Source organism: Leptidea sinapis, chromosome 34 (genome assembly GCF_905404315.1).
Source record: "Leptidea sinapis chromosome 34, ilLepSina1.1, whole genome shotgun sequence".
Taxonomy (NCBI): Eukaryota; Metazoa; Arthropoda; class Insecta; order Lepidoptera; family Pieridae; genus Leptidea; species Leptidea sinapis.
The window spans coordinates 5720597-6833440 of NC_066298.1; the positions used below are offsets into that span (position 1 = coordinate 5720597).

The 1112844-nt window shown below is 36.5% G+C and overlaps 28 protein-coding genes and 4 long non-coding RNA genes across 55 annotated transcripts; 15 read left to right on the plus strand and 17 right to left on the minus strand.

Annotated features, from left to right (window-relative positions):
• Positions 1 to 10484: 10484 nt before the first annotated feature.
• Positions 10485 to 50709, minus strand: LOC126974993 (uncharacterized). Its single transcript, XM_050822780.1, has 6 exons — positions 50472 to 50709; positions 25266 to 25478; positions 21042 to 21245; positions 18391 to 18462; positions 17067 to 17267; positions 10485 to 12423 (listed from the first exon to the last, which is right to left on the minus strand). Exons 1-5 carry the CDS (start codon positions 50535 to 50537, stop codon positions 17070 to 17072), a joined length of 753 nt encoding a protein of 250 aa, XP_050678737.1. The 5' UTR covers positions 50538 to 50709; the 3' UTR covers positions 10485 to 12423; positions 17067 to 17069.
• A 24339-nt stretch (positions 50710 to 75048) lies between these two features.
• On the minus strand, positions 75049 to 84221 carry LOC126974839 (CD151 antigen-like). Its single transcript, XM_050822508.1, has 5 exons — positions 83962 to 84221; positions 83658 to 83802; positions 80772 to 80980; positions 75675 to 75800; positions 75049 to 75075 (listed from the first exon to the last, which is right to left on the minus strand). Exons 1-5 carry the CDS (start codon positions 84025 to 84027, stop codon positions 75049 to 75051), a joined length of 573 nt encoding a protein of 190 aa, XP_050678465.1. The 5' UTR covers positions 84028 to 84221.
• Positions 84222 to 87390: 3169 nt separating this feature from the next.
• LOC126974933 (uncharacterized) lies at positions 87391 to 118414 on the plus strand. Of its 2 annotated transcripts, XM_050822682.1 has the most exons (10): positions 87391 to 87490; positions 87729 to 87849; positions 88574 to 88764; positions 91668 to 91953; positions 95389 to 95875; positions 97986 to 98117; positions 99398 to 99436; positions 101958 to 102136; positions 107199 to 107468; positions 116056 to 118414. In XM_050822682.1, exons 1-10 carry the CDS (start codon positions 87462 to 87464, stop codon positions 116185 to 116187), a joined length of 1866 nt encoding a protein of 621 aa, XP_050678639.1. In that variant the 5' UTR covers positions 87391 to 87461; the 3' UTR covers positions 116188 to 118414. The 2 variants fall into 2 exon arrangements, with proteins under 2 accessions (XP_050678639.1, XP_050678640.1); XM_050822683.1 differs by lacking the exon at positions 87391 to 87490 and having other exon boundaries at positions 87570 to 87849.
• Positions 90598 to 91052, minus strand: LOC126975022 (uncharacterized). The gene is made up of 3 exons (XR_007731618.1): positions 91024 to 91052; positions 90755 to 90880; positions 90598 to 90680 (listed from the first exon to the last, which is right to left on the minus strand). It is a non-coding gene; the product is annotated as an uncharacterized LOC126975022 (long non-coding RNA).
• A 10942-nt stretch (positions 118415 to 129356) lies between the features above and the next one.
• On the plus strand, positions 129357 to 142040 carry LOC126974964 (lysosomal aspartic protease). Of its 3 annotated transcripts, none has more exons than XM_050822729.1 (10): positions 129357 to 129455; positions 130884 to 130949; positions 131122 to 131248; positions 138073 to 138196; positions 138270 to 138388; positions 138456 to 138565; positions 139474 to 139560; positions 139627 to 139783; positions 139855 to 140061; positions 141679 to 142040. In XM_050822729.1, the coding sequence occupies exons 2-10, from the start codon at positions 130891 to 130893 to the stop codon at positions 141838 to 141840; spliced, it is 1152 nt and encodes a 383-aa protein (XP_050678686.1). In that variant the 5' UTR covers positions 129357 to 129455; positions 130884 to 130890; the 3' UTR covers positions 141841 to 142040. The 3 variants fall into 3 exon arrangements, with proteins under 3 accessions (XP_050678686.1, XP_050678688.1, XP_050678687.1); XM_050822731.1 differs by lacking the exon at positions 129357 to 129455 and adding an exon at positions 129520 to 129538; XM_050822730.1 differs by lacking the exon at positions 129357 to 129455 and adding an exon at positions 129959 to 130046.
• Positions 142041 to 143770: 1730 nt separating this feature from the next.
• LOC126974902 (PHD and RING finger domain-containing protein 1) lies at positions 143771 to 182784 on the minus strand. The gene is made up of 14 exons (XM_050822622.1): positions 182400 to 182784; positions 181881 to 182321; positions 177788 to 177883; positions 177337 to 177699; positions 176752 to 176908; positions 173505 to 173677; positions 170159 to 173288; positions 164597 to 164730; positions 159990 to 160200; positions 157763 to 158108; positions 153718 to 154199; positions 147641 to 147735; positions 147143 to 147271; positions 143771 to 143982 (listed from the first exon to the last, which is right to left on the minus strand). The coding sequence occupies exons 1-14, from the start codon at positions 182532 to 182534 to the stop codon at positions 143881 to 143883; spliced, it is 5994 nt and encodes a 1997-aa protein (XP_050678579.1). The 5' UTR covers positions 182535 to 182784; the 3' UTR covers positions 143771 to 143880.
• Positions 182785 to 185377: 2593 nt separating this feature from the next.
• On the plus strand, positions 185378 to 199473 carry LOC126974999 (zinc finger C4H2 domain-containing protein). 2 transcript variants are annotated; one of them, XM_050822785.1, is made up of 5 exons: positions 185378 to 185532; positions 185744 to 185915; positions 191803 to 191981; positions 196557 to 196685; positions 198474 to 199473. In XM_050822785.1, the coding sequence occupies exons 1-5, from the start codon at positions 185474 to 185476 to the stop codon at positions 198598 to 198600; spliced, it is 666 nt and encodes a 221-aa protein (XP_050678742.1). In that variant the 5' UTR covers positions 185378 to 185473; the 3' UTR covers positions 198601 to 199473. The 2 variants fall into 2 exon arrangements, with proteins under 2 accessions (XP_050678742.1, XP_050678743.1); XM_050822786.1 differs by having other exon boundaries at positions 196557 to 196646.
• A 5619-nt stretch (positions 199474 to 205092) lies between these two features.
• Positions 205093 to 219288, minus strand: LOC126974972 (cathepsin L). The gene is made up of 7 exons (XM_050822743.1): positions 219144 to 219288; positions 218451 to 218552; positions 215629 to 215831; positions 212705 to 212867; positions 209418 to 209623; positions 207053 to 207251; positions 205093 to 205516 (listed from the first exon to the last, which is right to left on the minus strand). The coding sequence occupies exons 2-7, from the start codon at positions 218541 to 218543 to the stop codon at positions 205355 to 205357; spliced, it is 1026 nt and encodes a 341-aa protein (XP_050678700.1). The 5' UTR covers positions 218544 to 218552; positions 219144 to 219288; the 3' UTR covers positions 205093 to 205354.
• LOC126975017 (uncharacterized) lies at positions 208166 to 209411 on the minus strand. Of its 2 annotated transcripts, none has more exons than XR_007731609.1 (2): positions 209230 to 209411; positions 208166 to 208759 (listed from the first exon to the last, which is right to left on the minus strand). It is a non-coding gene; the product is annotated as an uncharacterized LOC126975017 (long non-coding RNA). The 2 variants fall into 2 exon arrangements; XR_007731610.1 differs by lacking the exon at positions 209230 to 209411 and adding an exon at positions 208854 to 208968.
• A 1484-nt stretch (positions 219289 to 220772) lies between the features above and the next one.
• LOC126974921 (probable ATP-dependent RNA helicase DDX10) lies at positions 220773 to 224759 on the plus strand. Of its 2 annotated transcripts, XM_050822662.1 has the most exons (4): positions 220773 to 221085; positions 221192 to 223237; positions 223268 to 223317; positions 224518 to 224759. In XM_050822662.1, the coding sequence occupies exons 1-4, from the start codon at positions 220957 to 220959 to the stop codon at positions 224666 to 224668; spliced, it is 2376 nt and encodes a 791-aa protein (XP_050678619.1). In that variant the 5' UTR covers positions 220773 to 220956; the 3' UTR covers positions 224669 to 224759. The 2 variants fall into 2 exon arrangements, with proteins under 2 accessions (XP_050678619.1, XP_050678618.1); XM_050822661.1 differs by having other exon boundaries at positions 221192 to 223317.
• Positions 224760 to 229874: 5115 nt separating this feature from the next.
• On the plus strand, positions 229875 to 276932 carry LOC126974840 (serine/threonine-protein phosphatase 6 regulatory subunit 3). The gene is made up of 19 exons (XM_050822509.1): positions 229875 to 230096; positions 230246 to 230325; positions 230493 to 230766; positions 231871 to 232035; positions 232822 to 233017; positions 233295 to 233406; positions 237838 to 237987; positions 240056 to 240196; positions 241409 to 241524; positions 244538 to 244665; positions 246845 to 246909; positions 248623 to 248788; positions 250712 to 250744; positions 251518 to 251559; positions 252981 to 253042; positions 256015 to 256094; positions 258460 to 258696; positions 260270 to 260558; positions 276545 to 276932. The coding sequence occupies exons 1-19, from the start codon at positions 230037 to 230039 to the stop codon at positions 276549 to 276551; spliced, it is 2403 nt and encodes an 800-aa protein (XP_050678466.1). The 5' UTR covers positions 229875 to 230036; the 3' UTR covers positions 276552 to 276932.
• A 7-nt stretch (positions 276933 to 276939) lies between these two features.
• On the minus strand, positions 276940 to 295064 carry LOC126974948 (syntaxin-binding protein 5-like). 2 transcript variants are annotated; one of them, XM_050822704.1, is made up of 11 exons: positions 294999 to 295064; positions 294597 to 294681; positions 291759 to 291875; positions 290362 to 290484; positions 289193 to 289302; positions 287913 to 288132; positions 284214 to 284322; positions 282943 to 283032; positions 281408 to 281503; positions 280565 to 280689; positions 276940 to 278464 (listed from the first exon to the last, which is right to left on the minus strand). In XM_050822704.1, the coding sequence occupies exons 2-11, from the start codon at positions 294679 to 294681 to the stop codon at positions 278214 to 278216; spliced, it is 1326 nt and encodes a 441-aa protein (XP_050678661.1). In that variant the 5' UTR covers positions 294999 to 295064; the 3' UTR covers positions 276940 to 278213. The 2 variants fall into 2 exon arrangements, with proteins under 2 accessions (XP_050678661.1, XP_050678662.1); XM_050822705.1 differs by lacking the exons at positions 294597 to 294681; positions 294999 to 295064 and having other exon boundaries at positions 287913 to 288129; positions 291759 to 292033.
• Positions 295065 to 295512: 448 nt separating this feature from the next.
• Positions 295513 to 525936, minus strand: LOC126974915 (syntaxin-binding protein 5). The gene is made up of 16 exons (XM_050822654.1): positions 525208 to 525936; positions 357317 to 357414; positions 340937 to 341119; positions 326194 to 326328; positions 310799 to 310862; positions 309088 to 309304; positions 307921 to 307996; positions 307097 to 307251; positions 306114 to 306277; positions 305797 to 305927; positions 304426 to 304505; positions 303739 to 303923; positions 301887 to 301997; positions 299650 to 299798; positions 297431 to 297584; positions 295513 to 296611 (listed from the first exon to the last, which is right to left on the minus strand). The coding sequence occupies exons 1-16, from the start codon at positions 525328 to 525330 to the stop codon at positions 295784 to 295786; spliced, it is 2853 nt and encodes a 950-aa protein (XP_050678611.1). The 5' UTR covers positions 525331 to 525936; the 3' UTR covers positions 295513 to 295783.
• Positions 361243 to 366558, plus strand: LOC126974923 (basic juvenile hormone-suppressible protein 1-like). The gene is made up of 5 exons (XM_050822666.1): positions 361243 to 361398; positions 362862 to 362995; positions 364052 to 364885; positions 365090 to 365250; positions 365483 to 366558. Exons 1-5 carry the CDS (start codon positions 361305 to 361307, stop codon positions 366507 to 366509), a joined length of 2250 nt encoding a protein of 749 aa, XP_050678623.1. The 5' UTR covers positions 361243 to 361304; the 3' UTR covers positions 366510 to 366558.
• A 435-nt stretch (positions 525937 to 526371) lies between the features above and the next one.
• Positions 526372 to 546049, plus strand: LOC126974954 (oxygen-dependent coproporphyrinogen-III oxidase). Of its 2 annotated transcripts, XM_050822716.1 has the most exons (9): positions 526372 to 526620; positions 526954 to 527182; positions 534060 to 534125; positions 535795 to 535952; positions 536193 to 536323; positions 538006 to 538132; positions 539962 to 540125; positions 540875 to 541044; positions 545845 to 546049. In XM_050822716.1, the coding sequence occupies exons 1-9, from the start codon at positions 526538 to 526540 to the stop codon at positions 545956 to 545958; spliced, it is 1242 nt and encodes a 413-aa protein (XP_050678673.1). In that variant the 5' UTR covers positions 526372 to 526537; the 3' UTR covers positions 545959 to 546049. The 2 variants fall into 2 exon arrangements, with proteins under 2 accessions (XP_050678673.1, XP_050678674.1); XM_050822717.1 differs by lacking the exon at positions 534060 to 534125 and having other exon boundaries at positions 526373 to 526620.
• A 4172-nt stretch (positions 546050 to 550221) lies between these two features.
• LOC126974909 (tyrosine-protein phosphatase non-receptor type 21) lies at positions 550222 to 583475 on the plus strand. 2 transcript variants are annotated; one of them, XR_007731592.1, is made up of 11 exons: positions 550222 to 551108; positions 557543 to 557709; positions 559183 to 559372; positions 567565 to 567713; positions 568101 to 569511; positions 571317 to 571541; positions 571881 to 572054; positions 574992 to 575163; positions 576767 to 576954; positions 577998 to 578854; positions 578915 to 583475. XR_007731592.1 is itself a non-coding variant. In XM_050822637.1 (10 exons), the coding sequence occupies exons 1-10, from the start codon at positions 550476 to 550478 to the stop codon at positions 578124 to 578126; spliced, it is 3438 nt and encodes a 1145-aa protein (XP_050678594.1). In that variant the 5' UTR covers positions 550222 to 550475; the 3' UTR covers positions 578127 to 583475. The 2 variants fall into 2 exon arrangements, 1 of the variants encoding a protein (XP_050678594.1); XM_050822637.1 differs by having other exon boundaries at positions 577998 to 583475.
• Positions 583476 to 586156: 2681 nt separating this feature from the next.
• On the minus strand, positions 586157 to 589898 carry LOC126974962 (cyclin-K). The gene is made up of 3 exons (XM_050822727.1): positions 589302 to 589898; positions 588627 to 588813; positions 586157 to 586684 (listed from the first exon to the last, which is right to left on the minus strand). Exons 1-3 carry the CDS (start codon positions 589814 to 589816, stop codon positions 586217 to 586219), a joined length of 1170 nt encoding a protein of 389 aa, XP_050678684.1. The 5' UTR covers positions 589817 to 589898; the 3' UTR covers positions 586157 to 586216.
• A 9644-nt stretch (positions 589899 to 599542) lies between these two features.
• LOC126974952 (2-oxoisovalerate dehydrogenase subunit alpha, mitochondrial) lies at positions 599543 to 609511 on the plus strand. Its single transcript, XM_050822710.1, has 8 exons — positions 599543 to 599709; positions 601738 to 602003; positions 603229 to 603485; positions 604123 to 604288; positions 604588 to 604788; positions 606854 to 606972; positions 607540 to 607687; positions 609416 to 609511. Exons 1-8 carry the CDS (start codon positions 599644 to 599646, stop codon positions 609492 to 609494), a joined length of 1302 nt encoding a protein of 433 aa, XP_050678667.1. The 5' UTR covers positions 599543 to 599643; the 3' UTR covers positions 609495 to 609511.
• A 5281-nt stretch (positions 609512 to 614792) lies between these two features.
• On the plus strand, positions 614793 to 656487 carry LOC126974913 (regucalcin). Of its 7 annotated transcripts, none has more exons than XR_007731593.1 (6): positions 614793 to 614991; positions 615088 to 615359; positions 615582 to 615770; positions 616512 to 618811; positions 620160 to 620283; positions 646609 to 646717. XR_007731593.1 is itself a non-coding variant. In XM_050822650.1 (6 exons), the coding sequence occupies exons 2-6, from the start codon at positions 646609 to 646611 to the stop codon at positions 656480 to 656482; spliced, it is 948 nt and encodes a 315-aa protein (XP_050678607.1). In that variant the 5' UTR covers positions 620160 to 620283; the 3' UTR covers positions 656483 to 656487. The 7 variants fall into 7 exon arrangements, 5 of the variants coding, with proteins under 5 accessions (XP_050678607.1, XP_050678606.1, XP_050678608.1 ...); XR_007731594.1 differs by having other exon boundaries at positions 620160 to 620287; positions 646609 to 646696; XM_050822650.1 differs by lacking the exons at positions 614793 to 614991; positions 615088 to 615359; positions 615582 to 615770; positions 616512 to 618811 and adding exons at positions 647839 to 648042; positions 650453 to 650668; positions 653291 to 653403; positions 656225 to 656487 and having other exon boundaries at positions 646609 to 646765.
• LOC126974985 (regucalcin-like) lies at positions 653477 to 665173 on the minus strand. Of its 3 annotated transcripts, none has more exons than XM_050822769.1 (5): positions 663883 to 664071; positions 662602 to 662811; positions 661430 to 661636; positions 659906 to 660187; positions 653477 to 653514 (listed from the first exon to the last, which is right to left on the minus strand). In XM_050822769.1, the coding sequence occupies exons 1-5, from the start codon at positions 664031 to 664033 to the stop codon at positions 653492 to 653494; spliced, it is 873 nt and encodes a 290-aa protein (XP_050678726.1). In that variant the 5' UTR covers positions 664034 to 664071; the 3' UTR covers positions 653477 to 653491. The 3 variants fall into 3 exon arrangements, with proteins under 3 accessions (XP_050678726.1, XP_050678725.1, XP_050678724.1); XM_050822768.1 differs by lacking the exon at positions 653477 to 653514 and adding an exon at positions 664781 to 665173 and having other exon boundaries at positions 659781 to 660187; positions 663883 to 664042; XM_050822767.1 differs by lacking the exon at positions 653477 to 653514 and having other exon boundaries at positions 659781 to 660187; positions 663883 to 664150.
• Positions 665174 to 666657: 1484 nt separating this feature from the next.
• Positions 666658 to 675637, minus strand: LOC126974984 (regucalcin-like). The gene is made up of 5 exons (XM_050822766.1): positions 675473 to 675637; positions 672723 to 672885; positions 670379 to 670591; positions 669116 to 669322; positions 666658 to 667052 (listed from the first exon to the last, which is right to left on the minus strand). The coding sequence occupies exons 2-5, from the start codon at positions 672871 to 672873 to the stop codon at positions 666724 to 666726; spliced, it is 900 nt and encodes a 299-aa protein (XP_050678723.1). The 5' UTR covers positions 672874 to 672885; positions 675473 to 675637; the 3' UTR covers positions 666658 to 666723.
• Positions 675638 to 682897: 7260 nt separating this feature from the next.
• On the minus strand, positions 682898 to 706770 carry LOC126974919 (putative bifunctional UDP-N-acetylglucosamine transferase and deubiquitinase ALG13). Of its 2 annotated transcripts, XM_050822659.1 has the most exons (15): positions 706622 to 706765; positions 706126 to 706374; positions 705950 to 706047; positions 705720 to 705874; positions 705086 to 705541; positions 704725 to 705018; positions 704404 to 704594; positions 703291 to 703404; positions 702135 to 702237; positions 698111 to 698338; positions 695714 to 695895; positions 693993 to 694108; positions 692989 to 693084; positions 691510 to 691661; positions 682898 to 688458 (listed from the first exon to the last, which is right to left on the minus strand). In XM_050822659.1, exons 2-15 carry the CDS (start codon positions 706354 to 706356, stop codon positions 688325 to 688327), a joined length of 2550 nt encoding a protein of 849 aa, XP_050678616.1. In that variant the 5' UTR covers positions 706357 to 706374; positions 706622 to 706765; the 3' UTR covers positions 682898 to 688324. The 2 variants fall into 2 exon arrangements, with proteins under 2 accessions (XP_050678616.1, XP_050678617.1); XM_050822660.1 differs by lacking the exons at positions 704404 to 704594; positions 704725 to 705018; positions 705086 to 705541; ... (1 more) ...; positions 705950 to 706047; positions 706126 to 706374 and having other exon boundaries at positions 706622 to 706770.
• Positions 706771 to 710682: 3912 nt separating this feature from the next.
• LOC126975009 (40S ribosomal protein S13) lies at positions 710683 to 712426 on the plus strand. The gene is made up of 3 exons (XM_050822796.1): positions 710683 to 710850; positions 710999 to 711126; positions 712098 to 712426. Exons 1-3 carry the CDS (start codon positions 710828 to 710830, stop codon positions 712400 to 712402), a joined length of 456 nt encoding a protein of 151 aa, XP_050678753.1. The 5' UTR covers positions 710683 to 710827; the 3' UTR covers positions 712403 to 712426.
• A 1346-nt stretch (positions 712427 to 713772) lies between these two features.
• LOC126975007 (TM2 domain-containing protein CG11103) lies at positions 713773 to 714743 on the minus strand. The gene has a single exon (XM_050822795.1). It carries the CDS (start codon positions 714469 to 714471, stop codon positions 713929 to 713931), a length of 543 nt encoding a protein of 180 aa, XP_050678752.1. The 5' UTR covers positions 714472 to 714743; the 3' UTR covers positions 713773 to 713928.
• A 1288-nt stretch (positions 714744 to 716031) lies between these two features.
• Positions 716032 to 718586, plus strand: LOC126975014 (uncharacterized). The gene is made up of 2 exons (XR_007731605.1): positions 716032 to 716372; positions 717161 to 718586. It is a non-coding gene; the product is annotated as an uncharacterized LOC126975014 (long non-coding RNA).
• On the minus strand, positions 717569 to 724062 carry LOC126975006 (trafficking protein particle complex subunit 5). Its single transcript, XM_050822794.1, has 5 exons — positions 723677 to 724062; positions 723413 to 723539; positions 722811 to 722894; positions 721062 to 721160; positions 717569 to 717680 (listed from the first exon to the last, which is right to left on the minus strand). Exons 1-5 carry the CDS (start codon positions 723826 to 723828, stop codon positions 717582 to 717584), a joined length of 561 nt encoding a protein of 186 aa, XP_050678751.1. The 5' UTR covers positions 723829 to 724062; the 3' UTR covers positions 717569 to 717581.
• An 8980-nt stretch (positions 724063 to 733042) lies between these two features.
• LOC126974998 (ras-related protein Rab-39B) lies at positions 733043 to 735527 on the minus strand. Its single transcript, XM_050822784.1, has 3 exons — positions 735318 to 735527; positions 734891 to 735242; positions 733043 to 734386 (listed from the first exon to the last, which is right to left on the minus strand). The coding sequence occupies exons 1-3, from the start codon at positions 735423 to 735425 to the stop codon at positions 734178 to 734180; spliced, it is 669 nt and encodes a 222-aa protein (XP_050678741.1). The 5' UTR covers positions 735426 to 735527; the 3' UTR covers positions 733043 to 734177.
• Positions 735528 to 741038: 5511 nt separating this feature from the next.
• Positions 741039 to 746115, plus strand: LOC126974974 (THAP domain-containing protein 1-like). The gene is made up of 4 exons (XM_050822746.1): positions 741039 to 741360; positions 741432 to 741546; positions 743200 to 743392; positions 745368 to 746115. Exons 1-4 carry the CDS (start codon positions 741294 to 741296, stop codon positions 745998 to 746000), a joined length of 1008 nt encoding a protein of 335 aa, XP_050678703.1. The 5' UTR covers positions 741039 to 741293; the 3' UTR covers positions 746001 to 746115.
• A 9454-nt stretch (positions 746116 to 755569) lies between these two features.
• On the plus strand, positions 755570 to 981128 carry LOC126974904 (uncharacterized). Of its 2 annotated transcripts, XM_050822626.1 has the most exons (15): positions 755570 to 755819; positions 800847 to 800886; positions 840134 to 840513; positions 960946 to 961086; positions 963516 to 963693; positions 964375 to 964626; positions 965639 to 965887; positions 966284 to 966543; positions 968114 to 968255; positions 969240 to 969380; positions 970603 to 970760; positions 972350 to 972420; positions 972533 to 975243; positions 975869 to 976021; positions 976435 to 981128. In XM_050822626.1, the coding sequence occupies exons 3-15, from the start codon at positions 840164 to 840166 to the stop codon at positions 976684 to 976686; spliced, it is 5058 nt and encodes a 1685-aa protein (XP_050678583.1). In that variant the 5' UTR covers positions 755570 to 755819; positions 800847 to 800886; positions 840134 to 840163; the 3' UTR covers positions 976687 to 981128. The 2 variants fall into 2 exon arrangements, with proteins under 2 accessions (XP_050678583.1, XP_050678584.1); XM_050822627.1 differs by lacking the exon at positions 800847 to 800886.
• A 79626-nt stretch (positions 981129 to 1060754) lies between these two features.
• On the minus strand, positions 1060755 to 1089744 carry LOC126974929 (WD and tetratricopeptide repeats protein 1). 3 transcript variants are annotated; one of them, XM_050822676.1, is made up of 15 exons: positions 1089274 to 1089744; positions 1089090 to 1089201; positions 1081887 to 1082065; positions 1080537 to 1080738; positions 1079318 to 1079444; positions 1078649 to 1078758; positions 1078330 to 1078438; positions 1077623 to 1077717; positions 1075369 to 1075496; positions 1074412 to 1074656; positions 1071542 to 1071574; positions 1069154 to 1069310; positions 1067468 to 1067636; positions 1065533 to 1065687; positions 1060755 to 1064358 (listed from the first exon to the last, which is right to left on the minus strand). In XM_050822676.1, the coding sequence occupies exons 1-15, from the start codon at positions 1089468 to 1089470 to the stop codon at positions 1064355 to 1064357; spliced, it is 2022 nt and encodes a 673-aa protein (XP_050678633.1). In that variant the 5' UTR covers positions 1089471 to 1089744; the 3' UTR covers positions 1060755 to 1064354. The 3 variants fall into 3 exon arrangements, with proteins under 3 accessions (XP_050678633.1, XP_050678634.1, XP_050678635.1); XM_050822677.1 differs by having other exon boundaries at positions 1065511 to 1065687; XM_050822678.1 differs by lacking the exon at positions 1071542 to 1071574 and having other exon boundaries at positions 1065511 to 1065687.
• A 387-nt stretch (positions 1089745 to 1090131) lies between these two features.
• Positions 1090132 to 1109157, plus strand: LOC126974969 (coiled-coil domain-containing protein 130 homolog). 3 transcript variants are annotated; one of them, XR_007731595.1, is made up of 5 exons: positions 1090132 to 1090298; positions 1090388 to 1090713; positions 1091372 to 1091632; positions 1104238 to 1104980; positions 1109105 to 1109157. XR_007731595.1 is itself a non-coding variant. In XM_050822739.1 (4 exons), exons 2-4 carry the CDS (start codon positions 1090402 to 1090404, stop codon positions 1108816 to 1108818), a joined length of 1029 nt encoding a protein of 342 aa, XP_050678696.1. In that variant the 5' UTR covers positions 1090132 to 1090298; positions 1090388 to 1090401; the 3' UTR covers positions 1108819 to 1109157. The 3 variants fall into 3 exon arrangements, 2 of the variants coding, with proteins under 2 accessions (XP_050678696.1, XP_050678697.1); XM_050822739.1 differs by lacking the exon at positions 1104238 to 1104980 and having other exon boundaries at positions 1108363 to 1109157; XM_050822740.1 differs by lacking the exon at positions 1109105 to 1109157 and having other exon boundaries at positions 1104238 to 1105033.
• On the minus strand, positions 1105021 to 1110778 carry LOC126975021 (uncharacterized). Its single transcript, XR_007731617.1, has 2 exons — positions 1109325 to 1110778; positions 1105021 to 1105203 (listed from the first exon to the last, which is right to left on the minus strand). It is a non-coding gene; the product is annotated as an uncharacterized LOC126975021 (long non-coding RNA).
• Between the last annotated feature and the right edge of the window lie 2066 nt (positions 1110779 to 1112844).

Genomic DNA, 1112844 nt, shown 5'->3' on the forward strand with positions numbered 1-1112844 from the left:
TCACTCGCTGTGGTTTCATTATAACAATAAATTCTAATCAATGTTTATTATAAAGATAAAATTGCTTATAACCTGCAGTTGAACCTGACATCCTATTTTTCCAATTTCTTTTGTTCTGTATTTGAAATTATTATTATACTAAATTATTCGTTATTTTGCGTTTTTTCATAATTAAAGAAGGGTTATAAATTACGCCATGTTAAGGACGCGTTCTCTACGACATAAAATATCAAAATTTCAAAGTAAAAATTTTCCGCTAATTGGAGATAAAGAAGTAATCTATTTTGTGCCAATTTTTAGTTTCGTTAGATTTAGTTTCATTTCATCACAAATGCGTGATTCGCAAATGCGTCCAAATTCCAATTTTATAAAGCTATTTTGAAGCTGTCACTTCCTCACTATTTACATAGATTTGCTTTACAATTAGCTGGTGTTAAGAACGGCTAGAGCGCCTCACTTAAGGATTGTAATACAATGGCCAGTAACAAAGGTTGGTGCTTGACACAGGTTGACACCACAACGGCGCTTATTTCTGCCGTGAAGCAGTTATATAATAATAATAATAATAATAATAAATTTTTTATTTGCGAAAAACTGCCACCAAATTTTTTACAAGTACAATAGATATGACAATTAACATTGTATAAAGAAAAGAAAATTAACAATACAAATGTTTAAAAAACAATAAAGAAAGAGATATTAATGCTTTAAAACTAACTATGTAGAATGATAACAAACCAGGCAGCAGCGCGATTCGCAAAAAGGAAAGTTCTCAGCAAACGTTAGGACGTATTTTCCTAACACTGATATTATGAACTTCCTATATTTTTTTTTTCCGTGAAAGCTATTTTGGCAGTAATGAGTGAAACAAATAATTATAATATTTAAATATTTATCGTATCCTTTATCTAATAAACAAAGCTCAGAATTTAATAAATTTATAAATCTGAAAAGAAAATATTTATATCAAGTAGTGATGCGTATACACGCATTTACGTACATCCCCACTAGCTAGACAAGTATATAATAAAAATATATATAAAAAAATGCATGAGTAATTTAATATTATATAGATAAAATATATCCATTATGATACCCATACTCACTACAGTCGATGTATTTAATTTAGTTTTTGCTCTTGCAATAATAGCTTTTTGTAGTTATTCTTAAAAGATTCCTTTGAGTGCAAATTTCGAAGTGGTGGTGGCAGGTTGTTCCAACACTTAGTGGCTGCGTAGCGAAAGCTACCACGAAATGCGGTTGTGTGGAAGATGGGTATATTTAAAGAATCGTGCGAAGCGCGGGTCTTATGTGGAATGTTAGCATCACTTCTCCATTTTAACTTTTTAAATAGATAAATAGGGATTTCGTTCTTTATTATACCGAATAGTAAGGTAGCAAAGTGCAATTTCATACGACTCCCCATTTTTAATAATGACTCTCTATTTAAATAAGGGGTAACGTGGTCTCGCCGCGGAATGGAGAAACAATATCTTGCACAAGCGTTTTGAACACGTTGTATGAGACGTTTAGTACGCTCCAATAAGCGTGGACCTATGGCTGCATCCATATAATTAAATTTGGAAAGAATCAAAGATTCACAGAGGAGTACACGTAGGTCTTTTTTTATTGAGTTTCTGATTCGGTATAGTACTTTCAGTCTATAAAAGCAACTACGAACAATCTGAAGTATATATTTTTCGAAACGTAAGTTTTCGTCTACGAGCAAGCCAAGATTTCGGACCTCGGTTACCTATTTGTTCATTATTAATTTTAATGTTGGGTTTACCAGTTACTACTTTTTTAACTTGATGCCGAGTACCTATAACCATATATTTCGTTTTTTTCGAATTTAATAGCAATCCATTGGATTTCGACCAGTCAAAGATCCGATTAAGGTCTGAGGTAATTGTATTGAAGGCTTCCTTATCATACGGCTTGAAAGACAGGTAAATTTGTATGTCATCAGCAAACATATGAAATTTACAATATTTGATATGTTGAACCACGTCCGCTGTGTACAGAGTAAATAATAAGGGACCTAGGATAGACCCCTGAGGTACCCCTTTTTTAATTGGGAGAGGCCGCGAAGTGGTCACATTTCCGTCATGGTTAGTAATTTCAACGAATTGATGTCTGTCACGTAAGTAGCTCGAAAACCACCGCAAAGTTCTTTCTTCTACGCCGTAGAATCGCAATTTAGCTAAGAGAAGATCAAAATTAATGGAATCGAATGCTTTGGAAAAATCTAATAGAACCATAACAGTAGCTTCCCCTTTATCTTGTGAAGAAAGTATATCGTCTATTACATTTATTAGGGCTGTAGTTGTGCTGTGTTGTTTCCTAAAACCTGACTGTAATGTAGGTAGAATATTGTTTTTTTCTAAATAGGTCAGAAGTTGACTATGTACAATCTTCTCCAAAATTTTGGAAGCACAAGGCAAAATACTAATGGGTCGTAATTCGTTAATTTCGAGCGGGTCGTTTTTTTTGGGGATAGGCCTTACTAGTGCATTACGCCAAATATCCGGAAATATATCTGAAGCAATTGATTTATTAATTAGTTTGGTAAGTGGACTTAGTGTATAAGGAAGAGATAACAACAGCATATTCAGTGAGACTCCATCGGGACCAATTGCGTTTGACTGCAATTTTCGAAAGGTATTTGCAACTTCAACCTCTGTTACAGGTTGAATAGTAAAAGAATTAGATCCGAATCTGTTCATATTGAATGAATCTATGTATGTCCGAGATATACCCTCTCCTCCCGGAACGTTTAAAAAATATTGGTTTATAGCCTCTGGGTCACATAAGTTGGGGGGAAGAATTTCGTCATGTTTACTCTCAAACATCACGTTTTGTTTAATGTGTTTCCACATAGTTTTAGGGTTATTTATATGAGTGCTTATATATGAATTAAAATATGCCTGTTTTTCTGATATTAATGCGTTCGATACAACTTTCTTAAGATCCTTATAGTACAGCAAATGACCAGGATGTTTACTTAAATGCGCCCTCTTATAAGCCTCGTCACGTCGCTTCATCATTAAACGTATGTTATATGTGACCCAGGGGTAGCTATGTTCCTTAATTCTAGCTATTTTAATTGGTGCAATGGTGTTAAAAACCTGTAACAGATTCGAGGTAATAACGGAAGCAAACTCATTTACACCAGACGGCACGTCCTCATTCCAGTTAATAGATGACATGCAGCTATGCAACTGAGCTGGATCTATATCTTTGATGGGTCTATACTTAATAAGTTTAATTTTACGTTTAGGTTTGGGCACATCAAGTTCGCACGCAACAAATGCATGAGAACTGAGAGAAGGAATGTGATCGACCCAAACCTGTGACACATTTGCATCCGTACAGATAAGATCTAATAGGGTATCACTGTGGGTAGTGAAGTGAGTGGGCTCAGTAACATACTGTTGAAGAGAAAAGCTGGCCAAGAGGTCACGCAGAGCCAGAAATTTTGCCTCATTTACTTTTAGAAAATCAATATTAAAATCGCCGAGTAGAACAATGTAGTCATGCTGTGATAGAGTTGAGATGGTATCACATAGGGCATTTATAAATGTATATGCACACAACCAGGGTGGGCGATAAGCTGTACCGATGGCTATTTTCCTGGAGTTAACGCGAACGCTTATCCACATTTGCTCAACTGAAGCTACAATAGGATGCTTGATAACATGTGCCTTAATTATAAAATATGTAAGCATTATTGTGTTTCGGTACGAAGGACGCCATAGCTAGCGAAATTACTGGGTAAATGAGGCTTGACATCTCAAGATGACGAGCGCAGTTGTAGTGCCGCTCAGAATTTTTGGGTATTTCAATAATCCCGAGCGGCACTGCATTGTAGCACTGCAGTGTTGGGCAGAGCGTATAAATTACCATCAGCTGAACGTCCTGCTCGCCTCGACCCTTATTTTCATAAAAAAACAGGTATACGTGGGTGGGGCTTTGGTTACTGCAGCGCGGCTCAAATGGGACCCAAGCCTGTACGTGGCGGTGCGTGAGCTGTTCCCGGTCGAGTACCGCGTCAGCGCTGCCCTGCTGCCCACCGTCGCTCTGGCGTTGCTGGTACTAGCGCACTTGGTGCTGGTGGCATTGCACACGCACCGCCTCCTGCTGCGCCGCAATCTGCTCGTCATGGTAAGATCTTAGTTGCGCGCGAGCTGTTCATAGTCTTCTAGTTCATCTTTTAATATACCTAACTGGGCGATGTTCATCGAAAGCTTAGGTACAACTTCAATTCTCGCAAAGTTGCGGTCATTGAGGTGCGAGTGTGCTTTAAGATGATTTCACAAAGTGGCTAAGTGATAAGTTTCTTACGAAACGTGCGGTTGTTGTCATGTCATACATCAATGCAATACGCATGATCCTCTCATTTTGACGTGATATTCGATGGTGGAATTAGAATGCCGGTATTAATCTGAACAAATCATCCGAACATTCATCTTGAAACCAGGGGCGTGTATATGATATAGGCACCTCGATATTAACCCAAATAAATATAGCAGTAGTGTTAAAGTCAATTTAGTTTAATTTGGTTCTGTTATTTTATTACCAAAATTCTATTGAACACCCGCTCATAAAATTTTTCCTCACGATAGTTACTAAATACCAACGGTAAGCAATCTTTGCTTATTCTAAAGCTCAACTTCGACTAGTTAGATCCACAGTGCCTACTCTGCTAGAAAAACCAACGCATGCCCCTGCTTGATACATACAGCCTTATATCTACTTTCTGCCGCTGAATTCACCACAGTACCGCTCGTTACACAAACACGGTGGTGCTCTTGCTCTGTGACGAGTGAAATTTACAAGTCGAGCCCCGTGTGCGCAGTACGCAGTGGGTGTGTCGCTGTGCCTAGCGGTCGCCGCGGGCTGGGCCACGTGGGTTTGGCTGCGTGTGGCGCGCTGGTGCCGCTCGCAGGCTGCCCAGGAGCTGCAGCACGCCGCGGACGTCACCGACCAGCTGCGGCCGCTGTTGGAGCAGCTGGCACACTGGCACCCGCTACCCCAGAAGCTCAAGGATATCATTCAGGTCACTCGACTACTTTGTTGACTTAGCAACCTTTATTGATGGGCGATTCAGTTTAATTGGACCGCTTGTAGTGCTGCCAGTATCACGAATTACGTAACATGATCATTTTACACAATTGACCATTGGGGCTGGCTCATATTTTTGGTATCATTTAATCAGTCAGCGCGCTTAGGTTTCCGTAACCAATTGGGCTGCTACTCGCTAGTCATCTTTGCGTAACCGCTTGTCCGCATACAAAGGAGCACATGCGAGTTATCGCATGTGCTCCTGTCCAGCAGGGGTATTCTACTAAAAATCTACAACTGCAGTGTAACGTGACGTCTGTTAAAGAGATTAAATGTTGACATTTCGGTATTCCACTAAGCTGTTGCAGTTATATTGCTGAAACGCTGCGGTAAATGAATAGATATTCCACTAAAAAATGCACTGCAACTACACTTCTTTATCATCGCCCTATCCCATTTTATATGTGGATGAGGGTGGTTTGAGCCTCTTGCTCTGTTTTATCTGAGTTAGCACAGGTTTGCCGCCACCAGAATACGCGGGGCAGCCTGGACATCCACTATTAGGTACAGATCTTAACTGTATAACGCCGAGGGACGGATTCTCCAGGACTACGTAGTCTGGTACCGTCCTGGAGTAGTCCATTTTTATTCCGCTTATTTTGATCAGGGTAACTAAACTTAATTTTCATCTGCAATTATTTTAATTCCTTCAGGAATCCAGCAAAGATTTCTTTGAGCCCTCTATGTACGGGTTAAGGTCGTTAATAATTTTGGTTTATTTGTGCACATTCATCTCAGAAACTTGGACTTTGTTTTATTTCGATTAGTTTACCATTGAAAAAGGTAACAATAACGCGAAAATTGTCGGTGGTCTCCATTGATATATTTTAATGTTTTCGTAAATGACATCCGCAAGGTGGGAAGGTACTCCCAATATAATATTAAATACATTCGTGGTAATATTGAGATAATAATTTATAATATGAGGGTAATGGCTGTGTACTGTGTAAAGAGATGCTCCAGCCATAAGCCCGCTGAGTTTCTTGCGCCCATTCTTCTCAGGTCTGAGGCAGTCTCTTTTGAATGGGTAGATTTTGACGTTCAATAAGTGATTATAAATCCTATTTTGAATAAAAATATTTGAATTTGAATTTGAATATCTTGGATGACCTTAATATTTCAGTTTCAGATTTTATCTCAATATTTCAGAACGTATGGTGTCTTAAAAATTATTTAATTATGTTTTTAAAGTGATAACCCTCACTACTAGGATTAAAACACAAATATTTTTTTATGAACGATGCGGGACCCACCCACCACAACCCACCCTCTCGTGAGGGTTATCACTTTAAAAACATAGCAAATTGTTTAGATTTGCAAAAGCGACACCTCAAGTCAATTTCCTAATATGCAAATACTGGGATTGAGCAGGTCAGGTATCAACTGTAAAGTAGATCCTGTAGATGAAGCCACAACCTGAGAGTTGAACAAAGCATACAAGATTTTATGACGGTACATCATTGGCCTAATACAAATTTTATTTGTATTAGGTGTCTTGTATTGACTTAGACCCTAGACTAGAGTAGTTGGTACAAAATAAGAAGTAGAATCCGTAGTAACGTGAGGCCCGGTGTCCTGCAGGAGGCGCAGCAGGACGCACCTCGCAACCTGCACGTGCTGGCAGCCAGTGGCATGTTGCTGCTGCTTCTACTTCTGACGGGTGCAGCACTGGCGGCGGGGGCAGCGGCCGCCACACCAGCCCCGCGGGCACCCCGCTCCTACACGCAGCTGTCGCAGGCCACCGCCACTTGGACGCCGCTGAGGTGCGCTAATGTAATGGAGACCGATGAAGTTGCACGGAGCTAATGCATGCGGTGAGCGGCAAGATCGCGTCTTCTCACGTGCGCTGTCTGTGGCTACACCCACAACACCACTTCCTGCAACCTTTCTGATGTAACTGGTCCCCCTTACTCATGTAAACTAAATTCCTTAATTGTTACTTAAGCGATTCCAATAGCCCGGAGGCAGCTCTCAATGAGCACAAGCGGCGTCGCGCCCGGAGTACCAGTGTGAAGCGTGACGCAGTTATTGATGCGCTTCGATGTCCCCTCCACCGACTGCCAATTCATCAACGAGTGATTTATTCTCTGCCCTCCACCCTCGCTCGAGCCGCCCGCCTCCGGTCCAACACCGGTACAAAAGCGACATCGCGGAGCTCGCTCCTCGCTCTGAGATGAGATTAAGGATTTCTTTTATATTGAGTTAATAGTTTTGTAAAACAATTCAAGTTAACGACAATATTGCCTATTGTTATAATGCCTCCACCGTTGTATTTAAGTTGGTGAAACCAACAAGCCTGTCATATGCACATCGTAAAATTGCATGTTGTCGTCAGCAGCTTGCGCAAGGGAGACGTCGGTCGAGCGCGCGCCGTCTACAGAAACGGGCGCCTCGAGTTGAAGTCTATTGACTGATGCTGGACCCTCAGAAAACAACACCACTCACTCACGGGTGGTGACTGGACAGCGACAGCGACAGCGGACAGCGGACAACGAACAGTGGCAGCGACAGTGGACAGCGGACATCGGGCGACGGACAGGGGATATTAAATACCTTATTTGTATTAATCCAGAAAATTCATTATAACTTTTTAGTTTCATTTCCAGTATACTTTGCATTTGTGAACTTAGGGTTTTTTATAGTTTTTATTTGTTATCATACCCTTAAATAATATGTTGCGTAATTAAGTTATCTACCGCAATTTTTTAATTAAACATTCGCATTTATGCTGTCAGTAGCGTGATCAAGAAGTACTTAATAATCATGCCGTAATATACCATTGTCGTCTAAAGAAATGAGATTTATATTTTAGTATGTACTTCCATTTCTGCATTCTCATTCACTACCTACATTAATTATTACAATGTCACCAAAATATAATTAGGGATGGCGATAACTGAAAAGAGCAGCGGGAGGCCGACGATAGAGTCGTGCGGATAACTTTAACGTACAAAGTATGTGTTTTTTATGTAAAACAAACTTTCAATGTAATGTATAAATAAATAGAATATAATAAATGGCTTTATAATAATTATACTAACTGACAATTTTATGAAAATAAATATAAAAATAGAGTCCCGCCGCCGGCTTTGGGCGTGCCGTTCCGTATATCTGAGCCCTTCATCCAGATAGACCCTTGACAGGCTGATACATGAGTGATCCTTTAATATGACTTTTTCACTCGCACGAATGAATACCTGAAATATCTTTCATGGTATGTATACATCCATAATATACAGGATTAATGGTAATACGACATATTCACGTTAGGAAGTGATACCCCTTAAGCATAAGGTAAAAGTGAACCATTTTCAAGTTATCATTTTTTTTACACAACAAAAGTAAGTAAAAAATGCGATAATAAGTTTTATTTAAAGACAATGTATCATTTTAAATCCCATAATATTTGTTTCTTATTTATTTATGATAAAGCATTGGTAATTTATCAATATTAAAACAAAAAATCAATTTATGAAACTTGACTTGCATAATAATTTAAAAACATGACGGTCGCCACAGGAGAATATTTTTATTTGGTCAATGTGTGGATATCAACCACATATTTTACCGAGCAATCTAAATAGGAGCACCAAAGTCACCGACATAGCCTCATTGCGAAACTGAAGTATCCTTGGGCAGGGCACATGGTAGGACGGACAGATGGCCGTTGGGGCAGTAAAGTCGTTGAATGGCGACCACGTACCGGAAGACGCAGTGTTGGTAGGCCCCCCACAAGATGGACCGACGATCTGGTCAAGATCGCGGGAATACGTCGGATGAGGGCAGCGCAGGACCGATCGTCGTGCCAATCTTTGGGGGAGGTCTTTGTCCAGCAGTGGACGTCATCCGGCTGATGATGACGATGATGGTGATGAATCTAAATGCTGGAGGTTAAGAAGATTAACAAGACAAGTTGCCCTATAAAATGTTTGGCCTCCGCAAAGACGTGCCTTTGGCTACAAGGCAAAACATCACATACGAACAAGACGGATGTCCTGCACATTTTGGTGACAATGTTAGGCGATGGAAAGGATGAAGAGAACCCTCCGTGGCCTGCGAGGAGTCCGGACTTAACGCCGGTTGTTTTCTGGGGTCACATGACCTCCTAAGCTTACGACGTCTTGCCTGTGTCATCAGTGGAAAATCTTAAAACAAGAAATGTAAACGCTGCAAATTCGATGCGGAATAACAACTTCGAGCAAGAACTCTAATCAGGCTAAATAAGAAAATGTCATAGGCTGGGTTGCACCAACTTTAACAACTACCGGTTAAAAAGAAATGAGTTGGTAGTATGGCACCAATTGACACTTTTTAGATGACGTCATAACTTTAACTGTTGTCCGTATCCATCCAATCTTCGTCGGTTAAAGCTATTGTTAATGTTAAATAGCGACCTTTCAAAACTTGATCATAACATTAATCTAAACATTACCATTACCGGCTCCTTTGCACAAGATGCCGGCTAGATTGGGTACCACAAAGGCGCCTTTTTCTGCCGTGAAACAGTAATGAGTAAACATTATTGTTTCAGTCTGAAGGGCATCGTAGCTAGTGAAATGGCTGGTCAAATGAGACTTAACATGTTATGTCTCAAAGTGCCAAGCGCAAATGTAGTGCTGCTCAATATTTTTGAGACTTTTCAAGCATCCTGAGCGGCACTGCATTGTAATGGGCAGGGCGAATCAATTACCATCAACTAAACGTCCTGCTCGTCTCGTCACTTATTTTAATTAAAAAATATATCTGACACACTCACGACGGTTTTTATTTTCGAAACTTCAATATTAGCGACGCTATCATTAAGAAAAAAAACATGGTGAGGAAGCCCATCCCGCACACTTCAGCCATAGGCGGTGAGACGGTGACCAGCTCCTACCCGGCACACAGAGGCTTGAACCCTGGCCCCGGGTATTTAAACACTAAACAGATGAATCGTAAACCTCGATTGTCGGAAAGTACTCCAAGACTACCTTTTACTTACCTTATAATAAACCGCACCAGGAATCGGCCATACATTAGGTATAGGTATGGGTATTCACGGGCTACTTTCCGGCTATGCGCTTATTTTGCGTGGTAGGGTTGGGCTACTAATCTTGCCATCCCAACTCCTCAAGATAGTTAATCAAACCTCTGATGACACCCGAGAGTCCTCGGTGACCTCAGGTGTTTGGCGCGGTATGTGGCCACACTACGGCATTGCAGTATGTGGTGTGCAGCCAACTCTTCTGTCTCCATGCAAGCCCTGCACAGGGGACTGTTGGTTGACTAAACAGGGCCATAGACTAAGGATAAGCTGTTCACTTGGCATTGACCTTGGTAGGGCGGATTTGTGTCTTTAAATGGACATTTAAACATAAAAACAGTACAAAAATATAGTTTTATTTAATTTAAACTTTCAAGTTTGATTATGTAGATTACACTAATATAATAAGTGTCGCCTGTTTTGACGTCACTCGCAGCTATCCACATACATACACACACATACACAAACTCACGCACACATTTTATCTATTTGGCACCGAGTTTGTTATTGACAACCATTACAGTGTTGTGGAAGATGTAACGTATTATAATATAACTATGAGTATCACAGTTCTAAGACTGCTATATTTTAACTTAAGCCACTTGCACACGTTCACAGACGCGCGTGCGGTGCGCACCTCCCACCCGACCGACCTTTCAGAGTGGATCTACACCTCGTTCGCAGAGGGCGCTGGACGAGGAAAGAGTTTAACCCTGTGTGACGTCACAGGATATACGAGAGCTTCTTGAATATCAGCCAGGTCGGGTGCGTCACTGAACACGTGTGCCATAGGACACCAGCTCCAGGAACCTTACATAACTAACTACGTAAACATTGGACACAGCCTCGTGGCAGTGCGAGTGTAAATACGACATAACCCCTACTGTAACAATATAATTCGTTTTAAGTAAATATTACATAGTTATAATTATTATTGGAAAAGGACATCCGTTAATTTACGAGCCACCACCAGACCACCACTGACGGCAGGCGGCTCCCACGAGTCATAGGACGCCGAACTTGGGCACTCCAAACGGTCATTCTCAGTTTATCTCATGTTTGACAGGGTCGAGAGACGTTCACATGAGTTCTGATTATAAAGAACTTTTTTTTACAATATTCAGTTATCGTTTGTCATCAAAATAATTGCTAGTCTCGATATTTTTTGTTTTTGTAAAAGTTATCATAACCCATTACCATACATAACTCGCGGAAGCCATTTTGGTTCCTAATATAATTAATTATAAAACAGTAGGACTCGTTGTCCGAATGAACACAATGTGAGTAAGTTATAGTTATCACATTCAAAAAATGTTTTTGCGATTTAAAGTCCAGAGTTTAACGTCACGCCAACGGATTTAAACCATAAACTTAGTATACTTCCGTAATAGACGAACCCTGCGTGAAAGTGAGATAACATCCTTACATAAAAACCTAGGTGTGAGAAAGAGACGGAATAGATGAAGAACCGTTTTGAAACAATTTAGTGTCCATTAATCTCCTGTCAAAATAGACCGCGTTTTAGTTTCACCCCCTTATTTATAATGGTGCGCTAACTTTAAACAGCCGCTTGGCTTACAAAAGAACCACATTATTAATTATGCTTGCTTATCGGAATGCTCTTACTATGAAAACTTCATTATATAATATTCTAAATAACTATCGCATAACATCTTGAAGACAATAACATTTTAACAATTTGTTACAATGAGTATAAATATATTGATATTTATATTTGACTTATATAACTACGGTTTGATAAAAAGTATTGTCCGAAACAATCATAAGTAGAAGATAAGTCGTAAGGAGTAGATATCACAAGAGACGACCTCGTTCATAACTGGTTGACGCCGTGCTGCACTTGACACGTGACTGGCGAGAACGTTGTGCGGCGAGTGTGCGGCGAGTGAGCGGCAAGTGTGCGGCGGTGCCGCTAGCGTGCACGTGCAACTCTCCGTCTCTCAGCTCTAGCGGGCGCTGTCGGTGTGACACAAGAGAGGGAGGTGACGTCACAGTTGCCGCGGCTACACGTCGGCGGGCGCTGCGTGAAGTATGAGCAGCGCGGGCGGTGCGGTGGGCGGGGGGGCGACTTGCGGCCGCAGCGGACGTGACGCCAGTAGCTGCGCGTGCACGGCGTCCCAGCGAGCCGTTCCCCCGCGCCCCCGCACCGTCCCCCCGCGGCTCCGCGCGCCCCGCCGTCGCCCCCGTCTTGATGAGCTGCCCGCCCCGCCCCCGCTCCCGTAACACGAGTCGCGGGCAGCAGCGGGGAGCTCCTCCTGGAACAATATGCAACCTAAATCACTTACTGTCATTATAACGTTATTAATGTTAATTGGACGTAATTCCAGAAAAATGTTCCAAACCACAACCATGTCGAAAATGAGTAGAGAACACAAAACTGGTCACGTGATTCATATTAACGGACTGACAAAAAATGACTTAGTAATGACCAACCCACATCTATGGTATTCACAAATACACTAATAGTTATTAAGCTTTAAACACGAATTCCTTCCAATGTGATGTTTGTGGCTTGGAACGTTTTTCAGTAACTACGTCCAATTATCACAAAGGTGTTTGATAGTATTATCCACAGCTAGCACTCAAGACTCAGCTTTCACGCCAGCACGTCTTCCTTTATACAGTTTCTAAGCATGCTTTTATGTTCAAGGGTTTTCAATAATACTACAAACAATAATAAACCTGTATATGAACAACGCCATTGACGCTTTTTCAAATCTAAACAATTTGTTATCCGCATAGGTCATAAATTTTGTTTTCAAATTTAATTTATGTAATTAATCCCAGAACTGAAGGTTATCACATGAAACAAATTGTTTAACTCATAACGTTTAGATGTCAATAGCCCTTCAGTGATATACATTCATTACATTTACGAAAGGTCGTTTAACATCAGATGCTGATATGGCGTTAATTCGACACATATTTAATGCTTGGGATCAGATAACGCCGTAAGATATTTCTGTGATTTTTCGAAAACATTTGATTCCGTAGACCATTCTACCCTTATCCGTAAGCTCAATTATTATGGAATAAAATGCAAATCACCTGATCTTATTACTTCATACTGAACTAATAGAACCCAGAAAGTAGTAATTAATAATGAACATTCGTCAGGAGCTGTGATGCGGATGAGCGTGCTTCAGGGTTCAATCCTAGGACCTTTCTAATTCCTAGTCTACATTAATTATTTGCCATTTGCAGCCTCGAAAGAGTGTGGGATTGTTCTTTTCACAGATTACACTCCATTACTTTATAACTAATATTGATAGACATTCACAGAACTTAGATATTTGATCTAAGTTCTGTGAATGTCTATGTCTATGTAAGTTATGTGTAAGCCTGTCTTGGAAAACATATCTAAATGGTTCAGGGTGAATAAATTATCACTTAACGCGAACAAAACAAAATGTATTGAATTCTCCCTACCAAATGTAAAAAAAGTATCAAGAAGTATATCATATAATATTAAATTGAGAACCTTACAAACTTGTAGATTCTTCTTCATTTCTTGGAATGGTATTAGATGAAAAACTACAATGGGCGCTCATATTGAGGCAATCTCAAATAAACTCAATTCTGCTACTTTTGCTATCAGAAGTTTAAATTATTTAAACACGACTCATATATTAGATGCAGCACCTTACAAACTAATTTGTTATGTTTATGTATGATTATGATTGTGAAATACTAGAACGATACCATTAAAATAGAAAGATACCATTAGACCAATAAAAATAACTTTCAGTACAATGGGACTAAAAATAAATATCTTGAAAAATAAAAAACTCCTGGAAAACTCGTCATATTACTTTAAAGAGGACTACCTATTAGAGATCCTAAATAAGCGTAAAGAGTTACAAGATCAGCTGAAAAGAGAAAAACAATTAGGCAACAAGCCTACCTCAGCTATGACAAACTGATCGTTATAAAGGAAAAAGAACAGCAACTTCCTCGTAGTCACACAGATAAAAGAAACTTGTCTGAATCACCGGAGTTATTACGTACAAAAAACCTAATAGCAAAACAGGATCAAAAGCAATCTCATAAAAAGAACAAGACATCAAATATGAAAGATTTTATCATACAAAAACAAAAGCTCAACCATATTCCCGCCGTAAACTCGCATGATCAGTCTGTATACATAGAATACAACACGCAAAACAACAACAACAACAACAAGAAATAACAATTACCAACGGCCCCTCCAACCCCTAATCTCCCACTACGGTTGGTCACCGAGGGAGAACTCGACCAAAACCCTCCAGAAAAACCTACCAGGAACAAACATACTAAAAACGATTTATTCCAGGTGGCAACATTAAATGTGAGAACTCTATCAACAACTCACAGATTAATAGAGCTGAAAGAATCATTGGAAACTACAACATATGACGTAATCGGCCTTTCTGAGATCCGTCGTGTCGGCACATTAATCAAGGAATACGACAATTTCATATTTTGTTATATTGCGCAAAAACGAGGATTATATGGCGTCGGCTTCATCATTAAGAAATATCTCAAAAGAAACATCGTCAGTTTTAACGGATTATCAGAACGAGTAGCTCTCCTAAAACTAAATATAAATGGATATCAACTAGATATACTGCAAGTCTATGCACCCACAGAGGCTTTAAATGAAGATGAGGTGGAATTATTCTATAATACCATTAATGAAACTTTAAGAATCTCAGGTAAGAACATAATAGTCATGGGTGACTTTAACTCAAAAATTGGGCATCCTAGACTAGAAGAAGACTTATGACCACAAGCTTGTAAGGGCATCTTTTATACTACGAAAAATTAAGAAAAGCCGTATAAAATACACAAACCGTTTAAGAAAATCATTGAAAAACGAGACAGAAATATCAGCATATAAACTATCTTTAGAAAAGCACGAAGACCAACTTCAACAAAAAGTGGAATCCACCATACAAGCTAACTACAACAATATAATTCGATGCATAGAAAAAAATATACATATCGCACAAAATGTTGAAGAACACACCACCAAACCTAGTGTAATATCAGCCAGTAAATACCAGGTAGTAATATACCAGGAAACTCATGGATCGGAGAAAACAACTGCATGAAACTAAACCAAAAACAAGAGCTATGAAAAGTGAGCTAAAAGCTTTATATAAACTCATAAGTAAAAACATAAAGAGAGACTACATGCTTCATCGAACAAAAACCATAGAAAAACACATAAGCACTACTGGCAGCATGAAAAAAGCATACAAGGAGCTAAATACCCACAAGATATGGATTAAACAACTAAAAGAAACAAATACTTAATCACATAACAGGACCGATATTATGAAAACCGCAACAAATTTCTACATAAAACTGTATGATTATAAAGCTCAAAACTATACAAATATATTTGTCAGCACCAGTTCAAAAATACCTGCAGAAGACGTCTCACAGATTGAAATGATGGACGAACTAGAAATAATAGAAGGAATAAAAAAACCGAAAACAGAAAAATGCCCAGGGCCCGATGGAATTACTAAAGAGAAACACGATAAAAATAGGTTGTAAATATCTCGCACGTCCTCTGATGCAGCTCTTTAACTCTATATTAGAGTCAGGCATCACACCCCTTCAATGGTCAGAGTCGAACATGATCCTACTGTACAAAGAAGGCGATCCCACTGACATAGGAAATTATCGCCCTATCAGCCTGCTGCCCACAATTTACAAACTTTTTTGATCAATAATTGAAAAGCGCATTAGTAAGAGTATCGAGGAACACCAACCAATAGAGCAAGCTGGTTTTAGACGTGGATATTCTACAATAGATCATATCCACGCAATTGAACAAATTATCGAGAAGGGCTGAACATGAACGGCAATTTAATCAACCATCTAAGATTTGCCGACGATATTATTCTACTATCCGAAAGTGCTAAAGAGATGGAATCAATGATACACTCACTGAGAACTACTAGCTACGAAGTGGGTTTGGACATGAATTTAAATAAAACAAAAATTATGTCCAACAGTATAGAACACCCCATATATCTCGACCAGAAACCATTAGAATACGTAGATAGTTACATATGCATAAGCAAACAAGTTTCCTTTGGAAAACAAAATAATGACTTAGAAATTGAAAGAAAAATTTCAGGCGCACGAAAAAAATTCTGGAGTCTAAAAGAAGTAGTAAAGGGAACCTATTCTATGCCTATTCATTTAAAGAAATAAACTAATGGATACATGCCTGCTCCCCTCTATCACATAAGGCTGCCAAACGTGGAAATACACGCTACGCGTAAAGAACAAAATCAGATCCTGCCAACGAAGTATGGAGAGAAGTGTGACAAATGTGAGAAAAATACAAAAAATCCCACACAATATCATACGGGGAAAGACTACAGTCACAGATGCGCTTAATTTCTCACAAATGTTAAAATGGCGCTGGGCTGGCCATGTAGCCAGGATGAGCGATGACCGATGGACTTCAAGACTGACGTTGTGGCGGGTCCCTGCTGGTGTTAGAAAGAAAGGTAGAACAGTAACTCGCTCGGATAACGATATTATAAAAATAGCTGGTAAAAATTGGAAGACAGTTGCCAAAGATAGAGACAAATGGAAAAGTATCGAGGAGGCCTTCACCCTCACATAAGAGGGGTTCTTGCATGCAAGAACCTCTCTTATGTGCTGCGTGTTAAATTATAGGTACCTTTGTAAATATTATATTATATAATTTATATTTTCAAGTAATTTAACTAAGATTATACACATTACTATACTTTATGATACTACCAACAATCTAAATGTAAATAATCTAAGAAAGTATGTCTGTAATTTTTTACTTTTTATAATGCGAGAAATAAAAGGATTTTTATTTTATTTTATTTATTTATTATAAGGTGAAGGAAAACAGTCTCACCTGCTAGAAAATCTTGTCGAGTATGGTGTACATGCGCAGGTTGGCGGACTTCTGCCAGGCGGCGGGGGACGCAGCGCGCGGGGGGGACGCCCGCTTCACGTCGCACTCGCTGTCCTCGTCACTCACGCTGCCGCTCTCACCGGCCGGCGGCGGTCGGGTCCCTGCGCGGGCTAGCCGCCGCGCCATCACGAACGCTGCAATCTGCACAGTGCGTAGGTTAACGTGACTGTAGGAGGGTGGACGTCCTGACACCACACTGGTAGCAAAGTCTGCTGCGACCGCGAGTACACGACGAATATTTTAAGGACTCACTGTGCGACCAGTCCAGTTTTAATTTGGAAAACTTATCTCTAATCTTCATCCAAGCTGTCCTTGACTGCAGGCAAATGAGACTTAACATCTTATATCTCTCAAGCGAGCGCAGTAGTAGTGCCGCTCAGAATTTTAGTGGTTTTTCAAGTATCCTGAGCGGTACTGCATTATAATGGGCAGGGCGTATCAATTACCATCAGCTGAATGTCGTGCTCGTCTCGTTCCTTATTTTCATAAAAAGAAAAGGCACTTTGCAAAGTAATTCCAGAGTGCCGGCTTCGTAATAAGTTCCTAAGGGGACCCTGTTTATTACAGGTCCCAATTTACAATTTAATTTTACATTGCAAACCAAGCAGTACAATTACGTTCAAAAAGTGTTAATAGAATATATGAATCAAGAAAGGGATTGGACTTAGTATTCCGTAGCACGAATTAGGAGGTAAAAAATATTGTAGTTGATACAGCTTTAGACCACGATTATAATGATACTCTTATTACAAAATAAATAACGAAAAAAATGTTCCTGTGTTCTGTGTTTTATTTACGTGTTTTACCCGTTTAGAGGTTGTAATTTTTTTAATCCTTTTTTCTCTGGAACGGTGTATTACCTTGTAATTAGAGTGGTAGCATTATAATCGTGGACTAAAGATCTATAAATTACAATATTTTTAATAACTTTATAAATAGTTACAAAAGTAGTTATAAGTAAACAAGTAGTTATAAGAAAACAAATAGTTGAACAATTTGTTCTATATTTTTAAAGTGCTAACCCTCACTTATGGGATTAATAACATAAATTAATTTGTGTAATATACTTGAAGATTGAAAAAAATATTATAAAGAAATTAAAAAAAAAATAACTGTTGTAATAATGTTTTTTTCTGACGGATATAACCTCCACTTACTTTAAAAAAATGTGGGTTACCAATCATGTTGCAAGTTCGTGTTCAAGTTTCAGTTAAAAGCATAAACAAGGTTATTATAGTTATTATTATTGTGGTGGTGTACCCACCTGCAGTACCAGCCCCAGCGCCCCGAAGACGGCGACCACCACGCCGTTGTTGGGCGCCTCCTGCTCCACCTCCTGCAACCATCACCACGTTCCACTTATTAAACTTGCTGACTTTCTTGCCGGTTGTTCTCACAACATGGCCTTCTGGTAGTCTTTTGAACCGATGGCATGAAAATTTAATTTCATCGGTGTACAAATTGTACTTAAGTGAATAAATAAATTTCATTTGATTTCTTTACAAGATTAAAATGAAAAGAATGATTTCCAGTACATTGCGTTAAATCTACATAAGATATAATAAGCAAAATTAACTATTTACATATAAAACCATGAGATAATAGATAACCAATTCCATAAAAAAAAAACCTTTCACCCCTTCGGCTTGATTCTTTGGCGATGCGTAGAGATGTGGGTTCTCTCTGCATCCATCAAATGTCTACCGTAACAAATTTAACTGAATTTACAACTCAAGTAATCGATAATATAGATAAGGGACACCAAGTGGACGCTATATATATGGATGTTAGTAAAGCTTTCGATCGGGTCAATCACTCAATGTTAATAAGTAAACTACATAACGCTGGCATTCAAGGAACTTTACTGTCCTGGCTCTCATCGTTTTTGTCGTACAGACAACTACAAGTTGTGGTTTGCGGGTATCAATCAGATCCATTCATGGCTCCATCTGGAGTCCCTCAGGGATCCCATCTAGATCCTATATTATTTTTAGTATTTATTAACGACTTGTGTAACCATTTAAAATCTTAAAATTTTTCGTTATTTGCTGACGACTTAAAGATTTTTAAAGCTATCCAAAATCCGTTAGACTCGATTTCCCTTCAAAATGACTTAAACAGTATTTCCCAATGGTCTATAAAAGAAACGAATTCCGCATAATACTTCATATTCTTTAAATAATCCTTTTTTAGATGAAGTGGATGAGATCAGAGACCTTGGAATTATTTTAGACAAGAAATTATCCTTCAATACACACATAGATGTAACAATCAATAAATGTTACAAATTATTAGGCTTTGTTTGGCGTAATTGCAAAACGTTTAAATCATGTTTAGCTCTTAAAATGGTTTATTTTGCTCTAATTCGTAGTTTATTAGAATACGGCTCCACCGTTTGGAATCCATTCTATAAGAATCAAAAGAATCGAAAGAATCCAGAAACGCTTTCTTTTTTTGTTGTCAGTACATGAAAAATAAAGTTCGAGTTAACCTCTTATAACGATAGATTGCATTTCTTTAACATAACGTCACTAGAAAATCGTTGCCGGGTGAATGATCAAATGTTTCTATACAAAATTTTTAATCACAAATTAGACTGTCCCAATATCCTAGCCAAAATTAAATTTTCAATGCCACGCGAAAGTGCACGTGTCACAAATTTCAAACTTTTTATTGGAAATTTATATAGAACTGAACTCGGTGCTAATAGTGTTTTAGAAAGGATCTGCCGGGAGCACAATAATCTTTTCAAAACTACTCGTGTTGACATCCACTCCTCCTCCCCTCCGCATTATAAAAAAAAATATTGCAGCAATTTATCAGTGCAGAAACCACATAACTTATGCTTTGTTTTGATTTATATCCAAAATTTAATCTTTATTATAATAGTAGAATACAATATTTTTTCATTGTAAACTTGCAACCCCGCACTTGTGCAACTCAAAAATGCATGCTGGTTTGCTTGTAATTGGATTTACACCATAATTTATACTTATTTTTTTATTTTTATAAGCTAGTAATATTGTATAATCTGTTGGTGAACCTAAATAAATAAATAAATCCTCTACCGCATTTATCACGGGGTGTGCTCAGAGGAGCTGTTCGGGTTGATTCCAGCGGCCGAATTCCACACATTACGTCAGAATGTAAAATACCACCCGCATCACGTTGACGTCTGGTACTCCAAAACCACGCGTTTTGAAAGAAATTTTTTGCCTTACACAGCCACTTTGTGGATTCACTACCGGCTGCTGTTTTCCCGAACCGATACGACTTGGGGACTTTCAAAAAAAGAGCATACTCCCACCTTAAAGGCCGGCAACGCATCTCTTGACACAGGTGTCAAGAACAATCAATAAATGTTACAAATACTGTTGCGGATGTCCATGGGCTCTATGATGCGGTAGAGCGGGCGCGCCACGTCCCGGTATCGCTCCACCGCCAGCAGCGCGGGCTTCAGGTCGTGCAGCAGGTCCATGCCCCGGCGCGCGAGATCAAGGTCCCCAGGGCAGTGTGTCGTACCTCTATGATGCGGTAGAGCGGGCGCGCCACGTCCCGGTATCGCTCCACCGCCAGCAGCGCGGGCTTCAGGTCGTGCAGCAGGTCCATGCCCCGGCGCGCGAGATCAAGGTCCCCAGGGCAGTGTGTCGTACCTCTATGATGCGGTAGAGCGGGCGCGCCACGTCCCGGTATCGCTCCACCGCCAGCAGCGCGGGCTTCAGGTCGTGCAGCAGGTCCATGCCCCGGCGCGCGAGATCAAGGTCCCCAGGGCAGTGTGTCGTACCTCTATGATGCGGTACAGCGGTCGCGCCACGTCCCGGTATCGCTCCACCGCCAGCAGCGCGGGCTTCAGGTCGTGCAGCAGGTCCATGCCCCGGCGCGCGAGATCAAGGTCCCCAGGGCAGTGTGTCGTACCTCTATGATGCGGTACAGCGGTCGCGCCACGTCCCGGTATCGCTCCACCGCCAGCAGCGCGGGCTTCAGGTCGTGCAGCAGGTCCATGCCCCGGCGCGCCAGCTCGGCCCGCGGGGAGGAGCGCCACCACGCGGCCAGAGACGCCCCCATCCACGCGCCGTACGCCACCTCGCTGACAGCCAGAGTCACCACGCCGCCCGCGTACTGAGCAACAATTACCATAAGGCCTATCGCAGATGACACACTGTTTGTGCTACTGAGTCTGCGACACACAAAAAGTCTGAATTGCGCACAAAATGTCTTTGGCAGATATTTCAGACTCAACGCACACGACGTACACTTTCGCTCATTTTGTCGGCAAAACTATAGGGATGTACACGCAATGGAAGTACAGATATTGCGGTGTATTATTTCTTGCTTGAGATATAAAAAAAAAAGAAGAAATAGAGAATTTTGGTTTCATCCTATTCTTTCAGAAAGATTATTAAAGGGACCGTTTCATATTAAACATTCAGTTATAAAACTAATATCCAAATAAATTTGGACACTCTGCCAAAGATGTACCATAAAGTGCTGGTCTGTCTTCTATTTCTTGAATCAGTTGAACCAACATCATCGATGTCTAACGCCATGATACACGTCAATCACTAGCAAGTGCAGACTACAGTGAGGGTCGTCGTTATATATTTTTGGCGCACTTTTTGTACGGCGCGGTCTGTCAGATCTACGAGGATATTTTATGTGTCAAACTTTTTGCGTGTCGTATGCGATACTGCATATAATTCTATCGGTTTTATTATCACAGACTCAAAAGTGCGTCACGGATAGTCTGTCGACTGCGATAGGCCTAATAATGAACTATTATGGTTTGGATTCTGCTGGTCCACTTTTGATAAAAATAATTAAGAGTTCATTATCAAATATAAAGCGTATGTTTGTGTTCACTTCACACACACTTCTCATTAATTAATTAGCAACGTTGTACAAAATAACCAAAGTCCAAATATTTATCAAATAGTTTGTGTGTGTTGCCGTGCGCTTAGAATTTGTTTTAAGTTTAAGTTAGAAGTTTTAAACTTAAAATAACTTTACTTCGCGTTTATTAATAATACAGCCGATTACAGATTCAAAAGCGTCTAATTGAAGCCTAATTGAAAAAAGTTTTTTTTAATTTTCAACCTACCTTCAATTAATTATTGGGATTATCTTATTACCTGTGCCATCAGCAATAAATTAATGATATTAAATTTAAGATTGTTATTTCTTTGACTGTGTCAAGTAATGTACTTTATATATATTTTTTTCCTTGAATAAAGAAATTACACACTAGTCATTGGCGAAATCTAAAAGGATACGCCATCAAGCCAAACAATAATAATAATAAAGAACTTTTAAAATGAATGAATGAATGAAAAAAGTTTATTTGACTTTGACAGTACAAATTTAATTTAACGTTTATTAGATCCATAGAATTCATTGTTTCTGTGATCGTGGTGAAGCGGCTTCTTAAGCGACATCTTAAGTCAATTTCCGAATATGTAAATATTGAGTTTGATTAGGTTATCAACTGTAAAGTAGATCCTATAGATGAAGCCTTAACATGGGAGTTGAACAAGACATACTAGATTTATTAACGATACGTCACTCGAACGGTTAGCTCAGTGGTAAGAGCGCTCGCACAGAACGTGAGAGGTCGCGGGTTTCCCCAATGTTCATAAATTTTGTTTTTTAAATTTAGTTTGTGTAAGTATTTATATCCAAAAACAAAATTATTTAATGGCCGCCACTAGGTCGAGCGTAGCTTGCCAATTTACGAACCTACTTAATTGAGGCTATGAAATGATCCTCTGAATGTTAGAATTTCTTTGACAGCTGCAGATCAGCAGGTGTAGATGTAGTTAGTTTTAGATATAACCGTGATCTACAATTATTACTTTATAAATGTTGGTGATGTACATGTGACACGACCCAATCGCTTGTACTAATACTTAAAGAACAAAACATCATGCTGCGCGAGCGTGCGGCTACCGATGAGCTCGGGACAACGATCAACTCACCATCCGCGGTACGCCTATCTTGAGATAGGTTGACAGGTTTCAGACTTGATCTCATGTTATTATTGATGTTGAAATACTTTGACTGTGATGCAGAGCCTGCGGGCGGGAGTCGGCCAGGTTTTCGAAGAACAATACTAGGACTCACTCAGCATTAATTCAAGAAATATATTAAAGCTTCTTCGACTTGGAAGAACGACTGCTGGACAAAGGCGTCCCCCAAAGTCCGACATGATGATCGGTCCTGCAATGCCCCCACCCAACCTACTCCGGCGATCTTGACCAGTCGGTCGTCGGTAAATCTTTAGGAGGGTCTACCAACACTACATCTTCCGGTACGTGGTCACCATTCGAGGACTTTACTGCCCCAACGGCTATCTGTCCGTCTACGTGCCCTGCCCACTGCCACTTCAGTTTCGCAACCGTCTCGGGGACTTTAGTTCTCCTACGGGTCTCGTCATTTCTGATTCGATCTCGCAAGGAAACTCCGAGCATAGCCCTCTCCTTTACCCTCTGAGCGACAATGCGTATCTTAAATTATATAGAGGATAATTATGCATGGTTCTTGTCAGGTCACCTAATATTGTATAAAATTATATTAAGTAGTCTAAGTTGTTATGATTTAAAAGATGAACAGTTTCTTATCACAAGTTTCTTATCAGTTCTTCTCCCCATGCCATAGGCCGAACGAACTGATGTAGCTTCGTGAGGTTTACCAAGTATTATTCCAAAATGTTATGTTACTTTCCCTCCCTAGGGTACATAAGTATATTTCAATTTTATTGTATTCTACAATTATTTAGGTTCCTGTAATTATTTCTAGTTGTATCTTCAGAACATCGTCAATAATAATATAGTCAAGGAGTCGCCACTGGTAGTGTTGTCGTGAGCACAACAGATCAATGACACAGATCTGTAATTGAGCAACAATTGGTCGGTATGTGTGACGCGCGGTCAGTGCCAGAAGCTCGGAACAATCAACGTCTGATCCGCGGCCGGGGCTGTCAGCCAGCAAGCACGGATGAATCATGAACAATACAATTACTGATAATTGGGCTCCGCGGACGAGAGCGGTCGTCTCCATGTCCGTTAATGATCTGGTGGTTCGTTCGTTTGATAAATTTGTTTCAAGAGTTAGGTCACAGTAATTGTTGTTACAAATATTATCTGATATTTATACAAGACTTTCATTACTGTTGTTGTAGACCGCTACATTATGTCATTGAGCGTTATAATAACTTATTGATCAAAATTAATCATGTACACGGAATTACTGGATCTCAAATGAGACGTAGTTAAGCTGTTCGCGTCTGTGAACGAAAGTCCAAGAAATAATTTATTTTTTAGTTGCCTGAGAACAATTACGAGACGAACCAAAATAATTGGACAAAAACGTTATATTTTTTATTGTTACGGATTAACATTTCCGTCGAGTCACTGTGATAGGGTGTTCGCAAACTCAGACGACGCCCAATCGCGCTGGTTGGCGTCGCCGGTGGCTACTGTTACCGACTTTTTTTAAAGGAACTATGGGTTGACCACCCATCACTCCATTCGTAATTTCAATAATGTTATTGGCTTATTCGATAGATCTCTGCTAGTTAGTGATAATTTCGTAAAGTTGATTATGATAAATAAATAAAAATTTAAGGGCTAAAAGTAAACATGTGTTATCCTCGTCCGCCCGCCCACATGGACCTTTATAGTTGTATATTCCCCTAGCACATTCCCTATTCGGGGTCGGCCCTTCTGCTAAAAGATCGCCACTGTTTGTGATCTTGGGTTATTACTGGCGTTAGGCCTAGCATCTTCATGTCTTTGTTAACGGTTCTAGTCCAGATAATTGGTGGGCAGCCTTTGCCTCTCTTTGCCTCATCCATATCCATGACTCATCTCGTCATTTGATGATCGTCCCTACGCATTATATGTATGGACATGGTATGGACCAGCGTAATCGGCTTTCCTGCATTTTATGATGTATAGCTGCAATTTTAAAGGTGACTCGGATATACTCATTTTGTCTGATCGAGTAACACCTCCAGACCAACGCAACATTTTAATTTCGGTGACATTCGGTGAGCTTACTGTTGTTTAAAGTGTTGTCTGGCTTAACTTCAGGTGCACTGAACTTTCAGCGAGGAAGTTGCAAATCACTAGATCGAGGACTCACCAGGTTGAGCGCAGCTCGCGCGGCGGGCGGCCGTAGCGGCGCTCGCGCGGCTGCCGCGGCCACATACACCAGCGCGGCCAGCCACAGGCCCGCCGCCAGCACGTAGGCGGCCGACACGCGATACTGCGCCGCGCACAGGAACCGGAACCACGTGTACGTGCTGGGGTCCCACGCCAGCCGGGCAGCCGTCGCCAGCAGCGCGCCGCTGTACATCTGCAACACGGCACGCCACACGTCACGGCACACGTCACGCCACGCCACACTACCACACCGCACCGCATATGCACTATACCAGTGGGAGGCTCTTTTGCACAGGATGCCGGCATTTCTGCCGTGAAGCAATAATATGTAAACATTACTATGTTTCGGTCTAAAGGGCGCCGTAGCTAGTGAAATTACTGGGCAAATTAGATTTAACATCTTATGTCTCAAGGTGACGGGCGCAATTGTAGTGCCGCTCAGTATTTTTGGGTTTGTCAATAATCCTGAGTAGCACAGCATTGTAATAGGCAGGGCGTTCAATTACCATCAGCTGTACGCCCTGCTCGTCTCGTTCCTTATTTTCTATAAAAAAAAAACAACGCTACTGGATGGCTAACACAACTACAGTTACCCATTTTTTATAATTATTGAACTACCAGACGCAGAATTTCATTGACATTTACTTATTTTATTCATTCATTAAAGCCAGCCTATTTATTTATTATAACAGAATAGGAAAATATTTATTAGCAATAATTATAACGACACACACAAATTTTATGTATAAATTACATCTTACTATACTAAATCACATTCGAGAAGAAAAAAAAATGTATATTATGCTTAGTTAAAGAGAAAAAAAACAGCAATATAATATTTACAATAAGAATAATATGAAACAAGTAAAGAATTTGTGCGCGCGCGATTGCTAAAAGGAGCTGACTCATTACAGTAATCAGTTAATTTGCATGTAATTTATACATAGGTAGGTATAGTCTTGTAAAATATATTTATCAAGGAGAGGAATGATCAAAAATTTTGTTTTGGAAGGATTAAGAGCTAAAAAATTACGATCTGATCATGTACAAATACGAGCCAGGTCAGAATTTAGAAGATTCATTGGGATTAGGGTATCGTCAGTGTACATAATATGATAATTACTATTATTTATATTACATGTTATAAAAGCAGAGGTCCCAGGATTGATCCCTGGGGTATAACTTTTTCGATAATTTATTACTACCATCATCATAAGTGACGGTAACTGTTTGTGTTATTTTATTTAAATAGCTACTGAACCATTGTACAGTCACTGGGCTCAAACAGTAGTACGTCAACTTGGAAAATGAAATATTAACAGTGTCGAATGCCCAGGAATGATCTAGGAGTACTACTGTACTGTGGCCTTTCCTGCGATTCCCAGATGTTATCTACGATCAAGAAAGACAATTGTAATGCCTCTCTTTTTTCTAAAACCGGATTGCCTGTCCAGTAGTATATTATTCAAATTCAAAAAATGGATTAATTGCTTGTGTACTATTCAATAATTTTAGATGGACATGGTATAATACTAATGGGACGAAGGTCTGTGTACAGTTTTACAATATAAAACTATAAAGTATCCACCCCTTCAGCTGTGTGCTATTACTAATAAATTTACTTTTAATATTTAATATATCATCCCACCGCTGGGCAAAGGCCTTTTCCTTCTTCTTGTATTCGTCGTTGCTGTTTGCTGTGCAGGACCATAGCACTCCTTCATAATTTACTAGATCGTCTCTCGATCTAGTATGAGGTCTCCCTCTTCTTCTTTTGGCAACTAATGTACCAATTTGTGGTTGTGGTGATTCTAATTATGTCTTTAAGTGTTAACTTACTTAATGAATGAAATACGGAACAAATTACTTTGTTCCGTATTTCATTCTTCGTTATTTTTCCTTTTAGTTTAGACTAAAAAAAATTAATAAGTTTCTTTCCAAATTTCTTTGCGTCACTTTTAGTCTCTTCGCTTGCGATTTATTGAGCGTCCAAATTTGGCGAGGGAGTGATACAGCCACCAAATGTTTTTGATTTTAGAGAGTGCCATATGGGGTTCTAAGGGACAAAACCGAACACGGCTGGCACGCCGGTGAAATACCACTTTCCCACTTAACTATTCTGTTTTTTTTTTAAGTTTAAATTTGCTATTTTTTCTATAAGTTGTTCTAGTTTGTACGAAAATTCATTTTGTTTTGGCTCGTTTTCAGGTAGATTTGTCTGATTTCTTCAAATTCATCATAGTACGTATTTACTTATATTATGTTTTCATTTTGTTTGTTTCTGATATATATTTTTTTTAAATTTTCGGTATACTCCTTCTGAATCGCAATGCTGTATGCTTTTGTATATGGAGATGGTATTGAATTTAATTAAATTTTATATGAATTTACTGAATTTAACAGGAATGTTTGTAAATTCATTAAATTTTACATAGTAACATTCGTTGATCTGAAAAGAAATTCAGGTTATTCACAACATCAACATCTTCAAAAGCATTTTTACACTTGCAGATAGATATGCTTGTGATATTTATTTCCTGTTCTTTCGTTTTTTGAAAAAGGTATTCTTTACTTTCAGGTGAATTGATCTACAGAAGTCTAAGAGCAATTATTGTCGTCTCTGATTTCTGTTACCAAATCCATGATCACATTTTCATTTATTAATATAACGGATCAACAAATCTCTAACAGGGTTTTCCGCTATTCGTTTATGCGTCAGCAATTTTTTGAAGCGAGAATTATAATCAGTTTACTTCCTTACATGTAGGTGTGAACCACGTGATCGCCGGCAGGTTTTATATTTATACTACCTGATGCCCGTGACTTCGTCCGCGTAGATAAAGGGTTTTTAAAATAATAAGCAAGTTTGGAATTGAAGATTATCTCATGTCCTATTCCAGTTCCGGTTCCCGTTATCGCTCCCGTTCCCAACATATTATATGAATGTTATTTCGATGAAGATTGCTATTGGAATCTAAACCTATACCTAGCTTATTGACGTGAATTTCGATCCCGCCGGAACCATGGATTTTTCCGGGTTAAAATGTAGCCTATGTCCTTTTTCAGGGTCTAGTCTATCGCTGTACAAAATTTCATAAAAATGGATTCAGTAGCTCAGGCGTAAAAGCGTAATAAACAAACTTACATTCACTTTAATAACATTAAGTAGGGATATCAAGCTTTGCGGCTGGTAGTGCGGGGCGCGTTGGGCTTACATCGCAGGACGAAGCTGTAGCCAGTATCTCTCCCGTACGTGACACACGACGCTACGTTGAGATGACAGTTTCATCATCTTGCACCATCTCTTATCTGATCTCGCTTCGGTGAGATCACCTCGTTACCTCGCCCGCACAAAGCCTCAGTTGAGCTTCCCAATCAAGGAGCGCCTTGTCAACAACAGGTTATCGCGCTCGACACAGAGCGGCTACAACAACGGCGTCACTGTGTCGCGAGGAACATTATGTCACGGAGGCGGGAGGGCCGGGAGGACCAATATAGACTCATAACGGCTTATCAAAGAACTTATATTATTGTCAGCAACTATATCAAAATGAACGAAAATATTAAAGGAGATCGGCGAAGCTGGTACCAGGTATTTTAAGAAGCATTCATATTCAGGGAAATGATTCAATTCTTATCAACATTTTCAAAGTATTTTTCTACGGACCATATTTTTAAAAGGGGATTTAAATATATTTATTTACGACACATCAAAAGAACCGTTCTAATGGCAATACTCATCAAGGCAAATTATTACACTATCTTATATTAATTATAATGTACATCCCATGTACATCCTTAATTCCATTCAGAGAAGAAACTAATATTACCTATGTCAATATCAATTTTCAACTCAATCAAATCACTAATGTCATTCATGGTGTTTCAAAATGGATGCGAGTTTCATACAATCGAGTGAATCGCTTTTTTCTTATAGTTTCGTTAGGCTGTTATAAACGCATAGGTCGTTGTTGTGCATTATTGTGAAATAATAATTATTAATTTTTCTGACGATTTTGCGTGATTTTGAACTTGATTTCTTCTTTAAACGATACCAAATAAATTAAATTTGAAAATTGGGACAGTATGTTCAAGGCAATGACCTAAGCATGCGGTACAGAATATTTTATAGCATTTCTAGGTCGTATTTCGGATTCCCTGAATTAAGCATAGCTGTTTTCAACTTATCGCTGTTGGAACATAATAGATTCGCTAAGCGATCGGTCGTTGGCGAACACTTGAGAGCTCATGGTATGTACACTATCGATATTTGCAGGGATGATGTGAATACTCAAATAGTATCTGCTTGTGGGGGTTTTGACCTTTATGGATTGAGATCTAGAATGAAATCTAGATAGACCAATACTACATACATAGTAGTAGACAGGGGGATTCAATAAGGCTGCCGAGCTATTCTCGGCTTAATAGCTTGCCAGTAATCGAACAGTTTGTTGTTGTTCACATACCATGAGCATACCATGGTACATTGCGTATGCAAGTCTTTTTTAGACGAAGTTTTAATAAAATAAGAAAAATGTATACAAAAAAAAACTAAAATGTATAGAATAAACTTACGTTGATGAAAAAAAAAATAAAGCTTATTACTGTTAGCGTGTTACAATCTTCTTCAAAAAGTAGTTACTGTTTAAAAGTTGTTTGGGAGCAAAGTAAATTTAAAAATTTTTTTCTGTAATTTGAGCTTCTAAGTGCTTTCAAAAACGTAGGTACCTAATACAAAGTTACAAACTACATTATGGTAGAGCTTTGATTACTTTGATATAGTTATTTAGGCCGCCATATTTTACGCCGCCGCCGACCAACTTTTACCTGCATACCGTCGCCAAAGATTTCGGCATCGGCGCTAAGGACTAGTACGGGACAGACAGACATAATAATGACGATCATCGGTATCGGTAAGCTATAGGAAAGTTACCATTCTGAAGTTAAATTGAAGTTATAAGGGACTACGCGCACTTATTCAGCTCCATTCGCGTTTCGCTGAACGATTTTGGTCACACTTATACAGCACTGCTTCTATCAGCCGCGTACGGCGCCGTAAGAATGAGAATAATAACTTTAAATCACGTCTGCACACTTTAATCTTTGCGTGCATAATGATTACGTCAAATCAATGCAGGAACAATACAGGTCGCAACTTGTCGACAAGGAGTCGCGAACCATCCCTGTAAAGAGCTGTTCCGCCGCATTCGACCGCGAAAAGCGCTGTACGCGGCGAAACAGCGCCGAACGCTCTCTATAGCATTCGCATAATAAAAACACATTTATTCTCATTTTATGCTGGTTTGCCGCGAAAGCAGAATCGACGCGGAAAGTTGAATCGACGCGTACACGTCTCCATACAAAATTGTTGTTTTCTACGGAAAAAAGCTGAAAAGAGCTGAATAAGTGCGCGTAGTCCCTATACGTACATTAGTGAATACTGACAATGTTTTATTTGACCGACCTACATAATCTATACTAATATTATAAAGCTGCAGTGTTTGTTTGAACGCGCTAATCTGTGGTACTACTGGTCCGATTTGAATGATTCTTTAAGTGTTGGGTAGTCCATTTATCGAGGAAGGCTATAGGCTATGTTTTTTTTTTTCAAAATTAGGGATCCGTAATAAAATTGCTATTTTGTAACACAAGGTGTAAAATCGAAAACCTATTTTTGCGTGCGCTGCAAAAACTATTGACAATAGAACAAAATGATGTACAGGCTATAATATAGGCAATATTTTATTACTTATAAAACTATCACGTGAATTATACTTTATATGGCAAAACAACGTTTGCCGGGTCAGCTAGTATGGTAATAATTAAATGTAGATAATATAATAGCTAACTTTAATATATTAAAAGCGGGATTCTTTAGATAGGACAGTACATTACAAGTTTAAATAGATACAGAACCACGGCGCGAGCTAGACTTGCGCATACCGATACACGTCCGCGATGCCTACGCAGTACGCACTCAATATGATATTAACAGCTGACCCGACAGACGCTGTTTGTCGTAATAAAATGATAAGGATTAATATCGTATTTGTTTAAACAGATTATACATTACCGCTTTATAATTACCAATTTTTTAATGTATTAAAATGGATATAGTATGTTATTCTCAAAAGATAGACATACAACTTACCAGTGGGAGGCTCCTTGGCACAGGGTGCAAAGGCTAGATTATGGGTACCACAACGGCGCCTATTTCTGCCGTCAAGCAGTAATGTGTAAGCATTATTGTGTTTCGGTCTGAAGGGCGCCGTAGCTAGTGAAATTACTGGGCAAACCAGCCTTAACATCTTGTCTCACGGTGATGTTTTTCAAGAATCCTGAGCGGCACTACATTGTAATGGGCAGTGCGTTTCAATTACCATCAGCTAAACGACCTGTTCGTCTCGTCCCTTATTATCATAAAAAAGGACATATGCCATAGCGAACTTTTCCGTAGAACTAACTATAAAAGATACACAATTTCACCATACATAATTACGACACCTCCAACAAATATCGTTAATATACCTACAAAAATGTATACAATAACCACGGACGAGTAAAAAAATAAGGACTCCGTGTCACCTTACATAACAGTGAGGCACCAAAACAAGCCGGTAAACGTGTAAATACATAGGCCCACGCATACACTTACACTACTACAAGACAATCGATTTGCCATCGTCTGTGAGACTGTGACAGATCAGTTTGAGTCGAAAAAAAATATTTTTGAAATGCCGTCGTGCGTTGTAAAAAGTGTAAAAACAATAATATAAAAGTATTTGTGGATATTTATTATAATATTATTTAAGGGAGAAGAAATTGTGTAACTGGTGAACCCCGTAACCGCACACACACTAGCATAAAGGTGCTTCACTTGCTAATATCACGGCGCGGAGTCCTTCTTATTTTACTAGTCCGTGACAATAACTTAACAAATTATATACTAAAACCTTCCTCGAGAACCACTTTATCTATTGGTATAAACAGCACGAAAATTAGTGTCGTAGTTTTTGAGTTAATCGCGATCATTCAGACGCAGTCAAGCATTATGTTTTGTAGTGATGACAAACAACTTTTTTGCGGTTGTCTCTTGCTCTAAGTGCGACAAAGGAAACACGTAAACAACATGTTTATAACGAATGAAATATAACACGTGCAAAATATTTGTGCACCTCGTTATTCAGAGATATTTCGGATTATTATATGAATTTTATTGTTGGTACCTATATGAAGTTTTGTTTTGTTGAGAATATTATATAATGTCCTGTTTCCTGACACTCCTGACTCTAGCCCCATCGGAACTAGCCCTCTGAGACGCCAGGTCTTCACTCATTATTTTCTATGCAGATTGCAGAGACCACTTTGCTTTAAGATGATATTGTGTAAACAATTTGTTATTTTTTTGTAAAGTGATAACTCTCACTTCTGGGATTAATTACACAATTTAAATTTGAAAATAAAATTTACGAACGATGCGAAACGATTTTTTTTTCGAGCGTACGAGTCACCTGGTGCTAAGTGATCACCGCCGCCCACATTCTCTTGCAACAGCAACCAGATGAATCGCAGGAGCGTTTCCGGCCTTTAAGGAAGGTGTACGCGCTTTTTTTGAAGGTGCCCATGTCGTATCGTCTCGGAAACACCGCACAAGGAAGTTCATCCATAGCTTTGTAGTAGGTGGAAGAAAGGTCCTTGAAAACCGCACTGTGGAGGTACCACCACATATACAGATGGTGGGGATGATATCCTAACTTGTGGCATGTCGTACGAGCGCTCTTACCACTGAGCCAAAAATTCGAGTGACGCATCGTTGATAAATCTTGTATCTCTTGTACAACTCTTAGGTTGTGGCTTCATCTACAGGATCTACTTTACAGTTGATAACCTGCTCAACCCCAATATTTTTTTAATAGGAAATTGACTTAAGATGTCGCTCTTTCAAATCTAAACAACTTTGTATGATATTGTGTTTTTATTGTCAGTAATTAAAGATATCATATCAGTATTGTTGTTGTTGATTATAGTTACAGGGACATACCTACTACAGCTGTATGAGACATTACACCGGCATCCACAATGTAAATAGCGCTCTGGAATTCATACACGGTAAAAACAACGAATCCAATAACTTGTTTCCACTTTATCAATACACATGTTAAATGCAAGTCATTGATCTTCAAACCAGTCTGTCCGGGAACCGGTCGCACGTACGTTGGACGGGCTGCGTTGTGGAGTACGACTCACGACCTGACTCATCACATCTGACTCAATAGCAGTAGAGTTATCGAGTAGCTTGCACACAGCAGGGCTTAGGAGACGGACGCAGCACACAATAGCCGGGGCCTTGGCGGGGGCGCGGTGTGTGCAACAAGGTTCATGACACTTGATGCGAATTACTGAGAGATAAACAAGCAGAAGCTATAAACAGTCTTACAACACGTACCTACCTACGATATAACACTAAGATATTATTGTGACACGGATGACGTCACCGGCGCGGGGCACGGGGCGAAGGGGGCCGGGTTAAAGTACATTATTGATAGGTTTTTGTTACCGCAATCATCACAATATGTTTGACGAGGAAGTCTTTAAGTGCGGTGTCATTGTTCGTCTTTTAATATTGTTTTTGCAGAAAATTAACATAATTATTGAGACTGACGAGTTACAGGCCAACATGGCACACTGCAGCACACGCTCTCTGAAGCCGATAGGTTCTGTCACACCAAGATATACTCATTATGCTGACTGGCGTCTGCCACATGGTCTATCATAAGAATGGGGGGAGAGCGGCCGATGGTCGCCGGTGGTAACAGACGAGAGCCAAATTTATTGATCGATGAAGTTATAATGTTGGAAGAACAGATAATATCTGGCAAACGAATTATAAATTAATAAACAATGATTTCAACTTGGATCGAATGAAAAAATAAAACTCCGATTCCAATAGTATACCTACTTTATAACGAGCTGATAAGGAATTATCTATAATACAATTGTAACACAGTACATTGAATTTATTTTAAATAATATTGCTGTAATTATGTTCTTTAGACGTAGCCGAAACTAAAAGAGTAACTTGTTGTGTGCATGTCTGTCTGGGTAAAAATAACAACTACTGAATAGATTTAATTCAAACTTTGATGGGACAACATGATATTCTGCTATTGACTATTCTACCACGCTACATGCTTGCACAGAAATGTTTGTGGTGTATAGAGTCCAACCGGTCGACGTCACGAGCATTAGCAGCTGGTGATAGCTTCCAGGCTAAGTTTTAAAGCGAACAGTTGCTTTAAACGAAGTGGATATCGTCTGTCTCCAGTTTGTACAAGATTATAGCCGTCATCTGTCAATCTATCAATGACTGCACGTTTCATACAATAGAGTGAATCGCTTTTTTCTTAGAGAGTTTCGCTTGGCTAATATCTACAATAAATAAGTGCGAAACCTTAGCTTATGCTCTTAGAACGAATGAATTGTTCACTAGCCGGTTGCCTTAATATTCAGTGTTACTGGTGCTTGTAGACGACTCGTGCTGTATAATATTACTACAAAAGATATAGCAACCCATGGAGATATGTTTTTTGTCAAAATTAAAACCAAGATTCAACAATCTTGTACAATCCAAGGAACGGTTCGTGAAATATTAAAAAGATACCAGGACCTCGGTTCAACAAAAACAAAGAATGAGCGCTTGTTCCAAAACTTTCAAAAAGGAATATGTACTACACAAACAATCTGTTTTTATTATAATTATTATCCTATTACGGTACCTCTGTCATAAACGATCGTCAGCGCATTAGGCGCGGGAGAACGTACCTATCTAATGCACGCACATTACGAATGAAACAGAGTTACTTCCCTGTCATATGTAAACAATGTCCGCAGATGTCGTAACAGTTGTTATGGCTGAGTCGCGTCCACCGATCTCCAAGCTACGATTAGCTCAAGAAGTATTTCTACACGTGCAGGAAGAGCACGGCTCGGAGGTAGCATCAGCCGCGCTGCTTGTGGTGCCGTGCACCTCCCACGCAGATCCAAGAGCTCCCACAAATTTTATCCACACAGCGGCCAGGGGAGAATATTTTAACCAGCACCATGATGGCAACTGCATGATAAAACAAGAATATACGCTACAGGCGGTCTCAGTGATTACACAATTACTTTCCAACAATAATACACGATTGATATCGCAAGACCTACAAGAACAATGTCAACTTTTAAAACAATACTTAACATAGTCGAGACACTTGACCCGTGGGGCTCAGAGGCGCGGAGATTGTACAAAGTACTATCTTCTATAGGGCTACTGGCAATCCAAGCGCTGGCTGGCAGCTATTTCGTTCAACCGATCAGCCTAGCTATCGACCGTAGAATTGCTGCCAGTATTCTTGGAACGTTTCCCCGTAGTGATAGTTTTAATTTTATGTAATCATAGTATTGTAAATATAGTTATAAGATTTGTTTTGTTTGAATAAATATTACCTTATATTCTTAACGTCTCATGAAAATAAAATGAGTTTAAAGCAACTTTATTTATTGCACAAAAAGATTTGAAGTAAGTATTCTTGATGCTGCAATAGCATTTGATTGGAGACCATTACTCTGAGTACTGCGGTGACAAATTGCAGTGCGGGACGTTCGTTATCCGATTAATAGATTAAAAAATAATCCACGTTCCCGATGAACGACGAACGTTTTAATAGTTCAGCTGTTGTAAATAACGAGGCCGAGTTGACAATCCGATCAACAGTGTCAATGAAGAATTTATGGCCGGTGCTTACCCGGGGCGTAAAAAGAATAGGGGAATCCCAGGCCCAAGGGTGTCATCAGAGGCGACTAATGGATGCGTCAGCACCAACGGACCAGACTCGTCCGGGTTAGAATACCGATGTGAAGTAGCGATCTAGTGCCGTTATGTTTAGCATAGACTAGTATCGAGGCCCGGGGAAACAGAATATGTCAGCGGTCTTTAAAGAGATTTTGTCCCAGGGAGATACCGGCCCTACCAGAGTCCCGAAGGTTCCCTCCCCGAACATACTATTATATCATGCCGATGACGTAAACTGTAAAGATAGAGAACCATGAACATGGTGGAATGTTGAGTGTGATAGTAGGTATAATGGGTGTGAGAGATGATATGCCCAAAGGAAGTATATAAAGGTTGACGGGTTTCTTCATTTGTGATGTGACATAACTTGGTACGATGATCGTATGCTCAGTCTCCAGTCTCCCTAGACAAGATGTACTAACTCGTACGTTCTTGACTTACAAAATTACATAATATAGTGGTATGTAATTATGATTGACTTACACAATAACATAATATACTCGTATGTAAAAATTGATAAAAATAAATATTATATTATTCAGTCACATTTACAATGTAGCGATAAAAAATAATATTAAAGGACACTCCGATCTTTTTTGTGTCCTAGGGTATACCTACATAATATAATCTATCTATATATATAAAAATTAATTGCTGTTCGTTAGTCTCGCTAAAACTCGAGAACGGCTGGACCGATTTGGTAAATTTAGGTCTTGAATTATTTGTGGAAGTCCAGAGAAGGCTTAAAAGGCCAATAAATATGAAAATGCTCGGAATTACATAAAAACAACAATTTTGTTTTTCCTTTGATATGTTCTCCATGGTTCCGAAATCAAATTGAAAGAATAATGTAAAATGAATAACTAATAAACTTAATTTTAGCTAACTATAGTTAGTACATTAACTACAGTTGTTAACTATCTATCAGATTATTTTTATGTAGATTGATAAATCTTATTGTCAAAAAATATTATTTCTGAACCTAACCGCACCACAAAATAAAACAAAAATTCCTCATAGTATATCAGAAAGCTTTAAATTAAGTAACAGACTGTATCATAACAGTGTGTGTGTCTGTCAATATCAAATTGAAACCTTATAAAAAGACAGCGTTTTAGGAAAACTCTGTTTTGTAAGTAAGCAACATCGAAAATAATAATAAAGTTTCATTCATACCGAGCATTTTTTTATTTGTTTTAATTAAAAAAGGATTAATTTTGTTTGTTTTTATACAAAAGTTTAGGTCTTTTATTTATCCATTGAGGCAGTATGAAGTCTGCCGGGCCAGCTAGTGCTAAATAAAACTTAGTTTTCGAGTGACGTATCGTTGATATAATCCCGGGACAGTTGGAAGGGCGCTCGCACGGAACGCGAGAGGTCGCGGATTCGAGTTCCGCATCGTTCATAAATTTTGTTACAGCTTCGAGGTGATTTCAATCACACAGATATAATAGATCCACTAATTAAATCTAAGTCACGGATCTGTTAGCCTGGACGTGACCTTGCGGAGTGCCGAGTGCTTACTGTTCGGCAGTAAGCAGCTAATTCAATCAAATTTGGTCAATGTCGTGTGTCGAGTGTCTATAGAGCCTTCACGGCCGCTGTTGTACTGTAGTACGTCATTCTTATCACATTGGCCTCTAAAAGAGATCATAGTTTTTGAGTATTTTTATAAACCGGAGATGACGGCGGAAAAACTTGAAAAGCGCGCAACCTTTAAGCCAAAATGTTCGAACCAATAATGAGGATGCTCTCCGCTATGTATCTGTGAGGTGGTCATCCCTCGGTGAGATGTCGAAACACTTTTGGTCGACTCTCCCTCCATCTCTTCTAATTTTACGTGAGATTTACAAAATGTTTATCATTAATGTAATAACCTATTTTTGGTATTGGAGGAAGTGGTGTTAAGTGATCACCACCGCCCTCATTCTCTTGCAGCACCAGATGAATCACAGGAGCGTTGCCAGCCTTTAAGGTAGGTGTACGCGCTTGTACCCATGTCGTATCGTCTCGGAAACACCGCACAAGGAAGCTCATTCCACAGCTGTGTAGTGCGTGGAAGAAAGCTCCTGGAAAACCGCACTGTGGAGGACCGCCACACATCCAGATGGTGGGGATGATATCCTAATTTGTGGCGTGTCGTGCTAAGTTGGAATTTGGTGGCAGGAATCAGATGAAACAGCTCTTAGGAACACTCCCCGTAATAAATGCGCTCGAAGACACACAATGAAGCGACGTCTATTTAAGTATTATTATTATTTATTTAACCTTTGATTGCGTTGAATTTATTAAGAAATAAATTAACAAAAAAAAAATTCTGAGTGACATATCTGGTTTTGTTGAGTGACCATATTACATTGTACCTACTACAGACACACACTCTTTATTGGCTTTATAAGACACAGTTTCCTTACAATTTTGCACTCTCTCCCTCTCTTGACATTGTGAGACAACTTCGTATTCCCGCCGAGGTTTTAACATCATGTAATGGATTCCCTACTGGATCACTACTCGACCAAAATATTTCTTCAATAAAAGTGCCATCAAACTGAGTTGGTGATAAGTTGTTCTTCCGGATTGACTCGATCGTCTGTTTGTAACGTACTCCTCAGCCGCCGGCTGGCAGCGGATCACGTCATGTGATACCTGACACCTCCGTCATTGGTGGCAATTACTATCTGAGGCGTATGTACTCTTCGTTGGTTAAAACAACCTATTATATTATATGTAGTAATTAGTATTTAATGTGATATTTTTATCGAAACCGCTTGGAATGGAAATGGTTGAATGTATATTTGAAATTTGAATACAGAAAAAAGTGACAAGTAAATAATTTTAAAAATTCTATATACAGTTAAAGATATTCTAAGCGACCTTGGTGTTTAGTTGTTTCGTGAATAATTGAGTGGCGCTCCGGGTCCGTTACCGGGCGATGAGGGGTGAGGTACGCCGGGCAGCAGACTGATGATTGTGTGAAATATAACACACACTCACACAGTGTAAACTACACAGCAGATAATAATTAGTTGATGTGTGTGAGAGCAGCGGCTAAAGCCCTGTATTCACTTTGATTAGTGCGAGTGCAAGTGATTAGTTATTGAGGATGATTAGCGCAGGTGTATAGTGCAAGTAGTGTCCAATTATTGTTTAGTGGCTCTGTTCAGTCAATTCAGTTGTTAGGTGTCGATCAGCAAGTATGGACGAACATAGAGAAGCGCGCTTGCAATTGCAAGATGTACTCAAAGAAGTATTAAACGCGGTGGTATCTGAAACCGTAGAACTTTTAAAAGCTGAACATGCAAGACGAAAAATATGGGTTCGGAAATGGATTAATTGAAGACCCATTCATGGTGCAAGCTTATGGTTTTACAACACAAACTGCCTGTCCAGACGCGAGTGAGGGGGAAGGGAGGGCGCGTGGGACATGGCTACTCGCACTTCACTCGCAAAAAAATAGAACACGCTTCTAATCACGTTATTACGCAGCTAACTAATCACCTGCACTATGCAGCCGCTGTCCATACATGTTTTCTCCTAATCACTAATCACCTGCACTAATCAAAGTGAATCCAGGCCTTAAGTGACACACGAGGAGTACTTAGTACTTACGAGTCGTGACTCGTGAGTGAAGAGCTGAAAACCAAATGTTAAAAATTTACATTTGAAATAAAGTATTTACTTCGCTACATTTAGTCGTAGTTATACTATGACAGAAGGAATATCATATAGGCATACATAATATGAGCTACGGTTACGCTTTTTCAAAGTCGCAAAAACCGCAACTTTCAGAAAATAAGTAAAAAAATATAATCTTGTCACCAAACAATTGCCTAGTTTCTTAATGCTATAAATTTAATTGAAAATTTAAATTACTTTAATTGATCTCGTAATCATTAACACTCCTAATGGATTTAAATAAATAAAATAATTAAATACTAATTAAGCAAACTGTGTGATGTGTACATCTATAATAGTCAGTATTTGTTCCATTATTAGCTAAAACTCATTGATTGTTAAATATATCATGATTTAGATCGGGGGTGTTACGGATATTCGCATCCGCATATGCGGAACGGATGCGGAGATGAGGATTTTTTAATGTTTTATAGGCTAAAAGTATTAAGTACGACCAAAAATTATTTTAGTTTTGTTCTCAAAATTTGTTTAGTATGAGTTTTTAAGAATAGGTTATTTTTAAGTTTATAGGCTACTAGCTGACCCGGCAAACGTTGTTTTGCCATATAAAGTATAATTCACGCGATAGTTTTATAAGTAATAAAATATTGCCTATATTATAGCCTGTACATCATTTTGTTCTATTGTCACTAGTTTTTGCAGCGCACGCAAAAATAGGTTTTCGATTTTACACCTTGTGTTACAAAATAGCAATTTTATTACGGATCCCTAATTTTGAAAAAAAAACATAGCCTATTGCCTTCCTCGATAAATGGACTACCCAACACTGAAAGAATCATTCAAATCGGACCAGTAGTACCAGAGATTAGCGCGTTCAAACAAACAAACAAACAAACAAACACTGCAGCTTTATAATATTAGTATAGATAAGAATTAAATATGACCATTAATTAATAAACAAAATTATAAAGAATTTAATCGATTTTTATTTATTCATGGATTAAAATTGAAATATCTTTAAAAATATCCCCATCCGCATCGGCATCCGCGGATGTTATAATATTTGCATCCACAACAACCCTGATTTAGATGATCTGTATAAATAAATACAGTCATGTACCCGCTACCACCGGTAGTGAGCCATCATAAAAGACCAGGTATATTTGATGGTCCTAATATGTATTTGACCAGATCTTCGTTCGATCTTGTTGGGGGCCTACCAACACTACCACACCCTCCGTTACGTGGTCGCCATTCGAGGACTTTACTGACCCAACAGCTATCTGTCCGTGGAACTATGTGCCCTGCCAGGGGCGTGCATTGTTTTTCTGGCACTGTACATCTAACTACTCGTAGATGCGCTTTAGTCCGAAAGCGCTATGTTTTGGGGTCTAAATATTAAAGTTGTTTGTGTTTCGTATATTGTTTCCGGACCATTAGGTCAACCAAATACCTATTTTAGTTTGTGCCATTCTAGTTACAAGCACCTACCAAATAATATAATCGTCAGAAATGTAGGTATTGCAAATGAATAAAATAAAACAATTTTAACACTAGAGCTATCATTATTCAGGTTCTTAACGAGGTAGGCACTGCCTTGGCCCCTGCCACGTCAGTTTCGCAACCATCTGCGTAATGTCCGTGACTTTGGTTCTCCTACGGATCTCCTCATTTCTGGGGCCGATCTCGCAGGGAAACTCCGAGCATAGCCCTCTCTATTGCCCTTTGAGCGATGAGCCCCTGGTCAAGATCGCCGGAATACATTGGATGAGGGCAGCGCAGGACCGATCGTTATGGCGATCTTTAGGGGAGGCTTTTGTCCAGCAGTGGACGTCTTTCGGCTGAAATGATGATTATGATGATGATAATATGTACTTGGTAACTATTGTATTAAGTAGAAACACCTACATTGAATCTATCGTCCTGTTTAGACTCATGGCCACAGCTTGACAAGCTAATGTTGACTCATAAAGAAATAATTGTAGGCCACATTATGTGTATCACAACACGAAGCCGATACAAATTGTTCAAACACGCTCTGACTCTATCAATAATTATTTTAGTATTATGATGTGGGCGGGTCCACTCACACTCCAATGTTCATTGATGTCCAGCATGCGTCGCCTGGGGTGCCCTTGAACATGATGTAAGTGACAGGAAAAATAGGATCAACAAGCATTTGTTAATGGAAAATATGAACTCATGAAAGAGGCCATAAATAGCCAGGGAAACTGTTCATGATTAAATCTTGACGTTACTAAAATATTGCGTCCTTATCGAGAGTGTTATCTTTGAGTCACGACTCTCGAGTACAAAGGGTAGAAAGTAATAGCTTAAAATAAGTAAATTTTTGGGGATTTCTTATTTCTAATTTTACTAGATTATGATTATTTTATAGCAATATAACAATGACAGTACAATATTGTATATTATATTAAAAAGAGCGCAAAAAAAAATTCTGGGAGAGATTCTTGCGACGCTTCTTCTCTCTCAAATTTGTTTCCGAAGCGGTAGTAGTAGTATTAAAATTGACATCAAAAAGAATTCTAAAGGAATCAATTTTCATAATATTAATGCCTTTTCCGAGGGTAGGGTGTAAAAGCTCCCTCAACGCTTTAGTCTTTTTTCCATGTTTAGTCCGGACTGTTGGCAACTCAATAGGACTGACTCTTCGTGTCACATATCTGGTTACTTCCCTATTTTTTAAGAAAAGTGTTTGAGTATGAAATTTTCTGTTTAAATGTATTAAATTAGTAAATAGCAAGTCTTTGTGTATAGCATACAGGTGTCTTATTGTCATGTCCGTGCTCCGAAAGTCCATCATAGGCGTTTGCCTTTTAATTCCCATCACGTGAACCTCTCGCCCGTTTACCCTCCTTATATAAAAAAATATTCACGATAAATAAGCCACACAATCATGGACGTATTTCCAGAAAAACGTTCCAAACCACAATCATGTCGAAATTGAGTTAAGAACACAAAACTGGTCACGTGCTTCATTTCAACGGACTGACAAAAAATGGCAGCGCTACTGTCACACTTTAAATTACATCATGACTTAGTAGCCCAACCCACAAGTCTGGAATACACCAATATTTATTAAACTTTAAACACAAATTAATTAAAACGTGATGGTTGTAGCTTGGAACCATTTTCAGGAACTACGTCATTGGAAAGAGGCATGTCGATGGAGACAGAGGACCATTACGGTCGTGGCAATTGCATGGCGTGTGAGCAGCAATGTTGTGATTATTATCAGGTTGTATGTAAGTCTGTTATTAATTTTTTTATTCTAATTCTGTTTTTAATTTACACGAGCAGTCTGTGGGTCGACTATGCGCAGAAGCAGTACAATGCCTTGCGTGTTCAGTATAATTTGTGGACCAGTGGGAGGTTCCTTTGCACAGGATGCCGGCTAGATTATGGGTACCACAACGACGCCTATTTCTGCCTTGAAGCAGTAATGTGTAAGCATTACTGTGTTTGAATGAGACTGAACATCTTATGTCTCAAGGTGACGAGCGCAATTGTAGTGCCGCTCAGAATTTTTGAGTTTATCAAGAATCCTGAATTAGCGTTCAGAATGTTATTGGGGCTGCCACAATACTGAAGCGCGGGGATGTTTGCTGAGGCACGTGTAGATTGTTTTTACGCGACTATGCGTAAGCGGTGTACGTCCCTGACCCCTGTTGAGTATGGTCCGGGCTAGCCCCAATGGTATTCTGAGGGCATTTTCTCACAGGTTCGATTGTCAGTACCTGAACCACTGCTGTTTGATACAAGTGCTGACAAGTCGGTCCTGTCCTAGATTAGGAAGGTTTAGATTTTAGGATATCTTGTACTAACACTAGGTTTTAAGGTATTTTGTTACTAACACATTATGATCCTTTGTTGGTCGAAATAAAGAATTTATTATTATTATTAATGATCGAATTGAAATGTTTTATAATGTGCGGCAAGTGTTATCTTTAAACAATTCGACACGTGTTTCGCCTCTACACGAGGCATCCTCAGGACGTGTTGTCTCTCTCTCTCGACTCTGAGTCGCGTGCCGTGTTAAAGACAAATATTGGCAGAATTAACACTAAAGAAAACTCAAATCATTTGGATAATTATGGATTTCCGCAAAGTAACGCCTACTTCAATAAATTCATGTAAATACTTAGATTAAGGATTGGTATCCGCTGCGCTCCAACTTGATACCGCAAGCGTAATCGCAAAGTGCGGCAACTAATACTATGCCCAGGGCGTACTCGAGCCATTCTCGAACAATGTGTAACGTTGACGTGCCACATGTTCTGTTAAACATTGCTAATAATTGAAATTAAAATGCCGGGTTGCGTAATAAAACTATGTTAAAATAATACTACAACAAATAAAAAAGACACTGGGATCACATATCATCAGTAAGTAATTTGTATTTTATTAATTTCAATGTAAAATAACACGAAGCGTATGTTACAAAATTCGAAAGATGCCATTGAGTCTCGAGATGCCACGCACACAAGCATCTAATAGTTGCCGTAATAAAAGTGCTATTGTTTTTAGATAGTGCGGTATCTAGTTGGAGCGCAGCGGAGACCAATACTTAATCTAACAGTAAGCACATATATATTTTGACATAAACTTATCTGACGGCAATAGATTAAAGTTCATGAGACACACAATATGGGTGTAGTTATGTTGTCTACACGAATGGACTGCGTTTTATGTTTTTTTTTTAATGGAAAAGGAGGACAAACGAGCGTTATTCTAATATATAAAATTCTCATGTAATGGTGTTAAACTTTGAACTCCTCCGAAATGGCTTGATCGATTCTCATTTTGAGTGCATATTGGGTAGGTCTGAGAATCGGACAACATCTATTTTTCATCATCACGAAATTTTTTTTTTTAAATTTTTTTGACATTTTTATTTGTTTGATTATGAGTCAGCATTAAAAAATACATACAACTTTAAATTTTCACCCATCTACGATCAACAGTTACTTTTGTATCGCGATTTTAATATCGACAATACAACGTTTGCTGGGTCAGCTAGTAATATATATATACTAGCGGACCCGACAGACGATGTTCTGTAAACACGTCTTAAATTTTAAAAATCGGTCCAGCTGTTAGATGGAGTTCACTACCATACACATAGGCACGAGAATTTTATTTGGACTGAATTGAGAATCTAAACCAATCTCAAATTCACTTGAACACGCAAAAAAAATCATAAAAATAGGTCCAGCCATTTTGGAGGTAGTTCAATTGTGAATCTAAACCATCCTCGTATCCACCTGAAGACACACAGACAATTTCATTAAAATAGGCCCAGCCGTTTAGGAGGACTTCACTGTCAACACACGTACAAAAGAATTACATTTATGTATTTATAACAAACAGTCTTCACGTTAACTTGAGTAGATATTTGACCAACATTGTACCGCAGAGTACAACACACACCGGGTTATTTACACTGCTACGGGGGTCAGGGCTGTTCATAATTATTACTAACTAGCTGACCCGGCAGACTTCGTACCGACTCAATCGAATCGAATTTTGTATGAAATACACTTAAAAGAAACAAAAGAAATTCTTTTTTTATTAAAGACATTAAAAAAAATGCTCGGAAGGAATGAAATATTGTCAATCAAATGTCAAATAATGTTGTTCGCGTTCTGAAACATAATTTGTGACATAACTTAAGAATTATCAATCTGAATAAAAATAATCTGATAGATAGTTAACAACTGAAGTTAATCTACCTACTATTAGTTACCTAAAATTAAGTTTATATTTTACCTCCTGAGAAAGTTAGAAAGATATAAAAATTCCAATTAGTTATTATTTTTAAACTATTATTTTAATTTGATTTCTGAACGACGATGGACACATCAAAGAAAAGAATTAGAATCGTCGTTTTTAATAAATTCCGAGCATTTTCATAATTATTCACATTTTAAACCTTCTCTGGACTTTCACAAATAATTCAAGACCAAAATTAGCTTAATCGGTCCAGCCGTTCTCGACTTTTAGCGAGACTAACGAACAGCAATTCATATTTATATATATAGACTAGTGTCTTAAATTTGAAATATCGGTCCAGCCGTTAGGAGGACTTCACTAACATACACATGAGCAGGAGAATTATATTATATGCACGGAATTGAGAATCTAAACCAATCTCAAATTCACTGGAACACACAAAAAATCATCAAAATCGGTTCAGCCGTTTAGGAGGTAGTTCAATTGTGAATCTAAACCATTCTCGAATCCACCTAAAGACACACCAATCACAAATTCACTGGAACACACAAAAAAAATTATCAAACTCGGTCGAGCCGTTTAGGAGGTAGTTCAATTGTGAATCTAAACCATCCTCGAATCCACCTGAAGCCACACAGAAAGTTTCATCAAAATCGGTCCAGCCGTCTAGGAGGAGTTCAGTGACATACACACGCACACAAGAAATATATATATATAAAGATAATTGAGCGCGCAGGTGACACTAGGTTCAAATTCTAATGCAAAATAGGTTATTCTTATATTTTATTCTAGTCCCTAGTCTCCAACTAGGTACTCATAAATCATCATTATAAATTTATATTATACGTCTTGTTAATTAATAATAAAAGTGGTTTAATAAAACCAATAAACATGGTTGGTTGAAAAGATAACGGTTGAAATTTAAAAGGAACATAAATTCCTGACTTATCGACGATAAATGAAGAAATTATATAAATTAAAATAAATTTTATTTTGCAAATTGGAAAATGGAATAAATTTTTCACATTAATGTATTTTCATCGGTCCTCGGTAAATCTACGAAGTTTGAACGAAATCTGGCCGTTTAAAATGGGTCGAAATCGCGCCGAAATGAGTCGGTTACAAACAAACATACATGCAGGTGGAGCTAATAAAAAGCGTGTTAAAATTAGCTATCATAGGCAAAGTAACAACAAAATCTATAAGTAGAAGAAATGAAGATGTAATTTTAAATAGGCGACTCAAGTGGGGAGAAGCGGTGCCTTTCACATTGTCTATGGCACAAAATGATTATTACTACAGTCTTGACCGTACCAAGTACGCAGTTGCGGATTATGCTTATTGCCGCCCTAGGCCCTGTCTGATATACCGCCCCTTTTGATCCAACGTGAAGATCCGGTGAGAACAAGATTTTTGAAAATCGAGGTGAAGCCTATAACTTCCCTATTTTTGTTTTGAAATTCTTCGATTTTCAAAGAAAAAGCGGGAAATAAAAACCAATATGTAAGAGTAATCTCATCAAAGATACAAAAGTGAAAAGTACAACTTATCAATTTGATTGTATCTTTTTAATAACCTTATTCGATAATTAGATTCCATCAAAATATTAATAATGCACTCTTAAATTGAAAAGTGAACAAAAAAATAAATTATATTACACATCAATTATATTTATACATACTAGCTGACCCGGCAAACGTTGTTTTGCCCAAATAAAGTATAATTCACGCGATAGTTTTATAAGTAATAAAATATTGCCTATATTATAGCCTGTACATCATTTTGTTCTATTGTCAATAGTTTTTGCAGCGCACGCAAAAATAGGTTTTCGATTTTACACCTTGTGTTACAAAATAGCAATTTTATTACGGATCCCTAATTTTGAAAAAAAGAAAACAGCCTATAGCCTTCCTCGATAAATGGACTACCCAACACTGAAAGAATCATTCAAATCGGACCAGTAGTACCAGAGATTAGCGCGTTCAAACAAACAAACAAACAAACACTGCAGCTTTATAATATTAGTATAGATTATGTCCATAGAATTTTTTAAATAAATAAAAAAAAACAGAGCCAATCGTCAAATAAATTTTTGGTTTATTTCTTCGGCTGTAATTTTAACGTTCTGAAAATTTTGGCGCCCCCCCAAATCATGCCGCCCTAGGCCCGGGCCTCACGGGCCTATGTGTTAATCCATCACTGCAAGTACGACGCCGGACCAATTGGTGCGAGCCGCCCACGGGACCCTCCCATGGTCCAAATCCGACCATGTGTTTTGGTTATAACAAGTCACCATAAACAATACCACACACTACTCTGCCCGCCGACTCAGCGTGGAGCACCTAATTTTTATATACAATGATTATAAAAGACATGGACACAAGTTTTACTCTTTTCCGAGACATTGCACCAGACAGGTATAATAATAATAATACTTTAATTCAGACCCTTGATCCATAGTACAGACATAGTATAAAATATGTAATTAAAATAAAGTCAAAAATAAAAATTACAAATAGAAACTAGGTTGCAATATTTACCCAGCGTCGATACATTGCTGAAAGCATCAGTCTGTCAGACAGATTTCTTATAATGCCGTTATTACACGTCTCAACCCTGGACATGAGCGATGCAATTCAAAAGAATTAGCGTTTTACGCTGGATAGAATTAAACGAATTAATCCTAGTCTTCGCGTACATTTCTGAAGCGCTACAGCAAGGTTTCAGGCCCATGAGGAACCTAAAAATGTTATTGTAGGCGACTCGTATGCCATCATGCGACTTCTTAGAATAATTAGTCCAAAGCTGACACGTGTAAAACGACTGGCAGAATGACTTAAAGAGAGTAATTCTCACGTCAGGCGCTGAACGGTTAAACTTTCTCGCAATCATATTGCCTACCACACAAAGAGCCCTACGTTGACGCTCGATATCTGCGTCATCCTTGAGACAAGACGAAACAATATAGATTTGTTTATTTTCTTCATTGGGATGTGCTGTGAAAAATTCAACTGAATCGTCGTTGGCAATTGGTAATGTTGAAGCCGCTCTAGTTGCCCGGACGTTTCAGTAGATAGGATCGTATTATATTTTGTTCTCAGCTTGGCGGGATTCCGCGGGATAGTAGTCAAAGAGTCAACGCATAGATTATAGAATCATAATATTATGCAGAAACTAGTTGACCCAGCAAACGTTGTATTACCATATATAAATTAATAAAAAAAAATACTAAACCGATTCTCAGACCTATAAAATATATATATAAATTAATGCATATTAAAATACATATTAATTAAATTGTAATTATAAGCTAGGTATAATACATTTTTTTCACACAATTAATCTGTTGATGGAACAGAATAATATAAAAATCGCGACACAAAAATAGGTGTTGATCGTAAAAAGGTGAAAATTTTAAATTGTATGTATTTTTCAATGCTGAATCATTTTAAAATAAAAAATTAAAAAAAAAAATAGGGGTGGGTCACCCTTATCATTTAGGGGGTTGAAAAATAGATGTTGGCCGATTCTTAAGACTTATCCAATATGCACACAAAACTTATTAAAAAGTCACAAACGTTTACATGTGTTTAAACTTTAATATTTATTTGAAGTTTAGTGAAGCTACGAACAAAAAATGTCGATCCAAGCCTGGTTCATATTCTTGTCTCGCGCTAAACCTGCGTGAACGGTGAATGAAGAATTTACGATAGGAAAGATGTTTTACTAACTGCAACTGGCCGCGCCATGCGCGCTCAAAATATTTTTCTTAGGCCGTAGGGTTGACAACTTTCATTAGAAGAAATAGAGTACGTTTCTGATTTTAAATTAAAGTAATTATAAAGAGTACCTCCAAAATAGAGTATCATTAATTATTTTATATTTTTAAAATGGTATTTTTTGTAATTTTTGATAACAAATTAACAGTAAATAGTCGACTTTGGGTTTGCATAATATAACATGACTGGCACTAGTATAGTAAACATTGTGTTTAAGAGTATTTTAGCATACTCAATTAGTGTTATAGATTATAGAGAACGGTTCGCAACCCTATATGACCGATACCTTGTAGATATGTTTTTAGGAAAGAAAAAAGTGGTATAGTAGGTATCTTTTCAAGTTTTTACTGCCCCTTATTTAATATCAATTATATTGCAGAGGGTGCCTTGCTACCTGACCAGCCAGTTTTTCATTTATGGCTTTCATTTGGAGACAGAATGCGCTGCCAATCACATCATATTACTATAAGTTTAGGTATCTGACATCTGTGTTGTGTCGGTATCAAAATATTATGAATAGGTATCAAATTTATATTTAGGCTGTGCAGTTATTAGGCAAAAATATATGTATAAGAGAGTATTCCTAATCGATTCTTCTCAAGATAGGCAGTTTTATGAATAAGTGGTAATAGCTATAAACCTGCTTGAATAAATAATAATATTATAATTATCTGACTTTGACGTTATTGGTCAACATGATAGAAATAACAGAACAAGAATATAGTTAACACTAATGTGTATCACTTATAACACCTAAAGTGCATTGTGTTTGCAATAAGTGTAAGATATCACATTCCTTACAACTTACAAGGTACTTACAGTGAATCAGTTTCTCGGCGTAGTCCTGTAGTTGGTTAGTCTTAGTTCGATAATATTATAAAGGTTATCACTCACAAAATCTATCACTTAGCTAAATATTTTTATAAATGTTTTGCTTATTAAACGTGTCAACCTAGACAGGTAATATTCTGAATACATAGTAAGGTTTTACTCTTCCGTAAATACTCGAGAAAGACATTTAATTAAAATGATGAATTAATATGTATACGTATTGTTATGCATTCCTTTTCAAACAAATTTATTTAAAATTTAAATACAGTTGTTAGCGAGGGAATGGGCTGTGTCGGGGGTTGGGAGCTTACATTCCGATTTCGGTTGCCCCGTGACGGGGGCCCGTACTTACAGCGAACGCGATGTTAATGAATATGAAGAGGTTCTCAGCGGTGCAAAGGCCCCGCGCGCACCCCATTCTGGTGACTGGCGGCCGGAGACACTGAAGCACGCGGCCACAGCACACACAACACACACAACGCGACGCGAACGACTCGCAACGCTTCACATAAGGCACTGCTGGCGGCTGCTTATAAGTTATACTTGCTCAATGTTCGTGCAGCGTGCTGAAGTAAAGTGCTGAACACTGACGGGAGCGGGGGGACTTCTGAGTTCTGACCGCACGTCGGGCGCGGGGCGCGGCCTCGCCCCCCGCCCCCGGCTGCTCTGCGCCGCCTGCGAGCTTCTGCGGACTGCGAGTCAGCCGGGAGCGATTGACTACATTGTGTTGAGCTCGGTGTTGAGCTTTCGACATTACCTACATTCCACAGCAAAATGCAATTGCAAGTACTCGCTAAGGGCGCATTCACACGGAATACGTCAATGACGATTCGACACAAAACATAATATTATATTTATAAAAGACAATACAGTACATTAAATAAAATTACGTGTCCGTAATTTTTTTCAATTGGTGAAGCATGTGAACATGCGCATTTAAAAAGCATTGCTTCTGTCAAAAAAAAATCTAATCGTAAAAAAAAGCAATTTGTCAAAAAACACGAATCGGCTATTTCGATCCCGAAACCATAAACTAGAACTACCTATATCGAAATCGATATTCGATATTTCAGTCATCGTCGCGAGCCCATTGAGTGCGGTCTCTGTGTTCGTTTGTTTACGTTCGCACTTTCGCCAAGTTAACGTAGTGTCCGCGACGAATAATTATCAACCTTAATTCTATGTGCGCAAGTACTTAAGAAGGTGTACTATTAAGTTTGTAACTTTTATTTTTATAAGTTAATATGGAGTGTGCAAAATGTTTAGAAACAGTGCATGACGGCGTATTATGTAGTCACTGCCACGGACAACTACATTTCGGCTGCGCAGGCGTTGCTGAAACAACCTATCGCAAAATGGCAATGGATAAAAAGGCATCATGGAAATGTTTACAATGTCGCAATGCCAATATGTCTTCCACCGCGGCGGACATAACTACTGTCTTGCATGAAATTAAGGCTATGCGTGGAGATCTCAACAGCATGCGCTCAGATATAACCTCAAACACCAAGGCTGTGGAAGAATTTAACTATCAATTATCTTGTCTAGCTGCTCGCTTTAACAACTTAGATAGCCGAATTTCTACAGTGGAAACAATAATACAAAAGGATTTGACCTCTGCCAACATTACAATTGATGAACTTCGTCGTGTCAATAACGAGCAGGATCAACACTCGAGATTGAATAATGTTGAAATATCAGGAGTGCCAGTCTCGAATGGTGAAAATCTGCTATCTATTGTACGTGATATCTGTCATAAGGTTGCGTTTCAATTACAAGAATCTGATGTAGATTACATCCATCGTGTTCGTCGTTTTGTGAATCCCAACATTAGTGAAGGTCAAACACAGTCTTCTAGCAGCCGTCCCCCCGCGATCATAGTCAGGTTTAGCAGGAGACTCCGCAAGGATACGCTGATAGCAGCGGTGCGCGCGCGCCGCGGCCTTACAACAGCTGATATAGGTTTGCCTGGACCCACAGTGAACCTATATGTGTCAGATCACCTTACTCCATCTAATAAGTTACTTCTGAAGCAGGCCAGGAAAATCAAAGAAGATTTACACTACTCTTATTTATGGATTCGTGACTGTAAATTATTTATTAGAAAGAATGATAAATCTAAGGCTCTCCGTATAACAAGTGAACAAGATTTAAATAAACTGAAGTGACTAATTCTCCTTACATTATATTATAGTAACATCACATTAAACTTTTTCGCATTAAAATTTATTATTGTATATACTTGTAGTGGTAAACAGGTACGTCTTATGTATAAACTTAGTTTTTATTCACGTATACGAGGTATAGGTAAATATGATAAATATACACAAATATTGGTAGGGTATTTATTTATTTTAATTAAATTTAGGCTAATAAAATGTTGACTCAACAATCATTTCAAATTTACTACCAGAACGTTAGGGGTTTAAGAACAAAATCAAATGAATTCATTTCTGAAGTATCAATAAATAGTTATGACATAATTTTGATAACTGAAACCTGGCTAACAGCTGACTTTCATAGCGGTGAGTATTTCGATCGTAGGTATTATGTTTATCGTAGCGACAGGTCGTGGGAGGCGAGCGGTGCGGCCCGCGGTGGTGGCGTGGCAGTAGCCGTGCGCGCCGACTTACAGCCAGTGCAGCGAGACTGGCCGGTCCCGCCAGCTGCTACTTGTAACTGTGTGTGGATCTCGATTCCTTTACATGATACGCAAAGTGGGCCGACGCGTTATGTAAATATAGCCTGCATCTATATCCCTCAAGGACCTTCTTATAAAGACACTATGATTTCGTTTACTGAAATTACTGGTAAAATAATTATAGAAAGACCACACGATTTGTTTTTAGTAACCGGCGATTTTAATTTATCTAATGCACAGTGGCACGATTTACAAAGTAATAATCTGTTACTAATGCCCAGTGGTAACCAAGTTATACAATGTTTCTCTGAATTCCTTGCTTTTTCTAATTTGCAACAATATAATAGAATAAAAAATATTAACAACCGATTACTTGATTTGGTATTATGTAACACAAATTGTACTGTTCAGGAATGTGAACACCCGCTCACTAATGAAGATGTACATCACAGATCCCTGTATATAGAACTCACATTAAATTATCTTTTTCCTTTTAAAGCTAAATCTAGTTACATACACAATTTTCATTTGGGTAAGTACAATGAAATTAATCAAGAATTATTAGCTACTGACTGGTTTTTGCTTTTTAAATCATTAGATGTAGAAAACTGTGTCTTAAAATTTTATAATATAATTAATAATTTAATTTCTAAATTCATTCCTTATCGTAAGAACCGTATTTCTAACTCAATGCCCATATGGCACAGTAATGCCTTAAAAAAAATGTTAAACGAGAAAAGAAAAGTACACAAAAAATGGAAACTATATGGTAATCCCCTTGACTATAGTAGTTACTCCCTATTAAGAAGAAGAGCTCGCAAACTAGAAATGGAATGTTATAACTGTTATATTGAATTTTCTGAAAAAAATATCAAGAAATATCCAAACTTTTTTTGGTCTTATATTAAATCTATTTTAGCTAATCAGGGTCTGCCACAAACTATGCAATATAAAGGATCGACGTCCTCAGATGGTAAAGAAATTTGTAACATGTTTAATGAACACTTTCAATCAGTCTTTGAAAAACCTAAAGATCATCCACGCCACTATAATGACAATGAAATAAATCCCTCAGCAATAGTAGAAATTAGTACAGTCAGTTTAAGTATGGATATGGTTCTAAAATATCTTCAATCAGTTAATACTAATAAAGGAGCCGGTCCAGATGGCATTCATCCATTATTTATACAAAATTGTGCTAGATCATTAGCACTTCCTATTTTCTTAATATATAAGCAGTCTATTGATGAAGGATGTATGCCGAACCTTTGGAAACAAGTGTATATAACCCCTGTACCGAAAGGTTCTGTTAGCATGGATATAGAAAAGTATAGGCCAATATCTAAATTATGTCAATTTGGAAAAATATTTGAAAAAATAGTAACGAACCAATTATCTGTAGCTGTCCGTCAACATATTTGCCCAAATCAACATGGATTCTTTAAAGGTAGAAGTGTTGATAGTAATCTTTTGGTGTTTAATGAATTTTTGTTAGATGCTATGGACAAGGGATACCAGGTGGATGCTGTGTATACCGATTTTGCCAAAGCATTTGACAAAATTTGTCATGATACTCTATTGATGAAGCTCTGGCAACTCGGTATACATGGTGATCTTTTTAGATGGATAAAGTCATACATCACTAAAAGGAGTCAGGCTGTTGTAACTAGTGGTTTCGTTTCTGATTTTAAATCAATAAGTTCTGGTGTTCCACAAGGATCGCATTTGGGCCCTCTATTATTTATTTTGTATATTAACAATATTTCTGAGATTCTAAAGAAATCTAACTCAATATTATATGCAGATGATACCAAAATATATAAAGTAATACGTACTATAGATGATTGCATTGCACTACAAAGTGATATAAATACTTTTGAAATTAATTGCACAAACATTAATTTATTTTTAAATACAGAAAAATGTCATATTATTACATTTACAAGAAAACGCAATCCAATATTTTACAATTATAATCTTCGTGGTAAAGAACTCACAAGAGTCACTGAAGTTAGGGATCTAGGCGTAATTTTAGACTCGAAACTCACATATGTTAATCATATTGATAAAATCGTAAATAAAGGATATAAACAACTTGGTTTCATTTTACGAGCTGGAAAACCATTTAAGGATCCTTTAACTTATAAAATTTTATTTAATAGTTTTGTACGAAGCCACTTGGAATTTGCATGTGTAGTTTGGAAACCTTTTTATCAAATTCACGTTGATCGTTTAGAAAGAATTCAAAAAAAGTTTATTAAGGCTCTAGAATTTAGAACTGGACATGATGAATTCATTAATTACCAATTATCATTAGACAAACATAAAATAGAATCTCTATCATACCGTCGTGACAAATTCGATATAACCATATTATATAAAATCATAAGTTATGTTATTGACGCCCCTGCGTTATTACAGAAGATTACATTTAGGATACCTCGTATGTGTGAACGCAACAGTAGAGAAAAACATTTATTCTCAATTCCGATTAGTAGAACTTGTTTTACCCACAATAGTTTCATAAGACGTGCCTGTCGGCTTTATAATAACTCCTTTAATCATATTGATATATTTTGTAACTCCATAAATAAATTAAAAAGATACCTTAAAATCAAAAACATAAGTAATAAATTTAAATAAGTAACATACTTTCCTTTAAGATATTATAGTATCTATACATATTTTATATACTTTATAAAATTCACCTTCTTACACGTAAAAACTTTATGTATATAAATGCGCCATAACCTGTATATAACACAGGGAACTAAAGGTTAATATTAACTCATAGTTATTAAGATAGTTGTATGAAACTGTTTGTTCCTTATATAAATAAATAAAAATAAAAAAAAAAAAAAAAAAAAAATACCTCAGCATGATACATAGGTATGTGTATACATAATATGAAATAGCTTCGATTCCGTGTAATTTAGAAGCATAGCATGTTTCATATTATGAAAAAATTGTATGCATGAAAAGTGAACGTAAGCCGCGTGGTATCGTGAAATAATCATCTTTGAGGGTCTAATGCTCTGTAATTAGTTAATTAGTTAACTGGGAGGTTTAAAATAATATTTGTTTGGAATTGATATATTATGGTATGCATTCAGAGCGTTTAAATATTTTGTAATTGTTTGTTTTCAACTTTAAATTTGCTACGGGTGATGACAATATTTAAGTATGGGTCTTACAAAAAAAAGTAGCTTTTCATTTCTCTACAAAATCAGCGTTTCAAAAGTTAGACATATCATAAATATTATAAATTTGACACAAGCATAAAGCGTTTTCTAGACGGATGTAATCCAGGGTCCCATCAGGGGTGACCTTGCTTGATGCCATCCAGGTATGCCATTAATATGACCTTCATCGTCCTTGGATTGTGTACGCGTGATTCGATCCGCGGTGGAGAGTGTAGATTACATCCGTTTAGCCGGCGGATTACAATTTACAACAAAGACAGTTGCGCTGTTTCGCTATGGGTGCGGACGTATTCGAGAATAAAATGTCACGCGAAGACCGTGTCCATAATAAATACCAATGAATGGAATGAAACAACACGTATTTTTGTGTGATTCATATAATAATATAGTCACAAATGTGGGTCAGGGTCACAATTTAAAGGAACAAGCCTTTATTTGCGTCCATTTCCACGAACTTGCACTTCGCCGGTCTGTATCTCTTCACATGACGGTGCCTTTAGCAGATCACACCGCACCGAACACTCATTTTCTTCTAACTTATCCTCACTGAATCACTTTCTACTTTTCACTACTTCTTCTCTTCCTTCTTTTCCTTTTCACTTTCGAGCCTGAACTGCCCTGTGCTTCTCCGGGGCGTAAAAAGAAAAGGAGATTCCTAGGCCCAAGGGTATGGTATGAGGCGACTAAGGGCTTTTTAAAAGTGGGAGAGTCACGCTGCCGTCTTATGACGTCAGCACAATCGGGCCAGACTCGTCCGGGCTATTTACCACACTCGTACAGAATACCGGCGTGAAGTAGCGTGGCCTAGTGCCGCTATGTTTCGATAGGTTAGTATCGAGGTTCGGAGGCCATCCCTTCCCCCCCAACAAATATGAGAGCGGTCCTAAATAAGATATTATCCCAGGAGGGTACCAGCTCTACCAGAAGAATCCCTCCCCGAGCATTCGCGCTCGGGCTGCCCCTCTTATTCTGGGGAAGGCACAGTACCGCGCATTTTACAGGACAAACAGGGCAGCAACAGTACGGCACCCCGCTCCACGCTGAATGTGAACTTCCACCACCTTGAGATGGCGCAGCCGGTCTTGTGTTTCCATACGGAGACGCAGATATCTCCACCTAGCGATACGTCATATTTAACGTACCCCGTGTACAAAATTGAGCATAATTTTTGGCCTCATGCCCGGGGTATGTGTGTACGTTAGGGAAGATATCTGCTGTCGCCGTCTCGGCAATTTTGAGGGTTGGGACCTGTCTACTCTCTGGCTCCGCGTAGATTTAGAGGACCGCGTACGGATCTATGCGTGTGTCTACAGGTCCCATAGTGGTAACGCAGAAACGGATCTCCTCATGGGCTGCGTTCGAGCGGCATTTGATGACGTGCTTGCACAGATCCCCTCCGCTGAAATCGTAGTCTTGGGTGATTTCAACGGGCACAATTCCGAAAGGCTTGGATCACGTACCTCAGACTACGCGATCTGTGCATAGTTTTGCATTGGCGTATGGTCTGTCCTAATTGGTTGAGTCGCCAACGCGACTCCCGGATCTGGACAGCCTTATTGGATCTTCTGCTGACTACACATCCCGATAGTTACCAAGTCTCTGTTTACGGAACCCGCTCGGAACGTCCGACCATTGCCTGGTCAGGAGTGTAGCGCCTATCCAACGCCAACGTCGCAGACCACGAGCGACCCGCCACGTTTGTCACTACAAGTCAGTAGATTGGGATATGATGCGTTCCATTTTTGCATCCTACCCTTGGGGCAAGGTTTGTTTCCCTTCGGATGATCCCAGTGCCTGCGGCGTTGCAGTAGCAGATGTGATACTGCAGGGCATGGATATTTTTGTACCAAGCTCTGAAGTACCGATCGGTGGCAGATCACAACCCTGGTTCGATGCATCAGTCAAAGCAGCATCTGACTGCAAAAAACATACGTATCAAACTTGGGTTGCGGCGCTGGGCTCAAAGGATCCGAACTGCAAAGTTCTAAACAGGAAATATAACCGCGCCTCCAGATTCTTTATGCGGCAAATCGCACGTGCAAAATCGAAGCACGTTGTCAAAATCGGCGGGCAGCTTTCCAGTTACCCAACTGGAACACGCAAGTTTTGGTCGTTGTCGAAACCTGCTCTTGGTTACTTCAGCCAGTCGTCCCTGCCGCCGTTGCACATGAGGAATGACACCCTGGCCCATTCGGAAAAAGAGAAAGCCGATCAACTGTGCGCTCTTTTCGCCTCCAACTCGACTCTTGACGAAAACGAAAAAACACCGCCGACCATCCCACAGTGTTACAGCTGAAGTACAGTTCAGACAGAAAACCGTTCGGAGAGCTCTGTTTTCGTTGGACATCAGAAAGTCGAGCGGGCCGGATGGCATTTCTCCAATCGTGCTTAGAACGTGTGCCCCTGAGTTGACGCCGGTGCTAACTCATCGAAGTCAGCCCTTGTCCATCCGATCAAAAAAAAGGAGACAGTACAGATCCGGCAAACTGTAGTTTGTCGGTAATATAATAGGCCTGTAGGCCTATTGCTATTACCTCCCTGCTCACCAAAATCATGGAGAGCATAATTAACCGCCAGCTGTTGGTATACCTAGAGGGTCACCAGTTGATCATCGACCGACAGTATGGCTTTCACCATGGTCGGTCAGCAGGTGATCTTCTGGTATACCTAACACATAGATGGGCGGCGGCTATTGAAAGCAAGGGGGAAGGCCTGGCAGTTAGCCTGGATATAGCGAAGGCCTTTGATCGTGTATGGCACTCCTCTCAAAACTTCCATCATTTGGGCTTCCCGAGACCTTATGCACAGGCGCATCATACAGGTCGTTGTCGACGATTATTGCTCGAACCCGAAGCCCGTGAACGTCCAACATGCATTGCTATGCAGATAAAGTTCGACAACTCTTATCATCATCAACGTCAAGACATGATCGTCCCGATCGTCGTTGCTTCCGTAGTACTTATCCACCCAATCGACATGTACAATTTTTGAGGGACTTCGAGGGGTACGCTGGATCCTGAGAGTCACACAATTTATCCTTGTCATTACTTTGTATGGTCCCTCCCAACTTGGTTGAAGCTACGGAGACTTCCCCTTTCGTCTTACGGGATTGTGTAACCAAACCAGGGTTCCATCTTCAAAACTAGGAGCATTAGCTCTTCGATCGTAGCGGGTTTTCACCCGTTCACTTGCCTTAAGCCCAGTCACTCTAATTTGCTCGTAGATGTCAATCAGCTTATTCAGTAACTCATCCACATAGTCGTAGTAGTTACACTCTTCGGAGTGGGTGGTGGTGGTGGTGGAGCGGAGGTGGACAGCCTGAGAGTAAATCAGCTGGCAATCTTAATTCCCTTCCAAAATTGGCGTACGCAGGAGTCACCGTAGTCGTGTCGTGTATTGTGGCTCTATACGACATGAGAAACAGTGGAATGTACTCACCCCAGTTATCCTGATGACTGTCCACTTCCTTTGGCAGTTGCTCCAACGTGTGACATCTCCACCATCTTGTCCGAGTATGGATGATATCGCGTAGTTCTTGTAATCATAGTATTCATTTATTTCAGGCATAACCAACACGGTTAAAATAAAGGTAATATTAAAAATTAAAATTACAATGAAATTAATACAAATAACGAATTCTAAAACAAATAATTAAATGACATACAATTACTTATATTTTGAAAAAATCATTTTCTATTTTTGACACTATGGACCTCTATGCATCTTTTGTATTATTATTCACATTGTTAGAGACAGTCATCAGAATTTCGTTGTTGGAGCCCCATTCGGTCCCAAAAAGTTGCAATTCTTGTGCGAATTATTGTGGTGAAGTCGGGTACCCTCGCCCTCGCCAACATATTTGTAGCACTGCAATGTCTGGGAAGTTTCATAATAGCTCGATAAGAATAATTATTAATATTGGACTCTTAGTGAACTTAAGGTCTTGTTTGCATAATTAACCACAGTTGGCAGGTGTACATACACAGGCAATAAGTTTTAAGCAGAGTTGTTTTCACCTCTTTGCTCACTGCATTGCAACCTTTCGTGCTATCATATTTGATATTGCTACGTATCGAGACCGCCCTGCGCTCCGTCTCAATATTGCAGTCTTCTTTCAGATATTCTATTCAGATAGGACCTAAATATTTTAACTGTTTCTAAAATTATCATCATTCAGATATACCTGAGGAATATTTTCTGGTCACTTTCGAGATCTAAATACCATCAATACGGTTTTATTAACATAGTTTTTTTTATGGAATAGGAGGACAAACGAGCGTACGGGTCACCTGATGTTAAGTGATCACCGCCGCCCACATTCTCTTGCAACACCAGAGATCACAAGATCGTTGCCGGCCTTTAAGGAAGGTGTACGCGCTTTTCTTGAAGGTACGTATGTCGTATCGTCCCGGAAACACCGCACAAGGAAGCTCATTCCACAGCTTTGTAGAACGAGGGAGAAACACGCAATGAAGTGACGTCTCTACGCAACGCCAAGTGATCCAGCCGTTCACAGAGCACTGAGTCCCCGACAATTTGAGCTGCTCTACGTTGTACGCGGTCAAATGGATCGAGCAGATACTGGGGTGCGCCAGACCAGAGATGCCAGCAATACGCTTTGTAGAGCGCTAGAATGTGGGCCGGCTTGAAGTATTGCCGTGCTCTATTGATGACGCCCAGCTTCTTCGAACCAATTGGCTTTGCCCTCCAGATGGCCACGGAATTGGCAATCGCTCGAGATTTCGAGACCCAGTATTCCGATTCTAGGCGAGGCTTTAAGGGAAGGGTTCTTGAAGAGCGGTGATACGACAAATGGGCTTTTTTTAGAGGTAAACGCGCAAACTTGAGTCTTCTGGGGGTTAAATTGGACAAGGTTCAATTTACCCCATTCCGCGACCTTCTCAAGAGAGGACTCGATAGAAGGTACAAGTTTCTCCCGGCACTGGTCGACGATTTCCCGAGAGAGACCTGCATGGCCCGTGTATACGGCATCACCAGTGCTGTCGTCTGCATAGCAATGTATGTTGGAGGTGTCCAACATATCGCAGAAGAAACAGCGTGGGAGATAGCACACAGCCTTGGGGCACTCCAGCATTCACGGGCTTCGGGTTCGAGCAATATTCGACAGCGACCTGTATGCTACGCCCAGTGAGGAAGCTGGAGGTCCACTTGCACAAGCTCTCGGGAAGCCTAAATAATGGAAGTGAGGAGCGCCTTGTGCCATACACCATCAAAGGCCTTCGCTATATCCAGGCTAACTGCCAGGCCTTCCCCCTTGCTTTAATAAAGCCTTGCTTAAATAGCCGCCGCCCATCTATGTGTTAGGTATACCAGAAGATCACCTGCCGACCGACCATGGCGAAAGCCGTACTGTCGGTCGTTGATCAACTGATGACCCTCTAGGTATACCAAGAGCTAGCGGTTGATTATGCTCTCCATGATTTTGGAGAGCAGGGAGGTAATAGCAATAGGCCTGTAGTTTGCTGGATCCGAACTGACTCCTTTTTTTTGGATCGGATGGACAAGGGCTGACTTCCATGAGTCAGGGACTACGCCTTTTGAATAAGAGTGCCGGAATAAACGCGTTAGCACCGGCGTCAACTCAGGGGCACACGTTCTAAGCACGATTGGAGAAATGCCATCCGGCCCGCTCGACTTCCTGACGTCCAACGTAAACAGAGCTCGCCTAACAGTTTTCTGTCTGAACTGTACTTCAGGCATAGAGCTCTGACACCGCGGTATGGTCGGCGGTGTTTTTCCGTTGTCGTCAAGAATCGAGTTCGAGGCAAAAAGAGCGCACAGGAGATCGGCTTTCTCTTTTGCCGTATAGGCCAGGTTGTCATTCCTCATGTGCAACGGCAGCAGGGATGGCTGGTTAAAGTTACCAAGAGCAGGTTTCGACAACGACCAGAACTTGCGTGTTCCGGTCGGGTAACTGGAAGGCTGCTCGCCGATTTTGACGACGTGCTTCGATTTCGCACGGGCGATTTGCCGCTTAAAAAATCTGGAGGCACGGTTATATTTCCTCTTGAGAACTTTGCAGTTCGGATCCCTTGGGCCCAGCGCCGCAACCCAAGTTCGATACGCCTGTTTTTTGCAGTCAGATGCTGCTTTAACTGACGCATCGAACCAGGGCTGTGATCTGCCACCGATCGGTACTACAGAGCTTGGTATAAAAATATCCATGCCCTGCAGTATCACATCGGCTACTGCAACGGCGCAGGCACTAGAATCATCCGAAGGGAATCAAACCCTGCCCCAAGGGTAGGATTCAAAAATGGAACGCAACCTATCCCAATCTGCTGACTTGTAGTGCCAAACGCAGCGGGTCGCTGGTGGTCTGCGACGTTGGCGTCGGATAGGCACTACACTCCTGACCAGGCAATGGTCGGACGTTCCGAGAGGGGCGTCGACAAATACCTGGTAACCATCGGGATGTGTAGTCAGCAGAAGATCTAATAAGGACGGCATGTGGCTATCCACATCCGGGAGCCGCGGGGAAATGGCCTCCGGTCCTCGACACTAACCTATACGAAACATAGCGGCACTAGGAAACGAAACATACCGCTACTTAACGCCGGTATTCTGTGCGAGTGTGGTAATTAACCCGGACGAGTCTGGCCCGATTGTGCTGACGTCATAAGACGGCAGGGTGACTCTCCCACCTCTAAAAAGCCCTTAGTCGCCTCTTACGACACCCATGGGCCTGGGACTCCCCTATTCTTTTTACGCCCCGGGGAAAGTACAGGGCAATAGTATTTCAATCCATGACTGTTAGCATAATTTTCACTTATTGATATTAATTTACGTAATCGCTTTGATCGACGGACTCAGCAGCATATCATCAGCGTAAGTTAGGATATTGATGCATACATTTTCCATGTGACTATGGATTCCCATAATCTTGCAAACTTCTTGAAATTGCAAACTGAAACTCTTCCATTTACGGCACCAATCTTCCACATCACCACGGCAGTGCAACCAGTAAAATCGTTCTTTAAATCTCTTGAGAGTTTTTGTTATTCCCAAATGTTCACCCGAAGAGCCATTGTGATAGGTACTCAGGATCTCATTCACCTTTTCCCTGGGAATAACCAGTTGCAGATGGCAATCCTTCCTTTCCGGGGTTTCCCATTTCTGGCATACCTTACCAAACTGTCCCACTCTGCCCAGAGTGTCTTGGTAGCCGTACTGTGTCTAGCCCTTGCTACTTCAGACCATTTTGGTGTAAGAGATCCAATTGCTAGCCAATGTAAATGTGGTTGAAGATCCTTATCATTTTCCTGCGGTTTCCTCATTCCATCATTGCTCCAGCTCTCTCTCTCGTTGATGGAATCTGTTCTGATCATCCAGATAATAGAATTCTCTTTCTCCTCCTGGCGAATGCAATGTTGCATTGCGTGGGACAAGGTCTTCTAGATAAACCATCTGCGTTTCCATGACTTTTTCCTCCTCGATGCTCGATTTCAAAAAGTAGCTGGGGCGTTGCATAATCTGAAAGGCATTATTTCCTTTTGATCAAAAGCCATCTTCTCTTTGTATTTAGGGTCCAGATAGTCTTGTCAGTAGCCACTTTTCAAATCCAGAGTAAAGAACCACGTCATGCCACAAAGTGAATCCAATGTGTCATTGATTCTTGGCAATGGATTACTGTCCTTCTTAGTTACATTGTTCTAACGCCGATAGTTCAAACAAAATCTGGTTGATCCATCCTTCTTCTTCATCAGAACCATTGGAGAATACGATGCACCCGGCGACGGTTATATCACACTATTTCTTTCATATCCATTCATTTCTTTGCCCCAAATGAATAGAGTGATATTGATTTGATTTGATTGATTTAAGTATTTACAGAAGCTTTACCACTTAAACTGAAAAACTAATTCGGTCTTCTCAAAAACTCTTTTAGCTTTATGTGAAGTCAAAAAGGGGTGGATCAAATTATCCAAACAACTGAAAAACTAATTCGGTCTTCTCAAAAACTCTTTTAGCTTTATGTGAAGTCAAAAAGGAGTGGATCAAATTATCCAAACAACTTCACTCTCAACTCTGAAACATATATTGATGGTGTCAGTTTATGCAATGCATTTAGTAATTTTTTTCGGAGTGTCTTCTCCAACCCTTCAGCATCTTTATCTGATCTTGACTATCAATTAATGTTCATTATTAATCATTTGATGAAATAAAGTTATTTTTATGTTATTTATTTCATCTTAATATTTAGTTTTATAACACTACATTAAAATTCATACCTTTAGTAAACGAACCTGTAATAATTTGTACAGTTTCTATTTATTATTTTTGAACAAACCCCCTTAACCAAACTCGATCATAAAAATTTCAATGTTGAAGTGCCGTTATCTATTATGCTTAACCTGCTCACATAATTGCGCCGAATTATATAAGCGAGAAGCATTGGCCACGCCCGCATGCGCGAGGTTTTTTGTGATACCACAGGCCTTAATATAAAACTGCTCAAAAAATATTAATGATGTACATAAAATAGGTAAGTAGGTGTATGACATGATCCGGGATTGATATATTATGTACCGCCTGGCCATTGGTGGCCATAGAACAGGTAAACCTGTGGCAAGTGCAAATTGCAATACTATTCCTGACCGTAGGCTAAACGTGTAAAATAATCTCAATGAGATCATCACATCTCTGGTCTGGAGCACCCCGCAGCACAGTATCAGGGCGAACCATTGACCGGGAACAACGAACAACTGCTAGACTGGCATAGTTGTATCAATACTCTGTGAACGGCTCGATTGTGAGTAGAGACGTCTCTTAATTGTGGGTCTTCTGCCGCATTTATAATTCCTACCATCCAACTCTAACATGCTCCTATAACTGAAATATCGCACGCTACAGATGTGTGTCGTGTATGTGTCCTCCATAGTGCGGCTTCGAGGAACTTCTTCCACGAACTTGTAACCAGTTTGCTTGTCGATCTGGTGTGAGGTGCTGTAAAACAAGGTCATAGATCATAGACCTACAGCTATCAATGAAATATGTTAATTGCATATAACTATTCCCATGTATTGCACGGCGAATATCCCGAGACTGTTAATATAGTTCGGTAACTTTTATTCGATGCTGGTAATTTGAGTCACTTATTGAAAGTCAGATTCTACCACCAATGCGGAAGTCAAAGCTCGTGTGATGCTCGTTTGTCCTTCGCTTCCATAACAAAGGCGTGGTATACAACAGATACAACTAACTATATAAGGAGGTATTATAACAGTTAAGTAATAGGTCGTCCTTCCTCGGCAAGCCGGTGTGCCGGCACTCGGCATTAGGCGGCAGACGCAAGCCGCGACAGTCAAGTGGACGCGCGTGGCTACGCTGTGGCACCAATGAGCTTCAATTACTCGTAATCGATGGTGATTGCCGAATGAGAGCGGCCCCGTCACTTAATTAGACAATTATTGTGTTTCGGCGAGTGGATGCCGCCGACCACAGCCATTTTTACACAGGAATGAACGCTCTAACATCAAGGGAAGGAAATCAACTGAAATTTGATGCCCTTAGCTAGTAAAATTACTGGGCAAATGTGACTTAACATCTTATGTCTCAAGGTAACGAGCGCATTTGTAATGCTGCTCAGAATTTTTGTATTTTTCATGAATCCTGAGCGGCACTGCATTGTAATGGGTAGGGCGTATCAATTAACATCAGCTGAACGTCCTGCTCGTCTCATCCCGTAATGTCATAAAAAAATTGCGTATTCCTCTACAACTTAATAATCAATTAAATGTAGTCACTAGAATTAGTAGAAAGGAGACGGGGATCTTTACCTTTAATATTAATAAAATACTATAATGTGTATTGCCAAATGTAATGGTAGGTACCTACACTTACCACGGGTGACTTTGTGCGGGATAGCTTCGTCAAGAACAAAACAGCCCAAGCGGACAGACACGCGTGGCTAGACTACCTTAATAATTACAGTAAGTAACTGTTTATAATATTAAGTTTTATTTTGTTTAGGGCTTGGCACTGACTTAAAACCTATCAATAATATTATTTTATTAATATTAAAGGTAAAGGTTTGCATATGAGGTGTATTTATTTAAACTGTTAGTTATTTGATAATTTTCAGTTTTTGAAGTCGGTTTTTTTTAAAGTAGATTTTTTTTATCATATTAAAGCTCTTATGGCAAGACACTCATGTGTACATGATCTAAAGTTCTACACGATAATAAGTTATTAATCTTAGATAAAAACATCGATTTAATCATACAAAGAGCGCCTAAAATTTGATGGATAGGTACTACTTTGTTGTCCCTGGTTGTTGCAATGTATAAACATAAAAATACCTCGCCCTTAAAAACGCACATGTAATTCAAACGAATTATTTCATGTAGATTCTTGTTCTAGTTATTATTTATCCCAAAGAAATATTGCTATTCTAGAATTAATGAGGAATTCCAAGAGTTGAACTGGGACTGTTTGTTGAATTACATACTGTTTATGAGATGCTTTATAATAATATTTTATATTATATTATATACTAGCTGACCCGGCAGACTTCGTACTGCCTCAATGGATAAATAAAAGAAACAAAACGAATTCTTTTTTATTAAAACAAAAACTGCTCGGTATGAATGAAATTTTATTATTATTTTCGATTTATTACACATGATGTTGCTTACTTACAAAACAGAGATTTCCTAAACTACTGGCTATTAAGGTTTCAATCTTCAATCTACATATAGTTTGTTGTCAAATAAAAAAGTTTGCGTTCAAAAATTTAATTTGTGACAAAACTTAAGAATTATCAATCTATATAAAAAAAATCTGATAGATAGTTAACAACTGTAGTTGATCTACCTAGGTACTATAGTTACCTTAAATTAAGTTAATTATTTACCTCCTGAGAAAGTTAGAAAGAAAAAATCTAATTAGCTATTCATTTTAACTGTTATTTTAATTTGATTTCCAAACGACGGGAGACACATTAAAGGAAAATCCAAATCGTTATTTTTATTTAATTCCGAGCATTTTCCTTTTAAACCTTCTCTGAACTTCCACAATAAATTTGAGACCAAAATTAGCCAAATCGGTCCAACCGTTCTCGAGTTTTAGCGAGACTAACGAACCAAATATAAATATGTTTTAAAAGGTAATTAAAGATGATCGAAGATTCTATAACTAAGAATGGAATGAAAGTTTTTTTGGTCGGTGGTTGGCTCAGATCCGAAGGGAGGAAGGAGCTTTTACCTTACAGTCAAGCTTAACCAATACTGCTTCCTTTTCCCCTAATACTTTTAGTCAAATTTAAACCACACAAGCAACCGTGGAAAAGGCATGATTAAACCCGATGAGAATACGGGTGCTGGTCCAGATGGTTCCAGCGGTGTTTTTGGCGAATTGTGGGAAAAGCCTATCTTTACCACTTAGTATCATTTATAATCGCTCCTTGAATACAGGCACTCTTCCGCGGATCTGGAAGAATGCTAGTGTTGTAACTATACTTAAAAGTGGAGCCATCTCTCATATACCAAACTAAGGTCCGTAACTACTATTGAGCTCCTATAGCAAGGTCTTCGAATATATCTTGTGCCCCTTTCTCTCAAACCACCAGAAATCACCAATCACCAATCTTACCTCCTCATCAGCGTGGCTTTCATAGTATTTCCACCATATCGAACCTTGCTGTTTACGTCTCCCTATCTTACCGACAAGTAGACAAGGTTCATAAAATTGACGTAGACGACGTCACACAGACATTATTCTCTGACATATTTAATAATCTGAAAGCCTACGTGTGATGTACTCTCCTGTTGAAGTGTTATTGTGGCAGTATAGAACATAGGTAACAGCTGTGTTTTCGAATTTTATATGAAAGCTAGAAATGTTGGGAGTTCTGATGAAAAACAAAACAACACGTAGTTTGTCAGTCCTCGCTTGATAACTAACATGACTTAACATAATGTAGTATTTAAATAAATAAATAAATATACCTACGTACTGAAGTGGATATCAAATAAAAGACCAGCTTCGACAAACACATTTACTAACATTCAATATAAATAATCAGAACAGACAGACACTTAACACTAGAGACGGCACGCGCCGGTGGGCGTGGTCAGCGGGGCTACGTCCACTGTACCTAGGACTACAACATCTACTAAAACATAGACAAGTATAGTAACTAGACTAATCGATAGCATCCGTCTCACTCACACGAGACAAAGAAAAACTTATGCGAGTCTTATGTAAAGAATTGAGATAGAGTGATTAGATTTTTTGTTTCGACATGCGTGCCGGTTTTTTCAAGGTCAGCACACCCGGTGTGCTACATAAACTTGACAGCGCTGCACAGATATTTTGTTTGCTTTTATTTGCGTCTATAAAAATAAGCTATTATTGTTGTGAAACGTGTGAAATATCCACTATTTATTCAACATCAGTAACAATTTTAGGTAGAATCGAAGGAAATATGGTGCGATGTGTGTTTTACGATAGTAAAGGAACACTTGTATTTGTAGTATTATGTACCTATATATATATATATATATATATATATATATATAGGATATTATCTGTCTCATGTTGGCCACGCCAAACCGATGTCTAGTTACTTTACTTGGTCTATGTACTAAACAGACTCAATATCTTATAATATCTAGAGGTACTATGTGCTATATAAATGTATCAAAAGTAAACAATATCATAAAACCTTTAATATTTGACAGCTCTGTTTATCAAGTTTAATCAATGACATTCTATACATGTATAGACAAATCACGTCATATAAAAACAAAGTCCAAAATATGGAATATGCCACAAAACTGCACCATAATCAGCATCGTCTGCTATATCGTTACATTGCCACATTTACTTCAGCTGTTTAAGATATTTTTGGTCATAAGTAGCAATGTAAAACATTAATTAAATTTATATTCGATTCGGACAGTGACAGTTGACACACGTATAAGTACAAAAGGGTGCTTACATGTGGCCTTGATGAGGGATGTGGATCATTTGATCTTCAATGCAACCTTCTTAGTACAATTTTTATACGTGCTGAAGTTCCCCACCCAACTTCCTTTAAATGTGCCCTCTCCCTAGTTTTCACTCTTTTTGTAAATATTTTGTGTAAATATATTAAAAACAATAAGATTCAGTTCTAAATATCACTAAATACTTATATTTAAAAATATAAGTAATTATATTTGTGTAGATACATATGTCCTTTACAGTCTAACAGCATGTATATTTGTTTTAGGTATAAAATAAGAAAATAAAACTTGTTTCAATCTTTAGCACAACCACTACCATAAAAATTAGAAAACAAATACTCTCATCTTGCTGGTCTACTTAAACGTGACATTGCCTAACGTGTGGTATACCTTCCACAGAAGCCAGAGTAGGAAGAATAGAATGCATTGTCTTTAACAACACTTTTGCCGTTCCGCTATCAGACTGTGAATTATATGTCCTTATATATCTATAGAACGTCATTGAGTTTAATACAAAATTAGCAGTTGGCAGTGAACACTTAACGCAATCACGCACACACAATCAAATACAAAAACGTAAACTCACACATACATAATATACACAGGCTACCTCCATATTACTTGCTAGGACTAGGCTCCCAGAAACACAAGACATTTTGGACAGTGGCAAGGTGCTTAAATATATTTTATTGTAAGTATTAAAAAAAATTGACGGTTGGTAGTGGAAAATAAACACAACTAAAACATAGGCATATCAGTAACTTAGCAAATAAATTGAATGCTGCAACTTACAGAGGCATATCTTTAACTTAGCAAATAGATTGAGTATTGAAACATACAGAGGCATATCAGTAACTTAGCAAATAAATTGAATTCTGCAACTTACAGAGGCATATCTTTAACTTAGCAAATAGATTGAGTATTGAAACATACAGAGGCATGTCAGTAACTTAGCAAATAAATTGAATTCTGCAACTTACAGAGACATATCTTTAACTTAGCAAATAGATTGAGTATTGAAACATACAGAGGCATGTCAGTAACTTAGCAAATAAATTGAATTCTGCAACTTACAGAGGCATATCTTTAACTTAGCAAATAGAGTGAGTATTGAAACATACAGAGGCATGTCAGTAACTTAGCAAATAAATTGAATTCTGCAGCTTTCGTCGTTAAAAAGATCACTGGTCTATTTTGTATTCTTTCATAGCATTATGTCATAAGGTTAGTTATCATGATATCCTAAACCTTCCCTCACAATACATAATATACAGAAGGTAAGGACTTAACATAGTATAATATGCAATAAATGTAGGAACATACTTGATGGCGCATACAAAAAATATGCATTGATAATACCAAAAATTAACAATATCAATGCAAATTTGTCAAAAAGTAGACTTTTAATTTTTTACAAATTTGAACGTGCTGTAGAATTGGGTCACTAGGTCAATGATTCAATTAACTTAATTATTTTATCTACACCCATGCTTTAAATCCTCTATTAAAGATTCTGAAACAGTTAGCTTATTGCCAACATTAAAACACCCAATGTTCTAATAACCATTACATCATCCAAACGAGTGTTGTAATGTTGTACTGAATTTTATAACAACACTCCTATGTTTTTTTCTCGATCCCCTCATGCGCAAAGAGTTTCAACAGACAGCCACATTCTTATTGCTCGATGCGTGGTATCTGTATGAATTACAAAAAAAGAACATTTTCGTTTACGCGCGTTCCACCCTAAGAGAAGACGCGCGCCGTAAAAAAAAGTAGGTTATTCGAATCCCCGCCATTTTTATACCATAGGACATAATACTATGAAATTTACTAAACTAGTCGCGCCATATCTATGTCAGTACCCGTATATCAATTTCACAATAAAACTCATTACAAACAAACATACACTCACACAAAGCTGTATAGATGCAATATTAGTTTGTACTTTACAAATATGTATATTAATGTATAAAACTTAGAAAAATAACGCATAGAAGCCGCGTTTAGAATAAAAGATAGCGAACCCGCGTGCCTAATTTATTCTGTTTGTGTGCGTGAGCCGAAGCGTCTACGTGCCTCAAACGCACACAAATATAGCTTTCGGTGATACCATTACCAGGCCGTTACCCAAGACTTTAGGTAATGACAAATTAGTTTCTCGAAACTGGCAAAATGCTATATCGTTTTCAATAGCGTAGGTAGAAGCACATCATAAACCATTTTTTTTTGCTAAACAAAAACAAGAACATATTTTAAAGTAATGCAGGTATTTTTTCCTCGCAAATTGCAACACTGTGTTGTGATAAATTAGGTTTGATGATCTATTTACGTAAAATTATGTGCTTATTTGTGAAATTTGTGAATGTAAGTACTTATTTGTGAAATGTACTTACATTCACGCTACGAAGTGTCATTTTCAATAAATGCGCGAGCTCGAGGGCACGTGACCTTGAGTACTATCGGCTCGCCGAGAGAAGTTAGCCACTATGGCTAAGTTTAGACAATTAGCCTCACTTTTTACACTCGTACTAGGTTTCTATGTGTTATTATCCTAAGGTATAAAGCATAACTACAGTTAGGTTTACATAAATATCCTTACAATGTAAAATTAATTACCTACAGTGTGTCAATAAGTATTTAATTCTATTCGATGCAAGTACATAGAGGTCCACACGAGGATATACTTACAAGACGGTGGGAGATTCACATGAACACAGAGGAGATATGCGTTGCTTTAAGCTGGCCATTCACGATTTGCACGATGCCAGGCACGGTTTTGACAAAGTAAAAATTTCATGTGAACGTGTTTCGACCCCGTCACGAACACTAACACGACATGAAAGAAAATCGGAGTGACCGTGAATAGGATCCATGTTCGGTGTCCGTCATATTGACTTGACTCGTTTGGAGCCAAGTCAATGTGATTTGCCTTCGTGGATGGCCAGCTTAACAAGCGGCGGCCTCATATGGCTTATAGTATTAATAAATGCAATAAATCAGTCTCTGGGTGTAGGCGGCCGCGGCGCACGTTGAACATAAACAATGTTTCTAGTCTGTCTAGTGTGTCGCAACCAATGGTTCGCTGGTAACTGATATTTCAAGGAGTATTTCAGATTCACAACTCGGCGATCCTATGTAACCTATCTCGCCCCTTGGTACGGCCGCCATTTTGTTCATATACGACATATATCGGTACCGACCGATCTCAGAATAAATCTGATGTTTTTCGAAAAACAAGACATTTTCAAGACAATAATTTTTAAATAAACACAATCATACATAAATACATATGCAAATAGAAAAATATAATGCATTTGATACATTTCATGAAATGTTGTTGTGTTTAATATAAGCTAGCTCTATGCTCTATGGTAATAATAAAAATGGCCGCTATATAATGGAGGTTAAGGTACATCATCGGATAGGGGTGAATTTGTCTATAATTAAACTGCAAAACACTCTCTAATATATGGATGATTCATGCCTGGCCATATTGTACATAATATGTTAAAAAACATAGACAATCTTCTTCCGATCTGCCGCTCTAAGCTAAAGTGAGTCTAGTACGGAGTGCGGCAGGGCGAGTACAGATAATAACGTGCAAACATACAGAACACATTGGTGATATTCTAAATATAGGTAAAGCATACTTATAGTAATACTGTGCAAGTACAATAAATATGTCTGTGGGTGTTCCACAATACGGTAAAATAAGTATGGGTCGAATGAGATGCTATGGAGGGCACGGGTGAGAAGAAATGTCTATATAGGGCAATAGTTGGAGAATGTCTTGCTGAGAGAGGCAAAACACTTCCCAATCATTAAAGAGAAAAGTTACATATTTATGATGACTAGCGCAGTAAATGGGACTGCAATACACATGTTTGAGTATCGAACAAATAATTATTTAAATATTGTTATTTAGGTCAATGAGGTATTCGCCCGATTAGCAATCTTAGCTGCGTATGGCATCCCGTGGCGACCAGTTCACTCACAGCATCAATTTAGCAAAAATTTAAGAAAGTCATAGTTAAAATTTTCCCAGTTTCATATATCTAGTAGAGACTTAATACATTCAAGTTTTTGCGTAGTTGAAAAGTTATAGCTATATATGAATTGAAGTAGCGATGTGCCGAGTACTGCTCGACTCGAAGTTACACTCGGTTCTCGCTTTGGATTCGTCTAATCGAATACTAATTTATTTTGATTAAAGTACGTCTGACTTTCTTTCGGTACTCGAGTCAGAAAAATAGACTTTGCACTCGCTCACTCGATTTTATAATACTAATAGTTCAAAAATAGCTTCTGAAATTTTTTTTTATTATAAGGCTTTCATAATTTGATCTCATTTTTGCTTCTTAGATATGTTCTAAGTATGCGCTATGTTTTTTTGTAATGTTTAAAAATATTTTCATTCAAAATGTTTGATGTACTTGTATTATTGTTGTCATTATATGAAACGTACATGTTGTTTTAACTCCATTTCAATTATTTTCCTTGTTGTTCTAAAATTGGTACCAACTAAAAAATTCGAGTATTGGGTTTGAACCGCGAATTCGAGTCATGATTCGAATACCGTATAAATCGACTCGATCTATCAAAACAGCGATTCGGCACATCATTAAATTGAAGTACAAAATAATTGAGTGAAGCGAGGCGAAGCCGAGTGGTGCTCCCACTGGGTGACTCTTACTCATTTCTGCGTTAAATTTATTCTCGATCAATTCTAAACCCTTTTTAATAAAAAATTGAATTCATAGAAAACTTTTTAGGTTATTGTCTAGACAGAATTTTGTACTTCGATTTAACTCAATTATTATAATTAAAAACAATCAAGAGATGTGTAAGTATGTCGCCAAATTTCAAAAGATTTTTGATTTGATTAATTTTGTTTTTGTATGTTTTGTTTTGCTTCGCTTAAATATACGCCGGACGACGAGCGACTGCGGCATCCTAGTTTATATAATATTTGTATATTTGGTGCTCCTTTTAAAATTGACACGCTCGAGGGTGAGAATGTTCTCGTGGCGTCTCTCCTAGGCCTTGTGCGCGCGCGCGGCGGGCGCGGGCGCCACACACAGCGCCAGCGCCAGCAGTAGCGCCGCGCCGTGCGCCGCCAGCAGCGCGGCCGCGGCCCCGAGCGGTGCGCGGCCGGCTCGCCAAAGCGCGTCGGCCGCCCGCCCGCCGCAGCCCGCCGCCCACACGCCCGCGCCGCCCGCCGCCGTCCGCGACACGCGCCGCGCCGCACCGCACTCCTCCTCGTCCGCGCTCTGCAAACCACAAAAATAACCGACTTCAAAAACAATACATATAATGTGTAATTTCATACAATCTAATTCTAATTACAATTATTATGCTTTTAGCAGTCGGCGCCCTTCCGCCGCGACCCGCTCTCGCCTCCTCGCGACTCGAGCACATCTCACCTATAACTATGTATGTACACACCTATCTTGAAGAGACCGATTCCGAAAATCGGTTCACCCAGTCGAAAATTTTGATATCAAACATAAAAACAAGCATGCCGACGAATTGAAATCTCCTCCTTTTTTAAAGTCAGTTAATGACAATGGGATAAGATCGCCAGGTGAGCATCTTGACGGAAACCGACCTGGCGACTGATAATCGACTCCATTGCCGATGAGGCGGTATTATTCGTTTCAAACCGACGCACAATCCTTGAGAGCGCATTGTTTAATTATTAGTCATCGATACCTATGCCTGATCAATGCCTTTTAATATCTAAACGTCGCTTCACGTTAAAAATAAGTAGAGTATCATCAGGAAACTCTACAATCTCATGGCTATCGTCTACCACAAAAGTAAATTGTAAATATATATAAGAAATAAAAATATACCGAGATTAAAACCCTGCGGAACACCTATCCCTCCAGCTTTACCCGAAAACCATTAACAAAAACTATCTGAACTCTTTCGCATTAATATTATATTTATATTTTAACAATTTTGGAGTTGTACATACATGCCTATAGGTTAATTTAACGGCAAAATATAAATAGTTAAAACAAGATTGCGTTATTTTAACGTTGGCCCATTGCGATTTCATTTATTTAATAGACGTAACTAAAGTGGACAACGTCGAGCATTTTGAATTTAATTAAAACCAAAACGTAACGTAAACTGTAAGACCAAAACCAACCTTGAAACAAACAAAGCATATTCAATAAAGCCTGTGAGCCCAAGCTACTTGTCTAATTAAATTCAAAACGACATTATTCATTCCATGGCCGATGTGATAAAAACTTGGATTCGAAGTCAAATCATCGAAATTTATTATTACTGAAGAAAGTCGCCGCACAGCAGACATACTTTCAAAAATAATTCTAAGATTTTTTTTATCCAAAAGGAGGACAAACGAATGTACGAGTCACTAACACTAGCCCCGTCATAGCTCTGTGTTATACTCATTTTGCGGTGAACTTATATTTATTGAAAATTATACACAAGCTTCCTTGCGGTGTTTCCAGAACGATACGACATGGGTACCTTCTAAAAAACACTTTTCTAAAGGGGCAGCAACGCTTCTTTGATTTCTCTGGTGTTGCAAGAGAATGTGGGCGGCGGTGATCACTTAACATCAGGTGTCCCATACGTTATTTAGTCTTTTCTTCCATAAAAAACCGAACACCAAGATCTTTGACCTTCTCGACGCGCCGCAAAAATGTGATTGTCATTTTGACAGATTTACTCCTGTGGATACTGATGTGGCCGTCACTCACCACGCAGCAGGAGACTGGCACCAAGTAGTAGGAGGGCGGCGCCCCCACGGACAGGTCCAGCGGTTCTGCGCGCGCCCAAGCCGCATTCTGCCAGTCTCGCGCAGACTCCACGCCGCAGCACTGCAGCTGTAACGAGCGGGCCGGTCCTCGGTTACTGGACAATGGCTGATGAGATATCCTATATATAGCTAATAACACGCTTCCATAAGTACATAGAAATATGTAGAATAGAAACAATCAACTGTAATATTCAAAAGAATATTAAAATAGTAGTTATATAAAAAAATATATTGTTATCCAAAGGAATTTCATCTAAGGTGAATGAATTTATTATGAAGACCGAATAAAATTGTTCGTTAAAGAAGTCGCAAATTTATTCACCATTTGAACTTGATCTGCAGTAAGCCAGTTTTTGATATTGTTAATTTAATAAAGGACCAAAAGCTTACTTTTGCTTGATAGGTATAGTCAAATCAATAGTCTGTGAGGTTTAGTATACTACGGAGGCTTATGGTGCGATAAACTTAGTGGATGTTGTGAAACAAAGGAGATTGAAACGCTTACCATACATTCTTGGGCCCAAGTGATAACAAGATGAAAGTAGCACCATTTAAAAGATAACATTTAAATAAACCATAATTGAAAATTTTGCAAGATTTGTCAATCTAGGAGCTGAGTAATCGAAGATATAAAAATGAGGTTATGTCTTAAACTATATGTTGACAGCTCATCTATTCTAGGTTTATTAACGCCTAGTTGCTAAGGATTTATCACATATGTACTTATATTAGATGGGTACCAACCTTGTTTTTTGTTTTAGATAAAAAATACCTACCTATCTACTACTGTAACAACATTTTTTTACATTATAATATAAGACAATTGGTAATTAGATAATATAATATATGTAGTATACCTAAATTAAAAGATAGTTTTATTTGCTCAGATAAGAATAATTTATATATACTCATTAGCTCATACATGAACTGTAAAACAGACTGCTAGAGACAATTACTTTCTTTGGAATTCAATTGGGTAGGTAGTTAACAAGTCTGTAACTCAACGAATACCTACAACAAGAAACGAAGTGACAAATGACAACGACGAAGAAACGAAATGATCTGTCAGACTGTCATTGTCAATGTGAAGTTAGCGTTGAGGAACAAGGATTTCACTAGTATCGATTTATTGATAATAAAATTATTGCTCAATTCTGTTTTTTTCCTGAGAAAATAATATATTTTACCTTACTAATATTATTGAAATAAAACAACTGGATCTTAATGTTATTTTAATCTATGAAATCTTCATTCGATTACGTCATTTAAAATCGATTTTCTTTATTTTAATGTTTTTTCGGTTTGTAGATTGCAAAATGAGCTAGTTTTTTGTATTTTTGATTAGAAAAATATACCCTTTTTTAAAAGTATATTTCAACTTGTTAACCATCAGGCCCAAAAGTCCCATTCTCCTTTATTTTAGAATTTTCTAAAAATCAAGAATGAACTCTGGTAAGGTTCTTCACTTGTTAAAGGAAAGGCACTGGGTGATACAACAATACAACATTCATTAGACAGGATTAAATCTAGTACATGTTTAATGGCATTAAAAATGTTGTTACACTGATACATACAGAAGAAAGATATGAATTCGCGCAATACTTGAACTAAATAGCTGTTGTTAGCATTAGTTGGTAGGAATATATGACAGTCAGATTCAGCCACTGTGCTTCAAAAACATTAGAATCTCCAGTAATTAAAAATTTATCATTTGGATTATTAAGAGTGTGTTAACGAGTCCTTATGTAAGGGACCGTGCGGAATATAAATGCAACATAACTATGTTTGAATATTTTTAAATGTTATCATTACCTATCGATAACGGCACAGAAACCCACACACATTCTTATGAGGCTCGAGTGGGGCAAGCTGAAAAGCCAAGTATTTATGGCGTACCTACAGCTACAATAACTCCTCCTCCCCTTAATCAACGGAATATTATGTGGGTTGATATAATAACTAAATAATAATATACTTACTTTTAAATTACCATATGACTATAATAGAGATTCGAAAAAAAAATATTTGGGTCAAATTTAAATTTCATGCAGTTACATCAACATTTGATAAAAATCGAATAGAATATGTACGGGCACGAACCCGTTGCCTAGTTTAGTTGTGAAAAAAAATCCAGTTGCAAAATCGCCCCCCATTCTCTGAAAGTATGTGATAATAAACATATTTAACTCTTTGATTTGTTTTTTTCTATTTTCCACAACCGTATTGAAGAGACATCGTGTGATACACGGGTGAGTATTTTTCACCCTTGTATCACAATGTACTATTCTATGTACAAATTGGGAGTGACAGTTGATGACAGTCTTTAGTTGATATTCTTTAGTGTAGTGTAGGTAACTTAATTATGAATGTTCCTTAGATTATAATTTGTATAGACATTTCTTTTTAAGGGTTTCATCGTGTGTGTGTTTACTGGTGTTTCTCCACTTTACTTACTTTGTTAAAATTTATATTTAAACAAGAAAAACAATATTAAGATATTTTTATATTCTCACGGCTCACATAATATTCAGGGGCGTGCATTGGTTTTCTAACAAGGTAGGCACTGTGGATCTAACTAGTCATACTTGCGCTTTAGTGCGACAGTAACATAAGTTTATTTATTTATTTATTTATAATAGACACACCAACAAGCTATTCTAAACTAAACAAAATAAGAAAAATATAAAACGAACATTATGAACAGAATAGCTTTCTTACAGGTATTTGCCGTATCACCGCTCTTCGAGAACACTTCCCTTAAAGCCTCGCCTAGTATCGGAATACTGGGTCTCGAAATCTCGAGCAATTGCCAATTCCGTGGCCATCTGGAGGGCAAAGCCAAACTGGCTTCAAAGAAAATGGGCATCATAAATAGAGCACGGCAATACTTCAAGCCGGCCCACATTCTAGCGCTCTACAAAGCGCAGGTCCGGCCTCACATGGAGTATTGCTGTCATCTCTGGTCTGGCGCACCCCAGTATCAGCTCGATCCATTTGACCGCGTGCAACGCAGAGCAGCTCGAATTGTCGGGGACCCAGTACTCTGTGAACGGCTGGATCACTTGGCGTTGCGTAGAGACGTCGCTTCATTGTGTGTCTTCTACCGCATTTATCACGGGGAGTGTTCCGAAAAGCTGTTCAACCTGATTCCTGCCGCCGAATTTCACCTTCGCACGACACGCCACAAGTTACGATATCATCCCCACCATCTAGATGTGTGGCGGTCCTCCACAGTGCGGTTTTCAAGGAGCTTTCTTCCTCGTACCACGAAACTGTGGAATGAGCTTCCTTGTGCGGTGTTTCCGGGACGATACGACATGGGTACCTTCAAGAAAAGCGCGTACACCTTCCTTAAAGGCCGGCAACGCTCTTGTGATTCCTCTGGTGTTGCAGGAGAGTGTGGGCGGCGGTGATCACTTAACACCAGGTGACCCGTACGCTCGTTTGTCCTCCTATTCCATAAAAAAAAAAAAAAAAAAAGGTATGTACAGCTCTGTTGTATTGTTAAAGATAATGTTAGTACAAAAAACGCAAAGTACTTTAAATACTAATAAATGTTAAAGATACAAATTATTTCTTATGTTGAGTATGAGTAAAGCGAACAGACCATATATATAATTAAAAACTATTATAAATAACACTGTTGCAAAGTCTTTTAAATTGTAGCACCGACATCGCAAACATATCCATGGTGTCAAAATTATTATGAAGGAGCTCATTAAATGATCTCATAGAGCGCTGCAGTGGAGAGTGAAGACCAATATTAGTTCTCGGAATAGCAAGATGAAAGAATTCCCGATTAATAAGCCTTGCACCGGGGCGGGGTATATTGAAATCAATTTGTCGTAATATTTCTGGGGCACTAACAATACCATCACATAATTTAAATAAAAATAGCAAGTCTTGAATACGACGACGATTTTCGAGAGATTTTAATTTAAAAATATTTAGCCTATAAGTTGTATGACATATATATTGCTTAGTATATGGCAGTGCCGTACTGCCTACCGTGGGTAGTAAATTAACTTTAACACCAGTGCTATATTTATTTAGGTTCATAACAAGGTAGGCACTGCCTAATTGCCTATATGATAATATTATATAGTAATTAGAATATATTTTCTCTGTAAGCGAATATTGTAATATTCTTCTAAGAAATAAAGCCCTTGAATCGTACAATCGTAAATCGTATCCCATTAATCAATCAAGCAATAAATCAGATATCAGTAGACTTGCCTGATTTCGATATATTCAATACGTCACCAAACGCGTTAAGAGGTACATTGACGAGGCGTTGGATGAGTGTGTGTTCTCTTGATTGCTGAATACCTGAATACTGTAATATCCATTCAGTTTGTCTTCGTGTATTTATATCTATATACTTTTATTGTATTACTTCTTGATTTTTTTTTTGTTTTGTATTTTTGTTAGGAACAGACATAAACTGATGATGCCTACTACTCGGCTAAGTCGAGTTAGTAAGTCTTTTGTGGGGCGATGTATATGCTTTTACAACAAGATCCCAGAAAATGTTCAAAACAAAAGTATTACGTTATTCAAAAGAATTGTTAAAAAACGTTTGTGTGGTAAAGGTTACTATAACATAAATGATTTTCTTAATGATACCACAGATTGGGAATGGAGCGACCGCCCTCAGGCTATTAAATAATAACTTTAATTGTACAATGTCACTTTGTTACTTTATAAATGTTAAATAATTGTAAAACATATTTTTGATGAAAAAAAAAGCCCGCTGAGTTTGTTGCGCCCATTCTTCTCAGGCCTGAGGCATTCATTTTGGAATGGGTGATAGTTTTTTTGACTTTCAATAAGTGACTTCACATCCTATTTTGAATAAAAATATTTGAATTTTGAATTTTTGAATTTTGTTCATTACCTGTAACACGCTTATAGTCTCTTATATGCGAAAACTGTAAATGGTTAATAGGTGTATACTTTTTTTAACCTATTTATGTCATGTTTGTTTTCCTAATAAAAAATAAATAAATAGCGAGCCAGCTTGTGTCAAGTGCAGTACCCCATGCTGGATCGCGTCCACGACGTGCGTGCGTGCTGCCAGCACGCCGTAGTCGTGTGCGACGGTGTGCCGCAGCCGGTCCGTGAGCGCGCGCCGCAGCTGCGGCAGGTGTGCGGCGCCCCACCACGCCGCCGCTCCCTCGGCCGCCGCGGTCAGTGCCAGTAGCGCGAACGATAACGCCAGCAGCGACACCGACCCACGTGCCGCGCCTGCCGAATGCACAAGTGTATTTAAGTGTGTTAGGGCCCGGCCACAAAACTGCGTAGCAGCGTCGCAACGTAAAAATCTACGACGTCGCAGAATTAAGGTCTCAATGGTAGAGGGACGATACGGAGGATACTCATCCAGAGGTCGTTGATGAGCAGCGCAATGTCATTGTACCCGCATATACATTGTTCGAAGTAAATCCATCGAACAGCATTGTATTACAAATATTGCTTAGTAGATAAAATGAATTGTAATAAAACCATGTAAGGCAGTACGGGGGTGACCATTGATCGGGCCGGTCCTAGTTACCATTAACCATTACAGGACCGGCCCGAGTAACCATTATAATTTATTACCAATGCATAGTAGAGATGCAGTACGCGAGTAACCATTGATCGGTCCGGTCCTAGTTACCATTAACCATTTGTCTATAACCATTATAGGACTGGTCCGAGTAACCATTTTAACCAATTAATAGTAGAGATCCGCGTACTCACAAGTAGAACCAATAATTATAGTTATTTAGCAAGTGTCATAGATTAATTTAGTATCTTAAGTAAATAAATACTTTTACCATAAAACCAATATCTACCCCTAAGTGCACCCCTTTTCATACATTTTACTCGCCGTTCAAAAACCGTGCTCGGATCTAAGAAAGGCGCTCTTAGATGTTTTTAGCGATACGACGCCTCAATGCAGTTTTGTGGCCTAGCCCTTACGGATTACAAACACAATCGTGCCAACGCCGTAACGAACTCCGACCTGGGATTCCAATTCAATAATCATATTTAGCTTCATATATATTTACAGCTTCAACTTGATCCGTTTTAGCGTGTTCATATGTGTCCGATCAATCACGCTGTTCAGTTTCTCGCCATCTCTTATAGATGCAGAGATAACTTGCTTCATTGTGTGTTTTATGTATTAGTTCATATGTTGCACAATTAAAATATAAAATAAAAATTAGATTTAGACTTATTTATTATCAAGGGTATTAACAGATTTGTTATCCTATTCGCGTATTCCCTAAATTTTATTTGAAAAAGTTAGGGGCAGTTCTCTTAGAATTATGTGGTCGCTTACTGTTAATATGCCAGGGAATGGTCAAATGACAGAACAGCGTCATTCTCTGTGATTTATCTTTCTTTTTCATTCACCACTTTATACATATTTCAATGCTTCATTCTGGGGTTGGGTATTACAGGTAGCACAGTTAGCACATATTGCTGGGATCTCTTATTGTTTTTTGCATTGCTCTGTAGCATGGTCTCAACCACATTTAAGGCAGAGTTGAGATGCTTCCGGCACATGTTTTAGTATGTCCAAATCTTTGATATCTATGGCATTGCAGGTCTTCTTTAGTTTTATATGGTGCTTCAAAACAAACAATAGCATATTATAGTTTGCTTGTTATTATGATTTTTTAAGAGTGGGAGCTTTTCCTTGTTCCTTCTATGCAATACATTAGTAATATTCTCAGATGCATGTAATCCTCTCAAAACAACTCTGAAAGCTTTCTCATGTTTTAGTCTGCATTTATAAATGACTTTTATGCAATGAAATGTTTGCTGTATTAAGGAGTCTTTTAAGAGTTTATAAATATCAACATCACATGGTATAACTTTGACTGTGTGCCCATTTTTAAGAGTTGTTATTTTGAATTTATCTTCTTTATTAATAACTAGCTGACCCGGCAAACATTGTTTTGCCGTATAAATTATTTTTAGTGTTTGAATGTTTTTTCTCAGACTTACTTTTTAAAGCCGACAACCACAACCACGAAAGTCTTTACATTTTTCAAGTTAATATAATAATGCATAAAGCACTCATACAAAATGTGGCTTTCTAAAGATAAGAAAAAATTTAAAATCGTTTCAGAAGATCCAGAGATTATTAATAGCTTGCAGATTTCTTTTCTACTTACTTCACACTTCTTTTATTTTGTGGATAATTCACACAATATTTTTATAAATTGTGTATTTTTATAAAATGTAAATATGTGTTATTCTGGTGTGTAAGCTATATTATTTTAAAGTTTCATCAAAATCCATTCAGTCGTTTTTGTGTTAAAGAAGTACAAACATACATCCAGATGTACAAACTTTCACATTTATAATATTAGTAGGATGTCTTTCAAAGTTTTAAGTAGCTCAGTTACATTTATAACTTTTCCTCCTCCATTTTTTGTGAATTATTGTCATTCAAGACATTATTTAGTGCAGCAAAACGGTTTTGTACAGGTATGCTATAAGCAGTAGATACTTTTAGACACTTGTCTTTGTTATTTAGAAGGCTTGCTTCTTTAAGCTTGCTTTTTCTCTCTTGACCTTGTACCTTGTTAATTTGCCAAGACACCGATGTTACTAAAGCTCCATCTGTTTCCATATTGTCACAATGTGGAATTTGAATTCATATTATGCATGTGTATTCGACACTTAATAAGGTTGGCAACAGTCTTGTAATTCCTCTGTTGTTGCCACCAGGTGACCCATTTTCTTGTTTGTCCATCTCTTCCATAAATATATGTGAAAAGACTTTCCCTATAATAAATAGACCTAGTAATAGATATTTTGAGCTAATTCTCATGATTACCAAAAATTTTGTGGCTATGGGAAGTCTACAACCAAATATTAATTGGAATAAGAAATAAAATGTTAAGGGAATAATTATTGTAGGCACCTGCTAAAGCAGTGATAGCTCCTAGAGTGAGGGCTACCGCCCAGGCTGCCAGCACACACAGGCCGGCTCTGCCTGCGCCCGTCTCACTGGCGCGCCCATCCCACAGCGCCCAGCTCGCAAACGCACATACACCCACCCCCACAAACTGCGAAATGTTGTAAACTTTATTAATACTATATTCAGAAATAATACAGAACAAATTGTAGTTTTATCAGTATTATAAGTTTAAATAGCTTTCAATGTTAAGTACTGGGTAGTTTTGTTTATCGTATTTAAGATAACTAAAAGAAAAAAAGCCAATTACCAAGAAAATAACATTAAATACTATAAGCAAGCATTTCATCAACGAATAACAGCGGGACATGCCCATGGTGGTAAACAAAGCTATTGATTTGTCACTTTTTAATGTCCCTCACATATAATGTAAAGTATACTTTGACTGTTTCTTTTTTAAATCAGTATTTAAAGCATATTATATTGTGCAAAATTAATATAATTAAATGGAATATTTGTAATTTCTCATTCAATAGCGTTTACAAGTTTTGTAAACAAATTAACAAAACTGTGCACTGTGCACCACAGATTAATAGTCAATATTCATTAATCATTAATCACAGACTACATATGACAAACTGACAAGTAGTCATTTATTCCTCTCTCCTAGCCAGGCCTGTCTCACTGCCCGTGTAAGTATTGAAATAGTAAACACTAAACTGCGCGGCGGCCTCTAGACCTAGAAAGATGCTATCCAGTAATGCGATTATTACATTATTCAATCTGCAGAAAATCTACATTGCAGTTATATATATATATAGTTGAAGTTAGAACATGTTGCCTCCAATCTAATAATATTGTTACTAACCCCCTTATTCATAAGAGTCTGCTAACTTAAAGTATAGCTTATTCTTACTTAGCGGACCATTATGAATAAGGGGCATAATGTCTAGGACACGGATTAAGCAACAATTAACGTGACAAAAGCAGAGGCAGCAGATTCCGCTAAAAAAGTTGTTTAAATTCAATAATTTAATATAAAAAAAAGTCTGGTAAAAATATGTGAGATATTGAATAACAGTTTCGAAAACTATATTTTATTTTAAAAATAACGGTATACGAATACGTTACCTACCCAAATATACTTTATATACCTTATCGTTACTTGTTCAAGCCCAGTTTTTTACCCAATACTTTCTAACTATAAAGTATTATATATATATAATAGTTATATAATACTTACTATATATTATTATTTATTTCATTAGGCACTATTAGTATTTATTACAAATTATTTGGTTGCCAGCACGGATATTATTAGTATCACAGATTGATTGACCTTTATTAAAAAATGTAGGTAGGAATTTCCGGATCTAACATGTGCGGTGCTTGATGCTACAGAATTTATGAATTAACTTAACTTTTCTGTCCCCCAAAGCAATACAGTAATACTGTACAACTTAGCTACTTTTACTTTTATTTTAAATAACTGTATAGGATAGGATTAATTTATAATCAAGTATTATATTATAGTATGTTGAAAAAATGTTTAACAGTTATTTAACCTAACTCGTAGTTAAATAAAATTCAACTTTATACCTATCATCATATCAGAAACAAGATCATATAACAAATTATAAAACAATAAATATAATTATATATTAATAATTATAATCATATAATAATAGTTATAATTGTATAATAATTATATATTATAAATATTATGCAAGAGGCAAATGAATATTATTCGTAATTTAAGTAAGCTGATTAGAACCATCTATGAACTCAACGTGCGACCAGATTGAATCCGATGCAGTCAGAGTGAAGTTACGAGCTTCGAACACCGCAGTTACGACATTCCTGCAGCAGATTTTCAGCAAATAATAAAAAATAAAAACAATGTAATAAATACTTAAGGAATCACGAGCTCGTTAGAGTAAAAAATAAAAATATTCTTTGCTCAGGAGCGAGCAGTGACGTACGCGTGAGCTTTGTTAGTCACCTACTTCAACGGTCCAACCGATCATTGAAAAATGGAGAAACATAAAAAAAGCAAAGCATATTAAAGGTCACTGCGATCCTAAATTTTTTTTAAAGCTTGCTAAAGACGTTGAAACAATCTAATTTATAGTGATAATTATTGCCGTTCATGATAGCTACATATTTATTTATATTTTCTAAGTAGCTTTGACTATGTCGTGGTCATTTCGTTTCCTATTCATAGGGTACCAGTTCATTACTACTTTGGACCATCTTTCGTCTTTTGTTCTTTGCATATGTCCGGCCAGTTTCCATTTTAAACGTAGAACAGATAAGCCTACATCTTTTGCTTTGGTTTTCAATACGAATTGACAGAACGCTGCACGAGCACTAAAATTACGCTGATCTGAGGCATACTTTTTCGGATATAGAACCAATCAAGCATTTGATTCTTGGAACTTATCAAAAACGGAACACAAATAAGACTATAACGGAATTCGCATTTGTTACTTTCGGTACATCGGAATAATATATTGCGGAGTATTTGGGTGTCCCGAAAATTAAAAATTTAAACATCAATGCATAGCCAGTGTTCCCAGCAGCAGATTTTATGAATTGCCGCCGTTTCTCAGGGACTGTTTACTATTATAGCCACACTGTAGTTAAACAAAATATTAAGTATATTTTAAATATTATGTATAAAACAATGATTCGTTTTGTGATTTTTGCAATGGGAGTGAATTACAAATATTAGGTCATAATATTATATTTTCAGAACGGTGATCCAAAAAATTTAATAACGGGATTGGTATAATTTTTTTGAGTATCTAAAAATATCTTATGAAAAATTTCCAAATATTTGAAGACTGAAATGAATAATATTTTAAAGAAAGTAACGAATATAAATAAATATCAGAACAACGATGACAAATTTTAAAACAGAAACGACACACAATAAATATATTTTGATAGTTTCAATTTAAAGATACTGAAGAATGTTAAGACATACGAATATATATATCTAAATATATAAAAATGAATTGCTGTTCCTTAGTCTCGCTAAAAACTCGACCGCTAGACCGATTTGGCATGATTTGGAAGGTTTAAAATGTGAATAAATATGAAAATGCTCAGAATTGAATAAAAACAACAATTTTGTTTTTCCTTTGATGTATCCTTCGTCGTTCAGAAATCAAATTGAAAGAATACTTCAAAATGAATAACTAATAAGAATTTTTATATCTTTCTAACTTTCTCAGGTAAAAAATAAACTTAGTTTTAGCTAACAATGGTTGGTAGATTAACAACAGTTGTTAACTATCTATCAGATTATTTTAATGTAGACTGATAAGTCATAAGAGAGTGAATGAAGTACATAGGCTTAGAATGCAAAGAGTTTGTGCAAATCAAACAGCCATAATATTGTCATTCGAGCTGACAAAACACCTGCCGGTGAACACAAAAGGACGTTTAATTCACCCACCATTAACGAAGTAGCTGTTGTTATTGTGGGAGAAAATTTACAAACTAAAGCAATAATTTTTCACAAATTCATAAAAAACTTATTCTTTTTATTAAATACAGAACAACGTCTGTCGGGTCAGCTAGTATATATATATATCTACAATTAATGGGGCTGTATGTCTATGACCCTTGTCTGGCCCGCATTGAATTAAAAAAAAAATAACAAAAGTTCTATTTGTTCATGGACGAACGTCGAACACGTACATGAGCGCATTCGCGAACACTTCTTTCCCGATCTCCCGTAAAACATAAATAAATGGCCACCGTTTGTGTTAAGTTTTTCCTAATCACACAAATATTTATAAAATGGAGGCTGTTGCCAAAGATAGCAGAAAGTACGTGGATTGTGAATATTTAGAAAATACTTTAAAAATTGAATACAGTAACTTTTGGAGTTATTAATTTTAAATATTGGAGGGAATATAAGAGGTTTCCCGCCATAGATATATAGGTGTAGTAATTGTGTATCGGGTAGCGCTAAATACTAATGTGCAAACGAAAAGTGATTGTACTACTAGATAGAGTGAAAAACGCAATTTGGTAATGTTTTCAATGAAACCGCATCAATTTCAGAAATCAACAAAGTCGCGAGAAACGGTGGAGTATGACCTCTCAAAGGCTGGAGGAGATCATTGCACAGTTGCTGAAGCCTATCAGAGACTACCGTCGCAGCTTCGACACAGATCAAAGCACGGTAAAAGTCCCACAATTGGGCTTAATTTGGGCTTAAAATAAATAACAAATTTTAGTTAAAGCAGATGTAAAACAGTCACAAAACATTAAAGTCAACAGCCAGTGCCATACTTGACTATTGGATTGGGTCATCAGTGTTTGTTGTAAACAATAAATTTCTTGATGTTTATTTAAGTATTAAGTATATGTTTTAGTGAACAGAGTTTATTAGTAATACTATCTTTTTAAGATTATTCAAGATACACAAGTTACATAGTTTTAATTTAAATAATAATTATGCAAAATTAGATAGGTCAGAAATTGTCCACTACATCTTTATCTAAGTAAGTATTCTTTCTTAACATAAATTAACATTTCATTGAGAAGTACTTGTTGTAGTATAAGAAAACAAAATGTTTTAATATGACCTGTGCATGGGGCTCTGGGGTAATACTGCTTGGATACTATTGGGGCCTGTCTAACTAATTTAAATAATTCATGTTATGTCTGTTTTAGGTACATGTACACAGTATAGGAAAAAGGAAATAAATATTTTATTTTATTAATATGACTTAGACACAAGCAGCAATTTGCAAAACATTTTTGCAATAGAAATTTGTTACATTTTATCTTGAACAGGCAAATGTGATCTGTTAAGTATCTGACAAGTGGGCTAGAAGCTTGCAGATTATCATATTAGTTTATGTAGTAATGTTACATTACAATTAATTACATGATTGTTACAGTTATTGGAGGAGTACCTGACGGAGGTGGGATTGCATGCTCTGGATGGAGAACAGGAAGACATAAGTGTGATCCCAAACTTTGCAGAAGTAGCACTTTTGCTGGAGCACTCGGCCACCCACTACAGCAAGAAGGTGGACTGTCTTTATCAGCAAGTACTCAATGTCAGCGAAAATCTCAATAATGATATTTTGTAAGTAATACAAACTCAATAATTATTAAAAAAAAAACAGTTTTATAATTTATTTGATGAGCCACTTGTTTGTTGATTTTCATGGATAATGTCTTGATATTGTATTTCTACCTTACTCTTTCTTGTATAGGTTTTCAAGAAAATTATAAATTATACTAGGCTTTTAGTTGAACATGGAAAAAAATACAGCTGGAAGTGCCACTGAGCTATCATGATGTGACAATTATAATGAGGTCCTCAACACAGTACAATACACTACTTTGTGAGACATGATTGTAACAAAACATATTATAACCATTACTTATCTAACTTTTTTATAATAATTAACAGCTAGACGGCATCAATTTGAAGCAAGGTGTAGGAATATTCAGGATTTGGTCAATTATTAACAAAATTAATCAAAAATTATTCAATAAAATTACTAATTTCTGATAAGAAAGGATTTTTAACATCAAAACAACAATAAATTATTAAAAAAGATAGTGTGTCTAATTGTTAGTAATTGGATTAGCTAGTTATCACACATCTGCAATAACTACAAATTATTAATAGGATGTGAACCATCCTATTATGTTCATGTTCTATTGTCAAATTGCTTGTGGTGTCATGTGCTGGGTTATCTCCTTCCCTCAAATATCTGCAACGGGAACAATGGCTGATCCATGTGTGATCTCGTAAACTAGTGCTGCTTATGGTACCAGCTGCCTGGTCGACCTGTTAGGACCTTAGGCTTATATATCGTAAGATGTTATAAATAAAGTTCAGGCCTGAACATTGAACTTGACACCCATTTAGATATCCTTATATATACTTCTTTTAACCAGTGGGAGGCTCCTTTGCACAGGATGCCGACTAGATTGTGGGTACCACAATGTTGCCTGTTTCTACCGGGAAGCAGTAATGTGTAAGCATTACTGCGTTTTGGTCTGAAGCGCGCCGTAGCTAGTGAAATTACTGGGCAAATGAGACTTAACATCTTACGTCTCAAGGTAATGAGCGCAGTTGTAGTGCCACTCAGAATTTTTGGGGTTTTTAAGAATCCTGGGCGGCACTGCATTGTAATGGGCAGGGCGTATCAATTACCATCATCTGGACTTTTTTTTTATTTTCATAAAAAAAAATCATTGAATTCAACAACCAAGGCATGCACATATAATATTGAAGTTGGCTCTAAGAGGAAACATAACTGTCACTACAGATTCTTATAGTGGAAAATTGCTACTGTAAAATCCATGCACATCACCAAAATGATTGAACAGGTTTCTGTTTTTTTTTTTCAGCATGCAACTTTTTATCATTGTCACTGATAAGCTTCAACTTCCCTTTTTAATAGCTTCTCTGTATGGTTATTGACATCCTAGCCCATGTGGCAGACCCACTGATCTTATCTCCTACCTTCTGTGGTTGGATCTTCTGAAAACTATTTTTGTGTCTAAGTTGACTCACTTGGTGAGAGACAGTGTTTGGCGAGCTGTGCTTTGGATTATCCGTGGTATACCTAACAATACTATAGTCAGTAGGAACGCCATACACCCCGACACAATGGGGAGGATGATATTTAAAATAAAAAACTATAAAAGTATTAAAAGGTACACAACCAAATTGTGAAAAATAATCCCTTTTGCTAAATAAAATTTCACAATATTTATTAGAACACATTCATGTTACTAGGTGCAGAGGATGTTTTGTGTTTCTCATTCATTATAGAGACAATGTATAATTCAGACATTTTGGGTTCAATTCCCGCATCGTCCATACATTTTGTATCAAATTCAACTCGTATATTTAATGAAGAGAAGCGAAGGAGATCACTTAAAAATAACAAATTGTATACATTTAATAAGAGCGACATCTCATTTCACTTTGCCAATATGCAATTATTAGATCCTGTAGGTGGCGCCACAACTGGAGCAAACCTTAATCAAATTTTCAGCTTAATCTTTGAAGTGTTCCTAATAATTGTCGGTTTGCTTCATGTGTACCCACTTACCGCTTGTATGTGGCCTTGCCGAAGCTTGTCTTGACAACCTGTCTTCCAATATTAATGTTTGTAGCTACTTTAACTTTACAGTTTTTAATTTAACTAGTTTTGAAGTCATGTAGTCTCACGAAGCACCTATAACATTGTAAATGTCATTTATAAACAGTACACCAAAAATAGCAGCATTTATTGATAGAAGTTTGCAGTTTCTTGACGAATGATAGCTTAAGCCTTGTTACATAATTCAAAATTGCAAGCATGTTTATTAAAATTATCACCAAGCAAGCTCCAGGTGTTTAAAAACTTGTCCTTGACTCAGACAGTGTAATCCATTATCTATAATTGTCTAAAGTCAATACAGGTTCTGTCATGAAAAACACGGTTACCCCAAGGTTAGTTTCTTATCAAACTCCTTATCACTTTTTAAATTAATGTAAATTAGGAAATAAAGCTATAAGCTAAATATGCTTACAACCTCCATTCATTTATTATGATGACACGTCCCCTTACTAAGGGGTAAGATTAGGGATGTCCCAGGCTCATGGGAGGAAGCGAATGAGGGCTAGAAACTGGCCAGACTCGACCGAATAAGTATCATATAGGTTAATGTCGAGAACCGGTGAACCCCGTCCCATACCTTCAACACAGGACATCACAGCGCTCCTCGAAAACATTTAAATCTATGACCATAAATTAATTTATGAGTGCTGTTGCTCGGACCGTCCATCCTGTTCTGGGGCACATTGAGTGAATTGTGTCATGTTGTTGATGCTTGTCGTGTTATTTATGCGTGTCATTGAACTGTCTACATTTTTTTTATTTGCTTACTAAAAAGTAAGGTTCTTTCAGAGATCTGTACACCAAAGTAGGTTGGTTTTAATTTTATTTTTTACCAACAGCTAAAAAACAAATGAACTTGCAGGGACGAAGTGGATCACAATGATGCGGATCAAGCCGGACCAAGCGGATCCGGAGATCGGGGAAGAGAGCGACGGTTAGACAGGCGCGAGGAGTTCGAGCTGATCCACGTGGAGGAGAGTGCGGCGGCCACCCGGAGGGATGTTCCCGGACGGCCGCCTCCCACCCTGCCGCGCCTCTACATCGAGCTGGAGCCGCGCCAGCTCACCGAATACGACTCGCAGCTGGTGGACTACGACGGGGAACCCATTGGTCTGCTCACCGATTATCATCTGGGATGGAGGCTGCAGGTAAACACGATCAGGCTCGACACTGGTACTTTTGAAAAATCTTCAAAATACAGTAATGCAGTGAAATAGCAGGGATGATGTTGCGCAAGTGTGGGATTTTTACTATTTTTACTTACAAAAAAAACCTCCTCCTACCAGATACCAGAGCAGTTACCAGTGCTCGCCTATCTCTCGTTTTCAGGGTAGTTTCTCCTCCATCTCATTAGTTTGAGCATGAGTCCTTTTTTTAAGAACTCTTTCTCGTCAGAAAACGTCCCGGGGGCAATAATTTAAGGTGGGGAGACAAACCTAACCCAAACAAGTAGGTATGTTTGTACTGCTGTATCCACTTCTTGCGGACAGTATGTATAGTTTTGATCACCCCCAATAGTCATGTCGTGCAGATATGCATTGAACCCATGATGGGATGGTGTAGTCTTAGAGGTAGTCTTACCGTGTTCATTTTGTGAACCATATTCAGTGAACGCATATAAAAGATGGAAGCATTTCTGACGTTTTGAAATAGCACCTCAACCTATCCCGTAGTGGGCTGGGCATACAAACCGTACCGGCACGCGGATCAGTTTGTACCAATAGACCGAGTATATACCTTATATGAGTTAGTACCTAAGTTCGGATCCTGTTCGAACGGGATTTTAAAAGCAGATGTAACAAGGATTTAAAATATCTATTTATAGGATCGTTGTTCCAAGGGTAGTTGAATGAATTTTCACATGCAAGTAGACCAATTACTTAAAAATGCAATAAAATATTTTTTATTTGAGGGATGTCATTATGCATAACTGTAGTAGCACAATTTACTTAGTATTTATTACAAAACTAAAATATTTATTTAGTTACAAATAGATTTGTTTTTTAATTTTGCCCTTTTGTGGGATGGTGGTTTTTTATTTTTCGGTAATATTCACTTTTTTTTAGATTCTTTTCAACTTTTCTTATACATATAAAATGTGGAAGTGCTAGTAGTGCCTTTGTTATTTCAAGTTATTTTTTATTGAGATTCCCACACGACTGGAGTCGTAAATATTTATAGATTAAAGCTGTTCAATTAGAGACAGGAAAAACATTGGATACCTAACAATACATCTAGATCTGTGTAAAATGTGTTTAAAAATTATAGCTTTGACTGTAGGTTATGGAAAGTGTAAATGAGAGAGAGACAGAGAACCTACAGAGGCTAACAAAACATTACTCCACACAACAAGTAAAATATAAAGGTAAACTTAACGAAATTAACTATAAACGACTATACAAGGAGACTGCGGTGGCTCGGTCGAGGTTCGACCAAGCCACCGCAAGGCGACTCACTCACTCACTCAGTTCCCCGTGGTTTACTGCAGGGTATACAATCTTAGTACTGGATGAACTATATTTCCTTACTTTTCAATTTGAGCGTGTTTGAAAAATGTTGTTCAAAACTCAACACATAGATGTCACACTACATGTCTACACTTCTATTTTCTCGACATATAACACTGAGCATCAACACGAAGTTCTGTTTTTCCCTCCAAAGATATACCAGCCCACATCATGTAAGAGTCACCGCCGTATGCTGTCGTCTCAGCGAAACAGCACTCGCTTGCCTGGACGCCTGTAGACCCGGCCTCTCCTGTCACTGCCATGTAGGAACATTCTGCATTCGTCAGTGAAGAGACCGACAGCAATTTAAGTTCTCGTGCAAATTGTAGGCGAACTTTCTGGTGGGATGCAGTCAATATCGGGCCCGTGAGAGGTCGTTTTGGAGTGAGGTTGGCTTCCCTCAAGTGTCTTACTGTCCACTCACTGACATTCATCTCCCGAACACGTCTCAATTCCTGCTGCACATCAGCGCCCGTCAGTTTCCACCTTCGCAAGACACGCCACAAGTTAGGTTATCATCCTCACCATCTGGATGTGTGGCGATCTTCCACAGTGTGGTATTCAAGGAGCTTTCTTCCACGTACTACAAAGCTGTGGAATGAACTTCCTTGTGCGGTGTTTCCGGGACGATACGACATGGGTACCTTCCAAAAAAGCGCGTACACCTTCCTTAAAGGCCGGCAACGCTCCTGTGATTCCTCTGGTGTTGCAAGGGATTGTGGGCGGCGGTGATCACTTAACAACAGGTGACCCGTACGCTCGTTTAAAAGGCATAAAAGGCATTTATTTTCTCAAAATTGATTCCTTTAGAATTCTTTTTGATGTCATTTCTTATACTACTAGATACTACTACCGCTTCGGAAACAAATGGCGCTCTGAGAGAGAAGAAGCGGCGCAAGAAACTCTCCCAGCATTTTTTTTTTTGCGCTCTTTTCAATAAAAATATACAATATTGTACAGTTGCTATAAAATAATCACAATCTAGTCCCAGGCTGTTCGATCATTTAGATATTCAGCAGTGGAGTAATAGGATTTACGACAGAGCCATTTTTTTATAAAACATTTAAATTTATTTATAGACAATGCCTGAACAGTGGCTGGGACTTTATTGTAGAAGTGTATACATTTACCCTTAAAGCTATTATGTATCTTATGAAGTTTGTCCTCCTATTCCATAAAAAAAAACAGTTGCCGGTTTCACAGTCAGATTGATACAATCAGGCGGTCGTCTCTCTCTGAAGTACACGGTTGGTGGCTGGCTCTTGGTCTCCGATTAAAGGCTCCAGTCTCTTGAAACCTTCTGTATATCCTTGATGCACTCAAGCTGGCTTAAGTGCAGTTGAGCAGCTACTGTACGGTGACTCAGTCCTTAGGGCAACTATTTGAACAGCTTCTTCAGGCGTATTATCCATAGTTTTGTCATAACAATTAATGAAATTCCCGGAGATGTGTACATGCCCAGTTCTGATAAGCAAAAATGATAAGAAAAACCGCTTATGGAGTATTTTATAGGGGTGTTAGTAGCGCAACTCGTTGTTACTGTAATGAGTCAGTTTGCCTACATGCCTATTTAAATTGCTTACATAAAAAAGTATTGAATATTGTCTCATGATAATGGTGTCAATTTAAAACTTAATCCCATAATTCTTGATAATATGTCTTGTTCAACTCTCTGGTTGTGGCTTCATATACAGGATCTACTTTACAGTTGATACCTGCTCAACCCTAATATTTGCATATTAGGAAATAGAATGCCGCTCTTTCAAACCTAAACAATTTGTAATTAAATTGATAAAAATCACTTCTCTGATGGGCGTAGGGCCACAACTGGAGAGTTGAACAACACATAGCAAAAATTCTGAACAATACGTCACGGAATTTCACCAAATACAAGTTAATTAACCTAAAAAATGTCTTGAGTTTTCCTAATAATGCGAAAAAACTTTTCGCCATTTATTACTTATTGTATGTTGTTCATAACTCAGAAATCTCAGAACTCTGATTTTGGCTTTTAAGGCTGTAAAGAGACTGGCAATATAATAATAATAAAATATCATATAATTATCACATTTTCAGAATGGTCTGCTCATTGAAGAGTTAGATGATGGCACCAGAACAGAGACAGATTGTATAGATGGACCAATAAGAGACGACAAAATAAATGTTGAGATGCCAGACGAACATATCATAGATGGTACAATTAAAGATGAACACATCATAGATAGTACAAAACAAGACGAAAATATCATAGATAGTACAAAACAAGACGAACATAATATTACAGATAGCACTGTGCTAGACGCTGATACCACAGCTGGGACCGTGCAAGTTACAGATACGACCGATGGCATCTTGCAAGACTCTGAGAGTCCAGAGTTGAGCTTGTTGTTGTCACCCCGGCCGCTATCCGCCCCGCTTCCCTCACCGCTCATGGGTGATGAATTCCCCGCCCCGTTAAGATTCTCCACCCCTCTGCCTCCATTACGCAAGACTGGACGGAAGAGAAAATTGGACATGTCCTCCATAGCGGAAGGATTTCTGACCAAATTGCTTGATTCGCCAGGTATCAATTGCTTTATTCTAAAATCCAAAATGTTGTACAAAAAAAAACTACGTTTAAAAAAACCGGCTTCAAAAACTGAAAAGTATCAACTAAAAATTCAATTATATACAGCTCTTACGCAAACCTTTACCTTTAATATTAATAAAATACTATTATTTATATGTGCTAACTATTGATAGGTTTTAAGTCGGTGCCAAGCCCTAAACAAAATAAAACTTAATATTAAAAACAGCTTACTTACTGTAATTATTAAGGTTGTCCAACCCAAGCGAACAGATACGTGTGGCCAACACGTATCTGTCCGCTTAACTGTTATCGGGATCCGAACTATCTCCTTTTTTTGGATCGGATAGATAATATCTGACTTCCATGAGTACGCCTTTTGAATATTAGTTCTGGAGTAAACGCGTAGCACTGGCGTCACGAACTCAGGAGTACACGGTCTGAGCACTATGGGACTAATGCCATCCGGTACGCTCGATTTGTTTACGTCCAATGAAAACAGAGCTCGCCAAACAGTTTTCCGTCGTCGTCAAGAGTCGAGTCGAGAAAGAGTGCACAGAAGATTAACTTCTCTTTTTCCGAATGAGCCAGGGTCGGGTAACTAGCCTTTCATCTTAATAGATGACACCCTTTTAATAAGCACAAATATCTTAGCTTCAAGTTCTATAATGTGAACGGCTCAGGTGTCGAATAATTATCATACATTTCCTATTCCGAAACAATTACAATGTGAGTCAGTAGACGTCTACTGCCTGCGCACGCTACGCCCTTGCACTCAGTTTTGCATTCTTATAAAATAGTGGCTGAAGCCACACTCTGAGAGTTGACCATATCGTATCATACCGAATCATACAAAATTTGATCAACGATACGTCACTCGAACGGTTCGCTCAGTTGGGAGAGCACTCGCACGGAACGCGGGAGTTCGCGGGTTCGAGTCCCACATCGTTCATTTTTTTTAAATTCTATTTGTGTAATTAGTCCCAGAAGTGAGGTTTGGCACTTTATCTACACCCATGCCATTTAAATCCTCTATTAAAGATTCTGAAACAGTTAGCTTATTACCAACATTAAAACACCCAATGTTCTAATAACCATTACATCATCCAAACGAGTGTTGTAATGTTGTACTGAATTTCATAACAACACATCTTGGTCTTTTTTTTTCGATCCCTTCATGCGCAAAGAGTTTCAACAAACAACCACATGCGTGGTATCTGTATAAATTTCAAAAAAGGAACATTTTCGGTTACGCGCGTTCCACACTACCAGAACGTGGCTCGCCGTAAAAAAAGCAGGTTATTCGAAACCCGTCATTTTTCTTGAAAAAATGAGCGATTCAAGTTTTGACAGCACACAAACGCTGCAAAAGAACATATTCAAGTGAATTTTAATAATTGCATTATAGAAAATGTAAATTACTACTAAAATAAATAATTATTTCATGAATACTTAGTTTATTTGTATATAATCAGTAATGGATTATATTAGGTTACTATTAGGATTGGCTGTTTTAATGTTAGCAGTAAGCTAACTGTTTCAGAATTTTTTAGAGGAGTCATATTCTGGGTGTAGTTTTAAGTCTTGTATGCAACTGTTGATAATTTGGTATTAAAACACTCATGTGATACTATTATCACATTTGGCTTCGCCTCGTGTGATTAACCCACATTCGTTTTTTAATAACCCTTATTACACAACAGTTGCATATATAACTATGAAAACATAACAAATTGTTTATAGATTATGCAAGATTAATTTGAACCATAAAGGGATACCAGTGGAAGGCTCCTTTTCACCGGAAGCCGGCTATATTATGGGTACCACAACGGCTCCTATTTCGGTCTGAAGGGCGCCGTAGCTAGTGAAATTACTGGGCAAATGAGACTTTACATCTTATCTAGGTGACGAGCGCAATTGTAGTGCCGCCCAGAACTTTTGGGTTTCTGAAGAATCCTGAGCGGCACTACATTGTAATGGGTAGGGCGTCTTAATTACCATCAGATGAAAGTCCTGATCGTCTCGTCCCTTATTTTTATTAAATAAAATGTTAGAGCCTCACCGTCCATCAATGTTGGTACTGATGTTTGTATGTGTGGTACTGTAGCGAGGCAGTTGGCGCGATGGCGTGAGTTCGAGGTGCCTCGCGCGTGGCTGGAGCGGGTGGTGAGTCGGCGCTGCGGGATCGTGCGCGCCGAGCGACAGCTGCAGGCGCGGCTGAGGAGCGGCGTGCCCTCGGGTGTGTTTCATAACTATCTATAGCAAAACCATGACTATCATTCTTTTTTGCAGCTGACTGAGCACAGCCTACATCAGATGTGGGAAGCTCCTTTGCAGAGGATGCCAGCTAGATTATGGGTCCCACAACGTCGGTCTGAAGGGCGCCGTAGCTAGTGAAATTACTGGGCAATGGGACTTAACATCTTATGTCTCAAGGTGACGAGCGCAGTTGTAGTGCCGCTCAGAATTTTTGGGGTTTTTCAAGAATCCTGAGCGGCACTGCATTGTAATGGGCAGGGCGTATCAATTACCATCAGCTGGACGTCCTGCCCGTCATTATTAAAAATTCGCCCTTAATTATTATAAAAAAATGATGTTTACGCGCGCTGTTCGGCTATGGTCTCCTATATTAGTCATTTGGAACCATTGCAGCGTGTAGGTAACACAAAATGATGAGGTTTCATAAAGGAAAAGACGCGTTGTTGATTGAATCAATAAAATATTATGTGTGTATGATAACAAGAAGACAAGAATCATACAAACAATATTTATAAGCATCAATGTTGGGAAAAAATTAGTGATGCAGCCATCTGCGTCATGCCAGACGCATTGACCGCCGACGCTGTACGTTGCGTCCAGACGTTGGAAGCCACGGAATTGAACGTTAACGCTAACGCTAGACGCCGCGTACGGCATAAAATAGGAGACCTTAGTCTAAACCAGTTGCACATGCCTCGGGCATCCAATGCGTTTGGTGAAAGAACAACAGCTTATATAGTGCCTAGACTGATTAATAAACTGCCACGTGACTTGACCGACTCGTTGACAGAGACAAATTTAAAACAGAATTTAAAAATATACTTAGTAAGACTTGACTGACCACCGTTCAACTTATCATACTTAACAATTATTTGTAACAATTACTTTTACTTTTATTTGTAGAAATATAAGTAATCTGTATAGCTAAGTTTCAATTCTAACGATTGTCAACTATTTTTTCTTTTGTTAAGTTAACTCTGTTGGTGTAGACTAATTTAGCAATAGTACATACCTCGGTCCATGTAAAATTTGTTTTTTATTAATAAATAAAGAAAAGACAACTGACGGGTGATAAGCAGTAAATAATGTTTTGTCGCCACTATCGATAAACAGCTTTTTAAAATCTATAAGTTGTTCATCACTTGCTTCCGAAGGTGATAGTAATCTACAAGTAGCTAGTAGGTACTTGTGGAGCGACAAGCGGATTTATTCATCGAACACGTCACAGCTTCTTCATAACTTACGTGTTTTTGTTCACAGAGTTCAGAGGATTCGACGGTCATAAAGAGGACATAGGAGGTAATTGTTTAGCATTACATTCTCAGAAATTGCTTCCTTTAGAATTATTTTACACGAGATGTATATTAATAATCATAGAATCTTACAGTACATATCTATATATATATATATATATAAATGAATTGCTGTTCGTTAGACTCGCTAAAACTCGAGAACGGCTGGACCGATTTGGCAAATTTAGGTCTTGAATCATTTGTGGAAGTCCAGAGAAGGTTTAAAAGGTGAAATAATCGGAAAATGCTGCTAAATTAAATAAAAACAACAAAATTGTTTTTCCATAAATTCTCTCATACATAATTTTGTATGAGAGAATTTATTGACGCACGGTTTCACAGTTCTGCTGTGAAACAATTTCCTTACGACAGCAGGGTGCATATTTTACGAAGTAATTTTTGATGTTATGGTATATTATTGACAAATTCATATAAAAACATTATTTTATTTATTATATACAGAACAACGTCTGTTGGGTCAGCTAGTTATTATATAGGTTATTATAGGTATTTATAACTACGCCAAGGGCGTGCTGATATGTCGTTTGTAGAGTGAGTCCAATGTCACTGTCAACTTGTTCACATCGCAGTCTGCTCTAATAGTTTTGTGATATTACATGAGTAAATAAACCGTACAGAGACTAAGCTTCTTAAGAGCGGGCAAAATTGTTATCTATTTTGGTAGGGTTGTCACAAAAAGTTAAGATAAGTAAAATAAAGCACTTTATCACGAGGAGTGTTCCGAAGAGAGCACCTGATCCCTGCCGCCGAATTCAACAATCAAAGTACAATTTTACAGTTTCAGATGTTCCGCCACGTTTAAATATGCATGCAAATTAATACAATAAATGGTATAAGTTATTAACCACATAACAAAATTAGATGATAAAATATGTCTGCATGTCAGTAGCAATTAAATTTTGAGTAACATAATTCCATTCCACCTTCACACGACACGCCACAAGTTATGATATCATCCTCACCATCTGGATGTGTGGCGGTCCTCCACAGTGCGGTTTTCAAGGAGCTTCTCTCTTCTTTCACGTACTACAAAGCTGTGGAATGAGCTTCCTTGTGCGGTGTTTCCGGGACGATACGACATGGGTACCTTCAAAAAAAGCGCGTACACCTTGCTTAAAGGCCGGCAACGCTCCTGTGATTCCTCTGGTGTTGCAAGAGATTGTGGGCGGCGGTGATCACTTAACAACAGGTGACCCGTACGCGTTAAAAATTAGTCTATTTGAATCTTAGCGGTTTTTTAAGGGTTAGTCTCACAAACATTCTTAAATGAATCACTATTGAATTTCACAAATACACAGATTTTATAGATATAAAGTCAAGCAAGTGGTAATTAGTTTTCCAAAAAGAGGTCTGCAAGACTCATCAAGACGCTGCAAATAGCTCTCACACAATTTTTGTGATATAAAAACCCTAGAAATATTTGAACAATTACCCTACAAGAACAGTCCCTATCGTAAAACAGATTCAACGTAAGCGTGATAAGTGATATAACAATTTTGCTTGTAAACAAGTAACTTTCTTTATTTTCTGAAAAGCATAAACAAATGTTGTTAATCTTGCTACAAACGTTAGAAATATGTGATTCCCATCTAATGGTGTCATCCAGGAGCAATCCCAATAGCTTTGTTTCATTTGCTGTGTTCATTTCATTTGTGTGGTATTATAATTAACATTCATAAATTTGGAATTTCGCGTTTAGTTGCGTTAAATTGAACAAAATTCGTCTTTGCCAGATTTATCTTAAGGAGTCTACAACTCCTGAAGATGCCTCGTGTAAAGGTGAAACACGTGTCGAAGTGATATTTTGTGAATATTTTCGGAATTAACATTAAATCATTCTTTCTAAAACGAAATTTAATTTACATACAATGGATCGCGTCCTTGCTACTAACTAATAAGGAGTTCCCTCGTAAGGTGAGCATTATCACTGAAGCAGTTCTTAGAAAAAACGTGATTAGATAACAAAACTAAACTTACATACAAAATTTTGTACAACGGTTAGCCGTTGTAGTGTTCCCTATGGAAGAGATACTCCTGGCTGGAGCGTCAGATTATGTATGTTGTCATATTATTGCATTGGCACCGATATGCAGGTTTACAAAATTTTACCTCAATCAGATATCGGGAAGTGTTATAAACGTTACTTGCAATAATTGAACATAAACAAATATCTACATAGTTATAGCGCACTATTCTGTGAGGTTTACAGTCAGACGATCTTAATTTTCATAGACATATTGAGAATTATTAATCGTTGTAGGATATAGATTGTGCGCCTATTTTGCATGGCGGGCTTTGCTCGTCAAGGTCGGGGACTTCACCGGTTGCTGGCCCCGTCCGAGGCGACCCCCTGAATGAATTCAAATCACATTTTTTCTTGGATTCAGTAATATTTTTTCTAACCCACATTATGTTCATGTAATATGTTGTGAGGTTAGAATGTTTATCAACATGAATGTTTCCCGAAGCGAAGTTAATGTATATCGAAGCATGTTAATGTCGGATAGGTTTCCACGGTTGGAGCGAGACGGAGGCTTTGAGCTGCCTGCAGCAGCGCGCCATCGAGGTCGAGCGCGTACGACGGGTCACAGAACATCTCGAGCACACCATCGAAGACGACGGCTTCCACGATGACACCTCCTGCACGGACAGCGAGCCCGCGCCCGCGCTCATGCCCGCGCCGCAGGTACCCACAACCACACCCATCATGGAAAACCAATGCTTAAGCGATTGTTTATTGAATATAGCACCATCATTGTTAAAGATGATGGCTTTGTTTTAAATATATCTCTGGTTCAAGGAAAGGTTTTTTAACAATTCTTTTGAGTAACTTTTGAAGTATATATGCAGTTTTGAATATTTTCTGGGATCTTGTTATAAAAGCATATATATCGCCCCATAAAGAACTTACTAACTCGACATAGCCGAGTAGTAGGCATAATAAGTTTATGTCCGTTCCATTATGGTTAAGATATTGTAATCATCATCATCATCAGTCGGAAAACGTCCACTGCTGGACAAAGGCCTCCCCAAAAATTTCCACGACGATCGGTCCTGCGCTGCCCTCATCCAACGTATTCCGGCGATCTTGACCAGATCGTCGGTCCATCTTGTGGGGGGCCTGCCAACACCGCGTCTTCCGGTACGTCGTCGCTATTCGAGGACTTTACTGCCCCAACGGCCATCTGTCCGTCGAACTATGTGCCCTGCCCCCTGCCACTTCAGTTTCGCAATCGTTTGGACTATGTCGGTTACTTTGGTTCTCCTATGGATCTCCTCATTTCTGATTCGATCTCGCAGAGAAACTCCGAGCATAGCCCTCTCCATTGCCCTCTGAGCGACCATGAGCTTTCTCATAAGGCCCATAGTTAGCGACCACGTCTGTGTACCGTAAGTCATCACTGGCAACACACACTGGTTGAAAACCTTCGTCTTTAGACACTGCGGTACAAATATCGTCTCAAAAGACGAGAAGATTTTACGGAGCTTCCCAAACGCTGCCAATCCGAGTTGGATTCGACGAGTGACTTCCTTCTCGAAATTGGACCTGCCTAACTGGATTATTTGACCGAGGTAGACGTACTCGTCAACAATTTCGAGAGTACAGTTTCCAATTGTTATGGGAGTAGGTGCGACATGGTCCATATTCATTTTGAGCCCTACTCCTTGGGAAGCTGTATTGAGGCTATCGAGCATATGGCTTAAGTTCTTCCATGGTCTCTGCCATGATTACGATATCGTCTGCGAATCGAAGGTGAGTGATGTATTCGCCGTTGATGTTGATGCCCAGTCCGTTCCAGTCCAGAAGCTTAATGACATCTTCCAACGCAGCGGTGACCAGCTTGGGCGATATGACATCGCCTTGTCTGACTCCCCGCTGCAGTCGGATAGGCTTCGAGATCTGATCCTGGAGACAGACTGACATGGTGGCGTTTCTATACAAACACTTCAACGCTTCGATATATCGGTAATCAATGTGGCACCTCTCCAGAGACTGAAGCACCGCCCAGGTCTCGATCGAATCAAACGAACCACGACCGCCAAGCATAGTGGCTGGTTATACTCCTCTGTCTTCTGTATAACCTGCCGCAGCGTATGTATATGGTCTATGGTGCTAAATCTATCCGGCTTGTTCGGGAGGCTGGAAGTCGTCGAGCCTGCGCACGAGACGATTCGTGATAACCCTAGAGAAAAGCTTATATACATGGCTCAGAAGTGATATGGGCCTATTGTTCTTCAAAAGCATTTTATCGCCCTTTTTGAAGAACACCACTATACTTCTGTGCCATGCTTGCGGCGTTTTGCCCTCGAGGATGACGCAATTGAATAGTTTCTGGAGGGTCTTAAGTACAGGGGTACCACCAGCTCTCAGAAGCTCAGTTGTAATTCCATCATCACCCGGCGCCTTGTTGTTTTTAAGCTGTGTAAGGGCCATACTAATCTCGTAAAGGCTGACGTCTGGGATATCTTAGGTATAGTGTCGGGGTAATTCGTGTCAGGTGTCCGTGCGGTCGTGTATAACTGTCTATAGAACTTCTCGACCTCCCTCAAAAGTTCGGGTTTAGACGAAACGACCCTGCCCTCACCGGTCTTCAGCTTTGTCAGTTGGCTCTGCCCGATAGGCAAATCTCGTGCGAATACTTTTGAGCCTTTGTTACGCTCTATGGCCGCTTTCACACAATGTGTATTGTGGCGGCGTATATCCCGAGTCAATGACTTGGAGATCTGTATATTTAGCTGCCTATACTGGGAAGCATCGTCCGGGTCTGAAGGGTCATTTGGCGTCTTACATCCATCAATTTGAGGGTATAATCTGAGATTCTTCCGGTTCTTTTTGAACGGCTGGCCTTGAAGGACTTAGACCCAGCCGTTTGAACAGTTGCCACGAACCTGTTGTTATACTCGTCCACATCTACGTGGTCACCGAGGCATTCGAAGCGGTTTTGCAATTCGAGTTGAAAGTTTTCGGGGTTTTGGATCTGGATGGGTGCGGGTCGGAGCGTAGACTTCACCAGTCGAGACCGCTCCAGTTTTGGATTGATATTCAATGTGCCTCTTACTAAGCGGTGATCACTCCCAGTTTTCACTGAGTTGATCACGGAGACATCATTGAAAATTTGTCTTTTGGACATAATGAAGTCGATCTCATTTTTAGTGGCACCATCGGGGCTGATCCAAGTCCATTTGCGTTGTTCTGGCTTCATGAAGAAAGAGGTCATCATATAGAGATCCTCCTTCTCTATGAAGTCCGCCAGTATCTGGCTTCGGGCGTTCCGATTTCCATAACCAAATTTCCCCACTCTCAACTCAACGCCGCTACGTTTGCCCAGTTTTGCATTGAAGTCTCCCATGACAACGTTGAAGTGGGTCTTCGCAGTGTGAATGGCTGTTGAGATGTCCTAATACATGGCCTCCACCTCGTCGTCTGAGTGTGTCGAAGTCGGAGCGTAGACCTGAATGACCTTCAACGAATACCGTTCAGTAATTCTGAGTATTAGGTACGCTACCCTAGTCGACACGCTCCCCACTTCAGTTACGTTGTTGACGAGAGACTTGTGAACGAGGAACCCGACACCACCCTGGGACAGTTGGTCGCCCTCCCGGAAGTAGAGCATGTGTCCGGAATTTAGGATTATCGAGTCCTCACCCTGTCTTCGGACCTCAGATAATCCCACGACATCCCATCGTAGTTCCTCCAACTTCTCGTCGGTCCGCAGTGTCTTGACATTGTATGTTGCCAGGGCCAATGGTCATTGATTGTGGTAGCGCTGCCACACCCAGGGATTCTTAGCACCCCCTGCTCCGTCTCTTATGTGGCTGCTACCGTAGCCGCCACGAGCGGGGCCGCCGGGGACTGGGGGCCGGGGCCTTATTGTGTCTATCATATTTTTTGATGGGTGTTTTCTGTCATAATCGTCGCGCTTGGAGGCGGGTTGGCGATCGCAGTAAGTGGTGGGCTCTTAACGAAGTATGCTGCTGCCCATCCTCCGTTGTTTGTATCCCTTAAGATATTGTATTAATATATACATAATACTATGGAAATAACTAAAGTATACTAGTCGCGCCGTATCTATGTCAGTTAATTGTCTAATATTTTCAACCGCGTATTCTGCAGAACTATGGCCTTACTATATACCTTCAATATGGGGGTCCCTATTTAAATTTGGAATCCAGAGTAATACCAAGAAATAGCAGATTCCAACGGTTTTATTATCTTTCCGTTTAACAAAACACTTGCATCTACATTTTTGACATTTGGTACGGTAAATTTTATATATTTCATTTTCTTGCTATTTAACAAAATATTGTTAGCGCTAAACCAGTACATGATGTCAGATCGAATATCTTCCACTTCGTCATACATAGCATGGTTTCCTTTCCAATACTACCTTATGTTCTTTCTCTATAAGATTAGGAAGATCATTTATATAGATAAGGAAGAGGAACGGTCCAAGAACAGATGTGATACCCTCCTACTGAGAGGAGTCCCAGGAGATCTCTTGCCATTCAAGTCGACCTTCTGAATTCTATTGTTAAGCTATGAAGTTATAAGATCGAGCGCAGTTCCTTTTATGCCTTAGTGACATAGTTTCCTGACCAGCGTTGAATGTTGAATACAATCAAAAGCCTTAGATAAATCACAGAAGATGCAAGTGCATTCTGCGATTCCTCCCAGGCATCAAAAATATTCTTGATTAGTCAACACCTGCATCCGTTGTCGAACACGGTTGTTCGCGGGTAGTGGTTATCGAGTTGTTCTAAATTTCTGTAACCCGTTTCCTCGTCGTATCCGTCATAGCGACCCTGACATGTACTACTATATGTATAAAACTCCATTACTGAACTCTCTCTCACACCGTTGACACTTGTACATACTTGAAATATGGTAGTATATCAGAACAACTAGATTTAACTACTGACACATTTTGCCTGTTAGTGGTCAAATGACAATACACAATAAGAATCACAAACACACGTCCGCTCTCTGCTACGAGTGTTACATACTGAACCATGTGTACATTATTATTTTATTTATTTTTTCACTTTTTTTATGTGTAATTTGGTGAAAATAAATATGTATATGTTCTTACTACCTAATACCAATTACCGGCTTAAGATAGTACGGGATTTTATTACATCCTGTATATCACAGGTATGTAGGTTCTAAAAGAGCACTTTTAGTGCATTGCTTGGTTATGACACACAACGAAACAGTGAAACTGTTTGGACTGGCTTACATGTTGGGGTGGTAGCTAGCCAATAGACCAATAGATCCTAGAGGATAGTGGGTCTTGATGAATTTTTCAAAATTTTTTACAATAGTTGCCAGTGGGGAAGGCTCCTTTGCACAGGATGCCGGCTAGATTTTGGGTACCACAACGGCGCCTATTTCTGCGGTGACGTAGGAATGTGTAAACATTATTGCGTATCAATTCTCATCGGCTGCACGTCCTGCTCGTCTGGTCCCTTACAGTCATAAAACAAATGTACTTGTGTCAACAGTCTGCTAAAACAGTGTCTTTATGCTAGGAACGGCAGTCCATTTTTTGAACTGAGTTTCACGAGAACCGTGTCATGTGGGGTATCGTATGAAAGGGCTTCATTGGCACAAGCTTAAACAATTTTATTTATTTTCATGATGTATATGTTTTTCATTTATGACAATGTTTGAAAAATAAGTGTAAATGTACTTTTTAAATAATTTTAACAATAATATGTCTTTCTGATGATGGTATTTGGTATTGCAGGCGGGCGAGGTAGAGGCGGGGCCGGAAGGCGAGGTAGCGGCGAGGCTGGAAGCCAAGGTAGCGGCGGAGCCGGAGGACGAGGAAGCGGCCGGGCTGATGACGTGGTGCGCCGGCGTGGTGTCGCGCTGCCAGCCGCACGAGCTGGACATGCGCGCCGCCACGGCCGACCTACTGGCGCGCGTGACCACGCCGCTCGTGCACGTGGACCAGCTGCTGCGCTCGCAGCCGCGCGCCGCGCCCGCCCGCCTGCTGCTGGCCACGCTCTGTCTGGTGAGTGTCGTGAGTACAGTAGCCACTACTACCGACACCTGCTGGCGCGCGTGACCACGCCGCTCGTGCACGTGGACCAGCTGCTGCGCTCGCAGCCGCGCGCCGCGCCCGCCCGCCTGCTGCTGGCCACGCTCTGTCTGGTGAGTGTCGTGAGTACAGTAGCCACTACTACCGACACCTGCTGGCGCGCGTGACCACGCCGCTCGTGCACGTGGACCAGCTGCTGCGCTCGCAGCCGCGCGCCGCGCCCGCCCGCCTGCTGCTGGCCACGCTCTGTCTGGTGAGTGTCGTGAGTACAGTAGCCACTACTACCGACACCTGCTGGCGCGCGTGACCACGCCGCTCGTGCACGTGGACCAGCTGCTGCGTTCGCAGCCGCGCGCCGCGCCCGCCCGCCTGCTGCTGGCCACGCTCTGTCTGGTGAGTGTCGTGAGTACAGTAGCCACTACTACCGACACCTGCTGGCGCGCGTGACCACGCCGCTCGTGCACGTGGACCAGCTGCTGCGCTCGCAGCCGCGCGCCGCGCCCGCCCGCCTGCTGCTGGCCAAGCTCTGTCTGGTGAGTGTCGTGAGTACAGTAGCCACTACTACCGACACCTGCTGGCGCGCGTGACCACGCCGCTCGTGCACGTGGACCAGCTGCTGCGCTCGCAGCCGCGCGCCGCGCCCGCATGCCTGCTGCTGGCCACGCTCTGTCTGGTGAGTGTCGTGAGTACAGTAGCCACTACTACCGACACCTGCTGGCGCGCGTGACCACGCCGCTCGTGCACGTGGACCAGCTGCTGCGTTCGCAGCCGCGCGCCGTGCCCGCCCGCCTGCTGCTGGCCACGCTCTGTCTGGTGAGTGTCGTGAGTACAGTAGCCACTACTACCGACACCTGCTGGCGCGCGTGACCACGCCGCTCGTGCACGTGGACCAGCTGCTGCGCTCGCAGCCGCGCGCCGCGCCCGCCCGCCTGCTGCTGGCCAAGCTCTGTCTGGTGAGTGTCGTGAGTACAGTAGCCACTACTACCGCCACCTGCTGGCGCGCGTGACCACGCCGCTCGTGCACGTGGACCAGCTGCTGCGCTCGCAGCCGCGCGCCGCGCCCGCCCGCCTGCTGCTGGCCACGCTCTGTCTGGTGAGTGTCGTGAGTACAGTAGCCACTACTACCGACACCTGCTGGCGCGCGTGACCACGCCGCTCGTGCACGTGGACCAGCTGCTGCGCTCGCAGCCGCGCGCCGCGCCCGCCCGCCTGCTGCTGGCCACGCTCTGTCTGGTGAGTGTCGTGAGTACAGTAGCCACTACTACCGACACCTGCTGGCGCGCGTGACCACGCCGCTCGTGCACGTGGACCAGCTGCTGCGCTCGCAGCCGCGCGCCGCGCCCGCCCGCCTGCTGCTGGCCACGCTCTGTCTGGTGAGTGTCGTGAGTACAGTAGCCACTACTACCGACACCTGCTGGCGCGCGTGACCACGCCGCTCGTGCACGTGGACCAGCTGCTGCGCTCGCAGCCGCGCGCCGCGCCCGCCCGCCTGCTGCTGGCCACGCTCTGTCTGGTGAGTGTCGTGAGTACAGTAGCCACTACTACCGACACCTGCCCGCTTCTTCCTGCGATGCGGGTGTGTGTCTGTCTTGCTTGCGTCGCAGTACCGCTACAGATTTCTTTGCTTGTCTATACGGATTTTTTACTCATTATTTAAAAAAATATCGTTACTATCCGCCTTATGTTGAAACGCTTATCGAAGATTGAGAAAAAAATCTGAGATTCCAGTTTCTATCACAAACACTCTTGTATCCTTCACCAGTGTTGCTGAGTCACTTCTTCTGGAAAATGGAACATTTCTGTTAAAATAATAAGTTCAAAAATTGATATCATAGCACCATATCTTTCAAAAGTCTTTAATAATTGTATTAATCATGGCGTGTTCCCTGACCTTCTGAAACATAGTCAAATTACACCAATAGTTATCAAGAATATTTTTGATGCCTGGGAGGAATCGCAGAATGCAATTGGCGTCGTCTGTCATTTATCTAAGGCTTTTGATTGTGTTCTACATTCAACTCTGGTCAGGAAGCTATGTCACTATGACATAAAAGGAACTGCGCTTGATCTTCTGATTTCATATCTAAACAATAGAATTCAGAAACTCGATGTGACTGGCAGGAGATCTCCTGGGACTCTTCTCTGTATTGAGGAACAAGAAGTGTCTATTCTCGGACCGTTCCTCTTCCTTATCTATACTGGGTGGCCGAGAAGTTGACGTCCAAAGCTAAAATTTGAATTTAGCTGGAGCAGTTATTTTGAACTTACGACTCAATTCTAAACTAGCTCTGCATTGTCTAAACTATTCATAGTTTCATATGTGGTTTTTTTATTGCAACTGTAGTTAATAATTATCAAAAATTAAATTAACTAAAAGTACCATGACCAGTATACTTTAGTTATTTCCATAGTATTATGTCCTATGGTATATTGCTATGGGGTAACGCTACCGATATAAATACAATATTTGTGCTGCAGAAGAGGGCTATTCGTGCTATTTATAACCTAGGTCCTAAAGAATCATTGATAGCAAAATTCTAAATTTTAACGAGCAGGGTCAACACTCGAGATTGAATAATGTTGAAATATCAGGAGTGCCAGGCCAGTCTCGAATGGTGAAAATCTGCTATCTATTGTACGTGATATCTGTCATAAGGTTGCGTTTCAATTACAAGAATCTGATGTAGATTACATCCATCGTGTTCGTCGTTTTGTGAATCCCAACGTTAGTGAAGATCAAACACAGTCTTCTAGCAGCCGGCCCCCCGCGATCATAGACAGATTTAGCAGGAGACTCCGCAAGGATACGCTGATAGCAGCCGTGCGCGCGCGCCGCGGCCTTACAACAGCTGATATAGGTTTGCCTGGACCTACAGTGAACCTATATGTGTCAGATCACCTTACTCCATCTAATAAGTTACTTCTGAAGCAGGCCAGGAAAATCAAAGAAGATTCACACTACTCTTATTTATGGATTCGTGACTGTAATTATTTATTAGAAAGAGTGATAAATCTAAGGCTCTCCGTATAACAAGTGAACAAGATTTAAATAAACTGAAGTGACTAATTCTCCTTACATTATATTATAGTAACGTCACATTAAACTTTTTCGCATTAAAATTTATTATTGTATATACTTGTAGTGGTAAACAGGTACGTCTTATGTATAAACTTAGTTTTTATTCACGTATACGAGGTTTAGGTAAATATGATAAATATACACAAATATTGGTTGGGTATTAATTTATTTTAATTAAATTTAGGCTAATAAAATGTTGACTCAACAATCATTTCAAATTTACTACCAGAACGTTAGGGGTTTTAGAACAAAATCTAATGAATTCATTTCTGAAGTATCAATAAATAGTTATGCCATAATTTTGATAACTGAAACCTGGCTAACAGCTGACTTTCATAGCGGTGAGTATTTCGATCGTAGGTATTATGTTTATCGTAGCGACAGGTCGTGGGAGGCGAGCGGTGCGGCCCGCGGTGGTGGCGTGGCAGTAGCCGTGCGCGCCGACCTACAACCAGTGCAGCGAGACTGGCCGGTCCTGCCAGCCGCTACTTGTAACTGTGTGTGGATCTCGATTCCTTTACATGATACGCAAAGTGGGCCGACACGTTATGTAAATATAGCCTGCATCTATATCCCTCAAGGACCTTCTTATAAAGACACTATGATTTCGTTTACTGTAATTACTGGTAAAATAATTATAGAAAGACCAAACGATTTGTTTTTAGTAACCGGCGATTTTAATTTATCTAATGCACAGTGGCACGATTTACAAAGTAATAATCTGTTACTAATGCCCAGTGGTAACCAAGTTATACAATGTTTCTCTGAATTCCTTGCTTTTTCTAATTTCCAACAATATAATAGAATAAAAAATATTAACAACCGATTACTTGATTTGGTATTATGTAACACAAATTGTACTGTTCAAGCTCACTAATGAAGATGTACATCACAGATCCCTGTATATAGTACTCACATTAAATTATCTTTTTCCTTTTAAAGCTAAATCTAGTTACATACACAATTTTCATTTGGGTAAGTACAATGAAATTAATCAAGAATTATTAGCTACTGACTGGTTTGCGCTTTTTGAATCATTAGATGTAGAAAACTGTGTCTTAAAACTTTATAATATAATTAATAATTTAATTTCTAAATTCATTCCTTATCGTAAGAACCGTATTTCTAACTCAATGCCCATATGGCACAGTAATGCCTTAAGAAAAATGTTAAATGAGAAAAGAAAAGTGCACAAAAAATGGAAACTATATGGTAATCCCCTTGACTATAGTAGTTACTCCCTATTAAGAAGAAGAGCTCGCAAACTAGAAATGGAATGTTATAACTGTTATAATGAATTTTCTGAAAAAAATATCAAGAAATATCCAAACTTTTTTCGGTCTTATATTAAATCTATTTTAGCTAATCAGGGTCTGCCACAAACTATGCAATATAAAGAATCGACGTCCTCAGATGGTAAAGAAATTCGTAACATGTTTAATGAACACTTTCAATCAGTCTTTGAAAAGCCTAAAGATCATCCACGCCACTATAATGACAATGAAATAAATCCCTCAGCAATAGTAGAAATTAGTACAGTCAGTTTAAGTATGGATATGGTTCTAAAATATCTTCAATCAGTTAATACTAATGAAGGAGCCGGTCCAGATGGCATTCATCCATTATTTAAACAAAATTGTGCTAGATCATTGGCACTTCCTATTTTCTTAATATATAAGCAGTCTATTGATGAAGGATGTATGCCGAACTTTTGGAAACAAGTGTATATAACCCCTGTACCGAAAGGTTCTGTTAGCATGGATATAGAAAAGTATAGGCCAATATCTAAATTATGTCAATTTGGAAAAATATTTGAAAAAATAGTAACGAACCAATTATCTGTAGCTGTCCGTCAACATATTTGCCCAAATCAACATGGATTCTTTAAAGGTAGAAGTGTTGATAGTAATCTTTTGGTGTTTAATGAATTTTTGTTAGATGCTATGGACAAGGAATACCAGGTGGATGCTGTGTATACCGATTTTGCCAAAGCATTTGACAAAATTTGTCATGACACTCTATTGATGAAGCTCTGGCAACTCGGTATACATGGTGATCTTTTTAGATGGATAAAGTCATACATCACAAAAAGGAGTCAGGCTGTTGTAACTAGTGGTTTCGTTTCTGATTTTAAATCAATAAGTTCTGGTGTTGCACAAGGATCGCATTTGGGCCCTCTATTATTTATTTTGTATATTAACAATATTTCTGAGATTCTAAAGAAATCTAACTCAATATTATATGCAGATGACACCAAAATATATAAAGTAATACGTACTATAGATGATTGCATTGCACTACAAAGTGATATAAATACTTTTGAAATTAATTGCACAAACCTTAATTTATTTTTAATACAGAAAAGTGTCATATTATTACATTTACAAGAATACGCAATCCAATATTTTGCAATTATAATCTTCGTGGTAAAGAACTCACAAGAGTCACTGAAGTTAGGGATCTAGGCGTAATTTTAGACTCGAAACTCACATATGTTCATCATATTGATAAAATCGTAAATAAAGGATATAAACAACTTGGTTTCATTTTACGCGCTGGAAAACCATTTAAGGATCCTTTAACTTATAAAATTTTATTTAATAGTTTTGAACGAAGTCACTTGGAATTTGCATGTGCAGTTTGGAAACCTTTTTATCAAATTCACGTTGATCGTTTAGAAAGAATTCAAAAAAAGTTTATTAAGGCTCTAGAATTTAGAACATGATGAATTCATTAATTACCAATTATCATTAGACAAACATAAAATAGAATCTCTATCATACCGTCGTGACAAATTCGATATAACCATATTATATAAAATCATAAGTTATGTTATTGACGCCCCTGCGTTATTACAGAAGATTACATTTAGGATACCTCGTATGTGTGAACGCAACAGTAGAGAAAAACCTTTATTCTCAATTCCGATCAGTAGAACTTGTTTTACCCATAATAGTTTCATAAGACGTGCCTGTCAACTTTATAATAACTCCTTTAATCATATTAATATATTTTGTAACTCCATAAATAAATTAAAAAGATACCTTAAAATCAAAAACAAAAGTGATAAATTTAAATAAGTTACATACTTTCCTATAAGATATTATAGTATCTATACATATTTTATATACTTTATAAAATTCACCTTCTTACACGTAAACTTTAAGTATATAAATGCGCCATAACCTGTATATAACACAGGGAACTAAAGGTTTATATTAACTCATAGTTATTAAGATAGTTGTATGAAACTGTTTGTTACTTATATAAATAAATAAAAAATAAAAAAAATTCAAAGAAATTAACATCTTGACTGCTGCTTCTCAATATATCGTTGATAATGTAATGTATGTTCATAGAAACATAAGTGAATTTGCTAGAAATTGTCAAAGCCATAATGTTAACACCAAGAACAGACTTATAACTTTGATAAGCTTACAATGCCTACTCTTCGGCTAAGTCGAGTTAGTAAGTCTTTTTTGGGGCAATATGCCTTTACAACGAGATCCCAGAAAATGTTCAACACAAAAGTATTAAGTTATTCAAAAGAATTGTTAAAAAACGTTTGTGTGGTAAAGGTTACTATTACATAAATGACTTTCTTAATGATACCACAAATTGGGAATGGAGCGACCGCCCACAGGCTATTAAATAATAAGTTTAATTTTACAATGTTACTTTGTAAACATATTTTTTGATGAAAAAAAGCCCGCTGAGTTTGTTGCGCCCGTTCTTCTCTGGCCGGTCTGTTCCATGTACCCAAATCACAGATAATTGGTAAATCGCCGTGGTGCAGCGGTACCTAGCGACTGATAAAAAAACTTTGTGTTAACAATTGCAAAACTAGATACTCCTTCAGGCCAAATTACAGAAAGTAAAGATATTTGCGAATATTTTTTTTTCCTATAATTGGAGCTGAGCTAGCCGGCCAAATTCCTCAAAAATATCATATAACTCAACAGATTTTAACAGCTGATAATATTTTACAAAATGACTCAGCCCTACGTAAACTGAAACTTGCCACTGTAAACGAGGTAGAAAAATTAATAAATAATTTAACTCAAACACAAGTTCTGGTATAGACAAAATTACAACTAAAACCATAAAATGCCTAAAATCTTTAATAGTAGAAAGTCTCACTCATTGTATAAATAAGTGCTTTACTAACGGCCATTTCCCCGATTCTTTAAAAATAGCCAAAGTGAGTCCATTACATAAGGCAGGAAGTAAAACCAATCCGAACAACTACAGACCAATATCAGTACTACCTATATTATCAAAAATATTTGAAAGAATTTTACATAAGCAAGTAGGTACCTACTTTAATCTAAAAACAATATGGTTTCCGGCCTAAATAAAATACTCTTACTGCGGCAATGGATTTAATTACATCATTAAAACTCAGCATAGATCAGAAACAAATAATTCTTGGTATATTCATCGATTTAAAAAAGGATTTGACACTGTTAGCCATGAAAAACTTTTAACTAAATTAAAATCCATAGGAATAACTGGATCGGCCTATGAAATGTTTCAGTCATACCTCTCAAATCGATACCAAATAACGAAATTAGGAGATACCCAGAGCAGTCCCCAATTAGTAACTTATGGCGTTCCACAAGGTACAATTATTGGACCGTTATTATTTTTAATTTACATAAATGAATTTCATGAAACCGGTTTACAAGGAGATATAACATTATAAGCTGATAACACAAGTTTATTCTACACGGGTCAATCAGTAAATACCATAGTAAAAAAAGCACAACATGACCTTGGTCTTCTACATGAATGGTTGCAAACAAATTTACTAACTATAAATACAAGCAAAACAAATTATATTGTATTCGCTGCAAAAAATAAGAAATTGATCATTACAATCCATTGACTATAAACGGTCAAGTTATTAACAACGTTAACAAAGAGAAATACCTGGGATTAATTTTTGACCCTCAACTAAACCGCATATAGATAGTGTACAAAGCAAACTTACATGCCTAATATTTGCTTAATAAAACCTAGAACAAAATATGGAACAAGAAATATAATGTACGAAGGGGCAAAATTGTATAACAACCTACCAAAAGATATTAAAGAATTACAATCATTAAATGTTTAAAAAAAAACGTTAAAACACCACATTTTGAAGGATTTCTCATAACTTATTTTGTTAGACCGCTTCCGGCTATGACTATGAACGAGACCTTAATAAACAAATACCCTCATAGCTGTCATTATAACAAATAATGAAATAGTGTAGGTATTTCATCCATTACTGTAAACATTTATTTTATACGTTACCCACCTATTTCGTTATTAATGTATCTACCTAATTAGTATTTATTGTAACTCTGTGTAATTATTGTAACTTTAAATATAACCACTTAAATTATATATAGTACATACACTACGATTTGCCGCTCAATATGTGTATCATGTTAGTTTAAGTATCTCAGTAAGTGAATTTGTATTCTCTTGCAGGTCAATAGCGGCGAGCTGGAGATCGTGGAGGGCGCGCCGCTCTCGCTCAACTCGTTTAGCGTGCGGCGGCCAGCCCCGGACGCTTCGCCCGCCGCCTGCTCCTCCTCAACACATACAGATCGCAACAAATGACAATCTCGGAATCACTCCTGCTAGGTTTACTTGTTCACTATTTATGTATATTGTATGATATTTAGTGACTATAATTACCTTATACTAAACCTGCTCGGAAATTGCCCGTGTTGACGTGTCAACGGGGGTGAAAGTGTGTCATTTCCATTTCAGCCGGAAGACGTCCACTGTTGGACAAAGGCCTCCCCCAAAGATAGCATGGCGATCGGTCCTGCAATACCCCATCCACCCTACTCCGGTGATCTTGAACAGATCGTCGGTCCACCTTTCGGGGGGCCTACCAACACAACATCTTCCGGTACGTGGTCGCCATTCGAGCGCCCCAACGGCCATCTGTCCGTCGAGCTATGAGCCCTGCTCACTGCCACTTCAGTTACGCAACCATTTGGGCTATGTCGGTGACTTTGGTTCTCCTACGGATCTCCTTATTTCTGATTCGATCTCGCAGGGAAACTCCGAGCATAGCAGTTCCCAGGTGGTCAGAGGGCAACCAACAATGAGCTTTCTCATAAGGCTGATAGTTAGCGACCACGTCTGCGTTCCGTATGTTATCTCTGCTTAAAAACCTTCGCCTTCAGACACTATGGTGTTTTGGAAGAGAACATTTTACGAACGCTGCCCTTCCGAGTTGGATTCGACGAGTTACTTCTTTCCCGAAATTGGACCTGCCCAACTGGATTATATGTCCAAGGTAGACATACTCGTCAACATTTAACATTTTCGAGAGTATAGTTCCCAACTATTACGGGAGCAGGTGCGACATAGACATTAGACATTATCATGATTCATGATAACCCTAGCAAAAAGCTTATATACATGGCTCAGAAGTCATAAGGGCCTAAAGTTCTTTAAAAGCTTTTTATTGCCGTTTTTGAAGAATACCACCACTATACCTCTGTTACATGATAGCGGCGTTTTGCCCTCGAAGATGACAGAATTTTTGGGCTTTTGGGTCAGCCTTGTTGGTAAAAGGTGTCCATGCAGTCGTGTATAACTGTCCTTAGAACTTCTCGACTTCTTCCAGAGTTCGGGCTTAGATGAAAACGACCCTACCGTCACCGGTCTTCAGCTTCGTCAGTTGGCTCTGCCCCATAGTCAAATCTCGTGCGAACATTTTGGAGCCTTTGGTATGCTCTATGTCCGCCTTCACACAATCTGTGTTATGGCGGCTTATATCGCGAGTCAATGACTTGGAGATCTGTCTATTTAGCTGCATATACTGGGAAACATCGTCCAGGGACTAAAGGGTCATTTGGTGTCTTAGATCCATCAATTTGAGGATAGCTATAGATAGGATAGTTGGCCTTAAAGAACTTAGAGCCTACCATTTAAGCAGTTGCCACGAACGACCGCAATGTCTTGACATTATTTGTTGCCAGGGCCATGTTCTTCATTGGTAGTGCGTCATTTATTACGAACAAATTTGCGGCCGATAAAGTTGCATAGGAATCCGAATTAGTGGCCGTGGTTCACTAAAAAATTGGGTAAATCCATTTCTAATACGTTTCCCATTTGTTATTTATTTTGCTATTGAGTGTTTTGATTAAAACGACACTGGTTACAATTTATAAAACAATGTTATAAGCTATCTGTATAACAGATAACAATAATTATTATACCATTTCCACTTGTGACTTAGGTATTATTGTAAATTATTATGGTGTAGCTTTTGAATTGAATCATCGGGAGAAAGTTCGATTCCACTACTCCAGTGTAATAAGGCCCTCGACTTAGTCTCATGCCTACTCATAACAAATCGATAAGTTTCTTCCCTTGGTTAGGAGTACAAAAATAAAGATTTATTATATTAGAATATTAGTGTCGGCAAAATCATGTTTCTTATTTTCGTATATTATGTAAATATATATATAGATAATGAATTATGTGTAAATATACAGAATTGTAATGTACGTATAATTAAAGATAAAATGTAAATATATGATTGAATCAAAGAGTAATACTAGGATTATGAATCTACTCGCGGCACCACTAAGCCAACCTTGTTATTAATAAATGAAACCGTGCCAGATTTGCTGTGTTTTATTGGAGGAGGTGGTGAGTGATGACTAGTGGTGACTGGCTGCAGGATGATCCTGTCAACCAACACTTGAACATAAAAATTAAATTCATACAAAATGGTTCGGAACTTATTTATAGCGGAGTGTTCAATAGTCTTAGGAAACCGTGTCATGTTTTTAGAATTAAATGGCTTCACTTACAATATTTTTACACGCTTTTTATTAGCTTCACCTGTATGTTTGTAACCGACTTCATTGGGCGCGATATTGACCCACTTTAAACGGCTACATTTCGCTCAAACTTTGTAGATTTATCGAGGATCGATGACATTACACTAATTTGACAAGATTATCCCATTATTCAATATGCAAAATAAGATTTTTGCCAATTTATATAATTTTAGAATAAATGAATTTGTGTTTCACGCCATCTAGCAGCATTTTAATAAACTCTTAATGAACTTATGAAATGATATCATGGAATATATGCGTATACAAATGATTCTGTAATGATGAAGTAATGTTTTTATTTACGAAAAGATGGCGCTGTTTAAGTATTCTGTTTCCATTATAAATTATTAATGCGTGATTTAACTGAGCTACTAATTATAAGAGCTAGTTCGGTGATCTCCGGCTAGCTGAATTAAGTGATCTTCCAATTAACTAAAATATTTTTATTCGCAGATATTAAAATCCCTACATTCAATCTAAAAAATTAAAAATAAATAATAGTTTTAAAAAACTAAAAAACACGCTTTATATAAAATTCAACTAAAAAATAGAAAATAAATTTTAATAAATTTAAATTGAAAATAGTATAAAAAAAAATATATTTCATTATAAACAAAAGCGAGGGGTGGTAAAAGATGTAGAAGAATTATTATAAAAAAAAATATATTTCTATGTAAAAAAAAAGCGAGGGGTGGTAAAAGATATTATTAAAATAATAATTCTTCTACACCCCACGCTTTTGTTTATAATGAAATATATTTTCTTACACTATTTTCAATTTAAATTTATTAAAATTTATTTTCTATTTTTTAGTTTAATTTTATATAAAGCGTGTTTTATTTTTTATATTAATGTCTGCAATCAGTCCCCAAACTATGAGCAGATGTGTTGAATATCTAGAATTTTGTTGGAAGAGTGGTCCATATATATATATATGGTCCATATCTACCTATCTTCCCTTCACTTCAAGGCCAATTCGACAATGCTATTTCGCTTGTGTTTCCTTGGAAGGTTTATTGTGAGTAGTATAAAAATGAACTTCATTGTTTTTTAGGAACTATGGGGCATTCGATAGATTTCTAAGGATGCCATTTTGGGCTGTCTGTATAATTGCAATGTGGAAGTTGCATGCTGATCCCCAGAGCTGGATACGTAAGCCCAGATTGGCTTTAAAACTACCTGATATATAAGGAGTTTGTTGTCTAGACTTAGGACTGAATTACTTCTGAGCAACCATTGGAATCCACGATACTTATGGATGAGTTGCTCTCGTTTCTTTTGAAGATGTGCTTTCCAAGTGAGTCTTCCATCCAGGTACTTTACAGATTCATTGTGTGGCAGTGTCGCGTCTCCCAGGTGAATCGCTGGACCTGGTTTCCTGGTGGGAGGGCGAAATTAACTTGGGTTGACTTCGATGCACTAGCTTTAATTCGCACATTTTTGAGTCAGTCAACAATTTTAATCTAGTCTACGTTGGAGGTTGCGATCCTCATTACTTGCAAGGATATAGGTGTCGTCGGCGAAAGTAGCAGTTACTACATCAGGTGTTTCTGACAGGACGTGTATGTATGTATGTGTAGATTGTGTACAGTACCGGAACAAGAACCGATCCCTGGAGTACTCCTGGATGTTTTAAAATTAAGTCTTTCATTGATGATTTCCTTAAATAATTCCTAATCAGTGCTTTTATTGTATAGTTTCGTGGTATCTTCATTTTCTAATAATAGTGTGCTGATTGTTAGCAGTACAGAAGTGTTGTTCGAAGACCCATCTAGACATGAGGTGGTTGAGGTGAAAAACTGTGACATTCCTTTACATATAAAGAAGTCTATCATGTCGGGTAGTTGGCCAATGTGTTGGCTCTGCTGTGGTTAGTCTTGTAAGGCTATTACTATCAATTACGAGCTTGAGTTGCCGTCCTCATGTGGTAGTCAGTCTTGAGCCCCAGTGCGGATGCTTGCCATTCCAGTATCCCCCCGGCTTTAAACCTGGAACCAAGAGTACTGAAGAAGTGTATGAGTTGTTCTTCTTTAATTTTAGGTTTGGGTGGTAAGTATAAAGCGGAGATGTTAAAGTTGCCTGTTTTTCTTCTGCTGATATTGTGGTTGCTTGGGTGTGTTCTGTCTGGTACTGAGTTCATAACGTTTAATAGATGACATAAATACTATGGCTGTTCCTCCATGTGCAATTCAGTCTGGGTCCTTAGAGTCGTAGATTGTATAGTTCTTTATATTTACTAAACTTTTATTAGTAAGTAAGTAGTCTCAGAAATCAGGAGGTTGCCCTATCTAATAGGGCATTTACTAAGCGGAGTTGTTTTCTTGCAAGTATTTCGCGATATACTTCACATCCCTTGTAACTGGCCGAATGTTCACCTACACACAGTTCACATTGTGCAGAGGCACTGCGGTCTTTTTTTGTGCAGTCACTTGTCTTGTATTGTCCTGCGCATTTGACAGCGATATGGTATAAAACAATTGTTTTTTGTATGGCCATAATGCTGGCATCTTGTACATTGCACAAGAGTGGTCTTTTTTTTGGGATCCTCGATTGTGACTACAGTGTTGTGGATGTGTCTAATTTTCTTAGCTTGTTAGGGCTACGTTTCAAGTTGATAACAAATGTAGATGTTGGCTTTTTTTCAAGGCCTCTTCTTGCATTTATGATGTCACCATAAATTTTGTTGCCAGTTTCGTCAAATGCTTGGATAATGACTTCACGTGGTGCAGTGTACTGATAACCAATCTGTAGTATCTCTCATCCTTTCTTGCGAAGGTGTGGCCTATTAGCCCCAATTCCAAAACAAGGCCAATAAGTTTCTTGTATGGATCCACAGCAGTGCAGTTGACTCTTAAATTGATTGTTAGAAGTAAGCTTTAGTGTGTAGTCTTTCTTCTCTAGAACTGTTTCAATTGCTGCTTTCAGTTTATTCACATCTTCATACAAGATTTGTGGTGGAGGTTTGGCTGGGTTGTTAGTGTCTCCAGTCATATCTGTGGGTAGAATAGAGAATCTATTTTGTAATACTTTCCGTAGCCTCCGGTGAATGACATTTTCTTTTTCGCTTGTTGGTCTTAGGGTCTGCAATTCTCTGCCAGTGTGGTCTGGAACTTGTTGTGGTTATGTTCAAGGGAAGTGAATGTTGAGCGAAATCTATACTATCCTGCACAGCTTTGATTAATATTTCCTTAGATGGGTTAAATAAGAATATCAGAGAGGTACCGTGGTCTAGAGAAGAACATTATTTTGTGTCTGATGAATCAGTTTCGATTCTGATGTTGATGGATGCATTTCTTCCGTCAGATCCGCAAAGAGAGTTGATGAAGACCTGTGTTTGGGAGAGGTAGGGATTCTCCTGTACTTTCCTGGGTTGATTACTCTTTCATTTTAGTTAAGTTTTTTATTTTTATTTAGGTCCATAATGTTCCCATGAGTAGTGTCGATTTATACGGTCGCATATGACGTGACGCCCATTCTCATCTGAAGGCGATACTCATGATATGTACAATGTCCATCATGGCTGGCGGTAGTAGCTGGGATGCCCCACAGCCATTCATCCCTTTGGTGCGGTTCACACCTTGGGATTGAGGTAATTTTTTATTGAGGTTGTCTTCCTCGTAGTCCAGATGATGAAGCCGAGACCCCCGAGATATGACCAGAGGAACCGAGTTGTTGTATTCATTTCCTAAGGTAGCTAGCAACAGAATGAGCTGGTTAGGCTCACCAGATCGGGCTATTTACCGCCGCCCAAGACTAGGCGATGTTTCTCATTTTGCACCACCCAGGGGCCACGTAGGGTGTTTCTTTATAAAGATGGAGATTCCTACGGACGCGACCAACTTTTGAACTTACTATAAATGAAAATGCATTGATAACTGTTTACGAATTTTAAGCCAAATAATCGGCGCTTTCTCTGGATAGTTTTATGAACTAAACTTTGAACACGTAGACAGGCAAGTCACAATCCCCGTGTAGGTATCAAAATTGTAAGTACGCCCGGCGTGATATCGAGTAGCGACTTACGAATGACCAGTGACTTTTGCAAATGATGAACCACATTGAAACACGAAACGTTCCTGTGACTCCAGATGAAGATGTTCTGCAAATTGTAAAAAGCATTGGAGCCGAAATTGAAGAGGGCATACACGATGTAGACATAAGAACTATCCACCGATTGTAATCGTGTACTAATTTTGTTGTATACAACAAAAAGAAAATGTAGAATTTAACAACACCACTAAAAAAGAATAGTTCCTAATTTCTTTAAATAAATACAATATATAAAATAAAGAAATAAATACAATCTACACTCTCATAGAAAATATATCCATACAAAACAAATATTTGAAATAAGAATAGTTATGGGTCGCAAATCGAAATAAAAGCTATCCTATCTCTCAATTTGGACTAAACTGCACTCCATGAAATCCGTTCATTAGTTTAGGGGTTTACTGGAAACAAACATCAGGACACTAGATTTATATATATTAAGATATGTCCGAGCTCTTAACACTTAATGCTCAGCAATTGTATTATCACGCTCGAATGCTGGTAATAGCAGAGAACTATAAGTTCTGCTGGGTGAAGTATGGTAAAGGTTTTATTAAGAAAACTGAAGTGTCCACTGCTATCCTCTCACGCAGCACTGAACAACTGGACTTCCTAAAAACGACTTGTATAGAGGATGTCTTGTGACCAGCCTGTAAATCTAAAACATAATTATTCCATGTTATAAAAATACGCACATTTGTGTACCTACTACACGTTTTAGTATTAACATAAGTATTCCTAATAATATGAAAAATATACATCTATGCTATTGCTATGTACAACTCATCGTCAGATACTCTAATCATAAGAAGTTCAAACATTTCGGTGGCGCCGAGTAAGGTCACCTCAGCATCCTCTGTATCACAATAGAAGAGGGCCTAACGCTAACTTTTTTTTTATGAAAAAAGAGGACAAACGAGCGTACGGGTGGTGCACCTGGTGTTAGAGATCACCGCCGCCCACATTCTCTTGCAATACCAGAGGGAATCACAGGAGCGTTGCCGGCCTTTAAGGAAGGTGTACGCGCTTTTTTTTGAAGGTACCCATGTCGTATCGTCCCGGAAACACCGCACAAGGAAGCTCATTCCACAGCTTTGTAGTACGTGGAAGAAGGCTCCTTGATAGCAGCACTGCAGAGGACCGCCACACACCCAGATGGTGGGGATGATATAAGACACACAATGAAGCGACGTCTCTACGCAACGCCAAGTGATCCAGCCGCAAGGTTCAATTTACCCCATTCTTCGCTCTTCTCAAGAGAGGACTCGATAGAAGACACAAGTTTCCCGGCATTGGTCGACGATATCCCGAGAGAGACCTGCACGGCCCGTGTATACGGCATTACAAGTGCTGTCGTCTGCATAGCAATGTATGTTGGAGATGTCCAACACATCATTGATATGCAGAAGAAACAGCGTGGGAGATGGCACACAGCCTTGGGGCATTCCAACGTTCACGGGCTTCGGGTTCCAGCAATAACCGTCGACAACGACCTGTATGCTGCGCCCAGTGAGGAAGCTGGAGGTCCACTTGCATTAGCTCTCGGGAAGCCCAAATGATGGAAGTTTTAAGAGGAGGGCCTTGTGCCATACAAAATCAAAGGCCTTCGCTATATCCAGGCTAACTGCCAGGCCTTCCCCCTTGCTTTCGATAGCCCCCGCCCATGTATGTGTTAGGTATACCAGAAGATCGCCTGCCGACCGACCATAGCGAAAGCCGTAGTGTCTGGCTAAAGATCTGGCGGATAATTATGATCTCCATGATTTTGGAGAGCAGGGAGGTAATAGCAATAGGCCTGTAGTTTTCCGGATCCTAACTATCTCCTTTTTTGGATCGAATGGACAAGGGCTGATTTCCATGAGTCAGGGACTACGCCTTTTGAATAAGAGTGGTGGAATAAACGCGTTAGCACCGGCGTCAAATCAGGGGCGCACGTTCTAAGCACGATTGGAGAAATGCCATCCGGTCCGCTCGACTTCCTGACGTCCTGTCTGAACTGTACTTCAGGTAGAGCACTGACACTCTGCTGACTCGGCGGGATGGTCGGCGGTGTGCTTCCGTTGTCGTCAAGAGTCGAGTTGGAGGGAAAAAATGTCAACATTCAAATGCAAAATGTCTCATGTGCAAAGGCGGCACTGACCATTTGTCAACATCTAAGGCAGAGAAGTGTCGGTATATCACACAAGGCAAGGACGACTCGAGGACTCTACTGACACAAAATATTAGGAACGTATAAAGGAATATTGATGAACTACATGTTTTCAGCTTCAGAGATATAAGCAATTTCTTTTCCTTATTGGTACAGCATAAATTGTTCAACAGTATAATTATTATTGTCAGTCACATCACTACAAAAGCTCAATCGGAGGATTTTTTATCTTTAGTTTCTAGCCATGGTATTCTACCTGGACATACTTTTTCAACCAGAAACAAAAGCTGCTTAGATCACATTATGATTAAAACTGGATGTCCAATTTTTTAGCTGTGATTAATACAGACGTTACAGGTTATGCGTCATTTCTACTTAACCTCTCAAGAACACTAATGCGGGTTAATACCGAATATAAAACTGTGAAAAGATTTCACTATGGATCCTGGGCTTGCTCTGCTCTATCAGGTATACTTGATCACAAAATATTCAAAATATATTACTTATTCCCTGTCCTTTGAATTAATCCTTCAACCTAGGAAATAGATATAAATTACTGGTATTTAGGGCCAATATGAAGGATGCTGAAGCAAAGGCGGACCAGGGCATTGTCTTATCATTCAAAACAACTTTTGCTTTTGCCTTGCCGTTTTTCACGAATTTCGATACGCAGTTTTTTATTTCTTGTTCATATAACTAATGTTGGTTTGGCAACGAAATAATATTGATTTAAAATTAGGATTGCGTCCCTATTTATATTATAGAAAAACTGAGCTATTTTTATAAGATGACCATATACTAGGTAGGTACAGTTTAGGTAAAGAAGTCAACGCTAATGGCGTAGGAAGAGGTAAGAGTCGCGCTTTAGAAAGAGAGGCAACTTCTAGGTGAATATAAATGTAGGTTAGTAGAGTCTTGTGATCTAAATTACACCTTATTGTATGACCGCAAGAGTCCCTATTTCTTTATAATTTAGAGACTTATCTTAATAATATCATGGACTAGTAAAAAAATAAGGACTCCGTGTCACCTTACATAACAGTGTAGTACCAAAACAAGCCGATTAACGTGTAAATACATAGCCCCACTTACACTACTACAGGCCGATAGGCGGCCATTATGAGAATAGTCATCGTCTGTGACAGATCAGTTTGCGTCTCCATAAAATATTTTAAAAATGCCGTCGAGCGTTGTGATTAAGTGTAAAAACGATATAAGTATTTGTTGCCATATATGATTATTTAAGGGAGAAAAAATTGTGTAACTAGTATCCCCCGTATCCACACACACAAAAGCATAACGGTGCTTCACTTGCTAATATCTCGGCGCGGAGTCCTTCTTTTTTTACTCGTCCGTGAATAATATATAGTACCTGGATGCCCGAGCCTTGCTCGGATTTTCAAGAAGGTACAAAAGTTTACAAAAAAAACTTATAGTACATCTGGATCACCCAATGTCACATCTGAAATATTATATTCTTGTATATAGTGGCAAAATTTAACTTTGTATTCTAATGTTATTGTAGCAGTTTCTCATTAAAACACGAATAAAACTACATTATTTAAAATTGAATCTTAGCTAGATCGATTTTTCGCCCCCGAAACTACCTGTACACTAAAAATCGTTGGAGCCGTTTCCAAGATTCAGTTTATATATATATTTATATACAAGAATTGCTCGTTTAAAGATATAAGATAAATTACGTGTCACGTTGTTTGTCCGCGATGGACTCCTATACTATTGAAGGAATTTTAATTTTTTGGGATTACTTCATGGAGTGCAGAGTGCAGTTAAAAAAACCGGCGTGAATATATGGCTTCTCTCTCAGAGCGCCATTTGTTTCCGAAGCGGTAGTAGTATCTAGTAGTATAAGAAATGACATCAAAAAGAATTCTAAAGGAATCATGTTTGAGAAAATAAATGCCTTTTATAATAATATGGGTATGTGTGTTCGATGGGGAGGATATCTGTTGTTAAGGTTTCGGCAATTTCAAGGGTAGGGTGTACTCTCTGGCTGCGAGTAGATTTTGAAGACCGCGTCCGATCATGTCTACAGGTCATCTGGAAGGTGTTAAGGAAGGCAAATTGGCTTCAAAGAAGCTGGGGGTCATTAATAGATCACGGTAATACTTCAAGATGACCTAGATTCTAGCGCTCTCCAAAAGCGCAGGAACACCAGATACTGCCAATTGTTGTCATCTCTGGTCGGACGCACCCCAGTATCAGCTAGAACCTATTGCCCGTGTGCAACGCATAGCTGCTCGAACTGTCGGGGATCGAGTGCTCTGTGAACGGCTAATTTGGATTTGCTAGGAGTTTTCCAAACAACTGTTTGACCTGATTCCTGCCGCCGAATTCCACTTTCGCACGACTCGCCACAAATTAAGATATCATCTCCACCATCAGGATGTCAGGCGTTCCCTTACAATGCCTTTTTCAAAGAACTTTCTTCCTTGACATAGATATCTTTAAAATTAGCCTGTACACCTTTCTAAAAGCCCGGCGTAAGAGAATGTGGGCTCCGCTGATCAATTAACATCAGGTGTGCGCTACGCTCATTTGTCCGTTTAAAAGAACCTGAGTAGCAATGGGTAAGTTGATACGGTTTTTAAAAATTAGATTGCTTTGTATTACACAACATGTAAGACATGAAAAAACGCTATGTTTATTTCTTCTTTGTTTATAATTATTATCTGTTTACTACTTAAACAAAAAATAAATAAATAAATTCAATTTCATTTCATTAAATACAGTAAGTATTTAAGTAAGTAATTTAGTAAGCGTAGTGTTTTCAGGTTTTTTTTACGATATTTGTAGAAACACTGTGCGCTAAGTATTTAAAGTTAAATAGCTTTTAGAATCGGGTATTATTTCCTTTAAAAGAAGCTATATCGATAGATTGTGCCCTACCCTAAGCCCGTTCGCGTTCTTTCTCTTGAGGATGGTCCGACGCGTATGAAATCACCGCGAGAAGCGAACAGGCAAATTCGCTTGTGTTCTATCCGACAAACGACGTCTTTGAACTTGAAGCGCGCGGGATGGCAACATCGCGTTGCGTGTTGACCCCTTGACCCGATTGTATAATGTACAGCTCGCTCAAAATTAAAAGTCTACATTTTGACCTAATTAGTGCACTGATTTCGTTCATGTTTTGTATATCGTCAGCAAATGCTTTGACAAGTATGTGGCTACATTTAATTCATAAATGCAAAATACATGCTGTATATTCTTTGCTGATGATTAATTGAATCATGAACTTGTTTTCAAATGTACCAGTAGAGTGCGCTAAGTTCAGTATTGAAAAAAAAATAGGTAGGCGCCTATTTCTGCCGTGAAGCAGAAATGTGTACCTAAGCATTATAGTGTCTCGGTCTGAAGGGCGCCGTGGCTTGATGAGACTTTAACATCTTATGTCTGAAGTTGACGAGCGCAATTTTAGTGTCGCTCGGAGTTTTTGGGTTTTTCAAGAATTCTTAGCGGCACTGCGTTGTAATATGCAGCACGTATCAATTACCATTAATGAACGTCCTGCTTGTCTCGTCCCTTACTGTCATAAAAATGTAAATGTAGTGTTACAATAATTAACGTTTTAACGATTAACCCAAATTTGCAATACTGCCCTCGCAAGGCGACCGTCAAGATCGAACGAGGTGTCATGTTAATTCGCCCCAGTAGTACCTTTTCATCCTTAGTCTACGAATTTTGGCAGTCGTAAAATCCTAATTATTCATGAAATATTGTGCTACAATCAAAATATCCACTCTTGGCATCAGCACAATTCGGCATTGTGCGGCACTAAGTCGCATTAGCTCTTTAATCACGTTTATAGTCCCATAACCTATTATATAACATGGAATATAGTAAAAATAAATAAAAAAAATCTTTATTGGTTTTAACAAATTCTCCATAATAAATAGTGGCAAGAACCTCCTTTTAAGCATTTAAAGAATGTTTGTGCCAGGAGGCTCCGCTCTTTCTTAGCCTTAAAATAACATTCTTAGAGAACATAATAATATTTTAAATGTGCGTGTGTGTGTGTTAGTGTGTGTTTGTGTGTTTTAGCGTATGTGTCGTAAGAGCAACTCAGTATCATCATAATTTAGTGGTAGTATCCAGGCGATTAATGCAATTTTACATTCATGGGCGTTTCTATTATATATATGTAACTGTTTGTGTATTTTATTATAAAGAAATGCCGCACGACATTTATACTGCAGGCTATAGAACTCCGTCCTAGATGGTGTAACAAAGGCGACTTTGTCTTTCCTTCGTTTGTGTTCAATATTAGGATTGTATGTTATTGTTTTATGCAATTTTAAAACAATATATAATAATATAGAATATTCTAAGGAACAGAGTATAAGCAGTAGATTATGAGTAAATAATGCATTCCTCGTTAAAAATATTGTAAATTATAAACGACTTTTGTAGTCATAGTAACCAAAAGTCACTATTCTAAATCTATGACGCACTAGCGTTCTGAGAAATTCACTGAAATCACCAGCTTTTTTTGCTACACGTAAATAATACGCATAAATACACTTTCGCGCGCAAAAATCGACCAGTATTCAAGGTTTGGAGTACTCGGAACGCTTTGGGGTAGTTGGAAAAGTACAATAATTTTTCAAAGTCCTGTTTATGGGATAAGTCCATGTTTCACAGAAATTTGCACTATTTCGATCAAAATTGTGAAAATGAGCATTGAGCTGTCAACTGTCATATCTGTCACTACTCACTGTCAGTCGTTGCTAGTTTTGTTTTGTTTCGTTTTTGCAAATAACAAAAATAAACATTAATTTATATTTTTACGTACGACCTAGGTAGGTACTTCTGTTCGGCGGTAATTATTAATGGGATCAATCTAAGTGCTCTCCAAACTAATATTTAATTTTATACTCAAAGAGTAAGTAGGTACCAAGTAAAATAAAGTAACCCCATATTAATTAAACCCGCTCTATACCATTTACCGAGGTATATGTAAATCGTTTTATCTATATTTTTTACTTGTCAAAATGGATAAATGCTTATATCTAATACCTATTGTTTTACTGAAACAGTAACATACCTAACAAATAGGTACTACAGGTCTAATTTGCTTTAGTGTAATTTAATTATCCAACCTAACCTAAAATATATTATTGTCTAACTATAAGATATAATAATATTATTATTATTATAAAAGATGACAATCGTTCTCCCCCCCATTATCACCCCCCTTACCCCTATCAGTGTGAAAAGAAAGAGGTCGGCCAGCTAAACCCAAAAATATTTGTTGATAGTTGATAGGTACCAGTAACTTCCTTTTCCCGTAGGTACTGTTTTACTAAGTGAAGTGCCGTTTATTAAGCAAATTAATCTTTTATGTAGATACCTACTTAAACTACAATAATTAATGCATACACTATATTAATGTAAGTACTTACCTAAATTATCGGTAGGTGATTAAAAAAATTCTTGTCTTTTGATTTTTTTTCATTTACTATTATATTTTTTATTTTCCTACCAGTAATTCGTTTTATTACCTACCTTAAGAAAGACTTCTTAGTCATTATGTTTTTCAATAGGTACCTCATTGAGAATTAAATATTTTTACTTTTAGTAATATTTTCTTTTCTATCTTTGTACCTAGGTTCTTAAAGCAAAACCAAGTAGGTAAGTAGGTATAATTTTTACGATATATAAAAAATTACGATCGACCTTTAGATTTTTTGCCTCAGCAAAGATTTTAGTAAGTTGTATCTACTAAAATAAAAGTCATAAAATTAAATATACTTACCTATTTGTAACATCTATTTAGCGATAATATATTTATAGGATATTTGTTCTAAAATTTACCTTAATGGCGTTTGCCGTTTACCTACATATTTTTATGGCATGCAATAATAAAGGGAAATTAAATCAGCTTAATTTTTACAATAGGTAGGTAATCAGGTAGCTTTCATGAAACACAATTTTATGAGTAGGTACCTATTTATCCGTTTTCAGGAATTTAGGTAATTCGAATATAATGGAATGGAAGTACTGTACGTGCATTTGTGATTGGCGTTTAAACACCAGCCATTATTAATTTGATTATATTTTGCGGTCTAATAAATACGCTAACACACAAATAGCGATTCATTTGTTATGTTTTCATCGAACGTAACAGTGCACCCGTGGTCTCAGTAGAGAGTGGTATTTTCTTTGCAGGGCACAGTTAAAAATAACTATTGTACTTATATCACTTTTATATTGTTGTTTAATTTCAGAATCATAATGCGGTTGTTACTGTTATTATTGGCCACTGTGGCCTCAAGTTTAGCGACATTTCAGAGGTAAGACACCGAGATTATTTTGAATTACTTTATAACTATTTTGTTACTAGAAAGTAATAGATACTTAAAATAGCTATCATCACCGCTGTTGGTGTCTCTAAATTTCATATAATATTCATATAGCTATAATAATAAGTATTCGAGTATAAAATATTAATTTCTTTTTCCTAAGGATTCCCTTGTACCATATAAAGACAGTCCGCCGTCATCTTCATGAGGTTGGCACGGATATGCACACTACTCGCCTCAAATATGCTGCAAAGGGACCCACTCCTGAGCCACTCTCCAATTACCTTGATGTAAGTTTGCTTTATTTTGTGATTTTCAATGATTATTAGAGCCACTGACTTGTATTATTAGATAGTTACAGCAATATATAAACATGTACTCTTTACTATTGTTCACCAACTCAAGTTGATATTGTGTAATTTAAATGAGCAATGTTGACCAGAGAGCAAAGTATATAATTTGTTTGCACAGCATTGATAACCTCCAACTATGTGTCGGACAGTTACCTCTTATCTTGCTTATATGTGATTGTACTGTCATAACATTATAGTTATTATTATTGGTATTTCAATATGGATGGACAGGAAAACAAGGATAATATAGAGTAATAAAGTAAAAACAACATTTGTGTGGTTTGAACTTGAAAAGATAAATTAATATAATAAATTAGAATTTTTTTGTTCCATTTTACATACAGTCCGGCAACTTGTAGGGGTGTAGGATGGAGTTCCAAAAAATGGTGCATAACCTTAATGAGTGAGCCTATGTGAAACATACTAGCTTGCCACTTCGAACTGGTTTTATGTATGATATTAATATGACAGATTCTGGCCCATTTGTGCTGTCACTGTTAAATATATATATGTATTCATATATATTTTCAATAGCCGTTCCCGCTTCACTGGGCGATTTTTAAAAGGAAGGAACATTGTAATTTGAAAAATAAGTAGCCATAAACTGTCAAGGATAAATTTGGCATCAAATGTAGTTAGTTTCATGGCGATACAATCAGTGGTTTAGGTGTGATTGAGCCTCAAACAAAGACCATTTTCATTTTATATATATAGATTGACAATATCTGCATATAATATTTTTTCAAACCAACAATAAATTTCTTTGCAAGCAATGTGTTTATTTGGAAGTCCAATGACTCGACTGGGTAATGATATATGATATAATGTAGCATATTATTATAAAACAAATGCACCTAAGTACCTTTTAAATTGTATTGTTTTACTTTCACAAGAACCCCAGTAATAAATTCATTACTATATTCTGATAACTTTTATTTAGGCAGTGTTATTTACTATTTGGTGTTTGAGTATTTTTATTGCATCACTTTACATATGTATTGTAATTGAAATTATTTATAAAATTATGAAAATGTAAACATTGTTTTAAAAAGGGGGCAATGAGTTTCTTGCCACTTCTTCTCATTAGCTCAACCCTTTACGAAGTGGCGGTAAACTCTATAATGAAATTTTTTGAAATTTATGAGTATCATTTCCATGACCCACATTAAAGTGAATATAGATCTTCAATAAAACACCAAAATCAATCAATAATGTGTATTAGACTAGATCTTACAACTGTCATTCAACATTATGCTAATATTTATTCTAAGCTTACTTACGCGCGGGCCTACTCGAGCCAGTCTCGAACAATATGTGACGTTGACGTGCCATTTGTTATGTTCAATTTTTAATAATGAAAAAAAACGCCTGATTGCGTAGTAAAACTGCAAAAATAATACTACAAGAAATAAGAAAGACACTGGAAAATAACTAAAAGATCAGTAATTATTTTATTAATTTCAATGTAAAATAACACGAAGCGTATGTTGCATAGAGATGATATTGAGTGTCAAGATGCCACGCACACAATTATCTATAGTTGCCGTAATAAAAAGCTATTGTTCTTAGGTAGTGCGGCATCTAGTTGAGACTAAACCTTAATCTAAGCCATACTTTCTCAACCATATTTTGCTCACCGCCCACTTTGAGAATATGTTTTTTTTCTAGAGTATTTTTTCGTGTATTTTTTTGCCTTTTTAGACTATATTTTTTAATCTACCCAAGCCCCATCTGCGCCATCTCAATGCCCCCTAATTTTCTCTAGGTCTTCTACTGCCCCGCCGAAAGTCAATTTCCGACATTATCACAAACAAGTAGGAGAAAATCGCTTACACTTTCGATCTCGCATTAACAATATTATTTTGCGGCAGACATGACATTCCTGTTTATTGGAAAGTAGACGCCTTAAGCCCAAAACGTATAATCGTCTATGTAGGTAAAAAAATTGCACTTTTATACTTTCAGTAAATGGGAGGGAGGAAAATGAGTAACATTACGACGTAGATACTCGAGTAGTAAAAAAAAGAGTTATTGAGTGCTGTAGATGCGTCAATCCATACCAGGCTCCTTTGCACAGGATGCCGGCTAGATTATGGGTACCACAACGGCGAATATTTCTGCAGTGAAGCAGTAATGTGTAACCATTACTGTGTTACGGTCTGAAGGGCGCTGTAGCCAGTGAAATTACTGGACAAATGAGACTTAACATCTTATGTCTCAAGATGACGAGCGCAATTGTAGTGCCGCTCAGAATTTTTGAGTTTTTCAAGAATCCTGAGCGGCACTGCATTGTAATGGGCAGGGCGCATCAATTATCATCAGCTGAACGTCCTGCTCGTCTCGTCCCTTATTATCATACACATAAAAAATAAAAACAAACCCTCTGAAAATAAATAAATGTATTTTATGTGTATAAAATAATTATTAAGATAATATTTGTCTTTATTCCTGACGACCATACTCGTGATGAGGTAGTTTGGGCAAACGCTTAGAGAAGTGTTCCCTTGAACTGTCCTCAAGGTAGGTAACCTTTAAGAGGGGCAATAACCGCAGGGAACTCAAGTGGGGCAAGCCCTCAGCTTGGAGTTAATCTTTTTGTATGTAATTGCTTATATATTTTGTGTACCATGATAAAATGAGTACAAAATTATACCTTTTTCTTTACTCTCAGAGCGCCATTTGTTTCCGAAGCGGTAGTAGGATCTAGTACATTAGAAATAACATCAAAAAGAATTTTAAAGGAATAAATTTTGAGAAAATAAATGCCTTTTATTGTTAACATACCCATATTTTATTATGATATGTACCACAAGTTCAATGCAAATTGTCTTTCACTGTTTGCAAAATGATTACTTATTAGCATATTGTAATTGAAATGGAATTGATGAAATACATCAGAGAACAGACACTTAATGGAAGACTTTTGAATGTATTTGATAACAATTTTGAAGCAGCAGCCTTTAGAGGAATGTTGGTTCAAATGACTCAATTAGAATAAATTTACTTTTTGAGACCAGAACAATGGCAACATAATCTAGGGAGATTTGAATTTGGAATAGTTAGTTCGATATGATGTTCAGAATGCAAATAATGTACATCACAGAATTTTTAAAAGGACAGTTTTAGTAACCTATGTGTGTGAAGATACCTATATACTCGCTGAACTCTATGTATAACCCGTTTAACCTAACTCGAGACCTGGCTCGAATGACAGTTCTAGGAAGTACGGTCAGCAAGATAAACTCAACAAATGCAATCAAGTAGATCAGTAAAAATAGAATTTAACCTCGCAATTCAATTTTTTTAGGCTTTAGGGTCACTTCTGAGCATAAAATCTGCCAGATCCAGGTAGAGCTCGTAAATAACGGTTTTTGGCCGATTTCTCGGAAACTATGCACTTTAGGGCATAAGTTATGAAAACAAACAATAATGTTATAGAAAATAAAATTTTGTATCTTTTATTTCCTGTAAACTGTTACGATTTATGGCTCGTGTATTGAACCGGTTTTTCAATCTCGGCGGATGACTCTTAAAATATTGTATTAATAAAAAAATGCAAACATTCATTTTAATAGATCAGTTTATTCTCTACAACTTTTGTTCAAAACTTTTTGGTAATGTCCATACTTTTTTAATTATAGGACGTTTAATGTGCTTACATAGTAATGTAAGCCCATTAAGTAAGTATACTTACCGGGCTTATATCGAAAATTTCAAGGTATATATAATGTTACAAATTCATCAAACTAATTTAAAAAATATCCCGATATATTTTATTTATACCGTACAACTTAAGAATATTTAGTAATTATTGTTAATTATGTTATGACTTTCAAATGTTAGGATAAAATGTAAAGCAAACGAGCTTTGTTAAGCTGTTGTATAATAATGAATAATAATCTACGGGCGTTAAGTTGCTAACGCTACTAATAGGACGACGGCGGGGTGCGGAACGCGGAGAGGGAGAATAGTCGCTCCTCGACTCCGCGTTTCAGCACTCTTTTTTGAAGAAAAACTTGAAAATAAATGTAATATTAAATACCGATGTTAATCACGAAATAGAATGCCCATACGCAACCTAGGTTTATCTCAAACGTCAAAATGGAAAAAACCAGTAATTATTTGCTTAACTTTTGCCATCATCTGACCATCAGAATCAATTATTTGAACAGGGGATTGAATTTTAAATAAAATATATATCATTATATAGATTTTCCTGCAAATGGCGGTGACGGAAATGATTCTTTTTGATAATTTCTTTTGGTGTTGCGGTTTAACAAATGATTATAATTTAGGTACCTACTTGTTTTGTGCTGAACTACTTACTGTTTAACTTGTTTACTTACGAAAAGACGTATTTGTATAGTTTAGGTATAGTTAACTTACTGGGCAAATGAGATTTAACATCTTATGTCTCAAGGTGACGAGCGCAATTGTAGGGCCGCTCAGAATGTTTGGGGTTTTTCATGAATCCTTACTCCTGAGTGGCTATGCAGAGTAATGGGCAGGGCGTACCAATTACCATCAGCTGAACGTCCTGATTGACTCGTCCCTTATTTTCCACAAAAAAAAATAGTTTGTGTGGTTTTTGTTATACTGAATGTATTATAATATGTAATAATATATGAGTGTGAATGCGATGAAAGAAATCTCTAAATGTTGAAATACCTAGTTTCAGTACAGTACTTACTACCTGTTTTGTTTTAAACGCGTTTTATCATCTTTTGAATTTGACGCAATTCTAGGCGGTGATCCAATACATTAATTGGCAATTTCCTTTATAACAAGATAACTAAATATTCGCTGTGACGATTTTAAGTTGGTGCCAATTTAAATATTAGCAAAAAGTAATTAGCAAATATTAATTAGCATCTTCAACAGTTTGTCGTGAAAGTTTATTTTTTGTTTCTTTACCTTGTTTTAAAATATATTGACTAAAGTCGATATTTCTTTTGCATTAAGTTTTTAATTTACAACTGGTAGTGCGTCTCATACCGATTCAAATCAGGCCAAATAATTATTGCTAGGATACAATATGGTCTCGTTGACGAGTTTCGGCATACATTCGGCTTTATCGTCGGATTGGCTCGGTAATACTTCATCCTATTTCAATTTGTACCCTTTAGTCGTTAAAAATTCGTCGCTCACGCCACCCATCAAATACTTATCACTGAGAAGCTCAAACCAAAAACACTGCTTGTAAAACCTTTCCCACAACCAATCTTACCTTTTACAATTAAATGAACTGAATTAGCGGAAAAACCGGCAGTTCCTTGGAAAAGTTTTAATAAATAGCTATTAAATTTAAAAGCTATAATTTTTGTTATTGTCTTTGATTTATCTCATAGTTAATTTAGTTCATACATTAGTATGTTATTTTCAATCTTCGAAATATTAATAATAATTAAGTCTTTATTACAGTTAACACAACATAATATGTACTTACTGACTAATTAATACACATAACATAATAGGTACATTTTTATAAATTAACTTAACTTACTTAACTTATCGTTTCATTCCTAATAAAGGGGCATACCCACATTTCAAAGTGCCTATTGTTTTCTCTATGTTAACTTAGTTCTTACTTAGTTTTTCATTGTGTTCCGATTGCATTTTCTCTTGGTTCTTTACCCCAACTGCAGTTCGTTCTATTTAATTTACGTAAACTTTTACCACATTTAGTTTGCTTTTGGGTAAAGGCCCAGGTAACGAAAGGTAAGGCAAGGCAGTATGCAAGAGTTTTATACTTTTCTCTTGTCTTTTGTAGAGATTTACATATTCTTCATCACTTCTTTTAATGACCAATATTTCTTCCAAGTGTTTGCAACCCTTCTGTTGATTTAGATAAATACACTCTTCGTTATTCACTGTTAGTTCGTACATAGAGAGTCCAGCTCATGAGAGCTTTCTTTTGCTAATAAGATTTAAGAATATCTTCTAATGATTTTGGTAAATCCATTCTTAGCTGGTCAATAAGCCCTTCATGCCAAACTCTTATCGAAAGCCTGCGCCACATCCAGAAATATTCTGGAGGTCTTCCTCTTTATTTTCTAAGACTTTTCTATGATATTGGAAATTATATGCACTTGATCTATGGTTAAGTGTTTTACACGGAAACTTGGTGCTCTCGAATCAGATTTTTAAACTCTATTATAGGCTTAAGCCATTTAAGTTGCAACTTCTCAAAAAGCTTGGTCATTACAGGAAGCCATGGGCCTGTATGATGCTGATTGTTTTCCTGGTTTTGCAATTATGATGCTTTCAGCAAATTTCACTAGATCTGGGACTTATCGTAATCGAATTTCTCAATTAATATGTCGTTAATTTAACGAGACCTCCTTTAGGGAGTTGATGAAGAATTTCCCCGGATATCAATTCATACACAGAAGCTTTTTTTGTATTATATTTTATTTCTCTCAGAATTTCATTCGGTGAACAGACTTTAATTTAGTCCTCCTTTGCTTGGAAATTACAATATTGTGTAGTGTCTGGTATAAAGGTCTCGTTAGGATCACACTCATTTGGGCGAAAGATCTGTTCAAGGTGATCGATCAAATTTTTGAGCTTATTGCTCATTTCCCATCTTTTATAGGAGGTGTTTGTAGTTTTCCCTGTATAACCGATGGAAAAAAGCGGGTCTCCATTTATTAGTACAGATGATTTATAAAAGGGCAATTTGAGAGTTTAAATTGTAACAGTTTCGCTAAAAGTTACGTCCGTATGGATCTACTCTGTTATAACAGTCAGTATGTGTGCAGGCGCAGTACTTCGGGCCCATCTCCATCGGCACTCCGCCGCAGACCTTCAAGGTGGTGTTCGACACGGGCTCCTCCAACCTGTGGGTGCCCTCTAAGAAGTGCCACTATACCAACATAGCGTGCCGTACGTATGACCCGCATGGCTCATTCAATAGCTATCATAATGTGTATGTACTATATCGATCCTCACATAACAGTGCTCCACAACAAGTACGACAGCGGCCGTTCCCGCTCCTACCGCGCCAACGGCACGGAGTTCGCCATCCAATACGGCTCCGGCTCGCTGTCCGGCTTCCTCTCCGCCGATGACGTCACGGTACGTATGCTCACCTGTTCATCACAACGGTTGCGGTCGCGTGTTGCTAACGAAGTGGTTCCCGCAGGTGGGCGGCATCACGGTGCGTCAGCAGACATTCGCCGAGGCCTTGTCGGAACCGGGGCTGGCGTTCGTGGCGGCCAAATTCGACGGCATCCTCGGCATGGCGTTCAGCAGGTGATGTACTACCGATCAACGTTCTGTATCACAACAGTTGCTACTTACTCATCATTTGAACTGCATTTGACGCAACCTCATAATTATTAAGAACAAGATGCAAGTTGTTTCAGCCAACTATTGAGTTGACCCAAACAACTAACTCACAGTATGCCTCAATAAGGGGGTCGCTGTGTGTGTATTTGGACGACATGCATCGATTTTGCACAAGTGATTTATCCGCCTAAAGAATCTGGAGGCATGGTAATATTTCTCTGGTGCCCAGAGCCGCAACCCCGTTGATTACGCCGGTTTTTTGCAGTCAGATGCTGCTTTAAGTGACCAATCGAACCAGTATGTGTTCTGCCACCGATCGGTACTATAGAGCTTGGTATTAAAATATACATACCCTGTAGTATCACATCGAATAGTGCAACAGCGCAGACACTGGGATCATCTGTAAGGGCACAAACCTTCCACCAAGGCTAGGATGCAAAAAAGGAACGCACCCTATCCAAATCTGTTTACTTATAGTGCCAAACGCGGCGAGTCGATGATGGTCTGAGACTTGGTCTTTGGATAGGCACTACACTCCTGACAAGGCGATAGTCGGACGGGAGAGGGGGGTCGGGAGACCTGGTTACTATCGGGGTGTGTAGTCAGCAGAAGATCTAATAAGGACGGCATGTGGCTATCTACATCTGGGCGCCGCGTTGGCGAATCAACCAATTGGAAACACATTTATACTGTCATATGTATCATTAAGAATAAATAAATAAAAAGCTGCATTACCGCTGTCTTCGCGGTCACGTGTTCTGAGCTGCTTTTAGTCGAATCGAGAATCCATCATAAATCTTAAATAATGTTGTAATGTAATTTAAATTGTGTTGTACACAAGCACATCTAGTAATTATTCGATGTCGTTGCAGCATTTCCGTGGACGGAGTGACACCGGTGTTCGACAACATGGTGGCGCAGGATTTGGTGCAGCCGGTGTTCTCGTTCTACCTGAACCGGTGAGTGTGGCACGCCGGTTTCGAGTATGGACCGGCGGCCGGTCACTGACCCGTGGCTGTGTGCAGGAACACGAGCGCGGCGCAGGGCGGGGAGCTGATCCTGGGCGGCTCCGACCCGGCGCACTACGAGGGCTCCTTCACGTACGTGCCGCTGACCCGGGACACCTACTGGCAGTTCCACATGGACTCCATCGCCGCCGGGAACCTCACGCTCTGCGCACAGGTAACGCCGTGCCCGCCACCACAGTGTCCTCCCACGACCGTGTGCATAATGTGCGGCACTACACGTTGCAGGGTTGTGAGGCCATCGCGGACACGGGCACCTCCCTGATCGCCGGGCCGTCCAAGGAGGTGGAGGCCCTCAACCGCGCCATCGGAGCCACGTCGGTCATGTCCGGCCAGTACGTCGTGGACTGCTCGCTGCTGCCGCGCATGCCGCCCGTCGTGCTCACCATCGGCGGCCAGGCCTTCACCCTGCAGCCGGCGGACTACGTGCTGAAGGTATGTCGTGTGCGTCAATTACTGCCGCGTTTACCACCAGCTACAAACTACAAAGAACTTACGAGTGCGGCTACTTAGAGGCTATGATTGTAATGTCCAACTTATTGAAGAAAAAATAACATTTACCTACCTTCATAGTTTTGGCCATAATATTTTATAAAATATTTGTAGATTTGTCCCTCTCACCATTAGGTGAAAGCATAAACTTTATAGCATTGATATGTCATCAGACGTCGTCATCAGGGACTGTCTGTAATTATTTCATGAAATACTTAAAACAAGTGAGGGTAACCTTAAACTGCCTCAGTCTGGTACCAATGTCGTCCTAAGTCACGCATTTACAAATTATTATTGGGTACAAGTTATAAATACTTCTTTGTCAAGCTTTATACAATTTTCTCATAGCTGTCATCATTCCGATGCAACCTATGATAATGCAACGATGGTACCTTTCTATTTTCTACTTAGTCATAGACTAGATATATCAATCCAGGAAAATACTGTGATGGCCAAGCATTAGTGAAAACGGAGCAAATTGATTTACACTTTGAAGTATGGGCAGAAAGTCGCATTTAGGTCGCATCAAAGTTATAAATATGGTTTTATTTCCGTATGGTCTCCGTTAGATACTTTTTTGGCGTGAATTATTACAATGGTTATTTGTATTGAAAAAAAATATGCCATTAGTTAGACAAGTTATCAAAACTACGAATAGAAATATAGTACAACATTATCATATAAAGTATTCAAAATAATAATGTTGGTGACATTGTTTCCTCTTTGCCAGAAAAATTGAAATGAATTTTTTTTGCCAGAAAGAGAAACACATAAAAAATGTCTGGAAACAACATTTCACTAATTTATTTCTTTTTGTGAAATGCAAAACATTTTTAAAACCAGCTAGATACTAATAGTACCGCCAAAGACTAATTCAATATTATACATAGGTAGGTCTATATGTGAGAATTATTATATTAAAGTATATAATATGTTGCACGGTAGCCATCTTGAATACCAAAGTTACCCCATTATCGTTCTCTGCCATACCAACTAATCGAGCTACAGAGTGAGAGCAGTAACCAACACAGTGATTGAATTATATAAATAAATGCGGCCGACACTTAACCGATAATATCTAGTATTCGCCGGAACCCCACGTTTCCGAGGTCTCTCTACTTCAAGCCGCATAATAGATGTTCTAAAATATAAGAAAATTTGTATACGACTAACTGTCAACCAATTGTAAAACCAAATTGAACCAATTGTTAAATTAAATTGAAAAAAAAATCTGTAATACTATTCTGTTTTGAAAACAACAACGTTAGAGTTTCTTGCTCGTTCTTCTCTAAGGAAAGCTGCTTTCTGAACGAGCTGTAAGAAAAAATGACATATTTCAAGTGTTATGCAATTTAACTAGGAAATAAAAATATTTTTGTTTGTTTGAACCAGCGCGCAAGGTGCCTTTCCGCTGATGCAAGTTAAATAGGCACTAGCAGAGGTGTGACAGTTTGAGATGTGTATTAATAAATATGTATATAATATAAACCGCACGACACCTAGCGCGTGCGTGATCGAAGCATTGCAGTTATTGATTGATGTGGGCTGTGCACTTTGCAGGTGTCCCAGTTTGGCAAGACGATGTGCCTGTCCGGCTTCATGGGAATAGACATCCCGCCGCCCAACGGGCCACTGTGGATCGTGGGCGACGTGTTCATCGGCAAGTACTACACCGAGTTCGACGTCAAGAACCGTCGCCTCGGCTTCGCGCCCGCCAAGTGAACGGAGAGAGAGAACATCTACATTAATTTCACTAAACATTACAGTCACAGTATATTTTATCGAAAGTACCAGTTTGTGGAGCAGCGGCACCACCTCGTAGACATCGTACAGCTCTCTTAATTTTATGTCATGTTCTAGGTATAGTATATAGTACCTTCGATAGTTTGTTTTAGTTTTTAGTAAAGTTGTACCTATAGCAATTGTGTTTTATTCTATTTCATTGATAATTCGATTTACATTAGTTGTATAAGCCAATTATAGGTTTCCATAAGTTTAACCTATAAGATATATTATTGTCTGAATAAAACACTTTTTAAAGGATTAAAACGCGTGTAATTGTTTCTGATTGCGTTAAAGTTACATTTTTATTATTATTTTAGCTAACCCGACGACGTTTCAAGATCTCCAGGAGAAGCAAAGTTGAAAGCAAACAGTTGCTTACAACGTAGTGGATTTCGGCTATCAATCACTGCACGTTTCATACAATCGAGTGAATCGCTTTTTTCTTAGAGAAGTTTCGCTAGGCTGGATGACTGATAGAATTTAACTTGTATGCGTCGCCGTCGGTCACTAAGCTACGTCCCGCTCTATGTCTTATTCTACATTTAGATCATAGTTTGTCTGTCATAATTGCGATAAATAATCAATTTTTGAAATATTTTTTGAATCATGATTTTTTTTGGAATGTGTTGGAAATCATTTAATTTGAAATATTTTTTAGTCAATACTTTATTGAATTACTTATTTTGGAAATATTTGATTTTAAATCTACAGATTACCATTGAGTACCCCAGAAGTAGAAGAAGTGAAAGGACGCGACCAGCACCACAGAAATGAAAACTGTGGAGTCGTTCTTTTTTGTAAAGACCAAGTGAACAATGATTAGCAATGTTGTATTTTGTGTACAAAGTTATTGCCAGTGAATGTGAACGGCTTACAAGAACGTGAATAATTACAAACTAGCGCTATTTACACGGTATCACAGAAGTATCGTTACCTAGTCATTAATACTTATTTACACCACAAATCTTTAAATTAAACTGAAAATAACATGTATGAATTCTCTATGAAACGCCTTTTGATGGGCTCAAATTTTCCGAACATTTACCATTGTAATTTATATTTTTTACACTATCGAAATTCTTTCTCGAATCTCGAATCGAAATCTCTTCTGAGATTTTGACTAACAGAAAAAAGACCTTTTTTTTGAAAAATGCTGATATTTTGACGGGTGAATTTTCGATTAAAAATAAGGGTTCTTTTTCGATATTTGAGTCAAAATAGGGTGAAAGAAGAAATATTTCAATTCTAATAAATTACAATGTATTTGGGACATAAAAGGTATATTTTCACCAAATTTCATGGAAAAAAATAGTTTTGAAAAAGATAAAAACAAAAAAGTTTTGGTTTTTTCAATTTTTCACATAAAATTTTGAGATTATGTCAAAAAATTGTAAAAACAAAAGTCGTAGATCTTTTTATTACCTACACAACTTTGCCATTTGACTTCTTTCCATAGTTTTACCGGAAATCGCGATAAATGGTTTTTTACCCTTAATCACCCCCCCCCCCCCTTTTTTTTCCACTTCCCGACCTCAGATCATTTCATAATTTGAAAAAAGCTGTCATAAAGATAATTTTTATGTCCGCTTAAACTGCATATACCAACAAGATACCCTGGAAAGGATGTCTATGGCTAAAAGACAAATTTTAACAAGTTTATGCAAGGTATGCGACAAGTTGTATAACTAGGTCAAAAAACGCTCGCGGCGTCATTCATTGCGATGTGAGCCGCAGGCAACTCGTGAACCCACGCCACTAGTGTTTTTTGACCCTCATTATACAACTGTTGCATAAAATACTGTAATGGGATTGCCTACAGATAGATATAGATTTGACAGCCTAAAAGGTGCAAAATAAAATTGTAACGTCAATTAAAACTAATATATTTATTTAAATAAACGTTTAAGTAAAATACAATGTCCGTAGATAAATTATAATTACAATTAGTTAAACTCATTCTGCGTAGGCAGGGGCTTGTTAGAGGCCCAGCTTGTGTTTTTTCCTGATTTTTTTCACGTAGGCCTCCACTAACGCTTGGATCTTGGCGGGGTTGATCTCGCCCGTTTTGTTGTGACAGATCTACAAAACAACAATTTCCTTACAAATTATGTATCATGTTATCACAAGCAAGTACGTCACAGATTCCGTGCATCATCAGGGAGACACGGACGTAAGGCTCAGCTGGATATCTGGTGATTATAACAATATCAATAGAGACAAAAGTCATTGATTTACTCAAAATTGATTCTTTTAGAATTTTCTTTTTGATGTCAGTTCTAACACTACCACCGTTTCGGAAACAAATGGTGTTCTGAGAAAGAAGAAACGGCGCAACAAACCCTCCTTATTTGCGCTCTTTTTAATAGAATAAAACAAACAATAATCTAGTCCCAGGCTGTCCGATCGCTTAGATAAACAGATGAGGAGTAGTAGGATTTACGACAGAGCCATTTTTTAAATAAAACATTTAATTTATTTATAGATGATGCTCTAGGACTTTTTTATAAAAGTGTACACATTGACCCTTAAAGTTATTATGCATCTTACGAAGCCTACTTACTACAATTAGTTACAAGCAATTATTGTGTTAAAATATCGAAAATCACTATTTAGAGTGAAAAGGTGATGATTTTTCTGAGCGTAAGTATATAAAATTTTTCATAAATGTACTGACAATGAACAGGAAGCACGAACTGAGGGCCTACCATCAACGTTTAATAAGCGATGCGATTCCGATGCGGTTCGATTTAGGTACCTAAACTGAATCGCTAAAATTCGTGCCATGAAGTGCCTTTTACTGAATCGCGTTTGGATCCCTTAAGAAGAATGAACGAAATTAATTTGTCTGTGGTGAGAAAGAGATGACGCTCTACAGTCGTTGCATAAGTTTGTCTCTCTTACTCGAACCATATATGCGTTGCGTTACGAAACCTAAAATGATATGATTTTAGCGGTTTTTTTTGCGTGGAAAATACTAAAAAAATATTGTAAAATTGCGCTTTATAGCGTCAAATTATAAACCATTAAGGCTTTTTTTGTACTTATTAAATAATAGTGATATAAATAAATACAGTTCTTTGAATTACAAATTAAATGTTTGATTAGGTGTTTTCGTAAAAATAACGAGTTATGAACGCACCTCCATTGATGTTTGATTTGACAGGACCACAGAGTACATTTTTTTTAATTCGTTCTTGCGAACAGGCTATAGTCCGGGCCCTTACTGCCTCGTCTTTAGTATTTTCATTTTTGGTATTTGTTTTCATTTTGTTTTACAAAAAAGTCTGATTAAGTATTCTCACCTCATCTTTCATCAATAAAATTTTCCTATTCTGTATGTTTTCACTATTTTTAAAAGTTATTAACACGATTCACTTTCCTCTAAGGAAGTAGGACCTTTTTTCGAATCGCTCACTTTGACATATAAGCTATCCAGTTTAGGTTGAAATATTACCTCATAGTACGAATGAATGAACGAACTAAATCAGTTTGCGATTCAGTTGATATCATTTTTAACATTCGATTAACATATTTGCGATTTAATCAGATGATTTGACGTCAACCTAAATTAGATAGCTCTAACCACGTCGTGGTACGAAATAGCAAAGCAGTTCATTTTCGGTTGTCAATTGAATCGCAATAAGAGTTCATGGTAGGCCCGCTGGTCTCTTTTGCAGAGCAAATACTATATTGCTAATATAAATACGAGTACTGTAAGGCATGATGCTGTGAAAATAACTGAAGCACACTAATCTAGTGGTAGCAACATTCGTGTACTCTATAATATATCTAATCTTTCTAACGGCGTATGCAGCAGAGCTGAGTCTATCTGCTAGTTGGGCAATATGTGGACCCCACTGAAGCTTTTTATCTAACGTGATCTCCAAGTATCCCGTAGTGTCCACAAGTTCCAATGTCCCAAACCAACTTTCTTATGAATGACCAATTCATAAGAAAGTTGGTTTGTGCCTCCGCTGTGTTTGGTGTAATGAACCATACATACATCTTTGAGAGTGCATTATTCACCTCGTCAACAATATCTGTTATCATAATCATCACCTATCCACAAACAAGTAGTAACAGGAGTTTATCAGCGAATTATGATAGAGGAGGTATCACAAGCTACATACATATTAAGGTGGTACCTAAACATAATAATATACCACCCTTACATATCGTACTGAATATTTGTTTTGCCAGAATAAATGGTAGCTGTAGATAAAAAAAGAGAAGGAGTGAGTGTATACGTGTCACCTGATGTTAAGTGATCACCGCCAACCACACTCTTGCAACACCACGGGAGCGTTATGAGCCTATGAGGAAGGTGTACGGAATTTAAATTGTAGTTATATAATTTTAACTCTCAACACTCTCACGTTCGTTCAATGCTATATAGCTTTGTTTTTAAAAATTAGAAACTCGATTTGAATTTAAAACTTATTCAATTTTATGAATAATATCTCTATTTTACCCAATTTAGAAAAGTATGTAAATAGGGAAAGTAGAAATATAGAAAAGGAATGGGCTCACAATAACACTGCAACAGGCACCACATTGCGGATTGTGCTTAGGGCAATAACCGACGACAACGACCTGTATGACGCCCAGCGAGGAAGCTGGTGCTCCACGTGTCAAAACTCGGGAAGTCCAAACGACTGAAGTTTTGAAAGAAGCGCCTTGTGTCATACACGATCGAAGGCCTACGCCATGAGCATGACGAGTGTGTTACTGTTAGTTACTCGTTGATCACCAGCTGGCAGTTAGTGATGTGCCGGTGTTGGGTATAACACGCGCCACAACCAGCCGCCTGTTGTATGCAGCCAACTGCTGCTATAAGCTTCTTTGTGCTATAGAGAAAGCTGTTTGAGTTGAGAAGTACAAAAGGCGGGTAGATTAGATTGATTGATTGTTCGGGTTGATACTAGCGGCCGAATTCATTAGACATTTCGTGTTAAGTACCACTCGCATCACGTTAACGTCTGGCATTTCACAACCGCGTGTTTTGCTAGAAATTTCTTGCCTCGCACAGCCACTTTGTGTATTCAATTACCTGCTGCATGCTCTGCTTTTTCCCGAACAGATACGACTTAGGCACCTTCAAGAAAAATGCATACTCCTTAAAGGCCGGCAACGCCTGTCCCCATCCCGCGAGCCTCTTACCCGTATGTCTCTTATATAAAAAAGAATTTAAAAAGCCTTTAATGAAATTAATAAGCTAAAGTGGAGGGGAGGCACGCACCTTGGGCACGGCACGCCGCAGCACGTCCTTGTACTCATCCTTGGTGACGTGTTTCTTGTTGTAGTGCGGCTTCAGCACCAGCTTCACTTCCTCCACCACGCGCTCCTGCCGGTTCAGCTTCTTGAGGAACTGTCACATTAAAGTGCGTTACATAACCATCACTTGACGGACGACGGATTCCCTCGGACAACAACTAAGACTTGTATTGTTTACACAGTTCATCTACCATTACTCCAACAAGTTATTTTACATTTCTCAATCAATAATTGAACATGTTAATATAATAATAATAATGAGTGTTGCGAGTCCTTGTGTCAGATGTAAGCCGCGGTAAGAGATCCAGAAGTCAACGCTCAAACCATTTGCTGCCACTGAAGCCCGCATTTTATAATAACAATACAATTATTGAAAAGCCAATAAAGAACTTGATATGCAATATTTATAGCGTTATAATAACTAAAGGGAATCACAAGTGTTATTGCTAAAGTTAAGGTGTACCTTGCTCTTGACCTGCATCTCGACGGCGGAGCTGGGCAGGTCGTCAAGGATCTTCAGGTTGTCTTCGTCTATCTTCACCCCGACCTGCGTCTTGCCTGCGGACAACAACGACTTAACTTAAAGGTAGAAGCAGCGGCGCAGGTACACTTGTTCAGACATGATCATCAAATTCAAATATTTTTATTCAAAATAGCATGTGGCATCATTTATTGAAAGACAAAAACTACCACCCATTCTAAAAGAATGTCTCAGACCTGAGAAGAATAGGCGCAACAAACTCAGCGGGCTTTTTTTCATCAAAAATATGGTTACAAAGTAATATTGTCCAATAAAACTTATTATTTAATAGCCTGAGGGTGGTCGCTCCAATCTCAATATGTGGTATCATTGGGAAAGTCATTTATGTTATAGTAACCTTTACCCACAAACGTTTTTTAACAATTCTTTTAATAACTATACTTTTGATTTGAATATTTTCTGAAATATTGTTGTAAAATATGCTTTTACATCACCCCACATAAGACTTACTTAATCGACTTAGCCAAGTAGTAGGTATTATAAGTTTATATCTGTGCACCAGGCACAGTTTGGTTATGACAGTTTTTATCAAATTCTCTTATGTGCCTATGAACGTACATTACATTATCAAGAATATATTGGGAAGCAACAGCCAAGATTTTAATTTCTTTAAATTTTGCTGTCAATGATTATTGAAAAAGCAATAATTACGTTTATTTCTACTACATTTTTACTCAAACCAATTAATATCAAACTGGATTTGCTAGGCATAGTGCATACACGAGATAAGAATACACAAAAACTGTTAAGAATGAAAAGTACGAAAATTATATTGTATATCTTTGTCAAAGTTTCTATTGTTTGTTGGTTGCGACAATTTTGACCCATTTGAAAAAGGCTATGTACACCAAAAGGTGGTGATTCAAATTCAAATATTTTTATTCAAAATAGGATGTGACATCACTCATTGAAAGTCAAAAACTACCACCCATTCCAAAACGAATGCCTCAGACCTGAGAAGAATGGGCGCAACAAACTCAGAGGGCTTTTTTTTTCATAGAAAAAATATGTTCACAAAGTAATATTGTACAATTAAACTTATTATTTATTAATTAAGTAATCATTTATGTTATAGTAACCAATCAATTTGTGGTAAACCACATAAACGCTTTTTAACGATTCTGTTTAAAGAACTTTAATTTCTCATTAAGACTGTCGTCACTTACATGAGAACATAAAATCAGTGAGTGAGAGGCGAATTTGCTCATTGCTGCTTTCCGGTTTTTTAAGGCAGTGGTCCAAGTTACAAGATATAGTTTATTGTTATTATGATAAGATGTTTTTATTCATTGCTTTGTAAATGATATAGCAGCCTTTTTTTGAAGATGTTGAGCGAAGTCGCTTCTCTAACAGTTTTCGGAAGCTTATTGTATAGCTGTGCTCTTGCAAATGTTATATTATTTTTACCATAGTTGGTTCTAATACTAGGTAATATACAAGGTGTCTGGCGCGACGTAATACATATTTGTTGGTATTGTGTTTTGTTGTGAATGTTGTATTTGAGTGAATGAGTCTATGAGTTATCTTATATATAAGTATTCATGTGTAGTAGTTGTAAAGTTGAGTAATGTTCAATCGTTTTGTTTCTTTGTAAATAGTTTCTGTAGGAGTTAAGTATTATGTAAAAATTTTATTATTCGGTTTTGTAGCGTTTGGATTGGTTTTATATTAGTCTTACCTACATTACCCCATATTTCAATGAGGTAGAGTAAGTGTGGCTTAACTAGGGCATTATATATCAATAGTCGAGCTTGTTTTGGAATACACCGAACTATTTTGTGTAGAGAGCCTACTAGAGATGAAAGTTTGTTTTTTATATTTATTAGGTGTGATTTCCATGTTAAGTGTTTATTGAGTGTCAATCCAAGGTATTTTTCTTCAAAAGTCTTTTGCAATACTTCTCCGTTGATGGTTAGATTAGGAATGTTAGGTAGTTTTTTATTTTTAGCACTAAATATCATATATGATGTTTTGGAGGCATTGATAGTTAAAAGGTTACATTGAAACCACTTTTGCAGTATATTTAAATCATCTTGTGCATTTCCCATTAGTTCTTCTAAGTTTTTGCCGAAGTAAAATAGACATGTATTGTCTGCATAAAGGGTAAGATGACCCTGCAAACCTGCTTGATGTATGTTATTTACGTACACCAGGAATAATAAAGGTGCTAGAAGGTATCCCTGAGGAACCCCGCATGTCAGCAGCTTGGATTTGCTTTGATGAGCTCCAATTTTTAAAATCTGGTACCGACTTTTTAAGTATGACTCTAGGATTTTGTGTGCGGTTTCTATTATACCGATGTGTTGCAGTTTTTCTAGGAGCAGGGTGTGGCTGACGGTATCAAAAGCCTTTTTGAGATCAATAAAGACTCCTATTGCCATTTCCCTCTGATCTATTTTGGTTTTTATTGTGGTTACTAGATCAATGGTGGCACCAACTGTATTTGATTTTGGCCGGAAACCGTACTGTTTATCATATATAAAGTTTATCTCAGTTAGGTATTTCTCTAATCTGTTATATATGATTTTTTCAAATTTTTTTGAGAATGTTGGTAGAACTGAAACTGGTCGGTAGTTCCCAGGGTTAGATTTATTGCCTGCTTTGTACAGTGGGGTAACTCTAGCAACTTTTAGACTGTCCGGAAAGATACCTTCAGCCAAAAGTTGAATTAGACATTTTGTTAATTTATTTATTATAAGATTTTTGATACAGTTTATGGCTTTGGTACTTATACCATCCAGTCCTGTACTCGTGTTGGGATCTAAGTTGACTATAATTTTGGAAACCTCATTTATAGTACACGGAGTAAATTGAGACAAATTATGATGTTTGGTGTTGTGGTTAACTATGGATAGTGTGTATGTGTTACTATTATGAAACTGTTTAGGTATTTTGTTGGCCAAATTTGTCCCTATATTTGCAAAGAAAAATAAAAATTTCGCATACCTCTATTGGGTCCGTAGTAACAGTGCCGTTTTCAGAGGTTAGGTTTGGAGGAGCACAAGTATTAACAGTTTTGTTATTAGAAAGGGTATTGATTAATTTCCACATTTTTTTCAGGTTATTTGTGAATTTTAAGAATTCTCCGTAGTAATATTTTTCTTTTGTCTTCCTAATTATTTGTGCTAGGTTGTCTCTTTTTGTTTTAAATTCTTTTTCTAGTTGACTATTGTTAGGGTGTTGTTTTAGTCTACACCATAATTGATTTCTTTCATTAATTCCTGCTAATATCTGTCTGTTGATCCATTCATTTTGTGGCTGATTAAGTGTTTTGTATTTGTATATTTTATTTTCGGAGATCATCTATTTAATGTACTCATCAAATAGTGTGTAATCAGGAGTATTGACTTCTAAAATTGTCGATTCAACCGTTTTATACAATTTCGCAAAATCTATAGACTCGTATTGAACTATTTGTTTCTTTGGTGGTCGTATTCTTTTTAGTTCTGTATAGATATTCTTATGGTCTGATAAGGATGACTCAATGATAGCTGTATGAAAATTGTCTTTCTTTAGATTTGTAGAAATGTGGTCTATGATTTTTCTAGTGGTTTCAGTCTCACGTGTACAGTATTTTGGATCAATTTTGTTAATCAGTTTATAGCCGGATTCCATAAGCATGCTACTGTAACGTCTAGTTGTACTGTCAGAGCTTAACAAGTCGATGTTTGTGTCTCCAAAGATGATAGTTCTCTTTTGTTTAAGAAGTTGTTCCTGATAGTCACAAAGAAAGTCATTAAAATTTGTGTGTCCAGGCTTATACACAACCCCAACTGTGAGTGCATATTTGTGGAGATATATGGATAGGTAGTTATTTCCACCGACATATAATGATGTAGTTATGTCGTGTTTTAAGTTGTTATGCACATATATGGATACACCGCCTCCGATGATATCTGGTCTGATATTATCGTAATGAGTATAGTTTTGAATTCGAAATTGTTGTATTTGTGTATACGACCTTATCCAGGTTTCAGTTAGTAGGACTATGTGTATACATTTTTTAAATGAACGTAGGATACAGATGAGTTCGTCAAATTTACCTGGACTACATATGCTTCTTATGTTGGCGTAGAAAAAGTTAAGACTTGATTTACAGGAAAGTACATTTTGGTATGTGTCAACTACTTGATATGTCATTGTGTCTTCACTGTTTGCGTTTGCATTGCGGGTATTGAGTTTGGTTGTCATATTTAGTTTTGTGAATCATTGATTTCAATAATTTTTGGTAAACCCTTGACATACTTTATTGTGATGTTGTTTTCCCCATTAGCTTTACGCTGCGCTAGTTCAGTTTTCAAATCATTCAAGTATTTTTGTTGCGCTGGTTTTTGATCTGAGTAGATTTTTATGTTCTTACTTAATTTATGTTTATTACGAAGTAGCAGTTTCGCGGTATGGGAAGATTCGAAGCAAACTTTGATGCTACGGTCTTTTTTTGCATTATACTTCGATATTATAATAAGTCATTATCGATCATTATAAGTCGAAATATTCTGATAGGTTTTGGGCAGTCCTCTAATAGGCTATTTGTGATATTGGTTACCTCCTTCATATCATATAAGCGGCCCTCCTTAGTGTTCGTAGAGTTACATTCCGGTATACCCATCAAGATAATATTTTTTTCCCTAGAATAACGGTCCTGTAATTCATGAAGAAAGTTTTCATTGCAGATGATGGTACTCGCAATCGTGTTGTTTTTCATTCCCATAATATCAGATTCAATTGTGTGAATTTTACTATCGGTTGTAGTCGCTTTGTTAGCTAGATCAGATATTTGCTTCTTCATTGATATCTGTTCCTTTTTTAAGGAGTCAGTTGCTGCTTTAATATCATTCAACTGAGTTTTCATTTCAGAGATGTTTTCTTGAATTGACTTCATTGTATTTTCTTGGTTTTCCGTGAAACGATTCTTTTGAATATTTTTAAATTTAATACTTTTGTTTTGAACATTTTCTGGGGTCTTGTTGTAAAAGGATAAACATAGCCCACTTATTAACTCGACTTAGCCGAGTAGTAAGCATAACAATTTTATGTTTGTTCCTCGTGTTAACATTATAATTGTCGCAGTTTTTAGCAAATTCCTCAATGTGCTATGAACATATAGAACATTATCAAGAGAAGCAATAGTCAAGATGTTAATTTCTTTGAATTTTGCTCTCAAGGATTTTTTAGTATATTGTATTAATATCGGCACCGTTGCCCTTTTGCAATATATCATAGGACATAATACTACGGAAATAACTAAAGAATACTAGTTGCGCCGTATCTATAACAGTTAATTGTCTAATCTTTTTAACCGCGTATACTGCAGAACTAAGTCTGTTCGCCAATCCTTCAATATAGGTGCCCCATTGTTATTTTGAATCTAGAATAATGCCAAGAAATATAGCAGATTTCACCGGTTTTATCACCTCTCCGTTTAACAAAACACTTGCAATTCTATTGTTTAGATACGAAGTTAGAAGATCGAGTGCAGTTCCTTTTATGTGCCATAGTGACATAGCTTCCTGACCAGCATTGAATGTTGAACACAATCAAAAGCCTTAGATAAATCACAGAAGATCCCAAGTGCATTCTGTGATTCCCCCCAGGCATTAAAATATTCTTAATTAGCTCAACACCTGCATTCGTTGTTTAACGTCGACTAGTAAATCCGAATTGTTTCAAATGAAGTAACTTATGAAAGTTATAGTAAGTAAGAACTTGGCTTAAAATTATTTTTTCAAAAATTTCACTAAGGGTCGGCAAAACCGACACAGGACGATAGTTATTCGGGTCAGAAGAGCATCCCGACTTAAATATTGGTGTAATTTTACTATGTTTCAGAAAGTCAGGAAACACGCCACGATTACTACAATTATTAAAGACTATTGCAAGATATGGATATATTAATTATGGTGTACATGATTTCAGAGCGCAGGGAATTAAAAGCTATAGGCCTATATTTTGCCGGATCTTAACTTAAATGAATGTTGAATCATAAACGTGTCACTCACCCTTCTTGCCGGTCAGCCTGACGGGCACGCGCGCGGCGCGGCGTCCTCGCACCACGTCGAAGGCGTCGCGGCGGGCGCCCGGCGGCTCGAACAGGTCGCCGAAGTCGGACGAGCCCGGCGAGTAGGGGGACGAGCCGGCGGCGGCCTCCAGCGGCGCCTTGGGCTGCAGGGTCTGCATCGGCTTGACGGGGTTGGACTTGATGGGGGACGGCTTGCCGGGGAACAGCTTGGGCTGCGTGCGCGTGGGCGACGGCAGCACGATGCGCGGCGCGGGCGGCGCGTCGGGCGGCGGCGGCTCGGGCGGCGCGTCCCGCGTGGACTGCAGCAGCGCCAGCACCTTCTCGGCGGGCTCCAGCGGCCGCCGGTCCAGCACGTCGTCGGCCGACATGTTGGTGCGCTGCGCCGCCTCCAGCGTCATGAGCGTGGGCGGCGACCCGCCCGGCGACCCCGCCACACCCGCGCCGCCGCCGCCGCCGCCGCCGCTGCGGGCGACATTCAATCATTATATTAAACAATCTCTACCTTCTTCACTGTTTACTAAATGATGAAACTGTAAGGAATACAAAAGTCCACTTTTTTTTAAAGTGATAACCCTCACTTCTGGGATTTCAGTTATACATTCTTCTTCTCAAATTAAGTTTGATAACAAAATTCAATTTGTGTCTCTCTTGATGTTATGACCACAAGAAGGCGTCACCTGGCCTCTACTATGGACCCTTGTCATTGATGAACTCGACTTTCAGTTGTTTTCTTATTCAGCTTAGACAAGAAAGACGGATACTTCGTAAATTCGAGTGTTTTTGAATAGAGTTCCAACGCGGAACTAACGCGGCAGAAACAGCTCGTAATTAATGTTGCGTTTGGAGAGAGGACTGCTAATGAACGTACCGTGCAATTTTGGATGTTTTGTGATCGAAACTTTAATTTGAAGACTGCCCACATAGGTGAATAACAATGAATTAAAAGAGATGGCGGAAGCCGATCCGATCCAAACAAATTAGCAGCATGGTCTAACGTTACGCTACCAACAATATTGACTCATTTGCGTCAAATAAATAAAAAAAAATATGAAAAATGGGTGCCTCGTTGTCTGACTGATCTGCAGGAAGAAACGCGTGTTGAAACTTGTGTTACCTTGTTAAATCGATACAGAAATGAAGGAATATTGGATCGAATTGTGACATGCGATGAAAATTAGGTTCTTTATGATAATCGTAAAAATGCAATGGCTGACTCCAGGTCAAACGCCACAACAGTGTCTTGGAGCAAAGATTACCAATAAAATAGTAATGGTAACTGTTTGGTTGTCTCAGCATGGTGTTATTCACTAAGTAAAGCTTTCTCCAATCTGGTCAAGCAATAACGGCAGATGTCTACTGTGCCGAACTCCGGACAATGATAGCATAAATCTTCACCATTATTGCTCACTATGATAACGCGAAACCTCATGCAACACCAGAAACTGTTTTAACTCTACAGGAACTGCAATTTAAAACCATTCATCACCCTCCGTATTAGCCAGACCTTGCTCCTACGTGATAAAAATTTTTCTTCTCAGGAGGCAGTACGAAATGCTTTCATATTTTGTTGAATTTAAATCACCAAAGTTCTATCGCAAATGCATAAATGATGGTATTGCATGTATAATAATAATGGTAATCATTTTGATTAAATATGTTAAATTAAAAAAAAAAACAAAGTCTTTATTTTTCCGTACAATTTCACACCCCAAATATAATAATGTAATATTAAGAATTCCCCACAAGAGAGGACTGGTTAAACAATCGAATTACTTGGAAAAGCCTTAAATAGTATACCGAAGGATCGAAGTCGGGATCTGAAGTTGGCTGTGGAATCTTCGGAGAGTGCCCCAAATTTGGCAAATCTGTCTGGTTTAATGAACAAAACCCTTATCCATGCCTTCAAGAAGAAGGCTGCGCATGAGGCACTAGGGCTAAGTAGGGAAAACTTACGCATTCTAACCAAGACACGAACGGGGCACTGCAGGTTAAACAAACACCTCTCAATCTTAGGCTTCGAAAATTGCAGAGCGTGTAGATTCTGTAATAGTGCAAATGAAACCCAGTTACACATTCTCTCTGAATGCGGTCCTGCGGTCAGAGGCGGCCTTACCCATTGCGAGGCTCCGGGCGGCAGGTCTTTGCGAGGCCCTTTGTCTTTCGTGAATAGTATGTAATGCGAAAGTAGGTTTGGTTTAGGTAGTTGTCATAAATAAAATTTGACTTTTAAAATACTTTACACTTACAAAATTAACAAATACAGATCTAATTAATTATTAAATTGATGTTTACGGCTTTTAATAATCTACGTAATGAATGAGCTACGTCATTTCCGATTGAAAGAATAGCAAGGGCTGAAAGCCAATCTTGAATCACCGAATTCCTTAAATATGTTATAATAATTTTAAGCCTCGAAACACTCCTTTCAGCAGATATATCATTCTATTTGAATTTCACAATGTTGAAAACGCAGAATATTGAATTTAAATGCAATTTTTTTATGCAAAGTAATATTGTACAATTAAACTTATTATTTAATAGCCAGAGGGCGGTCGCTCCATTCCCAATCTGTGGTAGCATTAAGAAAGTCATCTGTTTTATAGTTAGTAACATTTGCCACACAAAGGTATTTTAACAATTCTTTTGAATACCGTAATACTTTTGTTTCGAACATTTTCTGGGATGTTGTTGTAAAATCATATATGTAGCCCCACAAAAGACTTACTAACTCGAATTAGCCGAGTAGTAGGCATTATAAGTTTATGTCTGTTCCTGGTGTTAACATTATGGTTATGACAGTTTCTAGCAAATTCACTTATGTGGCCATGAACATAAATTAAGTACGTTATCAAGAATATATTGAGAAGCAACAGTCAATATGTTAATTTATTTGATTTATGCTTTCAATGATTCTTTAGGACCTAGGTTATAAATAGCACGAATAGCCATCTCCTGCAGCACAAATATAGTATTAATATCGGCAGCGTTGCCCCATAGCAATATACCATAGGACATAATACTATGGAAATAACTAAAGTATTCTAGCCGCGTCGTATCTATGTCAGTTAATTGTCTAATCTTTTTAACCGTGTATACTGCAGAACTATGTCTATTCGCCAATTGTTCAAAATGGGGGCCCCATTGTAATTTGGAATCTAGAGCAATTACGTAAATAGAGCTTGGTTTCATTTCACTTTGAAAATTACTGAAGTGTCGTCCGCAAACAACCTTATGTTTTTTCTCTTTAAGATTAGGAAGATCATTAAAATAGATAAGGAAGAGGAACGGTTCAAGAATAGACCCCTGTGGTACCCCCATACTGAGAAGAGTCCCAGAAGATATCATGGCATTCATGTCGATTTTGAAATTTTGATTAAAAAATATATATTTTTGTTTGTTTGTTTCGGTTGTTGCGCGAGGCTCGTGTAAGAGCGAGGCCCCGGACGATTGCCCCTGTCGCCACTCCTTAAGGCCGCCTCTGCCTGCGGTAATGAGTAAACGTTGCATCTCTTTGGGAATTCTAATTCTACAACCACTCGAGATATCAGCTCACTGCAAACTATGTTATAAGTATCAATCATAACAGTGAGCTATAGTTAACAGATCACAATAGATCAAATTGGTCGCAGTGAAGCAGGGCTTTACCAAAGCCACCTAATAAACCATAAACATAAGCATTATCGTGTTGCGGTTTGGATGGCGCCGAAGCTAGTGAAATTGAGGTAATGAGACTTTATTTTTCAGAGTGAGGAGATGCAAACTAAATTTGGGGTATTACCTACCATCGGGTGAACGCCTTTTGATGAGAACGTGAAGCGGTCATGATGAAAAATGATGCGATACGCACGTATTTTTTTTTAATAAAAATAAGGGACAAGACGAGCAGAACGTTCAGCTGATGGTGCCGCTCAGGATCCTTGAAAAACCCAAAAATTCTGAGCGGCACTACAATTGCGCTCGTCACCTTGAGACACAAGATGTAAAGTCTCAATCGTGTGTAATGTGTATAGGTAGTAGGTACTGACTTGATGTTGCCGAAGTGCGAGGTGTGCGAGCGCGCGGCGGGCGAGTCGGCCCGCGGGGGCGACGCACTCGGGGGCGTGGGCGAGCGCGCGGGGGACGGCGAGTGCGTCGGCTCGAACGGGTCGTAGGCGGCGGGGGACGCCGCGGGGGCGGCGGCCTCGGCGCCCGCCTCGCCGGGCCCCGCGTCGGGCGCGGCCGGCCGCTCGGCCCCGCCCGTGCCGGCGCCCGACGGAGCCGGCGACGGCGGAGTCTTCGGCCCGGCTGGCTCGGGGGCGGGCGCGGCGGCCGGGGCTGCAGCAGGCGCGACCACCGCCGGTTCCTTCTCCTCCTTGTCACTGTCACTCAGCACTGCAACAACATGTTCATCCTTTTACCAGTGGAAAGCCTCCCTTTTCACCGAATGCCGGCTACATTATGGCAGCAGTAATGTGTAAACATTGCTGTGTTTCGGTTTGAATGGCGCCGCAGCTAGTGAAATTACTCAGCAAATGAGCCTTGACAATTACTTATGTCTCACGGTGTCGAGCGTAATTGTAGTGCCGCTCAGAATGTTTGGGCTTTTCAAGAATCGGAAAGCGGCACTGCATTGTAATGGGCAGAGCGTATCGATTACCATCAGCTAAACGTCCTGCTCGTCTCGTCCCGTATTTTCATTAAATAAAAATGTTTATCAAACGATCGAGACCATCTCTTGATGGAATCACGCAATAATAATTCTGGTTGTTTGTTAAACAGGGTATGTCTACCAGAATTATTTGTGGATGATCACATCACATCTACACTAAATATGATAAACGATATGAACTAAAGAAATGTGGAAAGGGAATTGTTTACTGTTTTGGTAAAACAGGCTATATGGCAAATACATGCACATTCCAATTAAGACTTTTGTGACTCTCCCATGAAGAATCTGAACTTAATCGATAAAAACCAATTTGTTTCCGCCATACCTAAAATCGAACTTCATAATGAACGCGTTGATTACATCGGCGATAATAGCCCCATGTGACCCTCGTCTAACTAATAAATGGAGATCTGTTTTTTTGTTCGGTTATACTGCTTAAACTACCGAACGGAATAATACTTATACCATAAGATACATCGCTTGTATCGGAGAAGGTTTTAGCTTATGTTTATTGGTGATTACTTATCCGAAACTTATATTTATTTGACATAGAAATACCTATTCCCAGGGTACCTAATTTACATTGCGAAACAACGTTTGCCGGGCCAGAACTTGTCTTACATAATCGAAATTTCCGGAGGAATTTTTTTTGTTTTTTTTTAGAGATTTGACAATTTATTTTCTTGACAAATGTTTTAGAACTTTTGAGTTGTCTTTCTTAGTGACTTAGAGACAAAATTTCGATAAATAGTTTTAGATGACGCTGTTTGATAACATTGTATTAGAGGGATATTAGTTAGAGGAGGTTACTCTGAATACAGAATTTAATCGTACGACCGATAGGCTTAAACCACGTTTTATCTAGCATTTCATTATAAATGAGTGTTTTAGAACTAATGTGCGATTATGAATAATATTTTAACAAGCATATATCAACGACGTTTTAAACCTCCAATAAGTCATAATAAATAAAGTACAGAAACATCCGCTAAGACATAGGTTCTCAACGTGGGCGATGAAAAAAGGATCATTGAGAGAAAAGTTTAGTGAAATTAATATTATGAATGTACACTACCCGTATATATGCGAGGACCTCCTTTACGCGCATAAACAAAGTAGCCAATTTAAAAAGAATAGTGATGTACATAATGTCAATACTCGAAACAAACAAACTCGCAATTCCATCTACAAAGCCCCGTAAAATTGCTAAATATTTTAAAGTGGATTATGTTATATTTTATAATAAACACCCAAATGATATTAAAACATTACATATTAAAAAAATTAAATGTATCGTAAATAATAAATTAACATCTAAGGCCTATTCTAATGTGAAAGATTATTAGAATGATAAAGATAGTTGGAATTAATGTTCAAAATTTTGTTAATGAATATTGTTATGTGTACTCATTTGAATGCTATTGTAACTTTGTACTTCATCCTGACTTGCGCTAAAAAACTTATGAAGTTTTACAGTGAATAAAGATTCTTTTGACTTTGACTAATGTTGTATTGAATTTCATTACAACACTCGTTTGGATGATGTAATTGTTATTAGGACATTGGGTGTTGATAAATAAATTGTAGGCGGTGGGCGGACCTACCTATGACGTTCTTGGGTGAGGGCGTCAGCTCGCGGAAGGGCGAACGCTCGAGGTCGATTATGGCGACCGGCTTGTGTGTCTCTATGTCGGCCCCCGCGACCGCAGCGGCCCGCGCGCGGCGTCTCCGTTTGCCGCGCTTACGAGTCCGCTCCGCCTGCTCCTGTTCGCTGAAGCTGACGCTCACCAGAATGTTGTCTCCGGACGTGAACACCTGCACACCACGACACATCAAACTAAGGCTGACAGAGTATTTTACTAATAGCCGCAGCGCTCACCAGAGTTACCTCCTCGTGTTAGCATCTGCGTGACGTCAGCGGGCACTCCTTACTTCTCAAACAGTACTTTTGATTGGTGTATTTGAAGGTTTCCTGTCCCATTCTCGACGCGCGAATAGAAAAAAATAGTGGAAACAGCATGTTGTCATTTCATTAAGAGAACTAATGTCACCACACCTCGCTCTTACCTGTTACTTACAGTGGCGGTACATACACCAACTTATTAAAGATGTTACGATATACTATTTGAAGATTTCATTTAACTGATTTATTTATTTATTACAAAAAAATAACATACAGCTGTGAAGATACACATGTATGTTTGACATAAGTAATAAGCATAGTAAAAAAAAACCTAAAATGATGAGAAATTAAACTATTACATAATTAGTGCTTAAAAAATAAGGTTAAGGTAGTAAATGCCAATATTTTTTCCAATTTGATGCGTTAGGTAAATTTTTACAACTTAATTAATTCATGAAAACACCAGCTCACTAAATTAGTTGCGCTCCGTACTTTGCAAAAAAAAAAAATTTTTTTCGCCAGACATAAAAGCAATTACGTAATAAAAATGTCTATCTACAATCCGTTTTCAACCCCTTCATTTATACAGAAAGCTTTTTATGTGTTTGATTAACAACCACTAATGTTCCCTATGAAAATCACCATCATCGCCATCAATGTTATTACCGCGTCGAGATAATATCGTCAATCGATTAATAGGTCACCACCACCGCATAAATTGCCACACGGGTTCACATTTACTTCTTTGTTGCGCCAACGTTCTATTCTATTCTTTTTAGTGGCTTCTGTGTAACGGGCACCACAACTCGCCAATGTCACGTTTCAGTAGACCAACAAGCTCAGAGTGTGTCATTTGATCGGTTGGATTGGAAATTTCATTCGCCAGAGTGTAATACGTGTTTTAAATGTTCACCACAATCACCAGCGCCGATCATGGCAAGTCTTCCTTCTTCGCGCTTATTAGAAGCTAAATCTTTAACAAGTATGGGATTAGATTATGCTGGTCCTATAAATGTATCCATGATACGACATCGCGGTTTACAAAGCACTACAGTGTATATGGTGCACTTAATTGTCAGGCGGTTAGTGGATATATATGTCTTTTCGTATGCATTGCTACAAAAGCAATTCATTTAGAAATTGCGTCTGATCTTAGTGCAGACACTTTTATCGATGCTATCAAAAGATTTATTGCAAGACGTGGCCCTGTAGCATGCATATATTCTGATAATGCCACGTACTTTATCGGTTCTCAGCGTCAACTTTATGAGCTTTATAACTTTCTAGATGCGAAAACAACTAAAACTGCACTTCATTCAGAATTGTCTATGCATCACATACATTTTTCAGACCATACCTCCAACAAGCGCACTAAAAAAATATATGTAGCCTAGGTTCATTTGAAACGTTATTTTTTCACAAAAATTGGAGTTCAGTTCTTTTCTCCATGGCAAAGCCCCTTTACGAAGTGATGTAGCTTCACGACGATTATTAAGTGTTATTGCGATATTATGTTATTGTCACTCCCTGTGGTAAATAAACATATTTACATTTCCTATGGAATATTTGTACTTATATACGAGGGGCGGTCAAAAAGTTCGCGGAATGGCGGGGTTGGCGGGGGTGAGGTCGCTCCTCCAGGTAGCCGCTACTTGAGTAACTCATAATTACTATATATGCCAATTTCTAGCCTAATTGGGTCATTAGCTTTCGAGTTACAAACGAGTGAACAAGTAAATCGGGAACAAACTAGCCACTATGGAGAAAATTGAACATCGCGCCGTCGTAAAGTTCCTCACCAAACAAGGAAAAACGCCTCAAACTATTTTGCAAGAGATGTTAGCTGTTTACGGAGACTCTGCTCCTGGTAAAACCATGATTTACAAATGGCACGGCCTTTTCAAGCAAGGAAGGGAGTCAATTGAAGATGATCCTCGACCTGGACGGCCCATTGAGGCCACTACGCCGGAAATCATTGAAAAAGTTGAAAAACTTGTATTGGAAGACGGAAGGTTGAAGAAGAAACAACTTGCAGCATCAGTTGGAGTATCAGAAACCACAATTTTAAATATTCTTCATCAACATCTTGGCATGAGTAAAGTGTGTTCAAGGTGGGTCCCGAGAATGCTCACGCCGCTGCAAAAACGTGAGCGCGTCAACTGTTCCCGCGAGTATTTGGACCGCTGTGGAGAAGTTAGGGAAGAAATTATGGCCCGAATTGTAACCGGTGATGAAACTTGGGTTCACCACTATGAGCCTGAGTCAAAGCAGGAGTCGATGCAGTGGCACAAAAAAGGCACACCACCCCCAAAAAAATTTAAAGTGTCGCAATCGGCCGGAAAGATCATGGCGACTATTTTTTGGGATACTGAAGGTATTCTTTTGATCGATTATAAAGAACGTGGTGTTTCTATAACGGGAGAGTACTACGCTTCCCTATTGGACCGATTAAAAGAAGCTATTAAAGAAAAAAGAAGAGGAAAACTGACAAAAGGTGTACTCCTTTTGCACGACAACGCGCCCGTTCACACGAGTCATGTTGCGACGGCTGCCATTCATCGATGCGGTTTTGAACAACTACGCCATCCACCCTACAGTCCAGACCTGGCCCCTAGCGATTTTTATTTATTCCCAAAGATGAAGAAAGAGCTGCGTGGAAAAAAATTTAGAGACGATGATGAAGTCAAGTCGGCGATTTCGGCGTATTTTGACGCCCAAGACAAAACCTATTTTTTCGACGGTATTAATAAGTTATATGCCAGATCCCAAAAATGTATTCGTGTTAAGGGGGAATATATTGAAAAGGAAAAATAACATAATGTATCATTTCATCTTTTTTCCCAGTCATTCCGCGAACTTTTTGACCTCCCCTCGTACATTAGAAGCTCCTTATTCGCGCTTCCCTCATTCGCGTTTTCACTATTCGCGTATTAAAAAATTTTGACCCAATTCCTATATTCGCGGCTACAGATTTCTTTATTCGCGGATGTAATCGGTACATAGTACATGCATATTAATAAAAAGAATTCCAATATAGCCGAAATTGCGAATGGAAAAGGACGAGATGGGTACGAACAGATAGAATCAAGTGACATTCAGGAGTTGCTTGAAATGCAAGATGAAGATTTGACTGAAATCGACTTGCGAGGAAATGTGAAATTCACAGCCCATTAGAGAAGAGGCTTCAACAAGCACTGGAGACGTGACATTTAATTCTGTAAAGTCCTAGTGAAGGCTTAAAAATGGCAAATGACCTTTGTGATTTATTTATGAAAATTGATCCGTCTATGGAACTAAGTCTTATTTTTAAGAGGCACATTGCTAATGCCAGTGCTGAATATCAGTTTGAATTGAAGGACATTTTAAAAATTGCCAAGCAAGAAAAAATAACAAAATTCTTTAAACCGTTGCCTAAGCCTGAAGATAATAATTAATAAGTATGGTCAAAAGCTTCAATTAAATTGATTTTTTTTATATGTTTGTATTTCATTTTGTCACCTAAGAACATATCCCCTATAATTATCATTCCGTATAAACGGTTTCTGTATTCGCCGCATATTTACGAAACATATACCCCGCGAATAAAGATTTAATTTTGATTTAATTATAAATTAAAATGATGTTGTCATCGAGTCTAATTCAAATTAAGGCAGCATACAACAACTAGACTTTCTACAAAGAGGCAACTCGTTTTACATAACATTAGCCGCGATGGAGCCTTTTGAGCCGGCAGAAGCGTGTGTTTCCTACCTACCTTTTATTACGAGAATGACACTTTTTCGCTATGAGTTCAACTTACATGGTCGAAACCGATGTTCCAGAGAAATTGCGATAAGATTGTGGTTCAGAAAGGTACGAAGGTAGCTACGGATTTAACGCCCAACAGAATCTTTTCGAACGTTTGTTGTCGTAACCACAATTTAAATTACAACGCAATTTAAATTACAACAAGACATATGCAGTACAACTTGTCTTGAAGTATACAATAAAAATAATAGTTAAAAAAAACTAAACAGCACGCTTTATATAAAATTCAACTAAAAAATAGAAAATAAATTTAAATTGAAAATAGTGTAAAAAAATATATTTTATTGTAAAAAAAACGCTTTTTAAGATATAGTTTTTTTTAACTATTATTTATTTTTCATTTTTTAGTCAAATTAGTGTAATGTCATCGGTCCTCGATAAATCTACAAAGTTTGAACGAAATCTAGCCGTTTAAAGTGGGTCAAAATCGCGCCCAAACAAGTCGGTTACAAACATACAGGTGAAGCTATTAACCATTATTTTGTTGAAGACAGTACGTACCTCCTTGGAGGGCGCGGGTGCGTCTCGCAGGCGGCGGCGGGCGGGGTCTCGTCGGCGGCGCCGGACGTCGGGCGGCGGCAGGTCATCGGGGGGCTCGGGCGGGGGTGTGCGGGGCGATAGCAGGCGCGAGTCAACTACCGCCAACACAACACTCGTAAACATTATTATTTATTACAACGACTTTATTTTGGTTCTTAGCTTCTACTTTTCGTTCTATGGATGTCTGTGTCTGCAATAACGTTACATTTTTACTATTATTGTGCAGTGCAAACATCGTATCAAACGTCGTAATGACGGGGTGAGCCATGTCATTAGCGAGTAATCGGGCATATATCGATATCGATTTACTCACTGTCAGGGGTCGTGCTTTCAATATAGACAAATAGGCAATGCCTACCTTATTTAAACCTAAATCAAAATTATATATAATATCTTTAAACGAGCAATTCTTGTATATATATATATAATCTGGATCTCGGAAACGGCTCCAACGATTTTTATAACATTTTGTATACAGGGGATTTTGGGGGCGATAAAGCGATCTAGCTAGGTTTCAATTTAAAAAAATGTAGTTTTATCCGTGTTTTAATGAGAAACAGATACAATAACATAAGAATACAAAGGTAAATTTCGAAACTATATACAAGACTATAATAGCTCAGATCGGACATTGGGTGATCCGGAAAGCAGAAGACCCGGTTCGAATCCAGATGTCCTATTAGTTTTTTTTTAAATTCAAGTTTGTACATTCTTAAAAATCCGAGCAAGGCTCGGTTGTCCGGATATTAGTATATAAAATGTTATAGTTAATTTAGTTTAATTTGGTTCTATTATTCTATAAGCAAAATTCCATTAAACACCCACCCAGTAAGTTTTACCTTACGCTAAACCTACGGTAAGAAGTGTTACAAACGCATATTAGCAGCGGCTGCGTTACGTACAAGTAATTTAATAATCATAATATCATCAACAAGTTAAACCTTTATTTTAACTATTTAATTTTTTAAGCCCTTGTCTATTCGTTATATTATCAAAACTATTCACTACATTTATAATAAAACTTTTACTAATGCGGTCTCTAATAAAAAAATATTTTTTCTAATTTGATGTTATGATTTTAATGCATAAAAATCATTTACCCTATACAGTGTGAACATTAAGGAATCGCTACGATAACGCGACAACTCCACTAACATTCTAAATGCGTTGTTAAATTGAACTCTTTAAGATGTTCATATCCTTACGCTTATAATAAACCCAGAGATTGCTTGAATAAAAAGACTGACAATATGAGGTAAAGAGCTTTTTGATATTTTTACTGAACTGCTTAAATCTTCTTATAATCATATTAGATCTTACAGCTAAACTTCGTCTTTCTTTCTCTTTACCTAAATATTATGTAAACTTTTCTATTAAATTGCTAGTTTCGTTCCGTTCAAATAAAAAGGCGGGATGTTATCCGGGCTTTTTCCCGAGCGAAATACATTTCTTTTCTTTTCGTTGTACAGTAACCCGTGTTCGGCAGCAAATGTTTGACAGTTATTTACCAGTCCTCTAAGACCCTTGGGCTATGATCGAAAAGCTAAGGAGCACCATGTCATCCGTGTAACATATGTTATTGATCCACCAATATGACATCCGACATGGGCTGAATTCAGTTCCTCGATCAGCGGGTCGACATACAGATTGAATAGGATCGGAGAAGTCAGTCCGCCCTGCCTAACACCTCAGTTCAATGTGTATGTATCAGAATATGACTTTTGCCACTTTACAATATTCTTTTGACGCCGATACCAATACTTTAAGACCCGAACAATACTATGAGATACACCTGTTTTATACAATTTGTCCCATACCCTACTATACACCACTCTATCATATGCTTTACATAAATCTAGAAAACAAGCATACACAGACGTTTTTCTAGATTTGTAATAGCTAAACGATTTAAAGCAAATATCGCAAAATCAGTAGACATTTTTTTCCTAAAAACAAATTGACGGGCATTTAAAGTACTTTCTATACAATCTAATAAAATGTATTAAAATACTTTTGACCGAGACTGAGCCACAACGAAGCCTGCTATATGAAAATGTGTAACTCTTTGACATTCAACCCCAGGATACGTTTTTTTTTTCTTTACGTTTTTGTATACTTAGCTATAAACCGCGCCTTCCTTAAAAATATTGATAATATTATTACAAATCGACACTAAATAATCTGAATGTTTATGGTTATAAATATAAGTTCGCAAAGTTTACCATTCAGTTCAATTTGTTGTAACTGTCTCTTACCCCAATCTATCTTATAACATTCAATGTCTTTATTTACTACTATAACCGTTGTTGATTATTCACATCAAATTTACAGCACAAACAACACAAAACAAGGGATAATTATATGACTGAGACTGGTATAGAACACACGCAATGGTCTAACCACCTCACCGATCCGTGCGCCTCACTTATGAAACTATAAGAGGATTGTTTGTTTAACATTTCTATATCAGAACATCGCCAGTCAGTCTCCTCATAAAAAGCCAAAAGTTCATGACCGAACAATGCATGTGGGTGCGCATTATAATCAAACATATACACTAATTGCACACAACTTTCCTCGACGATAGCATTCATCGCACTTAACGTACAAGTTATCGCTTCAGTCATAGGTTATGTACACACTCATCACAATCAATTTATGTTTTGTAATTGAAATTCTATTACCACTATGCGAGAGTTGACCTTCCATTCCATCCCCGTTGTGCTTCCCACATTAATTATTCTAATCTCCTTGAACAAATTTTTTCGCCACAGCAATGCTATGTCACCGCCTCCCAAGTACCCGCGGAAGCATCTATGGCTGAAATTCCATGGTATGAGAAGTCTTTATGAATTTGACTTAAAAATCCAATATGACTTGGCATGTGCCAAGTTTCATGTAGTGCATTTCATGTTACATAATTCACTAATATACTGAATTGATCTCTTTGCCGATTGACAAAAGATGATAATTTCAAGGAAACAGCCGTGTTAATTATTTATAAATTCACCGTTATCATTTCCACGAGCATTATTCGCAAATTTAATATATATTTTCTGTAAACAATGGCAGAAATCCTTATTTTAGAAATATATTTCATTTCTGCACTTCTATGGTAACAATAAACGTATTGAAGCTCGTTTAATCCTTAAACGACTTCAAATGATCAAGTATTATAACATTTTCCCATTTCTTTTTAAAATACTCTTGTAGGTGTAGATGTCAGATGTATTCGGTACTGCCGGCAATAAGTTGTCTTATTATAGTTTATGACGTATATTATTATTCCTCTAAGATTTCAATTTTTTTTGTATCAAATTGAAAACCTTCGACATCTACCAGATTCTTAATTTTTGTCTATTAATATTTTCTTCCGCATTGACGCCTTTGAGATGTGGTGCTGGAGAAAGATGCTCCGTATCCCCTGGACAGCATTTCGATCTAATCTCTCCATACTGCGTGAACTCAGGATCTCCTCGCGATTGTCTTCCGAATGTCTGCGCAGAGTTTTAGAATACTTCGGTCACATCGCAAGGAAGGACGATGGAAACCTTGAGAGGCTCATTGTGGTCGGCAAAATAGATGGGAAGAGGCCTCGTGGACGCAGTCCAACACGATGGTCCGATCAGATCCGCTCCGCCCTCGACTCTACGGTTCACAATGCCTTTGACACCGCCAGAGACGGGAATAGATGGAGAGCGATCATACGTGAGAAAGTGATACAGAGGGGTGGTCACGACCCTGAGTACTGAGGATTACGACGCAGGGAGGATTTTCTTCCGTAATAATCACCGCATCTCGATATGACTAAATTTGTAGAGCAGCCTGTATGTTAGCATCTACTAAGCCACGCCATTACACTCCATCGTGCTAAAACAGGTTCATCAATACGCACATCAGACCGAGTCGACTTTATTATTTCTAATAAGGGTATAGGTGAAATGACTTCGTCAGTACAGTATTGCACAAGAGTTTACTTTGACAAAAAAAAAACAGTTTTTATTGTGACCATGTCATTATGAAGTTGTATATATTTCATTTTTTACAACCATAAACATTTCGTAAACGAGACTTCCGATCTTAATGAAGTTAACTCTTTTAAAATTATGGTGACATCTAAGTGATCGAACGTTACCTGTGAAATTTTGTGGTAAACCTTTTGCTACAAAACTCGGTTAGTTATCGGATTCCGTGTCTTTTAATATCTTAACAATGTCTTGGACATTGCCATTTCGTCTTTTCGTGTAATGATTCTTGTTCCCAAATTTTCACAAATAACCGCTTTTCCAGTTTTTTCTACTTCTTTCTCCACGAAACTCGATGTACATATTTGAGTTTTGCTTATACGATTACAAATATAGCATTACATTTCATTATATTCTTTTAAATATATATTTTACGAAATATATTTTCAAAGACTGGAACATCTCGTTGTAGATCATTATCAAATTGTATTAACTAGATCTGTTGCGTCTATAATTAAAATTTCATCTCAAATGCCTTCGAGACATCATGAACATCAGGTGGTCTGATTATGTCAGAAATACGCTTGTCTTGAAGTGTGCACAGGTCCTGGCATTGAGATGTAACTGATGAGGCGAATAATTCGGCAGCGATGGTGTGGCCATGTATCTCGCATGTCGGAATTTCAAAGTAGAGTGGCAAAACCAATCTTCTCAGAACTCCAATGCGGTAAACGCAAACCTGGTGACAGGTTTACCGCATCTTTCTTACATGGATGTTTTGAAAAATTAAAAGTTGCCATATGGACCCCTCTCGGTGGGAGATGAAAGCGGCACACCAATCTGAATCCGATGACGTTTCATTCACCAGCAGGTAAACATCTTTGAAGACAGGACCGTCCATCTGCAGCCATCACTTACTTTCCATGTTGGTGGGGTATATATATCCCAAATGCACTCAAAGGTCGTAAAAAAAGTCGGGTACGAACACAGAGATTACCCAAAGGATATATAATGTCAATATATCTAATAACCATATGATATTTAAAAATACTTAAATTTGATTTTTTTTCATAATACATATCAAATTATTGATATAACCATTCTTATTAAATTTAAGAAAAATATTATTTTCGGGCTATATATTTCGGCTATTCAAACGTGCCATTTTGCGCGGGGTTTCTGTGACGTTAGAGTCTATGTCAAAAATCTATTTTATACAATATATTCTTAGATTTTAGTTATCCTGCGAACACTACGGAACCGATCGAAATAATATTTGTACGATAAGATGCAGCGTGTTTCGGGGAAGGTTTTAGTATAAATATGATATGTTGGTGACCGAGTACCTACCGAGCAGAATTATATATAGGGTGGCGCTATGATTGGACATATACCACATAGGAATGCAAAGGGTTCAAGAGATCATTCAGCAGGAGTCATTGTAATGCAGGTAGATTCATATTTATTAGTTGTAAGTATCTATAATGTGTTATGAGTATACATGTACGAGTATACAATATGTAGAGAGAATTTGTGAACATAACAGTCATAAGTTTACCTGAGGGCGAGGGCAGCGCTCGAGCCACGGACAGCGAACGGCTCTTCCTCAACGGCGACTTCACAAGGCGCCGCCTGGCGGGTGATTGCTCCGATCTGTTGCGTTTCTTCTTCTTAGACACTCGTCGAGGACTCACCGATGTCGAGCGGCGCTTGCGGACGCGCGAAGTCGATCGACGACGCCGCTTGCGGGCGGGCGACCGACGACGGGGCGACGGCGACGCGCGCGGCGATATGCGCGGTGTGAGCGACCGCGGACTGTTAGAGCGGCGCGAGCGACGAACCGGCGACATGCGGCGCAGCACCGGCGAGCGCCGCACGCGCGACATCGACCGCCTCGCGCGAGATATCGAGCGCCGCGCACGCGACAGAGAGCGCCGAGCACGGTTGATGGAGTGCCGGCCGCGCGACACGGAGCGCCTGATACGCACCGGCGACGGCGAGCGGCGGCGGCGCGGGGACTTGCGCTCGAGAGACGCGGTGGGCGAGCGGCGCTCCGGCGATAGCGTGGGGGATCGCACGCGCGGCGAGATATCGCGGCCGAACGGGTCCTTCGTCTTCCGCCGTTTTTCGGTGACGACGTTGCGCACGTCGTACCTTTCCAAGTCTTTCCTCTTCTCTTTGCGTTTCTTACTCTTTCCCTCGGGCTCGCTTGATGACCTTCTATCCTTCTTATTTTTTTTGTCATCTTTTTCTCGCTCCCGGTAGTTGCGTTCCTTCCCGCTCTTGCTTAGCTTTTTGAACGCTACTTCTCCCTTTTTCTTACTTTTATTTTTTTCTTTACCCTCTTTCTTCGAATCCTTCTTTTTCTTCTTCTTTACTTCATCGCGACCTTCTTTTTTCCTTTCGCTTTTCTTTTTCTCTGGAACCTCGACATCATCATGAACCTCGGGCGCGGGCGGGGGTGAGGTGACCCGCGACGCAGCTGATGCCGGCCGCTCGCTCTCCGAGAATAATTCGTTCCCTTCATCCTCTGAAATCATTTCAGTGTCCAGGCCTTCAATGCCCTTGTCTTTATCCGTATCGAACGAATTATCTTTGGGTTTATTCTCATCTAAGCAAGGAGTGTAACTCCTTTCGTCTTCGGTCTCGCTGATGGATTCAGTCATTTTCTCTAAATTATCTTCAATTTCATTATTTTCATCACTTTTCTTCGGCAAATCTAAGTTTAAACATATCTCGCTGTCAGATATTTCTTGACTATCCTGATTCAACACCTCACCCGTATTTGCTTCATTTATCTCGTGGTCATCTTTTGCCTCAGATTTATCATCTTTACTTATATCATTTTCCAGAAACTCTACAGTTTCGACTTTGCTTTTGGGCGATTTTATTATTTCGGGTATAAATTGTTCCACATCTTCAAGTATCGCTTGGTTTTTACCACTACTCACAGTTTCCTCTGATTTATCACTCCCGTCTTTATTAATTATTTTTTCACTTTTGAGTATAGATGGATTTTCAGTTTTGTCTACAGTAGTAATATCTGAGGTGGGCACATCAATATCTTGACTAGTATCTTCCTCGTCATATAATGATACTTGTCTTTTTATTAATGAAGGTGTGTTCAATTTGATTTTGATTGGATTTCGAGTGCTTGTAGTGATTGGGCAGCGCTTGGACACTTTCTCCTTGTATTCCTCATTTATTCGGTGTTTTTCAGTAAACTCATTATTTTTACTAATTATCTGTGGCTCCTCAACTTTGATTACAGATTCCGTGATATCAGAATCAGCAATGTTGGGGGAGGCGCTTTCTGAGGTAGGGACATCATCGTCTTCTTGTACGAGGTCCTCAAGACCGCTCGGTATAGGATCTTGTTTAGGTTCTAATTCCTCTGTTAAGCTACTGCTATTATTAGCTATATGAACACTTGTTGCAGAGTATATAGAAAAGTTTGGACAATCGCCATCGGAGTCATTATCACTTTGTTCGATTTGCGACTCATTTGATGCAATATAAAGATTTCTATGTTTTTTTAAAACTTGCCTCACTGCACTGTCTAAGACGTTGGATGGCACATTGATGTTGTCTGTGTTAATGCCAGCAAGGATACTGTCCACAGTTTCAGCCGGAGCAATATTGACCAAAGAAGGCAGGTGCATCGAGGAAGCAATTTGTGCGGGTTTTTTATCCACCTCAGACACCACATTGTTATCTGTGTTTAAATTAGAAGAGTCTCGTTGTTCTTCTGTGCTGTCTTCGTCGTCAAGTGTAGGTTCAGTCGGGTCATACTTTTCTGTATCTATAACTAGACCCGAATCACTCTTCTCATCTTCAGATTTTTCTACTTCAAGTGTCTTCTGAAAAGGGAAGGCAGGTGGTTCTGGAAGGGGTTGAAATGGTTGAGTGTTAGCTGACTGGTTATAAAGCTGCTGTCGGTGCTTGTCGTGTTCCGGTTGTGGTTCTCTCGCATACAAGTCCGTATTGGAACTCATTGTAGGCATTTGGCCCATTCTCATATCGAGAGGGTTTTCGAAGCCTCCAAAGGAATGTCTTGCGGTAGCAGGGGGCATCTCTTGTCTTGACACAGGTGGAGCATTGCCATATGGTTGCCAAGTAGGTCCAAGACTATATCTGGATTGGTTGGATGTTCTGTTGACATCATTGGGAGCGGGTCTCCTAGACCTGTCCAGATACGGGTCCTCAGCCGGTGTGTACTGGTGCGGGCGCCTCGAAAAGTTATCGTAGAAATCGGGCTCGTCATGGCGATTGCTATTCTGATAGTTGAACATACCATTGTTATTTTGAGCTTGTCCTTGTCGGTTCTGATAGCCACCTCCGTAGCTGCCACCTCTGCTGAAGTTGTTGGTGTTCTGGTCTCTATTGTATGTACCCCGGTAGCCTCCCCCCCAGCCACCGCCTCGCGACTGTCCCGGATAAGAGGGTACTTTTCTTGAGTCGTCCTCCGCATTCGATAAATCTAATCTCTCGTCTTTTTTTGTTTCACTTGCTTTTTTATGTGACACAGGTTTGTTTGCCTTTTGTATGTTTAGATCACCGCTAGGTGTGACCGTAATCACTGTATTCTTGGCGTGGAATAGACTCTGGCTCTCCATTATGTTTGAGACTATATCAGGTGGTGTGGATGCATGTAAAGGTGATGATATATTTACCGTTTTCCGTCTCATCTGTAATAAAAAAATTCGAATTGAAAAATAAGCATAATAGTTGATAATGTAAGTATAATAAATAGATGATTTATTGAAACTGAATAGAAAATATCTGAAATCTTGTTGTTGTTGTTGAAATACTGTTACATTCCTTTATTATTCTTTTAATTTTGAAATATCAATTATAACGTAATTGAATTAATATGATTTGGTCTGATTGATGTAAGAACGAACCCGTCTGTAGGCATCAAGAATGTGTGGCTGTCGGAAGGCTACCGCAGTCCCGTACAGTGAACCCGGCCCGACGGCCACCGGCCTACTGGGGTAGTTAGGCACCTGCGCGTCGTCGTCGTCTGAGAAGTACTCCAGCGGCGTGTCGTTGCCGAACAGGCTGAGTCGCGCGATACCTGATCATTTCAAACTCGGAAAGTTAACCTATCTATTATGAAATTGGAGCGACGTCACACGAACACTCCAAAGTTTCAAAGACAAGCTAAGTCATTTCAATCTGATTTATTATTAATTATACACATAGTGAGTCAATAGATCGAAACAGTTGATAATTTGGTAATATAAAAATCACACAGAATCTGAATATTAATCTGAGCTAATAAGGAGTCTCATACCCAAGGGTGTCGTATGAGGCGACTAAGGGCCTTTTGGGAGAGTCACGTTGCCAGCCTATGACGTCAGCGCGAGCGGGCAAAGGATACTCGAACAGAAAACCGGCGTAAAAAAACGGCCTAATGCCGTTGTTTCGCATAGGTTAATGGCGAGGACCGGTTTAAGTATATATCACCGGTATTGTCATTCTGCCCCACTGGCTACTGAATAAAAGCATGTTGTAATATTAAATTGATAAATTTAAAAATCTTTAATTGGGTGCCCCATTATTTTACTAACCTACAGAGAGAAGCACGCTTTGAAGCTTGCCTTACCGTATTGAATCGGCACATTAATGAAATGATTTTGGGGAAAACACTACAAAAATGACGGACTCCAGTCGGCCGCTGCAAATGTGCCGTAAAGCGAAGCTTACCAATAGTGAAGTGAAGTAACTTTCGGTGGTCATGGAAATTCACTAGCTACGTCACCCTTCAGACCAAAACAGAATAATGCTTGCACATTACTGATTCACGGCAGAAGTAGGCGCCGTTGTGGTACCCATAATCTAGCCGGCATCCTGTGCAAAGGAGCCTCCCACTGGTATTATTTTTATAATGCAATTATCATTCATTATACGTACTTCGGTATCAATTTAGGTTACGAAAATAGTAGAAACGTAGGTATCTAGTATACATTTTGATATATCATTCTTTCAGGAATTTATTAGAATTTTATTATATCTATGTATGATGTTTAAGATTAACGATCTGTTTGGTTATAGGTAAATACCTACCCACCTATGCTAGCATGGTAAAAATAAAATACTATTCTGAACTACCTACATACTACCACACAACACATATCTAATAGTACACTACTAAAATCTAGCCTAGGTTTGATTCATCAGTATTAAATCGTCATTTATTCACAAAGTATAATAGACGCCTGCCTAAGTGAATTAATATTAAGATTAAAAATATCTTTTAAAGAAGACAGATCTTAAAGTCGTCAGAAGAGTCAAGAGTTACGCGATAGAAAGAGAGGCAGCTTCTAGGTACCTAGTGGTGTTAGTTGTAGGCATTTAGCGCTGTGCGATCCGAATTGTACTTAATTGTATCGTAGCAAGAGTCCCGATTTTTAAATTGAATTTGAGGAGTGAATCTTCTGTACTTGTAGATACTATTATGTATTCTGTGGTCTTGATTTAATCTTGCTCATCAGTTGTTGATAGTAGAGATCTGTATCGATGGTTCTGCTCATAATGAACAATGCCCTTCTATTTCCACCATACACATACCTTATTGCGAGTTCAGCCGGGTTTCGCCAACTCTGTGAAACCTGAGCGACCTTTTTCAGACGAGAGACGCGTGTGATCCACTCACCAGTGATCAATGTGTTCTTTTATTAAGTAGCAATAAAGAATCGCAAATGAGTGTGACACCCAAATACCTTACTTTTTTGACCATAGTTTCTCAACCTTATTTTGCTCACCACCCACTTTGAGAATATATTTTTTTCTAGAGTATTTTCGTGTATTTTTTTGCCTTTTTAGACTATATTTTTTAATCTACCCACGCGCCATCTCAATGCCCCCTAATTTTCTCTGGGTGTTCTACTGCCCCCCCGAAAGTCTCAAACGCCCACAAGGGGGCGTTATCGCCCACGTTGAGAACCTATGGTTTAGACTGTTTTGTGGTGAATTTCCAGTACTCTAGCTATGCAGTCACTATTGATATACCGATCATACACCACTTTCTATCTTTAGTTTTGTTTCAGTTAAAGTTTATTCAAATTTGAATACAGATGAAAGGAGTTGTTCCAAAATGGGCCATTTCTTTGTGCTAGATAATATAACATCATTTTACGCAAGAAAATACTTATGATTACCTACTACTTATTTGTTTGATATTTGTCCGTCGTTTTCAAAGTTCAATCACTGTTGCTGGCAATACAGCAGCGGTGCTTTTCGCGTAATTTCGAAATAATTGACGATAAGTTCCGATCCTACCCTCGGTTTGCTCTTGGTTCGTATTCTAGTATTTTCCTGGAACGTTAACAATTGTTGTTGTCCAAATGTGCTCGGTAAGTCTGGTTTTATGATCCGTCCCACTTTGACCCGTATGGTCACAAGATGAAACTCTAAGAAATGCTAAGTGATCACCGCCATCCACATTATCTTGCAACAATAGATCAATAACAGAGCGTTGCCGGCCTTTTAGAAAAGTGTACGCTTTTATTGAAGGTACCCATGTCTTATAGTCCGGGAAACACTGCACAGAGAAGCTCATTCCACAGCTTGGTTGTATGTGGAAGAAATTTCCTTGAAATCCGCACTGTAGAGGAACAGAGGAGATAGATGGTGGTCATGAGATCTTAATTTTAGGTATGTCGTGCGAAGGTCGAATTTGGGTAGCTTTTCAGTAAACTTCCCGTGCAAGTGGGTCAAATGGATCGAGCTGATACTGTGGTAGGCCAGACAAGAGATGACAGCAATACTTCATATGTGGCCGGACCTGCGCTTTGTAGAGCGTTAGAATATGGGCCGACTTGAAGTATAGTTGTGCTCTATTTATGTCGCCCACCTTCTCCGAAGCCAATTTCGCTTTGCCTATATGAATACCTTTGTGATGAAACATTTGGAAGATTTTCTGCTATCTCACGGGATTGAGTGCTTCCAACTTTGCAAGAATCAGGTTTATAATAACCGTTTCGCCGAGGGTCGCCTTGATATATTTCTATATGTAAAAAAATATTTACACAGAAACTAGGTGTATTTTAATGCAATTTGGGGTGATTTATATAAAAATACAAGCTGATCTTTCTAGTGGCCGGCGTAAAAGTCGTGGGTATTGTCGAAAAAGAGATGTTGTATTACCAGCCCGCTCGCGGACGGTGGGAAGGTCAGCCGTCGCGCGGGAGTGCGGCGTGTGCGAGCTGCTCGCACGGTCGACCTTCATGGCGGCCAGGCGAGCGCGTACGCTGGCTTGCACGTGCGACCGCCGCGCCGCCGTGCGAGGTTGTCGCTTACGTTGCTGGAACATTATAAATACACTTTAACGAACTAAGGTTGGATAACTATAAATACCAAAATATTTTATTCTTGCATCAAACGAAATATTATTGGTTTAAATTTAAAATGGATACAAAAAAAACATGTACAATGTACATACGTTAATATTCTACTATATATTTATGCATGAAATTTACAAATTTATTGTTTGAAACAAGTTTGTGAATCATATGAATTCTATTAGGAGTGCCATTCTTTGATGGATTGATCTAAACGATGTCATTGTAAATGGCGGTTGCCTGTTCTTATATTTTCAAAGGAGGCACCTGTAATTTAAAATTAAATCTTATTAATTTAAAGCCCATCAGGCAAAATAAGCACTTTTAGCATCATTAGTGATCCATTTGAGTCTTCAAACTTTTAATGGTTATTGTATTAAGCATATCAAACCTTTTTCTTCCGTTTGACAGTCTTTGTAACCCTTCTTGTGACAGAACTACTGTCGTCTTCTTCTTCATATTCAATAGCAACGTTTCTGCTTTTCTTATTTTGCTTTCTAGTATGTGTTGTATGTTGCCTGGAACTATTGGAGCTGCCGCTCTGAGTTGTGGCTGTATTTCTTGAAGTTGTGGTTGCTCTTCCTCTACGTGCTGTGTTTCTATCTGTACTCCCAGATGTAGACGGTTGATTTACCACATCTTGAACTCTCATTGACCTCCTGAGACTCCTATTTATAAATGGGTCCACACGACTTGAGTTAATTTCATTACTTATTTCAGTACAGTCCGGGCACAACCAATACTCTATCGGCACCTACAATATGACATTAAGTGTCACTTATTGTAAAGCATAATAGTTTTAAGAATTTTAGAAAGATAATATAAGATATTTCACAAAGTACCTCGTCAAGGCGTGGCGTGAGACAATGCATGTGGTAGCCGAGGTCACAGTTGTCACACAGCAACATTGTCTCCTCATCATCAGCCGCTCCACATATCTAAACCATAATATAAGTTATATCATAAATTCTATAGTATATGAACAGAATATTCAACTTTTTAATTTTAAAATTATTTTATTATGTAATAACATGTTTTAAACTCACAATTATCTATTCTATAATCATAAGTGCATACAATGCTAGAGGAACAAGCATTAAAATTCAAATGTCAAAGAGCAGGTAGCATAGACACACAAGACTTACAGATCAGGGTTGAACTTATAAATGGACAGGGCCAAGAGAAAATAAAATGTTGAGAGACCAAGAGAAACTGCGTGTACCACACAATACACCCATCAAGAACACCATATATGCAGAACTATGTTCACACATGACACTTTTAAATCTATATATATAAAAATAAATTACTGTTTGTTAGTCTCGCTAAAACTCGAGAACAGCTGGACCAATTTGGCTAATTTTGGCCTTGAATTATTTGTGGAAGTCCAGAGAAGGATTAAAAGGTCAATAAATAGGAAAATGCTGCTAAATTAAATAAAAACATATTTGTTTTTCCTTTGATGTGTCCATACATAATATCTATGAGAGAATTTATTGACGCACGGTTTGACAGTTCTGCTGTGAAACAATTTCATTATGACAGCATGGTGTATTTATTACGAAGTAATTGTTGATGTTATAATATATGTATTATTGACAAATTCATATAAAAACATTATTTTATTTATTATATACAGAACAATGTCTGTCGGGTCAGCTAGTTTATAATAAATATGGCATCAAATTATTTAAGCCCATATGACACATGTAAGTGCAACTGTAAATGGTAAAACCAATAAATGATCCCCCACCAATGTCATTATGTAATCACATCCTAAAGCAAGGGCATACTGTATCTCAAGAGAAGTACAGATTTTCTTAAAGCCCTGTCTGTCTTATGAGCTTTTCTTATTTTGTAGATTGTCTTCCTCTTTTTATTTTCCTGCTCTACTAATTGAGCTTCAGCCACAGTTTTTCTCAGAGCCCTCTCCCTGTCTCTATGGGTTTATCTCGGAGGCTTAGATATTATAATTTTTAACAAATCTGGATGGTAAATGCTTCTTAACATGTTGGTGGACAGTACTTTGTCATTGGTTGCGTCTACTGAGACACTACTTATTTTCATACATTGCCGCGGGCGTCGTGTCATAACACATATTTCAAAAATATATGATATGACACAACGCCTTTAGACGTACACGCTTTTATCCGTAGTATCATATAATTTCATGATGTTCATTGAGTTGAGTCTAGTCAGAATTTAAAGATTTGTCACCATCGACTTCTGCGTAACTAGAAGAAGAGCATGTTGACACGCCAGATGATATAGCAGCTCTAGTCTAGCGTATACATCTTGTATATGAGGCAAGAGATTCAATGTCTGAACTTGTGGATCCGGCACGGGCTGTTTGATACTGATTGTCAGATATGTACTCTACATCAACAGCAAATGGGTATTCACTCGATTCAAATAGGACTTGAAGTAGTTTTTGTTCTTTTTCATTTTTATGATAGTATGGAAAACCAGTCGTCGTTTGGCGTACTGATTTTATGCAAGTAAAAACTCAGACGTCGACAGGCGTACTGCCGCGTCAGTTTTAGCTACATAGACGCCTGTGACCTTTACTGTCCTCCAGCATGTTAATATATTGTATTCACAAATTGACTTAATTGTATAAATAACATTTTAATCTAATATATACATACATAAATATGGCATAACAAAGTACATAATTAATATGGGATTTCACAGTTATTTATGCAGTTGGTGTTTGGTGGAATGGAATTATGTGGTTCAGCATGTGCCTCTAATGTAATGATCATACAAAGGGCGCAAAATTATATTCTGAGACAAATCTCTAATGCACCGTGGTATATTACAACAAAAGAGATTTCAATCAATGGACAATGTAATTAAGAATGGCTTGCACCAAAATTGTCTGCTTATAGTTCTCAAGATACAATAAATATGTATTCTTATTCCCAACCGTGCCCCCCATTTTCTTCTTCCCAATCTCTCCTTAAATATTGAATCGCCAATGCCCACTGGTATCAGTTTTCATTGCTATTGGACTCAGAGAATGACTCTTTTTTTGCAGTGATAGCTCCATCTAATTGTCTTCACATGTATGAGAAATTCGTTTTATCAATTTTACAAGCTATTAATTCTTTCATTCCCTTAAATAAATCTTGACCAAAAAATAACTTTCTTCCCTTCTTAGTTGAACACTGCTCTGTCATTGTCAGCATGGTAGATGTACCAACTGAGTATTATATTTCCTTTAAAAATATTTCTGCTTGCACATTAAGAATTATTTGGACTGGCAAGGATCCATCGGTTTTTTCCTCTTATCATTCCATTGTTTTATCATTAGTTATGGCCAAAATTATGGAGAATTTGGTAAAAAGGAGACTAGAATGGATAATAGAAAATAAAAATCTCCTTTCAAATAACCAAGTCTTTCTAGATATCTTAGCTGCATAATATGATAACATTCAACTTCCTCTACTCAGGTAGAAAATGCAGCAACTGAATATTCCCATAAGGTTCATCAATATCATTTGCAATATGTTAAGTAATGGGTTACTCTATTTCGGTCCGCCATCAAGGAACCCTCCTCCCACCTGGAAATGTCTAGGAGGGCCTTACTGTTAGCCCATTCTGCAAAATTCTTCAAAATGCTGATGATATTGCTCTACTCAATCTCATCTTCTTTCAACTATTCTTAATCTTGCTTCAATTCTGCTTTATATTATCTGAATCAATGGCTGTTAGACCACAACCTCTCTCTTTCTGTTCCCAACTGTACTACAGTTTTTTTCTTCCAAAAATACACTAGGTCAGGTTCAGATCATAAATCTATCAGTAGGTGATGAGTCAGTCCCGCTTAAGGTTAATGTTAAATTCATTGGGCTTTTTCTAGACTATTAGGCTCATGTTCCCACTTACATTCACTCATTTCTCCCTTGAATTTTGCTTAAATGCTAACAAGGTGGCTTATAAATTATGGGTGTTTAATACAAACCATACTGTTTTCCAGCCTAATGAAAACACAGCTATTTCAACATCACAGATCATTATTTTTTTACTTATTTCTTTTTGTACTTCAATTAGTTAAATAAAAATCTCCACCCTCATGTTGGTTGAATTGTGGACATCCAGTTGATAGATCCATTTAATAAAAAAAATACATTTACCACTTACATTTACCAAAAGGTTGAGCTTATATCTAAAGTGATGCAATAAAAATACTCATATATTAAAAAATCAATGCCTTACACAAGTAAGTCAAAAAAGTAAATGTATATATAATATACACCACAAGTAGCTACCGTTTACGAAGGGAATGACCCGTCCCATGTTGCCGCCACAAGCTCACTAAATGCCTCAACTTCTAATTTGACCATTTTGCTTAAATGTGCATAATATAAAATTTAGATTCACATTTAATAATAATTCATAATTATTTATATTTTAGCATATATTTTTATTATATATAAATAAACAAAAAAGGATAAATATTATATAGTAGAAGTTATTTAATAGATTCATAGTTTTATATTATTTTTATAATCACAAATAAAATTATCACATAAGACCTTGTTTTAATTAAAATGTCTGTGGATTGACTGTCCTCAATAACTCTTGGGTTTTTATTTATTTATTTATATTTATTTTTTGACTTACTTGGGTCAGTGAGTATTTGTTTGTATGTTTGATTATTTTAGTTGCATCACTTTAAATATATTGAAGCTGCATATGTTGTTTAAAAAGTAGCAGTGAGTTTTTTGCCAGTTCTTCTTAAAACAGAAAATCAATACTTTTTACATACATAAGTGATTTAAATTCGATTATACTTTTTTGTCTTTTTCAATAGGCCTGAAGGGGAAATGGATGGTTGACGCAATAACATATGCTATACCATAAATTTAGATGATATAGCTTGCATTATGAGACATTCAATATCTTAATGATAACAAAAAACACTATTACCTCACAAACTGTAGGATCTTCAATAACAAGTAATTCAATGGAAGGCCTGCGTTCTGTCACTTTGACAGCTTCTGTCCTCAACACTCTACCACCCATACAAGCTCGCACAACTATTGATTCAAATGTGATGCGGTCTACTGGACATGTATTAACATTCTTGGACCATTCTGTGATACAATCCAAACAGAATATGTGGTCACAGTTAACAGGTGTTCCAATCTCTTGATTTGTGTATCTCAGCAGACATATAGAACACTTGTCAGAGTTTCCTTCTGAGCTGTCTGAAGCGAACCCTGAAGTTGCTTTGGTTGGACTGCTGCGGGCTGCTGGCTCGCTTTCCACATCCGAATCTCGTAATTTGGGCAGAATGCGGCGACGGCGGCTCGCAGTGCACACAGAGCTCCCACTACTGTCACTTGTATCATCATCATCACTTATAACCTAGAACGAGAACAAGTGTTAGAAGAATTACTTAGAAACCTTTAAATTTTTTAAAGAAATCCATAGAAGGACATTCACCCTTAATTTTTTTTTACGTGGCCTCGACGCTGTGATGTCGTCGCTGTCGGACTCAAACACTGCAGATGATTTTACCGACAGATCGATTCTACGTTTTCCTCGGGGAGGCGAGTCATCACTATTGTCTTCGTTCATCTTCAATTGTAAACACGAATGATCGCTTCAGACACGACACGAAGCAAATCGCAAAGATGTTGTCCTTATAATATAACTTTTGACTTCTATTATTAAACTTGATGAATTCATTCAGATGTTTTTAAATACACTATCTATATAATCATCCATTCTCATTAAAATGTTTTATGTGATTGTAATACTCATTTTATGACGAATTTATTTTCTATTTTGACAGAATGCCGCTTTCGATAGGTAGTGTGGCGGCCATTTTCTTTTTTCCATGATTAAATCCATAGATTATTAAAAGGCTCAGAGCTATTATCAAGACTAGAGTGGTAACAATAAATTGAGCTGTACTACATTGGCTTGTAAGTATTTCCCCCTTTACTCACCTAAGTCCAAGTCAAGTCACCAAGTCTCGTAGAACATTTCTCAACAGTATGTTCCTCTATAAATTTCTACACAATATTTTTGATTTTCCTCATCTTACATCGAAACTAAACTTCGCTGTTGCAAAAACTTACCTTTTATCTTTCAAAGTACTGCGAGTACCTTATCTCGAAAACGCAAGTGCTCACAGTAGAATATGGCGGCGATTTATGATGTCATATATTTCCCTAGGGTACTGCGGCAGTATACTGGCAGTCCATAACGGAACGAATTTTCTACAGTGATAGCACTGTGCAGTGCTCGCAGTGCATATCGGAACATACCCTATTCTACTATGAGCACTGGCGTTTTCGAGGTAAGGTACTCGCAGTAGTTTGATCACGTGATCAGTCAAAACCACTCGAGTGCCTAACTTTTACGCCTAATATTTTTAGTTTGACAGTACTCCAACAACAGTTTTTTAATTGTTACTTTAATTGTAAAACATATTTTTGATGAAAAATAAAAGCCCGCTGAGTTTGTTGCGCCCATTCTTCTCAGGCCTGAGGCATTCATTTTGGAATGGGTGGTAGTTTTTTGACTTTCAATAAGTGATTTCACATCTTATTTTGAATAAAAATATTTGAATTTGAATTTAATGAACTAGAAAACTTTAATACACTTCCTTGAATGCTGTGTCAAAAAATACGGCTGACAGTATACGGGATTGCGTTCCGTTTTAAATAGTAACCAGTATAACTGGCTATAAAGGAACGGCTTCAAAGTATACTAAATTGACGTCATCCTGTACAATGGTCGCAGTGCATCGATATGCATACTTACATGTTCCGATGAACATACCCTTTATATTGTAGCATAGCAACGCTTCGACGTGCATGACGAGAGTTGTCAAACTTCAAGGCATTTATAATTTCGACAGCTCCGTCAACAATACTCGTAGATCAGCGGAAAAGTGTTTACTTCAGACGCTGTAGACCCAGGTTCTTTACACTCACCAGTGTATGGATTTTTTTGGGTTTTGTTAAATTAAAGGAAATTTCTAGTAATTTCAGGATTAAATCGAAAAGAGAAAAAGAGATGGAAAATGTGTAAGCAGGATAAAAATAGTTAAAAGAAATAACTAGTACAATCTAAATTTAAAGATGGAATGGAACAATCATTTTGAATAATAGAAAAAAACCGGGGGTATATAAGCCGTACAAAGCGTGGCCTACGGCAGTTCTAGTTCTGGCTGAAAAGTGTAAAAGAAGAAGAAGAAGAAAAGAAGAAGTTGGGAAAAGTGGAAAGTGAACCAGAAGAAGAAGATAGAAGAGAACTAGTGTTCGACAAGAGCTACAGCAGCAGACCGGCGAAGTGCATGTTCAGAAATGTGAACGCAAATAAAGACTCGTTCCTTTAAGTGAAGTATTTAATTCCAATACCTGACCCATTCTCCTGCCTATATAGGTCAAAACTAATTGATCACTGAAAAATTTTTAAATCCATCAATAGTGCTCACGACTTAATAGATATATCAATCAGTAATAGGCTGCTATCAGTAATTACTAAGATCAAAATAATCTTCCCATACATATTTAGGGCTCATTATATCAAAAAATTATTATATTTATTTTATATTAAAAAAAAATAGATTTGACACAGGAACAATACAATATTTGTAGATTTTTTTTTAACTTCTGCCATCGGATTATAAAGAAAATACGATCATAACGGCGTAAGCTAACTACACAACAATACATTCGTAGTTCGTACGTAACTCGGCCTATAGGTAAGGTCTGCATCGTCTAGGTCGAATGAGGTCACACGATCAAGAGCCGCGTCTACCAAAATTATTCTTGCAAGCGCAACTGTAAAGTCCTATAGCATTATCATTTCTTGAGATATTATTTATTCTTTCAGGCATTTGTTTTATTTTATATATTATGTATAATTTATCCATATAAAAAAAATTGAAACTTCTCCATTGTAATAATGGTTATTGTAAAAATATTTCTTGATAATATTCTGTCAAAGATCCAGAAAAGTGATTCTAATTGATTATACGTAACATAATTCAAATTAGTATATTATTTATCGGCATATCAATAATCCAAACATTTATATAATTTACTTGAAAATTATCAAAATTACAGTGCAAATGTTAAGTCTTTTTGTCAGGCGTCGCATTGCAGTGCAGTTGCAATTTTAAAGTGCAGTTGAATAGCTCTACAGAACATATCTTCAACTATTTTGAAACTGTATGAACGCGAATTGCACCGTAGGCTACTAGATAGTAGCCCTACAGGCCTACGCGTAGGCCCGTAGGGCTACTAAGGGTTACTATTCTTAGTCTGTGACTGTTAGCAGTAGCCCAGTGGAATGATTTTGATCTTTTTGACAGGCTTCGCAAATCGCTATACCCAAAGTGTAATCATTAAATACTCTTATATTTCTCTTTGCTCAATGGTCTAATTGTATTGTTCATTCATTAGTGTAAAATAAAAAATAGAGGTTCTATTTAGAGTAGTAGTGTTCTGTATTATTTAATTTACGATACAAATTTTTTTTCATACTTTTTTGAGCACGATATGACTGCTGAAAACGAGAGAGAAATTTATCACAAATTAGAAGCAATGAAAGAAATAAGGTTTCTATGAAAATAAATTAAATGTGAATGCATCCGATCGATACATTATAAATCTCACTGAATTGTTTTATGTTGTTGTACCCACGAATCTAACTTTCGGAAGTACATATTTATTTGAATATGAGAATATATTCAATGTTATCTAGAAATATAAACAACTTCTAGTTATTATTGCGATATAAACATACTTATCGTTTGTTATGTGTTTTAGAAATAAAACTATTACGCTTGAGCGGTTGAAACGAAGTATACTAAATGAAGTCCGTAGTGGTGACCAGGAGGGGCGATGTCTCGCGCAGTACAAGAGGGAGATGGAACTGTTACAGCAGGAGAAGATGAGCCATGTTGAGGAATTGCGACAGATCCACGCAGACATCAATGCTGTGAGTAAACGATAGTGTACCTACTTATAAAGTACTCTCAACTGATGTCTTCGCATTCTTCTTATACAGAATGCATCCTAAAAGTGAAGGGTTGTAATTGGACAAAATTTGAGGTGTAGTGCACACCTTTTTTTTTTAGAATATAAATGCAATGTAATCCATTTTTTATTCACAACTATCTAATTATATCGGTATAGATGGGTATACACAAATATTCCATTTTTGTTTATTTACTTACTGCTGTCACTGATAAATTACTTGATGCTAATTTTACTGTTATTAAAATTGGTAAATGAAAGCCCCATTGTGGTGGAGATTATGTTTATCTTTAATATATTACTATGTATTATAGTAATAATATTATTTGTGTATAGAGCAAGTTGAATGTGTGTGAGCTAGTAAGGCAACAGGGGTATGTATTTGAAACCTTCAAAATACATAATCCAAGAAACTGTTTAAATTGTGATTTGAGCATGAGCTGATTGCCTTCAAATGTCCTGTCACAATCTATTAAGTTATGAAGTGTTTGTTCTCTGATGTAAAATACAAACATATCATGTAAGCATTTGTGTTCATTTTAGTTATATAGATAAATTATACAAATTTTACTTAATTCCATTTAACCCTAACTGCCAGTTATGGAAAGCATTTTAAAGTTAATGTTTCATTATATCACATGTTTGACTTTCAAAATGAAAAAGAAAGTGACAGTATTATATTTAATAAAACATTAACTTTAAGGATGCTTTTAGCGGCAAGCCTCTTTATAATGTTCTTTTCTTTGATTTATTAACTTGGACCATTCGACTAACAGGCTGTTTGTCAGCTGGAACTATAAATGGATGGGAAGGGTTCCTGAACCTTGGAGATGTCTTTGGTGTTCTTGGTTTAGACATATGGGTTTCAAAGGAATGGGGAATTCATCTACTATAGATGTCTAATGACAGATGAAGTGAGAATATTTTGATATCATCCATTAAACCATGGAACATGTTGGATTCACCACAGTTGATGCTCTCTAAGGTACCCATCTCATGAGATAATTTAGCAAATGGAAGGTTAAGCCAAAACACATCTTTTTAGGTCATGCTAAATAAAATTTAAATTGATTTAAATCTAAGTAATGCCAAGTTTTGTCAACATAAGTCAAATACATCCATATTTAAACAGTACTCAAAGTCGGTATTCCAATTAAAAACTCAACTTGAAAAGTTCTATTCTATTCCTCCTACTGTGTCTTCGGTGGAAGATATACCACTAATTTGAGCCAGTGTCAGATTAAAGTGGACCAACAAGCCAAGCGGCAACCTGTGCTGAAGTTTCATTTTCTTATTTTTTATTATGTGCGATATGTTGAGTCGGGGTGCGACCTAACACATGGCTGAATCACGAGGAGGTTGAAGGAGCATATGCTCTGACTGAAATGACATAACTGTTGGATCCAGTTATCACTTTCCAGATGATACATGAGCCCCTGTGGGTTGAAGTAGTGAAAAAATCGTAAAAATAATCTTGTTACAAAGGTAGGTAGCCCCTAAAGGAACTCTGTCGGTCAACCTCAAATTGATGGATGTAAGATGTCAAATGGCTCTTCAGTCCCCAGACGATGCTTTCCAGTCCCCGGACGATGCTTTCCAGTATAGGCAGCTAAATAGACAAACCTCCAAGTCATTGATTCATGATATACACCCCCATAACACAGCGTGTTGAAAGGGCAGCTCAGGACTGATAGTATTGGAGATCTTTGGGGTAGGCTTTTCTCTGATGATCTTCTGGCTGATGACAATGAAGGCAAGAAAATTGGCAGCAGGAATCAGGTCATACAGCCCGTGATAAATGCGGTAGACGACACAAAATGAAGCGACCCTTCATATCACCCTACCTATGTACATACATACATGATATTATTATTGGGATTAGGCCGCCGCGCCGGTGATCGTCCGTCCATCCGTCCTTGTCTGCTACCTACTCAAACCACGATCTAACTTCGCCTTAACTCCGACAATGACAAGAACAGGTCCCTCCGCCGCCGGCAGCCGGTAACTCTCTACTGCACACTGGAAATACCCCACCTAACCTGAATCAAAAACTACTTTCGGCTATTTCAAATGTTGTTTGATTAAAAGTACAACTTTGATTTCGGTGACATTTATCTCTTATGTAAGTTCCTACCTACCTACTACTTACATAAATGTCACCGAGGTCAGAAAGGTTTTGGGAATGTTTGTCGATTCGCTTGAGAAATGGCTAAACCTAGAATTTGAATGCGGCTTCTTCCAACTAGCACGAACAACTAGACGTATTTTTATAAGTTTCCTTTAGCATTTGGTCCCTTCCAATCGGTTCACAAACAAACAAACAGTTGTAAGCTATACACGCGTTTCCGTTCAAATGTTTACAGTTTCTATAAGTATGACTGGAAGATTATTCTTAATATTTCCTGATAAGATATTATCTTGAGTTAAATTAGGTAAGTAGTACCCAGATGGTACAAGTAGAAAATAAAACCTGTTGCTCGTCACGAATGTGATGAGCATGGCGTGGCATGATCACTGATCAGTAAGCAGGTGATGGCTAAACATATTATAGACACATATTGATATAACCCAATGAGTGTACATTATTTTTACCCGCCACACCACCCGCGACAGTTGTACCGTTTCACCGTGTTTATTGTTACGACGTACGATAACATCTAACACCTCGTATCGTATAAGGGCAGCTGCACACAAATGAAAAATATTCGAGTAAATTTTCAGCTCAGCTCTGTTACAAATGACTTATTTAGATATGATAGAAAGTAGTTCGAGTTTAAAAAAATATACGCAGTAAAAGATTAAAAATAAGGTAATTGCGAGATATCTACCAATAAAGTCCACCATACTCCCTTATAACTTTAGACATCACAAACTATGGTTAAATACCGTAAAATACCAGCTAATTATGAACACGAAAACTGTTAGTTATATCTCTATATAAGCATATAGATATTATTTGAATCAATTGTTTGTTCCGTTCTGACGGCTCACCTAATACCCAATTTGATTAATCAGCAGCATGGGTTTAGATCTAAATTATCTACCGTTACCAACCTTGTTTATCATATAACAAATATATCTGAGGCAATCGACATGGGGCTACAAGTTGACACAGTGTATACAGATATAAGTAAAGCTATTGATAGAGTAGACCACGGATTACTTATATCAAAACTCGTAAAATGTGGCCTTCACGGCAAACTTTTGTCTTGGTTTTCCTGTTCCTTGTCTGCCAGATCCGAAAAAGTAGTAGTGTGTGGGCACCAGTCGGATGCTTTCCATGTGACATCAGGAGTTCCTCAAGGCTCATATCTGGCTCCTATACTTTTTTTTTTTCATATTTATAATGGTTTAGGTAAAGTAAATAAAAATTCTATTTTTTCGCCGATGATTTAACAATTACGAGAGTAATTAAGGACGATAATGAAAACCACCCTTAGCAGGTGGATTTAACAAGAATTTCTCATTGGTCATCTGCAAATAAGTTACCATTAAACATCGATGAATGTAAACATATAAAATTTACGAAGAGAAAGTCACCATTGGAAAGACTTGAGAAGAATCAAAAAAGGTTCATGTTTTTATGTGTCCATCAAAACAAGCTATACCAATAATTGGTATATTATTACAATCATATATTGAGGGCTGTTTCTTTTTTGAATTTACAACTCTCTCGCGTAGACGTTGGAACCCAGATCAGGCTTTTCTTTTTTAAATAGTTAGCAATTTTATTGAATATTCTCAATTACTGGAATAAAATAACTTTAAGGTTCCTCATGATAATGCAAGAGTGAATAACTTTCAGCCTTTTGCAATAGATTCTTACCGAACTTTAGGGTCCACAGTCATTTGCCTCGGATATGCCGTCAACATAACGCATGGTTCAACAACACTGATGGATCTACATAATATAATATGTTTAACAAGTTTAAAAGAGCGTATTTGGGAATATGAGATAGAATACTAATATTTAAATACTTGTTGTATCTGTAAATTTTAATATATATTTATAAATATATCTTTTTCTTGTAATATATTTTATAATGTATATTATTTTCTACCTCTGTTTACAACTAAGGTAACTTATTCTGTTGTTTACCCATCATTGGATGTTCACTATAGTTTTTGAATTGTGTACTACGTATTCTAAATATATTTCTGTGTACTATCTGTCGGTAAACCTTAATAAGTAAATACGTATACGGTTTCTTTAAAAAAATCTGTTATCACTTTTCATGTATAAACAAAGCGGTTACAGATATACAAAATCTTTAAAAGCTATAATTTTTTTCCTTATAAGTAAACAATGCGTGCCTGGGTCGGTCGAACAAATATACATACTGTAGGTACAGGTCTAGGAATAGGGCACAGCGAGGCCGCAACAGTATGAACTTCCCCTAGCGTTGTTCTATTTATAATGTTCTTATATTGTACAAAGTGTGCTCTTAAAGTGCGTCGTAGGCAAGAATACCCATTCGAGAAGATAATTTAAATACCATTGTTGACACATAATTCACATCAATACCTTTCGTGCGCTTTTTCACAAACATTTTTAGAAATATTTTTTCGAAAATCGTGTTACACATAGATATTTTCATACTGAGCTTGTGGTGCCAAAGTTGGCAGAGAATGTCCTTCTTTAAGAGAGAGACTGCACGTAACTGGCTTGATGCGCCCCACATTAAGCAGTGAAGCTATGTGAAATCGAAGAAGGTCTTCCGTTCCGACAACTGTGGTGCGGCCATCGTAAGCTGGAGAATGGCCTAAAGATAGCGAAGGCCTTTGGTTGCGCATTTCACAAAGCCTTCTTTCGAGAGAGAAAACATTGTTCCCAATATCACCATCAACCACAAATATATTTGCAACTGGATCACCAGCTTTGGGCACACTAGCTTCTAGCCGTGATCTCCAGATTGTTATCCGGGAAGGTGCTCTAGTGATGGACGGGACTGCTCTTCCTACTGGCACCCTCGTGTGTTGCGAACAATCCCATTCTTAATTTAATGAAGTATCTTGTATTGAAAAAAAAACTAAAACACAGAATATATAGACAAAGTAAACAGTCCATCACAGTGTGTTAGGAGTAGGTGTAATTTCAGGACGAAACGGGAAGTGACTGTTTAGAAAAGTCAGAGCGGATTGCGTATTTCGGCTTAGTTTATAAATAAAAATAACTGGGTCAACAGCGCGTTATTAGATAAAAATGTAATGGGTGGGCTTGGCTATCACCTACCGTGGGTGGTCACCTGGGTCGTTGTTGCACTCCGTAAACTTACTTTCGTGACTTAACAAACCTATTCGTTAACTTTCGTAATACTGGGTTTTGTTATTGGGTGATACCATTCTACCTGACTGGATGGAATTTACTCCCACAATTAATCAAATTTGGAACAAACCCAAATCCTATTATTCTAGTAAAAAATTAAATAAAAATGAGGATGAAAAGATGATAACGGGCTCACTCACATAACGAACATGAAACAAAACCTTATAAAATGAAGATTTGACCTCAGCGGAGTGTTTTTTTTTATTAATATAGGAAGACAAATAGTGTACAATAGTTTTGAATAAAATAGTGACAAAAAGCCAATTAAAAGTCCTCACGGATAGCAAAATATGAACACTTAAGTTAATACTTATGGCATACTTATGCTCTAACAATTTAGTCAAAGAATTCGTTACTCAACTGGCCGATGCTACACTTGTTCAGAATAGATACTAGCTTATCAATTTTAGTTATAGAAATATATTGTTAGTACGGGTAGGTACCTAAGTACCCGGGACTGTACTGTCTAATATATAATGTGGTCTGTACTGTCACTGAAGTGGGTTGGTTGCCGATGTTCCAGATGGAGACCGTGATCAAGCAGACGGAGGAGAGCATGTCCCGCAAGCTGTCGACGGCGGCGCGCCTGCACGACGACTACCGCCCGCTCAAGTCTGAGGTGGACCTGCTGCGGCGCCAGTGCCTGGGTCTGGAGCGCCTGCCCGACTTGCACGAGGAGGAGGGCAGCCCCATCACGCCCGAGTACGTACCTACCTTCACTCCTTCTGGCTCTCGAGCAGAAATTTACAGCTCCACTCGTTTGTTGAGGACATACAAATATTAACTGAGGGTAGTTAGAAGAAGCTTGTGACATCTCATTGAACTTGCCTTCATGTTATAATCTATATATATAAAAGAAAGTCGTGTTAGTTACACTATTTATAACTCAAGAACGGCTTTACTGATATGGCTGAAAATTGGTGAGGAGGTAGCTTAGAGCCAAGAGACGGACATAGGATATAATAAATCATAAAATATCAAAAAAATTACGAAAACATCTTATATATAAAATTCTCGTGTCACAATGTTCGTTCCCGTACTCCTCCGAAACGGCTTGACCGATTCTCATGAAATTTTGTGAGCATATTGAGTAACCAACATCTATTTTTCAAACCCCTGAATGTTAAGGGTGGTCCACACGAAATTTTATTTTTAATTTTTTTTGACATTTTTTTTTTAAATTTGTTTGATTATGAGTCAGCATTAAAAAATACACACAACTTCAAATTTTCACCTATCTACAATCAACAGTTACTTTTGTATCGCGATTTTAATATCGGCAATACAACGTTTGCTGGGTCAGCTAGTATTATTATAAAAAAAATATTTTTTGATACATTTTGTATGGATTGACATTTTGATGACATCTCGAGAATAGAAAGAATTCAATAAAGTTTTTTGTTAGTTTCACGCTACATGAGTTATAAAATACAACTGACAGTGCACGTCATGTTATTCAAGTTGACCGGTTGGTGTGTTTGTTTCGAGTTTCTATTAGCTTATTGTGCCGATATTATCATTAACAATGTTACGACCAAGACGATCAAATTATCCCCGACAAAGACGTAATGCAACTAGGATTCGAAATATTGCGAATGAAAGGACTGAAGAAGAACAAGAAATTGCAGGTGAAAAGAACCGCGTTAGTATGGATCGTCTTCGTGCTATGAATCACAAGAGCAAAGCGTAGCAGCCCGTAAAACGGATCGGCTGGCAATACGAAATCGTCCAGTAAAACCTCAGAGATCAACAACTTATAGATAATTTTCGACAAGAAGAAGTTTATGAAGTACTGATTTGAATCGAGCAGCGTTTCGATACGTTTGCAGTACTTATACTGTACTGTAGTACTGCTTGCATACTAGCTTTCGCACTGGGCCGATGGACGTTGTTTGCGAGTATTCTGCGGAGAAACGCAAGAATTGTGCTGCCATGTTCTAGAAAACACTCAAAAATACAATGTTTGTTTCCAAATGACCTCATTTGGGGCAGACATCTAAGAACGAGGATTTAAACCGACATTCAAGGTATTTATTTATTTACATACTTACACACAATACAGTAAAAGAATAACATACGTACTATACTTATTCCTAAGTATTGTGTATGCTAATTCTAAAAAAAGTGTTTATAAATCAGTAATACGGGTTTTGCTTTTGATATTGTAGATATAAGGACAGATTCACCATTGTATTGGATGCACAGCTTAAATTTTTACAATTATACTTCATGGGCAACATGGACAAATAACTTGATCGATGTCAAGAGATCAATGCAGCAATGATAATAGCAATTCTTCAGATCTGCAGCAACTACTTAATGAACATTTTGCATGACGAGTTAGCCCGCTCTTTAATTTCCGATCCGTCTCGCATTCGCCCTGACCATTCAAACCTTAAGGCCAATCCTTGAAAGTTTGTGGTATGAATCAAGACAATCCATTTCCGAAGTTCAATCTATATATATATATATATATATTATGAGAAGAAGAGTTTTTTTTATTATGAACAGAACAACGTCTGTCGGGTCAGCTAGTAGTTTTAATAAAAGAGGCATTTGGATTTCAATAAGTAATGAAAGTGTCTTGTACCGCATTTATCACGGGGAGTGTTCCGAAGAGCTGTTTAACCCGATCCCTGCCGCCGAATTCCACCTTCGCACACCACGCCACAAGATAGGTTATCATCCCCACCATCTGGATGTGTGGCGGTCCTCCACTGTGCGATTTTCGAGGAGCTTTCTTCCACGCACTACAAATCTGTGGAATGAGCTTCCTTGTGCGGTGTTTCCGGGACGATACGACATGGGTACCTTAAAATATGAATATTTTTTATTATTTATTTACATTTTTACCTTCTTCTTGTGCAAGTAAGTCGAAACATTTTAGTGTTTTATTGCGTCACATGCGTGGGTTAAATTAATGGTTATTAAAAAAAATATAAAGTTGTATTAATGATTTAAAAGTATGGCAATGAGATTTTTTCTCGTTTTTCAATCAAATTACCGATGCTTTACCGATACATTCGTGTTATTTTTGTCTCATTAAGTTTAATTTTAATTGTGTATTATATTATCTCCGCTACAAAGTAGAGGGGTTCGCAAAAGCTAAATATTGAAATCACGTTATAACGATACGATTTAAAACCCCTATTATTTTTTATGATATAATATATTTGTTCACTTCGTTATGACTTATGACGCGTTTCATTATCGTTGCTATTCGTCACAGAATGTTGATGTATCGTGCGTTGTTAAATACTATTGTATACATTATTGTTGTGTGAGCTTTTAAAAGTGCTTACTAATAATGTACTTAGTAAAAAAATTGAACTTTCCTTCGTACTTTTTATACAGGCTTAAGACTGTCTGACTGAAATTATGATTTATAATAAGATATAATTATCTATTATTTTATTTATGCCAAACTAAATTTAGGTACTTACTACTTTTATAAAACTTTTTAAACTATTCTATAAAACAAACTTTACAAACAATCACAATTGATTGTGATATACAAGCAAGCGCGTTATATCCGATTTGATTTAATATTTATTCAAACAAACAAAATAATCTAACGCGTTAGATAGCCGAACAAATTATATTCCTTTACCTATTATATTATACTAGCTGACCAGACAGACGTTGTTCTGTACATAATAAATAAAATACAGTTTTTGATGAATTTGTCAATAATTTTTCATTGTAACATAATAATATGCTCCTTGTTGTTATAATGAAATTGTTTCACAGCAGAACTGTCAAACCGCGCGTCAAAAAACTACTCTCACAGAAAATATGTCCAAACAAAACAAATATTGGAAATAAAAATAATTATGGGTCCCAAATCAAAATAAAAACTAGCCTATCTCTTAAGTTGGACTAAACTGCACTCCATGAAGTAATCCCCATTGAAATCCGTTCATTAGTTTAGGAGTCCATTGAGGACAAACATTGTGACACGAGATTTATATATATTAAGATTTCCAACTGAATTTTTATTTGAATAAAGTTCTTATGCAGTCCTTTTAGAGCACAGATTTAATACTAAACAAAAAATAATCTAACGCGTTGCATAGCCAAACAAAATATATTCATTTGCTTAATATATTTCCAATTACAAATGGACTTTTATTTGAATATAAACTTTATGCAGTCCTCCTTGAGCATAATTTGGCAGGTGACAAATTCAAATTCAAAAACATGTAGGTCACGGAAATGACACTTATGAATGTCAAAAAAAAATTCTTATTGAATTTACCGCTACTTCGTAAAGGGTTGAGCTAATGAGAAGAAGTGGCAAGAAACTTATTGCCACTCTTTTAAGTCAAGATTTACATTTTAATTGTTTTACAAATCATTTAAAATACAATATATGCAAAGTGACGCAAAAAAAAATACTCAAATGTCAAAAACTGAAAGGCTTACACGAGTAAGTATGAAAAAGAAAAAAAAGTAAATTAATACTTATAAACACAAGAGTTATTGAGTATAGTAGATGCATCTATCCACACATACCGTAAATAAATAGAGGCATTATGTGGGCATTTCATAAAATAAAACATATAATAACTTTAACGGAAGTAATAATAAAAAAAACACGTCAAGAAGACCTCCAAGACCATCCAGCCACCACGTGTAGCACCCGTTCACGAGCATGACGCATGGACCAGCCATCGCCTCCCTCGACCATATTTTAGGGAAGGGAACGACCCGTCCCACGTCGGCACCACAAGCAGAGGCATTTAAGCGAGCATGACGATGCCTGTCACGAGAAATCTACCGAATAACAAAACAATGTTCATCTACATATTATGCAATACTTACTAAATGCTTCTACTTACAATTTTGTTTCAATTTACATAACTCATAATTATTATTATTATTCTTATTAAAATTGATTAAAAAACAGAAACAATATTAATATTCAAATTATATAACTATAATGACGTTTATCAAACTGAGACAGACATGTAACAGCCCAGCAGTTCAGTCCCATGGGTTCTTTAGATCCAGATATTCAGATATTTTATAGTTCCCTTTTGTATGACTGTAATTATAAACAACTTTCATTTGAATTTAGTTCTTATGCAGTACTCTTAGAGCATAATTTGGCAGGAGACAAAAATCGCGTATCATATAAATATTAAATAACGCTTGCTAGTTGTAATAAATATTAAGTGATATGATTATAAATATATATTGGATTATTTTATCAGCTATCTAATATAACGAACACCTCTATACACAACCCACTCACGGTCGGAAATCGTCCCTCAGTCGGTTCCCGTCGCTGCCGGCGAGCGGTCGTGCGGCGCCCTTCCTGCCGCCCGCGCCCCGCAAGCCGCCTCCGCCGCCGCCCGCCTTCAGGTCTGCGATACAACAAGATTTCCTAACCGTCTCGCTGAGGTTCGACAAGTTTTATGTTGCTGTCCCTCTCCCACCCGATCTCCTTGCCCCCCCCCCCCCTTCTCTCTGCTTCTTTGGCTTTTATATGCAATCAACAGAATATGCATGTGTATTTCTGTTCTTGAAGGGTTTGTTCGATGTATCTGTTCTGGTTCAGTTTAGTCCATGTACTCTTCAGTTAAAGAACTAGTTTTGGTCATTATAATAAGTGACGTGTCCAGCAAGCCGCTTAAGACGGGTAAACAATACTATCAACCGACTCACCGACGCGACCTAACTAACTAAAACAACGTTAGGTTCGTTGAAAGAATCAAAACCTTCGAAACTGAATATTTTTTCACTAATATATTTTAATTAATAATATATTGTACATATATTTATTTAATTTTGGTTTTGGTTCAGCTAATTCAACCGAAAAGTACTAATTAAGTGTACTTACTTTTTAGGTGTTTCTTTAAAATTGATAGAACTTATTTTATATATGGAATGGAATTAACTAAATAGTTTGTGTTGTTTAAGCTCACTACAGTATATTTTTAATGTCAATCTCTCAGCTACATTACTTATTTAAAGCATCCTATGTGCTTATATTAAGTATATCAGACATCAAAATTCCATTATTATTTGTTTAGTAGCGTGAAAGCGTAAAAACACCGTCTAACAGTTTGCGCTCGGCGATGATCAATTCTGTAAACAGAGTTTATTACTAAACCGAGAAGTGATTGCAGCTTGTTGACTACTTCAAGTAGATTTATTTATAGTGTGTGTTCTGGTGATTGCATATTATATTTTTATGTTATTTAAAGCTTGGTATTTAGTTTTTCGTGTATATTCTGGTAATATGCATTACTAATGCTATTTAAATATTTAATTACAATGTTAGGATAGCTGTCGTGGACGGTGGAGTAATCAATATGAACGTACTGCTATGTGACGTCACAAAAGCCCCTCCGTCTCATTTACTTGATGCGGTGCACTAGGGGTTCATCTAGCTTTGTGGGCAGTGCGTGAGCTGTCAATGTATTGACTGTTAAATTTTTTTTAAAGATGGCGCAGAGACAAACTAATTGTGATGCGTTATACAAGTACGTAGTCAAATGTGAGAACGGTTCAGTAGGTACGTTCTTGTGTAGGTTCTTACTTTTATTGGTACATTGTGTCACTGTGATTCTAGATTTCTTTTTTATCTCTAGATTCTTCTTTTTTTTCTCTATAATGCAATGCATAAAGGACGGCGCCGCCCCGTTGCCACGAATGGGGCGGGGCCGCACGGCATCGACCTCCGATTGAGGGCTCCACGTCGGGCAATGGTGGTTTTGACCGGTTGGAGTTTATTAATTGAATATTTATAACATCCGCAAATGCAATTTTGCACAGAAAGCCGGCTAGATTATGGGTACCACAATGGCGCCTATATCTGCAGTGAAGCAGATATGTGTAAACATTACTGTGTTAAGGTTTGTAGGGCGCCGTAGCTAGTGAAATTACTGGTAAATGAGACTTACCATCTTATGTCTCAAGGTGACGAGCGCAATTGTAGTGCCGCTCAGAATTTTTGGGTTGTTTAAGAATCCTGAGCGGCACAGCATTGTAATGGGTAGGGCGTATCAATTACCATCAGCTGGACGTCCTGCACATCTCGTCCCTTATGTTCATAAAAAAATGAACTACGAACAAACCGCTACAGGTTCGAGTTCGCTAAAGTGATTAATAGCTGTAGTCTAATCCGAATAACAGTAGCCATGTACGTCGATAGTACGATCTGTAACCCACCAGCCCGCCCCGCAGACAGCAGCCGCCGCCCATGAAGTCGTGCCTGTCGTGCCACCAGCAGATCCACCGCAACGCGCCCATCTGCCCGCTTTGCAAGGCCAAGAGTCGCTCCCGGAACCCCAAGAAGCCCAAGAAGAAGTAGTCACATACCGACACACCGCCCGTCTATATCTTACACGTTCATTATATTTGTTTGACAGTTGGATAAAGGACATAATTTATTACCTACACCCATGCTTTAATCCTCTATTAAAGATTCTAAAACAGTTAGCTTATTGCCAATATTAAAACAGCCAATGCCCAAATAACAATTAGTTACATCCAAACGAGTGTTGTAATGAAATTCATTACAACATTACATCATCCGTTTTCATAATAACACACCTTTGGAGGATATTATGGACTGGCATTTTTAATGTTAGCAGTAAGCTAACTATTTCAGAATCTTTTATAGAGGATTCATATTATGGGTGTAGATAGTATTGTATGCAACTGTTGATAATTAAGTATTAAAACACTCATGTGATGCGGCTTCGCCTCGTGTGATAAACCCGCATTCGTGTTTTAATACCCCTTATTACACAACAGTTGCATAAATAACTATTGATCCACATTTGAAAGTGCGGGCCAAAATATGTGCCATATTATGTCAGAACTTGTCGCCCTAAAACTAAAGTGACAGCTTCAGTGTCATTATCAATGTTTTGGAAGACAAAATCTAGCAAACTTTTTAATTTTTTTTATTGTCACACAAACTATGGTATCGACACTACGCAGCAGAAAAGAGTACACTGTACATTTTACAAGTCAGTTATTTATTGCCAAACAATTTGTGATGTAATAAAGATAATTGAATTAGTTAATAAGGTTAATATAATAAGATTAATATTTAAGTACATTGTATTTGCAATAGAGGTATATTATACAATACTGCCTCCATGTGAAGTGTAAATAAGTCGGTTAAGTTATTTATTAGTGTCCCACTTTACATTACAACAACCTGATTTAAGTGGAACTTTGTTTTATTTGTGTCCATTGAGAATAATTTTCAGGCAATGTTCTACATCGTTTACCATTGATAAACACCTGCATTTATAAAAATAAAAAACAATGTTAAAAAATATACCGAAAAAGGGAAATCCTTGACAAATTTCAATGACTGATATTGTGTGCATTCGACTCCCCGCGCTCCTGCCTGTCATCAAGAGCTGTTCTTCCGTACTTCTACCATGAGGTAGCAATCGAATCGTGCGTTAACTTACTACAGTCGATAGCGCGTAAACGTAAATCGAATTGTTTTCAGTAAACTTCGTACCATTCAAAATTTTCCACCAAAAAACCATTCAAATTCGTATTTACAAGCACTCGCTAGCGTGAGCTCAATATTGAGCGTAGTTTTCGTGGCGTCATGGTGATATTTAAAGTAGTAACTAGCTTCACACCTAAAGTAGCCATCTCTTCCTAAGTTTACTATATGACAGAGCAAAATAGTCTTCGTTCTCAAGCCGAATATGGTATAACCCTTCCGAGTAAAAACGTCAAAGACCACGAGAAAAATGTAGAGCAATACTGTTTTCGTAATTTATAACTGGTTATATTTGGTAAAAGTGACACTGACACCGGTGTTGTTGACAGTTGACACATTTACGGCTGCATATCTATATAGTATTCGTTTTAAAACGTAGACTGAGAAAACTCAGTTACTACGTTTTAAACAATATTATTAGTTGTAGATTAAAATTAACCTTTGATTCAAGTGATACTCTTTCTGAAGATTTTAAGTCCGTGTTTGGTCTTAATACCCCGATTAAATCCTCTAAAGCTTCCTTGTTAGTTCTATATTCACTTATGTTTTTTCTAACACACATTATATTCATTATTATTGTGAGGGAAGGGTTCAGGTGTTTATGGGTAATTTTTCTCGAAGTAAATTTCTTGGTCGCATATTACTTATAAATTGCTCTAACAGCCTTTAGATATTTGGAGCACAAAAACACTATGAACAATTGCAGCATTTCTCCACAATAACAAACCCTGTGGCATAATGCTAGATATAGGTATATAATGGAAGTACCTACGCAAAATAGACCAAACGAGCTGTATTCACATCAGTCAAGTGTGTGATATTTTTAAGGCGCTATAGTCCTAAAAAGTAACATTTTTAAAAATCTACTTAAAATACTTCTACAAATACTACGGTTCCAATTTTTTGACATGTTTATCTTCATTTCTTTATTTAAATTATCGCTGTTTCGAAAACACGATTACGAAAAATAATCTCGATAGATTTATTTTTTGAAAAATAGTCTTTTTTTATCTGAATTGTTTATCTTTATATATATATTTCTTGTGTGCGTGTGTATGTCACTGAACTCCTCCTAGACGGCTGGACCGATTTTGATGATTTTTTTTGTGAGTTCAAGGGGAATCGAGGATAGTTTAGATTCACAATTGAACTACCTCCTAAACGGCTGGACCGATTTTGATGATATTTTTGTGTGTTCCAGTGAATTTGAGATTGGTGTGTGTCTTCAGGTGGATTCGAAAATGGTTTAGATTCACAATTAAACTACCTCCTAAACGGCTAGACCGATTTTGATTGACATGTGTACAGGACAACGTCTTTTGGGTCCACTAGTATTATCATAAAGCTATAAACACAAAACTTATTTTATTCGATAGTTTATTAGTATTTATAAGTTTTCATTGTGGGATTTATCAATACGTTTTGTGAATTATTTTATATTAATTTTTTTCGTAATACACCAAACGCGACGCCTTGTTTGCATGCTCGCTCATGCCAGCAGTACGCCCGTGACCACTGTCAAGGAAGGTACTGTGTTCGTGTCTCTCTGGCTCACATTACGTAAGATTTTAGCAAACAAGTACAAAGCGGGAATCATAGTAAAAAAATAATGATGATGCGACAGCGTATTTGTTGAAATATATAAATGTAAGTCGGAAAGTACTAAAATAAAATTTACGTAATACTATTTTGAATATTATGCCACGCGGGATTTTTGTATGTATGTACGTATGGGAAGTTAGATAAATCCAAGATGGCCGCCGCACAAAATTATGATTTCATCAATATGGATATCGTGTCCGAGGTTCTCGAGGGTGCAGAGAACGATTTTGGGATCATTTTTGAAATCCAAGATGGCCGCCGCGCAAAATTATGATTTCAGCAATATGGGTATCGTATCCGAGGTTCTCGAGGGTGCAGAGAACGATTGTGTGATCATTTTTGAAATCCAAGATGGCCGCCGCACTTAATTATGATTTCAGCAATATGGATATCGTGTCCGAGGTTCTCGATGGTGCAGAGAACGATTCTGTGATCATTTTTGAAATCCAAGATGGCCGCCGCGCAAAATTATGATTTCAGCAATATGGGTATCGTATCCGAGGTTCTTGAGGGTGCAGGGAACGAATTTGTGATCATTTTTGAAATCCAATATGGCCGCCGCGCAAAATTATGATTTCAAATCCCAATGATATATAGATATGATATATACGTTCGAGCGCTTTTTGCCTAAAGTATTGGGAAAACCTCGCCTTAATATTATGCAGTGAAGAAGAACACACACACATAAATATACTGACGTTTTCTAGTGTTTCGTGTTCGTGTTCTTTAGCACACAGTGTCCTGATTTTAACGATTTAATTCCTAGGTGGCACAACAATTTCCGAATATTTTTGTGCTACTTTTATGTGTGGCATTAGGGTTATCATTATAACCTCCACGCATACGTATGGATCCAAAAATAGCATTACGCGGCGGCCATCTTGGTTTTCAAAAATGATCCCAAATTAGTTCTCTGCACCCTCGAGAACCTCGGATACGATACCCATATTGTTGAAATCATAATTTTGCGCGACGGCCATCTTGGATTTCAAAAATGATCCCAAATTCGTTCTCTGCAGCCTCGAGAATCTCGGATACAATATCCATAATGTTGAAATCAAATTTATGCGCGTAATATAACATTTCTCTCATACGTCGACAAAAAAAATATTTACTTCAAAAATGCATAAAAAATATCACAGTAATTCCGTACTCTAGCGCAACTGTAAGTTTTAAAAAATATTACGCGGTCCTTCAGGGTCGGCGGTCGTTGACCCGCATCGCTCGGTTCGTTCTCAGCCATGCCCGACGCCCGTGTCCATGCGTACCTAACGAATCTTACGTTCGAGCTATTTTTACATAAAGTGTTGGGAAAACCTCGCCTTAATGGCAAAAGCTGCAGAACTCAATTTGCTAAATTACTGATATGTAGAGAAAAAAAGAAAGAAAGAAGTAAATAGTTTTATCAAAGGTACATTAACAGAGATTGTGTATAATAGCCATTAAAAATACTTAAAACCTATTTAACACATACCAAGGAGCGAAACTAGAACAAGTTATTTTTTAAACTGTAAACAACGTTGGCTCCGTATTTGATGGCGGAATATCCCAACGTCTCATACGATGGCAGAACCAGGCATAAATCGTACTCCTATCTATTAAGTTTCAAAATATGCCGGTATTATTAATAACTGCTAGGTACTGGTATTCTTTAAATGCAGAGAAATGCCTCTGTTTCTAGCTGTAACGGCATATCTTGTGGGACTATTGAGGCCTACTTGCTGCCAACCACTTCCACATATAAGTCGCTGTTTGATGGAAGCCTCAGGGCACGCCATATGCAGTTATAACTTGCTAGAGCTACTCATACTCATGCCTGTCGTGCGTGTATATGGAATAGGAATTTCTCTTGGTCTCAGACCTTCGTAAGCGACAAACCGCCCGGTCGCCACTTGTCTACGTTACATATCCATTTGTTGTGTATAATACCTTACCATATCGTTATGGGTTTTCCGCTACACATTGCTAAATATATAGCAGCTTGATCATTGTGAGGAAAAAAAGTGAATTATGATAAACATTTTCTTAACGAGACCAATTAAAAATATAAATAGGTAGACACAAAAATATAACTAAATACCTACTAATAATTTGGTAATATTTTTGTCTCCACTCCCAAGAGAGTGTTAGATCAGTTTATTTTGGAAATGCGGACCTTTATTTCAAAAAAGTTTGATGGATGAAAATTAAAGCGAGAGATAGGTTTATTTGTCAAAAGTTTTATATATAAAACAATACCATTGCTACTTTTGCAGACGACACAGCTTTAATGGCTGTAGGGCATTCGCAAGAAGAAGCAGTGTGTAAAGCATAATCACCATCTATGATTGGACAAGAAAGTAAGTGGATATCAGACTTAAGGACTCAAAATCAACTCACATAGATTTTACATAATATAAAACATTGAACTATAACTCGGTCTTCATTAAAAGTCAAGTAATAGCCTACGAGAATACAGCAAAGTAACTTGGCATGACATTAGACGCAAAGCTATGCTGGAAAGCCTATGCGAAAAAGGATAGGAGAGGAGTTGGAATAACGATATAAAATTATGTAATGGTTATTTGGAAAGCACTCTTAATTAAGTTGTAGACTCAAGAGAAACCTTTTGAGTTAGTGTAGTGAAGAGCTAGTGTAATATAGTGCAGTGAATAGTGAAACTAACATATTCTACTAAGTGTAAATAAGATAAGAGACTAGTACTAATGGACACTTTCTTAGTTTCACCAAAAAATATTTTATAGTACAACTTTACAAGTACAGAAGTCTCACTCAGCAAAATCGATTTAAAGAAATAGGGACGCTTGCGGCCATACGGAACAGGACCTCCTCCTCGCGTCGGTTTCCTCAGTGCTGAGGGTCGTGATCATCTCGACAGAGTACTTTGTTGCGTATTATTTTCCACCATCTGCCCCTGTCGGAAGCAGAGTGTAAAGCGTCGTTGACAGTGGTTTCAAGGGCAGTGCGAATCTGATCGGTACATCGCATGGGGCTTCTTCCTCTTGGTCTTCTTCCCTCCACCTTCTATTCTAGTATTCTAGGACCCTACGCAAGTAGATGGTAGAGAGCCTAGTCACAATGCCCAGCCGTTTCAGGATCGACACATTAGTTCGGTGTGCTGTCCAAGGTATGCCCAACACCCTTCTCCAGCACCACGGAACAGGACAATAAGATGTAATTCAGATCGCGCAGCGCTATTATCCTACATTTTTTTTTACCTAGAAATTCCGTCTCTTTCTATTGCGTGACTCTTACCTATTCTGACGACAATAGGGTTTTCTTCTTAACCCAAAACTGTACCTACTATCATGAATGGTAATTTCATTATAATAATAATCTCTTTAAATTAGATTGTTGCAGGGTCTTTAGGAAGTTTAAACAATTTAAATATGGATTGCAATGACGCAACATGCTTTGCTTTTTTATTTTTCTCCATTTTAAATGAACGGTCGGACTGGTGATGTTGGTGAACAAAACTCCCGCCGAAGTGCGTCACTGCTCGCTCTTTAGACCTTACTGGCTGGCCTACTGTCATACTGTGTAGAGGCCGCCGCCCGTACTTATGATTTCGATACCTACACGGGGAGTCAGTCAGGCCTGGTTTTACTATACTTATTTTTAATAGCCTAAGGCTAGATTGTAATTAAATTATCAAACTTAAGTAGGTTTTTATCATAGAAGGAAAATAGAATATTGGGACTTTCTTTAATTCAAATAAAACAAAAATTCCTCAAAATAAAATTTATTATCTTAATTCAGTAACACATTTATTATCACAATAACATCAGATATTTATCTTACAGCTAATAATATCTCTAACACTATGGAATATGATTAACTGGTGGAGTCTGAGGGAACATTTTGGCCCAGGCCAGGGAGTGGCGTGGAATAGAGAGCACTAACGACAATCTCAGTATAGCTGGGCTGTATTAACTATATAACCTTACACACTATTGAGTAAATTACATGAAATGTATATCGCACGCGCTCACACAAGTGGGTAGGAGGCGGCGGACGCGATGCCGCAGTGGTTGTCGCGGTTGCGCGCCATCTTGATGTACCCCAGGTCGCCCCACGTGCGGCCCCACGAGTTCTTCACGAGCCAGTAGTCGCCGCCCTGCTCGTCGCTGCCGTAGCCCACCACCAGGACCTGTGGAGCGTGGTGCAATTAGCACAACTACATAGCGAGGTAGCAGGCAGACATATTATGTCTGTATAAAAACTTCCGTTGAGTGGCAAGCTTGCGAGGGGCGGGCGGATTTTTTTTTTGTTAAAAATACACCGAGTAAGACAAGCTACACAATATACTAAACGAAATGTCATTTTACGGACTGTAAAAGTAAAAATATTTATATACAAAACTTATCTGTGTAAAATACGACAAGCCGTCAAAATGCGGTCAGCCGTAAAAGTTATATGTAGCAGTCATCTTAAAAATTATTTTTCGTATTATTATCTATGGTGTTTTAGTAACTATTCTATTACTAATAAGTAACTTTTAAATATGTGTTAGTTAAATAAAAATACTATATACATTCACGAGTAATAATAGAAATGTAATCTGTAGATAAAGTTAAAAAATCATCACAAATGTGTGACTTTAAACAAAACTTGTTTATATTATTTAACAAAGAGCTAGCTTGTTTCAAAACAAAAGCGTTCAAGTACGTTTTTATAAACAAAACACAAACGCTTGAAGAGCAATAAATTATATTGTAATCCGAGCCGTTGCGTCATCGTTGAAGTCGCTAAGCCTGTGTGTTTAAAATGGCTTAAAATAGCACCTAATGGGAAGTTATATCCTCAGTTTGACCAGAAATCGGTGGCGGTAACCACTTACTTTCAAAAATTCAATTTTCAGTCAGTTGCTCTAAGCGAACTGAAGTTCAAACTTGGTGTTTACTTTTGATTTTAGTTGTGAATAAGGTAAATCAACGAAAACTTTTTTGTATGATGTCCGATTTTACTAAAGGCTATTATCTATTCACCTGTGGTAACTACATCAAAATCCATTCAGTATCAAAGATGGTCGCTACAAAACAAATCGCTGACTTGTGTTCTGTTACTGTTCCGTAGCCACCCCTTTCTTTTTAGGTACAGACAAACATGGCTATACGCGCTATTCATAACCAAGGCTCAAAGAATCATTAATAGAAAAATTTAAAGACAAACATTTTGACTATTGCTTCTCAATATATTCTTGATAATGTTCTATATGTTCATAAGCACATTGAGGGCAATTGCTAGAAACTGCGACAATCATAATGTTAACACGAGGAACAAACATAAAAATTTTATGCTTACTACCCGTCATTTCAAAAGTCATTTCTGTCAAGTCATGTTAATAAGTCTTTTACGGGGCGATATATTATATGCTTTTACAACAAGATCCCAGAAAATGTTCAAAACAAAAGTATTACGATATTGAATAGAATTGTTAAAAAGGGTTTATGTGGTAAAGGTTACTATAACATGACTTTCTTAATGATTCCACAGATTGGGAATCGAGCGACCTAACCCTCAGGCTATTAAATAATAGGTTTAATTGTACAATATTACTTTGCAAACATATTTTTTCGATGAAAAAAAAGCCCGCTGACATTTTTGCGCCCATTCTTCTCAGGTCTGAGGCATTCTTTTCGGAATGGGTGGTAGTTTTTGACTTTCAATAAGTGGTGTCACTCACCCCGTGGTCGAGATTCTCGGAGGAGCAGTTCTCGTCGTAGTAGACGCCGTCGGCGTACATCTGGAAGGACTCCTGCGAGGCGTCGATGGCCACTGACACGGGGCCTATGGTGGCCAGAGCCTCCTTCAGCTTCTGCTCGTTACCCTGCGGGATATCCACGAAGCCCACGTCGTCAGCGCCGGTGTTCTTGGGGTTGTACCTACACAGTTCACGTTACCACATAAGCACAATAATAAACCGAATGATAACAAATTAATGATAAAACAGTCACTTGATTGTCTATGTGAATAGTAAATGAAGAATAATTTAAAATGATTATTCCATCAAAAACATAAGTACAAAAACCAAGTCTCGCAACTCAGTTATTCTACAGTAAGAAGTTGTGACAACCATGTAATACCAAATCGATCAATTTATTCAGTCCCTAGTTAAGGGTCCTTCTGTCTTATGTAATTACTTATTAGCTAACCTAACAATATCTGACTTGATTTTTTTACAAGTTATATTTTTTATGGCATCTCATTGTAGATTGATACTTTTCCCTTTCCCTTGATGGTACCCCATCTACAACTTAAATACAAACAATGGATTTACTTAAAATCCGTTTTCGTTTCATTCTTATGAACTCGTTTTTATAGGTAGTCTTCATGTGTCTATTAGATTTTCTCGGAGATCTTGATATTACAATTATTTACAAGTCTGAATGGTAAATGCTTCTTACGGCCGTTCCCAATATACTATCTACAGATAGAGATAAATAACTACCATATACTGTCAGTAATTAGCTGTCAATAATCTGAAGCTGTCCCAATACATCCGATATGTCATTCTTATCGCCTTATATTGGGGCGCGTGAATTTCAATTTCCATACAAACTTCTATCGCTGGTAAGCTATACGTCGTCCCATTGGCAGACAGCGTGTACGGGTAAGGTGAGTTACCGTCGATAAGTTTATTGGGACAGAAAAGTCAACGATAGTTACGATTTTTATCTCAAGTAAGAGATAGACTGAATATTGGGAACGCCTGTTAGTCTCTAGTATGCACAGATTGAGAATTTCTGTGCTTGAATACTTCGAAAGTCGACATTAAATAGATATAAGCCACCCATACTTATTTCGAAATCCACGCAAGCAACACACATTAATATGGGATTTAAACGTTATTTATGAAGTTGGCGTATCTAGAAAACTGGTCCCAAATTGCAAAATATTTTAGGGTTTCCTTAATTTATACACTAAACACTAATTGTATTCTAAATTTGAAGCTTCTACGTCTGCTAGAAAGTTTTGATGATTGGTCAGTCAGTCTGTGAGTGACAAAATTAAGAAACTTTACCTTCTAGTTTTATCCACAACGAAGTTATACGGGATCGATAATGGCCTGAAATGCTTCAAGAAAAGTTTTCCAAAAAAATTATGATGAGGACCGCGCGAGTATTATTTTAAGTTACGAGTCACGTGTGAGTGATATTTAGACCAGTTGTTATATTCACCGTCTGCTGTGGACAGGGGCTCACCTGCACTCGTCGTCGACGGCCTCGTACGGGTGCGTCTTCTCGTGATATTTAGACCAGTTGTTATATTCACCGTCCGCTGTGGACAGGGGCTCACCTGCACTCGTCGTCGACGGCCTCGTACGGGTGCGTCTTCTCGTGATATTTAGACCAGTTGTTATATTCACCGTCCGCTGTGGACAGGGGCTCACCTGCACTCGTCGTCGACGGCCTCGTACGGGTGCGGCTTCTCGTGATATTTAGACCAGTTGTTATATTCACCGTCCGCTGTGGACAGGGGCTCACCTGCACTCGTCGTCGACGGCCTCGTACGGGTGCGTCTTCTCGTGATATTTAGACCAGTTGTTATATTCACCGTCCGCTGTGGACAGGGGCTCACTTGCACTCGTCGTCGACGGCCTCGTACGGGTGCGTCTTCTCGTGATATTTAGACCAGTTGTTATATTCACCGTCCGCTGTGGACAGGGGCTCACTTGCACTCGTCGTCGACGGCCTCGTACGGGTGCGTCTTCTCGTGATATTTAGACCAGTTGTTATATTCACCGTCCGCTGTGGACAGGGGCTCACTTGCACTCGTCGTCGACGGCCTCGTACGGGTGCGTCTTCTCGTGATATTTAGACCAGTTGTTATATTCACCGTCCGCTGTGGACAGGGGCTCACCTGCACTCGTCGTCGACGGCCTCGTACGGGTGCGTCTTCTCGTGATATTTAGACCAGTTGTTATATTCACCGTCCGCTGTGGACAGGGGCTCACCTGCACTCGTCGTCGACGGCCTCGTACGGGTGCGTCTTCTCGTGATATTTAGACCAGTTGTTATATTCACCATCCGCTGTGGAGAGAGGCTCACCTGCACTTGTCGTCGACGGCCTCGTACGGGTAGGTCTTCTCGGTGTCGATGCCGCCGTTGTCCTTGATGTACTTGAAGGCGTTGTCCATGAGTCCTCCGTTGCAGCCGTTGTTCCCGTACGCGCCCGAGCAGTCGATCAGGTTCTGCTCCGACAGCGACACCAGGAACCCGCTCTGCCGGAAGTGCTGCCCTTCCAAGGCGCCGGTCTGCGACCAATCTCAAATTTAATCTCCCCCCAGAAGTAAAGTACCAGAGCTATGACATTCACAATTCACAAAGTATTGTTTGATGGAGCCTCCGAGTTCCGAGCTTGGATTACTAAAGATTAAATACATACTTATATTCATAAATACATAATAAAACTAGCGGGCCCGACAGAAGTTCTCCTGCACACACGTCTTAAATTTGAAAAATCGGTCCAGCCGTTAGGAGGTGCTCGCTAACATACATACACATGGGCAGCAGATTTATATATGGACAGAATTGAGCATCTAAATCATTCTCAAATTCACTGCAACACAAAAAAATCATCAAAATCGGTCGAGCCGTTTTGGAGGTAGTTCAATTGTGAATCTAAACCATCCTCGAATCCACTTGAACACACACAAAAAAATTCATTCAAATCGGTCCAGCTGTTTAGGAGGAGTCCACTGTTGAAAATGAGGACAAACGAGAGTATGGGCGGGCCACCTGGTGTTAAGTGATCACCACCGCCCACATTCTCTTGCAACACCAGAGGAATCTCAGGAGCGTTGCCGGCATTTAAGGAAGGTGGACGCGCTTTTTTTTGAAGGTACCCATGTCGTATCGTCAAGGAAGCTCATTCCACATATTTTTAGTAGGTACTGCCTCCTTTGTGTTAAAAACAATTCAAGTCAATGTGACTTATTCAATAAGTTGAAATGACTCATAATATCAATAACTAGTTGATACACGCGACTTCGTCCGCGTACACACACGACTGAGCACATAGTGCTTACAAAAATCGTTGTTCTTAAAACTTTAATATCGATATATAATATAAAGGTATCATATTTTTTTAAGATATGGGCCAAGTGTATAAGGAACAATGATATTTAAAAGTATAGATAGCTTACGTAGACAACATTCGGTGTTTGAAAATGATACACAAACGCACACATGAATAATTTAACATTGCAATAGCACACTACATTACGATTACACGTCAAAGAAGGATAGTAAATGCAATTATCGCAAGCGAAAAAGAGATAACTCTAATTTGCTAATTGCTTCGTATTTGTATAGAAAAATACATTTAATTCATCAGATATGATTTTTTACTGTACACTGTGATTTATGCCTAAATTACGATTCATTCATGAGTTCATGTAGTAAAAGCTATAAAGTAGTAAAACTGCATTGAACTTAGGTAGATAATGTGTCATTGATTTGCCAAAAAGATTTAAGATTACAATTATTATTTTTTGTATCTTATATTATTTATGAATGTCTTTTTGTTGAGGGTTTATTACAATAAGGTAATGGAAGCTGAAGAAAATGATCCATTGATTCTTCAGCAGTTAGCAAGGGATATACTGAAAGAGACAGTGTTACTGAAAAAACTCCTACGTAAACAAATAGCACTCACTGTCTACATCCGCTACCTACCCTAAAACTTGGTTTAGTAGTTTCAGCTACCTATATACGCACTTGTTTATTAAAAATTATTACATTTCGTATTACATTCACTGCAACAACGACTTTTTTACATCATTTCCTAAAATATTCTACCTCGATCATCCCGCAACAGACAGCATCAATATTTTGTCATTTCTGTACGTTAATCTATGATCGCCTTGGCGGCGATCGGCGTTGTCTTGGCGACATATTTATTTTGTTAGATAAATAATTAAATCTAATAAAATGTTATGTGTATTATTATGTTATGTATGTAATTCTATGATTTTTTTTACTTTCGTAATTAGTGCATCTTCCCGTAACACAAGGCGGCATTTTAATGGTGTACCTATATCAAATTGTAAGCAATTCTGTTAACAACAAACGCGTGTGTACCGTTTTCGTATCCAGAGAGAGCGACTTTGACCAAATGAACCAATTGACTCAATTTAGGCGATTGATTTTCGGCGCGCTTGTGACATATCTAACTCTTTTAATACTATAATATCATTGATAAGGAATAATAGTTAGAAGACCTTATTGAAATCTATCCAATAGTTTTTGACATAAAAACGTCGTATCATTTTATTTATATAGATTGTGTGCGTTGACACGTGAACAGAGCGACGAGTGTGTTCGTGTCGCGGTCTTGTTTCAGCCACTGACCTCTACCATATAAGTATATACCACTGGACTGGCGGCTGTCAAAGTGCTTTTGTGCCTGTTTGATATTCGCCATTTTGACGCTGTTGGCCATGTAACGAGAGTCTACGGTACTAGAACTAGTGGTGACAACCTCAGCAAACATCGATAGATGGTGGGAAACTATTTACAAAAAATAATGTGTACTTACTTTATAATGAACGGAATTAATTCCAAATGCAAAAATACTTCAGAGTATTGTACGTTCCTTCGCAGCCATTTATTATTATTATGTATTATACGTCAAAATTTGTTCTCTGGACGCTCGTGTGTGGCGCTTCAAATAAGCACAAAAAATTTGCTGTCAAACAGATGGAACAGTCTGTCCAGTGGTATTAATACAGGTTAATGTGTTTCAGGGACGATACGACATGGGTACCTTCAAAAAAAGCGCGTACACCTTCCTTAAAGGCCGGCAACGCTCTTGTGATTCCTCTGGTGTTGCAAGAGAATGTGGGCGGCGGTGATCACTTAACACCAGGTGACCCGTACGCTCGTTTGTCCTCCTATTCCATAAAAAAAAGTGTTTCATTGATGGACACAAATGTAACGTCCCTAGTACCGTAGGTAACAATAATGTAGGTATTTCTCGCTCACAAGTTATAAGAACACAATCTGATTGTTTAAAACGACATCGCGTCGGGTCGCGCTAGTCTTCTAGTCCAGGCAGTTAAAAAAATATCAGTTAAACTATAAATAGACTAGTAGTTGCCCATTGCATTCGCAACTAAAGGTTTTATCTCAATAAAATGTTTAAGCAGGGATAACAGAGAGAGTTGTCATACTGAAGCAAGCCTGTCAGCCATTAAGTTGGCATAGCGACAACCCATACTGCACTGGACGCATGCCAAGAAAGGGAAGATATTAGTGGGATCATTATGGAGCAATGGGTGCGAGCCAGAGATGAATTTCATGACGTCACACCGTGTTCAATACTGTGGACTCACCGTGCTGAATGACCAGCAGGAGCCGCACTTGCCCTGGTCCTTGACGTCGGTCACGGCGCCCTTCTGCCGCCAGTCCACGTGCTCCGGCAGCTGCACGTTGGCCGGACTCACGAACTTGGCTCCTCTCAGCTTCTGACCCTTGCTGTACAGGCTTTTGTTGTGTCTACACAAACCACAGACAATATTGTCTCATTTAGATTGATAACAAAACATCATTGCAGTTTCTAATATTATTGATTAGGTGGGAAAAATTTTGTCAACCTAAATAGGTTACTTAATTTAGAATTTGTTACAGGAATATATCGGAAGAATACTATGCTTCTATTTCAAGATTTCCCATATAATAGTACATTACATCGTAAATTTTAAATAAGTAAACATGCACCACGCCCCCATGCCAATTAGCTACATAATAAACCTATCTTTTACAGGTGTTTTCCCTGATAGGCTTAAAATTTCAATCATAAAGCCTCTTCATAAAAAAGGTGATAAAAACGATATGAAGAACTATCGCCCCATCACGCTCATACGAATTTTTTCCACGTCTTGGAAAAAATAATGCATAGAGAATTCAGCTTTATATCATCTTATCATTTATTGACAAATTAACAGTATGGTTTTATAAATAATAGTAGGACTACCTAAGCTTGTTATGCTTTAAATTAATACGGAAAGTCTAAATGATAAATTTGATGTCATAGGAATCTTTCTTGACATGACTAGAGCATTTGACCTAGTCTGTCATAAATCTCTCTTAGGTAAACTTGAAAAATACGGAATTAGAGGATAATGTCTAGAATGGCTAACAAGTTATCTTAATAAAAGAATGCAATGTGTAGAAATTCTTCAAACAACCAATTCACATTGCAATGCTTATCGCTCTGTATATAAAGTCTAACATCCGTATGGTGTACCACAGGGCAGTGTTCTGGGCCCTTTATTATTTCTCCTTTACATAAATGACCTTCCGGGCGTAACTAATCAATTATGTATAATGTATGCGGATGCCACGACTATCCTAGTTAAAAGTAAAAATAAATGGACTATTGAATTTGAAGCAAATAAAGCATTGTCTAATGTAATAGAATGGTTAGAACTAAATAACCTCACACTATTTTGAATAGGGTGGTAGTGTTTGACGTTCAATAAATGATTTTAAATCCTATTTTAAATAAAAATATTTCAATTAGAACTATTACATGGGTAAGTACATAATATAGTATTGTTTGAAACCTTGTCATGGCTGACAACTGATGTACTTGTTATAATCGTAATATTTACTCAATATTATCCTCAATTATGTTAATCAATTCAATTCGTTCAATACACGATTATAAATTAACATCAACATATTTTTTATGGAAGTTAACTATGAAGCTCACATTTAAATGAGAATCTGTTTCTTTGTTAAACTCATGAGTAAACCTATTAATAATGATTACAAAATGAGAACCAACTGTCTAAACATTAAACAAAAACCTAAATAATGTCGATGACAACATTGGGGTCAACAAGTCTTATTATTTATAATCAAATGAGTCATGTATCCACATTAAATTAACGTGTACTTATACGATAAGGAAATTGTATTAGGGAAGCGTGCCGCGACCGCCCGCGACCCCTTGATAGTCTCTCGTTTGTTTTGAAATTAGAATAGTAACCGGAAAATAGTGGAACAAACAGCCACACAAAGGAAATAGATCGTGTTTAAGTTGAGTGTACTGCGCAGCACATTGTCATGTGACGCGGGCAGAGGTCAGCGGGCCACTATCGCGAGCTGTGTTTGTAAACATCCGCCCCGTACTGCGTGCGTCACCTTCGACGAGGAGTGCGCAGTACGGATTCTGATCAAGAGATCATGATCAAACACTAGTACTATTGAAATAAAATCGTGTATACAAGCACTGATTCAGATTGGTTCAGTTTAATTAAGATAAAATCATTTAAACGGGTGGCGCGATATATCCGAGCCCCATTTAAATATCCCCATGGGTGATAAGGGGAAGGGATGCGTGCCGGTTAATCTTAAAGCGGCGACATGTAAGCTAAACGAGGTAATCTCAAACGACAAGCTCGTGTTGTTTCATGATTATGAGAACGCTGACCTTCAAATAGCGTGTCGACTAATTTGGGCTTCATTATTATAATATAGACACGGTGTGAGAACACGTACCATACTTTAACGGTGACATTTTCGTATCGAAATGGTAATCTAATAATGGTAATATACAGGACGTCCCACGGCTGTGCCACTTAAACGTAACATTTACCTTAAAGAAGACTTTCTTTTAATTTAAAAAACAATCTCATCTTTTTTTATGAAAATAAGGGACGAGACGAGCAGGACATTCAGCTGATGGTAATTGTCACGCCCTGCCCATTACAATGCAGTGCCGCTCAAGATGATTGAAAAACCCAAAAATTCTGAGCGGCACTACAATTGCGCTCGTAACCTTGAGACATATTAAGATGTTAAGTCTCATTTGCCCAGTAATTTCACTAGCTACGCCACCTTCCAGACCGAAATACTGTAATGTTTACACATTACTGCTAAACGGCAGAAATAGGCGCCGTTGTGGTACCCATAATTAGCCGGCTTCCTGTGCAACGGAGCCTCCCACTACATTAATATATTTTTAAATAATTGCCTTGTTGAACCGGGAATCGAACCCGCTGTGCGAGAAAAAATACCCTGTAGCTATATCACTATCACACCGATCGTCCGTCGTGTCCGCAGCACGTCCCAGTCAGACAGGTCGGTGTCCGGTGACAGACACATTATCTATCACACGAGGTGGGCGTCATCGGTGTCAACGTATCATATATTGCTCAGATGTTTATATTATAACAAAATTACTCATTAACCAGTATAATGCTACAACATTGCGTCGAACTTATTGTAAGTGCTTGCTATGACAACTCACTTGGCAGTCCTGTTGAAGCCGTTCATGAGGTGCACGAACTCGTGGTGCAGCATGTCGCTGTACTTGTTGGGCTTCAGGGTGAAGGTGGTGAGGCCTCGGGCGAAGCGCGCGTTGTGTTTGGCAACCTTGTGCTTATTCTCCGCGAAGATCTTCATTCGGAACTTGTCCTCCACCTCGCTGTCGTACTGCTTGTTGTGCTCGAGCTGCAAACACAACAAACTGTTAATAATAGATACGTTTAGACCTTTTTGAAGTTATACTTCTTTAGGCGCCTTATGAAAAAATTATGAGAGTGAAATTCGCATCACTGTAACAAAAAAGTTACAGGTTGAAGTTGGTTCCTAAAATGTTTTGACGTTTATGTCATTCGCTATTTTTTTTAGCTTCTTCCTCCATTATTAGGACAGGCAAAGGGTTCAAGCCCATACAGCAGTATTCATTTAATAATTAATTGTCAAAGCCATCTTTGGAAGATTTTTACAAAATTGTTCTTTCGTAACAACGTAATGATTTTTGCTTTGTTAGGCTAAAGAAGTATCAATTCTTGCGTGCATACATAAGAACACACACACTTTTTTAACCTGAGTTATGACTCCATTTTACCGCGCCAGTTATCTCAGATGTAACACGTAAAATGGCAGCCGGATCCGGATTCACCTTGACTCATCTTTTTAGTAGCAACTTATTTTTAATTAAAGTGACGACGTGAGCTGATGCACCACCAGATGGGAAGTGCATGACGTCATCTGACCACAACCCTGCAAATTTAGAGCTGTAAGGGATATTCATAGGTGTAGAGTCAGTAGTGTCTGTCCGCTTGGGTTGTCTGTTCCAGAGGAAGCTATCCCGCTCAAAATCACGCGTGGCGAGTGTAGGTACCTACTATTACATTTGGATTGGCATCCACTTCAAAGCTATCAATATGTAGCACATACAAATAGTAGTATTTTATTAAGTTTGTTCGTCACCTACATCACCAGTACGACCGATCATTTTAGCAAGGCATATTAAAGGTCATTGCGATTAGGTACCTACTATTACATTTGGATTGGCATCCACTTCAAAGCTATCAATATGTAGCACATACAAATAGTAGTATTTTATTAAGTTTGTTCGTCACCTACATCACCAGTACGACCGATCATTTTAGCAAGGCATATTAAAGGTCATTGCGATCCAAACATTTTTTAAGCTAAAGACACTAAACAATCTAATTAAAAGTGATTATTATTATAATCAAATTACCATTCTTGATCGCTACCTATTTATTTCCTATACTAAGTAGATTTTACTATATTGTGGTCTTCCATGCATACATTACTATCTGCAAGTAATGTAGGTATGACAACGAAACAATATTGATTTAAAATTATGATTACATACATATTTATATTATAGAAAAAACTGTTTTTATAAGTTGACCTCATACCAGTATATATATACCCAGGTAGGTACAGTTTTAGGTAAAGAAGACAACCCAAATGTCGTCAGAAGAGATGAGAGTCACACAATAGAAAGAGAGGCAGCTTCTAGGTGAATGAAAATATAGGTTAATAGCGCTGGGCGATCTTCATTGTGCCTTAAACAATAAAGATCCCCTATTTCACTTTCTTGTGAGACACTGAAATATTGTAAAGAACATTTATTATCTATGGATTACAGGTAGCCAAAGACCCACGGGTTAATAATATATAATCAATCTAACTAAAAACTCTTAAAACAGCAGTACACAAACTATAATAACATCATCCATGTAAACAAAAATATTCATTAAATTAAAACTACTGAGCTAAACTGTGTCAAATTTTTATGGGACCAAATGGCAAACATTCTGCATATATCTAAAGAAGTATCGCGAAAATTGGATCCTAATCTCTTAGTGTTATCGGTGTATATACATAAAAAATAATGCCAATTGAATTCCAGTTAATAACAAGATGACATAATATAATTGTACAATGTCAGTACATTTATGAAAATTTAATATACCTTCACAAAAATTGTCACCTTTTTGCTCTTAATAGTGATTTTCATAATTATAACACTAGAAATAAGGGATTGCTTGTAACTAATTCTAGTAGGTTTCATAAGATACATAATAGCTTTAAGGGTAAATTTATACACTTTTATAATATAGTTGCACCCACTGTTTAGGCATTATCTATAAATAAATTTAAATGTTTTATTAAAAAAAATCTCTATCGTAAATCCTACTACTCCACAGCTAAATATCTAATCGATTGGACACTGGGACTAGATTATGATTATTTTATAACAATAGCAATGACAATATTGTATATTTTATTAAAAAGAGTGCAAATTTGTTAATGGTAATTAATTATTTGATAATTAAACTGTATGTATTGACATAAATTGCCCCTTTACAAATTTAGTTTTTGAGTACTTTTATAGATACTTCTACTACTATTAAATAAATGTGGTGACATATTATGATTTGCTGGTCATTTTCTTTCCATGATTTGTAGTATCAGATTTCTTCTGATATGACAAATAGTAGAAAATAACTAAAAAAATTAGTTTATCATGCAAAATCACAAATTTCAAAACCATATTATAGCAACTTATGGCTGGGCATCTGGCTATGTTAAAAAAATGTTAATTTAACAGTTCAAAGTATATTAGATTATTTAACGCACATGTATGCTTCTGTGTGAGAACTTTCCAAATGCAATATAAATAAACTGATTTAGTGTCTCTGATACAAGGTCGAAATCACTTACCATCTTATGTGCCCCAATTTTGTCAGTTACTTCAACTTGGTAGCTATAAAATATCATGCAGAATAATTAATTTAACCTTACCTTAAATGCATTCCACTCCTCTTTGACAAGATCAAAGAAGCTCACAGCACTAGCTGCTGCAACCAGCATTAGCAAAGCTGCTGTACACTTCATTTTATTACTCTGAAACAAAGAGAAACAGTAAGAATTTAAGAAGGCAAAAGAAAAAAAAAATATTAGTATCTGACGATATCCGTCTTATAAATATTTTGTAGTAATTACAGAATAAAAACTTCAAGAATATCCTCTTAAAAGATTTCTTTGTTAAGCATTATTATGCTTCAGATGTGGCAATAACCAAGTAATACTTTTTCTCTAATGAGGCAATAAGTCACTCAAAATAATCGAGAGAATGGAATTCAGTATATTCCAGTAAGGTTCCTTACTGGAATATAATACCTACCTCGTAATGCATATTTATTCGTAGGTGGGTACATACCTAATATATTACGCTTACGCGCATATCTACATTAATTTAACCAAAAAGCTGATAATGTTTTTATCCGATTTTGCTTAGTTTTAATAACAACGCATTGAACATTGAATGACTCAACAGTTATTACATATTAATTTTCCTGTACCTAAGTGGAAGTTGATACTTGTTAACGAATATTTCGAACAAAGGATTTTGCATGGGATTTTATATTGCTAATCTAAACAGCTTTCAAATATTTCTAATACATTTAAGCAACATTTTTAAAACTTTAAACTTACCTATAAACTTGTTAATTAGGTATCGAAAAATTTCCCAGAAAAAATTTACTATCACAAACAATGAACACAACTTGTACCCACAATACGATATCAATTTATGAAGTAACAGCTTACAGCACAGAGTACCTTTGTTTATATAGGTAGGTACCACAGAACACTCTTGATATAAACTGGTAAACTAACAAGTAACAACCAAGGAGAATATAATTACTAGGTACCTTCTAACAACTATGGCCTGTGCTGACAGCAGTCATGCTGTCAGCTGTGAAGTGTGACCCAAAGAGAATTTAAGCACTATAATCGGTGTGACCTATGCCCACAGAACACTATACTCTAACGAGTTGTTACGAGTTGTTGTAACGAAACGTTGAAAACTTACCAATATCAACTAAAGGACTACTTCCACTTAACGTCTTCTATAAAATGAACTGCAAAGCAATGTTTCGACACACATGCCACTAAGTAGCAATAGAGTATATGCATGATTTTTAAAAATACGTAAAATTGTTTTTTTTTACGTCCTAAAAGTTATCGAACACAGCAAATTATAGATAAAAACATTCCTATTCAATTAAAAAATAAATATTATTTTCCGGCAATAAATTTCGGCTATTCTAACGCATATAATTGGAGTGTCTGTTTGTAATATTGAAATAACAGTTTTTTACTACATGTAAGTATATTTATATTGTACTTACACCAAAATAACATTTTTTACAATTTTTGTCTGTCTGTCTGTTTGTTCCGGCTAATCTCTGAAATGGCTGGACTGGACTGATTTTGACGGGACTTTTATTGGCATCTGCCAATAATAGCTGATGTAATAAGGAGTGACTAAGGCTAAGTTTATTTTAGAAAAAATGTTTAATTTTAAAAAATAAAGTAATGTTGCTATGTCCAAGAAACGGTCTAACTCTATATGGCAAAACAACGTTTGACGGGTCAGCTAGTCATTGTTGTGGTAAATATTAAGGTACCAATTTTGAAGTAAGCTTAATGAAAATGTAATTTAATATTTAGTTTATAATAATATTGTTTTTTACTTTAAAATGTAAATTTACAGAATCTTAACATTGATATGGTTATCATAATATGATTCTCGTTGAGATCTTTAAGAACAGAAAAAACAATGGATGTAATAATCCACTTAAATTATATTTTCTGCATTTCTAGATTATGTTTCACAAATTATGTGTATAAATATTTTCTATATTAATTGAATTGAAAAAAGTGAAAACGTCAAAATCTTAAGTTCATATCCCAGACAGATGTCTAATGCGTGTGTGCTAATATGATGCGGGTTAATATGTAATCTGTGAATGTTGAATAATTTATTTTTTCAATTTTAGCAAAAATAATACATTTAAAACATTAATTAATAGTTTTTATTAGTGTAATTCATTGCGTGTGTATTCCTGAAATAGTTATAAATGATAAAAACAAATCTAAAATGTGTGATTGTCCGAAAATGGTGATTTTTTTTCAAGGTCGTGTTTGTTTACTATACTAAAGAAGACTATATAACTATACTAAGACAAGTAAGGAAAAATAGACGACAGCACACTATAGTACTTCCTATGTAGTCTGTAGCACAGTACATACTTATTACTACATTTTATTTGATTTTAGTCTGTGGTGAGAAGTGAAGCACGTGGATTCTGGAATTTGGTGTACAAATAGTTCATCTTATTTATTCAAAATAAATGTTTTAATACTATATCACAGACCACTAAGAGCTACTACTATTTCTGTATGCGTATTGCGTAATTCAATTTGAAGTAAATAAGAAGGTCAACATCTCAAACAAGGAAAAATGAAAAAGTATGATGAAAATAAAAGTAACCGAAGTAAAAAATCAAAACACAGACTATTTAAACCTCGTAAAAAAAGAAATTCCGAAGAAGATTCTGCCATACAATATTTACAAGGACAGTATGAACAAGTATGTACTCATGTTTTGGATTAAGAAACTACTCGTAGAAGTCAGAGTGATAGTTTGACAAGTTGGAAAATACCCAGCAACTATTTATTTCATAAAATGTTTTCAGATCGTTCCCGAAAACATTGACACTTTTAAAGATTTCCCACTTTCACAAAAGACGCTCAAAGGCCTTAAAGACAATAATTATGTGAAGCCGACAGACATACAGAGACAAGCTATAGGATATGCCCTCAAAGGTAATGATATTTTAGGTGCTGCTAAGACTGGCTCAGGAAAAACACTTGCGTTTTTGATACCAATATTAGAACAATTGTTTTGTAAGAAATGGACTCGACTTGATGGTGTCGGAGCTCTTGTTATATCACCTACAAGAGAACTAGCTTATCAAATATATGAAATTTTAAGGAAAATAGGTCAGTACCATGACTTCTCAGCAGGCTTAATTATTGGGGGACAAAACCTAAAGTTTGAAAAGAAAAGAATGGATCAAATAAATATTTTAATCTGCACACCTGGAAGGCTGCTCCAACATATGGATGAGAATCCTCTATTTGACTGTAGTAGTCTCCAGATTCTTGTCTTAGATGAAGCAGATAGATGTCTCGATATGGGTTTTGAAACAACAATGAATGCAATTATAGAAAATTTACCTCCAAAAAGGCAAACTTTATTGTTTTCAGCAACACAGACAAAGTCTGTGAAAGATTTAGCTAGATTGAGTTTGTCATTCCCTACTTACATTGCTCCACATGAACAGACAGAAACAGTCACCCCGGATTCACTTCAACAAAGTTACATAGTATGTAAGGTTGATGAAAAAGTTGGTATATTGTGGTCATTTATTAAAAACCATTTAAAACAAAAAGTTCTGGTGTTTATGGCAACATGCAAACAGGTTAAATTCATGTATGAGCTTTGTTGTAAATTAAGACCAGGAGTGAGTTTGCTTGCACTCTATGGCACACTCCATCAAGAAAAACGAGAGAGAATATATCAGGAGTTCTGCAGGAAATCAAATGTAGTTTTATTTGCTACTGACTTAGCTTCAAGAGGATTGGACTTTCCTAAAATCAACTGGGTAATACAGTATGACTGTCCAGAAAATGTTGAAACTTATATACACAGGGCTGGTAGAACAGCAAGAGGATTTCTTGGAAAAGGTGATGGGCTTCTTATGCTATTGCCCAATGAAGAGATTTTTGTTGATGATCTTAGAAAAAGTAAAATTCCCATCAATAAAATATCTGTGGATCCATCAAAGGTTATATCTCCACAACGGAAAATTGAAGCTCTTCTCTCTGATAACATAGAGTTAAAGCAAACTGCTCAGAGAGCATTTGTTAGCTATTTGAAATCAGTTTTTTTGATGAAAAATAAGGACTTATTTAATGTTCAGCTTTTAGACACTGATGCATACGCTAAGTCATTGGGTTTGATAATTCCACCAAGAATAAGATTTTTACAAAAATTACAAGTCAAAAACATGTTTATGAATAAATTAAAAGAAAAGGATAATGTTGTGGAGAAACTAAATTCAAAGTTTAATGCTAAAACTGAGTCTGATGAATTTATATCAGAGGATGAACAAGTTAGTAATATTCCTAAGATGAAAACAAAGAAAGAACAAAAAACTGATGCTAACTTCAATTTCCATAATTTTGATGACAGTGAAGAAGAAGATTTTCTGCATGTTAAGGAAAAGAATGTTCAATTAGAACTCATTCCATTGGAGATACCAAAAGAAAATAAAAAGAAGGCAAAGCCAGTGACAAAAGCTGCCGTAGCTAAGAAAATACTCAAAAAAAAGATCAAAGTGAACACCACAACAAAATTCACAGATGATGGTGAAATAATAGAAGATGAAAAAAGAGATGTAAAATCAGAGTTAGCTAAACAATTTCTTAGTGAAGATGTTGGTGGTCTTGATATAGAAAGAGCTAAGGAAGTTTTACAGGAAGAAGACAAATTTGACAAGTTAAGGTTTAGAGAGAAAGTAAAGGCAAAACATAAAGAACAAAAGCGTAAATTAAAACATAAAAGGATGGAAGAGGAAGGAGAAAAGGATGATTTTGGAAGTCAATCAGAATCTGATGGTCCAGATCTCTCTTGGCTACCTGATCCCAATAAAGTGTATGATACAGGAGATCACTCTGATCAACATGAGAGTGACAGTGAAATTATAGAAAACAGGCAGAAAGTTATTAATACAGATTCTGAAGAAAGATATCACAGGTATATTGATTTTCTTCATATAGTTTCTATTGTCACTCATACTTTTCAGTATTTTCCAAGATCAGTAAAATACAATTAGTGTATTTTTTTCTTATGGCATATTTTCAAATCTTAATATTGCAATGTAAGTAATGTTACTAATTTGGTAAATCCAGTTTCTTAAATCAAATATGCTCCAAATTGAGGTGAATAATTACATATTATAAAGCCCTAACATAGTTTGTTCATGATTTGTATTAATTTGTGTACAAATTAACTATCTCTCAAATTTTAACTATCTATACAAGGTATAGATTATATTATGGTTTGAACACCAGTAAGAGTACTTAATGGGAAATTTACCATCACTGAGATGGATTTTTGAGTTTCATAAATATTATAATGCAATTTCAAATGTCATCGTCTAGGACCAGAATATGTTGTGTGATTATAATTAAATTTAGAGAGTACTTTGGTACTGGCATCACACAACCTGACATGAAGATATGTATTTAAATAATTCCTAATGTGATAGAGTTTATATGTTTCTTGAATCTAATTCTCTTCAAATATTATTCCTAGATTATGAATCTCATGAACTATTTTAGGATTGAGTCAAACAAATTTTTACAACAACTTTAGGGGTTCCCAGTATTATGAATTTGGTCTTAGATGGATAAAGAACCGGTGAATTATTTACTTACCAAGTATAGATTTGGTTGGTGTCTGAATTTATAAATTTTTCTGCTTCTGACATTTTGTTTGGCTTGAAAGACATGTAAAGTAATATCATCTGCATTTATTTGATATTTGCTATGTTAAATGATTTAACTACATTGGCACTGTACAAGATAAATAATAGTAGTCCTAATATTGATCTCTGAGGAACTTAAGAACACTACAATCAGAGAAAGACTTACTTCCATATTTCTGTGTAATGACTACAGTTTGGGTTCGATTGCATAAATGAAATGGTGTTCGTTTGCATTTGTACCAAGTTTTCTGTCATCAATCAGTCATCAGTCTTGAAAGGAATCTAGTTGGGGCTCACTGAACATCCCCTCTTAAGATCCAACTGGCTTGAATTGTTATTGCAAGTTTTAACTTTTCCAATATGGCAGAATAATATAGTCTTCTTCTATAGAAACATGTGGGTGTGTACTGACTAGAAGCATATCCCTAAGCCCAATGTATTGATTAATGGTGTTCTTATTATTCCAGGCCTACTAAGAGGAAATTGGTGGTAAATAGAGGAATTTCACAAGATTCTGTGAAACCTAGAAAAATTAAAAAAGTTGAAGATATCTCAGCAGCCCTGACAGTGGATGAGGCTGAGGCTCTTGCAATGCAGTTATTGTACAATAAAAAATAAATAACAAACTTGTATCAATTTTCATAATTGTAATAATATACTGAACTGTGACTATAAATATTCACATAAATTTTTTATTTTTTCAAGGAAATTGAAAGTTTCATTTCATTTTGTGTGGTTGCTGTGTTTAAGATGAAATTCACAGGAATTTATTAATTCACTTGGTGACGAATCCATCACATACTGGTATTGATTGTGTGATTGTTTTTACTTTTAAGAATGAAATATGGGTGCCTTAATGACATGCCACTGTGGACGTTAAGAACGAATTTTCGGTAGTATACTAGCACCCACTGAGCAAAAATTTAAGAAATAATATGTTAAAGCTTCTTTGACAAAGAAGCCTTACTAAAGTAGGTATAGTATGTAAATATAGGATAATGATGCACAGTCTAGGGGTCTACTCTCTTTCTACGAAACGAACGCAATTTGAACGAAGTTTCGATAGTGACCATACTCTATTTTATTTTCGGACACATCGACGAAGTTCGGAACCATAGACAATATTCGAGAACGAATGGTGAACGTTGCTTTTATCCGACTAACCGAATTCTACCTATGTGAATTCAGGTCAGTGTTGTCATCCCAGCGATGGGTAGGTAGTAACCGAAGAGAATAATTTTAACACTAGGTACGTTCTGGCACTAACTTTTTTTTTATTCTGTAAAAAGTTTTCTTAAGAGTTCTCAATTTTGGTGCTATTATCTATTATTTTATATATAATCTTAGTGCTTTTTAGCACACCTCGAAATCGCGATACCCACTTATTCTATCAAAAAGTTTTAGGTAAATATCAGTAATATATTTATTTTATTTTTTTCACTAAAAATATTGCCTCTACTACCTATCATTCTTTAGGTACATCTTTTCAAATGGCTGCATATACGATGATGAAGATAACCTTTTAATTTATATGTCTTATTACTCTTTGTTAGTGGTATGTTATTTTTCCTGTAATAATAAAATAAACAATAAATTTTGTTATTTTAAACAAACATTAAACTTATTATAAATGTCACTAATGATAGGAAAACCACTACTGTTAGAAAGGTATAAATAAGAAAAAGTTCTACCTTTATCATTTCTAACAGTTATAGTAATGCAGCTCATTCCCGAGCCTGTAGAGCTTGAGGTGAAGAAGCAGCTGATTGAGAGGGAACCCGCCTTCTTCTTTCAGATTGGAGTTCAGACAGAGGCAACTCGGGAATATCAATACCAACCCTAATACATATGGGGCGAATACTTATTTTTAATAATAATAGTCTTTATTAAAAGGTATATACCCAATACAATGTATGTTACTTAAAAGTTAAATAAAAATAAAAATTAATAATTAAAAATTGCCGATGGTAATAAGCTTATCATATATAATTAGCATTTTGTCGTCACTCTTAATGCAAATTGGTCGTACCTGTTTGGTACACAGGTACCACTAGGCACTGGCACTCAGTGCACCGGGAGGCGAACAAAAAATAGCCCTGATATGCTGTCATATCAGGGCTATTTTTTGTTCGCCTCCCGGTGCACTGAGTGCCAGTGCCTGAAAATGGAACAGTTAAAATCCTCCGCCAATGTACTGAGAATCTCGTTACTAGAAGTACGGAGACGACTCCAAAAAGATGCTGTTCATGATCTTATGATCGCGAAGAAGTCTGGTACTCCGGCCTTTGCGAACATGTCCGACGCGCTGCAGTACCGTGGCAACTTCATCAGGATATGATACGCGTCATTGTATTGCACCCTGATGTTGTTGACAGCACGCCTGGTGAACTTGACCCAAAGTTGACATGTATAGAAACATAAACAATATGGTCTAACCAATGTCACCTTGACTTCGTCACTGCACTTTGCGAAGCGACGTGCGAGCATGTTGCATCTAACAGCCAGAGCACGACGTTCCCTCTCTATATCTTCATCGTCAACGAGATCTTCCGTTAGTATATGTCCGAGGTATCTGAACCGATTAACCCTTTCAAGTACAACTCCGTCGAGAAATACCGCTGGAATCGTCTCCGGACCACTACCCGAACGGAACACCATCGTAACTGTTTTATTAACATTATTCTTAAGGCCAATTTAAAATTATTATTATTTATTAAAATTATTCTGTGGCGTAACGCTCACATGTTGCTAGAAGCTTACGAAGCCCCCTGTTTGAGGGGCTGAGAAGCACCATGTCATCTGCATAGCTGAAATTATTCATGCATGTGGACCCTATGTGACAACCAACCTTGGTGCTCCTCAGCTCCGCAATCAGGTCGTTCACGTACAGGCTAAAGAGGTCCGGAGAGGTCAATCCACCCTGACGAACACCGCACTCTAGTATGTACTCACTAGATGTCGCGTCGCCTCATCTTACACTGTTAGTTTGGTTTCCGTACCAATACCAACAGATTCACCGTTTTTTTAGGCACATTAGTGGCGTCTAGTTTCTCCCAAAGTAAATTATAATTCACAAGGTCAAAAGCACGACTTAAGACCAGAAAACAGGCGTAGACCGACGTACCTCTGCTGACGTAGTGGTTTACGGTTGCCTAAAAATCGCAGAATCTGTCGAAAGCCCTGGACGGAAACCAAACTGTGCGTCATTCAACTTAATATTTTCATTTAAACTTGGATGTATCAACCTTTCCAGTATCTTACCTAATACTGTGCCTAACCAGATCGGTCTATAGTTCTTAAGACTGGAAAGGTGACCAGTTTTATTCTTTGATATTGGAACTACCACAGTTTTCATAAGTTGTTTTGGCAGGTAGCCAAAATTTATGCAGGCGTTATATAAAGTGGCTAAAGTCTCATATATTGCCTCTCCCGCATACAAAACATGTTCTAAACTTAAACCGTCTATTCCTGGAGATTTTCCCCTTTTCATTTTAAGTACTGCTGTAGCCACGTTATCAGCAGTAAGATTTACATTGTCAGTTACATCTGTCTTTGTTAAATTAAGCATAGATGTAGCACGAGCTGGCAACGGATTGACCCTAAAGTGGTGTGAAAATAAGTCGGCAATCATTTCTCCGTCGCTGACTCGCTGACGCCTTCCATAGTCACCGGTACACTCGTTTTATAATTTAAAGAGTTCGTGGTACGCCACAATTTAATAAAATTATTGTCGGATCTGTGCACTGCTAAAACGTCAAATTTTATTTTGTCCTCATTATTCTGACACCACTTCAGTTTATTTTTAAAAGCCTTACGGCTTGTAATCATGTTGTCGTACATCACCAGTACTAGGCCGACCCCAGCAACTCCACCACTCGTTATACATTTTTGCCTTTTGATGAAAATCCCTTACGTGGTAGTTCCAAACAAAAATTTTCTTTAGCTTCCTCAGTGCACCATTCAAAGCGGCTGCGCTATTTCTAGCACCAGTCTGTAGAATATTTACAAGTTCGTCATAAAAATCATCAATTAAATATAAATGTTCATTACAATTATTTAAACTTAAACAATTATTACAATGACTAACTTAACTTACCACATTACTTAAACAAACTTTTCTAATTACCGTATCCAATTCACAAGTGATAACCATCGGCAGATGATCCGACCAATAAACACTGTATTCGACGTGCACAGATCTAACAGTGTCGCGTGCAGCACTCGCTACCACACAATGGTCAAGCCATCTTTTGGTGCCATGTGCGTCACTTAGATATGTATGTGTATCAGCAGGCATCAATTCTTTATCCACACATAATAAGGAATGTTCCAAACAAAATGACTTGAGTTCATCACCAAATCTAGCTCCCGGATGAGCGTTGAAATCTCCGATCACGTACACGGCCTCATCGTTATTGTAGTCAATTAACGCAGGCATACTGGCCAGGCAATCCGTGAACGTGACCAGGTTTTCTTCAGAGTCAGTTGGCATGTAAACGCACATAATAAAAAATTGACGGCAATCTAAATTTACTTTAATAGCAGCCAATCTATCGCTCGCGCAGTCTATTATAGTTACATTTTCTCCAGAGAATAGCCAAACCTGCATATGGACGCCCCTTTAGAACTCCAGAAGACGTATCCACCGAGGACTTAGCAAAGCATGCGAACTCACCATTTATTTCATTGACGAAGCCAAGATAATGGGGTAAAAGCCATGTCTCTTGTAATGCCAAAATATCGGCGAAACGACACAATGATCTTACTTGCTCGATAGATCTTTTTACACTCCTGCATTTGAACGTGACCATTTTACTTAATTTTTTTTTGATTTTTACTTAACTTTTACTTAATTTTTTTTCATTTTTGGTGATTGTTGCCTATTTTGAATAATACTGCAAGACTAGTCCTCCCTTATTAATAAGTTAATTTAAATTAGTTGAAGAAAAATCTTCATTGTTATATTTTTAAACATTAGTACTAATATTAGTGTGGTGATTAATACTCTATGCTACTAAATTAGCCAGCTGTCGCCTAAATCTAAGAGGTAGGTATAGGTTACTCTTTTTCATTTTAAGCTGATAATTTATGTATTTATTTATCTATAATATAATATTCAGTATTGTGGAATGTCACAATAGTGAAAGTATTATTTTGTTTAAATATTTGTCTATTTTGATTCTGTGTCAAATAAGAGAAGTATAAGAATGTACACTCAGTTAATGTAAATGCGTATTGTAACAGCTGATTGACTTAGCAATTACCAGGGGTGGGACAGACGCCTTAAAGTGACGTTTTCAGAAGACTGTAGTGCCATCTGTTAATTGTCCCGAAAATGAAAGCTTTGTCAACTGTCGCTCGCTTTGAAACCTTTCAACTTTTCTTTAGTTGTGACACTGCCTACTGGTCATAAAATGGCGGCTACTTCTAGCGTATGTAGCTCTCATGTTCCATTTTGCATATTTACACTACTAAATCTATACTTAATGTTCTATGTTGTGACAAAATTAAATAAATAACTCTACGCGCAATTCCAACATGGTAAAAAATTGCAATACCTACATTAAAAAGTAGAGTTAGTTATTTAATTGCGTCACAACATTAAAAATGAATTTTATATTTTCAATCTCCAGATGGCGCTAGTTTTCAAATAGACAGCCCATAATGCGTAGAGAGGGCTCTCTTTTCCCTATATATTATTATACTCTTTGGCAATCACCTATCTGTCAATGGTGACACCGTCATTATCATCTGTCGTATTTGACAATCATTCATAGGCCGATCAGCGATCATTGCACTGGAGTTTTGATTTGAGTAGGTAATTAATAAGTGGTATCGTCTTTCAAAGTTTTAAGTTCCAATTCCAACGATAGTTCCTTGGTTTCGATTCCGAAGCTTGGCGAAAGCGCTGAAAATTGTGTAAAGTAGTTTTTTTAATGGATTTTTTATCGTTTATCTTATAGTGCATAATACGTAAACACCAATAATGTTTTGGGGTGCAAACTACACTGTGGCGAGGGAGTTAAAGTTTCTTCTAAAAGAGGAGGTGCGTGTTTATGTTATTGGTCTTCATGGTTAGGTGCTGTTCTAACAGCTTTGGTGATCCATTCGTTGTTTTTTTGACTTAATTACGGTAACATAACCTATGCTATAATAATATTTGGATTAAATGGTAATCTATAAATTGGTTTTCAGAATTTTACCCTGGCTCAAGTATTGGAGGCGGATGATATATTACAAGAATGTAAAGCAGATAACAAAGACTTGATTCAGTTGTTAGTATTAAATTTACTTTTTCTACAATATTGCTTCTCATTTAATAATTTCTTACAATATTTTTTGTAAATTTTAGTGTCAACATGGACATAATAACGTATGATTTATGCAACTAGTTATTGTCACCATAAAAATATTCTGTCAATAAATGAAATTTCTATTCTAGTCTCACTCGGCCAGAAATCTTATCAGAGCTGGTTACTCTGATCATAGAAGAGCCTCCAAAGGATGTAGAGCTGACCCTGCAATACAGGCATGCTAACATAGCATGTGAAGTATTGACCAGTCAATTGTCCACTCTGAGCCACTGTCTGTGTATGGATGCCATCCAAATGAACAGGCTTTGTGATTTTGTCAGTCGAGATCCACCACTCAATCCACTGTTGGCCTCTTACTTTAGTAGAACCATTGAAGTTCTACTTAAAAGAAGTACAAAACAGGTTATTATATTGAATCTTTACCTATTTTATTTGTTAACCATAGATAATTTATACATCTAGATAGCTGTGAACTAACTGTTACCTCGTTTTTCAAAAACACACACACACACACTAAAATAAAGTGACATACATATGGACATAGTTTCAGAAAGACATTCCAAGCCACATACATCAAACTTTAAGGAATTTGTGTTTAAAGTTTAATAAATATCACATGAACATTTTGTGTTATTAACTCATTTTCAACATGATTGTTGTTTGGAATGTTTTTCTGGAATTACGACCATATTGCAAGTGTAAGACGTAGCTTGTCATACACTCTAAAATAATAAACCTGTCTTATTGTCATGAATTGCCTAGCAGCAAGGGCCTCTTTCTAGATGAATAAATGATCTAAGTGGTTGGCTGATCATGTGTAACAATCTCTGTGTTTATTAAATTCAATAAATATTTTGTAGTCATCGTTTTTACAGTATCAAAAGAAACATGTACACTATTACTATTTATTTGAACTATTTATTTATCCATAACATATTATGCTACTACATGTCCCAGCTCGGCTTAAATATTAATATTAGTGAATTAAATCTACGAAAAAGATATGGTGGCATAATGGTCAGTGATATGTAACTACATTGTTCTACAAATATAGATAATCATTAGTAGATATTGCTGTTATTATTTATTACACTTGTTAGTTTTAGTACAAATATATTAGTATGTTTATTTTACCAGTTTTAGTTTTCCTTTACACAGGAAGTCGGCTAGATTATCGGTACCACAATGGCACCTATTTTTGCCATGAAGCATTACTGTGTTTCGGTCTGAAGGACACCGTAGGTAGTGAAATTACTGTATAAATCAGACTTAACATCTTATGTCTTAAGGTGACGAGCGCATTACAATGCAGTGCCACTCAGAATTTTTGAGTTTTTCAAGAATCCTGAGTGGCACTGCATTGTAATGCGTAGGGCGTATCAATTACCATTAGCTGAACGTCATGCTCGTGTCGTCCCGTATTTTCATAAAAATAAAGGCAGCACTATATTATCACTTGGACAGTTACAATATTTATTATAACTAGAATACTCTTATCTTTTACAGGACTGTTATTCTCACTCCATAGTTTGTCTAAAGACGTTAGACTTTTTTAAGGCCAAAAGAGAATTTCTGCCAAACCTCTTGAGGCACATTTCAACGTCAGCTATAGCAGATACATTCAAATATTTTATATGTATTGAGAACCAATTCAATAAAGTTGTAATTGAGGTACGTATATTATATCAAACTCTTTCAATTAATATAAACTATACATTTGTTTGTATCTCTTTACCATTGCCTGCACTAAAATCCAGATATAATGACAACGATCATCTTCACTAAACCCAAAATCCAGTGTATATCAATTTTTAGCTATAATATTTTCTATATTATATAAAAAAATATAAAATGTACGAAATACTGGAGGAGCATGGCCTAAAATTTAACTCTCTTGGGTTCTCTAGAATATAACCAGATCTACGAATCTTAGATGAATTAGACCAGATACTATTCATTTATATCTAGTGGTAGATGATTCTATTTTTCTGAACATTTTCTCTACCACTGCTTATACTCTTGTCTTTGGAACAAATGCCAAAATCTTTAAAGCCTTATAAATTTTATATGAATAATTTCGATGAATGTAGCAAATGTAGCTAGTTTAATAATTTATGTTGAATATTAATTTATTGTTTTCATCTTATCAATTAGAGATTTTACAAAATTTAGCTTTTATGGAGCAACTTTTTTAAGGATAGCTGCCTTGCACATAGTTGCCCCAACAACAGACAGTGACAGAAGTTATGCTCAGACTGGACATAACTTCTGGACAGACTGTGTTTGAATAACTGAATGAGTAATGCATGTTAAATAAATAAGTGTGGTAGGCGGACTTTTCTTCCCAGCGAGGTTCCTCACCCCTTTGATTCAGATGAACAGCTGAAGAATGAGATAATATTTATACATATATATCTTTTGAAATAGCTCAATATATTGTTTATTATATAATTTCAGTGGTTTGAGGAGCACCAGTTTTTGGAGAGCCTGATACAGATAATTTGCTGCACATACGAACTAGATGTTATCGAGAGACATGTGACTCCGGAGGTGCAAACACAGAACAATATTGAGAAAGGTGTGGCAGAGACAAGTGAGCAGATTGACACAAACCACAAAGATGTAACAGATTCCTGCAAAGATGCTGATGAGGGTAATATTGCACTGTTAACAATACTGTATAGGACACACTTTGGAGATAGCCTTACAATTCTGCAGTCCTGATATAATATTATATAGGTTTTGTGTTTTGCAAGAAATTTCTTGCATCAATATGTAATATACTTTCTATCTTGTCAATAGAGAACCGACGGACGAAACTTTGATGTTAAGAAAATTTAAGTATCAACTCTAAAACGGTAACCTTTTGTCAATAAAGAGTTTTTATTTGTTTTTTGTTATCATTTATTAATATGAATTGCACTGTACAGAGACGCTGGCGGAGCGAACAAGAAGAATAAAAACAGTCGCGTCAGACAACGCGACAGCGCTGTTGGCCGACCTGGCCACGGGTCTCATCTGTAATGATTTGTGGAATGCTGGGTATGTGAACGCCTACTTCAATCATACTTTTAATAGAGACAGTTGCGTCAATACTTTGACTTTCCTCCGGGATTTCCGGAGTTCAAAATAAAAGGTAGGTAATGGTTATATACTTAAATCAGGATTATAACATATGGCGGAGGGATGGCAACGTACCTTATTCGATGAGCTCATTCTCTCTCTAGCTGATTTCCAACTAACACTTGATACACAATACAGGTAATTAAATATAAATGCGTAAACAGGTAATTAAATTAAAAGTAAATGCGGTGATTGCGCGAATCTCAATATATTACATGCGACGGCACTTCTTAGCCAATAATGTCCATTCTTCGTTTCACCTCCCGTGATTAGCGTATTTGATGGCTTTGCGACTAGCGCCATCTCTGTGGCCTTGTACGCTGCCATTAGGAAATTGAATAATCTTAGGGGTATAGAAGCGGTAAAGAAGAAACATTAATATAAAACAGAATCCAAATTAATAACCATTATGTTAAAACAGAAATTTAGTACTTAAACCTCTTTTAAAATAATTCTATTCTTCTTGGTTAGTATGTAGTTTCTTTATAAAGCCAGCCACATCTCTCGGCTCAAAACACATTGTTTTTCAGGCAGCATTATTTCTAGATAGGCCTATCTTATGCACTATCTAGTTTTCGAGTTAACTTGTCCGATTGATCGGATTAATTGCTAGCTATAATCGTCTAAGTTCAGTGTGCCTTTTAACTGGCTATTCCTTTCTCTGTCGTGCCCATCACGCTCCTTTCATTGCTCATTGTTACTAGTTTATATTATTCTAACATTTCTTGATAATACATTTTAATCTAAGGTTTTACACCAGTAAGTGATACATCTGCAAGAGAATGTATAACCAAGAAAAAAATATGGACTGTTGTGGCTATTCAATAAGGTACAATTCAGATCGCACAGCGCTTTTAACCTAAATTTTTATTCACCTAGAAGTTGCTTCTTTTTCTATCCCGTAAGTCTTATCTCTTCTGACGACGTTAGGGTTGTCTGCTTTACCTAAAACTGTACCTAACTGGTATAAGGTCATCTTTTAAATATTGCTCAGTTTATTTCTATAATATGTATTTATTTCTATAATATGTAATTTTAAATCAATATTCTTTCGCTGTCAAACCGACACTAGATGCAGACAGTTATGTATGCATTAGAAGACCACAACATAATATACATAATTCATTTTACCTTCAAAAAGTAGGAACTATATAAAATATAAAGTAATGTAGGTACATACGAGCTTGAACAGAACCATAACGTGAGTTAGACTTACACACGTCCCTTTAGGTATTATATTAACAATACCAAACAGAATTTTTGTGGTCGGCTCTTGGTCTAAGTACGAAAAACAAAACACAACCATTGAACCTACTAAGTATTGGTAATAATAGCTATCATGAATGGTAATTTCATAACAATAATGCTATACTTTAAATAAGATTATTTCAGTGTCCTTAGGAAGCTGAAAATATTTAAATTGGGTATGCGATGACCTTTAATGTGCTATGCTTTTTTTTATGTTTCTCCATTATTAAAAGAAGGCACGCATCGGTGAAGTAGGTGACGTACAAAGCTCGTGCGTGGATAGTCACGCTAGCGTTTAACTTACGTTTTCGATACCTACTCGGGGAGTGAGATAGGCCTGGAATTACAGATAGGCCCTTTAAAGCAATGGCAAGCTATATACGTGTAGCTAGTGCGGATATACGCACATGCGTGTATCCACATCACTACGTGATATATCTTTTCGTTTAAGATTAATAAATTTATTTAATTTCTTAAAATTTAAGTTCATAATATCAGTGTTAGGAATTTAGGTCCTAACGTTTGCTGAGAACTTTCCTGTTTGCCAATCGCGCTGCTGTCTTGTTTGTTATCTTTATAAGTTAATAAAATAATTCTTCCATGTTTTATATTATTAATATCTCTTTTTATTGCATTTCTATTGTTATTTTTTCTTTTATTCATTTAATGTTAATTGTTCATATCTATTGTGTTTGTAAAAGTTTTGGTGGCAGTTTTCGCAAATTAAGATTATTATTATATGACTGACCCGGCTTTTTTAGAGTTAGACCGTTTCTTGGACATTGCAACATTAATTTATTTTTCTAAAGCTCAATTACTGTGACGTGGTGTATGGGCCAAGATTACTATACAAAACAAAATGTTCCATCCAACGAGTGCAAAATGCGTGCGCTCGATTCTGTTGGAATATACCACCCAGGCAGCATATCACTCCATATTTAAAAGAAGCCATATTACTTAATATGGAAAGTCGGAGACGTCTGCACTTAGCAACGTTACTATTCGGTATCGTAAATAATAAAACACCTCTTTACTTATTTAAAAAACTTGAATGGCTAGGGCAACGCAGTGCAAGTAATATAAAAACTAGATCTGCCTCGCAGATATTAGCAGTGCCCCGGCATCACTCAACAGCGTTCAGGGGTAGTTTTCGATACAATGCTACTAAGTGCTGGAACAATTTACCGCCACCAATCAGACAACTGAAAAATATTCAAAATTTTAGATTTAAATATAAAAAAACTATTTTAGATTCTTTATATAATGATTAATCTTGATATGCAATGTATCTTATAGTAAATATAGACTAACACAATTCTGTATCCTTATTATGTGTATTAAATGTTTACCAATATATTATCTATATCTCATTTTTTATACTAATGTACCTTGTGCCACCTTTAATATAAGTATTATGTATATTTGCTTAAAAACTATAATATGATTTAATATTAATTATAAATATTTATTTATAATTCTATTTTATAACTGTATAAATTTACATGTACATGAAAAAAATTACAATGGGAAAGCTACAACAGCTGTTTACTCCAAATGTCATGAGGGGCTGCTGAAAACCAGTGTTGTGTTGGTGTCTTCTGCACTGACCAACAATATACTGAGTCAGCTCCTTTTAGCAGGGAATCACGCGCCGCACAGTTATTTAATATTTTGTTTTTGTTTATATTTTAATAATTTTTGTTACATCTAATTTAATTTTTTATTTCTTTAAGATTTTTACTGTAAATTGAAGGTGTGTGTTTTACTGTTAATAAAGTGTTTCTATTCTATTCTATTCTAAAATTAAAGAATTTTTCTAAAATAAACGTAGTCTCCTTATTACATCAGCTATCTGCCAATTAAAGTCCTGTCAAAATCGGTCCAACCATTTCAGAGAGCCGGAACAAACAGACTGTTATTTTGGTGTATAATATACATGTAGTAAATATGGTTATTTCAATATTACAAACAGACACTCCAATTTTATTTATATGTATAGATGAGTATGAAATGTCGTAATAAATGATGTATATAATATTGTATAGCTTGTATATTTAATGTCATATATATATCCTCTTGCAAAATTTTCTTGTAAATCCGTTGTTAATAAATGGCTCCTATCAAAAATATACACAGAAACTGAAGATCTCCTCAAGATATGTAACTTATAAAACTAAAAATATGGAAATATGGAATATTCTACATATATTATGAATTATTGTAAAATGTCGTTTAGATGAGATGTATGCGTGCTTCTTTATTTTAATGTTATTATTATCTTAAACCAATATAAATTGATTAACACAAACACTGGTACCCACAATTAGATCTTATCATGGGTATCAGAGTTTCAATTCAACACTGTATTTTATTTAAGACTAGCTGACCCAGCAAACGTTGTATTGCCGATATTAAAATCGCGATACAAAAGTAACTGTTGATCGTAGATGGGTGAAAATTTGAAGTTGTATGTAGTTTTAATGCCACATTATAAAAAACTAAAAACAAAAAATTTCGTCCAAAAATAAAAAAATAAATTTTAAGGGTGAACAACCCTTATTACTTAGAGGTATGAAAAATAGATGTTGGCCGATTCTCAGACCTACTCAATATGCTCACATAATTTCATGAGAATCGGTCAAGCCGTTTCGGAGGAGTACGGGAACGAACATTGTGACACGAGAATTTTATATATAAGACTAGCTGACCCGGCAAACGTTGTTTTGCCATATAAAGTATAATTCACGCGATAGTTTTATAAGTAATAAAATATTGCCTATATTATAGCCTGTACATCATTTTGTTCTATTGTCAATAGTTTTTGCAGCGTACGCAAAAATAGGTTTTCGATTTTACACCTTGTGTTACAAAATAGCAATTTTATCACGGATCCCTAATTAAAAAAAAAAACATAGCCTATAGCCTTCCTCGATAAATGGACTACCCCCCAACACTGAAAGAATCATTCAAATCGGACCAGTAGTACCAGAGATAAGTTAAAAAAATTTAAGACGTAGTACATAATGTATATTTAAGTGTTGTGAAGGTCTGTTTTTGTGTAATAAAGTTTATTATTTATTCATTTATTTATTATTGTTATAGCGGCGCAGTGGGCAGAGACATCGCGGGCAGCCTGCGCAGCGAGGGCTCCGTGCAGCTGTTGCTCAAGAGCGTGTTCACGTCGCCGCGCCCGCTGCGGCACCACGCACTTGTCAACGGCTGCCGGCTGCTCATTGCGCTCATACACCAAGAGTACGACATCATGTTGTTTTGTAATTTATATTGTCGGGTGGGTGGACAACCACGTTGTAATGTTTGATGGTTATTATTTTTTTTTATGAAAATAAGGGACGAGACGAGCAGGACGTTCAGCTGATGGTAATAGTAATGATGGTAATGCAGTGCTCAGGATTCTTGAAAAACCCAAAAATTCTGAGCGGTACTACAATAATTGCGCTCTTCACCTTGAGACGTAAGATGTTAAGTCTCATTTGCCCAGTAATTTTACTAGCTACATTTACTGCTTCACGGAAGAAATAGGCGCCGTTGTGGTACCCGTAATCTAACCGGCATCCTGTGCAAAGGAGCCTCCACTGGTAAAATGTACATGTGCAACACCCACCCATCAAAATAGTTTATACAAGCGATTAAGCAGATTAAGATTAAGCTTACGACTTTCAATAAGTGATATCATATCCAATTTTGAATAAAAATATTTGAATTTGTTGTGTCAGATTCACAAGATTACAGTTAGTTTATTGGTAAGTACTGTAAGTTCATGTGGTATGCAGCGGCGTGCATTGGTTTTATATAAAGGTAGGGACAGCTGTAGGTACCTAATAATATAATAGTTAGAAATTTAGGTATGGTACAAATAGAGGTTGGCTTTATGATTTGCTTGCGGCATTTAAATTTTGTGGTTTTTAAATGCCTCTATCATAACCATAATGCACTTAATTACACGATAATGTAAGTAGCAGACCGCATTTTTTAACCGACTTCAAAAAGGAGGAGGTTTTTATGTATGCACACTGATTACTCTGAGATTTCTGATCCGATTTACGTAATTCTTTTTTAGTTCGATGCGGAATAGATGCCATTTGGTCCCTTAAAGTTTTACATAGTTTGGCCCAGTAGATTTCAATTTATGCACATTTTTATGATATTTTTTGTCTACCTGGATGATATAATTGTTTTTTGTGTACGGCTTTTTTAGGAGTTTTCATAACAGTTAACACATATATAATAATATATTATAATTATTATGTGACACAAAAAGAAAAAAATAACTATGTTTAAAAACGACTTCAAAAACTTAAGTTTCAAATAACTAAAAAATTTATTTAATATACTTCTTATGCAAATCCCTACCTTTAATATTAATAAAATACTATTACTTGTATGTGCTACATATTGATAGCTTTGAAGTCGGTGCCAAGTCACTATAAACTTCATAATTTGTTAAACTACTTTCCTCTTTTATCTCAATAACCAAGTACGCGATTATTATAAATGTAATTTTTTTATCGGTGCTTGCGTTGGAATTGGCAGTCTTATAGAGTGCCAATCAAAGATTTGTACTAGGTATTTAGCGCAAGGTTAAACTGATTGGGTGGCTGTTCAATAGAATATTGGTTATAGAATTATCATCGTCTTCATCATCTGCCGGAGGACGTCCACTGCTGGACAAATGCCTCCCCCAAAGATTTCCATGACGATCGCTCCTCCGCTGCCCTCATCCAACGTATTCCGGCGATCTGGACCAGATCGTCGGTCCAACCTACCAACACTGCGTCTTCCGTTACGTGGTCGCCATTTTAGGATTTTACTGACCCAAGGACCATTTGTCTGGTTGTAGAATAACGTAACTAAATTAACTTGAACACTAGTGGTATGTATTAGTTTTAGGTTATATTGAGGTAAGCATTGCCTATATGGAATGCACGCCCCTGACTCGTATGCGTTGTTGCTTTATGGTGGGACCTCAACTGCTGCCTGTCGGTTTGGCAGGGAGCCGGTGTATGGTATGTGATTTTTTTTATGGAACAAACGAGCGCACGGGTCACTTGGTGATCACCGCCGCCAACATTCTCTTCCAACACCAGAGGAATCACAAGAGTGTTGCCGGCCTTTAAGGAAGGTGTACGCGCTTTTTTTGAAGGTACCCATGTCGTATCGTCCCGGAAACGCCGCACAAGGAAGTTCATTCCACAGCTTTGTAGTACGTGGAAGAAAGCTTCTTAAAAACCGCACTGTGGAGGACCGCCACACATCCAGATAACCTATAGTGATACACTATAATGAGATATTTGGGCAGCAGGGAAGGCACGGAGTCGAGCGGGTCAGATCGCGAGGAGGTGGAGCGTGCGATAGCGCCGCATCTGCCGCTGCTCCACCGCGCGCTGCTGCGGGAACCGCCGCCGCCTGCGACGCCCGTGCGGCGCGACACCGACCCGCCCCGGTGAGTCACCCGGTGTTACATGAAGCGCTGTTGTTAATGCACATTGCATGGCCACATATATCTACTGTTATAATAAAAATAGCCTTTAATAACAATCTTTAGAGAGTTTTAGTTTAGTTTAGTGTTCTCAGTCATGACATTTTTATGAAAATAAGGGACGAGTCGAGCAGGAAGTTGATCTGATGGTAATTGATAGGCCCCGCCCATTACAATGTAGTACCGCTCAGGATTCTTGAAAATCCCAAGAATTTTGATCGGCACCACAATTGCGCTCGTCTTGAGAAATAAGATGTTCTATAGAAAATGATAATTTGTATTTTCAACTTAAGTTGTATATTGAGTAGGCGAAGCTATTTTGTTAATATATGATTTAAAGATGGACTGGGGCCTTTTATGATCACTCCAATGGTAAATAAATATATTTGAATTTCTAACAAAACCCCTGCTTTAATACTTCGCCTAGTATCGTAATACAGTATGTTTAAATGAACTCCTAAAAATACAATAATGAATCGTTATAAAACGTCAATCCTATGCGCTGTGACGCGTTCCAATATAAATCTGCCGAGGCGAGATTTATTGTCAGGGTACATTCAACAACGGATGCAGGTATTGAGCTAATCAAGAATATTATTGATGCCTGTGGGGAATCACAGAAAGCTCTTGGTATCTTCTGTGATTTATCTAAGGCCTTTGATTGTCTTCAACATTCAACGCTGGACGGGAAGCTATGTCACTATGGTATTAAAGGAGCTGCGCTCGTTCTTCTGATTTCATATCTAAACAAGAGAAATCCGAAGGTCGACGTGAATGGCAAGAATCTCCTGGGACTCCTCTTAGTATGGGGGGTACCACAAGGGTCTATATCTGGACCATTCCTCTTGCTTATCTATATAAATGATGTTGTTAATCTTATAGAGAAAAAACATAAGTTAGTATTGCTTGCGGACGACACTTCGCTGATTTTCAAAGTGAAAAGAAACCAAGCTATGTATGACGAAGTGAACGATAGTCTATCTGACATCGTGTACTGGTTTAGCGTTAATAAGTAAGAACTAATGCTAAATAGCAAAAAAACTAATTATATAAAGTTTGAGGTAGTTTTTGACTTTCAATAAGTAAATTCATATCCTATTTTCAATTAAAATATTTGAATTATAATTTATTTTGTTGTTATTTGGCATTAGATTCCCTGATGATATGATGTCTCAGTGTGGCGCTTGTTCGCAGGAGACGAGTGGGGTCCGCGCGCTTGCACGTGGCGGCTCTAGTGGCTCGTCTGATGCTGTCCAAGGTGGACGATGTGCACACGGCGCTGCTCAGCCTGGGTGAGCCGATATCGTATTCCAACTGGACTCTGCTAAATACTATAAAGTAGATGTCGGCGTTAAACCAGGGTTTCCTTGAATTGTCCATCATGAAGAAATACAACACTAATAATTTCTCAGTTTATTGAAGCACAACTGCTAGTATAGATATGAACCGTCTTTACATACAACAACCGCTTTTATAGCTTCCGTACAATAGATGAAACAGAGTAGATACAACTTCTTTTAAAGCTAAAATAAAATTAGGTATTGTAAAATAATTCCTAAATACAGCTCAATAAATATTTTAGTGAATTGATATAACTTCAAATGATTTATATAATAGTTTGTTCATTTAATTTGAACTAACATTACGAAGTAAGAAAATGGCGCTGCAAGCAAGTTTCGAAATACAATTAAGATAGACTTATTGCATAAAATAATAAAGTTTGATACAGAATAACGATATTAATTCTAATACAAATTAATTTGAACATTTACACATTCAATAAAATATTTTAACAATAAATGAAACATCAAACATCTTGAAACAATTCAAACAGTCAAAACAGTGTCTATTAAATTAGTTAGACCTTAATAAATAACAGTTTTATGTTTACAAATAGCTATTTGTATTTAAATCTTATATATTTCATATATATCTATAATAATATATTCATTTTAACGATAAACTAAAACATAAATATCAATAGTTGCAAACAATTGACGGTAGGTGGCGATTTGCGCCCATATAGACCTCCGACTAACTGACTCATTTCAGGGGACATTTCTATTCAGTGGCGTGAGTTTCAAAAAGGGGGCAAGCCGAAAGATACAAAGATATGTAATTTTAGAACCAGACGCAAAAGAAGACAAGAGAAGGATATGGTTATCGTGTGTATGTGTGACATCGTAACTCCTAAACTGATGGAGCTATTTAAGATGTGATTTAATTTAATGCTTTAATTGTGGGTCAGCCTGTAATTTTTTAATATTTGAAGAGAAAATATTATAAATATTTAGGTGTCGTGTATAAACAAATTGTATAATTATTATTTACTAGCTGACCCAACAGACGTGTTGCTGTATATAATAAATAAAATTATGTTTTTATATGAATTTGTCAATAATATATCATAACATCAAGAATTACTTCGTAAAATATGCACCCTGCTGTCGTAATGAAATTGTTTCACAGCAGAACTGTCAAACCGTGCGTCAATAAATTCTCTCATAGAAATTATAAATGGACACATCAAAGGGAAAACAAATTTGTTGTTTTTATTTAATTTAGCAGCATTTTCCTATTTGTTCACCTTTTAAACCTTCCCTGGACAAATAATTCAAGACCTAAATTGGCCAAATCGGTGCAGCCGTTCTCGAGTTTTAGCGAGACTAACGAACAGCAATTCATTTTTATATATATAGATTAAAAACATACCTACATAGAATTTAGTAAACGCAAAATCATCTTGTCCTCTTACTCATAGATCTATAGTAGAATACAAATCTCAGGCGTGGATTTTTTTAATAATTACGCCAATTGAATAAATGAAATCGCGATGGGCCTTGCGAGTTTTCTTGAGACCATTTTAGTGACGTGGCCAATGAACTTAACAGATGATTTGAGCGCACATAATTATGATGATAGTTCTATTGTTTGGTTACAGTCTTGATAGAAATTAATGTATTTGATTACATGGTAGTACCGCTGTTGTTCCTATTGTACTATAATGATTACCACCATTTTTTCAGATTAAACCAAATAAATATAATTAAACGTGAGAATATAATATTACAATTGATATGAAACATTCCATATTCATTGTCTCTATTGCGACCTATGTAAAGTACCGACGTACAATAGTTATTTGTTCAACAAGTGAGCAAAGTTATTTTTTGCTGCGAGTGCTAACTTTAAATCATGAATTGGCGAAGTAGTCTAGGCGAGTGATTCTAGTATAGACTACTGAGGTATGGTGCGAAACATACAACTTTTCACGTAAGAGAAACAATTAAGATAATATTTAACAATGTTTACTAGTATTTATTTTAAATATTAAGTCTTTAAAAAGGCAATAGTAAAATTTATGTCTAAATTTCGATAAGTAACGTATAAATTTTTGTGACAGTGAGATAATATAAAATGAGTTTCGGAACGCACCGGATCGCATTGTTAATTTGTATTTTTGTATGGTCACGCGGGGTTCGAGAGAACTGAGATTCTGAGATTTTACGTAGCAATAGCGGCCTTTTCGTGCTGGAGAGGTGAAAAGTAAATTACTTATCATATTCATATTGTACTTTACTGACTTGTCATCAGGCGACCAACTCGCTTGTAATCTTTTTGTATAACTAATTCCGTGCTGTGAAGAAGTAACATTTAGAGAGTAATATTTAAATTTAAGTGTTTTATTACAAAAAGGGCTTTGTCGTAAATCCTACTACTCCACAGCTAAATATCTAAATGATAGATAAAGGACAGCCTGGGACTAGATTATAATTGTTTTGTAGCGATAGAAATGACTGTACAATATTGTATATTTTTATTGAAAAGAGCGCAAAAAAAAAGAACGCTGGGAGGGTTTCTTGCGCCGCTTTCTCTCTCAGAGCGCCATTTGTTTCCGAAGCGGTAGTAGTATCTAGTATATTAGAAATTACATCAAAAATAATTCTAAAGGAGCCGATTCCTTGTCGGCGGTCCTCCACTGTGCGGTTTTCAAGGAGCTTTCTCCCTCGTACTACTAAGCTGTGGTGTTTCCGGGACGATACGACATGGGTACCTTCAAAAAAAGCGCGTACACCTTCCTTAAAGGCCGGCAACGCTCTTGTGATTCCTCTGGTGTTGCAACAGAATGTGGGCGGCGGTGATCACTTAACACCAGGTGACCCGTTCGCTCGTTTGTCCTCCTATGCCATAAAAAAAAACAATTTTGAGAAAAATAAATGCTATTTATGCCTTTTATGAGCACACGTTTTTTGACGTGATTTCTGGCGTGCAGACAGCATGAGATATAACTCAGGTTGTGTGCAGGCACATGCGGCGTCCTGCTCGACATGTTCTTCGAGTTCCCCGACAACAACTTCTTGCACGCACACGTGTACTCCATGCTGTTCAACGGACAATACAATAGCACCCACTGGCCGCGCCACCGAGCTCTGGTACGTACATACACACATACGCAACAACAAACTATTTTTTTAGTTATTTATTTACTAATAATCCAACAGCTTTATATACCATTACAATAGACTAAATAATTTTACAAATATGCCAATTTAGGATTAAGAATAATAGTTACAAAACTTAATAGGTATACATCTGTTATTTTATGCTAATATTATTACATACGTTAATAATAATATTATTTAAGAGGTGTGTGTGTGTATTAGTGTAGGTGAGTGAGGGTGTAGTTGATTGAGTGTTTTCGTGTTTATGTTATACAATTTTATTTTCGTGTGTTTTAAGTATTGAGATTTCGTGTAAAAAGCGTTGCTTAGACGTCGCAAAAATGTCAGTACCTGCGTACTCGGTATTATATAAGTATGTTATACGTTTTAAAATATTGTTCTGGGCATAATTTGTAGCTACTTGAGGGACGTGAAACATGGCAGTGTGACGGGTTCTGTAGTCCGGTACGCTTAGATATATAGATTCTAATAATTCCATAAAACTAACCATTAAACATATGAGTGGGTGTTCAATAGAAGTTTGGTAATAAAATAACGGAAGAAAATAAAACTAAATTAAATTTAATACAAGTGCTATATTTATTTAGGTTCTTAACGAGGTAGACACTGCCTAAATGCCTATATGATATGCACGCCCCTGGCCGCGGTGATACTTCGGCGCACACCTTCGAGTGAATATTTTTGATTAAAATATATACACATTTATTTAACGCTTATTAATAATAAGTGTTTGTCATGAAGACTGAGCGCCACCTGGCCCTCGTACGTACACACCCGCACACACACACGCACCAACAAACTAACCATTAAACATTGACGATATCCTCAACTCGATTCTTAACCGCTGTCAACACACTATTAATATCTTTGAATAAATCAGCCGCGGAAATCGCTCACCTTCGAGTGAATATTATTATATCATCATCATCAGCCGGAAGACTGCTGTCCACTTTTGGACAAAGGCCTACCCCAAAGATTTCCACGACGATCGGTCCTGCGCTGCCCTCATCCAACGTATTCCGACAATATTAATCAGATCGCCGGTCCATCTTGTGGGGGGCCTACCAACTCTGCGTCTTCCGGTACGTGGTCGCCATTCGAGGACTTTACTGCTCCAACAGCCATCTGTCCATCGAACTGTGTGCCCTGCCCACTGCCACTCCAGTTTCGCAATCATTTGTACTATGTCGGTAACTTTGGTTCTCCTACGGATCTCCGAGCATTATTATTATATATTTACACATTAATTTAACACTTATTAATAGTACGTGTTTATCCTGAAAATGCGTTGGAAAGCATGAGAACAACAATACAACAGCGGCCAGATCGACCCTCATCTCGGCAGACTCTCGCCCAGCCATTACCTCAATTAGGAAAATAGAACAGTGACTAATGCTCGCTTAGTGCAACAATATAATGTAATTATTGAGAGGTGCTGAAAGTATATCAGTAGGATTTAATATCATTTTCTGTTATCTATTCTATTTTGGTTTGGGTCATACTTATACAAGTATTTTCCGAGTTCATCTCGACCGGGACGGTAACACGACAAATATTGTCAAACAACACACCTTGAGTCGCACTTTATTGTAGCTCCCTTTATGTGAGCACAGCGTACATTAAAGAGAACATGTCTTCATCTGTGCAAATGTATAACTAATTTGTAGAATCTGTATCTATACATCCGCTAGCTTTCACAAAATACTACGCGTACTAGACTATTGTGATAAAAAATAAAAGCAGTTTTAACGAATTATGAAGCTACCGAATAAAAAAGCGGTCTCGATACATCAATTTTTTGAACAGTTTTCGTACGAGGTCGTGGCCCAGAGCCCATCTGGGAAGTATATACTCTGGAACAACTCCATTGACATGCCGAGAGTAATATGCGTGCAATACCTACTAGATACTTGTATCTACAGTGCCTACCTTGCTAGAAAACCGATGCACGTCCCTGCATTGACACTGAGTATCTCGGCACTACAAGTAGGTGAGTATATATATATTTACCACCGCGTCGGTGTGTACCTTGCAGATATTCTTTATGTGTTTCTGTAAATGGAACTGCTCGAAACGCAAGGTAATTGAAGTGATCTTACAATGTACTTCACCACTCAATCTGTTAACGTCGTTTTTTCTTTGTTGACAGTTGAACGGTGAATACCAGCTGGAAAAGCGTCTGATTGACGCCTTCGAACGGAACGACAGCTTGCAGTAAGTGTCGCCGGTGTCCGCTGTTTAATCGGAAGCGGCCGCAGTAAGATACTGGGTGCCAAGTGTGAGATTTTTTACCTATTCGATCGCGTAAAAGTTAACTACGATTTGTATAGCTTTGAAAGAGCGCCATCTAGTGACAGTACAGTAAAACATCATAGCGCTCTCGTAAAAAATCTCACACTTGGCACTCTGATACGAATTCGGTGTATTCTGTATCTGTGAAACCATCGAATTGTACAAAACTTAACTCTGACATATGTAAGGGGGCGTCCATAAATTACGTGAGGTGTTTTTTTGAACTTTCTGTCCCTCCCTCCCCCCTGGTGAGATGTCGTGAGATTTTATTCAATCCCCTCCCCCATCACCCAATCTCACGTGAGAATTTTCAAAATGTGAGTTTCTTACGTAAACGCGTTGGATTGTTATTGTAAAAAGAAAAAAAAATTGCTTCGTGCTTCTATTTACAACTAGTTTAGATAACTCATTTTAAATTAGTAAGAGCATGCACTGAGTCGAGTAAAACATTTACAAGAATAAACAAAGCAGGTTTTAACCAGTCCGTGTGTCGCTGCCACTCAGCTCGCACGCTCTCGTTCATCCAGTCGCGCGTTTGGCTGACAATGGCGCAAAAACAAAGGACGGGCTACACTGTACCGTAAATTCAGATTAAATTGAGCTATTTAGTATAAAACAAATATGGTGGTTTGACAGTTAGTAGATGTATAACGTCGTAGTATGAATGAAATTATTTTCTTTTAAAATAGTATAATATTTTTTTGTTTCAATCAGAAAAAAAATTGCGTGATATTTGCCGAGAGCCCCAGTCTCTCCAACGTAAGATTAGATGAGATTTGACTCCCCCCCCCTCCCCCCCTTAAACATCTCACGTAATTTATGAACGCCCCCTAATGTACGAGCTGTGCTCGACACTTGGTCAGCGTGGGCTAAAATCTATCCATATTCATCATACAAATATTTGCATCTACCGGGATTCGAACCGATAAGTTGCTATAAGGAACGCGAGAGGTCACAGGTTCGAGTCCCGCATCGTTCATAAAATTTTGTTTTCAGTTTTGTGTCGCTATAATGTGTTTGTTTGTTCGTTAGCATCATAATTTACTTTACAACATTGCTAATAAATACATAAATATATATCCGAATCATAATAAGTGTAAAATATATCACATATTCACATACACATAAACACACACTTCGTCACACACACATAGACCCACAACTTATTAGTGTTCAGTAGGTACCTACTTAATGATTAAAAATATGGTAGAGCGGGATGTTCTGACACAGGTTTTGTCACCAAAAAGAAGGTTCCAACCAATTATATCAAGTACCTAATACTTTTGGTACCAATAAAGAAATTTGAATTTGAATATACGTCATTGGTTTGGTGTTTGTTAATTGTTGAATGTCAAAAATTTCAAATCTAAATGTGAAGGGCGCCGTAGCTAGTGAAATTACTGGGCAAATGAGACTTTACATCTTATGTCTCAAGGTGACGAGCGCAATTGTAGTGCCGCTCAAAATTTTTGGGTTTTTCAAAAATCCTGAGCGGCACTGCATTGTAATGGGCAGGCCGTATCAATTACCATCAGCTGAACGCCCTGCTAGTCTCGTCCCTTATTTTCCTCAATAAAAATCTTTTCGATATATTGGAAGGGAGATTGTGAGCTACTGTTTGTTGGTCGGCCGCAGGTGCCCGCAACGCGCCGGCTACATGGGCCACGTGGTGGGGCTGCTTCGTCTGCTGGCCAGAGACTTCGACCTGGAGCAGGACTCCTCGAGCGTGGCGGCCGGAGAGCGAGAGACCTTCTACCAGATGAAGCTGGCGCCATTGCTGGAGCAAATGTACCGGCCCCTGGTGAGCGGGAGATGAGACTATTTGATTATTGACCACCACGATGCCTATTTCTGCCGTGAAGCAGTAATGTGTAAGCATTACTGTGTTTCGGTCTGAAGGGCGCCGTAGCTAGTGAAATTACTGGGCAAATGAGACTTGACAACTTATGTCTCAAGGTGACGAGCGCAGTTGTAGTGCCGCTCTCAGTATTTTTGGGTTTTTCAAGGATCCTGAGCGGCACTACATTGTAATGGGCAGTGCGTATTAATTACCATCAGCTGATCGTTTTGCTCGTCTCGTCCCTTATTTTCATAAAAAAAAGTATTGAATGAAGAAAAATTACATGAAATTTACAAACTATTGTGACTGTTCGTAAATCACAATATTTTGAACTGATAATAAATTAAAAATAAATAAATAGTAGTCGCAGACCAAAACATGCCGTCGTGTGTCGGGTCGTCTCCTACCCTCAAATATGTGCGAAAGGAACGATGGCTGGTCCACATGAGTGCTACTTGTGGTGCCAGGTCGACCTGTTTGTTATAGTTAATAAATCATTGTATTTGTTGATTGCAATACTAATTATGACAGTAATCACGACCATCATGTTCACGAAGCATCCTTAAGCAAACAATGAATTCAAGCTCAAAATCATTTATATTTTTATCTACATCCATGCTTTAAATCCTCTATTAAAGATTCTGAAACAGCTTACTGCCAACATAAAAACACCCAATGTCTTAATAACCATTTACATCATCCAAACGAGTGTTGTAATGTTGTACTGAATTTCATAACAACACGCCTTGTTTTTTTCGATCTTTTTCATGCGGAAAGAGTTTCAACAGATAGCCACATTCTCATTGCTCAATGCGTGGTATCTGTATGAATTTAAAAAAAAATAACATTTTCGTTTACGCGCGTTCCACGCTACCAGAACGTCGCGCGCCGTAAAAAAAATAGGTTATTTGAATCCCCGCCGTTTTTCTTCGATATTTTTATTGTTTTGTTTACAAAAAATGAGCGATTCAAGTTTTGACAGCACACCGCCAGATATTTTAAACGCTGTAATGTAAATTATTACTAAAATATTAGTTTAATTAATACTTAGTTTATTTGCATATAATCAGTAATGGATGATATTAGGTTACTACTAGGACTGGCTGCTTTAATGTTAGCAGTAAGCTAACTGTTTCAGAATCTTTTAGAGGATTCATATTATGGGTGTAGATAAAGTCTTGTATGCAACTGTTGATAACTAAGTATTAAAACACTTATGTGATACTATTATCACACTCTGCTTCGCCTTGTGTTTTAATAACCCTTATTACACAACAGTTGCATAAATAACTAATATAGTTTATTCTTTATTGCTTTTTATGAAAAAGCAGCTCGAATTGTCGGGGACCCAGTGCTCTGCGAACGGCTGGATCACTTGGCGTTGCCCAGAGACGTCGCTTCATTGTGTGTCTTCTACCGCATTTATCACGGAGAGTGTTCCGAAGAGCTGTTTAACCTGATTCCTGCCGCCAAATTCCACCTTCGCACGACACGCCACAAGTTAGGATATCATCCCCACCATCTGGATGTGTGGCGGTCCTCCACAGTGCGGTTTCCAAGGAGCTTTCTTTCACGTACTACAACGCTGTGGAATGAACTTCCTTGTGCGGGACGTTGTATTTCCGGGACGATACGACATGGGTACCTTCAAAAAAAGCGCGTACACCTTCCTTAAAGGCCGGCAACGCTGTTGTGATTCCTCTGGTGTTGCAAGAGATTGTTGGTTGCGGTGATCACTTAACAATAGGTGACCCGTGCGCTCGTTTGTCCTCCTATTCCTCCTATGTTGGACAGTATTATCTGCTCTCTTTAAGCTGATAGCAGTTATATTTGCGGCAACATGACAGCTGTGCGTGAACTAAACATGTGTGTGTGTTCTTCCAGGGTGGGCAGTATCCTAGAGGCTCAGTTTATGATGTAAGTTATTTGTCTTCGTATATCATACACTTTTTATACTTCCGTACAAACTTTTATGCGCAAACATCACGGTGGAACTAACGACAAGGAGGGCGTGGCGCCCCTTGTGGGCGGTAACCACCGCGCCCGCTTACAGATGTTTTTATGAAATGACTTTAAGTACACTAAAAGAAAATGAACCCCATAATTTGCACAAATGATTTATGTTTTCTTTAGTGTTAATTCCGCCAATATTTGTGACTCGTCTAGTCTCGCGCCAGATTTTTGCGAGACAACACGTCCTGAGGATGCCTCGTGTAGAGGCGAAACACGTGTCGAATTGTTTCAAAAACAAATATTGGCGTAATTAACACTAAAGAAAACTTAAATCATTTGTATAATTATGGATTTCCGCAAAGTAACGCCTAATTCAATAAATTTTCCCATAATTTGCATTAAACTCCAAAAACAAGTAAGCAACTGTATTAATGAAATATTTGTTTAATAATATTGAGACTATTTTATATTCAGTAATTGACTAATAATTAGTATAAGTAATATACAAGAGACCAATGAACTCTGTTCTCTGACACCTTGACCGTTAGACAGAGACAATGTAGAGGCTATAGAGTTGGGACGCAACCGTAGTGAGGTGACATTTATAAATATAACAAAAACTAATTTTGTGTCGTTGTCGGCTGTAAAATACGTTTTTTTATTTAGACAATTTGAATTTTTTTTTACATTGTTATTTTTTTGGGACAGCAATAAGTTTAAAAAATATCACATTCCAGGCGGACGAGCCCGCGGGCGGAGCCACTCCGGACAGCTACGAGGTCGGTACCGCTTGTTGTTATGCTGTTGGTTTACGGCCGTTTTCAATAACGTATCTCTAGTTACGGATACATTGCTGTCACCAGGGAGCGTACATTTCATGCCGATGACAAACGTATGAAGCCAAGCTACATACAGGTGGAAAAAAACGAATTGTTGGTTTTTATGACTATCTCTTCATTTAATTGTGCGTGTTATTTAGAGATGAATTAATTTAATTTATAACTAACGTAGTAGTTTCTGAAATATAAAAAATAAGTATTTAATGGGTTGGAAACAAAATCCTTCATTGTGTAATATGATATTAAGTACTATCACTCAGTTTCATCTTCTCCGTAGTCAACAAGTTTGAAAAGAGCATTTTATTTCCATCCCATTAAATACTTATTTTTTATATTTCAGAAACTATTATGTCAGAATCAAACGTTGATAGACTATCTGTCACTACGTTTTTTGAAACATCCTGTGTGTTTATATTAAGACGTCATTATGACGAAACGGGCATGAAATGTAGGCTCTCTGGCTGTCACCGTTTAATGATAAGATCTTATCTATCCATAGTTATGTCCAATATAGTATACTTCAATGTTTTATGCCGATAGGTTATTGAAATGTAAGTAAGCGTAGAAGGATAGATTTGTCTTACCTCTAGTGAACAATATGTTATGTTTTTAAAGTGATAACCCTCACTTCTAGGATTAATACACAAATAAAATTTAGGTTAGGTTAGGTTATTAAGTTATAGTCGCAATGAATGAACTGAATCATTTCACATTATATAATAATGACATGCACCACACCAGGAGGTGGGGCCCGCGACCGGCGACCACTCACTCAGTTAACGTTTCCGTCCATCGTAGGAATATGAACTATTTTGTTATAGAATGCTGTCGTGTGTAGCCTTTATTGTAAATGATCAATTTGTTATTTTTTTTTTAAAGTGATAACTTTCTGGGAATAATTACACAAATTATATTGAAACAAAAATGAACGCTGCGCGACCACAACCCGAGACATTTCGCGTTTTGTGCGAACTCACACGCTCTCTCGCACGGAACGAGCGAGTGCCGCATCGTTCATATGCGAGGTTCACGTGAGAAATGAGGGTGATCACTTTAAAAAAAAACATTTTTTATACCAATATCAGATCAGGTCCTTACCTAAGGTCATTTAAAACTCATAAGCTCTTTTAAAAATCTACCTCCAAAAAAAGTTACTATTCTATTAGTGAATACTTTGACGAACAACAGTTTTAAATGTTGTCCGTACCGTTCGAGAAACATACGTTAATTTCTTCGAGAAGAGTTTTGCCACATATAAAGCTAACTTTGAAATATCAACAATATCATACTATGTTGTACATGTTTGTATGTTGCCTTCCATATTTCTGTTGTAAATGGTTACATGAACCATTTATTTCCAGATGGTGTCCGCTCGCAACAACTTCCTGGAGCTCGCTGCCGAGCGCTGCGACGATCCAGACGTGTGAGTATCAGCAGGCCTGTCTGTCTGTCTGTCTATCTCTATCGGAATCGCACGTACGTGCGGCGGCCTCTGCACAGTAGACCAGCCAGTAAGGATAGTGACACACGTACGAGCTTTCTTGTCACCCATCACATATCCCACTAATATTATAAATGTGAAAGTTTGTATGTCTGGATGTATGTTTGTACTCCTTTAAAGCAAAAACTACTGAGTGGATTTTGATGAAACTTTACAATTAAGTAACAATCCGGGTCGATTCAGGACCAGAAAAAAAAAGGTGTTGCGGAATTTTGTGGACTGTATGCGCTGGTTCAAATTAAGAAGGTAGGAAATAAGTATATACTTAAATAAGGATTATATTGTAATATGGCGGAAGGAAGGCAACGTACCTACCTTGTTTGATGAGCTCGTTCTGTCTCCAGCTGATCTCCAAGTAGGTAACACTATGACTAAAACTTGACACATACACAGGTATTTAATTATTTTATAAAGTTAGTGCGGTGATTGCGCGAATCTCAATATAATGCGTGCGGCGGCGCAGTGGTATCGCTCAGCGGCACTTCGAAGGCAATAATGATCCTCCTTCGATTCACCTCGCGTAATTAACGGATTTGAAGGCTTTTGCGAACGACTAGCGCCATCTCTGTGGCCTTGTACGCTGCCTTAAGTAAATGGAATATAGAAGCGGTAAAGAGGATACTGAAGGAGGAGTAGGATAATAGGAAATAAATATATATAATATAAATACATATATTCCACGCAACCAAATATAGCTTACACACCAGAATAACACATAGGCCATAATTTTTAAAACTATAATGTTCCATTCCGAATAGCAAAATAATTTAAAAACATTGAAATGTTGATGAACAAATAAAATACATTCTCTCTTTTTAATCTCTGGATCTACCGAAACGATTTTAAAAAATTCCTTACACATAGAGTGCCACATTTTTTGTGAATGTCTTATGCTATATTATATTAACCCGAAAAATTAAAAGACTTTGTCGTGATCGTGGTTGTCGGCTTTAAGTAAGTAAGTCTGAGAAAAAACAGTCAAACACTAAAAATAATTTATATGGCAAATCAATGTTTGCCGGGTCAGCTAGTATAGGATATTTTTAAAATGGAGAAACATAAATAAAGGAAAGCATATTAAAGGTCATTTCGATTCAAATTTGAACTTTTTAAGCTTCCTAAAGACGCTGAAACAATCTTTTTTTTTATTAGGTTCACTAAACACTCTTAATATTGTATAAAACAGAAAAATACGTTAACATGTTGGAGCGAGCGCCTCCTTTCTGGAAGTGAACACAGCATGCTTTTAAATGTGTTCTAGATTTTATATAAAACTAAAAACATTAACTTAAGCTAGATGAACACAATTCAACCCCACAGTCCCCAAGCCAATAATCCGCTTTTTCTAGCAGAACTAAATCTAATTTTAAGTGACAATAATTATTATAATGAAATTACCATTCATGATAGCTACCTATTTATGTATTTCCTTTAAACTAAGTAGGTTTGACATTGTCGTGGTCTTCCAACGCATACATTATGTAGAGAACACACTGTCCTTATCTCCTCTTCCATATCTTTCTTTCAGACCAAGATCCCTTTTACTTTTATTTACCTTAAGGAGGGCAAAGATAACCCCTGAGAACCTCTCAGTGCGGGTGAATTTTTGATTTTGTGTTCTGTATTCAGATTTCCGAATGCTTGCATCTCACATAACGTATTTTGTCCGTTCGGAAAAAAAGTATGAGGTATTCCGATCCGGAAACAACAAAACGGTCTTCAGAAGTGTAATTTTTATAAAATTCTATGCGATTCCGCACGTAAAAATATGTGGAATAAAAGGTAGGCGGAGGCTGTATGAGTTGTAAACCGTACATAATATTGTTGTAAGTATTTTCATTGTCATTTGCAGCGAATCATAAACACGTGTATTTAATTTTCCTAATGAAATAAAGTTATTTATCATGCATCACTCAATAAGAACCGTTTTATTTTACACTAACTGATCCGGCAAACGTTGTTTTGCCATATAATTTTTTTTTTAGAGTTAGACCGTTTCTTGGATATTGCTTTATTTTTATAAAATAAACGTAGCCTAAGTTACTCCTTATTACATCAGATACCTGCCAATAAAAGTCGCCGGATTAGCCGGAACAAACAGACAGACAGACCGACAGACAAAAATTGTAAAAAATGTTATTTTGGTGTATGTACCGTATATGTATTCATAATATACATTTAGTAAAAAAACGGTTATTTCAATATTACAAACAGACACTCTTGTATAGATAATTCACACAATATTTTTATAAATTATAGCCTATATTTTATTCTAGCGTGTAAGCTATATTATTGCAAAGTTTCATCAAAATCCATTCAGTAGTGTTTGCGTTAAAGAAGTTCAAACATACGTCCAGACATACAAACTTTCACATTTATAATATTAGTAGGATAACTCGTCGTTCCACTTTATCATTTATTATTTTATACCAAACTAGTGGACCCAACAGACGTTGTCCTGTACACACGTCTTAAATTTGAAAAATCGGTCTAGCCGTTAGGAGTTCATTAACATACACATGAGCAGGAAAATTATATTATATGAACGGAATTGAGAATCTAAACCAATCTCAAATTCACTGAAACAAACAAAAAAATCATTAAAATCGGTCCAGCCGTTTAGGAGGTAGTTGAATTGTGAATCTAAACCATCCTTGAATCCCCTTGAACTCACACAAATAATTTCATCAAAATCGGTCCAGCCGTCTAGGAGGAGTTCAGTGACATACACACGCACACAAGAAATATATATATAACGATGTATAGAAGGTAAAAGCATTAGCCCCTACAGAGGCTAACTGGAATTTCTATTTGGTTATCCAAATTGAATTGGAAAACGAATTGGTTCGGGTTATCTTAATATGTTGTTGACGAGTCCGACTTGTGTGTTGCAGTGGCTGGGGAGAGCAGTTCGATGGCTACTTCCAAGAGGTGGAGGAACGAGCGCAGGCTGGGGACGAGCACGGGGGAGCAGGTATTATTATATATCATATATTATATGTAACCATGAGCAAGTACTAGAAGTCGAAATAAATGTTGTTTAACGACAGAAACTGAAGAGGAATATACAAATGATTTAAGTTTTCTTTAGTGTTAATTCCGCCAATATTTGTTTCAAAAACAATTCGACAAATGCTTCGCCTCTACACGAGGCATCCTCAGGACGTGTTGTCTCGCCAAAATCTGCCACGAGACTGAACCAAATGAGCCGGAAGCCGCTCTTTTATACCCTCGTCCCATGAAATGACTTTTACAACAAGATGCCAGAAAATGTTCAAAACAAAAGTATTACGCTATTCAAAAGAATTGTTAAATAACGTTTGTGTGGTAAAGGTTACTATAACATATATGACTTAATGGGAATGGAGCGATCGCCCTCTGCCTATTAAATAATAAGTTTAATTGTACAATATTACTTTGTAAACATATTTTTTGATGAAAAAAAAAAGCCCGATGAGTTTGTTGCGCCCATTCTTCTCAGGTCTGAGACATATGTTTTGGAATGGGTGGAATTTATTGATTTTCAATAAGTGATGTCACATCGTATTTTCAATTAAAATATTTGATTTGAATTACATCCATAAACTATATGGTTTATTTCTCAGTTTTTCATTTTCGATACTTTGTGCTGGATGACTCACTAATGACTAGAGGTGTTTGTTATATTAGATAGCTGATAAAATAATCTTATATATGTTTATAATCATATCACCTATTATTTATTAAAGCTAGCAAGCGTTATTTAATATTTGCGTGATACGTGATTTTTGTTACCTGCCAAATTATGCTGTAACAGAAGTGCATAAGAACTAAATTCAAATGAATGTCGTTTATAATTCATGCAATACGCTATTTTTGTCACCCGCCAAATTATGCTCTAAGAGGACTGCATAAAGTTTATATTCAAATAAAAGTCCAGTTGTAGTTGGAAATATATTAGGCAAATGAATATATTTTGTTTGGCTATGCAACGCGTTAGATTATTTTTTGTTTAGTACATATCAAATCTGTGTTCTAATAGGACTGCATAAGAACTTTATTCAAATAAAAGTCCAGTTGTCATTGGAAATATAATAGGTAAAGGAATATATTTTGTTCGGCTATACAACGCGTTAGATTATTTTGTTTGTTTGAATAAATATTAAATCAGATCGGATTTATATACGCGCCTTATGGCGCTTGCGATTGATTGAATATTGATTATTGACCATCGTGCATTTGTGAATGATTTTGAATTGAAAGTTTTGTTTTATAGAATAGTTTAAAAAGTTTTATAACAGTTGTGCCTAAATTTAGTTTGGCTTAAATAAAATAATAGATAATTATATCTTATTATAAATCATAATTTCAGTGAGACAGTCCTAAACATGAATAAAATGTACGAAGGAAAGTTCAATTATTTTATTAAGTACATAATTAGTAGGCACTTTTAAAAGCTCACACAACAATAATGTATAGAATAATATTTAACAGCGCACGATTCATCAACATTCTGAAACGAATAGCCACGATAATCAAACGCGTCATAAGTCATAACGAAGTGAACTAATATATTATAGCGTAAAAAATAATAGGCGTTTTAAAAGTAGCGTATCGTTATAACGTGATTTGAATATATAGCCGTTGCGAACACCTCTACTAATGACACAAACATATCAAATGCTGATTGTTACTGTAGGATGAAAATAAATGTTGCCACTACTCGCTCAATTGCGTTAAAAACAATATAGTAGTAAACCACACTTAGAAATGTATAGTTTAACGGAAAAATTTTGAATCCTGATTTATCTTAGTTATGTAATTTGATAACACAATTATTAACATCAAAATTTGTATTTGTAACTATCTAGTTAACACAATCCTCATAATTTTTGGATAATGACCAAAAACTATGAGGAGATGGAGGCCCTTTTATGTATTTTTAAGTAAACAACAAAAAAAAACAGTTTACATCTGCCTACTCTATAATATATATTAATTTATCACTTTATTAACTCATTATATTTATAAACAAAACACAGACATAAATAAATCTTAAGAACTTTATTATTTATGTATGTATTATGTATTTACACGTTAATCGGCTTGTTTTGGTGCTACACTGTTATGTAGGGTGACACGGAGTCCTTATTTTTTTACTAGTCCGTGACCTGACACCAAATTTTGTCAGTGTGCTAAGTTTAAATTAACATACGCTAAAAAGCGTGGTAACAAAAACAATTGAGGGCTGGAATTGGAATATCCAGCAATATAGCGGTACTCGCAATGCTCGGTGGCCTGTTATTAATTCTTGATCAAGGAAATATTATACTCACGTCATTTTGGGTGACTGTCCGCAGGTTGTAACACGTGGTCTTCCGCGTGGGAAGACGACGAAGGCGAGGCGGGTGACTGCTGGGCGCAGTTTGGTGCCCTGGACTGCGCCCCTGTAGACCCTTATGCACCGCTTCCACCGCCGCGTGACTACGCGACCCCACTAGCTTCCGACGAAGGTGGTAATGATGAACCATCTTATCCGCACCCCACAAAGACTGCGGTCGATAGGCGTGCACACGACGAAGAGGATACGGCCGCCGGTGAGTGTTTTATTTAATTGTGCTGGTCGCGGCAGAATACAAAAATAACGACCGACAGAAAAAGTATTTATTATTTGTGAATGTTTTATTTTTTATACGATTTATATTAGCTTCACCTGTATGTTTGTATGTTTGTAACCCACTTCTTTGGGCTTGATTTTTACCCACTTTAAACGGCTAGATTTCGTTCAAACTTTGTAGATTTATCGAGGACCGATGACATTACACTAATTTGACTAAAAAATGAAAAAAAAAGCTTGTAAGCTTATAATTTTTTAGTGCCTTACGATACTGCTACTTTAGTACGATTTAATTATTATTTAAGTACTTGATATTTTGTTTTTGTTTTTTTTTTCACGTACTATGTGGTATGAATTTTGGAACATCATTCAGCTAAAAAAGAACAGATTTTCTTAGTCGTTGGCGGTTTGTTGGTCTAATGGTGTCAGTGCCACTGTGGGTAAATACCACTTATTACGGCGGTCGTTCCCTTCCTGAAATAAAGTCGAGATAGGCGATAGTTGGTCCATGTGTCATGCTTGTGAACGGGCGCTTCATGACGTAGCTGTCGAAATGATCAATGCCTTATGTCAAAGCGTTGCTACGCGACGGTATTATTGTCATGCCAAGAACACGCTGTGTTGTTTCGCTCGCTGCTTTTGGCCAACTCAATGAAATTACATTAATTGTCTGAATTTGTTTGCAATAACTTGTGTGCGCTAGCGATATCTACCTCTTTTTTTAGGATATTTACTTACTTCTTCTTTAGCCGTTCTCAAAAAATCAAGGTGATCCTTCAGCTTATGCCATCTTTTCTGGTCTTGAGCAGTTTCCAACCACTTTGTTACCGCCAGTCTTTTCATATCGTCCTACCAAGGCATCTGCGGTCTTCCTCTCGGGCGTTTTTCACTCCACGGTCTCCATTCTATCACTGCCTTGCACCACGAGCCATGTTTGCGGGCGAAATGGCCAGCCCACTCCCATTTCAATTTCGCAACACGTATGGTTACATCGCAGGGCAATGGAGAGGGCTATGCTCGGAGTTTCCCTGCGAGATAGAATCAGAAATGAGGAGATCCGTAGGAGAACCAAAGTCACTCACATAGCCCAGATGGTTGCGAAACTAAATTGGCAGTAGGCAAGGTAAGGTACATAGCTCGACGGAAAGATGGCCGGTGGGGCAGAAAAGTCCTCGAATGGCGATCACTTACCGGAAGACGCAGTGTTGGTAGGCCCGCCACAAGATGCACCGACGATCTGCTTAAGAATACGTTGGATAAGGGCAGCGCAGGACCGATCGTTGTGGAGATCTTTGGGGGAGGCCTTTGTCCAGCAGTGGACGTCTTCCGGCTGATGATGATGATGATGAATATAATAGATAATAGAGCACTGATACCTACTCATCAGTGGTCTATTATCCAAGTCGAACATATCTTTCTCAGCATGCATTTGTATCGAACCCGAAATTTTTATGTTTTATATATTTGATATTCATTCAAAGCTCTTTTTATGAGCGCGGTCTTATAATTGGTAAGAAATGGCAAGTTTTCATAATAATCAGTGAATTTCTCAGTTTCAGAATGCCCGTTGGCTGAACAGCTTGCCGCCGACAATATGGAGGCGCTCAGAGCGGCCCTAGACGCTTGTGTCATCGCTGACGTCACTCCAGCCGGCGCGAGCAGCATACGAGCGGACCCGGAGGCGCCCGAAGAAAAACCGAGCGACCCGAGAGCGCCCGAGTCTGTGTCGAGTGCTGTTAACGAGCCGAAGATACCCGATGACAATGGGAACATCACCGAGTCGCAGGTGGAGGCCGCCTCGTGCTCTGCCGAGTCGGACACAAGTTCGCCCGAAGCCGAGAGGTGATCTAGTCGTCCCGCTCGCACCCACCTCACATTCCTATGTGTAGATAATTTTATAGCGAGACCGTTCCGACAACATACGAGTGGCGCATCTGATAATTTGTATTGAATGTATCAGTTCGGTGGGTTTCGTTTCATTCTGAGAATCCTGTGTACTATACAATCTAAATTCCGTTTGTTTAACATTAAATAAAACGTGTGATTCGATGTTTGGTCCATCCATCCATCCCGCGCTGCACTATTGACTAGCTACATTTAATTACAGCAAGTGTACATAATTTTATTTAAAAAAATTTGATACAGCGAATTAAATTCTGTCGATTGAATAAATTCTTGTTATACGTGTATTGCAGTTGGTGTATGTATTCGTATTTAGGCGAGAATATGGCGACGTCTCCCACATTTGTTTGGTAGTTAGTATGTTTGACTGTGTATCGGTCGTGCGGCCGCGGCCACATGGTGCTTGTCTCTTGTAAATATTGTTCGTGTAAATGTTTATGTAGATGTAGTTGAGGAGTGTTTGGTCGGAACTTCAATTGAGCAAGATATTGTATTTTGTTATTACAAAAAAGCTAAACATGTGTTGAACACTTGTTTTATCTAAGTTCTATTACAAATCTATGTCTCTCAGTTGTTTAGCGTTCAACAATCTTTAAACATTGCTTATATTTAAACACGAGTCGAAGCTTGTCTAAGGTGTGTCTAACGGATAGATTATATTCGTTTTAAGTTTCATATTTTAAGATGACAGCTGGCAAAAAATGCGTTCCGTTCCTTTAATCGTACCTGTTCTGAAGAGCTTATGTTGTGTTTAGCGACGTTTTAGTTAAACACAAGCTAAACACTGTTTTGTAATAGAAAAATAATAGACTCCATTTAAGTCGTCGTTATTGTTGGGTCTCTGACGTTGTTATAGTTAGGTCACTGTTTAACAAAATGTGTCTAAGCCTTGATTCAATTATTTTTTTGTAATAACACTGTAAGTATTTATTATAATTATATTATATATTATATTAAAGTTACGTAGCGTGCGCCTGCGCATCACACGAACGGTGACCGGTGGAGTCGAGTAACAAAATTATCTAAATTAAGTCTCAAACCTATTAAGCGCATGCATTTTAAGTTGTTACAAAATGATCTGAAGTTATCGCTTCACGTTAATATCATACTTCCATGTAGCTAGAAAGGGCCTGTCTAAACCTCGTGTTAAATAATGTACTGCTTCGGATCTAAGCTCTACTGAAGGCTCTTGTAATACCTTAAATACTAAAGTCAAAAGTGATATCCCAAAAAACCAGACAAAACAGCAGAGACCACAGAATAAAACAGAGAAATTATAAACTAAATGTATGAATTTAGACACTTAATATATTCGTTATGTAACAATTATGAACTCGAACTGTCTGAATTAATATTAAATGCATTTATGCTGTGGAATGAGCTCCCTTGTGCGGTGTTTCCAGTGAGATACGACATGGGTACCTTCAAAACAAGCGCGTACACTTAAAAGGTGGGCTTCTGGTGTTGCAAGAGCGTTGTGTTGCATAGCCATCAATAGTCATAAATCGCAAACGTTTTAATGCTGATTTTACCGCTTAATTTTTTAATTTAATACATTAAAAAATCTCAAATAAGTGTAACTGCAAAAAACCGCATTGAGCAATTAGTGACATCTAAATAACGACCTTTCTATCCCAAACAATACGCACGGCGTGTTCAGGCGCTCAAGTGCCTCGATTTTTTTTGTCAACACAACGCTTGTGTTAACAACGCACCACTCAGATAATCGTTAAACCACAAACGGTGTGTGTCAGCACCCAGTGTGTTAAGTTAATTCATCGGAGTATTAATGGGCCACGTTAACTGATCTGTATGTCGTCGGTATTAGAACCAAATAAATAATTTAAAAGTTATTATCCTAATAGTATGGAGTTATTTTTAGTATAGTTTAGGTGTAATTCCAAATTGGTTGAGTAGTAACATAGAAAACAATTAATATTTATAACATTAGTAGAATAGGTAAACTCCAACTTCATTATTTCGTGTTTAATACTTTATTGCATAATACATAGAACACACATTACTTTGATATTCAGCGGCTAAGGTCGCCCCAAATTGACACCCATTTTAGATTATTAACATCAACAACGCAATTTTGGATTTTAAATCTTAAAGCAGTCTGGGAAAATACAAACAGTATTCCATATATATTACAGATTGTACAATAATTATAACTTTTAACTTTCAAATAAAAAATACATTCGTAATTATTTAGCAACGCTTTTACACTGAAGAATAATTAATTTAATGCCGAGCAAAACATATACCCTTCGCCACGCCTCTTCTCACCTCTTCTCCTCTCTTCACCCCGTCTCCTCGTCTCTCCACTTCTCGCCTCACACTTCACACCGCTACACTAGCGCCACCGCTCCGACATCCGCTCCTCACTTCACTTTACTCGTTACAAAATATACTATATAATCAGGCATTGGTTTTATAGCAAGGTATATATAATTCAGACTTATTTGCGTTTTAGTCCGTCAGCTCTAGATTTTGAGGTAAATAGATATTTTTGAGAAATTAGGCGAGAATGTTGATTATTTTCATTTTTTTTTATTTGGTCAGCTTAATTTTTTAGTTTATTTCATTCTAGGTACAAGTAGGTACCTAATAATGCAATAGTTAACATTAAATTAATTAATTTTATTGTTTTTTTAATAGAAGGTTAATTATACCCGTTTAAAGTTTACTTACCGATTCTAGTTAATTTTTTATAGCGCAGATCATCGTTTTTATATGTACGTCACTATCACAACTGTTAATATAACTTAATTTTCTATAAATCATTATCGCGCATGCAAACGGTACGTAGGGCGCGTGTTGTTGCAATATTACAGATATAAAAAAATTGACGTAACCGTTGCTACGACCGCGACTGTAGCAAGCGTACAGGAACTTGTATGTTACTTACCCCACGTATCTTACGACGTCCACTGTCAAGTGTATTAGCGAGTCTTAGTAGCGCTCCAACTAGATACCGCAGGCGTTGTCGCAAAGTGCGGCAACTAATACTACGCCCACTTGGGGCGTACTCGAGCCAATCTCGAACAATGTGTGACGTTGACGTGCCACAAGTTCTGTTAAACTTTCCTAATAATTGAAACCAATTTTAGTAAAACTTTGTAAAAATTCTACTAGAAATAAAAAAGACACTGGGATCACTTAACATCAGTAAGTATTTTGTATTTTATTAATTTCAATGTAAAATAACACGAAGTGTATGTTACAAAATGTTAAAGATGCCATTGAGTGTCAACATGCCACGCACACAAGCATCTAATAGTTGCCGTAATAAAAAAGGTATTGTTCTTAGGTAGTGCGGTATCTAGTTGTAACGCAGCGGATAATGTAAGGAGTGCCCCTTAATCTAAGTTTGTTACGTTGTTGTGTGTGAATAACATTCTGTATTCATCAGACAACTAGTATTATCTTCAAAAGTATTTGCTTACGTTATAATAAATATTTTAACGTTGAATAATGTCAGTTATCCCCATTACATTCTCGTAATGCGCCTACAATTTGTATGACAGACAATTAGTTGTAATATCATATCGGAAATATATTCCGATTATCATTACGGAGCGCCTCGGCTTATCATTATGTTGTAGGTTTTATAATTTATGAACGTATCAGGACGGGTCTACAAATCTTTTTCAATATTTTTTTTCTTTATTTTGCTCTTAATAATTCTTTAGGACCTAATTTATAAATAGCGGGAATAGCACTCTTCTGCGGCACAAATATAGTATTAATATTGGCAGCGTTGTCTAATTTTTTTTTATGATAATTAGGGACGAGACAAGCAGGACGTTCAGCTGATGGTAATTGATACGCCATGCCCATTACAATGCAGTGCCGCTCAGGATTCTCAAAAAACCCGAAAATTCTGAGCGGCACTACAATTGCGCTCGTCACCTTGAGACATAAGATGTTAAGTCTCATTTGCCCAGTAATTTCACTAGCTACGGCGCTCTTCAGACCAAAACACAATAAATAATAATGCTTACACATTACTGCTTCACGGCAGAAAAAGGCGCCGTTGTGGTACCGCTAGAACCCATACTCATTCTCTTGATATGACTAATTAAAGCCGACTTTAATCTTACGTATTCTACCCATAATCTAACCGGATTCCTGTGCAAAAGAGCCTCCCACTGGTAATAACAATATACCATAGGTCATACTATGAAATATACCAGTATAGTATCAATACTAATAAAATAAGTAAAGTAAACTAGTCGCGCGGTATCTATGTTAGTTAATTGTCTGAAAAACATCGGCAAGAAAAGAGACGATCCTGAAGGTGTGAAATGCGTTTCGTGGTTATGGTTCAAAATCATTCATCTATATAATTTATATGACGACCCATATAGCTGAATGGTTAGTGACCTGACTACTAAGCTAGAGGTCCCGGGTTCGAATAGGTAGGTGCAATCATTTATAGGATGAATATGGATGTTTGTTTCCGAGTCATGGATGTTTATATGTATTTATGTATGTTTAAGTAAGTATATTGTATTAAATATATCGTTGTCTTGTACCCATAGTACAGGCTATGCCTAGTTTGGGGCAAGATAATTTGTGTAAAATAATAATGAAAATGGTATTTGTTTGAGGCTCTTTCAAGCCTAAACCACTGATCGTATCGACATGAAACTACCACCATTCGATGCGAAATTTAGTTAATAAATAAAATAAAACAATTCTTTTTCACCATATTGACTACAAGTGCTGAACCGGCAAACGTTGTTTCGCCATTTATATTAAATACCCTGCGCCTGCTCATTATATATATAGGAAACTAAGTCAAAAATAGTTCCGGATAAACCAACAAACATATACTAAAACCTCTGAAACGCGCTGCATATTACGCTATGAGTATTATTCTGATCGGTTCAGTAGTTTAAGCAGTATAACCGTAAGAAAAAACCGGCTCTTCATTTTTAAGTACATAGATTAATTATTGTTGATCTTAAAAAACTGATATGAATGTTAATTTGTGAGCATAAATTAATTATTATTCAAATAACTACAGCCAATTAATTGACCGCGGACGTCATGACAGTGACAATCTTAATAATATTTTGTAAATAAACTCTTTAGTACATGGTCTTGTGATCTCAATCAATGGCGTTATTATGTAATCTCTCACTGTCACCAAACTCCTCTCAGTCATCTTTCTTGTATTATCAAAATGCATCTGTTACTATTGCGACCACTGTGATTCGAGCGTAACTAACGATGCGTTAGTGTGACCCTTCTTTTTGGGTGTCTGTCTTTAGTGGTCTGGTGCAGTGCTCCGTTGATAGATGTTCGGATATCTGCGAGCCTACCATGAACTCTTATTGCGATTCAATTGACAGCCTAAAATGAACTGCTTTGCTATTTCGTACCACGACGTGATTAGAGCTATCTAATTTAGGTTGACGTCAAATCAACTGATAAAATCGCAATGATGTCAATTGAATGTCAAAAATGATATCAACTGAATCGAAAACTGATTTAGTTCGTTTATTCATTCGTACCATGAGGTGTTATTTCAACCTAAACTGGATAGCTTATGTGTCAAAGTGACCGATTCGAAAAAAGTTGCTACTTCTTTAGAGGAAAGTGAATCATGTTGTTAATAACTTTTAAAAAATAGTGAAAACATAGAAAAGAAAAAATCTATTGATTAAAGATGAGATGAGAATCCTTTATTGGACTTTTTTGTAAAACAATTTTTTTAAAAATACTACAGACGAGGCAGTAAGGGCCCGGGTAGGTTCGCAAGAACGAATTAAAAAAAATTTACTCTGTGGTCCTGTCAAATCAAACATCAATGGAGGTGCGTTCATAACTCGTTATTTTTACGAAAACACCTAAGCAAACATTTAATTTATAATTCAAAGAACTATATTTATTTATATTACTGTTTTTAATAAGTATAAAATAGGGCTTAATGGTTTATAATTTGACGGAAATTTTAGTATTTTCTACGCAAAAAAACCGCTAAAATTTTAGGTTTCGTAACGCAATTTTATTTCGTTCTTCATAAGCGATCCAAACGCCATTCAGTAAAAGGCACTTCATGGTACGAATTTTAGAGATTCAGTTTAGGTACCTAAAATGAACTGCATCCTCTGATCCCAACCACCGGACTTCGGCCTCTCGGTCTTTTCCCCTCTACCTTTCCCGTCACCATTAGTCTTTCGAGACTCGTATTTCAGGATTCTTTATAGGCATACCTGAGACACACAGACAGTGTGACCCTACACCCTGGTCTATTAATAATAACATTCTAAAAACAAAGCTACTAGAATGAAATGGATGTAACTAGCGCAAGTGTAAGTCCGGACTAAGGAATAGAACATTTTTATTATTAACACGACGTATAAGAATCTACTTTTTATGAAATTAACGCTGTTCTGTTTTGTGAAATATTGGGAATACATTAATAGGTGCAGGCGCCGCGTTGTAAACGGACGATCAAATTGTTTTACATAAAACTAAGTATTTATGATTAAATGAATTTTAACCAAAGTATTAATAATAATATTTGTATAGACACCATTACGTATAAGTCGTTCAGTTGTAGGTTTAACAAGACGCAACACGTTTCAAGAAATATCTACATTTAAAATAGTGACATTTGGCAGCGCGTGTGCACTATCTGTGTACCAGACACATGTGTGTATATCGGTGACCTAGACTGGTGGCCCGGTGTTCCGAGTGCTAGGTAGCATAGTCCATGTATGATGACAGTTTAATTGTTAGAGTTATTGTACGATAAGAGCTGTATCTAGGAGAATGTCTGTCGGTGTCGTAGTGTCGATATAACGTTGTTTTAGATGGATGAACATCGTCGCATTCTTGTAGCGATGTGTAAGTGTGACACTTCTTTTCCCCCTCACTGCTGAGGATCGTGACACCGTAGACTGTAAACAGCACGCCTCCATCGGTTATTGTCGGTGGCTTGGCGCGGTGCTACGTTGACACAGATATCCCACATCTCTTCGGACTGCGGCTTCTCCGTCTATATCCCCTGACCTCCCCGTCACCACCAGTCTTTCGAGAATATCTTTTCTTCTGCGAGCAATGTACCAGAAAGGTTTTTGCAAAGAACTCATGAGTATTAAGAAAGCGTGTTTTCATGTCAATTGATTGTTCTGTAGCACCACAATTTGGTTTCGTATAAAAACATTTCATGCAGTACTTAGATATGGTATATTATGTTCATTGTGGGCAGCCTTATCTCAAGTTATGGTGGGTGTGTTCGTGTTATATTATTATATGGTGTTCCGTTAAGTCTGACCAGACCTAAATCTGTTGTTTGCAATTTAAACTATTTGTAGCAGTGGTCGGTGTTGACACGTTTTAAGCATATCTTAACTATTTTGTTACGTATTACTAAACACTCGTTTTTATTAACTGTGTATCTTTGTAATTTAGTAGTTAAATCAATGTATTCTAATTTTATTTTGTAAGTGATTGCTTATATATCATCACCGGCTACCATTTTGGATACATAACTTCAACCTCCGATCACCGATATATATATTACAACTGATATTCAATGTTTTTCTATAGTAAATCGAATTCCTAAAAAAGAGCATACCGACGAATTGAGAACCTCATCCTTTTTTGAAGTCGGTTAAAAATTAAAAAAAATGTTACTTTGGATCGGGTGTTATAAGTTTGCATCCAATTATGTCAAAATATATCAAACAACACTACACTTATGAAATGTAGCAGAAAATTTTTATTAAATTGAATTTTCGAAGGTTTTTGCAAAGAACTCGTAATATACAGATTTGGTATTTTTTTTAGTGTGGTTTGGTAATTTTCGGCATTAATGGGTCCAATTATTATCGTTTTATAATTTTATGAAATGATAGAATTTACGAGTAATTGATTTGAGGTTATGCTTTCTACATTGGGGATAGACTGATTGGTTACTTCAGTTCACGAATATAGAAATTTCGTGTCGGTTCTCCAGTCAATTTCTGGACCAATCTTTATCGATCGCCAGGATCACAGGATATACCCAATGTAGAACATACTATAATGGTGTTACGCATACTGCGACTATCGAACTATGTTTGTTATTCCAGATTCCAATCTCGTATAGAATCAAAATTATTAAGACGGTCGTGACACATTAATAAATATATAGTTAAAACGGCTAAACACTACTGAGAGAGAACTCATCTTACTATATTGAAGGACTCCGCTCGGTTTGAAACTTTTAGTATGGGAAGACAAATGAGAGTACGAGTCACTTAATGTTAAGTGATCACCGTCGATCACATGCTTCTGCAACAACAGGAGCGTTGCTGGCTTTTTAGGAAAGTAAGCGCTTCTTTTGTAGTTAACCATGTTGTATTGGCCAGCAAGCATTGAATGGGAAAGCTTTTTTATTTTAGTACAATTTAAAGCTCATAGTTTGATGGTACGTGGTCGATGGTAGAAAGTCCTTTGAAAACCGCACTGTCGTGAACGTCAGATAGCTTGTGTGGCGTGTCGTGCGAAGGTGAAATTCGGCGGCAGCAATTAGAGCCGACATTAGCCGATACTTTAACAGATTTAAACATGAGTTTAGCCGTTTTTTTTTATTCTGATACAATAACAATCGTCGTCAATTCTTATAAATGTACGAGTAATATTGTTAATGTTTATTTTAGGTGACAAAAAGGCTAAATATAATGGTTCGATTATCGTAGTGTTCGTCATAGTTATATATATATACTTAGCGTCGCTGACAGCTGACAGTTGACACCTGTCAGTTGACGTCTGTATCGATATGTGTGCCTTCCGCGCGCCACGGCGCCGCGAGGGTGGGTCCCGCTGTGAATGACCTGTCACTATTGACAGCAGAGAGGTCTCGCTCGCGATCCACCCGCCCCGGGATATATAAATGCTCGTAATGTATTGTGTTGTATCTATATATAGTATTGTATCTATACTTATATCATAGTTAAAAATTTTATTAAAAAAAGTTGCTCAATTTCTTTGTTTCTTTTCTTCGTTTACATCAACCAAGGTGTGATTTATTATGGGCTTGTTAAATATGAAATTGCCGTTTGGACGGAACAATCCAAACTTTATTTTTGTATCTCCTGTTTTTGTATCCTCGTTATCTGCACATTTGTGCCATCTCACGGGAGGGTCATTTATGACTTACACGACAATTCTATGAAGGCAATTGAACAGACCCGAATTCCGGCTCGTAGGACCAAATAATGTTGTAAAACAACAGGTGCTGGTATTTTCATATGGATATATTTTAAGTGGACTGCATTTGATTGCTTAACTATAATGGAGGATTTCATGTGAATCCTCTTTGAGCCCTACGTCATTTTTTTTGAAAATAAGGGACGAGACGAGCAGGACGTTCAGCTGATGGTTATTTATACGCCCTTCCCATTACAATGCAGTGCCCCCATATCAGGATTATTGAAAAACGCAAAAATTCTGAGCGGCACTACAATTGCGCTCGTCACCTTGATACCTAAGATGTTAAGTCTCATTTGCCTAGTAATTTTACTAGCTACGGCGCCCTTCAGATCAAAATACAGTAATGTTTACACATTACTGCTTCACGGCGGAAATAGGCGCCATTGTGGTACCCATAATCTAGCCGTTTTCCTGTACAAAGGAGCCCCCGCCCCCCATTGGTGAGCCTCCCTCCCCAATCAGACCAAAGATAAAATAGGGGTCACCCCTAACCTGAAATTTGTGACTAATTGGTTAATTATTATTAATGATTATTATTAATACACCAACCTAGAAACCGAGACAATCTGGCTTTACTTTCCAGATTACCGCGAAAACGGCGACTTAAGAGATTTCGATACCGATAGGCGAGGCTATTAAGGGGAGTGCTGTCAAAGAGTCATACGACAAATGGTTTTATTTTAATTGAAGAAGTTTACTTTGTAAGCTGCTCACCGCTTTTTACGACGTGCTTAGATTTCGCATCGGCGATTGGCCGGTTAAAGAATCATAAGGAGGCGGTTCTATTTCCTCTTTAGAATTATGTAGTTCGAATTTGATCTGCCATTGAGCTGGTATTCTACGACGTGGGCGTCGAATAGGCCTTGTTCCAATCAGGGCGTCGAGTGGTATCTACGTCTGGGGTCCGCGTTGGCGATTGAATGAATTGGAACAGACTATAATTCAATGAAAAATTATGAACAAATCGCTGTGTAATATGTGGTGCGCGACCCAAGCCACTCGGCGTTATGCCCGTTGATGTAAGCAGTTGAGGATCTGTGTAAGCCACTTTGTCAATCGCCGTTTGAACGCAGGCAAATGAGACGATCCGTTTCTGAGTTACCACTATGGACCTGTGAACACACATGTGGGTGCGAACACGCTCCTCAAAATCTACGCACAATCATTTTATTTTGTAAGTGATTGCTTATATATCATCACCGGCTACCATTTTGGATACATAACTTCAACCTCCGATCACCGATATATATATTACAACTGATATTCAATGTTTTTCTATAGTAAATCGAATTCCTAAAAAAGAGCATACCGACGAATTGAGAACCTCATCCTTTTTTGAAGTCGGTTAAAAATTAAAAAAAATGTTACTTTGGATCGGGTGTTATAAGTTTGCATCCAATTATGTCAAAATATAGCAAACAACACTACACTTATGAAATTTAGCAGAAATTTTTTATTAAATTGAATTTTCGAAGGTTTTTGCAAGGAACTCGTAATATACAGATTTGGTATTTTTTTTTAGTGTGGTTTGGTAATTTTCGGCATTAATGGGTCCAATTATTATCTTTTTATAATTTTATGAAATGATAGAATTTACGAGTAATTGATTTGAGGTTATGCTTTCTACATTGGGGATAGACTGATTGGTTACTTCAGTTCACGAATATAGAAATTTCGTGTCGGTTCTCCAGTCAATCTCTGGACGAATGTTTATCGATCGCCAGGATCACAGGATATACCCAATGTAGAACATACTATAATGGTGTTACGCATACTGCGACTATCGAACTATGTTTGTTATTCCAGATTCCAATCTCGTATAGAATCAAAATTATTAAGACGGTCGTGACACATTAATAAATATATAGTTAAAACGGCTAAACACTGCTGAGAGAGAACTCAGAGAATGTAGTTAACCATGTCGTATTGGCCAGGAAGCACTGGATGGGAAAGCTTTCTTATTTTAGTACAATTTAAAGCTAATTCCATAGTTTGATGGTACGTGGAAGAAAGTCCCTTGAAAACCGCACTGTCGTGAACGTCAGATCTTGTGGCGTGTCGTGCGAAGGTGAAATTCGGCGGCAGCAATTAGAGCCGACACTAGCCGATATCTAAACAGATTTAAACATGAGTTTAGCCCTTTTTTTTTATTCTGATACAATAACAATCGTCGTCAATTCTTATAAATGTACGAGTAATATTGTTAATGTTTATTTTAGGTGACAAAAAGGCTAAATATAATGGTTCGATTATCGTAGTGTTCGTCATAGTTATATATATATACTTAGCGTCGCTGACAGCTGACAGTTGACACCTGTCAGTTGACGTCTGTATCGATATGTGTGCCTTCCGCGCGCCACGGCGCCGCGAGGGTGGGTCCCGCTGTGAATGACCTGTCACTATTGACAGCAGAGAGGTCTCGCTCGCGATCCAGACGCCCCGGGATATATAAATGCTCGTAATGTATTCTGTTGTATCTATATATAGTATTGTATCTATACTTATATCATAGTTAAAAATTTTATTAAAAAAAGTTGCTCAATTTCTTTGTTTCTTTTCTTCGTTTACATCAACCAGGGTGTGATTTATTATGGGTTTGTTAAATATGAAATTGCCGTTTGGACGGAACAATCCAAACTTTATTTTTGTATCTTCTGTTTTTGTATCCTCGTTATCTGCACATTTGTGCCATCTCACGGGAGGGTCATTTATGACTTGCCCGTGGAGACCCTGGGGACACGACAATTCTATGAAGGCAATTGAACAGACCCGAATTCCGGCTCGTAGGACCAAATAATGTTGTTAATTGAGGATTTCATGTGAATCCTTTTGAGCCCTACGTCATTTTTTTTGAAAATAAGGGACGAGACGAGCAGGACGTTCAGCTGATGGTTATTTATACGCCCTTCCCATTACAATGCAGTGCCCCCATATCAGGATTATTGAAAAACGCAAAAATTCTGAGCGGCACTACAATTGCGCTCGTCACCTTGATACCTAAGATGTTAAGTCTCATTTGCCTAGTAATTTTACTAGCTACGGCGCCCTTCAGACAAAAATACAGTAATGTTTACACATTACTGCTTCACGGCGGAAATAGGCGCCGTTGTGGTACCCATAATCTAGCCGGTTTCCTGTACAAAGGAGCGCCCGCCCCCCATTGGTGAGGCTCCCTCCCCAATCAGACCAAAGATAAAATAGGGGTCACCCCTAACCTGAAATTTGTGACTAATTAGTTAATTATTATTAATGTTTATTATTAATATACCAACCTAGAAACCGAGACAATCTGGCTTTACTTTCCAGATTACCGCGAAAACGGCGACTTAAGAGATTTCGATACCGATAGGCGAGGCTATTAAGGGGAGTGCTGTCAAAGAGTCATACGACAAATGGTTTTATTTTAATTGAAGAAGTTTACTTTGTAAGCTGCTCACCGCTTTTTACGACGTGCTTAGATTTCGCATCGGCGATTGGCCGGTTAAAGAATCATAAGGAGGCGGTTCTATTTCCTCTTTAGAATTATGTAGTTCGAATTTGATATGCCATTGAGCTGGTATTCTACGACGTGGGCGTCGAATAGGCCCTGTTCCAATCAGGGCGTCGAGTGGTATCTACGTCTGGGTTCCGCGTTGGCGATTGAATGAATTGGAACAGACTATAATTCAATGAAAAATTATGAACAAATCGCTGTGTAATATGTGGTGCGCGACCCAAGCCACTCGGCGTTATGCCCGTAGAAGTAAGCAGTTGAGGATCTGTGTAAGCCACTTTGTCAATCGCCGTTTGAACGCAGGCATTTGTTTCTGAGTTACCACTATAGGACCTGTGAACACACGTGTGAGTGCGAACACGCTCCTCAAAATCTGCGCACTATCAGACAGTAGACGGCTCCCAATTCCCAAAACTGCGGAGACAATGACAGCAGATATCCTCCATAACGAACACATATTCCCCGGCATGAGGCAAACAATTTTGATCATAGCATAAAACTTTAATGAAATCAATGTAATAATAATCAATTAACTCATTTTTTGGATTAGGGCAGCGCAGAACCGATCTTCGTGGAGATCTTTGGTGGAGGCCTTTGTCCAGCAGTGGACGTCTTCCGGCTGATGATAATGAACTCATTTTTTTCCCCGCATCTGCAGTGGCTCAAAACATTCCTTTGCAGAGTAACAGACTGATGGATTCGCTGCATTTGCATCAGCAAAAATAAATGTTTGTGTGTATTATAGCAATATGCACGCGGTAAGTGTACTCCGCCATTCAAAAGAGTATTTTATTGCGGGCCCGAGGAGCTCGGTACTGTTTGGTTTGTGTTGAAGCGAGCGAGTCGCGAGTTGTGTCGTTAGGAACTGCATAAAACAACAAATCGAGTCGTTTGATATAATTTTATTTCAATTATATAATATAATGACTATGATCATCTACTAAACTAAATAATATAATCCAACAGCATTTATATACAAGTTGTATATTTTAGATAAGGTAGGTACAATACATAATAGTTGAGGTGAAGATACAACGAAATGAACATTACATATTTACGTATATACCTTATCGTTTATATACTCGTATAATAACAAGGTATAATTTGCCACATGTTTATATATTTACAATACTTAACATAGGTTTAGTCCCGTGATAAGAAAAGTGAATAAAGCGTACGAGGAACACGTCTCAACGATGTCTTTAATAATCTTTACTTATAATAATATATTATCATTTATGTCCAAACGGCCAGTTTGCTTTGTGGATAGCTCAACATGGCGGAGTAGGGACTAGATACCGCATACAACAGAACACTGCAGCTTAGATATTGCGTACATACCAGTGCCAAGTGTGAGACTTTTTCGAAAGAGCACCATCTAGTGACAGTAGAGGAAAACATCATAGACGCCATTGAAAATTCAAATCGAAGTTAACTTTTACGCGACCGAATAGGTAAAAAATCTGACACTTGGCACTCAGACGTTCCGTCTATATACACTTATATGTAATTATTGAATAAATAGCATTACAATAGAATCAATAAAAAAATAATACCTACATCTAGGTATACAGCCACATTCATGTTTACTATGGTTAACTGATGCGAAGATAGAATAATACAAATTAAATAGATTACATTAATTAGACTTTCAAATTTAAATAACTTTGCAACTCATCATTTTTTCTATTATTTTCTAATTATAAAGTAGGTATGTGTGTCTCTATGATATGCAATCATGGTGAATGATGATTGATAGCAATGAACACATAATGTCAATGTAGCGATCAGTATCAATGTAGATTCTAATTAATGGAAGTGAGTTACACGGGGAATAACCGGCCCGCTCGCGCTGGTGACTTGCTCCATCCGTTGTATCAACATGTTACCGGTGCGGCGGCGACAATATTGTATGGACAGATGATTTACTTGCGGACTCTTCGTACGTGCTGCTCATAGTCGGAAAGTAATTTATCTAATCAAGATTCCTTATTATTGAGAAAATTCCATTCATCCCTAAATTGTAACAATTGCTGAAAATCTCTTGGATTTATTCGTGATTTAAAAAAAACACAAATAGATGTTTATTATTTTAAATTAAGTCTCAGCCCCAACGAGTACCTACCCCTACTCTAAGGAAAACAGTGTAAGGTCAATGGATTAGTGACAATTGACCATGTTTAATAACAAGAAGATGAAAACAATAATAAATTAGAACATGTTTCTAACGTGCGGCCCCTAGTCTTACAAACTATCTTTTTGTGAGCCAATACACGTGTCTGAGTGTACGAGTTTTCGCTGTAATAGTTAATTCTGCAACTGTTGTGTAATAAGGGGTATTAAAACACAAATGTGGGTTGTATCACATGAGTGTTTTAATACCTAATTATCAACAGTTGCATACAAGACTTTATCTACACCCATAATATGAATCCTCTAAAAGAATCTGAAACAGTTAGCTTAATGCTAACAATAAAAAAGGCATTCCAGCCAAAGGAGTGTTATTATGAAAACGGATGATGTAATGTTGTACTGAATTTCATTACAACACTCGTTTGGATGATGTTTTAATGTTGGCAATAGGCTAACTGTTTAAGAATCTTTAATAGAGGATTTTAAGCATGGGTGTAGATAAGATACAATAACAAGTCAGTCGCCACGCTAGGGACCAAGAACGAATTGTAAACTCATCTAAGCCGTACGAGCGCGCGAACATTGACGGCACTTAACTCATAACATTCTATTGTTTATTGCCATGCGATACACAGACACTATCATAATACGTTCCTATATTACATTAGAGCTCACCACATTTGCTGGCTCAAATTATATTATCATTAATATTTTATTTGACTCTCAATTATCTAACGGGCTATATTATACAAGTCGTTTTATATATTTATTACAAGTAGTTTGGTAATAAATCTTATCGAAACTAGCAACACCGATACGACACCCATTGGTCTGGTTCACAGCAGACTGTCAGGTAGCTGCCGACAGTCCGGAAGTAGTATTGCTATCAGTTAAAAGGTGACCATACGGCACCCGGCACCCGGCACCCTCACCACACTTTATTTAAATTATTAATAAGCGTATCGAGTTATAATTACTAAAGTGTGCTTTATAAAAATACACGAACATATAATAATCTGTAACAACTAATATAATATAAAAATATTTATAAATACATAATATATAAGGCATGTGTTTTGTACAGGTCGTAACGGTAACTTGTGCTGGACTCCGGAGCGTGGAGTGAGAGCTGAGAGCTGAGAGTTGAGAGACACAATGACAGGATCAAAACATACCGCTCACGAGGAAACAAGAAGTACGCATAAATTATTAAATCTTCAAATATATCAAAGTAATCTCAAGAATTGTAACAAAATTATTGTCATTAATGCTTAGTTCTTCATTATTTATGTACCTATACTTTAATTATTTATTTATCACTTTATACAGATCAACATAGACTATAATATTTATCAATTTAATAAGTTTACTCTCTATAATCATAATACCTACTATATATTTTATTAGGACATTACATCAACAACATAATCAAACAACAAGCTACAATAAGTACCCGCCAACATGCCATGCCCCCCCCCCCCCCCCCCCATCAATACTAAGGATGTATACCTAATATAAACCAATATATATATTATAATTCTTCAATATTATCAAATCAATTTAATAAGTCTAATTCCCGCGGTAGTAACTGTTAATCTTTTATCACAATTCTACTTTAACTTTGTCATTAGGTGACAATAGGTTTCGCACGTCAAGAAGAGAGCGACATAAACATGGAGATGTCCGCTACGCACTATGATAGTACAAAATATTTACAGTACAAGTCTACATATATACAGGTATCACATCGCAATTAATGCGGATTTATATAATATGCGAGAAAGAGAGGAACCTACTTATAAGAAATACTTTTGAAATCGCTAATAAATGGAAGATGCAGCGAATTACGTAATACAATTATTAGAGTACCTCCCGCCAACGATTGATAATTCATGTTGTGGGTTAACCGGTCGCGGTTGTCTACGAGAGTATATCGCGGAACCGACCGCACGCGACCTATCCGTGGTGCTTGAGTGAGAAGCTACAACTACAAACACAGTGCTATTAACAAAAACCTTCTTCGAGCCGTCTGTTATTACTAAAACGAAGGTACTTTTTTCTGCGGAGCACCTACATACAATAGATACAATATATTTTACTATATCAGCAAGATTTGGGGTGCAAAATGTTTATATAACCTTGCATAAGTGAACCGCAAACGACTATGCATTCTAACCTGTTATCGAACATCGCTTCCAATGCTTCGGGCACAGAAACAACTGAACAGTGACATGATCGGTACACGAGGGGTGATGCAAGATGACATTGTGCGTTAATTTAGTAATTCGTGTTAGCTCCTACCGCCTACGTAGGAAGATTATCTAGAAGTAGAAGGGCTAAGCTCTACGCGGTCGTAACCCTACATATATACACGTACTTATACCTATATCGATATATGAAACAACGGTAGTATTTGACAAACAACTTGAGCTGCATGGTTCCGGCTACCGGTGTCTTGAGGACTTCGAACAATGAAGATGATTCATCCAATATAAATGTATGAACGCTATGCCAGCTCAAGTCGGCCGGCAAATATTGTAGTCTGAATTATTTTGTTTAAATTGTTCAACTCGTGAGTTTGTTGTCCGTCAGCCAGTTTTAACTTGATCTAACCAGAAACAAACCTCGCTGATATTATATTAGATATAGGGACAAACTTGAAGTAAACAAAATATCATTTGATTTCAAGACAACAGAACAATCTGTTGTGATTCTGTCAAGATGTTGGCCGAGTGCGCGCCGGCTCGCAATATTCACAGCTGGTACCACTTCTTGTCCTTGTACTTGAGCATCAGCTGGTGAGCCGAGGACGAGAACTCTGACGCCTGCGAGTGCATCCGCTCGGCCTTGTCCTCCAGCTGCGACAGCTTGTCGCCTCGCTCGACGGCCATCTGGTGCGCGCGCGCTATCTCTCCCGTGGCGGTCGAGGCACGCGCCTGCAGCCCCTCGGCCGCGGGGAAGTGCTTGGCCACCGTCCGGTTCGGCTTACCACTGCTCTCTCCAACTGCAAATGGTCATGAAAATCCCTTATTATACTATAGGTTACGTACTTAGCCAAGTCGTTGGTGGAATTGGTTAATTACCTCCCCCGCCACATATCAATGTGATTCCTCTAGTGTTACAAGACAGTGTGGACTGCGGTGACCACTTACTATCAGGTGGTCAGAATGCTCATATCAAGCGCAGGTCCGGCCACACATGGAGTATTGCTGTCATCTCTGGTCTGGCGCACCCCAGTTTCAGCTCGATCCATTTGGCCGTGTCCAACAGAGCAGTTCGAATTGTCGGGGACTCAGTGCTCTGTGAACGACTGGATCACTTGGCGTTGCGTAGAGACGTCGCTTCATTGTGTGTCTTCTACCGTATTTATCACGGGGAGTGTTCCGAAGCGCTGCTTATCCTGATTCCTGCTGCCGAATTCCACCTTCCCACGACACGCCACAAGTCAGGATATCATCTCCACCATCTGGATGTGTGGCACATTCCTCCACAGTGCAGTTTTTAAGGAGTGCGGCTTTCTTCCACGTACTACAAAGCTGTAGAATGAGCTTCCTTGTGCGGTGTTTCCGGGACGATACGACATGGGTACCTTCAAAAAAGCGGGTACACCTTCCTTAAAGGCCGGCAACCCTCCTGTGATTTCTCTGGTGTTGCAAGAGAATGTGGGCGGCGGTGATCATTTAACACCAGGTGACCCGTATGCTCGTGGCATTTTGAACATGTGATTTATGATATATAATTCGAGTGTCATCAGGAGACAAGTGGCAAATCAAGGCCCTTATGCTACAGAGCGTCATGAACGTCATATATATAGTACAAAGTTGTTCCAGATCACTATGGGCCTCCAGCCATCTCCAGCTAGATCTATGTGCATGAGATGGTGCGATGGTACATTTGGTGTGAGCCGTGTAAGTTTCGTTCACACTAAACAGTGCAACGACGACGGATCTTTTACGTCGGATCGGTCATCGACAGAGACAAGACAGCGACAGGGCCATTGAAAATCTCCTTAAAATTATAATTAAAACTATAGATAACTAAGTTTAGAAGAACATATACGTATTTTTATATATGAGGGGGCAAACGGCAAGAAGCTTGATGGGAGTAGCAAGGCATGAGGCTCACTGCTGAATGATCAGTCACCAACACTTTCTCTTAGTGAAGCATTAAACATTTTAGATCAAGAACTAACACATATTAGATAGGGAAAAAATTCTGTTCGCATATTTAGTATAAATGTCCCATTCTATTCGATTTCTTTTTGCCATATTATAGTTAGTAAAATGAATAGTCCCGTTGCTGTAGAAATCTAGAGACTTCTAAAAAAAAAACGCGATAAGTTCAGCTTAACACTGCCTAAAGAATTCTAAAGAGACCGAAACAGGTTGAAAGCTGAGGGTACAAGCTGAAGGCTGTATAACGGAAGCATTAACATCTTTCAGCCAAACTATCTTAATTTTTACTGAGCTGCTAAAGATATATTGTGTAGTTTAGCGGTATCGTGATGAAACACCACTACCTTTCTATTGATCAATCAAGGCAGATATCTCTCAACTTGAGCCTTTACTCTTATCAGCTGTTGACAATAGAGATCACAATGAACCATGCCTTTCCAATACCTCCATACACACAGAATCACATTATTGTGAGTTAACGCGGGTTTTGCCACAGTCTGTGAAGCCGCACCGACCTACTTGAGACTTTATTGTGGCCCTTTTCATCACCAACAGGGGCGTGCATTCCATATAGACAATTAGGCAATGCCTACCTCAATAAGAACTTAAATTAATATATTAAGTTAATTTAGTTTAATATGCTTCCGTTATTCTATAAATCAAATTTCTATTGAACACCCACTCAGTAAGTTTTACCTTACGCTAAATACATAGTAAAAACCTTTTTCGGGCAGTCACAGGCTGCATATACGAACCCAATACCGTTGCATACAAGAAGTATTTAATATAAGAAGTATTTAGGTACGATAAAGTAGTTTATTCTGAATTCTAATTATTATACACGAATCTAATAATTATAAGTAAAGTCATTGACGAGAGACCTTTACAAAATACAAAGAATGTTATTAAAATAGAGAATGTGTACTCACATAATTCTTCTCTGTCGAGCGGGCGAGCACCGCCCCCGAACAGCCCTCGAAAGAAGCTCTCTTTTGGGGGCTCGGGCATGTCCCGCGGCAAGAACAGCTCCCCCATCATCTCGTTCAGTTGCTGACTGGAAAATTATAAAATAAACAGTACTACCAAATTGCATGTAAATTTAAAGCTAACAAACTCTTACTTCTGGGATTAATTAAATAAATTAAATTTATAAAAAAAAGAGGAATAAAATATCGAAATTGACTAAAATAAAATTATGTTTGAATGTATAGTGGAAACGTTATTTCACGCCACAGACAATTCAATCTAAAGACGACAACTACTACCTGGGATATGCTTTAGCATATGTTTGGCAGGGACACTGCATAACAGCCGGCCTCACCTCATTACCTTATTCAGTCCTCCGCCGAGAGTGTCAGTGATAACATTCTCCGTGTTGCCGTTATAATGGCGTATTGTTCAGTGAAATAGTGTGGAAAGTTTAGCACAACGTCTAGTCGAAAGATGAAATAATTATTATATTATTTATACAAATTAAAACTATCATTATTGATTTAACTAATCATGATTGTATTAATCTACAATTTATGTTTATTATGTATATATTTCTTATTCACATATAATATTACAGATTTTAAATCTAGGTTTACTACTAAAGTGAGACATTTTTACTATATTAAATAAATTGTACAACAATTATTGACATTTTGTTTCTTTGCTATCCGTTGTCCGTTAAACCGTGATCGACTTGACCCAGTTCTAGATATTGATAAAGTTGTGTGTGTTTGTTTCACGACTACTGGATCCAGTATGTACCAAACGGCAGTATTTACCAGAATTCGGCGTCGATCGTGAACTTCTGGATCTCGGAGGGCGAGGCAAGGTACAGGCCGTGCCCTCTGTTGCTGAAGCAGAACGTCTTCGCTATTCTGTAACAGTCACGCATTTGTTGGTGATCAGCAGTAGCTTATGAAATATTATTCAGAATATTATACAGATCACACATCCCACGGAGTATTCGACGTGGTATCCAGACTAGTGTCGGATGTTTTGACGAACTCTTGTTACAGGTACAATATATTGGGTCTGCCGCGTCATTGACCATAATATCTTTTTTCTCACCACCAAAGCCCATGACGAAATAGTTGCTCTAGTATTTTAACAAATTGCAATTAAAACGTAAGATTAAAGTCAGCTTTAATATGTCATATCGAGAGAATGAGAAGAAAATTACTGTGTTTCGTTCTGAAAGGCGTCGTACCCTAGTGAAATTACTGGGAAAATGAGACTTAACATCTTATGTCTCAAGGTGATGAGCGTAGTTTTAGTGAAGCTCAGATTTTTTTTGGTTTTTCAACAATCCTTAGCGGCACTGCATTGTAATGGGCAGGGCGCATCAATTACCATCGAACGTCTCGCTCATCTCGTCCCTTATGTTCATTAAAAAAATCATCAGTCATTATTTCACAAAAACCGTCACGAGTTTTAATGGAAAAAGGATCAGCACCAGATTAGTGATCGCCGCCCAGAATGATGTAAAATATCAGAGGAACTACAAGAGAGCCTGTGGCCGCTTGTGGATAAAGTTCTTTCTGCTGATCAAGGTATGTGACTCTCTCCCTCATCATCAGTCGGATGATGAAACGTGTAATTATCTGTCACACTGTGTCAGGAGTACTTTGTTTCCTCTGAACTATTTTCGAATCCCAAAACCGAAAACGAGTTTCAATACCATCATTTAATTTTCATAAAAAAACAAGAAATCTCACCTTATTCAATCATCCTTAATCTTTTACTAATAAAAATATATTATTAAACATATTAATTAATAAATAACTAAAAGCGAACATGAAATAGCGAGCAATTTATCTACGAAATACTGGACTACTTAAGGGAGGTGTACATTATAAACAAGAGTTCATGCAACAGCTAACATGCTCAAGAACAGAACGTGCGGGCGCGAGCGCTACGACATAACAGACAGGTGATACAGTTCTGTACCAGTGTAGGTACGTGGAGAGTGTGTATGTGGGGGTGTATGTGATATCGGTGTGTGGGGGCGGGGGGCGGGGCGATCACAAGCGACATCTAGCGAACTTCAAAGATAATTATTATGCTTGCGTTTTGATGACTTTAAAGCAAGTTATTTATCAATTGTTTGGGTATTTGATCAATGTATTGTGATTCGCCCAGGTCCAGCACAGGAGTAAAGGTTTGGGGGGAAGGGGGCGGGGTTTATGAGGTAAGAAGCCGGTCGAGGGGGCGGGGTCAACATGAACACTAGCAGACTAGCAAACAGGAGCGAGCCGATATGGTGGCGCGATGTGTGATCGTGTCTAACGCAGCAGAAGTAAGGACGGAGACTTACTGATCCGTGTCCTCGTTAACTATGAGCTGTTGGCCCCATATGGAGAGCATCGGGTCTACGAGACCTCTCTGTTTCGACTGTGTCTGGAAGCTACCAGGAACACACCACAGATCAATGGCTGCGCGCGCTGCTCCGCCGCCACGACAGCGGCAGGAGAAGAGCGCGCGGTCGGAAAGACAACATAGCAATGGTCTGTGATGTTTACAAGTGTTAGAGTCCCGATGTGCCGCGCGACGCGTGTGTCTGTCGTGTACATTTGTCTATCCAAAATTAAAAAAAATGTGCCAAATATCGAAAGCACAGGTGGTGCTTGATAGAATGCATAAAATTGTATATCCGTGATCGATGGTCTAAGAGCAGGAAATGTCGTGTGACTGACACACTGGTTCGCGATGGACCGGAGCGGACGTCACGCAGGCCAACGGCGCCGGCTGCGGCCCATCGCCAAGCAAGATCTAACACTGATTTTTATTTGAAAGGGTGTTATTTGGCTCCAAATGATAAGGTAGCGAATGCGGTCGGAGTATGGCTGACAGTGGTTAAGATGGTATAAATAGGCAAACATTATCGTCAGCTGAAAATGACAGCATTCACATGCCGATTGTGACGCACGTTCGTCGCTGTACAACACACAGTATACAACGTGGATAACGGTAGTTCGAAAATAAAATCACATCGCTTGGAAATAAAATAATCGTGTACGGCCTGTAGATATTTTAAAAAGACGTTTTCTTCGAAGCGTTTACGTTCAGTGTCACTAGGAGCATACGAAGGAGAACGTAAATTATAATATTTGAGAGGTGTGATTTTATTTAGGTCTTAACCGCGTTGTAGGTCATGGTGTCGGTCGGTGCATACGAGCGCGGGTGCTCAGCTAGGTGAGGGCGTGAGGGCGTGGAGGAGGGGCCTCACGACTCCCTACCCTCGCCTGATATCATTCTCACTTAACTCCTATCATTCATTTATTGAAAAGGAATTGTAAATCGAGCCTCAGAAAATTGTCTCTATGAACCTACGAAATTCGATGAACCAATCATTGAATCCAATCTCTCAGAAAGTTTCCAATATATTGCTAAATAATTTAATACTTAAAGCTTCCCATTACGCAATTTGAGTTGATTGCACACTGTTGCACTGTTAGATTTATGTAGCGGATACAGGTGGCATATGAAGTTGGTGGACTCATAAATTAGAGACAATATTCTGTTTGTTAAGAAAAGTGATAGGAATGTAAATAAATAGAAAATTTTAAGACAGATGGGCAGAATTACCTGAGCTCCGACAGCGGGAGGAAGTCCGTATGCAGTAAGGGCCGTAGCGAGGGCAGGCTGTACGCGGAGAGGTGGCCGGTGGACAGGTAGCTCACCAGGCAGACACTATCTGTTGGTCGTTCACCAGGTCAGGGCTAGCTCACCACTACGTTGTCAAGCTCAACCCTACAGTACTTCATACACCTATTCATTGGCAACTTTGCTCCCATTGCTGTATTATGTTACATTTTGAATTCTTAATTGTGATAGTTCTGATACACAAATAAACTAAGGCGGCCATGATTTGCCTATAATGCTGATAGACTCATAAAATCTATATAAATTGTGTACGGCAGGTGTATCGCTCACCATAACGAAAGTAACATTTAAAACCTAACATTACACCAGTGTGAGGAGTTACTCCTTTGACAGGAAGCCGGAAGTCTAGATCATGGGTACCACAACGGCGCTTTTTTTTTTATATGAGAGGGGGCAAACGAGCAAGAGGCTCACGGGATGGGGAGAGGTGAGGCAACCGCCCATGGACATCCGCAACAACAGGTGTGTCAAGAAATGCGTTGCCGGCCTTTAAGGTGAGAGTATGCTTTTTTCTTGAAGGTCCCTAAGTCGTATCTGTTCGGGAAGACCGCTGCCGGTAGTTGATTCCACAAAGTGGCTGTGCGAGGCAAGAAATTTCGAACAAAACGCGCGGTTGTGGAATGCCAGACGTCTACGTGATGCGGATGGTACTTTGCACGTAATGTCCGATGATGGAATTCGGTCGCTGGAATCAACCCGAACAGCTTCTCTGAGCACTCCCCGTGATAAATGCGGTAGAAGATGCAGAGAGAACCCCCATCTCTACGCAATGCTAGAGAATCGAGCCGATCGGAGATGACTTGATCGTCGATCATTCGAGCCGCTCTTCGTTGTATGCGGTCAAATGGAAGAAGCTGGTACTGGGGAGCACCCGCCCAGAGGTGAGAACAGTACTCCATGTGAGGCCGAATTTGCGCCTTATAAAGTTGCAGGCTTTTAGTGAAGTACTGTCTCGCCTTACTGAGTACACCAAGCTTTGTAGAGGCCATTTTGGCCTTCTCTTCCAAGTGACCACGGAACTGAACGTCGCTCGATATACCGACGCCAAGTATGCCAATACAGGCTGTGGCAGTTAGAGGAGTGACCTCGAATCGAGGGGATACGACAAAGGGAGACTTTTAAGTGGTAAACGCACAAACTTGTGTCTTCTTGGGGTTGAATTGGACTAAATTATGTCGGCCCCATTCCGAGATTTTGCAAAGCATAGTCTCGATTTCAGACACATGTTTGTTCCGGTTCTCGTCGACGCTATTCCGGGACATGTTGGCACAGCCAGTGTAGGAAGCATACCCTGTGCTGTCGTCTGCATAGCAATGAATATTGCTGATTTGCAGCATATCATTGATATGCAGAAGAAACAGCGCAGGGGATAGCACGCAGCCTTGCGGGACACCAGCGTTTATGGGTTTTAAGTCGGAGCATGCACCGTTGATAACAACCTTGATGCTCCGATCAGCCAAAAAGCTAGTGACCCATTTGCACAACTTCTCGGGAAGCCCATAGGATGGCAGTTTCGCTATAAGCGCTTTATGCCACACCCGATCGAAGGCCTTCGCTATGTCCAAACTCACCGCCAACGCCTCTCCCTTCGACTCAACCGCTTGCGCCCATTTATGGGTGAGGTATGCAAGAAGATCACCAGCTGAGAGACCCTGACGGAAACCGTACTGGCAGTCGCTGATCAGCTGGTGCCCCTCTAGGTATCCCAAGAGCTGGCGGTTGATGATCGACTCCATTACTTTGGAGAAACTGGAGGTAATGGCAATGGAGCGGTAGTTGGACGGATCTGAGCGTACACCTTTCTAAGGGATCGGGTGCACTAAAGCCGCCTTCCATAATTTCGGGACTGCGCCTGATGAGTAGGAGAGCCGGAAAAGACGGGTAAGGACCGGCGCCAGTTCTGGAGCACATGTCCGCAGCACTATCGGGGAAATGCCATCGGGCCCGCTCGATTTGTGAATGTCCAAGGTGAGAAGCACCGTGCTTAAGCACGGCACCATGCCGGATTTTTACCTCCGGCATATATGAATCGCACCGCGGAATATGCGGTGGTGGTGCACCTTGGTCATCCAGAGTCGAGTTGGACGCGAAGAGGGAGCCCAGGAGATCAGCTTTCTGTTTCGCGTCATGGGCCAGCGAGTCATCATCCCTGTGCAGTGGCGGAATGGCTGGCTGGCAGAAGTTTCCTTGGACAGCCTTGGCGAGCGACCAGAACGCACGAGTTCCCGAGAGAAGGCGTGCAAGTCTCTTGCCAATTCTGCCAATGTGCTTAGACTTCGCGTCAGCAATAACTGTATTGAAGGACCTGGAGGCATGTTTGAAGTGTTTTTTAAGTTTGCTGGAATTCACATCCTTAGATACCACCGCATTGACCCAAGCCTGATAGCACTCCTGCTTTCGGCGAGAGGCTATTTTGCAGGAGCGGTCAAACCATGGTTGGGACCTACCACCGATAGGCACAGAGGAGGATGGAATGAAGAGTTCCATACCTTGCAGTACCACATCAGCAACAGCGTCAGCAGCGGCATCTGAATCTCCCAGCGAAAAACAGATGATAGGTAGGATGCAAAAAAGCACCACATCTCGTCCCACTCTGCTGACCTATAGTGCCACACGCGGCGACAGCCTAAGAAGCGGGCCCGTGTTAGGCGCGTGATCGGCACGGTGCTCCGGATCAGGCAGTAGTCTGACGATCCCAGAGGAGGGTCAACGGAAACTAGGTAGCCGTCCGGATGTGAGGTCAACAGAAGGTCCAACAGTGAAGGTGTATGATCTTGCACATCTGGGATTCGCTTATTTATGCCGCGAAGCAGTAACGTGTAAACATTACTGTATATCGGTCTGAAGGGCGCCGTAGCTAGTGAAATAACTAGGCAAATGAGTCTTAACATCTTATGTCTCAAGGTGACGAGCGCAATTGTAGTGCCGCTTAGAATTTTTGGGTTTTTCAAGAATCTTGAGCGACACTGCATTGTAATAATAATAATACTGACACACTTTTTACACAAATTATCTTGCCCCAAATTAAGCATATATAGCCTGTCTCATGGATTGCAAGACAACGATATATTTAATACAATATACTTACTTAAACATACTATAAATTTAATACATTTAAACATCCATGACTCAAACATCCATATTCATCATATAAATGATTGCACCTACCGTAATGGTTAGTTCGTATCAATTACCATCAGCTGAACGTCCTGCTCGTCTCGTCCCTTATTTTCATAAAAAATCTGACACAATTTGAAAACAGTGGTATAACAGAACAATGATTTAAATTATTACATTATTTAGCGACTTTTTAGTGATGCGCTATATCCCATGGCGTGCCGAGTAAGGCAATCTGAAGCATTATGAAATTCGACCGGAAAGCCCAGTACTTACAATGAAGACGAATAATGTAGGTATAGTTTTGAAAAGGTAGATTCGAACACTCCATACAAAAGCTTACAAAAAATTGCGCGGAAATGTAACAGTACTTGCCATACGACATATTGAGTAGATATATAATATGATTTTACTTAATGAGTTTGTACACACGCCCCATTACAAATCCTTCGAGTACAGAATAGAGTGTTTCCAGTAATTACACAAACTAGAGGGTGGGCTCACCTTTCAAGCTGACGATCTCCGCCTTCACGACAAAGTCGGCGTCGACGATCTGCTGCCGGTAGACGCAGTTCTGGCTGGGCAGCGCCACCACGCGGGCCTGCTTCTCCGACGCGATCACCACAAACTGGCGGTCACCCGGCTCGGGCACGGGGCTGCTGTGGCTACCGCTGCCCGTCGAACACTGTTTGGTCGGTGTGCGGTCTCGGCGATCCCGACTCTGCTGAATACGATTGTTACTCGTTGTCACACCAAAATCAAAAGTCTGTGTGGCAACAGTCCCAACATAAAACTGCAGTAGTCACTTATACCCTGACTACTGATGCCTAGGGGGACCGGGTTCAATAAATGTTTGTTCCAAAGTCATTAATTATCTATAGATAAGTATATGAATTTACTTGCAATATACTAGTATTAGTAGTATTCCTCTTTTGACTGTCTTAAAATATATATAGTTTCTTTTTAATTATTGTCACATTTGCTAATTTGTCACTGTTTTTTTAAGTTTACTAGTAAAGTAAACATAGACAATAATATGTTTACTTTAGTTCTAAATAATTCATGGAACTGCTAGGTCTGTTTGAACTGTATACAATGTCATTATGCTTGAATATGACTGTTTGTTTCCTGAATTAAATAAATAAATATTCACTTCAAAATATATAATACCAACAAATTTTGCAAATGTGACGTGGTCAATCTAATCATCTCGAATCTAAGTGATCTTGAGTCTAAATATAATTATTACTGTTAAACAATCATGCATTACAAGTTGTGTGGTTAATTGCAATAATATTATAATGTCTGACACAAAAAGGTGATGCTAAATAGCATTCTAGAAAATGGCATTGAGCTGCCCATGAAAAAGCATTCAGTGTTCATCCTACTGGCAGATGAAGGACGCAGCGCTCGGGTGAGAGAACCAGCATTAGCTTTTTGTGGGGATCGAGGACTCTCTGGCCACGTCTCACACCACGAAATTGTATGCTATTGATGCACTTTACTCTCTGTGCTCTCTTCAGGCTGTACTGATCTGGCCTAAATACAGTTGCGGCATCAGCGTACGTGTTTCCTGATTCTAGCAGGCCAGAATTCTTTTCACTTGTCTTCTTATAAAACTACACTATTGTATTACATGTAGATGTTCTCTTTATCTTCTTACACAAAAGAAAACATTACATTTATATAAATTAAACATTACAGTATTGCAACAAATATAAAACATCGTTGCGTGGCCTAAAAATCCAATGATCATTCGTATAAAAATTATAAAATATTTATACGTCTTTGCAGTCGTCCCTCCAGCCTTCGTAGGAGTAGGGGATGAGAGCGCCGTTACAGTCCAGGAACGACATGGCTAGTATGGAGCCTTTGAGCCTGAAGATAGGACCACCTGAAACACGAACAATATATGTGAATCAAGCATGATGTCGAACTATTATTGTTGTTTACAATGCAGCGCCGCTCAAGATTATTGAAAACCCCAAAAATAAATTGAGCGGCACTACAACAGCGCTCGTCACCTTAAGACATAAGATGTTAAGACTCATTTGTCCAGTAATTTCTCTAGCTTAGCATTGCTACTTAAAGTATTGCTTATAATGTTTCAAATAAAATTGTTGTGTGAAGGTACAACCAGGCGTTTCGTCGTTTGAAATTTATCAGTAAATAATAGACAAATAGAATATTATGTTCACGTTTTTTTTATATTCGATATGTCTGAGGGAATAGTTCGCTCACTCCATTACATATTTTACATTTGTCTTGACCGTAGGTCTAGTGCGCTCTCCATGACATTTATATTAGACATGACCGTGGGACTAGTGCGCTCTCCGTTACATATTTTATATTTGTCTTGACCGTAGGTCTAGTGCGCTCTCCATGACATTTATATTAGACATGACCGTGGGTCTAGTGCACTCTCCATCACATATTTTATATTTGATATGACCGTAGGTCTAGTGCGCTCTCCATCACATATTTTATATTAGACATGACCGTAGGTCTAGTGCGCTCTCCATCACATATTTTATATTTGATATGACCGTAGGTCTAGTGCGCTCTCCATTACATATTTTATACTTGATATGACCGTAGGTCTAGTGCGCTCTCCATCACATATTTTATATTTGATATGACCGTAGGTCTAGTGCGCTCTCCATTACATATTTTATACTTGATATGACCGTGGGTCTAGTGCGCTCTCCATCACATTTATATTAGCCATGACCATGGGTCTTGTGCGCTCTCCATTATATATGTGACATTTTATATTGAATCAGGATAAAAAAGAAATGATTTTTATCACCGTTGGCCGTGATTTTTGGGACAGCCGAGAGTTTCCGCTAATGATAATAAGCCAGAAAGATTTTAAAGAGACCCATGTTATTAGTCGGACGCTAGTAGTGAGGTAGGTTAGTTCGCACACCATTGTACTAAGTGCTAAACTCACCGCTGGTGCTGATAGCAGCCGCCTGCGTGTGGCGCTGGTCGGCCTCGGGAAGGCTGATCATCATGGTCAGCACAGAGCCCAGGGTTGTGCCGATCCACAGCGTGGGCACCAGCGCCGTGGGATCTGAAATCACACCAGACTTGCAAACTACAAGGTGATAGCCAGGTAAATGTCTTCCAAGGTAACTCGACGAACTCATCGACAAAATATACTGTTACTTCTTATTATGTTTATTCTTATGATTACTGTGAACGCGTGAGGACGTGTGTTAGAAGCTATCTTATGTACCTTCCACCCGCTTATGAATATAGTAAACGCGAACACTTGAAGTATATGAGACAAAAAAAATACTGATAAGAAAAGTACCTACCTAGTTTGTAGTCTCTTCACATCGATTTCTCAAACATTTAGTGTTTTACAATATAATATAGAAAACTATTCAAATTTCATATTTATAATTTATATACTAGTATGCACGGTTTTGTGTCCTCCCCAGAAGACGACGAGCGGCCCGAGCGGGAAAGCTCGGGGAGGGATTAAAATCTCTTTTTAGGACCATTGGCATATTCTAGTGGAGATAAGTTACGGCCGCCAGCGATGTTTTATGGTCTTCGATAACATCAACCAACACATACACTATGTGTTGGTTTATCTATGGTTACAATATTATGCGAATATACGAATGGCTACCCAGCTTTGGAAGTGTTTAAAGTAACCGACGGCTCTTTATCAGAATTGCAATAATTGCCAATTTGCACAATGTGTGCAAGGCAATCATTACAATTCTGATTCTTTAACACTCCATTAGGTTACTGTGATTTAATATAAACCTCGAAAGAATATGTGAAATGGCGGGAAATTATAGAATATCAAACATAACAAACGCATTCCAAAATTAAAAACCTACAACTCACGGTTTTGGTTATATTTCTGTCATAATCATTTCTTATAATTGAAATATTTTTTTACGATATACGATATACGATAGTTCAATATTTTGTGTGAGCCATTTTGAGTGACGAACCCAAAATAATATAACGGCATTAGATTGTAAGTCAAGATGAACACAGAATTTACCAGGTTACACAGAGGAGATAGTAATTTATACCTATAAATTTAATCCCTAATAATTTCCCATTTAATTTTAAACGTGTATGACTTACAGTATAAAGAAGGAAAAGGGAAACAACGGCGCTTTTCAATGCTAGCTTAGATTTGAACGAGAGTTGCTTAAGAGCACGCTCTCATACATTTTGATAGTAAAATGTCTATGTGCCTACTCTTGGAAATTAGATTTCTATTTTGATATCCAGAAAAATGGTTTGTCTGGCCTATGCACAAGAAACAATTTATTAACATTCAGATTCAGTGGATAAAATACTGATATAATGACATACCTGATCTCTTGATATAGCTGTCCGCGAAGGCGAGGCATTGGATGCCCTCCTGCGAGATGTTCTCCAGGCTCGACATGCTGCTGGATCGCGACCTCGAGAACGAGCTGTCCAGCTTGTCTACGCGACCGTTGGGTGAAACACACATTATCCCTCCGTGTGGCCCTCCCCACCGCCCGGCGACAAGGACCAACCACCTCCCCGCCTTGCGGTGGCGGATCCTTGTCGTCGGCCGTGATGCAGCCGTAACTAAGCTCACGGGTCGAATTCATAGCGTAGTTATCATTTATAATATAAACATGCTTGCTTGAATATTAGTAACATAGGTACTAATACTAGCTGGTCTAACGTGGTCGTATCGAACATAGTTACGACTGTACGAGCGGCCGCGGTCGTACACCGAGAACACTGGCTCACGTTAAATTTCTTCTACGTTAAAACAAATATTCAAAATAGTAATAATTACTTAAAACGACCATTTGTCGAAATACTCACAACTGTATATCTTAAATTTGTATGAACCAATGTTAGTAGGTATATACCTAATCTAGAATATAATATCGGGTAAGTGCAGTTGTGAAATTAGCTGAAACCAGCTAAATGTGATCAGTATGAAGACAAGATAATGAAAACATGCTCATAGGAAGTTGGTTGTATGCCCGTCCAATCTCAGCTTATTTGCACAACGTAACCCATTAAATTCATCGTATTATTTTACCCTCAAGATTATAGAGAGAGTTGGAATATCGTGTAATCAATTAGAGGGTCATTAGACGTGAATAGTTTATTAATTAAATAATAGATACAATGACACAAATGAAATAGCGAACAAAGCGATTACTACTTGTCACCAGCGACTTATGCAAATAAAACCAACGGCAGATGAGGCGTGGATGTTAGTGAAGAACTCGGTAAGCTCAAGCCCGGAGCATCCCGCGCAGCCCTTTAACTAATCTCATAGTTGATCCCTACTTTATATTAACACAAATGACATTAACATTATCTATATATACCGGGAGCTCCATTCATATTATTTTCATCACAAGTGTATGTACAATGCTCTACTGATCTAGACCCTAATAAAAAGCGCTTTGTGGACGGACAGACAAATAAAAGCAAAAGTAAAGTAAGAAACAGTAAGTTTAAAGTTACATGTGCATTTGGTTACAGTGACATGCATCTAAGTGAGTTCTTAGAAGAATACCGTAAGCATACATAGACAAAACGAGAGTCGAATATAGATGCAGCCAAAAACGAGCCATATAAACTTTTTGCTTTGCGGTCGAGCTAGAAACAAAAAGAAGATAATATAAAGTCAGCAAAGAGGTTATATAAGTGGATAACATTCTTATACAATAATTAATAAAGGAGAGAGCCCAATTTGTCTACAATCAATGGCCATTTAAATCGTGTTTACCTACAAGTTAGTCAAGTTCAAATACAGCAAATAAAAATCAATATGATCGCTCATGACAGATAAATAATTAACATTTTCAAATTTATAAATAAACGGATAATTATAAATGATTAGCGCGTGTTAAGTAAATACTTAAAGCCTCAATAAGAATGCACAAAGAAATAAGAAATATCTGGTAAACATCGAGCGAGTGATAGTTGTATGGAGGATAGTTTTTAGTAGTAAGTCACCTTTTATCATCTAGAAGACATGCCGCAAATATTTACTGTGCAGTTAATGTGCAGTGTAGGATTCGCTAGATAGAGACACAGCCACAATTTCGTATCTAAACGCATCAACCTACGGTGCCGAATGCCGATGTGAAACACAAAAATGAAAAGAAAAATGCTATCGTCGGATACCATCGGGTTGGGTTATTTGTAAGTAGTCCATGGGTGCGAGGGACTGCGGAACAGTTGGTTCTGTGGCGAGAAAACAAATCACAATGTATTATGAACACAAGCATTGTCAGATCGGATCGCACTATGTTGGTGACGAGTGTGAGACCCTTGCCATCCGGTTTAAATCGAAAAAATTTTATGCGGTTAATATTCCAGATGCTTTTTCAAAAAATATTTCTAGATCGTGCCTTCTTGTTACCATGAAAGTACGAGTAAGTAAGGCGGATGGCACGGAGCATGCACTCGACACCACGCACGAAACAGACGAGGCGGGAGCTGGCAAGCTGACCGTCACAACATGAACTACACGTATTGTAGAGAAGAGACACACTATACGTTTACATTTCTAACTGTAAATTACCTATCGCATGATTCCGATCTGTAAATGGAAATTGTACAAGTAAATACACAATGGCCAAGCATGCTCGATTCCAAGCAACGTTTATATTGAATTTCGCAATGAAATGATCCATTTGTATTATAATAATGTACTCGTTATGTGACTCTTTATGATATATTATGCTTAACTTATTAATCAGAAGAGCTATAAGTATAGAATGGAAAGAAGTCTGTTAACTGAGAAGAGGAAAGAAAAATAAAAATTAAAAGGTGAAGAGTTTGAGCGAGCTCGAGTGACAGTTGTTTGTTGAAGAAGAAGAATTTCGTGATGTTTCTGCATTTAATTTTAATTTGTTATGAAAAGCTGTGATAATAATCATTGCTGATGATGATGATGACGTCGCTGTAAAACAAAACGATAAGACAGTCAATCGAGCGACGCGTGTAAACGAGAACATAAAACCTAAAAGTTGAAATGAAGAGGAAATTGCGACTGTTTCAGAGAGGATAGTCGAGAGCGGTCTTATAAGGTGACTGTACTACCAAAACTGCAATACTGTCGCGTGTTGAGTAGAGTGTGCGGGGCGGGGGGCGCGGCGTACACGTCGGAGGCGGTGGAGAGGCACTTGTGCAGTTTGCGGGTACCTTGCGAGCGCGAGCGGCGCACGCGGCCGGGCGCCGCGCCCCCGCCGAGAGTACCCGACGTCGCGCTGCCACCGGGCCCGTTCATCTACAACACACACACTGCTCCGTCCGGCTGTCGGGCGCACGTGGATCGCTTACAGATGACACTCTCTAGCCCTGCTCGACCCGACAATGTCCGCGGTAGATTGTCTTGTTGGGGTTAGTTGTGAGGACTTTGAAATTAAGATCAGACAGCGATAGTAATGAACCGGCACCGGTTTTAATAGAACAAACATCGTTATCGATTAAATTTAGGAGACGTTAACACGGACACAATATGGTGATCCCTCACATATATGTTAATAAGGCGTGTACATTTGAAGATCCCACAGTTAGTATCAAAGGCGCTTTTGCTTTCCATACCTATTTTGTGGGGCACTTCAATCACTTCTTCTTTATTTTCATCTGCGTTTTGCTCGGTTCTCTTGCAAAAACTGGCTACAAATTCTCCTGGACAAAGCACATTGATCATAAAGGAGTTGGCGCTGCTGATTTATCAGAGTGGTATCATGGAGGAAGCTAACTAGCGTCTATTCAAGCTGTCGGCTGCTACTAGAGCATGTATGTACACACTGAATCCAATGAACAATTTAGTAATTTGAATGATTACGCAATTACCTACGAAATCTGCAAATAGACAGCGAATGCAGTTATGACATGTACGGGGCGATTCCTTATCCTTGAGAAAGAAAAACAATTTAATTTACCTAACCATTTACTAGACAAATAATAAATATCTAAATCTTTTACATAATATTATACATAGTATACATAAAATATTACTGTAAGATATTTAATGACACGATAATTATGTATAAGAGTAAATAACATAATAACAAAAATTAACAAGCCAAATATCACAAAAAGCATGAAGCAAATATTAATATGGGTAACATCCTAACATTCGTGACCAGGAATACACTCGAATGAAATGATTGTAACAATTTTTATAAATGATTTACCAGCATTCTACGAGTCTTGGATTATTTCGATTGTTACACCTACACTATTGCCAAAGCAAATTACCATAAAATTTCATGGACAGAATGTTTTGTTATCTACAATATTAGTTGTAAATCAAACTCGCCAAACCATTACCATTCCAAGTGAAGAACTATAACTGTCTACCGCTAGTCGCTACCGTTAGCCTACCGTCTAGTTAGTGTAGCTAAACCGAGCCCCGGGTGATGATGAGTGAGTGGTGACAGGTGATGCGACTGCAGGTACTTACTGAAACGTCGCATCAGGTTCCCGGCGAACGACTGCGCTTGCTGCTGACTCTGTTTTCTGCGTAAGTCCTTCACCGATTCCTGCTTGCTATATTTGATGTTAGGCACAGACAGCAATCTCTGCTCTCTCGTTTCGTCTTTCTTCTTGTTTTTCTGACGCGGAGGTCGCGTGGGTTTCCCGTCCTGGTCGAATAACGGCAAGTTATCCGGCCGGACTGCTTTCTCTTCCTCGCTTAACATGGATGGCGACAAGTCCGGGGAGGGTTCACTTCGTTCCTTATCTTGCCACCTCTCTTGGAGTTCCTTATGCATCCTGTCGTAAACATCTGACGATCTTTTCTCGTGCAGTTCTCGATGCATCCTCTCAAACACATCGGAGCAGACTCGTAATGGCGACGACAGTTGGCTTCTATCTTCCTTTGGTTTCTCTTTACCGTCGTCACCATCCGGCGACTCGTTTCTCGATTCCGCAGCACTTACCGTGCGTTCGGTTTCGCAATAGAATTGTGAGTTACTTCTTTCATTCGTTTCGTCATTATCCGCGGGGCCAAAGGCAGCTTTCAGTTTCAGATCTACTTTTGAGAGCTGCCGTTTTAGGTTGAAAGTTTTCCAAGATGTTGATTTCCGTCTGTGGTCTAGTTTGGGATCTGGAAGGGCCTCTTCAGCGGGATCTGGCGAAACTTGCGCCTCCTCCAGCTTCAGAGACAGGGGAATAGATACATTTTGATGGCAGTCGCGTCCGACACACTATCAGTGTAATGGAATTAAAATACATTAATTATTTTTGATGCTGATAAAGCAATCACTATTTTACGAGTATATTTATAAGTTACTTAGATGCTCATTTCTGGTCAAATAAAATAATGATTGCTTTAAGGAAATGTGATCTACACTAATTTTGTGGTAAATATGTGTGGGGGCATTTTTAAAATTAGCCTTTGGTTGTAGGAGAACTATTTGGAGGATAGGTTCATAGCAGCAGCATGGCTGTCGTGTATACGAGCTTTTATTGATAATTCATCAGTGATTCTGGCTGGCATGCTCTAGTCGACAAGCTGGTATTCCGTGGCGGCTACTGCTACACATAGTGTAACTTAACCTTAAACAATCAAAAGTAACAAAACATTTGCAGAGCACACCAGAAAATTTGGAAAGTAGAGATTTAGAATTGCAAAAAAATAATAAAAATGCAAATTAAATAAATGTAAGTACCATCGTTGATATGTTTTTATTGGTGTACGATATGAGCCTGTGTCATCTATGTATAGGAGATTACTAAATTTACAGTAAATTACTATCTGAAATGTAATCAACAATTATTATGATTATGTATCGTAGAATATTATACGTAACAGTTTGTGATCCGTAAGATATTTTTTAAAGATTAAGTAGAGAAAGATACCCAAGGAGGCACCAAATTTTTTTTTTACTGTGTGAAACTTTACTAAATAATAAGACTGTTGTGATATGACATTTTTTCGATACCTTAGTGCTGCAAAATTATCAGATCTCGTAAAGTTTTTTTTTAATTCAGAAATGAATGCGATGTGTGCGTGCGTGTGTTACCTGGTCGAGCTCTGGCGAGCGTCTGTCATGCCTGGCGGGTTGCACGGGAGCCGGCGGGTCGGGCAGATAGAGGGCCTGCGGGGGGAGGGCGGCCACGACCGTGCGACGCCACACATCTACTACCACCACGCCACGCTCACCACCCCACGCCAAACTTTTTCGAAGTCAAAGGATATGACGAATATTAAGACACTTTTCAACCGTTAAATACATTTTGTACTAAGTGTAAGTAGTAATAGTAATAATCATAATGTCAAATCAAATTAATATTGGAGTCAGTCAGCAGAAAATGAATTTTGAAAAAAAGGGTACATTTTTAAAATAAATAACTCTACTTCTATTTGCTGGCAAGTATTCAAGAAAATTTATTTACTCTTTGGATTGCTTGCTGCATTTACAAGGTGATGGTAATACATTTTAAATAACATACCTATACTGTATATTAATTATTGAAATAACAACAACTACCTATAGCAATTCTACCATTGTTTACTAAAATCTTTGAAAAACTAGTATTAAATCAATTGCATTCACACTTTACGGAAAATAATCTACAACAACCTACGCAATTTGGTTTAACCAGGGGAAAGTGAATGCTCGAATGGCACTTGTTAAACATGTGTTTGACTCTTGGGAGGACTCCCGTGATGCAGGAGCTATTTTCTATGACCTTTGGAAGGCTTTTGATTGCGTGGATTTTAGTACCCTTTTACTTAAGCTAAAGTTTTTTTATGGTCTTAGCGACAATTTTTAAAAAAAACGAATTCTTACTAAAAGACTCGTAAAGAGTTCGCATACATTATCGCTATACAATAAAAAGGCTCCGTTGTAGAGATAGGCGTGCCCCAGGGTTCAATCCTTGGCCGATTTCGCTTTTTAGTCTAAGATTTTCCTTTTACGGTAGAGAATCTCGCGGATTTAGTTTTATTTGCTGATGGATAGCAAAATTCTTAGTGATACTATGTTCAAAGTATTAAATTGATTTACAAATAATAACCTACTGTCAAATAGTAAAAAACCAGTTGTATTCGATTTCAACTAATCGAAATAAACGGAAGTTAAGGTAATGCTAGATTCTAAAACTCCGTTACCGTTAAAAAGATCAGACATTTGACTGATGTGAATAAGCCGGTTGATCAATTTTCATAGATATATGTCATACGGTTTGTTATTGTGGGACAATGCTGCCGATGTTCTTAGTATTTTTGTGCTCGAAAAGAGGGTTATAAGAGCAATTTATAATATAGCACCTAGAAACTCGCTTCGGGAAACATTCAAGTTGATAGCCATCCTAACCCATCCATCACAATACACATAAAGCCCCTCATATATAGCATCTCCTAGCCCCTCATATATAGCATCTCCTAGCCCCTCATATATAGCATCTCTTAGCACCTTTACGAACTGCTGTAGCTTCGTGTCGTTTATCAAATGTTGTTGCAATATGTGATGTAATTATCACTCCTTATATTCAGCTAACGCCTGTTAATTCTTTTAAAACTCGCTTTCGAATTCAACCTTTTTAGTTTCTTCTCTTTTTCTACTATTTTTAGACGGTCACTATTAAGATCTATACAGATTTAGACAAAATGGTCTACGGCTGCTATCGACAGGTCAACTTGGTAGGTACCTACCGAAAATCAGTGTTGGAAATCAATTCCAAAAGTGCTGAGTAGGTGTCCTTTTCATGTCGTCGTATTTTTAATTTGTTAATTTTACTATGTAGGTATATATGTTTTGTGATGTCATGAATTAATGCATACTTTACTTTACTTAAATCTTTTACTGATAGTGCAATCCACGAAGACGCCCCCCACTACTGCTCCTAACCGCTTATAGTATATGTGTGCAAGCTTCCGTCAATCTTTGAGTGTTATCGGTACACACGCACAATACAATGAATAGACTAATCAGGAGAGACTGTAATGGTCAAAGTGAAAGATGCTCTACTTCAATTTTATATTTTTTTACCGGAAAGGAAAGGGTTCTGTTTTTTTTATTTTTAGGTGTGGATATTTTTAGTTAGTATACGATAATATTGCCATTTTTATAATGTAAAGGGTAATTATAGACATAAATGAAATACGTGAAAATTTCTCTCGACATTTAAAAAAAATATAAAGTAGAGCATCTTTCGTGACGACTCTGGACTCAACCAAAAATTGGTGGGGCGCGTCTTCGTGAATTGCACTATCTATAGTCACGGGCGCTCTACTCACAGGCCGTAGGAGGAGTTGATAGTGAGCGCGGTGACGGGGTGTGGCGGCCCCTGCTGCAGCGCCACCAGAGCCGGCTGGAAGCCTGCTGCACGCCGCGCCCCGCCTGTGCCTGCGGAGCCTCGCACGCGGAGGCTGCCCGTCCGCCAACACTGACACGCACAATCACGGTATTGAATTATTAACTCAGTGTTCATCGCTGCAGCAAACAGGTACTACACACCCGGTGTTGCGTAGAGACGTCGCATATACATAGACAGATTTCTATTCATTGTATCTTCTACCACATCTATAAGGGGGAGTGTTTCAAAGAGCTGTTTTTTTTTTGGAAAAGGGGAACAAACGAGCGTACGGGTAACCTGGTGCTAAGTGATCACCGTCGCCGAATTCCACCTTCGCATGACATGCCACAAATTACGATATCATCCCCTCTATCTGGGAGTATGGCGTTCCTCCACAGTGCGGTTTTTAAGGAGCTTTCTTCCTCGTACTACAAAGCTGTGGAATGAGCTTCCTTGTGCGGCGTTTCCGGGACGATACGACTTCAAAAAAACGTACACCTTCCTTAAGGGCCGGCAACGCTCCTGTGTCTCCTCTGGTGTTTCAAGAGAATATGGGCGGCGGTGATCACTTAGCGCCAGGTGACCTGTACGCTCGTTTGTCCTCCTTTTCATTAAAAAAAAGGGCAACGAACTTATGTATCGGGACTATAACGGAGTCTTGTTCTGACTTCAAACAGTTATTAGTACATAAGCTATTGAAAACACCGGGCTTATAAGACTGAAAACTTATGTCTTAAAGTGACAAATGCAATAATGATTGGGTTCTATAATCACTGCATTGAAATGAGATGGGCACTGGACATGTCACTTGACTTTTAAGGCCAATAAAAATAACACGCTTTAATAGAAAACCAAACTCAAAACTAGACATTAATTTTCAATAAGTTTAAATTAGGAATAGCTCATAAACAAATGTATTTTAATGTAAAAAAGTGTAGGCTGCCTTTTAAGATATTTTTCAAGATGACTACTTTTACCAATATCTGTCAATAAAGTTTTTATATCAAATGACATCAAGTAGGTACCTCTGCCTTTTTGTAATTTTTTTCTACTTTTTAATTTAACATCTGCTGTAAACGATTGTTCACGTCTATTGTGTATTTGTTTGGAGTACTTTGTAGTACTTTGGATGATGCCTCTAATCGATCTTTAGTATGATTAAAACCAACTCTAAGTTTTGTAATATTTGTGACAACAAGGCCCGACGATGTGAAATTAGTACCGTTACTCACCACGCGATGAGACTCAATCGTGGCGCCATCTACAGGATCCACTTTACAGATGACAGCCTGCTCAGCCCTAATAATGGCATTTTAGGACATTGACTTTAGATATGCTCTTTCAAACCTAAACATTTTTTTAAATATAAGTAAGTAATTCCCACATGGTCGATTTTTGGCACAATAATTGTATAAGGCTGACGTAATACGGGGTATAACTTCTGATTGCTTAACTTTTTTATTTTATTTATGTATAAGCCAACCAGCGAGTACTGTATGTCGGGATTACTTAAGCACTTGCTCTCTTGCATGACAGGAACAGAAGCGATGAGAACATTAGCAGCAGCCCGTATGGGAGTTCGGAGTAGTGACGTCATCGACACGCATTATTAGGGAACCAAACAAATGCCCGTCAATTTTTCTACTATCCACACTGCGTAAAATACAAAATAAACACCTATATAACGAAATGAAATAAAATATATGATTAATAACGTGCCTGTTCGGGTAATCTTATGTTCTTATATAGTTGTTGTGTAACTGCATGTGTCAAAAGGTGAGCAGATGATACAAATAGAAATCTCGAAAGTAACTCGACTTTACACGCGTGCACATTCATTACTTTATGTTTTATGATATTTTTTTATGAAAACAAGGGACGAGAACGAGTAAGGCATTCAGCTGATGGTCAGTAATACGCCCTGCCCATTACAATGCAGTGCCACTCTATGCCGCCGGATTATCGAAAGACCCAAAACTACTGAGCTGTACTACAATTGCGCTTGTCACCTTGAGACATAAGATGTTAAGTCTCATTTGCCCAGTAATTTCACTAGCCCTTCAGACCGAAACACAGTAAATAGGCGCCGATGTGGTACCCATAATCTAGCCGGCATCCTGTGCAAAGGAGCCTCCCATTGGTTACTATCTGATGCCGCGACCAGCTCTGAGTACTGACCCGCTTGTTCTCCGTGTCGGTCCCTCTGAGCGAGGCGGCCCCTCCGCCCTCCGCGTCCGGTGAGCTTTCTTCCTCCAGAACGTTGTCAGCTATTATTGGTACTTCCAATACCTGTGACATAACGATATCCCATAAAGTCCAACCAAATATAACTGTTTACAATAATTCATCATATCTAATAGAAAGTGTTAACAGTGTATATAGTATGGTTTCAGGTACCACCAATTCCAAAATGTTGTAATAAATGTATATTTTTTGTAACTTCCTATCAAAAAAGGGGAGAATATTAAGTCGTTTGATTTTTTGTTTATTGTGTTAATTGCGCGGTTGTAGAGCGTTTTTTGAATTTAGTTATGGTAACTCAGCCATTTTGTTGCTATCCGTGAACTATAAGTTATTAATATTATCCAAATTAAATATTGTATTATAGAAAACACACTCGAATTAAATAATTAACATTAGAGATTGTGATCCAATATGATAATTGTGAGCCAACACAAATACCGACATGTTAGAGAAGAACAGGATCTAGATTCTAGACAATATGTCTAAATGAAATGTCTATGATCCTCCACGTACATTCAGACAATCAATTACTAGTTTATTTAGAATTTTTTATATAAAGTTTTTATTGATATAAATTAGACTAAACATTATGTTTTCTGAACTGATTATGTTCGTGTTATTTATATCTATAGTTTTTGTTATTCACGGTGGTGGATGTACGACCATTACGAAGTTCGTCCGACCGAATTAGAATTCTGCAGTCCAGTTATAAAAAGTCGTAATTCACGGCGCTTCATCGCTTAAAGCAGTTTGTAGTCGAGGAAAGCTCTTCTGACGATCAATTTATACTTAAAACCGTAGAAAATCATTCATACTCTGAAAATTTTTATGAACTAAAACCACGGTCGAATCAAATCAAAATCACTGTATTCATGTAGGTCAAGGAAAAGACACTTATGAATGTCAAAAGATGTCTTTTCTTTTTTGTATCTACCGCCACTACGGAAAAGATTGAGATATATATGAGAAGAAGTGGCAACAAACTCATTGCCACTCCTTTAAATCAACATTTAAAGCTTCATCTTTTAAGAAATTATTTAAGTTACAATATATATAAAGTGATGTCAAAACAAAAGACAAATAAAATAAATCGTATTACACAATCAAAGAGATACATTCTTAAATTTTATATATGTAATCTTGATTTTGCCTTTCCGTGAATTGTATCAAGGACAAAATAAATACGTGATAATATGACGTCACAACACTCACTCATCACGCTCACTCATACTATATAATATAGTGCGCCCTGTGTATCTCAGAATACCAGATATATTTTGTAAAAGGCATAAAAGGCATTCATTTTCTCAAAATTGATTCCTTTAGAATTATTTTTGATGTCATTTCTAATATACTAGATACTACTTCCACTTCGGAAACAAATGGCGCTCTGAGAAAGAGGAAGCGGCGCAAGAAACTGTCCCAGCATCCTTTTTTTGCGCTCTTTTTAATAAAAATATACAATATCATACATCAATATCATAATCTAGTCCCAGATTGTCCGATCACTTAGATATGCAGCTGTGGAGTAGTAGGATTTACGACAGAGCCATTTTTTAATAAAACATTTAAATTTATTTATAGATAATGCCTGAACAGTGGCTGGGACTTTATTATAAAAGTGTAGGTATATATATATTTAGCCTACTAGAATTAGTTACAAGAAATCCCTTATTTCTAGTACTAATAATGAAAAATACTATTAGGAGCAAAAAGGTGACGATTTTTGTGAACGTGTATTAAATCAGATCGGTTTGTCCATGCTCTATACACCCAGTATACTGACATGAGTCTCCGCCGTGCTCTCCTGCTTCCTGAACTTGAACAGCAGCACGTGGCCGTGCGGCAGTGCCACGGCCAGTCTCCTCGACTCCGCACAGAGAGCCATGGCCTGCACGCTCAGGGGACTCTCCTCGTCTCCGCCCGACACGGAGCCGCTGCCCGAACCGGCGCTACCTCGTCGCTCGAACACTGTGCAACCATTCATATAACTCAACCATTGCCTTGCAAGCTTGCACCAGAGTACTACTAGAGCATGCAGCATATTCAACTTATACAATGAAGATTACGATCCCAAGTATTCGGGATCCACTACCCAAAGTAATAAAAAATCAACAGACATTGGCACATGAACCATCAAAAAAAACCTACATTCTACAAGATCACTATCGGTGTTGATAATTTACAATTATTACTAGATGCAAGAGAGGCCGCAATTTAATGTCCATATATTTTGGCATAATATAATAGTGTGGTGTACCAGGTGGTGGAAATCAGCTGCTGGTATTAATCAGCTCAACTCCTCTGAGAACTCACCGTGAAATAGGCGGAGAGTAATTTAAGCTTTTTAGAGGCAAATTTGGCCTTCAAGTCAGAACTGAACTGAATTTGCTCGATGTATGGACGAAAAACATGCCGATATAATAATCATTAAGTTTACTCCATTTTAAAATGCTATCTGAATAAATCCCACCTTTTGAACATTTCAACTTGTACAGAACTTGAAGCGACCCAGCGCTTGCATCCCAAAACTTGACACTGCCATCTGTGTGTCTGTAAGAGTAAAAATAATCAAACAATTTTAATAAATATATAGCTATCTCTACCATTTTTTAGGACAAACATATTGATATATTAAAAAAGAAATGAACCTGTAGTAAAATCTCAAAAATAACATACAGAAACAATTCTTAATTTTTCAATGTACTCCTGTTATCAAAATATATTTTAGGTTCCAGGTCAAATAGTTTTTCAAATTCATAAATATTTTTATAATTCACGTCATACAAAAACATGGCCGAAATATGGCACATGCCACTAATGGCACCATAATAAGGTTCGACTGCCATATCTATACATTTCTGCGTTTACTCCAGTTGTTTAAAGTATTATTGGTCAATAGGCGGCAATGTAAATATTTTTTCAGTTTAAGCGGCTTAATTTTTAAATGCACTCCTGTTATTAATATAGATTTTAGGTTTAGGGTCAAATAGTTTTTAAAATTCAAAAATATTTTTAATACAAAATTTGCTTTCGAGTCATATATATTATGATTCATCGAAAGTTCTGGTAAATTTTGTGTCTTTTGTAAGGCCAGTAAATTTGTTTCTTCCTCAAGTTATTCTTTAAAAATTTTCTTAGACCTTAGATAAATAGCTCAATAGCTCTCTTCTGCAAAACAAAGATAGTGTTATATCGGGTGCATTACCTTTTAGCAATACTGTGAAAGGATCATTTACAAAAATTAAGAATACTTGCATCAATTAGGTTATTGAGGAATTTGCTAGAAACTGTGACAATCATAATGTTAACACGAACAAACATAAACTTGTTATGCCTAATACTCGGATAAGTCAAGTTAGTAAGTATTTTATTGGGCGATGTATATGCTTTTACAATATGATCCCAGAAAATGTACAAAACAAATGTGATACGAAATTTAAAAGAATTGTTAACAAACGTTTAGGTGGGAAAGGTTACTATAGCATAAATAATTTTCTGAATGATAAAAAGACTGGGAATGAAGCGAACATCCTCATGCTGCAATGTTTGTTGTACGATATCACATTGTTATCCATATTTTTATTAAAAAATAAAACAAATCCCGCCGAGTTCTTCTCGTCGAGTCTTTTTTGAATGGGTGGTAGTTTTTTGACGTTCAAAAAGTGATTTTGAATATAATACTTCAATTTGAATTTGGTGTTTACTTCGCAACACTCCCCGTAATACCTAGTTGCGGTGGAAGACACATAATGAAATGACGTCAATACGCAATGCCGAGGGAAGGCGTCAAGAGTGGCGTGTGGTGGAGATATCAAGAGGGTAGCTATGGGCCGCTGGTTACCCGGTGAGGATGATCTCGCTGTAGGAGCAGGAGGCGGGTGCCCACGCACCGCCGTCGATGGGCCACAGCTTCTCGCTGAAGCCCGCCGTCTTCTTGTGGCCCTGCCGCCCCACTGAGTAGAATGCCGGGATCTGCAACACGCCACCTTCACTATTAGCACCCTGTTATAACACTGTACGAAGTAATTCAACAATAACCCATATGTATACGACATGTTCTAAAATCCTTTACTTCAAATTGAATATAGATACTTATTAATTTATTTATGATAATTTAAATTAGCTTTATTGGTTCGTTTTAATTCAAGATATAGTCACCAAGTCGGAGGGACAGTCAGCGAAGTATGAGCAGCAGGTGACGGGCGACTCGTGAATGTCCATGGGGTAGGGATTCTCGAAGCAGGGGTAGCCAGGGCTCTGCAGGTCGATCACCACCAGGTCGTGCTGCAGGAGTACCACGATGGCATACGGCTCCTGGTAGTCTGAAACCGTCAATACCATCTAGTTAGTGGGACAAACTCTAACACGTGCATTTACATTGTTAAATTGTTTAATTATTTTCCTTTGTATAACTGTTGTTGTTCACGGATGAAAGTTCAAACTCTCGCCTATTTTGCCGACTCTAAACAATATCATCAAATTTCGATTTGTACCTTGCTAGCATGCTACCATCATCATCGCATCTGCTTTTTCTAGTTTCGCCTCTGAACGGGCGTTTCGCGTCATATTAAAAAATATAGAAACTACAAAACTACATGCTTGAATTTATTGAAATAAAACTTAGTTCACTCGACGCTCACGCACTTTTAAACAATATTTATGACTCGGGTGTCGAAATACGAAAAATGAAGTGGTGTATTTAAATTATTAGCATCGGTTGTTTGTCTGTTTTTATAGGTACCTGTAGTACCTTTTGGGCAATCGGGGCTTATTCTCAAAAGGGACTATAGTCCTGATCCCTATAGATCTGACTGACTTAGTGATATTCTCCATTGTAATTGATCATGGCTATGGGCATGTTCTGTAGAGAGGTAGATACTTGGTAAGGAACCGTTAACCGCCTGTTTTTTTTTATGAAAATAAGGGACGAGACGAGCAGGACGTTCAGCTGATGGTGATTGATACGCCATGCCCATTACAATGCAGTTGCCGCCCAGGATTTTTGAAAAACCCAAAAATTCTGAGCGGCACAACAGTTGCGCTCGTCACCTTGAGACATAAGATGTTAAGTCTCATTTGCCCAGTAATTTCATTAGCTACGGAGTTTTATATGGTCGCACTTCAGTAACCGTGGGACGTACCGGCGGCGTGCGGGCTCTCGCACAGCGTGACGAAGTCCAGCACGGCGTGCTCCATCTCCAGCACGGTGGTACTCTTGCCGTTGAGCACGGTGATGGAGTGCGAGCGGCCCGCCGTGTCGCCCGCCAGCCCGCCAGAGAATATCACCAGGCTCTCCCTGCGAGCAGACCACGTTCAGCGACAAAATATTAGGATCAATAAACAATCCATTGGTTTATAATATAGCAAATGCAAAATAATGTGAGCATGAATTTTAGCCACTGCTTTTGGAACTTCAAACCATCATGGTCTAATTATGAGTATCCACTGACCTGTATAAATTCCACTGGATAGGCTGTTCCATATGTTTGACATCAAATTTTTTGTGCCTATTTGAAGCGCCACTCGCGAGCGTCCAGAGAACTAATTTTGACGTATAATACATATAATACTCTGATGTATTTTTGCATTATGAATTAATTTCGTTCGTTATTGTCCGTGTTATTTATACTTCAAGAATCAACGTTATAAAAGTACACATTTTTTTTTGTAAATACTTTGCCACCATCTATCGATGTTTGCTGAGGTTCTCATCACTAGTTTTAGTACCGCAGACTCTCGCTACATGGCCAACAGCGCCAAAATGGCAAATATCAAACAGGCACAAAAGCACTTTGACAGCCGCCAGTCCAGTGGAATATACTTAGTAGAGGTCAGTGTGAGTATCAGATAGAATTCGCGCTGAGACTAAAATATATTGACGCTTAATAATTGACCAGTCTAAGATTGTCATGTGATAAAATCGCTGTCATTTGAATAAAATATGATTTGCTAAATATATACATACCCTGTTCTACAAGTTTTCCAGTCTAGCCTTTGTATGGGTTTGCAAGGTTCAAGTTTGCCATCTTTATTGGTTTTTGCTGTAAATAATGAGATATTTTTCGTAAGTTTTTGCATAGAATTGCGATTTAATAGTGTAACTTTAATTTTACAAAAAAGCCCGCTGAGTTTCATACCTTCTTCAGATCTAAGGCATACTTTACCTAATGGGTGGTATTTTTTGACTCTCAATAAGTGATACTATATCCTATTTTGAATAAAATATTTGAATTTAGATTCTACCCAACTATACCTAATAATCTATCGCAGCTACTACTAACAGCTAATATTAACGAAAAATATCTAAAATCGAAAAAATATCAATTTTTAATTCTCTTATATTTACTGAAAATTCAACTTAATAATAAGTATCTAAAAAAAGGTTAATAATGGCGACACTAAGAATCTAGACGTTGCTAACTAAAACAATTAAATAATAATTTTAAATAATTAAATAATATAAAAAATCAAAGTACTGCTCAACATTGTATACAAAGGAGCCGTGTGAACTACATTCCTTCTCTCTCCAGGAACCACCTACTTGTAATAATTCGTGAAGAAGTAAGTCTTAGTAAGCTTAAGAGGATTAGCCATGAATAAACGATAAAGAAGACTGTACAGTAAACATTTAAAATACGTCTAGTATTGCTATAGAGCAATAGTGATAATTAAGGTAATTCAAAGAACTTTCGTCCAAATACGAACAAACTATGGAATGAGCCTCCTTAAACAAATATATCAAAGGAGCACACGATGACAGTAACTTAGTACTATGACTTACCTAACCAGTCGATTAGAAATGAATAAAAAAGATACATGCGTATCGTAAAGGTAGCAGTGAGAGGTAGAGACCTATACCAGCAAAATCATCCTGTACTCTACTAAACGGACATTGGACTGTCGAAATCTGCAGCAAGTTCAATCCTAGAACGGTCTGCTGCTGCAACTACGGGCCCTTATCACATTGGGCTAGACATGGAGAGAAACAGGGGCAGTGACGCTGAATTACATTAAGAGGGGCCCAATAAACCAACACGCGCGAGTCATACGTAGTCTCGAATACGATTCGCAGAGTTAGCTCCGCCACAAGATGACCACAGAACTCGTAAGGTGAACGTAGCTGGTGACTCACCGTGCGGGTAGGACAGCGAGCAGGGGCGCGTCGAGCGTGTGCTCCAGGTGGCGAGTGCGCCGTCCGCGTGCGCAGTCATCAGCTTGCCGTCGTGGTGCCAGGCGGCGGCTCGTACCGCGTCGCCTGGCCCCCCCGACCCCACACAACCACGCCACTCCGCCAGCCTCGCGCGCAGGTCCCAAACCACCACCAGCCCGCTCTCGTACGCGATCAGCAGCTGGAACAGCACATTATTCCTATATTATTACCCCCTTATTCATAATGGTCCGCTAACTTTAAACAGCCGCTAAGGAGTTTTTTTCTCATTCTGACTTAGGTCAATAGAAAAAGACAGAGTGAGAATTAGCAATAGTTTAAGTTAGCAGACTATTATGAATAAGGGTGATAGTCTATAGGATTGCCATTCATATAAAGATCGTTGATATAATTAGACACCAATGCGTTTTTATATCTCCTTGTCCTGATCCACGTCCAAAAGCGAGACTAACACTCAACTTTAAAGTATTTGCGGGGAATGTTAAAGCCCATGCAGATAAATATGAATCTAGGGATCTCGATCAGAAAGATCGTTAAATAAGAAAAGTCCTTGCTACCGCGAAATGGGCGGGCATAGTGAATAGTGGTGGAAAAATCGTAACGGAAATGTAGCTAAACGGTAGCTACAGGAAGCTTGGAAGAATATTATCTGTATCTAATTCAGAACCCTCGGTAAAAATGTTTGATCAAATGGAAAAGATTAACTTGTGAGAGGCTTCTTTGCACAGGTGGGGCCCACAGCCGCGTCGTTGTCTGCCGTGAAATAACATACAAGCATCACTGTGTTCTGGTTTGAGGGGCGCCGTTGTTAGTCAAGTTACTGGATAAATGAGACTTCCATCTTATGTCTTTAAGCGACAAGAACAGTTGTGATGCCGCACAGAATTCAAACATCTCAAAAATAATTACAAACCAAACCAATCTGGTTTGCTTGAAATTTGGGCAAATGAGACTTAACATCTTATGTCTCAAGGTGACGAGCGCAATTATTGTAGTGTCGCTTAGAATTGTTGGGTATTCCGATAATCCAGCAGCACTGCATTGAAATGGGCGGGGCGTATCAATTACCATCAGCTGAAGGTCCTGCTCGTCTCATCCCTTAGTTTTTGTTTTAATAAATTTTTCCTAACTTTTTGTGACAGCTCTACCAAAATAGGTAACAATTTTGCCCGATCTTAAGAAGGTTTCTTTCCCTCTGTACTGTACAGGAGTTCTTATCCGCTTATAAGATCTCATTGTTCTATGGTTGGCCGTCAAGTAAAAGAGTAATTTTTGATATGAAGTTCGAATACTGACGCGGATGAAAAAGTAATTGAATAACGAGACAGATGAGAATAGAAATGAAGTAAAGTAAGAACGGTCGGCCTTCGGCCTAATATAAAATATAATAACAAGATGTATTAAGTTTTGAAATGAATATAATGAATTAGAAAGTATTAAGTTGTTGTTATTGATCCCGCGTGTGAGGGAGGACTCACGCGTTACAGTACCTAGTTACTCATGTGCATCCGGTCCCGGCGTGAATGCATAAGAAGCGACTTTAATACCTTGTAATACGGCCAGTGCAGATTCCGAGATCATGCCAATAATATGATTACCAGTAAATACTACTGACGGTACTAACTACAATGTGTGATATAATTCTCAGTAAATATTACTGATTTATTTGACTTACCTTGCTATTGTCTAACGGATTGTCGATAATTTCCACCACAGAGCCGGGGTGGTTCGGTCGAGTTCTGAAAACAGATTTCGCGAAGTTAGTGCGTATACTAATTAACCTTAGCGTTACTATCGTCAACCAGCAAATATCATGTGTCACTATCCACGTGTTTTGTTGTGAAACGGGTTGTTTAGTTCAGGAAAGTGGTCGATACTAACAAAAGTTAGTCTAGAATTAAGATAGACTAACTCTTTAGAGGCGTTAATAGCTTAACAGTAGTAACTAAACGTAAGTAGGTTTACATTGTGCAACCTGTGCGATAAGTTGTCGATTAGATAATCGACAACGTCGCACGAATTACACATACTATTTTGTACTACAAATGCGACGATTTATTTGGGTCCAGGGTCCGGTTCTTTTTTGTTATTTTTTTTTTATTTTAGCATTTTTATCTTAATTTGCGTACGACAAGTAAACTTTACGCACTCAAACAACAGTTTCATTTACGAAAAAACTCACGCGTAATTTTAAAATGGGCACACGGCTATTTTTCAACCGCAACAGCGAGCGCCAAGACTACTTTTCCCGTATGAGTAATATAAAAATATATAGAAACATTGTATATATCACGAACGAAGAAGACAAACAATTGTCAAGGGCCGTCAAATAAGAATCCATAAAGTGAGTTGTTATAACTAATATCCGGGTAGTATAATGTAATGTAGTGTCCCGTCCGCCGGCGCCACTTGTTGCCGAATGCCGCGTGTCTCCCCTACCAGTCGCCCGACCTCCTGGCGACGGACGATCACAGTATAAACACAAACAGTCCAACAGAACCTTTTAATGTAGGGCTATAAAATCGATAGATTGGGAGGCTCCTTTGCACAAGATGCCGGCTAGATTATGGGTACCACAACGGCGCCTATTTCTGCCGTGAAGCAGTAATGTGTATGCATTACTGTGTTTCGGCGCCGTAGCTAGTGAAACTACTGGGCAAATGAGACTTAACATCTTTTGTCTCAAGGTCCTTTCTAGGTAAAACATTTAGCCAAATATTTGTTTGTTCAGTGCTTTTTGCCCGTACCAAAGTGCCCAACATAAGTACCTAAGGATATTTTCACTACAGATATAACGCGATTTGATAAAATTAAGCATAAAATACAAAAAATATTTTTTTTTAAATAGAAAGACTTTTTTATAAAATAAGGGACGAGACGAGCAGGACGTTGAGTTGATGGTACTTGATACACACTGCCCATTAAAATGCAGTACCACTCAGGACTATTGAAAAACCCATCTGAGCGGCACTACCATTGCGCTCGCCTCCTTGAGACATAAGATTTTAAGTCTCGTTTGCCCAGTACTTTCACTGGCTACGTTGCTTGTTTGAGTGTTAATTGTTGCTTAAACTAAAATGTTGCTTCGTCCATTATTTTTATATTTTACAAATTTCTATTTCAGCAACTTCTGAGTTCTTGACACCTCCATTCCATTCACATAAATAATGCCGAACGAGACGAAAAGCCTTTTACCCCGACCTATCAGTTGCATCTGATGTGATTGACTTATTCGGCGCTGAGCCAAACAAGTTTCGATCAGTTGAAACATGGGAAAGACATTCAACAAGTACCGTTAATAACAATTATAAGTACCTATAAGTAGTAATAGATCTTCCAAATACCAAACTCTGAACACAGCTTGTAACATATTTGTTCCAGGTTTGTAACATAGATTGTTCTTTATATTATATCAGCTAATACTATTATATCTACATGTTATGCATATCGACATTTTTCTATTAAAACTAGCTGACCCAGCAAACGTTGTATTGCCGATATTAAAATCGCGATACAAAAGTAACTGTTGATCGTAGATGGGTGAAAATTTGAAGTTGTATGTATTTTTAATGCTGACTCATAATCAAACAAATTTAAAAAAAATGTCAAAAAAATTTCGTGTGGACCACCCTTAACATTTAGGGAGATGAAAAATAGATGTTGTCCGATTCTCAGACCTACCCAATATGCACTCAAACTTCATGAGAATCGGTCAAGCCGTTCCGGAGGAGTTCAATGTTTAACACCATGACACGAGAATTTTATATATTAGATTTGGTAGTGCCAAAATTTTTCAGACACACCAAAACCGAAAGTGACTTACGGCACCGTACTCCCACACCAAGTTTTACCCTTATTTTCTTAATAAAATGGTTTATTTTTCATGGTCTTATAGCTTCTTTTAATAGATTTCTGATACATTAACTCAAATCATCCTAATTATAAGCAGTCTATTGCTACACGTAACATAATATACAGTACTTAACGTTGCGAGAGTGCCAAAATCGCGCTGATCTGAGGCATACCGCGCGATCATTATTTCCCGGAACAGAAAGGGTAAGCAAGTCTTATGATTTGGTTCTAATAGGTATCAAACTTTTGTTTTCCCAGCTTTCCAAACGGGTTAAAACTATTTGTGATCATTTCGCACTAGTCATATGCCGCCAATCTTGATGCACTGTTTCTAAATAGCGTCCATTCTATCCGTACAGGGCGTCAAGTGACATCAAAATTCCCGGATTGAAAACGCTTAAATCCTTTGATACTCTGACTGGCTCTGCCAGGTAAAAAGTTTCCCATTTTTGTTATAAAACTTTAAAATGAATCGAAATTCTGCATTATATTCTTTAATTTTACAGAAATAACTTATAAACACAACAATTCACCAAGCGGTACGGAGTATTTTTTATTTTATTTTTTACAAGTATTATAAAATGTATAACAATAATAATATAAAAAAAGTAAAATGTATACCAAACCAGCCAGATACAAAAAGTTCAGCCAAAGAGATTTTATTACAAGTTTATATATGCTATATTATGCGAAAAGAATTTCCCAATGGCTCCAAACGCTCAGTGACGCCCAATAACTCAAGAAGAAGAAGTAACGCTTTCTACGTACTATTATTTTTATATTTAGATGAGGCATGATTAAAACTTTTTCATGTCTGTTTCTTGAAAGAAACACTTTATTATATAATCACTATATAGAGCAAGAAAGTAACGACTTTTGTGAAAGTATATGAAGTTTTCATAAATGTACTGACAATGAAGAACAGTCATAATATTTATTTCTTTTAAGTTTTCTTTGAGTGACTGTCTATAGCATGAAGAGCTCTCTTTTGCAGCACAAACTCTATATAAATGACATGTATTATGGTATCAGCTCGTGGTGAGTCCCAGAGAAAATGTGACAGATACAAACTGTGGATGATGTTAATAAATTAATATCCCATCTCATCATCAATTGCAACGGTAGAATAAAAAAAAACGTGTATGTGATTTATCTGCCTGTTACCCGACGGTTGCGGGCTGAAGGCATGTGAAATGTATGCACGAGAAACTCAACATTCATAGCGTTAGTGCTCAAGTAATTCGTTGTGATAGAACCAGTTTCTCGACAGTCACCCGCAATTAACAAGAACAATAAATCTTAATTAATTAAATAAGCCCTCGGGATGGAGCTGCTCGCTAACGGAATTAATTCTCCCAAACCGGAACGTCTTTCATCCGGATATTAGATAGCGTCGTCCGGAGCGCCCGGTTCGCTTACGTTACATCCGGTTATTATCGCTCGGAGAATACAATCTCACAGCTATTTAAATAAACATAAATCAATGTACGCTACATTATTAATGTGGTATCATGCACGACGGGGAAGGGTTGAGGGCACGCGGGCACGAGGCAGACCTTCCATGAAGTGGGCCGACCAAGTTAAAATTGGACATACTAATCAGTATACGAATGTACGAGGAAAGCAGTGGTATGCGACGCGTGGTAAAGTGTGAAGAAATAGTGAAACGATCTACAGCCCGAAAATATTGGGCACGAGAAAATGATTTATGAATAGCTGAGGACGGTAACTTGCTAAATCCCTGTGTTATCTGTTGAAATTAGGACAAAGTTAATAAACTGCAAGTGATCTTTATACGTATATTATATTTCTTAACCCCTTTCTTTTGAAGTATAGATAAAATATCCAAAAGATAAAATACACAAGAAATTAGGGGCAGACAAAGAAGAGGAGAGGACGTAATAATATATGTAGAGGAACACAGCAGTGTTGATGGAGGAGCACTGTAACTCAACCCGTGGGAACATTTAAAAGTGCGGCGGCAGCTGTTGGCTCCAGGATGTTCAAAGTACATCCCTACGACAAGCACATCAGATGTTAATGATACAGTAAACAGATATATATATATATACAGTACATGATAAGTGGTTAGCTGTCCGAAATGATCTCACCATTAGTGAATTACCGACTGCGAACGATCCTCAGCCCAGGGGACTGACAATGGCAGGATTTGTGGCCGGCCTGCAGGCACCGTTTAATGAGACTCATTGTACTCGGGACACAGACGGAATATCCCGGGGCGAGCGACACTAGCGCCCTCATTAAGGTTCACTTTATAAGTTAAATTCATTTATTTGTGCTACTATATTACGATATCTTGTATAAACCCTTGTTGCAGAATGTAAAATTTCCATAAAAGATAGTGCTGCTAAATTAAGAATTTGATGGTTCAGAGAAGGTAAAAAAAGCGTAGGTGGCCCAATAGAACCGTCGACTCTCACACGGAGCCCCTTCTTTATCAGGCTACGTCACTTTGCTGTTGTTTTCTAAAGCACTTATCACAGTGATTACTGTTTGACTTAACTAATCATCCTCAGCCTTTGGGTGCATGGCGGTACTCTACAGTGCGGATTTTATGGAACTTTCTCCATCACACACTATCATTCTTGGAATGAGTTCCTTGCTTCCCAGGGCGATACAATAGTTTACCTACGAAATAAAGGCGACCACCTACTTACAATAATGCAAAGCTCCAGTGATTCCTCTAATATCTTCATTTTTAGCTGTCTCATTTCAAAATTTATCTTTTATTACGATATTTTATTTTACATTCAACACAAAACTGAACATAATAATTGCTTCACTAATTAATACTCTTCAGGATTTTAATTATCTTTTTCATTACCTGAGGTTTGAAATTAATTATTAATTTGTCTTGAGTTAATGTTGAGACTGGAAACGTCATGAACACGTAGAGTGCAACATCCTGAGTAATTAATTAAATATAATCCGGGCTAGAGTTGAGAGGGTAAGCTCCAATTTCCGAAGTGCTAAATCATTCCTTACAAATAATAATGAACTGATCAATGTGACACCTCCTAATGGCTAGAGAGGTAGTCATTCTGCTTACACTTATTCTTGTTTGAACCAAGATTGCATGATTTTAACTCAAAAATGTTTTAATGACTTCTACTGAACCATTACCCCGAACGAAACAAATGAAAATTTAACTTCACACTACCTGCGTGTAGACTAAAAGAACATTATACAAGACTTTACTAAAAGTTTAACTAAGGCTCGGACCGACATGACGAACGATGTTCCTTCTTACTTCGGAACCCAAATGGAATGATTGAAATATGTTGGATATATCTAAACCATAAACTTAGTGTACTAGTGTAATAGACAAACACTCTCCTCATTACGGCGAGACTAAATTTAAAATGTTCGTGTATGCTAGTTTTATAGATGTGTTAGTGAGTTAGTATTTTGTTTTGAAACAATTATGACAAATATTGATAAACGGCGTTATATTCACGTATACAATATTTTATTATCTAACTCATACATATTTTCTAAAATGATGATAATCTTAAAAAAGAAGGGGTTTTTACCGCGTGTATAAAGTGTAATATTTTGTATTTTAGTGCGTATGTTCTACGAAAATAAACATCACGAAAGAAGTTTTGAAGAAGCTGTATTTACCTGTGAACTGTTTCTTTAGTTGGATTATTGCTATAGGTAACAACACAATCTAATACAGAACACAGGACAATAACGGTAAAAATACAAAAATTAAAACGCGGTCCAATTTGACAGGAGACTAATGGACACAAAATTGTTTCAGAACGGTTTCATGGTCTTCATCTATTCCGTCTCTTTCTCACACCTATTTTATAGGTATTTATGTAAGGATAGTTATCTAACTTTCACACAGGGTTCATCTATTACGGAAGGATTCTAAGTTTATGATCTAAATACACATTGCTCTATTCTCCATGGCAGGCTGCTCCGGAAGAAACTCCACATCACAGTCTACGGTTAACTGTTATATCGCACTATCACTCATAACACTACAAGCTGATGCCCGCGACTTCGTCCGCGAAGATAAAGGTTTTTAAAAGTAATAAGTAAGGAAATTGAATTGAAGATTATCTCATGTCCTATTCCAGATCCGGTTCCCGTTTTTGCTCCCGTTCCCAACATATTATATAATATAAAATCTTATTTCGAGGAAGATTGTTATGGCAAACTAAACCTACTATTGGTATAGTTATAGCTCATCGACTTGCATATAAATTTTTCACAAATCCCGCGGGATACATGAATTTTCCGGGATTAAATGTAGTCTATGTCCTTTCCCAAGCTGTACTCTATCGATGTACCAAATTTAATTAAAATGGCTTCAGTAGCTACGGCGTAAAAGCGTAACAATTGTTATTTGTTCAACAAGTGAGCAAGTTATATAACGATTACTACAATTTATTAGAATCGAAAAATATCAAAGCAGATTGGGCCACAAGACGAATTAAATTTAGAATGATATAATATAACACTTGTAATAGATAAAAACAAACTTATTTGACTATATTAGCTAAGCGAGGTAATGTTTATTGATATAAGATGAGACCAGCCGTTTATAAATGTTTTTATAGTGTCCCTCGGGTTGATATCAAACTTCACAAGAATATGAATAAGAAAAAATGAATTACGATTTGTAGCGAGCGCCAATATATTTGGTATATTTACCAACCAATAAAAAAACATTTAAAATTGGAGTAATAAAAAAACTAAAAAATATGCTTTTAAGTTTGGTTTATTTATAGAAAGTGCGGTTTTTTAGTTTTTTTTTTAAACTATTATTTACATTGCTGAATTAAAAATTCTCGTTGCTATTCGGAAATTGTCTAATATTTGAGAAATCGGTTAAAGATAAAATGGTTGAAATTTAAAATGAACATCAATTCCTGCCTGATAGACGATAGATGAAAATTATATAAATTGACAATAATCTTATTTTGTAAATTGAAAAATGGAATAATTTTATCAAATGTATTGCAGTCGATCATCGACAAATCTACGAAGTTTGAAATAAATCTGGCCGTTTAAAGTGGATCAAATCACGCCCAAATGAGTTGGCTACAAATAACCATACATACAGGTGAAGCTAATAAATAGCGTGCAGTTGTGGGGACGAGTTGTATAAGAGAATTACAACTTTATGTGCTGCGGCCTATCTCGACCTATCGACCTATTATACTCTGTAGACCTTTATTATACTAGGAAACGTCGCAAACGTGTTCAAAGACCTAATAAATAATCATCGTCATATTTCAAACGTTTAATAGAAAACCGTAATATATTATACACCTACACTCTTTATACATGTATTAGTGAAAACCGCACTAAAAATCACACTATCACCGCCCTTCACAATAATTCAGTGGTCATGTGGAAGGCAAAACTGGGGTCGTAAATATAGCGGCAACACGTCAAGCTGGCGGATACTACATAGGGAGTGCCGTGTGCGCCTTTCTCTCCTCAAGAGAAGGTCGCCTTCGATGAAGGGTTAGAGGGCACTGGCCCAAAGCCAACCTCAGATGGTATGGTTTAGTGTGTAGGCACTTAGGTTTTACATGAGTCCCACAAAACCAACCCAGACATTTACCACCTCCCTCCCGTCTATATCCGGGAGGAAAGCCCTTTCCCTTTGTCTGGCCGCAAAAAAAAAGTCAAGCCCTTGGCTTGGCCTTGGCTCACACATGGTCTGGCCACACATCTTGTGCACCCCAGCATCAGCTCGGACCATTCGCCCGCGTGCGATGCTCAGCTACTCGATTTATCTGTGGTCCAGCACTCTGTGAACATGACTGTGTGTTGAGTATTGTATTTCTCCTGATCGGTGGGTACGTTTGGCTCACACCCAGTCACAACACCAGTCCAGTACATCTACATAGTAAGTTGGGTTTAACTCTGATAGATTGATATTGTAAATTTTTTTTATTACTTTCCTATGAAAAAGGAGGACAAACGAGCGTGCAGGTCACCTGGTGTTAAGTGATCACCGCCGCCCACATTCTCTTGCAACACCAGAGGAATTACAGAAGCGGTGCCGGCCTTTAAGGAAGGTGTACGCGCTTTTTTTGAAGTTACCCAGGTTATAGACGTAATAGTTACAATTAAAATCCATTATACATTTCGATCCGAAATGCCGACTGCCACTGAAGCCAAGAAAACACACTTATCAGGGCTCCCTAGGCGATTCATCCACTAAGTCGTCTAATTAGAAGTGACCCACATAAAACCCAAGTTCAGCACTAAGAAAACTCCAATTGTAGTATCACCGGGCTCCAATATTTCTTTCTTCCCAGTTATTAATAAAATAAATCAAGCTATCCTTGGTGATAAAATACTTTACTTATTATACTTTCATAATTTAGTAAATAATTAATTCTGTGCCGGCGAAAACTATTTACGGCCATTATTAACATTATTTTATGATACTTATTATTTAGGATAAGCACAACTTAAAGTAATAATTTGTAAACATAATCAATTCATATAACTCATCCTCCTCTCCCATAAATAAATCATAGTCCCATGAACGCACTGTATATTTATTAAAGACCCTTTTCCTGTCACGCAGATCTCCGCCCACGCGTGTATCTGTCACGCGCGGGATACATATACGACATAAGTGTCATCCGTGGCGCCCGTTGCAGAGTGGTGTGTGTAGTTAGACGCTAGTGAATTACCTCGTGCGGACATTAACTTTAAAAAATGGCTTACTTTATAAGATAAGAAGTATGAAAATTAGGAAGTAATAAGTTCTCGAAATCGCCGAAATAACGAGTGGCTTGAGAACTTCTTTCGAAAATCACCTTCGTTATTTGATAAATAATTTCATAATTGTTTTGACTAGCCACAACATCTTCCCATATCAGTCATAAATGATGTATTTATTGTGATAATTAAAAAATCACACACCAATTTTAGTGTACACGATTGTACATGCGCCGCCATCACGTGCGTGTTCCGCGTGACAGTAAAAAACTATACTTTAACTGCAGCGCGCGGCTTGGCTGATGCGTTTTCACTTTTGGTAAATACAGGAGAGCAAAATGGAATTATAATATCTACCACATTAGAGCTATGGGCCTAATTCCGTGACGTGTTCAATCACACGCGTTGCCAAGTACGTGGCAGTGCCCACCGAATGCCTCTGCTGAAAAGATTAGATAGGCTTTTTACTAGATAGGTCTTTTCACGAGCCAAAACTTTCACCTTATTGAGCTATATTTACATGGACATATTACACACATTGCAGTTTTGCTCGGTAAGCCTAGTTTGATGCCAAACTTCGTAGACGCCAGGTCTATTTAGAGGATCCTTAATCCTTCGGCTAAAGTTAAACATTCCAATATGTGTGATGGGGCAGAAAATTGTCCTGATGCTATACCTACAGCGTAACAGGTGTCCAATTTCATCTGTTACCCCATCATTATACAGTAGATATGGCAAACCTATACATGCCCACGTATTGCCAGCAGTATCTTGGTTTAAATGGCACATTCTGTCGTAGACATTGTGCATCCGTAAACACTTCATAATAATAATAAAGCCTTTTTATTTCACATCCTTAATATATGTACATTTCAGATGTTGTTATTTAGCGTTAGTTTATATTTTTCTTAATATCTAGATACACGTGTTATTTAGTTGTACGTGTTATTTTTGAACATGAACCGCTCCTCGGGTGAAGGCCTCCTCCAACTTTTTCCACTCGTCTCTGTCTTTGCCCATTATTTGCCAGTCTTTCTTTTCGGTCTGCCTACTCGTCTTTTGCCTATAGGTCCCTTCCATTGCGTGGTTTTGAGTGAACTTAAACACTTAAATGGATTAAATTATTAAATAAACGTATCCATCTCACCGTGTTCATCGCAACCCGTGCGCTGCGAGATAGGGCGCGACTGCGAACTCTGACAGTTGACATTCATGTTCACTCACCCAGATGAAGGACTAGCGATACTTCCGAAACTAGTCGATGGCAACACCTATGAGCCGTATTAATTATTTAATAAACCCACTGGTCCAATATTATCCAAATTTATAATACGACGAGTACATATTTGATAATTATTTAATACAATGTTGTATCAGACATAACGTGAACACGATATTAATTTAATTAGGTTCGTAATGAAATCATGAACTTGTGGCTTGCTCCCAAATTACGGTCTGTTTGTGAAACAATTATTTTAACGCGTGTAGTTACTATTTCACTTGTTATTTACCTAAAGTACAATCATCATGTAAAAATTTATTATATTGAAATTTTAGTGTTTTTAATTTTAAGAAATTTATAAAAATATTTTAATTTCAAAATAATTTAAACACGTGTTACTGGACTGTTTTAATGCAGTATTTATCATAGCGGGAATAAACAGTGTTTATAGATACCGCGATAGTAAATCCTATTAAACATACACGATACTCGCGTCGAAGAAAAATCGCGTCAGACTGGTCTCTAATTTTCAATAAATATGAAACTATATGCGATGAGATTTACGTTTATTTTAAAATATATCAACTAAATTAATGATATAACATAGTTAATGCGTGCGGGTCATCTTCAACTTCGCCCATGTTCTTTTGCAGCACCATATAAATAATAGGTAAATGAAAAAAACATTTTAACTCTACTTTTAGTTATTAACATGATGTTTCGTTACGTTACACACACACACACACGCATTTTATTCTTACTCAGTGAATGTTAATTTTTAACGACGAAATATACTCTTGATCGAATATTGAAGTTAATGTGCAACTTTCTACATATCAATTGTATTTCATACGAGGTGCTATAAAGATAGCCAAGTGTTGTCGTAAAGTTAATAATAAGTTAGTGTCGTAAATATGAACGACTCTGTACACAATAGGGTGGGGCGGGGTGTAAGCGACGCAGCGGGCGGATGTGACGGAGCGGAGAGCGGGCGGCCGGCCCGATGTTATTGCACATTACATTTTACAGTCGGGTGGGTAGCCAGTAGCAGCGACAACACGTTGTATCCTCTTTATGTTGTCCAGGTATCGGGAAATTAATTTATTATGTTAAACAGGGATACGCCAGTTTAACTTAGACGTCAATCAGCTGCCAGAAGCGAGCGATAACAAAGAAATCTAAATAAATATAAAACTATACCGATAAAGTCATTCTTATATTAAAAATCACCGTTACATAATATATTAAATTATACATAAAAGTCTAAACATATATTTACAAAGAAGGTGTAGAATGTAATGAAAATTTTAAAGTTTTAACGCGCTCATGTCTAGGGTTACTAGTAACATTTGAAAAATTACATAGTTAGGTATTATTTAACGTAATTCCCAAAATTATTGAAAAGATTATAAGGAAAAGTAACGCCATCTTATTTTAGATTATTTATAGGATTAGATCTCATCAAGAGATCAAGAGAGCCTCTTGCTGTTTAGCAAATCATGACAACAGGCCAGGTTTATTACTTTAGTGTGCATCACAACTATGTCTTACACTCACGATGCGTCAGTCAGTCACTTTGTCTTAGTGTACGTACGTTGCTAAAAATAGAGGCTAGCAGTTCACCGCTCGACGTGTTCACAGCTATCACAGTCTATCTAGACCAGTGCTTCCCAAGCTTCTTTAGACCATCCCCCACCTTAATATTTCAAAAAATTTTATGCCCCCCCCTACATTATTTTTAACCTTTAAAAATTGTTTTGTTCCCTTAAGAAATAAATATAAAATTGTTATCAAAAAATCTTAAGTAAAATTTCAAAATATATAATGAAAAACTGCAATTTAAAATAATTTTAATATTGATTTTTCTATGTTCAGTAAGTGCGATCCTTGCGCATGATGAGATAAGATTTTATATTCGGTCCCAATTTACTTAGCTTTGATCTCAAGCCTCCACGTTGTGTTATATCAAGTCGATTTTTATGAGTAATTCATTTACAGCACTAAATACACATTCAGCTAAATATGAAGATGGAATCGATAGTAAAAGTTTTCTTGCTTTGTATTTAAATAAACCAAAACGAAAGGGGTAAATTCGTATCGAGTCCATTTTTAAATTGCCCCCTTTAATTGTCAAATTGCTCCCCTGTGGAGAATAAGCCGCATGTTGGGAAACACTGATCTAGACGTAAAAATTATATAATATGAGTGTGTGAGGATGAAAATGAAGGTTGACAAAATTGAGACCGCAAACAATACAAGTAGGCATAGACATATACACAGCGGGAGCGGTTGCCATGGGGACACAAGAGGGCTATTTGAACGACCTCATTAATAAAGTTCATTAAACAAGTTATAGCTTGCCACCGTTCGTTAAGGCTTTGTTACAAGATAACAATTCAAAACTCAAATAGCTAACTAGCTAAATTCGTGAAATGAGCGGAAGTAAAAGTAATTAATCAATTATTGCCGTCGAAATAATAACAAATTATCTAAGTCTTAAGTAATTGCGTATTTTTATACAATCTAATTAATTAATCTAATTCTAGTTACGATTATTGTTATTTTTGGAATCGGTGTCCTTCCGCCGCGACCCGCTCTCGCCTCTCGCCTCCTCACGACTCAAGCACATCTCACCTATAACTATGTATGTAGTTATAAACCTACCTTGCATGACACCGACTCCTAAAATTAATTTATTAGATTATCTAAAAATACGCAATTATTATTAGACTTTTTAGTTCATTATTACATTTATTGTTTTGGAATAGTGTTTTTGAAGTCGGTTGTTTTTTTGTTAATTTTATTTTTTATTTTTAGTGAATTTGAAGTACACCAACTAACAATTTTTCTAAATATGTGTAGATATACTAAATTTTTCAATAGAGCAATGAACGTAAGCGCTTTGCAATTCGATTACAGACAGTTAGAAATTCTGCCACAGATCGCACCCATACTGTATGTCGTTAAGGAGTCCCATTGACCATCATATTTGACTAAGACAATTACTTGACCAAAACTATGATATGGTAGATGACTTCAATATCCATATAGCATAAAAAATATTCGGAAGTGTTTAGTTGATTTGCTCCTAAGAATTGAAGAGTTCCGTTACTTTGTATGGATTCCGTAATCAGAACCTAACCTAACTCTCACCAAACTATCTTTAAGGTATATCCTTTCATTTAAGATCATAGAAATCGGTTGGCGCGATATTGAGTTAGTCGTAAATTTATCATCCACTTTGTGATACGTATTTATAGCAAATTTAAGACTTTTATAGTTTCCTCATGCATGCCATTGTCAGATTTGGACCAAATTACAATGGGACCACACGGGAAGCACCGGCTTTCAAATAAAAAAAGAATAATATAAATCGGCTCACAAGTTTTGAGGTAACAAACATAAAAAAAATATACCTACGAATTGAGAACCTCCTCCTTTTTTGAAGTCGATTAAAAGTACGAGACCGATACAAGACTTTGACATGAAAGCAAGAAAATTAATACAATCATACTTGAAGCTTGAAAGGCTGGCTTGAAGCTTGAAATGCTTAACAGAACTGTCCACCATGTGCCATAAATTTGTGTAAAATAATTCCACTATCGCACGACACGCCACAAATAAGGATATCATCCCTACCATCTAGATGGAAGTCCTCCACAGTACGGCTTTCAAGGAACTTTCTTCCACATACTACAAAGCCGTGGAATTAGCTTCTTTGTATGAACAAAGAAGCTCCGGGACGATACGACATGGGTACCTTCAAAAAAACCGTGTACACCACACCTTCCCAAGAGAGTTCCCCCCCCCCACCCCCCCTTCCTGTGATTCCTCTGGCGTTGCAAGAAAATGTGGGCGGCGGTGATCACTTAACACCAGGTGATCCGTTCGCTCATTTTTCCTCCTTTTCCATTAAAAAATATTAATCGCGCACGTTGTAAATTGTATTTGATATTGACCTAGGACCTGGGTGCATGAAGCCGCAAGCAATGATAGTATACCTATACTCTATACTCTCCAACATCACTTATCTGTATCAAAATAGAAGTTATTTGAGTAATCACTCAATTGACACTCAACCATCTGACCTTGTGAATCCGTCCCTGTGGTTTTTATGCTTATTCTGTAATATAAACTCACGAAAGCTGTACACGTATAATTATTGATGACTTAATAATGTTTAATTTATTTGAAAATCTTATAATATTTTTACGTCTAGATAGAGCTCTTGCAGATAGAGGATCGATAAACACAGGCTTAATACTTATAGTGTGCGCGACAAGATACGTCTTACATTTGCGATTTATATTTTAGTACTTAGTGTTAGTGTGCGTGTATTGCTCAAAATAGAGCTTAACTGTCAACCGCATTTTTTTCGACGTTTTCACAGCTGTTACAGTCTATAACTGTTACGAAATACATTCTCTAGTGTGCTCTGCAGCCTGTCAACAACTCTACTACTCTTGACTTTCAATCTAATGCTGTTATATAATATTGGGTAGCATAAACTGTGCTACTCGTAAGACACACTCGCTATATATTTCAATTTTAAGATATAAGCACGATGACAAATATGCTCATGACTCCGCTTTTCGACTTTAGTTGGAAGAAACACATGTTGTTTGCTAAAATTCATACTTATATTATAAATGAATGACTACAGATTAAGAACAGGATATACTGGATCAAACCACGACGCCATTGGAGATAACCCCAGGAAACTACTTTAGCTGCCAGCTGCTACCAGCGCATTTAACTGTGCTATCCGCGTACTAGGCCTTCCGACACCTGGTTAAGTCACTTATGAAAAGCGAGAAGAGGGTCGTAGTCCCAACTAATCCGGAGAGAGAACCGAATCGTCTGAGTGACTGGAGGGTCAAACCGTAAAGAACACGCACTCGACGTGCTTACGAAATGTTTATTATTAGCAAAGTAAACCCGAAAGTACCGCATAAGTCGCTGTCACACACTGGGTGTACTTTAATCTGTGGTGTCCCGTACTAGATCTTATGAAACGCCTTCGGGCTTCGAGGTCGAAGAACACGGCTGGTGTGTGCACGATACTGATACAGCTGTGAGACGGTAAACTTGTGGAGGGTAAAAGCACTGAAACAGGTTACTTAAAAACATACAGACGTTTCTCTAAATTTCAAATCAAATTTATGGACTCGTTTCAGTCGATCATGAAACTATTTGATGAGGTAACATTTATAAGATTTATTACAAGCGTCCATCAGTAACGAGTAGAGTGAATTTGAAATGAGGCTACTCACACTTCGATTGCCTTGTTCCAGTTGATGACGTAGCCACTAAGCGCGAAGGTCTCCACATTAACCACGTGGACGTTGCCCCGTTCCGTGCCCACGTGGATCCATTTGGACTGCAGCGGGAGGTGCAAGCTGGTAATCCTGGTAGCAAAAAGTAAACATATTTAGCATCCTTCATTATTTTGGAACCGCAGAAAAGTATGGCAATGCTTCTGTTATCTCTCTGGTGTTACATCAGAGTACAGGCTTTATAGGCAAACTCGCCACCAGCTTACGTCATCATAGAATCATAATTTTATATTGGCCGTATGCGAGTTAAAGTACAACATTTCACGTCTGGAATTGACCCTGACTGCACTAACAATCCCTTTAATAGTATGCTCATAATTATTTTATGGTAAGATGTGACGAGCCGAGTAAGAATTCACATGAGAGTAAGTTATACGCCCTGCTCATAAGAATGGTGTGCGGCTCAGATTTCTAGGTAGACCTACAATAATTGATGACCGTTACCTTGAAATATAACGTGTTAAGTCTCTTCTGCCCAGTAACTTTTCTAGAAGAGTAAGAAGAAGATTTTTGAAAATGCGCCGCGGCCAGGGCGGTCCCTATGCAGCCAGCACCCTGCTCTATAGTTAAGCCTCTGACAAAAATAATGGTCCCATAACACAATAGTCCAGCATAGTTGGAAATGTTTCAACAACAATAGTTTCCGGATGCTGTTGGGCTTACCGCGGTTTTATTCGGTGTCAGGCATGTTTGCTGAAGCACGAACGGATAATTTTTATGCCATTATAAGGAAAAGGACGTCATCCGTCCTGGCAAGGCTGCGTTCGAGCTCAAACAGTATCCTGAATTTGATAGCGGGACAACTGGATTCGCCAATATATCAGCCATTCATTCAAGTTCTTGTCCGACAAAAACACGCTGTCTCAGATTGTTACCAAAGTTATTTTATCTTATTATGTATTATGAATTAATTATATTTAGCAAATCGTATAAATTGTAACATACTAAAATAGTTTTTAAGCCTGTAACTAATCTATACTAATAATATTATAAAGCTGCAGTGTTTGTTTGTTTGTTTGAACGCGCTAATCTCTGGTACTACTGGTCCGATTTGAATGATTCTTTCAGTGTTGGGTAGTCCATTTATCGAGGAAGGCTATAGGCTATGTTTTTTTTTCAAAATTAGGGATCCGTAATAAAATTGCTATTTTGTAACACAAGGTGTAAAATCGAAAACCTATTTTTGCGTGCGCTGCAAAAACTATTGACAATAGAAGAAAATGATGTACAGGCTACAATATAGGCAATATTTTATTACTTATAAAACTATCGCGTGAATTATACTCTATATGGCAAAACAACGTTTGCCGGGTCAGCTAGTAAAATATAAGCCTCTATTACCCCAATAAAGAAAATTATTTATTAATGTCTGTTAGAACGTTTAATATATTTAGTACAGGTACATTTAGTTTAACCCAGCTTCAAATTGACTTCATCTCCAATGTATGTAGACACGATAAACAGAGCAATGTACACGGTACACTGTAGCAATCAGGCTCAAAGACAAACAAGTCTCTCGGAGGCTGCGCCGGTGTTATCAAGCTTGTATCGATGTTCCACAAACAATCTGCTTGTACTGGTGACTTGCCAATAAATTTAACTGAAGCCTATATGTCAGATTATGAATGACTGACTTTTTGATCGTTTGCGAATATTCTATAAACTATTTTTTTAAATTTATTACGGGCTTTGGACACAAGTCCTTTAAGCTACGATTTTTTATAAAATAGGTGTCGATTGAGCACAGGACAGATACGGCCCACGTACTACTACTGAAGTTTTCTGGATTGACCATTTATAATACTATTAAATACTTTTACTAATACTATTATAATTTAAAGAAAAGTCAGAAACAGACACCGCTGAGGCACTCATTTAGCTGGCTTCCTGTGCGAAATAACCTTTCACCACCTACGGCTGTACTGAAGTTTGTAGTCTCTCCATGTGTAATACAATTATTTAAAAAACGATTGCGGCATATCTTTTCTATGAAATTAAGGGACGAGACGGACAAGACGTTCAGTTAATGGTATTTGACACGCCCTGCCCATTACAATGCAGTACCACTCAGGATTTTTGAAAAACACAAAATATCTGAGCGGTAATACAATAGCGCTCGTCACCTCGAGACATAAGATGTTAAGTCTTATTATCCCAGTAATTTCACTAGCTACGGTGAACTTTAGACCGAAACATAATAATGCTTACACATTACTGCTTCACGGCAGAAATAGGCAGCGTTTTGACAATTATGTGGCGACAGTGCAATGAACATGAGAAATTGTAGTCGTGCCATGGGTTTTATGACTTTCGCCGTGGATCAAGTTAACAGAGTTGCCAGAGATTTCAGTTGGTGTTCAATCTCCATCTCGTAGGTCTGTGTGATCCTGATATAAAGAGTTATGAGGTGGACGTGATCACCTCTGTGACAGAAAATACGTATCGCTATCTGTTTTATATTATAAAAAAGGCTCGTCCGAAAAATCGCGCATTTGATTACACTGTGCAAATTTCCATATCGAAAAATCACTACATATTATAAGACAAAGTCCTCCGCCGCGTCTGTCTGTCTGTCCGTTCCTCATAAACTCAAAAAGTACTGCACCCATTTTCATGCTGTCTTCACCAACGGATAGCGTGGTTTTCGAGAAAGGTAAAAAAAATGTATATGATTTGTTAAGTTTTTGTTAACCTTATTGATTTGTTCGAGATTGTTGGAACCCTTTGAGATATAACACAATAATGTAGGGTGGAATTGTGTACCTTATATAGTTCTACAGAAAAGTCCCCGATGGCACGTGTCTACCTCTAAGCATAACATACCATATCACAACCACGGAACAGAATAGCATTTGTCGGGTCAGCTAGTATCCATATAAATTTATTACTCTAAGTTACAAGCTATTCGTTGCTTATAAATAACTTAGATTTAATGAAATCTCACCATAAAATTATAAATTATTTGACACTTATTTGCTGACTCGAATTTATTTTTTAAATGTGACTTAATATGTTCTATCCAATCACAAAATAATTTAATTCTGTGTCTATCGTAGAGACGTCGCTTCATTGTGTGTCTTCTACCGCATTTATCACGGGGAGTGTTCCGAAGAGCTGTTCAACCTGATTCCTGCCGCCGAATTTCACCTTCGCACGACACGCCACAAGTTACGATATCATCCCCACCATCTGGATGTGTGGCGGTCCTCCACAGTGCGGTATTCAAGGAGCTTTCTTCCTCGCACTACGAAGCTGTGGAATGAGCTTCCTTGTGCGGTGTTTCTGGGACGATACGACATGGGTACCTTCAAGAAAAAAGCGTACACCTTCCTTAAAGGCCGGCAACGCTTCTGTGATTCCTCTGGTGTTGCAAGAGAGTGTGGGCGGCGGTGATCACTTAACACCAGGTGACCCGTACGCTCGTTTGTCCTCCTATTCCATAAAAAAAAAACATCGCGGATCAGAACTGGCGACACTGTCTATCAGGCATCTGTGATATGATGATATCTCCGGAAATTACCAAGTGCTCGTAACTTGAATCTGTTATTTTGGCGCGCTATAAACTTTTATGATTTTAATTTAAGCGTGGAGGCAGTTTTTTTGTGAGGATGTTATTTTTAGCCATTTCAGCGTTTGTGTAATTTTGGTAAACGAGTACTGTAGCAGTTTTGTGTGTGCTTTTATAATTTACTGAGTTTTTATCGCCGTGGCTAATTAGAGTATGTTCGCTTTTTATAGCAGCTCATTATATAAGAGTCAAAGTGTGAATAATTCTAGTAAACAATTTTGAATGAACGTTTTAGCTTTAGAAATTAATTTTTTTACCAATGGGAGGCTCCTTTGCACAGGATGCCGGCTAGATTATGGGTACCACAACGGCGCCTATTTCTGCCCTGAAGCAGTAATGCGTCATCATTAATGTGTTTCGGTCTGAAGGGCGCCGTAGCTAGTGAAATTACTGGGCAAATGAGACCTAACATCTTATGGCTCAAGGTGACGAGCGCAGTTGTAGTGCCGCTCAGAATTTTTGGGGTTTTTCAAGAATCCTGAGCGGCACTGCATTGTAATGGGCAGGGCGTATCCATTACCATCAGCTGTACGTCCTGCTCGTCTCGTCGCTTATTTTCATAAAAAATAATATAGTTTGTAGTGTTAATACATGTAATGCTGAAACCAAAATTTGTCGTCAAACAGCTGAATTATTTTCTATAATCATCAAATCGAAATAAAAAAAAAATATTTCGTAGGCAATTAATTACACTTGAAATATGTATTTTTTTTTAATACAGCTCAATTGGAAGGCAGATTTCGTTCAAAAAAACGAACAAGAAACTCTAAGGTTGCTTGCTCTTTTCAAAACAGAATGGTATTTATGACAAGTTCTTATTTTCAATTAATTTACAAATCATTTCAATTACAATATATGCAAAGTCATGCAACAAAAATACTCAAACGTCAAATGCTAAATGCCTTAATAAAAAAAAATGTTACAATAATCAGATCCAGTACTATTAGCGAAACGGTAATTTTGTTCGGCACACATTATACTATATAATCAGTGGAATAATTTATTATACCTAATTAGTGATTAAAATTAAACTGAAACTACTTAAAATAGTTCATAAAAGTTTTGGTGACATTTGTTTTTATTTAAATAATTAAATCCGATAACGTCATAGTTGGCAGCTGCGACTCTTTTATCAGACAACTATTCGGATTGCCAGGGCTCTGACATCGAGGAGCATAAGTGAACAACTTCTTGGGTTTCTCACACGAGAAACTTCAAGTATTTTGAAGAGCCGTTCGACCTGATTTCCAGCAGCAATACGATATACTATGGTTATTGGTAAATGGTTGGATTGCGTGCTACAACTTCATACCGATTAAACAGTTCCTTTACACTTATTTTCAATTCAGGCCGCCAGTATGAGATAATAATGAAATAAAATTAAGGTTCGTCGGCATAAACCCACTACGTTATGAATAATCTTAGAGCAATATCAGCTAATAACACTCTATTATCATACATAGTACGGACCCATTAACGTTACTTAGATTGTTGAGTCACAACGTTGGCCAACCTGAGCCACAGCGGTACAAATTAAAATATTATTACGACGCGTCAAGTTAGGATATTCAAATTCAAATATTTTTATTCAAAATAGGATGTGAAATCACTTATTGAAAGTCAAAAAAAAACTACCACCCATTCCAAAATGAATGCCTCAGGCCTGAGAAGAATGGGCGCAACAAACTCAGCTGGCTTTTTTTTTTATCAAAAATATGTTTTACAATTAAAGTAACATTTACAAAGTAACAAAGTAACATTGTATAATTAAATAGCCTGAGGGAGGTCGCTCCATTCCCAATCTGTGGTATCATTAAGAAAGTAATTTATGTTATAGTAACCTTTACCACACAAACGTTTTTTAATAATTCTTTTGAATAACGTAATACTTTTGCTTTGAAAATTTTCTGGGATCCTGTTGTAAAAGCATATACATCGCCCCACAAAAGACTTGCTAACTCGACTAAGTCGAGTAGTAGGCATTATAAGCTTATGTCTGTTCCTGGTGTTAACATTATGGTTATTACAGTTTCTGGCAAATTCACTTATGTGCCTATGATATATCATCCCCACCATTTATTTATTTATTAAAGCACACCACATCATATACAATACAATTTTCTTAATCTAATGTCACAATTAGTAGTTCTAAAGTATACGATAATTATGGTGAACATAAAAATTACAAATCACCATCTGGATGTGTGGCGGTCCTCCACAGTGCGGTTTTCAAGGAGCTTCTTCCACGTACTACAAAGCTGTGGAAAAAGCTTCCTGGTGCGGTGTTTCCGGGACGATACGACATCGAAAGCCTTAAAGGCCGGCAACGCTCCTGTTATTCCTTTGTTGTTGTAAGAGAATTTGGGCGGCGGTGATCACTTAAAACCAGGTGACCCGTACGCTCGTTTGTCCTCCTTTTTCCATATAAAAATATATATGTTGCGGTTATACTATAAAATTTACAATATCTTACATAATAAGATTTGTATTACACATCCAACTAATATCTATACCGCTGCAATACAAGCGTAGTATATAGAGTAGTGGGCGGGGACTGTGAACACAATAAGATCGTTTGCAGTCGAGTGTTTGATGAGCTCGTGAGCCGAGAGACACGTGGCACGTGAAGTTGATGAGCTTTGTGAGCGAAGCAGGCTTGGGAGGAGGGCGCCAGCGCAGGGGGTTGGACACGGTCTCTAAGAGAGCGGCGGGCACTTATACTTCCGATTATCTATGTCAGTTGTTCACAATAGCTGACTGATACGAATCTTCGTATGTTTCGTGTTATAATTTAGTTTAATACCGATATCTCACCACGTTATGACATTCAAAATATTATATTTTAATTTAGTACATCAGCATAGTATAACAAGTTCTTTTACCCTTGTGCCGAGCTTCTCTGACACTCGGAGCCTCCCACTAAAGCAGCCTCACTAACATAATATTAAATGTGCTTTACGGAACTACATACATGTATATATATCTCGGAGATTTATTTGGATTTAAAATCGGGCATCACGGTGTTGGTATCCTCCATGTTTTAAGTCGATCAGTGCGCACAACCGGCGCGGGCGCTAGCTTGAAGACGACTGCGACTTCTCAATGAGCGCTCTACTGATGGACAATAATAACTAACTTCAATCGTGTCACAGACATTGACGTAAATAATGACAACTTCAAATACACTTTGACAGATGACGTTCGCCATCAGTTCAGCCCAATACACAGAGTAGAATATAATCATACAGGCCATATTACTTTTATATTCTAATTCTCCGACATATATTTCCAAAAAATTCAAAGAAATAGCTTAGTCGGAGTTGATACCGAGATTATCTTCCGCATACACAAGAACTCACAAAAAAGAATTCCAAAAGAATAAATTTAGAGAAAAACAACCGTTATATACAGTCTGTTTACTACGTATATAGAATAACGTATATGAATTTTCTTATAATATATATAAATCCAGTGTCCTGATGTTTGTTTAAAGTGAACTCCTAAAGTAATAAACGGATTTTAATGGAGATTAGTTCATGAAGTGCAGTTTAGTCCGACTTAAGAGATAGGATAGTTTTTATTTCGATTTGGGACCCAAAATTGTTTTTATTTCTAATATTTGCTTTGTATGGACATATTTTCTGTGAGAGAATTTAGTGACGCACGGTTTCACTGTTCAGCTGTGAAACAATTTCATTATGACAACAGGGAGCATATTTTACAAAATAATTCTTGATGTTATGAAATATTATTTTAAATACAAAATACAAATACAAATATTTTATTTATTACTCTTATGTACAGAACCACATCTGTCGGGTCAGCTAGTCTAATTAAATAATTTATCGAAGTGAGTTATCAAACGGAGTTAATTATCATCAAAAAATAATAATATTTATTAAACATAACGGCCCTGTCACCTCACCAAAGGCGATATCAGGCGAACTCACAGAGCACTAATTAACCAGAGATTACTACATTGTAGTACCCGAAATAAACAACAGATAACAGTTATCACATGATGCAAGTGTTAACTCAAACAACGTGTTGCCAAACTAAATACAAACAACTTGAATACATTGTATGGAGTTCCAGCGGGACCTTCTGTGACGTCAGAGGAGACGGGAGTTCGGGAAACACACGCAGCACTCGACACTTATGACAAAGAAGATGTAAATACTACTTAATAAAGGGCGGGACTGTCTAAGTAAGAATAGAAATTTATTTTAGTATGAAACTTGCAGTCATTTCACATAAGTGTGAAATAGTAGTAATTACAGTACCATGATTGGCCATGAATTGGTAGAATCTTAGATGTCTTTGGACATATCGCCAAAAAAGATGGCCACAACCTCGAACAACTGATGGTTACCGGGAAGTTGGACGGACGACGCCCCAGAGGTCGCCGCCCTATAAGATGGTCTGAGTCTGACGAAATCACAACCCTCAGTAACGAGGAGGATTGGCGAACAGTTCCTTAAAATGTAGTGAATTTCGGCTAACTCCGTTTCTTACAAGATTATAGCCGTCATCTATCAATCTATCAATGACTGCACGTTACATACAATCGAGTGTATCGCTTTTTTTTAGAGTTTCGCTAAGCTGACTAATGACACTCATACGATACACTGATGTCGCGTCCTAAAACGCCGGCAACACTCGCGTTCCATTTGTGTTGCAGGAGTTTGGGCGGCGGTAATCACTTAACATCAGGACCCGAACGCTAACTTACGAAATGAAACACAAACTTATTAAGCCCTCTGGTGCTTGTAAAGTTGTTTATTTGTGTTGGCTAAACTAAACAAAATACCAAAATTAATTTAAAACAACGTATAGCTATAGCGCCTTTCTAGTATCAAATTCATAATCAAATATTTTTATTCAAATTAGGATATAACTCACTTATTGAAAGTCAATAACTACCACTTATTCCAAAAGAATGCCTCAGACATGAGAAGAATGGGCGCAACAAACTCAGCGGCCTTTTCTTTTATAAAATGGTTACATGGTTACAAAGTAATATCGTACAATTTAACTTATTATTTAATAGCCTGAGGGCGCACCATTCTCAATCTGTGTTATCATAAAGAAAGTCATTTATGTTATCTTCATATTTTATTATATTTTTATATTAACGTTTACATTTACCACACAAACCTTTTTTTAACAATTCTTTTGAATATGGTAATACTTTTGTTTTGAAAATTTTTTGGAATCATTTACATAAGTTATAAATATCCCGCCTGAACGGTTATTTTAATTGTATAATAAAAACAATAGTATCTAAACTAATCCACAGATGCAATACAGATTATTATTAATAAGTATATTTATTTATATAGCCTGTAAAATAAAACACACGTAATGGTCCAATTGTTGTGAGCCTTCTTCACGTCTTCAATCAATTGAACACGTGTTTCGCCTCTACACGAGGCATCCTCAAGAGATGTTGACTCGACAAATTCTGGCACAAAACTAGTAGTCTTGTGCGAATTTTTGCGGAATTTACACTCATGAAGGCTCACAATAATTGGCTTAAAAAAAGGGATAAAAAGACATTTATTTTCTCAAAATTGATTCCTTTAGAATTCTTATTGATGTCATTTCTAATATATACTAGATACTACAACCGCTTCGTCAATAAATGGAGCTCAGAGAATGAAGAAGCGGCGCAAAAAACTGTTATAATTAATTTAATTGATTTTTGCAAAATAACGCCGAATTTAATAAATTTACACGGAATGGTTATTACTGAAACTCATAATCTCTGGCGACAGAAACTCAGTAAGACATTTTTACACAATTAAAGTTTATAATAAAAATTGTCTGATTGAACTCACCAACGATTATTTATATATCTTGTTTATGTTTCAAAAAAGGAGTTAAAAAAAATTCAAAAGTACTGCTAGAGGGTTAGTTATTGTTCGCAGGTATTGTTTCTTTTTTCTTTTGTTTTCCCTGTTTATTATATAAGTACCTAATTATCTTTTATCAGCCTTGTGTGGGTTTATTTTTGTTATATTTTTCAAAATTATCTTTAGCTTTAAGTTGTAAACAAAGTATGTAATACCTATTATGCATGTCGAGTTAGCCTATAAGTGGAGAGTACAAAAATATAAAATAATTTTTAAATGTGTCCAGATTTTGATTAAATTAATAAAATTTAGTTAAATTAAATATCCATAGAGCTTTCTTCCACATTCTACAAAGCTGTGGAATGAACTTCCTTTTGCGGTGTTTCCGGGACGATACGACATGGGTACCTTCAAACAAAGCGCGTACACCTTCCTTAAAGGCCGGCAACGTTCCTGTGATTCCTCTGGTGTTGCAAGAGAATGTGGGCGGCGGTGATCACTTAACACCAGGTGACCCGTACGCTCGGTTGTTCTCCTTTTCCATAAAAAAAAAAGATTAAGATAGTTGTATGCCCCTTGGCTTCCTAATTAAAAATAAATCTATCAGTAGAACCATAAACTGTTTTAAATACCGCTTTGTCTTACAACTCACATCAACATAAATATCCGGACGACCGAGCCTAGTTCGGATTTTTAAGAAGGTACAAAAATTTAAGAAAAAAAAAATAAAGGACATCTGGATTCGAACCGGGGTCTTCTGCTTTCCGGATCACCCAATGTCCCATCTGATCTATTATAGTCTTGTATATAGTGGCGAAATTTACCGTTGTATTCTAATGGTATTGTAGCTGTTTCTCATTAAAACACGGATAACACTACATTTTTTAAAATTAAAACCTAGATAGATCTATTTACGCCCCCGAAATTACCTGCATACTTAATTTCATTAAAATCGTTCGAGCCGTTTCCGAGATTCAGATTATATATATATATATATACAAGAATTGCTCGTTTAAAGATATAAGATATACATAAGTGGTATGTATATGTTGAGCGATGTTAACAACAGCCCACAGCCGCTACATTTGTAATTAGCTGATGAAGTTCTCTTTAATGAAGACAGTTTCTATTTGAATATGAAATTGAGAGCGCTGCGGTTTGACGCTTCGAATAACATGGCGGTGTTAGCGCGAGTTTTACTAAGTTAATTGGTTCATAACTAACTTGCAGGCAGTGTTCGGAGTTGAATACTTTTGAACATTCAGGTGATGCTTTGCAATTACTTTATAAAGTTAAATGATCTCGTAAATTTAAATAAATATTTTAGCTAAGGTAGGGTGGATGACAAGAGATACTCTTTTTAAAATATGTTTGGCTTAACTAAGGCGTTGGCTGTGGTGTGCCCACTTTATGTGCCTAAAAAGCGTACCCTATGATTTTTTCTCCATTGAGAGCATTGAAGTTGGGAATTTTACGAACAGATATAGAGATAAATGAATTTCTTAATGATACCACAGATTGGGAATGGAGCGATCGCACTCAGGCATTAAATAATAAGTGTAATTGTACAATATTACTTTGGAAACATATTTTTTTGATGAAAAATAAAGCCCGCTAAGTTTGTTGCGCCCATTCTTCACCGATCTGAGGCATTCGTTTTGGTATAGGTGGCAGTTTTTGATTTTTAATAAGTCACATCCTATTTTGAATAAAAATATTTGAATTTGAATTTAGAGTAATGTTTAGAAACGATTGAGAGAAGAGGTGGCGTAACAGAAGAGCTAGTGACTGTTATTGATAACGAAATACACAGATTACACACTATTAACAGAATACACAGAAACATACAGAGGTTGATACATTTAGAAAAAGTTTAGATCTGCATTGTAATCGTTATTAGTTTGCCCTCTTTACTATGTATCCCACCTTACACCTTAGGGAGATGGGAATGGCTGAAAACCAGCGCTGCATGAAAATATTATTTCAGGCAGCATAAGCTGAGCCTTTTGTCTTAATGTATGTTTTGTAATAAGCTGATATTGTATACTTAAATTAAGTTCAAGGCAATAATTTTTATTATTATTATTATTATTATTAAATATTGGGGTGGAAAATTAAACAGAATCGATGTGGAAGAAAATGTTGGTTGTGGTAGGCTGGCTCGCCCACGCTTGGCTGAAACCGTACTTGGCAAAAGTCAAAGTCAAAAATACTTAATTGACATAAAAAAACCAAAAATACGATTCAAATACATGATAATTACACAACAGGTTTAAACATATATATTTTAAAAATAATGCAATCCAGTAATACAAGGCTAAACCATAAAATCCCAATCAATTCCACACTGTAATATAGTTTACGTAATCATTAATACTGTAATAAGCCTTCAACGAAATTTATTTATTGATAATTCAGATACACTTTTTGGTAATTTATTGTAAAATTTAAAGAATTGTTAATTGATACCACCAGAGATTACAACTATCAGACATCACTCCTCACAACACCGCGTCAACACTATCCGAATTTACTATTTAATCTAAATAAACACTTAGCACTTGAAAAGAACTGTCAAAAAGTGCACAATCGACCTCATACCAGAGTTGAGCTTCTTGTATGGAATAGAAACATACTGGCTGTGTATTCAAGAGATGTTTGGTTGTTGAATAAACGAATCAAATTTAACTGAATTAACTTGAATATTTATTATTATTATGTAAACAGTATATTTATGTAGGCTCTTAATTCGGCATTGCCAAATTGCCTATATGAAATGCTTGCCCCTGAGAATAACTATAAATTTTTACAATACTCTCCTCTCTAAAATACTCTCCTAAATTATATCCATTTGTCAATTTCAATTAATAATAATTTGTCATAATTTAAAAATTAAGGTTTAAATCTTGATATTTTTGACCTTATGGCCTTTTACAGTTTAAAAGACTTCATTAATGATAAGATAATGTTTGGTTGTGAAATATATTGATCTCAATCAACTATATTGATTCTCATTCTTAACCATTTATTGAATCTTTTTGTTATTCAAATTGATGTATTATTTTTATTCAAAATACGATTTATAAATCATTTATTGAATGTCAAAATCTATCAGAAATGCCTCAGACTTGATAAGAACTATATTTTTACACACAATGATTACATTGATCCTATTGAATTAAAGTAATTTGAATTTCATATATATGATCAGAGTAAACAATATTGCATCACAAATGAGAGAAGCTTATTCGAAAAGGGAACAACTTATCCTGGAGAGGTGACTTAAGAGTTGGTTATTTCAGCAAGAACGACAAGTAGAAACCGGGTCATCAATAGCTTTGTCTACACTCATGCTTTAAATCCCCTATTAAAGATTCTAAAACAGTTAGCTTATTGCCAACATTAAAAACACCCAATGTCCTAATAGCCATTACATCATCCATACGAGTGTTGTAATAAAATTCAGTACAGCATTACAACACTCGTTTGGATTATGTAATGGTTACTAGGACTGGCTTTTTAATATTAGCAGTAAGCTAACTGTTTCAGAATCTTTTATAGAGGATTCATATTATGGGTCTTGTATGCAACTGTTGATAATTAGGTATTACAACACTCATGTGATACTATTATCAACGATGATGAACCCACATTCGTGTTTTAATACCGCTTATTACACAAGAGTTGCATAAATAACTATTACAGTACCTTGTAACAAATTTAATTTCACAGAGTGTTAGATGAGTTTGTGCACTGGTGGGTGTTGAGTGTAGCTGTGTAGCTATATAAACATGACGACAGCGGCGGGGAGCCCTCAGTTCCGATATGAAAGGCTCGCCTCCGATGGAGTGTGGACAGACTATCACGTGCAGCCCTCCTGCAGACACACGCTCGCTCCGCAGTCCCGACAAAGAGGTCGTTGATTGCAATTAGTGTGTACCTCTAATTGATATGTCATGAGCAACGCAAGGTGAATTCAAAAGGGCAGAAATTAAATAACTGTCACCTTATATAACGATCGGAATATCGTTTGTTTTGTATATTTTGTTCATTCATCACCACAGCGGAGCCTATTTCTGCCGTAAAGCAGTAATGTGTAAGCATTATTGTGTTTCGGTCTGAAAGGCCCCGTAGCTAGTAAAATTACTGGGCAAATGAGACTTAACATCTTATGTCTCAAGGCGACGAGCGCAATTGTAGTTCCGCTCAGAATTTTTGGGTTTTTCAAGAATCCTGAGCGGCATTGCACTGTCATAGGCAGGGCGTATTAATTACCGTTAGCTGAACGTCCTGCTCGTCCCTTTTTTTCATAAAAACATAAAAAAAACAGACAATAAAGCTATCGATATTAAATATTTTTATTAATCGTTCTCTTAACAAACAACTTATCTACACGGATATTACACGCTTAGATTCTATCATAAAAAAATATAATACTACCTACTCCTATAATGATACTCCTACAATCTTGTTAAGCAAAGTTCATGAAATATGTACCACTTATTTGCTACTTTTTCAGAATTCGACCTTTATAATGTCTCTAGTGAACGAAGTCCGAGCACTTAAAACTTTACCAATTTAGTTCACGAGCTGGTGTTCGTAGAAATCACCGCTCTCGTATCTTGTGTTATCGGTATTCAGTGGATTCACATTGTGGGCAGAAAGTCGTCACATTTGATGTATTTCTTATTTTTGTACGAAATTATACATAAATGTTGCGCCATTCGGTTGCATTAAGTTCAGCCAAAACTTTATATATTTGCAAGAGCGACGCACTCTGATCTTTAAATCGGATCTTGTTAACAATTTCGTGGGTTGATATTTTTTCCGCGGAATGTTAATTTTTTTTTTAAATTAAAGTTAAAGTTACCAGCAATATCAGTTAAGCATGGTCTTTCGAAGAAAAACCGGATAAAACACCTATTTCTGCCGTAAAGCAGTAATGTGTAAGGATTACTGCGTCTCTGTCTGTAGGGCGCCGTAGCGGTCTGTAGGGCGCCATAGCGGTCTGTAGGGCGCCGTAGCGGTCTGTAGGGCGCCGTAGCTAGTGGAATTACTGGGCAAATGAGACTTAACATCTTATGTCTCAAGGTGACGAGCGCAGTTGCAGTGTCGCTCCGAAGTTTTGGATTTTTCAAGAATCCTGATCGGCACTGCATTATAATGAGTAGGGCGTACCAATTACCATTAGCTGAACGTCCTTCTCGTCTCGTCTCTTATTGACATAAAAAAAAACCCTTGACAAGTAAATACAGACCTCTCTCTCTGGAACTTGAGCGACTGCACGCGCTGCGGCGACTTCTGGCGGAAGGTCCACAGGTGGAGCTGGTCGTCTGCGGTGGCGGTGACCAGGCCGCCGTCGTTGACCAGGAAGCGAGCATGGAGCACCACCTCGCCCCCCTCGTGCCTCACGTGGGCCTCCACTCCGGGCCCGCCCACACTGACCACTGCTCAGGACTTATTGGACTTACACACAGAGTACTGACGTTGTGATCAATTTCAATTTTCAATTTACTTATCAAACGATTATTAAATTAAAAAATAAAATAAAAATACAAAAGGCTTACTTAAAAGCTAGTTAACACTGTGCCTGAACTAGGTAATCGTGTGTTTCAGGCGTAAAGAGCTGATATTGCAACTAAATAATTTTTAGTTATTTGATATTTAATTTATAATGTCAGTTAATAATTATAACATATAATCAACCTGAATGAAAACTAAAAAAACAATAAAACAATTATATTATCGAGGTAAACAAAAAATTTTCATGGGCCAAATGGCATCTATTCTGCATTGAACTAAAGAAAAATTACGTAAATGGGATCATAAATCTCAGAGTAATCGGTGTACATACTTAAAAAAATACCGATCCAATTGATAACCTCCTTCTTTTTGAAGTAGGTTAAATAAGAAAAACTTAATAAAGTAATAAGTTATAAATTAATCTACAGTTTGAGTATACAAGTAAACAATGACTGCAATGTTCTTACTATTAACTAATACAAATAAAACATTTAATCCCCTTATTCATAATGGTCCGCTAACTTTAAACAGCCGCTTAGGAATGTTTTTTCTCATTCTGACTTAGGTCAATAGAAGAAGACAGAGTGAGAATTAGTAATGCTTTAAGTTAGCAGACTATTATGAATAAGGGGATCATGTTTATCTTAACAATATTAGTAATTTTTTTGAACCTTCAGATAGATTATTCAAAGTACACCTTCCTTAAAGGCCGGCAACGCTCTTGTGATTCCTCTGGTGTTGCAAGAGAATGTGGGCGGCGGTGATCACTTAACACCAGGTGACCCGTACGCTCGTTTGTCCTCCTATTCCATAAAAAAAAAACAAAGACCCCGCTATCAAAGTGCGCTATTGACGCACTGTGAGATTTTTATGAAAATTAATATTATTTATCATACTATTTGTTGTATTTGCAGAACAACGTTTCAGTAACAAAATAAGTTTAATAAAATACATAAATGGCCATATATCTTTGTTGGATTCATTTTAAAAATTAATTTACTACTTCAAAGGATAGCAGAGATTAATTGTAGTGTAATGGAGAATATGCCAAGCGTGATTCCATCCCGTGTTACTGATACAAAGAATCTTGACAGACGGACGGACACGAAGTGATCCTATTTGAACACACCCTGCTACGATCACTTGAAACAGTGTAGTCAACGAAAACCGAGATTAAATATTTTAAAGGTACACGTAGATACCTATTCATAAGATACATAATAGCTATATGGGTAAATCTATACACTTTTAAGATAAAGTCCCAGCCACTGTTCAGGCATTATCTATAAACTAATTTAAATGTTTTATTAAAAAGTGGCTCTGTCGTAAATCCTATTACTCCATAGCTGAATATCTAAGTGAGTCCGATCACTTAGATATTCGGCTGAGAGCCTGGGACTAGATTATGATTATTTTATAGCAATAACAATGACAGTACAATATTGTATATTTTTATTGAAAAGAGCACAAAAAAAATTTCTGGGAGAGTTTCTTCTGTCGCTTCTTCTATCTCAGAGCGCCATTTGTTTCCAAAGCGGTAGTAGTATCTAGTATATTAGAAATGACATCAAAAAGAATTCTAAGGGAATCAATTTGAATTAATAACTGAAAAAATAAATGCCTTTTTTGCCTTTTAACGAACTGTAGTAAAGGTTTCAATTACGTAAGTTCATCCGTACACGTACAGCCTTTAATCTCAAAAACAAACAACAACAATGAAGTTAAATGAACGGCGGAACCCTCGCGGGCGGAGCTGGTCGTCCAACGATATAATTTCTAAAGTTTACTCCGAGCTTTCATAACTGCAGCTGACAGCTTTAACAGTCGTCGTCCCCGCGTACACACACATACACACACAACTTGTTGAAGTTAGAGCTATGAAAATCAAAAGGGCTTCTACGATATTTACCTGCAAGTTTATAACGTAAATGAAACTCCGATCGAAGTTCAACCTTTCGTACGTGTGCTTTTACATAATATGGAAAACTAGCTGACCCGGCAAAAGTTGTTTTGCCATATAAATTCTTTTAAGAGTTAGACCGTTTCTTGGACATTGCAACATTCATTTCAGAGATTAGTCGGAACAGACAGACAGACAGTCAGAAAGACGGACAAAAATTGTAAAAAATGTTATTTTGGTGTATGTGTACCGTATATATATTCATAATATCCAATTTTTATTTATATGTATAGATAATTCACACAATATTTTTATAAATTATAGCCTATATGTTATTCTGGTGTGTAAGCTATATTATTGTAGAATTTCATCAAAATCCATTCAGTAGTTTTTGCGTTAAAGAAATTCAAACATACATCCAGACATACAAATTTTCACATTTATAATATTAGTAGGATACATTGTGTTTATTGTACCTGCTTCTAACACTCATCCATCCTAGCGAAACTCTCTAAGAAAAAAGCGATTCACTCGATTGTATGAAACGTGCAGTCATTGACAGATTGACAGATGACGGCTATATAATCTAGTAAAAAAACGGAGATAGTGGAAATCCACTACGTATTAAGCAACTGTTCGCTAAAAACCGCCTAAGTTTGAAGACTTAGTCGATTTATACTTCGTCGCCAATTGTAAGTACTATTTCGGGTTGGACTTAGTATACCTTAGCACGAATTTGGATGTAAAAAATATTGTAGTTGATAGAGCTTTAGTCCACGATTACAATGATACCACTCTTATTACAAGGTAATGCACCGTTTCCAAAAAAATAACGAAAAAATTTCTAACCGATAAATCACGTAAATTTGATGAGCGCTGCCATCGCGGCGGAAGGCTAAAAACTGTCATAAAATGATTTTGGTTTCTTAGTAAAATATAAGTACAGGCAAAGGGTTCAAGCTCATACAGCCATAAATTAGTAAAAGTAATAAATCCCCAAAGCTCTATCAACTGCAATTCATTAAAATTGGTTAGGTTAGGTTATGTTAGAACAGTTAAAACAACGCACGAGCCGAGCGTAGCGTGCCGCGGCAGCGGCCGGCAAGTGCCAGAACCAAATTGTAGGCGTTTTCCCCCATTAACAAATTAGGGAGGGTAGACTTTTATTTTTGTTTTTCTTGAAAACTGTGTATTACGTTGTAATAAGAGTGGTAGCACTATAATCGTGGACCAAAGCTCTATCATATACAATTCTTTAAAATTGGTTAGGTTAGGTTATGTTAGAACAGTTAAACCAACGTACGAGCCGAGCGTAGCGTGCTGCGGAAGCGGCCGGCGAGTGCCAGAACCAAGTTGTAGGCGTTTCCCCCCATTCACAAATTAGGGAGGGGGGAGGGTAGACTTTTATATTGGTTTTTCTTGTAAACTGTGTATTACGTTGTAATAAGAATGGTAGCACTATAATCGTGGACCAAAGCTCTATGAACTACAATTGAATAAAATTGGTTAGGTTATGTTAGAACAGTTAAAACAACGCACGAGCCGAGCGTAACCTGCCGCGGCAGCGGCGATAGATGTTTGGGGATTGATGAACATGAACAATAAACCCTTTTATAAATGTTTTCCTTTTATCTAGAAATAATTATTGATGAAGCCGACTAATCTATCATAGACTATTTTTTACATTTCATTTCACTGTTTTTCATACAATTTATGGCTGTATGGGCTTAAACCCTTTGCCTGTCCAAATATTTTAGGAAGAAACCACAATCATTTTATGACAGTTTCTAGACTCCCGCCGCGATGTCAGTAGTGTTTATTTACGTGATTTAGGTTACAATTTTTTTCGTTATTTTCTCGAAAACGGTGCATTACCTTGTAATAAGAGTGGTATCATTGTAATCGTGGACCAAAGCTCTATCAACTACAATATTTTTTACATCCAAATTCGTGCTAAGGGATACTAAGTTTTAACCACTATTTCAAATGTATTATTTAATTTAATTCAAATCTGACTGCACGTTTCATACTAAACTTAATTTCAATTTTTACTGAGGCAGTCCTGCCTGTTACCGCTTCTTACTACATAGTATTTACCTCCTCTTTGCACTCATCTTTCAAATTTTTAAATCGAAGTCTACCTTTCAAATATAAAAAAGTAATTTTCATTTTATAATAAATAATTCCTATTCTAAGACATTACCAAATTATATAGACTATGACATTATATTACAACTTCAATGCCGTTTAACTTAATAACAGGAAACGAGTACACTTTTTGAAAATTCAAACCAATTACGGCTAAACAACGAAAGAAGTAGAGAAAAACCAATTATAAAACAAGAATCACAAAGCTGTTTTTAAAATAGTCCAGCGCTGGAAGTAATTAAAACCCACGTTCGGTCATCTGTGGAAAGTAAACGTAATTGGATCGCTCCCGGAGTGTGTCGCTCCAGGCAACATCGTCGCCGGTGGGACTCATTTGGTGGCCGTTACACGTGTGATCCTGGTTACAATATGGCGGGATGACAGCTACACACTTTTTGTAAAATAAGGGATGAGACGAGCAGGACGTTCAGCTCCATTACAATGCAATGCCGCTCAGGATTCTTGAAAAACCAAAAATTCTGAGCAGCGCAATTATAGTGCGCTCGTCACCTTGAGACATAAGATCTTAAATCTCATTTGCCCAGTAATTTCACTAGCTACGGCGCCCTTCAGACCGAAAAATAGTAATGTTCACACATAACTGCTTCACGGCAGAAATAGGTGCTGTTGTGGTACCCATAATCTAGCCGGCTTCCTGTGTAAAGGTGCCTCCCACCGTACAAACAAAAAAGCGTGCGAAACAAAAGAACCTCTCTATCGGAGATACAGCTTGATCGGAATAGGAAAGCGAAAGAATATAGGAAAGAGAGGCGGTTATTGTTACTGTATCCGATTTTGAATCTCAAGTCGTAAATAGACAGCCACCCTTGGCATTAGATCTTAAATATTTTGAAAACAAAAACACTAGCTATTGCACACATTGGCAAATCAGAATTTGTTCACGTAATATCGGGCTGTCAGTTTTTCTACACTCTAAATGTGAGAACATTTAAAGGTTTATTATCATCGTTAGTGTATGTATTAACGCATATATATCTCACGCAATAATTAAATATTTTTAAAGAATTGCTTCAATGAATTTCTTTTTTCATGTAACATTAGGTTTTTGGTAATAATTAGAGATTTTTTTTTTATGGAATAGGAGGACAAACGAGCGTACGGGTCACCTGGTGTTAAGTGATCACCGCCGCCCACAATCTCTTGCAACACCAGAGGAATCACAGGAGCGTTGCCGGCCTTTAAAGAAGGTGTACGCGCTTTTTTTGAAGGTACCCATGTCGTATCGTCCCGGAAACACCGCACAAGGAAGCTCATTCCACAGCTTTGTAGTACGTGGAAGAAAGCTCCTTGAAAACCGCACTGTGGAGGACCGCCACACATCCAGCTGGTGAGGATGATATCCTAACTAGTGGCGTGTCGTGCGAAGGGTGAATTCGGCGGCAGGAATCAGGTTAAACAGCTCTTCGAACACTCCCCGTGATAAATGCGGTAGAAGACACACAATGAAGCGACGTCTAAATACGTAAATACAGGGACGTGCATTGATTTTCTAGTAAGGTAGGCACTGTAGAGTCTAGATCTAGTGATAGATAGATTAGCGTAAGGTCAAACTTACTGGGTGAGTGTTCAAATCAAAATAACTTTATTCATGTAAGTCATGGTAATGACACTTATGAATGTCAAAAAAGATATTTTTTCTTATTGAATCTACCGCTACTTCGTAAAGGGTTGAGCTAATGAGAAGAAGTAGCAAGAAACTCATTGCCACTCTTTTAAATCAATATTTAGATTTTCATCGTTTTACAAATCATTTCAATTACAATATAATATGTAAAGTGATGCAACAAACATACTCAAACGTCAAATAGTCCATGCCTTAAACGAGTAAGTCAAAAAGTGTTCAGTAGAACTTTGGATAAAGAATGGCGTAATTAAATTAACTTTAATACTAGTGGTATATATTAATTTACTAAGCTACATTAAGTAGGCATTGCCTAATTGCCTATATGGAATGCACGCCCCTCATTAAATAGTGCTAACTGATCTGAACAGAAATGAGATAATTTCAAATATAGTTAATAATTAAAAAACGTTTGTTTATTAAAGGTTACTATGGCATAACTGACTCTCTTAATGATACCACAGATTGGGAATGGAGCGACCGCCGTCAGACTATTAATTAATAAGTTTAATTGTACAATATTACTTTCTAAACATATTCTTTTGATGAAAAAAAAACCAGCTGAACTTGTTGCGCCCACTCTTCTCAGGTCTGAGGCATTCATTTTGGAATGGGTGGTAGTTTTTGACTATCAATAAGTGATGTGACATCCTATTTTGAATACGAATTTGAATTGAATTCCTTTTAAACTTTTATTCATGAAAAAATTCATTAAATCAGAATTTTCATTAAAATATTCAGGGACAATGTTTACGAGAAGAGAACATTACGACATGAATAATAATGAGAACAGATGTTGTAACGTACGTCGAGCAAGTGAAAACAGATCACCATTTAAACACAGCGAATGTATGTTGTATGAGGGACCGGACCTGTAGCGGAGATCCGGTGAGGTTGTGTTAACTAAAATATTAAATACTGTTAAACAGAACTGCTTTACCTTTCTGTACGAGGGTTGTGGTTTTGTTTGTCGAGCGGGACTATTTAGCGAGCTTCACGATACTAACTATAGTTACGTATGTGTACTGTACACATTACACGCTCTTAATAGTGATTTTCATTATTATAACACTTGAAATAAGGGATTGCTTGTAACTAATTCTAGTAGGCTTCATAGGATACATAATAGCTTTAAGCTAATAGCTTCTATAATAAAGTCCCAGCCACTGTTCAGGCATTATCTATAAATAAATTTAAATGTTTTATAAAAAAAAATGGCTCTGTCGTAAATAGTATTACTCCACTGCTGAATATCTAAATGATCGGAGAGCCTGGGACTAGATTGTGATTATTTTATAGCGATAGAAATGACTGTACAATATTGTATATTTTTATTGAAAAGAGCGCAAAAAAAGAATGCTGGGAGAATTTCTTGCGCCGCTAATTCTCTCTCAGAGCGCCATTAGTTACCGAAGCGGTAGTAGTATCTACTCGTAGTAGTTATTAGAAATGACATCATAAATAATTCTAAAGGAATCAATTTTGAGAAAATAAATGCCTTTAATGCCTTTTATCAAGTCGGATTTATTACCTGATTATTATTTTAATAGAATGTTTGATCTGGAGCGAATTCTACGACGACGTTACTTTAGTAATACTGCAATGTTTTATAATGTTTACAGTGAAACAAAATTTGTATATTATTGAAGTGAAATCTTCATAGGCGACGCTGAGCACATTTCTTGGGATGGGTCTAAAATGTTAAACTGGCGTCAGGACACGTAGCCTGATCGAAAATTCGTAAGACAGTCGTAGAAATTATGGATGAAATATTTATACTTCTAACTATTTATAGTTCGGTTATTTCAACTTAATGATCATACGGTCATTGGACTAGTGGTCGAATGATTGTGATTGCGAAACTGAAACACTGCGAGGTCGAGGAATCGAATCTCAGCCGTGAATTTTTTTTTGCAGTTTAATTATTTGCTTTGTCATTAGCGTCGACTCTCCCTAAGGCGATATCATACTTGTGTTTCTTTGCTCTGAATGCCAGTTAATAATCCATCTTGACCGTCACTAGCGGTGGATACGGTGGTGGAGCGATGGGTACCCTGATAGTAGTCCCGGACCAATGAACAAGGCTCACGAGTGAATGGTGTTGTAACAAAAATTAAATCTTTATTATATACAGCTTCTTGTTTTTTTTTTTTGTCAACAACAAGCGACAAGCGATCGCAAAACTTAACTAGCCCTTAAGTATTTTCTACTGCGTGCATTCTTGAAAAAAACGAGCGGTTAATTTATTAGTTGAAAACACAGCCAGGGGGTGATTTTTGAAAGTGGGCACGATTTGCCGTTATTACTTGAACAGATAAGATTTTGTTAATGGTTTGTTTAACACTAACCAATGATCGTTGGTATTCTCGACCACTTAGGTTTTAGTTTAAAAATCACCCTCATCCATAACTTGTTCAGGGGAGCTTCATATGTTCTTCTTTATCAAAGCCACAGCTCTCTAGGCGGGGGCTGGCGTGGTTTCGCCGCTAAATGCTAATGGATTCTGAATAAATCTACATTTATACTGTTGCTACAAAGAAATGCTTTTAAATTTTAATGTTTTTGCTTGCGTCACTCGATAGACAGAGCTGCTGCTGTTTTAACAAAATATTATGCTTTGATATCAAACTGTTAACAACAGCAGGAAAAGCGGGTGAGACTCATCTGACAGTAAGTGATCATCGCTGCCAATATTTTCTTTCAGGAGTTGCAACGACTTAACCAGTTTTAACGCAATTTTACACGATGGTTCCATATCGTCCTAATATCACTTCAGAAGTAAGGGGCATAGTATTTAATGAGGTGTGTTAAATATTATGCAAATCTTGTACCTTTAATATTATTAAAATGCTTTTATTTGTATGTGCTTCCTATGTTTAAGTTGGTGTCTGCCCGCTGGGATTATTTGCTTCTAGACGAAGCTATCCCGCTCAAAGTCACGTGTGGCGAGTGTAGGTACCTGCTATTACATTTGGCTTGGCACCGAATTCAAACCTATTAATACGTACGTAGCACATACAAATAATAGTATTTTATTAATATTAAGGATACAAGATTTGTATACGAGGTGGCAAACTAAATGGCAAACATTCCGTATCAAACTACATAAGAATCAGTGTACATACATAAAAAAAATACCGACCCTCCACCTTTTCGAAGTCGGTTAAAAATTTTAAAGTACAGATCCGCATTGTTGGTGAACTAATCTAGACCTATTCATCTAGATTTTTCTATAACTTGAACAACTGGCCTAAATAAATAATCTTATCGCATTTTATTATGTAACAAGTTTTATAAAATATTATTACAATTCGACTGGGTGTCACTTCTATCTATAACACTGACTATGTACCACTGGACTGGCGGCTGTCAAAATGCTTTTGTGCCTGTTTGATATTCGCCATTTTGGCGCTGTTGGCCATGTAGCGAGAGTCTGCGGTACTAAAACTATTGATGACAACCTCAGTAAACATCGATAGATGGTGGGAAACTATTTACAAATAAAAATCTGTGTACTTTACTACGTTGACTCTTGAAGTATAAATAACAAAAATACTTCGTCAAAATTAGTTCTCTAAACACTCCAGCCTGTCCAGTGGTATTTATACAGGCCAGTGATCTATAACCTTTTATAGTTATATGTTCCTTTACAAATACATAAATGTTAACAAGATGTTATAGAGTAGATAATTCACACGTTATAAATCAAGAAATATCTACAAAATCATTGAAATAGCACATGGCAGCGTCATGATACGAATATTAACAGAGTAATATTATTACCATTAATATAATTTACAACGTGAAGATGGGTGTCGAACGTCGTAAAAGTGTCGTAAAGGCTCTCTCATCTCCGACATTACACTCTGATGGAACATCCATAACGAATACGAGCGTGTACATTGTGCCTTAATATTACTGCTGACTCATCCATCGTTCAACGTGTGTTATACACCATAACACATAAGTAAAAATAACATAAGCCCAGCTTAGCATAGTTAATATAATAACACACAAATAAAATTTGAAAAACATTGCGATGCGGCATTCTAACCCACGACCTCCGGCGTTCCGTGCCGGTGCTCTAACCAACTGAGTTAACCGTTCGAGTACCGCCTCGTTATAAAACTCTGTTTGCTTTGTTCAACTCTCAGGCTGTGGCTTCATCTACAGGATCTACTTTACAGTTGATAACCTGCTCAACCCCAACATTTGCATATTAGGAAATTGACTTGAGATGTCGCTCTTGTAAATTTAAACAATATGTTATGTTTTTTTTAAAGTGATAACCCTCACTTCTAGGATTAATACACAAATAAAAATTGAAAAACAAAATTTTATGAACGATGCGGGTTTCGGACTCACGACCTCCGGCGCGGCGTTCCGTGCCGGTGCTCTAACCAACTGAGCTAACCGTTCGGGTACCGCCTCGTTATAAGACTCTGTTTGCTTTGTTCAACTCTCAGGTTGTAATATAATAACACTCAATAAAGCATGTTGCAATAGGTAGAACAAATGACTCTCACCACGGAGCTCCCGGTTAGAAAATTTTGAAAAATACGATATTCGATTTTCAAAATCATATGTACGTTTATTCGATGCTTTATAACGGCCGGCAACGCTCTTGTGATTCCTCTGTTGTTACAAGAGAGTACGGGCTGCGGTGATCACATAATTCAGGTGAGGTTCAGATGAACTTGCAAGGCGATCATCGGCAACTCAAGTGGCTGGTCCATTTCCACTTCTGCCACTGCCCTTCAGCCAAATGCGCTCATGGATACGCTATCTCACCAACAAGCTACAAAACACCCGATGGATGAATGTCACAAGCTGTAGACAGTCGAAAGAAGCGATACCTGCACTATCGCCCAAACTGACACGTCGCCTTAACAGACATGACATCCATATAGTGGTGGGCACTTTACGGGACACACATCACTAAACAAGCACCGTTTCAAAAACGGCGTGACGGACAGTCCTAAGTTCAGAGGCTGTCCAGTTGAGGACGAAACGGTCATTCACGTAATCTAGGAACGTGTGGGGGTGGCCAACCAACGGGCAAAAACCATAACGAATACGAGATCACTCCTAGAAGTCCGCGAACACCCCAGGAATGTTCTGAACTTTTGGAAGGAGCTTAGCTGGTTGGAGTTACTAGCCAATACTGCACGCATACCATACGCCCCTATACCATTTTACCAGTGGGAGGCTCCTTTGCACAGGATGCCGGCTAGATTATGGGTACCACAACGGCGCCTATTTCTGCCGTGAAGCAGTAATGTGTAAGCATTACTGTGTTTCGGTCTGAAGGGCGCCGTAGCTAGTGAAATTACTGGGCAAATGAGACTTAACATCTTGTCTCAAGGTGACGAGCGCAGTTGTAGTGCCGCTCAGAATTTTTGGGGGTTTCAAGAATCCTGAGCGGCACTGCATTGTAATGGGCAGGGCGTATCAATTACCATCAGCTGAACGTCCTGCTCGTCTTGTCCCTTATTTTCATAAAAAAAAAACCATACCATACCATCAGGTGACCCGAATATAAAAAAGCAAACTAATAGTTCTCTCGTAGTTCATGGGTCGCGTGGTCAATCTAACGTGAACTTAATTAATGATGGTTATAAATGACAGAATATAATATGATATTTTGGAATATTTAATTTATTATTAACCGACTTCAAAAAGAAGCACGTTCTCAATTCGATCGGTATTTTTTTATGTATGTACACATATTACGCCGATTATCGTGATACGGAATGATTGCCATTCGGTGTCATAAAAATGTGACATAGTTTGGCCCAGTACTTTTAATTTTATGAATATTTTGTTTATGTGGATGATGTTATTATAGTTTGTGTGCTGCTTTTATAGGAGTTCATTTAATTTGATTATATATATATTATAGCTAACCCGTTTGCCGAAAGTTAGTTTTTTTTAAAATAGCTACGCATATATTTCCAATCTGTCCGAAAACAGTGGTGTACCTATTCTACGAACCAACACTCGATTAACGAACACGGCACAATAGCAGATCTCGGGAGCCAGGCGTCGGCGGAGACCACGGGTTGGTTTTAATTAAAATGGAAACAATCATCTGCCTTACAATAAGCTGCAGGTAAATTGTAAGCGTTCCTGAAAACATTCAATAAATTCACTTTGATTGCGATGTGGAATCGGTTTCAAGGATGTTGTATTCAGTGAGTTTCAGGCTTTCCGTCAGGACAGGGCGCAGCGTCTTAGTGTAGTTACAACGATCCATTAATCTGTTACTTGTAAATGTTAAGTGACTTGTAATTTGTAACAAGGGCGAAGCTCAGGGCGAATAACGAAACTTTCTATCTGTCGTTCTTTGATTCAGAAATAACATACAAAATATATAGGGTTATTATTAAATTTTAGGAATCAAAAGTTTTCTTATTGAAGTAAAAACTTCTTTAGCGGCGTTGAGTACTTTTCTTGGGATGGGTATAAAATGTTAAACTCGCGTCAGGACCCGTAACCTGATCGATAATTCGTAAGACAGTCGTTGAAATTATGGATGAAAGATTTATACTTCTACCTAATTATAGTTCGGCTATTTCAACTTAATGATCATACGGTCATTGGACCAGTGTTTCAATCATTGTGATTGCGAAGACGAAACACTGCGAGGTCTAGGGATCGAATCTAAGCTGAGAAATATTTTTACAGTTTAATTATTTGTTTTTTTTTTAGCTTTGCCACTAACGAAGACAGCCCCAAAGGCGATAGTTATAATTGTATTTATTTTTATTATTTTGTAAAATTATTCATAAATTTTCCCTAACCATTCAAAAATATTCAAAAATGCATAACGTTAATGTTCAAGTTTTCACTTCTACCGGCACTCCCGGAGTGCAACCCGTATATTGGTTTTTATTTGATATCAATAGATATGTCTACATAGTATAATCTATATATTGCTTTATGTAAATGATATGTATTTAGAAAACAGAATATCTACCAGAAGTTTCGATAAATCGACAGATACAGACGACATAATAAAAACTCTCCTACAACAAATTAAAAACCTTAAAAACACTGTCAAGACCTTATTACTCAGTTCGAGTTTAGAAATAAACTGAAATATCAAATATTAACTTCTCCGTACCGGTGATAACATTTAAAAAAAAAATGGGTACTAAATTGTAACGTAGTCGTATCTACGTATATTTATCACTTTCAGACATTCTATCTGAACAGAAAAATGAAATTATCATTGAAAAAAAGATTTTTAAGCGTGCATTTGCTATTCTGAATCACAGTGCTTCCTAAAATGGCGCCGCTTCCGGTACATTTAAGGCTCTCCCGGATGAAGCTATCTCCGTTCCACTTCCGAGCTACTAAATCAGTATTCACCGGATCGAACTGGCTACTTGCCAGGCATCGAACCTGCTACCTCCGCATAAAGCTGCGTTTTGTATTATGGCATGCAGATCAACGATACTTGGCTTAGGATGCAAATATTTATAAATAAACTAAATAAGTCTAATGTATGCTCAGCTATAAATATAAATATCCGGAGAACCGAGCCTTGCTCGGATTTTTAAGAATGTACAAAACTTGAACAAATAAAAACTAATATGACATCTAGATTCGAACCGGGGTCTTCTGCTTTCCGGATCACCCAATGCCCCCACTGAACTATTATAGTCTTGTATATAGTGGCGAAATTTACCTTTGTATTCTAATGTTATTGTAGCTGTTTCTCATTAAAACACGGATAAAACTACATTTTCTAAAATTGAAACATATGTAGTGAAACTTTGTAAAAATAAAAAAAATATTAATAAAGAAATTTAAAGATATTTTAATAACATAAAACTAAATTAACTTTATATTAACTATAACCTATTATTGTATAAAATCATTCATATCTTATATTACTATAACTTTTATTATTTTCATACTAAATAAAAAAAAAAGTTTTTTTTACATTTTTTTTAAATAAAAATAAAATATCTTCATCACATAGCTAGATCGATTTCACGCCCCGAAACTACCTGTATACTAATTTTCATTAAAATCGTTGAAGCCGTTTCCGAGATTCAGATTATATATACCTATACAAGAATTGCTCGTTTAAAGAACAAATAGATATTTAACTCTAACAGGAGGACGTCCTTAATTCATATTTTGTGTTATCTGAACTCAGTTGTTTATGAATCGGTTTGATTTTTTTTTCATTTGAAGTGAGGTTGCTCGTCTCTGAAATATATCTGACAATTTTATTAAAAACTAGCTGTGCCCCGCGGTTTCACCCGCGTTTTTCTCGTTTCCGTGGAAATACCGAGATAAAATATTGCCTATATTATAGCCTGTACATCATTTTGTTCTATTGTCAATAGTTTTTGCAGCGCACGCAAAAATAGGTTTTCAATTTTACACCTTGTGTTACAAAATAGCAATTTTATTACGGATCCCTAATTTTGAAAAAAAAAAACATATCCTATAGCCTTCCTCGATAAATGGACTACCCAACACTGAAAGAATCATTCAAATCGGACCAGTAGTACCAGAGATTAGCGCGTTCAAACAAACAAACACTGCAGCTTTATAATATTATAATAGTATAGATTAAAAGACCTCTATATTAACAATCTATTTGGATCATTTGCTGAACAATGAACTTTAATACAATAAATTATATTGCATTGATATAAAAATATTAATATGTATTGAACGTCATAATTTTTATCGGTAAATTTGTACTAACTTCAATATGTTGATATAGAGAATAATTATTTAGTTCTAAAATAAATATTTGAATTATTTTTTGCAAAAACATTATTATAGTAAGCCGTTTCAGTTAAACCTTTAATGCACTTATTCCCGATAGAGTATCCTCATCACTACTCACTAACACTCTCGAGGAAACCCCAGAGTATCCCAGCCACATTATACTTCGACCGTGATCGTGGCGGGGCAAATACTAAGCTTGTGCTTAAGTAAAGAACCAAGCTAGCTCATTAATAAAACATTTAAACTTAAGATTCTTTTTCTTCAACATTAACTTATTAACATTCATTTGTATACAGACTGGTTTTTTGAGAAGGGCGGTGATGGCCAAGTGGGAAACTACGAGTATTAGAGAAAAGTCGTGAAAGGAGTCATGCTCTCGATTTATAAGAAAACAATAACTGCATATTTAGTTTTTTTTAATTTGTTGAACTTTTGACGGAAATCGACCCGAATGATTATTATCTGTATGTATATAAGCACATTGGGGAATTTTCTAGAAACTGTGACATTCAAAATGTTAACACGAGGATCAAACATAAACTTGTTATGCCTACTACTCGGTTGGGTCGAGTTAGTAAGTCTTTTGTTGGGCGATGTATATGCTTCCATAATATGATCCCAGAAAATTTCCAAAACAAGTGTGTTACGAAATTTAAAAGAATTGTTAAAAAACGTTTGCGTGGGAAAGGTTACTATAGCATAAACGATTTTCTTAATGACACCACGGACTGGGATAGAGCGAACACCCTCAGGCGTATTTATTACAAATGTTTATTGTACGATATTACATTGTAATCCATATTTTTATATTTAAAAAAAAGCCGACCGTTACTTGGACATTGCAACATTACTTTATATTTCTAAAATAAACGTAGCCTAAGTTCCCCCTTATTACATCGCCATTACCTGCCAATTAAAGTCCCGTCAAAATCGGTCCAGCCATTTCAGAGATAAGCCGGTACAATCAGACAGACAGACGAAAATTGTAAAACTATATTTTTATGTATGTTCATATACATGTAGTAAAAAACGGTTATTTCAATATTACAAACAGACACTCCCATTTAATTTATATGTAGTAATTATTTAGTAATTAAAGTGTTTATTGTTTAAATATTTGATCTAGAATGTTGCCAATGGCTGATCTCTGGTGATAGTTTACACTGACCCGGTCTTTATCTCTCAACAATGCACTCGTCAGTAATTACAGCTAACTTTATTATTTTTCCAATTTTGTGACGCAAAAAAAAAACACAATTTTTACTATTTCAGTATCATTAACATACTAAAACTTTTTTTCTTTTATGACAGTAAGGGACGAGACGAGCAGGACGTTCAGTTGATGGTAATTGATACGCCTGCCCATTACAATGCAGTGCCGCTCAGGATTCTTGGAAAACCCAAAAATTCTGAGCGGCACTACACTTGCGCTCGTCACCTTGAGACATAAGTTGTCATGTCTCATTTGCCCAGTTATTTCACTAGCTACGGCACCCTTCAGACCGAAACACAGTAATGCTTACACATTACTGCTACTGTTGTGGTACTCATAATCTAGCCGGCATCCGGCGCAAAGGAGCCTCCCACTGGTAAATGTACATGGGCTGTTGCACTTTACCTTTATTACAATTAGATAGATAGTGTTTATGTGGTTCAGTAAAGGATACATTCTGAGGCTGCCACTCTTGTCACCGATGGCCAACAGCTTCTGGATGGGGTCCCAGGCCAGCGCCGTGGGTGAGAACGGGAACCCGTGCCGAAATGTCTGCGGACAAACAAACGTAGACATAAACAACTCTGTATTACTCTCTATTTCATTAGCACACAAAGTAATTCATAATTCTTCATTTATTATTATATTATATTTCATAACACTAATACATAAAAAAAATATATAGACAAGAATAAGTTGAGTGCTACCTTAATTATAGGCGAAAATAACATTCTTATGTAAAAAGCAAATGAGTACTTTTAAAAGTAAAATTTATTTGTTTCAAATAAGATTAATCGCGATTACTTATGTCATAAATTAAAAATTAAATCACAATATAATTAAATTATAATAAATACATAATAAAATGATTTATTTTATAATAATAATTAAATGGTCCTACAGTTTTTACTTATAACAGATTAAAAAAAATTACCAACAATAGAATAAATAAAATTGATTTTATTACATTAATTACAGCAAATTATTATTCAAATTAATACAACAAACAAAAACAAATAAAATAAAATATTATATATAAAATAATTATTTACATTTCATTAAAATGGCATTTTGAAATATGGTATTACAGAATTGTATTTCCATTCTGGCCCAATCGGAAGCGAAATGCCTCAGAGTGACTTCAAAAAGTAGGTGTTTTTGTTGTTATTTATTTTCTTTTGATAGGTTGCAAAAAAAAGGTGAGCAGTTGACCCTTAATTCCACACCTAAACGCTTCAAATTGTACTTATGACGATTTTGACCCCAAAGAGTTAAATAAAAAGTTCTAATAAATTTACAGTCTGATAAAAGTTAAATAAAACCCCACTTTATATATTTTTAAACCGTAATTACTTTTGAATGAATAAACCGATTTTCACGCAGTTTCCAGTCGATCGGTAAAACTGTTTAAAAACTATTCCTAAAAAAACACATTTAGAAAATTTCATCCATACACACACACACACATACATACATGCATACAGACATACGGACACCATCGCGGGAATAGTCAGGGAAGCTTCTTAGGACCTTTCAATATTGAGATCTGGTGTAATTTCGAAGTAATTCCGAAAAAACACTATTTTTCGGTTTTCTTTCGTCAACGATAACTCACGAACGTATCAACCGATTTTGACCGGCTGAATTAAAACGTTCGCAATTTTCCGTATGGAATAACGGTTTTGAAAATTATGTATTTTTGAATACTCAGAGTACTTAATAACGTTAGTATTATTCTTATTCTTTCACATAACTGTGAAAGAAATTACTTATTATTGAGTAAAAATTGGCACTCATAAAAATTATATGTTAACATTCCTACCGAGATATGTCATATGCGAACGGTGGTTGCCGCGACGGAATTTATTTGTTAAACTTTTCTATCACACGAAATAATATAGATAAGATTCTTTTTTATGGTAATAAATGAGGTGCTGCGTAGACGATGACTGAAACTACAAAACTAGAATGGTTTGGTTAAAACACCTTTTTTTGTACTGAGCTGTTCTATGCCGTTTTAAATGCTTCGCTTTTTTCGAGTGTCCCTAGACAGCACTAATATTTTATTTTTAATATTTTAATAATAGCTGATTTTGGTTCTTTAAATGGAACTGGCATATAGCTCGAAGGATAGACGACTGGTGGGACAGAAAAGTCCTCGAATGACGACCACTTACTGAAAGTCGCAGTGTTGGTACTTGGTACGCATAAGGTTCTTTGGGGAAACCCTTGTCTTGTAGTTGAAGTCTTTTGGCTGAAGTGTGTATGTATGTATAGCTACCCTATTAATAATAAGCATGATAAATAAAACATTCGTTAATAATCTGCCAACACTTAAGATATTAAATGGCATAAAAGGCCTTAATTTTCTCAAAATTGAATTCTTAGAATACTTTTTGGTTTCAGTTAAAACACTGTCAACGCTTCGGAAACTAACGTTTCTTGAGAAAACGAGCTTAAAGAGTTTCTTGCGCAGCTTCTTCTCTCTCAGAGCGCCAATTGTTTCCAAAGCGGTAGTAGTATCTAGTATATTAGAAATGACATCAAAAAGAATTCCAAAGGTATCAACATTGAGAATATAAATGCCTTTTAACGTCGCAAGAACATCTCTGAGTGTATTCGCTTGAGTTATCATAAAAAAAAACTATTTGTACAAAATTGTTATTATATGGATTTAAGGTCATAAAAATCCAGGCTGTCTGATCTTATATAATCTGCAATAGAGTAGTATGAAATAATTTCTTAGGAAAACTAATAACAATCAGTGCATACTGGAAGTTAGTATTTTTTTAAATAACTGTCGGATGTTAGATGTCGGTACTGTCCCGTATAAACACACAGCTTTAGAGACCCCGCAAACTGCAGACTTTTGATCAGCCGATAGTTTGGTTGGTTTCTTAATCAGTATCAAGATGTATGAGAGTGCGCATATTATTACGATTCGGTATTGGCGGACAAAAAAGTTTGATGGGCTACACCAGGGGTGCTCAAACGGTCGATCGGGATCGACAGGTCGATCGCGAGTGCTTTTTGAGTCGTTCTCGAGAAAAAAATCCGGTATAATAAACTAAAATCGGTAATTAAGTACCATCTTATGAAAAGTATGCTCAGGACATGCAGTGTCACGCTTCAACATCCAAAGTCACTCTTTAGTTAAGCTTAGAACTTTAGAACGCGTTTGTTTAGTAAGAACCAATAAACTCGCAATTTTGAATAATAATTATGAGTTTTTTCATTGACATTTAAGAGCAGACCTACACTTACCTTGACTAAAAAAATGCATATTTTGCGCAAAACTAATATCTATGTCATCGTGACACTCTACCAGACGACAATCCTTCATCACACATACTTGAAGCCTCTCAGAGCCGATCGATCGTAGTCTACAAATTTTGAGGTAGATCTCTATCAGTTCAAGCTTGAGCACCCCTGGGCTACACGATTGCCTTCAAACTGAACCGTCAGCAAACTATCGGCCGACTGTTAAATCAGTTGAGCGCTCTTCTAGGCGCGCACACCACCGATTGTTTAGTTGGCCAGACTCATCAATAGCCGATTTAAAACTAATAGCGTCGTCCCTAACACTATCGGCCGATAGTTGTATAGTGTGCGCACTCATCACAGACCCAATTGTTTAGTCGGGCAAGTGTGCGCACTTAACAGCCGAACACAACCAAAGTATCGGCCAATCGAAAGTCTGCAGTTTGCGGGGTCTCTTACTGTCGCTGTCAATGACTGTATTTGGTCGCTGTAAATATTATAAGTACTATATGGCCGTCGTTCAATTTTGTGCATGTGTCATGTGTCTATTGTAGGTACGAGTGTAGGCTTGCTTCCGAGTACTACTTATTTTTGAGGTTATTCTTCTTTAACCGCGTTATAAAAATATGCTGAGAGTGAAATTTTAAGATGCGCGCGCATCACTGTAACACAGAAGTAACATGAAGTTGGTTCCTAAAATTTTCTGACATTTGCGACATTTGTTATTTTTTTTTGGTTTCTTCGTCCATTATTAGGACAGGCAAAGGGTTCAAGACCGTACAGCCGTATTCGTTATTTAATAATTAACTGTCAAAGCCATCGTTGCAAGATTTCTACAATATTGTTCTTTCTACAAACGTAGAATGGCACGAGGAATAAATCATTTTAAGGATTTTCGCTTTGTTAGGCCAAAGAAGTATAACATCTTGCACACACACTTTTTTAAATAGCGTCGTGTAGGTGTCAGGTATAAGACTGTGTAGCAACCATCTCGAACGAACTAATCGAAAGTTAAACAATAGTGCAATTATCGGCGAGGTTATCGGTGCAAGGGGTGAGCAACTATCTTCAGATAAAATATAAACAAAACTCCGGCTGATGGTATATAAGGGCGCGGCGGCGATGTATGGTCACTCATTCACCTCCACCGGTTCACACACAGCGGGCAGAAGCAGGCAATCATGAGAATCTTGGTGTTGACAGCTCTGCTGTCCGTGGCTGCGGCGATAGCCATCAAAGACAACATAGACGTCGTCATCGGAAAGGATCTCCTTGGTATGTGACCGTTCCTATAATATTTTATATCTCTATAGTCAGCTGCCCGATCAGAACATCTTTTCGGGATTCGACCACTGGATCATTCCAGTTTCTACAACTCTATCTAGATTGAAATTAATTTTCTCAAAATTGATTCCTTTAGAATTCTTTTTGATGTCATTTCTAATATACTAGATACTACTACCGCTTCGGAAACAAATGGCGCTCTGAGAGAGTAGAAGCGGCGCAAGAAACTCTTCCAGCATTCTTTTTTTTCCGCTCTTTTTAATGAAATATACAATAATTTACTTTCTCTGCTATTGCTATAAAATAATCTATTATCTATTCCCAGCCTGTCGGATCACTTAGATATTCAGTTGTAGAATAGTAGGATTTACGACAAAGCCATTTTTTAGTAAAACATTTAAATTTATTTATAGATAATCTCTGAACAGTGGCTGGGACTTAATTATAAAAGTGTATACATTTACCCTTAAAGCTATTATGTATCTTATGTTATTGAGCGCTGGTTTAAGGGCGATATGCCCGAAGTAATGTCGTTCTCTTCAGACATACAGCGGACTACTGTTTTTTGATGTTGAGATCCTTCAGCATCTACTTATTGGTAGAGATAGTTGTCTATCAGATCGTAACACGATGTGTCTTCAAGGTACTAGATTTAATCCTGTGCAGTGAACGTTGCATAGTATCACCCAGTAACTTTCCCTTAAAAAGTGAAGACCCTCACCACAAAGCTCTTCATTTCGTTACGGCCGCACCGTCAGCACCAAGGGCATCAAGCTTCGCTCTCATTTCTTTGAGGTTCCACATTGTTCCAATCTTTCCAACTCCACCAGCAGTCTCATCGTCGTTGACGCCATTCCAATCCCTGATAGAGTTCTGCGTCTTCTTTATTACATATCGCTGACAGCATTCCTCGCTGAATTCTTGAATCGTCACATTGACACAAATACCAAGTGACCACTATCACGTGCCAAAGATCGATTATTGAAATACCAAAACAATGATTCGGATTAAAACAATTATCTCCGATCAGCATTTCGGGATTGTGAATGAATATATAGATCTGCCGTTAATAACCAATTTGTTATCTATGTGAGTACTTCGATCCCGTTTGTCAAGCGTCTGACTGTCAGTCCATGTTGTCGCAAGTACAATCCTCTATTTATTTAAAATCGTATATGAATAATTTAAGTTACTCCAACTTTTCGAGATAGTAGGTATGTTATTGAAAAAAACCTTACTTAGTGGCGCTAATAACTAACCCCCTTATTCATAATGGTCCACTTACTTAAAACAGCCGCTAAGGAGTGTTTTTTCTCATTCTGACTTAGGTGAATAGAAGAAGACAGAGTGAGAATTAGCAATGCTTTAAGTTAGCAGACTATTATGAATAAGGGGGTTAGTATTTATTCAATTAGCGTGCCATATTGATAGTAATGTTCTTTTTATATTTTCAGCAAATGTAGACGTAAAAACAAAGGAGTTGTTATGTTGGAAGCTGCTCAACCACATTCTGCAGCCCACAGTGTACGATGACGTCAGGGAGGTGGCCAGGGAGTTCAACATAGAGGAGAACTTCGACAAGTTCTTGGTAGGTTCAAGTTACATATTTATAACGATATAGAAAGGTCTCGTTTTAATAATAATATTTGGACGACCGAGCCTTGTTCGGATTTTTAAGAAGGTACAAAACTTCGAACCGGGGTCTTCTGCTTTCCGGATCACCCAATGTCCACTCTGAGCTATTATAGTCTTGTATATAGTGCCGAAATTTACCTTTGTATTCTAATGTTATTGTAGCTGTGTCTCATTAAAACACGGATAAAACTAAATTTTTTTTTAAATTGAAACCTAGATCTAGAGCCAGATAGATTTCTCGCCCCCGAAACTACCTGTAAACTAAATTTCATTAAATCGTTGGAGCCATATCCGAGATTCAGATTATATATATACAAGAATTGCTCGTATAAAGGCATAATATTATAAGGCCAGCAAAGAAAGATTTAATTCGATTGTCGATTTGTTCTGGCTCACTCCTACAATCATTTAAAGCTTTTATATAATTGGATGATTCAGAGAACTACTGTCAAACGTACACATCACATATGACGTGATTAATAGTCTGTGCACCAAGGGGCAATTCCTATTCAAATTTTAATAATAATTATATTGACACACTTCTTACTACAAACTAATCATAGCCAGTACTATGGGCACAGCAGACATATATATTTCTACTTCGCTTTGGGTGAAAGACAACGAAATTATAGAAACTTAAACCTGCTGAAGCAAATTTAACGATGTATTGACGTCAAAATTAATTTATAAATTTACTTTCAAAAATGACACTTTGAATGTCAATCCTTTCTTGGCGTGCGTCCGTGCAGTATGGGATGTCGCTATGCCAACTTAATGGCTGACAGGCTTGCCCTGCATGTTTCAGTATTACAACTCTCTCTGTTAATGATTATTCTCATATTACCTTTAGTTGCGAATGCAACGGGCAACTAATAGCGTTAAATATTTTACCATTTATCACCACTGAATGGGAAGAAGTGGCAAAAGTGTTATAGTTTATTAAACGTTTGTAATCCCTAATGTGGTTATTAATTATCCATTTAAGTAACGTTCTGTAAAATGTTTGCAGAAAGACGACGTCGTCAAGTACTTCCTCGATGTGTACAAGATGGGTATGCTGCCCCGCGGAGAGATCTTCGTCCACACCAACGATCTGCATATGGACCAGGCCATGGTCACCTTCCGTATGCTGTACTTCGCCAAGGACTTCGACACTTTCATCAGGACCGCCTGTTTCCTCAGAGAGCGCATCAACGGTGGCATGTTCGTCTACGCTTTTACTTGCGCAGTCTTCCACCGACAGGACTGCCGCGGCATCGTCTTACCCGCTCCTTACGAAATCTACCCATACTTCTTCGTCGACAGCCACGTCATCAACAAGGCACATATGCTAAAGATGAACAAAGCAGTCAACGACCCCGCGCTCTACGAATACTACGGTATCAAAGTCACCGACAAGAACCTACTGGTGATCGACTGGCGCAAGGGAGTGCGTCACACCCTCAGCGAGGATGACCGCCTTTCCTATTTCACTGAGGACATCGACCTGAATACCTACATGTACTACTTACATATGAGTTACCCGTACTGGATGATCGATGACACTTACAACGTGAACAAGGAACGCCGCGGAGAGATCACCATGTACGGCTACCAGCAGCTCTTGGCTCGTCTCCGGCTGGAGCGTCTGTCCCACAACATGTGCAACATTGACATGATCAAACTTGATGACACCGAGAACCACGGCTACTGGCCCAAGATCCGTCTCCACACCGGTGACGAGATGCCCGTCCGTCCCAACAACGTCAAGATCGTCAACAAGCACAACTTGAAAGACAAAATGATTATTGATGATGTTGAAAGCATGATCAGAGAGGCTATCGTGAAAGGAAAGTTTGAAAGGGTGGGTATCGTTCTTTTGTATCAAATTATTATTTATTCATGAATGTTCAATAACTACCATGCTGCTTCACAATTAGTGAAAATCTACTACTTACTAGTAAATATAATAGCATATCTAATTAAATTCAAATTTTTGTACATAAAATTTTATAGCATTTGCAATGGAATTTATAGAAGTAAAATATTAAATAATCATATTTTTCAGCGAGACGGTACTGTTATCAACCTGAAGAAGGTCGAAGATTTCGAGAACCTCGCCAGGATATTGCTGGGTGGAATGGGAATCGTGAACGACGACGCTAAAGTTCTACACATAGTCAACGTGTTCAAAAGACTCATGGCTTATGGAAACTACAACTTCGACAAGTAAGTTTAAATACAAATTGACCATACATAATAACTTCAATAAAGTAACATTCTGAACTCGTTTCAGTGCATTCAAACAAATTAGTATAGAAGTAATGATACTGTTGAAGCTACCTTATTCTAAAACTATCGCTATTTATTGACAATTATAATTTCTTAAAGTGACAATTGTCACAGTCATATATAAACTGGTGCTGAATATAACAGCCGGCCTTGCGATGGTCTGTTCCAGGTACACCTACGTCCCGACCGCTCTGGACATGTACACGACATGCCTGCGGGACCCACTCTTCTGGAGAATCATGAAGCGCATCACAGAGACCGCTGTCTTATACAAGAAGTCGCTCCCCAAATACACCCGGAACGAGCTTGAATTCCCGGGTGTCAAGATAGAGGCCATCACGACCGACAAGCTTGTCACTTTCATGGACGAGTACGACCTTGACATAACCAACGCTGTATACTTGGACGAAACCGAAATCCAAAAGAAAAAGTCAGACAAAATCTTCGTAGCTCGCATGCACCGTCTGAACCACCACGCCTTCAAGGTCAACATTGAGGTCGAGTCTGAGAAGGCAGTAGACTCTGTTGTGAGGATCTTTATCGGGCCTAAATACGACTGCATGGGCCGTCTCCTGAACAACAATGACAAGCGTCTCGACATGGTCGAAATCGACAGCTTCCTATACAAACTGCAGACAGGCAAGAACACCATCGTGCGCAACTCCTTGGAGATGCACAACGTTATTCCCGACAGACAATGGACTCGCCGCTTCTGGGACACCACTCTGGACACCACTAACACATTCGACACGGTTGTCGACAGCTACTGGTACAAGAGTCGCGTGGGCTTCCCGCACCGCCTGCTGCTGCCGCGCGGTACCTTGGGTGGTTTAGAGCTGCAGATGTTCGTGATTGTGACGCCAGTCCGCACCGGCCTTGTGTTGCCAACCGTCGACATGACCGTGATGAAGGACAGGCGCGCTTGCCGCTGGACTGTGTGCTACGACACCATGCCTCTCGGATTCCCGTTCGACAGAGAGACAGATCTGACCCGCTTCATCAACAGCAACATGAAGTTCACAGACATCAAGGTCTACTGGAAGGACATGTCCACAGCCAACGCCGTTAAGCACGTGGACGTATCTGACATGGTGATGAAGCGCGACGACCTCACCAACATGGACAAGGACATGCTGGTGCGCATGTCATACAGGGACGTGATGATGATGTCCACCGATAAAATGACCAGAATGTAAATCAAAATACCACTTATTTTACTAATATAATGTAAGCATTTATACTTGATCATTTGTTTTATTTTACTTCTGGCGTGTGTGCCTACATCATGTTGGACAATATAATTATCTACATATTTAACATTCTATACCGCTACGAAAAGTTGAGCTTTAAATGAGAAGTACTTGAGTACTTTGTACATAAACTGTATCCGACTAGATTATGTGTACCACAACGGAACCTTTTTCTGAAGCAGTAATGTGTAAGCATTATTGTGTTTCGGTCTGAATGCTGGTGCCATAGCGAATGAAATTACTGCGCAAATGAGACTTAACATATTCTGTCTCAAGGAGACTAGCGCAAATGTAGTGCCACCTAGAATTTTTGGGTTTTTCAAAAATCCTGACCGGCACTGCATTGTAACGGGCAGGGCGTGTCAATTACCATCAGCTGAACATCCTGCTCGTCTTGTCCCTTACATGATGAGGCAAAATAAAAAGTGTAAAGAAACCTCAAAAGTTGTTGAGTACAGCGAATGCATCAACTCACATACACCGTAAATAAGTAATGAAGGCATAAAGATATTTTTTAATACAGTTGCTCAAAAAGTGACGTATAGCGTTCGGGATGTGGGCTATTACATACTCGAGCTTTTTCTTTACCTTTTCCGTACTCGTGCGTTCTCTTTCCCAACTGTCAAAATAATGTCAATTAAAAAGAAAAAATCATCCACGAACAAAAAAAAAATATAGAAGTTTTTATGATTCATGCAAATATTTCTAAAAAAAAGCTACTAATTTGTTTCAATATCAGATTTATTGATTTGATTCAATGAGTAAGGTTAGGTTTCATTCCATTTCATCTCGTTAAATTTCATTTTCATTTCATATCAATAAAAAAAATCTACTGAAGAAAAATCTCAGCTATATTCTTTTGCGGTTGGCACCATTTTCCAAAAATTTTGTTGAGTTTATTGTGTTGTGTATTCCTTCATTTTTTCGCAACTGTATTAAAAATAGTTGTTCAGTACAGGTGCGAAACCGTCATTGCAACTTGTTCCGACTGTCAACCCCCACCTTCAGCTGCGCCTCGGCTCGGGTAGACATTTATCGGAACTCTTTGCAATGACAGGCTTTCCGCACTCGTAGTGAAATATACTATCGAAGTATTGACCAATCTATAAATTCAATCAATCAATCCAACACAATAATGATTAAGACATCGTTCGAATTCTGAAACTTTGACTGTCTTTGCCAATCATGGGCCATTAGTACAACTAAACTGCAACCAACAAACACACACACAAACAACGAAACACAAAGCGAATTTCAAGTAATCTAATTTGTCGGTAATCGGTAGCAACCACCAATCATAATACCCTAGTCATAACATTTTCAATTGCACAGTTTAAATGTGATCTAAAATAACTTACAAAGTACTTTGCTAATATGTGCCGGCGTATATAAATATTCCGAACAAGAATTCTCATCTCTCGATGGAATAAAACTCTAAGCAAGCAGCTCGGATAGTTTATAAAAGGCCAACGATAGACTCTCAAAGCTCATCTTGCTCGGAATTTTAATTACAATGTTCGTTCGTTAGCTCGTACACAATACACGTCTTTTTTCCGTTCAACTCCTCATCGATTGTGAACACTGAGATAGTTGCTAACAACATGTTCATTAAAGAGAAACAAAAAACGTCAGAATAGCGTTTGCTTCATTTTGATTTAGAGGAAACTGCAGTTGTTGGAATGACGACCCATATAGCCGAATGGTAAGTGACCATGACTACTAAGCTAGAGGTCCCGGGTTCGAATCCCGGTAGGTGCAAACATTTATATGATGAATATAGATGTTTGTCTCCGAGTCATAGATGTTTATATGTATATATGTATGTTTAAGAAAGTATATTGTATTAAATATATCGTTGTCTTGTACCCATAGTACAGGCTATGCCTAGTTTAGGGCAAGATAATTTGTATAAAAGTATGTAAATAGTATTATTATTATTAATTTAATTCATGTAGTACTAATTATTTATGATGTTGGTAAGATACACGAATAAAATTTGAGAACAAGATTTTATGACGATACGTCACTCGAACGGTTGGCTCAGTTGGCAGAGCACTGGCACGGAACGCCAGAGGTCGTGGGTTCGAATCCCGCATCGTTCATAAAAATATTTTTTCAAATTTTATTTGTGTATTAATCCTAGAAGTGAGGGTTATCACTTCAAAAACATAACAATATGTTGTAACTTGGAAGATACTCTAACGAGCTCATATTGAATGTCAAATGTCACCTACTATGAGTGTTTATAAATAAAGTTTGTGCATGTGCAATTTGCATATGGAGAAATGAAACTTCAGAAAAGTAGTATTATTATTACAAATTACAATAATATATATTATAGGTATTAAATTTATTTATTAATTATTATATTAAAACAGAACACACAAATACCACGGGAGTACTAGAACAAATAATGAGGTTGTAAATGCTACATGGCCAGCTGACCATTTGGTTGTAATGCGACGGATGCGATAGATGGACGAAAAATTTTTGGGAGATGGAGAAAAAAGTTTCACAATAAATTTATTGTGAAACTTTTTTCTCCATCTCCCAAAAATTTTGTGTACGCGTATTACACTATTTTATTAGTAAAGTATTTTTTTTTTATGGAAAAGGAGGACAAACAAGAGTTCGGGTTACCTGGTGTTAAGTGATCATCGCCGCCTACATTTTCTTGCAACACCAGCGGAATCACAGAAGCGTTGCCGGCTTTGAAGGAAGTTGTACGCGCTATTTTTAAGGTACCGATGTGGTATCATCCCGGAATCACTGTACAAGGAAGCTCATTCCACAGCTTAGTAGTATGAGGAAGAAAGCTCCTTGAAAACCGCACTGTGCAGGACCGCCACACATCCAGATGGTGGGGATGATATCCTAATTTCTGGCGTGTCGTGCGAAGGTGGAATTCGGCGGCAGGAATCAGGTTAAACAGCTCTTCGGAACACTCCCCGTAATAAATGCGGTAGAAGACACACAATGAAGCGACGTCTCTACGCAACGCCATGTGATCCAGCCGTTCACAGAGCACTGGGACCCCCCTGACAATTCGAGCTGCTCTGTATAAGCCAATATACATGAAATAAATAAAAAAGAAATTATATATTATATTATGTACCGGGGTAGTCAATAAGTTCATATTGATATGTTCAAATGTTTTAAACAATATTTATAATAACTTCTTATAACTACCTGCTTCACACCCAATAATTACCTAAATGTATCATATAATTAACCTATTAATGCAACACCTTTATAAGGTGCATTCAGCTTCTACAAGTGTAATACAAAAACAGAGTTGAACAATTTTAAATAAAATAAAATTTTCTTCTATTATACTTTTCACATAAAAATATTACGAGTAAAATGGTGGAGAAGAGCAAATTGAAAATAAATCAACCGATAATGCACTATACACAACAAAGCTTCTCGGAAAGCTTCGCAAAAACCGATTTATCAATTCGTTCAGATTTCAGAATATTGTTGACAAATTGTCCCAAAAGTCAATTGATCATTTCGTGGCTGACAGATTAATCTGGTGGGCGGCGGACCACGGGAGATATCGGGCAGCAATCTGTTCTTAATTACTCTACCATTTTATCTACGCTCGACAAATTGATGATAAAACGTACGTTGTAATCCAAAAAGGTATAAAATGACATATACAACGCTTTAAACTAGAATCATTATTCATAGTGTGCCAAAGCCAAAGCAAGGGCTCCTCTCCTGCTCGTTAGTAGTCGTTTACTATCAATTATGAGACCAAGAGCACAGAGCTAGCAACATAGCAGGGACGATCTTTTTAACCGACTTCAAAAATGGAGTAGGTTCTCAGTTTTTAGTTTGTCATCCAAGATAGGTTTGTAACTACATACATACATAGTTATAGGTGAGATGTGCTGAGTCGTGAGGAGGCGAGAGCGGGTCGCGGCGGAAGGACACCGATTCCAAAAATAACAATAATGGTAACTAGAATTAGATTATTACTTAGATTGTAAAAATACGCAATTATTTTAAACCTGCTTTGTGCATATTCTATATTCTGTTTTGGAATAGTGTTTTTGATATCGGTTGTTTTATTGTTAAAAATTTTGATAGAAAAAAAGAACGACTGCAGTCTGAAATAATTATATATTCTATAATGCGATTAGTCAGGATTAAAATGTAGCGTGAATGTATATATATATACTCTGCAAGGAATTTAGAATTAAATCAGAAGATCCTAAGCAGAGTTTCAGTCTATACGACTATTCGGGTCATTTGCGCGCCGTGTTATTTCCCAGAGAAACTGCTGCACCCACGGAACTCTGTACCTTAAAATATTATCACTATAGAAGTAGTATCCGCGTGGCCATTGTAGATAGCAATAGTTTTGATAGTAGTCTTATGTGTTGACATAATATCGTACGACACGATATCACATACTCAACAGATGATTGGGAATGTAAATGAATTAAATACAATAATTAAAAGCATGTACTGATAATTATATGTTTATTATAAGACCAAAAAATATCAAAGTGTAAGTAACATTACAAAAGATAGTAAAGTGAAACTTTTATTACATCGTCTCAAACTTTTTCGTCTGTGTGTTACATGCCGCGTGACAGTCGGGCGCGGCGGCGCCTATAGTTCGCAGCAGCTGACCGTTTAGTGTATAGACTATATTCAAATTTCATCATTTTTGATCCTTTTCATTCAATATTTTTAACCAGGGCTAAGACAGAGTTCAATAAAAATATTAGTTGGAGACTTAGTCTACTTTTATTGTTGCCCATTATCATTCCAATTTTCCAAGCATAAAATTAAGATTGATAAAGCGATTTTTATACCCTTAATGGAATATTATTCCATAAATTTTTAGTTAAATGTCTATAATGTGAAAAAATGTTTCACTTTTACCGTGGTTTCATAAAACCACACAATCCTTGTTTTTCATATTAATCACGATTGCCTGTTAAAATGTGTGAATACTACAGTCAGAACTCTAATAATGATCAGGAAATATAATATTATCTTCTTGCTATTTCTATTTATTACAAATATTATTATTCTTAAATCTTAGTTTTTTTAAAAATGTATCGAAAATATGTATATATTATGATATTTATCATATACATATTTAAAAAACCAAAAAAAAAAAACTTAGACGCAGCGGAGCCCAAGCTACCGGTGGCAGGGTTGCAAATAGAGGCACCTGTATCTGATCTTTCAGCCAACCGCTAAGCGAGAGACTCCTGATCTATTGATCGAGGCTCTTCGCTATAAGACCGTTTGCCTTAAGGACTATCCGGGCTATGATCGTCAGGTCAACATCTCACATATCGGTTATCTCGTTAGCCAAGTCATTCTAGATGTCGTTTGGTGGTACACATCATTGAAGACTGACTTGTGCATTCTGATGCTGATGGAAGTATCTACATATAAAAAATAAAGTAAATTCGAGAATAAGTATAAAATGAAAATAAAATGTAGGCACTACTCAATTCTGGATTGTTTGGTTGTTGTTTTCAAGTAACCACAACGATAGGTGGATTGGTTGCAGGCTTGCAGCTCTGACGTTTGAGTTTACATACAAAAAAAAACATGTAGTTAGCTACTTAATGAATTCTTAATAACTAAAAATTTACAAGTGATAAGATCACTCTGTGATACAGAAAACAAAATTAAATTATTGTAAGCAACAATAAAGCAATTAAATGAATAAATTCTAATGGAACTGTGTATTTTCAAAGAGCCATTTGTTTTTATTTTTTGTGACTATTTTGGTCGCATCAAAGTGGACTGATTCTTACATATTTACTTGGTATCCATAAATCTTTTCATATATCCGTATCTCACACCAAACATATTTGAAAACAATAAAATCACAAAATTATTATTCGCAAGCTAATTGCAAACCGATCACATGACAGCTCTTGTACTTTTTTGTCGCAAAGTTGACATTGTGACAATCATTTAAATGGGTTACGCGAAAGAGATGCAAGATCAATAGCTTTGTCCCGTTCTATATCTGCCTTAGTTGTACTTGTCCTTGAGTCCGTGAAGTCACCGACGCAGAGTGTTCTGTAGTGTTAATATTCTAAGCTCAGTACCTACTTGGTTGGTGTATAAGTTATCATAGCGACTTTATTCCTCCGGCTGCAAACAAAAAAACATATCGTAGTTGATCGCAGCACACAGAGCAAAGGGAAGAGATTTGAAAAATAAAAGGTTTCATAACAAACGTTTGTAGTGAGCAGGTCGCCGGGTGCGGTCGAGTGCGAGCGATATGTTCAGTTGACTGGTCAAGCCAAGAGCTAGTCACTAGTTATTTACATATTCATGTTTTGTTCGAGTGTTTTACCCCCCTTATAAAATGGAGGTATCTACTAATAAAACTTCATATGAAATAAAGGCATTAATATATTTTATTACAACAGTACAGAGGCGTACATACACATCCATGTAAGGGTACGCGTGAAAAGTAGATTCGGTCCGTTATTTAGATAAGTTGAAAAAAATAAAGAGACTGACAAGAATTATAAAGATGTTGGATTCTGTCATATAATTCGAGTAAACTCAGTACACCTATTATTAAAACATGCAATTATTAACATTGTGTTTCGATCGTAATTCTTCTAAATAACACTCAATTTAGAATACGGAATTTATTATAGCTTCTAGTTCACCTAACTACAACTCAAAGTGCTTGACATCAACAATATCATCTCTCGGTCTATGTTGTATTAAAGGACCCTCTAGCGATGTCTCTCTCAATGGCGCTTCATCAATTCTCGATTCTTTTAAATTTGCAGCATTGTTAGTTTGGAACATGAACGAACTCAATCCATTAGCGACGAACAACGACTCCGTATTTACATCAATCTAAATCCATTCCGAGCCCGACTCAATTACTTGTGAAATCTGAGTTGGAACTTGTATTTACATTAATTGTCAAACTCAATTAGGCAGACCTTCACTCTATCTGAAATGCAGTGGAGACAAAAATGGTGCTACGAAAACATGACAAATACTGCTCTAGTATTAATATTTTTTTATTTAAGCATGGTATTATTCATAATACATGTATCGTTATAGAATATTTCAAGATTTCACAAGCCACTTGTAATATATCAAGTAATTCCTGAACTCAATCAATAGAACAGACGGTATCTACAGTGGTCCACCCTCTGCTAGATCCATCGCCTCGTCTTTTATTTTCCTCCATTTCTTCGTGATATCATCGCAATCAACTTACTGAGTTTTCACCACGGTTGCTACTAGCACACCCAATTTTATTGAGTAAAAAAGTCCACGTATAAATATAATAATATGGTTATTATATTGTTGTATGCTGGTGAAACAAAGTAAGACGACGATTCAATTCTACAATAGAATATTTGATATGATATTAAAGAATATTTATTTTGATCATGACTAAAAAACACGCACAGCATGCTATCTGCTTGAAATTATATTTGTATTGTTCAGTTCAGATAAAAATGTAATTTGTCAGCGGGCGTGTCCCGAGTCACGGCGGATCAGGCCGGCTTAGTTCCGCACCTGTCCTCGGATAAAGCAACCGTAAATAATTCCGTGACAGTTGGCTTGGAGCGCACCGGTGTCCCACCAAGCTATACGATATCACTCTTCTAGATATTATGCTACTCTTGTAGGTCAAACTTACACTTTGATGCTCGTTAACAAAATTATTTATCATTTTAATCAAGCTGATCTCGCGTCTTTCGCCAGGAATGGAGAATTTTTCCTTGTCTGAATGTTTCTCAAAAGTTATAAGCTTTTGGTGATAGTTTTTCGCATGCTTTACATATACCAAGTCGAATGTATGAAAAAAAAACTATATGTTGACTCGATAAGTTATCCCAGCACTAAGTAAAATTAAGAGCAATTCATAAGAAATTAAAAAGTAGGAAGTTGTCAATTGTCGAGAGCTTTACTGTCTGATATTAAAAGATAGTTTATTATTTATTAAAAACTATATGAAGTAGAATTTTTCGATTTTTTTTTATCACTGTTACTTAATAACGTATACGAAGTTTCGTAGTGTCGTTTTAAATGAGTGTAATATTTGTTTTCAAAAATCTGTTTATACACGACCCACTATATCAGCGAGACCAAAACTGTTGCCTATAAAGTTTTTGTCAGTTTTTCGTATTTAATTAAGAAAATGGCCTAACCGACCAGTTTTCACAGATGTTTATGGAAAATTTTATATTTTTGTTATTCAGATTACAAACGAAAAAAAAACTACGTTTAAAAAAACCGACTTCAAAAACTGAAAAGTATCAAATAACTATAAATTTAATTTAATACACCTGTACCTTTAATATTAATAAAATACTATTATTTGTATGTGCTAACTATTGATAGGTTTTAAGCCGGTGCTTTAAATAAATAAGCAGAAGAAGTTTCTGTCAATTTCGTGATTACATTTCGATGGAATAAATGAAAAATGACCCGAGAGTCTAAACAGCTAGTTGCATATCTGTTCATTAAAAAACAAAGCAGGCTAAAAACTTTAGTTTTATTAAGTATAAAAATAAAAACTTAAAGTCATGATAAGTCGAGTGTGGCCCTCTCTTGCTAAAATTATCATTTTATCAATATAAATATCTTGTATTCGTCCGGGTATGATATCGATGCTATTCTTGTGGAATAGCATCGTGCGCTTACACTTCGCAGCATTACATTCCTTAATTCCCTGATGTTTTGCGGGGCGCGAGCGTTTTCGTCCATAAAAAAAAATGCTAAAACCCCCAATACCCGCGGAACCGTACAGTACCGATGTGCATCCAAAGTAGCATTTTCTATGAAGACTCCGTACGGTCCAATAAATTAATCGCTGCCCAAAACACAACTGAGTCTCCACCATAAGGGGTTATTTCTTTAAAATAAACTTTCCAAGACGCCCTTGCCTTCGCAGTACTTGCCGACGTCGGACTAGTTAGCTAGCAATTCTGTGCTCCAGGAGTAATTTAGGGCCACGAGCTGGACGGCGACTGCATATATTGACAGCGAGAAGCCTCCTCCTGATAGTCCATAAGCTGGTATGCACACCTCTCACTTCCTCTGGAGTCTTTTTGAAGTAGACATTAGAAGATTTGTGATTTCTCAATGCTTGGTTCACCAGCCATTGAGAAATCGCAAATCTTCTGAAACGGTCATCTCCAGCTTCCGTTTATCACACGTGTATAACAGATTTGGGATAGAAACTTAGCTTATACTATTGCTTATGTTTGTTTAAAATCATTAATATTGTTATTTTTAGTTTAAAAAAAAATATATATTTATTACTCGATAAAATAAAAAATCTAAATATAATGTTCTATCTTTTATTAACGCGATTGTTACACATTTAAATAAAATACTTTTTAATGGATTAAAACCTTATAATAAATTGTAACTGTGTTTTTACATTTGGTTTTCGCGTAAAGGATACATTTTCATTAAATTTTATTTTACTCGTGCAGAGCACGTTTTTAGGGGTACTGCGGTTGACAGGAGTCAAGAATCTGAATCTGAATATATTACAATCAAATGATGGTATGCCTTCCTTAACTCATCAGCTGAATAACTTTATTGCTCGCAACTTTAACTTATCTAAACCGTGGCTTAGCATTGCGCAAAAATTGTGAAAGTTATATGCACGATTAATAATATTGACACACTGTTACACAAATTATCTTGCCCCAAACTAGGCATAGCCTGTACTATGGGCACAAGACAACGATATATTTAATACAATATACATAATTAAACATACATAAATACATATAGACATCCATGACTCGGAAACAAACATTCATATTAATCATATAAATGTGTGCACCTACCGGGATTCGAACCCGGGACCTCTAGCTCAGTAGTCAGGGTTACTAGCCACTAGGCTATAGGGGTTGTGGCGCAAAAATCTATTAGAGTAGTTGTTGTAATTACCTGGCCTACAGGTAAACAACAATAATGGTTAATAATATACATATTATACACGAACCTATCATATTGTATTGCAAAATCATTTGTAAAAATTCAATTCAAATTCTTCAATATGTCAAAAGCTCACTGAAACGCAAAACATTTAAAGTGCTAAAGCAATTATAATAAATCACACCGAGACTACATAATGTACAGGTCTCATTGTAGGAGAGTTTACTGTGGACCGATTTACGGTCGACTGGGCAAAATATACGGCATCGAATAAAATACAATTTGAGCCGTGTCACAGAAATTAATTTCCATCCGACACGACACCCTCCTACACCCGGCGACATGCCTATAAAACCCGCTAACACTGGCACCCTACAAAATCAATGACCGATTAGAACAAGAACAGTTTGTTGCAAAATAAGGGACGAGACGAGCAGGACGTTCAGCTGATGGTAATTGATATGCCCAGCTCATAACAATGCAGTGCCGTTCAGGATTATTAAAAAGCCCAAAAATTCTGAGCGGCACTACAACTGCGCTCATCACCTTGAGACATAAGTTGTTTAGTCTCATTTGCCCAGTAATTTCACTAGCTACGGCGCCCTTCAGACCGAAACACAGTAATGCTTACACATTATTGCTTAACGGCAGAAATAGGCGCCGTTGTGGTACCCATAATCTAGCCGGCATCCGGTGCAAAAGAGCCCCCCGCTGCTAAATTCTCGTAATTTCTTCATACAATTGTATCCTTGCAGAATATTATGCACATATTATGAGGCTAATATTTAATCAGTGATGCCCGGTGGTGTGCAATTAAGAAAATCTACTGATAGCTACAGATTAAAGTAAAAGTAGAAAAGAGTAGACCCCACACGAGATAGGCAGACGAGTTGATAAAAATAGCTGGTACCTGCTGGGCGCCCATAGCTCAAGATAGATGGTTTCTTTAGAGGGCCTCCTCGCTCACCCTCACTTGAAGAGGGGTTCATGCAAACAAACTTATATATTATTATCCACACCTATACAAATACGTGTAAATAACATAATAAACTTTCGTTTATTTTTTTTTTCTCAAAACTATGAAATAAAAGGCTTATTATTATTAGAAAAGAGTAGACAAAATATAATGATCTAACGGCCATTCCCAATAAACTATCTACAGATAGAGATAAATTACTACCTTCTACTGTCAGTAATTAGCTGTCAATAATCTGAAGCTGTACCAATTTACCCGATAAATCATTCTTATCGCCTTACATTGGGGCGCGTGAATTGCAATTTCCACACAAACTATGCTATACGTCGTCCCATTGACAGACAGCGTGTACGAATAAGGTGAGTTAACTTCGATAAGTCTATTGGGACAGAAAAGTCAACGATAGTTACTATTTTTATCTCAAATATAGACTGAATATTGGGAACGGCCGTTAGTGTTCACCACGAGAAACTAAAACAAACATTTCAAATAAATATGCTCTAATGTTAGAATACGAATTTGACGAATTAGGCTCACCAAAGAAACGGATTACCTTTGAAGCACATGAAATATTCTTGAAATACAAAATTGTAATTCATTTTACCTAAATATGTAACGATAAGTAAATCTACTCACAAAGTACCGCACAATAAAGTCACGAAATCAATTTATAAAAGAGTTACCAAATAAATTGTGAGCGAAAAATGTTTATCCAGGATATAAGCCTATTATAGGAATATTTAGTCGCGTTCCGAGTGTATCATAAATACCTCGTCGGAAGATTTACGAGATCTTGCGTCGTTCTTGGCAAGAACGATATTTTGTCTTAAAAGCACAGCTAGAATAAACCTTTGACGTCGATACCTAAATAATGTTAACTTCCTTGAGTTTATCTTGAAAAAGACTGCACCCTATATTATGATAACTACTAGCTGACCCGGCAAACGTTGTTTTGCCATATAAATTGTGTTGATCTTTTGCTTGCTAGTTGATAAGAGATGGCGCTAGTTGTATTCATTAGTAACAATCACACTTCTTTTATATTTTGTATAGTTCACACTATAGTTTTATAAATTATAGCCTATTTGTTATTCTGGTGTGTAAGCTATATTATTGTAAGGTTTCATCAAAATCTGTTCAGTAGATTTTGCGTTAAAGAAGTTCAAACAGACATACAAACTTTCACATTTATAATATTAGTAGGATGTAATTTAAGATTAGAAAGAGTTATGCATCGCTTTAGTATTTTCCTTTTTGCACTCTTTCTAGGTTAAAGCTTACCAAGAAATTACTCATACAACATAGAATGGGTAGAAATGAAAAAACCGCGTAAACATGATCAACACATGCATTAAGAGATACTAGATACGGAATGGCACGTCGGGGTAAGTATAGTTTGATATAATTTTTTTTTTATATTTATATTTTTTTTTTGGATGACACTAAATACGTGTATGTATTTTATGTAATGTAGAAGAGTAGGGATAGCATTTAAAGTATAGTAAATATATATTATGTATATTTCCGTAAGTTTTGAATTTATTTTTATAGTTGCGTATGTTTTTAGTATTATATTATAATGTTGTTGTTATTATAAAAGATATATCGGAGTACTGTGGATACAAATGTCCGAGGAGACGTACGGTCGTTCCCAATATTCTGTCTATCTCCGGTTGTGGCCCACTTGAGATAAAAATCGTAACTATCGTTGACTTTTCTGTCCAAATAAACTTATCAACGGTTACTCACCTTATCCGTACACGCTGTCTGTCAATGGGACGACGTTATAGCTTACCAGCGAAAGAATTTTGTATGGAAATTGCAATTCACGCGTCCCCATACAAGGCGTTAAGAATGACTTATCGGGTAATTGGGACAGCTTCAGATTATTGACAGCTAATTACTGACAGTAGAAGGTAGTAATTTGTCTCTATCTATAGATATTATACTAGGAACGGCCGTTATACGTTCTGATTAAATCAAAAATATCCTTTATACTCGAGAAATGTCGAGTTACTGCTAGAATGAAAAAAATAATAATTTATCAGGACAGTATATTTCCGACTTCTGATTAATAAATTAATTATGAACAGCGCCAGCAAAGGCCATAGTAACGAGCGGTTTTCTTTGCCTTTTCTACATTCTGCTCTAGTAATTCAAGAAGTATTTTCTTTATGAAAATAAACGTTCTTCGGTTTCAATATAAGATCTATGATATATTTAATATGATTAGAAAAAACAGTAATAGGCTTCATAAGATACATGATAGCTTTAAAGGTAAATTTATACACTTTAATAATAAAGTCCCAGCTACTGTCCAGGTATTATCTAGAAATAAATTTAAATATTTTATTAAAAAATAGCTCTGTCGTTAATCCCCCTCAGCTCAATATCTAAGTGATCGGATAGCCTAGGACTAGATTATGATTATTTTATGCCAATAACAATGACATTGAAATATTGTATATTTTACTAAAATGGGGCAAAAAAAAAAGAAAGTTGCGAGAGTTTCATGCGCCCCTTCTTCTCTCTCAGAACGCCATTTTTTTCCGAAGCGGTAGTAGCAGTATTAGAAATAACTTCAAAAAGAATTCCAAAGTAATCACATTTTGAGAAAATAAAAGCCTTTTAACAATAACGACAGCAATTAGTTATTTTTAAGAGAGTTCTCCACTTCTGATATTAAATATTCAAATTTATTTTAATTTACTTTTTGATTGCTGATTTTGCAAGAAAAATCTATCAACCATTCAGAAAAATATATATTAGGACTGAAACACACGCAAGCGCGCACTTCTTGGCAGCGGAGTTATATGCGATAACTTTGTGGAAACTCGAGTCTGAAATTAATTTATATAGCGTTACTTTGCGGAAATCCATAATTATACAAATAATTTGAGTTTTCTTTAGTGTTAATTCAGCCAATATTTGTCTTTAAACTATTCGACACGTGTTTCGCCTCTACACGAGACATCCTCAGGACGTGTTGTCTCACCAAAATCTGGCACCGTTATTGACAGAATTAACACTAAAGAAAACTCAAATCATTTGTATAGATTCCCATCAAAAAACATCTTACACAACGATTTTAAAATTATTTCCCTAAAACGTCATGAATATATTATCTACAAGAAACAAGTAGTGATTCATTAAAACACCAAAGACGTAAACAATTTTCTCATAGCTCGATCTGTTTTCATAAAACTGGATACAGATTTAAATTGCCTCTCATATTTTTTAATTAAAACTTCGCCCTCTTAACCATATTTCGTTTAATAAATTCAGAAAAGAAACGTTTTTCATTTACCGTGGTAGATAAAAAGAAATGAGATAAAACCTAAGGAGTTACAATATATCGTTTGAGCGACAGGGAAAAAACACAATTTATTAGGGCACAAATAAATTAATCAATTCAATTTCAAAATATCTTTATTATCAAGTAAATTAAGTTATGTACAAAACCAGTGTAGGTAGATCGTAGTAGTACAGTATCGTGATTTTAGGTATTGTTTTACTTAGGCCTAATAAAAAAATATAAAACATATAGAATAAGTTCATTACATGGTAAACAAACGTTGTTAAGTATAATAATTATTAATTCAGCAAGATTTTTTAGTCTATGTAAGACTTAGACACAGCATTACATTTTATATCAATAGAATAAAATAAATGCCAACAAGCATATAGAACCTACTTGAATAAATATTTTCTCATGAAATTCACTAAATAGTTGAGTATAATGGAGTGTAACATTAAACGAATTGAACATTACGAAGGAAATGACAGACATTCAACTAAATAATATTATGTAAGGATATTTCTCAATTGTTCCAGCTACCGGGGCTGAAATATCCATCGATATATTGTATGCCAACTTTGCCCTTTTTCCGGGCGTTCCGTTCTGATGAAAATTACAGAGAACAAGAGAACGAGAAATAACAATAGGAATTTCGTATCATTTCTCGGTCAATGGTCAGTACCCTATATTGATATAATATGTTTTGTAAGGGGTCGTTATTTTTATTTTAATTTAAGGCTGGGGACCAAGCCTTGAGGAATCGAGCGGAGCCAATTTACCACTCTCGCAGTTAAATAGTATTGGTGTAAAATTAATAAACTTTCGTACAATTTTAATGTAGATTGAATGAATATGTATGTAGTGCATGGCTCCAACTGTAAAAGTTAGAGAGGGGTTGTTTGGGCTTTTTTTTCGCACTGTCTATAAAAAATAGAAGTGCAACGAAAAAATTAATTTTCTTCTCATATTCTGTAGATATATTATTGGAAAAATGTGAGTTTTATATAAACCGTCAACAAATGGTTGCAATTGTGGGCTATTTTGGCGATTTCTTGGGATAGCGGCCTTCAGCTTATGACCTCCACGCGGTCCTCATAAAAGGAACGATCCAACTCAACAAACACAACGTAGTGATCCCATAAGGGTTCCTTCTTTTTAGAGGATGAAGAGCATCTTGGTCGGAGTCTAGGTTCACGTCTCATTTAACTTACTCAATAACCTTCTCTTCTGTATTGTGTTTTAGTGTACTTTATAAAGAAACTTGAACATTGCAACATTATTCAGGTAATCCCTAGAATTTCATTTCATTATAAGCAGATTTCTCTGCGTTGGAATGAGACACTCTTAACTGACACACCTCTTTACAGACAGAACATTAAACATACCAAAAGAATTACAATATACTATTTGTGTATAATATTGACAATAATATTGACACACTTTTCACACAAATTATCTTGCCCCAAGTTAAGCATATATAGCCTGTGTTATGGGTTACAAGATAATGATATATTTAATACAACATACTTACTTAAACATACATTATTTTATATAAACATACATAAATACATTTAAACATCCCTGACTCGGAAACAAACATCCATATTCATCATATAAATGCTTGCACCTACCGGGATTCGAACCCGGGACCTCTAGCTTAGTAGGTAGGATCGCTAACCACTGGGCTATGCTGTGCGTATAGACAAACAGAGCGTGTGAGACACAAACACAACTCCAATGGAGATAGAGCAAGATGGAAAATATATGCGAATTTATTGTTATTGTAAACGATTTCGATTGACAAGTCGTAACAGTCAGCCACGTTAGATATTAGCTCCGCATTTTGAATACTATACCACTAGCTAACCCACACATTGCCAAATCATAAAAAAAACTACGTTTAAAAAAACCGACTTCAAAAACCGAAAAGTATCAAATAACTAAAAATTAATAAAATGCTATTATTAATATGTGCTACCTATTGATAGGTTTTAAGTCGGTGCCAAGCTCTTAACAAAATAAAACTTAATATTATAAACAGCTTACTTACTGTAATTATTAAGGTTGCCTGGCCACGCGTGTATATCCGCTTGGGTTGTTTTATTCTAGACGAAGGTATCCCGCTCAAAGCCGTACACAAAAAACAATTATATCATCGAGATAAAGAAATTTTTTTTTTAAATGATGATAAAATGAAAACTACTGTGCTAAACTATGTAAAATTTTTATGGGTACAAGTGGCATGTATTCTGCATCGAACTAAAGAAAAATTAAATCGGATCATAAATCTCAGAGTAATCGGTGTACATACATAAAAAAAATGCCGATCGAATTGATAACCTCCTCCTTTTTGAAGTCGGTTAAAATTGGTCACATATTATCGGTCTACCAGGTCGTGTAAACGCTAGTATATCGTAAGTGTATGATACCAACTGTCCATGCGCCATAATAGAACCATTATCTTAATATATATAAATAATGTGACACGTTGTTTATCCGCGATGGACTCCTACTAATGAACGGATTTTAATGGGGATTACTTCATGGAAAGCAGTTTGGTCCAACTTGAGAGATAGGATATTTTTATTTCGATTTGGGACCCTTAATTATTTTTATTTTCTATATATGTTTTGTATGAAAATATTTTCTATGAGAGAATTTTGTGACGCACGGTTTGACAGTTCCGCTGTGAAACAATTTCATTATAACAACAGGGAGCATTTTTTAAGAAATAATTCTTGATGTTTTGAATTATTATTGGCAAATTCCAATAAAACAGTATTTTTTTATTATCTACAGAACAACGTCTGGTCAGCTAGTAATATTATAAAGCTTACTTTTTATTACATGCATTTATGGGTAATTATGTGTATTTTACTTGGGAGTACTGGCAAAACTTAATTTATTCATTGCTACAAATAATATATTTTATACCTGATAATGGTTTCAGAAATAAAGGTAAACTATGCATTTTACTAGCTTTTTACCTAAATTTTGTAAATGAAACATTATCAATTACAATGTTATTGTATTCTGACAAGACTTATCCAATACGGAGTGAAGTCTTCGATACAAAAAGGATAAAATGTATAAAAAATATTGAAGAGGAAATGAAACGATTGAAGATCGGCACTTTATGTAATTGAATCAAGATACGAGACAGTCTCTCAATGTGTGCCGCCTGAGATCATGTGACGTATTTGTGTATATATATCGTTGAGTGACGCTAATTTGAACTTGAAATATCTCTTTGAGTTTATTTATATACAATAAAACTTGAAAAAGTTGAAGTAGCCGAACTTTAATTAGTTAGAAGTATATATCTTTCGTCCATAATTTTAACGACGTCTTACCATTTTTTGATCAGGCCATGAGTCCTGACTCGAGTTTAACATTTTATACCCATCCCAAGAAAAGTGCTCAACGCCGCTAAATAAGTTCTCACTACAAAAAGCTAGCTCAACCTTGCAGCACGTTGCTGTGGCTAAATTGGAAGAAGAGACGAGACATAACTTTTATTATTTTTTTAGTATAATCCTTGGTGGCCATATAGATCGTCTGCTTTGCCAACCTGGAAGACTTTCTTATTTTCAGATCCTTTCAAGATTGTCTCCTCTATGACGTTGTTTATTAATTCTTTATTGCAAGCCGTACCATTGCAACGCTTTGACTGGCTGATGTTCCGTAACATGGCTATTGATTATGACGCCTATTTTTAGTACGTGCGGTGAAACCTCCCGCAAAATGAGAAAGTAATTTTACAATCATTGATAATACAACTGAAATTTTTCATCATCTGATCTTGGGTTTACAAGAATCCTCAATGTAGTGAGCAGAGCGTATAACTTACTATCAAGTAAAAGTGTAGTTCATCTCTTAACTTCTTTGCCATCAAAAGTTATCGAGAGTTGATCCGTTCCGCATTGTTACTCCAGATGTCTAACCATCTCCAAATCGCACATAAATCTATAGAATACTAAAATCTTTCATAAATGCAGCGAAATAATAACGAAAACAAACTGCCCGATACTGAAATATGGCAAAGAGCAGGCTCGTAGGACCATCTAACGTCACAGCAAGCGGCGGCGCTAATTGGTCGGTTGTCACGGCAACGTCCGCACTTTACTTCAGGGGTCAACGCAGTGTCCAGCACGTCATGATATCACAAGCGGAATATTAAAGCACTAATTGGCTCTCGTTAAATATTCAACTGTGTAACGAAGCAATTACTAGCGTATAAATACTTTTAATTGTTGGATTAAACGAAATTAAAATTTATATATACATACTAGCTGACCCAGCAAACGTTGTATTGCCGATATTAAAATCGCGATACAAAAGTTAAGATTGGTGAAAATTTGAAGTTGTATGTATTTTTTAATGCTGACTCATAATCAAACAAATTTAAAAAAAAATGTCAAAAAAATTAAAAAAAAAATCGTTTGGACCACCCTTAACATTTAGGGGGATGAAATATAGATGTTGGCCGATTCTCAGACCTACTCAATATGCTCACAAAATATCATGAGAATCGGTCAAGCCGTTTCGGAGGAGTACGGGAACGAACATTGTGACACGAGAATTTTATATATAAGATATCAAATACACGATACTCAAATCAAACAACAGGAGTCAATATTTACAGGTGCGCGTATTGACATTAAATTTGATGATATTTTTTTTTATGGTATAGGAGGACAAACGAGCGTACGGGTCACCTGGTGTTAAGTGATCACCGCCACCCACATTCTCTTGCAACACCAAAGGAATCACAAGAGCGTTGCCGGCCTCCAAAGACATTATACATAGGTACTAACGGCCGTTCCCAATCTCTCTCTTACTTGACATAAAAATCGTAACTATCGTTGACTCTTCTGCTCCAATAAACTTATCGACGGTAACTCACCTTATCGGTACACGCTGTCTGCCAATTGGACGACGTATAGCTTACCAGCGATTGAAGTTTGTATGGAAATTGTAATTCACGCGTACCAGTATAAGGCGATAAGAATGACTTATCGGGTATATTGGGACAGCTTCAGATTATTGACAGTAGAAAGTAGTACTTTATCACTATCTGTAGATAGTATATTGGGAACGGCCGTAAATGAATTATTAAATTATTACGTCTTAAATGATAATATCATTAAATTTTAATTTTAAAAATATTAATGATAGCATTGTGAAATCCAACATGTCTCAGTATAACAGTAGTGTGTTGGTACTTCGACAACTCTATAACATATTTTGCATGTTAATTGACGAAACATATTGGATACTCAATAATATTATGTTAACATCTTAAGTACAATGTTTCTTGTGCAAATAAAATTTCATTTCATTATTGGATAGGTAATAATTAAAGCTGCAGTTAAAATATTTGCACATACGTTCGCCGAAGATTGAACGCGAGAAATAATAGTAGCAGATTTTGACTAGTGGGAGGGTTCTTTGCACAGCATGCCGGCTCGGTGGTACCTCATCGGCGCTCTTTCTCAAGTGTGATCCAGTACTGTTCAAGCATTAGTAATAGTTTGAAAAAAAAAAGTTTTAAATCGAGGGCTGGCTAGATCACTGGGCTAATGGGATGTAACATCTTACGCTTCAAATTGACGAGTGCAACAGCGATGCTGCTCAGAATCTTGATCAATCTAGGATTCTGAGAGCGTATTACAAATTTGGATCGGGTAAAAACGTCTTGCTCTTCTCTCTTTTCAATAAATACTGTTACGGTAAAAAAAACAATTGTATGTTTGTTTATGGTACAATAAAACCTTCTATGTTTGTAACAGAAAAGGATATGACCTATTTACTATTCGAACTAAAACGGCGTTCAAAGCACTGAAGAAAAAATTTGAAGATATCCGGTCCGAAAGTAAATATTTCATGTTGGGATTTGAAAATAGCACATAGAACAACGTCGAGTATTTTAAGAGATGTCTTAGGACTTTTTACTTATAAGATGAAGAGATCCAGAGACACTGGTAATTAAATAACCGATAAATATTATAAATTGTGGTGGTAGAACACTATTTCTTTATTTAATGACGAGAAAATGTTTACTAGCCCATAGCATGTTAACAAACAGAATGAATTTATTAAACTATCCGACATCGGGGATACTGTGACCGCTTGTTCGCTATCATGGAGTGACTGAGCCTATTTTTCAAAGAGGATGTAAATGCTACGTAATAATAGGCAGGACTACAGGTAAAAATTGAAATTAGTTTAATATGAAACGTGCAGTCATTTGACATAAGTTTGAAGTAGTAATTACAATTGGGCGACGAAGTATAATCCGGCTAAGTTTAAAAGTGAACAGTTGCTTTATACGTAATGGATTTCGGCTATCTCCGTTTTTTACACGTTTATAGCTGTCATCTGTCAATCTATCAATGACTGCACGTTTTATACAATCAAGCGAATCACTTTTTTCTTAGAGAGTTTCGCTACACTACTATTTATGTGGAAAACGTGTCCAAGACACATGTGCTTCCAGATACAATTCTTGATACACATTAAGTCTCTCAACAACACCATGTTCCATGAATGGTCCATTTAACAACACGACGATGTTTTGTCCTTGTAATAATATCTATAGCAAGATTAGAGACATTAAAAAGTACGTGTTGCACTCCGGGAGTGCCGGCAGAAGTGAAAACTTGAACATTAACGTTGTGCGTTTTTTAATATTTTGGAATGGTTAGGGAATCATTTCGTACGAATTGCTTTATTTATCAGTATAGAAGTACTAGCATTTATGTGGTTTAATACAATATTCATTTCTTGCGCTAGCGTACACAAAAATGACAATTTATATAACATAGAAACTTTAACACTTCAGAACTATTACAATTATTTAACATTAAAAAGTTTATGTTTGCGAAAAATCAACTTTCATCAATAATTTCAACGACTCCCTTACAAATTTTCGATCAGGTCACGTGTCCTGACGCGAGTTTAACATTTTATACCCATCCCAAGAAATGTGCTCAATCTCGTTGTTAATGTTTATGGTGACTAAATAAATAAAATATTGGCCGACATCACGGTTGAATGACGTCATTCAATACTTGAGATATAGGCACTATTCAACCAGGCGCTAAAAAAAAATAAAGTGAATAGCACAAAGCTCTCTAAAGCGCGGAGTGCTCGGTGCGAGGGCCTCCTGTTTTCAAACTAAACCTCTCGAGAGCGAGGTAAGGCTTCAACATTTAGTGCCTTTTGTTCTCGAGGATGCTTCACGGCAGCTTACCTCCGCAGATTACAGGTAATCTTAATTCATATTGCTGTACTCGGGTCTGAAATCCGAGAGTGAATGCTTTGGGCCGCGGCAACCAGATATGACAACGTTTCTATGGATTCGAGAGCGAGATGAATTAACAGACGATGTTACGAACGAATTCACAGTAAAGATAAAATTATAGAAGTATAAGAATAAGTTTTAACCTATTAATTTATAATCCTTATTGACAAATTGAAAAAAAATAGCATTAAAATATTTATTGTAATAATTCTATATTGCTTTTTTTGTTTTTTTTAACAATGATCAATTTGACAGACTCTTTATAGTAAATGTATCTAGTTATTAATATAGGTTACACATATAAATATAACCTCAGATCTTATACACAACGCCGTATAACTCTATATAATAAGTGCACAGCTGATGCGGCGTTCTTCTTCTCTTCTTCCCTTTCTCTTTCTCGTCACATACACGTATACACCACCGGCCGACAGCACGTCGTGGTACCAACCACACGCAAAATGAGTTTGTACCACCTCACAGCCATCTCTACCTCTACGTGCTTCTCTAGTCTCCCTAATATCCAGCAACCGAGACGAAAGATGTTACACATCCAAGGAGTTGGCCTGAGTTTTCATACAAAATGCGAAAAAACCTTTCCCCCAACCTATTTTAAAATTAATATTAATCATTAATCATACCAAATAAACTCAGGACGTTTCAATTATATAAAGTAGACGCAGCTGTTTTAGCGTAATCTCCTAAATTTCGGCTTAATTTTACATTATTGATAAAACACCTACAATTCGGAAAATAAATTAAAGATCTCTCACTAAGTCCTAGTCCATAACATAAATACAGTACGGAACGCGGATAATACCACCATAAACACATAAAGCTGATTAAAGAGTGAAGTCAGCTTTATGTAAAGTTGAGTTAGAACTCTCTAACGCGCTTCAGATTTCGAGGGAATACTCTAATAGTGTGACAGCAGAATATTCACACTACCAATGCAACATATTCAAATATATTTTGTGTAGAACAAAGAAGTGTGAAGAAGTCAGTTTAAATACAGGCGCTTAGTCTTTGATAAATTAAAATTAAATAATATTTAAAACTGTTTGCTTCAGGAAACATGTCGTAAACTTTATTTATAAGTAGTAGGATATTAGGATATATATCTTTATATATATAATTCTTGTGTGCGTGTGTATGTCACTGAACTCCTCCTAGACGGCTGGACCGATTCTAATGAAACTTTCTGTGTGTATTCAGGTGGATTCGAGAATGGTTTAGATTCACAATTGAACTACCTCCTAAACGGCTGGACCGATTATGATGATATTTTTGTGTGTTCCAGTGAATTTGAGATTGGTGTGTGTCTTCAGGTGGATTCGAAAATGGTTTAGATTCACAATTAAACTACCTCCTAAACGGCTGGACTGATTTTGATGACTTTTTTGTTTGTTTCAGTAAATTTGAGATTGGTTTAGATTCTCAATTCCGCCCATATAATATAATTCTCCTGCTCATGTGTATGTTAGTGAACTGCTCCTAACGGCTGGACCGATTTTTCAAATTTAAAACATGTGTACAGGACAACGTCTGTTGGGTCCACTAGTAGATATATAAGATTGTTCATGACCCCACTATCAGTAGCATGTAGCGGATAACGGGGTTGATTGTACAAATACTTAACTATTTGAACAATGAGTTATAAGTAACACTGTTTGTTGTCCTAAAATAAAAAGTTGCCAGATTGTAAGGTGGTTCAAAAATATCCTGAAAGATCTTACAATAATTGATAATAAGTGTCGGATATTGAGTTTCATATAACGGCGTACCTATTTGCTTCGAAGGGTGAGGAGGGGTGAACAGATTAATTTCAATAATTTGTCACCAAGAGAGAGGAAACGAGCGGTAAATTTGGTGACCTCATTAATTACATCTGATAATAACATGCGGGTGAAATCTGGCAGCCACCGCGGCCATCTTGGTCGGAATGAATTATTTATTAAACCATATATTCTTAATAATTTAATTACAAGTGATAGTGCTATTTAGGAACATAGACTTATGTGATATAGAAATTAAATCTGTGGTAACATTAATGGCTGTTTTCAATAACCTATCTACCCTTAGTTTAACTTACGGATACATTACTGTCACCGTTTAATGACAAGATCTTATCTATCCATAGTTATGTCCAATGTAGTTATAGTCCAATGCTATCTGTCAATAGGTCATTGTAATGTAAGTAAGCGTAAAGGGATAGATTTGTCTACGTCTAGTAAGTTAAACTAAGGATACATAGGTAATTGAAAACGGCCGATATCATTTATGTTATGGTAACTTCTAACCGCATAAACTTCTTTTAATTAATAATAGTTAGATCGTTACAATCAGTCTCCGAGTCAAGTATTATTTTTGTCTGAGGGCTACTGATGCCTTCATCAGTATTTTAGCTGCGGCAAAACATTCAGGATATCCCGACAACATAACGACTGGTCCGGACACTCAGCCAGCCGGAATGTTTGCGGCAACCGCTTGGCTTGTGTTAACTACCTCTCAAACTGTTGTAGCCCATTCAAGATCATTTTGATAAATTTACTCCGAATTGCTACGAGAGGGAAAATGGAACATTTACTTAAACCAGAGAAATAGAAGCTTAAGTCTTAAATGGCGGAATTTATTAGCCTTCCACTGAGTCTGCCACACGGAATTAGACGTAGGTCTAATGGTAGGATCTTGTTTCACGCTCTAGTGTTAAGCAAAAGCTTTTTCTTCTTCAAATACTTAATTTAATTACACGAGTGATGTCAATGAAAGCCATACATCAATACGTTTTTCTTCATGATAAGTTTCTGCAGTAAAGTTTCTTTAACTATTTACTTTAATATAGGAGTTGTCTTCGCTTGCAGATTGCGTCGTAATATTCAAACTAGGCAAAGGCGAATTGATCACGGAGCATGGAATGAACAAGACAATCGTGGTCTGGTAAAGTTTGCAAGAAAGTGGACACCGTTCGCTGCCACAAACTTTATCAGCACTCGAACTGTAAAGCGATTCTCGACCAAACTATCACGCTGTTTACCACTGTATAGCAATATTTAGACGGAGCTGAATAGTGGCCAGGGCGTGTCATTATTATATTTTAAATACTCTAGGTATCGTGATAGAATATTTAAGTAGAATATTATGGCTGTATGATTGATAGGATGTCAGTAGATGATTTTAATAAGTACATATATAGTTTTTTCTCCAGCTGATGGTAATTGATACGCCCTGCCCATTTCAATGCAGTGCCGCTCAGGATTCTTGAAAAACCCAAAAATTCTGAGCTGCACTACAATTGCGCTCGTCACCCTGAGACATAAGATGTTAAGTCTCATTTGCCGAGTAATTTCACTAGCTACGGCGCACTTGACAGCAAAACACAGTAATGCTTACACATTACTGCTTCACCGCGGAAATAGGCGCCGTTGTGGTAACCCATAATCTAGCCGGCATCCTGTGCAAAGGAGCCTCCCACTGATACCAATCGTTTCTTCGGTGCTTATTATAACGCTAAAATTCCACCCATCGATTGACAAATGGAACATTGCAAAGCGATAATTATCTGTTCCGTTACCGATATATTTATCATTATTAATCAAAAGTGATCACTTTCATGTCGCTCGTAGACGGAGGAAATGGGGCTCACTTGATGGTGGATGGTATGGTGAATATTTTTGCGTGATTTCTATTTAACGTTAAACGTTTATAATAATGCGCCCAGATCCCATCTCTATTGTTATTTCCCTAAGTTTATTCTGCGATAAGATCGAACTTACCTTACATGATAGAGGCGTCATTGTAATGTTTAGATATAAGCAATATAATCCAACTAGCTTTTACTCGCGCCTTTGTCCGCGTGGAATAGTTACTTTGGACAGAATTTTAATTTTTTAGGATACTTTGCATACAACACACCTACAAACAGCTCTTTCCGCTGCTTGTGGCGCTCTATATGATACAGCGGATATCCCTTGTCATTGTGGACAGTCTCTTTAATAGTAACAGAACTTTAATATCCTATTTCATCCACATTCAAAAATGCTCGAACAAATGTTTATAAATTACTACTTATCAAGTGCCTAAATATAAAGTTCATGGTTTTATCTCCGAAAATAACGAATTCCTATACAAACTTCCATCCTCTATTTCAACCCCTCCATTATTTTTTTGCAATTAAACCTAGCCTATGTCCTTTTCCAAGCTCTAGTCTATCTCTATATTAAATTTCATCAACATCGGTTCAGTAGTTTAGGCGTAAAAGCGTAAGAAACTAACTTACATTCACATTTACAATATTAGTAGAAGGTAATATAATTTGGATAGGAACTGTTAAGGATTTGTGAGATTTGTCTAGTTCCCAAATCAACTCTTTCCTAACGGATACAATAAATATTGTACAACTATCGTTTATTACCATTATCAAGAAATGATGACGTATTATTTTATATATAAAATTCTCGTGTCCTGGTGTTTGTTACCAAACTTCTCCGAAACGGCTTAACCAATTTGTGTTTATATCGTTTTTTTTTTAAACTTTTTAATTTTAAATTATTATTATTCAGCATAAAAACGTACAAACATCTTCATATTTTCATTCTTCTACGATCAACCCCTGTTTTTTATGACGATTTTTATATTATTCTATTCCATCCACAGATGGGCAATTAATAGGGTTGCAAGATAGCAATCGAATACAATAATATTGTAGTACGAAAAATTGTATATACGTATATTTGGTAGGTCTGAGAATCGGTCGTCATCTATTTTTCATACCCGAAAAGGATAATCATTTTTTTATTACCTTAATTGGCAAAACAACATTTGCTGGGTCAGCTAGTAGAACTATAATACTACCTGGTACCTATAGCTGGTGTACGAAATATATAGAAACAAGCCGCGTCTAGGATTTGTTATGTCTATGGTTCAACTGTAGGAGAGAATAAAGACATAACTGGGAGCAAACTATCCAGCGACAACGAGAGACAACTTGTGCATCAAAGACATTAACAAGTTTCAACCGGCAAAGTGACTGTCGTTAGCCCCGGCGAGCGAGGTATCGGGGGAAAACTGACTCAAACGTAATTATATTAAACTTGCGGATTCGTAAACAGTGCACGTGAGCTGCTGCGGGTTAACTTCTGTGTTCTTCTTGCTGGAATATGTCGAAGCTGTTCAATACCTATTTCATATCATACTCATTTAAGCTCTACTTTTTTTAACAAAGTAAATGCTAAATTGATACCAGTGGGAGGCTCCTTTGCACAGGATACCGGCTAGATTATGGTTACCACAACGGCGCCTATTTCTGCCGTGAAGCAGTAATGTGTAAACATTACTGTATTTGAGTCTGAAAGGCGCCGTAGCTAGTGAAATTACTGGGCAAACGAGACTTAACATCTTATGTCTCAAGGTGACGAGCGCAATTGTAGTGCCGCTCAAAATTTTTGGGCTTATCAAGAATCCTGAGCGGCACTGCATTGTAATGGGCAGGGCGTATCAATTACCATCATCTGAACGTCCTGCTCGTCTCGTCCCGTATTTTCATTAAAAAAAATGATGCATTATAATGGTTATTTGACTTAAGTACTGGTTTTGTACGGAAATAAATAACATTTAAAATTTATCAAAAACTATTAAAAATAGGAACTGAAATTAAAATTTCAGATATTATCGGCGACGCAATATTGATATTATCAATTACTTAAGACGATGCTTTGCATCACCATATGTTAAATGAAAACTTGTTTTCTCATATTAGGATTCACACCTATATTCTAATCTAATATAGGAGTTTGCAATTACTTATTGATTGTCAAAATCTACCCCCCGATTGAATAGGTATGGTGTTAGAATTAAACTGCATTACAATAATTAAATAAATGTATTAAATAACCTTAAGGCGGTCCCTCCCTAGCCAAGGTGTGGTATCAATATGAAAGTCATGTATGATACAATAACATTTATCGCACAACTCCCGCGAAATGTTTCAAAAGTTGTATTAAGTTCCGATACACTATCAGAAGTTAATGGAACTTAATTATTACAACTTTGGACTCATACTTTTATTATTATGGCATGGTTTAGTAGGGTTTGTTGATCTCCAGACCAGTAAGTCATTAACATCGCTAGCTAGATCTTCCACATATTAATGTGGAGAGAGCCAGTTTTCATTTATTAGTTGGTTAAAGTAAGAAAATGCCGTAAGGTAATGAAAATTTTTTTCTTTTTTTAAGCGTAATATTTACCCACGTTATATCTACATTTCTGACATGTCACGGGAAGGTCATTGTCACGGCGCGCGCGTTTGACCTGGAGTCAACCATTGCGATGTTCTTTTACGATTAATAAGTAATTCCTCGGTGGTTTGATGCAAATCGACTTCTTCCTTCGCAAATCGTTATCCATAATTACTCTAATTTTCAATATATCCTTCGTATCTTTACAAAGTATATATGAAAAACAATTGAACATGTCAAACAATCCAATCCTGTATTTTTTTAAATCTAAATCTGTTTTAGCCGTCATGTGATTAAGTTTCACTGTCAAATCTCGCACCAAGGAGTTTAACATTAATATATTAACTACATTTATATACCTATTAATATTTTTTATGAAAATAAGGGCGAGACGAGCAAGACGTTCAGCTGATGGTAATTGATACACCCTGCCCATTACAATGCAGTGCCGCTCAGGATTCTTGAAAAACCCAAAAATTCTGAGCGGCACTACAATTGCACTCGTCACCTTAAGATATAAGATGTTAAGTCTCATTTGCCCAGTAATTTCAATAGCTACGGCGCCCTTCAGACCGAAACACACTAATGTTTTCACATTACTGCTTCATTGCAGAAATAGGCGCCGTTGGTACCCATAATCTTGCCGGCATCCTGTACAAAAGAGCCTCTTTGGTAATAATAGTATTAATTATTTAGTAATAAACACAGGCACGACTGCTGACAGTATGATAGGTTAAAACTTTAATTCAGCGTTGGTGTTTGAATATGTATTAGAATCGAGTAAATAAATTTATAATTGATGAAGTGAGGCTGTGCGTCACAGGCAAACCAAATCACAAGCCATTGTGGGCGCAGTACGCGAGTGTTGGTTTTCGTTTTGCGAACTGCGGCTGTTATGCGGTTTTCATTTCCGTCCCAAAGTTGTTACTTATTGAACAAAATACTAACGGAATACTGTATAGTGGCCAAATACGTCATTTATTATACTAGTGACTAGTCGAAAAAAGACCTTAAAAAACAAACGGGTTGCACTCCGAAAGTGCCGGCAGAAGTGAAAACCTGAACATTTACGTTGTGTATTTTAGAATACTTTAGAATGCTTAGGTAATAAATTCGCACGAATTGCTTTATTTATCAGTATAAAAGTACTAGCATTTATGTGGTTCAATACAATATTCATTTATTGCGCTATCGTACACAAAAATGACAATATATAATACATAATTCAACTTACAAATTATATTTTATAATAAATATACAGTTTATAAATGTCACAAAAGACAAGTACATCCGTCTTACGAATTTTTGATCAGGTCACGTGTACTGACGCGAGTTTAACTTTTTATACCCATCCTAAGAAAAATGCTCAACGCCGTTTTCAAGTTTTCGCTTCAATAATTAACATCATATACTCGGTACAATAGCAAATGTGGCGTCGTCCCTTCTTTCCGTTGTTCTTGTATAAGTACGTTCCTAATATGATCACACACACATATATATCTCGGATATTTATTTGGATCAAAAATCGGGCGTCACGGTGTTGGTATCCTCCATGTTGTTTTAAGGTCGATCAGTGCGCACAACCGGCGCGGGCGCTAGCTTGAAGACGAATGCGACTTCTAAATGAGCGCTCTACTGATGGACAATAATAACTAACTTCAATCACGTCACCGACAGTGACAACTTCAAACACACTTTAAAAGATGATGTTTGCCATCAGTTCAGCCCAATACACAGAGTAGAATATAATCATACAGGCCATATTAATTTTATATTCTAATTCTCCGACATATATTTTATACACAAAGATATATTTCCTTTTTTTCCTAATAGCTTGTCTTATATATTACAAGTTCCGTTTATTATAAACTTAATATTATTTTAAGTTAGCTTCTCTCCCTACTCTGAGTTGCTTTTGATTACAAACATAAGCGTTTAGCATGACATTAATAACTTTAACTTATCTACTTAAATAAGGTTTAAGTCAAAATATAAATCATCAGATTTACTCGAAGTTAAAACAAAATTGTTACTTAAATGAGGTTTAAATAGTTTCTGTCAAAATATAAATCATCAGATTTACTCGAAGTTAAAACAAACTTGTAAATTTATATTGATAAAGTTTGACAACCAATCTTGAACAGAAATGGTTGTACAGTTAATGGAGGCGCCGAATTTTAATTAAACTATTATTTAAGTTCGTTTTTGTAAATAAGTCTAAAACATCCAGATTTGGTGAATTAAGGTTGAAATTGCAAAGGAGGCCAAACAGTCCCTTTACCTGCGCGAAGGGATTGTGGCGACGAGCTCCGACCGTGAAAGCCTCCGCCATCCTCTTATTGAACATCACTATTTACCGACAACTTCAATATTTCATTTTCAAAATGAAATTCACGCGTTTATGCGCAAATATTTCATTAAAGACTGAATAAAATTGTGATCCTTTTCGTTTTGCAACCTTCATAATTATAATTAATAATTTATGATTCATATTTTGCAGGTTATGTAAGGATTAATTGCAATTAAAATATACAAAACTTGTATTAGTGTAGTCTTAGTATCGTAAGAATATTACATTAAAGTACATCGTACCTACCTTGTTCATTACTTCATGATGGTTTAAAACTTCTGATAAGACTTCAGTGATGTCTTGATGTCCCTCTCTCGCCGGCTGGTAGCAAGTGAGACAGGGAGAGCCGCGTGTGTCTTATGATAGATTAACACACACACTACCGATAAGATCACACGCCGGGCTCACTCGGTCACACATCTCGTGTCCCGCGATCATGTCTTCTTTTAAACAACATTTCCATATTCTCATTCAACGTGTTTACACATTACAGAAGTTATTTCAGTAGTAATATTCCAGGACAGATACTGATGGTTTTTTTAATGAAAATAAGGGACGATACGAGCAGGACGTTCAGATGATGGCAATTGATACGCCCTGCCCAATACAATGCAGTGCCACTCAGGATTCTTGAAAAACAAAAAAACTCTGAGCGGCAATACAATTGCGATCGTCACCTTGAGAAATAAGATGTTAAATCTCATTTTCCCAGTAATTTCACCAGCTTCGGCGCCCTTCAGATCGAAACACAATAATGTCTACACATTACTGCTTCACGGCAGAAATAGTCACCGTTGTGGTACCCATAATCTAGCCGGCATTCTATTTAGAAGAGCCTCCCACTGGTGAAGTACGTATTAAAATTAGAGACGTTTTCTTTACCCCGTTTCTATTCTATTATTTCTGTTGTGGATTTTGCTGAAGGATCACAATATTTTAGCCATTGTCCGGATGCAGTAGGACACCATGAGTATGTGTAAAGTGTAGAAGTTGATGAATATTACAATATTACAATATTACAGTCAAATATATCGGGACACCATAAACGTCATAAACATAGCTACATTTAAAGCACCAAATGTATCGCTACACACAAATCGCCAAAATATAGAACCACCCAGTTCAAATGCAGTTCTCTGACGGCTCAATATTATTCATAAATAAATTTCATTAATATTAATACATATTCGTTTTCTTTATAGCATATATTTATATAAAATTGATATATAACATCCTTCCTCTCGTTTGATGGATATTTTTGTGGGAGAGCACGTGGTGCCGGAGAGATGGCTGTGAGGTAGTGCCAATCCATTTTGTGTGAGGTTAATTAGAAAAGGTTCTTCGATTGAAAAAAGCAACTGATTAATTTCACGGGTCATTTTGTTTTTTTGTAATATTTCTATTAAATATTACCCAAGTTAATTAATTTTTATGATTTTGTGATTTGCAGAGATAGGTATATCCGGAGCAGAATAAATACACAATGATCGACAAAATAGTAGAATAACATGTCAGATATTATATATCATATGTACGACTACTACTATACGACTCGTTAGTAATTAGTAAAAACTATTGTTAGTTAGTCTGACTTGGATGTTTGCGCAGTTAGCCTCTTGATTGGGCCATTGTGCGCGCTACTTAATCTACTTACTCCAACCAGCTCAGACCATCCCAGAAAGATAGCAGAATTTTCAGACTGCTGCAGGCACCTGGGAGCGATTGAGATTGGAGAATTTGTGCCCGTTGTTTGGCAATGCTGTTGCACTCTGTAAGCACATGCAATGGCATTTCTTCTGCCTGCATGCATCCCCTCCATAAAGGACTGTCAATCACACCTATGGTAAATAGATGTTTGAGGGACAGTGGCCGATTATAACACCTATAATTTTGCGTACATTGTCCCTGGGTAGTCTGGTCAAGTGCTATTGTATTGAAGAGCTGGAAGATCATACCCACTCATACTGGCATCACTCGCTTATCTGTATTCGAAGATAGAAATTAATATTTTGCTCAACAAATTAACGTTAGATAAAGAGTTATCATGATTGTGCTTTAGCACTACTTTATCTATATCTTATATCTTTAAACGAGCAATTCTTGTATATATATATAATCTGAATCTCAGAAACGGCTCCAACGATTTTCATAAAATTAAGTATGCAGGGGATTTCGGGGGTGATAAATCGATCTAGCTAGGTTTCAATTTAAAAGAAATGGTTTTATCCATGTTTCAATGAGAAACAGCTATAATAACATTAGAATACAAAGGTAAATTTCGCCACTATATACAAGACTATTATAGCTCAGATGGGACATTGGGTGATCCGGAAAGCAGAAGACCCCGGTTCGAATCCCGATGTCCTATTAGTTTTTTTTTTGTTCAAGTTTTGTACATTCTTAAAAATCCGAGCAAGGCTCGGTCGTCCGGATATTATAAATAAATTGCTGTTCGTTAGTCTCGCATGAATTCGAGAACGGCTGGGCTGATTTGGCTTATTTTGGTCTTGAATAATTTGTGGAGTCCAGGGAAGGTTTAAAAGGCGAATAAATATGAAAATTCTCGAAAAAAAATATAAACATATAAATTTTTCCTTTGATGTGTCCCCCGTCGTTCAGAAAACAAATTGAAAGAATATTTTCAAATGATTTTAAGAAATAATTCTTGATGTTATCGTATTAAGAAATTCATAAAAAAAAAACATTATTTTATTTGTTATATTATACAGAACAACGTCTGTTGGGTCAGCTAGTGTATAATAAATAAATGAAATGTTAACTTTGTCAAATTACAAATTCAACAGCATGTCAATAGTTCACAGCTGAATTGGTGTATGCATAATGCGGTTGAATCAACCCTACTCGCTCCCCCGATCAATATTCAAATAAAACAGAAACTAAGGACATGAATTATTAATTCATTTTTCTGTAACAATATGGCGATCGCGACCGCTTCACATCTCAACAGCGGGTCACAACTTATAGATGTCAGTTATGTACTGACATGACCCACCTACCACCATGGCAGCAGTTGCTCCAACTGGAGAATGAAGAAGATGGAGTAAACATACGCAATTCAGTGTATTTTAATTACCATCTTTCTATTCATATTTTATGGGAGGACTAACGAGCTTGTCTGATGGTATGTGACCGCTGCCCGTGATTTACACAAAAAAAATATTGTCATATAAAAAACGTGTTGCAACATTAACGTTGTGCATTTTTTAATACTTTGGACTGGTTAGGGAATAATTTCGCACGAACTGCTTTATTTATCAGTATTAAGGTACTAAGCATTTATGTGGTTAAATACAATATTCCGTAGTCCGTAGACAACAATGACAATTTATATTACAAAGAAAATAACATTTTAGAACTATTACCACATTATTTTACATTAAAAAGTTTATCTTGCAGAAAAATCAACTTTTATCTATAATTTTAACGACTCTCTTACGAATTGTCGATCAGGTCACGTGTCCTGACGCGAGTTTAACATTTTATACCCATACCGAGAAAAGTGCTAAACGCCGCTAAAGAAGTTTTTATTTCAAAAAAAATGGCCTTGAAAAACTAGTATTAAAGGCAAAAGTAGGACATGTGAAGAGGAGTGACATTAATTAATGTTAAAAGTCAATATATCACTCAAGATTTGAGTGTCCTACAAACTAGCCGCAGATATGTCAAATAGGGCCACATCTCTCAGGTTTAATTTAACATTCCGAGCCGATTGCAGTTAATGAAGATATATCTATGTCAAAGCTATTGTATATATTTTTTTTATAAGTTGGAATCCAACACGATCGTTGTATTAATAGGTCGTGTATCAGTGGCCGCACGAGCAGCTCCGTTCTCATTCAATACTCACACGGGTCACTGCACACCGAGCGCGCTTTACTATAACACGATATATATAGATAGCGATGGCCTCGGTGGCCCTATATTCGCTTTAAGTATACTTGCAGTTTCATTTTCATAGTAAACATGTATGATCGTCAGCCGTTCAATCCATCTTCTCATACCTAAATATCAAATAGCATTGCCATTTATTTTAATTTCATTTATAAGTAATCATGCACTTATCTTACTACCGGCGGGATAGCTACTAAATTGGCTACTAACTATCATCGATATTCACTCAAGAAGCGTACAACAGATATAGATCCCGTGTGAATAAAAAAGATACAGATCTTAATAGTTGATTGCTGACTGATCACAATGGCCCACGAGGATGCTCTACTAACTTATCGCAACGATAAATCTTTCAAAGATTATCAAACGATACTCTCTGGTCGCAAACACTCGCCGAGGGACTACCACTTGTCATTGTCTACTATGTCCATTGTAAACCTATAGCCCAGAGGAAATAGGTCTTTTGTGAATGGTATGGCTTTTGTAGTGATTTGATTACGATACAACTGAAAAAATAGAAATGTGCATTTGATATTACGAAAGTAATGTATAATTAAAATATATAATAGTTATAAATTTCAAAATTTGCTAATAAACTCTCGATCCCGATATTCTGTACGTATATATTTTTTGTCTTTTTTTAAGTAAGTGTAATGAGGTTAGAATCTTGTTAAAATATTTGTATTGTTTTGTTAGTTTTGGTTTATATACTTATGATTTCAAATATTTTTAGTGTTTATAAAATAGTTGTTTACTTTTGTTTCTTTTTAGGGTGGTGGTGTAGTGTAAGCTTTGGTAGAGTACAATAAAAGGCTTTATAATCACAGTCAGAATAATCATTTGAAACCCGAACCTCCAACATCGCAAACTTGTTTCTAGTTTCCAGTTGCTCGCTTCTGTTCATCGCTGTCAGTGGTACAAATGCCTAACTTACTGGACATGGAACATTATTGTAGCCTTCATTAGCGTACTCCTATATTTAAGTATTCAATTATGTATTAATGTAATTATACTGTAATATCTTGGAACCAATCACCAAATTTTACAAATTACGAATGAAAATACATACATAATTAGGAAACAGTTCAACAATTTTAATATAACGGAGTGCGTAAGTAAGTATAAGTACCAGGATAACATAACTTGATGTTAGAACAAGCACGTGAAAGGTAAAATCATAAACAGAGTGATGTCACAGACTTGGAGAAGACTAGATTTGAATCTCAAAGTAAATGTGTTCAAATAAAGAGCGCAATGAAAACACGAGCCAAGCAAAGTATCACGAATACGTTCTTGGGACATAAACCGCCCGCGTCGGTTTTATTTTATTTGAGACAGCGAGTGCAACCCAACGACACAGCCAAGTAACTGGCAGCTAACAGACACGTATATTTTATACTAGCTGACCCGGCAAACGTTGTTTTGCCATATAAATTAACGACTGCGCGCTCTTTGTATGAATGGCCATATGTAGTGAAATGTCATTGACTGAATTCTTTTGTATTGTGAATATATATATATATACTAGATGACCCGACAGACGTTGTTCTGTAGATAGTAAAAAAACAACTGTTTTATATTTCAAAACATCAAAAATTATTTCGTAATTATGCTCCCTGTTGTTAGAATGAAATTGTTTCACAGCGGAACTGTCAAACCGTGCGTCACTAAATTCTCTCATAGAAAATATGTCCATACAAAACAAATATTGAAAATAAAAATATTTTTGGGTCCCAAATCGAAATAAAAACTACCCTATCTCTCAAGTTGGACCAAACTGCACTCCATGAAGTAATCACCATTAAAATCCGTTCATTAGTTTAAGAGTCCATTGAGGACAAACATTGTGACACGAAATTTATATATATTAAGATATATATTTTATGGAATAGGACGACAAACGAGCGTACGTGTCACCTGGTGTTAAGTGATCACCGCCGCCCACATTCTCTTGCAACACCAGAGAAATCACAGGAGCGTTGCCGGCCTTTAAGGAAGGTGTACGCGCTTTTTTTTAAGGTACCCATGTCATATATTGGAAACTGTTTTACCTTGGCACTATGTGTACCTAGGTCATAATAGCTTCAAAAATTCCCGAGATGTTAAATTCTATTGTCTTGTGTATTCTGTATGTCACTACTGCCTATTCAATTTTAAAGTAGTCACTTTCCGCCATTAAGCCGGTGTTTTAGGGAAAATCGTTTTATAATAGTCACTGAACTTTTATATGCCATGGGTTCTTTACTTTAACTAGTATTAAAATAATCATAAAGTTACGAAATAAGTAACCCCAAATTGTTTAAAATCCACCGTTTTGTTGAAGTTGGAGTAGTGTTGTACCTCGGTCACTGTCAATCAATTGTACCTCGATCAGTGGCCAAGGTACATTTAGATGTTGTACTTTGGCAAGGAGGATATTTTTTTTAATTATTTCACGTTCATGTGATATAATATTTCTAATAAAGTATAAAAGCTTTGTCTCATTAGAAAAAAGAAAACATGAATATCATTTTGATTTTGTTCAGAATTGATTAGTTAAATGAATAAAACGGTTTTAGTTAAGAATACTATTTCTATAGGTACACCATAATACATGTTGTACTGTGACCATAAATCTCTTTTTTCGTTTTAATTATTAAAACACTTGTAGGTAAGTATGAAATATACATTTTTGATATTTTGGTGGTGAATACTCAAATAATTGACCATTCAAAATATGCAATAATCATTTTGAGTACAGTTCGTTAAATAAAAATAGAAAATGGATATCTAAAAAACTGTCCTAGGTACAACAGGTTCCCCTAGGTTTTTTTTAGTCATAAAAAATATAGGTTCCAGATTAGTAATCCCTAACTAACATATAATACTAAAACCTTCTCCGAAATACGCTGCATTGGCAGGCTTCAGATCGGTTCAGTACTTTTCGCAGTATAACCGAACAAAAAACCGGCTCTCCATTTATTGGAAGGCTGTCCTTCGCGTTATGTGCTGGGGTACTGCTCCCTGAGACAGTTGACACAAACCTTACTTTCGGTTGTTTCTTAAATGCGAATGCGTTTTTACAAACACATACATATCAAATCCAAAATAAATCGTTTGCGTATCATCGTACAAGACATAACTCCCACTTTTCAAATACTTTCGTATTCGATGTTATCAATTGGCACGGCGGCCATCTTGACTTTATAACTTGTTACGGAACAGTGTGAGTTCTGATATGTGCCTTGACGCGTGATGCGAAAATTATGAATTCAAAAATGAAATTATTTCATTTGAATAATTCAATCATAACGTTCTTCATTACAATGTCAGACTACAGTCAGAATATCAGATAAACGACTGATGACAACGTTAAGAATTAACGATTAAAGAGGTTATTAAATAATAATTAACGTATTCAACGTTATAATATCTAGAAAATGTTACGAATTGTGGTTTCCTATGGTTTAATGCAATATTACACAAAAAAAAATTGAAAAAAATAATAATTATGTATGATGCGGGACTCGAACCCGCGACCTCTCGCGTTCCGTGCCAGCGCTCTTTCCACTGAGCCAACCGTTCGAGTGACGTATCGTTGATAACTCTTGTATTTCGTGTTCAACTCTCAGGTTGTGGCTTCAACTACAGGAGATCTACGCGAGAGGTCGCGGGTTAGAGTCCCTCATCGTTCATAAATTTTGGTTTTAAATTAAATTTGTGTAATTACTTCCAGAAGTGAGAGTTATCACTTTAAAAAATAACTATATGTTAATGCAATATTGTACAAGTATAACATTGTAGGTAGGTACTAACTGTAATATTAATATGACACCATACAAAACACCACACGAGCTGATACGAGTGAAGAATATCCGTCGTTCGTCGAAATACCGTAAAATATGAAGAATGTAAGTTCGCGGGGTGCGATGTAATTTCCTGCGTTAAGGTTAGCGGTTCCCAGTTCCGACACAAAGGGGCTTCCGGTTCGATTCCGGTGCAGGATGACATCCGATCTTCCGAGTCCCAGTTACCTCTCTGTCGACTTTATATTGTTTATTACTTATATTTGTCACAGTGTATCTCATATCTATTTCTTGTATCACAAAGGTATCTCGATTCATGTTTCCGAGGTCACCACGGAGGAGTGGCCTATGCTGCATTAATAACTTTTCACAGTTGTTAAGCAATTAGTTAAATTTTGATAGATACAGATAATACATTTATTTAAAACAGTATAATGAAAGTTTTATGACACCTCAGAAATGGAGCGACCGTCACTAGACTGCTCATGCTAGAGACACTGAGACACTTCTCTTTCGAAACGGTGGTAGATTCTGGGTTTTAATGAGTGTATCTTTCAATCAAATTTTGAAGAATAATAATAATTCTAACTCCGTATCTAGGGTGCCGTATCGTAGGAACTTATTTTAGTTTTTGTCATTTCTTAACAAATAAATACTATTTTGTTTTAGCTCTTTTATATAACAATAAAATTACGCGATCAGTGTATCTTTAAGCTCTCTTTATCTTCAAAGAAGTACCAAAGTTAGTTAGTAAGTAGTAAAGTCGGGTCCTAAAAGATTAATGAACAAAACCTCTCGTTTGTATGTTTCACAGAATCCAAATGGAATTCAAGGATATTTCAATCACTCACTTTGACGAATGATTCCGGGAAGATATTTTCATTTCTATAATTTTCTAAGTTCCTATTTATCATGCCTTCGCTCCAAAATATTGTAAAGACTATATTTAAATAAGGTAAGAGTGCTCGGAGGCTTAACAACTCCAAAACACTTAACCTAATGTCAGCATCAACTCTGTTATCGAGTGCGATTTGTTACGTGTTCGGTGTTATTAAGTTGTATAAATGGTTGGTTAAGATTTTTTTTATGATAATAAAGGACGAGACGAGCAGGACGTTCAGCTGATGGTAATTGATACGATACCTGCCCATTACAATGCAGTGCCGCTCAGGATTCTTGAAAAACTCATAAATTCTGAGCGGCACTACAATTGCGCTAGTCACCTTCAGACATACGATGTTAAGTCTCATTTACCCAGTAATTTCAATAGCTACGGCGCCCTTCAGACCGAAACACAGTAATGCTTGCACATTACTGCTTCACGGCAGAAATAGGCGCCGTTGTGGTACCCATAATCTAGCCGGCATCCTGTGCAAAGGAGCCTCCCACTGGTATGGAATTTAGCTGAACTTATATCACGAAATTCAGAAGATGTAAAAGTCTAGAAGTTTCTCGCCACCTGACAAAAGGAGAATCTTTTACTATCAGAACTCAGGGCACGGTACGGCAAGGTACGATACGGTACGGTAGAGTACGGCACGGCACTGCACCTCACTCCGCGGTCCGCACAGCACTCGACACACTCATTACAAGATTGCTCAAGCGTAAAATGTACTGCGTGCTAAATACTGACGCTATAATATAGTTTCCCTTTGATCAGAGCATAGAGAGTTGAACAGAGTAATTAATGTTTTTAATTCATTAAAAAGCAATTCCCGCTTGAATGAACTAGGTAATTCTTCTTCGTCGGATTATTCTTGACAGAGCAGTCGTGGTTACGTCGAGCGACGAACGATTCTACGCCAGTTATCCCTCGCTGTTGCTTTTCTGGCACATGTGTTGAGGGGAGTATTGGTTAGGGCTTAGGGATCAGGTCTGTCCAGCGCATAGGGGAGCGTCCTCTTGACCTACTGCCGTTGACCCTTCCCTGAACAACAAGTCTCTCTATGGCATGCTCTCCACGTCGCGTGATATGTCCGAAGTATCTGAGGATATGGGCTCTGACTATAGATGAAAGCCTTTCTTAGAACTAGGTAATAGAACTAGCTAATGAATGCTTGAAAAATGCAACGCCCTTTGCGTAATTATGTTCAGATCCCATGATAAGATCCCAATATCACTTCTGGGACTAATTACACAAATAAAACTGAAAAAAAAACTAAACGATGCGGGACTCAAACCCCCGTTCCGTGCGAGCACTCTTTCCAACTGAGCCAACCGTTCGAGTGACGTATCGTTTATAAAATCTTATTTTCAGTCATATTTGTGTATGTATTAAAATGTTTGAAAAATGTAACGGCCCTTAAATAACTATGTTCGGATACCATGACAAGTGTAAAAAATGTTTGAAAATTGCATGCATTACTATGTGTTGATGTAAGTTAGCATTGTTTCGTAGTTTATCGTTTTGTATAATAACAGATTGAGTCGAGCCAGAGTTTTCTAACAGACAGACGTATCGCATCATAATGGTTCCATTTTTCCAATAAACCCACGAAGCGGTACTCCACCAATAAATCGGACAAAGTAAATAACAACCAACTTCTGAACAATAACAACTTAGTTTTTACTTGTACCGACGTAGTTCTGGCGTATAATTGTGTCTGGAAATTACTTCTGCTTAAACAATTGTTTTTTACCACGGATTTACTGATCTCTATATAAGCTGACTTGTCTATGTAGTTTTGTCTTGTTGGATATCACGCATGGATCAAATAATTATTTTGTTGTTGAACTATTCTGAGTATTTTAACTGCGGGGATAACTAAATCCTTCCTCCACGGCTGGTAAAGTTCTTGTTGAGTCCCCCCGGAGGCGAGAGCGGGGCCGCGGCGGGAGGACACCGATCTCAAAAATAACAATAATCGTTACTAGAATTAGATTAATTAATAAGATTGTATAAAAATACCCAATTATTTTCATAATTATTAGTGCATATTAAATCTATTGCTTCGGACTAGTGGTTTTGAAGGCGATTGTTTTTTAACCGACTTCAAAAAAGGAGGAGGTTTTCAATTCGTCGGAATGTTTTTTTTATGTTTGTTACCACAAAACTTTCCACTGGGTGAACCGATTTGATAATTGATATTTTTTATTTGAAAGTTGTTGCTTCCCGTGAGATCCCATTGTAATTTGATCCAGATCTGACAGAGGCATCCATAAGAAAACCATAAAAGTCTTAAATTTGCTATACATACGAATAACAAAGTGGATGATAAATCTAAGAATAACTCAATATCGCGCCAACCGATTTCGATGATTCTTTTTTTATTGGAAAGGATATACTTCAAAGATAATTTGGTAAGAGTTTGATTAGGTATTAGACAAACGAGCGCAAGGGTCACCCGGTTTCAAGTGATCACCGCTGCCCACACTCTCTTGCAACACTAGAGGAATCACAAGAGCGGTGCCGGCCTTTAAGGAAGGTGTACGCGCTTTTCTTAAAGGTACCCATGTCGTATCGTCCCGGGAACACCGCACAAGGAAGCTCATTCCACAGCTTCGTAGTACGAGGAAGAAAGCTCCTTGAAAACCGCACTGTGGAGGACCGCCACACATCCAGATGGTGGGGATGATATCGTAACTTGTGGCGTGTCGTGTGAAGGTGAAATTCGGCGGCAGGAATCAGGTTGAACAGCTCTTCGGAACACTCCCCGTGATAAATGCGGTAGAAGACACACAATGAAGCGACGTCTCTACGCAACGCCAAGTGATCCAGCCGTTCACAGAGCGCTAGGTCCCCGACAATTCGAGCTGCTCTGCGTTGCACGCGTTCAAATGGATCGAGCTGATACTGGGGTGCGCCAGACCAGAGATGACAGCAATACTCCATGTGAGACCGGACCTGCGCTTTGTAGAGCGCTAGAAAGTGGGCCGGCTTGAAGTATTGCCGTGCTCTATTCATGACGCCCAGCTTCTTCGAAGCCAATTTGGCTTTGCCCTCCAGATGGCCACGGTATTGGCAATCGCTCGAGATTTCGAGACCCAGTATTCTGATACTAGGCGAGGCTTTAAGGGAGGTGTTCTCGAAGAGCGTTGATACGGTAAATGGGGTTTTTTTTTGTGGTAAACGCGCAAACTTGAGTCTTCTGGGGGTTAAATTGGACAAAGTTCAACTTACCCCATTCCGCGACCTTCTCGAGAGAGGACTCGATAGAAGACACAAGTTTCTCCCGGCACTGGTCGACGTTTTCCCGAGAGAGACCTGCATGGCCTGTGTATACGGCATCACCAATGCTGTCGTCTGCATAGCAATGTATGTTGGCGGTGTCCAACATATCATTGATATGCAGAAGAAACAGCGTGGGAGATAGCACACAGCCTTGGGGCACTGCAGCGTTCACGGGCTTGGGATTCGAGCAATAACCGTCGACAACGACCTGTATGCTGCGCCCAGTGAGGAAGCTGGAGGTCCACTTGCATAAGCTCTCGGGAAGCCCAAATGATGGAAGTTTTGCGAGAAGCGCCTTGTGCCATACACGATCAAAGGCCTTCGTTATATCCAGACCAACTGCTAGGCCTTCCCCCTTACTTTCAATAGCCGCCGCCCATCTATGTGTTAGGTATACCAGAAGATCGCCAGTTGACCGACCATGGCGAAAGCCGTACTGCCGGTCGTTGATCAACTGGTGACCCTCAAGGTATACCAAGAGCTGGCGGTTAATTATGCTCTCCATGACTATGGAGAGTAGGGCGGTAATAGCAATAGGCCTGTAGTTTGCCGGATCCGAACCGGGATCGGATGGACAAGGGCTGACTTCCATGAATCAGGGACTACGCCTTTTGAATAAGAGTGCCGGAATAAACGACGTCCACCGAAAACAGAGCTCGCCTAACAGTTTTCTGTCGGAACTGTACTTCAGGCATGGAGCTCTAACACCGCGGGATGGTCGGCGGTGTTTTTCCGTTATCGTCAAGAGTCGAGTTGGAGGCAAAAAGAGTGCACAGGAGATCGGCTTTTTCTTTTGCCGTATGGGCCAGGGCGGCGGTATGGACGGCTGGTTGAAGTTACCAAGAGCAGCTTTCGACAACGACCAGAACTTGCATGTTCCGGTCGGGTAACTGGAAAGCTGCTCGCCAATTTTGACGACGTGCTTCGATTTCGCACGATTCTGATTACTTACTCCATGGCAAAGTTCCGTTGAACTCTTCAATTCTAAGGAGCAAATTAACGATACTCGGCCGAATCTTTTTTATGCTATCCGGATATTTAAGTCAAAAATAAAAAAAATATAACAAAAAAAACAACCGACTTCAAAGACACTAATCCAAAACAATAGATATAAAATGCACTAAAAAGTATAAAAATAATTGCGTACTTTTATACAATCTAATTAATTAATCTAATTCTAGTTACGATTATTATAATTTTTGGAGTCGGCGTCATCCAAAATAGGTTTGTAACTACACACATAATTATAGGTGAGATGTGCTTGTGATGTGAGTCTTGAGGAGGCGAGAGCGGGTCGCGGCGGAAGGACACCGATTCCAAAAATAGCAATAATCGTAACTAGAAATAGATTAATTGATTATATAAAAAATATTTATAGATTGTTTTTAATTATTTATAGATTTATTGTAGATTGTATAAAAATATGAAATTTGTTATATTTTTTTATCACCAATTCTTGCAAGTTTGTCGCCGTATTCATTGCCTTCGATCCCTGCATGACCTGGACCCATCGAAGTGTAACTAGTAAACCCATAAAGTACAGCCGCAGCGAGTTTGAGAGCCAGTTCGGCCGCATATGGGTTATTACTCTATGCATTCTGGTCCTCGCCTTCTTTTGTAGACAGGTTTAGGGGTTATGCTATATTTAAATCGCATCCTCAAGACCCTTAAGAGGCTAAAAATCTTCAAAGGGTTTAGGTGGGGTAGGACCTCCGCCTGGTGAGTGGAGGTTTTGGGGCACCTCGCTCTCACGACTGCATCCAAATGCGTTCAACTTTTACGGTGACGTTTTTGAGATTCCCGATGTTTCAATATTGTTTAATGCGTGATAATCATGAGCTACCGAAGTTATCAGCGAGTAGTTATCGGCTGATATAACGACTTTCCCTATTTCTCAGTCTTTCAGTGCAAAAGTGCAGTTTCATTTTCCGACGAAGCTCGACTCAATATCATAAGTTATATTGTTTATAGAATGATTCACCTTCATTATTGCTATGTATTATGTACTCTCCGGTTCCGTTAAACACATTTATCCACAGGCTCTACCCGTTGCGTCCTTACTTAGTGATTAATTATATATGAAGCGGTTTACAGGCCGGCTTCATTAAAGAGTTGTGAGCAGCGGTGCCACACGAGCGGGGAGCAGATCTAACATGGCTACCTTCAAACAAAACCATTCCCTGATAGTGTAGCAGGAGCGGTACTTTCTTCTTATCATCAGGTCATCTCTTTCTTCTTCTACTAATCCTAATCTAACTAATCCTAATAATATAGTATCGTTAATTTGCTCCTTAGAATCACACACCACAGATAGCAAACTCAACCAGACACTACCCGCTTTACTTTACTTACTTTACTTTTCATTGTCGCATGTAGCAGGTTCAAAAGTTATGAAGCGAGGCTTTTATACGGACGTTAAAACCGCTTGCCGCGCGGCCTCTCTGTCCGAGGTAAGCGTTCAGATTTTAGCGTTACCCAAGAGCGTTAGATTTAGTACCATTACACGCAACTCCCGCACGCTTCCCTAAACAAGTACACAGAGTATTCATACCTAAGTATTATTTTCTATTTGTGTATATTTTAAAAGAAAGCTTCCATAGTGGTAAATATTTCTTGTAAATGATTCCTCAAAATATTTGCATGTTACAACAGAATCAGATAGCACTGGAAATAGCATCATACGAGTTGTGTGCTATATTCGTGAATGTTATACGGTGAACAAACCCCGAACATTGAAACTGAATATACCCTATAAATTTCCTTAAGGACTCTTTACGTTCACGTCAAAAATTAAAAATAACAGAAAGCTAAAGCAACGGGCGCTATATCGTCAGTCACAGCTCAGGTGAACCATGCTGGACAATATCCTCACGTAGCCACGGTAAAGATGAATCGGTTGGCGACGAGTCCACACTCTCAGTGATAGCTACCATTTAATAAATAGTTCACGTGCGCCCACGTTTGCATATCCACTTAAAAGTTCCCCTCTGTATACATCCGAACTAATAAAATCTATGAAGACAACGAGCGCAGCGAACGATGCCAAATGTAAAAATTGCTCTAATATGGCTGCGTTGGCGCGCTGCCAGGAATCGAACCCGCCTCGGCTGTGAACAAGTAGGTAATTCAACGATATACACTGAAAAAGATCTTTATGAGGCGTATCACTGTGGGATGCTGGCACCACATCAAGCAGGCCGACCAGCTCCCGGATCCTCTATTGTTTCAAAGGTATTCATTCAGTCACTACTTTAATATGGTCGCTTCTTGTTAGCAAATAATTCAAATAAAGGGTTATTAAGACAATAAAACTCGTCTGTTCAAAGGTAATATTTACGTAAAAAGGTTTTATTTGTTAAAAAACTATTAAACATTCAAACGGCTTGTTTGTACGTGAGAAAATAATTACAGCCGCTGTCTGCTGGCAAGTTTGCAAACAGAAATGTTTAATATTTGAACAGTTAATGATAATATCACTCGAATGTAATATTGGATATTCCACTACTCAAATGTTTAGTAAGTGTATTTGTTCTTGTATCTTAATACTTAGTCACAAAAATAAATCATTCACATACTAGACTCATCATCTTATCATCATCATTTTATGCTATTTGGATCAGCACCTATCGTTTCAGCACTTATATCGCTATAATTGTACTTATTATTTTTTACAATGATTTTCTTAATAATAATCCAAATGTTTCTGAGTTTTCTTGAGTGTAAATTCCGCCAATATTCGTCTTCAAACAATTCGACACGTGTTTCGCCTCTACACGAGGCATCCTCAGAAGATTTATTTATTTATTTATTTATTTATCAAAGATACAATGTAACATTACAGATTAAATCTAAAGCGTTACAAAGATATTATACTAAAGAAAAAACAAACAATGAAAATTATAAACTAGTTATCTTATTTTATAGAGCTTACAGGCATCAAACTCTCAAATCTTTTCTTACATTCTTTGACCAAACATTCCATCGAGCTGGCAAATAGATCATACTGTGGTGCTACCTCAAGTACAGAGTTTAGAAGACAGATGGCTCGTATTACAGGCGTGTGCTTATGCGCTTGAGTGCGTGCAGGTGGCTTCGCTAATAGTGCGTGTCACCGCGCGCGTACGTACGAGGTCGGTACAAAGAAACGCAACAAACGTTGTAATAAGTATACGCAGTCTACTCTGCCCCGAATTATTTTGAGAACAAACTTAGTAAGAGCTTCGTACCTACGTAACTGCAGTGAATCATAGCTCAGATGTCCTTGTAAAAGAGTGTTGGGTACATAAATGGATAGTATCCATATTGCCTCTTATACAAATGTCTAAGGAATTGTTTTTGGATTTGTTCGATCATTAAAGTATATTTGCTCTCATGTGGGTTCCAAACAACTGAGTTGCACTCGAGAATACTACGGACTAGCGCCGTATAAAGAATACGAAGTGCTTGGTTCGTTAAATGAGATGCATCACGTAGAACAAATCCAAGCCGTTGGTAAGCAGCCTCAACAATAGTCTCCACATGTGAGTGAAACGTGAGTTTAGGATCGAATACAACCCCAAGATCTCGTACTTCCTGTACTCGCATCACCGGCACATCACCAATTAAATAATTGAACTCTTGCACGGTGGAGGAGCGTGAGAATGACATGAATTCACATTTCGACAGGTTAAAAAACAGCTTATTATCAACACTCCACTTGTAAACCCGATCTAAGTCGTTTTGTAGAGATAAGGAGTCCTCTGAGCTCTTTACTGCCTTGACCAACTTTAGATCATCAGCAAACAGTAACACCTCAGAATCCTGTATGACTTCTGGGAGATCATTTATGAATAGGATAAAGAGCAAAGGTCCCAAATTAGACCCCTGACTAATTCCAGAACGCGTTCTATAAGGATTAGATACAAACTCACCATATTTAACAAATTGCTCTCTTTGAGATAGGTAACTTGCAAAAAGCTTTAACAGTTTTGGCGAGAAACCCATCATCCCCAATTTGTGAATCATGACGTCGTTATCAACCCAATCGAACGCCTTCTGGAAGTCCAGTGGTTGCCTTGTTCTAATTCCCATGATACAAGATCCACAAGGTGGAGAAGGTTTGAGCTTACTGATCGTCGTGGGAGAAACCCGTGCTGCGTCTCAGTAACGAAGGGAATACACTGCGGTAAGATTATGTCGTAAAAGGCACTCTCAAAAGATTTAGCTAAAGCTGAAAGAATTGCTATTGGCCGATAGTTTTCCACCGCAGTCTTGGATCCCGTTTTGAGAATAGGAGTAACTCGAGATTTCTTCCATGCTGAGGGATAGTTACCTGTCTGTAAAACCAAATTAAAAATATGAGTGATTGGTTTAATCAAAATATCAACGCAACCACGAATTACATATGCTGGTATTCCATCAGGTCCTGGCGAAGAAGCAGCCTTAAAGTTTTTGATACAAGTACGGACGTGAGACTCCGAGAAGCATTGTTTATTCACGTGCCTTGCATGGGAGTACGAATTGGCATTGGTACTCTGCCAGTCTAAGCGCGGCTCCTGATTTACAAATACTGAACTGAAATGCTCCGCAAAAGCATTTGCACTATTGCCTCCCTTACTCCTTACCGGCTCGTGTGACTTTAATCTCCACACCACCTTTACTCCGCAAGGCGTTAACAAATGACCAGAACTGTTTTGGTTCTGTTAACAATTGTGTTGAAATTCTGTGTATATAGTTAGAGTATGCAGAGCTAATATCACTTTTTATTTTTCGTCGCAATTCTGAGAATATCCTATAAAAACATATATCACTAGTACTTTTCCATAATCTATGATAGAAAGCTTTCATTTTTATATCACAAATTATTGTGTTTGTGTAATAGACGGGATATACTCTATGACGTGCAGTTTTTCGCGATTTTTTCGGGATGGATTGATCAAATATTGCATAAAGGACTCCATAAAGAAACTGTAGAGCTGCGTGACGATGTTGACTCGCCAAATTCTAAACTGTCTGAGGTGAGTATTAATAATAATAGCTGTGACCTGCCTTATTGGTAACGGTTACGGATGTAGCGTCATCACGTAACATGTTAAGGAGCGCTACAGTGATCGGTCGGCGCGGGTGAGTGAACAGTTGACCGATTGATCTGTTGAACTGAAGTACATCTAATATTGTGGCGTGAACTGAACAAGAGTGCCACAAAGGTAAATCATGAACTAACGTACGCTACGTGTGTAAGACTAATAATAAGGTTTCTATACACAATAAAGTTCAGTACTTGAACATAAATAAAGGATTTGAACTGTTAGTCTTATCTTAATATATATAAATTACGTGACACGTTGTTTATCCGCGATGGACTCCTAATGAACGGATTTTAATGGGGATTGCTTCATGGAGTGCAGTTTAGTCCAACTTGAGAGAAAGCATAGTTTTTATTTCGATTTAAGACCCATTATTATTTTTATTTTCAATATTTGTTTTGTATGGACATATTTTCTATGAGAGAAAAGAATTTCATTATAAAAAAAAAGAGAGCATTTTTTATGAAATAATTCTTGATGTTTTGAAATATTATTGGCAAATTCCTATGAAACAGTATTTTTTTTTATTATCTACAGAACAACGTCTGTCGGGGCAGCTAGTATGTCTATATAATAACTCTGACAATTTACTTAGAACAATATGTACAATAAATAGTATGGCGTGCGTGGAGGTTTGAAACGGTATGAAATGTGCGTGTGTCTTCGAGAGCCGAAGAACTGGTTCCGCGACTTGTGGATCGTATCATTCGTAGAGTGAACTAAATATATGAATCACAGGCGGTAGCACACAGGGACTGCTGAAAGAAGTGAAAACTTAAATTATAATAATTGTTTGGGTTACTAAGTAAGTGTTGTAGCAAATGTTGATAAACCATTATTTATATGTTACATTTAACTATACATATTACTACTTACTCTGTTTACTAGAATATGTCAGCGTTCTATGCTCTTAACTACAGACATACTTATAAAATTTTCATGATTATCAAGCAACCCACAGTGTCAGTAACGCAGCCGGTTTTTTTTACTAAAATCGGCTAATGCGTCTAAAGAGCTTTTCAATAAATAACATCGGTAGCAAATTTTTAATTAAATAACGGGCGGGGCTGGCCTCCTCTCGAAATTCCCTTAGTCAACTCGGTATAACTTTGCCCAAACGAGTGTTCTATAGTTGAGCGTGACGGCTCAGCATCATTCAATACTCGCAGAAATAAGTGTTCAGCGCGCCTAAAGAAGTTTTCACTACAAGGTACATGTTTTTTCTTTTACAAATATATTATTTTATATTTATATACCAATAGATTTTGGGCATTTTTAACCATTCCATTGAAAAAAATATTCATTAAATATTCTTATTAAGAAGAAAAAACAAAAAAAAACTTACAATTTCAATCTGTATCTTTTACACTGTTCCTTAAGCGACATAGTATGAATATGTTTATGAAATCTTTAATATGCTAATATGATTGAGTATGCTCCACATGTGTTATTCATGTATTAATATAATTTATAGAGCGATGAATATGTAAGTGAAAAGTAACAGGCTGTCAGATTGAGTGGACGCGAGATTCGCGGTGACTACACGCTACGAGCTACACGCTACGTATGCTACGCCGATACATAATATAGTAGCTACGTGTAACACATCGCTTAAACTCTTTAGTTGACGTGAACATTTGGGACGTAGGCATGAATTATAACTAACACAGTGAGGTGATGTGCCTCGCACTTGGTTGAAGGGTAACTACAGGTTAATGAGTCGGTCCTCCCAAAGTTTTTTTTTTTTTTTATTAGGAAAAGCAAACAACTACAATTTACAAAGTAGATACATAAAGAAATAACAATTAAGTCTAATAAAATTGTAGTCAGATACGCTATCCACATCTTACTATGAAAAACTTTGAGGTATTCAATGTTAGGTACAAAAAGAAATGTTTAATTTATAAAAAGTTATGCTACGTTTTAACATTAATATAGCCACATGATTCAGCATCTTTTGTATTGGTGATTACAACGAGACACTACACTTGTTGATTTACTTCCGCAAATATAAAAAAGAAATTATAAGCAACTGATGAAAGACCATAAAGTGAACGATATATAGAAGAATAAGTAATGAATCGTATAGAACTATAACAACAGATGACTCGGTGTACCATGTATATCTATACACACAAGGTGTATAGATATACATGGTACACAAGATGTATAGAGTACGTGCAAAGGTTTTTAATATTGATAGTCATTACGTCGCTAAGGCTTACAAGAAACAGCATTCAATTTTACCACAGATAAATAACTGGAAATGATAGCTGGGGTAAAGATTAAAAATTCATTGGTTCCAAAGTATTCAGACTATCTACACCGACTGTAAACAAAATAGGAATATTATATTATATCCGGTAATATGTACGTTTCTAATCTTTGTAGAAGCAGTTGTCAATTACTATTTATTATCTTAGTTTTCAATTGCATGTCACTAACAATTAAAAGTGAAGATTGTTATAATATAAGTAAGGAGCAATCAATACGTGTGGGTTTATCTTAAGGTGAATAATGAATATTGCTAGTATCTGTTATTTTGTAAGACAATGCTAGACATCGACCATCAGTCATTTGCCCAATCGTATTAGAAATGTAATCAGAATCGACGATGTGCGCGGAAGGAATGATTAATCAAGCGTGAAGGATGAAGGAACAATCGCGAACGCGCTGATCTGAGGAGAGGCTTTGTTCCAACCCTCTCCCCTACACCCCCACTAAAACGAATACAATGATTGATGGACAATTGCAATATTTGAAAACATTAGCGGGACTCAGGACGTGTTGCTATCTGTTGATAGTGTTGATCAATCAAATATTATTCTTCTTCACCCACCACCTACACCCACTTACTTACGAGTAAGTTTGCTACCCACCTGAAATTATTTCGCAGCACTAATCGCCACATTCTTCTCGGACGACAGTTATCCGAATAGCAAATGTGTCCTGTAAAATAGTTCGCGAAATGTTCTACGATATGTCGCTGCAACTGTCCAACAATCCCCTTATGCATGCAATCTTTAGCAATAATACTTAAAGGAAGGGTAAATAACATATAAACCCCGTCAACGTAGCACTGCTCGAGACCACCGACCGTAACGGATGGAGGCGTGCTGTTGACAGTCTACGAAGTCACGATCCTCAGCAGCGAGGGGACAAAGAAGAAGAAGAAACAATCTAAAGTATAATATAATATGTTCCTCAATACGCACAAGTAGTTTATTAATTGGTTTCTCATAATAAACACATTTTAAATTATATTTCTTAGGTAAACATTAAGGCATTAAAATTAAAAGTAAACATGAAACACAGAAGTTTAAGGACAAATGATAGTAAAATTTACAACAGGTTTAGTAAAAATAAAATCCAAAATTGTATGTATATATAATTCGCCCCTGGGATCTCCCGATGTAAACGCGGTGTTATCCCGGAGAGGATCAAGTTTTACGAACTCGACGTCTGGGACTTCTCACAAGATTAAGCCGTGTACTCCAATCTCACGACCGGCCAGACATGTCCTTAAGCGAGATTAGTTATGCCTCAGGTGTGAAATACTTTTGACAATGCCAGCGCACGACATTGGGGACATTTCTTTACATTTGTCACATGTCTACGAAAGGAGTACAATTAAGTTTACTATTTACTCCTTACAGCAGGCCTACCATGAACTCTTATTGCGATTCAATTGACAACTTAACATGCTATTTCGTACCATGACGTCATTAGAGCTCTCCATTTTAGGTTGACGTCAAATCAAGAAATTGAATCGCAAACTGATTTAGTTCGTTCAGTGGCGTATGTATAGAACATGGTGCGTCATCTCTTTCTCACACCGCAGACCACAGACAAATTTATTTCGTTCATTCTTCATATGCGATCCAAACGCCATTCAATAAAAGGCACTTCATGGTACGAATTATAGCGATTCAGTTTAGGTACCTAAAAAGAACTACATCGGAATCGCATCGCTAATTAAAAGTTTATGGTAGGCCTTCAGCTCCTGACACCTTGCGACTTTAATTAATTATTCTTTTAAACAAATAATAAACTCAAAATAAATTACTACTACAAAATTAATGACAGCCGAGGTCAATTTTATCATAACATACGGCAGCTTTATGAAGAAACGGAGAATCCTAGTTTTATCCCTCCTAAATCCATCTATACTGTATTTAAGAACAATTTCTCAGTAAATAAATAAGAAACCTTATGAGAGTTAAGTGCCGTAAGCGCGCTGTAATAAATATCCTCTTAATTTTGCCCCCGGGTGCGCGGTACCCGGTTATAAAGCTGAATTACCCGATACCCGAACAGACCCCTCACAGATGGGATACAAACATTCACAACACAGCCATAATCTGAACCCCCTTACTTACTATTGTATATCGGCTTTGTTAAGGCCGTACTGTACGGTTAGATATATTACTTTTATAATTTTTTGTAAATAATTCTAGAAAATTACAAGATAAGTAAATTAACAGTACTGAATAATTGTAATGTGAATTACTCAGAGTGATTTATGATTCAAGTCCATCCATCACCACAGAATAGAGGGCAGAGGTTCTACACTTGATGGAGAAGACTTTCACCTTAAATTACTTTGAATGTTTCACATCTAGTTGTTTTGAACACTCATTTTGTTAAATCGACCTATAATGGTAAGCGTTCCCAAACCTATCGGAAATAGTCAGTCTTGCAATGCTTTTACAGCCGGATTTGGTGCCATAAACCCCCCCTCGCTCCAGCAGCACGTCCGGGCCCCGGGGCATCGTATATCTGCATCCGCGACAATCTCTCGCACGTACAACTTACCATTTTTACTTTATATATTATACGCTTTTTGTCGGGATAGTATTTATACGTTCCCAAAGGAATTGCTTATTTTTCAGAATAAACGTCGCGACACAGTATTTTGAAAAGAAGTTTCAATCATTTTTGTACATTCTCATACACAAATATGTACATCTCGTGTCCCTATCGAATGTTCACAACATAACAGCTTCCCTAATTAGTAATTGAAACTCTATTTGACGCAGTTCGGCGCGTATTGGTGCATAATTGGTAATGGAAAACTAAACGATTGATATAAAAACGAAATGTCAAAGAGTCCTAAGAAGTGCGTGAAAGATCTAGAAAATTCGTAACTTTGTCTCTTCAGTTCAGGAATCTTCGAGTGTTTTATTAATTATTTTAAAACTTCGTTCATATTTAATAACGACTGTTTGATGGTGTTTCTCACTGTTTCGCCAACATTTCTAAATCAGGCATATAAAGATACACTGTCATTAATTCATTCTTAGATTGTTAGTGAAACAGTGTTATTTATTACTAGCTGACCCGGCAAACGTTGTTCACTCGATTTCACGCGATAGTTTTATAAGTATTATAAAATATTGCCTATATTATAGCCTATACATCATTTTGTTCTATTGTCAATAGTTTTTGCAGCGCACGCAATAATAGGTTTTCGATTTTACACCTTGTGTTACAAAATAGCAATTTTATTACGGATCCCTAATTTTGAAAACAAAAAACAGCCTATAGCCTTCCTCGATAAATGGACTACCCAACACTGAAAGAATCATTCAAATCGGACCAGTAGTACCAGAGATTATCGCGTTCAAACAAACAAACAAACAAACACTGCAGCTTTATAATATTAGTATAGATTATAAACGGCGCCTATTTTTGCCGTGAAGCAGTAATGTGGAAGCATTACTGTGTTTCGGTCTGAGGGCGCCGTAGCTAGTGAAATTACTGGGCAAATGAGGCTTAACATCTTAACTCTCAAGGTGACGAGCGCAATTGTAGTGCCGCTCAGAATTTTTGGCTATTTTGAGAATCCTGAGCGGCACTGCATTGTAATGGGTAGGGCGTTTCAATTACCATCAGCTGAACGTCCTGCTCGTCTCGTCCCTTATTATCATAAAAATTAATATTTTATCAATTTCACTGAGTTAGATACCCGAGAATGTAATAAAAGAGCTTTATAATTTATTCAAATGCTATTTTCCACCACATTGGCATTTAATTAAATAGGCTTATAATTTAATTGAGGACTAAATGATAAAAAACATGACAGTAGCAATATTAGTATGATTCAAAATAAATTAGGCGTAGGACGAAATATCCAGAGTTTTAAGTTTTGTGTTAATCCAGTAAGGGAAATAATCGTTTAACTATCATAATATACACTAACAACACAAACTTGTTGAGTATACCCTGTTTGTAATTGGAAATCGTCAAAAAATATGTTTATGATAAATAAATTTTAAATTTGAACTCATAGCGCCTGAATGAAAAACAAATTTAATATTGTTCTACATTCATTAAAACTCAAACGGGCTCAAACAAATGGAAGCCCGATAAGCCTGACAGGGTTTAGTGATACACCAAAAAGGCTTTCATTTACCGTTACTCAATTTCAGCGTTTACATAATTTGCAGGGAAGCCCTTGAGCCAATGTTTAAAATTAATTCGGCGAAGGAAAATTGCTTGCGAATATCAAACAGTTCCAGGGAAACTAAACAATCTGCCCGCTAAAAAATTGGAATCTTTAATGTTTTTGACATAGAAAATTTATACGTCTAGATAGAGTCTCTTGCTGTTAGACAACCGTTAAACATAGACCAGGAATACTAGTGTGCTTGACACGTGCGTCTTACACTCGCGATTTGTATGACACTTTGTGTTAGTGTGCGTGAATTGGTCAAATAGAGGTTAGCTCTAAAGTCAATTTTTTTCGACGTTTTCACACCTGTCATATTCTATCCATACGTATACATTATGTAAGGTTTTTTAATAGTCATCCCCTATTGTATCACTTCAACGCTTTAATTCGTCGATTCCCAATGCAGTTTTAAAGCAATCCAATTTTGGCCACATAAATATAGTTAAAACTTCAAAACTTAATTTTTTTAAATTTAATTTGGAACGCGTTTATATTGTGAGTGACTTCGATAATTTCCCTCCATTTGAATGAATTTATTCGAGGTTAATATTAAATTAAGTTAAAGCGAATTCTTACACTTCTTCTGGACTTTTAGTACTCTTTTAATGGAAAAAGTGGACACATGAACTTTACGGGGTTTTCATGGAGAGTACTCATAAACGTCTTGGTGCTCCCGATGTATTCGAGAAATTAAATTGGATTCTGGGTCTTTAGAGGAAAGGAGATTTTTCAAGTAATTTATATCAGCTATTATGTTAGTATATATAGGAACAAAACCGGAGAAATATGTTGAACCAGTGGGGGAGAAATTTACAGTTTATTGAAGCAGTGAAAACAACATCATGAGAATTATTACAAATATTTTGTTACATCATTTACATCAAAAAATATTTCATCCAAAGAAGTTTTAGCACACCGAACAACGGTAAAGCTCACACTTGATGGATTTTAAGAACAAACCGTAACAGTTCCCGCAAAAAAGCTCAAGCAACTGTTTTTTCCATCTGAAAAAACATGCCACAATTATACACGGAACAAAACCGTTACAAGGCAGCGCAGCATTCACTTCGCCACTTTAAAAACAAAAAGGCAGTGGCTCATCTCGGCTCCACTTCCTATGAATATTCACTTACGGAGCCCCCGCAGCCTTCACCCGCACCAACCACCACCCTCACAAACGGTTTGACTTTGAATTTTGCTCTCGACAAAATACAACATTAAAATTCATACTTATGTTACACAAGGCTTTGTATGTTTGCTTTCCAGACATGTTAAAGATTGGAGTTGTAAATACATATAATATATCGTTTATAAAATGCTCTAAAATTTATTTATTTACGGTGTGTGGGGATGATGTAGCTACTACTCAATAACTTTTGTTTTGTATTAATTTTTTTGACTCGGTTATGGCATGACTATTTGACGTTCGAGTATTTTTGTTGCATCACTTTACACATACAGGACGTCCCAAAGTTTGGGAGATGAAGGGAAAGTACCCTAAATATCGTAGATAGGGTATTTTACTGAAAGAAGACTTTATGTTATTTTTAAAAGTTAGTAGTACATTCAAAGATTTTCAAAAAATTACTTGCCTTGTCTGGGACTCGAACCGACTTAAATGTAAAAAAAACACCCCTACTTTTATGGTGCTATAACTCTTCTTAAGTAACATAGTATTTTAAAAGAAAGGAGCAACGTAAAATGTTTGAGTCAAATTCCAAGAAAGTTATTTATTGCCGACGACGACGTTCGAAAAATAGAGATATTATCATTCCATAGATAGATTGATTATTCGTAAATAAGTACCCACTTCATAATTAAAATACTTTAGAGTATTCACCATAAAATGATAAGAAAATCAAAAGGCAGCGGACATTAAATGATTGGCGATTTGCGTAAGACAGGAGGGATCACATTTTGAGCATTTAATTAATTAATTTACAAAAAATACCCACTTAATTGAGTACTTTCTCATATCTACAAATCATAAAAGTAGGGGTGTTTTTTTTACATTTAAGTCGGTTTGATTCCCAGACGAGACGACATACTTTTTAATTTCAATACCATCTCTAACCAGCCGTGAAATGTATTGGTGTTCAGTAGAAATTGCCCGTGGGTTATGCAACTCGATCCAGTGGTTTTATCCTTATGCAAGTATTCGGCTATCGCGATTTATTTAGTATCGATATATTTGACTGCGCTGATGTGTTCTTTAATGTGTTGAGAAATAGCTCTTTTCGTTTGTATAGAAGTTTACGCAGCTGCAGTCATCGAATTGTCGGCATAAAATTAATAGAATACATATAGTGAGGACCCTCTATCATAACAGAGATATCGATCTTCTAACTCATAAACTGAAAAAGTCATAAATCAAATCAAAATCAGTTTATTCGCGTTGGTCACGGAAATGACACTTATGAAAGTCAAAAAAAAATTAAATATTTTTCTTATTGAATCTACCGCTACTTCGTAAAGGGTTGAGGTAATGAGATGAAGTAGCAAGAAACTCATAGCCATTATTTTATGTCAAGAATTACATTTATATCGATTTACAAATCATTTCGATTACAATATAATATGTAAAATATAAAATGATGCAACAAACACACTTAAACGTCAAATAGTCAATGTCTTACACGAGTAAGTCAAAAACGTAAATGTAAATTAATACAAAAGTTATTGAGTACAGTAGCTGCATCATCCACATACACCAAAAATAATAATAAAATACATGACTGAGTGTCTATAGACAATACGATGACCATCTAAACACGTTACGGAATCAGTTTTACATAAATTCAAATGTCTCATGAAGCAAAACGTTGTAAGTTTTTGCTAAAAGTAAAACGTGGATCGCTGTAACAATACACGTTAGAAAATGTAATTAGCAACTAATAATCTATTATTAGTTGCTAATTAATGTGTGTCATAAATTAACAAGTCTACACTTGATAGATAAATAATATCGCAACTGTCACGTTGTATATTTTTGCTAAAACTAAAACATAGATGGCTGTAACAATGCGTTCTTATATTTTTTTTATGACAGTAAGGGACGAGACGAACAGGACGTTCAGAGACTCTTCGAGATTCTTGAAAAATCCAATAATTCTGAGCGGCGTTACAATTGTGCTCGTCACCTTGAGACATAAGACGATAAGTCTCATTTTCCCAGTAATTTCACTAGCTGCGGCGCCCTTCAGACCGAAACACATTCATGCTTACACATTACTGTTTGACGGCAGCAATAGGCATCGTTGTGGTACCCATAATCTAGCCGGCATCCTTTGCAAAGGAGCCTCCCATATGTAATTAGCATCTTATAATCTATTATTAGTTACCAATTTATGTGTGTCATAAATTAACAAGTCTACAATTGATAAATAATGTCACAATGGTCACGTTGTAAGTTTTTGCTAAAAGTAAGACATTATAAAACGCACGGACGAGAAATAAAATAAGGACTCCGTGTCACCTTACATAACAGTGAGGCAACAAAACAAGCCGGTAAACGTGTAAATACATAGCCCCACGCATACACTTACACTAATACAAGCCGATCGGCCGCCATTATGAGATTTGCCATCGTCAGTGACAGATCAGTTTGAGTCGCAACAAATGTTTTAAAAAAACCGTCGTGCGTTGCGAAAAAGTGTAAAAACAATAATATAAAAGTATTTGTGCATATATGATTATTTAATGGGGAAAAAAATGGGTAACTAGTATCCCCCGTAACCGCACACACACTAGCATAAAGGTGCTTCACTTGCTAATATCACGGCGCGGAGTCCTTCTTTTTTTACTAGTCCGTGATAAAACGTATAAGTTTTAAGGCATTTTGTATGTTTTGGGCTTAGTACGGGGACGTGCAAGCTTTATGTGTTGTTGTATAATTAATTAGCGGTGAGGAGTTGTACGAACACAGAGATGAGTAATTAGGACGCCTGCGGCTGAGAGAGCGGGGCGGTCGAGGAGCCTCGCCCGGGATTATCAAATGTTCATACTTTGTTTGTTTTAATGATGGACACAAGCCTTACTCACTGGTGTATATTGTTGGTGCGTGGGTTGGGTCTGTTGTATCACCCTCTTTTGCGCCATTAGCCATTCTGTGATTAGCTGTTACCTCTTTATGAACAGAATCGACGAAGTAATTACTCTTTCGGCGTAATAATTAATTTTGTATGTAGCCACTTATTGTTACATGACGCTTTTAATTATTCCCAGTACTGCACAGGGAAATTCAAGATATAATGGCGAAATAAACTGAATTCACAGTTTATGAGAGGTTCAGAAGACACCCCCGGTTCGGTTCTTGCCACGAACGATTGCGATTTCTGGTTTCGAAGTAACATGTACGTTTATTTGATTACTAAAGTTAGCAATGCAGCTGCCCGCGTGTATGACATAGGTTGTCCTCCTCTTCTAAGAATACAAATATAATAATATATATGTATGTAAATACGTATTAATAATCGCTATCGAATTGTTTCATATAAAAAATAACAACTCCCGAGGAAATAGTTATTCATAATGCTACGGTTGGTTCTATAACGTAGCACAAGTGCTGTCGTAGATGTCTCGTAGCAATATCTACGTCGTAGCACAGACCTGACTACGCATGTAAATTACGATATGTAAAACACGATTATATTGTGTTCCAAGCACAGCTACATTTTCTTTTTAGCTTTTCTGGCGTACGTTAAGCTTTTAATACGTAAAACTATATAAGAAATTCAGACTAAGTAAGAACTAGTTATGGTTACATTCGATTTAATGTCTTTTATATTGTGTGACATACGCAAGCCAAACAGAGGTAGCGGAGAGCACACAAAGAATATTAAAGATCGATTACTAACAACACAACATGCCATGGAGAGATGTATCTTGAGGCTCAGAAAGATACATAAAATCCGAAACAAAACTATCAGGAATAAAACCAACCTTACAGATGTCCTTGAACATGCATTAAAAATGAAATGGCATGTGGCTAGAGTCCCAGACCAAAGATGGATTTTAAAAGCGACAAGGTGGAGTTGTCCCTCAGGTAACAGATAGCAAGGTAGACCTAAAATGAGGTGGAGTGATGACCTTATTATAGTGGCAGGTAAAAACTGGATGGAGAAAGCGAAAAATAGAGAGTTGTGGAAGAAGATGGAGGAGGCATATACCCGGATGGGATCAAGATTATAATATAAGTAATAACATTAGTTTAAGTTATAATTTTTTAAGTCACTACTATATTAAAATCTGTAATCTATACTCTTGAATAAATATGCTTATTACTATTTATTATTATATTGTGGGAGGAAAAAATTTTGCTTGCTTTATGTTTATATACTTCAGTACATATACCTATTGTTACATAACAAACTTTACCCTAGTTTAAGTAATAATTATTAAATAGACAACACGTATTCCAAGTTTGCATCTCATTGAAGTTGAAACTGTTTATTTAGAACTGTTTGCGTCGCTTTAACTCGTGTGTTGAACATCGTGTCGCCGGTAATGTCGCCGTCAAACTTGCGAGGTGTGAAGGTTGTATAGCGAGTGAAGGCTTTGAATAAGTTTGTGACAGTTTGTAGTTGCAGGTGCGCAGCCTCGCTTTCTGATTGTGTTCCACGAGCAACTTTACTCAATGGATTCCCAACAACTAATTAATTTGTATTCGCCTTCGAAGTGTGTTAGTTATAAAGTAAAACATGATTTAAACACAAAATAAATATTATGATTTTACGGTTGTGCCTGTCTAGTTTTATTTTAAATGTACGGTACATTGGAGAAGAAAAATATTTGTTAAGTATATATGTATACCTTCGCGTTGCTTTACTAAGCAAAATAGAGTTTCATCAATAATTTCGTTGGCATGTCTAATTTAAAAAAAAAAGAATAAGTGCTAGTTTATCAAGGTATCGTATTCTAAATATGGTTACAATCATATTTGAGATCCTTACCACAACATTTGATATACGCATTATGCCACTGTATACTATAATTCTCAAAACATGCTATTAAGTCAAAATTAATTATAAATTCACACATAAACCAATTTTCTACTAAGTGGTAGTGGAGTAGATTCTGGGCATATTTTCTGAAACACACACGAGTGATCTATAAAGGTTCAAGACTCGGTAATGAAAATGAAATCCAAAATACAGCGCCTTTTATTTCTTATAAAATTTTATAACCTTTTAACTTTATGATATGGAGAACTAGCATACTGCTACAGAAGCCTACATTTGAATTGAACACAATAATCAGAGTGCTCCGCTATATATAGCACAAGGTGACGCTACGGAACAGAATTAGGCCAACGTGAAATAAAGCCTTATAAAATTTGTTCAATTGATATTCCAATGGTGTACCGAAGTCACGTTTTCTTGTGTCGGGTACTCGATTCCGGTCACAAGTCAGTTTATACAATTGCATTATTTTGATTGTCGGAATCAAGTGAGAAGGCCTCTAGTCAGGGTTCGGTTACTGTACGTGAGGTACACGTGCGCACTTATTCAACATCATAATAAAATGAAACGCATCTTGTATTTTCAATTTGAAACGTAGTTTGCCAAGCATTGCTAGGAAAACTATTTTTTTTATTAACATTTTAAGTCTTCACTAAAATAATTCTATATTAAGAAACATGTATGTATAGTTATATTCAATATATATATTCAGGTCTGTCAAGATTTTAGTTGATCGCGTATATTTGATATTTAATGGGTGACCACAGAGAAAACCTAGAATTATTCTAATTCCTAGTTGTAAATTTCCTCAGACAGCTACGTATTATGTTCGATCTGATCGCCATTCAATGACGTATCATTAGATTGTTTACCCATCTTATTTTAATTCACAACCTTAGTATCTTTACATCTAATAACATATTTATTTATTAACCCACTAACTACTGACAGTAACGTAAAATTATAATTGCTTGTTAGTTTGACAGAAATAACAGCCATTATTAGCGATTAAGTGTAAATTACTATAACATTCGACTGCTGAGTGTATTTTAGTGTTATCTGTTAGTGTTAAGTCGGTCATTGATCGTTTAATGATATCGGTTCCGATTCCGGGGAGGCCCCGGTAGTGCGAGAGTATTATACATGCCCCCGTATAAAGTTTCTTTATAGTCAAACCTCCGAACATAATATTTCTGGTTTTAAATACAAAACGAAGTAAGGTGCGCGTGTTTTTGGAAAGCAGTCATCCAAAGCTTATGTCTTACAGTAGGGGTGTAGGGTGCCCCACATCCGCGACACTCCAGGTTGAAATGACGGAAGAAAAAACAGGTCGTAGGACTCAGTCCGTATCATAGATGGAATTAGATAGATGTAAGTTCGTCGTGCTTTTAATAATAATTCATAAGTATATTTGGTTTAACAAGTTTACAGAAAGCTTATAAGTAATAAAAAAATGAACCAACATGGTAAGAAAAAATTATTGAATTAGGCGTTACTTTGCGGAAATCCATAATTATACAAATAATTTAAGTTTTCTTTAGTGTTACTTCCGCCAATATTTGATTTAAAAATAAAATCGACACGTGTTTCGCCTCTACACGAGGAATCCTCAGGACGTGTTGTCTCGACAAAATCTGGCACGAGTAGCCTCGTGTAGAGGCGATACACGTGTGGAATTTTTTTAAAAACAAATATTGGCGGAATGAACACTAAAGACAACTTAAATCATTTGTATAACCAACATGGTGTCTAGTCAGCATTATGTCGGGAAATTTACTTCTAAACGCTGGTATTCTCTAGACACCGTAGAAGCCAGACTTCGATAATTAAATAGATATTCAATCCCCCAAGTTTACTGGTACCATATACATTGGCAATGAATATAATAAGATTATATATAAAAGAATAATTAAATCTTTTCGTTTGCCTTTTAATATTACACCCTACTTAGATTCCATGACACATTCGTAAAGGATTATGTCCGGCAAAGTTGTTCTATAATTCATAAACCAACATATTTTTAGTTACAGCCGGTTCAGACGTAACTTATTTTGTGATGTGTTTAAAACTTCATCCCTGATACTGAAACTATGCTTCCTTGTGTTTCCAGGACGATACGACATGGGTATCTTCAAAAAAGTGCGTACACTTTTCTAAAAGGCCGGTAACGCTCCTGAAAGTCTTTTGTATTGCAAGAGAATGTGAGCGGCGGTGATCCATTAACATCAGATGCCTTGTACGCTCCTCTTCCATATAAAAAAAAAAAAAGACGTGTGGCACTCGGGGACTGCCGCGGTAAAGCTATTGCATAGCATTTTTTATCAACTTAGGCAATTATAATTATTCATTTATTATATTTATGAAGTATTTTTTTTTTGATAAAATTAATTTAAAAAAAGCAAACGGGAAGTGAGTAAAATTTAACTTGCAAGATTTGATTACAGATAGACAACGGGACAGGTGAAATTAAATAAAAATGCTTGTCATAATAATAAAAATTAAAAAACGTTATAAAAAAAATAAAAAAAAATCAAGACGTACCCCAGGCTCGAACCTGAGACCTTCTGCACAAAAAGACAGCAATATCTATATAGATCTAGTAAGTGTCAGGTTATTTTCGTTACGGAATTTCTGGATTCAGTCTCCACGCTCAAGGCCCGCGATAGAAGCTATGCAATAGCTTAAAAATAATTATTTCATGTTATCATAACTACATCAAAGAACTTCAAAAAGTAGCTCTATTTAAAATTTTACACACGCATTTCAAACCAAATTCATACACGTGCTAGTTATTATAAATACGGTGATTTTGTTAAATCAAATACATATAACTGGTCCAACCCTGACGAGCTGTGTTCGTTGGGTTTATTTCGACCATTAAAACTACATCAAACTTTATTTGAACGTGCCCCGTGAATCACAGCCCTGGTACGTGACACGTGTCACGCATGGTTTACTTGTAATTAGTTGTAGAAGTTGTGACCAACTCGTCCGGGCCGGGAGTCGCTCTCCTGTGCTTTACCTGAAAAGAGATAATTTAGTTTAATACAGTTATCATATACACATACATATTACAACGTAATGGTGACAAATTATAAATTACACATTGAATATTGTTTTAAAACATTACTTGCTGAATGTTCTGGTATCAATACCGTATCTAAACATGAAGTTTTGAGATCTGTATGTATGTCCGTAACTAAATGCAAAATGCTGATAGATTTAATTCAAATTTTGCATGAATATTAACGAGAGTAAATTTCTTTGGGGTTAAAGTCTTTGCGGGAGGCCTTTCTCCAGCAGTGGACGTCTTCCGGCCGATGAGGATGATGATTAACGAGATGTCGAGACAACATACAGGGTGCATAATATTACCGTGCTAGATGCAGTCATAGTATTGTTACTGCTAATAACGTACACGAGGACGACGTCGCGGGCTTCAGCTAGTTTTATACATAATTGTAACTATAAGGGACACCCATGAAATCTATCTCGGCCGATACTAAACTTTAAACTATTATTAATTATAATGTTAAACTAACTTTTAAAATTTATTATATTGTCATTGAATTCAAGTAATTGGCTAGTCGCATATTCTTCCCTGATCGCGAGGGTAATAACTATATTTTGTTGCAGACTTGCAGCGAAAGTACCTACATTTTTTTTTAGTAATCATCGGAATAATTCAAATTAATGTTAAAACTACAATTGAGTAATACTTAAAGTATGTGATGTAAGATATGGACGATCGTTTTTTGGTCTCCCAATATTTAAAAATAACAAGCTGACCCGACAGACGCTGTTCTGTAAACTAAAAAAAAATATGTTATAAGCATTCTGGAATAATGTAGTCTAAGGCCATCGGAAATGTGTATTCTTATTTAATTTAAAGATGAAACAAAAACGTATTTCTGACTGATTATACCCTTCAGGGTATCGTATCGCATCAAGGAATTATATTATGGTGTAAAGGACTACAATATCTAACATATTTAAAATGATAAGGATTAATATCACATTTGTATAAACAGCCTTTACATAACCGCTTTATAATTGCCAATAATTTAAAGTATTAATATGGATATAGTATTTTATCTTTAAGAGAGACATATGCCATGGCTGACTTTTCTATATAAGATACACAATTCCATCATACATTATTTGGTTATATATCAAAGGGTTTAGATAGCCTTTTCGTTGAAAGCTCCCAGACGGCTTATTTTTTCCGAAACCTTCAATTAATATCGCTAATGTACACAAATACGTATACAAAAACTCAACAAGTAATTTACTAAAACCTTCCTCTAAAACCACGCTATCTATTGGTGAAAACAGAGCGGGTTCGGTAGTTTTCAGACAGGCAGACGCGGCGGAGGATTATGTTATATAATACGTACTGATAATAATGACGCAACAGACTGAGAATTTAATAAATCTGTCGTAAACCTACCAAGGAGCCACTACATTCGTTACTATAACTTTATTTCTCACCATCAACCAAAGTGACAATACAACGGAAGCTTACAAAATACAGGGGATACAAAAGTTTTGATCGTGGATCGCTGGTGCCTGTGGAAGGCACGGACTAGTAAAAAATGAAGGACTCCGCGCCGTCATATTAGCAAGTGAAGCACCGTTATGCTAGTGTGTGTGCGGTTACGGGGTATACCAGTTACACAATTTTTTCTCCCTTAATAATCATTTATCCACAAATACTTTTATAGTATTGCTTTTACACTTTTTCACAACGCACGACGGCAATTTTAAAATATTTTATTGCTACGCAAACTGATCTGTCACAGACGATGGCAAACCTCATAATGGTGGCCGATCGGCTTGTATTAGTGTAAGTGTATTTACACGTTTCACGCGGGGCTATGTATTTACACGTTTACCGGCTTGTTTTGGTGCCTCACTGATATGAAAGGTGACACGGAGTCCTTCTTTTTTCACTCGTCCGTGGTGGTAGGTAATAAAATACCTGTATTACTGGTCACCAGCATTCCACTTTTTCACAGTGACTTAAAATGCTCTAGAAATCATAGGATAGATAGAGATAAATATGTGTGTGTATGCATTAAAGGGAGAAATATGTGTGACAGAGAGAGTATATGTTTTTTTTTTTTATAAATTTATTTAATCATAAATATATGCACAGTTGGTACATAAATTTTACATCTCGCCAACAAACTGTTGCAACAGTTTGTTGGCGAGTTTACGCTCTTAGACAATATTATACTATTGTGCATCTATAATAAATTATACCTAATTCGTTCGTTATATACACTATTACTAATACATTACATTACACACATATCATTAGTTAGTTATCAATTCATAATATTCCTAAAAACATATAAAATCTTACCTGTATACATATAACTAAACTATACTACACTAAATATTAAGGCTTATGTCGAGACGTTGCACTCATGTGCAAACATGAGTGCGATAGGGTGTTTGTTATCACTCGAAAGCCGTTATTTGATATAGCGCCCGTGTCAACTATAGGATGCTTCAGACAAATTACTAAGAAACTAACAACCAGACACGAAGTAGATTCCACTCGAACTCCAACTTAATCGCCTTACAAATAGAATCATTAATACAACGAGTGCACTTAGTGCACCAGTTAAAAACCTCGTTAGGGGCGACCCGAGAGTAATATTCTCCGTGAGCAGCGGCCGGGGCGTGCTCTCTGCCTGGCCACTGGAGCCAATAAATTAACAACACGCCGACACGAGACAAATGACTCAGGTAATACCTTGTTAAGCCGGCTTTAACTTAGCCACCTCTTAAATACATGGCTTTTACTGTCACACTTTTATGTATAGTTTGTGATGTTCTATAATTGGACGTAATTCGAAAAAAACGTTCCAAACCACAATCATGTCGAAATTGAGCTAAGTACACAAAACTGGTCACGTGATTCATATTAACGGACTGACAAAAAATGGCAGCCCTACTGACACTCTTTAAATTATATCATGACTTAGTAGCTCAACCCACATGTATGGAATACACTTATGTTTACTAAACTTTAAACACAAATTCCTTAAAATGTGATGTTTGTGGCTTAGAACGATTTTCGGGAACTACGTCCAATTATACTCGTAATCAATCAATCAGAGACATGGAATATAAATTGTGACTAGATAGATATGTGGGAGGCTCCTTTGCACAGGATGCCGGCTAGATTATGGGTACCACAACGGCGCCTATTTCTGCCGTGAAGCAGTAATGTGTAAACATTACTGTGTTTCGGTCTGAAGGGTGCCGTAGCTAGTGAAATTACTGGGCAAATGAGACTTAACATCTTACGTCTCAATGCGACGAGCGCAATTGTAGTGCCGCTCAGAATTTTTGGTTTTTTTAAGAATTCTGAGCGGCACTGCATTGTAATGGAAAGGGCCTTTCAATTACCATCAGCTGAACGTCCTGCTCGTCTCGTCCTTTATTATTATAAAAAAAATAATGCGGATTCACTTCCCAGGTGGGTCCCCGACCGGCAGGGACTGGCAGTCAGTATTGAGACTAGTGGGTTGTGGGAGAAGGGAGTCTCGTATACACTCTTAATAGAAACTATTTACAAAATAGATTGGCTCTGAACGTGAACCGATTCAAAGAAAATTGTATTTTATTGAAAATGGAAGTTCCATTTCAAAAGCCTTTAGCGTAACGTGTATTTTCCGTTAAAGCTTCCCGGAATATTTATATTGTACACTTTGAAATATTTATTCTGATCTATTGAGAACCGTTTTTCATTAACGTTTCATATTGCAACGTTTACATTTAACACAAACCGACCAACAGTAACATAAACATTTATGATAGTAATTTGTAATCATATCATGAGTCCCAACGAGCAGTTAAAAAACGAGAGTCGCTTGTTCCAGCGTTTTCAGTCAACAGCTCCCAAAAGATGCCTCGTATAGAGACAAAACACGTGTCGAAGTGATAGTATAATATATGATTTAGAGAAACCTAACACTAAGAGATCATAATTTTTTATAGTATGTGAGGGTTTGTAGAGGACAAAAACAAAAACAATATTGTAATTTCTTCGACAATCATCATCATTTCAACCGACAGACGCCCACGGTTGGGCAAGAGTCTCCCCCAAAGATCTCCATGACGAGCGGTCCTGCACTGCTCTCATCTTGAACAGATCATCCGTCCATCTTGTGAGGGGCCTACCGAAACTGCGGTCTTCCGGTACGTGGTCGCCATTAGAGGACTTTACTGACTGGTGGTGATGATATTGCTGTTAATATAATATATAATATAATATATAAGGTAAAATTTTATTTTTAAAAGGAAGGAATGTTTCTGTTAAAATGCAAAATACGATAGTAAATCTTGACATTTACGAAAAAAACTGAATTCGTATCGAAATAAATATCAATTGAGTATTCACAGTCTGTTCTTTCTTTAAAAATTACAATATTATCGCTTATAACATAACAAAAATAATATTTAGAAATCATGTAAATAAATTTATAACTTAAAAGCACAAAACAAAATTCCTCCGAAATTCTTGCCAGGAATTCCTTGCAACAAAAGGCAGAGATAAATATCGTGAGAAACTGAATTACCGCGATAAAATATCCGCATTGCGAATCCTCAGTCACTTGGGTGACTTTTTAAAGGTAAAAAGGCGGGAAATGTGACAGTGAATCAACGCATCGAAAAAAACTACTCCTACCACGCATCTAGGTTAGATATTTATGACTAGTTTAAAGAGTATTTGCATAAAACATATAATATTTATCGTAACGGAGTAAATTGTACAAAAAATGGTGCAAAATTTAATTGTCAAACTAATCCAAGCAAGTCCGGAAGTATTGTTTATCGACAACCTTAGCCCTACCACCTAATTATTATTTTATTATTATTAGTTTTCTTTTGTTTTGAGTAATTTAAAAACTAAAAACTGAAACGCAAACCTGCTACTGCAAAGAATAGTATAATTATTTTAATCTTAATATATATAAATTACGTGTCACGTTGTTTGTCCGTGATGGACTCCCAAACTAATGAACGGATTTTAATGTAGATTACTTTATGGAGTGCAGTTTAGTCCAACTTGAGAGATGGGATAGTTTTTATTTCGATTTGGTACCCATAATTATTTTTACTCTCAATATTTTGTATGGACATATTTTCTATGAGAGAATTTAGTGATGCGCGGTTTGACAGTTCCACTGTGAAACAATTTCATTATAACAACAGGGAGCATTTTATACGAAATAATTCTTGATGTTTTGAAATATTATTGGCAAATTCCTATAAAACAGTATATTTTTTAATTATCTACAGAACAACGTCTGCCGGGTCAGCTAGTATATTATATATTACAAAATATAAGTTTGATTAAGTATCTTTTTTATGCACAATTTTTTTTGTATTTTACAATTTACAACAAACATGAAATTAAAAAAAACTGAAGAGTACACGTAAATACTTAATTGCATCAACCTCAAAGCTATTAAACGTTTCAAGTAAATTGTTCTCCATCGTAAATTAGATAAGCTGGAAGTTAGACCGTGCTGTGGTGGGGCAGACGCCCGTCCATCCAAATCGTTCCATTATGCGGCACCTGAATTATTTATCCGCGATATTCAATTTGTATTCAGTAAGTTTTTGTTACGATCACGCTGGAAGGGCCACCTTCACCCGCTGGAAACATCGCTTTAACTTGTTTTTACGATTCACACACATCTGTCTCTCAGATATTTATTTCCTAGCATTTGTGTTTTCTTACTAATTCGAACATTGTCAGTAATTTGGTAGAACATCGCCTTTATTTATTTAGTAATACTAACATTTATTTATATACTACAGACTAAATATTATGTACTTAATGTAACAAACAATTAAAGGTGTCTACAACGTGCTTTGAAAATATTCACAAAGTACTAAATAAAAGTAATATTACTTTAAGAGAAAAACAAACATATATGCTTACAAGTAGTAATGGTTAAATGCTTAAGTATTAAATTATTATTATATAAGAGTAAGAAATATAATTATTATGACTAAATTCTCACTAAACTTACATACAATTAATTCACGGACTGTATGGACAGAAGACGTGAAATTAATATCGATGAAATCACTTTATGTGTTTACATAAATATAAGTATTATATATATAATTAAAATAATATTACACTATAGATTAGAAGGAATAGGAAGATTCTTCATTTTTATTTTTATAAAATGGTTTTAAATAGCCTTAATGTAATCAAATCAAATCAAAATCAGTTTATTCACGTAGGTCACGGAAATGACACTTATGAATGTCAAAAAAAAAAAAATTATCTAATTGAATCTACCGCTACTTCGTAAAGGGTTGAGCACTCTTTTATATCAAAATTTACATTTAAATCGATTAACAAATCATTTATTATTCATTACAATATAATATGTAAAATGTAAAATGGTGCAACAAACACACTCAAACAGTCAATGTCTTACACGAGTAAGTCAAAAAAGTAAATGTAAATTAATACAAAAGTTATAAGTACCTGCATCATCCGCATACACCATAAATAAATAAAGGTATTCTGTGTGCATTTTATAAGCAATTATAAATAAATATGTATATATCCATACATATATATATATACACACAATAACTTTTAAGAATCTGAAACCGAGTCTCCGGCAACAGGAAGGGGACGACCCGTCCCACGTCGCCGAGCCAAGGAGCCTTATTAATAGTATTATTTACTACCATGGCTCCCTTGAACAGAAGCGCGGACACCTTCCTCAAAGGCCGGCTCCTGAACTGTACGCTCGTAACCGTACTTTCTATTCCGTATAAAAAATGTATGGGTATAAATTGTAAGGGATGGCTGAGCAGAATAAAAGAAAAACAATAGCAGATTATTTTTATTCTCAATATTTGTTTTGCATGGACATATTTTCAATGAGAGAATTTAGTGATGCGCGGTTTAACAGTTCCACTGTGAAACAATTTCATTATAACAAAAGGGGGCGTTTTTTACGAAATAATTTTTGATGTTTTGAAATATTATTGGCAAATTCCTATAAAACAGTATTTTTTTTATAATGGCATGCTATAAATGGCGAAGAAGGTGGGAGGACGATTTTAAAAGGATAGCAGGACCGGGCTGGATGAGAGTAGCCAGATACCGAATAAGGTGGAAGTCTTTAGAGGAGGCCTTTGTCGAGAGATAAATTACTAGTTAAGCTAATCTAAGTTTATTTATAAGAAAAATTAAGTCACTAGTAATAATAAAGGCTATTTTATTTATTTATTTTGATTAAGTGAAGAAGATCAATTTTCAGCATCCATAACTAAATAGAACTTTCACTCTCTCCAAAACACACAGCACAAGGACAATATACAGGCTAAATATACATTACTAACACTAACTTATATGCGACGCAGCCTTCAAACTTTTTTCGTGTTCTAGGACGTCGTTGTACTAGAAATTATATAGATGGGGACCAAACAAGCCATTGATACGTAAATCGTTATTTATATGTAGGTACAATAATACTGTCAGATGATAAAATTAAAACTTGGAAAGTATTGACTGAAATATTGAAATATTTTTGTCGAAATGTGCAATAAGGTAGTGTCCATGTTATTACCGACCGTTGGCCTGAGAGACAATGTGTTCCCGGGGGTGAGGGACGGAGTTCGGACTAGAGCTGGCACCTGATAGACCCGTATTGAAGTAATATCACAGACATACGAGCCACGGAGGAGTACGTAAAGCAATATGTATTTCAAGGTTATATATCTTTATACGTGCTTCGTATTCATAATTATCAACATATTTTTTTATGACAATAAGGGACAAGACGATCAGGACGTTCAGCTGATGGTAGTTGTAACGCCCATTACAATGCATTGCCGCTCGGGATTCTTGAAAAACCCAAAAATTCTGAGCGGCACTACCATTGCGCTCGTCACCTTGAGACATAAGATGTTAACGTCATTATTTGCCCAGCTACGGCGCCCTTGACCGAAATATAGTTATTATTTATAATTTTTTTAGAAATTCATAAGTATCATTTCCGTGACATGTACATGAATAATATCATTTTAATTTGGTTTGAATGGTGGTAGAATTGGAGCGGCTCCGACACCACCACTACCGCTTTACTGTGTAGACACGGACGGTCGAATGATATACTGATGAAGATATTTTTCATTTGGAATTTCATGGGAGATATATGTGTAAAAAATCATAAGAAAGATTTGATGCTCAGTAGTATCATTTTAAAAATTGAAATTTAGTTTAGTATGAAACGTACCGTGATTTGACATAAGTTTGAAATAGTAGTAATTACAGTGTGGCGATTGGCGACGAAGTATAATCCGGCTTTGTTTGAAAGCGAACAGTTGCCTAAAACGTAGTGAATTTCAGCTATCTCCGTTTTTACAAGAATATAGCCGTCATCTGTCATGCTTGCTATCAATGATTGCACGTTTCATACAATCGAGTGAATCGCTTTTTTCTTAGTTTCTCTAGGTTGATCTCATCGAGCACTCGAACTGAAAGGTTCTCTTGAGAATACAATTGTATTTATATAGTAACTTACCTACAAAGTAATAATGAATCTACAAAGTAATAATGTATCTACAAAGTAAGTATTGGTTTTGTGATGAGTGGAATAAACGCTATTATTACTGTAAAGGTATAAAAGTCATTTATTTTCTCAAAATTGATTCCTTTACAATTATTTTTGATGTCATTGTGTATATTGAATTCCCTGAGATTATAGGAAAAATAAAAAAGAAAATTTTTTTAGTATCGATAAATACTTACTTTTAGTATTTTTTTTTTATGAAATAGGAGGACAAACGAGCGTACGGGTCACCTGGTGTTAAGTGATCACCGCCGCCCACATTCTCTTGCAACACCAGAAGGATCACAGGATGCGTTGCCGGCCTTTAAGGATGGTGTACGCGCTTTTTTTGAAGGTACCCATGTCGTATTGTCCCGGAAACACCGCACAAGGAAGCTCATTCCATAGCTTTGTAGTACGAGGGAGAAAGCTCCTTGAAAACCGCACTGTGGAGGACCGCCACACATCCAGATGGTGGGGATGAAATCCTAACTTGTGGCGTGTCGTGCGAAGGTTGAATTCGGCGGCAGGAATCAGGATAAACAGCTCTTCGGAACACTCCCCGTGATAAATGCGGTAGAAGACACACAATGAAGCGACGTCTCTACGCAACGCCAAGAGATCCAGCCTTTCACAGAGCACTGAGTCCCCGACAATTCGAGCTGCTCTACGTTGCTCGCGGTCAAATGGATCGAGTAGATACTGGGGTGTATATATATGTATATTATTATTAAGTTCTTAATACGGGGAGGCAAGTTAAACACGCAACAGCTACGGATGTAGTGAATACACACACACACACATAACAGTTACACATACATACCACTGTGGCGCATTTATAGTAAAATCCCTGTTTCTTTTTTAATTCTCAACATGGGTTACAGAGAGTTGGCATCAATCAATTTAGAACTCTAGGTACTTACTTACGTACTTACTTCAGAAGAACTTCGGCAACGTTTCTGTCTGATGCCGGCTAGATTATGGTTGCGACAACGGCGCCTATTTCTGCCGTCAAGCAGTAATGTGTAAGCATTACTGTGTTTGGGTCTGAAGGGCGCCGTAGCTAATGAAATTACTGGGCGAATGAGACTTAACATCTTATGTCTCAAGGTGACGAGACGAGCGTGATAGATTATTAAGCTTTTACGTAATTATTTAATAATAATAAAGAGGTAAATAACTGAATAAATATATATAAAATATGTTTAGACATCGTAAAACTAAAAAGTAGCTCGATTGTATTTAAAAGTCAACACAGCCAATAAGAGCTTGTTCCTGATTGGCTGTTCAGCAGCCAATCAGCAATCAAGCAGCTAGAATTGCCAACCTAAGTCTACTAAGGTTTCGCTGGTTCGGCGCAGTGGTGCTCAGGCACATTTGGCTCGTGGCTGCATTCATTACATTATTCTATTTTCCGTTCTGATATTATTACCCTTGTAATACCTATAATATATAGCGTCACCCCCTTGTGAATATTAAATGCTAGGCTAGCACTTCTATTTTACTATTAACTTGTTTGATGTATATTGTAAATGTCCTAAAGAATCATTAAGAGAAAAATTTTAAGAAATAGACATTTTAACTGTTGCTTCTCAATACATTTTTGATAATGTTCTGTATGTTCATAAGCACATTGAGGAATTTTCTAGAAACTGTGATATTCATAATGTTAACACGAGGAACAAACATAAACTTGTTATGCCTACTACTCGGTTGGGTCGAGTTAGTAAGTCTTTTGTTGGGCGATGTATATGTAAAAAAAAAAACCCGCTGAGTTTCTTGCGCCCATTCTTCTCAGGTCTGAGGCAGTCTCTTTTGAATGGGGGGTAGTTTTTGACATTCAATAAGTGATTTTGAATAAAAATATTTCAATTTGAATTTTAACGTAGATTATACTGTTTATTTTGTAATATTCAAAAGATGAGCTGGGAGTTTCTTGTCGGTTCTTCTCCCAATGTCAAAGCTCCTTTACGAACCGATGTAGCTTCATGACTTAATAAATATATTTCAAAGAATAAAGTGGTTAACTTGAATATAAAGATTATTAGATTTTCATATTCGCTTTACTTGTAACTTATATTCCCTATATACTCTAATTCTCGTAGCCATTCTAACAAGCGCAATTGTAGTGCCGCTCAGAGATTTTAGGTTGTTCAATAATCCTAAGCGGCACTGCCTTGTAATGGGCAGAGTGTATCAATTACCATCAGTTGAACGTCCTGCTCTTTTCGTCCCGGATGGAAATCCACGGCCGTTGGATTATATTACATGGATCATTCTATACAAAAATCAAATTCACTATTCAAATACAATTCTAAACAACATGTTAAACAAAAGAACGTAATTAATATTAATGTACCTACAGCCCCGACGGTAAGTAGGTACACCCCTATTGTCAACGCCTGTCCAGAAATTAATTAATTTCCTTAGATAATTTATACAGCAATATAGAGCCTCTTGTTGTTACGCACCCGATGAAAATAGGTCAGGTTTTTTAATTTAGTGCGATTTGGTTAGGTTAACTGTCAAACCCAATTTTATTCCATGTTTTCACAGCTGCCACAGTCTATCTAGACGTATAAATGATCTAGGACAATATCACAATTGTAAAGTACAAAACATGAATAATGTAAATTTAATTTGACCTATCATTTACCAGTAGGAGGTACCTTTGGACAGGATGCCGGCTAGATTATGGGTATCACAACGGCGCCTATTTCTGTCGTGAAGCAGTAATGTGTATGCATTATTGTGTTGCGGACTGAAGGGCGCTGTAGCTAGTATACTTACAGGACAAATGAGACTTTACATCTTTTGTCTCAAGGTGACCGAGCGCAGTTGTAGTGCAGCTCAGAGTTTTTGGGTTTTTCAATAATCCTGAGCGGCACTGATATGTAAGGGGCAGGGCGTATCAATTACCACCAGCTGAACGTCCTGCTCGTCTCGTCCCTCAATGTCATTTAAAAAAGGTTCATTCCCAATTACTGTATTAGAGTAGTGTATTGTATTTCCATTTGCAAAGTGCCTTGGCTAGTGAAATCCCTGGGTAACATCTAACGTCTAGAAGTAACGAGTGCAATTACAATGCCGCTCAAAACTTTGGGTTCAATGAAGAATCCTGAGCGGCACTGCATTGTAGTGGGCGGGGCGTAGAACTTACTATCAGGTGATCGTGTTGTTCGTCTCGCCACTGTATCTTACAAAATAAAATATGTTTTGACAGTCGTCGTGTTGCAACACTCTCATAAACTACTATTTAAAAATTCTTTTTAATTACACAACTATACATTTTGTATTTCGTGGGTTCCTATTGTATATGAAAAATACCGGCCGCGTTATATTACATTCATTCTCTCGTATGTTAACACCATTTTCACACTGGGTCAGTAATCTGAACGTATTCGCCTTAATCCTTAAAAGATAAGTCTATTAATGTAATGTTGTCAAACCTGACATCTGTCAAAGGGACGATTTCCGTATCCGCGTACTGTCTGACTTTAGCCCCCGAGCTTAGTATACATAAATATTAATTACGTGTGATTAAAGTGTTTTATAATTATTATGTTATTTCATTAAATACCATAAACTTATACCTCTGCTACTCTTTAATAGTTAGAACTCGCCCTGAAAGAGGTCCATTAACTGTTAGTTGACATCTAAATCGTATTAAAGTGTTGTAGTACATCATTACTATGTGGCACGCGGAGTGAACGCTAGCGCAGTCGAAGGTATCGAGCACCATTTATTACACAAAAAAACGTTATTTGCAGCCGGCTGACTCCACGATTGATGTAGCGAGACCTCGTGTATACAAATGGATTGGATCTCAATTTTATCTTAAATCTTTGAAGCCATTAGAGTAATTTGTTACCTTTCACTCTGGAAATGTTTTAACACAAGATTCTGTTATGTGATATGATATATTTACATCAACCCCAAATAAATTTTACACTTTCTTTTAACATATATAAGGCAAGGTTAAATTGTACCTTATTTTTGGCAAAAGTATAAAGTAGTTTATAGATAGAGTTGAACTTTCAACAAAGAGTAATTTGATAATAGTAATCTAACTAACGCCTCGCCCATTGTAACAGCAATGTGTTAGAAGTCAACATTGGTTTCCATATTTACCCCAGAGATTTACCACAGAACAGTTTATTTACCTGTTCTGTGATATTTACCTATTGTTAATATAATTAATATAAACACCGTGTTTAAATTTATTATTATAAAGCCAATTACAGTTTTAATTATCTTAATTAATGTCAATAAAGTACAACGCACTTCACACATCACAGCAGTATTTTGATAGACGTATTTTGTTCAAATTGAGACATAAAATACTTGTAAGTTATACTCCTTCGTTAAGTACTCATGTTTTTATCTGCAACGAATGGTTCAAACAAAATGATAAACCTGCGCCTGGGCTATATAAAATCTTGGTTCCCAATAGGCTTAGTTAATTTTTTTAGGGTATAATTAAATCAATCGAAAGACTGGTAAAAGCTGCAAAGGAATTTTAATGTTAATAACTCAGAAGATGAGTAGACTTTAACGGGTGCTTATTATCAATTTTTGGCAGTCTCGCACCGAATATAGCCATCCCTGGATTACATTCACCATCAGGAATATCCTCCTCCTTGGAGCATTTGATCGGAGGGCCTGCCCCTGCTTGTAAGTTCTCAAGTCATTATCATCATCATTTAAGCCGCAACACATCCACTGCTGGACAAAGGCCTCCCCCAAAGATCGCCATGACGATCGGTCCTGCACTGTCCTCATCCAACCTACTCCGGCGATATTGACCAGATCGTCGGTCCATCTTGTCGTGGGCCTACCAACACTACGACTTTCGGGACGTGGTCCCCATTTGAGGAATTTACTGCCCTAACGGCCATCTGTCCGTCGAGCTATGTGCCCTGCCCACAGCCACTTCAGTTTCGCAACCATTTGGGCTATGTCGGTGCTTCGGTTCGCCTACGGATTTTCTCATTTCTGATTCGATCTCGCAGGGAAATTGTAAACAACAAATGTTCCTCATAAGGCTCATAGTTAGCGACTACGTCTGCGTTCACTGGTAACGCGCACTGGTTAAAAACCTTCGGCTTTAGACACTGGTATTTTGGACAAGAAATCTTCCTGTCCAAATTACGAAGCTTCCGAAACCGAGTTCCCCATCCGAGTTGGATGCGACGAGTGACCTCTATCCCGAAATTGGACGTGCCCAACTGGATTATTAGTCTAAGACAGAAGTCATCGATTTGGAGAGTACATTTCCCAAGTCATATCGGATCAAAAATATAATAATATAATAGCCAGTTGCAGTTGATGATTCAGTAACATGTTATTCTCCGACAGCTCTAATCCACGCTCTACTTATCCTCTGAAGTAAAGCCTTCACAATTTAATCACATAAAAGCATAACAAGCGCTCAATGCAGACGACACGAGCTAATTCCCGACTGAAGCGGACCAAGGTCTCTCTCTCCCTCTCAAAGTGAGTCGATTAACAACGTTCTGCTCCTGCAAAGCTTGTAGTAATAACTATTAAGATACAGCGTTCTCATTAGGAAATAAGTTCGGGCGCGCCGCGATACTTTATAACGAGAGACCGCTCTGTCTGTACGAAATACGAAATAAATTAGAGACAGCCAGCTTGAACAGTTTGCTGCAAGAATAATAAGTTTTTAATATCGGCCGAGACAAAGGAGGCAGGCCGTCGCTTATGTTATTAATTGTATCGCTAGCTTTGTGCCGTGGCGATACTCGCAGCTTCAGAGCATAATGATGAAGCCTTTTTGTATTAGACAAGACATATTATTAAATTATATGAAAAATATATTAATTACTTAATTTATTTAAATTAAATGCAATTATACTAAAACTTCAATAGGCATTAAGTTGTTTTTTTACGTCATCTTTAATGTTTCACGAATTTCTTTGTACATATTTTCTGATGTAAATTTTATATACTAGCCAAAAAAAATTTTATTGAGTTAATTACAATTTAGAGTTAATGACTTATTTAATTATACATAATATCATTTATTACAGTTAATTTCTTTTGTTTTTACAAAAACATTGGTATCACGACAGGCTCGCGGATCGAAAAATTTTAAAGATTCATATAAACCATCACCCTTACTCAACATGTCACCAGCTAAGTCTCCAGTTCTTCTAGCCAAACATGCCAAAACTTTTTAAGCACATTATTTGCATGCGCACGGAGAGAAATGAAATTTTGGACTGATATAACACGGAAAAGAAGTGTAGAATAGTCTGAAGTTCACGTAAATAGCAAATGACACAATTCAGTACCGAGGAAACGAAACATAATTAAATTTCTTGGATATTGATGAAAAAAACATTAATTGATAAAATAAATGTATATTTCATCACGATGTAAAGATGTATTAGATGTTGCCTATGCGAGAACAGTACACGGAAAGAACAGGTTTATAATTCGGGCATGTATATCGAATATATAAAATTCTCGTGTCATGGTGTTAAACTTTGAACTCCTCCAAAACGGCTTGACCGATTCTTATGAAATTTTGAGTGCATATTGGGTAGTCTGAAAATCGGACAACATCTATTTTTCATCCCCCTAAATGTCAAGTGTTTTTTTTTTATTTTTTTTTTAAATTGTTTGATTATGAGTCAGCATTAAAAAATACAAACAACTTCAAATTTTCACCCATCTACGATCAACAGTTACTTTTGTATCGCGATTTTAATATCGGCAATACAACGTTTGCTGGGTCAGCTAGTTTTATATATAATAGAGTGTACAGTCATATTAATATATTTCATGAAAAGTTAAATGTTTTCAGATCGCTGGTATGTGATAATTTAAAATAATTACTGATTTTTTTAACTCGATACTTATATTTTTTTCCAAATCCTTAACTCATTGTAACCAATTCATTGTATAACCTATTAGTGTGTAGTACTTTGTAACTTATATAGCTTGTAATATTTCCACAAATAAAATTTGAAAAACAAAATTTTATGAACGATGCGGGACTCGAACCCTCGATCTCCGGAGTTTCGTGCCGGTGCTGTAACCAACTGAGCTTAGTTCATAAAACTGTTTTTCAAATTTTATCTGTGTATTAATTTTAGAAGTGTGGCTTATCTCTTTAAAAACATAACATATTGTTTGTAATTATTTGTTAATTTGTATTACCTTTGATTTGTGGTCTTTATCTTACCGTTGGTTACCTTTTAACTAAAAGTGTCGTATAATTGTTGGAAACTTCACTGGTGACAGTGTGGGTTTTAAGTTCTGTTAATATTTATCTTAGTACTGTTTATTTCCTATACAGAAATAAATAAAATAATTGATGAATTGTCCGAATTGCAACGTCTAGTTTTAATAAAACGAAAATGTCTCTCTCCGTCCGACAAAACAAAACATTAAACGAAGCCGTAACAACATGTAAACAGCTGATTTGCGAAAGAGCTTAGATGGCGAATCCCTGACTACGAGGAGAATCGTAAAATTAATGTTCAGCCGAGTCTCGGGCTCTTTTACCATGTAAGGCCCGGCGCCCATTATCGGCATCGGTACGACTGAGGATTTTAGGTGGCAAATAGCAATATACTATAACATAATGGCAATAAAGTAGAAATTTCCGTGATACGTGGTCGTAATAACAAAAATACCGCTTCGGTATGCTTGAGGCTGCTGTATCGGAAGCCTTGATAATGCTTCGGGATGCTTCGGCATCCTTCGGTACGCCGCCGGCGCCGAGGCAACACTGCTTTGAACACCAGATCCCAGTCCACCATATTAAATACAATTCAGACAGCTAGCTTGTAACAACTCTGAGACTGTTATGACGAGAAATACGATATTGAGACGCTTCGGCAAGCTACAGGACGGTGCGGCATCCTTAAGGACGCCTCGTCATCCCTAAGAACGTTGCAGCATGCCAAAGCATAATTGCCGATAGTGTGTGCTTGCATGTAGGATGCCGAAGGATCCTTTTCCTTGCCGATGCCGATAGTGGGCGCCGGGCCTAACTCAACTGTAAGCAATGTTATACAGTAAACACCCGCCACTCTTTGTTGACTTGAGAAAGCTATTTTTAGTTTGTCCAAGGAACAGAGAAATCAAATCAAGCCATGCTCACACTGAGTAGGGGATCAGGAACGCGTCGGGATAAATACTTTAATATTGTGAACTATACGATAGTATTTATTTAAAAATGAGTTAAACGTTCAAAGTTATAATGGTTATAATCCACGAAAACGTATTTGATTTAAAGAATAATTTTATATCTAGATTTTGTTAAATGCTGAAATGGAGTAGTATGAAATATTGCAAGTTAATATTTATAGAGAAATGTAAAATACAACGCTTTAAATATTTTATTTATTACTAGCTGACCCAGCAAACGTTGTATTGCCGATATTAAAATCGCGATACAAAAGTAACTGTTGATCATAGATGGGTGAAAATTTGAAGTTGTATGTATTTTTAATGCTGACTCATAATAAAACAAATTAAAAAAAAAAAATGGCGTGGACCACCCTTAACATTTAGGGGGATGAAAAATAGATGTTGTCCGATTCTCAGATCTACCCAATATGCACTCAAAATTTCATGAGAATCGGTCAAGCCTTTTCGAAGGAGTTTAACTAAAAACACCGCGACATGAGAATTTTATATATTAGACTAAATTACTTAAAACATGAATGATTTTTTACTGAAAATGCCGAACACGAGAGCTATCGATAAAGAATTGCACAGATTAGTTACACAACATGTGTAGATATAACGTGATACAATTTAAAAACTACTCGTATGTAATGTAGTACGAACACTAAACACTGAAAATAAACTCAATTGGCAGAACACTGGCACGGAACGAGGTCGTGGGTTCGAGTCCTGCATCGTTCATAAAATTTTGTTTTCAAATTTAATTTGTGTATTAATCCAAGAATTTGAAGAAGAAGGTTATCACTTAAAAAACATAAATTGAATACATATATCGTTTGAATAACAGTAGAATTATTTTTGGCCCGTGTTTGTTACCTATATTTACTTCAAGATAGGAATTAGATACAAAATTTACACTTAACGCCAACGTTTTGATAAAATATATTTTTAATTGAAGTACGTTGTAAATCAGTTTATACGGTATCATAATTTAAGCCACTCTAACTGTTAAATTGCTTTAATAAGTGTACTTCACTCCCTCTGCCCGCTTTGCTTAAAGTATAATTTTTAGATAATTTCGTTGAAAATTTACGAGATTTAAGATTTAAACGAAAGATATTCTGTCTACTTACAAACGTAGTCCTTAATATGGAGCACATTGAACTGATATTTCATACTATATTTAGTTTTAATTCGTGTAAGCATTTACTTACATATATAAGTACACATCTTAATATATATAAATTACGTGACACGTTGTTTGTCCGCGATGGATTCCTAAACTAATAAACGGATTTAAATAGGAATTACTTCATGGAGTGCAGTTTAGTCCAACTTAAGAGATAGGATAGATTTTTATTTCCATTTGGGACCCATAATTATTTTTATTTCTAATATTTGTTTTGTATGGAGATATTTTCTATGAGAGAATTTATCACAGAACAATTTAAAGAGATTACCTGTTCTGTAGAATTTATTGACGCACGGTTTGAAAGTTCTGCAATGAAACAGTTTCATTATGACAACAGGGAGCATTTTTTTCGCAATAATTGTCGATGTTAGGAAATATTATTAACAAATTCATAAATAAACAGTATTTTATTTATTACTAGCTGACCCGGCAAACGTTGTTTTGCCATATAAAGTATAATTCACGCGATAGTTTTATAAGTAATAAAATATTGCCTATATTATAGCCTGTACATCATTTTGTTCTATTGTCAATAGTTTTTGCAGTGCACGCAAAAATAGGTTTTCGATTTTACACCTTGTGTTACAAAATAGCAATTTTATTACGGATCCCTAATTTTGAAAAAAAACACATAGCCTTCCTCGATAAATGGACTACCCAACACTGAAAGAATCATTCAAATCGGACCAGTAGTACCAGAGATTAGCGCGTTCAAACAAACAAACAAACAAACACTGTAGCTTTATAATATTAGTATAGATGTACAGAACAACTTCTGTCGGATCAGCTAGTATATATATATTGTTTACTATGACTAATTCTTTATGGAAGCCACTCAACCGGTCTTCACCGCATTCTCGAACATCTGAATCATACAGAGGATGTTTTTTTTTTATGAAAAAGGGACGGGCATGACGTTCAGCTGTTTTTAATTGATACACCCCGCCTATTACAATGTGGTGCCGCTCAGAATTCTTGTAAAAGCCAAAAATTCTGAGCGGCACAGCAACTGCGCTCAACACTTTGCGACATTAGATGTTAAGTCTCATTTGGCCAGTAATTTCCCTAGCTACGGCGCCCTTCAGACCGAAACATAGTAATGTTTACAATGTGGATGTAAGCTTCAAATCTTCAAGGATATGGAATTGACGGCTTGCATACATAACACAGGGGAAGACCATTCAGTAGTTAAGTCAAATCAGCCTCAATGATGGTAGTAATTACGGTCAAGATAAAGAGAAATGAAGATTATAGATAGCGTGTGCTGGTGAACAGAAGTATAGCACTACTACTTTACTGTGTTTCGGTCTGAAGGGCGCCGTAGTAAGTGAAATTACTGGGCAAATGAGACTTAACGTCTTATGTCTCAAGGTGATGAGCGCAGTTGTAGTAGAGCGCAGAGTTCTTGGGATTTTTAATAATCTTGAGCAGCCCTGCAATGTATGATACATAAGATAAGATTTTTGGACGTTATAATATATAATTCCACCAAGTTCCGGTGGTTACCCGGACACCGAGAATCGGAAATCACCTGTGACACGTCGAGTCATAACCTCCAGCTGAGGGGCCTGCACCGGCGTCTTCAACGTCAGAGGAGTACCAGACTACAAAGGCGAACTAGATTAACCAACAATACACCCTACGACCCTTGCTCAAATTTTGTTTTAATTATAATAATAATAATAATATTGACACACTTTTTACACAAATTATCTTGCCCCAAATTATTGTTTAGTAATAAACATCATTTAAAGGCCTGTAAGGGTAGTTTCCTTTAAACCCCCCGTAACCGTAGCATTGGCAGGGCGTAATATCATCAGTTGAACGCCCTGCTCGTATCGTCCCTTAGTCTCATTAAAAATAAATAGCACCGATCTTTGATACACCACGTCATGTAATTGTCAACTGTAATCGTACATCAAGCGGCTGGTTGCAGCTGATCGTTCGCAACACATTCATCAGAGCTAAAAGCTTCGCCCCAACTTGTCACAAAGTCGCGGACGACTTCTCTACGAATTCCTGTGACAAATCGTTGCACATTCATTTATCACCCCAATTATAGTACCACTAACATTTCTCTTAAACTTCACAGATAGCCGAATCAAAACTTTTCAATATTTTCTAGTTGCACCTTCAAACTTTATTATTTTTATTTTATCAAAATACACACAATCATTACAGAATATTCCAATGCGATAGAGGTAGGTACATACATTTTTACATTTTACATTTTTATATTTAAATTTTATAACATATTATAAATAATGCATACTACTAATAATAAATACTTCCGTGAATTCACCCTGAGTGCAACAAAAAAGATCTGTACGAAGGGCACGCGTCACCGCTGCCTGGCTTAACAAGTTGGTGCGCGCGGACGGCACCATCAGCAACGGCGGCCGACGTCGGCGCCATACGTACCTATCCGGAACAGCAAAAAGCAGTCTGCCCAATATATCCGCATTGTGCACCTTCCCTCTTAAGACTTTAAATAGATATGATATCAGCGCCAGGTCCCTTCTTATCCTCAGCTAGCTATATCCTACCATACCTAAAATAAACAATGTGGGGTACATAAGCGGATAAAAAGGGTAAACCCCGTAGAGCCTCATGTACAGGTAACGTGTAAATTTGTTTTGTATACGCTCTAACATTATACTATACTTGACTTCTTGAAATAAACTGTGAAAGGGTATGCTTAAAACCACACGGCAACAGTGGAAACAATAAACTAAAATTAATAATACGAAACCATTTATAATTAATATTAGTAAATATAAAATGATTCAACAATTCATTTGATTATGTGACACACATGTAAATTTTTGGTAAATTTTACGGGATCATATTTTAAGAGCATATAAATACGTCGCCCAACTTCAAGACTTATGTATGTTCCTGGTTTTAACAATATGATTATCACAGTGTTTCATTGGTCAGTGGTCATTTTACTCAGTAGATATCAATCTGGAATAAAACGTTATTGAAAAAAAAAGACGTGTGGCACTCGGGGACTGCCGCGGTAAAGCTATTGCATAGTATTTTTTATCAACTTATGCAATTATAATTATTTATTTATTTTAGTTATGCGGTATTTTTTTTTTGATAAAATTAATTAAAAAAAAAGCAAACGGGAAGTGAGTAAAATTTAACTTGCAAGATTTGATTACAGACAGACAACGGGACAGGTGAAACTAAATAAAAATGCTTGTCATAATAATAAAAATTAAAAAAACGTAATAAAAAAGTAAAGAAATTAAAAAAAATCAAGATATAACCCAGGCTCGAACCTGGGACCTTCTGCACAAAAAGCATACGTGATAGCCGCTGTTCCACGGCAACTGTAATGACCGTGCCGAAATATCTATATACATCTAGTAAGTAAGTGTTAGGTTATTTTCGTTACGGATTTTCTGGATTCGGTCTCCACGCTCAAGGCCCGCGATAGAAGCTATGCAATAGCTTAAAAAACATTAAAATGCTCAATTTGTAGTTGTAAAAGTTACATTATAGTGAGAGCCGACTTGTTCATACAGCCATCACTCAAAATAACTAGGTATAAATAATATGTGGAACAGAGGGCAGCGTCGGTTGAGGGACGTACGCCCCGCAACACATAAACTCAGCTTCCTTTGTGAAACCGTAAACCATTTATTTTAATTACTCTACAAAATTCATTTGAAGCTGCTCCTCTGTTGGATGGCAGAAATACACAAGTTATGTGGCAGCAAAGAGGCGAAGGCTATATTTTTATATATCATTTAAAATAATAAATTTTATAATGTGCTTGCAAGAACTGTAATCAAATCTAGACATGGGGTATGATGGATACCGTGTTTACCGGCGTCGATCTTACTTCCACAATTAATGACACTTTATTCAAACCACAAAATTGATGAAGTTATATATGCCTGCAAGATTTATAAATGCCTACTACTCGGTTGGGTCGAGTTAGTAAGACTTTTGTTGGGCGATGTATATGCTTCTACATATGATCCCAGAAAATATACAAAACAAATGTGTTACGAAATTTAATGGAATTGTTAAAAAACGTTTGTGTGGGAAAGGTTATTATAGCATAAACGATTTTCTTAATGACACCACGGACTGGGAATAAAGCGAAGACCCTCAGGCTCTTTAATTATAAATGTTTATTGTACGATATCATATTGTAATCCATATTTTATATTAAAACAAAAATGTCCGCTGAGTTTCTTGCGCCCATTCTTCTCAGGTCTGAGGCAGACTCTTTTAAATGGGTGGTATATTTTTGACGTTCAATAAGTGATTTTAAATATTATTTTGAATAAAAATATTTGAATTTGAATTATAAATATTGATGAAAAACATAATCAGAACTCTTTTGATAGGATATAATCAGAACTCTTTTGATGGGATATAATTAGAAAGATAAGCGCTACGACAAAAATAGTGTGAGGCTCTTTGCACAGAATGCCGGTTAGATTATGGGTACCACAACGGTGCCTATTTCTGCCGTGAAGCACTAATGTATACCTAAACATCATTGTGTTTCGGTCTGAAGAGCGCCGTAGTTAGTGAAATTACTGGGCAAATCAGACTTAACATCTTATGTCTCAAGGTGACAAGCGCAGTTGTAGTGCCAGTGTTTTTTGAATTTTTCAAAAATCCTGGGTGGCACTGCATTGTAATGGGCAGGGCGTGTCAATTACCATCAGCTGAATATTCTGCTCGTCTCGTCTTTTAGTGTCATAAAATATATATATATAGATATATATATATATATATATATATTTCCAAATCTTTTCTTGATATCTCAGAATGACGACAGCAATTAATAACTTCAGCACCTCTCCTATCAATACAAACACAAAAAGCGTAAAATATTTAAAGCCGCACCAAGTATTGGAATTAATTAATACCGAAGAGATCTCGAGGCGCGAATATTGTAATACTATTAAAAATTAACAAACTTAATTTCCGAGAGACTAATTTGGACATGAACGGCTATAGCGGCTCGGCCTATCAAATCATTAACCGAGATCGCGGTAATGAAGCCCAATAACTCGTCGCCAACTTAAAGCTGATAAATATTACAACTGAAACTTACACTACAGTTCATAAATTATTTTGTTCCATCCCATCACCTACTAGTTCGTAATAATATGTACCTACACCACATGTAAAGATTACTTACCGTAGTATCTAACGTAAGGAAAAATTTTATGAGTGGATGTCCAATAGAAGTTTGGCTATAAAATTAAACTACATTTACTTTAACACTAGTGCTATATTTATTTAGGTTCATAACGAGGTAGGCACTGCCTTATTGCCGAAATGATATGCACACTCCTGCTACACGAACCTATCTAATATATAAAATTCTTATGTTGCGGTGTTTGTAGTTAAACTCCTTCGAAACGACTTGACGAAATTGGCGAGTGCATATTGGGTAGGTCTGAGAATCGAACAATATCTATTTTGCATCCTCCTAAATGTTAAGGGTGGTCCACGCCAATTTTTTTTTAAACATATTTGACATTTTTTTTAAAGTTTGATTATGAGTCAGCATTAAAAAATACATACAACTTCAAATTTTCACCCATCTACGATTAACAGTTACTTTTGTATCGCGATTTTAATATCGGCAATACAATGTTTGCTGGGTCAGCTAGTATTTCATAAAAATAAAAAGCGAACTACACAGACAGACAATTTTTCAGACATATTACAAGAATAAGAAAGATATTAATTCATAACATTTTAAATAATCCACTTGGTATATGCTGAGAGAGCACACATCTCTACGCAACGCCAAAGAATCAAGTCGCTCAGAGATGGCTGGATCGTTGATGATTCGAGCGGTTCTTCGTTATATGCGGTCAAATGGAAGAAGCTGGTACTGCGGATTGTCAGTGAGTCAGGCCGAATTTGCAAGCAATGGCTTGAAGTACTTTCTCGCCTTATTGAGTACACCAAGCTTTTAATAGGCCAGTTTGGTCATTCTCTTCCAAATGCCTTTTTTTAAGGAAAATAAGGACAAACGAGCGTTCAGGTCAACTGGTGTTAATTGATCACCGCCGCCCACATTCTCTTGCAACACCAGAAGGATCACAGGATGCGTTGCCGGCCTTTAAGGATGGTGTACGCGATTTTTTTGAAGATACCCTTGTCATATCGTCCCGGAAACACCGCACAAGGAAGCTCACTCCACAGCTACGTAGCTTGCCTATGAAACTAAGCATCACTATATATCAACGCCGCGTATGCCGATATAAGCTGTGGTAATAAGAGGAGTGATCTAGAATCTTGGGGACAGGCAGACTTTTCGTGGTGAACACACATACTTGTATGTGTATTTGTAACCCATAACTGTATTATAGTTATCTAACTCCAATATAACGTTTCACATTTAGCTGTCGAATGATCAGCTCAAAAGTAATTAAATATTAACACGATTAGACAACACAAAGGCTGCGAACGAAACATTTCGCGACCAACATCCCCGCGCCGCATACACAATGTATTGGTAATTTGAGTTTGGCACGAGTGTCCATCGAAATCCAATTAGCTCTCATCGTATGTGACGAGAAATTTTAGTTTCAACCAGAATTGCAATGTCTCTCATCGTATATTTAATATTGCATTTCAAGCAACCGATTTTATGTTTAAAGTTAAAATTGTTTTATACATTTCTATAAGAAGCAACATTGCTTATAAATTTCAAAACGTGACCAAGTTATAGACAAATAAATATTTGAAAAGCACCGAAATTTCTTTAATTCCTTTTTTTACCGGACCAGCATGTCGACGTAAATACACAGGTAAAATACTAGTTCCTTTGAGTGACGGTAAACTTGGATTTCAAAAATTATCTCAAAATTAGTTTTCTGCACCCCCGAGAACCTTGTAAACGATATCTGTATTGGGGAAATAATTAATTGGTGGGACGGTGATCTTGGATTTCAAAAATTATCACAAAATTAGTTTTCTGCACCCCCGAGAACCTTGTAAACGATATCTGTATTGGGGAAATAATTAATTGGTGGGACGGTGATCTTGGATTTCAAAAATTATCACAAAATTCGTACCTGCACCCCCGAGAACCTTGTAAACGATATACAATCATAGTGTTACATTGATTATTCAAATATTAATAAGGATTCTGCACGACGGCCATCTTGGATTTCAAAAATAATCTTAAATTCGTTTTACAACATCCGATAATCTTAGAATTTATTTTCTTTCCTTCAACAGCTTTATTTTACGGGGACTCTTAAAAATTTTATGGACAAAAGTATCCCAGTATCGGAAATCCACAATTAAACCATTTTTAGATGTTGGAGCTGACAAAGGGTTACAAAAGGTTTGTCAAATAAATTACATTTACGGCCCTAGGAGTGGAAACCATAGGCTTTGACTTTGACAAACAGACCGTATGAAATATTTTCATTACGAACATCGGCCCTATATCAATAATGCAATAAAGGGCATTGGCTAATTGGCGCGACAAGGGACGACCGGAGGGCCACAACTCACACAAATGGTGACATTATCCGGAACCCACGTCCGCTTATCTCCGCCGAACATGTTCAGTTAAATATTATGTCGCTATATATTATACCCATAGGTCACATCACAAAACCCAAATGTAAGTAATCTTGTAATTTATATACTATTCTAATATCTACATTATTATATAGGCATTATAGAAGTATATGAAGTAAGTAGTCATTTGGGAGTATATAATACATAATATTTGCGCTCAGTTGAAGTTATAGATTCCATATTATACTATTTCGCTGTTCTCCTGCAATTGCAGACATAAAAAAAACTGCATAGTTTTTACTTCAATTCCAGCTTTACCTAATTTTTTTATGATGCAGGATGTTCAGTTGATGGTATTTGATACGCGCTGCCCAATACAAAGTAATGCCGCTCAGGATTCTTGAAGAACACAAAAATTCTGAGCCGCAATACAATAGCGTTCGTCACCTTGAGACATAAGATGTTTTGTCTAATTTGCCCAGTAATTTCACTAGATACGGCACCCTTCAGACCAAAACACAATAATGCTTACACATTACTGCTTCACGGCAGACATAAGCGCCGTTGTGGTATCCATAATCTAGCCAGCATCCTGTGCAAAGGAGCCTCCCACTGGTCTCTCCCACTCCCAACTACATGATTAACAACAACATAATCCGCAGTGTCGAACTGGCAGAAATTCATTATAACAATGATCTCGATGTCGATACCATTTATTTAAAAGACAAACCAGTTTGTTTCGGTCAAATACGACCGGAGTCGCAGCGCTATAGAAAACAACCTGACGTGTAACGTACCTGCCGGGTAGAGACGACAGGGGTCGTCCTTACCACACTAAGCCCGTCACCTTAACACTTTTCTGGAATATGTAATATACGATAATTGCATTTTGAACATCTCAAACTTGCATTATATTACAGGTTATTTATTATAGGACTGGACTTTTATACGCGGAGAAACATCGATGTAGAGTATTCTCATTCCAGTTGCGTTGTCCATGGCAGAAATTTCCTTGAAAGCCGCAATGTGGAAGAATGAACCAAGTTACAGGTGAGTTGCGAGAAGGTGGAATTCCGCGGCAGAAATCAGCTAAAACCGATCTTAAAAACACTTTCCTTTATAAATGCGGTAGATAACCCGCAATGTAGCGACGAGTATACACAACGTTAAGTAGTCGACCACAAAGTATTGGATCTCTGACAATTTGAGGATATCTGCGTTGCACGCGGTCAATTAGTATGAGATACTGGGGTACCCCAGACTAGAGATGAGAGCGATACTCCATTTATGCAAGCACTTCATTGACTGCCGGTTGGACCTGATCCGTGATACTATTTAAATTTTTGTTTTACTAAACACGTAGACGTAGACTTAGTTCTCAAGATCTACGCAGAGATCCCTACCCTAAAAATTGCCGTGTAGACGGCATGAATGTTGGAACTGAATCGCGCGGTTTCGTTGCCTTGTTTGTGTTCATCGCGATCAGCAGTTGACAATGCCAAATTGGCGTCAATTAAAGTCAGTTGATAATTAGAAAATTTGAAGCTTTCAAACACATAAAAACAAAGTTTCTCCTTTTTTAAATAATATTTTACTCTTTTAGCCAAAATACCGGTTCTTCCAACTTCGGCTTCAGCTGCTAAAACTTTTTTATTGTATTTATTTCGTATTAATTAGGATAAGTACTTGTATGTAAGATACATGTATATAAGATAAAAAGTAACGCTGAAAACTCTTGACATTCCTGTGCAGCTTGCATGAGGCTAGATGAAAGCTAACCTTGTAAAAAAGCTTCCCAGTATTCATGTATATAACAATTTAATTCACTAAACAAAAGTGCTACACGGTAACTCAGAAAATAAAATGTTGTAATAAAACGCACAAGTAATGTGCACGTGACGCGATGTCACGCCGGAGTGACGCTAAGTACGGTGTCGCAGAAAATGAGCCTAATGGAGGAGACTTGTTAAGGTCGGGCCACACTGGCGACTGAGCGGGGACGTGAGCGTTCATACATAAGCGGTAAATGTAAAGTAAGTGGTAAGCATCAGCCGTGGCGATTATTGGTTTCTATTACGTCATATAAAACTCGTAATTATCATACTGGCTAAAGAAATTGCTTGCGAGGAGCTCAATCATGTCTTTCAATCGGGGCACCGATACCATAACCCAACCTTGACTCCGCGGCACTATATCGGAGCACTTCAGTTGCTGCAAGCTGGTAAGACGTATATGTTATATCCTTATCACTTATTTGTATAGGTATAATTATTATTATTGGACATTGGTCGCGGAAGTTTTTCGCATATAGTGTGAATAAACTTGTAATAAAATCAAATAAAGGGTAAAATTAAAAAAGTTATCAAATGAATTAATAGTAGTTTCCATTCACAATGAGTAAATATAATGAGAAAATGCGATACTTTTAAAAATTTTATTCTTAAAAAGGAACAAATGTAACACAAGCAAAAATAAATTGTGAGTATTCTAATTCAGTGTCAGTAAGAGTACCACAAATTTGTTTTAAGCGTTTTCAATCTGGGAATTTTGATGTCAAAGATGCACAATGTAATCCAACGATGAATTATTCAATTCGCGTCGTTTAGGTTTTTTGAACATAATAAGGGAAATACGCTCTAAGGCAGTACTACTACTGTTGTTTTTTATTTTCCCGCTCGCCGCACCGCCTCACGCTTCGCTCATAGCTGCAGGTCCGTGGCCCAACGTTCAGAGTATTTCGTTCTTGTTTATTTGTGCCTTTCGTTTAGTGCTTGTAGCTATAGTCGCCAGCCGGGCCGACTCACTTCACTATCACAACTCATGTAGTCGAGTTTTTATATCAGTTGGAACAAACAAGGAAAAATACTCCTGTGAATTAGAGTTAACAACAGTCAGACATAATGAAATGTTTATTTATTTATTTATGATTGCTTACAGCTAACAAAATACAAAGAGTATATTAAAAATACTTTTTTTTTATGATAATAAGGGACGAGCCGGGCAGGACGTTCAGCTGATGGTAATTGATACGCCCTGCACCTACCACTGGTAAATAATAATACTAGAGAATATATACGCCAATTAAAAGGAATACTAATGACAGTTTAATAGTATGCGACTTTTGTAGTTTAAGACAAAAACGAAAAATACTACATAAAAATTAAGAAAAACTTTCAAGAAAAAATTAAATAGAGAGAAAAGAAGAAATATCCATATTGAGTAACTAAATAGTGAGTTGGTTGTGTGGTGTTAGTGAATGTGAGTGTTTGTTCGAATATAATGTTAAAATTAATGTGTGACGAAATGTGTGACGAATAATAAATTATCCTGAATATACTGATGATTAACTCCTATAATTTAAACAGTTTAATATCAGTTTTTTGAAACTCAAGCGTGATAAGTTGAAAATGTCGACGGAAGTAAACTTCATATTATATATGTCAGGAATTCGAAACACACATAAAAAGTTACCACATAGGTCTAAATTATAATTAAATTCCTAAAATGTAATGAGTATTTTGGAATCCGAAGTCCCGAACTTAGTCATTACATCGTATAGTCTAACTTAGATCTACAAATAAGTATTTCGTTTCACATGTCCCCTGCTCCCTCTAGTAATAATTAATTCCGTTTAATACATTCGTAACTCCACACAGGTCCTACCTTCAGACGGAACGTAGATTTCTCGGGGGAGGCCAATATCATGCTCATCGGAGCAACACACCACGCCAACGAATCTGCTGAGATTCTAACTCGAATAAACTTAATAATTAAGAGTACGGTTCTGCACTTACAACTATTATAAAGAACATGTGTTGCCACATAATGTTGGAATCAAGTGTTGCCGCCGAATTCAAGTTATTCACTACATGCGCCAAACTTAATGTTACCATCCTTATCACCTAGCTTGGGACCGATTTTAAACTAAAAGGTTAACTGGTTCCTTCATAGTGTAAAAGTTAAAAGAGTGCTTTACCCTTTGCAGTTAATTCTGCTATAGTCTATTTTCTTTTGCAAGCAAACGATAGACCTATAGCTAATGCTATACGATAGCTAATGCTGCGTTCATATTAAATAATAGTACATTGTGAGACAAGGGTAGAAAGTAGGTTAAAGCAAACGAGCCCTCGCATTCGGCTCCTATACACCCGTATATCATACGATGTATGTCAATATAGTTGTGGGAAATAGTAAACAACAAATCAAAGAGTAAAATAATATGTTTGCGTTCATGCAACTGTTTTTTTTTTAAACGGAACAAGGCTATGGGATTTTTGACAAATGACAACAAAGAGCGCCATCTAACGACAAAACCGGCAAAAATTACCCAACATGAGCCATATGATCGAAAAACATCTGTTATTTACGAAGCACTTGATAAAGAAAAAAGAAATAGATAATAATGTATTAATAATTAGTTACTGTTAGTTAAGACCACTTTTTACTCTGATTTTCGCGGAGAAAAGCACAAGGAACTTACAATCGTAGCCATCAAGCTATTCAAAATTACAATGTATGTATATTTATTTATTTATTTATTGGAAAACAAACAGCTTAAGTTATATACACATTGTAACACATAATTTATATTACACAAGCCAATAAAGTTTCCACTTAAATATAAACAAAGTAGGAGTGAATATAATACAAAATATAACGATTTTATATACAATTAAACATAAGGCGAAAAAAGTACACAAAAGTACAAATGAAACAAAATTTATCAAATTTATCGGTTGGACATATTTTAAGAATGTTTAAGATATTCTTTAATTTTTTTAGTAAAAGTTGGATAGCTGCTATGAAAAATATATTGCAGAACTAACGCGCCCTACAAAGTAAAATTAGCACACAATAAACACAGCCGTTTGAGTTACAAACGTACGTCTGATAGCGATAAGAGGCAACATCGCCTGCAATAAATGTGTACATATTTACGTTATTGCAGGTCGACTGCAGTCAGTAGCGACCTGGCAGGTGCCAGCCCCAACCTCGACACATCTTACACAACTAACAGCACCACAATATTATACACACCGTAGCTAGTGAAATTACTGGGCAAATGAGACTTAACATCTTACGTCTCAAGGTGACGAACGCAATTGTAGTCGATCCTAGTCTTGAAAATTTTAGGCATTGTAATGGGCAGGGCGGATCAATTACCATCAGCTGGAAGTCCTGCTCGTCTCATCCCTTATTTCATAAATTAATCAACAATATTATAACCTACTCTTATATTGTATCCTAAATATATTATATAACAAGTATCAAATGCCCTGCGGTTTGCTCTACGAAATATTTCTGCTATTTATACGATTTGCTTCAACAGTGAGAATGAACCAACAATGATTGTAATTACAAAAGTCGTGTGATAGAATACGACAGACGTGAAAACTTCATAAATTACCTAATAATAAATCATAATATGTAATAAATAACAAAAACAATCCTTCAATTGTTTTCAAAATTATTATTTCACAAATATCTAATCTATTCTACTACATAAATCTGTATCCTCTGTTTGTGATAACATTTTTGTGAATTTCTGTTGCTGCTGCGAGTGACAAATACACTTGGTGCTACGTTATGGCATTATTTTGGCTTGAGGCTGATAAAACGCCTCTTCATCTCCTCTGCAATTGCGGCCCACTAATGCAAAAGCGTAACACCATCCTTGGCGACTATACCCTACTCACAGATGCTGTTTGTAATTCTCGCGCCAAGAAGATACGCGGTTCGTAAATGCGGCAGGGCTTGATGACGAGCTATTAGTATGAGTGGCGAACACAATTGTTCAATTTTGAACGCGGTGTTACTAAGACCCGATATAGGATATTAGGATTAGCGAAATAGCCACCCTCTGCATATAATAATAATAATAACTCCTGCCAGGGCAAGCCGTTTTAAACGCACAGGATCACGCGTGTGCCTAGCGACTTCAAGGTAACAATATAATGCATTATGGCATCTTCTGAAAGACGACCCAGGCTGCTGCAGAGTTAACGACACCATGGCGAGGGGAGTGGACTCCTGATTCACATCTCCTCACATCATGCCTATGCCATGTAGGTAAGGAGCTGATGTAAGAAATAAGCTAACGTAGTGTCTATGTTTCCTACCGTCAGAGATAACTAACTACGTGCTACGGCAATCCTCACCATGCCAAGTAGTGATGGTGTCGGCGAGTATACATATGCGCGCTTCATTCGAAACGAATGTCCTGCCCTGTCCGTTTAGAAAATCTTCCAATCCTTGTAATTCAGATTGAATTGTAGATTCAGCCTTTGAATTATTAATACGTTAGAACTCTTTTATTTTGATTTCTTTTAAGTCCAGAAGGACTTAAAGTTAATGTTTTTACTATTTCAATATCACCTCAGGTTCCTTAAAGTATTTATAATATTTTTATTTAAAATATATATAAAAATGAATTGCTGTTCGTTAGTCTCGCTAAAACTGGACTCGGCTGGACCGATTTGGCAAATTTAGGTCTTGAATTATTTGCGGAAGTCCAGAGAAGGTTTAAAAGGTGAATAAATAGGAAAATGCTGCTAAATTAAATAAAAACAACAAATTTGTTTTTCCTTTGATGTGTCAACATAATTTCTATGAGAGAATTTATTGACGCACGGTTTGACAGTTCTGCTGTGAAACAATATCATTACGAGAGCAGGGTGCATAATTTACGAAGTAATTTTTGATGTTATGATATATTATTGACAAATTCATATAAAAACATTATTTTATTTATTATATACAGAACAACGTCTGTCGGGTCAGCTAGTTTAAAATATAAGTTGATATATAGCTTTAAATTTAAACATTAGACTGTATGAAGTTTATCTGTGTAATATCTTTGATGATATAGCAACATACCGATTGGATTAAAAGAAACGTTTTCCATTATTTTATTTATTCACACAATTTGTGATTTAATCTGAGCTAGAATGCGGGTGGCCAATTCAATCGGTCCACTGCATGGACAAATCCTACAACAGTTGGTGCTTTTGATTCAGTCTGCATCAAGACTATGACGTCATAGATTGTGATAGAACTTGTGAGAGTTATCCGCCACTCTAGGCTTCGAAACTTGTGTAAACACATTATTCGTGTCATGACGACGAGCTAGAGAGACAATTTAAGTTACGTTAATTATGTTTGCATGAGTTAACAGAACTGAACATTAGAATTAATACCTTCTCAGGGAATATTAAATCTATAGGTACATATTATGATTTAAAAAATTCAAATCAAATCAATTCAAAATATATTTATTTTCTCTCACAATAAAAACTTACAATACACAGTTTATTAAAATCTATATTGATACATTGTTATAATTGTGAAAGACCAGCGCTTGAATAAGGTAATAAATACCTGTGCTACAAGTCACCGGGCCCCCAAAGCACATGGTTAAAATGATGGAGCGAATATACAAAAAATAAATATATTATAATGAAACTTTATTAGATAAACAAAACTTGATTAAAAACAGAAAGTAATTGGTGTTAGTGTAGATGTTTGATGGTTATGTGAAGGTGTGTGTGTTTGTGTGTAGTGACTTGGTGTGTGTGTTTGTGTGTAGTGACTTGGTGTATGTGTTGTAGAAAATTTTTACCTTATAATATTAAGTAAATTTTCAGTTTCAGTGTAGTCCAAGTGTTTCAGCCATTCAAATAGAAGTTTTTTACTATTTTAATTTAATTAATAGCCTGTTGCTAATGTTCCGCTAAGGGGATGAATCACATAACATAATTAGTCTTCCATCAATTTCGGAAAGACTAATACATATACAGTTATCCCACCTATAACGCGGTTGCCTTATAATTTTTGATTTGTACTGATTCTGAAGTACACTAACTAATAATTTGTCTGATTGTGTAGTTTTACTAAGTAAATTTTGCAATGTAGCAATGAACGTAAGCGCATTGCAATTCGATTACAGACAGTTAGAAATTCTGCCACAGATCGCACCTTTACTGTATATCGATAAGGAGTTCCATTGATCATCATACTCGACTACGACAACTACTTGACCATAACGACGTTAGGGTAGGTGACTCAAATATCCGGATAGCGTAAAAAATATTTGGCGGAGTTTCGTTGATTTGCTCCTAACAATTGAAGAGTTCCGTTACTTTGTTATGGATCCCGTAATCAGAACCTAACCAAACTCTCACCAAACTACCTTTGAAGTATATCCTTTCCAGTAAAAAAGAATCATCGAAATCGGTTGGCACGATATTGAGTTATTCGTAAATTTGTCGCGCACATACTTATAGCAAAGTTAAGACTATGGGTTTCTCATGGATACCATGTCACATCTGGACCAAATTGCAATTAGACCACCCGGAAAACACCAGCTTTCAAATAAAAAAAGAATTATCAAAATCGGTTGACCCAGTCGAAAGTTCTGAGGTAACAAACATAAAAAAACCATAACGACGAATTGAGAATCTCCTCCTTTTCTGAAGTCAGTTAAAGAATGAGTATCCTGTTTCTACTACTACTTAAATAATGTTTTAATGGAGAAGTATTCCAAATTATAATTTTTGTAAAAGATTTATATGAATCTATGCAATAACAAAATTACGATCAAAAATAATAATGGGTTGAAATGAATGATTTTGGGATCTTATAAAAGAAGTCTTACGTAAAGTAACTTCAAACATCATTTGTTAAAATCAAATTTATAACTAAAAAAATATATTCTTTTTTTAATTAGAATTCTAATTTACTTTGAGTGACACACAAACTGTAAAATATACGGACAGTTCTTTAATAATAATATCTATCTATAATAATATGGACCTCGACAAAAACTTATCTTAAGACCTACAAGTAGTGCCTAAGTCGTACCTACTTGCTTCATCATAATTATCATTTTATATTGTATTTTTAGTGTTTGTAAGTAATTCCTAGTATAAATACTGTTGTATCGCAATCTATTGCAGCCACATGGAATCGTAGAGGTGATATAATGTTTCCATTCGATAAATTCATAGAAAATAACGCCTCACGAATAAATTTAGCAATGATTGTATTTAACAGTATGAATAACAGCTTTGACAGGTTGTTAGATATTGATATAAATTTTGATAATACAATAACAATTCAAATAAGTTTGTAATGCTGATTAGTAAAGGCATAAAAATGCATAAAAGGCATTTATTTTCTCAAAATTGATTCCTTTAGAATTCTTTTTGATGTCATTTCTTATACTACTAGATACTACTACCGCTTCGGAAACAAATGGCGCTCTGAGAGAGAAGAAGCGGCGCAAGAAACTCTCCCAGCATTTTTTTGTTTTGCGCTCTTTTCAATAAAAATATACAATATTGTACAGTCGCTATAAAATAATCACAATCTAGTCCCAGGCTATCCGATCATTTAGATATTCAGCAGTGGAGTAATAGGATTTACGACAGAGCCATTTTTTTATAAAGCATTTAAATTTATTTATAGATAATGCCTGAACAGTGGCTGGGACTTTATTGTAGAAGTGTATACATTTACCCTTAAAGCTATTATGTATCTTATGAAGCCTACTAGAATTAGTTACAAGTAAATGGACACATTTACATAACCTTATCTGTTCTTAGTTTAAATATATTTCATATTGTACTAGATTCTTTAAGTACTACTTCGCTTTTACTTTTTTTTAAATCACTTACCTACAGGCCATCTCATTATATTTTGAAATGAAGATCCCGGCATAAATTTAAAATTACCTGAAAAAAAGAAGACATAATTATTATAATATATTTTTATTAATTTTAGTTAATTCTCTTGTGTCTGTTATTTTGTAAAAATATCAAGGTTATTTTTATTTAAAAACACTATATTCAAAATATTATAGGCATATAAGTAAATAGTATGTTTAGGTGACACTGTTTCCAAAATGAATAAATAACGATGTAACTATCTATATAATGTCTAGTAATTTTAGCCGACTGTACAGTTAAATGCAGTTAATGTTTATCATAACTTGACTTACAATGAGATTGCCATCTTGTATAACATTAATTTAAAAAGGAATGAAAGTGTATTGACTAGAAACCGCTTAAGAAGCTACGAAGGCTGATACATGACGTGAAAGCCTTATTGTCCCCGTTCGTCATGACGTAGAAGTCCCGGCGTAGCCTACATCACGCCGACAGCGGGATATCCGACTACGACGTGCTACGTGCCAACACTGTGGCTGTCGCTTCTAATCTATTGTGCGCCCATCATTTGTTTGACAATGTAGCATTTCAATGGGTTGAACTTTATAACTGACTATAAATATTTTAATTTCAAATAATCAATTGCTTGCACTGACCTGTATAAATATCACTGAACAGTTATAACATAATATGTTTGACAGCAAATTTTTGTGCCTATTTGAAGCGCCACTCGCGAACGTCCAGAGAACTAATTTTGACGTTAAATACAAATGACTGCGAAGGAACGTACAATACTGAACTATTTTTACATTATGAAGTAATTTCGTTCGTTTTCCGAATTATTTATACTCGAGAATCAATGTAATAAAGTACACAATTTTATTTTGTAAATAGTTTCCCACTATATATCGATGTTTGCTGAGGTTGTCATCACTAGTTTTAGTACGCAGACTCTCGCTACATGGCTAGCAGCGCCAAAATGGCGAATATCAAACAGGCACAAAAGCACTTTGACAGCCGCCATTCCAGTGGTATATAGTAGAGGTCAGTAACTGCTTGTTTACTAAATCCACTAGTTGTATACGATGCTAGACTAATGGGAGTAGCTACGAACTATGACAGAACACCAAGAGGAGACGAAACAAAGGGAAACTGAACAGAAACGCATTTCATTTTAACAGCCCTTTAAATACATTTGTAGAAGTGTCTTTTTCGTTACACGTTTTTGTGACATGAATTCAAATTTCCCTACAGAAACTATAACATACATTCCACTATTACTACAACATAGTTAAAAAAATGATAATCGTGTTTCTACTTACAGGCAATCAGACATAAATGAAAAATAATATTAAGACGTTGTTTGTTGGCTATACTATATAGTAACAAATTATATATATCTAAAACATATTTTACAACTACTTCTTCACACATATTTTACACAACTTACACACACTCACACATACCACACACACACACACGGAAGTGAACTGAATGTTATACGTACTCACTTTTTTTTTCTTGTTTCAGTTTATCTTTAGGAAGCTACTTAAGAATTTTGTTTTGCCTTAATAATATAAAATCTCTGTTGGCCCATGTTTTGTTATACAATACTTTAGCAAATAAGTGATGCTATGTGCTGTAGAATTTATGAAATAAAAAAAAATATTATTCAAAAATGTTTCTTGGCGTTGTGACTTCTGGATCAAATTTTATTTTTTTTACAAAATAATTGATGCGTACAAAACCCTTATTGCGTTATCATTTCTGGAGCGGTTGTAAAATTTTATTTTAAAGACAACGTAACTGCTTTAGATAGAAGTTATAGAAGGACACCAACATTTTATTACAAAATACACTTTGTATCTTGAATACTAAGCTTAAAAATATTAAGAGACTCATTTCACTTCGGAAACTGACAATAATTCTTCGTTTCTAAAGACCACAATACAAATTTTAATAACGCTTTAGTTACTGTATATTAACATCTTGCCAGCATTCATAATGAGGATGGACCTCTTCCCAACAATGCTATTCACCAGACCGGATATAATTTTATCGTAATAACAGAAATATTTCACTTCGCTTGAATATCTCCAAGGGCATAATGTGCCGTTTCATGAAGTATCAAAGCAATGTATTCAACACAGAGCTGTAACAGAACTGTATCTAGAATTTCACAAAGCGATAAACATTTAATTAGCCGGTCATATTTCACTCGAAATGTCTTGTCCGTTATTACTAAATACTAATAATGATGTAGGAAACGTATAGATGGAGCAAAATGAACTCTTAAATCCTCTTTACCTAGAATTTTTACAAAGTACTAGTGATTGAGTAGGATAAATTTTGGTCGTCTTGTCTAAAATAGAGGATGAAAGACTGAGAAGAGCTCTTAACGCGGTCTATCCAAGATAAGACAAGTATTAAGATCAGCGTTTTACCGTTTCTTGTCTTGCTTTTCAATAAATAAATTACAAATATCAATCTTAAAATTGAAGGCAGGACGCTATTTAAAGCAATGAAAACAAAAGACTACCTTAGTATATTATGTGTTAACTGTAACTAGTCAGTATAGTTATTTTTTAAATCAAATCAAATCATTTATTTGCTGAACAAGGGTATTACATCATTAAGGAGTATGCAAATTTTGTAAATTAATAAATTTACCGTGTAGAATTATGTAAAATAATTAAACTTACAAATGCCAAACAAATTTTAAATTATATGATTTTCTTACAAATAAAATATACGTCCATACTGATGTCAATAGAATATGTTTTAGTTGGCTTTTAAGCACATTTGCAGGCATATATTTTAATTTGTCAGGTACTTTCCAAAAATAAGCAATATTCTAACAAAAACTAATGAAAAACGCGTGGGAAATATATATGGCAACTTGCCGCGCATATTTGTACTTGATAATTAGTTACAAACTGCAGTATAAAGATTAATAGAGAGAGTCGTAACTTTTGAGAGACGCCAAATCAATCAACGTGCAGAGTCATAGGCGAACCATTACACGGCTCCGTCTAGACAAGTTATAAAGTCAAAGGTTAAAGCATCGTTTAGTGATGCCGTTTTGTTAGCTGTTGTATACAACGATAGATAAAGGATAATGAGGAGGCAGTTACGAGAAAAACGTTGGCTAAAGATGTTGATTGCTTCGGGGAAAACACAAAAGGAAATTAAACAAAACAGCTTCTCACAAACGATGCTCAGAATATCTTTGAAGGTAATTATTGAGCGAGAAAAAGTAATTTACAATACGTTTGTATTGAATGAAAGCTCTACAAACTATTTTCTGTTTAGAGTTCCTATCATATTATATTTTAACTAGCGGCCGCTCCGGCTTCGCACGGGTATAAAATATAAAGCCTATGTCATTCACTGAAAAAATGATTAAAATCGATCCAGTAGTTTTGGTTTATTCATTACTGCCCGCACGCTTTAAATTTAGAGTAAAACAATTCTTCTTTCCCTAAACCATGAAGATTTCCAATTTTTTAATGTGTAATATTTTCGAAAATATTCATTTAAATCATATGCCATAAAGGGCCATATAGATCTACATTAAATCAACAATGTATTTAGGTATTTAATTAGATAAGGATTAATGCTGTATTGGTTAAAATCGCTTCGAAAATTAGCCATTATTTGTCGTAAAAAGTAAATGACAAAAAAATGTTAATGTGGTATATCCATAAGAGATATACATATATCATAGAGGAGTTTTCTGTAGACCTTTACAATGTGTACAATACTAAGTACATTATTATGATAAATCTCGTAGGGTTCAGCCTGCGTTTGCAATGTAAGCGGAAAAATGTTATTATTTACGACATCACATTAGAAACCTCAAAAATAACAGCATTTCTCCACTATTTAATGGAAGTTTTTATACATATAAAAAAAAATTTACCTCTAAAATATCATACTGTACACCGTCAACCCGCACGAGGCACACGAATCTACTCTATGAACCACTACACTATACAAACTATTCCAAAAACACTTTCATATCACGGGCAATACATACTTACAACACAACCTTCAGGCACGTAGATCTTTTCAGCATAAATAAATCTAAATTCAAATCAGAACTCATAGCTACTTTCAATGATACATCTAAGTAACTGATGCACTAACATAATATATTAATATGTTTATTTATTTTACCACATATAGTATACATATTTATGTATTACCTTTTATGTATATATTTAGTAACAGTTTTTTTTTTTATGTAATGAAACGACCTATATAATCTCAAGATAAATCTCATTTTTGTTTAGTAGGTATCGCACCATGTTGAAATTTTTCGGAAACCATAATTTAATATAATATAATATAAGGGAAACCACCAATTATCTAATCTGTAATATGCTGTTGGTTTTCTTAATAAAATAAAATAAAATAAAATAAAAAAATAAAATATAAACCTTCCTCTTTAAACACTATATCTATTAAAAAAAACCGCATCAAAGTCTGTTTCGTAGTTTTAAAGATTTAAGCATACAAATGGATATAATAGGGACAGAGAAAGCGACTTTGTTTTATAGTTTGTAGTGATAAAAATTAAAAGAAACTACGACTGAAATACGACCCATACAGCCTAATGGTTAGTTACCCTGACTACTTAGCTAGAGGTCCCGGGTTCGAATCCCGGTAGGTGCAATCATTTATATGATAAATATTGATGTTTGTTTAAGAGTCATGGATGTTTATTTGTATTTATGTATGTTTAAGTAAGTATATTGTATTAAACATATCGTTGTCTTGTAGCCATAGTACGGCTATGCCTTGTTTGGGGTAAGATAATTTCTGTAATAGTATATCAATATTATTTTTATTAAATAGTCATAAGCTTTGCTTTCGTATCAAAATTCATTTTTTCATAATAAAATTCATCTTGTTAGTTGATCTCCCGTTCGTATTTTAAAAATATCATGAAAATTTAATATTATAGTCACATAAATTTTAGTGTTCCGTGTCGATAGAGCGTCTTCGGAATACCCAAATAATATAAATAAATAAATTTATGATTTCAATTTCATGAATATTCTTATATAGATATCATAAATATTTTATTATCTTTCACACAACTCTTAAAACGGGCTATCCTCGACCCCAGTCCCAAGTATATACAACATAATTAGTTCATCCTGTCAGCTACATTCATGACAACGCAATATCTAAACAATTTGTTATGTTTTTAAAGTGATAACCCTCACTTCTGGGATTAATTACACAAATAAAACTGAAAACAAAATATTCTGAACGATGACTCGTGAGGGACTCGAACCCGCGACCTGTCGCGTTCCGTGCGAGCGCTCTTTCCAACTGAACCAACCGTTCGAGTGACGTATCGCCATTAAACCTTGTATACTTTGTTCAACTCTGAGGTTGTGGCTTCATCTACAGGATCTACTTTACAGTCGATAAACTGCTCAACCCCAATATTTGCATATTACGAAATTGACTTGAGATGTCGCTCTTGCAAATCTAAACAATTTGTTATGTTTTTAAAGTGATAACCCTCACTTCTTAGATAAATTACACAAATAAAACTGAAAACAAAATTTTATGAACGATGCGGGACTCGAACCGGCGACCTCTCGCGTTCGTCGCGAGCGCTCTTTCCTACTGAGCCAACCGTTCGAGGGACGTATCCTCATAAAACCTTGTATGCTTTGTTCAACTCTCATGTTGTGGCTTCATCTACAGGATCTACTTTACAGTTGATTACCTGCTCAACCCCAACTTCCTTTCTTGTCTTTGAGAGTTGAAAAAAGCATACAAGAATAATTTATAAAAGATACGTCACTCGAAAGGTTCGAACTCACTTGGAAAGAGCGCTCGCACGGAACGCGAGAGTTCGCGGGATCGAGTCCCGCATCATTCATAAAATTTTTCTTTTCAGTTTTATTTGTGTAACGCAATAAAAAAGTCAAAGGAGTGCTTGACCTGTCAGTGACCAGCACCCGAGTTATAAATTACAGAGACGACAGTATCCGTGTTTTTATTACAACGATTCGCATCTAACCTTAATCTTGTGGACGGTAAAGCTCGGGTGTTGTTATCAGTGCTGCAAATGGGTCAAAACGTAATAAAACGGGAAGAGCGGGTCGTCCCACGGGACCGGGGACAAACAGACCGATACACAAATGATTTATTGTTCACTTTATCGGCGGACAGCGCGGGGACGCAGGCTTTATGTTACATTTTGATAAGTTACATTACATTAAGCCGTGGAGATAAAAGACTTAATAAGATGAGCGTTATTATTTATGTTGAGGTTCACGTGATGATTTTCTCAGCTCAGGAGGCTGAACGAAGACGAACAAACAGCTACTCCAATGTACAACATAAGTCCATTGTGCAATGCATGATTACAATTTATAATTATTAACTTTTCAGTTTTAATTACATCTCACACATACACAACCAAGGAAGTAGATTGAACAACTAGAATTAAAAGTGGGAGGCTCCGTTGGACCAGATGCCAGCTAGATTATGGGAACCACAACGGCGCCTATTTTTGCCGTGAAGCAGTAATGTGTAAGCACTATTGTGTCTTGGTCTGAAAGGCACCGTAGTTAGTGAAATTACTGGGCAAATGAGACTTGACATCTTATGTCTCAAGGTTACGAGCGCAGTTGTAGTACCGCTCAAAATTGTTGGGTTTTTCAATAAACTTGAGCGGCGCTGCATTGTAATGGGCAGGGCTTATCAATTACCATCAGCTGAACGTCCAGCTCGCCTCGTCCCTCATTTTCATAAAAAAAAAACTGTCTTTAAGTTTCATTTGACATTTCACTTGACATTCATTTGACAATTTGTTATCCATCTGAGAGCCGTGTCGATCCTAATATTTTCGAATGATATGCAACTTATATATTCCCTAAGCATAAAAAGTCGTGAATTTAATATTCACAAGCATTATACAAGGGTGTTGGTTAAACTATAGGTACCTGCACTTTATTTATTGAACTACAAACATGTATACAGCTAGGGTTCACAAATGAGCAACGCTGTGTACTCATAGTTCGAAAAGCACAATCCACTCCACACGAGAAGCGAGTAGCGAACACCGAGAGCCTGCCTGTCAACTCTTGTTGAAGAGTCCTCGACAGCCGATTGTCCGGAGCTGCGCTACCTGCTGTATTTAATGTACACAAACAATTTGTTATGTTTTTAAAGTGATAACCCTCACTTCTAGGATTAATACACAAATAAAAGTAGATTGAAACGCTTCCATACATTCCTGGGCCCAGGTGATAACAAGATGAAACTAGCACCATTTAAAAGATAACATTTAAGTAATCCATAATTGAAAATTTTGCAAGATTTGACAATTTAGGAGCTGAGTAATCGAAGATATAAAAATGAGGTTATGTCTTAAACTATATGTTGACAGCTCATCTATAGTAGGTTTATTAAATGCCTAGTTTTAAGGATTTATCACATACTTATATTAGATGGGTACCAGCCTTGTTTTTGTTTAGATAAAAAATAGCTACCTATCTACGTATACTTATCTACTACTGTAACGACACTTTTTTGCATTATAATATAAGACAATTGTTAATTCGATGTAATATAGTATACCTAAATTAAAAGATTTATTTGCTAAGATAAGAATAATATATACTCATTAGTTCATACATGAACTGTAAAACAGTAAACAGACTGCAAGAGACAACTTTCCTTGAAATTCAATTGGACAGGTGGGTAGTTAACAAGTCGGTAACTCAACGAATACAACAAGAAACGAAGTGACATTGACGAAGAAACAAAATGATCTGTCAGACTGTCATTGTCAAAGTGAAGTTAGCGTCGAGAAACTAGGATATCACTAGTATCGATTTTTTGATAATAAAATAATTGCTCAATTCTGTTTTTTCCTGAAAAAATAATATATTTTATTCGTAATAATATGGTCATTCGAACACAAACTATGCACCTAACTACTATTATTGAAATAAAACAACTGGATCTTAATGTTATTTTAATCGATTTAATATTCATTCGATTACATTTTAATCGATTTTCTTTATTTTAGTTTTATTTTACATCAGAAAAATATATCCTTTTTTTAAAGTATATTAGTATTCTCCTTTGAAAAAAAAATTTGTGAACTCCCGCGTTCCGTGCGAGTGCTCTGCCAACCTAAGAGCATACAAGATTTTATGACGATACGTCACTCGAACGTTTAGCTCACTTGGCAGAGCACTCGCACGGAACGCGAGAGGTCGTGGGTTCGAGTCCCACACCGTTCATTAAATTTTATTTGTGTACACAAACAGTTTTATATCACAAACTAGCGGGTAACTCAAATAATGTTTAATTTACAAGTACTTCTACCAATAAATACAAGTAAGCATCAAGGACTTTTTCTTGGTTTATGCCTAACTAAAATGGCTGTATCATTGATTAGCTTAAGAAGCTTAATTGATTATTGTTCACTTTAACCCTCTTTTCTCAGGAACGTTTGTAGGTATTATCATAAACCCTAAAAAGAAGCCCGTGACAGATGAATGGATGAACAGCGATGTGGTAAAGGGTTACTCTTCTCTTTTAGAGAACTCAAAAATATACTTTCATTTATTTTGAATCGCATTGATTGAGCTACTGTTTGTATGTTGTATAATTCATTTCAAAATTTCATCAGCCGTTTGAAACAAATCAGTTATCAAGTATAACCTCGCAAAATTCTAGTTCGCTTTGAAGTTGTCCCTTGTCAGGTGCGCATAGGTATGTTATATTCCGCATTCGCCCCTCCGAGACCCTATATTTAATTCCTGCGCATCTCATTCACAGCAACTAGAACTCTAAATATATATATATATATATATATATATATATATATATATATATATATATATATATATATATATATATATATATTATACTAGCTGACCCAGCAAACGTTGTATTGCCGATATTAAAATCGCGATACAAAAGTTACTGTTTATCGTAGATGGATGAAAAATTTAAGTTATATGTATGTTTTAATGCTGACAATCAAACAAATTTTAAAAAAAAACGTCAAAAAAATTAAAAAAAAAATCGTGTGGACCACCCTTAACATTTAGGGGGATGAAAAATAGATGTTGTCCTATTCTCAAACCTACCCAATATGCACTAAAGTTTCATGAGAATCGGTCAAGCCGTTTCGGAGGAGTTCAATGTTTAACACCATGACACGAGAATTTTATATGTTAGATACAATGTGTAGCAACTAAAATATTATTATGAAATTATAAAAAAAGATGCGTTAACTATGTAGTTTTCTAACAATTTTAAAATGAAGCGCCCACATGTGCTTTAATACTGAAAAAAATTAACTTTCTCTCTTCAGCAAACCCAAAAAACAGTTATTTGCCAGCTTTTTTTATAGTATTAGTTACTCAACACCTTTGACTTTAAAATAAGGCCAACATTGGGACCCTACAGTAAGTAGAACTTAAACCGCCGTTGTTTTACAAATTAAGATGAATTTTGCTAAGATGATAATAAAAGTAGCTGTAGACTAGTAAGGTTTTGGAACTGGCCCCTCGTATTTTTGTGGATAAAATAGTTTATAATTACTACTCCTAAAGTTTATTACTACATGCCGGGACACATTGTAAACATATAGGTGTAACTGATGACCAAGAGATCACTAATTACCTTCAAACAGCATATGAATCAATTAAGTGGGTATAAATACTTATGACGTCTAACATATTATGATCCATTAAGTAGTGTACGTATACTCCTAAACTTCGTTCAGTTCAAAAGCTAATTGTAAACTTCTAAAATTTAGAGCACGAACGCTGCAAAGAGCAAAGTTGTACGAATGTATTTGAAATTTATAATAAGTTTCGAGTTCAACTTTGTAGCGTTTTCCTTTCATACAATATTTCTGAGAACTACTGTTGAACAAGACAGGATGGCTGAGATATCAAACATTTTCATTTTATCACTACTCTATCGATAGCCGAGTCTAAAGTCCACCTGCATAAAATAAAACGCGCAACGTCTCGTCTTGACTTTTGAGAAATTAGATTTTGGACCAGAAGGTATCCATTAAAACCTCAAAGATCAACACGAATAACTCAATGACAGTACGGCTTTCGCCATGGTCGGTCGGCGGGCGATTTTCTGGTATACCTAACACGTAGATGGGCGGCGGCTATCGAAAGCAAGGAAGAAGGCTTGGCAGTTGGCCTGGATACAGCCTTAGATCGTTGATGGCACAAGACGCTTCTCTCAAATCTTCCATTATTTGGGCGTCCCGAGAATGAATGCAAGTGGGCCACCAGCTTCCTCACTGGGCGCAGCATACAGGTCGTTGTCGACGGTTATTGCCCAAAACCGAAGCCTGTGAACGCTGGAGTTCCCCAAGGCTGTGTATTATCTCCTACACTAAATCTTCTCCATATCAATGAAATGTTGGACGCCTCCACCATGCACTGCTTAGAAGACGACAGTCTACAGACTTGCCGAGTTTTTAGCAGCCTCTGCGGTTTCGCCGTGATCACGATTCATGCAAGTGGAACGAAATATCGGCATCAAATTAATAAAATACATATCATGAGTACCCAAGAACCCCCCATGGCCCAGTAGTTGTTACACTGACTAGATAAGTTAAGGGGCCTAAATCACGGCAGGTGTAAACCACAGACATAGATCCAAGTAGATAACACAAATCCCTCCGTCTGTATGAAAACCCAAGCGTGCCCTTTTGCCTTGCCTTATGCCAGTGCATCAAGCCTAACGTTTAGCCAACCACCTCATCATTAGTTGCCGGTACATCAATAGTCAGTGTTGCTTTTTACTAAAATCGGCAATATATTATAAATCATAATAAAAAATAAAATAAAAGCGTCAAAGGAAGAGCATTGCACCTCTTTTTATCCTCTTTTTGGCACACGAAGTACATACACTCGCGGCATCTATTTTGATCAATGTCTATGGTGCAAACATTTGAAACAGAAAATACTTTCCTCTACAATGATAATTACATGTGGTCTAATTCATGGATCCTTTAAAACAACTTTCTCGTATATTTCAACGAACAACTTATATATTTTTGTAAATTTATGTCTTCACGTACAAACACTCATAATCAACTCGCGGGGGAAACGCTATCAAGAAATATGATAGTACTCAAATATTGCCAGCGCTTTGCTCAAAAATATAATAATACCTGCGTTTTATGAAAGGCTTTCAACGTCGAGTTATCAAACATAATAGCAGAGCCTACAAGATTGCCACGTTGCCAGATGTTTTCCTTAATAAATGCTTTATTTCGTTGACGGCAGACGTTGCGTAAGGACGAAATTAGATATTATGAGAGAACTTGAATAATTCCTCGAGTTGGAACGTTGTTAGCGGAGGAAATGGCTTTTGTCACACGTTTGTGATACTTACCCTAATTGTTATTTATAATATTCTTGGTGATGGCTCAGGTTTTATTATGAACAATCTCATTTTAATATTTCTAAATCGAAATTAATTAATTAATTTATTTATTTATTTAAGACTAGCTGACCCAGCAAACGTTGTATTGCCATATACAATAAACAATAAACATATGGTATAAAAAATAGATGACGACCGATTCTCAGACAGATAGATATATTAAATCGTACATAAAATGTATCGTACAACAATAATTATTATATTCGATTACCATCTTGCAACCCTATTTCTGTGGGTTAATATACCAACTATATAGTTAAGCTAAAATTAAGTTTATTTTTACCTCCTGAGAAAGTAAGTAAGATGTAAAGATTTAACTAATTAGTTATTCATTTTAAACTATTATTTCAATTTGATTTCTGAACGACGCGGACACATCAAAATTGTTGTTCTTATTTAATTCCGAACATTTTCATATTTATTCACCTTTTAAACCTTCTCTGGACTTCCACAAATAATTCAATACCAAAATTAGCCAAATTGGGCCAGCCGTTCTAGAGTTTTAGCGAGACTAACGAACAGCAATTCATTTATATATATATAGATTACCTACAGAAACCACAACATACATTCCACTATAATTACAACATACTTAAAAAAATAATAATTACGATTCTACTTACAGGCAATCAGACATGCATGAAACATAATTTTACGACGATTGTTTGTCGTCTATAAAGTAATAACGAACTATATAAATCTAACAAATATTTTACAACTACTTCTACACAAATAAGAAGAAAAATATATAATAACAAATTTAAAATTAAAAAAAACATACTTTTTTGACGTTGATGGCATTATTACATTTTATAGCGATAGAAATGACTGTACAATATTGTATATTTCTATTGAAAAGAGCGCAAAAAAATAATGCTGGGAGAGCTTCTTGCACCGCTTCTTCTTCTTCGCTTCTCTCTCAGAGCGCCATTTGTTTCCGAAGCGGTAGTAGTATCTAGCAGTTATTAGAAATGACATCAAAAAGAATTCTAAAGGAATCAATTTTGAGAAAATTAATGCTAATAATAATAATAAACACATAATTTAATTTATAGAACCTCGTAGCGACGAACTGAATTGAATGAACCAAATCAAACGGAGAAATCCACTTCATCTATCAGCTATCGTCAGCATTTCGATAAACACTATTGAATGAAATAATCTCATGGTCGAATATAATCTCTCAAATTTTCAGTCAGTACAAAAAATATTATTTACAAAGATAATCTCCCCTTCGCCTTGACCTGGAAAATTTCATAAAATCGATTTTCCCACGAAGCACTAATTATACATCTACGACCATAAAAGTTTTAGCATTCACATAAAAACAAATTTATAACTTTTAAACAGTTTCCAAGTTTTCCACGTATGAGCAGCAAAAACGCAAACAACTTACAGAAAAATAATAAAACTGCTGAAAAATAACTAAAACTGTACGGCGGAGCTTAGAAGCTTACGTACTCGAAAGCTTGTGAAATAATTTCAAACTACGAGGTACTACTTGGTGCGCCAGGCACGTTACTGCGGGAAAAAAACACCGCACTTCAATGTAACAGCAGGCCGAACATAACTAAGACTATATCAATTTAGACGGAGCACGGTCATGGTTTTTGAAACAGCATCGAAAACTCAAGTCTTCCAATCTATATATATATATTGGAAGAATAAATTCATTTATATATATATATATATAAATGAATTTATTTAAGTTATTATAATAGAATTCACTATCCATTGAGACAATAAACGTCACCAGGCACGAGAAGAACGCGAGTAAGAAAAAATAGAATTTGATTTTAAGGCTATGTCGAATCCAGTACCTACGTATCCATGAGTGTCGTCTGATAATGGGTCATAATAAATAATGTATTTAACCAAAGATACAATTATGTGGTAATCCCCTGAAGCAAGTGACTGAGTTCAAGTATCTCGGTCATGTAGTAACCGACAGCCTGAGGGATGATAGTGACATGGAACGAGAGCGCCGGGCTCTGTCGGTCCGAGGCAATATGTTAGCCCGCAGATTTGCGCGCTGTACTGGGCAAGTAAAGCTGACCTTATTCAGGGCTTACTGCCAGTCATTTTACACGTGCAGTCTGTGGATGGACTACAGGCAGCGGACCTATGGTGCCTTGCGTGTTCAATATAACAATGTGCTGAGAGCGGTGTTGAGGAAGCCTCGACACTGCAGTGCGTCGGCAATGTTTGCGGATGCTCGCGTGGATGATTTCTACGCGATCATGCGCAAGCGTGCCGCGTCCATGATGCGCAGGCTAATGAGTAGTACCAACACTCTTCTCAGCGCATTGGCCAGGAAACTAGATAGTCCTCTCTGGAGGTGCTGGGGGGGTGCGCACATAGGCGCCAAGAGGCTCCCTCGGGTTTTTTAGTTATAGTTTTTAGTTATAGAATTAGTTGTTAAGCTAGAAATAAGTACCTACTAACATAGTTTTAAGTTATTTGTCATACTAACACAGTTATGGGTCTAATGGCCTGAAATAAAAGTTTATTATTATTATTATTATTATTATTTAAATTTTTCCTTTTTTGTATCTATCTACTTTACTATCTAAATTTTGTATCCATTTGTTTTATTATCTGACAGTTGAGAGGAAAAGTTAACTGCCAAAAAGAATAATCATTTTTTACGACAGGCCAGCGAGCCGTCAATTAGTGTCGCCGGCAGGCGTGGACAATGACGTCCAATAATGTAGTCGTCGATATAATTTACATTTCCCTACCACCTTACCACTGTACCTCCCTAAGCATCACTATTTTTATGAATGTAGATGAAGCTGAAATTACACCGTAATAACAGGTTTCACAGTGACGCCTTTTAGTGCCGCCAACTAGTGGCGTGCACTATTTTCGTAGTTGTTAGTTTTCGAAACTAACGACCAGTTTCTAAGTATGGGGAACCCCCAAAAATTATTCTTTTTTATTTTCTATTTATGGGTGAAAATGTTAATGCGGTTCACAGAATACATCTATTTACCACGTTTCAACAGTATAGTTCTTATAGTTTCAGAAAAAGGTGGTTGTGACATACGGACGGACAGACAAGCAGACATGACAAATTCATAAGTGTTCCGTTTATTGCCATTTGGTTACGGAACCCTAAACACAGTGACATAATTCAACAAATAAAAGGAATCTTATACGTAATTAATTTAATTATACTAAATACCGCAGTGTATATCGGCGAGTGGTATATTTTGTCATTGTTGAGCGTCATTATTGTACCGTCATTGTTCAAAGAAATGGCCGACAATGTGTAATGATTCTGTTATCAGACCGGCACTCTTCCAAATTACATTACACCGCGGTAGAAATTAAGTGTGGCAGCAACACTGCCTCGGACGAGCATTTTAGTTTTAATTCGAGTCATTAGACATTTTCTTGTTGAGTTAAGCCACAGCGATAATCACGCCGAGAATAATTTCACGACTTAACTGCATTGAACTGCCGCCACACAATTTATAAAAAGATGACACAATATAAAATAAATTTAACAAAATTAACCTTGATATTCATGGAGTGTTCCGTTTTTAAATACAGTTATTTTTTTTTTATAATTGTCCGTTACATCAGGAGTTTCCCTGCGAGACCGAATCAGAAATGAGGATATCCTCAGGAGAAGCAAAGTAACCGACATAGCCCAAATGATTGCAAAATTAAAGAAGCATTGGGCAGGGCACATAGTTCGACGGACGGATGGCCGGTGGGGCAGATAAGTCCTCTAATGGCGACCACGTACCGGAAGACGCAGTGTTGGTAGGCCCCCCACAAGATCGCCGGTCCATCTTGGACGGAATACGTTGGACGAGAGCAGCGCAGGACCGGTTGTCGTGGAGATCTTTGGGGTAGGCCTTTGTCCAGCAATGGACGTCTATGTATACCTACAAAAAGGATGAAACTGGGAAAGAATAACAAGTGACGCCATTTTAAATTGTTCCTCTACAGACTCGGTTTATACTGCTAGCTGTGCAACTTGATATAACAAAACACTTTCATATTGAAAACCAAAAAATATAAAAAGTAATTGAAAACTACATGCATGGCTATCACGATAGTGGCGCACCTCGTCCGCGACATTTGCATAATGATTGCGTTCGCGAATTACAATTAATATCTGCGACGAATAACCCCAGAACGGGGCGCGGAACACGCTCTCAAACTGATTCACAATATCGTTGATTTCAACCACTTTTACTGAAGAGAAATTTTATAGCAAATCGTGACGATTTTCGTTTACGCGCCATTTTGTTTTGTTGTCAACATGACAGTGTTGACAGCTGTCAGTTGAAGTTGGCAAATACAATACCAACGTTTGTCGTATCTTTTCATTCCGTTATTTAAAAATACGCAAAATGATTTCTATCTATTATTTATAATTCAAAATCCATGCATTGAATTAATGGTTCAGTTTATTCTATACGCAACACCATTTTTACTATATAGACCTGATATCACTTACGAACTTTGAAGATCATGTTCATTGGTTGGTTGATAGCTAGTAAAAAAGTTGCGTTCAAAGAGGCCAGGAGCTTTTTATTTTGTTTTATTTTATTATTTGTTTTTATTATTACTTTGTTCTAATTGTAATTACTTTTTATACTGTATGTTTTGTTGTAATTTTTAAGTTTAGTAATAGTAATTAATTTGTTTTGTTTTTAAATTGATATCCCTCATTTCTGGTATTAATACACAATAAATATTTGAAAACAAAATTTTATGAACGATGCGGTCTTTAGGAACAGTTGGCTCAGTTAGAAGAGCACTCGCACGGAACGAGAGAGGTCGTGGGTTCGAGACCAGCATTGTTCATAAAATTTTGTTTTCAAATTTTATTTGTTTTAGTAGTCATTGTTTTTTAGGTTTAATTAGTATACTTAGTCACACGGACGAGTAAAAAAATAAGGACTCCGTGTCACCTTGCATAATAGCGAGGCACCAAAACAAGCCGGTAAACGTGTAAATATATAGCCCCACGCATACACTTACACTAATACAAGCCGATCGGCCGCCATTATGAGATTTGCCATCGTCTGTAACAGATCAGTTTGCGAAGCAATAAAATATTTTTAAAAAGCCGTTGTTCGTTGTGAAAATGTGTAGAAACAATATTATAAAAGTGTTTGTGGATATATGATTATCTATGGGAGAAAAAATTGTATACCCCGTAACCGCACACACACTAGCATAAAGGTGCTTCACTTGCTAATATCACGGCGCGGATTCCTTCCTTTTTTACTGGTCCGTGCTTAGTCATAGTTTAATTCAGGCGAGGTGTCCCTCTTGAAGTCATGTGACACGCGGGGGCCACAAAAGATCAGCATTGCAACGCATTTGTTTTGGAACACAATATCTCTGACTCAATATATTAGCTGACTGGCTCCTCTTATAAACACCACACGTTTTTATATTTTTAAGATGATTCTAAATGTTTTGTGTGTGTCTAAATAAATATTTATTCTTTATTGTTTCTTTCTAAATTATAGAATTCATAATAATTATATCTTACGTATAATTGACGATTTATAGAGTCTACAACGCAATTGTTTTACAAAGGAGTACGGGCCACAGTGATCACATAAATTATTGTACCTAGAATTGACTTAATAAAAAATAGCGATTGAAATTAAAATAACAATTATTATTACAAAAACAGACAACCAAAGTGCCTTTTCACAAGATACTTATAGTGAAGTAGATAAATAAGTTTAAGATCGTTTTCAAAGAAAAGATTTGACGGAATGGATAGATGACTCACATGACGAAAATCAGAAATCGTCTGCCCGTAAAGGTGTTGATGCGAACGACGCGGACGAACCCTGTACCTACAGTTATTATACTATCAAGCAGTGAAGTGGCATTCACCAAACTTATGCATTCTCTATTTACGACAAAACAAACAGATCTAAGACAATAATTGAAATATCATCAAACTGAGAGTTCTTAACAGTTCATAATTAAATCATACCATAACAATATAAAAGTAACTTTAAATCAATGAATCACAAAGGCTTTCAAACTTCCAAAAAGTCAAAAGCTTGAATATAATTTGCTGAAGTTTCGTGAATCGCCTCGGCCGCCGGGAGCTAGTTGCTCGGTGTATTGGAGGGAACTAAGCGCTCCTGCCCCGACTTAACATCAAACATCTCTCCAACTTACTAATGGCACTTTTATTCTTGTGCAAATTGATATTCCATGCCGTTTCTATCTTGGATCGTGGAACTGTATAATTAAACATTCACACAGCCACTGTCATTTACTAGAAGATTGCGACTATCAAATGAAAATTTCCAGACTTTAATTCAGACTTATTAATTATTAATATTACGTCCTGCAAATTAAACTCAACTTCAACTTGTGATACTTTCTATTTCTATAATTTTGTTAAATTCGCTATTATAACTTTTTTATGAACATTCGGGACGATCAGGACATTCTGCTCATGGTAATTGATACACCCTGCCCATAACAATGCAGAGCCGCTCAGGATTATTGAAAAACTCGAAAATTCTGAGCTGCACTACAACTGCGCTCGTCACCTTGAGACGTAAGATGTTAAGTCTCATTTGCTATAGTATTTTCACTAGCTACGGCGCCCTTCAGACGGAAATACAGTAATGCTTAGATATTACTGCTTCACGGCAGAAATAGGCGCCGTTGTGGTACCCATAATCGGCATCCGGTGCTATGGAGCCTTCCACTAGTAAACTTACTGATTTCTCCTATACCAGCGATGGCAGAGAATTTATTTAACCCTATTTCATTAATTTGAAGGCCCTAATTATATATTATTACATTACTTATACACTTGACACACTCGTCCAATCATTGTTGAACCACCACAGGAATTTACATTTTACCTCATAATGAGATTTAACTTCTGAAGAGATCCTTCAATAAAAAAACAAGGTTCTTCTGGAACTCCTCAACATTTTTCCAAAGAGATGCTACATGGTATAATAATATAATTAGTATTAGTACATATATTTATCCGACATTTTATTGATATGGAGAAGAAATAGTATTGGAGATCGTAAGCAACCTAGGAAAACATCGGCGTTCACGGAATCAAAACGAATCTATAACAATTTAGATAGAAACTCTATCTTGAAGAGTTGTAATATACTTACGATGTAAAGAAACGTGCCTAATTTAATCTTACTTTAATAAAGATTATTCAAATTTGAAATTGGATATTCGTCTACCGAGATTTTAAATACATACTTAAAAGGATATATTATTATCAATCGTTTTATATTTCTTATTATTTTAACGATAAAACATATTTATGCTACTAATAACTACCAATGATAGAGAAACCTATTGATACAAAAGCATATCGATTCAACTGTAAATAAATGTACAAAAACCAAATCGTCTTTCGTTTGAAGGTGGGCGGGGTAAGTTCGAAGGAGACGGGCTAACAAATCGTTTCATGCAAACTATTGAATACTAATCAACCCTTATCAATATTCCCCGCCCGCTATCAGCCACACAGCTCAATGTTGGTCATCACTTAGACATGACAGATACCGCCTCTGCTTTGTGCACTATCACCCGGTACTTACAATCCTTAGATCATTTATACATCTAGAAAGACTATGACAGTAAAAATATGTAAAAACTTCGAAAAAAATATACTTTAGAACTAACCTCTATTTTGAGCAATTCTCGTAAACTAACACATTGATTTATGAGAGTAAGGGACGAGACGAGCAGGATGTTCAGCTGATATAATGCAGTGCTGCTTAGGATTCTTGAAATACCCAAAAAATCTGAGCGGCACTACAACGATTTTAAGTCTCATTTGCCCAGTAATTTCACAGGCTACGGCGCTCTTCAGACCGAAACATAATAATGCTTATACATGCTGCTTCACGGCTGAAATAGGCGCCGTTGTGGTACCCATAATCTAGCCGGCATCCTGTGCAAAGGAGCCTTCCACTGGTGTCACACAAATGACGAGTGTAAGACGTAGTTTGTCACGCACATTAAACTATTATTGGTGGCCTATTTTTATCGGTTATATAACAGCAAGAGACTATCTAGACGTATAAATTATCTAAGTTACCATCATAGGTACAGCTGTTGGACATTGGACATTGTGAGTGCAGGTCACAAACCAAACACGAGTGAACTTTAGGACCAAGTAATTCCAGAAATAACATCTAACAAAATATAGTTTACAACAGTTTAAAGCTTCTAGCTAAGAAAATTTCAATTCATTCAGCACATAGCTCGAGTTACTCACGTGTATCTTGGTACGTGTTAGGACGACCTCTACAGAAATTCACTAATTTATATATCGAGTTTTGTGATGTCCTTCCATAGAAACTCCTGGGTTGTACAAAACAAAAAACACAGCATTGGTTCGCATATATAGGACGTGGTTCTTCAGTCTGGTCGAATATAGTTTCATTTTATTTATAATATCATGATTTATACTTTTGATAAATTTATTCAGGTTTTTTAGGTAGCCAGTTGGAGGCAGATTACATCCATTTTCTTTTCTTTATTAATTATTGTTGAGTGAGCTACAGAACTCCATTTTTGTTTGCGCGAATGGAGCTCCTCCCATTTTGTCCTCAGGCACGCATTTATAACATCAGTAGGACTGACGGGATAGCACTTAAGCGGTCACTAAAAGGGGATAATGTTCTAGAATGTGCACAAAATATAAAATGTCGCGTCCCCCATCGTAATGATAGAAATAAAACACGCAGTTCCAGCAACGTTTCACAAAAGACAACGGACGCGAACCTACGAGCTACGTCAACTTACAAATCGCTTTATCCAATCGAGTTTCGCTGGGAAATTGATTCTATTTGCGTTATCCTTCGTCGTTGCTGGACGCTTGTCCTATAAACCTTGGTCGACGCCGTAAATCCAATTTGGGTCGCTTTATGTCACCTTTATATTATAGCGAGCAGTGTGGACACTTCCCGCGAATATATTTATTTATATATGAGGTAACATTATGGTAAGGGAGATAAATGTTTGTATATAAATTGCGGGTTATCTGAACGACTATTCAACCTACTACTATCCCGAATAACTTATTAGGTTTACAATTACATAATATATGAGTTGTAAAGAATATCGCTACACTTGTCTGTTTGTCTTGGCTTTTATTTAGTTTTGATAAAGTCAAAGTTGAATATTTTATTTCCAAACTATTTTAGCATTATCACCGATGCGCTTATATTGAAAGTAATCGCTTAGGAACTTAACAAGGAGGTTTTTATTTCATGTGTATTTTCATTTTATTTTTTAAAACATTTAAAGTCTAATCTTATAATATTTCATAATCAAGTCGGGTGAAGCCAGGCCGTTTCTAGTTTCCTATCAGTACCTATACCTTGGATGTTACTTTTGTAGGTATACTATGTTGAGTTTTAACTGAACTATTTTTGTTTATTTATATTGAATATAGCATGTGTATTTCCTTGATATAACAGATCGCTTGATTCTCAGATTTACTCTCAATCAATATATTATTGATAATGAATTTGCTAGAAACTGTCATAACCATAATGTTAACACCAGGAACCGACATAAGCTTATAATGCCTACTACTCGGCTAAGTCGTTAGTTATTAAGTCTTTTGTGGGGCGATGTATATGCTTTTACAACAATATCCCAGAAAATGTTCAAAACAAAAGTATTACGTTATTCAAAATAATTATTAAAAAACGTTGTGTGGTAACGTCTATCCACAGATTGGGAATGGAGCGCGACCGCCCTCAGGTTATTAAATAATAAGTTTAATTGTACAATATTACTTTGTAAACATATTTTTTGATGAAAAAAAAAAGCCCGCTGAGTTTGTTGCGCCCATTCTTCTCAGGACTGAGGCATTCATTTTGGGATGGGTGGTAGTTTTTTTTGACTTTCAATAAGTGATGTCACATCCTATTTGAATAAAAATATTTGAATTAGAATTAAAATAACAGATGCTTATAGTCTCAGATTTACTCTCAACCTTTTAAAATTGCTAGATTATATGATTTATTCTCAACCATTAAAGGAACAGATCGTTTGATTCTCAGATTTACTCTGAATTCGTGTTTGTAAGTTGTAATTGAAGGGAATTAATGATAGAAGCGTATTGACGGCAAGACGCAGCATCACCCTCACAAATGCTCTTACGTGAACAATGAAATCTTGTAACTCAATAACGACTCGAGTTCAGACCGAATTAGATGCTCTTCACGTAGGCCCTCCATCACGTCTTATTAATATCTATAAAGGATTCGGGATATTTGAGGCGGATTACGTCATTATATTGTAGGATTTGTAGGCTACTGTGGATTTTCAATATCTGAGCATACAGTAGCAGAAAAACCGATCTGTAGGTATGTGCAGTATCCCAACTGCCAACAGAGCTCTCTTCAATTGTACAGATTATTTTGTTTCAGTTTTATGGGTGTGGCTGCAAGTGAATCCATTCCATGTAGTGTTGGGATGTCGGGTGCAGTGTGATGATATCTTGTTATCCAGTTACATCCTAAATCCCTTTAACGTAACAATATATCGATATCGATACTATTATGGACAGAGGGAGTGGACCACTTACTCTCAAACAAACTTCGTTTAGGTTGAATTTTCTTTGATTAACACGAGTGTTACAAATTAAAATAAAGCACTTATTAAACGATTAAAACGCCCGTAATTGTGTTTTTACATTACAGTTTGTGTAAGAGTTACATTTTTACTAATATTTTAAACATCCCGACGTTTCGACACCATTCCAGATCTCGTTATTGTCGTTTCAAGGAGTCTTTTTTATGACAATAAGGGACGAGAGGCACAGCACGTTCAGCTGATGGTAATTGATACGCCCTGCCCATTAACAATGCAATGCCGCTCAGGATTTTATAAAACCCAAAAATTCTGCGCTCGTCGCCTAGAGACATAAGATGTTAAGTCTCATTTGCCCAGTAATTTCACTAGCTACGGCACCCTTCAGACCGAATCACAAATGTTTAAACATTACTGCTTCACGGCAGAAATAGGCGCCGATATGGAACCCATAATGTAGCTGGCATTCTGTGCAAAGGAGCCTCCCACTGGTATAGGTTGCTCAGATTGCGGTTGAAATTAGTCAAGATAGTAATTGTCAGTATAGAATGTAACTTTTACGCAAAACTTCTGTAAAAACACGCGTTTTAATCTTTAAAAAAGTGTTTTATGCGTGTTAGGAAGTTAATTAACGTTGAAAGCTATCTTCATATTATGATATAGGTTTTTGAGGACAGGAGGAATGTACAAGAGGATCTCTGATATCGGCTCATCTATGTGACACGTTTACGGCTGCCAATTCGGTTATGTGAATATTCCAAAAGACATCTCAATACGAAGACATTATCAAGTGTATTTTGCCATTGTCTACATAACTGAACATGAAAAGGACAAAATTGATTTGATAACCGATTACGTATTGAAAACCCGTCAGAATACGGGTCTTACTACACCATGAACATTCAAAAGAGACGCCGCGCTACCTCATTGTGCGGGGAGAAATTCCCTTCGGAATACCCCCTGTGACAAATGCGTCTGATAGATTTAGGAGCTGTTTCAAAGTTGGACATTGTAATAAACTGCAACACACTATATTGCCTGACGACCTGTATAGCCGAGTGGTTAGCGATCCTACCTACTAAGCTAGAGGTCCCGGGTTCGAATCGCGGTAGGTGCAAGCATTGATATGATGGATATGGATGTTTGTTTCCGAGTCGTAGATGTTTAAATGTATTTATGTATGTTTATATAAAATTATGTATGTTTAAGTAAGTATATTGTATTAAATATATTATCATTGTCTTGTAACCCATAACACAGGCTATATATGCTTCACACGGGGCAAGATAATTTGTGTAAAAAGTGTGTCAATATTATTATTACCATGTGTTCATACTTGTAGTTGTCCGTTGCATTCGCAACTTAAGGTTTTATCTCAATAAAATGTAAAGTAGGGATAACAGAGAGAGTTGTCATACTAAAACATGCAGGGCAAACCTGTCAGCCATTAAGTTGGCATAGTGACATCCCATACTGCACGGACGCACGCCAAGAAAGGAAAGATATTAGTAGGACAATTAATATATAGATAAAGTTCGAATAAGATTCCCACTTCAAATAAAATATATAAATGTATGTTAGATAATTTAATAAATATGGACAAGATAGAATATAAAATTCTCGTGTCCCAGTACAAAATTTCGCCTATCTACAACTATTTTTGTATCGCAATTTTTAAAGTATTCGGTTCCATCCACAAAACCGCTATAGGGCTGCAAGATAGCAATTGAATACAATAATTGTAGTACGATATATTTGGTTGGACAGAGAATCGGTTTCATCTATTTCTTATACCCCAAAAATTGTAATTATTGATTTTTTTTAATAACTTTATAAGGAAATACAACGTTAGCTGGGTCAGTTAGTAATATATTATATCAAAAATATTGCGAGGATATTTGTATTTGAGCAATACTACACAGTTTATATTAAATATACTTTGAAGGATCGAGATAAATCTTGCATATTTAATTCAGAGAGTTATCAGGTAAGTATGATATAAATAAACAATAAAAAGTTTCTTCATTATGAGCCGACCGAGATAAATTGTTTACGAAGTTATCAAGCGCGGCGGTGTTAAGAAAGTAAATATTATGTTACCTTGACCTAGTCATCGCGCACCATCGTTGGAGAGGATCCAAGCTATTGCCTCGACCTTCGCGGACGGTGAGGGGGCAGGGGGGGAGACACCAAACGTCACTTTCACTTTTTATTGGAATGTATGACAGGTCGACTGCGTCGCCAATGACCGCGTGCTCGATACAAAAAATGTTTACAACTCGGATTACTCGAGCGTGACGTGACGAAGATATCACGCCTGATGTTATTTTTCTACTGCTGTGAATACTAACTGACGCTTAACTCTTAGAGGTCCCATTTTTAACCGACTTCAAAAAAGGAGTAGGTTCTCAATTCGTCGGTATGTTTTTTTCTTATGTTTGTTACCTTTCGACTGGGTGAACCGAATTTGATCATTCTTTATTGAAAGCTGGTGCTTCCCGTGTGGTCCCATTGTAATTTGGTCCAGATCTGACATTGGTATCTATGAGAAAACCATAAGTCTTAAATTTGCTATACATACGTAAAGCAAAGTGGATGATAAATTGATATTGAAAAAATAAAAAAAAAATAACAAAAAAGCAACTGACTACAAAAACACTATTTCCAAACAATGGATATAATATGTACTAAAAAGTATAAAAATCTACGACTCTTACGGTTATTTTTTTGCTTTTTTTTTTTAAAGCCTTTTTAACTATTGGAAAATTACAATGGTTTTAAATTTCGCATCACATATCAAGGCAAAAATGTAATTTTAGTAGTTCTACGTTGGAATAAATGAATTTGCGTCTGGCGACAAATGCTTCCGCTAACTACTTTGCAAGTACATTGTTATCAGATGTACCTATACTCGGTGCAGATGTAGCTTATATTTCCGATAGGACACATAATACTAATTATGTAAACATTTTTTCGTTAGATCATCAATCAACAGGTGGAAACAAAGCAGTTCCGGAGAACCGGATTGTATTCCTCCTGTCACATTTTCAATCTTGCCTTGAAATCACTAGAATAAAGAGTTACAAAAAATCAAAAATCAAGAGCTACAGACTAATATCAAGGTATTCGGAAGCATGATTCACAAGTACATATTGACAATGTATAGCCGAGTGGTTAGCGAACCTACCTACTAAGCTAGAGGTCCCGGGTTCGAATCCATCATGAATATGGATGTTTGTTTCCGAGTCATCAATGTTTATATGTATTTATGTATGTTTAAGTATATTGTATTAAATATATCGTTGTCTTGCAACCCATAACACAGGCTATATATGCCTAATTTGGGGCAAGATAATTTGTGTAAAAAGTGTGTCAATATTATTAATATATGATATTATATTATACGCGTAAGTGGACAAATACCTTTGTGGCGCACAGCACGCTTTCAGACCGAAAATTTGTTGACACTAACCTGCTCTCAAAAGTTGGTTTATCTAGTCTAGATTGGGTTTTCAAGTTGTTGGGTTAATAACGACATATTGTTACAGAAACTTGACGCACTTGGCTTAGCAACAAGACTCCTCCGAATTATCACGGACTACTTGCGTGACCGTCAACAATATGTCCGGCTTGGTTTGTCGAATCGAGTCATATCGAGATAGATATTAGGCCTACTTCTGTTATCCTTTCCAAAATTGTAAAAAGAGTACGAGTAGCGGCCCTAGAAAACGAAATCGATTTGTGTGAAATAGCCCGAGTAAAACTAAGAGGTATAAGGCGCTGTTAACAGGGAAGTAGGTATGTGTATATATATATGTTTAAGTAAGTATATTGTATTAAATATATCATTGTCTTGTAACCCATAACACAGGCTATATATGCTTAACTTGGGGCAAGATAATTTGTGTAAAAAGTGTGTCCATATTATTATTATTAATATTATTATTATTATATAACAGTGATGATTTTAAGTGCAGCTGTAAGAACTATTAAGTATTATATTATTTTTTATTTATTTATTTTTGTTGTTTTTTTCAAAATTGTCTTTAGTTTTAAGTAACACAAAGTAAAAAGTTTTAGTTAAACAATGAATCTATATTATACATATTAAGCATGTCGAGTAAGCCTGTAGGTGGAGTGTACAACATTAAAAAATAATTTTTAAATGTGTCCGTAGATTAAGATAGTTGTATGCACGTTGGCTTCCTAATAAGTAAATCTATACTAATATTATAAAGCTGCAGTGTTTGTTTGTTTGTTTGAACGCGCTAATCTCTGGTACTACTGATCCGATTTGAATGATTCTTTCAGTGTTGGGTAGTCCATTTATCGAGAAAGGCTATAGGCTATGTTTTTTTTTTCAAAATTAGGGATCCGTAACAAAATTGCTATTTTGTAACACAAGGTGTAAAATCGAAAACCTATTTTCGCGTGCGCTGCAAAAACTATTGACAATAGAACAAAATGATGTACAGGCTATAATATAGGCAATATTTTATTACTTATAAAACTATCGCGTGAATTATACTTTATATGGCAAAACAACGTTTGCCGGGTCAGCTAGTAGTAAATATATCTATAAATAAATTATCCCAAGCTTCTCCAGATTCTGTAGGTCTGTTGATACTCTTTGTTGATCTACTTGTTGATACCGGCCGATGGCCGCGTACGACAAAATGGCCACGCCACACATTACCATCCATTCATCTAAAACCATTTTTTATTTTAATAAAAGTATTGCACTTTTTATATTACATTCTTTTCTAGAGCTATAATTGATTTAAGATAAGTACGGCATACTGCATAAACCTTGGAATAAATTACCGCAGCACGAAAAACAAATGGCTTTTTACTTTAATAGTTTCTCATATGTTTACTCACAGCTATTTTCTGTTAGGTGTCTTTATCTACACCCATGTTTTAAATCCTCTATTAAAGATTCTGAAACAGTTAGCTTATTGCCAATTTTAAAACACCCAATGTTCTAATAACCATTACATCATCCAAACGAGTGTTGTAATGTTGTACTGAATTTCATAACAACACTCCTATGTTTTTTATCCCTACATGCGCAAAGAGTTTCAACAGACAGCCACTTTCTTCTTGCTCGATGCGTGGTATCTGTATGAATTTCAACGAAAGAACATTTTCGTTTACGCGCGTTCCACACTGCCAGAGCGTCGCGCGCCGTAAAAAAAGAAGTAGGTTATTCGAATCCCCGCCATTTTACTTCGATATTTTTATTGTTTTGTTTACAAAAAATGAGCGATTCATTTTAAACGCTGCAAAAGAACATTATATTCGAGTGAATTTTAATTATTGCACTATACTAAATGTAAATTACTACTAAAATAAATATTTTTTTCATTAATACTTAGTTTATTTGTATATAATCAGTAATGAATGATATTAGGTTACTACTAGGACTGGTGTTTTAATGTTAGCAGTAAGCTAAATGTTCCAGATTCTTTTAGAGGATTGATATTCTGGGTGTAGATAAAGTCTTGTATGCAACTGTTGATAATTAGGTATTAAAACACTCATGCTACAACACTCATACTATTATCATATAGTAGTATCCACATACGTGTTTTAATACCCCTTATTACACATCAGCTGCATAAATAACTATTTTTGCACTTTTCCTCTTTGACAATGCACAACGTTTATACACCGAAATCTTTCTACAGACACCTGGGAAATTCATAAGCGATGGCCCAAATGTGCATTCTAGGGTGTATGAAACACGCATGCATGCACATTGTTGGAATCACAACATAATTATGTTATGTTAGTTTTGTAGTCTATGTTACTTCCTGTCACATGAAGAAAAACGTATAGGATAAACACGGACGAGTAAAAAAAGAAGAACTCCGCGCCGTGATATTAGCAAGTAAAGCACCGTTATGCTAGTGTGTGTGCGGTTACGTGGGATACTAGTTACACAATTTTTTCTCACTTAAATAATCATATATGGCCACAGATACTTATATAGTATCGTTTTTACACTTTTTCACAACGCACGACGGCATTTTTAAAATAATTTATTGAGACGATGACAATTCTGATAATGGCCGCCTACCGGCATGTAGGAGTTTGTATCCGTGGGGCTATGTATTTACACGTTATTCGGCTTGTTTTGATGCTACAGTGTTATGTAAGGTGACACGGAGTCCTTATTAGTCCTAGTCCGTGAGGTTAAATTGTAAGGGGTGTTGGGTAAATTGTTAAAACTACAGTGTTTTTCCATTAAATATATTTAAGTGACAATCAGACTTCTCCCACACGATTCTGTAACCAGCCACTCTCCATTCATCGAACGTCGAACGTGCCAAATACAGCAAAAGTTGAAAGTACAGTTTGTAAGCTTTGTGCAGTTCATCGCACGCCAATGATTCCCATGAACGCCATTTACAAGGTAGTAAGATACATACAAGAAAAGAAACCTCATCGACTTACATTCTACGAGCTTGATTGAACAGAGAAGCCACTCTCCATTCATCGAACGATAAACACACAAATCAAGACACCGGAGCTGGAGATAAAAGAGACAGAGTTGCTTCATTTCAAAAAAATTTAAGTGTGACTCGCAAACATACCGTCGGATAAGATCTAATAATGTACTATTAATAACTGTATACAGTCAACTACATTTATTGAAGTGAAAACTTCTTTAACGGCGCTGAGCACTTTTCTTGGGATGGGTATAAAATGTTAAATTCGCGTCAGGACACGTGGCCTGATCGAAAATTCGCAAGACAGTCGTTGAAATTATGGATGAAAGATTTATACTCCTTACTAATTATATTCGGCTAACTTAATTATCATACTGTTATTGGACCAGTGGTTGAAGCACTTTGAATGCGAAGCCGAATCACCTCGAGGTCGAAGGATCGAAACTCAGCCGTGAAATATTTTTACAGTTTAATTATTTGGTTTTTAAGCTTTGTCATTAGCGAAGACTCTACCTAATTTATGGAAAATTTGCAATTCGCTTCCGTCTACACACTGTGACAAAAATCAGCTGCCTAAAATTTCCTTAAAATCCTCATGATAATGATCATCCGCTGATGGAAGAGCGGAGTAACACCGGTTAGGTTTGGTTTCGGAACCCGTTACTGGTAAACACGATTCTAAAATTACTCGAACAACATCTAACCCCCTTATTCATAACTGTCCGCTAACTTAAAACAGCCACTAAGGAGTGTTTTTTCTCATTCTGACTTAGGTCAATAGAATTAGCAATGCTTTAAGTTAGCAGACTATGAATAAGGGGATAAAACTAACTATCAAATAAATAACCTAATAAATTTATGTATGAAGTGTACTTAATGGTCAATCAAGTGAAATCATTATAAAATATAATAAATTACGTTAAACAGCACTGCTGCGTGCTATATATTACAAATTAAACTAATGCTGATAGTTAAATATAATGTACGCTTTCAAGCAGTTAATGATCAATTATCCACACCTACCAACCAAAAAAAAATTGTAACATATTCACCAAATTATATTTGAAGAGAAAAAATTCTTAGTCGCGCTCACCTCTTTATTTTGAGCCACTCGAGTGACAAGAGGTGTCACGCTCGCCTTTCGTTGTAGTCGGTTTGCGTTGAGTAGGGGTGCACGATCAACCAAAGCTTCAATCAAGCATTTGGAAGGTATTGTTAGCCTGGCGTTTTTGAACTTGACTCCTGTCGTGTGCCTGAAGCACAACACACCGTTGTTCAACACTCTTTGCTACGATCTCATTCTCTTCTCGTCCCATGAATTTCTTCACTCAAATTATGTGCAAAGTTTGGTCAAAGAACGTCAGTTCATATAGATTTAAAAACACTTCTTCCGAAATTCTGTACTATCCATAGAATTAACAATATGTCAGTGATAACCCTCACTTCTGAGATTAAATACACAAATTAAATTTATGAACGATGCAGGCCTCGAACCCGCGATACTCAGGTTGTGTAAACTGTTTGTTGTGTGTACTTGTAAAGAAGGTCCTGTATGAGTCGCAACCTGAGAGTTGAACAAAACATACATGATTTATCAACGATACATCACCCGAACGGTTGGCTCGGCGGAAGAGCGATCGCACGGAACGCAAAATGTCGCGAGCTCCAGTCCCGCAGCGTTCATAAATTATGTTTTCAAATTTAATTTGTGTATCCATAGACTTACGATATACTAGCGTTTAGACATACAAAGCGTAGGAGATAGAAGTACATCTCTAACGGAACTCAGCAAGATAGAAAAGGAAAGCGAATCAATTGTTACAGTCTCCACCAGTCAGTGGTTTAATTTTTCGCACACATTGAAATCAAAATTGGCCACGCATTATGGGTCTGTAAGGTCAACCATACGCCAGTATATGCTAAGTATATGGTAATATCTTATAGATAATTAATACGCCTACATAAAAACAGGGCAGGAATATGAGTTTAGTGTGCGTCACAGCTACGTCTTACACTCGCGATTTGTATGACACTTTGTGTTAGTGTCCGTGAATTGCTCAAAATAGAGGTTAGTTCTAAATACAATATTTTTGACGTTTTCACAGCTGTCATAGTCTATCTAGACGTATAAATGATCTGCGGGTAATATCGATTTTCTATAATTCCTCAAATAACTACAATTAATTAATAACTTCAAGTCGTGCGTACATTATGATTCCCTGGTACAAACCTCTGCCAGAGGGTACCCATTTCTACAATGCCGCCTATTTCTACCGTGAAGCAGTAATGTGTACACATTACTGTGTTTCGGTCTGAAGGGCGCCGTAGCTAGTGAAATTACTGAACAAATGAGACTTAACATCTTACGTCTCAAGGTGACGAGCGCAATTGTAGTGCCGCTCAGAATTATTGAGTTTTTTAAGAATCCTGAGCGGCACTGCATTGTAATGGGCAGGGCGTATCAATTACCGTCAGCTGAACGTCCTGCTCGTCTCGTCCCTTATTTTCATAAAAAAAGACCGAGCTCCCTTATCCCAGTTCGCAAGCCGTCAATTGGCATTCAGCCACAATATGTCAGCATTTCGCCGTGCGATTAGATTATACAAGTTTTATTGCTAAGATAACGTCGTTTGAGTGTTTCATTGATAAATGTCCAAATCTAAACTCAACCGTCTTTTCAGTGCGCGCCTTCTTCTGTTAAACAATCAAAAAATTTGGAAAATTCAAAAGTGCACGCCTCATAATCTCATCTGCCACAATATTCTAATGTTAGGGAAAAAAATACGTAAAATTGCAAAAGTCCATCATCATGAAACAACTGTCAGTCTTACGGCCGTTTTCAATAACCTATCTATGCTTAGTTTAACGTACTAGAGGTTAACAAATCTATCCTTTAATTCTTACTTACATTTCAATAACCTATCGAAATAAAGCATTGGTATATGGTTATAAAGCATAACTATGGATAAATAAGATCTTGTCATTAAACGGTGACAGCAATGCATCCGTTACTAGAGATACGTTATTGAAAACGGCCGTTAGATCATTTATACGCACTGAACGCATTTTTTACGTATAAATTATCTAAGCTATCGGTACATATGTCTACTGTGCTATCAGTATAGTTATTGTGAAGTTTCTCAACAATATTGCAACGAGTGTAATCGATGTCAGTTATAAAAAAGAGTTTCTTTTAATAAATAATAATTAAATACAGTGAATTGAACGCTCAAATTAATTGAGAAAGACCGCAGTGTGTTACTTTGGATACTAAAAAAAATTCCGGCACGATATATTTTACCAATTTACCTGCCACATACACCTATCTACACGGACGTCCAGAAATAATGATTTTTAATGTTATTATTTTCTATGTAAAACAGAATAATTGTTATAGATCAGACAAAAGTAGAAAATAATATATTCAAAAAAATAAAATATATTCACTACTTCACACAGATTTGATCGCAAGCCTTCAATATCTGTTCATTGCTATATTCGTAACAAGTATGGCTGACGTTAACATTCGTAATACGACAGACGGAACCGAACCGGCAGAACATATTCATCGCGTCACAATTTCTTTCAGTCAGTTACGGTGATCGCGAGGTTTTTATGATACAAACTCGTCAGTTTGACAAAGCACAGACAAAGCAGCCGTTACCTGATGGTGAGCTATACAACTTCTTTTTATTTTACGATTTTATATTGTCACCATATTTTTTAAATAAAAAAAAGAAGCCCGCTGAGTTTATTGCGCCCGTTCTTCTCAGGGCTGAAGCATATCTTTTGGAATGGGTGGTTGTTTTTGAATTTCAATAAGTTATTTTAAATCCTATTTTGAAAAAAATAATTTTAATTTGAATTTACAATGCAGTGCCACTCACGATGCTTGGAAATACCAAACTTTCAAAAATAAGATTTCAAGTCTCAATAGTCTAGTAATGTCACTAGCTACGGCACCCGTCACACTGACGCACAATTAGTGTTTGTACACTAGAGCTTGACCTTAGGAGATGGCGCCAGTGTGATACCCATCTGACCAAGCCGGCATCCTGTGTTAATAACTAGTTGTAAAAGAGCTGCGTTCCAAACACCTTTTTTTATGGAAAAAGGAGGACAAACGAGCGTACGAGCATTTTGAAGGTACCCATGTCGTATCGTCCCGGAAACACCGCACAAGGAAGCTCATTCCACAGCTTTGTAGTACGAGGGAGAAAGCTCCGTGAAAAGCGCACAGTGGAGGACCGCCACACATCCAGATTGTGGGGATGATATCCTAATTTGTGGCGTGTCGTGCGAAGGTGGAATTCAGCGGCAGGAATCAGGTGAAACAGTTCTTCGGAACACTTCCCGTGATAAATGCGGTAGAAGACACACAATGAAGCCACGTCTCTACTCAACGCCATGTGATCCAGTAACATCATTGGTGAGGCATTTAGTCGGGAAACTTTACCATAAAAAATAATCCGACGGTATTAAGAGAGCCCTCAACGACCGTTGTCCAGCCTCCCCTCGCCCTCCGCACCCCGTGCCACGCACTCGACTGACGCGAGAGGCCTCTAGAGCCGAGAGCTCTCCCTCAAAGTCGGGCACCGTTCAACTAACAAGCATCTCGACTTTAAACAATTAGTCTCCGCGACGACCTGATGTCAATTGCCAGTCGGTTTCGCATTCATCACAATTAGTAGCTTATTGCGGGTCGGCTTGAATGGTCTCTTGAAACGTATTCACCGCCTCTTCAGGGCTTGTACATCGTATATCTCTTAGGCTTATCTTAAATTTTTGGAAATAAAAAAATCGCAAGGTGGAAAGGTCGTGGTCTGCATAGTGAATAAATCATGACCTCGAGTTCGATCAATGGTCAACCCCTCTGAAGTCAATATCAACAACAGCTGTGCGACGTATATCTGAAAGATGCGCCATATAACACGATCCAGAGGTAGAAAGCGGAAAGCTTGATCTAATCAGGTAGCGAAGCACCTTGGCTCGAAAGCTAGTAGTCAACATTAAGCCTATGATCGGTATAAGTAGCGACGAATTGTTTGTAATAAATTGTAGTCACAAGGCTTGGTATTGTGCGCGTGACTAGAGAGAGATTATTGCGATAGTATTTTAGAATTTCTGAATCTAGTACTCCAAATCGATTGCGGTTGTTCAGTGAATGTTACTTCAAACTCGAAGAACGGTAGTCTAGGGAAATTGTAATGCGTGGCTCGAAAAATACTAGTACTTAATCAATAAAGGATAGTGTTTATTAATAGGCAATGGCTATACCTCTCCATATGCAACTATGCTAAAAACTTTCGCTTTTTCAGTTGTTTCGAAATGCTGGTAGGTTTGTACCTCTCCTCTTGCGGCCCTTCCTAATATACTATCTACAGATAGAGATAAATTACTAGCTTCAACTGTCTGCAATTAGGTGTCAATAATCTGAAGCTGTCCCAATATACCCGAATAAGTAATTCTTATCGCCTTATATTGGGACGCGTGAATTGCAATTTACATACAAACTTCTATCGCTGATAAGGACAGAAAAGTCAACGATAGTTAAGATTTTTATCTCAAGTAGGCCACAACCGGAGATAGACTGAATATTGGGAACGGCTATTAGAAATAGTTAGATCATCTAGTAACATTACAAATAATAACATGTAAATGAACCGCTAAATTGTGCTAAAAAAGCTAAGCCGATTTATTACTTCTACATGCCTGCGCTTTTCATATAGTGATCGCTCCTGCCACATAACAAAGGCTTTAATATCTCAGTAAGTCTCTCAATCCGACTAAGACTAGATTATGAGATGTCGGATGAATGTGCGCACCGTACCATTCAAGCTTGAGTCTTGCAGCTCCATTCAGATCGCGTCTTGGAGAGTCTCTCTATTTGAATACAGCTTTCGGGAAAACATCACCCAACAATATGCTAATTACAATCACAGATTTACTCATGAAAACGGACGAAGAAACGACGTAGAGAGCAGAACATTTTTACATGCTTTTTATTAGCTTCACCTGCTGTATGTATGTTTGTTTGTAACTGACTCATTTGGGCGCAATTTTGAGCCACTTTAAACGGCCAGATTTCGTTCAAACTTCGTAGATTTATCGAAGGCTGATGACAATACATTAATTTGATAAAATTATTCCATTTTTCAATTTGCAAAATAACATTTTTGTTACTTTTAATAATTTTTTCATCTATCGTCAATAAGACAGGAATTGATGTTCATTTTAAATTTTAACCAGTACCTTTTCATTCAAGCTTTTTTTTTATTTTTTTAAAACTATTTTATTATGAAATTATATAAACTGTCAATGTCAGAATGTGTTGGAAGTTAGAGCTCTAATACTGTATTATAATCAAGGTCGGTAATTTTTGTGTAGGTAAAATGGATCAGTAATCTTTTAACCTAATGGCAGTCTATTAGATGAGCGCTTTGTGGTGTTATTAAAGAATGAACGCGACAATAATAGAGACAAGTGGTGTTTGTATTGTATCTGGGATATGTTGAAAGTTGAAAGGGAGCAAGCACCCTTAGAGCCAGAGCCGACTGGCAGAAGCTAGAGAAGAATGTGAGTCCGTGGCAAATGGACGTCCATACTCTCTGCCAATCCGTCTGGAAGACAAGCGGGAATGAATATTTATTTCGCATATCTGTGATAATTTGGTGAAAAGTGAGGGTATTTAATAAACAGATAATATTTTTGATCCAAGCACAATCAAATCAATGATCTAGTAATTATCAGTATAAGACTAGCCTTACGATTTGCAAGCAATATTGCAAATTGGATTATGTCCCACTTCTGTGACAGTAAATTTAGCTACTGTGATACAGAATAAATAGATATATTTAAGTGAAACATTTATTACATCGTCTCAAACTTTTTCGTCTGTGTGTTGCATGTCGCGTGACGGTCGGGCGGCGCCTATAGACTATTACTCATTTGTGCCAGTGCTCCAGGCTATTTTGTTTGTTTTTGTCAGTGTTTAATATAAATGTTGTTTGTCACAGTTTAATGTAAATGTTGTTATTTATTAAAGTGATTTTTATACCCTTAATGGAATATTATTCCAAAAATTTGTACTTAAATGTCTATAATGTGAAAAAAAGTTCCACGTTTACCGTGGTTTCATAAAACCACACAATCCATTTTATTTATATACAACAAAACTCTAAAATGCAGCAACCAGCAACCAGCAACCGTACTGTGATATACCACTCCTAGCACAACTACTATGATTAGTTTAAAAGCTCATGTTGAGCGTATGCAAATCTCAGAATATGTGGTGATGGAGGGAGAGAGATAGCGGCGACGCATTATCTCTCTCTCCGCCACAATCCATTACTCGGATGTAGGTCGGGGCTACAGCGCTGATGGCATTCCTAGCGAAAATTAAATTGCTTACAAAGGAATCTTTCCATATGATTGGGCAGCGGGATGGGAATTAATGACGTCATATTATACATCATATTGCTCGGAAATCGAAAATTATCGCTTCTAAATGAGGTCGCTCCTACATTTAATACTTTGGGTGTTTGGTTCGAAATTGTTAGAAAAACACACACGTTAACAAAATTCATTGAAGCAGGCGTTACTTTGCGGAAATCCATAATTATCCAAATGTTTTGGGCCAGAGTTTGGCGAGTCATCATTTCCTGAGGATGCCTCGTGTAGAGGCGAAACACGTGTCGAATTGTTTAAAGAGGAGTATTGGCGCAATTCACACTAAAGAAGGCTCAAAATACGTTAACGTTATGAGAAAACTCTCACATATGCATGTTGCATATTTATAAAAACGACATGAATGTACGTCACTGTTAAAACCCCATAGTGGTAGATCATTAGTTTTACCGGTAAAATCATAGGATTGATGGTATAATAAAAATACGATTTTTCGGGCTTTTGCCATTAGGAGGTACGTAAGATAGTTCTTGAAGTAATTTTGAAGTGAATACTTTTTAGCGGCGTTGAGCACTTTTCTTGGGATGGTTGCAAAATGTTAAACTCGCGTCAGGACACGTGGCCTGATCGAAAATTCGTAAGACTATCGTTGAAATTACGGATAAAAGTGGATTTTTCAGAGAGTTAGACTTTTTAATGTAAAATAATTGTAACAGTCCTGGAATTTTAATTTTTTTATACAATATGATATTGTTTTATTCGTGTGCTATAGCGCAATAAATGGATATTGTAATTAGCCACATTACTTTTATGCTGATAAAGAAAGCGTGCGTACGAATTCGTGCGAAATTTTGTAGCCTAACCATTCCAAAATATTTAAAAATGCACAATGTTAATGTTAAGTTGTTACTCCTCCCGGCGCTCCTGTTTTTAGCCGCGTTGAGCGTGAATCAGTTTATCATAAAAAAATATTTTATCAAAATACTTTTTTAAATTCGATAAGAGTAAGTTGAAAATGTAATTGTGTAATTTTTATGGAATTGGTAGGCATTTAGAAATTTGTTTGTATCATATAGATATAAGGTTGTTCCATTCTTTTCATTGTAAAACAGCACAATAAATGAATATTTTATTACTATGTTTATACATTAATAAAAATAATTTCTAAAAAACATATATCTTAACATCTTAAAAACAAGATCCTTGCGCTAAGAATAGAAATCACAAGAGCGACGACGACCATATAAAGTGTTGAATAAATTGTTATCTTAATATATATAAATTACGTGACACGTTGTTTGTCCGCGACGTTTAGGAGTCCACCTAAACTAATGAACGATTAAATGATTTAAATGTGGATTACTTCATGGAGTGCAGTTTGGTCCAATTTGAGAGATAGGATAGTTTTTATTTCGATTTGGGACCCGTAATTATTTTTATTTTCAATATTTGTTTTGTATGGACATATTTTCTATGAGAGAATTTTGTGACGCACGGTTTGACAGTTCCGCTGTGAAACAATTTCATTATAACAACAGGGAGCATTTTTTACGAAGTAATTCTTGATATTTTGAAATATTATTGGCAAATTCCTATAACACAATATTTTTTTATCATCTACAGAACGTCTGTCGGGTCAGGTAGTTAGTTATACATATGTTGTTATACTTTTATCATCGCGGAACTTTAACAATGTCATTACTATGACGGTTACTCACGATATATACACGATATGTACTTTATTGATGTGGATCTTTCGATCCAATTGCATGAATCTTGGTCGCGGCGGAACTGCGCGGGCGGAACTCTTGACACATTGACACTTGACACTAATAGTACATCAATCTGTCTACGTGGTGTCTAATTCGTTTTTTTTTTTTCAATTCCCTAATTCACGACACACACTACTTACGAAGCCTATACTTTCGGGTGTTTTTGTTGCATTTATACTGCAGAGTGAGACCACGGGATTCCATGTTTGCGCTAGTCTAAAACCATCCTCCCTATTAAAAATTCTTAGGATGCTTTTTAATTTCTATAGCTTCTCTAATAAGCCAATAAGCCGTGGGATGTATGGTCAACAGAAATCATACGTGGGTTATGCAGCTCGACCCAGTGGTTGGTTGTGAATATTTATAAAACGATTAATTTAATGCTACTGTAGCTCCGGAAATAATCTTCTCACAAAAGTTGAATTATCTGCAAACACACCTTTATTTTAATCTTGAATTTCTTATTTTAATGAAATGTCTATATCAACATTCACCGTGTTTTCTATGTAAATTCTAAGATTTATCAAGAGATTATAAATATTAGAGATGAATGATAGTCAGACACCTGTTGCGACCTTAATGGTCAATCTCAGGATTTACTTGCAGAGCTATTACAAATATAACCAACGTATCCCAACACTCAACGATAAACCAGAAAGAGAGTGTGAAGAAGGTTTGATGACCAGAACTTCCTCCAGTTGTATTAACTATTTCAAAAAACCCGTCAAAGCTTAAGACAACTTGTTATGTTTTTACAGTGATAACCCTCACTTCTGGGATTAACACACAAATAAAATTTGAAAAACAACATTTTATGAACGATGCGGGACTCGAACCCTTGACCTCTCGCATTCCGTGCGAGTGCTCTTCCAACTGAGCTAACCGTTCCAGTGACGTATCTTCATAAAATCTCGCATGCTTTGTTCAACTGCATGCTGCAAGCACGCAACTTGTATGCATCGTTCATAAAATTTTGTTTTCAAATTTTATTTGTGTAACAATCCAAGTAAATATTGTATGTATAGATTTTACATCAAGCGAGTTTTATAATAAATAATAATAATAATAATAATAATAGCCTTTATTGCTGTATTACGGTGTTTTAAATTACAATATAATTTGGCAACCAGTTTTCTTTCTATACAGCTGATCCTCTGGTCTGGACATATGCCTCCTCTGGCATCTTCCACTCCTGTCTATGTCGAGCCATAAGTAGCCACACGGGTCCAGCTATACTACGTTCATCATCCTTCCATCTTTTAAACTGTCTTCCTCTCCTTTTTCGTTAAGTGTTATCATTCTTTGTCTCTCATCTCTAAGTATGTGTCCTACCCATTTCCGTTTTTGTCTCTTGGGACTAAAGGAGTTTGAACGAACAATGAATTAATGTAATAAAATCAGCTCATCACAATTTAAATTGGCACAATTGCATTAATTAATTGTTGTTAACGTGTGCGTGGAGCAGTTACGAGACACAAGTGATTAATTACGTTATGAGCTGCTGTTGTGGAGCCCCCGCCCCCCGCGGGATCCAGACAAGTGACTCACGCGGCACGCCACACACGTAACGCCACGTAACACAATCACATCAAAACTGCACAGCTGTTACAATTACAAAATTATCTGATTGCGAATCACAAAATCGATCTATAAGCTTTGTTATGCAAAACTACACTTTATTATATAAAAAGAGATAGCCCAAATGATTGCGAAACTGAAGTGGCAGCGGTTGGGCAGAAAAGTCCTCGAATGGCGACCACGTACTGGAAGACACAGTGTTGGTAGGCCCCCCACAAGATGGACCGACGATCTGGTCAAGATCGCCGGAATACGTTGGATGAGGGCAGCGCAGGACCGATCCTCGTGGATATCTTTGGGGGAGGCCTTTGTCCAGCAGTGGACATCTTCCAGCTGATGATGATGACGATTTAAAAAAAACTATTGAAGTAGGCGTTATTTTACGGAAATCTATAAGTATCCAAATGTGCCAGAGTTTTCTTTTCTTTAAACAATTCGCCACGTGTTTCGTCTCGTGCCATAGTTTGGCGAGTCAACATCTCCTAAGGATGTCTCGTCTAGAGGCGAAACAAGTGTCGAATTGTTTGAAAACAATTATTGGCGGAATTAACACTCAAGAAAACCCAAAACATTTGGAGTTTATTATATTATAGGAAATAGCATGACAAGCGGGCATGCGGACAACTTGTTCACCTCAGCTTAGCCCTATCTCGACACGCACCGTGAGAGCTGCGACAGAAGCATAATATTATGTTAGAGTAGTTTGTTGCAAACTTCTTTATTCTTCGTTATATTTTCTTATCTTTCTACGGCACAGTCGTTTCTGGGCAATATCTTAATATATTATATAAATTACGTGACACGTTGTTTGTCCGCGATGGACTCCTAAACTAATGAACGGATTTTAATGAGGATTACTTCAACTTGAGAGATAGGATAGTTTTTATTTCGATTTGGGACTCATAATTATTATTATTTTCAATATTTGTTTTGTATGGACATATTTTCTATGAGAGAATTTAGTGACGCACGGTTTGACAGTTCCGCTGTGAAACAATTTCATTATAACAACTGGGAGCATTTTTTACGAAATAATTCATGATGTTTTGAAATATTATTGGCAAATTCCTATAAAACAGTATTTTTTTATCATCTACAGAACAACGTCTGTCGGGTCAGCTAGTAGAATGATAATATTAGGACCGTGCACAGTATAACTTAGATTAACGTACTATTTTATACTTGTCGGATTAGATCCAAAGGATGGTTTTCTGTTAGCGATATTGGGGTCTCTGTTTTTTAGATAATTTATATAAATACTAGCTGGCCCAGCAGACGTTGTATTGCCGATATTAACATCGCGATACAAAAGTAACTGTTGATCGTAGATGGTTGAAAATTTGAAGTTGTATGTATTTTTAATGCCGACTCATAATCAAACAAATTATAAAAAAAATAAAAATAAAAAATCGTGTGGACCACCCTTAACATTCAGGAGGATGAAAAATAGATGTTGTCCGATTCTCAGACCTACCCAATATGCCTCAAAATTTCATGAGAATCGGTCAAGCCGTTTCGGAGGAGTTCAAAGTTTAACACCATGAACAACACGAGAATTTTAAATATTAGATAGAAAAAAAAACTGGCCAAGAATATAATTTAGTGTGCGTGAATTGCTCAAAATAGAGGTTAGTTCTAAATACAATGATTTTCTACGTTTTCACAGCTGTCATAGTCTATCTAGACGTATAAATTATCTAAGTATGAAGCGAGTAGCGACGGTGTTGGTAAATATTGTAGACTGTTGATAGTGTGCTCGATACAATGTGAACTTGCATGTGTGTGTATAGTGAAGTTATCAGGCTAGGCGGAACGTAACGCGGGGGTCCGGACGGGGGGCGGGGGGCGGGAGGGGTGGTGTAGATTAGCACACATTCGTACATGTTCTATCAGGCTATCGGAATAATGAGATAGTAACGTCCATATTAAACAAAGTTTCACTGCGCGATCTATACTCTATTGCTTTGACTATGTTGGCACTGCTGGTCATACAATATTGTAGTACAGAATATAAATATAATTAAATTCGAAAATTTAATGAAGTAGGCGTTACTTTGCGGGAATCCATAATTATATAAATGATTTGAGTTTTATTTAGTGTTTATTCCGCCAATAGACTCAGGTCTCGCGACAGATATTGGCGAGACAACGCGTCCTGAGGATGCCTCGTGTAGAGGCGAAACACGTGTCAAAACGACAAATATTGGCGGAACTAACACTAAAGAAAACTCAAATCATTTAGATATATACTTATTTACCATAGGCAGTGATAATAACATAACATATTGCAATCACACTTGGTGTATAAGCTACCTAATAATAATGACATAAATCAAAATAATGACATTGAAAGTTTTTCAAAAGTAAAAACGGCACCAGTGCAAAATATTTTTTTTGACCAAACTTTTTATTTTATTTTATTACGCCATATTAAATTAAAATGAATAATCCTATGAAATAATTAAAATATTGATTTAAGTTTGCTTGGGATGTATATCTTTTTTTAGTATAGTACACTGTACAGTATATTATAATAATAGTTACATAAATTAAAACGTAAACTGACTATGTATTCCACTATAAGTTTGCATGCCTTATGGGTTAGGATAAGAGCGTTAATTATAAGCCAACAACATCTTACTATTACCTTATCTTGCAAATAAAGATGATTTGATTTGATATGATTAAGCATTAAAAAATACATACAACTTCAAAATTTCACTCTTCAACGATCAACACACATTTTTGTATCAAGATTTTTATATTATTCTGCTCCATTCACAAATGCGCAATAGACTTGCAAGAAAGCAATGAAATGTAATAATTATTGTATTTGGTAGTTTAGGACCGATAGAATCGGTCGTCATTTATTTTTAATACCCCAAAAATTTTAATTATTGATTTTTTTATTATTACTATATATGGCAATACTAAGTTTGCTGGGTGAGCTAGTTTTGTTATAATTTTTTGTTAGTTAATTTAAAATTTAAAGTGAAAGGTCAATAACACCATACAATGTTATAAACTTAAGAAATTTTTATTAAATAATTTTAATTCTTGTCTTTATTAAGAAAATACACCTCTAAGCGATAGCCATAATTAATATAGAGTAGAAATTAATATTAGATAATATAACAAGGAAAAATACACCAGACCATTCCATCAAAATACGGGAAGAGAAAAAGTAGGACATGAACAGAGAAATAGGACACCAAATAGAGGGGGATTAGTGTTTAGATGGGGCAATGACCAAGAACTGGCAGCAGTTTGGACGACGGAAGCTCACTATCATAAAATGTAGAACGTTTACTGAATGAAATGCAAGAGTAACAGTAGTTTTACTATACCAGCTGAGTCAGTAAAGCGGTGCTATTCGCGTAGTTTCAAAATCGTTGAAGTTTCGATCCTACCCAGTATTTGCACTAGATTTTGTTTTATGAAATGTCATTACGAGACGAGCAGAACGTTCAGCTAATAGTAATTGATACGCCTTGCCATTACAATGCAGTGCTACTCAAGATTATTAAAAATCCCAATAATTCTAATCGGCACCATAATTGCGCGTCCTTGAGACATAATTTCCCTAGAACGTTAACTGAACTATAAATGGATCGGAGCCACGCGTCAGCGACATGTGAAGACAAGCTAGCTCGAAGTTCTTAATATTATTGTAAGAAAACTAAAATATTTCTACTACTATTAAAAGGGTTATTTATGCTCTATTAGATAATGTTTGAAGGTATTAACTCTACCAAACGTCAAAATTTTGCAAAATAAACATCTCTCAACAATTGACGTTCTGTCTTGTTTGGAGAATACGCATCGTGCAATTTCCCTAAAGCGGAACGCAACTTCATCACAATCGGAACTGAACCGTCACTTTGTGTTCCTAGAATACGAAATTTTACTTTTTGACGTAATATGGTCCCTTCGATCCTATTCACGTTTCGATGCGAGAATGCCTACAGTTCTCGTACATTATGGCGCTCGTTCTGGCATGCCGCGGCTCGCGAGCGACAGACGACGTGTAGAGACGCTGATAGCTGTACATTTACGTTACGATTACGTTTACATGGTAGCAATATAGCTTTTTTTTATGGAAAAGGAGGACAAACGAGCGTACGGGCCACCTGGTGTTAAGTGATCACCGCCGCCTACATTCTCTTGCAACACTAGAAGGTGTACGTGCTTTGTTTGAAGGTACCCATGTCGTATCGTCCCGGAATCACCGCACAAGGAAGTTCATTCCCCAGCTTTGTAGAACGCGGAAGAAAGCTCCTTGCAAACCGCACTGTGGAGGACCGCCACACATCCAGATGGTGGCGATGATATCCTAACTAGTGGCGCGTCGTGCGAAGGTGGAATTCGGCGGCAGGAATCAGGTGAAACAGCTCTTCCGAACACTCCTCGTGATAAATGCGGTTGAAGACACACAATGAAGCGATGTACCTACGCAAAGCCAAGCTTCTATGTACAATAGTGTTCTTGAAATGACGCCGAGAATATTTAACAATATACGAACACATAACATAGAACTTACGTTGACGTGTTTTAAAAAGAAACTATTTAATCTCCTAGTGACAAAATCGCACTATATAAAAGACTTATTTTTAGATGCTTCACTCAATTGACATTTTAATTTAATTTAATTACTTACTAACTAATGTTTTTACCAATTTCAATTATTTAGGTGTAATTATTACTGACATTATGTATATATATATTTCTTTGACTTGTTATTAATTATTATTTGTACGCCACAGCATGCGGGCAAGGAATGGAGAACTTTTATTGTGATTTTCGTCTTATGTATACCCATGACTACAAATAAATGATGAAATAGATATATATAAATGTAAATACTTCACAGTCATCCTTGACGATCATATTTAGGTACAACTTCTAATCAAACCCGTTCTATAAATAATTTGTGGTATGTGTTCCTTAATACTATCTGAACACCAAGAGTTCGTACGTGCTGTGTAAAGTTTACTGCATTAATGAATTTAATGAGAACGAAATGTTAGCACTTGCAAAGGAAAGCCACCTTATATTTTTATCAGTGTCTTAAGCGGTGAGAGAAATTTATATAAAGTTTGTTTAGTGCTCAAGCTGTGTTCGAATGCATATAAAAATACGTGTAGTGGATGTCTTTTTTATTACATACTAAAAATTGTCTTTTGGCATTAAATTGTTAACCTGTAGCAAGAACAACAGATATTCTGTAGCGCCTCCAATTGATTAAAAATGGGCTGTGAGTACTTCTAAAATAAGAACAAAAAAAACCTAGAGAGGAAAAGGAAATACAAAATCATCGAACTGAAATATAGTAAACGCAGTGTTAATTTCATGTAATGGTTAAAACTTAAAAAACAAATTAATTATGTGACACAATGAATTTTTATAAAACTCTTAGATGACCCGATAGTGTACATAGTCAATAAAGCCTTCACGTGTCCGAGTTGTGAGTCATCCACATTGACATCACGCCCGCGAATCATAGACCACGATCGTATATAGACAGATCGCTTTAAATTAAGTTCAATGATTATTGAGCGGTTAAGAATCGGGACCCATCTATAATAAAAGCTTTATTGATTTGAAATTAATATTATTAGATAACAACTAGTTATCATTATATCCCCTTTTTATGAAAATAAGAGACGAGACGAGTAGGACATTCAGTTGATGGTAATTGATACGCTCTGCCCATTAGAATGCAGTGTCGCTCAGCATTCTAGAAAAACACAAAAATTCTGAGCGGTAATACAACACAACAACGTTTACACATTACTGCTTCACGCAGAAATAGGCGCCGTTGTGGTACCCGTAATCTAGCCGGCAATATGTGCAAAGAGCCTACTCTTTGTAAAACCGGTTTTGTGATGTTATTGGTGATAACTTTTATAGGAAAGGTAGTACTGGAGACTAGAACCTCATCAAAGATAAGAAAACTATTGTACATTAAAACAAAAATAAAAAACGATGTTACTTGTTGTTATTATAATTAGGTGCGCGGTGTTTCCAGGATGATCCCACATGGGCACCCTGCGGTTTTACCTTTCTACAACGCTACTGTGATTCCACTGGTGTTACAGTAGAATGTAGCGGTAGTAAATAAACATCAGGCTCATACGCTTGTTTGCCCTCCTCTTTCATAAGCTTTAATATTATACAGGTATCCCAGAACTCCACGTCAAGCCGAAACGGGGTGATAGGATTGATTGTAACCATCATGAGAAACATCAGAAAAAAATCTATCCCATGCAGTTAACATTTCTAGAAACACAGTCAAAAATAATGACACAATTGCCCCAAGTTTTCTAGAATGAAGACTATTTGTCAAAATATGAATTTACAATTTTCAAAATTTGTCGACCTTGAAAGGCACTCCTTTAAAAAATGTACTCAAGTGCCCTGGCAAGAGCCGCGTTAAAAGTTCGCGCATTTAAGCAGGCTTCTAAAATGGTACAATACTAGTTAGTTTCATACAAAAAAAACGAGTATAAAAAAGTACCATATTATATGGTATACCAAATTTATTATATCGGCGTGTAAAAAAGATTTTTGCGTCGTAACGGGATCGTAAGTAACTAAAAATGTTGCGTCTTAGGCCAAATGTTTTGCCCATATAAAGAGAACGACGGCGGCGAACGAAAGACACAGACAGATAAAGGTCTCTCTTCACTTTCACTGGCCTCACTGCATATTATATTATAGGCAGTGTACAGGACTCCGCGAAATACATTTCGACTCAATAGTCTCGCTTCATTAACAACGCATCACACTCTTGAACGCTCCGTCTAATACATTTTGCGGTAACAAACATGGCCGCACCGCGAGGCGTCCGTGGTCCGGCGCTAACTTGTAATATGTTTACATTAAACACACGAGTTTCTAACCAATCTCTCTCCTTACGTACTTATTTCGCAGCATTCTATTGCGATTTTCGCGTAACATATTTACCGGTGTGTTTATGGCATCAGCGTAGTAAAGTACGGATTGATAGCAAATAAATAATTTGATAAAATCACATTACTGTTGTTGTTGTAATCACATGTTGACTTTTGTATCATTATTACACTTAACTCTTATGATTTTTTTTATTAAAATAAGGGACGAGACGAGCAGAACGTCCTGCTGATAATTGATACGCCTTGCCCATTACAATGCAGTGCCGCTAGTTACCAAAAGTAGAATTCAGTTATTTTCTTCATTATTAATATGCAGGTGTAATATTTTAACATTATGAATTCGATAGCATACGGAAAGGAGTAGTGGAATAGGAGAGTAGAAGTACGAGAAGTCTCCCACGCCTATATACATCGCATAATCCATTAATACTAGTATCAAACTCACCGGCAATGCGGTGAGTTCAGGCAATAAAAAGACGATAATTTAATGTTCAGATGAGAGGCAATTTGTCTGATAATTGAGCATTGTTTACCCGCGCTCGAGGTCACCTGCCACCTACTCCTATACAGGCCTGCTTGGCTTGCTAAAGGTTGGGATTCGCGATCACTTTCGTTAATACTGAAAAAAAAGTGATAGTAAAACCGTAAGAAAATATCCGTGGAAAAAAAAGTGAGTGGAAAAGTGCGTGGAATAAAACCGTTAAATGAGACGTGCGCAGGCGCGACAGTCGCATACACAAGCGAGTAGTGTATATATTATCAATATTATTATATTAATATATGATAACGATTATAGCAATATTAGAACGTTTTTTTTTGCAATTTGTGTCGATTCTACATTAGCCGAAGGAACTTCGTTCCTACCTGGTGTCCCACGACACCACATCATTTTTTTTTTATATAAATGGCTTTTGAAGACATTTAATTAAATATTACACACAGTACTGCTTGAATGACACACACATGTACATTATAGAGTAGTGTGACTAATGAAGACTAGTTCAAACTTATTAATATAATGAATTATAATCGAATTCCGACCTTTGGGCGACCATTTGTATTTATAAATTCTTCATGGTATCAATTCAACATCAAATATTTTGATTCAAAATAGGATTTAAAATCAATTAATAAAACGTCAAAAACAACCCGAGAAGAACGGGCGCAAGAAACTCAGCAGTTTCTTTTTTTATAAAATTCCGTTACAATCAAATTTATAATTTTAAAAACCATAGGGCCGTAGCACCATTCCAATTCAGTGGTATCATTAAGAAAGTCACTTAACCTTTACCACACAAACGGTTTTTAATAATTCATTTGAATTTTTTAACACATTCTTTTTTCTTGTTTTATAAATTTTCTGAGACCATGTTTTAATTATGAATTAATCAAGAAACGATAATTTTGTAAATATTGAACCACTATCGAAATAAATTTGAAATAGTGTTATACTTTTAAAACATTGTCAGGCTTCGGTAACATCAACGAAAGATAGTACACAAATGCTTCCTGATAACGATATCGCTTACACAAAGGATATCAAATCCACCATCCTCATCCACCGAAAAAATCTTAATACACTGATGTCAGGATTTATCTCTCCAATTAAAAACAATCTTCTGATCTTCGGAGTTCCATTCTTTGTGAAAGCTTTTGTATATTTGAGTTTCGGATGCTTTCAAAGGTGACTTGTGCAGGCTTCGTACATCCGCGCCGGGACTCGGATGATTCTCAAAAGCCTCTCCCCAACAGATTTACCACGGACAAGCAATTCACACTCATCGACATTGAAAACGTTTTGCATAACAAGGTAATACAGAGTGTTGATTGAACAAATTAAGGTCGCACATTCAAAATAGATTTAAACCGTGTTGCCGTCGCATAATCACTTTTACCCCAATATCATGTAAAACGGACAGTAAAATCAAACACCATCATAAACGTAAGCGCCATATATATTTTTTTTAATTAATAAATCAGTTCATTGAAAATCGAGTTATGTAGGTAATGTTTTAGTAATTACGTTCATAGTTTTTTTATGAAAATAAGGGACGAGGCGAGCGGGAAGTTCAGCTGATGGTAATTTATACGCCCTGCCCATTACAATGCATTACAGTGTTCAGGATTCTTGAAAAATCTCAAAAATTGTGAGCTTTTCACAATTGGACAATTGACAATATTTTTGGTTAATAAGGGCCTAGTGTCTGGGATACTAGGCCTGAATAAAACTTAATTGAATGATATCCATTACTTTTTCCGTGATGCAAGCACACCTCTATCATTTTATTTTTATATATTACAAAGTATCTAAAAGCAGGTTTAAATCAATATTCGATTGTCAATGTCAGATAGATCCCGACGCTGCATTGTGAGAATCTTAATTTCCAAATCAGGAAACTCCAATCACATTCATACAAATACCAATCCAAGCAAAACACCGATTCATGTAAAAAGGTCAAATAAAGGATGACATAAAAATGTAAAAAAAAAGCATTTTTCCCCGACATTTTTATAAATTGCTTTTTATAAATCATAAATTCCTAATCTAAATCTTATTCTAGTTGTAATTATTATGACGGGTACTCACAATATATGTTTTATTAATTTGATCCTGATATTTCGATCCAATTGCATGAAACGTGGTCGCGGCGAAACTGCGGAGGCGGCGAGAAACTCTTGACACATTGCCACTTGTACACTGTACATCAATCTGTCCACGTAGCGCCTTTTTCAATTTACCGTCATTCATAATAGTTTCAGTGTTAAAGTTCCGCGATGATAATAGTTACTACTTACTTATTCTAGTCCTTAAATATGAATTAATTGGTATCAGCTGAGGGGTCGTGTTACATAGGCCTCCTCTAACTTTCTCCATATTTTTCGATAAAGTGTCATTATTCTACAACTTTCTTCCCATCTTTTTATTAGTCTCCCTTTGCACCGTTTCTGTTACTGGTTACATAAAATGGTTGCATAAATCGGTAATTAAAAGCAGAAAATATTTTGGAATATCAATCTCGGTTCGCTAATTTACGATTGAATTTTATAGGAGAGGCCGCAAAATAATACGAAAAAGATCACATAAATATATTAAGTAAATATAGAAACAGATGTTGACAGCACACGAATAAGCAGGCATCCCACAGCCACATGGTGGAGATGGTCTGAATAATAACTCTGTCATCTGCGATGCCGCAGATTTACGAGCTTCAACATATTACTTATTTATATTGAACTGCAATACGAGCATTTCCGCTACGAATATTTTGTTGGAAGTATCAAATGTACAATATAACAGGACGGGTTTCAGATTCTCTGTTCCTCTATTCATTCGATTTCAAAAAAGGACGTTCTAAATTCGACTGTTTGTTTTTTCTTAGTTGTTTGTTACCTCATGTGCCCGATGTCTATGGATTGATTTGAAATTATTGTTATGTATCGTTAATATGCTCCTAAGAGATGAAAAGTTCCGTAACTTTGTCATGGAACCCATGGTTAGAACCTCGCCAAACTCTCATCAAACTACCCTTGAAGTACATTTTTTTGGCATTGGTTGGCGTGATATTGAGTTATTCGTCCATTTGTCGCGTACATACTTAATGCAAATGTAACTTTTATGGTTTTCTCAAGGATGCCATTATCAAAACTGAACCTAATTGTAATGGAACCACAAGGAAGTACCAGCTTTCAAGTAAAAAAGAATCATCAAAATCGGGTCACCTAGTCAAAAGTTAATAAAAGAAATTATAGTCGAATTGAGATGCTCCTCCTATTTTGAAGTCGGTTCATAAAGACGGAAAATCCCCACACGTATTTGCCTCATACAGACCCATAAGCCATACTTCAATCTTCTCAAAGGTATGGGAAAGGACCCTCAAAATACTAAGTAAGGTTATGAACGAGAACAGTATAGTCCCAGAGCATCAGTGTGGATTCCGTAAAGCGTACTCAATCATATAACAAATACATCGTGTGTACAATTCTTTAGACAATACTTCGAGAAGAAAAAGATACTGTTCAGAAACCTATTTGGATATACATACAAGAGGCCTCCGACAAATTATGGCACAAGGGACTACTTTGCAAACTCAAGATGCATCTACCACTCTCAGTCTTTCACATCTTTGAGTCTGATAAGAGAGAGAGAGATATATCTCTGATAAAGTCTTCCAAGTCAAGTTAAGTGATGCGAGATTTTCCCTGTGCCCTATTAAAGCCAGTTTATTAAATTGGTTCATATTTAAATATTTTTATTTAAAATAGGACATAATATCACCCATTGAAAGTCAAACACTACGACCCATTCGAAAAGGTATGCCGCAGACCCGAGAAAAATGGGCGCAAGGAACTCAGCGGGCTCCTTTTTTTATATAGTTGGGATACGCCCCAAGACTCGGTGCTTGGACCAGCATTGTACAATATCTACACATCAGATCTGCCAACCTCACATGATGTTACCGTTGCTACTTATGCAGATGAAGAAATCAAAACACATAACTTTCACTTTAAAGAAAGAAAACTGGTTCCCAGTTTGGTTAAGTAACAACAATTAGCCTCAAACAGATAATGTAAAACATCTTGGATACTCTTCCATATACGCTTAACATGGGAAAATCACAGAAAGAATAAAAGAGAACAAGTGAACTACAAGTTGAAAGGCCTATATTGGCTGATGGGTAGAAACTCTGCACTCTGCCTGAATAATTAACTATTGATAAACAATTTCATTCTGAAACCTATATGGACATATGGTATTCAGATATCAGCAAAAGTAATGTAGTCTGTCTGCAAAAGGTGCGAATGAGCATACTGAGGACTATTGTAAAACTCGTTGGTGTGCGAGGAATTATGAAATACATGGGTATTTGGGGATTGCAACAGAAATAGAGCAGAACAGATAAAAACAATATATTGCACGTCTTAACCATCATCGGGATAACTGGATTGTGGGGAAGAGATTAAAAAGAAGCCACATACTTTTATTTGATTCAAAATGCACACCAAGAAGATAATGGCGTTAAGAAACGTAATACTAGCAATCAAGATTAGATTAAGGAGAACTTCTAACTCGCGACAGTAGCCACTGGAAGATACAAAGATTACGGCGTCATTATGCAGATATTAACATTTCTTCTTATCACTAAAGTAAAACGGGAGGTCCGAGATAAAAAAGAACTGAAATGTATTATTTCTTTTTTTTTTATTTCCAAGTAAAACCTGAAGTCCATAGTTAATTTCCGTTTTGATTACATATTTATATTGGTGTACTATCTAAACAATTTGTTATAGTTTTAAAGTGATAACCCTCACTTCTGGGATTAATTACACAAATAAATTTGAAAACAAAACTTATATACCATGCGGGATTCGAACCCGCGACCTCTCGCGTTCCGTGCGAGTGCTCTTCCAACTAAGCCAACCGTTCGAGTGACGTATCGTTGATAAATTGTGTATGCTTTGTTCAACTCTCAGTTTGTAACTTCATCTACAGGATCTTTACAGTTGATTACCTGCTCAACCCCATATTATTTGGATATAAGAAAATTGACTTGAGAAATCGCTCTTGCAAACACACACTGTCAGTTGAACAAAGCAAACAAAATTTATCAACGATACGTCACTTCACAACGTCTGATCTTGAAAAAGAATATGGGCGGCGGTGATGACCCGAAACCTCGTTCGTCCTCCTTTTAAATAAAAAAGGTACCTAAGTACCTATATTATTAATAAACTCATCTATTCTTCTTTAAAACATTATTAAAGTAATATTTAATATGATTTGTATCACTAAACCGATCAATATCATTAAACGCGACCTGCTTTGTAATGACTTTTCTAATTAAAACAAAGGATGGAATGTTAAACAAGCCGCGTTATTTTACAAATGGTTGGTTGAGTAGCCACTAGACAACCGATGGAAAATAAATAGTACTAGTTAAAAAAAATCTAAAAAACACGCTTTTTATGGAAAAGTCAACTAAAAAATTGAAAATATACTAATTCTACTTTTAATAATTGGTTTATTTATAAAAGCAGGTTTTTTAGATTTTGAAACTATTTGCATTTTTGCATTAAAAATTCTGTTTGGAATTCGAAAATTTCCTGATATTAGATAAATCGGTCAAAAATAATGGTTGAAATTTTATATAAACATCATTTCCTGCTTTAGACGATAGATGAACATTATATAAATTAACAAAAATCTTTATTTCTAATGGTAAAATGGAATAATTTTATTAAATTAATGTATTGTCATCGGTCCTCGATAAATCGACGAAGTTTGAACGAAACCTGGCCATTTAAATTGGGTGAAAATTGCACCCAAATGAGTCGGTTACAATCAAATATACCTACAAATACGTGAAGCTAATAAAAAGCATGTAAAAAATATCCTGTACAGATGTATATAAATAACACTGTATTAAAAATGGTGCACAGAACAACAAATGACATAAAATGATTTAATAAACGTTCCAAAATACTAACAGACATAATATATATATCTTTAAATCTTATTTGAAAAATTTTCATACGCGTTCATCTTTATCTTCCTTGGTTTATGAACAACAGGCCGTATTCAAAAAGCAAGAAATAACCTGAATCAGTTTATGATAGCTGTTTCACACAAATTCCTAAAAAAATCCAAATATTTCAACATACAATAGATAATCTACTTTCGGAAATCCAACTGCGTAAGATACCTTAATAATCCGACACAGTGTGGTCTGAGCAAATATCGCCGAAGTAATGAAATCTCTCTCGTTTTAAAGTACTAATAGGAGATTTCTTTATAAGACTCAAAGGTATCATTGACGTAAAGTTTTTTTATGTATGTTTGTTACCCTCTCTTTTGATCGACACGGCCGACTAGAAGATCTGCTCATAAAATATAGATGATAGTTACATCGTAAATTTTTCCACCAGTTTGACATAAATGGGCGCTTTTTATCTTTACACGCTTTTTAGGTTCACCTGTATGTATGTTTGTTTGTAGCCGACTCATTTGGTCGCAACTTTGACCCACTTTAAACGGCCAGATTTCGTTCAAACTTCGTAGATTTATCGAGGACCGATGAAAATACATTAATTTGATAAAACTATTCCATTTTTCAATTTGCAAAATAACATTTTTGTTACTTTTAATAATTTTTTCATCTGTCGTCAATAAGACAGGAATTGATGTTCATATTAAATTTTAACCAGTACCTTTTCATTCAAGCTTTTTTTTTTAAACTATTTTATTATGAAGTTATATAAACTGTCAATGTCAGAATGTGTTGGAAGTTAGAGCTCTAATACTGTATTATAATCAAGGTCGGTAATTTTCAATTTGCAAAATAAGATTTTTGTTATTTTATATAATATTCATCTATCGTGAATATGGCAGGAAATGATGATAATTTTAAATTTAAACCATTATCCTTAACCGATTTATCTAATATTAGGAAATTCTCGAATACCAAAGAGAATTTTTAATGCAATAATGCAAATAATAGTTTAAAAAAACATGCTCCTTTATATAAACCAAACGAAAACGTAGGAAATATATTAAATTTTTCATTATTTAACAAAATAATATAAGTAATTAATGTGTAAATATACCATAAGGTAATACATTGTATACAACGTGGGCTGTTTATTTCTATATTGTATACTAAATAAAATGTATCTGCTAAGGAAGTTGCGAGATATTCCCAATACAATTAGTGTCCTAAGACAACTTACTGGGAAGTCTCAACCACTAAAAAATGTATATGTAATCTTTGAAATAAACGAAATTTATTAATTTATTATTTATTAATACAACGTGGGCTTCCTATTAAATAAATAAATATTCAAAAAGTGCTGCAAGAGAGCCCACAAAATCTTTCAGGTTCCAAGTAGAACTAATAAAAAAAACAATAAGTCCTGTTTTCAGTAGGTAATGTTTTTTCGTCCTCAATCATCGCTTTGCATCTACTTTGATAAATGAGTGTTTATCAATATAATTTATTTATGACAATTAGGGACGAGACGAGCAGGACGTGCAGCTGATGGTAATTGATACGCCCTGCCCATTATAATCCAAAAATTCTTACCGGCACTACAATTGCGCTCGAGACATAAGCTGTTAAGTCTCGTTTGCCCAGTTATTTCACTAGATACGGCGCCCTTCAGATCGAAACAAGGTTGATTGAAGTTGCAACGCGATGATTGTAGGCTAAAGTTTTTAAAGTAATACTATGAAAATTAATCAATTACTAATTTTCCTAACATTAGTCAAGTATTTTGTTTCAAATTGCACTATACTTAAACTATAAATCTTAGTTGTAATCTCTAAGCCAGCTGAGCCATCCACTAGAACTAGGTATTTCAGAGTCGTAACTTAATATTTTAATTCATGAGATTAATTTAGTTTAAAAAAGCGAGCATCCCTACCGCAGCTCCTACCAAGAGAGCATCAACACAGTATTTCACAAGCCGAAACTTTGCCGCGTCCCATTTACACTCGGTACCAAGAAAAATTAATTAGGGCGGTCGTATTTTGTTTTGCGGGCCGGCAGTGCGGTGAGCGAGCGCCCTGTCCCATTGTTAAAAGCAAACTTTGCTGCATTATGCTGTTGGCAACTTATTTTGCACTACCATTTATTACTACGTGTGTTTTTTGTTCACGTTGCGAAGATTATGCTCTACGAACGCTGTAATAATTAGGAGGGTACGCGGTTTAACCGCGCGGAAATGTCTACTCGACATCTTTTTCGTTAACTCCTAAACCTTTTAATAGAGTTCACATACTTACCTTAAGATACATATCTTACCGCCGCTTAAGTTGTTATTACTACATAGAAATTGAACTGTAAATAATAAATAGTAGTTAAAAAACACGCTTTTTATATACATGCAATTAATTACTTAATTAAATTACATGTATCTACTTAAAAACATTATTAACATATGAAAATTTCCTCGTTTACTTACTTACTAAATTACTTTATAAATTAGTTACCTACACAAAAATATAAAAAACTTATAACTCCAAACAAAAAAAAAAACTAAATTTAAAATAAAGCAACTATTATTAAATACGAAAAAACGAATGATATTATTTAATTAAATGATTTTTAATTTTGCGCTTGAAAATCGATGCAGAGTTCCAAAATATGTCCAATTCTGCTATTTTCATTATATCGTCATAGGACATTACAATTCTGTTAATAGGAGCGGTTCTACCTAGGTTACTCTTTGTAATTATTGGCATAAAAGTAATTTTATTTTTTAATATGTGACCGTGCATTTTGTCTTGAAACTGCTAACCTTATTCTGTTTAATAAGTTCGGGCTATCAATAGCTCCATTTACAATTTAATGCAAAAACAGAGATCTATTGAGTTTCTACGATTGAATAGTGATATGGTTTTATAACGTTTTAAGAGATCGTTGGTATTATTAATTTCTTTTAATATATTGTCCTTGTAGGCTAAGTGTCGTAAGATTTTTTTTTGTACTTTATGCATGTCTTTATGCACTTGATAGTTAGGATTCCATACACCAGAGCAATATTCAAGTTTACTTCTAATCATTGAATTAATCAGCGTTAATTTTGTTGAGTAAAGATATTAAGTAGAGATCTTGGATGGTTCTAAATTCACTTGAATGATATAACGTTAATAAGTAAGAAATGCCTTTCGAGTATTGCCATTGAATAATTGAAATAAAGAAGTGCTTGTCTGCGTCAAAGCTTGTTTGAGCAAACTCGAAAAGCTTTCACAAAATTTCTTAACAATTTCCACAGACAAATTAGCTCAAGATTTAATTTGCTGGGAAATGAAATTTCCGAAAGTCAAAGGAAATCTTTTAAAAGACTTTCTAAATACCAAAGAAACCTTTTTCGTCTCCGATTTAAGAAGTTGCGACTTCCCATAAATCAGTTTACCTCGTGATTTTAAATCGAATCGCCGGCAAATTGACTTCAAAGGCAATAAGTACGGAAAATTGGTTTAGGAATTGCACGCATACTATATTAGGTAGCGCATTGACGAGACTGGTTTGTTGATTGATTTTGTTACAAAATTAAGTTTATAACATGTATTAATAAATTTTATGAGTTCGTGTATGTATACAGGAAGCAAGTTGACTATGCAGAACCACTGCGATTTTTTTTAAAACGACCGCGAAAGGAGCCTGCCTATATGACTATGTTCCTCAAGTAAGTCCAATTTCCAGAATGCTTAGCATAGCTAGAGCTTCCATAGGAGTGTTTTTATTTAATGATAATAAGGGACCAGACGAGCAGTACGTTCAGCTGACGAAAGTGCCGCTCAGGATTCTTGTAAAAACCAATAATTTTGAGCGGCACAACAATAATTGCGCTCGTCACCTTGAGACATAAGATGTTAAGTCTCATTTGCCCAGTAATTTCACTAGCTACGGCGCTCTTCACACCGAAACACATAACACACAGTGTATCGTTTATACTTAGTTAAAGTTGCTCGAAAATAAGTTTGACTGCTATAATCTCTTGTTAAGCTGACAAGACTAGGAGCACGAACTTCATCGGAGTTACCCTGTAATTCCAGCTTGCAGTAGGGATGGTCAATAGATTCACAAGGGTGTTGAGTGGCGTCCACGTATCGGAAAGTTCGGGGGTAATAGTCCGCCTAAAAGCTGAAATGAAGAAGTGGTCATAGCAGCCCGCTAGAGGTGGAAGGCGCAAGCATGAAAAGTCAATATGGCGCTCTCTAGGGGAGGTCTGTGTCGATATGCGGCCCTTTTTTCTGCCCTCAAGCAATGCCGTAGCTAGTGAAATTAATGGGCAAATGAGATTTAACGTCTTATGTCTTAAACTGACGAGCACAAAATTCTGGGTTTTTCAAGAATCCTAAGCAGCACTGCATTGTAAAGAGAACTTGAGTTTTTTGCAACATCACTGCGTAGCATGTAAACAAATCATATGTTAAAATATGATAAATCTGTTAATATGGATGAGAGAGTGGCAATATTGAGCTTTGACATGTCTGTGGCATCGCAACTACCAAACTAATTGACCGATTTTGATGTGGCTTTTTTTAAGTTAGTGAGATAGAGATGGCTCTTAGCCTAATACACATTAGTAGGGTCCGGGACAGTAACATTTTAAATATTGTTATGTTTCGTGGTACTCTTAACCTTCGTATAATTATCAGCATACTCCGTGTTCCGAAACAGTAGAGCAAACGAGCGAACGGTTTAAATTTTGTCAAAATCTTTACTTCTTTGTACTTTCTTTCTTTTTATTATAAAAAACAGAGCTCGCTGCAGTTTCCGTTCTGTACTACCGGCACAGATGCTCGGCGGTGTCTTTCCTAACTTGAGTTACATGGCCTATTACAGTTTAAAAGACTTCATTAATGAAAGTGCTGCATGGCGGTGAAAGATTACATATCTAATATATAAAATTCTCATGTCGCGGTGTTACTCCTTCGAAACGGTTTGACAGATTCTCATGAAATTTTGAGTGCATATTGGGTAGGTCTGAGAATCGGACAACATCTATTTTTCATCCCCCTAAATGTTAAGGGTGGTCCACGCCAAATTTTAATTTTTTTATTTTTTTGACATTTTTTTTTAAATTTGTTTGATTATTATGAGTCAGCATTAAAAAATACATACAACTTGAAATTTTGACCCATCTACGATCAACAGTTACTACTGTATTGCGATTTTAATATCGGCAATACAACGTTTGCTGGGTCAGCTAGTACTTATATATATGGAGTCTCTTTTAATATTTTCGATCACAATTCTTTTTAATTTTGATTAAAAATATATTGTTATATATAAGATATATTTTTTATTGTGGTATTTCGTGAGCAAATATATGCAACACATCGCTTAGGTTTTTTTTTAGTTGATTTCCCGCGGCAGGGCCTGGGGCTTGTAATGCTGGTTTAAATGGAACTGCTCGTGGCGGCATCGTGAGGTATGTCATTACTTTCCCTAAGACATGTGCGAGGGAAGCAATGGCTGGTCAATGCGTCATGCTCGTAAACGGGCGCTGCTTGTGGTCCTATCTTCGGGGACAATCTTTTGTATTGATAGTGTACCATTTTAAATAATTAATTTAAATATAAAATTGCTCACACAATACCTTTACTTATTTACAGTGTATTCGAATTGATACCTAAATCAACTGCACTCGATACCCTTTTAAGTTATTATAAGTTTTCTCTTTTTTTCACTTAAAACTTTATACTGAAGTATGTTTTTAAACGTTTGTGTAATTTTGGTGCATCAATTTACACACATTAACACTCAAGAAAGACTCATAGCATTTGGATAAAATATAAAGCAAAATGCTGATACTGTATTTACTTATATAGAGAGTTAAAAGAGTAGCAATGAGTTTCTTGCCACTTCTTATTATTAAAGCTCCACTTTTCCGAAGTAGTGATAAACTCTTTTACACTCATAAGTGTGATTTTGTTCCAAGTAAATAAATGAATTTACTTTCTTTCTTTTTAATATAAAAAACAGAGCTCGCTGCAGTTTCCGTTCTGTACTACCGGCACAGATGCTCGGCGGTGTCTTTCCATTGTCGTTAAGAGTCGAGTAAGATCCAAATAGTGAGGCCAGAAGATCGGCTTTTTCTTTTGCCGTATGGGCCTGAGTATAATTTCTCATGCGAAGCGGCGGCATGAACACCTGGCTGAAGTTTCCACCCAGTCACTAGCCTTCAACATCGCCTGGATGAGTTATCTGGAACCAGTGGGAGGCTCCTTTGCGCAGGATGCCGGGTATGGTATGGTATGGGTACCACAACGGCGCCTATTTCTACCGTGAAGCAGTAATGTGTAAGCATTACTGTGTTTCGGTCAGAAGGGCGCCGTAGCTAGTGAAATTACTGGGCAATTGAGACTTAACAACTTATGTCTCAAGGTGACGAGCGCAGTTGTAGTGCCGCTCAGAATTGTTTGGGTTTTTCAAGAGTCCTGAGCGGCACTGTATTGTAATGGGCAAGGCGTATCAATTACCAACAACTGGACGTACTGTTCGTCTCGTCCCTTATTTTCATAAAAAAAAAAGATTCTCGCCGATTTCAATTCAATCGAACAATGTAGGTACTCCTACTTCGCTATTCCTACACGTCCATGCATGATACCCTTACAATTTGTTCTTTCAATCACTTTCACCATCCGCTCTACGTAACCCAACCACCCCAAGGTTTTCTTATCGATAACAGTTACTACCGCTTTCACTCTCTACTTTCTTTGTTTCTTATAAAAACAATTCCACATACACGGTCCAATTACATAAACCTCTCTGGATGGACCTAGACACACGTATATTAAATATATTATTTTTAATTAAGCAGTAAGACAGACTATTTGTGCCAATAAATGCATAAGTGCTAGGTAGGTCATAGCAGTAAATATAAACAGATACGCGCTCGCGTATTATTGGGTGTTATCTTATCTGCTATCATTCAATATCAACGTAATTCTGCGGGCAACGAGCCATTGTGTTGTTCACATACATCGATTACTAAAAACTCATTATCTGAATGAAACGTTGCCTCCACCAGAGATTATGTACACAGATGACACGGCCAAGGGCGCTGACGTAAGTGTAACGGAACCATAAGCATCCAATCGTATAATATCGCCGCATTCTAATGAACGATCAAACTAAAACTCAATTTTATCATTATTTAGGGCACGCGCTATTGATAACTTAATAATTATTATTATCGCGCGACACAGCCAATGTTTGGGTACGACATGCCGTGCTACAGAACCGTAAACTTTGTAACATTCACGCGAGGTAAACGTTTACTGGCGTGCAGCCAATTTAAGGAATACAAAATATAGAGCCTTTAAATTAAACTACAATAAAAACTTACCTTTTTAACTTGAAAGTGTTCAGGGCGCAGGGTTTCCTGAATCTCCTGCTCGGTCCCGCGCGGCGCCGCCTGCACGGAGCTGCGGAACCCATCAAGCACCCCCTTGAATGTAAACTTCTTCATCTCGGATCGCGCTCGCGGTTTCTTTGTCCGAAGGCCGCTCACTCGCCGGCCCCGGCTACATCACAGCCGTTCGCCGCGAACAGCGAGCCGGTTTTGGCAGAAGATAGGTAGATCGCTCCCGCGCTCACCTCACGACTACTGCGCAAGGCAGTCCGGGCCGTCGCCGACGACGACACGCGTCCGTCACGTCGACGATTGTCGAAAACTAGGCGAGGCTCCTCCGGAATGTACGGCAATGCGGTCTGTCCGCCGATCGATACCGAGGAGAGACGACACACGCGCACTACAGAGCCTTCTCAACACACGCTCGGCCGCTACGCACCGTCGCACGAAGCCTCGCCGTGTCGCGGACTGACTATGATTGTTATTTAGTAGTGCCTCGAATGTAAACTCGACGGCGGCGAGGTCAATCGATGCTAGCGCACGTGCTCAGGAAAGAGATAAACGCATAACATTATTGCGCAGCATGAGACAGTCTCTAACTCCTAGCGATCAAAATACCTTACTCCAGTTATACAGTACTCCACTATCGCATCGTATCACATCGACATCACAGCTGATTACGTCCTGGCTATCACTCCTACGGACCTACTTCACGTCGCATTCTTGTTTTCATTAGGGGCCGATGACGTCTGACGTCAGCAATACATTTGACATCTATCATTTTCAGCCGTCACAATTCATAAATTATTTTAATCAATGGCAAGTGACAAGTGTTACACTACCAAGACTACCAACAATAAAGTATTACTTAGGTACATTGTTTTTATAATTACTATTATGTTAGTGTATTTGACTCCAAATCCATTGTAGTCGAGTTGCATCTATTTTATCGAATTCAATCATTTTCCTTAAAGTTACAAGTAGAACTAAGAATCATGTAAACGCTAAATGTATTATATGTGGCAGCGATAGCAATTTTTCTACGCGAAGTAATTTTATGCTATGTCTTGACATTTGTCATAATCTTGATTCATTTGAAGTTTCAAAATGTCATAGTGATATAGACGTAGTCGTATACGTTTTTTAATTATCTTAAAACAACACAACATGTGATGATTGAATAGTTCAAGTACAACTTTCGAGGACTTAATATTTTTGTAAACAATATTAAGAAAACAAAACAATTAAATGTTGAATCTCCTGAATGTAAAACCTCGATAACTGGATTGACTAATTATTAAGTACACTTACTCAAACAAGGAAAATGTCGTTCAAAGTGGCTATAAGAAGTTTTAAAACTCTGAGTTATGTAGGAAGTTACAAGAAAATTAGAGAACGGAATTTAAAGTAAGTTAGCTTTTTACTAGCATAATACAAATGTGGTATATATATCTTTATAATGAATAATACGATAGTACTTTGACATAATAGTAACAAGTAAAATTTAATGTATTCAATATGTAATAATAGCCGGTCCGGTTTATGTTATCAGTCACCAAACTTTTGATTACTTTTATCAGATAAACTAATGACACCATCCAAACTAATTAATATTCGGCCTAAGCAAATTAATAGAGCAAGAAATAAAAAGAAACAAATTTTCTTTGTTATAATATAATTATATTTTTTGGTCAAGGCTAATCTATTTAAATTATTGGCATGCTATTTAAATTTTTTAAGGTTTTATTGTGCGGCAGTAATTGGTGCAGGTTACATGGCATATCAGCAACACAAAAATAGTAGTGCAGATATGAAAGAGTTATTACAATTAAAAAATTATATGGCTGAGCCTGTTACACCCATTAGTCAACTAGAAAAAAATCCTAATGATATGAAAACACAAATGGAATTGTTAATAATGAGGATACAGGCTGAATTCTGCCGAGCATTGGAGAAGGAGGAGGATGAGGTGAGTAGATTATGATTATTCTGTTTACAATGGTGATTCAAAATAGTACCTAGTGCTTTTTGATATTACACAGGGAAATAAATAGCGTCTATTTACAATACAGGCATTACATATACTCATATATCCCAGTGGCTAGTGGGTTCGAATCCTGGTAGGTGCAACATTTATATGATAAATAAGTATGTTTGTTGTTGAGTCATGGATGTTTGATTGTATTTATCCACATACGACTGATGGCAATTTGTGAGTAACCCACTCTCATAGAGATCAAAGTTACTCTGTATTTTTAAAGATATTTTTGAAGAAAAAATAGTTCTTTAAGTACTTCCAGTTTTAACCATTACCTTAAGTGAAAAGTAAGTACTTTGGGCATGTTCCACCAAACCAAAACTACATGGAATGACTCATCCATGGAACTTCATGAGGTTGGTCACCTACATGTTGGTCAAACCTGATAAAGGCTGCGACACAAACCACCATAGTCCAATGTTCCTGTAACGCTGAAGATTGTGGCAAGTGGAGGTGCATTGCAAGGACTGTATCATCCATCATAGTTACATCTTGTGTGTACCTACAGTCTCATCATGCAACACGACCACTCTGTCAAGAGTGAATGACTAAGGAGGAGTAACGCTGAAAATCGTGGCAAGTGGAAGTGCCTTGCGAGGGCTGCATCATCCATCATAGATACATCTCGTGTGTACCTACAGTCTCATCATGTAACCACAACCACTCTGTCAAGAGTGAACTACTAAGGAGGAATTAAGTGAAAAATTAAAAACAATAACATTAAAAACTCTTGTAGAATTTCAATTTCAAATTCATTTCTACATGTGCATTATAATTAATATGGTTGTTTAAATGCATTTCAAAAAACAAAGTAAAATAATTTTATCAATATATATGGCAACATTCATTATTAATATAGCTGCTTTTTAAAATCATTTTAAATATTATGGAAAACAATAAAATGATTTTTTTATGCACTCCATAATACATGACAGATGACAGATTAATTAATATTATTAATTATTATTTAATCATTATAAGACTACTCCCAGGTTGATTGATGATTCATAAGCTGTACAGTGGACGTGAGTGAAGTGAAGTGAATTTGAATTTAATCAAAATTGAAAATTCTCAAAAATTTATAATATAAATGTTGAAAATCCATATCTGATGTCCAGTCCTATGCTCTCTTCTCTCTTTTACATTTTAAATTTTTTTTTATGTTATCGAACCATTTTTTAAAACATGAGGACCACAGATCTGAAGGCATGTTTTCTACATGCTGATTGAACTCTATTACTGCCTCTTCGGACTTGGTAAAAGTGAAACCTCAAATCTTTGATTTTGGGGAAAATACAGAAATCGCAGGGTGCTAATTTGGAGCTATGTGCAGGTTGGGTGCCGAGTTGTACTTTTTCGGAAGCTTAAAATGACTTAGATTTGTTGGCCATGTGTCAAGAAGCATTGTCATGATGTAGAAGAACACGGCTTTTTGGTCGTCTTTCTTGAAATTTTTTTAACACCCTGGGTAAACAAATGGTAGAATATTGCATTAACACTCTTTTGATCTTCAAGTGGAATTGTGCAGCTGGGACCCGTATCTGAGAAAAAAAATCCGATCAGCACCATTCCACGTGAGCGCGCTTTTGCTCCACTGTCAGTTCATGAGGGATCCAACGACAACAAAGTTTCCGAACTTTCAATTCTCTGTATAAAATTTTCTGAATTTGGCTCGTACCAATCCCCAATTGTCCTCTAATCGGGTTTTCTTCAATAAGCCGCTTAACTGTAGCTACATTTTATTCGTTGACGGCAGTTGAAGGAGGCCCTTGACGAAATCGTCATGTAAAGAAACCTGACCTCTCTCAAATTTAGCAAACCATCGTCTCACGGTGCTCAAGCAAGGTGCTTCTCTCTCAAAAGCGTTTGAAGACGAGCGGCACAGTCTTACAGAGAGACAGAACTTTTAAAATCATAGAAAATTATCGCTCTAAAATCTTTTCGATTTAATTCCATTTTCGTTGAGTACGTAGAACTTTGATGTGTGATAAAAAACACAAAACTATTTCCCCGCCAATTGTTTTTTTATTACTGAGAAGGTTGCAACGTTTCAAAAAATATAACATTCGAAATTCAAATAGTTCCGATTAGCTAGAAGTGCAAAACTTTTAGTGTGCCCCATGTATCCTTACTTTTGGATAGACCTTCATTTTGTTAATATTTCTTTTATACTAGATTAAGACACACCACAAAACAGAAAAAACTAGTAGAAGTGGCATCATGTCATTTTACTATGGAATGGTTGCCGGCCTTTAAGGAAGGTGTACGCGCTTTTCTTGAAGGTACCCATGTCGTATCGTCCCGGAAACACCGCACAAGGAAGCTCATTCCACAGCTTCGTGGTGCGAGGAAGAAAGCTCCTTGAAAACCGCACTGTGGAGGACCGCCACACATCCAGATGGTGGGGATGATATCGTAACTTGTGGCGTGTCGTGCGAAGGTGAAATTCGGCGGCAGGAATCAGGTTGAACAGCTCTTCGGAACACTCCCCGTGATAAATGCGGTAGAAGACACACATTGAAGCGACGTCTCTACGCAACGCCAAGTGATCCAGCCGTTCCAGAGTACTGGGTCCCCGACAATTCGAGCTGCTCTGCGTTGCACGCGGTCAAATGGATCGAGCTGATACTGGGGTGCGCCAGACCAGAGATGACAGCAATACTCCATGTGAGGCCGGACCTGCGCTTTGTAGAGCGCTAGAATGTGGGCCGGCTTGAAGTATTGCCGTGCTCTATTTATGACGCCCAGTTTCTTTGAAGCCAGTTTGGCTTTGCCCTCCAGATGGCCACGGAATTGGCAATTGCTCGAGATTTTGAGACCCAGTATTCCGATACTAGGCGAGGCTTTAAGGGAAGTGTTCTCGAAGAGGGGTGATACGGCAAATGGGGTTTTTTTAGTGGTAAACGCGCAAACTTGAGTCTTCTGGGGGTTAAATTGGACAAGGTTCAACTTACCCCATTCCGCGACCTTCTCGAGAGAGGACTCGATAGAAGACACAAGTTTCTCCCGGCACTGGTCGACGTTTTCCCGAGAGAGACCTGCATGGCCCGTGTATACGGCATCACCAGTGCTGTCGTCTGCATAGCAATGCATGTTGGCGGTGTCCAACATATCATTGATATGCAGAAGAAACAGCGTGGGAGATAGCACACAGCCTTGGGGCACTCCAGCGTTCACGGGCTTGGGATTCGAGCAATAACCGTCGACAACGACCTGTATGCTGCGCCCAGTGAGGAAGCTGGAGGTCCACTTGCATAAGCTCTCGGGAAGCCCAAATGATGGAAGTTTTGCGAGGAGCGCCTTGTGCCATACACGATCAAAGGCCTTCGCTATATCCAGACCAACTGCCAGGCCTTCCCCCTTGCTTTCAATAGCCGCCGCCCATCTATGTGTTAGGTATACTAGAAGATCGCCAGTCGACCGACCATGGCGAAAGCCGTACTGCCGGTCGTTGATCAACTGGTGACCCTCAAGGTATACCAAGAGCTGGCGGTTAATTATGCTCTCCATGATTTTGGAGAGTAGGGAGGTAATAGCAATAGGCCTGTAGTTTGCCGGATCCGAACTGTCTCCTTTTTTTGGGATCGGATGGACAAGGGCTGACTTCCATGAATCAGGGACTACGCCTTTTGAATAAGAGTGCCGGAATAAACGCGTTAGCACCGGCGTCAACTCAGGGGCACACGTTCTAAGCACGACTGGAGAAATGCCATCCGGCCCGCTCGACTTCCTGACGTCCAACGAAAACAGAGCTCGCCTAACAGTTTTCTGTCGGAACTGTACTTCAGGCATGGAGCTCTGACACCGCGGCATGGTCGGCGGTGTTTTTCCGTTGTCGTCAAGAGTCGAGTTGGAGGCAAAAAGAGTGCACAGGAGATCGGCTTTCTCTTTTGCCGTATGGGCCAGGGTGTCATTCCTCATGTGCAACGGCGGCATGGACGGCTGGTTGAAGTTACCAAGAGCAGCTTTCGACAACGACCAGAACTTGCGTGTTCCGGTCGGGTAACTGGAAAGCTGCTCACCAATTTTGACGACGTGCTTCGATTTCGCACGGGCGATTTGCCGCTTAAAAAATCTGGAGGCACGGTTATATTTCCTCTTTAGAACTTTGCAGTTCGGATCCTTTGAGCCCAGCGCCGCAACCCAAGTTCGATACGCCTGTTTTTTGCAGTCAGATGCTGCTTTAACTGACGCATCGAACCAGGGCTGTGATCTGCCACCGATCGGTACTACAGAGCTTGGTATAAAAATATCCATGCCCTGCAGTATCACATCGGCTACTGCAACGGCGCAGGCACTAGGATCATCCGAAGGGAAACAAACCCTGCCCCAAGGGTAGGATGCAAAAAAGGAACGCATCCTATCCCAATCTGCTGACTTGTAGTGCCAAACGCGGCGGGTCGCTGGTGGTCTGCGACGTTGGCGTCGGATAGGCACTACACTCCTGACCAGGCAATGGTCGGACGTTCCGAGAGGGGCGTCGACAGAGACCTGGTAACCATCGGGATGTGTAGTCAGCAGAAGATCTAATAAGGACGGCATGTGGCTATCCACATCCGGGAGCCGCGTAAAATTTCGAACTTAATACAATTACGCTAATCTCATATTCTTAAAGTGATTATGACAACCTCAGAATTTATTCTTAAATTGCGAAAAATAACATATAAAAACTTGAAGTAATAGGCACTCTGTAACCATAGATTTGACTTCTGTCAAAATACCTAGTGTTGTACGAAAATGAATAAACATAACGATAAGTTAGTGAAAACTATAAATGATGTAATCAGGGTTGATAAAGTATTTGACAAATAACAAAACGTAGTAAGCTAAAATAATAATAGGCCAATATTTTTTCTAAAGTATAGTTTTATTTAAAAGGATGGCCAATATTTAGCTCAATTCAAATAAAATCAAGACAGCGTACACGAATATAGTCTTGGAAAGTTACAATAACAATATTATATTTACCTGGGAAGCAATATACGCATGAAACATAGTTTTTTTAAATAAGTATTCATCGTTATTTTGTATAAACCCAGAGGTAATGCTTCTTCCATATGTTATGCGCGTGCGGAAAGAAAATTTCCAAAACAAGCAGTAACGGATGATTAATAAAAAGAGAAGAGAGCAATAAAGTACTGATGAAGTATTAATATTCTTGTTAGTCTTATGATATATGATATTCTATATTATGATGTAGGTACATATGCTACAATGATGGCAAACATTCCCAGAATTCATGGTTTTCGATCAATTTTAAAAAATACGTCATAGAATTGTAAACAATTCTATGACGTATTTTCTCTGCACTGTCCACTAGTAACAAAATAAATTAGTTTTGCACAAACTGTCACTTTACTGGCACTTATAGGGTACCTAGTGAGGCGCGCGAAATAGTTTGAAAAGGTGTCATTTTCATGCTATAATTTCAAGGATTAATAAGTCAAAAAGTAACTCATGAATTGATGAACAATGAAAGCTTCCTATTTACTTTGCCTAATTATATATGTAGATGCAATATATATAAAAGTTTTTTATACTTGTGTCATAGTCAAAAGAAAATATTTGTCACTATAGGGTATTTTTTTTTTATTGACACACTTTTACACAAATTATCTTGACCCAAACTAGGCATAGCCTGTACTATGGGTACAAGACAATGATATATTTAATACAATATACTTACTCACACATACATAAATAAATACACACATCCATGACTCGGAAACAAACATCCATAGTCATCATATAAATGATTGCACCTACCGGGATTCGAACCCGGGACCTCTAGCTTAGTAGTCAGGGTCACTAACCATTCGGCTATATCGGTCGTCTATATGCAACCGTCTACTGGCATATGTAAATCATGCTAGGTTATAGGTATGTTAAGGGTTTTTAGTAGCAGTCCCTTTAATCTCTTATGTCTCTTTTTTTTTCGAAAAGACTAAAAAACAGACTTAAACTCACTTTTTTAAGAATGCTATGGATAAAATATATCGCCCTAAATAAAAGTGTGTGGCCCCAGTGATAAATGAAATTCAGTACTTAGAATGTGATAGATTCAAAAAAGTGGACAAAGGAAAATACCAAATTAGTCAACATGCTGGAATGAAAAGTCACATTAATAATCGAAAAATAAAACATTTATTTCTTGAACTATATCTTGAAAAAAAATGCCATGAAGGATGGCAATGCATGCAATATCAATGCATAAGATACTTCCATCATAATACGTAATAGGTAATATGTAGGTATATAATAATTACTAATTAAGCAGCTGACCCAGCAAACGCCGTATTGCCATATAAAGTAATTAGAAAAAATCAATTATTAAATTAAAGTTTGTTTTTTACCTCCTGTGAAAGATATAAATATTCTAATTAGTTATTCATTTTAAACTATTCTTTCAATTTGATTTCTGAACGACAAGGGACACATCAATGGAAAAACAAAGTTGTTGTTTTTATTTAATACCGGGCATTTTCATATTTATTCGCCTTTTAAACCTTCTCTGGACTTCCACAAATAATTCAAGACCAAAATTGGCCAAATCGGTCCAGCCGTTCTCCAGTTTTAGCGAGACTAACGAACAGCCATTCATTTTTATATATATAGATAAAAATAGTTTAATATAATCCATAAAGAATAGTTTAGGACTCGAGCCAGTCTTGTGTGGTCTCATGGGGTATAATGCATGACATTGACGTGTCACAAGGTCATGTCTTGTTATCATCTGTCAAACTTCATTTTCTAATTACTAACTAATCACTAAGTAATATTGCGGTGACATTTTGTGTTTTGGTTGTAGGCATGGCTGGATGAGAAAATTGATGAGGATTTAGATTATGACGGAGACATGTTTGTCCCACATCCGGTATGAATCTAATTATTTCTTTTGTTTTATGTAACTGCTTGCTAACATTGAATACTATTAGGGATCTCTCAGTTAACTTACGCGCTGTACATGTTATTTCTTGTTATACACATAAAGATATTAAAAAGATATTAAATAAATAATTAACTCTTCGGTTGCTCTGTTTTGTTGGAACTATTGTATGGTGTGAAGCTCTAGGTGCCAATAAACTGGCGAATTATTGACACAATATAACGAGTGTGATATTGAATTTCGACGAAGCGATTATTTAGACAAGACACTAGTTTGACTATTACAATCAATGACGTTCTATACATATATTGTATAGACAATTCACGTCACAAAAAAACAAAGCCGAAATATGGCACATGCCACTAATAAGACCATAATAATCTTCGATTGTTATACATTTCTGCGTTTACTCCAGTTGTTTAAAATATTATTGGTCAATAGGCAGCAATGTAAACATTTTTTCAGTTTATGCTGCGTATTTTCAATTTAGAACCCGATTTGGACAAAGACAGCAGTGGAGTAGCAGTTAAATATTTTTCTAAACTCTGACGAGGAAACAGGGTTGCTAAGATAAGCTGGGATAAGGCGATCGTTTTCTATGTTTATTTATTAGTTTGTGTGTGCATTGGTACTTCTTAACGCTCTAAATAAATGGATTTGGATCTAATAAGTTAAGGTAACCTATAATGAGAGAAACAAACACTCAATTATAATATTTTATTTACATCAAATAATTCGGTAAACTGGTTATTAAAATGTTAAGTTCGCTGAAATAAAATTAATTTGTTAAAATTTGTCTTTTCGACTTAGACATCTTTTCCAGGGTATCTTTTTGGCATTTGTAATGTAGGCGGACATCAACATATCTTTGTATGACAGCTTTTGTCAAATTATAAATGTGGCTAAATTGGACTTTTGTGTGTGCGTGTTTTGACTAAATATATTGACTTTCGAAAGAGATTATAATATTTTCATTATTAAAAAAAGTTTTATCATAAGTTTTGAGCACGAATTTTTAAACGCTTAAATCCTTAAATAAATTTAGTGGTGATAATATATAAATCAGCCTCAAGGAAATGAGTCGAGCAAATGACACTCGACTTACTTGGTTTGTAAAATTCTTCACTACTCTCTCTTGCTACCGACTGGCGGCAATTCTCTTTCATCTCGTGTACGGAAAAGTTGAAAAATAGTAGCTTTTACAGATTTGCGGTATAAATAAGTATTATCACAAGGAAACGATACGTCTGTGATACAGTTTAAATAGCACTAGTTTGTAACTGTTCACATTCACCGGCAATGACTTTCTTTTCTGTACACAAAATAAAATACTTCTAATCATTGTTCACTGAGCCTTTAAAAAAAAGAGCGACTCTATCGGCAGTTACTTTCTGTACACAAAGTACTATATTGCTAATCATTGTTCGCCGGGCCTTTAAAAAAAGAGGGTCTCTATAGTTTTAATTTCTTACTGTGTACTGGTTACATACTTTCATCTGTCTGATTCTGACAAGCGGGAGCGAAAGGGATGTGAATGCTTACTGATTATCAAATAAGTCTAAGGCCACATTTGTATGTGATCAAATTGCTTGTAGCGTCACAATGTAAATAAATTGAATGCTAACAATTCCTAATTTAAGGTCTTTGCTCATAATAGGAAGCCAAATTCCTGGTGGACAGATGGACTCGCAAGGAAGGCGGGGGAGGGATCACCTGCGTGCTCCAGGACGGCAGAGTGTTTGAGAAGGCTGGTGTCAACATATCTGTTGTGTCTGGAACCTTGCCACCAGCGGCTGTGCAGCAAATGAAAACCAGGTATGTAACCAGGCACTACCGGGTATCGGACATAAAAAAAATATTAAATTGACATAGTATGACAATGTGTAGACTCGTTTGCGAAGTCCTAATTAAGCCGACGTTTTAAAGGGGTCAAAAATCCTATTTTTTACCAGAATTTAATAGAAATTTAATACATAGATCGTACAGCTCTCTTGTACATAATCTGAAAATTTTTATTAATGAGGGTACTGTATAAAAGTCTAATATAAATTACAGAGGCAAGAACTTTGACAGCCAAGAGCTGCCGTTCTTCGCAGCCGGAGTCAGCGCGGTCATCCACCCCCGTAACCCCATGGTGCCCACTATACACTTCAATTATAGATATTTCGAAGTTACCGATAAGAACGGTAAGTACTCTCTAGGATAGTTGTTTTAATATGATCACTGGGTAGACTTGTCTACGATATCCCTACTCGATAAAAGCCGGTCGGTCTTTCTACGATTTGAGACATTCTACTGCCTACTTAGCTACGATATAAAAATATATAAATATCCTTGGTGTGTTTAGTTATTTTTAGGTGATTGTAAAAACCATCATGGAAGTCTTAAGCCATATGGCCTCAATACAGCTTCCCAAGGAGTAGGTCTCAAAATGAACATGGACACCCGTAGCAGTTGGGACTGTACCTACTCTCGAAATCTTTAATGAGTACCTACGTCTACCTTGGAAAAAATAATCCAGTTTGTCAGGTCCAATTTCGGGAAGAAGGTCACTCGCCTATTCCAACTCGGATGGGCAGCTTTCGGGAAGCTCCGTAAAATCTTCTTATCCAAAATACCACAGTGTCTGAAGACGAAGGTTTTTAACCAATGTGTGTTGCCAGTGATGACATACGGAACGCAGACGTGGTTGCTAACTTTGGGCCTTATGAGGAAGCAGATTGTCGCTCAGAGGGCAATGGAGATGGCTATGCTCGGAGTTTCTCTGCGAGATCGAAACAGAAATGAGGAGATCCGTAGGAGAACCAAAGTCACTGGCATAGCCCAGATGGTTGCGAAACTAAAGTGGCATTGGGCAGGGCACATAGCTCGACGGACAGATGGCCGTTGGGGCAGTAAAGTCCTCGAATGGCGATTACGTACACGCGGCGAAGACGTAATGTTGTTAGGCCCCCCACAAGATGGACCGACGATCTGGTCAAGATTGCTGGAATAACCAATCGTTGAGGGCAGCGAAGGACCGATCATCTTGGCGATTTTTGGGGGAGGCCTTTATCCAGCAGTGGACGTCTTCCGGCTGAAATGATGATGATGATTTATGTGAAAATATGGCAAATGTCATCGGGCATAACGCACCCTATAATAAATTCTCCCTAATAATATTATTATTAATGTTATAATCTTAAATTCACTAAATAATAAGATTCACCTATATAGTTGCACCCATTCTTCTTAAGCCTAAAGCATTGTACTCAATTGGTGGTTTATTCTGACTCTAATAAGTAGTTATCCAATCTCTTTTTTAAATGTAAACACATCCTTGTGTATATGAGGGGCCGCAAATCTTATACAGTAATAAAATGGATTTATTTTAAATTTTGTACATTAGGGTAGTTATAGCTATAAAGGTGGTTTCTATGCTATCCACTTTGTCGTAGCTCGCCACCAGATGGCGTTACAGTACATTAATTTTACACCATTAAACCTCTGGTGGTGATATGCCTCCAAGAGTGTATTGGAAATTTGTTACTATTTTATAAATATATTTACGTGACAATGAATGCACCTGAATATTTATCAAACTATAAGAATGAGTTAGAGCGCTTTCGCACTTCGTCCGATCCGTACCCGTAAAAAACGACCCGGTGTAGTGTTGTAGAACTATTTCTATCGGTTGGCGTAAAGAAATCGAATGACAGAAGCCGGATCTAGTGCGTTAACTACCATAGAAATAGTTCTAAGACTACCTCGGACCGTGTTTTCACGGATACGGATCGGACGTAGTGCAGAAGCGCTCTTACAGCGAAGCGTAGCCGGGCTTCGCCAGTATTGATTATAAATATATACAATTATATAATGATGACGTCAGGAGTGCAGTGGTGGTTCGGAGGCGGCACGGACCTCACGCCCTACTACCTCAACGAGGAGGACGCCACGCACTTCCACCTCACGCTGAAGCACGCCTGCGATGCGCACGACAAAACCTACTACGGCAGGTAAAACTATGTCAAAATAACATGAGTGTTCAATATTGAATGTTAAAAGAATCATTAAGAGAAAAATTTAAAGAAATAAACATTTTGACTGTTGCTTCTCAATGAATTCTTTATAATGTTCTACATGTTCATAAGCACATTGAGGAATGTGCTAGAAACTGTGACAATCATAATGTTAACACTAGGAACAAACATAAACTACTACTCGGTTAAGTTGAGTTAGTAAGTCTTTTATTGGGCGATGTATATGCTTCTACAATATGATCCCAGAAAATATACAATACAAATGTGTTACGAAATTTAAATGAATTGTTAAAAAACGTTTATGTGGGAAAGGTTATTATAGCATAAACGATTTTCTTAATGATACCACAGACTGGGCATGTAGCCAGCTCTTTCATTATAAATGTTTATTGTACGATATTATATTGTAATCCATATTTTTATTTAAAAAAAAGCCCTCTGTGTTTCTTGCTCCCGTTCTTCTCAGGCCTGAGGCAGTCTATTTTGAATGGGTGGTAGTTTTTGACGTTCATTAAGTGATTTTGAATAAAAATATTTGAATGTGGATCTTATAATGCTCTGACTTCAATACATCAATGTGTTAAATGTTAAGTCTCCTTTAGGCGCGCGAAGCATTTATGTTTTGGGTATTGTATGAGACTGTCACTCTCGGCTATTTAATGCTAACTCGGGTAAAATCGGCTCGAGTCCCGCTCACCGTGATCAGTCAGAGCAAAATTATATATATATTAGATTTTATTACTTTATGAACAGACCAAATACAGTTTTAAGTATTTCATGTTATTATATAAGTATGAGATGTATAGAAACTTTTCACCTAAATGGTATGTTCTGATCAGGGGGCGTGAATTGGTTTTCCAGCGCGATAGGCCAACTAGCCACATTGGGATTAATATAAAAAAAATTTGTTCCTGTTATAAGGATATAAGTTCACTTACCAACATTTTTCTGCCGTTCTGTCAGATTGGTCGTGTTTTTAGCAAGATTTGCCAAATTATGCAAGTAAATAACGTAAATAAACACTACTGGCATATATATATATCGCGTAACGATAAACTTACTGGTTGGGTGTTCAATAGAAGTTCGATTATAGAATAAAAGAACTAAATTTATCTGAATTATCTTGAAATCTAGTGTAGGTATATTAATTAGACTCCCAAATATGGTAGGTAGGCTATGCCTATTGGCATATATGGAATCCACGCCCCTGGTTCTGATCAGTCTGAGGACTCATCTGAGCGCTGCCGGCCTTTTCAATGGGTAATCAAACTGCATAAGGAATAAAGAGGTTCAGCCTTCTAATTTGCTCACGGTTGATCCCCAACGTTGGATGAAAAAAGAGTAACGAGCTCTTCGGTACACTGGGAGTGACTTCTATCCCAATAATCATGTCACATAACGAAGCCACGTCTCTAAGCAGTGCAAGTTAAACGAGCCGTTCACAGAGCACTGGGTCCCTGACAATTCCAGCAGTTCTTTGCACGTAGTCAAATGGTTCGAGCTGATGCTGGATGGGGAGGAGATGGGGTGCGCCAGACCTGAGATGACAGCAATACTCCGTATGTGGCCGGACATTAGTGTGGGGTATAGAGCGCTAGAATGTGGGCCGGCTTGAAGTATTGCCGTATTATATATTAGGACAGTAGGATTATGTTATGAAAATATCGCCATTGATAATCCATTGGTGCAATTGTAAAGTTAATCAGACGGCTTCAAGTTGATCGAAATAACTTCGAAATATTCCAATACATCGCTGTAGTTCGCTAAGCATCGTGTTGAAATGCTTTTTGGTGTTGTGATCTCAGATTCAAGAAATGGTGCGACGATTACTTCTCGATACCTCACCGGGGGGAGCGGCGCGGCGTGGGGGGGATATTCTTCGACGACATCGACTCTCCCGATCAGACCAGCGCGTTCAACTTTGTGACTTCGTGCGCTGAGGCTGTCATACCCAGTTACATACCCATAGGTAAGTTAACTATTCGTTGTAAGACGCAGAGTACCTAGGGAGTAAAAGATAATCAACTCTACTTACAAATATTGAGAATTAACATCCAAGTCGCTATTGGCAATCGTAAAGTTAGATTCTCTAGATTCTGGATTGACCAACTATGGGCGGTACCCGGCCATGAGTAGTAGTAGCCGACGACCTGTATAGCCGAGTGGCTAGCGGTCCTACCTACTTAGCTAGAGGTCCCGGGTTCGAATCCCGGTAAGTGCAAGCATTTATATGATGGATATGTTTGTTTCCGAGTCATGGATGTTTAAATGTATTTATGTATGTTTATATGAATTTATGTATGTTTAAGTAAGTATATTGTATTAAATATATCATTGTTTTGTAACCCATAACACAGGCTATATATGCTTAACATGGGGCAAGATAATTTGTGTAAAAAGTGTGTCAATATTATTATTATATTATTATGAGTAGGTACATCCGAATTACTCTGAGGGAGAGATATGGCGACAATTTGATAACACTTCATTACAACCGCGACTTTTTTATGGATATATGAAATAGTATCTTATGCAACTGTTGTATAATGAGTGTCAAAAAACACGAGTGGCGTGGGTTGCGATGAATAACGCCACGAGCGAGAGTGATGATGAGAGTTTTTTGGCTGTTTTTACGTCACACTATATTTTATGGCCTGACTCAAGAGTCTGCAAATCCTCTCTGATCATGTTAACGGTCGAGCTATATGTTTACCACAGTTCAGAAGCACAAGGACGATGCGTACGGGTACCACGAGCGCCAGTGGCAGCTGCTGAGGCGTGGCCGCTACGTGGAGTTCAACCTGATCTATGACCGAGGCACCAAGTTCGGCCTGTTCACGCCCGAGGCGCGATACGAGTCCATCCTTATGTCGCTGCCATTGAACGCTGTGAGTGTAAATTACCCACAAGTGTAACTGAATTATCAATATATAAATATTAGTTTTTTTATTCACCTGTTGTGTAATAAGGGGTATTAATACACGAATGTGGATTAATAGTATCACATGAGTGTTTTAATACCTAATTATCAACAGTTGCATACAAGACTTTATCTACACCCATAATATGAATCCTCTATAAAAGGTTCTGAAACAGTTAACTTACTGCTAACATTAAAAAAGCCAGCCCTAGTAACATTATTATCCTAAGGAGTGTTATTATGAAAATGGATCTTTACAACACTCGTTTGGATGATGTAATGGTTATTAGGACATTGGGTGTTTTAATGTTCGCAATAAGCTAACTGTTTTATAATCTTTAATAGAGGATTTAAAGCACGGGTGTAGATAAAAATCATTTATTAAACGCAGACTCGTGTCGAAGGCTTACTACAATCTTTTTTTTTTTTATTAGGTTCACTAAACGGGATACACTCTTAATGTTGTATAAAACAGAAAAATATGTTAACATGTTGGGGCGAGTGCCTCTTTCTGGAAGTGAACACAGCATGCTTTTAAATGTGTTCTAGATTTTATATAAAACTAAAAACATTAACTAAAGCTAGATGAACACAATTCAACCCCACAGTCCCCAAGCCAATAATCCGCTTTTTCTAGCAGAAGTCTTCTGAAGCTAGGGACTGACGGATTGAATATGTCTACCTTCTGACAGACTTACCTTATACAGAGAACAAATGCGATATAAACTAGAATGTTGACCATAATTTGTGCGTGTTGAGGGTAGACTGAACGTTTTCCTATTAATAATACGGCTGCAGTGCCGTGGGACAGCCAAGGTAATTTTACTCAATAAAAGAGGACTGTCTATGTGGCCATGAATCAGTTTGTGTAAAAAGACAAGGTCTGACACTTTCCTACGCTGTACAAGAGACGTCATGCCAAAATGCACAAGTCTAGATTCGTAGCAGATTACTTGAATATGAGAGATGATATAAGAATTTCGACTGCACCTGCTCTAACCTCTTAATATGAACTTTGTAAGAAGGGTTCCACACTGGACTGCAATACTCTAAAAGACTACGCACGTAGCTGTTAAAAAGTATCTTCGACACATCAGGGTCGTTGAAAAATTTAGTTTGTCTAATCACAAAACCTGAAAGACTTGATGCCTTTTTGGAAATGTAGTCAATGTGCTCTCTAAAATCTAATTTTGTGTCAACCATGACGCCTAAATCTCGCATTGTAAAAACTTCTGTTAGTGGACACGCATTTATGAAGTAAGTAAGTAGTGAAGAATTGCGTTTTCGAGAAAAGTTTAAGTAAAAACATTTTGAGGAATTTAAAGCCATCCTATTACTAACACACCAATCGCAGATCGTATCAAGATCACTTTGTAATATGATCGTATCTTCTGTAGATTTAATTTCACGATAAATTTTTAAGTCGTCTGCAAACATTTGAAATTTGGATTTTAATTTAGTCGCTAGATCGTTCACAATGACCAAGAAAAAAAGGGGCCCCAAATGGGAGCCCTGTGGAACCCCTGATGGCACGGCTCTTGAAATTGACTTAAAGCCATCTTTACAATTTGGGAACGGTTCTGCAAATAGGATTCGCACCACCGCAGTAGAGAGCCACATATTCCTGCGTGACCAAGTTTTTCTATGAGCATTACGTGGTCAACCACATCGAAGGCTTTTGATAAATCAGTGTAAATAGCATGCAATTCGTGACCATCTGTGAAAGCTTGAGTAATGTCACTAACAAAATCCACAAGATTCGATGTAGTTGATCTACCAGGTAGAAATCCATGCTTTTGGGGTATGAGCAAGGGTTTAAGGTGGAAAAAAATATTTTTCTGAACGAGTAATTCAAACAGCTTACCGATTGCAGACAAAATTGAGATGGGCCGGTAGTTAGTAATATCTCCAGGATCTCCCTTCTTGTGAATGGGACTGATGTGCGCAACCTTCCATCTTGAGGGAAAAGTTCCACATAGTAAAGACTTATTGAAAATGATTCGTAACGGCTCAGCCAATTTTGTGCCACAGGCCTTTAAGAAACTTGGAGGTATAGAATCTGGGCCAGGACCTTTATTTGCATCTAGGCTTTTGAGCGCTGATATGACATCTGAGTCTGTGAAACGACATAAACTAAGTGACATGTGGCATTCGACGATTTCATTGTGTTTAGTTCTTGGGTTTGGGTCATGCTCATAGGTTGAGTGAAAGTATTCTGAAAAAAAATTGGCAATCTGCTGGCCACCTTGAACGCTTTGATCTAAGTAAGTCATTACATCCGGTATGTCGCTGCTATTTGATCGTAGAGATTTTATGAAAGACCAAAAGTATTTAGGATCCTATTAATGATTACTTAAACGATATTACAAAATGGAATTAAATAGTGTTATAGTTGTTACTTTTTATAAATGTTATGGTTCAACCTTATGTTATTTTGTTATTTGTAATTAGCATGTATTTAAATTGTATTTTTAGTGCTTTACGTTGACGAGCAATCTGTTGATTTTATGTCAATAAAGTATTTAAGAATCATTGATGCGTGATCGAAACGATTCAGACATGTCACCGTGGAATCAACTGTCAGAAGTTGTAGTCAAAAATAGCGTTGACTGGCAATGAGGACTTCAGCTAAAACTACATTCAATAATTTCACAAAAAAAAATTTAAAACAATATTTTATGAACGATGCGGGGCACGAACCCACGACCTCTGGCGTTCCGTGCCTGTGCTCCCCCAACTGAGCTAACCGTTCGAGTGACGTATCGATATAAAATCTTGTATGCTTTGTTCAACTCTCAGGTTGTTTCGTCTACAGGATCTACTTTACAGTTGATAACCTGCTCAACCCCAATATTTGCATATTAGGAAATTGACTTGAGATGTCGCTCTCTGTAAATCTAAACAAAATTTTATTTGTGTTTTAATCCTATCACTTTAAAAACATATCAAATTATTTAATAATTATCAAACAGACATAACAATAATAGACACTTTTATACATAAGGTAAGAAGAAACCCTTAATTTTGAAACACTGTAGTCGACCCAGTTTTGTTATCTAAACAGTTTGTTATTTTAAGTGATATGCCTCGCTTCTGGGATTACATATTATTATACAAAATATTTAATTAGTACCAAAATTTATGGACGATGCGAGACTCGAACCCGCGTCTCACCCCTACATAGAGCCACAACCTAAAAATTTAAGAAGCCATAGCTAGATTTACAATCCATGCGTCACTCGGGTTCCGTCCGAGTGCTCTTACCAACTGAGCCAACCACCCGAGTGACGCATTGATCGTAAATCTTGGTGATGTCTTGTTAAACTCTCAGTTAAACAAAATTTGTACAGTTTTGTTATAAAGTCCATAAAAAAATCAAATTAAATAAAAAAAAAATATATTATAACTTAATGACGAAATGTAATTCTCTCTGTTTTATAGTTGTTAGTTGTTACTATTTTTCTGTAACAGCAATTCAGAAAAATTCTTGCTAACGTAAAAATAATATTTACACTAACATAGTTTATGGGTATGTTCCGATATGCACCGCGAGCTCTTCTCAGTGCTATCGCTGTAGAAAAATTGGTTCTATTATGGACTGATATTCTACTGTGAGCATTAACGTTTTCGAGGTAAGGTACTCGCAGTACTTTGATCACGTGATCAGTCAAAACCACTCGAGTACCTAACGTTTTTTAAACAATACCTACAGTTTAATCCCAAATAATTTTAATTTGACATACTAACGAATAACCAATATACGAAATTGACGTAACATTACTGTACAGTGGTCGCAGTGCATATTGGAACATACCCTAAGAGCTACATGAAATTCAGCGCTTGGTTACATTTCATTTACGTTTAAATTTATTTCGAATTTTAGTGTGAATAACGAATGGTAATATTATTATAAATTAATCCTGTATTTATGTTCTGCGACCGAGCCAACACTCATAGAGCAGTCGTAATGACTTTGGACCATTAAAAAAATCTGTCTATAACCAATTAAAAGTTTCTACGACTACGGGGACTATATTATGGTTAATGAGTAAAATATGAAGGATATCTTCCATGATTTTATCTACCGTGCAAATTTGATGTATGAATGAAATAAAGACACGACCCATAAAATACACCAATAACATAATATAACTGCTAGTATATAGTAGAGATGAAACGGATAGCAGTTGGGCTGGATATCGGATACCGGATATTCGGCCCACACGGCTTGGTGTAACGAATACACAAACACAGACTTGCGTAGGCGGCGCGCGAACGATCGAGTAGACTCGGTTAGATTCGGTTGAGAGAAGCGAAACCGCTTGCTACCTCTCAATGCACAGAAATTAGTATTTATCCACCATAATTTGCCTTTAGTGCAGTATGAGTACTAATTAATTAATATTTTTCTATTACATTCATTTACTATGGTGTGATTAAAAATTTACAACTAAAACTAATTATATTTCTTAAGTGATACTTAAACTAACTAAATAAAGCAAATAATTACTTAAAAATATATTTTTTATACAGATTTTTTTTAATTCGGCCTGATGCCTATCCGGCCGAATAGTAGGTAGTTTTCCGGTATTCGGCCGGATAGTATTAAGGTCGCCGGATAGGCCGGATACCGGATAGTTACCGGATATCCGTTTCATCTCTAGTACATAGTCTTTCACAAATTTATAATAACTTCCCATGTACGTATAAAAATAAATAAAAATATGCCACAAAAGCCTAAACCTGATTACTATGTTTCTTTTTTCAGAAATGGGAATACATGCACACACCCAAGCCAAATTCAGCTGAGGAGAAGCTAATGAAGGTATTGAAAGAGCCCCGGGACTGGCTTCACTTGGAACAGGCTCGACAAGTGGCTTAGTTTGAGCTTGACTCATTGACATTGACTGGTGTGGGATTATGTTATCACAAAAGAAATATTATTATTATATATAAATTATTCAAATGTTTTATATAGTTTTTTATTTTTTGCTTATAAAACCATTTTCAATAATAATGGGCACCCAAAAAATTTTTTTTTGTACATGTAAATCTAAAATTTCAGATTCAATTAATTAGAAACAATAGTCTACTTACTGAGAAGTAAAATGACCTCGTCCAAAGCACTCCACGAAGAATTATTTTTCAAATTCAAATATTTTTTATTCAAAATAGGATGTGACATCACTTATTGAAAGTCAAAAACTACGACCCATTCCAAAACGAATGCCTCAGACCTGAGAAGAATGGGCGCAACAAACTCAGCGGGCTTTTTTTTCATCGAATAAATATGTTTACAAAGTAATATTGTACAATAAAACTTATTATTTAGTAGCCTGAGGGCGGTCACTCCATTCCCAATTTGTGGTATCATTAAGAAAGTCATTTATGTTATAGTAACCTTTACCACACAAACGTTTTTTGAGAATTCTTTTGAATAACGTAATAAGTACTTTTGTTTTGAACATTTTCTGGGATCTTGTTGTAAAAGCATATAGATCGCCCCACAAAAGACTTACTAACTCGACTTAGCCGAGTAGTAGGCATCATAAGTTTATGTCTGCTCTTGATTATGGTTATGACAGTTTCTGGCATATTCACTTATGTGCCTATGAACATACATTACATTATCAAGAATATATTGAGAAGCAACAGTCAGGTTGTTAATTTCTTTGAATTTTGCTCTCAGTGATTCTTTAGGACCTAGGTTATAAATAGCGCGAATAGCCCTCTTCTACAGCACAAATATTGTATTAATATCGGCAGCGCTGCCCTATAGCAATATACCATAGGACATAATACTATGGAAATAACTAAAGTATACTAGTCGAGTACATACAAAAATAAGTTTCATTAAAAAAGTACAAGTTCAAAAAATTATTTTAAGAAATGCAAATAATTTAATTTATCAAGCACCAAGAACTAATTACGGTAAGAAAAATATGTACGAAGGCGTACAATTATATAATTAGCTGACATAAAAAATACACAATCTTTACAAACTTATAAAAAACTCCTGAATTAATTATTATAATTGGTATTGAATTAATATTATTTAATACTAATAACATACGCAACTATAAAAATAAATTCAAAACTTACGGAAATATACATATATATTTACTATACATATCTACTTTAAATGCTATCCCTACTCTTCTACATGAGATAAAATACATACACGTATTTAGTGTCATCCAAAAAAAATATATAAATATAAAAAAAAATATATCAAACTATTCTTACCCCGACGTGCCATTCCGTATCTAGTAGCTCTTAATGCATGTGTTGATCATGTAGAAGAGTTTACGCGGTTTAATAAGATACCTACTGTTTATATTGTTTTATCATGTAAGTGAATATGTTCTGTTCTTAACCATTAAATGTAATGGCAGAGGCCCAAAAGCATTAAATTCTTTCATCAATAAATAAGAATAAAAGAGAAAACCAAGAATGTGGTAAAACGTACCAAGTGTTTATTTTTTAATGTAGGTATAATATCATTATAAAATTATAAAATGATTGTAAAATGTATAAAATTTCACTTGATAAAATAATAAAATTATAACACGGACGTGTAAAAAAAGGACTCCGCGCCGTGATATTAGCAAGTGAAGCACCGTTATGCTAGTGTGTGTGCGATTACGGGGGATACTAGTTACACAATTTTTTGTCCCTACCTACCTAGTGTGTTGCAGCCGGAGCCTCCCTCTGGGGAGCTCACTCCCCAAGTCAAGCGTGCGTAAAGATTTACTTCAAAGATTCTGCCTATTCTTATCGTAATGGTGATAAAGATAATGTAACAAAATACCTATATTTTTTTGATTCTTAAATAATTAATGATTTTAACTTATGGAACTCTCGTCTTTTAGCTGTAGATAATCGAATTATATTAAAATACAAATTTTACATTATAGGTACTTTTTAATCTTGGCAAGGAAAAACTTTCACTTGTCAGTCTGACTTTGTGATTTTTTAATTTATTTAGTGGCACGGGATGCAAGTCCATTGGCCACTAAATTGCCTTGTGATTTATGACAAAAATGCTGCCAAGCTATAAGGATTACCCAAATTTTGAGCAACATTAGTATAATGTTACGTTTTGAAAAATATACAGCGTAATATCATGAAACATTATCACTAGGCTTAGAGGTTTACCAGTTTCTTTAAATAATCGTTGAAGCATTAAAGTTAATAATCTTCAGTTTTTGGGTGATTAACAAGCCAAAGCATATGCCACTCATTGAATTGAATCTTGGAAGTAGCTAGTTATTCTACCAGATTTTGTTTATTATACTTTGCATTCTATATTAACAAAGTAGGTATTTTACTTCTCTCATTGGTATAAAGAACATTGAATTCTTTCAATGAGTTTTATTTTTTAGTAGCTGACCGGCAAGCGTTGTTTTTTAATATAATTAATTATTAGAGTTAGAACGTTTCTTCGACATTGCTACATTACCTTATTTTTCTAAAATAAACGTAGCCTTATCCTTAAGGAGTAACTTATCCTTATTACATTAGGTACTTGCCAATAAATTTCAGAGATTACATGGAACAAAGAGACAGACAGAAATTGTAAAAAATGTTATTTTAGTGTAAGTACCGTATATACATTCACATACATGAAGTAAAAAACGGTTATTTCAATATTACAAACAGACACTCCAATTTTATTTATATGTATAGACATAAATGGAGGATTAGTGGTTCCTACAGGGCTACAAGAGTATAGCGTTGAGAATCTTCAATAAAACGAACCGGGCTTGATTGATTTGTAAAATATAATGAATATTAAAAAAATATATTATCACGTAAGTAAATTGTATTCCATATAGTTCATTCGGAAGACAGATTATACTATCTACAAATAGAAATAAATTACTACCTTCTACTGTCAGTAATTAGCTGTCAATAATCTGAAGCTGTCCCAATATACCCGACAAGTCATTCTTATCGCATTATATTGGGACGCGTGAATTGCAATTTCCATACAAATTTCTATCGCTGGTAAGCTATACGTCCTCCCATTGACAGGCAGCGTGTACGGATAAGGTGAGTTGCTGTCGATTAGTCTATTGAGACAGAAAAGTCAACGACAGTTACGATTTTTAACTCAAGTAAGAGCTAGACTGAATATTGGGAATGGCCGTAAGAGAAGAACGAGGATGAAACTCTAAGGTTGCTCTTTTCAAAACAGAATGGTATTTTAGAGACTGAGCGTTTGTGTAAACTCGCGTCGATGCTCGATCGGCGGATGTCAATGAGCACTCACTCCTGTTGCTCATTGATTAAAACTGAATGAATAGTAATGTACGTTACAAGTTATATATTAAACATTTATATTAATTGATGATATTGATTGTGTCGTGGTTAGGTATAGCTACAGTATTACAAGTTCTTATTTTCAATTAAATTTACAAATAATTTCAATTACGATATAATATGCGAAGTGATGCAAGAAAAATACTCAAACGTTAATTACTAAATGCCTCACACGAGTTAGACAAAAAAATGTAAATTAATAAGTAAAAACATATGTATAATTATTGAGTACATACTTATAGTACAATACAGTAGATGCATCAATCTACACATACAGAAAATAAAGGCATTATGCGAGCTTTATATTAGTTATAATATAAACAACATATAATTCCCGGTGAGAGGATCATCCAGCTACGTCACAAGTAGTGCCCGTTCACGAGCATGACGCCTGGACCAGCCATCGTCTCCCTCGGCCATATTTTAGGGAAGGGAACGACCTGCCCCACATCGCCACCACAAGCAGTGGCATTGTGCGAGCATGACGATGCCTTTCACGAGAACTCTACCAAATAACAAAAGATAATGTTCCTTTACATATTATATTGTGCAATATGCGTCTACTTGACCATTTTGTTTCAATTAACATAAAATAACTTATAGCTTATTTTAATACTTATAGCTGCTGCATACGTATATAAATATATAATTTACCTTATAACAGTTACATTATTAAATAATTCAATTTGTATGCCACTATATCACTAATATCATATCCTATCATATTGTACCATAACAATCTGAAAGTGTTAACTGTGATATGATATGTAATTTGGCAACATTGACCTATGGATAAATTTTGTTCGTCAAAAGCAGTAGGTACTGACAGTTCATTCTTCGTGTTTTTATTTTGTGTTTATTTAGAATTTTCATGAAATGTGATTCATTCTATGTGTGATTTGAAGCTGCTATGGTTTCGGTATATCCTTTTGGTGCTTTTAACTTTGTATGTTAAATAAATTATGCATAATATAAGTATTGAAAGTGGCGCGCGTAACGGATGCATTCCTTTACCGTAAAAGTAACGACGAATCGTGATGTTATTGCAAATTGGGGCCGGGTAGTGTTAAAAAGATGCCTTTCAAGCTAAAGTTAAAGAAGACCCGTCAGTACAATGTAGCGTCCAAGAGTTTATTTGTAATAAGCGTAGAACTTCTTGACGGTGGTGTAGCAGACTGCACCCTTTCCGTAGATAGTACAGGTCAGGAGTGCCTCGACAACGTCTGTCAGAGACAAGCTATAAATCAACCTGAGCTATTCGGTCTTCGCTACGTGAACCGGAGTCAGCAGTCACGATGGGTCCAATTGGATCGACCTCTGAAACGCCAGCTCGAGAAATACGCGTCATCACATCAACTGTACCTGCGTGTGATGTACTACGTTATATCCGGAACGAGTTTGATTACCGATGAAGTTACACGATACCACTACTTCCTACAGTTGAAGAATGATCTGGTGGAAGGGCGGATAATATGTGACTGTCAGCAGGCAGTAGTGCTAGCTTCATACAGCAGACAGGCTGAATATGGAAATCATGACCGGGAGAGGCACACAGTTGAATATTTAAAGAATTTGTTGATGTTTCCAAAACAAATGTTGGACAATGGACAGATAATAGACAGCAGTAGCTTGCCGGAGACTGGAAGGCTAGAATGGCTGACAGCTGCTGTGATTCAGCATCACATGTCCTTGCACAACATGTCCCAGGTAAATTCCAATTCCACTTTTGAATATAATAGTTATCAAACTTTGAATACAAAGTTTAAATCAAAAACTGTCTTCCTGAAATATCAGAAACTAGTAGTCTAAGTATTAAATAACATAATTTGGATTTTGTATCATTCTGCTCAACTTTACTCAACTCTGCAGTTTACTGAGACTGTGGAAAAATACTAGAGAGATTAAGTCTCACCTATCAGTCACCTCACCTTCTACTCACAAAGACTTACTCAATTTTGTATTATTTATCTTGATCCAGACGTTAGGAGGAGATCACTAACATATGCAGGAGAATTATATGTGCCAGCCATTTAGGAGGAGTTCACTGTCAACACACATGCAGAATTGTGTATGTGTGTACGTCAATTGTGAATCTTAACCATCCTTGAATCCACTTGAACACACACACAGAAAGATTAATTCAAATAGTCTAGCCAATTAGGAGGAGTTCACCGTCTACACACATACAGAAGAATTATATATACAGTATGGACTGCATACCTATGAAATAAATAAAAGTATAATTAATACTAGTCCACAGAACTATCACAAAATTAATTATAATTAAAAACATTAAATTGAAAAAGTAATACTTTCAAACAAAATAAATATTTAAATAAATGTGCTAACAGTGAATACTACTGTACAGTCAATGTACATTTACCTCTGGATCATCGGCTTCACCTTTGATTTGTTTGATTATTTGCAACGCAATAAAAGTTCACTACATTCATTCTTATGAACACTTTTGTATTTCGGTATAAATGAACTGAACTTCAAATTCAATATTGTGCATCTTGTTTTATCTTCAAAAAGAAGAACCTCACCCTTATATGCAAAGGTCGAAGAAAAAATAAATGTCAACCGTAAAAAGCAATAATAATAAACAAACTTAAAAACACAATTTACACATGTAGGTACGTAAAGTCAAATAGTTGTTAGTGTCGATTTCAGCTTGATTCCTTCGAAAGTCAAACACATAATCTATTGGCCAAGAAGACTTGCAATACACTGATCACTGATGAGTAATGACAACTGGTGAACATTCAAATAACGAAGAAAATAAGTCTTTAATAGGGAATACCTCACAATTATAATTTATCAATCCTCTTTTACACTTATTACTTAGCAACCATTACGAAATACCTATCCAAGGCTAGGATACAATATTTTTGTGTTATTCGAATGTTATAATAATTTTAACAAATTATAAATTTAATGAACTTTTAAAAAGTATTTTTTTACGATTAAACTTACGAAACTACTGTTTTCTGAGTTGTGAGTGACTACAACGGGTTTTTGATGTGGCAGAGTCATGGTGTCGTCCTGTGATGACAGTACGCTCACAACACAACAAACTTGAATTGTCAGGGATCCAGTCTCTGTGAACAGCTTTTCCGAACAACTGCCTGACCTGATTCCTGCCGCCGAATTAAACTTTCGCACGACTCGCCACAAATTAAGATATCATTTCCACCATCAGGATGTCAGGCGTTCCCTTACAGTGCCTTTTTCAAAGAAATTTCTTCCTTGATATCTTTAAAATCAGCCTGTACACCTTTCTAAAATCCCGGCAACGCTCCTGTGATTCCTTTGGTGTTGTAAGAGAATGTGGGCGGCGGTGATCAATTAATATCAGGTGTCCCATACGCTCATTTATCCGTTTAAAAAAACCTGAGTAGCATCGGGTAAGTTGGTACGGTTTTTAAAAATTAGATTGCTTTGTAATAATGTAATGCTTGCATTTCATGTAAGACATTAAAACATGTTATTGTTTATTTCTACTTTATTTATAATTATTATCTGTTTACTATTTAAACAAAAGAAAAATAATTTAAATACTTAGTGTGTAATATTTTAAGGGTTTTTTTACGATATTTCTAGAAAAACTGTGCGCTAAGTATTTAAAGTAAAATAGCTTTTTGGATCGGGTATTAATCTATATTATTAAGCTATTTATCGATAGATTGTGTCTTACCCTAAGCCCGTTCGGGTTCTTTCGCTTGCAGACGATCCGACTCGTTTGCAGTCACCTCGCGAAGCGAACAGGCAACATCGCTTCTGTTCTGTCCGACAAACTGTCTTTAAACTTGATGCGCGCGGGGTGGCAATATGGCACATTTTGATATGCAAAGATTCGAGTTCATTGAACCATTGACCCAGTGACACAATTATTATACAGCATGTTGATATTGGCTCAAAATTAAAAGTCTACATTTTGACCTAATTAATGCACCGTTTTCGTTCAAGTTTTGTGTATCGTCGGCAAATGCTATAACAAGTATGTGGCTACATTTAATTCATAAAAGCAAAATACATACTGTATATACTATATAAAATTCTCGTGTCATTGTGTTAAACTTTGAACTCCTCCGAAACGGCTTGACCGATTCTCATGAATTTTTGAGTGCATATTGGAAAACATCTATTTTTCATCCCCTTAAATGTTAAGGGTGGTCCACACGAAATTTTATTTTTTTGACATTTTTTTTAATTTCTTTTTTGATTATGAGTCAGCATTAAAAAATACATACAACTTCAAATTTTCAACCATCTACGATCAACAGTTACTTTTGTATCGCGATTTTAATATCGGCAATACAATGTTTACTGGGTCAGCTAGTAAATATATAATATGCTTGCAATTACATTATATCTCATCAACCACACCTGTTCAAGTTACAAGTATTTGGCACCGGGAAGTCTAAGTCTCAAAGCTTGCTGAATAGCTGGTATTCTGCTGTATTTGTTTATGGGGCAACGCTGATATTAATACAATATTTGTGCTGCAGAAGAGGGCTATTCGCGCTATTTATAACCTAGGTCCTAGAGAATCATTGAGAGTAAAATTCAAAGAAATTAACATCTTGACTGTTGCTTCTCAATATATTCTTGATAATGTAATGTATGTTCATAGGCACATAAGTGAATTTGCCAGAAACTGTCATAACCATAATGTTAACACCAGGAACAGACATAAACTGATGATGCCTACTACTCGGCTTAGTCGAGTTAGTAAGTCTTTTGTGGGGCGATGTATATGCTTTTACAACAAGATCCCAGAAAATGTTCAAAACAAAGGTGTTACGTTATTCAAAAGAATTGTTAAAAAACGTTTGTGTGGTAAAGGTTACTATAACATAAATGACTTTCTTAATGATACCACAGATTGGGAATGGAGTGACCTCAGGCTATTAAATAATAAGTTTTATTGTACAATATTACTTTGTAAACATATTTATTCGATGAAAAAAAAAAGCCCGCTGAGTTTGTTGCGCCCATTCTTCTCAGGCCTGAGGCATTCACTTTGGAATGGGTGGTAGTTTTTTTTTTGACTTTCAATACGTGATTTCACATCCTATTTTGAATAAAAATATTTGAATTTGAAATTATTGTAGGTTACTAAGGAATATATGTGAACAGTTGGGTGTGTTATTTACATAGTTTATCTTACCGTTCAATGTGTCTGATTCACTATTGACTACATATTGATTGCAATAATTATGCCATGCACTGTCTGTTTTGTCACTTTGTGTGTTAGATAGATGAATAATAAAATTTAATAAACCCAATGCTGTGTTGTATCCATACATACAATACTTCTAGGGTCAATAACCCATTTTATTTAATGAAGTTACTTTGAAATTTCAATAAATAATCTGTGCTTTCACATTTTTGCCCACTTATGATAATAAATACACCTAGATTTTTTATTAAATAAAATACAATTTTTACATTGAGGTTTCAAAGCAATAATTAAAATTTTTTTGTTTAATAATTTAGTTAAATTTTCTATAAAAGCGTATTTTTAAAACTATTAAGTACTTTAACATCAGTTCCTGCCTTATCAACTATAGATAAAAATGATATAAATTGACAAAAATCATAGTTTGCAAATTGAATAATAGAATAATCTTTTCAAATTAGTGTATTGTCACCAGTCCTCGATAAATAGACAAAGTTTGAATGAAATCTGGCCGTTTAAAGTGGGTCAAAGTCGTGTCTAAAAGAGTCAGTTACAAACATACAAGTGAAGCTAATATAAAGCGTATAAAAATCACTGAGGTATGTACTATTGCTTTATTAGTATTACATTACATTACCAACAGAATTACATTAACAAAAGAAAAAAATAGTTGTCAATCCTTAGAATTGATAGTTATACACATAATACTTATAAATTAACAACTGTTGAAAAATTTGCGGTAAACCTCTATTTTCAGCAATACACACACACTAAAACAAAGTGACTTATTGCGAGTGTTAGACAAAGCTGTCATGCACACTCAAGTCATACACAACAAGAGGCTCTTAGAGATACTTGTAGATGTATTTACTAACTAAGTTTTCTCTATTCAAATTCAAATATTTTTATACAGAATGAAATTACTTCTTGAAAGACAAAGCTACCACCCATTTGGAAATTTATGCCTCAGACCTGAGAAGAACAGGTGCAAGAAACTCAATGGAGTTCCTCTTTTTTCTCTAAAATCAAATTTATAGCCTGACGGCGGTCACTCCATTCCCAATCTGTGGCATCGTTAAGAATGTCATTTATGTGATAGTAACATTACCACATAATTGTTTTACAATTCTCTTGAATTTCGTAATACATTTGTTTTAGACATTTTCTGGGATCATCTTGTAAAAGCATAGTAATTAAAATAATAAGTGCCTTACTTAACCTAGAATATTTATATTTAAAATTAAATTTAGACTCCCTCAACAACCTTGTCTGTTTGTCTTTTATTGGCAAAGGCCTGCTCCAATTTTCTCCATAAATAAGAGATAAGAAAAGAGCACACTCCCACCTTAAAGGCCTGCAACATATCTCTTGACACCTGTTGTTGCGGTTGTCTATGGGCGGTTGCCTCACCACTCCCCATCCCGTGAGTCTATTGCCCGTTTGCCCTCTCTTATATAAAAATTTAGTATAATTTTTTCGCTAATTCTAAATCTTTCTTTCTTCTCGGCAAATAGCCCGAAGTTCGTTGTCAAAATCGGCGAGCAGCTTTCCAGTTACCCGACTGGAATACAAGTTCTGGTAGTTGTCGAAAGCTGCTCTTAGTAACTTCAACCAGCCGTCCCTGCCGCCGTTGCACATGAGGAATGACACCCTGGCCCATACGGCATAAGAGAAAGCCGTTCTTCTGTGCGCTCTTTTTGCTTCCAACTCGACTCTTGAAGACAACGGAAAAACACTGCCGACCATCCGGTGTCAGAGCTCTATGCCTGAAGTACAGTTCAAATAGAAAACTGTTCGGTGAGCTCTGTTTTCCTTCCTCAATGGGCGCAGCATATAGGTCGTTGTCGATGGTTATTGCTCTAACCCGAAGCCCGTGAACGCTGGAGTGCCCCAAGGCCGTGTGCTATCTCCCACGCCGTAGACTCCAACATGCATTCCTGTGTAGACGACAGCACTGTAGATGCCGTATAGACGGTTCATGCAGGTCTCTCTCGGGAAATCGTCGACCAGTGCCGGGCGAAAGTTGTGTCTTCTATCGAGTCCTCTCGTAGGACGGTCGCGGAAGGGGGAAATTGAACCTTGTCCAATTTAACCCCTAGAAAACTCAAGTTTGCGCGTTGACCACTAAAAAAACCCCACTTGTCGTATCACCGCTCTTCGACAACATTTCCCTTAAAGCCTCGCCGTATTTGAATACCGGATCTCGAAATCTCGAGCGATTGCCAATTCCGTGGCCATCTGGAGGGCAAAACCATATTGGCTTCAAAAAAGCTGGGCGTCATCAATAAAGCACGGCAATACTTCAAGCCGGCCCACATTCTAGCGCTCTACAAAGCGCAGGTCCGGTCACATATAGAGTAGTGCTGTTATCTCTAGTCTGGTGCACCCTAGTATCAACTCGAATTCATTTGCCCGCGTGCAACGCAGAGCAGCTCGAATAGTCGGGGACCCAGTGCTCTGTGAACGGCTGGATCACTTGGCGTTTCGTAGAGACGTTCGCTTCATTGTGCGTCTTCTACCGCATTTATCACGGGAAGTGTTCCGAAGAGCTGTTTCACCTGATTCCTGCCGCCAAATTCCACCTTTCGTTCGTTTCGCCACCCAAGGAGTTTTCGTTGGTACTAAAGATGTTACCAAAGCTGTGGACTGAGCTTCCTTGTGCGGTGTTTTCAGGACTATACAATAAAATTACCTTCAATAAAGCGCGTACACCTTCCTTAAAGGCCGGCAACGCTCCTGTGATTGCTCTCGTGTTGCAAGAGAATGTGGGTGACTGTGATCATCGTTTGTCCCTTTTTCCATAAAAAATATATCCTTATAGCACCTTAAATGAAATGCAGATAATTGATTTGCTGCAATTGGTGTCTTGTACCATTTGAATGAGCCTTAACATATTCTCAGCTCTAGTGTACTATAAAGATATTACTTTATTAAGCAATTTATTTGTTGTGCGCAGGCCCAAGCTGAGGAAGGTTTCATCACAACCTGCCAGCAGCTGCGAGGGTACGGACAGGAGATGTTCACCGCCAAGGAGCAGCGCGACCAGACCGAGGTCACTATCGCCATCTCGCTCACCGGGATACGAGTGCTGACAGACACCAGTGATACACCTCATTTCTACAGGTATTTGATCATTATGACTGGGGCTGGGGTTCATAATGTAGTATACCTTGATATGAACACTGACGCGCTGTTGTATCTAAACCATAAGCTGACGTGTGAACATAAAACAAGGTCATGATGTTAAGAGATTCAATGAATCAAGAGAAAAATTTAAAGAAATAAACATTCTGACCGTTGTTTCTCAATATATTCTTGATAATGTTCTATATGTTCATAAGCACATTGAGGAGTTTGCTAGAAACTGTGACAATCATAATGTTAACACAAGGAATAAACATAAACTTGTTATGCCTACAACTCAGTTAAGTCGAGTTAGTAAGTCGTTTTTTTGTGGGGCGATGTATATGCTTTTGCAACAAGATCCCAGAAAATGTTAAAAAAAAAGTATTACGCTATTCAAAAGAATTGATAAAAAGCGTTTGTGTGGTGAGCGACCGCCCTCAGGCTAATAAGTTTAATTGTACAATATGACTTTGTAAACATATTTTTTCGATGAAAAAAAAAGGCCCACTGAGTTTTTTGCGCCCATTCTTCTCAGGTCTAACCCATTCAAAAATATTTGAATTTTGGATCTAGAAACTGACGCGCTGTTGTACCTAAACCGTAAGTTGACGAGTGAACGTACAACAAGTTCATAATGATAAACGATCCGATGTTACCGTTATATTATCAAATATAATGATCGGACCACCAAGGACCAGATTGTGATTATTTTATAGCGATAGAAATGACTGTACAATATTGTATTTTTTATTGAAAAGAGCGCAAAAAAAGAATGCTGTGAGAGTTTCTTGCGCCGCTTCTTCTCTCTCAGAGCGTCATTTGTTTCCGAAGCGGTAGTATCTAGTAGTATAAGAAATGACATCAAAAAGGATTCTAAAGGAATCAATTTTGAGAAAATAAATGCCTTTTATGCCTTTTTATGCCTTTATTACTACTTAATTTCAACAAAAAGTTTCTTATATGCAAGTGCAAGCTGCTCATCTGATGTTAACTGAAAACCTCTGCCAGAAGTCTTACCTGTCTTTGAGATAGAATAATTTGAAAGTCGTATCGATTTATTTTAATGATAATAAGGGACGAGACGAGCAGGACGTTGGGCTGATGGAAAAACCCAAAAATTCTGAGCGGCACTACAATTGCGCTCGTCATCTTGGGGCATCACATGTTAAGTCTCATTTGCCCTGTAATTTCACTAGCTACGGCGCCTTTCAGACCAAAACACAGTAGTGTTTACACAATACTGCTTCACGACAGAAATAGGCGCCGTTGTGGTACCCATAATCTAGCCGGTATCCTGTGCAAAGGAGCCTTCCACTCAGTATTCCACAACGTATATGTTTTAGATGTTTCAATGAGTGAATGAGTTATTCAATATTTTATTATTTCGCAATATCGGCTACGATGAGCTCCAAATATAATAATAATTTTGAGCTGATCATCATACGGATGTGATTAATGGACTGGTGACAGATGGACGGACATCACGAACGTGATCAACCACAAGCGCACGTTCAGCGTGGAGTGCCAGCAGCAGGGACAGTCGGCGTCGTTCGTGCTGCCGACGCCCGAGGACGGCAAGTACGTGTGGAGGATGTGTGTGATGCAGCACACCTTCTACATGCGGCATCAGCCCCGAGAAGACCATCGACCCAACTTTCAGGTACTTACTGCCCATCTTTGTGTTTCATTCGCAGGTCACGTCGGTGATCGGGTAACGGTCATTCCCAATATTCAGTTTATCTCTTACTTGAGATAAAAATCGTAACTATCGTTTTTTTCATTCATCATCAAAGGCCCAGTAATTTAATAAAATCTAAGAGATTTTGAAAAGGGGTGCACTTAGGGGTAGATATATATAACACATGGTTTTATTACAATTAATTTTATCTACTAAGCAATATTTGTAATATAATGCTGTTCGATGGATTAACTTCGAACAGATTTTATATAATATCAAGGACCTTAAACATCTATGGCACAATAATGATTAGTAATAGAATACCTAGAGTTTTCTGTCCCAATAAACTTATCGACCGTAACTCACCTTATCCATCCACGCTGTCTGTCAATGGGAGGACGTATAGCTTACGATCGATAGAAGTTTGTATGGAAATTGGAATTCACGCGGCAATATAAGGCGATAAGAATGACCTAATGAATAATCGGACAGCTTCAGATTATTGACACCTAATTACTGACAGTAGAAGGTAGTAATTTATCTCTATCTGTAGATAGTATATTGAGAACGGCCGTTAGTCGGCTAAGTCGAGTTAGTGAGTCTTCTGTGGGGCGATGTATATGCTTTTACAACAAGATCCCAGAAAATGTTCAAAACAAAAGTATTACGCTATTCAAAATAATTGTTAAAAAACGTTTGTGTGGTAAAGGTTACTATAACATAAATGACTTTCTTAATGATACCACAGATTGGGAATGGAGCGACCTCCCTCAGGCTATTAAATAATAAGTTTAATAATTGTACAATTTTACTTGGTAAACATATTTTTTTGATGAAAATAAAGCCCGCTGAGTTTGTTGCGGCCATTCTTCTCAGGTCTGAGGCATTCGTTTTGGAATGGGTGGTAGTTTAATTGACTTTCAATAAGTGATGTCACATCCTATTTTGAATAAAAATATTTGAATTTGATGAATGACTACGGGTAGTACGGGTTTGTTAGTGATGAGAGAACACCATATTAACCTGCAAATATTTCTTTTAAAGCATTCTACCGCATTCACGGGGAATGTTCCGAAGAGCTAACCTGATTCCTGCCGCCGAATTCCACCATCGCACGACACGCCACAAGTTAGGATATCATCCCCACCATCTGGATGTGTGGCGGTCCTCCACAGTGCGGTTTTCAAGGAGCTTTCTTCCACGCAATTCAAAGCTGTGGAATGAGCTTCCTTGTTTCCTTCCTTGGAAACACTCCTTAGCGGCTGTTTTAAGTTAGCGAACCATTATGAATAAGGGGGTTAAAATATATATTGATACATAAATTTTTCAGTAGGTAGTGAATATAATTACCTACTCAAAATCGGATTCACAAGCCGAGTCCGAGCAGAGTCAATGAATAGCATCGTTTCAAAACCGTGTATCAATAGCCAGGGTCAAAAACTAAGTATGAGCGAGTACGTTAGTGTTTAACCCCCTTATTCATAATGGTCCGCTAACTTTAAACAGCCGCTAAGGCGTGTTTTTTCTCATTCTGACTTAGGTCAATAGAAGAAGACAGAGTGAGAATTAGCAATGCTTTAAGTTAGCAGACTATTATGAATAAGGTAAGTCTATAAATAATACTACATGTCTTATAGCAAACAACAGACTGAGTTTTTATTTTGGAAATAGACTACATAACGATTTAGAATACAAACCTATTTTGATATTTAATCAATACCCAATATCAAACTAAAATAATAGCAACAACGTCACTTTTGTTGTACGTCACATTATATTTATAAATGTACAATGTTTTACAGGGCATCAAAATTTTGTATGTATATTTGGGGTCATATATTATGACGATACGTCACTCAAACGGTTAGCTCAGTTGGTAAGAGCACTGGCACGGAACGCCAGAGGTCGTGGGTTCGTGTCCCGTATCGTTCATAAAATTTTGTTTTCCAAATTTTATTTGTGTACTAATCCTAAAACTGAGGGTTACTTAAAAACATAACATTTTTTTTTAATTAGTTAACATATGTTTATAAGATTTAATTTTTTATTTCACGTAACTTTTTTGTTTGCTACCAATAAAAAGTTTTGTTTTATTTATATCTACATATTTATCGAGACGTCACCAAATGGCAAAACGGAAGACCAACCTTTGGTTTTCAAACCAGCAAACATGCTGAGTTGGGACCATTTTTTGAATCGTAGGTAATATGTATAATTAATGTTTCAGTCTTTTTGTTTTTTGCTTGCTTATCTCTATCATAAGTTTATTCTTATTTTATATCTTTCGTATTTGTACATAGGTACTACTTCTACGTTTCAAAATAAAAAATAAATCTTTTTTCTAATCAGAACAGATCTAGATAAATCTTTCTGCCACTTTTTTTTAAGCTATTGCATAGCTTCTATCGCGGGCCTTGAGCGTGGAGACCGAATCCAGAAATTCCGTAACGAAAATAACCTATCACTTACTAGATGTATATAGATATTTCGGCACGGTCATTACAGTTGCCGTGGAACAGCGGTTATCACGTATGCTTTTTGTGCAGAAGGTTTATGTATGTTTACGTACCCCAGGTTCGAGCCTGGGGTACATCTTGATTTTTTTTAATTTCTTTATTTTTTTATCACGTTTTTTTAATTTTTATTATTATTAAGCATTTTTATTTAGTTTCACCTGTCCCGTTGTCTGACTGTAATCAAATCTTGCAAGTTAAATTTTACTCACTTCCCGTTTGTTTCTTTTTAAATTAATTTTATCAAAAAAAAACTGCTTAAATAAAATAAATAAATAATTATAATTGCATAATTTGCAGTCCCCGAGTGCGACACGTCTTTTTTTTTACTTATACCAATAATATGTATAAGTATATAAATATAGATAACATTAAATCAGTTTGTTAGTAAATAACTGAATAGTTATTGTGTCCGACGAATGTTGTTGTTGTGTCGGTGTCGTCATGTATACCGATACCACATCACTGCGTTACAGTCACGTGCCGCGGCAGTCGGCTCACTCTAAATATTTCTATAGCTGTGATAGTACTGTCGCCGGCCGCACCCGCTCGAGCGCACAGAGTAAGTATCAAGTATTTAGGAAACTTTTAAGTTGATATTCGTATTATTTCTAACTTGCCTTATTTTAAGGTCCGTATTCCAGGAGGCGTCTTAATACCTACGTACCTACTTCACTGTTTTCGTAACGGTTCTGTATAATACACTTGGTCAGGGATAACTTATTGACACGCCTTTTGAACTGCCAATTTTTAGAGGACTTGGATTCGCAAAAATTCAAAAATTTGAAACGCTGACTGCGAGTGCGTCTAAAGAAGCGATTGCATGGTGTATTTTAGGTTAATGAGCCGTATACTCTCCAAACACAGCATCGACATTTCGAGTTGTTTTGTACTGAAAAAATACTCTAATACGAGAAGGTTGGAAAACTGGTCAATTATACAGTGGAAATATTGTTGTTTTTTCAAACGAAACAAAAAATAAACAGCCGTCAAAATCCAGCCGTTCACAGAGTACCATCATTATCATCAGCCGGAAGACGTCCACTGCTGGACAAGGCCTCTCCCAAAGTTCTCCACGACGATCGGTCCTGCGCTGCCCTCGCCCAACGTATTCCGGCGATCTTGACCAGATCGTTCGACCATCTTGTGGGACTACAAACACTACGTCTTCCTGAACGTGGTCGCCATTCGATGACTTTTCTGCCCCACCGTGCACCGGCCATATGCCCGTCGAACTATGTGCCCACAGAATATCAGATCCCCTAAAATTCAAGCAGCTCTATATTGCACGTGGTGATACTGGGGTGCGCCAAACTAGACTTGAGAGCAATACTCCATTTGTGGCCGGACCTGTGTCTTGTAGAGCGCTAGAATATGAGCCAGCTTGATGTTTACTATACTAGTATATATTATAATAGCCAGTCATGTAATATTTTGCGAACCCATTTTATATTTATAATTATAAATATATATAATAAATCATACTCTTTTTTGGAAGTTCGTACTCTTTATCTACCAACTTTAAAATCAGGTATACTCTAAAGGCATAAAAGGCTTTTTCTTTTTTTTTTAATTGATTCCTTTAGAATTTTTTTTGATGTCATTTCTAATATACTAGATGCTACTACCGCTTCGATAACAAATGGCGCTCTGAGAGAAAAGAAGCGGCGCAAGAAACTCTCCCAGCATTCTTTTTTGCACTCTTTTTTCATAAAAATATACAATATTGTAACTGTCATTGCTATTGCTATAAAATAATCATAATCAAGTCCCAGACTGTCCGATCACTTAGATATTCAGCTGTGGAGTAATAGAATTTACGACAGAGCCATTTCTAATAAAACATTTAAATTTATTTATAGATAATGCCTGAACAGTGGCTGGGACTTTACTATAAAAGTGTATACATTAACGCATAAAAGCTATTATTTAAAACGTGTTTTAAGCCTATCGAACGTTCGATAAAATTCCTTATTCATATTCGTTATATAAATCTCCCATAACTAATACGTCTCTATAGTACGCAATGATGCCATATTGTACAAATAAACATGATTTTATCGTATTCAATGAGGAACTGTCAATGGAACAAGACATCTTCTCAATGTCAATGGTTTCTCAGTTGTCAAAAGCCGATGTCAAAATAAGTTCAAACTTCTAAAATCAAAGTTTTGAAGTCTGTCGGTTAACAATCTATGACGGATATCCAAGAACTTTGAGCGGGAACCTGGGAAGCTATATAACACATTATATTATAACGTCAAATACGAGACAGCTGATCGATGTCGGCCATGTTTATTGCTGTCGAGTGCTTAAAATAGATTTATAGAAGGATCCTAGCTACTATAAGTCACGCCAGCTTTATCGAAGATATAATGAGCGTTTTAGCTCTAATATACGATTATGAATAAAATTTTTTAACAAGCTTATATCGATGCGATGTTTTAAATCTCCGCTAAGTCATGAATAAGACAGTTAATATTTATTGCTTTAAATTTTTCTACTGGTACTACTATTTGTTGGCAACCCTAATTATTTATCTTCGAACAAATAAGATTCATTTTCGTCCACCGGTAACTACTAACTATACCGTAGCGCTGTCTGTTCGTATTACTATCTATAGTCTACACTGTGAAATCATTCCACATCAGCAATGTGTTTATGTTTACTCATTGGCGTGAGTATAATTATTTGTTCCAAATATTATTCCAATTTATTATTAGTGTTCGGTAACTTACATTTGAATGTCAAAGACAGATTGTCAAGAGCTTATACCGTCAATTCGGGAAGCTGTAAGCGACTTGAATAGAATTGAAAAAAATATTAATAATAACACAAGCTAGCCTGTAATACTCAGTTATATAATATTACACATCTAGGATATATAATTGTTGGAAAGGGTACAGAGGCGAGCCACTAAGTTGCCTAGGGAACTGAAAAATCTTACATATGAACAAAGACTTACACAGCTTGGACTCAGCACCCTGAAAAGCAGGCGAGAAAGAGGCGATCTAATTGAAACATACAAAATACTAAATAATTATTATAATGTCCCAAATTTTGAGAGCATGTTTCCAAGGAAGAGCAATCCTAGACTAAGGGGACATGATATGAAGCTAGAATATCAATTAGCATCATCAAATCCATTGAAACACTTTCTGACCAACACAGTCGTTCATATATGGAATAGATTGGATGTGGTTAAATCAAAATCTGTTAATCAGTTTAAGAATACACTGGACAAACATTTGGATAGATATGGCAAATGATATAGACGCATCAGCGAAAGCTGCTTAGTCTATTATAAATAATAATAATAATAATCGCTTTTTATTTATTTATTTATTTATATAAGATCGGGCATTGAAATATTACGATGAGTGCTCGATCATAGAAGCGTCGCGGAGATTGGCATCCTGACTTAAAATAATATTTACTCATACTACAAAAACTCCTAGGTGACTGTATGTGATTTTAAGAGGCCTTCCAAAACACATTGCGAAGTTACATTCAACTTATATATCAAAAAGTCACTATAGCAAATTTTGCTCCAAAAAGTGTATTTTACTGTAGGTAAATTCAAATTCAAATATTTTTATTCAAATTAGGATATAATATCGCTTATTGAAAGTCAAAAACTACTATTCCAAAAGGACCTTCAGACCTCAGAAAAACGGGCACTGAATACGATGAATACATATTCAAGTGTTAAAACTGATTGGTCATGCTTTTTATAATAAAACTTTATGTAAATACTATTATACAAATGATTTAAGTTTTCTTTAGTGTTACTTCCGCCAATATTTGTTTTTTAAAACAATTCGACACGTGTTTCGCCTCTACACGAGGCATCCTCAGGACGTGTTGTCAATTCAATAAATTTTCGTAAATACTATTATAATTTATCATTTTGAGTATTTAAATTAAATCCTTTCGAAGCACTATAAGCGTATGATTTTTTTATTAATTTGGTATATTACTTAGCGATAATTAACTGTTAATTAACTGATACAGAATTAGAACATGTTTCCAACGCGTTCCTCCAAAACAAGGATGACATGTTAGTTTGATTTAAAAATAGTGATAACATTTTTGATGTGTCGAATAGTAATATTGTTTAATTATTGTCAGACAAAAACATGATCTGTAATTTAATAATACATAAATTATCCAGCCGTTCATTGAAGTAGTATCGTTTATAATTAATATTATGATTGATTTGCTGGTGCAGTGAAGTGTCGAGTGCGATCACACGGCCAAGACACAATGAACTGTGAGCGATTGTTTCTGCTGTCTGTATGTATAATTGTATGTACATGCGCGACGGCGAGCTTTCATTCGCAATAATTATAAAGTGAAACACACACGCCATATCGTATGATGCACGCTGTACGTTGTCATCTGTTGTTCAATGTTACACCAGCCTAGCCAAACTCTCTAACGACCGTTCCCAATATACTCTCTACAGATAGAGATAATAATCATATTGACACACTTTTTACACAAATTATCTTGCCCCAAGTTAAGCGTATATAGCCTGTGTTATGGGTTACAAGACAATGATATATTTGATACAATATATTCATATAAACATACATAAATACATTTAAACATCCATGAGTCGGAAACAAACATCTATATTCATCATATAAATGCTTGCACCTACCGGGATTCGAACCCGGGACCTTAGTAGGTAGGATCGCTAACCACTCCGCTATACATGTCGTAAATAAAATACAACCAATACAATGAGATAAATTAAAATCTTCTACTGTCTGTAATTAGCTGTCAATAATCTCAAGCTGTCCCAATATACCCGATAAGTCATTCTTATCGCCTTATATTGGGACTGAATTTAAATTTCCATACAAACTTTCGCTGGTAAGCTATGCGTCGTCCCATTGACAGACAGCGTGTACGGATAATATGAGTTACCGTCGATAAGTTTATTGGGACAGAAAAGTCAACGATAGTTACGATTTTTATCACAAGTAAGAGATAGACTGAATATTGGGGACGGCCGTAAGAAATAAGCGATTAACTCGACTGTGCTGTCATTGATAGATTGACAGATGACGGCTATAATTTTGCAATAATAATATAATTATAATACCTGCTCGTACCTACCATCCGGAATATGTTCAGTTCCAAAAATATTATGAAAAACTTGTATTTTGGTGGTCATAACTGGGGCGACGATAGCCAAAGAACTTTTTTTATGAAAATAAGGGACGAGACGAGCAGGATGTTTTTTGATTGATACGCTTCGCCCATTATAATGCAGTGCCGCTCAGAATTCTTAAAAAATCACAAATTCTGAGGGGCACTACAAAAATGCGTTCGTCACCTTGAGACATAATAGGATAAGTCTCATTTGCCCAGTAATCTCACTAGCTACGGCGCCCTTCAGACCGAAACACAGTAATGCTTACACATTACTGCTTCACGACAGAAATAGCGCCGTTGTGGTATCCATAATCTAGCCGGCATCCTGTGCTAAGGAGCCTCCCGCTGATAAAATCTTTTGGAATCTTGATTTTGTGAACCAACTAACCTGACTCATGAGACGCACAAATACTGATGTACATAGATAATAGAGGTAGACTTAGACGAGATCTACTTAGGTATATATACCAGGTCGTAATGGCTGTTGTGTTACAGGAACACGGGCTGTCAGAGAGTCGCGAGGAGCTGGAGGTCCGCGAGGTGAGCAGCAGCCGGCTGGAGCCGCTGACTGCCGATCACCGCGCGCACTCCACCTCCTGTCTGGAGCTGGCAGATCACAGCTGGCAGCCGCAGCCCAGGCCCAGGTCTGTCTGTCTGACACCATATTATATTTAACAATAAGTCTTAATGTCATTTATAGTTGAATGGAAAATTTTACTACAAAAATTTTTAATACATAAACTGATTCGAGTTTTACCGTGTAGAAAAGGTCGTCGGAATACATAATATTATTTAATTTTGAAATGTAATACTTAATTAATTATAAAAGAAAAAGGAAACAACTTAAAACTACATACAAATATTACATAATAAACATTTAGGTGCTAAGACATACGAATTATATATTACATTATACTTCCGATTATTTATTTGTCGAGTGGACAAGATTGAATCCGTTGAAAAAAAAATGACAGACTGCAAGTGAACGCTTACCCCAAACATATTAATAGTTATTCTAATACCAATTCCAGAGCATTAGTGCCGTCTTATCGGCCAGCTCCTGACTACGAGACGGCGATCCAGCAGAAATACCAGCAACAACGAGCTGAAGCCCAGCTCCGGTACCAAAACCACTCGCACTCTCAACTTGTCAACACTCAGCCTCTGGTGTACGGCTCCCACCCAGACATACACAGGGTCCACTACCCGGACGTCACCAGGCACACTGCCCCGCTCAGCCAGACATACGTGGGCAACTATCCCATTGGACTCAACCCCAACCTACCAGCCGACGCTCGATACGTGAATGTGTACAAACCGCCCCCGCCCTACCCTTCTAATGGTTTGGCGTCCAACTCCACCCCTGACCTAGCAGTGGCCAGCCAACTGAACTACCATCGCGGATATATCAATGCTCATGTTTCCGGATCCAGTCCAGATCTAGTTTCAACCAGAACAGCTCTTAACAGACCTTACCTGGGCTATGTCAACCCCGTGGTCAACTACACTCGGCCCGTCCTCCCCCCGACACACGGCACATACAATAATCTACCCTCCGTCCTTGAACCAAAGCATATTATTATAGATCACGTGTCGGATAGTATTCAAAAAGTTTACGACGAACGAGGCAATATAATGTACTCGGTACCGATGCCTCGGATATCGTATCAACGTCACTTGATGCTGCCACAGGCTATAAAGCACAACGATACCCAGGAACCGATATATGAGAACGTACCCTTACCATGGCAGAGCGAACAGAAAATCCGCGAAAGAGCACAAAGTTTAACCACATCTGATGAAATAAATCGGCTGAACGAAAGAAACGGGAGCCAACCTCCGATTGATACGCAAAACATTTCTCCTAACGTGCCATACGTCAAAGTTGACAATGACAGCCATTACGTCAATGCCCAGATTATAAAAGGTGTACGAGAATCGAGCATACCCAAAGAAAATATATCGCTTAATATCGACTTGGAGAAGATCGTGGCTTCGTTTGATCGAGTATCAATCAAGAACGATGATAAAGATTGTGATGAGACGCCGTACCAGAGCCTCTCGACGCACAGAGTATCGAACAATATGATTAGCAAATCTGTCGATAATGTAACATCGATTAGCGTACCGGACATTCGAGTGCAAGACATCGATTCGTCGCAGAGTACTGACAGTGCTTTATCGAGTTCAAATATGAATTCGACTTATAGCACTAGTGAGTTAGAAAGTAGCAAAGGAAGTAATAAAGAGAAGAAACGACGCAGATGGGGCATGTTTATGGGGAGGGGTAGTAAGGGGGAGGTGAAGGGAGCTAAAGAGGTAAAAAGTGCTACTTTGGGCCGTGACAGGGCGAAAGTGGGACAGACAGCTAATAAGCATAGATGGTCTACCGGTCTGCCCAAGTTTCAACCGTTGCCACCTAGTATTACCAAAGAAACATTGGTGAGTTAAATATCTGTACCTATGACTCTTTTGTATTTTTTATTTATTTTATATTAGTTTAGTTATGCACTAGTTTCATAACTGCATTTACGGTGTTTTTATTTGCGACTTCGGCAATCACGTACAAATTTTCGACGATATCTTCACCTCAAACTAAAAACACTTTCTTTAAATCAGGGTGACCAAATAATTAACATTCAATATACTCGCACGTTGTCGAAAGTGGATAATATCTGTGCTTGAAATTTTTTAGTACGCAAAAGGTCAATTAAGACTCACCGTTTACTTTGTGTGCAAATGCTTCACCGTATTCAGCAGTTGAACGTATAAAATATTTTTGTTAAATGTTTTCAAAGTACTCCGAACCAGCTTCTATACAAATTCTCACGCATCTTAACCAGTATCTGAAACACTTTTTCGAGTCTGCCGCAGACACCTCTTTTACGGCCTTCTCGAACACTGTTAGCACATGTTCCGGCGAAGAAAACTGGATCCCTTTCAGTTGAGTTTTTATTTTAGGGAATAAAAAGATGTCACACGGTGCTAGATCAGGACTGCCTATGCAGACCGGGACGGTCTTAAAGAATAAGGAGGGATATTTGAAATTCGAACGATGTTATTTTTACTCGTAAATAAATACAATCAGCCAGGGTATACATATAAACTTTTTTTCGCAAAACTGTCTGTGTGGCCGCCATATTGAAACTTCGATATTGCGATTTGATTCGATCGATTCGATATTCGTTTGGTTTCTAAGAAACTGATAGATATAATCTTTTGTTTTATGATAATAAGGAACGAGACGAGCAGGACGTTCAGCTGATGGTAATTGATACGCCCTGACCATTACAATGAAATGTCGCGCAAGATTCTTGAAAAACCAATAATGCAGTGCCGCTCACGATTCTTGAAAAACTCAAAAATTCTGAGCGGCACTATTCACGGCAGAAATAGGCGCCGTTGTGGTACCCATAATCTAGCCAGCATCCTGTGCAAAGGAGCCTCCCACTGGTGCAGGTCCAGCCACATATGGAGTATTGCTGTCATATCTGGTCTGGTGCATCACAGTATCAGCTCGTACCATTTGACCGCGTTCAACGCAGATCTGCTCGAATTGACGGGGATTTAGTCTCTGTGAACAGCTAGATCACTTGGTGTTGCGTAGGTATCTCGCTTCTTTGTGTGTTTTCTACCGCATTCATCACAGTGTTTTCTGTAGAGCTGTTTCACCTGATTGCTGCTATCAAATACCAACTACCATCCTATAGATTAAGCTTTCCTCCACAGTGCGGTTTTCAAGAATTATCCTCCATATGTGCAATGAGCTTACTTGTGTGGTGTTTCTCTATTCCGTCAAACTTAACGGAATTCACAAACGCCAAATCCAGACTTTGGCAAAAGATATAACTACAATAATTCTAGGCTAGAGTATTATCTTACTAACCGTATATTTTTTTATGACAATTAGGGTCAAGACGAGCACGACGTTCAGCTGATGGTAATTGATACGCCCTGCCCATTACAATGAAATGTCGCGCAAGATTCTTGAAAAACCCAATAATTCTGAGACATTAGATGTTAAGTCTCATTTGCCCAGTAATTTCACTAGCTACGCTGCCCTTCAGACCGAAACACAGTAATATTTACACATTACTGCTTCACGGCAAAAATAGGCGCCGTTGTGGTACCCATAATCTAGCCGGCATTCTGTGCAAAGGAGCCTTCCACTGGTAAAATCGTACTGGTTTACTTTACTAGTTGATAATTGCATAAACATGGTTTTAAAAAAATATGTAATTTTATAGTGCCAATTGCTAGAACGCAAAATGTCGGACGAACAGTTATCGTTCGCCTTCGACCAGATACCGAAAGGTCGCGAGAACAGCACCGAGGTGGAGTACCGGACAGCACTGCTGCCGCAATACGGCCACCTCAACCATGGGGACTGTCTGCCCTACGAAGACAACCGAGTGAAACTCACCCCGACGCCCGAGAACCCACACGGCTACATCAACGCTTCGCATATCACTGTGAGTATCAACCTTTCACGATACTAGGATCATCTATATATAGGTACTCTGTGAACGATGTAGGACTTCCACCGACAGGCTTGCGTAATTGTCGCGATCAGTCAAACGTCACTTTTGTATTAAGTAACAGCGGCTACAGAGCAGACAGACATCTTCAGCTGATGATGAAACATGCAGTGATTTGACATAAGTTTGAAATAGTAATTACGCTACTCGATCTCGGAACATGATACAGAGATAGATACATGATATAAATCGGAGAAAGTGTAAAAATTGTCGAATCGTGGGTAAATATCTCGTTAGTAGTAGTACCTAAGTAGTCCGGGATTCGTTGAACAGATGACGGTGGGTAATTCGCAACGTTTCTACGTGGTGGCGCAATCTGGCGGCGCGGAGTCGGGTGCGCTACTGTGGGAGTGTGTGTGGCAGCTTGGCTCGAGGCTGGTGGCTCTACTGGACTCTGGGCACCCCGCCTACTTGCCGCAAGAAAACCACACGGCAGACTATGGACAGGTAACACAATATATTATACCCTTTTTCCTTTGAAAATTTGCGTCGAAATTAAAATTCACTAAGTTCCTTTTTACCACTAGGTTTTTATTTTGTGATAAATCACCTAAAGATAATAAAGTGAGTTGCACATGTCATTAGTTACAAGAGAAATGTAGCACAGCAAGAATGCTGCTGAGTATTGTAGTGTATTGACATCTAGTCTGATTAAATCATAGTCACTGTCATGACATCGACAGTGACATTAACCGCTTGACTTTGATTGTTATATGAGGAATGCACTAGTACTGTACTAGTGGGAGCGACAGTTCCAATCGGTCAGTGGTCGGGATTGGACGTCCCCGAGTGCAGTTCTACTTAATAAAGAATGATAAACAGAACAAGTATTATGTATTAGTATTAACCCTACATACGTTAACGTCAAAGTAGGTACCAAGTCTTAAAGTTAGGTAGCTAGTATGTGTCCATTTCACTCTAATTAGTAATTGTATTTATTAATTGAAATTGATAAAAGCAATCGTGCAAACAGATATTATATCTGCGAGAGGCACACTCTGGTAGCACGGCCACGCAGGATACATATCCTGGAGATCTCCGATCGGCTCTCGTCCAACCTTGACCAGATCCTCGGTGCGCAACTTTAGGGGAGGCTTTACGTCTTTTGGCTGCTACTAACTTACGCCACTGATAGTTTATCGATACTTTTTTACACTTTCTTACCAGTGGGAGGCTCCTTTGCACAGGATGCCGGCTAGATTATGGGTACCACAACGGCGCCTATTTCTGCCGTGAAGCAGTAATGTGTAAGCATTACTGTGTTTCGGTCTGAAGGGCGCTGTAGCTAGGGAAATTACTGGGCAAATGAGACTTAACATCTTGTCTCAAGGTCACGAGCGCAGTTGTAGTGCCGCTCAGAATTTTTGGGGGTTTCAAGAATCCTGAGCGGCACTGCATTGTAATGGGCAGGGCGTGTCAATTACCATCAGCTGAACGTCCTGCTCGTCTTGTCCCTTATTTTCATTAAAAAAAAAACTACCTTAACAAGGCGTTAGATACAAGTATTTTGTGTTATTAGAACATTCGGTTCTATAAACTAAAAAAAACACTTGCAACATTGAACTTATGTAACTATTATTTTGTGAGTAGTTTCCTTGAAAGCAAACGAAATAAAAAGCAATAAGCAAATTTTAACTTTAATAATGAAGTTTGTTTACAATAACACAAGTTTACAATTTTCACACAATATAGACATTTTCCACCAGCTACCTTCACCAGTGACAAAGACGACACATTTAAAACCGTTTCTGCTGTTTGAAATATTGCATTAAACTCGAATTACGAGTTTAACTGAGTACTAAGCAATAATCAAGTAAAATCATTGTATTAGTATAATACCAATGTTGCAAGTCAAAAATTGTTGGAGCTTCTATGAGAAAAATATGGAGAGTAAAACCTACTCATCAAATGGGATAGTAACGTTTTTCTCTTTTAAATAAAAACAGACTTTCTCTTCTTACAAATAAGGCAACAATTAGCATTGTATTTTCCTGTCGGCCACCTAGAGTTACGTCTTGAAAATTATTTTATTTTGCAATAAGAAGTGTTGTGACTAATGTACGTTAGTTTCCTAAACTTTATTAGATGGCTTTGAACCACAGACACCCCATCTAAGTTCTAATTTAAAACGAATAATACTAGATTAAACGTCATCTAGTGTTACCATAAACTATTTCGTATTTCCAAATCGACCACTGAATCTATCGAGTTATACGAAAACATAACGGTTTTCGATACATTGCGCTGATCACAGATTTTAATAATTAGGTACCTGACCATAAGAAAAATCACTATTATCTATGAAGTTATTTTATTTTTTTAATATCTATAATTTTTTTTTAACTAATACACTTTTATTAGCTTCTGCTGTATGTCTGTTTGTAACCGACTCCATTGGACGTGATTTTGTTTAGTACCTGTTCAAAGACAATCGTTCATGAGGAGTAAACTCCATTCGTGCTTCGGAGCTGACACACATACTTTTTTTGTAGTTATTCACGGAGACAAAAACCACACGAGACTTTTCAGCGGCGATAAGCCTAACTTACGTAATGTTGTCGAAGTATCGCTAAGCGATCTAATAGGATGTTATGATAGCCTTTTATGGTCCAGCGTTGTCCAGTGATACGTTTTTCTATCGCTTGGTAGAGATCCTGTGTTTATGTTATCTGTAACAGTTACTTGTTGGCCTTCCCTCGAGTGTTTTCGTTGTGGAACACGAAATCTACTCCTGATTGTGGAATTTTCTCAATACTTTTAGTAATTGTAGGTTTTGTTAGACTATTAGCGCTGGGCGACCGCGATAGGGATATTATAGATCTCTGGTTATGGGCACCATTTCATTGACTATATCAGTTTGATCATTTTTTTGTAGAAGTTGTCTTACTTGCGTTTTGGGTCGCTTCGGTTTTCGAGGAACTCTTAACACTTCATTGCGCTCTATTTCAAATTCTTCTAAGGATACGCTATTGAATATCTTATCATCGTCTGCTATATTTTTGAGGTCATTGTTAGAACTAGAAACTGGTTGATAAATTTCTTCATAATAATTTTTAGATTCTTGACGATTACAGAGATAATGTGTTTTTTCTTGGTTTAAATCGTTTTGGTGTTCGCTTAATTCTTTCATCTGTGACTGAGGTTTTGAAAAGTCTGTACTGTATTTATCACGAAAGATAAATTTTCTATGGGCAATCTAGCGGCAGGCTTTGAAAAGTCGTTAGTGACTGATGGAGATTTGCTGTTTATTGATTCTGTCGAAACAGACTTAGAATTGAAAGGACTTTCGATTTATTATGTTTTTGATATAAGCCCTTCTTAGTTATTCTTGACCTAATTAAATAAATGTGATAGTAAAATAAACTATGATAAAACACCTTCTAGTTCCGCGTAAGCTGCGGGCGATGGTCTCGCGTGGCGTGGGGCGAGACAGTGCGAGTGCGTGTACGGCGCGGCGCTCGCACGCGCAGCGTGTGGCACGTGCACTACACAAGATGGCCGCCCGCGAGCCCGGGGGACGACCACGGAGCACTTGCGGACTGCGGCTCCTACCTGGGTAACATTGTAGGATACGAGGACTGACGAGCACCCGGCTCATGTGGTAGTTGATGATCACCATCCCCGTGCTACGTCACATAAGTGGCAAGTGGGAGGCTCTATGCACAGCTAGATTATGGGTACCACAACGGCGCCTATTTCTGCCGTGAAACATTAAATAAATAAATAAATTTCGTTTATTTCAAAGATTACATATACATTTTTAGTGGTTGAGAATTCCCAGTAAGTTGTCTTAGGACACTTGTATTGGGAATATCTCGCAACTTAGCAGATTACAAACCAAATTTTACATTAATTGTGTGTATGTGTATGTGTGTGTGTGAGTGTGTGCATGTGGATTTGAATTTGGACCTTTAATTGGGTCCATCGATGCAATGCGTGTATTTATCATGTCAGTCTGATCAGAAGATTTTCAACTTCATCATAAGCAAGACAAGTTAGGCAATAATTTAAAGCTTTTCTGCATAGATGTAATGTTATAGGATATATATTTAGGAAAAAACACTACTGTGTTTCGATCTGAGGGCGCCGTAGCTAGTGAATTTACTGGGCAAATGAGACTTTTTTTGTTATTTATTTATACTATTAATCATTTACAGAAAGAATCTTAAAAGCTAACATAGTCCCGCAAAACTTAACACCTTATGTCTCAAGGTGACGAGCCCAATTGAAGTGCCACTCAGAATTTGGGGTTTTTCAAGAATCCTGAGTGGCATTGCATTGTAATGGGTAGGGCGTATCAATTACCATCAGCTGAACGTCCTGCTCGTCTCGTCCCTTATTTTCATAAAAAAAAAACGAAGCACTATAGAATCGTTACTTTTAAATGAGTGAATCTACCATATATTCAGTCAAGGAAGAGCTCTTGAGAAGAACATAATATAACAAACTCAATGGCCACTCTTTTAAATCAAATAGAGTATTTTGCAATGGCTTTAATATACATACCAAATTAGTTTGTGAGGCGCTGCATATATAGGCTGCATATATGATCGTGTTCAAAGTTCAATGCGTTTTAAACATGAAATATTGCATAAAAAGTAGTAAAGAATAAACTGTATAAACGTAAATTATCGTATATTGGATGCATCAACCTTTAAAAGGCATTTATTTTCTCAAAATTGATTCCTTTAGAATGTCATTTCTAATGAACTAGATAGTACTACCGCTTCGGAAACAAATGGCGCTCTGAGAGAGAAGAAGCGACGCAAGAAACTCCAGCTTTAGAGCTTCAATTCATTTTTTGTGTAAGGTAATGCTTCGTGACCATGATGGTCGTAATTAGTAACTGCATCGAAAAAAATACAATGGTTTATTAACTATAACTCGACCTGGCACTACAAGCAGCACACGTTCACGAGTTGGCGCATGATAACAGCAGCGGACAACAACAGCAGAAGTAGTTACGGGATGTAATGGGTGGATGTAAGCGTTTTTTAAAGCAGCCATAACATACCGACCTTCAATAATCGCGCAACAAAAGTATCAATTCTCAGATTGGATGAAGATATTCGTATGAGGATCAGAAAACCTGCAAATTGAAAAATACAGCAATCAACTCTTAGAGTGACATATCATCATATTGTAACCAAACATTACAGAGTTCCTGTCCGAGCTGAACAGTCTGCGGGCGAGCAGCGAGACAGAAGCTGAGATGGAAGCGAGCGCGGAGAAGCAGGCGATCTGGTGCCGCAACCCTCCCGTGGTGCTCTGCTGCAGGGACGGCGCCGGACGAAGCGGGACCGCGCTAGCGGCCGACCTGCTGCTACACCAGCTGGACACCAACCAGGTTATTTTTTTTTGAGGGAAAAAATACTATTACGTATCGTGGGGTCAGGTTTCCAGGGACCCCGTATGTTGGACTCGGTCTGGTGACCTATACGAACTAAAAAACGGTCTCTTTCTTCTCTTACCTTGTTGATCCCCGCGGGATTGCCGTCAAGCATCACACCACCACCCAGGTGGGTCTGCCATACCATATGTATACCTACCAGTTGACTAAAGAATCTGTGAGATATTGGTGGTGCCATATTAATCAGTAGACCAGCTTGAAATAGTGGCACAGTGACACGGTATGTCATTTCATACAAATACTCATTACCCTTAAGGCGCACTCGCTACTCCCGGCTGTGGATACATATTCTTTACTGCAGTTTCACCTATTTCACAATTGTGATACGTTTATTCAGCTGGGGGTTAGGTTAGAGAAATGAAATTTTTCTAAAAAAGTTGCATGTTGTCTACGGTCCACAGAATATTAACACTATTCACAGACCGATACGACTTAAGAACCCCAATTGGGGGTAAAAAATTAAAATAAGGGACGAGACGTTCAGGCAGGACGTTCCGCTGATGGTAATTGATACGCCCTATACTAATGTATTCATTGTAATCAATGAAGTGCCGTTCAGGATTCTTGAAAAACCCAAAAATTCTGAGCGGCACTACAATTGCGCTCGTCACCTTGAGACATTAGATGTAGAGTCTCATTTTCCCACTAATTTCACTATCTACGGCTCCTTTTAGACCGAAACACAGTAATGTTTAGACATTACTGCTTCACGGCAGAAAAAGGCGCTGTTGCTACCCATAATCTAGCCGGCTTCCTGTGAAAAGGAACCTCCCACTGGTGATATAAGAGCAGACTCTAAACTGTCAACAACGCGGGGGATGTGATCATTTGATTCATATCAGATGAGCCACTTGTCTACTTGCTTCATCTCATATAAAATGAATAAATATACTTTGGGGCGATAAGCGTTTTTCATTTATATAAGAAACAACATCTCGACAAAGTATCGCATAATACTAAGCGAGGTGGTTGGTCGACAGGAGGTGGACATTCCTCGCACGATCAGCATGCTGCACCAGCAGCGTGCCGCTCTCGTTCAGAACCTGTCTCAGTACCGCTTCCTGCACCAAATACTGCTGAGATATCTGAAGCAGTCCCGGCTCATATGACAAGCCCCGCCCCGCCGACCACACCTCTCCACGTGGACACGCCCACTTTATAAACAACTTCTAACACATTGTTACTAAATAAATAAAATAACGTTTAAATTAGAAGAGAATTCGTGGGGACGGACTATTTAAATGTGCTTACCGCCATATAATTGGATAAGTAAAACATAATGTTATTTTTTCTACAGCAAACATGCGACTAGATCTAAGAAAATAAGTTCTCAAATTATTATTGTAACACTGTGTATAGCAATTTTTTTATTATTTAATATACATTAAATTATATTGTGTCAATTGTTTTGCTCACAGCTAATAGTCATTGAAATTTTTTACTATTTTATATTAAGTAATGTATTGAATTAATTACTAGAATTTTCATCTTTATTTGCGAACATAATATGACGTCACGGCGGCCACAAAATAAGAAAGGTTTTGAATAAGGATAGTTTATTATTTTGTCTCTTATAATTCACAATATCACCTGATAAGAGATGTCACTTGTTATTGTATAACTCTGCTTACCGTATACAGGTGTTATAGAAAATAGTGTAAAGTGGATGTCCAAAGGTATTTTTTTAATGAAAATAGGGTCGAAACGAGAAGGACGTTTAGCTGATGGTAATTGATACGCCCTGCTCATTACAATCCAGTGCCGCTCAGGATTCTTGAAAAACCCCAAACATTCTGAGCGGTACTACAACTGTGCTCCTCACCTTGAGACATAAGATGTTAAGTCTCATTTGCCCAGTAATTTCACTAGCCACGGCGCTCTTCAGACCGAAACACAGTAATGCTTACACATTATTGCTTCACGGCAGAAATAGGCGCCGTTGTGGTGCCCATAATCTAGCCGGCATCCTGTGCAAAGGAGCCTCCCACTGGTAAGAATACCTCTAGGGCTACAGATTCGGATCACCCCCATGTCTGTTCCGGGACTGTTCATAGTCTTCCAGTTATGACTTTTTGTCTGATCCTAAAATACAATGACAGACAACATTTATTGAGATATGTGATTTTTTATCTTAATTAGGCCAGTAGAAACTAAAATCAGATCAAAACATTTTATTGAATGGAGGTAAAATACACCTTTTCACATTTTAAAACAATTATATAAGAATAAATGTATTTTGCGACTTAATACGCTTCTAATTGCATTTTAAGTAGGTATTAATGCTTTGACGATTGTTAATGTGTATCTGAAAAAAATATTAAAAGGTTTCGGGTGGCTCTACAGGTGTTATATTCAATTTTTTTTCAAATTCAAATATTTTTATTCAAAATAGGATTGGACATCACTTATTGAAAGTCAAAAAACTACCACCCATTCCAAAGCGGGCTTTTTTTTCATCCAATAAATATGGTTACAAAGTAATATTGTACAATTAAACTTGTTATTTAATAGCCTGAGGGCGGTCACTCCATTCCCAATCTGTGGTATCATTAAGAAAGTCATTTATGTTATAGTAACCTTTACCACACAAACGTTTTTTAACAATTCTTTTGAATAACGTAATACTTTTGTTTTGAACATTTTCTGGGATCTTGTTGTAGAAGCATATAAATCGTCCCACAAAAGACTTAGCCGAGTAGTAGACATCATAAGTTTATGTCTGTTCCTGGTGTTAACATTATATATATACCTCTGGACATCCAGTTGAAACATTTTTTGGACATCTGGTTAAAAGTGAAGGATCTGAATAAGAAAACCCTGGAGTAAATTTTCGGCCAATCGACTCAATTTTTATCTATTTAATGGTTAGCTAAAGTTCGCTTCCTAATTCCTTTATCTATTTCATAATAATTATGTACGTAATCTTAATCATGTGTAACATCAGCTAGGTAGTTAGGAGACTTATCGGAAGTAGCTTCAAGTCAAAAGAGTGCCTTACGAGAGACTGCGATCTAAATCAACTCGATCATATCAACTATGTGCCTTGGTATTTAATTAAGAACAATTGGAATTTTGTATAAATGGACGTTAGTCATTAAAATATTCTATTCTTACGTATTTTAAGCGTTCAATAAATATCTAATAAGTAGAAATATTATATTTAATTAGGATATATACTTACTGTGCCGTGCCTACTAAAATATATATTAATAATAGTAATTCGTAATGGATAGTTTTCATGTATTAAGTTCAGATAGATGAACATTTGTGTTCTAACTCTCATTGCTTCCAAAATCATGTTTACTTTTTTATTCCGTGATTTGGTTAGATATTTCTGAAACATTAGCGTTAAAGTAAATATTTCTCAGAGATCTTATATCTCTCTTAAGTATCGGTTGTCTCCTTGAGACTCCGATGCACGGACACTGAAAGCAATGTAATTTTAGAACTCATTGGTGAAAGTGAAAACCATAATCGGCCGTTTTCAATAACCTATCTATCCTTAGTTTTCCTAGAGGTAAGACAAATCTATCCTATTAAGCTTACTTACATTTCAATAACCTATCGACATAAAGCATTGGACTATATATATTGGACATAACTATGGATAGATAAGATCTTGTCATTAAACCGTGACAGCAATGTATCCGTAACTAGGGATACGTTATTGAAAACGGCCGCTAGACCATAGATATATTATCCCAACGACGTTAGTAGATTGGGAATGCAAATCATCAAGCGAGACCAACATCTGATTGCTTGTGTCATTGCAAAATGTGTAATTCTGAAGATTTTCACAAGTAACCATTTCCTACCACTTCTACTTAATTTACTACAACAGAATCTTTCCATAAGAGCGAAATTTGTCCGACAAGCCGATAGCGTGTACGGAAATGATCTAGTCTGTCTATCTCGCTCTAACACACTCTTATCCTATATGCTAACCCTTTCGCATTGCGAATCTTTGGTACAATACATCTTTGATCTAGACTATGTTGTACGTCCAACTGTTACTTGAACGTTAAACTTCAGTCAATTGTTAATTATCATTCACCAACATACGTAGTTCTATACTTTATTTTTTCATGTTGTTGATCAATGGTGTTCTGTACATACAGACAAATCACGTCGTATTAAAAAATCTGAAATATTGAACGTACCACAAAATTCACCACAATAAGCTGCGACTGCTATATCTATACATTGTCGCATTTACTCCAGTTGTTACAATTATTCTTGGTCAATAAGCAGCAATGTAAAACTTAATTTATTCAGTTCAGATTCGGACAGTGACAGTTGACACACGACTAAGGAGAAAAGTGTGCTTACTTTAGGCACATGACGTCATTGTTTTTGATAATATAAATCCTATTTGAATTTTTTTTGCTAATATTTTTGAATAAGTAATTATTTTTAATTAATCTCAGTGTGTGTTTATAAAGTAATATTTATATATTTTTTACGTATTTTTGTTATTTATTGTGAAAATGTCGATATGTATAAGCGTGTGAAGATTTTGTTATGAATTTAATCGGTTTTTATATTTTTTCATCAGTATTTGTTTTATTAAGTTATAAATATTTTATGTGTGTCTAAGTATAACTCGGGCGATCAACGTGCAGATATCCACAACATTGCCTAAATAAAGTTTTGAATATATAAATACTCTATGAAACTTTTAATGTCTTAAATAGTAAACAAATATGGCGTACAGGTAACCATAGAGATGGGAGGCCATCGAACGAATGAACGACTGAACTTAATGATTTTTAAGCTGTGAACGAAAAGTATTGGATAAATCAATTCATTCATTCTTCTGAAGCATACTGATAGTAATAATCTAGGGGTCGGTGTACCTGCAGCACCTAGCATTGCCTTCAAGCAGCACTATTTTGTCTTCTTCTGTTTCTTCTTATATATTCGATACAAATCATCCGAGACGCCGCACCAATTTTTCTTAACCCTTCTCTGACTAGCCATTGACTGCAGCCATTTTAAAATTTTTTATGTTTTCCAACATGTTATTTGAATTGTGCCCATATTAAATCTATTCCTGACGGAAATGTGTTAATAGTTACATTACGTTATGTTGATAGTTATTCCTCATTGTAACAAATAAATGGAAATTAAAGTTTAAAACCTGCTGAAATAAATCTGTAAATTAAAAACTTTTGCTATACGATTTTGTGCCAATAACATTGTAAATCGGTTACATGCACTAAAATCGCAATCGTGTAGTATCGAAATCCGGTAAAGGCTTAATGAACAATGAACAGCTGTTTCAACACAAAAAAAACACATTGTTAGAAATCCAATAAGCACCCGTAACATACGATATCAAAAGTGGCAACAAAAAGAATGATTATTTCAGTGTTTTCTGGAATAAACAACTGTCAATAGGTCAATAATTCTCCATGATGTATTTAGTAAATGATGTGAAAGTTTTATAAAATCTACTTAATTCTACAACACTATAATTTTAAAACCTACTTAGTAAAAATTTTAATGTACATTATTTGGTACTTTGAAGATATTGTAGTTTTTAAAGTTCAGTTTTAATTCTAGGTAATTCGGTCTAAATGTCCCATCTCTATGAGTCAAAGACAAAGTAGCGTATCGAAACGTGAAGTTCATATTTTGTCTGTGGAAGTTGGTTCTGTTAATATTTCGATTTTTAGACAAAATTATGCATTTAAATCATTAATTGATAGCGTTCAGCTTTTATTAGGGTAATTCATAGCATGTGTGTTCCTGAAATAATTATAAATATTTAAACTAAACCTAAAATAAGTGATTTTCATTCAAGATAGAGTTTATTTATTATTTAAGACACGTAAGGAGAAATAGACTATAGACTGTATATTTTTGCAAACAGTATGCAGCCTGGTAACACCAACATAGTTGGGTCGTCTGTACGTTGATTGCTGCGGGTAATGTTGTGTTCATCTTGTGTATTTGATATCTAGTCGAAAGGCAGCTTATAGTCGTATGAGGTTCAGCACAATCTGTGTTCAGACACACTTAGTAACAGTAATTAAGTCGAAATCTAGAATAAGTAGAGGCTTAGTTCAGACAAGTTAAAATCCACCTTTATTTTCTATTATTTTAAGTACCTACCGATTCATTACTCATATTGAAATAGTTTAGATTGTTGCAATGTAATTATTAAAAAATTAAAATATTAATTATGAATGCTAATGAATAACATAATTAAATTATGTGAGTCTGAACTAGCCTTAATGCTTAAGACACCGTCACAATATACCCAAGATAAATTGTCAGAAGAGTTACATTAATACTCTTAGAAATATTGCTCACAATAGCTCAAACAATTAAACATATTACAAAGTAAATCTCATTTTGTGTAATAATTATTAATGTTTTTATGAATGTATTTTTTATGTTTTAAAAAATGAAAATCATTGTAAATTAACTCAAATAAAATGTCTTCTTTTTAATGCTTGTTTTAATTATTTCTAGCTGACTTAAAAAAGGAGGAGATTCTCAATTCAACTGTATTTTTTATGTTTGCTACCCCAGAACTTTCGAATGAGTGAATCGATTTCGATGATTCTTTTTGAATTTTAAGGTTGATCCAGTTCTGAAAATGGCCATAAAAGCCAATCAGCCAACAATAAGGCAAAACCATATAAGTTTGAAACTTGCATTTAGTAAGCACTCTGATGTTGCAAGAGAATGTGGGCGGCGGTGATCAATTAACACCAGGTACGCTCGTTTGTCCTTCTATTCCATAAAAAAAGTACCTATGTGGGCGACAAATGGACGAATAACCTAATATCACGCCAACCGATTTCAATGATTCTTTTTTTATTGGAAAGGATGTACTTCAAGGGTAGTTTAATGAATTTGGTTTAGTAGTCTAATATTTTTCATTTCAATTTTCTTAGGAGAACTCTAAAAATGAGTTAATTAATAAGAATTTTACGATTTTTTTTACTTTTAAGTGCATATATTATATTGTTTTGGAATAGTTTTCCTTTGAAGTCGGTTGTTTTTTTGTTAAATTTTTTAAAAATTCAGTGTATTATTGTTATAGCCATCGCGGCTTGTTACATAGGCTACACTAAAAGTATCGAGAATGGAATATTTCCACTGTTCCTGTCATGTTAAAACCTTTTTAATTGAAAAGTCCTTGGTTTTAAAAATCGAATACTATTTATTTATTTAAAAAAAGATTCTCGGTCTTGTCATAAGGTCTTGCCAAACTTGGTTAGTCGTTGAGAAAATGGAATTGACTCGAGAAAATTCCAGAGCGATGATTTATTATGACTTTCGAAGTGGTTTAACACAAAAACAGTGTGTTGACCGGATGATTTCTGCATTTGGTGATGAAGCCCCATCCATAACCACAATTTATCGCTGGTTTGCTGAATTTCAACATGGACGTGTCAAACTCAGTGATGATCCCCGTCAAGGTCGTCTAAAGACTGCAGTCACCAAAGAAAACGTTGATGCTGAGCGTAAGCTGATTGAGGAAGATCGACATGTGACATACCGCGAAATTCAGGCAACTTTAGACATTGGCATGAGTCAAATACAAATAATCTTGCATGAACAATTATGTGTAAAAAAGTTGTTTTCCCGATGGATACCGCATTTGCTCTGTGAAGAGCAAAAAGCGGCTCGCGTTACTTGGTGCGTCAGAACTCTCGAAAGATTCCACGCAGGATCCTCAAATGCTGTATACAACATCGTATCAGGTGACGAATCCTGGATATACGCGTACGAACCCGAAACAAAAAACCAGTCACGAGTTTGGGTGTTCGAAAATGAGTTAACCAACAAAAACTGTTCGTTCACGGAGTGTTGCAAAGAAATGGTGGCCACGCTTGTCTCCAAAACCGGCCATGTTGCGACTATTCCTCTTGAGGGACAAAGAACGGTTAATGTTGAATGGTATGGTAGCATTTGTTTGCCACAGGTCGTTTTTGAACTCCGTAAAGAGAACTGCAATCGCCGCGTCATCCTCCATCACGACAATGCGAGTTCTCACACTGCGCACAGAACAAAAGAGAGCAATAAATTATAAAACATAGAATTATTAGATCATCCGCCGTACAGCCCCGACCTATGCCCTAATGATTTGTATACTTTCCCTAAAATATAGAATAAATTGCGTGGTCAGAGATTTTCATCACCTGAAGAAGCTGTTGAGCGCCCACAAAACGGCCATTTTGGAGACCCCAACTTCCGAATGGAATGGTTGCTTCAATGATTGGTTCCATCGTATGGAAAAATGTGTCAAATTTCGCGGAGAATACTTCGAAAAGCAATAAATACATTTTTAAATAGTAATGTTGTGTCACTTCCTTGAATCCTGAAATTTTCAGTCCTGCCCTCGTATGTTAGTCTGTATGACGTCAACGACAATATTCACAAATCGCCATCTTCAAGAGATTTAAAGGAGGACGCTTTACTAGCCTTTTTCTTTTATTTTTTTAAAGCTTATTTCCAACAAACAATTAACTTTATGGACTCATACATCCCAGTGGCTTGTGACCCTTCCTACTGAGCTAGTGGTCCCGGGTTCGAATCCCGGTAGGTGTAAATAGTTATATGATGAATATGGATATTTGTTTCAGAGTCTAGAATATTTAAGTATATTAAATATTACCTTGTTTTTTACCCATAGTACAGGATTTTGTGTAGTGTCAATATTAAATAATATTGTATATTAAATTATTTGGTTTTCCATACGACTTCAAGTTCAAGCATATTCCCATCTCAACGCCGGCACCGCATATCTTAAGCTCTGGTATTGCTCATGGGTGAAACATATTATGATATTAGGTTTTATTTTCATTATTAAACAAAATGTGTCGCCTTACGTCTTTAACCAATCCCAAGAAATACCTAAAGCATGTTTCGACTTCTCCCTTGTCCAAAAAACGTCAAAAAACATATCCGATATCGTAACTCTAAACCGGCATCACTATTGTATCGCCAGTTATATATATATATAACACTGGCTCTTAGCTCTAAATATACATGTATATATATTATAGGTAAAAAGGCAACTATAAATGCATTCATTGAATAAAATGTTAGATCCTGCAACATATTATGTAAAGCTCAAATCTACTTTTTTGTCAATAAAAATTAATAAAACAACTCGAGATTTGTCTATAATTATTATATTTCAGTAAAAAATTATATCCTAACTTAACAAGCGCCTCCGTTACGGTGGTGGATAATAAGGTCGCGGCGGGGGAGGTCCCGGGGGAATGGGTCCACGAGGTGGCAGTGGTCGTGCCGGCATCCCAGCATAATAATTTGGAGGAGGAACATTAACTGGAGGAAACCTATTTGCAGGGGGAGGTTCAGAATATGGGATTATTGGCGGCCCAGGTGGTATTGGTAACCTAGGTGCTGGAATTGCTGGAGGGGGTGCGTTATACATTGGGGGATAGAGCGGAGGATATGCAGGATAACTAAATCTCATATCTACTTTGGGGGGTTCGATTTTAATATCAGCTCCATTCTTGATTGGTGTAAGAACGGGTTTGCTAACAACGGCGATAGGCGATGCGGAAGTGGGCGGTGTAACGGAGGGCTTCTTCTCGTTTTTTGGCTGCTTAGCTGGAGGTTGATTGGGTGGTGAGTCACTACCGGTCTGCTGTGTTTGTGGGGAATATAAATCTAGCACCTGCAACAATTAACATCAACATGTTAAGTCAAACAAACCCATAGGCCAAGTAGGCGTAACAGGCGTGCAATGTTTGCAAAATATTGCATACAGTTTGAAACATACACTCTCTTAACATGTAAGGCATGGCATACAAATAAATTTTGGCTTTACAAATTTTTTTTTTTAAAGATTTTTGAAAGAAAATTTTAATCACCCTTCCTTACATGGCACTTACTTACTTATAAGATGGCATGAAGTAGATGTCAGTGCCTACGCTAGCCATGGCTACTAGATTTCTTACAGATTGTTCCAAAATGATATTATGAAAAATTGATTTATTTCATTGAATTTTGAATTTCTTATGATTACGGTTAAGTAGTTCTACCTGTTTTACTTATCTTATAGATAAGTAATAAAAATTTGACAGACAAAAGTAGAGTAGCCGATGTTGCTTATGCTTTAAAGAGTCTAAAATGGAAATAGGCTGGAAACAGGTTTCCATCATGAGAGGACCCGATAAATGGAACAAAACTACCACTACATGGAAGAGTAATAGAGGTAGGCAAATTAGAAGATGGGAAGACGAAATAGTGAAAATGGCTGGAAGAACCTGGATTAGACTATCTGCAAATAAAAAAAGAGTGGAGAAGAACAGGGGAGGCCTTTGCCCAGAGGCACAGACAATTAAGTAATTAGATAAGAGGCATGTATTAGGTGTAGTTTTTATAATAATAGAAGGCAATTATTATTATTAGTTCTACCCATGTGTTTATTAAATGTTACTACTGTAGCTAGGGTTGCCAATTTTTATTAGAAAAAATTGAGTATATCTGATTTCAAAGGAGGTAAATAAAGAGTATGCACTTCCAAAAGAGAGTATTTTTTATTTGTATATTTTGAAATATAATTTATTTATAAAAATAAAATGGGTTTGCATAATATTACATGGGTGGCTATTATACCACAAGAAAGGTAATTTCACATACTATAAAAGAAAAAATATTTAATTTTAAAACTTTATCTGTGTAAAATACGACAAGCCGTCAAAATGCGGTCAGCCGTAAAAATTATCTGTAGCAGTCAATTTAAAAATTCTTTTTTGTATTATCTATGATGTTTAAGTAACTATTCTATGACTAATTAGGAAGTTAGAAGTATGTTTTAGTTATAAAAAATTACTACATTCATTAGTGATAATTGAAATGTAATCTGTAGGTAAATCTAAAAAAATCATAAAAAATGCATGACAGCCATACTTTAAAGGAAATTTGTTTAAATTATGCAGTATATATTGTTTATGTTATCTAACAAAGCACTAGCTTGTTTAATAACAAAAGCAATGATGTTCGTTTTTATGAACAAGCCCAAACACTTCAAAAGCAACAAATTTTATTGTAACCCGAGCCCGTTGACCTTGGCGTCGGTAAAGTGCGGCAGCTGAAGACTGTGCCACACACTTTGTGGCAGCTTAGCCACTGACGGGGTATACGAGTATAGTTAACATTGTTTAAATAAGAGTATTTTAGCATACTCTATTAGTGTTATAGAGTATGCCTACATGATATAGAATACAATTATTATTATTATTTATAGTATACTAAGCAGCTTTCGCTGATGCGTCTTTATCATTTGCCATATCTATCCAAATGTTTGTCCAGTCTATTCTTAAACTGATTAACAGATTTTGATTTAACCACATCCTTGGGCAAGCTATTCCATATATTAACGACTCTGTTGGTCCGAAAGTGTTTCAATGGATTTGATGATGCTAATTGATATTCTAGCTTCATATCATGTTCCCTTAGTCTAGGATTGCTCTTCCTTGGAAACATGCTCTCACAATACTCTAGTTTTGCGTATGATTGGCAACCGTAATTGTAGCACCACCCTCTTTAATATATGATCAAATATGTTATAAAGCAAGTAAATAAATATATATTTATTGGTAATATTATACTACCTGATGGCAAATATCCTCTAGCAATTCCATAGTAATATCCTCCACAAACATGTCCCACCAAGCGTTGTGTTTGGGTATCCTCCCATTCCAATCTACCACATCAAACTTGCTCAGCTTGCCTGCTAGGAACATCAAAGCCACAGCAATGACTTCTGGCTCCCATTGCAGACATAAAGTTGTACACAAACTGAAAATTATATTGGAAATCGAGTCAGAAAAAGAAAATTATCAGATGAAAATCAATGCAATTTAAAAAACTTTAAATGAAGCTTATGTTATATACATTTCTCTAGTTTGGTTTCCGCTTCTGGAATGCTCTATCAAGAGTGTATAAACTGTTCTCAGTTGAAGAAGCTTGGTTTTCACATATAGATACAAAAATAAGTTACCAAAAATTCTGCTATATTATATATATATTCTGTAACTAATAACAACAGATAACAACTATATATAGTAGAATAAATAATATGTTAACTCTCTAATCATTAACATTATTATATTAGGTAATTTAAAGGTGTACTCAAAACTGTTACTATCAATGTTGATGGAATAATTTATTGAATAACTTTTGAACTAAGAAAAGTTATTACTTTTTTACCAATTACATGGAGCAATGACAACAACAAAATAACACTGAACTGGTCAGTTAAATAATTTGACATAGTCTTGACTCACCTATCATTGACAAAAGTCCAAGCCATTTGTACCATTTTTTGTAATTTAGCCTTGTCTCCTTTAAGGCACTTAGCATATTTCAAGAGATATCCATAAGGATGTTCCACTTGCAAATCAAATTTAATCGTCTGCAGTAAGATCCTCTCTAGTGTCATAACTTCTTCTTTAGGATCCTCACCAAATATACCAAACTTTTGTTCAGTCAATAAAGATTTAGCTACTTTTATTATATCCTTACATTTCTTGGGCGTCTCTTCAACTTTGCCCGCCAGAAAGAGGCAGCAGCACGCTGTGATGTACCTTGGGAATGTCCGAAAAGAATGGAACATGTAAAAACGATGAAAATAAACAACACCAGTCGCCACTGTATTATAACCTAAGTCCATCTTCGAACCCGTGTCAATGATAAATCTTGCGCCCTCCTTCCTGTACCGGTTCTCCGCTTCATTGAGGATTCCATCACGAAATGACGGTGTATTCAATAAGTCCTTTTTATCGTAATACCAATAGGGCATATTAAATAGTTTATTTACTATAAAAATCTATTTGACTTGTCGTTAAACACCACCGCCATTTATTTGCAATTCACAACTGAGGAATGATGATTGCTCTGACGTCTGCAGTCTGCACTTGACGTTGACAGTTATTGACGGTGTCAAGATTTTGTTTGTTTAAAAAAAAAGAAACAAGGCAAAACAATAGCCAACTAATCACAATAATAATAGGCTATGCCAGAACCTAGAAAGTGTAAATAAAACTTACTTACTTACTTACTTACTTTTTCTCTTAATATTATAATGAAGAAAGCAGAGACTTGTTTCTTAAGCCGTAAATAATATACTCTAAGATCATTTATACGTTTAGATAGACTGTGACAGCTGTGAAAACATTGAGGTTGACAGTTAACCTCTATATTGAGTAATGAATGCACACTAACACAAAGTGACATACAAATCGCGAGTGTAAGATGTAGCTTGTCACGCACACGAAAGTAGTAAGCCTGGCCTGTTTTCATTACTTGTCTTAAATTATCCAAGAATATATTATAAAAATAAAAATTTGTAGGCCTTCGTTAACAGGACATAATATTTCTAAAGCTGTTATTTTAAAAGTTGTGGGTAGTTTGTTCTCAATAAAAATTTCGTACGGCGTTAGTAAAAAATATCACCCATTTTCATTGAACTGAACGAAGATTAATTAGTCTGAAAGAAATCAAATACTTACTTATTTTATTCGATATTAACGGTCTGCGTATTTATATCGGGCATAACTTACATATATGATATCGTACCTTGAGATGAACAAAAGCATAAGTGTAAAAAGTATGTTTTACAGGAGAGCGAAAAAACTATTTAAGTTGGTATATCTTTTTATTTAGTAATCTGTCGAATCCATTTTTTATTGAAAAAATGTGTCATTTCACTTATACAGGCTGTCAGTAAAAGTTAATACTTATTTAGAAAATTTCTATTTTAAATTACGCGATCTCTTCATTAGACATTTTTTTTAAAGAAATGTCTGTGAATAGATACGTCAATGTTCATTAAAAAAATCATATTTACAGAAAAAATAATCGTGAATACATCGCCATGCAATGGCATCAGACTGAAACGGAAGTAATTTTACGCTTTTTTTCCACTGAATTTTTTATTGAATTATAAAAATAAGTAAGTACTCTTAACGCCTTTGTTCTCTTTGAAAAATATGTAAGATAAAATTTTTATTTACGGGAAGAGTTGTATGTACAGCTGGATCCCATAAGTCCATACAGGCATAAGGACTTGCTTGTACAATAAAACTTTATTTTGTACTGACATCTTAGAGTGTCTTCCTAGAAGCCAGTACATATTTTTAAAACGAAGTTCTAATTGTTCTCTTTTTTTCTTGACGTGAGCCTTCCAGCGGAGCTTTGCATCAAGAGTTATGCCCAGATATTTAACTAGCTGTATTTTCGTATGGTACTATTTTCTTATTAATGTCAACTGGCTCGTAATATGGTTTCTTATTACTAAAGTTTACATGAACAGATTTACTTTCATTAAGTTTAATTCTCCTTTTTAGTCCACTTAACTTTATAGTTACAACCCACGCCCATTGGAGCAGTATCATCAGCAAAGGTCGCAACAGCGTTATTTTCTATTTCAGGAATGTCATTTGTGTATAGTAGGTACAGGACCGGACCTAATACACTTTCCTGAGGCACTCCAGCTTTTATTTCCTTAATTTCTGAACAGACATCCTCTTGTCGAATCCTAAAATATCTATTCGTAATATAAGATTCAAGAATATCTTTTGGTAAAGCCATTCTTAGCTTGTAAATAAGGCCTTCATGCCAAACTTTATCGAAAGCTTGCGCCACATCCAGAAATATTAATAAATAAGTATAAATAAGTGGAGCAGACTTCTTTGTTTTCTTAGGCTTTTTCTATAATATTTGTAATTCTATGCACTTGATTTATGGTTGAGTGTTTTTCGCGGAAACCAATCTGGTGCTCTGGAATTAGATTCTTAATCTCTATTATCGGCTTTAGCCGTTTAAGTAGCAACTTCTCAAAAAGCTTGGACATTACAGGAAGCAGGGAAATTGGCCTGTATGATGCTGTTTCGTTTGGTGGTTTTCCTGGTTATGCAATCATAATAACTTCAGCAACTTTCCACAGATCTGGTACATGTCGTAATCACAGCACGTAGCACAATTAATAAGGGTCGTTAATTTAACGAGACCCTTTTTTGGGAGTTGATGAAGAATTTCCCCGGATATTAAAATCACTTATTGAACGTCAATAACTATTCTAATAACCCATTCAAAAGAGACTGCCTCAGACCTGAGAAGAATGGGCGCAAGAAATTTAGCGTTTTTTTTAAATATAAAATATGGATTACAATGTGATATCGTACAATAAACATTTATAATTAAAGAGCCTGTGGGTGTCCGCTTTATTCCCAGTCCGTGGTGTCATTAAGAAAATCGTTTATGCTATAGTAACCTTTCCCACACAAACGTTTTTTAACAAATCTTTTAAATTTCGTAACACATTTGTTTTGTACATTTTCTGGGATCATATTGTAGAAGCATATAAATCGCCCAACAAAAGACTTACTAACTCGACCCAACCGAGTAGTAGGCATAACAAGTTTATGTTTGTTCCTCGTGTTAACATTATGAATGTCACAGTTTTTAGAATATTCCTCAATGTGCTTATGAACATACAGAACATTATCAAAATTGTATTGAGAAGCAACAGTCAAAATATTTATTTCTTAAATTTTTCTCTTAATGATTCTTTAGCACCTAGCTTATAAATCGCGTGAATAGCCCTCTTCTGCAGCACAAAGTTGGTATTAATATCGGCCGCACACCCCATAACAATATACCATAGGACATAATACTATGAAAATGGCTAAAGTATACTATTCGCGCCGTATCTATGTCAATTAACCGTCTAATTTTCTTAACCGCATATGCTGCAGAACTAAGCCTATTCACCAATCCTTCAATATGGGGGCCCCATTGCAATTTGGAATCAAGAGTAATGCCAAGAAATACAGCAGATTCCACTGGTTTCACCACCTCTCCATTTAATAAAATATTCGCATCTACATTTTTGACATTTGGAGCGGCAAATTTAATATATTTGGTTTTATGACTATTTAACAATAAGTTATTCGCGCTAAACCAGTACACGATGTCAGATAGAGCATTGTTTACTTCGTCATATAAAACTTGGCTTCGTTTCACTTTGAATATAAGTGAAGTGTCATCTGCACATAATACCACCTTGTGTTTTTTTCTACAAGGTTAGGTAGATCATTTATATAAATTAGGAAGAGGAAGGGTCCAAGAATATACCTTTTTGGTACCCACATACCGAGAGGAGTCCCAGGAGATCTCCTGCCATTGACGTCGACCCTTTGAATCCTATTATTTAAATATAAGATCAGAAGATCGAGTGCAGATCCTCTTATACCATAGTGACAAAGCATCCTGACCAGCGTTGAATGTTGAACACAATCAAAAGCCTTAGTTGAATCACAGAAGATACCAAGTGCATTCTGTGATTCCTCCCAGGCCCCAAAAATATTTCTGATGAGTTCAACACCTGCATCCGTAGTCGAGCGTTCTAACGCTCTGAATTATAGTTACTTAATTCAATCAATCCATCCATAGCAGTGATGTTTTCGGCTATATCTTTCTGTGAAATCTCGTATTGTTTTGATACATGATCCAGATTTTTGATGTAAGGCTAGTAACTCAGCCTGAAGAGAGCTCACACTTTCCTTATAGTCTTTTTTGATATTTTCCAAATCTATACAGAGTTCTTTAGCTTGTATTTTCAGTTGATTTCTTTCCCTGTATAGTTTAGAAAATTTAGCACATGTGATGTATTTCTTATTAACAATGTTAATGTTTTTTTAAAATAAGTTTACATAATCTTGTTAATTTCTTTAATTTATTTTTGCTTAAATGTGCTGGCTGGAAAGCCACAGAGTCCATACCAACTTCTGGGGCACATCCAACCAACTCATTGAAAAGGCATTGGGCTTGAGAGGTCTTGAAACTTTGATCTGCTGTTTTAAAGGATCTTATAACATCTTCAGCCTTATATAGCTGGGATTTTAGTTTCACTACCAGATCTAAGGTATCATATTCACTTCAATACTGCTCAAACTCATTGAACATTGCTAGCAAGTTTTTAATTTCCTCTAATAACTTTGAGTTTTCTATGTGCAATTGACATAGATCAGTTTTTAAATTTTTATTTTTATTTATAATGTCTATAACCTCCATTTCGTTGTCATCCCTTTCTTTTGGTAGCTGTTCGTACTGACCCTTGTACTTTTTGAGCTCCACAAGGGTTAGGTGGAGCTGTTCCTCGGTTTGGCGGGCTTTGTTTCCACGGGTCATCATTTTGCTGACGTATCACGGGAGATGCACAAAACTAAAGTTATATAATAATACACTTAACACTGTTGATTATTTTATAACATATGATTCTATTAATGTTTTTTACTAAATTAATTCGATATTAACACAAAATTAAATGATTAAACAATTATTTTTATTAAAATTAATTGGGATATGTTAAATTTCTAACTATGCCTTAGTGTTGCCACAGAAAAAAAAAGTTATGGTTTCTTATCCAGAATCTAAGTTTCTGTCGATAGTTTAAATATTGAAGAATTAATTGTTTCTTCAACCTCTAATTTCCCTTCCTCAAGCAAATTAAAATTTAACTTTTGTAACGACATGACTTTTTATCCTTCGTAGATATCAGTTGACTGATTTCCAACTCTCACAGCTCACATTTCGTCCCCGCTACAGGTCTCACCGCTTTGGTGGACATAACCTGACCGCTTCGCGACTAATCTTCTATCGTCTCGTCTCCTTTCCGCTTTGGTGGCCGGCCTTAGGCAGGAGCAGCAGAGGAAACTGACGAAATCATGAAGCAGTGGAAATATACATCAGTCGATGAGAGATATATGTAAATTCCCTTAGGAGTGGAGACCGTCAGCCCTGTGGTGGGATGGGGTTCATCATCACAAACCTCTATGAGTTATCCAGGCACCTTACCATACCATAAAATATCCACATACAGACAGGTAACGTTAACTTAATATTTATAATAGCTATAAATTGTTTAATAGATTGTATAAGTTTTGTTTTATCCAATTTCTACACAATATAAACTTAAATATAATTAAATAAATATTTATTTATTGTAAGTCTTTTGTGGGGCGATGTATACACTTTTACAACAAAATCCCAGAAAATGTTCAAAACAAAAGTATTACGTTATTCAAAAGAATTGTTAAAAAACGTTTGTGTGGTAAAGGTTACTATAACATAAATGACTCTCTTAATGATATGATTTCGATGAAAAAAAAGCCTGCTGAGTTTGTTGCGCCCGTTCTTCTCAGGTCTGAGGCATTATTTTGGAATTGGTGGTAGTTTTTGACTTTCAATAAGTGATGTCACATCCTATTTTGAATAAAAATATTTGAATTTGAATTTGTCTGTCTTCGTGCAAGTACACTCACAAAGAGAGAAAAACACAAATAAACAAATAAACTTTATTGAAATAGGCTTCAACTAAGCGATTTGGTTCGTCATTATAAATATTTAATTTAAATTACTGAATCTACCATATGTTCGGAAAAGTTAGAGTGCGTGAGAAGAATATACAAGATACTCAACGGACACTCTTATTTAAACAAAATAGAGTATTTTAAAATGGCTGTAAATAAACGTTAATAAAAATGATTTGACTATTATATCACAGAATATCCGTAGTATATATTGCAACTTTGACGACTTTCTACTAACTTTGGTAGATTTTAAATTTCAAACTGACGTTATTATTTTGACAGAATGCAGGCTTAAAAGAAATAAACCAAGACCGCAAATATCTAATTACTTTGCATATCATACCACATGGCAGGATAACCAAAACGATGGAGTAGCGATATATGTTAAAGAAAAACTCAGACATAGTTAAGGAAGTCATATTATCTCAAGCATCATATCTGCAAGTAGATATATTGAATAATACAATCTTAGGTATATATCGCTCCCCATCGTACACTAACACTAATACTATTTATAGAATCACTAAGTACCCATCTCGGTACATTAACAACTCATAAAAACATCGTATGAACTGGTGATATAAATATTTATATTATTTATAAAGTCACAGAATTTCGCAACAGCATAGGAATAGATTAAACTACCTAAATATGCTGGCAACGCATGGGCTTCTCCCAGGACACACAATACCTACCAGAGATAAAACATGCTTAGATCATTTCATGTTAAAAATTAATAAAAAGAATATTTCGGCAGATATAGCGATTCTCCATACTTCTATTACTGACCACTTTACGACCTTTTTACGTTTATCTAAACTTAAATTAAAATATAATGCTCATAAAATGAAATCAATCATAGATTATGATAAGGCCCTTAAATATCTAATAGATCGAAATTTACCTCAATTACTATTCCGTCATGATCCAAACCTACTGACTGATAAGCTGATTAATATGTTAACAGAATCAATTTTAATTAACAGCACCAATATAAGAACACCAAACAATAAACATTAATTAAAACCATTGATAACTTTGGGTATATTGCGCTGCATAAAAAATAGAAACAAATTACAAAAAAATTTCGTCAGGAACCGCACAACGTAATACTTAAAATAATCTATACTAGATACCGAAATTATTGTAATAATTTAATAAAAAAACTTAAAAGAAAATAAGAAAGGGATCTTTTAGCTAACTCAATAAGCAATAATAAACTATTGTGGAAAAATATTAAATTCATTACATATTCTAATAAAACTAATAATTCAAACTCACAATTAATAAACATAAAAAATACTGCATCAGAATCGGTGAATCTCATAAACGATTATTTTGTTAACATTGGTACACAACTAGCCCAACAAATTCCAACCTCTACTATGCAACCCTTAAAGAATGACAATAATCTATCAATACTACATTTTATGGTCTTACTGCAGGCACACGTAGAGTAGGTAAACAGAATTATAATTGGTCTTAAGTCATCTAGTGCAGGGGGATGGGATAACATACCTACGAGCTATTTGAAACACATACGTCATGAAGTTGTACATGTTATCACTCATCTCGCTTACTTATGTTTATGTTTAATTAATAACTTATGTTTTGAAAAAGGTGTTTTTCCCGACCTCCTCAAGCGATCTATAATTACACCGATTCATTTAGGGGGATAAGAATGATATTAATAACTATAGATCTATATCTGTTTTACCGTGTATCTCAAAGATAATAGAAATACTACTCAATAATAGGCTGGTACAATTATTAAATAAATTTGATATATTTTCTCAATTCCACTTTTAGAATTTAGGGTTTAGACTAGGTAAATCGACAGAGGATGCAGTAGCTTCTTTATCAACTTTAGTGACAGAGCAATTAGACAAAGGTAACCAGTGTATTTCTGTATTCCTAGACCTTAAAAAAGCCTTTGATACCGTCTCAATCCCAAACCTAATGGACAAACTAGAGATCGGAATAAGAGGAACACAGCTTAATTTGTTTAGAAGCTATCAATCTCACAGGACACAAAGAGTAAGGGTTGGTCAGAATCTTAGCGATGACGCGATAGTATCTTTTGGGGTTCCACAGGGCAGTGTTCTAGGTCCTACCCTTTTTTTAATTTATATAAATGACCTCTGCAATATGAATGTAGAAGGTGCTCGTATACTATCCTACGCTGATGATACAGCTATTGTACTTACATAGAACTTTTGGACTGTAGAACTTTTATATTAGAGTTCATAAGTGTGATAACATATATGGTAAAACTTGTGAATGCCCCACTATAAAGAAAGTTACTAAATATTTAGAAATAGTGATAGATCATCGATTATCTTGGTACCCACATCTTGAGCAACTTACTGAGAGAATTCGGAAACTTACCTGGATTTTCAGAAGCTTAAGACACGTCGTTCCTAAAAATACTTTTTGAAGTATTTTTAGGAACGACGTGTCTTAAGCTTCTACAAACGCTAAAGCACCTTCTGAATAAAATATATGTAGCGTTAGTCAGGTCTATACTCATATATTGTATACCTATCTGGGGGGTGCGCAGCAAAATCCAAAGTAGAACTTGAAAGGGCGCAACGTGCTTTAATTAAAATTATATATTTTTAGAAATGGCGTCATCCCACGCATAGCCTCTATTCTGACAGTAACTTATTGACAGTTAGAAAGTTGTATATAGTACATACGGTATTAAAAATACATAAAACTCTTCCATACAATAGTAATTTAATAAATAAGAGAATTAAACACACTATTGCTCATGTACCTCACACCAAAACAACGTTTGCAAGTATACAGTATGAAAAACGTGCGGCCTTACTGTATAATAAAATAAATAAAATCAACAATATATATGAAAAATCATACTATGAATGCAAGAAAATAATAATTGAGTCGATAAGGTCCATATAATTATGAAGAAACAGAAAAACTACTTATAGTTACTAGGTACTAAATCTTTAAGTTTTTTTTTCAAACTAACACACACACCCACACACACACTCACCAATACATACAATCACACACACGTTCACATACATACATACACACACCCACACACACACATCACATTAAGTTTAGATTACAAATAAATCAATTTTTATTATGTTATTATTGTTAGTAGTTTTCTTTCCCTTAGTTAATTAATTATATTTATGTTAAGGTCAACTTGTTTATCCTTACATCATATTATTATGTTTTTGCTATGGAAGAGCGGGGCCTCCTACTACAGGCAACTCTTTGCTTAAAAGGAGACCCCAACACTGATATTGTATATTTTGTATTTTTTTGTAATAAATAAATATTTGTATTTGTATTGTAATATTCATAACAAACTTGTTTGTAAGGTGCTGCATCCAATATATGAATCGTGTTCTAAGGTAAAAACCGTTTTAAAAGTGAAATATTTCATAAAAAGTAATTAAAAATAACTTGTTATAATTACTAATGTGAATTATATTTTGGCTGCATCGACCTTTAGAGCTTGAATTCATTGTTTGCGTAAGGATGCTTCGTGAACATGATGGTCGTGATTAATGTCATAATTACTAATCGCATAAAACATATAAGTACAATGATTTACTAACTATATCTGCCGATCGACCAGGCACCACAAGCACTCGTCCACGAGTTGATGCATGGCCAGCCATCGTTCCCGTCCCACATATTTGAGGAAACGAGTCGACCCGGTATACGACCGCGCTGTATGCAATGCCATTATGGTAATCATGACGAACCATGAAAATGAAATACAATTGCTGAGCATTATTTTTAATATTCTTCGCTATAATAGCCATAGCCTTGCCCCATAAATCACATGTTTTTAACATATTTTAATGCCTTAAATACTTTGACTATTTCACTAGCCTAAATTTTAATGATAATTTAGATACACTTCATTATTTTTAAGTATTGATTCACCTTGTTCAGAAGAAGAATTTCAACTTGCTGTAATCTAAATAACTACCTAGAAATATTAGAAAAAAAGTCATTTAAAGTTTTAGCAAATGAAAAACGAAAAAGTTCAAATCAAAACAATCAGGTTCTTCAGATAGAGAATTCACACAAAAGTGTTAGTGTAAACTAACGTCATAACAATAGTGATATAAACTCCACTGATAACGCTGACCTTTCTTCAGTCGTAAGGCCGCGCCCCTTATCAACATTGCTAATGAAGCATTGCTGTTCGAACTTCGAGTCAGTTCAGTGTTCGCAGTGGTGACATCTTGTGTGTTGTGATAGCATGATGGCGCGAGCGCTACGAAATGGAGTCACTTTCTTGCGATTTAATGCACGACGTTCAATACGGGTAGGTAAAACTGTAAGCAAACGAGGCTTCACCTTATTAATGGTTGCTAAACAAAATTAGAAGCCAAACTTTCCAGTTTCTTTTATAATTAATAAGAATGACTATCACGGGTATTCGAACGAATAGGTATCTATTTTTATAGTGACTACTCGCTGTATCATAGTAATTATTTACGTAAGCATGAAATAACTAGCAGCAAAATAGACAAGTTCAGTATCGGTTTTGCGATTATTTCATAAAACCATTTACTTACCTAAGAACCTACCTATCTTGGACATATTATTAAATTAAATTAATAATTCAGTAAGATTTAATTCTAGATTGCATTCAATATCAATTTACCCCGCACATGAAATATAAACTGAAACAAGTGATAAATATTTAATTGCAAATATTTGCACTTCTTTCAGGTTATGTTTTCCTTATATAGATAAAGACATTACAATATAATAATATAATGTTCTTTTGTTTTTGATAAGTGATAAGATGATTATTAGATAGTCACTGTAATTGTTTAGCTATTAATTAACATTTAAACTTAGATTATTATACTGAGTTTCTTGCGCCCATTCTTCTCAGGTCTGAGGCAGTCTCTTTTGAATGGGTGGTAGTTTTTGACGTTCAATAAGTGATTTTAAATCCTATTTTGAATAAATATATTTGAATTTGAATTAACATTTTGTTAATGTGTGCAAAAAAGACACAGTCTCCCTTCGTCGTATCCGGTCAGTGGTCACACTGAAAGGAAGACCAAATTTGCCACAAAAAAGCTTGGGGTGCTGACGTATAAGTCGCAGATTCAGCTTGAAATGGACATTGAGTATTCTTACCTATTGTTTTCACTTCTGGGCGGGGCACTCATTTAACAAACCACCAGTACCAGTTTATTCCATTTGACCGCATAATAAGCGTGTAATAAGGAATAGCGGCTCGAATCGTCAATAATCAAATAATCTCTCCTATCGGGTTGATTCTTATAATATTTAAAGTTATTATTACCAAAAATATCACGAGTAGTGGTCGGAGAGATTGTTCAGTTAAGTATTATTACCTACCTAGTGAAAATTTCACGACTGAATGTCACGTCAAAATTTCACTTCAACAATATCATTCATCCGGGAGGCATTATCCAATGTGTTTTCGATTTACCAAATTCATCCTTCATAGTAATATGTATATACATTTATTCGACGCACTTACGGCCGGGGAAGACTTTGTGAAAATACCTTACACGCATCTGCGAATATAATTAAAGGTTGTTTGTAAAATTGACCAATTAATAAGGAACTAACAAGGGCTCGAACCCCAGGGGTGTTAAGGCGACACTAAATGCCAGCGACCTTGAGCGATATGAGTTCACGGCTGCCGGCCTGCCATCTATGTAACAAAGCCAATATTTTCAAAATTCTTGCGTGGAAAACAGTTTATATGCTTACAATCCTCGTTATTCATTACTAATCTGAATAAATATACCTACACAAAAAAGTAAAGCTATAAGAATAACTTTTCTGAGAGTTGTACTAAAAAAATGCGTCATGCCATGCCAAAAAACTTGTTTAACTGCAAGGAAAAGTGGTAGTTCAAAAAGGCTCTGGAGTGAAAACTATAACCAACAGCAAGCATTAGAAACCTACAAATAAGACTAAAGTATATATGTAACAGGATTAAGTAGTGTTCATAGCTCGAAATGCTATTTTTTCACCAAAAACTTGTCTAAAAACACCTTGTTTGCATGTTTTCTGCTTACTCTTCGCCTTAATAAAACAAGCAAAATAGGCGCACATTAGACGATAAGCGGAAGTAGCCAGCCAACTACCCTTGACGGGTCTTCGAAGCCTCCAAAGCTAACTCCAAAGTACCTTCCACATACTCTGGTAGTGCAAATGCTATGGGCTGGTTTTCACTTCGATGTGTCAATTGCTGCTATATATTTGTATCTAAGTAGGTACCTATACATATTGTCCCGAATAACTTATTGCAAATATTTTAGTAATATTTAAAAGATTTAGAAATGATAATTATTTTCAGTTGTTTTCGACCCACACGCGACCAGAAATAGAAAATGGAATTAGAATTGCCGAATTTCCGGGTGCTAAGGCGCCCTATGTAACAGAGCTAAATGTTCTGAATGAGAAGACCTACGATCCCATACCGATCTATCGAGTTTTAGATAAAAACGGCAACGTACTAATCAGCAGTGAGGAACCAAATATTGATAAGGATACTTTATTAAATATGTATAAAACTATGATACAGCTCTATCAGATGGACAAAATACTGTATGAGTCCCAGAGGTAAGTCAATAACTTACCGAAACACAGATGTAAATTTACCTTTGTACGTTCAAGATACCTACAGTATAGGTACTTGTTTTATATTTATTTTGCCCGTTGAGTTTTTGTGTGTACCTACTGAGTTTACGTAAGCGTATAATTAATTGTATAGAATTATTCCAAGTAGTGCCGTTAGATGTGAAAATTAGACTTATAATAATCATTAATAAGTTTCGTTTACAAATTAAGATAATTTGATTTTGTTATTAAAACATCAATAAGGTCTAATATAGGTACCATTATTATTGTTCGTATGTACCTATTACAGTTTTAAGTTTTCATTTCTATCTGCGTTTGACACTTATTATGACTATTATAATATTTTACTGATGCATCCAAGTAAAAGCTTAAGAGCCCAGATGGGCAGTGCACATAGCTGGACGGACAAATGGCGGTAAAGTCCTCGAATGGTAACCACGTTCCGAAAGACGTAGTGTTGGTAGGCCCGACAAGACGGACCGACGCCGATGGTGAAGATCGCTGGAATAGGTTGGATGAGTCAGGGCGATCCTTGGGGTAGGCCTTTGTCCAACAGTGGATGTCTTCTGGCTGAACTGATGATGCTTCATAAAACAGTTCACCACATCTTGGCATATTCCTAAGAGAAAAGCGACTGTTAAAAATTAAAAGATAATCTCTTGAACGGCTTGATTTTGTTTTCGATCTAAATTGATTAAAGAGGCTATCTATCTAAAGACGATGTATATGCTTTTACAACAAGATCCCAGAAAATGTTCAAAACAAAAGTATTACGTTTTTCAAAAGAATTGTTAAAAAACGTTTGTGTGGTAAAGGTATAATATAAATTACTTTCTTAATGATACCACGAATTGGGAATGGAGTGACCGCCCTCACGCTATTAAATAATAAGTTTAATTGTACAATATTACTTTGTAAACATCGAAAAAAACGATGAAAAATAAAAGCCCGCTGAGTTTGTTGCGCCCGTTCTTCTCAGGTCTGAGGCTTTTGGAATGGGTGGTAGTTTTTGACTTTTAATAAGTTATGTCACATCCTATTTTGAATAAAAATATTTGAATTTGAATTCATGGTGCATGTCAAGTCATCTCTATGAATGTGAATCCAATAATTTTTTGAAGAATTAATGAGTAAGAAATAATAACTATAATCTATTCGACTATCGTTATGCGTTTACTTTTAACAGCTGATGAAATCTACATTTCAGACAAGGTCGTATATCCTTCTACATGACCAACTACGGAGAAGAAGGCATCCATGTCGGAAGCGCCGCCGCCCTGTCACCTGAGGATCTGGTCTTTGCGCAGTACAGAGAGACCGGGGTCCTACTGTATCGGGGCATGACGGTCACCGAGCTGGTGAACCAGTGCTACGGAAATCACGAAGACTCCGGCAAGGGAAGACATATGCCCGTGCATTACGGGAGCAAGCAGCACAATATCGTCACCATTTCTAGTCCTTTAGGTAATACTAGCAGAATTTATATAAAAACACCGTTGTGAAATCCCCTGCTTAAGATTATGAACTTAATAAGTATGAATAAAAGTGTTGAATCAATAAAAGAAAAATAAAAGACGCAGTGTTTGTTGGCCCTTCACAAGATGGACCGATGATCTGGTCAAGATCAAGAATAGGTTGGATGAGGGCAGCGCAGGACTTATCATCGTGGAGATCTTAGTGGAGGCCTTAGTGCAGCAGTGAACGTTTTACGGCTGAAATCAAAAAATTGAATTGAAAGTTTTATTTTGTTATTTTCTGACTTTCTTATGTAATAATAACTGATAAAGTAGATTTTGTTTTGGTAATTAACAAGTTGGTAATTCTTTTGGCTTAAACAATACACAAATAAAACTGAAAACAAAATGTTATGAACGTTTCGGGACTCGAACCTGCGACCTCTCGCGTTCCGTACGAGTGCTCTTTCCAACGAATCCAAGCGTACGAGTGACGTATCATTGATAAAACCTTGTATGCTTTGTTCAACTCTCAGGTTATAGCTTCATCTACAGGATCTACTTTACAGTTAAAGTTAGTGTGTTAGTAATCCCAGAAGTGAGTTATCAGAACAAATTGTTTAAACAATACACTTGACACTCTCCAGCCACACAAATGCCACAGGCCGTCGGCGCGGCGTACGCGTACAAACGTCAGCCAGCGAACGAGCGTTGCGTCATCTGCTACTTCGGTGAGGGAGCTGCTTCCGAAGGAGACGCCTTCGCTGCTCTCAACTTCGCCGCTACGCTTGAGTGCCCAGTCATCTTGTTCTGGTAAAGTACGCTGTTTTAGGCTTTGTGGCTTATTAATAATAGTCACTTGCGGGATATCTGAAGAATCTACCCGAATCATGGTATTTTGATCAGTGCCGAAATATCTGGAGCTTGTCGAAAGCCGGGGGCTTAGCTCCCGGCTCAGATAGGGTAGCGGTGAATAGATGGCTATTAGAGATGCGTTTAATCTTTGGCTTTGTCGTGAAATGAAACTGTTCAAGAAAAGATCGGGGTTACGATTGACTAAAAATGTCCAAAAGTAAAGATTGCTGAGTTTGATTTTTAGCATCTGATTACAGTAGAAACAACGGATACGCTATCTCCACGCCGTCCAGCGAGCAGTACCGGGGAGACGGCATCGCGAGTCGAGGCCCGGCTCTTGGCCTGCAAACCATTCGCGTCGACGGCACAGACGCGCTGGCTGTCTACAACGCTGTGTGTCGGGCACGCGAGCTAGCGCTGCAGAATAAGCCCGTGCTCATTGAAGCTATGGCCTACAGGTATATACTACGTTAATGCCCGAAATATATTATCTAAAATTGACCTTCTATTCTCGGCTACTCTCACTACATCGAAGGTTCATCTAGCACAGTGTCAATCTTCCTCTTTCAAAGTGTTTCTAGATACCTGGAGCTCTTCATGTTTCCGAAGCAGTGCTAGATGGAAAAATATATTTTGACCATCTTTCGTGTCAATTATGGATAAACGTTTTTTAAACAATTCTTTGCTTTTTCTATTCTTTGAATTTAGCAAATTAATTATTGCCTTATTCTTTTAACCGCGTATGACCCATAATCTACGTCCACCCATCTTCTTTACAAAACCAAACCACCTCAACTAATAAATCATGATGGTTTAGATAGATTTTTGCTGTAAGCTGAGTTTGCGCGAAAAACAAAAAAGATAAAAACTCATTTGTTCATATACTAGGTCAGAAAACGCCATGAATGTTAAAGTTACCATTTAAATTATTCCATTAACCACCACTCCGAAACTGGGAAGAAACTTATTGCCACTTTTTGAAATCTCGTGAGTTCGCGTCAGCAAAATGCTTATAGCTATGCAGGTGACGTATTTTGCAACATTAGTGCTGTGTATATCTTATAAGTGAAATTTAATGGATACTAATATTTTACAGCTTTATCATTTTACTAATTATTTTATCTACACCCATGCTTTAAATCCTCTATTAAAGATTCTGAAACAGTTAGCCTATTGCCAACATTAAAACACCCAATGTTCTAATAACCATTACATCATCCAAACGAGTGTTGTAATGTTGTACTGAATTTCATAACAACACTCCTATTTTTATTTTCAATCCCTTCATGCTCAAAGAGTTTTCCTCGATGCGTGGTAGGTATCTGTATGAATTTACAAAAAACATTTTCGTTTTGGCGTTCTACACTACCAGAACGTCGCGCGCCGTAAAAAAGTAGGTTATTCATTTGAATATTTTTTATTTGCCCGCCATTTTTCTTCGATATTTTTATTGTTTTGTTTACAATGAGCGATTCAATTTAAACGCTTGAAAAGAACATAATATTCAAGTGAATTTAAATTAGTGCACTATACAAAAAGTAAATTACTACTAAAATAAATAATTCTTTCATTAATACGTCTTAGTTTTTTTTGAATATAATCAGTAGTGGATGGTTACTACTAGGACTGGCTGTTTTAATGTTAGCAGTAAGCTAACAGTTTCAGAATCTTTTAGAGGATTCATATTCTGGGTGTAGATAAAGTCTTGTTTGCAACTGTTGATAATTAGGTATTAAAACACTCATGTGATAGGTACTATTATCACCATTAATCCACATTCGTGTTTTAATACCCCTTATTACACAACAGTTGCATAAATAACTATTACATTTTTTCATACATATTACAACCTATGTTGCAGTGATGCAACTCAAGACGATCGGCCTCCAAGGCCCCCGCCCGGCTTCGCTGTAAAAGCCTTCAGGGCTATCAGCACAGAGGAGGTTTTTAGTCGGTAGGGGGTGTTTACACCCGAGCCCAACATATGGGCCCCGTTTCGGGGTCTTCAATACGTAAATGTATTTTACTCCTCTCGAAAAAAAAATTTAAGACAAAAGCGAGTAAGTGAAAAATATAAATTGATTATTAAAAATAAAACTACAAGAGTTATTCGGTATAGTAGATCAATTCGGTATAGTAGTGCATCAATCCACCCACACTGTAAATAAATAAAGGTGCACCCAATTCCACCATTGTAGTACTTGCCTCAAGTTTAATTATCAACGCCACCATTTGGATGTGTGATGTTCCATTACAGTGCGTTGTGCGTCTTCAAAATTCAACCATGAACTACCTTACTAAGGAATTTAAACTTCCTTTTGCGGTGTTTCCAGGGTGACTCAACATGGCTGATATCTTAAAAAAATGCGTACAACCACTTAAAAGGCCGGAAACGTTCTTGTGATTCCTCTAGTGTTGGAAGAGAATGGGCGACGTTGATCACTTAGGTACCATCTGCATTAGCTGACCCGTACGCTTTTATGATAAAAACACTTCACAGTAATCGGTACGCTTACGTTACAGAGTGGGACATCACTCCACGTCGGACGACAGCACTGCGTACAGACCCGCAGAGGAAATAAACAAGTGGACCACTGAAGAGAGCCCCATCAACAAACTGAGGCTTTATCTTGAACGAAAAGGTTTACTATAATTTGTAGTTTAAACAAAACAATAACTTCATTTTGTAATATTAGTTGAACTTCACAGCACAGAGACTCGGTTGTTGCACACAAATGAAATTAATTTGTTGTAATGAGCAACGCATGGAAAGGAGACGCAACGGAAAATGGGACTATTCGTCTGTTTTCATTGCGGCAATGCCTGTACGTGATTAAAGGATGATAACACCAGCCCACCATGTAACGCTTATAGTATACGATATATCAGTGTTAAACAGTTACCACCTACCTATATTGTGATATGAAATTAATTTCTCTAAAATATGATGTTGTAAATAGTATGTTTAAGTACCCCTCATAATTTTATAGTGCTGCATGGATCTTGCATGTTTTAATATTATATATTCAATCGTCTGTTGCTCAATAACGATACGCATATAAATACCTAATCCTGATTGCGCATAGAAGTATTTACATTGTGAGTCTTATCTTCTTCTTCAACCATTTCTGTAAAAGTCTGCACTCTGACTTTATGACGATATTATCCCAGACTATCATAGGTTAAATGGTAGTTATCCCAACTTCCAGGTATCTGGGACGCTGAATCGGACAAAGCATTCGCGAAGGAAGCTCGCAACTCCGTGGTCCGCTCGATGCAGGAAGCTGAGAGGAAGCAGAAACCGCACTGGAAGGAGATGTTCGAGGATGTCTACTACGACATGCCACCCTCGCTACAGTTAGTATATTTTTTTATACATTGGTATAGAAGTATAGATTCACTGGATGGGTTTTATGAGGCCAGCGCAGAACTGAACGTCGTTGAGATCTTCGGGGAGGCCTGTGTCCAGCAGTGGACGTCTTCCGGATGATATGATGATGATGATAGAATCGCTTACAAAATAACTTCTTCTTACTTGTGCCGATGTTTTGATACCTTTTTGACAAAAGTATGGCTCAGTCACTCCTTCATAGCTAATCCCCATCAAACCATCAGTGAAGTCGGATAGTGCCCACGTTGGTTTAAAAATTGCATTTGGCTACATACCTACTTTGTGTCATGCAATCACAGCGATTCGGTTCTCCCACCCCACTCCATTTTAATATCGCAAAATATCGTGCAATGTATTGGCACCAATGTGAGAAAACTCAATGAACAATCATATAAAAATGACAGATTCCAAATTCAAATGAAATATTTTGTTTATATTTAATTGTAACAGTATTTATAGCCAGACTAAGTACATAACGCTGAAACGAGTTTGCAAGACTACTGTACATAAGAAAGGCAACTACAATTATTAGCAATAGTAAGTTCGCTCTTATCGCCATGATGAATGATGTTATTGAAGCAGTCCTTCAGTAACATAAAATATCACATAGTTGGATTGGCGAAAATCAGAAGAACACATTTTCTGTTATACATGAGAAACGAAAGGCCTACAAAAATCTATATTCATACCAAAACTCTCTCTCCTCACTCTACTATCGATGCCACTACAAATAAGCCTTTGACGTAACAGAAATACCAAGACAAATGGGCTGTAGGCTTGACCGAGAAAAAATTCCGGACATGATAATATTATACCCAACGAAACGCTCAAACTAGGAAAGTTCATACTGGCTAACCATCTGACAAATCTTTTCAAGAAAATCTTGTTAGAACAGTAAATATGGGCCGAATCGAGAATTATACTTATTTACAAGAAAGACAGACACTCATCAGATATTAACAACCATCGGCTCATTAGTCTATTTCCGGCTATATACAAACTATTTGCAGCCTGCCTAAATAAGAGAATCGAGATAGAGTTCCATCAATTTCGAATAGGCAGAGTGACTACGCAAAAGCCTTCGACTCTATGGTGAGCGCTAGAAAATCAAAATATCCCTGAGACTTATATGTTTTGAAGGACACTGGACATCTATAGCAAAGGTAAGCCTTATGAGGAAGCTCGTGGTCGCTCAAAGGGGAAATCCTCGGAGTTTCCCTACGAGATCGAATCAGTAATGAGGAGATCCGTAGGAGAACCAAAGTGACCGACATGGCCTAGATAGTTACGAAACTAAAGTGGCAGTGAGCAGGGCGCATAACTCGACGGAGAGATGGCCGTTGGAGCCGAAAAGCGACTACGTATCGGAAGACTTACTGTTGGTAGCCAATAGGTTGGATGAAGGCACCGCAAGGCCGATCGTTCTGGAGATCTTTGAGGGAGGCGTTTGTCACGCAGTGGACGTCTTCCGGCTGAGACGATGATGATGGTGATAAATTGTACTTTTTTATTGAATAGATAGATGAGTTAATTTATTGCTTATTAAAATATAACGTGGTATGAAGACATTAAGAATCCTTTGATAGACATAATAGTGATTTTTACTACCGATATACTAGTCTCCGTTAATAAATAAGTAGGCATTCGCAATTGCAGTAATCTCATTACAATTAAAAAAATATTTTTTGTTTCAGAAAACAAATGAAGCAAATGGAAGAACACTTAAAGAAATATAACGAAAAATACCCGATGAATCAATTCCAGCCTGAATAAATTTCTAATTTATAGTACTTGACTTCTTTCTTCATTCCCTTCCAACCTAACCTAACAAGAGTGTTTGCAATTATGAGAATGTAAACTTGAATGTATTAATTAGTAGCTTAAAGAACAAGCAGGAATAAATGACAAAGCTAATACTAACGGATTTTACACAAGAGAAGAATATTAATTAGATACAGTTTATGTCTTTTAATAATAATTATGTGAAGAAAATCGCCTTTTATAGGTTATATGAAATGTACCTTAATTTGCAAGTGGATCGGTTATTGTTAAAGTCAAATGGTCAAGTTTTTTCAAATGGGTTTAAACTAAGCGTATTTGAATCGTCATTATAAAAAATTTATTTAAATTACTGAACAATTTGTTATGTTTTTATAAAATTTTGTTTTTCAAATTTTATTTGTGTATTAATCCTAGACCTTTAAAAAAAAGCAATTGTGTGGTTTTATGAAACCACGATGCAAGTAAAACTTTTTTTTACAAAATAACATAGGTATTAATATCAGCATAGAAAAAAACGTACTTATAATTATATCAAGCTTTACATTTTCATAAAATAAAAAAAACTTTATCAAGTGTGTGGGGTTCGAATCTTCTCTTCCACCCGAACGCAATTGCATCCAATATGCGAACTATAGGCGCCGCCCGACCGTCACGCGACATGCAACACACAGACGAAAATGTTTGAGACGATGTAATAAAAGTTTCACTCTAAAAAACATAGCAAATTGTTTAGATTAACAAGAGTCACATCTCAAGTCAATTTCCTAATATGCAAATATTCCCCAATATTTGCATATTAGGAAGAGCATTAGCATTGAGCAGGTTATCAACTATAAAGTGGATCCTGTAGATGAAGCCACAACCTGAGAGTTGAACAAAGCATAGAAGATTTTATAACGATACGTCACTCGAACGGTTAGCTCAGTCGGTTAGAGCACCGGCACGGAACGCCGGAGGTCGTGGGTTCGAGTCCCGCATCATTCATAAAATTTAGTTTTTCAAATTTTATTTGTGTATTACATTACTGACTTTACCATATGTTCGGAAAACGTAAAGCTCGTGAGAAGAACATACAAGTTTGAACATAATAAAACATAATAGTTTGTAAGGTGCTGCATGCAATATAATATTCAAATTCAAATATTTTTATTCAAAATAGGATTTAAAATCACATATTGAACGTCAAAAACTACCACCCATTCAAAGAGACTGCCTCAGACCTGAGAAGAATGGGCGCAAGAAAGTCGCCGGGCTTTTTTTTCCTTATAAAATATGGATTAAAATGTGATATCGTACAATAAACATTTATAATTAAAGAGCCTGAGGGTGTTCGCTTTATTCCCAGTCCGTGGTGTCGTTAAAAAAATCGTTTATGCTATAATAACTACACAAACGTTTTTAACAATTCTTTTAAATTTCGTAACACATTTGTTTTGTACATTTTCTGGGATCATATTGTAGAAGCATATACATCGCCCAACAAAAGACTTACTAACTCGACCCAACCGAGTAGTAGGCATAACAAGTTTGTGTTTGTTCCTCGTGTTAACGACGATATGAATCATGTTCAAAGTTAAAAAAAAGTGATAGAAATATAAATTGAATATTGGAGGTAGCGCGAACCTTAGACCATTCATTTAGCACAAATTCATTGTTAGAGTTAGGATGTTTCGTGAACATGATGGCCATGATAGTAGTCATAATTAGTACCTAATCACATCAAACAAAACAATGATTGATTAACTATAACGACTATATCACTTCGACCCAGGAGCCCTATTACCAAAATCGAAATACGAAGTATCGATTGACGGATCGTACGTTTTCCTATTACGAAAGTGTTTCGGATCCGAAGATCGATACAAAGTTCGCGATTAGACAATTTGTCTTTCGTTTTTCTTATTCCCAAATTCACTTGACATTTACTTTTTTGTTGTTTGACATTATTATTATCATAACTAAGTACAATGTCACTTTTTATGTCTGTGGTTCCAGAACGAAATCCGTCCGCACTATTCGGATCCGAAGTACTTTGGTAATAGGATTTAAGTCAAAGTTCGTCTTACTTTCGTTTCGGACCGAAACTTCGGCTTTCGATTTTGGTAATGGACCTCCAGGCACCATAAGCAGCACACTTTCACGAGTTGGCGCATGAACAAGCCATCATGCCCGTCGTATATTATATTTGAGGGTAGGAAACGACCTGGTACACGACGCCGCCGCAAGTAAGTCATTTAAGTGAATATTACGAACCATGTCATGCATACATAACTTAACTATAAAATTAGAAAATGCTCACAAAGCAAGCCCAGCCCACAAAGTGATTTTATTTAATGAAATTAAAGTATATTTTATATAGACCAACAAAACGACTACGAATAAACTATGAAGCTGTGGAATGAGCTTCCTTGTGCGGTGTTTCCGGGACGATTCGCCATGGGTACCTTCAAGAAAAGCGCGTACACCTTCCTTAAAGGCCGGCAACGCTCTTGTGAATCCTCTGGTTTTGCAAGAGAATGTGGGCGGCGGTGATCACTTAACACCAGGTGACCCGTACGCTTGTTTGTCCTCCTATTCCATAAAAAAAAATATATATATTAAGTATGTAATGAGATTATACAATCTTAACTTGAAAAATTATTATTTTTTCTCATGTTTACCAGGAACATCTATTTCCCCTAGTTCTTTTTCCCCTTTATATTCATTAACCCGTATAGTAGGCTTTTTGAATGAGCCGATTTTTTGAATTTATAAGCCTACTGTTTAACTACCTATACTCAAACATATTATATTACATTGAATTTTATTGTAAAACTGCGCACTAAGACATACAAGTGAGTTTTTTATTTTACGGAACTCTCGTTTTTGGAATGATGATTTTAATCTAAAATAAAATATGTAAGTATGTCTTTATTTCGAATATGTTCACTTATTCTATTATAAACTATTAATATATTTTTATTATTATAATCTAACTGACCCGACAGACGTTGTTCTGTATATAATAAATAAAATAATGTTTTTATATGAATTTGTCAATAATATATCATAACATCAAAAATTACTTCGTAAAATATGCACCCTGCTGTCGTAATGAAAATGTTTCACAGCATAACTGTCAAACCGTGCGTCAATAAAAAAGAAAAACAAATTGTTGTTTTTATTTAATTTAGCAGCATTTTCCTATTTATTCACCTTTTAAACCTTCCCTGGACGTCCACAAATAATTCAATACCAAAATTAGCCAAATCGGTCCAGCCGTTCTCGAGTTTTAGCGAGACTAACGAACAGCAATTGATTTATATATATACATTAATTGCGATGCTACTGTAAGAAGCGATGTCTAAGGGATTCTATAGAATTCAGATTATAGGCCCTTATTGCCTTTTTATGCAAAACAAATATTGTTTTAATATCAGCTGCTTTCCTCTATAGCAAAATGCCATGACATAATGCTATGGAAATAGCTGAAATAAATCAATCTCGTTGTGTCAACATCAGTCAGATTTTCAATACTTGTGATAGCGAAAGTAGCAGCACTGAGTTTATTTGAGATAGTCACAATATGAATTTAGAAGAAATTATTTAGAATGAATTTAGAAATAAGAATCCCCATTAAATTAAATTTGGATACCTCAGCTCCATAACAAGTCGAAATTCAGTAAGTTTGAGATAAGTATGAGAAATTGTACCATAAACGATAACCCACCATTATCAAAGAGGAACAAGTCGATATGTGAATGCAGTGGTTAGTTAGTTCAAAAGTTTTCTTTTTATTTCTTCATAAGTCTAGAATATAATTTTCGTTTCAAAAAGCAACAACTCGAGTTGTTTTTTTGGAACCCTTTAGGAACTGAGTTATCGATTTCATTACTATTCCAATAAACGAAGGAGAGTCTACAAGTTTTTAATGTTTCCCCACTATTTTACATTAGGTATGGAGGATTCAATACATTTGGTTTTTTGAAATGTTTTTTAAGGACACGTTAATTTTATCTAAATTCTGTGATTGTCTGTCAATAAAGTGTCTTCAGCGAAATGTACAATATCAAATTCTTTCAAGGCTACAAATAGCTAATCGTTCATATAGACGGGGAATAATTACGGTCCAAGGTTTGAAGCCTGAAGTACACCTATCCGCATCACAGCTCCTGATGAATGTTCTTTATTAATCAGATAATTAAGAAGATAAGTATGAAGCAATAAGATCAATATACTTTTAATACCCTAATAATTGAGATTACGGGTAGAGTGGAATACTCTACGATTTCTTTCAAGCATTAAATATATGACGAATCAACACCATCCAGCATCAGATGTAGATACTTAGAACCTTTCGTAAAACCAAATTGTTTAGCACAACACGCATATAGAAAGCCAAACTTATTTAAAGTATTTGGGGTAGGTGTTAAGAAAATTCTCTATTTTTTATTTGAAAGACCTATGCATGCTAAGTTATTGCGTATTATGTTCAAATGTTCTTGCAGTGGCATGGATCTGAGTGGTCCATTAATATTCTTCCGCATAGATCCGACTGAATTTGAGTGTTATCTGAACATCTGTTGTTGATATATTATGTTACCTTTAGGGTATCGGGCAATTGTGGTTTATTAGCATAGAGCTTCGGCTTCAAGATACCCCACAAGAAGAAGTCTAGCGAGGTTAAATCGCATGACCTTACCCTCAATCGTTCGTGCGTTGATGGTCAACGTCGTTTTCGAAAACTCACGGACCAATGGGCAATGGCGCCGCTGGTCTAGCATCCGCACCTAACGCTTACTTTTTGAGGAAGCATTGCTACCTGGTGAACTTCTCGTGCGTTGGTGTCGACCCAAGTATTTGGCTTGTTATCATTGCCATTCATACAAAAATACGCCTCGTCGCTAAAGATGTATTTTCCATTTCCAAATTCGGATCCTACATATAGGGATATCAAAGGGTTTTTATCGATGTAGCAAATTGATATTGCATTTTTACTCAACATTTGGTATTGTTCAAATGACTATCTATTAGAATAAGCGTTACCTACTTACATTTATCACAGTAATTAAAAAAACATGTAAAACAATAAAAAAGTATTTACCAATATTAACTTCCAAGCCACAGGCCATGGTTAGTATGTTCTAAGTCCGTCTGTACAGAGTGCGTTAAATTATTTTTGTTAAACTCAATACATACGGAAAGTCTATGGTATAATTGGCTGTATGGGCTTTTGACCCCTTTGCCTGTCCAGATGGACGAACAGAACCAAAAAAAAAAAGTCTATGGTATAACCTAAAAAAAGTTGTTGATCAGCTGTTTGTTTGTGTACATACAGAAAATTCATATTCATTTCATTAGTTAATATTATTTACAATACCTTTAAATTATTATCGAAAAACATAAAATTGCACTTGTACCTATTTCTTGTTTCAATATCGCAAGATGTCCTTATTATTACGCACTGATGTGACAAGTTTAAAGTTTTATAAAAACTTTATTTTAGCAGGTAGTTATGGTTAAAATTTACCTACATCAAATTGTGGACTTTAATATTATAAATATGAGTGATTATATTGGAAATCGACATTTTTATTTGTTTTAGGAATTGGAAGCTTTTTATCTGTAATTCAATATGATATAAATCGACTTTTACAAAAATTACATGTATTGAAAGGCCAAAAGATCTATGGCATAGTTCCTTGTAATGACAAACTCTTGATATTTGGTGGTAAACAGTATGCTGTTATTAAATATATAGTAAACAATACCTTTGAACTATGTCTTCAGCCAACTATTTGTGAAGATTGGTTACATTCCGGAGTGTGGGTAGGAGAAGATAGAGTTGCTTTGCTTACTGCTCATAATGTCGTTCAGGTAATCTATATTTCATTGAAAACACATAATGAATGTATGCTTAAGTTGTATATTGATGATAAATATGTAAGTCATAATTCAATTAATTTTTATCATAGTTCCTTATAACATAATTGTTTAAATTAATGTTTTAACCCACAACCACCTATTTGAGTCATGTAGTACTTTATGTGTTAGTATAAGATCTAGTATGGTGATAAAAAATAAGTTGTCTTTTGATAGATTTGGAATATAAACCAAAATAAACTTAATATGAAGTATGTGAGCATGGATAATTCAATACTATACAGTGGCCTGTTGGTTCCACTTGCTGATGGAGTTCTTGTGTTCAGTGGTACAGTGTTCTCTGAAGTTCTGATTGGTTGCTGTAATGATCAGATAACACCACTACAGAATCTAAAAGGCCATAAGGTAAATGTTAGATATTTTTTTTAAACTCTTATGTTCTATATTTTTAGTGAGTACATTATTAGATATGACTGCTCAAATATTGCAGTGGATTGGGCATGTTTGCCGACCCTAGAGTACACAATTATTTTGCAGTGGTAAGATCACGAGTTGCGGCTTTTTTTTTAAGTGCCTGAAATAAATGACATATTATTATTATATTGCTAGGCTTTTTTTAATGCCCATTCACAATAAGTAAGCATCCCTATATTATTATGTTCAGGCCCATTAAAGGAGATATTATTAATACAGCTGTTCCCATGAGGTCCTACTTATATTTTGGCCTTTTAATTTTTTGATTGTGACAACCTTTTTGTTACATATTATCACAGTTTAACACATTTTAACTCCTAATATAGAAAATTCTCATGCTGTGGTGTTTGGTACCGAACTCCTCCAAATGGCTGAACCGATTTGTATGAAATATTTGCGTATAGGGCAGGTCTGAGAATTGGCCAACATCTATTTTTTTAATACTCAAGAATTTTTTTCTATTTTTTTAAATAATTTATATGACAATACAATGTTTGCCGGGTCAGCTAGTTATTAATAAAATATTAGAAACAGCAAAAATATCTTTTCTCAATCACATTTTCATTCTCAAATAACAATTTTTTTAAATTATTGAGCAGTCTCACTTGATCAAAATATTATCATAAAATTGCTCCTGTGAGTGGTTTGATTATAAGTAATTAATTTTTTCAGGGTGCTATATTTTCAATAAGCTGCAATATGGAAAAGCAAATCATAGTAACAACATCTGATGATAGATCTGTTCGAATTTGGACAGTGAAAAATACTGTCAGTCATGAGAATAATACAATAAAATTTTGGAAGAATGCCATGATATCATGTGAACATGAATTATATGGTCATAGTGCCCGAGTAATGAGTAACTGTATTACCAATGATTTTGTTATATCTATTGGAGAAGATTCTGGAATAGTATTTTGGGATTTTGATGGAAAATTGATTAGAAGAGTTTCTCATACAATTGCAAGTGTCTGGTCTTTAGACGCAAATGATAAATTTGTCATCACAGGTGGTGGTGATTGTGCATTAATGTTGCATCCATCCTCTGTTACCAGTAAAGACAAATCACAGGAAGTTATTAAATTAAATTTAGATTCACCAAAGAAAGTAGCATTCACTGCAAGAAGAAACATAGTCACAATTAATGAAAGTAATGATTTTGTTTACTATGATGTAGATAAGAAGATTGAAACTCATTTTAAGTTGGAACATGAGTCAACATTTAAGTTATTAGGCATATCTAACTGTAAACAATTAATTGCCGTTGTAGATATGTCTGGAAAGTTAGATATTTGGATAGAAAATTGTAAAAGAGATGCATTTCTAAGTAAAATAGTTGATACAAAGCTGGATATTGGCAGAATTCTGTCAATGCATTGGGCTGATAATCGTCATCTAGCATTTTGTTCAAATAATGGAATTATAAGTATTATTGCCGCTAATGGTAATAGTGTTGAAGTATATGCACATGTTATACTTCCTCTATGTAAAGAAAGGTGGCTTACTGCTTGTGCGTACAAAAATGAAACTTTTATAGCTGGTGATAGATGTGGGAACATACATGTCTTTGTGATATCACAAAATGAACCAATCAAGTCTTTCAAACACATTCATGGCCGATATGGTCCAACCTCAATAGTAATACAACAAAATTGTTTTGTTACAACAGGAAGAGATGGAACTATTAAATATTTTTCTCTAAAACCTTTAAAGTACTTAAGTTCCAAAGAGTTTGACTTTCAATGGGTTGAATGTTTTGTTGATAAAAATAAGCAATATATATGTGGTTTTCAAGAGAGAGTTTTTGTTATATATGACTTGTTATTACATAATAAAATACTGGAAATTCCATGTGGCGGTGGACATAGGTCTTGGGATATTACACAATACAAACACAAGACAGAAAAAGTTGTTTGTGAGTATGTTGAATTCATGTATTTGAAAAGTTCAAGCCTTTATTTGGAGAGATATAACTTAAACAATATTGTTTCTAAGCCAATTATCAACGGCAGTCATTCTAAAGTAATCAATTGCTTAAAAACTATTTGTAAGAATGATGCTGAAACACTTTTTATTTCTGGTGGTGAAGACACTACACTAAGAATATCAACAAACATAGGAACAGAATTTAAAGATGTCCTGATTTACAAACATTTGTCAAACATAAGAACATTAAAAGCTGTAATGATTGATGAAAACCGATATATTTTAATATCGGCGGGAGGTAGGGCTCAGATTTGTGTGAAAATACTTAGTATTGAAGACTTATCTATTGAAGAGATAACTAATTATATGATTAAAGGATCTGATAAGGAACGAAAAGGGAATAACAGCTGGAGAAACTGTGCAGTAGATTTTAATCCTGAAACTAGGATTATGGATTTGGATGTATCTGTAAATGGTGATGAATTTATTGTTTACGCTGGATGTTCTGATGCTATACTGAGAGTATTCCAATTACTTACAATTTATCCTCATGACTTTAAACTCATCAAAGAGATAAAGTATCACAACACTTGTATACTAAAAACAAAGACGGTCAATATTTCAAACAGAACTGTACTTATAAGTTGTACATCTCGAGGAATTATATCAGTATTTGATGAAAAAACATTAGATAAACCTATATTTTCTACAATGGTGCACAGTTCTGGAATAAATAGTCTAGCAATTAAAGTCATATCGGAATCTAGATTGCTAATAGCTACTGGTGGAGATGATAATGCAATTCACGTGAACATTTTAGATCTAGGTGAATGTAGGGTTGTTTCAACTTGGTCGAGTACCAATAGCCATTGCTCTCAGGTAACGGGGCTTGTATTTGCCGATGAGTACCTAATATCATGTAGTATCGACCAGAGAGTTACCATGTGGAGAGTTTGTGTAGGTGAACATGTCGGGTGTGAATACATTCAGCAAGTGTATAGTGATGTGGCCGATATACAAGGAATTGATTTAGTTCAAGTGAATGGGTAAGTGCTATAGAATAAACCTTAAATTACTGGTTTGCACATTTACCTACTATTAATAATAAATCTCTGCTACTGGAGTTTTGTATCACAAAGATTCATGTGTGGATTGTACATTTCAGCTCTTGTTTGTTGTATATTATGTCCTGTAGTTTCCTCCGTTCACTTAAACACTGTTTATGTCAGTCATAGGAAATGAGTATGAGCTTTAGTAGAGGAGTATGAATGCTCATTAGATACACTAGCAGTGTCATCATTCAATCATAAGCCACTATCAAATTTTATTTTAGATGTTAGTCAGACTGGTCATCATCTCAGCAGAAAGATGTTCCCTGCTGGACATAGGTCTCCCCCAAAGTTCTCCATGACGATCGCTCCTGCGCTGCCCTCATCCAACTTATTAGGATAATCGTGACCAGATTATCGGTCCATCTTGTGGGGTATTGTCCATCAACACTGCTTCCTCAAGTATGTGGTCGTCATTCAAGGACATTACTGCCTTAAAAGTTGGGAAATTCTCTAAAATAGTTTTGTCGCTTTATTTGAAGAACAGCTCCACTATACTTGTGTGCCATGCTTGCGGCGTTTGGCCCTCGAGGATGACGGCATCGAAAAGCTTCTGGAAGATCTTGCACGGAAGTAATTCCAGCACTTGGAAACCCGGCTGTAATTCTATCATCACCCAGCGCCTTGTTGTTTTTAAGCTGTTTTAAGGCCATACTAATCTCGTACAGGCTGACGTCTCATCGTAGAACTTCTCGACTTCACTCAAAAGTTCGGGTTTAGACGAAACGACCCTGCTGTCACCGGTTTTCAGCTTCGTCAATTGACTCTGCCCAATAGACAGGGCTCGTGCGAATATTTTAGAGCCCTTGTTATGCGCTATGGTCGTCTTTACACACTTTGTATTATACCGGCGTATATGGAAATGTATTGACTTGGAGATCTGTCTATTAAGCTGCCTATACTGGGAAACATCGTCCGGGGACTAAAGTGTTATTTGACATCATCTGTCGATATAATGAAGTAATCTCATTTTTGGTAGCCCATCGGGGCTAATCCAAGTGCATTTCACCCTCCCGGACATATAGCAGATTGTCGAGACCTCACACTGCTTGGACTTCAAATAACCCCACGACATCCCATCGTAGTCTGCTCAAAGCTTTCTCCAGTTCCTCCAACTTCTCATTGGTCCGCAGCGTCTTTACATTACAATATGTTGCCAGGGCCCCATGGTCATTGTTTGTGGTTTTGCCGAACCCGGTATCTCCAGTACTGTCATTTGCATTAAAATATAAATTGTATTTTATAGTTGGTAATACCACTGCTACAGTTGAACATTTTTTTACAGGACTAGTATTCAGGTGTGTGTGTTTGGCAAGGGATTGGAGGTGCTGAGTCTAGAGATGAAGTGAGATTGATGCAAAACGGGTCGGTGTGTGATAGGATCGGAAACATTTCTCTCGTCCAAGTTGGTAAGTGTTAGACTATTTCAGGTCGTAATTGGCCCTTAAATGGTTTGTTCTTACGATACAAATATATTATAATAAATCGCCTATGATTTTTATGTTTTAAATGTTCCAGCACTGGTTTCCAGCATTGTTAACTTAAATTTGCAAAATCAGCTTGACGACACAAATACTTCTACAAATCTAATTGTAATATTCTCAAGGAAATTTTAATTCATCTTGAATTTCTTTGGAACTCAGTTTTTGTATTAAACATTAATTGCGGCAATTTCCGTAAAATGTGATTCATAGAAATATGCGTTTTTAGTAATTAAAAAATAATTATGAGATGGACAAATTGTGCTTTGAATTTGTATAATTCCACTTTAATTAGATATTTGGACAATTTATATGCTATTTGAAATAGTTGGAAAATTACTGATTACGCACAATTTACCTGAACTCTATTAATATGTTATGTGTTGATAATGTGGTATCCATTGCAGTCTGCAGACAATATCAACAGTGAATATTGAATGCTTCTTTAACAAACACCTAATATGCTAAAACTATAAAAAACAACATACCGACGAATTGAGAACCTCCCCCTTTTTTGAAGCCGGTTAATAATATATAATTAATAGAAGGGGTCCGTTGGCAAATATCACCGGTAATAAACAAAAATAGACGAAAGCAATCAAACCAACTCGTGCCTTTGCCAACCTTGCTGGGGGCGAAGAACTCTTAAAACAATGTTACTAAAAACAAAAACTTACCTACTACAGACGGCATTTTCGCAATATTATTTTGGCGTACATACCTACACCATCGTATGCCGTATGCAGTTAAAAGTTAAAAGACCAATATCAATTATTACCACTTTATTAATTTAGCCGTAGCATATTATCTTTAAGAAATACAAATACTTACTCAAATCGGATGGAGTCACTAAACGAAGCAACTACGGTACGGCCATCTATTGCCCGCCCTACTGATTCGTTCCATTGCGAATCGGTACTCGTATTTACGCATATTACGTACACGAAATCAGTGACACGAGTTTGGTGATCTCTTGCCACAACACAATATTGCGACTCCACATAGCGAAATTTTCAACCTAGTATAATAATACCAACTTATCTGTGAAGTGGCAAAAATAGGAACCGCGGTCGCCATGTTGAAATGTCATTCGACTGTCAGTGTCTACTACTTTCGAGTGTTCCGTGTGTTTTATTGAGATACTTATGAATTTTAAGCGTTATTCTATTCTATTCTTCCTACTATGGCTCCTGTGGAAGGTATACCACAAGTTTGCCAATGTCTAAAGTAGACCACCAAGCTTAGAGTATTTTTGTATTCTAATTTGATTGGTAGTGACCGGTGCTAAAGATTGAAACAAGTTTTATTTTCTTATTTTATACCTGAAACAAATATACATGCTGTTAGCTAAAAAGAACATACACAAACATAATTACATAAATTATTACAAATACTTAATGATATTTACAACTTAATCTTATTCTTTTTAATATATTTACACAAAATATTTACAAAAGGAGTAAAAACTAGGGAGAGGAGACATTTAAAGGAAGTTGGGCGGGGAACTTCAGCAGTTATAAGATTGTACAAAGAAGATTGCATTAAAGGACAATTGAAAAACAAATGATCCACATTTCCTTCATCTAGACCACATTCACAAAGGGAGTCGTCTCTAATCCGAAGTTCAGCTAAAAATATAGGAGTACAAGAGTGGTTAAGGCGTAAACGACAAATAGTTGATATCACTGTTTTATCAGGAATCTTAAATTTGGTGAACCAAGGTTTTTGAGGGATTTCAGGTTGGAGTTCTCCATAAAATTTACCTGATGAATTTTTGGATACTTGCCATATATTGGACCAACTCTCATACATCTTGGGTTTCAGGATGGTACGTAAGTCCTGAGAGAAAATTTCAGAATATTGAAGGGAACCTGTTTGAGTAGCTGACCTTGCACAGGAATCTGCATTCTCTCAATGAATAGCACTCTTTCAATGATTCTCTAATTTTGATTTTAAGCGTTCATATTTAGTAGTCATAGTTCAGATATTTCAGTTCACAGATAAGTTGGTGACACTGTACCGTTTAACGTGCATTATTTTTTAATTTATGTTTACAATATGCTTACAACCTGTGCAGTAAAAGGCTGCGAGTATTTATTAGCAAGTTTCTGCTACGTATTACACAATTGTAATTTTATTTCGATCGTCTTAAAATAAAATGTAGAATCTAGTCATCTGTTGACTTACAAAATGTTGGCGCCCTCCCCCCACTAATATCGCTGATTGTCTCCTACCCGCCGTTTGTATCACTACAAATAGTGCAATAAACTATATTATATAAAATTAATGATTTAACACCATAATCTAATCTTGAGCGATGTGTCAATATTGAGAAGTATTGTGTGCGAATGCTTATCGCCGGATTGAGCCTCGGATTTGTCTCCACATCAATATGTATCTCTTATCTGTGTTGTATACACTGTTGCATTGTAATTATTATAATCTGATATTGAAGGATTAAGTATTGGATTAAAGTAATAATAATGAACCGCTTATGTATCGAGATTTTCTGTTCTCAATATGACAAATAGTTTTTTGATAAAAATACTATTAGTACGATCTGACTACGGCCACTCTCATTGATATTGACTAAGATAAACCTATTGACGAGTTTATTAGTCCAAACGGCTTGCGAAAACACATCTGTCTTAAAATTTAGGAAACTAATTGTTCAAATCATCTGTGTGGTAAAGGTTAAGGTGGAATACACAGCTCTATAAATGACAGCACACCTCCGCAATGGGGCCATTTCCACTAGGCTATTTCGCGAAATAAATATCGACGCTGGAAAGGCGAAATGTTTCCAATTAGGTTAGGCGATATGGTGTTATATACATCATCGTAATCAGAAAAAAACAAATAGACGTGTGACACTCGGGGACTGCCGCGGTGAAGCTATTGCATAGCATTTTTTATCAACTTATGCAATTATAATTATTTATTTATTTTATTTATGCAGTATTTTATTTAATAAAATTAATTTAAAAAAAAGCAAACGGGAACTGAGTAAAATTTAACTTGCAAGATTTGATTACAGACAGACAACGGGACAGGTGAAACTAAATAAAAATGCTTGTCAAAATATTAAAATTAAAAGAACGTGATAAATAAAGAAATTAAAAAAAAATGAAGATGTACCCCAGGCTCGAACCTGGGACCTTTTGCACAGCGAATATATGTGATAACCGCTGTTCCACGGCAACTGTAAAAAGCGTGCCGAAATATCTATATACATGTAGTAAGTGTTAGGTTATTTTCGTTACGGAATTTCTGGATTCAGTCCCCACGCTCAAGGGCCGCGATAGAAGCTATGCAATAGCTTAAAACTGCATCTGCTAAGCTTGCTTTTCTGCAATCGTAGCAACTTTTCGATCTATTAGATATTTTGAAAAGCACCTGAATAATGCGTTTCTAACAAACCTAGAAAACTATGCATTTTTAAGAAAAAAAAGACTTGTTACCTTTAAGGGCTTGTGCATTTCGGTGAATACAATAATATTATAGGATCTAATTCAACTAGCTTCTCCAAGCTTTATTCTGCGGGTATTCGAATATTAGTTTTGCTACAAATCCTTTATTTTTGCCAAAAACTAGACTATTTTTCCAAGTTAGCGGCTTATCCGAGTATTGATCTTATTGAATTAATGCTCAAATGCCTGCAGCTAGCCTCATTGATTTACTGAATTGTAATCAATATTTGTACATTATTCTAATACGTTAAATATGTTTGATGGCAATATTGCTATAATGTGAAACGGAATATTTTGGCTGAGAAATAGGTACTTCAGCGGATATCTTGTTTGCAAGATTAGCAAAATAAAAACGGTCGTATTAAAAACAATATACCGGATATTATTTTGTTTTGTGAGATAAAACTTTTCGGACACAAAACCAATACAAAATATTGATGTGAAAGGATAAAGTATTTGAGAAGAAAAAGAAGCTACGCGAATTTACAAAAGTAAAGTACGCAAATTTAATAAATATCAGCAACAGGAACCACTATAGGCTGGCTGCACACATCCGGAATGGCTCTCTGGATTCATAATCTAAATTCCGGCACTTCGCCTCACACATTATATCTTAAAAATTGAGATTGATCAGTAGTTCCGTTTTTCCCGGCACGTGCAGACCTCATGGAACAGCCTTTATAGAAGAGTAATTAATACAAATCGCATTGCTTTTGGCTTTTGTCGCAAATGAAATAATTTAAAATGTATGGGATTACGTGCATAATGAAATCATAATCTTAAATATTCTGATCCGGAATTCAGAACACTCTTAAAGATCGATCTGTGAAATTCATAATCTGAAAAAATCTGAATGCGTGTAGAGCATACTCGTATTGTATGCTATTCTCTGCGTTCTGAATTAATGCGCTATTCCGGTTGTGTGTGGCCCGCCTAAGTATGACTAACAATCAGTTTCAGTTCGGTGTATGGGGAGACCCTTGCAGAGACGTTCATAATTCTGACTCAGACTCTGAAAAAAATATATTTTATTATTATACTGCGTTAGATTCTAATTCGAGCAACCACTCGTGGTATATGGTGTAAGGGTTTAAACTAAAAGTGCGGTGCACCAAGCAAGATAAGAGACCAATACTCCAGCCTCACTAGACCTGCACCTTATATATTGCTTTGCTTCCCCGGCCCGAAAAAAATATATGGGAGTCCCTGACCCAAAGGTGTACTAATAGGCAACTAAGGGCTTTTAGGACGATAGCACGAATGGTCTAGACTCGACCGCGTAAGTACCTCACTAGCGTAGCCCTGCTATGTATCGCAAAGGTTCGTGTCGCGAACCGGTGCCTATTCCCCCACCCTCCACGAGAATACTACAGCGGTCTTCAAGAGATTTTTATCTTGAGGAATCTTTCTCAGGCCGCTGGCATTCTAGGGAGAGCACGGTACCGCTTACCAGCTTCCTCACTGGGTGTTAGCATACAGGTAGCCGATAAGCAAGTAAACGCTGGAGTTCCCCAAGGCCGTATGCTATCTCCTACACTGTCTTCTGATACGTTTGATGCCTTAAACATGCATTGCTACACGGGCCATGCTGGTCTATATCGGAAAATTGTCGAGCAGTAACCGAAGAAAATTGAACCTTCTTACGAGTTCTCTATTAAGAAGGTCGGGGAATAGTGTAATATACTCTTAAAATTTGTTCTATTACCCCCAGAAGGCATAAGTTTGCGCGTTAATCACAAAAGACAAAACCGAACACCTGGACGTCTGAATTCACATACACATAGCTTCGATATGGAGCTTCATCACCAAATGCTAAGTGAAGTCTCTGCAATTTTCTTTTTGACTTTAAGGCACAGCGAATATAAAAAAGAACAGAGAACTAGTATTTTCTCGAATTCAAGTTCATTACACTGCAGCTACATACTTTTTAGAATGATGCCACAATGAAAAAAAAATTTACAATCGTGATTGTTCCATTTTCAATACTGTTATTGTTTTTTTTTATTTATTGTATTACAAATAGCCACGCAGAAAGTTTCAGTATGGCCCACGTATATTACTAGGGACTGGAAGGTGCATAGTAGCTAGTTAAATTACTGGGCAAATGAGACTTGACATCTTATGTCTAAAGGTGACGAGCGCAATTTTGGTGCCGCTCAGAATTTTTGGGATTTTCAAGAACCCTGAGCGGCATTGCATTGTAATGGGCAGGGCGTATCAATTACCATCAGCTTAACGTCCTGCTCGTCTCGTCCCGTATTTTCATAAAAAAAATCTCTTCAACAACAACCGACAGTAGGTACAGCAGGGCTGCAGGGGAGACGGGTTTGCAGTTCATCTTGATATAGCGATGGCCTTAATCGTATATAGACATACACAAAGCGCTTCCCTCATTTTGGGTTCCCAAGTGTTTTGGAGGAGGCACATCAGCCTTCTTACAGGGCACAGCATTCGGGTGGCTATTGACGGCTGCTGCTGTGAGCTTAAGCCCATGAATGCCGATGTTCTTCCAGGCGGTGTGTTATCTCCTACTCTGTTTCGTCTGCATAAAAATGTCATGTTGGACACCTCTAACATGCATTCATGTTCTGCCGATGCCAGTATGGAGACCCACTGGCTCTGTAAGTCTGTTTCCCTCGGGAAATTGTCAACCGGAGAGTGCTCAGAGGTGCTGTTCGGGTTGATTCCAGCGGCCGAACATTACGTGCAAAGTACCATCCGCATCACGTAGGCGTCTGGCATTCCACAACCGCGCGTTTTGTTCGAAATTTCTTGCCTCGCACAGCCACTTTGAGGAATCAACTACCGGCAGCGGTCTTCCCGAACAGATACGACTTAGGGACCTTCAAGAAAAAAGCATAGCCACCTTAAAGGCCGGCAACGCATTTCTTGACACACCTGTTGTTGCGGATGTCCATGGGCGGTTGCCTCTCTCCCCATCCCGTTTGCCCCCTCTCATATAAAAAAAAACCAGCGCTGGAAGGAACTTGTGTGTTGTATCGAGTCCTCTCGAAATGAGGCTATAACAACCCTCCCATGACCCCATGGGATACGTCCTTTCTTTTGTTGGGCGATGTATATGCTTCTACAATATGATCCCAGAAAATGTACAAAACAAATGTGTTACGAAATTTAAAAGAACTGTTAAAAACGTTTGTGTGGGAAAGGTTATTATAGCATAAATGATTTTCTTAATGACACCACGGACTGGGAGTAAAGCGAACACCTTCAGGCTCTTTAATTATAAATGTTTATTGTACGATATCACATTGTAATGCATATTTTATGTTAAAAAAAAAGCCCGCTGAGTTACTTGCGCCCATTCTTCTCAGGTCTTAGGCAGTCTCTTTTGAATGGGTGGTAGTTTTTGACGTTCAATAAGTGATTTTAAATCCTATTTTGAATAAAAATATTTGAATTTGAATTAAGTGATTCTATTGCTCTCTCTCTCTCTCTGACTATAGTGACTATAGTGGGTCTTGTATTTCTGAACGAACGGGTTAGAACGTATTTTGTGAATGTCTTTTTTTAAATTCCTTCTTTTTTTAGTCCAGGAATTTTTAACAGAGTTACTATCAATAGAATGCTTTGTAGATTTAAATATTATCTACCACCTCTTTGGTTTTGCCGAGATAAATCATTCGATAATATCTAGGGCTGTTGCGTGTTACTTTTAGACCACCAGCGTGTAAATAGCAACCAGAAAGGGGGACTTAAAACAAGGCATATATGATGTGTTGTAGTATATCTATCTGTGGAAACTGTTCCACAACTTGCAAATATACATCTATCTTTTTTTAACTAATCTGCTGTTTTTGTAAAACAGTACATCATCATCATCAGCCGGAAAACGTCCACTGCTGGACAAAGGCCTCCCCCAAAAATTTGCACGACGGTCGGTCCTACGCTGCCCTCATCCAACGTATTCCGGCGATCTTGACCAGATCGTCGCTCCATCTTGTGGGGGGCCTGCCAACACTGCGTCTTCCGGTACGTGGTCGCCATTCGAGGACTTTACTGCCCCAACGGCCATCTCACTTCAGTTTCGCAATCGTTTGGACTATGTCGGTTACTTTGGTTCTCCTACGGATCTCCTCATTTCTGATTCGATCTCGCAGGGAAACTCCGAGCATAGCCCTCTCCATTGCCCTCTGAGCGACCATGAGCTTTCTCATAAGGCCCATAGTTAGCGACCACGTCTGTGTACCGTAAGTCATCACTGGCAACACACACTGGTTGAAAACCTTCGTCTTTAGACACTGCGGTATTTGGGACGAGAAGATTTTACGAAGCTTCCAGAACGCTGCCCATCCGACCATCCCACAGTACAAACTCGTACTATATAATATACTTATAGTATAAACAGTGGGATTAAAAAGGTACTGTCAATACGAATATCTCATAAATAAAATCCTCGTGTCCCGGTGTTTGTTACCAAACTCCTCCGAAACGGCTAAACCAATTTGTGTGTATATCGGGTAGGTCTGAGAATCGACAGTCTATTATTCATGTCCATAAATAATAAGGTCACCCACCCCTAAATATTTTTTTTGACAATTTATTTTCATTTTTATTTTATTATGATTTTGCTTTAAAAAATACGCACAACTTCAAATTTTAACTCGTCTACGATCAACACCTAATTTTATTTAGTAGGTCTGAGAATCGGTCGTCAACTATTTTTTATAAGTACCCCAAAAATTTAAATTATTGAATTTTTTTTTATTACTTTATATGGTAATACAACGTTTGCTGGTTCACCTAGTTTTAATTATATAATTATCATTAGAGCCCGAAATATTCAGACGCCAATATATTTGAAAGTTTCCGGCTGTGTCACGTGTGACAGCCCTAGCAGTGTGATACCGCACCAGATTAGATAGAAGACGGTATATAACGCACAGATTACAGTCTGCCCCACTAATCAGTGCGTGTTGCGGGACGCGGTTCGCTCCTCGTTACAAACATACCGTGACGTATCGTTGCTGTTAGCGTGAGTCTTATTTATCTATTACGTGTTTTATTATTTAATGCAGCAGAACTACGTTTCTTCTTTTACAGTAATTTGATATTATGTTATCAACTGTTCCTACTTATAAAAACTATACATGTAACTACTAAATATTGTTTGACTATTTTGACAATAATAATATTATAATTATGTGCCACATATAATTAAGTATACTTAAGTTAGATAATTTAGTAGTAGTACTCAGTGATCTTCAGTTTAAATAAAGAACGGAAAAATCTCGTTTTATGATTTTTGAAGTTATACTTCTTTAGGCGCGTTATGAAAAAATGATGAGAGTGAAATTTTAAGATGCGCGCGTATCACTGTAACATAAAAGTAACAGGTTGAAGTTGGTTCCTTAAATTTTCTGACGTTTGCGTCATTCGTTTTTTTTTTGGTTTCTTCGTCCATTATTAGGACAAGCAAAGGGTTCAAGCCCATACAGCAGTATTCATTATTTACTTTACTGCCCCAACGGCCATCTGTCCGTCGAACTATGTGCCCTGCCCACTGCCACTTCAGTTTCGCAATCGTTTGGACTATGTCGGTTACTTTGGTTCTCCTACGGATCTCCTCATTTCTGATTCGATCTCGCAGGGAATAATAATAATAATTAATTCAGCCATGCAAGATTTTGTTCTTTGAATTGATAATTGAAATTGTTCTTTCTAAATACATAGAATAGCACGAGGAATAAATCATTTTAATGATTTTTGCTTCGTTACGCCATTGAAGTATAAGTACACAGACACCTTTTTTTATTGAAGAGGAGGTTAGTCCTCCTCTTCACTGCAGACAGATAGGAACTTCGATCGCTCGCTTTCACGGATCGAGTGCGCGCGCTACAAATGTAAAAACCTGTTTGATTTGGTAGATTGCGCGGCTCGCGATCGATCGAATGATTGACAGTGGATATAGCAAATGAGTTGCGCTGTGATCTACGACCCACGACCCGCGTATTCGACCTGTCTAGGTACGATCATAGTTTTCGGTGTTTTGTGTATTATTTGACGTGTAATGTCTAGTTAAAGATTATTTCTTAATTAAGATTAATTCTTCTTTTTACCCTAGTTCTGATCTAGATCCGTAGGAGACCCGGGAAACGAGCTAATTACACGACTGAACCACGATCCGCGATAGAAGTATCAAAGTGATCGAGTGATCGAAATGATCGAATCATTTTGACTCGAAACCAATAGGTCGCGATTGACCCGTGTTGCAAAAAATGATTGATAGACACAGCTCTACTAAGGAGGGTACCTACGGCCATACGCTCTTTTGTGCACCTAAATTTAAGTGACCATCGCCGCCCACATTCTCCTGCTAAAGGAACCACAGAAGCATAACTGACCATTTAGAATAGATTAGACTGCACGCAAGGAAACTCATTCGAAACTTTGATTGTATGTGACAGAAGGTATAAATTACAATGATAAGTATATTCAATTACTAATATTTAATTGGTTGCTGACGAACAGATGAGAACTTATTTAATCATGTTTACATAACCGGGATATAATTGACCACTGTAGTAGTAAGTGCCAGTAATAAATAAATAATAGTTAAAAAAAAACTAAAAAGCACGCTTTATATTTTACCATTATTTATTTTTCATTTTTTAGTCAAATTAGTGTAATGTCGTCGGTCCTCGATAAATCTACAAAATTTGAACGAAATGTAGCCGTTTAAAGTGGGTCAAAATCGCGCCCAAAGAAGTCGGTTACAAACATACATACAAACATACAGGTGAAGCTAATATAAAGCGTATAAAAACAAAATAGATTTACATGTAGATTACTCAACATAAGGACTAGGAACATGAATAAGGTTAGTGTACATCTGGTCGATATAAAAATACTCACGGTTCTCTCGCCTAGAGACATATTCACCAGCATTACTAAAATATCCTTGAACATGTGTTTCCACCTCTGAGAATAACGCACACGAGCCACAAGCATTACAAAAATCGCGATGATGACAGTCAAAAGGCTGGATTTATCTTATATCGAATTGATTCAGATTTCTCGGTTCAAAAGAACAAGCTCGAACTTTTATTTAAATATTTTTTTTTCATTATTATTACTGGTATGAGGTGGTTGAATAATAGTATACTCATTCTATGAAGCACACTCAGCTCTACTCTACGTCATACGTTTCGATAAACATAACGAATCTAAATATATATGTAGCAAATGAAATTTGTATTAAAAGCCAACTACAAGCCGACAACTTAAAATTCCATGTGGAATTCCTTCTTAAAATTTTTTGATGGTAGCCACGAAAGAAACTTTATCACTTTATCATTGTTTATGTTTATTTCTTAGCTGGTCGAAATGCGCTGACAACTGGTTAACCGATCCTAAATTATAATCATATAATTGATAAGTTATGTTGTTCTCTTAACTAACAAGTTATACACTTGTTATTTTTGCCACTGGCAAATAATAAGTGCTAGTTTGTGCTAAGCAGCCGAATGGCACATTGGACAGCATAACGATGGCATTGATTATGTGCAATTTATAAGTTATGCTGTTCTTACGTCACTCACTGGCTAAGCTGCCACAAAGCGCGTGGCGCACATGCCCGTCTTAAGCTGCCGCGTGTTACCGACGCCAATTTCAACGGGCTCGTGTTACAATAAAATTTATTGCTTTGGAAGTGTTTCGGCTTGTTTATAAAAACGAACGTCAATGCTTTTGTTATTAAACAAACTAGCGCTTTGTAAATTACAAAAACAATAGATACTGCGTAATTTAAACAAATTTCGTTTAAAGTAGGGCTGTCATGCAAAACGGCTGCCCGCATTTTGACGGCCTGTCGTATTTACACAGATAAAGTTTTAAAATTAAATATTCTTACTTTTATAGTCTGTTAAATTACCTTTCTTGTGGTATATCCTGAAGCTTGTCTTACTCTGTGTATATTTAACAAAAAAAGATCTGCTCAACGGTAATTTTAATAGCAGACGTCGGACGTCTGATTGGCACCTCGCGGGTTATCTAACAAGTTATACAATAGTTATTTTTGCTACTGGCAAGTAATAAGTGCTAGTTTGTGCTTAGCAGCCGAATGGCAAATTGGACAGCATAACAATGGCATTGATTATGTGCAGTTGATAAGTTATGCTGTTCTTTTAACTAACAAGTTATACAATAGTTATTTTTGCTACTGGCAAGTAATAACTTTAATTAACTTTAACTAACAAGTTATACAATAGTTATTTTTGCTACTGGCAAGTAATAAGTGCTAGTTTGTGCTAAGCAGCCGAATAGCAAATTGGACAGCATAACAATGGCATTGATTATGTGCAGTTGATAAGTTATGCTGTTCTTTTAACTAACAAGTTATACAATCGTTATTTTTGCCACTGGCAAGTAATAAGTGCTAGTTTGTGCTTAGCAGCCGAATAGCAAATTGGACAGCATAACAATGGCATTGATTATGTGCAGTTGATAAGTTATGCTGTTCTTTTAACTAACAAGTTATACAATAGTTATTTTTGCTACTGGCAAGTAATAAGTGCTAGTTTGTGCTAAGCAGCCGAATAGCAAATTGGACAGCATAACAATGGCATTGATTATGTGCAGTTGATAAGTTATGCTGTTCTTTTAACTAAAAAGTTATACAATAGTTATTTTTGCCACTGGCAAGTAATAAGTGCTAGTTTGTGCTAAGCAGCCGAATGGCACATTGGACAGCATGAGTATTAATTACAATTGCACTGATTATGTGCAGTGGCATACAATACTGTTTGACCATAAAATAAATAAAAATATATTGACCAAGGTGCAGATGAAAGTTATTAAATAGTTGTTTAAAAATGCTGTTTGATTACGCAGGTCCGTGCGCTTTTTTAAATGTGAAGTTTACGCCTTTTATTTGCATACAATACAAAAAGAAATGATTCATATTCAAACACTGAACGTTTTCACTGTAGTTGACTCGTATGGAAATTATGATTACCAAAAGCCCTGGAGGAATAAATAGTTTTGTGTTATGGTTACAAATATCTAGGGGCGTGCATATCATATAGGCAATTGGGCAGTGCCTACCTCGTTATAAACCTAAATAAATATAGCACTTGTGTTAAAGTTAATTTAGTTTAATTTGGTTCTGTAATTCCATAACCAAACTTAACTAACATCCACTCATAAAATTTTTCCTTATGCTTGATCCTAAATACCTACGGTAGTCTTTTTTTTATGAAAATAAGAGACGAGACGAGCAGGACGTTCAGCTGATGGTAATTGATACGCCCTACCCATTACAATGCAGTGCCGCTCAGGATTCTTGAAAAACCCAAAAATTCTGAGCAGCACTACAATTGCGCTCGTCACCTTGAGACAACTGAAATATTTAGAAAACTTAGTATTGTCGGACTAAAACAACCTACCTTGCTAGAAAACTGATGCGGCGTAAATGTCTATATATAATATTTGCATGTTGATCTCAATACTGACAGACCGTTAGCTGGTAAAATTGATAGGTGCATCAGTTCTGCTTCATCAAAGGAGAATCTACTTTGAGAAAATAAAAGTGTTTAATGCCTTTACATTTCTACGTCCGCTTGTAGCATTTTTATGTGATTTTGAGAGACTTGTGCAACAGTGACGATATTACGAATAAATTGAGAAAAATGATTGACATGTTTGCAAAAAAAAGCAGTTTAAAAAAATCCCAATGGAATGTGATATTTTGAATTCCACATTTACGCGTTGTTTCACGTCCGCCTTTCAGATTTATAATAAACGACTTCACACTCGCAGTTGGTTGCTATGATTATGGTCCCGAAGGGTGAGAGCGGAACTCTATTATAAAGCCTTTTTTTTTAATTAGGGACAAGACGAACAGGACGTTCAGCTGATGGTAATCGATACGCTCTGTCCATTACAATGCAGTGCCGCTCATTATTGAAAAACCCCAAAAATTCTGAGCGGCACTACAACCGCGCTCGTCACCTTGACACATGAGATGTTAAGTCTCATTTGCCCAGTAATTTAACTAGCTACGGCGCTCTTCACACTGAAACATAGTAATGTTTACACAGTACTGCTTCACGGCAGACATAGGGGCCGTTGTGGTACCCAAAATCTAGCCGGCAACCTGTGGAGCGGAGCCTCCCACTGGTAAACTCCGCTGTGCGTCTGTCTGTCCGTTCGTCTTTCACCAGTGTGTATTTGTCATTCATGTTTCAACATGATTATTTTCAGAATAAAATAAATATTTAAGGGGTTCCCGTACAAAAAGTGATATTTTTCTCGTTTTTATAGATAACGGCCTTTCATGCGCGAGTTCGACTCGTACTTGGCCTGTCTTATTAAGTCACCTGTGAGGCGAGGCGTGTTTATTTCCCACGGTGTTGTGAGTCTTACAAATAAAAATATTCTCTTTTGAGAAAGTCTTTACGTCTTTTTACTGAATTACGAACATTTCTCTGTACCTGACTATAGAAGTTGTCCAATTGGGTTTTTGAAAAAAAAAAAATTATTGATTTTTTTTATGTATTTTAAAACTTTATTATTAATAATATTGATATTTAATGCAAAAAACTTCAAAAAAAATTTTTTTCAATTAATTATAAACAATTAAAAATTGATGAAATTTAAATAAAAATCACGTGACTATAAACGCGCCATGATTGGTCACCATAGTTGTGACGTCATAATGTTATAGCTATTTAATAACAGTACAGCGTTTACGGCTATTACACGTGTCTAGACAATAATATTAAAAATTTATTGCTAAAATACGAGTTGTTAGTTGGTTTCGATTAGCTATGTGTGATAAAGGATTTATTAAGGCAAAGTCTGATAATATTCCTGATGTTGATATATTTATGATCACCGATTTTTTAAAAAATGACGTTCGGTTTAATTCTGCTGAAGTTCGAGGTGCCAAGGCATCAAGGTAAGTTTGTTAAAAAATAATATAATAAATGAAAATATTTAATTATTTATTCTCCATTACATTAAATATAATTATTTATTTCATAAATTGCAGAGCATCTCGTGAGAGTTACGGCGACAAAGCTATAGGTTATGTTCAACTAAGTCGTAAAAATAATATTTGTATTGTGAAAGGACGGGTATGTCCAGAACACCGAGTTCGGAGTAAAGCTTATTCATTTTATTATTATTATTCATATTATTTACTGAACTTAACTTAAATATATAATAATTATTTGATTTATATACTTAGATAAATAATAATTAATAAAAATGGTATTAAGAAATACTTACATCGAAATGATCTTCACAACAAAAAAAATTCGATTTTGTTTGGGGATTATCACGGTGCACTGCTTGAAACCATTTATTTCGACGTTTGTCATCTTGGGGAACATTTAAAAACATTTTATCAGGAGTTGCCTTTGTAGTATTCTTACATAATGGTACAAAACAAGAACGATAACTTTTGAGGTTCGACATTTTTAATATAAATTTAAATATTTAATAATGACAACAAAATTAAATAGATCAAAACACTGTATTTATTATTTTTCTATCAACTGCAATGAGTGAAAACTAACATTATGACGTCACACGCGCTCAGGTTTGTTCGGGAGTTGTCGGCGTGTTTTCGGTACTGGATTCAAAATTTTTTTTTATTTTGAAATAACTTTTGAATTATTGCGAAAAAAAAAATAATTTTGTTATAAAACTAATATATAATCTTTCCATTTATCACAAACAAAATTTTTTCAAAAACCCAATTATGTACAATATCTATTGAAATGACCTAATTTTAGAATTTGGTGCTGAGTTTTTTAAAACTTTAGTGGAAATTAGTGTTTGGTTGAATGTTTGTGGAGAATCCTTTTGGGCTTTCGTATCCTTTGGCTACTGAAATTCTGTTTCAGTTATGATTTCGATGTTCGAGTAGATACTCTTAATAAGTCAAAAATAACATGATATTTCAATCAATTCAAATTTTACCAGTGGGAGGCTCCTTTGCACAGGATGCCGGCTAGATTATGGGTACCACAACGGCGCCTATTTCTGCCGTGAAGCAGTAATGTGTTAGCATTACTGCGTTTCGGTCTGAAGGGCGCTGTAGCTAGTGAAATTACTTGGGCAAATGAGACTTAAGATCTTGTCTCAAGGTGACGAGCGCAGTTGGAGTGCCGCTCAGAAATTTTGGGGTTTTTCAATAATCCTGAGCGGCACTCCATTGTAATAATAATAATATATTGACACACTTTTTACACAAATTATGTTGCCCTAAGTTAAGCATATTATATAGCCTGTGTTATGGGTTACAAGACAACGATATATTTAATACAATATACTTACTTAAACATACATAAATTCATATAAACATACATAAATACATTTAAACAACCATGACTCGGAAACAAACATCCATATTCATCATATAAATGCTTGCACCTACCGGGATTCGAACCCGGGACCTCTAGCTTAGTAGGTAGGAGCACTAACCACTCGGCTATACAGGTCGCCATGGACAGGGCGTATCAATTACCATCAGCTGAACGGCCTGCTCCTCTCGTCCCTATTTTCATTAAAAAAAGGTATTTTTTTGGAATTTTTGTTAACATATTAACAGTAGGTAAATACTTAGTTGACTTTATTGGTTTTAAAAAAGAGTATTTTAAAATCACTCTCTGAGTTCTATCATAGCAACAATAGTGACTTCTGTGAAGATACACTATACATAAGTACCATCATTTGTCTTTCTACAATATGTAAACCAAGATATTTCACAGGCTTCCGCATTTCACTAAGTTATTTTGGTCTGAGAGTGTCCTTAGGTAGGCACTGGTATTTTAGAAGACAAGTATTCTTATAGAGCTTGTAAAATTAAATTGAGTCTGTAGTATTGTAGTTATTAGTGCTTTTTGTGTCACTACATAAATCCGGACGTAATATTAATGTAATGTAATATTCCAGCTGTGATAAAAAATCATACATAAATATTTTTGTAAAACTATTCGAGTATATTATCCTGGTGGTAGCAATGTTTTATAATAAATTAAGTAGTATCTGTCATAACCATAATGTGCTAACATGAACAGACATAAACTGATGATGCCTACTACTCGGCTAAGTCGAGTTAGTAAGTCTTTTGTGGGGCGATGTATATGCTTTTACAAAAAGATCCCAGAAAATGTTCAAAACAAAAGTATTACGTTATTCAAAAGAATTGTTAAAAAACGTTTGTGTGGTAAGGGTTACTATAACATAAATGACTTTCTTAATGATACCACAGATTGGGAATGGAGTGACCGCCCTCAGGCTATTAAATAATAAGTTTAATTGTACAATATTATTTTGTAAACATATTTATTCGATGAAAAAAAAGCGCGCTGAGTTTGTTGCGCCCATTCTTCTCAGGTCTGAGGCATTCATTTTGGAATGGGTGGTAGTTTTTTTGACTTTCAATAAGTGATGTCACATCCTATTTTGAATACATATATTTGAATTTGAAAATAATATAAGTTAATTAATTATTTTATTAATTTAAGTCCGACCGGGCAACAAACTAATAACCACACGTTATGGCCTCAGGTTGAGAATCTCTTCCATGCCTAACTTATATTCCTATACAATCAGCGGCGCAGTGCTCACACAAAGGTCCTTCGGGTCGTTCGAGATTGTTCCGGCGAACTGTTATGTTTGAGATTTAATGAGTTTTTAATATGCAGACGCACGTACCTCCAGTAATGCGCCCATAATGGCTGTTTACTATTATATAAAGCAGGCTGTGGGGCTAATGAGTTGCAGGCCATTGCTCCGGTTACCTCGCGGTCACCCGCAGCTGTGCAAGTAGACACAGACGTCGCGGGTACGAGCGAGGCTAACAAACACTTCTCCCAACTGTGCTACCAAAGAATATATAATAGTACAAGTACGGGAGTCTCACACCTGCGCAAAATCAATTAAAGAAATAGGGACTCTTGCGGTTATACAATAAGGTGTGATTCAGATCGCATAGCGCTACTAAACTACATTTTTATTCACCTAGTTGCCTCTCTTTCTATCGCGTGCTTCTTACCTCTTCTGACGACATTAGGGTTGACTTCTTCAACTGAAACTGTACGTTAAAGGGCATCTTATAAAAATAGCTCAGTTTTCTATAATATAAATAGGTATGTAATCGTAATTTTAAATCAATATTCATTCTTTGTCAAATTATAATCATTACCACTTTAAATAAGATTGTTTTACGTTTTAAGGACGCTTAAAAAATTTAAATTTGGATCGCAATGACCTTTAATATGCTTTGCTTTATTTATGTTTCTCCATTTTTAAAATATCGGTCGGATCTGTGAAGTAGGATGTGACAACAAGCTCACACGTGCGTCACTGCTCCCCTTGAGTCCCTACTGCCTGGCCTACTGTGTAGTGGCCGCTGCACGTACTTACGATTTCGATACCTACGCGGATTCTCGAACTTTAAACAGCGAATACAATCTGTTTGATTGCTTGTTCTAATCGATTTGTGTGTAATCTGGATATAGATAGGCATACAGGAGATGTCGGTCGCGATACCAGTTACGATTGCTGAGATACCGCCCACTATGGTGCCCGCACTATCATCAAATGATAAAAACGTGTCGTAACCCGCTGCTTGTGGCTTGTTGTCAATGCGTCTTTTTTTTGCTACATTTTTGTTGGTTGTTCTCCGAAATATGTCAATTTTTGCTGCCGTAAAATAGCAAGGGGACTTTCCTGTTTGGTACAATGATTCACTGAGTCTTACGACACTCATAGATACATGAATATTCTGGTCAATTATTTACGGAGAATTTAATGAGAATATCCTTAAGCTGAGATCGTAATAATATCCTGAAGTCCTTCCTACTAACTATTCATAACAAATTGCAATGGGTATTATTGTACCACACAAATTTATAACGGTGGAGGTAACAGAAGATCAAGTTGAAAGTATTTTAAGAGATAGTGTAGGCGGCCGTGCGTGCCGGGGCTATTTGACAGTATGTGATCACTGACCTTACACCACCATAAGATTACCTCGAAAATGTTTGTTTATGTGTAAAGTTTGTCGGCCATTCATTCTGTGTATTGTTTGCGGAGACGAATTGTATTACGCTGTCGTCTCCTATTGTTTACGACATTCGTCAGGCCATATTAAACACTACAAAGTGTAATATGACTACCTATTTCTAGATATATACAAAAAAATTGTCATAGATGGATAATTAGTGGATTACTGAAAGCTCGGATAGCCAATTTCCAATTGCAGTTTAGTATATAAAGCGGCCGTAAGACATTAAAACTGACGGACCCGTCTTAAGACACATAAGAAACCTTCGATTAACAAAACAGAACGCAGGAAATAATCGATGTTAAATATACCTAAAGTAGTTTTACAATAACTATGGTATATCGCAGATTCTTTATGTATATAAAACAATGTCACCTTCAGACTTCGAGATAATATCCACTGGTTAGGCAATAGGTAGGTTCCTACTATCTCGCAATCCAGTGTTAAATTTTCTAATAAACATTGACAGGTATTTCGCTCCTGGTCAAAGGTATCATTGGAAAATGGAAGACGTTCGCTTGTTTATTCTGTTCATTCTAAAAGAAAACTACCAGTTGGGTTCGTTAATCATAAATGCTAAATTTGATTGATTGTGAATAAAAAAATAATAATATTGATTTTTATTAATTTGATCAATATAACGATATTGATATGATATTACTTGGATGCCGCAATCGCTCGTCGCGTCGTACCGCGTCGCTCTGGCGTATATTTGAGCGAAGCGAGGTAATCTAAAACTTAGTCTGTGTACAAAAACAAAACAAAAACAATAAAAATAATGTTTTGGAATTTGGCGCCATATTTAAACATGAGGAATTAGCGCCTTATGGCACATGAGAAACTTGTCCTTATTTGCAAATTCAATAACTAAGAACCTGGCAGTCGTATCACTTTCGATTGATAACAGTGTTACAAAAAAAAAATTCAAATTCCAAATTTCTATATTTGATTTTAAAATATATAAAATTACTTAAATCTACTTATTAAAGCAATTTACAATGAAGCCTTATATATGTAGGTATCAGAAAACTTATTTCTACAACCCTATCTACGTGTTGGGGGATAAAACTTTATTATGCTTAAAAACTAATACATGAGGTTTGGGGGGGGGGGGGGGGGGGGGGGGGTAATCCAGGAAACTGGGAATACCTGGCTATTTGCTATGGCCAAATAAGCAGTGTTACAATTCAAACTTATTGTGATTTGATCAATCGGCTCCATTTTTTAATAAATATAAATAGCGCGTGCTAATTTAGAATAATTTGTAAATAAATTTTTGTTTTTAATTATAATAATTGAATCAAGTCGAAATTCAAAATTGTGTCTCGACAATAACCTAGAAAATTTCGAAAGCTTTCTATGAGTTCAAATTTTTTTTAAATCGGTCGAGAAACAATTTAACACTGAAATCAATTGCAGTCACCCGGTGGGGGCACCGCTCAGCTTCGCTCAATAAGGCATTAATTTTTTCTTCGACGTCCATAATACGAAAATTACAGAATTAGACAATGGAGCAAAACTTTATTGAAGTGAAGATTGATTTAAGTGCATGTTGCCATACTTATATAATTTGGCATTCGAGAAAAACCTTCAGTTGCATCGCGGCGAGGCGCTCTAGCTCTTGTCGTTCGCGGACTCGTCTCTATTTACTGTTACGTTTTATTGTGGAGTGGGGACGGTACAAGGTACGACAGCGGTCTCATTTATTTAATACTCCACTCGTCTCACGTATTACATTAGATTATTTCTAGTTTTATATTTTAATATAGTTGCTTGAATTATTTTTGTCGCGAAAATATGACATGTAGTTAAAATTCACTATGAAAACGTCCATTAGCGAGAGTTTGATACATTATTAACTTTCCCTGCGCAGTGTGTCAGTTATTTGTCAATTATCAGCCACGGAATGGTTCTTGAGCGATGAGCTACGAGGGGTTTGTGATATTTATATTAGAGGGACAATCAGGGGAGTGGATCACACTTGATGTTGACCACTGCCCACATAGACATTGCAATATCTGCCGACCTCTGAGAGGAGAGGATTGGACGAGGAGCGGCAAACCGTACGACTGAAGTATATCGAGCTTACTTATACTTTGCTCAGACTATGCTTACGTAAAACTTTTCTTAGTTGTTAAGCTTAAATTTATTTTCGAATTGAAGCTTTGATTTCGTCTTTATATCCATTTGACAGCTGAAGTTATGCTGAACTTAAGCTAAGAGAGCCTAAAGCAAAAGTCAAGTTCGTGTTTTATAACACTCAGCAATTTACGTAAGTAAAGTCTGAACAATCTCTATGTATCCTGTATCTCAGGCTAACAGCACGGCTGGTGAGTTCGACGCCAATAACACCACTGGAAACTCGTAGCAGTCTGAACACAAGTTCATGGCAGGTTAATAGTTTAGCTGATAGGATCAAGACGAGCGTGTCGCAGTTAAACACAGAGGGTATTTCATTTATTTATAATACATAGTTTCACTATTGACGTTGACAGGTCGCTCCCACTCACTCAATGCACTATTTCTAAGATTGACGTCCTTAAAAATAAATTACAGGATGATAGCATCATTTGATATTTTGTTATTCGTTATAGTTCATATTGTTGTGTTGACTATAAAATATGAAGATCATAGAAATTTACGACTCAATTAAAATATTTGAGAGAGCCGCGCGGAGGACGGAGGGCTCTGTAACCGGTTCCTCCACTCAATCTCGGCTATTTCGTTACATCTATTTTGTTTCTTTCTGTTTTTACTTTCACCGTTCGCATTTGAAATAACATCTGTTTAGTTTTACTGTCAAGAAAAACAGAACTGCGGACCAGTGATGATCTTATTATTTTTTAATTTCTAGACATAAGCCTTGGCAAGCTGACAAACGGACCACCTGATGGTGTGACTAAATTCGCTGTCCAAAATATAAACAATGGCTGAGGTTTGGAGATGCGTTGGTGGTTTGATGTGCTGAATGCTCTTATTTTTAAGGTTAGGAAGTATTGTAAATAACAAGTTAGTCCAAAATACCACTGCGCAAGACCAGAACATGATGGACGCACAGTTGACTAATTAAGCATGTTGAGGTGAAAGTAGTAAATGAATTGTGGGTGATGATCACCCCGACAGTAAGTTTTATAATATGTATCCTAATAAACCGATGAGAAGCAAAAAAAATATATAAATACTAGCTGACCCAGCAAACGTTGGATTTGCCGATATTAAAATCGCGATACAAAAGTAACTGTTGATCGTAGATGAGTGAAAATTTGAAGTTGTATGTATTTTTTAAGGCTGACTCAAAATCAAACAAATTTAAATTAAATTTAAAGTAAAAAAAAAAAAAACAAAAAAAAATCGTGTGGGCCACCCTTAACATTTAGGGGGATGAAAAATAGGTGTTGTCCGATTCTCAGACCTACCCAATATGCACTCAAAATTTCATGAGAATCTGTGAAGCCGTTTCGGAGGAGTTCAATGTTTAACACCATGACACCAGAATTTTATATATTAGATAAACATTATACACATTTTTGCAAGTAGACTGGTTAGCGTTAGGGCACAGTAGACATATGTAACAGTATGGATACTAGGCCTTGTTGATAGGTAATTAACCTACACGTGCGTACACTCCAACTCGGACCGAGGTAAACATACAATTTTATTTCAAAAGTCCAGTATTGTCGGCTTCAACACCCTCGAGAATTATGAAAGCAACACCCATGATGAAAAAGTTGATAATTTCATGTTGTCAATGTGGATTTACATTTTGACAGCACTATCAGTTTCAACATCCTCAAAAACTATGAACGTCCTATGAACCCATTGATAATTAAAATAATAATATTTATTAAAGTGAAACTTTTATTACATCGTCTCGAACTTTTTGTCTGTGTGCTGCATGTCGCGTGACGGTCGGGCGGCGCCTATAGTTCGCAGCAGCTGACCGTGGAGTTTATAGACTACTAGCTGACCCGGCAAACGTTTTGCCGAGTTTTGCCATATAAAGTATAATTCACTCGATAGTTTTATAAGTAATAAAATATTGCCTATATTATAGCCTGTACATCATTTTGTTCTATTGTCAATAGTTTTTGCAGCGCACGCAAAAATAGGTTTTCGATTTTAAACCTTGTGTTACAAAATAGCAATTTTATTACGGATCCCTAATTTTGAAAAAAAAAACATAGACTATAGCCTTCCTCGATAAATGGACTACCCAACACTGAAAGAATCATTCAAATCGGACCAGTAGTACCAGAGATTAGCGCGTTCAAACAAACAAACAAACACTGCAGCTTTATAATATTAGTATAGATTACTCATTTGTGCCAGTGCTCCACGCTATTTTGTTTGTTTTTATCTTATGAATATGTAAATTCTTAATATCTTATGAATATGTATGATATTAAGGTTATTTTGTGAAAAAAAAAGCTTCAAATACATCGTGGTTTCATAAAACCACACTTTAACTTTTTTTTAATACGGGAAAGTAAAAGCTAACAAATAATAAAGTGAGGTTAATTCGTACCACGTGAATTAAGTAGGACATTGCCACCCGCGATTGATGATCCCCGGACGAGAATGACCTACTTTTCTCCCTGACTTTTTATACTTCAAGAAACAATAACATGATTTTTTCTGAAACTTAAAAACAAATGAAGAGTGCTCTTGAAATGGTCTTTCACAATAATTCTATTCCGCCCGCTAGTAGGATTTCCATACAACAATACCGATGTAAATGACGCAACTTCGCCCCAGAGGTCACGTGACACGTTCAATACGGAAACAGTTTCTGAGCAGATGTAACATAAATCTATGTATATAAAAATGAATTGCTGTTCGTTAGTCTCGCTAAAACTCGAGAACGGCTGGACAGATTTGGGAAATTTAGGTCTTGAATTATTTGTGGAAGTCCAGAGAAGGTTTAAAAGGTGAATAAATAGGAAAATGCTCTGAATTAAATAAAAACAACAAATTTATTTTTCTTTTGATGTGTCCACATATAATTTCTATGAGAGAATTTATTGACGCACGGTTTGACAGTTCTGCTGTGAAACATTTTCATTAGTACAGCAGGGTGCATATTTTACGAAGTAATTCTTGATGTTATGATATATTATTGACAAATTCATATAAAAACATTGTTTTATTTATTATATACAGAACAACGTCTGTCGGGTCAGCTAGTACTTCATAAATATTAGGTATTCCTTAATCAATACAATCTCGATATTGACATTACAGTGCTTTACACATGCCAGAATATTAGTGACAGCAGCGTTCAAGTCAACAAACTATTAAACATGAGAATATTAGTGATAATTGAGGTGTGACCAACACAAATGTTTGATTATCTCATGAGAAAGCGATGTGCCTTCCATCGTTATCATCAATATAGGTATAGTGAAATAAATATACAATACCTGTCCTGAATGACACATCATATGTAGGTACCTACTCATATTTTTCTACTAATATAATTTAGATGTGACTTTCAGTCAATTTCTTTGACTTATTAATAGTACCATTTAAAATACACAGTCTTACGTCGATCAATCTGTTCATGATGATATCAAAAGCCTTATCTTTATGATTTTTCTTTTATCTTTGATCAAGCTACTTTTCAATTTTATGAGATCATTCCGTTTGATTATATAGATATGTATTGACAAACAACTGTTGCAACGCGAATGAGAACTAAATAGTAATTGAGACATGCAGATACGGGTTTCTGAGACTGACTTAATCACGACTATCATGTTCACGAAGCATCCTCACAAAAACTATGAATTCAGGCTCCAATATACCATAATTTATATTTATTCAGTTAATTCTTTATTACTTTTTATGAAATAGTTTATATTTTATAAACACGACTCATATATTAGATGATAGATTTTATAACCTAGGTCCTAGGGAATCATTGAGAGCAAAATTCGCGCTATTTATAACCTAGGTCCTAGGGAATCATTGAGAGCAAAATTCAAAGAAATTAACATCTTGACTGTTGCTTCTCAATATATTCTTGATAATGTAATGTATGTTCATAGGCACATAAGTGAATTTGCCAGAAACTGTCATAACCATAATGTTAACACCAGGAACAGACATAAACTGATGATGCCTACTACTCGGCTAAGTCGAGTAAGTAAGTCTTTTGTGGGGCGATGTATATGCTTTTACAACAAGATCCCAGAAAATGTTCAAAACAAAGGTGTTACGTTATTCAAAAGAATTGTTAAAAAACGTTTGTGTGGTAAAGGTTACTATAACATAAATGACTTTCTTAATGATACCACAGATTGGGAATGGAGCGACCGCCCTCAGGCTATTAAATAATAAGTTGAATTGTACAATGTTACTTTGTAAATGTTACTTTAATTGTAAAACATATTTTTGATGAAAAAAAAAAGCCCGCTGAGTTTGTTGCGCCCATTCTTCTCAGGCCTGAGGCATTCACTTTGGAATGGGTGGTAGTTTTTTTGACTTTCAATAAGTGATTTCACATCCTATTTTGAATAAAAATATTTGAATTTGAATTGATGCAGCGCCTTACAAACTAATTTGTTATGTATATTACAGCCATTGTAAAATACTCTTATTTGTTTGAAAAGAGTGGCCGTTGAGTTTCTTATATATTTTTTTTTTCTAACGAGCTCAACTTTTTACGAACATATGGTAAACTCGGTAATTTAATAGAAATACTTGTAGTGACTATTCAAAAGCGCTGATTTTAAGTCTAATAGAATAAATTTTATTAGAACTTGACTTATACAGGCTGTCCCAAAGTTATGGGACATGAAGGGAAAGTACCTTAAATATCGAAGATAGGCTATTTTACTGAAAGAAGACTTTATGTTATTTTTAAAAGTTAGTTATTCTGCATTCAAAGATTTTCTAAAAATTACTTGCCTCGTCTGCGAATCGAACCGTCTTAAATGTTAAAAAAAGTACCCCTACTCTTATGATGCCAATCGAAAAAATAGCCAAAAACTAATAACTCTTCTTAAGTAAAATTGTATTTTAAAAGAAAGTAGTCAATTAAGTGGGTATTTTTTTGTAAATTAATTAATTAAATGCTCAAAATGTGATCTCTCTTGTCTTACGCTGTCTCTCGAAGGAAATTCTGCTTCGTCTATTGTTTTTGTGGTTTTAAGGTTCAGTATTATTACAAATACTAGAGTTACAACGCTCTTGAGATATCATAGTATAAAATGAGGTGGATACAATTGCATAATTAGAGAAACTTCTAAATTGTACCACTCCTTGGAAATAAAGGGAGATAACATGTATTTATTTTAATAAAAGGAGGCTGGTTGAGTTTTTATTTATGTTGTTTGGTATGGCACACTTTTATAATAACAATAAATGTTGATGAATTTACCAGTGGGAGGATCCTTTGCACAGGAAGCCGGCTTGATTATGGGTACCACTACGACGACTATTTCTGACGTCAAGCAGTAATGTGTAAATATTACTGTGTTTCGGTCTGAAGGGCGCCGTAGCTGGTGAAATTGCTGGGCAAATAAGACTTAACATCTTGTCTCAAGGTGACGAGCGTAATTGTAGTGCCGCTCAGAATTTTTAGGTTTTTCAAGAATCTTGAGCGGCACTGCATTGTAATGGGTAGGGCGGATCAATTACCATCAGCTGAACGTCCTGCTCGTCTCGTCCCTTTCATTCATAAGAAAAAGTAATTTTAAGTCGTATTTTGAATAATAATATGTGTATTTGTAACGTTGTCAGATGTCAGTGAAGGTGAAGGCTGTGACGGAGCCCGTGTGGCTGGGCGAAGGTCCTCACTGGTCGCACCACCACCAGGCCCTGTTCTTCGTCAGCATCTTCGACCGCACCATCCACAAGTACGAGCCCACAACGGGCCGCCACACCCGCTCCAAGCTTGGTGAGTTACCACCATAACCACGCTCGCGCTGCTCTACAGCTCCGAGCTGCGCCCGTCAACCTGACACTTCCATCAGCATCCACAGCCTAATCTTCTAATAGCCTTTATCACGCTTTTCCCATTCTGTCCCCAATGGCATAAAGGGGAATTTATTACTTCATTTATTTGTTGGAAGTAAAATGGATATGAAATATTCAATACTCACATATAAAACTAAAACCATCAAAGAATTGTAATCAATTACAATAAATTCAAAAAGAAATTATTTAATTTATTTGCCTATTATTTTTAGAAGTGTACAAAAGGGCTCTTATCTGTCTAAGGTAGAGTAAAAAAAAATTATATAAAAATATGGGATACAATTACTAATTTCAATTAACTTTTTAGTTTAAACCTAGTTGAAATATCACAATTATTAGAACTAGTATTTATTATAAGACGTTTCACCAGTGGGAGGCTCCTTTGCACAGGATGCCGGCTAATTTATGGGTACCACAACGGCGCCTATTTCTACCATGAAGCAGTAATGTGTAAAAATTACCGTGTTTCGGTTTGAATGGCGCCGTAGCTAGTGAAATTACTGGGCAAATGAGCTTTAACATCTTATGTCTCAAGGTGACGAGCGCACTTGTAGTGCTACTCAGAATTTTGGATTTTTTTTTTATGGAATAGGAGGACAATCGAGCGTACGGGTCACCTGTTGTTAAGTGATCACCGCCGCCCACAATCTCTTGCAACACCAGAGGAATCCCAGGAGCGTTTCCGGCCTTTAAGGAAGGTGTACGCGCTTTTTTTGAAGGTACCCATGTCGTATCGTTCCGGAAACACCGCACAAGGAAGTTCATTCCACAGCTTTGTAGTACGTGGAAGAAAGCTCCTTGAAGACCGCACTGTGGAGGACCGCCACACATCCAGATGGTGAGGATGATAGCCTTACTTGTGGCGTGTCGTGCGAAGGTGGAATTCGGCGGCAGTAATCAGGTTAAACAGCTCTTCGGGACAACAATTCACAATTGACCGGTTGCATTTTCAATTTCAAAATAAAATGAATCCCATTAATTTCCCAATTGCAGCGGACATGCCCGGGTTTGTGATTCCCGTGGAGGGCAAGCCGGACGAGTTTGTGGTTGGCATCAAGCGGCGCGTGGTGCTGGTGCGGTGGGATGGAGAGGATGGCACAGCCGAGGAGCTGAAGACCCTCAGCGAGCTGGACAAGCACTCGCCAGACAACAGGATCAACGACGCGAAGTGTGATCCCCGTGGCCGCCTCTTTGTTGGTGAGTGCCGTGGGCTTGTTTGACCGTCGTCGCATCGGCGTGGTAGATATCAGGGGTGTTTTCTAGCAAGGTAGGCACTCGCACTGTAGATCTAACTAGACGTAAAATCGAAGTTGTTTGTGTTTCACATAGGAGAATTTCTTGCGCCGCTTCATCTCTCTCAGAGCGCCATTTATTTCCGAAGCGGTAGCAGTATCTAGTATATTAGAAATGACATCAAATATAATTCTAATGGAATCAATTTTGAGAAAATAAATGGCTTTTATGCCTTTTATAATTTCGGGACCATTCGGTCAATCTAATATCTATTTTAGTTTATGTCATTCTAATTTTGGTTCTAGAATAACGGAACCAAATTATACTAAAACAACGTTTTTCACGAGATAGGCACTGCCTAATTGTCTATATGGTGTGCACGCCCCTGGTAGATAACCTTTACTATTTTACTGTAGCGAATAACTAAACACATTAAATATCAGGCCATCTGATGCTATATAATTGTAACACCTGAATAAATTAAATTATTTGCATGCCTACTCAAAACCTGGCGAGATTATTATTTTCAAATTAATTTTTACAAATCATTTCAATTACAATATATGCAAAGTGATGCAACAAAATACACAAACGTCAATTACAAAATTAGAGGGACAGGAGGATTACCAAGAAGACTAAAGTCAGATTGATGAAATGCCTTGTGTTTCCAATCTTTCTCTATGGAGCCGAAACTTGGTCTCTGAGACTGCAGGACCGCTGTAAAATCGATGCATTAGAGATGTGGTGCTGGAGACGCCTCCTAAAGCTCCCGTGGACGGCGTCAATTGTGCAACTAAGAATACTGAAGTTCTTTGGTCACGTCTCTAGAAATGAGAACTCGATGGAGAGACTGGTAGTTCAGGGCCAGGTGGAAGGCAAGAGAGCACGCGGTCGATCGCCAACCCGCTGGATAGACGCCATCACAAAGGCTACTGAGTCCACCATAGTCCAGTGTACTCGCAACGCCTCTAACCGTCAGAAATGGAAGCACATCGCCAGGAGATCTACCCTCAGAAAGGATGTTGACCCACCGAACACTCCACCATGTACCTCGTCAGCGCAACCACGACCACTCTGACAAGAGTGTCCCGACTAAGAAAGCAATTACAAAATGCCTTACAACGACTAAGTAAAAACAATATGTAAATTAATAAGTAAAAACATAGTTCTAGTTATTGAGTACATACTTAAAGTACAATACAGCAGATACATCAATCCACAGATACCGTGAATATAAACGAAAGTGAAATATAAACGGAAAATGAAGGCATTATGCGAGCATTTTATAAGGTATTACTTATATATATAAATACTAGTGGGCCCGACAGACGTTGTCCTGTACACACGTCTTAAATTTGAAAAATATGTCCAGCCGTTAGGAGGACTTCACTAACATACACATGAGCAGGAGAATTATATTATATGGACGTAATTGAGAATCTAAATCAATCTCAAATTCACTGGAACACACAAAAATCTCATCAAAATCGGTCAAGCCGTTTAGGAGGTAATTTAATTGGGAATCTAAACCATTCTTGAATCCACCTGAAGACACACAGAAAGTTTCAATAAAATCGGTCCAGCCGTCTAGGAGGAGTTCAGTGACATACACACGCACACAAGAATTATATATATAAAGATATATTATAATAAATTTGATTTAAAAAAATATAGAAAAAATAAAAGAAATAAAAAAACACATCATATTTCCCGATGAGAGGATCATCCAGTCACCACAAGCAGCACCCGTTCACGAGCATGACGCATGGACCAGCCATCGCCTCCCTCGACCATATTTTAGGGAAGGGAACGACCCGCCCCACGCTGCCCCCACAAGCAGTGACATTAAGCGAGCATGACGATGCCTGTCACGAGGACTACCAAAATACAAAAGATGTTCATCTACATATTATTAAAACGATACTCACAAAAATGCCTTTACTTACGATTGCACCTTTTTGTTTAAATTTGAAAGCTTAAATCCTTTAGAATTATTTATCTATAATTACATTTATTATCTGAGACAGACATGCAAAACCCCATCAGTTTTCAGTCCCAAGGGTTATTTATATCCGGAATGTCACAGATGACAATGCGTCGGTTGTCTATGGTAATTCTTTGTCTACTACAGGAATCGTCGACCATAAATCAGCCACAACCAAACAACATTAAAAATAATAATTGCGGCGCATCAACATAGTTATTAGGTAACTAACATAAAAAAAACATACCAACGAATTGAGAACCTCCTCCTTTTTTGAAGTCGGTTAAAAATGAATTTAGATATATACATAGTTCCTTAGAACTGTAAAAATCCACTTAAAGTGCCATACTATATAGCAAGTGTTTCGCTAATAGCTAATGGGTGTTACAGGCACGATGGGGCACGAATACGAGCCCGGCAAGTTCCACCTGAAGAAGGGGTCGCTGTACCGCGTGGAGGGTGACGGGCGCACCACGCGGCTCGTGGACAACGTGGACATCTCCAACGGACTCTGCTGGGACCTGGCCCGCAAGGCCTTCTACTTCGCCGACTCGTTCGAGTACACCGTGCGCCGCTACGACTACGACGTCGAAACCGGGGACATCTGTGAGTCACTCAACTTATATCTTTAAACGAGAAATTCTTGTATTTAAATATATAATCTGGAGCTCGGAAACGGCTCCAACGATTTTCATAAAATTTAGTACACAGAGGATTTCGGGAGCGATAAGTTGATCTAGCTAGGTTTCAATTTTAAAAATGTAGTTTTAGCCGTGTTTTAAATGAGAAGCAGCTACAATAAAATTACAAGACCGTAATAGCTCAGATATTGGGTGATCCGGAAAGCAGAAGACCCCGGTTCGAATCCAGATGTCCTATATGTTCTTTTTTTTGTACATGTTTTGTACATTCTTAAAAATGCGAGGAAGGCTCGGTCGTCCGGATATTAACTCATTGACGCCTAATAAAGGCTGAACTCAGTTACTATATGTTATGATAATTACCTGACCAATGAGCAATCAGTAACCCGCGCCCGCTCACCTCAGTTGATTGATGGAATTGGTTGCATTGCGAATATATAAGTGTGAATCTACTGAATTATAAGGTTAGTGGTTAGTTCGTATTCTTGGGAACTTATACCGCTAAGCGACATTGCGATGGTGCTTGTCAGCTTGAAACAAAGTTCGAATAGCCCAGCTTCTAAACTTAAATGGTGTTTGTACTTCCTTTGTGTTAATACTTGGAGAGTCAGTCAGCTTAAAAGCCTCGCAGCGTTGAAATAATACTCGATCGTTTCCTGTTCACAATGACGTTATTTCAACAACAAATTCACGGAAATTAATTCCACTGCAGCAATCAATTCTTTTTGATTTAAGGTTCCAATGGGTTCCAATCCTGTTCGTTCGTCCTTCCGTTTTTATGATAAAGTTAAAAAAAGTGTAAGAAGTACATAGTGTTATCTGGTGTGATGGTACTATCATGGGTACCTTCGTTATTTACTCAATTGAGTTTTTATCCTCCAGTCCCTTTCCCATGAATAATCCATGTTTCAATTTATTTCTGTATTTGGTTATCTAATAAATTCATTCGGACAAACTATTGTCAGCTTGATGTGTTACCAAGCACTACCAACGTCATTAACTGCCATAAGATTTAAATACTATTTCATATAATTATCACTATAATTAGAAATAACTATAAGAGAACTATATAATATTTCGATCTTTAGTTAACTTGATTCGTGTAAGTTAGTTGTCACTACAGCAGTGCCACCTAACACTTAACAGTTGGTAGACTCATCACGGTAGACGGTCGTGCCCTATATAAGCCAGAGCGTATAACTATGCCCTAATTCTCTTTTAATTTTTAATAATAAGTGTTTAATATATCTACATTTATTATTAAAAAATAAAATATTATTTTAATAAAACAGTTTTATTATGTGCGTTTAAATTACCAACCCCTTCTACACTATTGTGTAACGATCTACTTATTGGATAAATTGATTGGTATTGGTATTGTCGCCAGATGGTCATCAATTTAGTCAAAACTAAAAACTCAAACTACGAAGGCTGGGTTGCATCATATTACTTGTTATAGTTACGGTTTATGTCAACTTTAACGTTAACAGTAACGCTGACTTTAATATAGACTGCGGAATGTGATGCACCATCTGCATCGTATTCCTTGGCATAGATACAGTTAAAAAATGAATATAAGTAATATATTATACTAGCTGTGCCCCGCGGTTTCACCCGCGTTTTTCTCGTTTCCGTGGAAATACCGAGATAAAATATTGCCTATATTATAGCCTGTACATCATTTTGTTCTATTGTCAATAGTTTTTGCAGCGCACGCAAAATTAGGTTTTCGATTTTACACCTTGTGTTACAAAATAGCAATTTTATTACGGATCCCTAATTTTGAAAAAAAAAACATTGCCTATAGCCTTCCTCGATAAATGGACTACCCAACACTGAAAGAATCATTCAAAACGGACCAGTAGTACCAGAGATTAGCGCGTTCAAACAAACACTGCAGCTTTATAATATTAGTATAGATTATAAATACTATTTATTTGAAACTTTAGAAAGGTATTTAACATCAGTTATACAGTAGCTATTTATCATTAACAATAGCCTAAACCAAAGATTGTACGGTTGTGTTTAACAGTACAGCTTATCGAAACTATCTAAGAAAAAGCGATTCACTCGATTGTATGAAACGTGCAGTCATTGATAAATTGACAGATGACGGTTATTATCTTGTAAACAACAGAGATAGCTGAAATCCACTACGTTTTAAGCAACTGATCGCTTTCAAACTCAGCCGGTCGCCAATCGGCATGCTGTTACTATTATTTCAAACTTATGTTAAATGACTGCACGTTTCGTACTAAGCAAAATTTAAATTTTTACCTTTACTGCCTCTTATTACGCAGTATTTACATCCTCTTTGAACAGTTATTATGGTATAATATAATAATAATAATATTGACACACTTTTTACCAACTTACTGACCAAATTAGGCATATATAGCCTGGGTTATTAGTTATGGGTTGCAAGACAACGATATATTTAATACATACAACATACATACATAAATACATTTAAATGGTGCAACATATTTTTTGGTTAATCCGAACTTTAACATGTTAGATATTGCTAAAGTTAGTCGATTGCAACCCAGTCTAAGCTTAGTAAAGTAATGTGTATTACCGGACGCAGCTAACTGCCGCACGGTGTTCCGGTACGCGGACCACGGCCTGCAGGGCATCGTGGATGGGATGACCATCGACACTGACGGCAACCTGTGGATCGCCAACTTCGACAATACACAGGTAACAAATGCCCGTCCATTGTTTTTTCATAGCTAGCTGAACCAACCAGCATATATTACTCTGTCCACAATAAAAATAGCTATTTTTTTTAATTTGTCCAAAGCCATCGAGCTGAAACGAGAAGACATAGACGTTATTATTTCATTATAAACCTGTCGAAGTTTGTAAAAGGCAGTAAATGTATATATATAGTTTCTAAAACTAATTTGTAAAATAGAAAAACTGTGAAGTTTGCTTATATAAATAAATAATAGTTATTTGGGCAACTGTTGTGTAATAACCGGTGTTAAAACATGAGTTGATATTATTATATTATTTTTATTGCGATAATAGTATCGAAAGAGTGTTTTAATACCTAATTATCAACAGTTGCATACAAGACAATATCCAACCCAATGTCTTAAAAACCATTACATCATCCAAACGAGTGTTGTAATGAAATTCAGTACATCATTATATCATCCGTTTTCATTACAACACTCGTTTGGATGATGTAATGGTTACTTGGCGTGGGTTTTTTTTTGTTAGCAGTAAGCTAACTGTTTCAGAATCTTTTTTAGAGGATTCATATTATGGGTGTAGATAAAATTCTTTATTCGACATAATCACAAATAATAAAATTATGGGCATATGTTATGCCGAAAGGACCCTTCATCAGCATTTTGAAAAACACTGGTTTTCATTTTTGAAGATATATTTCATGGTCATATTTCAAAAAATACAAATGTAAAAAAAATTAACAATGAATCTTATCTATGCCACTGGTAAATAATTAGTGCTGTTGTAACTTGTGTGCTAGTTGGTGCCATGAGGCGAAGACAAATGTCACAATGGACAGAATGCGTGTTACTATGACGTGCAGTGGCATACAATGCCTTTTTTACGATCATATTTTTTTTTTTTATTATTTATGGAATAGGAGGACAAACGAGCGTACGGGTCACCTGTTGTTAAGTGATCGCCGCCGCCCACACTCTCTTGCTGTTGCTAACACAGGAGGAGCGTTGCCGGCCTTTAAGGAAGGTGTACGCGCTTTTTTTGAAGGTACCCATGTCATATCGTCCCGGAAACACCGCACAAGGAAGTTCATTCCACAGCTATGTAGTACGTGGAAGAAAGCTCCTTGTAAACCGCACTGTGGAAGACCGCCAGACATGTGAGGATGATATCCTAACTTGTGGCGTGTCGTGCGAAGGTGGAATTCGGTGGCAGGAATAAGGTAGAAGACACACAATGGAGCGACGTCTCTACGCAACGCCAAGTGATCCAGCCGTTCACAGAGTACTGGGTCCCCGACAATTCGAGCTGCTCTGCGTTGCACGCGGTCAAATGGATCGAGCTGATACTGGGGTGCGCCAGACCAGAGATGACAGCAATACTCCATGTGTGGCCGGACCTGCGCTTTCTACAGCGCTAGAATGTGGGCCGGCTTGAAGTATTGCCGTGCTCTATTAATGACGCCCAGTTTCTTTGAAGCCAATTTGGCTTTGCCCTCCAGATGGCCACGGAATTGGCAATCGCTCGAGATTTCGAGACCCAGTATTCCGATACTAGGCGAGGCTTTTAGGGAAGTGTTGTCGAAGAGCGCTAATACGACAAATGGGTTTTTTAGTGGTAAACGGAAAAATTTTTTAGTGGTAAACGCGCAAACTTGAGTCTTCTGGGGGTTAAATTGGACAAGGTTCAATTTACCCCATTCCGCAACCTTCTCAAGAGAGGACTCGATAGAAGACACAAGATTCTCCCGGCACTGGTCGACGATTTCCCGAGAGAGACCTGCATGGCCTGTGTATATGGCATCACCAGTGCTGTCGTCCGCATAGCAATGAATATTGGAGGTGTCCAACATATCATTGATATGCAGAAGAAACAGCGTAGGAGATAGTACATAGCCTTGGGGCACTCCAGCATTCAAGGGCTTCGGGTTCGAGCAATGTCCGTCGACAGCGACCTGCATGCTGCGCCCAGTGAATTAAAAAATTAAAAATTTACCAAGTTTCACTTTAATCTGACGTTTTACTTTAAGAGACCCCGCAAACTCCAGACTTTTGATCGGCCGATAGTTTGGTTGGTTTCTTAATCAGTATAAAGATGTATGAGAGTGCGCACATTATAACGATTCGGTATTGGCCGACAAAAAAGTTTGATGGGCTACACGATTGCCTTCAAACTGAACCGTCAGCAAACTATCGGCCGATTGTTAAATCAGTACAGCGCTCTTCTAGGCGCGCACACCACCGATTGTTTAGTTGGCCAGACCCAACAATAGCCGATTTAAAACTAATAGCGAATCGTCCCTAAAACTGTCGGCCGATAGTTGTCTAGTGTGCGCACTCATCACAGACCCAACTGTTTAGTCGGGCCAGTGTGCGCACTTAACAGCCGAACTCAACCAAAGTATCGGCCGATCGAAAGTCTGCAGTTTGCGGGGTCTCTAAAACGGTAAAAACCCAAAATATTTTTATTGTAGCACAGTTGACATCTTGGAAATGAACATTACGAAACGCCCTGTAGAAATGAATAGTTTAGTGTTATGGTTTGAGGTATGTGTTGAGTAAATTGTGAAATGGGGACAGAAAAGATAATCTTAGATATTCAACTCTTATAAAGTGAAGTAGCCGATATTATAAATATCAATAGACGAACCTGGCATCAGTTCACAGGTTCGACGGAGTAGGAGGTCCTACTAGTAGAGTAGGAGGTTATTTCTTTCTAGGATGAAAGAAGGACCTACAACTAAGTGTATCAACTAAGAATGCCTTGACCATCCACTAGCTCTAGTAGTGTGTCTAAACTGCTTTATTTTAAATATATTTTGCAGGTGATAAAAGTAGACCCGAACGCTGGAAAACTGCTGCAGAAAGTGCCCACCCCAGCCCTTCAGACCACGTCGGCTACCTTCGGTGGTCCAAACTTTGACATTCTGTATGTCACCTCCGCCTGCATGAACCGCGGGGTGGAGCAGCTCCCTCCCGCGGGCTCCACATTCGAAGTTACGGGATTGGGGGTGAGAGGTCACCCCAATGTTAGTTTTGCGTTGAAAGATAACATGCCTTGTGGATGTTCATTAAATCTTTAATAGAGTTCGTTTGTTTTATTTGATTCTACTAATAAATCTCCTCGTTTCTCAGTACCCACGTATACTTAGTCATAAATAATGAAATGAAATGAAATATATCTTTATTGCACACCACAAAATAATGAAACATAACAAAAATCGAGACTACAAAAAGCAATAGGCGGCCTTATCGCTTAAGAGCGATTTCTACCAGGCAACCTGTAATGAATCAGTCATAGTTGAAAAGATAATAGAAGGTGGTTTTATCGATATGCATATAATTTAAACATACAGTAAATAATCCCAAGAAAAGAACTAGTATTGAATTTGTCACTGTAATAAATAATAATTATGGAGCATTGTTTTGAAAGATTGGAGAGTTTGAGCCTTTCTGATTTCAGAAGGAAGAGAATTCCATAGGTTAACAGCTTGCACAGCAAATGAATTGTTATAAAAGGAAGTTTTATGAACAGGTGTACAAAGCAAGAGATTATGGACAGACCGAAGATATAGTTGGTGAGAACTTAATGCTGAAAATTTTTCCTTGAGATATATATAGTAGTTTTAGGATCAAATAGGACACGATAGAGATGTATAAGTATATGGGAATTTCTACGCAAGTGGATAGGGAGCCTTTGAGCTTTTTGCGAAATTCAGACACGTGGTCATACTTACGTAGTCCAAATATAAAACGAATACACATGTTCTGCAATCGTTCAAGCTTATCCAACTGGAGTTCGGTTAAATCGACATATGAAATGTCAGCGTAGTCAAGAATGGACAGGAGAAGGGATTGAGCGAGTAAACTTAAAAGTAAGTAAAAAGAAGAGGAGACAGTACACCGCCTTGTGGAACTCCAGCGGAAAGGTTAGACCAGGTTGAAGTGTTATCATCAATCTTAGTCCTTTGCCGACGCCCACATAAATAGCTTCGAAACCACCCTATCACTGTTGGAGATACGTTAATGGAACTCAAAATTCTCAGTATCTATCATAATCTATAAAATATCAAAGTCAACAGTGCAGAAGGCATTACTGAAGTCGAGTAGTGTAAGTATTGTGAGCTGTTGCTTATCCATGCCAGATCGGATATCATCGGTAATTTTTATAAGTGCAGTAGTTGTACTATGTCCTGGACGAAAACCAGATTGGAGAGGGTTAAGAACACTGTGCTTATTAATAAATATAGAGAATTGTTGATGGACTAAGCGTTCAAAAACCTTGGAATGAAAAGGTAGTATAGATATGGGGCGATAGTCAGCAAGATTATGTGGTTTAGAAATTTTTGGTATTGGAATAACATTAGCGTCTTTCCAGGCTACAGGAAATTGGCCAGAGGTTATAGAAAAATTAAGAATATGAGAGATTGTAGGAACTAGGATATCTATGATAGGAAGGATCATATTACGACTAATGCAATCACTACCAACGGCCTTAGATGTAACAGACAAAATGTTTTTTTTAACGTCAGAATCAGTGAAGGGAGAAAAGTTGAAAAGTGGAAAATCAGGGGTTGGTATTATGGAAAGGGATTTAAGCGTTTGAGCTTTAGTGTTATTGTCAAGAAAAGATGAATTTTGAGAGAAATGTTGATTAAGTTGTTCAATATTTAGATTATTGGAAACTGTTTGTTGTTGCTTCCCAACTCCTAGCGTTCTTAGGAATTTCCAAACTTTACTGGTTTCGCCGTTCTCAACAGACGAGTAGATATGGCTTCGCTGCGCGTCCCTGCACATTGTATCGCAACGATTCCTTAATCTTATATACTTTTCCCGGTTAAGATCAGAGTTATTCTGCTTATAAATAGATTTAGCTAATAACTACTGTTACAATTAAAAATAAACAAAAAATTACATTTGAATTTGGAATCTGTCATTTTTATATGATTGTTCCTTTAGTTTTCTCATTTTGGCGCCAAAACGTTTAATATTTTGCGATATTAAAATGGAGTGGGGTGATAAAGAGACCCGAATCGCTGTGATTGCATTACGAAAAAGTAGGTATGGAGCCAAATGCAATTTTTAAAACTCTCCTTTCGCTTGGTATTAGTAAAATGTTTGTGTACCGAGCTATTAATAGGTACAATGAGATCTCCTCTGTTTGTTACAGACCACTTCGAATAAGCTTTTTTTATTTTAAATTGTTTTATATTAATGTATTAAATTAACACACAGTAAAAGTAATAAATGTTATTTGCAATATAATTTTTTTTCTTTGTTTCAGTATTTATGGCAAGACTAGGTAAATGATATCCAGCGGGCTTAGGGTTGGATCCCCAACTTCTGTCCCATCATCCACTTTTACTATTAGAATTGGTAAAGGGGCCCTTTTTTCCGCAATGAGACCACAAGGTTGGGTCCATTTTGCGTGCAGTGTTGGCCAGTAATTCCAACCAGCCCAGCTCCTTCCAGAAGTTCAGAACACTGCTGGAATGTTCTCAGACTTCCTGGAGCGACCTTTTCACACTTTTACTATCTGACAATTACCGGAAAACTCCGTCGTTAAAAGTTTTTTCACTTTGAAATGTATAACATAGCTTGAATAACGTATTTAAGTTTTAGTATTTTTCCATTACAAAAAAATCAGATTGTAATCTCAAAGTAACTGAGGGATATCCCCAAATTTTATAAGTATATATACTTAATATGCATAGAATTTTGTGTTTTTCCAACAAGAGAAGCCTATATTCAGAACTTCTCAATGATAAGTATTAAACGGGTCAGTACAAGACAGGTAAGCGACTGTTACCAATATGTACACCTTAAAAAGTTCTACAAAAGAGTCCGCAGTGGTATATGTCTATCTCTTAAGGATATCCCACAATAACCATTTTATATCCTTCACTTTTTACGAGAAATAACAGCTTATTTACGAAGCAAATTTAAGCAATACAACATAAATACTTATCCAATTAAGTACCTCCACTTGACTTGTTTTATATTGAAAACTAAAAGCTAAAGTTTAATTTTTTTTTAAGCTTTATTTTATAACCATCCTAATATGAAAAGAAGAAAAATGTATAAGGTCACCTTTTTTAAATAAGTAATCCTCTTTCTCCAAGAGATAAATTTAATGAAGTAAGTACTGAGTTGAATAAATAAAACGCAATAAGTGTATCTATGAGTTCCGAAATCGTGTTTGATACGGACTCGTTGGGCTAAATTCATTCAGAATATTCAAGGTTAAAGCCGAAATCAATTTATCATGCTTCAAGTGTTATAATAACATTTTGTTGGTTATGAGAATTGAGTACAACTACAGATTTCCATATTAATAAGAATTAGTATAATATAGTAATATAAAAAAGGATAAAACAAAAGTGAAATTACTTGATATTTATATTTTTAAATCTAATAAGACCTGAAACACCACTTCATACCCAACATACTTTTAATAAATTATACAATTTTGTATTTATATCCGGGAAGACCCTTAACACCCAAACCTGTGATCGTAAAGGTACATCCACACTGAGGTCCTCCGGCCCGAAGTCTCGCCGAGGTAACAAACAACACATCATAATGTTGTCCACCAAATATCACAGATGTGACTTGTTTTGCTGGAATTGGAATCTTCTGTAACAGCTTTCCACTTCTGGGGTCAATTTTAATAACACAAGATCCATTGAATACTGCAATCCATAAGTTCCCGTCACTGTCTATGGTTATTCCGTCAGGCATTCCCCCTATGTGGTTCTTTTCGAAATCGAAAATGAATTGCTTGTTTGCTGAAATAAATTACTTTATAAAATTTCACCAATTCTTCATCAAAATGATCACGTGCCTAATTATTGAGTAAGTTTCACAGTAATTATATACTTGATTTTTTTAAATGTGAAACTCGACAAAATTTGTGTTCTTCTACAAACCAACACTAAATACCGTTGAATCCTTATTGAATTATCTGTTAATACGGCTTTACTCACGTTTTTGTCGGTGTCGGTACCGACTAGTTTCGGACCATTCGGAGGTCCTTAATCAGGGTGAGTGTGGTAGGTTCGCGGTAACCTCTTACTGCGGACTTGAGCTCGTAGAGCGCGGCTGGACAGGGCGGGGGGTGCGGGGTGCGCCAGTGATGACGAGCAGGGTATCACTGACACTGTATTACTGTTGGTGTCCACGGGGGCACAGAATGTACTCACAATGTCCACTACGTGATCATCGGCACTATGTGTCTTATTGCGAGACGCATTTTGTAACACAGGCTTCCAAGTTGGTGGCAGAGCCCAACCCTTGTCTATATTAAAGTTAGGTCGACGGTCAATTTCTGTGGCTTCTAGCAGCTTGCGAGACACAAAGTTTTTATTGCGAGCCAATACTTTCACCCTATCGAACCTAATATAATGTGACGTGTCGGAGTTTAGAGCGTGCTCTGCCACTGCCGAGATATTGCTATCTAACTTACGTACATTGCGGATGTGCTCGGTGAGTCTGGTTTGTATGTTGCGTCCCGTTTCACCAATGTAGCTTTTGCCGTACTCGCTAGGAATTTCGTAGACGCCAGGGTTCTCTAGAGGGTCCCGATCCTTAGGAGATCGTAGAAGACTACCAATCTGCGTCAGGGGGCGGAAAATCGTCCTAATGCTATATCTACGGCGTAATAGGTGTCCAATTTGATCCGTTACCCCTTTCATGTATGGTAGATATGCCGGGACCCGCTCCACATGTTGAGGCCGCTATTTGATGGTCGGGTTTGCCAGTCGATATCACTGTCGCCAGTTGTAACCATTGCTCTTTAACACTTGCCGCACGTGTCTGATAAAAACGTGAGTAAAGCCGCATTAACAGATAATTTAATAATGACTCACGAAAGTTTTATAAATTTGAATCCTTATTGCTTTGTAAATCAAAATGAATTTAATGTTTTATTTCCTTTTATAGACATTAAGCCTTTCAACTCAACGCAAATGTATTATATGCGGTACAATTAATGTATCCATTTAAATAATTCTGAAGTAAGTACAACTCACAAATGTCTCCAGTGTCAACGTCATAATCATATCTTCTTATCTTCCGTTCGGTGGAGTCTGTGTAGTACATGGCCTTCTCCCTCAGGTCCCAGGCAAGTCCGTTAGACAACTGAATGTTATCACATAACTTATAAATGTTGTTGTTGTCTATGCGATATAGCGAGCCATGCCGATGTGGGCTATTCTCCCAGTTGACATTCATCGTACCTTCAAAATAATAATAAAAATTCACGTAAGATAAACAGCATAACTAAAGATGATTTGAATTTGCTGTTTGCAAAACTCATAAGAGCTGGACTGATCACCCACTGACGAAAATGACCAAAACATATATATGATCCTGCTGAAAGTGCCCAGTGTGCAAACGAAAGTGTGTAGTAGCAATATATAACTTTTTACCGAGTATACATATTGTATGCTGCACCTAAGAGGAAAACAAACAATCATTATAATTTCTGCAAAAATCTTTTTGCAACTTTCAATTTTACAAAATGAATACAAGAGTCCATTTAAAGCCTTTCTTGATAGGCTTAAGATATTGTGTTGTCATATAGTTTGTTTATAAACTGTAACAAATTAGTTCCATTTTCTGTCAATATCGAAATTCCCCGAATTGTCATTGTTGACATGGACCGAGTGCTCTGTGAACGGCTGGATCACTTGGCGTTGCGTAGAGACGTCGCTTCATTGTGTGTCTTCTACCGCATTTATCACGGGGACTGTTCCGAAGAGCTGTTTCACCTGAGTCCTGTCGCCGAATTCCACCTTCGCACGACACGCCGTAAATTAGGATATCATCTCCACAATCTGAATGTGTGGCGGTCCTCCACAGTGCGGTTTTCCAGGAGATTACTTCCACGTACTACAAAGCTGTGGAATGAGCTTCTTTGTGCGGTATTTCCGGGACGATACGACATGGGTAACTTCAAAAAAAGCGCGTAGACCCTCCTAAAAGGCCGGCAACGCTCCTGTGATTCCTCTGGTGTTGCAAGAGAATGTGGGCGACCGTGATCACTAAACACTAGGTGGCCGTACGCTCGTTTGTCCTCCTTTTTCATAAAAAACAACCATTTTGATCCTGTTGTACATTACTACATAAGTATCTACGTTCAGACAGTAATACAGGATATTGATTTTTCAGGCGCGTGTTATTGAGCTACTATTATACCTACCTCCAAACAGCCTGCCCCTGGGATCAGCCTTCCCATCATTGATCGCGGTCGGCGCGGCCACACCCTGGTCTACATCACCAATCACCTCCACAACTTTCACCTCACTACCCTCACTGCCGTTCCATTCCACCCTCTGGAATGTTCTTCCGACACCAATCACGAACTGGTCTACTGCACCATCGACGGGCACTATAAACCCAACCCTGCCGTCTGTAAGGACAAGTTCAAGTTCAAAGCACGTCACTTAGAGATGTCACTTCGCTACCGCATTTATCACGGGTAGTGTCCACAAGAGCTGTTTAACCTAGCCATCACTTACAATAAGTTGACACAATTCTCAAAAAAAAATATCATCACCGCCATGCCCTCATACAACACCGGAATAATTATTACAAATGGCCCTTAAGGAATGTGCACTTTCATATCACAGTTTGATAGGATGAGCAAGAAAATTGCTTGAGACACGTGCCAGCACGTGCCGTGGATGATTTCTGCGCATCCAGGTTGTGATATGAAAACAAAAATGTTACAAATAATAGATTTTCTCAGATGCTGTCCCATTGTTTTAACCAATATAGGCGCCTACTGGATGTATGAGATTCCTGACCCATGCAGCCGTAGTAATAAAACAACTACATATTATAAACCTCTAAAATTATGTTCGTCCACAACTGCTGAGCAATATGCACTTTTTTCAATTCTGTTATAGCTGATTTTACTATTAAATGACATACATACGGTCACTGTGGGACACAGGCTCACACATTTTTTGGGCATTTAGAGAAATCAAAGAAAGTCATGTGCTATATACTCTTGTATAGCACATGACTTATCTTTTACCAAAAGCCACTGGGGCAGATATCAAGGCTCCATTCCATCCCTTCTTTTTTAGTTATAATCAAGACTATACTGCATCGTTCGATTGGCCGGATTTTCAAAAACCAATATTCAGCATTTCATTCAATTAATTCCGTTTTTATCCTAAACAGAGTAGTTACAATGAGTTACATAGTGGGTAATAATAACAAAACCCACGGCATTATTTACAATTAAGTTTCTTAGTATCGGTCCGATATATCGGACTGATGTTTCATTTACAGTAGGCGCGGATCACGAAAGTTAACCCGCGCGTTGGGATGGAACCTTGTCACAACAACGCGTGACGTCACCACGCAGTGCCTAGCTTGCAAAGTCAATTATATTAATTATTATGTTTGCCGATTTAATTTTTTTTTTTTTCAAAACATATGAGAAGGGCACTGCTTGTACGAAGTGACATACCAATGTTAGTCTTGGTCTTTTCTCCAGTAACAGGAACGTATTTATGCAAGCTGCCCTCCAGGACACTCACAAAGTACAGGCATTGCTGCTTCTCATCCCAGTGTGGACCCTCCCCGATCAGTACCGGATCACATATCGCTGCCAATTCCATGACGTTAGTCTATAAAATTACAAATGTTTTGAGGTGAGTGACGGTGACAAAGTATCACCGCTCTATGTAACACACAATGTATGAATGTCAATATGTCTGCTTTTTATCTAGGCGCCTTGTCGAGATCTATAGGTACCTAGTTACTTACCACTAACCTAGATAGATGAAGCAGTTACATAACTAGGTATTTAAACTAGGCAACTAAAGCTAAATACATTTAGTCGCTTTTTAAAGTAACGTGGATTACCAGAATAAAAACTAAAATAGTAAAATCGTATAAAGTAGATTTTTTTTTAGAATTCTTGTAGTGTGCTTTACAAACAATACTAAAACCATAAAAGTAGTTTAAAGATTTTTTCTCTGTTGTCTGTTTGTCGCTATGTATGTCCGGGAATAACACAAAAACTACTGAATAAATTTAATTCAATTCGGAGGGCCAACTTGTCGGTGTCCGCTATCTAATAGTTGGTATTGGTGGCTAGCTTCCATAATGGAAGTATAAAGTTATTCATTACACTATCATATTTCTTATAATATATATTCTTAGATTAGGGATTGGTCTCCGCTGCGGTCCTACTAGATACCGCATTACCTAAGAACAATAGCTTTTTTGTTACGGCAACTACTCGTATTAGATGCTTGTGTGCGTGGCATCTTGACACTCAATAGGTATAATCTTTAAAATTTTGTAACATCGTGTTATTTTACATTGAAATTAATAAAATACAGAATACTCAAAATACTTACTGATGGATATGCGATCCCAGTGTCTTTATTATTTCTTGTAGTATTATTTTTTAGTTTAACAGAACATGTGGCACGTCAATTGCACACGTCACGCACATTGTTTGACACTGGCTGGAGTACGCCCACTTGGGCGTTATATTAGATGGCGCACGTTGCAACTACGCCTGCGGTATCTTGTTGAGAGCGCAGCGAAGACCAATCCTTAATCTAAGTATAATATAATATCGTTAATTCGTTAGTGTTACAAACTGGCTGATTACTTGACTTAATATTATACTGACAGTTAGCACAAACAGAAGAGCTGTTTAACCTGATTCCTGCCGCCGAATTCCACCTTCACACAACACGCCACAAATTAGGATATCATCCCGACCATCTGGATGTGTGGCGGTCGTCCACAGTGCGGTTTTCAAGGAACTTTCTTCCTCGTACTACAACACTGTGGAATGACCTTCCTTGTGCGGTGTTCCCGGGACGATACGACATGGGTACCTTAAAAAAAAGCGCGTACACCTTCCTTAAAGGCCGGCAACGCTCTTGTGATTCCTCTGGTGTTATAAGAGAATGTGGGCGGCGGTGATCACTTAACACCAGGTGACCCGTACGCTCGTTTGTCCTCCTATTCCAGATAAAAAAAAATACCAAGTTGACGTAGCCAGAGTGCAAAAAGGTACCTAATAATTTAATAATAATCATAATAGTTAATATAACACAATACCCTTCTCCTTATCTGATATTTACTAACCACATCATATAGCAATACGTTGTTCACCAAGGAAAGGAAATTATTGTTTTATACGAGGATTTCTGGCATGAGGCGAAGCCGAGGGTTTGTTGCAACCTTTTTGTTTAATCGGATTTTCTCTCGAGTGATACATACCTAGTGCTAGCAATATATCTACGACGATATTAAAAAATATCAGAATAATTATTTCAACATGAAATTACGTTTTACGAGCTAATAAGAAGAAGTGGCAAATAACTCTTAGCCACTCTTTTAAATCATTATTTATGGCTTCATCATTCTACATATTATTATTTTACTACAATCTATGTAGGTAATGTGAGGCAAGAAAAATATTCAAAAATCAAGACTTGCACGAATAATGTAAATCAGTAAATACATAAGAATCTAAAGTAACATTAAATTTAACATCTAAATCACCCAGCCACCACAAGTAGCGCCCGATCACGAGCATGGACCAGCCATCACCTGCAAAGACTCTCCCCAAAGACGCCACCACAATAAAGTTAACTCAGTTTCAACCCAGGTGTTGCACATTTAAGAGAAGGTAGTAGTACATATATATATTTAAATGATATCTGCTAAGTATGATTTATTTTATAGTTTAACTATGTTGTAGCGATATTTTTGTGAATTAAGATATTTTTAATTATTACTTTTGGTATGAATAACTGGCTAAAATCTTAAAACTGTTAGCCTTTCAAGAATGTAATTTATTTCAATATCTGAGAACAGATTCTTGTGGACTCTGCCAATTTTACAATTCAAATTCAAATATTATTTATTCAAAATAGGATATTACATCACTTATTGAGAAGAACGGGCGCGAGGAAACTCAGCGGGCTTCTAATTATTTCATAGATAATGGTTATTTTATAACATTAATCGTCGTCAGTGTACAACAAAATTTATTATTTAATAGCCTGAGGGCTCGTCGCTCCATTCCCAATATGTAGTATCATTAAGAAATTGATTTATGTTATGGTCCACCCGGACCGGAACAATTCTTATGAACTTCGTAATATATTTGTTTTGAACATTTTATGGTATCTTGATGTATAAGGCATATATGCCTACATCGAATATGTACCTGATTGTTAATAATAACGTAAATAAATGAATAAAAAACATGTTCATCTAACACCATTTATTCAATAAGATCAGTCTTGACTTCAATATGTTTTCTTATTTTCATAAATTATACAAGTTTGTAGTTGTATCCGGGGAGACCTTTAACACCCAAGCCTGTAATCATGAAGGTACATCCACATTGAGGTCCCTCCACTTCGAAACTCGCCGATGTAACAAACAACACATCATAATTATCTCCACCAAAGATGACAGATGTCACTTTCTTTGCCGGAATTGGTATTTTCTGGAGCAACTTTCCGTTTCTGGGGTCTATTTTAATAACACAAGATCCGTTAAACACTGCGACCCATAAGTTTCCCTCAGAGTCGATGGTAGTTCCATCAGGAAAACCTTCGATGGAGTTCTTTTCGAAATCGAAAATATATTCCTTGTTTGCTGAAATACAAGAGGTTTGTTTTGGTATAAGTTGTCTAATGATAAGATATAAATAAGACGTGTGATAAATAATTACAACATGTCACTGGTTTATTAAGTTGGTACATCACTACATATTATAAAACAAAGTCCTCCGCCGCGTCTGTCTGTCTGTTCGCGATAAACTCAAAAGCTACCGCACAGATTTCCAAACGGTTTGCCCCAATGGATAGGAGTGGTTCTCGAGGAAGGTTTCAGTCTCTACTAACTCTTATGTTAACATACTCTTATGTTAAGTTTTTATGTTCATTTTTGTACATATTAACCATATTCGTCGGAGGTGTACCAAAATAATGTATGGTGGAATTGTGTATCTTTTATATGACATAAAAGTCCGTGATGGCATCTCTTAGTATTTAAAAATTTGGTAATTATAAAGCGGTAATGTAAAAGTGGATATAATACAGAAATACGTTTTTGTTTCCTTTTAAACTAATTGAATAAGATTACACCTTTTCGATATCTTTAGACAAGATTATTCCTTACATCATATTTTTTTTTCTATTAACAGAACAGCGACTGTCGGGTCAGCTAGTATATTAATATCAAATGAAATTAGTTACAAGTATATAATGAGAGATAAGATGTTTTAATATTTTATTATACCTAAATTCGAGTGGGTAATTTTTTTGCATCAAACTGGGTTTAGTGATACTATATCATGTTGTTTATTAATTGTAAAATAACAAATAAAAGATAGGCTATTGTTTAAAAATAGATAACATTTGCCTGTTGTATACCTAATTTGTATTACGCGTAATCTCTGCTTTTTGTGATAGAATTCAGAGTTGATGTAAATGGTAATAAATTTTCAAGTCGGTCATTTGTAACAATGGGAGTGTAACAGGGCTGAATATTAGGGCCATATCTGTTTCTTTTCTACATTAACTACGCACCATGCCTTGTGGCAAATTATGATGATCTAGTACATGTTTGTAGTATTTGTTGACGATAGAAACCGTGATGTTTCTACAGCTGTCCACTGGTTAAGTTTCAACAATTAATCTATACTAATATTATAAAGCTGCAGTGTTTGTTTGTTTGTTTGAACGCGCTAATCTCTGGTACTACTGGTCCGATTTGAATGATTCTTTCAATGTTGGGTAGTCCATTTATCGAGGAAGGCTATAGGCTATGTTTTTTTTTCAAAATTAGGGATCCGTAATAAAATTGCTATTTTGTAACACAAGGTGTAAAATCGAAAACCTATTTTTGCGTGCGCTGCAAAAACTATTGACAATAGAACAAAATGATGTACAGGCTATAATATAGGCAATATTTTATTACTTATAAAACTATCGCGTGAATTATACTTTATATGGCAAAACAGCGTTTGCCGGGTCAGCTAGTTATTATATAAAAAACAAAACAAATTTGTAAGATTTATAGACTTATGTGAAAGAAGCAAAAATATTTGTAAAAATTAAATGTGGCGGATAATTTCTTTCTGGGTAAAATGTTTTAGTTACTTTCTTTTTACATCTTTATGCTGCAGAAGAAGGCAGTCCGCGCTTTAATGAGCCATGTTAGTAACTAAGACAAGACTTAAAGTATATACCTAATCATTTGGGACTTTAAAAGCTGATACAAGGACACGTTAGGAAGTAAGAATATGCTGAGAATGAATCAGATACTTGAAAGCCTCGAAATAAACAATAAGAAAAAGAAAAAAGAACTTCTTAAACTCTGGTGATCACCAAATAAAATTTATTGAAGAGTCTACATCTAGTTGGTTGAATGTTGAGTGATGAACTCTCAAGTATCTTTTGCCTGATCAGACTGTTGCTCCTAAATTATTTTAAATTTTATCAAAGATCGTAATTTACAAGAACTGTATCCATATGTAAGAACATCATTGCGAATATTGATCATAATATCAAACCTGTAACGGTTGATAAAAACCTATCTACTATCGACAATAGATATATGTATGTATCGACATAAGCAAAATATTGAATCAAAAATGAAATTCATGAAAATAAAAACAGTCATTTAAAAAAAAAATGTTGAAGTAAAGTACTCACAAATGTCTCCGGTGTCAACATCATAGTCGTATCTTCTTATCTTCCTTTCGGTGGAGTCTGTGTAGTACATGGCCTTCTCCCTCAGGTCCCAGGCCAGACCGTTAGAGATCTGAATGTTTCCACATAATTTCACAATTTTATTGTTGTCTATACAATAAAATGATCCGTTTCGATCAGGACTACTGGCATATTCTAAATCCATTGTACCTATAAAAAATATTTAAATAAAGATAATTTATTGTAATATGACTGCAACAAACAAGTGGCTTTTCTTCTATCTACTGCTAGATGAAAATTGCAAATTTTACCTAAGTAACTAAGACAAATTGCAGAAGAAACAGTGTAGGAGATAGCACACCGCCATGGAGCGTTCACGGGTTGCGGGTTCGAGCAATAACCGTCGACAACGACCTGTATGTTGTGCCTAATCAGGAAGATGGAGGTCCACTTGCATAAACTCTCGGGAAGCCCAAATGTTGAAAGTTTTGAGAGAAGCGCCTTGTGCCATACACGATCAACGGCCTTCTCCCTTGCTTTCAATAGCCGCCGCCCATCTATGTGTTAAGTATACCAAAAAATCGCCTGCTGACTGACCATGGCGAAAGCCGGTCGGTCGTTGATCAACTGGTGACCTTCTAGGTATACCAAGAGCTGGCGGTTTATTATGCAATCCATCATTTTGGAGAGCAGGAAGGTAAAAGCTATAGGCCTGTAGTTTGCCGGATTCGAACAGTCTTTTCTTCTTGGATCGGAACTCATTGGTGACATTGGAACCCCTTGGCTGTCTTCCATGAGTCAGGGACTACGCCTTTTGAGCATGATTGCCGCAATAAACGCGTAAACACCGGTGTCAACTCAGGGGCACACTAAGGACGATGGAATGCCATCCGATTGTTTTCTAGAGTGTTAACAGCACTACACTAAGGCGTTTTTGCCTCGTTTGTCCTCGGAAACTCACGGTTCTGTACCCTCTCCAGTATACGATTGGCGGCCCGGGAGCAAATTGGGAAGAGATTTCTAACTCTGGCAGATCTGGTACCCTCATGGCGTAAAATCTCTTTAACCGGACCGGATGTTTTAATATGACAATATTGTGGTGGAAAGACGGAGAGACGGTTCTTATGACGAGTCTGGCTCGATCGAAAAGCACAGGACAAAATAATGTATATAAATAAATTAAGATTAACATTGAATACCAGATAAATGGTTTTGCGTGCCTATATATATTGAAATTATGAAAGTTTTATAAAGATGTATATCTACCGGCAAATAATCTTCCCCTCGGATCGGCCTTGCCATCATTAATCCTGGTTGGTGAAGTGACACCCTGGTCAACCTCACCTATCACCTTTACAACTTCCACCTTGCCACCGTTACTTCCGTCCCATTTAACAATCTGAAAAGTTCTTTCAACTCCGACCACAAACTGGTCTGTTGTTCCTTCAACCGGCACTATAAAACCAACTCTGCCGCCTTCTGTAAAATTATAAAATATTTTAAGTAAAAACTACAGAAAAGTCGTGGCCGACCGAGTCATCTGAATGTTCTGATCACCGCTGTCTGAATCAAAAGAAGACATCCAAACGTTAAGGTTTGTTTAAGTCATTTTATCCGTGAAAGCCCAAACCGCCATTTTGTGCGCCAAGTAGTGGTCACTATTTGTTTTGATTCGGAGGGCGCCGTGTAGCGCCAGGCAGGTGACAAAATATCTACATATGTACTACGCAGTATGTAGTTCGCAGATTTCGCAATCCGAACATTCACTATGTTCGACTGAGCTGTAGGTACTGCAATCCATTTTACATTAGTTGTGTTTCGACATGATTGACTGTAGGTAGGTCAATGTGAATGTCAACGGCGCGTACGGAATGGCTCTAACAATACAAGAATTAAAGTCAATGTGTGAACCAATAATATAATAAACAACAATTCATTAGTCAAATAAGTAAAATTATTTATTGTTCAATTAATAAATATGTAATAATATCTATTTATTTTTTATTTCTTGATTTTGAAGGAACAAACAGTCACATACAATTTCCGCAAAGTAACGCCTAATTCAATAAATTTTTTTCACATACAAATTAATATAATATACAAATGATTAAAACTAATAGACCAAAATAATCCTATAAATGTTTATACAATAATAGAAAAAATATAAGCTTAAAGAGTAAAGACCTAGCATACTAAGTTAATGGTAAAGACAATGTTTAGACAATTATTTGTAAACAGTCAATGATATTATAGTAATAGGAAATAAAAGAGGATAACATATGTATCTATATGTCGCAGAGAAATGATAATAACAGAAATTTGGTCAATTCGCTAAGTGATTTGATCAATTGACGGAGTATGTTTAAAAAACAACACGATTTTATCATTTCTCTAAACAAATCTAGTGATTTGATCAAATGCCAGAATTGGTTCCGTGAAATGACATTATGTGACGCGACTAGAAGAACAGCTGAGGATGTAAAAGCGAGCGAAGCGGGCTTCAGACTTGAGTCATACACCGACTCGGACAGGTTAGGTGGAAAGGGATCCATCACCTTCGTTGCATTTTTTTAATAATATGGGCTTCTACTTCGCCTTTAGATAAACCTTTATCTGTTTTGAGGTTAGGTTACATGAATTTGATTTCAAGAGAATGGTGCGTTACCTTTTCATGAACGTGGGGGAGTGAGCCAGGGGACAGAGGACATCACCCTCCCTCCCTCTCTCAAGCGACCTGCGACAGGATACTATATTCTTAACAAAATTATGTCTAAGTCTTCCCAAATAAACCTTTTAAATAACAAAAAAAATATTTTTTGTCATTTCACGGAACCAACTCTGGCATTTGGTCAAATCACTAGATTTGCTTCGAGAAATGATAAAACCGTGTTGTTATTTTAACATCCTCCGAGATATGACCCAATCACTGTTTTTATCATATCCCTGCGACATATATAACAGTAAACTACAACAATTTTTTTTTGTAATCAAAATATAAATTTGCCAACTTCTTTCTTATATCTAATTAATGTTCGTTATCGTCATATCGTTACAGACACCACATTACCACAGATAAAATAAAAGTTGTTCAAAAAAATTCGACGCCATTTAAAACTATATTTTTGTTGCGAGAATACTGTCTGCGTGTTTTAGTCAGTCTGATTAGACGACAAATTACTGTTAGTAATTATAGATAGCCCCTTGTTTTAGAACACTCAATACAATTTCTTCCTGATCGGAAGATTATAATCGACTCGTTTCAAAGAAGGGAAGGTACTTAAATGAGTGCTGGGATATTTTATCACGGCAGCTGTCAAAAGTGACCAGTTAGTTTCCCGCCTATTCCCAATACATGACTACTTCAAAGTCATCAGAACTTAATGAATCATCATGATTCATCAGAACATATTAATATTGGGAATGGAGCGACCGCCCTCAGGCTATTAAATAATAAGTTTAATTGTACAATATTACTTTGTAAACATATTTTTTGATGAAAAAAAAAGCCCGCTGAGTTTGTTGCGCCCATTCTTCTCAAGTCTGAGCCTCTGAGGCATTCTCTTGGTAAAGTTGCTTTTGGTAAAGAATGAACGATGCATGCGTGACGTACCAACTTTAGTCTTAGCCTGCTCCCCGGTGGCTGGTACATATTTATGCAGGGTGCTCTCATTGATGCTCACAAAGAAGAGACAGCGTTGTTTCTCATCCCAGTGCGGTCCCTCGCCGAGCACTACTGGCTCCCATATCTTTGACACTTGCATTTTACGATAACGCTACAATAAATTCATTTTTAATTTATTTTTATGACAGCAGCCGAGCTGAGACGAGCAGGACGTTCAGCTGACGGGAATTGATACGCTATGCTCATTACAATGCAGTGCCGCTCAGGATTCTTGAGAAACCCAAAAATTCTGAGCGGCACTACAATTACGCTCGTCACCTTGAGACATAAGATGTTAAGTGTCATTTGCACAGTAATTTCACTAGCTACGACGCCGTTGCGGTACCCAGAACCTAGCCGGCATCCTGTGCAAAGGAGATATATATATATATATATATATATAACCCGCAACTTCGTACGTGATTACATTACATTAATAAAACACAAAATTATAGGTATGTGTGCAATAGTCTATATGAGTTTCAAATTGATTCAGCTGTTTTGGCTTGATTTACAAAAATTGAAACATCCAATCATGCAAATTCATAAATTTATATTGTGTGCTAGCAGACAAAACAATTTTTGGGGTATAAAAAATAGATTAAGACCGATTCGCAGACTTAAGAAATATACATATATAATTTCGTAAAAAAATATCAGGCCGTTTCGACTGAGTACGGCAACTAATATTGTGATACGAGAATTTTATAAGCCTAGATTTATTGATATTATGCAAGTGATTGCATTTATATAATTAGTATAATTCTCTAGAGCTCTTTCATTGTTTTATTGAATTGAATCAAATAAACTAGAATTTAATTTATATAATTAATTAATTGTGTAAGATTTAACTTTTGAGATTTATTTGGCATAATAATATTTATATAATATTATAATAGGTGTTCTTCAGTTTTTGGTTTACTCGCAGGTATAAAGCATGTATCACTCGGTGGAAAGTGCGATTCCCTACTTGCGTGTATTGCGGTACTGAGATTTGCTTTGCGCTTCTGCCATGAAGAATGTGATTAACAATGTACCCACCTTAGATTAAGGATTGATCTCCGCTGCGCTCCAACTAGATACCGCTTCTACTTTAACAATAATCTTTTTTATTACGACAGCTTTTCGATTCTTGTGTGGATCTTGACACTCAATGGCATCTTTCAAATTTTGTAACATACGCTTCGTGTTGTTTTACATTACATTTTCATTTAAATTAATAAAATACAAAATACTTCAGTATGATATGTGATCCCAGTGTTTTTTTTTATTTCTTGTAGTAGTTCTTGTTGTCATTTTTAGTTTTTACAAAGTTTTTCTACGAAACCCCGCATTTTAGTATCAATTATCAGCAAAGTTTAACAGAACATGTGGAACGTCAACGTCACGTTCGAGACTAGCTCGAGTACGCCCACTTGGCGTTGTATTAGTTGCCACACTTTGCGACTACGTCTGCTGTATATAGTTGTAGCGCAACGGAGACCATCTCTTATCTAAGGTACCTACTATGTCTCTAGTTTTCAGTAGGAGTAGACCAGTATTCGTAGAGAATGATAGATTGCTGAATGATTCACAGAATACAGGATGCAATAGGCGGTCGAGCTGTTGAAATGAATTTCATATAGGGAAATAAATCAGCTGTTAAACTAGGAGTAATTTCTAATTCTACTAAAAACCAGTGGTTAATTGGCGCCACGCCAGTGCAGTTAACGCCTTACACTGCGGAGGCGCTCCTTTTAGTGATAATAATTTCCCCACAGAAGGTGCTTACTAATTTAGTAATAAATTATTCTGTTTTATTCGTCTTTGTGTGTGATAGTGGACTGAAATCCCTTGATTTTAATATTACTTAAGAATTGGTTCGTGCTCTTCTTTTATATAGATATATACGGCGAAAAATGAGCGTGCAGTTGATCTGATCACCGTCGCTCATTCTCTAATGCATCACCAAAGGAATCAATCAAACAGAAACAAGTACTCCTTAGAGACCCCGAAGAAACTCTTGTTTGAAAAAAGTAAGAAAACCTTGAAACTCCAATTGTGACGGCACACGCCACACATCGAGATAATGAGGATAATACCTATTTATATTTGTATCGTTTGTGTGATGGTGTAATTCGGCAGCAGTTAAGGTTAAGCTCCTCAGCACACCTTGTGATAAAAGCAGTAAAATGTACACAATTTAACGATATCTTTAAGCAGTACCGAGCGATCGAGTCGTTCACAGAGAACTGGAACACCAACAATTCGAGTTTACGATTGCACGAGGTCAAATGGTTTGAGCCAGTTTGAGCTGATACCAGGATGCACTAGATCAGAGATGAGAGCAATTTAGTCTATAATATGTTCCCGTAGGTACCTTATAGTGTGTGTAAGGAAGCGTGAAGCTCCTCGCTTCCGTGACCCCCCAGTGTCCTTGAAGACAAATTGGCTTTGCCTTCCAGGTGAGCGGTCACCTTAGCGGTCAGCGGTTGGTAATCACATTAATTAAAATAAACTGACATAGATATCGACTACATAGTGCGTTCATACACCTGGCGTTGGTTCTATTTTGCATCGCGCAAAAATTAAACCCGCATTAAATAAACACTAGAGTATTAAAATTAATATTTAAGCTTAAAATGAGGGATGTTACTTATATAATATATCTACTAGCCTAATGAAAATTAAAGGCAATAGCAAAGCAAAGAATTACTAACCTTAGGTATATATAAATCACAATCACAGACAATCACAACAATTTACACGTTCCCAGCACACCGCGACGCGACTTGTTCTGAAGACTGACACTGACAGTGATAACAATATGACGATTGACGATTTAATCAACTCCTCACAAGTTGTTGATCGCCCGATTGCCATTGGCCGATGCCCACCAGACTTAATACTAGTAGACGGCGCGTCGTTAACTCGTTAGTACTGTACGATAGATGGGAGGATAACCTGGATACGGTTGTGCTAGTCGCCATTTTAACGAATCTGTCTGGTATAGTTAATATTCCAGAAAACTAGATATACTTAATTATAATATAAAAATGATATATGGAAATTGGAAAGTCACAAAGTTTCAAACCAAAAATTACAAATAGGTTAGGGGATTTCCTCCACATAATTGTCATATTATGGGCAAGGATGACAAGGTTATGCCCTTGTAGATGAACCGTCTATATAATAATATGATTCGCTTGAGTATGTCATGGTCTCGATTTTTGTTTTTCATTTTCAAAAATCGGTCATAACTTTTGGTCACGTCACGTTCACTTAATATCTCGTCACAATGACGCGCTGTATAAGATTTTTCCTATTTTCTACCCCTTTGCATGGCCACCCCCACGATGCAAGCCAGCAGATTAATATTTTTCCGTTATCAGAAACACACATACACTCTTAATATCTTAAGCGCTAAATAAATAAAGCTATTTCCTAGTGACTGATTGTTTTAATTGTTGTACACGCTCCTACCAGACATGGTACACATAATGTAAACTTTTTTCTTTTTAGCATCTAACCTTCATAATCCAATAGATTCCCACGACGCTCAAGTAAATCCCTATTTAGTCTCCTCGGCTCCCCTACCATTACATATATAAATTGACATTATTTTGTCAAAAACTTGTGACTCTCAGGATATCCTGCAGATAACTATGATAATATTTGCAACTAGATCCATCCTATAATTTAAATGACGCTTATCTGCACATAACACTAGATATTTATACATTGTGAAACGCAAATGATGTCTTTATTCGATAGATAACTAGCAAGTAACCAATTCGTAACTTTACTTGTACATTGTGAAACAGCCCTACTAATAACTAAGTTATTTATTTCACGTTATCTTTTAGTTTAATAACCAAAATAAGTTTTTCTTTATACCTAGTCTTGCCATAAATACTGAAACAAAGAAACAATCAAATTTTCTTTTGCAAATAACATTTATTACTTTTATGGTAGCACTTCACATGGCTATTTGTGTTCGCTATTGGGTGTTTGTTGTATTTGGCAAAATATATGCCTTCAGGCAAACATGCAAATAAAGGCAACTACAATCATCCACACATGGCAGTCCAATAACAAACACACAAACATTTGGAAGCAGAAACACAGACACAAAAGCACGTCCGGACAAGTTCACGGCACGTGCGCTTCTAAATATGGCCATTGTGTGGACGGTTTATTTGCTTATTTGCCTATTTGACCCCTTTGATGTGCCTCGAAAAACCGACAAGCGCACGGTAACGCGTATTTGGTATTGGCCTTATTTGTCAAATAGGCAAATAAGGCCAACACTTTGTCAAATAAACTGTCCACACATGGCAATTATTTGCCAAATATAACAAATACACAAATACAAATAGCCATGTGAAGTGCCACCTTTACAGAGTGTTAGTTTAATACATAATTATAATACAATTTAAAATAAAAATAAAATATTCGAAGTGGTCACCATTGGCTGCAATACAGTCCTTTAAACGTTGAGGCCAGTTATCAATTGAAGCACGCACTCACTCCATGGGAAAATTCATCACTGCCAATCGTACGGCTGTTTTAGGGACACCAAATTATCATGGCGTTTAGAGCAAGCCGTACTCTCCAAAAACTGACCATAAATCATAATCCAGCGGATTAAGATCAGGACTAGACGACGCCAGTCTTCAGCTCTGATGAAGCCCGAAACGTTTGTTTCCAACCAAGACTGTGTAGACAAGTGACCCGGCGCCGAGTCTTGCTGGAAGGACCATTCTTGGTTACAGTGATATAAGATAGTGTTGTTAAGGTGCTTGACTACCTTCTCAAGAATGGTATCTTGATACACTTGTGCCGATGTTTTGATATCTTTTTCACAAAATTATGGCTCAGTGACTCCTTCATAGCTAATAACCCACCAAACCATCACTGAAGTCGGATAGTGCCCACGTTGCTCTCTGTCGACTAATTGGGAAGCTTCCTTAAAGCATAAATACGGTCATTTTGTTTCTTAAAATGTTGCTCAATTGTAAAAAAATCTCATCCGTAAGCAATATTTTTCTGTGTCCTCCCTTTGCGTGCCGATTCGGTAGTTGTTTCGATTTTACCACCCTATTCTCAATTATCAGTTATAAATTACCAGTACGTCTCTTATAGGCTGCAACTCCTAAGTCATCTTTTAAAATACACGACATGGTTCTAGGTGCTATCTTCATCTCCCGAGATAAAATCTTTTGCATCATACAGGATTTTTTCGAATTTTCCCTTACTCCATTGACCACCTTTTTCGTACGAACACTACGTGGACGGCCATATATTTTTCTGTCACAATCAGAGGAGGTCTCATTGTACCTATTAATGGCCGGTACACAAACAGTTTACTAACACCAAGCGTGTGGAAAGTTTTAAAAATTGCATTTGGCTCCATACCTACTTTGTGTAATGCAGTCAAAGCGATTCGGTTCTCTATATCATCCCACTCCAATTTAATATCACAAAACAATGTAAAATGTATTGATACCAAAAAACTCAATGAACAATCACCACTGACCTGTATATGTATCACTGGACAGGCTGTTCCTTAAGTATGACAGCAATTTTTTGTGCCTATTTGAAGCGCCACTCGCGAGTGTCCAGAGAACGAATTTTGTCGTATAATACAAATGGCTGCAAAGGAACGTACAATACTCTGAAGTATTTTTGCATTTTGAATTAATTTCTATCGTTTTCCGTATTATTTAAAATAAAATGATTAAACTGAAAAGCCATCTACATTATGGACAATTTATTCCATGCTGAAATTATCATTTTCAGTTCATGTTAAAAACGGCATTAACTTGAAAAATTTAAACCGGATTCAAATGCAAGAAATTGAAAATTCTTACGGGCGAAAACATAAAGCAATTCTTAATTAAAACCCCAGATGATATATTTAGCGACAAAAGTAAATTAAATTGAATGTATAATATAAAAAGTGTATTTTATTTCCCTGCATTCTTTTGGAAAAGCACTATATATATAGTTCTTTTCCCGCAGGCAATTGGCGGCCTTTGCAATAATGTACTATACCGTGACGTGACCAAATGGCGCAACGAAGACCAGCGTTGGTTTTCAAACCAGCAAACTTGCTAAGTTGGGACCATTCTTGTAACGAATAGTAAGTATAAATGTTTGTTTTTGTTTTTCGTTTGTTTATTCTTTGTTTGTATCATAAGTTTATTTTTAAGTCTTTTGTGTATGTGTACCTACTATGCGTTCCAAATTAAACATTTCATTTTTCTTTATTTCTCCATTCGTCGCGAAAATAGCACTAGCATTACTTAATTATTCAAATGAGGAACGATATAGGTACTTCAGAATGACAAACACATTTAAAAATTGTTTTCCACAAAGTTTACGTTCTATCTATTAACACTTAGGTCTGACTACATAATCATGCACTATCACAGAACTCGTTTCAAGTAGTCATCTCAAAGTCATATCCACTGACCACAATTAATTACCGAAGAGGTTACTTCTGAAGTATAAATTATACAATTGAAGCGCTAATTTCTGTTTTCTGAGAATACTAATACTTATAATAACTGAAGTGGTAATCGTCGGACCTCGTACGGAGCGCCAACTTGAGTCGCATCTCCAGCGGGTTGCGGCCCAGATGGTAATGTTAGCTGAGTTGTCACCGGTGCAAATGCGGCTATTTCGGCAATCCCTAGTCCCTCGCCGGACCACTCTAAAGTAGGAACTATTAAGACAGGTATGCGACCTTGAACAGAATCATGACACGACCTAGATTTGCACAAGTCCTCGTAAGCATTATATTAACAAACAACTTTTTTGCGGTCGGCTCGTGGTCTAAGTACGAAAAACGGACACAACCAATAAACCTATCAATTTTTTTTTAAATCATTAATATTGTAATTTTAGTTATCATGCGTAGGTATGCTATGACTTGGTTCGTCATGCTCACTGAATGGCATTGCTTGCGGCGGCGTCGTGCCGGGTCGTCTCCTTCCCTCAAATAAGTACGAGGGGAACGATGGCTGGTCCAAGCTTCAACTCGTGAACGGGTGCTGCTTGTGGTGCCACGTCTACCTGTTATGGTTAATGAATCATTGTATTTGTTGGATGCAATTACTAATTGTGACAGTAATCACGACCATCATGTTCACGAAGAGCAGCCTTACACAACCAATGAATTCAAGCTCTAAAGGTTGATGCATACAATATACGAAAATTTATATCTCTACAGTTAAGTCTTAGTTTAATGGATGCATATATAACAGCCATTGTAAAATTCTATTTGATTGAAGAGTGTAGCCGTTGAGTTCTTCTCACGATCTCAAGTTTTAAGGAACATTTATGGTGAATTCAGTAATTTAAAAAAATATATATTTTGTAGTAACGAATCAAAAGCGCTTAGTTTAAGCCTACTTGAATAAAGTCTATTTAACTTTGACTTTAAAGTAGTAGGTATAGGTAATAAGTACCTATGATGAATGGTAATTTCATAATTTAATAATCACTTTAAATTTCTTCTTCGCCGTCTTTGAGAAGCTTAATTTTTAGGATTCCGTAGCCAAATGGCAAAACCCTTATAGATTCGTTATGTCTGTCTGTCTGTCTTAAAATACATAATAGCTTTAAGGGTAAATGTATACACTTCTACAATAAAGTCCCAGCCACTGTTCAGGCATTATCTATAAATAAATTTAAATGTTTTATAAAGAAATGGCTCTGTCGTAAATCCTATTACTCCACTGCTGAATATCTAAATGATCGGACAGCCTGGGACTAGATTGTGATTATTTTATAGCGACTTCGAATTTATGCGAATTCTCTCTCAGAGCGCCATTTGTTTCCGAAGCGGTAGTAGTATCTAGAAGTATAAGAAATGACATGAAAAAGAATTCTAAAGGAATCAATTTTGAGAAAATAAATGCCTTTTATGCCTTTATAGCCACATTTTCCAAAACTATAAGAACTATTGAGTCTGCAAGCCGCATTAAGATTTTCATTTTTAATTTGGATCGCAATGACCTTTAACATATTTTGCTTTTTTTATTTTTCTCCAATTTTTAATATCGGTCGGATCTCCATTGCTCGCTCGTGTGCACTCATGAGTCCCTACAGAGTAGATAATCGAATTCTGTGGTCCGTACTGTACCTATGGCGTGGTCAGCTCGTGTACTTACGATACCTACACGGGGAGTGAGGTAGGGCCTGGCATACTAAATATTGATTTGTTGAAAGACTACGTTAGGACCTTTCCTAAGCTTTATGAAAAAAAAGAATCAAATGTTGCATACAAAAACATTTGTTGCCTTTATTTTTTTTTCTTTTAACCTCAATTTGGTTATTTTTTTTATTAAACGATTAATTTCTTGACCTTTATAATTTTAAATAAACAAATAAAAACAAATTAATAGACTTAATTGTCGCAAATATCTATACCATTTTGTTAAATACACTTTCTTTTGGATTCCTTTAAATTTATCCATGAGAGTAAGTAAAGGTACAAAAACAATGTGAAATTAAAAATTATCTCACTCGAAAGTCCTGCATTCATTTTTCTGTAACTTTAGAATAAGATTCTTCTGCATTGCTTCTATCTTTTTATTTTATTTTTAGCGTATATTAATATACAAACTCTAGAAAACCCAAAGAAAAACAGCGTTTATGACAACTCCTTTCTTGTGTCTATGTTTAATTTTAGAGTGCTTAATTTTAGATGTAAACATAGACACAAGAAAGGAGTTGTCATAAAGCCCGTCAACTTATTTGAAAAACCTTCTCGCAGAACTATTTTGGGGATCAATTCACCTGTGTCGAGAATATGCAAAATTATAAATGCAATTAAAATAAAATTTTAAATAATTAATATATATTCTTGATTTGTTTGGTACATTATGTTCATTTCCTAATTTGTTACATCATAGAATGGTTATTTCATAAGTTATACTTTTTTAATATAACTATTTCACACGCGGTATTTTCGCATGCGGTATTCACCTTAAAAGGTAATTAAGTAAGGTAAAAGGCATTTAGTAATAAGCCCTTTATAACTACCCACTGGTGAATCTAAGTAAATAAATAAAAAAAATCTCAATATTAATCCTTTCACTTTAAAACATTTTAGAAAACATTATGGTTTTGAATCCTATTAATAATATTATCGGGATATCTGTCTATCTCGCACAGTTGCAATGACTGCCGTCCTCACGGATTATAAAGCTTTTAAAGCGACAAGACGCACTATATTTACCCGGAAGTGACAAGTAATAAAGGTTAACGTACGAAATTCTTATTTATTGGCAGCCGGACTTTACCAACAAAATTAAATTAATCATAGTGACGGGAGGCGTACTCGAGACTTATGCCCATGTTGTTGACTGCTGTCAGTGTTCCTTGAGTCGACATACATATTATATGCAGAAACTCTCGCACGCATAGTAGTACGCACAAGCTGATTAGGAAGTGTCAGGTCGCGGTTAGTTTAAGCGTTTAGACACATTGCACTGACCTCTTTTAACCACTGGACTGGCGGCTGTCAAAGTGCTTTTGTGCCTGTTTGATATTTGCCATTTTGGCGCTGTTGGCCATATAGCGAGAGTCTGCGGTACTAAAACCAGTAAAGGCCACCTCAGCTAAACAAACATCGATACGAAAACAGAAAAAAATTTGTACTTTATTACGTTGATTCCTGAAGTATAAAAAATAACATGGAAAACGACTGAAATTAATTCAAAATGCAAATATACTTCAGAGCATTGCACGCTTCTCTCGCAGCCATTTGTATTATACGTCAAAACTAGTTCTCTGGACGCTCGCAAGTGGCGCTTCAAATAGGCACAAAAAAATTGCTGTCAAACGTATGGAACAGCCTGTCCAGTGGTACTTTTACAGGTCAATGATCCATTGTGAGTCAAATTTACTCACCCACATCTGATCTGGCGAAGCGTATCGGAAGCACAGCCATTACTTACAGATACAGATGAAGCAGATACGGCTAGATGGTGGCACGAGGTGATGCTCAGCAAGTTTGAATTGAAATCGAGCCGTGGCTCTCAGACATGTGTCGAAGTATTACTGAACCTATTGCCTATATTTTAGAACAGGGATTCAGGAAACTATGATACATACACAAGAAAATAAACACATTTACGACAACTTACTTTAATCAGAAATTTGGAAAAGAAATACAATCAATCCGGAGGCGGATACCAAGGTAGCTTTGAGCTCTGTACAACCGTATTATAAGTACCTACAGCTATATATACTGATATTTAATTCACAACACAATTTAGTTACGTCTCAGATCGCGATCAGACATGGAACAACCCAGACGGAGCGCGCGGAACGACGGTTAGTTATTTAGAACAAGGGGAGCATCACCAACTCTTAAACATGGGTCATTTGTGAATTATGCGCTCACTGAAGGAAATTATTTATTCTGTCATACTTTTCAATGACAGAATTATGTCTATCCTCACTCTACTCCGTACGCTCCGTCTTTGAGTCTCTGAAATAATACTCTGCGATTGACGAACAATTTCACAACAATAATAATATATAAACAATTGGCACTTACTGACTACAACAAAAGTCACAAGATCCTAATGAACTGAAAGACGGTATTCTTAGAAAAATAAAACTATATTAACTAAAAATTAATTAACAACTAACATAATAGTAAATCAAAACTAACTCCTACAGATTTGAAATACTGAAACACCAAACACTTATATAATATAATCATCACACTTATACACTTGTTTTTTTTGTGGGTTTTCGTTTTATGAATTCACTGACAACACTGTACAAACGATATAAATATAACCGTCACAGTCAAAGTAAATAGTGTTACATCCCAAGCATTTGAAGGTCACAATCACAAAATGTATTTCTGAAACTAATAATTTTGTATTGATAAGTAAATCACTCATAACATTCAATCATTTTGTATCGTATCTTACTTCTTTTCGCTATTTTTTATATAATTATATCATAATGATTTTTTTTTTAATTTCTAACTACCCACCAAATTGGAAGGGATGATGAACTGTATTTTCTAGACTGTGACATGTGGGCGGAGAGAACAATATAACGAGCCCTCTATTAGAGCAAATAGGTTTTATTTCGAAACTATAGGACGGAAAGAAATTTAGTAGCGGTATTACGCCTTCTCGATGTACGTACTGTACATGTACTGAGAATAAAATTCTAACGTCTGATTTATTCATTTTTGTATAAGAAAACCTGATACTATTTAACCATTACCTTCGAAAAATTTGCACGGAAACCAGTGAACAATCTAGAGAAGGTCATCGGAAGAGAGGGGTAAAATTTAAGCCAGAAAGATAACGGTTAGAGCACCTTGGCTCGAAACTAGTAGTCATTGTTAAAGCCGCTGATCGCCATAAATAGCGACAGTTGTCTGTAATAAATAGTAGTCGGAAACATCACGCGACTCATCATTGAAGCGCGCACTTAGTTAGAGATTACCCGCCACTAAATCCGTCAAAAATCTTTAGTACAGTTTTAACTAATTCCGCCCCTAGACTATACAGATACACATCAACTACACATTTATATAGAATTATACACATTAACTTGAGTATCACACCTACATATAATTGCTCGTGAAAACTCTCAAAACGACACTGAAATGGAAAAACACGCGCTGGTTGCCTGGTTGCAAGTGACCACCACCGCAGGCTGATCTGGATGGCCTTTGACAGCATTCATGTCAAACGACTAAGTTAGTGGCATTTATAAGACAATTAATGTCTTACATCATGATGTTTCCATTGGTCAATCTTCAGAATTATCACTAACAATACTTTATTTAAACAGTACATTTGAAGTATTCACAATACCGAGATTCGAAAACATCGGATCACATCCAACTCTATAAACCATCAAAAAATATCAAAACCATCCTACAATTTTGGCGTGTGAAACATCAATCACATAAGTATATAATGTATATATTTTCAAATCAGAAAATTGAAAATGCGCTAACCCCAACTGTATAAGACGACTGAACGTGTGGTCAAAGCAGGCGGTTAACATTGATCATTATATAAACGAACGCTTCAGACATCTTACAGTCTAGGGCGCCAGCATGCCAAGTTCAAACAATTTAATTTCGAATCACAGCCAATATTTGTATAAAACATCAAAATATGTTGAAAGTAAGTATAATTAATAATTTGGTAAGGAGACCAAATATAAATAAAAATTGGGCAATAATACTATGAGCTCGAATCAGACTTTGTGTTAGAAGATATTATTAAATACGAGTTAAATTCGTGTTTTACTTTACCAATGTGTGTATCCATGGCGAAACATTCAACATGTCAAGGTCAAAACAATGGAAAAAAAATATAATCAACCGTGATAAGAACCGTGTATTCTGACATTTCCGAATAGAAATTTGATGTCTCTCAGATGGGCAGCAACCTCAAACCGAATATTTACAAGGAGGGTAGTTTTAAATTACAAGATGCCAGTGCAAACATCCTCGGTCAGGTGATAATTGAAAAGTTTTAAATATCATAATAGCCAATTTAAGTCAATTTTTATTTTTATGATAATTAACTTTTCTTGGTCGCAAATTACTAACTGCACTAAAAATTATAGCTTAAAAAATTGAGCGGTTATACAGTTTAACCTAATGAATGATTCAATTATTTTGTCATCGTATAATTCTCGTCTCAGGTTAATAAGAATTAAATCTATATTGAGCAAGTTCCACTTGTATAGGTAATAGTTTAAAATAATGTTTTGACTGAACGGAATATACCGCCTATGGAGCGTTATACAATAAGTAAAAAGAATCAACCTCTAATAACTTATGTACTTGTGTATATTAAGATCAGATACGCAATAGTGAACCTATGATTTTCGACGAAATACTGGCTAAATAATTACTAATTGACTTGTTTACCGACGACTTATAATTCGACATTAAAGTTATAGTTTCTTTTCTACGTCAAAAACAGATAAACCTTAGACTGAGATCATGTTACATCTAAAATTTTAATCGACATATTTAAAACTAAATATAAAATACTGAAAAATAGCGCCAATTGTATACCAACACCAAGGTTACCTTAGATTAATATTTAGTTCTACCCTCATTTGATTTTAAAACTTCAAAGCATACTAGTGTTTGTGACAATACTATAGATTTGAGTTTAATTAAACTGATTTGGTCAATTTAAATTCAAGATGGCGACCACTATCAATTACAATTGACATCGGAATCTGGTGACTCGTTCGATGTTGATATGAGCATTTTGCGGAAATTCATGGATAACTTGTTTTTTTACCGCCAATTTCTATTAATTTTCGTAGTCCACAACATTTTAGCCAATTTCACATCAAGATAGACATGCATGTTAGCATTTGAAGTATTGATGAAAATTTCAGATTTTACCATATGTTTTTGTGGTTATATGCGACACAGTTTCAATTTAGATTACAACTGAAACAAATTCACCAGAAAATAGCCTAGCCTCTACTTATCACTGTTTCTGTTGAGATAACTAACAGATTGTCCGAATTTATATTTACGATATAATGAATAACTTACTGCTTACTGTGTGCCTTTGATGCCAACAAACAAACATTGTTAGACAATAATATAGTCGGGAGCCTGCCTGGACATGAAGGATCCACAAATGGAGGATCAGACAATCTTAAATTTGGATCGGGACTGACACAGACGGACGGACACAGAGGTCGGGACTGAATGAGTTATACCCAATGTAAAATCACCAAAAGCTCATAAAACATGATAACGGTGATGGTGAAACAATGGTGCCAAGCATATCAAACTGACTAAAAATTGTATGCCATCTTAAATTTTAGTTTCCCAAACTTGCGTCAATATTGCTATGCAAGTTAACTTACTTCAGAGTAACATTTAACGCTTTTTATTCATTATATCATGTATTTCTTGTCATAGTTAATAGTAACCTGGTGTAGGCTATATAGAACAATCTATTCGTTCTTTGAATTTGAAGTCATTCAGGTCCTAGCAATATAAAATATGTATACACCTGTATAGGAACATAGCACAAACGGAGTATTTAACTTAAATTTACAATCTAACTTAATTAACTTAGGGAATGACACAGCGACCATTACATCTAGGTGACTACTGACCACAGACTAACAAATGACACAATCCAGGCGAAATTGCAATAAATCATGGTGAGCGAACGGTAGGAATCAATGATAATATATAAAATCAACTTGATGATAAGCTAAACTGTTAATTTTTTTTGTAAATAATAAGAATTAGGAACCACACTGATGTCTGACATCGTATAGGATTGTTCATTGCTTAGTCGGAGCAGCACTCAGTATACTACCGACCCTGTCTACCTGGACACAACACAATAGCCGACATTACTGCAGCATTATGGTGCATCCACACAGTGTTTTAAAATGCAAACTTTTTTTACATTGTCTCATATTTAACTATTGTTAATTGTCTTTACAGTATCCATCCCAACTAATAACACACAATATACAACATTTCCAACTATTTGTAACCGTCACTATGTATTAGTTCAGCTTTACTCCGCAAATCCTATTGTCGTCCAGGTTAATGTTATGTAACATGAGTTACATTTTGCTGTCATGTACATGTAATTAAAAAAATATTATTCAATGTTAAGTAATGAAATGTTAAGTAGTAACATTTTTAACTACCATGTGGAAGCACCTTTTCAATAATAACAAACACCTAACACACAGCACTGATTTTCAACTAGAATAATGTTGAATCAAATGTTATTTGTCAACTGGACTCTTCGACAGATTAGCTTCTTAGGACCTGTTGTTATTATAACATGTTTCAGTAAAAACTGTTACACAATACTCACTGTGTAGTAGCATATTTAAAATTTTATAATATTTTAGTAACATTTCAGGAGAAACGAATTTTAAATTTCGAAATTCTTGATATTGGTGCCCCGCTTATAATATAAAAACTATAAATATAATATATGTAAATTGGTCCTCACCCCTTGTGAATCCGATCCCGCTACATGAATTTACATCGAATCACTATATTATATAGACATATACACAGACACAACTATATGGGATAAGACTAAAGGCAGCATTTTGGATTTGTTATTTAATTTATGCATTCCCAAACAATACTGATAACAGAAAACATGTTGATATTGAATATGCTCATGTGAGCAGAGAATAGAAAAAGCCTCGAGTTATATATTTTTATTATTATAAGTAAAATGATAAAATTGCAGGAAAATAATGTCATTGTTTTAAATAACATTAACGTTTAACTTGCCAACGAAAAGCAAAGTTTATGTAAAATCTTGTCATTATTAAATACCAATTCAAAATGGCCGCCTTTATACAAACACTCAATAATATGGGGCTGCTAACCTAGAATAATACAATATGGCAATACTACATGTGTGTAGGACTTTGTGTCAGCACTGGCTGGGTAACATTAGTAGTTCACATTAAACATTTATTATATTATGTCTGTGGTTTTCGTGTTCAATATGTGCATCGTGTTTGTGTGTATGCGCACGTGTTTACTTGTGCTCGTGCAGGGGCGCGGGCGGCGGGAAGGGCGGCGGGTATACGGGCGGTAGATACTCCATGTTCTCGTCGTAGTTCACGTAGCCCATACCTCCCATGCCACTCATCATGCCCATCATGGCTGGAACTAATCACACCATACATCCATATTTTATGTTAATTTATCAACGAAATAACACTGAACCAAAGAATATATAATATTACAAGTACAGAATTCTCACTCTGCAAAATCAATTAAAGAAATACTGCCCTTGCGGCCATACAATAAGGTGTAATTCAGATCGCGCGCGCATTTTTATTTAACTAGAAATTGCCTCTCTTTCTATCGCATGACTCTTACCTATTCTGACGACAATAGGGTTGTGTTCTTCACCCAAAATTGTACCTGCCTAGTATAAGGTCTTCTTTTTCTTGCTTAGTTTTTTCTATAATATTAATAGGTATGTATTCGCAGTTTTAAAACAATATTCTGTCGTTGTCAAATCTACATTAGTATATTATACCTACTTAGCATAGGAAAAAAACCTAGCTTTCATGAATAGCAGGGGTCTGTAGGAAGCTTAAAAATTTAAGTATGGATTGGAATGACCCTTCACATGCTTTGCTTTTTTATTCATATTCAAATTCAAAAAACACTTTATTCATGTAGGTCACGGAAACGACACTTATGAATGTCAAAAAAAAATAAAAATATTGTTTCTTATTGAATTTACCGCTACTTCGTTTACGAAACTACTTACTACCCTTTAGGGTTGAGCTAATGAGAAGAAGTAGCAAGAAACTCATTGCCACTCTTTGAAGTCAAGATGTACATTTTAATTGTTATACAAATCATTTCAATTACAATATATGCAAAGTGACGCAACAAAAATACTCAAATAGCAAAAACTGAAAGGCTTACACGAGTAAGTCAAAAAAAGAAAAAAAAAGAAAATTAATACTTATATACACAAGAGTTATTGAGTATAGTAGATGCATCAATCCACACATACCGTAAATAAATAGAGGCATAATGTGAGCATTTCATAAAATAAAATATATAATAAATGAAATATATAATTATTCCACCTTCGCACGACACGCCACAAGTTACGATATCATCCCCAGCATCTGGATGTGTGGCGGTCCTCCACAGTGCGGTTTTCAAGGAGATTCCTTCCTCGTACTACTAAGCTGTGGAATGAGCTTCCTTGTGCGGTGTTTCCGGGACGATACGACATGGGTACCTTCAAGAAAAGCGCGTACACCTTCCTTAAAGGCCGGCAACGCTCCTGTGATTCCTCTGGTGTTGCAAGAGAGTGTGGGCGGCGGTGATCACTTAACACCAGGTGACCCGTACGCTCGTTTGTCCTCCTATTTAATAAAAAAAAAACTTTAAAGGAAATAATAATAATAATAATAATAAAAAAACACACCAAGCAGACCTCCCGGTAACAAGATTTTATGTTTCTCCATTTTTAAAAGATCGGTCGGACCGGTGAAGTAGGTTAACAAAACTCGCGCGTGCGTCACTGTTCGCTCTTGAGTCTTTTTTGGCTGGCCTACTGAGTCTAGAACGCCGCGCGTTCTTACGATTTCGATACCTACGCGAGGACTGAGACAGGCCTGCCTGAACCACGTGTTCATTGTTGATTTACACTGTCGAATCATTGTTCTTGTGACAATCAAGTGATATTAACTAAAGGTAACTAAGTCAGTGATAGAACAATTTATTAATGGAACATTCTTCCAACAAATGAAATTGTAAAAATAGGCCAAATAAGTGATAGTGTCGTTGTCACCATCAACATAATTATATCTAGCTAATTAAGCTCGCGATCAAAGAGTACGAGACCATTGAATAAGATTTAATACTTTGTAGTTTTTAAATACTTTTATAAGAAAAACGAGAAAGGGTAGTATAACAAAAAATAATTATAATTTACTAGCTGACCCGGCAAATGTTGTTTTCCCATATAAATCGTATTGATCTTTTCCTTGCTAGTTGATAAGAGATGGCGCTAGTTGTATTCATTAGTAACAATCACACTTCTTTTATATTTTGTATAATTCACACTATAGTTTTATAAATTATAGCTTAGTTGTTATTCTGGTGTGTAAGCTATATAATTGTAAAGTTTCATCAAAATCTATTCAATAGTTTTTGCGTTAAAGAAGTTCAAACATACATCCAGACATACAAACTTTCACATTTATAATATTAGTAGGATTGCCTGAGCGGCAGTAGTAACACACACTTTCCAAATATTACAAACAAATAATTTTCTTTATTGGTTGAGTCAACCAACTGAGGTGAGCGGGCGCGGGTTATTGGCCAGGTAATAATCACAACATATCGTATTTCTTCAGGTAATAAACAGTTACTTTGTTTTTATATAAGATGAGCTGACCCGACAGACGCTGTTCTGTCAATAGAACAAAAATTATGATGTGTTCGACATCTGTAATCTTATTTAATTAGTTAAAAATGAATCAAAAGCGTATTTCTGAATGATTATACCTATCAACAACCGTTCCTCGTTTGTAGTAGAGAAGGCTGTACGAGGAGGGTCATATAGCATCCAACACTTATATGGTGTAAAAGAGTAAAATATCTTACTTATATAAAATGATAGGGAATGATACCGTATTTGTGTAAACAGATTTTTTGTGACTGTTTCGTGACGGCTTTTATTCGACACCTCCAATAAATATTGTTCTATTTAAGCCAATTTATACAAAAACTTAACAAAACATATATTAAAACCTTCCTCGAGGACCGCACTACCCATTGGTAAAAATCGGTGCAGTACTTTATGAGTTTATTGCGAACAGACAGATAGACGCGGCGGATGACTTTGTTTTATAAAATGTAGTGATGTGGTATCACGTGTTGTGTTACAAGGTCGATGGCCGCTGACGTCATCGTTGGACGCGGTAATCCTCTATCTAGCCTAGTGAGCAGGCGGTCCGAGGTTCGAGTCTCCTTCCGAGACGCCCCGCGCCTGTGAGCTACATTTTCGGCCTTCAAGGCCCCCGCCCGGCTTCGCTGTAAAAGCCTTCAGGGCTATCAGCACAGAGGAGGTTTTTAGTGTTTACACCCGAGCCCGACATATGGACCCCGTTTCGGGGTTTTCAATATGTAAATGTATTTATTCCTCTCGAAAAAAAATGGACGCGGTAAAGGGTTGGTTCTCACCGGGCTCTTCAATGTGGTAGTACGGCAGCTGGTACATGGGCGGCGGGTAGGGCGCGTACGGGAACGTGATGACGGGCGCCTCCATCACGGGCTGCGGCAGCTCCTCGTAGCCGCTCGGGGGTGCCGCCCGGGGCTCCATGTGACTGTTGCGGCTAAAATTATAATATCTAAACAATTTGCTATGTTTTTAAAGTGGTAAACCCTCATTTCTAGGATTAATACACCAATGAATTTGAAAAACAAAATTTTATGACCGATGCGGATGCTCGAACCCGCGATCTGTGGCGTTCCGTGCCAATGCTCTAACCAACTGAGCTTGCAGTTCGAGTGACGTATCGTCATAAAATCTTGTATGCTTTGTTCGACTCTCAGGTTGTGGCTTCATCTACATGATCTACTTTACAGTTGATAACCTACTCAACCCCAATTTTTGCATATTGGGAAATTGACTTGAGATGTCGCCGTTATGTTTTTAAAGTGATAACCCTCACTTCTAGGATTAATACACACTGAGCATCTAAAAGCACTGGCACGGAACGGCAGAGGTCGTGGTTCGAGTCCCGCATCGTTTTCAAATTTTATTTGTGTTATAATATCTGTCTTGACACACTTTCCCACAAACATTATTCATTTGACTTCAACAGACCAGTGGGAGGCTCGGCAAGATTATGGGTACCACAACGACGCCTATTTCTGCCGCGAAGCAGTAATGTGTACACGTAAAACTAGCTAGTGAAATTACTGGGCGAATGAGACTGAACATCTTATGTCTCAAGGTGATGAGAGCAATTATTGTAGTCTCGCTCAGAATTTTTGGGTTTTTCAAGAATCCTGAGTGGCACTGCATAGTAACGGGCAGGACGTATGAACGTCCTGCTCGTGACTTCCTTTAGTTTAAGCTTGGTATGTATGTATCTAGTTCAATTATCCCATTTTTATGATCAGGGTCTTCAGGATTAGCGCATTTTTTGTGAAATACCCCGTAATGACATTGTGCCACATATCAAGGTGCGTGCTAATACATGCGCACACCAAAAAGACGTGAACGTTATGATAAGTAGTTTTAAACAACTGAAAAACACGCTTATTAGAAAACGAAACCAAAAGTAGAGAATAATTTTCAATAAGTTTAAATTAGTAAGTGTTGAAAGTTGGAAGTCCAATTGCATAAACTTTCGGCAAGAAATTTCATTCTTATGTATGAGACGAATGACGGAATTTTTGAGAGAAGCGCAAACTGGAGAAAATGCTTGTCTAAATAATTGATAATTGGCCTCAATGTTTATAGGATAAGGCCAATTGAAATAGATCAATTTAGGATGAGATTCATATTTTTTGAATGAATGAATAATATCAAAACATAAACAAAGGGACAATAGAACAAATAATCTATTCCATTTTATGTTTTTTCCAATATATATGGTTCGTTATTAACATACAATTTTTAGAGTTTATCATGATATTATAATGTCAACATACCGATTATTATTTCCCTTGTTGTTCATGTTGTTGTGGTTTTTATTAATGTTGTGGTTATTCTGGTTACCATCCTGGTTGTTGCCGCCTCGCTTGAATCTGTAACCAAGTTAACAGGGAACATTCGTTATGCCACGTAGTACTGTCACAGATTAGTTTATAAGTTTTCTCTGATTAACACATTTAGGTACTCTGAACTCACAAAGCCCACGTGTAATCCGCGCGAGCGTTATTTATAGTCTAACCCCCTTATTCATAATGGTTCGCTAACTTTAAACAGCCGCTTAGGAGTGTTTTTTCTCATTCTGACTTAGGTCAATAGAAGAAGACAGAGTGAGAATTAGCAATGCTTTAAGTTAGCAGACTATTATGAATAAGGGGGTAAACCTTAAGCTACTTGTTATACTATTCTACATTGAAAAAACTCACACATGTCCATAATTTAACATAATTAATCCATAAAAAAAGGCCATAACATTTAACTAAAACTATTTAAAAAATTGTATAGAATAGCCAACCGAGACAGACACTATTGGCCTTTCATTTTGGCGAGCATGTACAATGACGTCACAACTCACAGTTCATAACAAGTGGAGAGGATAGGTTCACCGTTGACATTTGTCGCCAAAAAAAGTAATTACCAAACGCATGGAAGAAAATTTGCTAAAAACAAGACCAGAAATGTTCTAATTCAATTTGTCCTGACAAGCCATATTTATACAGGCCATGTTTTAATAAAAATCATTATTTTTTTGTTTGCTTTCAAATTTAAAAATACAAATTATTGGGTCTAAATATCTCTAGTGTCTATTTAATAATAATAAAAGTATTCTAAAAAGTATTCAAAATATGGTTAGGGCTGCGGCCAGTCGTCGTCGTTTAGCAAACGGTATTCTACTTCACTTTAGATGTGCCGGTCATTTTAACCCCCAATGTCAGCTTACGTGTTAAATTCATAGCAAGATCCTGTTACAGCATGGTGCATTATCTGACAGGCTAGATCGTACCTGGGGCCCAGCGGCGGCCGGTTCTGCTGGGCGTTGGGTCGACCCTGTTGCTGCCCGCCCTTATGCTCACACTTATGCTTCTGCTGTTCCGGGTTGAGCGACATCTGCTGCATGTCCTGCCCACATGAAAACTAATTATTTCAAGTGCTATACACATACTTTTATTTCAGATTTCACGCTAAAAGTACCTATTATTTATGTACAGTACTGTAACAAGGAGTTCTTATCCATGAACAATAAATGATTCAAATTAGAATATTGATGCGTATAAGAAGAATCAAATAGAGAGATTAGAGAATGACGTAAAGTAGGAACGCTCGGCCTTCGGCCCAATATTTTATATTAAATAAAGTAATGTATTAAGTAAAGTAATATATTGAAAGATAATAGAAGAATTTACGTATTAGAAAAAGAAGATTGTTTCATTCTGCAACGATCCCGCGTGTAAGGGAGGACTCACGCGCTACAAACAGTACTTTATTGCCTTACCAAGATGTCTGTCTATAATTGCCACATTTCCCTAACAAAATAGGCATAATATGTGACACTTCATATTTACTATGGTTTATCAACTTCAATAGATAATAAAACTGTAAATTGAACAGCTTATATTATTGTAAGCACATTTTAACTTTGATGATGAGATTCATGAACTTAGGGAAAACAATCAGTAAGGAAACCTGTATTATAATGAGTCAATATATTTATTTAAAACATAAAAGGTTTTTAATATTGATATGCTCAATATAAGATGTTCCTAGATTAGCTAATTTCGTAATAACCTGAGACGAAGGACCCTAAGTTGGGACTACCAACAGCGTTATTTTACACATTTTCTTAAAGCCTCTGTCTTATGAGTTTTTTTTATTTTTGTAGATAGTCCTATGCTGTTTTACTTTTCAGGTACTATTTCTTGAACTTCGGCTACATATATATTTTCTCAAAACCCACTATATGGGTTGTTCTCGGAGGCTTTGATCTTACAAATTTAACAGGTGTCAGACAGTGAGTGACTAAATTAGGAACCTTTGACTAGGTATAATTCTTAAACTTGTGGTTCAAATTGAATAAAATTTGATATATACCATGTTTATACAATGCCTGCTTGGCTACTGCAAAACCCAGGCTTCTAGTCTTATCCACAACGAAGTTACAGGGGGTCAAAAATATGGCAGAGCCACTTGTCTCTGCTCGACAGATAACAAAAAAATGCCTGCGCCCGACCCTTTAAGGTCTGTTCGGTCAAACCTTGATTTGATTGTATTGGGTTTAGCTAACATTTGACAGTCCAAATCAGTCACCGCTAGTATTAAACATAAATTCAAATCAAATTATAATGAAAGGCCGTGTTTCGCTATATTCGACATTGACCATGAATTGGTTAGCGCTTAGCAGAACGGAACCAGTCCACAAAATCATAAAAAAAATACTGTTTGACACCCCGAACAAAACTTATCCCATATTTATAATTTAAAAAGGAACCAGTTCACTTCTCGTATTTGTAGCAAAGATATTCACAAAAAATATACTAAAAGTCACAAAACAATAACTATCTTTTGACTTTGGACCTCAAATACTCAGCTTAGTCTGCATGTAGACTGGTTCCATTCTGCTAAGCGCTAGCCAATTATACCTAGACCTGAGGTTTAACTAGCCGAATCTAGAAGCGGCAGAGCTGCGCAGATTATAACTATAAGAGGTATTCTATGATGATGAGTCACCTGCGCCACACTGGCGGGCGAGTAGTGCCGTGGCGGCTGATGATGAGCGGGCTGGTGAGGCACGGCCTGGTGAGGAGGGGCCTGGTGGGAGGGCGGAGGAGGAAGGGCGGGAGGAGGCTGGCCGTACGCAGCCCACATACACTCCACGCCGAGGTTGAAGTAGTACCGCAGGGTCGCGATATCTGTACACAACAACAGAATTTAATTATTTATGGGCATTTTTTTGTGTACCAAAGTCAATTCGATTTTTGTGATGTGACGTGGCTCATCAAACTTAGCCCCCTCAAAAAAATTTTTTTTCTATTTTTGAATTTTCAATATCGCATATCGTTAGTTCGTAGTTTGTTCTCAATTGTTCGCTATAAATAATTGTTTGTTCTTTTGTTGTTTATTTAAAAACAATTAATTAAAAATGGGGGGAAACGCCTACTATTTGGTTCTGGCACTCGCCGGCCGCTGCCGCGGCACGCTGCGCTCGGCTCGTGCGTTGTTTTAACTGTTCTAACAACCTAACCAATTTTAATGAATTGCATTTTTTTTTTTAATCGAGCACAAACAAATGTTTATAGAGAACAATCAAGAACAAATGGCGAACTAACGATGTATTTAAAAAAAAAAAAAAATCTGGGGGCCTAACTTTCCTGTGCTATATGGCGTGTGTACCAAAGTCAATATTTGACGTCGTAACAGAATTATTGACAGCTAATTGATATTTATGAGTTTTCTTGTAATCGTAGTTATGTGAAAATTATATTTTTTTGAAAATTCTCATAATTTGCAAACTGAATATCGCTAAATGTTATTAATTTTCCTCAACTTGAGCATCTCTAAGTTTCACTGAGTTACAATATAATCCCTTTTGTTTTCATAATGTTTTTTTTCTACTCATTTACGTTTTGGCCATGCGACTCTAACATTAAAATGACATCCCGCAAATTCAGTATAGAAACAGAACTAAACATCAATGCAATGAGATCACATTAATATTTGCTTTAAGAAAAAGTACAGTGCTCCTTAAGAAAGAAGATTTTTTTAGGTTTTCTGAATGCCACTTGTCGTGAGGCACCCTTAAAACAGTATTTTCAATTTAAATAATTAATTATTTATATATAAATATATGTAACAGTTATTAAAGCAGTAAAATAATAAATCGATTTCATGTTTATTCATACAAAAAAATAATTTCGCGTAAACATGTGTAAAAAAAATAGTTAAAGGCGTAAAACAGCCAAAGGACAGGACAAAAGGCAAGGTACAAAAAATAAAAAAAAACGCCCTTTTGTGTAATAAGAGGGTATTAAAACACGAATGTGGGTTTATGGGTGGGTGATAATAGTATCACATGAGTGTTTTAATATCTAATTATCAACAATTGCGTACAAGACTTTATCTGCACCCATAATATGAATCCCCTATAAAAGATTCTGAAACAGTTAGCTTACTGCTAACATTAAAAAAGCCAGTCCTAGTTACCATTACATCATCCAAACGAGTGTTTTAATATTGTACGGAATTATGTTGCACTATTTTGGATGATTTAATGGTTATTGGGTGTTTGTTTTAATGTTGGCAATAAGCTTACTGTTTTAGAACCATTAATGGAGGATTTAAAACATGGGTGTAGATAAATATATTTTACATAACCAAGTTGATGTAATATGAGCTGACAATAAAAACGAAAAACGTAAATAAGTTACAAAAAATTAGACATCTGATATACTTGAAAATTTTCATCACGGGAAGGTACCTTGGCCTTGTATCCAAACCTGATAAAAAAATATCGACACACAAACGAGACAAGAAGAAAGCGAGTCATTTAATTATATATGCTGCTTTTAAAACTAAAAAATAATAAATAACTTCGTTTTCGCTTCAATTATATATCCTAAGTTTCCTTTTTTTTTGTATATTCACTTTTACGTTATATTTGTAAAATTTCACATAACAGGTAATGGTATATCTATGAATTAATATTTCAAACTAGGAGATTATGTTCGGACTACGCATGTTGCTCATACGGCCGTTCCCAATATACTATATACAGATAGAGATAAATTTCTACCTTCTACTGTCATTAATCAGCTGTCAATAATATGAAGCTGTCCCAATATACCCGATAAGTCATTCTTATCGCTTTATATTGGGACGCGTGAATTGCAAATTCCATACAAACTTCTATCGCTGGTAAGCTATACGTCGTCCCATTGACAGACAGCAAGTACGTATAAGGTAAGTTACCGTCGATAAGTTTATCGGGACAGAAAAGTGAACGATAGTTACGATTTTTATCTCAAGTAGGCCACAACATTTTAAGCCGTTAATTGCAACAAGATGACCTCAGTGTGGTGCGGTCGGGTTAAGTTTAAAGCAGGTAGTTGTTATAAAGCAAATAGTCACCGTTCATCGGCAGGTCGGAGCCGTTGGCTTGCACGCTCTTGAAGACGTGCGCGTTGACGCCAGGCGGCGGTGGCGGCGGCGCCAACGGTGGCGGCGGCGGACCGTGGGGGACGCCAAGCGCTGGCGGCGCACACCACACCACGGACTTCATGCCGCACACGTACGGCGAGCAGCTGTAGGCCGCGCCCGACCCCAGCGGGCTGAACGTTGGGCCCGGGTTCATGCCGCCTGCCCACACACACAATGATAGTTGCATATATCCATCCACAAATATGTATCTCTATATTGCTATGGGGCAACGCTGCCGATATTAATACAATATTTGTGCTGCAGAAGAGGGCTATTCGCGCTATTTATAACCTAGGTCCTAAAGAATCATTGAGAGCAAAATTTAAAGAAATTAACATCTTGACTGTTGCTTCTCAATATATTCTTGATAATGTATGTTCATAGGCACATAAGTGAATTTGCCAGAAACTGTCATAACCATAATGTTAACACCAGGAACAGACATAAACTTATGATGCCTACTACTCGGCTAAGTCGAGTTAGTAAGTCTTTTGTGGGGCGATGTATATGCTTTTACAACAAGATTCCAGAACATGTTCAAAACAAAAGTATAACGTTATTCAAAAGAATTGTTAAAAAACGTTTGTGTGGTAAAGGTTACTATAACATAAATTACTTTCTTAATGATACCACAGATTGGGAATGGAGTGACCGCCCTCAGGCTATTAAATAATAAGTTTAATTGTACAATATTACTTTGTAAACATATTTATTCGATGAAAAAAAGCCCGCTGAGTTTGTTGCGCCGATTCTTCTCAGGTCTTAGGCATTCATTTTGGAATGGGTGGTAGTTTTTGACTTTCAATAAGTGATGTCACACCCTTTTTTGAATAAAAATATTTGAATTTGAATCTATGGTACGTGGTACTACACAAAACAAAGTCCCCCGCTGCGTCTGTCTCCCTGTCAGTTCGCTATAAACTCAAAACTACTGAACGAAATACGGGTTTCACTAAAAGATGGTGCAGATGATTCATGCGGAAGGTTTAGGTGTATAATTAGTTTACTTGTACCAGTGGGAGGCTCCTTTGCACAGGATGCCGGCTAAATTATGGGTACCACAACGGCGCCTATTTCTGCCGTGAAGTAGTAATGTGTAAACATTACTGTGTTTCGGTCTAAAGGGCACCGTTACTAGTGAAATTACTAACCAGAGCAATTGTAGTGCCGCTGAGAATTTAAGGGTTTTTCAAAAATCCTTAGCGGCACTGCATTGTAATGGGTAGGGCGTATCAATTACCATCTGCTGAACGTCCTTCTCGTCTCGTCCCTGGGACTATCCAATATCCATCCACAACTAGGTATCTATACTACTATACAAAATAAAGTACTCCGCCGCGTCTCTCTACCTGTCATTTCTGTCGCGATAAACTACTGAACTCATTTAATAGGTTGCGTACCAAGCTGCCACACCGCGCGATGGCGCACGAGCCATTCGTGTCTTACCGACGCCAAGGTCAACGGGCTCGGGTTACAAAATAAAATTTATTGCTTTTGAAGTGTTTGGGCTTGTTTATAAAAACGAACGTCGACGCTTTTGTTTTAAAACAAGCTAGCGCTTTGTTAGATAACATAAATTGTTTAAATTACTGCGTAATTTAAATAAATTTTAATATATTTTCGTATAAAGTGTCATGCATTTTTTATGATTTTTTAGATTTACCTACAGATTACATTTCGATTATTACTAATGAATGTAGTAATTTTTATAACTAAAACATACTACAAAGTTAATAGTAATAGAATGGTTACTAAAACATCATAGATAATACAAAAAATAATTTTTAAATCAACTGCTACAGATAATTTTTACGGCTGACCGCATTTTGACGGCTTGTCGTATTTTACACAAAGTTTTAAAATTAAATATTTTTACTTTTATAGTCTGTTAAATTACCTTTCTTGTGGTTTATATACTACGGGTTTCACTAAAAGATGGTGCGGACGATTCATGCGGAAGGTTTACGTGTACAATATGATATGTCAAATAGCTACTATCATATAAGCTGTTATAGCTAAGGTTTATAGTCAAATTTAACGTTAACAGAACGCTGACTTTAATATAGACTGCGGAATGTGTTGCACTATCGTATTCATTGAAAGTTTTAACTTTCTTAATTTATATTTTAATATAGCATAACATTATGAACTCGATTCTGTAGGTAGGTATGTGTTATTTTGATAAAACTTACTTGATCGTGAATCGGCATTTGTTAATTGGCAACCATGGTTTATCGTAAATAGTAAATAAATCTTCATTTTTTTATCAACAAAAAAAAAAGAGTTCTAGGACACAACATATGGAAATAGATTTGTTTAACAAAAATACATGATAAATAGAGTATTGTTAAACGGTTATTTTCATAAAATACTTGTATTTTATGAAAATAACCATTAACATAACAAGTTATTTTTTTTTTGGCCACTGAGTAACATGTCCTGGTATTATTTTTTTATTTAGTTTTAAAAAAAAAATTGATACTCAAACGTAATTCGTATAACGATGGTTTAATGGTAACAGTACTCGACGAAGATCGACAAGAACTCGCTGGGCTCAGTTACAAAATTTTAGGAGCTCTCACTCAGTTTCGTGATGTTACGAGGGCTGCACTAAAAGTGTCGGGGATGGAATATTTCCACTGTTCCTGTCATATTAAAACCTTTTTAATTGAAAACTCCTTGGTTTTAAAAATCGAATACCATTTATTTAAAAAAAGATTCTCGGTCTTGTCACAAGATCTTTTCAAACTTGTTTAGTCGTTGAGAAAATGGAATTGACTTGAGATAATTTTAGAGCGATTATTTATTATGACTTTCGAAGTGGTTTAACACAAAAACAGTGTGTTGACCGGATGATTTCTGCATTTGGTGATGAAGACCCATCCAAAACCACAATTTATCGGTGGTTTGCTGAATTTCAACGTGGACGTATCAAGCTCAGTGATGGTCCCCGTCAAGGACGTCCGAAAACTGCAGTCACCAAAGAAAACGTTGATGCTGTGCGTAAGCTGATTGAGGAAGATCGACATGTGACATACCGCGAAATTCAAGCAACTTTAGACATTGGCATGACTCAAATACAAATAATGTTGCATGAACAATTAGGTGTAAAAAAGTTGTTTTCCCGATGGATACCGCATTTGCTCTGTGAAGAGCAAAAAGCGGCTCGCGTTACTTGGTGCGTCAGAACTCTCGAAAGATTCCACGCAGGATCCTCAAATGCTGTATACAACATCGTATCAGGTGACGAATCCTGGATATACGCGTACGAACCCGAAAGAAAAAACCAGTCACGAGTTTGGGTGTTCGAAAATGAGTTAAAGCCAACAAAAATTGTTCGTTCACGGAGTGTTGCAAAAAAATGGTGGCCACGTTTGTCTCCAAAACCGGCCATGTTGCGACTATTCCTCTTGAGGGACAAAGAACGGTTATTGCAGAATGGTATGCTAGCATTTGTTTGCCACAGGTCGTTTTTGAACTCCGTAAGAGAACTGCAAGCGCCGCATCATCCTCCATCACGACAATGCGAGTTCTCACACCGCGCACAGAACAAAATAGTTTTAGAACAAGAAAACATAGAATTATTAGACCATCCGCCGTACAGCCCCGACCTAAGCCCTAATGATTTCTATACTTTCCCTAGAATAAAGAATAAATTGCGTGGTCAGAGATTTTCATCACCTGAAGAAGCTGTTGAGCGCCTACAAAACGGCCATTTTGGAGACCCCAACATCCGAATGGAATGGTTGCTTCAATGACTCGTTCCATCGTATGGAAAAATGTGTCAAATTTCGCGGAGAATACTTCGAAAAGCAATACATACATTTTTAAATAGTAATGTTGTGTCACTTCCTTGATTCCCGAAATTTTCAGTGCCGCCCTCGTATAGGTCTCATAATTGTTACGCACTAATCGAAACTAAAACTTAAAAGTAACTATGCATTACAGTACTGACCTGTATAAGTAGAGAGGGTACTTGTAGCAGGCGTGGAAGCCCTAACCGACACTGGCGGCGTCGGCACGGTGTGGCTTCCTACATCTCCATTCCCACCAGCCGGCTAAATAAAATTATATTATAGAATTTCAATACACCACAATATTATATTATAGTTTTGCCTATTTATTGCCGGGTTCGAATCCCGGTAGGTGCAAGCATTTATATGATGAATTTGGATGTTGGTTTCCGAGTCATGGCTGTTTAAATGTATTTATGTATGTTTATATGAATTTATGTATGTTTAAGTAAGTATATTGTATTAAATATATCATTGTCTTGTAACCCATAACACAGGCTATATATGCTTAACTTGGGGCAAGATAATTTGTGTAAAGTGTGTCAATATTATTATATTGCAATAAATAAATTAACTTTTAGTTTCTTAGGTTTCATATTGAGAACTAGCAACCAAACTTTAACAGTTTTTACAGTTATATATAGTACATACATAATATAATATATTTAAATGACATAAATAAAATAATATATTTTATTTATTATTATGTGCTATATAAATAATTGTAGATAATGGTATTTCGAGATAATTGACCATAATTCATGTAGGTAAAGTTGGAGGTGCCCACTAGCAATATTTATTTATATAATACTTGCTGACCCGGCAGACGTTGTTCTGTGTATAATAAAAAAATACTGTTTTTTTATGTATTTGTCAATAATATTTCATAACACCAAGAATTATTTTGTAAAATATGCTCCCTGTCAATGACATTCTATATTATGTACAGAACATCACTGCTCCCTGTTGTTAACTGTAATAAAATTGTTTTACAGCAGAACTGTCAAACCGTACATCAATAAATTCTCTCATAGAAAATATGTCCATACAAAACAAATATTGGAATTAAAAATAATTAGGGATCTCAAATCGAAATAAAAACTATCCTATCTCTCAAGTTGGACTAAACTCGATGGAGTAATCCCCATTAAAATCCGTTCATTAGTTTAGGAGTCCATCGCGGACAAACAATGTGTCACGTAATTTATATATATTAGGATAGGTGTAAATGGTAGTACAGTTACATTTAGGTCACAAAATCTAATTATATGTGTTCCTAAAAAGAGAAATCATGAATTAAATATTACTGAACTTTACCTGATTTTGATTATCTTGAGAGAGAGATGTTCCATTGGGTGCTTGTACTGTTTCCTGGGGTTGAGGCCCCACTGCTCGGCAGTCCACCATGAGGGGTACTGCTTCAATTTCAACCTACATAATAATATAATAGGGTTATGGACTTGTCTCTTTGTATTTAAATTTGTGATGGCCTCACAATACATAGGTACATAAAAACACATAATGGTTGGATACCATGTTACTTTAATTTTAATTAATATTTTTAAATTTAATTAATTTTAACTATTATGCGACTACAGATGAACACAATCAATACTTTAAAATAAATGCAATAATATATTATATCAAATGGGTGGTAATTTTTTGATGTTCAATATGTGATTTTAAATTATATTTTAAATAAACTATTTCATTTGAACAGTATGGTATGGTAATGTAATAAAGGTAGAATACAATACATAGATGTATGTTCTAAATAAAAAAATTGTTTGCATTACTATATTTGAATGAATTTGCAACATTGTCAAATTTTAAATGTTTCTACACTAATTAACAAGTTGTTTTAAAGTTTATCATCACCTCCACTATTTACAAACATGGAAGAGAAGCTAAGTCACATTTCTAACAAAAATCTATATTGTAACTACTGTATCAAAATTTAAGCAACTAATGAAGCTGACTAATTAAAAAATAAGTACTTAAGGTGAAGGACTAAAGAAACAACATAAAATTTTCTGGGAACTAATCATGTGTCAAGAGTAGACTGTGAGAAGCTTTTGTATAAGACCACATATTAATTACTGTTGATCTTGAAAGGCTGGTTGAAAAAAAAAGAAATTTAAATATAGAACTTTTAGTTCAGGAACACTTCAGAACCAATTTTTAACATTCCCACTTAAAGCAACTACAAAGCACAAACACTACACAACCCAGCTACGATATGGTTTTTAACACAATTATAAGCATTTCACTTGATACACATGTCATACAGATGGGGATTGTAAAAGAAAAAAAAATTAAAATTGTTCATAGTACATTTTTATTCTGTTATACATAACAAAAATTAAAAAAAAAAAAACATCAAGTGCCATGCTTATATTAACAACTACAAGTCCTAGCTACAAAACTAACTGGAAATGGTTGATAATTATAATAATCCATATGTTGATATGTCACATAGTTGATATCATTAGTTGCATATTGCGCAAACTCAGCCTTTTCATTGTTCCAGCTCAATTTCCTTCTGTCTTGAGATTTCTCCAATTTGTCATCACTTTTTGATTTTTTGACACCTTTCATACCTTGCTTGCGTGCAATGTTACCTGATTTCATTAATATATTAAAAACTCCATTTATAATAATTGATTACAAAACAGCAGTTAATTTTAACTTATATTTCAATTGCATAATATAAATGGTTTGAATAATTTTTTAAACAATCTAAAAACTAACCTATCTGCTGTAACATTTGACTAAGATTGAGCAGTTGAGAGTTGACACGGGAATATCTGTATGGAGGGGCCCAAGGCTTCACCTCTTCAATAGGCAGAGGTTCCAACTGATCATAATTGACAACTCTTTTCTCCCCCAATTCCTCTATGAAGACTAGGCAAGGCCCCTCATCTGGACCCATTTCCTGTATGTGGCAATGGTAGGGAGTATTTTGACTACCCTCAAGTTTGCAAAGACACTTAACACCCACTTGCAAGGTTGTACCATCTGAATATCTTGCACCATACCGTAATTCTGTAAACAACTATGCTATTACTTAATTGATCAAAGAGGGAAAATTCAAAACAAGGTGGACAAATACCTCTTCTTAATTCACTCCATACATCAAATTCAATGTTACGATAGATATCTGGATCAAGGGCTTTAGCCACTTTGTAAGGGAATGGTGTGATACCATTATCCAGCAAATCTTTAGCACTATTGACATTGAGACAGTTCATACATATATTCTCGAGTTGTATCAAGCTGCGGTTGAATACAAAAATACTCAATGACTCTTTCAATAGGCTAGCTTTCTCAATATCATTTGTATAATGCTTGCATTTCAGTGTCAAAGCATTATTATTTCTATCCTTCTCATTGGTTTCCTCTATAAATATCTTAGCTTTTTCCTTTTGTTTCTTATGGTGGTCAATATTTTCCGGTAAATAATACTCAACGTGATTATTTGGAATCTTGTCATGTAACATTTTATCCACAGCATAAGTCAAATCCTCTAATTTGTACACTTTATCATACAGAAGCTCATACACCAAAGCTATAATATAAATATCAATAATTTTAATAATGCATCTTAACTAAGTTTACAATTTCATAGAAATAAAGAATATCTTACCTGTATTTATCATTACTGTATGCAATGAAATAATAAACATGTGTTAAAAATATTGTTTAAAAAACATTTCTGATAGGGAGTATAGAAACAGTGAACTTACATTGGCAAAACGCTGAGTGGTTTATAAATTCTTTTGTGTAAACAGCATCAAAATGTTTGGTCTCTGAGCAATGGAATAAGTATATTGTGTGTTCATATCCATTACAGATATTTGTTTGTGGACTTTTGTTTGCATCAAATATCACAAAATCACGTCTGGAACATTCAGTGTTTCAATTTAATAGTAGGACAGTTGGAAATTAAAATTACCTGATTAATATTCATCTTTACCTATACATATGACTCATTGCTGATACTTCAAGTATTCCACCAAACCCGGAAGGATTAGCCATATCTTTAAGATAGTTTTCAAGCATACAAGGCAAAAACTACAACATGTAAGTGAGATTTAATAATTTTCATATTGTTTCAAATTAATTTATCTAAATAGATAAAAATTTATTTACCCCCTCAAAGAGATGTTTGTTGCATGCAATAAACTTAACACAATCCTGTCTAACTTTGTTATAGTAACGTTGACTGTTATAGATATTTTCTGACATAACTCTGAATAAGCAACTTGAATCTCTTGCAGTATGCTTACGAAAGTATCCCATCTCTTCAAGCCAACGGTCCGGCTCGGAGGAACGCTTTTGTATTTTCCATGCTCCACGGCATCGAATAGGAGAAGGCGACATTATAAAAAATACAATTATCTGTTGAATAAAATAAAAACAAAGGCACGTTTCAATTTGCCCTGTTATAACTTTTTATATTGATGCGTTTTTCGTATATGCATCAATAATATAGATATATATTTACTTTGACCATATCGTAGCTGAATTTTATGTAAACCGACAGATGCAAAATGGTAGTTTTTCTTTCCACCACAATATATATATACATACGTGCATAATCAATGAAACGATACACCAAATGCTAACAGAATCACATACAACTCACCGCTTAAAAATTTTTCAATATTCACCATCAGAGATTGTCTCACAAATTCAAATATATTTTAATATTTTGCTTTTGCTATTGTGAAAAAATTGCACGTGCCAAACGAAATAAGCCGGCGGGAAAGAGAAAAACATTGAGCATAGCCATCATAGAGTATACTTATAATAAAAAAATAAAATGAACTAAACGATAGTTTCAATTAACTCATTGCTGATGATACGTAGTCCGTGATAACTGATCGTGATCAAGTGTTTTGTCGCTATATATATATATATATATATATTCATTTATTTATATGTATAACAGGAAATAGTCTTGTTCTCCTATTAAGCCAGGATATCTCTTTAATATGAAGACCGATGTCAGCAGGTGCTTTGAAGAAATCACACTCAATATTGATGACACCGTTATGTTTTGGGCAGGCATAAATTCGTTCAATCGTACGAAGTTAGTCTTCATAGAAAATAGCACATTGAATGAACATCGATAAATTACAGAAGTTCTAATTCGAAGACTGCTCTTCAAGAGCTAGGTCGTTTCATCGTTTGGATTGGCTAGCTCTAAGTGCATGTCTAAGATGTTCTGAAAAGACGACTCGTGAGATCTGTGCAGCCAGATCTGACACTGGCATCCATGAGAAAAGTCCCTAATTAGCATTAAGTTTGTGTGCGACAAATGGACGAATAACTGAATATCACGCCAACAGCTGATTCCGATAATTATTTTTTATTGGAAAGGATATACTTCAATTTTAGTTAAATAAGGGCACTCTTATTTTCTTAAGAGCAAAGTAATACTCAGCCGAATCTTTTATATGCTATCCGTAATTATGGCAAAGTAATTATTATATTAGTCGAATATGATGCTCAATACTCCCTAACGAAACTCCCTAACGACTTACAGTAAGGGTGCGATCTGTTGCAGAATTTCAAACTCTCTTGTAATCAAATTGCAATGTGCTTACGTTTTCCATTGCTGCATTGCAAAAGTTAGTAGGTCTATACATATACAGCGAAATTATTAGTCTGCTTCAAATTCACTTAAATAAAAAAAAATACCAAAAAAACAACCGACTTCAAAAAACTATTCCAAAACAATACCTATATATAATATGCAATAAAAAGTATAAAAATAATTGTGTATTGTTATTTTCTTTATAAAATTTAATTAATTATTCTAATTCTAGTTACGATTATTGTTATTTAGTCAGTGTCAGCCAATGTAGGTTTGTAATTACACACTTACATAGTCATACGTGAGATGTGCTTGTGACGAGACGAGAGTCGAGCAGGACTGCGTTGGGAGAACACCTATTCCAAAATTAAACATTAACCGTAACTAAAATGAATGAATTAGATGTATTAAGATTGTATAAAGAGATTGTAAATTACGCAATTATTTTTATACTTTTTTGTGCATCTAGTTCTTGTTCTAGATCTAGCTTTGAATTTTTTTTTTGGAGTCGGTTGTTTTGTTTGTTAATTTTTGAAGTGAAAACTTCTTTAGTGGTGTAGCGACTCTTTTCCTGGGATAAATGCGTGGCGTCCCGAGTAAGCCAATATGCATCATTTTGATATTCGAACGGTAATCCGAATGAGTCAATACGAAGCACTTGAAATACGATACGACTCAATCGATTTCTGGTTTTAAAGCGTTGTTGCGAAGTGCTATTTCACTTTGAACTTATAATAGAATGAAGACGAATAATGTAGGTATAGTTTTGAATAGGTAGATTCAAACACTCTGTACATAAGTTTACAAAAATTGCGCGGGCACGTAACAGTATTTGCCGTACGCTATGGCGTATATGGCTCAATATGTTGAGTAGTTATTTCCGTACGTGCGTTGAGTTTTTGATTGTTTTGTATTTATACCCAATATTCGGTAAGTTGCTATTGCTATAACACAATTTTATTATATAAGACATCATAATATTATATAATTATAAGAGTATGGATATATAGTATTTGTTGATATAAATTAGACTTGAAATAGACCATTCAAATCGAATAACGACTTTGAAGCGTCGTTTCCTTTGTCTGTTTTTTTGGTTTATTTAGTTTGGAATATGTTGAGATATCATAACTTTCCAAAAAAAAATTAAGTACAATGTGGTTCAGTGGTTATTTTTTCCAAATAATATTGTATATAACACACAAGCAATCACGCACTTTCGCACTTCTTCACTCGCACGGTTTCTGTCGGCGCATGTAGTTTTCAACATTTTTTTTTATAACTTTTCGTTCTACGATGAACATGTATTATACATTACTGAGAAGCTTATTTCAATTCCATTTTGTTGAAGGTTTTTTATAACAGAAAACTATGATAATCTTGCCATAATATAAAAAATAAAAATCTTCGAATGTCTGTCGCGAAATTCCTACCTTACTCAATATTTTGCTTCGTATGGTTTTTGGTTAAGTCAAAGTCAAAGTTTTTATTTGCATAAACGTGTTAGATTGATGTTACATAAATATTTTAAAGTATATGTTTGCCACATTTATGACGTGCAAATTTTACAAAATACATTTCTAAATCATTAAAAAAAATGTAAATTTTTTAATTCAAAATATTCGTCCAATGAATATAAGCAGTTTTTAATAAGGTATATTTTCAATACAGATGAGAAATACTACAGCAAGGTACTTGTAGTTTGGTCTCTGGAGTCCATGGATGGGAAAAGAGAAGTGTTTTCATGTTTACTGAATTCGCTAAATTTTTTTCGAACGAACATTCAGCACTTTAATATGTATAATTCAACAACTGTTAATAGGTTATATTTTTAAATACGGGTCTGCAGCTTTCAAGGGTCCTTTTCCCGCTGCAGTCCTCAAACATTTTTTTGCGCTATTAAGACTATTTATTACTGTTGAGTTATCCCATATTATAATACCATACCTAATTATAGATTCCACGTAAGCGTGGTAAGTCGTTAAAGCGGCATTTTCCGATATAGTTTTTTTGATTCTCCGTATTGCAAAAACAAACATATTAAGACGTTTGCATAATGATTCAACGTGAGCTTTCCAATTACAATTATTATTCATTAATTTGTTATATTTGGATTGCAGTAGAGTCTGAAATGACCAAAGATCATGTATAGTATAGAACTGACAGGCATAATAGCCTAAGAATTTGGTATTTTCAACCTCATCAATTTTAATTTAATTGTATGTTATGTTTCTAAGGGGTGGGTTTGTTAAATTAACCAAAGTTATATTATTCAATAAAATGAAGATTAAATTTCCTATCGTTTAGTATACAAATATAAAGTCTCGATACTGAACATCTAATCACAAATGGGTTATGAATGTACGGTCACAAACCCGTGCAATCTCTGTTCATCGTCTATTTCGTGGATGTCGTTCTGAAGGAATATCTCAAATTGTTACTATGAAGCATGTAAATTTTAGTTTAGTGAAAAGAAAGAACAAATAAAGTTGATTATAAAACCATAAACACTTACAAAATCTCTCATTTATTCCAAAATATAACTATTTTTCAACTTTTGTCGAAAGAAAGGTCTGTGTAAAATAAAATAAAGCTCAAATAATTTGCACTTATTATAATACATTGTTTCACTAGCTTTCAGAAAAATTCACTGAAATCACCGTAACTATATTGCTACACGTAAAATAATACGCACAGATACACGCACGCGCGTGCGTTAGTGTCGCACGGCAGAATGTTAAACTCGCGTTTTTTAATTTTTATTGTAACATAAATTATCATTTTTGTGTAAAATTGCGTAATAAATGAATATTGAATTTAACCACATAAATGCTCGTACATTTATACTGAATAAAAAAGCAAGTCGTGCGAAGTTATTCCCCGAATCGTTCCAAAATATTCCAAAATGCACAACGTAATGTTCAAGTTTTCATTTCTGCCGGCACTCTCTGAGCGCCACTCGTTTTTTTTTCAAAAGAATTAATAAGAACAAAAGAATCATGAACATTAAAATATAACAATTGTAATATTTTATCGAAGACTTGAAATATGAACTTTCATTCCATTGTCTATGTCAGTTCTATACTATACATGATCTTTGGTCATTTCAGACTCTACTGCAATCCAAAGATAACAAATTAATGTCAAAATATTTCTTAGTTTTTCCAACTTTGTTTCCGGACCGAAAGGCACCATCTTTTCAGTTTCGTTGTTGTCGTTGTCAGTTGGGCGATTTTGTAAAAAGCCGCAACCATGGGTCGTATGCACGCACCTGGGTAAATTTACTCGTTATTTATTATTTTCTATAATCTTTTTATGTTGAAAACAGTAAATTTCATTAAATGAGAACTTTAAACATTTGTGCATTATTATAACCTATTTGCTATCACATGTGGTTCTTCAACCAGTGTATTATTATTTCAGCAAAGGTATTTCGAAGTCAGCTTTACCGTACCGCCGAAGTGTACCAACTTGGTTGAAACTAACAGCAGATGATGTCAAAGAACAAATATTTAAACTTGGCAAGAAAGGTCTTACCCCATCACAGATCGGTAAGTACATTAGTTTTATATCGCACGTTAGAAACATAATATATTTATTTTACATTGCTGATTTTAGAAAATTGTATATATTGTGGTTATATCTTGTTAACATTAAATCGTGAATCTCAAATTAATTAAATATTTTAATTTAAGTTCGAATCAGTATTTAAGGTCTTTATTTCTTGAGTCGTGGCTTGAGGTCGATATCTTAGATCTTAATTTTCTCATTTAGTTGGGTTCTAGACAAATTAAATCAGTCCATCAATGACTTGATGGATTTGGCCTGTAATTTATTTCATGTTTAGTATCTGTAAGTAAAAAGTACTAAAGATGTCTTCATGTTAAAACTTTATTTGGTAAATATCTTGACTCATGGCAACACATCCATGTTGCTACAAAACCCATCTACTCATGAATCAATACTACTGAGTACTCATATGGTATCCATATTCTCATTATTTAACCGTACTCAGTATTGAGTAGTGGCAACTCTCTATACTGAGTACTAGTATTAAATAAAAGTATATTTATTTAAATAAGTATTGATTGGTGTCGCTATCCACCTGAGCCCCTCATCAGATAAATAGAGGCACTACATAACATGAATATTTATTTGGTTTAACTAAATAATTGATACTGACTCTAATATTCAATTATTACATTATAAGTAAATCAAAAGATTATAAATTTATCAATTTTTGCTCTTATCTGTCATAGCCTCCCTTACGAATTTAATAATGTTGTTAAAAATTAAATGAGTATTGAGTACTCACAAGTATTAATACGTTAATATAGTATTGAATGTGGCATTGATACTTTTTAGTATTGTATGTGGTATAGATACTTTCATTTGTTACTAGTATCAATGAAGGACACAAGGATAGCCCTTGTGCCTGTTTTCCCCCTCTTAAAAAAATCTTGGTTTCTGTAATAATAATAACTATATATCATTAACTTTAATTTATTTTGCATTGTTACAGGTGTCATGTTAAGGGATTCCCATGGAGTGGCCCAGGTCAGATTTGTCACTGGTAAAAAGATCCTCCGTATCATGAAAGCCATGGGTTTAGCTCCTGATCTACCTGAGGATCTCTACTACTTAATTAAGAAAGCTGTTGCAATGAGGAAACACTTGGAACGTAACAGGAAAGATAAGGACAGCAAATTCCGGCTCATTCTTGTAGAGTCCAGGATTCACAGGCTAGCTCGCTACTACAAGACCAAGAGTGTGCTGCCTCCAAACTGGAAATATGAGTCAAGCACGGCATCTGCTTTAGTGGCTTAAGTTTAATAAATTTATCAACATTCACATTTTGTTTTTATCAGTATGTACTTAACTTATGCTCAATTTGTTTTGATAGACATGCAAATCTGCACTGCCTTGACTGTGATACCATTTTACCAGGGTGCATCTTGTGCCTTTTCTACAAAACACATCTACATCTGTCAGTTGATTTATCGGGCCATATAATTTTCAAGTTTAATTTAAATTTACAATCCAGATAAAACTTATTGACACAAATAGACAAAATATAATTTTGTGTCTGGAAAATAAAATTGTATATAATAATGTACCAGTTTTAAAGATATCAATCATTGATAGTAAACAGAAATCTAATTAAGAAGTGTAATAGAAGTTTCATGGGTGGTTGCTGCAGGACTACTGTCACAAAACATTTCATTGCTATGTACACTTGCAATAAGTATGGTTCTAGATGTTGAGAGACTGGTGCTAACAGGAATATGAATTTCATATTCTCATAGCATGTGCTCATAATGAAATATGATCAGTGCTGTAAAGGGGACACAGGTTGACATGATAAAAATATGTCTCCAACTAGCTGGCAATGTAAATTTTACATATTGTTAAATAAATAATTAAACATAGAGGTCATTTTCAATGAATTCTGTTGAATTTTTACATAAAATTTGGTTTTTATTTTAGTACTGACCACCATGTCACAGGCTGTCCTTATTTGGGGGTCAAGGGTAATTAAATTGTATATTCTTTTTGCAACAAATAAAGATTTATTATTTACCTAACTCTAAGTTGAGCTGACAATAATAATTGTGAACTCAGCTTTTTTTCACCCAACTGATTTCTCCGGCTTTTCTGGGACATGTCAGTCAGCATGTTGTGGCTGCAAGATTGCATCTTAGCATCTTGTTATCAATAATGTAGGTCAATACTAGATGATGAGCTTACTTATGAGGACACCAATAGTTATGTAAAATCCTTTGATAATGAATACCTCTAGATAATGGATTCCTGTTCAACAACAAAGGAATATAAGTTTAAAAGTTAGTTCTAAAGTCTATTTTTTCAATGTTTTCACAGCTTTCATAGTCCATCTAGACATAACATTGTCGTATTGAAACAATGTTTCTAGGAAAATATCTTGTCTATCTGAGAGTTGAACATACCAAAATTTATGATCATGTGTCATTTGAATGGTTGACTCAGATAATAGCTAAGAGCGCTCAGATGGAACCCGGGAGGTCATGGGTTCAAGTCCCCTATCATTCATAAATTTTGGTTACAAATTTAATTTGTTTCTGAACCTGTGGTGTGCATTAATTGACATCAAAAATAATTTTAAGGTAAACAATTTTAGGAAGATAATGCCTTTTTCTAAATAGAATAAAACTCAAAAGAATGTTTTAATGTTTAATTTATCATAAATTGGAAAAACAATAGTATAAGTTCAACAAATGAGATAATTTAACTGTTCAAAATTCAACTTATTGCAATATTTTTAAACACTTCTTTATCTGTTATCAAACAAGAAGTATGTGAACTATAATTATAATCTAGACATATGGGTTCCAATTACTCCCATCTTCAGGGTGCAAGTTATTGGTAATTAATAAAACAATATCCACAATCCACCATATACCAAGACCTCCTAATGTGAGTAACTTTCCAACAGCTGTACCTGTTTGTCCTAAGCAGAATCTGTCCATACCAAGAAATCCAAGTAAAATACTGTATATTAATGTTGTTGTGAAGTAATGGCCTGAATATCTGACACAAGGGAACCCATCACGTAGAAAACTTCTACTGCCATAGCACTCAATCCCGTCAAGAGCCTTACATTGAACCTTCGTTCGTTCCACATCTTCATATCTAACACCACCAAATTTAACACAGCCATGTTTGACAGATTTCTTTGCTGTTTCATTTCCCTTATGATCAACAGGTTCATCACAGTCCAGGAACTCTAGAGGTAAGAAACTACATTTTACTAAAGGACCCAATGGTCGAAATGGTTCGGAATCTTTTGAATATTGATCATTTTCAGCGACGCATACAGTTATTAGTGTTATAACAGCGACTAATTCGTACGACAGCATGCTTCTATTACGAAGCTCATATAATCCTTAGCCCTTTTCTATAAATCTTGATATGACAGTTTACTAATATAGCATTATTTTGGTTATCCATATGAAAATAAAGTAATCACAGTAGATTGGCAATAAACAAATAAAGTATCAGTCTACAAACTTATATCGTCATAATTTGTAAATACTTTACGTAGATACTAGTTTATTGAATATTTTACGAATAAATTATTATCAAAACAAAGAATGATAAATGCAGTCTAGCGAAACTCGAAAAAAGCAAATCACAAAGAGAATTTAAACACTACGTTCAACGCGATTGTATGAAACGTGCAGTAAGCAGTCGTTGATAGATGACGGCTATCTGTACAGACTACACGTCAAAAATATTTCGATTCGAAATATTAGCGTTGTTTTTTTTCAGAATAGAAAGGACGTGGGCCGTGGAGGCCGCAAATACTACGCAACACAATTGCCGGGCGAAGTTTAAGGAGAGTCGAACCTTGGACTGGCTGTGTGCTTGTGGGAAGTAGCGAAGATAAAATGAGATGAAAAAGGAAATAGTATGAACAAACTGATGAGGTGATGTAATGTATTTAAGTATGTTTGTGTGCATGTATGTACGTGTTTGTGTGTAACAGTCTGTCCGAGAATATTATGAGTTTTTATACTATGTAACCGCCATCTCTATTCGTAAGTGCGAATTTAAACTTAGAATATAGATACTCGGTAGAGTATCTATATTCTAACCCCCTTATTCATAATGGTCCGCTAACTTAAAACAGCTGCTACAGTGTTAATTTTCATTATGACTTAGGTCAATAGAAGAACACAGTGAGAATTAATAATACTATAAGTTATATCAAGACAGACTATTATGAATAAGGGGGTATCATTGTAGACCCCGATTTATTTACTCTAACGACTTAAGGTTGGTAGTTTTGGCACGGCTCGTACTTCGTACTCATTAGGTAGTACTCGTAGAGTAAAAATGTTCTGTGTTCGTGCTGTAGTTACTAGATGCGTAAGCATCATATTAGTCTGTGGTTACTAGTCAATAGGCATAGAGTACACTAGTCTGTGGTTGGTACAGTAGGTAGTGGTGCTTTAAAATAAATTATTTCTATTTAATTTAAGACAAATAATGGCTGAAAAGTACGGCATATCTGAAGCAGAATATGCAGTTATTCAAAAGCAAGCCGCTAGAAGGGCAGAAATGCGGCGTGAATTCTTGAAACAACGAACTAACCCTTTTAAACACTCAACCCAATCTGGTTATGTTGTGAGTAAGATTATGTAATATTTTGTCTGGTTTTTATTTATAAAGTGTTATTTTACATTAATATTTGTTCTAGTTTGATGAAGGGTTGCAAAGATTCATGTCCATGAAAGCAACACAATATGAATTCTTCAAACCAAGCCGGAGCAGTGCAATATTTGGTATTACAGCTGTTCTTGTACCAATGTTTGTTTATGGGTATGCAATTTATAAAGAACGATCAACTCGGGAACACAAGTACAGAACAGGAGAAATTCGTTATAGGGAGAGAACTTTCAAGCTGTGTTAAAATTTCACATTTAAACCAACATCAAATTAGAATCAGATTGTATGAAAATATAGAAACTTAATATAACCATAAATTATATTTTTTTGTTTCTCATATTTAAAATGCTGGCTGAAAATTTTAGTACCTACTAAGATTTTAAATTTAAATGTCATTTATGTCAAGCTTAACTTAGCAAAATAGGAGCAAAAATTTTATTTTATTGAAACAACTACAATGGCAGATCAAATGTCTGAAGTTGAAAAAAAAATTGTATGTGCTCAAATAGAGCGTAGACATAAATACAGGCTGGAGTTCTTAAGAAAGAGAACTGATCCATGCCAACACTCACTACAAGCAGGATATGTTGTAAGTATTCAAACTAAATAGATTTCCCCAGTTGATTATGTACTTAAAAATGCTATTGTGATAAAGTTGACATATACACTTTGGGTATCAAAATAGAATTCGGATTTAGTATGGCAATTTTAATCTTTTAATTAAAATAATCTTCAGCTTACTTGATATTATACCTTTCTATAGGTAAAAGAGTTTTTGATAAATTAAGGATAGAAGAATAATAATTTGGAATAGTCTTGTTTATGTATTTGCAAATATAAATTAATATTGATTTAAAAAAAAGGTCATATTATCATACATAATATTTAATGAAGTAATTAATTTAGATTTCCATTTTTATTTTACTCGCTCTCTTTGTGTAAATGGATTCAGGAAAACAGCATGTCATTTGTTCTGAACTTGAAACAATGATGGAGCAGTCTGTTATTATTTCATGATAACACAAGACCTCATACAGCACTATTAACTGTTTTAAAAATTAATGCCCCCCCTCACCAACAACAATGTACAACCAATTTATTTTATAGATATTTACACATACTTGTGATTTCAGATATTAATAGCTCTTGTGATTTTTTTGGAATAGTATTAATTAAATTCTGATCAATTTTCTGTTTAGTTTAGTTTAGTTAAATTAAATTCCCTGGCATAAAATATGAATATGCTGCAAAGGTCAGTAACACATCTCTGAGAGATTTGGTAAAGTTATCAATGGCAATGTATATATCTCATTTGCCATCATCAGGGCCACTAGTACCTACCCTGTATTATTCATAAATGTTAATAACTATTTTTAGTTTGATCCAGCTATACAACGATTTAACTCAATGAAAGCATGCCAATATGAATACTTTAAGCCAACTCTATCATCAGGCATTTCTGCATTCTGTATGACCATATTACCAATGATTATTTATGGCACTTTAATTTGGCGCCAAAGATCCGACTTTGAAATGGATTGTCGTTGTGGAAGATTGAAATATAGAGATAGACGCTTTAAGTTAGTTTAAATTTATTTAATAAAATTATGCAATTCAATATGGCTCTTGTTTTGTGTATGTTCTTCTATAACTAAATGCTAATAAGAATTATACTATTTACTTACTCTCCTAATCTATGTGAATTATGAAGAATAAAAACTATGTTAATTTTTATTATTTTATTATACTTATATGGATATTTAACATACATAACATACATTCTTATCACTACAATTATTTATCGGTCATCAAGTGATTTATCTCTTGCAATTACAATATCATCAAACTTCACCATGTATGTTGTGCCTTTGTGCCAGTGAGCTGTTACTTTTGCTGCCTGTAAAGCAAAGACTTATATTATTTTAACAGAATGAAACAAACCATAAACCTATAAATAGGTATGGACAAATAGAAGAATATAAAATAAATTGTGTACAAAATTAAATATTATACATATTTGCAACAATTAAGTTTATTTATTTTGTTTTTACTTACAGTATGGTTTGCAAATATATGAAATAAATTAAAATACAAGTCATACTGGTCCACAGAAGTATAGTAAAATTAATAATTAGATTAAAATCCCTAAATTATAAGAGTCAAATTTTCAAAGAAACTAATTATCAAAATTGAACTAGAAAAAAGTCTGTTTAGACTAGTACTTTGACCCCGAGGAGCGACAACGTAGCTCACGGCGGCGAATGGCTGTTACTTCTCGTAAACAAGCTCTTAATATTGTTAAGACATAATTATTAGCGAAGAAATGAAAATTGATTTAAACATTTCACGTGAACTTTAAGAAAGTTCTATTAATAAATACAGTCTATCACTTGAAACAGTCGCGGGCTGCGTAAGGCACTCGCTTGGACACTCCAGACATCGGACACACATTCCGAAAGCTCGCGTTCTGAATCAAAAAATTACAAATACTTAAATAAAATGGCGAAAATAAATAAAGACGTAAATAGGGCATACCCCAGAATTCTAGTTTATCGATACTAACCAACAACCTAAACAAGGCATTAAAATCTAGTTGTTTTGTGTTATTCGAATGTTTTAATATTTTTAACAATTAATAAATTAATGAATGGATAAGCTTTGTAAAAAAGTAGTTTATTTTTGTAAGTTCAATACTTACGAAACCACTGTTTTCTGAGTGATTTCCAGAGCAGCGAACAAGTTGTTACGATTTTTGATAGTTTGCTTTCAAATTAGAAATAAGTAATAAATTGTTATTGTTTAATTCTTCCTTATTCACAATCATTATCTCTAAACTACTTCATAATTTATAAAAATTCTGAAGCTGTTTAGTTTTAAACACCTAGGTAGGTGTAGTATGTATTTTTACAACAATAATTACAGAACAATTTCAAAATAGACTTATACAGCTTATTGTTTATCGATTACAACTCCCTTTAAAGAAAGCTAATTATCGATAGAAGATGTCCTTCCCTACGCCGGACGACGTTGTCCTTGCCTTTGAATAGCGCCGCAGTCAAAGAGACACCACCGGCACGTGTATTTTATAGCCTAAAATTTGTTACGGCCCGACCATAGGACGCTCCGGTGTGGGGTGTGTGTCCGGGCGTGGGTGGACGCCTCGCACCAATTGGTCACCGCCGTACTCAGTACGGTCCGGACGGCAATAATATTTTTTTACGATCGACAATGCGACATACTATTGAATATGGTCGAACCCGAAGCCCGTGAACGCTGGAGTGCCTCAAGGCTGTTTGCTATCTCCCACGCTGTTTCTACTGCATGTCAATAATATGTTGGACATCTCCAACAATGTATGCACCAGCATGTAACAGCAATGTATGCTATGCAGACGACAGCACTGTTGATGCCGTTTACTCGGGCCATGCAGATCTTTCGGGACATCGACGATCAGTCCTGTCTTCTATCGAGCCCTCCCTTGATAAGGTAGTGGAATGGGGTATATTGAACCTTGTCATAGGGCGTAGGATCCTCACAGGGTCCAGGCATGGCACATCCTCTGCTTTGAGTGAAGGTGTTTTAAGACACCCCAGCCTGATTCTGGCAATGGCATCGCATTCCAGAAGAATGTGTATGGGGTCTTCAGTGGCTTCGCAGCAGAATCTGCAGAGGTCTGATTCACTGAGACCCATTCTGGCTAGGTGCCCATTTAGCTTGCAATGGCCGGATAGGAACCCCGTGAGGGCTCTCAGTGTGTTCTGACCAAGCCTATGCATTTTTTGGCACGCTTACGTTGATAGTGGGGTAGGAGCAGCTTAGCTTGACGATGACCTGATAACGAGGACCAGTAGCTGGCTGCCTCCAGCATTTCTTGCTTCCTTAGGATATTGCGGATAAGAGATTCACCGGCTCCACAAAAGGGTTCAGGGCCTATGAAGGATTGGGGAAGGGATGAGGCACCATCCTTAGCTAGCTGGTCAGCTTTCTCATTACCTGCTCTTCCTTTGTGCCCCGGTATCCAAGCCAGGGTAACTTATTTACTTTATTTTTTACTATTTCTCTGGCAGAGGATATCCAGTTTTCTTCTGCATTCCCACACTAACCGTGAAGTTATGTGTAGGATGTCAGTGCCTTGAGAGCTGCTTGACTATCTGACATAATGGCAATATTCCTTGACTGGTAATTCCTGTCGAGGTTCATTTGTAAGCACCTGTCTAGTGCATATACTTCCGCCTGGTATACAGAGTGTCCCAAAGTTATGGGACATGAAGTACCTTAAATATCGAAGATAGGCTATTTTACTGAAAGAAGACTTTATGTTATTTTTAAAAGTTAGTAATTCTGCATTCAAAGATTTTCTAAAAATTACTTCCCTTTTCTGGGAATCGAACTGACTTAAATGTAAAAAAAACCACCCCTACTTTTATGCCAATCGAAAGAATGGCCTAAAACTAATAACCCTTCTTGAGTAACATAGTATTTTAAAATATTTTCTAAATTCAGTAAAATAGCCTATCTTCGATATATAAGGTACTTTCCCTTCATGTCCCATAACTTTGGGACACCCTGTATAGTTGCTGCTTTACCTAAGGCTACATGATAATTGATTGCTGGGCCGAAAACTCCAGCACCGGTACCGGTTTGAGTCCTGGAGCCATCCCTGTACCACTTTATGGTATGACTATCTAGGTTTACCATGGTGTCACAGTAGTCTTCCTTTGGGAATTTTGTCTTGTGGCATACACCAGGTTTTCAAGGACTTTGCCAGATTCCTTAGTAAATGATATACTTATGTTATTCAGGTCAGATGTTTTCACATTCATAAGTGTCATTTCCATGACCTACATGAATCAAGTGATTTTGATTTGAAGTGCTTCCCAGCTTATATATTGGTGTCATTTTACCAATTTTAATGGCAGGTCAGGAAACACATCATGCTTTATTAAACTATTAAAAACCTACCTTAAATAAAGGGAGTAGGTACACCCATTTAAATGATTTTTAAACACTCCTGTGGTTCCTCTGGGGATCCCAGACAATATCAGTGGTAGTGATCACTTAACATTCTCCTAAACCAAAAATAAAATATGTGGCCAAACTATTGCAGACCATTGTTGACTATGGAACCCAATAAAGTTGGGTTAGTAACCTTGTAGATAATCAGTATTGACCAATAATCAACGCAATACCAAGATATGCATATGATCATTGGATTGTACCAGCTAAATTACCACTAATCGCCTAAAATGCTACAGTATAGCAGTGTGTGGACACTTACAAAGCCACTTCTAGTTAGAACAGCCTCAATGATTCCAGCATTAAAAGAAGCACAGTTGAGTGTCCCTTTATCTTTTGGTACACTTATAAATTTGTTCACCTGCAATGGAAACAACTTTTCAAAAATTTATAGTATGGATGGGCAAAGGAAGCATTTGATCCACGGTAGTACACCCCATATCTCTAGTGACCCTTTGGGATATACCCAGATTCTATGATTTTGGAGAGCAGGGAGGCAATAGGCCTGAATTATTATTCATACTATTATTATAGGATCTGATCTTTTTGAAGTAAAACTTGTTTACATGTTGATGTATTGTTTTTCAGAAAAATATCTCAAAAATCATCTAAATTTTAATGTTTTTTTTTATATAAGTGTGACTTGAGGGTAACTGAGATTGTTTTTCAGAAAAAAAACCTCAAAAATCAGTTAAAATTAATGGTTTTTTTTTTATATAAGAGGGGGCAAAATGGCCAAGAGGCTCACGGTATGGGGAGAAGTGAGGCAGCTACCCATGGACATCCGCAACAACAGATGTCAAGAGATGCGTTGCTGGTCTTTAAGGTGGGAGTATGCTCTTTTCTTGAAAGTCCCTAAGTTGTATTGGTTCGGGAAAAATGCAGCTGGTAATTGATTTCCAAAAAGTGGCTGTATGCGGCAAGCAATTTGTTTTTGGTCGTGGAATGCCAGACGTCAATGTGATGCAGGTGGTACTTTCCACGTAATGTGCGGCGTTGGAATTCGGCCGCTGGAATCAACCCGAACAGCTCATTTGAGCACTCCCCGTGATACATGCGGTAGAAGACGCTGAGAGAACCCACATCTCTACGCAACACCAAAGAATCAAGCTGATCGGAGATGATACTTCATTCACAACATCAATTAATACAATGCACTGCATTGATTTTTGATGTGATTTTAGTATGTTGCATTCAAAAGGTTGAGTATCATAAAATTATAAAAATTATACATATTAATAGCAACCATTGACATACCATAGACAAATAACTCACAATTACACTCAAAAATTATCTGAATGAAATGCATCTATTTAGCAGTTTTCATTCAGTTGAGTTGTGTTTAGACGGCACTTTAAATACTATGCCACGCAATGAGTGTTAAGTGAAAAACTTTCCAAATAACAACATATCCAAACTTAAAGGGATGGTGTGGATATTTCAGGTAAGTGCCCCCTTTAAATAAACTAAATTATGTAACTAACTTGAAGTTTTTAATCTTTTAGCTAGATAATTACATTTCAATTGCTAAAACAAAATACATTTCGCTCCATATCATAATATACAATAGACTTTGAACATAACTGCCATTTTTTTTTTTTATGGAATAGGAGGACAAACATTCTCTTGCAACACAAGAGGAATCACAAGAGAGTTGCAGGCCTTTAAGGAAGGTGTACGCACTTTTTTTGAAGGTACCCATGTCATATCGTCCCGGAAACACCACACAAGGAAGCTCATTCCACAGCTTAGTAGTACGAGGAAGAAAGCTCCTTGAAAACTGCACTGTGAAGGACCGCCACACATCCAGATGGTGGGGATGATATCCTAATTTGTGGTGTGTTGTGTGAAGGTGGAATTTTAGTATTAAGTGTTAACTTTAATGAATATTTAATATGAACTGTGTAAGTTAATGTATTCATAGGTCCCTTATATAGGCAATTGCTAGTTGTTTAAAGTATGTCAATGAAACCAACTCGGTAAATTTTAATAATAAATATCAAAGCATTACCAGGGCATCTTTTTCTATAATATAATATGTCCTTTCATCATCATTGGCATGTTCTAGTTTATCAGCTTCTTTTCCAAAGAGCACCTGGAAAAAGGTTTGATATCTTATGGTCTGCTCAGTGGTATCACACATTCATTAATATGACACTAGCTGACAAATAAGACATAGTTTGTATGGAAAGTTTTTCTAAAAATTCTTTCCAATAAGAAAATGAAGGAATCATTCTGTGCTGTTTCACAAGTGATTTCTATAAAAATAAAATACATTTATTACATACTAGTGATGACCCACTTGTTCTGCCCATGTCTCCTAATTTGATTTGAATTGTTTGGAAAAAGTGACAGGTAGATAATAATTATGAGGAATAAACATTTCTTTTAATTTTAAACAAACATTTTTTTTCTGTGGTGAGAAATCTTTATCCTTCATAAGGCCTTCAAGCAATTTTTTATATGGGGACCCGCCAAGGCACGCTACGCCACTGATTGTATATAATCCATAAGTGGCACTCGTCTGTTCAAAATATTGTTCCAGTAATATTTAGTATCTATGGTCAGAAGCCAAACTGCAAGTGTGATATTAATGTTGAATAAAGAAATCACCTTCCAAAGAGTTGATTTTACAAACAGCAACATGTTTAACAACTTAATTTCCCGTTTACTACTTCTTTCTCTGACAAAATATAAATCCAAAAGTCTTGTGCCTACATCTTGTCCAATTTCAGACAATCTGAAACATTTAAAAACACGAATTTTTATCTAAAAATAATAATTAGGCACATTTTGATACAAAATACTTGCATAGTGCATACAAATATAAGCAATATATTTTTTTTTTTATTTATAAAGATTTTCAAATATACTCACTTATTCTGAAGTTCTTGTATTGAATGCGAACGGTTTTGACAATATTGGACAATTTCAGAGAAAAGAAGAGCGTAAATTGCAAGGGAGACCTCACCCTTCCCTTTACTAAGAGGTTTGTCTAATATTGATGATTTGGAACGACTAGATGACATTATTTAAATAAGCTTAAGAAGCTAATTATTAATTTTTTAAACAAAGATTTACTCAGGCAGAGCTATGGTAGGTACTTATTTAATTTTGTTTACTTGTTTTTATTCTTAGCTATCTCGTTGATCGTACCAAATTACTTAAATATAATATGGTGTTATATACTCGTTACTATTCTCACAACTTATTATTCACTAATAATGATATTAGATAATAATTAATATCTTTAAAGTTTAATTTTATTATTTATTCAATATTCAATAGCCAAAGTCAATGGCAATAATTTCAAAATTTACCACAGATGACAATAACTAGATACGGAGCAAAGAGTATATTTACTGTATATAGATGTACATCTTTTTTATTTCCACTCCTTTTTGGAGATTTTAGCACGCACATTCCGTGCATCCGCTAGCTTGAAGTTTCCTTTCATTATTGATTTCATATTTGTGCGTAGTAGTGAAGTTTTCTTGCATATAGAGCTTAACCAATGGGAGGCTCCTTTGCACAGGATGCCGGCTAGATTATGTGTACCACAACGGCGCCTATTTCTGCCGTGAAGCAGTAATGTGCAAGCATTAATGTGTTATGGTCTGAACGGCGCCATTTCCTTCCCACAAGCACACAGCCGGTCCGAGGTTCGAGTCTCTTTAGGAGACGCCCCGCGACTGTTGTTGCGTAGTCTTTGCGGCCTCCACGGCCCATGTCCTATGTCGCTATAAAAGCCTTAAGGGCCAACAGCATAGAGGAGGCGTAAATACGTAACTATATTTCCTCCTCTCGAAAAAAAAAAGCGCCGCAGCTGGTGAAATAACTGCAAATGAGACTTAAAATCTTATGTCTCAAGTTGACAAGCGCAATAATTGAACAGCAGATCAGCTGAACGTCCTATTCGTCTCGTCCGTTGTTATCATAAAATAAAAAAATTAAAGTGTCCCACATCGAAGTGCTTTTATTTATTCCATAGAACGGTAACAAATCGCGTTGAAAGATGAGCAGCACGAGAGTTTTGTTATGGATATGATTAAAGTAGTTAGTTAAATAGATACAAAAACTACATGAAAACTATTTGGTCACTTCTAACTGAATTTATTAAAGTCGCATTATTAAATCTATATTGAACAGTGTGTATCAATGCAAGTGTTAAATAGATAATAATATAAATTAAATAATAACCTTCATCGTTCGAGTTCACCCGTCCCTGCTAGGCATAGAACCTACGTCGTTGCACCGAATAGTTAATGCTATATCGCACCAGTATTTTATAAACTGCGCAACATAACCGCTTATTTTTACTTTACTAAATCACATTAAATCACCAATTGCCAATTCCGTGGCCATCTGGAGGGCAAAGCCAAATTGGCTTCGAAGAAACTGGGCGTCATTAATAGAGCACGGCAATACTTCAAGTCGGCCCACATTCTAGTGCTCTACAAAGCGCAGGTCCGGCCACACATGGAGTATTGCTGTCATCTCTGGTCTGGCGCACCCCAGTATCAGCTCGATCCATTTCACCGCGTGCAACGTAAATCAGCCATTGTCGGGGACTCAGTGCTCTGTGAACGGCTGGATCACTTGGCGTTGCGTATAGATGTCGATTCATTGTGTGTCTTCTACCGCATTTATCACGTGTTCGGAAGAGCTGTTTAACCTGATTCTTGCCGCGAAATTCTGAGCGGTGTTTCCGGAACGATACGACATGGGTACTTGCAAAAAAAGCGCGTACACCTTCCTTAAAGGCCGGCAACGCTCCTGTGATTCCTCTGGTGTTGAAAGAGATTGTGGGCGGCGGTGATCACTTAACACCAGGTGACCCGTACGCTCGTTTGTCCTCCTATTCTATAAAAAAATAATATCTAAATAAGCCGAGATAAATATTGCTATTAAAGCTTATGTCTTTGACCACTCCATTTATCTTCTTCTTTTCCACTAAAAAAAGCGGTCTGGCCGGCAAATGTTTAAAACATTATCCACCAAGCATGGATAGAGTATACAACTTGTTATAAGTATTAAACATAAACTTCAATAAAATTAACAATACTTGTTACAAACATGTATGTTTTATGTTGGTGTGAACGCTGTCAATGTACTATCAGACTGTATCAAACATGTCTCAGATCTACCTATATGTGAACGCAAATGTGTTTTATACTTATATAAAAACTTGATGGCAACACAGTGTGAACGCAAGTATGTTTTAGACAATTGCAATACATGTTAAAAACAAATAATTATGTATTGACAAGTATTCTACAAGTTTTGTATAAAACAAGTTATTGACTTGTTTCTTGGTGTAAACGAGGGGTATCAATGTAAATGACTGCCCGTTTCATACAATCGCTTTTTGCTTACCTTTTCCTTTGTTTTTTTTTCTTTGATATTAATTCAAATTACACTTTTTGAGCGTGGCGACCGATAAGAAAACAATTTTTTTTCTTTTATCAAATAAATGAGAAGTCGTTCAAAATATTTTTATTATCTTACAATACATGTAGGTAATTCAGGAATATTTATCATTGAAACTATAAATTTATGGTAACTAGAATAAGAAACATAAGTTTCAGACTTGATATCTTCTAAATATCTGGAAAATACCGCGTCAATGGTGGTCCCATATTTTGTTGTGGATTCTTGTGGATCATTATTCAAATTCAATATTTTCGAAAGAAAAGTTGTCAAACGCTCTGATTTTTTATCAGCGAAGTTGATGTTGAAATCGCTAGCCAAAATAAGTGGAATTTCAACCAAGTATTTTCGACCCTTCTTCAGTGTACTCCAGTAAAGTGCGATGTATAAAATGCTCTACCTCATCCAATTTTGGATTCGGAGAAATGCAAATAATAATAAAAAAACCCTAATAAAAAAAAATAAAGAAATCAAAAAAAACAAGACGTACCCCAGGCTCGAACCTGGCACCTTCTGCAAAAAAAGCATACGTGATAACCGCTGTTCCACGGCAACTGTAATGACCGTGGCGAAATATCTATATATATCTAGTAAGTGGGGTCTTAGGTTATTTTCGTTACGGAATTTCTGGATTCGGTCTCCACGCTCAAGGCCCGCGATAGAAGCTATGCAATAGCTTAAAAAATTGCGTTCACATATAGGTCTGACACATGTTATATCCAGTCTGATACATTGACAGCGTTCACGTCAACAAAAAACATACGCGTGTTTAACAAGTCTTGTTAATTTTACTGAAGTTTTCGTATAATACATATTTCGTATAATACATATTTAAAACAAGTTTTATATCCTATCCATGCTTGATGGTTAAAGTTTGAAACATGTACCGGACAGATCGCTTTGTTTTAACGTGGAATAGAAGTAGATAAATGGAGTGGTCATACACCTCGTTTACACCAATGATACTATAATTTCATTGGTTTACACCAAGAAATTAAGTCAAAAACTTGTTTTATATAGAGCTTGTCAAAATATAATGATTTGATTTAAACATGTATTGCAATTGTCTGAAACATACTTTCATTTACACTGTGTAGCCAACAAGTCTTTATACAAGTATAAAACACATTTGGTCAGGAGTGTAGTGCCCATCCGACGCCAACGTCGCAGACCACCAGCGACTCGCCGCGTTTGGCACTACAAGTCAGCAGATTGGGATAGGATGCGTTCCTTTTTTGCATCCTACCCTTGGGGCGAGGTTTGTATCGCTTCGGATGATCCTAGTGCCTGCGCCGTTGCAGTAGCCGATGTGATACTGCAGTGCATTGTTATTTTTATACCAAGCTCTGTAGTACCGATCGGTGGCAGATCACAGCCGTGGTTCGATGCGACAGTTAAAGCAGCATCTGATTGCAAAAACAGGCGTATTGAACTTGGGTTGCGGCGCTGGGCACAAAGGTTTCGAACTGCAAAGTTCTTAAGAGGAAATATAACCGTGCCTCCAGATTTTTTAAGCGGCAAATCGCCCGTGCGAAGTTAAAGCACATCGTCAAAATCGGCGAGCAGCTTTCCAGTTACCAGACCAGAACACGCAAGTTCTGGTCGTTGTCGAAAGATGCTAAGTAACCAAGAACTTCAGCCAGTCGTCCATGCCGCCATTGCACATGAGGAATGACACCCTGGCTCATACGGCAAAAGAGAAAGCCGATCTCCTGTGCGCTCTTTTCGCCTCCAACTCGACTCTTGACGACAACGGAAAAATACCCCCGACCATCCCGCGGTGTCAGAGCTCTATGCCTGAAGTGCAGTTCAGACAGAAAACTGTTGGGCGAGCTCTGTTTTCGTTGGACGTCAGGAAGTCGAGCGGGCCGGATGGCATTTCTCCAATCGTGCTTAGAACGTGTGTCCCTGAGTTGACGCCGGTGCTAACGCGTTTATTCCGGCACTCTTATTCCAAAGGCGTAGTCCCTGACTCATGGAAGACAGCCCTTGCCCATCCGGCAAACTACAGGCCTATTGCTATTACCTCCCTGCTCTCCAAAATCATGGAGAGCATAATTAGCCGCCAGCTTTTAGTATACCTAGAGGGTCACCAGTTGATCAACGACTGACAATACGACTTTCGTCATGGTGGGTCGGCTGGTGATCTTCTGGTATACCTATCATATAGATGGGCGGCGGCTATTGAAAGCAAGGGGGAAGGCCTGGCAGTTTGCCTGAATATAGCGACGGCCTTTGATCGTGTATAGCACAAGGCGCTCCTCTCAAAACTTCCATCATTTGGGCTTCCCGAGAGCTTATGCAAGTGGACCTCCAGCTTCCTCGCTGGGCGCAGCATACAAGTCGTAATCGACGGTGTTTGCTCCAATCCCAAGCCCGCGAACGCTGGAGTGCCCCAAGGCTGTGTGCTATCTCCCACGCTGTTTCTTCTGCATATCAATGATATGTTGGACACCTCCAACATACATTGCTATGCAGATGACAGCACTGGTGATGCCGTAAACAGGGGCCATGCAAGTCTCTCTCGGGAAAACGTCGACCAGTGCCGGGAGAAACTTGTGTCTTCTATCGAGTCCTCTCTCGAGAAGGTCGCGGAATGGGGTAAATTGAACCTTGTCCAATTCAACCCCCAGAAGACTCAAGTTTGTGCGTTTACCACTAAAAAATCCCCATTTGCCGTATCACCGCTCTAAGACACCACTTCCTTTAAAGCCTCGCCTAGTATCGGAATACTGGGTCTCGAAATCTCGAGCGATTGCCAATTCCTTGGCCATCTGGAGGGCAAAGCCAAATTGGCTTCGAAGAAGCTGGGCGTCATCAATAGAGCACAGCAATCTTCAAGCCGGACCACATTCTAGCGCTCTACAAAGCTCAGGTCCGGCCACACATGGAGTATTGATGTCATCGCACTGACAGCAATACTCTCATCGCTGGTCTGGCGCACCCCAGTATCAGCTCGATCCATTAGACCGCGTGCAACGCGGAGCAGCTCGAATTTTCGGGGACTCAGTGCTCTGTGAACGGCTTGATCACATGGCGTTGCGTAGAGACGTCGCTTCATCGTGTGTCTTCTACCGCATTTATCACGGGGAGTGTGCCGCAGAATTCCACCTTCGCACGACACGCTACAAGTTAGGATATCATCCCCACCATCTGGATGTGTGGTGGTCCTCCACAGTGCGGTTTTCAAGGAGCTTTCTTCCACGTACTACAAAGCTGTGGAATGAGCTTCCTTGTGCGGTGTTTCCAGGACTATACGACATGGGTACCTTCAAAAAAAGTGCGTACACCTTCCTTAACGGCCAGCAACGCTCTTGTGATTCCTCTGGTGTTGCCAAGATAATGTGGGCGGCGGTGATCACTTAACATCAGGTGTCCCATGCGTTATTTTGTCCTTTCTTCCATAAAAAAACGAACACCTTTGACCTTCTCGACGCGCCGCAAAAGTGTGGTTGTCTTTTTGGCAGGTTGGTGACCCGTACGCTCGTTTGTCCTCCTATTCCATAAAAAAAAAATTCGTTTACAAATAGGTCTGAGACATGTTTGATACAGTCTGATACAAGGACAGCTTTCACACCAACATAAAACATACATGTTTTTAACAAGTATTGATAATTTTATTGAAGTTTATGTATAATACTTATTTAAAACATGTTTTATACATGAGTAGTGGAAAGATCCATGCTTGTTGTATAAAGTTTTATACATTTACCGGACTGATTGCATTTTTTTTAAATGGAAAAGGAGAAGATAAATGTAGTGTAGTGGTCAAAGAAACAAACTTACATTAAGATATTCTTTACAATACTTTTATAATCGCCTCGCAAACATCATGAATGCATTGACTAATTTTTGCCTTTGATCCGATGCAAAATATAGAAGACTATGAATCACCAATAGCTAGAAATCTCAAATAAACGGCCATAAAAAAGGGCGTACGATTTCCTTAAAGGACGGCAACACTCCTGTGATTCCTGTCGTGTTGCAAGAGAATGTGTGCGGCGGTGATCACTTATGACCAGGTGACCCATATGTTCGTTAGTCCTCCTTTTGCATGAAAAAAAAAATTGCTCTGAGGGAGTGATAGCATCACGATAATGTGTATTCTGCTTAGAAATGTATGGTGTAACTTTTTGAAGCAAATTCTCCAAACAACTGGTCTCATTCTAGCCAAATTTTTGAATCTACTTCTGTCTTCTATTCTTCAATCATTCAATAACAAACAATAGGCTCCTTCTTGCTATCGTCTCCTCAAAAATGATCGCGACCAATAGGTACTTGAATGGTTTCCTTGAATTTACTTTATTTTGTATGATGTATAAGTTGGTACCTACCTATACTGCCCTCATGAAGCAAAGTTCCGCAGTACCTACCTTCACTTTCCATTGTCAGTATCAGTAGTCAATTGAGCAGAAATGTTAATGATATTATAATGACGTGTCATAAACAAAAGCTACAAGCCTACAACAAGAGATCATATACAATATGTAGACTAGTAGTTGAAGAAACAATTTCATCTAACAAGTTTTATATTTTCGTATTTTGAAAACATTGCATACAACTTGTATTTGGAATTTGTATGAAACTTGTCAAATACATGTATAATACCTTGGTGTAAACGAGACGACAACAACAACCAGCTCTCCATTCAACATTTCAGATTTCTTCTTGATCTCCTGAACGTAATGGCAGCTCGAACGTTTTCTTTTATTGTTTAGAATTTTGGACAGTAATAGATATTCTGCTGTGCTTTTTAGCCGTAGGGTTCTTTGATAATTTAAAATCTATTTTTAATGGAAGAGCATTATATATCCCTACTGGTCACTGCATCCCATACTCTTTTGTAACACCAGAAAAGTCTTACTTGACCGTTAACCTTATAAAGCGATGAATAAACGTAAATATGAATTTGAAATGCTGAGCGACAATTGAACTGGGAGCACTGTAGTGAGAATGAACGGTTTTATCTACTGCACCACCGATGCTGTAACATCTTTTCTTGTAAGGGAATGATGTTATAAACGCCGATTTACCTCTACGATAATTTTTCTTCATTCTTTCATTTGGGTTGTAGGAATTGGTAGAATATCTTTAGGTGCAACATTTTCCAACCTAGAAGTTAAATGTCTATAGGTACACCTGTAGATGGGTCACCGAATTGTGAGGAACTTTGTTGGTTGGTCAACAAATTTTATGTTCATAATATTGAGAAGTTTATTGTAGGTATGTGTGGGTATTCAATTTTTTTTATTCAAAATAGCATTCAAAATCACTTATTGAACCTCAAAAACTACCACCCATTCATAATAGACTGCCTGCACTAAGACAGACCTGAGAAGAACGGGCGCAAGAAACTCAGCGGGTTTTTTTTAATATAAAATATGGATTGAAATGTTATATCGTACAATAAACATTTATAATTAAAGAGCCTGAGGGTGTTCGATTCATTCCCAGTTTGTGGTATCATTAAGAAAATCGTTTAAGCTATAGTAACCTATCCCACACTAACGTTTTTTAACAATTCTTTTAAATTTCGTAACACATTTGTTTTATACATTTTCTGGTATCATATTGTACAAGAATATACATCACCCAATAATTGACTTAATAACTCGACTTAACCGAGTAGTAGGCATAACAAATTTGTTTGTTTCTCGTATTAACATTATGATAGTCAGTTTCTAGCAAATTCCTCAATGTGCTTATGAACATACAAAACATTATTAGGAATACATTGAGAAACAGTCAAAATGTTCACTTCTTTAAATTTTTGTCTTAATGATTCTTTACATACAGCGATTAACCTCGAAAATGGCAGCCCCATGTTCTCATACTCGGAGAGCCCTTTAAGATGAGAAGCGACTACTTTGGTCACTTTGTTTATTATTACTTCTTAGGATTATAAATAAAGCATGATAGGTATATGACTGTACTATTCTCTTTCAAACTTTTTACTAGATCAGTAAGGTTTGAAATAGTTGCTTTAGTACAGTTCAGTGCAGCCATGTTTCACTGTGACCAATGTGTGTACTGTACTTACTTATATAATCACAGAACACTATTACTCTAACGAAGACCACAATGCTTTAACGCATCTGCCATAGCCAATTGATAATGACAATTTAATTAACATTCACAAGTTGCTGCTGTTGAGGTTGTATGTATTAATAAATTTAAAGTCACCTATATGACTTCTTGCGTAAAATTCTAACAATTTCACAATTATTTTTAAAAATTTAGTGTAGTCTAGAAATGATACGCATACAACAAAGAGCGCCTCAAATCAATGACAATCAAATTATCTCCGGTCGGCTTGATTCCTTGGCTTCATGTAGAGATGTGGGTTCTCTCTGCATGTTCTTGCCTCACACAGACACTTAGTGGAATCAATTACCGGCTGCTATTTTCCCAAGTTGTACGACTTAAGGACCTTCAAGAAAAGAGCAAACTCCTTAAAGGCCGGAAACACATCTCTTGACACCTGCACATGTCCATGGGCGGTTGCCTCATCAGTCCCCATCCTGTGAGCTTCTTGCCTGTTTGCCCCCTCTCATATAAAAAAAATGGTGAAATGCAATTGTGTTTAATTTATATTGTCAAAAATCACCAGTGTGTGACTCATACTCAATTCTAAGCAACCTTTACTAATTTTACCCCACAATTACTACAAGACTAAATAATAATATTATTCAGCGTTTTTACAGCAAATAGAATTTAAGTCCTAAGGGCCTTTTGTTAATATTAGCTGCTCATAAATACATAATACAGAATTCAGTGTTGCAAAATGATGTAGAATAATAAAATATCTTCAAATAACTTAAACATTGTTTATAATATCATAAATTACCATAATTATTAACAATTTAAACACTTAAAATAACATTACATCATTACATTGTTATTTTGCAGGTACAAAATCTTTACTAATTTATGTTAGTCACTACCTTCCCATTTGGTTACATGGTTTTAGATACTTAGATAAATTATTGGCATTAATAAGTTGCAACTTTTTGCCACAAATTACTGTAAAAAAAAAACAGTTAAATTAAACATTCTCAGCTTGAACCATCAATCATTGACCCTTGATAATTTTGCCTTGAGCCCAAATTGTGATTGAATTATTTCAGTTTATTTACATAAAATCACAGGCCAATTGTGTATTGCACAGTGTACATACATGTACTTAAAATTACACAGAGTAATTTCAAAGGAAATTATTAATGCCAGTACACACTATACACTAACAGACATTATATAAAATGTTTCAACTCTTTGGTTGATTAGATGGGGCTATTAACAATATTTACAATAAATAAAAGGAAATATTTATTCTATGGACAAAATATTAACACATAGTTAAAGAATATTATGGCAAAAAAATATTAATAAAATATAGGTATACCTATAGTACATATCTATGGTATGTGCTCATAATGTGAAACTATTTGAAATTGTGATGAATATAAGTCTACAAAGATTGTTTTAGAGCAAAATGTATCAATTTTTGTGCTATTAATTAAATTTGAATACAATATAATATAATTTCACAAATAAAAGTTTATGAAAAAAAAAGTTGTTCTGTAAATAAAATTGCCGTTTACTGACTGTGCCAACTTGCAGGATTTTTATATTATTTGTGATAAATAATACAGTATTGAGTAGGACATTATGATAATCAGCACTAGGAAATTAATGTTAGAAGGCAGAAACAAAACAAATGTTTCATAAAATATTTAATATTAGTTGGTATGTTCTCAATTTCAAATATTTCCACTGTTATTCTTAAATTTTAAAAAGGCTGTCCTTAAAAGGTTATCTATTCTAATACTGTATTATTTACGAAACAGTCAGAACATTCAACAATTTATCATCTGGTTGTTATGCTTTGCATATGAGATACTACTATGTATCTACATCAAGATAACTCATCTATTATTACTGCTGGAGATTAGCAGCATGTTGATTGAACAGCTTCCGCCTCCAGCAAATTAAAGTCCATACCGTTTGGTCGGTTAAACCCTGTTTTAATCCCATCCCAGCCATCTTCCACCTTATACTCTCCTGTCTGAATTCTATTGTACACTTCTTGAGCAACAAGTATAAATGCTTGTTCCACATTTAAACCACTTTTTGCTGATGTTTCGACATGGTGTAAACCTGAAAATTATATTATAACAGCTATTCACTAGAAATGTTATGTTTGCGATGGTTCATCATAACATTAATTAGAGACTAGACAAGTTTTAAATAATAAAACAATCTAACATTTTTTTCTAACATTTTTTATGTTGCTGTATAGCAAAAACAAAGGAGTTCTTATTATCATATTAAACATTGGAACATTATTTTAAAATGATGAAATCCTATTATTATTATTATTAACAATTGAATATTTTTTTTAAATGATGATCATTTATTAATATATTTAAAATGATTAAATGCCCTAATCTCTTATTTCATTTAAGAATCATATTTTACTGTTATAAAAGCAAACAAAGATAAAATGTGTATTAAGTGAAGACATTTAAGAACATTATATATGGAAATAAATCCTTGAACACATCAATTGATTACTCAACAAGATTCATTGGATACACAATGTTTGCAAGGTCACACATAATAATAGAAGTGTTATATTTTTAAAACAGAGTGTAATCTTACCATTCTCTTCAGCAAACAATCTGGCCTCTTCACAGGACACTTCTCTCCTAGCTCCACTCTTATTGTCGGTACCGACTAAGTCTATTTTACACCCAACAAGAGCAAACACAGGTCTGTGAGGCTCAATATGCCTCTTAGCTTCCATCATCCAAAGAGGAATATGTTCAAAACTTGATCTATTACAAACATCGTACACAAGAAGCGCCCCGACTGAGTTCCTATAGTACGACTTCGTAATTGACCTAAACCTTTCCTGTCCAGCAGTATCCCAAAGTTGCAATTTGATCCTCGTGCCATCCTGGACTTCGATGATACGCGCAAAGAAATCTACGCCCACAGTAGGATCGGATAGCTGAAATAAGGCGTAGTTAAGTATAATGCTTTTTAATAGAACGCTATATGCGTTGAACATAAACAAAGAAATTACCTCAGCAAATTTTCCATCTGTAAAATATTTTAACAATGAACTTTTCCCCACTGTGCTATCTCCGATTAAAATGAGTCTAAACTGATAGTCAAATATGGGGTCCACCATTTTCCAACATATAATTTCACAATCCTGAATAGATATATTTTAAAGTTTGTGCTTGCAGAAGACTATAGAATTATTTTTGTTATGTCAATTCCAAAATCCAATCCAATTATTTCCAACTTCACGTTCACAAACTTCACAAATCTGTATGACATTCATATTTAGATAGGTATAACGCTAATATTGTCAAGTGTCAATGTCTTCAATGATAAGCTTAATCCCATACTGGGATAGTTGTGTAACTATCTATTTCCCTTAGTTTTACCAAATCAAATCAAATATCAAATAATCAAATATTTATTTATTATTACAACAAAATACAAAATACAATCAGTGTTGGGGTCTCCTTTTAAGCAAAGAGTTGCCTGTAGTAGGAGGCCCCGCTCTTCCATAGCAAAAACATAATAATGAGGTGTAATAATAGATAAGTTGACCTTAACATATACATAATTAATTAACTAAGGGAAAAAAAAATCTACTAACAATAATATACTAAAAATCTATTTATTTGTAATCTAAACTTAATGTGCTGTGTGTGTGTGGGTGTGTGTATGTATGTATGTGATTGTATGTATTGGTGAGTATGTGTGTGTGTGGGTGTGTGTGTTACTTTTAAAGAAAACTTAAAGATTTAGTACGTAACTATAAGTAGGTTTTCTGTGTCTTCATAATTAAATGACCTTATCCACTCAATTATTATTTTCTTGCATTCATAGTATGATTTTTCATATATATTGTTTAGTTTATTTATTTTATTATACAGTAAGGCCGCACGTTTTTCATACTGTATGCTTGCAAACGATGTTTTGGTGTGAGGTACATGAGCAACAGTGTGTTTAATTCTCTTATTTAGTAATGTACTATTATAAGGAATAGTTTTATGTATTTTTAGTACCGTATGTACTATATACAACTTTCTAACTGTTAATAAGTTACTGTCAGAATAGATGCTGTGCGTGGGATGACGCCGTTTTTTAAAATACATAATTTTAATTAAAGCACGTTGCGCCCTTTCAAGTTCTAAAAATTTGGATTTTGCTGCGCCTCCCCAGATAGGTATACAATATATGAGGATAGACTGGACTAACGCTACATATATTTTATTCAGAAGATGCTTAGGCTTGTTTGCAGAATTTGAAGAATTTTCAGGAACAACGTGTCTTAAACTTCTGAAAATCCAGGTAAGTTTCCGAATTCTCTTAGTAAGTTGCTCAAGATGTGGGTACCAAGATAATCGCTGATCAATCACGATTCCTAAATATTTGGTGCTGGCAACTTTCCTTATAGTGGGGCATTCACAAGTTTTACCATATATTTTGTTATCACACTTATGAACTCTAATATCAAAGTTCTTTGGCTGAGAGGGATTAGATATGCTGAAACAGATATAATTAGTCTTAACTGTATTCAGTGTTAATAAATTCATTTGTAACCAATTAGCTACATGTATTATTCCTGATTCAGCTTTTTCTCGAACCTCATTCCAAGAACTTCCGCTAAAGACAATAGCAGTATCATCAGCGTAAGATAGTATACGAGCACCTTCTATATTCATGTTGCAGAGGTCATTTATATAAATTAAAAAAAGGGTAGGACCTAGAACACTGCCTTGAGGAACCCCAAAGGATATTATCGCATCATCGCTTACATTCTCACCAACCCTTACTCTTTGTGTTCTGTGAGTGAGATAACTTCTAAATAATTTAAGCTGTGTTCCTCTTATTCCGATCTTCTCTAGTTTATCTATAAGGTTTGGTATTGAGACGGTATCAAAGGCTTTTTTAAGGTCTAAGAATACAGAAATACATTTGTTACCTTTGTCTAATTGATCTGTCACTAAAGTTGATAAAGAAGCTACTGCATCCTCTGTCGATTTACCTCGTCTAAACCCAAACTGGAATGGAGATAATATATTAAATTTATTTAAAAATTGTACCAACCTATTATTCAATAGCTTTTCTATTATCTTTGAGATACACGGTAAAACAGATATAGGTCTATAGTTATTAATATCATCCTTATCCCCCCCTTTATGAATCGGTGTAATTATAGATCGCTTGAGGAGGTCAGGAAAAACACCTTTTTCAAAACATAAGTTAGCTAGATGAGTGATAACATGTACAACTTCATGACGTATGTGTTTCAAATAGCTCGTAGGTATGTTATCCCAACCCGCTGCACTAGACGACTTAAGACCAATTATAATTCTGTTTATCTCCTCTACGTCTGCCTCAGAGTTAGCTAAAAGATCCCTTTCGTATTTCCTTTTAAGTTTTTTTATTAAATTATTACAATAATTTCGGTATCTAGTATAAGTTATTTTAAGTATTACGTTGTGCGGTTCCTGACGACATTTTTTTTGTAATTTATTTCTATTTTTTATGCAGCGTAATATACCCGAAGTTATCCATGGTTTTAAAGTACGTTTATTGTTTGGGATTCTTGTATTGGTGGTGTTAGTTAAAATTGATTCTGTTAACATATTAATCAGTTTATCAGTCAGTAGGTTTGGATCATGACAGAATAGTAATTGAGGTAAATTTTGATCTATTAGATATTTAAGGGCCTTATCATAATCTATGATTGTTTTGATTTTATGAGCATTATATTTTAATTTAAGTTTAGATAAACGTAAGAAGGTCGTAAAGTGGTCAGTAATAGAAGTATGGAGAATCGCTATATTTGCCGAAACATTCTTTTTATTAATTTTTAACATAAAATGATCTAAGCATGTTTTATCTCTGGTGGGTATTGTGTGTCCTGGGAGAAGCCCATGCGTTGCCAGCATATTAAGGTAGTTCAATCTATTCCTATGCTGTTGGGAAGATTCTGTGTCTTTATAAATAATATTAATATTTATATCGCCAGCTAGTACAATGTTTTTATGAGTTGTTAATGTACCAAGATGGGTACTTAGTGATTCTATAAAGGTATCAGTGTTAGTGTACGATGGGGAGCGATATATACATAAGATTGTATTATTCAATATGTCTACTTGCATACATGATGCTTGAGATAGCATGACTTCCTTGACTTTATGTCTGAGTTCTTCTTTAACATATATCGCTACTCCATCGTTTTGGTTATTCTGCCATCTGGTATGATATGCACAGTAATTAGATATTTGCGGTATTGGTTTATTACTTTTAAGCCTGCATTCTGTCAAAATGATAACGTCAGTTTGAAATTTAAAATCTGCCAAAGTTAGTAGAAAGTCGTCAAAGTTGCAATATATACTACGGATATTCTGTGATATAATAGTCAAATCATTTTTATTAACGTTTAAAATTTTATTTAAATTTGAACTATCACATTCAAAAGTACGCGCCATTTTAATTTTGTCTATTTCCTGTAAAGCTTCAATTATATCAGCCATTTGTAATAAGAAGAAAATAATAAATTTTGTAAATAAAATAAAATGGGTTGTATGTTAATGAATGATGAGGATGTACTAGTATACCAAAGTGATATTTGTACAATCTAAGTGTGCAATATTTATAAGTTTGAGTGCAAGATGTGTGTATGCAATAAATATGATTATAAATAAGAGTGAAAGGTGTATTTATTGTTGTGTTGGGTGTAAGTTTTTTGCGAGTGAACGTGTGTAACAGTTTTATATATGTATAACAAGAATGACTACATTTATGAACTAAACTACTATGACTAACCAGATATCTTATGACTACAAGAACAGATAGTCATTTTCTTAAAAGGAGTTGGTGAACTTGCTCTTCACTTCTGATCCGAATTATTGGGGAGTTCTCGTCCTTCCTCACAAAGACCTTGCCATATGCCGTCCAGCAGAACTTGTACGCCATTGATTTTACCAGATCGCGAGCACGAAAATGTAGCCGTGAGCCCTTCATCGTTAAATGTTCTCCTAAGAAAACCGGTGTGTCTTCTTGGAATTTTAGGCCAAGATGCTTACAACATAACTTATTTTTCTGCCTCACATTAAAAGACTTACCCAGCCTTAGAAAATTGGTTTTTATCAATGTGGAGCCGGTTTCCACAATAATTGGGCTCGGTTTATCATTGTTTTTTCCTCGTACTCTGAATATATCTTTGATGTCGGTTTTACTTATTTTACAATCTATAGTTTGTGAGAGACATAGGGCCATTTCAATAAGATCCTCTTTCGTTTCGTTTTGCTTTTTAGGCACGTTTTTTATCTCAAAGTTAGCTTTGCGTCTTCCCATCTGTAGGTCTTCAATTTTATCCTCTAAAACAGCTATATACTTTTTGTCTTCTCTGGATTGGTTCTCCAACTGTGCTATCTTCTTTTTAAACTCTTCGTTTTGCAGTGTGAGGTATTCCATCGATTTTCCGATACTAAGGTTGGACTCTTGTATATCCTTCAGAGCCGCTGTAACCCGCTTAAGCTCCTGTTCATTTGTATGCGAGCTGCGTGAGATCATTTGACGCATATCATCTCTGAGTTCGTCCAATTGCTTAGTGATTGCGTCATTAAATTCATCTCTAGATCGCTTTAAGCGTGGAAACACATATCTTTGCGGAGTATTAGTAACAATTCCCGTCAGCTGAATATCAGGATCTGACGCGGATTTAGTCATATCCGAATCCATAGTGCTACGGGAGTACAAAAATATGTTTTATAATGTGTGCAAATCTTGTGAATAGAAGTATCAGCAGCTACGCCTACGAGGGTGTCAACAAAATGTAAGGAGGCGGGTCACGATCTCACCAATCTTAATGAAGCGAGGCGGGGCTGCGCTCGCGCATTGATTACTGTAACTTACTTGCTTGTAAGTACGCTTCTCGCGACGACGACGTCTTCTTGTCTTATGCGCTCCTGGTAACTCGCGTAATTGATTTAAGAATTTTGAACGATATATTCGTTTATTTTAAACACAAATATAATAAATTTTAACACGTCTGCACCGTGCAACTGGCGTAATTGATTTAATGATTTTGTACGAAATATAATTTAAACAGAAATGTAATAAATGATCTTGTTACACGTCTGCACCGCGCAGTGGTCCGGGGGGAAGAGGCAAATAGCCAAATATTATGGCAATTTAAAATAAGTGCTAAATGTGTGATTTTAATACTTATTAGGCTTCTTTTAAATATTAGATGTTACAAATACAATGAGTAAACTTTAGATTTAGCTTTTAGATTGACTCGGAGAACTGTTTATTTCCTAGTTTAATTATTTTATTGATTTTGCATGCCAGCAGTTATTTTATAACCGTATCTGCTTTCTTAGTATTACTGTCACATCTTCCCAGTAAAATTAAGAATGACCAGTATTCTCGTTTGACTTTCGCTAGTTAACATTCGGCTTTGGCTTTATTCGCACATCGCAAAATTTACATCGGCTTAACAAGTGGCAGTTCATGAATTCACTTGGTTCAATTCTCATATTGTTTATGATACTTATTAAATTAAACTATTACAGGAACGCTTTTCATTGTGATACAATCCAGAAAGAATACATTGAACTGATTCGAAAAATGCAATAAGAAATTCACCTAAAATAATATGTCAACAAGCAAGGTAAAGTCAATTCATCGATCGATCAATTGTCAACCAAAGTAAAAGTACTCTTTGGTCTCAACTGTTGTCACTTGTCAAATGTGAAATTTGGAGCTGCACTCTTCCCAAATCCCAATTTCCCATTGTAAAATGTAATGATAATTGTAACGTTGTTTAGAATTAATAAATTAAATAAAAATAGTTATAACAGAAAATACTACTTTATAGACCTGTTTCACCATAAATTTGTTATGTTGAAGGATTTTTAGTAATAAATATTACCGTCAATTTCAACTTAGCTAATGTATTGAATTTTTAATAATAAATAACTAACTACACAGTTACATACACTGTCCTATATTTTGCAACAATATGAGTTTTAGCCAAGGATTAGCAAAAATAAAAGAGAATGAAGATAAGCAAAGAACTACTCCAGTGGGTATGTCTTTTAGAAGATGATTTAAAGTGAAATGAGGTTAAGTACTTAATTCAAAGTTACTTATTTTTTAGCAAAAGTGGCACCAGAATTAAAACAAAGTAGTGATGCAAATACAGAGATTACTAAAACCTGCGCTGTTTTAGGATGTGAAGAGTCAAAAAATCTCAATGCAGATTCATTTTTTCCGTAAGTACATTTACTACCAAACATCAAATATTAGATGTCTATCTAAATTAATAGATGTGTTTAATGTTTCAGCTATGATTTAATACTCTCTCAATTCTGTTGTGTATTAAATACTTACACAAAATGCCCTTTCTCCTTTCATACATAGGTGTTAAATATGTTTATTTCGTTTTTTGTGAATAAGTTCTACTTTATTGTTTTAATAAAAATAAAATGAACCAATATTTACAACAATTTTGAATGGATCAGTTTTCAAATATCATTCCTCCTCCTTTCATACATAGGTGTTAAATATGTTTATTTCGTTTTTTGTGAATAAGTTCTACTTTATTGTTTTAATAAAAATAAAATGAACCAATATTTACAACAATTTTGAATGGATCAGTTTTCAAATATCATTCCTCCTTTATAGTAATAGTTAATGCAATTTATATAAAAGTAGTTGTGAATATATTATATTGTAATTCTTTCATTTTACCTTTTACATAATTTTGTTTTGATTGTTATTGTTAAATTGTGTAGTCTGTAGTTTGAATTTGTTGATGAATGAAAGGGTTGTTAATGTAATATGAATGTGCTACTGTACTATTTTTTAGATTATTTGGATGGATGGATGTTTACATGGTTTTCCAAAAATATTGTCATAGAGAGTTTAGTTCATTTCTGAATGTAGAAAGGTATTATAGGAGATGATATGGAAGCCAATCACTCCAATATCTGACATAATGATCAGTCTGTATTCTTAAAACAGATTGCTAAGCAATTTGTGTGTATTCTCAAGAACACTAAACAAGCGATGATGATACACATAAGAAAATTATTATATTATATTTAATAGCTTACATACCTCAGTCATCTAACATCGGTATAAAATCCTCAGTTCTTATGTCAGTAGTAGTCCCTTGAGGGATACCAAGTTTGGTATGAAGTTTTCCATTAATGGTCGGGCTACACCTACACTATAATTTCTGGTTAAGAGATTCCTATATACTTAGCTAACAATGTACAGTGAGTATTTGATATGGATAACTATAATAATCAAAGGGCCCAAATATTTTTGTGGGGTGTTTCCGGGACGATATGACATGGGTACCTTAAGAAAAAGCGTGTACACCTTCCTTAAAGTCCAGTGATTCCTTCCTGTGATTCCTCTGGTATTGCAAGAGATTGTGGGCGGCGGTGACCACTTATCAACAGGTGACCCGTACGCTTGTGTGACCTCCTATTCCATAAAAAAAAATATATGAAAAATATCTTATCATGTGTATAAGTTGTTTTGTTTGTAAATAATGTTTTCATAGTTGGCATTTGTCACTTCTCTTAATAAATTTTATCACTATCTCATTCACTCATTGAAATAAATGAATTTTAATTTACGATAATGCTATTTGCCTACATCAAACTATCCATTGTTCTGTGAAATTTTAGAAAAGTCACTAATATTCTGGGGTCTGTTCACTATTTTGTTTGAATATATTTTTATGCAAAAATCAGATATACAGATGAATTTTTCAAATGGGTGTGAAGTTAGAATAGCGAAATGGTCAATAGTTGAACACCCGCAACTTTCACAACATCCGAAATTGTGTTTTGTTTTGAAGGACACCATAGTTAGTGAAATTACTGGCCTAATCAGTTCCAATTTTATTATAGATTCCCAGAGGATCCTAACTTAAGGCAGATATGGACAGAATTGACAGGAAGAAACAATTGGACACCGACTGATTATTCTTACATATGTGTACAACATTTCTCAGTAGATTGCTTTGAGTGTGACTCAAGTAATGCAGTAGTTCTCTTGGGTAAAGCTGTTCCCTCACTAAAATTACCTAAACATGTATTAGAGGTAAGAATACTTGTTTGATTAGTTGTATTATAACTTCTTAAATTAATTTAAATGATGGTTGTTTGTATTTTTACCAAGCTATTTCAAGGATCGTTCATTGTCTTCTGTATCATTATGGCTTCTTGGGATAAGATTTTTCACATCATTTCTATTTTATTTTGGTTTTAGGTAGGATAACATAATCATTTGAATTCACTTTGTGGAATCATGTTTCATTACAAAAACTAGGCACATGATTTGTCTTAATTAATAGACATGCAAATGTTCCAGTACTTATGTTGTATAATTAATATTATAAATTAACATAAATCAATAACTGGTACATTCAAGTTGGCCAATGTAAAGCCATGCCTAAAAAACCATACACTATACAATTACAATGTTTATTGTAAAAATAATTACTATAAATTTAAAATAAGAATAAGATTGGTGAAAATTACCACATTGTTTGATAATATTTGTGTATTGACTAAAAACAATATTTTTTAGTAGTGTTAATAATTTGAATCTATTTAACACTGTCTCCTATCTTATTTCTGTTGGAAATTTATTTAATATTTTTACACACATAGGATGTCAGTTTTTTTGGTACAGTGTGGTATTGGAAATCTAGGGGAATCACGAGATAGAAACAAAGAACAGTCTCCAAACCAAGTGAATAAATTTAAATTATTATTAACAAATAAACTAGCTTCTAGTACATAAATGTCGGTTACAGTAAGTATATTTAAATTTAAAAATAGAGGTCTGCAGCTACCAAAAGTAAATATTTATGAGGAAGTAAGTATAAGTAGCTATTAAACGAAAATACTTTCATGGATATGCTCTCGTACCAACAAACAATACCCAACGGGCAAATCTCGCAATTTGAAGCAATTTAAACAAGGTGACACATCAACACCAGATCACATAACACTAAACAAGCACCCTTCACACACATTAACATAATAGGAGTAAAGGCTAGCTAAAATGCAAAGAATCTGGCCGAAAGTGGTGTGGTAACTCATGTAATCGTGTACTGCTACGAGGGAGTAGTGCATACTCTTATCTAAAAGGCTGCCAATGCTCAGGTGCAGCAGGAGAGTATTGTCTGCAGTACTTAATCACTTACTATCAGGTGTTTGTTTGTTTTTCTTTTCTGTAAACAAGGTCGCAATGGAAACTTAATAAAATCTTACCTATCTTCATCACTTATACTCACATTAAGTAGTAGTAATTACTATTACATTCTACTGAATGTAACAATAAGTTGCATGTTTTAAATTAGAGACAATTAGTGATATGCCTTCTACAGTATTTCTAGTTAAATATAACATGGGTATCATAAAAAACAACCAACTTCGAATAAAACTATTCCAAAGCAATATCTTTTTCTCTTCTCAATCAGTCACTCTTGTCAGAGTGGTTGTGGTTGCTAAGATGATGCAACATTAGTCGTCGTTGGTCTCTTTAGTTTTGGGTCGCACTGCCTCACTCGCGATGCACCTCTTTTGGCGGTTTGTAGCATTGCGGGGGCACTCCACCACATCAATGTAATACACAATCATTCCAAAACAATATAATATGCAATAAAAAGGAATTTTTCTACTAATCAATATGTATACAATCTATGTGGCTTGCCACGCAAGAAGGTAGGTACAAACCAGTTCAAATCTAACTTAATGTATATGTATGGGTATAAAACAGTGATCAAAGTATTGTTTTGAGATCTCCTAAGTTTTCCTTATCTCCAATCAAATTATTAAGTATAAGGTAGTTAAAATTATTGTTATTATTGGAATCGATGTCTTGTTGAACTCTCACGACACAAGATGTAACACTATATTCTTATTAAATACTATTGTAAAATAAACATTTTTTAAATTTAATTGGTGAACTGTAATAATAATTTACTTGGATTTGTGAGAAATCAAATGTTTTGTACCTTCTCTCCATTTGGTTTTATGGTAAAAAATTCAGTTTATACTTTTTTCAGGTGGAGTATATTGATGAAGATACATTAGATAACGATGCTAGATATTGTACAGACGAGGATTATGAAATGGGTGATAGTGACAGTATACCTTATGATAAGCACATGGAAAATGGATCATTTTCAAATAAGGAAAGTATGAAAACAGAAGTCAATATTGAAGCATTGAAGCTGTTTACAGAAGTACAAAAATTGCAACGTCAAGTTGTAGAAGTTCAGGAGAAGTTAAAATATTCAAAGAGGACATTCCACCGGCAAGGTAAATTCCTGACGCGGCTCAAGGAAATTATTGAAATGAAAAAGAGAATTTTGGATCAGAAAAAAAAGAAGAAATCAAGGATATTATTATCACTGCAAGATAAGATGAAGGAAGATACAAATGGTCTTGTTCTAGCAATGCCGACAAGGCAGACTGATGATTTAAGAAATTTCGCTCTCAGCATTTACAAGTACTCACCACAAGCATACATTTACATAAGAAACACATTAAGAACACTCCTTCCCAGTACAGACATCTTAGAGTCTTGGGTAACAGCTGGATTTGAACCGAAGAATGTTATGACAAAGAGCAACCTCATAAAAATTGTATCTGAACTGACAGAGAATGATCTAACTTGCAAAGTGTCTCTACGTTAGTGTAGTTTAAGGATACAATTTTTATAATAAAATTATGATTTAATGCCACTGGTATTCTGACTGTCTTATTATGTTAATAAAGTTGACACACTATATTAAATATGTTTGAGGCTAAGGCATTTGATTTTTTTTAAGTAAAAGGAGCACATATGGGCGTACCGGGTCACCTGGTGTTAAGTGATCACCGCCGCCAACATTCTCTTGCAATACCAGAGAAATCACAGGAGCGTTGCCGGCCTTTAAGGAAGGTGTACGCGCTTTTTTTGAAGGTACCCATGATATATCGGCCCGGAAACACCACACAAGGAACCTCATTCCACAGGACAGCTGTGTAGTACCTGGATGAAAGTTCTTTGAAAACCCCACTGTGGAGGACCGAAATGCAGTTAATTGGACAAGGTTCAATTTACCCCATTCCGCGACCTCAAGAGAGGACTCGATAGAAGACAAGTATCTCCAGGCACTGGACGACGATTTCCCGAGAGAGACCTTGCATCAGTCTACCCCACCCGAGGAGTAGTTTGATACATAAGGTGGGGCAGGTTGATGCTTTTCTTTTTAAATCCATGAGAACTGCAATAAATACCACAACCTAAATTGTTTTAATACTTAAAATTAACAAATAAAACCATATTATTAATTGAGATCACAAAAACACTTTATTAGCGTGTAAACATGTGATGAAGTTGGTACTGCTTGTGATGAAGATGGTGTGGATTGTGATGAAGATGATGATGCTGCATGTGTAGAAGTAGTGGCTTCAAATATCACAACTGTCATTCTTTCGCATTTCTTTAAGCATCCTAGTGACGTGCCAGACTGCGTAGTGCTTTTCGGTGTTTAAATATAGGTATTCTACAAATGTGCCCCATCTATCTATGTGTCCCCTATATTGGAGGTGTCCAACGTAACATTGATATAAACAGTGTAGAAAATAGCTCACAGCCTTGGGGCACTCCAGCGTTCACGGGATACGGGACAACGATCTGTATGCTGCGCCCAGTGAGATAGCTGGAGGTCCACTTGCGAAAACTCTTAGGGAAGCCCAAATTATGGAACTTTTGAGAGAAGCGCCTTGTGCCATACACGATAAAGGCCTTCCCTATATTCAGGCCAGGCTTTCTCTATTGTTTTCGATAGCCGCCGACTTTCTATGTGTTGGGTATACCAGACGATCGCCTGCCGACCAACCGTGGCGAAAGCCGTACTGTCGGTTGTTGATCAACTGGTGACCCTCTAGGTATACCAAGAGCTAGCGGTTATTAATGCTCTCCATGATTTTAGAGGAGTTTTCCGGATCCGAACTGTCTCCTTTTTTTTGATCGGATGGAGAAGGGCTGACTTTTTGGGAGGAGTGCCGGAATAAATATGTTAGCACCGGCGTGAACTCAGCGGTACACGTTCTAAGCACGATTGGAGAAATGCGATCCGGCCCGTTCAACTTCCTTAGGTCCAAGGAAAACTCGCTCGCCAAACAGTTTTCTGTCTGAACTGTAGGTACCTACTTCAGGCATAGAGCTGTTACCTATTTTCTTAAGTGTCTGTTTCTTGATTGGTTTTTTTGATAAAAAGCTTTTCACAAAAAGGTCACATATTATAGATACATATCTATAATATATAATATTCTCAACAACATTTGAAGTTGGTAACCAAGTTTATGAAGTAATTATAATGTATATAATAAAATATTCTACGGAAAAATATGCTATCTAGACTATTGTTTCCGCAGTTAGATTCCCTAATTGGGCCCAACTCTTGTGCTTCCGTAACTTCAGAACACTCTTGGGGCGTTCACAGAATACTTGGAGCGATCTCATATTTTGCGAGTATTGCTCATTAGGTATGGTTGGCTACTACTATGCATTTTACCGTCACCGATGTCTGTCACCCCAGTCCAGTGGTCGGCAAACTTATTAGCCAAAGAGCCAAATATGAACATTACTACAATTAAAAAAAGTGGGAGCCAAATCTGCTTGTTTAGTAAACTTATATTTATACATTATATTACACTAAATAAAACTTAATTTCATACTTAATAAACATTTATTAAGCGAACAATGTGCTTGCATCCCCTTGGAAAGTTTGAGCAAATTTTAATTTATCAAAACAAGATGTGATTTCGGGTCCATTATTAATAGTCCGTAATTTATCAAAACAAGATGTGATTTCGGGTCCATTATTAATAGTCCGGGGACTATTAATAATGGCCGGTCTGTATTCATAATGCCCGACTCAATTGGACTTGGCTATTCGCGCGATTTATAACCTAGGTCCTATAACATAGAAATAAACATTTTGACTGTTGCTTCTCAATACATTTTCGATAATGTTTTGTATGTTCATAAGCACATTGAGGAATTTTCTAGAAACTGTGACATTCATAATGTTAACACGAGGAACAAACATAAACTTGTTATGGCTACTACTCGGTTGGGTCGAGTTAGTAAGTCTTTTGTTGGGCGATGTATATGCTTCTACAATATGATCCCAGAAAATGTACAAAACAAACGTGTTACGAAATTTAAAAGAATTGTTAAAAAACGTATGTGTGCGAAAGGTTATTATAGCATAAACGATTTTCTTAATGACACCACGGACTGGGAATAAAGCGAACACCCTCGGGCTCTTTAATTATAAATGTTTATTGTACGATATTACATTGTAATCCATATTTTATATTAAAAAAAAAAGCCCGCTGAGTTTCTTGCGCCCATTCTTCTCAGGTCTAAGGCAGTCTCTTTTTAATGGGTGGTAGATTTTGACGTTCAATAAGTGATTTTAAATCCTACTTTGAATAAAAATATTTGAATTTGAATATCTTGGGCAAAGTAATAAAATAGGTGAACTGTAGTGTTTGTGTTCAAAATTATCATGAAAAGTTAACAAAAAACAAAGTATTGAACATAGTAGTTAAAAAATAAACATTTAAAAATGTAATAACATCAGTAGCTACCTACTTCTATTTTGACAAAAATATTACTTTAGAACAATAGTTTAAAAATTAGTAAACTAAGAAAAATCAACAAAAATATCTAATAATTAAGAACTGTGCAAGAAAGTTATTAAGTTTAGAATTATTTATTCTTGCAAGATGAGCTTTTGTGACACTTGGAATTGCAAAGAATGTTTGATTTCTTGTATTTACAACGTTTTAAATTGCAGTCACCACTACAGTTACAAAGCTGGAAGCCTTGTCCATCAAAATGAGAGTCTCTTCGAGCACATTCTCCAAGAGTAATATCAACTTTCGATGATCTTATGAACATCGTCGATCGAAATGAACTTTTCTTTATTACACACAGTAAACTGATTTCTGGAGAACAGTTGGCTTAAAATACCGTGTTTAGTTCCAAGTTTGTAAAGTTTTTCTTTCGACAGATATTATAATAGCAAGTATATTACGACTATCCATCTTGGCCCGATCTACATGTGGTATCCTTACTCGAACGCTTTGGCCTATTTCTGCAATAGGAAATTTTGCATTTGGACGCGCCAACATTTTATCACATTGCCCGGTCCAAGTGATACATTCAAGCTATCTCAAACACTGACTTATTACATGGAGCACGGGCCGTCGGGCATTAATAATAATGGCCGGTCAAAGTGATAAATTAATCACTTTGCCCGTCGCTCTTGGGCATTATTAATAATGCCCAGTTAATCACGTTGCCCGTAACATATACATATAATAACAAATTCAAATATTTTTATTCAAAATAGGATGTGACATCACTTATTCCAAAATGAATGCCTCAGACTTGAGAAGAATGGGCGCAACAAACTCAGCGGGCTTTTTATTTCATCGAATAAATATGTTTACAAAGTAATATTGTACAATTAAACTTATTATTTAATAGTCTGAGGGCGGTCACTCCATTCCTAATCTGTGGTATCATTAAGAAAGTAATTTATGTTATAGTAACCTTTACCACACAAACGTTTTTTAACAATTCTTTTGAATAACGTCATACTTTTGTTTTGAACATTTTCTGGGATCTTGTATACGTAACCTTATGGTTATGACAGTTTCTGGCAAATTCACTTATGTGCCTATGAACATACATACATGCCTATTATCAAGAATATATTGAAAAGTAACAGTCAAGATGTTAATTTGAATTTTGCTCTCAATGATTCTTTAGCACCTAGGTTATAAATAGCGCGAATAGCCCTCTTCTGCAGCACAAATATTGTATTAAATATCGGCAGCGTTGCCCCATAGCAATATACCATAAGACATAATACTATGGAAATAACTAAAGTATACTAGTCGCGCCGTATCTATGTCAGTTAATTGTCTAATTTTCTTAACCGCATATGCTGCAGAACTAAGTCTGTTCGCCAATCCTTCAATATGAGGGCCCGATTGTATTTTGGAATCTAGAATTATGCCAAGAAATATAGCAGATTCCACCGGTTCTATCACCTCTCCGTTTAACAAAACATTTGCATTTACATTTTTGACATTTGGTACGGTAAATTAAATGTATTGATATTTCTTGCTATTTAACAATAGGTTATTAGCGCTAAACCAGTACACGATGTCAGATAAAATATCGTTCACTTCTTCATACATAGCTTGGTTTCTTTTCACTTTGAAAATCAGTGAAGTGTCGTCCGCAAACAATACTACCTTATGTTTTTTCTCTATAAGATTAGGAAGATCATTTATATAGATAAGGAAGAGGAACAGTCCAAGAATAGACCCTTGTGGTACCCCCATACTGAGAGGAGTCCCAGGAGATCTCTTGCCATTCACGTCGACCGTCTGAATTCTATTGTTTAGATATGAAGTCAGAAGATCGAGCGCAGTTCCTTTTATGCCATAGTGGTATAGCTTCCTGACCAGCGTTGAATGTTGAACACAATCAAAAGCCTTAGATAAATCACAGAAGATGCCAAGTGCATTCTGCGATTCCTCCCAGGCATCAAAAATATTCTTGATTAGCTCAACACCTGCATCCGTTGTTGAACGTCCCCTAGTAAAGCCAAATTGTTTCAAATGAAGTAACTTATGAGAGTTAAAGTAAGTAAGCATTTGGCTTAAATTTATTTTTTCAAAAATTTTACTAAGGGTCGGCAAAACCAACACAGGACGATAGTTATTCGGGGCAGAAGAGTAACCCGACTTAAATATTGGTGTAATTTTACTATGTTTCAGGAGGTCAGGAAACACGCCACGATTAATACAATTATTAAAGACTATTGCAAGATATGACATCAATTATTGAACTTATTTTAAGTGTGAAAAAGTGCTTATCGCGCAAACATTGTTTTTCCATATAAATTAAGTAGAGGAACATGGGTATCAGTGGATCATTTTTTTTGTACTGATGTTTTGGATTGAGTTTCTTCTTTATTGACCAAGGTTTTTATTGTAATATGCTAAGGCATTCCTAATCTTTGGGATACGTGCTTAAAATGCCCATTTTATAGGTAAGTATCCTTTATATGATAGTTTTTTCTAGTGCAGGGAATTGACCCAATGTGGCCCATGCACGGGTTACAAAGAATCAGGGTTCGGGCTACAATGGATCAAATGGGGCACCATGAATCACAAGTATTTAAAATTCAATAAAACTTGTTTTTATTTAATCAATATCTTTATTAGTTTAAAAAAGATATAATAATTAGTCATAGCTTCTGTTTTTAATCAGTCTATAAAGTTTCTAAATCACAAAATAGTCTTAAAGATCAATCAATGTAGAAAGTAACTAAAGATAGGTTTAATAACATAAAAAATATAGATATTTCAAATTACAATAATTTTAATCTAGGCCAGAGTAAAACTAAAATGAACAAATAAGGCATCCAAAAATAAATCAATATTATATATTATGTGATCAATTTTTAATCTTATTGCCTATTTCAAACTTTTGAACATACTTAGAACAGAAAAGAAAACTAAAACTTAACGTAAATCTCTGTTTGTAAAATCAACGTCGAAATAATATAGACCTTGAGTCCTTTTTATGCTCCCAGTGTACCCGGGTTTAGGCAATATCAATTTAATATCGAGCAATGTGACCGTGGCAAGATCTGGAACAAAAGGCAGGTGAAATTTGTTTGAGTTTTTGACTGATTTCCTAAGAAAACTGACCTCAGTCTTTACACCCTTTTCTCCTATTACTTTTGCAATGTAATAAATATTTGTACTCTTCACTTTAAATAATACTATTGGCAATTTATCAGGATTAATGACTAGAAACTCAGCTTCCTCTTCAAACACAGGTTCTTCTTCCGAATAGATGCTCATTTCTTCGTCTTCTTCACTGGAGCTATTATTTAAGACTTTTTTTTTCATAACATCTTTAGCCTGAATCTTAGTCTTTTTTCGCTTATGTATATCTTCTGCTCTTTTTTAGATTTGGTCTTTTTCGAGTGTATCTGTAGCAGTAGTCATGGTTTTACCTTTTCGTCTTGCTGCTCTATTACCTTTTCTAGGATCAGCTTTTGGTAAACCACAAAAATCGAAAGGACAAATGAATTTCCTAGCTTGTGCATTTTAGTCTATAAATGTACTAGAAGTTGGCGGTGGGCCATTAAATGCAGTGCAAGGTGGTTGTTTGACTGGTATAGAAGAAGCTGGTTCAGTTAATAGTTGATGAAAGAAAATATTTTCTGAAGGAGATATCAATAGTACTAGTTCGACGTCATTTAAGGTTTCAATATCTTTCGAAGCTTATTTGGCAAATTCTGCAGATGATGTATTTTGAGGGTCGGCTAAAGACGATATTTCATCATGAACAATTGCCGATGATAGTTCTAAAGGCGTGAAGGAGGTGTTGGTGAAAGAGATCTTGTTCTGTTCTCGTCATTGTCGTCTCTGAAAATACATTTATGTTGTCTGTCGTCTGGGTTTTGCTAGTGTGCCTTTCGGTAACTTCACTGGATGCGAAATCCCCGTCAGTAAAGAAAATCTGTTGAAATGGAAAATCCTTGTTTCGCGAAAGGCATTGCATATGTTAGCCGGCGTTATTGCTTTCAAACGGGCATCTCTAACACACCCAGAAACTTCATAAATGGAGAATGTTTTCCCTGGATTGCGCATTATCCAGCTGTCAACGTGTTCAGGTGTTCTTAGATTTAGATCAGGATGTCATTTCCTAAAGCCACAAAGCCATTCAATACCTACCAGTTTGGTTTCATGCAATTTTGGGGTACCTGGATATTATTTAGCAACGCCATCTCGTATGGAAGCTTACGAATACGTGGCATTTTAACCTGTAAAAAAAGTACTTTGAAGATCGAAGCTCTTTGGCGTACAATGGATCGTGATCCAACGAAACCCATAACAACATGACTTTTACTGACATTCACTGTAACCCAAGTACCAAAAACACAAATAATATTTTTTACAATTAATAATTTGCTTTTTTTCCTGAACCTCAGTACGGCTCTATACGATTGAGTACATATATATAAAGAAAAAATGCATTTAATAACAAAAATCCAAGTAACTTTGAAGTAAGATAATTTTAAGTAGCAAGTAAAAATTTTTTGGATACTTACCTACTGATTGATTCGCTATCGCGCGTCCTCCCGCTATGATGGAAAGATTGCGACTAGTTGGACTTGGGCCGCACGGGGTATGGAAGAGCGTTATTGAAACCATCGCGTGTATGTGTGGGTGCTATAGATACAGAACTATTTTAAGTGATTCACTGTTCCCCGTGATCCAGTGATACCCATGTAAACTGTACTACCCCGCGCCCGCTCATTGTATCAATCTTAATATATATAAATCTCGTGTCACAATGTTTGTCCTCCATGGACTCCTAAACTAATGAACGGATTTCAATGGGGATTACTTCATGGAGTGCAGTTTAGTCCAACTTAAGAGATAGGATAGTTTTTATTTCGATTTGGGACCCATAATTATTTTTATTTCCAATATTTGTTTTGTTTGGACATATTTTCTGTGAGAGTATTTTTGACGCGCGGTTTGACAGTTCTGCTGTGAAACAATTTCATTATAACAACAAGGAGCATATTATTATGTTACAATGAAAAATTATTGACAAATTCATCAAAAACGGTATTTTATTTATTATGTACAGAACAACGTCTGTCTGGTCAGCTAGTTGTCATAATATGTAATAAAATGTCACTGACTGCATTATTTGTTTTGCGAATATAGAGATATTTCTATTTAAAAATATAGGTTCCGGATAATTAATCACCATAAACTCTAACTACTAAAACCATCTCCAAAACACGCTGCATCCTATGGTATACCTAAGTATTATTCCGATCGGTTCAGTACTTTTCGCAGTTTAAATGTAAAAAATGGCTCTCCGTTTATTAGTATAGATATTGACACCCATATTCTAAGTCGTAAACTCATGATTTCCTCGACTCGACTCAACCTCACTGAGGGGTTTTCATATTCACAGTTGTCATTTTTGTCATAACCTCAAAAACCTTCCTCACTCGAGGTGAGTTTGAGTCGAGGAAACAATTGTCAAATGTAAGGTTGATCGCCATCTACCTTGAGGAAGTTTATAAAGTGATTGTTAGCTACAAAAGACATTATTTCATTAATTTTTTATAATGTCTTTCGAAAGTTTTATTCAATTTCATCGTGTTGCTGGATATCCTGGGGTTATTGGATGCATTGATTGTACCTATATTCCAATAAAAAATCCAAACCGACAAAACGGCGAAGTATTTCGCAATCGTAAAGGTTGGTTTTCAATTAATGTGCAAATAGTATGTGGCCCTCGGATGGAAATATATGATATCGTAGCACGCTGGCCTGAATCTGTCCATGACTCTAGAATATTTACTAAGAGCAGGTGTTATATGAGATTTGAAGAAGGGGAAATTGCAGGTTTACTGATTGGAGATAGTGGTTATGCACAGTCACCATACATGTATACACCAGTCCATAATCCACAATCACAACCTGAATTCAGATATAATAGAGTCCATATCAGTATTAGAAATATTATAGAAAGGTTTAATGGTGTATGGAAAAGAAAATTTGCATGCTTGAATAGAAAACTGCAAAATAATCTGTCAAATACATGTAATATTACAGTGGCATGTTCTGTGCTACATAATATTAGTATTGAGACCAATCAAGAAATGATTGAACCCTTAACCAATCTTTCTGTAGTTCCAGTCCCTCACACTGGTGATACAGTACGAGGTAGTGTTATAAGAGCTGCATTTTACTATTATTGTTCTATTAATAAGTTTGTTAAATACTGTTTACACGTAAATTTATGGATGATGTATAAATGAATGAATACTAAGCAATAAAGTTTTTTATTACACAAAAAAAATGGAAATAAACATATACTTACAACCTAATACTAAATTAATTTTCAAATTTTTTATTTTTAGTATTTGCGCGCGGTTACACAAACAGCGACATCTACATAACCATTCTAAGTTACATCTAAGCTTAAGCACAGCGTTGCATAAATTTATTTGGCTTAGCAAGGCTGGCGATACGCCAACAGAGGACTCTGTCTTAAAGTTTTACTTGAGGTGAGAAAGAGACGGCATCAGTACATATCTATTCTCACTTATGTCGTAATGTAGTAGGCTGGCTACCCGCTAGTCACACTCCGGTAGTGTCCGTAATGCCAACGTCGTAGATGGCTGCTCTACCAAGCAACGTAATAAAACTCGCGCGTCGACGAAAATAAATAACCATCTGTTTAAATATTGTGTGCGTACTTATAACGATTTTGTGTCGTGTTCAAGTTCCGGCGTTTTTTACCCGAGTTGCGTAGTGATTTGTTGCTATATATCCGTGTTCTGTGAATGGATTTAAATGCGATTATGAAGGCGTGCACTTCGCAATAGGTACGTAATGTTGCATATTTGATTTATTGGCTCTAAACCGTTGAAGCCTTAGATTTCTCCAGCAAATACGGGGTATAGTGCCTACTTAAGCAATCGTAGCTAACTGGACTTTCGCAATCATCATTCCTAAAGCGTGTTGCGTGCCTTAAAAGTATCACAACACCATAAAAAGGTTTCATAGCCAGTTAGTAGTTAGTCACTGATACTGTGTACCATTGTAAGTACATACCTACCTACTTAAAACTTAGCCTTTTGTATTTTGGTCACGTCGAATCAATTTTGATTCGGGCAGGAAATAATTTCTTATTGTTATTGAGTGTCGTTTTAATTGAAACCCCATAACTTGTATTCATCGAAATATTCAGTCGAAAAGCACGCTAGTTTATTTATTGTAGACTATTGGGATTGAATCCACGACCTTCTACCAGTGGGAGGCTCCTTTGCACAGGATGCCGGCTAGATTACGGTTACCACAACGACGACTATTTCTGCCGTGAAGCAGTAATGTGTAAGCATTATTGTGTTTTGATCTGAAGGGCGCCGTAGCTAGTGAGATTACTTGGCAAATGAGACTTGACATCTTATGTCTCAAGGTGACGAGCGCAGTTGTAGTGCCGCTCAGAATTTTTGGGGTTTATCAAGAATCCTGAGCGGCACTGCACTGTAATGGGCAGGGAGTGTCAGTTACCATTAGCTGAACGTCTTGCTCGTCTTGTCCCTTATTTTCATAAAAAAAAAACAAAGCCGCCAGTTCGGTAGGAACCGTTTACAAGCTGTATTCTTCCCATATATGAAACATACAAGATTGCATCTCCAGGTATAGGTATCCTATATGGCCAAATGGAGAGAACAGCACTTTTCCGTTCTAGATAAAGATACCGTGGATAATATTTCTTAATGTCGGTAATTTACAGCAGTTCACGTACAGAACAGTAACTCTAATGTTACCATGTTCCGCTGTCGTTATGTTCGGGAAATGCGATGTAATCAGATTATAGGGTAAATGTATACACTTCTACATTAAAGTCCCAGCCACTGTTCAGGCATTATCTATAAATAAATTTAAATGTTTTATAAAAAAATGGCTCTGTCGTAAATCCTATTACTCCACTGCTGAATATCTGAATGATCTGACAGCCTGGGACTAGATTGTGATTATTTTATAGCGATAGAAATGACTGTACAATATTGTATATTTTTATTGAAAAGAGCGCAAAAAAAAGAATGCTGTTAGAGTTTCTTGCGCCGCTTTTTCTCTCTCAGAGCGCCATTTGTTTCCGAAGCGGTAGTAGTATCTAGTAGTATAAGAAATGACATCAAAAAGAATTCTAAAGGAATCAATTTTGAGAAAATAAATGACTTTTATGCCTTTATTTATTTCCAAAACTAGTAGTACATATTTGGCGCTATACATTACGGATATGTCAAAAACTACTAGCATACGGGTCACCTTGTGTTCAGTGATCACCTGGCCCACATTTTCCTGCAACACTAGCCGGCCTTTAAGAAAGGTATACGCGCTATTTTTGAAGGTACCCATGTCGTATCGACCCGGAAACACCGCACAAGGAAGTTCATTTATTATTCTATTAACAATATTTAAGTAATTACCTATGTATTCACAATATATTTACGTAAATACCTATTGCAAGAGGATTTATTTTGTTCATACCTACTAATTTAAATATCTCTGTTGATTTAGGTACTACTTATTGTAAGTAGGTACTGCAACTTCGTTTTCCTATTACAGTAGTTGAAATTGTTATTTAGCGATAACGTAGGTACCTACCCTGTCCAAATACGTTCGTTACCTTTCTCTCTGTTTTATAGAAAATAATAATAAATGTTATTTTCTCATAATTAATAACCTTGCCTTGTTTTGGTCCTAATTACGTTATGTACAATCGTAGTTCGTACGTATTATACCTACATTATATCTAAGGTAAGAGAAGAGAGAAATTGATTTAAAAGATTGGCTGAATAATTGACTATTCTCATTAAAGCTCAACCTATTCCGAAGTGGTAAAATACTTAGATAATTTTTACGTAGAGATTGTATCTTGCTGTAAGACAACCGATAAAAACAGGCTAGGAATATTAGTTTAGTGTGCGCTACAAGCTACGTCTTACACTCGCGATTTGTGTGACTTGCTCAAAATAGTTGTTAGTTCTAAACTAAATTATTTTTGACGTTTTCACAGCTGTCATAGACGTATTTTTAAATGATCTATGGTATAATATATTATTATACCATATTCAGAAGTGTCATTCTTTACCTAATTAAATAATTCTAATTTGACTTTATTTAAAAAAATAATCATAGTCACAATTTCTAGACGGCACATTTTGACATGAGCGGGGCTGTTAACGTACCTAGTTCCTATCTACCATCAAGTAAACTAAGTTCTATGAATAGAGATGGAAAATTGAAAAACGACGTTACCAAAATTAAATACAGTTAAAATATTAGTATTTTATACAATAGGTCATCTACTGGCATAACATGTAGGTCTGTATGTTAGCAACTGATAAGTATACGAAATATTCAAACTTAAATACTCTTGATAGTAAACATACTTAATAATAAACAGGCTTAGAGATACAATAAAAAAACGCCAACCAGCTAGCGTTAAGCAGTTGACGCCTGGACTAGCCATCGCGCCCAACAGCTCGCAAGACGACAATATTGAAACATGTTAATTGTACCAGTTTAATACAGTTCTAGTTTGATCAGTATTTTTATAATGCGCGCCGGTTGTGCTGGTTCGCAAAATTCAATAACCTCTGACATTAACTTGAGCTCTGACATTTAAATTTGGAAAATCACTGACAGTGACAATTTATATCCAGCTGAACGTTTTTTATAGGCACTCTGTGGTTACTAATCAGGTGGGGTGTTTGAGGAAAATAAGGAAAGATAGTAGAGATTTAAGACTAGTGTATACTAGTGGACTAGTAGATTGACAAAACTTTTGTAATTCCTCGGTGTTCGCAAGTGAATGCGCTTAGCCTTTTCATCCTTTTTAAAACTGGTTCTCGACTCCCTTTTAAAAATAAAATAATTTCAGGTTTCCAGAATAATATATTGTATCGATAATTCTCATAGTATCAATAGCAATGGTCGCATTACACGCAGCTGTCACTGTCAATTACTTTAGCCGCAGTTGAAGCGCAGTTGTCAAACAATCCATCTCAGGAAAAATAATATCTATGCAGTATATTTAATTATTGTAAATAGTATATTTAATTATAGTTAAATGTGTATAGCTCAATAGAGTGTCCGTTTGGTTGCATAACCAATTTGGTGGCGCGACCAGCTCGGACGTTTCATGACTCTGGTGGCTGCAGGGGCGTGCATTGGTTTTCTAGCAAGGCAAGCACTGTAGATCTAACTAGTCGTAGTTGAGCTTTACTCCGACTGTACGACATAAGTTGTATGAAGCGCTGTTTGCCTCGTATATACAGTATGCAATCTCTAGACTGCCTTTATTACTGCCTGCATATTTATTTAGGTTCATAACGAGGTAGGCACTGCCTAATTGCCTATATTATATGCACGCCCCTGGGTGTCTGTATGGTGTCTAGTTTGGTAGCAACCAGTCACGCCACCGTGGTGTCTCGGTGATATATAGCCCTAGAGGTTAGCTTCCTATTAGGTACATGAGTCACTTTTTTGAGTCAAGAACGGGTCTTGTTCTTTTTCTAATTTTATGTTATATAATTTTTTGTCAAAAATATAGAAAACAGAGTGTATAATACCGATAAGTTATATATTATATTACATAAATTCAGCTGCTAAAGGTAATTAAAGATTAATTAAAGTGGTTCTTCAGAGACATGTGGCAATATAAAGTTTCTCGTTCAAGTTGAACGGAACAAGAACTAATTGCTAATAATTGCGAGTTGCTTTGCAGTAAACCACTCAGTTACATGTTGAAATGCAGCTTACTTAAACTTACTTTAAGCGGTCCTAAATATAATTCAATTATCTGAAAAGAGTCAATCGGTATATTTTTATTCAGTAGATACATACCGTAAAACAAAGTATTTACTCCAGAGTAGGATAAACTTGTTGAATCTTATATATAACACACCTTGTCTATAATTTTAAAGTATAAAAAAATGATGTGGTGTCGTGGGACACCAGGTAGGAACGAAGTTCCTTCGGCTAATGTAGAATCGACACAAATTGCAAAAAAAAAACGTTCTAATATTGCTATAATCGTTATCATATATTAATATAATAATATTGATAATATATACACTACTTGCTTGTGTATGCGACTGTCGCGCCTGCGCACGTCTCATTTAACGGTTTTATTCCACGCACTTTACTCCACGGATTTTTTCTTACGGTTTTACTATCACATTTTTTTCAGTTCGGTCGCGCAGCAAAATCCCTATCCCCTCCAAGCCTGCCGTAAGGAACTTCGTTCCAAAAAATAAAGTACCTATACTTTTTTACTAAGGACGACAGAGTTAAAGACTTAATCGAAAAACGACTTAATAAAATAAAAGTACTATTATTAATATTCGTAAGTATTAACTATATCTATCGCTAGTCTCAGTCTTGGCATAGCCTCTTTTAACTCCTTCCAAGAAGTCCTGTCCCCTCTTACTCGTCGCCAGTAGGATCCCGATGTCTTTAAAATTTCGTCAACCTGTACCGTCGTACTCTACTTGTAGTTGAGTTTCTAGGATACCAGTGTGTCATTGATTCCTACACAATTATTTTTGATGTCATTTCTAACGCTGCCACCGCTTCGGAAACAAATGGCACTCTGAGATAGAAGAAGCTGCGCAAGAAACTCTCCAAGCATTCTTCTTTTGGGCTCTTTTTAATAAAATATACAATATTGTTCTATCACTTAGATATAAATTATTAATAGATAATGCCTGAACAGTGGTTGGGACTTTATTATAAAATTGTAACCCCTAACTCCACTTTTGATCCACAATTCTCATCGTATGATCATCCATTTGCATTATAATGATCTAATCTTGTTGTGTATCGGTCAATTTTGTTATTTATGTAATGTCTTTGTTTCCAACCTTATCATTTTTTTAAGAGAGGATACCTACTCGTCACTAATTAAGCTCTATCTAAAGATGCTAGAGCCCATGTCGCACAGCCATTTTATGTTACATACCTTGCGTCTAAACTTTAAAGCCCAAAATTGCAAAATTTATCATAATTTCTATCAGTATCCTTTGTTAAATATACTTTATTCTACCTGCAAGTATTTCTATAACATTGACTTGAATTATGTTAGTCATAACACCGAAAACATAAGAGTAAGTATTTCATATATAAATATTTCATTATACATTACCTATCTATATACTAATATAACGAGAGGTATACCCATGGCTCATTAAAAACGTTAATCCTCATTTATTATCGGAGGAAGGATTATGATCAATGCCTATGGGTACTCGGTAAAGTTGAGTTAGTAAGTCTTTTGTTGGGCGATGTATACGCTTATACAAATTGATCCTAGAAAATGTTCAAAAGAATTGTGAACAACATAAATGACTTTCTTATTGATACCGCAGACTGGGAATGGAGCGACTTTAATCTTCTTCTTGTGCCTCTCCACTACTGGAGGTTGGCCGTCAGCTCAGCGAATGGAGCGACCGCGTTGAGGCGCTTATAAATTTGATTATAACGAAATTTTCCAAAAAGGGACTTCTATCAGACGGCAAGTGAAAATTCAAATTTCAATATTTTCACTCTAAATAGGATTTTAAAATCTATACCTCAGACCTGAGAAAAGGAATGGGCGCAATAAACTCAGAGTAGACGTCTTTTTAACAGAAACAGCGTTACATTAAAATTAATTCCTTACGTATTGCGCGGGCGGTCGCTCTATTCCCGAGGTGGTGTCATTTAACTAAACACTCGCAGCTGATTGTAATTACTGCTATTTAAACGAGACATGTCTGAACAAAGATTATAACATTGTATAATGGGCCGAGTGTGAAAAGCGGTTGTTTAGCTTCCCGGGGGAAATTAACTGGCCAACTGTGTTGTATCAATATGTACGTTTCTACAATATCGTAGCAATGCCACAGGTCTTACTGTGCTATATAATGAAAATAAAACAAAAGAAATACAAGCTCTAATAAGTACCTAATTAGAAACACTTCTTTTGAGTCAAGCCGTCACTAATTCACGCCGTTACTAATTCACCAGTGAGAGCCCCTTAGTACCGGATGCCGGCTAGATTATGGGTACCACAACGGCGCCTATTTCTGCCGTGAAGCAGTTATGTGTAAGCATTACTGTTTTTCGGTTTGAAAGGCGCCGAAGCAACTGAAATTACTGGTCTCAAGGTGACGAGCGGAATTGTAGTGCCGCTCAGAATTTTTGGGTTTTACAGTAATCCTACCTATTACAATAATGGGCAGTGCGTATCAATTACCATCAGCTGAACGACCTGCTCGTCTCGTCCCTTATTTTCATAAAAGAAAACTAAACCAAAGCTTACATTGTAAGATTAACATTTCCAAACACAGCAATAAACTGTATTTTATATACCGATCTGGAATCGCTTAGCACATAATTTATAGAATAGAAGCTCAAACCGAATGATCCCATAAGATTTGTCTTCGCACAATACTTAATGAACCAGCTATACAAATAAACTAAAACGCAGTCTAAATAAAAATTCTTTATATCCGTTAAAGCTTCCGTATTAGTTAGGGTTACCCTAATTTACAAATTTTGGGCAATTTGAGCTCTAATGTAAAGTCAGGACGGCTCATTTTAGATCACAGTAATGAAACTATTTTCAGATTACCCTGTTTTGTCGTTATAATAGTATGCCAGAGTAAGTAGTAACTATTTTTGGATTTACAACTGTTTATAATTAGTTATCGTTTCCTTTATCACAAGCTGCAGACGACACACATCTACGTCACTTGCGTAATGTTCTTTGATTACTTATTTGTTGTTGTACAATAATAATTTTCACTGCCTATATCTTTCGAAGAGGTCTTGCCTATAGCTTCTTCTGTAGGTATAATATAAGTAGCAGTTCCCGCCCGCTTCGCTGTGCGAATTTTAAAAGGAAGGAACGTTGGAATTCGTAAAATAAACCATCTAGGATAAATTTCACATCGAATGGTGGTAGTTTCATGTCGATACGATCAGTAGTTTAGGCGTGAAGGAGCCTCAACCACACTCAAAGACCATTTTCATTATATAATATATATAGATTACGTATGAAATGAGTAATGGATAGATATGATAGGCAGTATTAGATATTAATGATAATTCTGATGTAAAGATTTTGGACTAGTGTTTGATTGTCATAGTTACATAAAAGTATTGAATTCGTTATATATTTTTTTAAACTAACATAAGGATCATTCAAAATCTCGAAAAAAATTATACGTGTTTATCTACTACGTAGCTTTTTTAATACTTTAATTCTTTTTTATATTTAGTAGAGAGTACGGTCTGGTCTTAGTACTTTTTATACAGTGTGTCCAAATAATTTATTATAGAAAACTTATTAATAGATAATTTATTCAATGCCCACTCGGTCCATGTTTAAATCAAAAAGCCAACTCAAATCCGGTCCTATTATTATATTTAAGCAAATAACCTTAAATTCTCGTCTTCTAATAGACTTACTTGAGAAAAAAATTAATTAAAACTTAAGTTCTCCAAAATTAAGATTTCTCTTAAAGCCTCGCCTATTATCAGAATATTGGATCTCGCAATCTCGAGCGATTGCCAGTTCCGCGGCGTTCATCTGGAAGGCAAAGCCAAATTGGCTTCGATGAAGCTGGGCGTCATAGAAAGAGCAGGGCAATACTTCGATCCAGCCCACATTCTAGCGCTCTACAAAGCGCAGGTCCGGTCAGGTCTCCACATATGGAGTATTTCTGTCGTATCTGGTCTGACGCACCCCAGTATTAGCTCGATCCATTTGACCGCGTGCAACGCAGAGCAGCTCGAATTGTTGGTGATCCAGTGTTTCGTGACCGGCTGGATCACTTGGCGTTGCGTTAAGACGTCGCTTCATTGTGTTTCTTCTAAAGCGTTTATCACAGGGAGTGTTCCGAAAAGCTGTTTCTCTTGATTCCTGTCACCGAATTTAACCTTAGCACGACACACTTTAAATTAGGATATTATTCCCACCATCTGGATGTGGGCCTCCACAGTACGGTTTTAAACTTTCTACATAGCTTCACAAGCGACATACCTTCATTACGGGTAGGTACCTTAAAAAAAGTTGCGCACATTTTGGCAATGCTCCTGTGATTCCTCTGGTGTTGCAAGAGAATGTGGGCGGCGGTGATCACTTAACATCTTTATAATAATACTTTTTTTTCTTTTCTTTAGTGTAGCTCAATAGAATTCTGTTTAGACTCGATGCAGCTAGGTCGGGCATTGTCTGGTCATAGGTAAGATTGTCTCTTTTATGCACAGCTATTAGACAGGGAAAAAAGTAAACTTGATTATGTATTAAGTTTTGAGATGCCTTTTGTTATACAGACGTAAACTTGTTTAACACATTACTAAGATCTTTATCACCATGGACACGGTTATGAAGTCTAAACAGACGAACTTCTTATATACCTACCTACATATAAAATGCAATGACTCTCTGAATATTAACTACAGTTCCGGCCAGGCGGCTGACACATCGGACTCTGTTAGTGATCTCTGACTCTGATAGATAACAACTAGGTGGTCACTTGTATATCTTTATTTTCTGTTTATTCTACTATTTCCCCCACGAGACAGGCAACGCCTAGTGTGGGGGTCAGTATAAAATGTTAATTTGTACATGAAAAGTGCGAAATAAATGATTTTGTATTTTTTTTTGTACTTAATGCTCTTGTCTAGGTAATATGTTTCCAGGCTTGCTAATATGAAAACTGCATAAAGCATTACTGTGTTGAGGAATGCGCCCTTGACGGCGCCGTAGTTAGTGAAATTACTGGGCAAATGAGACTTAACATCGTCTCAAGGTGACGAACGCAGTTGTTGTGCCGCTCAGAATTTTTGGTGTTTTTCAATAATCCTGAGCGGCACTGCATTGTAATGGGCGGGGCGTATCAATTGCCATCAGCTGAACGCCCTGCTCATCCTCGTCCCTAATTTTCATTAAAAAAATCCTGTAGGTATGTATGTTTTAAAATGTGAAAATTTATAGTTTTCCTTAATGTTAATTCCGCCAATATTTGTCTTCGACACGTGTTTCGCCTCTACACGAGGCATCCTCAGGACGTGTTGTCTCGCCAAAATGTCTCGTGCCAGATTATTTTAAAATGTGTTTTATAAATTAAGTTTTAGCCCAAATTACAAAAGCTTCATTATATCCTTTGACTACGGAACACTCAAAAGGAGTCTTGACTTCAACAATGAACAGCTTCCTGTTTTAATTACAATGAACTAATTATTCACAATTAGTAAGTGAACATAAAATGTTAGTTAAGTACATTCCATGTTATTGTGTTTGGGAATATAATTATTTATTAACATTTAGCAGCTATTGATTTGGTTATTGTAATAATTGTAGAACGTACGTTTAAAGAATAAAATGTTATAATAAACTTTTCCATGAGATAGGAGGTTTCATTAATAATTCATGATATAATAGTTATTTGACCGTTATATTTTGAACATCACTACCTACATATTATAAAACAAAGTCCTCCGCCGCGTCTGTCTGTCTGCCTGTTCGTGATAAACTTATAAATTACTGCACCGATTTTCATGCTGTTTTCACCATTGGATAACGTGGTTCTCGAGGAAGATTTAAGTATATAATTTCTTAAGGTTTTGTCTACATTTTTGTAAACATTAACGATATTTGTTGGAGATGTCGGAAAATAATAGTTCGTCTGGGAGCGTTCAACGAAACGCTCTCTAAACCTTTTGAGATATGACAAAATTCTCTTAGTCGTTCTCCTTGTAACACATCCCTAATTGCCACAGTCTGAATTGGCAAAACTTGATGTACTCAGTAAGTCGAAACAATATTTCACTTCACGCCACCGCCTGTAAGTCGAATATGAATTAGGCACCAATCCCGTTAAATACGGGGAACATCCTAATAAACAAACTCGTATCTCTGGTCTGATGCACCCAGGTATCAGCTCGAATTATTTGACTGCGTGCAACCCAGAGTTGCTCGAATTGACTACAACCACTGCTCTATAGAATGGTTGTGGGTCTTTTATCACGATAGCGTTAGACCACACACATTTGTAGCCACTCAGAAAAAATAAAGAGTTTTGCTGGTAGATGTTAATACAACCATAATTATATAGCCCTGACCTTGCTTGCACCATCAGATTTATACTGTGATTACTTCAGATATCTCTTCACAATTATTTAGAAATCGTGTTACAACACGGCAAACATTCATTGAATAAAATTTAACTGCTTTAAACTGACATAATGTAATTAAATTAAAATAACATTTGAAAAAAAATTGTCTTAATTTTTCATATAAAACGCGAAGAAAGTTTTCTCAAACTGTCATGTCTATACATCTATACATATAAATGAAATTGGTGTGTCTGTTTGTAATATTGAAATAACAGAGTACATGTATATGAATATATATACTATACATACTGTACTGTACTATACAGTCTGTCTGTGTGTTTTTTCCGGCTAATCTCTGAAATGGCTATACCGATTTTAACGAGACTTTTATTAGCAGATAGCTGATGTAATAAGGAGTAACTATTTATTTTAGAAAAATTCTTTTATTTGAGAAAAATGAAGTAACACACAAATAAAATTTTAAAAACAAAACTTTATGAACGATGCGGGATTCGATCCCACGACCTGAGAGTTGACCAAATCAACAGAATCTTATAATGAGGCGGTACGCGAACGGTTAGCTCAGTTGGTTAGAGCACCGGCACGGAACGCCGGAGGTCGTGGGTTCGAATCCCGCATCGTTCATAAAGTTTTTTTTTTTTCAAATTTTGTTTGTGTATTATCGCTAGAAGTGAGGGTTATCACTTTAAAAACATAACATATTGTTTAAATAAAGTAATGTTGCAATGTCCATGAAACGGCGTAACTCTAAAAATAATTTATATGGCAAAACAACGTTTGCCGGGTAATCTAGTTATACAATATAAATGACAATATTACATTCATTCAATTTTACGCTCCTCCGTCAATGTTGCGGTAAAATAAATACAACGAAGTAATGGACAAGAACATAGATAACAAAACTGGATCACTAAACACTACATACGGGACGTAAAACCTTTGCCTTGTTGGAAGCATTGTACTGAAAAATGAGTCGATTTATCCGCTCGATACGTTTCAATACATCAAAGTTTATTTATAACAACAATCGATAAACCGCCCTGCCGATAGGGCTACAATTTATAGATATTTCTTGTTCATAACATACAAGTAGGCTTATAGCGACATGTTTTAAATCATAGTTTCTCAACCTTATTTGGCTCACCGCCCACTTCGAGAATTTGTTTTTTTTTCTAGAATATTTTCCTGTATTTTTTTGCCTTTTTAGACTATATTTTTTAATCTACCCACGCCCCATCAGCGCCATCTCAATGCCCCCTAATTTTCTCTGGGTCTTCTACTGCAGTCTCAAATGCCCACAAGGGGGCGTTATCGCCCACGTTGAGAACATATGTTTTAAATGGACAAAAATAACCAACATATACCACAATCTGGATTTTTGCTTTAATGCCCATAACTTCTATAGAACATGGGATATTTTTTTTTTCTGATGATGTTTACCATGTATCCCATCCTATCGTCCCGGCGGTTTGACGTTGAGTTTTGGGGCAACCTGTATTATTAATAAAATTTTAACTAATAAACTGAGTAAGTTTCCAACTTTATTAGATTGGAATGTATATTTTGGGCAAGCTGGTAAGACTTAGTTTAAACCAAACAACATAATTAGCCTTTTATTGTAAGTAATATTATTGAGAAAGAGAGGAGCTCTCACCGGGTGACTCCAATTAATTTCTGTGTTAAATTGTTTCTCGCACATTTCTGGATCGATTTTAATAATTTTTGAACTCATAGAAAGCTTTCGAAATTTAAAATTATTATCGAAACAGAATTTTGAAATTCGACTTTATTCAATTATTATAATTAAAAACAAACATGATTTACAAATTATTCTCAATCAGCACGCGCTATTTATATTTATAAAAAAAAGATATTCTCATGTGATCAAATAAGGCACTACTTTCTCATGTATCAATATGGCGCCCAATTCTAAAAGATTATTTTTATTGTTTTTGTTTGGATTAGTTTTGTTTTTGTATACAGACTTAGTTTACCTCGCTTCGTTCAAATATACTCCGCAGCGAAGCGTTACGACGAGCGATAGCGGCATCCTAGTTTATAATTTATGATTCTGTAAAAAAAATTGTGACCAAGTTTCACACATGAATATTATATTTAATGCGCAATAGTAACTTAAATTGCGCACAATTACATAAGATACAGCGAGTGAGTTCATGTTACATGCAGTTTACATGTTACATTCTATCAACAGCAACGAGGAACCAAATCTCTATACCGGGTGTAACTCCTCCGAATACGAAAGATCGATCCCTATCATTGAATCATACAACTATCGGCATTTAAGCAAGAAAGTTTTGTAGTTGCGTTGAGACGTCGGTTCATTGTGTGTCTTCTACCGCATTTATCACGGGGAGTATTCCGAAGAGCTGTTTCACCTGATTCCTGCCGCAGAATTCTACCTTCGCACGACACGCCACAAATTAGGATATTATCCCAACCATCTGGATGTGTGGCGGTCCTTCACAGTGCGGTTTTCAAGGAGCTTTTTTCCACGTACTACAAAGCTGTGCAATGAGCTTCCTTGTGCGGTTCCGGGACGATACGACATGGGTACCTTCAAAATACGTGCGTACGCCTTCCTTAAAGGTCGGCAACGCTCCTGTGATTCGTCTGGTGTTGCAAGAGAATGTAGGCGACGGTAATCAGTTAACACCAGGTGACATATACACTCGTTTGTCCTCCATTTCCATAAAAAAAGTTGTAGAAAAATAATTCAAAAACTTTAGTAGACTTTTTTAGCCACCATTGTAATGCAAGGTGCAGTACCTACGTAATAAGGGTCAATGGCACTTATACAACGTTTCTAATGCTGCCAGCTGTTACGGCGAAATACATTTCTGCTTTTTGATTTTTTAATAATTTTAGAGACTATTAAAAAAGATAAATAGATAGTTATCATTAAAAACAGGAATGCATTGCATTGCATAAGAAAATAAAAATAATCCGAACCACAATTCTTTTTAATTTTGTAAATTTTCAGTGCCAATATATTCAGAATGACGGTCCAATTGCAACCCCCTACTTTTAGGAAGTAGTTGTTTTACATTCTGTATATAAGTCTCAGTCTAAAATGATATTAAAACTGGAAAACCGGCCCAGGAACTTCTCTCATAAAAGCCTACAAGCCTGTTACCAACTGTAGGAAAACTAATCGAAAACATCATAATATTATCTTTTTTTTTATGGAATAGGAGGACAAACGAGGGCTTCACCTGGTGTTAAGTGATCACCGCCGCGCACAATCTCTTGCAACACCAGAGGAATCACTGGAGCGTTGCCGGCCTTTAAGGAAAGAGTATCTCGACTCAAAAATACATTTTCAGAAGACCTTTCCTCAACATCGATTCGGATAAGCAGGTACGGCATGAGTGAGCTAGCTCACCGCCTGGAAGAAATAATAAACAGAACTTTGTAATATAAAATATTGTTCTGAAATATTCCTAGACATCATAATAGCCTGCTTTTCAATAATGTTACCTCCAAATCATCAAGTCATACTTAAAAATATAGTTTTAGGTTAAATATAACGACAAACTATCACCAATTCACGAGATCAAGTCAGGAGTACCTCAGGGCAGCATTCTGTTACCAGTGCTATATTTTAATTTTCACAGCAGACTTACTTTAACTTTAACAAAGCTTACTTTAACTATACAACATAATATATAGACAGCTCTTCTATCTGTATGTCTGAAATGGTTTGATAAATGGCAGATTTTAGCCAATAAGGAGAAATCCTTTCATGTAACTTATAATAATTAGACGTAAAAAGACGTCCACCAGTTCTAATCTATAATATCCAGTCCCCCAAGCAGAACATGGTAGACTTACTTGGCAGAAATACATCTGGATCAAACGCAAACAGTCCGCAATCAATACTGGCTCTAAGAACGAAAATCCAAACTCAGAACGAAGACAAAAGCGTCTTCAAAGCCATTCTCAAACTAATTTGGAAATATGGTATCAGCTCTAGGCAAGAATCAGTAACATAAAGATACTGGAGAGATTCTAAAGCAAAAGTATCAGAAACATGCTTAATTCAAATTCAAATTCAAATATTTTTATTCAAAATAGGATGTGAAATCACTTATTGAAAGTCAAAATACTACCACCCATTCCGAAATGAATGAAAATGAGAAGAATGGGCGCAACAAACTCAGTGGGCTTTTTTTTTCATCAAAAATATGTTTTACAATTAAAGTAACATTTACAAAGTAACATTGTACAATTAAATTTATTATTTAATAGCCTGAGGGCGGTCGCTCCATTCCCAATCTGTAAGTAACTAAAGTATACAAGTCGCGCCTATAATATACCTTCTCTTATAAGCCACAACTGATTAAAGCAGGTATAATATTGAAAACTATCAAGCTAGAAATACAAAATTTTGTAGAGGCTACCAGAGTTGACTCAACCTAGCTTATAATCTGTAGGCATAAAAGCATTCAAAGGCTAGCAATAAAATTCATCGACTATGAGCGAGAGACTTCTCACCGGAAGAAACTCTCAAGAATATAATACGGACATTCAGCACATTGGATCATTGTTGAAAGACAGATTCGCAATAAGTATTTGTTGAAGTACCTACCTACTTGCCGATTATTCTACGACGACCCATATAGCTCAGTGGTTAGTGTCCCTGCCTACTGAGCTAGAGGTCCCGGGTAGGAATCCCGGTAGGTGCAAACATTTATATGATGAATATGGATTTTTGGATGGTTTGTTTCCGAATCATGGATGTTTATAAGTATTCATCTATAAGTAAGTATATTGTATTAAATATATCGCTGTCTTGCACTCATAGTACAGGCTATGCCTAGTTTGGGGCAAGATAATTTGTGTCATTATTATTATGCTCACACAGCGCACTTTCCTTTTCAACGCAATTGTAAAAATACAATAATTAGATCTACTAAATAATTCGTAATGTTAAAAATTATGTTGGTATATTATACTTCCAAGTACAAAAGCAACATTCATCGTCAGAACAACATGACATAAAGATGAATATCGGGTAGAATGTAATGTATCTGTAAACAATAGGCACGACTAATACAAAGCAACACACACGTCCTGTGTGAGTGAACTTTCTAGGAAAACTTTGGAATATATAAAATACAATATAAGGCCTCTTTTAGATGGCGCGTGGCTTGTTGTTTGAAGACAGCGACAAAATACACTTGATCATTGATGACGTATTGAGATGTCTTCAATACGTTAGTAGAACGAACAAAGATTCAGCTTTACATAATATACGAGTGGCGTGAACTGTAGATAATTTTTTTTATGGAACAGATGAGAGTTCGGGTCATCTGATCCTAAGTGAATACAGAAAACCAGAGGAAACACAAGAGCGTTGTCGGCCTTTTAACTTGATTGTACATGGAAGAAAGTTCCTTGAAAAACCATACTGTGGAACACCGCCACACATCCAAGGACCAAATGGTGGGAATGATATCCCAATTTGACCCCCGATGAAGCGACGTCTCTATGTAATGCCAAGTGATCTAGCCGTACACAGAACACTGGGTCCCCGACAACTCAAGCATCTCACTGATACTGGGGTGTGCCAGGCCAGAGATGACAGCAATACTCTATTATATGTTGCCGGACCTGCGCTTTGTAGAGCGTTAGAATGCGGGCCGGCTTGAACTGTTGCCGTGCTCTATTTATGACGCCCAGCATCTTTGAAGGCAATTTGGCTTTTGCTTCCAGATGACCGCGGTATTAGCCATCGCTCGAGATTTCGAGACCCAGTATTCCGATATTTGGCAAGGCATTGACTTCTAGCACGCTGCCAGGGCAAATGCCGTGTTCAGGTGCTTACGGGAAGTATTGTCGAAGAGGTGGAGATTATTCGCGATACAATTTTATTTAGAAATAATATTGACAAACTCTTACACAAATTATCTTGCTCCAAACTAGGCATAGCCTGTACTATGGGCACAAGACAACGATATATTTAATACAATATACTTACTTAAACAATACATAAATAAAAATCAACATTCATGACTCGGAAACAAATATTCATATTCATCATATAAATGTTTGCACCTACCGGGATTCGAACCCGGGACCTCTAGCTCAGTAGGCAGGGTCACTAAACAACTGGGTCTTCTATTTTCATATCAAAAACATAAAAATTTCCGCACAGTAAAAAACCAAGTGACAATATATAATTTGCAGCATTGTACCCATATCCTGAAGCTGCTCGTAGCTATACAATAAAATGAATTAGAAATTCAAAATGTCTGCACCATTCCCGGCGACATTAATAAAATGACTGCGACGTGGCGCGCTCAAACTGTCTTTGAATTTCAGCTGCAATTGTCGCGGTACGTCGAGCAAAAACTTTCGAGCTTGCGACTGTTCTTTTACATTTTCAAACTGCGCTAATTAATAAAGTTATGGAATAGACAGGTGATATTCATTTTTAGCTCACTTACTTAAAGTTATCACTACACATAAATTGGTTTCAGGATGTAAGTACCTACAATGCTGCTTTTATATTTTATAATAATTTATGTTTTTAAAGTGTTAACTCTCACTTCTTATATTAATACACAAATAAGATTTGAAAAAGGTTAGCTCAGTTGGGAGAGCACTCGCACGGAACGCGGAGGTCGTGGGTTCGAGTCCGGCATCGTTCATAAAATTTTGTTTTCAAATTTTTGCGGAAATCCATAATTATCCAAATTTTTTGAGTTTCTTTAGTGTTAATTCCGCCAATATTTGTCTTTAAGCAATTCGACTGCTACTGGTACGAGACTACTACTAGGTGCAGTCTCGTTCCAGAGATTGACGAGTCAACATCTGAGGATGCCTTGTATAGAGGCGAAACACGTGTCGCATTGCTTAAAGACAAATATTGGCGAAATTAACACTAAAGAAACCTCAAAACAACATTTGGACACTTATTGATTGACAAAACTTCTTCCGTCCACCACCCATTCGAAAATATATGCCTGAGAAGAAGGGGCGCATAAAACTCAGCAGACTTCTTCTTATTTTCTTTAATAATTACACTAAAATTTATTATTTTCTATTCAAAAGTCCATGAAGTAATCCTCATTTAAATCCGTTTCCTAAACTAATAGGAGTCCATCGCGGACAAACAACGTGACACGTAATTTATATATTATATTAAGATAAGATGTGTCCTACAATAGTAAAAAATTTAAAAAAGATATATTTAAAAAAAAAAACACAGTAACCCTTTGAAAGTATTAAAATTAAAGTGTGTTTTATTGATTCTCACTTACATGAACATTGTAGCTACTCAATGTTCCAAACAAAAGTAACACCGTCGTTGATAGATTTATTAAGATTGAGTAAGCGATAAAATATTGCAGGAGTAGGTACTAAATATTCCACGGAGACTTTGTTAGACATGAGATTTGTTGAGGGTGAGATGTTACACATCGTACTCTCGTATTGTTATATGGCAATGAGTGATGGACGTTGCTCCATACATTAGCGCTTCCTTTTGGACAGGATGACATAATTATTCTGTTTGACAAATGTGCAGTTGAAATATCTAATATTGTGGCCCAGCTCAAATTGACAAGCTCGAGTTTTTTTTTATGGAAAAAGAGGACAAACGAGCGTACGGCCACATTCTCTTTCAACACCAGAGGAATCACGGGAGCGTTGCGGGCCTTTAAGGAAGGTGTACGCATTTTTTTTTGAAGGTACCCATGTCGTATCGTCCCGGAAACACCGCACAAGGAAGCTCATTCCACAGCTTTGTAGAGTGGAAGAAATCTTGTTGAGTTTGGCTTGGCTTTGTCATTTGACTTTATAGACATTTTGAATTATGATGGGCTCGTGTTTAGGTTGCGGGTTCAATACCCGCTTAACAGAATAAATATCTAGTATTTCTTAAAATTAAATGAAAATGGAATGGAATGGACCAGCATAAGGCAAAGGAAGAGTCGGCAGACCAAATAAACGGTGAACTGATGACTTAATAGAGATAGCAGGAAAAGACTGGATGCATAAAAGCAAAAATTTAACACTTTGGATAAAACTGGAGGAGGCCTTTACTCTAACGAGATCCACAACTCAAATAAATAGAAGCATAAGCAAATAATCTTACTAACACCAAACTATTACAATTAAATCCTACCTACTAATAGTACTAATAATTCGCCTTGTGTAAAAATAGTTATGGAATCGATTAAAGGTTTTATTATTATTATTAGTGATTAAAATTGCAATTGCAGTGTTTACAATACTTAATTATAAAATGCTGACGGGGTTACAGCATTCTAAAAAGTAAGTGACGGTTAGTTACTGAGTCTCCGTGGTACTCGAAGTTAAAATATAATTCCAACCGGCGGCGTGGGCTGTGCATTATTAATGAGTGGACTGAGGTGATTACCCAACATCAAGTAAGCGCTACGCTGATTTGTTCCTGTTTCGTCCCGCAAAGTTTCGCCCCACACAAATAATTCTAGTTTCGCCCCCCATATTTTATTCCTGTTTCGCCCCGAAAATAAGAAAAATGAATAATTTATTATTTTATTCTTGTTTCGCCCCACTTTTTGTTCCTTATTCGCCCCGGGTATTAATTTATGTGTTTTACAACATGTTTTGTACGGACAGCATACAAAATATTTTAAAAATCATATTTTTGACGATAAATATTATTAATTAACTCAACAACTCTCAAGTTAGTATTCAATACCAGAAATCAATTAATAGAAACAGGAGCCTTTTAACTAATTCAAATTGTACTTATTCAAATTGATATATAAAGTGGTTTAAAAACTCAATGTCTTAAAAAAAAACGTGTACACGTGTGCCCGCTAAACAAGCAAGTTTATGGCTTTACCTTTGCAAGCAGGTAAGTCATAAACCGTTTAGTTTATGCCCAATGAGCTGGCCAATGAGAGGTCATTGCTAGAGATTCATATTTTTGTGCCAAGTTTTATCGTTATACTTTTGAGACAACCTAAGACAGCTGTGCCGCAATCTGCAAGAACATAATATCCTGTAATAGGTTTATAAACACCTTTCATGCCATCGTTTGGTCTTGGGTAAACTATTGCTCTTATATATATCTAGAATATTGTTGTAATTCACATTTTTTTTCTGGCTGTACAAAAGTAACATTTTAAAAAGTGGGACGAAACAGGAATAAAAATCAACGTGGTACGAAACAGGAATGTGGGACAAAAACCCGGGCCGAAACAGGAACAAATCGCTACGCTAGTCCGGTGATGATTGACGTGAGGTAAATTCTTTTGTTAAATACCTTTTAATGAAGGTATTTGTTGCCTCCAGCGATCTTTACTTAATTATCTTCATTTGATTAGGTAATAATTATCGCATAAAATCAACAAGATTGTATAATATTAATTTGTTATGCAGATTTAATTAAATTAGCACGTTATTATCATTATTAAATTTATATTAATTAATGAACAAATAAATTTGAAGTAGGTAACGAGATTATAATTTATATTGAGGTTTGATTTAATCGCTTGAATATTTTGATCTCATTTATTTTTTATGAGATTCGGAGGATGAGCGAGGGTAAGTTCACCTGAAACTTGATGACAAGTGATCATCGCTAGCCGTAACTTTGCAACACCAGAGGAATCACAGGAGAGTTGCTGTTTGCGGTTTTAACTTGAAAGGAATAAATAAACTAATGACTCGAAGATCTTCTGGATCTAGAGTCTCTAGAGATCTTCGCTAAGTTTGTTGCATCCATTCTTCTCAGGTCTGAGGCATTCGTTTTGGAATGGGTGGTAGTTTTTGACATTCAATAAGTGATGTCACATTCCTATCTATATATATAAAAATGAATTGCTGTTCGTTAGTCTCGCTAAAACTCAAGAACGGCTGGAGTGATTTGGCAAATTTAGGTCTTGAATTATTTGATGAAGCCCAGAGAAGGTTTAAAAGGTGAATAAATACGAAAATGTTAGGAATTAAAAAAAAAACACACACACATTTTGTTTTTCCTTTTATGTGTCCCGTCCCCCGTCATTCAGATATCAAATTGAAAGAATATTTTAGAATGAATAACTAATTAGAATCTTTGTATGTGTCTAAATTTCTCAGGAGGTAAAAACAAACTTAATTTTAGCTACCTATAGTTGGTAGATTAACTTCAGTTGTTAACTATGATGGCAATACAACGTTTGCTGGGTCAGCTAGTTTTGAATAAAAATATTTGAATTAGAATTTAATAAAACAGATTTAATCACCTACCATCAACAAGCCTGGACTATATAAAAGTTTTTATTAGGTATCTGCTCCGTGTTTAATTTAATATTTTATTTTATAGTACAAAGAGGAAGTTAGTCCAAAAAAAGTTATTCCACCAATTAGCTATACTATGAGCTATGATCACTACATCAACATATAATTTTGCGGCCGCAAATAACATGTTTTCATTATTGTCATTCACTCGACGAGGAAGTAGCTGTCATGTCGCCATGACAGTTTCCCGCTCTTTTTATTTCGGACGATTTGATTTATTGCGGCTGCTCGTAACCGCAACAGATGTTTGCTATAGTGTTCGAGGCTCCCCTACAAACGTTTTCGGCATAATAACGAAGATGTTTGGGAGTAAACGGCACTATTTATTCTGACTTTACCGTACGTTTGAACAGAGCTGAATCTGAATTCTTAAAGATATTCTGTTATAAGAGGTAATTAATGTATTGACATTAATTACCTCTTATACCTCTTATATCCATTGGGATATAATGTTTCCGCTAGTATGCCCTGTACTTTCCCCGGGGCGTAAAAAGAATAGGGGAGTCCCAGGCCCATGGGTGTCGTAAGAGGCACGAGGTGTCGGAACACGCAAGTTCTGGTCGTTGTCGAAAGTTGCTCTTGGTAACTTCAACCAGCCGTCCATGCCGCCGTTGCACATGAGGAATGACACCCTGGCCCATACGGCAAAAGAGAAAGCCGAGCTCCTGTGCGCTCTTTTCGCCTACAACTCGACTCTTGACGACAACGGAAAAACACCGCCGACCATCCCGCGGTTTCAGAGCTCTATGCCTGAAGTACAGTTCAGACAGAAAACTGTTAGGCCAGCTCTGTTTTCGTTGGACGTCAGGAAGTCGAGCGGGCCGGATGGCATTTCTCCAATCGTGCTTAGAACGTGTGCCCCTGAGTTGACGCCGGTGCTAACGCGTTTATTCCGGCACTCTTATTCCAAAGGCGTAGTCCCTGACTCATGGAAGTCAGCCCTTGTCCATCCGATCCAAAAAAAAGACCTATTGCTATCACCTCCCTGCTCTCCAAAATCATGGAGAGCATAATTAGCCACCAGCTTTTAGTATACCTAGAGGGTCACCAGTTGATCAACGACCGACAGTACGGCTTTCGCCATGGACGGTCGGCAGGTGATCTTCTGGTATACCTAACACATAGATGGGCGTCGGCTATTGAAAGCAAGGGGGAAGGCCTGGCAGTTAGCCTGGATATAGCGAAGGCTTTTGATCATGTATGGCACAAGGCGCTCCTCTCAAAACTTCCATCATTTGGGCTTCCCGAGAGCTTGTGCAAGTGGACCTCCAGCTTCCTCACTGGGCGTAGCATACAGGTCGTTGTCGACGGATATTGCTCGAACCCGAAGCCCGTGAATGCTGGAGTGCCCCAAGGCTGTGTGCTATCTCCTACGCTGTTTTTTATGCATATCAATGATATGTTGGACACCTCCAACATGCATTGCTATGCAGATGACAGCACTGGTGATGCCGTATACACGGGCCATGCAGGTCTATCTCGGGAAATCGTCGACCAGTGCCGGGAGAAACTTGTGTCTTCTATCGAGTTCTCTCTCGAGAAGGTCGCGGAATGGGGTAAATTGAACCTTGTCCAATTTAACCCCTAGAAGATTCAAGTTTGCGCGTTTACCACTAAAAAAACCCCATTTGTCGTATCACCGCTCTTCGAGAACACTTCTCTTAAAGCCGCGCCTAGTATCGGAATACTGGGTCTCGAAATCTCGAGCGATTGCCAATTCCGTGGCCATCTGGAGGGCAAAGCCAAATTGGCTTCGAAGAAGCTGGGTGTCATCAATAGAGCACGGCAATACTTCAAGCCTGCCCACATTCTAGCGCTCTACAAAGCGCAGGTCCGGCCACACTCAGAGCGCCATTTGTTTCCGAAGCGGTAGTAGTATCTAGTAGTATAAGAAATGACATCAAAAAGAATTCTAAAGGAATCAATTTTGAGAAAATAAATGCCTTTTTATGCCTTTTTTTTCATGGAGTATTGCTGTCATCTCTGGTCTGGTGCACCCCAGTATCTGCTCGATCCATTTGACCGCGTGCAACGTAGAGGAGCTCGAATTGTCGGGGACTCAGTGCTCTGTGAACGGCTGGATCACTTGGCGTTGCGTAGAGACGTCGCTTCATTGTGTGTCTTCTACCGCATTTATCACGGGGAGTGTTCCGAAGAGCTGTTTAACCTGATTCCTGCCGCCGAATTTCACCATCGCACGACACGCCACAAGTTAGGATATCATCCCCACCATCTGGATGTGTGGCGGTCCTCCACAGTGCGGTTTTCAAGAACTTTTCTCCCTCGTACTACAAAGCTGTGGAATGAGCTTCCTTGTGCGGTGTTTCCGGGACGATACGACATGGGTACCTTCAAAAAAAGCGCGTACACCTTCCTTAAAGGCCGGTAACGCTCTTGTGATTCCTCTGGTGTTGCAAGAGAATGTGGGCGGCGGTGATCACTTAACACCAGGTGACCCGTACGCTCGTTTGTTCTCCTATTCCATAAAAAAAAAAGTATTTAATACGACTACAGGAGTCCTCTACTCACCTTCCAGAGCTTGGTGTGTCAACATCTACTGAGGATGCCTCGTGTAGAGGCGTAACACGGGTCAGATATATTTATTTACAATAAATATAAATACTTTTGTTTTTGTGTTTAATGTATAGTGGTACCAAATCATGAGAGCTGCTGCTTCTGGGAATTTTAACAACACAAATATAATTTAGCACTTAGTCGTATAATATGTATATTATACTGTAGTTCTATCATACCGCTTTTGGCGGGAAGCGATGTAATTGGTTAATTTTGACAGGGTCATGGATGCCACGCCCATATGCCCCGCGAAAATTTGTTGACGCGGACTTAGTTGTAGTTTTTATTGTCGGTCTATTCTCTTTAAATGTCTTTGGATATAACTATTCCAGTTTAAGCTGTCACACAGACGGTTGCACTGATGGATAGCGTCTTAGAATAAGACACTAGATAGCGTAGTCTTAGTGATAGGGTCCCGTTGGCCACCCTTCGGGTACGGAACCCTTGATAGACGCCCCGTTAGTGAAAATATGACTCACATATAAAATACTATTTTATTTTAACGGGTTAACTTGCCGAGTTAGTTCGTTAGTTCTATCTGATTCAACATAATTTTGAATGCGTGCCCTTTCTGGTTGACGTGCATATTTCGAAATCAATGCATTTTGGCGATAAGCGAAACAACGAAGATTCTCAATCGGTAGGATCCGGGTCTATTCCCACTGCGAACGAACGTGTGTTTTACCATTTTCTCATTCACATGTGCGTTTATTTAGCGCTTTCAGGGTGTTTAAAGCTTGTATCTCAGGAATAACAGTTTATTATAATTGTTAATTCAGCAAAAAATATCAATAATATTTTTTGTTAATTTATTTTAAAATCAGATCGAAGTGTAGAGCGATAGTTCTGTCACGTGTAAATGCCCTAGTTTATACTCAGCCTAAGCCTATATAAATTGTGTTAAGTAATTAAATAGTTATGTCATAATAGAATATAGTCTAGAAATATATTTATTTGCCATAGGGAGTGACAATTACATAAAATATTGCAGTAAAACTTGGTTAATGTCAAGAAGCGACATCAGTTCGTAAAGGGGCGGGGAACTAATAAGAAAGTCCCAGCTCATTTCTTAAGACATCTTCTCTTCTCATTAATAACAAAATTGTTTAATCTACTTATATTACATACATAATATATGTATAATTTTATTATTCAAACAAAATAGTACACAGTATGACTACATAAAATTAAACGTGGAAGCGTACCTAGAATACTGGCAGCATTGGATGGCAGGTTGGATAGCTAGGCTGATCCGCTGACCGAGATAGCTGCCAGCGCTTGGGTTTTCAGTAGCCTTATTGAGGCGCGAAGATAGTATTTTGAACATTCTCCGCGCCTCTGGGCCCCACGGGCCAAGTGTCTCGACACCAAAGGGCATAAAGATGTATGACTCACTGAGACCAAAATATTTGCGACACTTGCCGTCTTCGGCAGTCGAAGCAGCAGCCCCAGCACCAACTGACGTAACTTGGACATGAGAAGGAGCCAGGGTATCGACGCAAGTCACGTCCCACACACACACACATATATATATATATATATTATAATACAATACATACAATTTTAGTTACTATAGTAAGCCTTCTTTGTCAAAGTAGCTTTTGTATATTTCTTGAATTTGTGTTCAGTGAGTTTTTGAGAATTTTCTAGTATGTCTGGCATTTTATTATAAAATTGAATTAGCCCTTATTAAAATATTCTATAAATTTACCGCATTTTAAGAATATTTATGATAACTTTTGTTTTTTTAGTAATAAACTATTTTAATTATTATGTCCATTTCCAGACAATTTTCATAATTTATAAATACAAATACTTTTGAAGTATTCTAACTAAATAGATTTATTTATATAATTTTATATGTTCTTGTTTATAATATATTTATTTAAATTCATTGCTGAATAATTATTTCTAAAAAAGTTGTTAACTAATTTTAGAATACGAGTTGATAGCAGCAAGCCGCAATAGTGCTGCTGCTTGCAGCAAAAGTTTCGATTGCAAAGTTTGTTGTTAAATTACTGAGAACTTTAAAAGACTTGGTCTTACAAAACGTGAGACTGCCGTCTACAGTCTACACCAACATTGCATCGACTGCTCATACTGTACATACACCTTTCTAGTCACTCGATAACAGTTCATCGTCTTATTTATAAAATATAGTATTGTATTTACTTAACAAGATAAGAAATAGTGAGATAAGGAAACGTTGTGGTCTGAAAGAAGATGTTGTGACAAAAATTGAGAAAGGCATGCTGCGATGTTTTGGACATGTCGAGAGAATGAATGAATGATGAACGATTGACGAAGAATGTGTGTAAGGCCAGTGTGAATGAAAGTGTTAGAAGGGGAAGACCTAGGCGGACGTTTCAAGATCAAATCAGGGACGTCTTGGAAAAAGGCCAGGTCAAGAGTACCCTACACCGGAGAGCATGTATGAAAGGAATAATGAAAGTGGACGAAGCGAAACAAGTATGTAAGGATCGTAGCAAGTGGAAAGAAGTGGTCTCTGCCTACCCCCACGGGAAAGAGGCGTGATTATATGTATGTATGTATTCACTAATCGAATATTGGATTTTGTTCTGAATCTATCAAATACATTCTAATTTCCTGGTATATACTTTGAGTGACAATAATGTGTTCATAATGTAACCATGATGTATAATTTCTCGTGTATGTGAAAAAAAACTCTAAATAATTTAAAAATGGTAGTAATATTGCTCAGTCAATGCATATTAGAGAACCAGCTAGACGTTTTAACTTAATATCGTTTAAGAAAACATTTAAATCTAAAATGCGCTTCGCGTCTTTACAATTGCCTCCATTTTTATTATTAACTAAACTATGACACACACTAGGAAACGATTGCATTTGTGCAAATCGCGCTAGCATACGTTGAGACACATATAACTCCTCTACTCCGAGATACAACCATAGTATCAGGACTATCCATTGCCGGCTTAAGCCTACTTAGTGCCCTAAGCAGACCACGCCTGTGCCTCATGAACTAGAATCATGTCTCATTTGCCCAGTAATTTCACTAGCTACGGCGCCCTTCAGACCGAAACACAGTAATGCTTACATATTAGTGCTTCACGGCAGAAATAGGTGCCGTTGTGGTACCCATAATCTAGCCGGTATCCGGTGCAAAGGAGCCTCCCACTGGTAAAAAGATCTAAGGCGGTGTAGTTATTGCACTCTTAACTATAAGACGTAAGATGTTAAGTGTCATTAGCCCAGTAATTCACTAGCTACGGCGTCCTTTAAACCGAAACACGATTATAGTTGCAAATCACTGTTTCACCTGTGCAAACTTCCACTTGTAATGGCGTAACTGTTTGAATATAAAGGTACTATAGTTTGAGAGCACACAAAAGTGTGACATTTAGAAGTAATTAGGCTATTAAGCTACATTCCCGCGATGACAACATAACTACGCAATAAACGATCGTTTCTCATAAAAACGGATTGTCCATCGCGGGAACGGAGTGCCTCGTGCCTCCCGCCTGCCTCCTACACAATATTGCAACATTCCATTGTACGACCGCGCTCCGCACTGGCAGTCGGTACTTTTCATTGTAATTATTTCCTCTTGTCGTTCTTTCATTGGGCCGCGATCACAACACCACAACAGATATAAACTTGCCTTCTACAGCTCGATTAAGGAGTTAGGTTTTTGTTGAATTACGTACCTAAATACTTTTAGGATTATGAAATAAAAAATTCAAAAGACCCATTATTTAAGGTTACTATAGCATAAATGACTTTCTAAATCATAACACCTTGGCAACGGACCGATCGCCCCCAAGCTTTTTTTAATACTTTATGCTACTTATAATTAATTAAAGTTAATTAATTGAAAAAGAAAGTAGTTATAAAAATTAAGTTTATAAAAGAAGTGTTTGTACTTATCTAGGTAATTAATATCATTAAATTACTTGTATACAAACTCCTCGACCTCTCAAAACTTCCATCATTTGGGCTTCCCGAGAGCTTATGCAAGTGGACCTCCAGCTTCCTCACTGGGCGCAGCATATAGGTCGATGTCGACGGTTTTTGTTGTCGAATCCCAAGCCCGTGAACGCTGGAGTGCCCCAACGCTGTGTGTTATCAGCCACGCTGTTTCTTGGAGGTGTCCAACATATCATTGATATGCAGACGACAGCACTGGTGATGCCGTATACACGGTCCATGCTGGTCTCTCTCGGGAAATCGTCGACCAGTGCCGGGAGAAAGGTTGCGTAAAAGCTACATACCTATAGATATATATTGAACAAATTTCAATTTTTAATTCACTTTCATTAGTTGTGGTTCAATAGACATATTATCAATTACAATAGGTAGCTGAAGTATTATACAAATGGTCTAGTTGACTAATAAAAGTCGGGGTGTCGAATGCATACTGCCAACTCAAGGGCCAGCAACGAATTTTTAACCCTTGTTGTTACGGATGTCCATGGACAGTTGCCTCACGATGTTCGACTACGTGAGCCTCTAATCCAATTGACCCCTTTAATATAAAAAAATAACAAGTTGAACTCCGGGAGTGCCGGCAGAATCGAAAACTTGAACGTTGTGCAGTTTTGAATATTTTGGAATGGTTAGGAAATAAATTCGCACGAATCGCTTTACTTATCAGTATAAAAGTACTACCATTTATGTGGCTAAATACAATAATCATTTGCGCTATCATACACAAAAATGAGAATTAATATAACATAAAAAAAGTAATTACTTTGTATTAAAAAGTTTATCTCAGAAAAATGAACTTTCATACATAATTTTAACGACTGTCTTACGAATTTTCGATCAGGGTCACGTGTCATGACGCTAGTTTCACATTTTATACCCATGAGAGAGTGTTTGTGTGTGTGTACGGTTCACCGAAGGTGGATGAAAGAGAGTGGTTTGCCAATGATTTCTGTGGTCAAGACCTTATCAGCAATAATTGTGTGTGAATTGCGAAGTGTTCGTGGGGGGCAGTACTGCCACCACTTAATATATTTCTGCTGCAAATTGCGGTGCACTTCAATTGTTGTGTTCCGGTATTACAAGCACATTAAGATAATCCACGTTAAGACACTTGTTTCATCACTTGCGATGAATGAGAAGCGAATAGGACTAGAAACGAGTAAGCGAGAAGCGAGTGTAATTCGGATAGTTTTGCTCTGCGCTATAGCGAGTGTAAGTGTAAAGCGGAGAGGAGAGGAGACGAGAGGAGATATGCCGCGAAGCTGTCAGGTTATTTCCACTAGAGCGGAAAAGAGATGTAAGCTGTGTTTATAGCAACGTTTTCGGGTGTGCGAGAAAAGTGCGCGCGGGCGCTCACGTTTACGCATCTCCGCTCCGCACAAAATTCTATAGACAAATGAGACATCTCCTCTCCTCTCCGCTTGATTCATTTCCACCGAAGCTAAGCGGAGAGGTGATGTGGAATAACGAATTCTGATTGGTTATCAAAACGCATCTCCTCTCCGCTTTCGTGGAAACCCGGCCTATCGCGACCACCATTATCAACACCGCAGTGTTTAGTAGACAATAACCGCTGGGAGTCGCTCGGCGAGTGTTTCGGGCCGGCAAGCGAGCATCGCTCACCGAGTATTATATTTGATAACTCTATGTGACAAATAGGTAGAGCCTTCTCGCAGGCCATTGTGATCAGTCATCGATCAGCTATTAAGATGTGTGTCTCTTCTATTCACACGGGACCTATATCTATTGTACGTTTCTTGAGTGAATATTGATTATAGCTGTTTCCCGGCGGTCTACTCATTTACTTAAATTTAATAAATGTACATATATTGTGGACTTCATAACGTAAATTGCATTAAAAATAAATGCCACCTGAGACTATTGCGTAAAGTACTTATATTCTTCTGCAGCATGATTCCCGAAAATTGTTTTAAAACCTTTGTATAGTAAGTTTAAACTGTAAATTATTTTATAAACGATACCACATGAGAATGGGGCTTTCGTCACTAGGCTGTTTCATCTTTCTTCTGTTCTTCTCAGCTCTGAGACATATCGTTTCAAGTGGTAGGTACACTCGGACTTTCAAAAGATATATTATTAATATAAATTACTAGCTGACCCAGCAAACGTTGTATTGCCATATAAGGTAATAAAAAATGATGTGGTGTCGTGGGACACCAGGTAGGAACGAAGTTCCTTCGGCTAATGTAGAATAGGCACAAATTGCAAAAAAAATCGTTCTAATATTGCTATAATCGTTTTCATATATTAATATAATAATATTGATAGTATATACACTACTCGCTTGTGTATGCGACTGTCGCGCCTGCGCACGTCTCATTTAACGGTCTTATTCCACGCACTTTTTTCCACGGATTTTTTCTTACGGTTTTACTATCACATTTTTTTCAATTCGGTCGCGCAGCAAAATCCCTATCCCCTCCAAGCCTGCCGTAAGGAACTTCGTTCCAAAAAAATCTCAATAATTAAAATTTTTGGGGTATAAAAATAGATGCAACCGATTCTCAGACCTACCAAACATAAAATTAAAATTAAAAACTACATAAAATTTATCGTACTACAATAATCATTATATTCGATTGCCATCTAGCAACTCTATTGCGAATCTGCGTATGGAATAAAATAATATTAAAATCGCGATACAAAAATAGGTGTTGATCGTAGACGGGTGAAAATTTTAAGTTGTACGTATTTTTAATGCAATAATTTAGGGGTGGGTGACCTAGGTTATGTGGGGTATGAAAAATAAATGTTGGCCGATTCTCATTCCCGTTTAGCCGTTTCGGAGGAGTTTGGTAACAAACACCGGGACACGACAATTTAATATTTTATAAGATAAGATAGATAAGATACAAATTGGAACATCTTTATGCTCGTGAACCAGAATGAACCGGCCTAAACCTAAGTTTAGAGTTAAGTTATTTCAGTACATATTTTGCTTCGTTTAAAGTAGTTTTAAAGTGATTTAAGTTTTATTTAGTGTTAATTCCGCCAATATTTGTTTTTAAACAATTCGACACGTGTTGTCTCACCAAAATCTGGCACGAGACTCAAAGTAGTAGAGTGTCGAATTGTTTAAAAACAAATATTGGCGGAATTAACACTAAAGAAAACTTAAATCATTTGTATGTAAAGAAAATACATTCCTATTATCTTAATTACCTTTAATGTGAATTTTACCACGCTGCCTAAAGGAATGTCAAAGCATTTATGTATGTGCTGTCTATGTCAGTTGAGACTTGTGTCTAATCTGTGTTTTAAAGTTTTATCACATTTTACAAACTTGGAGGTTGATAAATAGATCATATCAAAAGATTGGAATTGAAAGTTGAAACTATCAATATTAATTAATCAGCAGTTGGCATATTTAAAGAATAAACTTTAATGTCGTTTCTTTTATTACTTCAGGTTTGTTTTAATATGGTGATGTCATAAATTAAGTGTGTTAAAAACTATACAGTATAATAAATCTTTTATTATGTCAGAGCAACACGTTATCATTTTATTAATTGGTCGATCCTAAAAACTATCATTATATGTATAATTATGGATTTCCGCAAAGTAACGCCTACTTCAATAAATTTTCGTTTAAAGTATTTTACCTTATATATACTTTAACTTATACGTCTAGATATACTGTGAAAGCTCAACACGTCCAAAAAATAGCGCCAAACTGTTAGCCTCTATTCCCAGCAAAACACGGACACTAAACCAAAATGACTGACGTAATGCGAGTATAAAACGTAGTTGTCATGCACACTTGAGTAATAATTCTGCCCTGTCGTTATGCGTTGCCTAACAACAGGAGGCTTTACCCAGACGTAGTAATAATCTAAGGTATAAAAATAGTAGGCTATATTTTTGTAACCTTAGACTAGCAATAAAATAAGGTGCTTTATTTAAATATTTTCTAGGAGAAGATTTTCCATCTTCTTAAGCGCGGGACTATATATGGTGTTTGCATTGACTGAGGATGTTGACTTTGTTTCAGACTTGTTATTTCAGAATAATCTTAGTATTGTTTGTGTTCAATTATATCTATATTGTTTACTTTTGACTTTGAATACATTTATATAATATATTTCCGAGCTTATACCTGCAACTATGATTGTGTAGACTTTAATGCGTTATCAGTGTACCTACGCCTTAATGTCACAGATAAATTTGTATCTTAAAAAGGCATAAAGGCATTTATTTTCTTAAACTTGATTCCTTTAGACGTCTTTTTGATGTAATTTCTAATATACAAGATACTACCCCCGCTTCGGAAACAAATGGCGCTCTGAGAGAGAAGAAGCGGCGCAAGAAAGTCTCCCAGCACTCCCTTTTTGCGCTCTTTTTAATAAAATATACAATATTGTACTGTCATTGCTATTGCTATAAAATAATCATAATCTAGTCCCAGACTGTCCGATCACTCGGATATTCAGCTGTGGAGTAATAGGATTTACGACAGAGCCATTTTTTAAATAAAACATTTAAATTTATTTATAGATAATGCCTGAACAGTGGCTGGGTTATTATAAAAGTGTATACATTTACCCTTAAAGCTATTATGTATCTTATGCAAGTTGAAATGCGGTGTAAAAACCCCTGTTATATAAGTACTTTGGCAAAAAGATTTAAATTAAAACATTGTATTCAAAATTGTATTTTAAAATTTGAATTGATTGAAAGTTAGAGAAAATTGCTCTAAGCCTGAGAAGAACTGACGCAAGAAGCTCGACTTTTTATTTTTTGAAGTTATACTTCTGTAGGCGCGTTATGAAAAAATGATAAGAGTGAAATTTTAAGGAGCGCGCGCATCACTGTAACACAAAAGTAACAGGTTGAAGTTGGTTCCTAAAACTTTCTGACGTTTGCGTCATTCGTTATTTTTTTGGTTTCTTCGTCCATTATTAGGACAGGCAAAGGGTTCAAGAACATACAGCCGTATTCATTTTTTAATTATTAATTGTCAAAGCCATCTTTGCAAGATTTAAACAACATTCAAGGTTCTTAAAACGTAGAATAGCACGATGAATAAATCATTTCAATGATTTTTGCTTCGTTAGGCCAAAGAAGTATAACTTCTTGCGTGCATACATAAGTATACACAAACTTTTAATGTTGAAATTGTACCTACTAATTTTATGATAAGATAAATTATAAGAACTGTAGAGACGAGCAAGAGAGTCATGTAAGTGATTCGCACATATAAGGGATATACAAAGCCGCTTAAAATTCTTGAAAACCAAATGGAAACCAAAATGTGAGTGTAAAAGTCTTTAACCTCATCACCGTGAGACATAAGAAAGGTCTGGCGCACCCCAGTATCAGTTCGATCCATTTGACCGCGTGCAACGCAGAGCAGCTCGAATTGTCGGGGACTCAGTGCTCTGCGAACGGCTGGATCACTTGGCGTTGCGTAGAGACGTCGCTTCATTGTGTGTCTTCTACCGCATTTATCACGGAGAGTGTTCCGAAGAGCTGTTTAACCCGATTCCTGCCGCCGAATTCCACCTTCGCACGACTCGCCACAAGTTAAGATATCATCCCCACCATCTGGATGTGTGGCGATCCTCCACAGTGCGGTTTTTAAGGAGCTTTCTTCCGCGTACTACAACGCTTTGGAATGAGCTTCTTTGTGCGGTGTTTCCGGGACGATACGACATGGGTACCTTCAAAAAAAGCGCGTACACCTTGCTTAAAGGCCGGCAACGCTCTTTTGATTCCTCTGGTGTTGCAAGAGAATGTGGGCGGCGGTGATCACTTAACACCAGATGACCCGTACGCTCGTTTGTCCTCCTATTCCATAAAAAAAAGATGAATATGTTAAGTCTTACCCCTGTAATTCATTTATTTATAATTGAACATCCAGTTATTGCCAAAATATAACTTACATATAAATGTGTATCAATAATCTCAAGATTAATGCACAACATAAGAATTTGAATACTTTTTTATGTGAGTACCTATTGTATATTTAATAATATGATTATATTTGCAAACTTTTTACTTTTTTTTAATGAAAATAAGGGACAAGATGAGCAGAACGGTCAGCTGATGGTAATACGCATTACAATGCAGTGCCACCCAGGGTTCTTGAAAAATCCAAAAATCCTGAGCGGCATTACAATTGCGCTCGTCAACTTGAGACATAAGATGTTAAGTCTCATTTGCCCAGTAATTACACTAGCTACGGCGCCCTTCAGACAGAATCACAGTAATGTTTACAGATTACTGCTTCACGGCAGAAATAGGCGCCGTTGTCGTACCCACAATCTAGCCGGCTTCCTGTGCAAAGGAGCCTCCCACTGGTAATGTATGTAAATAATCGGAGAGCTATAATTGATCAAGAAGTTTTGGCAATGTTTTTCTATTATTCCTACTTCAGTTAATTACTCAATAACCCACAATTAATACATATTTGGTTACCATGCTCGTTATATGAAATCTTATTGTGTTATCGGTTTAAGGATGTTCTAAGGTGGGATGGGGTATCAGAGGAATTTCTTATTTGCCCATTATATCTTGGTTGATAAAAATAATTGTTACAAATTTTATCTACAAGCAACCGTTCCTTATATTAAGTTTAAATCAGCCGTATGCCTGTTTAATTCATAGCAACGTTTGTGTTACATATTCTTTAATAGTTTTTACATTAGATCAGTCACACGTGACCGTGCTATCTACAAGGAACGGGAAAATCTACTACAGAGCGTAAAAAAGTATTCACTGCACAATGTATTTTAGTCATATAATAATAATAATAATAATAGTAGTAAAGAACTATCATTGCTAATAAGCCTGATATTGTGTTGGTAGATCGCTTAGAGCGTCGGGCATTTATTGTTGATATCACCATCCCGTGTGATGATAACCTTGTGAAAGCTGAAATAGACAAATTGTCGAAGTACCTAGACTTAGCACACGAGGTTACTGACATGTGGGAAGTTGATTCAACAATAATTGTCCCAATTGTCGTTTCGTTCGTAAACGGTCTTATAGCAATATACTTACCTACTTAAACATACATAAATACATATTATTTATTTAGTTATGAACTACCAACAGAATTACATGTGATACATTAACATTAAACAAGTCTTAGGTGCTAGGGATACACATAATTATATTTATATTCAGTTACAGCGTGTACACAAATACAAGTCGTACAAAAAGATAAAATTTACATAATAAGTAAAGGCTAAATAAAGTTATGTAAATGTTAAGTTTATACAATGAAAGGTATATATAAAAAATAAAAATACGATAATAATGAAAAAATATTCACAATTTTAATATCTACGAATCGAGTGTCTTAATTAATTTATCTTTAAATTTTGTTATATTATCGCTGAACAGATCAATGGACTTTTCTCTGCTAATAAATTCATTATATAGTCTACTTAATCGGGGTATTAGGGAATGATGACCGAGATTGGTCCTGTGGGTTGGGTAGGTAAAAAGTGAAATAGGATGCCGTGGAGTACGGGAGGGAACCTTGATGCATATTTGACTCAAAAGATTAGTGTTATTTGTGATGCCGTTCAGGAGCTTAAATAAAAATATCATATCATGTATTTTTCGTCTATCTATCAGTGAGTTTAATTTGAAAGTTTTTAGCCGCGTGATATATGGTAGTTGCTTGTCTTTTCCAATGGAATAAAATTTTGTGAATTTCCTTTGAATGCTTTCGATGCGATCCTTGTGAACTTGGTAGCCAGGGTTCCAAATTACCGTTGCATATTCAAGTTTGCTTCTAACTAGCGAAGAAATTATAAACATACATAGATACATTTAAACATCCATGACTCGGAAACAAACATCCATATTCATCATATAAATGCTTAGTAGGTAGGATCGCTAACCACTCGGCTATACAGGTCGTCAATGCCTTTGCGTTAAAAGGATTTTAATTAAGAAATATTTGAATGATATCAATTAACAAAATCTAGTAGTACATTGTCTCTCTATATCAATCAACATTTGATGATTACGTGGCAACTTTCCCACATAGCTGGAGAGACAATAAATACTGACTGTGAGTATAAATGCCGGAACGAATGCTCATTACCTAATAGGAAGTAATTGTGTGTTGTACGGCCAGTGGGTAAGTAGTGTTACACACTGCGTGATGTGCAACAATCGTAGAAATCCAATGCATTTTAATGCAGACTTCTGATATACAAGCTGTTAAATATGACTCAATGTTACGTTTAGAAAGTTCAAAGTTCTTTATTTGGCAGAAACATTATAGCTAAAGACGTTACATATTTGAGAGAAGGCACATGTTTCTTTTTGACAGACATGAATGTATATTTTAGTGTTTTCATTTTATAATTAATAATATAAACTGATATAAATTAGTAAAGTTATACATAGCTAACATTACAATATACAATTACAATGTATTTTTTTTCCATAAGAGAGGGGCAAACAGGCAAGAGATGTGATGGGAAGTGGTGAGACAGGCGCCATGGAGATCGCAAAACCAAGGCAAAAGAGTTACCTGACGGCCTTTAAGGCTCGGGACCGAGCCAACGGCCTTGAGGAATCAAGCGGACCTAGGTTACCTCTCTCACACAAGATCGCCATAGTTTTAATTCAGAATTAGAAGCATTTTTAATTTATTACAAACATAAAACATTTTTCTTTACATAAATAACAAAACCATGTCATGTTAAATTGTATAAGTAAACAGTTAATAATTTTTCATACAATTTTTACCTATATTGAATGATTAACATGGCTCCAACTTTATAAGTAAATACTTTGGTGATTTCTTTTGCAATTTCTATTAAAGATAAGAAATGAAAATAAAATGAATTTTCTTCTCATATACTGTAGTATAATGATTTTTTTTTAATAAAAGCTTTATATAAACCGTCAAGAAATGGTTTCAATTATGCTCTATTTTGGCGGTTTCTTGGCATAGCAGCCATGCTCTATGTTCGAAGGTCCCTTAGTTGTATCGGTGTGGTATCGCTTCGGGAAGCATACAATTCTACTGGTTAGTTCGTTACTTCACCTCTTCGCCGATAAAGAACCAGTTAGTGGTGGTTATTAACTACTAATTTCCTAGTTTATTATGACGTGTGATTCAGTTGATCAACTGATAATCGCTTGTGATTTGATCCGTCTGAACAGACTTTTAACAAAATCGAAGCTACAAAAAGCATTTCGATAAAGTTTGTAATCTTTCAACTTTTATTTAACTCACTTGTTGTATGTCAATTACCATTCGAGACGTGTGAACTATTCTTTATTATTCACTCAACAACTATTGTCACAGAGAGTGAACTGTGTAAATTAAAATGCACTGGTTTTACCACTAAGTTTATTGGTTAGTAATACAATAATAATAATATTGACACACTTTTTACACAAACTATCTTGCCCCAAATTAAGCATATATACTCAATACATATATAATTGTCGGGGACCTAGCGCTCTGTGAACGGCTGGATCACTTGGCGTTGCGTAGAGACGTCGCTTCATTGTGTGTCTTCTACCGCATTTATCACGGGGAGTGTTCCGAAGAGCTGTTTAACCTGATTCCTGCCGCCGAATTCCACCTTCGCACGACACGCCACAAGTTTGGATATCATCCTCACCATCTGGATGTGTGGCGGTCCTCCACAGTGCGGTTTTCAAGGAGCTTTCTTCCACGTACTACAAAGCTGTGGAATGAGCTTCCTTGTGCAGTGTTTCAAGGACGATACGACATGGGTACCTTCAAAAAATGCGCGTACACCTTCCTTAAAGGCCGGCAACGCTCCTGTGATTCCTCTGGTGTTGCAAGAGATTGTGGGCGGCGGTGATCACTTAACAACAGGTGACCCGTACGCTCGTTTGTCCTCCTATTCCATAAAAAAAATACAATATACTTACTTAAACATACATAAATTCATATAAACATACATAAATACATTTAAACATCCATGATTCGGAAACAAACATCGATATTCATCATATAAATACTTGCACCTAACGGATTCGAACCCTAATATACTGTTCAAATTAATATTAGGACCACTGTATAACAATATATAAGATATGGTCGAGGCGGAAGGCAAAGAGTATGTACAAAACTAAAATCCACGTAATACTAATCATAGAGTAGTTAATGATATTTTATTAGCATATAATATTAAACAACTATAATAATTATTTTTTTTTTGTTTTTATGATAGTGTTGATAATGTAAAAATATAAATAAATAAAATATAGGACTGTAGCATTCTAAATTGATCATATGATATGCGGACGCCATTTTATATCCAGAAATATTCTCTGATTTATCGGATATTATAATATAATATATTCCTTCAGAAGCAATTTAGATATCTCTTTTCTACATCCAATCATTATTTTCTCCTAATAAGTAATTTTAATTTAATTGTTTCATGTCAATTATTGCAAATATTAATTACGCACTTCTGAGATTTTCAACGTCCGCCATCTTTGCTTATTGGTAGCATAAAACCGAAAACTATTGATTTAAATAAGTGTTTATTTACGCATTGTCTATAAATTTTGGTCACAAATAAGAATTCGGATACATTTTTTTTTTTTATGGAATAGGAGGACAAACGAGCGTACGGATCACCTGGTGTTAAGTGATCACCGCCGCCCACACTCTCCTGCAACACCAGAGGAATCACAAGAGCGTTGCCGACCTTTAAGGAAGGTGTACACGCTTTTCTTGAAGGTACCCATGTCGTATCGTCCCGGAAACACCGCACAAGGAAGCTCATTCCACAGCTTCGTGGTACGAGGAAGAAAGCTCCTTGAAAACCGCACTGTGGAGGACCGCCACACATCCAGATGGTGGGGATGATATCGTAACTTGTGGCGTGTCGTGCGAAGGTGGAATTCGGCGGCAGGAATCAGGTTAAACAGCTCTTCGGAACACTCCCCGTGATAGATGCGGTAGAAGACACACAATGAAGCGACGTCTCTACGCAACGCCAAGTGATACATATATAGAAGTGGGGGAATCGTTAACAATGTCAAGCTATCACATTTATTTCAATCCTCAAATTACAATTAATCTAATTATAGCTGTAACTATATACATCTATAGGCGTAAAGGTCTTAATTGATTTACAATCTAACCGCTCGATGTCCTCACTGGTCTCCCGCGTTACTTGTACGAAACCATTAGTGGAGTAAAATATCAACAAACTAGGTTAACCTAACTCGGAGTAGAATTAACGGAGAACCAGTTTAATCTGGTTCAATTGAAATAAAATAAAGCTTTGATAAATATGGAGAACGGATTTATGTTTGAAACTTCTTTTTTAAGGCTGTTATGTTTATAGTTATAGTTAAATGTGACGTTAACAGTTACGCTGACTTTAACATAGAGTGCGGAACGTGTTGCACCATCGTATTCCTTGGCATTGTAAAAGTTAAAATGTGAAATATTAAGTCAGTATCGAATATTTATTTGAAACTTTAGACAGGTTGCTATTAAGCTCTTTAACATTAACATTAGCTTTAACCGGCGAAGATTGGATGGTTACGGTCAACAGTTAAACTTATGACGCCATCTAAATATTGATTAAATATGATGCAAATTTGCTTAAACATTTGTTTGTTATTGCTAAAGTTATTTGGTGCAACACAGTTAAAGACTTCAACAGTTATGTTATAATTTTTAATTACTATTACCAGTGGGAGGCTCCTTTGCACATGATGCCGGCCAGATTATGGGTGGTACCCATAATGCAAACTCTAACAACGGCGCCTATTTCTGCCGTGAAGCAGTAATGTGTAAGCATTACTGTGTTTCGGTCTGAAGGACGCCGTAGCTAGTGAAATTACTGGGCAAATGAGACTTAACATCTTATGTCTCAAGATGACGTGCGTAGTTGTAGTGCCGCTCAGAATTTTTAGGTTTTTCCAGAATCTGACCTGATCGGCACTGCATTGCAATGAGCAGGGTGTATCAATTACCCTCAGCTGAACGTCCTGCTCGTCCCTTATTGTCATAAAAAAAAGTTATAATTAATTATGAGTGATAAATTCAATAGGATCTATGGTATAATACAACCGCTAGATTACGGATTGATAACTTTATCAGAAACCAGTAATAAGTCACCAAATCGAAGTTGAGTCACGGAATGTTATAAATTATGACGACTGTGTTTGGGAAATGAACTTTGAATTTTGTGGGGACCTTAGTAGGACTCTTGGGACTGAACCCTAAATTACACATTGAATATCCGAGTGCTTCGTAGGTTTAATTTGATTTTTGGGTCCCGTAATAAATAAAAAACCCAGTTTCACCATGTCCGCCCGATCGTCTGATCGAATATTTTTTGATAATCCTTTTGAAGTTATACTTCTTTAGGAGCGTTATGAAAAAATGATGAGAGAGAAAAGTTGGTTCCTTAAATTTTCTGACGTTTGCGTGATACGTTATTTTTTGGTTTCTTCGTCCATTATTAGGACAGGCAAAGCGTTGAAGCCCATACAGCCGCATTCATTGTTTAATAATTATTTGTTAAAGCCATCTTTGCAAGATTTTTATAAAATTGTTCCGTCTAAAAACGTAGAATAGCACGAGGATTAAATCATTTTAATGATTTGGCTTCGATAAGCCAAAGAAGTATAACTTATTACGTGCATGCATAAGTACACACACACTTTTTTTTCTTTTGAAACACACATGTGCAGGAAGGTAAATAAAAATATTCTGTTTGTGTGAAATTTTCGAATAAGTTTGCGAAATATTTAATTGTACTTTCTTTTATAAATTCACTTATTCAATAAATCCTCTATTCTGACAGGGTAATCTATTGTGACACAGGCTTGGATATTATTTCAACACGCAATCAAGTAACGCATGATGCGTTACTTGATTGCGTAATGAAAAAATATGTTCTTATTCAGGCTGCTTCTTACTTAAAAAAAAATTAAAAATACATCCTGCACTACACTAACCATCCTATTCTGATGGGGAATTGTGGAAATTATGTTAATATTATTATGATAAGATAATATTTTTAGTATTTATTTTATAATTATTTGAGAAACTAACTAAACAAGACGGACCGACAATCTGGTCAAGATCGCCGGAATACGTTGGATGAGGGCAGCGCAGGACCGATCGTCGTGAAAATCTTTGGGGGAGGCCTTTGTCCAGCAGTAAACGTCTTCCGGCTGATTATAATGACTTAAAACTTTCCAAATAATTATATATAAAACTATTTTTAGGATGTAAATTTACGCTTTAAAACTAACTTCACTAGAATAATTAAATCTGATAAAAATTTATTAGTTAACGTTCTTTTTAGTTTGGTGCTAGTTGAAGAAGATATGTCTAGGTTTACTTCATTTATCAAGTTGTTGTAACTACTGCAGAATCTAGTAATGTAGCAATTTGCACGAAAGTTACACCTTGCCATACCCATACAGGGAGTGTACAAAAGCCTGCGATTGCGGAATGGAAACTCATACTCCCCTAGACAAAGCATGCTAAGTAACTCGTAATATTAAAAAATATGAACAAACATACAATAGGTATAAGGAGAAATTGAAGCTTCAAATTATTAGTTATTTTGATGGGGCTTTGAATACTAAAAATAAATAGAATAAGCTTTCCATACTTAAAAAGAAGAAAGTAATTTATTTATTTATTTAATAGAAAGCCCACTTTGTATACAATGTATTACCTTATGGTATATTTACACATTAATTACTTATATTATTTATCATCGTATACCCCATTTACGGGCTAACTCGACATGCAATTAATTACTTAATTAAATTACAAGTACTTAAAAACATTATTAACATATGAAAATTTCCTCGTTTACTTACTATCTAAATTACTTTATAAATTAGTTACCTACCCAAAAATATATAAAACTTATAACTCTAAACTTTGTTTATAAACATTTCAAAAAAATCTCAGACATCTCCAAAAAGAGCAGTGTCCCTTTGTGCAAATTGTTTTCGAATAATATTGAAACGTCAGCGAAAAGATAATTCGAGTGCGGTTATATCAAAGTTGTTGAGAAGAATCTCCAGGGATCTAAGTTGAAACAATGTCGTTAAGTTGGTTGGAAGTGGGAAGATCTCTTGTGGGTATTTCGAGACCCTCCAGCCATTACGAAGCACTTATGATAGAAACTTGAATTGTAATAAAACAGCGCCAACAAGTTCATCAATTTTCTGAAGTGCGCTGACAAAGGATGATTAAGGGTGAATTTTGAATTAAAATAAATTATTTTGGATAAGTATATTAAAATATGATTGAGTTTCTTGGTGTTTCTCAAAAGCCTTTCAAATTGATGTTCTAAGAAAATTTATTGAATTAGGCGTTACTTTGCGGAAATCCATAATTATATAAATGATTTAAGTTTTCTTTAGTGTTCATTCCGCCAATATTTGTTTTTAAAACAATTTGACACGTGTTTCGCCTCTACACTACGCCTCTAAACTTCGTCTCGTGCCAGATTTTGGCGAGACAACACGTCCTGAGAATGCCTCGTGTAGAGGCGAAACACGTGTCGAATTGTTTTAAAAACAAATTATGGCGGAATTAACACTAAAGAAAACTTAAATCATTTGTATAATTGATGTTCTATTTAGATTGGCTGGCCAACATGATAAATGTTTTTATACCAGTAATAAATACCTAATAAATGAGGAAAGAAAATTATCCCAGCCCATCTAGCTAGGGTTACGTTCACTTAAGTTACTGGGGGGCAATCACAATGAACAATTAACTGTGGGAGGCTCCTTTGCACAGGATGCGGGCTAGATTATGGGTACCACAATGGCGCCTATTTCTGCCGTGAAGCAGTAATGTGTAAGCACTACTGTGTTTCGGTCTGAAGGGTGCCTAGTAGCTAGTGTAATTACTGGGCAATTGAGACTTAACATCTCATGCCTCAAGGTGACGAGCGCAGTTGTAGTGCCGCTCAGAATATTTTGGTTTTTCAAGAATAATGAGCGGCACTACATTGTAATGGGCAGGGCGTATCAATTACCATCACCTGAACGTCCTGTTCATCTTATCCCTTATTGTCATAAAAAATATATCACAATGAACAATAATGACAAACACTTCATTAGCAAGAATAAGCCAAGCGACACCTTGGCCTACGTGTCAAGAAGATATCAGAGGACAAACGAGAGTACGGGTCAACTGATGTTAAGTGATCACCGCCACTCACATTCTTCTGCAACACCAAAGAAATCACAAGAGCGTTGCCAGCTTTTTAGGAAAGCAACCACCCCAAAACACCAGCAAAATACCCATTTCGATTCACCTGGAAATACCGCGCAGGGAAGTTCATTCCATAGTGACTATGTGGCGCAAATATCCTAGATAAAACCACCGTAACCGAATGTCATAGACGGTAAAGACGACATTTAAAAAAATTGATTTGGCGAATTATCGTCCATGATATCTGTGCCGACAGTATTTCAAAACACAGGTGATTTGAATCCACATAAGCTATTTCAATAATCAATTTTCTTTTAACAGAAGAAGTTCATAGTGCAAATACAAACAATAATGAGCCTTAAAAGCGCTGAGAACAATAACAGTAAGTGGTAAAATTAGCTGGTTCTTTTGTCAGATGTTAGAATTCTAAATCAATATTTCTGTCGCCACTGTAATAAACGGCGAGACTAAAATTAGTGCCATAAGGACAATAGTCGAAGCCCCAACGAAAGATCGTGAAAAAAAAATAAAAAATCAGAGGCTCGATCTGAACTATTTCCTCCACCAAACCTTTACCTTAAATTTTAGATAATTTTGTAAGTCTGTTTTAAGTTTTTCGCTTTTTGTTGTCGGATTTGTATGCTAGGCTTCTGTTTGCGGCCTAAAAGGCCCTTTTGAGTACTATTTAAAGAAATCTAGAACTTTTAAACAAAAATGTGTCAGTTTTAAGGAAAATATTTATCTACTAGCTGACCCGGCAAACGTTGTTTTGCCATATAAAGTATAATTCACGCGATAGTTTTATAAGTAATAAAATATTGCCTATGTTATAGCCTGTACATCATTTTGTTCTATTGTCAATAGTTTTTGCAGCGCACGCAAAAATAGGTTTTCGATTTTACACCTTGTGTTACAAAATAGCAATTTTATTACGGATCCCTAATTTTGAAAAAAAATAAAACATAGCCTATAGCCATCCTCGATAAATGGACTACCCAACACTGAAAGAATCATTCAAATCGGACCAGTAGTACCAGTGATTAGCGCGTTCAAACAAACAAACAAACAAACACTGCAGCTTTATAATATTAGTATAGATGATAAAAGCCAAGGAGACAAAAGATCGTTTGTGAACGATTGCTACTGATGTTTTCTCTTAATACTTATTACAAAAAGATTTATAAAACATCACATGCATAAGCCGTTTCAATGGGGCTTATACTCACGCAAGAGGCAGTGCTGTGTGTAATTAAAACAGTACTAAGTTTATAACACAAATGATTCGGTCCATCAAAGAGCAAAAGTGCAGGCAAAAGCTTTTTTTTGCTAACTGCTAAACTTAAACACAGGTTATTTACTCATGTAGGTCAACAATTTATAACACTTTTGCATTTTAAAGGTACACATTATACCATTTACCACTTTGGATGGATGAATGTTCTAAAAGCCACGCCACCCTATCATATAGAAGGGAAAGGCAACTTAACCCACGACTATCTACATTTACTATACTATACTACATTTGTTCCAATCTAAAGCCTATTAGAATATTAAACTGTTAGTAATCAATTTAGTTATAATAATTTTATTTACCATCCCACTGCTGGGCAAGGGTTCTAAAACTCTCAGTTCTTCTTTCATCTGTTCTTATTGTTTGTTCGTTTGTCTATTTAGTACCAGGTCTTCCTCTTCTTATTTTGGCACCCAATGGGTACCAGTTTCTGGCTATACTGTTAAGCTAACTGCTCCATCTTCTGTTACTTGCTCTTGATATGTGTCCTGCCCAATTCCATTTTGTAGTTTTTGCAATTCATATGATTTATTTTTTTGATTGTATTTCATTCTTCGTTATTTTGTATTTTAGTCTGATACTAAAAATGTTTCTTTTTTCTTTGTATCACTATTAGCCTTTTCGCTTGGTATTTATTGAGTTTGGCAGCCATATTTATATAATTACTGATATAATATTTAATACTCTAAGGATAATAGGTCCGTTCCAACCTAAGGTGTATATGTTTATTTCATTATTAGCTGTATACAAGACATGAAAGCAAACAAAAAAACAAACTCATGTAATATTCAATATTTTGAGTTCTGTTTTGCACTGTTTTTGTTTCGATCGGTATGATAAAGCTGCGGGGTATTTTTTTTTCGTAAAGCGGATACAATTCCCGGTTTCACCAGGCAATTATTTTAAAATCTATGAATGTACTCGTAGTTTAAAATAAATTCTGATTTCAGTAAAATCTTTACATCTATAATATTTAAGGTACTTCCCCTTCATGTTGCAACGCCAAATGACGCCCTGTAGGTAAATTGTAAATGTTATCTATATATTATATATCATGAAAATGGTCTTTGTTTGAGGCTCTTTCACGCCTAAACAACTGATCGTATCGACATTTAACTACCACCATTCGATGCGAAATTTATCCTAGATGGTTTATGGGTACTTATTTTTTTATCGTATTTGCAATAATATGAATTAAATTAAATTTATTTCCTTTTAAAAATTCGCCCAGCGAAGCGCGCGGGAACGGCTAGTTATTATATAAATAAAGAAAAAAAGCTGTATATCGTATAACCACAGAAGGTCTGACGTACAGACCGTTTTACAATAGACTAGGCACCTTTTGTGTCAATATTCTAAGCATTTATATTGTTTTTTTTTTTCACTCAGGTCTTTATATCAACTCGGGAGATCACCTCATTTTGAAAAGGTAAAAACAGTTTTTCTTTTTTAATCCTTTTTAGGGCGAATTAAAGATGGCGTTCGGATGTTTGAACCCGAATAGAGTTTTTCACAAGCGACGCTCTATTGATGGAGTGTTTATTGTGTCCTCAGTCCTCAGATATTGTAATATGAGTGCTTTATAAATCTGAGGCGCCTTCCTGCAATATAATCGATTTGTTGAGCCGTGAAGAGCATTTGCATTGTGGAAGGTTATATATATTATTGGATATTAATACGTGGTGCGAATTTCTGTTGCATAATATTGTATTGTCGATACAAACCATAAGTATAAACATATTATATAGTAGTTGACCCGACAGACGTTGTTTCGTATATAATAAATAAAATAATGTTTTTTATTCATTTGTCAATAATATTTCATATCATCAGAAATTATTTGAAAAAATATGCTCCCTGTTGTTGTAATGAAATTGTTTCACAGCAGAACTGTCAAACCGTGCGTCAATAAATTCTCTCATAGAAAATATGTCCATACGAAACATATATCGAACGACGGAGGACACATGAAAGGAAAAATCAAAATTGTTGTTTTTATTTAATACCGAACACTTTTATATTTATTCACCTTTTTAACCTTCCTTGGACTTCCACAAATAATTCAAGACCAAAATTAGCCAAATCGGTCCAGCCGTTCTCGAGTTTTAGCGAGACTAACGAACAGCAATTCATTTTTATATATATACTAGCTGACCCGACAGACGTTGTTCTGTATATAATAAATAAAATAATGTTTTTATATGAATTTGTCAATAATATATCATAACATCAAAAATTACTTCGTAAAATATGCACCCTGCTGTCGTTATGAAATTGTTTCACAGCAGAACTATCAAACCTTGCGTCAATAAATTCTCTCATAGAAATTATGTATAGATAATTATTAAAGGAAAAACAAATTTGTTGTTTTTATTTTATTTAGCAGCATTTTCCTATTTATTCACCTTTTAAACCTTCTCTGGACTTCCACAAATAATTCAAGACCAAAATTAGCCAAATCGGTCCAGCCGTTCTCGAGTTTTAGCGAGACTAACGAACAGCAATTCATTTATATATATATACTAGTGGACCCGACAGACGTTGTCTTGTCTTAAATTTGAAAAATCGGTCCAGCCGTTAGGAGGAGTTCACTAACATATACATGAGCAGGAGAATTATATAATATGGACGGAATTGAGAGTCTAAGCCAATCTCAAATTCACTGAAACAAACAAAAAATCATAAAAATTGGTCCAGCCGTCTAGCAGGTAGTTTAATTGTGAATCTAAACCATTCTCGAATCCACCTGAAGACACACAGAAAGTTTCATCAAAATCGGTCCAGCCGTCTAGGAGGAGTTCAGTGACATACACACGCACACAAGAATTATATATATAAAGATAGATAGATTTGATCAATTATACTAGCAAACTTCGCAAAATATGTCGGTCTCAATGAGTCTTACATCTTTTTGATATTTCGTGTCGAGACACTTGTGTACAGAGTACTATCTTCTCGCCTCAATAGGGCCACTGGCACCCCAAGAGTTGGCAGCTATTTCGGTCAACGGATCAGCCCGTAGTGATAGTTTTACTTTTATGTAATAATAGTATTGTAAATATAGTTATAAGATTTGTTTTGTTTGAATTTGAATGAAATTTTATTTTTTGGTATACTTTGCAAATGAAACACATACAAACTGCTCTTCCGCTGGTGGCGTCGCACTTCTACGGTACAGCGGATATCCCTTGTCAATGTGGACAGTCTCTTTAATAGTATTTCCTTGCGAACTTTCATCCCCATGTAGGCCAAAGCTTCGAAAATGCTCGACCAAATACTTTCTTATAAATTACTTCTTATCAATTGCCTAAATACAAAGTTTCATGGTGTCATCTTCAATTACGAACTTCTATCCCCTATCTCAACCCTACCATTTATTTTTTTGCAATAAAAAGTAGGCTAAACCATTTTCCAAGCTATCTCTATACTATATTTCATCAAAATCGGTTCTGTGGTTTAGGTGTGAAAGCGTAACAAACTTACATTCACATTTATAATATTAAGTAGGGATTAAGAATAAACCGCAACCCAAGAAGTTTGCAACTTTAACACTTGGAGTGGGTCACTTTATAAGTGATCACCGCATTCCACACGCGTTTGTAAAACTAGAGGAACCACTAGAGCGTGGCTGGTGAGAATCAAACCTGGCACTTGGTGAGTGTAAAGGGTTCTGTCTATTTCGCCAAAAACGCTGTGAGCTTGAAATATGCGTACCTTCTCTTAATAACGAATAAACAAAATTAATTTTTGTACAACATTTTGAGTTCAGTGGTACAATAATATAGCTTAAAATAAGTATGTAATGTCGTAATCTTTCAATCTTTATGTTAGCATTAATATTGTAGAGATATTTATTTCTGTGTAGTCTCCTTGTTTGAAGTACAATTTTTTATATATACGTAAGGCGGTACTAACATATCGATTTTTTTTTTATGGAATCGGAGGACAAACGAGCGTACGGGTCACCTGTTGTTAAGTGATCACCGCCGCCCACAATCTCTTGCGACACGAGAGGAATCACAGGAGCGTTGCCGGCCTTTATGGAAGGTGTACGCGCTTTTTTTGAAAGTACCCATGTCGTATCGTCCCGGAAACACCGCACAAGGAAGCTCATTCCACAGCTTTGTAGCACGTGGAAGAAAGCTCCTTCAAAACCGCACTGTGGAGGACCGCCACATATCCAGATGGTAGGGGTAGTTATATTTAAATATGTTTATAAATGTTATGCTTATATATAAGACTGGCATATATATATTATAATATTATGTATAGATGGGGGAGTAAAGTAGGCCATTCATTCTTAGTTTAGAAGTGAAGCCAAGCGATACAACACGATATCATATGTGATAGATTTAATAATTTCAAACTATATATAAACTTGATTCAATTCAAATTTAAATATGGTTTTTCAAAATAGGATTCAAAATCACTTATTGAACGTCAAAATCTACCACCTCATTCAAAATAGACTGCTTCAGACCTGAGAAGAACGGGCGCAAGAAACTCTGCGGGCTTTTTATTATATAAAATATGGATTACAATATAATATTGTACAATAAACATTTATAATTAAAGAGCCTGAGGGTGTTCGCTTCATTCCCAGACAGTGGTTTCATTAAGAAAATCGTTTATGTAATCGTAACCTTTCCCACACAAACCTATTTAACAATTCTTATAAATTTCGTAACACATTTGTTTTGTACATTTTCTGGGATCATATTGTAGAAGCATATAGGTACATAGCCTAATAAAAGACTAGTAGGCATAACAAGTTTATGATCCACGCTACAATGTGGGCCTTTGTGGTTCCAGAATACTGCTTCTAGTAACTCATTCCACAAAGTGGCTGCGAGTGGCAAAATAGTCTTATACCTTCTATAAAAATACCCCCCTAATGATTGAAATAACAGCTCAAATAAACTAGTATAAATAATAATAAAGTAGTATCTTCTATATATATAAAAATGAATTGCTGTTCGTTTGTCTCGCTAAAACTCGAGAACCGCTGGACCGATTTGGCTAATTTTGATCTTGAATTATTTGCGGAAGTTCAGAGAAGGTTTAAAAGGTGAATAAACATGAAAATGCTAGGAAATAAATAAAAACAACAATTTTGATTTTCCTTTGATGTGTTGAGATGGGACACAGTCGTTCAGAAATGAAATTTTAAAATAAATAACTAATTAAAATCTTCATATCTTTCTCAGGACGTTAAAATAAAACTTAATTTTAGCTTTATTCAACATTAAAAAATACATACAACTTCTAATTTTCACACTTCTACGATCAACACTTATTTTTGTATCGCGATTTTTATATTATTCTGTTCCATCCACAGATCCGCAATAGGGCTGCAAGATGGCAATCAAATACAATTAATAATTATTGTTACTTTATATGGCGATACAACGTTTGCTGGGTCAGCTAGTAAATAATAAATTTTGTTATTTATACCTTACTGATAAAACATAATTTCATAAATAAATTACTCAGGTACCTTGCGCTCGCTTAGTCGACTCTACCTTTATCTAGCAAGCGTTGCATAGCCGAGCGTGACAGTTCATTCTCGTTCACTATCCACAAAACAAAGTAAACAGCGCACCTGCAAAAATATTCACTTCAAAATTTTTTTTGGTAATACTTAAATCAAAATAAAACTTGTGATTTATGACAAATAAGCCGTGATTGTAGAACATAAATTAGCGAAATATTCTCAAGCGTCTATCCAATTTGCGGAGTCGGTGTGTTCATAAAACATGAGTAGTGCCATGCCGACGTACCCTTGGCCTATTTTTATTGAGCGCTGTCTCGGAGATCTTCAATGCAAACTCCCGTCGCAGATATGTATCTCGTTAAAGCTGTGAAGGTTTTCGTCATACACACTGGTATATTACAATTTTTATATACATATTTAAATAGTTCAAACTTAAAAGTACTTTTATTATGCAATCTGTTTTTTTTTTTCAAATTAAATTTTTATTCATAATAGGATTCAAAATCACTTATTGAACGTCAAAAACAACCACCCATTCAAAATAATATGCCTTAGACTTGAGAAGAACGGTTGCAATAAACCCAGCGGCCTTTTTTTAGTAAAAATATGGATTACAATGTTATATCGTACAAAAAACATACAATGAAAGAGCCTGAGGGTGTCCGCCTCATTTCCAGTCTGCGGTATCATTAAGAAAATCATTTATGTTATAATAACCTCTCATACACTCACGTTTTTTGACAATTCTTTTAAATTTCGTAACACATTTGTTTATGGAATAGATGCAGTCGTCCAAGTATTGGGAGAGATACAATCATCACTGTATTATAAAATGTTTCAAAGGTCATTTAATACAAACACGTTTTTTATATTCATAGATTCTTCCTCCAAGGCATACAGGTACTTTCATTTTTACTTTTTAAGAGAGAATTACAGTTTCTGAGCTAGTGAGGAATAAAGTAAAATAACATTAATTAATTTTGTTTTCTGTATAAGTATTTCGTTGTTAAGAAAATATTTCATATTTAAATAGAAATACGTGTTCAACCCAAAAAAAATAAAAATTAATATTTATATATATAACATATCAATATGTAGCCCTTCTAAGAATCTTAAATACTTTTTCTTTTATTAATATCAAACTTTCCACGAGTCTAAATATTGGACTCACGTAAAGGCCCTTGGCTAGATTGTAGAGTTGTGAATAATAAAAGGTAAAGGGAGGCCTCCTTTGCACAGGATGCCGGCTAGATAATGGGTACCACAATGGCGTTTTTTTTATTTATTTTATTTTATTTTATTTTATTTATACGGAACATCAACATCATGTTAAATTTAACAATCAACGAGTTTTACTTTATAAAGAAACAAACACTAGATACACATGTCTATAAGAGATGTACACCGTGCAACATGCCGTGAAGCAGTAATGTGTAGGCATTATCGTGTTCCGAAGGGCACCTTCTGGCACTGGGCAAATGAGATTTATCATTTTGTTCTCAAGGTGACGAGCGCAATAGTTTTTCCGCTCAGAACTTTTGGGTCTTTCAAGAATCCTGAGCAGCACTGGATTGTAATGGGCAGGGCATATCAATTATCATCAGCTGAACATCCTGCTCGTCTCGTCCCTTAAAAATGAATGGCCAAGATATACAGAATAATTGATCGACCGGATGGTAAATTTTCAAGGTAGCAGTAGTACTCCCTTTTTTATGCAAGAGGATGACAAAATGTACCTGATGTTAAGTGATCACCGCCGCCCACATTCTCTTGCAATATCAGAGGAATCACAGGAGCGTCGCCGGCCCTTAAGCCCATATAGGCCTTATTAGGAACCACAACTTGGATTGATATTTTTTTCTTCTTCAACAAAGAGATAAGTTCTCCCCAATTAAATTAATTATCAGCTACCGTTCCCGGTAGAAGAAAACGCGAAGACAAAAGAAAAACTGTTTATTGAATCACAATGTAGGTAAGTAGTTATACTAAGCCAATATTTTCATATTGATGAAGAGTTTCTCCCTACAGGGTGGTGCCAGGGTGGGTAGAACCCATCTGTACAAATTAATCCCGGATTAAGATTCTCCGATAGCATTTTCTCAGACGGATTAGAGAAGCTATCGATCTTTTTCTTATATCAGAGGAGGCGTGCTTGAAATGTTAATAATGAATTACTATTTTATTAATAGCAATATTTAAAGAGGTCCAAGATAAATATGTTATTTACGTCGTTAAATAAACATCAATTTCAAGTACGTGGAGGCTGTGACGATTGATGAGAGGAAAATTGATAATACCAATGTGTTTTCGGTTATATCATTGTCTTCTCGGTTACATTGTCTCCCCAACGATTTATTTAATCTTTTTTCCCAGTGAACTCCTAAACTAATGAACGGATTTTAATGAACTACTTCATGGAGTGAAATGAGTGACGAAAATTAATATTTAAAGCAAATAAATTGCAAGTATTAGAATAATTAATCGAATACTTCTTCTGTGAGTAGGTACTTACCTATTGTATACTTAATAATTTGATTAGATACTTTATAAAATGACTGTATAATTATTTTGTATTTAATAATATTATGATTGTATTTGGAAACTTAATACTAGCCTTTCATTGTTTTGAAAAACAGATTATTACATTTAGCGGGCCAGTATTGTTTCCTGTCAAAATATTCCATAGCTCATTAAAATGATTTTCTTAAAAACACTGCCAGTCATCATCAATGTCATTTCAATTAAAAGGTACTTTTTGAGGAGGGTAGTATGAAATAATTAACTGCCTGTCTAGTCTAAATTATGGTCGGGTGGAGTCGGGGTAAACTACTACAATCTAATATAATTTGTTTAACATACGATAACTGTGTGTGACGTGCAAGATAGGGCCTATAGTCAAATACCCCTTTCGCTTCCACACTTTAGTGCTAGAGCTACGCTAGGGATGTCAACTTTCTGCTAAACAAAATAATACTATTATAATAATAATGAAGCCACAATCTGAGAGTTGAACAAAGCAAACAGAATTTTATAGAGAGGCGGTACTCGAACGGTTTGCTCAGTTGGTTAGAGCACCGGCACGGAACGCCGGAGGTCGTGGGTTCGAATCCCGCATCGTTCATAAAATTTTGTTTTTCAAATTTTATTTGTGTATTAATCCTAGAAGTGAGGGTTATTACTTTAAAAACATAACATATTGTTTAAAATAATACTATTTATATGTACTATTGCCATATTTAATACTCCCGAAATCTTGGTAAATTACTTGCTTCTCCTTCTTAAATGTGTGTATTTTAATAGAATTATTTTAAAAAGCTGAAAACACATGTAACTTCAACTGAATTTAAACATAAGGCAATTATTTGGTAGAACTAATAGTTGGTATTGATTAATTATTCTGACAAAGTACTTCACAAACAACATGTTCCACGTAAATCTTCTGAAACATATTTAAGTTTTATTACAAAGTTATATAAACTGCATCGTCCCTAAGTATATTTAATCCGAGAAATCCTTTATGGGTGGCAACGCACCTGTGATTCCTCTGGTCCTGCAAGAGAATATTGCGGCGTTGGTCCGCCTTTTCCATAAAAAAGTGAGAGAAATCACTTACTAATGACAATTTGTAAACCTCTCCTTCTTTCTAGCCTTTTTCGACTGTAATGGTGTAGATCTCCCGTAGCTCACGTCATAACCCATTCCTGATGACATACAACATATGCTTCTAGTAAAATTCGCAAACGCAAACATTAATTAAATCCATCAAAAATAATTTTTATTAAGGTTCAGGATAACGCCAACGACCTTCAGTGTTTGGGCGGAGCTACCTATCCCGATTTACGCGCACACCTATCCCAAACTAATTGTGAAAGTGTGTGAAAGTCAGTGACACACTGCCTCCCGTCGCCTGTACACGTACCCGCGCACGGCTGTTCCTAGTGAAATAGTGTATAAAGACCCTTATGTCAAAGTTATATGTTTATTTAAGCTATTACGTTCGCTTTTTAGAAAAATAAAATAGGTATTCTCTCTTGTTACAGCGATAAAATATCACCACTAGTTTAGAAACAGTAGCAAATTTAAGGTTAAGACATCTTCATTTCATAAATTTTTATTACATGGTATTTTACGTTATACAAAATTATTCAAGATTACATACCAGTCCCTAAAATATATATTTTTTAAATCTCCCATCTAACTCATTGTAGAGCATTAGGCACTCAAATATGATAATTTGACGATACCAGCACCTTAAAAGTACCTATTGATTTTCCTGTAGGAATAATTTTACTTAATTATAAATATTGGTTTAACAAATACTCAACCAATAATAAATATTCACTGTACAAATATTTATAACCTAAATAAAAACGTCCATTGAATTTTAATGACGTCATTAAAAGAAGGTACGCAGGACTTCGAAAACCTACCGACGTAAAAAACTTAATGCTCAAGGCGAAGAGTACGCAGAAAACACGCAAACATGGTGTTTTTAGACAAGTTTTTTTTTGAAAATATAGCATTTCGAGTTATGAACACTACTTAATCCTTTTACACATATATCCTTAAGTCTTATTTGTAGGTTGCTAATGCTTGCTGTTGGTTATAGTTAACACTCCAGAGCCTTTTTGAACTACCACTTTTCCTTGCAGTTAAGTTTTTTGGCATGGCATGACTCATTTTTTTAGTACAACTCTCAGAAAAGTTATTCTTATAGCTTGTACTTTTTTGAGTAGGTATATTTATTCATATTAGTAATGAATAACGAGGATTGTAAGCATATAAACTGTTTTCCACGCAAGAATTTTGAAAATATTGGCTTTGTTACATAGATGGCGGCCGGAAGCCGTGAACTCAAATCGCTCAAGGTCGCTGGCATTTAGTATCGCCCTAAAATAATACTTATTTTCACAACTCGACTTCAAAACGATTTGAGTTTGACTTTAAAAATACATTCCCATATTGGGTTTAAAATACAACGACATTAGTCCTTGAAATATATTTGTGAGCTGAATGTGGATATTGAAAACCCAATCGGTTTTCTTTATTGTCGTCATAACAAAGGCTGAAAGAGATCGCTAATAGCTGCGGAACCTCCTTTGTGTCTCACTGAAATTATTTTCATCGTTTCGTGTAAAATATGTCGTGAAAAAATGTTATTTTTTCGATAATTACCGTTTATATCGCAATAGAACGATCTTTCCATATTTCTTCTACTTTTAGGTCTTAAAAGCTTGTTTAGTAGAGTTTTTGTAACTTTAGTCTAAAAATTGTACAAGTACTGTAACAAGCTACATACCTACCTTAATATGCAAGGACAAAGTTATCAAAATTATTCGCCCTTAATTCGTGTCCAAATTTTAAATTAAATCGAATATTTTGTTTTGGTGGCGAAAATTACGTCGATATAAAGACTAGTAGATACAGGTCAACCTAATATTTAAAAAAAGAGTGTAATAAAAACAAACACATTATACTCTCCTCCTTTTTTGAAGTCGGTCATGTAATATAAAAATATGTGTCACTTTTAGAGAATACTTATAGATATATATATGCATAGCAATTCTCATATCAGCAATACATTTGACAAATTTAAAAATTAAGAGACAGATATTTTTCGATAGTATTTTACTATAATTTGTTAGAACGGTTTTGGATTACAAAAAAATATTACTTATTTTTAATTATTTAATTCTCGTAATTAATAATCTATAGATTATTATAACAAACTTCGAGAGGCAACCCTGTTGAGTCTCATCACAGGCAAGTACACATAGACTAACCATAGAGTATATAGATGCTGTCAGTAAGTGAGGCCTCTTCATATTCAGAAGGATCTCATAATTTCCGGCCATATCCGACAAGTTTGTGGATCTCCTACATAAATATTCCAAGCTTATATACTTGGAATAAATTTATTCTAGGTCATGTTTTATGTATGACACTTCCGGGCATTATACTTTTCGTGAATGATATCGCAACCATACTAATTCGATCTCTTATGTTTGGTTAAGTGTTTCAAAAATATTGTTGATTTTTGCTGTTGATTTTGAATTTGTGTATGTGTTGCATATATATTTTTATAAACGTATTAAACAATAATATTTTAAAAGATACGAATGCAGGCGTAAAGGAATAACTACTATAAAACAGAAATATTACGGTTTTATACCAAAATGACAAGAGTTAAAAGTAGATTTTACCAGTAGGAGGCTCCTTTGCACTGGATGCCGGCTAGATTATGGGTAGTTCTGCCGTGAAGCAGTAATGTGTAAGCATTGCTGTGTTTCGGTCTGAAGGGCGCCGTAGATAGTGAAATTACTGGGCAAATGAGACTTTTTAGTTGAATTTTATATAAAACGTGCTTTTTAGTTTTTTTTTTTAACTATTATTTATTTTTCATTTTTTAGTCAAATTAGTGTAATGTCATCGGTCCTCGATAAATCTACAAAGTTTGAACGAAATCTAGCCGTTTAAAGTGGGTCAAAATCGCGCCCAAAGAAGTCTGCTACTAACATACAGGTGAAGCTAATATAAAGCGTATAAAAAGCGGCACGGCCGGACGTTTTCTCGAAGCAGTTCAGGCCATTTTCGACCTATAACCATTAAAATTAGAAGCCCGAATTGAAACTTTAACCATCAGTTTAAGAGTTATAACTACTAGTCAAAGTTTCTTAATTTTAACACACTGATCAAATAAATTGACTGATTTGGTATAACATGCAACTCACAACTTTTTACTCTAGAAGTTGTGAGACCTGGTTTTTCTTACAGGCTATCATGTTGATTGCATGATAAAAAGTTTGAAGCTAGAAGCGAGGGAACAGACAACAAGTTTTAGTCTAGTTAAAATATTCAATTTAAATAATAAGATGTTGATTATCATGATCATCATTCACGGACTAGTAAAAAAATAAGGACTCCGTGTCACCTTACATAACAGTGTAGCACCAAAACATGCCGATTAACGTGTAAATACATAGCCCCGCGCACACACTTATACTACTACAGGCCGATAGGCGGCCATTATGAGAATTGTCATCATCTGTGACAGAACAGTTTGCGTCTCAATAAAATATTTTAAAAATGCCGTCGCGCGTTGTGAAAAAGTTTAAAAACGATACTATATAATTATTTGTGGCCATATATGATTATTCAAGGGTGAAAAAATTGTGTAACTAGTATCCCCCGTAACCGCACACACACTAGCATAACGGTGCTTCACTTGCTAATATCACGGCGCGGAGTCCTTCTTTTTTTACACGTCCGTCATCATTATGAATTTTCATTTTGAAGTAATTTGACACTTGGATGTCTGATGTTATTGGGTTATTATTATTCATTAAAATTAAATATGTGATATTATAGAATTATATTTATAAAATACTAGCTGACCCGGCAGACGTTGTTCTTGTACATAATAAATAAAATACTGTTTTTTTATGAATTTGTCAATAATATTTCATAACGTCAAGAATTATTTCGTAAAATATGCTCTCTGTTATAATAATCAAAATGTTTCACAGCAGAACTGTCAAATTATAGGTCCCAAATCGAAATAATCTCTCAAGTTGGACTAAACTGCACTGCATGAAGTAATCCCCATTTAAATCCGTTCATTAGTTTAAGAGTCCATCGCGGACAAACAATGTGTCACGTAATTTATATATATTAAGATTTCTCAGGATAAAAGTAGTTCCACAATAATTGTCACTTTATTTCAAAGTTTTCTCTTAACATTTATTGGCTTATAAGTTAAGTTACGTTTGACGCACGCCACATAGAAAATTAGAATTACATTAATTGTTTCGCAAACAAAAGCTATTGAATGAAAATTGAAGAAAAGATTTTCTTTCATCGCTATACATATTCTATTGTTCTAATAATGGTATATTTTTTCAAGGACATAGATTTGTATGAAAGAGATAAAGGCATCACAACAATATTATAATTTAAAAGATGTTGTGAAAACTTTGAAACAGATTTGCGACTTAGATCACTTATAAGTCTAGATAGACTATGACAGCTGTGAAAACGTCTAAAATAAAACTTTAAAACTAACCTCTATTTTGAGCAGTTCACGCACACTGACACAATGTAATGTGTCATACAGATCACGAGCGTAAGACGTAGCTTGTCACGCACACTAAAGTAATATTCCTGGCCTGTTTTTATCGGTTGTTTAAAAGCAAGAGACTCTATCTAGGCGTATAAATTAACTAAGGTTTGCGATTAGACAACTAGTCTAGCTACGTCAGGCTAGACTTGTCTTGGATCTGTAGTGTAGGCCCATATTCCAGGAATAGCTATAGATTAGGAATTTGTAGGAAATCTGTTAAGTGTCAGTACCTACACGGTCCTCATTGCAGAAAACGTCTGCTTCTATGTTATTTTTTGCGGTTAATGTATGAAACGACGAAATCGATTTCTACGGGGCCTTTCTCTGATAGATAGTTAATGTTATAAGCAGTTATAGTTAGCCTTATTTTATACTTCAAGAAACAACCGCCTTCAAAAAAACTATTCCAAAACAATAGATATAATATACACTAAAAAGTAAAAAAAAATCTGTGTATTTTTTTACAATTTAATAAATTAATCTCTAGTTACAAAATTTTTGTTATTTTTGGAATCGGTGTGCTCCCGCCGTGGCCCCACCCTATATATATGCAAACACAGAATAGGTAAAAGACATATACAAACTTATCGTGGCTGACACCGCCTCCAAAAAAAGAAAAAAAGGATTCGAAAATCGGTTAAACCCAGTCGAAAATTCTGAGGTAACAAACATAAAAAAAATAACGACGTATTGAGAACCTCCTCCTTTTTTGAAGTCGATTAAAAATGAGATCCAATGGTCTATTGCCACGCCATTGATATTTATATTATAATAAACATGACACAGTATTGTTATCTATGGTTACTATGATTAAAATGTTCCCGCGAGTGGTAATGCAGTAATGGCCAATGGGAAAACAGTTCTTTGGTTACAGATTCATGTTAAAGTAAAAAATAGGGCAACACTGAATGCAGCTACGTTCATTACTCTGTAATTATCGTATTGTATAACATGATGGATCTTTTATTTTAATTCCTTTTTGCAATTATCTCATAGTTGCGAGTAAAGTTTTCAATGTAATAATGGTGGGACAGTATATATCAACTTATTTTTTTGGAAGAACAACACTATGCTATAAGTGTAATAATTATTTACAAGAATAGTCATAAATATTTATATATATTATTTATCAGTGCGTGTGTACGTCACTGAAATCCACCAAAACGGCTGGAGAGATTTGGTTGATGTGTGTTGAAAAGCTCAATAAGATAAGGGAAGGACGGAAGGATCACCAGAACCACTAAGGTTTGAGTTATGAGGTGCCTTGTGTTTCCAATCTTCCTTTACGGGACTGAAACCTGGTCTCCTAGACTGTAAGGTCGCAGAATTGATGACTTAGAGATGTGGTGTTGGAGGTTACTGAAGAAGGACGGTTTTCCGAACCAACAATGCCATCTTGAAAGAACTGAATATAAAAGAAAGGCTGTGCAATTACGAATTCTGAAGTTCTTTGGCCACATCATCAGAAATGAAGGCTTGATTGAGCGGTTAATAGTGCAGGGCCAGGTGGAGGAGAAAAGAGCGAGAGAACGCTCATCCTAGCAATGGACGCATCAGATCAAAGCAGTGTGACCCAGACAACTGTGGTGGAGTGCAATTCCACAAAACGCCAAAAGTGGAAGAGCATCGCTGGAGGCAGTGTTACCCAAAATTAAAGAGACCAACGACGACTAATGTTGCATCATCTTAGCGACCACGACCACTCTGACAAGAGTGACCGATTGAGAAGAAGAATAATAAACCTCACATTTAACATACAAATTAAGCGTCTATATGTAGTTTGGTTTTTTTTGAATGAAAATAAGGGACCAGACGAACAGGACGTTCAGCTGATGTTATTTGATACGCCGTGCCCATTACAATGCAGTGCCGCTCAGGATTATTGAAAAACCCCTAAATTCTGAGAGGCACTGCAATTACGCTCGTCAGCTTGAGACATAAGATGTTAAGTCTCATTTGCCCAGCAATTTGACTAGCTACGGCGCCCTTCAGAACGAAACACAATAATTCTTACACATCACTGCATCACAGCAGAAATAGGCGCCGTTGTGGTTCTTATAATCTACGGGCATCCCGTGCAAAGGAGCCTCTCACTGGTGAAGATATAGTAGTGTATAGCATTTTTCGGCTATAAGTATCAAAACGTGCTAACAAAAATGATGATCGAATTGTCATCAGTGGCGTGACAACATCAGTACTGTGTACATTATATTATTGGTTATACATACGAATATTTATCAATGTTTGTTTATGTAATTACATAACCTTGTGGGCGACCTCGCATCACGGCGTTTATAAGTAGATTCTAGAATCACACGCCATCTAATATCTGCAATTAGAATCATTGAGTCAGCTTAGGAAGGATTCCTAGTTTATTTAACAGTGGTAGAAAAACGTAATCAATAACACTTATTTATTTATTTTACTTTAAAATTACGGATTTAGTAATCCTGATTAAAAATTAATGTGTCTGAACGCCAAACACTCACTCCAACCATCTTCAAACAATTTAGGATTAGAGACTGCAGATATCAATACATTGAATAGAAAGAATGCGCGGTATTAACGACTTACATTGCGCAACACAACAAAGGAACACCTTTTTAAATTTTTACTCTTAGATTAAGGACTAGATACCGCAGGCGTAGTTGCAAAGTGCGGCAACTAATACTACGCCCAAGTACTCGAGCCAGTCTCGAAAAACGTTTAAAGTTGACGTGCCACATGTACTGTTAAACTTTGCTAATAAATGCCGGGTTACGTTGTAAAACTTGGTAAAAATAATACTACAAGAAATAAGAAAGACACTGGGATCACATAACACCAGTAAGTATTTTGTATTTTATTAATTTCAATGTAAAATAACACGAAGCGTATGTTATAATATTTGAAAGATTCCATTGAATGTCAAGATGCCATCACGCACACAAGCATCTAATAGTTGCCGTAATAAAAAGCTATTGTTCATAGGTAGTGCGGTATCTGTTTGGAGCGCAGAGGAGACCAATCCTTAATCTATGTTTTTACTATATTTCTATTTAGCATGAAGTTTCAATTTTAGTTTTATACCGTCGTGTAAACCAAACAGTATAACCGTCGAAGAAATTATATTATTGAATTTTACTGCGATGCTTTCTAGGAAGACATGGGTACTATAAATTATAGTTTTTGTTGTAGAAATGAGTTATAACGATTGCAAGTCGTTCGCACGGTACATTGCATTTATTAAATTTACAGTACGCACTAACATTGACTTTGTTAGAGCGTCCGATCCGAATTCGATCCGTACCCGTGAAAACACGGTCCGAAGTAGTCGTAGAACTATTTCCATGGTAGTTTACGCACTAGATCGTGCTTCTGTCATCCGATTTCTTTTCGTCAACCGTAGAAATAATTCTACGACTACAATTGCTACAAGCGAAACTGCTCTTAGAGTCAATGCAATCTGGACAGTATGATGAATTAAATGTTACGATTGTGCTACTGGGCCTTCTGTGGGTGTTACTATTGCATAGTAAGACTGCAAAATGATAAATAAATAACAATAATCGTCTTAAAAAAATAACAATTTATTATTAAAATTTAAATGAGCAAGGATCATTATTGAACTTGTTAACAATCGGTATTGTCAAGGCGGTCCTTTAGCAACAATTTCGTCTCAAGTACTTTGTTTTATATGTTATATACCACACACGGAAGAAGCAGTCTTGTATCGGGGAAATTGGACATAAGTGTGCTGCGATCTCATCAGCTCTCAAACGAAGTTTAATTGAGATTCGTGTGGCTAATAGTTTGCTGCCACCCAACGTATCATCACGTTGCATTATGCATCAATCACACAGACAGATACATCGTGTTCAATGGCTAATAAATTATTTCGTCATTCATATTACTTCAAGTCAGTAGCTCTCTCACGTTCAGATAAAGGCCTTGATTTTACCCAAAAGGAATGGGTCGTCGCTAAAGGGATGGCGGTGACATTACGAGAGACTACGTTCCGAAGCTTTTCGTAAAATATCCACGCTTTTAATAAAACGTATACTGGGCACACTTCTCTTGCAAAGCTGGTATCGTAGTATACTACTTAACAACCAGTTTTGAATAACTTGTAGTCGCTTCCTGGTATTCCTCTGTTTTTTTGTAGAGAGGAGGAAAATACATTTACGTATTGCAGACCCCGTAGCGGGGCCCATATATCGGGCTCGGGAGTCCCCCTACCGACTAAAACCCTCCTCTATGCTGTCAACCCTGAAGGCTTTTACAGCGACATAGGACGTGGGCCGTGGAGGCTGCAACAACAGTCGCGGGGCGTCTCCTAAGGAGACTCGAACCTCGGACCGGCTGTGTGCTTGTGGGTAGGAGGCAGTTGGGACAAATAAAAACCGTAAGGAATTGGATGTAGTATTCGTTATAATCGTCTTAAGTTTCTTCTTTTCGTCATACTTGTTTACTTTGTTGTAGAATACTAGACGCGCGCCCCGACTATTTTGTTTTTTTGAGTAATGTTAGTAATTCTTAGAAAATAGTCATATTTGTAAGGAGGACGGAGATGTAGATTTTTTTTTATGACAATAAGGGACGAGTTTAGTTGGATGTTCAGGTGACGGTAATTAATACGCCCATTACAATGCAGTGCCGCTCTGGCAAACCCAAAAATTAAGCGGCACTACAATAATTACGCTCGTCCCCTTGAGACATAAGATGTTTAGTCTCATTTACCTAGTAATTTCACTAGCTACGACGCCCTTCAAACCGAAACACAATAATGCATACACATAACTGATTCACGGCTGAAATAGGCGCCCATGTGGTACTCATAATCCAGCCGGCATCCCATGCAAAGGAGCCTCCTACTGGTAAATTATTTTTAAGCTCGTATAATGTGAAGTAAAAACTCATCCAAGTTGATACTTGAAGAATGATTTCTGTGTTTCTCAGTTGTACTTATTAAGTGGTTCCTCTTAATATTCACAAAGACGCAATCAGTCAAAGATGTGTTCATTTTCGGAGTACCGTTATACTGACACATCCTGTAATCTATGTCTTTGTATAGTAGAGTCTCTGAATAGGTATCTATCACTGATCTCTACTATACACCAGTGGGCTGGCGGCTGTGAAAGTTCTTTTGTGTCTGTTTGATATTCAGCATTTTGGCGCTGTTGGCCATGAAGCGAGAGTCTGCGGTACTAAAACTAGTAAATAAATATAACTAACTAACGGTACTAAATAGCAACAAAACATCGATATATGGTGGGAAATTATTTACAAAAAAATTGTGTACTTTATTAGGTATATTCTTGAAATTAATTCAAAATGCCTAAATACTTCAGTCTATTGTACGTACCGTCGCAGCCATTTGTATTTTACGTCAAAATTAGTTCTCTGAACGCTCGCGAGTGGCGCTTCAAACAGGCACAAACATATGGAATAGCCTATTCAGTGGAATCTATGCTTACATAGAGATTGTATAGATTGTAATCCGCACGTCGCGTCACACATGGTATGTCTACACCGGGGGCCACAGGTCGCTAGCTGCCCCGAGGTCAAACGGTCCTCTAATTAAGTTCATTGTACGTGGAGCGACCGACGCGCTATTAACGAAGCAGGCGCGACCTTTCTGTGACCACACGCTTCATAATCCTATGTCTACGTTTTAAGTAATTATCTGGATAAATACCTACCATTTAATATAAAACGTAAATGAACTTTGTACATTTACTTCTTAACAAGTTTTCTTGACAAATTTGTACAATTAAATATTTATAGTGATCATTCAAAAGCGCTTAGCTTAAGGCTAATCGAATACGCCTATAGCAGGGGTGCTTAAGCTTGAACTGCTGGCGATCTACCTCAAAATTGTTAGACTACGATCGATCGGCTCTGAGAGGCTTCAAGTAAGTAAATGTGATGAAGGATTGTCGTCTGGTAGAGTGTCAGGATGACATAGATATTAGTTTTGCGCAAAATATGCATTTTTTTAGTCAAGGTAAGTGTAGGTCTGCTCTTAAGTGTCAATGAAAAAACTCATAATTATTATTAAAAATTGCGAGTTTATTGGTTCTTACAAAACAAACGCGTTCTTAAGTTCTAAGCTTAACTAAAGAGTGACTTTGGATGTTGGAGCGTGACACTGCATGTCCTGAGCATACTTTTCAAAAGATGGTACATAATTACCGATTTTAGTTTATCATACCGGATTTTTTTCTCGAGATCGAATCAAAAAGCACTCGCGATCGACCAGTCGATTCCGATTGACCGTTTGAGCACCCCTGGCCAATAGACTATGATGATGACAATAAAATATGAAGATGAATCATTTCGTGATAAAGTTGTGACTTGTTGTGATGGAATGACCCTGGTGGCTTGGGCACAGGGAAGGACGCTGGTGTGGGACGCAACTTGCGTCGACACTCTGGCTCCTTCTCATCTCTGAGTTACGTCAGTTGGTGCTGGCGCTGTTGCTTCGACTGCCGAAGAAAGCAGACGTCGCAAATATGTCGGTCTCAGTGAGACATCTTTGTGCCGTTTTGGTGTCGAGACACTTGGCCCGTGGGGCCCAGAGGCGCGGAGAATTTACAAAGTACTATCTTTCCGCCTCAATAGGGCTACTGGAAACCCAAGTGCTGCTTTTTCGGTCAACGGATCAGCCTAGCTCTCCATCGTGCAAATGCTGTTAGTATTCTTGATGATAGTTTTATTTTAATGTAATGTTAAGTAAATAATGTTATGTTTAATATATAATAAGATTTGTTTTGTATGAAATAAAAATTATTATAATATTTAAAGTAGAACTATTTGTTTCTATATTATAATGTAATTTATAAACTTATAATAAGCCAGCCTTTTTGTCTACTCAATAAGTAACTCATTGAGTAGACGAAAAGGCTGGCAATATACCTGTGATTCTTCTGGTGTTGCACGGGAATGTGGGCGGCGGTGATCACTTAACATTCGGTGACCCGTACGCTCTTGCATAGAAAAAGTCCATTAAACTATTGGTTACTTTGTAAATGATTATTAAGTAAACTAAACTCGAACCGCCGCGTGAGTTTTATACATGTTTTCACTTCTAGCTTTTATTAAATTTATTAGAGCATTTCCGGATGGTTCAAATCTTCGAACAAATATGTAGTGGATTAAAGGTAATGTTATTAAAAACGGCACGAGAATATACATGTGGATGTATTTGTATTTATTATGGTCAAATCCCAGACAACATGATCAATAAGAAGGTCAAAATCAATATCAAATTCCCGGGTTCGAATCCCGGTAGGTGCAATCATTTATAATATGATGAATATGGATGTTTGTTTCTGAGTCATGGATGTTTATATATGTTTAAGTATATTGTATTAAATATATCATTGTCTTGTACCCATAGTACAGGCTATGTCTATTTTGGGACAGGATGATTTGGGCAAAATTGTTGTTGGATACTGTTTATTTTTTACCATATATATTTTTATTGTGAAAATGTTGTCAAGAAATTATCGTACAATATTGTTTTGTTATAATTCGAAATAAAGAGCGCAAATTTAATATTACCTATTATTTTGTAATACGTCTCATTAGAAACACCACAACTCATTCGTTTTTAGGAGGCTTTGTCAATAATTGTACCTTACTTTAAGGCGAAGAGTAAGCAGAAAACACGCAAACATGGTGTTTTTAGACAAGTTTTGTGGTGAAAGTATAGCATTTGGAGCTATGAACACTACTTAATCCTGTTACACATATCCTTAAGTCTTATTTGTAGGTTGCTAATGCTTGCTGTTCGTTAAAGTTAACAGTTGCCGAGCCTTTTTGAACTACCACATTTCTTTGAAGTTAAACAAGTTTTTTGGCATGGCGTGACACATTTTTTAGGTACTTCTCTCAGATAAGTTATTCTTATTGCTTGTACTTTTTTGTGTAGGTTCATTTATTCAGATTAGTAGTGAATAACGATGATTGTAAGCAAATAAACGGTTTTCCACGCATGAATTTTGAAAATATTCGCTTTGTTACACGATCCGTGAACTCCTATTGCTCAAGGTCGCTGGCATTTAGTGTCGCCTTAACGTGGTAAGATTCTTTTTTTTATACAGTAACTATAACGACGCAATATGTAAACAATTGAGGACCTTTATAAGTGGAAACTTGTATAGAATTGTGTATAGAAAAGTACGTTAAAAATACCCATTAAAAAAAAGTATAATATCTATATATATAAAAATGAATTGCTGTTCGTTAGTCTCGCTAAAACTCGAGAAGGGCTGGACCGATTTGGCTAATTTTGGTCTTGAATTATTTATGGAAGTCCAAGATTTAAAAGGTGAATAAACATGAAATTGTTCGGAATTAAATAAAAACAACAATTTTGTTTTTCCTTTGATGTGTCCGATATTTGTTTTGTATGGACATATTTTCTATGAGAGAATTTATTGACGCACGGTTTGACAGTTCTGCTGTGAAACAATTTCATTACAACAACAGGGAGCATATTTTACGAAATAATTCTTGATGTTATGATATATTATTGACAAATTCATATAAAACATTATTTTATTTATTATATACACAACAACGTCTGTCGGGTCAACTAGTAACTTAATAAAGATTTAATTTTATACACCTCTTATGCAAACTTAATACCTTTAATATTAATAAAATACTATTATTTGTATTAGCTACCTTTTCATAGATTTTAAGTCCGTGCCAAGCCCTAAACAAAATAAAAGTTAATATTATAAACAGCTTACTTAATGTAATTATCAACGACGTCTGCCCACTTGGGCTGTTTGGTTCTAGACGAAGCTATCCCGCTCAAAGTTACGCGTGGCGAGTGTAGGTACCTCTATTGCATTTGGCTTAAGTCGTAAATATGAATATTCATAAAAAGAAAACTACTGCAAACTATCCGAAATTTTATATGGACCAAATGGCAACTATTCCGTATCAAACTAAAGAAGAGAGACGAAAATCGGTTATAAAAATACAATCGAATTGAGAACCTCCTTCTTTTTCAAAGTCGGTTTATAACCTCGACGTATAACATTATTGATGTAAACATTTCGGTCTGACAGCCTGGACAGGAGCGTGCACTGGCAGCAAAGTAGGCACTGTAGATCTAACTAGTCGTAGTTGATCTTTAGTCCGACAGTACGACATGAGTTGTATGAAACGCTGCTTGCTTCGTTTATGCAATGTGTAGACTTCCTTCCTAGTAAATTAACTTAAACACTAGTGCTAATATTTATTTAGGTTTATAATGAGTTTGGCACTGCCTAATTGCCTATATAATATGCTCCTTACCAACTAAAACGCGTAACAGATTTCAAATCTGCCCTTGCTGCTTATTATTCATATGCACATTCTATATTATCATATGGAATATTAATATGGGAAACTGTAGTGAAATAAAAGATATATTTATTCAACAGAAAATTAGTATCAGAATTTTAGAAAATATTCAGCAGATGGATTCATGTAGACCATATTTTATTAAACACAAAATTTTAACTCTTACTTCAATTTACATCTTGGAAGCATGTAAATTTGTTAAAACACATTCGGACTTATACTCAACACTACCAAATAACAAGTGAAATAATAGAAATTTAAACAAATTAAAAATTCCCCAAACAAGTATGTTATTAGTGTCATCGAGGCCATCATTAAAAATAAAGAGAAGCCCTCTCTATTTAAAAGACATCTCAAAAATTGTTTAGTTTCAAAATACTTCTACGATTTATCCGATTTTTTTAATTACACTTAGTGTGAGAATTAGTTACAATATAGTATAAGAATGTATAAAATGTATAAGACTTATTTATTTTATGTATAACATTGCTGTGCCCTTGTAGGGCGTCACATATTGTCTACTCATTAATGTACCAACCATCCTACTGTAAAATGTGACTTGCAATAAAATATTTTGATTTTGAACGCCCCTGCCTACCATCAACAAAGCCTCACGCATGTTAGTTGATTGATGGAAAAAAACAATGTTATAGTTTCATTGTATGCAGTCGCGTTCAAAAACCGTCGTAAGCGTTTTATATAGCCCCACTCCGCATAAACTACACATCAACTATGTTAGTACACGCAATAAACTGTTTTGTGTTCTTTATGACTCAATTTGAAAAACGGTCGGCAGATAGTGCTTCTTATGTCGAGCTTTGTGCCGACATAGGAAATGTAGAGTTTATTGTTTTTCTACGTTCTTTATCAATTTCTTGGAAATCGTACAGTCACACGTTTTACGAGTATTACTCTCAAGCAGTCCGCTGAAACTACACGTCTTGTCATATGGAGGTCACGGCTAAGCACCTCAATCCCGAACATCAGCGTGAAAGAGAAACTAGCCGAAGGATACAACATCAGTTGGCCTATCTGGAAGTCGCTCAACCGCCTCAGAGCAGGAGTGGGAAAATCTAGGGCAAACTTAGCGAGGTGGGGTTTCATCTCTGGACATTATACGGAGTGCATCTGCAGTCATCCGAGACAGACCGTTGCCCACATGACTGGGTGCCCTGCGTGCCCGACAACATGCACGAACGAGGAGCTACACGAGGCTACCGACCGAGCTATCACGGTTGCGGCTTTTTGGGCTGCCCGTATTTGAGGTGACCGTCGACTCGATAAGAAGAAGAAGAAGTATTATATTTTTTTTTAACATATGTAGAAGGGGTTGGTAATTTAATCGCACCTAATAAAATTGAAATATCTGTATCTTACAGTTTTCACAAATAATTATAATAATAACTGACTCAATACAATTAGGGCCGCGTTACCCCTTACAAATTCACAATAAGCTATGCCTCCTCGAATTTTTTTTTTAGCCTAAGTCTGCTTTGGTTACGTGGGACTCACGTGAAAATCTACGTGCCTACCCACTAAACACCACCTGCAGTTGGCTTTGGGCAGGTGCCCTCTAAGCCTTCATCGAAGGCGACTCTTGGGGAGAGAGAGGCGCAAGCGGCACTCCCTGTGGAGTATCCGCTGAGATTCCTCCTCGAACTTAGCGCTCTGGCTTATATAGGGCACGATCGTCTTCCGTGACGATGCTACCAACAGTTAGTTGGCACTGCTGTAGTGCCAACTTACACGAATCAAGTTAAATAAAGATCTAAATATTAAATGCTATTATAGTTTTTCCTAATCGTAGTAATAAATAAATTAAATACTATTTAAATATTAACAGTAGTTAAATAAATGTAATTATTAATTGGGATATCTTATGGCAGTATAGAAATGACATCAAAAAGATCTTATGGCAGTATAGAAATGACATCAAAAAGAATTCTAAAGGAATTAATTTTGAGAAAATAAATGCCTTTCATGCCTTTTAGTTCATGACCTTGGTGGCGCTTGTTAACACATCAAGTTGACACATATATTCACATAAAATATTTTGTGAGAAAGAGTGACGAGATGATCAAGATGTTCACCTGATATTAAGAAATACGCCCTGTCCATTGAAAGCAGTGCCGCTCAGTATTCCTTAAAAATCCTTAATTCATAATATGTTCACGCTTATTCCACCAGTAATTTTTACTAGTTACGGCGCCCTTCAAACTGAAAACAAAAATGCTACCACATTACTGATTCCGGGCAGTATTCTTGGTACGCTTCCCCGTAATGATAGTTTTAATTGATTGTAATCATAGTATTGTAAATATAGTTATAAGATTTGATTTGTTTGAATAAATATCTGCAATTAACCTAAGTCAAAATAAAGTCTACTTATTCTTCTATTAATGTATACTTATTTGTAGTTTTAGTTACTTGACTGACTGATTTATCAACGCCACTGGGGCTCAAAAATTGAAATTTTCCACAAAGGCTTCATGACAGTAGTGTACAGTAACGAGTAATTTATGAAAAATCACACTGCAATTTTAAGACAGTCGAAACTCGAAGTAAATTCAGAAATAAATATTAAAGAGTATCTGTACTTTTTTTTTCCATTTTGAATAAAAAAGCTACAGTAGAGTGGCTGGTTTTGCTCATAGTCGTATATATGTCGCCTGTGAATTGCGATTTACAGTTGGCATATGCCTAATCCATAACGAGTCATAAATTAGATTACACATCCGCGTCGGGGAGAATATCTCTCCATATTTTGTTGATAATTTTCATATAGAGATGAATTTTCACTTAATTCAGTTAAAGTAACTTTACTATTTTGCGATCACTCTTGAAAGTCTTACTCGATTATAGCAAAAAGTAAAAGTATTTTACTTGAAGGTGGTGATAGGTTACCATTTAAATCCCTACTACTATGTATACCACTGGAAGGCTCCTTTGCACAGGATGTCGGCTAGATTTTGGGTACAACGGCGCCTATTTCTGCCGTGAAGCAGTAATGTGTAAACATTACAGTATTTCGGTCTGAAGGGCGCCGTAGCTAGTGAAATTACTGGGCAAATGAGACTTGACATTAAGATGTCTCAAGGTGACTTTTGGGGTTTTTCAAGAGTCCTGAGCGGCACTGCATTGTAATGGGCATGGCGTATCAATTACCATCAGCTCAACGTCGTGCTCGTCTCGTCCCTTATTTTCATTTAAAATAAAACTATAATGTGCCATCCATTTGATTTCAAACTTAACCAAAAAGCGATGGCAAGCGTCCTGATGGAATGACGCTGGTGGCTTGGGCACGGGGAAGGGGATGGTGTGGGACGCGACTTGCGTCGATGCTCTGGCTCCTTCTCATGTGCAAGTTACGTCAGTTGGTGCTGGGGCTGCGGCTTCGACTGCCGAAGATAGCAAGCGTCGCAAATATGTTGGTCTCAGTGAGTCATACATCTTTATGCCCTTTGGTGTCGAGACACATGGCCCGTGGGACCCAGAGGCGCGGAGAATGTTTAAAATACTATCTTCACGCCTCAATAAGGCTACTGGAAACCCAAGCGCTGGCAGCTATCTCGGTCAACGGATCAGCCTAGCTAGTCAACGCGGAAATGCTGCCAGTTTTCTTGGTACCCTTCAACGTAATGATAGTTTTAATTTTATGTAGTCATAGTATTGTAAATATGGTTATAAGTTTTAAAAACCAAAAAAATATTCAACAAACTGCAAGAAAACAATTTGAATACAGTTAGTTCCTTAATGCAAAAATAATAAAAATAGAATGAAGTGATTATAATGCTATGTCACCGCAATGGCCAGACCACTTTCATTTCTAGCTGCTTTACATTGATAAAGACACTATCATTATTATATAAGCTCTGTCTACGTATTACATCATTTATTTACGGCAAATAATACTTATAACTGTATTAACAATACTTAATATTATGATTACATGACGCAGTGAAACTATCAATAAGTGAAAGAGTTCCCTAGAATACTGGCAGCATTTCCAAGTTTGTTGGCTAGGCCAATTCATTTAAATAATAATAAAATTGCCGTTTATTTTATGAGTCTATTTTCTATTATAATTTTGTAGGCCTCCTTAAGGCCGCTATCCCAAGCAATTGTCAAAATAGCGCATAATTGAATCTCCCCACAAACGACTCATTCTGCCAAATTTGTACTGAATGTAAACTTTAACAAATTTATGACAAAACTATTGCTCTAACATTTAATGGAATCGTTATTACGAATTGGATTGGAAATATAAGGTGGTTATCATCATAAGTATAACGTAATAATACGTAAGTATTCATCAACAACAACAATTGTAAAATATTAGAAATTTGCTGTAAACAAAAACAAGCTATATATATATATACGTAGTTAAAACTATAATTTTGTGCCGCGTAAGAGGGAAGGTTCAAGAACTATTCGGAAGATTTGTACGAGATAGCGCTCCCGGCCTCCGGTCCTAAACTTAATATACCTCGAAATATGCGCTGCGTCATTCTTGTGTGGTTTGAAGGTAATTAATTTCATAGAATATTATATTAACACAAGCTGAGCCTATGCCTATAATTATAAAATTCAACATGGCTTTGTTTGTTCGCTAGTACAACAATATTGAGTGTCTTCTACCGCATTTATCACGGGGGGTGTTCCGAAGAGCTGTTTCACCTGATTCCTGCCGCCGAATTCCACCGTCCGCGTCGCACGACACGCCACGAATTAGGATATCATCCCCACCATCTGGATTTTATGTATTTATGTATGTTTATATGAATTTATGTATGTTAAAGTGAGTATATTGTATTAAATATATCATTGTCTTGTAACCCATAACACAGGCTATATATGCTTAACTTGGGGCAAGATAATTTGCATAAAAAGTGTGTCAATATTATCTGCATGTGTGGCGGTATTCCACAGTGCGATTTTCAAGGAGCTTTCTTAACACTATTATAATTATTCACGATTATTCCGTAACACGAATCTACCGGGAAATTAAATTATATAAATTCATGTAAAAGGAACTATCTTCTGTGTTACAACCGAATAATAATAAATAAATTTATTATATTCATTTATTAATAGGTACCGAATTTCACTGTTAGCACGATCGAGTTGATTAGAATCATTTAATTATTGCCTCGTGTTTTTTTATGGAAGAGGAAGACTACCTGAAGGTAAAGGTATACTCTTTTTAATAAAATTTTTAATATTGTATTGTGATTCTTATTGATATAAAATAATCATAATCTAGTCCCAGGCTCTCCGATCACGCGATGTGGAGTATTTACGACAGAGTCATTTTTTAATAAAACATTTAAATTTATTTATAGATAATGCCTGAACAGTGGCTGGGACTTTATAATAAAAGTGAATACATCTACCCTTAAAGCTATTATGTATCTTATGAAGCCTACTAGAATTAGTTACAACCAATCCCTTATTTCTTGTGATACACTAATGAAAATCCTCTATAAAGAGCAAAAAAGTGACGATTTTTGTGAACGTATATTAAATTTTCATAAATGTACTGACAATGAATAGTCATAATATTTATTTCTATGTTAGTAACCACCACGGCCAAACAAAAACTCTCCTGTAACACCAGAAGAATTATGGGAGAATTGATAAAGATGACACAGATGAGAAACGTAACGTAGTCCGGTCAATTTAGACCAAAAAATGAGAGTGAAGTTACATAAAGTCCCAACAAGCTGAAAATCAGTGAAATTGTTCAATACATAATTATAAACAATCTTTAAAAGTTCGCCATCATTGCCGTGTATGGATTTTTTTTATTCAAGGTCAAAGGTCAAAAAAAATGAGTTTTTCGCGATTGTCAGCAAAACGGTAAGTTTTATCATTCACATAAAAGTTTTAAAAGTTGTTATCGTCATAATATGCACACGTTTCCACGCCACCTATGAGGTAGTTAGTGTACTTAGCGCGTTTTTTTTAAACTTTTTGAATCGTTATATCTCAGAAACGGTGGCTCGTAAGAAAAAAAGTATTGATACATTTTTTATATATAATTTTATGATCTACAATTTTTGTCAAAGGTACTTTTATGATAAAACTTACCGTTTTGCTGAAAATCGCGAAGAACTCATTTTTTTCCTTTTACCTTGAACATTTTTTTTCCATACATGGGAATGATGGGGAACTTTTAAACATTGTTTATAATTATGTTTTGAACAATTTAAAAACTGATTTTCAGCTTTTTGGGACTTTATGTAACTTCGAATGTCTAAATTGACCGGACTAACGTTTCTGATACTCAATTGAAGCACCTATCATTGAATTGTTCGTCTTCATTCTAAGAGGGACGAATAAACAAGAACTTCCTATACGCAGACTTATAAACAAAAATAGACGTGTACAATTTTACGTTCACTCAAAACACAATATTATTAAATGAGCCTCCGTTCAAAAATACTTATAGCAATCAAACAAATTAATTACTTATTTTCTAGAGTCTCTGAAAAATGTACACATCAGGTAGGATTTTAAATTAAACTGTCAAGTAACTTGAAATATATAGATAATTATAATTTATAATGATATTTTTATATGAGTATTCCGTAATGTTTAGATGGAAACTGTATTGAAAACTATTGATGTAGTTAACAGCGCAGGAGGGATTTCATCTTGTTTCAATAATTAATTAAATGCGTATACAAAATCTCGTATTGGCACTGGTGAGCAATGAATAATCATGGCTGTTGATTCAGGATGACCTTTTCCTTAAAAATTTCCATAAAATATTGTCATCAGAACTGAACCAACATAAAAATTTAAATATGTACATATATTGTAAAATTAGTTAGGATATCATCCCCACCATCTGGATGTGTGGCAGTCCTCCACAGTGCGGTTTTCAAGGAGCTTTCTTCCACGTACGACAAAGCTGTGGAATGAGCTTCCTTGTGCGGTGTTTCCGACATGGGTACCTTCAAATAAAGCGCCTACACCTTTTCCTTAAAGGCCGGCAACGCTCCTGTGATACCTCTGGTGTTGTAAGGTAAGAGATTGTGGGCGGCGGTGATCACTTAACAACAGGTGACCCGTACGCTCGTTTGTCCTCCTATTCGATAAAAAAATCTGATACTTGATTAACCAAATATAGGAAGGAACTAAGGTCATTTATGCCTCTAGGTAGACATGTGAAAACATCGAAAAAAATTGAGTTAAGAGTTTACTTCTATTTTTAGCAATTCACGCACACTAACACAGTGTCATACAAAATCGCGAGTGTAAGACGTAGCTTGTCACGCTCACTACAGTAATAAATTTGGCCTGTTTTTATCGGTGTCTAACAGCAAGAGACTTTATCTAGTATCTATACGTATAAATTTATATAAATGTTAGTATTTTTCTAATTGGAGAGCAGAATTAATATTAGGGAATGTCTGCATATATAACGAATTCATATTGTTCAATGATGTTGTGAATTATATTTACCGAACAGTGACGCAACAAACATGTGACCTTGAGTCTTAGTAAGGAATTTATATTTAAGGCGAAGAGTAAGCAGAAAACACGCAAACATGGTGTTTTTAGACAAGTTTTGTGGTGAAAGTATAGCATTTCGAGCTATGACCACTACTTAATCCTGTTACACATATCCTTAAGTCTTATTTGTAGGTTGCTAATGCTTGCTGTTGGTTATAGTTAACACTGCCCAGCCTTTTTGAACTACCACTTTTCTTTGAAGTTAAACAAGTTTTTTGGCATGGCGTGACGCACTTTTTTGGTACTTCTCTCAGAAAAGTTATTCTTATAGCTTGTACTTTCTTGTGTAGGTTCATTTATTCAGATTAGTAGTGAATAACGAGGATTGTAAGCATATAAACTGTTTTCCACGCAAGAATTTTGAAAATATTGGCTTTGTTACATAGATGGTGGGCCGGCAGCCGTGAACTCATATCGCTCAAGGTCGCTGGCGTTTAGTGTCGCCTTAAGTGAAAAAAAAAAACATTACTAGTCGCATTGAGTATACGTATCTCTTGGGTATTAAATTAGACTCAGCTTTGCAATCGGACATCTAACGTTCGGGTGAATTTGACTCAAGTCGCCGCGTGATTAGACAGTGTAAAATTTACTAGAGTAATTTATATACAACTAGCTGACCCGACAGACGTTGTTCTGTACATAATAAATAAAATACTATATTTTAATTTATCAATAATATTTTTTATATATATTATCAAGAATTATTTCGAGAAATATGCTCCCTGTTGCTACAATGAAATTGTTTCTCAGCAGATCTGTCAAACCATGCGTCACTAAATTCTCTCATAGAAAATATGTCCAGACAAAACAAATATTGAAAATAAAAATAAATTATGGGTCCCAAATCGAAATAAAAACTATCCTATCTCTCAAGTTGGACCAAACTGCACTCTTTGAAGTAATCCCCATTAAAATCCGTTTATTAGTTTAGGACTCCATCGCGGACAAACAACGTGTCACGTAATTTATATATATTAAGATTATAATTGTAAATATTCAACATGATTTAATGTGCATAGCATATCAATATTCTCAATTCTCGAAATAAAGTTAAATGGACCAATGGGTACTTCATTATGTTGAAACCAATTCACTTGTTATTTTTAGGATGATTCCCATCGATAAGGAAAATAGTTGATGCTTTTATAAGTACTCCATTAAGGCTCTATAGATTCAGGGATATCGAGCAAAAAAGTTTGTGAAAATATTGAGGCGTAAGGTGTTTGTGCTTTTATTAACTAATGTAAAGCTTACTTCTTATAATTATTAACAGTTATGAAGCAATATTCTTTATTTAATTATACAATAGTTAAAATGAACCGAAAATTTTACCAAAATTTAACTTAAAAAAGTTCTTCAAATTCACATTATATCTTCTACCTTGTGTTTTTTTTATTCAGTTAGCTTTAGCTTGACGACAAAATATTAAAAAAAAAAACATTTTAAGCAACAAGTTTAAGAAAGATATTAGAGAATACTTGTATAAATAATTTTATTTAAGTTAGCTTTAATCCGTTTGTTTTTTTCATCTAAAGATTTGTATGTTTTTTATTTTGTTTATCATCTTTTTGACTGCTCATATGATATGTATATAAGTGGAAACTTTATTGGCGTGTGTACAATTTTATATCTATTTTTGTATTTTTAAATACTGTTCGTTTCCAAAAAATAAATTAATTAATAAAACAAGCGCCGTCTACTTCGTTGTAACTCTGACTTGATAGACAAGCAGGAGTCGGACAATTTAAATAATTAAATTTTTGGAACCGCTTCAAAGTTGGGATTATTTTCATTTTGTGTGAATTCAATTATAACTGTCTGTCCTTAGATATCAGGTTGAATTTGGAATTTGTTCAGGTATATTATAAATATTTATTAAATCTCGCAGCTTATGTTAATATAATTTAAATTTAATTAAGCTTCTTTTGTGTCTTGCGCTGGTTTTGGTCTCCTCAATATAATTCTATTTTAAATATTGTATAGGTTATATCTGACTGACGACCTGTATAGCCGAGTGGTTAGCGATCCTACCTACTAAGCTAGAGGTCCCGGGTTCGAATCCCGGTAGGTGCAAGCATTTATATGATGAATATGGATGTTTGTTTCCGAGTCATCGATGTTTAAATGTATTTAGGTATGTTTATATGAATTTATGTATGTTTAAGTAAGTATATTGTATTAAATATATCATTATCTTGTAACCCATAACACAGACTATATTTGCTTAACTTGGGGCAAGATAATTTGTGTGAAATGTCTGTCAATATTAGTGTGTCAATATCTGAATCATGAAATATATACAGGATCTTGAATAGGATTACTATATTGATGTATTTTTAATGATCTTAATTGAGATTGGGGATAAAAATAAATATAATCTCGAGACCCACAATAAGCTTTAATTTTATAGGACTGCGTTTCGTTAATTTTCTTGTTGTTATAATAATATTGACACAGTTTTACATAAATTATCTTGCCCCAAACTATTACATAGCCTATACTATGGGTACAAGACAACGATATATTTAATACAATATACTTACTTAAACATACATAAATAAATAAACATCCATGACTCGGAAACAAACATCCACATTCATCATATAAATGCTTGCACCTACCGGGATTCGATCCCGGGACGTCTAGCTTAGTAGTCAGGGTCACTAACCATTCGGCTATATGAGTCTAGTTAACTATTAACAGCAACAAGTTCATAATGCTTTGAAATTAAAAAAAGTAGAGTATAAAAAATGTTAAGATGTTTGGGAAACTTTTTTGTTGATCTCAAAAAATATTTGCGCCGAGATTTTTCCTTTTATCAGAATATCAGACAAAGGAGTCTAGCTCCGTAATGAATCTGGAGCACTGCGGATGAGTAAAAACCTCAAAGAAACAATCCTTTGATGATTCCAGCCGGGATTCGGGTTAATTAAAATCAATGTTTGGTTTTCTTAAGCCACAATCATGCAGCGTGCCCAAGGCTGATCTATCCTCCACCTGGTTGCATCCAGCGTGGGGTACAGTCGAGGTTTTAAAGGGTTGAATCCAAAATACGTTGGTTACACTTATATACATACAAAGTACTGTCTGATAGTCCGTCCGTTAGCGGGGTTTGATCTCATAAACGGCAATAGATAGGTAGTTCAAATTGCCGGAGTGACTATTCCCGCGTAAGCAAGAAATTATTAGCAATTAAGATGGCGAATTCGCCTTTCAATTCACAAATATATTACGGTACTCCCTCCAAATTACTTATTGCTATAGTGCTCTCGCTTTGGTTAAAAAAAGACGTTATCGTCACCTACAACATATATTACCAATACTTTATAAATATTTGTGGCCATATATGATTATTTAAGAGAGAAAAAATTGTGAAACTAGTATCCCCCGTAACCGCACACACACTAGCATAACGGTGCTTCACTTGTTAATATCACGGCATATATACGGTGAATGGTAAAATTGTAATTCGGAAACGTCCACTTTGAAAAAGGAATGGTTTTGTTTTTGAAGTTTTTTTTCAGCCAATTCTTAAAAGAAGGTTACCGACTATAAAGTTTTTATGTACAAAATTAAATTCTCTTTGGAGTCCTTTTTATTTCGAAAGTATATCTTGTGAACTTAAAACGTTATCCCAATTTTAAAAGTGTGATACTTACTTTTGAAGGCCAGTGTAGTTGAAGACTCGTTTTAAATTTTAAAAGAAAGTTAAAGTGTGGGCATTTTTATTTCCGAGGGTAGGCTGTTATAAAACTGGACATCATCAAAGCTTTTTGCCCATAGATATAGTTCTAACTAATCGCAGCGCAATATGTCTGTCTCTTCGGGTGCAATTTCTGTGTAAATCAGTTTTTAAAATAGGGTTTTTGTGTAGAAACCTCTTATAATAATAATATAATGCAGGTTTATTTATGTGTATAATTGTCTGATTAACATGATTTTCTTTGTGTGTAAATTCTGTCACTTTTTGAACCGACTTCAAAAAGGAGGAGTTCTCAATTCGATCGGTATTTTTTTATGTATGTACACCGATTACTCTGATATTTATGATCCGATTTACGTAATTCTTCTTTAGTTCAATACGAAATATTTTATATTTTATAGCCCAGTAGTTTTCATTTATGAACATTTTTTATGAAAATTTTTGTCTCCGTGGATGATATAATTGATTTTTGTGTACGGCTTTTTTGGAGTTTTCATTCAGTGACACAAAAAAGTAAAAAATAATAAAAAAACTACGTTAAAAAATGCGACATCAAAAACTGATAAGTACTTATCAAATAAGTAAAAATTTAATACCATTCAGTTTTTGAAGTCGGTTTTTTTAAACGTAGTTTTTTTATACGAAGGTATTTTAAAAGGTCGAAGTGTAATATTATTAATTACGATATTAGGAAACCTTCTTGATCGTTATTTTATTAATGGGCCTCACTAGGTAGTAGTTACCACATGCCGCCGATGGATTTTAGCATAACTACGAACAAAGGAAAATTCACAATTTGACGCCGAAACGCGCAATCCGCAAATTACATTCATCATTTTGTGATTATCTCAACGGTAGAAGTATAATTTGTTTTTAGATTAACCACTGGTATACCAATGAAGTTTTTAGTTGTGGTAGTGAACATCTGGGTACCAATAAATGAAACACACGGTTCATGGTGGTCCGACATAAAGGAGTCTACGGTAACTTTCATAAATTTATAGTATCACATTATTACTCAAATATCATTTGGTTCTGTATTTTTAAAGTTATACTTCTTTAGGTGCGTTATGAAAAAATTATGAGAGTGAAATTTTAAGATGCGCGCGCATCACTGTAACACAAAAGTAACAGGGTGAAATTGGTTCCTAAAATATTCTGACGTTTGCATCATTCGGTTTTTTTATGGTTTCTTCGTCCATTATTAGGATAGGCAAAGGGTACAGCTGTATTCGTTATTTAAGAGCACGAGGAATAAATAATTTTATGAATTTATGCTTTATTAGGCCAAAGATGTATAACTTCTTGCGAGCATACATAAGTACACACACACTTTTTTCTATTCAAATTACGAAGCAAGTTAGATTTATCTCTTTTTCGCATGCGATAATTGCATTTACTATCCTTCTTTGACGTGTAATTGTAACGTAGTGTGCTATTGCAATGTTAAATTATTCATGTGTGTGTTAGTGTATCATTTACAAACACCGAATGTTGTCTAGGTAACCTATCTATACTTTAAAATATCATTGAGTATTACTCGAATATCATTTGGTACCTAACATAATAATAAATAGGAATGATTGAGAACACATTAATGAATTTTGACTTTTAATAGCCAATAGATTGTAAGTCCTTTTGACGCCGAAGAAAATATTTTAGCTTTCAATCCAATTTGCAATTTTTCTCAAGTTAAGCTCGTTACAAGGAGGTGTGAAAAGCGCGAAAACAGGAAAAATAATGAATAATTTAGATGAAAGCTGAGAAAAACAAGTTCCCGTAAACAATGCGGGGCTGAAAAAATATGGGAGCGCTTTATCTCGAGTTATGAAGTGTTTTGTGTTCTGCGTTGTTGACACGAGATCTGTTTCATCTTGAATATATATTACACGATGTCACTTATATATTATTGTAATATAAGGTTGTAGATCGTGAAATGTTTGAAAACCTTCAGACATTTGCGGACACGCACCGAGAATGTACATATATTAAATAAGTATTTTAAAATCACCTATTGAATGTCAAAATGTATCACGCATTCCAGGAGATATGGCTCAGACTTAAGAGGAATGGGTGCAAGAAAGTCAAATCTTTTTTTGATTAATTCAGTCAATAGCATACAGAGTCGCTCTTTCCAATGTGTGGTATCAAGTCATTTATGTCATAGTATGTGTTACAGTTTTTACCACATAAACGTGTTTTATAATTTATTAAAGTGAAAACTTCTTTAGCGGCATTAAACTCGCGTCAGGACACGTGGCCTGATCGAAAATTCGTAAGACTTTCGTTGAAAGTATGGATGAAAGATTTATACATCTAACTAATTATAGTTCGGCTATTTCAACTAAATGATGAATACACACACTTGATGTATACACTTCTACAATAAAGTCCCAGCCACTGTTCAGGCATTATCTATAAATAAATTTAAATGTTTTATAAAAAAATGGCTCTGTCGTAAATCCTATTACTCCACTGCTGAATATCTAAATGATCGGACAGCCTGGGACTAGATTGTGATTATTTTATAGCGATAGAAATGACTGTACAATATTGTATATTTTTATTGAAAAGAGCGCAAAAAAAAGAATGCTGGGAGAGTTTCTTGCGCCGCTTCATCTCTCTCAGAGCGCCATTTGTTTCCGCAGCAGTAGTAGTATCTAGTAGTATAAGAAATGACATCAAAAAGAATTCTAAAGGAATCAATTTTGAGAAAATAAATGCCTTTTATGCCTTTTAATGATCATACGGTCATTGGACCAGTGGTTGAATCATTGTGATTGTGAAGACGAAACATTGCGAGGTCGAGGGATCATCGAATCTCAGCCGTGAAATATTTTTACAGTTAATTATGAAATTTGATTTTTTTGAGAGATAATATTTATAATGAAAAATAATTGAATTGAAGTGTTAAATTTTGTATGTAATATAAATTGTAATTTTTGTGTACGATAGCGCAAGAAATGATTATTGTGTTAAACCACATAAATGCTAGTTATTTTAAACTTATAAATAGGGCAATTCGTGCGAAATTATTCCCTTACCATTCCAAAATATTCCAAAATGCACGACGTTAATGTTCAAGTCTTCATTTCTGCTGGCACTCCCGGAGTGCACCTTGTCTTATTTGGAATTTCTTTAATGCCGGCAAACAAATCTCCAACACTACTGCATTTATTGCAGAGTTCCATGGGTAGTGGAATGCAATAGCCATCAAGTAGTGGCCCATTTGCTCTCTTTATGTTTATAAAAACGCCGTAAATAACCTTACGATAAATAAAAAAAGTAAAAACTAAAACAAATATTTAACAAAAAAACAACTCACTTCAAGAAAGCTGTTCCAAAACAATATTATAACATGCACTAACAATTATAAATTACTAGCTGACTCAACAGACGTTGTTCTGTAGACAATAAAAAAAAAAAGTGTTTTATAGGAATTTGCCAATAATATTTCAAAACATCAAGAATTATATCGTAAAAAATGCTCCCTGTTGTTATAATGAAATTGTTTCACAGCGGAACTGTCAAACCGTGCGTCAATAAATTATCTCATAGAAAATATGTCCATACAAAACAAATATTGAAAATAAAAATAATTATGGATCCCGAATAGGAATAAAAAGTATCCTATCTCTTAAGTTGGAGTAAACTGCACTCCATGAAGTAATCCCCATTTGAATCCGTTCATTAATTTAGGAGTTCATCGCGGACAAACAACGTGTCACATAATTTATATATATTAAGACTAGCTGATCCGACAGACGTTGTTCTGTTTATTGACGGTTCGAGAGATATGGTAGATGCGTGGGTGAGTGCGTAGGTGGGATCTTGACATGACAAACTATATATGTAAACCTTCCTTGAGCTTCAACGAATCTATTACAAAAGATTTTATTGAGATCGGTCGAATAGTTTAGGAGTTATTAGGGATCGTACAAACATACATTCTCTTTTTTTATATATAAGCTTTACTATCAATACGGATACTTTAGTGCTGATACAAACTGGATAAGTTTTCAGCATTGATAAATTATGAGATAATTTACTCTGCAAATAAAGCCAGCGAGTGAACTTGCTACTAGGACATACAGAACCACAATACAAACTTTAAGGTAATGTGTTCGCATAAAAATGTTTGACTGTTACAAAGTCTTGTTCCATTCTTTAACAACTTCTAAGTTTCATTTTAATAATATCTTTTTTTTATGACAAAAAGGGAGGAGAGGGGCAGAACGTTCAGCTGTTGGTAATTAATACGCGCTGCCTATTACAATACAGTGCCACTCAGCATTCTTGAAAAATCCAAAAATTCTAAGCGGCACTACTATTGCACTCGTCTCCTTGAGACATAAGATGTTAAGTCTCGTTTGCCCAGTAATTTCACTAGCTACGGCGACCTTCTAACCGAAACATATTAATGCTTACACATTACTGCTTCACGGCAGAAACAGGCGCCGTATATCTCCCACATGACGCCAGTTAAAAAGCAATGTATAACTAATTTCGGTCAACGATGAATCGGTATATATTACACGCTTGTCTAATAATGCCATTAGTTATAAAAACGTAGTAAATAACAAAATGGACGGAATCCCGATTAAAAAAGAAAAGGCTGAAAACACGATTGGGCATTTTTTTTAATTTAATAAGTACATTTTTATCTTATTAATATATCTTGCCAAACTTTAACAGTTTGATGGCAAGTTATTGCGTCTAAAAAACATTTAATTATGTGTACATACTTAACTACTACTTACTTTAAACTAAACTATTAGAACTCAGAACAAAACATTATTAGAATTATTACTATAAGAAAAATGAAACGAGCTAGCTAAGCTATCCTAAATCAGCATGTAGCATTGCTGAGTAATGTTGAACAACAGTTAGTGAGAGTTATTGAATGTTATTCAACAGCGCATTTTTTATTTTAAATTTTACTGCATTTTTTTTAGTTCGGGAACACTCCTCAGCCACGCTATCTCGTTGTATTTGTCTGGCACCACATTTTCATTTAATCTTTTGCCGTAGTAATTTTTAATCTTTACGACCATTAACTTTCCCTCCCTCACGCTTCTGGAGTTACATGATACAGTCGCCGGTAATTATCTGGAGACAGCGGCGAATAGGAAAAAATGGAAGAGGATGGAGGAGACTTATGGAATCCTTTTCTGTTATTTAAATTTTTTGAGTTTAAATTGTATTAATGAATTTTAAGAGTTGGAATAATTGAATCATAGTCATCATATTAGTTATAGGCGTTATTAAAAGTACAATATCATCTCTCATAAAACATAACCGCAAACATAGCTTTAATAAAAACTGCGCCCATTTTTTCTCATGTTTCAGCCGAGCATTCCAGTGATTACGGCACCGGAATACTTTTCTTTTTTCAAAGCAATTTGGGCGCCATTTGGTTTTAGTCTGTGTTGCCAGTTTTAATCGTAGCTACCATAGACAGTGTGAACAACTTTATTTGCAATTGTACTGTACGTAACTTTAACGTTTATAATGTGTAGGGTCAGATTGGGAGCGATGTTGCACATAATTATAATATATCATAGAGTCCAAGCAATGCCAAGTGGTACACGCCTTTATGTAATGTTTGTCGGGATACTGGCTATAGATGGGTACCAAATCGTCGTGTTTCTCTGCTGGTAAGCAAATACTCTTTGTACTTAAGTTTGAACAGCGCTGTAGATACGATCACTTGGCGTTGTGTAGAGACGTCGCTTCATTGTGTGGCTTCTACCGCAATTATCACGGGGAGTGTTCCGAAGAGCTGTTTCACCTGATTCCTGCCGCCGGATTCCACCTTCGCACGACTCGCCACAAATTAGGATATCATCCTCCATCTGGATGTCACATCCACAGTGCGTTTTTCAAGGATCTTTCTTCCACGTACTACAAAGCTGTGGAATGAGCTTCTTGTGCGGTGTTTCCGGGACGATACGTCATGGGTGCCTTTAAAAAAAAGCGCGTACACTTTCCTTAAAGGCCGGCAACGCTCTTGTGATTCCTCTGGTGTTACAACAGAATGCGGGTGGCGGTGATTATTTAACACCAGGTGATCCGTACGCTCGTTTGTCCTCCTTTTTCCATAAAAAAAGCACTGAATATACAAAAGTTTATTTTGCAGACTCAATTATTATTCATAGACATAAATATAGATATAAAATAATCAGTAACTTTATTGAAATTATGGTCGGGTGCCCGCAACTTTTACGCGTAGATTGCGGTAATCTATTTCAATTAACAAAACTTTTTTGTTTGTGGACTATTTACAATGAGATAACCACTATGTTACGAAAACCACATATAACTCGATGTTCTTGACATAAGTGTAAACTGATGAACGGGTAGACGGACTACTGGAATACTAGAAACTATTGCTTGGCCTCGGTTTGGTGTATTAAAACAATAGGCATACATTATATTATATGCGTGCAGGTAACATGAACGGAAAGTTAATTTATTTCATTTATTTCTTGTTTCAGGCATCAGCCATGGTGTAGTGATGTGAAGCGATGCTGCTGCAGCAGGCCTCTTCGTCGCCTGGTCCCAGCGGCACGGCCAGTCCTAAACTATCCTGCAGCTCACGTACCAACCCCAGTCCCAGCTTCCCAAGACTTAACGGTAGCCCTGTCCTAAGCGATGCAGCGTCCAGTTCTAGCAGCCCAAAACTCTGTGGAAATTCTCCCAAGTTGGGAAATAGTTTGGGAGCGAGCCCTAAATATGGAAGTCCTAAGCTTGGAGGGAGTCCAAAATGTGAAAGGGGAGTGCTGGAGAATGGGGCAGCTTTGGAGAGATTGCAAACTGAACTGAAGGAGGGATGGACAGTCCATACGGGAAGGGATGGCAGGCTGTATTATTGCAAGTAAGTGTTAGTAATACAATTTTAAAAAATATGACGAGAAAGTATGTGTCTCTACAGTCTGGCCTTTTAAGCTTTTTGGTTTTATATAATCTAGTGCCGCTTGGCATAATTTATTTATTTATTTAGCATTTTACTAAACAGAATTTGAAGGACTTCCCTTTTAAGTTCACAGAACCTGTGTTAGGGATAGTAATGGATCATTATTTCTTATAAATATAAGAAAAATTAATCATAAATTTTCTCGACGATCCAAACTCAAACCCAGGATAGTTGTGATACATTATTAACATTTACAATCAAAACAATTCTTATAACTATATTTACAATACTGTGATTACATTAAATTAAAACTATCATTACGGGGAAGCGTACCAAGAATACTGACAGCGTTTCCACGTTGGATAGCTAGGCTTAACCAGTGGGAGGCTCCTTTGCACAGGATGCTGGCTAGATTATGGGTACCACAACGGCGCCTATTTCAGCCGTGAAGCAGTAATGTATAAGCATTATTGTGTTTCGATCGGAAGGGTGCCGTAGCTAATGAAATTACTGGGCAAATGAGACTTAACATCTTATGTCTCAAGGTGACGAGCGCAATTGTAGTGCTGCTCAGAATTTTTGGGTTTCTCAAGAATTCTGAGCGGCACTGCATTGTAATGGGCAGGGCGTATTAATTACCATCAGCTGAACGTCCTGATCGTCTCGTCCCTTACTTTCATAAAAAAAAGGCTGATACCTTAACTGAAATAGCCAGCAGTGGGTTGCCAGTAGCCCTATTAAGGCGAGAAGATGCCTGCGACTCTGGGCCCCACGGACCAAGTGTCACGACACCAAAAGGCACAAAGATGAAGTGACCTATCGTGATAAAATCTTGTATGCTTTGTTCAACTCTCAGGTTGTGGTTTCATCTGCAGGATCTACTTTACAGTTGATAACACCTGTTCAACCCCAATATTTGCATATTAGGAAATTGACTTGAGATGTCGCTCTTGTAAATCTAAACAAACTAAACAAGGATTAAGACACAAAAAAAATTCGAATTACATAATATTATGAATGATAAATCTAGTTCTCAGATAATTACAATGACATTTTTAACGAGGACCAACTCAATGTAAATTTACGCTTTGAGCTCATGTAATCACAAACCGGTTACAGTAAAGAGCACTATATTTGTTCGCATCAGGGAAATAGTCCGGTTATATTAAAATTGTTTTCATTAAGAGAAACATTTAGCGAAGTTGGAAAGGAGGTCACAATAGTGGATAAAATTTTTCAATATTAAGAGCCTTATCAAAGGCTTGCAACACAATGCAAACATCCACCCGGAGTACGAGCGAGTGTTTCCCGCCATTGTTTGACTCAGCTGCTATATTAAATGGATTAGTGCGTGATAATAGAAGTGGTATAATCATTATAGCTCCCTGTTTTATTGTTATTTTAATGTGCTTTAAATTATTCTTGTATAGTTTGGGCACTGTTTATTGTGCTGCAAATACATAGGTATAAGTTAAAGGTAACATGTGCTTACCCGGCAAACGTTGTTTTGCCATATAAAGCTAGGGTAACCGATGATAAGTCACACCAACTTTTATTCAGTTGTTAATGAATTATTGAAGCACTTTTTATAGCACACTTAGGGTTGTTGATTAACACACAGTTGACACACGACTAAGGAGAAAAGTGTGCTTACATTGTCTTTAAGCACACTTTTGCCGTTCCACTGTCACACTGCGAATGATATGTCCATATGTATAGAACGTCATTGACGATACAGTAAACGGATGCATAGTTTTAAGTTATGGCAATCTTATTGGCGGACATCTAAAGTAGCTATTTGCTTAAAAGGTGTAACTGAACAAATTGTTATTTTCCTTACTTCTGGGATTAATTACACAAATTAAATTTGAAACTAACATTTAAGAACGATACAGGACGCGAACCCGCGAACTCTTGCGTTCCGTGCGAGCGCTCTTCCACCGTCCGAGTGACGTCACTTTCTTGATATGTCTTGTTCAACTCTCAGATTGTGGCTCCATCTACTGGATCTAATTTACAGTTGATAACCTGCTCTACCCGAATATTTGCATATAAGGAAATTGACTTGATGTTACTCTTTCAAATCTAAACAATTTATTATTATTTTGACCCACTTCTGAGATTAACGCACGGAACGCGTGAGGTAGCGGTTTCGAGTTCTGCATCGTTCATACATTTTGTTTTCGAATTTGTGTAGGTGTAACTAAGTGAGATATCTGTTTCAATTACCTACTCTTTATTCTGTGGTAGTGGCAACATTATTTAGTAACGTCTGTTATTCTCGAGTGAAAACAAGATGGCGGAAGCGCGTCATTCGCTCCAGCCATGTTGTAATGAATTGGCGGATTGAATTGTTGCTGTGTTTTCCGTTAAGACTTATGCCCATACCCAACAAACCAATTATTTAAATTTTTATATCACAGCTCCACTTTATCACCTTACCCTTTTTTTTTTTTTTTTTTTTTTTTTTTTAACGAGGAGGAACTATCCCTGTGCCACATAGTGCACAGGGATAGTTCCTCCTGAGAGTGTGGGACTCAACCACTTAAACCATCTTCTACGTAGCTAGAAGTTGGCCAAGTTTGGTAATACCCACTAAAACCTCCTCGAAAGCAGAGAGTTCCCCTTTTTGAGAGGTTCTCCGGGATCTTTGCAGGGCATTTCACCGGAGAATTATCACCTTACCCTAAGGTATGGTAAGGTAAGGTAACTTTATCTAAATAAAGTCGAAAATATATAATATAATAGCTTTTTTACTACCGCAACTATTAAATGCTTGTGTGCGTGGCATCTTGACACTCAATGGCATCTTTCAATTTTCTTAACGCTTCGTGTTATTTAACATTGAAATTAATAAAATACAAAATACTTACTGATGATATGTGATCCCAGTGTCTTTCTTATTTCTTGTTGTTTGCTGTTGCTGTTGTTCAGCCCGGTATTTTAGTTGCAATTATTAGCAAAGTTTAACAGAACATGTGGCACGTCAACGTTCACACATTGTTCAAGACTGGCTCGAGTACGTCCACTTGGGCGTTGTATTTATTAATTGCTTCACTTTGCGACTACGCCTGTGGTATCGAGTTGGAGCGCAGCGGAGACCAATCCTTAATCTAAGTACGCGTACTTATAGTTATTTTAATGTATATGTGTTAAAGCCAAAATATGCCAACTGAATATTTATTTAATGCGTATATTTTACAGGTTCGTTAATTGAAATAGATATAAGAAGTTAATTTGTAGATTGTTTTTTTTTTTGTTTATATTTTTATTCTTCTTGATAAAAAAATAAGTAATGGATGAATAATATTATTACTATATGAATGCAGCATAATTAATAATATGTTGAAAAATAAAAACAAGGGTCGTAAGTCTTACCACTGGTCTTTGATCCGGTTGATTTGAGATCCGGTCTTAACGCCACTCCGACGACTTAATTGAGATTTAAAAAACAAATGGAGACTTCATTCATAAGTTCTTTACGAGTCAAAACATGTGGAGATATGGAGATCTATAAGAATAACATTAAAAATATTTTTATGGCTTAAAGAAGGCAAACCTTTGGTTACGCTTTTTGCAGTCATTGTCATTTGAACATAGGTGTCCATTTTTTTTATGACAATAAGGGACGAGACGAGCAGGAGGTTTAACTGATGGTAATTGATATGCCCTGCCCATTACAATGCCGTGCCACTTAGGATTCTTGAAAACTCTGAGCGGCACTACTGCACTCGTCACCTTGAGACAAAATATTAAGTCTCATTTGCCTAGTAATTTCACTAGCTACGGTGCCCTACAGACCGAAACACAGTAATACTTATTCATTACTGTTTCACGGCAGAATTAGGCGCCGTTGTGGTACCCATAATCTAGCCGGCATCCTGTGCTAAGGAGCCTCCTAAAAAATAAAAACAAGGGTCGTAAGTCTTACCACTGGTATTTGATCCGGTTGATTTGAGATCCGGTCTTAACGCCACTCCGACGACTTAATTGAGATTTAAAAAACAAATGGAGACTTCATTCATAAGCTATTTATCAGTCCATTGAGGTCTTATGGAGATCTATAACAATGACATTACAGATATTTTTGATGATTTGGCTCACTGACTTTGTGCGAGTCATTATCATTTGGGCATAGGTGTCCATGTTGTAAAAAAAGTGGAATGAGGTAGCTAACTGTTCAACAACTGGACGTGAAAAATATGGTCATAAAAACAAATCCAGAAGATTCAAAGCTAAAGAAAAGTACAATAATTGTGCTTTGAATCTCACAAACAGAATGCTCACTTAAGTGTAAGCTGAATAGAATAAGCATGCGAGGCGTAATATTGTGGGATATTAAAAGCGCTTTCATTAAGTAGCGTCCTCTGAAACGCTAGCCGCACCGCGTCGCGTCGGCCGCTCTACAGCACTCTTTGTGTTTGAAATACGATACGGGTACGATACACAGATATACAATTTCAACTGGAAGCATCACTATCTTTTTACCCATTTATCGTTTGCCCTAACTGAGTATTATCTATCTATCTTATATATATAAAAATGAATTGCTGTTCGTTAGTCTCGCTAAAACTCGAAAACGTCTGGTCCGATTTGGCTAATTTTGGTCTTGAATTAATTGTGGAAGTCCAGGGAAGGTTTAAAAGGTGAATAAATATGAAAGTGTTCGAAATTAAATAAAAACAAAAATTTTTTTCCTTTGATGTGTCCCCCGTCGTCCGATATTTGTTTTGTATGGACATATTTTCTATGAGAGAATTTATTGACGCACGGTTTGACAGTTCTGCTGTGAAACAATATCATTACAACAACAGGGTGCATATTTTACGAAATAATTCTTGATGATATGAAATATTATTGACAAATTAATAAAAAACATTATTTTATTTATTATATACACAACAACGTCTGTCGGGTCAACTAGTAAGTAGTAAAAATGTGACGCACTTTGCACTCGCGTCTAGGTTTAAAAAAATACCGAACTGCTACTCCACTGATTTCACTGTCGAAATCGGGTTCTAAACTCAAAATACGCAGCTTAAACTAAAAAGTGTTTACATTGCTGCCTTTTGACCAATAATATTTTAAGCAACTGGAGTAAACGCAGAAATGTATAGACACAGTAGTTGAAGCATATGGTGTCATTTGTCGTATGTGCCATATTGCGGTTTCGATTTTGTATGACGTCATTGTATAGATGATTTAACTTAATGAATATAGATAAAAAACTAACCTTTTACGTGATGTCGTTTTTTATATTGATGGTTTTAAGCACACACTCTTTTGTACCTAAAGTTACGTGCCTCTGTAGTTCAAAATATTTATGGAGACTTTCCTTTTTTTTGCAAACCAGCATTGTATATGATGATTGTTGAAAATTTTCAAGTTTTTGGGTTTAATTTTAAAAAGATACATACCATTATACAATTTTCATCTTATTAATATTAGAGTAGATTAGTTGGTACTTAGGTCATTCAGTAAATCTATGGATTCTCAATAATTATGCTTATGATTTATTTATTGTTTTTAAAACCTATATTCCTTCACACACTTTTACATTTTTCGGAAAAATTGTTATGATAAGGGGAAAAGTTTCTTCGTATATGATATGAAAAAAACTCAAGATTTTTTTTTTAATTTATTTACATTTATTTACAGATTTTAGGTTTCTTGTTAATCACACTCGACATTCTATTAGTCAAACCTTACTTTTGGAATATAGTTCCTTTACTGATTGTAATATTTATTTTTAGTACATCTAGTACTTTAGATCGCTTGCGTCGCGTTGTAGTGAACATGTTAAGAAAACTAATTGCGTATGAGACTTGGGGCGGAAGTCATTACGACGTAACAGAAATAACATTATGAATGATATTCTATCGACATATTATTTGTGGATGTTTGGAAAATACTTAATACACACTTCACTATACAAAAATATTGAATATACGTTTTATTTAAATAAGTTTTTATTATTAGTTAATTAAGATTCTGATATTGTTATCTAAGATATGTGTGCAGCGGTGATCAACTAACATCAGGTACGATCATTTGTCCTTGAACAAACAAATTATTTTGTAAATTGCGCTTGATTGGAGAAATGACTGAATCAAAACTTATTAAATAATATTTGATAATCATTGATGAAAATCATAGAACACATAGATTGTATCCAGAAACAGGAATTTAAACAATAATAAAATAAATCGGATTTCTAGAAACTTCCTTCCAGTCACAACAAAAATATGTTTTGAACTTACGCTCGTTTGTCTTCCTATTCAATAAAAATAGTTTAGAAAAACGCTATGGTTGAAAAGATAATGGTTGAAATTTAAAATGAACATCAATTCCTGCCGACGATAAATAAAAAATTTATATAAATTAACAAAAATCTTATTTTGCAAATTGAAAAATGGAATAATTTTATCAAATTAATGTATTGTCATCGGTCATTGATAAATCTACGAAGTTAGAACGAATACAGGCCATTTAAAGTGGGTCAAAATCGCGTCCAAATGAGTCGGTTACAAACATACATATTATACAGGTGAAGCTAATAAGAAGCGTGTAAAAATGTATTGATGGATAAAAGAGAAATGTGCTAATATAGCCATTAAATATATAGCAATAAAGAGTTCAGTGGTATGAAAATGTAAATAAAAAATTAAATTATAGACAGTAATTATGAGCAAGATCTATTATGTTCTCCGGCAGCCGTTCGAGGTATCGAACAATGTGCGTACCGCGTACGTAGAACCTTGCGTGGAGCGCGTGTACGCTTACATCACTCCATTTGCGTATTAGTATTAGTTACACAACAGCGGCCCACATCTCTGCTCGAACTGGCTCCATTCTCACACGACACGATACTGTTCCACAATGTGGAGACCTTCTTTACGTCTTAATACAGAATATCGAGGAAAGTCTTTCGTTGAGCTAGGGAGTTTGGAGTATTTTACTTCTTCGCTCGCTACATCTTACATGAAAACAGAGTGAACACTCAGCAAACATACATAGCCGTTCGGCTAACACCAGAACTACCCACAATATAGTCTACAAATTGTTTTGTATGGGGTCTCAGGTACAAAGTTGACCACCATTTTCATAGCCATCGAGAAGACTGAAGGTATTCCTGCAGGTATTTTGTTTAAGTATCAGTTAACTTTTGTAAACTATGTATGTTCGGCTATGTAACGGTCGTTCAAATATTTTCTGTATCCGCAAGTTAGAGTAAAATTAACTAAAGAATTCCGACAAAATCATAATATGATAAATGTCATTACTTTATGAATATAAATAACAAAAATAATTTTGTAATTAATTATAATTTGTAATTCGCATTTATAAACTCGCCTTGACGCAGCTTATCCCTTCTGTCGTGTGGTCTTTTAAATAGAGAAACCATGTCTATTATGGCTTTCACTATTGATCAATGTGTATTTATTTTACTTATAGCTTGACTAACCATTTATTTATTTATTTTTATCTTATGGCCCTAAACTTTATTCGTGCCATATCGTACGTGGGACGTCGTATAGTGGAAACGTGCCGTATATTCTAAATTGTTATGATTTATTATTGAGCTTAGTAAACTTATGCGCTAATAATAATAGACTGTTCAGTTTCAATATATTTGTTTCAAACATATACATTGCTCTGCTGCTGGGATTATCGCGTATGGTTATTGAGGGCTCATAGCATTATAATTTCTTCCACATGATTATCTACTATGTTTTTACTTCGGTAACTCATCTATATACATACATACTTAGCATTATTACATTAAAGTTGGAGTGTCTGTTTGTAATATTGAAATAACCGTTTTTTACTACATGTATATGAATATATATACGAAACATACACCAAAACAACATTTTTTACAATTTTATGCTGTCTGTTTGTCTGTCCGTTTGTTCAGGCTCTCTGAATCTCTGAAACAGCTGGACCGATTTTGACGGGACTTTTACTGGCAGGTAGCTGATTTAATAAGGAGTAGGTTACTTAGGCTACGTTTATTTTAGAAAAATAAAGTTGTGTTGCAATGTGCAACGAACGGTCTAACACTATAAATAATTTATATGGCAAAACAACGTTTGCCGGGTCAGCTAGTCAATAATATATTACTTTGACTTAGTTGGCATTGGATGCATTAGATATAAATAATGTAGTGATAAAAAAATATCAATTTAAACCCATTTTAGACTTCTAATTGCGATAAATTGTCACCCCTTAATAGCTAATGTCGTTATGGTAGTTAACTCTTAACCTAATAACAGAGGCATGAATATCATAATGTAGAAATGGCATTAGTTGCAAATGTATAGATTTGTGTGTGCCCGTATACTTTGCCTGGCTAGTACCTAGTCAGTTAGTAATACGGTGATCGCTTTTACTTACTTTCTGACATTTTAAAATATTGCAAAGTCTTAAGTCTATTCGACGTTTCTACTACTGAAAATGTTAATTTTATCCACTATACGCCAATCGTCACCAAGATCACGCTACTGTGCTTAATTATCTCAACGAAAATTGTTTTAACTACAACACTATAATACTTTTCAATCGATTGAAACGCGTGATTGACTGATGATTTAGTATTGGTTGTTTAGTAAAAATTATCACTTTTCACTTTTTATCAACGTTTCGTTACCTTTCCAGTAATTTTCAAAGTTTTCTTCTTCCAAGTGTCCTTCAACTGATTGTCTTTCTCATTCTATCTCAGAGTGACATCTTTATCTTCACAAGTTTACTATTAATACCTACAACCTTTCTTTATTCTTTGTTCCCAAACAATATCTAGTGTCAGATTTAACTCCCTTTACATAAAGCCACGTTGTTCTAAATCAGAGGGTCTACCATCAACTTTCAATAAGCGATGCGATTCTGATGTAGTTCAGCTTAGGTACCAAAATTGAAACGCTTAAATTCGTACCATGAAGTGCTTTTGCAGGCTATAGCCAGCGGCCTTACTGCCTCGTCTTTAGTATATTCATAATCGGTATTTATTTTCAGTATTTTGTTTTACAAAAAAGTCTAATAAATTATTCTCATATCATCTTTCTTCAATAAAATTTTCGTTTTTTGTATGTTTTCACTATTATTTAAAAGTTTTTATCAACACGATTCACTTTCCTCTAAGGAAGTAGCAACTTTGACACATAAGCTATCTAGTTTAGGTTGAAATATTACCTCAAGATACGAATGAATGAACGAACCTTTGGAACGAACTAAATCAGTTTGCGATTCAATGTCTTGATTTAACGTCAACCTAAAATGGATAGCTCTAATGACGTCGTGGTACGAAATAGCAAAGCAGTTCATTTTAGGTTGTCAATTGAGCCGCAATAAGAGTTCTTGGTAGGCCCGCAGGTTGCTTCCAAATTCCAGTATACCGTTCCTGTATATATATTATAATATACCCGGGTACACTATACCTGTAACATTACAATGTCGCTAAAACTAGATCGTTAAATTGTAAGAAATGAAGTCGATTGACAATCTAACGGAGAAATTATAATATCACTTGAGAAATTGTAATATCACGGCATTGAAAATATACCTACGACATATATACCCACTCAATAAACGACTTCACTGTATCAATCTAAGAAAACAATAATAAAGACGGTTCCTTAATTCGACTATGCTCGTAATCCTAAATAACAATACAACAGATTAGATGATTTTACTGCCAGCTGAATAATACATACATACATACACACACCAACGCCTTGTTCCCGTCGGGGTAGGCAGAGACAATAGAATGCCATTTGCTTCTATCCTTACAAACCTCACGCGCTTCCTCGCGAACATTCATTACTCTTTTCATACATGGTCGCCGGTTGCGGGTGCTTCGGACCTCTCCTTTTCTCAAAACGTCCCCAATTTGGTCGACGAATGTTCTACGAGGTCTCCCGCGACCGACTTGCCCACACACACTTGCCTTATATATTTGATGCGTCATTCTTTCTTCACTCATTCGCTCCACGTGTCCAAACCATTTCAGCATTCCTTTTTCAGTCCTTGTCACAACATCCTCTTTCAAACCACAGCGCGCTCGTATTGCCGCATCCGGAATTCTATCAGTCAGTAATTAATAATGAATGAATAATACAATAATGAATAAAAGACAAAAGGAACACATCTGAAGAATAATATATGGAGATTATTGAGGAGAACTCCGTGTAATTTGACCGGTTTCAATTTAAAATAATAAAATATGAACACACATAATTGAGCCGCGAATCGGCCAACCGTTACAAATTGTTCCGTTAAATTCCACAGCTCACAAATTAAAGCCATTGTTTTTGTGTACTTCGTTTGTTTTGTTTGACAGATGGCTTTGGGTTGACATATTACTACGTACTTCAGTTTGCCATAAGTATTATTAATGTGCGTGCAATGTTTTTGTTGTTTTAATTTTTTATAAAAATGCTAATAATCTTAACACTCTCTGACTTTTACTTCATTTCATTTAGGTTTACATTGTTATCTATTACTCTACTACTTAGATCATTTATACGCCTAGATAGATTATGACAGCTGTGAAAACATCAAACAAATTGTAGTTATAAGTAACCTCTATTTAGAGCAATTCACGCACAGTAACACAAAGTGTCATACAAATCGCGAGTGTAAGACGTAGCTTGTCACGCACACTAAACTAATATTCCTGGCCTGTTTTTATCGGTTGTCTAACAGCAAGAGACTCTATCTAGATGTATTCTAGAAATATTCTTAAGATAAGTTATCTTATTTAAGTTAAGTAAGCTAAGTAAGATAATGAGACTGGTAGATAGTCTGAATATTGAGAGTACTACGATCTCGATTCTATTTGGATTTTTGCCAGGTCTGCTTGCAATTAGCCCTCACTCGTGCCGCAAACAGAGTACGCTAAATTACTCTTTTTAGAAAAACTTTAATAGCGCATGCTAGTGTCCAGTAATACAAACACAAAAAAAATTAACAAAAAAACAACCGACTTCAAAAACACTATTTCAAAACAATAGATATAATATACACTAAAAAGTAAGAAAAATTGCGTATTTTTATACAATCTAATTAATTCATCTCATTCTAGCAACGGTTATTGTTATTTTTGGAATCGGTGTCTTCCCGCCGCGGCTCACGTCGCGCGTGCGACTCAAGCACATCTCACCTATGTATGTAGTTACAAACCTACCTTGGCTGACACCGCTGACGAATTGAGAACCTCCTCCTTGTTTGAAGTCAGTTAAAAAGACGTTATATTTACTTAAGTAATTATTTTGTTTGGAGCCCAAACCCATAAAACTCGGGAGTTTCTGAACGAACGAACAATCAGTTACGCCAAAATATAATGTATTTGTGACAAGTTATTGAAGTTGGAAAAAACATGTAAGAAAAAGAAATTATAATGAGGTCTAAACTACATCAAATAATTTTAGGCCATAAATATAACGGGCTATTTTCTTGTGATTGAGTATATAAATAATAAAAAGATAAATGACTTAAAATATTCTGCTTTTATTGTATTTTGGTTTTAGCTCATGGTTTTGTTACCAATGCTCTAACGGCCGTTCCCAACATACTATATACAGATGGAGATAAATTACTACCTTCTACTGTCAGTAATTAGCTGTCAATAATCAGAAGCTGTCCCAATATACCAGATAAGTCATTCTTATCGCCTTATATTGGGACGCGTGAATTACAATTTCCATACAAACTTCTATCGCTGGTAATCTATACGTTGTCCCATTGACAGACAGCGTGTACGGATGAGGTGAGTTACCATCGATAAGTTTATTGGGACAGAAAAATCAACGATAGTTACGATTTTTATCTCAAGTGATAGATAGTCTGAATATTGGGAACGGCCGTAAATAAATTAAAACAATAATAGAGGTTTTTTGTGCTAATTTCTTTGTAGTAGTCTCCCGCCATGTGGCACTATCATATATCATGTAGCGTATCCGTAGCGTTCAAACAATAGCATCGAACATTTGTATGAGTTATGTATCTAATATATAAAATTCTCGTGTCATGAAAAAAAAATTAAAAAATATTTATTTCTGTAACAAAAATGGTACAAACATAATAGTGGATGTGACCTTCTATTAAGTGAGAAACACCTGTGCCAGAAGGCCATGCTCTTCCATATCAATTAAAATTAACAGTACCAAAAACTAGGGATCACAAATTAGGTCTAAAAATATAAAAAAATATTATACAAACAGGATGTCTGATTGTGTGTGTGTGTGTGTGTGTGTGTGTGTGTGTGTGTGTGTGTGTGTATGTATGTGAGTATGTGTGTATGAGCATGTGTGCGTGTGTGTCATGGTGTTAAACATTGAACTCCTCCGAAACGGCTTGACCGATTCTCATGAAATTTTGAGTGCATATTGGGTAGGTCTGAGAATCGGACAACATCTATTTTTCATCCCCCTAAATGTTAAGGGTGGTCCACACGATTTTTTTTTATTTTTTTTTTAAATTTGTATGATTATGAGTCAGCATTAAAAAATACATACAATTTCAAATTTGCACCCATCTACGATCAACAGTTACTTTTGTATCACGATTTTAATATCGGCAATACAACGTTTGCTGGGTCAGCTAGTGTTCATAGAAATTTCGTTTACGCTCTCGACTTTGTCGCAGCTCCCACCAGGTGGAGTTGCAATATACTTCTCTAATATCACAATGGGATTTTGTTTCCTGCTATACTTGAATACACTGTCAGTCAGTTAAGTTCGTTATTATTATAAAATGCAACATGTTTCCTAAATTTGTTTACCCCGAAGTAGTTTATAGTTTACCCCAAATTTGGTTCCATATTGAATGATTTATATGTATTTATATGTATTATATAAGCAGCTCTACCCTTTAATATTACAATCTTATCTTATATGAAATATCAGGAGTAAGTTAATAAAAATTCACACAGCACAAACCAAACCAGGCTTCTTTGTACGGCCGGCTAAATTATGGGTACCTACCAAAACGGCGCCTTTTTCTGGCGTGAAGCAATAATGTGTAAACATTACTGTATTTCATTCTGAAGGGCGCCGTAACTAGTGAAATAACAGAGACATTTGAGGCTTAATATACTTACGTCTCAAGGTGACGAGCGCAATTGTAGTGCCGCTCCGAATTTTTGGATTTTTCAAAAATCCTGAGCGGCACTGCATTGTAATGGGCAGGGCGCATCAGTTACCATCAGCTGAACGTCCTGCTCGTCTCGTCCCTTATTTTCATAAAAAAAAAAGCCTGCTAACCCGTCACCTGCCAGCTATGTCGTTTTGACGTAATGTTAACCCTATTATCGAGCAAAACCCAAATACTGCAACATTAAGTTGTTATTGTAACATGACAAGAATCTCCGCAAGCCTATAAAACCTTCATCTCTTTTGCAAATTGAAATTGCTGTAATAAAAACAGTAGGAGGCCGTGGGGCGGTAGCGGGGGCGGTAGCGGGGGCGACGTGGCAGTGGAAGCTGTAGCGTACGCAGTCATTTGTTTATTAGCTTTATTTCGTTTTAAATGTTGGTTTTATTTGTGGTAGTAATACTTTGAATTGTCTTTATATTTTGTCGCGCATTTGGGATTGTTTTTGTTTCTTTTGCATTGCTTGTAGCCTGGCCTAACGATTAATATAAATATTTATCATCGTTCAACTTAACTTTTTAAATATATGTTTTAAAGAGATAACCTTCAATTCTGGGATTAAATCCATGATAACTATGTATGCCTTGTTCAACTCTCAGGTTGTGGCTAGTTGGTAGTAGTGGTAGTGGTTGGCTCATTTGGTAAGAGCGCTCGCAAAGAACGCGAGAAGTCGCGGGTTCGAGTCCCGCATCGTTCATAAAATTTTGTTTTCAAATTTTATTTGTGTAATTAATTTTTAAATATTATGTTTCAAACAATCAATGTAATACCCTATGTTGTTTATTTATACGGTTTTGTTTATCTAAAATAAATATGGATCACTTTGATGTCGGTCTGTGTGTCTTTCAAATACCATTATATCAAACATTTTATTAAGAGTATGCAGTCTCTTGCTGTAAGTCAAGCTTCTGACACTGCTAGAGCAAAAGCTTAAAACCACATTGATATTGATTGCAAAGTAAAATTGTACTGTTCCAATTGCATCCAACAAATACAACGATTTATTAACTATAACATGTCGTCCTGGCACCACAAGCAGTACCCGTTCACGAGTTGACGTATGGACCAGCCATCGTTCCCCTCGCACATGTTTGAGGAAAGGAGACAACCCGGCACACGACGTCTGACACTGCTAGAGCAAAACCTTAGAACTACACACATTGATATTGATTGCAAAGTAAATTGTACTTTTATATATAACTTTAGTTAGTTAAATAGTACAGAACCCGGGAGTCCGATACGATCCATTTCCACAGAAAAGACAGAATAATAATATAGACACACTTTTTACACAAATTATCTTGCCCCAAATTAAGCAAATATAGCCTGTGTTATGGGTTACAAGTCAACGATATATTTAATACAATATACTTACTTAAACATACATAAATACATATAAACATACATAATACATTTAAACATCCATGACTCGGAAACAAACATCCATATTTATCATATAAATGCTTGCACCTACCGGGATTCGAACCTCTAGCTTAGTAGGTTTTTTTTTTTATTTTTTATTTTTTATGGAATAGGAGGACAAACGAGCGTACGGGTCACCTGTTGTTAAGTGATCACCGCCGCCCATTCTCTCTTGCAACACCAGACGAATCACAGGAGCGTTGCCGGCCTTTAAGGAAGGTGTACGCGCTTTTTTTGAAGGTACCCATGTCGTATCGTCCCGGAAACACCGCACAAGGAAGTTCATTCCACAGCTTTGTAGTACGTGGAAGAAAGCTCCTTGTAAACCGCACTGTGGAGGACCGCCACACATCCAGATGGTGAGGATGATGTCCTAACTTGTGGCGTGTCGTGCGAAGGTGGAATTCGGCGGCAGGAATTAGGTAAAACAGCTTTCGGAACACTCCCCGTGATAAATGCGGTAGAAGACACACAATGAAGCGACGTCTCTACGCAACGCCAAGTGATCCAGCCGTTCACAGAGTACTGGGTCCCCGACAATTCGCGCTGCTCTGCGTTGCATGCGGTCAAATGGATCGAGCTGATACTGGGGTGCGCCAGACCAGAGATGACAGCAATACTCCATGTGTGGCCGGACCTGCGCTTTGCACAGCGCTAGAATGTGGGCCGGCTTGAAGTATTGCCGTGCTCTATTAATGACGCCCAGTTTCTTTGAAGCCAATTTGGCTTTGCCCTCCAGATGGCCACGGAATTGGCAATCGCTCGAGATTTCGAGACCCAGTATTCCGATACTAGGCGAGGTTTTTAGGGAAGTGTTGTCGAAGAGCGGTGATGCGATAAATGGGGTTTTTTTAGTGGTAAACGCGCAAACTTGAGTCTTCTGGGGGTTAAATTGGACAAGATTCAATTTACCCTATTCCGCGACCTTCTCAAGAGAGGACTCGATAGAAGACACAAGTTTCTCCCAGCACTGGTCGACGATTTCCCGAGAGAGACGTGCATGGCCCGTGTATACGGCGTCACCAGTGCTGTCATCTGCATAGCAATGAATGTTGGAGGTGTCCAACATATCATTGATATGCAGAAGAAACAGTGTAGGAGATAGCACACAGCCTTGGGGCACTTCAGCATTCACGGGCTTCGGGTTCGAGCAATGTCCGCCGACAACGACCTGTATGCTGCGCCCAGTGAGGAAGCTGGAGGTCCACTTGCACAAGCTCTCGGGAAGCCCAAATGATGGAAGTTTTGCGAGGAGCGCCTTGTGCCATACACGATCAAAGGCCTTTGCTATATCCAGGCTAACTGCCAGGCCTTCCCCCTTGCTTTCAATAGCCGCAGCCCATCTATGTGTTAGGTATACCAGAAGATCACCTGCCGACCGACCATGGCGAAACCCGTATTGTCGGTCGTTGATCAACTGGTGACCCTCTAGGTATACCAAGAGCTGACGGCTAATTATGCTCTCCATGATTTTGGAGAGCAGGGAGGTAATAGCAATAGGCCTGTAGTTTGCCGGATCCGAACTGTCTCCTTTTTTTTGGATCGGATGGACAAGGGCTGACTTCCATGAGTCAGGGACTACGCCTTTGGAATAAGAGTGCCGGAATAAACGCGTTAGCACCGGCGTCAACTCAGGGGCACACGTTCTAAGCACGATTGGAGAAATGCCATCCGGCCCGCTCGACTTCCTGACGTCCAACGAAAACAGAGCTCGCCTAACAGTTTTCTGTCTGAACTGTACTTCAGGCATAGAGCTCTGACACCGCGGGATGGTCGGCGGTGTATTTCCGTTGTCGTCAAGAGTCGAGTTGGAGGCGAAAAGAGCGCACAGGAGATCTGCTTTCTCTTTTGCCGTATGGGCCAGGGTGTCATTCCTCATGTGCAACGGCGGCATGGACGGCTGGCTGAAGTTACCAAGAGCAGCTTTCGACAACGACCAGAACTTGCGTGTTCCGGTCGGGTAACTGGAAAGCTGCTCGCCGATTTTGACGACGTGTTTTGACTTTGCACGGGCGATTTGCCGCTTAAAAAATCTGGAAGAACGGTTGTATTTCCTCTTTAGAACTATGCAGTTCGGATCCTTTGTGCCCAGCGCCGCAACCCAAGTTCGATACGCCTGTTTTTTGCAGTCAGATGCTGCTTTAACTGACGCATCGAACCAGGGCTGTGATCTGCCACCGATCGGTACTACAGAGCTTGGTATAAAAATATCCATGCCCTGTAGTATCACATCGGCTACTGCAACGGCGCAGGCACTAGGATCATCCGAAGGGAAACAAACCCTGCTCCAAGGGTAGGATGCAAAAAAGGAACTCATCCTATCCCAATCTGCTGACTTGTAGTGCCTAACGCGGCGGGTCGCTGGTGGTCTGCGACGTGGGCGTCGTATAGGTACTACACTCCTGACCAGGCAATGGTCGGACGTTCCGAGAAGGGCGTCGACAATGACCTGGTAACCATCGGGATGTGTAGTCAGCAGAAGATCTAATAAGGACGGCATGTGGCTATCCACATCCGGGAGCCGCGTTGGCGACTCAACCAATTGGGACAGATCGTACGCCAATGCAAAATTATGCACAGCTCGCCCTGCGTAGTCTGTGGTACGTGATCCAAGCCATTCGGCATTGTGCCCGTTAAAATCACCCAAGACTACGATTTCAGGGGAGGGGATCTGAGCAAGCACGTCGTCAATTGCCGCTTGAACGCAGCCCATGAGATGATCGGTTTCTGCGTTACCACTATGGGACCTGTAGACACACGCATAGATGCGGACGCGGTCCTCTAAATCTACGCGGAGCCAGAGAGTGGACAGGTCCCTACCCTCAAAATTGCCGAGACGGCGACAGCAGATATCCTCCCTAACGTACACACATACCCCGGCATGAGGCAAAAAATTGTGCTGAATTTTGTACCCGGGGTACGTTAAATATGACGTATCGCTAGGTCGAGATATCTGCGTCTCCGTAAGGAAACACAAGGCCGGCTTCGCTGTCTCAAGGTGGTGGTGGACGGCGTTTAAGTTGGAGTGAATTCCCCTGATATTGCAAAAGTCCACGTTGAGTGTGGAGCGGGGTGCCGTGGTGTTTCTGCCTCGTTTGTCCTTGGTCATGCGCGGTACTGTGCCCTCCCCAGAATACGAAGGACAGCCCGAGCTAGAGTGCTCGGGGAGGGATTCTCCGACTCTGGTAGAGCCGGTACCCTCCTGGGGTACTATCTCTTTAGGGACCGCTTTCATAATCTTTGTTGGGGATGGGGGGGGGGAATGGCCTCCGGTCCTCGACACTAACCTATGCGAAACATAGCGGCACTAGGCCGCTACTTCACGCCGGAATTCTGTGCGAGTGTGGTAATTAACCCGGACGAGTCTGGCCCGATTGTGCTGACGTCAAAAGATGGCTGCGAGACTCTCCCACTTCTAGGTAGGATCGCTAACCACTCGGTTATACAGGTCGTCAAAGAATAGAAGAAGGAAATTATGTCACGCAAGTTTATTTATTATGCATACTGCATGAATTCATCGAGTTGACGCCAGTCGTGCTTTTAATTATAAAATTTAAAGCACATTGTGTTGGTTGTAATAAATTCTATATGATTATAGTCTATGGTTCAGTAGGCACAGTTGTGTTTTGATTAGCCTATCAAATGATATAGGGTCGCTTTGATGGTTTTGAGGAGTACATAGGCGCAAACGATATTGATCTAATATTTATTGATTATCTACCTATCTACAGTAAACTGATCTCTACAAAATAAAAATTCGTCTTATTGACAGATAGATATTATTCATTACCCCTTTCAATATTATTATAGTTTAAAGATCCTGATAATATAAACACACAGTGGAGGACCACCACACATCCAGATGGTGGGGATGATATCGTAACTGGCCTCCGGTCCTTGACAATGACAAGTACCTAATTATAACAATTATTTAAGTATGTAATTATATATAACAGCCTTAAACGAACGCAGCCAAAATGATTTAATGTTGATTTCACCTTGAATATAAATACGATCCCAACAGACGGTGGACGAACAGACAGAGTAAGTAACCTAATAATGGTGCTTCTTTCTTTTAGAGGTACGGAACCGAGAATATAAAATTCACTACAGAATTTAAGACCGAAAAAATGTATCTGAATAATTTTAATTTGAGATGACCGTGTGTCTCGACCTATCCATTAACCGCACCCTCTCTCGTAAATTAACAGCTTGTATCAAATTTTAGCACGTTTATACATTTTACATATTATTTATTTATTGAGGAAGTTATGGTTTGTTACGATATTGACCAAATCATCTATAAGAAAAAAGATTAATATTAGTATAAAGTGTTAAATTAAAATACATATTTATAATGTAATTCCGTAACGATTTCTTGATATTCCCCATTTTTCTGTATGGCGTGCGTCGTGGACGATACGGGCTCGAGAGAGGCAGAGGATTGATGCCTTGTAGACACTGGAGGCTTATGATGAGATACCTTGGACGGCCAAGCGAACAAATGTGCCGATCCTCTCACAGCTCAAGATAATAAACCGTCTGTCCATGATATGCCACCAACGGACTACCAGATAAAAGTAAAAGACTCCAGATACTCGAGGTTAAGCTCCGTCATCAAGGCCGTTCAGGGCAGTATCAGCTCGATCCATTTGACCGCGTGCAACCCAGTGCTCTGTGAACGGCTGGATCACTTGGCGTTGCGTAGAGACGTCGCTTCATTGTGTGTCTTTTACCGCATTTATCACGGGGAGTGTTACGAAGAGCTATTTAACCTGATTCCTGCCGCCGAATTCCACCTTCGCACGACTCGCCGCAAGTTAGGATATCATCCCCACCATCTGGATGTGTGGCGGTCCTCCACAGTGCGGTTTTCATGGAACTTTCTTCAACGTACTACAAAGCTGTGGAATGAACTTCCTTGTGCGGTGTTTCCGGGACGCTACGACATGGGTACTTTCAAAAAAAGCGCGTACACCTTCCTTAAAGGCCGGCAACGCTCCTGTGATTCCACTGGTGTTGCAAGAGATTGTGGGTGGCGGTGATCACTTAACAACAGGTGACCCGTACGCTCGTTTGTCCTCCTATTCCAAAAAAAAAACAGATTTTCCGAATTATTTCAGTATGACAATGTACTGTACTCCACTGTATACTTGTTCTGGTAACTTTTATTTAATTTCCCTGGTGTGCTTTCCAATCTGCTTGACCCTTTTACATTCGGCACTGTTTGTAGATGTGTGGTCCCTCCATATCTTATCTTCTATATCGAGCAGTGTTTAAAGGAAATTATTAAGGTAAGTCATTGTTATAGTTACTAACCCAACATAATACAATTAAAAACTTGACTTGATCGTCACTACAATAATTATTTCTTTTAAATTACTGAATTTACCATATGTTCGTTAAAAGTTAAGCTCGTGAGAAGAACATATAAGAAACTCAACGGCCACTCTTTTCAATCAAATAAAGTATTTTACATTCCAATATAATATGAGTCGTGTGTAATTTATATCAATTATTTCATAAAATGTAATAAATAATTAACTGTTTTAATAGAAATTATCGTATATTGGATGCATCAACCTTTAGAGCTTCAACTCAATGTTTGTGTAAGGATGCTTCGTGAACATGATGTCAAACAAATATAATGATTTATTAACTATAACAGGTCGAACTGGCACCACAAGCAGCACCCGTTCACGAGTTCACGCATGGACCAGTCATCGTTCTCCTCGCACATATTTGAGGGAGGGTGACTACCCGGCACACGCCGATTTTAAACCTTATCACAACGCAAGGCGTATGAACAACACGTCTCATTATTTTTTTATGGACAAACAAGCTTACGGGCCACCTGATATTAAGTGATCACTGCAGTCCATACTCTCTTGTAACAACAGAGGAATCACAAGAGCTACCAACTTTATAAATAGTCGAATAAACGTACATATGAATACTTAAACCAAAAACATTTACAATTGGAATATAGTTATTATAAGAAAAAAAAAGTAAAAATAATGCTAGTCCGTTCGTACGTATTTTAAGCTGCTATTTTCATTCTTGCCAGTGATGACAGTTATGAGTTAGCTCATTGTCGCTCAGCAGGCAATGGAGAGGGCTATGCTCGGAGTTTCCCTGCGAGATCGATTCAGAAATGAGGAGATTCGTAGGAGATGGTTGCGAAACTGAAGTGGCAGTAGCAGGGCACATAATTCGACGGATAGATGGCCGGTAGGGCAGAAAAGTCTTCGAATGGCGACCACGTACCAGTAGACGTAGTGTTGGACCCCACGTTTACGCCCCCACAAGATGGACCGACGATCTAGCCAAGATCTCCGGAATAAGTTGGATAAGAGCAGTGCAGGACCGATCGTCGACGAAATCTTTGGGGGAGGCCTTTGTTCAGTCGTGGACGTCTTCCGGCTGAAATGATGGCTTTCATTGGGATACATATTTGACTGAAGCTGGCAGTCAATATTCTTCAGTGGACATCAAAGCAATCTATAGAATTTCAACCGCTCCCCGTTCTGGAGTTCAACAAATTTAATTTCCAGTGACTGAGGGAGTTTGAAGCAAAGAGTATACCTCCTCTCATCTCAAAGGTCATTCAAGCATTTCTATGGCACTGAACATTGCAGATGTCCATGAGTACACCTGAAGTGTTCACAGTGTTTAGTTGACCCACATACCGACCCGTTCACCGTCACCTTTTCTATACAAACCAAATAGGATGTAAATACTACTAAACAAGAGGCGGGATTGCCTAAGTAAAAATTGTAATTAAGTTTAGTATGAAACGTGCACAGATTTGACATACTAGTAACTACAGTATGGCGATTGGCTATGAAGTATAATCCGGCTAAGTTTGAAAACGAAAAGTTGCTTAAAACGTAGTGGAAGTTGGCTAGTCTCCTTTTTTTACAAGATTATAGCCGTCATCTGTCAATCTATCAATATCTGGATGTGTGGCGTTTTATCGCAGTGCCGTTTTCAAATATCTTCATAAAATGAACTTCCTTCCCGTGTCCAGGACGACACCACATAGGTTCAAAATAAGCACGTAAGCACACTTATCTTAAAAGCCAGCAACGATCATAATGTGTCGTATATCCAAATTAGCTCTTCATCCTCGTTATCCGTGTGTAGCAGGTGTGGGTTGCCATACGTCACGCCCGCGCGCCTCCCTCGCTGCGCCCGTATCACCTGTAGGTTTAAATAAATCTCTGTTTCTCAGCGTAATTGAGTTTCACCATTTATTCTTACCTCTAGAGTTTAGCTTCCTGTATTTACTAAAGTTTACCGAGTGCGGCGCATTCACACAGAAACGTTTGTACCGATCAAAGAATTTAATTATGTTTTTGTACGAATTTATTAAGTCGTTATTATGAAACGCAAATATTTTTTTTTGTGAAATTGTTAGAGTTATAAAAATACATTCCAAAGATATAAATTGAAGTAATTTTTTGCACCTGAAGCGCTTAAATCTAGTCCATTAAGGTTCGACTTTTTAGACTCATACATATTATATTGTTTACACATTTTTCGGCAGCAACAACATAACTTATTATATGTATGATGCATATTATTGAAATTTCTTATGCTCAATTAGCTAAACTTCTCTATACTTAACTTAAAAAAGAAGCGACTCACGTGATAGTAAATTAAATCTAGCCCGCGACCTCTCGCGTTCCGTGCGAGCTTCTCTTCTCTCGTCTCTTAACGTCACGTTCATAAATCTCGATATGTCTTGTTCAACACTCAGGATGTGGCTTGGGTTGGTGTATTAATTTTTTTTTGATTAATATAAATGTAAAATTAAGAATATTTATTTATTTATTTATTAAGGAAACAAACAGATACATCACTATAGTACAAATAAAGTTAAATAAATATACAAATTACAATATTAGATATATCCTAGAACAGTTTCACTGAGAACACAAAAGAATACAATTTTACATACATGACAACAGAACGATAGGATAAGTAAACAATAGAATATTTAGGCAAATACACAGTATTATATAAATCAAGACACAGACAGGGATATAATAATGAATAAAGATACAAGGTTTAAGGTAAGGACAGTAATTGTTGTTTTAAGTTAGTCTTAAATGCAGCAGTAGAGGAGTGCGTAAACAGGTCGACATTAATGTGAGAATCCAATGATGAACACATTCTGTGAAGAGACGTGCGAAACCCACTATTGGTTCTAGGAGTCGGTAGGTTGAAAGTTCTGTGCGTGCGTAAAGAACTATATACTATGAATGTATAAATACTATGAATGCAGGAAGTTCTTAGAAATATTATGTATTACAAAATATAATTGTGACACAGTGAAGGAGACAAGGAGGGATTATCTTTTAATCCCGGTACAAAATTGTTTTATTGTAAGGCTTTACAACTTTTAAGTGATCGAAGCGTGAGAGGAGCTTAATCTGTGGGGAGTTCATATTACCATTCATTTATTGATTTTCTCAACTCTATACAAAAGGGAGTCAACATGCTTAACTTGACTTTTAAAAAATTCGATAAACTGAAATAAAACGTGTTTTAAACAATACTCAAACGTGTTTTACCAGTTGGAGGCTCCTTTGCACAGCCGGCTAGATTATTGGTACCACAACAGCGCCTATTTCTGGCGTGAAGCAGTGATGTGTAAACGTTACTGTGTTTTGGTCTGAAGGGTGCCGTAGCTAGTGAAATTACTGGGCAAATGAGACTTAACATAGTATGTCTCAGGGGCTGTCTCATCTTTAGTGTTTCCATTTTCGGAGTTTATTTTCAGTAATTTGTTGTCCAAAAAAGTATTCTCATCTCATCTTTCATCATTTCTATTTTCTTTTTCTGTATGTTTTATGTATGATTTCACTATTTTTTAAAAGTTATTAGTATTAACAAAACAATTCATTTTCTGCTAAGATACTAACAACTTTTGTTATATAACATCATGGTACGAATGAATGAACGAATTAAAACAGTTTGCGATACAATTTCCGACTTGATTTGACGTCAACCTAAATTGGATAGAAAATTTATTGAAGTAGGCGTTACTTTGCGGAAATCCGTAATTATCCAAATGATTTAATTTTTCTTCAGTGTTAATTCCGCCAATATTTGTCTTTAAACAATTTGACACGTGTTTCGCCTCTAGACGAGGAATCCTCAGGACGTGTTGACTCGCCAAAATCTGGCACGACTGAATCAAATGAGCCGGAAACCGCTTTTTTTATACCCTCGTACCATGAAATGACGCGCTGTGATTGGTCGGCTGTTGTGACGTATTATCCCCGGAAGAGATACGTAGCAATGGTGAAGGGACCAAATTTGTTTGTTCATTGGATAACTAATAATAATTCATTCATAAATTGGATAGCTCTAATGACGTCGTGGAATGAAATAGCAAAGCAGTTCAGTTTAGGTCGTCAATTGAATCGCAATAAGTCCGCATACCATCCGCGTCGGCAACGCATTTCTTAACCCCGGTTTTGGTTGTCTAGGTACATGGGCGATTTAATACTATTGGCTTTTTCTTCTATATGTTTAAAATAAAGAAGAAAAAGCCGACTTAAGGCAGATTTCCAGACCCTTCCATCAACAATTAGCAGCCTTAAGTATAAAATATCAAGTTAAATGAAGATTTACGTGAAATTCTATTTAAATGTAATTCTGCTCTGTGTTCGTGTTTTTTACTCTTGCAATAAAAAAGGAAGGTTCACAGATACATAAATTATTTATCTCTAAGCCTCACAATGGCCTTTTCTTAAGGATGAACTTAATTAATTTATTTTGCTTGGTCCGCTTTTTAAATCGAAAATTCCTTTATCTTTATCTAAATTTAACATAAGTTAATGTAATAATAGTAATGTAAATATAGTTATAAGACTTGTTTTGTTTGATTAAATACAGTATGTTAAACTTATATATTAATATATTCATTTACACAAACCGTTAATATTATGCTGTTGCATGTAATGAATCTCGTGCAGTTGTCCCTTGTTCTCGAAATTATTTCTGTACGAGTCATTAATGTTATTAAATATTGTTTTATTTCATTTTGGTACTTACTTATTTACTGATTACGAATTAAATAAATAAATTAGAAAATTCCGATTTCCAAAGCAAAAATACTCTATTTTCTATTAGATTGTTTTTAAATAATTTTATGATTAGAAAATTTATTGAATTAGGCGTTACTTTGCGGAAATCCATAATTATACAAATGATTTAAGTTTTCTTTAGTGGTAATCCCGCCAATATTTGTTTTTAAACAATTCGACGCGTGTTTCGCCTCTACACGAGGCATCCTTAGGACGTGTTGTCTCGCCAAAATCTGGCAATTTTATGATTATTGACTACATTTTAATCAAAATAACATGAAGAAGCAAATATATTACTATTGTTTCTTATGGAAGACAAAAAATACAAACAATAAGAAAATTAAAAAGACTATTAAAATATAATGGAACAGCGTCTAAAAGGTACTTCCTGTCTCAACAAACTTTCACCTCATGAACCTGCCAAAAGCCTGCAGAGTTTATTGCAGAAAACTGCACATAATTAACATTACAGTTTTCTATTGTTTTGTCCTTTATTTGTTAGTATACCAAATCATTATCAAATTCAAATATTTTTATTCAAAATAGGATTCAAAATCACTTATTGAACGACAAAAATTACCACCCATTCAAAAGAGACTGCCACAAAAAACTCAGCGGAACCTTAGAGAAACCAACGGTTGATTTTTATTTATTTATTTATATACATTCCACAGTGATACTTACAATATTACATTTAGTATTTTCTTTGATTATTGTGAGTGTTACATATTTAAATAAAACACTGTTTAAATGATTAGAACACGTGTAATTTTAACTGTACCACCTCCGAGGCAATAAATGGCGCTAAACTTGAAATCGATGACAAATACTGAAATGTCGGGTTAGCTAAAATAATGATAGACTTTTTGTAAAAACAAAGTTACATATACAGGTGTTTTAATTATTTAAAAGCGTTTTTTTTTAATAATACATTTATAATAATATATTACTATGGGGTCATGCTGCTGACATTGATATAGTGTTTGCACTGCAAAAGAGAGCTGTTCGTGCTATATATCAGCTTGGTTATAGACAGTCTCTCAAAGAAAAATTTAAAGAAATAAATATAATGACTGTTTATTGTCAGTACATTTATGAAAATTTAATATATGTTCACAAAAATCGTCACCTTTTTGCTCTTAATAGTGATTTTCATTATTATAACACTAGAAATAAGGGATTGCTTGTAACTAATTCTAGTAGGCTTCATAAGATACATAATAGCTTTAAGGGTAAATGTATACACTTCGACAATAAAGTCCCAGCCACTGTTCAGGCATTATCTATAAATAAATTTAAATGTTTTATAAAAAAATGGCTCTGTTGTAAATCCTATTACTCCACTGCTGAATATCTAAATGATCGGACAGCCTGGGACTAGATTGTGATTATTTTATAGCGACTGTACAATATTGTATATTTTTTATTGAAAAGAGCGCATAAAAAAGGAATGCTGGGAGAGTTTCTTGCGCCGCTTCTTCTCTCTCAGAGCGCCATTTGTTTCCGAAGCGGTAGTAGTATCTAGTAGTATAAGAAATGACATCAAAAAGAATTCTAAAGGAATCAATTTTGAGAAAATAAATGCCTTTTATGCCTTTTAATATTCTAAGTTACAAAAGTCTTATGACTAAAAGCATTACCTTTTAACGATTGATGAAATAGGAAGAGCTTGCTTACGCGTTGGTTAAACAAAATAATTATACAAATATAACTTAGCATAACAAAATGTGCATTTCAGATGCAGTGTTCAAATATAAACCAAATCTGCCGTATTCTGGTTTCAAGAGCACACACTCTGAATTTTTATACAAAATTGTATTGTATGTAGATACTCAGTGAGTCTTTGCCATGTTAAGATTAGGTTCTGTTTTTTTTTAAATAAAAAGGCGTAAAGAATAATGCTGGAAAAGTATTTGCACCGTTTCTTCTTTCTCAGAACGCCATTTGTTTTCGAAGAACAATCTGCGAAGTTCTATTAGCTTGTTCTTTGAGCTTGACACGTTACTATTATTTCATTCGTCAGATTCATTTTAATCTCCAATTAGTTACTTCAGAGCGCCATAATTTTTTCGTTTAAATAAAATTATGTTTGATTTTGCACTAAATTCAAAAGGTTGTAGAATATATTTATTGAGTTTTGGTTACCTAGTAGTAAAATATATTTTCCGACTCTGTCATAAAACCCTTAAATCGCTGTTTTCTATAACTTCGGCCATCAGCGGAAGCTTAGTATTGTTAGCTAACTAATTTTCGTGAGGAGAGAATATTAATTGAATTTGTGAGGTCCACAAACGGGAAGTTGTTGTAAATTTTCTTATTAAATAATAATTTTCTCTTAATAACAATCTTCAGAAAATAATTTTAATATCACTAAAAAGTTTAATAAAAAGACTCATTTAATAATTTGCTAAGAATTGATAATAAGAATATATTATGATTTTTGTAAGATCTGAAAATTACAATACCACCAAAGGACCAAATTTCAATGGGACTACGCGGGAAACACCAGCTTTCAAATAAAAAAAGAATTATCAAAATCGGTTAACCTATTAGAAAGTTTTGAGGTAACAACCATAAAAAAAAATACCGACCAATTGAGAACCGCCTCCTTTTTGAAGTCGGCTAATAACCCATCATTATTAATATATTATATTATTACAAAAAAGTTAAACATGTGTTGAACACTTGTTTTAAAAAATGTTCTATTACAAATCTGTGTCTTTCTGTTGCTTAGCATTCAACAATCTTTAGACATTGCTTATATTTAAACACGAGTCGAAGCTTGTCTAAGCTGTGTCTAACGGATAGATCATATTCATAATATGGAATATTTAGATTATGATATGATGACAGATAAATGACAGCTGAAAAAAATTGCGTTCCGTTCCTTTATTTATTCCTGTACACTTCAGTTTATGTTGTGCTTAACAACGTTTTAGTTAAACACAAGCTACACACTGTTTTCTAATCGAACAAGATAAACTTCACTTACTTCAGACGTCGTTATTGTTAGGCCACTGACGTTGTTATATTTAGGTCACTGTCTAATAAAACACGCGTCTAAGCCATCTTTAAATTATTTATTGTAATAATACCGTTTGTCTTTATCTTACCTTTGTTAGTACAGAATTACATGACAGGGAGAAGTAATTTTAAACTTGGAATAACTTTACTTCGCATTTATAAATAAGACAGCTATGGTGGTATTGTAGTAAATTCCTAGCCATGCCGTACTAAATTCCTAGCTCAATTACAACGCATTGCGACCAAAGAGTATGTAAATACTACGGGCGGGATTGGCTGAGTAAAATTTGAAATTTAGTTTAGTATGAAACCTGCATTGAGATTTGACATAAGTTTGAAATAGTAATTACAATATGGCGGCGAAGTATAATCCAGCTAAGTTTGAAAGCGAACAGTTGCTTAAAACGTTGTGGATTTCGACTTTCTGCGTTTTTTACAAGATTATAGCCGTCATCTGTCAATAAATCAATTTCACATTTCATACAACCGAGTGAATCGCTTTTTTACACGCTTTTTATTAGCTTCCCCTGTATGTATGTATGTATGTTTGTTTGTAACCTACTCTTTTGGGCGCGATTTTGACCCACTTTAAACGGCCAGATTTCATTCAATCTTCGTATATTGTTTACCGTAAGTGTGTTTTTTAATTTTTTAACTACTATTTATTCTTAGAGTGTTACGCTAGGCTGATTGTGACGTGAGCCGCACACTTACACACACGCCCAGTATCTTCGCTGTACAAATATGTGTGATGACGGCTGAACACAATATTTTAAAAGCATCGTTTGCAGAATTGTAACAGTTGTCTCTCTCCACGGTATCCCCATTTCGATCCTCGCCCATCACTTACCAAAGTGTTTTCGGTTTTTGAAATCATAATACCTGTTATTTACCAGTGGGAGGCTCCTTTGCACAGGATGCTGGCTGGATTATGGGTATCACAACGGTGCCTATTTTTGCCGTGAAGCAGAAATGTGTAAGCATTACTGTGTTTCGGTCTGAAAGGCGCCGTAGCTAGTGAAATTACTGGGCAAACGAGACTTAACATCTCATGTTTCAAGGTGACGAGCACAATTATAGTGCTGCAAGTTTTTGGGTTTTTCAAGAATCCAGAGAGGAACTGCATTGTAATGGGCAGGGCGTATCAATTACCATCATCTGAACGTCCTGCTCGTCTCATCTAGAGCATTGCCACATGGCAACGCCCGGGGAATATGGGCCGCTGGGACCAGCACGTAAAATCCAAATCACTTTATTCATGTAGGTCACGGAAATGACACTTATGAATGTCAAAATATATTCGTATGGAATATATTGCTACTTCGTAAAGAGTTGAGCTAATGAGAATAAATAACAAGAAAATCATTGCTCCATCCTCCTATTTCATAAAAAAAGGTCTGCTACAATTTTTTGCTAGATTTCATTCAAATATAACTATGCTGACAGTATTTATAAGTACTTTAAACCAAAACAAGATGTCGAGGCTCCCGTTACCGAGGACCGACGTAGCCAGCTGGCCACTGCCCGTCTTGGCACCGCGCCAAGCCCGCTCGGTTACTTCCGACATCCACACAATAACTTGAAGATTAACTGTTGCCAACCTACAAGTTGCTTTGTAGTTCTTTGTGCCGCCATATTTGCCGATAACTTACAATAAAGAGGTCTGCAACGGAGATCTTATTTTACATGGAGGTTACTTCCTCCTCACGTCGTATTTCTCATTACTGAGCGTCATGATTTCTCTGAGGATTCAATTCTTTATATCATAGTTCGCCATCTGTGTTTGTCTTTGGTTTCGTGCAGTGCGTCATGATGTCCGGTATCGAGAGATGTGCTGATTTTACCAGAACATCTTATAGGGCTATGACCTCTGGGGCGGTGTCCGTCTACCCCATCCCAGTTACCATCAGTCGTTCGAGGTTGTATGGAGGTTACAAAGTCTATAATATATTTTAGAGTTTTTTCACATGCATTTCAATTTGTTAGTTTGACTACAGCTTAATTCAGAGAGTCTTTTTAATACACTTAAAAATATATAGTAAACAGGACAGATTAAAAATATTGATACTTTTTCTTATAGACAATTATTGTATTTTCTTTGTTTAAAGCGAGTGTTACACATTTAAATAAAACACTTTTTAAAAGGATTACAACGCGTGTAATTGTAACTTTGTTTTGACATTACATTATTGCGAAAAAATTACATTTTACTGTTATTTAAGTTAACCCGACGTTTCAAGACCTTTCTAGAACCCGTTTTAATCTAATTTCCCCTCCCTGAATCTAATTTTAAAAACACAATACGCGTTTTAATCCTTTAAAAAGTGTTTTATTTAAAATACAATAATTGTATTAGTAATCTAGAACAAACTATAATTTCATTAAGTTTTATCGTATTTTATAATTTTTGAAACTATATCGTTTTGAACACTATTATTAATGATAAGGGATAATATCCCTTCCATTTAGCCGCTGTTGAGATGTTTTCTATAAACAAAAATAAAGATTCATTAAAAAAAAACTCTGCTGTAACTCTTACCTCTCAATTACGGAATATCTAAGATATCTGGGCAAACGAGACTTCTTATGTCTCAAGGGGACGAACGCAATTGTAATGCATTACCATCAGCTGAACGTATAGCTCGTCCCGTCCCTTGTTGCCAAAAAAAATCCAAATGATCAGAAAACCTAGGAGAAACAGAAACAATATTGTATAAATTGTATTTTTAAGAGCACTGAGAAAAAAGAAAGATAAAAAAAAATTGATTTATCTTTCATAATAATGCATAGATTACTGAAATATCAACATAAATGTATCGTATTAAAGGTAGACCACACGTCGACAGGTCCCCAATTAACAGTGTGGAGAGGGCCAGCTGATCGATGCAGTTAATTAACTCCGCAGACAGCGCTGCTGTGAAAGTGATTAGTCCTATACCAGCTCTGCCGATCTGCTTGAGTGTCTGCCCAACTTATTTGGCGTATTACCTTGCACAATATGAAGGTAATTCAAATCAAATTAAATTACTTTATTCATTTTGGTCACAGAAATGACACTTATATAAAGGCAAAAGTAATATATTTTAGACCACTTTCGAAAAGGTTGAGCTTAATGAGAAGAAGTGACAAGAAACGCATTGCCATTCTTTTAAATCAGCATTGACAGACAGCTTCATCATTTTATTGATTATTTTAATCTTTGTAAAGTGATGCAACAATTAGGTTCATCTTAAATAAATAAGGGTTATTATGCGACATAGACGGACCATCATGTCCCTCGACATTTTTTGAGGGAAGTCTCATTTGCCCAGTAATTTCACTAGCTACGGCGCCCTTCAGACCGAAACACAGTACCCATAGTAGAAATAGGCGCCGTTATGGATTTCACCCATAATATAGACGGCATCTTGTGCAAAGGATCCTCCCACTGGTAAAATGTGGTGCGTATAACAGTTATCATAGATGTAAATCATTTATAAATAAAATTATTTTATGTTATAAGGGACTTTACATTATTGAGTAATAAAATACATCATGCGAATTCATATGAAATATGATAATTTTCAAATGCATGTATGTTATTCAAGTACCCGCAGTGTGGTTTAAAAGGCTTCATAAATCCTGAATTTAATTCTTCACTTCCATGTGTTTCTCCTGGGTAACCTAGCAGGTTTCTAAAACTACATCTTACATAATCTATTTATATATATAAAAATGAATTGCTGTTCGTTAGTCTCGCTAAAACTCGAGAACGGCTGGACCGATTTGGCAAATTTAGGTCTTGAACTATTTGTGGAAGTCCAGAGAAGGTTTTAAAGGTGAATAAATAGGAATTTAGGATGCTGCTAAATTAAATAAAAACAACAAATTTGTTTTTCCTTTGATGTGTCCATACATAATTTCTATGAGAGAATTTATTGACGCACGGTTTGACAGTTCTGCTGTGAAACAATTTCATTACGACAGCAGGGTGCATATTTTACGAAGTAATTTTTGATATATTATTGACAAATTCATATAAAAACATTATTTTATTTATTATATACAGAACAACGTCTGTCGGGTCAGCTAGTCTAACATAAAAAATACAAAACCTACGAATGTCACTTAAAATTAAACACTTGAAATTCAAATAGATGTGGGACTTAGTTAGATACTTATGCAAAAGTCGCTCTTATTTCCATATATTAGTAAGTTGTACAAAATGATCCCAGAAAATGTACAAAACAAATGTGTTACGAAATTTAAAAGAATTGTTAAAAAACGTTTTTATGGGAAAGGTTACTATAGCATAAACTATTTTCTTAATGACACCACGGACTGGGAATAAAGCAAACACCCTCAGGCTCTTTAATTATAAATGTTTATTGTACTATATCACATTGTAATCCATATTATATATTAAAAAAAAATCCCGCTGAGTTTCTTGCGCCCATTCTTCCCAGGTCTGAGGCAGTCTCTTTTGAATGGGTGGTAGTTTTTGACGTTCAATAAGTAATTTTAAATCCTATTTTGAATATAAATATTTGAATTTGAATTGTCTGTGGTTATAACTTATAAGGGTATGCGGACGATAAGCCCCGCAGTTTCAACTTACCATAGCCGAAATTACCATCAAAATTGGATACGTTATGGATAATGCCTGGTTAATACACGGGACTAGGGATATCACCCACTTAAGCAGCACGCCGTGCGGTGACCGGAAACGACTCAACTCCACGCGATAAAAGACTCCTTTATGTCTCTCATTACAGCAGGAGATTACACAAACATTGGACCCTTACTTTATCTCTAAAAACATTAATAAAAATTAAATTCCTGTTTTGCCACACGTGCTCTAATGTATTTTTATATAAATACCTGTTCTTTTACGAATATAAATCTATAACATATCTTCCATAGTTTATAACAATATAATAAACGACTTAAAATACTTCAAGGGATAGTTCTGTCATAAATCAAAACATGTTTTAATTAAAAGATATATAGGTAGGGTATCATCTAGTGTTTCATATTTGAATCGGCTATAAAATTCCACCGTCGCACGACACGCCACAAGTTAGGATATCATCCCCACCATCTGGATGTGTGGCGGTCCTCCACAGTGCGGTTTTCAAGGAGCTTTCTTCCTCGTACTACGATGCTGTGGAATGAGCTTCCTTGTGCGGTGTTTCCGGGACGATACGACATGGGTACCTTTCAAAAAAGCGCGTAAACCTTCCTTAAAGGCCGGCAACGCTCTTGTGATTCCTCTGGTGTTGCAAGAGAATGTGGGCGGCGGTGATCACTTAACTCCAGGTGAGCCGTACGCTTTTTTGTCCTCCTGTTCCATAAAAAAAAACTTTTGATTATTTTATTAAATTTCTATTGTTTTATTGGAAAGGTTGAACTTGGTCATTTAAGAATGGAATATCATTCATATGACCACGACTGGCCCCATCCGATCAACTCAACTTTTCAGTACATTTTCAATTGTTTTGGCTTGAATCTCTTCAATGGAAACTTCGATTTAACGTTTTAATGCTTCAATTGTGTCTGGATGGTTTGCGTAATATTTATCGTTAATGATTCACCACAGAAAATAATACAAATAGCTCAAATCACAGCTCCGAGCTCATTTAGTTTTTTCATATTTCCCAATTTTGTTCGAGCATTTATTGTCCCATTATGCAAATGTCAAACATTAAACTAACTTCCTGTCAAAAAATAAATGTTATTCTACCTTTCAAAGTCAAAGTAATCGGTACTTCAAATTTAAAACACTAGAATGCCCACCCTTTATAGTATAATTACGAATGTCATTACGTAGATCCCCGCGTGTTGATGATTTTTGAAGGTATTTTTTTGTATTTTTATTTTTGAATTATGTTGTACATTTGTTCAACTTCACCATCGCATAAAACGCCACAAATTTAAAGATCATCCTCACCATTGAGATGTGTGGCCTTCCTTTACCTCGCGACTTTTAATTGATTTCTATATTTTATGGCTGATATGACTCAGATACGTCCAGCCGCTCCATTGGCCGTCAACTATTCTGTGTCGTCGTGGTTCTTAAAGGCAGTATTAGCGGCGGTGATCACTAACCACATCAAGTGACTCATCAACCAGCCACCATTCACAAAATTTATGACCTTGCCTACTCAGCTAAAGGTCCCGGGTTCGAATCCCGGTAGGTGCAATCATTTATATGATGAATATGGATGTTTGTTTCCGAGTCATGGATATTTCTATGTATTTTAAGTATATCGTATTAAATATATCGTTGTCTTCCATTTTATTATTAAGGATCGTGTACACTTTGCATGTCTCGCAATGAATTTGAAATCACTACTCGAATTAAAAAAATACGCATACGCGCAAGGAATAGTAGATATTGTAGTGTATCTCGCTTACTCTCAATGCCTATCAAATTTATTTATCTCTGTCACATTATTATTGCTATTTTAGTGACGCATCAATTGTTCATCTTCTATTTACGCTATCACCGCTACCATATTTATGTTCTCCTGGTATCTATGTAGTAATACTTCGTGCGAATGACGTTAGAATATATTAAGCTGTACTCGTGATATACATATATGAGATAATCTCTTCTGCAACTATGATTGCCTGGTACCAAAACATTGCATAAAATTGTGTTACGAAGTTTCGATCAGGTCCCGTGTCATGGCGCGAGTTTAACATTTTATACCCATCCCATGAAAAGTGCTCAACGTCGTTAAAGAAGATTTCACCTCAAAAACCAGTGATTTTGATTGACTCAATGATTGGGGAAGGTCAAAAATCTTCAGCAATATCCCCGTATCCCCGTCTTCATTCGATGGCGAAAACATATTCATTAAATCTACTGCATTTTTCTTTAAACTAGTTTTATATAATCCAATTGTAGTGATAAAGGCGAACCTTAGTACTCAATCGGCGATCATTCAATTAAGTTATTAGGAGGTTCTTATTATCTACTCGGTACCGCTGCCAATATATAAGTTTATCATTCTCAATCTAATCTTTGCATTTTTTGTATCAATGCTTACCTTATCATAACCTCTATCATATTATATAAAGTTCTCTTTAATTTCGTAAATGAAATTTTTCATTATTGGAATCTTTTGTATATGTGCAATTTGTTTCGCTTATATCATTAGAAGTATAATAGACTTACAGCCATTTTTTTTATGAAAAAAAAATGGGTAAAAAATGTTAAACTCGCGTCATAACACGTGTCCTGATCGAAAATTCGTAACACAATTTTATACAATATTTTGGTACCAGGCAATCATAGTTGAAGAAGAGATTATCTCATATATGTATATCACGAGTATACTTTAATATATTCTTACGTCATTCGCACGAAGTATTAAAAAAAAATAAGGGCCGAGACAATCAAGACGTTCATCTGATGGTAATTTATACGCCTTGCCTTACAATGCAGTGCCGCTTAAGATTTTTTGAAAACCCAAAACTGAAACAATAGATCCACTCCCCTTACTTAGATAATTGGTACCACAACGGCGCCTATTTCTGCCGTGAAGCAGTACTGTATAAGCGTTACTGTGTTTCGGTCTGAAGGGCACCGTTGAAATTACTGGGCAAATGAGACTTATCATCCCAAGGTACAATTATAGTGCCGCTCAGTATTATTGGGTTTTGGGGCAGGGCGCATCAATTACCATCAGCATTACGTCCTGCTCGTCTCGTCTAAAAAATCTCCGTTAAAGATGTTCTTCTCTGTTTGTTTGTCTATGCGTTAATAAAAATACTAGTTACAATAGTAAGTCTATGATTAGAACAGTCGTATTTTCTGCATTAAATATGTATTTTTCCTCGTGTCTAGTAAAGCCTCTATATAAATTGACTAAAGGAGAGTAAACTGCAATCCATTGTGTAGTTAAGAAATTTTAAAATTATTCATTTTACAATCCACTACTACACCGGAAAGGTTGAACTGAAGTGGAAACAAATTGCCACTGTTTGAAACCGCGACACTGCTCCGAGGAATAGTACCTGAGAGCAATGAGGCCATGGTGAGCCTTTTACGGTCAAAGATTTAAATTCAAATTCAAATTCAAATATTTTTATTCAAAATAGGATGTGACATCACTTATTGAAAGTCAAAAACTACCACCCATTCCAAAATGAATGCCTCAGACCTGAGAAGAATGGACCCTTGTGGTACCCCCATACTGAGAAGAGTCCCAGGAGATCTCTTGCCATTCACGTCGACCCTCTGAATTCTATTGTTTAGATATGAAGTCAGAAGATCGAGCGCAGTTCCTTTTATGCCATAGTGGTATAGCTTCCTGACCAGCGTTGAATGTTGAACACAATCAAAAGCCTTAGATAAATCACAGAAGATGCCAAGTGCATTCTGCGATTCCTCCCAGGCATCAAAAATATTCTTGATTAGCTCAACACCTGCATCCGTTGTTGAACGTCCCCAAAACGATGAGAAAAGCGAACCCAAAGAAAAGACTAAAGATTATTTCGTAGAGCTGTTTGAACTAAGTCTTCACAAGTCTTCACTTCACAAGTTTAAAATATAAACAGGGGTTTTCAAATAAACTGATATTTTAAGTAACTTTCCAACAGCCGCAAGTATATAACTTAAAGAATGACCCTGGCGTCATGAATCTCAGAAAATATACCTCCAGGTAACCCAGCCCGACAGCCCGTGACCTCTCGCGTTCCGTGCGAGCGTTCTTCGTTTCTGTTTCAATAGCTTTTAGATACATTCACTCAAATCAACCTAATTATGAGAAATCTATTGCTACACATCTATTGGCATATCATAGCTCCGGTATCTTTCTAAGGCCACCTACGACCAGCGGCTGAAACACTTTAAAATGTTGTCACTCAACAATCGCCGCATAATACTGGATCTAACATTCCTCAAAAAGCTGTTATCAGGACAGACAGCGTGCAGTGAATTGCTGGATAAAGTAAATTTCAAAATCCCGCACAGATAACCACGAAATCCGATTACTAACATACTTGTGGGACCAGTAAGTAGGACAAACGCCCTTAAACATTCTCCATTATCAAGGATGTGTTCTGAGCACAATCGATTTTCCGCGTCCATAAAAAATTTTGATATTTTTCATGACACAGTGATAAGTCTGAAAAAAAAAACTTACCTCACATTTCTGTTTGTAAATAATAATAATATGTTAGTTGATATTCATACAAACTATTACTTCGTTATATTGTATCTATTATTGTTAGTAATTTGCTTAAAATCCTTGTTAAATTTGTAGGTCGAACTGTATTATGTATTTAAATTAATGTCTTGCAATGACAGTGGTGTATGCACCAGTAACTGGCATTCATACCAGATTATAAACCTATAAGACCATAATTATTTTTAATGTTTTGTATGTAATGCTGTTGGTGTGTCAATAAATAAATAAATAAAAAAAAAACACGTATTGACAGAACGCTGTGTGAGCGCCAAAATCACGCCGATCTAAGGCATACCGCACGATCAGAGTTTCCCGGAACGGAAAGGGTTAAGGACTATTAAAGTAATCAAACACTCATAAATACGCATCTAGTGTTTTTAAGTGTTTATGCATGCAAGTAAGAATTTATACTTCTTTCGCATAGTAAAAAAATAACTGCAAAACTTTTATGTCAAAATGATAAAGAATCACATTTGACACACAAATCCCTACTTTGATTAAAGTGGTAGTTGTATGATTTGAGTGAATGTATCAGAAAGCTATTGAAATAAGGCAATGCAATTTAAAACATCTTATAAACAAAATAAAAAAAAATAAAGGTCACTTAACAAAACCCATAAATAAAGGAATAAAACACAATAGAGTAACCTGGTGAGGGAGTAGGGTGCCATACGGCACACTCGGTTTTGGTGTATCTGAAAAATCTAGAGCCCTGGGACACTGTCCATTTGGGTAAGCTATTATGACACCAATGACCTATCCTAACGGCCGTTCCCAATATACTATCTACAGATAGATATAAATTACTACCTTCTACTGTCAGTAATTAGTTGTAAATAATCTGAAGCTGTCCCAATATACCCGATAAGTCATTCTTATCGCCTTATATTGGGACGCGTGAATTGCAGTTTCCATACAAACTTCTATGGCTGGTAAGCTATACGTCGTCCCATTGACAGACAGCGTGTACAGATAAGGTGGGTTACCGTCGATAAGTTTATTGGGACAAAAAATTCAACGCTAGTTACGGTTTTTATCTCAAGTAAGAGATAGACTGAATATTGGGAACGGCTGTAAGTCATCGAAGACTAGACAGCACTGAGAATAGAATATAGATGTAAATATAATAATTTATGTTTTCAAGCGGCGGTGGTCTGGAGAAACTTCACACATAGTACAAGATTCAATTCAAACAATTTGTTATTTTTTTTAAGTCATAACCCGTGAAGTGATTCTGGCGTTAATTACACAAATGAAATTTGGACTCTAAGTGAAAGAGCGCTCTGACGGAACGCGAGAGGTCGCGGGTTCGAGTCCCACATAGTTGATAAATTTTGTTTACAAATTTAATTTCTGTAAGATTCATTCCCATATTTTTTTATGAAAAACGAGTGTACGAGTATTGTGATGAGAAGTTATTAATGCGGCCCAAGTTTAAGTACCTTGTCAGTTAATTAACATGCTTGCCGACACATCTTCATAATCTCTGTCTCGCTTGCTGTTAGAGAACCGATAAATATAAACAATAAAAATAAACAGGCCAGGAATATTAGTTTAGTGTGCGTGACAAGCTACGTCTTACACTCGCGATTTTTATATGACACTTTGTGTTAGTGTGCGTGAATTGCTCAAAATCGAGGTTAGTTCTAAACTCATTTTTTCTCGACGCTTTCACAGCTGTCATAGTCTATCTAGACGTATAAATCATCTGAGTTAAAATATTCCGTTTAGTTAACAAAAACACAATACAGATTATATCTGTTGCAGTAAGTACTTACTTAGTGGAATTGTCAATAAGATTACCAGGCGCGTGTTACGTGATTGTTGTGAGCTAGGCTACCGTGCTGGGTCTCACTACCGCTATCGTTGGACGCACGCCAGCGGCCAGCGACTGTTTATGATACATTTTTAATGAGGCTACCACAGATAACACATTTTTGTCCAGACCGTAGTGTTTTGTGGTTGCTATACAATGTTAACTGCCTTTCTATGGCACAATTAACCTATTTTATATCTATTTGATAGTATATTTACAGTGAAATAAAATTTATAGCTAATCTTGAAATGTCAAATGTATAATCTGTTAAGATTGCAGCATAAACGATGTAATATCTGTGTACGGGACAAGCGGTGAGGAAACGACTTCTACACTTAAAGAGATCTTGTTGATGTCTTACCTAACAAATCACAGCTGGAGTTGGGCTTAGATTAACTCGATCAGAGGCGCACCATCAATCATATTATTGGTGGAGTTCACATGCCGTGAAGAGATCTGCATCACGACGATTTCATTGGATTAGATTTAATACAGTGGCTTTTGATAATTTCATAAAAACAGCTTTTTTTAGGACAGACCTACATCTGCCGGTTTAAATAGTAGATATATTATATAAAAAAACCCTTTTTTAAATAATAAAATAAATAAAACGATTATTTTAAGATGACTATGATCCATTGTTAGTAAACCTATAATCTTATTGTGTTAGTAAATATATATGCGAAGTAACATAATTATTTTTATTACATGACCAACATACGGACAGCCCCGCTGTCGACTATCGCCTTTAGATAACTGTTTCTGCTGCCTCGTATTCGGCGTGGTAGAGAATCCCACATTCCTTACTAGAATCTGCCGCCGAATTCCACCTTTGCCCGACACGCCACAAGTAAGTATATCATCCCCATCATCTAGATGTGTGGTGGTCCTCCACAGTGCGGTTTTCAAGGAGCTTTCTTAAACGTACTACAAAGCTGTGAAATGAGCTCCCTTGTGCAGTGTTTCCGGGACGATACGACATGGGTACCTTAAAAAAAAGCGCGTACACCCTCCTTAAAGGCCGGCAACGCTCCTGTGATTCCTCTGGTGTTGCAAGAGAATGTGGGCGGCGATCACTTAACATCAACATTTTTGCGTAGTTGTGTTATGAAAAACAAAATATATATTTTATAAAGCGAAAATCGCGGACTGCTATGACGACGAATACAGAACATTCTCCTTAATTTGATACCCAGTGTGATGTGCCTGTTATAACGCCGGAACTCACACCATTCAAAGCGAAATACAACAGTAGACGTGCACTGCTGTGTTGCGGCAGAAATAGGTGCCATGATAGAGTTCTACTGCAACTTGAAATAGGATCGAAAATTGAATGCTGTCAAGACTGAAACTACGCAGTCGTGTAGCCCGTGAGACAAGTGGACGTAAATTGTATGTTTATGAGAACGTAACTCATAAATAAAACAAGAATAGTGTTGAGCATCGAGTGGAGTGTCGGCCATTAAGATAAGTACGAGAGAAGACGGCAACGCGGCCCGACCCCACTGGGACTCTCTCAACGATGTGTCCTATTACTTATAAAAGTGGTTGCTTTGATATGAAGCTAAGATCCTCCTAAGATAACAAGCCTAGCGTACGTGATGTATTTAGTTACTGTATATCATGTTTGATGTAACAAGAGTATCTTTTTTCAACTAGGGTTAATAATTTACCATCCCTTTTTTAATGAAAATAAGGTACGAGACGATCAGGATGTTGAGCTGATGGTAAACGCCCTGACCATAACAATGCAGTGCCGATCAGGAGTCTTGAAAGACCCAAGAATTCTGAGCGGCACTACAACTACTGCGACATAAGATGTTAAGTCTCATTTGCCCAGTAATTTCACTAGCTATGGCGTCCTTCAGACTGAATGCTTACACATTACTACTTCACGGCAGAAATAGGCGCCGTTGTGGTACCCATCCTCTAGCCGGCATCCTATGCAAAGCCTCCCACTGGTAATTTATCTTTTTTGAATTATCTGTTTGAAAAAGGGCTTATCAGCTAGACATTTAATACTTTGACTACTTATAACTTTGCAAATCTTATATTTTATACTTATTTTATGTATATATCTAACTAATAGGTATGCACAGCGTGTCAGGTATCATTAATTGCAAGATAACGATATTTGAATAAAATTGGTAGGGTGAATTTTAGCTATAAACATTTCTATAACATCGGCTATCTACTGGCAGATATAAATCAATTTTGACAGAATTAAGGACAACGTAATCAATTTTATAATAATAATATTTGTGAAGTATTTCTTCGCAATAATTATTTAACGCTTACGATTAACTGGATTCTATAAAAAAAGGATTATGTAGTTTTAGGAAACCACGGTAAAAGTGAAACTTTTTTTCAGAAAGAAAGAAAGAAAGAAAATATATTTATTGACAAAAATGGATACATAAAAATACAAAATTAGCAGCGCTTTCCGCACTAGGCATGCCTGTATCGCGGAAAACAATCACATTATAGCCATTTAACTAAAAATAGCGTGGAGCACTGGCACAAATGAGTAATAGTCTATACACTACACGGGCAGCTGCTGCAAACTATAGGCGCCGCCTGAACGTCACGCGACATGCATCACACAGACGAAAAAGTTTGAGACGAAGTAATAAAAGTTTCACTTTAAGGCGCGGACAGACTAGGATTGTAAACGCTACAACAAATAGTGCAATATGTGCGTTGATCATGTGGCTAAGCTGCAAATGGGCATTTATTTTACTGGTTTTCTTTTATTTATTCAAAATAAACATATTAATTTGAATAATAGTTCGGTTTAAGTTTTAGAAAAATACTAATTCTATTAAATTCTTTAAAAAAAAAATGTTGCTATCGCTAAAAATTCAGAGATTTTTAACTTCAAAATTTATTTTTGGGAAGCAACTTCCAAATTTTTATTGGATATTTTAAATTATATATAAATATTTTATTCGGTTCAAATTTTTCTGCAAGTCCTTCTTTTTGTAATGAATTTTTTGCGTCGGAATACTTTCATTGCTTTGTGTTGTAATCGACTATATAAGAAAACAAGTTTTGTGGATATTGAGGTATGACCGCGCCTTAACAACAAACATACAGCGTGCATCTAGCTGGATAGTATGTTGCTGCTAATTGTTATGTTGTCCTATAGCCTTGTAAATATTCTTGCAAAATTTGAATTAAATCTATTCAGTATTTGCGTTTTGCCTGGATTAGCCAGGAGTGCTTTGCCAACACCAGAGTTTGAAAATGAAGATAAGCATATTGAAATGCAATTTCAGAATCTAATGACGTCATCAAATCTTCATTTAGAATAATCAGAAATTGGCGATAATTCAAAATGGCTGCTTCTCAGAAATATTCAAATGATTTGAGTCCTCTTTAGTGTTAATTCCGCCAATATTCGTCTTTCGTGTAACACGTGTTTCGCCTCTACACGGGGCATCCTCAGGACATGTTGAGTCGCCAAAATCTGGCATGAGACTGTTTTCGAATTGTTTAAAGACTAATATTGGCGGAATTAACACTAAAGAGGACTCAAAACATTTGGATAATTATGGATTTATGCAAAGTAACGCCTACTTCAATAAATTTGCATCATCTAACGCTGAAATCTGTAGGTTTCAGGTTTTTCTTTTCTTCGTTGGCCTAACATGTGTGTTATATCGTAAACAGTAGGTAAAAGGTTTTATCGTGATGGTAAGCTAAGATGCGGAATAAAATCGCTTGAGTTAGTTTGAACAAAGTTCAAAGAGCTCCCCTACCTGTTGCGTCACGTTTGTCAAGCAATTTACGACCGGTGTGAGATAGGACATTTGAGTTTTGGATAACTATAATACTTACCTTTTCACCAAATTATTAATAATACTAGGAAAGACATAAACTTGTTATGCCTACTACTAGCTGACTAGTGTAGTTACTATATCCTTTATTGGGTCAAGTAGGTGTATGTTTTTTTCAATAGGATCTAAGGAAATTAACAAAATATGTCTGTTACAAAATTTATGAGAATTGCTTAAAATTTCTGTATGTCTTTCGCCGCTAGGACTTAAATATATTAATAAAAGGAACGCTATTTTATCTCAAACTTGTTGGTGTTTCTTAATTAAACTCTTCGACAGTTACCTTTACGGCTCCTGTCAAAACAGGCCCTCTAACGGGATCCTGAAAAGACAACGAAATATAAATAAAATAAATAGATAATAAATTTTAATCAAACATAAATTCAACAAAGAAAAGAAGTGCCTTCATATTTCTAATTGAACTTGTAAATATTGGGCTTACTACATAAAACATATTCTATTACGATCAAACTGTACCGTAACAATTGGAGTTTGTTGAGAAAAGGGCAAATCTTTCGGAATGGCACCGGATCGCGTCGATATATACAGATAATGAATAGTCGTTTATCTCGCTTGCCAAAATCTTTGATGTTTTTCAGGGTACTTACTCTGTTATGTCATAGTTTGGCTTCAATGATCTTCGTAAACTATATGATCGAGAAATCCCTACTAATATTATAAATGAGAAAGAAAGAAAAAAAGTTTATTCATGAAAACTGAGAAATATTATTTTGTATTCGTCACAAAGTGGTCCCAACTCAGCATATTTGCTGGTTTGAAAACCAGTGCTGGTTTTCGGTTGGGCCTAAATGTGAATGTAAGCTTGTTTATTTACGCCGGAGCTACAGAACCAATTTTGATGAAATTTGGTAAATCGATAGACTAGAGTTTGGGAAAGGACACATTTTATGCCGGAAAAATCAATGGTTCCCGCGGGATTTGTGAAAAACTGAAATTCACGTCGATGAGCTATTACTATGCCAATAGTAGGTTTAGTTTACCATAGCAATCTTCCTCGAAATAAGATTCATATAAAATATTGGGAACAGGAGCGAAAACGGGAACCGGAACTGGATTAGGACATGAGATAATCTTCAATCACAAAGTCGCTTATAATTTTTAAAATTATTTTATCTACGCGGACGAAGTCGTGGGCATCAGATAGCAATCTCTAGCAATCAATATTAAGTTTAATTAATTCGCATTTCGTAAAGAATTGGATGGAATGTGAGCTTAAACTTTCTCTGTCATCCTAAAGTTTACAATTGACTTGTGAGTGAATTATTATGTTATAGGTATATACTCGTCCTATCATTTGGCCAAAGCCATTTAACTGCCTCATGGAAAAGTACCAGAGAGGCGGACATAATACACAATTTATGTCTAGAGGTCTCAAGTCATAAGTGATGACATGCATTTTTGTTCGACTTTTTTCATCAATCTTGGATAGTAGCAACAAACTAAACACCTTTTTAAAATAAATTGTTCCTTAAGCAATTTTTGAGTTTTGAGATTTTTTTAAATAATCATCTACGTGTTATTTCGAATCGAAATGTCATCTGCTACAAATTTTTATGAGACTGCTGAAAAAAGATTTTTAGCCTTCTAATGTTCTTTTACAAGCCTAACTATGTTAATTTAAACAAATTAAATAAAAAAATACCACCTAAACAATAATTAAATTCTCCTGATTCTCACTTCCTTCTATGATTTTCTTATTCAAAAATTAAAAGTGTCATTTACCTGAGAACACACAATTACAACAATTACAATTTTCATTAAACTTCAATGTTTGTGTGTTTGTTTGGCTCTCTCTTGCAAATCTCGCAACTGAATTTTAATCGGTTATTCTCAGCTGATTGAGCCAAAGTTTTTCATAAATTTTTCAAATTTTATGGATTGACTTCCAGAAATCAACTCAACATTATGGAAGGAGGAAATTTTTATCGTTCTATAATTCGGACGGGTTTGATTAGTAGACTACAAAAAAAGAATGTATAAAAACAAGCTTTTATCCAATATTAAAAAATATTAAAGCTGCATACTGCATATAAAATAAAGAGAAAAAAGAATACAAGCTAAGTAAATTTCTGTTGCGATAGGATTGAATTTTTTTTAAATTGTTTTCCAATTTCCTTTAATTTTATTGACCGACTCATTGACTATCCTCATGAGATGGCTCTTTCCAAGATTCTCAATACATTTACTACAAAACCATAAGAATATTGTAAAAAAAAAATATATGCCTTATCTCTATCATCTCAAGACTTGTCCCACAATAATCATGGCATTTCATCCGTGCGCTCAGTGAAGTACTTATTGTGAGTGCCTTCACTCTGCGATACTGAATGTCGTCGCTATTTTTCACTTATCAAGTTCTCTTAAAACGGATTCAATTGCTTGTACTTTCATTATATTGTCTCGTATTAACACGATAATCACACAACATATTAAAACTTTTGTCATGTCGTCTGCTATTGTTATTTATTTACTAATGAAAAAATAATTCTAACAAAATGCTTACTAAGTTTAATTACCCAACTTGCTTCATATTAAATGCGTGTGTTGAGCTGATTGAAAGTATACTTCAGGCTTTGAAGGAATCACAGAATGCTCATGCAATATTCTGTGACTTATCCTTGGCTCTTGAAAGGAAACTAAGACACTAGTGCCTTAAAATAATAGGTCATAGGTCTTAAAAAGCTGACTTCGATATTTTAATTTCACCTTTAAATAACAGAACTCGGAAAGCAGATTTAAATGGCAGAAGATCTCCTAAACGTTCTCTCGGCATGGGGGTATCTCAAGGGTCTGTCATTGGACCGATCCTCTTTCTAATTTATATCAATAATATGCTTTATTTTGTAGAAATATATGATTGTTAGATAACTATTCATTTTTATCACTAAACGTAGACTAACTCACTCGTCAAAATTAAACTATATGCCTGTGGAATGCTTGTTAAAGTGGAAAAAATGTGGCAGACAGAAATTTTATAACTTGATTTTCTGGTAGCATTTTAAAACATTTCATAAAAAACTGTTATTGTTGTCTAGTGTGTATTATCTAAAAATTTCCTTAACATATATTATACATAAATTAAAGTATTCATTTCATTCGAGTTAATTCTGACGGTTGAGAGTAATGTTTATTTTGTATAAACTGTTGCATAGCTATTATTTTCCACATTGTTAGCCGTTGCAATTATTGCATCACGACTAATTAGCTATGTTATTTAATTATTACAGCAAGTATTTACCGTTTTAGTTTTCTAGCCAGTTGCAAGGCCAATTGAACTCCATGAAACTGGGTATCATTAAAAGAAGAAGAGAGTACATACTCCGTTCCTATTCCTCATATCACCTCCTTTGGATTATATTGTTTAAATTGCCATTGTCTCTAACAAACTGAGACCATGGCTTGCCCCGGAATAGTGTAGGAGATCCACATTTGGGACAGATTACGAATTAAGAATTACACTCACATTGGTTACACATTTATCCTTTTCGACCTGACATATTCGCAATTATTTAGGAAGAATCATTCAAAAGGTATAGATTGTATAACTGAATTAACTAATTAAGGATTTTTAAAAGAAAACTATAAATTACCAATGAAAAGGACATATGATCTAACGGGGAACTGCCCTTTGAAATATCAGCGTCTTATTGAACAAAATGGCCGTTCCACTAGCATTCGTCAGCCTCGACATTTCATACGTACGAGACAGTCCCGTCTCCTATAATACGAGTTTAACCGCCATATTTATCTATTTAGTATAGATAAATATATTAAGTAATAAAGATTGTGAGGTTGTGTGAGGTAATCTCCGGATCCACTCAACCGATTTTGAAAATTCTACTACCATTAGAAAACCAAATTATTTGTGAGTTTCATAGGATATATTAACCCGAAAAATGAAAAGAGTTTTTCAGGGTAGTCGGATTTAAGTAAACAAACGATGAGAGATATAATAATTGTTTTGTATTGGAAAGCCGACTAAAATAGACACACTGGGACTTACTCCTAGTTAAAAATAAATTTATTGCCTTACAATTTTTGGATGTTTATTATCACTCCACTGAGTTTACTTTTGTGGGATTATAGAGGAATATTGCGCCAGATACGAAGAGTTTCCCATGTATCAACGAGACGATCAGCTCCGCAGGTATGTGAAGAACGTTCTCGTTCACTTCCACACTTGTTGATGGCTGATAGATATTCCGAGAGCATGGCTGACTTCCGCGCCGCGACCTGACTCGAATATTCATTACCCGACTGACTTTCTCTTCTTGATGTTCATTATTGATACGATTCTTATGCTCTATTTAAGGGAATAAATTATAATAATAATAAAAAAGCCATTAAAAACAATTAACATTTAAAAAACCAATAATCTTAAGCTATAAAGCATAAACTATATCATGTCTCTTAGTTCGGCGAGCCGATTGGCAAAGGCCTCCTCCAACGATTTCCACTCTTTTCTGTTTTGGGCAATTCTTCTCCAGTTAGGTCCTGCTGTCAATTTTATTTCATCTTCCCACCTTGGGTGCTGTCTTCCTCGTTTTCTTTTGCCATCTCTTGGGTACCATTCTATAAGTCTCTTGCTCTATTTCGCCACGTTATCTCCCATGATATGCCCTGCCCATTTCCATTTTTGTTGGTCGATTCAGTATGTCGGTAAGTTTTGTAGTTTTCCTTAGGTCTGTGTTTCTTATCATATCCTGCAGTTTATATCCAGCCATACTCGTCTCCACGTTCAAAATATACGCAAAATTTCCAAATATACGTTTAATTTTCCAATTATACGCAAAATTTAATAATATGCGCAAATCTTCAAAATACACGCAAAATTTTCAAAATAAATATATTTTTACAGCAATTAATTTTATGAGGAAAACTAGCGAGATGGTAAGTGATACGGCCGAACCAATACAATGAACTGTCGCTTTGAGCTACAGTGCCCTTCGAACCGAATATGAAATTGTATAAAAAATAAGAATGTTGAATGATGCAGCACGCATTTGCGAATATTATAATATAATAATATCCGACGTAAAAGGCGGGCAACGCAAGAAGAGTACGAGTGGCGATGATTTCTTAGCACCAGCTGAATCTTACGCTCGTATGTCGTCCTAATCCAATTACGTATCGTAAAATCAAAACAATTTCTAACGATACCGTCTCGAAACAACTACCAAAGGCTAACTCGACTTAGCCGAGTAGTAGGCATTATAAGTTTGTATTTGTTCCTAGAGTTAATATTATGGTTATGACAGTTCCTAGCAAATTCACTTACATGCCTATGTACATACATAAAATTATCAAAAATATATTGAGAAGCAACAGTTATAACACTGTATATTCATATTACATATTATACTTTTACATTTTTCTTGTCACAATTCATCAGGTGCCAAATTCATCTCCAATTTAAAACACAATATCATTTATCGTCTCGCTTTTCGTTGTTCTCATCTTTCGCGTTGAAAAAAGGCCTTAATTATATTTCACTCGACGCCTACGAGAGTCTGGTAATTATATTCAGAAAGAATCGCTCAAAGTGTTTCGTTAGAAGCCAATTGGCGAGAAAATTTGCGACGAAATATTTTGGATAGAGTTAAAAGGAAAAGAGTAAAATTTGAGAAATAAGTGAAGTATTAGCGTGTGCCAGGGTTTTATTCAACTTTAATTAACAAATAAAAAATAATATTAAATATAAGTATTCATACTCTGTCAACTTTCTAGTGCTATAATGAGTAGTCTATTAATAAATCTTTATATATATAATTCTATATTGAACTAACTCCTAAATGGTTGGACCGATTTTGATGATTTTTTTAGAGTGTTCCAGTGAATTTGAGATTGGTTTAGAATCTCAATACAGTCGACAATAATTCTTTTACGTATGTTAGTAATGACAACGTCTGTCGGGTCCGCTAGTATATATATACAGGATGTCCCAAAATTATGGGACATGAAGGGAAAGTACCTTAAATATCGAAGATACGCTATTTTGCTGAAAGAAGAGTTTATGTTATTTTTAAAAGTTAGTAATTCTGCATTCAAAGATTTTCTAAAAATTACTCGCCTCGTCTGGGAATCGAACCGACTTAAATGTAAAAAAAAACACCCCTACTTTTATGATGCCAATCGAAACAATGGCCAAAAACTAATAACTCTTTTTAAGTAACATAGTATTCCCGTGTGAGTGATACAAATGAGGTTCTTGCCCCTTCTAAGAAGAATAAAAGCTCAACTTTCTGTTTGTTTGTTCCAGTTTGATACGACTTTAAAAAAGAGACTACTGTAGTAGATTTACTTTGATTATATAATAGAAAAAAACAATACTGAATTCCATCGTAAACATTAGTTACTTTTAATTTAAGAAAATTAAGATATATTTGTGAAGTAAGAGAGGAGCTGTAATTTGGAAGCACTATATCAAAGGGAGGTTCGTCCTGCTCACTAATTGGTTACACTCAATGACTCTCATCCACTCAATCCAACTCCATTTCTTTTGTCTCGATTTTACAACATTCGGTGTCATTAAAATTTTATTTAACAATTCATTAAGGCTTTTGTTATTTGTTACGTAGTTTTTTGTTTTTATAACTGAATGCTAATTGGCCTTCATAATTAATCAGTTATGTTTTAAAGATTTTTGTTGTTTTCCATTAATATTCGGAAAGATTAAATTTTTCTTTTCGAAGTACTACTAAATGATATTCAAGTTGATCCCTATCGCCAATTCTAGCCTGGACTATAAAACACTACACATTTTAGTAATCCAATTTAAGTACTGTCCAATTCTGCTTGTACTGCGTTTAAATGCAAAGTTCGATATCCTTCTATCTTCTATTTTCTATCTCTACTATCTATACTTATTTATTTATATCTATATATATATATATTAGCTTTTACCCGCGACTTCGTCCGCGTTGAATAGTTACTTTGGGCATTTATTTTTTATTTTTGAGGATATTTTCAAATAATACATATACAAACTACTCTTTCCGTTGCTGACAGCTTCATATTATACAGCGCATATCCCTTGTCATTCTAGACAGTCTCTTTAATAGTATTTCCCTGTGAACTTTGATCTCCTATTCCATCCCCATCTACTTCAAAGTTTCAAAAATGTTTATAAATTATTTCTTATTAAATGCTTAAATACAAAGTTTCATTGTTTTATCTTCGATAATGACGACTTTCCATACAAACTGCGATCCCATATTCCAACCCTTCCATTTATTTTTTTGCAATAAAAGGACCCTATGTATTTTTCAAACTCTAGTCTATCTCTGTACTCAATTTTATCAAATTCGGTTCGCTTACGGCGTGAAAGCGTAACAAACAAACTTACATTCACATTTATAATATAAGAAATATTAGTAGCTTCATAAGATACATAATAGCTTTAAGGGTAAATGTATACACTTCTATAATAAAGTCCCAGTCACTGTTCAGGGATTATCTATAAATAAATTTAAATGTTTTATAAAAAAATAGCTCTGTCGTAGATCCTATTACTCCACTGCTGAATATCTAAATGATCGGACAGCCTGGGCCTAGATTGTGATTATTTTATAGCGATAGAAATGATTATACAATATTGTATATTTTTATTGAAAAGAGCGCAAAAAAAGAATGCTGGGAGAGTTTCTTGCGCCGCTTCTTCTCTCTCAGAGCGCCATTTGTTTCCGAAGCGGTAGTAGTATATAGTAGATATTAGAAATGATATCAAAAAGAATTCTAAAGGAATCAATTTGGAGAAAATAAAGGCCTTTTATGCCTTTTACTAGGAATTTCCAGGTCGTATGAGAATCTCGATGGTAGCAGATAATATTCAAGAAATAATGGGTTGCATAACTACAGGCCTGTTTGACCCCCTATTTTGTATAAAAGTTAACGTGCTTGGTACCACGCGGATTTGAAATTATACAGCTGATTTCTTTGTGCTGTCTTCTTACTAGTACTGGTTGCACTCTCTCTAACTTTACCCGCACGATCGTGTCGGCTCACTCATTTAAAAAATATCCATAAATGCGCATGCAGCAGTCTCAACTACAAAAACAATTAAAAGCATAGACGAACAATAATATTAGCGTTTAGACTTTAGACAAACAACACATCGTGGCACATAGCTGGAATTAAAGATGGCCGTTGGGGCAGTAAGGTCCTCGAATGGCGACCACGTACCGGAAGACGCAGTGTTGGTAAGATGAACTGATGATCTAGTCAAGATAGCCGGAATACGTTGGATGAAGGCAGCTCAGGACCGATCCGGCCTTCTCCGACCGGTCGTGGAGATGTTTGGGAGAGGCCTTTGTTTAGCAGTGGACGTCTTTCGGCTGATGATGATAGACAATTAAAGAGTGCGAAAGACGAGAACATCTCTAGCGGAGATACTGCAAGATAGAAATGAAAGCGAATGTATCGATACTGTAACCAATTTTGATGTACAATTCGTAGATAAGTCAGCCACGCTTGACTTTAGCTCCTTAATATTTTGAATATTAAACCACAAACTAACGCAGACATTGAAAAATCGAAATTGGTCACGCTTTATCGGACTGTCGGGTCTTGAAATGTCGGGAAAGAAATAGCTGGACCTCCAAGCGCAAATGAAATGGTTTTTCATTAATATCAAACTTAAAATATTAAGTTTAGAACTAAATTATAATTTATGCAATGACCGTAACATAAGAACTATACTGTTGAAACTTGGTAAGTAGATGTATTCTAGATAGTAGTAGATGTAAAAAAAAAAATTTGGGTTTCCCTATACTAACTTGAACTAAAACTCAAAAATTAGTCTTCATTAAACCCAAACGTGTATCTATGGAGAGGTCTTCAAAAATGATCGAGGATTCTAATATCATTTTTTTCTAAACTGAATAGTTTCCGCGAGAGGCGCTTCCAAAGTGGTAAAATGTGTATCGACCCCCCCCCCCCCATAATTTTTTAAATAAGACAATGATAAAACTAACAAAAATATATGATGTAGGTACATTATCATGCAAACTTCCACCGAAAATTGGTTTGAACGAGATCTTGTAAGAAGTTTTTTTAATACGTATAAATGATGAGAGCTCATTTGCACTATATGATTTTTTGCCTTTTACATTTAAATAATTTAATATCATTTTCCTTTGTATATAACTTATATATTTTGTTTCTTGCTGCTGCTGATCCCTTCATAGTGCAAGTCGGACTCGCACTTGGCCGCTTTTATATCTTTTGTATTAAATTATATACATACATATTTACTGCAAAATTTGAAAATACATCATACATTGATGGTATTATAACCAAGATCATAAGTATAATTAAAAAAATTACATAACATATAAGAAGAAATTAAGCGGCTTAAAAATAAGTACTTACTGTTAATGCTGTTTTTATATCATAAAATGAATTATTGTTAATAAAATTAAAAAAAAAAACTATTAAAATAAAAGGGCTTGATGCCTTGTCCACTGATTTAGTTCAATTTAAACATAATATGTGACTTAATCTTATCGTTTAAGAAAAAGCGTCTTATTAATCTCATATTAAAATTTTATTTATATTTAAAAAGCAGGGGTGCTCAAGCTTGTTTTGCTGGCGATCTACCTCAAAATTGTTAGACTACCATCCATCGACTCTGAGAGCCTGGAAGTATGTATGATGAAGGATTGTCGTCCTACCTAAGGTCGTGACATGCATGTTAGTTTTGCGCACAATATGCATTTTATTAGTTGACTTATAAAATGCATATTGTGTAGTGTAGGTCTGCTCTAAAATGTCATTGAAAAAACTCATAATTATTCAAAATTGCCAGTTTATTGGTTTTTCGGCTTTTCTTTGACAAGTACCGCGCGTTCGCCGCCTTTTGCCGCTAGCAGGGGATTATTTCGATAAAAGAAAGTGATTAGGGGGTTTTACTGGCCTAATTGTGGATTGAATAAATGTTAGTAGTTTATTCATTACATTTTGTTTTAGTTATCTTAATCAATAAAGAAAACAAATCTGTGAATATATCGGATTTTTTTCTCGAGATCGACTCAAAACGCACTCGCTATCGACAGGTCGATCGGGATCGACCGTTTGAGCACCCCTGTTTTAAAGGGTATTTTATATGTCATTTTTATTTTTGAATAAGAAACTGTATCACAAATAAACATCCGTACAGGTTACAGATAGAAGTGTCTTTAATAAATACCGAAATGCCATCAACCAAATATATGTCACCAAATTACGTTCCAACACAATATAATTGGTCTGTTTCATCTAGGCTTGAAACAATTAGAGTAGCGAAGTGTATGTCAAGGTGTGGTTTTGCTTGTCACCTCTCGACGTAATATTCTGTTTATATATTCACATTCCTGTGGCTTTGCTAAGCAATTGTACACCTAATGCTTCCTTGAAATTGAATACATGAATGATGCCATTCGCTTCTAGATATATTTTAATTCCATGGTAAACGGCGAGGTGTGAAGATGACGATAAAAATAAAAAAAAGCGGCCAAGTGCGAGTTGAACTTTTTTTGGAAGTGTCTCCCGCGCAAACTTTTAAGAAAAAAAAATATATTAGAAACCTCAATATCATTTTAGAAGACCAATCCATTGGGTTTGACGAAAAATATTTTTGAGTTTCAGTTCTAAGTATTAGGAACCACTGAAATTTTTTGTTTTTTTTTTTCGATTTTTGTGTGAAAGTCTTAATGCGGTTCACAGAATACACCTACTTACCAAGTTACAACACTATAGTTCTTATAGTTTTGGAAAAAAGTGGCTGTGACATACACGGACAGACAGACAGACATGACGAATCTATTAGGATGCCGTTTTTTGCCATTTGGCTGCGGAACCCTAAAAAGATAAATGTAATAGAATGAAATGTATGTTAACTTAGGAAACAAAAAAATATTTTCTGAAGGTGCATGAGTAACGGTTATACGTTCACTGGTTAAATTCAAAAATGTAATTGTTTGATAAAAAAATTAACAAAAAACAACCGACTTCAAAAACACTATTCCAAAACAATAGATTAAATATGCACTAAAAATTATGAAAATAATTGCGTATTTTTATACAATCTAATTAATTAATCTAATTCTAGTTACGATTATTGTTATTTTTGCAGTTAATGTTCTCCCGCCGCGGCCCTGTTCTCGTAGCAGGGCCGTATTCTATGTTTTTAAAATTGTGTTAAGACCACAAGAGATATATGAAAACTTGAATATTAAGACTCAAAATATTAACCTCGGTAAACATTACGCAATACGACTATGGTCACCGAGCCAATCTCCCATGGTCGTCTCGAGCCGACCTTAACCGAAACGAGCGCTACATGGCTGCGTGACGGCTCGGTTTCATTCAATAATCACCTAAAAAAATATTGAAGTAGACGTTACTTTGCGGAAATCCATAATTATACAAATGATTTGAGTTTCCTTTAGTGTTAATTCCGCCAGTATTTGTCTTTAAACAATTCGACACGTGTTTCGCCTCTACACGAGGCATCCTCAGGACGTATTGTCTCGCCAAAAATCTGTCACGAGACTAATAGAGTCAAAAATCATTTGTATAATAATCACCTAACTAAGCCTCAGCGTGCCTTAATAAGCATTCAGTTCTTTAATTGAGATCCCAACGAGAAAAGAATTATTTAAAAATAGTTTAACATAGTAGCGAATGTTATTTTCTAACTATTTACTGCACGAGCATGGCGTTACATATTTCACATCACAAAGTCACGACGAGAGATTAGTAAGTAATAAAAAGATACTTGAGATCCCGATTAATATAATCAGTTCCCCTTTTCGTTATAAACAGATATCTGTTAACTAGCTGACCCGGCAAACGTTGTTTTGCCATATAAAGTATAACTCACGCAATAGTTTTATAAGTAATAAAATATTGCCTATATTATAGCCTGTACATCATTTTGTTCTATTGTCAATAGTTTTTGCAGCGCACGCAAAAAATAGGTTTTCGATTTTACACCTTGTGTTACAAAATAGTAATTTTATTACGGATCCCTAATTTTGAAAAAAAAAACATAGCCTATAGCCTTCCTCGATAAATGGACTACCCAACACTGAAAGAATCATTCAAATCGGACCGGTAGTACCAGAGATTAGCGCGTTCAAACAAACAAACAAACACTGCAGCTTTATAATATTAGTATAGATTATTTAAAAAAGGTTGCGAAAGATTCTATTAATTATTTACAAAAGTACGGTCTATAGAATTTAATTTGACACTCCCAAAGTGTTCGTATTTACCGCTGTATCTTTGCAAAGCTTAAAAGATTTACTTTGGAGGTTGTGTACTAAGCCACCTTCTCAATCAGTACTGAAACCCTGACCGTGACCCATGTCAACGTCTGACAGCATAACAAGAGTATTACCAGAACCAAGAGGAAAGTATCAACGATAAGATTAGCTCAAGTGTCTTTCTACGAACTGACTTCTCAAATTCAGGATTATTGGTAATTTAACGTATTACACAAATAAAATATGAAAAGAAAATTTTATAAACGATGCTGGACTCGAAACTGCGACCTCTCGCGTTCCGTGCGAACGCTCTTTCCAACTGAGCCAACAGTTCGAGTGAGGTATCGTTGATAAAATCTTGTATGCTTTGTTCAACTCTCAGGATGTGGCTTCAAGAGTTAATCGGCTTAGTTGGAAGCGTGCTCGCATGGAACACGAGAGGTCACGGGTTTGAGCCCCGCATCGTTCATAAAATTTTGTTTTCAAATTTTATTTGTGTAATTAATCAGAAGTGAGGGTTATCCTGTTAGGAGGTGGAGAGGGTGACAATTTCCGATAAATTTAATAAAAGTGAACTATTTTTGAGTTATCATGTTTTTACCTTTTTTCAAAATAAGTCAAAAATAATATTTTTATTTTGCAATTTAGACTCCTAATCACCAATAATTCTGGATAATATACACCATTGCTTAAAAATACGAATAATGATTTATCACTTAACATTACTAAACATATTTATAAGAATAAAAATAATTAATGTAAATCTTGACTTAAAAGAGTGGCAATGAGTTTCTTGCTACTTATAATAATAATAATAATAATAAACTTTATTGGCAACATATTTACACTGCTAAAATAGGTCATAATTTATAATATAATAACTTTAACAAACAAGTAATTTTAACGTAAAATATTAGGTTAAAATTATAAGTTAACAAAATTATGAACTTAAACTATAAAAACCACTAAAAAATAATTAAAACAGACCTAGTAAAATTAAAATAAATAAAACAATTAGATTGAGGAGCAGTGCAATCACTTTAGTATTGCCAATCGGAGGCCCACTCAGTATACGTCGAGCCTTCAGAGACTCGACACTGATTTTCAGTAGGCACCGTGTTACGCAGCACGGACAGCGACTGCGGTATACAAATACTTCCTACATCTTAAATTACAATTTAAATACATATTTCTACACTAAAAGCAAAATTTTATAACTATATTAGCAAAATAAATAATAAATTTTTATAACACAACTACAGTCATAGTTTATTGTTGAAAAATGTAAACTTCGCGGACACAGGATATAAAGAGAATAAGAAGAAAGAAAAAAATAAAAAATAAATTTGCAATAGACACGTTATTTGGCCATAACAAAAAGGTAATATTAATTTATTTTCCAATATTTTCAGAATAATTTTAAATAATAATAGTCGGTTTGTACAATATGTTTGCATGGGAAAAAATATTATAATTTCAATTTGTAAAGATCCAGGGTGTTTCAAGTAATGCTACATTATGTATTATAAATTGAAGTTACTGATTTTCTAATACTTATGGGTTATTGATTGCTTAATTGTTTCTGAAATAAAAGAGTCTTATATTTTAATTTGAAACTCGAAGTTGTTTTCAGGTCACAGAGAGGAGGTGGCAAGTCATTCCAACATTTAGTGGCTGTAAACTTGAAACTACCCCGGAAAGCTGCACTCCTGTGTAACGGCATTTGTAATCTATACTTAGATGCTCTTGTGACGTATTCACTAGTATTATCTTTCAACCAATGTAATTTACTATAAAGATATAGCGGTACTTTATACTTTATTATATTGAAAAGAAGCGAAACAAAGTGTAAATGCATACGATAATCCATTTTTAAAATTTTATTTTTATTTAAATAAGGTGTTACGTGAGCACGCCGTGGAATGTCGAAGCAGTAGCGTGCACATGCGTTTTGCACACGTTGTATTAAATTCTTAGTATGTGCAAGTAAGCGTGGCCCTACTACTGTATCAGCATAATTAAACTTGGATAAGACCAGGGCTTCGCATAGCTTGATGCGCACTACCGGTAAAATAAAATCTCTTATGCGATAAAGAATCTTTAAACGGTAAAAGCAATTCTGAGAAATATTTAGAACGTGTTTTTCGAAACGAAGCCTTTCATCCATTATAACCCCCAGATTGCGCGCCTCGGTAACACGTTGTATACGCTCTCCCTTTATTTGTATGTCAGGGTCGTAGTGTGATATTGCCTTTATTTGTCGTTCGGTACCAAGTATCATGAATTTTGTTTTACTCGAATTTAAGACTAGGCAATTCGATTCTGACCATCGTACGATACGTTCTAAGTCGTTATTTAGTTCTACCATAGCTGAACGTGTATTTTCTGGCTTAAATGAAATATATAATTGTATATCATCTGCGTATATATGATAATTGCAGTGTTTTATTTCCTTTATGATATCCGCAGTGTAAATAATAAATAAGATAGGGCCTAATATAGATCCTTGCGGAATACCTCTTTTAACCTCACTACACTCTGACCGATCGACGTTGCCGTTCTCATGTCTTACGTCTACTACTTGACTGCGATCTTTCATATAACTTTCGAACCATAATAATGTTGCTGTAGAAAAACCATAATATGATAGCTTGGACAGAAGCAACGATACATTTAAACAGTCGAATGCCCTAGTATAGTCTAGAAGCACTAACATAGAACCCTCTCCTTTGTCCTGAGCAGTCAAAATATCATCAACTACGTTAATGAGAGCAGTCGCGGTACCTCTCTGTTTCCTAAACCCGGACTGCAGATCTGGTAAGATGTTATTTAATTCCAGATAAGTTCTCAGTTGTTCAGAAACGACTTTTTCTAATATTTTAGACAGGCATGGTAATATGCTGATAGGCCGTATGTCCTTAAGGTTATTCGGGTTATTTGTTTTTGGGATAGGCTTGATGATAGCCTGACGCCACTTGCTTGGAAAAGTACTAGTTAAAATTGACGTGTTCACTATTTTGGTTATTATTTGCAAGGTGTAATCTAGTGTAGCTAAGACCATTTCAAGTGAGATACCATCATGTCCAGTTGCGTTTGAGGTTAGTGATTTAATGTGCTTATGGATATCAAGCTCTGTGACAGTTTTCAAGCTGAAGGTGGAGTCCCTAAATTTGTGATTCTTGTAAAAGTTTATATATTTTTCAGTAACATTTTTATTACCAGGCACTGTAAGAAAATGGTTATTTATTAAATTTGGGTCTTTTAAGTTATCAGGCAATATGAAATCACTCTTTTTACTATTAATGTTTAAATTATTTTTTATGTGTTGCCAAAGGAATTGAGGATTACGTATGTTTTTGTTTATATGTGTGTTATAGTATGCCTTTTTTTCATTTTTTATAGCAGTATAAACCGTGTTTCGCAGACTTTTATAATAAGCTAAGTGGGCTTCAATGTTGGTCTTTTGGGCTCTAATAAATGCTTTATCTCGGAGTTTCATCATTAATTTTATATTATAAGTTATCCAAGGATAACGTCTTTCTTTAATGCATACACGTTTAAGTGGGGCCAATTTATCAAAAATGCGCAGTAATTCACTATCAAATATATTGACCATATCATTTAAGTTTTCTCTTTGGTACATATATTCCCAGTTATACATATCTAAGGTTTTTCTTAATTCAGCTGGTTCAATATTTTTGATATTTCGGATATATATGTTTTTTGGGTGTATATTTACTTTATCGACATGTAATACACAAGACAAAAACGCATGATTACTTAAGTTACTGATATAATCTACTGATAAACTATGAATGTTGGCATCTGTGCAGATTAAATCTAAAAGAGTTTGACTATGGCTCGTAAAATGAGTCGGCTCGCTTACAAATAGCTTCAATTTATACGATGTCAAAAAATCAGATAGCATCTTAGTACTATTATTATTAATGTCTAACATATTAATATTAAAATCGCCAATTAGGATATTATAATCACACCAAGAGAATTCAGCCAGTGAAGCACATAAAGCGTCCAGAAAACATTGCACGTTCAGCCATGGGGGTCTGTAGGCTGTGCCTATTACTATTTTATATTTCTTGGCTTTTATATACAGCCACATTTGCTCAACAATTGGGGAATAGGGATGCTTAAGGGTGCTTGCAGGCAGTCCGTGCTTAATGTAGAAACCTACACCACCACCTCTTTCTCTTACCTCCCTTGGACGCGGAATATGGCGTAATGAATATCCAGAGATATTTGGGGCGCGGCCTTCCTCCCCTGGTCTTAGCCAAGTTTCATTCATAGCTAATATATCTATGCAATGTCTTTCAACTGCAACGATAAGTTCTTCATGGTTTGTGCCAAGTGATCCTGGATTTATAAAACCAATTTTTAAATGACGTCTTTGAGTAGCCATTTAAAATAGATATGAACTTATACTTATATATATTAAAATCGTATATCTTAAAATAGCAATAATCAAATTTATATTTGTTAATTTTACTCTTAATACGTAATCTATGATCCTTGACACGAATTTAAACTGATGTTTTATCCAAACATTAATATTACCGCTTCTATAATTTGTAGATTGATGTTTAGGAAGATAAAAAACTATACAAATTTTATTCATAAATTGATATTTTGATTGATTAGGTAAACAAACAAACTTAACAAAATAAGATCGTTAACGCGCGTTTAATATAACGCGCTCGTTCAGCTTTGCCTTTCATAAATATTTATTGGAACGGAACGTGAATACTTTACTGAATTTTTCAAACGGTTTTCCGTTAAATATGTAATAGGGGTCAACGTATAAAATTTCGATTACGTAATACTAACCAAATTGAAACGCTTTTCATACATTATAATAAAAAAAACATGTCTGAAATTCACACGCGGTAGAAGTTTAACCTGCAAACATTTTTTACACAAGGTATTATATTTGTATGGTCTAAACATATACAAATGTCGGTCAACTGCACACGAATGGCTCCTTTTGCAAGATTACAGTCACACAGAGAGACTTCTGGAGGTCTTGGGTAGTTAGCACACCTATAAACCGAGAACACCCTATAGTACGCATGTTTGCACAAACACCCTCTCTCTCTCTCTCACATACAAACACACACACATACACACACACTCACACATTTACCTCTATCCTTTGGAATTTCAAGCTTTTTAGTCCCTGTGTAAAAGTGGAATCCTGGTGACCAGTAATACAGGTATTTTATTACCTACCACAGGCACAAGCGATCCACAACCAAAACTTATGTATCCCTTGTATTTTTAAGTTTTCGCTATATTGTACTTTTGGTTGTTGGTGAGAAATAATAGTTATTATTATTATATTATATTATTATTATTTTGGTTTCAAGATAATTAGACGAATTTAAAATTTCGGGAATAGGATGATTGTAGGTTCTAGTAATGATCATAGTGACACAAAGTTAGATAATTGTTTTACATTTTATTCAAACTCAGAGCTTATATTTTCGATAAATGACGACAAGAGGCTTATGGTTACTAAAGTCTAAAATAAATACTTTGTATATAACACAATTTGTCCCTAATATGGTCAATATATCTTTTGAATACTGCGTCAAATATTGTTGTTGAAACAGTGCGACTGCTGCACATATTCAAATTAAATTTGGAACTCAATCAACGGAATCGCTGTATCCGATGCAACATTTACATTAAACCTCTAAACTGCATATAAAGTCCTGGTACATGTTGCTAGGATGACACATGATTTCAGCCGCTATGAAAGACATTACTATTACCGCTACCATTTTTTTGTTAGAATATGTTAAGGTATACTCGCTTCATACATATAACAATCACTTCTTTAACTATGATCGCCTGGTACAAAAACACTGTACCTCCTATCTCATTCTCACACGTTGAATCTTATGAATTTATGTGTCGGTCTCTTTTTACTGTCGCGCTTTTTAGTTCCATCGACTTTCAAATCACTAATAGTTTTCACTTTAAAAATTTACAGTAACATAAATAGGAGAGAATATTAGTGATAAGAAATGCCCCATTGCGAAACCAAATCTATATGAAGAGTCTATTTAATTCGAAAGAAAGAAAGAAAGAAATCTTTCTTTCTTTCTATTTAATTCTTATTATTGTATGCCTTAAGTGACAAGTTCAGTGTGATGTCAAAAAAACATATCTAAAATTGCATAGTCTATCATCATTAAATAACTGTTGGTATAATTGTAATGTCTGACACTTAGAGGATTGGTCTCCGCTGCGCTCCAACTAGATACTGCAGGCGTAGTCGCAAAGTGCGGCAACTAATACTAAGCCCAAGTGGGCGTACTCGAGCCAGTCTCGAACAATGTGTGACGTTGAAGTGCCACATGTTCTGTTAAACTTTGCTATTCGTTGAAACTTGAATTTTTCTTTGAGAGTTACAGAACACTATATAATTTAATATATCGTGTTAAATTGAAACCAAGCCTCGAAGTTATAACCATAGATTGAGTATTTACCATAAACTTAGTATACTAGTGTAATATACAAACACTCTCCTCATGTGTGATAGTTTTACAGATGTGTGAGTGAATTAGTGAAGTGTGTAGTATTTTGCTTGTAGTCAATTCTTATGACAAATATTGAAAAATGGCGTCATATTCACGTATACAATATTTTATTTTTTAACACATATATTTTAATTAATCTAATCTTTAGAAAATAGAGTGTTTACTGCGTATATAAAATGTTATACAAAATATTTTAGTGAATATGTTCTTCGAAAATATTAAACTAACGCTGTATAAAAGAATCAATACCTTTTCCTGGTGTTAAGTGATCACCGCCGCCCAATTTCTCTTGCAACACCAGAGGACTCACATGAGCGTTGCCGGCCTTTAAAAAAGGTGTATGCGCTTTTTTTGAAGGTACCCATGTCGTATCGTCCCGGAAACACCGCACAAGGAAGTTCATTCCACAGCTTTGTAGTACGTGAAAGAAAGCTTCTTGAAAACCGCACTGTGAAGGACCGCCACACATCCACCACACACACAGATGGTGGGGATGATATCCTAACTTGTGGAAGTTGGAATTCGGCGGCAGGAATCAGGTGAAACAGGACACTACAGGCGGTAGAGGACACACAATGAAGCGACGTCTCTACGCAACGCCAAGTGATCCAGCCGTTCACAGAGCACTGGGTTCCCGACAATTCGAGATGCTCTGCGTTGCACGCGGTCTAATGGATCGAGCTGATACTGGGGTGCACCAGACCAGAGATGACAGCAATACTCCATATGTGGCCGGACCTGCGCCTTCTACTTGGCTTGAAGTATTGCCGTGCTCTATTTATGACGCCCAGTTTCTTCGAAACCAATTTGGATTCCAGATGGCAATATAGAATTCCGATATTGAATTCCGAATTTATATCCTGTGAAATGTTTCTTTATTTAGATTGTTGCTATATATAAAAACTGAATCTAACACAGAACACGATACCGTTATATTTTTTAATTAATATCCGTTAAAACACAGAACAATTACGATAAAAACATTAAAAATAAAAAAACGGTCAAATTTGACAGGAGACTATTGGACACTAAATAGTTTCGAAACGGTTTCATGGTCTTTAATTATTCCATCTCTTTCTCACACCTAGGTTTTTATATAAGTATAGTAATCTCACTCTCACACAGGGTTCGTCTATTACGCTTGTGTGAATTTATGGTACACATTCATGGTCTTTTCTCGTATGTCAATATAAGCTGTGGCTGTGGGTAAGAAAAAGGCGGCACTTTGACATAAAGGCTATGAAGCACCCTTGAATATTTTAACGAAGTGTCTTTTGTCCTTTGTGACGTCATAACAATGTAGCCGACCCCATCCTTAAGTGTCCTCACACCGAGCGATGTATCTCACAGTACATTTGCTATCAAATCATTTAAGAAGGCTTCAATGAAATAACACTTTTATTATATTTCGGGTAATGTTCAAAATTATTTAATCAAACTTTAATTGCATTGCATTAATGCATCTCTCAAGTTGAACTATGAAAAAATAGTAAATAGTTGCAATAGTATATCCTGTAGAGTTAAAACGGTTTTTCGTGTTGTATGAGGTCTCGCGTTATCATGGAGCAATTATGGTGAACATCGATTTATGAGTCGGGGCAATTAAATAAATTAACTTTTATGTAATAATGTAAATTTATGGACACTATCTACTTGTATAGTATGTCGGATGTGGGTTAGAATATTCCATAAATCACGGACGAGTAAAAAAGATATTGTTGTTATGGATAAGTAAAGTAAATTTATGATTTCCCTGTCAATTTTTTTTTTATCGAATAGGAGGACAAACGAGCGTACGGGTCACCTGGTGTTATGTGATCACCGCTGCCCACAATCTCTTGCAACACCAGAGGCCGGCCTTTAAGGAAGGTGTATGAGCTTTTTATGAAGGTTACCCATGTGGTATCGTCCCGGAAATACCGCACAGGGAAGCTCATTCCACAGCTTTGTAGTACGAGGAGGAAAGCTCCTTGAAAACCGCACTGTAGAGGACCGCCACACATCCAGATGGTGGGGATGATATCCTAACTTGTGGCGTGTCGTGCGAAGGTGGAATTCGGTTAATTTTTTTTTCTGTCAATCTTTGAGTATGACAAAGTTTCAATCTTAAAGCCGCGTAAAGTAAAATTTAGGTGAAATTATTAATACTAAGACATGCTCACAATTAATTAAATTATTTTGAGTATTTTAATTTAATGGACAAAGCTTATCAAGGAATCTTCTATATTGTTACAATAAACATAACTTTCAAATAAAAGCATCAACGTTAAAAAATGGAACACATATTTGGAAACAGAATGGTTTGAAAAATCACAATTTTATTGATTTACGGGATTTTACAAAAACCAATCAATTCGAAAATCTATGACTCTGACCTGAGAATGACGGGTGCAGACTCAATGGCCCTCTTTTTTTTTTGTATAAAGTTTATTACAAATTCGTTAAATAGCCTGGAAGCAATCGCTCCTATCCCAGGGTTTTGCTCATCACATAAGTCATTTAAATTTTATTTCACTTCATAGCAACCTTTACAAACAACAATTTTTTTTTAATTCTTTTCCATTTCGTAAGACATTAATTATTGTTTTGTGCATTTTCTGCGATCGTGTTGTAAAAAGCATATTAAAATATATCACCCAACTAAAAACTTACTTGACTTTATCGAATAGTAGACATAACAACTTATAAAAGGCATAAAAGGCATTTATTTTCTCAAAATTGATTCCTTTAGAATTTTTTTTGATGTAATTTCTAATAACTACTAGATACTACTACCCAATGGCGCTCTGAGAGAGAAGAAGCGGCGCAAGAAACTCTCCCAGCATTCTTTTTTTGCGCTCTTTTCAATAAAAATATACAATATTGTACAGTCATTTCTATAACTATAAAATAATCACAAACTAGTCCCAGGCTATCCGATCATTTAGATATTCAGCAGTAATAGAATTTACGACAGAGCCATTTTTTTTATAAAACATTTAAATTTATTTATAGATAATGCCTGAACAGTGACTGGGACTTTATTATAGAAGTGTATACATTCACCCTTAAAGCTATTATGTATCTTATGAAGCCTACTAGAATTAGTTACAAGCGATCCCTTATTTCTAGTGTTATAATATTGAAAATCACTGTTAAGAGCAAAAAGGTGACGATTTTTGTGAACATATATATGTTTGTTCTAAGTTGAGCATTATGATAATCACAGTTTCGATAAAATTTACTTATATGGTTACAGTTAGGTATACATTACATTATCAAGAATATATTATATGTGTTCAGTTTATATGGTAATGTTAATTATTCTCTCAATGATGCCTTTGTACCTAGGGTTAGTACCGCGAATAGCTGCTACCTATTAATATCAACAACCTTTGTACCTTCTAATAAATAATAAACCATAAAACCTTCTAATATTCAAATTCAAATTCAAATATTTTTATTCAAAATAGGATGTGACATCACTTATTGAAAGTCAAAAAACTACCAGCCATTCCAAAATGAATGCCTCAGACCTGAGAAGAATGGGCGCAACAAACTCAGCGGGCCTTTTTTTTTTCATCGAATAAATATGTTTACAAAGTAATATTGTACAATTAAACTTATTATTTAATAGCCTGAGGGCGGTCACTCCATTCCCAATCTGTCGTATCATTAAGAAAGTCATTAATGTTATAGTAACCTTTAACACAAACGTTTAATAAATAATACACCATAGAATACGATATACTAAAAATAACTTTACTAAAAGTGTGTGTTTCTATATCACTTTATTGACTAATCTTTTGAAACCGTATGCTTCAGAATTTAGCTTAGCTTAGTTAGCCAATATCGGTGATACAGTTCAGAGCTGAGTGTAGGTAGTACTCAGCAACATTGAGCCTCCACTTGGCATTGAGCTGCTGTCGCTAACGAGCGTCGAGCCGCCATAATTGTCGCACTGTCGCGCGTGTGTTGAGAACCTTCAGTAACGAAGGCCTCGTTCACACTTGTAAGTGCTTAATTATAGACACCCAGTACAAACTGAAAGACACGGCACCTCTTATCATCTTCAATGATGCGATGCAATCACTTATTTCGCTGCCGTCCTTCACACCATCTGACAGCTATTATTGCTAAACAGCTAAAGCTATGTGACATCCAAAATGGCGATTGCCAGACCGATAAAACTGGTGTTATATCCTTAAAATACGTCACTTACTTTCATTTCATTTATTTAATTAGGGTTAAACATAACGGCAGCGTTTATTAAATAAACAACGTTAAAGAACATTATATGTCAAGATCGCCGGAATATGTTGGATGAGGGCAGCACAAGGCCGATAGTCGTGGAGATCCTTGGGGGAGGCCTTTGTCCAGCAGTGGACGTCTTCCATCTGATAATAATACATACACTTCCAAACACTGTTCACCCATTCCTCTCACAAATACATTGTATAGTATCGTCTGCTATCTGCAAATAAATCACAATCTGGGTTGGCTTCGAGAAGAGCAACAGAACGGAAAATATTTCGATAACAAAAGTATATAAAAGTACGAAAAAAATATTTCTTTAATTTATTTCTGTTACAAAGATATCTTTATATATATATTTCTTGTGTGCGTGTGTATGTCACTGAACTCCTCCTAGACGGCTGGACCGATTTTGATGAAATTTTTTGTGTGAGTTCAAGGGGATTCGAGGATGGTTTAGATTCACAATTGAACTACCTCCTAAACGGCTGGATCGAATTTGATGATATTTTTGTGTGTTCCAGTGAATTTGAGATTGATGTGTGTCTTCAGGTGGATTCGAGAATGGTTTAGATTCATAATTAAACTACCTCCTAAACGGCTGGACCGATTTTGATGATTTTTTTGTTTGTTTCAGTGAATTTGAGATTGGTTTAGATCCTCAATTCCGTTCATATAATATAATTCTCCTGCTCATGTGTATGTTAGTGAACTCCTCCTAACGGCTGGACAGATTTTTCAAATTTAAGACGTGTGTACAGGACAACGTCTGTTGGGTCCACTAGTATATTATAATAAAAAGTACACAGTATCATATCCTTAAAATATTTATGTTACAAAAATATATATAAAGTACATAGTGTCATATCACGCATGGATGGTTCTTAACTTTTTGTGTCTCTGGGAGTCCGACTCGATCTTGTAACGTGACTACTATAATTACTGTCAAAGGATATTTATTCATATTTCTACTTGTACATTGTTTTAAAAAATTCCAATTTCTACTCTACACTAGGTTTGATAAGACAGAGTTGCTCTCAAATCACCTCTGTATTTGAGTTGAACAAAACATACGCCCGTTTGTCTGTAAGAAGGCTGTTTATAATAAACTGCAATGGTATACAATATCATATCTTAAATAGACGGTATTTCCCTATTATTATTGCTGCTTTAAAGAAAGAAAAGAAAGAAAACTCATAATTGATCACTACACTACAGTAAACCTTATAACTAATTAAATTAATCTACATAATTATATGTAAAAAATATATATTAAACTAGCCGACTCGACAGACGTTGTTCTGTACATAATAAATAAAATACTAATTTTTATGAATTGTGAATAATATTTCATAACATCAAGAATTATTTCGTAAAATATGCTCCCTGTTGTTGTAATGAAATTGTTTCACAGCAGAACTGTCAAACCGTGCGTCAATAAATTCTGTCACAGAAAATATGTCCATGCAAAACAAATATTGGAAATATAAATAACTATGGGTCCCAAATCGAAATAAAAACTTTCCTATCTCTCAAGTTGGACCAAACTGCACTCCATGAAGTAATACTCAATAAAATCCGTTCATTAGTTTAGGAGTCCATCGCGGACAAACAACGTGTCACGTAATTTATATATATTAAGATATAGTGTCACGCCCTCAGTCTCCCACTCAGCAGTACGGTGCAGCCCTGATTTTCAGTGGAAGCCTTAACAAGTGAAGTCAAACTCAACCTACTAATAAAAGCATTAACTTTTCAAAATGTAACGCCTATTTTCAGTATTACATTTTTCGTCAAAACCAACAACTAAAGATATGACTCTGACCTGAGAATAACGGGCGAATACATCTCAATGATTTTTTTATGAAAATAAGGGACGAGACGAGCAGGACGTTCAGCTGATGGTAATTGATACGCCCTGCCCATTACAATGCAGTGCCACTCAGGATTCTTGAAAAACCCCAAATATTCTGATTGGCACTACAATTGCGCTCGTCAACTTGAGACATAAGATGCTTTGTCTCATTTGCTCACTAATTTAACAAGCTACGGTGCCCTTCAGACCGAAACACAATAATGTTTATACATTATTGCTTCGCGGCAGAAATCGGCACTGTTGTGGTACCCATAATATAGCCGGCATCCTGTGCAATGGAGCCTCCCACTGGTTTAAGTTGAAAACGATGAAATGATAATGAATATCCTTAATGACACCTAGCTATAAGGCTTTATTATTTCTACTTTGTATAATTTGCACGTCATTAATATGGCAAGCATATCCATTACTATAAATAATTTATTATTCAAATAAACATTTGAAAACACAATTTTATGAACGATGCGGGACTCAACCCGACGACCTCTCGCGTTTCGTGCTTCTTCTTCGTTCGTCCAACTGAGCTGAGTCCCGCATCGTTCATAATTGTTAATTTATTATTATAAATAACAATTAAATATGTAAAAAAATCTTTCGTAATAGCGTTCGGTAGGTCAACAGTTTTTGATGATACCTCGTAGAAGCGAAACTCGTGTCTAAATTTTTTTTAATAACCGTCGAAATTAGCATCGTTTATTATAGTTTAAGTAACAATTAATTCTGCAATTTTAATTATCTTAAATGTATTTTTTTCCCATGCTACAGTCCATTAATTTATCCGAGAAACTCAACTGTGAAATGAAAATGTGTACCAAAACTAATTTGTATTTTCTGTTTGTTTTTAGGTAAGTTCAATGTAAGCTGCAATGGGTAAGAGAGCAAGTAACCATTAACCTTTTACTTCATATATAAACCGTGGCAAATTTATTTCAATTCTTGAATCAATATTCACCTAACCTATAGATTATTTATTAAAATTATAAATTTAAAAGTAGAAAACAATTTTAAAGTTTGGAGAATTCGTTCTAGAGCGATTTAAGGTCCGTTTATAATAATTAAATCAAAAGAAGTGTTCTTTTATTTGGGGTTTTTTTCACCATAATTTATTACTTACCTACCTACTTGATTAAAGCATCTAGCACCGATTGAACCGGTGACCATTTGCAAGATACATAATATTTATTTCATTTATTCCCCATCATAAAATTTATTTTAAATAAAATAATCCACCCGAAATGCAAAAAAATTATAAAACTTTTAATATTATAATTTGCGTAAAATATTATTTCTTACAATCTTATATTTTGCATCACCTAGTAACCGTGGGGTCCTGTAAGTGAGGGATTAATTAAAATTAAACAACACGTTATTTCCAAATACTTTACAAAGCAATCGATAATAATCAGTGGCCTTAATATAGCTGTGCTAGTCGTTAAATTCGTTAACTTGATTCTGTTTGAAGTCAAAAAAATATATATATTTGCCCCTTTATTCTAGTAACAGGAGAATTTTTTTCTTTATTAATTTGATCGGGGTCAAAGTCATCAAACATTTAGAACCATAAAACATGTTTTAGATAAACAAAATGAACATAACAATTTATGTATTTATTGAACTTTTAAATGACTTTATCAAAAAAAAATTCGAGAGATATCGTGAACGAAAGGAAAACGAAAAAAGTGTTTAATTGGAATTATATCGAAATTATTAGTTCGATCAATTCAAACTTAAAGATTCTTTCTATATGAGGCAAAAAAAAACTAAAGCTAACCAAAATCGGTTAATTCATTTAAAAATTATTGCGGTTTGAAAATTCAAAATTTCTATGAAACTTCTATCAGACTTTTGAACTCGTAGAGCTAAAAAGCATCGAAAAGCTAACTCTTTGAGCTCTGAGAGCTCAAATAACACATAAATGAGCTCAAAAATATCGTAAGTACCATTTTAAGCGCCCAGGTATGGAGTTAGCGGGAAGTTGCAGGGATGGACCTCAGGATCAACCGTTTACTTAATTTTTTTTATATTGATAAGGCCATTTTAGTAGTTACATCTTGGTTTTATTTATTTTTTTGTTATAGTCGCTATATTTTTACACACTATGTTAGGACCTCGGCTGTGTTTACGATTGAGTTTCTTGAGATACATACATATGTGTCTCTAAGAGAGATACACAGATGAACGGACGAACTCACAATCGGAAGGAAGAGTTAGACTCAGGGGCGTGCATTGGTTTTCTAGCACAGGAAGCCGGCTAGATTATGGGTACCACATCGGCGCCTATTTCTACCGTGAAGCAGTCATGTGTTAACATTTTAGTGTTTCTGTCTGAAGGGCGCCGTAGCTAGTAAAATTACTGGGCAATTGAGACTTAACACCTTATGTCTCAAGGTGACGAGCGCAATTCTAGTGCCGCTCATAATTTTTGGGTTTTTCAAGAATCCTGAGAACACTGCATTGTTATGGGTACAGCGTATCCATTACCATCTGAGCTGAACGTCCGGCTCGTCTCGTCCCTTATTTTCATAAAAAAATTAAAAATTAACTTTAACACTAGTGCTATATTTATTTAGGTTTATAACGAGGTAGGCACTGCCTAATTGCCTATATGATATGCACGCCCCTAGTAAGACTGTCCTATGATCCGTTGGGTACAGAACCCTTTAGATTAAATATCTAATATATAAAATTCTCATGTCGCGGTGTTTGTAGTTAAACTCCTTCGGCTTGACCGATTCTCATCCCGAAATTTCGAGTGCATATTGGGTAGGTCTGAGAATCGGACATCTATTTTAAATTTGTTTGATTATGAGTCAGCATTAAAAAATACAACTTCAAATTTTCACCCATCTACGATCAACAGTTACTTTTGTAACGCGATTTTAATATCGGGAATACAACGCTTGCTGGGTCAGCTAGTACTTATATAAGAGTCTGAAACTACAATTAAAACACTGAAGCGTTATAAAATAAACAAATCGATTGCTGACAGCGCTGTGTGGCGCCGCGCCGGCTGTTTTTATAAAACCTCCGATATTTGATTTATTTCGCGAGAGTCTGTCCTCGTATTGTGCCTACGTTTATTCTGTTTTATAGCCAGTTTTGTGGCTTACGTTTTTGACGTGATTTATTGATTTTGTCAGCTGCCTGACACCAATTGAATAATACATTATTCGTTGTAATTTCGAAAATGCTTCAGCTGTTTAACCTGATTCCTGCCGCCGAATTCCACCTTCGCACGACACGCCACAAGTTAGGATATCATCCTCACCATCTGGATGTGTGGCGGTCCTCCACAGTGCGGTTTTCAAGGTGCTTTCTTCCACGTACTACGAAGCTGTGGAATGAGCTTCCTTGTGTGGTGTTTCCAGGACGATACGACATGGGTACCTTCAAAAAAAGCGCGTACACCTTCCTTAATGGCCGGCAACGCTCATGTGATTCCTCTGGTGTTGCAAGAGATTGTGGGCGGCGGTGATCACTTAACAACAGGTGACCCGTACGCTCGTTTGTCCTCCTATTCCATAAAAAAAAAGCTAGAGAACCGTATAAAAGAGACTAGAGAGAACTGTGATTAGTTTTTGTTTCGTGTGAAATTTAAATTAAATTTGCAACCAAAATTGATTTAATTAATCCCAGAGGGGCTAGTTCATAGCACTTTAAAAATAACAAATTAGAAGAAGGAGAAAGAGCGACATCTCAAGTCAATTTCCTAATTTGCTAATAATTATTGGGGTTGAGTATCCTGTAGATGGAGCCACAACCTGAGAGTTGAACAAGGCATACCAAGACTTACGAAGCATACGTCACTCGGACGGTCTGCTCAGTTGGTAGAGCGCTCGGACGGAACCCGAGAGGTCGCCCGCTTCGTTCATAAATATTGGTTACAAATTTAAGTTAATTAATCCCAGTAGTGATAAATATCACTTTAAAAATAAATAATTGTTTAGATTTACAAGAGCGACACCTCAAGTCAATTTCCTAATTTTCAAATATTGGGGCTGAGCAGGTTATCGAATGTAAAGTGGATCCTGTAGATGGAGCCACAACCTGACAGTTGAACAAGGCATAACAAGACTTTCGAAGTATAAGTCACTCGAACGGTTTGCTCAGTTGGAATAGCGCTCGCACAGAACCCAAGACATCGCGGATCAAAGTCCCGCATCGCTCATTAGTTTTGCTTACAAATACTTTAAAAATAACATATTTTGAAATTCGCTATAATAGTCACACAGTAGTCACTAGGACTAGTCATTTCATACTCCATATCTTTATAATTTATGGTCCTCGATTTGCGAACTTTTGATCATTAGTTTTAAAAAGACCGACACTGGCTCAACACATATCAGTTACATAAAAATCTGGCTAAGGGCGGTTCCATGCCATCTTTAAAGATGCAACACCATGTACTTAGATTTTTGTAAATGTATTTTACTCTGTGGTTTAAAATTTTATTTGGTGTCAAATCAAGCGTTATCTCAAAGTGATTTGTTAGTAGTCACTTTTCAGATATTTTTAAAGATTTTTATTTATTTATTAGGAAGACTTATCACACAATAGCACTTATCTATCTTATATGTTAATTTACATAACTGTGAGCTAATTATAGGTCTCCATGGTGACCGAATAATTAAACAATATGTTATGTTTTTAAAGTGGTAACCCTCACTTCTAGGATTAATACACAAATAAAATTTGAAAAACAAAATTTTATGAACTATGCGGGGTTCGAACCCACGACCTCCGGCGTTCCGTGCCGGAGCTCTAACCAACTGAGCCAACCGTTCGAGTACCGCCTCGTTATAAAATTCTGTTTGCTTTGTTCAACTCTCAAGTTGAGAGCGGAAAGAGAGGTCGCCGGAGGTCGTGGGTTCGAATCCCGCATCGTTCATAAAATTTTGTTTTTAAAATTTTATTTGAAAATAATTAAATTCTACAATACGAATAAACACTAAAGTATACAACTAAAATACAATGCACAATTTAAAATAATAACAGAATTAAAACAGTTGATACACAAGTAAAGATTCAGTGTCATTACATTTCTACTTTTAACATAGAACCTTAATCTATATATATAAAAATTAATTGCTGTTCGTTAGTCTCGCTAAACCTCGAGAACGGCTAGATTTGTCTAATTTAGGCCTTGAATTATTTATGGAAGTCCAGAGAAGGTTTAAAAGGTGAATAAATATGAAAATGCTCGGAATTAGATAAAAACAACAATTTGTTTTTCCTTTAATGTGTCCCGCGTCGTTCAGAAATCAAATTGAAAGAATAGCTGTTTAAAATGAATAACTAATTACAATCTTTATATCTTTCTAACTTTCTCACGAGTTAAAAAACAAACTTAATTTTAGCTACCTATAGTTAGTAGATTTTATGCACAATTTAATATTTGGTAGATCTGAGAATCGGTCGTCATCTATTTTTTATACCCCAAAAATTTTAATTCTTGATTTTTTTTCTTATTACTTTATATGGCAATACAACGTTTGCTGGGTCAGCTAGTACTGATTAAAAATCATAAAATTTACCTTAATACTGATTAAAGATCATTAAAAATTGATCATAATATCATACATTTTACTCAAAATAGTTAGATTGTATGTATGACTAATGTGTACAAACTCGTGAACATTTAAGGCTAAATGTAGCTCATGCTAAGACAATTGAAGGAAGTGTCTCTCTCAGGGAGTGTTCCGAAGAGCTGTTTAACCTGGTTCCTGCCGCCGAATTCCACCTTCGCACGACACGCCCCAAGTTAGGATATCATCCTCACCATCTGGATGTGTGGCGGTCCTCCACAGTGCGGTTTCCAAGGAGCTTTCTTCCACGTACTACAAAGCTGTGGAATGAGCTTCTTTGTGCGTTGTTTCCGGGACGATACGACAAGGGTACCTTCAACAAAAGCGCGTACACCTTCCTTAAAGACCGGCAACGCTCCTGTGATTACTCTGGTATTGCGGGAGATTGTGGGTGATCACTTAACAACAGGTTTGTCCTCCTATTCCATAAAAAAAGGGAGTGCATGAGCAGATTGAATGAATGATGCATGGCCTTCGGAAGTCAGAGTGACGTTGACACGGGTAACGCCGCGTCACCTGATAAATAGGTTCAGATTTCAGCTGGCATTGGTAATGTTATGGGGCAATATTATTTGTTTGTAGAAGAAACATAAACTGATTGCTGTTATCTGTAAATGTTGCAAAATATTAATTTATATCGCCTTCTGTAAATATTGCACATAAATCAAAGTCATACAAGTACGTTTTTCTTGTTCGTGTTATTCATTAAGGGACGAGGCGCTCAGTTTTCTTGAAAAACCCGAAAATATTGAGCCGCACTAAAATTGCGCTCGTCACCTTGAGATGTTAAGTCTCATTTGCCCTGTAGTTTTACTAGCTACGGCGCCCGACCGAAACACAGTAATGTTGAAACATTACTGCTTCACGGCAGAAATAGGTGCCATCCAGCCGGCATCCTGCGCAAAGGAGCATCCCACTGATTATTTAGATACGATATCAGAAAACAGGATATAACTATCTTCTAATAACTACTATACCGTATATAGATACTTTATGTGATCCTGAGATCCAATTAAAATTGTACACAGCATTCACCAAATACAGTAAAAAAAAGTGGACACAACAGTAATTACGTAATAATGAAATTTAAGTCTGACATGAAATTATTTAACGTAAACTAGCTAGTTTCATATAGAATATTTTTAAACAAATGTATCTCGGAGATTCATTTGGATTTAAAAATCGGGCGTCACGGTGTTGGTATCCTCCATGTTGTTTAAGTCGATCAGTGCGCACAACCGGCGCGGGCGATAGCTTGAAGACGACTGCGACTTCTCAATGAGCGCTCTACTGATGGACAATAATAACTAACTTCAATCACGTCACCGACAGTGACGTACACAGTGACAACTTCAAACACACTTTGAAAGATGACGTTCGCCATCAGTTCAGCCCAATACACAGAGTAGAATATTATCATACAGGCCATATTACTTTTATATTCTAATTCTCCGACATATATATTAGTAAGGAAAATATCAAAATCAGCACACACTTCATTAAATTCACTACAAATTCTCATAATCGGGTCATTATGCGATACATGATTATTTGAGGAATTGATTGAATATATGCATTATTTTCTCAGGGCTCTAAGTTTTATGCGAAAATGCTTTTGCATTTTTTGTACCCTTCAAATGTCCTTAGACTATATTCAATCGGAATATTAGGTTATTATTTAATCCATTTGTTCAGGCTCAGAAATAATATCTGGGACTGTATTAAGGTTTCCTATAGTCGTCGGTTTTGGCTCGTTAAATAAATGAATATATGTAGGCACTTGCAATCAACCAAGAATCATGAGGAAAGAAGTAAAATGCAATCCACTAACCTTTGAACACTCCCACGTCACTCAGGTGGCGACGGCGCAGCATCTCCAACGGCCCTGACTCTGGTGTTCCAGGTGAACGTCACTGGCGATCGCAAGCTTGCAAAGTTTATATGTAGACACTAGTATTTATTTATTTATTAAAGCACACCACATCATATACAATACAATTTTCTTAATCTAATGTTACAATTAGTAGTTCTAAAGTATACGACAATTATGGTGAACATAAAAATTACAAAAAATACTCCCTAAATACTTCTAAAAAATAGAACTAATACTATCTAAACTATAATAAAAACAAAAAAAATAAAAAATGAAAGTACAAATTATAACTTTAACTTATTAAAATAATGAAAATAATGAAGACGAAAAAAAAAAGAAAAACTACTTATTTGACAAATGCGATTGAGTACGAGCTAAGTGTTTAACAACACTTTCTTTAAACCTGACCAGCCCACCACCGAATATATCAAGTTCTGAATTGGTATCGTTTAACTTATTGTACTCGCGAAGAATTCGAGCGAGAGGCGCCTGAACTCCCAGGTTGGTTTTTACAGAAGGAACTTGGAAGATTCTCTTGATTTTGAACCTTGGGAATAAATATGGGACAGCAAGGTTAACATTCTGCAAGAGGTTACTACATTGTATTTGACCGTTTAAGAGTTTGTACAAAAATATTACTCTGGAAAGAGATCTCCGATCGAGCAATGAAATCATATTAAATTTCCTGAGGCGCTGATGGTACGGGTGTCTATGAGAGAATCCAGTACTAATGTATGCAAGGTGTCGCGTGAATGCTCTTTGGATACTCTCGATGCGTTGCGAATGGATCGTATATAGGGGATTCCATATAATACTACCATATTCGATATGACTGCGCACTAGAGCGTTATATAGAATTGTTTTCGTTTTGGAGCCGAAACAATTCGAGTTTCGCTTTAGAAATCCTAACATTCGTGTGGATGTGGTAACTACTTTATTAACTTGTGCAATAAACGTTAGTTTGCTATCAATAGTTACCCCCAAGTCACGAATTTCCTGCACTTCTTTTAATGGTGCGCCATCGAGCTCATACACTGTAACAAGCGGTTTTTTTTTCTAGTGTACTTAATATGAAAACATTTGCTTGCATTTAGAATCATACCATTTAGTAGGCACCAATCTTTTATACCATTGAGATCACTTTGAACAAAAGCAGCCTCAGAGGCAGAGTTGATAACGTTATAAATTTTTAAATCATCGGCGAAGAGAGAAGCTTTACAATATTTGATATGATTCCTAACGTCATTCACAAATATCAAAAAGAGCAACGGTCCTAGGTGGGATCCCTGGGGAACACCAGATCGCGCAATATATGAATTAGATTCAGTGCCTCCTACAACTACTGACTGAAGTCTATTATGAAGATATGACTCGAACCACTTCAGTAAGTTTCCTCCAATTCCATAATTACTTAGCATCTGAATCAATAAAGGGTGACTGACTTTATCGAAGGCATTACTAAAATCTGTATATATCGCATCAATCTGGCGCCCATTGTCCAATTCTTGACATACTTCGGTGACAAAAGAGATGAGGTTCGTTTGAATTGAACGGACCTTCCTGAAACCATGTTGCTCATCGGAGATCAAACTGTCAATATTTTTGGAGATAACAGGATGAAGGACTGATTCAAAAAGCTTGGAAAAACAAGACAAAATGCATATAGGACGGTAATTTTTGACGTCGGTAATATCCCCCTTTTGTATACAGGTACAACACGAGACTTTTTCCACTCTTCAGGAAATACACCTTCTTTAAGTGATCTATTGAAGATAATAGTTAAGGGTAATGATATTGCAAACCTACATCGTTTAACAAAGAGAGGAGGAATCGAGTCTGGCCCAGCTCCTTTATTAATGTCGAGTCCTTTTATTTTCTGAGATATTTCAGCTTCACTGAAGCTCAGGGACATCAGAGAATGAACATTACCAATATCGACTAGACTAGAACTGCGAACGCGACGCTGACCACAAGTGTATATAGAAGAAAATTGATATGAAAATAGATTGGCAATATCCGCTGCTGTTTGTGCTGTAACATTATCCATTTTCATACAAGAGGGAAGTGTTGAATGGCCGCCTTTTTTATTTTTAACAAAACTCCAAAAACATTTTGGATTATTTGGAATGTTTGCTTCAATATTTCGCTTGTATTTAGTATAGCAATCATCATAAAGTTTATGACAACGCTTTCTAATCATGTGATACTCTAATTCATCTCTAGGATTCTTATATATTCGGAACCTCTTACGTAATTTTTCTTTTTCAGCAAGGAATTTTATTAAGGAAGAGTTGAACCATACCGGATATATAGATCTCGTGTTGGTTGTTTTAGGAACAAATTTGTTAATGATATTGTTAATTATTTTATAGAACTCAGATACCATACTACGTTATCATAGACGCATAGCCTTCGATTCCAATCAATAGTTTTCAGATCATTGATAATAGAAACATAGTCTCCTTTATAAAAATTAAGTTTTGCATTACCTCTCGCTCGCAAAAATGATATTCCAGAACTTTCAATATTTAACAATAAGCTAGGATGATTCGTATATGTCCTACTTAACACGTCAGGTGGGGCTGATACATTAATATAAGACATGTTACTCAATACTAAATCTAAAAAGCGGTCATCGCTATTACTAATACAATTAAATTGCTTTAGGTTATTCATAGACATAAAATCAACTAAGGCAAAGCCAAGAGTATTGTTATAGTTAGAGGGAGTCATAAAAACTTCGTTTGCTTGCAAGTCTAGTATTGAACGTCAACACTAGACTTGATGACCACTGGTTATCACTCAGGGTAAACACGGTTTATATATGTAGTGCTATCGACCACGCCCGAGCAAAGATCAATTGTCTCTGTCCGCTTGTCAACCCAACCGCGACTTGTGTCATCGGATAGTGGAGCATGTACAACTACCCTCATGATTCCTAGCAAAATCAGCAAGTACCTTACACCATTCTTTCGTTCTTTTGGCATTTCATGCCATTGCCATTGACAAATTATAGAGTACAAAATAAAACTTTAAATTGTATCAAACCCTATTTAGAAGAACTTGAAAGATGGATATTATGCGTCATACATTGCATTAAACATTGTTAAGGCCTTGTTCCAATGAAACACGAGGAAAGCCGAAGTACAAACATAGTTGGCAGCGAGGCTGAACCATTAAATACTCAAACGCAAACACGAGAGTCACGTATTCGTATCAAATTCATTTCAAATGGAGACCCTTTGCTTATTGATTCGGTTTTCGAGCTCACAATGAACGAGAGCTCTGAATTCGAGAGCTTTTTACTTTGAGTCCCGATCCATGAGAGTACTTTGATATAATTTTCTTTATTATGTTACATTAAGTTGATTAATTTTATGATAACGAATGAGCTTCTGCCTTTCTACCAAACTTACCATCTGGAAGAGCAGCGTTCCTTCACAGTGCGGTTTTCAAGAATCTATCTTCGTGGAAGACCAAACTATGGAACGAACTTCCTGGCGGGGTGTTTCCAGGATGCTTCTACGCTCATCGTCGTGCACTCTTGACTAAGTGGTCCTGGTCTTTATTATACAGTCGTACAAGCTGTCTTGATTTGGTCAGACTATCTCCTGGGCTATCTGCTTCTTGATCGTATGCCCTTCCACACTATCAATTATTAGTTCAATGGATAAGTCAGCAAGACGGGAAACATGCCCGAAGTCTGCTTAAAAGACTGGCAATACTGATGCCATGTGATTCCTATGAGCAAGAAAGTGTGTCCTGCTTTCCATATGATGAAAGAGATTAGGCTCACCAGATGGTAAATGATACGCACATTGCACACCCAGGATTCAACAAAAATCTTCGAATCCAGAAAAAGGTTAAATTTTATCTAAAAAAAAGGAAGAGCGATTTTATTGCGCCTGTTTTTCTCAGGTGTGTAGGTAGTATATTTTGACGTTCGATAAGTTATTTTAGATCTTATATTGCATAAAAATACAGTGATCCCTCTTATAACGCGTGTCCATATTACGTGTTTTCAATAGCCCGTGTGACTCGGGCCTCACTCGATGTAACGCGGATATTTCCCACATACATATTTCTGAAATGTGAAATTTATAATGATTTGGACAGTTCATAATTATCTTCCCGTACCTTTGCATGTGTTTAAAAATTATGTGTTATAAAATTAAATTATTACATTAATTTTGTGTATTAAAAACCTTAATAAAATAGTAAAACTAGGCAAACAATTGGAAATACTTGTTATGAATTTTGCTTAATTATTAGTATTATTACGAATTAAGAGGCGAAAAAACAGAACAACGCGTTATACTCCTATGACGCAGTTTGCTATAACGTGAAACCACTCTACCGCGTTATAGAAGATATTACTTGTATTTGAATTTGGTGCTTACACGTACATATACATCAATTACTTGGAAATCTCTTAAAGTTCTTTAGGACAGTTTTAATTTTTTACACATCATAGTAGTATTCTTATCAAAACGTGTTTTTATTAATCTATAGTATATAGATCAGTAACAAAATAATAAAACTAAAAGCCTAGTTATTATATTAAACTCTAATGTATTAGAAGATAGTTTACAAGGAGTGCGACGGACGATGCGATGGACCGGAAAAATCCACGCCATTTAACACGATCACTTATATACGGATAGCGCGTATACTTAGTATTACATACGCGTGCATACTTACTTAGACTTATACCATAAGTCTTGTACCGTAGAGCTTTTAGTAGGAACTTTATGTAAGGTGAACTTCCCCCTAAGTTAGTGCCGAAAGCTTTGTGAAAGAAAGAAAAACTTTACGAGCGTTTGCCGGTGTTTTATAACTTGGCCTATTTAAGGACAACTTCTACACCTTAATTAGATTGCTATTGTGTCGGTAGTGTGTATAAATATTTTTATCTAGGTACTATCGTACCGTAAATCCTAAGCTACTCAATAGAGTACATAATTATGTAATCCGTATCAGTGTTATAGCAAAATCGATTTAAAAATCATATTCGCAAATTAATTTTATAACATTGTAAAGTCAAACTTTTATTACGTTGTCTCAAACTTTTTCGTCTGTGTGTTGCATGTCGCGTGACGGTCGGGCGGCGCCTGTAGTTCGCAGCAGCTGACCGTGTAGTGTATAGACTGTTACTCATTTGTGCCAGTGCTCCACGCTATTTTGTTTTTTTTGTCAGTGTTTAATGTAAATGTTGTTATTTATTAAAGTGAAACTTATTCAATATTTTTAACCAGGGCTAAGACACAGAGTTCAATAAAAATATTAGTTCGAGACTTAGTCTACTTTTATTATTTCCCATTATCATTCCAATTTCCCAAGTATAAAATTAAGATTGATAAAGCGATTTTTATACCCTTAATGGAATATTATTTCAAAAATTTTTAGTTAAATGTTTATAATGTGAAAAAAAGTTTCACTTTTATCGTGGTTTCATAAAACCACACAATCCATTTTTTTCTTTATTCTTATCGTCTGCATTTGAATTTGTCGTTTTGCGCCATTGTTTGAAAAAGATAAGTTTCAAGTGAATTTCGATAATATGCACCATAAAAAAGAAGGGAAGCAATTATTATACTGAGTAATTCCGTATTTTTTTACACGCTTTTTATTAGCTTCACCTGTATGTATGTTTGTTTGTAACTGACTCATTTAGGCGCGATTTTGGCCCACTTTAAGCGGTCAGATTTCGTTCAAACTTCGTAGATTTATCGAGCACCGATGACAATGAAAGAAAGCCAAGATATTAATTTGATAAAATTATTCCATTTTTCAATTTGCAAAATGATATTTTTGTTAGTTTATTTAATTTTTATCTATCGTCTCGTCTATAAGGCAGGAATTGATGTAAATTTTAAATTTCAAAATAAATTTTCTACATTTTCATATCAAAATGCGCGTAAGTATACTACTAGTCCTATTAGCCTAAAAATGAAAGTAAACATCTTGATTTATTTACGTCACCAAAATAATTTATTTACGTCACCAAAATAATTTACTTACGTCACCAAAATAATTCTTGGGCGATGTATATGCTTCGACAATATGATCCCAGAAAATGTACATAACAAATGTGTTACGAAATTTAAAAGAATTGTTAAAAAACGTTTGTGTGGGAAAGGTTACTATAGCATAAACGATTTTCTTAATGACATCACGGACTGGGACTACAGCGAACACCCTCAGGCTCTTTAATTATAAATGTTTATTGTACGATATTACATTGTAATCCATATTTTATATAAAAAAAAAGCCCGCTGAGTTTCTTGCGCCCATTCTTCTCAGGTCTGAGGCAGTCTCTTTTCAATGGGTGGTAGTTTTAGACGTTCAATAAGTGATTTTAAATCCTATTTTGAATAAAAATATTTGAATTTGAATTTAATCTTTCTCAACGAGACTTAAACTCAGATTATTCCTGACTTCATAAAGCAGTAACAGCCTCGCTTATCTGTCTCCAGGTATTCAGGAGACACACAATAGTTACAGATTAAATAGGTCACTCGACGTACATTTAACGAAGTTAGTTCTCCGCTCCGAATACATCTAAACGAATAACTTTGCAAAGACTTTCCATCGCTTAACTGGATTAATGATAAATAACTGGTTCGTTAGGATACTAGTTTTGATGATGCCCTTTGGAATCGTTCTCTATCACTCACAGCTGTAGTGTATCTAATATATAAAATTCTCGTGTCGCGGTGTTTGTAGTTAAACTCCTTCGAAAAGGCTTGACCGATTCTCATGAAATTTTGAGTGCATATTGGGTAGGTCTGAGAATCGGACAACATCTATTTTTAATCCCCCTAAATGTTACGGGTGGTCCACGCCAGTTTTGTTTTTATTTTATTTTAATTTTGTTTGATTATAAGTCAGCATTAAAAAATACATACAACTTCAAATTTTCACTCATCTACGATCAACAGTTACTTTTGTATCGCGATTTTAATATCGGCAATACAACGTTTGCTGGGTCAGCTAGTAGTATATATAAAGGCAAAAAAAACTTAGTCATCTACAGCCTACTCGCATGTGGCAAAAAAAAGCAAAGTAATGACTCTGTGAAGACCATCCAAAACCATCCTTTTACGTAAGAACACTACATGGACGGCCAGATCTTTTTCTGTCACAAACAGAGGCGGTCTCATTGTACCTATTAATAGCCCGATACACAAACATTTTACTAATACCAAGCCTATGAAGAGTTTTAAAAATTGCATTTGGCTCCATACCTAATTTGTATAATGCAATCACAGCGATTCCGGTCTCTTTATACCCCACTCTATTTTAATATCGCAAAATATTGTACAATTTATTGGCGCCAAAATGAGAGAACTCTGTTTCTTATAAAAATGACAGATTCCAGATTCAAATGTAATATTTTGTTTATTTTTTATTGTAACAGTATTTATGGCCAGACTTAGTATGTGTATTATGCAATGTGTAGTAAAATATGCATGCACGAATAACATTGCAACATGTACCCACGCAGGTACTTATCAATTGTGTTATCTGTTTGAACCATCGTATTATGTTGAGGCACGCGACACTGTTGTCAGTGTGACGTGAATAATAAACACTGAATCAAATTATTTTGGCAAACAATAAATAGTAGGTTAGCTAATTTATACGTCTAGATAGACCCCCTTATTCATAATAGTCTACAAACTTAAAGCATTGCTAATTCGCACTCTGTCTTCTTCTATTGACCTAAGTCAGAATGAGAAAAAACACTCCTTAGCGGCTGTTTAAAGTTAGCGGACCATTATGAGTAAGGGGGTTAGTCTCTTGCTGTTAGACAACCGATAAATACAAGCCTGGTGTGTTTAGTGTGCGTGACAAGGTGCGTCTTACACTCGCGATTTGTATGACACCTTGTGTAAGTGTGCGTGAATTGCTCAAAATAGAGGTTAGTTCTAAACTCAATTTTTTTTTTGACGTTTTCACACCTGTCATAGCCTACCTAGATGTATTAATGATCTAAGGTATAATGTTAATTTAAGAGGAGGAAGTTACTGATTCCTAGCGAGGGTGTAATTTGAAGGCACGAGACGAAGTAGAGGGCCTCAGTACTAGCAGAGTACGATTACTACTGCTAGTAGGTAGTGGAATCATTCTGTACCCCTAGTAATATATATTACACCGACGAGAAAAATAAGTAAGTTAATTGAATATATTTAATTTTTTTACAAATTCACTGTATCTTATTTTTTTCAAAAGAAAGGTAAATAAGAGTTTGTTACGTATTCTGCATAAATTGATATTAATTTTATCTGGCCAGTATCGTCTCCCGTTAAAATATTCAAAAGCTACATAAGAAACCAATGCGAGGTTTTATCCAAATTTTCCGCCCATGAAATATATAACCTGTTTCGGCCTAGTTGTCGCATCATTATCACACTAGATTGTAGTGCCGATCAGAATTTTTGCGTTATTCAAGAATCCTGAGCGACACTGCATTGCAATGGGCAGGGCGTATCATTCACCCCATCAGCTCAACATGCTGCTCGTCTCGTCACTTACTGTCATTTTTGAAAAGTTCCCTAGTCGCAACATCCTGGAGACATAAGAAAGTAAGTCTCATTTGCCGAGTAATTTCACTAGCTACGGCGCCCTTCAGACCAAAATATAGTAATGCTTGTACATTATTGCTTCACGGCAGAAATAGGCGCCGTTGTGGTGCCCATTATCTAGCCGGCATCCTGTGCAAAGGAGCCTCCCACTTTTTTGTCATCCTCTTCCACAAAAAAACTCACTATTTATGATACTTTATACCAGTATATGAATCCCAGTGGTCTCGAATATTACCATGAAATCGACGGGACGAGGTTCCATTTCTGCTGAGGTATAATAAAAATATTCAAATTCAAATATTTTTATTCAAAATAGGATTCAAAATCACTTATTGAACGTCAAAAACTACCACCCATTCAAAAGAGACTGCCTCAGACCTGAGAAGAATGGGCGCAATAAACTCAGCGGGCTTTTTTTTTAAATATAAAATATGGATTACAATGTGATATCGTACAATAAACATTTATAATAAAAGAGTCTGAGGGTGTTCGCTTTATTCCCAGTCCGTGGTGTCATTAAGAAAATCGTTAATGCTATAGTAACCTTTCCCACACAAACGTTTTTTAACAATTCTTTTAAATTTCGTAACACATTTGTTTTGTACATTTACTGGGATCATATTGTAGAAGCATATACATCGCCCAACAAAAGACTTACTAACTCAACCCAACCGAGTAGTAGGCACAACAAGTTTATGTTTGTTCCTCGTGTTAATATTATGAATGTCACAGTTTCTAGAAAATTCCTTAATGTGCTTATGAACATACAGAACATTATCAAAAATGTATTGAGAAGCAACAGTCAAAATGTTTATTTCTAAAGTCAAAATGTTTATTTTGCAAAGGAAGCGTAGATATCACTTATAGCTGTAAATTGTTAACATAGATGTTATGCCTTGTGGTCTTTTACCTAAATACAGACTATCAAAGCCCATTCACCCTCGAATTTAGAAGCTGTCACATTGTATTCGGCCAACCCACGCTTGACTATCTCTTAATATTCAGAATTCGAACTCGTGAACCTAATTTAAAAAAGATAATTACTGTAGACTTTCTCGTTTTAATTGAAGAGCTCGCTTTAAATACTAATTAGGTACTTAATAAGTTGAAGTTGCTAGTTACAAATGATACTTTTTATTTAAAATCAACTATTTTTAAAGAAATTGGATTTTTGTATCACTTATACAAACAACAAAATTATGATCTATCACTTAAGGTGTGGTATCGTTAATAAAGTTATTTTTACTTATAATTATTTATATTATTATAGCAACTTTAATAAATAGACATTGAACATATTTTATCAGTTTGAAAGAATGGCTTTCGAAACTTTAGAATACTGTTTATATTTTTGTGGAAACCAATTAATTATTACACATTACATATTATTTATTACTAGCTGACCTGGCAAACGTTGTTTTGCCATATAAATCATATATGAAAACCTTCCTTGAGCTTCAACGAATCTATTATTGAGATCGGTCGAATAGTTTAGGAGTTATTAGGGAACATACAAACATACATTCTCTTTTATGTATTATTAGTATTTACGAGGATTCTAGTTTAAAATGACCGTAACACAATCTAGAAAAAAGATAGCATTTGAATTCCGTTTACGATTTTTGATGTGAAATTGTAATTTTTTCTGCTTGCTAATTGTACTATATTTACATGGCATGCGTGAGTTTTTTCATCACCCTTTTTTGTTTATATTTTTCTATATAAACTTAGTAAATAACTTAGTAAGTTTATATAATTTCTATAGTGTGTAGCCTACACAAGAATAATAACCGTTGCGAAACCTTTGGTGCATGCAAAAATGAATAAATGCATGCATAAATGAGAAAAGAGACTCCTCAGCTAAGCAAATGGGGAATATTAGGGGCTGGCGATGTGCTAAGTGCTAACCGCGTATATTATTTTACCACACATCTTTTTTTAAATATTGGTATCTATGGCAATGTAATAAAGAGGTATATTTCGAATTTTTGTATGTTACGTTGTCGTATTCTATATCTATATATATATAAAAATGAATTGCTGTTCGTTAGTCTCGCTTAAACTCGAGAACGGCTGGACCGATTTGGCTAATTTTGATCTTGAATTATTTCTGGAAGTCCAGGGAAGGTGGAGGTGAATAAATAGGAAAACGCTGCTAAATTAAATAAAAACAACAATTTTGTTTTTCCTTTGATGTGTCCATACATAATTTCTATGAGAGAATTTATTGACGTACGGTTTGACAGTTCTGCTGTGAAACAATTTCATTACCACAGCAGGGTGCATATTTTACGAAGTAATTTTTGATGTTATGATATATTATTGACAAATTCATATAAAAACATTATTTTATTTATTATATACAGAACAACGACTGTCGGGTCCGCTAGTATTGAATAAAAAGGGATATTCATCTGTTTACTATTAAATACCAGTGGATAAATTTGAGGAACAACTCGGGCTTTAAGAACAAAATACGTGTTTTTATCATTCTTTAACGACGTATTTCAACTTTTCCCAAAATAATTGGATCTATTTTAAGGTACTATCTGGTATGACACATTCAAAAAAGGATCAAACGAGGACTTTCAGGTGATTCGACACCTACTCTCCCTAAACTACAGCTGAGATCCTCAATAAAGTCGCGTGACCCAACTAGTTAAGTCCAAAAATCATGCCACGGTGCCTCTTAATTGCTCAACTAACATAATTACGGTTTTACAGTCACTTCCCACAATTTAAAACCTTATCTGCTTACCATAAGGTTCTATTTCCATCTGTAGCTCGGGAAAATTGGGAAATTCTATTGCAACCGAAATGTCCGGCAGGTGTTAGGCTGATGTGATTTTGTGGACACATATTTGGTTACTGAGAACTCGATTTCCGGTTGAGATTAACGAAACGCTCAAAAACATTTTTGGTAACGGAATTCTAAGTATCGTATCGTGAAATACAAGGTATAATAATAATAAGTAAATAATAAACAACTTTAGTTTATTTTCAAAGATTACATATACATTTTAGTGGTTGAGACTTCCCATTAAGTTGTCTTAGGACAACTTAAATCAAACAATTCGCACAATTAAAACAAGTCTGAAAACTATGTGTGTATGTGTGCGTGTGTGCGCGCGCGCGTTTGTGCGTGTGTGCGCGCGCGCGTGTTTGTGTGTGTGTGTGTGTGTGTGTGTGCGTGGGTGGATGTAGGTTTTGGACCTTTAATTGGGTTCCATCTATAGACTGCGTGTGCTTGAAAGGTATGCGAAAAAAATTTGCAGTTGGCGATAGCAAAACAATTGAATATGATTCAATTTAATAAAATTACCTTGTTAATGATTAAATTCACGTCTAATGATAACGCGCCATAATAATAAGTGATTTTGTGATTTTTTTGCGAAATTGTATTTAACCATAAATCCATATAAGGAATTTAGGAATCTGTTATAATTAGTTTTATTAATATCGAAAGAGGCTAAGCACACCTTTTGAGATATAAGGCTTACATTAAGGATTGGTCTCCGGTCTGCGTTCCATCTAGATATCACACCTACTACCTAAGAACAATTGTTTTTTTTACTACGACATTTTTATGTTGTAGTGTGTAGGTATTGGCTGTTTATAAAGGTGCTTGTGTGCGTGGCATTTTGACACTCAATGGCATCTTTCAAATTTTGTAACTTATATACGCTTACAAAAAACAAAATACTTACTGATGATATGTGATCCCAGTGTCTTTCTTATTTCTTGTAGTATTATTTTTACAAAGTTTTACTACAACCCGTAGTTTCAATTATTAGCGCAAACTTTAACAGAAAATGTGACAGGTCAACGTCACACATTGTTCGAGACTGGCTCGAATACGCCCGTACGTTAGGCGTAGTTTTAGTTGCCGCACTTTGCGCTACGCCTGTTATCTAGTTGGAGCCCAACGGAGACCATACTTAATCTAAGATATAAGGATTATATAGTATTCAATTAAATCACTTCAAAATAGCTCACAAATGTAAAAATGTTTAAATAGCACTGAATATATATGTGTAATACCCCACTCACAAGAATATTTGAATACTCAAAAGCCATCTTTTCCCAACCATTTAATAAAAAAAAACTTCTGTGAAAACAAACTGAGTAGCAAGTTCACAAAATCGAGTGAACAGATTCTTACACTTCGCAAAAGGAATCCACTTTGCCCCCAAGTTTTGCACTTAATGAAATCTTTTTCCTACAAGGCTTATTATAAAAGAGTTATAGACGGAGCCAACGGGATATATCTAGTATATATATGAATGATACTTTAAATTTGTAAGTTGACAAAGCCGTGAATATTAATTTAAATAGTGGGAGTGGGTTTTTTGAACTTCTTCTTGTTGAAGGTCAAGTGGTGGTGAATGGTAAAATTATAAGTAAAATAAATAATAAGTAAATAGTAAGGCTTTAAATATATCAAAAGGAGAATGGTACATCCATAGATTTTTAAGCTCATAAAAAATACTAATTGAATACGAACGAGTCAAATACGAAACATGGTTAATGGGCGGAATATCAATGCTTGCTAGGTTTTGAATTGTTAATTTGAAAAATCAAAATTTATAGAATACTAGCCGACCCACCGGACTTTTTAAATATTTACTTTTATATTTTGTAATCTGCATAATCACTTGGCATTTAGCTAGAGGTTACACAGTTCTAATTAGTCTTGAAATGGTATTAGTCCACTGACCAATCCATTTTTAATGCCAATATGTTATACAATATTGAGGTCTTGAGGTGCTTATCTTTTTAGTCTGTCGAAAGAACATATAGGGACTACGCGCACTTATTCAGCTCTTTTCAGCTTTTGTCCATAGAAAACAACAATTTTGTATGGAGACTTGTACGCGTCGATTCAGCTTTCCGCGTCCATTCTGCTTTCGCGGCAAACCAGCATAAAATGAGGATAAATGTGTTTTTATTATGCGAATGCTATAAGAGAGCGTTCGGCGCTGTTCCGCCGCGTACGGCGCTGTTCGCCGTCGAATGCGGCGGAATAGGTCTTTACAGGGATGGTTCGCGACTCCTTGTCGACAAGTTGCGACCTGTATTGTTCCTGCATTGATTTGACGTAATCATTATGCACGCAAAGATTAAAGAGTGCATACGTGATTTAAAGTTATTATTCTCATTCTTACGACGCCGTACGCGGCTGATAGAAGCAGAGCTGTATAAGTGTGACCAAAATCGTTCAGCGAAACGCGAATGGAGCTGAATAAGTGCGCGTAGTCCCTAAATCATCAGATTGCAGGCGAGTGCGTTTGGGCCAGCTTTAATAGGTACGTTTTGCGTAAGACTTGAGTTTATTAAGTCTCCTGTTTGACCATTGCTACTTTCAGGTCGTGGTGAAGTTGGATGTTGGTGATATACCAAGGTGAATTTGTTATGATTGAAGAAAGAATTAAAAATAATTGCTCTTAAAAAATTTTGGTATGAAAAATCAAACATCTAGTTGGCCGATTCCCAAACCTACCCGATATGCACACAAAATTTTATAAATCGGTTAAGCCGTTTAGGAAGAGTTTGGTAACAAACACCGGGACACGAGAATTTTATATATCACTAGCTGACCCAGCAAACGTTGTATTGCCATATAAAGTAATTAAAAAAAAAATTTGCGGTATAAGAAATAGATGTAACTGATTCTCAGACCTACCAAATATATCGTACTACAATTATTAATAATTGCCAGCTTGCAACCCTATAGCGGATTTGTGATGGAACAGAATAATATAAAAATCGCAATACAAAAATTATTGTAGATCGTAGAAGGGCGAACATTTGTAGTTGTATGTATGTTTTAAAGTTGAATCATAATAAAATAAAAATAAAATTGTCAAAAAAAATAAAAAATAAAATATTTAGGGGTCTTATCATTTAGGGGTGTTCTCAGACCTATCCAATATGCACACAAAATTTTATACATCGGTTCAGCCGTTTAGGAGGAGTTTGATAACAAATACCGCGACAAGAGAATTTATATATCATATATATATTATGATGTCACGTTATTTTTCAAAAAAGTATTCACGGTCGATGATAATATATCTGATTTTGTAATATTGAAACTTAATATCTCTGTTACTCGGCGAACGCGCTGGTCTAGTGTTATTTGTGAGTTTTTCGTTTTTATCATGGTTGTGTCTTTTATTTGTTTGGCAATAAGTTAATATTTTCTTTCAATTTCGATTAATTTAAAAAACACAAGAATTTAATCTCACCTCCTCAGAGGTAAATTACTTGTTCTTTGTAAGAATCACTATCTATTACTATAATTGTAAAATCACTGTGAAAACATCAATCTGATTTTCATTCGGTTATTTTTTAAACTAATAATAATAATTCCTTTATTTCAGGCTACAAGGCCCATAAAATAAATACCTTATAGTCTAACATACATATGATATACAACTTAAATCTACGTCACATTTTCGCGGCGATTCGCGCGTTCGGTAGGTTCCGGCGGTCGGCGACGTCGGCCATACTTGCGGGACATACATACGCGATAAATAAATAATCAAAGAATAAATTAATAATTAGATACTTTTTGGATGTGTGAAATCTGTGCAAAATTAGTTAGCGTCACCGAAATGCTTACAGCAGTATATCTGTAGCTATACAGCTGACGTTGGAGGGATGCAGTGAAAAGTTTAATGTATATATACTGTGTATTGTTGAAATAGTGTTTTTGTTCGATAAATTTTATTTATAATATTTAATACTAAAAGCTCTAAGGTTTCACTTATATCGGCAATCTATACAACTGCCAATTTTTATTTTGTAAAAATTTATCAATAATGCGCCGTCTAGGTATTTATAATGCTACTAGCATTACCTCGTAACCAGCCCGGGGCGGTCTCGATCGAGCGATGAAAGGATTTGTTCAACTATTGGGAATCTGTTCGATAACATTTAGATTACGTTCGGTTTCAACTCATATCAATGCCATTTACTTAACATTACAAATTATTTGCATACATTTAGCCTAAATGGATACTGATGGAGGTAATGGTGATTCATGAATAGCGAAAATTGACTTAGAATTTTAAATATTAAGAGTATTCCGGAAAGCTGTTTCACCTGATTCCTGCCGCCGAATTCCACTTTCGCACGACACGCCACAAATTAGGATATCATCCCCACCATCTGTGTGTGTGGTGGATGTGTGGCGGTCCTTCACAGTGCGGTTTTCAAGGAGCTTTCTTCCACGTACTACAAAGCTGTGGAATGAGCTACCATGTGCAGTGTTTCCGGGACAATACGATATGGGTACCTTCAAAATAAGAGCGTACACCTAACGCTCCTGTGATTCCTCTGGTGTTGCAAGAGAACGTGGGCGGCGGTGATCACTTAACACCAGGTGACCCGTACGCTATTTATACTCCTTATCCATAAAAAAGGTGAAGGCTGTGGCTGAAATCGAGATGCTGGGTTTGAAAAACTTGATCATACTCCGTATTTACCCGACCTGGCTCTCAGTGATCTCTCTCTATTTCCAAGGTTGATGGATTATTTGGAAGAACAGAGATTCGAAGATGGTGAAGCCACAGTTGCTGCAGTATGAGAATTTTTAGGCGTGTAGGTGGAAGAGTTCTACTTGATAGAAATTTAAAATTTTTGAAGTGTGACGTCATTTATAGATGACCTCATATCGAAAAATAACTAACTTTTTTTTATGAAAATAAGGGACGAGACGAGCAGGACGTTTAGCTAATTTTAATTTGTACGCGCTGCCTATGACAATGCAGTACCGCTCAGGATTCTTGAAAAACCTCAAAAATTTGAGCGGCACTACAATTGCGCTCGTCACCTTGAGACATAAGTTGTCTCATTTGCCCAGTACTTTCACTAACTACGGCTCCATTACTGCTTCACGGCAGATATAGGCGCTGTTGTGGTACCATTAAATCTATCCGGCATCCTTTGCGAAGGAGCCTCCCACTGGTAGCGCCTAGTAGTACAAATATACATATAACTACTCCATATTTTTTCAAAATACAAATTGTTGTACGTTGACGTCAAATATAAAAGAAAACAAAAGAACAAGAAGCCATCTCTTTTATTAATTTAAAATTAAACTAAAAACTTTGTTACTCTATAAGAGTTCGCTAAATTCTGACATTTATATTCCATATTAGAACTAAATCCAGTATTTTATCAGCCCCTATAAAATGCTAAGAGCTTTTAAAAGTTGAGCGTTGTTCAATTAGGATTCATGAACTAAAAGAGTGCTTTCAACTTCCAGAGAAAGTTGGTCGGCGGACGAACGTTTGTCGTAGAGCGACGTCTTAAGGCAAGTTTAGACAGGGTCAGTAAATGACGTCAGTCGACTGCCGAGTCAGTGCTGACCTGGCACGGCCATCGTATCAATTGATTTCAAGTCAGTACAGTACTGTCGCGTCAGCACTGACTTCAATATTCCCGCTTCATATTTTCGGCGTCAGTCCGCTCCCCCCACCACCCGCGTCAGCGCAATTGACGCCGTGTAAATGTCGAAGTCATTCGCCGGTCAGTCGCTGCCATTATTTTTTGCTGTTTTCGAGAATTAATTTTTGCGCACTGACTTCACAGACGTGTGTACACCGAAAGAAATATCCTCGACTACTGACGAAATACTGACTGCGTCTAAATAGCATGAGTCAGTTTTCGGCGCCAGCACTGACCCTGTCTAAACTTGCCTTTATAGCGGGGCTTATACAGGGTCAGTAACTGACTTCGATTTCGAGACAAGTCAGCTCTGACCCGAAAAATACACAATGTAAACTGATTTGAAGTCAGTACAGCGGCGGGAAGTCAGCGCTGACTTCAATATTCGCAGACGAATATTTTGAGGCCAGTCGGTGGTAAAAACCCCGTGTAAATGTGGAAGTCAGCGCTGGGTCAGTCACTGTCGCTGGGTTGTGTGGGTTGACGTCCCGTTGCGTAGACGCTAAAATGTCTCTAAAACTACAATAATACCCCGAATATATCGCACCTACCCTACTCTAACAAATGTTCGTATTCCATATCGTTTATCGTAACAACATCGAAGCCATAGTCTATTATTTTGATTTTTTTACGATGTTAGAGTGATAGATTATGCGCAAACCTTGAAAACTAAATTATTATCTGTGCTATGTCGCTGTTAAGAGTCAAAAGTCAAAACATAGTTTAGGCGCTAAGGACCATGCCAGACTCCGCACCACAAATTTGCATTATTAACACAAAATGTAAATATTCAAAAATTATGTAATGAATATAATATGACTATTTAAAATTGAATAAATAATATAAAACTTGCGGATAATAAAATGTAAAAAAAATAACTCAACCCTTCTCGTCAACTTCCTATTTCTCAGGCGGCCATTTGCATTACTTTCTACGTATACACGATCAACAAAATGACTTAAATTACTTGGTAGAAAAAAAATCCTATTGAATAGTAAATCACATATTATTATTTTAATAATATTTATTAAGTATGTAAATTGTATGGCAAATATATCTATACAACTTGAAACGATAATAGCAACGACAGCCTAGAAGGTGTCGTTGAGATTATCGTAAAAGTGACATTTGATTATTTGTCATAATGCAGAAGTACTAACTTTTAAAAATAACAAAGTCTTATTTCAGTAAAATAGCCTATCTTCCATATTTAAGGTACTTTCCCTTCATGTCCCATAACTTTGGGACACCCTGTATAAGATAGTATACAGTCAATAAGAATGCTTTTCTACAGAGATATTGATTGTGTTTGATTGTAGCTCGGTAGTGTGTTCTGTTAGCAAGGCGAGCACGTCCGCGTCGATCGGAAATTCTATTTACGTTGATACAATTTGCGACGTAACAGAGGGTCCAACGATATTTGCTCAATTGTTCGAGAATGTTCTTGGCGAATATTTGACGTAAACCAAATCCTTCGCAAGTGAAGTGTATTTGTATCTGTCTATATAATAAGGAAAGGAATCTCATTATAAATATATATTTTTTAAAGTTGTTCGTTTATTCGTTTCTGATAAATCGACTTTTCTAAGTCTCGTAGTTTCCGACTCAGCTCTTTTCAAAAAAACCACCCTATACACAAGATTGTCACCTCTGATATCTGTTGTTGTCGCCAAATAAATTTAGAAATTCAGTTTATTACCTACTATATGTACCTACAATGCACGCAAAATGCATCCAGCCAATATTTTTATTTAACAATTAAAATTATAAGAATTTTTTTGGTATTACGAAACCACGATACAAGTGAAGCTTTTTTTCACAATATAACATAATAATATAGGTTAGCATTGAAAAAAAAAAATTGCAATTAAAAATACACTTCACCCCTACTTTAATCAGCCTCGGAGTACCGCGGGCGAAAAAATTTGAGGCTTTGAAATAAAACGTTTTAAAATGTCAATTTTATTCTATATATTATATATATATATATATATATATATGGTGTTCGTTCAATAGCAATTTAAAGTCCAGTGATAATTATTTTGTAAATGATTATATTTTACAAGTTGACCTAATTTATTATTTTAAAATAAAAACAGCTTCAAATATATTTAAAAGGCTCAATTTCTAATTAATTATACTGTGTGTTGTGATGTCTTTAATGATCCTGGTGATACAGGTTACACTGCCAAAGGAATGAAAATGTGTTGTCACGTGAGAAAATTTTCAAGTAATTTATGAATGACGTCAGCCTAGCGATACTCTAAGGGCCCTTCCCAATATTCAGTCTATCTCTTACTTGAGATAAAAATCGTAACTATCGGTGACTTTTCTTTCCCAATAAACTTATCGACGGTAACTCACCTTATCCGTACACGCTGTCTGTCAATGGGATGACGTATAGTTTACCAGCGATAGGAGTTTGTATGGAAATTTTAATTCACGCGTCCCAATATAAGGCGATAAGAATGAGTTATCGGGTAAGTATATTGGGACAGCTTCAGATTTTTGACAGCTAATTACTGACAGTAGAAGGTAGTAATTTATCACTATCTGTTGATAGTATATTGGGAACGGCCGTTAGAAAAAAGTGTTTCACTCGATTGTATGAAACGTGCAGTCATTGATAGATTGACAGATGACGGCTATAATCTTTTATTTATTTTATTTTATTTTCATAGGATGGCTAACAGCCGTCAATACAAAAACATATATCTACATGTTTATATATAGGCCAATTAAAAGCCTCCACAAATAGGTATTAAATAGTATTTTTTTTACGCTTTTACAAATGCTTAAACTAATTAAAGGCATTACTATGTACTAGTTAACTACGCTTTTTTGCAATTTAAATTGACTTAAAGTATACATATATTATGTTGTCATTGTATTAGTTTTCTGTGACTTGCAAATAATCTTGTATAATATGTTTCTTAACACTACCTAAACTGGAACAAAAAAGATCTATATCGGATGATTTTAGTTTGTTAAAATTATACGAAGTACGTGGTATACAGGAGTGTGATCTATAGTTTGTGCGCATGAGTGGAATATGGAGGAGATTCTTTTTTCTAGAATGTTGGTACGGTATATTGAGGTTTATTTTAGATAACAAGGTTGGACTGTCAATCTTACCCTGAGCAATTTTCATAATAGTCGTAATATCAGCCATGGATCTACGGAGTGTTAATGGTAGGAGATGAAATCGAGTACACCGAGTTTTGTAATCTGTTTTGGGAATTCTAAACTTATAATTTAAAAATCTCGTAAATTTTTTCTGTATTTGTTCAATTCTTTTACTATGTATCATATATACCGGATTCCAGATCCTTTTAAAAATGGAGATAGCCGAAATCCACTACGTTGTAAGCAACTGTTCGCTTTCAAACGTAGCCGGATTATACTTCGCCACCAGTCAACATACTGTAATTACTACTATTTCAAACTTATGTCAAATCACTGCACGTTCCATACTAAAGTAAATTTCAATTTTCACTCAGGCAGCTCCGCCTCTTATTACGTAGTATTTACATCCTCTTTGCATGCCATCCTGAAGTGGATGAAAATCACTTAAATATATCTTCTCCCACACACAGACACATGCAGGCTAAGCATAAGGCTAAAGAATATAATGTAACAATAACATAAGCTAGTGTGTATATTATATAATCGCGACCTAATTAAACAGCAAGGTATGGTATGGTGCAGTAAGTATAGCGAACATGCAAGTCGGAAATTAAATGTCTGTTTGATGCCACGAATGTGGTAATAATATTGTGTTGTGTGGTGTACAATTTGCAAGGGCACTTCAAGGGCAATTTTCGATACTGTACCGTCACACTCATAGCAGTGGCACCACATGTTGATTTTAAGTTTTAGAGCGCTTACGCACTACGTCCGATCCGTACCCGTGATACGTTCCGGAGTAGTCTTAGAACTATTTCGATGGAACTTTACGCACTAGATCCGGCTTCCGTCATCCGTAGAAATAGTTCTACGACTACTTCGGACCGTGTTTCCACGGATACGGATCGGACTTTGATCAGACGTAGTGCGGAAGCACTCTGATGGATGGCAGTTTATACCAGCGAGAGGTATTTCACCTCACGTATTAATATCTTTTTTTTTAAGAAAACGACGTTGAGCTGATGGTAATTGATACGATCTGCCCATTACAATGCAATGCCGCTTAGGATTCTTGACAAACCCAAAAATTCTGAGCCGTTGCGCTCGTCACCTTGAGACATAAGATGTTAAGTCTCATTTGCCCAATAATTTCACTAGCTACGGCGCCCTTCAGACTTAAACACAGTATGCTTACACATCACTGCATCTCGGCAGAAATAGGCACCGCTGTGGTAGCCATAATCTAGCCGGCATCCTGTGAAAAGTAGCCTCCCCTCCTCCCTCCATCTAATCAGATAATCTTATAATAAGTTTTAGATTTGGTATTATTAATTACGCTGTGGCGGTAAAGTGACTAGGTAAATTTTAGGATTTCCTCTATTGCTAGGTAACTGGGTACTACTAGAATAGTTATATCTGTTCGTTTTGAGTGCCCCTTGAATAACGATGTAGAATATAAACTTTTACAAACATAATGTTAACGCGAGGAACAAAAATAAACTTGTTATTTCTACTACTGGACTAAGTCGAGTTAGTAAGTCTTCTGTGGGGCGATGTATATACTTTTACAACAAGATCCCAGAAAATGTTCAAAACAAAAGAATTACGATATTCAAAAGAATTGTTAAAAAACGTTTGTGTGATAAAGGTTACTACATAGATGATTTTTTTAATGATTCCACAGATTGGGAATGAAGCGACCGCCCTCAGGCTATTAAATAATAATTTTAATTGTACAATCGTAAACATATTTTTGATGAAAAAACTCAAAATCTGAGTTAATTGCGCCCATTCTTCTCAGGTTGAGGCATTCTTTTTGAAATGTTTGGTAGTTTTTGACTTTCAATAAGTGATGTAACTATTTAGAATAAAATTTATTTGAATTTGAACTTGGCAGCCCTTGTTTATAATATAAATATACGTATATACCCTGTTATAAAATGTAGAGTCCTATAAACGAAATTTTAATATGGCACGATCCAACTACTTCATTCTTTTATCTCGCGCTGAAGACAGCTAACCTCCCCAGGCAAGCAATAAACATTCCACACAACGAAAAGGCAAAGGAGGACTGATATTAAATGTGTTAGCGGCCTCGTTGCCTCTCAAAGATATGTTGTGCGGTGCGCGGATGCATTGCTGTTAGGGTTGCCACCCAGATTATCACAAAGATTGCAACTTAGTTTTCACACATTTTCTAAGGGTGAAAGGGTGGTTCATATTCGCACGTAGCCAATAAATGAGCTAATTATAAATTTACAACATTAGTATTTTAAGTTTTGCTTACTTTTCCATAAGATTGGCATATTTGTAAAAACACAGTATTTGTACAATGTAATGAGTTTTGATGGATGGAATAGAGATTTACTTTCACAATTGAGTAATATCTCCAGCTAACCTCTAACAATAACCATAGGAGACCTTTCGAAATCGGCAGTGCCCCAGGGCGCTAGATTTTTCAGATACACTATAACCGAGAGTGCCGTACGGCACACTATTCCCTCACCAAGGTCTGACCCTTTATAATATGGTTTATTTTACATGGTCTTATAGCTTGCTTCAATAGCTTTCAGTTAGATTCACTCAAATCATTCTAATTATAAGCAATCTATTGCTTCACGTAAAATAATACGCATTGACAGAACGCTGCGCGCGCGATAAAATGACGCCGATCTGAATTTCGTGAAACGGAGAGGTTCAGGTAAATGAACACGCCATTTTTATCAAAGATAGTCATGTTGTATCAATCTAGAAATGTCGCACAAGAAGGTTATAATTCTGCAGTTTGGTTTTACGTATACCGCACTGTGGAAGAACGTAGATGGTATAAATTATAGACGATAATATTGAAGTTTATTGCGTAAAAATAAATGAAAGTACTTTAGAATATTTTTACGTGTAAGCTGAGCAAAAAAATTTCAAGGATAGTATAATTATACTATTCCGGAAAAGGCAATGCTGTCGGTGAAGTGTGACATAAGTAAGATGTTTCAAAAAATTGATATTTATTTGCTGATAAATGTGGCAGCCCTGATAATTGCACAGCCCTGCTTCTTGTATACTCTGTACTGTTCTATTTAGCTCCATTCGCTTTGAGACATTTTAAAGTTTCGAAGGACTCTTTCGTCTAACAAATATTGATAACTCAGACATTATAATAAGTTTCTAAAAACCTTAGATAAAAAACAAAATGGTTGATATCCTTGAGATAATTTATGGTATCTTTTAAATTAAGTTAGTAACGGGATTTTAATTAGTTTGAAGTGATGAACGTCATTTAGGGCTAAGTAATTACTGCGATAGACAAGATTAAACACGAGTAAATTACTGAAAATTTACGTTTATTAAAATTACTAGACAGTAACTACGCTTATACAAAATCAAAGAAATTTTATGATGTAAAAAATAATGTAACGGATGGTGTTAATCCTAAAGCCTAACAAAGCAAGCTTCCTTGTGCGGTGTTTCCAGAACGATACGATATAGGTACCTTCAAAAAAAGGGCGTATAGTTTTCTAAAGGGCCGGCAAACCTCCTGCGATTCCTCTGGTGTTGCAAGAGAATAAATGGCAATGATCACTTAACATCAGGTGTCCCAACGCTCGTTGGTCCTCTCTTGCATATAATAAAGCCGTCAAATGCGAGTTGAGCTCGCCCATGAAGGGTTTTGTAGCAGCAAGTAACATAATATTAAAGTTATATAGAAAGAAAAATAATTTAAATGGAAAAGGCAAAAAAATCTTTTGATTAAATTCATAAGTTCTTCTATTCTCAAAGTTTCAACAGCATAGTTCTTATAGTAGTTTTGGAAAAAAGTGGCTGTGACATACAAGGACAGACAGACAGACATGACGAATCTATAAGGGTTCCGTTTTTTGCCATTTGGCTTCGGAACCCTAAAAAGAAAATAAACTCGCTGCGACAATATCCAAAACTATAAATATTAAAATTTTCATCCAATCTCCGGTAACTGACAAGTGTAAAATATTTAATTATCGCTGTTTGGCGTGGCGCACTAATGAATTTCCAATGTTCAATCAATATTAATTCGTTCTACATTTAATTAAAGTTCATTTTCCGGTACATAAAACTTTAATCGAAACAATAATGTGAAAACAATATAAGGTGCAGTTACTGTGAACTTGTAAAATATTACACTCGTGTTAAATTCAAAGGTTTATTGTTAAATGTCATTAATGTAACAATTATTAACTTATATATAAAATTCTCATGTCGCGGTGTTTGTAGTTAAACTCCTTCGAAATGGCTTGACCGATTCTCATGAAATTTTGAGCGCATTTTGGGAAAGTCTGAGAATCGGACAACATCTATTTTTCATCCGCCTAAATGTTAAGGGTGGTTCACGCCAAATTTCTTTATTTTATTTTTTTGACATTTTTTTTTAAATTTGATTATGAGTCAGCATTAAAAAATACATACAACTTTAAATTTTCACCCATCTACGATCAACAGTTACTTTTGTATCGCGATTTTAATATCGGCAATACAACGTTTGCTAGTTAACATATATTTTTTTATTCTCAGCATTTTCATCTTGTTTATGTTTAAAATACTGTAAAATATAAAATGTGACTACTAAGCCTTTGTCACTTAAAAAAGATGTCATGGGTTTTTTTAATGAAAATACGGGACGAGACCAGCAGAACGTCCAGCTGATGATTGATACGCCCTGCCCATTACAATGCAGTGCCACTCAGGATTCTTGAAAAGCCCAAAAATTCTGAGCGGCACTACAATTGTGGTTTTACTGCTTCACGGCAGAAATAGGCGCCGTTGTGGTATCCATAATCTAACATGTGGGTTGTAAATAGTCGAGATATTCAATAAGAACCCTTTACTATCCCAGATCGGAAGGTAGTCCATAATCTTTCACGCATGCCTTAAAATACTAGAAGTTGGAGTTTATTTCTGGATCATAATAGCGACGCCACATTTTATCCATGGTTATAAATCGAGTAAGGAAATGTTCAGGATCTTCTCCTAAGAGTTCCTAAGCAGCTCCAGAAATGTTCACTCTAATTAGTTTTTGTACATCGGGAAACAATCTGAGCGCTAAGCGGTTTCTTTGGCTATAAGAAATTCAGTTGATACGACGCTCTGTTGAAAAAATTTTTAACTTTTCGCTAAGTAAATTGAAAATTTTCGAAAATTCGGGAAGTTATTGGTTTTTTCTATAATAGAGTTTTCTTCAGATCTCGACGTTATATGGTCCTAGGAAGCTTCCCTGACTATTCCCGCGATGGTATCCGTTCGTCTGTATGTGTGTGTGTGATTTGCGTATCTACCTATACTTATATAGGTAGATACGAAATAAAATTTACAGAACCCTCAGTGGGCGAGTCTCACTCGCACTTGTCCAGTTTTTTTATTTCATATTGTTGGCACATGAACACTTGTATGGATTGGTGCATATGTTAGATATATTTCACATTACCTAAGTCACCGAAACAAAGAATTTCAAAACTTAGTTGGCTTCAAATAAGAACAAATATAGTGGCTACAAAACTGGAAGTTTTGGAAGGAATACTCACTAGTCAGGAGCACACCTCTTTTGCCAATTCACACGTCACTAATGGTAGACTTAATCTTTTGGTAATCATATATAACTACTGGTAGACTTAGCACTATAACTTGAACATACACAGTTGTTCAGGCGATTGATCGATCTTAGACCTTAGATTTCTATACTTTTCCTGAGCGTCGATGCGGTTAGGCACGCGGCCATTAAGAGTTTTATTTTTGACAGTTCGCCAGATGGCGCACATCACGGATGTGCATGTAAGGAGGGAAAGATTGAAATGGATTTAATTTGTGGCTTTCAGGACAAGTATAAGGGATTGTTCTGAAGCCGCAACATTTCCCCCCACCTGAAACCATCCAGGGGTTTCACAAGACATTCACTGCCCGGCAACATCAAGGCATCCAATAGCTCAGATCAGTGACAAGAATAGACATACATAGAAAAAAAAAACAAACTAGTCACTAGAATATAAATTTATAAGTAGGTATATACTCTAGCTAGACTAAAATATGTGCATTGATAACCTAAAGACATAAGACAAGGTTGCTTATATATCTAAATACTATTTTAAAATATAAAATAAATGAATAAAAAAAAAATAGTTTTAATTAAAGGGCAAAGCTTCACGACGGGTCTTTTAAGTAAACGCTTTGGAGTTTTAATCGTCACAACGCGAATAATATTATCGTTACCAGGATGAACTTCGACGATACGCCCTAAACACCATTCATTGGGAGGTAAGTTAAGTTCTTGAACATTGACAAGCTGTCCAACTTCAGGTCGTTGTTGGTCATCATTGAACCACTTCCGTTTCTGTTGCAGTGTGTGCAAATACTCGGTTTGCCAAACTCGCTAAAACTGTACCGCTTTTGTAATAACTGCCAACGAGTTCTAGGATGTAAATCATCAAAAGTAGGTTCAGGAAGAGCAACTAACGGACGTCCTACAATAAAATCTCTGGGAGTTAGAACGTCAACTTCACTTGGATCTGAAGATAGTTGACACAATGGTCTAGAGTTAGTAGTAGTGAGCTCTTCAAACGTAAGAATTTGAGAGCCAATGACTCTTTATAAATGGTATTTAGTGGATTTGATGCCACTTTCAAAGATCCCACCAAAATGGGGACCAGAAGGGGGATTCAATTTCCATGAAATCCCTCGTGAAGTCAATTGAGTGGAAATGTCTTCCTTCTTATAGTTGAAACATTTCATGAAGATAACGTTTAGCGCCTACGAAATTTTTACCACAATCTGTCACGATCTGTTTACAGATACCGCGCCTAGATACAAATCTATCTGAAGCGGCTAAGAACGCCTCGGTTGATAATTCAGATACGAGTTCTAAGTGAACTGCTTTTACTGAAAGACAGACTATCAAGCAAACGTAAGCTTTGGTAGTTCGAGCGTTACGTCGTCTGCTCTCTTTTACGAGGAATGGGCCACCGAAGTCGATTCCTACATTTTGAAAACAATAGCCTTGTCGAGTTCTGCAAGGGGGCAAGTTTCCCATTAAAGGTTTAAACGGTAATGGTTTTACCTTAAAACATGTTACACACTTAGACAATTTAGAACGAATTAGATTTCTGATGCCTAGAATCCAGAACTTGCGTTGTATTAACAATTGCAAAGTGCGAGGTCCACAATGCAAATAAAACCTATGATAGAAAGTAATAATTAGTTAAGACAAATTTGATTCTTTTGGCAATAAATAGGGATGCCTAGCATGGTCAGGTACATTAAAATGTTTAAGTCGTCCCCCAACTCGGACGAGACCCGAGTCATCTAGCAAAGGGGACAACTTTTGCAAATGCTTAGGAAGACACTAATTAGATTTAATTTTAGCGATTTCATTACCAAAACTAGAAATAGAACTGCTGAATATACTTAATAAGAACCAGCAAAGAGTGATCTAACTCTTCAGTAGTAAGAGCACTGCTAATTCGTTTTCCAGCCTCAGTTTTGGTATTGGTTACAAACCTAAAAACCCAAGCCAACGTTCGCTTAAGATGAGTTAACGAGGAACACCGTTCTAGCAATAATTGACATATATTGTCCGTCGGTTCCTTTGACTGAACTAAATGAGAAAACGTTTTCATTTCTGGCACATCTTGTGAATATACAGCTTTGAAAGGTGCCGGCCAAAAACTTGGACTCCGAATCAGCCACTCCGGTCCTGACCACCATTTCTTACAACCGACTAGCTCAGCACCAGACGGACCTCGGCTAGCGTAGTCGGCCGGATTATCATCAGTTGAGACATGACGCCATATGGAGTCGGTAATTTTTATTACGCGATGCGCAACAAACGTTTTTAATTTATGAGGCTCAGTATTTATCCAATCTAATACAGTAGAACTATCAATAAACGCCAAAACTTGAGATAGATTCAGATTTAAATTAAGTAATGTCTGCATGTGTTTTAAGGTGTGTCACAACAAGGTTGCTCCACACAACTCCAATCGATTAACCGTGATAGATTTAATCGGTGCGACTTTAGATTTTGCAATTAAAAGAGAAACTTGAACCTAATCTACGATACTTGACCGAAGATATATACAACATCCATATCCTTGAGTAGATCCATCGCAAAACCCGATAAGCTGATTTTCAGCTTCTACATGAGCCACAATTTTTCGCGGTATTATAACATCTTTTAGATGCGACAAATTAGAAACAAAGTTAGACCACTGCTTAGACAGCTCTTGAGGAATTGGCTCATCCCGAGTCAACAGTTTATGCCACAAGTTTTGGAGAAGCAGTTTAGCTAACAGAATAAATGGCGCTAACCAACCCATAGGGTCATAAATACGAGCGACGTTCGACAAGGGTTGGAGAACCATCCTCGCAAAATGCTTTTGGCATTTGACAATGCTCCACAGGAAGTCCGACTAAAAACTTAGAACTGTTGCTGCTCCACTTTCGCAATTCAAGCTGAGCATATTTGAGAAGATTGATGAGTTCTTGCTTAACTTGAAGGGCGGCTTCAATAGAAAACGCGCCTGTGACTACGTCATCAGAATATGTATGATGACGGAGCGCATCAGCAGCCTGCGGTTATAGCTCACCGTGATCTGTTTCTAATTGTTGCAAGGTACGGATGGCTAAGTATGGCGAGCTCTTAACACCGTAGGTCACAGTTAAAAGTTCAAATTCTTGAACAGGCGAAGACGTGTTGCCACGCTCGATCTTCAGGCCTTAATAAAATGCCCCTATACATTTTTGAAATGCCGCAAGTGAAAGCTACGTTTTGTACTCTAAATCTAGTAAGTACATCGACTATATCTGCCTGCAACTTAGGTCCAGTGTGAACAATGTCGTTTAAGGACAAACCATTCGTGGTTTGATGACTAGCATTGAATACAACACGAAGTTTTGTTGTTGTACTCTCGGGACGGACAACGCAGTGGTACGGAATAAAATACTTACCATTTGGAATATTGTCCACTGCTTGCATATGATTTAACTGTTCGTATTCACGCATGAAATCACAATACTCAGTTTTTAGTAGTTCTTGTCGACATAGACGTTTTTCAAATGAATAAATTGTGACAAGGAACTAAAATATGAATCTCCTAAATGAGTAGCGGGCTGTTTTAATAGAATAGGTACAACATAGCGACCGTCTGATTTCCTATAAGTAAGAGTTGAATACAATCGTTAGACTTCATCATCCTCTGGAACAGTAATTTTTGTATGAGGTGGTTCCTCCACTTCCCAGAATCGCTTGACCATTTCATCAATAGAGCAAGTGGAAGCGAGTAAAGAAGTCGCACTCGAGATCTGTGAACTGGCAACATTTGTTGGACCAGAAATAATCCACCCAAAAATACTGTGCAGAGCGGCTGGATAGCCAGGTTCGGAGTTCAACCTCTACCCGACATAGATATGATGAAACACTTCAGCGCCGAGGAGTAACTCAACGTCGGACGGTTTGTCAAAATCAGGGTCTGCTAACATTAAGTGTTTGTAATAATTACGAACCGTTTCGGAAATTGAGCAAGTAGGCATTTTCGAAGTGGTGCTATCGATAACAATAGGCTTAATATGGAGCTGTGGGTCATTCCAATCACACGGCCGTATGGAGCATTGAGTCACTCCTCTCACTTGACACACAGTATGTTGTCCAAGTCCGGCTACCGTAGTGTTACATCGACTCAACTGAAAACCAAGCTTCCTTGCGCACTTCATAGTTATGAAACAATCCTGAGCGCCGCTATCGATGAGCGCCCGAACCGGCTGCAACGTGCCATAAGCATCTTGCACGTGCACTACGCAAGTACCGAGCAGTACCACGCACGAGTCGCGAGGCTGTCCCAAACACTTGTATTGGCGTGGGTGCTGCTTGGACTGGTGGCTGCCGCAGTCACTAACGAAGAAAGGTTGTCGACGTGAACTAACTTGTGATGATTACCTCCGCATATAAAACACTTCATTTTAGAAACGCATTTATCTATTGAATGTTTACGTCAACAATTAACACATAACTTGTTTTGTTTTACTAAGTCCAACATAGCTTGTGAACCTAACGATTGAAATGTGGGACTTGTAAATACTGTGCGCTGCACCACAATGATAACATTCTAATGATATCAAGCTTTTAGAATGATTAGATTGAGAAGTGAGCGCAGAAAGTTTATATTTCTGCGCCCGCGGTGAAACATTTTTGATCTGTTTCCCGCCATAAGATTGAGAAGGCCGCGAACTAACCTAACTAGAAGGCTCATTCGCATTCGACGTGTGATAAGTAGTTTCTAAGACATAGTCTTGAAGAAACTGCATTAGATCTTGAAAAGCAGGTATATAATATCTGACTTATTTTGGCACTCGAAGCGGTGTCGCGTATTGTTATCAAGCGCGCGAAACGCTGAGTTAAATAAAATAAAGTCACCTAAATCATCTAGCTTTAAGGCCTTGAGGGCATTGACCGACTCACAAAGAATATTAGTATACGTCTGCATTAAAATTAGGATTTTTCAAACATGGATATCTATTTATTTGGTCTAAATACGTCACGGCTAAAATTCGTTTATTTTGATAACGCTTCACAAGTTCATTAAAACCAGCTCGTAATTGTCCGACGTGACTTTGACCTGTTAAGCTATCCCGAGTGCAGATCCCGATAAACAAGACAAGAAATAATGAAATTTCGTAATCGGAGCAATCGATGTATTATTATGAAATAATGTCGAAAATGTATCATAAAAAGTTTGCCAATTTTCAATTTTACTATCGAACTTAGGAAGTTCAATTCGAGGTAACTTAGCATGTATGACCTTTTCCGTGTCGCACATGGATCGTTCGCCCCCGTCTTTGACGGCTCCGGGCGCAGAGTTGACGCAAAACCTAGCACTTCATAGTACAAGTCATCGAATGCAGATATCGCTTGCATGTCAATGGTGTCTTTAGGATAAATGGATGGAACTTCAAACTATTCATTTGTTCTGTCAAAGTTAAATATTCTTCACGAATACTTTAAATTTTTGAAAATCTAGCATTAAATTGGCTAATTAACGACGCGTTAGGTTTTTCTCGAATCTGAACCGACAAATCTAATATAATTTGTATTGCACGAAAAACATATTCACGCTGTGACGTATACATTATAAACAAATTCTCCTCTTTAGACATAATGACCAAATATAGATGTGTACAAGCAATGACAACAATAAAAACACTGCCTAGCGAAATGAATTAATGTCTATTAATATCTAGCAAGTTATATTTGACCTACGTAACAGTAATCTAGCTTAGTTAGTAGATAAATAATATGTATCTAGTAAATGTTTATATTCGCAGTCAGTTGTACTTAAAGAATGCAACGCAGTATTAATCTACCCTCAAGTTGCGATCAGATAGTTGACCGGTAAAACTTTACAATGCACATACAAAGTTAGCGATGGTATAAGACGACAGAGAGAAGAGAGAGAAATAAATGAGTTACTTTCAAATAAACCAAAATCAGTATAAGTAATATCAGTGTTTTAAATAAAATATAATACTTGATACAATACAATCAGTTGGACTGTATATATATTAAATTAATTTAAAATAATATCCTTGGCTCAAATGAATCAGAATTTATGTTGGCACATGATCACTTGCATGGATTGGTGCATATGTGAGATACATTTCAGATTACCTTAGTAACCGAAATAAAGAATATCGAAACCTAGTTGGCTTCAAATAAGAACAAATATAGTGGCTATAAAACTGGGAGTTTTGTAAGGAATACTCACTGGTCAGGACACCTCTTTTGCCAATTCACACGTCACTAATGGTAGACTTAATGTTTTGGTAATCATATATAACTACTGGTAGACTTAGCACTATAACTTGAACGTACACAGTTGTTCAGGCGATTGATCGATCTTAGACCTTAGATTTCTATACTCTTCGTGAGCGTCGATGCGGTTACGCACGCGGCCATAGAGAGTTTTATTTTTGGAGTTAGATGGCGCACATCACGGATGTGCATGTAAGGAGGGAAAGTTTGAAATGGATTGAATTTATGGCTTTCAAGACAAGTATAAGGGATTGTTCTGAAGCCGCAACACATTAGAATAGTACTTATAGTTATTGATAAATCGACTCTGCTTAGAAGGACAACCGAATAAATTACACTAAGAAACAGCTAACAAATGACCATAAAGTGTAGAATCTAGATTAGCTAGCAATTGTCTCAGTGAGCGAGTAATGAAGCAAAAATAGTCTGTTAAAATTGTTTGCTATTTTTTCATAGAATTTAATTATGAAATACTGAATTATAAACATTAATTAACGAAGATTATGAACTATCGCAGCAGATAATCCACGTTTAAAAGGTGACTTGTCATCTTAAACAAGAGCCGCGGTAACAATGGCCGAACCAAGCCGCAGCACAATACCGTTGACCCTAATCTATTGTGCGCCGTGATTATAACGAAACCCGCGCCTTACTTACTCGCCCACTAACTCACACTTTAGAGTGACTTCACACTGTTCGATTTAGTTGATCACCCGCAACATCACATGCGATTTGACTGTCTGAAGAGACTTTAAATGAAATCAAAGCTATAACAAACCTTTCAAAACTTGTCGCTTGTAAAATTGAACTTGTGGAATTCAATCTTTATTATGCTTGGTTATTTATAACCCCTTTAATTTAAGGAATGATCCCGAAATAAAATTAAGATTTTTTTATGAAAATAAGAGACGAGACGAGCAAGAAGTTCAGCCGATGGTAATTGATACGACCTAACCATTACAATGCAGTGCCGCTCAGGATTCTTGAAAAACCCAAAAATTCTGAGAGGCACTTCTTTGCGCTCGTCACCTTGAGACATAAGATGCTGTCTCATTTGCCCAGTAATTTCACTAGCTACGGCGCCCTTCACACCGAAACACAGTATTGTTATAATAACCCATAATCTAGCCGGCTGCCTATGCAAAGGAGCCTCCCACTGGTAAAAAGATTGATAATTTCTCTGATCTCTTCTCTTAAAACATCTGAAATATTTATAACACATTCTATGAATTATTCACTTTTCGCAATGTTAGCTACCTATTACCTACCTACCTACGGCGCCTATTTCTGCCGTGAAGCAGTAATGTGTAAGCATTACTGTGTTTCGGTCTGAAGGGCGCCGTAGCTAGTGAAATTACTGGGCAAATGAGGCTTAACATCTTATGTCTCAAGGTGTCGAGCGCAATTGAAGTGCCGCTCAGAATTTTTGGGTTTCTTGAGAATCCTGAGTGGCACTGCATTTTAATGGCCATGACGTATCAATTACCATCAGCTGAACGTCCTGCTCGTCTCGTCCCTTATTATCATAAAAAAAAATACCAATGTTGAATCAACCTTAATTGAACCGTCAGATCGCGTTTATTCTAACATGTTTCCATTTTTTGTTGAGCGACAAATATCGCTCAAGCGAAGTCGAACTATATGAACACGCTGTAAAGGGGAACTTGTGTCGCGACAATCTATAGTCGTTACATTACAATAGTAATTGTTTGAACAATTAAGTTCTATTACAACTCACGTAACTTCATACGACTTTAAAAAGAAGACATGCGCAATTTGTGTGTTTTTTTAAGTTTGTTTGCTCGGAACTCAGATATTAATCAACTGTTTTTGATATATCAATAACTCAAAATGAATAACTGAATGCCTGTAGGTGATGCAATTCAAATCACTTATCATGCATACGTGGTAAACTTTAATCCCCTTATTCATAATGGTCCGCTAACTTTAAACAGCCGCTAAGGAGTGTTTTTTCTCATTCTGACTTAGGTCAATAGAAGAAGACAGAGTGAGAATTAGCAATGCTTTAAGTTAGCAGACTATTATGAATAAGGGGGTAAATAATTTCACCATTATTAAGCCTTGGCGAAATCGTGGAGTGATAAGAAAATCATAAAGATGGCACAGCAAAAATTGTAAAAGTTTATTTTTTTATGAGAAAACATTGATGGTAAGCAAATTATATTATGTCATGCCCAGGTAAGTCATGCCTAGGTATATTGCAGTGTCGCTCAGGATCCTCGAGACAAACATATTTCTGAGTGGCACAGCTATTGTGCTCTTTGTTTTGAGATGTATGTTGTCTTGCAAGGCCAGTACTTCGACTAACTACTGCACCATTGAAATGCTTGGCGGTAGAAAAAGGTGTGCTCTCCATCTAACCGCTATCGTGCACTAAGAAACCACCCAATGATAAGATGCATTCTGCCGGTTTTTTCATAAATAAGCAATATTTCGGTCGTGAACGTGATGCTAAACGGCAAATCACAGACGATACACAAACAACGAAATAAACAATAATAAAGATTTAGGATTGGTTTCCGCTGCGCTTCAACTAGATACCGCAGGCGTAGTCGCAAATTGCGTTGTGAGTTCCGAGCATACAAACTTAAAAAAACACACTATTTTTTTTTTAAATGTCACAAAATCCACAGAACTTAAATTAGTTTATAATAATACTAATGTAGAACTTACTTCTAATAATGGATTTACAATCTTTAAATAACAATACAAATTATATAAAAATACAAATAAATTACTGATGATATGTGGTCCCAGTGCCTATCTTATTTCTTTTAGTATTATTTTTAACAAATCTTTTACTACGCCCAAATGGCCAGTCTCTCTGTTAAACGTTGCTAATAATTGAAATTAAAATGCCGGGTTGCGTAGTAAAACTGTAAAAATAATACTACAAGAAATAAGAAAGGCACTGGGATTACATATCATCAGTAAATAATTTGTATTTTATTAATTTAAGTGTAAAATAGCACGAAGCGTATGTTACAAAATTTTAAAGATGCCATTGAGTGTCAAGATGCCACGCACACAAGCATCTCATAGTTGCCGCAATAAAGTGGCAATTATTCTTAGGTAGTACGGTATCTAGTTGCAGCGCAGCGGAGACCAATCCTTAAACTAAGATCTTACAACTATAAACAGTATACCGTAGTAACAGTATAACATACCAGTGGGAGGCTCCTTTGCACAGGAAGCCGGCTAGATTATGGGTCCACAACGGCGCCTATTTCTACCGTGAAGCAGTATGTGTAAACATAACTGTGTTTCGTTCAGAAGGGCGCCGTAGCTAGTGAAATTACTGGGCAAATAAGACTTAACATCTTATGTCTCAAGGTGACGAGAGCAATTGTAGTGCTGCTCAGAATTTTTGGGTTTTTTGAGAATCCTGAGCGGCACTGCATTGTAATGGGCATGGCGTATCAATTACCATCAGCTGAACGTCCTGCTCGTCTCGTCCCTTATTATCATAAAAAAAAAACAATGAATGGGCTACTCCCATTTAATTATTTGTTCACCAAATCAGATTATTTATATAGCGTACTATTTTAACAATACCAGCAATATTATCTATTTATATCATCATTAATTATTATTATCATTTATAAACATAAATAACAACAAAGTTATAAATAAAATTAGTTACAGAACAACAATTAAGGAATCAATGTATTCGATAATTAGTGATTGGGGTGGCCACGTCGTGTCGCTGTTGGGGTCGTATCCCACTGTAACCCCTGAGCCGCAACCCGCAGGCTGTGACAATAAATAATAGACGGAGTTGTGATTTTAAGTAATGTTATGTAAAGTAGTGCAAAAAGTTGACACCTGAGACAGTAAATATACTAGTATGCATGTCGAAGAAATGCATATTGTCACACTGCAAGTGAGAGTTTCTGTATGTATGACTTAATTATAAAATATGATGAGGTGAAGTTTTAAGATCCGCGCGCATCACTCTAACACAAAAGTAACAGGTTGAAGTTGGTTACTAAAATTTTCTGACGTTTGCGTCATTCGTTATTTTTTTGGTTTCTTCGTCCATTATTAGGACAGGCAAAGGGTTCAAGCTCGTACGGCCGTATTTGTTATTTAATAATTAATTGTCAAAGCCATCGTTGCAATATTTTTACAAAATTGTTCTTTCTACCAACAGAATACAAAGGAATAAATAATTTAAAGGATTTTTGCTTGCTGCCAAAGAAGTATAACTTCTTGCGTGCTTACATAAGGACACACACATTTTTTTATTAATAAACTAGAGATCGCCTTAAGGTATTATTATACAACGTGTTTATATTAAATTCCCATAAATTTCTATTGCTAAAATGACTAGTCCAAGAATCATATGTTCTAAAATACATATTGTGGGTGTAAATAATATTTTTTAATTCACATTATTTTTGGAGAGATGGAAAATACATTTACGTATTGAAGGCCCCGAAAAGGGGCCCATATGTCGAGCTCCGGCACCGACTTAAAACCTCCTTTTTGCTGATAGCCCTAAAGGCTTTTACAGCGAAGCCTTGGAGGCCGAAACTGTACATTGTGTCTTGATTATAACCAGTATGCTAAACTTACACTAACAAAATTAATCAAAGGGCATAATAATCAATGAAATATAATATATGATAGTGACAAGTTTTTCATTGATAAGTAGGTAAGTACAATCACTCATAATTTGATGCTCTTAGTATGCAGTGGTCCCAATTTATTCGTAAAGGTGTGTGACAAAATAATTATCAAAAATAAATGCAGAAAAACATAATTTAAAAAAAAGTTATACACCATTTGAGTCTTATAAACGGTCTCGTTAATACCTTAGAGTAATGGGAATTCAACATAAGCATATATATTTGTTAAAAAAGTTAAGATATAACTTGTTATTAAATTTATCTTTCTGCACTTATTCTACGTGTAAAGTTTCACGGTGCCAAAACTTACATTACCCTGCACCCATTATATTCATAAAAGACGATCTAAACTTTTCGCAATACGCAATAAATTTAACTATTTAAAAGCTGATATTCTCTAGCACATGTTCCAGTAACATGTAAGCTCCTTCTAGGGTTTGTATCATCTATGATCTTCCGACCACAACTGCGGTTCAATAGATTGACGTTTATAATTACATATTGAAACCGTCTACACGCCGGATTTCATGTAACAAGTTGGACATCAACGTAGATATTATTTGATTCTACGATAGTAACTAAACTTATATGTAAATGGATAGACAATAGATCCGGCAAAGCATCTCTCGAACTCTGCTATTGCGGGTGCTAGTACAATTCTTCTTCAATTGTGATAACTACTTTTAATTATAGCTCACTGCATCCCAATCTTAATTGGTTCTTTTCATGAATCTTATTATATCTTTTGCAGTGAGCTGGCGTGTTTCAAGTGTTGACTAATTGGCCTTCCCAAAGATGCGTAACGGGGTTTCAACTGCACAATTACAAAATCTATACGCTCTGTAATCTCAGAGGCCTAGGATTGAGAGGTTTTTGTTTAATCTGCAGTGCGCCGTTAGTGGCCTGGTTGGAATGCGTAAATTTTCCCTACTTAGCCCTACTGTCTTATGCGCAGAATTTTTGTTAAAGGCTTGGATTAGGGTTTTGATATGAGTCAAACCCATAGTCTTTCTCCAGTGTTTACTACACTCTTTTAAACATTATGTATCAAGGGTTGATTTAACAAAGCTCCTTGGGACACCACAAAAGCGTTTATCATGAAATTGAGTGCTTTTGGCATGAATTTTACATGTTCGTCAGCGCATTCATTGCCTTCAATACATACATGTCCTTGAATCCATTGAAAGTAAGTTGGTTTGTCTCTATCCATAATATAACTCTCTTGCCAGTTTGCCCCTCATAAATAATAAATAATGAACCCTATTCATTGTCTATGAGATCGTTAGTATAATAACTTGCACTATTATATGCCATTACATCCAAATTGTGTTAAACGATTCAACTGTAACACCCTCTTTATCTCGCCATATTGTTTCACATATTATCCTTACAATATTTTCGCTTGTTGTCACATCCATTTTGTGTTCTAAATCCCCCGTGCTTAAAGTCCAATTTGATCCGAATAGGGATCTCTGAAAGGGTTGCAAGTCGACCCACGAAATTGTCGGTAATGTAGGAATACTTTAATGTAATTGAAAAGGGATTTACATGATTCAAATACGCTTGATAAAGGCAACTAGGGATAGGTTTTCATCGTTATTGATTTATTATTTGAGGAGGTAAGGGAACGACCTGATGTAAAGCAACATCATCCGTCCCTGAGAACCAATATGATCCGAGGCTTTTTTTATTGAAAAGGAAGACAAACGAGCGTAAGGATCACCCGGTGTTTTGTGATCACATATTCTTGCAACACCACTTTTTTAAAAAGAACCCATGTTGCATCGTCCCGGAAAGAGGCTGTCCAGCAACGGGTTGTTGGTTCAATCCTAGCTTGGTACAAAGCTTCTTCTTTTATATCTTTTTTTTTGGAGGAGGACGACCAACGAGCATAAGTACATACAGGTCACCTGATGGTATGTCATCACCACGGTGTATCTGTATATTCTCTTGTACGGTGTATAGCACAAGAATCGCAAAAGCTTTACCGTCCGAGGCGTCAAAGAAACCTATTTATGAGATTGAAAACTGAAAGTACGTTCATACGTGGCGGGTGAGGATCTAACCGGGGGTACCCTGGTGAGAAACACCGGTTCTACCTATTGCTAAATGATATAAAGTCAACTATTACTTTTTAGTCATTATCTGTCGAACAAAAATAAGTGGCACGGCCGTACCATCCCTTTCTCGAAGCAGTTCAGGCCATCTTGAGCCCTATAACTATTATATTTTCTGTAACCAAGCAGGTATTGTATAAACACGGTATATTTCAAATTTGATTCAATCTGAAGCAGTAGTATAAGTATTATAACTAGTCAACGTTTCTTAGTTTTGTCACTCACTGAGTGACTGACTGACCCATCATCAAAAGTTTAAGGCACTTCAAGCAGACATAGAAGCTTGAAATTTTGAATATAATTAGCGTTTAATGTTTAAACCTAGGAAAAACTAATAACATATTTTGCAATTTTGGTCCAGTTTTCTAGATAAACCAACTGCATAAATAGCTTTGTTATCCCATATATTTCAATTTCATCTAATTTATGTTGACCTTTACGTATTAAATTGCAGGAATTCTCAATTTGCAAAATACAATAGACTAAGAAGCATTTAACGCCCAGATTTGTCAAAAATTTTAACATGACAGGATCATCCAACATGTAGCGCCCGTGCACGAGCAAAACGCATGAAACACCACACTTACCTTTGAATTGCACGATTTCGGTAATAAGTGTTGAAGCTTTAGTATGAGATTTTTTAAGCTTCGCTTTCATGGCTGACAACAGAACACAGGCAGACATTATAGGCAATAAATATATTGAATTTTATGATCCACAAGTCGGTAACTTCCTCTGGACGGCCCAAACCAATTATCATAATCATCATCATATCATGATATCATGATTGCTTTTCCTTTAGCAATCTTCTAACATATTAATTAAAAAAATAGGTTCTTCGATCATTGGCCTGTAGATCCATTTAGCCATCGTGGCGCAAATGTGTAAATAACTATTTGTTTAGTTTTTCTTGTGTTCTAATGTAATACTGTAACATATCTAATTAAATCGTTTTATGAAATTAAATTTATTTAATTATTGCTCCAATTCCTTAATAACTAACACAGATATAACTATTTAGGTGACACCCCAATTATAGGTGCAAATCGAGATCAAGTAACAAAACGGACATGAACAGAGCATTACATACGTTTTAGCAAATTAATATTAAAAAAAAATAAGTAAGAAAAACAATATTGAAAGAGACAAAAGAAAAAATTTAGGACATAACATCAACAACAAATTTCTCATACAATAAACAATATAAATGTAAAAAAAATAATATTAGTATTTCAAAATTTTAAATTACTTAAAGCTGTGAGAAACAAATCATATTCGACCTAGGAAAAAATCAAATAAATCATTGTTAATACATAAGTGACCAAACTGCAACATAAGACATATTTACACTTATTAGCTTTCGAGTGAGGACTTAAGGCGACACTAAATGCCAGCGACCTTGAGCGATATGAGTTCACGGCTGGCGGCCCGCCATCTATGTAACAAAGCCAATATTTTCAAAATTCTTGGGTGGAAAACAGTTTATATGCTCACAATCCTTGTTATTCACTACTAATCTGAATAAATGAACCTACACAAAAAAGTACAAGCTACAAGAATAACTTTTCTGAGAGAAGTACCAAAAAAATGCGTCACGCCATGCCAAAAAACTTGTTTAACTTCAAAGAAAAGTGGTAGTTCAAAAAGGCTCGGCAGTGTTAACTATAACAACAGCAAGCATTAACAACCTACAAATAAGACTTAAGGATATGTGTAACAGAATTAAGTAGTGTTCATAGCTCGAAATGCTATACTTTCACCACAAAACTTGTCTAAAAACACCATGTTTGCGTGTTTTCTGCTTATTCTTCGCTATAAGTACTATGTTTTTCTTTTGAAGCTTTGGAGATGATTAGAGAAGATATCAATAGCTTGTTGTCTTATCGGCAGCCCACCACCCTTAATATAATTATCATCACCTTTGACAGTGCAATTATGAACAGCGTTGTAGCTAATTCACGGCGTATAAACATTGCATTTAATTACGACATAAAGTTTCATTAGCGAATACTTCGCTCGGGTGTTCATATGAAGCCCTGACTCACAGACAAAGGTTTAACATCCAAAAACTAGGTTTAAAATTTAGAAGTAGACGGAGCGGACTCACTTTATGTTGTAGTCTCATTAAGTTGGCTATTTGTTTCAAGTTTTAGGTGTACTGTCTTGTTAGGTGGCAAGTTATTATACTCCACGGACTAGTAAAAAAATAAGGACTAGGTGTCACCTTACATTGTTATGTAGCCCCAAAACAAGCCGATTAACGTGTAAATATATAACTATAGCCAATATATACAATATAGCCCCACGCACACACTTACACTACTACAGGCCGATAGGCGGCCATTATGAGAATTATGATCGTCTGTGACAGATCAGTTTGCGTCTCAATAAAATATTTTAAAAATGCCGTCGTGCGTTGTGAAAAAGTGTAAAAACGATACTATATAAGTATTTGTGGCCATATATGATTATTTAAGGGATAAAAAATTGTGTAAGTAGTATCCCCCGTTTCATCATTTTATAATAATGAAAACATGTAACATTTTCAACTATATATAAGAGACTTAAACTTATCAGTATTTATTAATTATTTGAATAAAATATACTTTTTGCCTATAAATTTTTTTTTGTTTTGTCAATATGAAAATGAAATAAATTCGGTTTAAATGACGAAAGATTGTCTGATAAAATATCAAATAAATATTAGTACTCAGTACAAATGCAGTGCATTTATATTAATATTTCCTCTGGATTACAATTCATTACGCACAATCAATGGTTGCTCAGTGTGCGCTCACGGCTCAGCTGACATAAAAATTTGACGCCGTTTTGATTTTATCTGAGAAATAAGGAATAATCTCTTCAAGGTTGTTAGTATAGCAGAAACTCTCGTATAACTTTGTTATTCTTAGGATAAGTAGTTGGTGAAATGAAAACATTTTTATCTGAGGGTAGATACAAGCTTTATCCTTGGAATAAGACTTATTCTACTTTAGTGAAATCGGACCTTAATGAAACAAATCTAATAAATTATGGGGCTTACGCGAAGATTATTATTACGATCTTTGACGTTGTTCGGTTTGTCGTTGTCGTAAAATATCGGACACAATTTCCATGACGCTTTTATATCAACGTAGGTATTTTAATGGGGTTAATATTCATTTTTTTATGAAAAAACTGGAGAAGAGCAAGCCGTTAACTGATTGTAGTTGACGACCAAGTCTCGCAACTCAGTTCTACTACCATAAAAAGTAGTGAGATCCATGTTATACTAAGTTTGTCAAATTATTTAATCGCTACTTAAGAGTCCTGTCTTAAGTTACTACATAATTAGCTAACCTAACAACATCCTATATGGTCACCATATCAATATTGAAAATATTTTATGTTTTAAATAAATAGATTAACTTAGCCAAACTAACAAAGCAAATAATTTTATCCACAACAAAGTTATACAGGTCGAAAGTGGCCTGATGCTTCAAGAAAAGGATGGTACAGACGTCCGCTTGTTTTTGCTCGACTTGGCGAAAAATTCGAGAGTTTATAGGTCTCATTAGCTCTGTAATATCGCTAGTTACAGCGCCCTTCCAACACATCAATGCTATATGGCCGGTATTCTGTGCAAAGAAGTCTCCCAATTTGTCAGATTGGCAACGAAGTTTCGAACGTTTTCTTGCGTCAGGTAAAAATTATTGAAAAAGTCTCTATCAAACATCAAATTTGTTTTGTCGTTACACTAAAATATCTTGCTACGTTCTGCTATCCCTCTTGTGGACGATCTACTAAAAAGGGCATTTACTCAAATTTAATCAATTTAGGTTAATGAGAGTCGTCCTTTGGTTTATCTACGTGGTAAATATAATATTCAGCTATTTCGGTCAACAGATCAGGCTAGCTATCCAAAATACTGCTAGTATTCTTGGTATACTTCCCCCTTAATGATAGTTTTAATTTAATAGCATTGTAAATATAGTTATTAGATTTGTTTTGTTTGAGTAAATTTAATAAAACTGTTGTATATCCAGCTGGGCTTACCGCTGATTTCAATGTTAAAAATATTTTAATCCATTACCTGCTTTTGGCACTTGACCATTGAACAACATTATCTTCATAACATTTTGGTGTTATCGGTCCATCTGCGGGAGGATGAATTGATTTTTTTAAATTTGTATATTAATAGTCTCTCAAAGAAAAATTTAAAGAAATAAATATACGCTCACAAAAATCGTCAACTTATTGCTCTTAAATAGTGATTTTCATTATTATAACACTAGAAATAAGGATTGCTTGTAACTAATTCTAGTAGGCTTCACGTTTGCCACTGTTCAGGTATTATCTATAAATAAATTTAAATGTTTTATTAAAGAAAGAGATGCAATGGTTTAATTTCGCTCTTATTGAGGCTAATTTTATGTAACAGATGAAAAGCTTTGCGGTCTATATTTATTATTTAACACGGGCAAATTGGGTTGTGAAGTAAGTAGGTTTAATTATTAATTTATAAGGAACTCAACAATTCCTCTTTTAAATATATAAGATAAGGTAAGAGGTAATAAAATTAAAACTAATTACCTACTTAACAGCTTACAAGAAATCATCTTAGTGCGAAGTTAAGAGTTTAATTAATAGCAAAAGTGTTTTATGTTCATAACCAGGAGCACACATATAGCGAGACATGGCGAACATGCACCCATATACACACATAAAATTATTGATTGTAATTGATTGAGTGTCTTGGTACGAGGATGGTACGAGTAGATCAATCAACACGAACACAAACTCTTGATCAAATTTAAAGCTGAATCACTTAATCGAACATGTCGGCATAATATTATATTAGCGGAACACGCCGAGAGTTGAACTACAGCTGAGCACTAAACGATAATTCGAGCGCATCTCTAATTAATATCAAAAGCTCACAGTATGTCGAGCGCCATTTAAATATCGCACGACGTGTATGATTTTGAAGCGTTATATTCTACAATAATTAGGATTGATAGACATTAATTAGACTAGAATTGATGGACTTGGTTGCATTGGTGGTGAAAATATAGGCGTAGTCCAGGGGGCCTACTCCTAAAATCGATATTCGATATATCGTGGCATTAGTACTCTAAGCGCCTAAGCTATGTTTTGACTTTTGACACTTAGCAGCGACATAGCACAGATTATACATAGTTTGCGCATAATTCATTCACTCTAACATCGTAAAAAAATTAAAATATTAGTCTATGGTTACGATGTTGTTACGATAAACGATATGGAATACGAACATTTGTTAGAGTAGGGTAGGTGCGATATATTCGTGTTATTATCGTATCGTTCCAAATATATCGTTATCGATTTTGCGAGTAGACCTACAGCATTAAAGACATGCTTGTTGCTATATGTTTATTTTAAGGTGCGGACTGACTAGGGTTGTAAACTACAACCAAATAGTACAATATTTGTGTTGATCATGTGGCTAAGCTGCAAATGAGCATTTATTTTACCGGTTTTCTTTTGTTTATTCAAAATATACATATTTAATTGAATAATTGTTCGGTTTAAGTTTTAGAAAAATACTAGTTCTATTAAATTCTTTAAAAAGAAGAATGTTGTTGTCGCTGAAAATTCAGAGATTTTTAACTCTGTCTATTTTTGGGAAGTAACCAAATTTTTATTGGATATCTTAAATTATATATAAATATTCTATTCGGTTCAAATTTTTCTGCAAGTCCTTCTTTTGTACTGTAGTTTTTGTGTCAGATTATTTTCATTGCTTTATGTTGTAATCGACTTTTTAAGAAACCAAGTTTTGTGGATATTGAGGTATGACCGCGCCTCAATGCTACTTTTTATTTTAAAACATCTAAATATATCATTATCGACTTTTTTATTGAGATTTATGTTTATATTATTATTAGGAATTATTTTTTATATGTAGAAGGCACTGCATCTCTAGAGTTAAACGGGCACCGCTGTAAATCAGTGCTGTTTCATAGCCACGGCCGTGTTACAGATAATCCTGAGTCGGTGACCCATATCCTGCACTGCACAGGAACTCTCCAATATTAAATCAATTACTACTTTAATCAGTTCTTTTTTTGGTTTGTTTTGTACTTTTATCTTTTTATATTAAGTGTAACCTGTGAGTGTTTTGTGAAATACATGTATTTCTTTCTTTCTTAGAGTAAATCCTTGTTTGATAATCAAATTTATTGTTTTTTTAATCAGATTATTTACTATCAATTAGTTGGGTAAAGTTATTTATATTTTTACTACACCAGCTTTATCTTTTGCACCTTTATTTCTTGACTTCCTTGGCCAAAGCTTCCCGCCTACAGCATCTATTACATCACTCCATCCTTAAAATTGTTATTCTCATCCTATTCTGTTTCTTTTCCCATCAGTGTCTGCCAGACTGTGAGTCTTTTGCTCCATTTGTCCAAACCTTTCATATCAATGTTCATATTATTTTGTTTTCTACATTTGTTGATTTGTTTGTTTTTTCTCATGTAGGTTTTTAAATTTCATCATTTTGTTGATAGTAGGATTAAAGATAACCTCGTAGATCTTTGTGTAAGGGGTTTATGCTGATCTCCAGAAGGTCAAAAACTTATATCTTGCGTTAATATTGATCCATAAATGAAATTAATAGCTTCATAGCTTCTCTGTTCTCAATACAATGGCTGATAATCTTTAATTGCAACAATACCTTCTTATTCCAGCCACATCACAAGAACTGCTAGCTGGCTGCCTCCGGTGGAGAACTGGCCAACTAGAGATGACAGTGCTAGTCAAGAAGATGCTATTCTTCCGTACGGATGGGAACAGGCGCTGGACAGCAAGGAGAAGTCTTATTACATCAAGTTAGTATCAATAGATGTCACCAACGAAGAAGATTGATAGCAAGTCGTTGACTATTAAGAGATTAACGCTAAACTGCAAAAGAGAGCTGTTCGTGCTTTATATCAGCTTGGTTATAGACAGTCTCTCAAAGAACATTTTAAAGAAATAAATATTATGACTGTTCATTGTCAGTACATTTATGAAAATTTAATATATGTTCATAAAGATCGTCACCTTTTTGCTCTTAATAGTGATTTTCATTATTATAACACTAGAAATAAGGGATTGCTTGTAACTAATTCTAGTAGGCTTCATAAGATACATAACAGCTTTAAGGGAAAATGTATACACTTTTATAATCAGTTAAAGTCCCAGCCACTGTTCTGGCATTATCTATAAATAAATTTAAATGTTTTATAAAAACATGGCTCTGTCATAAATCCTATTACTCCAATTTCTAAGTGATTGGACAGCCTGGGACTAGATTATGATTATTTTATAGCGATAGAAATGACTGTACAATATTTTATATTTTTATTGAAAAGAGCGCATAAAAAGAATGCTGGAAGAGTTTCTTGCGGCGTTTCTTCTCTCTCAGAGCGCTATTTGTTTCCGAAGCGGTAGTAGTATCTAGTATATTAGAAATTACATCAAAAAGAATTCTAAAGGAATCAATTTTGAGAAAATAAATGCCATTTTTGCCTTTTCAACTCATTTTTATACACTTACAATGCAAAGGATGGCAACGCTCCTCTGATTCCTCTGGTGTTGCAGGAGAATGTGGGCGGCGGTGATCACTTAACGCTCGTTTATCCTCCTTGTGTGTGCCGCGCGTATCTATATTCACTGGCCTTGCCCGCGATTTGAATCAAATTTTATCAATGAATTAAATTAATAATTTATATTTATTAAAGTAAAATTTATTTCAATTTATGATAATATTTTATCTACAAATACATATTTTAGCGACAATATCTTAGTAGAAAATTGTCCATGTGTTGGTTTGACGCTGGTATCACTAACTCTTACAGTAGTGCACACGCCTGAAGCAGTCTAGTAGCGCTACTTCTTCCACCTTTCCTAACTACACAAAGATCAATTTTCAAATCAGCGGTGTAGCCCAATTGTGGACATACAGGCCCCATGATTCTGTTTATTTTATAAAAAAATTTCAATATCAGAGATAAGCGCGTGTAAACAAACATATAACCTTTTTTTAACTTTATAATATACCTAGATTTAAAAGAGTCACGGACTGATTTATGTTGGTCTGATCAAAGTTTTTAAATATTTTCTAAAAAAAATGTGATGGTTTTTTTATACGTATCTGATATATAGCTGTCGTATATTTGGTCTAGCGAATTTGTGCTGCAGAAGAGGGCTATTCGCGCGACTTATAACATAGGTCCTAAAGAATCATTAAGAGAAAAATTTAAAGAAATAAACATTTTGACTGTTGCTTCTCAATACATTTTTGATAATGTTCTGTGTGTTCATAAGCACATTGAGGAATTTTCTAGAAACTGTGACATTCATAATGTTAACATGAGGAACAAACAAAAACTTGTTATGCCTACTCTCGGTTGGGTCGAGTTAGTAAGTCTTTTGTTGGGCGATGTATATGCTTCTACAATATGATCCCAGAAAATGTACAAACAAATGTGTTACGAAATTTAAAAGAATTGTTAAAAAACGTTTGTGTGGGAAAGGTTACTATAGCATAAACGATTTTCTTAATGACACCACGGACTGGGAATAAAGTGAACACCCTCAGGCTCTTTAATTATAAATGTTTATTGTATGATATCACATTGTAATCCATATTTTATATTAAAAGAAAGCCCGCTGAGTTTCTTGCGCCCATTCTTCTCAGGTCTGAGGCAGTCTCTTTTGACTGGGTGGTAGTTTTTGACGTTCGATAAGTGATTTTAAATCCTATTTTGAATAAAAATATTTGAATTTGAATTTGAAACCTTTTTTTTTAGATCTTCTAAAAGAAATTTGATTTCTACTTTCTCTAAAAAGACTTTTTTATGTATGAGGAACTTTGTAGCACACACGGTATATGCACAAATATTATATTATTAACTCTCACTTCTGGGATTAATTACACAAATCAAATTTGAAAACAAAATTTATGAACGATGCGGGACTCGAACCCACGACCTCTCGCGTTCCGTTCGAGGAAGTTTTATTTATTTATGTAATATTATATTTATTCACCCTATCTCCAGCTTGGAGTGTTATTTCCTAAAGCATTCCCTTTATTTTTTCGACTGATTAATACAGACGTAAGCGCATTAAAAAAAAACAAACAATACTAATTTATAACATTAGTATCATCATCATCATCTTCATCACCATCATCATAATTATTAGTATAAATAGTAATTATTCTAATAATGTATATACTAAGGTACTAACCTTACGTGTAATGACCAAATTCCAGTCACATCAACAAGACAACGACCTACGTGGCGCCAGAGAGTACCTCGAACGAGACGCCACCGGCTCCCAGAGATGTGGTGCTCGAGAGAGACCCAGACCTTGGGTTTGGGTTCGTGGCCGGCTCCGAGCGACCCGTGCTGGTCAGGTTCGTGACGGACAACTCCCCGAGTGTCGGCAAGGTGGGTAAACAGTAATTTATATTTAAGTAGTAATTTATACAATACTAGCTGATCTGACAGACGTTGTTCTGTAGATTATTAAAAAAACACTGTTTTATAGGACTTTGCCAATATTATTTCATAACATCAAGAATTATTTCGTAAAAAATGCACCCTGTTGTTAAAGTGAAATAGTTTCACAGCGGAACTGTCAAACCGTGCGCCACTAAATTCTCTCATAGAAAAATATTAAAAACAAAAATAATTATGGGTCCCAAATCATCAAATAAAAACTATCCTATCTCCCAAGTTGGACTAAACTGCACTCCATGAATTAATCCCCATTAAAATCTGTTCTTTAGTTTAGGAATCCATCGCGGACAAACAACGTGTCACGTAATTTATATATATTAAGATTATTAATATATCATAATAAACATAAGGTTGTAGTTCCACTCCCAAATAACCACACCACTGTGTGGATCTTATAATCCTAATATACACCAAAGTACTATTAAAATTGTGCTGCTTTAAAAAGTTCACCGTGATTTTACGGTACCTTTTGTAAACTCTTTGTTAAGGTCTACATGATTCTAGAGGAACCAAGTTGCATAGAGTACTTGTACACATTTTCTGTACCAGAAAAACACTCACGATGTTTGTTGAATTGTTGAACAAAATTCGGTTTGGCTCATGTTTCAGTTGGAGCCGGGTGATCAGATCCTGTTCGTGAATGGTGAAGATGTGAGCTTAGCAGCCCGCGAGCAAGTCATCTCAGCAGTTCGATCCTGCTCCGACAGAGTTACGCTGCGAGTCTGCCAGCCGGCGAGGAGTGGCAACCCTGCTAGGAGGTCGGCGTTCCTCTCCGCAGCCAAGAGGGCCAGGTTGCGAGCCAGACCCACCAGGGTTAGGTTTGCAGACTCCGTTCAGCTCAATGGAGCCCCTATGTACCCTGTAAGTATCATATGGACAGTTAACTTAAGACTTTCTTGTTTGATAGCGTTTGTATCATTTATAAAACCATTATTTAATTAATTAAAATAAATATAAACAAATAATTATAATAATAACTTAACTATAACGCAGCTAACAACCCCCTTCTCCAGATACATAATCTACTAGTCTTTTTCTGGAACGAGATGCCTCTGACAACGGGATGACTCTACAATGGACCCTGTGGTTCATTGGGTAATGATGACGTGGATGAACTTACACGGCAGGGCTCAGTGACTCTATTGGCTAGCCCAATGTCACTCTTGCTCACTGCTCTGCAGCCAAATGGGTTCATGGATACGTTCTCTTACCAAATACCTCACAAGTTGCAGATAGTTGAAAGAAGCGCAAGCGAAAGATAGCCTAAATTGATGCGTCGGTTCGTCAGCTTATACAAACATGATATCCTTGTTATGGTAGGTCCCTCAGCGGATGACACACTTCTAAATAAGCACCTTTTCATCTGTGTAACGGTCAGGCCTTACCACATGTTTGACCGAAGATGAGACGGTCACTCATGTAATCCTGGAATGCGTAGGAGAGGTTTACCAACGGGCATTAACCTTTACTAATCTTCTGAGACCTACTTGGAGTAACTGACCGACACTGCTCGCAAAATGACCTTGCTTGTATCCTTCCTTCTTTTTGAAGTGGGTCGAAAATAGAATCAAACAAAATTATACAAATGATTTGAGATTTCTTTAGTGTTAATTCCGCCAGTATTTGTCTTTAAACAATTCGACACGTGTTTCGCCTCTACACGAGGCATCCTCAGGACGTGTTGTCTCGCCAAAATCTGGCACGAGACTCTAGACTCGAGAGAGTCGAAACACGTGTCGAATTGTTTAAAGACAAATACTGGCGGAATTAACACTAAAGAAAACTCAAATCATTTGTATAATTATGGATTTCCGCATATAAATTCCGCCGATTAATTTTATCAAACAACATATAAATAAAACTCTTGTTTCAGCCTTCTGCATTCTCTCTGGGTGATCTCTGCCTTCCTCCAATGGCAAACGTACTGAAGGTGTTCCTGGAGAACGGTCAAACGAAATCATTTAAATATGACGCGACAACGACCGTGGCAGACGTCATTACCAGTCTCAAAGATAAGCTTTGTATCTCCGCCGAGGATCACTTCAGCTTGGTGGTGGAACATGTGAAGAGTATGAGAAGAAACAAGCTCACCCTGTTGGATCCCAAGGAATCTTTAGCGAGGGTGCGTAGGTATTTATTACGAATCCTGCTTTTAGTAGGATAATTTTATTAATTTCAAAAAATATCAAAAACCAACCTTAATAATATTGTTTATACAATATTAACAATCAATTTGATGTTGAAGAGAACGGACTTATGATGATGCATCAGAAATACTTAAAGATAGTGTCCCAAAGGCTATTTTTGGGATCTTTGGTGAATTTACTGTCGGTCAATGAGCGACCATATATCCACACAAAGATTTTCACAAATAAATGAAAAACTATCAACGAATTTCCTACAGTGGTGTTTCAACATCTCTGCGGCCTTAGAATTTGGTATTAAGAGTGAAATAGTTCTGCCTTTCAGTAACTAAGACAGATTTCAAATGACAACAGTTCTTGTTATCATTTTCCAGATAGCGGCACGACCTGGCTCGCATAAGATGCGCTGTCTCTACCGCATAGTATTTATGCCAACATCAGCTGCAGAACTAGCGCAGCAGGATCTAGCCGCGCTAGAGTATCTGTACCTGCAGTGTTGCAACGATGTGGCGCAGGATCGCTTCGTGCCGGAGTTGCAGCCGGAAGTGGCGTTGCGTTTGGCAGCGCTACACATACACCAGCACGCGTTGGCACACAATATGGCGCCCGCCAAGCTCACTGTGAAAGCTGTTGAGTAAGTTTTTATGATAATATTGTGTCAACCCAACAACTCACACGCTACTATTATAGATATTATTTCTGATTCTTTAACTAAATTTAGAAGTAATTTGTAAACAACATTTTCTTTATAAATATTAGTCTTCCATATTTTTATTAATATTTAATGCGTATCCACACCGAGCGATATTGTTTTAACGCAAGCTGTGTGCCTGTAATTGGGTCTGCATATCTATTAATAATATGAATTTTGGTCGTAACTAAGATGTAAACCTCGTGACAAACCTTATCATCATCAGCCGGACGACGTCCACTGCTGGACAAAGGCCTCCTCCAAAGATTTCCACGACGATCGGTCCTGCGCTGCCCTCATCCAATGTATTCCGGCGATTTTGACCAGATCGTCAGTCCATCTTGTGGGGGGCCTACCAACACTGCGTCTTCCGGCAAACCTTATAAATAAATAATAAAGAGTAGAAATGAGCATGCGTCTACTACCACTACGAGTTCTTCGTGGCCCATGCTCTTTTGAAACATGAGATAGATCACAGTTTGTGTACTGATTAACTGGAAGACAGCTTTTTGATGACAACACTGTCTATGAATTCTTTTAGACTGTGCTCTATTTATAGTATTTGAATTTATCCGCGACTTTGTCCTCTGTCTTGGATTTAAAAATGATTTCAAATACGGTTTCTTGCAACCCCTAAAACCTTGGAAACAGTTCCCTTTCCTTTTAAAGCTTTCTTAGGCCGTCACTCAATATGTTAATATGTGGACCCGACCTACCGACCGATTCGCTACATGTACCCTCCGGAGCTGTTAAAATTTTCGGGATAAAAAATACCCCTCCTTTACAAAACGAGATCCGAAGGCCAAACGAGATATTTACGTTTTGAAAATCGCTTATGTCTGGAGAAATCAAACACCACTTTAAAACACTCAAGTATAATCTGCATGGCACAACAAATTTATAATAAATTGCCAGAACATGTGAGAAACTGGCCTAAAAGGGAACATAAAATATGTTTAGCGCATAAATGTTACTATAAGATCAGTGAATTTTTAATAGAAAATGACTTTGAAGCTTTGAAATAAATACATTCATAATATTTTTTCTTAATAATGATATGGTCACTCTTATGTTTAACTTCATGATGCGATTAATTTAATTCAACTTTATTTAATGATGTAATCAATTTTGTTTTGTGATAATTATTGTGATATGATTATAATTTCTATATGTAAAATATTTGTATGCTCAATAACGGGCACGACTTGGAGAGCTAAAATGTATTTAAATCATCTAATAACCCTTGTCAACAAATAAAGATCCAGAAATGTTGATGATGATCATTAATAATGGAGTCAAGGGTGCAAACAAACAAACTCACATTCTATAATATTATAAGGTACTTTGCCTCTTATGGGAAGTTATATCCACTACCAATTGACATCTGCACCGACAGAGTTCTTTTCTAATACTTGGCGCGAACGATACTTATTTGCTGGTACATTGTACTGCTGCGAAGTCGCTATTAATGCGAAGTTTACTTCGATGTTATGGGATATTTTTCACGTATCAGAAGGGAGTTCGGGTTGGAGCGGTTTGTGCCGTGCAGCTTGCTGGAGAGCATGAAGCGGAAGGAACTACGGCGGCTGGTGGCGCACTTTCTCAAGCTGAACGCGCAGATGACGGGCGGTCAGAGACAGCTGACACAGCTACAGGTCAGATAGCGATGATACCAAAGACTAACAATATACTAGACAACCATAGCGAGCGAGAAAGAAGAACATCTCTAACGGAGGTACTGCAAGATAGACAAGGTTAGCGAATCTATTGTGACTGTAACCCATTTTGATTGGCAAGTCGAAAACAGTAAGCCAGGCTTGGCGATAAGGTGAACTGCAGCTCCGAACCTAAATCCATTGTAACCATATTTTTATGAAAAAAAAAGAATGGCGCTGAGTTTCTCGCGCGCGTTCGTTTCAGGTCTTGGGCACACTTGTTCGAATGGGTGGTAGTTTTTGACTTTCAGTAACTGATACAATATTCTATATTAAATAAAAATTTAAAATTTGAATACAACTCGTTCTGTATCGAGGTTGCATATTCCGATACCACATCCCGCCACTTTGTACACTCATGTATCGAGCTGTCTTCATTACTTTTGCATTTAAAATTTTATTATAATAATAAAATAATCTGTGTGACATGGGATTTTGATTCTGCGAGTAAAATCCTCTTTCAGCCGTTCCAACAAAGTCGAATACGTTGCTTCTAAAACAGTATTTAATTACTGTCTATAATATAGATACTAATAAATGGAAAGCCGGTTGTTTGTTCGGTTTTACTGCGAAAATTACAGAACCGATCGGATTAATACTTATACCATAAAATGCAGCGTATTTCGGAGAAGGTTTTAGTATTAAATTAATTTTATTTGATAAATAGTTTAATGAATCCAAACAAAATTTGAATTTATTTATAAGAAAATACTGCTTTTTAATACATAAAAATACTTAAATTTAAAATAAAAAAAAATACGTGTAGAAAAAAATTCCGCGTTGGATATGCTGACCCGTTAGCCGATATAGATTTCCCACCGCTTGAGTTTCTAGAAACTCCGCGTATCTGGACCCCACAGCTAACTGTCTCATAACTAAACATTATTAATCTTGGTGATATATTAGATCTGTTGTGATTTTCAGGCAAAGCTCCATTATTTGGACATCGTGGGCGGACTGCCGAGCTACGGCGCGAAGTGCTTCAGTAGTACCCGACCCGAGCGAGTGTTGCTGGTGTCGCCTCGCTTCGCACTCAGTCAGATTGTCGGCAGAAGTAACTCTGTGGTAACAAAACTTTTTAATACTGAGATATAGACGAGCAGTTTTTTTTTTTATTTATTTATTGTTCAAAATATACAAGATACAAACTACTAAACAAATTAAGCCATCCTCATGAAACTTAAGATTTTATGTGAGGAATAGCGAGTTCACTTTTTCTAAACTTAAAATATTTTAATATGAAATAATTATTATTCTAAAAATATCCATTAAAGTCGAAAAAAATTACAATAACATGACTGAATTAAATAGCAAAGGAGACATAACAAAATAAAAACAAACAATAACACTAGAAATAATGAAAAATGAGACATCCAGGCTTTTCTTTTCTAGTATGTGGGCATGTGTATGTGTAGGCATTTCCTAGAGTATGTGGCCACAATCAGCGGCACTCATTCCCTAGAAATGTCTCTTACATAGCCCTAAAATCAATGATTTTGTAATTCTGGTATCTCTAATAGAATGTGGCAAGTCATTTTGGGCAATATATAGTTCCATTTTCTTTTACCATATATGTTATTGGTTTTTGGCAACTCTAACCTATTATAGTTAGCCAATTTACGCACCCTACCTTTTAATCCCTTCATGTTAAGATACTAAATTTATCGAAGTACGAACCCTGTAATGACCTACTCAACAAATGCGGACCGGATATATATATTGGTATGGGTATTTATTTTCATATTGATTCAATTTTTTAAAACGCCCTTGGTTCAAGCTCTTATAAGACTAGGTGTATGTTAGTTTTTCTCACGTCTTCCTCAGCATCCCTTTTTCGTCGAAAGGCTATTTAAACCACAATAAAACCTATCCTTTTTATTTGTAGAAAATATCTTTGTGTTAGTATAAGTACTTATAATTATAACATGGATTGCCATACTTTACTTCAAAGAGGATTTATCTAATCTTTTTTTTAAATAAAACACTTTTAAAGGATTAAAACGTGTGTAATTGTAACTGTGTTTTTACATTCGATTTTTGCGTAAAAATTACTTTTTTATTACGTTTCAAGACCTTTCCAGATTCCGTTTTGTGGGGGACTAAAAATGTAACTTTTACGCAAAAATGTACTTTAAAAACACAGTTACAATTACAAGCGTTTTAATCCTTTAAAATTGTTTTATTTAAATGTGTAACACTTGCGTTAATCAAAGAAAATACTAGTCTTTTTTTAAATGGAGATTTATGTGTGATAATAACGCAAATAACAGTATAAATTATATTACAGCCGCAATCAATCGCTAATTTTGAGGAGATTGAAAGCATTCGAGTGAAGAGCGAGTACTCGGGCAGTGCGGAGGTGGTCATCTTCTTACAGAGGGACAGAGTGCTGGCGCTTCTGATGGACGAGCGAGACGCCACTGAGATGCCTCTAGTTATCGCTGGGTTAGTTAAAGATGTACATCTTTTGGCGCATTAGGGAAAAATTATGAGAGTGAAGTTATTACGATTCACGCGCACTCCGACACGCAAATTCAACACCCTAACGTTAGCTGGTTAACTAGCGGCCGTTACCAATATTCAGTCTATATCAAAATTGTAACTCTCGTTGACTTTTCTGTCCCAATAAACTTATCGACGGTAACTCACCTTATCCGTACACGCTGCCTGTCAATGGGAGGACGTATAGCTTACCACTTACGATAGAAGTTTGTATGGAAATTGCAATTTACCAATATAAGGCGATATGAATGACTTGTCGGGTATATTGGGACAGCTTCAGATTATTGACAGCTGAAGTATTACTGACAGTAGAAGGTAGTAATTTATCTCTATCTGCAGATTATATAATGGGAACGGCCGTTAATCATTTGTATCATACTTCAGCTACCAAGCCTGTTGTATCTCATGTCTACTGAACCACAACCAATGTTCGAGACTTAAATCGATTTCAATATATAATTTCATTTTATATACAAGTTTTAAAATAAAAAAATAATTTCTCTAAAATTGTATAATACTACTTTAAGTATATTTAATTACATGTTATTTAACTAAATTTGTTTGTTTATTAATATTTTTATTGGTTGTTTTGAATAACTTTTTTATTACAATATTGTTTTTTCTACAAACGTAAAATATCACGTGGAATTTTTTTTTAAGGATTTTGTTTTTATTACGCCAAAGAAGAATTACTTCTTGCGTGCGTACATAAGTACTCACACTGTTTTTTCAGTAACATAACTTTAATTTTTTGTAATTTTAAAAAGGAAACCTTCTTTGATGGCGCTGAATACTTTCATTGTGGGCATTGAATTAGAATGAGATATCGTCACTTGGGAACCGTCCTTTAGTAACCAAAGGATTTAAATACTACGTAAAAAGAGGCAGGACTGCCTAGGTGAAAATTGAAATTTAATTATGTATGAAACGTGCAGTGGTTTGACATAAGTAGTAATTACGGTACGAGTGTGGCGATTGGCGACGAAGTATAATCCGGCTAGTTTTGAAAGCGAACAGTTGTTATAAACGTAGTGGATTTCGGCTATCTCCGTTTTTTACACGATAGCCGTCATCTGTCAATCTATCAATGACTGCATGTTTCATACAATCGAGTGAATCGCTTTTTTATTAGAGTAATATCTAATACTAGCTGACCCGGCAAACGTTGTTTTGCCATATAAAGTATAATTCACGCGATAGTTTTATAAATAATAGCCTAAGTGTTATTCTGGTGTATAAGCTATATTATTGCAAAGTTTCATCAAAATCCATACGGTAGTGTTTGCTCTAAAGAAGTTCAAACACACATCCAGACATATAAACTTTCACATCTATAATATTAGTAGGATGTAATCTCTTTTTTATAATAATCTAGTTTATTTTTTATTGGGTTCACTTACTTCAAAGATGCTCAAATTTTAAAATTTTGCTTTTATTGCTAGTCCTGTGATAATTAAACTAAAAATTCTGCTCTTTATAGAAAAAGCATTAATCCGTATCAGTATTTATAACTGAAAAAACTTGTTTTTCAGTTACTACAAAGTTGCAACCGGAAAGGAATTAAATGTTGAAATAGAAAGAGAATTATTAACTGAAGATATCGGTAAGTTTAAATCGCTTGCAAAGTGTACCGTATACGAGCCAAAAAGTTTTTTAATTGACCCATATAGAAACTACATAAGTATGAAATGTTGTATTTTTTATTTTTATTTTAGCGCCACCGTACTTGTCACAGCACCACGTCGTGCCTGCTAAATGGAGCTACATCAACTATGACGACCAAGCCCTTCGAGAGAAAAAACACTTTGCGATATTTACAATGCCTCCTCCATACCTTTCAACACCAGAACAAACCAAACCTCTCGACAACAACATGAATTCCAATATAGCTAATAGAAATAGTAGCAATAATTCTAGTCCCTTACTAGGACATTCTAGATCAGAGCTTGATGATATTCAATTCGAGAAATGTAAACGAAGCGAATTTAGACTTTTCGATCCGAATGACCCTTGTTTCTTAGATGATGGAATGGGCTTTGATTTACAAAGTGTCTTATCCATGGAGTTATTAGAAAGCGCTACAAACCCAAAACTTGTCGAAGCTAAAAACGAAGAAGTTCTGAGACGAGTAGCAGAAATGCAAAAGCTGGTTGAAAATTCCGAACAGTACTTGACTGAAAACTGTGATGTTTATAACGAAAATGTATATAATGGTATATTAAGAGATGAATTAGTTGGTAGAGAGACTTGTGTTGATAACATTGAAAGTGATACGGAATCCAATACTAGTAGAATGTCTGAAGCTGATGCCCCTGGTGTCCTTAAGCACAGTGATTCTTTGTTGTTACTAACCGAAACTATCAGTCAAGGTTTGAGTGCTTTAACTGTAGCAGAAAACAAAGATAAATGCAGTGATTTAACAGTCCGTCAATCACAAGGTCTTAGTGCTATATTGAATAATTGTGGCCTAACCGATGCCTTGTTGGCTCTTAATAGTGATATGGTGTACTCAGAAAGTGATAATGATTCATCATATACACCAACAAGCAGTCCTGTAAGAAAACACCTTAATAAGCCACCAAATAAAGCTGTTAGAACAAGTTTTGGCTTAGTTAGTCCTGATCTTAGTGGTGATTGTAAAGAACCAAATCTTAAAGAATATTTAAAACAACTTAGAGAAAAATCAAACAGGGAAGATAATGCATCGGAATTCTACTGTCAAGATTCTGTAGTCGACACTGATGCTGAGCTTATAGATTTAACACTTATACCTCCACCACAGACTCCAGATGAATTAGATAGTGCGTATCAAGTGCCTCAAATATTACCTGTTGTTCCACCGTCTTTTGCAGATGATAGTGATAAAGACTGTGTGGATGGAATTTCAGAAAAAGGCACTGAACTTGATGAATTTATTGCTAATGTAACAGTACATCCACCTACAGTTAAAATAACACCTGCTATAGAGCTTACTCCAGAAGAAATCATGTCTTACATTATTCCCCCTCCTCCTATTTCTAATACATCAACATTAGACAAAGAGCAGCCAACATATAGTAATCAAAGTCAACTGACAGATGATTCTCTGAAAAAACAAAAGAATACCAACGAAGCTAAATATGCGAATGGAGATGTAGTAAAAGGAGCCTTAAGCGTGAGTGAAATTAGGAATATGTTTACAGCAAAAACACTCAGTGATGCCAGAAATAGTCTCCTTTTAAAAGATAAGGCCAAAGGTCAATCAAAATCGGATTCACCAAAATCAAAACGAAAAAGTTTAAATTGTGAAAAACAAGCAAACGGCAACGCACATATTATCGAATATCCAACTGTAGAAAGAAAAGGCATGTTTTCATGTTGCAGTAAAGATAAAAATAAAAATGAAGATAGCGATGAAATGGAACAAATTGAGAGCTGCTTACCCAATTCCGATTCCATGCCAGATGTTTGCGAAGTCCGACCTCCACCGAGAAGAAAAAGCAATGAAATAAAGCAACCACCAGAAAGACCGCCAAAAACACCACCAACTCCAGCCCCTCGACCTAGATCTAACTCATTCACTTGCACGAACAACGAATTAAATGTAGTCGAAATACCTAATAACTATAACACATTGAACAGCAGAAAATTTTCTTACAAATTGGTTTGTGACATGAATGAAGGCCACATACCTCCAGAAATTCCACCTAGATTAGAAAATGTTGCGTTATCCCCTCCTCCTCCAATACTACTGCCCCCAAAGAAACCTCCACTCCCTCCTGTTCCAAGCATAGAAGTCCTAAGGCTAAAAACCTCCCAAAAAACATTTCCCGTGCGAAATTCTGAACGTCTAGCTAGCATTGGATCACCACATTTTCAAAGAAATTTAAACTCGTATAGAAATCTAGAATTAGAAAGCAGATTGACTGATGATGAATCTCGAAGTGTAAGATCTACACAGAACTACAGCTCCCTAACGCTACAAAATCGCCACGTAAGATCGAATTCTGAGACAAAGAATACTATTCTAAAAAACCGTGAAATGTCGACAGCACTTTCACTATGCTCGCCACAAATGAACCGACGATTTAGTAATAGACCGGATATTTTAAATGGTGCGCCGGTGAGTGATCAGAGAGTATTTAGTCCACCACTAAATGAACGTAAAATTCGAAAAGAAACTCCAAGTCCTACACCGAAGGTCCAAAATCACGTGAGATTTAAAGAAGATGTGGTTGATGATATTCCGACACCGCCGTCGCCTCCTTCGGTGAAGTTTCTCGAGCTGCAGCCAGGGAACAACGGGCGTGTGTCTATAGAGAATCTGTTGCGAAAGACTGAGGTAGCGGTGGACGGACTTCTACAACGACTGCATCAGGTGGCACAGAAGTGCTCTCACCAGCATGCGCATGGTGGCGGTGAGGATATAGATGAAGTCAAGTTTCAGGTATGTCATCAGACATTAGTATAGTTGTAATGGTGATTACATCGGGCTACTTAGGGTATAAAACACAAAAATCAGTGTTTCGTTCTCGACAATTTCCTCCACCAAAAGTTAACCAATTGTAACTAAATTTTGTAAACTGAATTACGGAAAGAGACACGTATGGGTATAATGGGTGCTGATGATAATGCTCTTTAGATAAGTACACTCTGATTTAAGGTACCTCTGTCAAAACGACCGGGAAACACTACGAAAGTCATAAGTAATTCACAGCTTGATTGTTTAAACGTGAAAGAAAATTCTTTGAAAACCGTACTGTGATTTTATGATGACCCATGACAACCATAGTTTTTTGCTAATCTCCTCATATACCTGTGACTACATCACTATGTAGTTCAAGATTTTGTAAAATGTTCTTAATTAAAAGCATAAGTTATTCTGCATATCATGCGCCATGCCAGTGAGCGTCCTGTCTAAAACAGTCTACCCGTTTGGGAGATTAGCCGCAAATTTAAACTGAGGGTAAATGTGTCTAAGCTATTATTTGATATTACAAAACAGATTATACTTTGTTATGTATTTATTAATCGAAATATTAATAATGAGTAATGAAGTAAGTATATTGCAGCGTGCCCGTAGTGAGCTGACATCATGCGCAGTATCCCTGGTGGGTGCGTCCAGGACTCTCGTGGGAGCTCTCGGGTCCGCCAGTGAGAGTGCCGCGGCCACGGCACTCGCTGACTGCCTGACACCGTTGAGACGGCTCTCCGACCTAGCGCAGGTAAAATGATCGGACATACATTTCGTAGTCAAGTCAAACATATTTATTTATTGAAATTGTTAGAAATCGTTCGTGCTTAAAGATATTTTTATGAAAATAAAGGACAAGACGAGCTGGACATTCAGCTGATGGTAATTGATACGCCCTGCCCATTACAATGCAGTGCCACTCAGGATTCTTGAATAATTCAAAATTCTGAGCGGCACTACAACTGCCCTCGTCACCTTGAGGCATAAGATATTGTCTCATTTGCTCAGTAATTTTACTAGCTACGGCGCCCTTCAGACAGAAACACGATAATGCTTCACGGCAGAAATTTGCGCCGTTGTGGTACCCATAATCTAGCCGGCATCCTGTGCAAAGGAGCCTCCCACTGGTAAAGTTATAGTTAATAGTTAACTTGTACATTTCAGGCGCTTGGAAGGCATACATCAGCACCACTGCAAACAAGGAATCTGGTACTTAGAGTACACGACGTCACTGGAGCCTTCAAGGAGCTGGCGGGTGCTGATATGGCGCGTATTATTCACGATCATAATACCAAATCTCTGAGCCCGAATTCAGAGACTAATTCAACGTTAGAGGGCCAACTCGCTTTGAGAGCAGAATGCTTAGCCAATGTGCTGGCAACTCTTCTAAGGAGCCTTCGTGTTTTTTCACCATAGATAGCGCGTCATTATCACATGTAAGAGTTCACTGACCTGTATAAATACCACTGGACAGGCTGTTCCATATGTTTGACATCAAGTTTTTTGTGCCTATTTGAAGCGCCTCTCGCGAGCGTCCAGAGAACTAATATTGACGTATAATAATACAAATGGCTGCTAGAGAAGCGTATAGTACTCTGAAGTAATTATGCATTTCGAATCAATTTCATTCGTTTTCCGTGCTATTTATACATTAGGAATCAACGTAATAAAGTACACTTTTTTTTTATTGTCAATAGTCTCCCACCACCTATCGATGTTTGTTTAGCTGAGATCGTCGTATAAGTACTACAATCTCTCGTTAAGGCCAACAGCGCCAAAATGGCGAATATCAAACAGGCACAAAAGCAATTTGACAGCCGCCAATCCAGTGGTAAATAGTAGAGTAGTCAGTGTAAGAGTTGCTCAGCTCAATACCATAGACTAAAATTGTATTAATTTTTGACATTGACGTCTCCATGTTTAGATTACCATTAAACAAGACCAAATAATATTAGATATTTTATTATTGTAGATAAATTTTTATTATTGTAGGTTGATTTGGATAAGTTGTAGTTTTGTAAATTTTAACATCTGTTATTAATTGTTATTTTTAATAGGTTTAATTAAATTTGTTTTAAATTGAGGCCTAAAATAGTACAGAATAAATAAGACTGGGGTGGCGATTTATGGATATTTGGGTATATGACTATTTTTTATGTAAAATGTGTATAAACACATTCTATCCATAAAACGTAGTACAAGATAAAAAAGAAATCATCTGCTTTGACTGCTTTTAAACAAATTTCGTATTTTTTTTTTAATTTAACATCTTATGTACCCAAATATATCGTAGCATATGAATTAATAATCTTTGCATAATAAGAATAATTAATAACTATATCCAATATATTTAAGGCAGCTAGGTCTTCCGTGATATAGTCCCACCACTGTAATATTTAACTCTGTGTCTGTCTATGAATTAATATTAAAATGTTACCATAGAAAATAATTATTAATCTACTTATATCATGTCACATATCTATCTAAAATGGTGTATGTTGTTTTCTTTTCTATTGAATATGATTGATTGTAGAAATTACTGGGCGTTATTTACTAATCACAAAATGTAAGATAGCCAGTGATATATTATTGCATAGATGGAGTAACCTTGTATATCGGCAGTGCCACACGGCACTAGATTTTTCAGAAACATCAAAACCGAGTGTGCCGTACGGCACCCAACTCCCTCACCAAGTTCTGACCGTTATTTTGTTTATAAAATGGTTTAATTTGCATGGTCTTATAGCTCGTTTCAATAGCTTTCTGATGCATTCACTCAAATCATCCTAATTATAAGCAATCTATAGCTACACGTAAAAAAATACGCATTGGTAACGCGAGCGCCAATATCACGCCGATCTGAGGCATACCGCGTGATCAGAGTTTCCCGGAACGGAAAGGTGAATGTAGAAATTACTAGATGATTTTTACTAATCACAACATGTAAGATAGCCAGTGATATATAATTGCATAGATGGAGTAACCTTGTAAATCGGCAGTGCCACACGGCACTAGATTTTTCAGCTACATCACAACCGAGTGTGCCGTAATTTTGTTTATAAGATGGTTTATTTTGCATGGTCTTATAGCTCGTTTCAATAGCTTTCTGATGCATTCACTCAAATCATCCTAATTATAAGCAATCTATAGCTACACGTAAAAAAATACGCATTGGTAACGCGAGCGCCAATATCACGCCGATCTGAGGCATACCGCGTGATCAGAGTTTCCCGGAACGGAAAGGTGAATGTAGAAATTACTAGATGTTTTTTACTTATCACAACATGTAAGATAGCCAGTGATATATTATTGCATAGATGGAGTGTAATGCGAAAAATGAGACCTGTTTGAAACGTGTTAGTGACAAGACTGTTCTATGGTCCCTGCCCTAAACTTAGTATTGTTGCACTAAGGATCGGTCTCCGCTGCGCTTCAACTCGATACCGTACTAACTAAGAACAATAGCTTTTTTATTGCGGCAACTTTATATCTTAATAGCTAATAGACTTTACTTTGTAAAGATGCTTGTGTGCGTGGCATCTTGACACTCAATGACATCTTTCAAATTATGTAACATATATACGCTTCGTGTTATTTTACATTGAAATTTATAAAATACAAAATACTTACTAATGTAATCCCAGTGTCTTTCTTTTTTCTTGTAGTGTTATATTTACAAAGTTTGAATTAATAGAAAAGTTTAACAGAACATGTGGCACGTCAACGTAAACGTCACACATTGTTTGAGACTGGCTACGAAGTACGCCGACTTTGGCGTAGTAATAATTGCCTCACATTGCAACTACTCCTGCGGTATCTAGTTGGAGCGCAACCAATCCTTAATCTAAGCATTCTTGTTTTAAATATTACTGTTTACAATACAAATAGTTCAACAACGTTTTGGCTTCCAAGATTTTGTACATTTTTTATTTGAATGTAAATATTAATCACACGATATCTCACAATATCCTTTTAAAAACGACATCAATACAAATTAATTTATATTCTTTTCGGTGCATTCTTTAGTTTTAATGTTGCAGTGACCAATGAGTCTTAATGCCACATCACCAATTTGTCACCCAGTGTTTCTAAAATATATATATTAATTGCAAATGATATCGGTATTTTCAAATACTGCGTCACCTGTAAAGTACCTACATTTTATATTCATGTAACATATTTTATATTAGGCACATAACCAAAGACAATATATACCTACCTTTATACTTCACGCATATTTTTATAACTTATGTACACCGGTCATAATGTACCTAATACATAAAATACTTGTAATGAGTTTGTTGTAGTGTTTTCCATTTATTTTACAATTGAAACGTTTTTCATATGTTATATAATAACTGATTAATACAATTATTCTAATAATCTAATGACCCTTCTAGTCTTTATCTAAAATAGTCAAGACATTAATAAAAAATATTGCGTGCGTACAAAGTACATATGTCAGAAGTGAAACCTGCATTGTGCATAAACCTCTTAACTGCATATGAAGTCCTGGTAGATGTTGCTAGAATGACACATGATTTCAACCGCTATGAAAGAAATACATTACTATACCGCTACCATATTTATGTTCTCCTGTTGTCTATGTGGTAATACGTCGTGCCCATGACGTCAGAATATAAAAAGGTATACTCGCGTCATACATAAGACAATGTCTTCTTAAACTATGATCACCTGGTACCAAAACACTGGATAATGCTTCCTGTCTCATTCCAAAATTAAATCTAATGAATTTATGTGTCTTTTTTTTACTGTCGCGCTTTTTCGTTTCATCGACTTTCAAATCACAACGATGGTTTGTTGTATGTTTGGTTCGATGTTGGAAAATGTATCATTGCTAGCTTTTATTGTTTATATTAACTACATATATTCAATATTTGAAACGATTATGAAGATAAGCGCAGAAAGTTAACTAGTTTTCTTAGTTTACCTACATTTTCATAAGGTTGTACCGCATTGCTTACTTTTGTCAATAAAATTCCAGATTCGTATCTCATTACATTGTTTCGTAAAAAATTAACCGGAGTTGTCAATATTACATGATTTACAGTTCTCCCTTGTAGATAATCGTTAACATATAAATGTTAATCGTTAACAAATAATTTTATGCATAATGTACCTAATTTGCTAACTAATTATTTTCTCCATTAAAAAAACTATCTGCGATAAGCACAACTATAGATAGGGGGGTTTGATAAGATATACGAAATATATTTAGCAGTCGCTATACAAGAATAATGTTGAGTTGACTTTATCGTGTAGCGGAGATATAAAGTGCGAGCGAGGTGAATGTATTATTTGAACAGGAGAATAGAACAGTAATAGGGGTGGGAACAATATAATAACTGGGTCTATGACCGAAAATATTGTATCGCAACCTTCTTTTGCTTTATACAAATGATTTAAGTCTTCTTTAGTGTTAACTCCGCCAATATTTGTCTTTAAAACAATTCGACACGTGCCTCGCCTCTACATAAGGCATCCTCAGGACGTGTTGTCTCGCCAAAATCTGGCACGAGACTCCGTCAGATCTCACAGTCGGCGGAGTTAACACAGTTATGGATTTCCGCAAAGTAACGCCTTATTCAATAAATTTTCTTTTGCTTTATATAAACGTTTATATTTACTTTGTTAAAAGTCATCATAAATTTCTTGTCCAGCAAATAACCCATGTACATTTAACATGTAAAATAAAACGTATTATAATATGTATAATTATATAACGTAATAATAAAATAATTATTATACAAGGTATCATATTATCACACCAATTTATTTATTGTTTAATATATAAAAATGCTATGCATTTGATGTAATAAATTAATCAAATTTAACAACTGCATTGCTTTATTTATTCTCCTTTACTCTGTTCGACTGAACTGTACTTGTACTGCAATCCGTACACCTTACTTATATGTGGCTTCGATATTCAACGGGAGGTAACAATTCATTAGTCAAATTAAGTGATCACCGCCGCTCACTATCATGCAGCACCAGAGGAAACCCTGGAGCGTTGCTAGCCTTTAAAGTGATTGTGGGTGCTTTTTTAGAGGTACCTATATTTTTTTTAATGGAAAAGAATGACAAATGAGCGTTCGGGTCACCTGGTGCTAAGTGATCACCACCGCCCACATTCTCTTGCAACAAGAATCACAGAAGCGTTGTCGGCCTTAAAGGAAGGTGTACGCGCTTTTTTTTGAAGAATCCCATGTCGTATCGCCCTGTAAAAGCACGCACAAAGAAGTTCATAGTTTTAAGTCAATGATTTATGAATAAACAAGAAATACTTTAATACATACATGATATAATTTGCTGATACGAATTTGTACAATCTAACTACACTTTAGTCTTTCCATCAGTCCACTTTCAAAAAGAGGAAACTCTCCGAAAGCGCTTCCTCCTATATCTGTTTCCTTCCATCTATTTCCTAGTTGTTATTTTGTTAATTAGCTTTCTCACGGCGTCCGTTACAAGCGAGAAATTCAGAGAGACTCTTGGAGGATATTGTCGAGGGCATTAAAACTTTCCATGATATCCTCACAATAAATTCTGTACATTCTTCATTTGCAATAATGAAATAGTGCTGCTCGAGAAGTAAATTAACCAGTGGGAAGCTCCTATGCACAGGATGCCAGCTAGATTATGGGTACCACAACGGCGCCTATTTCGTAAGCATTACTGTTTCGGTCTGAAGGGCGCCGTATCTAGTGAAATTACTGGGCATACAAGACATACCATCTTATGTCTCAAGTTGAAGAGCGCAGTAATTGTAGTGCCGCTCAGAATTTTTGGGTCTTTCAAGAATCCTGAGCGGCACTGAATTGCACGGCTCGTCTCATCCCCTATTTTCATAAAAAAAAGCAAAACTAAAAGATTAAGAGAGACTTTTCTTGGGTGCGCTTGAGATCAACCGACTGTGGATATTGGACTCTTATTGGGCTTATCTTTATAAGTTTAACTGTGCTCAACTAAGGAGACCTTTCGTTCTTCTGATATGAGTATCGATAATATCTCATCGATCAGTAAGTGATAGTACAGTAGATAGACAGTTAACATCACGAGCAATATCGCCGCTGACCGCGAGAGGCTGAAATTGTCATGATTTGGTTCAACCCTAAGTTGAGTTTCTTTTATGAAACTTTCCGCACGGCTTATTACAGTATAATAAGTTATCAGGGAATTCAACTGAATAAGAGCGGAAAGTGGGCATCGGAATGCCGTTTTGCGATGTTGAATGTTAGAGGAGGAATGAATGAGAAACTGGATGAAGGTTACGAGTTAATGAATGAAAGAAAATTATATGTGACACGTGGAGCGAATGAGTGAAGAAAGAATGACGCATCAAATATATAAGGCAAGTGTGTGTGGACAAGTCGGTCGCGGGAGACCTCGTAGAACATTCGTCTACCAAATTGGGGACGTTTTGAGAAAGAGAGGTCCGAAGAACTCGCAACCGGCGAGCATGTATGAAAAGAGTAATGAATATAGAGGAAGCGCGTGAGGTTTGTAAGGATAGAAGCAAATGGCATGCTATTGTCTCTGCCCACCCCGACGAGAACAAGGCGTGAGTGTGTGTGTATGTATGTATGTAAGAGTCAATTGAACCCATTCCTTGATAGATAGATCTTGCTAATAGAATGTACACGTTGCTTCGGCCTTTGGTGCCATTTTTCTGTAAAAGCCCTGCATGGCCGATGTACACGTTTACGTACAGCCTTCGCCTTCAGGTAAATTATAAAGTCAAATACTTCAATCGACTCTAGTGGTGGCTATTTGATCGATTTATTGCGTGAATTTTTTGCAAGAAACTCTCCCAGCATATGAATACTGGAGTAGAGTTTCTTGCGCCGATTCTTTTTGCCGCAGTATTTGTTTCGGAAGCGATGATAGTGCTTTTAATTAATGACATGAAAAAGTATACAGAGAGAATCAATTTTGAGAAAATAAATGATCTGATGATGAAGGCTTCTTTGCACAGGATGCCGACAAGATTGTGGGTACCACAACGGCGCCTTTTTCTGCCATGAAGAAGTAATGTGTAAGCATTATTTTGTTTCGGACTGAAGCGCGCGGTTGCTAATGAAATTACTGGGAAAATGATACTTAACATCTTATATCTCAAGGTGTCGAGCGCAATTGTAATGCAACTCAGAATTGTGGGGTTTTTCAAGAATCCTGCGCGGCATTGTATTGTAATTCGGCGTATCAATTACCATCAGCTAAACGTCCTGCTCATCTCGTCCCTTATTGTCAAAAAAAAAACAGTTGATGGTGAGAACTTTTAAAACTATCTAGCTAATAATAGGTGCAAAAAATTATATACAACCAGTAAATTAGGAAACGTTTTCTACATTTTAGCCATTACTGTTGATAAATTCTGTGTAAGCCTTGTAATATGGGCATAAAAAACGCATAAAAGGTATTTATTTTCTCAAAATTGATTCCTTTAGAATTCTTTTCGATGTCATTTCTACTAGACACTTCTACCGCTTACTAACATATGCCGCTCTGAGAGAGAAGAAGCGGCGCAAGAAACTCTCCCAACATTATTTAATCAAATATACAATATTGTATTGTCATTGCTATTGCTATAAAATAATCATAATCTAGTCCCAGGCTGTCGGATCACTTAGATATTCATCTGTGAAGTAGTAAGATTTACGACAGAGCCATTTTTTAATAAAACATTTAAATCTGTTTATAGATAATGCCTGAACAATGGCTGGAACTTTATTATAAAACTGTTACTCATTTACCCTTAAAGCTAATATGTATCTTATGAAGCCTACTAGAATTAGTTACAAGCAATCCCTTATTTGTAGAGAATAAATCGCCGGAAAATACTGAATGTCTTAGTTAATAATCAACTCTATGTGCAATCACTAATACATATTACATTGAAGCAGCAGATAATATACAATTAAAATGCGACGAGTGTAACATCGGCGGCGTCGGGGCGGGTTTAACTGGGACCAGGTTCTCACACAAACACGATGACTTACAACCGGTCCTAGAGCAAATAGATTACTAGCTTTGCGGTTACCCCGCACATCTCAACTATCACAATATTTTTGTTTTAAGTATGTGTTTCAGATGAGACATGCACTTGATCTACGACGTCCGTCTGATTTTAAGGCGCGGACTGACTAGGATTGTAAACGCTGCAACTAATAGTACAATATTTGTGTTGATCATGTGGCTAAGCTGCAAATGGGTATTTATTTTACGGGTTTTCTTTTGTTTATTCAAAATGTACATATTAAACTTAATAATTGTTCGGTTTAAGTTTTAGACATAGACTAATTCTATTAAATTCTTTAACAAAAGAATATTGTTATCGCTGAAAATTCAGAGATTTTTAACGCCAAAGTTTATTTTTGGGAAGCAACTTCAAAAAAATTTTTTTTTTAATATTTGAAATAATATTTAAATATTCTATTCGGTTCAAATTTTTCCTTAAGTCCTTCTTTTTGTAATGTATTTTATGCGTCGAAATATTTTCATTGCGTTATGTTGTAATCGATTCTCTAAGACACCAATTTTTTTTGGATATTGAGGTATGACCGGGACTTAATACTAGCTGACCCGGCAAACGTTGTTTTGCCATATAAATTATTTTTAGAGTTATACAGTTTCTTGGACTTGGACCGTTTATTACAACTTTACTTTATTTTTCTAAAATTTTTTTTTTCTGAAACAAACATAACCTAAGTTACTCCTTATTAAATCAGCTACCTGCCAATAAAACTCCCGTCAAAATTTTCATCATAGCCATTTCAGAGATTAGCCGAAACAAACAGATAGACAGACAAAAATTGTAAAAAAAAATATTTTGGTGTATATATTTATATGCATGTAGTAAAAACGATTATTTTAATATTACAAACAGACACTCCAATTTTATTTATATGTATAAATGATAGTGGTTTATGTATTTAATTGCTTTTTTAGATACTGACTATTAGATCATTTATACATCTAGATGGACAGCTGTGAAAACGTTGAAAAAAATTTAGTTTAAAACTTACCTTTATTTTGAATAATGTACACACACTAACACAAAGTGTCATACGAATCGCGAAGGAACAAGAAGAAGTGGTGTGCATCCGACAAAGCAAAAACAGTTCGCAAAAGTAATACTGTTTGGAGAAGTAGAAATGAATGGATTTTGGCTCGAATTGTGATGTGTGGTTAAAACTTGATTCCATACGATAACCGCAAACGAACATCACAATGACTTCAGGTCAAGCGCTTCAACAACGCCCTCAAGCGAAGCGTGCCTATAAAGAAGTGATAGTAATGAACCTTTGGTGGTTACTTCTTCTTCAATTATTGCTCCATGATAACGGCAGACCTTACACGACTCGACAAACCATTTTATTTCTTCAGAACCTACATTTAGAAGCCCTCCAACAGCCCAATCTCGTTCGTACTCGACAGACCAACAAAACCAACCGAGAAATAATTTCTTTTAGATTTGGACAGTTTTCAAATGGAATAAATTCTTCTGAAGAAGTAATACAATAGGTCTTCACAGAGTTCACTGAATGACCTTTCCGAGAGAAGGGTAATATATATAGGGAAGGATAATGAGAGTAAACACTTCGACTAAATATCTACATATTTTCCAAAGAAGAAGACGCGATGGCTTTATATAGAGTTAGCCCAGTTATATAGAGGTAACTATAATGATAAATCGAAAGAACGAATCCCAGATATAGAGGTTTGCTTCGTCCCACTATTTTTATAAAAATACGGGACGAGACCAGCAGGACGTTCAGCTGATGGTAATTGATACGCCCTGCCCATTACAATGCAGCGCTGCTCAGAATTCTTGAAAAGCCCAAAAATTCTGAGCAGCCTTACAGTTGCGCTCGTCACCTTGAGACATAAGATGTTAAGTCAAATTTGCCCAGTAATATCACTAGCTACGGCGCCCTTCAGAAAGAAACACAGTAATGTTTACACATTACTGCTTCAGGGCAGTAATAGGTGCCGTTGTGGTTACCCTGTGCAAGGGAGCCTCCCACTGATAACTAACAGAGGTAATTCAGTGCCGAAGTGTTGGGTGTGTCCTCAGCATTAATTCCAGTTATGGAGGTGTCTGACTTATCCAGGTCCCACTTAACCAAGTTTCACTGTCGTTATATTTTACCTAACAAAATAATGTTTGAATGTTTCTGTACAAAACGGCAATTTTATACCTACTTCAACCCCTAATGATATCTTATTATAGTACAACGGTATTCCAATTACTCAGACTCCGCTGTCCGACAGCAGACTGCATGTCATAAACCGCAACAGCTGCGAGACAGATGAAATTTTGATATCGCATTGCCCGCTATAACTTTAAATAAATAACAAACATGGCGAATTCCAAATAACCGCCATTTTGTTTCTTTTACAAAACAATTGAAGAAGTACAAAGTGTTATATCTCTCCAGTGGTAGGGAACCTTACGTGTGCCATATTTATTATGATAAGTATTGCCGAGGCAAACATTCACGTGACAGTAAGTGATTCCTACTCTTTGTCCATTATTATTAACGCAGTGGAACTCACTTGTAAGGAAACACCTTGCTTTGCTTGTCTAACTGGGAGATCTTAGTGAGAAGTCAACACACAATCGTCGAAATGGCATTCCCCACGGGCGAGGCCCTTCTAACCGAAACACAAATACTGCTCCGCAATAGAAATAGACATCATACATGGATATTTTGCATCAGAATAACTGACTGACGTCGCGGCTTCACTTAAGTAACAACAATCGCAGTAAAACTAAAAGTGACGCAAATAAATATGGAAATAAACTTATTAAGGCATAAAAGGCATTTATTTTCTCAAATATAATTGAATTCTCCTTTAGAATTATTTTTGATGTCATTTCTAATAACTACTAGATACTACTACCGCTTCGGAAGCAAAAGGCGCTCTGAGAGAGAAGAAGCGGCGCAAGAAACACAGCATTCTTTTTTTGCGCTCTTTTCAATAAAAATATACAATATTGTACAGTCATTCCTATCGCTATAAAATAATCACAATCTAGTCCGAGGCAGTCCGATTATTTAGATATTCAGCAGTGGAGTAATAGGATTTACGGCAGAGCCATTTTTTTATAAAACATTTAAATTTAATTATATATAATGCCTGAACAGTGGCTGGGACTTTATTATAGAAGTGTATACATTTACCCTTAAAGCTATTATGTAATCTTATGAAGCCTACTAGAATTTGTTACAAGCAATCCAAGTATTAGACTAAAAGACACAATAACGAAGAATTAAATACGGAAAATAAGTAAGCTAAAAGACATAACAAAAAACGCAAAAACTACAAAATGGAATTCGGCAGGCCCCATACCTACCGAGGGCCAGTAACAAAAAATGGAGCAGTATAGCAACACAACTGGTTAGGTGTCAAAAGAAGAAGAGATAGACCTGGTATTAGATGGAGAGACGATCTAGTAAATTACGAAGGAGTGCTTAATTAGTAACAGTATTATATTATAATACGCTTTAATAAATAAATAAATCACAAGAAAAATAAAAATCGGTCGGCGGCGTATTGTTAGTAGTGCAAGTGTGGGCTCACTCATCCCTAGTGGAAGCCCACAATCGTACATATATGACTGATACTCAAAGAAAACTGAAGACACAGGTTGGGGCGGCATGTATGTTCAGTTCGAGATTCCAACATTGAGTAAAGAATAATTGACATAACTAGTGCCCGAGTAATAACTATAGACAATAGAGTGCTTGAAGGAGACGCGCTATAATATCTTTATATATATATATATATTTCTTGTGTGCGTGTGTATGTCGCTGAACTCCTCCTAGACGGCTGGACCGATTTTGATGAAATATTTTGTGTGAGTTCAAGGGGATTCAAGGATTGTTTAGATTCACAATTGGACTGTTACCTCCTAAACGGCTGGACCGATTTTGATGATATTTTTTGTATGTTCCAGTGAATTTGAGATTGGTGTGTGTCTTCAGGTGGATTCGGGAATGGTTTATATTCACTTATTAGACTTTGAGGTTGGTTTAGATTTTCAATTCCGCCCATATAATATAATTCTCCTGCTCGTGTGTATGTTAGTGAACTCAGGGGCGTGCATTGGTTTTCCAGCGCGGTAGGCACTGTAAGCCTAACTAGTAGCTGCGATTAATATTTTAAATTTAGTTCCTGTAAGGATAAATATAAGTTCACTTACCAACATTTTTCTGCTGTACTCTCAGATTGATCGTGTTTTTAGCAAGATTTGTCAAATTATTCAAGTCACCGTAACCAATATCATTCCACGCAGTCTTCGTTGTACAAAATAAACAGCAAGGGAAGAAATTGGAATGGCAGCATCCAGCTAGGCAAGTGTATTTTTCGTAATACTTCGTTTTGAAATATCTCATAGTTTTACCTTTTTGTTGAGTTAAACTAATATTTGGTATTGGTCCATTAAGAGAAACAATTTTTATTTTATCTACGAACGAAAATTGTGCAAAAGGATACGTACCTAATTTCTGTAAATAAATCGTATTTTCGCCACAACCGCGACACTGGCATTTTTCCATAACATTTTAATTACTTTCTTGTTACCAATTTTAAACACAAAACACACAGCAACTTATTATTTTCCCAATACAAACACTAAATATAATTAACAATAAACAGATCAACACAAAACAAATAACCAATGTAATTCACGCCCCTGATGTTGATTACTAACCAATATATTCTATTCTTTCTAGTGGCTTCTGTGGAAGGGGCACCACAACTCGCCAAACCAATATATTATATTTATTTCCGGAAATGTCATATTTTATATCTCACAATCATCAATCACGTCATGTGCGATGTCAAAACTCTTATAGGAGCGCAATAAGGTTGAAACTCGGACACTAAGCGAACGAGATACGTCATAATAATAACTCAAAAATCATAATGTAGGTATAATTTCTTTTGTTGGTTTAATCCGTGACAGCTATAGTTGTCAGTTCTAACTGTCATAAGCATGCCTACCTGAGAAGTGCCAAAGAAGTCAAATTGCGATGGTCATATTTAAGAACGATTTACATAGTCATTGTATATTTTTTGCTGTGGTCGTATAGCCTTGACAAATAAATTTTGTTATAGAAATTGAACGTATTCTACTAGGCTTCAGTAAGCATTATCGGAACTGCCTACTATCTTATCGGAACGTATTTAGTATATCGTGTAGCGAAAAACTTACTGGTTGGGTGTTCCATAGAAGTTTGATTATAGAATGAAAGAACTAAATTTATCTGAATTAACTTGGAATCTAGTGTAGGATATTATTTAGAATCTAGATATTATGGTAGGTAGGCTATGCCTATTGGCATATATGGAATGCACGCCCCTGAGTGAACTCATCCTAACGGCTGGACCGATTTTTCAAATTTAAGACGTGTGTACAGGACAACGTCTGTTACTATACTAATAAATTTTGAAGGCAAGACGGTCCTCAAATATAGATTGAAATGATACTTTAATGTTTGCCGTTCCACATGGCTGTTTCAACAAAACGCAGTAAATTCAATTTCTCGAATTAAGTTGGTACCCGTATAAACACGTGTTGAAACATTTAAAAACATATATTGAGATTTATTTGCTCGGTTGCTTACTGAAATTGCATATGTATGCATGTTCTTTGTGACGGCAAAGATGCAACTTTGTAACTTTCCAGACGAATAAATCTAAATAGAGTTACCCTTGATATTCTTATGTGAATCGTATGACAACAATCCTACAATTTCATCACGAAATTGATATCAATAACATTGTGTTTTTTTAATTTGTATTCTTAATACTGAAATTTTAATACATACAATTTAATTTTAATACTGTGGCCATAAATAATGGCTCACTGATTTTCGGTTCCGACGCAGCGTTCGGAACCGTACGATAATTATCGTACACATACGATAATTTTGTGCCTACGTACGATGTACGATAGCATATTATTATCGTACGCAGATTGTACGATAATTTCTATCATGATGCAAAATTTGAGAATTTATATTATTTCACTCATGCGTTGATAGTCTAAATCGCAGTAGCATGATTTTATTTTGTCCAATAAAATCTTGGGAAAATACCGGGAAATACAAGTTCTCTATTCCTATTGGTCCTTACGATCCGCTCTACTAAGTTTCACCACTGCCGATACTGTAACTTTATCCAGCGCCTGCTGTACACGCTTTCTTATTGGTTAGTATAGCATCTACCAAAGCGAACAAGAGAATATAAGTTCGATATTTCAATATTTCGATTATGTTCACACTTCATATATATCGTATATTTTGTGTAGAAAAGTTGGCAGTTATTTCTTTATATTATTATGATTATATGTCTGTATTCGCTCTGACAAACGGAATTATTCAAATTAAGTGAAGAAAGAAGTAATTTTCAAAAAGATAAAATATAGAGTACTTGCATGCATATCAATATTACAATTTATATGATTTATTTATCTATAATAGACATTATCCTAAAAAATACGATAATTTCGATCCATGTACGATAATTTTACGCCCCTGGTACGATAGTCAGTCCACTTCAAGTTGCTAACGCTGTTCCGACGCCGCAACTCCTTTAGTCCACTGCGAGCAAGCCAGAAGACCAGTGCACTGTTTTGAAAGCCGTGAAAGCTGTTTTTAACAAACTAACACCGATTTTGTTTAAAGCAACAAATAAAACATTGTCGCTATTATTACATCTGCGTTTGCAAGGTATATTCACCATACCTCTCTGCCCGTCCGCGTGATCCAAAATTCCGATACAATTGTTATTCGATTCTTCTGCTTCTTCTTCTTTTTGTATACATAAAAGTCTTTGATTTTTGTTTATTCAAACAAAACAAATCTTATAACTATAATCTTATACCATGCTATTTAAAATCAAACTGTCATTACGTGGAAGCGTACCAAGGATACTGGCAGCATTGGCGCGTTGGAAAGCTAGGCTGATCTGTTGACCGAAATAGCTGCCACTGCTTGGGTTTCGCCTTATTAGGGCGCATAGATAGTACTTTGTACATTCTCCGCGGCTCTGGGCCCCACGGGCCAATGTCTCGATACCAAAGGGCACAATGATATAAGACTCACTGAGACCTGTCGGTCGGTATTTGCGACGCTTGCTGTCTTCGGCAGTCGAAGCAGCAACCCCATCACCAACTGACGTAACTTGGACAAGAGTTTAAGTATTAAATATATCGTTGTCTTGTGCCCATAGTACATACAGGCTATGTCTTGGCTGGGGCAGTTTGGGGCAAGATAATTTGTGTTAGAGTGTGTCAATATTATTATTATTATATATTAGACCTTAGACCTACCACAATAAATATCTATGCAGTGAGAGAAATATTTCAGGGAGTGTTCTAAAACACCTTCATATGTAGTGGAGCTACAGCATAGAATATTTGAATATTTTAACCCAGAGTCTAAAACTTCCTACCAATAGACATGTCATCAGCATCTATAATAATAGTTCTTACACAGAATTCTTTTAGTCTGTGAACTAGTTACCAAGTGACCAGTCCGTGATCAGATATACTTTTTTTTGTATTATTTTGTACACTATCAGCGATACTTTACACTGACACTCGAGAGAAGACTGCTGTGAATAATAAAAGTCTCAGTAATTCTTCGACAATTTGTATTATTGAATATCCATTCGATTTATAATATAACCTTCTTTTATATATATATAACCTTTCCGTTCCGGGAAACTCTGATCGTGCGGTATGCCTCAAGTCGGCGCGATTTTGGCGCTCGTGTAGCGTTCAGTCGATGTGTATTATTTTAATTGTAGCAATAGATTGCTTATAATTAGGATGATTTGAGTGGATGCATCAGAAAACTATTGAAACAAGCTATAAGACCATGCAAAATAACCCTCTTATAAACAAAATAAGGGTCTTAGTGAGAAGGTAGGGTGCCGTACGGCACTTTTGGTTTAGATGTATCTGAAAAATCTAGAATCTAGTGCCCTGGGGCACTGCCGCTTTGGGAAGGGATCATACATAAAAGAAGCTCTCGATGTATCGATAAAATATTAGCGTGATATAAGTTGTAGAGAAAATTGGGTTTAATAGTATAATACTTTGTCGGCCTATACTTGTCTTATACTCAAATCAAAATATACTCATCGTATACACTAAAAAAATAACAACTTTATTAACTATCCCATAAAAATAGCAAATCATCGGCATATATAAATGAATACAATTGTGTGCATAATATTTTATACACGCAAATAGGAACGAGATTTTCACAATTCACAATATTATTCATGATTTATGAATGCAATTGACTTTGAGTCCGCAGTCTGAATATAGACTTTTTCATGAAAATAAGGGACTATACGAGCAGAAAAATTCTACAATTCTGGCGGCACTACAATCGCGCTCGTCACCATGAGATAAGATGTCCAGTCTCATTTTCCCAGTAATTTCACTAGCTACGGCGCCCTTCAGACTGAAACATAATAATATTTACACATTACTGCAGAAATAGGTACCCATAATCTAGCAGGCATCCTGTGCAACTCCTACTTTGTGCGATGGTGACCTCAATCAGGTCTTTTCGACCTGATTCTTTCTCTCGGGTCTTTGGAACACTCCCCGTGATAAATGCGTTAGAAGATACACAAAGAAGCGATGTCTCTACAATAATTCCAGCAAATTGCGTTGCACGTAGTCAAAAGGTTTGAGTTGCTCTGGGACGCACCAGACCAGAGATGAGAGTAGTTATCCATTTGTGGTCGTACCTGAGCTTATAGAGCGCTCAAATGTGGGACTATTGCTCGTCCGCTTTACAGTCTTCTAGTGCTCTAAATTAATGTTATTCGATTGGGCTTTTTGGTTGTAGACTTAATAGCTAAGCTATAGCTGTGTGCACAATCCTTTCATCAGTAATTGACTGTTTACTACAAGAACAAAGTTTGCGCACCTTATTTTATCCGAACCAGTTTTCAGAGAGCTGACGATCGCATATACAGTATTACCGTCGACATATTGGGATTTAGATAGAGTCACTTTATTTAAAGACTTTGGAATAATTTTCTACAATAGAAGGAAGCTTAAAATTCTATTTATATTATTCGTTCAAATTTTTTTAACGGAAGAGAAGGGTCACTTTACATCAAAACTAGAGGAATTGCAGGAGCGTTTTCAGTCAATTCGAAAGGTGTACCCGCATTTTTAAATATATTGGCGGAGCTGTCAAAATTATCTATGAATATTTATATTAATTAATAATTAAATAAATATGTATAATTATTATCTAAATAGCAAAGAAGCTCATTCAACAGTTTTGTTGTTAAGGGCAGAAAGATCCATCTTCCTTTGTTTGGGTTTGTCTGCTGATGGTATGAGATGTTCATATTAAAACAATTTGTTATTTTTTTTAAAGTGATAAACCTCACTTCTAGGGTTGATAACACAAATTAAGTTTTGAAAACAAAATTTATGAACGATATGGACTCCTCCGTGTGAACCGAATCTATACAATTTACTATTTTTAAAATGTTTGGATTTGAAAGAGCGACATCTCAAGTCAATGTCCTAATATCCAAATATTGGGGTTGAGCAGGTTATCAACTATAAGATATGTAGATCCCAAAGATGAAGCCACAACCTGAGAGCTGAACAAGACATATCAAGATTTATGAACGTAACGTCACTGGAACGATTGGCTCAGTAGATGAGTGCTCGCACGGAACACGAGAAGTCGTTCATAAATTTTGTTTTCGAGATTTAATATGTTCACATTAATTATTATACAATACATACATCTTATGGATACTACTTTTGAAATTAAATATGTAAAATAATTTTTAGAAGTTTGAAAGCCGGATGGGACTAATAGCCCGGTCAATTTAGACATTCGAAGTAACATAAAGTCCCAACAAGCTGAAAATCAGTGAAATTGTTCAAAACATAATTATAAACAATATTTTAAAGTTCCCCATCATTGCCGTGTGTGGAATTTTTTTTTATTCAAGGTCAAAGGTAAAAAAAATGAGTTTTTTGCGATTTTTAGCAAAACGTTAAGTTTTATCATAAAAGTACCTAGGACAAAAATTGTAGATCATAAAATTATCTATAAAAAATGTGTTAATACTTATTTTCTTAGGAGCCACCGTTTCTGAGATATAACGATTCAAAAAGTTATAGTTATATTATAACACTAGAAATAAGGGATTGCTTGTAACTAAGTCTAGTAGGCTTCATAAGATACATAATAGCTTTGAGGGTAAATGTATACACTTCTACAATAAAGTCCCAGCCACTGTTCAGGCATTGTCTATAAATAAATTTAAATGTTTTATAAAAAAATGGCTCTGTCGTAAATCCTATTACTCCACTGCTGAATATCTAAATGATCGGACAGCCTGGGACTAGATTGTGATTATTTTATAGCAACTGTACAATATTGTATACTTTTATTGAAAAGAGCGCAAAAAAAAAAGAATGCTGGAGAGTTTCTTGCGCCGCTTCTTCTCTCTCAGAGCGCCATTTGTTTCCGAAGCGGTAGTAGTATCTAGTAGTATAAGAAATGACATCAAAAAGAATTCTAAAGGAATCAATTTTGAGAAAATAAATGCCTTTTTATGCCTTTTATAAAAGTTGTTATCGTCATAATATGCACACGTTTCCACGCCAGCTATGAGGTAGTGTACTTAGCGCGTTTTTATGACTTTTTGAATCGTTATATCTCAGAAACGGTGGCTCGTAAGAAAAAAAGTATTAATACATTTTTTATAGATAATTTTATGATCTACAATTTTTGTCATGGTACTTTTATGATAAAACTTACTGTTTTGCTGAAAATCGCGAAAAACTCATTGTTTTTACCTTTGACCTTGAATAAAAAAAATCCATACACGGGAATGATGGGGAACTTTTAAACATTGTTTATAATTATGTTTTGAACAATTTCACTGATTTTCAGCTTGTTGGGACTTTATGTAACTTCACTCTAATTTTTTGGTCTAAATTGACCGGACTATAAAACCTTAGTAATTCACCTTTTTTATATATTTGGTAACGCTCCGTCTATATACTTACAAAGTCAGACATCATTTACTTACCATTTATAAACATGAACTTTGTAGTAAGCCTGTCTAGTTAATCACTTTGAATGATATAATTTTCATTTGTATCGTTGCTAGATCGATTTTAATGAAACTTAATGACAGGTCGATAAAACAATGTAAAGATAATGAATACTTCAAATAGTTCTCGTTCTTTATCCATGGATTTCCTTTTGCTGAATTGTATTCCAACAAGTTCTTGTACGACGAGAAGCTGTTGTTTAAATTACATGCTTAAAATTAGGTTCTGATAGCAATAATACCGTTGTCAAAATTAATTTATGTTTCCCAAATGAGTTTTAAACATTTCTAGCTTTCCTTTTTTCGTTATAATTATATCGTGTCAGAATCAGCCACTCTTTGGATAGTTCAGTTAATAAAAAACCATTGATTAAGGATTGGTCTCAGCTGCTCTACAACTAGATACCGCAGGCGTAGTCACAAAGTGCGGCAACTTTTACTACGCCCAAATGAGCGTATTCGAGCCAGTCTTGAACAATGTAAAACGTTGACGTTGACGTGCCACATGTCCGGTTAAACTTTGCTAATAATTGAAACTAAAATGCCGGTTTGCGAAAAAAACTTTTGTAAAAATAATACTACAAGAAATAAGAAAAACACTGAGATCACATATCATCTTGTATTTTATTAATTTCAATGTAAATTAACACGAAGCGTATGTTACAAAATTTGAAAGATGCCATTAAGAGTCAAGATGTCACGCACAGAAGCAACTTGCCGTAATAAAAAAGCTATTGTTCTCAGGTAGTGCGGTATCTAGTTGTAGCGAAGACCAATCCATAACCTATTTTTCAGCGCAGTTACCACTTACCACCGCACTTGCGTTGGTAGATACAATCCTACAAATGAATGGTACGGTTTTAAATCTAGTGCTTTTGGTATTGTTCTAATTGTTCGTTCATCTAAGCCGCCCCCTTATTAAGTTTAAAAAAAAATTGGTCAAAACGTTTCTGAGTTTTAGGGATACTAACGAACAGCCATTGATTATATATTTATTGTATGAAAAATGGCAGCCAACTACAAGATATTTTTTTTACTGACGCTGGATTTAGGTATGCACTGAATATTTTATTTTCATTCACATTTCATAAGAGAACGCTCGACAGCTAAGTTCAATAAACCGTACTTTGTCATGTTTATGGACTCATTGAAAGTCTCAGCGAGAACTAAATACCTACGTAAATATATTTGTGTCTAAGTTCATTCAAGCCTAGAATGCGCTTCTACTATTGGACTAAAAGTTGACATAATTTAATATACAGGGTGTCCCAAAGGTATGGGACATGAAGGGAAAGTACCTTAAGTATCGAAGATAGAATAGGATAGATATTAATTTACAAAAAAATACCCACTTAATTGACTACTTTCTTTCAAAATACGATGTCACTTAAGGAGAGTTATTAGTTTTTGGCCATTCTTTCGATTGGCATCATAAGAGTAGGGGTGTTTTTTTTTTACATTTAAGTCGGTTCGATTCCCAGACGAGGCAAGTAATTTTTTAGAAAATCCATGAATGCAGAATTACTTACTTTTAAAAATAACATAAAGTCTTCTTTCAGTAAAATAGCCTATCTTCGATATTTAAGGTACTTTCCCTTCATGTCCCATAACTTTGGGACATCCTGTATATCGAAAGCTTCTGCTAAATCTTAAATTTAAAATAAACTCTATCTGCTGTGTACGTGCTACTTTCAAGTGTATCCAATTCTCTAGTGAACTCTGAGCTAGATAATTTACTTAGAAAATATCAAAAATTAAATTATTTCAGTATTTGAACAAACAAACCAGAAACAATTTGAGAGGAAAAGAAGAAAGTCTATGTTAGAAAGTTTGAAAGACATAACATTCTAATTTAAACATTTACTACAACAGAGATCCGGAATGTTTTGCCAACCATTTAAGTGGGAGCATACTCTGAAATCAAAACAAATCATCAAAGTGTGTACAAAAATTATAATTTTTACCTTCAACCACCCCTTCCAAATACATACACCAAAGTGGAAAGAAACTCATTGCCACTCTTTTAATCCAGCATTTTCAGTGTTAGTATATTTACAAACTAAGCAAGGTGATGCAACATAAATACTCGAATTCTTCGACTTTAATTATTATGTAAGTACAACAATAAAAGAATAATTAAATCGTGAAATATCTCAATAGAGTATTACAAATTATTAATGAGTACAGACGTGCTTCAAGATGCCTCAATGCCTTACCTAGTATCGGAATACTGGGTTTCTAATCCCGAGCCAATTCGGCGATCACCTAGAAGGCCAAGCTAACTGGCTTCGAAGAAACTGCGGGTGATCAATAGAGCGAGACACTACTTCAAGCCAACCCACATTCTAGATATCTAAAGGCGCAGGACCGGCCACATAATGTTCTCATCTGTGGTCTGGCGCACCCGAGAAACTCTCTTCACCTCAAACCATTTGAACGTTTACAACGCAGAGCTGCTCGAATTGTCGGGAATCCAAAACTCTGTAAGCGCCTCGATCACTTAGCATTACGTAGAGATGTCTCGTCATTGTGTCTTCTACCGCATTTATCACAGGGATGACATATGATGCAGCTGAATCCACGGGTCAGTTTTCAAGGATCTTTCTAGAACGTACTAGTAAATTTCAGGCGAAATGAACTGCCTTGCGCCGTGTTCTCAGGGCATTACGACATGGGTTCTTTCAAAAAAAGCGCGTAAACCTTCCTAATAGACTTGGTAATTCCTCTGTTTATCAGGTGGCGGTGATTACTTAACACCAGGTGAACTGTATGTAGCTTGTGAGCATTACAATGTTTCAGTAAATTTAATATATTTGTGATTTTTTGGGAATTGATATAAATAATTGAAACAATAACGGCTTCTCGTATCCGCTCCAATTCGAAGTTATAGATATATATACTATTAATAGGACCGTTTGTCTGGTTGTTCACACTAAAGGTCAGTTCGTTTAATTAAACTTCAAATGTCACCAACGAGAATTGAACACTGAACGACCTACGATGGCCTTTGTTTCACCTTGATAACGTTTATATTGAGAGAAAAACACTAGAATTTTAAATTAGATTACGCTCGTATTGGCATATGTCTACCTATATGTCCCTATATAGGTAGACATATGTCAATAAGCCAATATTATATTTTATGGCTTCCACAGCAGTATGTTATAAATTATGTTTTTATTTTAATGTATAACCAATAACGTTACATTAAGGAATTTCAGAAATAATATAAATCTTTCCCAAAAATACCAACTTAAAATATACTGTATTAAAAAAAAAAATAGATAACTGAAAATTAAAAAGAAATAGTTGGCTTACTTTATTAATAAACAATATCATTTACTTTCACGTGGATGCAAATTTAAAGTTAAATTTAATGTAGGGTCCACATTCAGTGCCCATATAGAGATAACGTAAATATGACAATGCTAAATTGATTATGACAAACTGATTCTTTTTTTTTCTTACTTTGTTTCAAAATTTTATCATCTAGTTGGTATTTCTTTTTGTTACAACTTTCTATCTTACTTTTTGTTACAAATATGACTATTGAATCTAATGTAGAATTACAATAAGTCCGACCGTGGCAAGGATACATCGAGAAATACTTATCATTGAAGAGTTCGGGTGTTTTTTTATGGCTATAAGGGATGGAACGAGCAGAACGTTCAGCTGATGGTAATTGATACGCCCTGCCCAGTTGTCAGGATTCTTGAAAAACCCAAAAATTCTGAACAGCACTATAATTGCGCTCGTCAGCTTGAGACATAAGATGTTAAGTCTCATTTTACCAGTAATTTCACTAGCTACGGCGCCCTTCAGACCGAAACACAGTAATGCTTATACATTACTGCTGCACGGCAGATTTTTTTTTATGGAATAGGAGGACAAACGAGCGTACGGGTCACCTGTTGTTAAGTGATCACCGCCGCACACAATCTCTTGTAACACCAGAGGAATCACAGGAGCGTTGCCGGCCTTTAAGGAAGGCGTACGCGCTTTTTTTGAAGGTACCCATGGCGTATCGTCCCGGAAACACCGCACAAGGAAGTTCATTCCACAGCTTTGTAGTACGTGGAAGAAAGCTCCTTGGGTAGTACACAAAACTGCGATGCGACGCGATGCGACGCGATGCGAAATCGCTACGCAGAAAATTACGACACGAATTGCTGCGATGCGATTTCGTGCGGCAAGGCGTCTCCCAGTGTGACCATTCCTTCGACGACCGTTAACCGTACTAAACGTATTTTGAATTGAAAACTAGGTCGTGACATGGATCGTAAAAAGAAGTGTGCACTTTTATTATTGCAGAGATACAGGAAAAAGAAACAAAGAAGATTTTGGGTTCATCCATTTATTACTATTATGAATCCCGATGGAAACTATTTTCTTCAAAAATATAAAGCTTTGAAAACCGACACCAAAAAATTTTTCGAAAAAATGGAAAATGGCGTCAACAAGTGTGACGCAACATCGCAGGAATGCGCGATGCGAATCAATTCGCAAGGATAAACCTAAATAAAAGTGGGTAATTTTGAAAATAAAATATAATTTATAATATATAAATCAAATTAATAGTGCAAGCATGAACTAATTATTTTCTGCTCGTCCATTATCGCATACGTCACTTCTATTGGTCTTCCAGAATCTTAGCTAGAAATTCAAACATTATCTTCTCTGTGTTATTGTGGAGCAATCGTCTACAGTACAGTTCTCAGAGGACTTTTATATCAAACACATTGAACACCCGAACTTTGTTTGATTTAAAAAAAACACGTGTTACTTAAAGTTTCGTAGTGTCGAGTTAATTTTAGATTTTATTTTATTTCGAGGTAAATATTAAAGAATATATACCCATTGTAATGAGAAAGCTCTGGGTCGCTCAGAAGGCAATGGAGAGGGCTATTCTCGAAGCATGCTAGATGTGAGATCGAATCAGAAATGAGGAGATCCGTAGAAGAACCAAAGTCACATAGGCCAAATGATTGCGAAACTGAAGTGGCAGTGGGCAGGGCACATAGTTCGACGGACAGATGGCCGGTGGGGCAGAAAAGTCCTCGAATGGTGACCAAGTACCGGACGAGCCAGTGTTGGTAGGCCCCCTGCAAAATGAACCGACGACCTGTACAAGATCGCCGGAATACGTTGGATGATGGCAGCACAGGACCGATCGTCGTGGATCTTTGGGGCAGGCCTTTGTCCAGTAGTGGACGTCTTCCAGCTGTTGATGAATGATATATAAAAAAAGTTTTCTTGAACTCTTGTTAAATCTAAGTGCCACAGCCACTTGAAACTAGAGAATTCACCAAGTCGTAACTTCTCGAAACTTTAATTGTAATGTGTAAGTATACAAGTGATTATTACATTATTGATTTACAAGTATTATATGTGTAACAATACAATAAACTGCATGAGCATAAAACAAGAAGAGCAATTCCCTGCGGTTCGAACGAAGTCGCAGGATAATGTAACATGTTAATAATATCGCGAGGAGCGGGCGCGCTCTACAAGTGCAATGTCCCGATGATGTGTTCGGAGAACAGACTTACAATGGATAGAGAGAGCGCTTGGTGAAAACTTGTGAAGCATTTTGATTTTCGGAATGAATACTGATGTATACGATCACATTACTATCAGGAGACATAATGGCTTGCAACAAGAAGGGATTACTAACTTATCAACTGCTACGACCTTCTTTTCCCTTAAAAAAAACATGTGTATGGAATTCACACGTGGTAGAAGTGAAACCTTCAAAAATTTTAGCTTCAAGGTAATGAGACGAATGTAAAATTTCGGGAAGAGTATAATTGTAGGTTTTAGTTATGATCATAGTGATACAAAGTTTGATAATTGTTTTACATTTTATTCGTATATATTACATAGATTTATTCAGACTCAGAGCTTACATTTTCGATAAATGATACAAGAGGTTTATGGTAACTAAAGTATGAAATAATAGGTCTTAATATGCTCAATATATCTTTGAAATACTTGGTCAATTACTAATACAGTGCGATTGCTGCACATTTTCAAATAAAATTTGGCGTCCAAAAAATTAATCAACAGAATCGCTATATCCGATGCAAAACCAAAAAACGTCAATCTAGCGAAAAATTATGCTTACCATCAATTAAGTTCTAACCCCCTTATTCATAATAGTCTGCTAACTTAAACCATTGCTAATTCTCGCTCTGTCTTCTTCTATTGACCTAAGTCAGAATGAGAAAAAACACTTCTTAGCGGCTGTTTAAAATTAGCGGACCATTATAAATAAGGGGGTGAGTAAGTAAGTCTGACTTTAGAGTGGTGTACCGGTACAGTACCTATCTACCGCCTACATTGAGCAAATTTCAAACTAGTGTTCCCGAAATAACTCCTGTCCTATCTGGCTTGTGAATTTTGTGAATTTGTCAAAACCTGTATAAGCAATTTTCAGCAAAGTTCCTGTGATTTTGGAAAGGAGCTTCCGAATTCGTGATTATTTATCGGATTTTTTTTTAAATCAGATAACCCGTATTTTCAATTGTCCTCCAACAACATAAAGAGTAACAAAATTGGTCCCATTTTCGATCGCAAGTAAAAAGATGAATGGCGACGTAATGATGTAGGTACTCGGTTTCAGCATACGTAGAATTTTTTGATTTGTCGTCTAGTCTTTTGGGTTTATTTTAAATTCCAGTTCTGTTACACTAATTGCAATTTCTTATTATCAATGCAAATATAGTAAAAACTGTGATTCGATACCATGGATATAGTTTCTAAGATTCTCAGGGTAGTAAAGAACGAATTTAGGATTATTATTAAATTCAAGATGGCAACCGTTTATTATATCAGTTCCACAGTATGGAAAGGTTATAGGTCCAAGGTTTTTGCGGTAGCTGAAATCGAATTCAGAACATTGCGAATTCTGCGCAAGGACAGCTGTTAATTGATATCCATATTTCATATCCGGAACTACGTTTTGAGGTTCATCTCGTCAGTTATAAAAAGTGTCCGCTTCTCGAGGTACCTACATCTAATTTTCAATGCCAATCATACCAGTGAGATATTTTTATTTTTTTAACTTAATGTTTTCTTTTGGTGTTATATTAATGAGAAATTTTTACCTGTGACAACTTTATTTTAAGAGTTAACACGGCCAATACGCGAGTAGGTAAAAGTACACCTTTTAGTCGCGTTTTAGTAAAAGTGGTTAGTGATGGTAAAGGCAATTGATTGATTACAAATAGCCTATAAAACATAATGATAATAACCTCCTTTATTGAACGGTTTAACACATGTCAGGTGTACGAGTACTAATGAAGATTGTATTAAGTTGTTAACATTTATGCGATGCTCAGACTAAAAGGCATAAAAAGGCATTTATTTTCTCAAAAGTGATTACTTTAGAATTCTTTTTGATGTCATTTCTAATATACTAGACACTACTATCACTTCGGAAACAAATGGCGCTCTGAGAGAGAAGAAACGGCGCAAGAAACTCTCCCAGCATTGTTTTTGCACTCTTTTTAATCAAATATATAATATCGTACTGTCATTGCTATTGCTATAAAATAATCATTATCTAGTCCCTGGCTATCAGATCACTTAGATATTCAGCTGTGGAGTAGTAGGATTTACGACAGAGCCATTTTTTAATAAAACATTTAAATTTATTTATAGATAATGCCTGGACAGTGGCTGGGACTTTATTGTAGAAGTGTATACATTTATCCTTAAAGCTATTATGTGTCTTATGAAGCCTACTAGAATTAGTTTCAAGCAATCCCTTATTTCTAGTGTTATAATAATAAAAATCACTATTAAGAGCAAAAAGGTGACGATTTTTGTGAACATATATTAAATTTTCATAAATGTACTGACAATGAACAGCCATAATATTTATATCTTTAAATATTTCTTTGAGAGACTGAATGAATCGCAAGATGCTTTTTAACTACTTATTTGGTACAAAATCGATTAGGATTTCAGCAAATATAAAACCGCATTCTCTGATGCAATACACTCTGTCTATCGCATTATTGATCTCCGAGTTCAGAACTGGTTTCTAATCGCATTCGACCCGATGAGAAAAACTTAGTTGGGGATGGAGACATATTTGTGTTGCACTTATGAAAAACACATTCCAGTGCCCACTGCCCATATATATACCACTAGCATTTATCCCGCAACTTTGGCCACATATATTGTGTTTGTTTCACATTCTCTTAATGCACAGAAGAAGCATTGTGCATGCCCAGGGCGATAAAAATAATAGAGACATACCAGGTACATAGGTGTCGTTATAAATCAAATTAAAGGTAAATCACATTACACTTGAAATATGTCATTTTTATGTACTACAGCTCATTCGGAATTCGAAGGAAAAAGAAAGAAACTCTAAGGTTCCTCTTTTCACAAAAGATTATTACAAATTCTTATTTCACTATAATTACACTTATCAATCTGAGACATACATTTAACAGCCCAGCAGCCCAGTGCCAAGGGTTATTTAGATCCAGATATTTAGATATTTTATAGTACACTTTTGTGTACAATTTTTTCTTCAGAACTGATTTATATTAGTTTAAAGATAAGTTCTGTATGTCAACAGGGACCTTATTGTGAAAACGTATACATGGACCTCTGAGTAAATTGGTGATTTTATGAATTTGACTTACAAGGCATGATAATAAACTCAGCACTCGCATAGAAAGCCGAGATGAAGTAGGATGCACATGGGAGAAGCCTGGGGCAGTTTGGGTATAGCGAAGAATTCCTATACATGTCACAAGGCATTTCTCTCGAAATTTCTATCATATGGGCTTTCCGCTTCGGGTCTTTCCAAGCGTTGCAAATGACCTCCACGTTTGTTTTCAAAGGCAAAATTTCTACTGTACCTGTTAAAAATCCCCTCGGAGTGGTACATTAAGTTCCATTTGCAACATTAGCTTATGATTGAACATCGTTACCATCGCATTACTCGAACTGGGAGTTCATGCAACATGTATTTGGTGGTCTTCTATGTCTCACGAAAGGTCTTCAGTTTAGACCAGAATATTTTGAATTTTAACATTTAAATTTACTATTTAACTTGCAGCAAATTGTTATGCTGAGTCTATTTTAATTTTAATTATCCACGAATTTTTGTCACCCATTTTATATTCAATTGATTGAAGCGATTAATCGGCAGCGCGATTAATATTTTTTTTAATAAAATATTCTGTAGAAAATTAATGCTTCCATATGGAGAAGCACGCCTAAATATATCTTCGCGTAAGAGTTTTTTACATAAACTGCTTGAATGCTGAGTTTCAGAGAACTTTATCAGTATAGCTTAGTTATGGTAAACCATTATTTATATCCAATTCAAGCCTGAATTCCTCTCATGTGATAATTAAAATATAAATTAATATTCACTTTAAAGTACGAAAGCAATTTTTATCACAATAATATTTCTATGATCCTTTACAAGCAATAATTACTATTAATTTAAATATATATATTTTCTGCATAATTTACCCGGAATAATCTTTTATAACATATAACCCACTCAGAAAACAAATATCGTATGAAATACTACTGTTTTCCAATACTAAGCACTTAAAAACATACCGACGAATTGAGAACCTCCTCCTTTTTTGAAGTCGGTCAAAACACTCTTTTGTTCTTTAATTTTTTTCTATAAGCGTGACCTTCTTGTTGTCTGTATAAGTAATAAAGGGTCACTTGTCGATAAACAGAGGGGCGAATAGCTAGACAAATGTCAAGTTATAAAAACTATGATTAAATAAAACAAGAACTACTTTGTAAGTAAAGATGTTAAATAATTAACGACTTGTTAATATCACTCGCAATAAAAATTAGTGGATGGAATATTTATATTAGTAATAATTTTCATGACTGCACTTGTGGACTGTTTTACGCCAATTCTCAGACCGGAAATTAGGCTGTTTATAAAGTTGCAACATTTCGAACAAACGTTTCGATTTCAGACGGTTCAACGACAGGAACAACAGATCCATTTTTTATGTAAGACAAAAAAGAGCATACGGGTAACCTGATGGTATATGATCACATGATCACACAGTGTTTCAAAGGTTCTTGTAACACAAGAGCTTTGCCAACTTGTCAACTTATTATACGTCGAATTAACATTTATACAGAAAAACCAAAAACACATTGGAATAAACAGCTTTAGCACTAATATTATGATATATCTATTCTATTCTTTATATTATGGCTTCTGTGGAAAGGCCATCACAAATCAGCCAATAGGTATCAATCAGGTTGAGGTAGGCTACTAGTAATCAGTGACGGTATTGTGTTGAAGAGCATTCCAGGTTTAACGGTAATGATCAGTTTCATAATTTTCTTTTAAATTAATTTGAGTAAGAACCAGGGAATGGAGATTAAGAGTAATTATTTGTTTTGACTTATCAAATACGATATATCTATCTACAATGTTTCATTAATATTCCTACACTCCTACTAACTACTCCTACTTCCGGTACTTCGACCATGCTTCAAACGTCATGATGACGGGTGAACTGAGCTATGTCATTAGTCAGTAGTAGTAAGTAGTTATTGTCTGATACATCGTTCTCCTTCACACTTTATAGAACTCAGTCGCTAGTCAACAGTAAGTCAATCAGGACCAGTATCGAGTACTTTAATTCTTCGGTTCCTACAAAGTCCCAAACATTTAAGAAAATTCGGTTGAAATTGGGTTTTGTCATGTAACAGTATTGCAAGCATTTGCTTAAATTCTAAACCTCAAAATATTCATAACTTAAATATATAGTAAATGAACTCTGCGCAGATATCTCACAACAGCATCTCCTGCGACAAACAATCGCAGTAGTCGCACTTGTGTAATCGGCCTAAGTCTGTTGGCGTTGGTCAGTGCGTCCGCGTTAGTACTTTCGCCTGTGTCGGCATTTCTCCCCAAGGACACTCAAACCTGTCTCAATTTGACGCGCCTGACTGCCTACCGACTCCATATTTATACCTGTTGCATTTCTCTATAGTTTTGCAATGAATTCCTTTCAAATTATGAAAGAATGCATGAAAGTAAGCTTTCGTTGTTGACCGCAGAAATTTTCTTCGCAAAAACGATACAGTTTGCGTACTTCCATACTTTATCTAGTTCACGCATCTTGATGCAAAACGTAAATTTTTGAAATCTTGTTATTTCTCACAATGATCTGTTCACGATGCTGTTTAATTGACGTCACAAAGAAATTCTGCAATTCTTAGTTCTTCGTACACTCTGCTAAAAGTTGCTAGCAATTTGGTAGATACAGGATGGATATGATAGGGCTACGTGAATACATGTTGATGTGAGATTAACCTAAGTGTAGCAATTTCTGCCGAAGATCTGTGCAAATACTGGATTATTTCAAATGTTATTTATATAATACTTGGCTGTATTTTTATAAGACGACTTGTCCGTCCTCCTACAAATCTGCTGAATATCACACTAGGCTAAATACGTTAATAATTTGACTCTCGTCATTCGTTTGTGTCTGATAAGAACGCCCACAAGTAGTTGGTAGACCCTATGATTATAATATAAAATGTAAATATATTTTTTTCAGTCTCAGTTGTTTTTTTTTATATAAATTTAAATTAGGATTGTAGACCAATGTCGTATCAAATTAGAAATGATGCCAAAGACAGTTTGATGGTCTGTGGAAGTAAGTTTTTTGTGAAATCAGGAGAACATTGTGGACGAACGCCACAATGTTCTCCTAATGAAGATACTCAAGCCTTTGGTTCATTTTTCAGTCATCACTTATAGTTCGTTCTTCATTATCTTACTACAAAGACCTAACAAACCACATATCCACAATACAATTAACACTTTTACGTAAAACGAGGCGCAAATAATAAATCAAAGAACTTTATAACTCAGCAATCGCGTTGCCAATCTACCTGATCGGCTAACATCCGCCAAAGTACTTTGACGTAGCTCTGCTAGACCCAGAATGGAATAACTTGTAAAATACGCAAAGGAGTTTGAACCCCTCAATAAGAATTTAATGGTGAATAAAGTCGTATATCGATTGCTGATGCTTTAGTAGTTACGGTGGCAGGGTATTGAGCCATGGTGGTCAATAACTGTGGTAAAACAAAAACGCTTGCAGTCACTGACGACATTCCTGCAGGCTTTCAGGGAACATTAGGCTAAGCGAATAGTTAGAATTTCTTTGCGATGTGGTATATGAAGTTCATTTTTTTCCACTTTTCGAGGAATAGAGGCGTAATTGGGAGCTAATTTATGTCCAACGAATTCTAATGTTATTATTGTGTTGTGTTAATAAAGAGCGTTTAAAATATAAAAGTACGTTTTTAGGTTTTGAGTAGGAATAACTAAAGCAGACATTTAAAATATAATTAAATACACGTGCACAGTAACTGGATTAAAATTGTAAATAGGTGGCCATACTGTAAGAATGAGAGATCTAGATGTACCGTGAGAAAAACAAGATGGCGGAAACAGCAGAAAAGAGGAACAGAACTTTTGAAAGGAGAGAGATGATAAAAAGTAGGATGATTCTGAACACACAAAGTCCAGGAGAGAGAACTGAGTGTCTTAAGAGACCCTTTCAAGTTTTCTGAGAAAAGTTAAATAAAAAAAAAATTGAAATCAACATGACGCTTTAGTGAATTTAAGTCAATTTTTTATGGAATAGGAGGACAAACGAGCGTACGGGTCACCTGAGGTTAAGTGATCACCGCTGCCCACATTCTCTTGCAACACCAGAGGAATCACAAGAGCGTTGCTGGCCTTTAAGGAAGGTGTACGAGCTTTTTTTCGAGGTACCCATGTCGTATCGTCCCGGAAACACTGCACAAGGATGCTCATTCCACAGCTTTGTAGTACGTGGAAGAAAGCTCCTTGAAAACCGCACTATGGAGGACCGCCACACATCCAGATGGTGGGGATGATATCCTAATTTGTGTCGTGTCGTGCGAAGGTGGAATTCCATCTTTTTCAACAGGAAATAATTTGGGTTTCCAAACCCGAGGGGTAACCAACGGAACCCTGTTACAAAGACTCTGGAGTCCATCCGCATCGACTTGTCTTCCGTCCATGTGTCTGTCAGCAATCTGTATCTCAAAATGTGCAACAGTCAGATCGGTTTTTTAAATAAAATTGTATTGTATATTTATTTATTCACTGAATACATTTTCCATTCGATTTTAATCTTCATATATTGCTGGATGTAAATATGAATGTAGCCAAGGTAAAGTTTACATTATGTTCTAAATGCAAATGGGAGTCTTACTTGAGGTCACGGGAGGTCAGTTGGTGGGTTGCAGTCGTCTGGAAAGCGTCGGTTTGATATCGATGTGAAGCAAATTTTACTATAATTAAAATAAATAAATAATTTTATTAAGTGAACGCCTCAATAAGGTTACTGGAAAGGTGAAGCTAATAAAAAGCGTGTAAAATTGTTGCTTCAGAAGTTTTTATAAAAACAATCTTTGATTATAAATGCGTTCGAAAGTTCTCAACTTGAGTTTGACTGTGCTGTATCAGGGAGGCACATAATTTGAGAACGTATCACAATCACTTGAAGGTAAGTTATCACCCGTTCCAAACCACATGATGAACTTACAATGCACCTTTTATCTTACCATCATCTTATATTACCTATATAAACTCGTAAATATTAAACGCGTCCTCTTTTTACAAGCTTGACACTCGTCAAGATATTTTTTCTCGGGCATCGACCAAAGGCCAAGGGATAGATGCGTTCAGCCAACCGTTCGTGTTTATACGTATTTGTCTTGTTTATTTTCTATTTACTTGTTCTTTATCTCATCTTAGAGTATAAACGAAATAGACTGTGCGTGCGATTTAATAGAGCGACTTAATCATGATATTATTCCAATATTTATTTAAGTACTTAATATAATATTCATATATTCATATTCATATTCATTTATTTGCTATTAAAAAGGGTGGTACAAATTTGGTCTTACAATAGCTTAAAGTATCTCCTATTTACAAATTTTGCCATTTCGTAAATGTATAGATCGGGCAGTTTCAATAATTTTAGATACTCGAAAAAGGGCTTGCATGAAACTTCAGGCTTAATACCATAGATTTATCTGATGCACTTTTTCTGTGCAATAAATGCTTTGTTTATTATTGAAGAGTTGCCCCACAGTATGAGACCATATCTAAGTATGGACTCAACGTACGCATGGTAGGTAATTAAGGCCTTTTGTCTCGAACTTACTTTCGTCAACTTATAAAGTGCAAAGGAGAAACTGTTTATTTTGCTACAAACTTTGCTTACTTGATGTTTCCAACTTAGATCTCTATCGATAGTCACACCAAGAAAATTTGTACTTCTACATAGTTTATCATATTTTGGTCAAAATGTATATTCATCGAATCGGAATTGTCAATATCATTATTTCTTTTATTGAAATGTATATATGTCGTCTTATTAAAATTTATCTGTAGATTATTTTGATTAAGCCATAATATTTTTTTTTTTATTGTGTCCACAAATCAGAACTTAATAAAAGTTCTGATTCCCCATATCCCTCAAGTCTATAAAATTATCCGTTATTGTGGTATTTTAGACTAGTAAGATACCAACATTAGATACTCATAAAACAATCGCAAAAACTGTTGCACGCAGTAAAATGACACTAAATAAACATTATGTAGAGGTCTCTTTATGGAGTGATTAAAACAATAAAAAAAGAAGACAGTGTATGTCACTGGCGCGTTGTGTAAAGAAACGCTAATCACTGTCAAAATGCGTCCTAATTAGGAAGCTTTCGAGTCACGCAATATGGACCTAATATAGCCCCGCGCGTTAGGATAGGGACGGAACTTTATCGTCAGTTTGGATAAAGTAAATTCGATTGTTGGTTTTAAGTGTCTGTCCTATTCTCCTCGCGTCGAGATTCAAACAAACTATGATGGTCAGGTAACACCTCCGCTAAGCCATACCACAATGTTCTTTCTATGAATTATTATGTTATCATGCGGATTATTTAGGTGCTCTGAAAATGGCTCTATACCAAGTCTCGCAAGTAGGTATTTTTTAATTTTATTAGATATATGAAAATGATAAAATTCAATGATAAAATTTTATTCGCTTACCAGCATTACAGTACCTAGTAGCTCTCTGGTTTATTCCATTGCCTAAGCATCTAATGCATCTCTAAGCGAATGCATAACCTTATACGGCACATGTCAATTTATTGAACGCAGTCGATGGCAAGTTCCCGCGCAACTCCAGAATGGCGGGCAATGACGCCATTTTTTTTTTGCTTGAGGTATTTATTATTAGATTCAATGTTTACTTTTATTTATTGTGGACTGTAGTTCTGGAGTAAGAAACGATTTACGAAGTTATGCTCGGAGTACAAGTGAATGAGAAATGCATTATAAATAATAATTTTATTTTTATGTTCGGAATTAATATGACAGAATTTTCAACCTACGTCTCTTTGAAGAGAGAATTTATATCTGAATGTATTATGTATTTGAATATAACCTATGCATCCAATCATAAGAAAACTCAAAGATATTTCTAGAAAGACCCGAACAGAATAAAATATATTGCCTGATTTTATGTAAGAATACTAATAACAATGTGGGATGAAATTTCATTTATCGATATCTTTTTCGCCGGTTGTGAACCGATTTCAAACAATTACTTATTATTATACCTATGTTGGATGTAGGACTTTGTTTATAAAAAAAGAAATAACTAATTTATGCTAAATAAAAACATCATCATCATCATAAGCCGGAAGACGTCCACTGCTGAACAAAGGCCTCCCCCAAAGGTCTCCACGACCATCGGTCGTGCGCTGCCCTCATCCAACGTATTCCGGCGATCATGACTGGTTTGTCAGTCCATCTTGTGAGGGGCCTCACAACACTGCGTATTCCGGTACGTGGTGGCCATTTAAGGACTTTTCTGCCCCACCGGCCATCTGTCCGTCAAACTATGTGCCCTGCCCACTGCCACTTCAGTTTCACAATCATTTGAGCTATCTAGAGGTCTCCTACGGATCTCCTCATTTCTGATAAGATCTCGCAGGGAAACTCTAAGCATAGCCCTCTCCATTGCCCTCTCCATTGCCCTCTGAGCGACCATGAGCTCATCAGGCCCATAGTTAGCGACCACGTCTGCGTACATGATAATAATATATTATTGTCAAAATATTCGTTTGATACATATTTCGAGATTCGCCGTCGATAATATCACTCTGCGCCCGGCACTCTGGGTGTTAAAGATTGAATGTGTCAATACTACTAAATACTTACCTATTTTTTAAGTTTCATGTTGCATGCAATGAATAGATCATGCGTACGAATCACTCGCCTAATTCTTAATAGTATAACTAAAAAATAATCAATATATTTACTCTTAATTTCATTTTATATTCTAAGTTAATGTTTGTAATTTATTTTTTATTTTTTTGGCTTGCAAAAATATGGGTATCTCTCTAGTATTGTATTCAAACATTAAAACTAGAAATTCTCAACGTTTCCTCCTCCCAGTTCCTACCGAGTCTGAATTGATATTCAAACTGAATCTCTATTCTAGAACTGATGTTCTAGAATAGAGATTCAAAAAGATCGGTCACGTCAGATTGACACACGAAGAGCAACGCACCTAAAATCATACGATATAATAAATTAAATCAAATCAAATCAGAATCACTTTATTCGTGTAGGTCACGAAAAGGACACTTATGTATGTCAAAAAAAATTGCTTTTCTCATTGAATTTACCGCCGCTTCCTAAAGGGTTGAGCCAATGGGAAGAAGTAGCAAGAAACTCTCTTTTAAATCAAAATTTACATTTTCATCGTTTTACAAATCATTTCAATTACAATATATGTAAAATATAACACCTACATAGCTACTTTCTATATAGTATTATATATATATATATAGGAGGTATATATATATATATATATACCTCCACAGTGCGGTTTTCAAGGAGCTTTCTTCCACGTACTACGAAGCTGTGGAATGAGCTTCCTTGTGCGGTGTTTCAGGGACGATACGACATGGATACCTTCAAAAAAAGCGCGTTCACCTTCCTTAAAGGCCGGCAACGCTCCTGTGATTCCTCTGGTGTTGCAAGAGATTGTGGGCGGCGGTGATCACTTAACAACAGGAGACCCGTACGCTCGTTTGTCCTCCTATTCCATAAAAAAAAAGTTATGTATAACAGACACTTTTTTAAGGGTACAGGGTAGCAGTTTTTTTCAACACTTATCCAACATCATACCTAGTTAGGTTTACTTTATATACGTTATATAAAATAGAATGATATAAGCTGAAACTGATGATAAATTAAAAAGAGTAGTAATGAGTTTCTTGCTACTTCTTCTCTATATAGCTGAACTTTTCGAAATGGTTGTAGAATCTTTCACATTCAGAAGTGTATTTTTTACTTTTTTTTTTTTTATGGAATAGGAGGACAAACGAGCGTACGGGTCACCTGGTGTTAAGTGATCACCGCCGCCCACACTCTCCTGCAACACCAGAGGAATCACAAGAGCGTTGCCGGCCTTTAAGGAAGGTGTACGCGCTTTTCTTGAAGGTACCCATGTCGTATCGTCCCGGAAACACCGCACAAGGAAGCTCATTCCACAGCTTCGTGGTACGAGGAAGAAAGCTCCTTAAAAACCGCACTGTGGAGGACCGCCAAACATCCAAATGGTGGGGATGATATCGTAACTTGTGGCGTGTCGTGCGAAGGTGAAATTCGGCGGCAGGAATCAGGTTGAACAGCTCTTCGGAACACTCCCCGTGATAAATGCGGTAGAAGACACACAATGAAGCGACGTCTCTACGCAACGCCAAGTGATCCAGCCGTTCACAGAGTACTGGGTCCCCGACAATTCGAGCTGCTCTGCGTTGCACGCGGTCAAATGGATCGAGCTGATACTGGGGTGCGCCAGACCAGAGATGACAGCAATACTCCATGTGAGGCCGGACCTGCGCTTTGTAGAGCGCTAGAATGTGGGCCGGCTTGAAGTATTGCCGTGCTCTATTTATGACGCCCAGTTTCTTTGAAGCCAGTTTAGCTTTGCCCTCCAGATGGCCACGGAATTGGCAATTGCTCGAGATTTCGAGACCCAGTATTCCGATACTAGGCGAGGTATATATATTATTAGTAGTAGTATATATAGTATATTTTTTACTTTATTGAATAAATGATTGTTCTTCCTTTCTTTCAGTGGCAATATATTATATACATACACACAACATACTCTGCGAAAATTGCAGCAAACTACATATTATACGATGTTCTGACCGCTGACAGAGAGATGTACAGACAGACGTCTTGTCATGCCTGTCAAGACGAAACGTATGCCTACTCGTAAATTTATAACAACTTTAGCTGTAAATGTTTCTTGACGGACGGACTAAAAAGTGTGTTTTGTCTACGATAATCTATGTTTAAGTTTTCTACGCAATACAAAATATATTAAGTTCCTTGTGCTGTTGTTTCTATGTATCACCTGTGTGTAATATAATATTTTCACCTGCCGGGAACATACGAGATCAAGAACGGATTGACTCTACCTTCTCAATAAGTTACTTCAAGCGAAGTCGCTTCGTCAGTCAAGTGACCGTACCTTTTTTTATACGGGACGAGTCGAGCAGGACGTTCAGCTAATCGTAATTGATACGCCCTGCCCATTACAATGCAGTGCCGCTCTGGATTCTTGAAAAACCCAGAAAAATCTGAGCGGTACTACAATTGCGCTCGTCACCTTGAGACATAAGATGCTAAGTCTCATTTGCCCAGTAATTTCACTAGCTACGGCGCCCTTCAGTCTGAAACACAATAATGCGTACACATAACTACTTCACGGCAGAAACAGGCGCCGTTTTGGTAATAAGCTAGCCGGCATCCTGTGCAAAGGAGCCTTCCACTATACCTCTACACTCCCACTACCTTGCTTAAGAGTATTCATTGTATCTAATTAGGATATTACACATTTGGTATTTTTTTCTTGTTGTGGCATTAATGTTGTTCATTAATTAAGAATGTTATTATCATCTTAATATACATAACATACAGAGTTTAATACATTCAGACAGAACGGTACTTCAGAGACGCTAAACGTTCTTTGTGATGGAAGTAGTTTATAACTCTATTTGCTTATCTCTATTCAATGCAATTTTGGCAATTGTGTAAAATCCTGTAAAACAAATGTATATCACTTTACATATATTGTAATTGAAATGATTTTTAAAACGATGAAACTAAATTAATTTTTAATTATTAAATTATTTTATTAAATTAGTAAATTTTTATAAATTGGAGTGGCAATTCTAATAAGCCCTTTACGAAGTGGCGGTAAATTCAATTAGTAACATTCATAAGTGTTACTTCCGTAACCTACATGAACAAAGTGATTTTGATTTGATTTATGACGCATCATAATAAATATAATTACTCTTGTCTTAGGATAATTTCTCTGAATGTATTTTATTTAAATGTTAACTCGAATTCATCAAATAAAATGCTAGATATCTAAGAACAATTTATTAAACTTACTTTGCGAAAATCCATAATTATCCAAATGTTTTGAGTTTTCTTTAGTGTTAATTCCGCCAATATTTGTCTTTAAGCAACTCGACACGTGTTTAGCCTCTACACGAGGCATGGAGATGTTGACTCGCCAAACTCTGGCACGAGACTACAAGTCTAGCACATGTGATGTCATCTCACGCGCGCCCGAAGGGCGCGTGGGGGATCATGATCTAGGCGATAGCCTCCTGCATCAGGTATCAGCGCTGGACATGACTATGTCCAGGTCGTTAGGGTGGGGTTCTTGCGTCCCCCATGACGTTTTTCCTTCCGTTTTTCATCGTTATTTTCTTCATTTGTCTTCTTGGTTGGCGCCCCCGCTTGTCCCGAGTGATCGAGCCCCGTAGGATACACGGATACACGGGGCGATCAGCTGGTCGGCGATGATTTTTGGCTTCAAGGCTTCCGGGACTAAGTGTTCTAGTTGGAATGCTTTTATGAGGGTGCCCAACATTCCAAATGCCTCATCACTTATGTCCTCAATTCGCAATGGTGGTTTTTCCATTATGTGGGTACTCTTGGGTTTTTTTTTTCCTTTGGCCTCTCGAGGCAGGGCTTGATTTGCCGAGGCCATGGGTATTGATTCGTCTGCCGCCACGTCTTCTGATCGTGGGGTTGGCTCTGGATCGCTTCTTTCTGGGCGCAACAACTCTTCATGGTTGTTGCGGGTATCTACAAAAAACTCACTGCGGGTAGTTTCATATTCCTCATTTTTTTCCTCGACTTGGGGGAGGGGCGGCGTGGGGGAAGCAACAGGCTTTCTGGAGCCGGTGCACGTAACCGTACTTACGCGTCTGTTGCGAGCCTCTTCTTTGTAGACCCGGCAGCTTGTGTTGGCTGCCGGGTGGGGTCCACCGCAGTTTACGCAGGTGGCGGGTTCCGTCAGTGGACGGCTGCAGTCTCTGGCTGGATGCGGTCCGCCACATCGTACGCAAGCTTGCTGCCGATGGCAGCCGTGCGATGAGTGTCGGAAGCCCTGGCAGCGGTGGCACTGTGCTGGCCTTTTCTTCGAGCGCCACGGTTCTACCTTGATGCCCGCCATGTTGAGTAATTCAGTTAGCTCATATATGGCAGGGGTAATTCCAGGAGATCTCTTCAGGATTATAAAATATATACATCCTGGCCTCTTCTTTCTTGCACTCGCCGGCAGTACTTGGGACTGTACCCCCGTGAGCGCAAAGCGTCTTCAATATCTGCTGGTTCAGTGTCGACCGGCAGGCCCCGAATCGCAAACTTAAGTCTGCGATCTGCCGGCAACGAGTAACTGAACCAGGGGAGCTTTGTGGTTTATCAAGTCAAAATATTTGGCTAAATATCTAGTCAGATAACCTTACATGTAATTCCTCTACTGATCAGGGAGCGTGGGCGGCGGTGATTACCTGAACTGTCATTTGATAGTCACTGCAATCTTTGACTCAACAATTTCAGCTTACTATAGTATATAAATCAAAAAACAGACTGCGAATCACAGACCAGAAGTGTCAGCTAATAATGTATATTTTTTTAGGACAGTAAGTTACAAGACGAGCAGGATGTTCAGCTGATGGTAATTGATACGCCCTGCCCATAACAATGCAGTTCCGCTTAGGATTATCGAGAAATCCAAAAATTCTTAACGACACTACATTTCTGCTCGTCACCTTCAGACATAAGATGTTAAGTCTCATTTGCCTAGTAATTTCACTAGCAACGGTGCCCTTCAGACCGAAACACATTACTGCTACACGGTGGAAATAGGCGCCGTTGTGGTACCCATAATCTAGCCGGCATCCTGTGCAAAGAAGCCCACCTTATGAGAAGGGAATGGAATGTAGCCAAAGTAAATTAACATGGAAAGAGAGTTCAGGATAATTAAAAAGGCATACCTTCATACCGAGCGTACTACTTCTTCATGCGGTTGGCCAATGAATTGCATTTGCCTCACATCTAAAAGATCGCATCCGATTTTCATAGCGCCTTAGATCATATACGTCTAGATAGACTGAAAAATATTGAGGCTGACAGTTACCGTCTAATTTGAGCAATTCACGCACACTAAAGCAATAAACTTGGCCCTTTTTCATCGGTTAGCTAGCAGTAAGAGGCTCTATCTAGACATATAAGTTATCTAAGAATGGCGTGTTGATTATATTTACCCACCTTACCACCTGACCATATCTTCATATAGTGAACATATATTTCTTCTAACATACAATAAGTATTTAAAATTTTAACCACAACATTAACTAAACACAACACAGGAACTACTTATCGTCTAAGATTATTGGTCATCGCAAATCACAATACCAGCTCTCGCGCATTTCTGGCACTTCCATACCATTTTTAACGAGGAGGAAATACATTTACGTACTACCCCTGCGCATATAGCACAGGGAGTGTGGGACTCAACCACTTAGAGTTTAGACCATCTTCTACGCCGATAGAAGTTGGCCAAGTTTGGTAATACCCACTAAAACCTCCGCGAAATCAGAGAGTTCCCCTTTTAGAGAGGCTCTCCGCGATCTTTGCAGGGCATTTCACCAGAGAACTTGTGAGAAGTTTGTTGCATCATTTTATATTTTACATATAATTATATTGTAATTGAAATGATTTGTAAATCAATGTTAATGTAATTCTTGATATAAAAGAGTGGCAATGAGTTTCTTGCTACTTCTTCTCATTAGCTCAACCCTCTACGAAGTAGCGGTAGATTCAATAAGAATTTTTTTTTGACATTCATAAGTGTCATTTCCGTGACCTACGTGAATAAACTGATTTTGATTTGATTTGATTTGAACATACCAACTCCGTCTGTATTGATTTAGTCTAAGACGTAAATTATTTAACATTATCTTGGAAAACCAGTCATTGCATCCTGCCTTCTCGTTATTCTAAGCGCTGCATGCATTTATTAATCCTAGATCTCTTATTAATGCTAGTTATTTTTGACGTGTCTCCTGTGATAAAGATATTTCCACACAGATATATTTCACGACAGGCGTTTTAGACCATTGGCGTATATATGAATAAAACAGATACGTGAAATTTTCGATAAAAAAGATATTTCTTTTTAATAACAACTTCTCCTTAATGAAAAACGTATTTAAGGAATATATTTACGCTACTTGCTTAATAGTTTTAAATCTTTTTGAAAATAATATAGTGTTAACTTATAATTATAATATGTTAGATTAGAACGTTGTCTTGTTGGTTTCCTTGCCATTTGAATAAAAGGTAAATAATTAAAATACATGGTTATTTATTTCAATTATTTAACTTTTTGTGCAGAGCAGGGGTACTCCAATGAGATCTAAGTAATATTACAAATAATGTTAATATATATAAAATTCTCGTGTCACAATGTTAGTTACCTTACTCCTCCGAAACGGCTTTATTGATTTTTACCAAATTTTATAATGCATATTCAGTAGTCTGAGAATCGGCTACTATCTATTTTTCATCCCCCTAAATGTTAAGGGTGGACCCATCCCTAATTTTTTTTTGGACGTAATTTTTTGTTTTAATTTTTTATGATACAACATTAAAAAATACATACTACCCTCAATTTTCAACCCTCTACAATCAGCTCCTATTTTTGTATCGCGATTCTTATATTATTCTGTTCCATCCACAAATCCGCAATAGGATTGCAAAATAGAAAATGGATCAATACTTACAATAATTGTAGTACGGTCTGAGAATCGGTTGCATGGGTCAGCTAGTTTAAATATAAGAAATAACTAAACAAACGTATTTGTTTTTATTATTTCAATTAAAAATGTTGTGAAATTATATATGTAATTTAAGAAACGTAGGTGTTTGAAATTGCAAAGGTAAAGAAGTAATTTGAACGTCTAAAACAAAAAAAAATCGTAATTATTTCAATTTTCTGTAACAATATTGAATCTAGTTATTTTCGGTGAGAAGATCTTTCCCAAAGTTATCTTTCTGGTTCCCAAACAAAATGTCTGAATAATCCCGTGTATTTGCGTTATTGGTTCAGCCTTGCTTTTCAACGTGGAGTTACAAATTCTGATAGCTAATAATATTATAATACTTAACATTTACTTTTCAACCGTATAAAGTCGGCGGTGAGCTTTTTAACTTACACACACACGTCGCACGTATAACAAACGCTCTCCGTGTGAGAGCACCTTTACCGGCATCTAAGCAACACAATTCCGGTTAGGTTAGGTCCAGTCTCGGTTCTTATTAGAAGTTATTACGTTGTACTTTTTGTTCGAAGCCACGCCAGATTGCGCGCCTAATTGCACTGCAGACGTGAGAAACGCGCTTTTGTACGTGTGTTACGCTTTTTAACAATAAAACTATGTTGAATAATGAATGGAATTCATTTTTGTTTATAAAGCATAATATTTTATGTTAAATAACGTACCAATGTTGATGCAACAGTTTTTTTTTTTTATTAAATTGTTATTCGTCTACGGTGAACCCATTATATCAATCGTCTCCAATCGACTCTGTTGTGACTTCGAGCAGAGTTGATATTTTTTATAGGTAGGCTAGATTATGGGTACCATAACGGCGCTATTTCTGCCGAGAAGTAGTAATGTGTAAGCATTACTGTGCTTCGGTCTGAAGGGCGCCGTAGCTAGTGAAATTACTGGGCAAATGAGACTTAACATCTTATGTCTCGAGGTGATGAGCGCAGTTGTAGCACCGCTCAGAATTTTTTGGGTATTTTAAGAATCCTGAGCGACACTGCATTGTAAGGTAAGTAATGTGTATCAATTACCATCAGCTGAACGTCTTGATCGTCTCATCCCTTATTTTCTCAAAAAAAATGAGCATTTCTGTAACCTGATGATAAATGATCACTACCCATATATATTATATTAAAACACCGGAGAAAATTTCACGTATAGTTACAAGCTTAGTATTTTAGCATTTTAGGATTCTATAGACATTTACCATTATTTTCGATTTACTCATGAATACGTTAATTCCTTACACAACTTATGTGGAACTGTAAGTTTCTGGGTTCTCATTATTATATATATATCAAAATATTATGCTTCTGATATACTTGCTTTTCAAATATTACAAGCATTTATTTTTAGATTTAAGAATAATATTAGGTACATTTTCTATTAATAAAATTATGTACATTATTTAAGACTCTTAATATACTATTTTCATATTTTTTTAATTCTAACCCTAATTGAAAAAATCTTTTTCCTCAGAATAGCATAAAAATCATCTTCTCTGTATAAAACAAACATACGACTATGAGTTGCATTACAAAAACGTGGTACTTAATCCCATGAACATCCTAAAAGCATTATTCTATTGTACTCTAAAAATGTTCTTTTGAGCTAGCATTTCATGTTTTGAATGAAATGTTTTCAATTATTATTTTTTGCCAAAGCTACTAACTTATCAGCGCAAAAGAAACAATTCCCGACATTCATTCGTCCTCAATAAATCTAATTTATATCACTTGAAACCAATTGGCCACTCATTCACGAGAGTATTTTAATTCACGCAGCCTTTAATTTTTTTTTATGGAATAGGAGGACAAACGAGCGTACGGGTCACCTGGTGTTAAGTGATCACCGCCGCCCATATTCTCTTGCAACACCAGAGGAATCACAAGAGCGTTGCCGGCCTTTAAGGAAGGTGTACGCGCTTTTTTTGAAGGTACCCATGTCGTATCGTCCCGGAAACACCTCACAAGGAAGCTCATTCCAAAGCTTTGTAGTACGTGGAAGAAAGCTCCTTGAATACCGCACTGTAGAGGACCGCCACAGATCCAGATGGTGGGGATGATATCCTAATTTGTGGCTAGTCATGCGAAGGTGGAATTTGGCGGCAGGAATCAGGTTAAATTATTTCGTATTTAACGAGAATCAGTCCACCAGGATAGGGATGTAAAAATTAGGACTTGGCTGAAAGAGTACAAGTGTTACCTTAGTACAAAAAGGCAAAATATCGTTTTTATCTGATGTACATAGAAATCACTCAATCGAGATTACTGAAAAAAAGCTTTCAAATATACCCATGAATCGAGGAGTTTACAAAGTAACTTGGAACTTGCAAGTTTTTGGGTTCGCTGAAGAGGTTATAAGAGAACCGCATAATTGTGAGCGAAACCAAGAGTTTTACAAAGAGCGCGCAATATTTCGCTGTTATATAGATTACTAGGCGGACGTTTCAAGATCAAATCTGGGACGTCTTGAAAAAAGGCCAGGTCAAGAGTACCCTAAACCGGAGAGCATGTATGAAAGGAATAATGAAAGTGGACGAAGCGAAACAAGTATGTATGGATCGTAGCAAGTGGAAAGAAGAGGTCTCTGCCTACCCCTACGGGAAAGAGGCGTGATTTTATGTATGTATGTATGTATGTATATAGATTACTACAACTATAATACTTTAGTTCGTTAATGCATCTACTCAACATGTCGTGGGTTCGAGTCTCGCATCGTTCATAAAATTATGTTTTAAAATTTTATTTATGAATTCCGTAGTTTACGGCTTTTAAGGTAGGGTTCCGTACTCGTAGGGTAAAACGGAACCCTATTACTAATAGTCCACTGTCCGTGAGTCTGTCGCCAGCCTGTATCTCTCACCCTGAGGTGATAAAGTCGGAGTAAACTTTCATAATATTTTGCGTCCTCCGACGGGTAACGTAAATTAGTATTGTTTTACTAAAAAATAAAATCTTACAAAAATAGGACGCTGATTACAATCTATTGTGTCAGAAGATACTCTTAATCAAATAAACCATGTACCTATTACGAAAAAAATGCCAACAGTTTAATAGATTACACAAATTAAATTTTAAGACAAAATTTATGAGTCCTAATCCGATTGTTTAAAAAACGTGAGATTATTTAAAAGTCAACTGCCCTGTTAATAGTCAGATACAGGTCTCAGAGACATACTTTATTACTACTTGCGTAGGTTGAGATATCTCCAAATTAAATAGACTTCTAAGCGAAACGGCTCAGATACTCTGCAAGCAATAGATAATATTTTACAGATAATATAACTTGTCAAAACTACATAAGTCGCAAAGCTAAGTACATCGTATATTACGAAGAAACGCAGCCTAGCTAGGGTTAAGGTAATAGTTTTACAACTTCCACTCACAGTTTTGACTAACGCGGGGCTGACTGTCACACCGTGAGAGCTAATTACCGAGCAAGCAGTCCATCTTATTTTATTTTTATTTCATTTTATTGTGATTGACAACAGCTTAACACAAAATAATGACTTATAACAAAATACAAAAACATAGCCAAATATAGTTTACAATAATTTATTAATTAAAAAAATAAAAATAATTAAAAAAATGAAATATGAATAACACACGAGCAGAGAAATTAAAAAAAAAGAATGTATTTAAAAGTGCCTGCGTTAGTTGCATAGTGAATTATATGTATAAGTATGAAAAATGAATATAAATAAGAGAAAAACATGATAAATACACAGATTTAATAGTGTAATACATCTTCATTATGTTATCGTAAAACCAGCAATATTATTATAATGTTCTGTTATGTTTTTTTTTAGATCATTTATAGGTCTAGATAGACTGTAACAGCTGTGAACACGTCGAAAAAAATGAGGTTAACAGTTAACCTCTATTTTGAGCTTTGCACGCACACTAACGGCCGTTCCCAATATTCAGTCTATCTCTTACTTGAGATAAAAATCGTAACTATCGTTGAATTTTTTGTCCCAGTAACTTATTGACGGTAACTCACTTTATCTGTACACGCTGTCTGTCAATGGGACGACGTATAGCTTATCAGCGGTAGAAGTTTGTATGGAAATTGCAATTCACGCATCTCAATATTAGGCGATAAGAATGACTTATCGGGTATATTGGGACTGCTTCAGATTATTGACAGCTAATTACTGATAGTAGAAGGTAGTAATTTATCTCTATCTGTAGATAGTATATTGGGAACGGCCGTAAGTGTCATACAAATTGCTAGTGTAAGACGTAGCTTGACACGCACACTAAAGTAATAAGCCTGGCCTGTTTCATCGGTTGTCTAGCAGCAAAAGTCTCTAGTAGAAACTATCTTAGCGTTTTTTTCAAATATTTGTAAAAACTTGAAATGCGGATTACAACTATATTACTTTTGTTCATTAATGCATCTACTCAACATGTGATTGAAAGCACCCTGAGGTGATAAAGCCATAGTAAACTTTCATAATATTTTGCGTCCTCCGACGGGTCGTAACTTAAATTAATATATATTTTTTTTTTTTTTTAAAAAATTAATATATATATTTTTTATTAAAAATTAATATATATTTTTTTTTTATTTTTTTTTTTTTATTTTTTTTTTTTATTTTTATGGAATAGGAGGACAAACGAGCGTACGGGTCACCTGGTGTTAAGTGATCACCGCCGCCCACACTCTCCTGCAACACCAGAGGAATCACAAGAGCGTTGCCGGCCTTTAAGGAAGGTGTACGCGCTTTTCTTGAAGGTACCCATGTCGTATCGTCCCGGAAACACCGCACAAGGAAGCTCATTCCACAGCTTCGTGGTACGAGGAAGAAAGCTCCTTGAAAACCGCACTGTGGAGGACCGCCACACATCCAGATGGTGGGGATGATATCGTAACTTGTGGCGTGTCGTGCGAAGGTGAAACTCGGCGGCAGGAATCAGGTTGAACAGCTCTTCGGAACACTCCCCGTGATAAATGCGGTAGAAGACACACAATGAAGCGACGTCTCTACGCAACGCCAAGTGATCCAGCCGTTCAGTAGTGAGTGCCAGTACTGGGTCCCCGACAATTCGAGCTGCTCTGCGTTGCACGCGGTCAAATGGATCGAGCTGATACTGGGGTGCGCCAGACCAGAGATGACAGCAATACTCCATGTGAGGCCGGACCTGCGCTTTGTAGAGCGCTAGAATGTGGGCCGGCTTGAAGTATTGCCGTCCTCTATTTATGACGCCCAGTTTCTTTGAAGCCAGTTTGGCTTTGCCCTCCAGATGGCCACGGAATTGGCAATTGCTCGAGATTTCGAGACCCAGTATTCCGATACTAGGCGAGGCTTTAAGTGAAGTGTTCTCGAAGAGCGGTGATACGGCAAATGGGGTTTTTTTAGTGGTAAACGCGCAAACTTGAGTCTTCTGGGGGTTAAATTGGACAAGGTTCAACTTACCCCATTCCGCGACCTTCTCGAGAGAGGACTCGATAGAAGATATAAGATATTGTATTACTAAAAAATAAAATCTTACAAAAATAGGAAGCTCATTACAATATATTATTCTGAATATACTCTTTATCAAATTAACCATGTACCGATTACGAAAACAATGCCAACAGTTTAATAGATTACACCAATTAAATTTATAAAGAAAATTTATGAACGATGCGGGTCTCGAACCCGCGATCTCTCGCGTTACGTGCTAGTGCTATTCCGATTGTTTAAAATTTAAATTATTTGATATATTTAATTTTGATAAGTTACACTCGTATTTTCATTTAAAGTTTTACTGGTGGATACGAAATGTACCTACGTATGTATACTAAATTAAGATTATTCGCCAGTGACAAATAATACCTACCTAACGAGATTTTGAATGCGAATTTGTACGCGTGAATTCGTATTGCTAAATATAAATATATACTGAATAATATTATTTCAATATTTAAGATTAAGTAAATATTTAAGAATTCAACCCATTGATTTTTTTTATTTTTTTCCAAGTGGGAGGCTCTTTTGCACATGATGCCGGCTAGATTTTGAGTACCACAATCAATCAATTACCATCAGCTGAACGTCTTGCTCGTCTCATCCTTTGTTTTCATAAAAAAAAATGGTGCAAGGTTTTGGCACTTTCAAGAATCAATCATCACGTGAAGTATAACGCGTGCTGATAATTATATTTTGTTCGTAGTTTAAAAAAATTATAGAATAGAATTTGCGGGTCATCTAGTAATTCTCGCCACACACACTCCTGTTTATTAGGTACAGGAGAGTGTAATAATGTAATAATCGAGAAACTTTTCTTCTGTTTGCCATCTTTTCGAGACTATTTTGATGTCCTGAAAAAATGCTGAAAAAAAAAATTGCATTAGACTAACAATTTATAATTAAAATTAGAAAATTATTTCTCTCATTATCAAGCGTACAATTAAGACCTGTAATTGAACAGCATTATTATGTACAATTCACATTACGCGTCGGTGTAACAGCAGCCCAGAGACTGGTGTGTTGTGTACTTAGGTTACACGCACACATGTGCACGGTTACGTGAGCGCATGTTATAATAGCACACACACACACACAGCAACGGGCAACGTCCCTAACTCGCCTTACCAATGGTTATGTTTTATTTATACTTTCTTAGTGAGCGGGATGCCGGCAAAACTGCATATATGAAAATTGTTTAATATTTAATACACTTTAATGCCGGATGTAGTTGGTTAGATTCTCGCTGGAGACTATTATGAGCTATTTGTTTCCACGCATATTATGTTTTGATAGAAATTACAATTTAAAGGAATTCAAATTCAAAGGTTGGAACTGGATTTTGTTGGTTCCTTCCTTTGATTGTATTTATTTCCTATCTTCAAATTTACATTAAGTAATACAGGTATCAACTATGAATCGAGCTCGATTTCTGTCACCACAAACTTAATTATCATTTTCACTATATGGATGTGTGGCTTCCTCCACATAGCGGTTTATAAAGAATTTTCTATCGCGTACAAGAAAACTATGGAATAAACATAATTGCACGGTATTTTCAGTGCGATGGGACCTGCGCGAAATACTATCAAAATACTCTAAGATTACTCTGGTGTTGCAGAAGATTGTAGCGTGATCAGTTGATCACTATCCTTCCCAAATTGGCAGTGCCCCAGGGCACTAGATTTTTCAGAAACATCAAAACCAGAAGTGCCGTACGGCACTCTATTCCCTCGCCGAGTTCTGACCTTTATTTTGTTTATAATATGGTTTATTTTGCATGGTCTTATAGCTTGTTTCAAAAGCTTTCTGATACATTCACTCAAATCATCCTAATTATAAGCAATCTATTGCTAAACGTAAAATAATAAGCATTGACAGAACACTGCGCGAGCGCGAACATCGCGCCGATCTACACAGAGAGCACATCAGAGAGCGCCAATTCGCTTAGGCTATAGCAAACCGCTTTTAATGATGACAGACATCGAAAGGCAAGAAGGCTCTCGCTGATGGGTATTCAAAACATCGAAATATTTAGAACATTCATCAATCTCTGGAACCTTAATTCTTAAACATTATAGAGGTTATTTCTAATCTTATTTACTCAATTGTAACTTAAAAAGTTAATGCAGCAAGTATAAAAATAGTACTTTACGATAGTCCCTTCACCTTCCCGATATTTTGACATATTTTCATTAAAAAAAAACAGGCGGTCACAGTGCACTATTCTGATGAATCAGCCGGCATACAGGCAGTAAAGTCCTCGAATGGCTACCACGTATTGGAAGACGCATTATAGGCCCCCACAAGATGAACCAATGATTCAATATCGCCGGAATAGGTTGGATGAGGGCATTGCAGAACCGATCGTCGTCGAGATGTTTTGGGAAGGCCTTTATCTAGCAGTAAGCTCGCTTAAATGACATGGCTTATGGCGGCGTCATGGAGCGTTTCCTTCCCTACAATATAGAGAGGTGATGGCTGGTCCAAGCGTCATGCTCGTGAACGGGTGCTATTTCTGGCGGCTGGAACCTGTCATCAGGAATTCTCGTACATGTTGTAATTTGTGAAATAAATTTAATATCTGTAGTAATAATAATATCTTTTTTCATAAGGTTATGGTATTCTTATATAAAATATTATGTCATGGTACCTTTACTTATATACAGTATAAGCATGTGGATAGTGTGTTTAGTAAGTAAGTAAGTATTTGAAGTTTGAATAATTTTGTTGCATAAATATAATAATTTTTAAAACGATGAGCTTTAATTTTTATATTGATTTCAAAGAATGGAAATGAGTTTCTTGCCTTTTCTTCTTATTAAAGCTCAACCTTTCCGAAGTGGTTCTAAATGGTGTAGCTGTAATGACATTCATGTGATTTAATTTTGACCTAATTGAAAAAATCTGATTTGATTTGATTATAATATATGGCGACTATATAGTACATTATTCAATATGAGATTTTTAATTTATTTGTATTGCTGTCGTTATGCACACTAGTGCTTCAATATCCGGAGCGTTGCAAGCATACGTTGCTATGTAATGTATCACTATCATTACATATAAAACAAAGTCTTTCGCCGCGTCTAGCTGTCTGTCTGTTCGCGATAAACTCTAAAACTAGTGCACCGATCTTCATGCTGTTGTCAGAAATGGATAGCGTGGTTCTCGAGGAAGGTTTTAATATACCATTTGTTAATTTCTTGTAGACATATTCTCACATTGACGATACTTGTTGGAGGTGTCCAGAAATAAGCTGTGTGGGAGCTTTCAATGAAAACGCTGTTTAAGCCCTTTGAGTTGTAACTAAATAATGTATGGTGAGATTGTGTATCTTATATAGTTCTACAGAAAAGTCCACGATGGCATATGTCTGTCTCCTAAGGAAAACATATCCATTTTAATTCTTTAAAATTGCCAATTATAAAATGGTAATATAAATCATTCAGAAATACGTTTTTGTTTCATATCCGATAGCATTAGACTATATTATTCCCGAATACTTACATCATTTTTTTTCTATAGACAGAACAGCGTCGATCGCATCATATATAGTTGAGATGATGAGTTGTTGGTATGAGAGAATGATGGATGAGGACAGCGCAGGAGCGATCGTGGTGGACATCTTTGGAGGAGGCCTTTGTCCAGCAGTGGACGTCTTCCGGCTGATGATGAGTATTATTATATAATTGGCACTTATAACCTTAGATAAACATAAAAAGTGATAGTTATTGTAATATATAGCTAATAACCATCTTATTTAGATTTCTATGACTGGAACTTAATGACAGATGTATCGCTCTACCTTCTTTCTCAATCTCTTACTTCATAGAGCTGGATTAATGATATGAAATATTTTTTTTAAATTTCATTTCATACATTCAGTGCTAATTATGACATTAATGTCTTAAAATAGTTTAAATGCATGATATTTTTAAAGCTTATAAAATTTTATATTAAGTAGGTAATTTAGACATTTTATATTAAGTAGGTTAGTATATTTAATAGGAATATTTGAACTCCAACTGGAAAACTTCTGCACGCGGTCCAAAGCAACAAAAACTCACTTTCGTCGTTCTGCTTTGTGTCACGTCTCCCGACTCCCGAGTTGTACTTGTGTGCATTCTGTGCGCGTGTGTGGTGCGCAGGCGCAGGTAACCGGGATAGTCTGCGCGGGAACATTGGCGTCCATTCGGGAACATAAGAATAATCATTACAATCGATACTCTTAGAAGAATCTTAGTAGCTTCCAATAGATCTTAAATACTACCAACAATAGTACTCTGAATTATTATTCAGTCGAAAATTCCGATTAAATGGCTTTGAAATAAAATAAGTTGTAGTAGGTATAAAGTTTATATCCCCTTTTAGTTTAAAAAATACAACGAGTTGTGATGCAAGCGCACATAGTTGGCGAGTTTGTTCAATTATCAAGTTATTGGCATCACAAAAAACGGGACCGAAATCTTGCAAGAAATTAATTATGGGAAAAAAAGAAAGGGGTGAGCGGGAGGGCGGTGACGTAATTTGTGCGGCCGCGGTGGTGCGCCTGCGCAGTGGGGCCTGAGACACGGCGCGTCCCGCACGCAGCCGACACACCATCAACTGTCCCCCGTCCAACCATCGGCGGCTCTATACGAGCGTGTTACATTCAAGAGCTTGCCGTCCTAAGTGATCGACTTTCGGAGTTGTGACGAACTACGTAAGTTACTTTTTTCTTGATACTTTAAGATAAGCTTTAATTGGGTTTAAAACTTTGTATTTCCAATTGGATCTTGTTATCATTTTATCTGCAAGTAAGAATATTTAATAATGTGGGTTTCTTAGTAGAACATTTGGTAAGACTGATGTCTAATATATTATTTTATGTGATGTAAACACGAACAAAAGTCTGTTTAAAATAAACTTTTAAAGCTTACTTCAGCGTGACGCTCACCACATGGTTTGGCTAAGCGACGCGTTTTTTTTCTAATTGGAAGCATTTACTTTTCGGAATAAGTGTCATGTATTATCTATGTAATTATTTTAATAGCTATATCTATAATCTTTGTTTTAATTAAGCTTAAACTTGATAGGGTTTCAGGAGAATTTTATTTTAAATTATAATGTATTTCTTATTAATTATTTAACTAAGGCTCACATGTAATAGTTATTTTTTGATCCCGTAAAAGCCAATTAATTATTTACTTTGATACACTTTTAAACAGCAACTTTTTGACGTTTCAATTAATGTTATTACTAAAGAAGTGGGTTAAAGAATCGAGAATTTCTCTTGTTCTTTTGTAGAGTTGGTATATGTTGTATGCGATAATCAAAACTTGCAGTACAATATGTAGTAATTCTAACATCGAAAATTTTGTTACGTTAAAAGCTTCTAATTTAAAAAGCATGGCAATAGAAAGGTATGGAAGTATGGCAGCGTGGCATGACGCGGGCTTGCTTACAGTCCACGTCAGCAGCCTAACCTAGGCCAACACAACGTGAGGTCAATACTCTCGGTCATGGCCGAGCACTCTAGCCGTGTATTCTTGTTTAGACTGCGCAAAGGAATTCTAACATGAAGCAGCCGTTTTGGTTTTTTACGCTTTTATGTAGCATTGTATTAAGAGTTACGAGAAATGGGAGTTGTGTTGAATTCAACATCGTGGAACTAGGAATGGGTTGTGTGGGGATAGGGTAGCCATGTTTTTGTGACTATTGCCTGAATTAATATTTTACTATTTAATATTTAAGAACAGTAGGTATTTAATGAAATGAAGACATGCTTTATAGTAGAATGGGATCAGTGGGTTGATTAGAGCCTTGAGTTGGTTGGGAGCCAAATTATCTTGCCCCAAACTAGACACAGCCTGTACTATGGGTAGAAGACAACGATATATTTAATACAATATACAAATTACTTAAATATACATATATACAAATAAACATCCATGACACGGAAACAAACATTCATATTCATCATATAAATGCACCTACTGAGCTAGAGGTCCCGGGTTCGAACCCGGGACCTCTAGCTCAGTAGGCAGGGTCACTAACCACTGGGCTATAGGTATATATTATATTATGTATATTTTATATACATAATATTAAGTACTTATCTTTAATATTATTGTATGTTTCTTAAAGACTTAACGTAGATACGTTGAGAGTTTAAGAAACTAAATCCATAATTTACAAAAAACCGCTAAGTGTTACACTTTTCAGTCCAGAAGTCAAATTGAAAAATAGGTTTGTAAACAAAGAACTTAGGATTCAAATTATATTTTTATCCACTACCTTTCCGAAGTTTCGAAATTTTGCTATTTGGAGAAAAATCTAACTCAACCATTGCTCTGTTAAAAACTCATGTTTCAATTAATTGTTCACAAAAGTTAGAAGTAATAAATAAATATAGTCGCTAGTTAACCTTTTATTTTAACTTCAAGAGCAATAAAACTAAACAATTAGTTAATTTCAGAGTGATATACCTCACTTCTTGGATTAATTAAATTATATGTGTAAACAAAATTTATGAACGATGCGGCACTCGAACCCGCGACACCTCGGGTTAGGTCATAGCGCTCTTCCACTGAGCCAACCGTTCATGCTTATATGTTGAAGAATAAAGTACTTAGTTTTTTAAGTATTAAATAATAATAATAAAGTCATAATATAGTAATAATCACAAAAAAGAGAAACTTAATAAAGTAAAAAGGTATAAATTATTAATCTACAGGTTAAGTATATAAGTAAACAATGTCTTCAAAGTTAACTATTAACTAATGCAAATAAAATATAGATAAAGTTTATTTTAACACTATTAGTAATATTTCTGTATCTTCATAGGACATATTTTGAAGTGCTTCATGAAGAGCCTTCTTACATCTTCAAAATATCTTATTTACTTGACTACATATCTTATATCTTTAAACGAGCAATTCTTGTATATATATATAATCTGAATCTGAAACGGCTCCAACGATTTTCATAAAATTAAGTATGCAGGGGATTTCGGGGGTGATAAATCGATCTAGCTAGGTTTCAATTTAAAAAAAATGGTTTTATCCATGTTTGAATGAGAAACAGCTACAATAACATTAGAATACAAAGGTAAATTTCGCCACTATATACAAGACTATTATAGCTCAGATGGGACATTGGGTGATCCGGAAAGCAGAAGACCCCGGTTCGAATCCAGATGTCCTGTTAGTTTTTTTTTGTTCAAGTTTTGTACATTCTTAAAAATCCGAGCAAGGCTCGGTCGTCCGGATATTAAGTATAATATGACAAAGAAACGTATTAGTTAGTGCGAGTGGCGTGTCAATGCTCTTAACAGAACATACAAGCTAGTTTTGCTATTTTTACGCTAAACCACAACCACGACATAGTACGAGTATTATAATACCTATTTTATCTTAACTGGTGTTGATACACCAGTTAAGGCTGATGTAAGCTATTACTGAACGCATTACGAGAAGTAAAAAAACCTTGGTCATAAATTATCCGACAAAAGTAGCAAATGATGGTCAATTTTTTTATTTCGTTCAATATACAATTTTATTTATAAAACACTATTTATTTGCTTACATTGATAAACATTCTAAGTATTATGTTCATAATTTTTAGCAGGATTTTTGACAAAAAAAAGGTATAAATATCTTATAATTCTTTTACTTTTCAGTACAAAAAAAATACTGATTTACAATATATATTAACTGTTCTACATACCCGACCTTTATTTTTGGTAGTTAAAATCTAGTTATATATAATATTTTCGACCCTATACCAACAAAATATTCGTTAGTAAAATACAAATAATGGAACTAATTTATGTTAATAACAATATTTATAACCGAATAAAAACTTTAATTAGAATCTCAAGATTTTTTATGATCATAAAATTATCAAGTCTTTGCCCCTTATTAAATGACCATAATTTATTATAATGAACAAACCCGTTGAATTAATAGATTCGTTGTCAGTACTGTAATTTGCTGACGTTACCCCAGGTCAGTGTACGAGTGACGGCGGCCGATGACGGAGTTAGTCGAGTCGCTAGCCTCGCGGCTCACAGTATAGACCGCGGGTAGTATGACTAACGCCCATTCATAATTTACATGTTCTATTTATATCTTTTGGCTTGGTCTAACTGTTTGGGACATGCTTAGGGTGGGCGTACACTGAAATAGAAGCGAGAACGAGCGACATAAAGAAACGTGATAGTAAACCCTCTATTAGCATCTTAACAAGCAGAAATATCTACGCCGACCCCCATTATCGACCATCAGACATAAACACGTAAAAAAGATCAATTTTTTTTTTATTTCAATATTAAAACAGGAATTAACTGATAGATACAGACTTAGAGTAGGTATTATATTTATTTAATTTTTGCGTCATATAATAAACATAATTATACTGCTAGCTGTATAGGATAGTGTATTCATAAAAATATCTAATGTCAAATTGTTATTCTCTACTTCTTGGAGGTTGCGTCTCTGTCAGCCATCAGGCTAATGTATTTCAACGACGATAGAAGCGTAATCGTTGCTATTACAACAAATAATGTAAATCAGGATTAGAAAATGGCTGCCAAACAAGTAAAAATTAATTATTTTACAATATTACATTGGTACACTTGAGGGTGTAGTTTGTAGGCACGAGATGAAGGCCTTAATACATGCGAGTAGTAAGATCACGCTTTACCCCGAGTGTAAATAGAGCCTTAATTTGTAGCTATGGAGGGTAAAGACAAGGAGAATTATCTGTGTATATTATGAAAAAGTGTCCGTCAAAATGCATTAAATTAGGGTGGCGCTACAGTCGCCTCAGGGTAGATCTTAAAAGAAGCGCCAAATATAAAATAATACTAATCACTCTAGATGCACGTTTCTCTATAATAATTCTGTAAGGGTATATTTACTACATTATTTTGTACAACGTAAGTTGTTGAAGTTATCAATAATTCACTAGTTTAGTCGACAGTGATATTAAAATTTTAACTCGGCGTACTTCAGTTCATCTACAATTGCTACATTCATACCAAACCCTGTGCGTACACCAGCGCCACTGTGGAAGGTTTTTGAACTATTATTTACAGCATAAACTAGAAACTTTTTCGACTTTTCTTCCATATGAGATGATTCTCTTTGCTTCTATCCTACATAGTTGTAGCTAAATAAATTGTTAGTATCTTGACAAAGTGAGAGCAGAGAGCCATTTGATGTATTTTTGACTGAATTTATTAAAATAAACTATATAAGAGTTATATTATCTTGTACGACTCGTATTTGGCTGGTTTTACGCTCTTAGGAATCCGCTGCGCTCCAACTAGATATCGCACTACCTATATACAATAGCTTTTTATCACGGCAACTATTAGATGCTTGTATGCGTGGCATCTTGACACTCAATGGCATCTTTCAAATTTTGTAGCCATACGTTTCGAGTTATTTTACATTGAAATTAATAAAATACCAAATATTTACTGACGATATGTCATCCCAGTGTCTTTCTTATTTCTTGTAGTATTATTTTTACAAAGTTTTACTACGCAACCCGGCATTTTAGTTTCAATTATTAGCAGTCTAACAGAACATGTGGTACGTCAACGTCACACATTGTTTGAGACTGGCTCCAGTACGCCCATTTGGGCTTAGTGTTAGTTACCGCACTATATGACTACGCCTGAGGTATCGTTTAACCGCAGCAGAGACCAATCCTTAATCTTAGATTCTAATATAAGACACAAAAAACTTATCAAGGGTTATTATACACAAGACAAATTACTTACCTATTCACACAAAATATTGATAGAAAAAATTACATTTCTTTAGAATATTGCATCGTATTTCAAGTCAGTTAAAAACGTTATCTACTGGCACAAGGGGATAATATGTGTCACAGCGAACACATAACTATTTATTGTAATAGACTGTTGTTTAAGCTTTTTTTAAAGCCCTCATGTCAACATTTATCAAATAACTACCCGACCCAGCAAACGTTGTATTGCCGATATTAAAATCGCAACAAAAGTTGAAAAAGGAAATTTGAAGTTGTATGTTTTTTTTAATGCTGACTCATAATCAAATAAATTTAAAAAAAAAATAAAAAAAAAATCGTGTGAACCACCCTTAACATATAGGGAAATCAAAAATAGATGTTGTCCGATTCTCAGACCTACCCAATATGCACTCAAAATTTCATGAGAATCGGTCAAGCCGTTTCGGAGGAGTTCAGTGTTTAACACCATGACACGAGAATTTTATATATTAGATTACAATCGATTCGTAAGATGCTTCCGTAGAAAATAAACAGCAAAATACTACATATCAAATACCATACATTATGTGGATGATAGATAAAGTATGATCGTCGAATACAGTGAAAATTTCGAGTCTAAACTTATCTTAAGTTTAAACGAGGAGAACGAGGCTTGTGCTCTCTGCTCTGGGCTCAGTTGTGCCCTTGACAGTGAATTGTCAAACCGGCCGCGGCTCTCGTAAAGTAGTGATGTGACCCTCTCATTAACGATATCGATAAAGTGCTACATTAAGTTTCAAAGCTTTCTAGTTTTATTACTTGATACGTATTAGATATGTGCTCTCGTTACGACTTCATTTTTAACTGAGTTTTTATTATTGTAACACATTAAATTCTTGATAATTGTTATATACATTTAGATTCAAATTCAAATATGTTTATTCAAAATAGGATGTGACATCACTTATTGAAAGTCAAAAAACTACCACCCATTCCGAAATGAATGCCTTAGGCCTGAGGAGAATGGGCGTACCAAACTCAGCGGGCTTTTTTTTTCATTAAAAAATATTGTATTAATATCGGCAGCGCTGGACCACAGCAATATACCATAGGACATAATACTATGGAAGTAACTAAAGTATACAAGTCGCGCGGTATCTATGTCAGTTGATTGTCTAATCTTTTTAACCGCGTATGCTGCAGAACTAAGTCTGTTCACCAATAGGGGGGGCCCCATTGTAATTTGGAATCCAGAGTAATGCCAAGAAATTTTGCATATTCCACCGGTTTTATCACCTCTCCGTTTGCCAAAACACTTGCATCAACATTTTTGACATTTGGTACGGTAAATTTTATATATTTCGTTTTCTTGCTATTTAACAATTAGAGCTGAATTAATTTGATTATTAATTTTTAACTTAATTTTTATTAATATTTTTTTAAAATGAAAAACATTAAGAAAAAAATATTCGTGGATTGTCAACTATCACACAGAATAAAATCACTGTATTCATGTAGGTCACGGAAATGACACTTATGAATGTCAAAAAAAATTTTTTCTTATTGAATCTACCGCTACTTCGTAAAGGGTTGAGCTAATGAGAAGACTTCTTCTCATGCTACTTAGCAAGAAACTCATTGCCACTCTTTTATATCAAGATTTACATTTCCATCGATTTACAAATCATTTCAACTACAATATAATATGTAAAATGATGCAACAAACATACTCAATCGTCAAATAGTCAATGCCTTACACGAGTAAGTCAAAAAAGTAAATATAAATTACAACGACATTCATTACCACAAAAGTTATTGAGTACAGTAGCTGCATCATTCACACACACCGTAAATAAGTAAAGGTAATCCTTTAACTAATTGAACTAAAATTCAAAATTTACGTGATATTGTTAAGTTAAGTTAATAATTTAGTTGATCTACCAGGTAAATTTGGTGTGAAATCATACGTTTTTTTCTGCTTTCATCTCAACTTACGGAACTATGTATTCTTTTAGTTTTAATTGCAATTAAAATATTCATCAAAATACTGTTGAGTGAGAAAAAAATATAAATTGACTCTTAAAGTTAATCATAAGAAGCAATTGGATAAACTGCAGTCATTGTATTTAAACCCACTACAATCCCTTCTGAAATGTTTTGTTGACAAAGCGAATTTAAATAATAAATGTATCGACTACACAGCCACATCACTGTGCTACAAAAACTTGTCTGGTAATATTGACCTGAGACCATCGCAAACGGTCCCACCCCTAGGCCGAGCTCTCCCCAACACTGCAGTCGGCAGAACACAACACCACGCGCCTTTTGCAGCTGACGATCTTTAATGACCACTGGCATATATGCAACATACCAATGGGATCACTGGGCCTTAATTACATTTTTAAAAGTCATTCTTTTTTTAGAACTAAGGCTGTTGATGTAAAGAGGCAAATAATATCAATTTTTTCTATGGAAATTACCATACCTGTTGTTAAGTGATCACCGCCGTCCACATTGTCTAACAACACCAAAGGAATCACAGGAGCGTTGTCGGCTTTTGAGGAAGGTGTACACTTTTTTGAAGGCTCGCGTGTCGTATCGTCCCGGAAACACCTAACAAGGAAGCTCATTACACAGCTTTGCTGTACGTGGAAGTGAGTTCCTTGATAACCGCACTGTGGAGGAACGCCACACATCTAGATGGTGGGGATGATATCTTTATTTTATATATCTTTGTGCCGTGTCGTGCGAATGTGGAATTCGGCGGCAGGAATCAGGTGAAACAGCTGTTTGGGACACTCGCCGTAACAAATGCAATAGAAGACACACAATGAAGCGACATCTCTACGCAACGCTAGGTGATCGAGCCATGCACAGAGCACTGAGTCCCCGACAATTCAAGCAACTCTGCGTTGCACGTTGTCAAATGGTTCGAGCTTATTCTGGGGTGCGCCAGACCAGAGATGACAGCAATACTCCATATGTAGCAGAAGCTGCGCTTTGTAGAGCGCTCGAATGTGGGCCGGCTTGAAGTACTGCCGTGCTCTATTTAGGACGCCCAGCTTCATGTAAGCCAATTTGGCTATGCCTTCTAGAAGACCGCGGAGTTGGCAATCGCTCGAAATATCGAGACCCAATATTTCGTTACTAGGCAAGGCTTTAAGGTCGAAGAAAGGTGATACGACAAATGGGCTTTTTAGTGGTAAACGCGCAAACTTAAGTCTTCAATCTTGCGCGAGAATCAATTTTTGTTTATGTAAGTCCTAGAGTACTCCAAAAAGTGCTTAAAACGTCTTAATCACATAGTTCGCAAGCAGAGGATTATTTTACATATCCGACAACAATAAGCGAAAAATTTTATTTTTCCTTCCACTCACTTTCCAAATTTTCGTTACTATTTATACTGTTTGTGGAGGAGCAAAATGCCGAAATGAAACCATGATTTCTGAGTTTAAATTCTACTTTCAGTCGGAGTTGCAGGTGTCCTTGTCAAACTGATGATTATCTCGCCTGAACTGGCGTGATGGTAAGCTGTTTCAAAATTCTAAAATCAAAATCATCAGAGTTAAGAAAACCGGCCATGTGCGATTAGGACTCGGAGGACGAAGGGCTCCGTACCATTAACGGTAAAAACGGAAATTATCAATCTGGACATAAACACGATTAAAGAAAATTAATTACGTTTGTTATACAGGAGCCCCCTAACTATTTATTTAATTCTGTTTTTACAACAGAAATACATCAGCTCTGAAAGTTTCAACTGTCTGGCTAAAAGACGAGAAGAAGAAAAACGAAGAGAAGTCTCAAATCTCTGACAACCCCCTCTACTCTGTTACTTGCAAGTGTTTATGACGATTATTTAATTTAATGCAACACCATCATATATATAAGGTAATACACGAAAAACAGACTCTGCTACGTAATAATTAATAGTCCGGAGACCGCAGATTATTAGTGCAGGAGCGTATAGTGGACAAATATACAAATAATCTTTTTTATTTATACACAAGGGTGTGTTTTATATGATGGTTTTAACACCCTTATATAAGAAACTCCATAAAAAGCGTGTTGTTGGGGAGTTTTATGTAAACCATATGCCGGAAACAGACGCCGCGTTAACTGTCTGACCAAATTACGACTAATTTTATAACGAACGTTTGAGCCGATGGATTTTTTTATATCATCAGCTCACTGGTGGTTGTTCACTCCAGTTAATATATAATACATTCCTTTGATTAAATCCCTTTACAATTGGCTATATCCATTACTCTATTTTGATATTAAATAAATAAATAAAAGATGTTAAATTTGACTTTATGGCATAGCAGGATAAGATGCATCATCTCACCAAATAATACCAAATGATAAGAACGTGAAGATATCGTATATACTTTGTACTGTACCTTCACCAAGGACACTTTGTAGCACAGTCAAGCAATATGTATGCTAACTGTTTCGGTCTGAAGGGCGCCGCAGCTAGTGAAATTACGAGGCTATTGAGACTTAACATCTTATGTCTCATTTTAGGTTCAATCAAAGCAGACCGTCGCGTCGATTAAGTGTAAGTCTTGCTTGTCTCGTCATTTCCCTAAAAATAAAATTAGTACTAAACTATAGATATTGACTCACTTTTTACACAAATTATCTTGCCCCAAGTTAAGCATATATAGCCTGTGTTATGGGTTACAAGACAATGATATATTTAATACAATATACTTACTTAAACATACATATAATCATATAAACATACATAAATACATTTAAACATCCATGACTCGGAAACAAACATCTATATTCGTCATATAAATGCTTGCACCTACCGGGATTCGAACCCTCTAGCTTACCTACTCTAGGGACCTCTAGCTTAGTAGGTAGGATCGCTAACCACTCGGCTGTACAGGTTGTCATAGATGAAGGTTTTTTTTTATTATTATGAGTAAACTGAATATCTTAGTAAAGATCGGTTACTTTTTGCTCAAAGGTTTCATAGCTTCAATGCGAGCAATGCGAACAATCAATTGTTGGATACAAAATTTACTAGGCTTCATTAAATACCCATACCTTTTAATATCAAATGTATAAACAAGAAAAAAAACAACCTATTTTGAAATTGAAACAAAAATATGTTGTACGTAATTACCCAACAGCAGATTATCAGAAGAGATCAGTGGCGTGAATTGAATTATAGTGGAAACTGAATTGGAGGTTGTTACCTACTGACATCAGACTCCATTTTTACTGCTTCTTTTAATTTACGTACTCTTTGTTCTGTTAAGAACGTTTAAATTTGAAACCAATTCCAGTTTCAACGGAAGCAACATTTAATTTACACGGACCTGTTAATGAATACCACAGACTCCATATTTGTAGGTTTTGAGAAGTTTGGATAGATATAGATGGATGTGGGATAGTGTATAACTATTTGATCACACCATCTCACATGTGGGCTTAGAAATATATAATAAGTCAGTAACATATTACTGGAGTTTCATACAATATTGTACAGTCATTTCTATCGCTATAAAATAATCACAATCTAGTCCCAGGCTGTCCGATCATTTAGATATTCAGCAGAGGAGAATTAAATTTACGACAGAGCCATTTTTTTATGAAACATTTAAATTTATTTGTAGATAATCCCTGAACAGTGTCTGGGACTTTATTATAGAAGTGTATACATTTACCCTTAAAGCTATTATGTATCTTATGATATTATTCTTTACCTACCAACACGAAAATGTTTGCATAGGTACCTATATACCAGATGATATATGATATGTCCTCTTTTTATACCTGTAAAGATTGCTAAATACTTAAATTCCGACTGGGCTACGAACTACTTTTTACTTAGGTAGAGCCCTAGAAGTTTAGATCAAATTATTCCCATAAAAGCTCGTAGATTTCTTTTTATTTGTAAAAATAATTATGTTTAATATTTTAAATGTGATTAGTGAAATGTTATTTTATAATATTGTTTTATAATAAGAGCGCGAATTTGCTTCGATCGTTGTATCTTCAATTTCGCTTCTGTATTTTATTTTGTATTTATAGTTGTTTATTCAGTAACTGCTAATTATAACTACATTATATAAACAATTGAGGATGGTTGTAAACAAAACTTTTGTATAGAATAGCATATTTTTTTTAATGATAATAAGGGACGAGACGAGCAAGACGTTCAGAATTGATAGCCATGCCCATTACAATGCAGTGCCGCTCAGGATTCTCAAAAAACCCAAAAATTCTGAGCGGCACTACAATTGCGCTCGTCAGCTTGAGACACTTAAGATGTAAAGCCTCATTTTCCCAGTAATTTCACTAGCTACGGCGCCCTTCAGACCGAAACACAGTAATGCTCACACATTACTGCTTCACGGCAGAAATAGGCGCCGTTGTACCCATAATCTAGCCGGCTTCCTGTGCAAAGGAGCCTCCCACTGGTAGAACTTATTCTAGATTTCCACATACGTATGGAGATAGTCTAATACATAAATTCCAGCGGCGCTACGAACCACTTTTCACTAATATAAAGCCCTTGAAGTGATAACTAGTCATAGATCCTAATTCTCGCAATCAAAATTAATCTTTGATAGAGTATATAAACAGTTTAGTTTCACAAAGGGCTTAGTTATAAATTAGGGCTGTACCCCTGAATGCTGATGGTACCCATTTTCGCATCACTCATTAAAAATAAAACACATTTAAATGATTAAAACGCGTGTAAATTGTAATTGTGTCTTACATTAGGTTTTTCCGCAAAAGTTTAACGTTTATCAGTACCCCTGAAAACGAGATGAAAGGTCTTGAAACGTCGGGTTAACTAGAATAAAAATATTAATGTAACTTTTACGCAAAAATCTAATGTTAAAATACAGTTACAATTACATGCGTTCTAATTCTTTAAAAGTGTTTTATTTAAATGTGTAACACACGCGTTAATGAAAGAAAATGCTAAGACTTATTAAATTTTATTTAATTAAAGTATTCAATAAAATTTGTGATTGGTTAAAGCGGTTTTCTGTGTATAATTTTATTTTGATGAATGCTTATGTTTGTGTCATGTGAAATAAAAATATTATGTTCATGTTTGAAACTGGCCCCGGTAAAACAAGTACAACGTGTAGAAATTGTATTTTCTAATATTTTATGTACGGACAAGGCATGTTTGCGATTCTGTTACATAAGTACATATATGATATATACCTTATTTTTTTATGAAAATAAACGACGAGACAGAGAAGACGTTCAGCTGATGGTAATTGATACGCCCTGCCCATAAAAATGCAGTGCCGCTTAGGATTCTTGAAAAACCCAAAAGTTCAACTCATTTGCCCAGTAATTTCACTAGTTACGACGCCCTTCAGACTGAAACACAGTACCGCTTCACGGCTGAAATAGCCGCCGTTGTGGTACCCATAATCTAGCTGGCATCCGGTGCAAAGGAGCCTCCCACTGGTCTGTGTATACTTACATATAACTACATAATCTCAGTATTTACTATGTAGTGTTGAAGATAACATAATATTCGATACAAGATACTATTTGAGATATGATTCCTGCACATAATTTTAATTAAAATGGCAAAGCTCGCGATGTTGGAATGTGGTTTCCTTTGGGAAAGTAGGAACAAAGGCGAGCCGATGGGAACTCGTCGCTATGCTAATATATTTATAATGAGAAGTATTAACGTGTCATGGAATTGCAATTATTTTAAATAGAGGAAGAAACATTTTTATATTATTACCACGCAGATGTTTATGTGAACAACAATGTGCAATATTCTGATATGCATTATAAATTCAAATATTCAAATAAGAATATATAAATAATATTTGAATTTATGGGGTAATAGCTAAATTAAGATCACGTCGTAAATAAAGGAGCGGCGAACTGTTAACCTCTATTTTCATCTAAGTACTTTAACGTATCCTATTACTCCACAGCTGAATATCTAAGTGATCGGACAGACTGGGACTAGATTATGATTATTTTATAGCGATAAAAATGACTGTACAATATTGTATATTTTTATTGAAAAGAGCGCAAAAAAATGCTGGGAGAGTTTCTTACGCCGCTTCTTCTCTCTCAGAGCGCCATTTGTTTCCGAAGCGGTAGTAGTATCTAGTATATCAGAAATGACATCAAAAAGAATTCAAAAGGAATCAATTTTGAGAAAATAAATGCCTTCAATGCATTTTAAGAAAAAAAAACGCTTCGGAAACAAATGGCTCTCTGAGAGAGAAGAAGGTTCTTTTCGGTAAAAATTTACAATACTGTACACACATTTCTATCGCCATAAAATAATCATAATCTAGTCCCAGGCTGTCCGATCACTTAGATATTCAGCTGTGGAGTAATAGGATACGTTAAAGTAATGAAATGAAATGAAATGAAATATATCTTTATTGCATACCACAAAATTATGAAACATAACAAAAATCGAGACTACAAAAAGCAATAGGCGGCCTTATCGCTTAAGAGCGATTTCTACCAGGCAACCTATAATGAATCAGTTATAGTTGAAAAGATAACAGAAGGTGGTGTTATCGATATGCATATAATTTAAACATACAGTAAATAATTCCAAGAAAAGAACTAGTATTGAAATTGTCACAGTAATAAATAATAATTATGGAGCGTTGTTTTGAAAGATTGGAGAGTTTGAGCCTTTCTGATTTCAGAGGGAAGAGAATTCCATAGGTTAACAGCTTGCACAGCAAATGAATTGTTGAAAAAGGAAGTTTTATGAACAGGTGTACAAAGCAAGAGATTATGAACAGACCGAAGATATAGTTGGTGAGAACTTAATGCTGAAAATTTTTCCTTGAGATATATAGGAGTTTTAGGATCAAATAGGACACGATAGAGATGTATAAGTATATGGAAATTTCTACGCAAGCGGATAGGGAGCCATTTGAGCTTTTTGCGAAATTCAGACACGTGGTCATACTTACGTAGTCCAAATATAAAACGAATACACATGTTCTGCAATCGTTCAAGCTTATCCAACTGGAGTTCGGTTAAGTCGACATATGAAATGTCAGCGTAGTCAAGAATGGACAGGAGAAGGGATTGAGCGAGTAAAGTTTTCGTGGGAATAGGAAGAAAATTTTGGAGTTTTTTTAATGAGTGAGAGGCAGCATAGAGCTTCCTACTAACTTCTTTTAATTGATGGTGCCAAGACAAATTCCGATCAATGAATACGCCCAAGCTCTTAACAGAGCAGCTAAAAGGAATAAGAGTTCCTCCTACAGAAATGGGAGGTAGATTACCCCACTCAATTTTATGGGTTAGTTGTGAGCTACCAACAATAATACATTGAGTTTTCGACGGATTCACTTTTAGTCCATGGGCAGTACTCCATTCCACGATTGTAGTTAAGTCTTTGTTAGTGTTTTTAATAGCTAAAGGCAGACCCTCGAGAGAAGATTGTGAGTATATCTGGAGATCGTCTGCATACATATGATACCAGGAAGTTAAATTTTTAGTTATAGAGTTAATAAAAATTGCAAAAAGAAGAGGAGATAGTACACCGATAAAGTACTTAGATGAAAATAGAGGTTAACAGTTCGCCGCTCCTTTATTTACGACGTGATCTTATTTTCATAAATTAAAATATTATTTATATATTATTATTTGAATATTTGAATTTATAATGCATATCACACATATGTACACTGTGTGTGTGTGTGTGTGTTTCTCAACCTTATTTTGCTCACCGCCCTTATTTGAGAATATGTTTTTTTCTAGAGTATTTTCGTGTATTTTTTTACCTTTTTAGACTATATTTTTAAATCTACCCACGCCCCATCTGCGCCATCTCAATGCCCCCTTATTTTCTCTGATTCTTCTACTGAACCCCCGAAAGTCTCAAACACCCACAAGGGGGCGTTATCGCCCACGTTGAGAACCTAGTACAGACTCCGTGTACGGAATTGTATACACGTTTTTATTTCATAAAGTCCAATCCACGCCGTCCCAAGAGAATATTATAGACATTAATTATAATAAATTTAGTATTTTAATTTAGTAAATCATTAAACTATATACAAGACGAATTTCATCAAGGCATGCAATAAGCAATTGTTTGGATTTAAAAATCAAACGGTGTGTCAGCAAAAAGTAGTAGCAGTCTGAGATTCCTCGGGCTGGACGGGTTGTAGCGAGCGACAGGACAAAAACAGATCGCCCATTGCCCAATCTTTGTCCCGAATACCTGGACTCAAAAAACAAATACTTGGTACAGAATCAACTGAGTGAACAGATCTTGGAATTATTTAGACGGGAGACAAATGCCTTGTGTCATTATAAATTCAAAACATGACACTAAGTTCCTTTCAAGTTACGGCTGGTTGAAATACAAATAGATACAGGTTTAGGTTGTACACTTCTCATTTGAAATCTTAACTAAATGTTGTTTATTCTATATTGCTTGCTGTGACATGGGGTTCAATCGATAGTGGATTATCGATATTAACGAGTTCCTGTCTCTAATTTTGTTTTTACTTCAATAATTCATTTAATTAAATATTTTTCTGTTTCGCTCCCTCGTTAACTAAACTTAGTTTCAAAGCTTTGGCAACCATTATCTATATATATAATGAAAATGGTCTTTGTTTGAGGCTCTTTCAAGCCTAAACCACTGATTGTATCGACATGAAACTACCACCATTCGATGCGAAATTTATCCTAGATGGTTTATGGCTACTTATTTTTTGAATTCCAACGTTCTTTCATTTATTTATTTCCTTTTAAAATTCAATTCGGAGCGTTGCCCATCTTTTTAACAGTGTTTTTCTTGCAGGTACTCATGTCATATCGTTCTGGAAACACCGCACATGTAAGCTACTTTCATAGTTTGATTGTACGAGGAAGAAAGTTCTGTGTAAATCGCACGGAAAAGGAACGATAGACTTCCAGACAGTGGGGATGATATATCTATGTGGTATGTATGCTGTTAAGAAACTCAAGACTTAACAACGAATGATGGATTTTTCTCTTTTCGATGCTACCAGTAATGACTTCGTGTTATTTTATATATTATAGTCAACTGTGGTGGGGTACAGTTAAGGGCATAAAAGGCATTTATTTTCTCAAAATTGATTCCTTTGGAATTCTTTTTGATGTCTTTTCTAATATACTAGATACTACTGCCGCTTCGGAAACTAATGGCGCTCTGAGAGAGAAGAAGCGGCGCAAGAAACTCTCAGTTAAATTAAGTTATTCATAGAGCCAGTATACATAATATAAAGTGTACATATCTAGCTAAATTCCATTAAGCTTTTAGCAAAGCCATGTGTACCTTCTGATAAGAGATTAATTATGTCGTGTGAGTAGCAGTTAGCCTAGATTTCTATATCGAATAAAATGTAGATAGGTACACTTTATCAGTGGAATGCTTCTTGCCGGTTAGATGGGTCCGACATTCTTTCATCCGTCAAGCAGCGATGTGAAAGTATTATTGTGATTCAGATTGAAGGATACTGTAACTAGTGATGGGCTAATGACACTTAACCTTATGCCTCAAATTTACGAGCGCAATTGCAATGCCTCTCAGAACATTCTCTGTGAACGGCTCGATCACTTGCCGTTGCGTAGAGACATCGCTTCATTGTGTGTCTTCTACCGCATATATCACGGGGAGTGTTCCGAAGAGCTGTTTCACCTGATTCCTGCCGCCGAATTCCACCTTCCACAAAAAGTCACAAGTTAGTTCTGTGGAATGAACTTCCTTGTGCAGCGTATCCGGGACGATACGACATGGGCTACCTTCAAAAAAAGCACGTTCACCTTCCTTAAAGGCCGGCAACGCTCCTGTATTACCTCTGGTGTTGCAAGAGAATGTGGGAGGCGGTGATCACTTAACACCAGGTGACCCGTACGCTCGTTTGTCATCTTTTCCATAAAAAAAACATTGGTTTTGCAAGAGTCCTGAGCGGTACTGCATTGTAATGCTGCAGATGAACTTCTTGCTCGTCTCGTCACCTTTTCTTATAAAATTAAGTATGTTAAAACGTTCATTTGAAAGCTATGGCAGTATTATCAAGGTATAAAAGCATTCCGTAAGTACCTATCCACTAAAATTTTATGAACTTGGCGTATGATGTCAGCTATGGGAATATTATAGAAATGTGATAGGCGTAACATTTCGACATGTCGTCTTTAGATTTAATTTAGCACAATCACCCTAAAACATATGAAAATGGCGTTAGGTACAGAAATTTAACACCACCTTGTAAATGTTGGAGCGATCGTTAATTTTGTAAAAAAAGTACTTTAACATTGTCTTATATATAAATGCTCATATGTTCAACAACTTATGTAATTTATTTCTATGTAGAAGTAATGTATTTAGTAAAAAATAAACTACCCGTGTAGCAACACTCGTTGCCTTAAAGCGGAGAAAAATTAAACAAAGCAAGCTAATTTGAAATGGTAATAAATGTTTAGTTTACTTGTATTTATAATATTCATAAATACTATCGGCTTGAAAAAGGAAAATAAAACAAAGGCAGCCCTAGCTATCCAGTTGAGCAAACGCTTCGCTTGGTTGCGCCTGCGCCGCCCCCATTGGCGGCAACAGAGAGAGATAGATATACAAAGTGCATTAGTTAGAGCGAGAGGGGCATGCTGCACGGATGCGAGGGTTACCGATCGTTGACTCCATCCAAGGCCACGGACAAGTTACTTTTTGTTTCGTGTCATCGTTGTCGTAATGGATGCCCAACTGACCTTGGCACTTTCTTTTGAGGTCGGACGAAAAGTCTGGCCGAATGAAAAGTGACCCAATTACTTATTGCCCCGTTTCTGAATTACCACTTCACTTGCGTTCATAATGGAATGTTAAGTTACCATGTAAGTAAACACTACCCGGCATAGTAACTACGTGAAAATATGTTTTATTAATTCTATTTAACTGCAGACGGAGATAGACTTAGTGAACTCTAGCTATTCCTAAATATTGTTACAACGAAAATATATATTTTTTCTATTGCATAAAATATTGATATTGTAATGTTCATTACTTTGTACACTTATATAATAGCGTGATAAATATATAAGGCTCATTATAAATTCTAAAATAGGCCTTAATAAAACTAATCCTTTTTTATACCTTGAGGCCAATTATAAAAAAAAATTGTAACACGCACATTCTCCAGGGGCGAATTCCTCACTGCCAAATCCAAATAGTATACGTTTAATCTTGTAATAAAATCTGTTTAACTCACTATTTGTATCTGGTTTTGATAACATTAAAATGTTACATTTCAGAAGATTTTTTTTTTTATAGAATAGGAGGACAAACGAGCGTACGGGTCACATGTTGTTAAGTGATCACCGCCGCCCACAATCTCTTGCAACACCAGAGAAATCACAGGAGCGTTGCCGGCCTTTAAGGAAGGTGTACGCGCTTTTTTTGAAGGTACCCATGTCGTATCGTCACGGAAACACCGCACAAGGAAGCTCACTCCACAGCTTTGTAGTATGTGGAAGAAAGCTCCTTGAAAACCGCACTATGGTCCGCCACACATCCAGATGGCATTATTATTTCCAGCTATTATTCATCTGTTCTTCTTTATCTGATAAGAAGTGAACCTAATGCAGAAATTCGATACATTTTATAAATGTACCTTCCAAAAAAGGAAAAATGCAACGCCATGAAAAATAAATGTGACGTTTATAACACAGTGCCAATAAGATTAACCCAAAGTTGGTTTAAGCAACGTTTAAGCGTTTTCAATTCGGGATTTTTGATGTCAAAGATGCACCTCGTACTGGTCGCTCTGTTACGGATAAAAAGACGCAGATTTTGAAAAAGAGGAGCTAGATCGGAATATAACTAATATTCCGATCTACATTACGTTACGTTACGACATAGCTGTGAGTTGACACACACATATACATTTTTAGCAATGGGAAGCTCCTTTGCACAGGATGCCGGCTAGATTATGGGTACCACAACGGCGCCTATTTCTGCCGTGAAGGGCGCCGTAGCTAGTGAAATTACTGGGGTCAATTACAAATGAGACTTAACATCTTATGTCTCAAGGTGACGAGCGCAATTGTAGTGCCGCTCAGAATTTTTGGGCTTTACAAGAATCCTGAGCGGCACTGCATTGTAATGGGCACGGCGTATCAATAACCATCATCTGAACGTCCTGCTCGTCTCGTCACTTATTTTTATAACAAAAAATACATAGGTAGTTTCCTTAAACTAAAAATTTGGGTCTCGTCAAACAAGCTCGCCGTTTTCGATCAGATTAATTACTTTATTTATTGATTTATTTTCATGAAATTGGATTACTTACGACAAGAACATCCAAAAACGAAAGTGAAACGGTGGTGAAAGATCGGTCAGGCTCCACTAGTTGTGACAAAACCGGGGTTTTTGATCAGAAATCACAAAATTCCAACAGCAATAGGACCATATTCCTACCTTAAAAATGGCAAAAATACTAAATATATATACTAAAATTAACAGTAAATAAACTTTTAAAAAGAGTTATTAAATTTTGATGTAAAATAATAATAATATTATTACACAAATTATCATGCCCCATGCATAAGCAAATATAGCCTGTGTTATGGGTTGCAAGACAACGGTGTATTTAATACAATAAACTTACTTAAACATACATAAATACATTTAAACATCCATGACTCGGAAACAAACAGCCATATTCATCATATAAATGCTTGCACCTACCGGGATTCGAACCCGGGACCTCTAGCTCAGTAGGTAGGATCGCTAACCACTCGGCTTTAAAATGCAAACACAACCAATATTATTTCACTTACTTCACTTTTTTACTAACCTAAAATTACCTTAATATTAATATCTTATTGTAAAATTTATTTTAAAAATATTGAATAACATTCATAACACAAATCAGACAATACCAATAATAAAATACCTATCCGACTATTAAAAATTGATAAATTGAAGGAAATTTCACAAAATATGTTATTCCCAAAGACCATTGTCAGACTAAGTTACGTCTGAGAAAGGCCTTCAGGCAACTTAAATTCCGAAAGCAGGTTCACATTAATCTTCGGCAAAAATCTGCATTTCACCTCTCGCGCGCTACACGTATCATTATTTTCGGAGCTTTTGTAAGCTCTTAGATATATTTAAAACTTAAGTTATATCTTTAATCTTATTGGCATGTTGGAGAGACGTTGAGTTAAGATATTTTTTTTACTGACAAACAGTCTGTCAGTATTAAAGTAGTCTGCAATAGACTTTTGTAAGGTGAGAATAGTTTTCACTAACTAGTCTAGCTATAAATATTGTTAAAGCATGATTTATTTTTATTATATTCATAAAGACGAAATAATATACTAAAAATTCAATAATTTCCGTTATTTTAGAAAAACCCTATTCAAACAAGCTTACAAAGTTACAGTAAAATATTAATAAGTTCAACATTTAAGACATTCAATACTGATACATCTAATGTAATGTCAATACGAAATATATATTTGTCTCAGGTATTCCCACTAAATTTAAATTACCTAATACGGCAATTGATTTAGAAAATTGATGAATTATCATTTCATTTAAACTTGGATTGTCATTATAAAGTTGGGAAAAATTAAACGCTTGTCGAACAGAGAAACTTAAGCCTAAAAAAAAGATCTAACAATTATCCATAATTTTAGGTATACCGTAGGTACCTATAAAACCAAACCATTGAATGTTTGTCGGCTAATCCGAGTAGACCTTAAAATTTTATGAATAACTAGCTGACCCGACAGACGTTGTTCTGTTCATATTTAAAAATAAACTTGCGGGTGGAATTTCGTAAAATCTTCGTTCTTAGCTGACTTCTACTCGGCGAAAGGAATATTCCTACCAAATTTCAAGTCTCTACGCCTAATGGTTCCAGAGATATCGTGATGAGTGACTGATATACGTGGAAATGTCTTATATATATATATATATATATAGATTTTTATCTTGAGTGTAAATTCAAACGCACAAAACCGTAGACCATTGCTAGGCTAAAGGTTTAATAGCCGATATGGCTGACCTCCTAGTGTTATCTTGTGATAATATTTAAACTGTTTATCTATTCAAGTTAAGCTTATCAACGTTGAGTAAGGTCTGAGATGCTTTCTATGAAATATATTTATGAGCCATGCTTGTGTTGGTTTGGTTAAATTCGGGAAGGGACAGACTCCCCAGGGTTTTTGGTAATATGATAAGAGTGCAGCTTGTAATACATCAACACCCCTTTATTTATTATATTACCTAAGATTATTGAGGTGAGTCACAGTAACAAAGGCAGGAAATAGAGGAAAAGTATTACGTCTCTAGATATTGTCAGGGAATCATACCAGTGGGAGGATCCTTTGCATAGGATGCCGGCTAGATTATGGGTACCACAACCTTTACCTACTATGTTTCGGTCTAAAGGGCGCCGTAGCTAGTGAAATTTCTTGGCAAATGAGAGAACATTAACATCTTATGTCTCAAGGTGAAGAGCGCAATAGTAGTGCCGCTCAGAATTTTTGTAGGGCTTTTCAAGAATCCTGAGCGGCACTGCATTGTAATGGGCAGGGCGTATTAATTAGCATCTGCTGAACGATCTGCTCGTCGTCCCGTATTATCATAAAAAAAATAACAATATATTATGGTTATCAAGAATCTTGGACTTAAAAGCGTAAAAGACTAGGATAAGTATGGGAAAGTTTCACCATGAAGCACACACTATGAAGACAACACACATGGTGAAACTGACATAAAACTTGTGAGTCAGTACCCGCCAGCCCCGAACATGAAATGTTGCGAATCTACACATATGATAAAGGTAAAGATCTCTCTTTTTCTAATGCATACAATATTAATTCCTATAGTTTTCGTTATTACGATAAAATTCTTCACCAATGTTACAGAATGTTAAAGGAACTCCAAATTATCTAAACTAAAACTAAACTGGCCATCAAAAGATCATAATTCAGCGGATTAGATCGGCATTCGGCACTATATGTCAGCCTGTTTTTACCGCAGATGAAGTCAGTAACGTTTTTTTATAAACGGAATTAGTTAGGTGAAATTGCAATAATTGCGAAAACCCTCTCACCACATCGTCCATTCAGTCGAACAATTTCAAGTTATCAATCAGTAAATTTTGTATGTGTTACCTCTTTTTCAAAACCAAATGCAATATAAGAATAAAGAAGTGTTTATTTTTAAAATTGACCCACGGAGCGCCATCCTTGGGTACAATTAATTTCCAACCACGGATTCGAACTTAAGTATTTCTTAGAAGCATTGATTAAATCCATAATGACAACTAGGCCATGTTGAGTGATATTTGAGAAACAAATAGTAAGTATGGCGGAAGAAAAACTAAACAACTTCAAATTACCGCATTATTGAATATAACGCGACACATATCATAATAAAGTGTTATTATGATTAGACAATTCCATAGTTTATAATAAATCTGTCTTCATTTTCTATAACAATGATTCAAAATAATGTGCTATAATATCAATATTGATAATATAACAGGATTACAACTAGAGAACAGAGAATTATAACAATCATAAGTTACTTCAAGTCGGTTTTATCTTCAATGTCAGGGGAATTGTCGTCGATATCAGGAATATAGTAACAAAAACTTATTTATACATTTCTGTTATGTGCTTTACGTGTTACTATGCAGTAATATATTCCAAAGTACATTTATTCCTTTTACAAATACATTCATGTATTAATTAAGGCAAGTTTTTAAAACTTAACGTCTTACCCCCTTATTCATAATAGTCTGCTAACTTAAAGCATTGCTAATTCTCACTCTGTCTTCTTCTATTGACCTAAGTCAGAATGAGAAAAAACACTCCTTAGCGGAAAGTTAGCGGACCATTATGAATAAGGGGGTAGATAATTCATACGGGTAGACATAGCCTATTTCTGCTAGCCAACCGTGCGTCGAGAACAGGCCAGGTTTATTACTTTAGTGTGCGTGACAAGCTACATCTTACACTCGCAATTATTTGTATGTCACTTTGTGTTAGTGTGCGTGCATTGCTCAAAATGGAGTTAAGCTGTCAAATACGATATTAATTCGAATTAATTATTAGCGTCGACGCTATGACGTCTGCCACAGTATATTTCTAGATTCTAGACGTAAATAATCGAAGATTCACGTAATATTTTGGTAGAGAAGTGTTTGTATGCGATTCTCACTTAAACTTTAAGTCAGCCTAGCGAAACTCTCTAAGAAAAAAGCGATTCACTCGATTGTATGTAACGTGCAGTAATTGATAGATTGACAGATGACGGCTAAAATCTTGTAAAAAACGAAGATGGCCGAAATCCACGACGTTTTAAGCAACTGTTCGCTTTCAAACTAAGCCGGATTATACTTCGTCCCCAATCGCCATCCTGTAATTACTACCATTTCAAACTTATGTCAAATAGCGGCACGTTTCATTCAAAACTAAATTTCAATTTACACTTAAGCAGTACCGCCTCTTACTATGTAGTATTTACATCCTCTTTGTTTTAAGCTTTGGACCTCAAAAGATAAAAGCTATAAATTTATATTTATCTCTTTATCTTCTTCAGAGTTCAACATTCGTTCCTCAGTTGCCGAGCAGAGAGAGAATATAATTTAAAGGAACAAAAAGTGGTAAGTGATTTAAATTCATCTCTTAATTATTATTAATATCACGATATCAATTTTAAGTTTTGCTGCTTATATGGGAGGGTAAGCAAGCGAGGAAGATGAGGTATCTTCTTCATCTGGTTACTGTACTTAAACAATTTTGCATTTACTCGCAATAAATTGATTAGGAAGTTTAAAGAAATAATTGTAAAAAGTGACTTAGTTTGTGAGCTATTTCCCAAATAGAGCACTTTCCAGTGGAAGCCTCCTTTGCACAGGATTCCGGCTAGATTATGGGTACCACAACGGCGCCTATTTCTGCCGTAAAGCAGTAATGTGTAAGCGTCACTGTGTTTCGGTCTGAAGGGCGCCGTAGCCAGTGAACTTACTGGGCTAATGAGACTTAACATCTTATGTCTCAAGGTGACGAGCGCAGTTGTAGTGCCGCTCATAATTTATGGGGTTTTCCAAGAATCCTGAGCGGCACTGCATTGTAATCGGTCGGGCGTATTAATTACCATCAGCTGAACGTCCTGCTCGTCTCATCCCTTATTTTCGTAAAAAAAAATTACAATTCCTCAATGTTTTAGTGTTAAAGCAGAGAAGTTGTCACCTAACACAAATTTGTTTAAACTACATAGCTTGTGGCGGCGTCGCAGGCGGGTCTTTCCCTAAATTATGGCCAGGAAAGCTGTGAAGTAGCGGTGCCTAGCCAAGCCTGTCATCGCGAACTCTCCTTTTGTTATGAAGTTTAATATTAATTAAGTATATTTTTTCTAAAAATTATTTTCGGCAAGATGGTCACTTAATTAGTTCCCTTATTTTTTTACAGTGATAATGGATTGATGTATCTACTGTAACCGTCACTCTTTTGAGGTTTGGTTTTAGGTTTTAGGGTTTTTTTCTTACTCAATTAATTCAAAACGTTTGAGTTAGATGTTGCATCATTGCATAGGTTCCGAAGTGGTGCTAAATGGTAAAATGTACTTGTACATGAATGAATTAAATTATTTTTTAATTTTTAAATGAATTACGAAGCCCCATTCCGGTTCTTTGATAACTGTCACACACACTTCTCATCGAATACCGCTGAATGTGGCTTCATTGTTATCAAATACACGAGAGCAAACAGCGAAGTAATCAGTTCCTTGCAGTCAGAAAGCTTGCTCCTCCATAGTTCCCATCATGAATCATCAAAATAATTGCGTAGGCGCGCCCACGCAAAACAAAGCTATTCAGAAATCGCCTGTATTCCAATCAGGATAAGATTCATTATATTAGCCGGAATTAATTCGAAAGGTCTTGTTACTGGTTTGTGTAAGTATTTTTAATATACATTCCACATTGTTTAAATAATAAATAATTATTTGAGCTCTGAATACTGACTTACTTGCGTCATTATTCACGTTTATATTATAATGTTTCATTCTTTATTATTTCTTTTGCATGTTTGCAGCTGTGATTAATACATTTCATCCCTTTTTCCATGATTCATGCCGACCATGGCCAATTTGCCTCATGCTCCTGACTTCTCAACCAACCTACACCATAAGGCGTTCAACGGACACCTCTCCACGTCACAATACGAGATACTCCAGTGAACGGTAGACGTTTGCTTTAGAGTTTGGAATATAGACAGGTTTGTACTTTGCCTACGATACCCGAAGCTATAGACGATATATAAGATGATAATCGTCCACCACATCTCCAGAGATCCTGTTTCACATCTTTCCCCTTTCCGTATGGTCCCTGAGGAATACAATACAACAAATTAGGCCCGTCTAGTCAGAGATCAATTACCATTTGCTCTGGTCCTAGCATACATTCTATCTTCTATTTGCTTCAATCTTTTCATAAAAGCTCGGTAGGCGCGCCCACGCTTCACCCTTATCAGCACTTTCCGTATCTGATCATGTAGTTTACGCCTAGCTTGATCTTTTCCAACACTAATCCACATTTGATTTATAATATTGTGTACTTATTTCTCAATATGTATCGCAAACTAACTCCTCACATTCATACTAAGGGATTTAACGGTCAGTGGTTCTATTGATGGAAAATAAAAACCAACCGCCCAAGAACATCCGCAATACCAGAGGTCAAAAGATGTGTGACTGTCCTAGATGGGAGAACAAATTTCTCTTTTCAATATAAAGAATGGTAATAAATATATTTAAAGTAGATTATAATTACCTGCTTCTCAACACTAATTTGCAATACAAGTTAATCTTTTGCACAACATTGCCTTTGAAAAGAAATGTGAGACATTCTATGGGAAATTGCAGTCTATAAAAGTGACAATGAAGTAGTACGAAGTAATTAAAAAATATCTAATAAGAACTCTTTTTATTTCAGCGGTTTTTTCTTCTTCATTATGCACCGTACCGAAGCAACTCAAGCAGAAACAAGAAACATAAGAAGATATCCATGAGACGTGTCAAAGCCTGGTAACTCCACCACCGTTGGCGTTCAGATATCGCCAACGGGGGATGAGTTCCTGCTCTTAGATGCGATGTTCGTCAGTACTCTGAAGATATCATCAAGAAATCAAAACATTTCATTCTTGCATTTAATGTTGACAGACCAGCCTAATCTATACATATAAATAAAATTGGAGTGTCTGTTTGTAATATTGAAATAACCGTTTTTTACTACATGTATATTTATGAACATATATAAAGTACATACACCAAAATAATATTTTTTTTTTCAATTTTTGTCTGTCTATTTGTTCTGACTAATCTCTGAAATGGCTCGACCGATTTTGACGGGACTTTTAGTGGCAGCTGATGTAATAAAGAGTAACTTAGTCTACGTTTATAATAGAAAAAAATATTTTATTTTAGAAAAATAAAGTGATGTTGCAATGTCCACGAAACGGTCTAACTCTAAAAATTATTTATATGGCAAAACAACGTTTGCCGGGTCAGCCAGTAATAATTTATATGTGAATGTAAGTTTTTTTGTAACGCTTTCACGCCTAAACCACTAAAACAATTTTGTTGAAATTTAGTACTGAGATAGACTAGAACGTGGAAAAGGACATCGGCTACCATTTATCGTGACTAAGATTTTTGGACGGGTTGAAATTGGGGGTGGAAATATGTATGGATGTTCGTCATTATCAAAGATGACACCATTGAACTTTGTATTTAGGTACTTGATAAGAAATAAATAAATATTTGTTCTAGCGTTTTTGAAATTTCGAGTTGTATGCGGATGTAAAAGGGGGATAAAAGTTCGTAAGGAGTCCAAACAAAGTCACGCTTTCAAGCCTAACTATATAGCCTAATTTGATTATATTTTGTACAAAAATAAAAAATGCTTCTCAAAGTCCACGCGGACGAAATCGCGGGTAAAATATAAAATCGCGGGTAGTTATATAAAAGTTTCGATTTATTTAATAGGTAAGTACAAAACTATCCATCCCTACTTTGTGATTTTGTGCAACATGAGGAGAGCTGGTTCGTTCAACTAAGCTGATATAGTAAGAAGATAAGAATAACTATTAACTTTAAAAATAAAGTCATATTAGGCTGTTTTCAAATTAGCTTTGAATGTACTTTTGAGTCAGTAACAATTTTATTCGTCATTCACCCAGAAAGCTGTATTAACGACAATAATTAAACTGAAAGTTTATTAAAATAATGTATCTACTAACTAGGAAAGGGTAAAACACGGTTTTCTCTTAATAAAAACTATAATAGAACTTAAGCACATATATAATTTGAAAAACAAAATTTTATGTGCCTGTGCTCTAACCAACTGTGCTAACCGTTCGAGTGACTTTTGGTCATAAAATCTTGTATGCTTTGTTCAACTCTCAGGTTGTGGCTTCATCTACAGGATCTACTTTACAGTTGATAACCTACTCAACCCCAATATTTGCATATTAGGAAATTGAATTGGAGGAAAAAATTGAAAAAAAATCTAAACAATTTTTATGTTTTTAAAGTGATAACCCTCACTTCTAGGATTAAAACACAAATAAAATTTGAAAAACAAAATTTTATGAACGATGCGGGACTCTAACCCACGACCTCCGGCGTTCCGTGCCGGTGCTCTAACCAACTGAGCTAACCGTTCGAGTGACGTATCGTCATAAAATCTTGTTTGCTTTGTTCAACTCTTAGGTTGTGGCTTCATCTACAGGATCTACTTTACAGTTGATAACCTACTCAACCCCAATATTTGCATATTAGGAAATTGACTTGAGATGTCGCTCTTGTAAATCTAAGCAATTTGTTATGTGTTTAAAGTGATAACCATCAGTTAGGATTAATGCACAAATAAAATTTGATAAACAAAATTTTATGTACGATGCGGGACTCTAACCCACGACCTCCGGCGTTCCGTGCCGGTGCTCTAACCAACTGAGCTAACCGTTCGAGTGACGTATAGTCATAAAATCTTGTATGCTTTGTTCAACTCTCATTAATCCTAGAAGTGAGGGTTATCACTTTAAAAACATAACAAATTGTTTAGAACTTATGCGTTTGGTGCTGTGTTCTATTCGGTGCGAAAACTCAGTTTGTAGGCCCCAAAAACCACCGCGTCAGCCATCAACATAATTAGAGTCATTTCTGAGACCTCAAAACATAATATATTTTTTATTTCAATATTCTAAGGACATGCTCCGACAAAATATCTATCCTTGACCAAAGATAACCTTACGGTTTGTAAATTTATTTCACAAACAATGTTTACAGACTGAATATAGTGTTTATCTCACTGAAGTAATTTTGATCTCATCTGCCCCCGTCTCATCAACATACTCATAAATATATAATTTGTGGTGGGGTTATATCATTCAGTGGTTAACGAAAATAAACATAATCTGAAATCAGTGTGCGATTGTCATGTTATTTTTAAAACTCGCTTTTGTTCTGTAAACAATTCTCTCACCGAGAATTCTGTCTTGCCATAAAAAAATACAGACAGACAAATCTATATACAGTAGGTAGGTGTATCATCTTTAACTTTTATCATCACAGATCTTAGACTTAATTAAAAATACGTCTACAGTTGATATTACATTATATTCATGAAGCCGACATGTTGATCCAATTGTATGGATGGTGATGTTCTTGACAGAATCTTAAGATTAGATTGAAGATTTCTTTTATTTTTAACCGACGTCATAAAAAGGAGGAGGCTGATGAGTTGTGGGTAATATTTTTCGCAATTAAAAGATCCTGATGATTGCTTGATGAAGTTTTTAAATATATATGGCATTTTTGTTTTTTATTTCATAACAAATCCAGCATTTGTTTACACAAAAATAAAAAAATTGTCAATTGTAGAGCCTGCCAATAGAAGAAATATAAAACATAGAACTTTTAGTATTAAAATTTGTTTCATAATGTTTTAAAAAAACCTTTGAGACTCGTGTTCTTCCATGTTTGACTTACTGTTGCAAAACATGGGCACCGACCAAATCTCTAAGAGAAAGATTAGCCAACTGTCAAAGGGCAATGGAGAGGAGCGTGTCAGGCTCGAAAAGAAGGGATAAAATAAACTCACCGACATACTGGAAAGAATAGACCAAAATAAATGGAGGTGGGTAGGTAACTTGATGAGAGACACAAGAGGAAAATGAAGCCGGGCAGTGACTGAATGATATCCAAGGGATGGCAAGCGAAACTGAGGTAGGCTGCTTACCAGATGAGAGGATGAAATAAAGTTAACATCGGATCTGAACTGGAGGACAGTCAAAACAGTCAGCAACAACTGGAATTACAGTTTCAACCATATCATTAAGGTTATATTTACAAGCCAACCCTTCTCGAAAGCACAACATACGGAATTGAATACTGAGAGTTTCACTTTCTTGTGCCGTTTCTTCTCATTCAGAGCGCCATATGTTTCCGAAGTGATGGTATTTCTTTAATTGAAAGCAAATTTGAAGGAATCAATTTTCTGTAAATAAATGCCTTTTATGCCACTTATATTCTGTTGAATAAACAAGAATTGAATGCTGCCGCATAAAACTTTCATTTTTTTATAGTGAAATAAAACATTTTTTTTACTTTTTTATTAAGTTTTATTTTTTACATCCCAATGGCGACGTTTCAAACAAATTGCATAAACAATTACTACAATTATGAATAACGTTGCAAATTCTTACTTCAATTATGTTGAACAAATCGTAAAAGTAACAGTTATATTCTATTTCAAGAACTGAAAAGAATAATATGTTCAGCTATATTTGAATGGTTTCGTGACTTGTAAGTAATTCGGTTAACTTAAAAAAAGTGTCACAATAAAAGCAACCTTAAATGCGTGCTATTCTAACATTAAGTATTGTTATTTTATATTTAGATATCTCTACATTAATAAAATTAAAACTAGCTATTTTCCAAACTAGTTTATACTGGATTTAATAAGAAGTAAAAAAGAGGTGCATTTAAACGAGTTTACATTTGCTTAGGTATATAAAGTAGCATAGCATTTCAGTCCTAATCCAGTATAATCTAGTTTTAATCACAAAAAATGCGTTCCATCAAAAATTATTAATTGTTGACATTGTTAAATGCTTATTGGCCCGCAGATCTCTTTGTGGGTCTGTATTTTGTAGCGGTAGGGAACATTTGATGTGACTAAAATCGTAAACAAAATTAGACATTTACATATAAACAACACAATTTTAAAAAGCATGAATAGAGTAATAACAAAGTCAGTCTCAGCTACACATCGCTGTTATAATTATTTATTTCTACTCATAAACATCTAAAATATATTAAGGCCCTCTCACACTGGAGAAAAGCGTAAGCAGTCATTGGTCTGTGTGTGAACGGTGCCTGTGTGGAGAGCCTTTACTTAACAACTTACGGAAAACTGTTAGTTAAGGCGAATATGTACTTGCACCGACGCATTGACCTTGTTATTTTAAACTATATTTTAGCTTAAAACTCTTTGTAAATCCATAAAGCGACTGTAGTGATGCCCAAATTTTATCTTAATGTTTATTTATTTATTTATCATAATCACAAAAAGATCAACATTATTAGAACTAGTTGATTGTTGATTTCTATTCTTAAAGAAACGCATTTTTTTTAATCTGAAAATAAAGGACGAGACAAGCAGGACATTCAGCTGATGGTGATTGATACGCACTGCCTATTACAATGCAGAGCAGCTCAGGATTATTGAAAAACCCAAAAATTCTATGCTACTCTACAATTGCGCCCGTCACTTTGAGACATAAGATATTAAGTCTGATTTGCTCAATAATTTAACTAGCTACGGCGCCATTCATACCGAAACGCAATAATGCTTACACATTACTGATTCACGGCAGAAATAGGCACCGTTGTGGTACCCATAATCTAGCCGGCATCCTGTGCAAAGGCCTCCCAGTGGTAAATAATGTCAATTTTGTTAATTTACAGTGCTTACGGGATTCTCCATAATGGCTCCGACGATCTCCCGATATTTCGGCACTATTGTAAGCACTACGATGTCGTGTTAATTGAAACCCCGAAGAGACAGCAGCCAGCGGCTATTTAAATGCGGTACAATAATTGAGAAATGTGTTTTAGTAGCTCAGCTCGTGTAAGTTCTCAAAAGAATAGTCGATTTGCATCAAAAGGTCTTCTTTCAAACATTCCAAGATATCCCTAAAATCATTACATCCTATTTTATTTGCGAACGAGTAGACAGACATGGGCGTGGTTAACACTTTAGGCAGCATTTAGTGCTCGACCGACGATCAGAGCTGACATCGGTCGAGCGTAGCTATAACTATGAAAACATATATTGAATTGCTATGCACGTAGATCAACGTAGCGCTGCCGAGATTCGTCGGTCCGCTGACGCGCTATGGTAATAAATTAGTGCGTACAGTGCGACTTTGACCGAGCGACCGACCATACGCGCGTGAGTAACATCGTAAACAAAAATTCGTGTTCTGGCATGTTCGAATATATTGTATAAATTTCTCCTTCAATTAGACGTTCTATTATAATTGGGTAAACATGTCTTCTGTTTTATATTCCATAATCTTTTTAGTTTGCGTAAGTAGAAGGCACATAGTAAAGAGGTTTAAACTGGATGCATTTAACTTCGTAATTGTACACGCACATTCAAGTTTGCTGTCAACTGAGCACTAAACGCAACATAGGTAGCATGTACTGTACGTGCTACGCTCGACCGACATCAGCGTACACCGTCGGTCGGTCGTCAGATATTTTCTAAAGGAAATAATTAAACTATATCAATTAGTTAAAAAGCTTTATTACAAGCACTTATGTGCTTATAAATTATACCTTTATAGGATTACAATAACAAAATAAAACCTTAAATCACACTCTAATAATGATAATTATTTTGCACCATTACTATAACAATATTATAGGAACCTAAACTATATCCTAGTGAATGTTCAGTTTGTGAATGTTCAAATTAAACCAATATATTTCAAATAGATTCAGTTAACAAACGTCTTATTAGCAACTAATCTGATATAATTATAATAAGTAATAAAAATGTTACCAAATTTAGTCAATGTCAGTCTGAGGGAGGGCAACCAACGTCCATTACTTGGCACCTCCACCTGACACTGGCTAAGTTATAGGGTATATTTCACAAAAGCTACAATAGAATAAGTAAATTAACATTTATGCATTTTTTTTTTTATTAAAATGCAACATTTATACGGTCTTCAAAAGAATATTAATAAGTACCCTCATAATTATAATGTCTTCATCAACATAGTTTATATACCTATTTTTTTCTAATTTATAAATTTAGACTATTTATTTAACCCGACGGCTGATTAAAATTTGTTATCTTTTCAGCACATTTCACGGGGACTGACGTTGACAGGAGTCTCAAATATAATTATCAACTATTGAGAACAGAGGGAAGGAGAATAATCTCATATGGGAGTAAAGATGAAAAAGTGTTCAGCTTATGCTGTAAATAACAGTTCAAAAACTTTCCACAATGGCGCTGGTGTGGGCACAGGGTATGGTATGAAGTATGCCGAGTTAAAACTTTAATATCATTGATAATTTCAACAACTTACGTTGTACAAAATAATGAAGTAAATATAACCTTACAGAATTATTATAGAGAAACGTGCATCTAGAGTGATTAGTATTATTTTATATTTGCCGCTTCTTTTAAGATCTACCCTGATGCGACTGTAGCGCCACCCTAATTTAACGCATTTTAACGGACATTTTTTAATATACACAGATGATTCTCCTTGCCTCCATATTATTAACGTTGATAATAAGTTCGCTAGTGCAGTTTCTTTTTTTTTTTAATTAGTGGCACGGGATACAAGTCCATGCCTCAGAAGAATTGCCTGGTATCACTGTATTTTGTACAGTTGGCTTGCTTTGGCAAAATTTACTGAGTGTATTTTCGAATTTATTATCTATATATCTTGGGCGTACTAACAATGAAGTACATAAATATGTGCTCATGTGTGAATCGACGGATTTTGATAACATTTTTAGGCAATCTTCAAATTAGCCCAGAATTTTTTGGAAAGGTAGACTAGTATAATATAGGGATAGAGCTAGTATAACATAGGGATAGAGCTAGTATTATATTATAAATATTCCTATTTTATATACTTACTTAGACCAATATTGGACTTTGTGATTGATGGTACTGTGCCAACATCCCAATCTTAACACTCGAAGCTTCTTGAAAAGTGAAAATGATATCATTTCCTTTTCCTTCAATTAAATAGTGATAAACATAATATGGCAATTGTACTGACTGCACAACTTAAACAGATAAAATAAGTAGCTATAACAATGCGTCGGTGTCCGTACGTACTTATTAGGCCGGGTCCAGATAAAACGAACGACGACGAAAGAAATTCACTAAATGAATGAGAAAGACTCTTTGTGTCGAGGTAGAGTAAAAGAGATGTGTGACCTTTCGCCAGCTTTCGTTCGCTGTATATGGACATGGCATTACAGTAAACAATATCCGGCGTCCGTCTTGCAGTCCTTTAATATATATTTACACAATAATAATCATCTTAATATTAAAGATTCAACAAATAATAAATTATATCATAATATAATATATCGTTTCCTAAACCTAGTTTAGTTATCTCGTAGTCTGGTGTGTGACAAATCACAGCCTCCTTCGAATTAAGAGCGCGCGGGGCTCCATCTTCAGCTTATCAGTCATAAAGTACTTTATCTACTTAATATTTATGCTTTAAATCCTCTATTAAAGATTCTAAAACAGTCAACTTATTGCCAACATTAAAACACCCAATGTCCTAGTAACCATTACATCATCCAAACGAGTGTTGTAATGAAATTCAATACAACATTACATCATCCGTTTTCATTACAACACTGGTTTGGATGATTTAATAGTTACTAGAACTGGCTATTTTAATGTTAGCAGTAAGCTAACTGTTTCAGAATCTTTTAAAGAGGATTCATATTATGGGTGCTTGTATGCAACTGTTGATAATTAGGTATTAAAACACTCATGTGATACAATTATCACACCCATATTCGTGTTTTAACACCCCTTATTACACAACAGTTGCATAAATGACTATTAAACTCGACCTGTCTTATTAATAAACGAAGTGTAAAGTTACAACAAGATTAAAATTACTTCTCCCTGTCATATAATTATATAGTGACAAAGGTAAGATAAAGACAAACGGTGCTATTACAATAAAAGTAATTAAAACATGGCTTAGACACGTGTTTTGTGGGACAGTGACCAAACTATAACAACGTCAGTTATCTAACGACGTCTTAAGTGGAGTTTATCTTGTTCTATTACAAAACAGTGTGTAGCTTGTGTTTAACTCAAACGTTGTTAAGCACAAAATAAACTGAAGCGTACAGGAATAATTATTAAAGGAACGGAACGCAATTTTTGACAGCTGTCATCTATCTGTCATCATATAATGTAAGTCATCCATAGGAGTATGATCTATTCGTTAGACACACCTTAGACAAGCTTTTGACTCGTGTCTAAATATAAGGAATGTCTAAAGAATGTTGAACATCAGAAAAACATAGATTTGTAATAGAACTTTTTAAAACAAGTGTTCAACACATCTGTGACTTCTTTGTAAGACACAGAAAAAGTTAACAATTTTTTTGTAATAATTTTACATCGCGTTTATTAATAACACAAGACAGGTTGTTGTATATGTTCAAGAAACAAGGGCGCTGTTTGGGTTCGATCCTCGATAGATAGATACTAATTTTATGTCAAATTTAATGGTTCAAACATTTTATTGCTTACGTTTGCCGCTATTGACGAAAAAAGACATCAATTTTTAATTATAGATTCCAAAAATATGATATTAAATTAATAATGTGATCTGTCGACGTCATGTATTAGTATACATGATAATTTGAACTGATTATTAGATACTGATAGTCCACCAATTGCTATACTATATTTTTCATGCAAATATAAAACTTACTGTTTTTATGATTTTCAAAGAATTGTCAAGCTAAGTGAGTCATGAGTCAATTTTTTCGATGGTACTTGCACAGTCAGTCTTAGAATGGACTCGAAACTGGTGTTATAGATCCCAATATTCTTTACAATTACAGACATTGACCTACACTCAAAGGTGCAGCGTTTAAAAACATGCATCAGAGATATTATAAATAGTTCCAATACACGAATACTTTATCGTAAACTTTTACGGTCACACAAACTAAGCCTCCTCAACAAAGTGACGCCATTGGCACTCCGGAGAGGGAAAAAATACACAACTAACGCAGGTTTACGAGACGGGTATACAATATATAAGGCAATCCGCCTTTACGACTATTAGTATTTACATTTGACTCGCGAATTGTGTTTTACCTGTAATGAAAAAAAAAATTGGCTTAGTTCTTGTTGCCGGTTCAGTAATTTGATGTTTCATACTCGCTCGTTAAGAATGTAACAGGGCGTTAATATGACAACGTTCTAGCTCTGTTAAAATGAGAGCGACTTAAATAACTTTTTGGAAGACCAAAAATCACACACATTTTTTTTTACATAAGAGGGGGCAAACGGGCAAGAGTCTCACGGGATGGGGAGAGGTGAGGCAACCGCCAACGGAAATCCGCAACAAGAGATCCGTTGCCGGCATTTAAGGTGGGAGTATGCTCTTTTCTTGAATGTCCCTGAGTCGTATCGGTTTGGGAAAACATTATCCGGTAATTGATTCCACAAAGTGGGTGTGCGAGGCAAGAAATTTTATGCAAAACGCGCGGTTGTGGTCGACGTCAACGTGCTGCGGGTGGTATTTTGCATTGTGACGTTATGTCCGATGGTGGAATTCGGCCGCTGGAATCAACCCGAACAGCTCGTCTTAGCACTCCCAGTGATACATGCCGTAGAAGACGCAGAGAGAACCCACTTCTCTACGCAACGTCAAAGGATGACTTGATCGTTTTGATCTTAAAGAAAAGAAGAAGAAGCTGGTAGCTTCTAGGGAAGTACTGTCTCGAAAGGACGGCATTATTTTCCGATGTCAACCAGTAAGATATATGCAAGTTTTATTCTGTTTCGGTTTCAAGGAAGCCGTAGCTAGAGAGAGACTTAACATGATATGTCCCAGGCAGAATTTTGTATTTTTCAATAATCTTGCGCAGCACTGCATTGTAATGGGCACAGCGTATCGCTTACCATAAATAAGTCTTGCTGGTCTCGTCACCTTTTCACATAAAAAAAAATCTTGGAATAACTGCAGCCTCTTAATGCAAACTAACTCCTCTCATTCTCAGAATAGGTTCTGCCTTTCAGATAACCATGAAATTGCCAATCCCGATACTAGGAGACCTGGGAAGTGTTGTCAATGAGTTGTGATCGACAAATGTGGTTTTTAGTGCGCAAACTTAGAGAAGACGCGGTAGAAGATAATCGACAAGGACATGGTGTCAATGATCGTAATTGGCTGTAGGGTGGCAAGAATGGTTAGGTTCGATACTATATTTCCAGTTTGTATCGTTGGGCTGGTGGTCGGAGGACCTTATAAACAAGAGCACGTTACGTGGGCCGGCAGACTGGCGACTGCAGCTCCCGCTCGGCGCCGCCCGCAAACGATATGTTGAGCAACATAGCCTCGAAGGGGTCACTGCGCATGCGCTGCTGGTTGGCAGCCGCCGCCTCCGCACTGTTCACCTCGCGGCTCTCCTTGTTGCCGTCCTGGGGGAACACGTAGTACCACATTATCAAATGATGATACTTTATAAACTATCATTATACCAGTCAAGTTACCAGTGGGAGGCTCCTTTGCACAGGAAGCTGGCTAGATTATGGGTACCACAACGGCGCCTATTTCTGCCGTGAAGCAGTAATATGTAAGCGTTACTGTGTTTCGGTCTGAAGGGCGCCGTAGCTAGTGAAATTACTAGGCAAATGAGACTTAACACCTTACGTCTCACGGTGACGAGCGTAATACAATTATGTAGTGCCGCTCAGAATTTTTGGGTTTTTCAAGAATCCTGACCGCCACTGCATTGTAATGGGTAGGGCGTATCAAATACAATCAGCTGAAAGTCCTGCTCGTCTCGTCCCTTATTTTCATAAAAAAAGTCCATATAAATAACAGTTAAAATCTAAGAGAAGAAAGAGGGCGTGTGTCAAGTTGAGTAAAAGAGAAGAGAGAGCTGTTGATGTCTTTCGTTCGCCGTTGTTCTTTGTATGTAAATAAGAGGGCATCACGTAATATCACATTACTAAAAGATGATACTTTATAAACTATCATTACATAAGTCCACGTATAACGAATAACAGTGAAAATCTAAGAAAGGAAAGAGAAAGTGCGTGTGTCGAGGTGAGTGAAAGAGAAGGGAGATCTTTTGATGTCTTTTGTTCGCCGTTGTTGTTTGTATGTAAATAAGAACTTAAGTTAAAATTACTAATAGATTTAAAATTCTATAAGTCAGCAGGGCATAACTGACTTATTTCTTGTGTCATAAACTATCGTGAATCAATATTCAAATACATTATTTTCTAAAAATATAAAGCTGATTTTATGTTTGCTTTGTTCTACCAATTAGACTTGAATAATTATTTATAAATTATATGCAGATCTCCAGAGATAAATCAAATTTAATTTGTTTTCAAAATAGCATTCATAATCACTTATTTGATGTCAGCAACTGCCTCAGCTAGCCTTAGATTTACCCCATTATTCATAATGGTCCGCTTACTTTTAACAGCCGCTAAGGTGTGTTTTTTCTCATTCTGACTAAGGTCAATAGAAGAAGACAGAGTGAGAATTAGCAATGCTTTAAGTTAGCAGACTATTATGAATAAGTTTAATTCAGACTAATATTAATAAGTTTCCCAATATTTCAAAGTTATTTCAATCGCCACGCTCACGAAGCAAATAATATTAACAATACTTAATGCTTGCTTTTGTAATGTTGTGCTCCAATTTGAAGGGTGATGGTGACTGGATAAGTCAAGGCACTGGAGACATCTGTAAGTGTCCAGACGACGGACGCGTACGTGTGATCGGGCTAGTATCGCGGTGAGCTTCCTGCTTTTATGATGCATTACAAGATATCATCACCTTTAGACTAAATAATATCGGTTTATTTCGTTACTTGTAGCATAAAAGTAACATTTTCACTAGCAACAGACCCGAAAAATTGGCGGCGGATCTCTGCTGCGGTCTAAACAGTTGACGATTACTGCTTTACTCTTGGGCGTACTAATTAGGGGCAAATGGAACGTGTTGTTCAGATATCCACGATCGTCCGTTTATGGCATGCCATTAGGTAAGCCAGTAATTGCCCATTTATGCCCTTTGATTATTATCAAAGACTTCAATAATTACTGAGCATTTAAAGAGCAAAAGTTCATACATTTAAATTATCTAAGAGTTTGACGTTTTTAGTTTATATATTTTATTTTCCATTGAATTTTCCCCCCGGGAGACTAGAGTTTCAAGCCAAGACAGATAAGCCTGACGTACCTCAGCTCTTGGACTCCACAAACGCACGACGGCCTCGATGCCGCTGGTCGCCAGCAGGAAGGTGCTGGGGTGGAGCTGGACGCAGTTCAGTATTGACTCATCCGCCTTCAGACAACGCACAATGTTGCCAGACTTCTTTGACCAGATGAACAAGCTGCCATCGTCTGAACTGTAAATTATATAACAGCTTTATATAACCTAGTAATTATTATGACTGGTGCTCACTCAGTTCGTATTGTGTGAATCGTCGCGGCGGAACTGTGGAGGCGGCGAGTAACTCTACAAAACCATCCTGAGAATTTTAATAGTGAGACATGGATTTCCGAGGTCTCACTCTGCAGTACAAATGCAACAAAAATACCCTAAAGTATAAACGCCGTCAGTAGTGTGTGTCGTGAATTAGGCATCCAAAGACCAAAACGATTTAGATGCTACGTGGACAGATTGTTCTACTACAATGTGTCAAGAGCTTCTCGCCTCCTGCACAGTTCCACCGTGACCACGATTAATGCAATTGGATTGAAATCATAAAATTAATGAAATATATATTGTGAGTACCCGTCCTAATAATTACTATGTTAGAGTTCCGCAATGATAAATGTTTAAAAACTTAAATAACCTACCTATTATTGTTTCGTATTGAACTACTTCTAAGCCGAATTTGTTAGTATGTGACTGGGATGGTCGAGGGTTCCAATTGGTCTTGAATCGAGTTTTAGGTATTTTATATTTTTATTATTATAACATACTTTACATTTCAGAATGTATGTTTACGGCTAGTTAAGCAACGGTCAAGCAGTACCACGTATTCAATAGATAATGTGTGAAGTGACATCAAAAATAATTCTTAAGGAATCAATTTGAGAAAATAAATGCCCTTTATTCCTTTTAGGAGTTTTCTCCTTAAGAATCTATTTTCATACAAGGCGCCCGGTATGAAAAAAATATGGAGAGTAAAACCAGTCAGTTGACGTGACAAGTCTAGACTATCTAGCTCGTTCCCTATAATAGGTGTATACAGTGATTCGGATAGCAAACATCGTTTTTCTTTTCTTGTATTTTGAAGCTTTATTATATTATTGAAATTGATATATTATTATACTTTTTTTTTATTTTTTTTATGGAATAGGAGGACAAACGAGCGTACGGATCACCTGGTGTTAAGTGATCACCGCCGCCCACACTCTCTTGCAACACCAGAGGAATCACAAGAGCGTTGCCGGCCTTTAAGGAAGGTGTACGCGCTTTTCTTGAAGGTACCCATGTCGTATCGTCCCGGAAACACCGCACAAGGAAGCTCATTCCACAGCTTCGTAGTGCGAGGAAGAAAGCTCCTTGAAAACCGCACTGTGGAGGACCGCCACACATCCAGATGGTGGGGATGATATCGTAACTTGTGGCGTGTCGTGCGAAAGTGAAATTCGGCGGCAGGAATCAGGTTGAACAGCTCTTCGGAACTCTCCCCGTGATAAATGCGGTAGAAGACACACAATGAAGCGACGTCTCTACGCAACGCCAAGTGATCCAGCCGTTTACAGAGCGCTAGGTCCCCGACAATTCGAGCTGCTCTGCGTTGCACGCGGATCGAGCTGATACTTTCATAAAGTTTAGTGAAAATTCAATAAATTATGGAAGAAAGTCATTTATATAAATATTTTTATAACAATAAAATAATTTTTCATATACCCAGCAGCTAAAAAGTTGCCATCTGGGCCCAGAAAGTTAGCCTCCTTGATGTCTGTGGTGGTGTTGCAGTGCCCCAGAAACCGGTACTTGTAATCCAGCGCGGCACTTCGGAGTTGCCTCTCAAGTTCGCTATTTTGTCGCTCTTCTTCGGGTACACCTTTAAAAATTGTACATAATGAATGTCGAGGAAATAAAGTAGGTTTTTAATCACTTATTGAAAGTCAAAATAAAAAAAATCTAAAAGAAATGCTCAGACCTTAGAAGTACCGGCACAAGAAACACGGCGAACCTCTTCTTTAACATCAGACTGCATTACTATTATTAAATGTATTCAATTTAGTTCTGGTACACTTACAACTACATTTTTAACATTGGCTGGACTCGATTTTATCTATTTCATTGACTTGCTATTTAATCGAGTTAAATCAGATTTATTGATCAATGAGAGCTTGACGTCAATATCATTATTTTGCGAGAATACAGAAACCGTGAACGCGCTCAATAGTGAGGCGGTGTCAACTGTCATCTAAAATGGCCGTACCGCGTACTGTTTGCAACTAGTTAAAGTTGCCACTTTACACACAAATAATTACGCCGTAGTGTGTCCTTGCCACTTTTAAGTTTATTATACTTGAATTTAATTTTCAAATCATCGGTCAATATCATCAGAACGAAGCTACATTAGTTCAAGTCACTTTGGAGGAGCCATATTTTTATCACACGAAAGGTGATTTGAAAAGATTACACACAGAAGCCTTACCTTGTAAGGGACGAGTTACTGTTCTGTTCCATGTTTGTCAAAAAAGTTCTGATTTCCTACTTTTTGTTCCACTACTATAGTGCTGGTCAAAAAACTTTTTATATATCTTAAAAAAAAATCTGCACTGAACTTAGTGCATAAATAACAATAGAATTGATATTAATTTTGTAAATAAGACCGATAAGTGATGGGGATAGTTAGGTAACTAATTAATACCCTATATAAAATTATCAGTTATGAATGTCAAGAAAAAATATTATTTCTTATTGAATCTACTATCCTTCATCAAAATACCTATAGATAGCATACTAGGACCCACTGAGCACAAATTGAGAAATATTTAAGCTTCTTCGACACAATAATTTGTTATTATATGATTTAAAAGATGAGTGGGTTTCTTATTAGTTCTTCATCCCATGTCACAAACCACTTTACCATCTTCATAACGAACCAAGTGTTGTTGGATAATGTTATTGTCACTCCTTAAGGTAAATAAATATATTTATATTCTATACGTTTTTAATAATAATACAAGTTGGGTGGGCTTAGAAATGCCAGTTTACCAACAAAAATTAATTGTGCCATTACATAATTTGTATATTGCACCAAAAATGTTAAACATCTGCGGAAATATCCGAACCTCCAATAACTCAAGTAGGTTTTTTTAATTATTGTTATTTTATGCCAAAATAGTTGACCTCAGTAATAAAAGTCAGTTAAGAATAGTACGCATGAAGCAGGTAGCTTGTTCATTCGCTTATATATTGCTGCTAATTGAAAAGGTTTTCACTGTCGTTTTGGATATCCGTCACATTGGTATGCACTGCAATATGTTTCCGGAAAAATTATTGGGTGACATTATGCAGCGTAAAGGAATAGTTAATTCTGATCATAATGATAATCGAAAGATTCCAAATCTTTCTTTAGCTGCAAACAATCTCCAGGCGAGTTGACAGCTTTAATAAATATCTTTGAATCGTTTGCGTAACACACTGAACGGAGATTTTGGTATATTTTTAGAAATCATTAATAAATTAGCAAATAGGAAAGGACTGTGATGGGATCGCGTAAATAAGACTCAAGCCATTTTTTTGAGGTTATCTCTGATTTTGCGTGTAAGTGTAATTAATTTTTCTATAACTGTGAGAACATCAATGTCCATTGATCTTTTATTAGTATCAACGTGCTCTAAATGTTCGAATGTTGGTTTTTCCAAGAGCTCAATAGATGAAATGTTATTTATTGCATTAAGGCTATCATGATTGTCTTGATCTGGGGTTATTTCAAAGACTGAATTGAAATAATTGCAGCTAGCCTCTCCGTGTGATGAAATATTATTGTTATAATGCATGAAGTGAGGTATTTGATTTCTAGAAAATTTTAATTTGATGTATGTCCAAAAGTATTTGAGTGTTCACATTATTTTGTCTTAATTATGTAGGATATAATGATTGTAACTTTCTATAACATGATTTTTTCTCTTCGCCTTAATATCTTAAAGTTTTTTATGTATCTTGTGTTTTGTTTGTATTACTTAAATTATAGGTGTTGAATACTATGGAGGGTTAATGTGGTCGTGGCGTGAAAATTTTCTGAGGAGTGTTTTACTTCATGTTCGTTTTACTTACCATAAAAATAAGTGACGACCTCCCCGGACCTCGCTAGAACAACGTAAAATATCAATATTATTTTCGCCGAACTTTGTAGTCTCCAGCGTGGAATATAAATTTATTGTTTTCTTCAAGTAGAATTCTTTGTGATAGAGAAAATACGATATTGTGATTTATGGTGTAAGTCCTAACGAACGAGGTGAGGAGTGAAATTTATATGTATCCATTGTCTTAAAATATTATATAAATGATACGGTATCTAAACTAAGGCAGTGTTATTAGTGACATTATACTCTGTGTATTCGGGGGCTGGCTACGCGCTTAGTCAACATTCAGGTGTGGTTATGTACTGTGTTACAATAATAACACAGGATGGATAAATTAATTTCAGTGTTTTACTGTTCTACAAATATAACACTTGGTATCTTGTGATGTATCTAAGGCTTTTGATATGTTCAACATTCAACGCTGGATGCTATGTCGCTATGGCGTAAAATTAACTGCACTCAATATTCTGTTCTGATTTCATATTTCAATAAAAGAACTCAGAAACTTGATTTAATTGGCAGGAGATATCCTGGAATTTCTCTCAATATTGGGTTAGCACAAGGGTCTATTCTTGGACGGTTCCTTTTTCTTATCTATGTAAACGATCTTCATAACCTTATAACTCCGCTCTAGGGCTATTAATTAATAAATTTAACATAATACATATTGAAATTCTATTTAAAACAGAAGCCCGCTGAGTTTAAAAACGCCCTTTTCTTATGTCTGTGGCATATATTTTCGAATAGTTGGTAGATTTTGATGGTGATTTAAAATCCTATTTGGAGAAAAAAATATTTGAATCTGACAGTGTTATACTGTCAGCTGCATTTAACATACAGCGGGGACAAAATTGAGTACAATTTTTGCCTCATACCGGGGTATGTGTGGCCCTAGGGGAGGATATCTGTTTTCGTATGGGCAACTTTGAGGGTAGGGTCTTGTCTACTCTCTGGAAACGAGTGATTTTGAGTATCGTGTCCGTAACTACAACGTTGAAAAAGATCGTCATGGGCTGCCTTCAACTGGCAATTGACGACATGCTTCAACTTCAACGGCCATAATAATAACTTGAGGCGCCCACTCCAGGCTGCACTAGGTTGCCTGTCCCAACTGGCTGAGCTGCCAACATGGCTCCCAGACTTGGATAACTATATGCCGTCCTTATTAGATCTTCTGCTGACTTCTCAGGTTAGCCTAAGTTACCAGGTCTCTGTCGTCGCCCCACTTGGAACGTCTGAACATTGCATGGTCAAGGAGTGAGTGAGTGAGCTAGTGTAGTGTGTCGTTGTAGTAAAATAATGGAAAGCTTTCTTAGTCGGCATCTCTTGGGGCACCACATAATTAGAGGGGCGACAATTGGTGTTCGACTGACAGTTGGTTTTTACCTTCTTGCCCGCTTAGATTGACTTTATTAGAGTTATTAGAATTTGACCAGGCTTTGATTCACGCCTAAGCAGTGTAAATTATAAGCTTTTACTTACGCTATATACTAGGTAAGCCTTTGATAGGCAGACTACAATCTATATATATGAACCGACCTGCGTCTCATACTTTTTATTTAGAAAAAATACGTCAAATTTATACAATTTAACATAATTTGGGACATTCCGCCAACCAAAGGGCAAAGTCCTTTAAGAAATTAAATCAAAAAATTTATTCAACATCTTAAACAGAATCATATTTTTAAAAGACATTTTATTCAGATAAGTTTTTAAAAATTCTGAAGCTAATAAATAAGCGGTCTTAATACATCCATTTTCAATAGTTTTCATGACAGCAAAACTTCCAATATAAAATAATTTTAAAGAAAACTTAAAATGGATTTATTAATTCAAAATTGTGCTGTGCAATGCCTAAATTTCTATCTACATATTATATTATTAAGTACTTGTAACTAGAATAACACAAACTAATATATTAGGCTAACCAAATGTTCCCGAAACTATGTAAAACGCAAACATCTTCAATAATGATCGCTGACAGTGGGTAGGAGTAAATATCTAAAAGCGTTGGTATTTTTGCTCTGTACTAGGGAGTCATCATCACGTAGTAACTTATTTGTAATCTGTGACCTGGCGGCCAACATTGACGAAGCGAACGCCATTAAAGACATTGCCATCAAGAGATATACCTATCTAGATGGAGACGCTCTGCAGAGATTTTCTGTCCCATTATCATCATATCATTTCGGTGATACAATTTTGAATTTAGACCTCTAACTATTAACTAGCAATAAGACTGAGATCTATAAAGCGTACTAAGACTTTGCTCAGACTTTACTTACGACAAAATTTGCCGAGTGTGATAAAGCGCGAACTTCAGTTTTGAGTCGTCTTTTTTGTTTTTGTTGCGTCTTCGGTTTTTGGGCTATCTTAGCTTAAACTAATTATAAAAACGAAATCAAAGATTATGCTAAGCTTACACTCAGCTAAGTTTTACGTAAGTAAAATCTGAGCAAAGTCTAAGTGCGCTTTATAGATCTATACATGTCAGCCTTTTACGAGTGGGAGGCTCCTTTGCACAGGAAGCCGGCTAGATTATCGGTACCACAACGGCGCCCATTTCTAACGTGAAGCAGTAATGTGTAAACATTACTGTTTTGGTTTGAAGGGCGCAGTAGCTAGTGAAATTACTGGGCAAATGAGACTTAATATCTTATGTCTCAATGTGACGAGCGCAATTGTAGTGCCACTCAGAATTTTTTCGGTTTTTTTAAGAATCTTGAACGGCACTGCATTGCACTGGGTGGGGCGTATCAAATACGATCAGCTGAGCGTCCTGCTTGTCTCGTCCCTTATTTTCATAAAAAAAAGTCAAGTGTTTAATAACAACGCACACACCTTCCTCTGGACTATTACTCGGGACGTCCAAGGCGACAGTGATGTCCTTCTGCAGCAGAAACACCGCGTGACTGGTGGCGTGCTTCGGGAACTTATCCTTGAAGTACGTGAGACACTCCTGTGCTTCGCGGGGCCTCTTGAGATCCATCAGGCCCTTTGCTAACCGGAAGTGGGACTTCACGTGATTCGGGTCCAATTTGATCGCTGTGTAGCAGTCTCGTATCGCGGCATAAATATCTCCGATCCTGAAATAGGTTACACACATTTCAATACAAGTTAGTCTATAGTGTTGATGTCAGCTGTTGGTCGTGTAAAGAAATGCGCATTGAAAATAAAATTAACAAAAAAAGGCACCCTCAACTTATAGACGTTGATTTAATGTAACATCCTTGTTTACGTACATGACATAGTGACGTAATATCCCGGTGCCTACCGCTGCCTTAGTAAAAAAAGATAACAGGCCATAACTTATAAATAAATTATTATCAAAATTATTTAATTCTTCTATGCATGGATGTATTTCGTTTTGTAAGACAGCGTCCACCATACAAATATAAAAAAAAAAGCAAAGAAAAGCGATTACGCCAATTTATCAATTCCAGTAACGCCGATCACTGCCTCTTCAGGTGACCGTGGGCTTGTTTGTCCAGCCATCCATAAAGTCAAAGTCAAAAGAATCTTTATTCACTGTAAAGTTATTTAGTGCAAGTCAGGATGAAGTACAAAAGTTACAATAGCATTCAAATGAGTATAACAATATTCATTAACAAAATTTAGAACATTAACTCCAACTATCTTTATCATTCAAATAATCTGTCACATTATAATAGGCCTTGGATGTTAATTTATTTTTTACGACACATTAAATTTTTTTAATAGGTAATATTTTTATTTCATTTGGGATTTTATTATAAAATATAACACAATCCACTTTAATAGAGTAGATAAAACACTCACCAGCCTCGTCTCGTGAGCGCGGCGGCTCGGTTTGAGTACAGAATGGCGCAGTCTGGCCGCTCCGCTATTGCCGCGTTATACAACTGTACGGCGCCCGAGTATTCGCTCCGGTGCACTAACTCGTTCGCCTGAACAAATTACTCAAGTGTTCAATATGCGAGTACACTTGGGCTGAGTTTACTCCGACACTTCTCATAACATGTAAAAGTCATCCGAGCGCACTCAGTGTATTCAGAGGGCCTACCATCAACTTTTAATAAGTGATGCGAATCCGATGCAGTTCAGTTTTAGTACCCAAACTGAATCACTAAAAAATTCGTACCATGAAGTGCCTTTTACTGAATGGCGTTTGGATCGCTTATGAAGAATGAACGAAATAAAATTGCGTTTCGAAACCTAAAATGATATGATTTTAGCGGTGTTTTGCGTAGAAAATACTAAAAATACATTTTAAAATTGCGCAATTGCGTCAAATTATAAACCATTAAGGCCTTTTTTATACTTATTAAATAATAACAATATAAATAAATATAGTTCTTTGAATTACAAATTAAATGTTTGCTTATGTGTTTTCGTAAAATAACGAGTTATGAACGCACCTCCATGATGTTTGATTTGACAGGACCACAGAGTACATTTTTTTTAAATTCGTTCTTCCGAACAGGCTATAGCGCGGGCCCTTACTGCCTCGTCTTTAGTATTTTCATTTTTGGTACTTATTTTCAGTATTTTGTTTTACAAAAAAGTCCAATAAAGTATTCTCATCTCATCTTTAAATCAATAAAATTTTTCTTTTATATGTTTTCACTATTTTTTAAAAGTTATTAACAACACGATTCACTTTCCTCTAAGGACGTAGCAACTTTTTTCGAATCGTTCACTTTGACAAATAAGCTATCCAGTTTAGGTTATAATAACACCTCATGGTACGAATGAATGAACGAACTAAATCAGTTTGCGATTCAGTTGATATAATTTTTGACATTCAATTGACATCGTTGCGATCTAATCAGTTGATTTGACGTCAACCTAAATTAGATAGGTCTAATCACGTCGTGGTACGAAATAGCAAAGCAGTTCATTTTAGGTGGTCAATTGAATCGCAATAAGAGTTCATGGTAGGCCCGCAGGACCTTACCTTACATACTATGTACCTACTTACCTATCGTGTTGCAGGAGAATGTATATGTGCAGTGTTCAATTACCACCAGGTAACACTTACCCACTTTTGTCATCCTATTCTATAAGAAAGCAAAACTATATCAAGAGACTGTCAACAAAAAACAATGTATTTTCACATAGGCACGAAGTACAGTACCGCTCGATGCCAACGCTCAGAACAAAAATGATGACAGCATCCGAACAGAAACTTGGACGCGTTTCTATTCATCCGAAATGGCTCGGATCATCGGAAATGGACAGGGCTTGAAGTATTGCCGTGCTCCCAAGATCCGAAGTTTCGTCGAAGCCAAGAAAATGAAAATGTTGTTTTTTTACGAGACGAGCAAGACACTACAAGCTGCCCATCACAATGCGGTGCCATTTAGGATTTGCCCATTAGGACTTGTAATACCCAAACCTCTGAGCGGCATAATAAATGCGTTCATCACTTTTATACGTAAATTTTAAGTCTTAGTAGTCTTAATAGCTATGGTGGATATCAAAACTATAAACAATTATAATGTGCAAGACAGAAACATAAAAGCAGAAAGAGCCGCCGCTTCGGTTGCTACCTAGCCTATATCTTGTAGGAACACATAAAACGTAGTTTTCATCTCATACAAACGTTTATATCAAGGGTCGGCAACAAGTGGACTGCCAAATATTGTAATGTATTTTATACCAGGTACGTAGATAAGTTATACTACTTTTATTTATTGAAATCATATATAAAAGCCAAATATGATAAAGAAAAATATGAAAATTGCAAAAAACTATCTATCAATTTAGCCACTATGTTCGGCTGGACATACATATGTGAAACATTTTTATCAATATCAAATATCGTTCGAAATTAAGGGACGCCCGAGTTCTCGAGATCCAAACTCTAAAAGACTGGCTCAAGACCGTTGGTGCAGTATCTCATATTAATTTTAAGCCTTGTGTTTTATAATTCAGTTTATTTTTTAAATCATACAATAAATAGGTAATGTTGTTTTCTTTCTGGACCTTGTTTAAATTTTCCCACAGGACTCCGGATCCCTCCTTAAAGTACTTGCCAACCCCTGGTTTATATTTTAACTTCTCAACTCACCCTTTGTTTCAACAGCATCACTCTATCCGGCAAGATTTGATCTACAACACTGATGCCGTTGCTGACGGTACCATTGCTGGTGGTTCCATTAGTGCCTGTTGAGAATTCAAATATTTATATTCAAAATAGAATATTATATAACTTTATTTATATCTTTTCATATTGGAGAGGGCAAACACTGTGAGTGAGATTGGCTCAACTGTAAGAAAGTAAAGAAAAAATCAGCCGCCCATGAGGTTGTTGAATGCCAGATGTGAGTGGAATTTAAATTGTGACTCCCAAGTCGGGAATTATCTTATGAACACTCTTGATGATAAATTCAAATATTTTTATTCGAAGAAGGATTTGAAATCACTTACTGAATGTCAAAATTCTACCACCCTTCGAAAATGCTTCAGGTCTGAACGGCCGCAAGAAACTCAGTGGGATTGTCTTTTTTAATAGAATTACATTATAGTTTAATTCATTAGTAAGGAGCAAATCACTTTATCTTATTACTTCATACTTAGCTAATAGATCCCAGAAAGTACTAATTAATAAAAAAACATTCATCAGGAGCTGTAATACGGATCGGCGTGCTTCAGGGTTCAATTCTAGGACCTTTCTTATTCCTAGTCTACATTAAAGATTTGCCATTTGCAGCCTCGTTGAGCCACTTTCATTCCGTTTTAATATTTTCAGAATCTCAGCCCTTAATAAATAAATACCATTTTTCTTCTCCTTGTCCTTGTTTCCGGCCTTCATGGCGTTGTGCTGCAAAATGTAGTTCGCGACGAGCACGGGCCGCGGGGCCGAGTTTATATCATATATGTACACCTGAAAAACATACATACAATATTAGACACAGCTTTTTTATCACAACGACTTAGGTATCTCTCGGTTTGCTCTATCCTGAAACCTGAGACAAGTGTGGTTGGTTGTGAATGTTAGTGTAGTAGACAGGCTCCTCAGTAGTATTATTTAGTGTAGTTGGTATATTATAAAGTAGCATATCTGAAGATGAAAGCAACCAGATCCAGTGCTCACCTGCTCCGTCCCCAAGTTGACCAGCAGCTCGTTACCGTCGTGGTTGAATGCCACGTAAGTCACCACTTTCTTTGGGAATACGAACTCGCCGGATTCCAGAGACAAGTGACCTATTATAGAATAACATAAAATTAATATAATTTTACACTAACGTTTATCTACACTAATTTATCTAATACGAGTACTTTCGTTGATTAAGGCGAGGATCACACAGGCCGAACTAAAAAGTAAACGAGAATTTTAAAATACTGCGGAGATTCCGTTCAATAGCCATATAACTAATAACGCTGTTTTTCCTGATTTCCTGGTATCAAACAAAGATTATGATTTTACTCACGGACAGAAAAACGTGCGAAGGAGGTTTTATTTATGGGATGTTCACAGACAAGTGTACCTTCTAAGCGATCTACTTCTTAAATAGGTACGGCTTAGGGTTCGCGTGTTTCGGAAGAAAAGTAAATTGAGAGCACTCTAAAGGTGAAAGCACACTTATCCGAGCTGAACGCAACGAACTTCAGAATTCTGTATATGAAATTGCAGATTCGGATGATTCGACGTGGAGAAGTGTCTCCGAGATTTCATTTACAGAATTCTAAAATTCGTTTCGTTTGACTCGTTCAACACGTTCGGCTCGGATAAGTGTGCGTTCACCTTAAAGCTAGTACTGACCGGGCGCGTAGTACTGCACGGCACTGTTTGGGATGTTCCCGTCAGGGTCGCCATGGCCGGCTCGCGAGCACCGCACGTTCTGTCGCTCCCACATCAGACGCGTCATCGGCGCGTTCATCTGCAGCTCCTGCAAGTTTACAAAGGCTCACAATCATAACATATTCTAAGATATTTATTTTTACTCGTAGGACATAAAGTGCCACTTAGGTTTGTCAATAACAAAAAAAAAATCGAAACTTACATCTGAAAGGTTTCAATACTCATTTGACTTTGCAATTGTCAACATTATGACGGATGTACACGTTATGACTGTCACTCTGTAAAATTAATGGAGGGGAGACTTGGTAGAGCGAGGGCAGCGGCCATATTGAGTGAGGCATTATTGGTTGGCCGAAGTGTGCGGACGTATCTCGATAGTAAAAAGTAACAAGTGATTTATACATAACTGGTGTTTAATTTACTAGAGATGATAAAAGAATCATATGGTGAAAGTTGCTGGTGTGTCTGTAAAAATATTGGGCATCATTTCGAATAAACTGCAGGACCTTATTCGAAATGGCGCCTAATATTTTTACTTAATATGCCCAAATGTGAACTTTGAAATCATACGCAGTTTAGTAAGAATCTATCAAAATCGGGCCGAGGCTTCTTTGAGTATTTTTCGCTATTCCTCCTTACTCACCTTACCTTATCTTACCACCTTACCTTATTACGGATTTGGCCACTCCCACCCATTTGAATAAATCATCCTGTCAGAATATAGCAAAAAAAAAATGAAAAAGAGTCAATAGAATCCAAAAAGAAAAAGCCTACAATGAAACCATTAATTATAGTTCCACAGTCAACCCTAGATATGTTAAGTAAATCTATAATTTCCAAAAATATAGAAAACGGCTGAATAGCGGCTGGGACTTTATAACGGGGCAGTAATAATATTATTTTATTAATTAAAGGGGTTAAGCAAAGTCTTTGAATGTGGACCATGTACCAGAAGATGCAGTGTTGGTAGACCCCCCACAAGATGACCGATTATCTGGTCAAGATCGCCAGAATAGGTTGATGGGGGCAGCGCAGTACCGATCGTTATGACGATCTTTGGGAGCCTTTGTCCAGCAGTGGGCGTCTACCGGCTGATATGATGGTGAAAGTGTAATTTTATTTAACTAATGGTAATGTACATGAATGTATCCAGAGTGGATGGTAGACGTTACATTCTTACAGCAGGTTTGGACAGCTTGATCATCCTCGTGTCGTAGAGCCTCACGTAGAAGTCGTTGGCGCCGACAGCCAGCTGGTACGACCTCCTGGGGTTGACCGCCACGCACTTCGCCTCTGCCTGCCTCCCCATGTGGTTCAGCAGGTTGACCAGAACGTTGTCGCAATCGGAGTTGCAACGGTGTGGCAAGCGGAGATCATGTTGACTGAAATTATACAAAAGATTATCTCGCGCGCAAAACTTGAAAGACGATTTATTTTTGGAATTTGCTATTTTGGATTTTACGATATCACTGCTATATGTATACTATAATAAATAATATTTATACGATTTAAAGCAGTTTTCAATAGGTGCGTTTTTTCTTTATACCGGACACTCCGTCTGTACTCAATAATGATTGTAAATTTTTTTTTAATAAATTCCATTTATATTTTTTTTAAATTACTGGTGTAAGCCATTGACTATTTGACATTAATTATTGATATTTATTATATGGAACTCTGTCTTCTTGTTTGTATATATTTGCATCTTTACAATAATAAGCGACTTTTTTATGGAAAAGGAGGACAAACATGCGTACGGGTACTGGTATTAAGTGATCACCGCCGCCCACATTCCCTTGCAACACCAGAAAAATCACAGGAGCGTTGCCGGCCTTTAAGGAGGGTGTACGCGCTTCTTTTGAAGGTACCCATGTCGTATCGTCCCGGCAGCATCGCACAAGGAAGCTCATTCCACAGCTTTGTGTACGTGTGGGATGATATTCTAATTTGCGGCGTGTCATGCGAAGGTGGAATTCGGTGGCAGGAATCAGGTGAAACAGCTCTTCGAAACACCCCCTGTAATAAATGAGGTAGAAAACACACAATGAAGCTACGTCTCTACGCAACGTCAAGTGATCCAGCCGTTCACAGAGCACAGGGTCCCCGACAATTCGAGCTGCTCTGCGTTGCGTGCGGTCAAATGGATCGAGTTGATACAGGGGTGCGTCAGACCAGATATGACAGCAATACTCCATATTATGGGGACCTGCGCTTTGTAGAGCGCTAGAATGTGGGCCGTCTTGAAGTATTTCCGTGCTCTATTTATGAAGCTCAAATTCTTCGAAGCCAATTTGACTTTGCCCTCCAGATGACCACGCAATTGGCACTCGAGATTTCAAAACCCAGTATTCCGATACAAGGCGAGGCTTTAAGGGAAGTGTTGTCGAAGGTGATACAACAAATGGGGTTTTTTAGTGGTAAACGCGCAAACTTGAGTCTCCGGGGGGTTAGAATGGACTCACCTGCTCTCTGTTGAATAAATAAATATAATTAAAGTACTTAAAAATAATCAAATTTAAAGTTAACATACAGTATCAATCCATCCTCTCCCGCAGACCACAGCAGATGTGGCTTGTCAGGTGCCACTGCCAACCTCTTGACTCGGCCACTGTGGCATGAACATTCTAGGAGCGAAGTTCCTCCAAAAATATTTCGGGCCCGGACCAACGCGTCAGCGGCACACGTTGCGATAATATCAGACGATAAAAACTGAAATATATTTTAATAATTATCTTAAACCATACTCAAAGACTGTGTGTAGTCATTGTATTTAAAAACCGGTCTAGTAAGTAATGTGACACGAAGAGTCCGTATGTCGTATAAGATATAACACAATCCACACACACACAGTTGTGTAAAACATTTTTTTTAATTAATGCACGCAGGCATTTTGAAACTGACCATACCCAAATTTGTACTAGTCGACGGTTTGCGCTGACAGACACACGGACGGACGGGCAGCGTTCGAGCAATAATTTAATATATATCAAGACAACAATGTCATATTCCACAGATTTTAACAAGAGAGTCGTCCAATAAGAGTTTCCAATAATTTAGTTGAATGTATTATAATGAATATATTATGGGATTTTTGATGGAAGTTAAACGAAATTTTTGCGCGTTAGCAAACAATATAAAATAGTACAAGTACGGAAGTCTCCGCAAAATCAATTAAAGGAATAGGGACTCTTGTGGCCATACAATAAGGTGTAATTCAGATCGGACAGAAGTTGCCTCTCTTTCTATCGCGTGACTCTTACCTCTTCTGACGAAATTAGGGTTGACTTCTTTACCTAAAAGTGTACCTACCTAGTCATCTTATACAAATAGCTCAGTTTTTCTATAACATAAATAGGTATGTAATGGTAATTTAAAGTCAATATTCTATTGTTTTCAAACCTACATTAGCTGCAGATAGAAGCAGTATGTTTGCGTTGGAAAACCACGATATAGTGGAACGTACTTAGTATATAGGAAATAAATAGGTAGCTATCATGAATGGTAATTTCATTATAATAATAATCACTTTAAATGAGATTGTTTCAGCGTCTTTAGGAAGCTTAAAAAAATTCATTTCGATCGCAATGACCTTTATGCATTGCCTTATGTAAATTTCTTCATCTTTATCGGTCGGAACTGTAAAGTAAAGCAACAAAGAGCGCGTGCGTCTCTGCTCGCTCGTGAGTGACTGACTCGCGACTGGCTCTGGCTGGCTCAGTGTTCCCAACTCTCAAAAATTTATCTCCCTAAAGCCCCGATCAAAAACCCCTAAAATCCCTACAATTTCTAGAAATTCCACCCAGATTTTTTTTATTATTTATAAAATAATAAATTAAATATTTTAAAATAAATAATACATTAAAATAATAAAATATCATTAAACAAACAATAAATTTTAAGCAATCAATAAAAAATTTCATTCAGTAATATCATTTTTTAAAATTATTTATTTATCAATTAAATAAAGCTAAATTAGATTATCCTATGGCCTATATTATTACTCCTTTATTTGCTTAATTTGAAAGAAAAAAAATATATTTGAAGTAATAAAAATCCCTAAAAATACCCCTAAAAAAATCCCATTCCACGTTTTTTCCCCCTAAATTTGGGGGGAAAACCTGTGAACCGTGACTGGCTGGTTTACTCTGTAGGCCGTCGCACGTATTTACGATTTCGATACCGATACAAGTGAGACAGGCCTGGCGTAGGGTATAGAAACTTATAATCCTATATATAAAATTCTTCTTGTCTTATATATAAAATTCTCGTGTCACAATGTTCGTTCCCGTACTCCTCCGAAACGGCTTGACTGATTCTCATGAAATTTTGTGAGTATATTGAGTAGGTCTGAGAATCGCTAAGTAATAAGGGTTGTTCATCCTTAATTTTTTTTTTTAAAGTTTTGATCGAAATATTTTTGTTTTTATTTTTTTATAATGTGGCATTAAAAAATACATACAACTTCAAATTTTCGCCCATCTACGATCAACAGTTACTTTTGTATCGCGATCTTAATATCGGCAATACAACGTTTGCTGGGTCAGCTAGTAATTTATAAAATGTATTCTGTATAATTTTGTACAGTTATAATAATAATTTTCTGTAAAATTAAATGATGTTTTTATTTTAATGATTTTTTTGGAGTACACAAACCCAGAAGGATTATGCCATCATGACACAAATAAAGGGATGGCGAAAAATTTTGAGACCCCATTAAACATCTACCCCCATCGAAACGTCTTGACAACCAAAACCGCTCAGTCAAGAGACTATCGACTCCGAGTTTAATACTTTTCATATTTAATTTGTATTATTAAATACATTAATAAAATTCATTTTTCGAAGGTCATTACATTTTTAGTGATTTTACATAGTTTTTAGTTAGATTTTATAATTTCTCTAGGAAAGTATGGATATGACATTTCTGATGTCATATCCATACTTTCCTATTATACAATCATCATACTTTTAGGAGACCTTATTTTAGCATTTAAACGAGTATAATTATATATTTCTTCATTTCACATCATATTTTTATGACGATGTCATTTCTGGTCGATTTTTCGATTGGTAATTTAAATTTTTCAACAACAAGAAGCCAAGCTATCCGTAACAAGATCATCCACACCATCCCATGTGCAGACATGCATGATAAAGCGTGCCACGAGAACTTGACCAAATATGAAGAAACATGCATGGTAAAGCGTGCCACGAGAACTTGACCAAATGTGAAGAAACAAAGAAAATGCGCTATTTATAACCTGAGTTACCTTACCTAACCTAACCTAAAGAATCATTGAGAGCAAAATTAACAAAAACAAAACATATAAATCCTCAGGACGTGTTGTCTCGCCAAAATCTGGCACGAGACTCAATTTTTTATGCCTCGTGTAGAGGCGAAACACGTGTCGAATTGTTTAAAAACAAATATTGGCGGAATTAACACTAAAGAAAACTTAAATCATTTGTATAATTATGCATTTCCGCAAAGTAACGCCTACTTCAATAAATTTTAAATAAACATTTGACTGTTGCCCGTCAATATATTCTTGATAATGTTATGTATGTACATAGGCACATAAGTGAATTTGCTAGAAACTGTCATAACCATAATGTTAACACCAGGAACGAACGTAAACTTATAATGCCTTCTACTCGGTAAGTCGAGTTAGTAAGTCTTTTGTGGGGTATTGTATATGCTTTTACAACAAGATCCCAGAAAATGTTCAAAGCAACAGTATTACGAAATACAAAAAAAATATTTAAAAAACGTTTGGATGGTACAGGTTACTATAACATAAATGACTTTCTTAATGATACCACAGATTGGGAATGGAGCAAATGGTGCCCTCTGGCTATTAAATAATAAATTTTATAATACATTGTTAGTTTGTTGTACATTGTTTTATACAAAATATGTTAATTTTTATAAAAAAAAACCGCTGAGTTTGTTGTGCCCGTTCTTCTCAGGTCTGAGGCATACCTTTTGGAATTGGTGGTTTTTGAATTATATCCTATTTTGAATAAAATAATTTTAATTTGTGCCTATATGTATATGCAATACTCAAATAATATCCCTACATACAATAAAATTTTAATATAATAATTAAATTTGATTTTTATTTACAATATGGTTACAGTGGTAAAAGCTGACAAAGTCAAGGGAAAATGTTGGTTCATTTTAAACAGTGAAAACAGATAACGTATTTGAAATGGAATGGAATCATCGAGATCGAATATAAACAGCGGCTGTAAGAGGTCAAAGCAGGATAAAACTGTTTGCATAAAAAAATTGTTTTGCATACATTTCAATTTATTTGTGTTGTACAGTCGGCATCACAATTCCTTGTGATGCAACAACAGAAACATGACAACAATGATTATCACTATAGATATACATTGTTATAACAGAACAGGTCACCTTTAAGGAGAAACACGGGCAGGTCCAATGTAGCAACGTAAGTAATGTGGTAAGAAAAGTTATAGCATTATATTTCATAAATATTATTTCAAAAGACTTTACCTAATACTATATCATTTACTCTGTGTTTAAGTTTGTCAAACAGCTATTCTCAAAACTCTTTAGAGTTTTCTATTTATTTTAATATGATATATATCCGAACTGGTGGTTTGGAATAATGTTGCAGTGGTCCATGAGTTCCGTCAAGCAGGCTAAAAATATTATTTCTCGTAATTTAGATATCACTGGAATTAAACTTATTGGACAGTATGATGAACCTCCGTCAGGAACCTCCTCATGAAGCCTCATCTTTGCTAGCTTCTAGCTTTGGTAACCATAATAGTTTCTGATACTTTCCGTGACTGGTACGGGTGGACATCTTGTCTAAGCCCATTTTTTTAAAGACAATAAGGTACAAGATGAGCGGGATGTTCAGCCGATGGTAATTAATATGCCCTATCTAATATAACACACTGCCGCCCAGGATACAACCCAAAAATTATGAGTGGCACTATAATTGCACTAGTCTATTTAAGACATGCAACTTCACTAGCTATGGTGACCTTCAGACCAAAACACAATAACGCTTACACATTACTGCTTCATGGCAGAAAAAAGGAGCCATTGTGGTACCCATAATCTAGCCGGCATCCTGTGCAAAGGAGCCTCAAACTTGTAACCCTTTATCAATGTCAGATTCATCACCAGCATCATTCGCCTCGAATACATTTTCAAGATGAGTAGCAAATATTTCTGCATTCCCAACATTAATTCAAAGTGTATCAAAATCTAATTGTTCATTTTCATTCATATATTTAGATGACAATGTTAGTTGTTGACTATATTTCTGATGCTGACTGTACACTAGAGATGTAAAATTTCATGTGAAGCAAGTGAATAATATGCAAATATGTTTTCATATGTTGCAGCTGCTACTTATGACATCATCGACTGCTAAAAATCGCACTTTATAAAAATGACCTTCGCAGATGGTGTTTAAAACCTACTAACTAAAACTTCAGATTTCATCATAGTATAAAGAATAAAATTGTTCTTCTCTTCATGACCTTATAAATAAACTTTAAGTAAGTCCAGGCGAATAAAGTTAGGATTTCCATATTAATTTGTACTTTGAATCAAGTCACAATTTTTATATAATAATAAAAGACGTGTGGCACTCGGGGACTGCCGCGGTAAAGCTATAGCATAGCATTTTTTATCAACTTTTGCAATTATAATTATTTATTTATTTTATTTATTCAATATTTTTTTTTTGATAAAATTAATTTAAAAAAAAAAAGTGAGTAAAATTTAACTTGCAAGATTTGATTACAGACAGACAACGGGACAGGTGAAACTAAATAAAAATGCTTGTCATAATAATAAAAATTAAAAAAACGTGATAAAAAAAAAATTAAAAAACTAAAAAAAAATCAAGACCCCAGGCTCGACCTGGGACCTTCTGCACAAAAAGCATACGTGATAACCGCTGTTCCAAGGCAACTGTAATGACCGTTGCGAAATATCTATATACTTCATAAATTAGAACACCTTGGCATACATGGTAAACTGCTAGTCTGGATTAGTGACTTCCTAAATGATCGAAAATTTCGCGTGAGGGTTGGGAATGAAATGTCAAGTAATCGTCCTGTTTGCAGCGGTGTACCACAAGGCTCTGTACTGGGACCAATATTATTCACATTATTCTTAACTGACTTGCAAAATGTTATAAGTATCCCAATTTCATTATTCACGGATGACACCAAGTTCTTTGGGAACCCTATACATCAACAGGGTGATATACAACAAAATTTAAAAGCTATTGAACACTGGACAAAGGAATGGTTACTTTCACTGAATGTCAACAAAACCACTGTTCTACATATTGGAAAAAATAATCCCCGAGTATCATATCGGTTAGACAATAAGTAACTAAAAGCGGTTGATACACAAAAAGACCTAGTGATCTTAAGCAATAATCTCAAATGGGAAGCACACATTGTGGCTACTGTGAAGAAAGCCAACTCAATCCTGTACCTAATCAGAAAAGCATTCTTCAACATCACCAAGAAAACATTTCTAAAAATCTATAAAAGTTATATCAGACCATTACTGGAGTATTCATTTCAGGTCTGGAATCCATATTTTGTTAAGGATATAGAATTGTTGGAAAGGGTAGAGCGAGTAGGCGAGCCACTAAGTTGCCTAGGGAACTGAAAAATCTTACATATGAACAAAGACTTACACAGCTTGGACTCAGCACCCTCAAAAGCAGACGAGAAAGAGGCGATCCAATTGAAACATACAAAATACTAAATAATTATTATAATGTCCCAAATTTTAAGAGCATGTTTCCAAGGAAGAGCAATCCTAGACTAAGGGGACATGATATGAAGCTAGAATATCAATTAGCATCATCAAATCCATTGAAACACTTTCTGACCAACAGAGTCGTTCATATATGGAATAGATTGCCCAAGGATGTGGTTAAATCAAAATCTGTTAATCAGTTTAAGAATAGACTGGACAAACATTTGGATAGATATGGTAAATGATATAGATGCATCAGCGAAAGCTGCTTAGCCTATTATAAATAATAATAATCTAGTAAGTAAGTGTAAGGTTACTTTTGTTACGGAATTTCTGGATTTGGTCTCCACGCTCATGGCCCGCGATAGAAGCTTTGCAATAGCTTAATAATAGTTGACACTTGACAGTATTTCCTTTCTGATTTCACTTGTCGCGCTATATTCATTCAATGTGGTATTGTGGCCGTGCCGTTGTAATTTTTATTATTACTTATAATTGTTTTATTTGGACATATTATCATTTGTACATATCACTTTTTCTCCATTTCTGAGTGTCCAGCGTAGCAAGTTGGCAAAGGCTTCCTCCAATCTTCCTCCTTCTATCTTCATTCCTGCCTTTCTGTGGCTACTCTACTACAGGTTGTTCCTGCCACCTGTATTATATCATCATCCCATCTACTCTGTGGTCAGCCTATGTTTTTTTTTCCATTCCGTAGGTACCACTAGGTGTCTAATTTACTCCATTTCTCTTTTCCTCTAATCATATGTCCTGCCCATTTACACTTTTGTATTTTTATTTTCCAGTTTATATCCTGAACTTTCGTTTTGAATCTGATGCCATCTTAATAGCAAATAATATAAAATGTGACTCCTCACACTAGTGACCACACCATCAGAAGAAAACTCCATCGCTACAGTGTACACTAAATTCTTAAGTAAAATGAACAAAGAATAGAAAACTCACCTTAACAGAAAATATATTTCCTGTATGTCCTGTGGTAATGTTGTGCAATTGTTTATGTCGAAACGGGTCCCAGAGAATTACGTGCAGATCATCCGATGCTGACGCCAATACACTATGACGCAAAATATAAAATTAGCGTATTTTAAAGGCAATATGCTCAACAACAAGACCGGTTGCTACTTACGATCCGTCTTTGTTCCATTCTAAGCAATTTACGCAACCCACATGACCATGAAGCTCCTTTTCCAACCCAAGCCTTTCAATCATACTTTGTGTCACCATAAGGCGTCTCTGGAATTTCCGATCAATGTCTCCTCGCTCTCTTGCCATAGAAAGGCCAACAGTCCCTTTCATCCATGCTGGATCTTCTCTCCTCCCCATTATGCTGATTTTATTTTTAAAAACTCTTACTTAGCATCACAAATCACAACACAATGAGCGATCTTCCAAATACTCTTCTAGTTAAACAATAATAACATTGCACTACATATGCTATGCTCGTAAGCTATGAATTGAACTTACAAACATTAAACGATTACAAAAATAAAATACGCTAGTATCGCAAATGGATTCTCGCCCTCAGGTATTCTTTTTTAAAATCTTATGAAAATAGAAATTATTCGTAGGTACTAGGTAATCAAAGCTGTCGTCGGTACTTCACAAGTTCACAAGACTGACGAGTGGACAGCTGTCTTTAGATGTCCTCACTGTCAATGTCACATGTGTTTTTTTTTTCTTTGGCACTGCACAGATGTCACATGATATATGTTGGCTGCCATCCGAACTAGGACCGTAACCAAAAAATACCTAATATTACAAGTAAGATAAGTAACATAAAATAATATCACTATAGTCGTAGGTATAGTCTATTTTTTCTTACTTGTCTTAATATAGCATACCAATATGGAACAGCATAGTCGGCGTACTTTTAGTTTACTTGACAGCTCGTTAGAGTGTTCTGTGCTTGACAGCGTCAGGGTGACAGCGTAAGATAATTCTAGCCAGCTCGTTAGTGTTCTGTGCCTAACAGCGTCAGGGTGACAGCGTAAATAATTCTAGCTGTTCAGTTTGTCAGTGGTAGAGATTATTATTCCTTAAACCTTTCCAGAATATTATTATTCCAAAATCATTAAAATATAATTATATTTAAATTTTTATAGTATTTTGAAACCCTATTTGTATTTTTGTGATACATAAAAAGTAATTTAAGTAAGTGAAAATTTTAAAAGTTATTATAATAAATAAAAAATATTAGGAATTCAATTACTTAAAGATAATTTACTGTTCTGTGATTTCAGATTTGTTGATAAAGATGGGTGAACGAAAAGGCCAGAACCTTTACTATCCCCCCGATTATGACCCAAAAGTCGGGGGTTTAAATAAGTTTATGGGTACACATGCCTTGAGGGAACGTGCTAGAAAGCTTCACATGGGTATACTTATCATAAGATTTGAAATGCCATATAACATATGGTGTGATGGCTGTAAGAATCATATTGGTATGGGAGTGAGATACAATGCTGAGAAGACAAAAATAGGAATGTACTACAGCACACCAATCTATCAGTTTAGAATGAAATGCCATCTTTGTGATAATCACTTCGAAATCAAAACGGATCCAGGGGTAAATGAAATAACATTTATCTTATCGATAAACTTTCATTATATTAAAATGAATGGAATTGAGTTTTATATCAATATGCTGTACTGTATTGTTTTTACTTTTCCTATATTCATTTATGTATATATGTTACAATGTAGGTTTTCCTACGTTTATTGAAGAGAAAACATACCTAGAGTAGACCCTTGTAGAAACTATCTACTCTACTTGTAGAAAAGTCTGTGTATCCATTAGAATATAAATCATCAGATCTCTAGGTTGCGACTGAGCGAGTGGCTTGAACTTGAAAACTCACTTTTTTTTTAAGGAATAGGACAAATGAGTGTACGGGTCACCTGGTGCTAAGTGATCACCGCCACCCACAATCTCTTGCAACACCAGAGGAATCACAGTAGCGTTGCCGGACTTTACGGTACCCATGTCATATCGTCCATGTATATAAGATATACATTAGCAATGCCAGAGGTCAAGAGATGTGGTGCCAGTATTTAAGGCGGGAGTATGCTTTAAGTGTGAAGGTTCTCAGTTTGGAAATACTGCATCACACAGAGTTGCTGTGTGAAGCAAAAAGTTAATCACAAAAATGCAGTTGTTGAATAGACACCATATGAAAAATGCAATTTCAATGTCCAGAATTAGAAATGACTTTTTTTACTTACAGAATTTGGATTATGTTATTGTCTCTGGTGCTAGAAGACAAGAAAACCGATGGGACCCAACTGAAAATGGGCAGATTGTTCCAGAAACTAAAGAAACCCAAAAGAAAATGTTTGATGATGCTATGTTTAGGCTGGAACATAAGACAGGAGATGAGGATACAAGTAAATTGGATAAATCCAGGTTAAATAAATTGGTTGGACGGAATGATAAAGTGTGGAATGATGACTATGAAGCCAATTGTGCTCTCAGGAGAAATTTTCGGGTAGGTACTGTTTCTCTTTATAATACCTATATAGCTATACTTACAGACGAATAAAAAAAAAGGGGCTCCGTGCCATGATATTAAGAAGTGAAGCAACATTACACTAGTGTGTGTGCAGTTAGGTGGGATACCAGATAACACAAATTTTTTCCCATTATTAGTCATAGTATTATATAGCCACATTATTTGTAACTCTGATTTTTTAAAATCTGATAGTCAGATTGTTTTCTTTAATAAAAATAAATATCTTCATATTGAGTAAATAAATAAATTACATAAATAGTTACACCTTGATAGTAAGGATTGAGGGTTTGATTCCTGTGCCCGTGTCTTGCTTGCAATATCTTTGTTTTGACTGATATAAAATGACCTACTAACATTTCTTATTTTTAAGAATACCTACACAAAATTCATTCTTAAATTCGTTTTTTTTTTGCCACTGACATGGTATCAAATAAGTAGATTTTTAGAGAACGAACAACTACCTATGTTCTTTAAATACACATCATATAGTAACACTAAATAAATAAAGGGTAAAATAAATAAAAAAAAATAAAGGTATAAAGGGTCTTAAGTTCAGTTCTCGGTACTTCAGTCATTTTCCCAGAAAGGCAAAATTACAATTCATACTTTTATGTTAGTGACAAATTCGGTCATTTTGTGTCTTCTAAGACGCCACATCTCTCTACAACGCCAAGTAATGGAAATTTGCACAGAGTACTGGATCCCCGACAATACGAATAGCTCTGCTCAAAGATGGGAACAATACTCGTTATGTGTCCGGAACCGCACCTTATGGGCCAGTTTGAAGTAATGTTCAACACTACTTTAAAAATATTTTGGTAAAGACTTAAAAATATTACTGGGCATATGAGACTTGATATCTTATATCTCAAGGTGACGAGCGCAGTTGTAGTGCTGCTCAGAATTTTTGGGTATTTCAAGAATCCAAGGCGGCACTGCTTTCCAATGGGCAGGGCGTATCTATTACCTTCAGCTGAACGTCCTGCTCGTCTCGACCCTTATTTTCATAAAAAAATGAATTATCTACTTAGAACACCATTGAAATATGGATTACCCAATTTTTCGGTTAATGTCCCTGTTTATTTGCCGGTCACACTGGATGTTACTATCAAGCATTGTGGAGGTTTTGTGTTCCAAACATCTAATTAATTTGTATTATGAAAAGAACAAAAAAAGTGTGATTACTACTATTCTATCTATGAAATGTAATTCCTTGACAATTTTTATGTTCTGTAGTATTATTTTTACAAGTTTAAACAACGCGCGACGGCATTTTTTAAATATTTTATTTGCGTACGGGTCACCTGGTGTTAAGTGATCACCGCCGCCCACATTCTAGAGGTTCCGTTAGAGATTCCGAGGAATCACAAGAGCATTGCCGGCCTTTAAGGAAGGTGTACGCGCTTTTTTTGAAGGTACCCATGTCGTATCGTCCCGGAAACACCGCACAAGGAAGCTCATTCCACAGCTTTGTAGTACGTGGAAGAAAGCTCCTTGAAAACCGCACTGTGGAGGACCGCCACACATCCAGATGGTGGGGACGATATCCTAATTTGTGGCGTGTCGTGCGAAGGTGGAATTCGGCGGCAGGAATCAGGTTGAACAGCTCTTCGGAACACTCCCCGTGATAAATGCGGTAGAAGACTGGCTTTAGTCTCGATCGCGCATCGGTGCAAAGCAGCCGCGCACGTATTAACTTTAACTCGCGCGGTGCTCGCGTTATTATATATCAAAGTGATTATATGCAAATTTAGACACTAAATTCATCGTAATAGAGTACATGAAATATGAATACTCGAACTGAGTGCTTTGCCTGTTCTTAAAATGCCTACCTGCGTGCTTGTGCATCTGTGCTTGAATTAAAAGAATTAATGAAATGTTCGCTGTGTGCCTCGACCTATCATTTTCAATGCGTTGGTATGACGAATAATAATTATAAAAAGCTATCATCGTCTTATAAATCGTCATGAAAATGCCGTGCGTGTAAAATGGCCAGCAAAAGAGGAACGCATATCTCAGACTCCACTCCTGTTAAAGGATCTGATCCTGTCAACGTCTCGGACAGCAGTGGTAACATCCAGCATCAGGACTTTACGTCCTTTAAAAACGATGTGTTGAATGCCATGTCTGAGCAGGAGGCACACGGACAGACCTTACTGAAGCTGATAGAGGAGAAATTTTAGGCTGTACAAGGGTCCCTGGATATCTTTACTGACGGCCTAAATACGGTGAAGAAGGATGTTGCTGACTTACAAAAGGCTTTCTCAGCGAAAATTGAAGGCCTCGACAGTCGCATCACCGATCTCGAGTTCCAAATATCACAAATTAGTGATATTAAGACTGCATACGAAGGTTTGAAGGCGGAGATGGCATGCATTATAGAAGCTAACACAAAGAACGAGCAGTGGGTGCGACGCTCTAATATTCAAATTAATGGCATTCCACAAAAAAGATGAGGACCTTATCAAGGTTATAACCACTCTGGAGGAAAAAAGCGGGTATAACTTGGAGCCGTCTCGAGACATAGATTTTGTCACACGCGTTGCAGTAAGGAATGATGTTATTATCCAGATCGCCTGAAGGAGTTGAGAGCATCGGATATTGGATTCCTTGGTAACAAGAGCAGAGTGTTTATAAATGATCACTTATCTAGTTACAACAAGATGCTCCTACAGAAAGCGAAGCTGCGTGCTAAAGAGAAACATTACAGCTATTGTTTGGTGCGTAACTGTACAGTGATGGTGCGGCAAAACGATAAATCAAAAATTATTCATATCACCTCTGAAGATTCGCTAAAAAAAATAGTTTAGGTAATAGCTATAAAATTACAAATTGCATAGAATCCAAAGTACAATATACATCGAATCATGTTCTCAATTGTAGTAAGAAGTTTACTCGAACTCACAGTGAATTGTTAATCAACCTATCTATCAACCCATTCTGCTTAACCTATTGCTTACGTAAATTATTTAAATGTTTGATGTACATTTCTCGCCTAGTTAATAAATACAATATGTACACATACTCAGACGCTTCATTCCCGCAATTAAATTTGTCTTAAGAAATGTGAACTATTGCATCTTTTACTTGTGTGCTACTTGCGGTATCATAATATTAACTTTGATTAATCTCTGTCAATGTAAGTATGCAACTTGTTACTCACTTTTATTACTAACTATTTCTTATGGTATCATACTGATTCGGATGGTAAATATTTCGCCAATTAAATTCGTAGTATACAGAGAATTTGTAACGAGTGTGTTAATAAATCTTTTTTACCAAAACGTTCGCGGATTACGTTCGAAAACCACGGGCTTCATTAAAAATGTTTTACAAAACAACTACGACATAATATGTATCAGTGAAACTTGGCTACTGCCTGAAATCCACGACGCTGAATTGTTCGACGCGCGTTATAATGTTTATCGGACGGATCGTGACTACGACCGACTGGGAGTTAAAATGAGCGGCGGCACCTTAATAGCAGTACACCGTTCGCTTATGACTAATATACTAAACGTACGACCACTACCAGTGTTCCCCGACGCTGATATTACTCAGATTAATATATGTCTTTGCCGGGGCCCAACTTTAAAAAACCTCCGTTTGTTCTGTTGCTATTTCCCTCAAAATCTGCATCAGTTATGGTCTCAACGGCAATTTTTTGAATACTTATCTGATCTGAGCATAGCGTACCCCACCGACGAAGTCTTACTTGTAGGCGATTTTAACATTAGGAATGCTGAATGGCAACCTAATCTTAGTAATATAGGTTACACAATTTAAAATACTAGCGCGGACCGGTTGACTTCCCAACTATGGGCGTTTTTATGTTTTACGGGTTGGATCCAGTTCAATTATATCAGCAATATTAATAATAGATGCCTCGATTTGGTCATATCTAGTTCTCAATGTTCGTTTCAGAGATCTGTCGCTCTAGCGATACCCGAAGATAACCACCACCCTTCTCTCAGTGTTAATATTAATGTTCAAGGCTTGCAGCCTAGCCTGCGACCCCCTCCTCGGCTCGTGAGAAAATTTCACTCGGCAGATTATAACCTGATTAACGAGGAATTAGCAAAAATTAACTGGTGCGACCTACTGGATGATAAAGAAATAAATGCGGCAGTCGATGAATTTTATCTTGTATTGAATTCAAATATCGATAAGTATATTCCATCTAAATTAGTTAGAAACAGCACCAGCTATCCATGCTGGTATTCACGTCCCTTAATTAAAATTGTAAAGAGAAAAATAAGGATACATAAAAAATGGAAGGTAATCCGACTACTTTCTATTCTCTGATCTTCGATAAGAATTCAAGAAAATGGAGGCTTCATGCTATCAATTATATATATATCGTGTAGAAAACAATATTGCTCTAAACTCAAAATGCAAAGTCATCAAAATATAAGGTTAATAGTATACCTGATAGCTTATATTTAGACAACGAAAATGCCAACCGCGGACAACATATAGCCCAACTGTTTAATAAATTCTTTGAATCCGTGTTTGAAACACAATTAAACCACACTTCAAACGCGAGTATTTATGCAAGTGAGTACTATCAAGCTGTTATTGGATTTGTAGAAATTAATTTTAAAACTGTAGAAAATTTCTTATCAATTATTGACCCTACCAAAGGCTGTGGCCCAGACGGCCTTCATCCCCTTTTTCTAAAAAAATGTAGTAAACAATTATCCATACCTCTAACGCTTCTATTTCAGAGCTCCGTCAAATCAGGCATCTTACCTAAGATTTGGAAAAGATCCATTATTGTCCCTATTCACAAAAGCGGCGATAAGCACAATATAAGGAATTACCGTGGGATCTCAAAGTTATCAGTCATTCCAAAATTGTTTGAAAAAATTGTAATTGATGCCTTATTTCCAGCAGTGCGACCATTATTAACAGTTTCAACATGGCTTTATTAATAAGCGTTCCACGGAAACAAATCTTTGTGAGATGCTAGATATGATTTTCGATGCTATGGACAAGGGGTTTCGCGTTGATGCCGTGTATACCGATTACTCGAAGGTGTTCGACAAAATTTCCCACAGATTATTAATTGCAAAAATGGAAGCAATAGGTATTCACGGTGACCTCTTGAGATGGCTCACATCGTATCTGCGTGATAGGACCCAAGCTGTAACTGTCAAGGTGTACACTACATCATTTGTACCCATAACATCTGGCGTACCACAAGGCTCCAACCTCGGACCATTACTCTTTAATATTTTCATCAACGATGTGATCAACTGTATAAAAAAATCTCAGTTATTAATGTATGCTGATGATACTAAATTATTAAAAGTTATTAAAACGGAATTAGATTGTAACAGTTTGCAGGAAAATTTAGATTGTCTCACTGACTGTTGCTCAAATAATGGTTTACACTTGAACGTTGACAAATGTTGCACCATATCATTTACAAGAAATAAGACAGTGTCAACGCATAATTATTATTTATTGGGTAATAAACTCCGCAGAGTTGACGAGGTGAGAGACCTTGGTATAATGTTGGACAAACAACTATATTTTGAATCACACATTAATAAAATTAAAAACAAAGCCTACGAGATGCTTGGATTTGTCCTTCGCCAAACAACTGATTTTAAAAACCCAAAATCCCTTATTTTACTTTATAACTCCCTGGTGAGATCCCAGTTGGAATACGCTTCCACCGCTTGGAACCCACAGTATGCCTGTCACGTAGATATGATTGAGGGATTTTTATGATAATAAGGGACGAGACGAGCAGGACGTTCAGCTGATGGTAATTGATACGCCCTGCCCATTACAATGCAGTGCCGCTCAGGATTCTTGAAAAACTCAAAAATTCTGAGCGGAACCACAATTGCGCTCGTCACCTTGAGACATAAGGTGTTAAGTCTCATTTGCTCAGTAATTTCACTAGCTACGGCGCCCTTCAGACCGAAACACAGTAATGCTTACACATTACTGCTTCACGGCAGAAATAGGCGCCGTTGTGGTACCCATAATCTAGCCGGCATCCTGTGCAAAGGAGCCTCCCACTGGTCCAGTGAATCCAGCGTAAGTTTCTTAAGTGCATCTATAAAAGATGTGGTTTCTCGGCTAATAGATTAACTTCCTTAGAATTAAGACGAGAACATAAGGATTAATTTTTTTTATATAAATTAGTCAATGGGTTGATCGATAGTCCTTATTTATTGAATAAAATCAAATATATAGCACGAAAACCTTTAAAGCGAAATTGTCGGCAGCAGTACACATTTCATCTTCCGCGAGTTAATAGTAACTACTACAGAAATAAATTTCTCCAAAGGTCATACGATAGGTATAACAATAAATACCAACAAATTGATATTTTCTTTCATAAGTACGGGAGGTTTGTAGCTGAGATCAGGAAATGTTTCTAACTCGTTCCCTGATTGCAGCTGCAACCCTTACTTTTATCTATAACTTTAGTGTTGTATGCGAGCCTAGTTGTACCCGATCAAGTAATTAATCTAGCAATTATGAATCTACACGTTTGTGAAAACTTTGCTGGCTTATTGTATTTTTCTAAATTAAGGCTAAAACTATGTGTAATATATAGCTGCTTGTTTTCCAAATAAAAGAAAAAAAAAACAAAAAAAGACACACAATGAAGCGACTTCTCTACGCAACGCCAAGTGATCCAGCCGTTCACAGAGCACTGGGACCCCGACAATTCGAGCTGCTCTGCGTTGCACGCGGTCAAATGGATCGAGCTGATACTGGCGTACGCCAGACCAGAGATGACAGCAATACTCCATGTGTGGCCGGACCTGCGCTTTGTAGAGCGCTAGAATATGGGCCGGCTTGAAGTATTGCCGTGCTCTATTGATGACGCCCAGCTTCTTCGAAGCCAATTTGGCTTTGCCCTCCAGATGGCCACGGAATTGGTAATCGCTCGAGATTTCGAGACCCAGTATTCCGATACAAGGCGAGGCTTTAAGGGGAGTGTTGTAGTGAGGGGTCGAAGAGCGGTGATACGACAAATGGGGTTTTTTTAGTGGTCTGCGTGGTAGCGCAAACTTGAGTCTTCTGGGGGTTAAATTGGACAAGGTTCAATTTACCCCATTCCTCGACCTTCTCGAGAGAGGACTCGATAGAAGACACAAGTTTCTCCCGGCACTGGTCGACGTTTTCCCGAGAGAGACCTGTATGGCCCGTGTATACGGCATCACCAGTGCTGTCGTTTGCATAGCAATGTATGTTGGAGGTGTCCAACATATCATTGATATGCAGAAGAAACAGCGTGGGACATAGCACACAGCCTTGGGCCACTCCAGCGTTCACGGGCTTGGGATTCGAACAAAAACCGTCGACAACGACTTGTATGCTGCGCCCAGTGAGGAAGCTGGAGGTCCACTTGCATAAGCTCTCGGGAAGCCCAAATGATGGAAGTTTTGAGAGGAGCGCCTTGTGCCTTACACGATCGGCCTTCGCTATATCCAGGCTAACTGCCAGGCCTTCCCCCTTGCTTTCAATAGCAGCCGCCCATCTATGTGTTAGGTATACCAGAAGATCACCTGCCGACCGACCATGGTGAAAGCCGTTTTGTCGGTCGTTGATCAACTGGTGACCCTCTAGGTATACCAAAAGTTGGCGGTTAATTATGCTCTCCATGATTTTGGAGAGCAGGGAGGTTATAGCAATAGGCCTGTAGTTTGCCGGATCCGAACTGTTTTCTTTTTTTGGATCGGATGGACAAGGGCTGAATTCCATGAGTCATAGACTACGCCTTTGGAATATGAGTGCCGGAATAAACGCGTTAGCACCGGCGTCAACTCAGGGGCACACGTTCTAAGCACGATTGGAGAAATGCCATCCGGCCCACTCGCCTTTTTGACGTCCAACGAAAACAGAGCTCGCCTAACAGTTTTCTGTCTGAACTGTACTTCAGGCATAGAGCTCTGACACCGCGGGATGGTCGGCGGTGTTTTTCCGTTGTCGTCAAGAGTCGAGTTGGAGGCGAAAAGAGCGCACAGGAGATCGGCTTTCTCTTTTGCCGTATGGGCCAGGGTGTCATTCCTCATGTGCAACGGCGGCATGGACGGCTGGTTGAAGTTACCGAGAGCAGCTTTCGGCAACGACCAGAACTTGCGTGTTCCGGTCGGGTAACTGGAAAGCTGCTCGCCGATTTTGACGACGTGCTTTGACTTCGCACTGGCGATTTGCCGCTTAAAAATCTGGAGGCACGGTTATATTTCCTCTTAAGAACTTTGCAGTTCGGATCCTTTGTGCCCAGCGTCGCAAACTCAAGTTCGATACGCCTGTATTTTGCAGTCAGATGCTGCTATAACTGACGCATCGAACCAGGGCTGTGATTCGCCACCGATCGATACTACAGAGCTTGGTATAAAAATATCCATGCCCTGCAGTATCACATCGGCTACTACAAAGTCGCAGGCACTAGGATCATCCGAAGGGAAATAAACCTTGCCCGAACGCATCCTATCCCAATCTGCTGACTTGTAGTGCCAAACGCGGCGTGTCGCTGGTCGGTCTGCGACGTTGGCGTCGGATGGGCACTACACTCCTGACCAGGCAATGGTCGGACGTTCCGAGAGGGGCGTGGACAGAGACCTGGTAACTATCGGGATGTGGAGACAGCACAAGATCTAATAAGGACGGCATGTGGCTATCCACATCCGGGAGCCGCGTTGGCGACTCAACCAATTGGGACAGACCATACGCCAATGTAAAATTATGCACAGATCGCCCTGCGTAGTCTGTGGTTCGTGATCCAAGCCATTCGGCATTGTGCGCGTTGAAATCACCCAAGACTACGATTTCAGCGGAGGGGATCTGTGCAACCACGTCGTTAATTGCCGCTTGATCGCAGCCCATAAGATGATCGGTTTCTGCGTTACCATTATGGGACCTGTAAACACACACATAGATGCGGACGCGGTCCTCTTAATCTACGCGGAGCCAGAGAGTAGACAGGCCCTACCCTCAAAATTGCTCAGACGGCGACAGCAGATATCCTCCTTAACGTACACACATACCCCGGCATGAGGCAAAAAATTGTGCTCAATTTTGTACCCGGGGGACGTTAAATATGACGTATCGCTAGGTCGAGATATCTGCGTCTCCGTAAGGAAACACAAGGCCGGCTGCGCCGTCTCAAGGTGGTGGTGGACGGATTTAAGTTGAAGTGAATTCCCCTGATGTTACAAAAGTCCACATTAAGCGTGGAGCGGGGTGCCATGGTGTTGCTGCCCTGTTTGTTCTGTTACATACGCGGTACTGTGCCCTCTCCAGAATACGAGGGGCAGCCCGAGCGCGAATGCTCGGGGAAGGATTCTCCGGCTCTAGGAGAGTCGGTACCCTCCTGGGGTAATTTCCGTTTCGATACCGCTCTCATATTTTGTTAGGGGGAGGGGGGGGGGGGGATGGCCTCCGGTCCTCGACACTAACCTATGTGAAACATAGCGGCACTAGGCCGCTACTTCACACCGGTATTCTGTGCGAGTGTGGTAGGTTACCCGGACGAGTCTGGCCCGATTGTGCTGACGTTAAAAGACAGTAGCGTGACTATCCCACTTTCAATAAGCCCGTAGTCGCCTCTTACGACACCCTAGGGCCTGGGACTACCTTATTCTTTTAACGCCCCGGGGAAGCACAGGGCATAATATAGAAATCAGGCACAAAAATAAAAATACCAAACATGCTGTCACATATCAACCAACTACATTTGAGATGGAATGCAACAAGACTGTCTCATGCCCAAGAGATGTGCATAGGAGCCACGGTCTCAAAGTGAGAAGATAGGAGGAATATCTGAAAATGACTAAGTCACCTCTGGCTGGCAGATGGAAAACAATGGAAGGTGTTGGATGAGGCCTATGCTTTAAGGTATACAAAGCAAAGAGATATTCTGAGTACAAGCAAGTAGTTAAATCAAAATGTAGGTAGTTCGGAATTAAAGTTTGTTTTAGAGTAAAGAATAAAGTATAGTCACGGACTAGTAAAAAAAATAAGGACTCCATGTCATCTTCCATAACAGTGTAGCACCAAAACAAGCCGATTGACGTGTAAATTCATAGCCCTACGCACACACACTAATACAAGCCGATAGGCCGCCATTATGAGAATTGTCATCGTCCGTGACAGATCAGTTTGCGTCTCAATAAAATATTTAAGAAATGCCGTCGCGCGTTGTTAATACTTGTAAAAACAATACTTCGGAACATAAAAATTGTTAATTACATTTCATAGATAGAATAGTAGTAATCACACTTTTTTTGTTCTTTTCATAATACAAATTAATTAGATGTTTGGAACACAAAACCTGGTTGATAGTAACATCCAGTGTGACCGGCAAATAAACAGGACCATTAACAGAAAAATTGGGTAATCCATATTTTTATGGTGTTCTGAGTAGATAATTCATTTTTTTATGAAAATAAGGGTCGAGACGAGCAGGACGTTTAGCTGATGGTAATATAGACGCCCTACCCATTAAAAAGCAGTGCCGCCTTGGATTCTTGAAATATCCAAAAATTCTGAGTGGCACTACAACTGCGCTCGTCACCTTGAGACATACGATGTCAAGTCTCATTTGCCCAGTAATTTTTTTAGTCCGGCACTCTTATTCCAAAGGCGTAGTTCCTGACACATGGAAGTCAGCCCTTGTCTATCCGATCCAAAAAAAAGGAGACAGATCGGATCCGGCACACTGCTATACCTCCCTGCTCTCCAAAATCATGGAGAGCATAATTAGCCGCCAGCTTTTGGTATACCTAGAGGGTCACCAGTTGATCAACGACCGACAATACGGCTTTCGCCATGGTCGGTCGGCAGGTGATCTTCTGGTATACCTAACACATATATATATATGGGCGGCGGCTATTGAAAGCAAGGGGGACGGCCTGGCAGTTAGCCTGGATATAGCGAAGGCCTTTGATCGTGTATGGCACAAGGTGCTCCTCTCAAAACTTCCATCATTTGGGCTTCCCGAGAGCATAAGCTCTCGCATAGCAAGTTGTCCTCATGCTTCCTCACTGGGCGCAGCATACAAGTCGTTGTCGACGGTGTTTGCTCGAATCCCAAGCCCGTGAACGCTGGAGTGCCCCAAGGCTGTGTGCTATCTTCCACGCTGTTTCTTCTGCATATCAATGATATGTTGGACACCGCCAACATATTTTGCTATGCAGACGACAGCACTGGTGATGCCGTATACACGGGCCATGCAGGTCTCTCTCGGGAATACGTCGACCAGTGCCGGGAGAAACTTGTGTCTTCTATCGAGTCCTCTCTCGAGAAGGTTGCGGAATGGGGTAAATTGAACCTTGTCCAATTTAACCCCCAGAAGACTCAAGTTTGCGCGTTTACCACTAAAAAACCCCATTTGTCGTTGCACCGCTCTTCGACAACAGTTCCCTTAAAGCCTCGCCTCGTATCGGAATACTGGGTCTCGAAATCTCGAGCGATTGCCAATTCCGTTGCCGTCTGGAGGGCAAAGCCAAATTGGCTTCGAAGAAGCTGGGCGTTATCAATAGAGCACGGCAATACTTCAAGCCGGCCCACACTCTAGCGCTCTACAAACCGCAGGTTCGGCCACACATTGAGTATTGCTGTCATCTCTGGTCTAGCGCCCCCCAGTATCAGCTCGATCCATTCGACCGCGTGCAACGCTGAGCGAATTGTCGGGGACCCAGTGCTCTGTGAACGGCTGGATCACTTGGCGTTGCGTAGAAACGTCGCTTCATTGTGTGTCCGAAGAGCTGTTTAACCTGATTCTTGCCGTCGAATTCCACCTTCGCACGACACGCCACAAGTTAGGATATCATCCCCACTCATGACTAATCAACCGGAGTCGAATTCACGTGTTCCCTATCGTAACTCACCGTTCAATTTCTATGCTGCCAAATTCAAATTCAAATGTGCTTCAGAAGGACGCCGCCTCATTGAATACGTTATATTACTTCAAAAGCTGATTGAAATAGATTTCTCAATATCGTTGATACTATATATCAATTCTCATACGCTGTTCTGTTTGTTCCTGGTCTACGAATATTCGACCCGTTTCTCCAAATCACCGTAGAACTCTATGAACCATTAAATGCGACAAACCAAGGGTTCTTCCTGTATGATGCTGACTATGCTCAACTTCCTGCATTGTCAGAATTCTGGAACATTCTTCAGGGGTCAGTTGCATGTTTTATTTGATTTATATTGGAATAGTGAATTTCTGCAAAAAAATGCCGTTTTTTATATAGAAACCAAAGTAGAGCATTGTATAAAAGTTGTTCAAAATTTAGAATTCGTCTTTATTTTTTTATTGATTGTTTTAAAATGCGATCATCAAAACTAAATAGAAAGGTTTTACTTACTTCTATGTACAATTTTTACAAATATTTCTAAAGAAATTATTCATAATTAAGTTTGCTGTAGATGTCCATGGGCTGTTGCCTCACCACTTCCCACGTGAGCCCCTTTGCCTGTTGGCCACTCTCATATAAAAAAATTACCATGGTATATCACAATAATGTAGTTGTAAATATACAATAAATTGTAATAATCTCGGATGTGCAGAAATTTAATATAATTTTAAACATTTTTAGAAACGAAGAAAGGAGCTTGAAGAATCAGCAGTCAATGATAGCTTGCTGCTGGCAAAATCATCTCTGGATATAAATCTTCTTCCAGAAAACGAGGATGACAGGAACGTGGCGGCTTTACTTTCTCTAAGACCATCGAAGAGCATCGAGGAAAATCAAAATTGTATGCGAAGTAAAATCATGCATTCCTCAGCTCTACCAAGCTCTAGTGGACTTCTTTCGAGCTTTGGTGGGTTGAAGAAAGAAGAGTCTTTAAGTAAACAGACACTGAAAACTCTAAACTTGGGTGTGATAGTTAAACGGAAGTGTGAAACAGAGAAATTGGATAAGCAGATAAATGAAAATGAAACACTTAATAAATGTGATGATAATGTTAGTGCTAACAATGATGTTAATGTTAGTGTTAATAAAGTGTCGTTAGTTGGTGATTATAGTTCTAGTGGAGATAACTCCGATTAAATATGAGGTGCACTCCATTTGGAACATTACTTGAAGGCTTTTTTTTAATTAAGTGGCATGGGATGCAAGTTCATCGGCCAACGTTTCTACTGTGTTGCCATACGGAAGTTCAGTTGAACACATAGAAGGTTGGCTGAAGGTTGAATTTTTAGGAGCTTGGACCAGGTGTGTACACGTGACACATACCTACTGTATGGGTTATGTTCCATACTGTGGTACAATAAATGGGTCAAAAACTGAAAAAAAAAATCTTAAAAGAATAAGTTTCATTCAACTCGTTTTCATAGGTTTATGTTATGTATTTTATTTTATGAAAATAAAACAACATTACCGAGTGAAATATTTTATTTCAATTGCCAAACAGATTTTAAGCATTTTCTAACAACATTTAACAATTCCTGTGTCTAATTATTTCTGCCCCGAACAAAATAAGATTAGAGTAGAAACTATAATTTATATATTTTCTCCGGCTTGGAACGGTTTTAAATCAGTGCGTATATGTCTTATTACCTACGTTCTGATTTTATAACACTCGTTAACCGATTTAATCCGCACGAATGGAGAATAAACGAGTGAGCTACTTAAATAATACTGAGCGCGCGTTTGGTGCGGTCTTGTTAAACAAATATAAACTTAATATCACTAAAATTGGAACTGTGCTTTGACAAATGATTCGGCGATGGAAAAAGCTTTACTAAAAAGGTTGTAATGTTGATGTTGTATATTCAACAAACTCATTATAAAAAATAAATAACAAATAACCCTTAGATAATACGTCTAGATAGTCTCTTGCTGTTAGACAACCGATAAAAATAGGCCAGGAATATTAGTTTAGTGTGCGTGACAAGCTACGTCTTACACTCGCGATTTGTATGACATTTTGTGTTAGTGTGCATTGCTCCAAATAGAGGTTAGCTCTAAACTCACGTTTTTTGACGTATTCACAGCTGTCACCGACTATCTAGACGTATAACGGCCGTTCCCAATATTCAGTCTAACTCCTGCTTGAGATAAAAATCGTAACTATCGTTGACATTTCTGTCCCAATAAACTTATCGACGGTAACTCACCTTATCCGTACACGTTGTCTGTCAATGGGAGGACGTATAACTCACCAGCAATAGAAGTTTGTATGGAAATTGCAAATTACGCGTCCCAATATAAGGCGATAAGAATGACTTATCGGGTATATTGGGACAGGTTCAGATTATTGACAGTTTATTACTGATAGTAGACGGTAGTATTTTATCTCTATCTGTAGATAGTTTATTGGGAACGGCCGTAAATGATGTGAGCAAAAACCCTAACATTTTGGTTCGAAAGTATGACAAAGATAAATAAAAAGTTCTATATTATATATACACAGTTAGATTTATTCTGTAGGCGCTGGACAAGCTATCGGATCTATTAAAATTCTATAATAATTAATATATGAAATTTCTAGATTTTTCTGTCTGTGCTCGCAAATCGTCCCGGAGATTCTCCCTCCATCTTATTTTCGTAGTCCGAGGTTACAACAACTATACTTAGAAGTTATAAAGCTATGAAAGATAAGCTTAGACGCCAACTTACAGTTGTTTATTTAAGGGGTAACGTACAATAAAGTTTTCATGCTTGAACTTAAAATTGGAAACAATATAAAAAAGGCCTTTGCATTAACCCGAAATATTTTTCTCTTAATAAACCTTAGATTAAGGTAGAAAGATACCGCAGGCGTAGTCGCAAAGTGCGGCAACTAATACTACGCCCAAGTGGGCGTACTCGAGCCAGTCTCGAACAGTAATAGTTAAAAAAATAAGGACTCCATGTCATCTTCGATAACAGTGTAGCACCAAAACAAGCCGATTGACGTGTAAATACATAGCCCTACGCACATACACTAATACAAGCCGATAGGCCGCCATTATGAGAATTGTCATCGTCCGTGACAGATCAGTTTGCGTCTCAATAAAATATTTAAAAAATGCCGTCGCGCGTTGTTAATACTTGTAAAAACAATACTACGGAACATAAAAATTGTCAAGGAATTACATTTCATAGATAGAATAGTAGTAATCACACTTTTTTTGTGTTTTTCATAATATAAATTAATTAGATGTTTGGAACACAAAACCTGCTTGATAGTAACATCCAGTGTGACCGGCAAATAAACAGGACCATTAACAGAAAAATTGGGTAATCCATATTTTAATGGTGTTCTGAGTAGATAATTCATTTTTTTATGAAAATAAGGATCGAGACGAGCAGGACGTTCAGCTGATGGTAATATAGACGCCCTGCCCATTAAAAAGCAGTGCCGCCTTGGATTCTTGAAATATCCAAAAATTCTGAGTGGCACTACAACTGCGCTCGTCACCTTGAGACATACGATGTCAAGTCTCATTTGCCCAGTAATTTTTTTAGTCCGGCACTCTTATTCCAAAGGCGTAGTTCCTGACACATGGAAGTCAGCCCTTGTCTATCCGATCCAAAAAAAAGGAGACAGATCGGATCCGGCACACTGCTATTACCTCCCTGCTCTCCAAAATCATGGAGAGCATAATTAGCCGCCAGCTTTTGGTATACCTAGAGGGTCACCAGTTGATCAACGACCAACAATACGGCTTTCGCCATGGTCGGTCGGCAGGTGATCTTCTGGTATACCTAACACATATATATATATGGGCGGCGGCTATTGAAAGCAAGGGGGAAGGCCTGGCAGTTAGCCTGGATATAGCGAAGGCCTTTGATCGTGTATGGCACAAGGTGCTCCTCTCAAAACTTCCATCATTTGGGCTTCCCGAGAGCATAAGCTCTCGCATAGCAAGTTGTCCTCCTGCTTCCTCACTGGGCGCAGCATACAAGTCGTTGTCGACGGTGTTTGCTCGAATCCCAAGCCCGTGAACGCTGGAGTGCCCCAAGGCTGTGTGCTATCTTCCACGCTGTTTCTTCTGCATATCAATGATATGTTGGACACCGCCAACATATTTTGCTATGCAGACGACAGCACTGGTGATGCCGTATACACGGGCCATGCAGGTCTCTCTCGGGAATACGTCGACCAGTGCCGGGAGAAACTTGTGTCTTCTATCGAGTCCTCTCTCGAGAAGGTCTCTCTCTGTTTGTTCCTGGTCTACGAATATTCGACCCGTTTCTCCAAATCACCGTAGAACTCTATGAACCATTAAATGCGACAAACCAAGGGTTCTTTCTGTATGATGCTGACTATGCTCAACTTCCTGCATTGTCAGAATTCTGGAACATTCTTCAGGGGTCAGTTGCATGTTTTATTTGATTTATATTGGAATAGTGAATTTCTGCAAAAAAATGCCGTTTTTTATATAGAAACCAAAGTAGAGCATTGTATAAAAGTTGTTCAAAATTTAGAATTCGTCTTTATTTTTTTATTGATTGTTTTAAAATGCGATCATCAAAACTAAATAGAAAGGTTTTACTTACTTCTATGTACAATTTTTACAAATATTTCTAAAGAAATTATTCATAATTAAGTTTGCTGTAGATGTCCATGGGCTGTTGCCTCACCACTTCCCACGTGAGCCCCTTTGCCTGTTGGCCACTCTCATATAAAAAAATTACCATGGTATATCACAATAATGTAGTTGTCAATATACAATAAATTGTAATAATCTCGGATGTGCAGAAATTTAATATAATTTTAAACATTTTTAGAAACGAAGAAAGGAGCTTGAAGAATCAGCAGTCAATGATAGCTTGCTGCTGGCAAAATCATCTCTGGATATAAATCTTCTTCCAGAAAACGAGGATGACAGGAACGTGGCGGCTTTACTTTCTCTAAGACCATCGAAGAGCATCGAGGAAAATCAAAATTGTATGCGAAGTAAAATCATGCATTCCTCAGCTCTACCAAGCTCTAGTGGACTTCTTTCGAGCTTTGGTGGGTTGAAGAAAGAAGAGTCTTTAAGTAAACAGACACTGAAAACTCTAAACTTGGGTGTGATAGTTAAACGGAAGTGTGAAACAGAGAAATTGGATAAGCAGATAAATGAAAATGAAACACTTAATAAATGTGATGATAATGTTAGTGCTAACAATGATGTTAATGTTAGTGTTAATAAAGTGTCGTTAGTTGGTGATTATAGTTCTAGTGGAGATAACTCCGATTAAATATGAGGTGCACTCCATTTGGAACATTACTTGAAGGCTTTTTTTTAATTAAGTGGCATGGGATGCAAGTTCATCGGCCAACGTTTCTACTGTGTTGCCATACGGAAGTTCAGTTGAACACATAGAAGGTTGGCTGAAGGTTGAATTTTTAGGAGCTTGGACCAGGTGTGTACACGTGACACATACCTACTGTATGGGTTATGTTCCATACTGTGGTACAATAAATGGGTCAAAAACTGAAAAAAAAATCTTAAAAGAATAAGTTTCATTCAACTCGTTTTCATAGGTTTATGTTATGTATTTTATTTTATAAAAATAAAACAACATTACCGAGTGAAATATTTTATTTCAATTGCCTGACAGATTTTAAGCATTTTCTAACATTTAACAATTCCTGTGTCTAATTATTTCTGCCCCGAACAAAATAAGATTAGAGTAGAAACTATAATTTATATATTTTCTCCGGCTTGGAACGGTTTTAAATCAGTGCGTATATGTCTTATTACCTACGTTCCGATTTTATAACACTCGTTAACCGATTTAATCCGCACGAATGGAGAATAAACGAGTGAGCTACTTAAATAATACTGAGCGCGCGTTTGGTGCGGTCTTGTTAAACAAATATGAACTTAATATCACTAAAATTGGAACTGTGCTTTGACAAATGATTCGGCGATGGTAAAAGCTTTACTAAAAAGGTTGTAATGTTGTTGTATATTCAACAAACTCATTATAAAAAATAAATAACAAATAACCCTTAGATAATACGTCTAGATAGTCTCTTGCTGTTAGACAACCGATAAAAATAGGCCAGGAATATTAGTTTAGTGTGCGTGACAAGCTACGTCTTACACTCGCGATTTGTATGACATTTTGTGTTAGTGTGCATTGCTCCAAATAGAGGTTAGCTCTAAACTCACGTTTTTTGACGTATTCACAGCTGTCACCGACTATCTAGACGTATAACGGCCGTTCCCAATATTCAGTCTATCTCCTGCTTGAGATAAAAATCGTAACTATCGTTGACATTTCTGTCCCAATAAACTTATCGACGGTAACTCACCTTATCCGTACACGTTGTCTGTCATTGGGAGGACGTATAACTCACCAGCGATAGAAGTTTGTATGGAAATTGCAAATTACGCGTCCCAATATAAGGCGATAAGAATGACTTATCGGGTATATTGGGACAGGTTCAGATTATTGACAGCTTATTACTGATAGTAGACGGTAGTATTTTATCTCTATCTGTAGATAGTTTATTGGGAACGGCCGTAAATGATGTGAGCAAAAACCCTAACATTTTGGTTCGAAAGTATAACAAAGCCAAATAAAAAGTTCTATATGTTACGATACAGTTCGATTTTTTTCTGGTTTCCAAGCCTTGATTTATTCTGTAGGCGCTGGACGAGCTATCGGATCTATTAAAATTCTATAATAATTAATATATGAAATTTCTAGATTTTTCTGTCTGTGCTCGCAAATCGTCCCGGAGATTCTCCCTCCATCTTATTTTCTTAGTCCGAGGTTACAAAAACTATACTTAGAAGTTATAAAGCTATAAAAGATAAGCTTAGTCGCCAACTTACAGTCGTTTATTTAAGGGGTAACGTGCAATAAAGTTTTCATGCTTGAACTTAAAATTGGAAACAAAAAAGGCCTTGGCATTACTCCGAAATATTTTTCTCTTAATAAACCTTAGATTAAGGTAGAAAGATACCGCAGGCGTAGTCGCAAAGTGCGGCAACTAATACTACGCCCAAGTGGGCGTACTCAAGCCAGTCTCGAACAATATGTGACGTTGACGTGCCACATGTTCTGTTAAACTTTGATAATAATTGAAACTAAAATGCCAGGTTGCGTAGTAAAACTTTGTAAATACTACAAGAAATAAGAAAGACACTGAGATCAGTATATATTTTGTATTTTATTAATTTCAATGTAAAATAACACGAAGCGTAGGTATAAATATAAATTATTTTCGAGCAATTGTGAAAGGAAAGGTCATAACTGTCAATGCCTTGGCATTACTCCGAAGTATTTTTCTCTCACTATAATACATTAAAATAAATTATAAAAGTGAGGGCAGAGTCTATGGAGTGAGAGTTGTTTAAGTAGGCTGTTTGTAATAGGATATATATTTGTTATGTACCTACAACGAGATAACCAAATACTATTATATATATATATATTATTGTATATTATGTATATATATATATATATATATATACATAATATTTATTTCACGGTACCTTGGTGTACAAGTGCAAATACAATTACAAAGATTTGCAGCCTGATTGACACTCACAACTACTTGATTTTTTTATGCCTACTGGTCGTCTCGTCTTTACTAGGGACGAGACGACCAGGACGTTCATCTGATGGTATTTGATACGCCCTGTCCATTATAATGCAGTGCCACTCAGTATTCTTGGAAAAGCCCATAAAATCACCTTGAGACATAAGATGTAAGTCTCATTTGCCCAGTAATTTCACTATCTACGGCGCCCTATCCGAACCAAACACAATAAGACATTACTGCTTCACAGCAGAAATGTCTTAAAATAGATATATATAAAGTAATAGCTTTATTTCTTAAGCCTAAATACTGTTAACAGAATATTAAAAATATTACAATTAATCATTAATTCACAAAAAATATTTAAAATTCAAGAGATCAAAATGATTACCACTAACGGCCGTTCCCAATATTCAGTCTATCTCTTACTTGAGATAAAAATCGTAACTATCGTTGACTTTTCTGTCCCAATAAACTTATCGGCGGTAACTTACCTTGTCCGTTCATGCTGTCTGTCAGTGGGACGACGTATAGCTTACCACCGATAGAAGTTTATATGTAAATTGCAATTCACGTGTCCCAATATAAGGCGATAAGAATGATTTATCGGGTATATTGGGACAGCTTCAGATTATTGACAGTTGTAGGTAGTAATTTATCTCTATCTGCAGATAGTATATTGGGAACGGCCGTAAAATCAGTTATCGTGTAAATACCCGATTATAACATCATAAAATAAATAGCGTCGACATCAAAATAAAAATCACGTTTCAAAGGTCCAACGGAATTTTGTAACGGACATAAGTTTTATTAACATTTTAAACATAAAATCTAAGTGCAACAATAAAATAGAAGGACTGCAGGAAAAACTGAAGGAAAAAGGACTGCTTATTAAATAACATACAGTTACTACACAGCTATACAAAAATCCAACACTTAATGTAATACTAATAATAACAATAATTTATGAATTGTGCTATTCTTTAACCCACTTATTCATAATGGTCCGCTAACTTTAAACAGCCGCTAAGGAGTGTTTTTCTCATTCTGACTTAGGTCAATAGAAGAAGACAGAGTGAGAATTAGCAATGCTTTAAGTTAGCAGACTATTATGAATAAGGGGGTAACAATATAGTGCCTAAGTAGGTACCTATAGTTTTTGATATTCCAAATTACGCAAATCACCACTATATCATTTTAGATCGAACCTAATAGATCACTAAATATGAATGAGAAGCGTATATAAGATAACTAGCTGATGCGCGCGACTTCGTCCGCCTAGATAAAGGGTTTTTAAAAATAGTAAACAAGTTTGGAATTGAAGATTATCTCATGTCCTATTCCAGTTCCGGTTTCCGTTTTCGCTCCCGTTCCCAACATATTGTATGAATCTTATTTCGAGGAGGATTGCTTTTTCCAACTAAACCTACTATTGGTATAGTTATAGCTCATCGACATGAATATAAATTTTTCACAAATCAATTTTCCAGTATAAAATATAGCACATGTCCTTTCCCAAGTTCTAGTCTATCGCTATACCAAATTTTATCAAAATCGGTTAAGTAGCTCCGGCGTAAAAGCGCAACAAACAAACTTTTATAATATTAGTAGGGATTTTGAGGTCCATTATAAATGTTAGCCTAATATAATAGAGTTTGCAAGGTGCAAATGTTGTTCCACATGTGGTTTTCATAATTATGATATTATAAGAGTGCACAGCTGCCAAT

Bases quoted from the DNA above. Each gene is read 5' to 3' on its own strand.
- LOC126974904 (XM_050822626.1), top strand. From the start codon at position 840,164: ATGCTGCTGCAGCAGGCCTCTTCGTCGCCTGGTCCCAGCGGCACGGCC. The intron at 975,244-975,868 runs GTATGTCATCAG...AGTATATTGCAG, and splicing joins TAGATGAAGTCAAGTTTCAG to CGTGCCCGTAGTGAGCTGAC. The intron at 976,022-976,434 runs GTAAAATGATCG...TGTACATTTCAG, and splicing joins GGCTCTCCGACCTAGCGCAG to GCGCTTGGAAGGCATACATC.
- LOC126974984 (XM_050822766.1), bottom strand. From the start codon at position 672,873: ATGCAAGTGTCAAAGATATGGGAGCCAGTAGTGCTCGGCGAGGGACCG. The intron at 670,592-672,722 runs GTACGTCACGCA...ATAATTTTACAG, and splicing joins GCAGGCTAAGACTAAAGTTG to AAGGCGGCAGAGTTGGTTTT. The intron at 667,053-669,115 runs GTGAGTACTTTA...CTTGTATTTCAG, and splicing joins TGTTGACACCGGAGACATTT to CAAACAAGGAATATATTTTC.
- LOC126974974 (XM_050822746.1), top strand. From the start codon at position 741,294: ATGAGTTTTAGCCAAGGATTAGCAAAAATAAAAGAGAATGAAGATAAG. The intron at 741,547-743,199 runs GTAAGTACATTT...ATTTTATTATAG, and splicing joins AATGCAGATTCATTTTTTCC to ATTCCCAGAGGATCCTAACT. The intron at 743,393-745,367 runs GTAAGAATACTT...TACTTTTTTCAG, and splicing joins TACCTAAACATGTATTAGAG to GTGGAGTATATTGATGAAGA.
- LOC126974952 (XM_050822710.1), top strand. From the start codon at position 599,644: ATGATGGCGCGAGCGCTACGAAATGGAGTCACTTTCTTGCGATTTAAT. The intron at 599,710-601,737 runs GTAGGTAAAACT...AATTATTTTCAG, and splicing joins ATGCACGACGTTCAATACGG to TTGTTTTCGACCCACACGCG. The intron at 604,789-606,853 runs GTATATACTACG...CTTACGTTACAG, and splicing joins ATTGAAGCTATGGCCTACAG to AGTGGGACATCACTCCACGT.
- LOC126974909 (XM_050822637.1), top strand. From the start codon at position 550,476: ATGCCTTTCAAGCTAAAGTTAAAGAAGACCCGTCAGTACAATGTAGCG. The intron at 571,542-571,880 runs GTGAGTATCAAC...TTCGTTGAACAG, and splicing joins TCAACGCTTCGCATATCACT to ATGACGGTGGGTAATTCGCA. The intron at 572,055-574,991 runs GTAACACAATAT...AACACCTTCTAG, and splicing joins ACACGGCAGACTATGGACAG to TTCCGCGTAAGCTGCGGGCG.
- LOC126974921 (XM_050822661.1), top strand. From the start codon at position 220,957: ATGAAAAAGTATGATGAAAATAAAAGTAACCGAAGTAAAAAATCAAAA. The intron at 221,086-221,191 runs GTATGTACTCAT...AAATGTTTTCAG, and splicing joins TACAAGGACAGTATGAACAA to ATCGTTCCCGAAAACATTGA. The intron at 223,318-224,517 runs GTATATTGATTT...TTATTATTCCAG, and splicing joins TCTGAAGAAAGATATCACAG to GCCTACTAAGAGGAAATTGG.
- LOC126974840 (XM_050822509.1), top strand. From the start codon at position 230,037: ATGTTTTGGGGTGCAAACTACACTGTGGCGAGGGAGTTAAAGTTTCTT. The intron at 230,767-231,870 runs GTTATTATATTG...TATCTTTTACAG, and splicing joins TTAAAAGAAGTACAAAACAG to GACTGTTATTCTCACTCCAT. The intron at 250,745-251,517 runs GTAAGTTATTTG...ATCACATTCCAG, and splicing joins CTAGAGGCTCAGTTTATGAT to GCGGACGAGCCCGCGGGCGG.
- LOC126974985 (XM_050822768.1), bottom strand. From the start codon at position 664,033: ATGGAATTGGCAGCGATATGTGATCCGGTACTGATCGGGGAGGGTCCA. The intron at 662,812-663,882 runs GTATGTCACTTC...TTGTCCTTACAG, and splicing joins AAAGACCAAGACTAACATTG to ACGGCAGGGTTGGGTTTATA. The intron at 660,188-661,429 runs GTGAGTTGTACT...AATTTATTTCAG, and splicing joins CGTTGACACTGGAGACATTT to CAAACAAGCAATTCATTTTC.
- LOC126975006 (XM_050822794.1), bottom strand. From the start codon at position 723,828: ATGTCATCTAGTCGTTCCAAATCATCAATATTAGACAAACCTCTTAGT. The intron at 723,540-723,676 runs GTGAGTATATTT...TAAATGTTTCAG, and splicing joins ATACAAGAACTTCAGAATAA to ATTGTCTGAAATTGGACAAG. The intron at 717,681-721,061 runs GTAAGTGTCCAC...TTTGCTTTACAG, and splicing joins TTCTAACTAGAAGTGGCTTT to GCAGCAAAAGTAACAGCTCA.
- LOC126974954 (XM_050822716.1), top strand. From the start codon at position 526,538: ATGTCGTTCAAAGTGGCTATAAGAAGTTTTAAAACTCTGAGTTATGTA. The intron at 527,183-534,059 runs GTGAGTAGATTA...TTTTGGTTGTAG, and splicing joins TGGAGAAGGAGGAGGATGAG to GCATGGCTGGATGAGAAAAT. The intron at 538,133-539,961 runs GTAAAACTATGT...TTGTGATCTCAG, and splicing joins GACAAAACCTACTACGGCAG to ATTCAAGAAATGGTGCGACG.
- LOC126974964 (XM_050822729.1), top strand. From the start codon at position 130,891: ATGCGGTTGTTACTGTTATTATTGGCCACTGTGGCCTCAAGTTTAGCG. The intron at 138,389-138,455 runs GTACGTATGCTC...TGGTTCCCGCAG, and splicing joins TCTCCGCCGATGACGTCACG to GTGGGCGGCATCACGGTGCG. The intron at 139,784-139,854 runs GTAACGCCGTGC...TACACGTTGCAG, and splicing joins ACCTCACGCTCTGCGCACAG to GGTTGTGAGGCCATCGCGGA.
- LOC126974919 (XM_050822659.1), bottom strand. From the start codon at position 706,356: ATGTCGCCTTCTCCTATTCGATGCCGTGGAGCATGGAAAATACAAAAG. The intron at 705,875-705,949 runs GTAAAGATGAAT...TGAATGTTCCAG, and splicing joins GCAATGAGTCATATGTATAG to ACGTGATTTTGTGATATTTG. The intron at 695,896-698,110 runs GTGACTATTTGC...TGTTGTGTACAG, and splicing joins CTCCGACCTGCCGATGAACG to ATATCGCGACCCTGCGGTAC.
- LOC126974993 (XM_050822780.1), bottom strand. From the start codon at position 50,537: ATGGGGTGCGCGCGGGGCCTTTGCACCGCTGAGAACCTCTTCATATTC. The intron at 25,479-50,471 runs GTAAGTACGGGC...GCCGTGTTGCAG, and splicing joins TCATTAACATCGCGTTCGCT to ATGTACAGCGGCGCGCTGCT. The intron at 18,463-21,041 runs GTACGACACACT...TGATGGTTGCAG, and splicing joins CGCTGTACCGCATCATAGAG to GAGGTGGAGCAGGAGGCGCC.
- LOC126974929 (XM_050822676.1), bottom strand. From the start codon at position 1,089,470: ATGGGGAGGAGAGAAGATCCAGCATGGATGAAAGGGACTGTTGGCCTT. The intron at 1,080,739-1,081,886 runs GTATGTTAACTT...GTATAATTTCAG, and splicing joins GGAGAGGATGGATTGATACT to TCAACATGATCTCCGCTTGC. The intron at 1,078,759-1,079,317 runs GTCAGTACTAGC...ATTCTATAATAG, and splicing joins CGTGCAGTACTACGCGCCCG to GTCACTTGTCTCTGGAATCC.
- LOC126975007 (XM_050822795.1), bottom strand. From the start codon at position 714,471: ATGCTGTCGTACGAATTAGTCGCTGTTATAACACTAATAACTGTATGC.
- LOC126974902 (XM_050822622.1), bottom strand. From the start codon at position 182,534: ATGAACGAAGACAATAGTGATGACTCGCCTCCCCGAGGAAAACGTAGA. The intron at 147,736-153,717 runs GTGAGTGACACG...TGTTGTCCGCAG, and splicing joins CAGGCTGACCGGCAAGAAGG to GCAAGACGCAGGTCGGGGTG. The intron at 143,983-147,142 runs GTGCGTGCCTCC...GTTGTTTTGTAG, and splicing joins TGCGGCGTGCCGTGCCCAAG to ATCTGTCACAACAAAACGGG.
- LOC126974923 (XM_050822666.1), top strand. From the start codon at position 361,305: ATGAGAATCTTGGTGTTGACAGCTCTGCTGTCCGTGGCTGCGGCGATA. The intron at 362,996-364,051 runs GTAGGTTCAAGT...AAATGTTTGCAG, and splicing joins AGAACTTCGACAAGTTCTTG to AAAGACGACGTCGTCAAGTA. The intron at 365,251-365,482 runs GTAAGTTTAAAT...GGTCTGTTCCAG, and splicing joins GGAAACTACAACTTCGACAA to GTACACCTACGTCCCGACCG.
- LOC126974839 (XM_050822508.1), bottom strand. From the start codon at position 84,027: ATGGGCATGTCCCGCTGTTATTCGTTGATGAAATGCTTGCTTATAGTA. The intron at 80,981-83,657 runs GTGCCTACAATA...TGCATTCGGCAG, and splicing joins AGCTATCACTGCTTTAGCAG to GCGCGGCACGTGGGTCGGTG. The intron at 75,801-80,771 runs GTACTGCACTTG...CGCTCGTTACAG, and splicing joins TGGACGCGATCCAGCATGGG to CTGCAGTGCTGCGGCGTGGA.
- LOC126974999 (XM_050822785.1), top strand. From the start codon at position 185,474: ATGACTGCTGAAAACGAGAGAGAAATTTATCACAAATTAGAAGCAATG. The intron at 185,916-191,802 runs GTGAGTAAACGA...CCGATGTTCCAG, and splicing joins TCCACGCAGACATCAATGCT to ATGGAGACCGTGATCAAGCA. The intron at 196,686-198,473 runs GTTCGACAAGTT...CCCGCCCCGCAG, and splicing joins TTCCTAACCGTCTCGCTGAG to ACAGCAGCCGCCGCCCATGA.
- LOC126974962 (XM_050822727.1), bottom strand. From the start codon at position 589,816: ATGCCCTATTGGTATTACGATAAAAAGGACTTATTGAATACACCGTCA. The intron at 588,814-589,301 runs GTGAGTCAAGAC...TATAATTTTCAG, and splicing joins TGGACTTTTGTCAATGATAG to TTTGTGTACAACTTTATGTC. The intron at 586,685-588,626 runs GTAGTATAATAT...TAATTGTTGCAG, and splicing joins TAGAGGATATTTGCCATCAG to GTGCTAGATTTATATTCCCC.
- LOC126974998 (XM_050822784.1), bottom strand. From the start codon at position 735,425: ATGGTGGACCCCATATTTGACTATCAGTTTAGACTCATTTTAATCGGA. The intron at 735,243-735,317 runs GTAATTTCTTTG...GCCTTATTTCAG, and splicing joins CAGATGGAAAATTTGCTGAG to CTATCCGATCCTACTGTGGG. The intron at 734,387-734,890 runs GTAAGATTACAC...TATAATTTTCAG, and splicing joins ATTGTTTGCTGAAGAGAATG to GTTTACACCATGTCGAAACA.
- LOC126974915 (XM_050822654.1), bottom strand. From the start codon at position 525,330: ATGAAGAAGTTTACATTCAAGGGGGTGCTTGATGGGTTCCGCAGCTCC. The intron at 326,329-340,936 runs GTCTGTATTTAC...TTTTGCTACCAG, and splicing joins CTCAAGTTCCAGAGAGAGAG to GATTACCAGCTTGCACCTCC. The intron at 304,506-305,796 runs GTAACCAGCGGC...TTACTCTTACAG, and splicing joins AGCGAGATCATCCTCACCGG to ACACACAGATGGCAGTGTCA.
- LOC126974933 (XM_050822682.1), top strand. From the start codon at position 87,462: ATGGAGGCTGTTGCCAAAGATAGCAGAAA. The intron at 88,765-91,667 runs GTAAGTAATACA...ATGAACTTGCAG, and splicing joins AATCTCAATAATGATATTTT to GGACGAAGTGGATCACAATG. The intron at 107,469-116,055 runs GTGAGTGTCGTG...ATTCTCTTGCAG, and splicing joins TGCTGGCCACGCTCTGTCTG to GTCAATAGCGGCGAGCTGGA.
- LOC126974913 (XM_050822648.1), top strand. From the start codon at position 641,809: ATGCGTTGGTGGTTTGATGTGCTGAATGCTCTTATTTTTAAG. The intron at 646,766-647,838 runs GTGAGTTACCAC...TCCCAATTGCAG, and splicing joins CCACACCCGCTCCAAGCTTG to CGGACATGCCCGGGTTTGTG. The intron at 653,404-656,224 runs GTAACAAATGCC...TATATTTTGCAG, and splicing joins CCAACTTCGACAATACACAG to GTGATAAAAGTAGACCCGAA.
- LOC126974948 (XM_050822704.1), bottom strand. From the start codon at position 294,681: ATGAACGGGCCCGGTGGCAGCGCGACGTCGGGTACTCTCGGCGGGGGC. The intron at 290,485-291,758 runs GTATGTCATTAT...GTGTGATTTCAG, and splicing joins CAGCTATATCAAGAGATCAG to ATCCCACGGCGCTGGTGCCC. The intron at 289,303-290,361 runs GTGAGTTTAGCA...TTCGTGTTTCAG, and splicing joins GGCTGCTATCAGCACCAGCG to GTGGTCCTATCTTCAGGCTC.
- LOC126974972 (XM_050822743.1), bottom strand. From the start codon at position 218,543: ATGAAGTGTACAGCAGCTTTGCTAATGCTGGTTGCAGCAGCTAGTGCT. The intron at 209,624-212,704 runs GTGAGTCCACAG...GATTGGTCGCAG, and splicing joins CCTGCTGGTCATTCAGCACG to ACCGGCGCCTTGGAAGGGCA. The intron at 207,252-209,417 runs GTGAGCCTCTCT...TGAACTGTGTAG, and splicing joins GCCGTCGACGACAAGTGCAG to GTACAACCCCAAGAACACCG.
- LOC126975009 (XM_050822796.1), top strand. From the start codon at position 710,828: ATGGGTCGTATGCACGCACCTGG. The intron at 710,851-710,998 runs GTAAATTTACTC...TTATTATTTCAG, and splicing joins GGTCGTATGCACGCACCTGG to CAAAGGTATTTCGAAGTCAG. The intron at 711,127-712,097 runs GTAAGTACATTA...GCATTGTTACAG, and splicing joins TCTTACCCCATCACAGATCG to GTGTCATGTTAAGGGATTCC.
- LOC126974969 (XM_050822739.1), top strand. From the start codon at position 1,090,402: ATGGGTGAACGAAAAGGCCAGAACCTTTACTATCCCCCCGATTATGAC. The intron at 1,090,714-1,091,371 runs GTAAATGAAATA...TTTTACTTACAG, and splicing joins AAATCAAAACGGATCCAGGG to AATTTGGATTATGTTATTGT. The intron at 1,091,633-1,108,362 runs GTAGGTACTGTT...AAACATTTTTAG, and splicing joins CTCTCAGGAGAAATTTTCGG to AAACGAAGAAAGGAGCTTGA.